The sequence below is a fragment of the Schistocerca nitens genome, chromosome 3 (assembly GCF_023898315.1).
Source record: "Schistocerca nitens isolate TAMUIC-IGC-003100 chromosome 3, iqSchNite1.1, whole genome shotgun sequence".
Taxonomy (NCBI): Eukaryota; Metazoa; Arthropoda; class Insecta; order Orthoptera; family Acrididae; genus Schistocerca; species Schistocerca nitens.
In genome coordinates this window covers 218,116,534-219,028,889 of record NC_064616.1, presented here as the reverse complement: position 1 = coordinate 219,028,889, position 912,356 = coordinate 218,116,534, and the positions used below count along the sequence as shown (strand labels likewise).

The window sequence follows — 912,356 nt, the reverse complement described above, 5'->3', positions numbered from 1 at the left end:
AGAAACATTAAACCACTAGTGACAGGTGATGCTATGTGAATGGTGTATTTCTTATATTTTACTGCTATCATGACCTACGTAATACAAATATGGGGTCACGTGAGTGATGTAAAAATTTTTTTCAAACTGCAAAAAATAACCATCAGAATAATGACTAATGCAAGAAAAACAAATAGCTATAAGCCTCTATTCAAAAAACATAAAACTTTGCCCTTTTACAGAATGTACATATATAAAATACAACTGTTTGCATGGTAACATAAAAGAAATTCAATAAAAATTAAGATATACATAACAGTGCTCAGCACTTGAGCTGTAAAAAGAGAGGTTCCAGAACTTTGACCTTCTCGGTGGTTGTTTTCTTTTTTTTTTTTTTTTAAAAAAAGTTTACACATTTTAAACTAGCAGTACTGGTATAGCATACTGACATGTACTGTCACATATCAAGCATTGACCACACTACCTGAAACAGTATAAAGTTATGAGTTTCACAACAAAACACAGCTAAGCTAGAAAGAAGTACAGCTCATATGGCAAAAAAAAAAAAAAAAAGAAACTGTACAACTGTAACTGTTTAGCATTTCATATTTCAAACATTATCTTGAAAGAGAAATTTAAGCACACAATAAAGCTGTTGCTTATAGCAAGTACTATTCCATCAATTTATATGTATCAAATGCAAAAAATTGGAAATAGGCATACAGTGAAATGGAATTAAAATGTGCACAGATAGATATACGAGAGTTGACTGAAAAATTATGCCTCCACCTTCATAACTCTTCCACAGTTGCCAGCATTGTTATGCAAAGATACTGGCTTGTTCCATAGCCTCTTCTCTACAGCGAGAGTTGGCGGGAGGCATTGAACAGTTGTGTTGTTACAGTGTAAAGTATGGAACCCTGCACAGATGGTGAGTCAATGTGATTTAAGCAATGTGCAGTCATTGAATCCTTGACAGCAGAAGGTGTCACCCCAAAGGAGATTCATCAGAGAATGAAAACAGTTTATGGTGATTGTGTTGATGTGAGTACTGTGCGTCATTGGGTGAGTAATTTAAATATGTTTAGGTGGGAACATCTGACCTGCATGACAAACAAGGAGTTGGACGGCCTGTGACAGCAACCACTGAGTGTCAAAACGTTGACAGATTGATTCAGGATGATCGTTGTACCACTCAGACAGAAAATGCCATTACAATTGGCATTTCACAAGAGCGTGTGGGTCACATTATTGCTTTGCTTGGCTATCAGAAGATCTGTGCACAATGGGTACCCTGGATGCTGATTCCTGAAATGAAAGCGTACAGACTTCAAATTCGCCAGGAACTCCTCTCGTGTTACGAGAATGAAGGTGAAGCATTTCTCCATTCAATTGTGATATGAGATGAAACGTGGGTACACGATTACGACCTGGAGCTGAAATGTCAGGGTATGGAATATCGACACAGAGACTCGCCCCAGAAAAAGAAATTCAAGACGCAGCCCTCAGCTGGAAAAATCATGGCCACAGTGTTCTGGGACACAGATGGTGTTATCCGTGTTGATTTCCTTGATTGTGGAACAACAATAAATTCAGAGCGTTACATCACAATGCTGAAAAATCTGAAACGATGGCTAACAAGAGTCCGAAAGGAAAAGGGAAATGTTTTCTTGCAACATGACAATGCCAAACCACACACTTCACGTGCCACCACAGTAGAACTTCAGAGACTGAATCTCGCCACCGTACAGCATCCTACATACAGTCCAGATTTAGCACTGTCTGACTTTCATCTGTGCCCTATAACGAAAGATTATCTGCGGGGACATCATTATGCTTCTCATGAAGACGGTGAGATAACTGTGAGACTGTAGTTACGCAAACGGAATGTCGACTTCTTCCGTGACGGCTTCAGAAAACTTGTCCATCGTTGGCAGAAATGTATCCAATTGGCTGGTGGTTATGTGGAAAAGTGAATATTGGTAATTAAAGATCACATTCTAAGGATTATTTCTGCATTTCATTTATTAAAATATTCCCATCCAAACCCAGTTAATGAAGGTGGAGGCATTACTTTTCATTCAACCCTCGTATGTAGTAAATCCAAGATTTGTTGTTATGTATGGTACAATGGAAAAAAAATCTGTGTTGGTAGACTGTAGGTACAAAATGTGCAATTACATATGATGCTATTATATTTAAAAATAAAGTACAGTGATAGTTAAACTGTGTATGTGACAGTGCAACTATGTGCTTGCATCTGGTCCATATACATGCACCAAAGCTGCTAAACAAATAAATAGATAAAATTATATTTTTATGCCATACTGCAGAAAATACTAATTAAATTTATACAAAGCGAAAACTGTTTAAAATATTGTGCGTAAACCATACTGAAGAAAGTATTTAAACGTTTATACATATTGAAAACTATTTAAAATCATATTTCAACTAATACCATACACAGAATCAGGTACACAATTTTCCTGTTAGTCCGTATGTTCTACTCTGTATTTTCAGTGTTACACTTAGTCTTCCTTTTTCTGCTTTCAGGAAATTATTTTCCACATGAAAAGGAATTTTTTTACTCCATTTCCAATATTAAATTTATGTTTGTTCTATGATTTCACCTGCAAGCACTGCTTCACCTTACACCGGCAATCACCCTGCATTTTTAACACCCCTGTCCGTTATTTTCAGCCTTTTGCTGCAGATGTAGTAACTTTCTCTAGTTCTTCTGTTGTGGTCATGAAAATCTCTGTTTAGAGGCACTGTGCAGTTTACCATTAAAAGAAGTATTTTCTCATATATGTACAAACTTGGTTACAGTTAATACTTGAAATTCTTTAAATTTATTTTTGCTGTGGTGTTAGTTCCTGGCTTTGTATCTGACAGCTTTCTTTCACAGTTTTAAAATTCTCTGTGTGGGTACGTCTGCTGCTCCTTCCCATATTGTCATACAGCACAACATGTGAGGGGGGATAAGTCGATAACACATGTTTAGCAGGATTTCTCTGTCCATCAACAGGGCATTTTCTTCGTTAAGAATATATTTGTGGTTATTTGTGAATGCATCTAATCAATGATGTTTTCTCATGTCAGAAATTTGTCCACCTCTATTCCTACAAACCTTTTACAGTCTCCATTCTCTATGTTTGCATCTCCAATGCTCATAATAAAATTGTCTGAGCCGTTAGTTTTGTTTGATTCACATTTTGTACATGTCTGTTGGTTAAAAGATTATTTTCTCTAAAGTACCTTTCAGCCATTTGCATGTTCTCGCTGACTCTCTTTTTCAAATCTTTCACTGAGTCACTACATACTAGTTAAGTTTTGTCATCGGCATCAGCAGTGGGCATATCATTTATTTACAAGACAAAGAGCAGGGGTCCTAGTACTGAACCCTGAGCTACTCTCAGCTTGTCCTGCATGAGACATGGCTGCGGGTCTCAATTGGATGAGAATTTATAATGAAAGGCAAGCATGAAGTTTAGAGCCTGTTTTCCTGTCCATTACTTCTTCTGTTTAGGCTCACAGAAGCGTTCCGAAGCAGAAGTAATCAATCAAAGTCATACCGGTTCGTGTTAATGGTGAATGAGAACATATATAAGTCTACAGCTTTGAGGAAAATGTGCGTAGCTATTGAGTAAAATAATATACTTAAAAATTACTTCGTGAAAATGTTATATAAAACATATTACTGAAAAATTAATTAACATGATTCGGTAATAAATCTGGAAGCGGCGAAAGCTTTATAGTGGCAACACCATGGGCATTATTCTATTAGATACCATCGACCTTTGGTTCTCCTATTCGTGTGAGTGGAAGTCAAAATATCTTTTATACACGTAGTGGCTTATCTTTAACGGGTCAATGGATTGTGTCTTACAAATAAAATCTTTGGTGTGAGGTGTGTGAGCGGAGTGGCGGGGTAGTATGCATGTGTGTGCGTGCGCCAGGTAGTGTTATGAACGTGCGTGTCTCGTGATGCAGACGTAATCTCGAGTTTGTTTATTGGTGAGCCTGTGGATATTTATTGTAAATTTATCCTTCCTTCCAGTTTGTGTTTGAAAGTGTTGTCTGAAGCACCCTTTCGCCGTTGCCGCGATGGCGCTGCGAAAGGTTAAAGGAAATTTGGAACGAATGTTTGATAAGAATTTAACGGATTTGGTGAGAGGTATTAGAAACAACAAGGACAATGAGGTAAGAAGGCATAGTAATTACGCAGTGAAGTTGACATGTTGTAGTATTTCTTGTTTACAGAGCTGTGAGTGCCACATGACAGCTACACAAGTTGTCAAGTGACGTTTAGTGACAGCTCACTTGAGTGTACAAGCTTATGGTCATTACTGGTCTTAATGTTAAGCTGTTTTCAAACATAAATAGAAACTATATAGTTGGTTTTAGATGATCTTTTTAGTGTCAATCACCTAAATATCTGTAAATAACTTAAATGTGACCTGGATGAGGCCATAGTTCGACAGCTTGTCAGTCTCTTCCCCATCCCGTTGGTATTTGTCATTTATTATTACGTATCCTTACTGAGAAGTGCGAGAAAGAAGATACTGCTTAATTTGATACTCTTAGTTATGACTCGTCACTTGATTCATTAAAAGAATATTTACGCACTTTTTCAACCTTTTTTAAATCTTTCCCCCTCCTGTGACGTTGCCCTCCAAAAATATTAAATAGATATTTGTTGTAATACCTCTTCCTATAGTTAACCTGTCAATATTTTAGACAACTGGCTGTTTAAAATCATCTTTTTGAGAGGTACCTTTATTCTCTGTACTGCCATCTGTGAACTAAACTGTTTGTGTGGTGCACTTTGCTTGATCTAGTCCTGCTCTAGAATCCTTGCTCTTAACCTCACCTCTGATGAAACAGTTTGGAGACTTGTCACAGTGAGCTTTGTGTTAACCCATTTATTCCCTCCTCCCCTCTCCCTTTGATTAAACATTCGGAGGAAGGCATTATAGGCGGAGAAGGTTCACAAGTTTGGGGAGATTGTATTTATGACGGTTGTAGAAAGGAAAAATAGGTTATGCATATCAACCAAAGCAGCACACAAGTGGAATGGGAACTTCATCCATGTTACATAATTAAGTATAACATATTTTTTCAAAGCTTCATTGATGGCAGCATAGTATAAGAACCATTTTTGTGATGCTGTTATATAATTTGTTGCTTATTTCTGTGTGGATCATGGTCTATTCAATTTTTGAACATATGACACTTACATAACACCTCAGTGTTATGTAGCATGTAATAAGAAACTATTTGAAACAGCGGAGAAGCATAGTTAAATTACTTGCTGTACCATTGCTTCAATAGCGCAGTAAAATTTTCTGAATATACTGGCTGAGAACTAGCGTATTACGCATATTTGGTTTGGTGTGTGATAGTGACCTCCTCCTTTTAATCGTCGTCATGAGTTACTGAAGTATAGTGAAGGCCATGGTCTTGGTTAGGTTGGAAGGTGACAATTTTGTTGAGATATAGTAAAGTCAACAAATGTGAAAATTAACTAAAGAGTTAGGGTAACCAACTGATCAGTAGTGTAGCCCAATTGCTACGTTTGTGCCATATTTAGTGCATAGTTTGTTATAAAATCTAAAACTGCAAGATTAATTCAGAAGAACCTGTATTGCAAATGAGACCAGTCTCTGACTTAGAATTTTGGTGCATTACATATGAACTGCAGAAAATACAGGAGGTGGCTATGTAATGCTTACAGACTTGCAGCAGGTTGGTTAATGTAGAATGCAGATAGATCTGCTTTTTTATTCTAAATGCACCTTCAATCAATCACAGATGGACAGAATTTAACAATCTCCATGTGCTACATGAGTGGTTCAGCATAAAAGTCAGCTAATTGTTCTACTAAATTTTGCATTACTGTTGCAGGTCCCACTGTTTTGCGTTGGCTAGTGTTTCGTTATTTCACACACTTGGCATTGTTGTGCAGTCATAATTTGTATATGGTCAGATTCAATTATGTAAGAATGAAATAGTTAGGCTATAAAAGTTTCTATATTTTTGTGGCTGAATAAAGCTCTTCAGTGTGACTTTCATCTTAATGCTAGTGGAATTTATTCAAATGCCTGGAGCTGGATTCAGCATTTTCTGTGAGATGTAGCAACTCACCCAGCTATAATTAACTTTGTTCGCAGTTTATGCTTACATTTTACAATGGGATATTAAGGTAGTTTGTGTCCTCTTCAGTGAAAATTGGCAGACAGAACAATTTCCATGACTTGTGCTAAGAGCAGGTTCGAGTCCCGGTCTGACATGAATTTTCATTGTCATTCCATTCTGCAGCTGATGGTAGTTCTTTACCGCAACTATGAATTCATTTGAAAATCCTTAATACTGCAAAACCATACACAGCTTGGCAAATCCAGTATTGAACACTTCACTTGACCTATTTTGCTAACGAAATCTGCAGTACCACAACACCCCCTTTTCAACCTATGAAGGCTGGGAAACGAGGAGTCTTTCTGGCAGGTACCAGTGCATGTGCATATTGCAGGATACAAAAGGATGGGTGTAATAGCAAAGGTGGTGTATCCTGATCCACAGATACTTCAGTGTGCTATCCCTGCTACACACTATTGCCTCACTGTTGAAGTATAGAGACATGCATTGATGGGAAAAAGAGTGGCTGGTAGTGGCAGACATTAAGCTGCATCCAGTAAAGTCCACAATGTGGTCGTGGCATACCTCCTTCCAGCCACACAGGCAGGATGAGGTCTTTAGTCATCTTCGCATAGGCCACAGCATTATGATGCATGGCTTCTTGCTCCAGCAAGAGGACTGTCCAGTGTGTGGTGCTTGTGGCGTACAAATCACTGTGTGCCTCATTTTACTAGACTGCATTTTATTTTGAGATCAGAGGGCAGTAGTAGATTTGCTGTCCGATCTGCCCTCTGTTTTAAGTTTTATTCAAACGAATGTGGTGAGAGTTCAACTTGTTTCCTAAAATTTAAAGGAGATGTTCTTAATGTGTTAAAAGGGAGACTGGCTCACCCATGTTTCTGGTAAGTGGTCAGCCAGTCACATTGCCCTGTTCCGTTATTTTAGCTCCTCTATTATTCACTTATGTTTTAGTTCCAGGTATAGCACCTTTCACTGTTTCTCTGTTGTCTTAAGACATGTGAGATAGCGATTGTGTGGGTCATCAGGAGGGAGGGAGTGAGTGTCCTTTTGTTGGTTTCCTTCTCACTGTGTGACAATAATTTTAGCCCTACAACACCAAAACTCACACCTTTATCTAATACTGAAAACCGAACTTCATAAATATAGCTAAAAAAACTCATGATATCTACTAATCACAATCCAATGTAATTACCTTCAACCAAAAATTCACTAAAAAAATGCAGTAACACCAATTTCAAAATGAAAGACAGTTACACACACACACACACACACACACACACTACACTACACTACACTACACTACACTACATAAAAAACTACCAACCAAATTCAAGGCGCATGCGCGCGCGCACACACACACACACACACACACACACACACACACACACACACAAAAGTCATAAATTCCACCTGTTCCTTCCAAACACATCCCCCAAACCACCACCTGTCCACCCACTAATACCCATTCTAAACACAGAAAGGGGTAGATGCTCATCCCCCTGGAGCATCGGGACTCCCGGCAATGGCCATCCTACCAGATGGCCTTTGCTGCGGCTGGGTGGCACCCGTGGGGAGGACCCCTGGTCGACGTGGGCGACCCGTGGCTACCTCCTGAGCCGTGAAGACCCACCTCAGTGTCGGTGTGGCGCCCGGTTGACAGTGACACACATTCTTCTGTGCTGTCATTCTTTGGCTGCCCTGCGACTTCATCTTCAGTTGCCGGACTCGTTATCATTGATTTCAGCAGACAATGCCTCTTTGGCTGATTTAGTTTCATATGTGGGGGCGGGTTTTATCATTCGATCTAAGTTTTAGTACATGTCCTTTGTCCCTCTGTGTTCTTTGCCTTAGTGTTTTTAGAGTGGAGATTTTAATGTGTTGCGGCTTGGCTGGCTTTTCCTATTTATTTTCGTGGTCGGCCAGCCACTGTAATCTGCTTCCTTGTTTTACTCTCTTCTAACTTGTTTCTTGCAACTCTCTGTTTTTTTCTTGTCTTCTTTTGTTCCTTTTAGTGTTTGTTGCCCTTCCTTAGTTCTTCTGGTCTTTCCCGTCTTTCCGTTTTGTGTTATATGTCTCGTCTGTTTTTTTCTCACACTTCGGTCATTGTTTTATTAGGCTCAAGGCACCGATGACCTCGTAGTTTGGTCCCTTCTCCCCTCTTTTAAACCAACCAGCCAGTGTTCTAACCACTGCGCCACCTGGCTTGAAGTGTGGAAAATGAAACGTATGCTTCTCTAAAGTCACGACATAGAAACACTAGGTAGACATTATACACTGATAAAGAACAGCCAAAGCACAGCATAGAACCGTGCTGTGGGAAGAGTTGTAACCATCTATTGACCATGAAAACAGAGTCGATAGCAATTGTATTTGCCTTAATGAAAGAGTTGTCTGTTGTTTCAAACATTATATAGGGTTAGTAGACATGCCAGTCTAGTATCAATGAACTGTTGGCTGAAATTAAGTGGGGTCATACTGTGGACACATTGGAGGCTTAATGGTTCTTCAGAAGACTGTGATGTATCAGCAACAGTGCACAGAACTTTATGTTAATTGTTATGGTTTGGGTGGCAGCACTATGCAGACTCAGATTTAGACTACTACATAACTGCTGATAGCATGATGATTGCAGCACTCATTGGGGCCGGTATTGCACCCAAAATGTCATTTAGAGCCATTAGTAATCATCTTCTGTTAGCTGAACTATGAACAAAGGTTCCATATGGCAGGCTTCCTCTCACCCATCATGCAGCCCAACTCAATAGTGCAGTGAAAAATAGAACTAGAAGGAAAGGTGTGCAGTACTGAATTCAGAATAAAGATTAATGTAATACTGAGTGTAGTGTGAAGAGGAGATTCTACACTGGAGCCAGTTATGGTCTCTTAAGAGTGTGGCATTGACTGTGAGATTAGCAGTTACTGAAGTGTATCAAACAGTGACATACCAGGACTCTCTCTGGATATAAGAATGTTGAGCACTATAGCCTACAGTTGGATTTTTGTTGAAGGCCAGAGCAGGATACATTCTGAACATCCAGTCCTCTTCTGTCACTATTGGGTCATTAGATGTCAGTTCAACCAGAAAAATAACATATTCTCACATATTTGTCTCAGGTTTTAATGAAACATGACTTTTATTCACTCTATGGAGATTAGTAACCATACCAAAACTTTTCATCATTTTGATGGCTCGCAACAACACTTGATTGATAACCTTCTGAAAATAAAGTGCCATTCTTTTATCATCCACTTGTGTGAAATTTGGAGACAAAATAGTATATTTATATTTTTGTATTTTATTTAGCGAACAATGTCATTGTCATTACATCAAATGTCACACAGGTGGAAAGGGATATTCACTAAATTTTTTTTTGCAAAATATTTGAAAAGTGTGGGCTATCACTTTGGAAAATAAAATTAATATTGTTTTTATTCCTTTGTTATTTTTGCAACTAATAAGACTTTCAATTTTTTTCCTAGAGAACCGTAAAGTAACTGTTGAAATTTGAAGGACCCTGAATAATATACTGTTGACCAAACTGAAATTTTAAGTTATTAAACTTACAAAAGGAACAGACTCAGCCAACAGTATTTTAAAAAAGCTCAATTTAGTTAAAATTTATAACAGTAACATATTTTTTTCTGAATAGAGCATTACACTGCTGTGAAAATTGGTAAGTTCTTCCACTTTATGTTTTAGGATTTTCAGCAACAGTAATCATATGACGTATATGGGAACCAGGCAAATATCATATCATTCAAGCCAGTGGAATGGTGGCAAAATTCTTGAAGGCCAGATAAATTGTATAGTAACATCATGTTGAGTTGTATTTTATTCAATGATTATCCCAAAGTACCACTCACTGGAGTATTTACAAGCTATATATCTTGACTGGATCAAATTTTCTCCTGTAACAAAAATGCCGGTTTATACTTTAAATTATATTCCAAGGTGTGCTCCACATCAGTACAGATCATCCTTGTTTCCAAATTCTCTAAACAACCTAATGGTTTCAAGTTACGGAAACTTCTGATGTCAGAAAGTGTTTTAATTTCTGCAATACCAGAATGTTTATTTACAGACTCTTCAGAAATAAAATAAAACTTAACATTGCTGATGTTATCATGACTAAACTGACACAAATATGATACAGATAGCCCCTCAGGTGGCTCACAACTCATGAAAGAGCATGGGACCCACAGCTATTGCAGCTTCCTTTTTTTTTTTTTTTTTTTTGCTGCAACCTCCTATCTCACACTATTCTTACTTCTTTGTTACTTATGGTGGCAGCAATTGATGTTGACCTGGTTATTTCCAAGGTTCTGCTTTCTTTTGTTGATGTCGTCATTCATTTCCCTTGCATCACTCTTCAGCTGAAGTAATGTCGCCACCCTTCTGGGTTTGACCCACATTTTTATCTGTAGTGTTGACTAACTGGGGAAAATGCCTTAAATAGCGTCTACTTCCTACATTGTTGATCAACTTCTCTGCACAATAACTGCGTAGACTCAATATATGCTCTTAAAAGCCAACCCAATAGCCAACCTGATTTAGTGGGTTTGTTATGAACTCTTTCTGTAGAGCCCCCTGAGGAGTAGATGCCCATCTTCCCAAGGAATAGATGCCATCTTTCTGGGATATTAGGACTCCTGGCAGTGGCTGTTGTGTCAGATGACCTTTGCAGCCACTGGGTGGCAGCTGTGGGAAGAGCCCTTTAGCGGAGTGGGTAGCATCGTGGTGGACATTTTGCACATGAGAGGTATTAAATTTAACCAGTACAATGTAGATTCTGCTTTTGGCTGTTCCAATAGATGGGTCTATATATTTCAGCATGGTTAGTTACAGTCCTACTGCTGTCCCTATCCTGGGTACCCCATGGGAAGAGGAACAAGCCAGATGACAGGGAGTGAAACTGTTTACTCACTACCTGGTCTGTACTATGACAGACGGGGGTACCCCCAATCACCACCACTAAAATTTTTTCGAAACCACTGCCCTCCAACCACCTTCCAAACCACCGCCCTCCACTCCTGTGGTTCCTGCAACACCATCTTCGAGAACTGCTTCCCGCACCCGGAGAAACAACTTCCTCCTCCAGCATCTACCAGGGACAGGGTTGTCTCTCAGGCTCCCTCTCCCCAGACACCCAGAGAGACCCAACATCAACCATTGTCTGAACGAGCTAGGGCCTGGGTGTCCGAGGGCTGCCCACTCATCTGTCCCATGCCTACAGTGGATAAGCCCTCCCAAGAAACTCTGCCACCAAAAGTTGCAAAACAGGAGGTAGAGGTGGAGGTGAATCATCAACAGAAGGCTACTCCTATGACTCTGAGACACCAGATCCCCCATGCTGTCAGATTCTGAGCCAGTGTTCACTGACATTGTCCCGCCTGCACCTGTGGCAAGAAGTGGTCATGAGGCATGACTGCTTCTCCTGGCCCTTTCATGCCTACTCAGTACACCCTCACTGTGATGATCCAATGGAACTGTTATGGATACTCTTGTTGCCTGCCAGAACTGCAACAAATAATTTCCCTTATTCTGCAGTCTGTATCACCCTCCAAGAAACACTTCACTGAAGGACATTCCCTAGTGCTTTGTGGTTACTGTGCATTCTGTCGGAATTGTACTTGCCCCCAGGAGAGCAGCTGGAGCAGTCTGTATGTTGGTTCATGCAGATGTCATCAGGGAGTGTTGTGTTCTCCTTCTGTACAATCTGTTGGTCACGGTTAGTTTATTAACAAACACACAATTAATAAATGGAACTCTTTATTTAGTAATTAATATGTAACACTGACCTTTCATAGCTCTCCTATCCACTGTGACTGAAATTAACAGTTGTGGGATTGTATATACATTTCTATTGGTTGTCACTATAACAAGAGAAGCAGCTGGAAACACTCTGCTGGGAGAGATAGCTCTTGAACCCTGCATGTTGTAAGTGCAGCAACTACTAACTCTTGGCCACAGGACACGACTCAATGCTCAGTGTACTTTAATCTGACATAAGCTCAGCAGACTGAGATCTCCATGACTTCAATCACTGGAACCAGAAATAGAATCCCTTACTTGTTCCATGCACTCGTATTTCATAATTGCTAAATGGTGGTGGTGCCTCGCAACTTTGGGAAGCATGGCTCAAGCTGCCTCTGGACTGGCGCCACGGGTGACACTGGTGGTCGACTGCTGGTGTGAAGTTATTGATGATCGACAACAGCTCGCGCCTACCTCCCAAACATCTGCACAGGCGTAGTGTATGGGAGTGGAGCATGATGGTGGGGAGGAGGATGGAATGTTGACACAGTTGTTAGGGCAGGAGCCGAGACTGTTGTCGGTGTTGACCACCCATCCCTACCCCAGTGTTCTACTTGTGTGTGGCCAGAAGTGCCAACTTGAAAACCAGCCACAGGGTGCACACTGGCATCCGTAGGTGCAGACATGGACGTGGATGCAGATGGGGCACTGAAGATGACGACAGGAACTTCTGGGATGACTGGACATAATTCCTCCATAGGCTGCGGTGCTGGCTGCCACCAGCACAGCAGGAACACTGTAGATGGCTCCAAGTCCACGTCCGTCGTCATCCCCAACGTTGGAGACAGCCACCCTGCAGGAGGTTACAGTTGTGTGTGTAACAGTGACTACTGTAGGCACTTTTGATGAACTGGGTCTGTGGACATAGTGTCAGCAGTATCACGAGAAGCAACAGGCCAAAGCTGCTTTTGCTGCTACCATTGCAGTCCTGTTGGATTCTGGATGGTGGAAGTGGACTGTGAATGCCTATTAGCAACTAGCAACTACTCCGCATTCACATCTTGCTAGATGTGGGTGGTAGGGCATAGATCTTTTGATGTGGACACCCAAAGTGGAGAAATGTACTATGGCGACCACCGTGGAGGAGTTATGTAGGGGACTTGCCATCCCTCAGCAGGGAGTGGTAATCCGATAAAAACACTGAGGGTCTGATCCCATTAGTTGGTGGCCTATAACTTGTCCGTCTGAGCCTTGAACGTTCGACCTCTCCAATGGACTGGGGATGGAAGGGTACCATGAGGATATTATGTATTCTGTTGTCATTGCAAAACTGTTCAATCTTTTGCAATGTGAGCTGTGACTCATTATCAGACAGGATGACCTCCAGCAGCGCTTCAATACAAAGTAACTGAAGTCAGGGCTGACACAGTACTTGCAGATATAGTGGAGGTCATGGGGAGGATGGAGGGGAACTTGCTGTAAGTGTCCACCACCAATAAACATCTGGTATTCCAAAATGTACTAGCAAAGTCAATATTTAACTACTGCCATGGTCCAGCTGGGTGTAACCAATCAAATTAATTTCTGATGGGGAGCATCCTGATGCTCTGCCCATTTGGCATACTCTGGAGTCATTGCCTCTATCTGGGAGTACATCCCTGGCCACGTACAATGGCGCTTAGTAACCGTTTGGTCTGGATGACACCCCAGTGACCTTGGTGTAACAGATTGAGTACTTCCCACTGGAGGGATTGAGGAACCAATACGCGGGCATTGGCGCTTTCAGTATGAAGTAGGACGCTGCCCAGCTGTGCTGAGGTAGCCTGATAGTGCACATAGTAGCAGTGTACCAAAAGGTGATGGATTTCTTTATTGCTAAGAGGCCACCCACAGTGAATGAAGTCTAGAATTACATTCAAAGCTGGGTCTGATGCTGTTTCACTCACCACTCGGTGAAAAGTCACAGGTAATTTTTCCAACATTTATATCTCCAGAGAGTTGATATGGAAGCGGGAGGCCTCCTACAAATTGAACTTGGAACAAGAGCCCACTGGTAGCTGTGACAAAAGGTCAGCATTGGAATGCTTAATGGTTGGCCGATACATCAATTCATATTGGTAATTAGAGAACAGTATGTCCCACTGCTGTAGCTTCTGTGCTGTCAGAGTTGGAACAGACTGGGAGCAACCAAACAAGGCCTGTGGTTTGTAATCAAATAAAAATGGCATCTGAACGAATACTGATAGAACTAAATAACCCCGTAAATGTTAGCGATAGTTTTATGCAATGTCTTTGACGTAAAAGGAATCAGGTTGTCTGTGTAACCCACACAGTGTGACAGCACGGCAATTCACCACAAGAATGACAGGTTTGGAGGGGCTGAAGTGTACAAGACACCAGTTACTTAATAGCGCATCTTTTATGCGCTGAAAAGCATGAAAAACAGCCTGATAATCACTGGACTAAACAAAAGGAACATACGAAACGAATGTAATATGTTAATTTCCCCATGACTGCTTTTCAATTCCACTACATTTGTGGGGGCAGGCAAGTGTCAAATGGCATACAAGTGGGACTGAAATGGATGAATGCCATGTGCGTTAATCCCATGATCCAGATACTGTATTTCTGATTTAAAACAGGAAAACTTACACTTTAAACTTGCCTGTGTTAACACTTTGAACAATGCTTTCAGGTTCTGCAAATGTTCAGTTGCCATGCAGCCCTTGATGACTGTCATCCAAATAATTAGTCAGGATGGCAACTGCGAAGTTAGAACATCTCTGAAAAATTGCTAGAGCTGATGCACTATTGAACAGTAATTTCTAAAACTGAACCAGATGGGTATTGATCACAAAAATCTTTTTGGACACTTTATCCACAGACAGTTGCAGATCTGTGGATTGATGGTAGCTTTGAAATTGGCAGAGATTCATAGTCCACGCAATGGCTTTGACAGAATGACCAAAGGGACGCTCACTGATTCGCAGACACAAGCTTAAGCTCATGACAGTCCTGCTAAAGCAATTCTGCTGCTCCCTGGTCCTGGAGAGAGAGAAAGAGAGAGAGAAAGAGAGAGAGAGAGAGAGAGAGAGAGAGAGAGAGTGTGTGTGTGTGTGTGTGTGTGTGTGTGAACCTGTAAAAAGTTTGACTGTGCATTGTCTTTCATAGTAACATGGGTCTCAAACCCAGATGCTTTCCCTAAGCCACCATCAAACAAGGAACTGTACTTTCCACAAAAAGGATTGACGCTTGCATTTGACACAGCCGAATTTACTTGCAACAAATTCTCTTGAATTGACAACCCAAATAAATCAAAACTGCCCATTCAAAAAATATTTGGACTATCTCAGGAACAGAGGACATGAAAGGGAACTGTTTTTGTAGTACCACGAAAAGTAGCAGGTGAGCTACACACACTTAAAACAGGAATATTCTGTCCATTAAATGTTGATAGTGTGACACTTGGCTGCTGGAGCTGGGTCTACCTAAAGGTTCATACGTGACACAATTGAGCAATGTAACAGTCACCCCAGTGTCTGATTGAAACTTTAAATTCCAGTTCACTGCACACAATTGTACAAGCAACTCTTTAGATTGCCGGTTAATCACTTCTGGCAATCAAGTTCAGCTATCGACTTGTCCGTGTGCACAGGCATGGCAGAAACAACATACATGTCCTGCAGATCAGAGTCTGGCGTCAACTTTGGCAACTGACTGGCACTAGATTGTTGAAGACATATTGCTTGGATGTGGCCCTGCTTGCCACAAGTGAAACACTTTTCTGCCAGTATGAACACTGTGCTCTGTCATGTGCATAAAACACTGTGGATGGCGGAATTTATTACCATGAGACTAAAACCACAGGCTACGCCTGTCCTGTATGGGGCAGAGCAGATGACATGGTTGTGTAACCCCCCTCCCAAACACACACAAAAGTTGCTCACTCTTTACCACAGAAGTAGCCGGCACTTGCATGTGAAGTTCGGTAATGTGTGCTATGCCCTTAGATTTAATGATAGACAACACAGTTTTCACATCCGTGTTCAGAAGGTTCAGAATAGAAGCTTGAACACGAGAGTCTGAAACACTGAGTGGTAACATCTCTAAGCATAACTTCACTGTAACTTAAACCACAGTAGCACTTGAACTGACACAGTCTTGTTAATTCACACAGTTCTTTAACTACCCAGTCATCATCATGCTCAAAAAATCTTGAAACTTGGGCCTTTGAGCCACTTGCTGCACCGGTTGAGTGTGAACAGGTGGGAGCAGTGGCAGTGGCGGCGGTGATTGTAACATGCCTTGAAGTGTTTGTAATAGCTGGTGCTTGTAACTGTACAATTTGAGTTGATGACGGGTCTGGCACTGGGGTACGGACAGATATGGTTAGCACTCTTACTGGACTAATACACAAATACAAAGCTGAAAAAGACAACAAATTAGTACAGTATGCTGTGGTGAACAAAGAGGGCATCCATATTAGTCACCACTGTTGTATTCTCCTTTTGTACATATGGTTGGGCACAGAGAGCAGACAACTGATTAACACATGGTCAGTGAACATAACTCTTCATTTAGTAATGATAGAACACTTTTGTAGCACTTGTGTGTGTGTGTGTGTGTGTGGGGGGGGGGGGGGGGGGGTCACTAGACCACAAAAAAGCAGTCTGAAATACTGGGCTGCAAGGGATGGCAAATCTGTAGTTCTCAAACCCTGAATGTGCCACCACTACTAACAACCTGTTCTCTGCAGGACACAAGTTTGTCCCATGCAGCCATGTTTCATAACTGCTGCACATTGGTGGGGGCCTAGCAACCCTGGGAGCTGTGGCTCAAGTCTTGTCTAGGTCGGTGCTGCGAGTGATGCTTCATCGACATGCAGCATCTTTGTGGTGGTCGACAGCTAGCGTGAAGTTGTCAGTTATCGACGACACCCATACCATGTTGGAAGAAATAGTGGTTAGAGTGCAAACTACCTAAAAGTCACCATTTGTAACATTTATTTACTTCCAGACAGGGCCCTAATCCCTTGATGATGACTGTCTTAATCCAACAGCTCTCCTCCCTTTTGTCCCACTTGGATATTTCAATGCACACCACCCCTTGTGAGAAAGTAACACTTAGATTGACTTGTGACTTACCAGCTTCTTTCCGACCCCAATTTCTTTCTCAATTATGGTATTCCTACCCACTTTAGTACCATTCATGGCACCATCTCGATTGTTGATCTTATGATCTCCCCCCACCCCCATCTTCGCCACTGTGTCAAAGGCTTTGCTACATTGGTCGCTCCACAATGATCTTAGTGACACTGACCACTTTGCGATGATCCCATCACTGCCTAATGGACCAATTACCACGATGGGCTCTTTGAACGGCCCACTGGCAATTATATACTTCTGCTGTCTCCTTAATCCCCCCTGTCAGATTACATTGACAAGGTTGTGGAAATGTGTTAAACACAATCACCCACACTGCTGGAACTTCTTTTCCTCTTTCTAGGGGCACATTCCACCACTGTATGGACACATTGTGGAACAAAGACATTGCATCAGGTATTCAGGGTAGTTGCAGGGCCCTGCAACGCCTTAAGCAAAATCCTTCACCGGCTGGCCTTCTGACTTTTAAGTGACTTTGTGCTAAGGCGTGTTATCTAGTTTAGTGCTGTAAGGAGGACTGCTGGGAGTGCTACAGCTCCTCCTTGTGAATGTATGCCTCTTCCTCCCCGTTGTGAGCTGGGATCCGTAGTCCCCCCCCCCCTCCTCCTCCCCCCTGTGGGTTAAAATAGGCTCGAGGTATTCCTGCCTGTCGTAAGAGGTGACTAAAAGGAGCCTCACACATTTCGAACTTTGTGATTGTCCCCTGTAGGTTTTGACTTCCATTTTTCAATATTTTCCCAAAGAGCGAGCAAATTGGGGAAGGAGTGCATTGAGATCTTTAGCCCACTTTCTCGTCATCGCATTTCAGTCCCGCTCATTCTCCGTCTCTTGGGTGAGGACACCTTTCTGGGTGTGTTTCCCATCATGCACAATGCAGTGTCACTATTTGCGTTGATGATGACCATGGACATCTTTGCACCTGATATCCGTCACGGTAGCCAGTTCATTGTGGTGTGGCCGCCATGTACCCTCTTGGTTGTAGCCCCCTGACCACACAGGGATTGCTCTGTTGATGCTTGCACCGTTAACTCCTCACTTATGCCAAGGGGTAGATGCCCATCCTCCTGGGGCATCGGGACTCCAGGCAATGGCCATTTTGCTAGGGCTGGGTGGCGCTGGTGGGAAGGGCCCCTGGTCAGAGTGGGTGGCAGCAGGGTGGATTACATGCGATGAAGCGTAGTCCATCATCTCTTGCTGGTGGTGAACCACCCACAGTCTCTAAGTGTTCACGAGCTCAATTCAATGCACAGAACTACAACCCCAAATCATTCCCCTCCCTGACCACACCATGGGAGGAATGTCAGGCTAAGGATGGCAGCGTATCTTATTCATCCTGGTACCTTGTATGTTCGAGAGCTGATGGGGAATCTTTCATGACGATGAAGACTCAGTTTTTTTGTTGAATATTTAGAGGACAAGTTTGGGGAGGTGGAGGGATTGTCCAAAATGAGATCTCAGTCAGTCTTCATCAAAACAGCATCCTCTACCCAGTCACGGATGTTACACACTTGTGACAAGCAGGGGAATGTTTCTGTAGCCATCACATTCCCATAAGAGCTGAAATATGGTCCAGGGTATCATATTTCACAGGGACCTTCCTTTTGCAGTCTGACGATGAGCTACGCGTCAATCAAGAGCGGCAACATGTACATTTTGTCTGGCGTTTCCACCGGGGGCCGAGGGATAATCAGGTTGCCACCGGTGCCTTCATCGAGGTCTTCGAGGGTGATACATTGCCCGAGAAGGTCAAGGTGATGGTCTACCACTGTGATGTAAAGCCCTATATCCCTCCCCCGATGCGGTGCTTTAAGTGCTGGAAGTTCAACCATACGTCTTCCCGCTGTACTTCCAGCGTCACATGTCGAGATTGCGGATGCTCATCACATCTGAATACATCTGAATACATGTGCCCCACCTCCCATCTGTGTCAACTGCATAGAGAACTATTCACTTTGCTCCCCCAGACTGCAGGATTCTCCAGAAAGAAAGAAAAATCATGGAGTACAAGACCCTGGACAGACTGACCTACACTGAAGCTAAGAGTTCCCCCTGCAGGTCCGGGGTAAGAATAGGCCCGAGGTATTCCTGCCTGTCGTAAGAGGCAACTAAAAGGAATTTCAACCGTTTCGGCCTTCCATGTGATGGTCCCCCTTGGGGTTTGACCTCCTTTTTTCCAAATTCTACAGAAGTACGAGCCTTTTGGGGAAGGACGCCTTACGTGGTGTACCATTGGTCCTCAGTGCACTAAGACCTTGGCACTCAGCATTGTAACGGCGTTGTAACCATACCCACTATTCCTCAAATTGGGCCTAAACGCCTGATGGGTTGTACAAGTTACGCCCATAGTGCGTCCCCATCTGCACCTACGATCATGATGGACCTTCCATGGCACCCAAAATCCAGCACGGTAGCCAGCCCGTTGTGGTGGGGTCGTCATGTACCCTCTAGGTTGTAGCCCCCTGACAACACAGGGATCGTACTGCCGATACCTGAGCTGCACCCTCCCCACGTCGGCCAAGGAGTAGATGCCCGTCTCCTTGGGGCATCAGGACTCCCGGCAACGGTCATCCTGCCAGGTGGCCCTTGCTGAGGCTGGGTGGCGCCCGTGGGGAGAGCCCCTGGTCGGAGTGGGTGGTATCGGGGCGGACGTTTCGCAGATGAAACGTCAACATGTATCAGGTCGCTCTGCGGCCGAGTCTTATAAAAAGAAAGGTACTGTCTCTGGTTCTGGTTCTCCTGCCCTTTCCCCCTTGGCCACTCCCTGGGAGGAAGGGCAGGCCCGCCAGCTTGGGGCGAAGTACTTCCCCCGCTATTTGGTCTGTTCTCGAACCGATGGGGAGACGTTCACCACCTCCAAGCCCATGTTCTTTGTTCAGCACATCGAGGACATCTTCGGGGGAAATCGAGGCTCTTAGTAAAATGCGTTCGGGGTCCATTCTTATAAAGACCACCTCCGCCACACAGTCGGCAGTGCTCCAGGTGTGTGACCGACTAGGGGACATCCCAGTGTCCATTGTCCCGCATCTGGCACTGAATAGGACGCAGGGGGCTATTTTTCATCGGGACCTCCTGCTGCAATCTGATGAGGAGCTCAGGGCCAACCTGGAGCGCCGAGGCGTGCATTTCATCCGGCGAGTCCAGCGCGGCCCCAAAGACCGTTGCATCGACACCGGGGCCTTTATCCTCGCCTTCGAGGGGGACGTTCTCCCGGAGAAGGTAAAGGCAATGTGCTACCGGTGCGACGTGCGACCTTACGTCCCACCTCCTATGCGCTGTTTTCGGTGTTTGCGCTTTGGGCACATGTCGTCACGGTGTGAGGCTGAGCCCCTTTGTGGCGATTGTGGATGTCCTCTTCGTGAGGAACATACATGCACCCCACCACCTCGGTGCGTTAATTGTCCTGGCATCCACTCGCCTAGATCCTTAGACTGCCCCGCGTATCAGAAGGAGAAGAAGATTCAAGAACTCAAAACTTTGGATCGTCTCTCTTATTCTGAGGCCAGGAAGAAGTATGACCACCTCCATCCCGTGACATTGACCACTTCGTTTGCCTCAGTCGTGTCCACTCCCTCCACAGTATCCTCACCCCTATCCTGTCCCCCCTCCACCTCCTCCCTCCATCCGGGGTCTATGCCTCCGCCTCCCAAATCCCTCCCTTCCAAATCCTCCTCCCCCGCGGCCCCCGCCCCCTCTGCCCCAGGGGCCACCCTTCCTCCTCCTCCCCCCCCCCCCCTCCCGCCGCCTGAGAATAATCCTCTTCTCAGGCGTCCATCGGGGAAACGTGCCGGACCCCAGCTTCCGAGGTCCGGCGTTCCAAAACGGACCCCGCGTGTGAGGACCTTCTTCGGGTCCAGCCCACCATCCCTGTGCCTCCTCGGACTTCCAAGAAGGCCTCCAAGAAGTAGTCTCTATCCCCCTCTCCACCCTGGCGCGTTTCGTCTGACGCTCCATCCGTGAGTCGCTGCTCCCGGCCGTCCTCAGTTTCGCCGGGACGCTCTGCTGCCAGGCGCTCAGCTGGCCTCTCGTCAGCAAATGATGCTGCCCCTCTTACACAACCCAGGACAGCGGCCGCAGCTGGCGACGACTCGATGGAACAGGCTCCGCCTCCCACCGGTTGTAGTGTTGTTCCCTCGAAACCTGGCCCTCTGCGGCCGTCGAGCTGACCAGCTCTTCCCCCGTCTCGTTCCCCCTCTTTTTTGACTAGTGATGGCCTTGTTACATTGGAACATAAGAGGTATTCGATCTAATCGGGAGGAATTACAACTGGTCCTCCGCCTGCACTGTCCGCTCGTCCTTGGTCTCCAGGAAACCAAGTTGCGCCCAACTGACCGTATTGCCTTTACCGACTATACCTCGGAGCGGTATGACCTCACCCCTGTGGACGGTATCCCAGCTCATGGTGGGGTCATGTTGCTCGTTCGGGACGATGTCTATTACCATCCCATCCCATTGACCACCCCACTCCAAGCAATAGCTGTCCGTATTACTCTTTCTGCTTTTACTTTTTCAGTTTGTACCATCTACACTCCATCGTCATCCGCAGTTAGTCGGGCTGACATGATGCACCTGATTGTTCAGCTTCCTCCGCAGTTTTTATTGTTTGGCGACTTCAATGCCCATCATCCCCTTTGGGGCTCTCCTGCATCCTGTCAAAGAGGCTCACTCTTGGCGGATGTCTTCAACCATCTCAATCTTGTCTGCCTCAATACTGGCGCCCCGACTTTCCTCTTGGACTCTATTCATACCTACTCCCACTTGGACCTCTCGATCTGTTCTACCACTCTTGCCCGTCGGTTCGAGTGGTATGTCCTTTCTGACACCTATTCGAGCAACCTCTTTCCCTGTGTCGTTCGTCTCCTGCACCACACCCCATCCCCACGTCCTTCGAGCTGGAACATACCGAAAGCTGACTGGGGACTTTACTCCTCCCTGGCGACCTTTCCGGACCACGATTTTCTCAAGTGTGACAATCAGGTCGAATACCTCACGGCTGTTACCGTCAATGCTGCCGAACGTTCCATTCCTCATACTACCTCTTCACGTCGCGTTTCGGTCCCCTGGTGGAATGAGGCTCGTAGAGACGCTATCCGTGCTCGATGACGTGCTTTATGCACCTTTCGCCGCCATCCTACGTTGGCGAATTGTATCGGATACAAACGACTCCGAGCGCAATGCCGTAGAGTCATCGAAGACAGCAAAAAAGCTTGTTGGGCCTCTTTCACCAGCTCCTTTAACAGTTTTACTCCCTCTTCTGTCGTTTGGGGTGGCCTGCGCCGGCTGTCAGGCATTAAGGCCCACTCCTCGGTACCTGGCCTGACCTCAGGTAATGAGGTCCTTGTTGATCCTGTGGCTGTCTCCAACGCCTTCGGCCGGTTTTTCGCAGAGGTTTCAAGCTCCGCCCATTACCACCCTGCCTTCCTTCCCAGGAAAGAGGCAGAAGAGGCTCGGCGACCTTCCTTCCACTCGCTGAATCTGGAAACTTATAATGCCCCCTTTACTATGCGGGAACTCGAACGTGCGCTTGCACTGTCCCGGTCCTCTGCTCCAGGGCCAGATGCCATTCACGTTCAGATGCTGGCACACCTTTCTCCGGCGGGCTAAAGCTTCCTTCTTCGTACCTACAATCGCATCTGGACCGAAGGTCAGGTCCCCATGCGTTGGCGTGACGCCGTCGTTGTTCCTATACCCAAACCCGGGAAGGATAGACACCTTCCTTCTAGTTACCGCCCCATTTCTCTTACAAGCTGTCTGTAAGGTGATGGAGCGCATGGTTAATGCTCGGTTAGTCTGGATTCTTGAATCTCGATGGCTACTTACCAATGTCCAATGTGGCTTTCGTCACCGCCGCTCCGCTGTTGACCACCTTGTGACCTTGTCGACATTCATCATGAACAACTTTTTGCGAAGGCGCCAAACGGTAGCCGTGTTCTTCGATTTGGAGAAGGCTTATGATACCTGTTGGAGAGGAGGTATCCTCCGCACTATGCACAGGTGGGGCCTACGCGGTCGCCTGCCCCTTTTTATTGATTCCTTTTTAACGGATCGAAAGTTTAGGGTACGTGTGGGTTCCGTATTGTCCGACGCCTTCCTCCAGGAGAACGGAGTGCCTCAGGGCTCCGTGTTGAGCGTAGCCCTTTTTGCCATCGCGATCAATCCAATTATGGATTGCATTCCACCTAATGTCTCAGGCTCTCTCTTTGTCGATGACTTCGCGATCTACTGCAGTGCCCAGAGAACATGCCTCCTGGAGCGCTGCCTTCAGCATTGTCTAGACAGCCTATACTCATGGAGCGTGGCAAATGGCTTCCAGTTCTCTGAAGAGAAGACGGTTTGTATCAACTTTTGGCGATATAAAGCGTTCCTTCCGCCATCCTTACATCTCGGTCCCGTTGTTCTCCCATTCGTGGAAACAACTAAGTTTCTAGGGCTCACATTGGACAGGAAACTTTGTTGGTCTCCGCATGTCTCTTATTTGGCAGCCCGTTGTACACGTTCCCTTAATGTCCTCAGAGTTCTTAGTGGTTCATCTTGGGGAGCGGATCGCACTGTCCTGCTTCGCTTGTATCGGTCCATAGTCCGATCGAAGCTGGATTATGGGAGCTTCGTCTACTCGTCTGCTCGGCCATCCCTCTTACGCCGTCTCAACTCCATCCACCAACGGGGGTTACGTCTTGCGACCGGAGCCTTCTACACTAGTCCCGTCGAGAGTCTTTATGCTGAAGCTGCCGAATTACCATTGACCTACCGGCGCGACGTACTGCTGTGTCTGTATGCCTGCCGGCTGTTGTCAATGCCCGACCACCCCTCTTATCAGTCCTTCTTCGCCGATTCTCTCGACCGTCAGTACGGGTTGTATGTGTCTGCCCTGCTGCCCCCTGGAGTCCGCTTCCGTCGCCTGCTTCGACAATTGGATTTTGCCCTCCCTACCACCTTCAGAGAGGGTGAGAGCCCGACACCACCTTGGCTCCAGGCTCCGGTTCATATTTATCTTGACCTCAGCTCACTCCCGAAGGAGAGTACTCCGGCTGCAGTGTATTGCTCACGGTTTGTCGAACTCCGTGCTCGACTTGCCGGTCACACCTTTATTTACACCGATGGCTCCAAAACTGATGATGGTGTCGGCTGTGCCTTTGTCGTCGGGGCCGCCACCTTTAAATACCGGCTCCTCGACCAATGTTCCAGCTTTACGGCCGAGCTTTTTGCTCTCCATCAGGCCGTTCAGTATGCTCGCCGCCACCGCCATTCATCGTATGTACTCTGCTCCCCTCAGTGCTCTTCAGAGCCTTGGAGCTCCCTATCCGGTCCATCCCTTGGTGCAACGGATGCAGCAGTCCCTCCATTCTTTCGCTGATAATGGTTCTCCTGTCAGCTTTCTGTGGGTTCCCGGACATGTAGGAGTGCCTGGGAATGAGGCTGCAGATGCTGCAGCCAAGGCTGCAGTCCTCCTGCCTCGGCCAGCCTCCCATTGTGTCCTGTCATCTGACGTTCATGGGGTTGTTTGTAAGAGGCTTGTGTCGTTGTGGTGGGATGCTTGGTCATCCGTCCAAGGAAACAAGCTCCGGGCAGTAAAACCACTCCCAACTGCTTGGACATCCTCCTCCCGACCATCTCGGCGAGAAGAGGTCCTTCTGACCAGGTTGCGGATTGGGCATTGCCGGTTTAGCCACCGCTACCTGCTCTCCGGTGACCCAGCCCCGCAGTGCCCTTGTAATCAAGCATTAACAGTGCGCCATGTTTTATTGTCGTGTCCCCGTTTTAGTCAATCTCGTGTTGTCCTGTCTCTGCCATCTACTTTACCGGATATTTTAGCTGATGACGCTCGAGCAGCTGCTCGTGTTCTGCGTTTTATAACTTTGACTGGCTTGTCCAAAGACATCTAACTTTTTTATGTCTTTTATCTGCATCTTTGTCAGGACTTTCTGGCGTCCCCCCCCCCCCCCCCTCCCCTTGAGTTTTACTAGATTCCATGTGCTCTAACAACTGTGACTGGGCGCTAATGACCTCAGTAGTTGAGCGCCCTTAAACCCCACCAAAAAAAAAAAAAAGCTAAGAGAAAATTTGAAAACCTGCATCCTGTACGTATGACGTCGTCTTATGCCACTGCTACAATAGTTCTGGCACCATCAGTTCCACCAACTCCAGTCACCCCTCAGAGCCAGAAGACTACACCTGCCCTCTTGATGGTGGGGGGCATTTCTCTTCCTGTTGCTCCTGCACCACCTACTGGGGACGCCCGTCCCCACTTCTAAGCCGGAGAAGCGCAAGTTTTCTTCGGCTTCTCTTGCAAGGAACGGGTCCCTTGGGACACTCCCCTTTGCTAGTCGGAAAGGAGATACCTGCCAGTCACCAAAGAGCTCAAAAGCAGCTGGTCGTAGGTCTTCACACTCATCCTCAGTCCTCCCAGCCAGGGAAACCCAAGGAGCAATGAGAAAAATCCAAAAAGAAAACCCCTTAGACCAAGAAAATTGCGGTGGTACCCACACCACCGCTACCTACAACCTCTGCGCCTGAGGATGGGGTGGAGATTCTGGTGTCTGCTGAGGACCTAGATCTCACCAGACCCTCAGACACTGCTCAGGCAATAAGTCGGTGGCAGCAGGTGACTGAGGCATTTCCCAGTCTTACGATGACAATATCCTCCAGTGGAATTGCAGCGGTTTTTTCCACCGCCTGTCTGAGCTGCGTCAACTGTTAAGCTTTACACCTGCTATGTGCATTGCCCTCCAGGAAATCTGGTTCCTGGCAGTTGTGGACCCCCGCCATGTGCGGCCATAAGGGATATTACAAGAACCGTAGAGACTATAATCGAGTGTCAGATGGAGTTTGCGTTTATGTCCTAAACTCAGTCTATAGTGAAAATGTGCCCCAAACCCCTCTTGAAGCTGTGGCTGTCAGAATAAGGACAACGCAGGAAATAACTGTCTGCAGTGTATATCTTCCTCCAGATGGTGCAGTACCCCTGAATGTATTAGCTGCACTGATTGATCAACTCTCTAAACCTTTCCTACTTTTGGGAGAAATTAATGCCCATAACCCCTTGTGGGGTGGCACTGTGCTTACTGGCGGAGGCAGAGATGTCGAAACTTGACTGTCTCAGTTTGACCTCTGCCTCTTAAACACTGGGGCCGCCACACATTTCAGTGTGGCTCATGGTAGTTACTTGGCCATTGATTTGTCAATTTGCAGCCCAGGACTTCTCACATCTGTCCACTGGAGAGCACATGACGACCTGTGTGGTAGTGACCACTTCCCGATCTTCCTGTCACTGCCCCAGCATCAGGTCTTCGGACGACTGCCCAGATGGGCTTTAAACGAGGTGGACTGGGAAACTTTCCACTCTGCTGTCACTGTTGACTCTCCCTCACGCGTTAGCATTGATGTGATGGTTGAGCAGGTGACTACAGCAATTGTTTCTGTGGCAGAAAACTTGATCCCTCACTCTTTAGAGTGCCAGAGACGTAAGGCAGTCCCTTGATGGTCTCCGGACATCACTGAAGCGATTCAGAAGTGTCGACGAGCTGTACAGCGGCATAAGTGGCACCCTTCCCTGGAGCACTTCATAGCCTTTAAACGGCTCTGCGTCTGTGTTCGCCAACTTATAAAAAGACGGAAGCAGGAGTGTTGGGAGAGATAAGTCTCAACCATTGGGTGCCATATGTCACCTTCCCAAGTCTGGGCAAAGATCAAATGTCTTCTCGGGTACCACACCCCAACAGGTGTTCCTGGTGTTACCATAAATGGCATGTTATCTACCGACGCAATTGCGATTGCCAGGCGCTTTGCCGGGCGCTTTGCTCGAGCCTCTGCGTTGGAGAATTATCCCCCAGCCTTTCACACTCTCAAATGGCGGCTGGAAGGGAACGTCCTCTCAATCACTATACGCCACAGTGAATCCCCTAACACCCCATATACAGAGTGGGAGCTCCTCAGTGCCCTTGCATGTTGCCCCGACACAGCTCCTGGGCCTGATTGGATTCCTACCAGATGATTAAACATCTCTCATCTGACTGCAAGCAACATCTCCTTGTCTTCTTCAACTGATCTGATGCGATGGCATCTTCCCATCGGAATGGTGGGAGAGCACCATCATTCTGGTGCTCAAACCCGGTAAAAACCCGCTTGATGTGGATAGCTATCGGACCATCAGCCTCACCAACCTTCTTTGTAAGCTGCTGGAACATAAGATATGTCGGCGGTTGGGTTGGGTCCTGGAGTCATTTGGCCTACTGGCTCCATGTCAGGACGGCTTCCGCCAGGGTCACTCTACCACTGATTATCTTGTGTCCCTCGAGTCTGCCATCCGAACAGCCTTTTCCAGACGGCAACACCAGGTTGCCATCTTTTTTGACTTATGTAAAGCATACGACAAGACCTGGTGGCATCATATCCTTGCCACATTGTATGAGTGTCCGCTCCCGATTTTTATTCAAAACTTCCTGTCCAAGTTGGTGCCTCCCATAGTTCCATCCATATCCAGGAGAATGGAGTCCCGCAGGGCTCTGTATTGAGTCTCTCTCTATTTTTAGTGGCCATTAATGGTCTAGCAGCAGCTGTCGGGCCCTCCATCTCACCTTCTCTGTATTCAGACGACTTCTGCATTTCGTACTGCTGCTCCAGTACTGGTGTTGCTGAGCATCGCCTACAGGGAGCCATCCACAAGGCGCAGTCATGGACTCTAGCCCACGCCTTCCAGTTTTCAGCCACAAAGTCGTGTGTCATGCACTTCTGTCGGCGTCATACTGTTCATCCGGACCCAGAACTTTACCTTCATGATGCTCCACTCACTGTAGTGGAGACATATCGATTCTTAGGACTGATTTTCGACACTCAATTGCCTTGGCTTCCTCATCTTCGTCAGCTTAAGCAGAAGTGCTGGCAGCCCCGCAATGCCCTCCATTGCCTGAGCAACACCATTTGGGTTGCAGATCGCTCTACGCTGCTGAGGCTCTACAGACCCCTTGTCCAATCCCGAACTGACTATGGGAGTGTTGTTTATGGTTTGGCAGCACCATCAGTGTTGCATTTACTCGACCCTGTGAACCACTGCGGGGTTCGACTAGTGACAGTCTGGTGACCAGTGTACTGGTGGAGGCTAGGGTCCCTCCATTGCAGATCAGACATACACGACTGCTCTCCAGTTACGTTGCACATATTCGTAGTTCTCTTGAGCATCTGAATTACCGTCTCCTTTTCCCACCCGCATCAGTCCATCTCCCACATCGACAGCCCAGGTCGGGGCTAACGATTTCGGTTTGAGTTCAGTCCCTTTTCTCCGAACTGTAGTCCTTCCCTTTATCACCTCTACTTGTGGTCCGATCACATATGCCTCCATGGTGTATGCCTCGGCTGCAGCTTCGTCTGGACCTTTCACATGGTCCCAAGGACTCTGTTAACCCTGCAGCTCTCCACTGTCACTTCCTCTTGATTTTTGACGTGTTCTGGGGCTCTGAAGTGCTTTACACTGACGGCTCAATGGCTGATGGTCATGTAGGCTTTGCGTATGTTCGTGGAGTACATATTGAACAGCACTCCTTGCCAGATGGCTGCAGTGTTTTCACTGCAGAGCTGGCGGCCATATCTTGTGCTCTTGAACACATCCGCTCACGCCCTGGCGTGTCATTTCTGCTGTGTACTGACTCATTGAGCAGCCTACAAACTATCGACCAGTGCTACCCTTGCCATCCTCTGGTAGCGTCCATCCAGGAGTCCATCTATGCCCTGGAATGGTCCCGTCGTTCAGTGGTGTTTGTCTGGACCCTTGGTCACGTCGGAATCCCCAGAAACAAAAACACTGGCCAAACAGATGACTTGGAAACTGCTTCTGGAGATGGGCATCTCTGTAGCTGACCTGCTTTCTGTCTTATGCCGCAGGATTTTCAGGCTTTGGGAGACGGAATGGCATAAAAGTACGCACAACAAGCTGCGTATTATTACGGAGACGACGAATGTGCAGAAGTCTTCCATGCGGTCCTCTTGCAGGGAATCAGTTGTCCTCTGCTGGCTCCACGTTGGCCATACATGGCTAATGCATGGTTACCTACTCCATCACAAGGACCCACCTCTGTGTCGGTGTGACTCCCAAATGACAGTCGTCCACCTCTTGCTGGACTGCCCCTTTTAGCCACTCTTCAGCGGACTTTTAACTTTCCCAGCTCCCTACCTTCGGTGTTGGGCGATGATGCCTCAGCAGCAGCTTTAGTTTTAAGTTTTATCCATGAGAGTGGGTTTAATACTTGTATGTAAGTTTTAGCACATGTCCTTTGTCCCTCTGTGTCCTCCACCCTAGTGCTTTTAGGGTGGAAGTTTTAATGTGTTGTTGAGTGGCTGGCTTCTCCTTTTTGTTCTCGTGGTCTGCCAGCCACTGTAATCTACTTTCTTGTTTTACTCTCTTCTGTTTTTAGCATATCTCTTGTTTTCTTGTCCTCATTTGTCCCTTTTAGGGTTCGTTGCCTTTCCTTCGTGCTTGTGGTTTTTCCTTTCTTTCCGTTTTGTGTTATATGTCTCGTCCGTTTTATTCTCACTCTTGTGGCATTGTTTTATTAGGAACAAGTGACCGATGACCTCGTAGTTTGGTCCATTCCCCCCTCTTTTAAACTTTAGCATTAGCCTTTCATCAGATCAGCAAATACATCTTTGGCCTGAACAGCTTGACTCAGTTTGAGGTGACACACATTCTGATCTTGACAAGGTCTATAAAATGACTTTGAAATGTACCTATGAACAGCTTTACAAAAATTTGGCTTCAAAGAACATGTTCCTATTTTCTTTGATTTAAGTATCATGATATTATGTTAAACAATCGAAAATCCAGGATGGAATAATGACAATATTATGAAACGCATAGATCGCTACTCAGTATATAGTGGAGATATTGAGTTGCTGATAGGCACAACAAAAAAGACTAAAAAAAAGTAAGCTTTTGACCAAAAAGCCTCTTCTGAATTAGACAAAACACACACACACGGCCACTGTCTCTGGTTGCCTAGGCAGCGGTTGTGTGGCTTACTTCTTTAACAGCCTTTTCGTTGTGTCTGTCTGTGACTCGTCATTCTTTTCGTAATATTTAGGTATTAAGTTAGTAAAATCAAGGGAAAAAGTTTCCTTCAGCAGCTGTCTAGGATACCATTGTATTCCAAATGGCCACAAATTACATCAGGCCCCTTCGTCCCGTCTTTGGCATTCAATAAGCCACACATCCCTCTTTCCCACCCTCCAATCTCTTTCCCTCCTGCAGTTGTGCAAAATAGTGAACATCTTGGGAACTTGGCCAGTCTTGGCTTGTTATGTTTTTGGCAACTCACTTTATCTGTACATTGAATTGAATGGGTGAACAATACTAGTCCTCTATAACCTGACATTCTGGTTATGCTTTGGTGATGAGTAAGCATTACAATGGGGGACTATTGTGTGTCATAGGGAATGGGGATCTTAGCTCCTTTTGTCACATTCCAAGGATGGTGAAAATCTTAAAGAAAAATACACTTCATTGCAATTGGCACCATTGAACAGAATATAGATATTACTAAGTGACTATACTGGATCCCTGTACCAGTTGCACATTGCCCATCCAGTGGCTTCCAGATGCAACAAAAACTTGATTTTCAGTATTTCACATAATTATTCGCCAAATTTAAAAACATTAAATGCTGTCATACTCTTATGTTAAAAGTTGAACACAGTAAGACACTTATTACAATTAAAAAAACTGTGTGTTTGTCTTGAGGCAGCATAACTGGTGGTGCACATCTGTGAATGAGAGCACATAGTGCTCCTTCCACCTTCCAACAAACTCTGCACATAATTTCAAACCAACTTTTGCAGTTTGAATGACAATTGTTAGCATAGGACTGAGTGAGGGGGTCAGTGGTTATCACACTTGACTCATATTTGGGAGGACAATGGTTGAAACTTGCATCCAGCTGTCTGGATTTATGTTTTCCGTGATTTCCCTAAATTGCTTCTGGCAATGCCGGTTGGTTCCTTTGAAAGGACACAGGCGATCTCCTTCCTCATTAATCCCTAATCCGAACTTGTGTTCCATTTCTAATGACCTCGTTGTCGACAGAACGTTAAACACTAATCTCCTCCTCCTCCTCCTCCTCCTCCTGTTAGTTCGTGTACTGGGACACGGAATAACTTGTAGCTGACCTTATGATACTAATAATAAGATTCATACTGAACCAACATGAACCTGTATAATTATTGCATTAAATGCCTCACATACTTTGACTCCCTAAATACCGCTTGACTATATATTTTTTTATTGCACTGAAGGCCTTTTGTCAGACCCTAAGCACCACAAATTCTTATTTTGCCTCCCCTCATTCTGTCAGTTGTTGCTTACCACAGCAACATTATTCAGTTATATCCACCCATCAAATAAACTAGTCCAGGTTATATAATACATCGTTTTTCATCCACAGTGGCAGCAGATGTAAGTGCCCTTCTACTGGGAAGCAGGGCATGTAGGGGTTGTGTGAGAGATACTGCTGTGCCACAAGCAACCCAGTCTCCACCCCTAATCCCCTTTCTCCACTGTAAGCACATTGTTGAGGCACAGGATAATGCACTAAAGGAAGGAAAAAAAAATACTGGGATTGAGGAAAAACACATTTTGGGTCGGTGAAGACAATTTCACTCTGTTGTTCATCTTATCTAACTCTGAGGAGGGATGAAATGATTTTAATATACATCCAGATGGGGAACTGTCCTATGATGTCCGGGTTTCTTATCTTGCGAGAGAAGCCACCAGTGTGTGCTAGAGGTGTACACAAATCTGTACACCATGTTTTAAGAGAATGTATATTAAATCAAGGTGAGGACAGCACCCAGTTTACTAGCTGATCTGCAACTTACTTTAGATGACAATGAGACGAATATGGTATGTACTTTAGCATTTGTGTATGTACGATATGCTGCACAAGTTGCTAGATGGAAGATTTTGAATACGTTTACAGTGTCAGGGTGTCCAATGTCTGCCGGCCGCGGTGGTCTAGCGGTTCTAGGTGCTCAGTCCGGAACCGCGCGACTGCTGCGGTCGCAGGTTCGAATCCTGCCTCGGGCATGGATGTGTGTGATGTCCTTAGGTTAGTTAGGTTTAAGTAGTTCTAAGTTCTAGGCGACTGATGACCTCAGAAGTTAAGTCGCATAGTGCTCAGAGCCATTTGAACCATTTGTCCAATGTCTTGGAAAACAGGGAAAACTTGGAGAATTTTTTGTTCTGGAAAACTTGTATGAAACTTGCATTTTGCCTAAAGACTCTGGAAAAGGTATGGTGGCTCATTTGATTTTGGGCATAGGCATTTGCTTGCCTTCTTCTTGGCATGATGCAGTACTGTGCTCACTGCTCACCCTCAAGTCAGTGCTGAGAGACCACCCTCCACAATGGTTTTGGCATCCCCTAGCTCTTTCCCCTCACTCAGTTTAGTGCAGTGGCCAGCTAGTCAGCACAGACTGGTTGAGTCCAGACAAACTGTGCAGAGGTTTGTTGTTGTTGACATGGAATGTCTTGCACACCTGTCTCTGCAGCCTGACCATGTTGTGCTAGTTTGTTGTTGTGTTGTGATTGTGTGGTGTATTTGGTGTGTTTTACATTTACGTCTGTTCAAATGTACTGCCTCATTTGTTAACATGATGTTATCATAAAGATGCGAGCTTTTACGAGAATTTGTTACCTATTCAAATCCATTTATTTTCAACGAAGGATACAAGGGCATGATAGGTTGGCATACAGTGCATTGTTTGGATGTATACCAAGAAATTTCTGTTGTACATGCCAACACCTATTGATCTCATTTGTGTTATGTACAAATAAGATTGATTATTGATATTTGATGGTAGGCACAAAAGAGTGTAATTAGAGCACTGACAAGCAGTCATTGGGCTTTGGTGTGCAGTTCTTGGCTTAGTAAACATTGAGCTAAAGCCTGCAGTGCCCTGCAGGTGGCCAGAGGGTGCGTGGGGACTGTGGAAGTAGATACCTGAGGCATGGAAGGTGAGGCTACTCTTTGCATCATTTCTGTGTCAATGGCCAACATTTCCAATGCTACTGTGGGTCTTAATCAACAAGAACTACTTTAAATTGCATGCGTGCAAAGATGATTTTATTGCCTTGCTTTGGACCCACTCCGGAAGAGATGTAGGCTAGGGTGTGGGGTGTATGTTACTCATAACAAAAAAAAAGCATAGGTCGTGAAATTTTCCAGTGGCCTCTGGTCTGTGGGAACTCTGGGCCACATTTCACTACATCATTATCTCAGACCTTATGCAATGGACTGCAAATGTGTGTCCAACCCTCACAGGACTGAGGAGCCAGAATTTTGGTCGATCACAGAGCACACATACGAAAAATTGAGTGTTTGGTTCATGCTCTCTAAAACCAACTGTCACTCAGGATATTGGCAAGAAAGATGTGTCCATTTGTGCAAGGGAAAGAAGCATGCTGGGCTCGAGGCCAGTAGGAAGATACATTGTCTATATCCATGCTAATTGCCACAGATGGCCATGACTCCAATACTGCTGCATCAGATGTAGCCTCTGCGGTGTTGCCTGCCACCTCTGAACACATACAGCTGATCGTCAACTACAACAATAGGAAGGACAATCCTGATGGTACCTTTGATTTGGCAAGTGCACTGGAAAATAAAATTTTCAGTGAGGAAATGTAGTATTTCTAATTACCATCTGTGTATTTTTAGTCTGCTGCAGTGCAGGCAGGGAGTTTAGCATGCAGTTGTGGTGTGTCTCAGCACCCAGGTGTCACCTCGAGGCAATTGCATCAAGCACCTACTGCAGCTTTATGTAATGTATTTAAAAATGTTCCCTCCTGCCAAGCTGATTTCAACAGTATTCCAAGTCTCTCTGTTTTCCCACAGAAGTTTTGTGCTATTGGAGGGTGGAAAATTAAATAGTGTCAGTCTAGACTCGGATGATATTAACAGCAGTTTAAAAATGTGTAACGGAAGTAAAAAAAGAGTAAAGAAGGAACAGAAGTAGGTAAAACCAAAACCTAAGGTCACTACTGTAATTTCTAAGAGTATTAGCTACTGGGTATTGTGTAAGTTTTGAGGGGCAGGATTTTGAGACTGTGGCTGCTCGGGTTAAGTTGTCTCTGACTAAATTTCAATCAGATGCTCCCTTACTTCCTTTTCTGTATAATTCTCTCCAATTTATAATCAGAGGATTTGTCCAATCATAATTTTGTAGAAGTGGAAGTTTGTAGAAACAGACTAGTTTCAGAACAGGTCTGAATGATGACAATCAGTTTCAGCCTCTGGAAGTGGACATCAGGTAAGAACCAAAAAAGCTCTGGGTCAATCTTGGCGTTCCGGAATGAGTGCCTTACATTTATGAAGCATGTGGAATCCAGAATTCTGGCTAAATTGCCCTTCGCATATTTCTGTGTGAAGGGCCTTCCATGTTCAATCCTAGGAGTGGCAGTTAGTGCTGACCATGCGAAGAGACAATAATGCAACAGCATTGACACATCTCACTATCTTCAATTGCTTTGATAGTCATGTGACTTACTCCATTGCCCATGAGTTGCAAAGTCCAGTAGAGTAGTAGAGACCATATCAGTAAAGGAAATCCTCAAAGAATTTGTGGGAGATCGTGTTTGCATCAATCAGTTTTGGATGATGGTCATTGGGGTCAAGAGTGGACATGAAAATGTGATGAGATTTATCAAGGTTGCTTGCAGTCTATTCCATGGCAATGCTAGCATTGAAAGAAGTTTCTCTGACAACTCTACTCTGGTCAAAAATTTGACTGGAGCCTTTCTCATAGCTGTTTGTGCTGTTGACACTGTGGTGAAGGCTGCTGGAGATGTTTATCTGCAACTATTACAAAGCAATTAATACACAGCTTCTGAAATGCACATGGTAGGTACAATGAAACAGTAGCAGAGAAAAGGACAACTGAGAAGTCCTCAAAAGAAAGTTAGTGGAAGAAGAAAGTGAATAGAGAAAAGCTAAGAGCACCACTAACTATAAAAACAGAACTCGTGGAAAGTGCTGAGGAAAAGGTTCCTCAGATTGAAGTAATAGTTTTGTCACTAAAAACTATCTGCTTGTGACTTCATTTAATGTCCATATATGTGTCCCTATCAGACTAGTCTGTTACTGTTTCTTCCATAATCATTGTTTTCAAATGGTATTTGGATTTTATTCTTAAGCCTCTATGTAAAAAGTGTAATTTTTACTGAAATACATTATGCTCTTCATTTTTGTCTGTGCCCTCACAACAACTGATTGTTCCTAATTTTAATGTTTATGAATAATGTTTTACTTCCTTTGCAACCTTGTCCAGTCCAGCCACATTGATGGACCATCAGTCAAAAGCCTGAATATGGTTCCCAAGAATATATGCATACTTGTTGGTCCATTGTGCCCCCCACAGTGACAAGATTACACAGGGAATGCCACGAAATCATTTCCGCAGACTGTAACACTTGCTCCTTTGGCCTGGAACCTTGCTTCCAGATGTTTCACACCGTACACGCCAACAGCCATCTTTCCGATGAAGCATAAAATAAGATTCATCTGAAGGAGTCACCAGTTAGTGGATATCAAGCCTTTGTCACAAATGAAGAGAAGTCACTATAGATGCATGAACTAGGTGCCTCCTGTGAATTACCATAAACAACATTCACTGAATGGTCATTGAGGACACACTGTTGGTAGCCCCCTTGGTTCATCTAGGCAGTCAGTTGCTCAACAGCTGCATGTCTCTTTGCCTATATTCAACTCTGCATTCATCATTCAGTCTCTCCCCCCCCCCTCCCCTCCCCCCTCGACTTCCCCATCACATATGGCCTGTGGGGCACCATCGTTGCCTCAACACCACCAATTTTGGATAGCACCATTTTGCTATGCATGGTACACTTTAATCACAGTGGTATATGAACGGTTTACAAACTTAGTCTTATTGGAAATGCTTCCACCCATGGCCCAAAATCCCATGATCATGCCCTTTTGGACATCAGGTAAATCACTCAGTTTCTGCATTACGACGACTGCACTCTTTCCTGCATCTCCCAACATCCTTTATGTACCCTCCGCTACCAGTGCTGCCACCTGCCGTCTGTGAGTAGATTACGTGTTGACATTGAACATGTACTGTAGTCACATTAATGTGACTGAATTGTGTAATTTCCTTTTTTTTTCTGTTCAAATTACATTTTACACTTAATTCTGATGTCAGTTCCTGGTACATTTATTTCTTGATTAAAATAAACCATGTTCATTTTAAGGTTTTCTTCTTTTAACTGAGAGTATAGCCTCATTATGTTCCTATTTGTTCATGAAATTTTGCTATAAAATTGATCAAAATTGGATATAGTTAAGCACAATGTGGCCCTCGAAAAATAAAAAGTTGGCCTTGAAAACTTAGTGAACCATTTTTTTTATAATTGCTGGATACCCTGAGTGTGGTTGGCTCATTCTTGCACATTACAAAAATAGAAATTATCCTACATAGGAGTAATTGTCAGGGTGGATCTTTTTCCTGTTTTACCTTTCTGTTGTGTAAGTGGTCAAAAATGTTAGTGGCAGCATTATGCATACATTTTTGTGCTAAAGACAACCTTAATGGGGAGTACTGTATGTGACTTTTTTCGGTCTGGTATTGTAATTACGTCAGTCATTGTTCCTTTTGAACAGCAGTGGATTGTCTACAACAAACTTCATGAGGGAATAAATATTCTGTGAAGCAGTAGTCAAAAGTGCGAAACTCCTTAAAGGCCTTCTTGGCTGAAAGCTATGTATTTGACAGTCCTTTTGTTGTGCCTAACAGTGACTCAACATCTTTACTATGTGGTGAGTAGCAATCTATCTTTTTCATAATATTGTGAAACTCATTAAACAGGTGTTGACAAAATGATCATGGGTGAGTACCACATAGTATTCTTACAGCACATTTTTGAGCACTCAAGATTTATTTCATAAAGAGGAGATAGCCCAGAACCTTATTTCTAACGATTTGGCTGTCCCCAGAATTTGCAATGATTCAAAGTGCAAATGTGGCTGAAATAAGTATTTTATTCTAAAAGTGCTCAGCCTACTTAGGAGCATACTTACCTTTACTTCGATTTTGCCATTAATTTTTCAATCGTCGGTTTATCTGCTCCATTTGCCCTTCAGAGAATTTCTTTTCTGTTGCTGGTGTATTCCATCTATTGATAATCCATTTTTCAGTATTATGTCTCTGTCATCTTGTCCTGTGTAGTGTCCTATATATTGCCAAATTTGGTTAGTTTTTTCCGATTTTCACTGTTCGCCTATATGCATGATTTGGATGGAGTTTCTCATAGTACTAAATTAGTATCACCGTAGTCAATCTGCCGGAGTGCAAGCATTTTAAATATCCATAAAAATTCATGTGTCATTTCCACATGACGTCAATTTCCACATGACGCCAAAGATTCAATGTGCTTATACACTACCATATTGCTTCTGATCTTCTACTCAAACCATGGTCCCAATAGCTTTCTGATAAATCGGTGGTCATGTGTGTGTGTGTGTGTGTGTGTGTGTGTGTGTGTGTAGCATAACATACCAGTGCCATTATAACTTTAGTGTAGTTGCAGATTTTGACATTTCTGTTAATATCTCTCATTTTATAGAGTTGAGGAGTAGCCCTGTATGTTTTTCCAATTTACAATGTGAGCTTTAGCTCTCTCCTTTTCTGCAATGTTCTCCAAAATGGTTTCACCAAGGTAGTTATGTTTGGAATCTGTTTGGAGTAGTCAAATTCATTGTCGAGGATAGTGGCACTTGTGTTCTTAATTAATACTGTCTTTTCGAAGGAGATTGATAGTCAAGTTTTTTCTGCACTTCTTAAGGGTTTTGATCTGGAGGCACACTGTGTCAATTGTTGTGAGACTATGGCTAAGTCATCAGCAAATGTCAAGCAGTTGATCTCGACTTCTTTCCCCTCGCATTTTTCCAACTCTGATGTAGTTGCAAAAGAGGCCGGTGTAGGATTCAGCGTAACACAGTGCCAACTCTCACTCACTCTCTTGCCCCCAGCCCTAATCTCTTTTTTGCATGTAATAGTCTTATTATAGTAGGTTGACACACAGGGTCACATGTCAGTTGAAGGAAAAGTGGCTGAAGGTGAAGTACAGTAAATATAGGTGACAGTCCTATTGTCATAATCGCCCTATTTTCCATTCAGACAAAAACAGTAATTAATGTGTCTCCAAATAAGGCAATGCAGCATTTTGACAGGTGGGGTGCTTTTCTCGCTCATCATTAATAGTGGAATCCTGACTACTGTACATACCATTTTAACCAACTGTTTTTTATAATGTGACGAAGACAGCAACCTTTATTCTATCTGCACTCTGTTTAATATAATGACAAGATGATTGTGGTCCATATTTTATGATTCTACTTAATGTTTATTATAGGTAAAAGATTCTAATGTTCTCATGATTTCTGGAAAATTTTGAGTAGGAGAACTGCCAACCACATTCACCAGACCTTGTTTTAGTCCTCTCTGTTGTTCTGTATTCAATTTTGATAGTACATTTTAAACATCTGACTATTTGACTAGTCATAAATTTTTAATGTTTGAGGTAAATGAATGTGTGAATGTCGAGAGAGAGAGAGAGAGAGAGAGAGAGAGAGAGAGAGAGAGAGAGAGAGAGAGAGATGGGGGGGGGGGGGGGGCAGGACAGTAGTGGGATTGCACTTTCATAGACCTACTGTCACACCTAGATCTATACTCTGCAAGTTGCCGTACCATATGTGGTGGAGGTTACTTCAGTTACCACTATCATTTTCTCCCATTTTGTTTGCATATGGTGCTTTGGCTGAAAGCTTGTCAGTAGGCATTTGTATGAGCATAAATTTCTCTGATTTTATCATCATCGTCATTTCGCAAGATGAATGTGACAAGAATTAGTGTTATTGACTATTCCTAGTACGTACACATTCACATTTTTAACAGCAAATCTTTCTGCTGCCGCAGCAGTAGCAGCTACTGCAAGTCCATAAACATTTAATATACATGTTAGATGATGATTGTTTGTCACATCTGTTTGAATAGCTTCCCTTTTGGTGCAAATATAAAATAACATACTGTGTTGATAGTGTTTGGTGCTTATTCTTAAGGTTTTTTCATGTTTGTAAATTAAAATAGCCTTCCAGCATTTTCTGTGTTCAAATTTGGGATCAATTGTTAGTTTCTGGCCCTCTTAAACCTTCAACTGCTCTGGACATGTTAATGTGCGCACCTTTGTACGTGCCCCTGTGCGCTCTGAACGTGTTTACATGTGCCACCAGTTCTTCTGCCTAGTACTCTGGTTGTGTCTATGCGTAGACATGTTCAGAGTACCAGGTAGAATGACTGGTGGCGTGTGTAAACACGTTCAGAGCTCACAGGGACAGGTACAAAGGCGCGCGCGTTAACATGTCCCGAGCAGTTAAAGGATTAATTTGGTGTATCAGAAATTTAATGTATTGTCAAGTGCAATGAGTTTTGTGCTAGAAACATTATAGGGTAGTCTCATATAAATATTTATTTTCAGGCCAAGTATATTGCCCAGTGCATTGAAGAAATTAAGCAAGAACTTCGCCAGGATAACATAGCAGTGAAAGCAAATGCTGTCGCTAAACTGACATATGTAAGTAATTTCTAGCAAATGCTTTAATCTATTATGTCCTATTATTAATGCCACATCATTTGTGATAGTGATTAATATTAGAATAGTCACTGATATTTTCTTTGTTGAGATTATGGAGTTCTCATGACAAGTCATTAACACAAATATCTTGGTATATAAAATCAGAGTTACATTTTGCATTTTGGCTAGATGTGGCTTATGCACAGAAAATTACGCTTTATTAAATTTTGTTGTCCAATTCTTCACTGTCTTCTTCCATATTTGCCTTAATTTTTCTGGTTATAGTGTCAGTTTTTCTCAGTCACAATCTAACGTGTTTTGACACTAAATGTTAATAAAACTCTCCATTTATAAATGGTTTACAATAATAGGTTCTCCAGTAAATTAACAAAATGTCATCAGGGAGAAAGATATGTTGGTATATTCATTCCGAACAAACAGTTGTCAGCCACTATATTAAAATTAATGTTTTCATACAAGTTTTGAAAACAATACACACACATCTACAGTTTAGTAATGGATTTATGTGCATGTAGCTGGTAACAATGTTGGTGGTCCAGAAATGATCAAATTTGTGTGATATTGAATGTTGAAAGACTCATTTTGTTCACTAGCTAAAAATTCAAAGCTATGCTCTAATTACATGAACTGAAGAATGTTTAGAAATTGAAGCGACCGTTATTTTGACATCGTATTGTGGCACATAACGTACTGATGCGGACAACACAATAAAGCAATGTTTTCCTTAATAATAAATGTTGTATTCCTCAGTGGATATTAATATAGGAGGATGGGTGGCCAGGAGCAGTGGAGCAGCAAACTGTTGCCATTTGCGATCTATACCGGAGCAAATAATTAATCTGCACAAATAGTCTGTAAATGTATATTTACTCAACTTCAGTCAGACCTGAAGCAGTCCAGTCCATAATTATGTAGTCCAAAATACACAGCAATACATGTCAATGCTGAGCACACAGTAGTGATGCAAGACATTACCTAGTCTGTCCTCTAGCTCCTGATGAACCAGCCCTGGCTGCCACAGAGCTGTGCTACGTTCAGTCTGTGGAGGTCGCTCTTGTTGGCAGCTAGTGGAGGCAGGCTTAGTGTGTGTATGCATCACTGGCTGCAGTGTTATCTCACGCTACCTCTATGACGTGTGCTGAAATCCCTCGACATGCTACCAATTGTCGCCGAATGCAGACTCCTGTGATCACTGGCAATGACACCACATCCCTGTCCCCCCTCCCTCCCTCCCTCCCCAAACTTCCTCACCATTGTTGTGTAGTGGCGAATGGCGATGTGGAAGGGGGGTAGGATGCAGGTAGCAATGAGAAGACAGGAGCCGAAGCGAAGGCTGATGCTCAGCCCCTGTCCACACCCCGGCATATGCCTTTGGACCAATCTCAAACACCTGCCGGAAAAACTGACTGGAGGGTGTGCCCGCACATCCAGAGGCACAGCATCAGCTAAGGCCAAGTGGGACTCAATGACTGTAGGGGTCGGCAGCGACCCCTGGATGGCCACATGGAAGAGGGGCCCATCCCCTAGCAACAGAGGCTGTAGGCACTGCAATGGCTGTGATGGAGTGTCCACATCCATCAGTTTCTGGTCTGGTGCTCATAGGAAGCCACATGGACCCTGGATCGATAATGTGGAGCTGCCTAGCAGTTGAGCAGTAGGAGGATGTAGCAACTGGAGCAAAGTACGGTGATGCCAACCATGCAACAATTCCGTCGGTGGCCTGCCATTGTGGACTGGGAGCAGCACATCGACAAGAAGAGCTTGATCTTGTGTGCGGGAGGCACAAAGTTTGTCCATTTGTTACTTAAACACTAAAACAAAGTGTTCTAATTCCTCTTTTGATTGTGAGTGCTCTTGATGTGTGAGATGCTGTTGGCTTGGTAAAACTGTTCAAAATCTGTGGCAACAAATTGTGGTCTATTGTCCATCACAGTCACTTTTGGCAGTCATTCCAGGCAAAAAAATTGATGGCAGGGCTTGGAGTGTAAACCTCATCTTAGGAGAGGGCATGAGAACCACGAAGGGAAGCTGGCTGAATGCGTCAAGTGACAATTAGCCAACGGGTATACAAATATGTACCAACAAAATCCAAATATAGTCACTACCACCAAGCTTGAGGCTTAGGACAGTGAAAGAACTGTTGATATGGGGCAATCTGATTCTGCGTGCAGGCTTTACAGTGCTACATCATTTGTTCATTGTGCAAATCCATTCCCTGCCAAGTACAATGTTGCCTTGTCAGTTGTTTGGTTCGAATGATGCCCCAGTGGTCTTGGTGAAGCAAGTGAAGAGCTTCGTATTAGAGCCTTAATAACCACTACAAGTGACTGTTCATTGTCAGTATGCAGTAAAATCACCCTCTGTCGATCAGCAAGAGCATGCCAATGGGCAAAGTATCAGCAAACCACTGGGCTACAGATCTGCTTTGCTAAACGTGGGCATCTGATGTGGATGTAGTGCAGAAAGTCCAGATCAGCTGCCATTGCCTGAGTGGTTGAGTGGGAAGATCTTCAAGATGTCTGTATCCTGAACATTGGTGTAATAAGCAGCAGCTTCAGATGCATCAAACGCTGAATCAGAGAAGCGAGAAAGCATTGTCATTGACATTGGCATGCTTAGAAGTGGGCTGTACACACTCTCATACTATTAGTGTGACAAAAGGAGGACGTAGCATTGCAGCCTTTGTGCTGTGCGAGGCGGAACTGGCTTAGATGGACTAAATAGGGATTGATGGGGCTTGTGACCGATCACCAGATAAAACTTCATGCCAAAATGATGATGATGAAACTTGGTCACTCCTTAGATAATTGAGAGAACTTCCCTCCTTAGACCAAACAAAAGGGACTTAACTCCTATTTAAGTGATGCAAGAGAGCCACTATTTGGACTGGCATTAGGAATAAACTGGACATAGTATGTGATCTTCTCCAACACAGATTGTAATTCACTCATGATGTGGGATGGCACAGATAGCAAGCAAATGCGACTGCAATGGATGGTCGCCCTGGATATTTATCGCATGTCTCAAATACTATATCTCGGTGTGAAAAAGCACGCATCTGTCTTTGTTGCACTATAGGCCTGCAGCTGATAACACTTCAAATAGCTTGCGAAGATTGCTGAAATGTTGCTCACGGGTGCAACCTGACACCACGATATTGTCCAAGTAGTTAGAAGAAAAAGAAACTGCTGCGGTTAATTGCTCCAAACAGTGCTGAAATATGGCTTATACAGAAGCACTGCCAAACAGCAATGTCAGAAACTTCCCTTGTGGTTATTAACAACAAACATTTGAGTGTGACATCCAGTAGTATTTGCAAGTATGCATCATGTAAATCAATTTTAGAAAATTAACGACTGGCACCCAATCTGTCTTCCAGGCACAACAATGGATAGGAATCAATGACAGTCTGAGGGTTCATTCAAGCTTTGGAATCCACGCACAGCCTGAGCTTGACAGAAGGCTTCTTAAGAATCACAAGTGTGGATACCCATTGACGAGCTGCGATTGTATCGCCTTTGTTCTGCTGTGCTGAAAGTTTCTGAGCAACCTGTTCGTGGATAGCATCTGGAACAGGATGAGCTCTACAAAAATGTGGCTGCGCATTGCCCTTCATTGTGACATGTGCATCAAAATTGTTAGCTTTGCCTGGACCTTCAACAAACAAATTATGAAATTGATTTTAGGTTTTCCCAGAGCAGGAAAATCTTGTATAGTTCTTGGCTATTCAGCTACATGGTATCGTCTAAAAGGCACAATATTTTGGTAAGCAGACTTATTGCCATCTTCAGGCGTTCCTAATATTGAGTGATATCTGCTGGGTGCCACCCAAAAGAATGCTGGAAGATAGCAAGAAGTCTGCTTGCTGAAATATTGCGCCTTTTAGACAATGCCACGTAGCTGAATACCTGAGAACCATTCAAAATTGTGAAATTCTGTACACAATATTGTAACTCTGTCCTGAGGTTCAAACAAAATAACAGAAAGAATGTTGTCCCTAATGCATAACCCAAACAAATCAAATGAGTCCAGCCCAAAAATATTTCCACTGTTCCACGAACAAAGCACTGTAAATTTCGCTTTATAAAGTACATAAAGCAGGAATGCCATAACTATTATATGCTGTAAGTGCTGTGCGTGATTTGCTCAGCTTGGGCGCTCCAAGCGATTCGTAGGTGCAACGATTGAGCAATGTAATGGAGTTTCCCCACATCCATTTGCAAGTGAACATTCTGACTTGTAATGACAAGAGTAACAGAAAGTTTGTTGGCCTGACATTGCACTGAAGAAGTAGTTGGTGACTTCTTCACTTTAGGGCTAACATGACGCTGTTCTGCATTATCAACATTGTTTGGTGGAAATAACACAACATTCACTGAATAAGCTTGAGGTCTGCGTGAGAGAGCAGCTTAAGAGGTTGCCTTACATTGCTGTAAGCATACTGATAGTACATGCCTTTGCTTGACACACAAAGAAAATGTAGTGTCATTGCCATCGTTTGCTACATGTGTTGTGTTGTTGTCATTGTGGCTGTCAGATTTATGAATTACGCTGCATGCATCAGCAGCAATGACAGTTTGTTCTTTGACTTTGCGCTCCATTTTTCATTCGTTATAATTTTTCATAGTTATGGAGATTCCCCATTATGAGCTAATGCTTATCATACAGGGATGGTTACACTTTCGAGTGTAACATCTCCTCATCTGTTCATTGCTCAGAGCTATTACATGTTTGTTGTGATTAGCCTGTGAAATAAAGTTCCGACTTTTCACAGATCCCCCCCTGCGGGTTCGGGGGTTAGAATAGGCCCGCGGTATTCCTGCCTGTCGTAGGAGGCGACTAAAAGGAGTCTCAAATGTTTCGGCCTTATATGATGGTCCCCTCTCGGGTTTGACCTCCATCCTTCTAAATTATTCCGAAGAGCGAGCCAATTGGGGAAGGGCGCCTTACATGGTGCACTGTATCCGTCTTGCATTGAGACCTTTAGCCGGCTTTTTCGTCGTTGCAATGGTGTCCCGCTTGTTTTCCATCTCCTGGGCGAGGATACGTCCCTGGGTGCGATTACCACGCTGCACTCTGCAGTGTTGCTTTTACCTGCGACGACGACCTTGGACATTTTTGCACCTAAGATCCAGCACGGTAGCCAGTCCGTTTTGGTGGGGCCGCCATGTACCCTCTTGGTTGTAGCCCCCTGACAACACAGGGATCGCTCTACTGATGCCTGCGCCATTAACTCCCCACGTATGCCAAGGAGTAGATGCCCATCTCCCTGGGGCATCGGGACTGCCGGCAATGGCCGTCCTGCCAGGTGGCTATTGCTGCGGCTGGGTGGCGCCCGTGGGGAGGGCCCTTGGTCGGAGTAGGTGGCATCAGGGTGGATGACACGCAATGAAGCGTGGCACATCTTCTCTTGCTGGTGGCCAGCCACCAGCAGTCTCTAAGCGTTCGAGGGCCCATTTTAAAGGTAACGTTCATGACCCCAAATCGTTCCCCTCCCTCGCCACACCATGGGAGGAACGGAAGGCATTGAATGAAAGTGAGACGTATTCCCCCAGATATCTTGTCTGTACCAGAGCTGATGGGGAATCTTTTATATCCGTGAAGCCTCAGTTCTCTGTAGAGCATTTAGAGGACAAGTTTGGGGAGGTGGAGGGCTTGTCCAAGATGCGGTCCGGATCGGTGTTGATAAAAACGGCATCCTCCGCCCAGTCGTGGGCCTTGCTCGCTTGTACTAAGCTGGGGGACGTCTCCGTCACTATCACGCCCCATAAAAGTCTGAATATGGTCCAGGGCATTATCTTCCACAGGGATCTCCTTTTACAGTCCGATGACGAGCTGCGTGCCAACTTGGAGCTCCGCGGTGTCCATTTCGTCCGGCGCGTCCACCGTGGTCCGAGGGATCGTCAAGTTGCCACAGGTGCCTTCATCTTGGCCTTCGAGGGTGACACGTTACCTGAGAAGGTCAAGGTGATGGTGTACTGTTGTGATGTCAAGCCATATATCCCTCCCCCGATGCGGTGCTTCAAGTGTTGGAAGTTCGGCCATATGTCTTCACGCTGTGCTTCCGACCTCGTCTGTCGCGATTGCGGTCGGCCATCCCATCCTGATCATCCCTGTGCCCCCCACCTCCAATCTGTGTGAACTGTGGTGCGCACCATCCGCCTTGCTCGCCAGACTGTCCGATTCTGCAGAAGGAGCGGAAGATCATGGAAATCAAGACTCTCGACCACCTGATGTACACTGAGGCGAAGCGGAAATATGATTGGCTTCATCCAGTGCGCATGACAGCTTCTTATGCTGCAACTGTCACTCCTGCTACAGTTCCATCCGCTCCAGTCAGCTCTCAGAGTCGCAGTCCCACACCTGCCCCCTTGATGGTGGGGGGCACTAAACCCACTGTTGCTCCTGCTCCATCTACTTCAGGAGCAACACCCCCCCCCAACCATCGGGGACATCAGTTCCCCCTTCCCAGCCGGAGAAGCGTAAGACTTCTTCGGCTACTCTCGCAAGGAAGGGATCCCTTGGGGACCTCCATTCACAAGTTCCGACCAGCGGCACAGTAGACACCCGCATGTATCTGAAACAACCACCGGTTGCTGGTCGTAGGGCGTCGCGGTCGTCTTCAGTCCCAGAGACTGATCCAGTGCGGCCCTCCCAGCCAGAACCATCTAAGGCACAGCGCGCAAAGCAGACCAAGAAAAAGGCTCCCAAGCATACTGACATTGCGGTGGCACCTGTCCCACCGCAACCTTCTCACTCTGCGTCCGAAGATGAGGTGGAGATTCTGGCGTCCGCAGAGGACCTGGATCTCGCCAGTCCCTCGGACGCAATGGATGGCTGTTGTACAGGTGGTGACTCAGTAGCAGCAGGGGCCCCGGAGGCGTAATCTGCCTCCCCAGTCCCTCCACACCTTTCCCATCCATGGCCAATACCATCCTCCAGTGGAACTGCAGCAGTTTCTTCCATCATCTAGCTGAGCTCCGCCAACTTATCAGCCTTCATCCTTTCCTTTGCATTGCTCTGCAGGAAACTTGGTTTCCAGCAATGCGAACCCCCGTCCTCCGTGGCTATTGGGGTTATTATAGGAACCGAGCAGCTTATGAAAGGGTGTCTGGTGGCGTCTGCCTCTATGTTCTTAACTCTCTTCACAGCGAGTCTGTCCCTCTACAAACAGCTTTAGAGGCTGTCGCTGTTAGGGTGTGGATGCCGCGGGCTATTACCGTCTGCAGTCTTTACCTTCCACCGGATGGTGATGTCGCGCTGCCTGTCCTGGCTGCACTGATAACCCAATTGCCGCCACCTTTCTTGTTGCTGGGCGATTTCAATGCCCACAATCCTCTATGGGGTGGGACTGTCTCTGATGACCGCGGTCGTACCGTGGAGCATTTGTTGGCTCAGCTCGACCTTAGCCTCTTGAACACCGGTGCTCCCACGCATTTCAGTGTGGCCCACGGCTCGTTCTCGGCCATCGATCTCTCTCTTTGCAGCCCCGGACTTGTCCCATCCCTCCACTGGAGAGTGCATCCTGACCTGTGTGGTAGTGACCATTTTCCCACCTATTTGTCACTGCCCCAGTGTCATACTTCTGGGCACCTGCCCCGCTGGGCTCTCCACAGGGCTGACTGGCCGGCTTTTACTTCCGCTGCAACCATTGAGTCTCCCCCACAGGGTGACATTGATGAGGTGATCCGTGTCTTAACCACGTCAATCATTTCGGCGGCCGAGGCTGCCATCCCCTGCTCTTCTGGACTCCCTCGGAGGAAGGCTGTCCCCTGGTGGTCGCCGGAGATTGCTGAGGCTATTCGCGACCGTAGGCGGGCTCTCCAGCGTCATAGGCGGCACCCGTCTCTAGAGACCCTCATCGCCTTTAAGAGGCTCCGTGCCTTGGCCTGTCGCCTTATCGCACGGTGTAAGCAGGAGTGCTGGGAGAGGTATGTCTCATCCTTGGGCTCCCGTGTCTCCCCCTCGCTCGTGTGGTCCCGGATCCGGCGGATTTATGGGTACCAGACCCCTATGGGTGTCCCTGGGATCTCCTTGGACGGCGCTGTCTGCACGGACGCTGCCGCCATTGCTGAACACCTTGCTGCGCACTTTGCTCAGAGCTCTGCGACTGCAACTTATCCCCTCGCCTTTCGCTCTCTCAAGGAGCGAGCCGAGCAGACGCCGTTATCATTCCACACGCATCGTTCTGAAAAATACAATGCTCCTTTCAGCGAGAGGGAATTCCTCGCTGCCCTCGCCGACTGCCCTGATACGGCACCGGGACCAGACTGCATCCACGCACAGATGCTGAAGCATCTCTCCAGGGACTGCCAGAGACACATCCTCACCATCTTTAACCGCATTTGGAGCGAGGGCATGTTCCCATCGCAATGGCGAGAGGGTCTTATTGTCCCCATCTTGAAGCCCGGTGCGGACCCACTGGCGGTGGACAGCTATCGTCCCATTACCCTCACCAACATTCTGTGCAAATTGCTCGAACGTATGGTGGGGCGGCGTTTGTGTTGGGTCCTTGAGTCGCACGGTCTCCTCGCTCCATCCCGGGGTGGCTTCCGTCGGGGCCGGTCTGCAGCGGACAATTTGGTGCGGCTGGAATCTGCTATCCGTACGGCCTTTGCCCGACGTCAGCATCTCGTTGCTGTCTTTTTTGATCTGCGGAACGCATATGACACCACATGGAGGCATCACATCCTTGCTACGTTGTATGAGTGGGGTCTTCGTGGTCAGCTCCCGGCTTTTCTTCAAACCTTTTTATTGTGCCGCTCTTTCCGGGTGCAAGTGGGTGCCGCCTCTAGTTCCTCTTATATACAGGAAAATGGGGTCCCGCAGGGCTCGGTGTTGAGCGTCTCCTTATTTCTAGTGGCCATTAATGGTCTGGCTGCAGCCGTGGGGTCGTCGGTGTCTCCTTCTTTGTATGCCGACGACTTCTGCATCTCATTTAGCTCCGCGACTACGGGAGTCGCCAAACGCAGGCTGCAAGTAGCCGTTCGCAAGGCAGCATCATGGGCTCTGACTCATGGTTTTCAGTTCTCTGCAGCCAAGACTCGAGTTATGCACTTCTGCAGGCGTCGGACGGTCCACCCTCATCCTGAACTTTATCTCGACGGCCACCTGCTTGACGTGGTGGACACTTGCCACTTCTTAGGACTCGTCTTTGATGCCCGGCTCACATGGGTTCCTCATATTACTCAGCTGAAGCAAAAGTGCTGGCGGCACCTCAATGCACTCCGCTGCCTGGGCCACACCTCTTGGGGTGCGGATCGCTGCACGCTGTTGCGATTATACAGAGCCCTTGTGCAGTCCAGGCTTGATTATGGGAGCCTGGCCTATGGGTCTGCATCACCCTCAGTGTTGAAGTTGTTAGACCCCATACACCACTGTGGCGTTCGGCTTGCAACTGGCACTTTTCGTACGAGCCCCGTGGATAGTCTCCTGGTGGAGGCCGGGGTTCCCCCGCTGCGGATTCACCGCCATCGACTGCTCGCCGATTATGCTGTCCACGTGCATTGCTCGCCGGGCCATCCCAATCGTCGCCTGCTTTTCCCTGCCATGGTCCTCCATCTGCCCGAACGGTGACCTAGGTCTGGGCTTTCCATAGCTGTCCGCGTCCAGTCCCTGCTGTCGGAACTGGGGTCATTCCCTCTTCTGCCTCCCTTCCGAGTCCGTGCACCTACGCCTCCCTGGTGTTTGCCCCGGCCGTCCGTCTGTCTGGACTTGGCACAGGGACCCAAGGACTCGGTTCCGCCTGTGGCCCTCCGTCGCCGTTTTCTTGCGCTCCTCGCCTCATTTTCGGGCTGTGAGACTGTCTACACTGATGGTTCCCTGGTTGATGGTCGCACTGCCTACGCTTTTGCTCACGCTGCACATGTTGAGCAGCGCTCCTTGCCGGCTGGCTGCAGTATTTTTACTGCAGAGCTGGTGGCCATATTGCGCGCTCTTGAGCATATGCGTTCCTGCTCAGGTACGTCCATCGTCATCTGCAGTGACTCCCTGAGCAGCCTCAAGGCCATCGACCGCTGCTATGCCTCTTCTCCTCTGGTGTCCTCTATTCAGGAGTCTGTTTCCGCCATTACCCATTCTGGTCATTCGGTGGTCTTTGTTTGGACGCCAGGTCACGTTGGCATCCCGGGGAACGAACGTGTTGACAGGCTGGCCAAAGGGGCGATCGACGCCCCGGCTTTGGAGATCGGCCTCACGGCTCGCGATCAGCAGTTGGTGTTGCGCCGTAAGGTGCTTTGGATGTGGGCTGGTGAGTGGCGTGGCCTGACATCCCCGAATAAGCTGCGGGCTGTTAAGGAGACGGCCGATGTGTGGCGGTCCTCCTGCGGGTCTCTCGTAAGGAGTCTGTTGTCCTGTGCCGGCTGCGCATTGGGCACACATGGATGACGTGAGGGCCCACCTTTCTGTCGCTGTGGCTCCGTTTTGACAGTGGTCCACATTTTATTAGACTGTCCACTTTTAGTTGTGCTCAGGCAGTCGTTCCCACTGCCTGACTCGCTCCCTGCCCTTTTAACAGATGACTCTGCTATGGCTGACTTAGTTTTACGTTTTATTCGGGCAGGGGGTTTTTATCCTTTAATCTGAGTGTTTCAGTTTTATTTGATTGTTTTGTGTTGATTCTGGCCTTTGTCCTACGGTTTTAAACTCAGTTTTTAATGTGTTTTTGGTGGTTGGCTTTTCTTTTTTTTTTTTTTTTTTTTTTTTTTTTTTTTTTTTTTTTTTTTTTTTTTTTTTTTTGTTCCTATGGTCGGCCAACCACCGTCGCACTCTGTGTGATTTTATTTTGTTTTGTCTGGTCCTTGTCTACGTTTCTTTTGTTCTGTGTAATCTGTCTCCTATTCTGTTGAACATATTTTATTCTCTGTGGGTATTTTTTTAGCATTTTGGAAAAAGGGACCGATGACCTCTGCAGTTTGGTCCCTTTCATCCCTAAACCAACCAACCAACTTTCCACAGATCCACAAGAGTGATGTTTCAGGCACTACAGATCGACTTAATAAATACATTCTATTCAGAGGTCGGACAGCATTAATTCTAGCTACACGCAACCGAGATTACTTTCCTTGGCCATCAAATACCTTCTGCAGGCTCTCTCCCATTATCAGAAAATGTTGAACGCGTCCTGCAGGTACCGAAGCAGAAATCTGTTAAAGACGTATGCCGGTTCTTAGGGATGCTGAATTTCTATCACCGCCATCTACCACATTCAGCACAACTGAAGTAAACATTAACTGCAGCACTTGCTGGCCCAAAGGTCAGAGGCAATACTCCAGTTTGGTGGACTGATACAAAACAGAGAGTATCAAACACTGCACTTCTCATACACCACAAAATTGATGCATCCTTAGTGTTAGTGATGGACATAAGTCAGCCAGCCATTGGTGTGTTGCAACAATTGTCAGAAGGCTCATGGCAACTGCTTGCTTATTGTTCTCGCAAACTGTCACAGTCACAGCAGAAGTGGAGTGCCTGTGACTGCGAACTTCTTGTCATGTACGAAATAGTCAAGTACTTTCAGCTGCCGATAAAAGTAAGGGAATTTTTGATCTACATGGATCATAAGCCGTTGACTTATGCCTTCGAGCAGAACAGGAAGAACTGCTCACCTTGTCAGGATAACCACATAAGATTCATAGCACAATTTAGCATCGACATCAAGCACATTTCTGGAATTGACATTGTAGCTGCCAATTGCCTGTCATGTGTCGATAATGTGTCAAGTCCTATTGATTTTGCAGAACTCGCCCAGGCACAACAAGATGACTAGGAGCTTCAGAGTTCCTGACTGATACTACATCTGTGTTACAGTTGCATCTCATCAACATTCCTGGTGAAGATGTCAAGCTGCATTGCAATGTCTCAGGGAACATCTAGTCCTTCCCTATCAACTGCATTTTGTTTACAAGCCTTCGGCAGCCTACATAAGTTGTCACCTTGGTATCTTTCCAACATTTTGCCTGGTGTTGAAGCATTTTGTTTCCTGGAATGGAAAAAGATTGCCATGAACAGATACACAATTTTTTTGCAATATCAACTTAGCAAAGTGTCTCAACATGTACAAGTGCTTCTTGTGAGGGGTGTGAATGGTGTTTGTCTGCTGTATTACTGTGAGGGCAAGACTTTACACTATGAGCCTGGTGCGTCACATGCTGTTTATGCTATGCCTGAGCAGCCCACAGTGAGTCAGTCAAGTGTGTGGTCTCCTTATAGTGCTATGCTACACTAGAAGTATGCACTACTCCAAAACTGTCTGCTGTGCTGTCACATGAATCCCTATAACTGGCAAAATTTGCTGCAAAGAAGTGTCGGGGTACTTAAGAATCTGCTTGCAAATCCCAGAATCAAAAACATTTTGTGTGATAGTGTGTATTGTAGCATAATTGTAATACTTTACCTATCTGGAGTGTCTTGTTAATCCTTGTAAGTTTGTCACTCATAGTCTATATGACTGTCCTGGCTGTTTCCACAGTCAGAAGAATTTGTAGCGGGCAGCTGTCGTATAAACTCATTCATCAAAATACGGAGTGTCTCACAAAAGACGCCCAGGAGGGGTCCACGCGGCTGTTACTGCTATGTCTGCCTGTTGTCACTATGCATAGTTCCTGGTGCCAATACTTCATTTGTGGCCCCTACACTGTGCGATTGAGTGTACTGGTGTTTTATTTTGAGTTTTTTGTCAAATTTAATCGCTTAAAATATTTTTGCTAGACATCAATATTGCAACTGTGCTGTGTATGAGGCTTTCCCTGCCCATATGTCATCTACACTGTGTGACTGAGTGTTGGGACATTTTGTTTTGAGTTTCCTGTCGAGTTTCCAGTCAGTATACACATAGGATCAGTGTGTGTTTCTTGTGTTGAACTATGCAAAAACAGAATCTTACGTGGAATGTCGGCTTGAATTCATATGAAAATTTCCCAGTGTGCATGTTCCCAATGACTTGACAAGATGCAGCTTATTGAAGAAATTTCAAGAGACTGGATCTGTGTTACAAAAATGAAGGCCTAGAGAACTTAGTGTTTTAACCAAAAATAAATTAGATGAGATAGGGGAGGCCTAAGAAAGAAGTCTGTGAAAATCTGTGCACCGTTTGGCGCTTCATACTGGTGTGTCAAGGATGTCTGGTCACAGAGCTGTGCACAAACTGAAATTGAAACCATACAAAATAGTGGTAGTGGATAAACTGAGGAACTCAGATGCTGTTGCTAAAAGTTTTGTATTTGCAAGTGGCTGTTACAGTCTGTGTATGATGGGGACGTTAATCCTGAGATGCTTTTTTTCTGATGAAGCATGGCTACATTTGTCAGGGTATGTAAATTCTCAGAACAATCCATGTTGGAGCTTTGAAAATCCTCATGAATTATGTCAACAACCTCTGCATGATTTGAAAACAGGAGTGTGGCTTGCAATTAGGGCAAGACAAATTATTGGATAATGTTTTTCCATGGAACAATACATTCTGACAGGTATGCAAACAATATACTGCATCCTTTATTTATTTATTTATTTATTTTCAAGAACTAGCACCTAACAAAAAGATGTAAGGTTATTTCATGTATGGCACTGCAAGACAACACATCGCCAGTGCTTCTGTGACAGCAATACAAAGTGTTAATGATTATAGAATAGTTGACTGGCTGGCCTCCTTGTTCCCCAGATCTCAATCTGTGTGTTTTTTGTCTTTGGGGTATGTTAAAAGACAAGGTGTTTGGTATTGGAGGGTAAAAATTGTAGAGGGAGACCAAGAGATGAATACACTAAACAGATTCAGAAGGATGTAGGTTTCAGTAGGTATTGGGAGATGAAGAACCTTGCACAGGATAGAGTAGCATGGAGAGCTGCACCAAACCAGTCTCTGGACTGAGGAGTACAACAACAACTACTTTGAAATAGCTCTATTGTCTATTTATAAAGACTGAAATAGTAACCAATTCGTGGATGTGGGTATTGCACATCATCTGCTGGAGGCCACTTTGTGAAGACAAATTGCGCTAGAATGAGTTTGCAAAATAAAGTGCGCACCACTGCATGAACGCAGTGGGAACATTGGCCGCCAGTGCGTTGGCATTCGGCTTCTCATCCACACCAAACGAAAGGCTTGGGGCCAAGGGATTCAGCTATGTGGAATCGCAGCTGGCTCTGATAACTTGCCAATGTTGCACCCATTTTGTTATCGTTATAAAATAGCGTTTTAATTACAATTTCACAGCCGATGTTGTGAGAAGAAGACTTTAGCGGTCGTCGCATGCACAGCATTAATTTTACTTCAAGAAGCTGATCACCAGAAAATACTGGCGGACGATCTCTCTTTTAAAAAGTAGGGAGGAGTGTGTTGTCGATGTTGTGGTCTTCAGTCCTGAGACTGGTTTCATGCAGCTCTCCATGCTACTCTATCCTGTGCAAGCTGCTTCATCTCCCATACTGCAGCCTACATCCTTCTGAATCTGCTTAGTGTATTCATGTCCTGGTCTCCCTCTACGATTTTTACCCTCCACGCTGCCCTACAATACTAAATTGGTGATCCTTAATGCCTCAGAACATGTCCTACCAGCTGATCCCTTCTTCTATTCAAGTTGTGCCACAAACTCCTCTTCTCCCTAATTCTATTCAATACCTCCTCATTAGTTATGTGATCTATGTGGTGGGACAAAATTCATGTCTTCCTTAAAGCTGCATTGGAATATGGACTATTCTATAATATTTTGTTTCCTAATCAAAGCTACAGATTTTGAATTGTTATTGAAATGTGTAGACTCTAAAATTTCCAAAGACAACACCTCTCTCCGGAGAACTCTAGCTGCAATAGGAAGTTATTAGCAGCTACCAGTTTGGTTTGTTTTTCTTTCTCGCTCATGGTGGAAAGAATTCAATAAAGACATCTTTATCACATCATGCATATCTCTTTCAAATAGCTATTTTATCTCCCTTAGAGCATCTAGTCTTTTCAGTTTGTTTTGATAATTGCAGTTTGTGGCTGTCAATAAAAATTCCCTTTCACGATAAAACTATCAGCTTTAATGCTGTCTCCAAATTCCTCTCTATACTCCAGTATTTTTAAACGCATTAAATACACACCCTTAGCGAAGGGAGGCATTTCTTGCAGGGGAAACAATGACTGTTGGAATTAAATTTTTAGGGACAGCTCTTTCAAAATCACAGCCAACCACCGTACTTTAAACTGTAAAGTCTAGTGTGTGTGGTGATTCTCATGTTATATGAAAGAGAAAAACCTGTAAATAAAACATAGTAAGTGCAGCTTGTAGCTGTCCTCAAAAACTAAAATATACATCCGTTCTGGAGACACAAAAAATCGCTAGTGAGCCAACGAACATTCGACACTACTTCCACAGCATCACGCTGTGCCACTTGCGCTGTGCGACGTATCACCGTACAGTCAGCGCACCGAGATGGCATTTCACTGTGTAAGCATCTCGTGGCCCCCACCTCGAGTCGTTGCTACGCCTGCCGCTACAGTGCCGGAATATTACACACTCTAATAACTCTACAAGTTGGATGGATTAATGAAAGGCTCGTATTCATCTTCGTGCCTGTCCACAGCCACTTCTGACCAGGTACAAGCTGAACCCAAGCTGAACAAAGTAGTAGTAGTAAAGAAGTTAGTATATCCACACCGGGACCTCGTGCTGTGCATGTGTATCCAATCTCCTGCAGACAACCGTGCCCACATTCACAAGGGAAAGACCTCTGACTGATTTGGTTCAAGTTTGATAGATTGCTTGTGTAAAACATGAAATGAAAGACTCTTACGTTATTTTGGCCCAGTAGACCTGGAAGGAGATCACTGTATGAGTGGGTGAAATGTTAATTTTACTCTCTTGTGCAGGCTTCACCTTTTTTGTCAGTCAGTGTATCTTAATCTTTATGATTTACTGCTAGTAATGTTAATTTTTTGCTATTTTTTTTATAGCTGCCTATTCGAATAATAGATAGCCCGTTATAGGTAAGAAGTCTAAGCTTCGTTGATGGCAACACTGGTGATGCATTAGACTGACATGTCTTCATTGATAATAGGGATGGATGTCCAGGAATAGAGGAAATTGTATTCGTGTTTTGTATGTTTAAAGTCATCCCTGGTTTGGATAGGAAGTGTCTACTTCAGACTGCCGGTATAATGGAAACAGGCTTGTTTTTCGGGATTGGAGTACCCACATTGGGGCCTTATGGCCATAGTTGTGGCGATAGAACCAAACTGCACTATACTGTGGACAGCAACTAAGTGGTTGTGCGTTGAAACAATCAACACGAAATTTAGGTGGTGATCAACAGACAATGATGCTGTATTTACCTCAAAAGTCATTTTTTCCTGTGCCCCTTCAGGTTGCAGCAAATTTGGACTGTTAAAGAGTTACATGTGGACCGTCAACTTCGCGGCTCACCCTAGGTCAGTTTCCTCTTAGCATCGGTGGTGTCAGGATCGCTGATTTTGGGCACCCTTTGTTCGAGACCACATCAGGCCACATACTTTCGAACATTTTTGGGCGATCAGGTTCCACCCAAAATTCAACAAAAGAAGTTGCAGAAGCTCATGAACTGCCTAAACAAGCATATGGGGAGTCTGCTATTTCTTATGTGCAAGTTACCAGGTGGATGAAGCAGTTTAAGAAGGGCCAGGAAGGGGGCAGACGGTGACACCTACTCTGGACGGCTATCAAAAGCCAAACTGGTGAAAATGACTCGTGTGCACGGGTTGTTGAATGCTGACCGTTGAATGAATCTTCGGCTGTTAGCTGACACACTGGACATTCCGAAAACCACTGTGCATCACATAGTCACAGAAGAATTGAACACGCAAAAGGTGCGCACCAAGCTGCCCCCACTCTGTTGTTGGATGAGCAATATACCTATAGAGTATTGATTCGACTGAACTGAAAGAACAAGCAGATATTGAACCAGATTATTTGACCAACATTATTACTGGTGATGAAATGTGGACATTTCATTTCGACCCACAGAGTTCTGAATGACGTATACCACAGCGTCTCCGAAACGGAAGGGTGAGCAAATCCAAATTGAGGACAATATTTATTATCTTTTTCGACTCCGAGGCTGTGTTTTACAGAGAGTTTGTACCTTGAGGACAAATCGTTAATGTTGTCTGCTACGTGGGTAACCAGGAAATATTGTGGGAAAGTGTCACCCACGTGTGAAAAGACATTAATACTGGCTGCTGCACTATGACAACGTATCCAGCTACACTTCTCAGCCCTGGATCTACGATATTTCTGAGCTGGGGCAAAAACTTGATAGTGGAGCTCCGCCCACCCCTTCCCCCTAGTGTTTGATATAGCACGTCAGAAATTAAAAAAAAAAAAAAAATAGATTTTTCAAAAATATGTTCATTTTGTAGCGCACACACCTTTCTGAAGAGCTTGCTATATGTTCGAGGAAATGGAAGACATGTTATTTGCACTTAAGTGTGCCAAAGTGAAGTGCCACGCCTCTTCACACAGCATTCTTGTATCACACGTCACTGTATTTCGCTCTGTGGGATTTAAAGATGTATATCTTGTAATAGAAACCATCAAACCTTTATTCAGGACAGTGGAAATTAAAATGTCCTGTGGTGCCGCTCCTGATCACAGTCGGCCGGTCAGACCCCGCCCCCCCCCCCCCCAACACCCCCTAAAGAAAAACTCACAATTAATACTGGGTGGGATTATTCGTGATTGGTAGACTAAGAACTCTTAAAAAAAAATTTGCGCTCTTGACTGCCTGTTTGCGAATAACTTTCACTTTTATATGACATAAAATGGAGTGTAGGGAACAAAACCAACACAGATGAGAGACAAGCAAAACAGTACACATTTCTTCAGTCCTTAGGTCTCAGAATTTTTTATTTTTATTTATTTTTTCGTCTCTCTAATCTTGCTACAGCATTACACGGTTTGCTTCCTTTTACACATGCCAAATAAGTGAGACTGTTTTGGCAGAAATGGTCATTTTTATCTATCTCATGTACATAAATAACACAACAGAATATAATTCACGAAGTACCATTAGCAGATGTCTATTCGGCCCACTACAAGCAGAATGTTTTATATTAGGAAATAGTTTCAAATTTCATTCATATGCTCCAGTTTCTCAAGGATGGGATCAAAAAGTAGGAATAGTACGAAGTCTTTATATAAATTTGGAATCATCTTAGTCTTCCATATAATTTGTGTGAAGTCCCTGTTTCTTCTCCTTAATTCTATCAGTCAATCTTGTCATCACTATTTCTGTAACTATTCCAGTCATTGTCAATACTTATTCTCCTTTTAACTTCACTAACCATTCCAGAATCACCAGTTCAGTTATCCCGGATATATTTTCCGGTTAGGTGTTATTACGTGTTCGTACAACGCGTATTCCACGCTATTCAGAGAACAGAACTTTAAGCGACTGCTAACTGGGGACTGTACTACTGATCCTTAGTAGTGTAGCGTTCTGGCAAAAATTTTCTGTCAATTTCATTTCCTTGGATACACGGAGAAGATAATACGTAAGCTTTCTTACTCGTTATTCCTCTTAGTCATTGGTTTTCACTCTGGTAGTCTGAATCTATGGGTTTTGCTAATAATTATAACAAGGTTGATCATTCTCACAACCAATCACCCACATAGACAAACAGCGATTGGCACTCACCCTTTCAAGTTTATTCAGCTCAGCTCGTATGGCCTGATCCTCTTTTGTCTGCGGGAAAGTTTTTTTTTTTTTTAGATGCGACGAGGATTCCCCTGGCAAAGACAATCACGTACATTATGTACGCGTTCCAAACTCAACTTATGATTCGTTTAGAAATCAACTTAGAATGTGATCAAATATGTTGAAAAACCATCAGGGATGCGTTTCAAAATCATGTGAATAATCGGTAGACCAATGTGCTTTGGATGCTAGGCTCTTTGTGAAACAAGGTTTTTTTTCTTCAAGAATATGAATTTGGCGCCCCCCCCCCCCAGAAACCGCAGATTCTCCGGTTTCACCCCCCCCCCCCCCCCCCCCAAATCGAGATCCGGGCCTGCACGTCACTCTGCGTCCAGAGTTCCAGGAAAATCCGCAGCAGCCACCCTTCAGTCCCGACCTAGCGCCGGCTGTCTTTTTGTTCCCCAAGGTCAAGAACGTACCGGAAGGACACTGTTTTGGTAGCATTGTGGCCATCCAAGCGGCTATGACTACTACTTTGAAGGGGCATACTGGGCATGGGAGATTCGGTGGAAAAGTGTGTAGATGCTCACAGAGAGAAAGTTGTACAGCAATACCGCGACTGATGCTACCCCGTTTTATGCAAATCGGGAGGTACGTGAGTCATATGTTGGAGAGCTGCACAGCTCTATTCCACCACTCCACCCTCAGTGTTACACTTACGGCAGGTTCGGACGTGTAATTATTTCTTTTTTACCAGACAATAAAATAATTGTTTTTGGAATGTAAACCTGATGTTATCAAAGCCTTCTATGCAAAAATTAAAATTTATGAATTGGCAGAGAAGTTTGATCTATCTTAATCAACAATCAGAACGATTATAAAGGTAAAGAAAAAATTCTCAAATATGTGAATAATGCTCAGTCTTTGAATTCAGGTATCATTCGTAAATGTCATGGTGTTACCACCCAGATGATCAGGACAATGGGTGCTCTGAAGCTAAGCAGATTTTTGAGAGCATTAAAGAAGCTGGAGAGGTGCCCAAAAATGAATGTTGAAAGCTAGAAACGGTTAGTTTATCTGATTTGAAAGTTGGTGTATTTGGCATAGCATAACTGTTAGTTTAGCAAGTTAAAAGTATTTCTGATAAAGAGACTGTGTCGCTGTGTCCAGAAGAAGTCGAGGCAATGATAGACGAACGTGGTGATACCAGCCAAACCATACTTAGCTTGGGCAAAACAGGTCTTTTCTGGAAGAAGACACCTAAAACAACTTCTATCGTGTGTGAAGAGAGAACCCTTGCAGGTTTTGAAGCAGCCAAAGATCGATTGACAGCTATTGTTGGCCCGAATGCAGCTGGTGATTGTAAATTAAATCCCCTCTTAGTTTTATCACTCAGAAAAACCGAGAACATTAAAAAATATATCTAAAAGGTGCATTGCCCGTGATTTGGAAGTCGAATGCTAAAGCTTGGGTGACAGCATCCCTTTCTGAAGACAGGTTTTTTCACCACTTCAGATATGAAGTCAGACATTATTGCTGATTATAAAAAATCCCATTTAAAGTGGTACTATTAATCGATGATGCACCAGGTCATTCTTCTGTTACTCTGATTTTGACCCACATGTGAAACTTGTATTTTTGTCACTGAATACAACCAGCCTGCTTCAACCAATGGAGCAGGGAGTCATTAAAACATTTAAAGCTTACGACACAAGACGATCTTTTGCGCATCTACATGAACCTATGAGACAAAACAAAGAGCTCTCTGTTAACAACTTTTGGAAGCAATTCAATGTTTTATATGCCATGAGAACTATTGGATGAAGCCATGAGAATTATTGGACAATCTTGGGATGAAATTTCACAGGAACCTTTCAATGGAGTTTGGAAAGAACTGTTTTTTTTTTTTCACCACTGAAACCCAAGGGGAATCAGCACACCCCAGTGTCCCTTGTTTCGCACATGGTCTCTGCTGCAGAGTCACCTCCATACGCGATGCGGTGGATCCGCCCTCACAGCAGGGTGAGTGGAGGGTGGTCAAACGTTAAGTCACTCTAGGCAGAGGGCCAGTATGGAGGCTGACTGGCTGATCTCACCTATTTGGCCTGTGAGTGAACAGGAGGCCGTTGCTTCGGCAGGGTCCGAGCAGGTACATATTGACATGAGGTTGTGGTAGTCCGATTAAAATTACTTGACAGTTGACGTCTGTCATTTGCTGCTACAGTATCCACATCCGCTGGTGGCTACCACTCGGTTACAAGTGACTCATGAACATGGTGGGTCACTTCACAAATGCTGTTAATATACAACGCGGAGCAATGTTGGAAGTAGCCGCCATGATGTATGATGAATACAGGAGATGATGCTCTGTTGACAGCTAATTTTAAGTGGCCTGAGACAATTGCAGCACACTACATGTTTTATAGCTGCGAGTTTAAACTCGTGTCTTAACCTAGCCACAACCTTGTTCAATGTATCTGAGAAAACGGCAATCAACAATGTGCGGTAGAACTAAAATCACAATTGCTTTGTTCACGGCGTTTAAGCCTAAAACCTATGAGCAAACTCAAGACAGAAAATTTTTGTAATATGTTTGTTTCTATAGTCATCTTCTGCAGCAAAATATCAGTTTCAGTGGTAAAAGCAAACTGTAGTTCCTCACTGTCATTGGTTACCTGAAACTATCCTCACTCTGGGTACAGGGGACACCACGTTACAAAATGATGAGCAGTCCTGGTTGACACTTGGGTGCAGATTATAGGTGACACAGTCAGATTCCAAACGAAAAAAAAGTGATAAGAAGAAAAAATAAGAGCAATTAAAAAAAGTCAGTATGATGATGATGAAAATGATGCAGCAGAGTATTAGAAGTAAAAAATTACATTTAAACCAAATAATTGAATTAAACTTATTATCAGCCTTTTGATAGATTTAGAAAAATAAAAATTTTCTCTGCATTTGACAAGATTAGAATATTCAACCTTGTACACGTCAGGCTGAACGCAAACTCTATGCTGTGCCATGACACTGTTGAAGGCTGTTGTGTTTATGAATGTGGTGTCATAGTCACAACGATTGACAACCTTCAAAAATTCAGCTTGATGCAATGTCGTGTGAAGCTTGTCTAATGCAAGCTGTTGTCTGTGATTATTCACTGTATATATTAGCTGAATCACATCTTGTGCGAAAGGATCCAGTACTATTCAGTTATTCTGCATATGAAACATATTTTGTTAGCATTGTTGTGTCTGTTGGTATTGTTTTTGGTATGGTTATCATATGTGATGAAATATGAAATAAGACGCAGGCCCAGGATTCAGGATCCAAACACGACAAGAAAGAAAGCCGGACAAGGAATTGTAGCAATTTGGCAGTGGCAAATAGTTCGGCCTTGATGTTGAGCACTCTTATCAGAGGAAACCAAAGACAATGTGTGAAGTGTCAGCTATCAAATATTTTCCATCGGATTATAGTTATTAGGAGCTCTAGCATTAGGCGCGTTATGGAGCTCATTAGGGAGATAGTGTTCAGGGCTATAAAGAAATGCAATGTGCATTTGATATGTCTGATGGGGGACCTCATCCGAGATGTGGAGGTGACCTTGCCTATGGGTATCGAGCCTGAAGGTGAAGGGTGTAGTCATCTGCAAGTTGTGGCTCATGTCGGTACCGATGACGCCTGTCGCATGGATTGTTTTGCCATCCTCAGTTCATACAGGTGCCTGGTGGAGGTGGTGAAGGTTGCTGGCCTCACACACTGAGAGCAAGAACAACTTGCAATTTCCAGTGTTGTTCCCAGAGTTGATTGGGGTCCTTTGGTTTGTAGCCAAGGGGAGAATCTCAACCAAAGGCTTTGTCGACTCTGCAATGGTCTTGGCTATAGATACCTAGCCCTTTGTTATTGGGTGGGCATTTGTAGGAATCTTCTTGAGACATCCGGGGTGCACTGCACAAAGGAATCAGCTGCTTGTGTAGCAGAATACTTGTGGAGTGCACATGGGTTTTTTTGAGCTAGGTGGTAATTATTTGCGGTACTCTGGACCCCCCCCCCCCACACACACACACACAGAGAGAGAGAGAGAGAGAGAGAGAGAGAGAGAGAGAGAGAGAGAGAGAGAGAGAGAGGGGGGGGGGGGTCAGATGGCAATCAGAGTAAAGTCACCTAGACTGTCAAAATTTTATCAGTAAATTGTCAACGTATTGGTAACAAAGCTCCTGAATTTGCTGCCCTCCATGAAAGTTCTTGCGCTCAAATTATTCTTGGGATCGAGAGTTGGCTGAAACTAGAATTAGAAAACTCTGAAATTAGCGAGTCATAGAATGTACATTGGAAAGACAATTAGACACTATAGGAGGGGGAGTGTTCATTGCAGTTGAAAAAAATATTCTCTCTATTGAGGTCAAAGTTGGGTGTGACAGTGAAGTTATCTGGTCACTCATAAGACGTCTAGGGGAAACCAAGTTAGTTGTATTGTTTTACACACCATCTGATTGCACTATGACAGTTTGAGAGTCGTTCAAAGAAAGTCTGCGGTCAATAGTGTGTAAATATCCAGATCATTCACTACTAGTTGGAGGTGACTTTAAATTACCAAGTATAGACTGGGATGTCCATGCATTCATTGTAGGGGGGCACAGACAGCCAGCCTTGAGAGTACTTTTGATCATGCTTTCTGAAAACTGTCTTGGGCTGTTAATTAGGGGGTCTGCACATAATGGAAATATCGTAGATCTTATGGCTACATACATGTTGGACCTTAAAGACAGCATCAGTATAGAGTCAGGAATTAGTGATCATGATAGTCAGGAATTAGTGATCATGATGTCATTATAGTAACTATGGTTACAAAAGTTCATAAATCAGTCAAGGAAGCCAGGAGAGTGTTGTTAGTATCTCACTTAGTGAACTGAGATCACTTAGTTCCAGCAAGATAGGTATAGAGGAATTATGGGCGAAGTTAAAACAGACTGTAAATTGTGTTTGGGAGAACTAAGTGCCAAGTAAGTGTACTAAGGATGGAAAAGACCCACCATAGTTTAACAATGACATTCGGAAAATGATGAGGAAACAAAGGCTGTTGCACTCTCAGTTCAAAAGAGAATGCGCAAATGACGACATGTAAAGATTAGTTGAGATTCGTGCATAAGTTTAGTAGAGATTCGTGTATCTGCGAAAACGTCTGTGCACAAGTCTACAACTGCTACTGTGGGGTCCTGCCGACTTGTCTTGTATAGGGTGCGTAAAGGATGCTGCATTATCAGAATGCTATACAATAATTCAAGCAAGTCACGTTAGTAGTTTTTACCACAAATAAGCAAATTGACAATACTTAACTTTGAATTTACATTGGTGTTGCAAGCGATTGGCAACATGCAATCAATCAAAGTCCCTTGCTGTATACAAGGTCCGTGTAAGCAATTGATACGGAGGATTACACGTCACTGCTATCGTAGTGCCGTCCACTAGGCTGGGTCTAGTACTGTCTTAATACTGTGCTGTCTACTACTGTGTGGCCAAGACTGGCTGGAGTGGCGCTTATATTCTCTTCAGCTAGAGGGCGCTCCTGTCATGGTGCGGTCCTTGTCAGTGGGCTATTTGCTGACGTTGTCTCACAGCCTTCTTTGCTCTTGCAGTCTTCATCTTCATGCCATTGCTTATCGTTATGCCGGAACATTCACCCCCCCCCCCCCCCCCTCCAAAGCGACAGATCATAACCGTGTAGGGAGTGCGACCATGGCGGGGGAGGAAGAGGAGGGTGGGTGCATCGTGGGACCGGAAGCTATCGCTGCGGGGGACTTCAAGCTTCCGGTTGTACCCCACCATCAGACCTGCGCTCTGGCGGAAATGTCCCCCGGAAAACGACTAGAAGGGTACGCATCCACCTCCTGATGCCAGGAACCAGATGAAGAAGGCAGTGTGGGCAGGTCCAGTTCCATCCTTAGGACGAGAGGAGGCGAAGATTCCATCTCCATGGGGTCATCCCGCAGTGTCGTGAGGACACCCTCTGGTGACGGCTGTGGCTGCCCTGTCCTCTGGACCGTGAATCTGGGGGAGGAGACACTACAGAATCATCGTACACATGACAGAGGCGAAATTGATTTTGATGTCGGCACTGCAAGCCACCTGGACCTGAAATAAGATATATGCAAGCGCCAAGTTGACGGGCTGCCACTAAAAGCCCTGTAAGAGACAATATCATGCGGCGCAAAGTGATACTTGTGGCCTTCCTTCAGTGCCAGATGCTGAGGAGGGTGGAGCTGGTTGAGCAGTGTCCAATGGTGGCAGCGGCTGCGAAGCAATTCTGCCGGCGATGGCCCATCTCATGCGTGCGAATGATATGAGGTGAGAAACACTTACAATGCTTCATCCCTGGTGTCTGCGGAATGATGTTGGGCCATCTGCTGCTTGAAGGTTCTGACAAAATGTTTCACTTCACCGTTTGACGGTGGGTGGAACAGTGCACTAGTTAGATACTGTATGCCATTGCGTTCATAGAATGTTTCAAATTCATTTGACGTGAATGAGGGCCATTGTCTGACACTATTACTTCAGGTAAACCTTCTAGGCAAAAAACAAAGGACAACACCTGAATTATGCTATGTGACATTGTCGAGTTCGTTGGTGCCGCAAAAGGAAACGAGTCAACCTGAATCAACCGACGAGTGTTCCAAAAAGGTCTCGCAAAGCTTATTTGCACACGTTGCCATGGCGATTGCGACTTAAGCCAAGCAGAAAATTTTTGTGGCGGAGTGGACTGATTTTCCGTACATGCGTGACACTACGAAATCATCTGTTCTATTTGTGTGTCCATACCTTGTCAAGTACAGTGTCGACGCGCTAACTGCTCCATACAAACAATCCCCAAGTGTCCTTGGTGAAGTAACTGCAACACTTCCTATTGCAAAGCTTATGGATTGACACATGTTACTGTCCACTGTCATTTTGAACTAGAATCACACCTTTCTGTACAGCGAGGTTATGCTGACAGGCAAAGTATCGGTGCACTGCAGAGTTCCTTATGCTGTTAAAGGAACGAGGCCAAGATGTGCGAATGTATGTTAGCAAAATGTTCAAATCTGAATTAGCTTCTGTGGCCTGTGGAATTTTCCTATAGTTCAGCGGAAGGCACTGGAGCAGTTCAGAATCCTGAGCATTAGTGTGAAAAGATGCAGCAGAAGTGTCAAAGTCTGTGTCGGGGCCAATCAGTTTGTTAGTGACGCTACCACTGGGTTGTAATCATGTACTCTCCGAGTGGCGGAGCACTGCACTTCCTACTGTGGATAATAGATATGGAAGTTTCACAGTACCTGACACTTTGTGAACTAGGAGGTGGGCCTCAAACTGGGACAACCACTTGAGCCATTCGTATTCTTGTTCATGAAACTGTCCAAAGGTGGTATGGCAGCTGTAGTAGGTGTAGCTTGCTCAGTTGGGCGCGCAGTGTTGGCCAGTAGCTGCTGCACGGTGCTGAGTAACATAGAGATCTGCTGCATCTGGGACTGAAACATCTGTGTTAGCTGTGTGGTATCTACTACTTGCAGCTGTGGCGTTGAGCAGGGGGTGGGAGAGGTGGGGTGGGCATTTTGGAAGACACAAATGCAACTAACAAACAAGGCAAGCAAGCAAAGAAATTTTCTGCAACGCCCACCTGGAAACACTGATTGCCAAAAACTACTAGAAACTGTTAAAGCAAAGAAAAGCCCCTGAAAAGTAAAGAAAAGAAAACTAAGGTGCCAGCAAAAGACAAAAAATTCTCTTCGCTGTCCAGCACTGGGTTCAGCGGATACTCATCGCCAAATGTGGGGTCCTGCCCACTTGTCTCATATAGGTTGCCTAAAGGATGCTGCCTTCTCGGAATGCTATACAAAAAGTCAAGCAAATCACATCAGTAGTTTCTATTAGAAATAGCAGATTGACAATACTTAACTTTGAATTGGCAATGGTGTTGGAAGTGATGGGTGACATGCAAACAATGAAATTCCTTTGCTGTATACAAGGTCCATGTAAGCAATTGATATGAATTACACATCGCTGCAATTGTAGTGTCCTCCTCTAGGTCTAGTACTGTGCCATCTAGTATTGTGAGACTACTGTGTGGCCAAGGCTGGCAGTTGCGGCGCTTATATTCTCTTTGGCTAGAGGGCGCTCCTGTCATGGTGCGGTCCTTGTCAGTGGGCTGTTGGCTGTCATCTCACAGCCTTCTTTACTCTTGCGTTCATCATCTTCATGCCATCGTTTATTGTTATGCGTGAATAACTACCACTATCGTGCCTTCGCAGAAGATCTGGCTGTGAACATGAGAAAGTTCTGGTCCTATGTGAAATCACTAAGCTGGTCTACGGCTTCCATCCAGTCAGTTGTTTACCAGTCTGGTGTGGAAGTTGAAGGTAGCAAATTGAAAGCTGAAGTTTTAAATTTTGCATTTAAGAAATTGTTCACACAAGACAATCGTCCAAACATGCCGTAATTTGACCATCTCTCAGGCTCCAGTATGAATGACATAGTAATAAGCATTCCTGCCACAGAGAAGGAACTGAACGAGTTAAAAGCAAATGAGTCACCAGGTCTGAATGGAATACCAGTTCAGTTTTATGAAGAGAACTCTATGGCATTAGGCCTGTACTTAGCTTGCATTTATCGCAAATCTCTTCTCCCAGCGTAAAGTCCCAAGCGACTGGAAAAACATGCAGGTGACTCGCTGTATTTAAGAACAGTAAAAGAACAGACCTGCAAAATTACAGACCAATATCCCTAACATCTGTTTGCTGCAGAATCCTTGAACGGATTCTCAATTCAAATACAGTAAATTTTCTAGAGGCCAAGAAGCTTATGTCCACGACTCAGCACGGTTTTAGAAACTATCACTCATGCAAAATTCAACTTGATCTCCTCTCACATGATATCCTGCAAATCATGGATGAAGGGCAGCAGGAAGATTCCATATTTGTAGATTTCCGGCAAGCATTTGACAGGATGCCCCACTGCAGACTGTTAACGAAAGTACGAGCATATGAAACAAGTTACCAGAAGTGAGAGTGACTCAAAGACTTCTTAAGTAATACAACCCAGTATGTAGTCCTTGACGGCGAGTGTTCATCGGAGACAAGATTATCGTCAGTAGTGCCGCAGGGAAGAGTGATTGGACAACTATTATTTTCTATATACGTAAATGATCGGATGGACAGCAATCTGCAGTTGTTTGCTGATGATGCTGTGGTATACAGAAGGGTATCGAAATTGAGCAACTGTAGGATGATACAAGATGACTATAAACAAAATTTATAGGTTGTGTGATGAATGACAGCTAGCTCAAAATTTAGAGAAGTGTAAGTTAATGCGGATGAGTAGGAAAAACAAACCTGTAATATTCGGATACAGCATTAGCAGTGTCCAGCTTGACGCTGCCACGTTGTTTAAACATTGGGGCGTAGCGTTGCAAAGCGATATGAAATGGAACCAGCATGTGAAGAGTGTGATAGGGAATGCGAATTGTCGACATTGATTTATTGGCAGAATTTTGGGGAAGTGAGGTTCATCTGTAAATGAGGTCACATGTAGGATGCTAGTGCAACCTATTCTTGAGTACTGCTAGAGTTTTTGAGATCCATATCAGGTTGGAATAAAGAAAGTTACCGAAGCAATTCAGAGATGGGCTGCAAGATTTGTTGTTTGTCCTGGTAGGTTCGAACAGCACACAGGTGTTACAGAGATGCTTTGTGAACTCATATTGGAATCTCTGGAGGGAAGGTGACATTCTTTTCAAGGAACACTGTTGAAAAAATTTAGAGAACTGGCCTTTCAAGCTCACTGCAGAACGATTCTACTGCCACCAACATACATCTCGCGTAAGGACTATGCAAATAAAATACAAGAACAGGGGTCGACAAGAGGTTCGCGAACTTACACCGCTTATTGCCCAAACCCCCCGTTTCTTAGTCAAAAATATCCTTTTAGAATGGGAAGAGTTACCCCAAAATATAATACCATACGGCATAAGCAAATGAAAATAAGCAAAGCAGACTAATTTTTGTGTCGAACGATCACTAACTACCATTCAAATAGTAAAAATGGCAGCATTAAGTCTTTGAACAAGATCCTGGACGTGGGCTTTCCATGTCAGTTTACTATCTATCTGAACACACAGAAATTTGAACTGTTCAGTTTCACTAATCATATGCCCACTCTGCGAAATTAAAATTTCGGGTTTTGTTGAATTGTGTGTTAGGAACTGTAAAAACTTAGTCTTACTGTGATTTAGCGTTAGTTTATTTTCCACAAGCCATGAATTTATGTCATGAACTGCGCTATTTGAAACTGAGCCAATGCTGCACACAACATTCTTTACTACCGAGCTAGTGTCATCACCAAACAGAAATATTTTAGAGTTACCCATAATACTAGAGGGCACATCATTTATATAAATAAGGAACAGGAGTGGCCCCAACACTGATCCCTAGGGCACCTCCCCCCCCCTCCGCCCCCTCCCCCCCTCCCATTTGACCGTACCCCACTCAGACCCCACATCACAGCTATTCTCAACATTGTGAATAATCTGTGTGTTGTTTTAATCAGAGGATCCAATTGCAAGGCCAACTACTCCACCAAAGGAATTTTTCAATATGAATTTATTCTGCATGAAATGCAGTGTCTAAGCAGTTGATTGTTGCTTGTAGTAATTTCCAGTAAGAACTGTACTTGCAGGCTTTGATTGAAATTTTGAGAATGGTTATCATTAGTAAATGATGGTTATGGTTTTTTGCCATTTAGAGATTAACTTCAGAGGGTTCATTTTGGGTAAGATTTCTGTGAATTTAACTATTCATGTTGGCCCAAGCCACTGCTGACATGATCTGTGCAGTTCAGTTGGAACCATGATTTGTAGCAGAGAAGTCTTGGTACTGCCAGCTCTGTGAGAAGCTTTAGTATTAGTAGTGTCAACTTCTTTACTGGAGCTCATCTGTACCTACTGCACACAAATTGGACATTACATCATTACTGTCAGAAAGGACAGAGTTACAGATCTGCACCATATGTACATTGAGAGGCATCATAGAAAATCTGTAAAGAAGAATCTATGTATGTTCCCACATGATGAGGAATGCGTGCACTTGGCAAGTAAAGAAAAGATTCCAACCATGTGTGCCAGTGCTGTCCTAGATCTAGTGATGAATGTTCATCATAGCCTTCGCCTCTGAATCTTGTCTATTGAAATAGAATTTTTTCCCGTTACGATAATAGTTGGCATGAGACCAAGAGGCTTATGTAGACTAGCTACAACTTGAAGATGTTTCTTTTCATCACAGAGCAGTTCTGAAGCTTGAACAGTGAATCTTCATTGTTGATGAGGAATGTGTCAGTTTCTACATTCCAAAAACCCTGAGATTTCCAAACGCATCGCTGCTGTACTAAATGTGAAGCCCACTTTGACATTGGTTCCTGAATGTTTGTCACCAAATAAGTAAGTTCATAGTATAAGGAAATTATCTGGATCACATTGGGCACCTGCAGTGAAGGTGCTTTACTTTGTAGTAACTGCTTTACTGTGCAAGAGACGCAGTATGATGGAATTCTTATAAGAGTTCAGTTAAGTCCCCAAAATGTAGCAAAAAGCAGGAAAGGACTCACCAATCCAAAAGGAGCTTCTGTAGAAGATGCAGATTGTAAATATTTGTTGTTTTGTAATTTTCACCTATATTAATTGAGTGGAAAAAAAATACAAACCCGCTGGGTATAGAACCAGATAGATGACTAGATTTAGGGCTTCCTAGAAATAGAACTCAATACTTTGGTCCTAACAGGATGAAATAAACAGATGTAAATGTAATTTCAGGAGTACCCTGAAAAGTTGGTATAGGACTCGCAAAATGTGAGAAGAGCTGCGGAGGGTCTAAGATTGTTGCATGGACTAGCAGTTGACCCTGAATGTAAACAAATGTAACATATTGCACTTACATAGACAAAATAGATTGGTTACACTATTTGTGGTAAACCAGTGGAAACAGTAATAGTCAGAAGATACTGAGGATGGAACACACACAACTCATTACAAGAAAAGAAGATGCCAGGCTGAGATTCATTTGAAGAATCTTTAAGGACTCTAATTCACCCATGAAAAAATAGGGCTTAGAAAACACTTGTAATACCAGTTCTTGAATATTACTCGTCAATTTGAGTTCCGTACCAGGTTACAATAATAGAACAGGTAGAGGAGCTCCAACGAAGGGTGGTAGATATCAACACAGGATCATTTCTCAATTGTGTGCGTGTTATGGAGACGTTCAGAAAACACTTGTGACAAATGCTATGGTAAAGGCAGTATCACAGAGATGTTTATTGTGGAAATTCTGAGAGTGTATATACCAAGAAAAGCTAGAAATAAGGTTTATAGATCATCATGATGACAGTACTAGATGCATCCTCTGTCACTCACTGTAATGTAACTTGTTGATTATAGATGTAGATCTATAATAGAAGGTGGAATTATATTTTTCTAAGACAAAGCATCTCCCCAAAGGTACTTTTGGTAAATCAAATCTAACGAGGAGGAATTATATTTTTCTATGACAAAACATCTCCCCACAAAGGTACTTTAGTAAATCAAATCTAAAGAAATTTGTGGCTGGAAATTTTAAGAATCTAATGAAGAGGGTACTGGCAGCCTTATGTGGATATCTTGGAGACTTTCCAGAATTGCGTTTCGGGATTGGAATCAATACATGGAGGTGAAGGGGAAGGGGGGGGGGAACTAGACAAACGGGACTATATCAAAAAGTAGATACATTTTTAACTTGAACACACACTTATGCTGTGAACCCAAGAACATTGTACATTGGCCTCACTGGGCTGTTACACGACAAATTAATAAGGAAGCAGAAAGTATAATTTCGGACAGTTCACGTTACTCAGTCATGTGGAAGCATCAACAGCTGCCATATGGGAAGTGTAAACATTTCAACATTGTTACTCGGTAAGGAAGACAGCAACCTGGACACTTTTGTGTGCAACTATGAGGAAGCCCAGCAGAAAATGATTAGGAGAGCACAGACCGAATTGCCTTCATTACTCTCGTAATGTTATGTAAGAGACACTAGGTAGGACATAACATCACCTAGCAGGCGTTTGACTAAATAGTGAAGACACTATAACAAATTCCTTAAGCGAATGTAGCAGGACCGAAGACCACTGACAACTCAAGAAGAGCAGAACTGATTTGGTCATTATGAATGACGTTATAGAGTGAAGCTTCTCCTTGATGACATAAATACTACACTCCTACTATCTCAGGGCACTTGATCAGTAGGAGCAATGGCATTCATGTCGTTCACTCTTGATTCACTGGTTATGGTAAGGTAACATCTTATGCGAGTTTGTTCTAGTGTTGGTGTTACTCTTGTTGCCTCACAAGGTCATCAGCATTCCATAGCCTTGGACAATGGATCCAGTACTGACATCAGCACAGCAGTTAGGTTAGCATGTGATGGGTAGTCCAGGGATCTACCGACACGGCTCCAGTGTGGGGCAGAAGCTGCCCTATAACTCTAGTGTTGCACGAGTCAGAAGACCTACTGTACTGGCAGGCAAAGTTCAGCATTAAGCATGACATGGTGACATCCGACATTGCGGTCCACACACACACACACACACACACACACACACACACACACACACACACACACAGTGGTCACCGCCATCTCCAGGCAGGGCTACTGATGAGGCATGCTTACCTTGCCAGTGGGCAGCAAACTGCTGCACCAAGGTGTCATCTACTTTCTTTCTCAGCTGATGCAGCATCCTCGGCAGCAGTGTGTACACTTTTGGATGGAGTGGATTCTTCTCCAGATTACATACACACCATATATCACAAAAAGCGAAAACTGAAGAAACTGCAAAAAGGTGGGAATTTAAGGAGATGGGACCTGGATAAACTGACTAAACCAGAAGTTGTACAGAGTTTCAGGGAGAGCATAAGGGAACAATTGACAAGAATGGGGGAAAGGAGTATAGTAGAAGAAGAATGGGTAGCTTTGAGGGATGAAGTAGTGAAGGCAGCACAAGATCAAGTGGGTAAAAAGATGAGGGCTAGTAGAAATCCTTGGGTAACAGAAGAAATATTGAATTTAATTGATGAAAGGAGAAAATATAAAAATGCAGTAAATGAAGCAGGCAAAACGGAATACAAACATCTCAAAAATGAGATCGACAGGAAGTGCAAAATGGCTAAGCAGGCATGGCTAGAGGACAAATGTAAGGATGTAGATGCTTATCCCACTAGGGGCAAGATAGATACTGCCTGCAGTAAAATTAAAGAGACCTTTGGAGAAAAGAGAACCACTTGTATGAATATCAAGAGCTCAGATGGAAACCCAGTTCTAAGCAAAGAAGGGAAAGCAGAAAGGTGGAAGGAGTATATAGACGGTCTATACAAGGGCGATGTACTTGCGGGCAATATTATGGAAATGGAAGAGGATGTAGATGAAGATGAAATGGGAGATATGATACTGCGTGAAGAGTTTGACAGAGCACTGAAAGACCTGAGTCGAAACAAAGCCCCTGGAGTAAACAACATTCCATTAGAACTATTGACAGCCTTGGTAGAGCCAGTCCTGACAAAACTCTACCATCTGGTGAGCAAAATGTATGGGACAGGCGAAATGCCCTCAGACTTAAAGGAGAATATAATTCCAATCCCAAAGAAAGCAGGTGTTGACAGATGTGAAAAAATAAGTCACTGCTGCAAAATACTAACACGAATTCTTTACAGACAAATGGAAAAACTGGTAGAAGCCGACCTCTGGGAAGATCAATTTGGATTCCATAGAAATATTGGAACACGTGAGGCAATACTGACCCTACGACTTATCTTAGAAAATAGATCAAGGAAAGGCAAACCTACGTTTCTAGCATTTGTAGACTTAGAGAAAGCTTTTGACAGTGTTGACTGGAATACTCTCTTTCAAATTCTGAAGGTGGCAGGGGTAAAATACAGGGAGCGAAAGGCTATTTACAATTTGTACAGAAACAAGATGACAGTTATATGAGTCGAGGGACATGAAAGGGAAGCAGTGGTTGGGAAGGGGGTTAGACAGGGTTGTAGCCTATCCCCGATGTTATTCAATCTGTACATTGAGCAAGCAGTAAAGGAAACAAAATAAAAATTCGGAGTAGGTATTAAAATCCATGGAGAAGAAATAAAAACTTTGAGGTTTGCCAATGACATTGTAATTCTGTCAGTCAAAGGACTTGGAAGAGCAGTTGAATGGAATGGAATGGACAGTGTCTTGAAAGGAGGATATAAGATGAACATAAACAAAAGCAAAACGAGGATAATGGAATGTAGTTGAGTTAACTTGGATGATGCTGAGGTAATTAGGTTAGGAAATGAGACACTTAAAGTAGTAAAGGAACTTTGCTATTTGGGTAGCAAAATAACTGATGATGGTCGAAGTAGGGAGGATATAAAATGTAGACTGGCAATGGCAAGGAAAGCGTTTCTGAAGAAGAGAAATTTGTTAACATCGAGTATGGATTTAAGTGTCAGGAAGTAATTTCTGAAAGTTTTTGTATGGAGTGTAGCCATGTATGGAAGTGAAACATGGACGATAAATATTTTGGACAAGAAGAGAATAGAAGCTTTCAAAATGTGGTGCTACAGAAGAATGCTGAAAATTAGATGGGTAGATCACATAACTAATGAAGGAGGTATTGAATAGAATTGGGGAGAAGAGGAGTTTGTGGCTTAACTAGAAGAAGGGATTGCTTGGTAGGATATGTTCTGAGGCATCAAGGGATCACCAATTTGGTATTGGAGGGCAGTATGGAGGGTAAAAATCATAGAGGGAGACCAAGAGATGAATACACTAAGCAGATTCAGAAGGATGTAGGCTGCAGTATGTACTGGGAGATGAAGCAGCTTGCACATGATAGAGTAGCATGGAGAACTGCATCAAACCAGTCTCAGGACTGAAGATGACCACAACAACAACATCACAAAAACCACAGCAATGACTTGCATTCTGAGTAATAAATAGAATAATTTTGAATACTGTTTCATTGTGTCTAATAATACCACACATCTCCTTTGTCTGCATCCTAACAAACCAGTAGGGGTTTCCGACCTGGCAGTGAGCGACCCCTACAAGGCTAAGTCTATGTTATAGAAATCTCTAGAAAGTACTGAGCATATGCTACAAATAATTTCATCATATTTCTGAACTATAAGTTTCACACAATTTGTAGCTTAAAAAATCTTGTATTCTTCTTGTATGACACATTATTTTTTCTGCATAGAATGCTCTCGAGACCGGTGCTTTTTTTTTTTTAAAAAAAAAGAAGTATAACTTTGCTTACTGCTACTCCAAAGGTGGTCCGAATATACACCAAAAAGGGTTGTTACAACAAAGTTACAGTAGAGCACTATATTATGTAATGAATTTCCAAAAATTCCGGGAAGCTGTACAAAGCCATCAGTATAAAATACTAGTTTATAAAATAAATTTATTATCTTTAAAGTAAGGGAAGCTAGACTGGTGCATCCTGTCAACATTCTCAGCTGAGCTGGGAGATCTCAGATGTGTATTTTTGTGTTATTACTACTATATTGAAAAAAAATGATGTATTTAACACAGAGCAACATTGTGGCTGATGTTTTATTATGATGATACAAAAGGGTTTTTGTTTGTACTTTTGGAACCATATAATTAATTAGCCTGAAATGTTTGATTCCATATTATTGCTTTATATTAAAAGAGGTAAAGTCTATGGCACTCAACCCACCTTTTGTTCACCATAACACTACGAGGTAGCAGGAGCGAGCTCATTGCCCCTGCACCCTTTTACCCCCAGTAAAGATCTCTGATACTTGATTTGATAGCAGGCTGAGTTGACCTGGCATCATCCTGGAGGGACTGAAATGAGGAAAACCCTCAGTCCTACCCAGGGTTGATAGTCTAGCACCTCACCAACTTGACCATCATGGCTACTACTGTTTTATATAAGATCATATTATTTATTTAATGGATGGTTTTTACTTTTCTGTTTGTGGGTGCTCATCATGGGCACATTCACTCGAACTTTCATGTGCATACTACATTTATACATTGTCTCCTCAAACTTATATGAACTTTTAACTTCCAAAGTGGAAGTCTTGTCTTTAATGGGAAGTAATTTGTGATGTTGATCAATCTGTCGGTTGACAGTGTCTGAAGCCATGACTTGTAAACTGAGTGAGGTGGCACAGTGGTTAGCATACTGGACTCACATTTAAGAGGATGACAGTACAAACTTGTGTCCAGCCATCCAGTTTTCAGTTTTCCATGATTTCCCTATAAAATACTCGAGGCAAATACTGGCATGGTTCCTTTCAAAGGGCACGGCCAATTTCCTTCCCCATCCTTGACGCGATCTGAGCTTGTGCTCTATCTCTAATGACATCAGTGTCGACGGGAAGTTAAACCCAATCTTCCTTTTTTCTTATGACTTGAAAAGTAATTTTGAAAATGTAGATCACATTCATACTAAAGCTATTTATAAAACAAATTATTGATTGAAAATATTGGTTGTTGCAGCTCCAAATGCTGGGATATGACATTAGCTGGGCTGGATTTAACATAATAGAAGTAATGAGCTCATCAAAATTTACCTACAAAAGAATTGGATATTTAGCATCATCACAGTGCTTCCACGCAGATACGGAGGTGTGTTGATTTCTGATTTTAAAAAAAAGAAAAAAATATATGCACAGTTAACAAAATGATACGTATTTGTACAATTTTCATGACAACTCAAAATTATCATTTTCAGTTGCTTATGTTAACAACAAACATGATTCGCAAGGATTTAAATAGTCAAAATCAGTACGATGCTGGAGTTGCACTGTCAGCACTTTCCTGTTTTATTAATGCTGATTTGTCAAGAGATCTTGCAAATGATATAATGACTCTTGTAAGTATGATATTTATTGTTACCATAACATCTATATTTTAAATATATCCGTTTCATGTAGGCAGTGCTTAATGATTGTAATAGTCAGTATATTAAAGAGACTTTTTCAGCAGTTAGGGCAGAAGACAGAGATATAGGACATGGAATTACAAAGGCGGGGAAGAAGAGAGAGAATGTAAATGTGTTGACTGACAAAAGTGTTAGTCTTGTGGCTAGTAATACTATCTTTGGCACAGATTTTGCCAATAATAAAGGTGGTCCCTACACAATTGTACATGCTTCCTGGCATTACAATCTCATGAGGGACTAAATAGTGCTTATTGGCTTTCAAGAGCAACAAGTCCATAAGATACAGACAACTACAGGAGTTGCATATGCATCCATCTGAAATCTGTCAGTATACAAAGACAAGAGCTTAAGGCCCATTATACACTTAAGCAGGTGGTCCACACTCCATGTTCTGCTTGCAGTTTGTGGCCTGTGTCAATGGTTTCCACAGATAGGTGTGTGCACATTGCTGTGTGCAATCTAGTGAGTGCTGAGTTCTGTGCTCTGTGTTATGTGCTCTAGCACATTCTGCTGTTTGATTGCAAGTATGGTGGTCAGACTGCTGTGCTTAAATCATTTCAGTCTATCTGACATACTAAAAGAGAAATTCCACATGTGAAAGCTTTTGGGTGCATCCTGTTGTGGAACAGGGATGTAGGAAAGGATCATTCCTCAGACTGTGTTCCAAATTGTGTAATTATGAGGATGAATTTTACAATTATTTTCACATGTGTAGTCATTCTTTTACCGAACTCGTTGGTAGAATACAAGACAAATATCCTTTCGACATTTTCAAGAGTCAGACTAGTACTCCAACAGAATGAGTTGCAGTATCTTAAGATAAGAACATGTATAAGTGTAGGAAAGATGATTAATTTAAATAAAGTTTTTATTAATTCAAAACTTGTGCATGTCATTCATTGGGCATTAGACAATTTTACATTTGTGTTTTGAGTATTACGTATTAATTCCTATAATTACTGTAATGTCCCCTAAGATCGCATCAGTGTTGAATGGGCTGATCTTTTCCCAACTTCACAATGTTCAAAATTCTCTGCTGAACAATCTTATTGCCGCACTAGTGAAATATTTTGGTGAAATGAAGTTTATCTGCTTCATCTGCATGTGGTGTCCACAGGACTGTATATGCAGAAAGTTGTTCCTGTGTCTTTAACTGATGTGGATGGTCCACAGCACAGAGGGGTTGCATGCATAGCTCCACTGGGTGTGGACTGTTTGCACAACTGGGAAATTCTCCATAAGATTGTGATTTCCAACCATATGCGAAGCACAGAGCATGGACCATTCGCTTAAGTGTACAACTCTCCTAAAGCAATAGCTAACATTGAACTGCCATATAGATAAAGAATGTACAATAATAATTTTATCAAAGGGAAATTCAATCGGGAAAACTTACTAGACAGAAGTGCTGGCCAGTACTTAGTTTACAGCCAACACACATGAGATTCTCTCTCTTACTTTTATTAGTGTCTATAGTCATTACTGTAGTAATACATTAACAGTTAACAAATAACGACATAGTAGTAATTATTGGAGACAAAGAAAGTAATTTATTTGAATATTTTTTTTTGCAGAGGTCAGTTTTCTGTAACATAACTTATCTGAAGTGGTTGATATAAACTTTTGCTCTCCCAGGTTAAATTTAAATCTTTTAACTGTGGCTGATCTGTCTGTCTGTGTGTGTGTGTGTGTGTGTGTGTGTGTGTGTGTGTGTGTGTGTATTTTTTAACAGATAATTAACATTGAGTATTGTGATTTCTACCAATGTAAAGTTTTGTTACACTAAAAGACTATATTTTGGAAATGTCATGGACTCTTTGAATTGTTTTAAGAATGTAGATAATATTTATTAGTATTATAAAATTCATTTTTTATTTTAATTTTCTTCTGTAAATATGTTGCTTATATTCCAGCTCACTTCAACAAAATCATATCTACGTAAAAAAGCAGTTCTTATGATGTATAAGGTTTTCTTAAAATTTCCTGAAGCTCTTCGACCAGCATTTCCCCGTCTTAAAGAGAAATTGGAAGACACTGATTCAGGTCAGTATTACCGTATTTGTATTGTCACTGTAAGTTGAGTACAAGTACGTATACCACAAAAATACCTATTTTGTCACACACCCATGATGGACTACCAATTTAACTATCATCTTCTTTTCATTTTTGGGTTTCTTATGTGTATGTCTTTGTTTAAATTTGTCAACTGACTCATGCCAGTCCCACTCTCCCCAAGCTCTGCTTCATGTTACTTTAGTAAGTAAAAATACAGAATAGTTCCTAAAGGGATAGCCTATTTTGATATCACTTCTAACCCTTTTTTTATATCAGCAACATGAGCAATTTAGTACTTTGGTATTTATGTTACAGTGGTCGCACTTAATTCAAAATGGTCCTAATGAACCATAGTTGAACTACTGTGAAAATATAGTTTCTCAATAAAGTTTTCATTGATGCATTAACTGCATTATGGATCTCAATATGCAGCTTGTCTTTAGCAATCAAACTGGTTACTATGAAGCTCATTTTGAGAATTTATAATTTTTGTTTCTTAAGATTCATCTCTATGAAACTTTTTTATCCTCTTTGAGAACTTGAATTTTGTTGGTACATGAAGTGTGTTTGAAATGACGTTTTTTCACATGGCTCACCATTTTATCCAAATTCTTATGTAACATTGTTTGACACAAGAGTAAGTAGGCTTCAAAGATTAAGATGAGAACAATGTTTTGGAATGAAGTCTCACGTGAAGTTTATTAACACATCTAGGACACTGTGGTCAGTCTTCCCCATGTGACATTTACATTTACATCTATATCTACATTTGCATGACTACTCTGCAAATCACACTTAAGTGTGTGACAGAGGGTTCATCAAATGACCTTCGCAATAATTCTCTGTTAGTTCACTCGTCAACAATCTGCAGAAATAACGAACACCTGTATTGTCCCATGCATTCTCTTATTTTATTATGATGATTGTTTCTCCGTATGTAGGTCAGCATCAACAAAATATATTCACATTCAAAGGAGAAAGTTGGTGATTGAAAATAAGTTGGTGATTGAAATTTCGTGAAAAGATCACGCCACAATGAGAAATGCCTTTGTTTTAATGCTGTCCACATCAAATCCTGCATCATGTCCATGACATTCACTCTCCTGTTTCTCGATAATACAAAACTTGCTGCCCTTCCTTGAACTTTCTTAACGTACTCCATTAATCCTATCTGGTAAGGATCCCACACCACACAGTAGTACTCCAAAAGAGGACAGACAAGCATAGTGTAGGCAATCTCTTTAGAGGATCTGTTGCATCTTCTAAGTGTTCTGCCAATAAAATGCAGTCTTTGGTCCTTCCCCACATTTTGTGTGTCTTCTTTCCTATTGATGTTGTTGGTAATTATAATTCCTACATACTTAGTTGAATTTACGGCCTTTAGATTTGACTGATTTAGTGTGTAACTGAAGTTTAACAGATCCCTTTTAGCACTTTCAGTTAATTAGGGTCAATTGCCAATTTTTTGCAACATACAGATATCTTTCCTAAACTGTTTTGCTATTGGTTTTGAACTTCTGATGACTTTACTAGGCAATAAATGACAGCATCATCTGCAAACAACCTAAGATGGCCACTCTGCTTGTCTCCTAAATCATTTATATAGATAAGGAACAGCAGAATGCCTATGAAACTACCTTCGGGAACCTCAGAAATCACTTCTGTTTTGATATCTTTCTGTCAGTTAGTACAACCTGTGACCACTCTGACAGGAAACAATCAATCCAGTCACATAACTGTGACAATATTCTGTAAGGATGCAATTTTATAACAAGTTGTTTGTGAAGTACAGTCTAAAAAACCTTCGGGAAATCTAGATGTGTATGGAATCAATTTGAAATCCTTTGTTGATAGCACTCAACACATCATGTGAGTAATGGGCTAATTGTGTTTCACAAGAATGATGCTTTGTAAATTCATGTTGGCTGTGTGTCAATATACCATTCTCTTTGACATAATTTATAATGTTTGAACACAATATATGTTCCAGAATCCTGTTGCATATTGACATTAACGATACGGGCCTATAATTTTGTGGATTACTCCTATTGCCTTTCTGGAATATTGGTGTGACCTTGCAATTTTCTAGTCTTTGAATATGGATCTTTCATCAAGTGAGTGGTTGTAATCATTGTCAAGTATGGAGCTACTGAACCAGCATACTCTGAAAGGAACCTAACTGGTATACACTCTGGGGGATTGCCTCGCTGAGATGTCTATGGCTGGTCTTCGTGTTTTACGTCGCAGTTGGAGCAGATCTTCACCTTGGCTCCTCCGGAGACCCAAACTTATTTTAGATTTGACTAATTTTAAGAAAGATAGCACACCAAATTTTAGATTCCAATCTCTGTTTTTTAACATTTTTGATGTGCATCACGGTTTCACTGTCATTTACACTGATGGCTCCAAACAGGAGAATTTCCTCGGCTGTTCTGTGGTGTTCCCTGCCCATGTTACCCGGATTCGCCTCCCTGCTGAATATACCGTTTTCACAGTGGAGCTCCACGCGATCCTGAAGGCACTGGAGCAGATGAATCGTGTTCGGGGCGATCGATTTCTTCTCTGCTCCGATTCTCTTAGTGCCTTACAATCACTGCAGAACCTGTACCCGGCTGAGGAGATGGTCCAGCTGATATATGACCAACTGTACTTGCTCCAACGGCGGGGTAAAGAGGTATCCTTCTGCTGGGTGCTTGGTCATGTCGGAATATGGGGCAATGAACAGGCCGATCGGGCTGCCAAGGAGGCCTGCAGAGAGCAGGATGTGGTCCAGTGTCCTATCCCCTTGCAGTCTGTCATCTCTGCACTCCACAGGAAGGGCATGGAGTTGTGGGAGGACGAATGGCTGGCGGTGACGGCCAATAAACTACGGTCGGTAAAGTCAACCACTCGGCCGTGGCGTTCCTCCTGCCGGTTGCTCAGGCGGGAACAGGTGGCCCTCACACGTCTTCGGATCGGGCACTGTCCTCTCACACATAGCTTTTTATTACGGCGGGAGAATCCTCCGTTTTGTGATGCCTGTGGTGTGCACATCTCTGTCCGCCACATTTTAACAGACTGCATTTTATACCGTGATGCAAGGGCAGAAGCACAAGTTGATGGGGATCTGCCTTGTGTTTTAGCTAACGATGAGACGTGTGTGTCTAGGGTATTTAAGTTTTGTGATGTGTCTGGACTGTGGCCTAAACTTTTAGGCTGGAGGTTTTAGTGTATTGCAGAGTGGCTGACTCTTCCATTTTTTCCTTGCGGTCAGCCAGCCACTTCCATCTGCTACATTGTTTTAGCTCCCTCTACCATTTTCTTCCTGTGTTTTCCATGTTTTACTGCCGACACCCTGCTTCATCCCACGCTTCGGTGTGGGTGAGCACATGTTTTTCAACGATTGTTCCCCGTGTTTTATGTTCAGTTTTATATTACTGTTCTGAGTTTTTTCTTGACACCCGTCTTACTATGTTACTGAACAGGCGCTGAAGACCTTGCTGTCGTGCGCCCAAAAAACCCCTCTACTACTCTACTACTACTATACACCCTGGGCTGGAGGACTTGTTTTTATTAAGTGATTTAAGTTGCATCACTAATTTGGGGATGTCTATTTCTAAGTTACTCATGTTGGTAGCTGTTCTTGATTCGAATTCTGGAATATTTACATTGTCTTCTTTGGTGAAGGAATTTCCGAAGGCTCTGTGTTAGCAGCACTGTCATCAATATTATTCCCATTGATATCGCGCAGAGAAGACATTGATTGTCTCTTACCACTAGCATACTTTACATACAACCAGAATCTCATTGGTTTTTCTGCCAGGTTTTGAGACAAGTTTTCATTGTGGAAACTATTTTAAGCATCTGGCATTGAAGTCCGCGCTAGATTTTGAGCTTCTGTAAAAGGCCGCCAATCTTGGGGATTTTGCATTCATTTGAATTTGGCATGCTGTTCTCGTTGTTTGTGCAACAGTGTTCTGATCTGTTCTGTGTCCCATGGGGGATCAACTCTATCATTTGTTAATTTATTTGGTATAAATCTCTCAATTGCTGTTGATACTCTTTCTTTGAATTCAAGCAACATCTGGTGTACACTTACATTGTTAATTTGGAAGGAGTGGAGATTGTCTGTCAGGACAGTGTCAAGCAGAATTTTTTCTGCTTTTTTTAATTGACGTATTTTTCATTTGGATATGGGAATTATGATGTTCAGTCTCGTTATGGGAACCCTGTATTCACTAATCACTGTATCCATTTTGCTGCTCATTATTAGCTCTGGATTATTTGATGCTAAGAGGTTGCGTGTGTTTTCACAACCATGGTTCACTTAAATTTTTTCGTAGCTGTCTATAATTTGAAGGCTGAAGTTCTGGGATGAGTTCTATGAATAAGATTAGGCAGGCTGTCATGTTGGAATTGAATTGTTACAATTATCTTTTGTTCTTCAGCAATGTGTAGTTCTTTGGGATATTCTAGGTTTTCATCACACAGTATAACCATGTGTATGTGTGGATGCCAAATAACTGAATCACTGCCAAGGAGTGTACTAGTTTTCTGAGTTTACAGTCTTCTGAATTTGGTGTTAATAACTCAGCATGTTTTTAAATGCTGTTACAAATTATGTAACATTTGTAAATCACAATCAAGTCCAAATCTGAAAAGAGGGTTGTCAGTGAAGTACAACACTTAGCCCTAAAGCATGTTTATTATGAACACTAATGCACAGCCAAAACAGAACTCAACTCGTGGGTGGAGAATGCAGCTAATTGTACAAACATTAAATATTCTTGAATATGCAAACATTACCAACATAAGAAACTTCAAGAACATTCCAGAACAGATCTAAATTACTAAAACACTATCCAGGAACTTGGAACGTGAAACCTGGTACTAGCTGCAGCATAGGGGCAACAAAAATTCAATTTTCAAAATTTTATATAGTTATTGACAGAATTTAAAAGTTTAAAATTCTGTCATAATCTACGCATTAAGAGATCCGAGGGTGTGCTGAAAAGTAATGCCTCTGAATTTTTTTGTTTGAAAACTCTTCAAACTTTTTATGTAAAACAAACAATGTTAAAATTCTACATCTTTTTATTAACGTCTGCATATTTGCAGCCCTCTGCTACTGGAGTACTCTGAATTGTAGCATGTAACATGGTGGTGTGTAGCATAACTATGTCAGTGTGTGAGAAACAGTGTGCTGTGATAGAGTTTTGAATTCGAAGCACGTCTTCTTGTCCAGATTTTATACCAATTAGGTTCCTTTCAGAGTATGCTGATGCATTAGCTCCATACTTGACAATCATATACAACCATTCACTCAACGAAAGATCCGTATCCAAAGACTAGAAAGTTGCACAGATCACACCAATATTCAAGAAAGGTAGTAGGAGTAATCAACTTAATTACAGGCCCATATCATTAATGTCGATATGCAGCAGGATTCTGGAACATATATTGTGTTCGAACATTATGAATTACTTCGAAGAGAACAGTCTATTGATACAAAGTTAACATGGGTTTAGAAAACATCATTCTTGTGAAACACAACTAGCTTCTTTATTCGCATGAAGTGTTGAGTGCTATTGACAAGGGATTTCAGATCAATTCTGTATTTCTGGATTTCCAGAAGGCTTTTGACACTGTACTACACAAGCGGCTTATAGTGAAATTGTGTCCTTATGGAATATTGTCTCAGTTATGTGACTGGACTTGTGAGTTCCTGTCAGAGGTCACAGTTCGTAGTAATTGACGGAAAGTCATCGAGTAAAATAGAAGTGATTTCTGGCATTCCCCAATTTAGTGTTATAGGCCCTTTGCTGTTCCTTATCTATATAGACATTTTGGGAGACAATCTGAGCAGCCGTCTTAAGTTGTTTGCAGATAATGCTGTCATTTATTGACTAATAAAGTCATCAGAAGATCAAAACAAACTGCAAAACGATTTAGAAAAGATATCTGAATGGTGTGAAAATTGGCAGTTGACCCTCAATAACGAAAAGTGTGAGGTCATCCACATGAGTACTGAAAGGAATCCGTTAATCTTTGGTTACACGATAAATCAGTCAAATATAAAGGCCGTAAATTCAACTAAATACCTAGGAATTACAATTATGAACAACTTAAATTGGAAGGAACACACACAATGTTGTGGAGAAGGCTAATCAAAGACTGCGTTTTATTTGCAAGACACTTAGAAAATGTAACAGATCTACTAAGGATACTGCCTACACCACACATTTCCGTCCTCTTTTAGAATACTGCTGCATGGTGTGGGATCCTTACCAGATAGGACTGACAGAGTACATGGAAAAAGTTCAAAGAAGGGCAGCACGTTTTGCATTATCGCGAAATATGGGGGAGAGTGTTACTGAAATGATACAGGATTTGGGGTGGAGATAGTTAAAGGAAAGGCGTTTTTCGTTGCAACGGAATCTTCTCACGAAATTCCAATCACCAACTTTCTCCTCCGATTGCGAAAATATTTTGTTGACACTGACCTACATAGGGAGAAACGATCACCACAGTAAAATAAGGGAAACCAGAGCTCATACGGAAACATATAGATGTTCGTTCTTTCCACACACTATACGAGACTGTAATAATAGAGAATTGTGAAGGTGGTTTGATGAATCCTCTGCCAGGTACTTAAATGTGATTTGCAGAGTATCTATGTAGATGTAAATGTAGATACACACATGGAACACCCTCTCCTGCAGCATGACAATGCCAGAACATACTTGAGCGCTGCGACATCTGCAGCAATCGGATGCCTTGTGTCCACTGTCATCAATCATCCTCCGTAGATTCCTGACTTGGCCCCATCCGATTTCAATCTGTTTTCAAAATTTAAAGAACACCTTTGTGAACTTCACTTTAATAGTCATGAAACAATGCAAGCAGAGGCTGGTCTGTGGCTCCGTCAACAGAGTAAAACATTCTGCAGTATCAACAAACTAGTCTCTCGCTGTGAGAAATGTATTTACTGCCAGGCTGACTATGTTGAGAATTAAATATGTGGACCTGAAGATTAAATATGTAGAATGTTAATAAATGTCGGTTTTACTTAAAAGGCTGTTTGAATTTTCACATAAAAAATTCGCAGGCATTGTATGATATCCTAATTTAGACTACCTTTATAAAAAAATATCAGTAGCGGATGTCTTCTACATTACAACAAAAGCAAATGCTGGAGTAGAACATTAAGTAAAAAAACCTGCATTGCTGATAATTTCCCAGAAGATTTTGGTGTTTACCGGGTGTTTTGGAGCCATCAGTATAATGGCAGAGTGGGTGTGCATTCCTTTGTCCAAGCACAGGTTACAACGAACTGATTTTACTTCCTAGTGAAATTTCAAGTTTCGCAGCAGATGTCAGCTATACTTGCAGCTTTAAAATATTCACAGACAGTCAGTATTAGAAACATTTTCATGGATTGCAGAAGCTTACTCAAAGATATACAGACACATGCAGGTTTCATCAGTGCTAAAAAGGAAAACAAATATCTCGGAAAGCAGATCAAATTTATGTGGATCAAAGGATATGCTAACATGATATAGTGAAATGGTCAGTGACTTAGCAAAAACAGCCACTCAAAACAGCACTATTAAAACCATCTAATTACCATCATCAGACCTGAAGACTACTGTACATAGACTAATAAGACATCTATGGGAAGAAGAATATCAATTCGCATCAAAGGGCAATAATATAGTCAAATACAAACATTCCCTCGAAGCCTTGCAATGTATAAGTTTCATAATTTGTGTGAGGTATAATCACGGATCATTCCATAGACATTTCCACCGAATACACATTAGAGATAAGCCTTATTGTGAAAGTTATGGAATAACAGTAGGGAATATCAATCTCACATTTTCTTAATGTAAACTGTATGCACACCAGCGAATTGATTTCATACAGCAACTAATACGGTGTTGTCAACATTTACCAACTACTATACCAACTCTCCTTCACCAGGTATCATCATAGTTTTAAAACTAGTTATGAAAATCTTTGATAAATGCAAACTTTTTCTGTGAATCTCCAAAACATTGAGAGATGGCTGTTTCACATGCAAATACCCAGATTTCATTAATCCAGTATTCAAGAATGAGCACTTAGTTACCTTCAACACAGATTACACATAATTTCAAACCTTTAGGAAACCTTTTGTAGCTGACAACTCCCACAAAATGATGGAAGGAAAGAAGCTGATCACTTACTACATTTTCACTGTTCCTACAGTCAGACTTCAGCATCATGCATGAGGTTTTCATGTATTACTTCTTACTACTAACTCTATGCACAACACAGTTTGCTAACTGTATCCGCATATATGATTGAATGTACCTGCAAAATTACATCATTGTAAGACACACAATTCAGGAAATACGTCATCATAACCATTTAGATGCATGAAAAACTAGCCTTTGTTTAAAATTGCAAATTACCCAGTTTATATTCATCCAGTGTTTCATGATGAGAGCATTTAGCAACTTCCAACAAACTTTTCAGCACAATTTCAAACCTTTTTTTGAATTTTTCTCACTTAGATGCTTAAAAGCAAATATTTAACACATTAATGTATTTGCAATCAGATGTTTGAAACTGATCATACATAGGAATTCAATTTTTTAAGTCAGGGGTTTACTGGCAAATACTAAATGTCAATAATTGTGGTTGGTTAGGTCTGAACTGGTGACCCACAGCACGACAGACAGTGACACAAACCCCTATGCCACACTGCTTGTAGCACTGCTCCCTTTTCTCAAGAAACACCTATCCAGTGCTTCCAGAAGTTCTCGTTAGAACTCCAGAAGTTCTCGTTAGAACTGACTACAGCATCCTGGCTATACATTTTCCTCTGTATAGCAGTGCTGGCAGATCATTGTGTTCTGGTCATGTTGTTAGCTCCTCTTCAATGTGATTAGCACCGAAGGTAACACCTCCCATCAAACTCTGTCAATCATCAAGCAAGTCTTCCATTTCCTTGTCTGAGAAGCCCCCACTGTCAATCTGCACCTCAGGACTGTAGTAGGGTTCACACGGAGGATGTAGATTAAGTTTTGTCTTCTTGATGAAGGGCCCTTATCCTTGACTTCATATGTGATGTCTGACAAGCAAAGGAGAATATTATATGACCCAAAGTAGCATTTTGATAATTTTTCCAATAGCACCACTCACTTTATAGGCATCAAAAACTGATACCAAGTCTTCCATTAAGTCCACAGAGGTCACCACACAGGGTGCTCCATGCTTCAAAATGAATCTTCTACAAGGAACCTTTAAATTTCTGGAGCTTTCAATTGGCACAGCTTTGGTGACAGCATAGGTGAGGTAGGCAGTGGATCCCCATTTGTTGACTTCGACGACCACCACAAGAGGTAGATTCCAAGCTGTTGCAAGCAGAATTGATGTTGGATGGCCCTGAGTTAATTGTAGCATGTGCTTCTGCCACTGGTATCCCCTACGATAGCTCAGATAGTGTCGAGTCACTAATGCCTGCATCTGATAATCTTTGTGAATCCCTGGTGTCCAGATGTCGAAGTGTTGTGGAAATGCTGCAGGATAGCTGGCCATAGATGAGCTGAGATGGTACGTAACCATGGGATGACAGTTCCTCTTGTGTAATGTTCCATTTATTAATTGGAATTGTGTATTGTTTGTTCCTCATTCTTCAAGGCTTCTGTGGTTTACAGCAATGCTGGATCTTCCCTCTGTTCAGCAGCTGTCATTTAATGCAGCAATGACTAACATTTCATCCACACTGCTGTGCTCTACAACTGGATTCCTTGAAAGGCAATTGGCATCCTTGTGTTTGCGTTAGTTGTTATATACCTCTCTGATGACATATTCATGAAGTAATGTGCTCATCTCATCAATCAACAGATTGATCCTTCAGGCTAATCAGCCAGCATAGAGAATAGTGGTCCATTGTGATGGTGAAAGGGTTGCCAAATAAATATGGCTGGAGCTTGTTAATGACCCAAACAACTGAAAGGTACTCTTTCTTTGTTGCAGAGTAGTTCTTATCAGACTTGAAGAGTATTCTGGAAGCATAAGCTATTAACTTTGCAGCATGTTCCTAGTTTTGTACTAGACCTGCATCTATCCCATAACCACTAATTGATACGAAGTTCTGTCTTGGTATCCTCGTTGCACAGTGCTAGCTCTGGAGAAGATGTTATTGCCACTGTAAGGACAAGGAAAATTATTTCTTATACCACATTCTAGGAAAGTTTAGTTCTCCCAGCAGTAGTCCTTGCAAGGGATATGTCTTTGTACAAAAGTCCCTAATGAATTGTCAGTAGTACGAGGAAATTCTGTGAAAACTTCACATCAGAAATGTGTCTGGGAATCAGACCATCTTTGACTGTTTCTCTGGATATGGTGGGTACTCAAAGATTTTTATTTTTTGGACAGCAAAGAGGCAATTTTTCAGATTCAGATGGAGGCCTACTGTCAGAACACACATAAACATAGTTGTGTTGTCAGGCAGCTTAGATGTTCTTCGAATGTCTTTGGAACATAAAGGATGGCATCCAGATAGCAAAGACACGTTGTCTGTTTGTGATGTCCAAGCTAGTTGCCCATCAAATGCTTGAAGGTGGCTTAAGCATTACATAGTCCAAATGTCATAGCATGGAGCTCCTGGTGACAATCAAGAGTTATGAAGGTAGTCTTTTTCCCAGTCAGCTTCGTTAACCTCGATTTGTCAGTAGCCTGTCAACATGTCCATAGTTGAGAAATACTGCACTTCTCTCAAGCTGTCTAGGGTGTCAGCAATGCGCACCGTTGGGTAGACACCTTTTTCTTTTTTTCCTCCATTCATCAGTACTTGATACAGAAACACCAAGTGCCACGCTGCTTCTTCATGAGGACCACAGCAGACAACCCAAGGACACACTAGGTTCAGTGATGTCATGTTGCAGAACCTTTTTCACTTCCTCCCGTCATTCAGCCAACAGTACACTATATGAGTGCTGGCTGCTTGGTTAGTGATCCCCATTGTTGATACAGTGCACCATGGGCCGTTTGGTCTGTCTTTTATCCACTCCAGTTTTGAAAGCATCTGAAAAGTGGCACTGAATGCCTAACACTGTTCAACTTTGTTCCTCAATCGGGCTAGGGTGCATCGGCAGTTTTGAGAGTAGTTTCCTCCCCTACTTTATCTGTAACGGTAGTGATGCGCAATTCATCATCAGTGACATTAATCTGCCCTTCTTGAACTGGTTCGACTGTTCCAATGCACGTACCTTTAGGATGATCTGTGGCCTCTTGTGACAGTTAGTAATCTGTAGTTCCTCTTGACCACCTCCAATGCTTATGACCGTTTTTGGCATATAGATTTCTTTTGTGAGCCAGAGTAGCTTTTTGCAACTGACAAGAGCTTCACAGATCTTCTAGATCGATGACTGGAACTCATCTCATTGATGATGACGGCGAACCACATCCTAACTGGAAAACAACTGGCCAGAGCGACCTTTGTTGTGTGTACTTGTTCAAATAACTTTGTCAATGTGGAGCTCATGTCTTCCACAGTCTGACTTATTGTAATGCTTGCAAGACATCCCATCTGTGTAAAATATTGATTACATTCCGTTAAAATGATAAATTTGAAGGGCTGCGTTCTCTCAATAATAGTTATTCTAATAAAACATGTTCCTGTGTCCCATTTGTGTCCTTCAGCACAATCACTGTCATATCACACTGTCGCATCACAGAATGTAGTCTTCTTGAGCTGGAGATGATGGTGGTGATCAGCTTTGAACATTACAGTAAAATAAGCCCCCAAGTTGACTAACAGCTGAACATGTTGGCCATCGATGATGGCGTAGTTGTCTTGTTTAGTTTTCCTGAATTCAGCAGCTAGACAAGTGGCAAGAGACTTCATCCAGGGTACGGTGATGGGCCCTGTCCCACAGGTAGATTATAATCATCTGTGTTTGACTGGCATGAGTGGGACTGTTGTGAAGATTGACGTGTTGCAGCATAGTAGTCATCAAATACTCATCTTCTGTATCTGCAGTAGCATACAGTGCGTCCAGGGCACCAACAGTGGAAACATACTAGTATATTGGCCACTGTCCTCCAAATGTATGTCATTCTATGGTGCATTATTCTTGCTGGAGGACTTAGTTGTATCTGCGTTGGTCGGGTGCTGGGTTGTCATTTGATGGCTGGGTCATTTGTTAGCAGAGTACATTCTTTACGACGCATTCATATGGTGGTGGAGATTGGTGCTAAAGATTGGTACACCCCCTCTTCATCCTCCTCCTATTTTCTCCTGCCTCATGGACTTGACATTTATGGCTGCTGTCTCTTGCTCACTCGGTCCGACAGTTGTAGCTGCCACAAAATGCTGTATCTCTTCTCTTACAAATTGGCATATGAGAGATGCGAGGTTACAGTGGTCTTCCACATCTGCCATATGGACAACTTTTAGGAGTTGGTTGTACTTCTTTCATCTGCCACTTTTTATGTAGCATTTTCTTGATGTATTGGTGCCACTTTATGGAGTCATTTGTTATTGTGACATTTTTTACTGAAAGAGCTTGTTTACATGTCTTCTGCAGCTCCTTTCATCAGTAGTGATATTTTTTCAGCTTATGTTGTATTTGAATTCACAATCTGATGTGGGGCCAAAACATTCCGTATGCACGACTGTCATTTCCACAAGATATTTGGCCGCCTGTTCTTAAATTGTTATTTTTCTATATGAACTTTGTCAATTATCACCAAACATTTTCTTCAGTACAGCCTAGGATTTGCCCCAGCTATCAAATTTCTCTTCATTCCTCTGGAACCACTGATGGGCTGTGCCATCCAAGTAAAAACTACACATTTGCCACACATCTTTCATCCCACATATTGTACTTGGCAACTCGGTCAAATACTTTCAGCCATTTTGTCGGGTCCTGACAGCATCTCTGGATACCTACTGTGCAGCTGGCTTGTTGCAGTTTTGGAATCCATTGTTTCCTGAAAATACGAGCCTTGTGAGCAATGTCCTGCTTGTATTCCAGTTCCTGTCTGTGTGGTCAATAGCTTTTACATTGTCTAATTCAAGCCACAATGATGCAGATGTTTTGAAATACCTTGCGTATCCACCAAATAGCATCATGTAAGTCCAAATCTGAAAGCAGAGTCATAAGTGATGCACAACACTTAGCACTTAAAACACACGTATTACAAAGACCATTGTACAGCCAGAACAGAACTGAACTCTTGGAAAGTGTGTGCAGCTAATTGTCCAGACATTGAACACTCCAGAATATACAAACATTACAAATATAAGAAATTTAGAGAACCTTCCAAAAGGGAGAAATGCTTAATGACAAATAAATGCAGGTGGTGGAATTTTTACTGGCAACCTGCAGCACACCAGCCAATGACACTAACTTCTTTAGAATTCTACGCATGTTTCCAGACTTTGGTTGCTGCACGGAAGATTTCTTGAAACAAATCTTCTCGAAATGAGGTCTGCATTCCATAAACATGTAAAGCATAATGTTGATGAAGAAACAACAATAGTCTTTGACTATCAGAAGAGTCCTCATATCTGTGTCTGGGCGTATATTATTTATGCAGATTATACATTTACAGTTTCACTAATGGTATAGGAACTAATAAAGAATTGTAAGGAAAGGACAAAATGTTTGTTCTTGTATGGCTTCAGGCAGTACATAAGAAAGGCTCCAATCAAATTGCATCAACAACTTATTACAGAATGAACACGTACCTGAGAAATTATCATTTTTTGTGTCTATTCACAATGGATTTGGCAGCCAAATAAGGAACAAAAATATTATTAGTATTCTTTTGAAGTTTTTGGCTTAAGATTTCCCCCACCTCCATCATTAAATAAAATTATGCTGTTATTTCCTGAAGTACAGTATTTGCACATTCCATTTGATAGTTTTCAAATAAATTGCAGCCTTCATTAAAAATGCTGCAGTATATTGACTGATAACAAATATGTAAACATTTTTTATATAAATGAAACAGTGATTTGGCTGGGAATGAACTGTTTCATAATAGGCTGAAAGATATCTGTCTCCAGGGTATTGAAAGAATCCATTAACAGGCATTCAAGCTTTGGCCCTGCGTGCAAGAGAATCATAATAAAATGAACGAAATCGGGGAACTTCATCATGAAGGGGGAAATGAACATTTTATTTTTCTTTTGGCCTGAAGGCCATACAGCTCGAAGTGAACTAAAGCAGGGACTGCTGTGACGCTGAACCTGAGTTGAAATATTGTTAACACTTGGTGCAAATGTGGTCATCAGCTATGTAGGAAGAAATTTGTAGAGAGAGAAATTCAAAGACTTGAATAAAGAATTTCTAAAACGTGAACACTGGATGATAAATGAAATTCTTTCCTTTTTTAAACCACTGTTTGAGCAAGGATAAACACAAGAAAGTGATTCCATTGACTAAAAGTCTAATGTAAGAAAATGTGTTGAGGATGGTTTAAACCATTCTTGTTAGAATATTTAACCTGTCTGAACTCTGAATGTGTGGTGACATTGTGAATTAAAAACTATTGATTTCATGTGAGGCCAAGAGAGTTAAATGTCAGAACTATTGTAGCTGCAGGTCATGGGGAGCAGACAGACCATTTATGCTCACGTTCGATATGGCTTTTGCGTGGTCCTGGCTGACTGGCAGTTCTGTGTACAACTCAGCAACATCATTATAGCTGAGATCCATATATAGTATTGTTCATGGTGGATTCAGCCTTTTGACAGATGGTTTTGCACCAATCCCACTCCCTGCCCCTGTACTAAGGCTGATAATTTTTCTCTCAGAATTGTCACATAGCATCAAAGTGAACAGTTCATGAATATACAATGAGGTTCATTCGCTTTGGTAATGCCATTTGCTAGTGATTATACTGTGTGAAGCATATTAATGCTGAAAATTGAAGCACTGTCTGTACTTGGAACATTCAGAGAGATTACATGGATTTTGGGGAACTAGACTAGGCAGTAATTGAGGTGCTCTGATAAACACTCATCAGTCTGTACACGGCAAGGGAAGTCAGATGGTGTTCCGAACAGACACTTTGACTGTGGAAATTTTATCAGTAAACTATTGAAGTATTTGTAATAAAGTTCCCGAATTTACTGCACTCCAGGAAAGTTCTTGCGATCAAATTATTCTTGGGACCAAGAGCTGGCTGAAACCTGAGGAGGATAGCTCAGAGATATTTAGCAAGTCATAGAACTTAACTGGGAAAGACAAATTAGAGGCTACAGGAGGGGGAGTGCTCATTCCAGCTGACAAAAACATTGGCTCTATTGAGGTTGAGGTAGACTGTCACTGTGAAGTTACCTGGTCACATACAAAAGGTGTAAGTGAAAACAAGTTAATTATCGGATGTTTTTACTGGCCATCCAATTCTGCTATGACAGTTCTAGAGCCATTCAAAGATAGTCTGTGGTCAGTAGCATGTAAATACCCACATCACGCAACACTAGTTGAAGGCGACTGTAACCTATGGAGTATAGACTGGCATGTGTAGGGATTCATTGCAGGGGTGACAGACAGACAGACAGACAGACATGCGAAATACTTTTGAACATGTTTTCTGAAAACTATCTTGAGCAGCTGGCTCAGTAGTCCATGTGCAATGGAAATATCTTAGACCTCGTAGCTACAAGTAGGCTGGACTTTATCAGCAGTGTCAGTATAGAAATGGGAATTGGCAATCATGATGTCATTATAGCAGTTACAATTACAAAAGTTGGTAAATTAGTCAGGAAGGCTAGGAGAGTGTTTCTGCTAGATAGAGTAGGTAAGCAGTTGTTAACATCTCTCTTAGACAGTGAATTGACATCGCTTAGTTCCAGTAAGATGGATGTAGAGGAATTATGGGCAAGGTTAAAGCAGACTGTAAATCATCGTCTGGAGAGTTATGTGCGTAGCAAGTGGTTAAAGGATGGAAAAGACCCAACATGGTATAATAACAAAATTCGGTGGATGCTGAGGAAGCAGACGCTGTTGCACTCTCGGTTCAGAAGGGAACGCACAAATGACGACAAGCAAAGTTTAGTGGAGATTCGTGCATCTGTGGGAAGATCTGTGTGCAAAGCATACAACTACTACCACTGTCACACTTTAGCAAAAGATCTGGCAAAGAATGCGAGAAAATTCTGGTCCTATGTAAAATCACTAACCAGGTCTAAGGCTGCCATTCAGTCCCTTGATGACCAGTCTGGGTGTGGCAGTTGAAGATAGTAAATGAAAGCTGAAGTTATAAATTTCACATTCAAGAAATCGTTCACACAGGAGAATCGTGCAAACATACCATCATTTGATGATTGGACGGCCTCCTATTTGGATGACATAGCAATCAACATCCCTGGCATAGAGAAACAACTGAAAGTGGTGAAAACAAGCAAATCACCAGGTCCGGATGGAATCCCAGATCAGTTTTATAAAAAGAACACTATTGATTTGGCCCTTTACGTAGCTTGCATTTATCACATATCTCTTCTCCCAGCACAAAGTCCCAAACGACTGGAAAAATATGCAGGTGGCTCTCTGCATATAACAAAGGTAAAAGAATGGACCTGTAAAATCACAGACCAATATCCCTAACATCAGTTTTCTGCAGAACCCTCAAATATATTCTCAGTTCGAACACAATAAAGTTTTTTGTGGCCACGAACGTTATGTCCCCGAATCAGCACAGTTTTAGAAATCGTCGCTCATGCAAAATTCAGCTTGCCCTTTTCTCACATGTTATTCTCAAATCATGGCTGAAAGGCAGCAGGCAGATTCCGTATTCCTAGATTTCCGGCAAGCATTTGACACAGTATCCAAGTGCAGACTGTTGACGAAAGTACGAGCATATGGAATAAGTTCACAGGTATGTGAGTGGCTCGAAAATTTCTTAAGTAACAAGACCTGGTATGTAGTCCTCAATGGCAAGTGTTCATTAGATATGAGGGTATCGTCAGGAGTGTCCCATGGAAGTGTGAGAGGACCGCTGTTGTTTTCAGTATACATAAGTGATTTGGCAGACCAGATTGGCAGCAATCTGCAGTTGTTTGCTGAAGGTGCTGTGGTCTACGGTAAGGTGTCGAAGTTGAGTGACTGTAGGAAGATACAAGATGACTTGGACACAATTTCTAGTTGGTGTGATGAATCACAGCTAGCTCTAAATGTGGAAAAATGTGAGTTGATGTGGTTGAGTAGGAAGAACAAACCTGTAATGTTTGGATACGGTGTTAGTAGTGTCATCCTTGACACAGTCAAGTCATTTAAATATCTGGGCACAATGTTGCAAAGCGATATGAAGTGAAATGAGCATGTGAGAACTGTGGTAGGGAAGGCAAATGGTTGACTTCAGTCTATTGGGAGAATTTTGGGAAAGAGTGGTTCACCTGTAAAGGAGACTGCAAATAGGGCACTGGTGCAACCTATTCTTGAGTACTGCTGGAGTGTTTGGGATCAGTACCATGTCGGAATAAACGAGGTTATCGAAGCAATTCAGAGGCGGCCTGCTTGAGACATTATTGTTACCGGTAGGTTCGAACAATGTTTAAGTGTTACAAAGATGCTTCAGAAACTCAAATGGGAATCGATGGAGGGAAGGCGACGTTCTTTTCGAGGAACACTATAGAGAAAATTTAGAGAACCGGCATTGGAAACTAACTGCAGAATGATTCTACTGCTGCCAACATACATTTTGCGTAAGGACCATGAAGATAAGATATGAGAAATTAGGGCTCATACGGAGGTATATATACAATCATTTTTCCTTCACTCTATTTTTGAGTGGAACAGGAAAGGAGGTACAGGGTACCCTCCGCCACGCACCGTATGGTGGCTTGTGGAATATAGATGGAGATGTAGATATTACTGCTAAAAATAATTATTTAATGGCCTAAATTACTGATTTACTAATTTAGCAACTGTTATTACTGGCGTTTATACCCTACTAATCCCATTTATTACCTTTAATGTTTCTAGGTGTGCAGTCAGCTGCTGTAAATGTAGTTTGTGAACTAGCTCGCAAGAATCCAAAGAATTATCTGAGTTTAGCACCTGTATTCTTCAAGCTGATGACCACTTCTACCAACAACTGGATGCTTATAAAGATTATTAAATTGGTGAGTTAAAACAATTGTGTAACTTAATTATGTAAAATAAGTGGTTTCTTCTCTTTTCATATAGAGGCATTAAATTACGCATAAATTAATATTTACAAAAAAATCCAGTATTAAAGTACTTGATGTGTTAAAAGAGTACACAAGAATGTCAGTCAAATTTTTAGCTTGCAAAGACAGTGCATTCCATTTGTCTGCAAAAAGATAAAGGTCAATATTAATGTCATAGTTCCACTCTGCAGTAAAATGTGTGTTTATATCTTGTAGGCATATTAAAACTCTGCAGTAGACTGTAACTATAATACTGTAATACGCTGGGAAAAAATATCCAAGGAGACATATTTTTAAAACAATAAAACCAGCATCTTTGCTGATGAGTAAGGAAACAGAGCATTGATAAGTAATTGGATTGATTTTTATCACGTGCTTTGAATCATTGTCTTAAATGTGGTTTTAATTTTGACTGCATATTTGAGTGTAGTAGAGAAAGTCAGTTGTTAGGTGTGATGGTATAGTAGTTTCCCTATAATAACTATGAAGTAAACATAGTGTGAATGAAGCTTTTCAAACTTCGTTGGGGAGATGATAAAATTTCACTGAAAGTGGACTATATGAAAGACTTTGTGCAACATACAGATTTACTCTTGAAAATCTAATAGTGCGCATTACCAAATACAAGTCGAAAAACCTCTTGCTTCCTCTCATATGCATATCAAGAAGTAACCATCATGTTAAAATTAGGGAAATTATAGCTTGGTAAGAGAATTTTTCCAGTGCATTGATCACAAATGGAGTAGGAGGGGGTAAAATGATACTGGTCCATATGTACCCTTCTCCAGAGTTCATAAAGTGGCCTGTTGGGCATATGATATAGAAGCTAGAAAAACTGCATGAAAATTATAGGAGGACAAATGCACACGATTTTGTTAGTCATACGTAGATGCTGTAGTAATTGTTTCTAATTCAGAAGGTGGAGGAGAATATTACGGCATAGTCTCTAGTTGGTCACTTTATATCATGGAGAAAGTTACTCAATTCTTTGTCATTTTAACTTGAAGAACCAAGTTAAACATGACATTTGTCCATTGTGCCACATGCTGACATTCCCAGACATCATGTGTTTGTATGATAATGCACTGCATTCCTACAAGATGTTAACTTTGTGCCATTTATGTCAGTATTAAGCAAATGTGTTGAACTGTGTATTTGTCATCCTGTGCAGTACACAGGAAAATGATGTTAATGTTCTAAGAACACTGTACTAGAGAAGGACATGAAAACCAAAATCTTGACTGTACACAACAAATGTATAGAAATATGCAGTCAAATTTTGGTATATTCTTTCAAAAAATACTGTATGACTCTGGCCCAGTGCCAACATTAAAAAAATTTCCTGGCAAGGGATTGGGGAATAGAACTGTTTTGTCAAAATTTTTTGCAGTGATGTTTTTGACTTGTTTAATGAATTGACTTTGTGGATAAAAATTGATCTTCCACTATCTTCCTTGTGTTTTACTTTGGCAACATCTAGGTGAAGTACATTATTTTCAGCCTGTTTACTTATCATTTGGTGGAAAGAACAGTAATCCTGTAATGGTGCCACATGCTGCATGTAAAACAGTTTCTAATGTTGGCAACTGTGAAACTTAGAACACATGAAATAGCATTTACAAAAACAAGTACTTAAATCTAAAGGAGGTTTTCCTACAGCTGACAGTCACTCGTTTCAAAATTGTATGTGTTACAGAGGCATCTACTGGAAGAATCCATCATTAGACTATTCATTGTCAGGAAAGGAACAGTAATAACTTTTCAGGTCCTCATCATAAAAAATTTCATATACTGTGTGGTAATTACATTAACTAATAAGAGTTTTCAACATATGTTATTTCAGGCTTTGAGTTTTCGACAGGCACACAGGAAAGAATTGAAACTTTGCTAGCTTTTGAACAAGTCCTTCGGTGACCTGGTGTACATTTACTTACATGGATGCACTCACTGTTGATGGGGTTGGATGGTTGTTGAATCAAAACAGTTGGTAGCAAACGACATTTGGAGACCTACTGCACCATAGGTGCCAGTTGTATTAGTGTTACTCACATGAGGTGTTCTATAATAGTGGACTTCCATTTTTCAAATCCCACATGGGGCTTGCAACTCGTCTGTGGATACATGTGTGGTGAACATAGGGCCCCAAGCCATTGCAATACTTACTCCTTATCTGCACTGCAGTTTTTCTTTGTGGTTATTTGTTTTCTCTGACTTCGTATGTAGGATTGCTTCCCTGTTGATAGCTTGCCTTTTTTGTGGGATTCTGATTATAATTGCTTATTTCATTGTTTGTAGCCTTCTTTTTCCTCCCTGGCCACACCATGGGAGGAACAAAAGGCTATGAATGAGAGCGAAAGGTATTCGCCCCGGTATCTCGTCTGTACCAGAGCTGATGGGGAATTGTTTGTGTCTGTGAAGCCTCAGTTCTTTGTTGAACATTTAGAGGACACGTTCGGGGAGGTGGAAGGCTTGTCCAAAATGCGGTCAGGGTCAGTCTTAATAAAAACAGCATCCTCTGCCGAGTCACGAGCCTTGCTCGCTTGTATGAAGCTGGGGGATGTTTCTGTTACTATCACCCCACATAAAAGCTTAAATATGGTCCAGGGAATTATTTTTCACAGAGATCTCCTTTTACAGTCCGATGACGAGCTGCACGCCAACTTAGAGTGACGAGGGGTCCATTTTGTCCGGCGCGTCCACCGGGGTCCGAGGGATCACCAAGTTGCCACCGGTGCCTTCATCTTGGCCTTCGAGGGTGACATGTTACCTGAGAAGGTCAAGGTGGTGGTATACCGTTGTGATGTCAAGCCCTATATCCCTCCCCCGGTGCGGTGCTTCAAGTGTTGGAAGTTCGGCCATATGTCTTCTCGCTGTGCTTCCAGCCTCATATGTCGCGATTGTGGTCGACCATCCCATCCTGATACTCCATGTGCCCCGCCTCCCATCTGTGTGAACTGCGGGGAGCACCATCCCCCTTGCTCGCCGGACTGTAAGATTCTCCAGAAGGAGCGGAAAATAATGGATAGGCTGACCTACACTGAGGCTAAGCGTAAGTTTGAACAACTGCATCCAGTACAAATGACGTCCACTTATGCCGCCACTGTCGCTCCTGTTACAGTTCCTATAGCTGCACCACACAATGTTAGCTCTCAGAGCCAGAGAACCAAACCTGCCCCCTTGATGGTGGGGGGCACTACACTCCCTGTTGCTCCTGCTCCATCTACTTCAGGAGCAACGCCCCCCCCCCCCCCCCCCAACCATCGGGAACACCAGTTCCCCCTTCCCAGCCAGAGAAGCGTAAGACTTCTTCGGCTCCTGTTGCCAGGAAGGGGTCCCTTGGGGACCTCCCTTCGCAAGTTCCGACCGGTACAAAAGCAGACAGCCGCAAGTGGCTCAAACAACCACCGGTCCCTGGTCGTAGGGCCTCACGGTCGTCGTCCGTCCCTGAGACTGACCCAGTGAAGCTCTCCCAGCCTGAACGACCAAAGGCAGAGCGAAGTAAGCTGAAAAAGAAAAAGGTTCCCAAGAATCCCGACATTGCGGTGGCACCCATTCCACCGCTTCCAACAAGCTCAGCGTCTGAGGACGAGGTCGAGATTCTGGCGTCTGCTGAAGACATGGATCTCGCCGGTCCCTCAGACGCCATGGATGTCACTCGTGCGGGTTTTGAATCTGTGGCAGTGAGTGAACAAGCGGCGTAAATCGCCTTCCTAGTCCCTTCACGCCTTATCAGCCATTGACAATTTCATACTCCAGTGGAACTGCAGCGGTTTCTTCCACCATCTAGCTGAGCTCAGACAACTTATCAGCCTTCACCCTTTCGTCTGCATTGCTCTTCAGGAAACTTGGTTTCCTGCAATGCGAACCCCTGCCCTCCGTGGCTATCGGGGTTATTATACGAACCGGGCAGCTTGTGAAAGGGTGTCTGGTGGCATCTGCATATATGTCCTTAACTCTCTTCACAGCGAGTCTGTCCCTCTACAAATGCATTTAGAGGCTGTCGCTGTTCGGGTGTGGACGCCACAGGCTGTTACCGTCTGCAGTCTTTACCTTCCACCGGATGGTGATGTTGCGCAGCATGTCCTGGCTGCGCTGATATCCCAATTGCCGCCACCTTTCTTGTTACTGGGCGACTTCAACGCCCATAACCCTCTGTGGGGTGGGTCGATGGCGACAGGTCGAGGCGCCACCATTGAGCATTTCTTGGCACAGCTCGATCTTTCGATTTTAAATGATGGTTCCTTCACACACTTCAGCGTGGCGCATGGCACATACTCCGCCATCGACCTTTCCATCTGCAGCCCTAGCTTCTTACCGTCTGTCCAATGGAGAGTGCATGACGATCTGTGTGGTAGTGACCACTTTCCGATCTTTCTGTCACTGCCACGGCGACACTCTTCTGGGCGCCCTAGCAGATTGGCTATGAATAAGGCTGACTGGGACTTGTTCTCCTCCACTGCCGCTATTGAGCCTCTCTCTAATGCTAACATTGATGTGGTGGTTCAATCGGTCACCACCGGCATCGTTACTGCCGCCGAATCTGCCATTCCGCGTTCTTCTGGGTCCCCTCGGCGACGGACTGTGCCTTGGTGGTCGCCTGAGATCGCTGAAGCGACTAAAGATCGCAGGCGGGCGCTCCAGCGTCACAAGTGACATCCCTCAATCGAACACCTTATCGCCTTCAAACGGCTGTGTGCGCGAGCCCGCCGCCTTATCCGCCAACGCAAGCAGGAGTGCTGGGAGCGGTATGTGTCCACCATTGGCCTCCATGTCACTCCATCGCAGGTCTGGACCAAGATTCGACGCCTCTATGGCTATCGGACCCCAGTCAGCATCCCTGCACTCTCACTGAATGGAGCAGTTTGTACTGACTCCGACGTCATTGCAAACCGCTTGGCAGAGCATTTTGCTCTGAATTCCGCTTCTGCCAATTACCCCTTGGCCTTGCGCTCCATTAAAGAGCAGATGGAACGTTGGAGCCTTTCTTTTCGCACCCACCATTCGCACCCACCATCCGGAATCGTACAATGTTCCATTCAGTGAGTGGGAATTTCGCAGTGCCCTCGCCACTTGTTCTGATACCGCTCCTGGGCCAGATGGCATCCACTGTCAGATGCTGAAACACCTTTCAGTGGACTGCCAGCGACGCCTCCTCGATCTTTACAACCGTATTTGGGTCGAGGGGGAGTTTCCGTCGCAATGGTGGGAAAGTATTGTTATCCCCGTTTTGAAACCTGGAAAGAACCCTCTGGAGGTGGACAGCTACCGTCCCATTAGCTTCACCAACGTTCTTTGCAAGTTGCTTGAACAGATAGTGAGCCGGCGGTTGAATTGGGTACTGGAGTCTCGGGGCCTTCTGGCTCCGTCTCAGGGTGGGTTCCGTAAAGGCCGCTCCGCCACCGACAATCTGGTGAGTCTGGAGTCGGCCATCTGTACTGCCTTTACCCGCCGTCAGCACCTGGTCGCTGTCTTTTTCGACATGCGGAATGCGTACGATACGACATGGCGTCATCACATATTTTCTACGCTTCATGGATGGGGTCTTCGGGGCCCTCTGCCGATCTTGATACGAAATTTTCTGTCGTATCGTACCTTCCGCGTGCAGGTCGCGACCTCTCATAGTTCCTCCCGAGTCCAGGAGAACGGGGTACCACAGGGATCTGTCCTCAGGGTCTGCCTGTTTTTAATCGCAATAAACGGGCTCGCTGCAGCGGTGGGAAATTCTGTCTCCGCTTCCCTGTATGCTGACGACATCTGCCTTTACTACAGCTCTACTGGCATTGCAGCTGTTGAACGTCAGCTACAGGGCGCTATCCGCAAGGTGCAGACTTGGGCTGCAGCGCATGGTTTTCAGTTTTCGGCTGCCAAGACCCGCGTTATGCATTTCTGCCGGCGCCGAACAGTTCATCCTGAGCCGCGGCTTTATCTTGACGACGAACTTTTTGCTGTGGTGGAGACCCACAGGTTTTTGGGGGTAGTTTTTGATGCTTGGTTGACTTGGCTGCCTCATATTCGGCAGCTTAAACATGTGTGTTGGAGGCATCTAAATGATCTGCGATGCTTGAGCCACACCAGCTGGGGTGCCGACCGATCTACCCTGTTACGGCTCTACCAGGCGTTAATCCAGTCCCGTCTGGATTATGGGAGCCTGGCTTATGGCTCAGCATCCCCATCTGCGTTGTGGGTGCTGGACCCAATACTACACAGCGGGATACGACTGGCCACTGGTGCCTTCTGGACCAGCCCTGTGGACAGCGTACTTGTGGAGGCTGGTGTCCCTCCACTGCGACTGAGGCACCAACATTTACTGGCCGCTTATGCTGCCCATGTTTTTAGCTTGCCTGGGCATCCAAACTATCATCTCCTGTTCCCGCAATCGGTCGTCCATCTGCCAGAACGTCAGCTCCGGTCAGGTTGTACGATCGCGGTCCGCGTCAAAGAACTTCTCTCCGGGCTTCGGGTTTTCAATGTTCCACCTCCTTTCCGGGCCACTTTGCGTACACCTCCATGGCGTGTTCCTCGCCCTTGCCTTCGGCTCCACTTGGCACAGGGCCCGAAGGACTCAGTCCCTACAGAGGCCTTCTGCCGCCGCTTTTATTCCATCCTGGCCACGCATCAGGGCTCTGATGTTGTTTACACTGACGGTTCGATGGTTGCTGGTCGTGTCGGTTATGCGCTAACTCTAGAGGACCATTCCAAACAACGTTCCTTGCCGGCTGGCTGCAGCGTTTACACTGCTGAGCTGGTTGCCATCTTTCGAGCCCTAGAGTATATCAGGTCCTGCTCAGGTGAGTCCTTCATTATCTGTAGCGATTCCCTGAGCGGTTTACGACCTCTCGACCAGTGTTTCCCTTGTTCTCGTCTGGTGATGGCTATCCAGGAGTCCCTGCATACTCTTGCCCATTGCGGCCGCTCTGTGGTCTTTGTGTGGACCCCCGGTCATGTCGGTATTCCGGGCAATGAACGTGTTGACCGCCTGGCCAAACAGGCCACCAGTGAACCCACTCTAGACATTGGCCTTCCGGAGACTGATTTGAGGGCAGTCTTACGCCGCAAAGTTATCTCGCTTTGGGACGCTGAATGGCGCGGTCTGGCCACCCCTAACAAACTCTGTGCCGTCAAGGAGACGACGACGACTGTGTGGCACTCCTCCTTGCGAGTCTCGCAAGGAGTCTGTTGTCCTCTGCCAACTGCGTATTGGGCACACACGTATGACCCACGGCAACTTATTGCGCCGTGAGGACCCCCCTCTCTGTCGCTGCGGCTCGGCATTGACAGTGGTCCACATTTTGTTGGGGACTGTCCACTTTTATCTGTGCTCAGGCAGACGTTTGTGCTGCCTGACACGCTCTCTGCCCTTTTAATAGATGACTCTGCCATGGTGGACTTAGTTTTGCCTTTTATTCGGGCATGGGGTTTTTATTGTTTAATCTGAGTGTTTGTTTTTAATATTGATTCTGGCTTTTAGCCTCTGATTTTAAACTGAGTTTTTAATGTGTTCTTGGTAGTTGGCTTCTCTTTTTTTTCTCTCTGGTCGGCCAACCACCGTCACACTCTGTGTGTTTTAATTGGTTTTGTTTGATCTCTGTCGGAGTATTTCTTGTCCTGTGTCGTCTGCTGTCTTTCCTGTTGCTCGTTTTTTCTTCTCTTTGGGTGGTCTTTTTTTTTTTTTTTTTTAAAAAAAAAAAAAAAAGGGACCGATGACCGTACCAGTCTGGTCCCTTTAATCCCACAAACCAACCAACCAACCTGACAAACTATTGGAGGATCTGACTTGCGACTGATACCTTTGGATGAGCATCATGGGCAGTCTCCTGGCAGAGGCTGGCATTCCTCCTCTACAAGTTAGATACTACTATTTATTACAGCATTAAGCCATACATGTTTGCAGCTAACATGAATAAGGAAACTGCCATATCCTTTTCTGCAGCAAGGCAATTTACCTACCACAAAAGCAGCCCACGTCTGGTATCCCTCTCACTGGGTCATCTTTGCGGATCTTCCAACTGTGTTGGATACCTCACTCAAAAATCTGCTTGGACCTATCCTTCAGGCCAAAGTAAATGGTAGATCTCTCTGCATTTCAGCATTTGTTCCTCTCGGTTCTTTACAAACTTACTGGTTCAAAAGTCTTCAATATAGATGTCTCAAAGATTGTCAGTCGTTTTCAGTCATATCAGCTATCACTGGACATATTTTGGGGTTGATGAACAACACTCCTTGCCACAAGAGTGCACTGTTTTTACAGTAGAATTAGTGGCAATTATCTAAGCCCTCTGTTGTACTTGCACTCAACCTCATGCAAATTTGTCAATATCAATGAAATACTCAAACAGCCATCTAACTGAGATGTTATTTTATTTTGAAGGCTACCACATTCGGCCCCATATGCATCTCTCCAAATAAATGATAATGTCATATAGTACCATATATCCCTGGATGTCATGAATTCAGCTGAATGAAGCACTAGTGAAACGGCTGAGTTCATGACATCCAGGGATATATGGCACTATGTGACATTTAGTTTATTTGGAGAGATGCATATGGGGCCTGAAGACGGCATAATGGAATGAATAACATAAATCTCAGTTACATTGCTGTTGGAGAATTTAATTGGCATTGACAATTACTTAACCAGCCAATGTCCCCCGTCCATGATGGATCAAGAGAGATTCATGGAAATTTTGTTATCTGCAGTAAGTCTCCATGCAGCCTGTAGGCCATAACCTCAACTAGCAAATGCTACCTTGAGAATCAGTTGATTTTGACCATTCACAGTCTTCTTCCTGACATCCACGGTACTGAGAGCTCGACTGTATCCCTCTGCTTGTATTGGGATTATGTGAATTGAGCTTGGCAGTTGGGTAGCAAAGATGGCTATCAACCAGAAAATGTTAGAGATACAGATACCGGGATCTGACTCATTGGCACTGCGCTTTTGCCTTTTGCAGGATTGTAGCAGAGTATTACACACTATTGCTACTATGAACAAACTACAAGCAATGAATAGGGTACACTGTGATCTTCCCTTCGCTTGTCCCGAAAGAAGTTTTGTATGCTTTACCTGGTCTGTATTGGCAACACTTGACTGACCTGTGGTAACATTCTCAGGTGAGAGGACCTCCTCCATTGTTGTTGTGTTTACTTTCTGTTGGTGGCCCATATCCTGTTAGTGCCCCAACTGTGCTGTGTTGCAGCAAATACTGATGCTTTGGGACCCATTGCCTCTGCTTTTAGACTATGGTGTCCAAGCAGCAATTCTGGTTTTATATTTTATCCAAGTAAGTTGTTTTTTTACCCTCATAAAAAGTCTGTCACTTTTATGGTTATGTGACCTGAGCAGCCAGCCATTAATTTACAGTGACTCGGAGACTGCTGGTTGGGATCAGAAGTTGACCACAAGCCATTTCCTTCACTCTGCTACTTATATGGTTCTTTGAATCAAGTGATAATGCAAAAGATCGAATTGGCTGTCCATCCATTTCTCCTGTGTTCTGAGGTTCCACCATAAACACAACCTCAGAAATTACATCATATTCACAAGAGACTGCCCAATATTGGTGATTGCCAAGATTATAAATTTCATTGCTGCTTGTATATAAGAATACCTTATCTCTTTACTCACCTCTCATAGGTGTCACTATCATCCCAGATAATGATACCAATAATGATGCGAACATTTTAGGTCAGGTTTTACCATGGCTGTTATTGATGTGGAGTGAAGCAAAAAGTTTACTGTTACCAGGCACTGTTTCTTTATATCCACGATGTGTTTCAAAGTTTAAACCTCCATCATCTGGTGCGTTTGGTTGTGTTATTACGACATGTCCATGTTGTGTTACGTTTTTGAGGTAACTCGTGGCAATGACTCCAGTGGTCACAGGCTCCTTTCTCTGTCGTAACACATAACATGTGTTATATGAAAGTTTATGTGTCGAAAGTTTACATGTAGTGTTACGAAGAAGAAAGGAGCCTGTGACCATTGGAGACAATGCCACAAGTTACCCACACATGTAAATCCACCTGATCAAGGTTTAAACATTCGAAACATGTCGTGGGCATAAATAAACTGTGACTAGTGATGCCGATGATGATGATGATGATGATGATGATGATGATGATGGGGGGGATGATGATGATGATGGGGGGGATGATGATGATGATGGGGGGGGGATGATGATGATGATGGGGGGGGATGATGATGATGATGATGGGGGGGATGATGATGATGATGGGGGGGATGATGATGATGATGATGATGATGATGATGGGGGGGATGATGATAAATAGTGATACCCCAGACAACTGGCTTAGGTAGCAAGGAAAAAAGTGAAGATAATACCTATTGTAAACCATTTCTTTTTGTTTATTTTATTTCTCCTTGTATTGTCTAAATGTACATAATCAATATATTGCATAAGTTTAGAATAGGTATTGATAACTTTTTTTGGCAGATACTTCATGTCAATCAAAAACATCAAAATTACAGTTTTGATTAGTAAGTGTGTGTTAAAAATAAGATTTTCTCAAGGAGCTCATTAAAAAAAAAAAAAAAAAAAAATCGGAGGGCCGTATATTCATTGTCATCTTATACTCTGGTACATAGGGTATATATCATCTTAATGTGATTATGTATTGCACTTTCTCTGCAGTTATTTCAAACTTGTATTTACAAAAGTATTCCATGCATTGTTTTACCTCTTAACAGTCTCATTGAAGATATTGTTTGAGCCATTAGAATCAGAACAATATATAGATGCATTTATTTTATGCTCTCTGTGTTGTAATAGTTGCGTGTAGAACAAAACAAAGTGAGAATGCTAAGAACATAAAAATAGAACATGCAAGTGTTAAAAGAATTTTGCATAGGACTTCAGTTACTTCTCCCCCCCCCCCCCCCCCCCCTCTCTCTCTCTCTCTCTCTCTCTCTCTCTCTCTCTCTCTCTCTCTCTCTCTCTCTCTCTCTCTCTAGTTGTGCAGTTTGACATGAGATGACTAGAAATGTGGGCGAGAAGGAAATGATAGAAAATAAATTAGATTGATCTAGCAGCTTAATGAGGCTTGATCAGTCATTTTCTGGCTGAGAATCATTTTCTGCATGCATTTCAATCTCTGTATCAAGTGATTAATGTGAAAATGTTTCCCACGTGATTATGGCCGCATTACAGGAATTAACAGACTTTGAACGCAGAATGGCAGTTAGAGCTAGACGCACAGGACATTCCATTTTAGAAATCGCTAGGGAATTCAGTATTCTGAGATCCACAGTGTCAAGAGTGTGCCTAGAATACAGATCTCGGGCATTACCTGTCACCACAGACAATGCAGTGGCCTTCACTTAATGATCAAGAGCAGCGAAGTTTGCATTGAGTTGTCGGTGCTAACAAACAAGCAGTACTGCTTGAAAAAACCACAGAAATCAATGTGCAGCATACAACAAATGTATCCGTTAGGACAGTGCAGTGAAATTTGGCATTAATAGGCTATAGCAGCAGACGACTGATGTGAGTGCCTTTGCTAAAGACACATCGCCTGCCGTGTCTCTCCTTGGCTTGTGAACATATCAGTTGGACCCTACATAACTGGAAAACCATGGCATGGTCAGACAAGTCCTGATTTCAGTTATTAAGAGCTAATGGTAGGGTTTGAGTGTGGCACATACCCAACAAGCCATGGACTTAAGTTGTCAATAAGACAGTGTGCAAGCTGGTTGTGGCTGCATAGTAATGTGGGCTGTGTTTACATGGAATGGAATGGACTGGGACCTCTGGTCCAACTGAACCAAACATTGACTGGAAATGGTTTTGTTCAACTACTTGGTAGACAATTTGCAGCCATCTATGTACTTCATGTTCCCACACAATGATGGAATTTTTGTGGATGACAATGCACCATGTCACCAGGCTATAGCTGTTCGTGATTGGTTTGAAAAACATTCTCGACAATTCAAATGGTGACAATCTCCAGAAGTATAGTACTATCTTGTAATCCACATCTACATATAAATGCTCGGCAGACCACCATACGGTGCATGGCAGAGGTGATTTCGTTCCACTCACAAATGGAGCGAGGGAAAAATGACTGTCTAAAAGCCCCCACAATTCAGGTGAATGTTTTGACCACTCAGATTGCTTGACATGAATCCCATTGAACATATATGGGACATAATTGATAGGTCAGTTCATGCACAAAATCCTGAACCAGCAACAATTTTGCAATTATGGCCAGCTGTAGAGGCAGCATGGCTCATTATTTCTGCAGGGTATTTCCAACTACTTGTTCAGCCCATGCCATGTCAAGTTGCATTACTACACTAGGCAAAAGATCTGACACAATGTTAGTAGGTATCCCATGACATTTGTCACCTTAGTGTATTGAGGGCTCCCAAATTCGGACATCCATCTCTCAACTGACATTTGAATCAATGTGATGTATTTCTATTTCCAAAATCAAAGAAAGCCTAGGACTATTGTTTTGAGATACCAGTAGGGGCTCTCTCATTTTCCATAAACGAAATATTGTGACTTCACTAGTGGTTTGAGAGAATGCACTTGTGCATATTGCTTGATGGACAGCACTTTTATAAGATGCAGAGAGAATGTCCCCAAAAATCAAAGTTTCTCTATCACTTTTAAAAACTTCCCTTGTAGATGTCGTAATAATAATAATAATAATAATAATAATCACAAGCGGATGTACAATACTAGCAAATACAGAATACCCCAGAAGACATGACAATGTAGCAAAAATAATACATCAACAGCTTGCCTTACAACATAAACTTATAAAACAACACGTTCCCCCAAGTATGCACCACAAAATGCACTGGAGAATGATGAATACAAATTATACTGGAACAGAACCATTATAACAGATAAAACAAACACCACATAACAAACCTGACATCATACTCACCAATAAAAAGAAGAAATAAACACAACTAATCGAAATATCCATACCCAATACAACAAATATACAAAAGAAAACAGGAGAAAAAAAATTGAAAAATACATCCAACTGGCTGAGGAAGTCAAGGACATGTGGCATCAGGATAAAGTTGACATTATACCAATTATACTATCAACTACAGGAGTCCTACCACACAATATCCACCAGTACATCAATGCAATACAGCTACAGCCAAACTTATATATACAACTACAGAAATCCGTAATTATTGATACATGTTCAATTACCCAAAAGTTCCTAAATGCAATATAACATATACCGTACAGTTAAAAGGAAGTCACGCTTGATCAAGGCCACGTTACTTTCCATTTTTGACCATACATAACGTCTGAGAAAAGAAAGAAAGAAAGAAAGATAATAATAATAAAATAGGAATAGATAATACAAATATTAAAGAAGAACTAAAAGAAAAATATAGACAAAGACTAACAAAAATACTGAAAACAGAATTGATAGCAAGAAACAAGACAAAAGCTATAAATACCTATGCTATACCAATATTGACCTAGTCATTTGGAGTAGTGAAATGGAGTAATACAGACCTAGAAGCACTCAATACACTTACAAGATCACAATACCACAAATATAGAATACATCACATACATTCAGCAACAGAAAGATTCACATTGAGCAGAAAGGAAGCAGGAAGGGGATTTATCGACATAAAAAACCTACATTATGGACAGGTAGACAATTTAAGAAAATTCTTTACAGAACGAGCAGAAACTAGCAAAATACACAAAGCAATCACTCATATAAATACATCGGCTACACCATTGCAATTTCATAACCACGTCTACAACCCTTTAGATCACATAACATCAATAGATATGAAGAAAGTAAATTGGAAAAAGAAAACACTACATGGCAAGCACCCGTATCATCTAACACAGCTACACATCGATCAAGACGCATCCAACACATGGCTAATAAAAGGCAATATATACAGTGAGACAGAAGGGTTCATGATTGCAATACAGGATCAAACAATAAACACCAGATATTACAGCAAGCATATTATTAAAGATCCCAATACCACAACAGATAAATACAGACTTTGCAAACAGCAAATAGAAACAGTAGATCTCATCACATGCGGATGTACAATACTAGCAAATACAGAATACCCCAGAAGACATGACAATGTAGCAAAAATAATACATCAACAACTTGCCATACAACATAAACTAATAAAACAACACGTTCCCACATACAAGTATGCACCACAAAATGTACTGGAGAATGGTGAATACAAATTATACTGGAACAGAACCATTATAACAGATAAAACACCACCACATAACAAACCTGACATCATACTCACCAATAAAAAGAAGAACTCAACACAACTAATCGAAATATCCATACCAAATACAACAAATATACAGAAGAAAACGGGAGAAAAAAATTGAAAAATATATCCAACTGGCTGAGGAAGTCAGACATATGGCATCAGGATAAAGTTGACATCATACCAATTATACTATCAACTACAGAAGTCATACCACACAATATCCACCAGTACATCAACGCAATACAGCTACATCCAAACGTATATATACAACTACAGAAATCTGTAATTATTGATACATGTTCAATTACCCGAAAGTTCCTAAATGCAATGTAACATATACCGTACAGTTAAAAGGAAGTCACGCTTGATCAAGGTCCGCGTCACTTTCCATTTTTAACCAGACATAACGTCTGAGACAGGAAAGAGAAATAATAATGTTTTTGCACACACATTTCCGTTCATTTTACCTCTACTGCATTTAACCATTCAATCCAGAATGAGGTGACACATGCATTTCTTTCAGTAGTTAGGAAAATCAGCACAGCATATTTCTATTAAACTGTTTACATCATCCCATATTAATTCAGTTTATACTCTTGAAGTAAACTACAGATCCATTGTAACAACATGTGTGTTAAGTCAGCATAAAATGTGCTACCTTGTTTCCCCTATTCTTTCTATGTGCACAGAGACTACCGTTGTAGATGTAATTCAAAGTGGCAGACCTGGATGAAATTTTATATCTGTTGATTGAGCTTCACTTTTAAAGGTGACTGACTCAGCACTTCATTGTTCATACTGGTTTCAACTTTGCAGTTTGGAGTTATGACTCGCATAGAACCGAAAATTGGGCGTAAACTTTCGCAGCCTTTGATAGAACTCATCTCCAGGTAACATGAACTGGTTGAGTTGCTTCTGATTTCCCCTGCAGGCTCTCGTAGCAAAGTAAATATAGATACCCTTCACAATCTTTTGTTTTATTTTCAGTTTGGTGCTCTGACCCCTTTGGAACCTCGGCTTGGTAAAAAATTGATAGAACCTCTTACAAATCTCATCCACAGGTAAAAAAACTGTGCTTGCAATAATAATACTAAAAATAGTATTCTGTTATTAGTTTGCAGAAATACGTAGCTATACCCAGCTTACATTTGAAATTTTTGACTAAACCTAGATGCTAAGCAAATAGTGTACAAGTTTTTTCTGTCATTAATTCGAAATATAGAATATTTTCCACTAATAATAGTATAATTGTGTTTTTAAATTAACCTATCACATACTGAGAGTTGTACACTTGTGACATTGCTTCACAACTGTTTCTGAGACCTTTTACATAGGTGAAGATGTTATGGTTATTATTGACAAATGGTATCAATTGGAACTGCAGTTAGAACAAAGTTAGTGATTTTATAGCCCTTTTGTGCAACATTTCATTGCATTGACTAAAATTGGTAACATTCCTCCTTTGTGTTCCTATCGCCCCTCAGAGCACATGTTGTTAACCCTAATGTAATGTTCACTTTTATTGTCACTTCCACGTGTCACGTATCCTTGTAACACAGTAATAGATATGCTGGAGTTTAATTTTGAAGTATTAATGTGAGTAATAGATTTGCATTTGAATTATGATCATAGAAAGAAGTGGTTTTATTATAACCCTATAGTCCAGTCCCAACGCCCCCCACTCCCTCACTCACCAGTCCACTCCTGGCGCCCACCTCCACAGTCCGGACCACAGCTGGCGCCCCACCCCCACCGTCCGGTCCACACCTGGCGCCCACCCCCACCGTCCGGTCCACACCTGGCGCCCACCCCCACCGTCCGGTCCACACCTGGCGCCCACCCCCACCGTCCGGTCCACACCTGGCGCCCACCCCCACCGTCCGGTCCACACCTGGCGCCCACCCCCACCGTCCGGTCCACAGCTGGCGCCCACCCCCACCGTCCGGTCCACAGCTGGCGCCCACCCCCACCGTCCGGTCCACAGCTGGCGCCCACCCCCACCGTCCGGTCCACAGCTGGCGCCCACCCCCACCGTCCGGTCCACACCTGGCGCCCACCCCCACCGTCCGGTCCACACCTGGCGCCCACCCCCACCGTCCGGTCCACACCTGGCGCCCACCCCCACCCCACCGTCCGGTCCACACCTGGCGCCCACCCCCACCCCACCGTCCGGTCCACACCTGGCGCCCACCCCCACCCCACCGTCCGGTCCACACCTGGCGCCCACCCCCACCCCACCGTCCGGTCCACACCTGGCGCCCACCCCCACCCCACCCCCCGCCATTCATCAGTACATACCTGGTGCGTCCCCACTGGCCGGTCCGCACCCAGTACTCTCGATCTCGCTTCCCCTCCCCCCCCCTCCTCTACTCCCTAAAAACACACACACACACACACACACACACACACACACACACGTCTGCTCCTGGCACCTTGCACCCGGCAGCGCTGTACTTGCCAGCTGCCACCGGCAGTCCAGTGCTCAACAACCCACTCCCAAACTCCAGGCCCCCTTTACACAGCATGGTCATCTGTCACCCTCCCTGTATCCTCCAGTCGACTGCCTTGCCACCCACTCTCCAGGTCCCTGCAGCATGCAGTCCTTGCCACCCCGTCTCTCCTCCACCTGCTTTCCATGCCATCCACTTCCTTTCATTTTGTACTTCCTCCTCTCTCCCATAACCTTTAACTAACATCCAAACTTCTTTACAGCCTTCTGACTCTTCCCAGTCTCTGTCTCCTTATATTCCTGCTCAGGGTTACCTCCTCCCCGATACACACTTCCAGGCTGTGGCTCATCAGTTGTTTATACTCCTGTACCCTACTGCCCTCTTAGAATTTCTGTCATTCTAACTTTTCTCTTTAAGTTCCTGCTCCTTCTTGTTATATTATGATTCACTTCTTTGGCAGTGCTACATGTCGAATGTGAGAGGTAAATTTTCGATTCATCATACAGTTTTAATGACATGTGATTAATACTAAATTATGTTTGCCCGAATACTTGATTTATACATTGCAAAACTATATAGCCTTTGACTTGTCTTACTGATTTTTAAACTTCCTGAGTCAGCTACAGAGTAACTAAAATTTTAGTGTGGACTCTGAAATGCAGCACTAATTGATATTTTTGTAATACACAAATCATTGTGAGAGGTGAAGAAGGATTAAGTGGCAGAAAAAAAAAGAAAAACAAGGAACTGTAAGTGAACGTTGGGCAACTTACAGGTTTATTGGATGGTGACTGCAGATATAGATTTCACTGGTATTGCTGAAATGTGTTTTGTCCATTCCAAAAGTTGCATTCCTATTTCATACATAAACTATCCAATTGGTTCCAAGAATACTTACCTGTAGGTTTTGTTATACATTGTTCACAATTAAAGATAAACTGTTACTTGCTGCCTTGCATTTCTGCCATTCAGCATTGCCAGGAACCCACAGTTGTGGGGAGGGAGCACACACGAAGAAACAGAGTTGACAGTTTCTATTAATTTTAATGTATTTTATTGTTAACTGATTTTGTCTGGCTGCACTGTTCTCATAGAAACGTCATACAGACTCTCACTTTCTGGCCAGTTGTCCGCTTACACACTGCTTGCCTCTCCACACCCACATCTCCCGAAATATGTTGTTCTTACAAGCTCTCCAATTGCTGGGAGTGGGAGTTTGCAGGATACTTAATTCCCCCACAAAACGGTTTCCCTAAATTATCCAAAATTTTTGGAAATAATAAACTCCAGTGTCCCCAGGTGGATTGCTGCTCAGTGATGTAATATAGTTTGTGCTAGTATTACCCATACTAAATTAGGAAATTCTAAAATGTAAACAGAAGTGCAATCTCTGGCACATCATTTTCAGACAGTTTCTAATTGTGATACTATGTGTTTTCAATATGCTACATCTGTGAGACCTGTGTGTAATTGGTTAAATTACCCTAAGTTGCAGCCAGTTAAATACACTTTTTAGTTGTTCAATGATTCAGTTGAATATACACACTTCCAAAATCAGACAAATTTAAAAATATCCACTATGGGGTAAAATCACAAATATAAATTCAAATTTCAAATATTGAAGGGAAAGTTTTCAATTTAAATGACCTCGGTTATAATAAAAGGATGATTTGCTAACTACCAGGGACATCAATTGGTACATCATGTATTTAACTGTCTGTATTGTTGGGCTAATTAATCTGTTAATGATACGAGTGTCAGATGTAACATATTGAGAACTAATTGTATCAATTAAAAAATGATTACTAAAATTGTGTGGCAGGTGCTGCAATTCTGTATTTGTTGTAGTATTTCCTAGTATGGAATGGTAATGCTAGCCCAACCCAAGTTATGTTACTGAGTAGTGCTGAGAAGCAATGCCTAGGAGGACCGTGAAACAGAAAGTGAAAGATAGTGTGAACGTATGTGAAAAGAAATGTGTGTGGTGAGAGTTTCGTTTCTCATATTTATGTGAACAGTGCAGCCATAAGAAGCCATTAACAATGAAACTGTATTACAATATTTACAAACTGTCAGTTCTTTTTCTCCCTCCCTGCAGCTGCACGTTTCTCATGATACTGAGCTGCAGAACTGGAAGACAATGAGCAATATTTTATTTTTAATTTCTGTGTGGATGTTGGGCATTTCAAGTTTTCTTTGATGTCTTTTTCCATGGTGGCAAAAATGTGAATTTCACCACCATTACCGATGTGTTTTTTTTGTATCGGCTTACAGGTAACATTCCTAATTCATACATAAACTATCCAATCAGTAGTGAAAGAAATTACCAGTAGGTTTATGTGGCACTTGTATACAATGTTCTTCACCAATATAAACATTTCTCTACATAAACAAAAATTAACAAGAAAATATGGACTTCCTTGGCCAACACATAACAATAATTCTTCTCAGCAGACACATTTGAACTTGAGGTAGCTGCCAACATTCAAAAGCAACAAAAATCAGCAACAGCAAATTAAATGTGTTAACATCTGGTTTAGTTACACATAATGACTACTTATTTAGGGTAAAAATGGGTAACCACCGCTACACTACTTGGGCAATGTGTGGGAACTGTTGAGTAATGAAAGATTTTCTTTAAAGTTTTCACCTGAAGTGTTACTTAAATACACTCCTTCTGGTTTATACAACCCACTGCATAATTGCTTTTTGTTAGATGCATTATTGCAGACATAACAGGACAATACTCCTGTCCAGCCACACAGTCAGTTTATGATGAAAAGTCCACAGTGTGGTACATATTTGACAGCTGTCAGTTTTGTACTGCTTTCTGCCATTGCTGTCAAGCTCTGTAGTGTTTTGTAATTGACCGAAGACCAGTGATTGCTGCTGCAACTGTAGTAGGGTCTGCGATCATCTCTAATGGTTGCCATCTTGTGATTCAGTTGCTCACTACATAATCAGATCAGTTTATATTTGCTTTTGTTGTTGAAGTCTTGTCACTGCAGTGCTGATGTATGGATACTTCGTGACAGAAGTCCTTGGTCCTCCAGATGAATAGCATTGACTAGGTTACTAAACTAAATATATGGAGCTGGATTACTTAGCAAGAGGTCCTTGAGGCAAGTATCAAGGAAGTCTGCGTGACAAACAAGAATCTCATCCACGTTGCTGCCCTTTCTGATGTATTAAGAGAAAGCTGACCATGTTCGGGTCAGTTACTTCAACTGTCGTGTAATATTCAAGATTTTGTATGCAGTCACACATTCTCATTCAAAGAGTGAAGTACATAATCAGGTCCTTATTCGAAAACAGCTTTGCCATTTTGTGTTTCGTTCGTAACCTACACAGCAGTTTCTAATTGTGTTTTCATCAGAAAATGTGATGAAACAGCATCTGGTAACAAGATGTATTGTTCCTATTGAGTACTATTGATGCAGGCCACACACCATAATAGCCAAATAAAAATGCTTCAGTACTATAAAGATGCACAGTATATAGTGCAACACAATATTCTTACCCAACATTGGTTTCAATACTGATGATCTTGAACATCTGGGAAATGAGATCATGTGGTAAGAGTTCAGTGTGCACACTTTTCTTGAAAGAACCTACATTAGCTGCCGATTTCCACAGAAAAAGTTCAAGTGAGCTTAAATTCGTGTATGTACTAAATGATCAATATTTTTCATAGTTCTCGTTCACAGAGTGCCAGGTTATTGTGCAGTGAAGTGCATTAAATCACAACAAGGTCTTGCTTGCAGACAAGTGAACACTTTCCTTATGAATTGTGCATCATTTCTCCCAGTAATTAGCAGAATAATCCAAAGGAAGTTCTTGCTCTTGAACAGCGACATTATCATCTACAAGAAACTCTTGGCATGTATAAAAAGTGACGCCTTTGTAGACACACTTTTCCAACATCTGAATATAGGTTCCACATGCATCTTGTGTTAAATGCAGACTCATCTCTTGTGTCCATGCACATAAATTCACATATGTAGCCACTTCAGTATCTGAGTCAGTTTCACAGCTTTCATGAAATGCTTCTTCAAGCACAGGAAAAATCTGAGCTTAAAGTTTGAAAAGAATGTACCCACTTGTAACTTGTGTGCTAGATGTTTCACTCAATTGATACTATATTATCCAAACTACCATCAGTTACTCTAGTTGTTTCTGAAATGATATAGTAGATACATCATCTGCAACAGAGTCCTCTCCAAATTCTGAACCTTCTGCGTGCTCTTCTGTAACCAGCAGTTCATTACAGAATCAGCCAGAACCTCATCTGCCATGGAATTATGTCATCTCCATGAAATCATTTTTAGAGACATAAAAAAGTTCACAAATGTCAGAATGAGCCCTCCAACTATAAAAACCAACCAAAACTGAGTAGTAAAATGAGTAAATAGTATGTCTGTTACATTTAGGTTATGTTTAGGTGTGTGCATAAAGTGTTTTTATCACGTTGCACATTTTTCACAATTGTCCTACGGGTGGACTTTAAACATAAATATCTCTTTTCAGCAGTTATCATCTTCGAGATAATTTGTGGAACAATATTATCTGCAATGCTGATTCTTCGTTAAAAGTACAATTCACAGCACAAAATTAGTAATATTGGTTCTAACTAGAAACTGAATTTGTGAACAACTGTTTTCTTCCTTGTATGGTGCAGAATAAAACTGGCTATAACTACGCTTTATAATGGAGGAAATGATACTGTGAAGTGAATTTACTGTTCTTTATATCAGAATAGTAAGTCCACAGGTGACAAATGCTAGCTAAACACAAAACCAGCTCAGAAGAGAAGTGCCTCAAAGATGATCATAAATATTCATATGAATGTATCGTCTTATGAATGTATCAAGCATACTGACTTAGAAACATAAAATGGTGTTCATACTAACCAGAGAAACTACTGTGAGTATATTAATTCCAATACAGTCGATTGTTTATAGCAGTTAAAGTAATGAGCAATGTTTAAGACCAGTGGTATACATACACTATGTGATCAAAAGTATCCGGGCACCCCCAAAAAGATAAGTTTTTCATATTAGGTGCATTGTGCTGCCAGGTACTCCATATCAACGACCTCAGTAGTCCATAGATATCGTGAGAGAGCAGCATCGGGTGCTCCGCGGAACTCGTGGACTTCGAATGTGGTCAGGTGATTGGGTGTCACTTGTGCCATACGTCTGCACGTGAGATTTCCACACTCCTAAATATCCCTAGGTTCACTGTTTCTGATGTGATAGTGAAGTGGAAATGTGAAGGGACATGTATAACACAAAAGAGTACAGGCCGACCTCATCTGTTGACTGAGAGACCGTGGACAGTTGCAGAAGGTTGTAATGTGTAATAGGCAGACATCTATCCAGACCATCACACCGGAATTCCAAACTGCCTCAGGATCCACTGCAAGTACTATGACTGACAGGTGGGAGGTGAGAAAACTTGGATTTCACAGTCTATTGGCTGCTCATAAGCCACACATCATGCCGGTAAATGCCAAAAGACACCTTGCTTGGTGTAAGGAGGGTAAACATTGGACAATCGAACAGGGGAAAAATGTTGTGTGGAGTGACGAATCACGGTGCACAATATGCTGATCCGATGGCAGGTTACGGGTATGGCGAATGCCTGATGAATGTCATCTGCCACCATGTGTAGTGCCAACACTAAAATTCGGAGGCAGTGGTGTTACAATGTGGTCGTGTTTTTCGTGGAGTGGGCTTGCACCCCTTGTTGTTTTGCATGGCACTACCACAGCACAGGCCTACATTGATGTTTTAAGCACCTTCTTGCTTCCCACTGTCGAAGAGGAATTCAGGGATGGCAATAGCATCTTTCAACACGCTCAAACACCTGTTCATAATGCACGTCATGTGCACCTGTTCCTGTTCCTCCCCGGACAATGGCCACTGTCAACCATCCGTTGCCATGGGTGAATGTATCGTTAATGTCGATACTGAAATTGAGTCTGCATCCACAGAATACTGCTGGTCCATCTAGAAGGGCGTGTGCTGCGACAGATTTGATTGTGTTCTTCTTCTTGTCAGCTGCAGAGGTTGTCATTTCGACATCTTCTATGGTTTTGTAGATTGTCTGTCTTGCACGTCGCCGTTGTCGTCGGTAGCAGTAGGAGTGGTTACACGACAATAACATCCCTGTAATGGACTGGCCTGTCGAGAGTACTATAGAACACCTTTGGGATGTTTTGGAACACTAACTTCATGCCAGGTCTCACTGATCAGCATCGGTACCTCTCCTCAGTGCAGCACCCCATGAAGAATGGACTGCCATTGCCCGAGAAACCTTCTAGCACCTGATTGAATGTATGCCTGCGAGAATGGAAGCTGTCATCAAGGCTAAGGCTGGGCCAACACCATATTGAATTCCAGCATTTACTGATGGAGGGAGCCACCAGCTTGTAAGTCATTTTCAGCCAGGTGTCCAGATACTTTTGATCACATAGTGTTTTTACTATTCTCATTTAAAGGGTTAAATGATGTTGCTGGTGGATGGAGAGAAGATCTAGCACAGCTGAAAGCCATAAAAGCCGTGAAGGAAGAGAAACAGATGAAAGGAGAATTCCAATTAATGAATAGAGTATTATATAAGATGAAATTTGATCCAGTGGCATGGAAATGGTTACTTGTGATTCCAGCTCATCTGCAGCCAACTATCCTGAAACATTTCCATGACGCTGCAAAATCTGGTCACCAGGGATTCGACGCGGACATCAGTGACTAGACACTATCTGAGTGACTGTAAGGAATGCCAGTGATGGAAGCATGTGCTGCAGTTAACTCAGGGACATTTGATATTCATTATGATTATAATGGTGCCATTCTACCAGACTGGAACCAACCTCTTGTGGTGGTACCCAAACTCGACAAACAGTGATCGATGGATTAACATTTGCATTGTGAAAACTCTGGAAAATTCTAGATTCCTTGTAGAAGATTCATTTTGAAGCACGGATTGTGGAAAAGTTTTCCAGTCGAGGCACGTATCGAGATTATTTCTCATCGGGATACCACCTACAAGATAACTGCGTACCACACTCAGACGAATGGCCTCGCAGATTTGTTTTGATAAGGCGTCAACAGATAGCTCCCGATGTACATCGAAATCGGAGAGAGTGGTATACGAGACCACCTGTCATAATGTTTGCGTCTAATACAGAGAACCGAGATGCTACAGTTTTCACACCGATCGTTCTGCTGAGTGTTGGCGAGGCCAAAATAACAAAAAATACACTGTTCTCATTTCACCTCCACAATACTCAGGATGACTATGTGAAACACCTCATCATCAGGACCAAAGAAGTGAAACAGCTGAGTCGCATGTGGTCCTCGGACACTCGGCAGAAGGAACGGGTGTGCTATTATGCCGAGTGCAGGCTACTGAGATAATTCTGGGGAATCGGTATTCATTTTTAAGACTATACGAAAGTGGAACTATGGAGAATGTTTCTAAAATTGTACTTTTTACTTTATCGTATCCTTCGTTGCTTGTCTTATATCGCTTATGAAGTTGAGGATTATGAAACTTCATCAAGAAGACAAAAGCACAGAGATATTTTCATGTCCTCTGTATGTGTCCTATCACGGGCCTGAGGCGCAGATCGACAGTGAGGCCTTCTCGTTCGAGGAAACTGAAGGCCTGCTTGATTATCTGAAAGCTTTGTAGTGAGTAGCTATTTTTCATTTTTGTCATAGTGAAGAGGATGTGACAACTGACAACACAACCTGAATATGAAGAGTCTCCAGCAATTCCATACAGATGACTATGGCCAAGATATAGATCTAGGATGTCCTAGTCAGCTCTAATGAAAAGTGAAACAGCAGGTCGTGTAAGGGTCTCCTAACACCCCCCCCCCCCCCCCCCCCACCGCCACCACCACCACCGTATTCTGAAGTAGCTGCACTCCGCATAGAGGAGGTGGTTCTTTTTCTGTCTATAAGTTTTTTCCCCCCATTCAACCTTCTTGCTGTTTCTCTCAGGAGATGATTACAGATCATTCACTACTCTATATAACTCTCTCAGTTCATGCACAACTTCATAATATGAAAAAATAATATACTGAGCAATGGTCCACGTGGGGAAGCTGGAGCTGTATGTTTCCTAAAATTTTGACTAAATTAGGGAAAGAGTTTGAGGGAGGGAATGCAAGCTGCTTCGTAGCTTTCACACACAGTGAGCTGAGAGCTCCCAATAATACCTGTAGGGGTTGTGACAGTGGATGGAAAAAAAGTGTGTAGGAGGATGGTACAATGCAAGGTGTAGGTTTGTGTGGATTTTTGCTACAAGGACTGTGTGAGGGTTGTGTTTTGTTTTACATTTTTATGTGAAAAGTGTAGCAATACAAGTGCATTAAAATTATTACGGACTGTCAATCTTTTTTTCTGTGTGAGCTGTCTCCACACAACTGCATGTTACTGACAGTGCTGAGTGGCAGAAATGAGACACAGCAGTTAACTTTTAACATTTGTTTGTGAGTGATGTGGTGCAAAAATGTACAGGTCAGTGCTCTTGGCATGGGTTGTACAATTTATGTATGTATTCGGAGCATTACCTGTTGTCTGGGACAAAAATACATGTCAGTAATTATGGCAAAATTCGGTCCTCAGTTGCCATCGAGAAAGACATCAAATAAAGCCCCGAGTCACCCAGTTTCTGCATACAGGTTGATTAGGGATTGAACCCCAAACATTTTGATTTGTGATCCGATACGTACCTGCTAAACTACTGAACGACACTTTGTAATTATGAACACTGTCTTCCATGTATGTATGTATTAAGCTGGGGACCTAGAAACGACGGAGAGACTTCATCGTGCCGTAGCCCACAGTGGTTCCCAACCCCCAACAGGCCACAGTAGTCCAACCCACCCCACCGCCACCGCCCCACACCAAACCCCAGGGTTATTGTGCGGTTCCACTCCCAGTGGATGCCCCCCCCCTTCCCCCCTCCCCGGAGAATGTCTCATACCAGACGAGTGTAACTGTAACATCAAATGTTTGCGTGGTAGAGTAATTATGGTGTACGCCTATATGGAAATGATGTTTGAGGAGCAGTCGCCAACACAGAGTAGATACATCCTGTATACTTGGCTGTGAAATGCTGCAGTAGTTTTTGCTTTATAAGTAAACTGCAGTATATTTAAATTTGATAAAAACAAAGGGGAATCATCAGTGTGTTATAAGAATATAAGTTTATTTCAGTATATACTGTTCAAATAGACAAGATAAGTAGTACAAGAAACACATAATTTGTCTGCTCTCTCTCTCTCTCTCTCTCTCTCTCTCTCTCTCTCTCTCTCTCTCAGTAAATTATTATTTTGTCTACATTTTCAAAAAGTACAAATATGCTTAAAACGAAAAAGTGAGAATGTGTTGTGTAGTTTAAGTGTAATTAATTTTGGTGTGGTAATCCTGGAAGTACAGTGGAATGCAAAGCCAAATGTTGCTTTTTCTGCACTGCCATGTACTCTTCTTTCCCCCTGTCTGAACAAACTTGGCATCAGCGGGTTGTATTGATCTTGTTTCAAATAGTGAAAGTTCTCTTGAAAATGATGTGCAGATGTGCATAATCTAGATTGTAGTTCATAAGTCTCACTTCTCAGCCAATTTCTTCCTCTTGGTTGTTGTGTAATGTAACAGGGATATTTTCCTTTCTGTCTTTTCATCATATAAAACTCTTTTTTATTGAGATACTAAAGATGTGGAAAATATTTCAGTCATCTGTCAGGACCCATTTTATTCTTATTATAGCAGTCGCAATACCTGCCATTGTGGTTTCTGCTGCTATTCCTTCCTTGGTGAAAACACTCAAAATTATTTCAGAGTTTAATGAAGTTTATGGAGACAACAATATGAGCAATGGAATGGTTATAAAATGCTTAGGAGTGTTTAGAGATGATCATACTGATTTTCATGCTGAAGTGCAAAGTGGGCATCTATTATCGCTGAAAAATTTGGCAGGGAGTTGAAGCAAAAGTCGAAGAAAACAGATTCTATAATTTTGTTCTAATCTAATGAGTTTCCTCAAGTTTCAAGAAATGTTTTTATGGAATTCTTACAGGACTGTCAGCAATTGTTAGCTAATGGGGTGACCAAATTGTTCTATGTATACAGGGTGGTCCATCGATCGTGACCTGGCTAAATATCTCACAAAATAAGCGTCAAACGAAAAAACTACAAAGAACGAAACTTGTCCCCTTGAAGGGGGAAACCAGATGGCGCTATGGTTGGCCCGCTAGATGGTGCTACCATAGGTCAAACAGATATCAACTTCGTTTCTTTATTACATATTCGTGTAGTACATAAAGAAATATGAATGTTTTAGTTGGACCACTTTTTTCGCTTTGTGATAGATGGCGCTGTAATAGTCACAAACATATGGCTCACAATTTTAGATGAACAGTTGGTAACAGGTAGGTTTTTTAATTAAAATACAGAATGTAGGTACATTTGAACATTTTATTTCGGTTGTTCCAATGTGATACATGTACCTTTGTGAACTTTTCATTTCTGAGAATGCATGCTGTTACAGCCTGATTACCTGTAAATACCACATTAATGCTATAAATGCTCAAAATGATGTCAGTCAACCTCAATGCATTTGCAATACGTGTAACAACATTCCTCTCAACAGTGATAAGTTCGCCTACCGTAATGTTCGCACATGCATTGACAATGCGCTGACGCATGTTGTCAGGCATTGTCGGTGGATCACGATAGCAAATATCCTTCAACTTTCCCCACAGAAAGAAATCTGGGGATGTCAGATCCGGTGAACGTGCGGGCCATGGTATGGTGCTTCGATGACCAATCCACCTGTCATGAAATATGCTATTCAATACCGCTTCAACCGCACGCGATCTATATGCCGGACATCTATCATGTTGAAAGTACATCGCCATTCTGTCATGCAGTGAAACATCTTGTAGTAACATCGGTAGAACATTACGTAGGAAATCAGCATATATTGCACCATTTAGATTGCCTTCGATAAAATGGGGGCCAATTATCCTTCCTCCCACAGTGCTTCACCATACATTAACCCGCCAGAGTCGCTGATGTTCCACTTGTCGCGGCTGTCGTGGATTTTCCGTTGCCCAATAGTGCATATTATGCCGGTTTACGTTACCGCTGTTGGTGAATGATGCTTCGTCGCTAAATAGAATGCGTGCAGAAAATCTGTCATCGTCCTGTAATTTCTCTTGTGCCCAGTGGCAGAACTGTACACGACGTTCAAAATTGTTGCCATGCAATTCCTGGTGCATAGAAATATGGTATGGGTGCAATCGATGTTGATGTAGCATTCTCAACACCGATGTTTTTGAGATTCCCAGTTCTCGCACAATTTGTCTGCTATTGATGTGCGGATAAGCCGCAACAGCAGCTAAAACACCTACTTGGGCATCATCATTTGTTGCAGGTCGTGGCTGATGTTTCACATGTGGCTGAACACTTCCTGTTTCCTTAAATCTGGCAAACGGTCCAGACACTTGGCTGATGTGGTCCAGGATACCGAGCAGTATACATAGCACACGCCCGTTGGGCATTTTGATCTCAATAGCCATACATCAACATGATATCGACCTTTTCCACAATTGGTAAACGGTCCATTTTAACACGGGTAATGTATCACGATGCAAATACCTTCCGCACTGGCGGAATGTTACGTGATACCATGTACTTATACGTTTGTGACTATTACAGCACCATCTATCACAAAGCAAAAAAAGTGGTCCAACTAAAACATTCATATTTCTTTACGTACAACATGAATATGTAATAAAAAATGGGGGTTCCTATTTAAAAAAACGAAGTTGCTATTCGTTTGACCTACGGCAGCGCCATCTAGCAGGCCAACCATAGCGCCATCTGGTTTCCCCCTTCAAGCTAGACGAGTTTCGTTTGTGGTAGTTTTTTCATTTGATGCTTATTCCGTGAGATATTTAGCCCGGTCACTATCAATGGACCACACTGTAGAATCTTTTAAACAAAAAAGCACTAATATAACACACAAAGTATCAATATACTCGTAAATCGTATAAATTATACTTGTAACATTTCATTTACTATATAAGTATTAGATATGTTACATTCTTTCTAACAAGTACTGCTGCTGACAGTAAACATATGCCAAGGTATACAGCTCCATTTTACTATAGCCCCATATGTAAAAAAAATAAGACAAAATTCTGTAATATTTTTATGAAATATCCTTTGCCATTCACTGTACATTGGCTTGCAGTTTGTATGTACGGTATGTAGATGTAGACTGACAGGTTATAAGCCAAACATCTGGGAGTCAAGTATTTATGTTGCATCTGGGACTAAGCATGTTGGATGAACTTAATTATATCTGTTTAAAATATTACGTGGTAGTATTCTGTGTTCCTCATTTTTCAGCAGGTTTGAAAATGGTGAATTGAGGTGAAAGCAGTCACTATATTTGATGAAATAATGACATATAGATCAATAAACGTAATTGAAAGCATGTGGAAGAGCCATTGGTTAATTGGAGCTTAGAGTTGGTTGGGTGGGTCAAATTGCTAGAGCATTATCCATGGAAGTTATATAGGATTAAGACCCAATCCAGTGAATAGTTTCAATTTGTGACGTGCAGTTGAGATACACTCATGAGCAATTGCATTAGGCACCTCTACCTACACTCTGTTCAGAGTTGCTTTATGACTGACAATTTGGCAGTAACATGTGGAGGGGGCAGCATCCAGCATGGCACACACATGTAACCTTATGTTTCATTCATCTTGAGCTAACTCACAAACAATGCCACATGTAGAGGTGATACTGGTATCTATGGTATCTGTAAGAGTTACACTATGGTCTACTTGCAGTTTTATTTATGGCAAAAAAAGAAAGTTAAGAAAATATATGAAAAGTTTTGAAATTGCATTTTCTGACGATGTTACCGAAGTAGCGGCATACAGGGAACTTTTTCAATACTGAATTTAGGTGTACACATTATGCAAATGAAATCTGGAAAAACTCATTATTTCATTTGCTTCTAACTGGAAACTGTCTAATATCCCTAACAGAAAATAATTTGCTTAATGCTCTTCTTGTGCATCAAGAGGTTTTGGTTTCATTATGAGAAAAAGATGAGAAGTTTTATAATTAACTTATTAGTAAAACAACAACAAAAATGAAATTTATTCCTGTTAATGTAAGTGAGAAAACTTAAATAAGACTACATGAAATGGTAGAAAGTAAAACTGCAATACAAAAAACACTACCTTAGTATTGTAGCAGCTATACTGCAAACAGTGAGAGATATGAAACTTCATGACAGATTAAAACTGTGTGCCGGACCGAGACTCGAACTCGGGACCTATGCCTTTTGCAGGTAAGTGATCTACCATCTGAGCTACCCAAGCATGACTCACGACCCATCCTCACAGCTTCAATTCTGCCAGTACCTTGTCTCCTACCTTCCAAACTTCACAGAAGCTCTTCTGCAAACCTTGCAGAACGGGTCATGAGTCGTGCTTGGGTAGCTCAGATGGTAGAGCAATTGCGCGTGAAAGGCAAGGGTCCTGAGTTCGAGTCTCGGTCCAGCACACAGTTTTAATCTGCTAGGAAGTTTCATATTAGCGCACACTCTGCTTTAGAGTGAAAATCTCATTCAGTGAGAGATATGTATTTTGTGTTGCAAAGACTGAATTCGTGAGGTGAACTTCGATCAGACTCAGTTGCTGATAACGGCCTGTTTACTAAAATGTTGAAATTTGAGAAATATAACATTGCTAGGCAGCTGCTTACTATTGTAAACTGTGCACTCCAGATGTTCAACTGAATTTCCCTGATCTGCATTTCTGTGATGCCAACAGAAAAGACTCCACTGACAAGATTCTCATCGCTATCACAATGGCTTGAAGTGTCACTGTCAAACTTGTTATTTAATGAAATGATCATTTTCTAGACTAAGTTTTCCAAAGTAGGTTCATTCTGTTGTGAATTTTATGTGATGTGCTACATATGATTGATAGCTTTATTGAAGTATCCAGAGATGACTGCTCTAACAACTTCATCGGTGAATGATTAGACAGCTAACATAGTAAATTTATTATTATTCTTGTCAGTGTTAACTTTAATGTGAGCTCACACCAGTTATATTGGGTTGAAATGGCAATGATGAAGTGGCAGCCTAATGACTGTATGGCCACTACCAATCATAGCATTATATCAATATGCTGGAAATAGCAATATTTGGTAGAAACAGTATTGATATATTCACAATATCGATAAATTTACCAATGTATCTGTGTATATACTATTACTGGGATTGAATGTAAGTTATCACATCTTGTCAAACTTAACCAAACAAAATTAGAAAGTGGAAAATCCAGGATGAAATAATGTAATATTATGAAAAGGATAGTGGCTACTCACCATATCGCAGAGAAACTGAATTTTCAAAGGAGAAACTTTAAAAATGTTATGTTTATGTTTTGATGACATACCATATTTACTCACTGTGCCTTTGTTTTTGGAGCCAGGATTCCTGAATTGATACTGTTTTAGTATTTAAAGTGACACTACTTTTCTGTATTACTCCTTTGAGCAAAAACTTTGATATTAAGAACTTAAAAATTGTCAATGTTGGTGGTTTCCAAATACTATTTGCAGTTCAGAACAACTGTTTTTCCCTCTGAGAGCTATATTTACCAGCTCTAAACTTCCTCTGCTGTAACAGCAATGGAAATGTTAGAATCCAGGCCAAAAAATTAAATTTCTTGAGGAGATGTGTGATGACAGATCTATCATAAAACAAATGTAAATAATAAGAGATTCCTTTTGCAAAACTAACAATACTTTTTTTCCAAATAAAAACTGTTGCTTTGACTAATAAAAAATAATCAATATTTTACCTACGATACATTGTCAACATCGATACCACTCAGGTGATTTATTTAAAGATTGATATTTCAATACTTAATAAAATTTTATCATCTCTGATGTGCACACACATGTCCAATCATAAATCTCATATCTGGGGTTTCATATCTGGTTGTTTCTGAAGGGATGTTAATTCCACACATATTTTCTTCAATTATCGCTTACTTCGAAATCGTGAGCACGTTGTAACCTGTAAGTGGTAAGGAGCATTACCAAGAACAATTGTTGACAGTTTTTCCACATTTGTTATTATTGAGCCTTCAAATTGCTTATTGAAAATATTATGATTCATTTCTTCAAGGTAATCTCCTTTCTTGGTTCATTTAAAAATTAGTTTGGGAGAAAGTTTTTCAAGGTTCTGCATGCAAAGAATAAGTGTTGCCTTCATTGGCAACAGGCATTATCTTTATAAGAATGTAGGCTTCTGCAGCCAGTGTCATAGTGATTAAAATTCTTCTGGATATTATGCCGCATCATTGCTAAAAACTAACAACAATAATAAACTAAAACCAACGTTTCGGCCGAATTGTAATTGCAATTCCTCACGGAAGGCTGTTGCAATTCGGCCGAAACGTCGGTTTTAGTTTATTATTGTTGTTAGTTTTTAGCATGATGTGGCATAATACCCAGAAGAATTTTAATCACTAAGGCATTATCTTTAAATGTGTTGCTTCCCCAGCCCAGATGGAGAACCTCATCCATGTTCTCCTTGGGTATCTGTCTTAAAAGTAGGCATTGCCATACAGGTATGTATTCTTTTTCCATCAACAGTGTATGCCCACAGAAATTATTGTGAAAGCCCAAGTTGTGCTGGACTCTAAATAACAATGTGCACTACCTGGAAAAGGAACTGCTTCCTTAAGGGCGACCAGCAATTTTCAGTGTTGGATGTTTCTTTCTGCAATAATAAACACAAACACATTACACTCACATCCTCAACAAATTAATCTGTGTCGCAACAATTTTTTTCCACTCAGAGTTCTTAGAAATGATGGTTTTCCACCTTCTTCTTGTTTCTTGAACATACCATTGCCATGCTTTGTTAACAGATGGGAGGCAACTTTTAATGTTTTCCTTCTCAAAGCAAGCATGTAATGCCCAAACTGTTTCTTGAGACTGACTTCTTACAGCAAACCCCGGCCAAGGGATTAATATTCAACTCCACTCATAATTTTTTATGAACTTGCTTCTCGCCTCATTCATTATTACCCAAAACACGGCATATTATAGTAATAACAAATAAAATATTAATTACAACAACCTTAGGAAATGAAAATAAATAAAATATAGCACAGGACAAGAGGGAAGTGTTTAAGTGTGGGGATGAGGGTGTGGCAACAACTGGTAGTTGTGAGAGCAGATGAATGCATTCCATGCTTCCCACTTAAGCCTCATCCTATAATTCCTTCATAGCTGTTGATCTTGAATTAATCTTCAATAGAGTATAGTAGTTTGTAACAAGCTCTTTCACCTCTGTGATAATCTTTGTGAGGAAGACTTCCTGATCCAGGGTTGCCTAACCTGTGTCCGCAATTCACAGATATTGGTCAGTGTGTGCTGAACACACACAACCACTCATAGGTCTCCCAGATGTTCTCATGTTATTTAGTATTTTTAATTCTTCAAAGTAAGATACATATCAACAGTCAGTAGGATGATTTTGTGTGAAAGGATAGTTTAGTCTTCTGCAGTGTCCACCTGTTCTCTTCCAATCACTGCAAACAACACAATCATTTCCCTGCTTCTCCAGGAAAATAGAAACAGAGCATTGTTACCCCTATTTAAGCTTTCTTTAGTGAGTAGAAATGCTACACAACCTTTCCTTCGTAGTGTGTTGCATCAGAACTTACCGAAAAGTTTCTCATTTTGTTTTTCCCTATACTGGAGATGTGAATACTTTGTAACTCTCTTGTTCTCTTGACCTTTCTTTGACAATTCAAAAATATTTATCACAGACACTTCCAGCAACCAGACAAAAAGTTTTCTCCTCCACTTCAGTGTAGTCTGAAAAATCATTATTTTTTTTTAGCAAAGAAACATACTTTTTCCAGCTACTTTGCAGATGATGTGCTGTCATGTCATAAAATGCATAACATCAGGCCACCCTGAACAACCCAACACACACATTAATGTGGCATCAGGTGAGCTGTCACGATAAAATAGATGCGCGTTTTATAGTTTTAGGCCTAAAATAGGAAACCAACCAAAATTCTATATAGTATTTCACAGAAATGACAAGAACCATAAAAATGACACTTAAATGCCCGGAATTGTATGGGTAAATAATAATAACAATAATAAGAAAATAGGAGAATATTTTGCAGAAGGTGGAAGTTTGATCTCCTTCTTCTCCTTCTTCTTCTTGTCCTTCCTTTGTCAAATTAAGCTCTCAAATATGAAAAATGGCAAAAAAGCTTCTAACCTTGTTGATGAATATTTTGAACATAGTGCAAACAACTTCAAGGACATTTGTGGGTCTCAGATAGAAGGCTTACATGTAAAAACTTGAAAATTTTGGACCAACATATCATACGAAAATGCAATCAAATAAAATGGAGTGTAGTGAAGTCATGAATTGGAAAGGTAGATGAAGTATATATTCAATTGACATACATATACATCCATACTCCGCAAGCCACCTGATGGTGTGTGGCGGAGGGTACCTTGAGTACCTCTATCGGTTCTCCCTTCTATTCTAGTCTCGTATTGTTCGTGGAAAGAAAGATTGTCGGTATGCCTCTGTGCGGGCTCTAATCTCTCTGATTTTATCCTCATGGTCTCTTCAGGAGATATACGTAGGAGAGAGCAATATACTGCTTGACTGAAACTTCCTGGCAGATTAAAACTGTGTGCCCGACCGAGACTCGAATTCGGGACCGAGTTCGAGTCTCGGTCGGGCACACAGTTTTAATCTGCCAGGAAGTTTCATATCAGTGCACACTCCGCTGCAGAGTGAAAATCTCATTCTGGATACTGCTTGACTCTTCAGTGAAGGTATGTTCTCGGAACTTCAACAAAAGCCCCTACTGAGCTACTGAGCGTCTCTTTAACAGAGTCTTCCACTAGAGTTTATCTATCATCTCCGTAACGCTTTCACGATTACTAAATGATCCTGTAACGAAGCGCGCTGCTCTCCGTTGGATCTTCTCTCTCTCTTCTATCAGCCTTACCTGGTACGGATCCCACACCGGTGAGCAATATTCAAGCAGTGGGCGAACAACTGTACTGTAACCTACTTCCTTTGTTTTCGGATTGCATTTCCTTAGGATTCTTCCAGTGAATCTGTCTGCCGTCTGCTTTACCCCCAATTAATTTTATATGGTCATTCCATTTTAAATCACTCCTAATGCCTACTCCCAGATAATTTGTGGAATTAACTGCTTGCAGTTTCGGACTTGCTATATTGTAACTAAATGATAAAGGATCTTCTTTCTTTCTATGTATTCGCAGCACATTACACCATCCGTGTTGAGAAGCACTCCCCACTCTCACATAAGTTTCCAATTAATGTACAGTCACATTTTTTCCAGTAATTCCATACATAATAGTTTTGTAACAAATGATAAGTAATTTCAGGTGCAACATGTTTGTTTTGTCTGTAATGATCTTCAGACGTTTGCCACTAAGAAACAGCTAGAAAAGCAGTACTACTTTTGTGTGGAAAAAGTATGTTTTGATATAAATTGTCATTATTTTGAACAGAAATTATATTTGACTATAATGACACACTCAATGCATTAGGCAGCTTTCTACAGTGACCAGCCTCTAATTTATCTCATTCATCACTTAAATCTTTATTTTAAGAGGAATAACCACCACTTGAGCCAGTGTCAAATTTCTCTTATTCTATATTATTTATTTCACAGCTTGACTCGCCACTCGCTTTGAGAAATTTCTCGACTTCATCACTGAGATGAGTGGACTTAGATGGAAATGTCATATCTGCTGACATACTTTAGTAACTGTAGTGTCTTAATATAATTAATTTCATCATTGCTTTGTGGAATTTGTGAAAATATATGCTGGAAGAACGCCACACAAAATGGTACCATAATGAGGCTCTTGTACTGTATGACAAAGAGTTTGGCTTTGGAAATACGTTGATCACTGAGTAGGCCGTAGGATTGGAACTGGAGAATTAACATGTCTCACCCAGTTGGCCATTGGTGTGAAAAAGATTAAATAAATTAGAAAAAAGATTGGGCAGCAAGCATAAAAGTAACAGGAAAATATGTTGACATACAGATAAAACAATAGAAAAATTCTCTTTCATTAAAAAAAATACTGACTTTTCAATTACCAATCTGTAGTCATTAAGATTCAGACAGTTTATTTGCTAATGAAAAGCAGGGCACAGCTGCAATATAAGTATGAAGTTAGAATTTGTTCTTCATGCACAAATCTGTATCATATTTGTCTCTGCGCACCTTCTGTGGAGAGCTATTTGTTGCTCTTGTCATTACCACACCACATACTTCCTCCAGCTTTACCATTATTTGTACATATATAGACTATATCAGGCCCTGTTCTTTGCTGTATAATGTTGGTTCATTAATTAGTAGCATCAGTTTCTGGAGTATTGTGAGTAATTCACGTATTTTGTACAGTTTATGAAAATGTGAAGCAATCACTTTCCATTAGTTCTATTATTGTGGAACAGTTTTTATCACTTCTGTTTTCAATTTCTGGCTCTTAACTTCTGTTGCTCATAAACTAAAATTCTGAGTAAAAAATATTTTTTTTATTGTTAACATGCTTCTCTGCATGGGCATCCACAGAAATTTATCCAAAAGGGGCATTATTTCAAAACTGCCATTTTTATACAACTGATTTGACGAGTCTAGCACATATAGTGCCTCAAGAACTAAATTTGACAAGCCCTACAAAACTTCTTTTGTTTCAAACATTTGATATATATTCACTGAGTATTTTTTTAGGTTGATTACTCTGATACCAAAGTGGTAAGTATGTTTCATTAGTATACACCAGGCATATATTTTTATATTATTTGTATTAATATGAATACTACTATCTAGATTTAGTGATCTGAAACTGCATCCTTCTTATGATTACATCCAGAATATTCAAAGAGTTACTCACAAAAATATTTTTATTCATATATCAATAATGTTAATTGCACTGAAAATTTAAAATGTCAAGATGAGAAGAAACTGGAACAATTGAGAAAATACTGTTAGAAAAATAAATTAATAAATAAACAAATTTCAAATTAATAGTCTTCAAATTGGAGCAAGAGAAAAAATCTTAAAAAGACTACAGTATTTGCCATTGTTATCAGGAGCTCAAAATCTGTCATTTAGTAGAATAATGGGTAGTCACCAATGTACAGGATTTCTTTTTAATAAATAGAAAATTTAACCACCAGATTAGATTACCTACCACCTCCTCTCACCTCCGCACCCCCCCCCCCCCCTCTCATCCACCCATCCTCCCTCCCTCCTCCCTGCCCCCATGTTTGCCCATGTGGGGCACACATGCTTCTCTGTTTTGTTATATGATAGTTTAATTGTAATTAAAGATATAGATTAGCTTAATACTATAGTGAAAATTCACATTTCACAGATAGGTTTTAATTTGTCAGTAATCTGCACTGGTTTCCCCCCCCCCCCCCCCCCCCCCCCCTGCGTCCTTCAGATCACACTGAGGGAAATGTTGTACCTTCTGGTGCACCCAGCCTCCTACAGAAAAATAATTTTATAATTTTGCTTTTTATGACTGAAATTTGTTGTTGCTGTTTTATTCAGTTTTATATCTGATTTAAACTTGTCTTTTTGTTTCAGTACATCTGCAATGTCTCTGCTGTATGAGTGTATCAACACTGTAATTGCAGGTATAAGTTATTTTAAAGTGATTCTTTTTCCAGAAATGTCATTCAGTTCATATTTTCTTAACTATTTCATAGGTTATTGTGTAGTGCAGCAATTTAAAGGCAGGATTTCTTTGTAATTTCAGTACTGATATCCATTTCTTCAGGGATGCCCAACCATAGTGCCTCTATTCAGGTAATTATTTATCCGATTCTTATTTTACAGAAAATTTTAATGTAGTAGTGTGACTGTACTCAGAAAAATACTTTTTCTTTTTGTTGATAAATTGAAATAGCGGTTGCCAAAATGTACATATCTAACCTTTTTCTCTTGAAGCTTAAGTACAATTTTGTAACAGGACTTAGAAACATATCATCTGTGAATAAAATATCTGTCCTTAGAAAAATTAATTGCATGTTTTGAAAGTATTTAAAAAGGTTAGTAATTAAGTGGCATAAAATAGTATGATACATTTAACTTGTGCTCAGTAAGAGCAGGGTTCCAATCTCTACCGCACCATATGGATATAGGTTTTCTGTAGTTCCCCTAAAACACATTGTGCAAATCCCATTATGAATCTTTTAACAGTACCATAGCTACTTTCTTCCCATGTTGCTATTAAATCTCACATAAAGCTCCATATCTCATCCATTTATGTTGATATGTTGTTAAACTCTAACTTGCCTTTCTTCATTAAGAATGAATGTATTAACTACAGGGTAATGACTACTGTAATAATGATTTATTGAGGAAAAATAATTAATTGTTGCCTTCCTTGTGACTTTGTTTGATATATTTCCCATGGTTAACATCAAATTTTGTATAGTACATAACATGATGTCCTCCTTTTTACTTAAGGAGGAGACATCAGCATGAAAAACTGTGAAACACATCATAAAGTTGTTAACTTTTGCAAATACTTTTAAAAACAAAAGTTGATCATCAGAAAGGAATTAGGTAAACAGTTGGCATATTCACAAATATTGTATTGGTAAATTGCCCTCTGTTGCTGAATGCAGTGAAAATTATTTAACACATACATTTAGTTCTGGAGGATCTTTGTCTGGCCCCCTCCGTGTCTCTCTGCCCCTCCTCGCCCCCTCCTCCATATATCTGTCATTCTCCATCCTCCTGTATCTCATGCCTCATGTGCCAAACTGACCCTCCCCCCCCCCCCCCCAAAATAAAAAAAATAAATAATTTAAAAAAATCCTCTGCCCTCCCATTTTCTGCCATGATTACTCTTTCCTTTTTCTGTTGTGCAGCTATCCTCTCCCCCAGTATATTGGTACACCAACCCACTCCCCAGTATTATTCATACTTTCCCCTCCTCCCAAGATTATGTGCACCTGCTCTTCACCCCAACCCCACTCCTTGTATATTCTGTACTCTACCCTCCAATATTTTTGTTGCTCCCCATATATATTTTGGTTCACCTTGCAATCATAATGCCTCCACCCCTCCCCAAAAACACTTGTTTTGTCCGCTAAAATTTGTTTTGCCTCCTCAAATTTTGTAAGTTCTCCCCCCCCCCCCCCCCCACCCCCATCAAATATTGTGCTGTGCTTGCGTTGTAGTGCTGCTTAGTCTTGCTTTTATAAGTTTCTTTTGTGTCTGTTTCTTTTTGTCCAGTATTAAATCTGCTAGAGAAATATACACTGGGACAAATGTTTAATCATATTATAACTACATGAAGAAGATGGTGACCTTAGCTCTTTCACCAAGTGATGGGTGTGATTGTCACAGCTCCATCTTCTATTTCCTACCAGCCCTAATTTACTCTTTGCTACACAACTTGGCCTCATTTGCTACACTTATGCAAGAGAAAATATGGAGCACGTGGGGCTGTTCCTATAATTCTCGATGTGGCATGGTGATGCTAATGGATAACTCGCGTGTCAACTTTACATTTGGGAAAAGTGAAAGAAGCAGATAAAATTTTAGTATTGTAGTTGACAGAACCAGCACTGTAGCTTCAGTCGGCTCACTCTGAAGATGACCAGGAGGTATACAATCAAAATATTAGAAAGAGAAGATCTAGTCTATATGGCTGCACTCCTGAAATTTAATGGATGTATTATTGTGTTATTTACAGTTCCTATCAGACTTTGCACAAAGGCTTGGAAAACAGTCTTTCCATCTGAAATTTTTTCATATTTCAGTACATATTGAAGTTATCACTGTCAAGTACAGTTGTTTTACCATCTATTGATTGCGTGTTTGTGAATCGGAGAACATTTGCAGTCAAAACAAAGAAATTTCTTAGTAAAAATATGCTGCAAATTATCATATGAGGTAGGGGGTGTAATGCTCTCTCAGTTTGTAGCCAGAAGCGTCTTCTGGGTAGTTCTAAATGGCTAGCATATACAGGTGTTCAATTAGTGCTAGCTAGGCGAAGGTTTGGTCAGCCTGGGATTGCAGGACTGGAGGCTACCTGCTCAACACCTCCAGTCCTCTGTTAAAATTAGTATTACAGCAGCTACTATAATTTATCACAGCGGAATATTGTGTTTTTAAGAGAGCCCATGTGGTGGTCTGCTCAACCAAACTACAGTGTACCTTAGTTTTTCAAGAGATACAGATCAGTCCTTCAAATTCGTCTAAAACTCTCTGTAGATTTCATAGACCAATCGTCAGAACCAATGCTCAAACCAATGAGGAAACATGGGCAGCAAATTCTCCCAGTAAAGTTTCTTCTGAACAGAAAATTGTAGAGTAATTAATTATACACTCCTGGAAATTGAAATAAGAACACCGTGAATTCATTGTCCCAGGAAAGGGAAACTTTATTGACACATTCCTGGGGTCAGATACATCACATGATCACACTGACAGAACCACAGGCACATAGACACAAGCAACAGAGCATGCACAATGTCGGCACTAGTACAGTGTATATCCACCTTTCGCAGCAATGCAGGCTGCTATTCTCCCATGGAGACGATCGTAGAGATGCTGCATGTAGTCCTGTGGAACGGCTTGCCATGCCATTTCCACCTGGCGCCTCAGTTGGACCAGCGTTCGTGCTGGACGTGCAGACCGCGTGAGACGACGCTTCATCCAGTCCCAAACATGCTCAATGGGGGACAGATCCGGAGATATTGCTGGCCAGGGTAGTTGACTTACACCTTCTAGAGCACGTTGGGTGGCACGGGATACATGCGGACGTGCATTGTCCTGTTGGAACAGCAAGTTCCCTTGCCGGTCTAGGAATGGTAGAACGATGGGTTCGATGACGGTTTGGATGTACCGTGCACTATTCAGTGTCCCCTCGACGATCACCAGTGGTGTACGGCCAGTGTAGGAAATCGCTCCCCACACCATGATGCCGGGTGTTGGCCCTGTGTGCCTCGGTCGTATGCAGTCCTGATTGTGGCGCTCACCTGCATGGCGCCAAACACGCATACGACCATCATTGGCACCAAGGCAGAAGCGACTCTCATCGCTGAAGACGACACGTCTCCATTCGTCCCTCCATTCAAGCCTGTCGCGACACCACTGGAGGCGGGCTGCACGATGTTGGGGCGTGAGCGGAAGATGGCCTAACTGTGTGCGGGACCGTAGCCCAGCTTCATGGAGACGGTTGCGAATGGTCCTCGCCGATACCCCAGGAGCAACAGTGTCCCTAATTTGCTGGGAAGTGGCGGTGCGGTCCCCTACGGCACTGCGTAGGATCCTACGGTCTTGGCGTGCATCCGTGCGTCGCTGCGGTCCGGTTCCAGGTCGACGGGCACGTGCACCTTCCGCCGACCACTGGCGACAACATCGATGTACTGTGGAGACCTCACGCCCCACGTGTTGAGCAATTCGGCGGTACGTCCACCCGGCCTCCCGCATGCCCACTATACGCCCTCGCTCAAAGTCCGTCAACTGCACATACGGTTCACGTCCACGCTGTCGCGGCATGCTACCAGTGTTAAAGACTGTGATGGAGCTCCGTATGCCACGGCAAACTGGCTGACACTGACGGCGGCGGTGCACAAATGCTGCACAGCTAGCGCCATTCGACGGCCAACACCGCGGTTCCTGGTGTGTCCGCTGTGCCGTGCGTGTGATCATTGCTTGTACAGCCCTCTCGCAGTGTCCAGAGCAAGTATGGTGGGTCTGACACACCGGTGTCAATGTGTTCTTTTTTCCATTTCCAGGAGTGTAGTTGATGTGTGAAATTAGTTTCCTATCACTACAAGAAAGGGATGTGTGTTTGAAACTTTTTCTCTTTTGGTATTCAGAAATCCTAGAACAAATTGTTGGATTGTAGAAAAAATTGCTGGACATCGGTCCAATGCCTTTGAATTTTTTTGTAGTGGTAACATTTACCTCCTGTCAAGCAATTACTGTGCTGGAGTATAAACAGTTCTGGGGGTACTCTGCAGTAACTGAACTGCTCTAGTCTTTTAGTTTTAGCAAGTGTGTTGTATCTTTCAGTGAGATGCATTTGGAAACACCATAATTATGGAAATAATGAATAACCTACAGGGCAACTGCGTTGAAGACTATCCTATCGCGAAGTAAGGCAGGCAAAGCTTACAAAATTATTCAGCTTTTATACTCGCCTTCAGTTCAGAAAATTAGCCCAAGCATTTTAGAGGCAGCTTCATATGTCATAAATTTGGCCATATTACACATAAGATGTGAACTTTGGGTTCCATTATACTCTTGTTGCTTGCCAGTCATAGATCTCTTTCTTCCTTTTTATCTTAAAGCAGGAGTGGTACAAATTGGGAAATTAATTTGTATTACATCATGTATTGTTACTGTTAGTTCCCCCCCCCCCCCTCCCCCATTACAACCAGACTTCGCTGAATACTATATGCCACTGCTGTTTAATGTTTGGTTGGTTTGTGTGGGGAAGGAGACCAGACAGCGAGGTCATCGGTCTCATCGGATTAGGGAAGGATGGGGAAGGAAGTCGGCCGTGCCCTTTGAAAGGAACCATCCCGGCATTTACCTGGAGCGATTTAGGGAAATCACGGAAAACCTAAATCAGGATGGCCGGACGCGGGATTGAACCGTCGTCCTCCCGAATGCGAGTCCAGTGTCTAACCACTGCGCCACCTCGCTCGGTGCTGTTTAATGATCTGCCTGGTTAGCATTTTAACTAAACCTTGACCTATTTTGCATGACCAACTTTCATATCATCACCAGGCAAATCATCTCAGAAATCAAATTTTTTCCAACAGACCTGTATAGTTATTCACTGTGACCACTCACAACATCTCTGCTGATAGACTCCTACTGCCCACTGTTGTGATCAGAGATGCATGTTTATACATTTTCACAACTCATCAATGCAATTGCTTGCTAGTCTTGTGTACATATTGATATTCGGGCAAGCTGTGAAAATAGTAACCTTACAGACTCACACCAGATGATTGTTTATCATTGTATTTCTTGGAAAGCTGTGCAGAACAGACCTTGCATAAAAATATATTTGTTACCTGAAGATTTGAAAATTTCATTCAAATACACATTAATATCACTTCTGTCTCCTCATTTCATACTGTGTTACTTCTTGCTTTGTAAACATCTCCTTTATTAACCTTCTACCGAGCGAGGTGGCACAGTAGTTAGCACACTGGACTCGCATTCGGGAGGACGACGGTTCAATCCCGTCTCCAGCCATCCTGATTTAGGTTTTCCGTGATTTCCCTAAATCGTTTCAGGCAACTGCCGGGATAGTTCCTTTGAAAGGGCACGGCCGATTTCCTTCCCAATCCTTCCCTAACCCGAGCTTGCGCTCCGTCTAATGACCTTGTTGTCGACAGGACGTTAAACACTAACAACCATCACCACATTTATTAACCTTCTGTCTTTCCAGTTTATTCCCACATCTTTTAAAATTCTCGGCAGTGTACTCCAGTTGAATCTATCAAAAGTCTTCTCCCAGTCGATAAAACAAATATGCACCCCCTTGTTCATTTCTATCATTCTTTCTCGAATTGTCCTCAGACAGCATGTAACGCCTCTTGTTCCTTTACCCTTTCTAGACCCAAATGGGTCTTTGCCAGTATTTTCCTTTATTTTCTTTTCAATTCTCTTTAGTATGACTCTCGTTACAGCCTTTGTAACTGACTGAGAAAACTAATTGCCCTGTAATCTACATTCTTTGTGTTACACTCTTTACATAAAGGTAGTAGAATGACATTAAGTACATTTTGAGGCCAAATTCCCGTGTCATAAATACTGTTTGCTACCTCAGTCAACCTGTCCATTGAATTTGGACCTAAGACTTTCATTTTTCTCAGGCAGTATTTTGTTACAGCCCAATGCTAACCTACCTACCTACCTACCTCCCTCCCTCCCTCCCTCCCTCCCTCCCTCCCTCCCCCGCCACCCCTCCCCCCCTGCCCCCCTCCCTCCCTGAATTATTTTCTCCCATTCTCATTTCAATACCATAGCACCTTCATTTTGTTCACCTTCATCTTCCAGAACCAGTATGGTGTTATGAGCCTGTGCACCATAAAACTCTTCCATGTAATCCATGCAGACTTCCCTCGCGTCTTCTATAGGTACTATTTCCTTCCCAGGTTTAAGTTTCCCTGTTTGCTTATCTTGCTTACTTCTCTTCTTGTTAAAGATTTTACTGTTTTGAACACTTCCTCCAATTTTCCTCTTTCTTCCAATTCTTCTATTTCCTCACGTTGTTTCCTCATCCAGTCCACTCTATCCACAGCAATTAACTTTCTTAGTTCATTGTTCAGTTTTCTGTACTGTCTTCTGCCTTTTTTCGAATTGTGGTTTTTTCCATTCCCTGTGCTCATCCATTTTATCCAATATACTCCCAGATATTCATGCTTTCTTACTACTTGTTCTTTTATCTCTCTGATTTCGATCTCTGATCCTTCCAACATTGTATTTCTAATGGTATTCCACTCTTCAGTGACGTCCATACTTTCCCTTAAGTGTTCCAATTTATTTTTGACTTGGTAATTTTAAGAAACAGTAAAGTTCTCATTCTTCAATTTCTCAACATCTGATTTCTTTGTATGTTGTCTTTCCTTAATATGCTTGAATCTTGTCCTAATATCTGCCATGAGTAAATTGAGGTTTGTATAAGCATCTGCACCTGGAAAAGTTTTTGCCATCTTAATGCTATTTTTAACTCTGAATTATTATAACAAACTCTCATATGTATCAGTATCATGAGGAAGAGATGAGCATTTAAAGAGATGTAAGGCAAGGAAGCACACTGTCACCAAAGCTATCAAACATGTGTGGAGAAGAACTGGTAGGTAAGGCTATAAAGGATATAAGAGGCATTGCAATTTGAGAACAGATAAAGACTGTAAAGTACATGGATGATTAAGTAGTGCTGGCAGAATCAAAAGAGGAGCTACATACGATGTTGAAGAGTATTGCAAGAAGGGGCAAGGAGAGTGGAATGAAGATAGAGGAAAGGCAAAAGTGATGAGAATAAGCAAGAAGGAAGCTCCAGTTAACATATTCCTAATTGGAAAGAAGATATAACAAGTAAAATGGTTTCCTTGCACGAGAAATTTAATGGCAAGGAATGGCAATGTACAGGAGAAATAAGGAAGAGGATATCTATGGAAAAGAGATCACTTGAAAAGGTGAAGCAGTTACTATTATCTAGAACTACTCCAATTGAACCGAAGAAAAGATTTGCTAAACCTTATATATTTAGTGTAGTATTATACAGCGGTGATTCGTGGACAGTTAAAATGAAATAAGGAAGACGGAAAGAAAATTTGCAAATGTGGCTATGGAGAAGAATGCTTAAGGTGTATAGGACTGAGAGGCTTAAGAATGAAGAAGTAATTGAAGGAAATAGAGGAAGAAAGATGATTATTGGAATTGATCAGAAAGAGGAAGACATCTTGTCTGCGACATATACTGTGTAGGAAGTGTCTGCAACAAATAATGTAAAGGGAAAAGTTGAAGGAATGAGAGGAAAGGTAAGAAGGAAATTTTAATGATGGATGACACCATAAGAGGATGGACATACAAACATATGAAGGAAGGTGCTCAGAATAGGACATCATGGATGGCTTCAGTTGAAACCTGTCATAAGACACACATACTAAACAAGAACACATTAATAAGGAACTGATTGTTCAGTTGTGAATTGATTAGGTATTATTGTAGATTAGAGTAGGACTCGCCCTGTTTTCATAGTCTAAAATTAATTAAAGAGCAAAAAGTAATTATCCACATTTTACTACCCCCTGCGGGTTCGGGGGTTAGAATAGACCCGCAGTATTCCTGCCTGTCGTAAGAGGCGACTAAAAGGAGTCTCAAATGTTTCGGCCTATATGTGATGTCCCCTCTTGGGTTTGACTTGCATATTTCCAAATTCTTCTGAAGAGTAAGCCAGTTGGGGAAGGGCGCCTTACATGGTGCATTGTGTTCATCGTGCATTGAGACCTTTAGCCAGCTTTCTCGTCGTCACATTGCCGTTCCGCTCGTTCTCCATCTCTTGGGCGAGGATACATTCCTGGGTGCGATTTCCAGCATGCACTGTGCAGTGTTGTTTTTTGTGGAGACGATGACCATGGACTTCTTTGCACCTAATATCCAGCACGGTAGCCAGCCTGTTGTGATGGGGCCGCCATGTTCCCTGTTGGTTGTAGCCCCCTGACAACACAGGGATCGCTCTGCTGATGCCTGCGTCGTTAACTCCCCATGTATTCCAAGGAGTAGATACCTATCTCTTGGGGCATCAATACTCCCGGCAATGGCCATCCTGCCAGGTGGCCCTTGCTGAGGCTGCGTGGCACCCGTGGGGAGGGCCCTTGGTCGGAGAGGGTGGCATCAGGGCGGATGACCCACAATGAAGTGTGCTACATCATCTCTTGCTGGTGGCCAGCTGCCAGCAGTCTCTAAGCATTCTCGGGCTGAATTCAACACTCAGAAATACGATCCCAAATCGTTTCCCTCCTTGGCCACACCGTGAGAGGAGCATCATAAGGCTCAGGATGGCAGTGACACTTATTCACTCCGGTTCCTAGTTTGTACGAGAGCTGATGGGGAGTCATTCATGTCAATGAAGCCTCAGTTCTTCATAGAGCATTTAGAGGAAAAGTTTGTGTAGGTGGAGGGCTTGTCCAAAATGCACTCTGGGTCAGTATTGATAAAAATGGCATACTCTGCCCACTCACGAAGGTTGCTTGCTTGTGACAAGTTGGGGTATGTTTCGGTCACCATCACACCCCATTAGAGTTTAAATATGGTCCAGGGTATTATTTTCCATAACGACCTTCTTTTGCAGTTTGATGACGAGCTGCGCGCCAATTTAGAGCGTCGAGGTGTTCATTTCGTCCGGTGCGTTCATCGGGGTCCGAAGGATAATCAGATTGCTACCAGTACCTTCATCTTGGCCTTCGAGGGTGATACATCACCAGAGATGGTCAAGGTGATGGTCTACCACTGTGATGTCAAGCCCTATATCCCTCCCCCGATGCGGTGCTTTAAGTGCTGGAAGTTCGGCCATATGTCTGCCCACTGCACTTCCAGTCACTCGTGTCGAGATTGCGGACGCCAATCACATCCCAATACTCCATGTGCCCCGCCTCCCATCTGTGTCAACTGCGGAGACCATCATTCGCCTTGCTTGCCTGCCTGCAGGATATTACAGAAAGAGCGGAAAATCATGGAATATAAGACCCTGGACTGACTGACCTATACTGAGGCTAAAAGGAAATATGAACGACTCCATCCTGTGCGAATGACTTACTCATATGCCGCCACTTCGACAACCGTGATAGCCCCATCAGTTCAGCGAATTCCAATTGGCTCACCGAGCCATACAACTCCACGTGCCCCCTTGCCCATGGGGGACACTACCCACCCTGTTGCTCCTGCGCCACCTACCTTGGGAGTAACACCCCCCACTCATTGGGAACGTCCGTCCCCACTTCTAAGCCGGAGAAGTGTCCAACTTCTTCAGCTCCTCTCGCTCGCAAGGGGTCCCTTGGGACCCTTCCTTCCCAGGTTTCCACAAGTAGGAAGGATGACGCCCGGCAGTGGCATAAGTGCCCACAAGCAGTTGGTCGTAGGGCTTAGTGATCCTCCTCTGTCCCAGAGACTTAATCAGTGAAGCCCTCCCAGCCAGTGAAAAGTCCAAGAAGATGACCTCTAAGATGAAGGAACTTGTGGTGGCACCCATCCCACCGCAACCTGCAAGCTCTGCGTCTGAGGGTGAGGTAGAGATTCTGGCGTCCGCTGAAGACCTAGATCTCGCCGGACTCTCAGACACAGTGGATGTCACTCGCACAGGTACTCAATCAGTGGCAGCAGGTGACCCAGCGGCATAATCTGCCTCCTCAGCCCCTTCACACCTTTCTCGGCCATGGACAATGTCATCCTCCAGTGGAACTGCAGCGGTTTTTTCCACCATCTTGCTGAGTTTCGACAATTTCTCCACCTTCACCCTTTCCTCTGCATTGCTCTTCAGGAAACTTGATTTCCGGCAATATGAATCCCCGCCCTCCGTGGCTGTCGGGGTTGTTATAAGAACCGGGCAGCTTATGAGAGGGTATCTGGTGGAGTCTGCATCTACGTCCTTCACTCTCTTTACAGCAAGTCTGTCCCTCTACAAACACCTTTAGAGGCTGTCGCTGTTCGGGTGTGGACGCCTCAGGCTGTTACTGTCTGCATTCTCTATCTCCCACCGGATGGTGATGTCCTGTAGCATGTCCTGGCTGCGCTGATAGCCCAATTGCCACCACCTTTTCTATTACTGGGCGACTTCAACACCCATAACCCTCTGTGGGGTGGATCAGTGGCAACAGGCCAAGGCAGCATCGCCGAGCAAGTATTGGCACAGCTCGACCTTTCTCTTTTAAATAATGGTGCCTTCACACATTTCAGTGTGGCACATGGCATGCACTCAGCCCTCGACCTTTCGATCTGCAGCCCTAGCCTATTACCATCTGTCCATTGGAGTGTGCATGATAACTTGTGCGGTAGTGACCACTTTCCGATCTTTCTGTCACTGCCACAGCATCACTCTTCCGGGCGCCCCTGCAGATGGGCTATGAATAAGGCTGACTGGGACTTGTTCACCTCCATTGCTACTATTGAGCCTCTTTCCAATGATGCCACTGATGCGGTGGTTCGCTCGGTCATCACCAGCATCATTACTGCTGCAGAATCTGCCATTCCCTGTACTTCTGGGTCCCCTCAGCAGAGGACTGTGCCTTGGTGGTCGCCGGAGTGGCTGAGGTGATCAAAGATCGCAGGCGGGCACTCCAGCATCACAAGCGGCATCCCTCATTGGAACCCCTCATCGCCTTTAAACGGCTCCATGCATGAGCCCGCCGCCTCATTCGCCAACGTAAGCATGAATGCTGGAAAAGATATGTCTCCACCATTGGGCTCCGTACCTCTCCATCACAGGTCTGGGCCAAGATTAGGCGACTCTATGGCTATTGGACCCCGTCAGCTTACCTGCACTTTCTCTGAATGGAGCAGTCTGTACTGACTCTGAAACAATTGCAAACTGCTTAGTGGAGCATTTTGCTCAGAGTTCCACTTCTGCGAATTACCCACTGGCCTTCCGCTCCCTGAAAGAGTGGTTGGAACGTCAGAGCCTTTCATTTCACACGCGCCACCCCGAATCATACAATACTCCGTTCAGTGAGTGTGAATTCCAAAGTGCCCTAGCCACTTGCCCCGGTACGGCTCCCGAGCCAGATCGCATCCACTGTCAGATGCTCAAACACCTCTTGGTGGACTGCCAGCGGTGCCTCCTAGAACTTTTCAACCGTATCTGGGTTGAGGGTGAGTTCCCGTCGCAATGCCGGGAAAGCGTTGTAATCCCCATGTTGAAACCTGGCAAGAACCCACTGGAGGTGGACAGCTACCACCTCATTAGCCTCACCAACATTCTTTGCAAGCTGCTCAAACACACGGTGAGCAGGAGGTTGAGTTGGCTACTTGAGTCTCGGGGCCTTCTGGCTCCGTCTCATTGTGGATTCCATAAGGGCCATTCTGCCACCAGTAATCTGGTGTGCCTGGAGTCTGCCATCCGTACGGCCTTTGTCTGCCGGCAGCATCTGATCGCTGTCTTTTTTGACATGCAGAAGGCATACGATACGACATGGCAACATCACATCCTCTCTACACTTCATGGTTGGGGTCTTCAGGGTCCACTCCCAATTTTCATAGAAAACTTTGTCGCTTCGTTCTTTCTGCGTGCAAGTTGCAACCTCCCATAGTTCCTCCTGAGTTCCGGAGAAGGGATACCGCAAGGATCTGTCTTTAAGTGTCTGCTTCTTTTTAATTGCAATTAATGGGCTCACTGCGGTGGTGGGAATGTCTGTCTCAGCTTTCTTGTGTGCTGACGATTTCTGCCTATACTATATCTCCACTGGCATTGCAGCTGCTGAACGGCAGCTGCAGGGCGCTATCCGAAAGGCACAGTCTTGGGCTGTAGCGCATGGCTTAGAGTTTTCGGCAGCCAAGACCTGCTTTATGCATTTCTGCCGGCGACTCACTGTTCACCCTGGGCCACGGCTTTATCTTGACGGCAAACCTCTTGCTGTGGTGGAGACACATCGGTTTTTGGGTTTGGTTTTTGATACCCGGTTGACTTGGCTCCCTCATATTTGGCAGCTTAAACAGACATGCTGGTGGCATTGGCATCTTAACGCTCTTCATTGCTTGAGTCACACCAGCTGGGGTGCCGATCGGTCTACCCTTCTACGGCTGTACCAGGCGTTAATTGTCCTGTCTAGATTATGGGAGCCTGGCTTACGGTTCATCACCACCTTCTGCATTGCAGTTGCTTGACCCCATCCTTCACAGCGGGGTCCAACTCGCCACTGGAGCTTTCCAGACAAGCCCTGTCATCAACAGCATACTTGTGGAGGCAGTTGTCCCTCCATCGCAGTTCTGGCGCCAATGGTTACTGGCCACTTATGCTACACACGTTTGTAGCTTGTCTGGGCATCCCAATTATCGTTTCCTGTTCCCTCAGTCGGTCATCCATCTTCTGGAACGGCGGCCCCCGGTCAGGGTGTATTATTGCGGTCCGCGTCAGAGCTCTTCTCTCTGGGCTTGAGGTTTTCCCTCTCCCATCTCTTTTTCTGGGCCCCTCTGTGCGTACCCACATGGTGTGTGCCCCGCCCATGCCCCGCCCATGCCTTCGGCTCGATTTGGCACAGGGCCCGAAGGACTCAGTCCCTTCTGAGGCCCTCCACTGCCGCTATCTTTCAATCCTTGCCGCATTTCAAGGCTCTGGCGTAGTCTATACTGACGGTTCGTGTCGGTTATGCTCTTACTCTAGGGGATCATTATGAACAACACTCATTGCCAGCTGGTTGCAGTGTTTTCACTGCCGAGCTGGTCACCATTTCTCGCGCCCTAGAGTATATCCACTCCTGCTCAGGTGAGGGGACTTATGACCTAAGATGTTGAGTCCCATAGTGCTCAGAGCCATTTTTTTGCTCAGGTGAGTCCTTCGTTATCTGTAGTGACTCCCTGAGCGGTTTACGAGCTATCAACCAGTGTTTCCCTCGCTCTCGTCTGGTGATGGCTATCCAAGAGTCCCCCCATAGTCTTGCCCATTGTGGCCGCTCTGTGGTCTTTGTGTGGACCCCTGGTCATGTCAGCATCCCGGGAAATGAACATGTTGACACGCTGGCCAAACAGGCTGTCAGTGCACCAGCTTTGGAGATTGGCCTTTCGGAGAGTGACCTCAGGTCAGTTTTGCGGCAGAAGGTACTTTGCACCTGGGGTGAAGAGTGGCGCACCCTTCCTTCACCCAAAAAACTTCGGGCCATCGAAGAGGCTACCGGTGCATGGCGCTGCTCCTTGCGGGTCTCTTGCAAGGACTCTGTTGTCCTCTGCTGGCTGCGCATTGGCCACACCTGGATAATACACAGCTATTTATTGCGCCGCAAGGACCCACCTTTATGTTGCTGCGGATTAGCTTTGACGGTGGTCCACATCTTGTTGGACTGCCCGCTTTTAACTCCGCTCAGGCAGACGTTTGCGCTGCCTGATACGCTTCCTGCACTTTTATCAGATGACGTTGTGATGGCTGATTTAGTTTTCAGTTTTATTCGTGCAAGGGGTTTTTATCACTTGATCTAAGTGTTTGTCGTTTCTCTTGTGTTGAGTCTGGTCTTTGGCCTACCATTTTAGACTGGGGTTTTTAGTGTGTTTCTTGGCGGTTGGCTTTTCCTTATGTGTTTCTATGGTGGGCCAACCACTGTCGCACTCGGTGTGATTTTAATTACTTTTTTCTGGTCTCTGTCTGTGTCTGTCTTGTCCTGTGTCATCTCCATTGTTTGTTCTTATTCTTTGTGGGTGTTTGAAGTTCGTGGAAAAAGGGACTGATGGCCCTAGTAGTCTGGTCCCTTCGATCCCACAACCAACCAACCAACCAACCACAGTTCACTAAGCTACAGCCACAAAAGTAAACAAATCACCCTCTCGTATGCTTCTTTGACATGTCTCTCACGTTGGTTTACCTTGCCATAGGAAATACATCAGTCAAATTAAATCCACTGAATTGGAGTGAAAGGAATGAGTGTGAATGAAATCAGTGAAATGTATTGGCATGAAATGATATCAAGGAAATCTGTGCAAAAGTGGTGAAACTCCAATATAATTAATATGTCATTATAGATGAACATTTGTGTCAGACCAAGATCCTGGAACAGTGTGGTGCTTCCACTAAATATGTTCCACAGTGGTGCTGTTCTCATGTATGTTGTAGGAGAACCAGTGATTGCAATATTTAGGAGTACTAGGAGGGTAACATGAATGAAAATGAAAGTTTGTGATGGCTACATGCTTGGATATCCTGAGTTGTTAAGGCAACTGCTCACAATAAGCACAAAATGCAGGTTTAAATTTCTTGTGATATAAATTTTCAGTTGTCTTGACATAATTCATTACATTAAAAGGTCAGCATTTCTGAATGAATTTCCCAGATATTATTTCATGTCACAGTTTTCACTGATTTCATCCTCATTGGTTCCATTCATTTAATTTTAGTGAGTCTCGTTCAGCTCATCATTTTTAATTCTTGAGTTTCACTTCTTTGTGTATTGCTCCTGTTTAAACATGTATTTTCTCGATTCCTGGGCAGACCTGTGACTGTACAATTTATAGTGTGCATATCTAATTTTTCTTACTATGAGGCATGCTCAGACAGTAAGTGCACTGTGTCCATAACAGGCTGTAGTTTTTGGTTTCTTGAGGGTTGGTAACACTGACCAGAACAAGCATCACAGAAACATGGTAGTACATAAACTGACATTGTAGTGAATAGTTGTGTGGAAGGTGTTGGTAAGAAATCCCACCAAGTGCAAGCCACATGCTATGATGTGCTTCCTGCTTGCAGAAGGATAACACCAACTGAAATTTTTTTGTGAATTGAAAGGGGTCACGGTGAAGGTTTATGACCAGAACAAATGTGTTTAAGTGGTGTATGGAGTTAAGTGGAGGCAGAACAAATGTTCATGACGTCAGAGGAGTGGAAGGCTTTCCATTTTAACTGAGGAGTTGGTGCAAAAAATCAGTGAACTATTTGTGAAGAGCATCAGTTGACATTGGATGAAATTTCTACAGTGTTTCCACAACTCTCTCGAACTCTCTTATATGAGACACTCACAGAAATGCTGAGATACCAGAAACTATGCATAACATGGGTCCCAAAATAGCTGACAGAGTATCACGAGAAAAATCAGGTCAGTTGCACCCACGAGTTTCTTGAAAGACTTTAATTGAAAGGTGAGGATTTTGTGAGCCCTATTGTGACAAGATGAGACATGAGTGGCTCATTACACACCTGAGACAAAAAGACAGTCATCTCACTGGCATCACACCAATTCCCCATCAGCCAAAAAATTCAAAAACATATTTTTGGGCAAAAAAAAATATGAACTCACTGTTTTGGGATCAAAAAGGCATCATTTTGGTCTAATTCCCATCTCATGGAGAGATCATAAATGCACGACGACTTTGGCAGACCCTAAAAAAAAGTCAAAAGGAGCATTCAGAACAAAAGGAGGGGAATGCTGATGAGAAGAGTGCGCTTGTTGCGTGACAATGCCCATCTTCACACAGCCTTAGCCACCAAGGGGCTCTTGGACTCAGTTGATTGCCATGTTTTGAACCTGCCCCATATTCTTCTTACTTGTCGTCTTCAGGGTATCATATTTTCATCTTCCTGGAGCCACAAGTGAGTAAAATTAAATTTTCAGCTGACAAACACATCCACAAAGAGGTTCTGAAGTGGGGGAAGGAGCTGGCAGCAGAGTTCTTTGAAGAAGACGTAAAGAAGCTTGTGCTATGGCTCACGACATACATTGAACAGGGTGATGATTATGTGGAAAAATAATCAACAATATCATGTAATTTTTTTCAAATACATCTGTCCTTTAAAAAAATACGAAAAACTGGTACACTTACTTTCTGAACATACCTTGTATTAGCTCCAGATTCATGTATACTGATGATGTCACTCTGTGTTTCATTGCATTATGTTACCAAGTAGTTTGTTAAAGTTTCACCAGTAAACATGAATTGCTATGTATGCCAAATGCTTAATACTTAAATGCATGATTTAAAAATGTATACTGCCAAGTGTGCGTAAATTTTTTCAACTCTCATTACTTGCAGAGAGAGACTATGCCTCGTGGATTTAAATAAAAAGTCTTGTACTCTTATATCTTACAAGGGGAGGCCATGGCATTTGGATCACAGATTTACTTCATACTGTTGTCAGTTTTAGTGCTGCATTAGGAAACCAAATATGTGCAAGTAATAAGGTGTACTACTTGGGCACTCTCGAGAAAATTGCAAGAGAAGTGTTGTGCGTTGAATATGTACTAGTGCATAGCGATTATGAGCACAAGATGGCGGCTGTCTTGTGGTTAGGTGTAAAGGTGTGTAACCATAGTTTTTTCAACATTTGTCATAGTGTTTCATATGTATGTCACTTGAAAAGTAACAGAATAACAGAACACACGTGTATTTGCATGAACTATTATTAGATTTCCATTGATATTTGGCTGTTTATTAATTTTTAATTATTATGATTAATATTATATTTATAATTATCAATAAGTAAATGACCAAACACACACACTTTTCTTGAAAGTGTTTACCTTTTGTGATTTGTGATTTTGTGAAATCTATTACAGCTACAATCGAGTAAGGTACACAGAACTGCTTTGCATCTGGATGCTTTGACCTGCAGAGGCAGAGCAGCAGCCCCATTTGCCAGTTAACTTGTGTAGCACTGAGACCTTGCTAATGTAACAAGAATGAATAGTGTATGTGCTATTTTTTTAAAAATCACTAAATTTGCCTTTTCACTGCAAAAATGGAGGTGACCCCTAATTCATTAACTACTGTAGGTGATTAACTTCATGAAGATTTAATGCATAATGCAGTTTGCAAAACATCAGTTATAAGTTGGTTTTGTGCACTCTGACAGTCCTCTTCAAGAACCAGGTCTTATTGATACGGAATCATTAGCAATGATTTCTGCAGTTGCATTGGCGGTTGGAGAAAATCTTTATTGGCCTACTTTCAAAATGTTAGTATAAAAGATATGTATTGCTGACAAAGATCTCATTCATTCTGACAAAGTAGATGAAGTAGTTCTATTCGATAAAGTTGCAGATTTTTCTGATGAGAAGGATAATGAGCCAGCCGAAAAGAAGCCAAAAGGTGGATGTATTCCACTGGAGACAAATATAAAAGTAATGAGACTGGCAAAAGAGAACACCATGTGGTGTCTACAAACTACAAAATTCAAGCAAATACACGTTTTTTCCTTCTGTTACCATTCAGATGTCATATATATGAACTAATATGACCAGTGTTGAAATAAAAATGTTGAGCAGAGCCTCAATCCAGCAATTCATCAATTACAGTGGTTGAACACTAACCACTAGACTGCCACTGTGTTATATTCAGTCGCAACACACCAGTACATACACAACTAATAAAACTTCTCTTGTGATTTTCTCGAAATTGTCCTAGTAATATGCCTTACTACTTGCACATTATGTTGTCCTAATGGACTACTAAATGCATACAGAGTTTGAAGTAAATCTGTGATCTGAACATTGTGGCCTCCATTTGTTAGTACAAAGCACTGCAGTTAACAAAATACTCTACCGCCTCCAACCTGATAGTTCTATGTCAATGGTAGCTTCAAGCATGCATGTTTTTTTAAAAAACATTTCTGTGCTACACAACACACACTGCCTCCAGTATTGTCATAATACTAACAGATAGAGTGCAGCAGTTTAAAACCGAGACTTGAAGTCAGGACATTTGCTTTTCACGGACAAGTGCTCTATCGACTGAGCTACCCAAGCACGACTCATGCCGAAGCTTTACTTCTGGCAGTACCCAATTTTGTACCTTCCAAACTTCACAGAAGCTCTCCTACAAACCTTGCAAGACTAGCACTCCGGGAAGAAAGGCAATTGTGGAGAATGGCAGAAGTAGAGCTGTGAGAACAGATTGTGATGTGTACTTGGGTATCTGTCAGGAGAGCACTTGACTGCAAAGGGCAAATGTCCGACAGACAGTTTTAATCCACCAGGAAGTTTCATATCAGCCCACCATCTGCTGAATGGTGAAAATATTCTGGGGATTGTTCGATATTTAACATGATTTGCTCATGCTGTAAGCTATATTACTATAGTGAGGAGTTGGTGTATGTTTGATGTATTTGTATTTTTTGAAGCAATTCTAAGGTAGTCTCACATAAATATTATATTTACAGCTGTGTGTCCAGAAGCTCAGGATACTAATTGAAGATTCGGATCAGAATTGTAAGTAATACTTACACATTTACAAATCAATATAATCTTTGAAGCCTCTTCCTCCTCCTCCTCCTTCTTCTTCTTCTTCTCCTCCTCCTTCTTCTTCTCCTCCTTCTTCTTCTCCTTCTTCTGCTTCTTCTTCTTTTTTCTTTGGTGAAAGTTAGTTATATTTCATTGGTAAGGTAATAAATGCTTCGAAATTATATCAGGGACGCGTTTAATCTCAAAGCAAGACAACACTGTGGCTTACTGTCCACTTCAAAGTACATTCTTTGAAGTCTTAATGTACAAAATTTTAACCATTCAAACATGATTAAATCCATAATCATCTTTTGCTGCTTTGTATTGTTTTCCATACCAATTTTTCAGTTTTAAGCATATGTTTTTGTTTATGAAAGAACTGTAACGGAATTAGTGTTAGATGCCTCCCTTTGTGGTGTCGGGGGCTAAAATAGACCTGCAGTTATTCCTTGCATGTCATAATAGGTGACTAAAAGGATTCTTATACCTACTGAAGATTTTACATTTATGATGCGGCCATTATTATAAAACCTGTCAATTTTCACTCCTTTTGCAACCTTTTGGCATAATTACTTATGATACTCCTTCAGAGTTTTGACCTCCATTTTTCTGAATTTCACAGAAGTGCGAGTTGTTTGGGAAAGGGCACCTTACGTGATGCAAAATCTATCCATCGTGCTCTGTTATCTTCCACACCAACGAATAGAGTTGGATTTATATTCGCACTGAAATCCAACATGGTAGCCAATTCCTAGTGTGTGTGTTTGGGGAGAGGCCAGGGGGCCTTGCCATGTACCCTTGCAGTTGTAGCCCCCGCGAACACAGAGATCGCACTGCTCGTGCTGAGCCGTAGTCTCAGCATGTAAACTAAGAAGTAGGTGCTTATCCAGTCTGACTTCTAGCAACAGTTACTATGCCAGGTAGCCTTTGCATGGGCTGGTGCTCATGGGAAGAGCCTCCAATCGGCATAAGTGGCATCGGGGTGGATGATCCACAATAAAATGGATCTATACCAGTGGCTGTGGCAACATGGCCTTCTTAGTGGATAGAAAATGAGATGTTAGTGCAGACGCTTATAACCCAGTGGTGTTTGTCTTTGCCTACATCGTGGGATGAGAGTTGGGCAAGGAGAAATGGAGGTGTACAGTTCTTGGTATGCTCTAGAACTGAGAGATAATCTTTCACAATGTTGAAGCCTCTGTGTTTCATTGAAAATATTGAGGACTGGTTCAGAAAAGTTGTTTCAGTAGAGAGGATGAGAAACAGATCTTTGCTGATGAAAACATTGATTGCACTCACCAACCACAGGTTCATCAGGCCTGTGGCAAGCTTAAGGATATACCAGTCGCCATTTTCCCTCGTAACAAACCTGAGAGGATTCGAGGTGTCACCATCCGGACCTAACGCCATAAGTAGATGAACTGCATGCTAACCTAGAGCGGCACGGAGTCTATTTTGTTCGTTGCATCCAGTGAGGTAATAGAGTGGACACTGGATCTTCGATCCTGGCCTTCGATGGAAGTGTTTTACCTGAGAATATTAAGATCTTGGTTTTAGATGAGATGTCAGGTCGTATTTTCTTCCTCCTACTAGATGCTTCAAGTGTCAGAGAGTTTAGCACATGTCTTCCTGCTGCACTAATGGTGCTGCTTGTAGGGTGTGTGGAAGGACATTGCACAAGGGCAGCCTTGCAAATAACTCCCTACATGTGTAAATTGCCGTGAATTCTGCCCCCCTCATTTAGTGACCTGTTCAGTTTTCAAGAGGGAGAAGAAACCTGAAGAATATAAAACACTTACCATATGTCTCATCAAGATGCTAAGAAAAAGTTTGAATGACTCCACCAAGTTAATATGATGTCTAACTTTGCTTGCATTGTGTTATAATCCACACCTATGGTTATGACAAGGACTCAGGCGGCAACTCCTGGCGCTAGCAGTATGTCAGAGTATGTTCTTCAGTTGAGGGAGGGAACATCGGCTCCCTTTACTCCCAAACCCACAGCACTGATGGTAACCACTCTATCAGAGCAGCTGGAGATGCCTCGTCGTCCTCCAGCATCATCAGATACCTGTCGAGGTGCCCCCCACCCTCCACAAGACGAAACAGACCCACAGTCTACCATCGACCAGTGGCTAACGGGGCCGCAGGATGTGTATTGCAGGAAAGAATTATCTTCTTCTGTGCAAGGAATTAAGACTGGGAAGCTATAACAGAAACCGAAACCTCCCAGGGACAAGAAGGGTAAATTGAAAGTTTAACTGAATTCTGCTGCTCCCATCAATCGTTAATTCCCCCCCTCCCCCCTCCTCTCTCTCTCTCTCTCTCTCTCTCTCTCTCTCTCTCTCTCTCTCTCTCTCTCTCTCTCTCTCTCTCTCACACACACACACGCACACACGCACACGGTCCCAGAGTTCAAGCCCATGGATATTGATGAAGAGTCACACATTCAGGTGGAACATGACTCAGCAGCAAAGTAATCATATTCCTGGTTCCCGTTCGCTGTTTTCTCAGATCCCAGTCTGATGTTCCTTCAGTGGAACTGTAATGACTACCATTGCCACATGGCTGAACTCCATCAATTAATGGCTACTTACTCTACAGTCAGTGTGGCAATTCAGGAGAGAAGATTCTCGGAAATCCAACCCCCTACTATCCTACTATTGAAAATTACAAATTGCATTAATGTTGAGAGGCCGTCTTGAGGAATCAACATACTCGTACACTCACACTTTCATTGAGCAGGTGCTATTAACCACTGCTTTAGAAGCTGTGGCTGTTTGTGTCTGCCTGTTAGTTAGGGTAACAGTGTGTAATATGTCTACCCCAGACTGAGCTACGCCATACTACAAGCTGGTGGAGTTGCTGCAATGGATACGTCCACCTTTCCTCCTACAGGAGTACTTCAGTACCCACAATCCTATTTGGGGTAGCAAAACCACATCTAGCAGGGACCAAGAAATGGAACTGTCTATTTAACACACGAACTGTGATACATTTCAGTACGGCCCATACATACTCGGCGATAGACATTACAGTCTGCAGATCAAATATCTCACCATTAATCCAGTGGTCCATCCGTGGCAGCCTTTGTTAGAGTGAGCACTGTTCTATCACATTCTTTCTCAGACCACCAACCAGTGCAACATGCACTACATTGATCCCTTCAGAAAGCCAACTGGTAAGATTTCACCTCCACAGCGACTCTTGAACGACATCAGAGGAGTGGTACAAGATGCTATTGGCATGATCAAATAGTTTGTGGAGGCCATGATATCCTGTTCTTCAGGCCCTTTTTGCTCAAATCTGTACTGTGGCAGTCTGAAGAAATAACGGTGGCTATTAGAGAGCATCAAATAGCACTACAGTGTCACAAGCGCCACCCTTCTGCAGGATGTGTAGTAGCATTCAAGCTACTTAAAATAAATGCACAGTTTTTAATAGAAAAGGCCAATTAGGTATGTTGGGAACAGTGTGTATCTTCTGTGATGGCCCACACCCCATTGTCTCAAGTATTGTCTAGATTCCACCACAATTGCTGCCATTCACCATCCACAGGAATTCCTGGCATCTCCCTCACTGGCGATATCTGCTCTGATCCCACACTCATTGCTGAATGTTTCACAGCACACTTCACCCAGGTGTCCTCATGCAATAACTGCCAACTTATTTTCCTGAACCAGAGGTGCATAGCAGAGCAAAAGTTCATATCCTTCTGTGCACAAGGCCTTGAATTATAGTGCTTTAGTAGAATGTCACAACACAGCCCCATGGACTTAAACAAAAACCATAATCAAATGCTTAAACACCTTAACAATGACAGCATAAAACACATCCTCAGGTTTTTCAGTCACATTTATTTGACGGGGAAGGGGTCCCCCCCTCCCTGCACCATGCTCCACTCCAGACAGGAAAAGACCCACAAATTTTGACTAATTATCGCTCAATCTCAAACAAAAGGGCTGTGTAAATTATTGGAAAGAATGGGTAATTGATAACGGTTGGTGCTTGCCAGAGGACATTTACAACAATTTCAAAGTGGCATTAGGGCGCTCCAGTCCACCATAGACTAAATACATTCATGTATAATCTGCAATGCACAATGCTTTCACACATTGCCAATACCTGATACCTGTATTCTTTGATCTGCAGAAGGCATATGGTACCACCTGGCACCATCACATTCTGTCTACTTTGCACAAGTGGGGTCTTCTAGGGCTGCTTACGCACTTTTATTGAGAATTTCCTATCCCTCAGACTGTTTTGAATATGGGTAGGTTCAGCCTTCAGCAACCTATACTAGTGTCTTGTAGGGATCATTTCTGAGCGTAACTGTTTTTGCCATCAATGATGGTCAGTGGTGTTGTGAATGCAGTAGGACCCATGGTCCCACTCTCACTGGGTGTTGGATGACCTTTGCCTGTATTATAGCTGTTCACCATTGCACACCGCAGAGTGCCCCCCCTGCGGGTTCGGGGGTTAGAATAGGCCCGCGGTATTCCTGCCTGTCGTAAGAGGCGACTAAAAGGAGTCTCAAACGTTTCGGCCTTAATGTAATGGTCCCCATTAGGGTTTGACCTCCATTTTTCCAAATTCCACAGAAGTACGAGCCTTTTGGGGAAGGACACCTTACGTGGTGCACCATCAGTCCTCTGTGCCCTAAGGCCTTGGCACTCTTGATCGTCTTGGCGTCGTCACTGCACCTTCCATCCGTCATTTTGTGCATACCCACCTGATGGATTGTGTACGTAACGCCCTTAGTGCGCCACCATCTGCACCCACGATCACTATGGACTACCCATGGCACCCAAAATCCAGCACGGTAGCCAGCCCGTTGTGGTGGGGTCGTCATGTACTCTCTAGGTTGTAGCCCCCTGACAACACAGGGATCGTACTGCCGATGCCTGAGCTGACACCTCCCCACGTAAGCCAAGGAGTCGATGCTCGTCTCTCTGGGGCATCAGGACTCCCGGCAACGGCCATCCTGCCAGGTGGCCTTTGCTGTGGCTGCGTGGCGCCCGTGGGGAGAGCCCCTGGTCGGAGTGGGTGCCATCGGGGCGGATGCCCCGCAATGAAGCGGGTGAAATCTCAATCTGGTGGTCGCCCGACCGCCAATGTCTCTAAGCGTGGTAAGACAGAATTTAATGCTGTGACATATAACCCGAAATCGTTCCCTTCCCTAGCCACACCATGGGAGGAACGTCGGGCTGCAGACAGACAGGAACCGTATTCGCCATGATACCTTGTATGCAGCAGAACTGATGGGGATTCGTTTTTGGGAACTAAGCCTCTTTTCTTTGTGCACAATCTCGAAGATAAGTTCGGGGAAGTGGCGTCTCTTTCCAAAATGAGGAGCGGGGCCATTCTGATACAAGCAGCTTCATCTGCACAGTCCCAGGCATTACTCGCCTGTGAGAAGCTTGGTGACATCCCCGTTACTGTCACTCCCCATAAGTCCTTAAATTTGGTCCAGGGGATTATTTTTCATAAAGATCTTCTGCTACAGTCTGATGACGAGCTACGGGAGAACCTGGCACGACGAGGTGTGCACTTTGTCCGTCGTGTCTTTAGGGGGCCCAAGGATAATAGGGTCGCTACCGGTGCCTTCATCCTGGCCTTTGAGGGTGACTGCTTGCCTGAGAAGGTCAAGGTCATGATTTACCGGTGCGATGTCAAGCCCTATGTCCCGCCCCCTATGCGATGCTTCCAGTGTTGGAAGTTCGGACATATGTCCTCCAGATGCACTGCCAGCCCCACGTGTCGTGATTGTGGACGACCTTCACATCCTAATGCTGCATGTGCTCCGCCTCCCACCTGCATTAACTGTGGGGAGCATCATTCTCCCTGCTCGCCAGACTGTGCAGTCTATCAACGAGAGCGGAAGATCCAAGAAATTAAGACCTTGGACCGTTTAACTTACCAAGAGGCAAAGAAGAAGCTGGAACGACTCAACCCCACACCTCTGTTGAGGAGTTATGCTACCGTCACACTGCCGCCACCAGCTCCTGCACAGACTCCCTTCTCCGTTGCCCCACAGAGAAATCCAGTAACGTCTGCCCCACCGCTGGGACAGGCCACTCTCTCTTCCACTGCTCCCAAAGCACCCAGTTTGGGAGCAGTGCGCCCCAAGCAACCGGGGACGTCAGTCCCTACCTCTCAGCCGGAGCGGCGACAGCCCTCTCCGGCTCCTCAGCTGGGGAAGCGACAGCCCTCTCCGGCTCCTCAGCTGGGGAAGCGACAGCCCTCTCCGGCTCCTCAGCCGGGGAAGCGACAGCTCTCTCCGGCTGCTCAGCCGGAGACGCAACAGCCTCCTCCGGCCTCACTTGTTCGGAAGGGATCCCTTGGGGGAGTCCCTTCCAAGGACTTCTCCAGTGTCTCACAAGACACTAGCCAGTGGCTGAAGCAGCCACCAGCTGCTGGTCGAAGGGCTTCACGCTCTTCCTCTGTTCCTGATAATGCATCAGGAAAGCCCTCCCAGCATGCCAACCCTCCTCCCAAAGACAAGAGAGAGAAGAGGAAGCTCTCAAAGAAGGATAAGGACTCAGTGGTTCCCGCACCAACACTTCCTGTCAGCTCAGCCTCTGAGGATGAGGTCGAGCTCTTTGCGTCCCCTGATGACCTGGATCTCGCCGTCTCCTCAGAAACGATGGCCGTTGCGACGTCCGTCACTCAGTCGGTGGCAGCATGTGACCCTGCAAAGTAATTTGCCTTTTCAGTGCCTGAATGCCCCTACAGGACACGCTTTGTACAATCCTCCAGTGGAATTGTGGCGGTTATTTTAGCCATCTACCTGAGCTACGTCAGCTTCTAAGCATGACACCTGCTTTATGCATTGCTCTCCAGGAAACCTGGTTCCCGGCAATGCGGACCCCTGTCCTCCGTGGATACAGGGGTTATTACTGCAACCGTAGCACTTACAATTGTGTGTCAGGTGGAGCCTGCGTGTATGTCCTTACCTCTGTATATAGTGCTCCTGTGCCCCTTCAAACATCATTGGAAGCTGTGGCTGTCCGCGTAAGGACTACCCAGGACATAACCGTCTGCAGTATCTATCTCCCTCCAGGTGGTACAGTCTCCCTGACCGCATTGGCTGCACTTGTCGCCCAACTTCCCACGCCTTTTCTTCTCCTTGGGGATTTTAACGCCCACAATCCCCTGTGGGGTGGATCGAAGATTACTGGCCGAGGCAGAGATGTCGAGAATCTCATCTCCCAACTCGACCTCTGCCTCTTAAACACTGGCGCTGCCACGCATTTCAGTGTGGCGCATGGCACGTTCTCGGCCATAGATTTGTCGTTGTGTAGCCCACGGTTTGTACCATCGGTCCACTGGAGAGTCCATGACGACTTGTGTGGTAGTGACCATTTCCCCATCTTCCTTTCACTACCCCAGCGTCGATCCCATGAACGCCTGCCTAGATGGGCATTTAGCAAGGCAAACTGGGAAACGTTCTCCTCTGCTGCCACTGTTGTCTCTCTCCCCCACGGTACCATCGATGTGGCGGTTGAGGCACTGACTGCAGCGATTGTTTCCGCTGCGGAACGTACCATTCCTCGTTCGTTAGGGTGCCCCCGGCGAAAGTCAGTGCCTTGGTGGTCTCCGGAGGTCGCTGAAGCCATTAAAGAACGTCGGCGGGCTCTTCAGCCACATAAGCGGCACCCGTCTTTGGAGAACCTCATTTTCTTCAAACGTCTCCGTGCTCAGGCACGGCGGCTCATCAAGAGGCGGAAACAGGAGTGCTGGGAGAGGTACGTTTCCACCATTGGTTCCCGTACTTCACCCTCTCAGGTGTGGATGAAGATTCGGCGCATCTTTGGAGTGCAGCACTCTACAAGTGTCCCAGGGCTTACCATCAACGGTGCGGTATCCACCGATGCTGATGCAATCGCCGAGCATTTCGCACAGCACTATGTTCGGGCCTCTGCGTCGGGGAATTACCCGCCTGCGTTTCGTGCGCTTAAACGCCGGGAGGAAGGCAAACGGCTTTCTTTTGCTTCTCGTTGCCCTGAGACGTATAACACCCCATTTAGTTTGTGGGAACTCCAAAGCGCCCTGGCACAGTGCCCCGATACAGCCTCTGGGCCAGATGGCGTCCACAATCAGATGCTCAAACACCTGTCCCCGGACTGTCAGCGATGTGTTCTTGCCATCTTCAACCGCATATGGGGCGATGGTGTCTTTCCGTCGCAGTGGCGAGAAAGTACCATCATTCCGGTGCTGAAGCCTGGTAAGGACCCGCTTACTGTGGACAGCTATCGGCCCATCAGCTTGACGAATACTCTGTGCAAGCTACTGGAACGTATGGTGAGTCGACGGCTGTGTTGGCTGCTCGAGTCTCGGGGTCTTCTGGCTCAGTGCCAGAGCGGCTTCCGTCAGGGCCGTTCCACCACCGATGCTTTGGTCTTCCTTGAGTCTGCCATCCGCACTGCCTTTTCCAGGCGCCAACACCTCGTCTCCATCTTTTTCGACCTCTCCAGAGCATATGACACGACGTGGCGGCACCATATTCTCGCCACACTGCACGGGTAGGGTCTCCGGGGCTCTCTCCCCATTTTTATTCAGAATTTTTTATCTGTTCGGACATTCCGTGTTTTAATTGGCGCATCCCATAGTTCACTTCATATCCAGGAGAACGGCGTTCCACAGGGCTCTGTATTGAGCGTGCCCCTTTTCCTTGTGGCCATTAATGGCCTTGCAGCAGCAGTAGGGTCGTCTGTCTCACCCACGTTATATGCTGACGATTTCTGCATCTTTTTCAGCTCCTCCACCATTGGTGTTGCAGAACGTCGGTTGCAGGGAGCCATACGCAAGGCGCAGGCGTGGGCCCTAGCCCATGGGTTTCAGTTTTCCCCTGTGAAGACTTGTGTTATGCACTTTTGTCGGCGTCGAACTGTCCATCCCCACCCTGAGCTGTATCTTCAGGATGCCATGCTCAGGGTTGTTGACACTTACCGTTTTCTGGGATTGCTGTTCGATGCCCGGCTTACTTGGCTTCCACATATTCGTCAGCTCAAGCGTCAGTGCTGGCAGCATCTGAATGTCCTCCGCTGCCTCAGCAACACCACTTGGGGTGCAGATCGTCACACGCTGCTGCAGCTCTACAAAGCCCTTGTGCTGTCCCGGCTTGATTATGGGAGTGTGGCGTATGGCTCAGCGTCGCCCTCAGCGTTGCAACTGCTGGACCCCGTTCACCACTGTGGGGTTCGACAGGCGACAGGGGCATTCCGCACCAGTCCTGTCAATAGCCCACTTGCTGAGGCTGGGGTTCCTCCGCTCCACATTCGGCGTCAACAACTCTTAGCCAACTACGCTGCCCACGTCCGTTGTTCTCCCCGTCACCCTAACTACCGTCTCCTTTTCGCCGATGCGGCAGTCCATATTCCACGCCGGCGGCCGCGATCAGGCCACGCAATTGGGATCCGTGTTCGGTCACTCCTTAGTGAACTCGAGTCTTTGCCTCTTCCATCTGCTTTTCAGGTCCGCCCACATACACCACCTTGGTGTATCCGTCGGCCGCAGCTTCAGCTGGACCTCTCCCAATGGCGAAAGGATTCAGTTCCTCCTGCAGTCTTACACCGTCAATTTCTTGCTCTCCTCGATGCATCCCGTGACTCTGAGGTTATCTATACCGATGGCTCGATGGTTGATGGCCGTGTGGGGTACGCTTACGCTCATGCGGACTATGTAGACCAGCGCTCCTTGCCGGACGGCTGCAGTGTTTACACCGCAGAGCTAACAGCTATTTTTCGTGCCCTTGAGCGTGTTCGTACCAGCACTGGCGAGTCTTTTGTCATTTGCAGTGACTCTCTCAGTAGTCTACAGGCTCTTGACCAGTGCTACCCACGCCAGCCCATTGTTGTTGCCATCCAGGAGTCCGTTCATGCTCTTGAACAGCGTGGACGTTCAGTGGTGTTTATATGGACCCCGGGACACTTTGGGATAGCGGGCAACGAACACGCCGACAAGTTAGCTAAAGAAGCCACCCGCAAACTGCCATTGGAGATCGGCCTCCCGGCAACTGATCTCCGATCGGTGTTACGCCGTCGGGTCTTTGGGATATGGGCAGACGAATGGCGCACTCTGTCTGTACCCAACAAGCTGCGGCGTGTAAAGGAGGCCACGACTGTGTGGGGTTCCTCCATGCGGGCCTCTCGCAGGGATTCTGTGGTTCTCTGTAGGCTCCGCATTGGTCACTCTTGGCTGACGCATGGTCATCTGCTGCGTCGAGAGGACCCCCCTCGTTGTCGCTGTGGTGCAACCATGACGGTGGTCCATCTGTTGTTGGAATGTCCTCTTTTAACCGCTCTCAGGCGTGATTTTAATCTCCAGGGTGATTTATCATCTCTTTTAGGTGACAATGTCTCTATGGCAGATCGTGTTTTAAGTTTTATTCGCGCAAGCGGCTTTTATAGGTCCATTTAATTTTATTAAATCACCCTCTATTGTGCTGTATCTTTTACTTTGTTTTGTGTTGTAATTCGACTCCACCCTAATCTTTTCGGCTGGAGGTTTTAACGTGTTGCAGAGTGGCTGGCTCATCCTATTATTTTCGTGATCAGCCAGCCACAGTCCTCTGCTGTGCAGTTTTAATTCCTTCTGCCTTTCTTCTCTGTGTTGTTTTTGTTGCTGTGCTACGTTTTCCATGTTTCTTTATTATTGACCTTGGGGATTTTCTTCCCCTGGAATTTTTATCTTGTGCTTCGAATGACTAATGGATGGTTTCCCTGTGCTCTGTGTGTTTATGAAACAAGGGACCGATGACCTCTGCAGTTTGGTCCCTTTAATCCTCAAACCAACCAACCAACCACCGCAGAGTGCCAACTTCATGAGGCCATACAGAAAGTACATAAGCAAGCCCTGAATCATGGATATCAGTTCTCTCTCGTGAAAACAATCGTACTCTTTTGTCAACTTTGGAGTGTGCTTCTGCGCCCAGAAACTTGGTAACCAGTTGAAACTTTCAAATTATTATGCCTCTTATTTGTTAATAAATTAACCTGGTTACCACATGTATGCCAGCTTGAGACAAATTGCACGAGGAAACTTAATACCATCAGTTTTCCCAGCAACATCTCCTAGGGTGCAAACCACATGGTTCTTCATAGATTCTACAGTGCTTTCCTTTTAAGCCTCTTGCATCATGGATGCATTGCCTACAGGTCACCAACACAATCAGTACCGAGCCTGTTAAAGCCTGTCCGCCACAGTGGCATGTGGTTGGCCACTGGAAGTTTCTGTACGAGCCCTGTAGACAGCCTACTAGTGGAATCTGGTGTCCTACAACTGAGGATCAGATACCACCAACTCTCGGTGAACTATATCGTCGTCATATGTCGGATGCCTACTCATCTGTGGTACTTGACTCTTGTTTCCCAACCAACAGCTCATATTGTTTATTAATTGCCAAAAAATGGTTAGAGTAGTTGAGATATGATTAGAAACTCTATCCAAGGACCTCCAACAGCCCCTCTTGTCTGTGTGCACAGTGTTCCCTCATACGAGAAGTATGCAGTTTATACACTGCATAGTTGGTCACGATACCACGGGCTCTGTGGTATATTAAAATTTCCACCAGAAATGCAACAAAATGATCTGTTTACAAGCCATATTTCAGTGCTACATCAAAAACCTTTTGGTTGCATATAAACCTATTAGTTGACTTCAGTTAAAACAGTAACATTCGTATCGATATGTGGGTATTCTGGGAGACAAACTTGCTGGCAAATCAGTAAAGAAGCAATCACAGAAGATAAACTTGAATTCTGTGTTCTGGGCACAGGCCTACGATTGCAGCTGTGACATCAAATTTTGAAAATCTGAAATATGGAATGGCAGGCTATCCCAACTGTCCACAAGCTGAGAGCAGTCGAGGGGATCTGCAGGGCATTGTATACTTTGTTCCAAGCCTCTTGGAAAGATGCCGTCGTACTATGCTGACTACGATCACTCCAAAGTTAGATAAAAGTTCCTTTTGTGTCATGAGGACTCCCCTAAATGCAGCTGTGGTAGTCATCTCATGATAGCCCATATTCTAACACAGTGTGTCCCACTGTCTGATCTGAGATAGGCTTTCCTCAGATACTTGCATATGATGGAACAGCAGCTACTAAATTTCTATTATTTCTGAGGGAAAGTAGGTTTTATAACAAAATTTAATGCACCTCAATGTCCGTTGTGCGGGGTGGTTGTGGATAGTGTACATCTTGCTGCGGTATGTGCCCCTAGTGGTCTTAGGTTACGTACTCCGTCTGCACTGTCGTGCATTTTTAGTTAGTGAGCTTGTTTCAAGTTCCATGGATCATTTGTATGATAAATTGTAATGATATATAAAGAGTCATTTTACATTCTTATTGTAAATTAATTTGTAAATGTGGCTACAAGCTGAAAATTTATAAGCTTTTCCTTTTTTAAATAAAATGTACAGATCTGAGTTAGTAATTCCTGCCCACAAACTTTTACACACTACAATAATAAGAATTCTTCTACAAATAGGAGAAACTTTTTCAGTTTGTTTTAAAATTTTACTTTGCTGTCTGTCAGACATTGTAGAGCACTGGGTACGTTATTTAAAAAAAATTGTTGCAGTATTGTGCACCCCTTTCTGTGTTAAAGACAACATTACTGTGAAGTAAACTTTTATATACGTATTTTGTTCATCTAACTGTTTAAGCTAATTTGCTATCTAGTCTGTCCTCTCATTTTAGTTTCTCACTGCATTTTAGTTGTGCTGGCTCTGGTGACCCTTGATGTATCCTTCATTGGTCAGCTACAGGCTGTAGCTGCCTGGGTTTTATCTTTCTTATAACTATCTTGCAAAAGCTATCATCATGGACATTTTCAGCCACAGTGATATGGTCATAGATCCTGAAACTGACAATTCTCTCTTTCTCTTGTCATACCTTTTTCTCTCACTTTCTTTGAATTGGAGGACTGATAATCTGGCAGTTTAATCCTTTAAACCTTTCATCATCATTATTTCAGATACCTGACTAATTTACAACATGTCATGTTTTGACAGTGACTGTAGATAAACATAGATTGTTATGCTGAATCTAATCACCTCGTGCATGAGAACTTACATCAGAGCTTTTATTCACCTTGTCTATTGAATCTTGGAACGTTCACAAATTTCCCAGTGTTGCTTATAGAATTCCAGCTTCCAAAATGTTTTGTTTACTCTGTCTTGTACCACAGTGGACTCGCATTTGGGATGACAATGGTTCAAACCCACGTCCAACCATCCTGATATAGGTTTTCTGTAATTTCCCTAAATTGCTTCAGGCAAATGCTGGGATGGTTCCTCTGAAAGGGCGCAGCCAATTTCCTTCCACATCCTTTTCTAATCTGATGAGACCGATGACCTCGTTGTTTGGTCCCCTCCCCCAAATCAACCAACCAACCATACCTTTTAAAACATTGGTGTAATTTGAATAAGGACTGGCACTCATACTGAAAAAAATTCGGGCATTTACAAATTCAGACCTTTATTATCTTCTACTTATTCATCACCCAGTGTGATGCATTTGTCCCATCTCTATTGCCTGTCCTAGAAGAAATGGGTAAGGCTGTACTTTGTTATACACTTCAAGAGTCTCTATTACTACTACTACTACTACTACTACTAATACTACTACTGCCGCTGCTGCTGCTGTTGCTGCTGTCTGAGCCACTGATAGTTCAACCACTTGCTGTTCATGTTGTATATTAATCACCTTGCAGACAGTATTGATAGTAGCATCAGACTTTACACAGGGCATGCACTAATCTATAATGAAGTACTGCCTGAAAGACATTGCACAAATATTAAGTCTAATCTTGATAAGATTTAAATGTTGTACAAATATTGGAAACTTGCACTTTATATGTTCAAAACTGTGAAATTGTCCACTTCACGAAATTAAAAAACCTAAGACAATAATATCAGTGAGTCACAGTTGGAGTAGGTCAATTCATACAAATACCTGGATGTAACACTTTGGAGTGATATGAAATATGAAATCACATAAACTCAGTCATAGGTAAGGCAGGTGGCAGACTTCGGCTCATTGGTAGAATACTAGGAAATGCATCTGTGTATAAAGGAGACTGCATACAAAACAGTTGTGCGACCCATCCTAGAATATTGCTCTAGTGTGTAGGACCCATATCAAACAGTACTAACAGGGGATATTCAAGAGATACAAAGAAAGGTATCACGAATGGTAACAGGTTTGTTCGACCCATGGGATGGTATCACGAAGGTGCTGAAAGAACTTAACTAGCTGACACTATTTTGTGAAAACCTACTTAGAAAGTTTCTCGAACCAACACAAGGTGATGAATCTAGGAATATATTTAACACTCCTATAGGAATTGTGAAGACAAGATTAAATTACAGACTGTCATTTTGTGTTGTGTCACACATTACAGTGTGTGCAGAACCATTTAAACAGTCGCTCTTCTCCTGATCCATAGGTGAATAGAATGGGAGAATATCCTAGTGGTATATTAGGACTTACCCACTGCCATACACTTACGTGGTTTGCAAAATATGCATAGAAATGTAGGCGTAGAAGTTATCAACAGTAAGATGTGTGACAGTGACAAGAAGCATATGAACCATCAGTTTATTTTCAACACATACAAAGACATTCTCCAGAAACATGGTTGCGTTTTTCGTAGAGGCACATCCAATTTTCCTTCTTGCTGGCATTAAAAAAATGAAATGCTGTGCTGCGTTAAACAAACATGTAAAAAATGAAGTATAATCACATAAATGACAATCCTTGGAAAAATTAAATACCATATGGTTCATATATATGATGAAAAATGCGAAATTAAATTTACATTTCTCTAGCCAGAATATTCGGGGTATTAGTACCTCTGAACAATGCACACCTGATAGGGAAAGAAAGGTTACATGTCAGCAAACGCTGAGCATTACTAGTAAGCTATAATAAAATGAAATGAAGCTGGCCATCGTGGGTATACGGTACCATTAAGGAGGATATCCATGGTGAGAGTTCCATCTTGGAAATGTTGCCATCCTAGTGAATGAATGAGTCACCATCCCAGTTCCCACATCGTTAGGTGTCACATCTCTAGAAACCTCAAATTCCTGTTGGTGTAACAAAACAGTTGCCCTACACAGCATTTACACAACAAAACACACTTCACGAAAGCTTACTTCTTTGAAATTCAAATAATGGTTACAAGACATACTGCAGAATATTAAAGAAAATGATATGGACATCAAAGCAAATACATAACAAGAAAAAGTTAATCACACTAGATTACAAAATAAAGGCAATATGGTGAAGGAGGAGAGAGGTAGAACCAGCCATGAAGAATTAAAATGTCATTGGCAAACCCCAAGGTTTTTATTTCTTCTCCCTGGATTTTAATTCCTATTCCATATTTTTCTTTTGTTTCCTTTACTGCTTGCTCTATATACAGGTTGAATAACATGGGGAATAGGCTACAGCCTTGTCTCCCTCCCTTCCCAACCACTATGTCCCCTTCGTGCTCTTCGACTCTTATAACCTCCATCTGGTTTCTGTACAGATTATAAATAACCTTTCACTCCCTGTATTTGACCACTGCCATTTTCAGATTTTGAAAGTCAACATTGTCAAATGCTTTCTCTAAGTCTACAAATACTATAAAAATAGGTTCATCTTTTCTTAACCATTTCTACGGAATCTAAACTGATCTGCCCCAGTGTCAGCTTCTAATAGTTTTTCCATTTGTCTGTATAGAATTCATGTTTGTATTTTGCAACCATGACTTATGAAACTGATAGTTCAGTAATTTTCACACCTGTTAGCACCTGCTTTCTTTGGAATTGGAATTATTATGTTTCTATTTAAGTCCGAGGATATTTCGCCTGTCTCATACATCTTGCTCACTAGATGGAAGAGTTTTGTCATGGCTGACACTCCCAAGGCTATCAGTAGTCCTAACGGAATGTTGTCTCCTCCCAGGGCCTTGTTTTGACTTAATTCTTTCAGTGCTCTGTCAAATTCTTCACGCAGTATCATATCTCCCATCTTGTCTTCATCTACGTCCTCTTCCATTTCCATAACATTGCCCTCAAGTACATCACCCTCTATATGCTCCTTCCACCTTTCTGTATTCCCTTCTTTGCTTAGGACTGGTTTTTCCCTCTGAGCTCTTGATATTCATAGAGGTGATTCTCATTTCTCCAAAGGTCTCTTTAATTTTCCTGTTGGCGGCATCAATCTTCCCCCTAGTGATACAGGCTTCTACATCCTTACATTTGTCCTGTAGCATTCCTGCTTAGCCATTTTGCATTTCCCGTCGATCTCATTTTTCAGATGTTTGTATTCCTTTTTTCCTGCTTCATTTACTCAATTTTTAATATTTTCTCTTTTCGTCAATTAATTTCAATTTCTCTTGTGTTACCCATGGATTTCTACTAGCCCTAGTCTTTTTATCTACTTGGCCCTCTGCTGCCTTCACTGTTTCATCTCTCAGAGCTACACATTCTTCTTCTACTGTATTCCTTTCCCCTGTTCTTGTCAATCGTTCTGTAACACTCCTTATGAATCTCTGTACAACCTCTGGTTCTTTCAGTATACCCAGGTCCCATCTCCTTAAATTCCTACCTTTTTGGCACAGTAATGTAATAACAGGTTTTACTGTAATTATATAGTTGGCTTGTATATTATTACAACATTGACCAGGTACTAAAGGTGCACTGTACAAACCAATAGGAGAAAATAATGAGCTGATAACTATGTCCTCAAAATTTCTTAATCACATGTATGGGGAAGATGTTTTGCCCCTACAAACATGAAAATCTATGGTTCACTAGTATCATCTACAGAAAGTACCAATTCTGCTAGTTGATTGTTAAGTGGAAGGTCATTCACATATATAAGGAATAGGAGTGGATCCAAAATTGAACTCTGTGGGACATGCTTTTTGATTTCACCAGTCACTAAAATTTTCAACCCTTCAAACATTGCTTGAATTATTCAGCACAACTTTTTGCAAACTGTTTGTTAAGTGTGATTAAAACCAGTTGTGTATAATGCTATCAATTCCATAAAATCTTAGTTTTTCTAAGAGTGTGACACCCTGGAAATGTAACAGAAAATTCCATAGGGTGAAATGTTATTATTTAATACTTGTAATATTTGGTGAGTGAATGAATAAATAGTATTCTGAGTTGAACAAAAATTGTGTAATCCAAATTGTGATATGTTAAGTAAATTGTTTCTACTTCAATGTAAGACTACTCTTGAGTACATTACTTTTTTGAATATTTCAGAAAAAGATCTCAGTATGGAAACTCGATGATAATTATTTGTCTTTCTTGTCACTTTTCTCATGAAGAGGTTTAACAGTTGCATGATTTAATCTGTCTATAAAAAATGGCCCAGGAACCATCTGTAGTATGCTGCAGTACATCTTGTAACAGTATGAGTGTACACCATGTGTTTGTAATAGAAGAATCTGATGACGGTGTCCTTACTCATAGACTTCTATACATGGTTCTTTTAGTCGTGATTGGTCATGTTGCACTCACTCTGTGCTACTTTTTCATTTATGGGTCATAACAATACACGCACGTTGCATCTGCAGAGATATTTTGCCATCCTGTATCACCCTCCTCTTCAACACACTGATTCCCGTAGCAGAGCAAATAAATGATTCTGTTTTTGCTCCAGAGTAACTAATCAGTCTCCAGTGCCCAGTAATGATTGTTGTCTCTGTCAGTCCTGTAATAGGTGCACCTTCTGCTTCTTGCAATTTGCAATGTTCCTGATCATCTTGAAGTGCATCATGCAAATGAAAATAAGCTGCACAGGACAAAGCAGGCTCACCAATAAGCGGTCTTCAATTTGTCACAGAAGTGTTTTTATTCAGTAAGACAAAAATTTTATCATGTAATTATGCTCACTAAATGTAGACATGTTGAAGTTTGAGAGGCCAAAAATCCTCAGCCACTTCCATTTAGTGCTGAAACTTCCGTATTTATCTCATCTAAAAGTATAAGTTATACATGAGGGCCTCTCCTGTCCCTTCTACACTATCAACGATAACTTAAGATGATGTATTAAGTCTCTAAACACACTGTAGAGAATTAATGTACGTGCCAAACAGTCTGTCAGCCCATCTGATGATAACTTGGTTTGTTGTTTAAATAGTGTGCATATATCTCAACAGTCTGCTTGTTCACCCAAGAATTTTTCATTCAAAGAGTACTTCGTCACTGAACCAACATAGCTATGGTCAGAGTTTGTGTCAAAGGCAAATTGTAACAAATGCATGCTTTTTGTTATCTTTTAATTTTATATTTTTAAGGCGTAACAACAAAAGTAAATTTAGTTATATTTGAATCTATAAGTTTGTATAATTCACAGAGCATGTTGCAAATTACATGCACCAAATAAACTTGTCATCGTCATCTTCAGTTTGAACACTGATTTAATGCAGTTCTCCATCCCAGTGTATCCTGCACAAGCCTCTGCATCTCTGCATAACTACTGTAAGTTACATTCTTTTGAACCAGCTTGCTCTAGCAAAATGTTGGTCTCTCTCTACTATTTTTTTACGCCAAGCACTTCCTTCCACCACCAAATTGACTATTCTGAAATGCCCCAAGATAAGTCCTATCAGCTGATCCTTTCATGTAATCAAGTTGCACTATAAATTTAATTTTACAACACTTTCATTCAGTGCCTTCATTAGTTAAATCTGATCATCCCATCTGATCTTCAGTATTCTTCAGTAGCACCATATTTTGAAAGCTTATTCTCTCTCCTTATTTGTAGTGTTGATCACCCTCATTTCACTTTCGTAAAAAGTTACACTTCAGACACCTTCAGAAAAGACTTCATAACACTTTATGTGTTAAAATACTCTTTTTTTCCAGATATGCTGTTCTGCTTTCTGCCCTCTCTACGTCTGCCTTCAGTAGTTATTTTGCTGCCCAAATATCAAAACTCCTCTATTAAATTAATGTCTCATTTACTAATGTAATTCCCTCAGCATTGCCTAGTTTAATTCAACTACATTCTATTACCCTTGCTTTAAAAGACAATGTTCATTATATAACCGCTTTAAAAGTCAATGTTCATTATATAACCTCTATTCAAGACATTATCCATTATGCAAAACTGATCTTCAGAATTCTTTTCCATCTCTGACAGAATTAAAATTTCATCACCAAACCTCAAATTTTTATTTCTTCTCCCCAAAATTTAGTTCATTTTCCAAATTTCTCTTTGTTTTGCTTCAGTGCTTGCTCAATGTACAGCTTGAGTAATGTGGATAGACTACAACCCTGTCTCACTCCCTTCTCAACTACAGCCACTCTTCAATGCCCTTCGACTTTTGTAACTGGAGTCTCTTTTCTTTTCAAATTGTATATAACCTTTCACTCCTGGTATTTTATTCCTGCTGCTTAATAATTTGAGGGAGTGTATTCAGTCAAAGTTGTCAAAAGCTTTCTCTGAATCTGCGAATGCTATAAACATAGGTCTATGTTTCTTCAGTCTGTTTTATAAGATAAATTGTAATGTCAGTACTGCCTTTTTGAGATCCTATATTGGTCCGGAAACCAAACTGATCTTCCCCGGTGTCAGCTGCTACCAGTCTTTCTAGTCTATGTTAATAATTAGTGTTAGTGTTTTGCAAACCCATTTTATTAAACTTTTTGTTTGGTAATATTCACGTTTATTAGCACATATAGCAAATTTCTGTATGAAACAATCTGGACAACTACAGTGTATACAATATTCAGGGATGGGTGTGGGAGAATGCGCTTGTATTTCCAGTCGTGCACATGGCGTACTGGTGTGTTGTAATTTTTAACGTAACAGTACACCTATTTTACGTTCTCATGAATTTTGATCATAATTAGAGCGTTATAAATGCCACATGGTGCAGAGTATTGTAGTTGCTGAAGGACAGTTGCAGTGCATACACTTTTAATAGGATGAGTAACATTAGCAACAGAAAGAATGGCGTACAAAGGTGACAATAGATATTTAGCATATATGAATTTCATATTGCTGTAATAAGATATATCCACAGTTGTATAAATTGGTGTATCAGAAAATAGATTCTCATAAAAATCAGATATTAAAAATAAAAAGCCTGAAGAATAGCTCTGTGGCTACCCAGGTACTGATTTGTTGCTTGACTGCAAACGTTTGCAGTTGTTGATGCAAATAAACAGTATGTTCAGTGTTTCATGCCTTTACCTAATGAGGACTAGAGTGCCAAAATTTTAACAAAAAGTGTGTATACTATATTGTGGTATTATGTAGTATTAATTTGATGGAGATAACACATTAACATGTGCAGTGGATTTTGTAACGTAGTGTGGTGTGGTAGCTCAGTAGTGAAGTGTCGGACTACAAATTCAAAGGTCTGTGGTTCGATCCTCAGTTGATCTTAGGATTTTTATCTCTTACTTGTCACTTATTACGCCAGTGGCAATGTTTGTTGCTGCAAAAAATGTCGATTTGCACTATGGTTTGGAGTCTATGATAAACTGCAAGTTCCCTTATAATTGGCTGCTTGAGGAGATTCAAAAGTCAGAGGAAGGGAATATCATACCATATACAATGGGATCTTGCCTAGTAAAGCATTATGATGTTCAAACCAACCTTAGAGATGATGGCAGCTTTAAGTATTTTAATAATAAAAAAATAATAACCAGAAAATGTGAGCATGATCATCATTTGGGTACCTGATTGCCAAAGATGAGTTGTAAATGTTTTTTTAAGTCTAACAATATTTCTAATGATTACAATGTAATTAGAATTCAGTGTTTTTTCCATAACAATGGAACTGTAGTGATTCTTAAAGCTTTCCTAGCACATCTGTTCAGTATATAGCTCTAGCGTCTGCCACCTGATCACACTTTGTAAATCTGCAGTATTTCTTTGGAGACACTCAACATTGCCATGTAGTGCCTAAGGGTTACTGCGGCAAGTAGCAGAACTAAGAGTCATTTATTGAACAGAAACAATAATTAATGTGAGCTTGCAAAAAGTGGCTGTGCCAAATGTCTTTGATAATGTAATGTGTGTATAGTTTTCAGGTGCTTTTATTACATAAATTTTCACTCACAAGGGGAACATGGCAGGTGCCATAATGTGATTTCCCAGAAACTTTGCTCAGTGGAAGGGGGGTGAAAATATGCGAACAACGTGTCTCGGTTTTTTCATAGAGACTCGACCATTTCTCAGAAAATCAAGTTCAAAGTTTTTGACATAATTTAGATGCCTTTTAGTGGCAGTTATCTCAGCCAAAATAGTAGAACAGTGACTAGCATTGCAGGCTCTCACTTTTGTGCCCCATGTTCGAAACCTAATTATTGTTTATCCATGTTTTAATTAATTTATTTTTTCATTTATCTACTCATGTCACTATAGGTTTACTGCACATACATGCCTTATCAAGTTAGGTGGAAAGTTGGGCGTTATATTAATTGTAAATGTATAACTGGGTTTCACAATAAGTGCCTCACATTCATTACATAATAAAGGGGCATTCAGTAAGTACTGGAACACACTTTTTTTATGAAAGCAGGTTGGTTTTATTCAGGATTTCAAAACACCATACTATTCCCCACTATTTTGGCTACAAAACCTTATTTTCAAAGATAATCACCATTCAGTGCGACAGCTTTATACCACCTTGCCTGGAGGGAAGTGTCTATGCCCACATGGTACCACTCTACTGGTTGATGTTCAAGCCAACATCTTTCTGCATTAAAAACCGCCCCATCATCCATGTTCTGCTTCGTGCAGAGTACATCCTTCATTGGGTCAAACAGATGGACGTCGGAAGGTGTGAGATCCTGGTGTAGGATGGAAGAGGAAGAACAGTCGAAGTTTTGTGAGCTCCTCTTGGGTGTACAGACTTGTGTGAGACCATGCATTGTCATGGAAAAGGAGAAGTTTGACTGCATTTTAGTAGCGATGAACACATTGCAGTAGTCACAGCTTTGTGCGGTCAGCCAGCATGTGGGAAATATGACATGTTTGCGTGACCTTGTTGCGATTATTAAGACACCTTACCCAACAACTCGCATTGCTTTTGTTCATTGCCATGTGTCCGTGGACATTCTGCGAGTGCCTATGAACATCTGTGATGCTCTGGTTTTCTGCCAACAGAAATTCAGTGACATCACTCTGCTTGGAACGCACCTCCGTTATAGACGCCATTTTAAAGACTGTGTATAGAACCGTCACCTATCAGAAATTCGTAAATCTATAGGAGCTGAAATGGAAATATTCCGTGATGTCCCGCAACAAAATCCGCATTTTTCTGAAGTGAAATTGGTTGTGGAAAAAAAAAAGTGTTGCATTACTTATTGGAAGTCCCTTCTAGATGTATATATGGCATTTTCAGGCATTACAATCTTTTCAAATTCTCAAATTGTTATATTTCATTCTTACACCAGTTCTTATGTTCTTATATTTTATTCTTATGTTTATTCTTCAGGAAGATTTGATGCATTCCCTTGGTTGCTGATTGTAGAAATATAGAAATTCCAAATATCACAAGCATTGCACTGAAGCAGGTTTGCCACAGTGACATTTCTTCATTTAAATCTCACTCAGGAAGGAAACATCGATAACATTGCTGAAGGTTTCATGCATTGGCAGTAATTTTGTGGCAACAGAACCGTAACAGACCACTTTACAGAAAACTGGTGCTTGCAATTGATTATGAATCCAGATACGATACACAAATTTCGCCGAAAATAATTTCAAATAATTTTCTCATTTATTTATTTATTTTATTTTATTTTCTCTCATCAGACATACAATTAGTAGACAAACAAGGACAACATTATTTCAATATACATTGGAAAAAGATTCACGTAGATGGGTAGATAAATGAGAAACAAAAATAAAAATAATAATTGTGTTTAGAGTACGGGGCGCAAAATTGCAAAGCTGCGATGCTGGTCACTGTGTGCTACTGTTTGGTTGTACTATTTACTTGCTTAAGGGTATATGAAGTACTTCGAAAACCTTAACCGTCGTTTTCTCAGAAACTGCTGAGTGTTTACAGCTAAGCAGAGACCTGTGTTTGCTTATTTTGACTGCTCTTCCACTCAGCAAAGTTTCTGGGGAATTACGTTATGGCACTTGCCATGTTCTCTGCATCAGTATTTTCTTCGTGATGTAGACAATGATGGTAACCTTTGAAACATTTTATGGAAACTCATCATTGCTTTGATTCAGACATAAAGACTTTTATGCAGAAAAGTGATTAAAATGCATATAGAACCATCTAAAGATAATTGCTAATGCACTCAAAACTACTTGTGAATATGTAAATGTGACTCGTTGTAATTTCATAACATTGTTCGTAGTATGTTATGCTCTGTTCTAATAACAAATCAGGAGGTTTTTGCAGATTTATATTTCATCTTTGTTTGGTGGAAATAATCACACTAAGTATTATTCCCTTTTTCTAAGGGTTTGACAGATTAATTAAAATTGAAAAGAAATGCAAATTAATACTTATGGGAACATTGTATCTCTTTCCTTTTTTATGACTTTCTGAAGGCGTAAGGCTTTTGGTAATCCATGGATTTTCTCAGTAAGTATTAACAAACATTAACAGCATCTGTTGTTGTATGTTTTAAAGTACTTTCTTTTGCAGTGAAATATCTTGGATTGCTGGCAATGTCAAAAATATTGAAGACTCACCCTAAGTCAGTCCAGGCTCATAAAGATCTAATTATGCAGTGTTTAGATGACAAAGATGAGTCTATAAGGCTTAGGGCTCTCGACCTCCTGTATGGAATGGTAAATTTTACCACTTATCAACCTTTCATAGATAAGTGCATTTTCATCTAGACTTGTTGTTTGCTTCAGAGCTTGGAAATATTTACCTGTGATCAACAATTGCGTATGCAGGAAAATATTTAGTAATTTGTAGCAAGTGGTTTTTCCTTACATAGGAGTTGAATAATTCCAGCAGTCATTTTGATATTTTATTATGAATTTATTATGCATCCTTGATTTTGTTATCACTTTTGTACCAAATTTGTTATAGGAATCTTTTCATTGCTGAGCACATTCTTTCTTCCCTTAAAAGTTTGCACGCACATGCGTGCGTGTGCTCACACACACACACACACACACACACACACACACACACACACACACACAGTACTGAAATACTGGAAACGTGCATCCACAAAGGTATTTACATTGTGTTCCACCATATATCTTGTACTGATCTAACAATGAGCTGCAGAGGTACAGCAGTACACTGTGCAAGCACTCTTCATTGTCCCCAGCTACACAATTAAAACTCTCTTCTGTGGTAAGATTTGTGAGCTGCTAAATGGACATCCATTCAATAGAATGTTGTTGTGCAATTTCTTGAATTTTAAAAAGTTAAATTTTCTTCTTGTTTCGTTATTCTCTTGAAATAGTTTCCTATTGTGTTTGGAATCTCTCTTGTCAAATAAGTGTGTGGTCTAAGAAATGTTTGTAACAGCATATACAATAATTTTTTCTTGGGCACTAACGACCTCACATCATCTCCACTGTCCACAACAACAAAATATTCAGTTCGTTCCACCATCGCCACCACCATAATCATCAATGTGACAATAATAATAATAATAATAATAATCATCGACAACAACAACAATTGCCAGTTTTCCAGTTTAGAAATATTACCAGTCACTTTACCTAATGTCCTTAGATGGATTTTATTTTGTTTCTTTTTTTAATCTACCTGATTATGGTTTGTTCAATAACATATTTTGCTACTTCATTAGTGTCATTTTTTTAGATTTTGAAATTGTTGATATAAGAAAATAAACCTTCTGTTTATAAAATAGCTAAATTTATTAGATTCTAACCAGCTCCTTGTTAATAAATATTGTGTTATGACTTGCAGTAGTTATGAATAGTAAACCAAAAATGTGACATGATTGATTAATGCAGACTGAAAATAACAAACTACAATATCTTTTTCCCCTAGGTTTCAAAGAAAAATTTGATGGAAATAGTGAAAAAGTTGATGATACATATGGACAAAGCAGAAGGAACAACATACAGAGATGAATTACTGTCCAAAATAATCCAGATATGTTCACAGAACAATTATCAGTACATAACTAACTTCGAATGGTAATGTCTTTTGCTATTGGTAATGAAAATGCATAAATTTTCTGTTTATGCTGTATATTGTCCAAACTATTTGAAACAAAAGTAATGGGTGTTACATAGAAGCTTCATATTTTTTGTGTTATACATAGTTATTTGTAAAAATCTGACACATATTGAAGATAAGCATTTTCCCAGTAATATTTTCCATTTTTGTTGCTTTTTAAAGAAGGTGGTCTTCAAATTTGCACTCAGCCACAAATATAATGCTAATGTGGGTTACTAATTTAAAAAATTAGTCACCAAGAAAGAAAGAAAGAAAGAAATGTGATACATGGAGAGTAGAATCCAATAGGATACCCCTTACATGTAATCTTTCTCAATGTGCTGAACAAAGATGTGACAAATGTCACACTTTGTGGAATCTTTTGGAGTAGACCAAGAAAAGGGGCCACACTGTCTTTCTTTCTTTCTTTTTTCCTTTCTTTCTTTCTTTCTTTCTTTCTTTCTTTTTTCCTTTCGTCCTTTCTATGTTTTGTCCTTTCTTTCTTGGTAATTTAATTCTTTAAACTCCAAGCCTATCAAGCATCCTGTGAAAATCTTGTTGCCTTAAATATCGTAACAAAAGCTGAAGTATTGCAATTTTTATCGTAGCAACTAGGGTCCTCAGTATAAAACTTTATTTGAAAAACAAAATTAATGTTAATGAATGTAGATAAAGCACAAAAATTTGAAGCTATGACTCTTTTCTTCTTTATCTCAATTCTGATAAATTCTGTAAAATGTGTTGCTTCTTGCAAAATGTTTATTACTGAATCATCAGTGTGGTTTCCACCGGATTTTATACTAAGTGACATCAGAATAGTTTGAACTGTATTTTATACCAGTGGAAAATCTTGTTTGCTACACTTGTTACTTAGTAATATTACATATTTAAGAAACGACTGTCTTGAGCAGTTGCCTGATCCTATCATTGCCTACAGATGCTGTCTTCCTTCTAACGTAACAATTATTTTTAAAGTAAAGTTGTTTTGAAGCTAATATCTTCAGCGCTAAAAACAGTGGAACAGATTTTCCACTGGTATAAAATACAGTTAAAACTATTCTGATGTCACTTAGTATAAAATCCGGTGGAAACCACACTGATAATTCAGTAATAAACATTTTGCAAGAAGCAACACATATTGAAAGAGAGAAGTTGTCTGAAACCAATTATGGACATTCATTCTGCCCTGTTCTGTTCATAGAATATTTCAGCATATCTGCAACATGTGTGAGTTAACAAGTAAGGGTAGTCGATGCAAGCACAAAACTGCTGTTCAATATTATTGACATCCATGTGTTGCAGAATCCTAGGACATATTCTGAGTTCAAACATAATGAGATATTTTGAACAGAATTACCTCCTCCTTTCTTTCCATCACAGATTCTGAAAATATTTGTCATGCAAAACCCAACTCTTGCTTTCCTCCCATGAAATCCTGAAAGCCATGGGTTAAGGTAGTCACATGGAGGCAATATTTCTCGACTTCCTAAAAAGTGTTTGACGCAGTACTAAACCAATGCTGTTTAATAGAAGTACAATCATATGGGATCAAAACAAAATTTGTGACTAGTTCAGGATTTCTTAGTACGGAGAACACAGCATATTATTTTGGAAGGAGAATCGTAGACTGATGTAGAAGTAACTTCATGCTTTTGCTAAGGGAAGTGATCAGTATCCTTACCGTTTGTGTTGTATGTTAGTGACCTGAAAGGCAATACAATGATCAACAATGAAGTATTACTCGAAAAAAGCTTTACAAATACCCAGTCAGCTCTTGATAAGATTTCAAGATGGTGCAAAAGCTTTCAACTTGCATTAAATGTTCACAAACATGAAATTGTTAACTTAACCAAATGCAGAACAGTAGTATTGTATGGTAACATTAGTGTGTCACAGCTGGAATCGGGGAACTCGTACAAATACCTAGGTGTTAAAAATAATGGGGATATGAATAGGAATGATCACATAGGCTCATTGCGAGGTAAAGAAGATAAAAGATATTGGTTCATTAGCAGGATACTGCGAAAATGAACTCAGCCGTAAAAGGCCTACTTGCAATGTTTCAAGAACCAATATTATGTAAGCATTCTAGGAGTGTATTACAGCCACCTAAGTGCCACTCCCATTGGGACTACACAGATAATATTAGACAAATTACAGCATGCGCAGAGGGATTTAAACAGTCGTTCTTCCCTCACTCCGTACACAAATGGAGTGCAACAATCCATAATATATGATACAGTGAAAAGTGGAAAACATGAATGTCTCGTTGGTTTGTGGAACATAACCATTGTTAATGGTACATGTGTTTGTAAATCTGCAGCAAGTGCATCTGTTTGAAATGATAAATTGTTGAATGAGAAATTAAAGTGACTGGGAAAGGGATGATTGCATTAAAACCCATCTACATTAAAACAGTCCATTCAGGCTCAAGAGTGTGGGACTGAAGAAGAAGATTGTATTTGTGACTAGGAATGAGGATTGGGGATATAAATTAATCTTTGAAGGATAGTGGAAAATAGATTATAACTAGCTTTTTTGATAAATTCATGGAATAGATGTAGTTTTCTGTACTCTTACAGATAACACTTGCAGTCAAGTGAAGATGTGCTTGTACAATCTGACACATTGCCCTTTATCTTTGCCCCTCCTGTCAATACAACATGCGAGTCCCTCTCACCCTAAGGTGTGTATGAAATTGTGCCCCCCTTGCCCGATCCCTCTCTTCCCCACTCCCTCCCCTGTTTCCAACCTTAACCAATCCCTTTACCCTCCACAAAGAAGAAACCTGTAATTCTTAAAGCCAGGAGTGTTACATTATATTTTGTGTGTTTTTATCAGCAATATTAGGAAGTCTCTCTTCTTAAGGTAAGTACTGGCCAGCGTTTCTGTGTCTGTGTGATTTTATTGTTTTTTGTTGTGTCAGCAGTCTGTGCCATGACTTAGTGGAACATACACTAAAACATGTAACTAAAAATTTCATTTATTTTTTTCCTCAAACAGGTATGTGAGTGTCTTGGTTGAATTAACACGTATGGAAGGAAGCCAACATGGGTCACTAGTTTCTTCCCAGATGTTAGATGTAGCGATACGTGTGCAGGCAATTCGTCCATTTGCTGTTCAACAGATGGAGTTGCTGTTAGAAAATGCACATTTTTTGACATCTGGTACTGGTCAGAGTTCGACAATGGCAGAAGTACTGACAGCCGCTGCCTGGATCTGTGGAGAGTTTCCAGAGTAAGTGAAATAAAAATTTTGCCTGGCACATAATTTAACTTGGCTTGATACATCATTGTGAGAACACATACTTTCTTGTCAGTGTTAATAGCTGAGTGACGAACCATTTAATGCTGCTATATTATTTCAAAGTGAACCTTATCTCAAAAGTTAAAATTAACAGCAGAACAATTAGGGATTTATAACTAATTATGATTGTAATGTGGAACTACAGTGTGAAAATAGGAATAGGGACATTTGATGCAATAAGAAAAGTTCTCACAGAACCTCCCCTCCCCCCTCCCCAAGAATTGGTTGCAAGGTAGCACCCACCCTCATGAGCCAGTCCCACCACAGACTGGACCAACTGAACCATGTTATTTGCCAGGTCTTTAATTATGTCATGATTTCCAGAAATGAGGGACATCCTACCGGTGATCCTTCCTGACTCACCTAAAGTGCTAGTCTGTCATCTACCCAGCCTACACAACGTCCCAGTCTATCTTTATCCCTCTCCCAATCCCTTGCCACAGGGGCTGTAGCCCTGTGGAAGACCTAGGTTAACCTACCCAGGGGGCTCACTGTTCTTAAAGAGTTCATTCATAGTACACATGGAGCCCTAAGCTGTTTCAACTCATTCTCCCTTACCGGGCTGAATTTCCTTCTACATGCCCCTTCCTCTCTGTCTTCGCTAGGAGGGGTTGCTTGTCATTCTGGAGCATCGGAGCTCCCAGCAATGGCTGCCATGCCAGACAGCCCTTGCTGTGGCTGGGCGGCGCCCACGGGATGAGCCCCTGATCGCAGTGGGTGGTATCAGGGGAGATGCTTTGTGTCTGAAATGTATCAAGCTTCAAAAAACTGGCTATTCTTCTATGGCCATCTCTTTGGTTGGTAATGGATCATTTAATGCTGCTTCCTCTGACCCTGCAGCCTTCTGTTCCCTTCCCTAGTTACACCATGGGAGGAGGGTTAGGCTTGCTGGCTTGGGGTGAAACTCTTTCCCAGCCACCTGGTCTGTACTGGGATGGATGGGGGACATGTTCAGTGCGACAAAGCCGTTATTTTTGTGGAAAGTATGAAAGACAAGTTTGACAAAATGGAGTCTCTCAGTAAGGTGTGCTTGGGTTCACTGTTGATCAAAACTACATCTGCCACCCAGTCTGCAGCCTTTGTGCCTGTGATTATCTTGATCACATCCCAGTGTTCATTACTCCTCATCAGTCTTTGAATATTGTATAGGGAGTCATTTTTCAGAGACCTCGCCTTTCAAACTAATGAGGAACTCTGGGCTAATCTGAAACAGTGGGGATATTCATTTTGTTCAGCATGTCCAGAAAAGTCGTAAGGACAATCACACAGATACTTGTGCCTTTATTTTGGCATTTGAGGGAAATACTGTGTTGTAGCAAGTCAAGTTTGTGTGTTACCAGTGTGACTTGAAGCTGTGTGTCCCGCCGCTCATGAGGTGTTTCCAATGCTTGTGTTTTGGGCACATGTCTTGGCACAGTATGATGGACCCTCTATGCAGTGATTGTGGACACCCACTCCATGAGGAGAGTTCCTGTGTTCAGCCACCCATATTTGTTAATTGTCACAACCGTCACTCCCACGCTCTCGAGATTGCCTGGCTTATAAGGAGGAAAAGAAGATACAGAAGTATAACTCCGTTGATTGTTTGTCGTACACTGAGGCTTTTCAGAAGTATGACCGACTTCACCCTGTGTCTGTGACTTCTACCTTTGCCTCTGTTACGTCTTATCCCTCCTCCCTCTTCCTTACCCCAGTCCCGCCCCCTCCCCTCTCCCCCTCCCCCATGGTTTCCACATCCTCCCATCCAGGTGCCACTCCCCATCCCCAGCCGGAGAAGTGTTCCCCTTCTTCAGTGCCCACCGATGATGGGGCTCCCCCGCCCCCTCTCCTCATTGTCATTGCACACTGCAGCAACTCCCTGGCTTCAGTGCCCAAATGTCACTTACCTTTATTAACTGAAACATCTGAGAAATTCATATGAGACATTAAACATTGCAGTTGTAATAACAGTTGGAACACTCATTTTGTGCATGCCATTTCATAGCCTATAATTTGTATTTTCAAGATTTATCATCTTAAGAATGTGAAAGATAGGTTTTGATTGTAAGTGATGTTACTCCAGGAATATATTAAAAAAAAAAAAAAAAAACATTGTTCTTGGTACCAACAGAGAAGACATTTTATATGCAGCACAACACTGTGTCGTCTTATAATTTAATTGCAGACCTAGAGTATGGGACCTTTTATTTGTTTGGTATTATATTAGTAACTTAGCCAATCAAATCCAGTATCAAAACTAATTGAGGAAAGTGAAATATTATTTAAAACAATCTATACAATTGGGAATCAATCTTCAGTTTGTAGCAAATAAAACAATTGGTTATCAAGTTGCGCAGCAGAATTCAAACCATTATATGCTCGTGGTACTACCACCTGCATTAAACTGTGAAAACAAAGCAGCTTTGCATGTGTAGTGTTCAGATTTTTGAAAAATTTTTGCTATTCATGCCTTGCAAGTATAGTTTAATTTTATTTTGTTATCCAGTTGAAAACAAATATGTGCCCGCCCCCCCCCCCCCCCCCACACACACACACACACACACACAGACCATTAAATTTTGAATGCGTAATAACCTGTGTCATTGTCTTGCCTAACATAGTGGGAAAACAAGCATAAGCTTCCATACACATTTCCACCAGTGTTGAGAGCCTTCATACTAAGTCACATTGAAAAATTAGACATTGCAAAGGACACGCTCAGATCTAGATATGTTACTAATATCACACAAAATAGTTTGTCAGTGCAAGTCAGAACTTAGATCTGCTGGAACAAATTGAAATATACTTCCAAAAGAACTGAAATAAATGGTAAATGTGCAGCCATTTAGCTACTCACACAATAACTACAATACAAATGTTGCGTCACCAAATATGAAGCTTGTTCTGCAGTAAGTATTCTGTACCTGAGCTAGATGATCTGGAACTGGATGTGCAACTTGAAGTGCTGTTCTATTGTTAAAACACAGTTTTCAACATTATTTGCCAGGGGAATATTACACAGTGTACCTCCCAGTGTCCTTGGCAAGTTTCTCAGGCATAGTTATTTTGGTTTCCTTTCATTTTATCAGAATTATGATTTTTAAAAATTAACACACAGCTTTATAGTGACAGGAACATACTTTACTATTATTTCGTCTAGTTCAAGAGTGAGCAAAATAAATTTAAAAGAATGAACACAGGGAACAAAATATGTTTAACACTACTAAAGTCCACCCCTGGTAGCTGTGTGGTCAGCGTGACGGAATGTCATACCTAACGGCCCAGGTTTGATCCCCGGCTGGGGCAGAGATTTTCTCTGCTCAGGGACTGGATTTTGTGTTGCCCTTATCATAATCATCATTTCATCTCCATTGACACGCAAGTTGCTGACGTGGCATCAACTAAAAAGACTTGCACCAGGCAAACTGTCTACCCGACGGGAGGCCCTAGCCACACGGCATTTTCATTTACACTACTAAACACAGGTATTGGTAAATGGAGTTGTCATCTGCTATATTTTCATGTATTCAATCCATTCATGTGTAAACTTCAAAATATGGTTAAAATTAATTGCTGATAGTGTCAGAAAGTTTAAAGCCATGTCATATCACAGTTTTAAGTATAATAACTGTTAAATAGTTTCAAATTCATGAAGGTTTGCAGTGATCAGTCAAGTAAAATTATACTGATTCTAAACTCATTTGTTAAAATACATTGCTCACTGCACGATATAAAAAATTTGATTACCCATGCTCTTTGCTCCACTGAGCCATTACCATACCCACTGGATGATGCCACAAGTGCCTACCACACAGGGTGCCTTCACTAGCCTACTCTAACTTAAAATATAATGGTCTACCCTTGTCTACACCAAAGGTAGGTCCCTCTCATCGTGGGAACATTCACCAGCCTCTACTCCCTGAGGAAGGAATCAATAATTACCAAAGCCAGTATAGTGTTGTCACTTTTACTTTTATGTGTGTAAATTTTGCCTCCTGAAGGTAAGTAAGTGCAGCAAGTCTGTCGCATAATGCATTAGTTTTCTTAACAGAATTTTCCTGTTTACACAATATATCTGTAACCACATATTAAACTACAGATTGTATTTACAAGAAGATTTATCCAAATAAGCACCAAAATTTTGGCACAAATAAAATTAGAGGCAAATTTAAAAAAAGGAAAAGTGACTGCTGCCCACAAGACAATTGATATTGACTAAAAACATAAAAGTTTTAACAAGAGTCAGAAGCAATTAATGAAAACTTAAAATAATGCTCTGTTGTAGGCACTTAACTGCTTAACCATCAACGCAAAAAATGTAAGACAATTAGTATAACTTCACTTCATAACTATTCACAAATCAGTCCTTAAAGGAGTCAGTTCACCTGGCTAATGTGAACTGCTTATGTATAGTTTTATTCTGTGACCTGTATTTGGGATTAATTTCAATACAGCAAACATTTATCAACTCTGGTAAATCAATCTTGCACCTACAATCAGTTTCAGACAAAAAAGTATGTATGTCCTCCACAGCAAACTAGATGTTTTTCCTGTACTATGTAACATACAAGGGTTGGAACTTAAATAGTGGCAACTATTTATTCCCAACCGATACAAAAGAGTTACATTCTTTGCACCTGTTACTGTCCTTAAAAGTAGTCACCAGTGTTGTGTAGAACCAATTGGCAGCGATGTGGAAGGCGTAGTATACCATTAGCAGAGCCTGTTCTGTTGATGGTGCGAATGGAGTGGTCTAAAGTTATGGTGATTCTCGTGTAAGACAGTGATGGTGTTATCCTAACTCATTACGTTCCTCCACGGCAGACCGTCAGTGCACAGTATTACTGTTCATTTTTTGAAGCATCACCTGCGGCCAGCCTTGTGAAAGAAGCGGCGACCCACCCATCATTTTGCATGACAATGCGTGGGCGCATACAGCGCAAGCTGTGGCTGCGCTGTCCGGTCAGTGGGTCTGGGAAGTACTGTACCATCCACCATACTCCACTGACTTGAGTCCTTGTGACTTTGATTTGATTCCGAAGATGAAGGAACCACTTTGTGGCATTCACTTTAGAACTGTTCCAGAGATTTGACAGGCAATAGTCTGCACCATTCGCACCATCAACAGAACAGGCTCTGCTAATGGTATACTACACCTTCCACATCGCTGGCAATGGATTCTACGGAACGCTGGTGCCTTCGTTGAAGGACAGTGGCAGGTGCAAACATGTAACTTCTAACAACCCTACCACAACAAAGGTCAGCATTTAATAGTGATTGTGGTGTTGCTCGCACTGCTAAATACTGCATTTTCGGGCAACAACAGTCATATTATGTGGCAGGTGTCATTAGAGCACAGTTAATAAAGTCATTTCATGTAATAATAAAAAAAACTAGGCGCTCATCTTTTTGTTTTTCCCACGCTGGTCTCGTCGTAAAATCGTGACTCAATTGTTGAAAATCTAGGTGGTTATGATTCCAAGCTCGGATGCAAAGAGGCATAGGTTTTATTCTGCTATATTCAAAAGTTTTGTAGATGCGCTTCTCAAATCATTCTTGGAGATTACACTTTTGCTGGACGATGATGATGTAAAAAACTAATCAGCACTCCGAAATTAAGTTACACTTCCTTTTAATTGCAATATCACGTGACACACAAACATCACTTCACAATACAAAACATACTTGAAAACATCTTCCTCACATGTTATAAGCCAGCTACAAAATACATCTTTCCAACATGACGTCCAAGACTTCACCTTCTCAACGTCCGACACTCTAACAAGTTAACAACTAACTAATAATCGCTTAAGCGCCCAAAAATCAGAGTTACAAGTACGTCAAAGATCATAGTGACAAAAGAAAGAATACACATAAGAATAATATCATTGCAATATAAACATATCGATGTATCAAAAGTGAAATCAAATCTGAATGTTGTCTCAGAAATATGTCAACTACTTTGCAGAAATACAGTAAAATATTACTGGTATCCAGAGGTTCAGGTGAGGTGCCGTAATGGTTGCGTAATTAAAGTACCATTACAAACTCTTTTGTATCGGTTGTGAATAAATAGTTTCCACTATTTAAGTTCCAACCCTCATAATAAATAATTGTAGGCACTACTGTTTAGTCTTCAAAGCAACTGTTACAGAAACTGTGATTCCATTCCAAACAAAAACAAAATAACAGAAAAAGAGTCACTATTGAGATGATAAAAAGAACTTCAGAGAAGCATAGGTTACAATCACAAAATACACACAGGTTAATAGAGATTCTTGTCCAACAATTTCACTTTCATAAAGGCATGTCCATCACACTGTCTTAACATGTCTTATTCTGTACTTAAATGCCATAATATACTATAGTCTGTGGTTTTACTTCAAAACTACTCGGTGAACTACTTTAATTTAGTTGAGGACCTCTCCGATTCTACTCTATGTACAAATATCCAAATTAGCATTCAGTCTGCTACATCCTTGACTTCACTATAACAGTGAAACAAGCTGATACAGTTCAAAATAACTGCTGATTATAAAAATAATTGAGAGCTGTACGGAAAATACAAAAAATGAACTGATATTCACAAAACTGAATGCTCATTTCAGTGCTTTAAGGGGACCACACCATGATTCAGGTTGAAAAAAAATCAATTTTCAGTTTTCATCATATTTCAATAGATTAAGGTTTTATTTAAGTACTCTGAAAAGGATTTTGCTGAAATTTTTTTTTTATCATTTAAAGAGCACTTTCCTACCACGTGTGATTATGTGCCATGCCCACTTTTCTGTCACCCACTTTTCTGCATATATTTTAGATCTTTATATCCCCTACAGTGCATGTTACGGATTTTTTTTTATTACTCCCGAGTGTGTTGGCTATCCTTGGAATGCAACAGTCAGTATTCTTTTGTTTCTGCTGTTTGTAAACAACACACTTTCAAACACCTGGTTAGTTTCGTTCAAGTATGATTGCGAGTAGTTGTTATACTTACGTTTGCAGTGCTTGTTTACGTGGGTTTTGTTGTGTTTATTGAAGATGATGAAACGCAAAGCCATATACAAAAAACAACGATTTAGAGGAAACAAGTTTAGAAAGGTTTCTGTACAAGAGGTTATGTAGCCTGGCAACGATGTTTCTAATTGTAATTCTTCAGCAAGTGCACCATCAAAGAAGCTCTCACCATTTCAAGAGAGTTACAACGAATTTACTGTAAGTGACGAGGGGTGCAGTAACATTATTATAAATTTGAGAATATTATCAGATGTAATTTTTAAATTTGTACAATGTAGACAGTGTGGTGAGTCACAGAGTGTGAAAATGTGTGTGTGCCAGTGGGAGAAAAAGCCTAGCAATTGCTTTAGGTTTATTTTGCACTAAATGATCAGCTGTGATTTCATTTATGAGTTCTTCAAAACCAGATGCAAGTGGCCCCTATAAAATCAATACTAGATTAGTTTATGCCTTACAATCCATTCGCAAGGGCATGGCTGCAGGGAGAACATTTTGTTCAGTGATGAACTTACCATAAACCACCAAATAAATTTGAAAAACTCACTGCAATATTAGAGAAAACTGTATGTGAGGTCAGTGAGGAAAGCATGAAACTGGCTGCTAGGGAAGCAGTGGAAGAAAATGTTGGATGTTCAGATATTGCAGTTGCACTTGATGAAAGTTGGCAGAAAAGAGGACATACTTCTCTGAATGGAGTAGAAACTGCCACGAGTGTAGATACCGGTAAAGTGTTAGATGTGGAGATAATGTGTAAATATTGCAAATGTTGTAAAGTCAATGAACATAAAGAACACAACTGTGTGGCTAATTTTAGAGGAACAAGTGGTGGTATGGAAGTTCATGGAGTACAACAAATACTTCATCACTCTGTAGAAACGAGGCGTATGGTACACCAAATATTTGGGTGATGGTAACAGTAAGGCATACAACAATGTGGTGAACTCTAAGCTGTATGGAGATGCCATTATTAGCAAAATAGAACGTGTAGACCACATTCAAAAACGTTTGGGAACAAGGCTGAGAAAACTAACTGTTGATATGAGAGGAAAAAAAATTAGAAGATTGGAAATGTTGACCGGACAGGGTCGGTTAACTAAAACTGAAGTAGAAAACTTGCAGGTATACTATGGGCAGGCAATTAGGAGAAATAAAGAAAATCTGGAGGCAATGAAGAGAGATGTTTGGGCCATATTCTTCCATAAGTCCTCTACTGATGATAAGCCATGTCGTGGATTGTGTCCATCAGGAGAAAATTCGTGGTGCAAATACAGTAGGGCTCAGGCAACTGGAGAATCTTATTCTCATCAGCATTCTCTTCCTGCTGCTGTTATTACAGCAATTAAAACTATTTTCAGAGACTTGGCTCATCCTGACCTTCTAAGGAAATGTCTGCATGGGCGGACACAGAACCCAAATGTATGTTTTAACAGCATAATTTGGAATCACCTTCCTAAAACTGTATTTGTAGGCATACATACAATGAAACTAGGAGTTCATGATGCTGCTATTACATTCAATTGTGGTGATACTGGAAAGTGTTGGGCACTGAAAAAGCTGAGAATTAATCCTGGTGAAAATATGATCACTGGGCTGCAACATTGCGATAAAATGAGGGTAGCCAATGCAGACAGGTCTGCATCTAATATGGCCAAGACAAACATCCAGGAAGGTGAAAAAAGAAGCTGGAAGACTTGCTAGAGGCAAAAGAAGGGCCATCATATGCAGCAGGACAGTTTTAATTAAGTGTAAGTAACAAATTTCAAAAGTTTTTTCTTTAAAGCCAATTTCCCACGAACAAAATTTTCAGTACATATGCCCCATTATATCAGAAACTATCATAGATAAATGAATGAAATTTTCAGAGATTCTGCATAACATAAAAAGCTACCTCTGGTACTACATTCATTAATATTCCCCAGTTAGGAAGTTCACAAAAAAATGTTTTCTGCAGAAAAAACTTAATATTTTTTTGTTAATAAATTTAAAAAAGTATTTCTTAAAAACTATGAAATTGATAAAGTAGATTTTAGTACAGTTGACTCTATTAGCATCATGTAACATACAGTAAAAATATTAAGGTCCTGCATCAAATATTTTTTTCAGAAATGGGTCAAATACTTGCCTAAATTATCAGGGGTTAGGTAGGCAGGGTGTGGTCACCTTAACTCTGGTTTTGATCTACAGAAGTGCTAAAATATTCAAATATTTGGCTCACGGCCTAACCATATATGAAGAAATCTCTTTTAATTTAAAACAAGTGATTGAAACTAAACAACATAGTGTATTCTCTAAAATACACACAACTATCCAGGTGATAACAATGCTACTCATCATACCAAATGGTAAACATTGCCTGTTTTTTATCAGAGCAACCAAATTTTACATAACCAGCACATATTTTTAGTCCTTCCCTCAATATCTCATCAGTAATCATTCGGAAGCCTCATAGTATAGTCCCTATTCCCATTAATGAGCACACCTTTCAGAAAACTGCAGTATTCACAAATAATTGACAACCATAAAAGTATGAAAACCATAAATGCTAACCCCAAATTTCCTCAGTAAATTTGCCAAACACAGCAGAAGAAAATCACACAGCTAGAAGTGCTGCAAACACACATGAATAATAAAACCCTGTTAATCAGTATGTTTACACATGCCATACATTCACAAATTTTTCATCTTCCTCTCACCTACTATACATCTTCAATTTAAATGTTCCTTAAACTTGACTGTCTCTTCGACTTAGGATAATTCAATATATAGATACTGAGGTGGCTAATCTCCACTATTTCAAAAGGCTCATGGTAAATTTCTAAAGAATTCATTATCCAGTTTACAAGGATTTCTTCAGTTCTAACAAATACTATATCTCCAAAGTCAAAGCTAGTCTGTTCTCCTCTTTTGTTGTGCCTTTTCTTCCTTTTCTCCATTGCATGTGTAACCATTCCTTTCTTTTTCCTGTTATGTGGTCATTTTCCATGGGAAACTTGAATTTATTGTCTTTCCAATAATTAACATTTGCTGGTACATACAGGAAAAACCTTCCCAGTACCTCTGATCATACAGATCTGACATTTCCAGTTGGTATATCTAAGACTTGTATATTCTCAATATCATCAGCATTTCCAGCCTTGTATATTCTCAATATTATGAGCATCTCCAGCCTTGTCTACTTGACATTTTCCATCATTTTTCCATTAATGTGCTTCCATTCACTTCATCACAAAGATTAATCAACATCACCACCATCAACACAAAACTCGGCAATACTATCACAAGAAATACATTTTATTTGCAAAAACCTAGAATATTAATCTAAATAAATATGCACATTAGTCACTGCTACATTCACTTTCTCATATTCATTCATATTATCTGGCTATTTCAGATATTCACCCACTATACTTCTTTCCAGTGACACTATATTGTCAACAGCATACACGATTACTTTTTGTCCACTTAACACTCGACTTCTACCCTAAAACAACTTAAGTCGGTGTTGTTGTTGTATCTGTCAGAAACATGACATAAATTGCAATATACTATATCCTTTTTTCATGTTAGTATTGTAGGGGGCTTTGGTAAATAAATACAAGTGAACATTCTTTTGCCCTTTCAATAGCGTACAAAACAGCTCCTAAAATGAAAGAAAATTTAAGTAGATGTATAATAATAAGTACAAAAATAGTGCAGAAGAAGAAGAATAAAGTCTAAAGAACAAAATTAGTCACAGTCGTCTTCATTATGTTTATTTCCTGTCACACGCCCATCAGCCAAACAAAAATGCAATGTTGCAGGTATAAATACTATCCACATGTGTTGCAGTATAGTTTGTCAGCCTTGTTATTTTTGTGGCACAGCAGGGCTGGCAATGCTTTCTATTTGCACTATCAGTGGTCATGGGATCGGATTGAGTAAAAGACAAGTTGTTGGTTTCCAGGTGAAATTTCATGAAGTCTTATAGAAGTTGACAGAGATAAACAAGCCATAAGTACCTGACCAAGGTAAACAAACCATAAGTGATCACTTCATCAAATGATTATCAATAAGTTCTATTCAGATTCTTCGAAGAAACAGTTGGTGGTTGAGTGATTCATTTCCATTTGCCATATGAGTAACTTGAGAATTGATTCCATCAATATTTAAGAGAGAAAAGAAAACCACCATCACCACATTATAGTACCCCTCGCGATGTTGTAATTAAAGCACGTTTTCTCACCTATCTCTACTTCAATCTTGTGTGTACTGTAGTAAGTTACCATTTCAGGCTTTTTATTTTCACCAGTATCTTCATACTTGAATCATCCTTGTGTAAACTTGAGACGAGCAGTACATTTTTCTTTTTAATTTTAGGGACGCTTAAAATTAATCTTCCTTCCTTTACAGAATGCAAAAAATGGAAAAATTCTCTCAGTTTTCCACCTCTTTCATCTATTTAGGCATCTACCATTTGTTCTTCTACGGCTATGAGAACCAGAAAATAACCGGTGTTGCCTTTATAGACTTGACAACCGCATATGACACTGTCAACTTACGTCTGCTAATGAAGAAGCTGTATGCCATTACCAGGGACTTTAAATTCACATCCACAGTTAGAAGTCTGTTAGAGAACCGTAGGTTCTCTGTGTAATTCCAAGGGATGCATAGCAGGTGGCGGGCCCAGAAAAATGGTCTCCCTCAGGGCAGCGTACTGGCACCCTTACTTTTTAACATATACACCAACGATCAACCACTGCCAGCTGGTACGGAAAACTATATCTATGCCGATGACCGTGCTATGGCCGTACAGGGTGACTCCTTTGAGGATGTTGAGACAAAGCTCATGGATGCGCTAGACATGCTCTGTCAGTACTACGCTGACAATCAACTCAAGCCGAACCCTAGCAAAACACAAGTTTGCGCCTTCCATCTCCGTAACAAGCAGGCATCCCGTAAGCTGCGTGTCTTCTGGAAGGACACACTCCTCGAACACTGCGTTAACCCCAAATACCTAGGAGTAACCCTAGACAGGGCTCTGACGTATAAACAGCACTGTATTAACACCAAAATGAAGGTGAGCGGCAGAAATAATATTCTTCAGAAAATAACGAACTCCTCCTGGGGCGCAAAGCCAGAGGTAGTGAGGACCACAGCACTAGCAGTTTGCTTCCCAGCAGGCGGATATGCAAGCAGTGTCTGGTACAACTCTACCCACACTAAACAGGTCGACACTGCTCTGAACGAGACCTGCAGGCTCGTCACTGGATGCCTGAAACCGACGCCAACAGACAAGCTCTACCATCTTGCTGGGATTGCACCTCCTGCAGTGCGAAGAGAAGCGGCAGCCTATAGTGAAAGAGCGAGGGCTGAGATGGCAGAGAGCCACCCCCTCCACAAAACTCAGCCAGCCACCAAACGCTTGAAATCTAGACGCAGTTTTCTCAGAGCAACCAAAGATTTTAGCGACCAACCTGGATCTAGGGTGGAGAGATGGAAGCGGTCGGGAGAAGGGCACTGGATGGAACCAAAGGAAGAATTGGCACCAGGTTACGATGAGGACTGGGTGGTCTGGAGATCACTAAACAGGCTACGCACCAACACTGCACGGTCAAGAGATAACCTTCTGAAGTGGGGATATTCTACTACATCTAATCTCTGCGACTGTGGAGAGGTGCAGACGACCCAGCACGTGTATAACTGCCCTGAATGTCCTTCACACTGCACTTTAGAGGATCTGATGTTGGCAACCCCAAATGCTGTCGATGTAGCCCGCTTATGGGCCAAATGCCTATAACATTTTGTTTCTGTGCACACATATTTGTATATGTATTTATATATATTTTCATATGCCTGTAATTAATTTCTTTCTGTGTGCTATTCATTTTTTTATATTCCTGTATCCATGGTGCTTCTGACACGATAAAAATAATAATAATAATAATAATAATAATAATAATAATAATAATAATAATTTGTTCTTCTTTAGCTTTCTCCCATAAGACAATTGATATTTTTCTGATAGGTTTTGAAGAAGAGTGACTTCCTAAACCAATTATCAGCTGTCACATTATGTGTCGGGTGATGCTGAGGGAATTAGATTAGGAAATGAGACACTTAAAGTAGTAAAGGAGTTTTGCTATTTGGGGAGCAAAATAACTGATGATGGTCGAAGTGGCGAGGATATAAAATGTAGACTGTCAATGGCAAGGAAAGCGTTTCTGAAGAAGAGAAATTTGTTAACATCGAGTATAGATTTAAGTGTCAGGAAGTCGTTTCTGAAAGTATTTGTATGGAGTTTAGCCATGTATGGAAGTGAAACATGGACGATAAATAGTTTGGAGAAGAAGAGAATAGAAGCTTTTGAAATGTGGTGCTACAGAAGAATGCTGAAGATTAGATGGGTAGATCACATAACTAATGAGGAGGTATTGAATAGAATTGGGGAGAAGAGGAGTTTGTGGCACAACTTGACAAGAAGAAGGGACTGTGTGGTAGGACATGTTCTTAGGCATCAAGGGATCATAAATTTAGCATTGGAGGGCAGCGTGGAGGGTAAAAATCATAGAGGTAGACCAAGAGATGAATACACTAAGCAGATTCAGAAGGATGTAGGTTGCAGTAAGTACTGGGAGATGAAGAAGCTTGCACAGGATAGAGTAGCATGGAGAGCTGCATCAAACCAGTCTCAGGACTGAAGACAACAAGCTCTGCAGTTGTTTACAAACTTTTCAAAGGAAATTATGAATAGCTGTTAAATGGTCTGCTGCTCTCCTGTCTAGTGTACTTTCCCTACCATCAAATCTCACACTCCTCCCCCTCCTCCCCCCACATCAGCAGAGCTCAGATCTGTGCTGTTCTGCTCTGTTTGCAAGTCTTCCTCCCACTCTGCCGAGTTCTTTGATGCATCGGTGTCACAATCTTCCTCTTCCAAATTGTATGAAGATGCTCCAGGCTGCACTTCATCCTTGTCCATACCATCAAATATTATTTGGTGGATTCTTGCTATTCAGCTGGATTATTCAAGTCAAAAAAATGTTTCTGTAGTACCATTCTGCTTCTGTAATGGAAGAAACTAATAATTAGCTCATATTTTACTAAAATAATCAGAGTAAAAGCATGTAAATAGAATTAAGCATAAAATTATACATTGAGCAAAAATAGTTTCAAATTTGCTGTAATTGTATCTAAGACATACACAGGCTTCTTATCATGACCACTTTCATTTCAGAAGTAAGAAAAATAACAATTTGTTTGAATGGTACTAATTTTATTCTGAAATAATTAGAATAAAACCAAAATACAGTTAAGAACAAAACTATAGCGCCACGCTGGGTAACTGCGTGGTCTAGGGGCCTTGTCACGGTTCGCACGGCTCCCCTTCTCCATAGGAGGTTAGTCCTCCCTCGGGCATGGATGTGTGTGTTGTCCGTAGCTTTAAGTTAGATTCAGTAGTGTGTAAGACTAGGGACTGATACTCAGCAGTTTGGTCCCATGGAAGCTTGCCACAAATTTGCAAATTTCCAAAAAATCTAGATTGATCAAAAACGTTTACAAATTTGCTGTTGTTGTGCTTGAGAGAGACAAAGGCTGCTGAGAGTGACAACCTTCACTTAACAATGGCTGGCACTACACTGTTGTTCGGTGCCTACTGGGTCAGGAAGGTAGGTAGGGGGAGACCACCAAATCCCTACAGCCGCACTTGCCATTAGACGAAGAAGTTGGTGTGTGTCTCAGAGAGATGAGGATAGCATTTGAGTGTTAAATTAACTAACAATGTGATCTTCTATGAACATATTATTTTTCCTCCTATTGTACTTTTTCCATGATTAACATAAAATTCTTATTAAAATGTCCAACAGTGGAAAATCCGGGATGGATTGTAACAGTGTTATGAAAAGGATAGTTGCTACTCACCACATAGTGGAGATGCTGAGTCGCAGATAGGCACAACAAAAAGACTGTCACAAATTATGCTATCAGCCCAACAAGGTCTTTGTCGAAAATAGTACACACACACACACACACACACACACACACACACACAAACGCAACTCTCTCTCTCTCTCTCTCTCTCTCTCTCTCTCTCTCAAACCCAACTCTCTCTCTCTCTCTCTCTCTCTCTCTCTCTCTCTCTCTCTCTCTCAAACCCAACTGCGGCTGCCAGAGACTGCAGTTGTGTGTGAATTGCGTTTGCGCGCACGTGTGTGTGTGTGTGTGTGTGTGTGTGTGTGTGTGTGTGTGTTTCATCTATTTTTGACAAAGGCCATGTTGGCCAATAGCTGACTTTGTGACAGTCTTTTTGTTGTGTCTATCTGGAACTCAGCATCTCCCTTGTATGGTGGGTAGCAACTATCCTTTTCGTAATATTGTTGTTAAAATGTTCTCTATTCAACTATTCAAAATTCTAGCTATAGAAAATAATTCTGTGTGTCTTTGCTGTCTGAACTCAGTTAGTCTGTGCTGCATTTCTGGCCTAACTCTTTCCAGCATGGCCTCTGGTGAGATTACTGCTTGTTTCCTTCTGTCTCCTGGAATAAAGTTTTCGCAGTTACTGTCATGCTTTACATTATTTCTGGTGCCTAAAGCTTTACTTTCTTGCTTGATGTGCGACGGCCTATGCTGCCCATTATACTTTTCTTAATTCTTTCTGTATTTTTCAGTCTCAGGCGCATTTATATTCGTGTTCCCATACATTTCTCTTTGCAATTTCTGCCTGCCATTCTTATAAAATGTAGCACATCCATCCTTTCTGTATATTATATGAAGCTGTACATGTCTTCCTTTGGTTCATTAATCAAATCCTATTGAATATTGTCATTTTACCTCATTTGTAGAGTAGAAATGATTGTTAATGTACGTAAGACTCTATTAAAATGCATTGACTTTTCAATTTCTTCCATAAAGAATTCTGTATACTGAACCATTCAAAAACTCATTTTGGACCCTACGCTCCTTTGCTTTTCCTCAATAACTTTACAGAAGTGTTTTTTTCAGAATCATTGTATTTTTCAAAACTGTCATCAACTTGATTCTCCAGTGACAGATTCTCACCATCTAACACAAATTGTAAAAGTTTTATTTTATTTTCATCACTAGTACCACTTGGAAGTCTATCCTTACAACCCTGTTAAAAATCTACAGGCACAGATACCCACCACTATTTAAACCTTTCATTCCTGAATTCCAAGTAAAGGCATCAAATGAATATAGTTTGCAACTCATTCTTGTTACATGTTTAGAAACAATAACATTGTTTATAATTTCTTCTTAACATTAGCCTCCAGTACTGCTATTGGTTTATTTAAAGCTACCCTATCTTTCTTTACTTCAGATGAATACATCTCCATCTTGATCATGGCTGTTGCTATGTCTGGCTGATTCACATCTACATCAGTTAAAACATGCTCAGAATTATTTTTAAGCTAGAATGAAGTTTTTATTTCAATGCGGAACATTCAGTTCGCAACTTGTGATATAGTCTATCACTCTCACCCCTAACTTCGCCATTCACCCTTACACATTTGTTTCAGTTTCATTCTTAGTTTGTTTTCAACGTAAATTTCGCTTAATCCCTGATAAACGTGGATGTGATACAGATGTAGAAACTACCATGTAGAGAAACACATTTTACCAAAAAGATCAGACACTTGACAGCCAAGAAAGAATCGTTGTATAGTAGGCTTTGCTCCTGCGCATTTTGTAATGCCTTCTACCCACCTTCCATTGGTTTGTCGTCTCGTCCCTTGCTGACTCTTGGCACCCACTAAAGAACTTGATTTGTCCATCACCTTCCATCCACCTGACAACCTGGATCCATTTGTTTGCCCTCCTCTTTCTGCTCCTATTTCTCCAAGTTATATGTATCTCTATATTAATCACTGAGCAAACTTCAGTTTTTGAATGTATCTATTGCTTAATTATTCAAAACATTCTACTTACATTAAAGGATAATTTCCATTCAGTGTAATTAAATATAAAATTTATTGCTAATTACATATATTCCCATTGTTGCAGGTACTTAAGAGATCAGCAGAGTACTTTGGAGGCAATGATACGAAGCAGAGTTTTTGGATTACCAGGACATATTCAGGCTGTGTATGTTCAGAATATATTAAAACTTTTTGCAAGTATTTTTGTGCAGGCAGAACAGAAGAAAGATGTGGAAAGAATATCTAAGGTAATTTTCACCATGTTATCAAAAGCTGCTTTAATCAGAATTTTGTGAAATACACTACTTAAAAAAACAGCCACCTGTGTATCTGCACATGTGTGTGTGGACTTGGGTTTGAGGGGAGCAGGGTGTTAAGAATACACCTTAGCTTTGGAATTAAAGAAAATAGTAGCCTGAAAGTGTTCATATTTGCTCATCTGTAAAATCAAAATCTGCTACTGGATGACATTCAGTATGGTGTTGCTTCATCCCATGCAATGTAAAATGCTGCGATATTTCTTGGCAGGCCAGTAGCAAGGAGTTTGAGACATTACTGCTCAAACTTGTTCCATTGCTTGACAGCAGCTTTTGAGAGGTCCTCCAGTGTGTGACTGGGTGGGGGCTGTATCAATTATTCACTGCAAGATTCAACTGGTCCCAAGCATGCGTGATTAGTGTTGTTTCAACAGAAACTGCATGCTATTCCATTCAGCTGTTGAGAGGTCATCCAGTATGTGACCGGGTGGGGGGCTGTATCAGTTATTCACTGCAAGATTCAACTGGCCCCAAGCGTGCGTGATTGGTGTTGTTTCAGCAGATACTGCAGGCTATTCCATTCAGTTGTTGCTTCCCATCTGTTGGAGGAGGGTTTTCATAGGGTCGGTGCAGTATGCTTGTGCATTATCGTCTTAAAAGGCGAACCCATTGCCAAAATGTTGACTGTAAGTCTGGACAATAGATTGGGTCATCTTGTCCTGACACTTCACAGTCATCAAATTACCCCTGATAGCTAGGAGAGACGTGTAATATCTGTAAATAATACCAATTCAAAACAAGATTGATCCACTTCCTGTCTGAACCTGCATTTGTGATATTTGCTTTGAACCCTGGACGCCTCCACGCTCGTCGTGATCGTCATCGGGCATCAGACAAATCCTGCACGTGTCAGTGAACAGTACCCAATATTACTGTGCTGTGCTGAAAATTGAAGTTTGCATTTAGCTCCATATACATGAGCCTGTAAATAACAATTTGCTGTGAACAAGAGAGTATTGAGAAAGATATTTTCCATCAAAAATCACAAACAGTGCAAGTCATGAAAGTGGTGTTAAACTTTTTTGAGCAGTTTATAATGAAAATTCTTTGGTAGAAAAGTCTAATTACTAGTCATTAGAAACAAAGTTCTAAAGCACTGATTATAAAACACTGAAATAAAATTAAGAATATTTAATCAACAAGTTAAGAGAGACTGCTTGAGGTACGATTCCAGCTTTCCCACATTTCTGTAGTGTATGTAGCAGTGTGCCATTTAACATAATCATTTTTTCTGCAGGAAGAGCAAATGCCAAACACTGAAATGTGCACAGCACTGAATATTAGACAGTGTGCAAGTTAGTGAAAGATGTGGAAAGGTTTGTGTCAGCCCTTGATTTGTTACTGTACACACCAGTGCTACACACCGGTGTGCCATACCAGTACCTCCAACAACAAAAATGAGAACCGCAGACTTTGAGACGTGGTTCAATAGAACTTTTGCTGTGGGAGAAATGATGTAAAACAAGTGTTGTATTCACACTTTTAAAATTCTCAGAAAAGCTTTAAAGTAACACTTTAAGAAGTTTTAAATTTTGAAAGCACACCCTGGGTTACAGTACTGGAAGCTCATTTTTTACAAATCGAGCACCCGTTTGAGTATTCACAGTTGGGAAAGATAGTTTTTATGCTGAAGTGGCTAAAGATAGAGGGAAGAACGGGAAAAGGGGGAGGGATACTCACAACTCACTACAAATGAAGGAAAGGAGATACATTAAAGAGAACAAAAGGCATGCAATATTGCACAATGCAGAAAGGAAAAACAAGTTGAAGGAATAAAGTAAAGTATTAGAAGAAATGTGTTGCAGTGTAGTGTGAAAGTGTATAATGCTCTGCATAGGTATTTATTCCCTTTTTGTACTGTATCTTTCTGTATTTGTGGTGGTGCCATTTCTACAGCTGCATGTTTTATTACATACAGTAAGTGCAATGAGTGAATGGAACCTGCTGCAAGTATAGAGTAGGTGGTGCTATGTTTAAGACACTACTTGTATTCCAAATGTGCAGTATTCAAGTTCGTAACCAACTATCCTGATGTAGATGGTCTTCAGTTCAATCAAGCATGTGCCAAGTTGGTTCCTAAATAAGGATCTTACTACTTACTCCAATTTTTGTGCAGTATTGAGACAGTAGCATTACATCCAGGAGAACACTTAGGTTAAAGTTCCGATCCAGATACTCGGATTTAGGTTCTCCATGCTTTCCCTAAATTGTTAAGGCAAATGCTAGACTGTCCCTTTGAAAAGGGCATGGCCGAATTCTCTTCCCAATCTGTGTGTGTGCTGCATCTCTAATGTCCTTGTCATCAGTGGGACAATAAAACCTAATCTTCCTTCCTTATCTAACTAAGCAATAGCTCCATTTTTGTGACCTTTGTCAGTATGGTGTCAAAAATATTTTACACAAGTTTCTGTTTTGTATAATGTCATTCCATGTAGTGGATTATATTTGTAGTAGGTTAATGTTATCCCTTGTCTATTTTATAATATTTATGATTGTATATATCAGATTATGCTTGTTAATTGGTGTGTACAAGTTTGGGGGTGGGGTGGGGGGGGGGTGTCATTGTGGCGTTAAATTCTTTGTTGTAACTACATACATTAAGTAGCATTGTGTGTGCAGAGCTTGCATTTGAATGCTTTTTGATGTTGTGGATATGGATGGTTTTATTCTTGGTGTGTGACTATTATAGGTTTATCAATATTTTGTTCATTTTTATGTTTAATAAAGTTTGTCTTCAAACAAATTACAGGAATATAATCTGGTGATACATTAGACAACCACTGATATTTTGACTCTTGTTTACTATGGGGGTGGTGGGGGTGGGATGTCTTTGTGCGTATACCAAATTATGGATCTGGCTTGACAGTAGACCTGCCTGGTGGAGAATGGTGGGTCAAGGATGAGTCAGAAATCACTTGGACGCTTTATAACCCCTTTGTTACACCCCGTACAACTCAGCCCCGCATCAGTTGGTGATGGAAGGCAGGCCACGATGCACGGACCCTGTCAGTGAAGCATTGCATAGCCATTGGTTCCAGCCGTGGCCGAGCAACATCGGCACTTACTGTACGTGGTAGCTGATATGACCCACTGCGTGCGGGACACTGAGTCCTAGAGTCCTGTCCAGTCATTCCAATTGACTGTCTCAGACATCCAGGGAGCAAACCTCAGACCAGTTGGCTGGCTGGCAATAACTGAAACTGGTGTGTGCCCCAGTTGGCTAGGAGGGTTCTCAATTTCACCCTCAGCCCATCAGGAGGCGACTGGGCCCCCTTGGCAGCAGATTCTGTCAGGATGTCAGCAGTACAGCAGCAACTTTGTGGCAGAGGTTGTTACTGTGACTATTGAGGACTTGATGACTCGCCACCTCGACAGTTGCCCAGCCTGGCCAGACAGGTTTCTTGCACTGTTGTGGTTGTAGAAGTCACATATGGTGCGTGCCAAACTTTCCGTGGTTATGGTAACCATTCAGGTTTGATCAGCAGGTGGATCACAACACCCAGTGAGTGCCATAGTGCAATGGCGGGTAAGCATATTGCTGTAAGTGATCCACTTTACAGCATCAGTTCTATCTGCCTAGGCTCATGTTGTTGCAGTAGATGTTTTGTTTCAGGAAGCAAAAAAATGTGGTTCTGAGACTGGAAATTTTATTTATATTCCTCTTGTAAATGTGTTGCTCATTCTAAAATGTTACAACTATTCATGCACTGAAGTTCCTTTCTGCTGTAAATAACTTGTCAGAGACTTAGTTTCTTCTGTGCATGTTAAATGATTATTTTCTTCTGTTTACAGGTTTGCAAAATGATTGCCAGTAATCTCCCCCAGTTTGTTTCCAGTGCAGATTTGGAAGTTCAAGAACGCTCCAGCTCAGCTCTACAGTTGGTGCTTTACATAGAGAAGCTTGTGAACAAAGGAGATTTAGACATAGCTGGTGAAGTAGCAGCTTTATTTATTGGAGAACTAAACCCTGTTGCACCAAAGGCTCAGAGAAAAGTTCAAGTACCAGACGGGTATGAAAATTTATTCTCTCTCTCTCTCTCTCTCTCTCTCTCTCTCTCTCTCTCTCTCTCTCTCTCACACACACACACACACACACACACACACACACACACACACACACACAATATATGCCTTTGTTGTAGGATCTGTCACTGGAACTTCATGCGCATCTCCATAATGTTCTTGCACTCAGTAAAGTAACATGTGACAAAATGTACTGTTCTTCTTTGGGTCTTCTCCATCTCTACCATTAACCTTATCAGACAATGGTTCCAGCCTTCTGGTATTGAGGTCTGGCAAATATACAGAGGGCCGAGCGGAGACTCCTCTGCACGAAGTCGGGATAGCAGTTGGTTATCTGTGAAGTGTGTCTGACACTAGTAAAACATTGTCAAAGTTCATTTATTTATTAACCTTGTTTACAGTCATCTTATTCCTCACTGACCTTGTAGCTGATGCCTCATTCAGTTGCGTGTTGAATTCCCGCTGACAGATGCCAAGTCAGCTCATCGTCTGTAGACCCAAGCTAAGAGTGAATGATCTCGCACCACGGTGCGCTGCTGCCGTGTCTATGGTCCAGCACGAAGGGTCTCGTACTAGCTGCTGGAGCATGGTCAATCCCACTCTGATTTCTGTGTTGGCACCGAGCGAGGTGGCGCAGTGGCTAGCACACTGGACTCGCATTCGGGAGGATGACGGTTCAATCCCGCATCCGGCCATCCTGATTTTGGTTTTCCGTGATTTCCCTAAATCGCTCCAGGCAAATTCCGGGATGGTTCCTTTGAAAGGGCACGGCCGACTTCTTTCCACTTCCTTCCCTAATCCGATGAGACCGATGACCTCGCTGTCTGGTCTCCTCCCCCAAAACCAACCAACCAATTCTGTGTTGGTCCTCAATGACTCATCTGCAATGTGGTATTGGTGGAAGTCGTGTGGTCAGTCGATCTACCAGCCAGGTAGATTTCACCATTCGGAGGTGCCTAGATGTTGAACAGAAATGTGGACCCCACAAGCCCCTGCTGCCAAGTTCGGTGCTGAAGTTCAGTGCTGTCAGCACTCCGTGATGTTTTGTTGTCATAAGGCAGTCAGCTTCTCCATCAGCATTGGGAGGCAGCAAACAGTATAAAGTTCATCAGGCGAAGACCTTCATCTCAGGTACATCTTTGGCTGGTTTGTAGACTGTTCTGGAGTATCAAGGGCATAGATTCACCACAGTATCGTAATTGTGGAATCGAGTGCTATTACTGTGAATGCCATCAGTCCCTATGATCAAGTCTTGAGAGTTGGAGAGCTCAAGTATTTAAAGCAAGCTAACGCGAGGCTATGACACGATGCTCGGTTCATAATCACCACATGTGTCCTCCTTATTCTGCTACATTTGCAGAACAGGCTCTTAACTGCTGTGTAGATTATCTGATACTGATTCTTATGAAATAGGTACAGTTTCTTTCAATACCCCTTACGAGCTAACGAATATGCATGGTGCGTTTGCATTGGTTTTCTGACCCGTGCTATTTTCTGTTGAGCGCTCTCTCTCTCTCTCTCTCTCTCTCTCTCTCTCTCTCTCTCTCTCTCTCTCTCTCTCTGTGTGTGTGTGTGTGTGTGTGTGTGTGTGTTGGCACGGTGTTACAACTCGCTGAGGCCTGACCAACTTGTGACATACTGCTTATTCCCTAGTTCTGTCTCTGCCTCTGGTGTGACTGCACTTTGCTTGTAACAAGGTGAATGAGTTTTAATAAAATTTTCTAATCTTTTAACCCCTTTCTATTCTGTACTGTAAAAACTTTGAAAACCTGCTGCAGAGCATGGAGCTGTATCTTGGCCACTAGGTGGAGCTGGTACATCTGCAAGCAATTGTGTAGCGAGCTGCAGTGCCCCACACCATTCCATCAGCAAATTAGAGTTCATGGCCACCCTTTAAGTTCCACCACACAGCGACACAGTATATCTCAGATTTTGTCTCTCTACCTTTGGACTTAATCTGTAGTGACACGTCCACTTGTCCATTTCTCATTGTTCGTACTCATCAATCCTCTGTTGGCGAGCCCAGGCCAGTTGGCCCAGCCACAGTGGATTTCTGTCAAGTCATTCCTGACTTTTGGTTAACTCTGTCCAAATAAGACTGATGAACAACACTAAAGAATCTGTTTAATGAGTGTTTTGCAAGCCAGTTCTTTTCGTGTACGAATTGTGTTTCCTTAGGCTTCTTGCAGTTAATTCCAGTCTGGGATCCACTTTTGCTAAAATTGGTTTTATGTTGCTTTTGCCCTTCAGGTCACTTGAGATGCATAATGCGTACTTGTAGATACTTTATAGCTGTTAACATTTCTAGTGATTTAGCTCCATTAGTATAATCAAACAGTAATGGATCATTTGGCCTATTTCTGTGCAATACATTACCTTTTTTTAGATTTACAATCAACTGCTAGTCCCAGCACCAAGCATTGATTCCCTGCAGGCTTCTTGTCTTTTGCTACAGTGTTCTGACTTTGCATCTTTCATTTGTACAAAAGTATCATCCTCACAGAGCTTCTGACATTCTCCAGCTGATTATACAGGGTGATTATAATTACAGTTAAACTTTCAAACTGCTGTAGAAATACAAAATTGTTGAGGCTTTCGTGGCCACTTGTTGACAAACTGCCTATTGGCTTCTGTCTCGGGTTATTCGGCCGACGTTCATTGCTGTAGAAATAACACCACTGGTCATAATGATGTCAAATTGCAACGGAATATTATCGGAGAAGGGGGAAAACATATGGCAGAAGAAAAATAAACAGTTACAAAATGTAGCAATAGCTGGCATTGTAAGCATCATAATTTGATGACAAATGAATTATACAGCAATGCCTAAAGTGTATGTTTGACGTTAAACAAACTGCACTACTCAGTGTGCGTGGGTGTACAGATGTGATGCTGTGAGTTATCTAAGCCCATCCACCACGGCAAGGTCATATCACATCAGATGAGAAAAATCAGTTTTTAATTGTCCTGAGGCCAAAAACTGCATAAAAAGCATCATCAATCAAAATCAAATTGGATTATCAATTTCCATGTGACTGGTAGAAAACAAGGTCAGTATGCTGTCCGCCATTTTATGCAACAAGTTGAAATCAAGAAACAGCATTTTCCACAACTGATCGAAGTGTTTCCGGGGTTATGTTCAGACTGTGTTGCACAATGCATTCTGCCAATGCAGCTAAATTTTCAATTGGAACACATCTTTCAGATAGCCTCACAGCCAGAAGTCACACGGATTAAAATAAGGTGATTGGGACGGCCAGGCTGTAGGGAAATGGCAGCTGATAATTTTCTGGCTTCAGCAGCTGCTCAACTGGATTTGCAATGTGCAGAGGTGCGCCACCTTGCTTGAAAATGATCCCACCCTCACATACACACTGTTGGACAGCTGGAATGACGTGGTTGTGCAAAAGACACTCATAGCGCTTACCAATGACGGTACAGGTAAGAGGACCGGAAGTACCTGTCTCTTCGAAAAAATGTGGCCCTATGGTAAATGATGCCGTAAACCTGCACCACACTGTGACCTTTTCAGGATGAAGTGCTACTGGTTGATTTGCGTGTGGATTTTCTGTTACCGTATTTGACAATTCTGTGTGTTCACATATCCTGTCAGATGCAAGTGGGCTTCGTCTGTCCACAAAATCTTCCACGACCAATCATTGTCCACTTCCATGCAAGCAAGAAATTCTAAAGCAAAGGCCTCTCTTGCTGGCAGGTCAACAAGAAGCTACTCGTGCACATGAGTAATTTAGAATGGATAGCAAATAAGGATGTTTTGTAGGATTTTATGCACCATGCTCATGGGTATGTCCAGTGTTCGGACAATTCTCCATGCACTACACGTTTGCACACCACCGCTCATTTCCTCCTGCATTGCTGTGGCCACTGCTTCCACTGACGTCAATTCAGTTCATTTCCTTCCTCTACCAGGTTACACACCAAAAGAACCCATCTTTCCGAATTTCTGAATCATTTTCTCCAAATGCACAACAGTCATCTGACCAATGCCTTTTTTCAACCCTTCAGTGTCCGGAATTTCTGCAGAGCGACGTGTGCACAGTCTTCATTCTTGTAATACAGATTTACAAGCAGAGCACGATCCTGTATTGAGACAGTCATGGCGAACTTCGCAGACGCAAAAGGAGGAAAAGCAGTGTACCCGGCGTGTTTATACCAGCTTAAATGGGTCGTGCGCATGATCGGTGTTTTCATTTACGTTTTCTGACACATACAGCACAGTTTATAGATCAATTTTCACACTGGTTTTTTTTTTTTTTTTTTTTTTTTTTTTTTTTTTTTTTTTTTTGCCATACGTTTTCCCCCTTCTCTGATAATATTTTGTTGCAATTTGATGTCATTCTGACCAGTGGTGTTATTTCTACAGTGTTTTGGAAGTTTAACTTTAATTATAATCACCCTGTATATACAAATTGTTTATAAATTGGTGTCCATAAATGTTGGGATGTGTTCCTGACATCAGAACTTTTGGAAAAGTCCTGATGAACAGGCGTCAGAAAAAAATACTTCATTAGTGATTTTCAAAATGAATTCCATATAGTGACCTCTAATTGTGCCACACACGCCAGACTTGCATTTTACACATTCTTCTTTGTAGCTGTTATTGGCATTTGTATTTCGTTTATGTGATTGTCTTTTGTTCAGCACCAATGTGTGTAGTCATTTCAATGGTACCTATTTCTTCTCACAACATATTACAGGGCAAACTTTCTTCTGGTTTCTCAGAAATGAGATGCTGCCTTTATTTGATAGTGTAATTTTAGGCATCAGCCAAAAGATGTGGTCTATCTACAATTATGAGCCCCTGCACTTTACTCTCGAACATGTCTGTATCTAAGTTAACCAATTTCTGAATCAATGCATTGATCAAGGTAATTCATTTCATGGACTGCCCAATCACTAGATTTGAATCCAGTGGATTTTCACTTGTTGGGTCATTTAATATCCTCGATGTATTCAACTCCTGCAGTTAATATTGATTTTGTGAGGGAGAATATCCATAATGGATTTGACCAAATACAACACACTTCAAGAATTTTCAGCAAAGTAGATCAAAGCGTTGGACACAGGCTCAGAGTACACATCAAAGCAGGATGACGTCATTTCAAGAAATTTTTGAAAATGTATGTTGTTAAATATAGCAGATGGAACATTAGTGATAAGCCTATGTAACTCCTTAAGAAAGGATTTATCAGATGCGCGCACATATGGACTTTCATTATAAACATCCTGTACATCATGAATGGTAATGCCTTACAACACACCCCTAGGGTACTGTTGAAGTTACATTAACACATTTCAGATGGAACCCGAGTTTACTTATATTTCACACACCATCTGTTATGGATGAATCGCGAGATAACTCTTGTTTTCTAAACACTGTCTGAGATGTCATCTGTTGCTATATATGTTAACTACTTTGTCTATTTAGGTGTTCACACCAGTAGTCGATGTATCAAAGTTATTTGCATTAGTGTCCTTTTCGCTTATTTAGCATCTTGATTGTATTTTGTTATTCCAAATAGTTACTGTTTGCGTCTTGGAAGTCCAACCTGCTTTTAGAGATGTCCCTATTCAGAAAATAGAAGCAAATGAATGAATCTGAAATACTTCCAGTGTTTATGACAATGATTATTCAGATGTTCCTAGTGAGAATGAATATCTGGATGATTGTGTGAATGAATGTTTTTATAGTTTTGATGGTGATTCCAATGCCAGTGACATCATTAGACCTGTAAAGAAGTGTGAGGTGGCAGTATTTTCAAGTGACTTTGACAATAATGATGGTGAATGATACGCTGTGTGGGCACTGGCTATGCCGCATTCCTGTCACTCGAGGCAAAGAATAAGGGTGGGGGCCACCTGTTAGGTCTTGCATGTACACCCTTTGAGTCCACAAGTGGCTGATCCTTCACCAGAGACCAAGCTAGCACATGTGGGGAGGGATTTGATAATGACTAGGAGCTCCAATGTTAGGTGTGTTATATAGCCCCCTCCGAGATGTGAAGGAGATCCTGCTTGTGGCTATTGAGGGCACAGGGTGCAGTCATCTCTAAGTTGTTGCTTACGATGGCACCAGTGATGGCTTTTGCTTGTGTTCTGACGCCATCCTAAATTCATACCTGTGACTGGAGGAAGTGAAGATAGTGTAGAGAGTGGGATTAGTGTTCATGATGTCATCATAGTGATGATGGTTACTGAAGTTAATAAAGCTATCAATATGGCAAGAGGAGTTTTTATATTGAAACGAGCCGATAAGCAGTTGTTAGCACCCTACTTAGACAATGAACAGACACAATTTAGTTCCAATATGATGATCATAAAGGAATTCTGTACAATGTTTAAATTGCTTGTAAATTAAATTCTAGAGAAGTAGGTACTGAATAAGTGGGTTAATGATGAAAAAGAGCCACTTTAATTTAATAAGAAAATTTAAAAAATAGTGAGGAAGCAGAGATTGTTGTACTCTCAATTCAGAAAAGACGCGGAAATGCCAACAGATCATAAATACGTGCATCTATAAAAAGGTAAATACCAAAGCATACAATGCAACCACCATCATAGCTTAGCGAAAGAGCTTGTCTGGAACCTGAGAAAATTCTGGTCCTGTGCAAAATCAGTAAATCGGTGGAAGGCTTCTATACTGTCAAGAAATGCTGAAATTTTAAATTTCATGTTTAAAAATTCATGCATCCAGCAGAATTGTACAGACATACCATTGTCTGACCATCACACAAACTTCAGTATGGATGATGTGTAGTAATAAGCACCTCTCGAACTGAGAAGCAAGTGAAAGAGTTCTAGCAGTAGTGGACACCAAAAGATCCTGAGGAAGATCCAAGCAGAGGGGGTCGAAACGTCGAACATTTTAGAAGAAACATGACACAGCCTAATAACCCAGAAGATTTTAACTTCAGTGACAACGGCCACAAAAGCCTGCAGACTTACTTAAAACAAATAGTTTGCCACGTCCGAATGGAATCCCATTTCAATTTTGCAGAGTACTCTTCAGCATTAGCCCCTTACTTAGCCTGCATTTATCACAAATTTCTCGCCCAATACGAAGTCTCAAGTGATTGGAATAAAGTGCAGGTGACTTTTGTATATAAGAAGGGTAAATGAACAGACCTGCAAAATTAGAGACCAGTGTGCTTAATATTGGTTGGCTGCAGTCTTATTGAGCATGTTCCAAGTTAAAAAATAATAAATGTCCTTGAGACATAAATGGGCATGGATTTAAAAAGCATCACTCATGCAGAATTCTGCTTCTCCTTTCCATGTGCAATATCCTGTGAACCGTGATTGAGCATTTGGAATAGGTTGCCATATAGGTAAGTGACTTGAAGACTTCTTTAGTAGGCCCTAGAGGGTGAGTGTTTGCCAGAGACATGGTTATATCGAGAAATGCCCCAGAGAACTGTGATAGGACTGCTCTTGATCTCTGTATACGTAAACAGTCTGATGGATAGGATGAACGGCAATCTGCAGCTGTTTGTTGATGGCAATGTAGTTTACAGGAAACTGTCATCATTGAGTGACTGTAAGGGGATATAAGGTGCCTTGGATAGTATTTCTATTTTGTGTGATGAATGGCAGCTTGCTCTAAATGAGGAAGAAGGTACATGTATGTAGATTAGCAGCAAAAACAATTCTGTAATGCTCAAATTCAGTATTGGTTGTTTGCTGCTTGTCACACACAGTCATGTGATTAAATATTTAGGCATAGTGTTGCAAAGTGATAGGAGATGGAATGAGCACATGTGTGCTGAATGGCAGCTAGCTCTAAATGAAAAATGTAGGTCAGTGCAGATGAGTAGGGAAAACAATCCAGTAATGTTTGAATTCACAATTAGTAATGTACTACTTGACATAGTCACGTCGATTAAATATATAATTTGCAGAATGATATGAAATGGAAAAAGCATGTAAGGTTTGTAGTAGAGAAGGCAAATGGTTGAATTTGGTTTATTGGGAGAATTTTAGAAAAGTTTGGGTCATCTGAAAACAAGACTGCATGTAGAACACTAGTGCAACCCGGACTTCAATATTGCTTTAGTATTTGGGATCTCCACCAGTTCGGATTAAGGAAAGAAACTGAAGCAGTTCAGAGGCAGGTTGCTAGATTTGTTACCAGTAGATTCAATCAATACAAAAGTATTACGGAGATGCTTGGCGACCTCAAATGGGAATTCCTGGAGGAAAGTCGCTCTTCTTTTTGTGGAACACCATTGAGAAAACTTACAGAAACAGCATTTGCAGCTGACTGCAGAATAATGCTGCTGCTGCCAATGTACATTTTGTGTAAGGAAAACAAAGATAAGAGAAAGTAGGGCTTGTATAGAGGCACATAGGTGGTCGTTTTACTCTCGCTCTATTTGAAAGTGGAACAGGACAGAAAATGGCTAGTAGTGGCGCAAGGTACTGTCCACCACGCACCATACAGTGACTTGCTGAGTGTGTATACAGATGTGGAAGTAGATCTTCTTTGCTTATGCTTTCTTTGTGGAAAATTGACCCCAGTCTCAACAGACCAAGCTTTATGGTAGCTCAGGCAAGCGATGCCTAATATCTGTTGCTAAGGCATAAGGCGACAAGCACGCTGCAAGTAGACTTATCTGTCTTCTGCTTAGTTATATTCAAACCCTTTATTGTCTGACATTCATCCTCAGCCAAGGACAAATTACCCAGATAATATCCTTTGGAAAGCACAGGAATATTAGGATTTCCATGGGATTCCAGAAGTATCACAGCTATTGCCAGAGTTGGCCCAACATCACTGCAGCTCCAGTGGTCAACTATTGCAAATGAAACCACTAGCTGTTTTTGGACAGTGATCAGTTTCTCTTTTGTCCACACACACACACACACACACACACACACACACACACACACACACACACACACACACACAAAGAAGTCCCTGTCTATTTTCCTTTATGCAGAACTGTATAACAACAAGACTGACTGAAATTATGATTAAATGGACACCCTAGCTGCAAAGAGGCGTTGATATACTTCATAGGGGACATGTTGAAGATGTGTGCCCCGACTGGGACTCGAACCCGGGATCTCCTGCTTAGATGGCATACGCTCTATCCATCTGAGCTCATCAACAACTGTTTAGCAAATGTTTCTGTGTATGGGCCTCCATAGCAGTTGCTTAGTTTGTGCACCCATGCTGACTGCTGTCCATCAGCAACAAAGGCTGGCATTTGCACCCCAGTACTGCAACTGGTCATCCACTTAATAGCAACATGTGGCCTTTCCATATGAATCGTGTTTTATGCTCCATCGGACAGATGGCCTTTGATGGTCAAGGCCGGACATGGCGGTATGGGCTGGGAAATGTTTTCATGGCATTCCCTGAGTGATCTCATCATTCTGGAAGGCACAACAGATCAACACAAGTATGCGTTTATGCTTGGGAACCATGTCCGGCCTATATGTTGTTTGTTTTTTCTCAGCATGATACCATCTCCCGGCATGTCAATGCAATGTATCAACCAGCTTGCTATGTATGTGCGTGGTTCAAAGAACACCAGGATTAGTTCACTTTACTCCCCTGGCTACCAGACTCCCTGGATTTCAACTCAATCAAGAATCTGTGGGAATCTTCAACCAAGAAACCTAGCACAGCTGCCCACAGCACTATAGCCTGCATGGCTCCACATCCCTGTCGGTACTTTCTCTCTTTTTTTTGCAAGTCTCGCAGTGGTCCATGCTGCAAGAGGCTCGGGCTTTTGACAGGCGGTTATATTTATGTTACTTGGCAGTGTATTTTGATAGTAGCCTTCTACTGGTCAACACAGCAATTGTTTATGAATGTCACTGCTACCAAGGTAGGGTGGAAGAACAGTCTATCCTCCAGCAGGCTCACAGCTTACTCAACTGCACACATTATATCGCCAGTGTCACCCTGGCGTGCCTACAATGTTAACAAGCCCAGTTAAATGCTCAAAACACCATACAATACTTTCACTATGTCAAATACCAGTGCAATATTCAATGTATGGTTTGTACTATGTCATCAGAATGACACTTTACATCACTGCCATTACTGCTTTTCCTCGACATGCCAGGAAAATTTTGTTTTCCTGCCTTGTTCGCAGAGATTTTCATTTTTCATCTTCCACTATGCATATTAAGTAGAAATTTATAGAAGGCGCTGTAATGAATTCTGTTGTTGCCGTTGAGGGAACACAGTAATTGCTGCATAAGATTAATTTCATTTGTAAATGTATTGTGTCTGCCTTCTGTTGCACACTGTTGAAGTCTTGTATCACATCCAGCTATTCCAATTGCAATTTTGCACAGTTCATTGCTTCTCATTACAGACTTGACCTAGATGTTTGGATCAATGATCCACCATCAGAATCATCGGGAAGTGGTGACGATGAAAATGATGAAGGTTTTGTAAAAGTTACTGATATCTTTGTTAAATCTGATAATTTATCAGAAAGCTATACAAAAGTCATTCGCCCTCAGAAAGAACCGACAGAAGAAGAACTGCAAAAGGTATTTATATTTCTGTTCAGTTTCTATGAATTTAACATATTTAAAATATCTTTGTAAATTGGTCCTTTAACATTACAACTCTGTGCAAAATTGAAAGTATTTCACATTGCTCTCATTTAATTCTGCAGTAATTATCTACCAGTAATAAACAGTTGATACATGTAATCATCATTCCTGCATACATATTATTCCTGAAATTAGCAGCTCAAACAGTAAAGTAAAACTGGCAAATTGACACAGCTACAAAATGTAGTATTTCTGTCCAAGATAATTAGAAAATGGTGAACAGTGGTATACTATACAAATATTTTTAAATCAAATAAAAAGGCAAAAAAGTACATACCAAATGTCAGCAGACTGATGGCAATGTAAAAATTTTCGGAACACCAGATTTCAGAACAAGGAATCTTTGTATACTGAAAGAGAGGAAATGTTGGAGGAAACTGTATAATTCAAGGATTAGGGAAGAATAAGGAGTGTACAGAGGAACAGGAGAAGAGGCAAATGACTGTGATGTGCCACCATGAGAGAAAGGTTTCAAAAACTGGTGAATGGCAGAGAGAACTACAGTAAGTATGAGATCAAAAATGAAAGACTGAGGGTATGTGGTAGGTTATACTAAAGTGAACAGTAATGGAAGCAGCAACGAGTGGAAATACTAGCACGAGTAGAAGAAAACGGATGTAAAAAATTATTAGCTGCAGAATTTAGAAGAGGGAAGAAATGAAAAATGGGCAGTACATAGCAACAATGAAGAGAGGTGGTAGGAAGATAAATAAAAACAAAGATAGCATAGCTTGAGCATAGGTGAATGATGTAACCCAAGCACTTACTGTAGAGGAAATTCTACTTGTTGAACTGGCAGTGTGTGCACGAAATATATGGTTGCAGAGATGTTTTTGATTGAATATTTTTTGGTGTCTGTAAAAACTGGGTCCATACATCCATGTTTACAAGTCACTTTTCACTTTACCAATTAGAAAAGTTGATCAGTGTGTAGAGGACACTGAGTGGAATGTGAGTAGGATGGAATAGATGATTGTGTCAGAAGTGATTGAGATACATACACAGTCAAAAGAAGTCTGTGTTTATTGAAGAGCATGAGCTACATTGGGACCCTCCAAGAAAGGCATAATTATGTAAAATGCCCATCTCATGGGTAACAGAGGTTTATGTGAAGATGAAATAGTAGAGAACAGAGGCAACCGGAATAAGCCATCTGCTCTTGAGCAAGAGAATGAAAGTCACAATCATCTTTGCCCAGACTGATGTGAGAGGTGAACACATGACCTTTCTCTTGCACCTCTTGCACCTCCTGATCCGTTGGCCATAGAATACTGAGCTGATATAAACCTTAAGACTGGTGACCCCTCCCCACCCCACACCCCTCCCCGCTGCGTGATACTGAATGCCGCCTGGTGGTGGTGTGGACACATGAATCATTAAGGAAAGTATGTAAGTAGAGCAGAGATGAATGGGGTATCACTGTACTGATGATAAAGGTGAAGAATTGGGGAACTTAAGTGACATAACTGACTTTGACAAAGGGCATGTTCTTATGGCCTGCTGCCTAGTAACGAGCATCTCTGAAAATGCAAAGCTGGTTAACTGTTTGCGTGCTACTGATAAAGGCATCTGTGGAAAGTGGTTGAAGGATGGTGAAACCGTGAGTAGGCAACAAGGAGTTGGATGTCCATGCTTCATCATGGACTGCAGAGGTTGGAGGCTTGCCCTCTTTGTAAAGCAGGATAGGTGGCAACCTGTTGCAGATGGGGTGACAGATTACGATGCTGGTGTAGGCTCGAGCGTTTTGGAGGATACCATTCAGCGTACATTGTTGAAGACAGAGCTGCACAGCAGATGACTTCTACTTATTCCGATGTTTACCCAATGACATCAATTACAGTTTCAGTGGGTATGAGAGCACTGTGATTGCACTGTGTACCTGGGTCGGATGAGTCACATTTCCTGTTACACCAGGCTGACATTTGTGTCTGGATATGTCATTATCCACGCAAACACATGCCTGAAACATGGACTGCACCACAGATGCAGTCTGGTAGGGGCAGTTGTGGGCTATTAATGACATTCAGCTGAGCTTCCGTGGAACATGTGATAGTTACAGCAGGCACCACGACAGCTGTGGAATATGGGAAAATTATTGTGTACTGCCTAATCTCTTCATGCTTGATGTCCCCCCAATGGTCAAGGCATCTTCCAGCATGTTACGCCCATGCCAAAAGGCCTGAATTGTGCTGCAGTCGTTAGAGAAGTATGATAGTGATGTCACATTGATGCCTTGACCATCAAATTTGCCTGATCTGAACACTATAGAACATATATGGTACACTATTAGACACCAGCTCTGTGCTCACAAACCACTTGTCCAAAATGTACAGGAATTGCATGACCGGTGCAGTGATATCTGATGCCACATACCTCCTAAAACCTATTAAGGTTTTGTCGAATCCATGGAATGCAGAATTGCTGCTGCACAGTGTTCCAAAGATGGACCAGCATACTGGTGAGGCGGTGCTCAAAATATTTTGGCTCGTCAGTTTATGTAGCAGGATAGAACAACTGGATACAGAAAGTAAAATTGTAACAAGAACATAAACAACGATTTAAAAAGTTATTAATTTTAGTCGTTCTCCGTGAGACTGACAGCTGGGGTTGATAAAGTGGTAGTGTAGTAATTAGTATATAAAATGACCCACCTCACAAATTATTGCACTTTTAATGAAATCTTCCTGCCCAGTGATGGGGTTTGATTAGGTAAGAAAGTACTTAGCACACATTTTGTTGTAGAAATGTTGGTATATGTATAATATGTCTCAGAAAAGAGTTCAGGAGAGACATATTACGTACAAAGAGATTACAGAGGTTAGTTTGACGATAAGTTACTCTGTATGATTTGGTTAGAATCGTGGGTAATATGGCCCTCATTTTTGGGAATAACCTTAGTAAAATCTTAGCTCTGCCTGAGGTATTACCCAGTGCTCCCATACTTGGGTAATATTGTCTGGCAAGATATAAATCCCTTGTTGTTTCCAAGATGAGTCAGTCATACAAAGAGTGGAGTGAGCAACATGAAAAATTACTTGTGAATCTGCCTGGTGGGGCAATTGTGGCAGTTGAATACAGACAAATTGAACTCTTAACTGATGTGTTTCACGTGAAGTGTAAGAGTTCAGGCTGCATTGTAGCAGTTACCTGTACAAGTATGTCCGTGGTAGCTGCACTTCCATCAAAACTGGCTGAAAAGTTGGTGGTGGTGGTGGTTTTGGCAGTGACAATTTACTGCTAATAGTGAGCTATAATTATAGTTCAGTTAACCAAATAGCCACGTACTACAAAGATAGATGTCCAATAATGTATTAGATTGAGTGCAGTAACCTAACACTGCGAAACTATTCACAAAAGTTCACGTGTGGCAAATATATATAATTAACATAGACACTGAATAAAGTTCTGAAAACACTGTCCTTGAAGTCCAACAGTCGCATCAATACAAATCTGATGTGCATAGTAAATAACTGTTGGAAACAACACAGTTCACAGTCTGACCCTATTGTCACAGTTTCTCATGATCATTATGAAAGATTGACACAGTTCATGAAATTAGTTAAAAGTTCACAGTCAGTCATTGAAAACAATCACTGATTCATGAAGTGAACTCTCAGGCCTGAAATTTAGATATAGCCAGGTAAATTTTCTGACTTATAATAAATTATACTACATCATCTGCAGTACATTTCCCCATATCTGTGGACATAGGCCTTGGTACTTTGAAAGTTGTGTTCCTTTCTAACTCACCACAGACCGACTTTAAATGCCTTTCAACAAGGTTCTTTTGTAAGTTGAGAATAATTAAAACTAAAATTAGCCAACATATTTTTGTCATTGGCTGTAGGGATACTTCTCTTATTTATAAATCTTTTCGATCTACAGTATCAGGAAGTCAGTAATCAGACGTGTGTTTACAAATTAATAATGTTGACAAAATCTGAAATTGCTGATGTTTTGTAATTAGCATGATTTTTAGGCAAACATGTTAGCTCATTAACTCCTGATAACCAAAGGAGTGTAATTGATGATAAAGTTAAGCTGGTTAAGCCGTGGGCCAATATTCGGCATTTTAGGTCTTTTGCATATGCACTATAAAAATAACATTTTGAGGATATCACAGAATTTGGAAAAAATGCAGAAGAAAGACATAACAACTGGAAAGAATCTATTTGCTGTCTTATGAGGCCATAAATGTTTCTTAGACATGAGTGGCTGTTGTTAGTGGATTTAACCTCTATGGAAGTGGGGCATTTCAAGAAACACTAAAGTAATTTTTATCTCAAAAAATGAGGTACAATCTTCTAAAAAATTTTGCAGTTGAGATTCAGTAGGGGTCCAGATGATTGTTGATTCTATTTATGTATTGAAACAAGCCGAAGAGCAGAAAATCCATGGGTTCTAGGGGGGGGGGGGGGGGGGGGGAACCTCTGAATGACAAGTGTAATGACAGACTAAAGATTAAATGAAAATGGTTGGGTAGTGTTCCTTGTTAAAACTTTAACTTTAACTTTGAGTCAGCCAGTTCAGTTCCCCATCAATTCCTTTACTCTTCCTGTTATCTAACATCACCATCTTCCCTATCAGTTTATATCCATTTATCACATCCTTTGTACCCTTGCCCCTCTTTCCTGCACTTTATGAATCACATGCAGATGTTAGAGGTATTGTAAATGTTCACACAACTCTTGTTTCCAGTCTATATACATTACTCAGTCAAAGTACAAAGGTAATCCAGGAAGTAATGAACATTTGATTCCAATAATTTCAAAACAATATATATTATATTAACAAAAAGCATGTCACAAAACTGAAACTTGCTTTATTTATCTGCATAATCTACTCCATTATTTTAAGTATTTGTGCTAATTGCCCACAAGTTTCAGCCACATGGTAGTTGGCTACTGCCAGTTGATTAAACCAAATTTTCAATGTATTCTTCAGTTTAGCATCACTGCCAAACCATTTCCCACTCAGAAGCTCTTTGAGCTTTATGAAGCGATAAAAATCACAAGAAGAAATATCCAGACTGTAAGATAGGTGATAAATTTTTCATTCAAATTCATGTAACAACTCCTTTGTTGCAGCAGCAGTGTGACATCAGGAATTGACACTAAGAAGCCCAATAATACAAGAAAACAATCCATGCCAAAGATTGTGGACTGCTCATTGTTATTTTTTCAGGTGTCACAATATCAGTCTACTGATCTTAGTCCTTTCAGCATGGAAAGCATAAAGCGAACGCATTTACAGTGTGTGTGTGTGTGTGTGTGTGTGTGTGTGTGTGTGTGTGTGTGTGTGTGTGGTTTTTTTTTTTCCACGACAGCGATTTATATTTACTCAGTGGGGTGAAATGGGACACTGATGTCTCATCACCAATAACAATTCGGACAAGAAAGGCATTTTCATCAGTGTAGTTCTACATCAGAAATATCAGTACTCCGTCCATTCTGTGAGCTTTATATAGTCCACTCATTTGCCAGGGAACCACTGGTGCACTAATTTTGCTATAGCTGAGATGTTTCGACACACTTTCACCAACCAAAGAAAGAGAAAAATTCAGGAAAGATATGTGTAGCTCATCTAAGAATGTCTTGTGCATCAGTAGTCTTCACTTGATTTTTTAAAAATCATCTATGGTAAGTTAACAGACTTCTGGATAGAGTTCCATCATGCAAATTTGTTTGTACATTGTGATCATTTCACATGAGCTGACATTTCTTTCATTCATTACTGCTTCATTTATACTCTTCCTTTTTTGATTGTACATTTCTTCAGGTTTCAACTTCCGACCATTCCTAAATTGTGTAACAACTCTGACCTCAGTCAGCAGGACTTTGTGTCACACAGTTCAATTTAAACTATCATGTAATGCAGAACAACAATTTATTTTCCCTGGAACTCTCACAACACTGTCAAAGAAACCACTTCATAATTTAATACCTAATGTATATGAAGCTACTGTTATTAAGTACCAAAAACTGATCTTGAAACAAAGTTGCTTTTTACTTGTACTTTGTGACCAGTCGTGGTTAAATTGCCTACAGACCAAAGTTCATTCAGAGGAAGTTTATACATTATTTCATTGTAAATATGATGTCATAAATAATTAAGGAGTAAAGGTAACAATTCAGTGAATAGTAGAGGTACAGAGTCACTTGCACATCTTTCTGACAAATACTTTTTTCCTTAAATCCAGTAATCCTCCTGGCTGCAATCTCTGTTAGCTGTCTGCCCCACACTCACCTCCACCCATGCTCCAGGAGCTTAACTTCAACCATCCTGGAGCCACACCCTCTTCTCTTGCACTCTCCCTTTCCTCATTTCTATCTCCCCCTTCCAAACCGCTCCTCCATGTTGCTGTATACTGCATACTACTACTCCTGCATGTGGCCATAACAAATTCACCAGTGCTGGTGCCACATTCTTGCCCCCCCCCCCCCCCCACCTTCTGCTTCTTCTCCATCATTACTATCCCATGCTACCAATACCTCTCCCACCCAGTCACCTTCCACCTTTCCCTGACTCTCCTTTGTCTCCTCTTGCCAATTTTCTCCCCTCACCCTGTCCACCCGACACAACCTGTCACTCCAGTCGAACTGCAGAATTACAGTGTCAGCACAATGTAGTCAGCTGGCACAATGTAGCCATGCAAGTGTGTGTGTGTGTGTGTGTGTGTGTGTGTGTGTGTGTGTGTGTGTGAAAGAGAGTAAAGATTAGTCTGAAAGCTAACAATGTTCTCTGTCTTGTTTATGTGCATTTCAATGACCCTGTGTCTCCACTGTTCGGGGAGTTGTTACTTTTAATAGAAGCTCGATATGAACCTGTGCAACAGAAACATATAGTAGATCATTACTTCCTGGCTTACCCTTATTTTGACTCTTTGTTATTTAATTAATTGAGCATAATTTTCCAATAATGGGATGAGCCTTTAACTTATGTTAGAAATTGTTTAACAAAATAAAAAACCTCATTGTTACAGTAAAATACTAAGATTTTCTTCATTATATGTTCTAGTCACGAAGGGCACGAAAATTGGAACAAGAAAATAATCCTCACTACCTCAAGCCTAGAAAATCAAGCATTGGTAAGAAGACTGATGAACTGCTTGACATACCAGTTGCCCAGTTAGATATTCCAGTCACCTTAAGGGTGCCAGGTAAGAAACAAGAATGTGTTTTTGTGTGTGTGGGGGGGGGGGGGGCGGGGGGGGGGGGGGGTAAACACCAAATTATGTCTCCATGTAACCCAGAAATTGGTTAATATGGCTACAACAGTCCAGTAAACAGCTAGTCTCTGCAATAAATTGGTAAAATAAACGAATTTCATAACTAGTGTCAACTAACAAGGTATAGTACATTGTCATCCATCTTCCAGATCAAAATATTAGTGAAGAACCAAATTGCCCAGTAATACAGGTATAAGTTCTGCTCCTACAGCATGAACACTAAGAGTTGTGCATTTTGGATATGATCAGTGGGATGGAACAAATGACAAGATGTCTCAGCCCGCTTGGCTACCCCGCCCAGATAATTTTACTTGACGAGGCAAAAACTTGTCCTTTGCATTGACTTACTAGGATTTCGTCATTGAGGAACCTTTTGAAATTGGCTTGTACAACTATAGGCTATTTTCTTACATTAAAAAGATGGTTTAGATAGTTATTATTTTGACTGATTATAACATTTAAATAGCATTTACAGACAATATTCTGGCAAAATATGTTACTTTTATGTAATTAAAGCTTAAAAGTAATTAAGCATCAAGACTAGGTCACGTGATCAAAAACGCTGTGTTATTGGCTGATGTTCTGGTGACATCACAGGCTAGGAGTGTTATAGGAGTGTTATCCGAAGTTATGAGGCTTTGACATACTTCTACTGCAAAGATTGTAGCTATGTAGAGATTAAAAATGCAATTACAACTTTTAATTAATAATAGAAATGAATTTTGTGAGTGCTAATAGTGGAAGCCTTGCGAAGGTTGATGCATTTATGCTCCACCCATTCAGAGTGGCAATGTGTGCAATGATAGGCTTTTTTTTTCTGCAACATCATTAAACTTGCTCAAAACTAAGGAACTGTAGAACTTTTGCAAATAGGTTCCTATATTATAACTATATTGTAGATCATCAGTCATGAGCTACAACCCAAAGCACAACAAAATTGGACTTGGTAAAAGTTAGTGCTCATTTCCTGTGTAGAAGGCACTCAGCAGAGACGCGGCATCCATCAGGCATTCCATGGTGTAACGAATAGCACATACAATTGCAGTGAAAGAGGTCCCATGTTCGAATCCTGGAAGGGTCATATATTTTTAAAAGTTTTACACATAATTCGAAAATAGTGTTAGGAAGAACTGATTGTAGCAATTGTTTCGATTGTGAGATGTATTATATACAGCTTCACATTAGTCTGTCTGAGAAATGGACAAGAGAGGGTAAATGCATTTACTTTATGACCAAACAATTAACAGTACAATGAGGTGTAGGACAATAAAGTTAGTCTGCCTGAGAAATGGACAACAGAGGATAAATGTGCTTACTTTGCAAATGAACAATTAACTTTTTTGGAAAGCATTGCTAGTAGTGAGTAGTGAAGACATAGCCATATGTTCACAGTACAGTGAAGTGTAGGACAATAAGATTATACATATAATAGATATAAAGTGGGTAAGCATGCTGGTGACACAAACATTAGGTCTGTGATGTTTGTGAGTGTAAACTAATGTTAGTGTGTGAAGCAGACTTACTTCATCTTTATGTAAGATGGTGTAACTGCAGAACTTTAGACAATAAGGATCGTAGCTGGACTGTACAAAGATAAAAACATAGTTTGTAATAAAGTAAAAAGTGTGTCATCACATTAACTAGAAAATATCTTTTTGAACATGACGTGTGGACAATGATTGTAAATGTAAGCACATGTAAACAGTAAGAAAAACAATAATATTCTGTTTATGATTGGTGTGGTCAAGTTCTGTTTTTGTGATTTGGTTTTCACATGACAAAACCATTGAATCAATTCCAAATAAGCTAAAATGTTCTTTAGAGTTAGTTTAGGACCAGCAATCTGTGGACATCATATTATAAAATTTGACAGATTACTGCTCTAACAACAAAGCTACGAAATAATTGAGGTGTAGTTAGGTAAAATGACAATTTTTATTGGGAGTTAAATTCCGTTGAATGACTAGATTCCTCATTGCAACAGTGGGAGACCTTATCTCGGAGATAAGTTAATGTTAACTACACAGTGCCACACATTTTTAATTAAGTTAGTGAACTTGTGTGTCGGCACTCAAAAACAACTTTTCAGTATTTTTTGTAGATGTATTTGTGCAGTATGGTACCACACACCATTTGTAACCCATTTTCTGAAACATAAATTCCAAAACAAGACGCCATGTGAATTAGCATTATGACAGTAGGAGCAGTGCCAGCAGAGCCAGTGATGTCACAGGCATCACATGACTCGAATGGAGCATATTAGTGGGCGTTCAAATTATTTGTATTTTATTTCTGTTTTCATAAAAGAATAGTGAAATTGAAGTGGAAAAAAGTATGTTAGGAGCATAAAATGACATAATTATATCATTTAAGACCATTTCCAGAAAACAGTCAAATACCTTATTACTTTAGATAAGATGGCAGCTTCATCTTTAGCAGTGCGTGGAAGCAGGCAGTCGGTGCTGAGAAATTACCATGTTTGCTGATAGGACGTATTGTTCTACTCTAGATAACTTGAACCTACAGAAGTTGTACAGAAACCTTTCCTGTGCATACAGCACCTTTGCTATTGAAAAAAACATTTTACATCATTTAGATTATCCCTTATCATTTAGCTCATCCCTTATCATTTAGCTACAATATAGCAGGTCAGCAACTGGAAGCAGTTAATTCCATAAATTATCTGGGAGTACGCATTAGGAGTGATTTAAAATGAAATGATCATATAAAGTTGATCGTCAGTACAGCAGATGCCAGACTGAGATTCATTGGAAGAATCCTAAGGAAATGCAATCCGAAAACAAAGAAAGTAGGTTACAGTACGCTTGTTCGCCCACTACTTGAATATTGCTCAGCAGTGTGGGATCCTTACCAGATAGGGTTGATAGAAGAGATAGAGAAAATCCAATGGAGAGCAGCGCGCTTTGTTACAGGATCATTTAGTAATCGTGAAAGCATTACGGAGATGATAGATAAACTCCAGTGGAAGACTCTGCAGGAGAGACGCTCAGTAGCTCGGTACGGGCTTTTGTTGAAGTTTCGAGAACACCTTCACCGAGGAGTCAAGCAGTATATTGCTCCCTCCTACGCATATCTCGCGAAGAGACCATGAAGATAAAATCAGAGAGATTAGAGCCCACACAGAGGCATACCGACAATCCTTCTTTCCACAAACAATACGAGACTGTAATAGAAGGGAGAACCAATAGAGGTACTCAAGGTACCCTCCTCCACACACCGTCAGGTGGCTTGCGGAGTATGGATGTAGATGTAGAAATACAATGCACTCAACTAGCATCTCCGCTATGTGTTGAGTAGCAACTTTCCTTTTCACAATAATGTACTCAACCAGCTTCACAACTATGTTTTCCATGGAAGGTTTCCAATTATAATAAAATCTTTCTTCGCAGAGTGACAATTCGATAGAAGAGAATGTTGACCTTCAAGGAAGCTTTTTAAATGTCACCCTCTTCACTGTTGCTGTAACCAGCATAAATGACATACTGAAGAGTTTAACTTCTTGATTTGTTGACGATTTTATGATTTACTCCTCCTCCTCCTCCTCCTCCTCCTCCTCCTCCTGATTTGCCCCCAGAATTCCTCAGTATGTCATACTTGATGTTTCAGAGACTGGCGGATTGGGCACGTGAGATAGGTGTTCAATTTTTAACAGATTAAACCATGTATATTCATTTTAATCATGTGTGTTGAACTTCCAATGATACAAACGTGCATTTTAGTGGTATGATACTCCATTTTAATCAGGCAGGTATGTTCCTGTGCCTCATACTTGATCAGAGGCTCTCGTGGCTACCACACTTGTAGAACCTTAAAGTAAGAACATTTACAGCTTTAGATATTTTAAAGTGTCTCAGCAGATATATCTGGGGTGTAGACAAGTTCTGTCTACACCAGTTGCCCAGACTACCGGTGTACCCATAATGATTTAGCCTGAACTTCATAGTTAAAGATGTTGGACGCAGTACACCACGTGAGCTTCAGATTAACTTAAATATCAATCCCCTGTTCCTGTTCTCAAAAGTTTGCTGAAGGTAACCAGGCAGTACTTACCATCCAGCCACAGATACTGACCATCCAGTATGTTTTTGTAGCTAAGTCGGTCAGAGTCTGCAGGGACCAACATCATTGCTTAGAGCAACTATTCCTGAACCAAATACAAGCCACAGATCTTTAAGGGACCTGGGCAAAACAGTTTGTAAATATATTTTACTTGTGTCCAGAAAGCTTTGCAAATTGACTTCGACCTCGATAGTCATAATTATTTTGTCAATAGCAATAAACGTTCCTAAACCTGTGTGTCTAAATTCTCATCCTATGGTGTCTAACCTGTCCTTTCAGTTTGCATTCTATGCCTCATTAAATATTTTGGAGTTTTCTACTTCAGGCTTCATCCAGCTCTTGGTTCCAAGTATAATTTGAGTGTGACAGCCTTCCTGGAGGGTGGTTTTGTTACAAAAGTCTTTGGTATTTTACTGTTCAAATGGTGACATTTGAAGTGTTCTTACTCGATATGTGAGCAGATTTAACCCTCTGTGTTCATCAAAGGTAGTTAATTTCTCTGTGTAGTACACCCGTGACCTATTGAGGGCAACCCTACAATTCTCCACCCTGTAACTCAGATCCAGAAATCAGCAGTCAAGACATACAGAATCAATAGAGCCTATGGTGGGGACCTCCACTCAGTTCCAAACCAAAGAAACCCCATCAATTCTGGGTACAATATTGCAAATTGTGAGCTCTACTTGTACAACGTGAGCAAGGCCAACACAGTTTTCACTACTTACGCCAGCTGTCCATACATACTGAGGATGGCCTCAGAACCCAAGCAACAGGCACCATCGCTGCCAACATTAGCCATAACTTCAATAGCTGGAGGCAGGGCCTCCTCCACATCTCAGACAAAGCCACACAGAAAACGTATTGAGTGCACATTGGACTCCTTTCCAGCACTGGACACTATTTTCCTAACAGACTCTATAGCGTGCCTAACATCAGAGTTCCTGATAACTAGCAAGCACCTCCCCCCTTTTGCCTCCACGGACCCTCGAACCTCTCCCCCATTTTGCCTTTATGGGCCCTGGTGAACAAGTGACCATTTTTCCACTCACAGGTTGAATGGGAAGGCTAGTTGGCTGGTTTCCACATTGACTCTACACCTCAAGAAACACGAACACATTACAACCTGTCACTCAGTCTGCAGTCAGCACAGTTGCACTGCATGACTTAATGCTGGAAGGTGCTCGACAGCAAAGCCTGTGGATGAAACAAGCAATACCTGAGGTGTCACATGTGACGCACCAGTTTTTTCCAACACCATCACACCAAGAGACAGCAGCCTGTAGATGACCGACCACAGCCAATAGCATCTTCAGTGTTTGTAAGCTATGGGCAGTTCCTCCTGCATCCTCACTCAGAATGCACACTCCCTATGCTACGTTAAGGCGGAAATTTGAATGAAAACAGTTGGTGCAAAAAAAAAAAAGATAAAAATGAACACTGCGTTCTTTTTATGCAAGGTTTTGCACTATCAAACTTGTTAAAAATACAGGTGCAAATTACTAGGCAATACTGAGCCTGTCACTTACACTAGTTCACTCCACGCTGCAAGGCATAAAAGATCTATTCTTGCGGCAGTTCACAAACTGAGACCAGCACCTGACAAGGAATTGTGAATGTGGCTGGTTACATTACTATACCATATTTACTCGAATCTAAGCCGCACTCAAATCTAAGTCGCACATGAAAAATGAGACTCGAAATGAAGGGAAAAAAAATTTCCCGAATCTAAGCCACATCTGAAATTTGAGACTCGAAATTCGAGGGGAGAGAAAAGTTTTAGGCCGCACCTCCAAATCGAAACAAAGTTGGTCCATTGTAATATGAGACACTATTTAGGTTGAATGAATGATGATACAGCTACAGTAGTTTGGTTCAAGTCATAAGCTTAGCAGTTAAGCTTTACCAGGTAGCCATTGCTATGCGTCAGGCGATCCGTCCGTATTTACACGGGTACCCTTCCTTCTTCACGTACTTCGTCTGGTTTGAATTGATTGCTTATTTTTCTTTGATCTGATAAGTCCAGTTCTTTTTGTTATAGGTGTTCATGTCACTCTAAGCTGAAAATGCATTATTGTACTGTCTCGTGCATTGTTTGTCACATTCTGATAATGAGTGTTTATGGCCTGTCGCCGCTCGCGGCATGGCTTACTTTTGTGCGCGCTACCGCTGCTTACAATTGAGAGAGAGAGAGAGAGAGAGAGAGAGAGAGAGAGAGAGAGAGAGAGAGAGAGAAAAATCGTCTCATTAGCGAAACAATGGCAAGAGACTGCTGTTTGTTGTTACTTACACTGCTGCTTTCTTTGATAATGATCAACAAGAGCTAAATAATAGACTGCGTATGATAGAAGGTGTTCTGAATGAGAGTTTAGAGAAAATTTTTCTCAGTTTCAAAATCTTTGCAGACGCCTCTTTAGTACATTACATTCTGCATGGAAATTAGTCATCTTAGATTTAAAAATCTAGTCAATTGCTGTGCTTCCTTTCTGACTGTATCACTATTAGGCATAAGAATAATACGGATGTAAACATGACATGATATGTATATTCTTCCGCGTTTGCTGTTGTCTCACTCTAGTTTCGTAGTTTATTAGGCAGACAGGATTTAAATGAGATAGCAGCAAACACGAAAGAATACATGGCAAAATGTTTATATTCGTATTATTCTTATGGTGAAGAGAATACTGCATGTGATTCACAATTCAAAAAGTTCCTATTAACAACCATCTCTTCTCACAGGTAGGAAAAAATTCAGAACGTAGGGTTGGCCATATTGACAAACATCCCAAACAGTCTCCCCAATCGGGTTTTTGTAGTACATTGAAATGCTGCTACATTCGAAGATGAACAATACTGAATTTGTATTTACTTTGTTGGATAATGTATGAAAATGCAGTAGTCGAAACTCAGGGTGGAGAAAAAAGCTCGTCTTCCACCTCTTTTTATTTATTTATTTACTGACACACAGGTTTTGGCGCCAGTATTTTTCATTGTGCCTGCAAAACATGCCTGTGTAGCGCTACATATATTCGACGGCAGAAGTTAGTTGTGGTGGCACCTACCAACATTTTTCAGAACTTCCGCTTACTTTGCACTCGATTCTAAGCCGCAGGCGGTTTTTTGGATTACAAAAACCGGAACAAAAGTGCGGCTTAGATTCGAGTAAATACGGTATTCAAAACTGCAAGCTACAAAGAATAAAAACAACAAATAAAAATGATTCCTGTTGTCTTTTACACATAGATTTACTCTACCAAACCTCTTAAGACCACAAATTCAAGCTATTAGAAAGAACTGAGACTTTCACTGAATGTGAAATCACCATTGCAGTGACATTCTTAGACTTTATCAGTCACATTAATCACTGCCAAAACCAAGATTTGAGTTTGTGATGTTTCACTGTGTTTGTAAGTACATTTGATTATGACCAAGAGGCTGAAATTGGCCATTAGTGGAACTGAAATGGAATAAAGTACTTTATTTGTAATGACAAACAACCTATACAGAAAGCATGGGTCCTCTCAACAAGGTTATCATGGCTGCACACCCAGGTTGGAGGAAAAACTTCTTGCACTAAGAGGCTTCGCTCCACCCTAATGTTTATTACTACTACTGCTATTATTATTATTATCATTATTATTATTATTATTATTATTATTATTATTATTACTTTACTTTCTCAGACGTTAAGTCTGGTTGAGAATGGAAAGTGACGCGGACCTTAATCAAGCGTCACTTCCTATTAACTGTACGGTATGTGTTATATTGCATTTAGGAACTTTCGGGTAATTGAACATGTATCAATAATTACGGATTTCTGTAGTTGTATATATATGTTTGGATGTAGCTGTATTGCATTGATGTACTGGTGGATATTGTGTGGTATGACTCCTGTAGTTGATAGTATAATTGGTATAATGTCAACTTTATCCTGATGCCACATGTCTTTGACTTCCTCAGCCAGTTGGATGTATTTTTCAATTTTTTCTCCTGTTTTCTTTTGTATATTTGTTGTATTTGGTATGGATATTTCGATTAGTTGTGTTAATTTCTTCTTTTTATTGGTGAGTATGATGTCAGGTTTGTTATGTGGCGTTGTTTTATCTGTTATAATGGTTCTGTTCCAGTATAATTTGTATTCATCATTCTCCAGTACATTTTGTGGTGCATACTTGTATGTAGGAACTTGTTGTTTTAAAAGTTTATGTTGTAAGGCAAGCTGTTGATGTATTATTTTTGCGACATTATCATGTCTTCTGGGGTATTCTGTATTTGCTAGTATTGTACATCCGCTTGTGATGTGATCTACTGTTTCTATTTGTTGTTTACAAAGTCTGCATTTATCTGTTGTGGTATTGGGATCTTTAATAATATGCTTGCTGTAATACCTGGTGTTTATTGTTTGATCCTGTATTGCAATCATGAATCCTTCTGTCTCACTGTATATATTGCCTTTTCTTAGCCATGTGTTGGATGCGTCTTGATCGATGTGTGGCTTTGTTAGATGATACGGGTGCTTGCCATGAAGTGTTTTCTTTTTCCAATTTACTTTCTTCGTATCTGTTGATGTTATGTGGTCTAAAGGGTTGTAGAGGTGGTTATGAAATTGTAGTGGTGTAGCCGATGTATTTATATGAGTGATTGCTTTGTGTATTTTGCTAGTTTCTGCTCGTTCTAGAAAGAATTTTCTTAAATTGTCTACCTGTCCATAATGTAGGTTTTTTATATCGATAAATCCCCTTCCTCCTTCCTTTCTGCTTAATGTGAATCTTTCTGTTGCTGAATGTATGTGATGTATTCTATATTTATGGCATTGTGATCGTGTAAGTGTATTGAGTGCTTCTAGGTCTGTGTTACTCCATTTCACTACTCCAAATGAGTAGGTCAATATTGGTATGGCATAAGTATTTATAGCTTTGGTCTTGTTTCTTGCTGTCAATTCTGTTTTCAGTATTTTTGTTAGTCTTTGTCTATATTTTTCTTTTAGTTCTTCTTTAATATTTGTATTATCTATTCCTATTTTTTGTCTGTATCCTAGATATTTATAGGCATCCGTTTTTTCCATCGCTTCTATGCAGTCGCTGTGGTTATCCAATATGTAATCTTCTTGTTTAGTGTGTTTTCCCTTGACTATGCTATTTTTCTTACATTTGTCTGTTCCAAAAGCCATACTTATATCATTGCTGAATACTTCTGTTATCTTTAGTAATTGGTTGAGTTGTTGATTTGTTGCTGCCAGTAGTTTTAGATCATCCATGTATAGCAAATGTGTGATTTTGTGTGGGTATGTTCCAGTAATATTGTATCCATAATTTGTATTATTTAGCATGTTGGATAGTGGGTTCAGAGCAAGGCAGAACCAGAAAGGACTTAATGAGTCTCCTTGGTATATTCCACGCTTAATCTGTATTGGCTGTGATGTGATATTATTTGAATTTGTTTGGATATTAAGTGTGGTTTTCCAATTTTTCATTACTATGTTTAGGAACTGTATCAATTTAGGATCTACTTTGTATATTTCCAATATTTGTAGTAACCATGAGTGGGGTACACTATCAAAAGCTTTTTGGTAATCAATGTATGCGTAGTGTAGCGACCTTTGTTTAGTTTTAGCTTGATATGTCACCTCTGCATCTATTATCAGTTGCTCTTTACATCCTCGTGCTCCTTTGCAGCAGCCTTTTTGTTCTTCATTTATAATTTTGTTCTGTGTTGTATGTGTCATTAATTTCTGTGTAATGACTGAAGTTAATATTTTGTAGATTGTTGGTAGGCATGTTATGGGGCGATATTTAGCTGGGTTTGCTGTGTCTGCTTGATCTTTAGGTTTCAGATAAGTTATTCCATGTGTAAGTGTATCAGGGAATATGTATGGGTCTGCAATGTAACTGTTAAATAATTTAGTTAGATGTGAATGTGTTGAGGTGAACTTCTTTAGCCAGAAATTTGCTATTTTATCATTTCCAGGGGCTTTCCAATTGTGCGTAGAATTAATTGCTCGGGTGACTTCATGTTGCAAAATTATCACTTCAGGCATTTGTGGTATCATCTTGTATGTATCTGTTTCTGCTTGTATCCACCGTGCATGCCTGTTATGTTGTACCGGGTTTGACCATATGCTGCTCCAGAAGTGTTCCATGTCTGTTATGTTTGGTGGATTGTCTATTTTTATGTGTGTGTTATCTATTGTTTGGTAAAATTTCTTTTGGTTTGTGTTGAATGTTTGGTTTTGTTTCCTTCTATTATTATTATTATTATTATTATTATTATTATTATTAAACTAGCAGCTGTTTCCTTGTCAGTATAAATTAGGACATAGGCAAGTTATTAGGGTCTATAACATTGTGCTTGGTTAATGTTCCTTCATATTAAGTTAGTGTTTATGAATTTTCACTAGCAAAAAACACACAAAAACTGATGGTGTATTTGATAATAGGTGATTTTGTCACTATTCTAGGTTTGGCATCCCCCGATAAATATATAATGAAGAACTCAAAAACCCATAGCAGAAAGAAGAAGAAAATGTCCAAAGGTATAGTACAATGTTAATGTCTTTTTGTAACCTATGTAAACCTAATTGCCCCACTTTACAGTAGATTGCATTAATTTGGGCAAATGGTGAATTCATCACACAGCAAGCTGCACTGGTTTTTGATGTGTAATGAAGATAAATCTCAGTTTTCAAGTTACTCCATGTTTTCTTGAACAGTTCTGTTGTATACTGTAGTGTTTTTTGCTACTGTAACTTTCTTTCAGTATCTATCTTTTTGGATAACAGTTTACTTATTTAATGTGTGTTGCTTTTGTAGTAAAAGTCAAACAAGTGTTACTTTTTTCAGTTGTTTGTGTGATTTTGTTGCAACTGGTTTTTCGGGGTTGCTTCGATGCAACTAGTACATTTGCCTATATAACTTTGGTGGAGACAGTTTATTTGCATGTACACATTTAAACATTTGTAGAAATGGTACTTGTAGCAGTACCTTGGAAGACACACATTATCTGCCGTCCATAGGCAACTGGAAGCTAAACAGCCTTTCTTGACAAGGTCACCGCAAGTGATTTGTTGTGTAGTTGCACACTGCTCCAGTCTGTGCAAATTAGCACCACTTAATCTATTGGTTTGGCCTGCTGAAAACACTAACCTGAACGTAACTGATGGCTTGCGTTCAAGGCATGAAATTTTTTGAATGAGGTAGGCATATGCAAGAACCAGGAAGAAGCTGTGCTGTAAATTTGTCACTTTGAGATACCCCTTAGTTATGAAGGTGTCTCAGACTGACTGAGATGTCCTCCTATTGAAATGCAAACTTCACCCTCATTGAGGTCTGAACAATTGCATAAGCAAAAGGTTGCCAATTATAGTTAATTTTATTGTTACACACACAGTTGGACCACTGTAGAATACAACGTAAAGGGGGAAAATGGATTAAGTGTCTCATCTATATGCGTACCAGGTAGAATCTTTGGAGACTTTGAAGAGGTTATCCAGTTGTGTTAAGTAAAACTTGAATGTAAAGTAAACATCATTTGCTATTAATTGGAGAGTGACTATATTGCTGGCACTACCACAATTAAAATAATGTGATAGCTAGTGAGTAGTATGTTAAATACTCAGGCAGTTGACAGTCGCATGCACACTGCAAACAGAAACAAAACATGTTGTTGTTGTGGTCTTCAGTCCTGAGACTGGTTTGATGCAGCTCTCCATGCTACTCTATCCTGTGCAAGCTTCTTCATCTCCCACTACCTACTGCAACCTACATCCTTCTGAATCTGCTTAGTGTATTGATCTCTTGGCCTCCCTCTACGATTTTTACCCTCCACGCTGCCCTCCAATGCTAAATTTGTGATCCCTTGATGCCTCAAAACATGTCCTACCAACCGATCCCTTCTTCTAGTCAAGTTGTGCCACAAACTTCTCTTCTCCCCAATCCTATTCAATACCTCCTCATTAGTTACGTGATCTACCCACCTTATCTTCAGCATTCTTCTGTAGCACCACATTTCGAAAGCTTCTATTCTCTTCTTGTCCAAACTGGTTATCGTCCATGTTTCACTTCCATACATGGCTACACTCCATACAAATACTTTCAGAAACGACTTCCTGACACTTAAATCTATACTCGATGTTAACAAATTTCTCTTCTTCAGAAACGATTTCCTTGCCATTGCCAGTCTACATTTTATATCCTCTCTACTTCGACCATCATCAGTTATTTTGCTCCCTAAATAGCAAAACTCCTTTACTACTTTAAGTGTCTCATTTCCTAATATAATCCCCTCAGCATCACCCGATTTAATTTGACTACATTCCATTATCCTCGTTTTGCTTTTGTTGATGTTCATCAAATATCCTCCTTTCAAGACACTTTCCATTCCGTTCAACTGCTCTTCCAAGTCCTTTGCTGTCTCTGACAGTATTACAATGTCATCGGCGAACCTCAAAGTTTTTACTTCTTCTCCGTGAATTTTAATACCTACTCCAAATTTTTCTTTTGTTTCCTTTACTGCTTGCTCAATATACAGATTGAATAACATCGGGGAGAGGCTACAACCCTGTCTCACTCCTTTCCCAACCACTGCTTCCCTTTCATGCCCCTCGACTCTTATAACTGCCATCTGGTTTCTGTACAAATTGTAAATAGCCTTTCGCTCCCTGTATTTTACCCCTGCCACCTTCAGAATTTGAAAGAGAGTATTCCAGTTAACGTTGTCAAAAGCTTTCTCTAAGTCTACAAATGCTAGAAACGTAGGTTTGCCTTTTCTTAATCTTTCTTCTAAGATAAGTCGTAAGGTTAGTATTGCCTCACGTGTTCCAACATTTCTACGGAATCCAAACTGATCTTCCCCGAGGTCCGCTTCTACCAGTTTTTCCATTCGTCTGTAAAGAATTCGCGTTAGTATTTTGCAGCTGTGACTTATTAAACTGATAGTTCGGTAATTTTCACATCTGTCAACACCTGCTTTCTTTGGTATTGGAATTATTATATTCTTCTTGAAGTCTGTGGGTATTTCGCCTGTCTCATACATCTTGCTCACCAGATGGTAGAGTTTTGTCATGACTGGCTCTCCCAAGGCCATCAGTAGTTCTAATGGAATGTTGTCTACTCCCGGGGCCTTGTTTCGACTCAGGTCTTTCAGTGCTCTGTCAAACTCTTCACGCAGTATCGTATCTCCCACTTCATCTTCATCTACATTCTCTTCCATTTCTATAATATTGTCCTCAAGTACATCGCCCATGTATAGACCCTCTATATACTCCTTCCACCTTTCTGCCTTCCCTTCTGTGCTTAGAACTGGGTTGCCATCTGAGCTCTTGATATTCATACAAGTGTTTCTCTTCTCTCCAAAGGTCTCTTTAATTTTCCTGTAGGCAGTATCTGTCTTACCCTTAGTGAGACAAGCCTCTACATCCTTACATTTGTCCTCTAGCCATCCCTGCTTAGCCATTTTGCACTTTCTGTCGATCTCATTTTTGAGACGTTTGTATTCCCTTTGCCTGCTTCATTTACTGCATTTTTATATTTTCTCCTTTCATCAATTAAATTCAATATTTCTTCTGTTACCCAAGGATTTCTATTAGCCCTCGTCTTTTTACCTACTTCATCCTCTGCTGCCTTCACTACTTCATCCCTCAGAGCTACCCATTCTTCTTCTACTGTATTTCTTTTATTTCTTTCCCCCATTCCTGTCAATTGTTCCCTTATGCTCTCCCTGAAACTCTCTACAACCTCTGGTTCTTTCAGTTTATCGAGGTCCCATCTCCTTAAATTCCCACCTTTTTGCAGTTTCTTCAGTTTCAATCTGCAGTTCATAACCAATAGATTGTGGTCAGAATCCACATCTGCCCCTGGAAATGTCTTACAATTTAAAACCTGGTTCCTAAATCTCTGTCTTACCATTATATAATCTATCTGATACCTATTAGTATCTCCAGGATTCTTCCAGGTATACAACCTTCTTTTATGATTCTTGAACCAAGTGTTAGCTATGATTAAGTTATGCTCTGTGCAAAATTCTACAAGGCGGCTTCCTCTTTCATTTCTTAGCCCCAATCCATATTCACCTACTATGTTTCCTTCTCTCCCTTTTCCTACTGACGAATTCCAGTCACCCATGACTATTAAATTTTCGTCTCCCTTCACTACCTGAATAATTTCTTTTATCTCGTCATACATTTCATCAATTTCTTCATCATCTGCAGAGCTAGTTGGCATATAAACTTGTACTACTGTAGTAGGCATGGGCTTTGTGTCTATCTTGGCCACAATTATGCGTTCACTATGCTGTTTGTAGTAGCTAACCCGCACTCCTATTTTTTTATTCATTATTAAACCTACTCCTGCATTACCCCTATTTGATTTTGTATTTATAACCCTGTAATCACCTGACCAAAAGTCTTGTTCCTCCTGCCACCGAACTTCACTAATTCCCACTATATCTAACTTTAACCTATCCATTTCCATTTTTAAATTTTCTAACCTACCTGCCCGATTAAGGGATCTGACATTCCACGCTCCGATCCGTAGAATGCCAGTTTTCTTTCTCCTGATAACGACGTCCTCTTGAGTAGTCCCCGCCTGGAGATCCGAATGGGGGACTATTTTACCTCCGGAATATTTTACCCAAGAGGACGCCATCATCATTTAATCATACAGTAAAGCTGCATGTCCTCGGGAAAAATACATATACTTACAGATTGTTGCTGTCATATTTGTTAGTAATTGACTGTACAGGGGAGACAACAATGGCAGTAATAATGGAGGCAGTGTGCATACACAGAAATCTTAATTACACATTTGGGAACAAATAATAGCTACAAGATAAGTGTTTAAACATGCACATAAACTGCTTTGAAGAAAAAATGAAGTGCAAGAAAATTTTGTAGGGTGTGAACATAACTGACTTTCTTGGAAGAACAAAGTAACCTATCTAACATACATATGAAAATTTCATCATATTATAGGTTACTTTCAATGTCATCTGTGTTGTGTTTAGAACTGGTGCCATAATTTAATGGAGTAGCAAATTTCTGAATGTTATGTTCAACTACACATTTATTGATAACTTCATTAGCATGCTTCACAACTTTACACCTCTCTAATGATGAAGTTTGACAATACAGTTGACAAACAGTGCTGCAAAGCAGTGTACATTTTTACTGTTCTTTACGAGACAGTCCTTAAGTTAACCCATGTAAGCTGTATGCAATGAAAATGTCAGTAGCGTGGCACACTCAGATTTCGATGGCAATAATTATTAGCCAGTTCATATACTACGTGTAGAGATGCCCGAGATTTTTTCCAAACTTCCGTTCTCCCTTACTACAGTAATCTGTTAGGGGAATATTCTTAGATTTGACCAGTTGGTAATGTCCTATTTGTAGATACGCTTACGATCCAGTGTGGTTTCAGTTATAATTACAAGTGATCTAAGTAAATTGTGTCATTTGGAATGCAAAGCCCACTGACACAATGAATTTCCATTTATTTCTTCATGGTTATTGTAGTTTCCTTTTAAAAAAACAAGAACGGCATGCAATACCCACAAACTTCATTTCAGTATTTGCAAGAAGAGGAATCAGTGAACTGCCTTTATCAATGAGTGCCTGAACATTACTGAAACCTTTTATTATGAGTACTAAATCTGTGGTTGTTTCGTAATAGCCTATGAATTCCATCTGCTGAGGATACCGGTATACATGTTTATATGCTGTTGATAATGTGTATTTGGAATAAAGTGAACTTGTTTGTAGTATTTCACAACTAATTAGCACATAGTTAAATGTTTCTTTGTGAAACTGTCGATATTATATACAGATTACAAAATGTACTGTAGGTAAAAAACGTCTGTCCAGTGAAGAGGAGGATTTGTCTCACCCAGTTCATCTGGTGAATACCGACAAGGGAGAAATGCCGGAAGGAGCCCAATCATCTGAGGATGACACAGATACAAGGCCAAATGATGATCCCCACAGGGCTCTTGATATCAACTTGGATGAGTGAGTATAAAAACTAACATTCTTAGAATACAGCAAAGTCAGTTTTTTAATTTACAGATTTGTGATAGTTAAAACAGTATTTCCAGCATGATGCACTATATAGAAGTTTAATACCCAAGCAGCTGTTTTCTCTTATCAATCATCAAAAAAAGAGGCTATGAATGTTTAAATTTACAAAAATATAATATCAGTTTATGATGAGTGGTGAAACTAATGTTAGATGACAAGGCAACTAATCTACTTTAAAAATTAAATTTTGATTGTCTTGTACATAAAATAAGTTTCGAAACATAAGTTCTTTGTTCTTACAAGTAGTTACAGAAGTAGAAGGTAGCACACTGAAAGATACAGGATTGACATTCATTTATGGTAATCTTTTTAATTTAAAATATTCTTAAGGCTGTTAGAATTAGTACCACATTGTGCTTGCTCCAGGCAAGCATCACATGGTGGCTTTATGGTCATGGGAATTGATGTATGTTGCTCCTGTTGCTGAAACTTGGTTTGACTTAGAATACAGGGTGATTCAAAAAGAATACCACAACTTTAGGAATTTAAAACTCTGCAACGACAAAAGGCAGAGCTAAGCACTATCTGTCGGCGAATTAAGGGAGCTATAAAGTTTCATTTAGTTGTACATTTGTTCACTTGAGGCGCTGTTGACTAGGCGTCAGCGTCAGTTGATGCTAAGATGGCGACCGCTCAACAGAAAGCTTTTTGTGTTATTGAGTACGGCAGAAGTGAATCGACGACAGTTGTTCAGCGTGCATTTCGAACGAAGTATGGTGTTAAACCTCCTGATAGGTGGTGTATTAAACGTTGGTATAAACAGTTTACAGAGAATGGGTGTTTGTGCAAAGGGAAAAGTTCTGGACGGCCGAGAACGAGTGATGAAAATGTAGCACGCATCCAGCAAGCATTTGTTCGCAGCCTAGGAAAATCGACTCGCAGAGCTAGCAGAGAGCTGCAAATTCCACAATCAACTGTATGGAGAGTCCTACGAAAAAGGTTAGTTATGAAACCTTATCGTCTGAAATTGGTTCAAGCACTGTCTGCAGCTGATAAGATTAAAAGAATCGATTTCTGTGATTTTATCCTTGCTCAAATGGAAACATATGAATCTTTCGTTTCAAAGATTGTGTTTAGTGATGAAGCAACTTTCCACACTAACGGGAAAGTCAACCGTCACAATGTCTGTATATGGGGCACTGAGAATCCGCGGGAAACAACTCAGTATGAACGTGACTCGCCTAAGGTGAACATTTTCTGTGCCATTTCAGCCAATAAAGTTTTTGGTCCCTTTTTCTTCGAAGGTGCTACTGTAACTGGACTACAGTATCTGGAGATGTTAGAGAATTGGCTGTTCCCTCAGCTCGAACAAGAAGCACAACAATTCATATTTCAGCAGGATGGAGCGCCACCACATTGGCACTTATCTGTCCGTAACTACCTGAACGTCAACTACCCGAGGCGATGGATCGGCCGCCAGGCAGCCCGTGACAGAGCACTTCATCACTGGCCTCCAAGAAGCCCTGATCTTACCCCCTGCGATTTTTTCTTATGGGGGTATGTTAAGGATATGGTGTTTCGGCCACGTCTCCCAGCCACCATTGATGATTTGAAACGAGAAATAACAGCAGCTATCCAAACTGTTACGCCTGATATGCTACAGAGAGTGTGGAACGAGTTGGAGTATCGGGTTGATAGTGCTCGAGTGTCTGGAGGGGGCCATATTGAACATCTCTGAACTTGTTTTTGAGTGAAAAAAAAAAAACCTTTTTAAATACTCTTTGTAATGATGTATAACAGAAGGGTATATTATGTTTCTTTCATTAAATACACATTTTTAAAGTTGTGGTATTCTTTTTGAATCACCCTGTATATGTGAAATGTGCAAAATATATGTGTCGATTTGGTATAGCGCAAGAAACAGCAATAAGTTGAATTGAGTGTAATTACCCCTTGATGTTGTTGTTGTTGTCCTCTTGGGAAAATTTTCCAGAGTTAAAGTATGTGTAATGCTGGTGTAGCTGTAATGATGAATAGGAAAATACGAATGCAAGTGATCAATGAACAGTGTTGCCAAAATAGACACAAAGCCAGCTCCTACCATGGTAGTATACATTTGCATGTCTACAGGTTCCCTAGATAGTGAAGAGATTGCAATTGTTAAAGAACGTGGACTGGGAGAAACGAATGAAAGAGGAAGGCACTTGGTAAATTTTTGCCCAGAGCACAATTTAATCATTACAAACACTGGAATCAAGAACGAAGGATGTATAAATGGCAGAAAACTAAAAACTCCAGAACGTTTCACATCTATAATGATAAGGCAGAGATTGAAAAACCATTTTATTAGTAGTAAAATGTTTCCAGGAAGAGATGTGGAGTCCAACCATAATAATGGATTTTAATTGCAGATTAAAACTGAAGAAGCTACAGAAAGATAGGAAGTTAAGGAGATGGGACATGAATGAATTGAAGGAAAAAAACTGTTGTTTAGAGTTCCAACAAGAGCATAAGGTGTTAATTGAGTGAAATTAGAGATAGGAATACAATTGGAGAGGAATGGATAGCTTTGCGAGATGAAATAGTGAAGACAACAGGGCACCAAAGAGATAAAAAGACAAGACCTAGTAGAAATCCTCCGACAACACAGGAGAGATGGTTTCAGTTGACAGAAGTTGGAAGATTTAGGGTCAGCATTTGAAAATATTGTGTGGAATACACACTTTGAAATTGTGACTGTAGAATAAATAACACATAGAGACCGAAAAGTTGCCTAAAATTTGTACTGGAACCATTCTGTAGTTATAAGAGGCGAAGGATGAATGGAAAGCAGTAATTCAGATGAGACTGAGACAAGGCTGTAGCCTATTTGCCGTTTCGTTCAGTATGTACATTAAGCAAACATTAAAGGGAACTGAGGAGAAATTTGCCAAGAAAAATAGTCAGAGGGGAGAAATAAAAACTTTGAAGTTCATCGATGTCATTTTCATTCTGTCAGAGGTGACAAAGAATATAGATCATCACTAGAATGAAATAGTGTCTTGGGAAGGGGTGGACATGGTCCCCAAGAATAGATGCATACTTGTCTCAATCCATTGTGCCGTCCAGAATGAGGTGGTCAACTAGAGAATGCCCTCCGACCTGGACCCTTCCGGCAATTGTTGCAGAGTCTTTGTTTCCAGGCGTTTCATGCCGTATGCACCAGCGGCCATATTTCCAATGAAGCATAAAACGTGATTCATCTGAAAAAGCCACCTGTTGCCACTCAGTGGACTTACAGTTGCAGTATTGACATGTGAATTCCAGCATTCATTGCTGATGAATAGCAGTCAGCACGGATGCCTCTACTAGGTGCCTTCTGCGAAGCCCCATATGCAGCAACATTCTCTGAAGAGTCTTTGGGTAGATACTGATACTGATGATGATGATGATGATGATGATGATGATGATGATGATGATGATGATGATGATGATGATGATGATTGGTTTATGGGGTGCTCACCTGTGCGGTCATCAGCGCCCGTACAAAGTCCCAATTTTTTCAGAGTCCAATTTTTTTTACACAGTCCAGTCAGGCCACTGTCACAGATGATGATGATGATGATGATGATGATGATGATGATGACACAAACACCCAGTCCTGGGCAGAGAAAATACCCAACCCGGCTGGGAATCGATCATGGGACCCCATGATCCAGAGGCAGCAACACTAGCCACTAGACCACGAGCTGCAGATGGAGATACTGTTGGTAGCCCCATGTTCACCTGGGTAGTCAGTTACTCAACAGCTGCATGTCTATTCGGCCGTACACATCTTCACAGCTATTATTCACCCCTCTCATTTGTGGCCCGTGGTGCACCACAGTTGGCTTGATGCTGGTTTCAGGTAGCGTCATTTTGCTGTGCATCTTATACTTTAACCATGGCAACATATGAACAGTGTAAAAACTGAGCCACTTTGGAAATGCTTAACCTCTTGGCTAAAAAGCCAATGATAATGTCCTCTTGGACGTCAGGTAAATCGTTCCGTTCACACATTATGGTGATGACTGTACTGTTTTCCATGTCACCCGACACACTTTATATAACCTCCACTGTCATTGCTGCCACCTGCTGTATGTGAGTGGTTATTGCACATTGGTGTCAAACATAGGCGGTGGTCACATTAATGTGACTGGACCGTGAATGTCCCACTATGTACCATGAACCTTGCTGAGATGGGGTGGCATGTGTGCCTCAGTGATACAGACAGCTAGACCACAGAAACAACCATAATGGAGTGGTATCTGTGGAGAGGCTGGCTAGCTCATGGTTCCTGAAGAGTGGCACTAGCCTTTCCAGTAGTTCCAGGGCCAACAATCTGGATGACTGACTGATCTGACTTTATAGCATTAGCCAACATGGCGTTTCTCTGCTGGCACTGTGAATGGCTGATAGCAAGAGGAAACTACATTAATAATAATAATAATAATAATAATAATATTGTAGGTCCCTCTTACTATCAGCCATTCACAGTGAATAATAATAATAATAAGACGGCCACCAGAACAAGCACAAATAGAACTCGAAGTAACACACATGTTAGATATAGAAGAAAAATTTCAGCTGACATATATAGAATACAAAGACACAAATACAGACATTAGACCATTCTTGCATAGACCACCAAATAACCCACAAGTCGAAACAACAATAAAAACTATCAACACAATCATACACAACAAAATAAATGAAAACACAACTATGGAAGAGTTACAACTACTGGTTTATACAGGAGCACTCACTACACTAAATATACACATTAGGCAGAGATCAGAACCAACCAACACACAGAAGCAACCCGCAAAACCAGCATGGCAACACAGGCTACAGATCAGAATAGAAAAACTGAGAAAAGACATCGGACAGCTAACACAATTTATAAGAAATGAAATGTCAGAAAGAAAACGAAACAGGTTAGGTAAAATCTCACAACAAGAAGCGATAGAGCAATTAGATGAAAAGAAGCAGAAATTACAAGCATTTGCCAAACGACTTAGAAGATACAAAAAACGTGAAAATTGAAGGAAACAAAACCAAACGTTCAACACAAACCAAAAGAAATTTTACCAGACAATAGATAACACACACATTGAAATAGACAATCCACCAAACATAACAGACATGGAACACTTCTGGGGCAACATATGGTCAAACCCGGTACAACATAACAGGCATGCACGGTGGATACAAGCAGAAACAGATACATACAAGATGATACCACAAATGCCTGAAGTGATAATTTTGCAACATGAAGTCACCCAAGCAATTAATTCTACTCACAATTGGAAAGCCCCTGGAAAAGATAAAATAGCAAATTTCTGGCTAAAGAAGTTCACCTCAACACATTCACATATAACTAAATTATTTAACATATATCTAAAAACAAAGATGATGTGACTTACCAAACGAAAGCGCTGGCAGGTCGATAGACACACAAACAAACACAAACATACACACAAAATTCAAGCTTTCGCAACAAACTGTTGCCTCATCAGGAAAGAGGGAAGGAGAGGGAAAGACGAAAGGATGTTGGTTTTAAGGGAGAGGGTAAGGAGTCATTCCAATCCTGGGAGCGGAAAGACTTACCTTAGGGGGAAAAAAGGACAGGTATACACTCGCGCTCGCGCTCGCGCGCGCGCACACACACACACACACACACACACACACACACACACACACACACACACACACAAAAGCAGACATCAGGAAAAACAGAACTGTTATTCCACAGGTCGAGTGATAAATGTTAAATCCATTAATTAGGTGGTTACAGAATGTAAAAAGGGGAATGCATAGATTGAAGTTAGATACACTGGGAATATGTGAAGAGCAGTTGCATGAAGAACAGGACTTTAGGTCAGGTTAGTATTAGATCATCAACACTAAATCAAACAGGGGCAATAGAGGAGTAGGTCTAATAATGAATAAGAAAAAAGAAATGCCGGTAAGGTACTACGAGCAGCATAGTGAAAAGGTTGTTATAGCCAAGACACACACACACACACACACACACACACACACACACACACACACACAATGTCAATACACATCACAATAATACAAGTGTATATTCTAGCTCTGCAGGTAATGAATGGATCGAGAGAACGTGTGAAAAGATAAAGGAAGTTATTGTGTGAAAAGATAAAGGAAGTTATTGAGATAGTTAAGGGAGACACAAATTTAATTATGTAGGGTAACTGAAATTTGGTAGTAGGAAAAGGGCGAGAAGGAAAAATGATAGGATAATATGGATTAAGAGGAAGCTGCCTGATAGAACTATGCGCAGAGTTTAATTGAATCACCACCACTTATTTTCTTGAAAGTTAGGGTATGCTGGTTCTATCTAAGAGGTATATTTTGTTCAGGCTTTCTACCACACCACCTCATTCTTAACTTATCCATCTTGGTCTTCTGGATGCTGGATTTAAGGATTTTCATTTCTGATGCCTGGAGTGTCGATGGATCTCTATTTGTGAGGTTGTATGCTTTGACACAATAGTTCAGTATTGGTGTGAAGTAGTTGCTGAACATCACTGATTTTGTTTTTCTTGAATCATGCCATCTCATGTGAAGGATTCTCACTTGTTGGTAGAATTCAGAACCCTTTTGCACTCTTTTGGCAATCTGTCTAATCAGATTATTCCTGGAAATGATTATGAGATACAGAAAACTGCCCACTCACTCCAGCTGGTGGTCTTCTAGTTCCACTTGTGTGATGCCCACCTCTGTTGACTGCCATCATGACTATCTTGTTCTTCCGTATATGCATGTTATTTTCCTTGAACTGGGATTCCCCATGTTGAGTCTGGTCTGAACTCACTCTTCTGTTTCAACCCAGACCATGACATTATCAACAAAGACAGCTGCAATTAGTTCAAGAAAACTTTTCTTATCGTCCATAACCGTGATGAACAGTAGTGCAGATAGTGCACTGCCTTGCTGAACTCCACTCTTGGTCCGAGACTGTGTATTAGGGCAAAATGTCGGTATGAGAGCGAAATGTCAGTATTCCTTTGTCATTTATCAGCTCATTGTGTACTTCAGAGTTGTGCCAGAGACATTTTACTGTTATAGTGACTTATTTACTAGTAAATAATTACATTCCTTTTAATTTATGGTGAAATGACCATCCAAGTACCAGAAGAGTTGCACATCTGGCATGGTATGCTTTTTGAGTTTCACAAGGTTAGTAACACAACGGTTGCTACCAAAAGCAATTGTGATGTTTATCCAATTGGATTAGATATTCATAAATGGAAAATCTGGTTTTCCAAGTTCAGATCCACATACAAAGGGCAGAAATGGAAGCAAATCTGTGTCAGACAATCAAGGAACAGATCAAACCCTCGTAACCAACCTTGGTCAACCGTCAAAGAATATTTGCCGCAGATTGCTAAAGATAAACAAAGGTAACCGATCCACCACATGCAACTTATTGCCTCAGTAACACAATACAGAAGTGTTCATTGATTTATCACTGGAGATGAAAAATGTGTCCTTTATGATAATCCAAAATTCAGAAAGGCACTGCTGTGTGTTTGATGAAGTATACGTGGGACCGTTCATTTTGAAGTACTGAAATCTGGTCAAACTGTGAATGCAGACCTCTGCTGTGAACTAATGGGTCAGTTAAGTCAATATTTAATTGAAAAGTGTCCATCAATTGGCAGCAGCAAAGGCAGTATTCTGCACCACAATAATGCAAGATGGCACTGCGCAAGACAAACCCTGGAAAAAAATTAATGAATTGGGGTGGGAGGTATTGCCTCTAATTGTACTCACCCAATATTGTGCCATCAGATGTCCATTTATTCAATCGCTACAGCATTGTGTAAGTGGCAAAACTGTGAAACTTTGGATGATGTCTAAAATGTCGTCTCCAGGTATTTTGCTCAAAAACTTATTGATTTTTATTGATCCACCATTGAAAGTTTGCACCCTAGATGGCAAAAGGTTGCTGTTAAAGGGGGTGATTACATCATTGATTAAAAATAAAAACTTGTTAAGAATTTATCTGTTTGAATTTAATGTATAAAATGACTTTACTTTCGACTTCCACTAACAGACTGCCTGTCTCCAACTTTTACACAGCTAGTACAGTTCTTGTACAGCATCTAGATTTTCCTTTCCTTACCAGTCCTTCAGCTACATTCCTTTTCCTTGGGGAAGCTCAGTTTGGTTGGAGGGAGACCAAGTCTTGGAATACTGCAAGCAGGTTCAGTTGGATATAAGTTGCGGTACTTACGCAGAGATTAATAGACTTGCACAGGACAGACTAGCATGGAGAGCTCCATCAAACAACAACAACAGTGAACGTTGTGTATTTAAGTGGGGGTGTCATTTTGAATGACTCTGTCAGCTGTTGCACCAAGTTACAGGTGCACATAAGCAGCAATGAATAATGTCCTTTGGCCTGTGCAGTTAGAGTTCCATACCTCATGAAAGAAGGTTGGTATTTCCACTTGGAAATATATAATTCTCTCTCTTCCCTTTCTCCTGCTCTCCACCCACATTTCTCCTGCTCGCTCCCACCCCCTTTCATCTGCTGTGACCCCCCCCCCCCCCCCACCCCTTTCTTTTCTCTCCTATACATGTGCAACTGAACTGAGCCCAATTACAATTTGAACACTGAAGAACTGATATTAATAGGTGGGACAATATTGCACCAGTATGTTTCCACTGTGGATGCATTGGTAATGGACAAAAGTTTTCAGTGGGCAACAGTTGCCATGATGGCAGAAAATTACAGCAATATCATGAGTAAGCAATTGGTCTGGACAATAGTTGATTTGGAGGCTCCTTTTCCATGGTATAGGGTGCCTATCGTCACCAGGTGAAGAAGACTAGAAAATACGCGACTAGCCAACTGAAACCTATATTGTGAAAATTACCATAAAGTACAAAATATAACCATTCAGATTCCTCATTCTTCCAAAATGCTCACATATTGTTATAGGACCGGACCGGAGAATTCTGCAGTTGTCAGTAGCCATAATATTTTGTGGGTCAATGAACCTCCAAACTGACTACACACATGTGGTGTTAAAAGTACAGGGTGTCCCACACGAAAGAGACTCCATAAACAAACATTTGCTTAAATTACACTTCAAGGCTTTACATAAAAATCAGGAAATGAAATGAAATGAACATGTCATACCTTGTTCATGGGGAAATAAAGGTGAATTGCAAAAGGTGCTGGAAGTGACCACCTTCGGCTTGTAAACATATTTGAACACGACACAAGATTTTTGAATGTGGCTGCCAGAACCTCTGGTGTCACTGCCTAGATTTCATGGATGATGTTCTCTCATAAATCTTCCAATTCGTGTGGTTTGTTCCCAGAGACCTTGCCTTTTAGGCCACCCCAGGGGAAAAAGTCAGGTGGTGTTAAATCAGGTGACCTTGGGGGCCACAGTCCTTTCAAAATCACTCTGCCCGGGAAAAATGAGTCAACTTCAGCCACGGCCACTCAAGACGTGTGACACGTAGTGCCGTCCTGTTGGTACCAGATGAGGGAAGCTCTTGATCATCCAACTGGTTCACAAATTCCCAAAACATTTTGATGTAAACCGTTCTTGTCACAGTAGACGAGAAAGAAATTGGTCCGATGATATGTGCTGTGATATTGCACAGAACATGTCAGTCTTTTGTAAATGCAAGAGTTGCTCAACCAGTGCTATGGATTTTCATTACACCACAAATCTGTTCTGAGAGTTTATGTGGAACCATGCTTCCTAACTGAACCATGTGTACTGCGATATTCCTGGCCTCTGAGCAATAAATTGCTGAAACCAATGGCAAAAGTAATGTGTTTCTTTTTGTCATTGACATTCAGTTCCTGAACAGCTGTAACCTGTGTCAGTACATGCCAGGTTTCTTCACAGCTCTTGACATTCGCTCTGTGACATTCCACATTACTGAGAAAAACGTTGAGCAGACTTTGCAGGCGAGGCCAACAATAATTGTTTCATATCAGTCACTTTTTCTTCCGATAATGGCAGCAATCCCCTACCATGTATGTCCAACACAATTCCACTGCTCTCTGTTTTGTTCACTAACCTTTATATGCAGCATTTAGATGGTATATGCTTGTCACCAAACCGTTCAACCAACATTCCCTGACGTGTTAAGGAACCAGTAACTCAGTATTGTCTCACAAGAAGTGCGTGTTCCTGAACACCGTGCTCCAGCCACAGTGATGTGCAGAAGCACACTGTTGTGCCAAATGATGTTGCAGAGTGCAGTGTTGCCATGTCAAATATTTTTGTGGGGCCTTTTTTGAGTGGGACACCCTGTACTCTCTTGGGCTGTTCAGTGTTCAAGAAACCAATTATCCTGACATGAAGATGACTTCTGCTTGACAGTCAGAACACTCGTTTAAACTGTGAAGCACTAGTTAGTTATAAACAGACAATCAAGCTCAACAAGCCTGTGCTGACCATGAGTGCTCAAAGAAAACAATCACCACTTTGTGTGAAGAACTACAACTAATAGAGGGATGTGCATAGACATTGCTGAATTGGTTTGGGAAGGACAGAGCCATGGATAAAGAATCATCCCTTGTTAACACTACAGAACCAACTGTCCACCTGCCAATAGGTTTTGACCTGACTTAGGAACAGCAGATATGTGTATTAGTCTATCAGTGGTAACTTTCCCTAAAATCTGGAGTGGTTACAAGACATAAGGTGAAACATTTTATCTTTAGCAGGTATTAGTCACCATTTAGATAGAATGTTCCCAGCTGAGAAATGGGTAATTAGAAGATGGATATCATATTTCAGGATATCATCATTATGTTGTCAGAGCCCTTGATCCTTTCCATAATCATTATGAATAAGAAAAATGGCATTTGAAATTTCAGGATTGTCTGAAAAGAGCTGAAGATATGTTGACTATTAATACAAAAGCTTACTGGCAAATTGAGTTGATGAGGCTTACTTAGAAAAGATTTCTTCATAACATATTAGGCCTCTATGAACTGAAAGTTATGCTGCTTGGGCTATGTAACACAATAGCTCCCTTCAAATACTTGATAGGCAGCCTGTGCTGACATTCAGAATAGATGACATTCCTATATCACCTGGATGACCCTTTTGTCCTTAAAGACAAAAAACCATACAGGGTTACCAGGGGTTATTAGATTGGTGAAATTCTAGTGTAATCATAGGAAATTGCTGAAAAGATGATTAGTTACACATATCGAATAGTCTGAATATGATGTTAGTTACACTACATTAAAGTAACAGTACCTTGCGGTTAGGTTCATCAATAAGTCCCTACCATATTTATTTGTCAGATCTTTTACTAGTGTAACGAATCGCCATTTTCTATGCCGCCTGGCAAATGTGAATGATCTATTAGAAAAACTGGCAAGATAGGCACTAAGGCTTCAGGAGTGTGCCATCACAGTATTGTCAAAATTAGATACAAATTGAAGGACACCATCATCCTTGAGAGAAATCCCTTGGAACACCACTCCTAGAATTGATCATTCCCAATCACTATTTCTGTGTTAACACACATTGCTGATAATGGAGGGAGCACCCATTATGGCTAAAGACCAAGTAGACCTTATCTAAGGAACATGCCGCAAAGGATAATTTACATTAATAGATGGAGATTTGTAAAAAATAAATAAATGTTCTAATGGGATGGAATTGTTTGCTCATATTGTCAGCCATTTGCTACCATCTGTCTTGAAGTATTTCATGACAGAGCCATTCACCTTTGAATTATCAAGATCCTTGGCAGAACCAGATACAACTATCGCTAACAAAGTCCCTACCAATCTGTTCAATATTTTAAGTGTTAGTGGGAAATGCCAATGATATAAACATGCCTCAATCACGCTGTGGCATCTAGGGTCATTTCCACCTGCAGTTGTTCCATTTCACTGAAATGGAATTCACCTTATTGGGAAAACAAGCAAAGTTGATAACTGGGGGTTGATGGATAACATAGTGCACTGCTAGTCCCATCCATTTTTGTCACCAAGACTATACTGGCAGACAGAGCTCCATAAATCATGAATTTCCTTGTGGATAATGTAATTCTGAAGTTACGAGCACAGTGCCTAATGCTCTCCGAGTGTGAAAATGTTTTACAGCCAATACTGGTGTCAGTGGTGGTTTCGCATTGCTGCAACGCCCACAGATGTAGTCCTTATGCACGTTGATGATGAAAGTAGAGACTAGGATAAATATTGCCCAAATTGATATTTGCATATATACTCCACAATCAATTGTATGGTGCATGGCAGGGGATACCAAGTACCAATACCAGACATTTCCTTTCATGTTCCACTCACAAACAGATCAAGGGAAGAACAACTCTCTGTAAGCCTCCATATGAGCCCTAATGTGTCTCATCTTCTTTGTCCTTACATGAAAAGTATTTTGGCGGGCAGTGGAATTGATCTGCAGTCAGCCTCAAATGCCGGTTCTCTAAATTTCCACAACAGTTCCTCCCATAAAGAATGTCCACTTCCCTCCAGGGATTCCCATTTGATTTTATTGTATGTTGATAATTTTTTTTACTTTGTGGACTGTTTTAATTGTAACCAAATAAAAAAAATTGTGCCATGTGTGTTTTGCCTTTAGTCTTTGCAAGGCATCTTCAGTGGCAGATTTCAAAGCTGTTGATTTACATGTTGTGTTTCTACTCCATTGTTATGCCTGTTCTTCTTATAACTGGCATTTGAAATTTTGTTTTCAGACTTCACAGCACTAGGAACTGAACACTTGTTTTGTGTACAGTTCCTAGTGCTATGAAGTCTGAAAACAATATTTCAAATAGCAGTTACAAGAAGCAGAACAGCAATAACAAAAGAACAGAAACACAACATGTAAATCAACATCCATGAAAATTACCACTGAAGGTGCCTTGCAAAGAATAAATGCAAAACATGTATGGCACAAAAATTGTTTGATTAGTTATCAACATACCATAATATTGTCACATAGAAGAAGGTGTAATTAGATGAATGATGAACACCAACTTCACTTAACGAAGGTTTATTCAGCACTTGCATATACAAGACCGCGGAGCGAACTGCCCCCGGCCAGAACACATACAGTATATATACAGCTACAGAACATTTCAGTACAATAATTCTTGACATTTGTGGATACTTCTAGAACGTACGTGAATCGAATATAGAAATTAAAATTGTACAGTCCAGGTGAGTTTTGAACTCCCGATCCTTCATGCAACAGTTTAGTATCATAACCACTACACCATGGTGTTACTCAGCTTTTTCTGCGACATTGCTCCCTCCTTAAGAGAACAGCGTCTCGGTGTTACGTCGTCCTAGTCTGGGAACGAGTCACCGGTCCTTCATACTCTGACTCCCGATGACTGATGCTCGCCCTGGCTGTGATCTTCTTAGAACTTCTTTTGCCGCTACCCTCTTAGTCACCTTTCCGCTTGTTGCCTGTCGCTGGAGCTTCAAATTTACCCTGGGTGGCAGGATCCTTGTAGGTCTTCATTCGAAGAATGTGGACCGTTTCTGTTTTTTGGCGTCTTACGTCAAGGGCAAAATCTTCAACTGCATAAGTAACATCAGACAACTGTCTTACAACCTTATAAGGTCCAAAGTAGCGCTTGAGGAGCTTCTCAGAAAGACCAACCTTCCAAACAGGAGTGAAGATCCAGACGAGGTCACCAGGCTGGTAGACAACAGGACAGTGGCTCGCGTCATACCTTTGGCGATCGTTTTCTTGAGCCTGCAGTGTGCGGAGTCAAGCTAACTGCCGAGCTTCCTCAGCTTTGGTTAACACCTGGCCGATGTAGTCGTCGTCCATGTCATTAGGATGTAACGGAAACACAGTGTCCATCATCGTAGTCACCTCATGCCCATGCACCAGGAAAAATGGCGTAAATCCTGTGATGTCTTGTTTGGCAGTTTTGTAGGCAAAGTCACGAAAGGTAACACCTCATCCCAGTTGCTCTGCTCAACATTGACGAACATTGATAGCAAGTTGGCCAAGGTCTTAGTAAGGTATTCAGTAAGCCCATTAGTTTGTGGATGGTAGGCAGTCATGTGATGAGTAATGTTGCACCGAAGGTTTACCTCTGTCACAAGATTTGATTGGAAAAACTTTCCCTCAATCCGTAGTTAATGGCCTTGGGGCATCATTTTTTAATACAGTGTCTTCCACGATAAATTTGGCTACCTCGGATGCTTCGGCTGTTTTCACAGCTTCTGTAATGGCATAGCGTGTCAGATAATCAGAGCAAACAATAATCTATCTATTGCCACTAGCAGACGTTGGAAATTGTCCGAGGAGGTCAGTCCCAACACACTGGAAATGCGTTTCAGCTGGTGGAATTGGTCTGAGTCTGCCAGGTGGTTTCTGAGGAACTGCCTTTCTCCTCTGGCAAGCTCTACAGTGCGACATATAGTGACGGGCACTCCTAAATAAACCTGGCCAGAAAAATCTCTTGCGGATTCTATCATAGGTCTTAATAAATTCTAAATGTACGGCCTCAGTTGTCACGGAATTTCTGTAGAACATCTAAGGGCGTGTGTTTAGGATCACTGGTAGCCAGCTCTTTCCAAATGGATCAGTTTTTCCTGCAAAGTAATCCATTTACTACCTTAAATTGTCCTTTCACATCCTCTGACCAATCTAAGGCAAGCATAATTTGAGATATCTTGGCGTCCTTCTTCTGCTCAGCAGAGAGATCCTGGAGTACAGCGATACAGTCACTATCTTCATCAAAGCCTTGATGGTCTTGCACAGGGTTTCTGGAGAGACAGTCAGCATCTTGGTGTTTTCTTCCACTTTTGTACACTATTGTAATGTCATGCTCTTGAAGATGTAGTGCCCACCTGGCGAGTCGCCCTGTTGGATCCTTAAGACGTGTCAGCCAACAAAGTGAATGTTGGTCTGTAACAACTGTGAATGGCCTTCCATAGAGATACTGTCGAAATTTGCCCATGGCCCGGATCACAGCAAGACATTCTCTTTCTGTGGTTGAGTGGTTTCTCTCGGCTTTTGTAAGTGTCCTAGAAGTGTAGGCTATAACATTCTCTTTTCCATCCAAAATTTGCACCAGAGTAGCACCGATACCATACCCACTAGCATCTGTGTGTAGTTCTGTAGGTGCTCTCTCATCATACAGACCAAGTACAGGGTCAGTCGTCAGAGCTTTTCACAGCACATCAATAGAATCTTGTTGAGCACCACCCAAGATAAATTTAGCATTAGCTTTTAACAACTCTTGGAGTGGCCTGGCTTTTATACAAAAGTCTTTGATAAAACGACAGTAATAAGAACATAATCCGAGGAAGCTTCACATCTCTAATACTTTTAGGAATAGGAAATTCTGTTATAGATCTCACCTTTTTTGGGTCTGGCCGCACACCTTCGTTGACACAAGGTGTCAAAGTATTTTCGTTCCTTTTGCTCCAAAGAGACACTTTCTTGGATTAAGTTTCAGTCTGCCTTATTGGGGACACTTAAGAATGGCCCTCAGTCTTTTTATATGTTCATCAGATGTGTCTGAGAACACTATAATGTCACATAAATAACAAAGACACATCGTCCACTTCAGGTGAAGTAGAAGATTATCCATCACACGTTCAAAAGTTGCTGGTGCATTACAGAAACCAAACGGCATTACCTTAAACTCATACAGGCCCTCGGGGGTGATGAATGCAGTTTTCTCATGATCAGCCTCATCTACTTCGATTTGCCAGTATCCCGAGTACATGTCCATCGTTGAGAAAAACTTAGCCGCCTTCAGACAATCTAGTGTATCATCAATTTATGGAAGAGGGTAAACGTCCTTTTTAGTTATCTTATTAATCTTCCTGTAATCGACACAAAAGTGCCAACTACCATCCTTCTTCCTGACGAGGACTACTGGTGACGACCATGGGCTCTGCGAAGGCTGAATAATGTCATTCTTCATCATTTTTTCTACCTCATCGTGAATTATTCGACGTTCCATTGCTGACATACGGTATGCTCTCTGGCTAATTGGTTGATGGTCTCCAGTGCTAATCCAGTGGTTCACCATCAATTTATCTAATTTGCTCTTCGCCTGTGGACTGAAGCATTCAGAGAACTCTTGAAGAATGGCAAGTATCTTCTTTTGTTGTTCTTTAGTGAGATCTGGTGACAGTCGAGCTAGAAGATCTTGTCTCGTAGTGGTAGTGCTAATTTCACCCACAGACTGAGCATGAAAGGTTTCTATGACACTCAGCTGTTCTTCAATTAACGGCTCAGCGTTCGCTACGCACATGCATCTTGGAAGGATCTGTGGTTCTCGGCGACAGTTAACTATCCAAAATTCACTGAATCCATTCTTAAACGAGATGACAGAGGCTGGGATGACCAAGTTATTCTTCAGTGGTGTGCTTCTCTTACATTCCACTAGAAGATCCATGGGTTGATTTATGGCATGACACGTGACAGTTATCTTTCTAGCACTGACTGCAGGAATGATCAATTCATCCAGCACACATAATCTCCACACACTCAGATGTGCATCTTCCTGTCCACAGTATCTCATCTCATCTAGCATAATATTTGAGTGACCACAATCTATAATTTCCTGAGAAGCTTTCAAAAAGTCGCATCCAAGAATCATGTCATGACTACACTCTTGTAAGACAATGAATTCTAAGGGCTGTGCTTTACCACTTATACCCACACGAATGGTACCTCTTCCTATGGGTTTTACACATTTCCCATTAGCCACCTTCAGCAGAGATCTTTTGTTGTTGATGAGTACAGTTTTCTGCAACTGGCGACGGTACTTCTCCGAAATGACTGAATATGGTGCTCCAAGGTCCACAAGAGCTTGGGCTGGTCGGCCATCCATGAAGATATTGACATAGTTTCCTATCATTTTTGTAGTGATCAATAGCGGGGGATTTTTCTCTTCAGCAGCCTCACCTCCAAGGAAGGTCACACCCTTTAGTTTTCCAAGTTTCGTTGGCTAGGTGATAGGCTGGAGCTGCTAAACGGCAATGGAGGCCTTGATCGGCGTGTTGGGGAGCATCCTCTCCAGCGGCTAGCTTGTGGCAATGGTGACCCACATCGTCCTGTACCCACATCTTCTTGTTCATCTTCGTCGTCCCAGAGTTGGCGTCAGCTAAGATCGGTCTGCTGTCTTCTGGTGTGGGCATCATCAAATATCCTCCACCTTTCTCGACAATAGCACACCACATGCCCCGGTCGTCCACAGTGGAAACATGCTGGTTGTTTATCCTGGGTCCTCCAGACGTCAGTCTTCCTTGGTGCCCAAACATGTTCCTCATGCGGCATTGTAGGAACATAACTCCACCTGGGTCTCGACTTTTTCACTGTTTTAAAGGGAAATGATGGACGAGAGATTGGGTTCAATGTCTGTTCCACTTCCTCCCTTATGACCTCTTGAAGCGTCTCGGTTTTTTGCCCGCTGTGCAATCCAAGAGCCTTCTGAACTTCCTGTCTCATTATCTGACGAAAAACACTTGTGAAATCAGTTGATTCCTCCATCACAGACATTGATATGATGTTTGGAAGCGTTTCACATTTCTTGCGTGTAATTCTTTTTTGATGAATTGTCTCGATTTACTGGCACAATTTTTTGAAGTCGCCTGCTGTCAAAACCCTCCTCAGGAGTAGTGCTTGTTACATGTCCTCCGCAACACCCTTCATGAGATGTGCAATCATATCTTCCTCCTTCATTCTAGGATCCACTATTTAATACAGCTCCAAGACGTCATGAATGTAAGATGCTGTAGTTTCTCCTGGACAGTGTGCCCTGCACTTTAATTTATCTTCAGCCTTGCAATTCTGTTGTTGTGTGTTGCCAAAATACTTGTGCAGTTCCACCTGGAATACTTCCCAGCTTGTGAACTTCTCCTCGTTGTTCTCATACCATTGCTTGGCAGTGCCCTCCAAGTAAAAGAATACATTAGCCAAACACACGGTGTCATCCCATTTGTTAAATTTGGCTATGTGCTCATATACCTTTCAGCCCCTTGTTGGGATCTTGGCCATCGTCACCAGAGAACCCGGAAGGATATCTCATGTGGTGGCACACAGTTGCTGTCATTGTAATGTCCTCTTGTTCTTTTGTCTCCAGTAGATTGCGATCTGTTGAATATGGCTTTAACTCGGGTTTCTCGCCACGTAAATGGCGGCTCTGTTGTGGCCTGATGGGAGCCGCTGTGTCGTAGATAATGTGTGCTATCATGAGTTCCAATACCCAGCGTCCTCACCAGAATAATGTCACCTAGAAGAAAGAGCAATTAGATGAATGACGAACACCAACTTCACTTACGAAGGTTTATTCAGCACTTGCACATACAAGAGCGCAGCGCGAACTGCCTCCAGCCAGAACACGTTAAGTATATATACAGCTATAGAATATTCCAATACAATGATTCTTGACATTTGTGGATACTTCTAGAATGTACTCAAACCGAATATCGAAGTTAAAATTGTACAGTCCAGGTGAGTTTTGAACTCATGACCCTCCATACAACATACATAACCACTACACCATGGTGTTACTCAGCTTATATTATACACAACTGGGGATGACAGGACTACAAAAGTTGAAGATTCCCAACTGAGTTAATGAAGCGTTTCTGTAATACTTAGGTGCTAATCAAAACTACTGGTACCAAATCTAGCAGCATGCCTCTGAATTATTTCAATGTCTTCCTTTAATCCGACCTGTTGGGGATTCCAAACTCTCAAGCTGTACTGAAGAATGGATTACAGTAGGGTTCACAAGCCATCACTGTTATATGCGAGCTGCACTTTCAAAAATTCTGCCAATAAAACTAAGTCAAGCATTCATCTTCCCAACTACCAACCTGTCACACTCATTCATCCATACATACATTACAGTTAAGTAAGACCTAAAGTTTCACAACATTATTTTTGCTCCGTGGTCGAGTGGTCAAAATCATAATTCATAACCTATTCATGATTCAGCTTGTTGATACTCAGAACAGTTACATCAAATAGCTTACCACAATTTAAGTATGAGTACCAAGGTGGACAGCCCTCGTGCACACTTTAAAGACACAGAAAATAAGGATCAGGAATACAACACTGCTAAACACTGACTAGTAAACTAGCCCAGGAAACTTGTCTCGATATACTTCTTGTATTGATATTGTTTCCCAGTTTTCTCTTCTAGTCTTCAGATCTTCCTGAATCTGATCCAGCTCTCTTTTTCCAGGTCATAGTATTGGTCTTATCCTCTGAACATTTCTAATAAAGTATTGTTTTGGCAGGCAGCTATCCTTCATCCTCTACACATATCGAAAACCACTTGAACTGTGTAGCACTCAGTCTCCCTGCCATTGACAGATCCTCTTCAGTATGTGCTCTGTTGTCTTCATTCCTAATTTTATCTCTTGTTGTCTTCTGCAAGGGTGGACACAAACTTTATTCGCATGCATGTAACTTGCTCAAATCTGCCTTATTAATTACACAGCACTCCAAGCTGTCTGTCATAATCGGCAGATATGTTTTAAGCTTGGTCTGTTTGGCTCTCACAGAATGTCCCTTGTCCCACACAAGGTTCCACACATCACGAAAAATTTTAGGTCCCTTTCTTGCTCTGTTCTGTACTTCTGGTTAGGAAATTCCATTCCCTTATATTGGGCTTCCTAAGTAACTGAAAGTGTCCACATATTCAGTTTCCTCTCCCACTAGCATCGGATGGCCCTGGGCAGATGTCCTGCTCACAATAATTGCTACAGTTTTTCTCTTGCTTGCTGTCAGCTGGTACTCTTTAAACTTGGAGTTCCATTCATCTAATCTTCCCTGCAGCTCTAGTTCTGTTTCTCTCCATATAACTACACGATAAGCAAATAACCATTTCCTTTATAATCACTTCTGTAAGTGCAATGAAAACTAATGGGGAACATGCATTACCCTGTTACAAACCCCTCTCTCTGTCCTGAACCAGTCTGATCTGCCATTGCCCACTTGTACACCACTTTAGCAGTCTTCATATAGCATTTGTATCCCCCTTCTTAGGGAATTTGTAACCATTAGTTTTTCTAAACAGTTCCAGATCGTAAACCTTGGCACACTGTCATATGCTTTTTTCCAAAACCAGGAACATGATTATGAGATCTGTACCCTTTTCCCGATACGTTTCCATTAACTGTTATTGCTGTGTCCCTTAATACACTAAGCAGCAAATGCATAAGTTGTATTCTTTTTTTAACCAATTAAATATTATAAAGTTTGTAAATGAAACAGCAACAAGCCATAAGTATGGCTTAAAATGGTTTATTTGAATCAAACCATTTCTTACAACTCCATCTTCAGACGGTTGTTACATGTTTCATTATTTTCTTGCTGGGGCCGCCGTTCAAATTTGTTATTGGTTTGCTGCACTAGGACACACAAACAGTGATTTGTTTTCTGTTTGCTAAAATTTACTAGAGATTTAGTTCTTTTGATCTCTATCAAAACATTTATGAAAAGGTTTTAAAGTTATTAAAATGTAAAATGTGCTATATGATTCTGTGTGACAAAATCGGCTAGTGTTTTGTTATGAATTTTAAAATCAACACACATGTGGATGTGCACTATGTGAGTGCTGTTAAATTCACTGGAAAACACTTGAAACCACACCATTCCCTGTTTAATGGCAGCACACATGATTAACATTTACAAAGCTTCACATGAGTAACAGAAACAATATTTTCAAATTCATTACAGTGGTAAAGGTGTTAGTTTACTGATGCTATAAGAATGTGTGGGTTTAGTAAAATATGTCTTTGCTAGTGCAATGAAATTAATTAAAAAACCAAAAAGAGAAGTAAAATTATTTACAATAATTTCTAATATGCTGAATGGCTAGAATTACACATACAAAGGTTTATATATAAACAATACCAAAACCTGCATACAGTGAATAAGAACAATAAGGTAAATTTTCAATTATAGTGATGGAGATAAGTTTGAACATAATGGCTATCATTCACATGGAGATTTTAAAATAAAGATGTAAGTAGTTTGTATTGCATTGATACTAAATTAAACTGTCTGAACAGGCCTCAGAAGGCCCAATGGTACCGACCGACCACCGTGTCATCCTCAGCTGATAGGCATCACTGGATAAGGAGGGGCATGTTGTCAGCACATTGCTCTCCCAGTGATTTTCAGTTTTCGTGACCAGAGCCACTACTTCTCGAAACAACTGTCTTTAGATGGATTTGTAAGAAATCTGAAAGGAGCCATGGTTTGATTCAAATAAACCTTTTTAAACCATACTTGTGGCAGATTGCTCTTTTAGTTATAGACCTTGTAGTATTATTGCTACAGTTCTCAAAATGTAAAGTTTCGACAAAATAGTGCAATTAAATGTTGTTGAGAACACTATACAAATGATATTGGTACAGTTTAGTCTTGGTTTTCAAATGGAAAGGTCTGAACATACTTCTGTACATGGTTAGTGCTTTCAGGAAATAACTCTAATGCTAAGAGAGGCTTTACACATCATACTAACATGCTAAGATTGTTCAGCATATTGGAGGATTTAATGTAGCTTTATAAATGCCCTCATCCACATTGACTTCCTCTGTCAATAAATAAGTAGAATAATCCTATAGTGCAGAAACAAGTGGATGAAAACCAGTTTGTGTTGTATCACAAGGTAGAGGTATCCTTGGGCTTGTTTGCTACTGTAGTTTTACAAGGCCACAATAAATTTATGAACCTGTGCCCTCCCCCTAATTACAGTAAGGAAAGTTCTGGCAGAAATTTAGCAAAGTTCTCATTCTCTCTTGTGTGTGCTTCTTAATGTCTAAAAGCTTCTGTTTTTGTTCTTGCTCTGTGTGACAGAGATGATGATGGCATATTATGACATATGGTGGAAAGAAGTACTAAAAAATTGCAAGTGATACAGTTTGCTGTATCAATAGCATTGTGTTAAAATGTTCTAGTCAAGTTGCAAAACAAGAGGTGTGTGTTTTGAAGAGGGTAGTGCCCATGTATTGTAGTCTCAAAATTTTCAGTTTTTATGAAGATACAGGTAACTATTTTTCATTATTGTGAAAGTGGTGTTGAAATATATGGTGTTATTTGGGAAATGGTCATGGAACAATGCCTGCCTCAGGTAGATCTTTGTGGAGTCATTTATCAACAATAATTTCTTTTGTAATGACAACACAGCACTCATTGATGAAATATGTGTGGTGACTACTTAATAGTTCTCACTTCCAAGTTCTTGTGACCTGTAACTTTGGCTTGTTTACGCATGTGTGTACTTTGCTGGAAGGACAATTATGGATGAATAGCTCATGCAGAAATGGGGCATTCAGTGTCCTCTGATGCCACAAGACACTCTAAAGCCAGTCATTGGACCATATGTTTGGAGGCTGAAGACACATAATAAGCTTAATTAAATGTGTATTGCAGAAGTTTACCTGTACCCTCTGTGTAACAATTCAACATTTTAAACAGGAAGCAGTGTCTTCAGCACTACAGCAAGGAAAGTTTGAACATTTCAGCTAGGATCCAGGCAGACACTGTCTTGCTGGAATATAATACTAGGAAGATGCTGGAAGGAAGATATTATTTAGCCTGTTATTACCAGCTACAGTACCCACCAATGTTAGTTGTTGAAATTGTGGATGACAACCCATATCTATGCCGTCAGTGCATATAATATATTTATAACTGCATACTGGAATCCAGCATTGGATCATGAGTTCTATAAGTCAGACTAAATTTCAGTTGAGGTCATCTCTACAGAGATGGTGAGACATGCAACCAGGTAAAATTATAGGAAACATTGTTTCAATGTATGTTGAGAAGCATTTTATCACACAAATGGCTATCATCATGATAATGATGATGATGATGATGATGATGACCACTTGTTGAGTGTGATAGTGATTTGAGTAGCTACAATTGTATGTTTTGGAATATGACAAGCATAAGAAATAAATACTCCTCTTTCAGCATACTGCCACCACTAAAATCAGATAATACAATACTCATCTCTGTTTTGTACCATGTTTGTAACTCTACTTCACTACATAACTAATACAGCCTCTTTCCTAAATGTCAGATCTCAGATCCCACATACTTGGATATAAGCACTTGACTGCTTGCCTTAATGTAATCTGGCAGTAATTACCAATTAACTGAGTACATTAGTTCTCAGAAGATTGTTAATAAGTATCTCAGTAACATTCCACCACGCCCTTGAATGTAGACATCATCATATGGAATCTCATATTGAAATTCACTGTGAAGCAATTATTTTGTAGTGGCAATGTGATTGAATTAGCTTGAAATTTTGCCCCTGCCTCCAACACCAGTCCCTCATAAAGCATGATACCTTCAATCACCCATTATGAAAGTTTATAAATCAGTCAAGAAGGCTAGGAGAATGTTTCTGCTAGATAGAGCAGATAAGCAGTCATTAACATTTTACTTAGACAAAAAACTGGCATCACTTAGTTCCAGTGAGATGAATGTAGAGGAATTATAGGCAAAGTCTAAGCAGATAGTAAATTGTGGTCTGGAGAGTTATGTGCCTAGTAAGTGGATAAAGGATGGAAAAGATCGACCATGGTTTAATAATGAAATTCATATGATGTTGACAAAGCAGAGGCTGTTGTACTCTCAGTTCAAAAGAGAACGTATAAATGATGACAAGCAAAGGTTAGTAGTGATTCGTGCACCTATGAAAAGAGAGATGCATGAAGCATACAGCTACTACCACCTTTGCACTGTAGCAAAAGATCAGGGACAGCCAGATAAAACTCTGGTCCCATGTAAAATCACTAAGCGTGTTGAAGGCCTCCATTCAGTCCTTTTTGATCAGTCTGGTGTGGCAGTTGAAGGTAACGAAATGAAAACCAAAGTTTTAAATTTCACATTCAAGAAATCACTCACACAGGAAAATCGTGCAAACATACCGTAATTTGACCATTGGATGGACTCCCGTAAGGATGACACAGTAATAAGCATACCTGGCATACAGAAACTACTGAAAGATTTGAAAGCAAATAATTCACCAGATCCAGATGGAATCCCAATTCGGCTTTACAAAGAGTACTCTACGGCGTTGTCCCCTTACCTAGCCTGCATTTATCATGAATGTCCCGCCCAGTAAAAAGTTAAAAGTGGTTGGAAAAAAGTGCAGGTGACTCCAGTATGTAAGAAAGGAAAAAGAACGAACCCGCAAAATTACAGACCAATATCCCTAACTTCGGTTTGCTGCAGAATCCGTAAACATATTCTCAGTTTGAATAAAATAAACTCAGAAGCTTATGTTTATGAGTCAGCATGGTTCTAGAAAGCACTGCTCGTCCAAAATTCAGCTTGCCCTTTTCTCACATGATATACTGCAAACTATGGATGAAGGGCAACAGGCAGATTCCATATTTCTAGATTTTCGGAAAGCATTTTACGCAATGCCCCGTTGAAGGCTGTTAAAGAAGGTATGAGGATATGAAATAGGTTCCCAGGTACATGAGTGGCTTGAAGACTTCTTAAGTACAGGAACCCTGTTTATTGTACTCAGTGGCAAGTATTCAAGTAGGTGTCAAAGTTGAGTGACTGTAGTAAGATACAAGACGAATGGCAGCTAGCTCCAAATGTGGAAAAATGTAAGTTAATGCGGATGAGTAGGAAGAACAAATCTGTAATGTTTGGATACAGTATTACTAGTGTCCTGCTTAACACAGTCAAGTCGTTTAAATATCTGGGTGTAATGTTGCATAGCGATATGAAATGGAAAAAGCATGTGAGAACTGTGGTAGGGAAGACGAATTGTTGACTATGCTTTATTGGGAGAATTTTAGGAAAGAGTGGCTCACCTGTAATGGATACTGCATATAGGACACTGGTGCAACCTATTCTTGTGTACTGCTTAAGTGTTTGGGATCCGTACAAGGTCAGATAGGGGGAAGACATTCAAGCAATTCAGAGGCAGGCTGCTGGATTTGTTACCAGTAGGCTCGAACTACACATGTGTTACGGAGATGCTTCGGGAAATCAAATGGGAATCCCCGGGTGGAAGGTGACGTTATTTATGAGAAACACTATTACAAAAGTTTAGAGAACAGGCTGACTGCCACACGATTCTACTGCCACCAACATACATTGAGCATAAGGACCACGAAGATAAGATATGAGAAATTAGGCCTCATGTGGAAGCATATAGGCAATTGCTTTTCCCTTGCTGTATCTGCGAGTGGAACAGGAAAGGAAATGACTAGTAGTGGTACAAGGTACCCTCCACCATGCACTGTATGGTGGCTTGTGGAGTATCAACGCAAATGTAGATGTAGATGCTGCTGAAAGGGACAAGTTTCCAAAACATAGGCAGGTTGAACAGAATTGAGCTCCCAACTTATTTCATTCAATGATGGGTTTCTTTTCGATATGTTAATTGACCATATATCAGATAATAAAAACAATATTTTATTTTTCTTACAGTCGCTTTCAACGGAAACGCATTTTCAATTTCAGCTACATGTATTCTTCGTGCCTTTATTAAGGGGAAAAAATGAGGAATGGTTCCAATAGTGTATTGTACTAGGGCATGATGAAAAGTAATGCCTCCTTTTGGTGCATGGAAATTGGATGGGGCCAAGTTGGGACTGGATGGAGGATGATCAATGACAGTGGACCAAAGGTGTCAGATTGTTGCAGATGTCACAGCACTCGGGTGGTCTGACATTGTTGTGCTGAAGGAGAGGGTGTTTCATGTGTCATAAAGTTCAAACCTCAATTACTACATGCTGTTTCTCAAGCACCAACATAGTTACATTACACACTGCCATGTTACATGCTACAATTCAGAGTCCTCTAGTGACAGCGGGCTGCAAATGTGTAGAAACAAAGAATAAAGATGTAGAATGTCCATAACGTTCATTTCATTTAAAAAGCTCTAAGTGTTTTCACATAAATTCTGAGGTCTCTCTCTCTCTCTCTCTCTCTCTCTCTCTCTCTCTCTCTCTCTCTCTCATTCACTATGTGGCATATAGAACCTGTATCATGATATAGTGCACATTATACGTAATGCAAAGCACCTTAATTAAGAAATAACAATGCAGGCCTCATTATACAGTGTTAATTTTAGAGTAATGATGTTTTCAATGAAGTGCAACTTATTGCTAATGAATTGCGTAGCAGACTAAAACTGTTTATTTCAATGTATATATTCGTTATGCCATAAGTTTCTTACACTGTTGTATAATTCATTTAAATAAATTCAGCTGTCTGAATCGTGACCCAGAGCAGAATGAGATAACCATTGACATTTTCCCCTTATTTCTGAATTGCCTAACACATTATGCTTAAAGGCCTGTCTTTGTCACATATGTTATATAACTCTCGTTGCTGGTTTTGACTTACTGCCATCAGCTGATCATTAAAAGTATTCAGATAAAAATCTCATTCATCGAATAAATTGTACACAAGGGTACACCTGTATCCATTATTATTCAACGACGGTATTTTAATGTGAATACTTCTAATGATCTGATAATGGCAGTAAGCCGAAATCAGTAATATGAGTTGTATAGCATATGCAAAGGAAGACGGACATTTATAAATAAAGTGCCAAATGTGATTGTGGACTTGTTTACACACTTCATGTCTTCAGTGGATTACCTGACACATGCTTGCGTCCATATTCCTTTTTAGGAGATGTTGACAGTATAATTTTATCTACCTTCTTGTCAATGTTGCTTCTCTCTTTACTGCCCTTTGGCAGCTCTATTTTGCATTACAATTTATTAGAAATTAATATTTTCTTCTTCGATTTAATGTATGTTTCAGACCTCTTCGAGAAGATGAAACACTTGCTGTGCCACATTCTCATAGTGCCTCCAATGTATCCACTAAAAAAGATTCCAATGATCTCAGTAAAAAGAAGTCTGTCAAAACTGAAGAAGCTAAAACTGTAAAAAAGTCAAAGAAGGGCTCTAAATCTGGAGTTAAGAAGAAAAAATCTGGACGACGTCATCCCAAAGAGGCAGTGGAAGATGAGTCGACAACTGCTGACATGCTGACTCTGGATGAACACTTGGATAAGCCTCTGGTAAAAGAAAAATATTATAAATTGCTTTCCACTTAATCTTTGCCAGCACAAAATTAACATCAGTAGTTTCAGAAATATGTTTGGAAACAACAGTACCACAAAACATTACCAGTAAGTCTACTGTTTTACTGCCCATGTCAGATGCGTAAAGGGTGTGGGGAAAAGCTGACTTGCTATGGAGACTGACAGAGGCCAACGAAGCATTTTTTTATTATTACTTTTTGGTAGATAATAACTTAATCACAGTTTTTTGTGTACTGAATCTGTCCACGATCTCCATTTTTTCTACTTTTGACAGTTCTGTTATGATGTGGTTTTTGCTATAAACGAAGGATTAACAAAACAGATGTATCTGAAATAAACATTAGTTTGATTTTTCAGTATGAAAAAAGGCTTTATTGAAATGCAAAAATTATTGCATAATTATTATGTATCTGAAGGCTTATATTTCCTTTCTCTTCTCTTAAAACATCTAATATGATTTTTATCTAATTAATTATCAGTTGTTAGTCTGAGTGAAGAGGGACACTGTTGTCTCCCATCATATTGTTATTCTTATCTCCCATCATATTGTTATTCTAATGGCTCTGACACCATCTTTCCATCACTTTTGTGTCTTGATGAAAGTACTGGTATTGTTCCTCACTATCAACACCCAAATTTTCAGGGAAAAAATTAAGGTGACTGTCTATCATTCAAATTTTCAATAGCATGGCATCAAGTACAGTCAGTCACTCACTTTCTGAAGTAAATGGTGTTCATACATACTGCAGTGCTTTCAGTCAGCAGTGTAGATTGATGAAAAATGTATGTAGATTATTAACTTAATACTGGATCCTGAAATTTTGTGATTGGGCTTTCATGGGATAATTGGCATCTGTCTTCAGGTGTCTGCCATTTCAGTTTTTTCAAAATTTCTGCGACATTCACCTGTGTGTCAGACTAGCCTGTGACCATTTGTGCAGCCCTTCTTTGTGTATGTTGTGTGCCCCCAGTTAGTCTTGTTATGGGGACCACTAGAGCAATATTCTAAGATGGAACACACAGCTGATTTGTAAGCAGTCACCTTTGTACAGTGACAGCAGTTTCACAGTATCCTGAAGTGTGCCACCTACCTTAACGACGAGTGAACCTGTGCGAGTCATTTCATCTCTCTACAATTTGTTGCCCAGAGGTATTTTTATGAATTCACCGATTCCAATTGTGACTCATTGATGTTGAAGCCATAAGACAAAACTTCTCTGCACTTTGTTAAAGGTTCAGTTTTTCTACATTGTAAAGAGCACAGTTTTTTATCTCTGAACATTTAAAACAAGTTGCCAGTCTTTGCAGAATTTTGAAATCTTATGAAGCTCTGACTATGTATTTGTGCCACTCTTTCTTGAGATAGTATTTCATTATTGATAATTATAAAAACTGGGAAAAAGGCTAAGGTTTTTTTATTAATATTGTCTGCCAGATGGGTAATATAGATCGTGAAACATCTGATAGGGTAAGTTTGAAGGTACTTGATGTGTCAATGACTCAGCTTCCAAGATAACATGTTGCATCCTCCCTAATAAGAAATCATCAGACCAACCAAAAATTAATAAATGTTCATGTGGCACCAATCAAGTGCTTTCCAGAAATCAAGAAACATCACATCCATCCAGTACCTTGATTGCTGGCTTTCCAGCTGTTGACTGACAAAAGTGCAAGTTGGTTTTCACATGAATTCTGTTTTCGGAATCTATGCCAGTTGACTTGGGGGAAAAGGGCATTTTGTAGGAGCTACCTCATTATGTTTGATCTCATAACATTCTAAGACACAACAACAGTGGACGCCAAGAATGATGGGCAGTACTTTTGTTAAACACTTCTGTTACCCTTTTTGTTATTAGTTGTGGGCTGTGCTTCCTTCCAATCATTTAGCAGTTTTCTGTTCGAGGGGTCTATTGTATGTTTTGGTAAATGGAATTTAAATCAGCGGCTGTAAATTCTGTATAAAATATGACAGAGATTTCATTGAGATCTGTAGTTTTGTTTAATGTTAGCGATTTTAGATGTAGCCTTCACAGGCTATGTATAAGCAATAGTTCCTTTCAACATAAAATGATACATAAGACGACCTGGTGTTTACCTGATGGAAACACTCTAAATGAAATTGGTTAAATTTGTATAAATAGCTCATGGAAGTCATCTTTGTTAAAAACATGGCCCTATCATACTGCAGATGTTTGGTTGTATCATTTCTTGGCCTGAGCAGACTTGAAAATGAAGTTTAAATTGCAGCATCACTGACAACCTAAGCAACCATTTGATGTGGAAAAGGAAGTAGAAAACTTATTTGTAATCAGCCTTAAAAATTTATCCAGGCACTTCAAGAGCTACCTGACTACCTGGTGACATTGAAACACAATGGCTTCGATTAAAGGATTCTGGGAGTACATGTGCTGAAGAGAGAACTGGATGATGAAGAGGAACATAGAAAGAGCAATGGATTCAAGACCAAAATTGGCATCTGATGGATGAAACAAAAATGGTAAAACAATGGCATGAACAAGCTAAAGCTCAACAATGGCTTCAATTACCTAGACAAAAATAGGCCATGTTAGACTATTGAGTCAAGTGGTTGTAGAGTCAACAAAAATCGTGGCTTGAGTGGGAAGGCAGAGAGGTGCAAAATGCTGCCTCGACATTTTAACATATCATTCGAGAACTTAGTGGAGCCCATAGTTTTTAAAAGAGTTCCATAAAGGATAAAAATGGCAAGCTTCTGATCACAAAAGATGAATGAGCTACCAGATGGGTTGAATACTTCAGAGGAACTTTAAATCAGCCCAATCCATTTAATGCAGCAACTTCAAAAATGTACCAGAAATGCAAGAGATAATGGTAAAAACAGGTTATATCACAGAAGCAGACAGGTGCGCAGCAATCACAACACCTTAAAACAATAAAGCAGCTCATTGGATGAAATTACAGCTGGAATTCTGAAATATGTAGGTCCAGACTTGCTTCACCACCTTCGTAAATTGTGCAATACCTGTTGATAAACAAGGCAAGTTCCAGAAGACTGAAATCACGGGATCATTGTTAAACTACTGAAGAAAGGAAATCAAACCAAATGTACAAATTGGATAGGTATTGTGCTTCTCATGGTGCCAGGCAAAGTCTTTTGCCTCATCCTCCTAAAAAGGATACAAGAAGCATCAGATTGTCGACTACAAGGTAAACCAGCTGGCTTTCGAAGTGTGAAATCCTGCTTTGAACAAATATTTGTTCTGTGAAATGTAATGAAATGTGTAGAATTCAACTGCCCACTGCATCTAGACTTTGTTGATATATCAGTCATAGATTTCCTAATGAGAAACATTGTGACCAACTCCAGCATGGGTTTTTGAATGAGCAATCTAGTTCTGGATTTTGTTGTTGACATCGTTCTTCTGGCAGAAGCACCACAAGGTTTGCAATTAATGACTACCAAACTGGATGGAATGGCCAGTTCTGTATGAACAAAAATAAATAGTGCTAAAACAAAAACAATGCGCATAACATGTGGAAATTTATCTACTCAAATTATAATGTTACAGAAGGTACTACAAGATCTTGACTGATTTCCATATATTGGCTGCCTTATCTGTAATAATGGGATCCTAGATGCAGACATTACCATCAGAAGTGGTAAAATTTTTTACAGTCTCCCAACGAATGTGATCCATATGGCAGTTAGACACCACAAGTATGTCCACAAAGATTCAGCTTTACTCCTGTGTCATGCTACCAGTTTTTCAAGTACACCTGCTAGACCTGGAAAATGTCAGAAAAATCACACACAGTCTCAATATTTTTCACCAATGATGATTTTGCCACGAATTTTGATGATCAGCTGTTGTGACCTTGTTTCAAATGATGATGTGCCAAGAAGTATTAGTCTAGGCAGCTTGCATAAAATGGTTTCTGGAAGAAGAATGAAGCTTGTGGGCAGATTCTGTGCATTGAAGATGGAAGAATGGCCAAATCAGCACTGTTGTGGAAACCAATGAATAAATGAAAAAGTAGAGAAAGACCTCATTACACCTGGAAATGAACTTTCACAAAGGGTCTTTGATACACAAACATGAACTGGCAAGAAGCAGAAAACATGGCAGCTGATTGAGTTGGCTGAACAGAACTTGGTACTTGCACCTAGTAGTGGAGCAACTATGAGGTGTGACTGAAAAGTTCTTGGCATACCCAATAAAGGTTAATAGAGTCCAAATGTTTATGGCTATTTTTGAATGTAGTCCCCTTTTAGGGCCACATACTTTCGCTACTGCTGCTGCAGATCCACTATATCCTCCTGGTAGTATGGTTCTTCCTGTGTGGCAAAAAAGGCCTTTACCACAGGTGTGACATATCATCATCTGAACAGAAATGGGTTCCAGATAGATGTTTCTTGAGCTTAGGTCAGAGATAAAAGTCAGAGGGGCCCAAATTCGGCAAATAAGGTGAATGCCAAAGCAGTTCAAAGGCACAGGACTTGATGGCAGACATTGCAATGACAGATCTGTGTGTGGGCGCATTGCCCTGATGAAGGAGCACTTGTTTTATCAACATTCCGACCTGTTCAACTTTGATGGCCTCCCACACACACACATTGGTTGAGCATTGTAATATACAAGTTCACTGTTTTGCCCTTTTTGATGTATTCAGCCAGGCTAACATCCCTCAAATCCCAAAAAACAGAGATCATCACCTTACCAACTGATGTGACAGACTTGAACTTCTTGGTGTGGGTGAAGATAGGTCTTTCCAGCATTTCAATTGAACTTTGGATGTGAATTGAAAGTGGTGGACCCATGCTTCATCCATTGTCACAAAACATTTGAGAAACATCATAGGATCTGCCTCAAAAATGCTCAAACTTTCAATACACCTGACATGTTTCTGGTGTTAGTTTTCTGCTGTCAACATATATATAATTTTTTTTTTTTTTTTTTTTTGGTGGGTGGAGGGGGGGGGGGGGGGGACTATTGACAAGAGTCCTTGTGCATGTCAATTACAACTCTTATGATGTGTCCAATGCGTTCCTGAGATACACTCACACTCTCAGCAATGCAGCATTCTGTCACACTTTGGCTGTCATGATGATATCCCAGATTGCAGTGACATTTTCCTCCGTATTTGCTGTTACCAGTCTTCCACTGAAAAGTGCACCCTGGACAGAGGTTTTGCCCCCCTTGAATTCGACCACCCATTTTTTCATTGTGGAACAGTTTGGGGAATCCTTCCCAGTAACGGGACTCCTTCCCTATTGTTTCCATCATGTCATTATGGATCTGCTGTACACTCGTGCCCATTTTCAGTATGTATTGGCTGTCCGCACACTTGCCCTCTTTGTACAATTTTCAAAATGTATACATCTTGGACACTTCAGACTCCAATTTATGAAACAAAAAAGACATTAATACACTACTGGCCATTGAAATTGCTACACCATGAAGATGACGTGCTACAGACGTGAAATTTCACCGACAGGAAGAAGATGCTGTGATATGCAAATGATTAGCTTTTCAGAACATTCACATAAGGTTGGCGCCAATGGCGACACCTACAACGTGCTGACCTGAGGAAAGTTTCCAACCGATTTCTCATACACAAACAGCAGTTGACCGGCGTTGCCTGGTGAAACATTGTTGTGATGCCTCGTATAAGGAGGAGAACTGCGTACCATCACGTTTCCGACTTTGATAAATGTCGGATTGTAGCCTATCGCGATTGCGGTTTATCGTATCACGGCATTGCTGCTTGCGTTGGTCGAGATCCAATGACTGTTAGCAGAATATGGAATCGGTGGGTTCAGGAGGGTAACATGGAACGCTGGACTGGATCCCAATGGCCTCGTATCACTAGCAGTCGAGACGACAGGCATCTTATCCGCATGGCTGTAACGGATTGTGCAGCCACGTCTCGATCCCTTAGTCAACAGATGGGGACGTTTGCAAGATGACAACCATCTGCATGAACAATTCGATGATGTTTGCAGCAGCATGGACTATCAGCTCGGAGACCATGGCTGCGGTTACCCTTGATGCTGCATCACAGACATGAGCGCCTGCGATGGTGTACTCAACGACGAACCTGGGTGCACGAATGGCAAAACGTCATTTTTTTGGATGAATCCAGGTTCTGTTTACAGCATCATGATGGTCGCACCCGTGTTTGGCAACATCGAGGTGAACGCACATTGGAAGCGTGTATTCGTCATCGCCATACTGGCATATCACCCAGCGTGATGGTATGGGGTGCCATTGGTTACACGGCTCTTGTTCGCATTGGCGGCACTTTGAACAGTGGATATCACATTTCAGACTTGTTACAACCCATGGCTCTACCCTTCATTCGATCCCTGCGAAACCCTACATTTCAGCAGAATAATGCATGACCGCATGTTGCAGGTCCTGCACGGGCCTTACTGGATACAGAAAATGTTAGACTGCTGCCCTGGCCAGCACATTCTCCAGATCTCTCACCAATTGCAAATGACTGGTCAATGGTGGCCGAGCAACTGGCTCGTCACAATACGCCAGTCACTACTCTTGATGAACTGTGGTATCATGTTGAAGCTGCATGGGCAGCTGTACGTGTACACGCCATCCAAGCTCTGTTTGACTCAATGCCCTGGTGTATCAAGGCTGTTATTACAGCCAGAGTTGGTTGTTCTGGGTATTGATTTTTCAGCATATATGCACCCAAATTGCGTGAAAATGTAATCACATGTCAGCTCTAGTATAATATATTTGTCCAATGAATACCCATTTATCATCTGCATTTCTTCTTTGTGTAGCAATTTTAATGGCCAGTAGTGTAAAAATTTTGATATGTAACCTGGCAAACGAATGTATTATTAATTGCTAAACTTGACATTCACCTAGGACAAGTATTTCAGGGGTGGGCCAAGATCTTTTCAGTCACACCTCATAAGTCTAAGTCTCATCACCACTGACATTAATATCTATATCACTCATCTTTGCATTGTTGCATGAAGTAACCTAGGACAGTAATTATGTATTTTCCTTAGTAAAACATTTGAAAATGAAATTCACCATTTCTGATTTTGCTTTATGCCTTCAGTTTCTGTGTCAGTCTTTGCGTATGACCACAATTTATTTGGGTTTCATGAGACATCTTTTGATAAGATTCTGCTACAATATCGTGCTCACTTGACAGACAGACATGTTTCATTCATCATCCCTCTATAACCCTAGGCTTTATTTTACACCTATTATGCAGTAGTCACATGCAATTTGTGAGTATCTTTACAGTGACTGTATGTCAAGGAGGGTATTTCCCTTCATCAACTGTTCTAATAGATGCATATCTATACAGTGTGTGATCAACCATTGTTTTAAACTTGAGCCACAGTTATTCTACATGCTTCTGCCCAGAGGTGAATGTTGTGCTTCTTATTTGAGATATGACATGACTGCCAATTTATGTAGATTACTGACCATCTGAAACTTCATACCTGTTTTAGCTGCTCTTTGTATTTCTGCAATCATAGTTACTACAACTGCCCCATGGCCACTGATACATTTTCAATGTGGATGTCCTGAATGAGGGGTCATGTCCAATTCATTTTCATCATGAGTGGGTTTCCAAACTGTCTCTTATAGGTAGCTTCCAGAATAGGCGTTCAGTAATATTTCACAGGATGTCGTGCCCACAGCTTACAAAACTGTAACCCCAATTGATTTTTCAATTATTGAAGTCGCTTTCAGTGACAGTATGATTTGAGAACATAGACATTACCGAGTTAAGGGTTTCTCTAAAGTTTTCAGTTACATTTGTGAGTGAGTCTGGTGTCTGATAGAAAGATTCATTAACAAGATTACACTCCCCCTTAATACTGAGTCGTGGCCGAACAGTCTTCTATGTAACTTCAGTTTCTGTCTCAGTTGATTTGAGTTTGTCTACTGCAAGAAATACACCACCTCCATTTTCATTAGCATTTTCTTTCAATCAAACTTAGATTTATTGCAAATATCCCAATTTCAGATTTTAGTCAGCTTTCTGTACCTATCGTACATTTTGCACAGCTGCTTGGCACAGAACATCAGAAGTATCTGATTGAAACATTCTACTCAGCTCAGAAGCAGAGCACCCCAATCAGTCCGGTTGCCAATGGTACAAATTGTTCTGTTGAAACTCCATGAGCAAGGCTGGTCTTTCAAACGCTCTGTGCAAGTTGCTGGAATGGTCCAAGTATAATCTGACAATCCAAATGACAGGCATCATTCATTTTAATGTGCACCACAATCTGACAGTGGTTGCACCTTTTTCCCTAATGGCTGCCAGAGCAGCCTCTTCAACATGTTGAATGAGGCCCCCAGGCATATACATGGAGTGCACAAGGTGATGCTTCCAATCTCTTGCTGCCATTTCGCTTTTGCTCTTGCCTTCCCTTGACACTGGTCCCAAAAGATGTAGTGTGCCTCACTGGCTCATTTCAGTTTCAGTGGAAGATAGCAGCTTAAACTTTTTGTTTCAGTCGATGAGTGTAATAGCCTGAGTGTTTGCTGGTTGCTGCTTCCCCTGTATTGAGCTCCTAGACCTACCATTGACACGTCATTAACAGTCAGGTGTACAAACAGTTACATATCCTGCAATTCCTGCAGAAGGGACAGTATCCATTGGAGAAAATAGAGCTTGAGTAACATTTGGTACCTTTTGCACAAGGCTGAGGGCAGTTGTCCCTATACACCCATTTGAAGCAACTTCCAACCACTTGATATGTCGTTGCAAATACTGTGCCCAAGAACAGCATTCTGACTGGTGCAATTACTGTTTTAATTTCAGCACAGTAATTACAGTACAACTACGTTCACCTTAAGATCTGAAGCTACGTCATCCAAAAAAGTGGTTTGTGTAAATAATGAGAGAAAAATTGAGTTAAAACGTATCGAGTCTCTAAAGTTAACTTTGTATTTTGATGTCAGGATCATAGATTTCTGATATGATGGTCACACCTCTTGACTTTATAGTAACTTTGCTTAATAAATGTGATCAGTTTCTGTAGTATACAGCTGTGTGTTCTTCCTAATATAAATTTCTCCGTTCCATTTACAAGATGCCCCAACCTCACTACTGATTTTTTCATCATGCCTTTCTAATTAGATACTGGAAAGCTATTTTCAAATAAAGATACAACATTGTCATAGAATATGCTAACCTCTTTTAGATTATTTTGAAAATCTTATGTTCTGAAGTAATTAGGTGTTCCAACTTGTTGCCATTGTTTGGAGTTCCAGTACAGTATTGCAGTAGGTCCTTGACCGAACCACCTGTGCATTGTGTGTGTGAATCACCAACCAAGATTCAGACACATTACATTAATGGGAAGGCCAGAGAGGAATCAATATCTGTTGGGCAAAATAGAATATGCACAGTTTGTAGCCACTTGGAACATCTATAATACTGCAGAGTACAAGATGATCAAACCAGGCATCTGTCTAATATGATGATTTTGGATAATAGATTGTGATATACCCATCTGTAATGTTTCTTTCTCTGTCAGCCATCACAGTAGTTAAAATAGGTGGATATTTCATGAGAATTTTTTTTTATTTTTTTTTTTTATTTCCTCAGATTTCATTGCCTGTTATTTGTGAAAAGATGTAGGTGTATACAAGCCGTGGCACAGCTTAGCTGCATGAAAACTCAGAGCAGATAATAATACTGACATCCTCTAACAGTGCTCCAGCATTGCATCACTATTTGAAATGGATTTCACTGCAGCATGACGAAAATTCTTTCATCCTATGCTAACATGTTTACAGCTCTTCAGCACATATGTTCAAAACTCATATATTTGTATGACAGTAAATGACCTGACATAACTAAGTGCTACTTTATCTCTTGTGCAGTACTTTCTGATGTCACAATGTAACAAGTTTCATCACATTCAACACTTCTATAGGGACTATGTGTGTGTGTGTGTGTGTGTGTGTGTGTGTGTGTGTGTGTGTGTGTGTGTGTGTGTGTGTGTTCCTTATGGAAATATCACTGAAAGCTGAGTAGTGGCTGAAATTAGTGCTGCTGCGTATAGGAGTATTCCAGTTACAATGTGGTGATTCTGTGTTTTCCAGGTTGAACCATTTACTACCAACCCAACATCTGGGCTTCTGTTAGAAAGTGAAGGAAAACTAATAACAACTGAGGCAAATGGAAAAGAACCAAGTACTAAAAAAGAAAAAAAGAAAGCAAAAGATGGTAACTACTGTTTTGTTAATTTTGCACTTGTTTTTGATTACAATTAAATCACCTTTACCACTTGTTCTTCATTAAAATGAGCCCTGATATATACACAGTCAAGTCATGTTAATACGACCACCACCTGTGTTAGAGTTCATGGACAGCAGGTGGCAGCACTAGCAGTGCAGAGTATATAAATGGTGTTGGGGATATGCGGAAGACCTTGCAGTCATTCTCATAATGCAGAAGCTGAGCGATCTGTCTAATGTCCAAGGGGCATGATCTTTGGGCCAAGTATGGAATCATTTCTGAAGCAGCTAAGTTTGTAAACTGTTCGCACGCCACCCTGGTTAAAAGCAAAAATGTTTTGACTACTGATATTATTTGTGAAAGCTTAGCTTTGCTTGTAGCTGCACTGTATGTGTATTTACTTAAACCATTAACTTTTCCTATTTGTGTGTTTGCACTACTTAACAATGATGTTGCTACTGGCTGACTACATCACGCGTCCTATGCTCTGAATATCTTCTGTCATTGGCTGGTGAGATCACGTGACACGAGTTATGATTGGCTAACAAGTGTATCACAATTTTGATTTCAGTGCTTCAGACGCTACTGTGCTGTATTTGGTGGAATTAGTGTTTATACTTTCATAATATGAAAATGTGCAGTGTGAATGTTGCTGCACATCAGAGATCTTTCCAAAATCAGTTAATTTTTGCGTAGCTTCCTAAAGTACCAGTAAGTTGTAAGTATGCCAGGGTATAAAACCTTCACCACTCATAGGATTAATAAGTTTTACAGCTCCAAGGGAAAGTGTATTATCACTTAATGTGGAAAAATGTTCTTTCACCAGGGATATAGTCTGTTTTCACCCAAAAAAAGTGTATTTTTAACCGGGAAAAATATAGGAATTTCTTTATTCTTATCTGCATATACACCCTGAACAAGGAAAAAGATGGGACTCACAGAAATTTCACAAGTTACAGTGGTGAGGCTGTTGTGTATTTCCACAACGTAATTGACAAGAAGTGGCAGCAAAGTGCATGTCATGTTTATTTATGTTTTCATTTTAAAGCCACAGAAAAAGAAACCTAAAAAGGAAAGGTTCATACTGATAAAAAGTGAAATAAAACTAAAGAAACAAGCTTTCATCTATGTTTCACTAACTTTCATTATACATCAGGTCCAATGCCACTTCCTTGTGTTACTATGTTTTAAAAGGGTTTTGCTTTTGAAACAGTGCAACATTGAAAAATGGGAGTCGGAAGCTGAAACCTAGCTTACATGTATACCAGTTTGTGAAACATCTGCCATACACGACACAATCGTAAGAGACACTTTAGTGTGCATGAAACAAGTTTTGTTGAGTAGAGGTCTTGAATGTTGGCGTCTGACCACACATTCTATGCATTTGGCACACATTGAGTAACAGTGAAACAGGATGACACAATAAACACATTTGGACAACTCCACACATGATCAGATCATTGGCAAATAAGAGGCTGGCTAAAGTTTGAGATAAAATGTTGCTTTGCCGAAATTCAGTTAGAGAGAGGGTTACAGGAGAGAGGAAATATTCAGCAGCAGTACAAACGAAGTCGAATACATGCTACAGCCCAACACTGGGATTATTAACTTAAGGGTCTAAAGGTGTCCAACCAGCACAGAGCCTGCTGTGATTAGAGACCCCATAGCAGCATTTGCATCTCACGCCTCCTGTCAGACTGTGTATAATTGCTTTTGAGAGGTTGCTCTCTGTGTGTGACAATCTGTCACAGAAGCACCATATGGTTTGGCAGATGTGGTGTCTCGCTCACCATGAATAGATCCAGGAAAGATGGGATAGTCTCTTGTTAATGGATGACATGTCACAACTGTGCCAGTATTGTGTAAAGGGACCAATGTTCTCATCTGAGGCAGCATAATCCCAAGAGCTCATAAGCCAATGCCAGAGTTTCCAAGTGTGCTGTGACATTTGTGATCAGTAGGGATGTCTTCTAAGCACATCTTTTTAATGATTCATGTAGGCTTACATTTCATTATTATGCCTGATAATGCCAGACCACAATGGCCTGGTGGAAGAGTTACCTGCAACACTAAAACAACAGATATTTAGTGTGTCCTGCAAGATCACTGAACTTATGTCTGATTGAATGTGCATATAACACTCTTTAGCAAAAGACTAAGGCCATAACAGGGTCACTACAAAACTTCCTGGCAGATTAAATATGTGTGCCGGACTGAGACTCGAACTCGGGGCCTTTGCCTTTCCCGGGCAAGTGCTCTACTGACTGAGCTACCCAAGCACGACTCACAGCTCTACTTCTGCCAGTTCTGCTTATACAGTGTCACACGAGGAATGGTCAATATTCATTCTAGGGTCACTACAGTTCATCACTATCCTCAAGTTGCCTCTTTCCACTAGTGGAAAATGTTACTGCAAGCTATGCTTGAGAACAGATTCCCCAGAACCAGAAATCATTGTGTATCTTGTACTGCCATGTGGGGACAACACATTTTGACGTTATACAGTGTCACACGAGAAATTGTCAATATTCAGGCATATGACAGGAACAATCATTTGAAGCAAAAAAAGTCTAATAAACATTGGCCCTAAAACGCATACCTTAATAGCTGTGAGCACTTGTTTGTGTTCACTGCAGTGAAACACATCTCTTCTAATGAACAGGTACTCGTAACTGTTAAGGCTCTAAAATGAGCCAATGTTTACTAGACAATTTTTTCGTATGTTGGTCCATACTACCTCCTACCAAAATATGGAAAGCAAATATCTTGCCATAGAAGACATTTTTTTCACAGTATTGAAGATGAAGTGGTGGTCATAGTGCTTAACATATGTATTTTAGAGCCCACATTCATTAGACTTTTTTACTTTGACTTATCGTTCCTGTCGTCTTGCAGATTACTGATCATTCTCCCCCGAACACCCTGCATGTGCCGCCATTGGAGGGACACCACAAATGTTAAGTTCCATTTGTGATCCACAAAAGATTTGTTGATTGTATCCATCACACTGTCATCTATGGATATTTTTATATACACGTTCTCGCTATGCCTTATATTGTTTTATAGCCTTCAAAGATGATTTGCGTTATGGACATAAGTGATAAGTTTCATCAAGAACTGATAGTCTGCACCGTTGGAATCAAAATTGGCAGTATTTAATGTTCACATTACATGAGAAGTCATTTAATAGTATACACATTTAGGTTGCACCTCTAATCATAAGTTGGCAATGTAACATACTCAAATGCGTCAGACATATATTTAGTTTTTGCAAAGTAATCAGTTCTTACTGACAAGTTAAGACAGACAATAGTTGTCTTGCCTCAGTTATATTCCACCAACACTAAAGATTTTATAGGCAGCACTGGGAAACAACATACACATGTACTAGCCCTGTCAATGGGCTTGAGTAAGCACTGTGAATGGCTTTTCTCAGGATACTGTTGTGTGCACTCCAAACTGATATTTACATTAAAAATGTTAAGTAAGTTATTGCAGTAATCCAGAACATAGCATGTATTTTATAAACTTCGCTACTGAAGTCTTGTAGTTTGATTGATGTCTGTTACAGGGAAAAAATCGAAGAGAAAAGTCATCTCGAAGCTAAAAGAGGGCTATGAAGAAGCATCAGGAATATCAACTCCATCAAAAGAAGTTGTGACTGAGCAGTCTAGTAGTGCAATCACAGGAGGGTCAGGGACAGAAATAAACCCTCCATTCTCCTGCTTATCATCATTCTCCAGACTGGCTAGTGACAACTCAGTGGAAATGGTCAGTATAATGAGTTAGTACCAGTAGGAACCACATTATGTTCACATGTGCCCTATTACAAAGATTCTTCCATTCCCATATTTATGTGCACTTTCTTTCTGTTCATAAATAGTGCTGCTGAAAAATAGTGCTTAGAAACATAACCATGTCCAGACAAAATAAAGTTATTACAACTCTGTTTATGCAACAGTACTTCAGTATGAAGATTGGTTGAGGCTCAAGATCAACACCAATGGCATTCTTGCATGTTGTTATATCACTGAAATATTCTGGGGGCAAGACTGACAAATTGTTTCTATGTGTATCTGGAGTTTTGACTTGTTGACTGATTGAGCACTTCCACACCTCTTTGGTGCCGGCCGCGGTGGTCTAGCGGTTCTGGCGCTGCAGTCCGGAACCGCGGGACTGCTACGGTCGCAGGTTCGAATCCTGCCTCGGGCATGGCTGTGTGTGATGTCCTTAGGTTAGTTAGGTTTAAGTAGTTCTAAGTTCTAGGGGACTTATGACCTAAGATGTTGAGTCCCATAGTGCTCAGAGCCACACCTCTTTGGTGCTAATATGTAGTATGTTGGTTGAACATGCAGATCCTTGTAGTCTTAGTGGGAAGTTGTTTGAGTAATCATGATAAATGTTGTAAGGAAGAATAAAATGTTAGTGTGTCATGAATCTCTGTCACTGGAGATGGATCACAATTTTGGCTTGATATGCATAGGGCATAGCCATATTAAAGATCCAACTAGCATTTACCTGGTATCATTCAGGGTGTTGCTACTTACCTGTATATAACAGAATTATCTATAAACAGCCTATGTATAGTGATTATAATTACAGTTCCAGTTTCAAAACGATGTGAAAAGGAAAAGCCACTGCTCTGAATGACATCAGATTTTAATGAAACAGTATTTGGGGGGGGGGGGGGGAGAGGAAAAAATTAACAAAATTTTGCCACGACGTGACACTGTAAGTGGAAGAATATACAAAATAAGATACGCGATAAACAACTGTTCCTCAGTTTGCGTCCAAGATAAAAGCATGACAGCCTCAATGCAGGATCACACGCTGCTGGTAAGCTCTTTTACAAGAATAATGACTGTGTGCCAGTAGCTCTGCAGAATTTCTGGACACTCAGTGGTATGAAAACAGGCATTGATCTGATGCCTGCCAAAGTCTGGAGAAAATGATTGTCTTTTCAAATGCAATGTGGCAGGGGGAGAAAACAGTTGAGCCAGTGTCAGTAGACAATGTGGCCACAACATTACAGGATGGGTTGAGCGGTGGTGTGTAAACATGCAGTGCTTAGGGCATTGCCCGAACTTTGGACATGCCTGTGAGCACAGTGTATAAAATTCTGCAAAACATCCTGAACTGTTATCCACACAAAATTACTGTTGTTCCAAAGTTGCTTCATGCTGATTTGCCAGTAAGACAAAGACCTCTCATGGAGGTGTACAATAAATGGCCATGGAACATTCTGTGGACAGATGAAAACCATTTACATGTCAATACACAGAATTTCAGAATATGGGAAATGGAAAATCTGCTCACACATTAACTGGTACTGCTTCATTCTGCAAAGGTAAGTGTGTTGTGTGGGGTGACAGCATTGTTTATTGTAGGGCCATACTTTTTTGAGAAGATGGATCTTGTGAGCCTTGGTACATGTATTGTCATTGGTGAATGCTACAAGTGTGTTTCATGCAGCAACATCTTTCCAACCCTTCGACAGCATGGATATGTGGGAAGTATCACTTTTATGCAAGGTTGCACTCTGCACATTGCACAGTCAGTAAAGCAGCTGCTGCGAAGACATTTTGGAAATTCTACAATTATCAGCCATCATTTCCCTGCAGCCTGGTTGTCTGGATCACCTGATTTTAATATGTGTAACATTTGGCTGTGGGGTTAACTGAAAGATGCCATGTTCAGTGCTCCAACTACAAAAGTAGCTGAATTGAAGGTACAAATTGCACAATGCATTCTGAACATGACCGCTGAGACTCTTCAGTCTGTTGTGGAACGTTCAGTTTCTCGATTTCTACTTGCGGCAGAAAACAGTTCATACTGAACATTTCTTGCACCAGTGTCATGACAATTAAAAACTGATGTCATTGTTGTTTTTTATGTGGTTTTTTGGCCTCAGGACAGTAAAAACTGATTTTTCCTTCCAGTGTCATATGACCTTGCCATGGTGGATGGGCTTACCTAACAGTGCCACCAGTGTTGAGTGACGAACTTGTGTGGTCATGCACATTGCATTGCATTGCATTAGTTTAATGTGCAACTCACACCATAACTGTTGTATTGCCATTCATCTGTCATTTGTAGCCAAACCCATTTATGTTATGCCATGTGATGGAAAAATTTTCATGTTTGGGTTTTTTTCATAACTTTTCTTCCTTTCTCAATAAGATTCCATTCAAACTAGTAAACATTAATGGGCCCTACAACACTCCCTTGGTGTCCTCCCAAAGTTACTTCAACATCTGATGATTTTGTCCCTGCAAGAACGGAAGGTTAGCTACGAAGTCCTGAATTCAGTCACAGATCTGGTCCAGTACTTGGTTAAAGTGCTGTTCGCTAAGTGACAGTGCAGAATTGTATTGAATGCTTTCTGGAAGTCAAAGAACATAAAAGACAGTTTTTGCAAGATTTCTGATTGCGGAATCCACATTAATGTTCGGAGAGAAGGTCTTCATTCTACAAAAATATCATAATGCTTGAATGTAGAACATATTGAATAATTCTACAAGGCACTGAATTTTGTGATCTAGGCCCATAATTATGTACATTTGTCTGACATTCCTTTTGGAAAAGAGAACAACTTGCACTTTTTTCCAGTCACTGAGTGTCATTCATTGCTCTAGTGACTTACAATAAACTACTGTTAGAAGGGGGAGCACGGCCTTCCACGTAATCTCTGGAGAATCTCACAGGTGTCTTTCCAGTATTAAGCGATTTTAGTTGATTACTTTAGCCCACGGTCATTTACTTCAATATCTGTCATTTCAGCCTTCATACAATGATTGAAAACAGTGATACAATTTTGGTAGAACAAATTCAGTATTTTGATATTACCTTTATCATCATAATCATGTTCTGATGTGAACATGATAAGTGAGCAACTGTAAAGATGATTTTGAACCATTTACTGGCTTTACATGACATTAAAACTGCTTGAGATGTTTAATCTGATTGGTCAGTAAAATTTTCCTTCCAAATTCACTGAATAGTTCACCCATTGCTCTCATTTGGTATGTTTTGGCTTTGACGTCATTTTAAATCTGTAATGTTCTCTTTTCTTTTGTCGCAGCTTTCTAACATTATTTATGGTACCAAGCAACAATACTTTCCCATGTTTTTAACATCCTTTCAAACACCTGCACTTATTGATTTTATAACAGTTTCAAAGCCACTGAATCCCTGTACACAAAAAATCTTATTATAACATATGATCACAAGTTATATGTTGTGCTCAAGCAGTATTCTTCTCAAAAATGATATTAGTATAGGGGAAAGTATCATTACAGAAGGCAGCTGTCACTTGCCTAATTTAATCTGTATGAACACTGTGGGATAGATACTAACGTGTTTGAGAAATATTTATAATTTTTAGCTTGAAGAACAGTTCTGAATTAATCTAAGCATGTTCTCTCGAGATGTACAGTGTCTTTCTTCAGTGTCCTCCAGGTAGGATTTTTCAACATTTTTTTTTTTTTATGCCCTCTTGCCATTCATTAAAGCCTGTGGTCATTCACAACACCCTTCTTTGTACAAACATGATGCCCCCTGTTAGTCTGACCTGAAGTGGATCCCATCCACCCGAGTGTTATTAAATTATGGGTGGTCATATAAGTGTTTGGTTTACAACAGCTTTTGAAAAAAAGAAAGAAAAAATTGTTTCACAGTACTACTATCTACTAAATTATTAAGGTATTTCCTGAAAAAGCAGTGGTTCTGTTACACTCCCCTAGAGCATACTAGCTATTATTTCATTGTCTATAGATGACATTTTACCCAGGGTAACATACTGAATAATGCCTAAAAGCAAATTTTCAGTCCAGCCAAAAATATTGTTAGACGTCCTGTAGGAATTTATTTTCTTCGGGAAGTGTTGAGATCAACTGTATCAAAAGTTTTCCAAAAACCTAGAAACACTGATTAACCTGCTTGCCTCTATCCTTAACACTGAGAATATTATGTGTAAAGAATTTGAGTTGAGTTTTGCATGATGAGTGTTTCTGGAAACCATGCTGATTTCCACTGATAATATTATTATGTTCCTGGTAGGTCATGTTCTTGGATTCTATTACAAATAGGTGTGAGTGTAGTTATGTTGATCAGTTCTACTTCCTTTTTCATAGATGGGATTCATTTTTTGTAGCTAGTTATGGACTGTGCTCTTTTTTCCTCCATTATGTAAACATATCAATCTAAAATACAAATTACTGTAACCACAGTTGTTGTTCTTTCTTTTAGACATTTTAAAGGATTATAGTTCAACATCAGTTGTATTTTTGTCAATTAATAAGACATGGACAATTTCTATGGAGAGTTGTTGGACGCAACCTGTGACACTATTTGACAGTAGATAACAGCTCTTTTAACACAAAGGTCAGATATGTGGATGCCTTGATTGGAGAAGTGAATGGTAATTTAAATTTAAATATCTTTCAGTGGTCACAGGCTGCTTTTCCAGTCATATTTACACCACGTACTACACTTTCACTGTGGTGATTGGGGGAGGAAGGGGCTGGAGGAGAGCACATTTTTAAAATGGTGCAGCTATGAGTCATTAAGCATATGATTCCAAATGGTTTTATTGACACACACACACACACACACACACACACACACACACACACACACACACTTGGCATACAATAATAAACCTAAGACCTCAATGGATATGTGGCCAATTACTGCCAAGTGTGAAGCTATTCACTTGCAAATCCCATATAGAGCTTGACAGGGACTCCATGAGGCTCTGGGGGCTTATTGAGGATTAATGATTTAAGCTGCTTTTCAATGCCAGTAGTACTGATTGCTGTGTCACTCCTCTTTCCTTCAAAAGAAAAATATTCAATATTCAGCAGGCAGTAGATTTCTATTTTGATTCAATATCCAGCAGACAGTAGATTTCTATTTTGGTTTGTGTCTCATCCACAAGTGTCTAGAGACTGATTTTTGTGTCACTGGCAGCCTTAATATATGATCAAAATTTCTTGAAGTTTTGGAATGGACTGTGTGATATCTCTTATATTCAAGATACTAACTGGAAAATCAGTGTGTATTGTTATCATTTTGCTGAACATACACACTCTTTGCTCATTTCCCAAGACCTTTGTACCTAGGTGCCCGTTTACTGATTGCTGACCCCAGTATTTCTGTGAAGATCCTCAAAGAGGTTGGGTTTCTATGTTACGAATGAGTATAGTATGTTTCTATCATTGGTGTGGTGCCTGAACCACTAGTTTTAGGTAATTTTCTGGGAAAGCTATCATGACTGTTTCGCAGGAAATTTTCTCTCGGCATCATTTACTGCAATTCGATGTTATGTTTTGCAGGTGTATGGAACGAGCCTGTGTGAAACTGATGAGGTGGCTATAACTGTAGTGTTGAAGAATCAGTCACCTTCTCTCTTGAAAGAATTTTGTTTCTCAGTCAGCAATACATCTTTGGTGAAATTAATAAAACCAGTAAGTAAAACTTATCTATTCAAGAAATTAAATCATTAACAGCAAAATAAAAAAAGTGTCTAAAAAAAAGATATTGAGTATGCTGAACTCTTTGGTACAGCTACATATTTTGAAGTTACTACTGTATGGATGAAAGATGCTGATTTAAATGTTCACTGATCAAAAAAGACCATTCCTGAGATTCCTGTTGCAGTTAATTTTTTTCACATGTTTCAGTTATTATTACTAATGTGCCGTTCTTGACTTCTAGGAGCTAAATGATGATTATGGGTTAAATCTTAATTTGACCTTACCTCCCAGTGGCTCAACTGAATTGCAGCTATTTTTCCGAGTACTTAGCGTTGACCAGTCTCATAAATTACGGGGAACCCTTACTTACATGGTGCAGGTAACCATTATCATTTAGGTTTATACCAATGTATTTTACATTCAGGGATATCATAAATATGACAGTAGAAATATATTATACACTTAACTATTAAGTAAATTTTAAGCAAAGAAACATTTATTATTCCCTGATGTACCCAATTTCAGTCATCTGATGACATGTCATCACATGAGAAGCTGGACTTCTGGGTCAACATTCCATGCTCAACTTTTATGATAGCCAGAGTATGTGGAGCAGATACAGTGTCTGATCTACTTACAAGTGGGCAGCTTCCCTACCACAACTCATTTCATCTTAAGAATATCATGCAAGACACAGCTCAGGTAAAATACGAAGATTGAATCTGAATACACTAGTTTGTCTGCTGTAATGAATGTATGTATATGATGCAACATCAAATAATATTAAGCTTAATTTTATTAGTGCACTGTTTTTATAATAATACATTTACTTAAATATGTCAATTAATTTCAATATTTAGCTCTACCATATAAAGGAACTCTTTCCCCCCCCCCCCCCCCCCCCCCCCCTCCTGATTATGTCTCTTAACTGAAGCTTCTATCAGATTTCACAGACTTCCTCACATACTGAATGATGCTTTAATAATAATTTCTAAAGAAGGCAGCAAAATATATGTTAATAGGTATTTTGTGTATTTGCTGAACTAAAAGAAGTGTTATAAAAATCCTAACTAACTTGGAATCTCCCTCAGTAAATCCCTCAAATGCTTCGTGCATTATTAATGAACAAAAAAAAATCATGAGTTAACAAAATGATAACAGCTGGCATCTGTATTGAATGAGTGGCAACTTTTCAGAAATAGTTTCCTGACATGTAGAGAATAAAAATGAGCCATATCCACATTGATTCAGAAGTTCATTACTTCTTAGTTGCAAGTGTCATAAGTGTAAGACTAAATATTTTAATTCTATTTGCTAACAGATTCTACCTCCTACACTGATAACTGTCACGCTTGCTGTATCATTGGAATATGAACTGTGTATACAATCTTACTGCACCAAACTATTCACTCAAGGGCTTTTCTTAAACATTCCAAGTCCGCAGCTCGTGGTAGCGTTCTCGCTTCCCGAGCACGGGGTCCCGGGTTCGATTCCCAGCGGGGTCAGGGATTTTCTCTGCCTCGTGATGACTGGGTGTTGTGTGTTGTCCTTAGGTTAGTTAGGTTTAAGTAGTTCTAAGTTCTAGGGGACTGATGACCATAGCTGTTAAGTCCCATAGTTCTCAGAGCCATTTGAACCATTTTTAAACATTCCAAACAGTTACAACATGGATGCAGTTTAAAGGTAACAAGCTCCTCGTCCACGCTTTGAAGGCCCAAGGGATGTTAATCAGCCGTCTTGTCATCGTTTGCCTTGCAGTATAGAGGGGCATGCAGTTAGTGCACTGTTCTCCTAGTCATTTTGACACCATTCCAGACTGTGGAGCTGGTACTCCTCATTCAAGTAGCTCCTCAATTGGCATCACGAGATGGAGTGCACCCTGTAACGGTCCTCTCACCAAGGAAAAATCCTTGGCAGTACTGGGAATTGAACCCAGGTCTTACACGTTGCAGCCAGCTACACTTACCCCCTCAGCTGTCGAGATGGACACAGTTTAAAGTGCCTCTACAGATAGTACTCAAATGAGATGGGCTCATTAGTATGGGTTGTGTTTAACCTTCACCTTTATGATGGCTTGAACTTTGCTGGGAACACTTCAAGTGATGTCTGAATGTCTGTGGAGGAATTGCAGCCCATTCTTCCCAAAGACCCGAAAGCAGAGTAGGTAGTGATGTTGGATGCTGTGGTCTGGAGCAGAGTCAACATTCTGTCTCATCCCGAAGGAGTTCTGTTGGGTTCGGGTTGGAACACTGATTAGGCCAGTCCATTTCAGGAATGTTGTTGTCCACAGACAGTTGTCCCACAGATGCTGCTTTATGAAAGGGTGCATTATCATGCTGATCCAATCAGTTGTTGTACTCGAGCTGTTCCTTTACAGTATACAGTACACAATACTGGAAAATATCCTTTTACATTAAGTGTTCTCTTAAGCACAATTAGGGGACCAACCCATTCTCGTACAGTACCATGACCTTCTCCATACTTCACTGTTGGTGCTATACACAATGACAGGTAATGTTCTCCAGGCATTTGCCAAATGCCAATCCTTCTGTCAGATTGTCATATGGTATAGCGTGATTCATCAATCCAAATCACACTTTTCCAGCCATTCACTGTCAAGTGGGAGCACCGTGCACATCATATCAAGCTTCACTTTGTATTCACTATAGAAATGTGTTACTTGTGAACAGCTACTTGACCATGGTATCCAATTCTTTTTAACACTCTATGCACTGTCATTCTGCTAGCTGGCCTGCTGGTAGCACTTCGGAACTTGTTAGTGCTTCCTGCCACTGATTCTACGCAAATTTATTTATTTATTTATTTTATTGATCTTATTTGTTACTGTGTGCTAATACAGTTTGGTTTTTATGATGCTTTTCTCTACTTATTAAGTAACAGTAATGCTTATGTTATACGGATGGGATGGAGTTTTCTAATTTTAAATACTGCCATGAAATTATGAAATCTGATTAGATGGACTGGGAACAATGAAATGAAGTTTTTAATGGTACTAATGAAAGAAGTGTGTGTGTGTGTGGGGGGGGGGGGGGGGGGGGGGGTGCGCACGCGCTTTTTGTTTTCATTCTTGTTGTCATGGTCACCTTCTCTTTGGCAGTCTCATCCTACTAAAGATACAAATGAGACGGACTCATGCTATTAAATAATTCTGATTTTTCTCCCTTTTAGAGTCTCTTTGCCACTGCAGGGCAAGAGGGTCGCCTGAGCCTATATACCCTTCTCTCCTCCCCACCCCCACAAGTTGTAGGCTGAATGATGATGATTCTTTATACAGGAAATCTTCGGGTACTGTAGCTGATGATCATTGTTCAAAACCTATGCAGTGACTGGGATCGAACACAGGATTTTTGGATTAATAGTCAGATACTACCCATAGACCATGATGCCATCTGTATCAAGGATAATTTGTGGACTTTGCAGTGTTGATACAGGATCCTCCAACATGTTGTCCTCCTCTACAGTCAAGACTTTGGCAATGTGTTTGTCTTTAAATATTATCATGCAGTAGCACTTTGTGAATGGTCTGCGGTATATGGTGACATGACCCTGATTCATCATGCTTGGAGCCAGTTAAAACTTGCAGTGCTTTGTCACAGAAACATACGTCACACACTGCATGACATTAGAAAAGTGGTAATCAAAGAGTGAGACAAATGTGAGCAGAGAAGCAACATCTCAACTACTTTGTGGACAGCACACCAAGGTTTCCAGCATGTTACAATGCTCGGAGTGGAGCAGCAGCAGGTTTTGAGCCTCACTTTTGTACATAGGGTATTTATTTTTGTTATTGTTTTCCTTTTTTTTCATGAAGTAGATTTTCGCCCCTTTGAGTCTTAAGCTCCCACATTTTGGCAGATAAAACGTGTTGCAGTTTATTTGTTGGGTAGTCTTTCTAAATCAGCCATCCATTTGTTTTTCAAAGGTCACATCCCAACATTTGCTGTAAGCACTTTAAAGAAACCCTGGTATATCTAAATTTGATTGACTTCTGGATTTGAACTGTCATCCACCTAGAAGTGTCATCAATGAGATCTTGCCCAGTTTTTGTAGCATGGGGAAATTTGTGTGTGTGATGTTATATGAGACATGCAATGAATTCAGATAATTTTCTGCTGACATAAGTGCACACATTTCTGTTATTTCAGATGATATCGCAGATCTGTTTCCACTGTAATTTTGTTCTTGTGGAACAAATTGAAAATACAGCATCTTTGTACAGCCGATCAGTTGATGGATCTCATATATGTTTGTTACTTAAGGTGGATGTAAGTATCTGTATAAAGTAATGCCATACTATTTTCATTTTTTGACATGCTTTTTTATTCATCATACTTCATTGATGAATGAACATTCAGCCAGTAATTGAGATGGGTCTTGTCATATAGCATAACACATAGAGAGGAAATTGTTCTCATATTTTTAAATTGTTTATATTCTCCTTGACTTGTCCAACTGTTGTCTCTTGATGCTTGCTAATTTTTGATAAAAATTTTTTTCAGCGTTCGTGTACAGCAATATCAGTTGATGGTAAAAGTGACAATGAGGTGCTATTAAGCAATATCATCAGTGAAATAGAGAAACTACTTCAGCCTGGCTCTTGATTACTTTTGTAATTAATTAATGGGGGTCTGGGATATGAATTGTTATTTAGTCAAAGTGCTGACATGAATCTTCCTGAATGATTGATTGTGTTTGTCCAGACATGTTATTCTTTTTTATTGTTCATTAAAAAGTTTTCTACATAAATATTTATTGTTTTTGAAGTTCTCTTCATCTTCCTACTCCCTTGCATCAAATTCTTCTATATGTGTGGAAGTTGAATAATGAAACAGTCTGACATCAAAAATAAAAGTCAGCATAGTTATGTATAATGATAATGGAATGTGACTGGATGGAAAATCAACCAAGGAAGTTCTTTGCTTGATTCCAAGAGGTAAAAAATTGCTAAGGCAAGGACCCAATTTAAGGTGGATGAATGACATTAGAAAACATGTAGGACCAACATCAGTGTGTACAATTGAAGATCATAATGCACGGAAAATTGTAAAAAGAGGCCTTTGTCCCACAGCACGTGTGTCTAACTGCAAAACCACTTAAGCTGTTCTCGGTGTTCACCACACAGTAACCTGACTTGGTTGAAGTAAGGTTAGGATGACTCAAATGGTGCTACTTCCAAGTGATTCATGATATTTGAAGTAGCTGTGATGAAGTGATTAGTATTGACATTTAAAGAAGGATCTGTATTCTGGAAGCAGGTATTGTTTCTACTATACAAGTAACCGTCTAAAGAATGACTTGCAGTGTGCACAAATTTGCATTATAGACACATTAAACTACTACTGTATGCAAAAATAAAAATGCATTATAAACCTTTGTATGAGGATACATTTGCCCTCAACAGACAGCTGAAGCATTAAGCAGTTGCCAGGCACATAAAGATTGATTCCCACCTAAACTTCTGGAAAAGTTATTTCCTCCATCTGTTAAAAACAACCCAAAACAGACAGTAGTTCTAGTTATGTCATGTTCCGTAGATCATTTTCACGATTATTTTATCGATATGATGTGGAACAAGTCAAGTTACAAGATATATACACACATGAATAGTGCTAATATTAATATTACTGAAATTTTTAGTTCTACACATGCAACTACATTTAGAGGTACAATCAATCTTTTTTTAAACCATTTCTGAAACAGAAACTTGTCCATAGAGTAGGAGGAGTTGTCCAAAAGAAATGATTTTATGCTAGATTTAAAACTTGATCTGCTACCTGCCAGACACTTTATGTTGTTGGGCAAATGATCAAAGATTTTTGTTGCTGAATAATGTACTCCTTTTTGCAACTAACAGCTTCCATAACAGATAAGAAAGGTCATTTTTCCCTCTAATGTTGTACGTATGAACATCACTGTTCTTCACTGAGTTGAGAGGGATTATTTGTAACGAATTTCATTAGCGAATATATGTACTCTGATGGTGCAGTTAAAATACCGAACTCCTTGAAAAGGTGCCTACACGACATCCTTGGGTGAACACCACTAATTATTCTCACTGCTCTCTCTTGTGCAATCAATACTTTACGTCTAAGTGGTGAGTTACCCCAGAAAACTATTCCAGCTGAACTTGGTTGTTTGAGAAGCTCAGTAATACGCTTCTTCCAGTTCAAGGTGTCATCGATGTGAACACCCAAAAATTTGGAGAAATCTGCTCTGTTAACTGAGCCCTGTTCATATGCTACATCAATTGTCGGTATGACTCTATTCAGTGTACAGAACAGGATATAGTGAGTTTTTTCACAACTAAGGGAGAGGTCATTTTCCGAGAACAACTTAATAATTCTTTGGATGACATCCTTAACAACATCTTCAGCTGCTTTTTCTGGAATGGGATTTATTATAACACTCGTGTCATTTCCAAAAGGTACTAGTTCCACTTGTGGAACGTTAAGTGGGAGGTCAACTGCACATACGTTTCACGTCCACACTGTTGCGGCATGCTACCAGTGTTAAAGACTGCGATGGAGCTCCGTATGCCACGGCAAACTGGCTGACCCTGACGGCGGTGGTGCACAAATGCTGCGCAGCTAGCGCCATTCGACGGTCAACACCGCGGTTCCTGGTGTGTCCGCTGTGCCGTGCGTGTGATCATTGCTTGTACAGCCCTCTCGCAGTGTCCGGAGCAAGTATGGTGGGTCTGACACACCGGTGTCAATGTGTTCTTTTTTCCATTTCCAGGAGTGTATGTGTCACCTGTCAAGAGTCGTATCTAGACATATCAGGGGCCTCACATTACTCCAACTGCACATGCCCCATACCATTACAGAACCTTCACCAGCTGACATGCAGGGTCCATGGATTCATGAGGTTGTCTCCATACCAATACACATCCATCCACTTCATACAATTTGAAATGAGACTCACCTGACCAGGCAACATGTTTCCAGTCATCAACAGTCCAATGTCTGTGTTGATGAGCACAGCTGATGTTTAAAGCTTTGTGTCTTGCAGTTATGAAGGGTACACAAGCGGGCCTTCGGCTCTAAAAGCCCATATCGATGAGTTTCGTTGAATGGTTCCCACGCCGACACTTGGTGATGGCCCAGCACTGAAATCTGCAGCAATTTGCGGAAGGATTGCATTTCTGTCATGTTGAATGATTCTCTTCAGCCATCTGATATCTGGTAACCTGCCATTTTAGCAGCAGTAACCGATCTAACAACTGCACCAGTTGCTTGTCGTCTTATGTAGGTGTGCAGGGAGGAGACCCCCCAAGAGGGATCATTGCCGACAAAATTTTATTTAAATAAATTTTCAATGCATAATGTTCGGCCGTAGCCGGCTTGGGCATACTGTGGTGGAAGGTGCTGGCCGGAAGACCATGGTCGGCACATTCCTGCCACGTGCTCATAGGTCAGGATCAAGTCCCACGGGTTGGTTGCGCTGACGGGGACACGCTACTAGCAAGGCGCGTTGGCGGAATCAATCCTCCAATCAGAGACTAATCGTGTGATCACGTGGGGACGCGGCCGGGAGCGGCGAGGGCGGCTTGGGAACAGCTCCGCGCTCTCTTTGCTTCTGACCTCGGCCCCGAGTAGTCGCTCCTCTAGTCTCTGCCTCTCTGATGAGCAGACGGCAACCCCTCTTGGGGCTGCTCGGCCCTACGTAGGCACCACTGTACCATCATTACAAGAATAAACTGGGTCCATTCCACTCAATTAATTTTCGTTTTACAACGCCCTCCGCTCCTGACTTCTATCCTGACGAACAAATGGTGTCAGAAGTGGGATGCGACCCACCTTACGGTTGTAAAATCAACTCATCAGTTGAGTATGAGTACTACGAAGGGGCCGAGGCCGAGCAATTAAAGGAAACTACACCGAACGTGGCGAGGCTGCAGCGCGCCATGCGCGTGCCAGCCGGTCGCCTGCGTTGCAGAATGTGCGTGGCCGCGCACTAGCGCGCCACAAGCGTGATGCAGTTCGCCGCCGGACGCGAGCCGAGGAGGGTCCGCGATGCAGTCACGCTCGCCGCCGCCGCCGCCGCTGTCCGTAGCTGCCACGGGTCACCGCCTGCGCCAGGGTCCGGGGTGCGGCCCTCGCGCCGCCCCGCCGTCGCAGCTGTCCGTGCTGTCGCCCGCCGCCTGCTGCGCCCGCGCGTAATCAACGCGCCTGCCGTCGCTCGTCGACACCGCCGCCGTCCGTCGTCTGCGCGCCACCAAATAATGTACGTCGCTAGCGACGCTACGGTGGTGTAGATGCCCACACTATTGTAACATGCCGATCACCAGGCGGCAATCGGAGGCAGGAGCAGCCGGAGCGGATGAAGATCCCCTCTTGGCGCTGCAGTCCCAGTTAAATCAATTAATTCTAACTAACGCGGAGCTTAAGCAACAGCTAGATGATCTTAAAATGGCTTCTCCGCAATCTAATGTTGCTAAGCCGGTGCTAGTGGAAGAACAGCCGAAGCAGGTGATTCCACCACTCACTAGTGCAGAATCACCTGTGGCAGTAGCCACCTCTACTTTGGTGCAGAGCTTCCCAGCAGTAGCGTTTATTCCGGCGTTCGCTGGAAAGCCGCACGAGGATATTCAAACGCTTGTCCAGAATATCCAGGACATCGGAAAGCTTTGCGGTTGGCCAGATGAATTTCTCTTAAACGTGATGAAAATGAAACTCACCGGCGAAGCGCGGAACTACGTGCAGTCGGTCGAGAGCTTGAAAAATGCCCCTACCTTCCAGTCCCTTGCAACAGGGTTGATTGAAAGGTATACAGACAAACGTGGTACTAGTTACTATCGCGACTTGCTTTCCACCCTTAAGCAAAAAACGGGTGATGATTTAGAAGCATTCGCGGACAGGATTCGAAGCGTCGCATGCCACACGTACGCACTAAGTGCCAGTTCTGCTCGTAACGAGGTTCTGTTGGAAGAATCAGAATGTCGTGCGATAGACGTGTTTATTCGTGGCATAAACCCTCAAATAGGGGGTGAAATCAAGGTAGCTTCCCCCCGCACCTTACACGAAGCCGTGCGATTAGCACTCTTGAGAGAGGAGGCGAGCCGATTTGTGGCCGTCTCCGCGCGGCAAAGCGAGCCCCGACGTGTCTTTTCGAACGATACTAAGTGTAGGCGCTGTAATAGACAAGGACATGTGGCAGAGCAATGTCGCGTGCCATATTGTCATCAGTGCAGGAACATGGGTCACCAAAGCGTGCATTGTCCAAATAGTAGGCCACAACCGCCTGCAAATTCCAGGCGAAATGCAAGCCAATCACAGAATTCGGGAAACGGCCGCGGGGCAGGAAGTGCCACCCCTCCCGGCCCCCGTTAAAAATAGTGACCCCCCTAGCTTATAAGGGAATCACGCAGGTGGCAAGCGTGGTTGTCGATGGTGTTAGAGGCCGCAAACCAATACGCGTGCTAATTGACACAGGCGCACAGATCAGCTTGGCATTTTTACCGAAGAGAGATAAAAGAACATTGCAACCGCCGCGGTACCATATCAGTGGTATTGGTCCCGGCATAGTGAAACCTGATGGCAGCTGTTGCGTTGAGTTCATGTTGGACTCCACAGAATATGCTTTTACGATGGAGGTTGTACGGAACAGGCGCACGGATTACGACATCATCCTGGGAAGTGACTTTCTGCGTCATTTCCAGGGGGTTATTGACTATAGGTTAAATACCGTCCAATTCGGCGACAAAGTGCACCGTTTTGGACGTGACTGCACGTTGCGGGCGAGCGGAGCTGGGAAAAAAGGATCCGTTTCCCAAGTTTCGGAGTCTCCCGTCACGATGCTAAAAGCCGATAATCCCGTGGAGATACCAGAAGGCACAGGAAAGATCCTTTGGGTGCCTGTCGGGATACGTGAATCCGAAGAGGTTCATTTCTTGGTAGATCCACTCTGCCAGAATGAAACTCTTGACCAGATGCAGGTCCACGTAAAACGTAGCCTGTGCAAAGCGCAGCAAGTACAGAAAGAAAATTGCGTACCCGTGTGTTTAGACAATTTTAGTCACAAGCAAGCTTTAATACCGCGTGGTACAGTATTAGCCAGCTTACAGGTTATCACAGAAGATGAGTTGTCAAAGAGAACCCCTTCTCTGAAAAAGAAAAAAGACTGCTGCCGCCTCTCAACACCTTTTGACAATCACGTCACATCTGACAGATAAGTTTAAAGCTAAGCTTAGTCACCTCCCATTGCATGAACAAAAGCTAATAAATGAAGTATTGAATGAGTATTCATGGTTGTTTGAAGACAGGAAATATTTACCAGCAACAGATCTAATCCAACATGAGATTCCAACCGGAAATGCTAGGCCAATAGCTCAAAAAGGGTACCGAATTCCCTACCATCTTCAGTCAGTGGTAGAGGAAACTATACAACAGCAACTAGAAGCAGGAATAATACAACCCTCTTCTAGTGCGTGGTCTAGCCCCATTGTAGTCGTTCCAAAGAAATCTATAGACGGAGAAAAATCCTATCGCCTCTGTGTAGACATGCGAGCAGTAAACAAAGTTACTACTCCAGATCATTATCCATTACCCCGGATCGATGAAACACTCGATCGTCTGGGCAATTGCCGGTACTTCACAACATTAGACATGCGCAGTGGGTATCATCAAATTCCAATTGCTCCTCAAGATCGAGCTAAGACAGCTTTTGTAGTTCCTGGTGGCTTATATGAATTCTTAAGGATGCCTTTCGGGCTTCGCAACGCGCCAGCAACCTTTCAGCGATTTGCAGATCTGCTATTACGTGGGTTGAAACCTACTATGTGCCTTGTGTATCTTGATGATATAATTATATTTTCAAAATCCATTGCTGAACATGCTGAACATCTACGCAGTGTGCTGTTGCGCTTGCAAAATGCTAATTTAAGCTTAAAATTAGAAAAATGTTCTTTTGCTCAATCACAAGTGCAGTATTTAGGTCATGTCATCAGTTCCAGCGGAGTCAAGCCAGATCCACGATTAACTGAAGCAGTAGACACTTTTCCTGTTCCAACAAATTTAAAGGAATTACAATCCTTCCTTGGCCTTGCAAATTATTACCGCCGTTTTGTTAAAGATTATGCTACTATTACCAAACCACTTACTAAATTGTTGAAAAAGGATACTCCTTTTGTTTGGACGGGTGAATGTTCGACCGCCTTTCGAACAGTGAAAACTATTTTAACTAGTTCACCTCTACTTGTTTACCCAGACTTCGCTGAACCTTTTATTTTATCTTGTGACGCATCTGATTTTGCTGTAGGATGTGTCCTAAGCCAAGTGCAAGATGGTGAGGAAAAACCCGTTGGGTATGCCTCTCGTCAACTGAATAAAGCAGAAACTAATTACAGTACTACAGAAAAGGAATTGCTTGCCCTTCTTTTTGGAATTAATTATTTTAGATGTTACCTTTATGGTCGCAAGTTTACAGTTCTTACCGATCACTCTGCTCTGCAGTGGTTATTGAATCTTAAAGACCCTAGCAGCAAACTTATGCGCTGGGCCATGAAACTGTCAGAATATGATTTTGAAGTTCGGCACAAGCCTGGTCGGTTGCATCAAAATGCTGATGCGTTAAGTAGAAAAGTGCGTGTCATTCAACCAGATGAGGTATCAATTGAAGAGTTAAAAGAAGCACAGCAGGTGGACGTTCAATGTCAAAAATACGCCGCCTTGCCAGAATTTGAAGTAATAGACGACCTTTTGTATCGAAGAACTCCCCATGGAAATCGGTTGGTAATACCGGAATGCTTGCAGCAACGTATAATACGGCAATGCCATGATACAATCCAAGCATGTCACAGCGGAAAACGCGCTACGAACGCTCGAATTGCGACACGTTATTGGTGGCAATACCGACAACGTGACGTGGACAGGTATGTAAGATCTTGCCTGCCGTGTGCACAACGAGCACAAAATAGGCATCCGCGAGTGCCGTTGCAAACACTTCCTCAGGCATCTTCACCCTTCGAAATTCTTGCTTTAGATTTCCAAGGTCCTTTTCCACAGTCGCAACAAGGTAACAAATACATTTTGTCTGTTATTGATCACTTTTCACGTTATCTAATTTTGGTTCCCCTCCCCGACATGACAGCTGAAACTGTGGCGAGAGAGTTTGTAAATCGTGTGATACTACCTTTTGGAAGTCCTGATGCCATTTTAACGGATCAAGGAACCAATTTCATGTCTGCTTTATTTGTACAAGTTTGTAAATTGTTAAGAATCAAAAAATGGCGTACAACTCCCTTCCATCCTAAAGCCAACGGTCGCGTTGAACGCGTACACCGTACAATTTGTAAAATGTTATCCTATTATGTTGCAAAAACGCACGCTGATTGGGACAGATATGTACCGTATATTTCTTCTGCATACAACACCCGAATACATGAATCCACGGGGTATACCCCTTACGAAGCTGTGTTTGGACGGCCGATGAATTCGCCGTTCGAAATAGACAAACTACCTCAAGGTGTAGAAATAAAGGAAGTAAAAGGTTTAGCCCGCCGGCTAAAAGCGATCTGGTATAAGGTAAAGAGGAATAATATCAAAGCTACTAATAAACAGTTGCACAGGCAGAACAAAAATGCTGTTTCACCGACTTATCAAACAGGTGATTTAGTGTTACTACGAAACCCGGCAATCAAAAAGGGACGAACTAAAAAGTTCTCTCCCCGCTTTGAAGGCCCGTATCGGATTGTACGGTTGACCTCACCAGTCAATGCAGAACTGCAATTAACCGATCGTACGGTGATAGTGCACTTTGACCGCCTGCAACCTTACCACGGTAGGGCTGTGTCACCACAACAGGTCGCAGCCCCCGATCCGCCTGTGTCACCTCCACCTCAAGTGGAACAAAGACGAAAGAAAAAACGGAGGAGATTACCTTCACAGGGTTGTAGATACCCTTTGCGGAATCGACACCCTTATGGGTTGAGGTCGCGTGATTAATCACGCCTATTTAGAGTTTTATGTATGTTTTATTGCAGATTAGTTTAAGTCATTTTCTCCAGGGACTTGGAAGCAAGACGTGCCTGGCCACCACGGAGTTCCCAGCCATTCTCAATTGTCAATTTCCAGTCCTGTCATGTATTTTTGCTCATTTTTATATGTATGATTATGTTTTATGTTTTGCAAGCAATGCCACGCATTAGACGTCACGCAACTGACTTGCCTCAAATGCAACCATTACACTTGGTGTTGGCAGAACCGCGGCTGCTAACTCCGAATAATGTTCTTCAATGTCCTCTATTGCCATCTATTTGGCAAACCAGTATATGTGGAGTATTTTTACTCCGAACTTTTCTTAGTACTTGTTACGTTGACGTCTAGTGTATTGTACTATATGTCGTAAATCTGTATTTGCTGCAGCTAATCGTAAGTAATCGGAACAGATAAAGCCAGGACTTGAAATGCATACGCCTCGTACGATTTGTTTACGGGACCAGCTGTTGGCGGGGCAACACATCAGCTGTCGCCTCCCCTCCTCTCTTCAGCGCTGTCCCTTCTCCTCGCCAAGAACTGGCCAGCGGCCATCATTCTTTCTCAGCCAGTAACAGCGCTCCGCGCGATGACGTATCTTATCACCACGTGCGCTGCCGCCGCCAGCGTCTCAACACGCGGCGCGTCCTAGTAGTTACAAAAACAAACCGCAAATTACTGCCCTATCCTCCGTGTATGACAGACTACAATGTATTTGCCATCATTTTATATAACTAACAGCCTTTTTAAAAAACTCTTCTTCTAGATAATTAGCAATTTCTAATTCATCATTATTCCTGGTACACGCTAAGCGCGTGATATTTGTCGCTGCAGTAGCGGCCGGTCTCTCGCGGCTACACGCCGTCTCACATAACCGCTGACGTGCCGGTGCCTACTCCGCACCTACGCGTGCGCTTCGCGCTCGCTAACAGCTCCAAGCTGGTTTCTTTCATGCAGCCGAAAGACACTGCAAACAAAATTCATTCAAACATCCCAATAAATCTTAACATAAATATTTAATAGATGTGATTCATTGTTTAAATTCTTTTCCTCGTTTTGTTTCACATTAGCTGGATAAATCACACGAAGTTCTTAACGATTTACATTATTCTGCATACCTTAGTCTGCCAATCCCATAAGTGAAATTTCACTACTGCTTTGATTCATTGTGTAAGCTACAAACTACAGCCCTAACCCTCTTACACATCGAACTATGATGACATTTAACGTTATCTGCCTTGGACAAGGCCAGATATGGGCAAACCAATGCAATGCCACGGGTTTTTCACGCTACTGACGAGGCACAAACGACCAATCGTCCGGGCTGCCGTATATCGGTGGGCGATTGTTCCTTGGTCGCTACGCAGTTATTTTTGCCCTCCCCATTTATTTTACTCTACCGCCGTGGTCATTGTTCTATCCTGTTTTCCTTCTTCTGTCGATGAGGAGGCCCCTACAACATGTTAGGTACCCTCTTCCGACAGTACCGGTCTTTTAATCTTACCACCTATTTACACCGAGATATTGCTCTCCCTTGTTGCAGTCTTGCCCCAAAATATCGGCCGATGATCCATTGTGAGATACGTACTTTGCCTCTAATTAGCCGGTGATGTAAGCGCTACGGGAACTGTGCCTAGTTGCCCTTTCAGTTCAATTTGTTATCGTCAGTTTTAAAACTAACACACACGCAGCCTAGCAGCCAGCCCCAGGTGGCCAGTGTTACATGTTAACGTTGAGCGTTCCGACTACTTACAGCTTTATTATTATACATCATTGTGTTTTTATTTTCCTGTCAATATATGTCATTGTGTTTAATTATGTCATTATGCTAGCGCTAGTGATTTATAGTTCATGATTTTCATTTTATGTAGTGTTATGTACTGCGCGCACAAAAAGTGACGCTATTTATGCATGTATGCTATTCTAGCTTCAGAGCTATTTTTATTGCTTGAACAGTCGACATTTCCCTAGTACAGCAGGTCGCTAATAACGCCGCTGATACTTTTATTACATGTATCGCAGGAAACCCATGTGCCTACACTAATTCTTATTAAGTCAGACGGACGCCCTTAGGCCCGCTGAACCACGGTATCGCAGATAGCTCCAATGCACTGCCTACCCCTCAATTATTAGACAGGTTGCCTTAGCACTGTCCGCAGGTTGCCCCATTGCCCTGCAAATTATATAATCATCAATCCAAGTCTGCAGATTGCACTAATGCACTGCTGAACTTAATAGTCGAGTCACTCGCAGGTAGCTCATACGCACCGCGAACTTGTACTTACATGTCACCGAATCCTAGGCTCCTCGGTTGACCACATAACAATTCATACATCAATTACCGTGAGACAATTTGCACTCACACTACGCCTTTGGCACTCAACCACAAATGAACTGAGCCCCAGACGCTCTTTTATTACATTTTATACATCGCCATTTTCTTCTACATGGCAATTCCATTGCAAAATCATCGGATTCTGCCAAAGATTCAGATACCGTTCCCCAGATGGCAGCCTTTTCCGTTGCTGAACGGATTAGTTGCTTTTCACCATCTGACAGTGCAAACTGCACTTTTAAGAACAATGTTGTTATATACACACACTGTCGGATTCTACTGACGTAGTCCCTTATGCACTTCGTCAACCGACTAAAAAAAAAAAAAAAAAAACCCTGACGGATTTCGTATCCGATTCGGAAGTTTATGTTCGGGAAATATTCCCTTTATTTTATTTCTTGTCAATTATTATTACTTCAATGTCATGTTTTATTGTTATCAATTTATAGTTATGATTAATGTTAGTACACTTTATGGTTATACGCTATTTTTGTGTCATATTCGGTATTCCCTTTTAAGTTTCATTGTTTCTCGACTGGAAGTATCTCTGATAGCACCTATTGGCCTTCAATTCGTATCCGCCATCAGCTACCGTTAGTCACACATTTACACAACACTTCATACGCCCAATAACAACTAACAACACACTCACACTGTTCATATCCACACAACCTTGGTGTAACTTGTTGATGTTACCAGACCTCTATTGTCATATACTAAGTACATGAACAAGGCTTTTATGGTTTATGCCCTCCGCTCTTCGGAAGGGGAAAGGGAAGTACGTACGTATGTACGTTATGTTCAGTAGCAGTTTCTTTTAATCAACAACGTAATCAATTTACCGTTGAACACTTAAGTTGTTCTGTTAAAATGGAATCAAACGTCTTTGTGACATCAGCTATTCGTTTATTATTGCTTTGCAATAAACTGTTACTTTTAAGTTGCACTTACAGTGTCTTAGGCTCGGACGCAGAGCCACTAGCGCTCTCAGACGCTGTTATCTGAGCTCAGCACTCTGCCGGCTCAGCGCTGATAAAGCTGCGCTGCGCCGCCTCCACTGCTTCACGCCCAGCCTCTGTATTCACGAGCAACAGACTCGCTCTCGCTAACATTCATTTCCGACTTCAGTACAGTTAATCTCTCTATTGACCACTTCTGTAAGTAAAGATCCTATGATTATTGAGTTAACTTGAGTTGTCCTACCCTCATTCGGGTTTTCTACAGCTGAAAAACCACTCAATATTATTTCTGAAATTTATGAAGTACTTCACCTGTCTCGCCGTGTCGAGCCTTAGCGGGGTGGGTGCCCCTGCGTAGTGGCCAATGCGTGGGAGGTGCCTAGGCTGTGCAGGTTTACACCGCGATCACAGGATTCCTTCTCATTTTATTCATTAAAAAAAAAAAAAAAACTTTCTTCGTACAAAATCTCAAATTGATGACACTTGGCCTTCGTCCCATAGCAGGTAGAAAAATTTTTCCAGCGAGTTACGCTTAGTCTGCGCTGCGTAGTACTGCCTCCGCGTTCAGCGTCTTTTTTGCTGACGCGTGATTGATCAGCGGACACTCTGTGTCGAATTACACCATTGTCTTGCCGCCTTGCTACCCCCACGGCTGCCAAACTGTTGGTTGCCTGCCGTGATTCTACTTCGTGGCCTTCTTCATCAGTAAGCGTGACTGAACGGGTCCATCGTCGCTACTTGCCAGGTAATTATTGCTACAACGTTGTACCCCTTCCGTCATCTCTGAATTACTCATCAAGTAAGCCAGGAAATTTTTACTTCTAGGGTCACTAATACTTTCTCTCGCAGTCGACCGTTATCAACATTGGAAGCTGAAAGCAACCTCCGTTCAAATGGCTGTCAATTTATCATCCGCAGTGGGCAGCATGTTAATCTCAATGGTTGTCGTCGTCGCCGTTAAGGCGCCTCCATTTCACGTCTACCCTTCCACATCTGGCGTGCTTTTTGGACGTCGTCACAATCTGGTGCATACTCCACATTATGCTATTGTGTTAGCTGATGTCAACCTAACATTATTAGAAGAGGAAGACCGTGCTTTATATGATACAGCTCAGCAATTGTCAAAATATGAAACCTTCTTGACGCAGACGAAGGAACATGAGTTTCTCCGATCTTTGTGGGAAGTGACTAGAATTATTTCAACCCTTCGAAGTCAATTGAACAGTATTAGGGATGCAGTACCACTGCCTCGTTTCAAACGAGCCTGGTTGCCTGTTGGAGGTACATTATTAAAATCTGTCTTTGGGACTCCTGACGAAACAGACGCAAAACGCTGGGATTTGGACACACAGCAAGCGCTTTCGGAAACACAAGTTAATCACGAAGTGTTGGTACATCACCAGGTGCGCCTGACACATCTTGAGAATAACCTGTTAGCCACAACTAGACAAATACAAGTTGTAGCCGACAGATTAACACGACACTATGGTGCACTTGAACAATCCTTTAACCAAGAGTGGACTCATCTTCGCTCGGGATTACGTAATCTAACTATCACATTGGACATTATGAAGACCACGCAGATTCTTTTATTTAATATACACACAGCACAGTTACACGTACACATGCTACACTCGGCCATTCAACTCGGACTGCAAGGAAAGCTCAGTCCACATCTGTTACCCTCAGAGCCCTTCTTGCACATGCTACACAATGTGTCGTCGCAAATTTTGGCCCCGAAACAAATGCTTTATGCCGTGCGGGAAAGCAACCTCCCCTTTTACTATGCTGCGTTGGAGGTCCGACTTACCCGTAATTCTGACGGTATTCGGATGCGAATGAGGTTGCCAATCACGTGCGCAAATTGCGAATACGAGTGCTACCAAATATACACTTTTCCAGTCTCTTGGGCTACCCTTCACCACCATGTTGTTTGGCAGACTCAAGAATTTTTAATAGTTAGTCGGGATCGACAAACTCACGCCACTCTCTCTCGCGCTGAACTATCCAGTTGCTTCCATACAACACATTACTTATGCTCCACGCTAATTTTACACACTAACACTACTGAGTGCGAGATGTCACTGTTTTTAGCTGAAACTACTACACCTCCATGTCCTCGTGTTCTAGTCTCACTTCGTCAACCAATAATTCAGCCTGTTGGCAACAGTTTTCTGTTCGCTGTTCCACAGACTGTCACCGCCACCCTGGTGTGCCACCGTTCAATGTCAGAGACTGAATCGTACCGGATAACACTGAATAATAGTGGCCTAGTGTATAATAGTTCAAGATGTGACGTATACGCTGCTTCTATGAGGATATCAGCTCAATTGCACTCCACCTTTCATGTCACCATTCCCACATTTACCTTATACCTTCCTGAACTCTCTTTTAAGATCCATCACCATGAGAAGCTGAAGAATTTACCGAATACCAATGATTCAGATCTACTCCAATCGATCAATCATCTCCTTACCCAGGAACACAACCAAGTTGCTCTTGACCGAGTGGCCTCACATATTGCTGATTGGCACCAAACCAAGCGATTAACCACCGTTGTATTACCCAGCGCTGGTTCGGTAATCATCATTGTAATGATTCTGTTTATAGTATCCTGGATGCTCTGTAAAAGAGGCTTTGCAAATGTTTCACTTCCTTCCGAGAAGTAGTACCACCCCCACAACCTGAAGGTGAATATCACACCTGAAACTACCTGCCAACCTTGGTGGATGCGATCAGGCATGACCCCCCCCCCCCTTAGAATTAAGTTGTAGTCTAGGTGTCAGGTCAATGAACTAATTTTGTAATAGATTTGTATTTCTATGTAAAGTCTATGGAATCACAATTTAACTGTCGAATTTTAACCCTCATGTAAGTCATTTTGTTTTCTCTTTAAATTTTTGTCATTTTGTAATGTTCTCATTCACCCACTTGGGCAATTACCATTGTAATCCTAGATTTAAGAACTCAAAGTAATATTACGGGGAAAAACCCCCTTGTGACTGTTAGGCCTGGGAGCATTCTCTCACCCCCACGAGGGTGGAGTGTTTCAGTGTGCTGTGCTCCGGTGCCCCTCATCATCGCCGGGGTACCCACCACCACTGATACCGCCGACACACATTCACAGCATGGCGCCGCCCCACTGCCGTCGCACCAACTTCACAAGTTTGTTATTCAAGAGCCTTCCTTCAGGCCCTTCAGGCCACTTTGTAACATTTGCACATATTGATATCACTACGTTATGGGACCCTTCATAATGATCATATATTTTTTAAATGGAATAATCAATTAGAATAAGCTCATTCATTTTCATCCAGAGAGCCATCTTCGGAAGGGGAAAGGATGTGCAGGGAGGAGACCCCCCAAGAGGGATCATTGCCGACAAAATTTTATTTAAATAAATTTTCAATGCATAATGTTCGGCCGTAGCCGGCTTGGGCATACTGTGGTGGAAGGTGCTGGCCGGAAGACCATGGTCGGCACATTCCTGCCACGTGCTCATAGGTCAGGATCAAGTCCCACGGGTTGGTTGCGCTGACGGGGGCACGCTACTAGCAAGGCGCGTTGGCGGAATCAATCCTCCAATCAGAGACTAATCGCGTGATCACGTGGGGACGCGGCCGGGAGCGGCGAGGGCGGCTTGGGAACAGCTCCGCGCTCTCTTTGCTTCTGACCTCGGCCCCAAGTAGTCGCTCCTCTAGTCTCTGCCTCTCTGATGAGCAGACGGCAACCCCTCTTGGGGCTGCTCAGCCCTACGTAGGCACCACTGTACCATCATTACAAGAATAAACTGGGTCCATTCCACTCAATTAATTTTCGTTTTACAACGCCCTCCGCTCCTGACTTCTATCCTGACGAACATAGGTGTTGTTGACTGCAGCGGTGTATGCTGACTGTTTGCATATCTCTGTATTTCAGTATGCATGTGTATAACAGTTTCTTTCATCCTTCAGTGTATAAAATTGGTTATGTGTGATTTTAGATATGTGGATGCTGTTAGTTCTCTCTGGATTGTACTTATTTGTCATTATAAGTTTCACTTTCCAAGTGTGGTGGAACACTGTCATGATTATGTTTTTTCACCCTCTGCATTTAATTCTCAATGGCAAGAAAAGGAGAACAAGAACACAAACCCTTTCTAGTAAAATGGCTCTATCTAACAGTGGAACATAAATATATTCAGGATAAATGCATAGGAACTGAAACTACCATCACAAGGTAATCCCATGTTGAATCTATACAAAAGATGCATTTCAGATCTTGTGACAAACTTTGTTTGTGCAGAAAGAACAGTCTCATGATGGAGATGACCAAAAATGCTGTGGTCATCTTTGTATAATATACAAATGACTTCTGGCCTATACCCATCAAGAGGGACTTAAAAGTACTCACTGTTGGTAGTGTATGTGGTAGACAGGGTGATGTATTCCCATTGTCTGCCCCTTGATAATTTACTATAGTCTCTCACATACCTTCTCACAACAACTTGCCCACCAATTTCTCCTCTGTGGGGATTTTAAATCACACAAGATGCTATGCAGCTTCACTTCCACCTGCCTCTGGGGATGGATCACATGCAAACCTTCCTTGGAAACTGTATAGCTGTATGCTTCTGCACACACTTTAGCATGGCCATGAGTATTGATGTCGATGTCCCCCATCAACCTTATTATTCTCTAAGCATAACCCCCCCCCTGCCCCCCCTCTCTCTCTCTCTCTCTCTCTCTCTCTCTCTCTCTCTCTCTCTCTCTCACTCACTCACTCACTCACTCACCTCAACACCAGCTAAATACACTACACAGTTGATACATCCATGCCAGAATCTTTAGGGCAGCTTAAAAGGCAATGTGTTCCCTGGTGGGTTGAAGAGAGGTTCCATAAATTCAGGAAGAAATATGGAGCTCCATGTAGTGCAAACCATATGCTCAGAAACATGCAGTCTTTGGTGAAGTGGAGGGGAAAAACACAGTCACATTATTAAAAAGCGCAAAAGATATTGTGGCAACAGTTCTTGAACTCAATCCAGGTGGGGTGTCCTTAATGCTGTAACAAACAATGGGAAACATTGTGCAGAACATAGATCCTCCAAACCAGGATCCAACTTTATCCATTACTGAGCAAGTACCGTGCTGGGATTTCTGATCCACTGATAATGGAGTATACAACTGTCACTTCTGCATGTGGGGATCTAGATTCAGCATTGTCTGCCACATATCAGCAAGTCATGACAGAATCTGTTAAAACACATTACAGTACCTGACTGAGCCAGAATATCGTACACAAACGGGAGAGAGGTCTGAAGTGAGGGACAACTAACCTTTGATGATACTAGTAATGATTTGATCTCAATGTAACTTCATTTAATCTCTGAACAGGAGGAATATAACATACTTGTCTCTGCATAAGGCATAATTTTACTCTTGCATTGTACTTTATTCCAATAGTAGACCTACCTTCTAGCTGTGCCTGTATTTTGGTACTTTTCGCTGCTTTTTAATGAGGAATACAGTCAGTTCAAAATGTATGTACTTGAATTATTGAGACCGAGGCAGAAGTATCTGAAATGAGACAGACCTGCCAAACATACACAAAACACAGACTACAAGCAAGCAAGAATTATGGGATCGATAAGTGCTACTGTAGTGTCACACATTATTGTCTGCCTCATGTGCCATGTAGTTATGCTTTTGAGTTGGTGCTCATATAGCAGCTCTAACTTTTCCTTTTTTGTAACCATTAGTTGGTTATATTGCCTTTAGTACTATCTAAAAGACATAACTGATTGTTTTATTTTTATCTTTTTGTTGTCAATTATAAGTAGAAGGGACTATCCTTCTCGTGTGTGGACATAGGTGAATTTGCCACTGTCAGGAAACAGTGGGAAGATGTGTTCACAACATTTCATAAGGCTTCAGGCTGCTCCCCTAAGCTGCAGTGATGCCGAGGCACCAGTGGTGAAAGCTGTGACACATGATGCCATCGGAATCCCTTGGAAATCTCAATGTCACTGTGTCTTCTGATGTACAACATCTGATCAGTTTGTGAAGGTGGAGACGGACAGTGGTGGGTTCACATACCTTCATGCAGAAGGCAAATATAGGATGGAACTGCCGTGCATTGTTGGTAGCACACATGAGCCAGTGACAGATTTTTCATGTTCAGACAAGCACGGTGAGTGGATTTGTTGGTCATTGTGAATTCCAGCATTAAGTGGGTACTGTACCTCTGTGAGACAATTGGAGGCAGGCCTAGAAAGAAGGCTAATGAGCAATTGGTAGGCTTGTTGGAACGCCTCACATGAGATGGTGTGGAGGCTACTGAACATACTGGATGCAACCAGTTGCAAATAGCATCTCGTGTTGACATGAATGACACTTGTGTTAGGGTTCTGAGCCAATACTCAGTTCCTTTACACGGTTGACTAAATTGGTGAAATTAGCTAGCCTCAGATGAGGGGTAAGAACGAGGCTCGCTATACATAGCACCATACCCAGAATCGACTGTAGACATCTGGTTTGGACCTGGATGGAAGGCCTAAACCAGGTCCCATAACTAGTCCCATTTATTAAATGTAATGATGTCTGCATTGTATTTGAAATGGAAAGCTGGATGAAACACAAGTGGATAGTCACAAAATACGAAATTCAGATTACAATATATACAGCAAGAACAGGCTAAACGCAAACTGTGGTGGCATGTTTACTGCTGGAAAGAGCTCACTAACATCTAGGGAAGTTATAACAGAATGTGAATGAGACATAATCTGGGTAAAGGTAAGCATCAAAGGTGGGTCGAACGTATTAATAAGATGCTTTTATGGACCATCTGCCTTTGGAGTCATTGTAGCAGAGTGCTTCAGAGAAAAATTGAAGCATGCCTCAAGTAAGTTTTGCGATCATGCTATTATAATTGGGAAAGATTTCAAACTGCCAGTTATAGAATGGGAGTCATGAGTTTAGGACTGGTGCCAGAGACTGGGATTCATGTGAGACTTATTAATGTCTTCTATAAAAATTATTTTGAGCAGGTAGTTTGAGAACAACCTCGTGAGGGCAGTGTCATAAGATCTCATAACAGCAAACAGTCCTGAAATTATAAAATCGGGAACCATAGGGAGCTGGGAAGAGGTTACAGAAGAGCATGCACCAGTTTCAGAATTTGGAGGAGGCTTAGGAGGCTGATGATGTAGCTATTTTTACCATTTCAAACACTACTTCAGTAATTGATAGCAGTTTGGGTAACAGTGTAATGTGGACGTGTGGTGAAACGTCTAGTGCAGATTCAGCAGGTAGCATATACTGTTTGCTGTGCTTCAAGAAGCACTTTATAAAAAGCCACGAAACTGACTCCGATACTGTGGCTGCAAATCTAGATTTAATATCTATGGCCTAAAGTTGGTTGTCCTTTCGCTTGGGACATGTCTTCCTCCTGAGGGCATTTTTTACTAACAGACATTTACATGGATGATTTCATGCAGATTTTTTCAAACTTACCACTGAAACGTCATGTAGGACTGTTCCCAAATAATACTCTCGTCTATAGGAAGGTTGTATTCCCAGAAGACTTGCGAAATGTGGAAATACCTGCAGGGAATTTATGATTGGTGCATGGACTGGCAGTTGTCCCTGAATGTAAATTTTAACATTGTGAATAAGTAAAGGCAATGGCAATGAAGCACAAACAGTAACAATCATGAGATACTTAAAAATAACCAAAGTGACCTTAGGCGGATAACCACATAAAACTGTTACTACAGCTCTGTTCTGAAAACAAACACCCAGTTAAGCTCAACAAAAGAATGTTTCCATATTATGTGATGGGTGGCAGTCACTACTTTTTCACTTTAGAATTGGCAATATATATTAACTAATAGTCTAGAAACAGCAGAAAAAATTATGAGAAATATGACCAGAAGCAATCCTTTCAAATAAAGGTGTATTAATCTATTATTTCATTCAAAACATTAGTACACGAAGGAACTCAAACCTGGATCAATTCTGTAACTTTGTTGATAAATACTGAATAGCTTAAAATTTTGTTACATCTGTTAATGAGGATATGTTTTCATTTACCCTCCATCATATGATGGGCCTCATGGGGAGACCACTTTCATGATTATTATTATTAATAAACCCCAATCCATAACCTGTACTAATTGTAGAATGATACTGTAATGATAATCTTTGGCTACAGGATCTCTTAAAATTTACCTGAATCAAACTATTCCATTATTTTCATAACACTGTACAGCTTTCTGCAGTGTCTATTCACACTTTAGTAACAGAAACCAAAATGAAAATTCAAAAAATTTAGTGCAGCAATCTGTCACAAAATGAAAATAATGACAAGTGATGCTGTAAAATCTCACTTTATGCAAAGCAAGACAAGATGGAAAAGGAGTAATAGAGGTTTTACCAATCAATTCAAATTTCAATTTTTACTACTCTACTCACACCAATCCATCAAACTAATTCAGTGATAGTAATCAAAATTTATTTCACAAATCATCATACATGGCAGATAAGACTGTTAAATGTTCAGAAACATTCAGTAAATGACACATTAATGCTGCGTATTTAAATTCTTGTACAAAATTTCTGACAAAGTTGTTTTTCTTTGAAAAATTGCAAATATTCAATCAAATAAAGATACTATTTGTGTGTCAGTAAATGCATAAATGCACTGCTTTGTGTTCTGACTTTACTAGAGGATCACATGCCGCAGCAAATCTCAATACAGAAGTCCACTCAATAGTATTATTACAAAGTATGAATTAAAATAATTACCTTCTATTTATGTGGATGAATAAACTATTACAATTTATTTCTCCATTTACAAATATTTATAGGACAATACAGTTACTTGTTACATTTCAAAATACCCTTCCCACCCATCTCCCTTCAGTTCAGGACCATTCCATCAGATAAATACCTAGGAAATTTTTAATTCCTTCATCACATTTTCAGCAAATCATTTGAAATATAGAAAAACAGTCGTGGATAAACCCAATATCTCAGTTCATTTAATAAAAATGCAGTTTCATGAGATTTTAGTTCAATTGACTGCAAGTAATTATAATTGCTAAAGGTTAAAAATAGGGGCAGTTCCACCCAGAGCAGTTTTCCTCTATGCCATGTAACTTGGCATGTGTCAGTTTCATGGGAAGATAGTTTTCAGGAATAAATGAGAGGCAAGAGAACAGACAATGTGCGAGTGCAAAATGAAAGCTTCAGCATTGTGCACATTATGTAGCTTCCCCTGGTCATTTCTTGGCAAATACAGTGTACACAATGTAATGGTCCTATTGTAACATAACTAAGTTTACATTTCTGCCACCAAAGCAAGTGTGTGTAAGTTCTGGTATAGCTGTCACATTACACACTGTCTACCCAACTGTTTTTCCTTCACATCCCATAGCGAACACTGCTCTGGGGAAGAAAAACAGCATTGCCCTTATTAACTTTTACCATCACAATATTTTTGCATTTTTTCTCCATGAAACTGAACATTCATCAGAACACAAACATATGGGGGCAGACTTTCAGGAATAGGTTTTTGCACAGTCCATCCTAATATGTTATTGGTGCAATAAATGGAGAATTCAGTCTTGAATAACACTTTCAGATACAAAAGAATACTGCCGTAACATTTTAAAATGGCACTTATATAAACATAAAAAAAAGCTTTCCCTACATGCCATTTTCAATAAAGACAATGTGAAATACAAAACTTCTCACAAATATACATTAGAAAATTAATTATTACAACATAATAATACTTTATGCAACATAAAAATAAATTAATAGAGATATCTTCTGTTTCACAGCAATTACCCCTCTCTTAATACCACATTTAGTTACTCTCCTTAAAATTTGACAGTCTTTAGCAATATCAGATTATAAATATGTGACTAAATAATGTAAATCAAGCCCTGCACTGGAAAAAAAAACTTTCAAAAACAAACTACAAGCAAGTGTTTATAAATTGGAAATACTTTTCTTGAAGATAAACAACAGTGTGAATCTTACAAGTAATGGAAGCTCTTTCATGTTACTAATAGAAAAGTACAAAATGAAGTCTCTCTGGTTTTACATTAAACTATGCATACAAGGCCAACTTACACAGTGATCAGTTCAAGGCCACCTCAGTCATTTCTGTTGATTGCTTAGGCCACATGTTACAAACAAAAATGTTTTCAATTTTTAAAGTAACAGCACATGAACCATATTGCAGATTCAAACCTGACTGCACATACTACTGCTTGAAAAAATTTCTACCACCACCTTCCAACACTGTGCAGTTGTCATTTGGTAAATTAGATAGATCAACTGTGTTCTGTACCTGTGTCAGATTGTAAGTCTACTCTCTCTGAACTTACATAATGACAAACGAAATACAGTAGCATGGAAATCATTGCCCATTTTTTATTTAAGAACTTAGTATGGTGTAGTCACATGGTAAGTGATGTCACCATAAGATTATGAAAGATAAATGAGATCCAGCATATTTTTACTTTTCGTATGTTATGAAACTGCTGTTGAGAAATGACAACACACTACTCTATGTCAAACAGGGTAAATGTCCATGACGTGGTTAATACACATACATAAGGACAATAACATGATTAATTTTACTGATATTGACAGAGTGAGCAGGAACGTATTGTCAACTCCAAGATTAGTTATATTTTATTTTAAAGATTGTTATCTTGACAGACTCTGTACTGGTTAAAGTAAACAAATACGTGTTACATACAAAAATACAAAATCCCTACAAATAAAACATTCTTATATGGAACTGGTGACATATCAGACTAGAATTGGTCACATATGATAGAGAGCTTCTGACAATCATCTTATGCTAATGTTGTTAATACCCAGTCCTCTTACATTGGATATCACGGTGTAACTTCTCAAATGTGCATCTAATATGTTTTAATAGAATCCCAGCTAAAATTAATACGGATGGTGCCAGCCACTACAGTGTCAAACCAGAAACCATTCAATATTCTACACACTTCTCTCATGATTGGGTGATATTTTGTTATGCAGTTCTCAAATTCCTATGATGATAGGGCTATCAATTCTACTAACTGGCATTACCTGAGAAATTAATAGATAAAAGCACTGTCTGCTGGGGTATTTTTTACAGATTTATTGTGAAGGAACAAAAATGTGATAGGTGAATGGAAATATTTGCTGCCAAATCTACAATATTTTTTAATTTCTCTCTTTTTTTTTTTTTTTTTTTTTTTTTAAATGGAGTTTGGTGGCACACTTGTGTGCAGCATAGTCCAAGATATAGGCTGAGATAGAAGTTGATACGTTTTTCTGCGAGTTAATGGGAGCAAGGACTGTGATTTTGAGAGAGGTACCTTGGCTACAGCTCCTGAACAGTTCAAGCAATAATTCAGAAGACAGCCAGCGATCAGAGCATATTTATGTCTAGTTAATTCACACTGTAGCTTAGACTTTGTATCATGAGCCAAAGAATTGTTATGGTGAATACCTTGTGAAATATGGGATTAGGACAGCTGCTTATTCAAATGCATAGCACAGTCAGTGGTTATATTTGTGTCAGGATTCAGCACAACTCATTACTACAACAAAACACTTTGGCTACTTACGGCCAATTGTCGACACACCCAGTTATGTTTTAATCACACTTCACAACAAGTGCTGCCAACATTACTCCACACAATAATAGGACTGCTCCAATCTTGTCCTTCCCCCTCCCCCTCTTACAGGCTTTCCAGAAATGAACGGCTGTTAGTGCAAGGAAAATATAAACATATGTACAATCTTACAGTAAGGTGGCACCTATAGGACTGGTCATCTTTCCTAAATACTTTATCTGCAGGAACATTTTAATTTTCAAGCGACTATACAGTACCAAAGTACTAAACACATCAACATCACGTATAAATTTTATTATGTTAATGTGTAGAAACTATTACACTGATTGTAAAACCTTTAACATAACTGTGTTGAAGTTGCCATGTTGTTACTAAAAGTGACTAAATGAAAATACAGAAACAATATTCACAACATAATATAAATCATGTACTGGTATTAGATGCATTAAGTTTGTTTTGCATCAATGAAAAACCCAAATATTACCAAATGAAATTGGAGAAATCAGGTTAATGCAAATCAGTTCACTGACTATAAAACCACATTGTGTATGATTGACCACACAAAAGTAATCCACTTGAAATGTAGATCATCAGAAAAGACATTATTATTAAGGAAGAAAGGTCTCTTATTGAATGAAAACCTATCAGGTCACTAATTTAATAAGAAAATTAAATGATTCTTATAAGCAAAACAGCATGTATCAGTCAACCACAATTTTACTGCACCTGCAGAATGAGGGTGCCATGGGAGGAGCCTAGTGCAATAATATTGTGCTCAGTTAATGCCCATACACATGCCTTCTAACAGGCAAATTCAAATTTTGAATGCAGAAATGAACACAGCTGGCTGCAAACAGGTGGAGGGGGCATAAATGAAGATAGTGCACTTACCCCCTTCCCCTGGAATCTGGATTACAGAGTAGAAGTGATCTACCTACAGCAAGTACTGAGCAAACACCAATAATAATTTTTTTTTTTGTCACCTACAAAATTTATTTCTTGTGGCACAACCCATTTTTAAACTGACAGAATCATTAAAATAAAATGGCAATTTTAGAGTCTTGCCCCCCCCCCTCCCCCTGTCAAATTTCTGCAGATGCCCATGAATATTTATGAAATGAAATAATTATCTGCCAGACCATAAGAGATTCTCTAGTTAAATATGCATTTGTTGAAAGACGTACATAAAAACAATAAACACACTTCATTGATATACTTACTAAGCTCACTCTACAGTATGTTAAATGTAGATTTCTGAGAATGCAATTAAGCCCTTGTTTATTTGGTAGCAACGTTTTTAAAATATAAAAATAATGAAGTGTCAGTAATGTAACAAAAGCCAATTACTTCAAACACATAATGACAGCCACTAAAATACAGCAGATCTCTATTTGAGATTACAATGAAGTGCTTAATAATTTGACAAATTTTTCTATACTATAAACATAGCATAGTGTCAGTAATGTCACAACTCAGATTAGTGCATACAGAGAATGTCCCCATTGGCATATCATAAACTTGAAAATGTAAATTTTAATCACTTTTTAAGCTACAGGTGATACTATATGATTATAATTATGACTGGAATTATTACACAAAATCATGCTCAATGCTAATACACTATTGCATGCCACATCTTTCATCTGCATTTTGAACAAATGCCTACATTACACCACCTGTAAGTACACATATTACCATAAATCAAACTGTGTTCAATATCAGATTCTGGTATTGAAGACAATGGCAACAGACCTTGCAACCAACCAACACGCTGCCATTAATCAAGTGCAGGTTTCCTTGCAAATGACGTTAAAGATGAGATTTCACTGGGATCAGTAGCTAATCAGCTGAATTCAATCTCCTCATTACAATTGCTGCGTATATCTGCTTCTGATGGCCATTGTTTGTGAGAGGGAGCATATAAAACAATAAGTGCAAATATGTAAATATTCCACATGCTATAGACTCCCGTGAAAAAAGCTGATGTGAATTCAATCTCTATTTGATCATTCCACTTCCACCGACCCTCAGATACTTGTCCCAGAATGAAGCCCACAACAGTCATTAATGCACAAAGCAATGTAGCTAACATGAGGAACTTGAATCGATATATTACTCCCTGGTAATGTAAATGGGGTGCACAAGACAATGAAGGCAGTGCTGATCTTTTAGCACTTATGTTGCAAAACACTGCCCAAATTCTGTAAGTTAGAAATAGAAAATATACTCCTGCTGATATACCAGCCAATATAATGAAAGATAGGGCCATATTTGTTCCCAATTCTGTATCCCAAATGGAGTAGAACGGATTTCTTAGTTGCACTCCACGTTCACATATATCGAACACCAAAAGAGAAATGCAACCAGTAGCTACAGCACTCAGATGTTTCCAGTAGGTGCGCAGCGTATTTTTTTCCGCAGTATCTTGAATCATCAGATGCTCTCCAGCAAATATCAACCAGAAGGACAGCAGTGTTGCGTAAAATATGCCTTGCCGTATATCACAAAGGAGCAACATGAAAGGCATGTCAAATGAGAGTGTTAAATATTCAAGTGGTGCATTCAACACAGTTAGTGCAATTCCTAAAGAAAACAGCATGTACTCCAAAAGTGCTGGGGAGCGAGACAACTGATGCACTCTTTTCCAGAACCATACCATTATACCAATAATTATTGGGAAGAATACGCTTTTAAGAGACACCCAAACTTTTGTAAAACCTCCATTCTGATTAATGGTAACTAGCCACAAGTCTTCTACATGTCCCAGACCTTTGTTAATGGTTTTATTGGCATCCACTGGCAGGCGAATATTTAATAAATAGAAATCGTGATGAAGAGAACCTAACTCAAACAACGGAACAAATGAACAGTTATAGTTGTAACCAGGTTTTCTATCAGATGAACACTCAAGGATCCTTTCTTCAACTGAAGCGGCATAACTTTTCCAGTCGTCATCGGCATCACCTTTATTTCGATAAGCCAGCCTTGCATTTAGCGTCAACGGAACGCGCGGCTCCATTTCATCGACTCCTGTTTGGTACACTATATCAATCTGTAGGATTCCAATAAGATTTTGTTGCCACCGGAAGTAATCGTGCATTAAACTGTCTCTTGGTAGTGGAATTTGAAAAACGAAGACAATATTATTTGCTTGCATATTTGGCTCAGTGTGATCGTGTATATCAATTGTTTGACATTTACCGCGACCTCGAGCGTAGAACCACTTCTCGGTGTTATTTTTGGGATCAGGATCCCAACATTTTGTGGCCAAAATGTGGTCTGCGGTAGACGGCGTCGGTGCAACAAGTCCGCCAATCAGAAAACAAATAATCTGACACAACATTAAAAAACATATCAGTATGGTCAGCTTTCTCCCACTTAGATTTTCTAATATCGCCCCCGCCATTTATCAACTGTTCCGTCAAATACTCAACACAACACACAAACGATACCTTCTGCACAACACAACATGCGTCAAAACGAAAACTATTGCAGTGATCATGTGAACCATGTGGTAAGAATAAGGGGAAATGGCGCTACGTATCCCAGCCGTACTACGTTCTGAAGCCATGGGGGCGTGGCTCGCTGCCATGACACTCATTGCCAGTGTGCTATAGCGCTGCGTGTATTAAAGTCGCTAATTGCACCATATACGCATGTAACGTCATCAGATTGGTTGTTTCAAAGTTTTTGTTTAAAATAAAATCTCGTAAAGGCGAAATTCCGCGTTTCTTCTGATTAAAAATAGTCTTTAATGTAATATTACGAATGGCTAGTCTTCAATGTAAACGATACAATTTTGTTAATTCAGTAATCAACGTGTATCACAAACTAGGGTTCTTTCTTTACTTATTCTTACGATCATCTGATTGGACGAAGCAATGCCAGATTTACGAAAAGTGACGTCGTCTTTTCCGATTTTCGTGACATACAAACCAAAACTTTTCAGTTGTTTGAGTTCAGAATGATGTATTGTAGCAGCTATTTACTAATGTGTAACAGACTGATTGCGGTTCTGACCACCACCTATATCTGAAGAGGTAACCAAGTGATCTGTCTTTGTTGTTAATTATTTAAACAATGAAGCAGCAGATAAATAAGTCTGATAAAATAACTCAATGTGAGTTAATGTTTAGCCAACAACCTGTCACATTGTGCACAACTTCATTCTGTTGTCAAGTGGAATATAACGGCGGAGAATCCTAAGAAATATAGATTAGGTGTTTGTTATACACAAAACAGGTACTTTCAGTTTGGATAACATTGACCCTGAGGAAGAAAACAAAACACTTTGCCATACAGTTCATAAACACTTCAATACATACCCACATTTCTTCTCTTAAGTGATATGCAGCAGCTCTAATATGAGACTACGGCACTTTCTTTAGTAACTAACAAATCAACTGCAGCAGCAGCACTTAAATGACATGTCTGTTAGCCAATGCAGTATAACAGTGTTCCAATTTTCATCTGCTATGGGACTCATTTTAATATTAGTAAGGAGTTCTACTTATTGCTTACTTACCTTAGGTTCCAATTTCTTATTTTGGTATGGAAGAGATTTCTTAACAGGGCAACAATGTCCCAGTGTTTTTAGGTAGCTTAGGCATAAACCATTCTACATTGAGCTTTGTTTATGTCATTCCCTATTTTATAATTTTCATTCTTTTAAATGCAAGCCTTTCTTGTCAAGCTGACAGGTATTTACAGTGGTGCAAAATGAAATGATGAAGGGATTGAGACAGATCATGGAGCAAAACTTTACATCATAGTTTGAGAAGTGTGGAACGTCTCAATCGATAAGCAGAAGCTTCATTGCTTGCCAATGACAAAGTTTTACTAACATTGAAACTAGGATTTGCTTTTGAAATCATTGTCCTAATAAAAATATAGGCTATATATTCCTTATTCATTCATAAAAAGTATGGGAACTGGGAATGAAATAAAGCATAAATATTAGGTACTATGTTCAGAATTTTATTCCAGCAAAAAAGCTTTTGTTGATCTGTTGTTATCCACTTTGTTGAACTGCTTGTTACAGGTATACAGAAAAATTATTACAATGTGACTTTTCAGTTAACTGCCTTTTCCACAAGATTGTGGAATTTAAAAATAAACACAGTTCTTTGTAAAAAAAAAAATATTATATGAAATTGTAACAAAGTCCACATCATTGCTTGTTAAGAATGAAAGAAATGTCTCAGTCTCCTGACTGATACAAATGTAATACTATTTACCATTCCACATACATATGATTTATCACAGTGGTCTTGCATAAACCAGGAAAGTAGGCCAGCAAACAAACATAAGAAAATATGCAATCATTTATAAAATATGTCTTACTACAGATATAAATGTTGTGGGCTGTAATTTCTGTGCAACACATGGGTTACATTTCAATGGATTAGGGGAGAGACTGCTAGAAAATTTAGTGCCCAATGAAGTAGTGAAAAACCAATAACCCTCACCTGCGAACACTACTATCCCTCATTTTTTGAGGGTAAACCACTGTTGGACTAGATCACAAAAAAATATAATTTGTAATGACACACAAGCAAAAACCATAACATACCACACAATGATGGGAATGTATTTCAATGTGCCAAAAATGAGGCAATTCTGTTTCTCATTAACATGTTGTCACTCGTGGAAACTTAATTAACAACACTGGCTAGAACATACTGCAGCATACTCTGCCAAACAATGGCTAAATATTTCAAAAAGAAATGTATGTCCCATTTGGAAGCACACAGATCACAAGCTATTGCAGAACTAGTACTGCATACTGGAATGGTGGAGTATCAATCACTTGGAAACACTCTACATATAATGTAGTTCCAAATTTTGGTTTGAGGAAGATATATTTGGAAGGTATTACACACACACACACACACACACACACACACACACACACACACACACACACACACACACACACACACACACACACACACACACACATATATAAAATTATAATTGTCTGACTCCATCACACACACACACACACACACACACACACACATAAAATTATAATTGTCTGACTCCATCACACACCAGGAACAAATTTTCATAGATACCCTGAATATGCTAGTACTAATAGTTTTAAGATACACACATCACAAACATTTTGTAGCTGGTTATAACAACATAGACATAACGGAAAAGGAAGAATGTGCATCATTTATTAATTACAATAAGGTTACATTCCCAGTGTGCCTCAATATAATGAGTGCTTTATAAAAGATGCCTCACACACTAGACCTCTGTGTACAAATATCAGTTACTGACCTCTAAAGAGTACCAGTTTTGTATAGGTTGTCCTGATTTTATTTTCATGCAATGCATCACTTATTCTCTTGGCTGCATGTTTTTGCCGTGTCAGGAGGTATCGTGTGGCAATTGCTTTAATCAGCAGTATCATATGATTGTCCAAGGGATGCTGATTTTTCATGTGGTCTGCTAATTCCTTAAACACTGGCTTGAATATGAATTCACTAAGCACCTCAGACACACATTTGGAAAACTGATTTTTCAAAGGAACTTTAGAATTACCTGTAGTATAGCACCTGAACACTTTTTCTGCACACACACACAGATGTCAACAACATCATTCGATGGTAAAACCAACCACCCCCTACTCTTTCTATGAATGAGAGAATAAGCAACATGGCTACCATCGCCTCTCAACACGGATAAACATGGTTCACATGGTGAAGAGTTCTCGGGCTTCCAGCCGGGTGGCGGTGTCTTCAAACTGCGACGTTTCGACGAGTGACATGCTCATCATCTTCTGGCGAAGTGCCGAGACTTTGCGGATGCCGGTCCCTTTATACCTGCGGTGTGCCCCCCACCACCTGGCCGCGGGAGGCTGGGTCCAGAGGAGCCGGCGGGTGAGGTGGAGGGGGAAGCGGGTGCGCCGTTCGTGTCTCCGTCAGAGGATTGTGATCGCGTCTCGTGAGCTTTACGGTTCTTGTTGCGTTCCTGGCGTATTGCGGCTAATGCTGGATTCCAGGCCGCGCTCAGTTGATAGCCTTCGTCCCTGTTCACAAGGTTCTCGTGGACCCGTATTTCTATTGATTCTTTAATGACGCTATCCCAATAGCTCCCGGCTCGGCACAGCACCCTGGTGTTTTCGAAGTCAAAGGCGTGGTTTTCTTTGATGCTATGTTCAGCTATAGCAGATTTCTCTATCTGTCCAAGTCGAACATGCCTGATGTGTTCCTCGCACCTTTTAGAGATGCAGCGCTGCGTTTGACCAATGTACTGCACACCACATTCGCAGGCAATGTTGTATATACCAGGTGTGTTTAGTTTGAGTGGGTCTTTAGCTGAGCCCAGCAGCTCTTTCGTCTTCGGCGGTGGTCGGAAGACGGTATTTATGTTAGATTTTCTTAATAGCCTCCCGATTTTGGCTGATGTGGGCCCCAAATATGGGAGAAAGGCGAGTCTCTTGTTAACTTCCTCTTCCTGAAATTTGTCAGCCTGTCTCCTCTTGATGGCCCTGTCAATCTGTGTTTCACTGTACCCGTTTTTTCCGAAATACCTCTCTTAGGTGGTGTAATTCGTCTGAGAGGCTTTCTTTGTCACAAATGACGTGCGCCCTATGTACCAAGGTGGTCAGTACTGACTGGCGTTGCGCCGGATGGTGGCAGCTGGTTGCATGGAGGTACAGGTCTGTGTGCGTCTTTTTTCTATATACTGAATGGCCCAGCGTGCCATCCGCTTTCTTCCTGATCAGTATGTCCAGGAATGGAATACAGCCATTCTCTTCTACTTCCATCGTGAAGGTGATATTTTCATGTATGCCGTTTAGGTGGTCCATAAACTCCTCCAGTGCCTGCCTGCCATGCTGCCAAATTACGAAAGTGTCGTCCACATAGCGGAAGAAGTGCCTGGGTTTACGGTGAGCAGTTTGTAGTGCCACCTCCTCAAAGTGTTCCATATAAAGATTCGCGATCCCTGGAGCAAGGGGAGATCCCATGGCCACTCCTTCCACTTGTTCATAATGCTCCCCATTGCACTTGAAGTAGGTGGTCGTAAGTGCATATTCAAAGAGCTTCACTGTTTCAGGCTCGAAGTGCTGATTAAGGAGCGCCAAGGCGTCTTGTAGCGGTACTCTTGTGAACAAGGAAGTGACGTCGAAGCTCACGAGTAGGTCATCACTCTGTATTCGGATGTCCTTCAGTATTCTAACGAAATCCGCGGAGTTTTTCACGTGATGACTGCAGTGTCCCACCAGTGGTTTCAATAGTGTCGCCAGGTATTTGGCCAGTCCATAACTGTGCGAGTTGATAGTGTCCAGAATCGGCTGTAGAGGCACCCCATCTTTGTGAATCTTGGGCAATCCATACAGGCGCGGTGTCGTTGGCGCTCTGGGATACAGCCGTTTCTGCACTGCCTCTGGTAGATCTGAGTCCTTCAGTAGCGCCACGGTTTTCCTGGTCATCGTCGATGTAGGGTCCTTGTTGAGTTTCCTGTAGGCTGGGTCTTGCAGCAGGGAGCAGATTTTCTGTTGGTAGTCGACTGTGCGAATCAGCACCATCGCATTTCCCTTGTCTGCTGGGAGGACCATGATGTCAGCATCATCCCTCAGTGCGCGGATAGCCTCTCGCTCCGGCGCAGTAATGTTAGCTTTAGGGAGTCGTGACTTGTCGATGATCCTGCAGGTCTCCCTTCGGATCTGCTCAGCTTCCTCCTTGGGTAGGCCCCGGATTGCTTCCTCTACGCTGCTGATGATGTCCCGTTTCGGTATGGTCCTTGGTACAGGTGCAAAGTTCAACCCTTTCGTGAGGACAGAAGTTGTGGCTGCATCTAGCACCTTATCTGTCAAATTTACAATAGCTCTGGTGCTATTTGTCACCTTCTGGGTCGACTGTGCTCCAGAGAGTCTGCCGAATTTGTCGACCTGTTTTGCGGCAACATGTCGTTTCTGCACCTCACTGTCGGCGTGAGAGCTGCAGTCAACCCACTCCCAAGTGTGTGCCGGTAATGCTTCTGCCATTTTCAGGTGACATGCGATCAGGATGCGTGCATTCTTGTCCAGTTCTTGCCGTGTGTAGTGAATGCGTTCCCTGACAATCTGGACCCAGCCTCCCGCGGCCAGGTGGTGGGGGGCACACCGCAGGTATAAAGGGACCGGCATCCGCAAAGTCTCGGCACTTCGCCAGAAGATGATGAGTATGTCACTCGTCGAAACGTCGCAGTTTGAAGACACCGCCACCCGGCTGGAAGCCCGAGAACTCTTCGCCAGCTGTATACGCCGGGAAAGCATACATTCACATTTATGGTTCACATTTTAAGGTTTTCTCTAAGTGACGCACCACAAATCCAGCTATATATACTACAATATGGACTGCCACTTCAGAGAGATAAATTCCAGTAGCAAAGCAATCGTGGTCGTTGTCAGTTGTCGCTGCACTATTTTCCGTGCTTAGTAACTGCCACCGTTCCGAAGTGTTAGCCACTTTCTTCTTAAGTCGTCGCTTAGACTGCTGAAGAGTTTTAATTTGTTTTTTGTACCGATCAGTTTTTCTTATGAGGTGTTCACACTTCGTCTTCAGTTCCTCACTTTCAGAGGATGTCTGACTACGTTCTGGTGGTCCTGCAGTGTACTCAGGAACAAGAGCAGGAACTTATTCATCCTGCATTCTGCTGACGTCAGCCAAAACTGAAGATGGAAACGAAGAGCTCTCCTTCCGCAATGGTGGCTTTCTGTTCTTGTCTCCCTAAATGAAATAAAAGGATGGAAAACATTAAGAACTGTTTTTAACAGATGGTTGAAGGTGTTACAGTCTTTGTCATGAACAGCATGTTACAGCCTACTAATTACTCCTATTCTTAGTCCTTTCCAGAAATATAAATTCTATTTTTCCAGCAGCTATTTGTCTTGTTCATAAAATACTCATTACTCTAACAAAAACCGTTGTTGTGTTCAGCAGAAAACTTGAAATGCCCCCCATGTGCGAAGCTACAATTAATACACACTTATTGAAAAAATATAAACTTTGAACATGTAAAATATTTCTGCTGGGGTGTCTTGTTTAACTATCACACTGTATCGCTATGGGTGCTGTCAGTTAACAAGTTCTCAATACAACTGGTCCAACAGTTAATGATATAAAATTGTGTGTTATATCTAACTTTGCATTAGTGGTTGGTGCATATTCAATGTTCCACAGTAGTGGATAATGTTAACAAGAAGGTACTGCCAAAGCTTTTTAATCAATGATATCTTTCAATGGAGAATGTCAATGAATAGTGCATCAAACAAAAGAAATGTTCATTTGCTGTGCTTAACCCAAATACAGAGTTATATTTAACACAGCCCAAGTGTTAATTTCTGTGACTTCACTAAATAATTATACCAGACAAACTTGTTAGCTTCAGTAGTCTCATAATCTAAACAGCGAACCTGAATTTTCTTCTAAAATATTCTCTTGTGTGCAGAGGCTGATGCTCATCAAAAAGGAGTTTCATAAATTTGTTTCTACATGACAATGTGGAGAAACAGATTATCTCTTTATAACATACTGTGCAGCTGCAGAAACACTTCAGTGTTCCAGCACCTCCCCTCTTAAATTCTATATACAGCATGGAATCATTCCTAGGCAAAAGCTATGTGTAAGGCCGGTATTACACTATCAAATTTCTTTGTTCAATATCTTTGTCAAAGATATTTGATAGTGTAATAGGGACTTTGTCAAATGTCGTCCAATATTTGATCAAATCTAGGGCGTCGCTGTATATTTGATCAAAGAAACCGCTTGTCTTCTGTTCACTGCAATGTGACATGTTACCACATGGAGCGCTAGCATCGCTGCAGCGTTCTGTCGTCTGTAGTGTTTTTATAACCATTGCCGGTAAATACAATTGGTGTGTGCCGACAACTACAAAATTAATAGAGATGTCTGAAGCTGATGAGGCGCTTTACAGCGTGAGGCACCCTGAATACAAAAATAGATTAAGAAGATTGGAGACCTGACCTGACCTGACCTGACCTGACCTAACCTATCCTAACCTAACATAACCCTCACCTGTACCAAGGAATAGAAGTGTTACAGTGAGCCTGTCTTCTGCAGATGTAGCAGTTCTTAAGTGAATATTGTGCTTTGTGATATGAGGATACACTTCATTGAGCACATACAGAAACGTATGCTCATCCATTCTTAAGTAATTGGTGTACGACTTGACATCTTCCACTGTAAGCTCACGTAACAAGTTTTGTTGAATGCTTTTATCGTGTCGTCGTAAAACCCACGGCTTCACCCAGATTAGATTAGTTTTTTGTTCCATAGATCCGTGCTGAGGAGATCCTCGTGGATGTGGAACATGTCGATTTTTTTAAGCTGAAATAACAATACTAATAGTATGAATAAATACATCATTTGTTTCTATTAAAAATTTCGCCAATGGAGTGGGAGGAGTTGGCCAGTAGTGAGTCTTTCAGGCTCCTTTTAAACTGATCTTTATTTCTAACTAAATTTTTTATGTTTCCTGGCAAATTATTGAAGATGAGTGTTCCTGAGTAGTGGACACCCCTTTTTGAACTAAAGTAAGTGCTTTTAAGTCGTTGTGCAGATCATTCTTGTTCCTGGTATTGTATGTATGAACTGAGTTGTTTGTTGGAAAAAGAGATATATTATTTACGACAAATTTCACTAAGAAGTAAATATACTGAGAGGCAGTAGTTAGTATACCCAGTTCTTTGAAGAGGTTTCTGCAGGATGTCCGTGAATTTACTCCACAAATAATACGTATTACACGCTTTTGGACCTTGAAAACTTTTGTTTGACTTCAAGATTTACCCCAAAATATTATCCCATATGACATTATGGAATGAAAGTATGCAAGCTTTTTCATTTTTATGTTGCCTATGTCTGCTAACACTCGAATTGCGAATACAGATTTGTTAAGGCGTTTCTGCAGTTCTGTGATGTGCTCCTCCCAACTGAATTTATTATCAAGTTGTAATCCCAGGACTTTTAAGACTGTCAACCTCATATGTATGGTTCCATTTTTTCCCCCCACTTCTTTTCCGCATGTGCACACAATGCAATTGGAGTACGTAGAACTGCTGCGGTTAATAACAAGTTGTTGTCAGCCATCTTGAACTTTGACGAAAAATTTGATGACAGTGTAATACTAGAGGTGTACAAATTCCCCTTGGAGCCTGCTTGCCCCTAGCTCCTCTGCAACCATTCATGCAGGTCAGCCTGCTGCGACGTAAACACAAGAATGCGCGTATACTGAGGCACAGTGGGTAATGCGGCCGACTTGGGCTCCCGCAAGCCCGGGCTACCTGGGTTCCCGCAGGCCTGCCAAGCTTCACGGGACCCGCTCAGCTTGCTGCGCCTGACAACAGGTTGCGCTGTCAAGCTACCGTGATTAGAGTAGCCAGGTAGTTAGCCCGCAGTTCATTTATCGCAACGGTGGGGGCAGCACAATGAATATCTCGAACTTTAGTGAGATTGAAAAAAAATTGACAACTGGCGAATACATGCTGGTAACGAAACAGGGTACAAGTGCCGCATGGGAAACGTTTTCGTGTGTTTATGAGGGCGCTTAAAATAAATCGGTAGGTGTGTCTCAATGCAAACTATGTAAAAAGCTCTTAAGTATTTATTCGGGAACCTCGAGTATCTTACTACATGTGTGCAAATTTGACAAGCAGTTCCCTCACTCCATAAATATCTTGAAAGAGGACAAAGATTTAGTGGCCGAAAAGTGCATCGAAATGTGTGCTAAGGACCTGAGACCATTTAGCAGTATAGAGGGAGAAGGATTTCTTAATTTAGGGCAGACACTGATCGACATAGGTAAAAAATATGGCTCAGTTGATATTAAAAATATTATGCCTTCCCGAGTGACGGTAGCTAGGAAAGTTCAAACCTTAGCTGATAAAGTGCGCAGCAAAATGCTCCCAGATATAGTGCATTCGATTCGTTCTGGTATATGTGCCAGTACAATTGATCTATGGACAGACAATTACAAAGGGGTGCATTACATGTCCGTGACAATGCATTAAATAAATTCAGACTGGCGTTTGAATAAATATGTACTGATGTGCTCTGCGTTTCCTGACTGCCCAAAAAGTGGCCCGAATATTCGGAACGAGTTGGAAGATCGCTTAGAAACCATGGAAACTAGTTTGTGGTGATCAGTGAAGCAGTGTCAAAGTTTATTGCTAGGTAGCATTTACTGTAATACTTTTTTATACGCAGCACTGATGGTTGTGTTTTCTGGTGCGTAAACAAATGATGTTGAAGGTGTCCCGACAGGGGAATATGCGACATACAATTGGCCATGTGAAAAAGATGATTTTCAAGATTGATGCCACAAACATATAACGACTGCCCTTGCGATTTATCTATCGACATGGCAAATGCAAGCTGCACTGGGAATTATAAGCGTTTAAAGTCGAATGGCATGTCGCTCTGAATCATAGTGTTACGTGGAATCAAACCATCTTCATCTTTGTACTTTCTTTTTAAAATTGTGGCTTCGATTACGTTATTCTTTAATTTCTTCAACCGCAAGCCGGATGCCATTACAAAGACGTGGCTGGTTTACCTTTCGCAACATAATGATTGCCGATCCGACTTAATTGCAGATTGGGAGGCGGTAATCCGGACAAATTTGCGAATTTAAAAATTCCGTAGGATAGTTGACTACATCATCTTGGTTAGTAACGGAACAAACAGACTTGTATGTGATCAATTCGCCAGGTATCATATTTTGAATCTGAAAATTCATTTCGTTAACATCAAGGTTTTTTGCAGCCAATATAACACGTTCGCTCAACTAAAAATGGTTTGCAACTGTTAATCGGCATTTGCTGTGCGCGAATTGTCAAACACGATGACTCAAAACCATAACAAAAAAAGAAAAAAGGATGATTGTGAATGTGTCAGACATTTCTCAAATTTCAAAAAGATCATAGACAAATCGTTTAAAAAAATTTATATATATACACACACACACACACACACACACACACACACACATATATATATATATATATATATATATATATATATATATATATATATATATATATATGGAAATGTTCAAAAATCTTCTCCATGGAAACATGCGTACATGAGCCAACTTTCATGGTGACCCACAAACGATGTCAAAATCTTTTATGAGGTACCCTATTCCATGCACTGTCCGAAATATTATGTAGATAGTGGTGTTCCTCTTGATGGTCAAGTGTGCAAAGTTTCTTCAAGATCGGAATAAAACTGTAGGTTGGTGTAAAAGTGTGTAAGTGAAGTACCGTCCGCCATGCACCATTCAGAATTTTAAGCAGACAGCGCCCTTCGTCCTGCTTTGAATATCAAGTGTGCCAAATTTCATCAAGATCGGAATAAAAACGTACAATTTGTCGAATTCCGTTAGGTAAAGTAACCTCTGCCATGCACCCTACGAAATTTTATGTAGACTGTGACCTTCCTCTTGGTTTCAAGGTATAGTGTGCAAAATTTCATCGAGATTGTATGCAATACAAACACAGGGACACAATGAAAAAGCACTTTCATCTTTTCTCAAATTTTCCAATTTTTCGGTCGATTTTCCTAAAATTTTATTTCATAAAAACCTTGTCCTGAGAATTACGAACACTGCAAAGAAAAAAAAAAAAAAGTAGCCGAATTGGTCCAGCCGTTCTCGAGTTTTACGCTTAATCAACACATTTGGCAATTCATTTTTATTTATATAGATAATAAGCCCGAAATATACCCATAAAGGAAGAATGTACAAATAAAACCCAATATTTTTTGACCTGAAATTATTATATGATTATATAATGTTGGGGTTTGTCTTTTGGTGCTCAGATAAAATAAAAACTTTTAATTAACGTTCATAATACGACAATGACGCGCGCAGACTAAACGGCTGCGTAGTGCAGCTCAGCAGTAATATGGGCAGGCAAGCAAGTTTCCCGCAGCCTGCCCGGGTTGGGTTCTGCTTGGCTTGGCTGGGAGTGAAGCAGCCTGCCCGTTCTGTTGACAACGCGCGGCGGCCTGCCCGCCTGACCACCGGGCAAGCATGGGCGGGTTAAAAGCGGAACATGTACACCACTGTGTAATACCCCTTCTAGCGCTACGTCAAAGATCTTTGTCAAATATATTGGACGGAATATTGGATCACATCTTTGATCAAATCTTTGACAAAGATATTTGATAGTGTAATACCGGCCTAAGGACCTAATCAGGTGGAAAGTGGAATTAATGTATTCAAATGACCTGACGGAATCCTCCCAAAATAAACATATATAAGTAAAACTAGAGCTGTATCAATTACTCCTAAAACATAACTGCCATTAACTAGCAAAGACAGTGCAATAAAAATGTTGTACAACACAGTAGACCAGACAAAGTGAGATGTTCACAAACTACTGCCTTAAATATTCACATAACTGATATAATTTACTTCACACGTGTATTCCATTACTTTCGGAGTTAGAGCTAAATAATAGAAACTGAAAACAGTTAGCTATACCCTCCCTCCAAAGCCCCATAAATACATCTTGTTTGTAATACGTTCTGGGACATTTCAGTTACGTTACACTACTGGGAAACACTGTTCATTACCACCAATATTTACTGAAATACGGTACATAGAATGGCAAATCTACACAGTGTCCTGTTTAGGCCTATACTTTACGCCAGTTAATGTAGTGTTAGCTTTTAATTTGGTACATGACGAAGACAAAGTGAGTTACTCAACACTTCGATTATCGACGATACGTACGTATTATACTGAAACGTGAACTTGAAAACTAAGACTTTAATTCTTTGAATTAACATACCTCCATGATATGAACACAGATATGTTGCTCTTAAATTACCCGATCTAAATTCTTTGTTCGGCCATATCGATGTACATCGATGTTCAATTTTCGAGGAATTATTGAAGTTCCAATTTAACGGTAAGCCAGAAAAACGTGGAACAGTTATTCCGACACACTGCAATAAAAAAAATATGATGTCCCTACTAAGAGCAGATACAACCAAAGTTTCATTTATACCGATTTCCATATTCCGAAAATCACTGTGAAGTGCTTGGCAGAGGATATTTTGCGATGTACCACACATTATTTGGAGCCTGGGAAAGATGACTTCCTAAAGCCTCTTTGTAACTGGTAAAGAATCTGGTAGTGATGGGCAAAGGCGTTCTTTTTAAGGAACCATTCTGTTTGAGATACGATAGTTCTTTTTATTGAATTAGTTCAATTGAGCTACATAGTACCTTCTTATTGTTTAAGTACCGGTACCAATAAATAATAGTACTTACAAAACATTTTAAACTATGCAGTGTGCATATTCCTAAGAAGTTTTTTTATTGCACATGTAATCTTTTTTGATGATGGGCTGAGCATTTTCAATTGTAACCCAAGCCTTTACTGGGGTACCTGAGTCGTGGGAACCACTAACTTAGATTAAATTCTTCACATTGTCATCAAGAGTATTTCCTACGAGTATTTCCTAGAGTTTTGTGTTATATGATAGGATCTGTAAAAAGAAAAAAACTCATTTCTATTTAATACACTCCTGGAAATGGAAAAAAGAACACATTGACACCGGTGTGTCAGACCCACCATACTTGCTCCGGACACTGCGAGAGGGCTGTACAAGCAATGATCACACGCACGGCACAGCGGACACACCAGGAACCGCGGTGTTGGCCGTCGAATGGCGCTAGCTGCGCAGCATTTGTGCACCGCCGCCGTCAGTGTCAGCCAGTTTGCCGTGGCATACGGAGCTCCATCGCAGTCTTTAACACTGGTAGCATGCCGCGACAGCGTGGACGTGAACCGTATGTGCAGTTGACGGACTTTGAGCGAGGGCGTATAGTGGGCATGCGGGAGGCCGGGTGGACGTACCGCCGAATTGCTCAACACGTGGGGCGTGAGGTCTCCACAGTACATCGATGTTGTCGCCAGTGGTCGGCGGAAGGTGCACGTGCCCGTCGACCTGGGACCGGACCGCAGCGACGCACGGATGCACGCCAAGACCGTAGGATCCTACGCAGTGCCGTAGGGGACCGCACCGCCACTTCCCAGCAAATTAGGGACACTGTTGCTCCTGGGGTATCGGCGAGGACCATTCGCAACCGTCTCCATGAAGCTGGGCTACGGTCCCGCACACCGTTAGGCCGTCTTCCGCTCACGCCCCAACATCGTGCAGCCCGCCTCCAGTGGTGTCGCGACAGGCGTGAATGGAGGGACGAATGGAGACGTGTCGTCTTCAGCGATGAGAGTCGCTTCTGCCTTGGTGCCAATGATGATCGTATGCGTGTTTGGCGCCGTGCAGGCGAGCGCCACAATCAGGACTGCATACGACCGAGGCACACAGGGCCAACACCCGGCATCATGGTGTGGGGAGCGATCTCCTACACTGGCCGTACACCACTGGTGATCGTCGAGGGGACACTGAATAGTGCACGGTACATCCAAACCGTCATCGAACCCATCGTTCTACCATTCCTAGACCGGCAAGGGAACGTGCTGTTCCAACAGGAGAATGCACGTCCGCATGTATCCCGTGCCACCCAACGTGCTCTAGAAGGTGTAAGTCAACTACCCTGGCCAGCAAGATCTCCGGATCTGTCCCCCATTGAGCATGTTTGGGACTGGATGAAGCGTCGTCTCACGCGGTCTGCACGTCCAGCACGAACGCTGGTCCAACTGAGGCGCCAGGTGGAAATGGCATGGCAAGCCGTTCCACAGGACTACATCCAGCATCTCTACGATCGTCTCCATGGGAGAATAGCAGCCTGCATTGCTGCGAAAGGTGGATATACACTGTACTAGTGCCGACATTGTGCATGCTCTGTTGCCTGTGTCTATGTGCCTGTGGTTCTGTCAGTGTGATCATGTGATGTATCTGACCCCAGGAATGTGTCAATAAAGTTTCCCCTTCCTGGGACAATGAATTCACGGTGTTCTTATTTCAATTTACAGGAGTGTAGTTCACAAAAATTAACTCCCTTACCTAAGATGGGAAAGAAATACTTAGCGTACATACAGGATAAATAAGGTGTAAAAAACGAATAGAACTGTGTAGTAGGTGCAAGCAAACATTTATTAAAAATAATGTTACAAGGGATTGGAGGACTGGGCCTGGAGACTGAACAATGTAAAGTAACGGTACAGTTTAAGTCTGCCAGTCAGATGCAGTTTGCACAGCTGACCATTACTACAGAACTCTGGAAACTTATAGATCCTGGAGTTGGATATACACAATATCTGGGGAGGGAGATTCATGCATGTGCATTCTAACTTCCAGTAGGCAGGAGAAGTGAGGGGTAAAAGAGTGATAGTTCACTAGTTTACTAAAATATTCTCAATAGTTTCTTTCCCAAAACTGTTCATTTGAACTAGCTCATTCATGAATGACACATCCCTAAGAGCCTTATCTACTCTAACAGGTGCTTACGGGAATGATATATAGGTGGCTGTATTATACAAAGTGAATCAGGGGGAAAGGTACATGCTTTCAGAGGTGATAATAGCGGCGATTCTGAACAAAAACTTCAAATACACATGTGCCTCTTTCTGAAACTTATCCAACATACAGCTGTTTGAAAATCACAAGTGTCAGTTTCATATCCTTCTTCGCCAGCACTCACGTGTGAATACAACCCAGGTGACCTTAGGCTACGTAGTGTGGTTTTGGTGACCACTTTGTACAGGATGGCGGGTATGGGCAGGCGGTGGGCGTTGTGGAATGATAGGGTAATTTTTAGAGAAAGGCCATTTATTGGCTAAAGCATGATGAAAAGGGACTACATAGGCCTAGGGAGGTGAGGGTGAGCCAGAGCTTACAATTTGGCGAACATTGTTCGCGAAGCTACCGAAAGTTGTTGTCTGCCAAAACTAAGTCCACAGTGCCGTAGCACCGGGAGAAGCGGGAGATGTTCAGTGCTACAGGGCGCGCATCCGACTCGCGGGTGAGCAAGAATGCAAGAGAGCGGGCCCGGCGACGGGCGGCCGGGTATATTCGACGCACCACGCGGCTTCCTCCACCCTGATTGGTCAGGACCGAGCAAACCGTGCGGGCGGCATGGAACTTTCCAGAGCGTTGCCTGCTAAGCGACGCCTGGGACGGCGTTACCTCGTCAGCACACGAGAGAGGCGCGTGAACAAGGTGCCCTTCCTCGGTGCTGACTTCCTGTTACTAGACCGTGGGACGAAAGAATTTACAGGCAGCTAACACTGCCGGCCGTGGCTTGGCCGTAATGGAAAAATGAAGTTACCGGTTGGAGGCTCATATAATAAAGTAAAATCCCTTATTGTCTGGCTCATCCTTTACATTCCTCCCCCTTCCGTGGGAGCGGAGAACGTACGTGAATTCGCTCAATGTAATTATTATTTGAATGTAAACAAATTTATCTTGCAAAAGAAAGTGAACATTGGCTCTCACGGAAGACAGCAGGGGTCTTAATCTATGGGAGAGTATAGAGACTCTAAAGACCTCCTAAGGGTCGCAAGGGGACTTACACATGTCAACAATATTGTGTGTATACAAGAATCATCATAAAACATCAAAACATAGTAAAACATCTGAACATCATAAAATATCACAAAATTAGAACAAAACATACTGTGTGAGTTAGGTAAACATGTCAAGTGTTCTTGTTGCTAAGTTGAAGTAAAAATATTTTTTTTTCTTTTGTTAGAATAAGTTGAAAATATAAACATATCACCACTGATGAGTCACGGCGAGGGCGAGTGGCACGAGGCGGCGTGGTGTGTTGTCCTCAGCGGGCAGCGCGCAGGCTGCCGGCGGGAAGGGGGCGTGGCCGTGGCCAGGTCCGTGCACTGCAACTCAGCGCAGGGGGGGTATGAGGGGAGGTCCACATGTTTCAAAACACAGTTGAAAAGGGAGTTATCACTAAGGGAACACTTCACTACACTACACTAGTTTTTCCACATTAATTGATATCTGTTTCACTCTTAAAACTAAGGGAGGGCACATGCCTGATAGGTTCTTGTTTTCTCTTTTTTGTTCGGTTTAATTTGCGACTGTTTGCCATTCATTTAAGTGTGCCAACAGGCGAACGTAAGAAATTTGTCCTTTTTCATGTTTTAGCAAGTCATCAATTGACGATAAGTGATCATTTGATTTATTAGATAAAGCTGGCAAGTTAGCTGACAGAGGAATCATGAAATGGCTTTCAGGTATAAAAAAAAAAAACATAATCAAAGGGGCGCGAATAGTAATTGAGTAAGCCATAGTGGCATGAAAGGTTATTAATGGTGTTCCAACAGGAACCGTTTGCTGAAGATCTGCGCGGAGGCTACGTCAGAGTAACAGCTGACTGCAAGGCCAATCTCGCGCTACGTCAGAAAGGCGCGCGGCAGATAATTTCCAAGGCCAGCGCGGCGTCAGGGCTGCACGCGGCACCTGAGAAGCGAAGCCGAGGCGGCTACGTGCGCACTGCGTGCGCACGTGCGCGGCGCAGGAAGCATGCGTCAGATGTAAGAGCGAGAGAGAGCGATGAAGCCTACCGACGCTGTTCACTGCGCCGTCTGTATTTTACACACTCTCCACATGTTCTTGGGCTCCTGCGCCAGATGAGCTTATTTATGTGCTCCAAAATGAGAAGTGACAAATATTAATGTCACAAACGGGGTATACTGTTACTGAATAAAAGGGAATAGATGCGCGCAATCGATTTGGTTTACTCAACGATGACCAACAAAACAGAAGTGGGATTACTCGTGACATCACGCTAGATGCGTTGTTACAGCGGGTTCTGTTTAAAATTACATTATACATCAGTAAATTGGTTCATAACATGAAAATATAAAAATGAGTTACACAAATATTATGAATTGCTGCATATGCTATATCAATACGTAAAACAAAGAAAGCTAAGTGCCTCTTTGGGCTGACCCTAACGTGTAATGACGTTCACATTATGAGAAGTTTCTCATGCATCAATGTATTTGCTGAACATATCAAGTGAAATTGACAAAGAAAAGTGACACCAGTTTTGTGCAGGTGGGGCGTAGATTGTGTCGTTGGATGTCAAGGCTGTTGCTAACAAGAGGAGAAAAATAAAACTCGAAGGGAATCTAGAGATTTCCATAGTGGAGACAGAAAGCGTAAGAAATTGGATTAGAATATAATTTGAGCGTAATTTCTGAAGGACTTTTCCTTTATGAAGGTTTAACGCACGGCGCATCGTTTACACGACGTTATCGCCTACTTAACTGTGTAAATGACAATTCTGCGATTCCAAAATAGCTGCTTCATACTTCTTCCTCAAACTCGACATCTCTTACATTAAAAAATACCATTACTGTGCGACAAAATTCACCGTCTTTATCCTCTCAACATCTTGCGACTAACTTTACTTTGCGACCAAATTCGCCGTCTTCATCCTCTCAACATTTTGCGACTAAACTCGCCGTCTCTATAACTCCATGGTGCTGGCCTCATTGGGCCCAGCTGGTTGCTTAAAACTCCGTCTATCCTTGCTTGTATCGCAGTGTCCTGGGACACGTCATACAGTTAAATGCTACTACTTCAATAATCGGTATTCCTTCGGAAAATACAATGGGAAAACAAAGAAGGCTCAAGGTTTTGAACAGAGATTTCCGCTTACTGGCGTTTAGCTGCGGGCTAGACGCGGTTCGCGTCTGACGTTGCCTGATCAGCTGTCGTCAGAGAGAACACTGTTCTCATGAACTCTTCTTCGACATGGAATATCAAAGTCTGGGCTGAATAGTTTTGTGTCTGTTGAAAGTTGACAGATGAAAGTGGGTAGGTTGGACTATGTCGCGAAACGGAAAAGAGAAGAAACGACACAGACAGCTGAGGGACCGCGCGGGTGCCAGCCGCGTCACGTAAGGTACGTGCCCTTGCGGGTGGTGCATGACTCTTCATGTGTTGTTCTGTTGATAATTGAAAGATAAAAGCGGGTAGAACAGACTATGTCGCGAAACGGAAAAGTGAAGAAACGACACAGACAGCTGAGGGACCGCGCGGGTGCCAGCCGCGTCACGTAAGGTACGTGCCCTTGCGGGTGGTGCATGTGGTATGTCCCTCCAGATAAACATTCAAATACAAATCAAAATAAAGCATGGTTACATCCTAAATTACCCTTCCAAAACAATTTATTACCTAAGACATCATTATTACTAGACAAATAATAGGCAGTACTCGGGAACTTATTCTAGCATACTTTAAATCCTACAAAATGATTATCCTCATCAATCTAGTAACACAGTGACACATGGAAACACTAGGCTGATACAAATACTAAAGTACTGGTGCTGGCCAAACTTAAGCAAAATTCTCTAAATAGGTAGTAATAAAACAGTCAAAATGAACAACAATAAGATAATACATGGACTTAAGTAATTGGACACAAGTAATTAGACATAAGTAATTGGCAACTCGTCATAGTGATACAAGCGGTTGCAAAACCGCAACAAAAGCAAAAGTTCAAAACAATATTTCCTTCAAACAAAACTTCCTTACTCTCCAGTTACATTTCGTAGCAAAATGAATGTAAGCATCCCTTGGTATTCCTTTATGCTCTCGTTTGTGTCTTCATACCAACTGATCTTTGGTACTTCTACCCACAAGAAAACTGTCATTAAGTAATGGCAATGTTGTGTGTAATGCTGTGGAATAGTGTGATGTCACGTTAATACTTCCTTTAACAAGATTCTGATGAAAAGTGGTTTTGTGTCGCCTTCAATGAACAGACCAATAATTATTAAACATGTGATATGCTGTTTGCTGTGTTGATTTGTTTTTGCAAATATTTGTGATTATCAGTCACCCAGTCAATCGTTCAAGGATATGATTGTTGTTCCTTTTGTTAATTCTCTCACTTACCTGCTTCCATATAATCAATATTGGCGGCTCGACGAAGCTGGTTGCATTTCGAAGACGTCGATATGACTTACCTGTCGGTGCTTTGGTTTTTAATAAAATTAAAGTTCATGTGTCATATAAAAAGTGTGTAGGGAGCAAAGTAAGTTCCTGACTATTGAGAATGTGCATAAAGTTATTCAAAGGGTTCGTTATACAATGGTTAAGTATTTCTGTGTTGAGATTCAGTGCAGCTTGAGGTGCTAAGGTGCGACACGCGTCGCGCTCGTGAGATTGTAAGTTGCTGACAGTACAGCTGACAGTACGGCTGCGTCCGGTTTCACTGGCTCGGCAGCATAACTGGCGTTCACGCTCGGTCCGTCCTCTTGCTACGCATGGAGTTAACCTCTCGGTACAGTCACAAAATTTCCTTCCAGAGTTATCTTATGTTGTTCACGACAGTTATGCATGGAGGATGTTCTTTTCTAAGGGACTCTAATAACTTAAATCGCTAGAGGTCACAAAACTATCGGGTTCCAATTATTTTACTTAAACACTCTGTTCTTCTGAGATTTAGGTAACTGGCAGGTGTTAGGCTTCTATAGAAACTGTATTTTGCGATGGCATTCCAAACCCAACTCCTTGGCTAACGCGTTTCCCACACAGCGGTCGTTTACAGGACAGATATAGCGACAAGTGCCGGCTTCCTTGACACCATATAGATCCGTTTACTAACCGTGGTGGTAATACAACATAGCCGGAGATCGATCTGGAATTCCAATGTTTTCTAATCCTGATAGTTTCCACAATGCGTACCAGGAAAATAGATCCCCATCTTTAGATCAGACTAGTAAAATCTGCAGGGCGATATTAAGCTGGCGAGTTTATTTCTATAACTATCACTTTAGGTTTGCTGTTTAAACTGCAACGTACGAAGGTGTAGCTTGGCTGACGCACGCGGCGTGCAGGGCGATTGGTGGGCGGAGAGGAGGGGCGAGGGGAAAGGTGCAGATACTGTACGCGCCAAAGACAGCGGTGGTGGGTGGGGAAGGGGGAACTGCAATGGCCGCTCTCTCGGCAGGCTGGTGAGAGGGAAGGGAAGGGGGCCGCGTCGCCAGCTGACAGGGAGGGGCAGGACTCGCCGCATGTTGAACAGCTGTAGACAACAGCGGCGGTATTTACGCGACTCCTTCCGTGGCATTCGATATACAGAAATACGTGGTACCAAGAAACTTACCTTGTAGTCTGTTCAACATCACATCATGGAAACAATAAAATAGCACTTGAGGGAGACTCCTTTTACTTTAGAGTAGCCTATTTGTTGTTTAACTTGGACGTATTGATTCTTGTTAGTATCGTTGTGTGATCATTTAGCAAAACATACATGTAATAGGGCGTATTTCAAAGGACAGGTAGACGGCAGCATGTAGTCACTGATCTACTGGCAGTTACGAAGGCGTGTTACTATCATGTTTTTATGGTAAAGCTGTGTTCGTTCACTATTCACTAAATTAACAAGTGAAATGTGAATCCCTTTGAAATATACAAGATTGACTGATTCTTTCTCTACGTGTTCTTTTGACAAGGACAACTTTCCCCTTAATTCCATGATTAAAGAATGTTTGTGTTTTTAATTCTCGACTGCTACGATAACATTACTGGAGGCGTTAAATGACAAGACAAAATGATTACATCACTTCAATCACTTCCATTAGCATGTGACATCATAAATTCTATTACTAGTTACCAGTGGTTGCCAATTCTTATGTCTACTTATAACTAACATGCACCATTGAATTAAATGTATAGTAACGACGGTGTTTTCCGTCAATTCTCTTGCTTCATGCAGGACTTTTTCAACTGTTTACATACCATCTCAGACCTACTTTCAGGAACGCAAATCATAGGGGTTTGACCTTAGAGCATATCTACGTTGCTGTCTAGGCGGTTGTATTACCTTCTTTCTTGCCTTTTTGGGTGGAACTACTGGCGTAATAGGCTCGGTTTCACTATTAGGTGGGGGTGGCTCGGGTCCTTTATACAGTTTCAATCTGTCAAAATGAACGATCACTGTCCGTTCCGCTAACTGAATTTCCGCATTTACTGGTGAAGTAAGCCGGATGATACGGTACGGTCCTTCATAAGTAGGTGTAAACTTTTTGGTTCTTCCCTTTTTTACGACTGGATTGCTCAACATAACTAGGTCTCCTACTTTGTACTCTGGCATTTTTGCTTTTTGATTACTTCTCTTTAACTGTTGGGCGGTGGCTCGGGCATTGTTCCCTCTTACTTTTTTCCAAATGGATTTTAGACGTCGAGCTAGACTTCTCACATCTTTGGATTTAATTCCAGGGGGCAGTTTGTCAATTTCAAAAGGAGAATTCATAGGGCGGCCATATACTGCTTCATAAGGTGAGTACCCTGTAGCTTCATGGACACGGCTGTTATATGCTGACGTAACGTATTGAACATACTTGTCCCAGTCAGAGTGATGTTTATTAACATAGTAAGACAGCATGCGCATAACGATGCGGTGGACTCGCTCCAGGCGACCGTTTGCTTTTGGGTGGAAAGGCGTCGTTCGCCACTTTTTAATTCGCAATAACCGACAAACTTCGGTAAATACCGCAGACATGAAATTCGTACCCTGGTCTGTGAGTACAGCTTCAGGGCTTCCGTATGGTAACACCAAATTGGTGACAAAAGCACGCGCTACTGTTTCAGCGGACATATCTGGTATAGGAATGAGAATCAAGAACCTAGAGAAATGATCTATAAGGGACAGAATATACCGATTGTTTTGGGGGCTCACAGGGAAAGGACCGACAATATCTGCTGCTACTACTGCCCAGGGATAAGTGGCTTCTGGTACCTGCTGTAAAGGCACTTTCGTTCGAGGTGGTAATGACCTCTTAACACAAGGTAGACAATTTTGTATATACTTTTGCACGTCTTTCCGTCTTCCTGCCCAGAAATAACGGGCGGCTATTCGGCAGTTTGTGGCGCGAAGGCCGTTATGACATGCCTGCAGGCTATCGTGACACTGTGCGATAATCTTGGAACGTAATTCTTTCGGGATTACTGCCTGTTTACCCAAGTGGGTCTTTCGATATAAAATTCCATCTTCAACTGAAAACTCAGGCAAAGCCACATATTTCTGACATTCGACGTCTCTTTGCTGTGCCTCCCTTAACTCTTCAATAGAAACGTCACTAGCTACGATCACTCTGACTTTTCGGCTTAATGCGTCGGCGTTTTGATGTAACTTGCCCGGTTTGTGTTTCACCTCATACTCAAATTCGCTCAATTTCAAAGCCCAACGAGTGAGCCTACTACTAGGGTCTTTTAAGCTCAACATCCACTGTAACGCGGCGTGATCAGTGATGACAGTGAATTTTCTCCCATACAAATAACATCGGAAATAAGTTACACCAAACATGAGCGCTAGTAGTTCCTTCTCAGTTGTGCTGTAATTTGACTCTGCTTTATTAAGCTGTCGAGACGCATAACCAATTGGTCGTTCTTCGCCATCTATCTCTTGTGACAGAATGGCTCCTACAGCATAATCTGAGGCGTCCACTGACAGTATGAATGGTTTTTCAAAATCCGGGTACGCTAGTACAGGGGCTCTAGTTAAAACATGTTGAATTTGTTGCATAGCTTTATCACATTCCTTGGTCCAAATAAAACTAACTCCTTTTTTCAATAAATTAGTCAGGGGCTTAGCAAGGGTGGCATAATTATTCACAAAACGTCTGTAGTAGTTTGCAAGGCCTAAAAATGACTGTAGTTCTTTGACATTTGTCGGTGTTGGAAATTCCTTTACTGCGGTGGTCAAACGGGGGTCCGGTTTGACACCTTCTCCACTTATTATATGACCTAAATATTGTACTTGTGACTGGGCGAAAGCACACTTTTCTAATTTTACACTCAAATGAGCTCCTTTTAACCTTTGCAAAACATCCCTCAGTCTTTCTGCATGTTCTTTTATCGTTTTAGAAAAAATAATAATGTCATCTAAATACACCAAGCATGTTGTAGGTTTCAACCCACGCAGCAGCAAGTCTGCAAATCTTTGAAAAGTGGCAGGGGCGTTTCTCAATCCAAATGGCATCCTTACAAATTCATACAATCCTGTAGGTACAACAAAAGCAGTTTTATGGCGGTCCTGGGGTGCAACAGGGATCTGATGGTACCCAGAACGCAAATCAAGGGTGGTAAAATACTTACAGTTGCCCAATCGGTCCAATGTTTCATCAATGCGCGGTAACGGATATGTTTCTGGTGCCGTTACCCGATTTACTGCCCGCATATCGACACATAGGCGATAGGCTTTCTCCCCATTTACTGATTTCTTTGGCACAACGACCACGGGGGACGCCCACGCACTCGAGGAGGGTTGTATGATTCCTGCAGCTAATTGCTGCTGAATCGTATCTTCAACTACAGACTGCAAATGATATGGTATACGGTAAGGTTTTTGTGCAATGGGCCGGGCTTCTCCGGTCGGAATTTCGTGCTGAACCAAATCCGTAGCCGGTAGAAACTGCCTCTCTTCAAACAACCACGAAAATTCCTCTAATACTGGCTGCAACATCCTTCTCTCCTCACTGTTTAAATGACCCAACTTCTCTGCTAACTGACTCCTTATCGTCGACGCGACATATCGCACTTCTCTATCTGAACATTTCTTTCCTTTCCTTCCTTTCTCATCTTTATCTCGCTGCTTCTCAGCTCCTCTTATTTCCTCAAAAATTTCCTGTCCACTGGCAACAATAGTACCCTTCGGTATCACAACATCTTCTACACCAAAATTATCTATACTTACTGGTATCGCAAAACCCTTCTGTCTCCTCTCCGGTCGGCAGATACTTCTCTTTATATGTACCGACTGACGATCTAAAACATCATTCTGGGTGAGCGGGTCAACCAGAATGTCTGTCTTGGGCTGTTCTTGATTTTTGACATCTATCCAGAGAATCTTTCCACTTCCGCCTTTTATCCTCACAGGGTCAGTGGTTTTTATCGCCCACATCTGCGGTTTTATGGGAGACTGCGAACGGCGCCTTTCGCAGCTCCCTCGCGTCTGACGGGGATGCGCACTGCCAAATCGGTGAATTGCTTCGCCGAACTGCACAGTTCGCGTTCGATAATCCACTATCCCCTGATAACGGTGCAGGAAGTCATTCCCTAGTATGATGTCAAATTCACCCTTCTTTAACCTTACTACCTCCATCCTCTGACTGTATTTACCCTCGTCGATTTGCAGATTCACTACACACGAACCTGCAGGGACAATTACTTCCTCTCCAAGGCCACTGATATGGTACCGGGGTGGCTGTAGCACCCTCCGATCATTACAGTGTGAGTTAGGTAAACATGTCAAGTGTTCTTGTTGCTAAGTTGAAGTAAAAATATTTTTTTTTCTTTTGTTAGAATAAGTTGAAAATATAAACATATCACCACTGATGAGTCACGGCGAGGGCGAGTGGCACGAGGCGGCGTGGTGTGTTGTCCTCAGCGGGCAGCGCGCAGGCTGCCGGCGGGAAGGGGGCGTGGCCGTGGCCAGGTCCGTGCACTGCAACTCAGCGCAGGGGGGGTATGAGGGGAGGTCCACATGTTTCAAAACACAGTTGAAAAGGGAGTTATCACTAAGGGAACACTTCACTACACTACACTAGTTTTTCCACATTAATTGATATCTGTTTCACTCTTAAAACTAAGGGAGGGCACATGCCTGATAGGTTCTTGTTTTCTCTTTTTTGTTCGGTTTAATTTGCGACTGTTTGCCATTCATTTAAGTGTGCCAACAGGCGAACGTAAGAAATTTGTCCTTTTTCATGTTTTAGCAAGTCATCAATTGACGATAAGTGATCATTTGATTTATTAGATAAAGCTGGCAAGTTAGCTGACAGAGGAATCATGAAATGGCTTTCAGGTATAAAAAAAAAAAAAAACATAATTAAAGGGGCCCGAATAGTAATTGAGTAAGCCATAGTGGCATGAAAGGTTATTAATGGTGTTCCAACAGGAACCGTTTGCTGAAGATCTGCGCGGAGGCTACGTCAGAGTAACAGCTGACTGCAAGGCCAATCTCGCGCTACGTCAGAAAGGCGCGCGGCAGATAATTTCCAAGGCCAGCGCGGCGTCAGGGCTGCACGCGGCACCTGAGAAGCGAAGCCGAGGTGGATACGTGCGCACTGCGTCTGTATTTTACACACTCTCCACATGTTCTTGGGCTCCTGCGGCAGATGAGCTTATTTATGTGCTCCAAAATGAGAAGTGACAAATATTAATGTCACAAACGGGGTATACTGTTACTGAATAAAAGGGAATAGATGCGCGCAATCGATTTGGTTTACTCAACGATGACCAACAAAACAGAAGTGGGATTACTCGTGACATCACGCTAGATGCGTTGTTACAGCGGGTTCTGTTTAAAATTACATTATACATCAGTAAATTGGTTCATAACATGAAAATATAAAAATGAAGTTACCGGTTGGAGGCTCATATAATAAAGTAAAATCCCTTATTGTCTGGCTCATCCTTTACAACTTCGATGTGTCATTCTCTTGTGCATGGTAGAGTGACAAGCCCTGCATGGTTACACATTGTTTACCTTATGTCTCAGTACTACAGTTGTTGCACATGTGTATTACAGTGTTGTTATGTGAACAGTCAAAACAGTACAGATCAGTGTTGTGAAAATGACACAGGCCTTCGCGTGTACAGAGTATGGTGACATGAACTTTGTGTATGGGTTTTCAATGGAAATCCCGGACCTGCTGTTCATAAATATGAATGATGATTTACTAATTTCAGTTGGTTGTTTGACAGATTGCTTGAGCATGGTACACTTCCCAGAATACATGTTGTGTCTAGACATCTTATCCAACAATATCTTAGTGAAGTTCAGAAGAGTCTTGAAATGGCAGAATGCAGCCCAACTACCAGCTCTAGAAGAACTGAAGTTGAAAACATCCTTGAAATGGTAGAACAGAGCCCAACTACCAGCTCTAGAAGAACTACTGTACAGTGTGGTATTCCAAAAACACGGGTAATGCGAATGGTACATGTGCTAGTCCTGCATCTGTATCATCAGCAGAGTGTGCAACATTAGCATGGAGGAGAAGATGCCAAACAAAAGGAATTCCGTCAGCAGATTGTTGCCAATGAATGCTGTATTCCACATATTCTGTTCACCAATGAGTCAACATTTACCCACAATGGCATCAATGACATGCACAATTCTCACTTGTGGGCAGATAAAAATCCACATGCTACTGTGGCAACAAATTTTCAGTGATGTTTGTCAGTGAAAGTGTGGTGCGGTATTATTGACAACCAACACAATGGTCCAGTTGTTTTAGATAACCATCTTAATGCAGTGTGGTATCTTGATTTCCTTCAAAATGTGTTACAAAGACACTTGGAGGATTTTCCTTTGGCAACATGATGTCATATGTACTTTCAGCATGACAGAGCTCCTGCAAATTTCATTCAGGTGGTGTCAACAGTGCCTCACTGAAATGTATCCTGGGCACTGGATCAGTCACTGTGGAGTCATATTTTGGCCTCAGAAGTCACCCGATCTTACTCCATTAGATTAGTGTTTCTAGGGCTGGCTTAAAAGCGAAATCTACAAGCACAGAGTGGACAGTCATCCAATCTTACTCTATTAGATTACTGTTTCTAGGGCTGGCTTAAAAGAGAAATCTACAAGCACAGAGTGGACAAAAAGGAGGAACTTTTTGCTTATATTTTACATGTGTGTGCTCAAGTAAAGGACTGTATGAATGAGCTCAGATCAGCAGCACAGCGGCTGTCTACGGAATCTGCAAAATGCATTGCAGCTGACAGTGGCATCTTTTTTAACATCTTTTTCTGAGGAAATGTACGAAACTAAACAAAACATTAGATCAGAATGTTTGATTTATTACCACCTGTGTTTGTCCTGTTCCCCATGACTTTTGTTAGTTTCCTCAGAAACTGTTAAGAACGGGACATATGTCCATATGAAGCTTTTTGTTCAGAATCACTAATAATGTCAAAGCACGCATGTTTCCTCTTGACTCACTCTGTACAAACAGATTCTTTCCCCAATACTGGTTTTAGAAACACTGTAAGTAGACTTGACTGACAGACACAAGCAATTACATTCAAAAATTATCTGATAATGTTTAGTCACCTGTAGGATATAAAAGGCGTGACTCTCTTTATGGGCATTCATGATATTTTTCCGATGGTACAAAGATTTATTTCATCTAAAAGTGATAAAAAGTTAAACATGATATACATATTTGTTAATATCAGTGATGAAGAGAATTGACTGACTAAATCAAATGTCAAACTAAATTGAATTTTTATTCTTGTAGAGACAGCAAAGGTCATCTGAGACATTACAAGTGTCAATACAGATATACACACATATACATCACATAGGCTCTTACCTAGTCATAGTAGTAATAGTAGTAGTAGTAGTAGTAATAGTAGTAGTAGTAGTAGTAATAGTAGTAGTAGTAGCAGCAGCAGCAGCAATAGTTTTATTGATTCATGGATCCTGGTATTACAGTTTAAGAACAACAAAAATAACATATTTCATATATACAGGCATTTACATACTTACAGGTCATTTCACACAAATGAGGCCTAGTCAACCATGGCACCATAGCAGAAACAGTTCCTTCATTTGCCTGAAGGGATTTAGGGAAGCCACGGAAAATCTAAATCTGTATGGCCAGATGAAGACTGGACCCTCCATTCTTCTGTATAGAAGGCCAATCTGTTTGTAAGAGTGCTTTCTCATTCAGTTGATTCCTAATGTACAACAGTTTGCAAAGAAGTTATTAAATAATGTACAACATTAGCGCTACACTGTCCACTGTTTACTCACTACCAGTTACTGCACACACAAGACTCAGATTGCTTCATAATGCAACAATGTATGGTTTCATTTTATTTACTGCAATTTCCCATTTGCTAGCCTGAAAAATCCCTCTTTAATGAGTGATACTGACTGACTGATTTTCATTTGGTCCCACTTGATTACAATATCATATACAATGTGTGTACTTGTAATATTGGGCAATTCAACTTAATCTAACATCTTAAAATGTTTAACATACCTATTACTATATAAAACATCGAATTGGTGGTAATGATAGTAATGTTGCCTAGATTATTTTCTTGATTAATTTTTAGGTGTTAAAGTTATATACAGACACACAGGAACATGTGATGCATACAGTTTATTCAAGTGATTACATTACATACATATAAGTAATTCTTCATTCTTTACGCATATACTCCTCTACACTATAAAATTCTTTTTCTGTTAAATAATCATTTTGAAGTTTCCGGAAGTCCTATAGACTCTTAGGAAGATGCTTTATCAGAACACCTGAACATCGAGAATTTATTCAGCATCTCTCAGTCTGTGTGGTATACTTCTCAGCTGGGCATTATTTCTTGTGTCATATGAATGATCATTTGTTTTTTTCCGAACTAAAGTATCTTTGATTAATGAAATTATTGTTCTGTATATGTACATGGATGGAAATGTCAGTACTTTTGGATAATGAAAAGCAGTTTGTATTTTTATTCAAGATGGTAGTAATGGCCTATTTTGGCAATGCAAAAAATCTTTTTGTATTATTGCTGCTGGGGTTTGCCCAAACAGTAATTCCATACTGTATGGTTTGAATAGGGCATGATACACTGAACATAGATTCTGTTTCTTAGCATAATGTGGAAGATGTTTCATATTAATATTACAGCACTTAATCACAGTGGACATTTTCTATATATCGTCTCCATTGGAGCTATAGTCAAATGTAATTCTCAAAATCTTTATAGAGATAATTTCTTTTAGTCTTACTTCACTATGAATATATCTATGTGATCTTCCTTTTCTCTTTTTGTGAACACCATGAACATTGTCTATCTAAAAAGTCCTATGAATATGTGTCTGATTTTCAGTTTTATGGACCTGGAGTTGGTTGAAGACTACACACATCCATGAATGGATATGAAGACAAATGTGAATATTACTTACCAAAATGCTGTGTAGGCACTGTGATGAACAGAACAATGGTGGGGCAGATGACTGATCCATGCTACAAGAGGTGTGGGGGTTCTCCAAAAGATAGCAGCATTGTGACATCATACCGAGGCAACAGCTGCAAGTGTACTCAGTGTGCAATTGTTGGTTGGATCAGTGAGCAGCCGTGAGGCCATGTGCATGTCATGTTTGACTGTTATATGATTGAGTGAGTCCATTGTGTCCATGAATACCAACAAATGACATACATTCACCCATGCAGAATATGCAGACATGTTGTTTATGTACAGGTACTGTAATGACAGTGCCTGTGTGACTGTGACAGAATACCAGAAACATTTCTAACATTCTCCACTGTACATGTAACATCAGAATGTGAGGCTGTCCAGTCAGTTGAGCAAAGGGAAAAGATTATTGCAATGGTGCAAGGGAGTCTCACGACCAGTACATGGCACATTAGCCATTAGCTCAATATTCGACAAATATGAGTGTGGTACATGTTGCATTCCGAGGACTTGTACCCATTCCATGCACATCTCATGCGACATCTGCATCCAGGTGACTCAGTAAGCAGACAATATTTTTATGAATGGTTGGCTGAACACACAGACATCATGCAGTACACTTTATTTAAAGATGAGACTACATTTACACACAATGGTATCATGAACACCCACATTTCTCATACATGGGTGACTGAGAACCCACATGACACTAGGGAAACAAGATTCCAAGTTAGGTTCTCAGTGAATGTCTGGTTTATATTGATGACTTGGTGATAGGGCCTGTGTTCCTACCAAATACTATCACATTTCCTGATAGGAGACCTACTTGCAGTTTTGGAACATGTGGCATTAGACCAATAACAGCAAATTTACCTGCAACTTGACGGATGACTGATTCACTGGAACAGACAAGTATCCTGGTATCCGAATAACACATTTCCTCTACAGTGGATTGGCCATGATTGACCCATTAACTGGCCTGCCAGATCACCTGACCTAATCCCATTAGGTGAATACATATAAACAACTTGTCGTTAGTATCAGTGACATTGTTGCCCACATTAAAACCTGCCAAGATGGTGTTTGATGTGCAACAGAACACACCCTCCAACACAATGGCATGTACATTGAGACAGGTCAAGTGAGTTTTGGAAGATGTAGCATTAGAGCAATGAGAGCAAATTTACCTGCAACAGAACACACCCTCTAACATGTTGACAAGTGCATTGAGATAATCAAGTGAGTTTTGGAAGATGTGACGTTATAGCAATGACAGCAGATTTACCTGCAACTTGATGGATGACTGATTCACTGTACCAGATAAGTAACCCAGTATCTGAAAGACACATTTTCTCTACGGTGGATTGGCCATGGTGGACCCATTACCTGACCTGCCAGATCACCTGACCAAGTCCCATTAGACTTCTGTTTATGGGGCTGGTTAAAGGGTGAAGTGTATGCTATGAAGGTGAATACATGTGAAGAATTAGTCGTTAGCATCACTGACACTGTTGCTCACATTAAAACCTGCCAAGATGGTGTCTGATGTGCAATAGAACATAGCCTCTAACATGTTGGAAAGGGTATTGACAATGGTGGGGGACTTTTTTAACACCTCTTGTAGAATGGATCAGCCATCTGTCCTACTATTATTCTGTCCACCACATGCCTACACAGCAATTCAGTAATCATTCATGGATGTGTGCAGTCTTCAACCCACTCCATTTCCATGATGATAAAAAATCGGACACATTTTGGTTTATTTTCACATGTAGAATCACCTCACAAATTATAGGACTTTCCTCCTTAATCACCCTGATGCAAGCAACTAATCAGTAAGACTAACCCAAGTAACCAAAATGCAACAGCACCATCAATTAAGATCAACAGCTCTGCTATGTACTGCGTTGTATCTATGCAACAAATGAAGAAGAAATTTTGTCCATCATAAAAACCTTAAAAACAAAGCAATATTTATTAGCAGATGGTATACTTGATAAAATAACAAAAAGGTGTAGTGAACTCATTGTAAAACCACTGACACATTTATGCGATACTTCACTGGCATTAGGAATTTTCCCATCCTGTCTGAAAATTGCAAAACTGAAACCATTATGCAAACAAGGAGACACAGGCCAATTGCACTATTGCTTGGCTTCTCAAAAGTTTTAGAGAAGGTCTTCCAAAAAAGACTTGAAGGTTTTATACAAAAATACCAACTTCTGTCAACAGGTTTAGGAAGAACCACTCAACCAACACTGCTATCCATGAATTTATGAGTGAAATTTACCAGAAAATGGGACAGTGGTGAATACTTTACTGGTGTATGCCTTGACTTGTTGAAAGCATTCAATATTACAGATCATGAGGCGCTACTACATCAGAGACACACCTAATGAGTGGGCCAGGTTATATCTCTGTAGATGTAAACAAACAGTGGAAATACAACACACAATGCAACAAAATTACAAACCATTGCTCATATTACCAACAGATGAAATATGGTGTTTCCCAAGGATCAGCACTGGGTTCAGTGTTGTTCCTCCTATATGTAAATGACCTACAAACATGCATACACTGCCAAAATGCTTATGAGTTTGTAAATGACACAAGCTTTCTCATCAATGCAAAAACACAAACCCTACTACAAGTAAACATAACAGAGACAATGAATAGAATAACAGAATGGTTTACACTCAGTAAGATGATCATAAATGAAGGGAAAACTGTAGCACTCCGCTTCCATAATGTCAAGGGAAAGGTACCACAAACTGTAAATATCCAGTTGTCCAACAAGGCTAATAGAGTTGGCCTGACAAAGTTTCTCAGGTTCTGGATCCAGGATAATGTCAAGTGGGAAACTCATATTGACAACCTCATCAAAAAATTTAGCACAACCTGCTAGGTGATGAGGATCTTTGAAAGCTACTGCAGTAAAGAATACCTCAAATGCATGTACTATGCAAATGTTCAGTCATTTATAAAGAATGGAGTCATTTTCTGGGGATCTTCCCAAAACTGATTTAAACTATTCAGAACCCAAAAAGGAATCATAGTGGGTACCACACACAGAAAATCTTGCAAGCTTCTCTTCAAAAAACTGCAATCCTCCCACTTCCATGGCTGCACATATACGAAACTGTAGTATTCATAAAGCCATAAACAATTGAAAATCCTGCACTCTTCCTCAAAAATCAATATGTACACACCCACAATACAAGGCACAAAATGGATGTCCATATGCACTGAATAAACACTAAGCTTTCATGACAGAGACAACCTGAAGTTTGTCATTGGTGGAGAATACAGACAAGGAGAAGGCATCCAAACTGAAAATGTTTCGAGTTGAGTGACTGTCAACAACAAATAGCATTAACAGACATGTGAAATGCTTGAAGGCTGTGGCAGTTGTGAATTGACCCCAAACAGGCACTGAACTGCCACCATACACTACCAGTTTATAGTAGGGTTGGATTAATTCTGGGCCGGCCGCGGTGGTCTAGCGGTTCTAGGCGCACAGTCCGGAACTGCGCGACTGCTACAGTCGCAGGTTCGAATCCTGCCTCGGGCATGGATGTGTGTGATGTCCTTAGGTTAGTTAGGTTTAAGTAGTTCTATGTTCTAGGGGACTGATGACCACAGATGTTAAGTCCCATAGTGCTCAGAGCCATTTGATTAATTCTGGAGAACCTAGCCAAGCATACATCTGGAGGTTTACTAAGAAAATGGTAGCCTCTATCTGCAGCTGTAAGTGGATGTCTACATTTCCAGTTGCGAGGTTTATAAACAGCTCGGTAGTGAAAGGATCGCCTTGAAGATCTATTGCCTGAAATTTATGAACCATCCCTTGATGCTTGTGGGGAATTGGATTTGATCATCTTAACTGTTTATGGCTGGCTGTTTGGAGATGCTGCCTATCTTTCAATAATGGCTGGACTGTGCCCATTGATTTGGACACACTGCATGTGGGTGTGCTGTGAAGCAGTCTGGGCATGTCAGGAGTCCCCCTTTCATATGCTGACTGTATGACTATACAGAGGCTACATATACATCTGATATTGATGAATCATCACAATGCCTTGGAAGTGGCTGATGAGTATTTTGCATACTTAGGCACAATATCTGTACCATTGGTACTTGTTCTCAGGCGATGAGTCATTTTGAAAGAGTGCACGATTCTCAAAATATCTACTGGCGATAGGTTGTCTAGTTTGGGGCTGACACGCATACTTCAGGACTGAGAGCCGATTGGACTACTACGTCTCTAAACAAAGAGTCTGCGAATGAGGCCTTGCATGCTGGGATACTATGACTGACCAGGTTGTTTGTACTACTAATGAAATTATAGTTGTGATGTGGCCACATGGAATTTTTGAATAATAATTCAAAAGTAATGATCACATTGCCTTGAATTTGAGGGCTACTGGATTTGACAGATGAGCCGTCTTATTTTATAAGAAAAATGTTTCCAGGAAAGCACAAGACAGGAAGAGTGACAGTTGGAAACAATCGTCAGTGACATGAAAGATGATGAAGAGCTGTTTCAATTGCTGTAATTATGTGTTCCAATCCTCTTTAGCATTATTAAATGATGGAAACACAGATGAGTGGCTCTTCTCCTGGGAAGTGACCACTGCTTTTAGTAAGTGGATACCCTGTACCTGTAGTTGAGCCCTCAGAAGCTGCATTTCTTGATGGAGCAACTCATTTTGTTACTGATGTTGTCATTGCTGTTGTTGAACCTCCTGGTGGAACTCCTGTTGCACCTGCTGCCCTTGCTATTTGAAGAGTTTCTCAGGCTTTGCTTCCATGGTACACTACTAACCTTTTACCTCATCACCAGTTATTGAGACTGAGGTCTGACCGAATGACAATAATGACTCATTAGAAATCCGATGAGGCTGAATTGACTGGTCTGGAGCAATAAATACCAAATTGCTGAGTGTGGACAGAAAAGACACACAATAAGGAAATAGGTAACTGGATATTAAACTACAGATAAACAAAATCCAATACATAATTTAGAGGGAAAGACAGAGAGCTTGAGAAGTAAGAAAACCAGAGACCAAGAATCAATGGTGTGTTATGTCAGTGAGCTGACAGTGAAGCAAATACAACCCATTTAGCTGCTTGGCAGAATTTAAGGGTGGCTGTATGCTCTAATTGGCTGGTGGAATATGTGGTGCCACAGCAGGCACCACTAGCACTCATAGTTTTAATAGCTCCGTCTAGCAGCTAAGGTCCAATTCCGTGCTCTCTGGTGGGCTTTCAAAGTTTCCAGGCATATAATAATAGCAGAGTCATAATCTTTAGGTTACTTAAACTAGGTCTACAATGAGCTATGGATGCCAGGCTAAATATAATCCTCACTGCTTTCTTTTGTAATTTAGATACATTGATTGCATTCTTTTCATGGATAATCAGAATGGTACCATTTGATATATGACCATGTATTACGGCTTAACAGGCAATGTTCAGCACTGGATTACTAACACAAAGAGATAATTTCTTCAGGGCAAATATATCATCATTTTTTCTATGTGACAGTACCAAGACTGTTTGGCATTAATTGTAATTCCAAGATAATTAAAAGCACTTAACTCTTATTCCAACTGCATGTTATAATTTCATGTAATATTTAGATTCCGTGCTTAATTTTGATTTATGCATTACACTAACTTTCAAAATTATCAACAGTCTGATTTATTTCATATTTAAGCATCTCTAATGTTTATAATGTTATGCAGAGTGCTATATTATCAGCAAATAAATAACTGCATTATATGTCTTGTAATTAATGTAAATTATAAATAGAGGGCACCCAGTATTGAACACTGGGGAATGCCTACATGCACTAGAAAGTACTCAGACTCCAAAACATTGATAATAACTTGTTGCATTTTGCTTTATGAATAAGATTTCATTAATTCAATAGCATTTTTTGTAAAACATTAGAAGTGCAGTTTATTTAATAATATCTTATGGGACACAGGGTCAAAAACGTTTGACAAATTAAAAAAATCTACTCTGAACTGATATTGTTTTCAATAGCTGATTGTCACATTTATTTGGAAATGACACAGCAACTTTAATTATACCAGTGTCTGATCTGAAACCAAACCAACTAGCACTGAAGATCTTGTTTCCTTCAAAGCAATTATACAGTTTGATTATTATTGCATCTTTAATTACTTTTGATAGCAACTGAACTATTGACACAGGACTATAGTTGTCATAACTTGAGAGATCCATATTTTAACATGGCTGTGTGTACACACACACACACACACACACACACACAAACACACACACACACACACACAGAGAGAGAGAGAGAGAGAGAGAGAGAGAGAGAGAGAGAGAGATAGAGAGAGTGAGTCTAAACTCAATGAACTTACTGGATTTACAGTATTTTCCAAAAAATACTTATGGTCAGTGGCTATGATGATTAACTTCTTTACTGTTTCCTGTACCTTATAAGTAAAGAAAGTACTGAAGTATGTAGTATTCAGATTGCTACATACTGTCTGTTTACCCCTTTTGCTGTTACATTCACAATTAATTATCTTTCATATGAACCATGTCTTATTTTCAGACTTCCTGCATCACATTTTTAAATCAAGGTTTTTATCAGGCCTGGCTAAATCTTTCATTTTCACTGAGGAACATTTTGTGTATTATGTCAGAGCACATACTTCTGTACCAATCATAATGCTGTTACACACTCTCTTAACCTTCAGCATCTCTTCATCATACTCATTATTAAATCTAATTGTCTTTTCTCACTTAATATTTTATGGAAATACACACATCAAAAAAAAGTTTTGGATCATCCCAGTTCCCAGAACTCCTGAAGATAGGAGTTGACTGTGGGTATTGTATCACAGACACAGTCCCTTTGACTGTTCAGAGATATCACTAAACCTGCCCAAAGATGTAAACAACTATGCATGGGCAGCATCTATTAGATGGAGGGGGTCCAACAGCCAATCAGTTTCAGTCATTCCACCAGGAAGGAGGTACACGGTCTGTGTTATCTGTAGTTCAACCATGCCTAGTCACTCAATACTGTGGTTTGATGGCATCCACATAGTTACTTTGCCAGTCAAGGGAAGTCTCCAGGCATCTCAGAGTGAACCAAAGCGATGTTGTTCAGACATGTAGGAGATACAGAGAGACAGGAACTGTCAATGACATGCATCGCTCAGGCCGCCCAAGGGCTAGTACTGCAGTGGACAACCGCTGCCTCCTTATGATGGCTTAGAGGAACCCTAACAGCAATGCCACCATGTTGAACAATGTTTTCGTGCAACTACAGGATGTCGTGTGATGACTCAAACTGTGTGCAATAGGCTACATGATGCGCAACTTCACTCCCAACATCCATGTTGAGGCCCATCTTTGTAACCATGACACCATGCAGCATGGTACAGATGGGCCCAACAACATGCAAAATGGACCGCTCAGGATTGACATCACGTTCTCTTCACCGATGAGTGTCACATATGCCTTCAACCAGACATTTGTCGGAGACATGTTTGGAGGCAACCCATTCAGGCTGAACGCCTTAGACACACTGTCCAGCGAGTGCAGCAAGGTAGAGGTTCCCTGCTGTTTTGGGGCGGCATTATGTGGGGCTGACGTACACACCTGGTGGTCATGGAAGGCACCATAATGGGTGTATGATACATGAATGCCATCCCCCAACTGTTAGTGCAACCATATCGGCACCATATTGGTGAGGCATTCGTCTTCATGGACGACAATTCACACCCCCATCATGCACATTTTGTGAATGACTTCCTTCAGGATAACGACATCGCTTGACTACAGTGGTCAGCATGTTCTCCAGACATGAACCTTGTTGGACATGCCTGGGATAGACTAAAAAGGGCTGTTTATGGATGACGTGATCCATCAACCACTCTGAGGGATCTACGCCAAATTGCCGTTGAGGACTGGGACAATCTGGACCAATGGTGCCTTGATGAACTTGTGAATAGTATGCCATGACAAATACAGGCAAGCATCAATGCAAGAGGACATCCTACTGGATATTAGAGGTACTGGTGTGTACAGCAATCTGGACAACCACCTCTGAAGGTCTCGCTGTATGGTGGTACAACATGCAATGTGTAATTTTCATGAGCAATAAAAAGGGCTGAAATGATGTTTATGTTGATCTCTATTCCAATTTTCTGTACAGGTTCCGGAACTCTCAGAACTGAGGTGATGCAAAACTTTTTTTGATGTGTGCAGTTCCAGTTATGGTTTCCAGTGCCTGGTTTATCTGTGTGTTGACGCAGTTAGTATGGCAGCTATTGATCCAGACAGGAGCACAGTATTCTGTAGTTGAGTGCACAAGGGCTACTGTGCTAGTTCTTAAAGTTTTGGCAGTAGCACCAAAAATGTATGGCCAGCTTCAAAATTATGTTAGTTCTAGTTTTGGTTTTTACTGACAGTTTTTTCAGGCATTGTTTGAAGGTGAATGTCCTGTTGAGAGTGACACTGAAGTATGTAGGGTGTAGCCTATGTTTCAATGTGACTCTATCACAGTGAACAACAAGAGTTCTTTGAGTTTCTCTGTTGTTAAGATGCAATGATGTGACTTCAGTTTTGTTTGGCTCCAGCAGGAGCCCCCATTTTTCAAAATATTCAATAATTATGCCAAGGTCTTCTGTCAGTACATCCTCAGTTTGTGTCTAGCTCAAACATTGGGTACCAATGACAATATCATTTGCATATGTGAATTTCTGAGATGTCGTTGGTGGTATATCTGAGATGTATGTACACTGACAGAAAGAAAATCACAACATCAAGTAGGAGTGGTACAACATAAATGAAATTTGGATGGCATGTTCCTACATATGAAAAATGATGTCTGTTCAAATTTTGTACCAGTCACAGAGGGGTAATGCTAATAGTGCCACTATGAGGATGTAAATCAGATTTACTTTAAACACACAGTGTAATGTCTGTGAGCATAAGTTACCTTTGAGTTTGGACATGGTGGGTTGATGTTATTCAAGATTGCCTGCAAGGCAACAAATATTCCACTATCAACACCTCACTGAGTTTGAACGAGGTCATGTAATAGGGCTTTGAGAAGCTGGATGTTCCTTCTGTACAAAAGACTTGGCAGGAATGTAGCCACTGTATATAATTGCTGGCAGCAGTGGTCATGGGAATGTATGGTCTCAAAAAGACTGGGCACTGGACAGACGGCCATGTGGTGCTATCATGAGGGAAAAACCTGTGTTTGGTTATGGCTCTGGTACACTGTACTGCATTTGCACACCTGGAGTTATTGTCTGGGGTGTGATTCCATATGACAGCAGGAGCACTCTCTTGGTTATCACATGCACCATGACTGCAAATTTGTAAGTCAATCTGATGATTTCACTTGTTGTGCTGCCATTAAGACAAGATAATTTTATTGTCGTTATGCCATTACAGCAATAAACAATTTTTTGCACAATAGACAAATTTTTGTACAGCACAATCGTTACATTAATAAACAGAATAATAAAGCATTGTTGACTTACAATTCAATGTCCCAGTCAAAGAATTCTTTTAATTCATAAAAGCGGTTGGCAACAAGCCACTTATTTAATGTTTTCCTAAATTCAAACTCTGGAAGATCTTGTACTGCCTGCGGAAGCTTATTAAATAGTTTATGGCACACTAGCTCATAGCTATTGACTGTCTTTGCTAGTCTATAGTATGATGTATATATGGACTTGTTTTTCCTTGTGTTGTGACCATGGATATTATTTGTACGTTTTACTTCATGTAGGATATTTTTTGTATAGATTAACACTTGGTATATGTACAGATTTATAACAGTCATTATTTTGAGTTCGCCAAACAAGGGCTTACAATGTGCTTTATGCTGGGAACATGTAATGACTCTGATTGCTTTCTTCTGCAGAAGTAATATATTTTGAACATGGCTTGAGTTTCCCCAGAGAATAAGTTGATAACGACACAATACTTTGGAAGAATGCAAAATATGAAGTCTTAACATAGGCTGCTGGTACATTTTTTATAAGACATCTTAATAAATAAATTACTCTAGACAGTTTGATACAAATATATTTTATGTGTTGTTCCCAGGACAATTTATTGTCTAAGTATATCCCCAAGAACTTTACATACCTGGGATCATTAACAGGGCTTTTGTACCTTAGACTAAATAACATTTTTTGTGTCTTTCTCTCATTCAGGGGAAAACCATTTGACGTAAACCAATATTTTGCTTGGGCAAGTGTATTCTCCACAGAATCTTTTAGCTTGTTCAGGTCATAATTGTAGTTTAGGAAGGTTGTGTCATCTGCAAATAGGACCGTACTGGAACTTATAAAGGGGGGTAAGTCATTTATCATAACCAAGAACAAAAATTGTCCCAAGACAGAGCCCTGCAGAACTCCCATCTTAGTATGTTTCTCAGAAGACTTTTCTGAGCCAATACACACAACTTGCCTACGGTATTGGAGATATGATGTTAGTAGTTTTAAGCTGTTTTCCCTGATGCCATACAAATGGAGTTCCACTAGCAGTGTATCGTGTCCTACACAGTCAAATGCTTTACTCAGGTCACAAAAAGTGGGCTGAGCATAGCCTTTCTCCTCAAACACTCCAAGTATGTATTTAATTATGGAGTCTGTTGCATCAACTGTTGATAATTTTTTTTCTAAATCCATATTGTGATTCATCAAATATTCCAAGTTTTTCGAAGTGGGTTGACAACTGACGGTATATGATATATTCCGTTATTTTGGCCAAGACTGGAACAATTGATATTGGTCTGAAGCTTGCAGGGTTGTCTTTGTCACCTCTTTGTCACCCTTTTTGTAGACAGGGACCACCCTAGATAGTTTCAGCTCCTCTGCAAAGTATCCCCCTGATATACATTTATTTATGCAGTGGGTCAATGGATACACAATAGAATCAATTATTTTTTTCAGCAAGTTGCATGACATGTCGTAAATATCAACACTGTCTGATGACTTGAAGTTCCTGACTCTTTTTAAAATAGTAGTTGGTGTAACCTCAGAGAAAGTGAGAATATTGTCATAGGCTGTTCCATGATAGTTTCTTTCTAATAGTTCAGCTGCACATACATTAGGCTTACTAATACAATTGCTTGATTCCTCCACAGATGTATTAAAATACTCATTGAAATCTTGTGAAGAGATGCTGAGTTTGACGTTTTGTTGTTCTTTCACAACACTGTTTATTATATTCCAAGCAGCTTTGCATTTACTGTTAGCACTCTCAATGCATTGGACATTGTGTGCCTTTTTTGCTTCAATAACTGCTTTTTTATAATCATTTCTACATTTCACATATGACGATTTTGCATTATCAGTCATAGTATTTTTGTACATATCTAGTAGTCATTACATGACCCTTCATATTGGACAGCGTTTTTGTGCACCAAGAATTTTTCTTTTTTGACCCCCTTTTTTTACAGCCACTATCTGTTATCTTGCACCTTCTGATGGGAATACTGTCATTGAATATTTGCAGAAATGAGTTTAAAAAGTGTTTAAATATTATCATAGATGTTGCATTTTTTTGGTGTACAAATAGTACTATCATTTTTCTGGAAAAACCAAGCCGTATCTGCAAGAGATTTCTTAAACTTATCAATTTTTCTTTCACTCATTGGCCTAGTGGTCACAATTTGTGATTTGGATGATGCATCAGTAGGAGTGACAGAGCTGATCCTATTTGCATATATTGAGTACACTGATTTGTGGTCTGATAAAGGGAACACTGTTACATCACATTGATCTTGGGCATATTTAAAGTTAACAAACATATTGTCTAAACATGCTATTTCCCTGGTAGGTTTATAGTTAGTATACTGCAGGTTGAACTGTTGCAATAGGTTTTTCAGGTCACTAACACTAAGTTTATCAGTCAACATGTTAAAATCTGAATTAAGATCACCACCTATTATAATTTCATAGTTGGTAAATTTGTTCTCAGTAAGTGTACATAAGAGGATATCCAATTTTTCTAAGAAAACACTAATAATACCACTGGGAGACCTGTACAATGATACTGCTATTAGTTTCATACTACTAATAACTATACTAGTGGCCTCAAAACTCAGTTCTTCACATAGATAATCTAAATCTAAGGTATCAATTAAGCAGTCCATTGATGTGTCAGCATAGATTGCTACACCACCTCTCTTGTGGACTATTCTGCAGTAACTGTTTAATAGACTATAATTTTCTAATTTACAGAATGGAAGTTCAGCTTCAGTGGCCCAATGTTCACAAAAAACACAATAAGTCAAATTTATTCACTGATAAAAAATCATTTAGTACCAGTTCCTTGTTATTCAGTCCTTGAGTATTTAGAAAACCAATTTTTAGGTCTGTATTCTGTCCTCCCACGTTTCTTGGATGATGCTTATTTTTGGACACATCCCATGATTTGTTTTACAACAGTGTACCACTCATCCACATACTGCTATGGTAGCCCAACATGCTCTACATGGTGCCGACATGTTGCCTTGGTATGCTCAATCACCAGATCTGTCTCAAATTGAGCACATATGGGACATAATGGGATGACAATTCCAGTTTCAGCCACAAACAATATTAACTGTCCCTGTATTGACTGAGAAAGTGGAAATCCATCCCACAAAGTCACATCCGGCACCAGTACAACACCATTCATGCATGTTTGCATGCTTGCATGCACCATTCTGATGGTTACACCAGTTGTTGAAGTGCCCATATTAGCAATGGCTTTTCTTGCACTTCCTTTAACCTGTGATCTTGCACTGTTAATCACTTACCTATGTTACTTAGACAAATCTATTCCAAAAATGTCATTACACTACATTAATTATTTTTTGATGTTGGCATTTTTTCCCATCAGTGTATGAAACATTAGAGGAGATAGTACAGAGCCTTGTGGTAGACCATTTTGTAGGCTGTGGAAAATACTTGACTTTCCACTGAGGTGTACTTGAAAAGTCTGCCACTGAACATCTCACTGAGTAGATGAAGAAAGAATTTGCAAGAAATAAGCTGGTACACCTGAAGAAACTGCAAAAAGGTGGGAATTTAAGGAGATGGGACCTGGATAAACTGAAAGAACCAGAGGTTGTACAGAGTTTCAGGGAGAGCATAAGGGAACAATTGACAGGAATGGGGGAAAGAAATACAGTAGAAGAAGAATGGGTAGCTTTCAGGGATGAAGTAGTGAAGGCAGCAGAGGATCAAGTAGGTAAAAAGACGAGGGCTAGTAGAAATCCTTGGGTAACAGAAGAAATATTGAATTTAATTGATGAAAGGAGAAAATATAAAAATGCAGTAAATGAAGCAGGGAAAAAGAAATACAAACGTCTCAAAAATGAGATCAACAAGAAGTGCAAAATGGCTAAGCAGGGAAGGCTATAGGACAAATGTAAGGATGTAGAGGCTTATCTCACCAGGGGTAAGATAGATACAGCCTACAGGAAAATTAAAGAGACCTTTGGAGAAAAGAGAACCACTTGTATGAATATCAAGAGCTCAGATGGAAACCCAGTTCTAAGCAAAGAAGGGAAAGCAGAAAGGTGGAAGGAGTATATAGAGGGTCTATACAAGGGCGATGTATTGGAGGACAATATTATGGAAATGGAAGAGGATGTAGATGAAGATGAAATGGGAGATATGATACTGCGTGAAGAGTTTGACAGAGCACTGAAAGACCTGAGTCGAAACAAGGCCCCGGGAGTAGATAACATTCCATTAGAACTACTGACAGCCTTGGGAGAGCCAGTCCTGACAAAACTCTACCATCTGGTGAGCAAGATATATGAGACAGGCGAAATACCTTCAGACTTCAAGAAGAATATAATAATCCCAATCCCAAAGAAAGCAGGTGTTGACAGATGTGAAAATTACCGAACTATCAGTTTAATAAGTCACGGTTGCAAAATACTAACGCGAATTCTTTACAGACGAATGGAAAAACTAGTAGAAGCTGACCTCAGGGAAGATCAGTTTGGATTCCGTAGAAATATTGGAACACGTGAGGCAATGCTGACCCTACAACTTATCTTGGAAGCTAGATTAAGGAAAGGCAAACCTACGTTTTTAGTGTTTGTAGACTTAGAGAAGGCTTTTGACAATGTTGACTGGAATACTCTCTTTCAGATTCTGAAGGTGGCAGGGGTAAAATACAGGGAACGAAAGTCTATTTACAATTTGTACAGAAACCAAATGGCAGTTATAAGCGTTGATGGGCATGAAAGGGGAGCAGTGGTTGGGAAGGGAGTAAGATAGGGCTGTAGCCTCTCCCCAATGTTATTCAATCTGTATATTGAGCAAGCAGTGAAGGAAACAAAAGAAAAATTTGGAGTAGGTATTAAAATCCATGGAGAAGAAATAAAAACCTTGAGGTTTGCCGATGACATTGTAATTCTGTCAGAGACAGTAAAGGACTTGGAAGAGCAGTTGAACAGAATGGATAGCGTTTTGAAAGGAGGATATAAGATGAACATCAACAAAAGCAAAATTAGGATAATGGAATGTAGTCGAATTAAGTCGGGAGATGCTGAGGGTATTAGATTAGGAAATGAGACACTTAAAGTAGTAAAGGAGTTTTGCTATTTGGGAAGCAAAATAACTGAAGATGGTCAAAGTAGAGAGGATATAAAATGTAGACTGGCAATGGCAAGGAAAGTGTTTCTGAAGAAGAGAAATTTGTTAACATCGAATATAGATTTAAGTGTCAGGAAGTCGTTTCTGAAAGTATTTGTATGGAGTGTAGCCATGTATGGAAGTGAAACATGGACAATAAATAGTTTGGACAAGAAGAGAATAGAAGCTTTCGAAATGTGGTGCTACAGATGAATGCTGAAGATTAGATGGGTAGATCACATAACTAATGAGGAGGTATTGAATAGAATTGGGGAGAAGAGAAGTTTGTGGCACAGCCTGACTAGAAGAAGGGATCGATTGGTAGGATATGTTCTGAGGCATCAAGAGATCACCAATTTAGCATTGGAGGGCAGCGTGGAGGGTAAAAATTGTAGAGGGAGACCAAGAGATGAATACAGCAAGCAGATTCAGAAGGATGTAGGTTGCAGTAGGTACTGGGAGATGAAGAAGCTTGCACAGGATAGAGTAGCATGGAGAGCTGCATCAAACCAGTCTCAGGACTGAAGACCGCAACAACAACAACCTTGAGTAGCAGTTCTTCATTCCTAACTGTATCATAGGCTAAACTTAAATTGTTAAATGCAGCAGATGCTTTAAGCTGTTGTTGGAATCCTCTCTTTATGTGGGTTGTGAGTGAGAGGACCTGATCATAACAGTTTTTTCCATCACAAAACCGGCTTGCTCTATTGGTATGCTATTGTTTACAAAGGGTGTTAGACATGTGTCTCTATATATATATATATATATTGGAGTTACTTGTTTGGATCTATCTGTATATGCAGGCTAATCTTAGGAACAGCCGTAGAGATTTTAATTAGATTTTGACTAAGAGAGACACTGATTCATAAGAAAGGTTTCTATCTATAATTTATAAGTATTTTGTACAAATTCTGTGTATTATGACGAATTAAAATTAAGTTGTGATATTGATGCCACTGCCACCAAGCAAACGGTTGCCATAATTCAAGAGAGCAGCTGTGCCTCGAGAATGCAGCAAACAGGCTGTGATTCATCTCTGGTGTGGTGGTCTATTGATAGAGTGTCTATTGGGAAACTGAAAGGTTGTGTGATCAAATCCTAGCTGGACCAACTTTTTTACTGTGACTTTTAACTTAGCATTCACCTCTCAGTGATGTGGAGAAACACATTTCAAAATATGATGACAATTTCAGAATGCCAATTTTTGTTTCTCTGAGTTTACTGCTCACAATCATACTCTTTACTCACTGAAAATTCTTCAAACAATGGCAGTGAGATACTCAGATCTGAAGTATCATAATAAATATGACCAATAATGAAAATATATCCACCTCTTCATCAGGTTGTGGTGTGGGATATATATTTTTAAACAGTGGTTTCCCAGAAATTGTTTAAGTACAATTGCAGAACAAAAAGACACTCAAATCCAAAATATAGGGTGATTATGATTAATGTTAAACTTTTAAACCACTGTAGAAATAACACCTCTGGTCAGAATGACGTCAAATTGCAACGGAATATTATCAGAGAAGGGGGAAAACGTATGGCAGAAGAAAAATGGATAGTTACAAAATGTAGCAATAGATGGCGATGTAAGCATCGTTATTTAATAGTGGTTGACTACAAATGATGAATGAATCATACAACAATGCCTAAGGTGTACGTTTGATGTTAAACAATCTGTACTACTCAATGTGCATGGGTGTACAGGTGTGATACTGTTAGTTATGTAAGCCTGTCCACCACAGCAAGGTCATATCACATTGGATGGGAAAAATTGGTTTTTAATTGTCCTGAGGCCAAAAGCCACATAAAAAGTATCAATCACATCGGTTTTTAATAGTCCTGAGGCCAAAAATGGCATAAAAAGCACCAGTCAAAATCAAATTGCATGATTAATTTTCATGTGACGCAAAAAACATGTTATACTCTCCACTGTTTTCTGCAACAAGTTGAAATTGAGAAACAGCATGTTCCACAACTGATCGAAGTGTTTCTGGGGTCATGTTCAGAATGTGTCACACAATGCATGCCTTCAATGCAGCTAAGTTTTCAGTTGGAACACTGAACACAACATCTTTCAGATAGCCCCTCTGCCATGGATTAAGATCAGGTGATTGGGATGGCCAGGCTGTAGGGAAATGGTGGCTGATAATTCTAGCATTTCAAAATGGCACTTCAGCAGCTGCTTAACTGGATTTTCAATGTGCAGAGGTGTGCCATCTTGCATATAAATGATCCCATCCACAAATCCACATTGTTGGAGGACTGGAATGACATGGTTGCGCAAAAGACACTCATAGTACTTACCAGTGACAGTACAGGTAATAGGACTGGAAGACCTGTCTCTTCGAAAAAATATAGTACTATGATAAATGATGTCATAAACCTGCACCACACAGTGACCTTTTCAGGATGAAGTGGTACTGGTTGATTTGCGTGTGGATTTTCCATTGCCCATATTCGACAATTTTGTGTATTGACATATCCTGTCAGATGGAAGTGGGCTTCGTCTGTCCACAAAATCTTCCACGGTCAATCGTTGTCCACTTCCATGTGAGCAAGAAATTCTAAAGTGAAGATCTCTCTTGCTGGCAGGTCAACAGGAAGCAACTCATGCACATGGGTAAATTTGAATGAATAGCAAAGAAGGATGTTTCATAGGATTTTACACACCGTGCTCACAGGTATGTCCAATGTTCGGGCAATTCTCCTTGCACTACACGTTTGCACACCACCATTCATCTCCTCCTGCATTTCTGTGGCCACCACTTTCACTGAGTTGAATCAGTTCGTTTCCTCCCTCTACCAGGTTGCACACCAAAAGAACCTGTATTTTTGAATTTCCAAAGCATTTTCTCCAGACCCACGGCAGTCATAGGACCAACACCTTTTTTCAAACCCTTCAGTGTCTGGAACTTCTGCAGAGCGATGTGTGCACAATCATCATTCTTGCAATACAGCTTTACAAGCTGAGTGCGATGCTGCATTGAGACAGTCATGGCAAACGTCACAAATGCGAAAGGAGGAAAAGTTGTGTACCCGGTGTGTTTATACCAACTTCAATGGGTCATGCATATGACAGGAGTTTTCATTTATATTTTCTGACACATACTGTAGATAAATTTTCACACTATTTTTTTCTGACATACATTTTCCCCCTTCTCTGATAATATTCCATTGCAATTTGATGTCATTCTGACCAGTGGTGTTATTTCTACAGTGTTTTGAAAGTTTAACTTTAATTGTAATCACCCTGTCTATACTGTTTTGTTTTTTATGTTACAAGTGAAATGTTTCCTGAAAAACTACTTCAGCAACTTTACTTTATTGACATAACAATGGGTTCTTTCACCAGTGCAGCAGATGACTCAACTTTCCGCTTTCTACCTTCCTTGAATCAGACCTACATGTCAACATCATTCTTTGCATGGCCTAGTGAAGAAGTCTACCATAAAGACTCCATTACAAAGAATTCAGGCAATAACCTCACCAATGCATACCAAGCACCACAAGAGAAGTGTTGCAACATGTACATCATGCATGTTTTTTTCTTATTTTTGCTTTTGTTTGTGCTACCCCAGCCAGCCTCTGATACATACTGAATCTCTCTCTCTTTCACACGCGCACACACACACACACACACACACACACACACACACACACACACACACACATACAATATTTGCATTGGCTGTAAACATAGTACTTATATCATGATGTGCTTCCAAAATTACCATGAGATGTCACTGCAAACGTCAGTGCAATATGGAACAGACAAAATTTGTGCCTCTGGGCAACTTTTCTGCTGTGTGCTGCTTACATCCCATAAGTTACATTAAAGTGATGATATTCAGTTACTTAATGTTGTTATCTGAAATTATTCACAACTCTACACAGTGGCCCACAAACAGTACATGCTACACCACACAAGCTGTCTGGCCATAGATACTTAATGCTACCCATGCAAAACCAGACTGGATTGCTGATAAAGTATTAAATTAGGTTATGCTGATTGCGTACATTTAATGAGGAATTTATGGTACTAATCTTTCGAGCATGGCATTTACGAAGGTAGTAAGGCTAATGTAAAACAAAACTGAAGGAGAGCAAAGTGAGGCTAATCAGAAGCTAACTAAAATAGAAACAGGGAAAGAGACTTAGATACCAATGCAGAAGCACAGTAATGTTAGTGATACTTGTCATACAAAGCATCTACAAGACATAGGTAATGAAGATAGAGATAGTGTGCATGGAACTGTAGAATTTTTGGTGAATGACTACTGAAAATGAAAAATTTGTAGTGTCTGACTACACAAACATGGTACTTTTCTGATGACAAAGCAGTCACTTTCTCCAAGACTTCAAATTTAATCCCATAATGTATATAGATCACACATCCACCATGATTTATACTTAAACATTTATTAGCCATGGTGTATTCACCAGGACAGTTCAAGTCTATCTCCACCTGTTTCAGCCAGTATTGTAATAGACAGTCAACATATGTATAAAAGGGCTTGGTGAGATTTTACACAACATCCAGTTTATTGGAGAAAGATTACACAGTCCAAAGAAAAATATTAAAACTTGCAGATTTCTTTGTAACAGCTGCTCCCTGTTACTCCACTATTAGCAGTTTCACAGATGTTATTTCCTTTCAAGAGACGTGTTGTGCAAAAATCGCATAAATTTTCTTTGGAATCACTTAACATAAAAAATGATGTGTCTCTTTCCTATTACACATGGGATGACATGCAGTTAGCTCACCTGTTGTTTGAGCTGAGACTGCAGTTGTAGGTATTACTGATGGTGAAGTCAGGAGTGATGATACTTCCATTTCCACTACTACCTTGGTGACAGCAATGTTATCTGCTTCTAAGGGATTATTCAATACTGATCCCACTTCATCTCACTTCACTATGGAAATTTGAGCTTCTGATTCACTCTGAAATCAAACACAGTAACAATAACTTCCAAATAAAAGAAAAAAAATATTCTCGTATGTACCATACTCTGTAATTGTTGTCTATAAGACTCAAGACACAAGAATACTAATTTTGGAGTATGGTAGTGGAATAGTTGATAAACAGGCATATGTATCATCACTACTGTGTCTGCTTTGACACTGTCAATCATCAGCATATACATACCCCGAAGTCAATGACACTACTATTGCTCAAGAAGTGTAACCTCCAAATGTAAAATATTTAACCAGCCACTGTGCAGCCCTCTGTCAATGTTGTTCTTGGACACAGTATCATGAAATTGCTTTGACTACTGACAAATGTTTGAAAGCTGCGGCGTGTAGGTATGTTGTGTGGGCTACCGAGAGTGATGTATGAGAGCTAATGTACCTCAAGTACTATCCCCTCCTGGGGATACTGCCTTCTCTACAGGAAGTACAAGATCTATCATCATTTGCCCACTTGACTATGAGTAGTGTGTCCTCAGTGGATCCAGGGGTTCTGTACAGAGGAGACATGGACCAGGGAGAATTCAGGATATTACATGCCCCCCTCCTAACCAAAACATTTGAGGTGCTCTCTTCCCCCCAAACTGAGCCAAGGAGATTACATTCACCTATGTGGAAACCACCCGAATACCAAGTCAAGGAGAGGCAGCACAAAATGGTAGGAGTCTATTAATCAGTGACAGTTCAGATGTATAGCAAAAAATATCCCTTGGAAAATGGCAGCAAGGAATGGAAAGGATAACCTTGTGCACTCAATATGTATGCAGAGAGGGCCCATTCAACAAACTGAAGAGGCTTTCCTAGAAGTAATTAAGGGAACATGATTCAGCCAACTGCAGAGTGTGGTGTAAATTGGAAAAAATGATGCCTGTCACCTGGTTTCCAAGGGCAAGATTCCAGCACTACCCCCAGAAATTATTGTGGCTGACTGGTTCTGATGCATGTGAGAGGTTTCACGAGAGATTTCAACTTTATGTTTTGTTGTAGAACACAATGGCTAGTTTCATACAAATTTTCCGCTTATTTGAGTGTATTCTACACTTTATTTGCATTTGACTTCAAAGCCTTTTACAGCTTAGTCTTCAGACCATTTATAAAAATTATCAAAAATGTATACACTTGCAAATATATTGTGCTGTTTAGTACAGCACCCTCTATTTGCTACATTAGAAGACACTATGATATAACCACAGGATATACTCACGGGTATACACCATTTCAATGGCTACGCCTGAGCGCCTGAAGGTGAAGCTCGATGATCAGTATGTTGCGTCCTGTTGACACCCACACATCAGCAGCACTGTCAGCAATGGTGCCAAAAGTGTAAGGACTGGACTAATGAGGAGTAGGGTCAGATGCTCTTTTCGGATGAGAGCGCATTTGGTCTGAGTAGTTGTTCTGGACCTACCCTCATATGGCAAGAGGTGGGAACACATAATGCACCCTGAAACATTTCTTTTGTTGAACATGATCATTTTGGTGGTGCAGGTGTAGGGTGTAGGGAGGCATAATGTTGCATGGGTGTACTTATCTCTAAATCTTTGAACACTGTCCACTCACCAGTAACAATATTGTAACAGTGTTCTTTTTCCCAATGTGTGTCTCTTCAGGCATGCATTCGGCATGGACTTCATTATGATGGATGACAATGCACAACCGCATTCAGCAGCAAAGGTGGAGGAGTTCCTAGAACAGGAAGATATTTGGTGGACTGGCCTCCCCATTTCCCTGATTTAAATCCCATCAAGCACATGTGGGAAGCATTGGGGAGAAGTACTGCACCACGTCCACATGCACCAACAACCTACCAGCAGTCATCAACTGCGCTGGTGGAGGAATGGAACAACCTATCACAAGATCTCATTACCAAACTTGTGGCCAGCTTGGGAGCAAGTTTCAGGGCATACATTGCTGTCCGTGGTGATCACACACACTATTAAGAGCCATTTCCCACCTTTAATAACGTCCAGGGGACCATCGTAAATTGCATTGCCTTCAGTGTATTTATTATCTAGCAATAAAAGTGTCATTTCTATTTGTCTCATATCATATTCCTTTCAGTTACCTTCTGTGTTATTACTTCAGCAGTTCTTTCGATGTATGGTCCAAGTTTCACTGAGCTGTGTTATTTGGCAGTGACACATCACGCAGAAGCTACTTTTGTCCTTGAGTGTTGCACACCATTGTATGTATGACTCAATACAGTTGATCACACTGATGTTATTATGTCATCCATGATATGTTGTGACTAACAGAAGCATTTCTTTTGGGTTTTTGTTGAGTACAATACATATAATTAACATAGTACAATAAAGGTTTGTCATCTCATTGTTCTTTTTGGAAGGGAGGAGATAATTAGAAACAAAAACAACCTATTTATTTAACACTACAGTTTCCCTTATACAGTCAATTAAATATTTAATGGGTTATCTACAAATTTCAGAAAATATTAAGACTGTATTCAGAATGTTCTGGATGGAAATTTATTATTAAGTGTTTAGATATAAATCACCTAATTGAAAGAGGGTGGTTATTTTCAGTGAAAACATTATATTTAAAGAAATATTTTGCAAGTTTGGTTTACAGTAAACAATAGTACATCAAATTTCTACATAGATAAAGAAAATTTATATCATTAATTTTCACATATCTCAATTTAAACACGTTGTTATCTACTGACGATAGAGTAACTTACTTTCTTCAAAAATATTTCTTCTCAAAATATTTTTTTAAAGCTTCAAATTCTAGGACATTTGATTGTTAATTTGAAAATTTAATATAATATTATATTAAAATTACCATTCCCAAAAATATATAGTCTCTCAAAATTCATGTTCTAACTATGAAATTGATTTTCTTTAGTTTCAAGAAAATTTATGTGCCAAAAGTTAGGTCATAAACAGGAGCAACATGCATTAACTGCAAGTTCAGTCAGGTTCAGTTTGCCATTCGTTTTTCTATGAGTAAACATTCTTAGTGTGTGTTTTTGAAAATGTTATGTAACAATACAGAAGGTATTTTGGTTGTGTGTGGTAAACATGATATAATGATTTTTTTAATTTAGTTTGGTATTGATTACCAATGGCCTTGCCGCAGTGGTAACACCAATTCCCATCAGATCGCCGAAGTTACGGGCTGTTGGGCTTGGCTAACACTTGGTTGGTCACCATCCGGGTCATCTGAGTGGTGTTGGCAAGAGCGTTGCACTCAGCCTTTGTGAGGCAAACTGAGGAGCTACTTGATTGAGAAGTGATGATACCAGTCACGAAAACTTACAATGACCGTGATAGCAGTGCGCTGACCACACACATGCCCCTCCGTATCCGCATGCAGTGACGCCTAAGGGATAAGAATGACATGGCGGCTGTTTGGTACTGTTGGGCCTTCAAGACCTATTCAGGCAGTGTTTGTTTGCATAATATGATATTAATTAATAGAGCTGTTGGATGACCTGTTGAGAGATATCATGCTAAATTCTGTCCAATGGACATGTTAGATTGCCAAAATCCTGAGATGGTTGGAGGGCCCTGCCCATACTGCTCCAAACATTCTCAATTGGGGAAAGATCCAGTGACCTTTCTGGCCATGGTAGGATTTGGCAAGCATGAAGACAAGCAGTAGAAACTCTTGCCATGAGTGGGCAGGCATTATCTTCCTGAAATGTAATGACAACAAAGTGGGGCATAGAATATTGTCAACATACCACTGTGCTATAAGAGTGCCACATATGACAATTGTAGGGGTTCTATATTATGGACAGAAGTGTCACCCAAGACCATCACTCCTGGTTGTTGGGCTGTGTGGCAGGTGGCAGTTAGGTTGGTATCCCTCCACTTCCTGGGCACCTCCAGACATATCGTTGGCCTGGAATCTGATTGGCTGGAGTAGAACTGTCCTCAGTGATGATTCCTGCTTTGAACTAAGCCCCAGTGACCAGCAAAAACATGTCTTGAGACACACCAGACAGCAGTGGGATACCAACATGGTTTTCGCCCATCATACGGGCCGACAACCTGGATTGATGACATGGGGTGCCATTTCATTTCATAGCAGAATCACTTTGGTATGTTGATGGTATTCTATGTGCCATTTTGTAGCCCTTCAGGGTAATCCATCTTGGGCTCACATTTCAGCAAGATAATTCCCACCCGCACATGTTGAGAATTTCTACTACTTGTCTTCATGCTTGCCAAACCCTACTTTGGCCAGCAAGGTCACCAGATCTCTCCACAATTGAGAACACTGGGAGCATTATAGGCAGGGCCCTCCAACCAGCTTGGGATGCATCCAACAACTTTGTCAGTTAATGCCAAGCTGTATAACTGTTTGCATAGGGCCAGGGGTGTACCAATGTGTTACTGGGTTGCTAAATTTGTGAAGCTCCTTCTCTTAAATAAGTCAACCAATTTTTTCTGAAATTGTAATCATTTGCCTGACATGCATATGTACATCACGTCTATCAACTTCCATCCTATTTCGAGAACTCCTTAACGGTGTCTCTCTTTCTTATAGTGTATAAAAGCAGTCAGAAAAAGTGTCATATGAAAGTAAGGAACTGTGGACTGTTAGTGAAGTGAACTCCAGACAAAAAAAGAAAGATAATTACTTTAAAAAATCTTTGTTTTGATTCTGGATTGTGGTTTAAACTGTCAGGGGATATTTTTAAAATGATGCCACAATGGGAAAGTTACAGAAAGAGAAGAGTGAAGCAGTAGGGGTACCATCAGTGGTGTATCAGGCTGCGAATAATGTATGAGAGGAAAATAAGACTGCCAATTAGCAGAGATTGTGAGAACATTTTCAGTTTAACTGAGGAATTTTTGAAGCTCACAGCAGAAAACAGCATTACAAGCAAACAGTGAACAGCTGAAATTAGAACTGCAAGCAGACAGTGAACAATTACAGCCAAAATGTGAGGAAAATACAAACAGCCTTACAAATATTGTGTGTAAACTTCAGTTTCTGGATAGGGAGGACACAGCACATTATTTTTGATGAAGAGTCATTGACAGATGTAGAAGTAACTTCAGGTGCACATCAGTGAAGTGTGCTGGGACCCTTGCTGTTCATGTTGTATATTAATGACCTTGTAGACAATATTAACAGTTGCTTACAACATATAATTAAGTAATGTCTAAACTAGCTGCACAAATATTCAGTCAGGTTTTGATAATATACCAGAATGGTGCAAAGACTGACAAATTGTTTAAATGACTATAAATGTAAGATTGTGCACTTCACAAAAATATAGTATCCCATAATTTTAACACCAAGTCACACTTGGAATCAGTCAATTCATACACTGGATATAACAATCTGTGTGGAAGAAAAGGCCTTAACTCCATCTGAACAGGCTTTGGATGGCCCAACAGTACCAACTGACTACTGTGTCATCCTCAGCTGTTAGGTATCACTGGATGCAGATATGGAGGGGCATCGGGTCAGCACATTGCTTTCCTGCTTGTTGTCAGCTTTCATGACCAGAGCTGATACTTCTCAATCAAGTAGCTCCTCAATTGGCCTCACAAGAGGTGAGTGCACCCCACTTGCCAACAGCACTTGCCAGAGCCAGATAGTCACTCATGCAAGTGCCAGCCTAAAGACTGACAGCACTTAACTTTGGAGATCTGACAGTGTTACCACTGTGGCAAGGCCACTGGCCTTGTGAAAATATAGAACAGAACTATTACATAGTCTCAGTTATAGATGAAGCAAGTGGCAGACTTCAGTTCACTAGCAGGATATTAGGAAAATGCAATCAGTCTACAAAGAAAATTACTTGCAAAGCACTTATGCAACAACACAGTGTGGTGAGCGGACTTATTATTTTTTTCCTCTCCTCTTTGTGTGCAAGGTAATGATTAAGAAAGCTTTCCATCATAGGAACTTAAAGGTACAGTTTCTGAGGTTTGAGGAACCTGCCGATCTTAACCAATTCTGAGATAATACTAAGGAAGACTATGCTATAGTGCACAATGTGTGCAGTAAGCACCTGTTAAGTGCCACACAAGCTGGCACTATGGTCATTCTGACAAGCCGCTTACAGAATAAAGGTGGATGATGGTTAAACTAGCCGGCCGTGGTGGCCGAGCGGTTCTAGGCGCTACAGTCTGGAACCGCGCGACCGCTATGGTCGCAGGTTCGAATACTGCCTCGGACATGGATGTGTGTGATGTCCTTAGGTTAGTTAGGTTTAAGTAGTTCTAAGTTCTAGGGGACTGATGACCTCAGAAGTTAAGTCCCATAGTGCTCAGAGCCATTTGATGATTAAACTAAAAGACTAAAAGCAGCTTGTTAAAACTGTGAGTGCATGTATTATTGTTGTCTTTGTTAGTTCTCTGTTATTGTGTTGCTTTTAATTTTGGTGGGTAAAGTTCACCAATGTCAGAGTCAGATACGTAAGGTTTTCCCTCGCAAGGGGCATTTCAAGCTTTGATAGCTCAAATAGAGACTCTAAAGCAAGTAACATTGTCACATCTTGCAAACAGTCTAGACACTCAGTGACATTGAAAATTGGAGAGGGTCCATCCAGTCAGCTAACATGGAGATGGCTAAGTGGAAGTTTGAAAGAGTTATGGAACTCATTCAGTAAATAATCGAACGAAGACAAGACTTTAATAACTACAATCTTTAATTGCTTCTCTGAGCAAGAACTGGATAAGGACTTGAATAAAGGTACACTATTCTTGATTGCAAAATCCCATGGAGGGAAGAACGTGACTAAGTATGAGCACAAGCAGAGCCAGAGCAAATACTAAAAATCCATGGCCTGGGCCTGACCTTCACAGACATACCTCCTGGACCACAGTCTGTATTGAACTCTCTTGCAGGCTATGCCTTTTATCTATGTGGCAAGCTGTGATGCCCCTTCTTCGCACTGGTACTTCTCAACACTGCCCTGTGGAACCACGTGTGACCACTAATGGTCACTGCCAATGCATTGTCATGCCCTGTGGCTCTGCTCGTGTGCTCATGTGTTACCTCATGAGTGTACATAACATTTCTGGGCAATGCCCAAACCAACACCCTCCTGTGGCATCTCCTTTGTGCTCTGAGTACTTTCTAGAAAACTTATGTGTTCTGGCTGCTGTTCTGTTGCCTTACAGGCACTGCACATTTTAAATACATGACACCTTCCCCCCTTAGGGAAAAAATTGTAGGTGCTATCCTCAGTGACTATAAATTTTTATACAAGGTTTTTCACAAATTTTATTCCATTAATGCAAAAACATACACATTTGCTGTACAATGATGCTCAAAAGACACTTATAACTGCTTTACAACTGTCCATGACAGAAATACATATAAATCAATCTTTCCTCAAAGAGAAACATTTACATTTTTACATTCCACTCTTAATATCATTGTTATGTAGTCTAATTCCTGAAATAAAGATACATTTTACTTTAAAATATGAGACATTTCACATATTCCTACCAATTCTCTTTTCTTGTAGGGTGGGCATACATAGTATTTTACAGTCCACTTTACAATGAGTTACACTTAATACATTGATGTACAATTCATAACATAATTACAATTTTAATACTTGAAAAAGAAAATACTTTATACTAGTTTTTCACATTCTGTACTGGTGTTGTCATTCTTCAGAGTTTGTCTGTTTTTGTCCTAACGCTTTGATAAACACCACATCTAACTTCACTTGTAATGTGTCTAGCAGGCCCCAGAGATCTGTCAAAAATTATCTCTTCATTGTCTTCAAATGTGCTTCTTGTAGGATGGTACCTGACTATATCCTCTCTATGCACTGATTTACGATAGTGTTTTTAACACATATTTTTATACAATTGTTACCCATTGTTTTGAACACAAATTTAAAACAGTCTTGGCAACATTTACAATATCTGCATAGACAACATAATATTACTATAATTACTACACCAGAGGCCACGGAACCCCAGAAAGAGAAATGACTTAATGAGAAGTTGCTAAAAGCACTTCTCCAGGTATCCATACTTCTGTAGCTCATCCTACTTATGTCCTGTAGCTGTTAGGTCATCTAACTACCTAATTGGCGGTTGTATTACCAGTTCCAGCTTAATTTCAATTATGTTCTCCCTCACATTATTTGCTATGCAGTGATCTATTTCCAGGCTTAAGTTCCACACAATATCACTACTGGGGACATTTGTTTGTATTATATGTTCAGACTGTATTACCATCTGAGCAATATACCCACAACATTTACTTAAAAATTTTGTCTTCTCTGTGCGCCGGAGCATGATCTTTGTGGGACTTCCATCATGACAGATGACAGTAATGCCTTTGCCTACTGAGGCAACAAACAGCAATTTATTACTACTTGATGTTGTCCATAAACTTTCTTTTAACTCTATTAGTTTCTGTACATAATCCTTTAGAACTTCTCATACTGGTTTCAGAATCTTAGCCTCACACTTCTTAAAATCATACATGAACAAAAGTATAAAAATCTTCTTGCATATTCTGTGGCTCTGGTCTACCTCATTATACTGTAACTGCTCATATTTAACTTTGCATGTTGACATCTTGCATCATCAATTACCATTAGCTCTTTCTCTGGGGCAATATAAATAACTAAATGTGTCGTTCTTCACACTTCTGACAGTAACAGTAGTATTTCCACATTGTTCTCTACTAGCAGGACATTTAACAGCTAACTTAAGATGTTTCCAGCTATACAAGATCCAGGCCAATGATTTGGAGTAATTGGTTTCCTCTGTAGACCATAAGGTCAACAAGGGAACAACGTTTTTGATGTCATCTTTTATTAATTCTAGATGCTTCACACTCTGAACTGGACTGATCAGGTTCAGCTCCATTCTGAACATTGGCAATCACTGATATTAACATATCATTTGCCCATTCTAGCTCACTGAAAATGCCCATCAATTGTATCAGCTGTCCATTAATGGTGATCAAAATTATGGCTCTCTGTAATTGTTTGGCAGTACTGTTCTGAAATTCTACTATATTCTGGCTTAATTTCTTTATTTCATGTGTGATAATTTCTTCATGTTTTGCTCTGGAGCTTACCATTTGATTAAAAATAGTCAATGTTGCTTTAATTATTGTCACTTGCTCCTTCAAAAGTTGGAGTAGCTGTTTCTCTTCCTTAGATGGGGATCACCTGTCTTCACCATAAAGTACGTGGCATCATCTTCATCTAGCATCCTGAGCAGAATCTTATTGACCTCGCTCATAAAGTTGAAGATTCATTGTTTCTTTATAAAACATTCATGCTGTGCCAGCTGCCCAGTCAGACCCAGCGCCTTTTTAATTTTTTCTGTGTTAAAGTGGCACATATGTTCTCGTCTGGATTCTGCTGCACTCATACTACATAACTCCATCTATAAAAACTCCTTCAGTCTGTTGGCATGAACAATAAGATATTTATTTTGTTTCAAACAGATTACAACATTAGGCACCTTTGTTCATACCACCATGTACAAATCTTACCACTGTGTATCTAAGTTATGTGATCTGCCTCGTTTATGCTCTCACCAAACAGCAGAACATTATCCCCACAATGGAAGTGCTTTGGATTCTGAGTCCTATCACATTTCTTACTGTTATATCTTACATTGTGCTTTTTGTGTTCTTGCACAACAGTGGATTTCATGCATGTGCTCCTTTAGCTCTGCCACACAATCATCAAAATTATACCTCATTCCAGCAAGATCCTTCTGTAGTACTCCTGGAATGGCACATGTTCTTCTGAAGAATAATTCTCGCAGTGTACAACTTGTCACACTATGCGGTATTGTATTATACACAAAAACCATGAATGGGACCCAACTGTTACAATTTGTTTGTGCTCTGTTTATATAGTGTTGCAACATCTCAGTTAATGTTCGATGTGACCTCTCTACTGCTCCATTTGTTTGTGGGTGGTAACATGCTGCCTCGTTCAAATGGCTCTAAGCACTATGGGACTTAACATCTGAGGTCATCAATCCGCTAGACTTAGAACTACTTAAACCTAAAAAACCTAAGGACATCACACACATCCATGCCCGAGGCAGGATTTGAACCTGCGACCATAGCAGCAGTGCGGTTCCAGACTAAAGCACCTAGAACCGCTCGCCCACAGCGGCCGGCAATGTGTTGTCTGTATCTTCTCAATACACAGCAGCTCACATACTCTTTTCATAGTCTCACTCATGCAATTACTTCCCATGTCACTTAACAATACTGATGGTATTCCATACCACAGTATAATGTTCTCAGCTAGTACCCTCACTACAGTACCAGTATCTTGCCTTTCAGTGGGTTCAGCTACCATAAACTTCATCATCACATCCTGAAACATCATGATATGCTTGTTCCCTCCAGTCTTCTGGTTTAATGGACCTACTGTGCCAATGTAACACTTTTTCAAAATGTGCACAGGTGTCATCGTGATCTCTAGAGGTTTCTTTGTGTGTTTCCTAGTGAGCTTATTCTTTTCACAACTTTTGCATTTTGGCACATATTCTTCTATATCTTTCTTCTTACTGTTCCATACTTAATACTTCATTATTTGCTCGTAGGTTCTTCCTATGCTCTGGTGTCCTCCAGAGTGAGGATCATAAAACTCTTTTAACATTGCGACTTTTTCAGTTGCACTTATTTTTTCCATCTTTCTCATCTCAGCTGTCTCTTGTTTCCAGATATACTTTTCTATATCTTTGATCCAGTTCTCACACTCCTGAATAATATCTTTTACAGTTTTTGAATCAGCTGCTTTGTGGCCTGTGTCCTTGTCAGCTATGTCTGCTACCTGCTTGCATGCACCACTAGCCCTGCTGTCGTCGCCTGCCAATCTGCCAATGGGTCCCTGACTCACACCACAGCATTTGTTTCTGCTGTGTCTTGACCTAGACTACTGTTACCTTTTGGTTATGCACCAGCCACCATGACTTCTCTCACTCGCGAGAGTACGTCAGCAACTTGATTTCATTTGCCACTCTTGTACAGGATCTGGTAGTCATATTCCTCCAGCCTTAACCTAAATTTTATCAGTCTGGATGACATAGCTGATAAACTGTCTACCCATGGTCAATACATATCAGAAACTTTCTTCCAAATATGTATGGTCAAAAATATTTCACCACCCAACAAATGGCCAATATCTCCCTCTCTGTACCCTCTTTCTGCCTTGTTCAGCATCCTCAAGGTGTATGTGACAGGTAAGTCACTTCTGATTTTTCCCTGACTTAAAACTGTTCCAATACTTGACTGGCTAGTGTCCGTGGTAATTATGAAGTCCTTTTCAAAGTCCAGGTACTGCAGTATAGGTGGACTGATGAGCTTCTCTTTGAAATGCTGAAAAGCGTTTTCTTGCATGACACCCCAGGTGTAAGGCACTTCTTTCTTTAATATTTCATATAGCTGCTTTGTGATTTTGCTATATTTGCGTATAAAATGCCGGTAGTATCCCATAAGGCCTAAATATGCCTTTAATTATTTTGTTGTTTTGGGCTATGGATACTCCTTTACCACCTTCATCTCCCATGCATCTGATCTCAAGCCCTGGGGCAATAAAATACGACCCAAATAGCACATTTCCTTTGGGGAAAAACTTGCACTTGTCCACTTGTAGCTTTAAATTGTAGAGTCTTAGCCTTTAAAATACCTCTGTCAGCTCCATATTATTTCCCTCTATGGAGGATCCAAATATTACCAAGTCATCCAAATATATGAACAATTTGTCACCTTGTAGCCTAGTCAAAATGGAGTTCATTAACTTCTGAAATGTGCTAGGAACTGTTTTAGGACCACGGACATTCGTTTGTACTCATAATGCCCATACAATATACTGAAAGCTGTCTTTTCTTGATCCTGTTTGTCTAATAAGACTTGATAATAGCCCTTCACTAAGTCAAGGGTCAAGAAGTACTTTGCTTTTCTTAGATCACCAAGACTTTCATCTATTCTTGGCAATGGAGACTGCACTACTGTTTTGAACAGTAGTGCTGCTGACAAGATGACTGTTATTTATATATATTTGATGATCCTGGTCCTGATTTTGGGTTTAACATTTGTCAATATCACTATGACTCCAGTCCATTAGGACATGTTTTTATAAAACAGATCTGAAAAGGGTCATCAGAGACCAAAACCAGTAGTCTGATGACAACATGTTTGTGACCATAGACATAAAGAAAAAGGAAATTTAGTCTACATTCAGGTCACTGTTTTATTTGCAACCATGTCACAGCTTATGAGTATACACATTTTCTATGTGCATCATATTATAGATGTTGTCCGCCCCCAGTAGCTGAGTGGTCAGCACGACAGACTGTCAATCCTAAGGGCCCGGGTTCGATTCCCGGCTGGGTCGGAGATTTTCTCCACTCAGGGACTGGGTGTTGTGCTTTCCTAATCATCATCATTTCATCCCCCTCGATGCGCAAGTCGCCGAAGTGGCGTCAAATCGAAAGACTTGCACCAGGTGTAGGGAAGCAGCCTACTCACGCCGTAATAAACTCACATCAGGCTTTCCATTGTGTGCCAGCCAGTCCGTTGTAACTAGCTCTGACGTCATAAATGTTGCGCAATACTTTAAAAATCAAATAAATAACCTAAAATGTTTCTAGCATGTCAGGAGTAATACTAAATTAATATGTGTTGAATATCAGTTCGATAACTTTAGCCATTTTCGAAATTTGGACGTTTTTCTGTAAAAATCATTGGCGCAACATAAAAGAGCTAGAGACTTCAAAATTTATAATTAGATTCATTTTTCATAAATATTTAATAGAAACAGTCCTCTGGATTTCACAAATTAAAATTTTAGTGGAAATTCATGATTTTCTGGTTTTCGTCTTAAAACTAAAGGAAGCAAGATAGATTAAGTAGGCTAATAAATAAGGCTAGGATGTTTATATTTAAGTAGGTTGGAGATCCGCTATAACTATGAAGATGTGAAAAGTTTCATTTGAATACCTATAAAATTATAGCGATAGCGTATCTCCAAAGGGCCAGTTCAGAGCTCGTCTACTGCGTGCAGTGTAATTAAATTAATTCTCTCGCCCAAAATATTTAACTTAGCCACGTCAAAATTTTATTATCAATACTTACCTGCGTGCTGAATGCACATTTAAATTAAGAGCTTCATCGGCCATCAGCAAGAGAAGCTATGATTTATTAGGTAACTTAAAGTGGTGCATTACTAGCCCAGCGGCTAGTCGGGAGAGCCGATTTGATCAGGCGTTCCCTCAGCCGTCCGCACCGCGGCTTTATATATAAGAACGCTGCGCGAGGAAGCAAGGCATTCCGCTCCTCGACTCGCTGCGACTCACACCGTCACTGCGCAACGCCATGGCTGGGAAGGAGATTGCCGCCGCATTGGAAGCCCTCATCCACGCGATGGGGTTCACTGGCGGCCGCCAATGGCAGCCAAGGTGTAAGAGAACACAGCGGAACACGACGATGCTCCAGTGCTACAACTGTCAGCAGCTGGGGCATGCCGCGCGCGGGTTTAAGAACGCCGTCGCATGTTTGAAGTGCGCGGCGGCTCACGACACCCGCAGCTGCACGAAGCCTCGTGGGGTAGCCTGCGTCTGCGCGAACTGCGGCGGACCACACGCCGCCAACTTGCGTAGCTGCGGCTACCTCCACGAGTCACGCCGTCTACCCGCCGCACCACGCCCTGCGGCGACGTCAAGCGCCTCGACGGCTGCCCCGCCCCCCCGCTTCGGCGAGGGGTGCGCGCCGCGCCGCCTTGAGGCCACCACCGACGAAGCTATGGCCGGCTTCCAAGCCGCCTTCGCGGCCGAAAGGGCCGCACTGAAGGACGAGCTCGCAGCTGTGCATCGCCAGCTCCAGCAGCTGCGCGACGAGCTGCGGGCTATGAAGAAGCAGCCACCAGTTCCCGCCGACACCCCCACCGTGAGTCGTCCGATGGGGGTCGACGCGGCCACGCAAACCACCGCTCCCCCTCCTGTAGCAACACAGGAGGTGGCGCCCATGGAAACAGAGGAAGTGCCGACCGGGCTGCCCCCCTCCAAGGTGGCAGCCACAAGCAAGGGTGCTACCGCGCCTCCTGACTGCTCGCAAGCCGAGCAACCAAAGAAGAGGAGGAAGGTGCGGCTACCATTCCCAAGAATGGACGATGTGCAGGAAATCCTCAAGTACACTGCCTCGTCACTGAAGAGTGGGTTGTACCCCCAATCACACCTCCCATACCCCTCCCCCATCAACCGCTCGACCTACAGACATATAGATGGCGTACCATACTAGCGGAAGCAGCCACGGACGAAGAGTTAGCCATCATCAACTCTTACCCAATATTTACGCCCTCCCAATGGGACAACCTGGTCGACGTCATAGAATCGTGGGTGTGGGAAGAGGCCCGGTCGGGTAGGAGAGAGAAGAAGCTTCCCGTTGACATATTTGTCAGGAAAAAAATGAAATCACAGGGCCAAGTTCAGAAATGAACACACACTAGGCAACCATCAGGCGTAGCGGAGACTCACCATAACCACCGGCCATCACTTAGGCCTTTCGTTTTCCCTTTCTCTCACTGTCCTTTAATCTTTCTTTTTGTAAAAAAAAAAAAAAAATGCACGAAAAGTCAAGCAAGAAACCCAAATGTCATGGCATCTCATTCCAGCAAAGATTCAAGCAAGAAGGAGAAGCGTCTTTGTTATGCTAGTACTTCACAAACTGCAGAGGGTACATCCCTCAGTCTTGTGCCTCTGACCTCTGAGGAAGCAAGACATTCCGAGCCGTGATGCCGTACCGAGCGGACCGCAGTGAGGAAGCGGAGGGTGTGGCAGATCGCCGTTCGGCAGAGCCTGCTCTGTCGGCGGCCCCATGCGGGCCCCCAACGGCAACAACCCAGCAGACGCCCCTGGACGTCGATATGGATTGCAGCACGGACCAGGGCGGTCGTTATGCGACCTCAGCTTCGGATGAGGCAGCGAGTGGCGCGGCGGTCGGGGGCACGGCGGGGCTTGCCCCGACGGCTGTCACAAACCGCCGCCCACCTACGACCGACCGGTCCAGACGGACGGGCGTTACCCAGAGAGGTAGGCATGCACTTTCGGCTGATGGGGGCATGCCCCTGCACGCCTTTGCCCGCGCGCTCGATGTTGGTGGCCCGCCAGCCATACCCCCGGCCTCACGTGCGCCACAGCCGACGGCCTTGACACCTGAGGCTACCACTTCTGCGGAGACAGCGCCTTCTGGGGACCCAGCCCACACGCCGGAAGCGGAAAGGCAGCTCGCCTTCCTGATGGGCCTCATCCCAGGCGCCAAACCATCTCCAGATACCATGAAAGTGGTGCAGCACTCGCGTAAGCGGCCAGCTGACGCGAGCGTGGAAACAGACAGCAAGAGGACCGCCACTAGCACGTCTAGTAGCGCGCCCACGCTCCGCACCCAGCGGAAGGCGTCGCGGAAGGGATCCAGGACCCTTCCCCCGACCGTGGACGATGAGGGTTTCATGCAGCCCTCCCGCAAGCACACAGCCAGGGCTGTGGTGCCTGCGCAACAGTCGGCGGTGCACACCGGCAACTGGTTCACTGGCCTCTCCAATGATGCCAGTGAGCCCATGGACAGCCAGCAGCAGCAACAGCAGAAGTCGCCCCCACCACCTCCCGTGGTCATCAAGTGGACTGGCGACTTCCGCGAATTCAGGGAGAAAGTGAAATCTGTCGTCAAAGGGAATGTGACGTTCAGAGTCGCAGGGCGTGACCTGAACCGAGTCATAACGAAGACGGCAGAAGATTACCGCGGGGTCATGGACCTCGCAGAGAGAGAGAAGGGCTACACAGCTTCACCTACTCCTCGGAGCCGGTGAAGACGCTGAAAGTCGTGTTCCGCAAGCTCCCATTCAGCATGGACCCTGGATACTTGCGGGAGCTGCTCGAGGACCTGGGCTTCCCGATACACGCCACGGCGCGTATGAAGTCACCCAGGGACTTCTCCGACATGCCGCTATTTATGGCGGTTCTCGACGACACCGCCGAGAACCGCAAAATATTCCAGCTGACCCACGTGGCTGATGTCGGCGTCACCGTGGAGAAGCTGCGCAGAAGACACGGCCCAGCGCAGTGCTTCAATTGCCAAGGCCTGGACCATGTGGCGAAGTAGTGCAAGATGCCTCACCGCTGCGTCAAATGCGCGGGGGAGCATCCCAGTCGGGAGTGCAAAATCCCGCGGACCGACGCGCCCACATGCTGCCATTGCGGCGAAAAGCATGTGGCGTGTTACCGCGGCTGCACTGCATCAAGAAGAGGACAGCCAGCGCGTTCCGCGCGGGTCCAAACCGGAAGGAGTTACGCATCCGCTGCCACCGACAAGGCACCCGCCAAATTGGTTGAGCAGCGCCCTGCCGCCCCCGCTGACGTCCAGGGGCGTGGCAGTCAACCGGAGGCTGCGCCAGCGGCGGTAGCCGTGCGCGGGCGCGGACCGCCAAGAGAGCACCCAACGCCAGCCAGGGTCGTCCGCCGGCGCGGACGGCGGAGGGAGCGCCCTGCCCGCGAGCCAGCAGCCGCACAGGAGCCAGCATCCTCTCCCCGCACTGACTTTACATCCGCAGCGAGCGTTGCGGACGAAGTCAGGGCCTTGAGGGAGGACTTCAAGCTGCTCCTGCAACAACTCCCGCAGATGATCGCGTCTGCAGTGCAGTCGGCCGCCCAGGCCACCACCACACCAGCTGTTCCCACACCCAAACATGGATAGACACATCCAGGGTCTAACCGTTTGCGCGTGGAACGCGAACAGCATACGCTCCCAAGCGGGAGAATTCCGCCAGTTTCTGCGAGACGAACACGTGGACGTCTGTCTTGTCACAGAAACTTGGCTGAAGCCGGGCGTGGACGTGCGGGCGGCAAACTTCCGCTGCTACCGCACCGACCGGGCCACCCATGGTGGCGGAACGGCGGTGTACGTGAAGACGTCGTTGCGCCACCACCAGGTGCAGCTCCCGGTGACGCCAACCCTGGAGACGACCGGCGTCGTGGTCAACACCTCCGTGGGCCACGTAACATTCGTGGCGGCCTACCGGAAGCCGTCAGGACACCTCCACTCAGGGGACATTGAGACGCTGCTGTCGCTGCACAGGAACCTGTTCATCGGCGGCGATCTCAATGCAAAACACCCGGAGTGGAACTCCTGGGTCACCACCATCAGCGGCAGACGGCTTCTCCGGGTCGTTAGACCATGACGCCGTGGTGCTGGGTCCCTTCGACCCGACGCACTACCCGACGCGCGGCCGTCCCGACGTGCTCGACATCGCGATTGTGAAAGGGGCAGCACACAACGCGATCGCGAGCACTCGCTGTGCCCTGTCTTCCGATCACCTGCCAGTGATCTTCGACCTGGACACAGACGGTACAGCACCTCCTGAGCACCGCAGCGCCCGCCTCAACACCGACTGGGCGCACTTCCAGCAGCACCTGGCGGAGACGGTCGCAGCCACACCTGACCCTGACGAGGAGGGGGTGGATGCAGCACTAGCAGCATTCACCCACTACACACTTGCGGCGGCAGATGCAGCAGCGCCACGAGGACCGCGGAAGCCGAAGGTCAACTCCAAACAGCTTCCGCCGGACATCTTGGTGTTGATCAGACAGAAGAACCGGGTTTTTCGTGAGTGGCAGATCACGAGAAACCCCGCCACCAAGCGGCTGCTAAACCGCTTGCGCCGGGAGATTTCGGCGGCCGTCGGCCACCACCGTAATCGGGACTGGGCTGGCAAAATAGCCACGCTCAGGATCAATGACAGAAGCGCCTGGGCCATGACCAGGAGCTTTCTGCGCAAGGGGCAGCGCATCCCGCCGCTTCAAGTTGGCCGCGACGTCGCCGCAGAGCCGGACATGAAGGCCAGCGTGCTCGCGGACACCTTCACCGAGAACTTCTCCACCGTGGACGATGTTGTCGACGAAGAGACCATCCAGGAGGTGCGAGAGCGTCTTCCGCTGTACCTGTCCCATCAGGAGGCGGACGACGTCATCGAACCAACCACTGCAGAGGAAGTGCAACACCACCTCAACTTCCTACAGCCCAGGAAGGCGGGGGGTTGCGACAAGATCGACAACGAACTGCTGAAGAAGCTGCCACCGGAAGCAGTGCGTATTGTCACATCGATCTTCAACGTCATCCTCCGCACAGGCGCCTACCCCGATGCGTGGAAACACGCTGAGGTGGTCGTCATTCCCAAGGCTGGCAAGGACCCCAGGCTGGCGCAGAACTATCGCCCAATAAACCTGCTGCCCTCCCTCTCGAAGACCTTCGAGAGGATACTCGCCAAACGGCTGCAGCGCCACGTCAGAGAAGAAGGCCTGCTTCCTGACGAGCAATTTGGCATTCGCAGTGGGCATTCGATACAGCACCAACTACTGCGACTGGTGGAGCAGGCGATGGGGGCCCTGGAGCGTCGCGAGTACCTTGGGGCGGTACTCCTCGACGTCTCCAAGGCCTTTGATAGCGTGTGGCACGACGGCCTCCTGTATAAGCTGCTGGTACAGGGGGTACCCGTGTCGCACGTCCGCCTTCTCCAGTCGTACCTACGAGGGCGCACGTTCCATGTGCGTGCAGATGGTGGCGTGTCCACGGCTCGCCACATACGTGCTGGAGTGCCGCAGGGGTCCGTCCTTGGCCCCCTGCTGTACTCTCTCTTCACCGCCGACGTCCCGAAGACGACACCGAGGGTTCATCTGGCGCTCTACGCCGATGACACCGCGCTGTACACGCGCAGCATGAGCGCGCAGCTGATGCGCCGCCACCTGCAGCTCGCCTGCACCGAGATTGGAGCCTGGGCCACCAAATGGCGGCTCAAGTTCAACGCCGGGAAGAGCCAGGCGGTGGTGTTTACTCGCTGCCGCATACCCGACGTGCTGCCGCAAGTGCGGATCATGGGAGGCCCCATCCCGTGGAAAGTACCTCGGCGTCACTATGGACCGACGCCTGACATGGGGTCCACACATCAGGGAGCTGAGGGGCCGGGCGCTTGGACGGATGCACACGCTCTACCCCCTCCTCAACCCCACGACGACACTGCCCCCCCCACTGCGGCCTCACGCTCTACCTAGCACTAATCAGGCCAGTGCTAGAGTACGCGGCCGTGGTGTGGGGAAATGCCGCCGACACACACGTCCAGACGCTGCAACGGGTGCAGAACAAAGCCCTCCGGCTGGCGCTCCACCTGCCAAGGGACTACGACACCCGTATGCTTCACGACATCGCGGGAGTTCCGATGCTGAAGCGCCGCTTCCGCGCGCTCGTACGGATCTTCTACAAGTCGGCGAGGACGTCCAGGAACCCGCTGGTCAGTGGAGTGGGAAACCAACTCCACTGGCGTCCAGCGACCAGCGTCGCTGGAATAACTCCATGCACCCAGTGAGGACGACCAACATCTGTGAATTCGAGAAGACCTACAATAAAGTGAGGACCACATCCATCTAGAGAATGCAACACGCAGGAACAGCAGTTGACCTGCTTAACCTGCTTTAAATCGTGCAGGATATTGCACGTGAGTCACACGGTACGTACGAGGAAGCAAGGCCCCGGTTCTCTCCAGACGCTGAATAACACGCCATCTGTGTCGGGAGTCGCGTCGCGTCGGTATCATTGCTACAAACAGCCTCGGATGCCGTATTAAGTTACTCAAGATACGCGTAACCATAAAATCATTTGCGAGTGAAGTGTTAATTCTGGGATGATTTTCATTATCTAGCTTCAGTTTGCGTATTGTCGTATTTTCACGTGCCGTCGCGGGACAGACATTCTACCATTACTTAGCGTGGCGTTTGATGAAATACACTCCTGGAAATGGAAAAAAGAACACATTGACACCGGTGTGTCAGACCCACCATACATGCTCCGGACACTGCGAGAGGGCTGTACAAGCAATGATCACACGCACGGCACAGCGGACACACCAGGAACCGCGGTGTTGGCCGTCGAATGGCGCTAGCTGCGCAGCATTTGTGCACCGCCGCCGTCAGTGTCAGCCAGTTTGCCGTGGCATACGGAGCTCCATCGCAGTCTTTAACACTGGTAGCATGCCGCGACAGCGTGGACGTGAACCGTATGTGCAGTTGACGGACTTTGAGCGAGGGCGTATAGTGGGCATGCGGGAGGCCGGGTGGACGTACCGCCGAATTGCTCAACACGTGGGGCGTGAGGTCTCCACAGTACATCGATGTTGTCGCCAGTGGTCGGCGGAAGGTGCACGTGCCCGTCGACCTGGGACCGGACCGCAGCGACGCACGGATGCACGCCAAGACCGTAGGATCCTACGCAGTGCCGTAGGGGACCGCACCGCCACTTCCCAGCAAATTAGGGGCACTGTTGCTCCTGGGGTATCGGCGAGGACCATTCGCAACCGTCTCCATGAAGCTGGGCTACGGTCCCGCACACCGTTAGGCCGTCTTCCGCTCACGCCCCAACATCGTGCAGCCCGCCTCCAGTGGTGTCGCGACAGGCGTGAATGGAGGGACGAATGGAGACGTGTCGTCTTCAGCGATGAGAGTCGCTTCTGCCTTGGTGCCAATGATGGTCGTATGCGTGTTTGGCGCCGTGCAGGTGAGCGCCACAATCAGGACTGCATACGACCGAGGCACACAGGGCCAACACCCGGCATCATGGTGTGGGGAGCGATGTCCTACACTGGCCGTACACCACTGGTGATCGTCGAGGGGACACTGAATAGTGCACGGTACATCCAAACCGTCATCGAACCCATCGTTCTACCATTCCTAGACCGGCAAGGGAACTAACTGTTCCAACAGGACAATGCACGTCCGCATGTATCCCGTGCCACCCAACGTGCTCTAGAAGGTGTAAGTCAACTACCCTGGCCAGCAAGATCTCCGGATCTGTCCCCCATTGAGCATGTTTGGGACTGGATGAAGCGTCGTCTCACGCGGTCTGCACGTCCAGCACGAACGCTGGTCCAACTGAGGCGCCAGGTGGAAATGGCATGGCAAGCCGTTCCACAGGACTACATCCAGCATCTCTACGATCGTCTCCATGGGAGAATAGCAGCGTGCATTGCTGCGAAAGGTGGATATACACTGTACTAGTGCCGACATTGTGCATGCTCTGTTGCCTGTGTCTATGTGCCTGTGGTTCTGTCAGTGTGATCATGTGATGTATCTGACCCCAGGAATGTGTAAATAAAGTTTCCCCTTCCTGGGACAATGAATTCACGGTGTTCTTATTTCAATTTCCAGGAGTGTATTATCATCAAATTATGGCGAGCATTCATTTTAACATTTAATTTGGACATTTATAGTTGCATCAGCGCATTAGACTCTGAACTGCTCTGTTAGTTAGGTTGTATGGATACTTTTGTTTTTCATCTGTGATTTTTAGAATATACTCAACTATTTTAGAAAATCGTTTTTGATTATAAATCCCGGACAATCTCCTATTTCCTCAGAGCTATAAGCTGCAGCTATAAGTGTATTCCCAGATGAAGTGGGCACTAGGAATTCTAATTACAGGCTTCACGTTTTGCTAATCACTTTCTGGTTGCTAAAAGTGTAATTAGAGAGCCAGTGTTGAGAACAGCGAAAGACAGCATAAATAACATTCTAAATACCGGGAAATGAAGTGTTTCTACATTATTCAAACAAACATTTATACAGCAAACATATTTTCCACATGTCGCCCCACATATGGTGCATCGGCCGGGAAAAAACTGAGTAAAAGTGAAAGTGATTTTTTAACTATTCGAATTCGCGAGTGAAATGCGACACGCAGCTGAGTAATAGAACGGTGAATGTGTTACGTGTGCATGTGGACGACGCAATTGGATTAACAACGCATCTGGATTGACAGAGCTGGCACTGAGTCTAGCGGTGCTGCCGGCATCGCAAGAAGCCAGTTTCGTCTCACCGCCGTCGTCCGCTGGAGCAGCCAGAGCTGCGCCTGCAGTTGCGGGCCACGAAAACCCACGATAGCCGTCGGAGTGCCGTCTGCAGTTCAATGTGCCACGTCGCATCAGTAATCCTGGTACGCCGCGCCGGAAACGCCATACGTCGTGCAGAAGGAACTAAGTTAAGTGAAAAGCTGTTAGAAATTTTACTAACCTGCACTAAAAGACTGTTGGCGATGGAACCGCCAAAAGAAACTGAGGTTAAACTTATATCAGAACCTATGTCTGTTGAGGAAACTGTAAATCCAGACAACGATTCAAGTGTAAATATGCATGAAAGTAGTAATGTTAAGGTGAAATATGAAGTATTGTCTCCTGACAGTAGTTTAAAAAGGGGCAATGATTCAATAATAGAGACCCCTGTAGTAAAACAAAAATTAGAAATTGTTGATTTATTGGATGATAGTTTATCTGATGAGTTAAAAACGAAACAGTCATCAGAGATGGTAGAGTTTAAACAGGAGAAGTTAGATATGACTAATCAATCAGAAGTTTCATTTAGTTTTGATGATTCTGGTGTTGGAGCTAGTTTTTCGTCACCTGAGTGTGAAAAGAAACCAGCTAGTGAGCAACCCAAAGATACTGGGGCTGTTGATTTAAATGTTATATTACAAGCAATAGCTGCCAGTAATGCAAAAATGACAGCTGAATTAAAGTCTGAAATAAGTGAACAGGTCAAAAGCAGTAATGCTGAATTAAAATCTGATATAATTGAGGTAAATAACAGGATTGTGGCCAGTCAAACTAATTTTAATAAACGGTTTGAGGCAATGGACAATAAATTAGAATCCAATAATGCTGAATTAAAGTATGAGATTGTGGCCAGCCAAACTAATTTTAATAAACGATTGGAGGTAATGGACGATACCTTCAAGGCTGGTTGCAATAAGTTGAAAGAGGATCTAGACAGTCTGAATTATAAAATTGATTACAATCATGAGGATATTAAGAAAAAGGTTGCTCAACAATTTTCTGAAATGTATAAAACAGTAAAATCCGAAGTTGCTGAGGTTCGCAAAGACTTCCAAATGGAAGATGCGAAGCTGGAGCACAAGTTAACAGAAAAGATCGAGGCGGAATCTGAACTGTGCTCAGATAGATATAAAGATGTTAATATAAAAGTAAACATATGTCAATCAGAAGTAAATGCAATCAAAACTGATACTACTCATATTGTACAAAGAGTAGATAATGTTGAAATGAAAGTAGAAAATATTAGTACTAACATTGCTAACATTGAGAGTAAAGTAGCTTCAGTAACTTCTGGTAATGGTAGTATACAACAAGTTGTAGCTGCAAACGCTGCTTTTATCGGGTGTCGGCAGTTCTTGCGGTTCGATCCAGATAAAAATACCCACCCGCTAGATTTCTGGAACGATTTTGAAGATGTGATTCCACCAACTTGGTCTGAACGAGAGAAAATCTCATTTATTAGAAGCCATTTAGCAGGTGACGCCATGCGTTGGTCAGCTGATGTTATGTTGAAGTGTAAAACATTAGCGGAGTTTAAAACAGCTTTCATTAATGAGTATTGGTCTAGCAATAAGCAAAATGAAGTGTTGAGAGAATTTTGGAGTGGAAAACGCTTCAATGCAGGCAAGGAATATATTAAAGAGTTTGCTAGGTCATGGATCTCACGTTTGTCACATTTGGCCGAAAAATTAAAACCTTAAATGATAATACTAGGTCTTGAAGCCAAACTGCCATGGTATTGGCAAACTAGAATTATATCTGCCCCTAGAGACAATCTGGATCGTTTCATTGAGTATTTGGAACATGTAGAACGCGTTGCTGCCAATGAGGAGCAAGCACGTAATAACAGAAATGCTAATAACAATAGTAGTAATTTTAGGAACGAGCAAAATGGCAATGTAAACATCAGAACAGTAGGTGTTCGCCATCCTAAGAGAGGTAGGAATTGGAGAAATGATCATCAGAACCAACATTGGCATCCAAATGATAATGATTTTGGTCCAAACAAAATTATGCAGTTAAGCAACAGTGCGGAAAGCAATGCTGTGCCAGTTAACTATAATATAAATAAAGGAAACAGTAGTAGGCCGAGGCAGGAAAACTAGTTCCCGTCTATGAGGACACTGGCGCTCACCAGGCGGTTACTTTTCCTAAGCCAGTAGTTACGGGAATTGGTAAGACAAATCAGAATACTCAAACTGAACAGGTGGATGAAGTGTCGGTAGCATCTAAGGATACAACAGAAATATTAGATCACTCACAGTATTTGATGGATACCGTGTTAGAGACGCTTTCTAAGTGGGAAGAGAAAGAGAAGGCGCAGCAGTGTAACGGTAGGGAAGAGCTACAAAATACTGAATTGTCAGGTGAAGAAGCAGAAGAAATTCATGCTTATATTTACGATAAAGATGATGTGCTCTTATCTAAAGTGCCTGTGCAGGATGTTGATAATGTACTAATAGATTTAGGACAGGAGATAAGTGAGAATGTAGAGGGTAGCCTGTTGGGGGTCGATGAACCCAGTAGCTGTGACCAGTTGTCACTTGAGAAGGAACCCGACGATAATGGTGAAAGTGGTTTAGCTGTAACTAATGTTATGCCCCGTCTGAAGGCACAGAATCGCCCAGACTACAGTAATTTGGGTTATGTTCAGCAAAATAAAACGGTGACTGGTAACAGTAAACTTGTTGTTTCATTTAATGTCAGTAACAGTCACGGTAAAGCCTAACCTAAAAATGTTCGCATTTAAACTAAATGTAATGAAGTCGTGCGGTGTTTCGATTTGAAATTAATAGACCGACTGGAAAAGGCAGCTGAAAATGTAATTCAGGAAACCCCTACACACTGTGACCTAAATGTAATGAAGACAGATGTCGATCACTTTAGTTGGAGACAAATCCAAAAGGAACTATTAGATGAATTTGAGGAACCACCTGTACAACCTAGAATAAGCCACCCTATAATAATAGTGAATATGTTGGGTATCAATGTACGTTGCCTCTTAGACAGTGGAAGTGAGGTGAATGCGATATCTCAGTCCTTCTTTGATGCATTACTTGGTAAAGACAAGCTCACAGTAATGAGGGTATCAGGACTAAGAATAATTGGTGCTACTGGCAAGGTGTCAAAAACGGTAAAGCAAGAAGCTTTACTGCCCTTTAACATTAATGGTAATTTAATTGATCATCCATGTTTAATTGTAAACAATCTCAGTATTGAGGTTTTAATTGGCATAGATTTCTTGTCAAAACATCAGAGTGTTGTTGACTTTGAAAGAAGCCAGTTAAAAATGGTCTTGCCAATAACCGGAGTAATTATAGTACCTTTTAGTAATAAACATGTAGTAACTGATGATCAAACTTGGGAGCTGCCTATACGAGTTCTGAAAAATAGGAGATATTGGGACGAAAGTGTTAATCTTAGTAACAGTAAGCTGAACACAGAAGAAGAAGAAGCAATTATTTTAAACAAAATAGAAGCTAAATTGCAGGAAATCGATAAAATTTCAGCTAATCAGAAGGAAGAACTGAGACAGGTTTTAAAAAGGCATCATAAGGTATTTTCAGATAGACCTGGCGTGGTCAAAGGTTATGGATGTCAATTGAAGGTGAAACCCGGCCAAGTGTTTTTCAGGAAGCCATACCAAATACATGTAGTTAGGAAGGAGGCGGTTCGAAAGGAGATACAGAGAATGCTGGAGTGGGGTGTGATTGAAAAAGCGGTCAGTGAGTACAATAATCCTCTTGTTGTAGTACCAAAAAGAGACGGGAGTGTCAGATTGGTCTTGGACGCTCATTGGTTGAATGAAATAGTTGTTAGGGAAAGTGATAGACCGCAGAACATGGACGAGTTATTGCAAAAGTTCAGGGGAGTAAAATTCTTAACTTCTATGGACATCACGTGTGGATATTGGAATATGCCACTGGCGGAAAGTTCAAGGAAGTACACAGCTTTCTTGTACGAAGGAGTTTGTTACCAATACTGGTACCTTTCGGACTTAATATCTCTGTTTGTGCCTTCGTACGTGTGATGTGCCATGTTTTAGGACCAGCTTTAAGTAATAAAATAACAGTCTACGTAGATGATCTGTTAATAGCAACTCCTACCTGGGAAGAACACATAGCTTTATCAGAGGAAGTGTTAGAGGCTACTGAGAGAGGTGGCATGAAACTAAAGATTGAAAAGACAGAGTGCGATAAAGAGGAAATAGGTTTCTTGGGATATAGGATAAGTGGAAAAGGTATTCTGCCTGACCCAGGCAAGCTAGCAGTCATTGAAAAATTTGAGGCTCCCAGAAACAAGAAGCAGTTGAGATCGATGTTCGGTCTTTTCGGCTTCTATAGGCGTTTTGTTAGTGATCAGGCTTTTAATGCTCCCTGTCTTCACCTCCTGCTGAAAAAGAATACCCCTTGGGTTTGGACAGCAGAATGTCAACAGGCGTTTGAGGTGCTTAAACATTCTTTAGTTAATAGTCCTATTTTACATCATCCTGATTTTGAAAAACCATTCTGTATGTCTGTTGATGCTAGTGGCTATGGTATAGCTGTGGAGATATTCCAGGTAAAAATAGAGAACGAACAAGAAGTGCACAAGACTATAGCTTTCGCAAGTCGATCTTTACAGGCAGCAGAGAGAAATTATGGCATCTCAGAACTAGAAGCATTGGCAATTGTATTTAGGGTACAAAAGTTTGAGCAGTATCTATTAGGTCACAAAATAATTGTTTACAGTGACCATAAGGCGTCGACCTTTTTAAAGACCTGTAAATTGACGAATGCTCGTTTGGTAAGATGGTCATTGTATCTCCAGCAGTTTGACCTTGAGGTTAAATATATTCAAGGGAAAGACAATCTGGTAGCTGATGGGTTATCTAGAAGTGCGGAGCTCTGTGATGACGCGGGAATTACAGCAACAGACCTAAATGAAGTTCGAATGTTTGCATTGCACGAAGTAAAGGAAGAAAGTGCATTAAAGAGAGTGATTAAGAACTTGAGACGTGAGCAGAATGCAGATGACCAACTGAAATTAGTGAAGAGCTATTTAGGAAATGCGAACTATCCTAAGGTTTCGCAATACTATTGTCTGCATAAAGGTATTCTGTTTAGAAGGAAAAAGGTAAGTGTTTCTGAGTGGAAGCTGTGCTTTCCCTCACAACATGTAGACTTACTAATCGACTATGTACACCTGAGGTATGGGCACTACAGTGCAAAGAAGTGCATTGCAAAATTAAAAGAGAGGGTTGTGTTTGACAACATGTACCGCCGTGTGGCCAAGCGTCTAGCATCTTGTGTAGTGTGCCAGAAAGTCCGTGCTGCTAACACCAGAATACAAGGAGATATGCATTCAGTAGAGCCAACTGAAACCCTAGAATTACTAACTTGTGATTTGTTTGGCCCTCTTCCTGTTTCGAGAGGTGGTTGCACCCATGTTTTTTTTTATTGTGGATGGTTTCAGTAAATATGTTAAGCTATACCCAATTAAAAGAGCAAATGCAAAAACATTGGTTGAAAAGTTGGAAAAAGATTTCTTCGTGAACGTTGGCGTTCCGAAGAATTTGCTGTCAGACAATGGGCCTCAATTTACTTCTGATAGATTTAAGGAATGTCTAGATAAGGCCGGCGTGAAACATCTGAAAATATCTGCGTATTTGCCCCAAGGAAATATGAGTGAACGTATTATGAGAGAATTGAATAGGCTTTGCAGAACTTATTGTGCTCGGAAACACTCAAGTTGGGCAGAGCACATTAAGTATTTTGAGAATGTAATTAACAACTTAAGACATGATGCAACTGGTTTTGCACCTTGCGAATTGATGTTTGGCCAAGAACCGCACAATGTGATTGCAGATATGGTAGAATTCCCTATTCTAACGCAAATATCCACAGACGAGAAGAAATTAAATGCTAGGGCAAATATAAGAAAAAGAGCGTTGGAAAGGAAGAAGCATCATGACGCAAAAGCTGTACCTACTAGTTTTGAAATAGGTCAGTTAGTCCTTGTCAAAACCAAGGAAAAATCAAAGAAAGTAAATGCAGAAACAAATAAATTCATGTTCGTATACCAAGGACCTTTCAGGATCATAGGAAAACCACATGCCAATGCATATAGGCTAGAGTACCCTAAAAGTAAAAGGCTATTAGGTCTCAGGAACGTGATCGACCTAAAGAAATTCATAAGTAGTGAATGAATGCTGTAGGGACGAGGTTGTTCTGTAACCTCTACACAGTGTGGCAGCTGTGCAGTCCCAGCTGTGTGAGATCTTCTTTCCCATTTCAGGTCTCACTCAATCTTCATCTTTCCTGTCCCCAAAAAAATCGACCTCTTCTTTCCAACACATTAAATTTTCCGGTATGGTTATCAAGCCAGCATTAAACTAATGAATGCTGTAGGGAGGAGGTTGTTCTGTAACCTCTACACAGTGTGGCAGCTGTGCAGTCCCAGCTGTGTGAAATCTTCTTTCCTTTTCAGGTCTCATTCATTCTTCATCTTTCCTATCTACAAAAATTTCGGCGCTTACTCTCTAATACAAAAATTTTCCGTCATGGCTATCAAGCCATGAGTTCTGTAACCATTCTATCCACCAATTAGTGAAGAAAAATACCTAATGTGACAAACCTAACAGTGACGTAAACAATAGAGAAGTATGACGTAATTAAGATACAAATGTATTTGAGTAACAAGTATGTATAGAACCCTGGTAATATTATAAGTACAAAGTGTTGTTTTATTGGAAATGGTCCTGCAATAATATTTTAAAAAGATGTACAAATTCGTGTTCAAGCAGGATCTGAAGTGGCAGTGAAACCTATTGTATGCTGTAGAGCTAACTAATCAATAGTAAAAGAGAGAGCTTAGTGTTATGAAAAATATGCAGACAAGTTGTAAGAATGAACTCACCTGGTGTAGCAAGGAATGGCAGTATAATAGAATTGAGTAGTGTTTGTGGTTGAGACGTGAAGGACACGTCCCTGAAGTATTTATAAGGTTGGAGCTGGCCATTATTTTGGTGTAGTGTGTGACAGGACACACCTACACGTATTGAGGTTATGAGTTGGAGGCGTGAATGTGACCATAGGTACCCTTATGTTAGATGAGACAGAGCAGCTCATGGTGTCCTATAGGTTTAAGGAATTTAGCATTACGCTCGTCCATAATTACTTGATACACTTTAGTGGTAGGTCGAGAGAGACTACCTGTGGTTTCAGCGTCCGATCGAGTGGAAATGGATTGCCACGTGAGCAAACTGATCACCTGCAATACACTAAAGATATGAAATAAATGTGCTATCCTATGCTTTAAATATTAATACAGTGAGTATTACTTAAGTTCATTCACTAGCAAAGTAAATAAGTAACATAATGGCAGACGTAAAACATTATTTATAGCTCAGCATAAATACACTTCGATGAAGTAAGCACATAATTGCAGATGTGGAACTGACACAGCAGCAGTGGACCAATAAGTGGATTTAGTAGTCAACTAAGCGTAGTGTGTTTTGAACACTCAGAACTGTGCTATTACCAAAAGTTACTCACATGTACAAAGAAGCTGAGAAAGCTGCTAATCAAATATACTCATACTATCTCTAAGAATAAGGTAATCAAAGATGAGTCAGCTAAGTGAATAAAATACAAATGTATCAGGAATGTAACGAGCATTGGTTCAGTGTTCCGGTCCAGAAATGATAAATTGAAATTAAGTAGGATTTATGATTGTATGCCTTGAGCATAGATTTTCTCTAGTAAGTGACTAATGGCGTTTTGAGCCATTTGTTTACCGATTTTATGACAGTCAAGTAACCGTGAGAGTAAAATTGAAAAAAATTCTGTTAACTTTGTTCCAGCAAAATATTGAAAGATAAAATGTATATATCCCCATTTCATTGTGACCCACCCTTAGATAATAAGTGAACAGAGTCTGAGGCACTCTTTTTGTTTGTTCTACAGGACAAACCAGATAATGGCAGCCTGGTAGCTGCGGGAAAGCGTGGAGTGACTTGGACACAACTCACAGTGACCCCTCCTCTTTCCCCATGTTATTTGGAGTGAACGTGAAGGACGCACACCATAGCAACTTCCCCTCCTCTACCCTTGTGAATGGAAGTGTAGAATGCCAGCCAAAGCGGCTACAACCACGTGTGTAAAAATTATTTGTGAAATTTTCTTTCAGGTTTAGAAAAGACTGCTAAGATATAATCATCTGTTTATGTATCTTGAATAACTGTTAAAATTTTTGAATTTGTGTATGTAAAAATGTATTTAATGTATTTGAGATTTTCATAATTTTACATATTTTTATGTGTTTGTTTGTCTAAGGCAATGTGTATGCCAAAGTGTTTCATTGACTTTGCTTAAATTTTGAGTAATAATGTTGCTTAAGAGGCAGTGAACATGCCCACAATTTAAATAATTAAAGTAGGTAATCAGTTTTCTTTTAATATTTCTATATGTTTACATTTCAATTTTAAATTTTCATAGGAAGTTAAGCTGTACTCTTGCTTCCCTTTTTGTAATTAAATATTTTTTTCATTCATTAACATTCAAAAACAAAAAAATTTAATTAGAGTGTGATGTAGGGAAGCAGCCTACTCACGCCGTAATAAACTCACATCAGTCTTTCCATTGTGTGCCAGCCAGTCCGTTGCAACTAGCTCTGACGTCATAAATGTTGCGCAATACTTTAAAAATCAAATAAATAACCTAAAATGTTTCTAGCATGTCAGGAGTAATACTAAATTAATATGTGTTGAATATCAGTTCGATAACTTTAGCCATTTTCGAAATTTGGACGTTTTTCTGTAAAAATCATTGGCGCAACATAAAAGAGCTAGAGACTTCAAAATTTATAATTAGATTCATTTTTCATAAATATTTAATAGAAACAGTCTTCTGGATTTCACAAATTAAAATTTTAGTGGAAATTCATGATTTTCTGGTTTTCGTCTTAAAACTAAAGGAAGCAAGATAGATTAAGTAGGCTAATAAATAAGGCTAGGATGTTTATATTTAAGTAGGTTGGAGATCCGCTATAACTATGAAGATGTGAAAAGTTTCATTTGAATACCTATAAAATTATAGCGATAGCGTATCTCCAAAGGGCCAGTTCAGAGCTCGTCTACTGCGTGCAGTGTAATTAAATTAATTCTCTCGCCCAAAATATTTAACTTAGCCACGTCAAAATTTTATTATCAATACTTACCTGCGTGCTGAATGCACATTTAAATTAAGAGCTTCATCGGCCATCAGCAAGAGAAGCTATGATTTATTAGGTAACTTAAAGTGGTGCATTACTAGCCCAGCGGCTAGTCGAGAGAGCCGATTTGATCAGGCATTCCCTCAGCCGTCCGCACCGCGGCTTTATATATAAGAACGCTGCGCGAGGAAGCAAGGCCCCAGTTCTCTCCAGACGCTGAATAACACGCCATCTGTGTCGGGAGTCGCGTCGCGTCGGTATCATTGCTACAAACAGCCTTGGATGCCGTATTAAGTTACTCGAGATACGCGTAACCATAAAATCATTTGCGAGTGAAGTGTTAATTCTGGGATGATTTTCATTATCTAGCTTCAGTTTGCGTATTGTCGTATTTTCACGTGCCGTCGCGGGACAGACATTCTACCATTACTTAGCGTGGCATTTGATGAAATATTATCATCAAATTATGGCGAGCATTCATTTTAACATTTAATTTGGACATTTATAGTTGCATCAGCGCATTAGACTCTGAACTGCTCTGTTAGTTAGGTTGTATGGATACTTTTGTTTTTCATCTGTGATTTTTAGAATATACTCAACTATTTTAGAAAATCGTTTTTGATTATAAATCCCGGACAATCTCCTATTTCCTCAGAGCTATAAGCTGCAGCTATAAGTGTATTCCCAGATGAAGTGGGCACTAGGAATTCTAATCACAGGCTTCACGTTTTGCTAATCACTTTCTGGTTGCTAAAAGTGTAATTAGAGAGCCAGTGTTGAGAACAGCGAAAGACAGCATAAATAACATTCTAAATACCGGGAAATGAAGTGTTTCTACATTATTCAAACAAACATTTATACAGCAAACATATTTTCCACATGCCGCCACCGAGCGAGGTGGTGCAGTGGTTAGCACACTGGACTCGCATTCGGGAGGACGACGGTTCAATCCCGTCTCCGGCCATCCTGATTTAGGTTTTCCGTGATTTCCCTCAATCGTTTCAGGCAAATGCCGGGATGGTTCCTGTGAAAGGGCACGGCCGATTTCCTTCCCAATCCTTCCCTAACCTGAGCTTGCGCTCCGTCTCTAATGACCTCGTTGTCGACGGGACGTTAAACACTAACCACCACCACCACATGCCGCCCCACACAAGCAAGTGGTCTACCTGACAGGAGGCCCTCATCACATGACATTATTATTATGGATGTTTTGTGAAAATATAACTATTTCTGATGTTGCGGTAAGATGTTTTAATGTGTAATTCATAATCAGTTTGAAGAAGGGAACAAATTCTCAGTTTTCAATATCGTGATGTGTCCATCAGGACAATTCAGTTCATCTTTCTGAGGTACTGAGATAGGAGGTTAATGTAAACAATCTCATACTGATGGTAGGCAATGAAAACCTGTAAATCTTCTGCAAAAACTGTATAATTCCAATAACCAGTAACTCCAATATTAAAGAGAGGTCTGAAAGCACATGAATTTCTCTAATCTGTCAATAACTAAGCTTCTACACTTCTACTACATAGTTCTACATGTAGCAACTTTATCTGTATCACTTTAGATAATTTTTGTGAAACTATTTTAGCTTCTCCTGTAAAATTTAACAACATGGAGTTACGAAGTTTTCATTGCCTACCATCAATAACTGTTTGCTTAAGACAAAATTAAAAATAAGAACAGAAGAATGCTTTTTGTATTTCCCCACAAAAGGAGGTTTCAGATTCATTCCATTCTTCAAACTACCGATTCGGTTGCAATCTGTGGAAAAAATTGTATATGCTTGTGCTCCACATCTTAATAAATTTAAAAATATATTACTTTATATACAGTAGAGTATTAGGCCTATATTACAATTTTGGAACCTATCTCTTGTATGAACTTAAGAGGAATGTTAATACCTCACATTTCCAAACTTTGACTATAATATCAAATTTGTATTAAATACTGCTAATACAACTGAGTCAGCATAAGCAAACTATTTTTCTTTTAGGAGCTAAGTAGTGCAGTAGTCAGCTGTGGGTATCATTCATTATTTTGACAATTCTCATGAGATGTCAGCAACAACCAGTGGCTAAAACTCTATGTGAGAGGATATTTGGGTTTGCTCCATAGGACTTGGTCAGACATGACTCAATCTCCTCCCCTCCCCCATTGACCTGAAATGCTGTGACCACCCACTACTGGATTCCTTTCACTGCACCCAGAGGCAGTGGAGGGTGGTGGGATGGGGGAGGGAGGGGGGGGGGGGAAGGGGGGTTGGAACGGTACTGACCACTTTGAAAACCGCTATCTTAAGAGATTATGTTCTGCTAACAGCTCATTTAAGCAAAACTTATTGATTGGACAAAAGAAAACATACAGAATGGTGTATGGGGTGCACACACAAATGTCTTACAGCCATCTGTTTAAGCAATTTGCAATATTAAAAACCAATAAAATTTGTTGTTAACAATCCATTGTACTTTGACTGTAACAGAGATCATCACAAATACAATAACAGGAGGAAAAATTATCTCCACTTTTGTCTAGTGAATTTGAGTTTGGTACAAATGGAGTGAAATACATAGCTATAAAGCTCTTCGACAGTCTGTCATGGAAAAAAAAATAGACATAAGTGTTTTTGAATGTAGGGAAAAAAAGAAAAGGGAACAGTTAAATTTAAAGCCCTCCTTACCGCAAAGCCTTTAGAGACAGAGAACAAGGTCAGATTGAACAACGATAGGGAAGGAAATTGGCTGTGTCCTTTTTAATTGAACAATCCCAGTGCATACCTAAAAGGCATTTACTGAAACCACAGAAAACATGAATCTGGATGGCCAGATGGAGATTTGAACTGTTTCCCTTTGAAAGTGAGTCCACTGAGTCCACACCACCTAGCTCAGTTTCAAATGTAGGTTAAAGTCATTTGTCTTTATCATCTCCTCCTACACCATAGAGGGATTCTTGAATAGAAATTAAAGGACAGAACTGTAAATGTTCAGCTTGTAGCCATTTATTTCCTCTGCAGTCTTCTGTTCAACTGACAAAGTCTGCATCATAAAATTTGCTGTGGCTGAGATCTCTGGAACCTGGAATAACTAAGTTTTTTGTGTTTGTACCAGTATGAGTTTTTAATTTCTTACACTTTCCCAGGGATTCAGTGTCATCTTGTGGAATCGGGTGTGCTGCCAGTGGTCTGCATCTTCCCAGCACAATATTTCAACATTGTAACTCAGCGTCCTCATCATATGCACCACATCACGTGTATAAAAAAAGCTTCCTCTTGGGTGTATGCCCACGACCAGCAAAACTGTCTTGTTCACACCAGTGTTGCCCGACAGGTAGTATTGTCTCTTCCACAGAGTAGGGACTGCTCCATGCCAGGGCCTGTGGCACTGCCCAGATACCTACATATGTTATGCATATTGTAGGCCAATTTGGAGCACAGGTACTAACTGTGCCAATGAAGTGCCCCAAATTGGACACCCCAGAGTGACCACATGCACTGACACCACAGGACACCCCACACTAAATGACGAGACAACATGGATGGACAGGGAAACCCACAACAGCCCTCCAGCCCTCCCCCCCCCTCCCCTCTCTGCCCCGGACAACAGAGGTGCCACCTCTCCAACACCATCGAACAGCACCAGCAGCATCAGTGACCGACTCTCCATCACACATGACCCCTGCCCAGTAACATATAAAATTCCCAAGAGACTACACCCAGAAAAAACTATCACAGACAATCACTAGTTTCTTCAGATTAGACTTCAGAATGGCCATCAGGAACCTCAATGTCATTAAAACCAGCATTGTTTACATTTCTATAGCAAGGAGTGGTGTGGAGTATCACATCAGGACCTCACTCAAATTACACATCAATTCCACAATAGTAGTGCAGCAAGAATGACAGCCAACGATAACAACCACAACAACAATGCAAGCCGCCTCTCAGCTTTGTTGTCAAGAAAATCTCACATGATCTCACCACAACTGACATACTAGAGGAACTCGGCAACCGAGGACATGATGTAGAAATGGGATAGCCAGTTCGCTGACAAGAAAGTGGAGGCAAATTCCCCTAAATGTACCACGTCATAACCAGAGTCCAAAAATTGCTCGACAAAGCACTCACTGAAGGAGTCATCATTCACCACAGTAGGGGAGAAGTAGAACCCTCCAAAATACCTCCACCACAACCAGCTCAGTCTGGCTCTTGTCTATCCTTAACCACCCCACTGCAAAATGCACCTGACCACCAAAGTACCCCCAATACAGAGGCAATTATCAATTAACCAAGGAGGAAAAGTGTGAAAATTGCAAGGGCACTCATTCAGCCCTCTCTTACAGATGTCCTCAAAGGCCTAGCTCAGAGCACCCCTTAAACTCATAGATGAACCGACTATGATACCAGATGATGTACACACTGAGCTGGTACTAAAGCCAGACTTCCTGAGGGTCCTGGCAGCCTCATCAACCTATTCCAAGATAAAAGAGAGGAAATCATCAAACCCATCAACCATGTCTCTTACCTAACCCTTGCTAAGACAATAAGATCAACACAAACAGGGTAAGACGGCACATTATGGTTGTTGACCAGTCACACACGAAATACAAAGTAAAAGACACAGAAGAAACACCAAACACAACAACACAGGGCTAAGGCTGACGACAGCACTCCCCCCCCCCTCACCACTACCCCTCCCACCCCAACACACACACACACACACACACACACACACACACACACCAAGACGATCCATAAAGGAAGATATGCCAGAAACATACTACTCCATCATACTCTTTGTAAATACACAAGGACTTAATAACAGGAGAACACCATTACTAGACACACTTATAAACAACTATATACACATGGAGGAGTGGCTGAAACCCTGCTGTCAGGCAATAAAGACTGTAACTTTCCCCACTTCAACTGCTTCAGGAAAGACAGAACAGGCGGTAGAGGTGGAGTGGCACTCTACATTCACAGTAAATATAGGAGGAACAGAAATGCAGCCTCCATCACCCTTCCAAAACCATGGAATTATCATGGTCAGGATCAAACGACGGGACAGATGCACGATAGCCATAATGTGCCGCTACAATCCACCCAGAAATCCCCTCCCAACCCAACTCTTACAGCACTTAACAAGCGTAAACCATTACATCGTCCTGGCCGACCTTAATGCAAGGCACCACATGCTAGGTGACAGTGATGATAACATGAATAGTCAGAGGTGAATGAATTTCCTCAAAACGGAACTGACAGAGCATCTGCCCATCCACAAACCAACTGAGGCCAATCAGACCCTGACCATGTCTTATACAGCCTATCCCTCAGTGACTCCATATCTGGTCCCAGAATAATCTATTATCAGTGACCATATCACTATCACCTTCTCCACAAGTGCCACCGCCCCCCCTTCTAGACTACCACCCACACCAGATGCACAATTTGAAATTATGTAAGGGCTGACTGGGAGAAATTTCCCATGGAAAAACTATTCGTCCCTTCATCCCAGTCAGCATCATTGATGAGTAGGACCCAGACTTAATGACACAGCGACTTGAAACCACCTTCCAACAAGCAATAGATGAGGCACTTCCCACCAAAACAATTGATAACTGGAAACCCATAATCCCCCATGAGTCACTGCAACTAATCCTACAGAAACAGAGACTACACAGAGAGATACAGTGTACCAACAACCCCAACTTATTATGTCTCTAGAATTGACATGACAACAGAATCCAGAATCAAGAACAGAATATCCACCTTTCGACAGAACCAATGGAACGACACCTTGACTACAAGAGTAGAGGGAAATTCCGGAAAAGGTTCAAGACACTGACAGGACAGTGACAAAGAACCAAAATAACACTAATAACTAATGATGGACCAACCACCGGCCAGCAAGAACAAGCAGATATCTTCAGACAAGTCCTAAAAGACACATATACCTTCCCCTAGGACAATCAATTTGATGAAATCCACAGATGCACAACAGACCACCAACTAAACAGAATACTAAATGCAGCAACCATGGAAACAAAGGATGACTTTACCCTGATGAAAGAAATTACCTACACAAAAATCAGTGATGCCATACACTCAGGACGAAACTCCGTCCCTGCACAAAATGACATTAGACACCTCCACCTCCAAAAAGCCTCTATCCACATCCTCATCCCCATCCTATCACTAATATTCAACTTCTGCCTAAACTGCAAAATCCTACCTACAGCATGGAAAGCCAGCAAAACAATTATGATACTAAAGCCAGATAAATCAAGGATGGAAATTGGAAATTTGTGGTTTGGTTTTATGGGACCAAACTGCTGAGGTCATCAGTCCCTAAGCTTATGCACTTCTTAATCTAACTTAAACTAACTTACGCTACAGACAACACACACACACACACACATGCCTGGGGGAGGACTCAAACCTCTGACGGAGGGAGCCGTGCGGACCGTGACAAGGCACCTGAGACCATGTGGCTATCCCATGCGGCAAATCAAGTATGGACCTATGATCGTATAGACCCATCTTTCTGCTGGCCATGATAGGGGAAACCTTCAAACGCATCATAACTGACTGACTGAAAAAATTCGTGGATGATAGAGGATTTCTCCCCCTTATACAAGCAGGCTTCAACAGCAACCATTCAACAAAAGACCCTCTCTTCAAACTAACCAACAGCATCACAGAGGGAATCAACAGTGGGCAATGCATGCTTGCCATTTTCCTAGATATAGAGAGGGCATTCGATAAGATGTAGCATCGGTGGCTGCTCCTCAAACTAAGTCAGCTAGGCATCCCCAGCAAATTTATAAAACTCGTATAAGCCTACCTAACCAACAGAACATTAACTTTACATGTCACCACAGCAATCTTCACACACTTCACACCCCAGGCAGGCATCCCACAAGTAGGTATATTGTCACTGCTGACATACATGCTTTACGTGGCTGACAATCCGACTACAACTATGCACAATAAAACAGTGGCACTATATGCAGATGACACAACATACTGGTGCACTGCCCACCACCACAATGACAATACAATGAAAAACAACCAGCTGCTTACTGAAACTAGAAGAATATATGGCCAAATGGTGCATCTGATCAGACCCAAATAAAACAAACTGTACTTTTCTACTCAGGAAGTGACAAGCAAAAGACGACAAAACAACATGGATTTACAATTCACACTCCGGAACACACCTCTAACACACGCCAGCAGATATCTAGGAGTATACATCAACAAACCATTGAGTTGGCAAACACACATCATCTACCTACTTGAGAAAGCACAAAAGCGACAGAGACTCATCAGACGAGTATAAGGAGACATCCATGGCTGCAGCCTGGAAACAGCCCTCCACACTTACAGCAGTTTTGTGAGACCTGTAATTGAATACGCCACCTCCCTGCTAGCTGGACTGACAGCTTAGAAATTAGATAGGGCTGAACATAGACTCCTTTGCAGTGTCGCCAACCTCCACCCACAAACACTAAGTGACCTTGTATATGACATAAGAGGAATAGAACTCCTGCAGACAAGACTTAACCAAGTGCAGAGCAAATTATGGCAGCATATATTGACACAAAACCCAGAAACAACAGATGACTAAAATACAAATACACATACCCAGCACATACAGTGGCACAAAATACCTCCAAAGTCTTCCTGGATATAGCACCTACCATGGAACCCCTCACCAGAAACACTATCATGCCATCCCACCTAGACACCAGATAGTGGCCAAGAATAAACACTCAGATGTGCCCTTGCATGTGTTTGTGCACACACATACACACACATACACACACACACACACACAAGCACATACAACAACAAAAAACCTCCAACACTAAGAAAAAGAACCTCAGAAGAAGCAATCTGCACCCTGTGCAAGGCAGCATGTGGCCAAATCTACCAACAGACTTCACCACACACCCTACCACACAACAACAGACATTGTAACATAACAAACATGCAGCATCCTTCAAAACAGAGGGAACCTTGTAACATAGCATTATACACAATAACTAATCTTATATTAATTGGTTATTTATGTATGTTATTAACTTTGTCATAATCCTACCCTGCTTGCCAAAAAAAAAAAAAAAATCCAACCTGTGCATTCTATACATACACACTAAATTAAAAACAAAAAGTTCATTTAAGACATTTTTATTTTCATCAACTATTTTTATTTTTTATTTCTATTGTTCCACCTTACCTTAATTATGCTTATACTATCAATGTTAAAAAAATTTTACTCTTAATATGACACAAGCAATTTATTATATGTAAAATTTTTGTCAAAAGGACCTAATAGCACTTCCCTCTATCAACTGTAAGTAAAGAATTAACTTAAAATGTTAATGTAACTCAGTGGGAGCACCTTTACAAACTCTAGAATAAGCTTGTCGAACATAGTCTCGTGCAGGCAGGCATAGCGCTTGCCAGCACTGTAGATGCTTGAGGAGTGTCCCTTTAGAGATGCAGGCAAAGAATTGGCGTTGGTGCAAAGTGAGCTCGTACCTCTCACCGCCGCTGCTGCGGCTGCATCCACCGCAGCTGCTGCTGCTGGAGCTGCCGGCATTGCTGGCGTTGTTGTTGTCACTGCTGTTGCCATCGTCGTAGCTGTTGCCACTGCTGCTTCCGTCGCCGCTGTTGTCATCGTGGCAGCCACCGCTGCTGCCCTCGTTGTCATCGTTGCTGCCGCTTCCGCCGCTGCCGAGGTGCTTGCACTTGGCCCTTCGAAAAAAAAAAAGCTAAGTTGATACTAGGTCACATTTCGAGCTAGAGGTTAGGGCTTTGTAATTCCGGAAAGCCGGAATTTAGGGCTGGTTAGAGCTAGGGGATGCTACAGAGCCAGAACCCCTGCTGTGGCGCAACAATCCCGTGTTCTGTCAGACCAGGCCAAGAACCAGGTTCAGACAGGCGATCACGGGTAGGGGTCCATCTCCATGCCTGCCCCTCAACTGCAATGACAAAATTCGAATGAAAAGCACAACTACCAGACACTCTTAAAATGGAGAAAAAACAAAGGCACCCAACTAGAACCCTCCAACCCACACGAAGAGGAGGAATGAGCCAGCCTTAGAATGACACACCAGGCCCCATCCATGGAAAAGTCTCCCCACAAGGGAAATCCACTGCTGGTACACAGATGCCAAAGATCTCCAAAAGTGTGGCTACAACTCAACCAAAATAACTTCTCATTTGGGAGTGAAAACTTCTACAATGTTCTGGACGTGACGGAACAACACCCACATGACATGGCAACCAAACACGAACCGAAAGAAGCAGGCATAGGCCTATGCACCGGATAGTAAGAAGTCGACACAGGTACATGAGCTGACCCTCGACCTCTAAATAATCAGTCGGCAAAAGACGCCGAAATCAACACTGGAATACCACCAATAGCAAATATGCGACCTTATAAAACTCAACAAAATCTGAAACAAAAAATCAAAGGTACCCTCAAAGCCATCTTCTGAGGTGACGACACAAGGTATCATTTCGATACAATAGATGATTATCGGCCAGCTGAGGTGTTCCTCTGCAAATAAAACCTGCCAAATTTCGGCCACCAACTAATGGAGGAAAGATCCTGCAAATTCGCCATAAATGGCCAACTACTGTAAAATGCTGGCCAGATGCCTTCGTTGCTCAAGTCTACACCAGTCCACAGACAACGACAAGAGCACTGAAGGCGCAGTCTGCAAGGGGCTGCATCCTGCAAACTTCAAAGGGAGTGAAGAATATCAGAAATGTCTCAAACCATTTCGATGCTTCCGGAAAACATCAACGCACAACCAAAGACGCCAGAGAAATGCCTCTTACAACACACTAGAAACTGAAGAGATAAACGAGTTCCCGATACTGCCTCGAAACCTGAAAGACCACCAAGACACGCGAGCAGACCCATCAACAAAATCTCGATCTTTTGCAAGCCAGTGTCAAACTCCCCAGAACCACAGCAGCGCAGCACAAATGAACAGCGCAAACCGCGAGAGGCCTACCAGACAGAGCAACCACACCAAAATGTGCAGGAAAGCTGCCAGCACCATGACAAATGGGAAAGATGCAACCCAAAAAAAAAGACGTAAACTCCGCGAGGCAGAACTAGGATGCGCTATTAATGAGATCCTCACGACATTATAACTATTCTCCAGAGACAATGTCGTCAATACAATAATTATCACTGCCAACTACCTACAAACAACACAAACAAAATGGTAAAAACACCATACTGTTGGAGACAGTACTCTCGCTCCTTGAGTACAGATGGCGGACCAAAGAATACACAAACGTGACACAACACTCTGTGTATGGAACGCGAATGGGCTAAAACAGGCAAAAACAGAACTACAAGCTTTCATACCCGAACATGATGTAGACATGCTCCTGATAACAGAGACGCATCTGCGACGCACAGACACTTTCAAAATAAGAAACATGTCCAGCTACCATTATGATAACCAAAACAGGTACAGCCATATTCTTAAAAAAAAAACTCTGTGGCCCACGACCTAGTGAAAATACCAAAGCTGTAAAACACAGAAGCCACCCTGTTCAAAATTCGAGGGTAATCTCAAAAGTAAGGTCTCCCACTTTTTATAAGTACATAACTCTGTGTGGCAATTGGTCACACTGTTATGAAGAGTGCTTCACGCGCTGTGTGTAAACGTGCGCAAGCCGCGCTGAGGCGCTCAGTCTTGGCTTGGCAGCCGTTGACAATGGAGCTCCCGTTGGATGTTAGCGCCAAGTGCGAATTCGGCGCAGTTATTCGGTTTCTGAACGCAAAGGGCACTGCGCCGATTGAAATCCATCGCCAATTGACGGAAGTGTATGGTGAGACGTGCATGGATATCAAAAATGTTCGTAAATGGTGTAGAGAGTTTCCAGGTGGTTGGACCGAAATTCACGACGAACAAAGGAGCGGGAGACTGCCAATTTCTGAGGAGACAGTGTTGAAAGTTGAGCAAAGCATACGTGAAGGTCGGCGAATCACAAATGGTTCAAATGGATCTAAGCACTAAGGGACTTAACATCTGGGGTCATCAGTCCCCTAGACTTAGAACTACTTAAACCTAACTAACCTAAGGACATCACACATATCCATGCCTGAGGCAGGATTCGAACCTGCGACAGCAGCAGCCGCTTAGTTCCAGACTGAAGCACCTGGAACCGTTTGGCCACCTCAACTGGCAGGTGCAGCACCCTGAAAGGTCTCTGCACGTTGGTTCCTGAGGTTTCCCGAACCACCGCTCACAGAATTTGAACTACCAGAAGGTTTGCGTAAAATGGGTGCCACAAGTGCTGACTGAGGACCACATGCGGCAACGAGTTGATGCTCACCCTGAATTTCTTGACCGCCTTACAGCCAAACAGGACAACTTTCTGGACTCAATTTTCATGGGTGACGAAACCTGGGCATACCACTTTACACCTGAGACCAAGCAACAATAACGCTAGTGGCGGCATTCTTCTTCGCCAAAGCTGCGGAAATTCAAACAAACACATTCTGCCGATAAAGTCATGACAACCGTTTTTTGGGACTGGAAAGGGGTATTGTTGGTCGACTTTATGCCGACTGGGACCTCAGTTAACACTGACAGGTACTGTGAGACTCTGAAAAAACTCAAACTGGCAATTCAGAACTGGAGAAGAGGAATGTTGAGCAAGGGCGTACACATTCTCCATGATAGCTCACCCACACATCGCTCGGCAAACTGTTGCTCTCCAGCAACAGTTTCAGTGGAGCATAATCACCCACCCACCCTGTAGTCCTGATTTGGCGCCCAGTGACTATCACCTGTTCCATAGGTTAAAAGAACATTTGGCTGGAAAGCGATTCAACTCCGACGACGAGGTGAAAGAAGAGGTTCATAACTTTATGAACAGCATGGCGGCGAGATGGTATGAGATGGGCATACAAAAACTGCCACCGTGCCTACAAAAATGCTTCAACAGAAATGGTGATTGTGTCGAAAAATAGCTAAATGTTCAAGCTGTAAACTGATGTAAACCATTGTAGAAATAAACAGGTCTATGTACTTATAAAAAAATAGGAAACCTTACTTTTGGGATTACCCTCGTATACTCACGAGACGGGTTGATGATGCTAGGTGCCATCTATCTTGCCCCTTACAGGGAGTCCCTGGAAGAAAAACTATAAAAGCTCGTTGATCTCCACCGAAGAATCATATATAGGGGGGACCTGAATGCAAAACATCCCTTTGGAACTCATTTGTAATTAACCCCAAACGGGAAAAGCTAGCAAGGCTTGAAGATGCTCTCCAAATTACAGAGCAAGATGCTGACGATCCCACCCATATCCTGCTTATGGTTAAACACAGGTCCCATGTACTACACTCCCTGATCACAACAAGAATCACTGAGAACATCACCGTGGAAGTGAAAGCAAACCTGACACCCAGCTACAACCAAGTACTTGCAATAATTCACAAAATAACCCCAGCAATAACAGCAGCACAAAAAAGCTATAAAACAGATTGGGATCAATTCAGAGCTTTTCTCACTGAAGAGACCCAACCAACCAAACACCTATCAACAATCGAAAAAATAGCTCGGCGATTGACACCCGTACAAAAGAACATCCGAGATGCAAATCGCCTTGCTACCATGGTCACCATCCAAGACCAACACACTGACAACTTCTCCCCACCCGTCCATGAACACCATAAGAAAGGCTAACATGACAGCATACCCATGACCCTCTATGCCATACTGAAACAAACCAATTGAAGTGCAAACTAGAGAAATGGCTAATACACAAATCAAAAAAGTTTTGCATCACCCTGGTTCCCAGAACTCCTGAAGATAGACGTTGATTGAGGATTTTGTATCACAGACACGGTCCCTTTGACTGTTCAGAGATGTCACCAAACCCGCCCATGCATGAGCAGCGCCTGCTAGACGAAGGGGTTCCGACAGGCGATCAGTTCCAGTCATTCCACCAGGAAGGAGGTACACGGCTAATGTCGTCTGTAGTTCAACCATGCCTAGACGGTCAATACTGTGGTTCGATCACGTCCACATTGTTACTTTGTGCCAGGAAAGGCTCTCAACAAGGGAAATGTCCAGGTGTCTCGGAGTGAACCAAAGCGATGTTGTTCGGACATGGAGGAGATACAGACAGGCAGGAATTATCGATGACATTTCTCGCTCAGGCCGCCCAAGGGCTACTACTGCAGTGGACGACCGCTACTTACGGATTATGGCTCAGAGGAACCCTGACAGCAACGCCACCATGCTGAACAATGCTTTCCGTGCAGCTACAGGACGTCGTGTTACAACTCAAACTGTGTGCAATAGGCTGCATGATGGGTAACTTCACTCCCAACGTCCACGGCGAGGTCCATCTTTGCAACCACAACACTATGCAATGCGGTGCAGATGAGCCCAAAATATGCCAAATGGACCTCTCAGGATTGGCATCATGTTCTCTTCACCGATGAGTGTCACATATGCCTTCAACCAGACAATCGTCGGAGACGTGTTTACAAGCAACCCGGTCAGGCTGAATGCCTTAGACACACTGTCCAGCGAGTGAAGCAAAGTAGAGGTTCCTTGCTGTTTTGAGGTGGCATTATGTGGGGCCGACATACACCGATGGTGGTCATGGAAGGCGCCATAACGGCTGTATGATACGTAAATGCCATCTTCTGAACGATAGTGCAACCATATCGGCAGTATATTGGCGAGGCATTCATATTCGTGGACGACAATTCACGCCACCACTGTGCACGTCTTGTGAATGACTTCCTTGAGGATAATCACATCGCTCAACTAGAGTGGCCAGCACGTTCTCCACACATGAACCCTGTCAAACATGCCTGGGATAGACTGAAAAGGGCTATTTATGGACGACATGAACCACCAACCACTCTGAGGGATCTACACCGAATCGCCATTGAGGAGTGAGAAATCTGGACCAACAGTGCCTTGATGAACTTGTGTATAGTATTCCACGATGAATACAGGCATGCAACAGTGCAAGAGTACGTGCTACTGGGTATCAGAGGTACTAGTGTGTACAGCAATCTGGAACACCAACTCTGAAGCTCTCACTGTATAGTGGTACAACATACAATGTGTGGTTCTCATGAGAAATACAAAGGGTGGAAATGATGTTTATGTTGATCACTATTCCAGTTTTCTGTATAGGTTCCGGAACTCTCAGAACCGAGGTGATGCAAAACTTTTTTTGGTCTGTGTAGAATGGCGTGTGGAGGTGTGCGAGGACAAAATGGAGCTCTTCAAACTCCAAGAGGAGGAGGAATGGCGAATAGTAAAACGCCCGAAAGGAACCAAAAGGCAAACAGGGCTTTAGCGGGGAACCCAGGACCAGTACATGATGCCTTGTCGAGGGCTAAACTCCTAGCCAACACCTCTGAAACTCAAAACACTCTCCCAGAATTTGATGTAAGAACTCGTGAAAATCACTGGCATGACACAGCAGTCAGTCGAAGCACTCCAAAACAATGCCCCAACCACCAAGGTTTGCCACATTCACAGAAGTAAGGAAAGAAATCCGAAAGAGAAAAGGAGGTTTGCACCAGGAATGGATAAAATTACACACGTGAACCTCAAGAACCTACCCAGAAAAGCAATAGTTTGTTAACCAGCATCATCAACGGATACATGCAGATAAGTTACCTTCCCTCGCCCTGGAAGCTGTCCAAGCTTATCACCATTCCCAAATCAGGCAAAGACCCAAAAATTCCCACAAACAATAGACCCATCAGCTTACTACGAACCATGGGTAAATTATTTAAGAGGATAATTCTGGACAGAATCCAAACCGCCCTCCTGGAAGATGAGGCCCTGAGACCGGATCAATTCGTATTCCAACAAAAAGTCTCAGTCGAATTTCAGGTGCTTAGATTGACTGAGCATATCACCCACAACATGAATGTCAAAAAACTGAATCGCAGCTGTCTTCCTGGATAGGGAGAAAGACTTTGACAAGCTGTGGCAGAACAGCTTAATATGGAAAATAATACAACAAACCACCATTCCATATACTTATGCCACACTCCCCAATGAATTTCTCAGCAACAGGCAATTTGTGGTCGAAGTGGACGGCAATCGCTCATCTCACAGAATACTCCACACAGAGATACCACAAGGATTGGTCCTATCACCAACTCTATTCAATATTTATGCCAATGATATCCCCACCATTGAAGGTGTTCACATTTCGCGGACGACACTACCTTCTATACAAGTGGTAAAACATGCCAGGCTAACACAAGGAAACTTCAATGGCAACTCAATGAAGTACAAAACTGGTGCAGCTCAAACAAGATGACACTCAATGCAAGAAAGACCCGTTCACCTAGAACTACTAAACCTCAAAGAGCAAGAATTACGCTGGATGAAGGAAGTCAAATACCTAGGCACTACACTCGACAGAAAGTTAACTTACCATCGACACATCAGTTGACCCAATATAAAAAAACTGTCCTCTCCACCATGACTTATAGCTGTACATCATGGGGAGCAGACAGCAAAACCGAAAAACACGAACTCCAGATAGTCCAAAACAAAGTTCTCTGATGGATCTTAGATGCTGCCATATGGAAAAAAGTAACGATCCTCCATGAAGCCCTAGAGATGGATTCAGTAGAAATAACAGTTAAAAAGCTAGCTACAACAGTCTACAAAAAGCTAGATAACTATAGAGAGAACAGCACACACCTGAGAAACATAGGTACAGGTAAACACAAAACATTGTATAAACAATGGGTCCCGCACAGCGTCACAGAGCCAACAACCTAAATTAGGCCCACCAACAGCAGAAGATACCATGCTACACTACTGGCCATTAATATTGCTACAGACGCGAAATTTAACTGACAGGAAGAAAATGCTGTGATATGCAAATGATTAGCTTTTTAGAGCATTGACACAAGGTTGGCGCCGGTGGCGACACCTACAACGTGCTGACATGAGGAAAGTTTCCAACTGATTTTTCATACACAAACAGCAGTTGAACGGCGTTGCCTGGTGAAACGTTGTTGTGATGCCTCGTGTAAGGAGGAGAAATGCGTACCATCACGTTTCCGACTTTGATAAAGGTCGGATTGTAGCCTATCGCGATTGCGGTTTATCGCATCGCGACATTGCTGCTCTTGTTGGCCGAGATGACATCTCGGTCGGCAAAAGATTCTAGTCCAGGTAGCGATGCGTTATCACAGTGGACAATTGCGAGTGTAAACCACCCACTGCCAGCAGCTCCAGTCGCAACATCGAGTGAAAAATTATCTCGACATCCACGAAAAAAGAATAGGTCCATTAAGAATAATAGATTGTGCAGTGCCATTTGCTCCAAGTTTATTTTCCATGCTAATTATGTGTTTGTAAACTGGCATGCGGTGGCGGGGATGACGATACACACGTCGACGAGGCATAGTGCTTCAATGCCCATTCTTGTAGGAAAGTTTCTAACGATGAGAAAATACGTGTTTGGATGAAAGGACTTGGTGTACTTGCTGAAAATGTTACTGTAACTGGTGATATTAATTTGTATTATAATTATTAATAAAGTGTTATCCTTGACTCCTGTAACCGGGGGCGTCAGCCGAGAACCGCTAGATGTACATCTGGTAATCGGGGGCTCAAGGATGCAACAATTTGAAAAAATTAACAAAGCATAATGCCGCACTGCCCACTGGGCGCCTAGCCGGCTGGTTACGCAGAATATGGAATCGGTGGGTTCAGGAGGGTAATACGGAACGCCGCGCTGGATCCCAACGGCATCGTATCACTAGCAGTCGAGATGACAGGCATCTTATCCGCATGGCTGTAACGGATCGTGCAGCCACGTCTCGATCCCTGAGTCAACAGATGAGGATGTTTGGAAGACAACAACCATCTACACGAACAGTTCGACGATGTTTGCAGCGGCATGGACTATCAGCTTGGAGACCGTGGCTGCGATTACCCTCGACGCTGCATCACAGACAGGAGCGCCTGCGATGGTGGACTCAACGACGAACCTGGGTGCACGAATGGCAAAACGTCATTTTTTCGGATGAATCCAGGTTCTGTTTACAGCATCATGATGGTCGCATCCGTGTTTGGCGACGTCGCGGTGAACGCACATTGGAAACGTGTATTCGTCATCGCCATACTGGCGTATCACCTGGCGTGATTGTATGTGGTGCCATTATTTACGCGTCTCGGTCACCTCTTGTTCGCTTTGACAGCACTTTGAACAGTGGACGTTACATTTCAGATGTGTTACGACCCGTGGCTCTACCCTTCATTCAATCCCTGCAAAACCCTACATTACAGCAGGATAATGCACGACCGCATGTTGCAGGTCCTGTACGGGCCTTTCTGGATACAGAAAATGTTCGACTGCTTCCCTGGCCAGCAAATTCTCCAGATCTCTCACCAATTGAAAACGTCTGGTTGGAGGGCTTCCTATGGGGGCAGTGGCCATTATTAAACAAGAATAAAATATATTAATGTGACAGTGACGGCTAACTACCACCTACTACTGAATCAAAAGCGATATTGTAAATAACTTGTATTTATTGTAAATGATCTCACAATAGAAATTAGATCATATTGAACAAATCATGAATGAAAACGAATTAAACAAATTGTACCCTGTTCTTAGATTTACTACAGTGGTCAAATTAGCTCCCAGCTCTTAATGTTAAGTAGATGCGAAGTTAGATTTAATTATGCCCCTGGATAAGCAAATGGTAAATGCATATCTGGCTGCGTTCCTCGAATCTCAATGTTAAGTTAATGCAAAGATAAATTTAATTATGCCCCTGGATAAGGAAATGGGAAATACGATCTGACTGCGTTCCTATAATCTCTTTTGTGCCTGAAATAATACGCACTTTGGACACCACCGCCAAGAAACAAACCAAACAACATGTAAAAAGACAAATAACCAATAACGAATCGTAAGCAAAACTGCACGGATGCTCAGTGGATGGCAAGAACACGATCCAACAACTATTTCTGAACTTTACTGCCGCTGCTGCAAGTTTTACAATACCACCTACCAGCTTGCTGGCTCCGTCGATACTGCTGGGGCGACGACTGCAGCTGCGAAGTCGCTGAATTAAGATAAGTCTCTCAAATATCTTGAGCAGAATAACCTACTCAGAAACTGCTAATACCACAAGCCCTATATTTCCTCTAAATGGTATACAACGCTTTCAAGACTGGCTCAACAACCTTTAAGGTGCAGCCCAGTGTGTCTTGTACTAACGTGCAATACCATTATGATAGCTCTGTGCACTGGTTGAGTATGTTCAATGGTGACTGCCAGCCTATAAGGCGGAATCAACTGCAGTTATACTAGTAGTCAATGCAATGCCTATCGTGGCCGCTGACGTCGTACTGTAGCTGCAGACTCTAGATCATACACAGCACAGTATTCGGAATGTAAGTCCCTATCTCAGAGCTACCGAACTTTGCGACTGTCTGCTTTCACGGCACAAGACGCTCTCCTCCTGCCTCGCTCTCTCGAAGCTCTTGCGACAACCTTGCCGCCAAACTCTAATCAGCCAATCCCGACACTGCAAAGGCCTCCCACATCTCCCTCGCAGAGTGATACAATTTCTCCACCCATCCAAAAATTTCTCTGTTCAAACAGCGGGAGTTGACCCTCAGCATTTCCCGCACTTTCTTATGAACTGCCCAATCAGAGCTCAGCCCATTTGCCGCTAAAACAGCACGCGACCGGGCGGCGCCAGCGCGTACGTTGGAAGCTCTCTGTCTGCTCGACATTTCTCCCCTCTCTCTCTCTCACCTGTCACCCGGCGGTGTTCCTTTTGATGCTTGCCGGTCAGTGGCCGCATCCCCTGGGACCCCCGGCCCCTGCACAATGCTCTTCCGGTGCTCGCCGGCCTTCGTCTCCGCGGCTGTGCCCGACCACTCCTCGCCTCCACTGGCAAATTTACTTTGCTTACACCTACAGCATGCAACTAAATATTATCATTACCAAAGCCTGTATTATTTCAGACATGTGTTTAATCATCACGCATCTCTGTTTCTAATCCACCTAATAAGACTAATTAACCTTTATATGGGTTTATTTACTTCAAACATGCAGAATAATCTGCGAAATGAACGTCACACATGAAAGCCACCTTTCATAACCCCTTCCTTCCTGGAAATTTTATACAAGCAGGATGATTCTCATAGTGTCATCATGCGCAGTGTAAAATTCACATTTTCCCGAGCAAAGAACAATTAAGAGCCCATCTCATTCCTAATCTCATTCATTCCTCCATTCAATCATGAGTACTGCCTTAGATTTTAATATTTGGCATGAGAACATTTACATTTAATGTCGCCTCTCTTTTTTTCACAATATCGAGTTACGACTTGCATCAAACACTGTCTCATGTCCTTACAAAAATGTTCAAGAAAAAGCAAGCAAACAGTGTTCACGAAATTTAACTCCTTATGAAACGGCAGATCTTAGCATTAGACTTAAGGTCCTCACACTGTTCATTTATCCTTCCCTACATAAGTAATTTTTTTAATGTGGCCACCTACATTTAATTATTTTAAACAAGTAATTACATTTTCATTTGAGTTAACTTTAAGAAAACGTGTTATTGTTTCTGGGCGTTTTTCTGTTCTGATGTTTGTGCTGAAATTCAAACATGCAATACTTTTTAATATGTTCTGAACAGGCCCAGTACCTGTATCATGTGTAGACATGTGAAATACAAGATAAATATCAATTTAATACTTCGTGGCCGCTCTACTATCATGAAACCCACATATCATTAAAACATATCATTGAATCACACAAAAATAAACATATAAAACATGCATAATGAAATATTAAGACACAAAACATAATAGAAAAATACATCTATAATAATATGAAAGCAAAAGATAAAATACAAAATACAATAAGACATAAATATGTTATTTCATGGATAAATTATTGTTTTTATAATGTCCTTTGCTGATCCTGAAAAAGTTTTAGAACACACATCAGTTGAATTTAGTTACAGAAAGACGTTGATATTCACTGACCTAAGCATGTTGTTTTCACTGGCACTATCACAACACTTTACACTTGTAGATTAATGCATTTGTGGCGCTGTTGAAAGGTGCTGATGGACCCCCGGACCCACGGCTCGATGGTTGTTTAGCAACAATGGTAACCATTCAGGAATTTCCTCCGACGTACAATAGGCCTCTTCAATTAGCTGCAGGACTGCCAGAACTATGGCTGGTACAAGAGGTGTAAGATGATGATTTAATTAGTAGTGCACAGATGTTGTGCTGTGTACTGGCAGGGCTTTAGGAACCTATAATCTACTTCGCCGAGTATGGACTTGTGTCACTGTTTCCCATTTCATTCTTCGTGTTCTTCCAATCTCAAATGTGTACCTAGTCTTCTTCCTTCATGTTACATTTCATCAGCTATTGTTTTTGGATAGGGAAATTATGTGACAGTTAGGATCAGGAGATGTTAATATGCTTATGTATACTGCTGCAATACCATAATTTAGAAGGCTTTGGATGCATCCATACGAGCTGTGTTTACTGTTGCCACTCAGTCAGTGTTCGTCCACTACAACCTCGTTGTCTGCAGCGAGAGAATGGGCGGTCGGCCTTGAACCGCCCTCCTCTCCGCTGGGCCATTGAAGCTTTGGACTCCCCACCATGAGGGACAGCTGTTGTGTCGCCCGCCGCTTGTTGTGACGGCAGGCCGCCGCGCGGGTCCTACTTCTCGCCACGCCGGCCCTTTCACAGTCAGCTGGAGCGCTCCGGGGGAAGGGGTGCCTTCCCTGTGCCCTCAGCCGGCCAGCTGGCTACCTACTTCAGCCACGGAAAGTGACAGTGATTTCTCCTCGCTGTCGTCCCACTGCGGCCGGTACTCCACTTACGCCAAACACTCTCCCTTTTCTGCGTGCCAGTCCTCTGAGACCAAACATCCACGTCCATCTGTTTACAACAATTTCCATCCTTTTTAGTTTTATACAAAGTAAAACATTACATTTTATAGGATCCTTTACAAATTTTACTCTCTCCACTCTAGACATAAATTACATATTTTACATACATTTACTCTTGTCAATAATATTAATATCTGCCAGTTTTATCAATTTAACTCATTTAAACAAAATAACATCATTCTCCCTTTTTCGTTTTGCTGTAGGGAAAGAAAACATTTCGTTAGAATATTTACCACCACCAATTCTTACTACAATGTTTCACTTTCTACTATAGATACTATATAAATGACTTGTAGTTTCTACTTCAATACTTCATCATGCAGACATCATATAATGTTTCTGGGATGTGTTAGGGAATTGTTGGCCAACTAGGACTAAGCAAAAAGGAAGGGAAGTTATCTTTCGTTCCGTCCTTGCTGTCAACGTTGGACACCCCACATTTCCGGTGAAAAAAAAAAAACAGATTCTTTCCCAAATTAGTTATAGTTATCAATTACCGACCTCTCTGCTTTTCTTCCTGATACCTTTCCTTTGCTTATTTTCTTCATGCCCAATCTTCCTTAGTTTTTTTTGTACATATTTATGCTTTTTGTACGGTATTAAATTTTACTAACGCTGATTCCTGAAAAATTGCATTAAATTTTTAGTATTCCTGTTTACAGTTGTTACATATTTGTAATCAAGTTCTCCAGCCTTGCGCATCCTTGAGAATGTTTGTCTTGTGATTATCTCGATAACCTACTCTTTCAACCTTGTCGGCGTTCACACGAGCACACGTGGAACATACCAGACAAATACAAATAAACCACCAGTCGCTACAACCCACATCGCTACATCAAAGCCTCGAATTCGGTGCGTCCAGACATTCCGTACTAGACAGATCACCGCACGTCTCTGTGGACGCAACAACACACTCAAAATACCTCTAAAATGGTGCGTTTCTTCGCCCCTGCTAGAAACTGACCACCTACGTCTCTAAGGACGGTAACATAAATCAAATGAACATCCTCGAACTGGTGCGTCATTACACAGCGCTAAGACAGGCAACCTAATATCGTCTCTACAGACGCAAATCAAACTCACAACTACAGTGAGAGGCAATGCACACCAACCACAATTAACACTCACCCCACTACCTCGATTCACCACATGACAAACAATACTCTAAGAGTTACAATCTTGGAAAACATGACACAGTACCTGAAATTTAAATGGTTAACATATGTTACGCTACAATTCCAGTAAATGTTATGTTAAATTATGACTCAGTTCAAAATATTTATTAAGAATTCCCCTCAGCAAAACATATAATATTATTCTATACCATATTATTTTAAAGAAATCTACACATAATGTCTTATTTTACTTACACTTAATTACTCTTTATGTACATTTGTCCCAGTGTCTTCTCATCCAAACCACGAATAAATGCGGCAGACGATATGTTGAGTCCGAAAGGGAGCCTTTTAAATTGGTAACAAGTACCAAACGCCAGGAACGCCGTATATTTTCGACATGCAGGATGCATCTCAATTTGCCAAAAAACTCGAGCGCAAATCGAGTGTCGAGAACACAGATACTCCGTGAAATTTTTGAAGCAACTGTTCAAGTCTCTCCGGTAGATCTGTCTCCTAAACGATAATAGTGTTAATTTGGCGTGAGTCGAGGACTAGCCGTATACTTCCGTCTCTTTTGTCCAGTACTCTCAACGGACTATTGTATTCTGACGTCGCCTGTTCTATCACTCTGTCAGCCAGCATTCTTTGAAGTTCTTTTGCTACTTTTTCTCTATAAGACCACGGAATATCGTAACTTCGCACTCTGAATGGAAAATGTTTCTTGACCTGAAATTTGTATTGGTATCCTTTTATTACTCCCGGCTTTGGTAGGAAAACTGCTGCATGATCTTTTAACACTTCTTCAAGCCTCTCTCGTTCTGCTGTCTTTATGTTCTCAATTTGCGTTAACCTTTGCTTAATTTCTTCGTGAATCTCAGCTATCTGTGTTTTCTTATCTTCCAGACTAATATTTTTACTGTAATATTCATGATCCTGTTCTATATCATCTTCATGCTCTCTCACAAAGTGCAGTTTAACGCAACTTGCAGGTACTTGCGCCTTAATGACTTGCTCATTGAACCTTATTATTGCTCTATCAGTTTTCCCTAACGTCAATTCTCCACGTCCAAGATCCAATAATGCTTTTTCTTCAGCCAACAAATCCATCCCTAAGATGATTTCGGCGGAAAGCTTCGGAATGATATAGAGATTTGCTGTAAGTTTATGCCCTTGGCATTGTAACTCCAGTCTAGTTTGTTGCGTAATGTCGCTGCTTTTACCAAGTAGCGCACCACGTACTTTAATCTTTTGGATTTTTAACATTCGCGGGTTGACTGACGCTCTGCATCGGTCAAACACACTGTCTGAAATAGCAGCAAGTTGGCTTCCACTATCTATAATTGCAATGCAAGATATGTCGCCTACTTTTACCGTTACAATAGGGTAAATGTCATTCTTCGTACTATTCTCTCTCTCCTCTAATAATGATTCCCGTATGTCGTCTTCGTATCGTATTATGTTCACTTCCTGTGTTCGTTGTTTGTCAACGGATACGCTCCTTTTTGCACCCGTTCGTCGTACTAGTCAATCTTGCTGCCTGTTCTGATCACCTTGTCCGCGCTCCGGATTTGGTGGTCTAACTTCATCTGTGGATTCTGTTGTGCCTGTGATCTCCAATTCTGCTCGACTCGCGGCCTATCCTCTCTGTTGAAGTTTCGTGATGGGAAATTATTTTGTTGCTGCCACCCACGGTTCTGTAGCTCTTGATTTCTCCATCTATTATTATTCCTCCAGTCCTGATTTTGACTGTCTCCGTTCCTGTTTCCTCCCAAGTTGTTTTCCTGCACTGGCTGGCCAATTTTGGCTTTGATTATTATTTTCGTTTTCATTTCTTCTCTCTTTTTGTGCCTCCTTTGCTGTTCTTTTCTCCCGAACTTGATGCTCACTAAATGCAAATTCCAATTCCCGTACAATGCTTTTAAAAGCCTCCACGTCATTCCCACATCGTCCTGCCAATGTGTGTTGGTAAGACAACGGCAACTTCATGTAACAAACTCTGATGATCTCCCCCGGACCACACGGGTCATCGAGATACTGGTTCCTTTTTAACATATTATCGAAAAATTTCACAACGCTTCTGAAGCCAGAATTCTCGAAGTCCCTTGTCATTAAGATTTCTTGCTTTATTCTGTCCTGCGTTTCACGCGACCAATATCGGTTCATGAAAGCATCTCTAAATTCTTTATATGATTAATAATCTCTTGCGATGCTCCACATACTTTCTGAAGAGGCACCTTCGATGTGCGAACATACAAAATCTAACTTGTAGATCAGTGGCCATTGCGGTGGTAAAGTTAAGTCGAATTGACCAATGAAAGTTTTTGGATGCAAGACATTGCTGTCGTCTTTGAAGTGTTGAAATTTTCTTACAGAATGAAAGTGCTTGTAGTTAAATGACCCTTCGTCGTATCTATTTTGCCTCGTCACCAGATAGTTACTGTTGTTCATTGCTTCTTTGCGCTTATTTTCGAACTCTACATTTCCTCTCATTTCTTGTACGTTTCTTGAATCCGTTAACACCGTTGCAGGACGTCGCAGTGGGCTACAGTTGTTTGTCTCGGACAATCCGTTACTGTACTACGAGCTGATAATCCTGTTCGTGTCCTGAGATGAACTAATCGTTTGATTTTCGTGACAAATTTATCCGTTACTTCCTCCTTCTCTTTCTACATTGTGCGATCGCGTGTCGATTTCCATCGGATGTACGACTCGGTCCTCAGAAATTCTTTCTGCACGCCTGACTCCTGCGTTTGTTTCTACTGTCGACGTCATTTGCACTCTTTGAACGGTTTCAGTGTCTACATTGCCCGATCTTGCTTTCGACATAACGTCAGCTGATAGTACTTTCAATTCATTCTCGATTTTTTTCTTAAATTCAGAGAATTCTCCCGAAAACGATACGTTTTCCGATTCCGTATTTTTAATGGTTACAGTTCCGTCAAATTTCTTCACTCTCGTTTGTAATCTAGTTATGACTACCTTCCCCACTTCTGTCGTTCAGCCGGCCGAAGTGGCCGTGCGGTTAAAGGCGCTGCACTCTGGAACCGCAAGACCGCTACGGTCGCAGGTTCGAATCCTGCCTCGGGCATGGATGTTTGTGACGTCCTTAGGTTAGTTAGGTTTAACTAGTTCTAAGTTCTAGGGGACTAATGACCTCAGCAGTTGAGTCCCATAGTGCTCAGAGCCATTTGTCGTTCATTCTGTTCCTTCTTTCGTCTCTTTAGCTATTCTTTTTGCGCCTTTCGCAATATCTTTGCTTCTTTTGCCGTCCGCTTTGCTTCCGCTAGTTTTATTCGCATGACTCTGACTTCGTCCTTAACTTCAGATGTTTCTCTCCGTATCGCCTGCACTTCTGTACGAACTGTCTTCACATCTTGTGATAGACGTTCTCTCGTCGCCTGAGTTTCTGTACGGACTGTCTTCACATCCTGTGATAGACGTTCTAGATAGTCCAAAATACTCGCCATACCTACGCCTAGATCTTGTTTCTTACTGGGTTGCCCTCCGTCATAACTCGCGGGTGTTCGTCTCCCGTCTTGTCTTACTCCTTCTGTACTTGCACAAAATTCGTCGCGATACATTTGCGCCGGACTGTTATGTCCTGAACTACTATATCTTTGAACCTCACTGAAATTTTCTGTCGGTGTTCTCCGCCCTCTAGGAGAAATTTCTCCGTACTCACGCACTACAATAACCGGCTCTACGTATTGTCCCCTATGCTCCTGACTGGCTAATTGGCCACGAGCTGACTGATCGAACGTTGTTGCTTCGCTAAATTCCACTGCACCGGCTCTCACGCTGCCGAAACTGCTCTCTCTTTCGTCGTTGATTTCACGTAATTCGTGTAAACTATCAGTGCTACCCCGATTCTCTGCCATCATTTCATTTCTTTCCCGACTCATATTGTATGCCACTTTACATGCTCTTGCCCTTGTAATCATCAAATTACTCTTAGTACAACCCCACTGATTTTGTACCTAACATAGATGTACTACACACGACTAAACCTGTTCTCTGACATACAATGAACTATCACACTAACCGTAATTCACACACAAAGTTCACTGTGCAACCTGACATAACTTCGTATCCTATAATCTGATAATACGAACCTGCATTCAAAGTCACACGCAAACAAATACACTCCTATTTACTACAGCCCAATTATACACAACACTCCGCACAAATGAAAATAAAACATAAACAACACAATAAAATACAATGCACATATAAATACAAATCTCGCGAAACAAGCAAATGTTGGATCACAATTACTGAAAATTTTCCACTGAGTCAATTCTTCTCGTTATTTGGTTTGCCTCTCTTTCCGTCTTTCTTAATTACCAGTTTTAATATCGATCCTAGCAGGGTAAAGCCATGTGGAGGGCTTCCTATGGGGGTAGTGGCCATTATTAAACAAGAATAAAATATATTAATGTGACAGTGACGGCTAACTACCACCTACTACTGAATCAAAAGCGATATTGTAAATAACTTGTATTTATTGTAAATGATCTCACAATAGAAATTAGATCATATTGAACAAATCATGAATGAAAACGAATTAAACAAATTGTACCCTGTTCTTAGATATACTACAGTGGTCAAATTAGCTCCCAGCTCTTAATGTTAAGTTGATGCGAAGTTAGATTTAATTATGCCCCTGGATAAGCAAATGGTAAATGCAAATCTGGCTGCGTTCCTCGAATCTCAATGTTAAGTTGATGCAAAGATAAATTTAATTATGCCCCTGGATAAGCAAATGGGAAATACGATCTGCTGCGTTCCTATAATCTCTTTTGTGCCTGAAATAATACGCACTTTGGACACCACCGCCAAGAAACAAACCAAACAACATGTAAAAAGACAAATAACCAATAACGAATCGTAAGCAAAACTGCACGGATGCTCAGTGGATGGCAAGAACACGATCCAACAACTATTTCTGAACTTTACTGCCGCTGCTGCAAGTTTTACAATACCACCTACCAGCTTGCCGGCTCCGTCGATACTGCTGGGGCGACGACTGCAGCTGCGAAGTCGCTGAATTAAGATAAGTCTCTCAAATATCTTGAGCAGAATAACCTACTCAGAAACTGCTAATACCACAAGCCCTATATTTCCTCTAAATGGTATACAACGCTTTCAAGACTGGCTCAACAACCTTTAAGGTGCAGCCCAGTGTGTCTTGTACTAACGTGCAATACCATTATGATAGCTCTGTGCACTGGTTGGGTATGTTCAATGGTGACTGCCAGCCTATAAGGCGGAATCAACTGCAGTTATACTAGTAGTCAATGCAATGCCTATCGTGGCCGCTGACGTCGTACTGTAGCTGCAGACTCTAGATCATACACAGCACAGTATTCGGAATGTAAGTTCCTATCTCAGAGCTACCGAACTTTGCGACTGTCTGCTTTCACGGCACAAGACGCTCTCCTCCTGCCTCGCTCTCTCGAAGCTCTTGCGACAACCTTGCCGCCAAACTCTAATCAGCCAATCCCGACACTGCAAAGGCCTCCCACATCTCCCTCGCAGAGTGATACAATTTCTCCACCCATCCAAAAATTTCTCTGTTCAAACAGCGGGAGTTGACCCTCAGCATTTCCCGCACTTTCTTATGAACTGCCCAATCAGAGCTCAGCCCATTTGCCGCTAAAACAGCACGCGACCGGGCGGCGCCAGCGCGTACGTTGGAAGCTCTCTGTCTGCTCGACATTTCCCCTCTCTCTCTCTCTCTCACCTGGCACCCGGCGGTGTTCCTTTTGATGCTTGCCGGTCAGTGGCCGCATCCCCTGGGACCCCCGGCCCCTGCACAATGCTCTTCCGGTGCTCGCCGGCCTTCGTCTCCGCGGCTGTGCCCGACCACTCCTCGCCTCCACTGGCAAATTTACTTTGCTTACACCTACAGCATGCAACTAAATATTATCATTACCAAAGCCTGTATTATTTCAGACATGTGTTTAATCATCACGCATCTCTGTTTCTAATCCACCTAATAAGACTAATTAACCTTTATATGGGTTTATTTACTTCAAACATGCAGAATAATCTGCGAAATGAACGTCACAAATGAAAGCCACCTTTCATGGTTAATAGTGGCCGAGCAACTGGCTCGTCACAATACGCCAGTCACTACTCTTGATGAACTGTGGTATCGTGTTGAAGCTGCATGGACAGCTGTACCTGTACACGCCATCCAAGCTCTGTTTGACTCAATGCCCACGCGTATCAAGGCCGTTATTACGGCCAGAGGTGGTTGTTCTGGCTACTGATTTCTCAGGATCTATGCACCCAAATTGAGTGAAAATGTAACCACATGTCAGTGCTAGTATAATATATTTATCCAATGAATACCCGTTTATCATCTGCATTTCTTCTTGGTGTTGCAATTTTAATGGTCAGTAGTGTATTATATGTACTCACCTAGAATAGGACATAGTCTAATTCATGTTAGAAGAATAGGACACAGGCTAATTCATATTAGATCACAAGTATAGACTAAGAAAACTGCCGGCCGAAGTGGCCGTGCGGTTAAAGGCGCTGCAGTCTGGAACCGCAAGACCGCTACGGTCGCAGGTTCGAATTCTGCCTCGGGCATGGATGTTTGTGATGTCCTTAGGTTAGTTAGGTTTAACTAGTTCTAAGTTCTAGGGGACTAATGACCTCGGCAGTTGAGTCCCATAGTGCTCAGAGCCATTTGAACCATTTGAACTAAGAAAACTATGGAACGTCGTCCTAGTGGCAATAACGCTAGACAGTGCAAATGAAACATCAACCACATGTAAGAAATCGAAAAACCAAATCCTCGACCACAGCACCCCACCTACCGCAGCGGAGTGGCGAACTTCTAAGTTCGAAAAATTCACGATCCTATCCCTCAAAGCTTAAATAAAGAGTGTCATCACAGCACAAAAAACAAAATCGCATTACAACAAAATTCAGAAATTCGTTGCAATTTGACGTCATTCTGACCAGTGGTGTTATTTCTACAGTGTTTTGGAAGTTTAACTTTAATTATAATCACCCTGTATATACAAATTGTTTATAAATTGGTGTCCATAAATGTAGGGATGTGTTCCTGACATCAGAACTTTTGGAAAAGTCCTGATGAACAGGCGTCCGAAGAAAATACTTCATTAGTGATTTTTAAAATGAATTCCATATAGTGACCCCTAATTGTGCCACACACGCCAGACTTGCATTTTACACATTCTTCTTTGTAGCTGTTCTTGGCATTTGTATTTCGTTTATGTGATTGTCATTTGTTCAGCACCAATGTGTGTAGTCATTTCAATGGTACCTATTTCTTCTCACAACATATTACAGGGCAAACTTTCTTCTGGTTTCTCAGAAATGAGATGCTGCCTTTATTTGATAGTGTAATTTTAGGCATCAGCCAAAAGATGTGGTCTATCCACAATTATGAGCCCCTGCACTTTACTCTCGAACATGTCTGTATCTAAGTTAACCAATTTCTGAATCAATGCATTGATCAAGGTAATTCATTTCATGGACTGCCCAATCACTAGATTTGAATCCAGTGGATTTTCACTTGTTGGGTCATTTAATATCCTCGATGTATTCAACTCCTGCAGTTAATATTGATTTTGTGAGGGAGAATATCCATAATGGATTTGATCAAATACAACACACTCCAGGAATTTTCAGCAAAGTAGATCAAAGCGTTGGACACAGGCTCAGAGTACACATCAAAGCAGGATGACGTCATTTCAAGAAATTTTTGAAAATGTATGTTGTTAAATATAGCAGATGGAACATTAGTGATAAGCCTATGTAACTCCTTAAGAAAGGATTCATCAGATGCGCGCACATATGGACTTTCATTATAAACATCCTGTACATCATGAATGGTAATGCCTTATAACACACCCCTAGAGTACTGTTGAAGTTACATTAACACATTTCAGATGGAACCCGAGTTTACTTATATTTCACACACCATCTGTTATGGATGAATCGCGAGATAACTCTTGTTTTCTAAACACTGTCTGAGATGTCATCTGTTGCTCTATATGTTAACTACTTTGTCTATTTAGGTGTTCACACCAGTAGTCGATGTATCAAAGTTATTTGCATTAGTGTCCTTTTCGCTTATTTAGCATCTTGATTGTATTTTGTTATTCCAAATAGTTACTGTTTGCATCTTGGAAGTCCAACCTGCTTTTAGAGATGTCCCTATTCAGAAAATAGAAGCAAATGAATGAATCTGAAATACTTCCAGTGTTTATGACAATGATTATTCAGATGTTCCTAGTGAGAATGAATATCTGGATGATTGTGTGAATGAATGTTTTTATAGTTTTGATGGTGATTCCAATGCCAGTGACATCATTAGACCTGTAAATAAGTGTGAGGTGGCAGTATTTTCAAGTGACTTTGACAGTAATGATGGTGAATAATACGCTGTGTGGGCACTGGCTATGCCGCATTCCTGTCACTCGAGGCAAAGAATAAGGGTGGGGGCCACCTGTTAGGTCTTGCATGTACACCCTTTGAGTCCACAAGTGGCTGATCCTTCACCAGAGACCAAGCTAGCACATGTGGGGAGGGATTTGCTAATAACTAGGAGCTCCAATGTTAGGTGTGTTATATAGCCCCCTCCGAGATGTGAAGGAGATCCTGCTTGTGGCTATTGAGGGCACAGGGTGCAGTCATCTCTAAGTTGTTGCTTATGATGGCACCAGTGATGGCTTTTGCTTGTGTTCTGATGCCATCCTAAATTCATACCTGTGACTGGAGGAAGTGAAGATAGTGTAGAGAGTGGGATTAGTGTTCATGATGTCATCATAGTGATGATGGTTACTGAAGTTAATAAAGCTATCAATATGGCAAGAGGAGTTTTTATATTGAAACGAGCCAATAAGCAGTTGTTAGCACCCTACTTAGACAATGAACAGACACAATTTAGTTCCAATATGATGATCATAAAGGAATTCTGTACAATGTTTAAATTGCTTGTAAATTAAATTCTAGAGAAGTAGGTACTGAATAAGTGGGTTAATGATGAAAAAGAGCCACTATAATTTAATAAGAAAATTAAAAAAATAGTGAGGAAGCAGAGATTGTTGCACTCTCAATTCAGAAAAGACGCGGAAATGCCAACAGATCATAAATACGTGCATCTATAAAAAGATAAATACCAAAGCATACAATGCAACCACCATCATAGCTTAGCAAAAGAGCGTGTCTGGAACCTGAGAAAATTCTGGTCCTGTGCAAAATCAGTAAATCGGTGGAAGGCTTCTATACTGTCAAGAAATGCTGAAATTTTAAATTTCATGTTTAAAAATTCATGCATCCAGCAGAATTGTACAGACATACCATTGTCTGACCATCACACAAACTTCAGTATGGATGATGTAGAAATAGGCACCTCTCGAGCTGAGAAGCAAGTGAAAGAGTTCTAGCAGTAGTGAACACCAAAAGATCCTGAGGAAGATCCCAGCAGAGGGGTCGAAACGTCGAACATTTTAGAAGAAACGTGGCACAGCCTAATAACCCAGAAGATTTTAACTTCAGTGACAATGGCCACGAAAGCCTGCAGACTTACTTAAAACAAATAGTTTGCCAAGTCCGAATGGAATCCCATTTCAATTTTGCAGAGTACTCTTCAGCATTGGCCCCTTACTTAGCCTGCATTTATCACAAATTTCTCGCCCAATACAAAGTCTCAAGTGACTGGAATAAAATGCAGGTGACTTTTGTATATAAGAAGGGTAAATGAGCAGACCTGCAAAAATTAGAGACCAGTGTGCTTAATATTGGTTGGGTGCAGTCTTATTGAGCATGTTCCAAATTAAAAAATAATAAATGTCCTTGAGACATAAATGGGCATGGATTTAGAAAGCATCACTCATGCAGAATTCTGCTTCTCCTTTCCATGTGCAATATCCTATAAACCGTGCTTGAAGGGCAACAGGTAGATTCCATATTCTTAGACTCCCGAAAAGAGTTTGGTTTGGCACACTGCCCCACTCCACATTGTTAACAAAGGTCTGAACATTTGGAATAGGTTGCCATATATGTAAGTGACTTGAAGACTTCTTTAGTAGGCCCTAGAGGGAGAGTGTTTGCCAGAGACATGGTTATATCGAGAAGTGCCCCAGAGAACTGTGATAGGACTGCTCTTGATTTCTGTGTACGTAAACAATCTGATGGATAGGATGAACGGCAATCTGCAGCTGTTTGTTGATGGCAATGCAGTTTACAGGAAACTGTCATCATTGAGTGACTGTAAGGGGATATAAGGTGCCTTGGATAGTATTTCTATTTTGTGTGATGAATGGCAGCTTGCTCTAAATGAGGAAGAAGGTACATGTATGTAGATTAGCAGTAAAAACAATTCTGTAATGTTCAATTTCAGTATTGGTTGTTTGCTGCTTGTCACACACAGTCATGTGATTAAATATTTAGGCATAGTGTTGCAAAGTGATAGGAGATGGAATGAGCACATGTGTGCTGAATGGCAGCTAGCTCTAAATGAAAAATGTAGGTCAGTGCAGATGAGTAGGGAAAACAATCCAGTAATGTCTGAATACACAATTAGTGATGTACTACTTGACATAGTCACGTCGATTAAATAGATAAGGTGCAGAATGATATGAAATGGAAAAAGCATGTAAGGTTTGTAGTAGAGAAGGCAAATGGTTGAATTTGGTTTATTGGGAGAATTTTAGAAAAGTGTGGGTCATCTGTAAACAAGACTGCATGTAGAACACTAGTGCAACCCGGACTTGAATATTGCTTTAGTATTTGGGATCCCCACCAGTTTGGATTAAGGAAAGAAACTGAAGCAGTTCAGAGGTGGGATGCTAGATTTGTTACCAGTAGATTCAATCAATACAAAAGTATTACGGAGATGCTTGGCGATCTCAAATGGGAATTCCTGGAGGAAAGTCAATCTTCTTTTTGTGGAACACCATTGAGAAAATTTAGAGAACCAGCATTTGCAGCTGACTGCAGAATAATGCTGCTGCTGCCAATGTACATTTTGTGTAAGGAAAACAAAGATAAGAGAAAGTAGGGCTTGTATAGAGGCACATAGATGGTCGTTTTACTCTCACTCTATTTGAAAGTGGAACAGGAAAGAAAATGGCTAGTAGTGGCACAAGGTACTGTCCACCACGCACCATACAGTGACTTGCTGAGTGTGTATACAGATGTGGAAGTAGATCTTCTTTGCTTATGCTTTCTTTGTGGAAAATTGACCACAGTCTCAACAGACCAAGCTTTATGGTAGCTCAGGCAAGCGATGCCTAATATCTGTTGGTAAGGCATAAGGCGACTAGCATGCTGCAAGTAGACTTATCTGTCTTTTGCTTAGTCACATTCAAACCCTTTATTGTCTGACATTCATTCTCAGACAAGGACAAATTACCCAGATAATGTACATTGGAAAGCACAGGAATATTAGGATTTCCATGGGATTCCGGAAGTATCACATCACTGCAGCCCCAGTGGTCAACTATTGCCGATGAAACCACTAGCTGTTTTTGGACAGTGATCAGTTTCTCTTTTGTCCACACACACACACACACACACACACACACACACACACACACACACAAGAAGTCTCTGTCTATTTTCCTATATGCAGAACTGTGTAACAACAAGACTGACTGAAATGATGATTAAATGGACACCCTAGCTGCAAAGAGGCGTTGATATACTGCATAGGGGACATGTTGAAAATGTGTGCTCTATCCATCTGAGCTCAGATGGATAGGATGTTAGCAGGAGATCCCGGGTTCGAGTCCCGGTCGGGGCACACATTTTCAACATGTCCCCTATGAAGTATATCAACGCCTCTTTGCAGCTAGGGTGTCCATTTAATTATCATTTCATTCTAGCGAAAGATGCATGGTCATTAATGGTAACTTATTTTGGTAACAGATACTACCTTCATATAACAAGACTGACTTTAGTAACCCAAGCAGTTTGAAATGAACTGAGGAACTATGAGGAGGCTGTAATATCAGGAGATTAAACGACAAGACTCTAGTGGTGTAGGCAGTGCAAAGATAATTACTAAGATTAGGATTTACCAAGAATATAAACAAGAAAATAAAAACTAGTTAGTACCTTTTAAGCAATAGTAATGATGAGCACACTAAACACTTTCACAAAAACAAAAGCACAAGCTACTGAATGAACACTGACAAAGGTACTATGACAGTGTTCATTTTATGCTTTAGGTCCCCACACAATCGTGTCCCAGATTTGGTCCTGTACTTCACTTCCTCATATACATGGTTCAGTCACATTAATGTGACCACCAACTATGTTCAATGTCAACATGCAGAAACCACTCACAGATGGCAGGTGTGAGCACTAGCAGTAGATGGTATGTGAAGCATGTCGGGTGGATGTGGAAAACTGCAGTCTTTGTCGTAACGCAGAAATGGAGCGATTTTTCTGATGTCCAAAAGGTCATGTTCATTGGCTTTTGAGCCAAAGGTGGAAGCATTTTGTAAATGGCTAAGTTTGTAAACTTTTTTCATGCGGTCAAAGTGCCGAGTGCGGTGAACCACAGGCTACAGGTGACATGAGTGAATGATGGCTGCAGAGACTTGTATGGGTGAACAGACATGCAGCTGTTAAGCAACTCACCAGCCGGATCAACCAAGTGGCTACTGACAGCGTCTCATCAACAACTGTTTAGCAAATGTTTCTGTGTATGGGTCTCCATAGCAGTTGCCTAGTTCCTGCACCCATGCTGACTGCTGTCCATCAGCAACAAAGGCTGGCATTTGCACCCCAGTACTGCAACTGGTCATCCACTTAATAGCAACATGTGGCCTTTCCATATGAATCGTGTTTTATGCTCCATCGGACAGATGGCCTTTGATGTGTACAGCCCTGCAACAATGGTTGGAATGGTCAAGGCCCGACGTAGTGTTATGGGCTGGGAAATGTTTTCATGGCATTCCCTGAGTGATCTCATCATTCTGGAAGGCACAACAGATCAACACAAGTATGCGTTTATGCTTGGGAACCATGTCTGGCCTATATGTTGTTTGTTTTTTCTCAGCATGGTACCATCTCCCGGCATGTCAATGCAATGTATCAACCAGCTTGCTATGTATGTACGTGGTTCAAAGAACACCAGGATTAGTTCACTTTACTCCCCTGGCTACCAGACTCCCTGGATTTCAACTCAATCAAGAATCTGTGGGAATCTTCAACCAAGAAACCTAGCACATCTGCCCACAGCACTATAGCTTGCATGGCTCCACATCCCTGTCTGTACCATCTCTCTTTTTTTTTGCAAGTCTCGCAGTGGTCCATGCTGCAAGAGGCTCGGGCTTTTGACAGGCGGTTATATTTATGTTACTGGACAGTGTATTTTAATAGTAGCCTTCTACTGGTCAACACAGCAATTGTGCATGAATGTCACTGCTACCAAGGTAGGGTGGAAGTACCGTCTATCCTCCAGCAGGCTCACAAATAACTCGACTGCACACATTATATCACCAGTGTCACCCTGGCGTGCCTACAATGTTAACAAGCCCAGTTAAATGCTCAAAACACCATACAATACTTTCACTAGGTCAAATACCAGTGCAATATTCAATGAATGGTTTGTACTATGTCATCAGAATGACACTTTGCATCACTGCCATTACTGCTTTTCGTCGACATGCCAGGAAAATTTTGTTTTCCTGCCTTGTTCGCAGAGATTTTCATTTTTCATCTTCCACTATGCATTTTAGTAGAAATTTATAGAAGGCGCTGTAATGAATTCTGCTGTTGAAGTTGAGGGAACACAGTAATTGCTGCATAAGATTAATTTCATTTGTAAATGTATTGTGTCTGCCTTCTGTTGCACACTGTTGAAATCTTGTATCACATCCAGCTATTCAAATTGCAATTTTGCACAGTTCATTGCTTCTCATTACAGACTTGACCTAGATGCTTGGATCAATGATCCACCATCAGAATCATCGGGAAGTGGTGACGATGAAAATGATGATGGTTTTGTAAAAGTTACTGATATCTTTGTTAAATCTGATAATTTATCAGAAAGTTATACAAAAGTCATTTGCCCTCAGAAAGAACTGACAGAAGAAGAACTGCAAAAGGTATTTATATTTTTGTTCGGTTTCTATGAATTTAACATATTTAAAATATCTTTGTAAATTGGTCCTTTAACATTACAACTCTGTGCAAAATTGAAAGTATTTCACATTGCTCTCATTTAATTCTGCAGTAATTATCGACCAGTAATAAACAGTTGATACATGTAATCATCATTCCTGCATACATATTATTCCTGAAATTAGCAGCTCAAACAGTAAAGTAAAACTGGCAAATTGACACAGCTACAAAATGTAGTATTTCTGTCCAAGATAATTAGAAAATGGTGAACAGTGGTATACTATAACAATTATTTTTAAATCAAATAAAAAGGCAAAAAAGTACATTCCAACTGTCAGCAGACTGATGGCAATGTAAAAGTTTTCAGAACACCAGATTTCAGAACCAGAGTTCTTTGTATACTGAAAGAGAGGAAATGTTGGAGGAAACTGTATAATTCAAGGATTAGGCAAGAATAAGGAGTGTACAGAGGAACAGGAGAAGAGGTAAATGACTGATGTGCCACCATGAGAGAAAGATTTCAAAAACTGGTGAACGGTAGAGAGAACTACAGTAAGTCTGAGATCAAAAATGAAAGGCTGGGGGTATATAGTAGGTTATACTAAAGTGAACAGTAATAGAAGCAGCAATGAGTGGAAATACTAGCACAAGCAGAAGTAAAAGGATATAAAAAATTATTAGCTGCAGAATTTAGAAGAGGGAAGAAGTGAAAAATAAATGTGAAAACTGGGCAGTACATAGCAACAATGAAGAGAGGTGGTAGGAAGATAAATAAAAGCAAAGATAGCATAGCTTGAGCATAGGTGAAGGATGTAACCCAAGCACTTACTGTAGAGCAAATTCTGCTTGTTTACTGGCAGTGTGTGCACGAAATATATAGTTGCAGAGATGTTTTTGACTGAATATTTTTTGGTGTCTGTAAAAACTGGGTCCATACATCCATGTTTACAAGTCACTTTTCACTTTACCAATTAGAAAAGTTGATCAGTGTGTAGAGGACACTGAGTGGAATGTGAGTAGGATGGAATAGATGATTGTGTCAGAAGTGATTGAGATACATACACAGTCAAAAGAAGTCTGTGTTTATTGAAGAGCATGAGCTACATTGGGACCCTCCAAGAAAGGCATAATTATTTAAAATGCCCATCTCATGGGTAACAGTGGTTTTATGTGAAGATGAAATAGTAGAGAACAGAGGCAACTGGAATAAGCCATCTGCTCTGCAGCAAGAGAACAACAGTCACAATCATCTTTGCCCAGACTTACATGAGAGGTGGACACATGACCTTTCTATTGCACCTCCTGATCAGTTGGCCATAGAATGCTGAGCTGATATAAACCTTACCGCTGACCCCGCCCCACCCCACACCCCTCCCCGCTGCATGATACTGAATGCCGCCTGGTGGTGATGTGGACGCATGAGTCATTAAGGAAAGTATGTAAGTAGAGCAGAGATGAATGGGATATCACTCTACTGATGATAAAGGTCAAGAATTGGGGAACTTGAGTAACGTAACTGACTCTGACAAAGGGCAGATGTTCCTATGGCCTGCTGCCTAGTAATGAGCATCTTTGAAAATGCAAAGCTGGTTAACTGTTTGCATGCTACTGATGTAGGCATCTGTGGAAAGTGGTTGAAGGATGGTGAAACCATGAGTAGGCAACAAGGAGTTGGATGTCCATGCTTCATCATGGACTGCAGAGGTTGGAGGCTTGCCCTCTTTGTAAAGCAGGATAGGTGGCAACCTGTTGCAGATGGGGTGACAGATTACGATGCTGGTGTAGGCTCAAGCATTTTGGAGGATACCATTCAGCGTACATTGTTGATCACAGAGCTGCACAGCAGATGACTTCTACTTATTCCCATGTTTACCCAATGACATCAATTACAGTTTCAGTGGGTATGAGAGCACTGCGATTGCACTGTGTACCTTGGTCGGATGAGTCACATTTCCTGTTACACCAGGCTGACATTTGTGTCTGGATATGTCATTATCCACGCAAACACATGCCTGAAACATGGACTGCACCACAGATGCAGTCTGGTAGAGGCAGTAGTGAGCTATTAATGACATTCAGCTGAGCTTCCGTGGAACGTGTGATAGTTACAGCAGGCACCACGACAGCTGTGGAATATGGGAAAATTATTGTGTACTGCCTAATCTCTTCATGCTTGATGTCTCCCCCAATGGTCAAGGCATCTTCCAGCATGTTACGCCCATGCCAAAAGGCCTGAATTGTGCTGCAGTCGTTAGAGAAGTATGACAGTGATGTCACATTGATGCCTTGACCATCAAATTTGCCTGATCTGAACACTATAGAACATATATGGTACACTATTAGACACCAGCTCTGTGCTCAAAAACCACTTGTCCAAAATTTACAGGAATTGCGTGACCTGTGCAGTGATATCTGATGCCACATACCTCCTAAAACCTATTAAGGATTTGTCGAATCCATGGAATGCAGAATTGCTGCTGCACAGTGTTCCAAAGATGGACCAACATACTGGTGAGGTGGTGATCAAAATATTTTGGCTCATCAGTTTATGTAGCAGGATAGAACAACTGGATACAGAATGTAAAATTGTAACAAGAACATAAACAATGATTTAAAAAGTTATTAATTTTTAGTCGTTCACCATGAGACTGACAGCTGGGGTTGATAAAGTGCTAGTGTAGTAATTAGTATATAAAATGACCCAGCTCACAAATTTGTGCACTTTTAATTAAATCTTCCTGCCCAGTGATGGGGCTTGATTAGGTAAGAAAGCACTTAGCACACATTTTGTTGTAGAAATGTTGTTGGTATATGTATCATATGTCTCAGAAAAGAGTTCAGGAGAGACATATTACGTACAAAGAGATTACAGAGGTTAGTTTGACGATAAGTTACTCTGTATGATTTGGTTAGAATGGTGGGTAATATTGCCCTCATTTTTGGGAATAACCTTAGAAAAATCTTAGCTCTGCCTGAGGTATTACCCAGTGCTCCCATACCTGGGTAATATTGTCTGGCAAGATATAAATCCCTTGTTGTTTCCAAGATGAGTCAGTCATACAAAGAGTGGAGTGAGCAACATGAAAAATTACTTGTGAATCTGCCTGGTGGGGCAGTTGTGGCAGTTGAATACAGACAAATTGAACTCTTAACTGATGTGTTTCACGTGAAGTGTAAGAGTTCAGGCTGCATTGTAGCAGTTACCTGTACAAGTATGTCCGTGGTAGCTGCACTTCCATCAAAACTGGCTGAAAAGTTGGTGGTGGTGGTGGTTGTGGCGGTGACAATTTACTGCTAATAGTGAGCTATAATTATAGTTCAGTTAACTGAATAGCCACGTACTACAAAGATAGATGTCCAATAATGTATTAGATTGAGTGCAGTAACCTAACACTGCGAAACTATTCACAAAAGTTCACGTGTGGCAAATATATATAATTAACATAGACACTGAATAAAGTTCTGAAAACACTGTCCTTGAAGACCAACAGTCGCATCAATACAAATCTGATGTGCATAGTAAATAACTGTTGGAAACAACACAGTTCACAGTCTGACCCTATTGTCACAGTTTCTCATGATCATTATGAAAGATTGACACAGTTCATGAAATTAGTTAAAAGTTCACAGTCAGTCATTGAAAACAATCACTGATTCATGAAGTGAACTCTCAGGCCTGAAATTTAGATATAGCCAGGTAAATTTTCTGACTTATAATAAATTATACTACATCATCTGCAGTACATTTCCCCGTATCTGTGGACATAGGTCTCGGTACTTTGAAAGTCGTGTTCCTTTCTAACTCGCCACAGACTGACTTTAAATGCCTTCCAACAAGTTTCTTTTGTAAGTTGAGAATAATTAAAACTAAAATTAGCCAACATATTTTTGTCATTGGCTGTAGGGATACTTCTCTTATTTATAAATCTTTTTGATCTACAGTATCAGGAAGTCAGTAATCAGACGTGTGTTTACAAATTAATAATGTTGACGAAATCTAAAATTACTCATGTTTTGTAATTAGCATGATTTTTAGGCAAACATGTTAGCTCATTAACTCCTGATAACCGAAGGAGTGTAACTGATGATAAAGTTAAGCTGGTTAATCCGTGGGCCAATATTCGGCATTTTAGGTCTTTTGCATATGCACTATAAAAATAACATTTTGAAGATATCACAGAATTTGGAAAAAATGCAGAAGAAAGACATAACAACTGGAAAGAATCTATTTGCTGTCTTATGAGGCCATAAATGTTTCTTAGACATGAGTGGCTGTTGTTAGTGGATTTAACCTCTGTGGTAGTGGGGCAGTTCACAAAACACTAAAGTAGTTTTTATCTCAAAAAATGAAGTACAGTCTTCTAAAAAATTTAGCAGTTGAGATTCACTAGAGGTCCAGATGATTGTTGATTCTATTTATGTATTGAAACAAGCCGAAGAGCAGAAAATCCGTGGGTTCTAGAAAAAAACCCTATGAATGACAAGTGTAATGACAGACTAAAGATTAAATGAAAATGGTTGGGTAGTGTTCCTTGTTAAAGCATTAACTTTAACTTTAACTTTGAGTCAGCCAGTTCAGTTCCCCATCAATTCCTTTACTCTTCCTGTTATCTAAGATCATCACCATCTTCCCAATCAGTTTATTTCCATTTATCACATCCTTCTTACCCTTGCCCCTCTTTCCTGCACTTTATGAATCACATGCAGATGTTAGAGGTATTGTAAATGTTCACACAACTTTTGTTTCCAGTCTAGATACATTACTCAGTCAAAGTACAAAGGTAATCCAGGAAGTAATGAACATTTGATTTCCATAATTTCAAAAAATATATTATATTAACAAAAAGCATGTCACAAAATTGAAACTCGCTTTATTTATCTGCATAATCTACTCCATTATTTTAAGTATTTGTGCTAATTGCCCACAAGTTTCAGCCACATGGTAGTTGGCTACTGCCAGTTGATTAAACCAAATTTTCAATGTATTCTTCACTTTAGCATCACTGCCAAACCATTTCCCACTCAGAAGCTCTTTGAGCTTTATGAAGAGATAAAAATCACAAGAAGAAATATCCAGACTGTAAGATGGGTGATAAATTTTTCATTCAAATTCATGTAACAACTCCCTTGTTGCAGCAGCAGTGTGACACCAGGCATTGACACTAAGAAGCCCAATAATACAAGAAAACAATCCATGCCAAAGATTGTGGACTGCTCACTGTTATTTTTTCAGGTGTGACAATATCAATCTACTGATCTTAGTCCTTGCATCATGGAAAGCATAAAACGAACACATTTACAGTTCCTAAAAACCATTGTCACAGGTTTTAGTGTTGACATAGTTTTTTTTTTTTTGTGTGTGTGTGTGTTGCCACTGCAGCAATTTATATTTACTCGGTGGGGTCTCATCACCAATAACAATTCGGACAAGAAAGGCATTTTCATCAGTCTAGTTCTACATCAGAAATATCAGTACTCCATCCATTCTGTGAGCTTTATATTGTTCACTCATTTGCCAGGGAACCACTGCTGCACTAATTTTGCTATAGCTGAGATGTTTAGAGACACTTTCACCAACCAAAGAAAGAGAAAAATTCAGGAAAGATATGTGTAGCTCATCTAAGAATGTCTTGTGCATCAGTAGTCTTCACTTGATTTTTTAAAAATCATCTATGGTAAGTTAACAGACTTCTGGATAGAGTTCCATCATGCAAATTTGTTTGTACATTGTGATCATTTCACATGAGCTGACATTTCTTTCATTCATTACTGCTTCATTTATACTCTTCCTTTTTTGATTGTACATTTCTTCAGGTTTCAACTTCCGACCATTCCTAAATTGTGTAACAACTCTGACCTCAGTCAGCAGGACTTTGTGTCACATAGTTCAGTTTAATCTATTATGTAATGCAGAACAAAAATTTATTTTCACTGGAACTCTCACAACACAAAGAAACCACTTAATAATTTAATACCTAATGTATATGAAGCTACTGCTATTAAGTACCAAAAACTGATCTTGAAACATAGTTGCTTTTTACTTGTACTTGATGACCAGTCATGGTTAAATGATCTTCAGACCAAAGTTCATTCAGAGGAAGTTTATACATTATTTCATTGTAAATATGATATCATAAATAATTAAGGAGTAAAGGTAACAATTCAGTGAATAGTAGAGGTACAGAGTCACTTGCAAATCTTTCTGACAAACACTTTTTTCCTTAAATCCAGTAATCCTCCTGGCTGCAATCTCTGTCAGCTGTCTGCCCCACACTCACCTCCACCCATGCTCCAGGAGCTTAACTTCACTCATCCTGGAGCCACACCCTCTTCTCTTGCACTCTCCCTTTCCTCATTTCTATCTCCCCCTTCCAGACTGCTCCTCCATGTTGTTGTACGCTGCATACTACTCCCCCTGCATGTGGCCATAACAAATTCACCAGTGCTGGTGCCACATCCCCCCCCCCCCCCCCCCGCACCTTCTGCTTCTTCTCCATCATTACTATCCCATGCTACCAATACCTCTCTCTCCCACCCAGTCACCTTCTACCTTTCCCTGACTCTCCTTTGTCTCCTCTTGCCAATTTTCTCCCCTCACCCTGTCCACCCGACACAACCTGTCACTCCAGTCGAACTGCAGAATTACAGTGTCAGCACAATGTAGTCAGCTGGCACAATGTAGCCATGCAAGTGTGTGAGTGTGTGTGTGTGTGTGTGTGTGTGTGTGTTTGTGTGTGTGTGTGTGTGTGTGTGTGTGTGTGTGTTTGAAAGAGAGTAAAGATTAGTCTGAAAGCTAACAATGTACTCTGTCTTGTTTATGTGCATTTCAATGACCCTGTGTCTCCACTGTTCGGAGAGTTGTTACTTTTAATATAAGCTTGATATGAACCTGTGCAACAGAAACATATAGTAGATCATTACTTCCTGGCTTACGCTTATTTTGACTCTTTGTTACTTAATTAATTGAGCATAATTTTCCAATAATGGGATGAGCCTTTAATTTATGTCAGAAATTGTTTAACAAAATAAAAAACCTCATTGTTACAGTAAAATACTAAGATTTTCTTCATTATATGTTCTAGTCACGAAGGGCACGAAAATTGAAACAAGAAAATAATCCTCACTACCTCAAGCCTAGAAAATCAAGCATTGGTAAGAAGACTGATGAACTGCTTGACATACCAGTTGCCCAGTTAGATATTCCAGTAACCTTAAGGGTGCCAGGTAAGAAAGAAGAATGTGTGTGTGTGTGGGGGGGGGGGGGGTGATATGACTACAAAAGTCCAGTAAACAGCTAGTTTCTGCAACAAATTGGTAAAATAAATGAATTTCGTAACTAGTGTCAACTAACAAGGTATAGTACATTGCCATCCATCTTCCAGATCAAAATATTAGTGAAGAACCAATTTGCCCTGTAATACAGGTATAAATTCTGCTCCTACAGCATGAACACTAAGAGTTGTGCATTTTGGATATGATGAGTGGGATGGAACAAATGACAAGATGTCTCAGCCCGCTTGGCTACCCCACACAGATAATTTTACTCGATGAGGCAAAAACTTGTCCTTTGCATTGACTTACTAGGATTTTGTCATTGAGGAACCTTTTGAAATTGGATTGTACAACTATAGGCTATTTTCCTACATTAAAAAGATGGTTTAGATAGTTATTATTCTGACTGATTATAACATTTAAATAGCATTTACAGACAATATTCTGGCAAAATATCTGTTACTTTTATGTAATTAAAGCTTAAAAGTAATTAAGTATCAAGACTAGGTCACGTGATCGAAAACGCAGTGTTATTGGCTGATGCTCTGGTGACAACACAGGCTAGGAGTAAGATGAAGCTATACTTGTGTTATAGGAGTGTTATCCGAAGTTATGAGGTTGTGACATACTTTTACTGCAAAGAGTGTAGCTATTTAGTGATTAAAAATGCAATTACAACTTTAATTAATAATAGAAATGAATTTTGTGAGTGCTAATAGTGGAAGCCTTGTGAAGGTTGATGCATTTATGCTCCACCTATTCAGAGTGGCAATATGTGCAACGATATGCTTTCTTTCTTTCTCTTTTTTCTTCATTAAACTTGCTCAAAACTAAGGAACTGTAGAACTTTTGCAAATGGGGTCCTATATTATAACTATATTGTAGATCATCAGTGATGAGCTACAACCCAAAGCACAACAAAATTGGACTTGGTAAAAGTTAGTGCTGATTTCCTGTGTAGAAGGCACTCAGCAGAGACGCGGCATCCATCAGGCATTCCATGGTGTAACGAATAGCACATACAATTGCAGTGAAAGAGGTCCCATGTTCGAATCCTGGAAGGGTCATATATTTTTAAAAGTTTTACACAAAATTCGAAAATAGTGTTAAGAAGAACTGATTGTAGCAATTGTTTCGATTGTGGGATGTATTATATACAGCTTCACATTAGTCTGTCTGACAAATGGACAACAGAGGGTAAATGCATTTACTTTATGACCAAACAATTAACAGTACAATGAGGTGTAGGACGATAAGGTTAGTCTGCCTGAGAAACGGACATCAGAGGATAAATACGCTTACTTTGCAAATGAACAATTAACTTTTTTGGAAAGCATTGCTAGTAGTGAGTAGTGAAGACATAACCATATGTTCACAGTACAATGAATTGTAGGACAATAATCTTATACATATAGATATAAAGTGGGTGCAGCATGCTGGTGGCACAAACTTAAGGTCTGTGATGTTTGTGAGTGTAAACTAATGTTAGTGTGTGAAGCAGACGTACTTCATCTTGATGTAAGATGATGTAACTGCGAAACTTTAGACAATAAGGATTGTAGCTAGACAGTACAAAGATAAAAACATAGTTTGTAATAAAGTAAAAAGTGTGTCATCACATTAACTAGAAAATATCTTTTTGAACATGATGTGTGGACAATGATTGCAAATGTAAGCACATGTAAACAGCAAGAAAAACAATAGTAACTGTTTCTGATTGGTGTGGTGAAGTTCTGTTGTTGTGGTTTCATTTTCACATGACAAGACCATTGAATCGATTCCAAATAAGTTAAAATGTTCTTTAGGGTTAGTTTAGGACCAGCAATCTATGGACATCATATTATAAAATTTGAGAGTTTACTGCTCTAACAACAAAGCTACAAAATAATTGAGCTGTAGTTAGGTAAAATGACAATTTTCATTGGGAGTTAAATTTTGTTGAATGACAAGATTCCTCATTCCAACAGTGGGAGACCTTATCTCGGAGATAAGTTAATGTTAACTACACAGTGCCACACATTTTTAATTAAGTTAGCGAACTTGTGTGTCGGCACTCAAAAACAACTTTTCAGTATTTTTTGTAGATGTATTTGTACAGTATGGTACCACACGCCATTTGTAACCCATTTTCTGAAACATAAATTCCAAAACAAGACGCCATGTGAATTAGCATTATAACAGTAGGAGCAGCGCCAGCAGAGCCAGTGATGTCACAGGCATCACATGACTCGAATGGAGCATTTTAGTGGGCGTTCAAATTATTTGTATTTCATTTCTGTTTTCATAAAAGAATACTGAAATTCAAGTGGAAAAAAGTACGTTAGGAGCATAAAATGACATAATTAATCATTTAAGACGATTTCCAGAAAACAGTCAAATACCCTATTACTTTAGATAAGATAGCAGCTTCATCTCATCTTTAGCAGTGCATGGAAGCAGGCAGTCGGTGCTGAGAAATTACCATGTTTGCTGATAGGACGTATTGTTCTACTCTAGATAACTTGAACCTACAGGAGTTGGACAGAAACCTTTCCTGTGCATACAGCACCTTTGCTATTGAAAAAAACATTTTACATCATTTAGCTCATCCCTTATCATTTAGCTCATCCCTTATCATTTAGCTACAATATAGCAGGTCAGCAACTGGAAGCAGTTAATTCCATAAATTATCTGGGAGTACACATTAGGAGTGATTTAAAATGGAATGATCATATAAAGTTGATCGTCGGTAAAGCAGATGCCAGACTGAGATTCATTGGAAGAATCCTAAGGAAATGCAATCCGAAAACAAAGGAAGTAGGTTACAGTACACTTGTTCGCCCACTGCTTGAATACTGCTCAGCAGTGTGGGATCCGTACCAGATAGGGTTGATAGAAGAGATAGAGAAGATCCAACGGAGAGCAACGTGCTTCATTACAGGATCATTTAGTAATCGTGAAAGCGTTATGGAGATGATAGATAAACTCCAGTGGAAGACTATGCAGGAGAGACCCTCAGTATCTTGGTACGGGCTTTTGTTGAAGTTTCGAGAACATACCTTCACCGAGGAGTCAAGCATTGCTATGCGTCAGGCGATCCATCCGTATTTATACGGGTACCCTTCCTTCTTCACGTGCTTCGTCTGGTTTGAATTGATTGCTTATTTTTCTTTGATGTGATAATTGCCGTTCTTTTTGTTATAGTTGCTTACGTCACTCTAAGCTGAAAATGCATTATTGTACTGTGTCATGCATTGTATCTCACATTCTGATAATGAGTGCGTGCTACCGCCGCTTAAAGAGAGAGAGAGAGAGAGAGAGAGAGAGAGAGAAATCTCGTCTCATTAGCGAAATAATGGCAAAAGACTGCTATTTGCTGTTACATACACTGCCACTTTCTTTGATAATGATCAACAAAAGCTAAATAATAGACTGCGTATGAAGATGTTCTGAATGAGAGTTTAGCGAAAATTTTTCTCCGTTTGAAAATCTTTGCAGATACCTCTTTAGTACATTACATTCTGCACGGAAATTGGTGTCGTCTTAGATTTAAAAATCTAGTCAATTGCTGTGCTTCATTTCTGATTGTATCACTATTAGGCATAAGAATAATACAGATATAAACATGACACGATATTTATATTCTTCCGCGTTTGCTGTTGTCTCACTCTAGTTTCATAGTTTATTAGGCAGACAGGATTTAAATGAGATAGTAGCAAACCCGAAAGAATACATGGCGAAATGTTTATATTCGTATTATTCTTATGGTGAACAGAATACTGCATGTGATTCACAATTCAAAAAGTTCCTATTAGCAACCATCTCTTCTCACAGGTAGGAAAAAATTCAGAACGTAGAGTTGGCCATATTGACAAACATCCCAAACAGTCTTGCCTGTCGGATTTTCGTAGTACATTGAAATGCTGCTACATTCGAAGATGAACGATATGGAATTTGTATTTACTTCATTGGATAATGTATGAAAATGCAGTGGTCGAAACTCAGGGCGGAGAAAAAAAGAGCTCGTCTTCCACCTTTATTTCTTCTTCTTCTTCTTCTTCTTCTTCTCCTTTTTTTACTGACGCACAGGGTTTGGCGCCAGTATTTATCATTGTGTCTGCAAAACATGCCTGTGTAGCGCTACATATATTCGACAGCAGAAGTTAGTTGTGGCAGCACCTACCGACATTTTTCAGAACTTCCGCCTACTTTGCACTCGATTCTAAGCTGCAGGCGGTTTTTTGGATTACAAAAACCAGAAAAAAAGTGCGGCTTAGATTCGAGTAAATACGGTATTCAAAACTACGTGGCAGTGGCACTGCAGGTGGCACCAAGCTACATACAAAAACTGCAAGCTACAAAGAATAAAAACAACATACACATAGATTTACTCTACCAAACTTCTTAAGACCACAAATTCAAGCTATTAGAAAGCACTGAGACTATTTCACTGAATGAGAAATCACCATTGCAGTGACATTCTTAGACTTTATCAGTCACATTAATCACTGCCAAAACCAAGATTTGAGTTTGTGATGTTTCACTGTGTTTGTAAGTACATTTGTTTATGACCAAGAGGGTGAAATTGGCCATTAGTGGAACTGAAATGGAATAAAGTACTTTATTTGTAATGACAAACAACCTATACAGAAAGCATGGGTCCTCTCAACAAGGTTATCATGGCTGCACACCCAGGTTGGAGGAAAAACTTCTTGCACTAAGAGGCTTCGCTCCACCCTAATGTTTATTACTACTACTACTACTACTACTACTGCTACTATTATTATTATTATTATTATTATTATTATTTAATTGGCAGCTGTTTCCTTGTCCATATAAATTAGGACATAGGCAAGTTATTACGGTCTATACCATTGTGCTTGGTTAATGTTCCTTCATATTAAGTTAGTGTTTATTAATTTTCACTAGCAAAAAACACACAAAAACTGCTGATGTATTTGATAATAGGTGATTTTGTCATTATTCTAGGTTTGGCATCCCCCGATAAATATACAATGAAGAACTCAAAAACCCATAGCAGAAAGAATAAGAAAATGTCCAAAGGTATAGTACAATATTATTGTCTTTTTTTAACCTATGTAAACCTAATTGCCCCACTTTACAGTAGATTGCATTAATTTGGGCAAATGGTGAATTCACCACACAGCAAGCTGCATTGGTTTTTGATGTGTAGTGAACATAAATCTCAGTTTTCAAGTTACTCCATGTTTTCTTGAACAGTTCTGTTGTATACTGTAATGTTTTTTGCTACTGTAACTTTCTTTCAGTATCTATCTTTTTGGATAACAGTTTACTTATTTAATGTGTGTTGCTTTTGTAGTAAAAGTCAAACAACATCTACATTTATACTCCGCAAACACACCCAACGGTGTGTGGCGGAGAGCACTTTACGTGCCACTGTCATTACCTCCCTTTTCTGTTCCAGTCGCGTATGGTTTGCAGGAAGAACGACTGCCGGAAAGCCTCGGTGCGTGCTCGAATCTCTCTAATTTTACATTCGTGATCTCCTCGGGAGGTATAAGTAGGGGGAAGCAATATATTCGATACCTCATCCAGAAACGCACCCTCTCGAAACCTGGCGAGCAAGCTACACCGCGATGCAGAACACCTCTCTTGCAGAGTCTGCTACTTGAGTTTGCTTAACATCTCCGTAACGCTATCACACTTACCAAATAACCCTGTGACGAAACGCGCCGCTCTTCTTTGGATCTTCTCTATCTCCTCCGTGAACTCGATCTGGTACAGATCCCACACTGATGAGCAATACTCAAGTATAGGTCGAACGAGTGTTTTGTAAGCCACCTCCTTTGTTGATGGACTACATTTTCTAAGGACTCTCCCAATGAATCAAAACGTGGTACCCGCCTTACCAACAATTAGTTTTATATGATCATTCCACTTCAAATCGTTCCGCACGCATACTCCCAGATATTTTACAGAAGTAACTGCTACCAGTGTTTGTTCCGCTATCATATAATCATACAATAAAGGATCCTTCTTTCTATGTATTCGCAATACATTACATTTGTCTATGTTAAGCGTCAGTTGCCACTCCCTGCACCAAGTGCCTATCCGCTGCAGATCTTCCTGAATTTCGCTACAATTTTGTAATGCTGCAACTTGTCTGTATACTCAGCATCATCCGCAAAAAGCCACATGGAACTTCCGACACTATCTACTAGGTCATTTATATATATTGTGAAAAGCAATGGTCCCATAACTCTCCCCTGTGGCACGCCAGAGGTTACCTTAACGTCTGTAGACGTCTCTCCATTGATAACAACATGCTGTGTTCTGTTTGCTAAAAACTCTTCAATCCAGCCACACAGCTGGACTGATATTCCGTAGGCTCTTACTTTATCAGGCGACAGTGCGGAACTGTATCGAACGCCTTCCGGAAGTCAAGGAAAATAGCATCTACCTGGGAGCCTGTATCTAATATTTTCTGGGTCTCGTGAACAAATAAAGCGAGTTGGGTCTCACACAATCGCTGTTTCCGGAATCCATGTTGATTCCTACAGAGTAGATTCTGGGTTTCCAAAAACAACATGATATACGCGAGCTAAAAACATGTTCTAATATTCTAAAACAGATCGATGTCAGAGATATAGGTCTATAGTTTTGCGCATCTGCTCGACGACGCTTCTTGAAGAATGGGACTACCTGTGCTCTTTTTCCAATCATTTGGAACCTTCCGTTCCTCTCGAGACTTGCGGTACACAGCTGTTAGAAGGGGGGCAAGTTCTTTCGCGTACTCTGTGTAGAATCGAATTGGTATCCCGTCAGGTCCAGTGGACTTTTCTCTGTTGAGTGATTCCAGTTGCTTTTCTATTCCTTGGACACTTATTTCGATGTCAGCCATTTTTTCATTTGTGCGTGGATTTAGAGAAGGAACTGCAGTGTGGTCTTCCTCTGTGAAACAGCTTTGGAAAAAGGTGTTTAGTATTTCAGCTTTACGCGTGTCATCCTCTGTTTCAGTGCCATCATCATCCCGGGGTGTTTGGATATGCTGTTTCGAGCCACTTACTGATTTAACGTAAGACCAGAACTTCCTAGGATTTTCTGTCAAGTCGGTACATAGAATTTTACTTTCGAATTCACTGAATGCTTCACGCATAGCCCTCCTTACACTAACTTTGACATCTTTTGCTTCTGTTTGTCTGAGAGGTTTTGGCTGCGTTTAAACTTGGAGTGAAGCTCTCTTTGCTTTTGCAGTAGTTTCCTAACTTTGTTGTTGAACCATGGTGGGTTTGTCCCGTCCCTCACAGTTTTACTCGACACATACCTGTCTAAAACACATTTTACGATTGCCTTGAACTTTTTCCATAAACACTCAGCATTGTCAGTGTCGGAACAGAAATTTTTGTTTTGATCTGCTAGGCAGTCTGAAATCTGCCTTCTGTTACTCTTGCTAAACAGATAAACCTTCCTCCCTTTTTTTATATTCCTATTAACTTCCATATTCAGGGATGCTGCAATGGCCTTATGATCACTGATTCCCTGTTCTGCACATACATAGTCCAAAAGTACGGGTCTGTTTGTTATCAGTAGGTCCAAGACGTTATCTCCACGAGTCGGTTCTCTGTTTAATTGCTCGAGGTAATTTTCGGATAGTGCATTCTGTATAATGTCACTCGATGCTCTGTCCCTACTACCCGTCCTAAGCATATGAGTGTCCCAGTCTATATCTGGTAAATTGAAATCTCCACCTAAGACTATAACATGGAGAGAATATTTGTGTGAAATGTATTCCAAATTTTCTCTCTGTTGTTCTGCCACTAATGCTGCTGAGTCGGGAGATTGGTAAAAGGAGCCAACTATTAACCTAGCTCGGTTGTTGAGTGTAACCTCCACCCATAATAATTCACAGGAACTATCCACTTCTACTTCACTACAGGATAAACTACTACTAACAGCGACGAACACTCCACCACCGGTTGCATGCAATCTATCCTTTCTAAACACCGTCTGTGCCTTTGTAAAAATTTCGGCAAAATTTATCTCTGGCTTCAGCCAGCTTTCTGTACCTATAACGATTTCAGCTTTGGTGCTTTCTATCAGTGCTTGAAGTTCCGGTACTTTACCAATGCAGCTTCGACAGTTTACAATTACAATACGGATTGCTGCTTGGTCCCCGCATGTCCTGACTTTGCCCCCCGCATGTCCTGACTTTGCCCCACACCCTTTGAGGCTGTTGCCCTTTCTGTACTTGCCCGAGGCCATCTAACCTAAAAAACCGCCCAGTCCACGCCACACAACCCCTGCTACCCGTGTAGCAGCTTGCTGCGTGTAGCGGATTCCTGACCTATCCAGTGGAACCCGAAACCCCACCACCCTATGGTGCAAGTTGAGGAATCTGCAGCCCACATGGTCGCAGAACTGTCTCAGCTTCTGTTTCAGACCCTCCACTTGGCTCTGTACCAAAGGTCCGCAGTCAGTCCTGTCGACAATGCTGCAGATGGTGAGCTCTGCTTTCATCCCGCTAGTGAGACTGGCAGTCTTCACCAAATCAGATAGCCGCTGGAAGCCAGAGAGGATTTCCTCCGATCCATAGTGACACACATCATTGGTGCCGACATGAGCGACCACCTGCAGATGGGTGCACCCTGTACCCTTCATGGCATCCGGAAGGACCCTTTCCACATCTGGAATGACTCCCCCCGGTATGCACACGGAGTGCAAATTGGTTTTCTTCCCCTCTCTTGCTGCCATATCCCTAAGGGGCACCATTACGCGCCTGACGTTGGAGCTCCCAACTACCAGTAAGCCCACCCTCTGCGACTGCCCGGATCTTGCAGACTGAGGGGCAACCTCTGGAACAGGACAAGCAGCCATGTCAGGCCGAAGATCAGCATCAGCCTGAGACAGAGCCTGAAACCGGTTCGTCAGACAAACTGGAGAGGCCTTCCGTTCAGCCCTCCGGAATGTCTTTCGCCCCCTGCCACACGTTGAGACAACCTCCCACTCTACCACAGATGAGGGATCAGCCTCAATGTGGGTATTATCCCAGGCAGGCACAGTCGTAGTCCAATCAGGGGATGCGTGGGATGAGCTGGCCGTCCTCGACAAACCCCCATTCGGACCCCCACAGTGATGCCCATTGGCAACAGCCTCAAGCTGTGTGACCGAAGCCAACACTGCCTGAAGCTGGGAGCGAAGGGATGCCAACTCAGCCTGCATCCAAACACAGCAGTGGCAGTCCCTATCCATGCTAAAAACTGTTGTGCAAAGAACATCTGAACTAATCTACAGAGAGCACAAACAATTCGACACAAAATTTAAATGGTTATTAAAATACAAGATTGCCTAATAGATGCAGTAATGCTGCTACTTGCGCACTGCTGACACACTGCTCGGCGGCGGAAGGAGACTAAGTGATTTTACACTATTCAGGTACTAAAACGCGATGCTACACTCTCAAATACTATAATACACCCGAAATTTATGAATTAAACAACGCAAGTACCACAAACACCCCAAGAAATTAAGAATTAAACTATGTAACAAATAAGTGAGCTAAGAGTATAAGACTTGCTGCTGCCAGCTGCTTATCCAACGGCAGCAGGGAGCACAAGTAACAAGTGTTACTTCTTTCAATTGTTTGTGTAATTTTATTGCAACTGGTTTTTCGGGGTTGCTTTGATGCAACTAGTACATTTGCCTATATAACTTTGGTGGAGACAGTTTATTTGCCTGTACACATTTAAACATTTGTAGAAATGGTACTTGTAGCAGTACCTTGGTAGACACACATTATCTGCCGTCCATAGGCAACTGGAAGCTAAACAGCCTTTCTTGACAAGGTCACTGCAAGTGACTTGTTGTATAGTTGCACACTGCTCCAGTCTGTGCAAATTAGCACCACTTAATCTGTTGGTTTGGCCTGCTGAAAACACTAACCTGAACGTAATTGATGGCTTGCGTTCAAGGCATGAAATTTTTTGAATGAGGTAGGCATATGCGAGAACCAGGAAGAAGCTGTGCTGTAAATTTGTCACTTTGAGATACCCCTTAGTTATGAAGGTGTCTCAGACTGACTGAGATGTCCTCCTATTGAAATGCAAACTTCTCCCTCATTGAGGTCTGAACAATTGCATAAGCAAAAGGTTGTCAATTATAGTTAATTTTATTGTTACACACACGGTTGGACCACTGTAGAATACAATGTAAAGGGGGAAAATGGATTAAGTGTCTCATCTATATGCATACCAGGTAGAATCTTTGGAGACTTTGAAGAGGTTATCCAGTTGTGTTAAGTAAAACTTGAATGTAAAGTAAACATCATTTGCTATTAATTGGAGAGTGACTATATTGCTGGCACTACCACAATTAAAATAATATGATAGCTAGTGAGTAGTATGTTAAATACTCAGGCAGTTGACAGTCGCATGCACACTGCAAACAGAAACAAAACATATACTTACAGATTGTTGCTGTCATATTTGTTAGTAATTGACTGTACAGGGGAGACAACAATGGCAGTAATAATGGAGGCAGTGTGCATACACAGAAATCTTAATTACACATTTGGGAACAAATAATAGCTACAGGATAAGTGTTTAAACATGCACATAAACTGCTGTGAAGAAAAAATGAAGTGCAAGAAAATTTTGTAGAGTGTGAACATAACTGACTTTCTTGGAAGAACAAAGTAACCTATCTAACATACACATGAAAATATCATCATATTATAGGTTACTTTCAATGTCATCTGTGTTGTGTTTAGAACTGGTGCCATAATTTAATGGAGTATCAAATTTCTGAATGTTATGTTCAACTACACATTTATTGATAACTTCATTAGCATGTTTCACAACTTTATACCTCTCTAATGATGAAGTTTGACAATACAGTGGACAAACAGTGCTGCAAAGCAGTGTACATTTTTACTGTTCTTTACAAGACAGTGCTTAAGTTAACCTGTGTAAGCTGTATGCAATGAAAATGTCAGTAGCGTGGCACACTCAGATTTTGATGGTAATAATTATTAGCCAGTTCATATACTATGTGTAGAGATGCCAGAGATTTTTTCCAAACTTCCATTCTCCCTTATTACAGTAATCTGTTACGGGAATATTCTTAGATTTGACCAGTTGGTAATGTCCTATTTGTAGATACGCTTACGATCCAGTGTGGTTTCAGTAATAATTACAAGTGATCTAAGTTAATTGTGTCATTGGGAATCCAAAGCCCACTGACACAATGCATTTCCATTTATTTCTTCATGGTTATTGTAGTTTCCTTTTAAAAAAACAAGAACAACATGCAATATCCACAAACTTCACTTCTGTATTTTCATGAAGAGGAATCAGTGAACTGCCTTTATCAATGAGTCCCTGAACATTACTGAAACCTTTTATTATGAGTACTAAATCTGTGTTGTTTCGTAATAGCCTATGAATTCCATCTGCTGAGGATACTGGTATACATGTTTATATGCTGTTGATAATGTGTATTTGGAATAAAGTGAACTTGTTTGTAGTATTTCACAACTAATTAGCACATAGTTAAATATTTCTTTGTGAAACTGTCGGTATTATATACAGATTACAAAATATACTGTAGGTAAAAAACGTCTGTCCAGTGAAGAGGAGGATTTGTCTCAACCAGGTCATCTGGTGAATACCAACAAGGGAGAAATGCCGGAAGGAGCCCAATCATCTGAGGATGACACAGACACAAGGCCTAATGATGATCCCCACAGGGCTCTTGATATCAACTTGGATGAGTGAGTATAAAAACTAACATTCTTAGAATACAGCATAGTCAGTTTTTTAATTTACAGATTTGTGATAGTTGCCGGCCGGAGTGGCTGAGCGGTTCTAGGCACTACAGTCAGGAACCGCGCGACCGCTACGGTCGCAGGTTCGAATCCTGCCTTGGGCATGGATGTGTGTGATGTCCTTAGGTTAGTTAGGTTTAAGTAGCTCTAAGTTCTATGGGACTGATGACCTCAGAAGTCCCATAGTGCTCAGAGCCTTTTGAACCATTTGTGATAGTTAAAAGGGTATTTCCAGCATGATGCACTATATAGAAGTTTAATACCCAAGCAGCTGTTTTCTCTTATCAATCATCAATAAAAGAAGCTATGAATGTTTAAATTTACAAAAATATAATATCAGTTTACGATGAGTGGTGAAACTAATGTTAGATGGCAAGGCAACTAATCTACTTTAAAAATTAAATTTTGATTGTCTTGCACACAAAATAAGTTTCAAAACATAAGTTATTTGTTCTTAGAAGTAGTTACGGAAGTAGAAGGTAGCACACTGAAAGATAGAGGATTCACATTCATTCATGGTAATCTTTCTAATTTAAAATATTCTTAAGGCTGTTAGAATTAGTACCAGATTGTGCTTGCTCCAGGCAAGCATCACATGCTGACTTTATGGTCATGGGAATTGATGTATGCTGCTCCTGTTGCTGAAACTTGGATTGACTTAGAATATGTGTGAAATGTGCAAAATATGTGTCGATTTGGTATAGCACAAGAAACAGCGATAAGTTGAATTGAGTGTAATTACCCCTTGATGTTGTTGTTGTTGTCCTCTTGGGAAAATTTTCCAGAGTTAAAGTATGTGTAATGCTGGTGTAGCTGTAATGATGAATAGGAAAATACGAATGCAAGTGATCAATGAACAGTGTTGCCAAAATAGACACAAAGCCAGCTCCTACCATGGTACTATACATTTGCATGTCTACAGGTTCCCTAGACAGTGAAGAAATTGAAATTGTAAAAGAACGTGGACTGGGAGAAATGAATGAAAGAGGAAGGTACTTGGTAAATTTTTGCCCAGAGCACAATTTAATCACTACAAACTCTGGAATCAAGAAAGAAAGATGTATACATGGCAGAAAACTGAAGACTCCAGAACGTTTCACATCTATAATGATAAGGCAGAGATTGAAAAACCATTTTATTAATAGTAAAATGTTTCCGGGAGGAGATGTGGAGTCCAACCATAATAATGGATTTTAATTGCAGATTAAAACTGAAGAAGCTACAGAAAGATAGGAAGTTAAGGAGATGGGACATGAATAAATTGAAGGAAAAAAACTGTTGTTTAGAGTTCCAACAAGAGCATAAGGTGTTAATTGAGTGAAATTAGAGATAGGAATACAATGGGAGATGAATGGATAGCTTTGCAAGATGAAATAGTGAAGACAACAGGGGATCAAATAGATAAAATACGAGACCTAGTAGAAATCCTCTGACAACACAGGAGAGATGGATTCAGTTGACAGAAATAGGAAGATTTAGGGTTAGCATTTGAAAATACTGTCTGTAATACACACTTTGAAATTGTGATTGTAGAACAAATAACACATAGAGACTGAAAACTTGCCTAAAATTTATACTGGAACCATTCTGTAGTTATAAGAGGTGAAGGATGAATGGAAACCAGTAATTCAGATGAGTGAGAGACAAGGCTGTAGCCTATTTGCCGTTTCATTCAGTATGTACATTAAGCAAACAGTAAAGTGAACTGAGGAGAAATTTGCAAAGAAAAATAAAGTCAGAGAGGAGAAATAAAAACTTTGAAGTTCATAGATGTCATTTTCATTCTGTCAGAGGTGACAAAGAATATAGATCATCACTAGAATGAAATAGATAGTGTCTTGGGAAGGGGTGGACATGGTCCCCAAGAATAAATGCATACTTGTCTCAATCCATTGTGCCGTCCAGAATGAGGTGGTCAACTAGAGAATGCCCTCCGACCTGGACCCTTCCGGCAATTGTTGCAGAGTGTTTGTTTCCAGGCGTTTCACGCCGTACACACCAGCGGCCATATTTGCAATGAAGCATAAAACGTGATTCACCTGAAAAAGCCACCTGTTGCCACTCAGTTGGCTTACAGTTGCAGTATTGATATGTGAATTCCAGCATTCATTGCTGATGAATAGCAGTCAGCATGGATGCCTCTACTATGTGCCTTCTGCGAAGCCCCATATGCAGCAACATTCGCTGAAGAGTCTTTGGGTAGATACTGATGATGATGATGATGATGACACAAACACCCAGTCCTGGGCAGAGAAAATCCCCAACCCGGCTGGGAATCAAACCCGGAACCTCATGATCCAGAGGCAGCAACACTAGCCACTAGACCACGAGCTGCAGATGGAGATACTGTTGGTAGCCCCATGTTCACCTGGGTAGTCAGTTACTCAACAGCTGCGTGTCTATTCGGCCGTACACATCTTCACAGCTATTATTCACCCCTTTCATCTGTGGCCCATGATGCACCACAGTTGCCTTGATGCTGGTTTCAGATAGCACCATTTTGCCGTGCATCTTATACTTTAACCATGGAAGCATATGAACAGTTTAAAAACTGAGCCATTTTGGAAATGCTTAACCTCTTGGCTAAAAAGCCAATGATAATGTCCTCTTGGACGTCAGGTAAATCGTTCTGTTCACACATTATGGTGACGACTGTACTGTTTTCCATGTCACCCGACACACTTTATATAACCTCCACTGTCATTGCTGCCACCTGCTGTATGTGAGTGGTTATTGCACATTGGTGTCAAACATAGGCGGTGGTCACATTAATGTGACTGGACTGTGAATGTCCCACTATGTACCATGAACCTTGCTGAGATGCGGTGGCATGTGTGCCTCAATGATACAGACAGCTAGACCTCAGAAACAACCATAATGGAGTGGTATCTGTGGAGAGACTGACTAGCTCATGGTTCCTGAAGAGTGGCACCAGCCTTTTCAGTAATTCCAGGGCCAACAATCTGGATGACTGACTGATCTGACTTTGTAACATTAGCCAACATGGCATTCCTCTGCTGGCACTAAGAATGGCTGATAGCAAGAGGAAAATACATTAATAATAATAATAATAATAATAATAATATAACACATAAAACAACACCACATAACAAACCTGACATCATACTCACCAATAAAAAGAAGAAATTAACACAACGAATCGAAATATCCATACCCAATACAACGAATATACAAAAGAAAACAGGAGAAAAAATTGAAAAATACATCCAACTGGCTGAGGAAGTCAAGGACATGTGGCATCACGATAAAGTTGACATTATACCAATTATACTATCAACTACAGGAGTCATACCACACAATATCCACCAGTACATCAATGCAATACAGCTACATCCAAACTTATATATACAACTACAGAAATCCATAATTATTGATACATGTTCAATTACCCGAAAGTTCCTAAATGCAATATAACATATACCATACAGTTAAAAGGAAGTCACGCATGATCAAGGTCCGCGTCACTTTCTATTTTTGACCAGACATAACGTCTGAGAAAAGAAAGAAATAATAATAATATTGTAGTTTCCTCTTATCAGCCATTCACTGTGCATAATAATAATAATAATAATAATAATTATTATTATTATTATTATTATTATTATTATTATTATTTTCTTTTTTCGCGACGGCATGTGCATGCAGTTCTACTGTATGTCCTATTGATGATGGCATGATACTAGGTAAAATATTCTGGAGGCCAAATATTCCTTCATTCCGATCTCCGGGTGGGGACTACTCAGGTGGATGCCATCACGAAAGACAGAACTGTTATTCCACAGGTCGAGTGATAAATGTTAAATCCATTAATTGGGTGGTTAGAGAATGTAAAAAGGGGAATGCATAGATTGAAGTTAGATACACTGGGAATATGTGAAGAGCAGTTGCATGAAGAACAGGACTTTTGGTCAGGTTAGTACTGGATCATCAACACTAAATCAAACAGGGGCAATAGCGGAGTAGGTCTAATAATGAATAAGAAAAAAGGAATGCCGGTAAGGTACTATGAGCAGCATAGTGAAAAAGTTGCTATATCCAAGACACACACACACAAAGTCAATAAACATCACAGTAATACAAGTTTATATTCTAGCTCTGCAGGTAATGAATGGATCGAGAGAATGTGTGAAAAGATAAAGGAAGTTATTGAGATAGTTAAGGGAGACACAAATTTAATTATGTAGGGTAACTGAAATTTGGTAGTAGGAAAAGGGCGAGAAGGAAAAATGATAGGATAATATGGATTAAGAGGAAGCTGCCTGATAGAACTATGCACAGAGTTTAATTGAATCACCACCACTTATTTTCTTGAAAGTTGGGGTATGCTGGTTCTATCTAAAAGGTATATTTTGTTCAGGCTTTCTACCACACCTCCTCATTCTTAACTTATCCATCTTGGTCTTCTGGGTGCTGGATTTAAGGATTTTCATTTCTGATGCCTGGAGTGTCGATGGATCTCTATTTGTGAGGGTGTATACTTTGACACAATAGTTCAGTATTGGTGTGAAGTAGTTGCTGAACATCACTGATTTTGTTTTTCTTGAATCATGCCATCTCATGTGAAGGGTTCTCACTTGTTGGTAGAATTCAGAACCCTTTTGCACTCTTTTGGTAATCTGTCTAATCAGATTATTCCTGGAAATGATTATGAGATACAGAAAACTGCCCACTCACTCCAGCTGGTGGTCTTCTAGTTCCACTTGTGTGATGCCCACCTCTGTTAACTGCCATCATGACTATCTTGTTCTTCCGTATATGCATGTTATTTTCCTGGAACTGGGATTTCCCATGTTGAGTCTGGTCTGAACTCACTCTTCCGTTTCACCCCAGACCATGACATTATCAACAAAGACAGCTGCATTAAGTTCAAGAAAACTTTTCTTATTTTCCATAACAGTGATGAACAGTAGTGCAGATAGTGCACTGCCTTGCTGAACTCCACCCTTGGTCTGAGACTGTGTATTAGGGCAAAATGTCGGTATGAGAGCGAAATGTCTGTATTCCTTTGCCATTTATCAGCTCATTGTGTGCTTCAGAGATGTGCCAGACATTTTACTGTTATAGTGACTTATTTACTAGTAAATTATTACGTTCCTTTTAATTTATGGTGAAATGACCATCCAAGTACCAGAAGTGCCAGAAGAGTTGCACATCCAGCATGGTATGCTTTTCGAGTTTCACAAGGTTAGTAACAACAGTTGCTACCAAAAGCATTTGCAATGTTTATCCAAGTGCATTAGACATTCATAAATGGCAAAGCTGGTTTTTTAAGTTCAGATCCGTATACAAAGGGCAGAAGTGGAAGCAGATCTGTGTCAGACAATAGAGGAACTGATCAAACCCTCGTAACCAACCTTGGTCAACCGTCAAAGAATATTTGCTGCAGATTGCTAAAGATAAACAAGGTAACTGATCCACCACATGCAACTTATTGCCTCAGTGACACAATACAGAAGCGTTCATTGATTTATCACTGGAGATGAAAAATGTGTCCTCTATAATAATCCAAAATGCAAAAGGCAGTCGCTGTATCCGAATGAAATGCCACAAAGTACAGCTAAGCTAGGCTTACACCCCAGAAAGGCACTGCTGTGTGTTTGATGAAGTACACGTGGGACCATTCATTTTGGAGTACTGAAATCTGGACAAACTGTGAATGCAGACCTCTGCTGTGAACTAATGGGTCAGTTAAGTCAATATTTAATTGAAAAGTGCCCATCAGTTGGCAGCAGCAAAGGCAGTATTCTGTACCACAATAATGCAAGATGGCACTGCGCAAGACAAACTGTGAAAAAAATTAATGAATTGGGGTGTGAGGTATTGCCTCTAATTGTACTCACCCAATATTGTGCCATCAGATTTCCATTTATTCAATCGCTACAGCATTGTCTAAGTGGCAACACTGTGAAACTTTGGATGATGTCCAAAATGTCGTCTCCAGGTATTTTGCTCAAAAACTTATTGATTTTTATTGATCCACCATTGAAAGTTTGCACCCTAGATGGCAAAAGGTGCCTGTTAAAGGGATTGATTACATCATTGATTAAAAATAAAAACTTGTTAAGAATTTATCTGTTTGAATTTAATGTATAAAATGACTACTTTCGACTTCCACTAACAGATTGCCTGTCTCCAACTTGTACACAGCTAGTACAGCTCTTGTACAGCATCTAGATTTTCCTTACCAGTCCTTCAGCTACATTCCTTTTCCTTGGGGAAGCTCGGTTTGGTTGGAGGGAGACCAAGTCTTGGAATACTGCAAGAAGGTTCAGTTGAATATAAGTTGCGGTACTTACGCAGAGATTAATAGACTTGCACAGGACAGACTAGCATGGAGAGCTCCATCAAACAACAACAACAGTGAACTTTGTGTATTTAAGTGGGGGTGTCATATTGAATGACTGTCAGCTGTTGCAATAAGTTACAGGTGCACATAAGCAGCAATGAATAATGTCCTTTGGCCTGTGCAGTTAGAGTTCCATACCTCATGAAAGAAGGTTGGTATTCCCACTTGGAAATATATATTTCTCTCTCTTCCCTTTCTCCTGCTCTCCACCCACATTTCTCCTGCTCACTCCTACCCCTTTCATCTGCTGTAACCCCCCTTTCTTTTCTCTCCTATACATGTGCAACTGAACTGAGCCCAATTACAATTTGAACACTGAAGAACTGATGTTAATAGGTGGGACAATATTGCACCAGTATGTTTCCACTGTGGATGCATTGGCAATGGACAAAAGTCTTCAGTGGGCAACAGTTGCCATTATGGCAGAAAATTACAGCAGTATCATGAGTAAGCAATTGGTCTGGACAATAGTTGATTTGGAGGCTCCTTTTCCATGGTATAGGGTGCCTATTGTCACCAGGTGAAGAAGACTAGAAAATACGCGACTAGCCAACTGAAACCTATATTGTGAAAATTACTATAAAGTACAAAATACAACCATTCAGATTCCTCATTCTTCCAAAATGCTCATATATTGTTATAGGACCAGACCGGAGAATTCTGCAGTTGTCAGTAGCCATAATATTTTGTGGGTCAATGAACCTCCAAACTGACTAAACAAACTATTTCAACATGTGGTGTTACAAGTACAGGGAGTCCCACTCGAAAGAGACCCCATAAACAAACATTTGCCTAAATTACACTTAAAGGCTTTGCATAACAATCAGGAAATGAAATGAAATGAAATGAGCATGTCATACCTTGTTCATGGAGAAATATAGGTGAATTGCAAAAGGTGCTGGAAGTGACCACCCTTGGCTTGTAAGCATAGTTGAACATGACACTGAAGATTTTTGAATGTGGCTGCCAGAACCTCTGGTGTCACTGCCTGGATTTCATGGGTGATGATCTCTCATAAATCTTCCAATTTGTGTGGTTTGTTCCCAGAGACCTTGCCTTTTAGGCCACCCCAGGGGAAAAAGTCAGGTGTTGTTAAACCAGGTGACCTTGAGGGCCACAGTCCTTTCGAATCACTCTGCTGGGGTAAAATAAGTCAACCTCAGCCACGGTCACTCAAGATGTGTGACACGTAGTGCCGTCCTGTTGGTACCAGATGAGGGAAGCTCTTGATCATCCAACTGGTTCACAAATTCCCAAAACATTTTGATGTAAACCGTTCTTGTCACAGTAGACTAGAAAGAAATTGGTCCGATGATATGCACTGTGATATTGCACAGAACATGCCAGTCTTTTGTAAATGCAAGAGTTGCTCGACCAGTGCTGTGGATTTTCACTACACCACAAACGTGTTCTGAGAGTTTATGTAGCCAGAGAAGTGGAACCATGCTTCCTCACTGAACCATGTGTACTACGATATTCCTGGCCTCTGAGCAATAAATTGCTGAAACCAATGGCAAAATGTAATGTGTTTCTTTTTGTCATTGACATTCAGTTCCCGAACAGCTGTAACCTCTGTCAGTACATGCCAGGTTTCTTCACAGCTCTTGATATTCACTCTGTGACATTCCACATTCCTGAGAAAAATTTTGAACAGGCTTTGCAGGAGAGAGACCAACAATCATTGTTTCATATCAGTCACTTTTTCTTCTGATAATGGCAGCAATCCCCTGCCATAAAAGTCCAGCACCATTCCACTGCTCTCTGTTTTGTTCACTAACCTTTATATGCAGCATTTAGATGGTATATGCTTGTCACCAAACCGTTCAACCAACATTCCCTGACGTGTTAAGGAACCAGTAACTCAGTATTGTCTCACGAGAAGTACGCGTTCTTAGACAGAATAGCAATAAATTGTTCTTGAACACCGTGCTCCAGCCACAGCAATGTGGATAAGCACACTGTTGTGCCAAATGATGATGCAGAGTGCAGTGTTGCCATGTCAAATATTTTTGTGGGGCCTTTTTTGAGTGGGACACCCTGTACTCTCTTGGGCAATTCAGTGTTAAAGAAACCAATTATCCTGACATGAAGATGAGTTCTGCTTGACAGTCAGAACACTCATTTAAACTGTGAAGCACTAGTTAGTTATAAACAGACAATCAAGCTCTACAAGCCTGTGCTGACCATAAGTGCTCAAAGAAAACAATCACCACTTTGTGTGAAGAACTACAACTAATAGAGGGATGTGCATAGGCATTGCTGAATAGGTTTGGGAAGGACAGAGCCATGGATAAAGAATCATCCCTTGTTAACACTACAGAACCAACTGTCCACCTGCCAATAGGTTTTGACCTGACTTAGGAACAGCAGATATGCGTATTAGTCTATCAGTGGTAACTTTTCTTAAAATCTGGAGTGGTTACAAGACATAAGGTGAAACATTTTATCTTTACCAGGTATTAGTCACCATTCAGATAGAATGTTCCCAGCTAAGAAATGGGTAATTAGAAGATGGATCTCATATTGCATGATATCATCATGATGTTCAGAGCCCTTGATACTTTCCATAATCATTATGAATAAGAAAAATGGCATTTGAAATTTCAGGATTGTCTGAAAAGAGCTGAAGATATGTTGACTATTAATACAAAAGCTTACTGGCAAATTGAGTTGATGAAGCTGACTTAGAAAAGATTCCTTCATAACATATTAGGCCTCTATGAACTGAAAGTTATGCTGTTTGGGCTATGTAACACAACAGCTCCCTTCAAATACTTGATAGGCAGCCTGTGCTGACATTTAGAATAGATGATATTCCTATATCACCTGGATGACCCTTTTGTCCTTAAAGACAAAAAACCATACAGGGTAACCAGGGGTTATTAGATTGGTGAAATTCTAGTATAATTATAGGAAATTGCTGAAAAGATTATTAGTTACACATATTGAATAGTTTGAATATGATGTTAGTTACACTACATTCAAGTAACAGTACCTTGCGGTTAGGTTCATCAATAAGTCCCTACCATATTTATTTGTCAGATCTTTTACTAGTGTAACGAATCACAATTTTCTATGCTGCCTGGCAAACGTGAAGGATCTATTAGAAAAACTGGCAAGATAGGCACTAAGGCTTCAGGAGTGTGCCATCACAGTATTGTCAAAATTAGATACAAATTGAGGGACACAATCATCCTTGAGAGAAATCCCTTGGAACACCACTCCTAGAATTGATCATTCCCAATCACTACTTCTGCATTAACACACATTGCTGATAATGGAGGGAGCACCCATTATGGCTAAAGACCAAGTAGACCTTATCTAAGGAACATGCCACAAAGGATAGTTTACATTAATAGATGGAGATTTGTAAAAAATAAATAAATGTTCTAATGGGATGGAGATGTTTGCTCATACTGTCAGCCATTTGCTACCATCTGTCTTGAAGTATTTCATGACAGAGCCATTCACCTTTGAATTATCAAGATCCTTGGCAGAACCAGATACAACTATTGCTAACAAAGTCCCTACCAATCTGTTGAATATTTTAAGTGTTAGTGGGAAATGCCAATGATATAAACATGCCTCAATCACGCTGTGGCATCTAGGGTAATTTCCACCTGCAGTTGTTCCATTTCACTGAAATGGAATTCACCTAATTGGGAAGACAAGCAAATTAGATAACTGGGGGTTGATGGATGACATAGTGCACTGGTAGTCTCATCCATTTTTGTCACCAAGACTATACTGACAGACAGAGCTCCATAAATCATGAATTTCCTTGTGGATAATGTAATTCTGAAGTTACAAGCACAGTGCCTAATGCTCTCTGAGTGTGAAAATGTTTTACAGCCAATACTAGTGTCAGTGGTGGTTTCGCATTTCTGCAACGCCTGCAGATGTAGTCTTTATGCACATTGATGATGAAAGTAGAGACTAGGATAAATACTGCCCACATTGATATTTGCATATATACTCCACAATCAATTATATGGTGCATGGCAGGGGATACCAAGTACCGATACCAGACATTTCCTTTCATGTTCCACTCACAAAGAGAGCAAGGGAAGAACAACTCTCTGTAAGCCTCCATATGAGTCCTAATGTGTGTCATCTTCGTTGTCCTTACATGAAAAGTATTTTGGCGGGCAGTGGAATTGATCTGCAGTCAGCCTCAAATGCCAGTTCTCTAAATTTCCACAACAGTTCCTCCCATAAAGAATGTCCACTTCCCTCCAGGGATTCCCATTTTATTTTATTGTATGTTGATAATTTTTTTTTACTTTGTGGACTCTTTTAATAATAACCGAATAAAAAAAGATTTGTGCCATGTGTGTTTTGCCTTTAGTCTTTGCAATGCATCTTCAGTGACAGATTTCAAAGCTGTTGATTTACATGTTATGTCTGTTCTTCTTATAACTGGCATTTGAAATTTTGTTTTCAGACTTCACAGCACTAGGAACTGAACACTTGTTTTTTGTACAGTTCCTAGTGCTATGAAGTCTGAAAACAATATTTCAAATAGCTGTTACAAGAAGCAGAACAGCAATAACAAAAGAACAGAAACACAACATGTAAATCAACATCCATGAAAATTACCACTGAAGGTGCCTTGCAAAGAATAAAGGAAAAACATGTATGGCACAAACGTTGTTTGATTAGTTATCAACACACCATAATATTGTCACATAGAAGAAGGTGTAATTAGATGAATGATGAACACCGACTTCACTTAACGAAGGTTTATTCAGCACTTGCATATACAAGAGCGCAGAGCGGACTGCCCCCGGCCAGAACACATACAGTATATATACAACTACAGAACATTTCAGTACAATAATTCGTGACATTTGTGGATACTTCTAGAACGTACGCGAATCGAATATAGAAATTAAAATTGTACAGTCCAGGTGAGTTTTGAACTCACGACCCTTCATGCAACAGTTTAGTATCATAAAGGTGCGTTTACACTGCGATTTGTATCGGCACAAGTATGAGATACATGTATATGCGACTTTGCGACATGTATCGCGACTTGTATGAGTTGACAAGTATCAACTTCATACATGTATGAGCGTGCCTTTACACTGATTGATTGTATCACTGTGCGATGGCTTCCGACGACGATTTGGAAGATTTCACATTTTTATGTGCTGGTACACTTGCTCTTTTGGAAGATGATAGGAAGAAAAGGCGGAGGAAGCGTAGATGGTGGCAGAGAGAGTTTCTTCACAAACGCTCTACTCACGGAGCTTACGCAATGCTCGTTCAGGAATTAACGCTAGAGGATGGCGCATATTTTAGAAATTATGTTAGGATGAGTATGGAGGATTTCCGCGGTTTGTTATCTCTTGTTGCTCCTCTTGTGTCCAAAACCAACACAAACTTTCGGGAAGCGATTCCACCAGAGGATCAGTTGGCAGTAACACTCCGTTTTTTGGCCACTGGGGATTCCTTTTCGACGTTAATGTATCTGCATAGAATATCAAAAAGTGCCATATGCAACATTATTCTTCGTGTTTGCGAGGCCATTGTGCAAGTTTTATCCCAAGAAGTGAAGGTAAAAGTTTTATATATATATGTAATACATTATATAATTTTTTCATGCATCTGGCAAGTATATCAGTTTTTGGCTATTATTCCGGCTGCCTCGCCTGATAATGTTGACAACGGATGCTAATGCCGACAATCATGTGTGAGACGTTGGCATTAGCAATCGCGCGACAATGCAAATGTTTTGTCACGAAATCTTCGTTTTACGGGGTCAATTACTTTTAACGAGCGGACGAGGGTACATAGAAGTAACTGTCAACCAGGAACAGCAGCACAAATTTTCTACCGCGCCGTTGATGTTGCCAACATAACCACGTGAGGCTGCTGGAATAGGAACTAAAATTTTAACGGCACATACATTTTGCACCATAAATTTCTCAAATTTTGCTGAAATGGGTTAGCTTTTAGTTCTTTGGAACGACTGACATGCTTCACTTAGTAATACGATATCACAATTTCTGAGGACACTTTCTGCACAGTAAAGATATCCAACAACATTAATTTGTATTTAGTTTTATTAAGTAGTACTTGACAGCACATTACATGCATATTTCAACATTTATACATGTTTTTAAGGAATCCATATATTATGTTGCATTTGCATCTATTAATTCATCGTTTGCCTCCTGCAAACATCTGTATATTCCGTTCTCAAGTCTTGCCATAATTCTAGTATGGCCATTTTCATAAAGAAATCTGAGCTTATTGGCGACAAAGTCACCCACGTGGGTAAACCGATCCCTTTTTCTGCCTGCTAAATTGTCGCCAACTTTTCTTAAGGTCTGTAAAAGACCTCGGTCTTCATCCAGGTCTCTCCTGGCTCTCTTCAGTGCACTTGATGTACCACTTCCACTCGGACTTGGAGTGGTACAGGGTGACACGGTTGCAGATCCACTTTCATGTGGAGGCACAGAGATGACTGGAGTGGTTTCCACTTCCACAATGTCTTGTGGGGGTGTGGCAGATGTCACCTCCTCCATTTCTGTTACATCGAAAGGGAAACTAATGCTTCCTTCTCCTTCACAATCTCCTTCTGTGGCTGGGGCTTCCATGACCTATAAAATACATAAGACATTTCTAAGACAAAGTGAGCTATATGTTATACATACATTTAATCAAAGTATCTTAATGTATTGAGAATTTTTTATGTGTCCATGCGTAAATTAAATTAAAAAAGTAACATATTTCTTTTCAGCTTCCTGCTACTGCATAGGAATGGCTGAAAATTGCCAAAGAATATGAAGAAAAATGGAATTTCCCCAGGTGTTTGGGAGCTATAGATGGGAGGCACATTGACATTGTGGCACCACCCAACAGTGGAACAGTTTTTTTAATTATAAAGAGCGCTTCAGCATTGTTTTGCTAGCAATTGCTGATGCTAATTATAGAATAATTTACGCTGATGTTGGCACGCAGGGGAGGATTTCAGATGGTGGTGTCCTTAAAGACACCACATTTTACAAAATGTTAGAAACCAAAACTTTAAATACACCACCATCAACTCCTCTTCCTGGTAGGAGCAAGCCTGTTCCATATGTTTTCGTCACTGATGAAGCCTTTGGCCTAGAGGAAAATATTGTGAAACCATTTCCAGGTCTGCATGAAAAAAAAAAAAAAACAGTTGGCAACGTATTTTTAACTATAGAGCATGCAGGGCAAAAAGAGTAATAGAAAATGTATTTGGGATTATAAGTGCTGTTTACAGAGTGCTGAGGAAGCAAATGCTTCTCAGTCCGGAAAAGACTACAGTGGTGGCACTAGCCTGTTTTTATTTACATAATTTTCTTCAAAACAGAAAATCTCAAAGGTATTGTCCAGCAGGAACATACGACAGAGAGGGAGATGATGGCAACGTAATACCTGGGTCCTGGAGGGACGCCCCTACTGTGCTGGAGCCACTGCCCATAACTGGCCGAAGAACTTCATTGCGGTATGACAACAGAAGAGAATATGCTGAATACTTCTGCAGTATTCAGGGCTCCATCCCATGGCAGTATGGAAAATAAGTTCCACATCATTGTTAAATGATGATATAAAGTAATATGCTCTATTCTTCTGCAGTATTCAGGACTTCAAACCATAGCAGTATGGAGAATCATGTTTTTCAGTGAAATTGTAAATATTCACATTATGTAAAGCATTAGCACGAAAAACTGTTGCCAAATATATGATTAATAAAATAATATAACAAATTTACATACTGGTACTACTTCATGTGTGCTCCTATGAGAGAGTGGTTTGTAATTGTCTCTTATGAACTGCATACTTTCAAAAGCATACCATGAAGAGTGGTACACATTGCTTGTAGCACTTCCAGTTCCTTTGCTGCTCTTCCTTTTCGCTACCTCGCGACTATATTGGCTTTTTAAATTATGCCACTTGTCCTCACATTCCTTCCTTGACACGTTAAATGCCTTGGCAATCTCCTCCCACTCGTCGTACCTTTTCTGAGTGTTCTTATAGTCTCCTAGTTTCACATCCCATATACAGGGATGCCTGCGCACTGCCTCTATAAAATGCAGTATATTTTGTTTTGACCAAGAAGTCATGGCAAATTTTAAAGTATTACACGCGGGCACAACACACGACACAATACACAAATAACTACACAACAAACGACAGTCGGCAGCTCCAATACTCAAACAGCCGCCATAGAGCCTGGTACTACGCATGCGCTAATCGTCAAAGTAAGCGGCAGGCGACAAGACGACAGGAAATGATAGTACTGCGCAAGCGCGAGTTCTTAAAATGTCGCTCATACATGTCGCGTATATGGCCAAAAAGCGATATACAAAATGTATACGCGACATGTATGAGCTCGAGGGTCTGCATACAAGTTCCGTGAATTTTTGTATGAGGTGATGTATCGCGACATGTCAAATTGACATGTCGCTCATACATGTCGCGATACATGTATCCCAGTGTAAACGTACCTTAACCACTACACCATGGTGTTACTCAGCTTCTTCTGCGACATTGCTCCCTCCTTAAGAGAACAGCGTCTCGGTGTTACGTCGTCCTAGTCTGGGAACGAGTCACCGGTCCTTCATACTCTGACTCCTGATGACTGATGCTCGCCCTGGCTGTGATCTTCTCAAGGTGCGTTTACACTGCGATTTGTATCGGCACATGTATGAGATACATGTATATGCGACTTTGCGACATGTATCGCGACTTGTATGAGTTGACAAGTATCAATTTCATACATGTATGAGCGTGCGTTTACACTGATTTGTATCACTGTGCGATGGCTTCCGACGACGATTTGGAAGATTTCACATTTTTATGTGCTGGTACACTTGCTCTTTTGGAAGATGATAGGAAGAAAAGGTGGAGGAAGCGTAGATGGTGACAGAGAGAGTTTCTTCGCAAACGCGCTACTCACGGAGCTTACGCAATGCTCGTACAGGAATTAACGCTAGAGGATGGCGCATATTTTAGAAATTATGTTAGGATGAGTATGGAGGATTTCCGCGGTTTGCTATCTCTTGTTGCTCCTCTTGTGTCCAAAACCAACACAAACTTTCGGGAAGTGATTACACCAGAGGATCAGTTGGCAGTAACACTCCGTTTTTTGGCCACTGGGGATTCCTTTTCGACGTTAATAGAATATCAAAAAGTGCCATATGCAACATTATTCTTCGTGTTTGCGAGGCCATTGTGCAAGTTTTATCCCAAGAAGTGAAGGTAAAAGTTTTATATATATATGTAATACATTATATAATTTTTTCATGCATCTGGCAAGTATATCAGTTTTTTGCTATTATTCCGGCGGCCTCGCGTGATAATGTTGACAACGGATGCTAATGCCGACAATCGTGTGTGAGACGTTGGCATTAGCAATCGCGCGACAATGCAAATGTCTTGTCATGAAATCTTCGTTTTACGAGGGCAATTACTTTTAACGAGCGGACGAGGGCACATACAAGTAACTGTCAACCAGGAACAGCAGCACAAATTATCTGCGGCGCCGTTGATGTTGCCAACATAACCACGTGAGGATGCTGGAATAGGAACTAAAATTTTAACGGCACATACATTTTGCAGCATAAATTTCTCAAATTTTGCTGAAATGGGTTAGCTTTTAGTTCTTTGGATCGACTGACATGCTTCACTCTGTAATACAATATGACAATTTCTGAGGACACTTTCTTCACAGTAAAGATATCCAACAACATTAATTTGTATTTAGTTTTATTAAGTAGTACTTGACAGCACATTACATGCATATTTCAACATTTATACATGTTTTTAAAGAATACATAAATTATGATGCATTTGCATCTATTAGTTCATCGTTTGCCTCCTGCAAACATCTGTATATTCCGTTCTCAAGTCTTGCCATAATTCTAGTATGGCCATTTTCATAAAGAAATCGGAGCTTATTGGCGACCAAGTCACCCAAGTGGGTAAACTGGTCCCTTTTTCTGCCTGCTAAATTGTCGCCAACTTTTCTTAAGGTCTGTAAAAGACCTTCTCGGTCTTCATCCAGGTCTCTCCTGGCTCTCTTCAGTGCACTTGATCTACCACTTCCACTCGGACTTGGAGTGGTACAGGGTGACACGGTTGCAGATCCACTTTCATGTGGAGGCACAGAGATGACTGGAGTGGTTTCCACTTCCACAATGTCTTGTGGGGGTGTGGCAGATGTCACCTCCTCCATTTCTGTTACATCGAAAGGGAAACTAATGCTTCCTTCTCCTTCACAATCTCCTTCTGTGGCTGGGGCTTCCATGACCTATAAAATACATAAGACATTTCTAAGACAAAGTGAGCTATATGTTATACATACATTTAATCAAAGTATCTTAATGTATTGAGAATTTTTTATGTGTCCATGCGTAAATTAAATTAAAAAAGTAACATATTTCTTTTCAGCTTCCTGCTACTGCATAGGAATGGCTGAAAATTGCCAAAGAATATGAAGAAAAATGGAATTTCCCCAGGTGTTTGGGAGCTATAGATGGGAGGCACATTGACATTGTGGCACCACCCAACAGTGGAACAGTTTTTTTAATTATAAAGAGCGCTTCAGCATTGTTTTGCTAGCAATTGCTGATGCTAATTATAGAATAATTTACGCTGATGTTGGCACGCAGGGGAGGATTTCAGATGGTGGTGTCCTTAAAGACACCACATTTTACAAAATGTTAGAAACCAAAACTTTAAATACACCACCATCAACTCCTCTTCCTGGTAGGAGCAAGCCTGTTCCATATGTTTTCGTCACTGATGAAGCCTTTGGCCTAGAGGAAAATATTGTGAAACCATTTCCAGGTCTGCATGAAAAAAAAAAAAAAACAGTTGGCAACGTATTTTTAACTATAGAGCATGCAGGGCAAAAAGAGTAATAGAAAATGTATTTGGGATTATAAGTGCTGTTTACAGAGTGCTGAGGAAGCAAATGCTTCTCAGTCCGGAAAAGACTACAGTGGTGGCACTAGCCTGTTTTTATTTACATAATTTTCTTCAAAACAGAAAATCTCAAAGGTATTGTCCAGCAGGAACATACGACAGAGAGGGAGATGATGGCAACGTAATACCTGGGTCCTGGAGGGACGCCCCTACTGTGCTGGAGCCACTGCCCATAACTGGCCGAAGAACTTCATTGCGGTATGACAACAGAAGAGAATATGCTGAATACTTCTGCAGTATTCAGGGCTCCATCCCATGGCAGTATGGAAAATAAGTTCCACATCATTGTTAAATGATGATATAAAGTAATATGCTCTATTCTTCTGCAGTATTCAGGACTTCAAACCATAGCAGTATGGAGAATCATGTTTTTCAGTGAAATTGTAAATATTCACATTATGTAAAGCATTAGCACGAAAAACTGTTGCCAAATATATGATTAATAAAATAATATAACAAATTTACATACTGGTACTACTTCATGTGTGCTCCTATGAGAGAGTGGTTTGTAATTGTCTCTTATGAACTGCATACTTTCAAAAGCATACCATGAAGAGTGGTACACATTGCTTGTAGCACTTCCAGTTCCTTTGCTGCTCTTCCTTTTCGCTACCTCGCGACTATATTGGCTTTTTAAATTATGCCACTTGTCCTCACATTCCTTCCTTGACACGTTAAATGCCTTGGCAATCTCCTCCCACTCGTCGTACCTTTTCTGAGTGTTCTTATAGTCTCCTAGTTTCACATCCCATATACAGGGATGCCTGCGCACTGCCTCTATAAAATGCAGTATATTTTGTTTTGACCAAGAAGTCATGGCAAATTTTAAAGTATTACACGCGGGCACAACACACGACACAATACACAAATAACTACACAACAAACGACAGTCGGCAGCTCCAATACTCAAACAGCCGCCATAGAGCCTGGTACTACGCATGCGCTAATCGTCAAAGTAAGCGGCAGGCGACAAGACGACAGGAAATGATAGTACTGCGCAAGCGCGAGTTCTTAAAATGTCGCTCATACATGTCGCGTATATGGCCAAAAAGCGATATACAAAATGTATACGCGACATGTATGAGCTCGAGGGTCTGCATACAAGTTCCGTGAATTTTTGTATGAGGTGATGTATCGCGACATGTCAAATTGACATGTCGCTCATACATGTCGCGATACATGTATCCCAGTGTAAACGTACCTTAACCACTACACCATGGTGTTACTCAGCTTCTTCTGCGACATTGCTCCCTCCTTAAGAGAACAGCGTCTCGGTGTTACGTCGTCCTAGTCTGGGAACGAGTCACCGGTCCTTCATACTCTGACTCCTGATGACTGATGCTCGCCCTGGCTGTGATCTTCTCAAGGTGCGTTTACACTGCGATTTGTATCGGCACATGTATGAGATACATGTATATGCGACTTTGCGACATGTATCGCGACTTGTATGAGTTGACAAGTATCAATTTCATACATGTATGAGCGTGCGTTTACACTGATTTGTATCACTGTGCGATGGCTTCCGACGACGATTTGGAAGATTTCACATTTTTATGTGCTGGTACACTTGCTCTTTTGGAAGATGATAGGAAGAAAAGGTGGAGGAAGCGTAGATGGTGACAGAGAGAGTTTCTTCGCAAACGCGCTACTCACGGAGCTTACGCAATGCTCGTACAGGAATTAACGCTAGAGGATGGCGCATATTTTAGAAATTATGTTAGGATGAGTATGGAGGATTTCCGCGGTTTGCTATCTCTTGTTGCTCCTCTTGTGTCCAAAACCAACACAAACTTTCGGGAAGTGATTACACCAGAGGATCAGTTGGCAGTAACACTCCGTTTTTTGGCCACTGGGGATTCCTTTTCGACGTTAATAGAATATCAAAAAGTGCCATATGCAACATTATTCTTCGTGTTTGCGAGGCCATTGTGCAAGTTTTATCCCAAGAAGTGAAGGTAAAAGTTTTATATATATATGTAATACATTATATAATTTTTTCATGCATCTGGCAAGTATATCAGTTTTTTGCTATTATTCCGGCGGCCTCGCGTGATAATGTTGACAACGGATGCTAATGCCGACAATCGTGTGTGAGACGTTGGCATTAGCAATCGCGCGACAATGCAAATGTCTTGTCATGAAATCTTCGTTTTACGAGGGCAATTACTTTTAACGAGCGGACGAGGGCACATACAAGTAACTGTCAACCAGGAACAGCAGCACAAATTATCTGCGGCGCCGTTGATGTTGCCAACATAACCACGTGAGGATGCTGGAATAGGAACTAAAATTTTAACGGCACATACATTTTGCAGCATAAATTTCTCAAATTTTGCTGAAATGGGTTAGCTTTTAGTTCTTTGGATCGACTGACATGCTTCACTCTGTAATACAATATGACAATTTCTGAGGACACTTTCTTCACAGTAAAGATATCCAACAACATTAATTTGTATTTAGTTTTATTAAGTAGTACTTGACAGCACATTACATGCATATTTCAACATTTATACATGTTTTTAAAGAATACATAAATTATGATGCATTTGCATCTATTAGTTCATCGTTTGCCTCCTGCAAACATCTGTATATTCCGTTCTCAAGTCTTGCCATAATTCTAGTATGGCCATTTTCATAAAGAAATCGGAGCTTATTGGCGACCAAGTCACCCAAGTGGGTAAACTGGTCCCTTTTTCTGCCTGCTAAATTGTCGCCAACTTTTCTTAAGGTCTGTAAAAGACCTTCTCGGTCTTCATCCAGGTCTCTCCTGGCTCTCTTCAGTGCACTTGATCTACCACTTCCACTCGGACTTGGAGTGGTACAGGGTGACACGGTTGCAGATCCACTTTCATGTGGAGGCACAGAGATGACTGGAGTGGTTTCCACTTCCACAATGTCTTGTGGGGGTGTGGCAGATGTCACCTCCTCCATTTCTGTTACATCGAAAGGGAAACTAATGCTTCCTTCTCCTTCTTCTTCACCATCTCCTTCTGTGGCTGGGGCTTCCATGACCTTTAAAATACATAACACATTTCTAAGGCAAAGTGAGCTATATGTTATACATACATTATAATCAAAGTATCTTAATGTATTTAGAATTTTTTTGAGCGTCCATGCGTAAATTAAATTAAAAGAGTAACAATTTTCTTTCCAGCTTCCTGCTACTGCAGAGGAATGGCTGAAAATTGCCAAAGAATATGAAGAAAAATGGAATTTCCCCAGGTGTTTGGGAGCTATAGATGGGAGGCACGTTGACATTGTGGCACCACCCAACACTGGAACAGTTTATTTAATTATAAAGAGCGCTTCAGCATTGTTTTGCTAGCAATTGCTGATGCTAATTATAGAATAATTTACGCTGATGTTGGCACGCAGGGGAGGATTTCAGATGGTGGTGTCCTTAAAGACACCACATTTTACAAAATGTTAGAAACCAAAACTCTAAATATACCACCATCAACTCCTCTTCCTGGTAGGAGCAAGCCTGTTCCATATGTTTTCGTCACTGACAAAGCCTTTGGCCTAGAGGAAAATATTGTGAAACCATTTCCAGGTCTGCATGAAAAACATAGTTGGCAACATATTTTGAACTATAGAGCATGCAGAGCAAGAAGAGTAATAGAAAATGTATTTGGGATTATAAGTGCTGTATACAGAGTGCTGAGGAAGCAAATGCTTCTCAGTCCGGAAAAGGCTACAGTGGTGGCACTAACCTGTGTTTATTTACATAATTTTCTTCAAAACAGAAAATCTCAAAGGTATTGTCCAGCAGGAACATACGACAGAGAGGGAGATGATGGCAACGTAATACCTGGGTCCTGGAGGGACACCCCTACTCTGCTGGAGCCACTGCCCATAACTGGCCGAAGAACTTCATTGCGGTATGACAACAGAAGAGAATATGCTGAATACTTCTGCAGTATTCAGGGCTCCATCCCATGGCAGTATGGAAAATAAGTTCCACATCATTGTTAAATGATGATATAAAGTAATATGCTCTATTCTTCTGCAGTATTCAGGACTTCAAACCATAGCAGTATGGAGAATCATGTTTTTCAGTGAAATTGTAAATATTCACATTATGTAAAGCATTAGCATGAAAAAATGTTGCCAAATATATGATTAATAAAATAATATAACAAATTTACTTACTGGTACTACTTCATGTGTGCTCCTATGAGAGAGTGGTTTGTAATTGTCTCTTATGAACTGCATACTTTCAAAAGCATACCATGAAGTGTGGTACACATTGCTTGTAGCACTTCCAGTTCCTTTGCTGCTCTTCCCTTTCGCTAACTCGTGACTATATTGGCTTTTTAAATTGTGCCACTTGTCCTCACATTCCTTCCTTGACACGTTAAATGCCTTGGCAATCTCCTCCCACTCGTCATACCTTTTCTGAGTGTTCTTATAGTCTCCTAGTTTCACATCCCATATACAGGGATGCCTGCGCACTGCCTCTATAAAATACAGTGTATTTTGTTTTGACCAAGAAGTCATGGCAAATTTTAAAGTATTACACGCGGGCACAACACACGACACAATACACAAATAACTACACAACAAACAACAGTCAGCACCTCCAGAACTCAAACAGCCGCCAAAGAGCCTGGTACTACGTATGCGTTAATCGTCAAAATAAGCGGCAGGCGACAAGACGACAGGAAATGATAGTACTGCGCATGCGCGAGTTCTTAAAATGTCGCTCATACATGTCACGTATATGGCCAAAAAGCGATATACAAAATGTATACGCGACATGTATGAGCTCGAGGGTCCGCATGCAAGTTACGTGAATTTTTGTATGAGGTGATGTATCGCGACATGTCAAATTGACATGTCACTCATACATTTCGCGATACATGTATCCCAGTGTAAACGTACCTTCAGAACTTCTTTTGCCGCTACCCTCTTAGTCACATTTCCACTTTTTGCTTGTCGCTGGAGCTTCAAATTTACCCTGGGTGGCAGGATCCTTGTAGGTCTTCATTCAAAGAATGTGGACTGTATCTCTGTTTTTTGGCATCTTGCTTCAAGGGCGAAATCTTCAACTTCATAAGTAACATCAGACAACTGTCTTACAACCTTATAAGGTCCAAAGTAGCGCCTGAGGAGCTTCTCGGAGAGACCAACCTTCCAAACAGGAGTGAAAATCCAGACGAGGTGACCAGGCTGGTAGACAACAGGGCAGTGGCTCGCGTCGTACCTTTGGCGATCGTTTTCTTGAGCCTGCAGTGTGCGGAGTCAAGCTAACTGCCGAGCTTCCTCAGCTTTGGTTAACACCTGGCTGATGTAGTCGTCGTCCATGTCATCAGCATGTAACAGAAACACAGTGTCCATCATCGTAGTCACCTCATGCCCATGCACCAGGAAAAATGGCGTAAATCCTGTGATGTCTTGTTTGGCAGTTTTGTAGGCAAAGTCACGAAAGATAACACCTCATCCCAGTTGCTCTGCTCAACATTGACAAACATTGATAGCATGTCAGCCAAGGTCTTAGTAAAGCATTCAGTAAGCCCATTAGTTTGTGGGTGGTAGGCAGTCATGTGATGAGTAATGTTGCTCTGAAGGTTTACCTCCGTCACAAGATTCGATTGGAAAAACTTTCCCTCAATCTGTAATTAATGGCCTTGGGGCATCATGTTTTAATACAGTGTCTTCCACGATAAATTTGGCTACCTCGGATGCTTTGGCTGTTTTCACAGCTTCTGTAATGGCATAGCATGTCAGATAATCAGAGCAAACAATAATTTATCTATTGCCACTAGCAGACGTTGGAAATTGTCCGAGGAGGTCAGTCCCAACACGCTGGAAGGGCGTTTCGGCTGGTGGAATTGGTATGAGTTGGCCAGGTGGTTTCTGAGGAACTGTCTTTCTCCTCTGGCAAGCTCTACAGTGCGACACATAGTGATGGGCACTCCTAAATAAACCTGGCCAGAAAAATCTCTTGCGGATTCGATCGTAGGTCTTAATAAATTCTAAATGTCCGGCCTCAGGTGTGTCGTGGAATTTCTGTAGAACATCTAAGGGCGTGTGTTTAGGATCACTGGTAGCCAGCGCTTTCCAAATGAATCAAAGTTTTTCCTGCAAAGTAATCCATTTACTACCTTAAATTGTCCTTTCACATCCTCTGACCAATCTAAGGCAAGCATAATTTGAGATATCTTGGCGTCCTTCTTCTGCTCAGCAGAGAGATCCTGGAGTGCAGCGAGACAGTTACTGTCTTCATCAAAGCCTTGATGGTCTTGCACAGGGTTTCTGGAGAGACAGCCAGCATCTTGGTGTTTTCTTCCACTTTTGTTCACTATGGTAATGTCATACTCTTGAAGACGTAGTGCCCACCTGGCGAGTCGTCCTGTTGGATACTTAAGACCTGTCAGCCAACAAAGTGAATGTTGGTCTGTAACAACTGTGAATGGCCTTCCATAGAGATACAATCAAAATTTGCCCATGGCCCGGATCACAGCAAGACATTCTCTTTCTGTAGTTGAGTAGATCTCGGCTTTTGTAAGTGTTCTAGAAGTATAGGCTATAACATTCTCTTTTCCATCCGAAATTTGCACCAGAGTAGCACCAATCCCATACCCACTAGCATCTGTGTGTAGTTCTGTAGGTGCTCTCTCGTCATACAGACCGAGTACAGGGTCAGTCGTCAGAGCTTTTCGCAGCACATTGAAAGAATCTTATTGAGCACCACCCGAGATAAATTTAGCATCAGCTTTTAACAACTCTTGGAGTGGCCTGGATTTGATACAAGTCTTTGATAAAAAGACAGTAATAAGAACATAATCCGAGGAAGCTTCTCACACCTCTAATACTTTTAGGAATAGGAAATTCTGTTATAGATCTCACCTTCTTTGGGTCTGGCCACACACCTTCGTTGACATAATGTGTCAAAGTATTTTGATTTCTTTTGCTCCAAAGAGACACTTTCTTGGATTAAGTTTCAGTCTGCCTTATTGGAGACACTTAAGAACGGCCCTCAGTCTTTTTATATGTTCATCAAATGTGTCTTAGAACACTATAATGTCACGTAAATAACAAAGACACATCGTCCACTTCAGGTGACGTAGAAGATTATCCATCACACATTCAAAAGTTGCTGATGCATTACACAAACCAAACGGCATTACCTTAAACTCATACAGGACCTCGGGGGTGATGAATGTAGTTTTCTCATGATCAGCCTCATCTACTTCGATTTGCCAGTATCCCGAGTACATGTCCATCGCTGAGAAAAATTTAGCCCCCTTCAGACAATCTAGTGTACCATCAATTTATGGAAGAGGGTAAACATCCTTTTTAGTTATCTTATTAAGCTTCCTGTAATCAACACAAAAGTGCCAACTACCATCCTTCTTGCTGACGAGGACCACTGGTGATGACCATGGGCTCTGCGAAGGCTGAATAATGTCATTCTTCATCATTTTCTCTACCTCGTCGCGAATTATTCGACGTTCCATTGCTGACATACGGTATGCTCTCTGGCTTATTGGTTGATGGTCTCCAGTGCTAATCCGGTGGTTCACCGTCAATTTGTCTAATTTGCTCTTCGCCTGTGGACTGAAGCATTCAGAGAACTCTTGAAGAATGGCAAGTAGCTTCTTTTGTTGTTCCTTTGTGAGATCTGGTGACAGTTCAGCTAGAAGATCTTGCTCATAGTGGTAGTGCTAATTTCACCCACAGACTCAGCATGGGAGGATTCTATGACACTAAGCTGTTCTTCAATTTACGGCTCAGCATTCTCTATGCATATGCATCTTGGTAGGATCTGTGGTTCTTGGCGACAGTTGACTATCCACAATTCACTGAATCCATTCTTAAACGAGACAACAGAGTCTGCGATGACCAAGTTATTCTTAAAGTTATTCTTCAGTGGTATGCTTCTCTTACATTCCACTACAAGATCCATGGGTTGATGCATGGCATGACACGTGACAGTTATCTCTCTAGCGCTGACTGCAGGAATGATCACTTCATCCAGCACTCATAGTCTCCACACACTCGGATGCGCATCTCCCTGACCACAGTACCTCATCTCGTCTAGCGTAATATTTGAGCGACCACAATCTATAATTTCCTGATAAGCTTTCAGAAAGTCACATCCGAGAATGATGTCATGACTACACCCATGTAAAACAATGAATTCTAAGGGCTGTGCATGACCACTTATACCCACACGAATGGTACATCTTCCTGTAGGTTTTACATATTTCCCCATTAGCCACCTTCAGCAGAGATCTTTTGTTGTCGTTCAGTACAGTTTTCTGCAACTGGCGACGGTATTTCTCCGAAATGACTGAATATGGTGCTCCAGAGTCCACAATAGCTTGGGCTGGTCGGTCATCCATGAGGATATTGCCATAGTTTCCTATCATTTTTGTAGTGATCAATGGCGGAGGATTTTTCTCTTCAGCGGCCTCACCTCCAAGAAAGGTCGCACCCTTTAGTTTTCCAGGTTGCGTGGCTAGGTGATAGGCTGGAGCTTCTAAACGGCAATGGAGGCCTTGATTGCCGTGTTGGGGAGCATCCTCTCCAGCAGCTAGCTTGTGGCAATGGTGACCTACGTCGTCCTCTACCCACATCTTCTTGTTCATCTTCGTCATCCCGGAGTTGGCGTCGGCTAAGATCGGTCTGCTGCCTTCTGGTGCGGGCATCATCAAATATCCTCCACCTTTCTTGACAATAGCACACCACATGTCCCGGTCATCCGCAGTGGAAACATACTGGTTGTTTGTCCTGTGTCCTCCAGACGTCAGTCTTCCTTGGTGCCCAAACAGGTTCCTCAGGCGGCATTGTAGGCACGTAACTGCACCTGGGTCTCGACTTTTTCACTGTTTTAAATGGAAATGAAGGACGAGAGATTGAGTTCAATGTCTGTTCCACTTTCTCCCTTATGACCTCTTGAAGCGTCTTGGTTTTTTGCCCGCTGTGCAATCCAAGAGCCTTCTTAACTTCCCTGTTTCACTATCTGACGAAAAACACTTGTGAAATCAGTTGCCTCCTCCATCACAGACATCAATATGATGTTTGGAAGCCTTTCAAATTTCTTGCGTGTAATTCTTTTTTGATGCATTGTCTCGATTTACTGGCACAATTTTTTGAAGTCATCTGCTGTCAAAACCTCCTTCAGGAGTAGGGCTTGTCACATGTCCTCAGCAACACCCTTCATTCTAGGATCCACTATTTTACACAGCTCCAAGACGTCATGAATGTAAGATGCTGTTGTTTCTCCTGGACAGTGTGCCCTGCACTTTAATTTATCTTCAGCCTTACAATTCTGTTGTTATGTGTTGCCAAAATACTTGCGCAGTTCCACTTGGAATACTTCCCAGCTTGTGAACTTCTCCTCGTTGTTCTCATACTATTGCTTGGAAGTGCCCTCCAAGTAAAAAAATACATTAGCCAAACACACGGTATCATCTCATTTGTTAAATTTGGCTATGTGCTCATATACCTTCAGCCACTTGTTGGGATCTTGGCCATCATCACAAGAGAACCTGGAAGGATGTCTCATGTGGTGGCACACAGTTGCTGTCATTGTAACGTCCTCTTCTTCTTTTGTCTCCAGTAGATTGCGATCTGTTGAATATGGCTTTAACTCGGGTTTCTCGCCATGTAAACGGCGACTCTGTTGTGGCCTGATGGGAGCCGCTGTGTCGTAGATAATGTGTGCTATCATGAGTTCCAATACCCAGCGTCCTCACCAGAATAATGTCACCTAGAAGAAAGAGCAATTAGATGAATGACGGACACCAACTTCACTTACGAAGGTTTATTCAGCACTTGCATATACAAGAGCGCAGCGCGAACTGCCTCCAGCCAGAACACGTTAAGTATATATACAGCTACAGAATATTCCAATACAATAATTCTTGACATTTGTGGATACTTCTAGAATGTACTCAAACCGAATATAGAAATTAAAATTGTACAGTCCAGGTGAGTTTTGAACTCATGACCCTCCATACAACATACATAACCACTACACCATGGTGTCACTCAGCTTATATTATACACAACTGGGGATGACAGTACTACAAAAGTTGAAGATTCCCATCTGAGTTAATGAAGCATTTCCATAATACTTAGGTGCTAATCAAAACTACTGGTAACAAATCTAGCAGCACACCACTGAATTATTTCAATGTCTTCCTTTAATCCGACCTGTTGGGGATTCCAAACTCTCAAGCAGTACTGAAGAATGGATTACAGTAGGGTTCACAAGCCGTCACTGTTATATGCGAGCTGCACTTTCGAAAATTCTGCCAATAAAACTAAGTCAAGCATTCATCTTCCCAACTACCAACCTGACACACTCATTCATCCACACATACATTACAGTGAAGTAAGACCTTAAGTTTCACAACATTATTTTTGCTCCATGGTCGAGTGGTCAAAACCATAATTCATAGCCTGTTCATGATTCAGCTTGTTGACACTCAGAACAGTTACATCAAATAGCTTGCCACAATTTAAGTATGAGTACCAAAGTGGACAGCCCTCATATCAGGACGTTCTTGCTTCCCACGCCCGGGTTCCCGGGTTCGATTCCCCGTGGGGTCAGGGATTTTCTCTGCCTCGTGATGGCTGGGTGTTGTGTGATGTCCTTAGGTTAGTAAGGTTTAAGTAGTTCTAAGTTCTAGGGGACTGATGACCATAGCTGTTAAGTCCCATAGTGCTCAGAGCCATTTTTTGAAGGATCAGGAATACAATACTGCTAAACACTGACCAGTAAACTAGCCCAGGAAACTTTTTGTGGTCATTAATGCCAGTCCTGACTGTCAGACTATCAGCAAAACTGGTGAAGTACTATTGTTGCCAATATGTAATCCTGTGCCACTTGTCAGACATCCTGTACAAAGTCACGTATTAAAATCCTACTTAAAGAAGACAAAAAGCATTGAGACATCATCATCAGTTTGTTACATTAAGTGCTATTATCTGTGTGACAATGTCACCTCACTGTAGTCGCTGCAGCAAAGACAAACAGTACTCAGGATGGAATTGCAGTTGTTTCTAAAAGTTTAGAACAGCAAATCTCAATCAGTTGCGTACATTGTAGGACATGGCTAAACCTTCTGAATGTTTAACATATGGTTATAAAGTGTCCCCAATCTATGAACAACAGCAGAACAAGCTTTTTCATCTCAGTCCATCCAGTAAATGAAAGGTTGATGTTATTCGAGCATGTTGGTGATCCCAGACATTGCTTCGATCCTGCAGCAGCTACTGTTCGGTATTTGTAAATATGTAGTAGTTTGTTGTGCACAGAAGATGTAAATTTTCACTTTCCATACATTATTAATTTATCATAAATAAACAAACAGGCACATCTTCAGGAATCAATTTTCAGATGGATCTCTAAAATCAGTCTGATTATAGCTACATTTACTATCTCCCTAAATTCCATTTGGCTTGCATGTAGGTATCAAGTTATTACATCATCTTCATACCCTTGCAGCGAACCGGGTATGGTGCTTATGTAATAACTTGCCTCCATTTTGCTTTGTCTTGATATACTTCTTGTATTGATATTGTTTCCCAGTTTTCTCTTCTAGTCTTCAGATCTTCCTGAATCTGATCCAGCTCTTTTTCCAGGTCATAGTATTGGTCTTATCCTCTGCACATTTCTAATAAAGTATTGTTTTGGCAGGCAGCTATCCTTCATCCTCTACACATATCGAAAAACACTTGAACTGTGTAGCACTCAGTCTCCCTGCCATTGACAGATCCTCTTCAATATCTGCTCTGTTGTCTTCATTCCTAATTTTATCTCGTGTAGTCTTCTGCAAGGGTGGTCACAGAAACTTCATTCGCATGCTTGTAACTTGCTCAAATCTGCCTTATTAATTACACAACACTCCAAGCTGTCTGTCATAATCTGCAGGAGATATGTTTTAAGCTTGGTCTGTTTGGCTCTCACAGAATGTCCCTTGTCCTACACAAGGTTCCACACATCATGAAAAATTTTAGGTCCCTTTCTTGCTCTGTTCTTTACTTCTGGTTAGGAAGTTCCATTCCTTTATATTGTACTTCCTAAGTAACTGAAAGTGTCCACATATTCAGTTTCCTCTCCCACTAGCATCAGGTGGCCCTGGGCAGATGTCCTGCTCATAATCATTGCTACAGTTTTTCTCTTGCTTGCTGTCAGCTGGTACTCTTTAAACTTGGAGTTCCATTCATCTAATCTTCCCTGCAGCTCTAGTTCTGTTTCTCTCCATATAACTACACGATAAGCAAATAACCATTTCCTTTATAATCACTTCTGTAAGTGCAATGAAAACTAATGGGGAACATGCATTACCCTGTTACAAACCCCTCTCTCTGTCCTGAACCAGTCTGATCTGCCATTACCCACTTGTACACAACTTTAGCAGTCTTCATATAGCATTTGTACCTCCCTTCTTAGGGAATCTGTAACCATTAGTTTTACTAAACAGTTGCGGATCTTAAACCTTGGCACACTGTCATATGCTTTTTTCCAAAACCAGGAACATGATTATGAGATCTGTACCCTTTTCCCGATACGTTTCCATTAACTGTTATTGCTGTGTCCCTTAATACACTAAGCAGCAAATGCATAAGTTGTATTCTTTCTTTAACCAATTAAATATTATAAAGTTTGTAAATGAAACAGCAACGAGCCACAAGTATGGCTTAAAATGGTTTATTTGAATCAAACCATTTCTTACAACTCCATCTTCAGATGGTTGTTACATGTTTCATTATTTTCTTGCTGGGGCCTCCTTTCATATTTGTTATTGGTTTGCTGCACTAGGAAACACAAACAGTGATTTGTTCTGTTTGCTAAAATTTACTAGAGATTTAGTTCTTTTGATCTCTCTCAAAACATTGATGAAAAGGTTTTAAAGTTATTAAAATGTAAAATGTGGTGGAAACTTATGTGCTGTATGATTCTGTGTGGCAAAATTGGCCAGTGTTCTGTTATGAATTTTAAAATCAACACATATGTGGATGTACACTATGTGAGTGCTGTTAAATTCACTGGAAAACACTTGAAACCACACCATTCTCTGTTTAATGGCGGCACACATGATTAACATTTACAAAGCTTCACATGAGTAACAGAAGCAATATTTTCAAATTCATTACAGTGGTAGAGATGTTAGTTTACTGATGCTATAAGAATGTGTGGGTTTAGTAAAATATGTCTTTGCTAGTGCAATGAAATTAATTAAAAAACCAAAAAGAGAAGTAAAATTATTTACAATAATTTCTAATATGCTGAATGGCTAGGATTACACATACAAAGGTTTATATATAAACAATACCAAACCCTGCGTACAGTGAATAAGAACAATAAGGTAAATTTTCAATTATAGTGATAGAGCTAAGTTTGAACATAATGTTTTAATACATTAGACTATGGCTATCATTCACATGGAGATTTTAAAATAAAGATGTAAGTAGTTTATATTGCATTGATACTAAATTAAACTCAGTCTGAACAGGCCTCGGAAGGCCCAATGGTAATGACCGACCACCATGTCATCCTCAGCCGATAGGCATCACTGGATAAGGAGGGGCGTGTTGTTAGCACACTGCTCTCCCAGTGATTTTCAGTTTTCGTGATCAGAGCCACTACTTCTCGAAAAAACCATCTTTAGATGGATTTGTAAGAAATCAGAAAGGAGCCATGGTTTGATTCACATAAACCTTTTTAAACCATACTTGTGGCAGATTGCTCTTTTAGTTATAGACCTTATAGTATTATTGCCACAGTTCTCAAAATGTAATGTTTCGACAAAATAGTGCAATTAAATGTTGTTGAGAACACTATACAAATGATATTGGTACAGTTTAGTCTTGGTTTTCAAATGGAAAGGTCTGAACATACTTCTGTACATGGTTAGTGCTTTCAGGAAATAACTCTAATGCTAAGAGAGGCTTTACACATCATACTAACATGCTAAGATTGTTCAGCATATTGGAGGATTTAATGTAGCTTTATAAATGCCCTCATCCACATTGACTTCCTCTGTCAATAAATAAGTAGAATAATCCTATAGTGCAGAAACAAGTGGATGAAAACCAGTTTGTGTTGTATCACAAGGTAGAGGTATCCTTGGGCTTGTTTGCTACTGTAGTTTTACAAGGCCACAATAAATTTATGAACCTGTGCCCTCCCCCTAATTACAGTAAGGAAAGTTCTGGCAGAAATTTAGCAAAGTTCTCATTCTCTCTTGTGTGTGCTTCTTAATGTCGAAAAGCTTCTGTTTTTGTTCTTGCTCTGTGTGACAGAGATGATGATGGCATATTATGACATATGGTGGAAAGAAGTACTAAAAAATTGCAAGTGATACAGTTTGCTGTATCAATAGCATTTATGAGATCTGTACCCTTTTCCCGATACGTTTCCATTAACTGTTATTGCTGTGTCCCTTAATACACTAAGCAGCAAATGCATAAGTTGTATTCTTTCTTTAACCAATTAAATATTATAAAGTTTGTAAATGAAACAGCAACGAGCCACAAGTATGTATTAAAATGTTCTAGTCAAGTTGCAAAACAAGAGGTGTGTGTTTTGAAGAGGGTAGTGCCCATGTATTGTAGTCTCAAAATTTTCAGTTGTTATGAAGATGCAGGTAACTATTTTTCATTATTGTGAAAGTGGTGTTGTAATATATGGTGTTATTTGGGAAATGGTCATGGAACAATGCCTGCCTCAGGTAGATCTTTGTGGAGTCATTTATCAACAATAAGTTCTTTTGTAATGACAACACAGCACTCATTGATGAAATACGTGTGGTGACTACTTAATAGTTCTCACTTCCAAGTTCTTGTGACCTGTAACTTTGGCTTGTTTACGCATGTGTGTACTTTGCTGGAAGGACAATTATGGATGAATAGCTCATGCAGAAATGGGGCATTCAGTGTCCTCTGATGCCACAAGACACTCTAAAGCCAGCCATTGGACCATATGTTTGGAAGCTGAAGAGACATAATAAGCTTAATTAAATGTGTATTGCAGAAGTTTACCTGTACCCTCTGTGTAACAATTCAACATTTTAAACAGGAAGCAGTGTCTTCAGCACTACAGCAAGGAAAGTTTGAACATTTCAGCTAGGATCCAGGCAGACACTGTCTTGCTGGAATATAATACTAGGAAGATGCTGGAAGGAAGATATTATTTAGCCTGTTATTACCAGCTACAGTACCCACCAATGTTAGTTGTTGAAATTGTGGATGACAACCCATATCTATGCCGTCAGTGCATATAATATATTTATAACTGCATACTGGAATCCAGCATTGAATCATGAGTTCTATAAGTCAGACTAAATTTCAGTTGAGGACATCTCTACAGAGATGGTGAGACATGCAACCAGGTAAAATTATTGGAAACATTGTTTCAATGTATGTTGAGAAGCATTTTATCACACAAATGGCTATCATCATGATAATGATGATGATGACCACTTGTTGAGTGTGATAGTGATTTGAGTAGCTACAATTGTGTGTTTTGGAATATGACAAGCATAAGAAATAAATATGCCTCTTTCAACATACTGCCACCACTAAAATCAAATAATACAATACTCATCTCTGTTATGTACCATATTTGTAACTGTACTTCACTACACAACTAATACAGCCTCTTCGCTAAATGTCAGATCTCAGATTCCACATACTTGGATATAAGCACTTGACTGCTTGTCTTAATGTCATCTGGCAGTAATTACTAATTAACCGAGTACATTAGTTCTCAGAAGATTCTTAATAAGTATCTCAGTAACATTCCACCACGCCCTTGAATGTAGACATCATAATATGGAATCTCATATTGAAATTCACTGTGAAGCAATTATTATGTAGTGGCAATGTGATTGAATTTGCTTGAAATTTTGCCCCTGCCTCCAACACCAGTCCCTCATAAAGCATGATACCTTCAATCACCCATCAATAGATAGCCCAATATGAAATGGGTTTAGCCTACAAAATAATTTGCACTGTAATGCCATGCCAGTAGCCTGCACCCTTAACATCCACTATGTGCCAGTGGAGTCCAGCACACTTCATATTACACATGATGATTAATCATTATTACTGCAGAATTATTTGACTGGGCCTTAATTTCATGCCCGTATTCTTTTCACTAATAAAGCCTACTTCACTGCTGGTTGAGTTCTTGGTTGCCAAAATAGCCATATATGGAGTGATAAGTCTCAGATCCACAGTTTTGAGAAACAATTGGCAAATGGTTGTAATGAACATGTGGGTATACATAGTATATGAATATTAATAGGCTCGTTACATTCATCGACATTTTTTAACTGAAAGCATGAACATTGAATACCCAGATCATGCAGTACAGTACTAGTTCAAGGCAACTTTAACCTACTGATATAGAGTGAGATGTCAATGGACTAGTTGCGAGGGGAAGGAGGGGGGGGGGGGGGTGGCTGTGGCGTGCACACAGAGGGTCATGTGAAATACTTTTGAACACCTTTTCTGAAAACTCTTGAGCAGCTAGCTCAGCAGCGCGCATGCAATGGAAATATCTTAGACCTTGTAGCTACAAATAGGCTGCACCTTATCAATAATGTCTGTATAGAAATGGGGATTAGCGATCATGATGGTGAGTGTGATTATGAAAGTTAATAAATCAGTCAAGAAGGTTAGGAGAATGTTTCTGCTAGATAGAGCAGATAAGCAGTCATTAACATTTCACTTAGACAGAAAACTGGCATCATTTAGTTCCAGTGAGATGAATGTAGAGGAATTATAGGCAGAGTTTAAGCAGATAGTAAATCATGGTCTGGAGAGTTATGTGCCTAGTAAGTGGATAAAGGATGGAAAAGTTCGACCATGGTTTAATAATGAAATTCAGATGATGTTGACAAAGCAGAGGCTGTTGTACTCTCAGTTCAAAAGAGAACACATAAATGACAACAAGCAAAGGTTAGTAGAGATTCGTGCACCTATGAAAAGAGAGATGCATGAAGCATAGAGCTACTACCACCTTTGCACTGTAGCAAAAGATCTGGGACAGCCAGATAAAACTCTGGTCCTATGTAAAATCACTAAGCGTGTCGAAGGCCTCCGTTCAGTCCCTTGTTAATCAGTCTGGTATGGCAGTTGAAGGTAGCGAAATGAAAACCGAAGTTTTAAATTTCACGTTCAAGAAATCACTCACACAGGAAAATCGTGCAAACATACCGTCATTTGACCATTGAATGGACTCCCGTAAGGATGACACAGTAATAAGCATCCCTGCCATACAGAAACTACTGAAAGATTTGAAAGCAAATAATTCACCAGATCCAGGTGGAATCCCAATTTGGCTTTACAAAGAGTACTCTACGGCATTGTCCCCTTACCTAGCCTGCATTTATCGTGAATGTCTCGCCCAGTAAAAAGTTACAAGTGGTTGGAAAAAAGTGCAGGTGATTCCAGTATGTAAGAAAGGCAAAAGAACAAACCCACAAAATTACAGACCAGTATCGCTAACATCGGTTTACTGCAGTATCCGTAAACATATTCTCAGTTTGAATAAAATAAACTCAGAAGCTTATGTTTATGAGTCAGCATGGTTCTAGAAAGCACTGCTCGTGCAAAATTCAGCTTGCCATTTTCTCACATGATATACTGCAAACTATGGATGAAGGGCAACAGGCAGATTCCATATTTCTAGATTTTCGGAAAGCATTTTACACAGTGCCCCATTGAAGGCTGTTAAAGAAGGTATGAGGATATGGAATAAGTTCCCAGGTACATGAGTGGCTTGAAGACTTCTTAAGTATAGGAATCCTGTTTATTGTCCTCAATGGCAAGTATTCATCAGAGACAAGGGTATCATGAGGAGTGCCCCAGGGAAGTGTGATAGGATAGCTGTTGTTCTCTATGTACATAAATGATTTGGCGTACCGGGTTGGCAGCAATCTGCAGCTGTTTGCTGATAATGCTGTGGTGTATAGTAAGGTTTCAAAGTTGAGTGACTGTAGGAAGATACAAGACGATTGACAGCTAGCTCCATATGTGGGAAAATGTAAGTTAATGCGGATGAGTAGGAAGAACAAATCTGTAATGTTTGGATACAGTATTACTAGTGTCCTGCTTAACACAGTCAAGTCATTTAAATACCTGGGTGTAATGTTGCATAGCGATATGAAATGGAAAAAGCATGTGAGAACTGTGGTAGGGAAGACGAATTGTTGACTATGGTTTATTGGGAGAATTTTAGGAAAGAGTGGCTCACATGTAATGGATACTGCATATAGGACACTGGTGCTACCTATTCTTGTGTACTGCTCAAGTGTTTGGGACCCGTACGAGGTCAGATAGGGGGAAGACATTGAAGCAATTCAGAGGCAGGCTGCTAGATTTGTTACCAGTAGGCTAGAACTACACACGTGTTACGGAGATGCTTCGGGAAATCAAATGGGAATCCCCGGGTGGAAGGCGACGTTATTTATGAGAAACACTATTACAAAAGTTTAGAGAACAGCCTGACTGCCTCACGATTCTACTGCCAACAACATACATTGAGCATAAGGACCACGAAGATAAGATATGAAAAATTAGGTCTCATGCCGAAGCATATAGGCAGTTGTTTTTCCCTTGCTGTATCTGAGAGTGGAACAGGAAAGGAAATGACTAGTAGTGGTACAAGGTACCCTCCACCATGTACTGTATGGTGGCTTGTGGAGTATCAACATAAATGTAGAAGTAGATGCTGCTGAAAGGGACAAGTTTCCAGAACATAGGCAGGTTGAACAGAATTGAGCTCTCAACTTACTTCATTCAATGATCGGTTTCTTTTTGATATGTTAATTGACCATATATCAGAAAATAAAAACAATATTTTATTTTTCTTACAGTCACTTTCAACGGAAACGCATTTTCACTTTCAATTACATGGATTCTTCGTGCCTTTATTAAGGGAAAAAAATGAGGAATGGTTCCAATAGTGTATTCTACTAGGGCATGATGAAAAGTAATGCCTCCTTTTGGTGCATGGAAATTGGATGGGGCCAAGTTGGGACTAGATGGAGGATGATCAATGACAGTGGACCAAAGGTGTCGGATTGTTGCAGATGTCACAGCACTCGGGTGGTCTGACATTGTTGTGCTGAACGAGAGGGTATTTCATTTGTCATAAAGTTCAAAACTCAATTACAACATGCTGTTTCTCAAGCACCAACATAGTTACATTACACACTACCATGTTACATGCTACAATTCAGAGTCCTCTAGTGACAGATGGCTGCAAATGTGTAGAAATAAATAAAGATGTAGAATGTCCATAATGTTTGTTTCATTTAAAAAGCTTTAAGTGTTTTCACATAAAAAAATTCTGAGGTCTCTCTCTCTCTCTCTCTCTCTCTCTCTCTCTCTCTCCCTCCCTCCCTCCCTCCCTCTCTCTCTCTCTCTCCCTCCCTCTCCCCCCGCCCTCTCGTTCACTATGTGGCATATAGAACCTGTATCAATATATAGTGCACATTATAGGTAATGCAAAGCACCTTAATTAAGAAATAACAATGCAGGCCTCATTATACAGTGTTAATTTTAGAGTAATGATGTTGTCAATGAAGTGCAACTTATTGATAATGAATTGTGTAGCAGACTAAAACTGTTTATTTCAATGTATATATTCGTTATGCCATAAGTTTCTTACACTGTTGTATAATTCATTTAAATAAATTCAGCTGTCTGAATCGTGACCCAGAGCAGAATGAGATAACCATTGACATTTTCCCCTTATTTCTGAATTGCCTAACACATTATGCTTAAAGGTCTGTCTTGGTCACATATGTTATACAACTCTCGTTGCTGGTTTTGACTTACTGCCATCAGCTGATCATTAAAAGTATTCAGATAAAAATCTCATTCATCGAATAAACTGTACACAAGGGTACACCTGTATCCATTATTATTCAACGACGGTATTTTAATGTGAATACTTCTAATGATCTGATAATGGCAGTAAGCCGAAATCAGTAATATGAGTTGTATAGCATATGCAAAGAAAGATGGACATTTATAAATAAAATGCCAAATGTGATTGTGGACTTGTTTACACACTTCATGTCTTCAGTGGATTACCTGACACATGCTTGCGTCCATATCCCTTTTTAGGAGATGTTAACAGTATAATTTTATCTACCTTCTTGTCAATGTTGCTTCTCTCTTCACTGCCCTTTGGCAGCTCTATTTTGCATTACAATTTATTAGAAATTAAGATTTTCTTCTTTGACTGTTTCAGACCTCTTCGAGAAGATGAAACACTTGCTGTGCCACATTCTCATAGTGCCTCCAATGTATCCACTAAAAAAGATTCCAATGATCTCAGTAAAAAGAAGTCTGTCAAAACTGAAGAAGCTAAAACTGTTAAAAAGTCAAAGAAGGGCTCTAAATCTGGAGTTAAGAAGAAAAAATCTGGACGACGTCATCCCAAAGAGGCAGTGGAAGATGAGTCGACAACTGCTGACATGCTGACTCTGGATGAACACTTGGATAAGCCTCTGGTAAAAGAAAAATATTATAAATTGCTTTCCACTTAATCTTTGCCAGCACAAAATTAACATCAGTAGTTTCAGAAATATGTTTGGAAAAAACAGTACCGCAAAACATTACCAGTAAGTCTACTGTTTTACTGCTCATGTCAGATACGTAAAGGGTGTGGGGAAAAGCTGACTTGCTATGGAGACTGACAGAGGCCAACGAAGCATTTTTTTACTATTACTTTTTGGTATATAATAATCACAGTTTTTTGTGTACTGAATCTGTCCACGATCTCCATTTTTTCTACTTTTGACAGTTCTGTTATGATGTGGTTTTTGCTATAAACGAAGGATTAACAAAACAGATGTATATGAAATAAACATTAGTTTGATTTTTTCAGTATGAAAAAAGGCTTTATTGAAATGCAAAAGTTATTGCATAATTATTATGTATCTGAAGGCTTATATTTCCTTTCTCTTCTCTTAAAACATCTAATGTGATTTTTATCTAATTAATTATCAGTTGTTAGTCTGAGTGAAGAGGGACACTGTTGTCTCCCATCATATTGTTATTCTAATGGCCTTGACACCATCTTTCCATTACTTTTGTGTCTTGATGAAAGCACTGGTATTGTTCCTCACTATCAACACCCAAATTTTCAGGGGAAAAAATTAAGGTGACTGTCTATCATTCAAATTTTCAATAGCACGGCATCAAGTAAAGTCACTCACTCACTTTCTGAAGTAAATGGTGTTCATACATACTGCAGTGCTTTCAGTCAGCAGTGTAGATTGATGAAAAATGTATGTAGATTATTAACTTAATACTGGCTCCTGAAATTTTGTGATTGGGCTTTCATGGGATAATTGGCATCTGTCTTCAGGTGTCTGCCATTTCAGTTTTTTTCAAAATTTCTGCGACATTCACCTGTGTGTCAGACTAGCCTGTGACCATTTGTGCTGCCCTTCTTTGTCTATGTTGTGTGCCCCCAGTTAGTCTTGTTTGGTATGGGGACCACTAGAGCAATATTCTAAGATGGAACACGCAACTGATTTGTAAGCAGTCACCTTTGTACAGTGACGGCAGTTTCACAGTATCCTGAAGTGTGCCACCTACCTTAATGACGAGTGAACCTGTGTGAGTCATTTCATCTCTCTACAAATTGTTGCCCAGAGGTATTTTTATGAATTCACTGATTCCAATTGTGGCTCATTGATGTTGAAGCCATAGGACAAAACTTTTCTGCACTTTGTTAAAGGTTCAATTTTTCTACATTGTAAAGAGCACAGTTTTTTATCTCTGAACATTTAAAACAAGTTGCCAGTCTTTACACAACTTTGAAATCTTATGAAGCTCTGACTATGTATTTGTGCCGCTCTTTCTTCAGATAGTATTTCATTATTGATAATTATAAAAACTGGAAGAAAGGCTAAGGTTTTTTTATTAATATTGTCTGCCAAATGGGTAATATAGATCATGAAACATCTGATAGGGTAAGTTTGAAGGTACTTGATGTGTCAATGACTCTGCTTCCAAGATAACGTGTTGCATCCTCCCTAATAAGAAATCATCAGACCAACCAAAAATTAATAAATGTTCATGTGGCACCAATCAAGTGCTTTCCAGAAATCAAGAAACATCACATCCATCCAGTACCTTGATTGCTGGCTTTCCAGCTGTTGACTGAGAAAAGTGCTGGTTGGTTTACACATGAATGATGATTTCGGAATCTATGCCATTTGACTTGGGGAAAAGGGCATTCTGTAGGAGCTACCTCATTATGTTTGATCTCATAACATTCTAAGACACAACAACAGTGGACGCCAAGAATGTTGGGCAGTACTTTTGTTAAACACTTCTCTTACCCTTTTTGTTATTAGATGTGGGCTGTGCTTCCTTCCAATCATTTAGCAGTGTTCTGTTCGAGGGGTCTATTGTATGTTTTGGTAAATGGGATTTAAATCAGCAGCTGTAAATTCTGTATAAAATATGACAGGGATTTCATTGAGATCTGTAGTTTTGTTTAATGTTAGCGATTTTAGATGTAGCCTTCACAGGCTGTGTATAACCAATAGTTCCTTTCAACATACAATGATACATAAGACGACCTGGTGTTTACCTGATGGAAACACTCTAAATGAAATTGGTTACATTTGTATAAATAGCTCATGGAAGTCATCTTTGTTAAAAACATGGCCCTATCATACTGCAGATGTTGGGTTGTATCATTTCTTGGTCTGAGCAGACTTGAAAATGAAGTTTAAATTGCAGCATCACTGACAACCTAAGCAACCGTTTGATGTGACAAAGGAAGTAGGAAACTTATTTGTAATCAGCCTTAAAAATTGATCCAGGCACTTCAAGAGCTACCTGACTACCTGGTGACATTGAAACACAATGGCTTTGATTAAAGGATTCTGGGAGTACATGTGCTGAAGAGAGAACTGGATGATGAAGAGGAACATAGAAAGAGCAATGGATTCAAGACCGAAATTGGCATCTGATGGATGAAGCAAAAATGGTAAAACAATAGCATGAACAAGCTAAAGCTCAACAATTGCTTCAATTACCTAGACAAAAATACGCCATGTTACACTATTGAGTCAAAAGTGGTTGCAGAGTCGACAAATCGTGGCTTGAGTGGGAAGGCAGAGAGGTGCAAAATGCTGCCTCAACATTTTACCATATCATTCGAGAACTTAGTGGAGCCCATAGTTTTTAAAAGAGTTCCATAAAGGATAAAAATGGCAAGCTTCTGATCAAAAAAGATTAATGAGCTACCAGATGGGTTGAATACTTCAGAGGAACTTTAAATCAGCCCAATCCATTTAATGCAGCAACTTCGAAAATGTACCAGAAATGCAAGAGATAATGGTAAAAACAGGTTATATCACAGAAGCAGACAGGTGTGCAGCAATTGCAACACCTTAAAACAATAAAGCAGCTCATTGGATGAAATTACAGCTAGAATTCTGAAATATGTAGGTCCAGACTTGCTTCACCACCTTCGTAAATTGTAAAATACCTGTTGATAAACAAGGCAATTTCCAGAAGACTGAAATCACGGGATCATTGTTAAACTACTGAAGAAAGGAAATCAAACCAAATGTACAAATTGGATAGGTATTGTGCTTCTCATGGTGCCAGGCAAAATCTTTTGCCTCATCCTTCTAAAAAGGATACGAGAATCATCAGATTGTCGACTACAAGGTAAACAGGCTGGCTTTTGAAGTGTGAAATCCTGCTTTGAACAAATATTTGTTGTGTGAAATGTAATGAAATGTGTAGAATTCAACTGTCCACTGCATCTAGACTTCATTGATATATCAGTCATAGATTTCCTAATGAGAAACATTGTGACCAACTCCAGCATGGGCATTTGAATGAGCAATCTAGTTCTGGATTTTGCTGTTGACATCGTTCTTCTGGCAGAAGCACCACAACGTTTGCAATTAATGACTACCAAACTGGATGGAATGGCCAGTTCTGTATGAACAAAAATAAATAGTGCTAAAACAAAAACAATGCGCATAACATGTGGAAGACTGATTTCCATATCTTGGCTGCCTCATCTGTAATAACGGGATCCTAGATGCAGACATTACCTTCAGAAGCGAGCTCTGCAACATCCATGTACTAATTTATATTTACATGACAAACCCTATTTTTAGGGCTATATTTTAATTTGGACAAATGGATCTATGCAGACATTTGTAAAAACGGTGATGATACATCAGTCCATACTAATGTAAAATTGCCACCTTCTGAAGAAGACAAATTTAAATTTGTTGAAACCTAGGTAAAGATTTCTTTATCCATTGCAACTGGTCGGCTGTTTATAATTTTATTATATATATAATTTTTTTATGGGGGGGAGAAGACTATTGACAAGAGTCCTCGTGCATGTCAAGTACAATTCTTATGATGTGTCCAATGCATTCCTGAGATACACTCACACTCTCAGCAATGCAGCATTCTGTCACACTTTGGCTGTCATGATGATATCCCAGATTGCAGTGACATTTTCCTCCGTATTGGCAGTTACCAGTCTTCCACTGAAAAGTGCACTCTGGACAGAGGTTTCACCCCCCTTGAATTCGACCACCCATTTTTTCATAGTGGAACAGTTTGGGGAATCCTTCCCAGTAACGGGACTCCTCCCCTATTGTTTCCATCATGTCATTATGGATCTGCTGTGCACTCGTGCCCATTTTCAGTATGTATTGGCTGTCCGCACACTTGCCCTCTTTATACAATTTTCAAAATGTATACATCTTGGACACTTCAAACTCCAATTTATGAAACAAAAAAGACATTAATACACTACTGGCCATTAAAATTGCTACACCATGAAGATGAAGTGCTACAGACGCGAAATTTCATCAACAGGAAGAAGATGCTGTGATATGCAATGATTAGCTTTTCAGAGCATTCACATAAGGTTGGCACCGGTGGTGACCCCTACAACTTGCTGACATGAGGAAAGTTTCCAACCGATTTCTCATACACAAACAGCAGTTGACGGGTGTTGCCTGGTGAAATGTTGTGATGCCTCGTGTAAGAAGGAGAGATGCGTACCATCACATTTCCGACTTTGATAAAGGTCGGATTGTAGCCTATCGCGATTGCGGTTTATCGTATCACGATATTGCTGCTCGCATTGGTCGAGATCCAATGACTGTTAGCAGAATATGGAATCGGTGGGTTCAGGAGGGTAGTACGGAACGCCGTGCTGGATCCCAACGGCCTCGTATCACTACCAGTCGAGATGACAGGCATCTCATCCGCATGGCTGTAACGGATCGTGCAGCCACGTCTAGATCCGTGAGTCAACAGATGGCGACGTTTGCAAGAGAACAACCATCTGCATGAACAATTCGATGACGTTTGCAGCAGCATGGACTATCAGCTCGGAGACCATGGTTTCGGTTACCCTTGATGCTGCATCACAGACAGGAGCACCTGCGATGGTGTACTCAATGACGAACCTGCGTGTACGAATGGAAAAACTTCATTTTTTCGGAAGAATCCAGGTTCTGTTTACAGCAGCATGATGGTCGCACCCGTTTTTGGCAATATCGAGGTGAACGCACATTGGAAATGTGTATTCGTCATTGCCATATTGGCGTATCACCTGGCGTGATGGTATGGGGTGCCATTGGTTACACGTCTCTGTCCCCTCTTGTTCTCAATGACGGCACTTTGAACAGTGGACGTTACATTTCAGATGAGTTACGACCCGTGGCTCTACCCTTCATTCGATCCCTGAAAAACCCTACATTTCAGCAGGATAATGCACGACCTCATGTTGCAGGTCCTGTACGGGACTTTCTGGATACAGAAAATCTTCAACTGCTGCCCTGGCCAGCACATTCTCCAGATCTCTCACCAACTGCAAACGACTGGTCAATGGTGGCCGAGCAACTGGCTCATCACAATACGCCAGTCACTACTGTTGATGAACTGTGGTATCCTGTTGAAGCTGCATGGGCAGCTGTACCTATACACGCCATCCAAGCTCTGTTTGACTCAATGCCCAGGTGTATCAAGGCTGTTATTACAGCCAGAGTTGGTTGTTCTGGGTACTGATTTCTCAGCATCTATGCACCCAAACTGCGTGAAAATGTAATCACATGTCAGCTCTAGTATAATATATTTGTCCAATGAATACCCATTTATCATCTGCATTTCTTCTTTGTGTAGCAATTTTAATGGCCAGTAGTGTAAAAATTTTGATATGTAACCTGGCAAAGGAATGTATTATTAATTGCTAAACTGACATTCACCTAGGACAAGTATTTCAGGGGTGGACCAAGATCTTTTCAGTCACACCTCATAAGTCTAAGTCTCATCACCACTGACATTAATATCTATATCACTCATCTTTGCATTGGTGCAGGAAGTAACTTAGGACAGTAATTATGTATTTTCCTTAGTAAAACATTTGAAAATGAAATTCACCATTTCTGATTTTGCTTTATACCTTCAGTTTCTGTGTCAGTTGTGAGTGCCTGGATACTAATTTTGGTACCACTAACAGTCTTTGCGTATGACCACAATTTATTTGGGTTTCATGGGACATCTTTTGATAAGATTCTGCTACAATATCGTGCTCACTTGACAGCCAGACATGTTTCATTCATCATCCCTCTATAACCCTAGGCTTTACAGTAGTCACATTCAATTTGTGAGTATCTTTACAGTGACTGTATGTCAAGGAGGGTATCTCCCTTCATCAACTGTTCTAGTAGATGCATATCTATACAGTGTATGATCAACCATTGTTTTAAACTTGAGCCACAGTTATTCTACATGCTTCTGTCCAGAGGTTAATGCTGTGCTTCTTATTTGAGATATGACATGACTGCCAATTTATGTAGATTACTGACCATCTGAAACTTCATGCCTGTTTTAGCTGCTCTTTGTGCTTCTGCAATCATAGTTACTACGACTGCCTCATGGCCACTGATACATTTTCAATGTGGATGTCCTGAATGAGGGGTCATGACCAATTCATTTTCATCATGAGTGGGTTTCCAAACTGTCTCTTATAGGTAGCTTCCAGAATAGGCATTTAGTAATATTTCACAGGATGCCGTGCCAACAACTTACAAAACTGTAACCCCAATTTATTTTTCAATTATTGAAATCGCTTTCAGTGACAGTATGATTTGAGAACATAGACATTACCAAGTTAAGGGTCTCTCTAAAGTTTTCAGTTACATTTGTGAGTGAGTCTGGTGTCTGATAGAAAGATTCATTAACAAGATTACACTCCCCCTTAATACTGAGTCGTGGCTGAACAGTCTTCTATGTAACTTCAGTTTCTGTCTCAGTTGATTTGAGTTTGTCTACTGCAAGAAATACACCACCTCCATTTTCATTAGCATTTTCTTTCAATAAAACTTAGATTTATTGCAAATATCCCAATTTCAGATTTTAGTCAGCTTTCTGTACCTATCCTACATTTTGCACAGCTGCTTGGCACAGAACATCAGAAGTATCTGATTGAAACATTCTCCTCAGCTCAGAAGCAGAGCACCCCAATCAGTCCGGTTGCCAATGGTACAAATTGTTCTGTTGAAACTCCATGAGCAAGACTGGTCTTACAGGGTGTCCAGAAAAGGACTCCCTGATTTCAATATTAAATATCTCGAAAACAAAGATCTATAGAGGAATGCAGTAAATGGTATGTTTATTGTGAAAGCTGTAAGAAGTTTATACAGCAGTTTGAAATAATAGTTACAAAAGCTGCTAACAGATGGCGCTGTAATCGCCCTACGTAATGCCTAGTATAAATAGTGATCTGAAGCCCAGAGCGATCAGTTCCACTACTGAAACGTGAAAGGAGATTTGCGTACTGAAGGAAGAGATTAAAACCATGTACTCCATTGAACAACGTGTTTTTCTGGTGCTAGAGTACCACAGGTTAGAAGAGAGTCCTATGGCAACAAGGCGAAGTTTTCAAGCACAATTTAATGTTCCAAAAGGACCCGATGCGAAAACCATTCATACGCTCTTCGCAAAAATTTCAATGAACAGGCAGCGTAACTGATGATCTAGGGGGCATGTTGGCCACAAGCAAACCGCAATTACACCTGAAAATATCGCCACAGTTTCTGGAATTATTCAGCGAAATCCAATGTCATCTGTCCGTAGAATTGCATCTGAGACTGGTTTGAAGCGTTCCAGCATGCAGAAAATACTGAGAAAGAGCCTACACATGTTTCCATTCAAAATTCAAACGCACCAGGCCATACCCATACGAGCTGTCTAACAAAGGGTTGCCTTTGCTAATCAGGTGCTCACAATGATTGATAGTGAAAGATTTGATGTTGGCTGCATCTGGTTTACAGATGAAGCACACTTCCACCTGAATGGATACGTGAATAAGCAGAACTGGTGGTTTTGGGGTTCCGAAAAGCCATATTGGTGTGAAGCGAAACCCCTGTATTCTCCTAAAGTTACTGTGTGGGTTGCAGTATGCAGCAGAGGCATTATTGGCCCTTTTTTCATTCGAGAAACGGTCACTGGTGCACGTTACACTGCAGTTTTGGAACAATTTCTCGCCACACAGCAAGTGTTAAAGGATCGACCAGGTACTGAATGGTTTATCCAAGATGGAGCCCGGCCACATCAGGCCGAACAAGTGTTTCGCTTTCTTGAGGAATACTTCGGGAATCGAGTCATTGCTTTGGAATATCCCAAATTTACTTGTGCAGGCATGGATTGTCTCCATATTTGCTGGATTTGACTCCCTGTGACTTTTTTTTTGTGGGGCAGAGTGAAAGACATGGTCTACCCAAAGCATCCCCCCACACTGGACGAGCTTGAATCGGCGATCTCTGTGGCATGTGAATCCATTTTGGTTGAGACACTATGAAATGTCATGGCGAATTTCATTCTTCATTTGCGCCACCTCTGTAGTGCCAATGGTGAACATTTTGAAAACATTGTGATGTGATTGTTTGCAAAGATTGTTTTCATACGATTATTTCACTTATGTATGCTGATATGAGCTGTACAGCATACAGCGCCATCTGTTAGGAGCTTTTGTAACTATTATTTCAAACTGCTGTATAAACTTCTTACAGCTTTCACAATAAACATACCATTTACTGCATTCCTCTATCGATCTTTGTTTTCGAGATATTTAATTTTGAAATCAGGGAGTCCTTTTCTGGACACCCTGTACAAACACTCTGTGCAAGTTGCTGGAATGGTCCAAGTATAATCTGGCAGTCCGAATGACAGGCATCATTCATTTTAATGTGCACCGCAATCTGACAGTAGTTGCACCTTTTTCCCTAATGGCTGCCAGAGCAGCCTCTTCAACATGTTGAATGAGGCCCCCAGGCATACACATTGAGTGCACAAGGTGATGCTTCCAATGTCTTGCTGCCATTTCCCTTTTGCTCTTGCCTTCCCTTGACACTGGTCCCAAAAGATGTAGTGTGCCTCACTGGCTCATTTCAGTTTCAGTAGAAGATAGCAGCTTAAACTTCTTGTTTCAGTCGATGAGTGTAATAGCCTGGTTGTTTGCTGGTTGCTGCTTCCCCTGTATAGAGCTCCTAGACCTACCATTGACACATCATTAACAGTCAGGTGTACAAACAGTTACATATCCTGCAATTCCTGCAGAAGGGACAGTATCCATTGGAGAAAATGAACTTGAGTAACATTTGGTACCTTTTGCACAAGGCTGAGGGCAGTTGTCCCTATACACCCATTTGAAGCAACTTCCAACCACTTGATATGTCGTTGCAAATACTTTGCCCAAGAACAGCATTCTGACTGGTGCAATTACTGTTTTATTTTCAGCGTAGTAATTACAGTACAACTACGTTCACCTTAGGATCTGAAGCTACGTCATCCAAAAAAGTGGTTTGTGTAAATAATGAGAGAAAAATTGAGTTAAAACGTATCGAGTCTCTAAAGTTAACTTTGTATTTTGATGTCAGGATCATAGATTTCTGATATGATGGTCACACCTCTTGACTTTATAGTAACTTCCCTTAATAAATGTGATCAGTTTCTGTTGTATACAGCTGTGTGTTCTTCCTAATATGAATTTCTCCTTTCCATTTACAAGATGCCCCAACCTCACTAGTGATTTTTTCATCATGCCTTTCTAATTAGATACTGGAAAGCTATTTTCAAATAAAGATACAACATTGTCATAGAATATGCTAACCTCTTTTAGATTATTTTGAAAATCTTATGTTCTGAAGTAATTAAGTGTTCCAGCTTGTTTCCATTGTTTGGAGTTCCAATACAGTATGGCAGTAGGTCCTTGACCGAACCACCTGTGCATTGTGTGTGAATCACCAACCAAGATTCAGACACATTACATTAATGGGAAGGCCAGAGAGGAATCAATATCTGTTGGGCAAAATAGAATATGTACAGTTTGTAGCCACTTGGAACATCTATAATACTGCAGAGTACAAGATGATCAAACCAGGCATCTGTCTAATATGATAATTTTGGATAATAGATTGTGATATACCCATCTGTAATGTTTCTTTCTCTGTCAGCCATCACAGTAGTTAAAATAGGTGGATATTTCATGAGAATTTTTTTTATTTTTTTGTATTTCCTCAGATTTCATTGCCTGTTATTTGTGAAAAGATGTAGGTGTATACAAGCCATGGCACAGCTTAGCTGCATGAAAACTCAGAGCAGATAATAATACTGACATCCTCTAACAGTGCTCCAGCATTGCATCACTATTTGAAATGGATTTCACTGCAGCATGACGAAAATTCTTTCATCCTATGCTAACATGTTTACAGCTCTTCAGCCCATATGTTCAAAACTCATATATTTGTATGACAGCAAATGTCCTGACATATCTAAGTGCTACTTTATCTCTTGTGCAACACTTTCTGATGCCACAATGTAATAAGTTTCATCGCGTTTAACACTTCTGTAGGGCCCGTGTGTGTGTGTGTGTGTGTGTGTGTGTGTGTGTGTGTGTGTGTGTGTGTGTGTGTGTGCGCGCGCGCTCCTTATGGAAATATCACTGAAAGCTGGCTAGTGACTGAAATTAGTGCTGCTGCATATGGGAATATTCCAGTTACAATGCGGTGATTCTGTGTTTTCCAGGTTGAACCATTTACTACCAACCCAACATCTGCGCTTCTGTTAGAAAGTGAAGGAAAACTAATAACAACTGAGGCAAATGGAAAAGAACCAAGTACTAAAAAAGAAAAAAACAAAACAAAAGATGGTAAATACTGTTTTGTTAATTTTGCACTTTACTTGTTTGTGATTACAATTAAATCACCTTTACCACTTGTTCTTCATTAAAATGAGCCCTGATATATACACACAGTCAAGTCATGTTAATACGACCACCACCTTTGTTAGAGTTCATGGACAGCAGGTGGCAGCACTAGCAGTGCAGAGTATGTAAAAGGTGTTGGGGATATGCGGAAGACCTTGCAGTCATTCTCATAATGCAGAAGTTGAGCGATCTGTCTAATGTCCAAGGGGCATGATCTTTGGGCCAAGTGTGGAATCATTTCTGAAGCAGCTAAGTTTGTAAACTGTTGGCACGCCACCCTGGTTAAAAGCAAAAATGTTTTGACTACCGATATTATTTGTGAAAGCTCAGCTTTTCTTGTAGCTGCAGTGTATGTGTATTTACTTAAACCATTAACATTTCCTATTTGTGTGTTTGCACTACTTAACAATGATGTTGCTACTGGCTGACTACATCACGCATCCTATGCTCTGAATATCTTCTGTCATTGGCTGGTGAGATCACGTGATATGAGTTATGATTGGCTAACAAAAGTGTATCACAATTTTGATTTCAGTGCTTCAGATGCTACTGTGATGTATTTGGTGGAATTAGTGTTTATACTTTCATAATATGAAAATGTGCAGTGTGAATGTTGCCGTACATCAGAGATCTTTCCAGAATCAGTTACTTTTTGCCTAGCTTCCTAAAGTACCAGTAAGCTGTAAGTATGCCAGGGTATAAAACCTTCACCATTCATAGGATTGATAAGTTTTACAGCTCCAAGGGAAAGTGTATTATCACTTAATGTGGAAAAATGTACTTTCACCAGGGATATAGTCTGTTTTCACCAAAAAAGTGTATTTTTAACCGGGAAAAATATAGGAATTTCTTTATTCTTATCTGCATATACACCCTGAACAAGGAAAAGATAGGAGTCACAGAAATTTCACAAGTTACTGTGGTGAGGCTGTTGTGTATTTCCACAACGTAATTGACAACAAGTGGCAGCAAAGTGCATGTCATGTTTATTTATGTTTTCATTTTAAAGCCACAGAAAAAGAAACCTAAAAAGGAAAGGTTCATACTGATAAAAAGTGAAATAAAACTAAAGAAACAAGCTTTCATCTATGTTTCACTAACTTTTATTATACATCAGGTCCAATGCCAATTCCTTGTGTTACTATGTTTTAAAAGGGTTTTACTTTTGAAACAGTGCAACATTGAAAAATGGGAGTCGGAAGCTAAAACCTAGGTTACGTGTATACCAGTTTGTGAAACATCTGCCATACACGACACACTCGTAAGAGACACTTTAGTGTGCATGAAACAAGTTTTGTTGAGTAGAGGTCTTGAATGTTGGCATCTGACTACACGTTCTATGCATTTGGCACACACTGAGTAACAGTGAAACAGGATGACACAATAAACACGTTTGGACAACTTCACACATGATCATATCATTGGCAAATAAGAGGCTGGCCAAAGTTTGAGATAAGAGCTAAATGTTGCTGTGCCGAAATTCAGTTGGAGAGAGGGTTACAGGAGAGAGGAAATATTCAGCAGCAGTACAAACGAAGTCAAATACATGCTACAGCACAACACTGGGATTGTTAGCTTAAGGGTCTAAAGATGTCCAAATAGCACAGAGCCTGCTGTGATTAGAGACCCCATAGCAGCCTTTGCATCTCACGCCTCCTGTCAGACTGTGTATAATTGCTTTTGAGAGGTTGCTCTCTGTGTGTGACAACCTGTCACAGAAGCACCATATGGTTTGGCAGATGTTGTGTCTCACTCACCATGAATAGATCCAGGAAAGATGGGATAGTCTCTTGTTAATGGATGACATGTCACAACCGTGCCAGTATTGTGTAAAGGGACCAATGTTCTCATCTGAGGCAGCATAATCGCAAGAGCTCATAAGCCAATGCCAGAGTTTCCAAGTGTGCTGTGACATTTGTGATCAGTAGGGATGTCTTCTAAGCACATCTTTTTAATGTTGCATGTATGCTTACATTTCATTATTATGCCTGATAATGCCAGACTACAATGGCCTGGTGGAAGAGTTACCTGCAACACTAAAACAACAGATATTTAGTGTGTCCTGCAAGCTGACTGAACTTATGCCTGATTGAATGTGCGTATAACACTCTTTGGCAAAAGACAGGCCATAACAGGGTCACTACAGTTCATCACTATCCTCAAGTTGCCTCTTTCCAGTAGTGGAAAATGTTAGTGCAAGCTATGCTTGAGAACAGATTCCCCAGAACCAGAAATCATTGTGTATCTTGTACTGCCATGTGGGGACAACGCATTTCGACGTTATACAGTGTCACACGAGGAATGGTCAGTATTCAGGCATATGACAGGAACGATCATTTGAAGCAAAAAAGGTCTAATAAAGGCAGAAAATAGTTGTCTTGCCTCAGTTATATTCCACCAACACTAAAGATTTTATAGACAGCACTGGGAAACAACATACACATGTACTAGCCATGTCAATGGGCTTGAGTAAGCACTGTGAATGGCTTTCTCAGGAGACTGTTGTGTGCACTCCAAACTGATATTTACATTAAAAATGTTAAGTAAGTTATTGCAGTAATCCAGAGCATAGCATGTATTTTATAAACATCGCTACTGAAGTCTTGTAGTTTGATTGATGTCTGTTACAGCGAAAAAATCGAAGAGAAAAGTCATCTCGAAGCTAAAAGAGGGCTATGAAGAAGCATCAGGAATATCAACTCCATCAAAAGAAGTCCAGACTGGCTAGTGACAACTCAGTGGAAATGGTCAGTATAATGAGTTAGTACCAGTAGGAACCACATTCTGTTCACATGTGCCCTATTACAAAGATTCTTCCATTCCCATATTTATGTGCACTTTCTGTCTGTTCATAAATAGTGCTGCTGAAAAATAGTGCTTAGAAACATAACCGTGTCCAGACAAAATAAATTTATTACAACTCTGTTTATGCAATTTCAGTATGAAAATTGGTTGAGGCTCAAGCTCAGCACCAATGGTATTCTTGCATGTTGCTATATCACTGAAATATTCTGGGGGTAAGACTGACAAATTGTTTCTATGTGTATCTGGAGTTTTGACTTGTTGACTGATGAAGCACATTCCACACCTCTTTGGTGCTAATATCTAGTATGTTGGTTGAACATGCAGATCCTTGTAGTCTTAGTGGGAAGTTGTTTGAGTAACCATGAAAAATGTTGGAAGGAAGAATAAAATGTTAGTGTGTCATGAATGTCAGTCACTGGAGATGGATCACAATTTTGGCTTGATATGCATAGGGCATAGCCATATTAAAGATCCAGCTAGCATTTGCCTGGTATCATTCAGGGTGTTGCTACTTACCTGTATATAAAAGAATTATCTATAAACAGCCTATATATAGTGATTATAATTACAGTTCCAGTTTCAAAACGATGTGAAAAGGAAAAACCACTGCTCTGAATGACATCATATTTTAATGGAACACTCTTTTGGGGGGGAGGGGGGGGGGGAGAGAAAAAAATTAACAAAGTTTTGCCACGAGGTGGCACTGTAAGTGGAAGAATATACAAAATAAGATACAGGATACACAACTGTTCCTCAGTTTGTGTCCAAGATAAAAGCATGACAGCTTCAATGCAGGATCACACGCTGCTGGTACGCTCTTTTACAAGAATAATGACTGTGTGCCAGTAGCTCTGCAGAATTTCTGGACAGTCAGTGGTATGAAAACAGTCATTGATCTGATGTCTGCCAAAGTCTGGAGAAAATGATTGTCTTTTCAAATGCAATGTGGCAGGGGGAGAAAACAGTTGAGCCAGTGTCAGTAGACAATGTGGCCACAACATTGCAGGAGGGGTTGAGCGGTGGTGTGTAAACATGCAGTGCTTAGGGCATTGCCCGAACTTTGGACATGTCTGTGAGCACAGTGTATAAAATTCTACAAAACATCCTGAACTGTTATCCACACAAAATTACTGTTGTTCAGAAGTTGCTTCATGCTGATTTGCCAGTAAGACAAAGACCTCTCATGGAGGTGTACAATGAATGGCCATGGAACATTCTGTGGACAGATGAAAACCATTTACATGTCAATACACAGAATTTCAGAATATGGGAAATGGAAAATCTGCTCACACATTAACCGGTACTGCTTCATTCTGCAAAGGTAAGTGTGTTTTGTGGGTTGACAGCATTGTTTATTGCAGGGCCATACTTTTTTGAGAAGATGGATCTTGTGAGCCTTGGTACATGTACTGTCAATGGTGAATGCTACAAGTGTGTTTCATGCACCAACATCTTTCCAACCCTTCGACAGCATGGATATGTGGGAAGTATCACTTTTATGCAAGGTTGCACTCTGCACATTGCACAGTCAGTAAAGCAGCTGCTGCAAAAACATTTTGGAAATTCTACAATTATCAGCCATCATTTCCCTGCAGCCTGGTTGTCTGGATCACCTGATTTTAATATGTGTAACATTTGGCTGTGGGGTTAACTGAAAGATGCCATGTTCAGTGCTCCAACTACAAAAGTAGCTGAATTGAAGGTACAAATTGCACAATGCATTCTGAACATGACCGCTGAGACTCTTCAGTCTGTTGTGGAATGTTCAGTTTCTCGATTTCTACTTGCGGCAGAAAACAGTTCATACTGAACATTTCTTGCACCAGTGTCATGACAATTAAAAACTGATGTCATTGTTGTTTTTTATGTGGTTTTTTGGCCTCAGGACAGTAAAAACTGATTTTTACTTCCAGTGTCATATGACCTTGCCATGGTGGATGGGCTTACCTAACTAACAGTGCCACCAGTGTTGAGTGACGAACTTGTGTGGTCATGCACATTGCATTGCATTGCATTAGTTTAATGTGCAACTCACACCATAACTGTTGTATTGCCATTCATCTGTCATTTGTAACCAAACCCATTTATGTTATGCCATGTGATGGAAAAATTTTCATGTTTGGGTTTTTTTTCATAACTTTTCTTCCTTTCTCAATAAGATTCCATTCAAACTAGTAAACATTAATGGGCCCTACAACACTCCCTTGGTGTCCTCCCAAAGTTACTTCAACATCTGATGATTTTGTCCCTGCAAGAACGGAAGGTTAGCTACGAAGTCCTGAATTCAGTCACAGATCTGGTCCAGTACTTGGTTAAAGTGCTGTTCGCTAAGTGACAGTGCAGAATTGTATTGAATGCCTTCTGGAAGTCAAAGAACATAAAAGATGGGTTTTGCAAGATCTCTGATTGCGGAATCTACATTAATGTTCGGAGAGAAGGTCTTCATTCTACAAAAATATCATAATGCTTGAGTGTAGAACACGTTGAATAATTCTACAAGGCACTGAATTTTGTGATCTAGGCCCATAATTATGTACATTTGTCTGACATTCCTTTTGGAAAAGAGAACAACTTGCACTTTTTTCCAGTCACTAAGTGTCATTCATTGCTCCAATGACTTACAATAAACTACTGTTAGAAGGGGGAGCACGGCCTTCCACGTAATCTCTGGGGAATCTCGCAGGTGTCTTATTTGGTCCTGATGTCTTTCCAGTGTTAAGTGATTTTAGTTGATTACTTTAGCCCACAGTCATTTACTTCAATATCTGTCATTTCAGCATTCATACAATGATTGAAAACAGTGATACAATTTTGGTAGAACAAATTCAGTATTTTGATATTACCTTTATCTTCATAATCATGTTCTGATGTGAACATGATAAGTGAGCAACTGTAAAGATGATTTTGAACCATTTACTGGCTTTACATGACATTAAAACTGCTTGAGATGTTTAATCTGATTGGTCAGTAAAATTTTCCTTCCAAATTCACTGAATACTTCACCCATTGTTCTCATTTGGTATGTTTTGGCTTTGACGTCATTTTAAATCTGTAATGTTCTCTTTTCTTTTGTCGCAGCTTTCTAACATTATATACGGTACCAAGCAACAATACTTTCCCATGTTTTTAACATCCTTTCAAACACCTGCACTTATTGATTTTATAACAGTTTCAAAGCCACTGAATCCCTGTACACAAAAAATCTTATTATAACATATGATCACAAGTTATATGTTGTGCTCAAGCAGTATTCTTCTCAAAAATGATATTAGTATAGGGGAAAGTATCATTACAGAAGGCAGCTGTCACTTGCCTAATTTTATCTGTATGAACACTGTGGGATAGATATTAAAGTGTTTGAGAAATATTTATAATTTTTGGCTTGAAGAACAGTTCTGAATTAATCTAAGCAGGTTCTCTTGAGATGTACAGTGTCTTTCTTCAGTGTCCTCCAGGTAGGATTTTTCAACATTTTTTTTTTTTTTTTTTTTTTAATACCCTCTTTTGCCATTCATTAAAGCCTGTGGTCATTCACAACACCCTTCTTTGTACAAACATGATGTCCCCTGTTAGTCTGACCTGAAGTGAATCCCATCCACTCGAGTGTTATTTATATATTATAATAATAATAAAAAAATAGTTTCACAGTACTACTATGTACTAAATTATTAAGGTATTTCCTGAAAAAGCAGTGGTTCTGTTACACTCCCCTCGAGCATACTAGATATTACTTCATTGTCTATAGATGACATTTTACCCAGGTAACATACTGAATAATGCCTAAAAGCAAATTTTCAGTCCAGCCAAAAATATTGTTAGACATCCTGTAGGAATTTATTTTCTTCGGGAAGTGTTGAGATCAATTGTATCAAAAGTTTTCCTAAAACCTAGAAGCACTGATTAACCTGCTTGCCTCTATCCTTAACACTGAGAATATTATGTGTAAAGAATATGAGTTGTTTTTTGCATGATGAGTGTTTCTGGAAACCATGCTGATTTTCACTGATAATATTATTATGTTCCTGGTAAGTCGTGTTCTTGGATTCTATTACAAATAGATGTGAGTGCTATAGGACAGTAGTTGTGTTGATCAGTTCTACTTCCTTTTTCATAGATGGGATTCATTTTTTGTAGCTAGTTATGGACTGTGCTCTTTTTTCCTCCATTATGTAAACATATCAATCTAAAATACAAATTACTGTAACCAGTCACAGTTGTTGTTCTTTCTTTTAGACATTTTAAAGGATTATACTTCAACATCAGCTGGATTTTTGTCAATTAATAAGACATGGACAATTTCTATGGAGAGTTGTTGGATGCAACCTGTGACACTATTTGACAGCAGATAACAGCTCTTTTAACACAAAGATGAGATATGTGGATGCTTTGATTGGAGAAGTGAATGGTAATTTAAATTTAAATATCTTTCAGTGGTCACAGGCTGCTTTTCCAGTCATATTTACACCACGTACTACACTTTCACTGTGATGATTGGGGGAGGAAGGGGCTGGAGGGGAGCACATTTTTAAAATGGTACAGCTATGAGTCATTAAGCATATGATTCCAAATGGTTTTATTGACACACACACACACACACACACACACACTTGGCATACAATAATAAACCTAAGACCTCAATGGATATGTGGCCAATTACTGCCAAGTGTGAAGCTATTCACTTGCAAATCCCATATAGAGCTTGACAGGGACTCCATGAGGCTCTGGGGCCTTATTGAGGATTAATGATTTAAGCTGCTTTTCAATGCCAGTAGTACTGATTGCTGTGTCACTCCTCTTTCCTTCAAAAGAAGACAATATCCAATATTCAGCAGGCAGTAGATTTCTATTTTGGTTTGTGTCTCATCCACAATTGTCTAGAGACTGATTTTTGTGTCACTGGCAGCCTTAACATACGATCAAAATTTCTTGAAGTTTTGGAATAGATTGTGTGATATCTTTTATATTCAAGATACCAACTGGAAAATGAGTGTGTATTGTTATCATTTTGCTGAACATACACACTTTTTGCTCATTTTCCAAGACCTTTGTACCTAGGTGCCCGTTTACAGATTGCTGACCCCAGTATTTATGTGAAGATCCTCAAAGAGGTTGGGTTTCTATGTTACGAATGAGTATAGTATGTTTCTATCATTGGTGTGGTGCCTGAACCACTAGTTTTTGGTAATTTTCAGGGAAAGCTATCATGACTGTTTCGCAGGAAATTTTCTCTCGGCATCATTTACTGCAATTCAATGTTATGTTTTGCAGGTGTATGGAACGAGCCTGTGTGAAACTGATGAGGTGGCTATAACTGTAGTGTTGAAGAATCAGTCACCTTCTCTCTTGAAAGAATTTTGTGTCTCAGTCAGCAATACATCTTTGGTGAAATTAATAAAACCAGTAAGTAAAACTTATCTATTAAAGAAATTAAATCATTAACAGCAAAATAAAAAAAGTGTCTGACAAGATATTGAGTATGCTCAACTGTTTGTCACAGCTACATATTTTGAAGTTACTACTATATTGGTGAAAGATGCTGATGTAAATGTTCACTGATCAAAAAAGACCATTACTGAGATTCCTGTTGCAGTCAATTTTTTTCACATGTTTCAGTTATTACTACTAATGTGCCGTTCTTGACTTCTAGGAGCTAAATGATGATTATGGGTTAAATCTTAATTTGACCTTACCTCCCAGTGGCTCAACTGAATTGCAGCTATTTCTCCGAGTACTTAGTGTTGACCAGTCTCATAAATTACGGGGAACCCTTACTTACATGGTTCAGGTAACCATTATCATTTAGGTTTATATCAATGTATTTTACATTCAGGAATATAATAAATATGACAGTAGAAATATATTATACACTTAACTATTAAGTAAATTTTAAGCAAAGAAACATTTATTATTCCCTGATGCACCCAATTTCAGTCATCTGACGACATGTCGTCACATGAGAAGCTGGACTTCTGGGTCAACATTCCATGCTCAACTTTTATGATAGCCAGAGTATGTGGAGCAGATACAGTGTCTGATCTACTTACAAGTGGGCAGCTTCCCTACCACAACTCATTTCATCTTAAGAATATCATGCAAGACACAGCTCAGGTAAAATACGAAGATTGAATCTGAATACACTATTTTGTCTGCTGTAATGAATGTATGTATATGATGCAACATCAAATAATATTAAGCTTAATTTTATTAGTGCACTGTTTTTCAAATAATACATTTACTTAAATATGCCAATTAATTTCAATATTTAGCTCTACCATATAAAGGAACTCGATTTTTTTCTGATTATGTCTCTTAACTGAACCTTCTATCAGATTTCACAGACTTCCTCAGATACTGAATGATGCTTTAATAATAACTTCTAAAGAAGGCAGCAAAATATATGTTACTAGGTATTGCATGTATTTGCTAAACTAAAAGAAGTATTATAAACATCCTAACTAACTTGGAATCTCCCTCAGTAAATCTCTCAAATGCTTTCTGCATTATTAATGAACAAAAAAAATCATGAGTTAACAAAATGATAACAGCTGGCATCTGTATTGAAAGAGCGGCAATTTTTCAGAAATAGTTTCCTGACATGTAGAGAATAAAAATGAGCCGTATCCTCATTCATTCAGAAGTTCATTACTTCTTAGTTGCAAGTGTCATAAGTGTAAGACTAAATATGTTAATTCTATTTGCTAACAGATTCTACTTCCTACACTGATAACTGTCACGCTTGCTGTATCATTGGAATATGAACTGTGTATACTATCTTACTGCACCAAACCATTCACTCAAGGGCTTTTCTTAAACATTCCAATCAGTTACAACATGGATGCAGTTTAAAGGTAACAAGCTCGTCGTCCATGCCTTGAAGGCCCAAGGGATGTCAATCAGCCGTTGTCATTGTTTGCCTTGCGCCATCATGTGGATGCAGTATGGAGGGGCATGCAGTCAGCACACTGTTCTCCTAGTCATTTTGACACCTTTCCAGACTGTGGAGCTGGCACTCCTCAATTAAGTAGCTCCTCAATTGGCATCACGAGATGGAGTGCACCCTGTAGCAGTCCTCTCACCAAAGAAAAATCCTTGGCAGTACTGGGAATTGAACCCAGGTCTTACACATTGCAGCCAGATACACTTACCCCTCAGCTGTCGAGATGGACACAGTTTAAAGTGCCTCTACATATAGTAATCAAATGAGATGGGCTCATTAGTATGGGTTGTGTTTAACCTTCACCTTTATGATGGCTTGAACTTAGCTGGGAACACTTCAAGTGGTGTCTGAATGTCTGTGGAGGAATGGCAGCCCATTCTTCCCAAAGAGCCGAAATCAGAGTAGGTAGTGATGTGGGATGCTGTGGTCTGGAGCAGAGTCAACATTCTGTCTCATCCCTAAGGAGTTCTGTTGGGTTCGGGTTGGGACACTGATTAGGCCAGTCCATTTCAGGAATGATGTTGTCCACAGACAGTTGTCCCACAGATGCTGCTTTATGACAGGGTGCATTATCATGCTGGTCCGATCAGTTGTACTCGAGCTGTTCCTTTACAGTATACAGTACACAATACTGGAAAACGTGTTCATATCCTTCCACATTAAGTGTTCTCTTAAGCACAATAAGGGGACCACACCATTCTCGTACAGTACCACGACCTCCATACTTCACTGTTAGTGCTATACATAATGACAGGTAATGTTCTCCAGGCATTTGCCAAATGCCAATCCTTCGGTCAGATTGTCATATGGTATAGCATGATTCATCAATCCAAATCACACTTTTTGAGCCATTCACTGTCAAGTGGGAGCACTCTGCACACCATCTCAAGCTTCGCCTTGTATTCACTATAGAAATGTGTTACTTGTGAACAGCTACTTGACCATGGTATCCCATTCTTTTTAACACTCTATGCACTGTCATTCTGCTAGCTGGCCTGCTGGTAGCACTTTGGAACTTGCTAGTGCTTCGTGCCACTGATTTTACAGAAATTTATTTATTTATTTTATTGGCCTTGTTTGTTACTGTGTGCTAATACAGTTCAGTTTTTATTATGCTTTTCTCTACTTATTAAGTAACAGTAATGCTTATATTATACAGATGGGATGGAGTTTTCTAATTTTAAATACTGCCATGAAATTATGAAATCTAAATAGATGGACTGGGAACAATGAAATGAAGTTATTAATTGTACTAATGAAAGAAGTTTGTGTGTGTGTGTGTGGGGGGGGGGCACATGCTTTTTGTTTTCATTCTTGTTGTTGTGGTCACCTTCTCTTTGGCAGTCTCATCCTAAAAATACAAATGAGAGGTACTCTTGCTATTAACTAATTCTGATTTTTCTCCCTTTTAGAGTCTCTTTGCCACTGCAGGGGCAAGAGGGTCGCCTGAACCTGTATTCCCTTCTCTCCTCCCCACCCCCACAAGTTGTAGGCTGAATGATGATGATTCTTTATACAGGAAATCTTCGGGTACTGTAGCTGATGATCATTGTTCAAAACCTATGCAGTGACTGGGATCGAACACAGGATTTTTGGATTAATAGTCAGATACTACCCATAGACCATGATGCCATCTGTATCAAGGATAATTTGAGGACTTTGCAGTGTTGATACAGGATCCTCCAACATGTTGTCCTCCTCCTACAGTCAAGACTTTGGCAATGTGTTTGTCTTTAAATATCATCATGCAGTAGCACTTTGTGAGCACCTTGTGAACTGCTTCCTCCTGGGGATGGGTTTCAACTAAATGGAATGGTCTGCGGTATCTGGTGACATGACCCTGATTTGTTATGCTTGAAACCAGTTAAAACTTGCAGTGCTTTGTCACAGAAACATACCTCACACACTGCATGACATTAGAAAAGTAGTAGTCAAAGAGTGAGACAAATGTGAGCAGAGAAGCAACATCTCAACTACTTTGTGGACAGCACACCAAGGTTTCCAGCATGTTACAATGCTCGGAGTGGAGCAACACAGTATTGAATGTTATCCAGCAGCAGATTTTGAGCCTCACTTTTGTACATAGGGTATTTATTTTTGTTATTGTTTTCCCTTCCCCCCCCCCCCCCCCCCCCCATGAAGTAGATTTTCGCCCCATTGAGTCTTAAGTTCCCACATTTTGGCAGATAAAACGTGTGTTGCAGTTTATTTGTTGGGTAGTCTTTCTAAATCAGCCATCCATTTGTTTTTCAAACGTCACATACCAACATTTGCTGTAAGCACTTTAAGGAAACCCTGGAATATCTAAATTTGATTGACTTCCGGATTTGAACTGTCATCCACCTAGAAGTGTCATCAATGAGATCTTGCTCAGTTTTTGTAGCATGGGGAAATTTGTGTGTGTGATGTTATATGAGACATGCAATGAATTCAGATAATTTTCTGCTGACATAAGTGCACACATTTCTGTTATTATTTCAGATGATATCGCAGATCTGTTTCCACTGTAATTTTGTTCTTGTGGAACAAACTGAAAATACAGCATCTTTGTACAGCCGATCAGTTGATGGATCTCATATATGTTTGTTACTTAAGGTGGATGTAAGTATCTGTATAAAGTAATGCCATACTATTTTCATTTTTTGACATGCTTTTTTATTCATCATACTTCATTGATGAATGAACATTCAGCCAGTAATTGAGATGGGTCTTGTCATATAGCATAACACATAGAGAGGAAATTGTTCTCATATTTTTAAATTGTTTATATTCTCCTTGACTTGTCCAACTGTTGTCTCTTGATGCTTGCTAATTTGTGATAAAAAAATTTTCAGTGTTCGTGTACAGCAATATCAATTGATGGTAAAAGTGACAATGAGGTGCTATTAAGCAATATCATCAGTGAAATAGAGAAACTACTTCAGCCTGGCTCTTGATTACTTTTGTAATTAATTAATGGGGGTCTGGGATATGAATTGTTATTTAGTCAAAGTGCTGACATGAATCTTCCTGAATGATTGATTGTGTTTGTCCAGACATGTTATTCTTTTTTATGTTCATTAAAAAGTTTTCTACATAAATATTTATTGTTTTTGAAGTTCTCTTCATCTTCCTACTCCCTTGCATCAAATTCTTCTTTAAATATGTGTGGAAGTTGAATAATGGAACAGTCTGACATCAAAAATAAAAGTCAGCATAGTTGTGTATAATGATAATGGAATGTGACTGGATGGAAAATCAACCAAAGAAGTTCTTTGCTTGATTCCAAGAGGTAAAAAATTGCTAAGGCAAGGACCCAATTTAAGGTGGATGAATGACATTAGAAAACATTTAGGACCAACATCAGTGTGTACAATTGAAGATCATAATGCATGGAAAATTGTAAAAAGAGGCCTTTGTCCCACAGCACGTATGTCTAATGGATGATACAGTGTGATTATGTATTAAAACGTAAGCAGGTGTTTGAGGCCCAGATAATCAGCATGCACTAACAGTAAAATAAACAAATCGCTATGAAACTGCAAAACCACTTAAGCTGTTCTTGGTGTTCACCACACAGGAACCTGACTTGGTTGAAGTAAGGTTAGGATGACTCAAACGGTGCTACTTCCAAGTGATTCATGATATTTGAAGTAGCTGTGATGAAGTGATTAGTATTAACATTTAAAAAAGGATCTGTATTCTGGAAGCAGGTATTGTTTCTACTATATGAGTAACCGTTTAAAGAATGACCTGCAGTGTGCACAAATTTGCATTATAGACACATTAAACTGCTACTGTATGCAAAAATAAAAATGCATTATAAACCTTTGTATGAGGATACATTTGCCCTCAACAGACAGCTGAAGCATTGAGCAGTTGCCAGGCACATAAAGAGTGATTCCCACCTAAACTTCTGGAAGAGTCATTTCCTCCCTCTGTTAAAAACAACCCAAAACAGACAATAGTTTTAGTTATGTAATGTTCCTTAGATCATTGTCATTATTATTTTATCGATATGATGTGACTTACCGAACGAAAGTGCTGGCAGGTCGATAGACGCACAAACAAACACAAACATACACACGAAATTCAAGCTTTCGCAACAAACGGATGCTTCATCAGGAAAGAGGGAAGGAGAGGGAAAGACAAAAGGATGTGGGTTTTAAGGGAGAGGGTAAGGAGTCATTCCAATCCCGGGAGCGGAAAGACTTACCTTACCTTAGGGGGAAAAAAGGACAGCACACACACACACACACACACACACACACACACACACACACACACACACACACACACACACCCCCTCAACACCAGCTAAATACACTACACAGCTGATACATCCATGCCAGAATCTTTAGGGTAGCTTAAAAGGCAATTTGTTCACTGGTCGGTTGAAGAGAGGTTCCATAAATTCAGGAAGGAATGTGGAGCTCCATGTAGTGCAAACCATATGCTCAGAAACATGTGGTCTTTTGGGAAGTGGAGAGGAAAAACACAGTCACATTATTAAAAGGAGCAAAAGATATTGTGGCAACAGTTCTTGAACTCAATCCAGGTGGAGTGTCCTTAATGCTGCAACAAACAATGGGAAACATTGCACAGACCATAGATCCTCCAAACCAGGATCCAACTTTCATCCATTACTGAGCAAGTACTGTGCTGGGATTTCTGATCCACTGATAATGGAGTATACAACTGCCACTTCTGCATGTGGGGATCTAGATTCAGCATTGTCTGCCACATATCAGCAAGTCATGACAGAATCTGTTAAAATACATTACAGTACAGTACTGAGCCAGAATATCGTACACAAATGGGAGAGAGGACTGAAGTGAGGGACAATTAACCTTTGATGATACTAGTAATGATTTGATCTCAATGTAACTTCATTTAATCTCTGAACAGGAGGAACATAACATACTTGTCTCTGCATAAGGCATAATTTTACTCTTGCATGGTACTTTATTCCAATAGTAGACCTACCTTCTAACTGTGCCTGTGCCTGTATTTTGGTACTTTTCACTGCTCTCTAATGAGGAATACAGTCAGTTCAAAATGTATGTACTTGAATTATTGAGACCGAAGCAAAAGTATCTGAAATGAGACACACCTGCGAAACATACACAAAAAACGGACTAGTAGCAAGCAAGAATTACAGGATCGATAAGTGCTGCTGTAGTGTCACATGTTACTGGCTGCCTCATGTGCCATGTAGTTATGCTATGAGTTGGTGCTCATATAGCAGCTCTCACTTTTCCTTTTTGTAACCATTAGTTGGTTATATTGCCTTTAGTACTATTTAAAAGACATCACTGATTGTTTTATTTTTATCTTTTTGTTGTCAATTAGAAGTAGAAGGGACTATCCTTCTCGTGTGTGGACATAGGTGAATTTGCCACTGTCAGGAAACAGTGGGAAGCTGTGTTCACAACATTTCATAAGGCTTCAGGCTGCTCCCCTAAGCTGCAGTGATGCCGAGGCACCAGTGGTGAAAGCTGTGACACATGGTGCCATCAGAATCCCTTGGAAATCTCAATGTCACTGTATCTTCTGATGTACAACATCTGATCAGTTTGTGAAGGTGGAGATGGACAGTGGTGGGTTCACATACCTTCATGCAGAAGGCAAATATAGGATGGAACTGCCCAGGTATGGGGTGCTGTGCATTGTTGGTAGAACACGAGCCAGTGACAGATTTCTCATGTTCAGACAAGCACGGTGAGTGGATTTGTTGGTCATTGTGAACTCCAGCATTAAGTGGGAACTGTAACTCTGTGAGGCAATTGGAGGCAGGCCCAGAAAGAAGGCTAATGAGCAATTGGTATGCTTGTTGGAACGCCTCACATGGGATGGTGTGGAGGCTACTGAACATACTGGGTGCAACCAGTTGCAAATAGCATCTCGTGTTGACGTGAATGACGCTTGTGCTAGGGTTCTGAGCCAATACTCAGTTCCTTTACACGGTTGACTAAATTGGTGAAATTAGCTAGCCTCAGATGAGGGGTAAGAACGAGGCTCGCTATACATAGCACCATACCCAGAATAGAGTGTAGACATCTGATTTGGACCTGGATGGAAGACCTAAACCAGGTCCCATAACTAGTCCCACTTATTAAATGTAATGATGTCTGCATTGTATTTGAAATGGAAAGCTGGATGAACCACAAGTGAATAGTCACAAAATACAAAATTCAGATTACAATATATACAGCAAGGACAGGCTAAATGCAAATGGTGGTGGCACGTTTACTGCTGGAAAGAGCTCGCTAACAGCTAGGGAAGTTATAACAGAATGTGAATGAGACATAATCTGGGTAAAGGTAAGCATCAATTATTAATAAGATTCTTTTATGGACCATCTGCCTTTGGAGTCATTGTAGCAGAGTGCTTCAGAGAAAAATTGAAGCATATCTCAAGTAAGTTTCGCGATCATGCTATTATAATTGGGAAAGATTTCAAACTGCCAGTTATAGAATGGGAGTCTCATGAGTTTAGAACTGGTGCCAGAGACTGGGATTCATGTGAGACTGTTATTAATGTCTTCTATAAAAATAATTTTGAGCAGGTAGTTTGAGAACAACCTCATGAGGGCAGTGTCATAAGATCTCATAACAGTCAACAGACCTGAAATTATAAAATAGGGAACCATAGGGAACTGGACCTGTCATCACAAGAATGTCATAAAATCAGTGACTATAGGTGTTATACGGAATGTTTATTTTTGCTTACCAAGAGTGCTAGAGAACAACTGCATGCACAGTATCTGAGTAGTCAGTCAAATATTCAGGTTTTAGATGAAGATGCGGGCCAAAAATGGATGAAATTTAAAAACATTGTACAGTAGACCTTAAACCAATAAGTGTTGAGCAAGGGTGTGAGGTGTGGCTACACTTACTCTGGTTCAGTAGCCATGTTAGAAAGTTACTAAAAAAGGAAAGAAAGTTTCATCACAGATTTAACCCTTTAACAGCCACTGGTAAATATACAGGGTGTACATAAAGTCCAGGAACACTTTCAATTACTTATTGCACAAGAACCAAACATTGTACAGATATCATAAATATGTCATTTTGAAGGGAAACCCTGAAAGTTTTTTCCATGTATACTGCCACAGCATAGTTTGGCAATTTGCCAATAGTCAGCACTAGTCGCAAATACGGCGAGTTCTTGTGCGAGAGCACTGTCACTGGACATTCCTTCTTGGACATGTTGCAACAATGGCTGATGCCTCAAATGCAATCAGACTTTCTGTTCATCTTTCAGCGGGATGGGGCTCCACCCCATTTTCATTGTGAAGTTCATGGGTATCTGAACACAGAGCTGCAGCATCGATGGGTTGGCCATGTTACAGAAGGGGACAGCTGTTTCATGAAATGGCCTCCCAGATCACCAGATCTCACTCCGTGTGACTCTTTTCTGTGGAGACACATTAAAAATCTTGTGTATGTACCGCCTCTACCACGTGATGTAGCAGAGCTCCAGGAGAGAATACGGGAAGCGACTGCCACAGTTGACGATGCCATGCTGGGACGGGTATGGCAAGAATTTGATTACCGTATTGCTGTCTGCAGGGTCACTCATGATTCGCATCTCGAATGTTTGGGGGGGGGGGGGGGGGGAACCACTTTCAGAGTTTCTCTTCAAAATGCAATATGTATGACATCTGTACAATGTTTAGTTCTGGTGCAATAAATAATTGAAAGTGTTTCCGGACTTTATGTACACCCTGTATATACTACTGGCCTTACATGCTGTTTATTACTTTATTTACTACAGGCAATTTATTTTTAATATATTCACAATGGGTTATTTGATACATATGAATACCATTTGTATGTTTCTCAAGTCAGTAGGCTTGAGACGTTCGTGAACAAAGAGTACCCATCTAAATCAAGCTGGTTTTGTGTTCAGCTAGAATTTGTTGCCTGTGAATTTACTCTTCCAATATAAACAATCAAACGTGTAATTCACAGTATCATTTCCTGTATTATAAAGCATAAAATCATTACAGGAATAGTGTGTCAGCCTACTTACAGCTAGTACATGCTGTATATGCCAGCAAACACAATATCCTGAATTCAGTCCCTAGTTACATCCAATTTTACCGATTACATACTGCAAAATGCTGCTTCTAGTGAAGAATGAACATTGCAGATAATATTGCTTCCCACAGTATCTCAAATATTAGTCCCTTATCTCATACTGAACTGCTGGGTAAAGGTTACAGAAGAGCACGCACCAGTTTCAGAACTTGGAGAAGACTTAGAATGCTGATGATGTAGCTACTATTTTTACCATTTCAAACACTACTACAGTAATTGATAGCAGTTTGGGTAACAGTGTAATGTGGACGTGTGGTGAAACGTCTAGTGCAGATTCAGCAGGTAGCATATACCGTTTGCTGTGCTTCAAGAAGCACTTTATAAAAAGCCACTAAACTGACTCCGATACTGTGGTTGCAAATATAGATTTAATATCTATGGCCTACAGTTGGTTGTCCTTTCCCTTGGGATATGTCTTCCTCCTGATGGCATTTTTTACTAACAGACATTTATATTGATGATTTCATGCAGATTTTTTTCAAACTTACCACTGAAACTGTCGTGTAGGACTGTTTCCAAATAATACTCTCGTCTATAGGAAGGTTGTATTCCCAGAAGACTTGCGAAATGTGGAAAGACCTGCAGGGAATTTATGATTGGTGCATGGATTGGCAGTTGTCCCTGAATGTAAATAATTTTAACATTGTGAATAAATAGAGGAAGAGACCCTATTATTGTTCATTTACACTTTGCAATGAAGCACAAACAGTAACAATCATGAGACACTTAAAATAACCAAAGTGACCTTAGGAGGATAACCACATAAAACTGTTACTACAGCTCTGTTCCAAAAACAAACATCCAGCTAAGCTCAACAAAAGAATGCTTCCATATTATGTGATGGGTGGCAGAGTCACTACTTTTTCACTTTAGAATTGGCAATATATATTTACTAATAGTCTAGAAACAGTAGAAAAAATTAAGAGAAATATGACCAGAAGTGATCCTTTCAAATAAAGGCGTATTTATCTATTATTCCATTCAAAACATTAGTACACGAAGGAACTCAAACCTGGATCAATTCTGTAACTTTGTTGATAAATACTGAATAGCTTAAAATTTTGTTACATCTGTTAATGAGGGTATGTTTTCATATATCCTCCATCATATGATGGGCCTCATGGGGAGACTACTCTCATAATTATTAATAATAAACCCCAATCCATAACCTGTACTAATTGTAGAATGATACTGTAATGATAATCTTCGGCTACAGGATCTCTTAAAATTTACCTGAATCAAACTAGTCCACTATTTTCATAACACTGTACAGCTTTCTGCAGTGTCTATGCACACTTTATTAACAGAAACCAAAATGAAAATTCAAAAAAATTTAGTGCAGCAGTCTGTCACAGAATGAAAATAATGACAAGTGATGTAAAATCTCGCTTTACGCAAAGCAAGACAAGCTGGAAAAGGAGTAATAGAGGTTCTACCAGTCAATTCATATTTCAATTTTTACTACTCTACTCACACCAATCCATCAAACTAATTGAGTGATAGTAATCAAAATTTATTTCACAAATCATCATACATGGCAGATAAGACTGTTAAATGTTCAGAAACATTCAGTAAATGACACATTAATACTGCGTATTTAAATTCTTGTACAAAATTTCTGACAAAGTTGTTTTTCTTTGAAAAATTACAAATATTCAATCACAAATAAAAAAGATACTATTTGTGTGTCAGTAAATGCATAAATGCACTGCTTTAAGTGTTCTGACTTTACTAGAGAATCACACGCCGCAGCAAATCTCAATACAGAAAGCCACGCAATAGTATTATTACAAAGGATGAATTAAAATAATTACCTTCTATTTATGTGGATGAATAAACTATTACAATTTATTTCTCCATTTACAAATATTTATAGGACAATACAGTTATTTGTTACATTTCAAAATTACTGTAGATATATCCCCTCCCACCCATCTCCCTTCAGTGCAGGACCATTCCATCAGATAAATACCTAGGCAATTTTTAATTCCTTCATCACATGTTCAGCAAATCATTTGAAATATAGAAAAACAGTCATGGATAAACCCAATATCTCAGTTCATTTAATAACACAAACCCAAACAAATGGGGGCAGACTTTCAGGAATAGGTTTCTGCACAGTCCATACTAATATGTTATTGGTGCAATAAATGGAGAATTCAGTCTTGAATAACACTTTCAGATACAAAAGAATACTGCAGTAACATTTTAAAATGGCACTTATATAAACATAAAAAAAGCTTTCCCTACATGCCATTTTCAATAAAGACAATGTGAAATACAAAACTTCTCACAAATATACATTAGAAAATTAATTATTAAAACATAATAATACTTTATGCAACATAAAAATAAATTAATAGAGATGTCTTCTGTTTCACAGCAATTACCCCTCTCTTAATGCCACATTTAGTAACTCTCCTTAAAAATTGACAGTCTTTAGCAATATCAGATTATAAATATGTGACTAAAATATGTAAATCGAGCCCTGCACTGGAATAAAACTTTCAAAAACAAACTACAAGCAAATGTTTATAAACTGGAAATACTTTTCCAGAAGATGAACAACAGTGTGAATCTTACAAGTAATGGAAGCTCTTTCATGTTACTAATAAAAAAGTACAAAATGAAGTCTCTCTGGTTTTACATTAAACTATGCACACAAGGCCAACTTACACCGTGATCAGTTCAAGGCCACCTCAGTCATTTCTGTTGATTGCTTAGGCCACATGTTACAAACAAAACTGTTTTCAATTTTAAAAGTAACAGCACATGAACCATATTGCAGATTCAAACCTGACTGCGCATAGAACTACTGTTTGAAAAATTTCTATAACACCATACCACCACCTTCCAACACTGTGCAGTTGTCATTTGGTAAATTAGATAGATCAACTGTGTTCTGTACCTGTGTCAGATTGTAAGTCTACTCTCTCTGAACTTACATAATGACAAACGAAATACAGTAGCATGGAAATCATTGCCCATTTTTTATTTAAGAACTTAGTATGGTGTAGTCACATGGTAAGTGATGTCACCATAAGATTATGAAAGATAAATGAGTTCCAGCATATTTTTACTTTTCGTATGTTATGAAACTGCTGTTGAGAAATGACAACACACTACTCTATGTCAAACAGGGTAAATGTCCATGACGTGGTTAATACACATACATATGGACAATAACATGATTAATTTTACTGATATTGACAGAGTGAGCAGGAATGTATTCTCAGCTCCACCAAGATTAGTTATATTTTACTTTAAAGATTGTTATCTTGACAGACTCTGTACTGGTTAAAGTAAACAAATACGTGTTACATACAAAAATACAAAATCCGTACAAATAATACATTCTTATATGGAACTGGTGACATATCGGACTAGAATTGGTCACATATGATAGAGAGCTTCTGACAATCATCTTATGCTAATGTTGTTAATACCCAGTCCTCTTACATTGGATAGCACTGTGTAACTTCTCAAATGTATATCTAATATGTTTTAATAGAATCCCAGCTAAAATTAATAGGGATGGTGCCAGCCACTACAGTATGCATGATGGCAATGCATCAGTTTCAGGTAGCTGTTGGGCAGATAATCAACATATGAGAAGACAGAAGTGTATATACTGTGTCAAACCAGAAACCATTCAATATTCTACACACTTCTCTCATGATTGGGTGATATTTTGTTATGCAGTTCTCAAATTTCTATGATGATATGGCTAACAATTCTACTAACTGGCACTACCTGAGAAATTAATAGGTAAAAGCACTGTCTGCTGGGGTATATTTTACAGATTTATTGTGAAAGAACAAAAATGTGGTAGGTGAATAAAAAATATTGTAGCTTTGGCAGCAAATATTTCCAATCATTTAAAAAAAATGGAGTTTGGTGGCACACTGATGTGTAGCATAGTCCAAGATATAGGCTGAGGTGGAATTTGATATGTTTTGCTGCGAGTTGATGGGAGCAATGACTGATTTTGAGAGAGGTACCTTGGCTACAGCTCCTGAGCAGTTCAAGCAGTAATTCAGAAGACAGCCAGTGATCAGAGCATATTTATGTCTAGTTAATTCACACTGTAGCTTAGACTTTGTATCATGAGCCAAAGAATTGTTATGGTGAATACCTTGTGAAATATGGGATTAGGACAGCTGCTTATTCAAATGCATAGCACAGTCAGTGGTTATATTTGTGTCAGGATTCAACACAACTCATTACTACAACAAAACACTTTGGCTACTTACAGCCAATTGTCGACACACCCAGTAATGTTTTAATCACACTTCACAATAAGTGCTGCCAACATTACTCCACACAACAAACAATAATGGGACTGCTCCAATCTTGGCCTTCGCCCCCTCTTATAGGCTTTCCAGAAATGAATGGCCGTTACTCCAAGGAAAATATAAACAATAAGACTTGGAAGTTTTCACATATGTAAAATCCGACATAAGGTGGCACCTATAGGACTGGTTATCTTTCCTAAATACTTTATCTGCAGGAACATTTTAATTTTCAAGCCACTATACAGTACCAAAGTACTAAACACATCAACATCACATATAAATTTTATTATGTTAATGTGTAGAAACTATTACACTGACTGTAAAACCTGTAACATATCTGTGTTGAAGCTGCCATTTTATTACTAAAAGTGACTAAATGAAAATACAGAAACAATATTCACAACATAATATAAATCATGTACTGGTATTAGATGCATTAAGTTTGTATTGCATCAATGAATAAACCAAATGAAATAGGAGAAATTAGGTTAATGCAAGTCAGTTCACTGACTATAAAACCACATTGTGTATGATTGACCACATAAAAGTAATCCACTAGAAATGTAGATCATCTTACTATTAAGGAAGAAAGGTCTCTTATTGAATGAAAATCTATCATGTCACTAATTTAATAAGAAAATTAAATGATTCTTATAAGCAAAACAGCATGTATCAGTCAACCACAATTTCACTGCACCTGCAGAAAGAGGGTGCCATGGAAGAGGCCTAGTGCAATAATATTGTGCTCAGTTAATGCCCATACACATTCCTTCTAACAGATAAATTCAAATTTTGAATGCAGAATATGAACACAGCCGGCTGCAAACAGGGAGAGGGGGCGTAAAGGAAGATAGTGCACTTACCCCTTTCCCCTGGAATCTGGATTACAGAGTTTTTAGTCATCACAGAATCCTCACACACTTCTATAAGTGATCTACCTACAGCAAGTACTGAGCGAACACCAATATTTTTTTTTTTTTGTCACCTACAAAATTTATTTCTTGTGGCACAACCCATTTTTAAACCGACAGAATCATTAAAATAAAATGGTAATTTTAGAGTCTTGCCACCCCCCTCCCCCTGACAAATTTCTGCGGATGCCCATGAATATATATGAAATGAAATAATTATAAAATAAAATCTCTATGATGCACATCTGCCAGACCATAAGAGATTCTCTAGTTAAATGTGCGTTTGTTGAAAGACATACATAAATACAACAATAAACACACTTCATCGATATACTTACTAAGTTCGCTCTACAGTATGTTAAATGTAGATTTCTGAGAATGCAATTAAGCCCTTGTTTATTTGGTAGCAACGTTTTTAAAATATAAAAATAATGAAGTGTCAGTAATGTAACAAAAGCCAATTACTTCAAAAACATAATGACAGCCACTAAAATACAGCAGATCTGTATTTGAGATTACAATAAAGTGCTTAAGAATTTGACAGAAATTTTTCTATGATATAAACATAACATAGTGTCAGTACTGTCACAACTCAGATTAGTGCATACAGAGAATGTCCCCATTGACATATCAACAACTCTTTTTAAGCTACAGGTAATACTATATGATTATAATTATGACTGGAAATATTACACAAAATCATGCTCAATGCTAATTCACTATTTCATGCCACATCTTTCATCTGCATTTTGAACAAATGCCTACATTACACCACCTGTAAGTACACATATTACCATAAATCAAAGTGTGTTCAATATCAGATTCTGGTATTGAAGACAATGGCAACAGACCTTGCAACCAACCAATGGACTGCCATTAATCAAGTGCAGATTTCCTCGCAAATGACGTTAAAGATGAGATTTCACTGGGATCAGTAGCTAATCGGCTGAATTCAATCTCCTCATTACAATTGCTGCGTATATCTGCTTCTGATGGCCATTGTTTGTGAGAGGGGGCATATAAAACAATAAGTGCAAATATGTAAATATTCCACATGCTATAGACACCCGTGAAAAAAGCTGATGTGAATTCAATCTCTATTTGATCATTCCACTTCCACCGACCCTCAGATACTTGTCCCAGAATGAAGCCCACAACAGTCATTAATGCACAAAGCAATGTAGCTAACATGAGGAACTTGAATCGATATATTACTCCCTGGTAATGTAAACGGCGTGCACAAGACAATGAAGGCAGTGCTGATCTTTTAGCACTTATGTTGCAAAACACTGCCCAAATTCTGTAAGTTAGAAATAGAAAATATACTCCTGCTGATATACCAGCCAATATAATGAAAGATAGGGCCAAATTTGTTCCCAGTTCTGTATCCCAAATGGAGTAGAATGGATTTCTTAGTTGCACTCCACGTTCACATATATCAAACACCAAAAGAGAAATGCAACCAGTAGCTACAGCACTCAGATGTTTCCAGTAGGTGCGCAGCGTATTTTTTTCCGCAGTATCTTGAATCATCAGATGCTCTCCAGCAAATATCAACCAGAAGGACAGCAGTGTTGCGTAAAATATGCCTTGCCGTATGTCACAAAGGAGCAACATGAAAGGCATGTCAAATGAGAGTGTTAAATATTCAAGTGGTGCATTCAACACAGTTAGTGCAATTCCTAAAGAAAACAGCATGTACTCCAAAAGTGCTGGGGAGCGAGACAACTGATGCACTCTTTTCCAGAACCATACCATTATACCAATAATTATTGGGAAGAATACGCTTTTAAGAGACACCCAAACTTTTGTAAAACCTCCATTCTGATTAATGGTAACTAGCCACAAGTCTTCTACATGTCCCAGACCTTTGTTAATGGTTTTATTGGCATCCACTGGCAGGCGAATATTTAATAAATAGAAATCATGATGAAGAGAACCTAACTCAAACAACGGAACTAATGAACAGTTATAGTTGTAACCAGGTTTTCTATCAGATGAACACTCAAGGATCCTTTCTTCAACTGAAGCGGCATAACTTTTCCAGTCGTCATCGGCATCACCTTTATTTCGATAAGCCAGCCTTGCATTTAGCGTCAACGGAACGCGCGGCTCCATTTCATCGACTCCTTTTTGGTACACTATATCAATCTGTAGGATTCCAATAAGATTTTGTTGCCACCGCGAGTAATCATGCATTAAACTGTCTCTTGGTAGTGGAATTTGAAAAACGAAGACAATATTATTTGCTTGCATATTTGGCTCAGTGTGATCGTGTATATCAATTGTTTGACATTTACCGCGACCTCGAGCGTAGAACCACTTCTCGGTGTTATTTTTGGGATCAGGATCCCAACATTTTGTGGCCAAAATGTGGTCTGCGGTAGACGGCGTCGGTGCAACAAGTCCGCCAATCAGAAAACAAATAACCTGACATAACATTAAAAAACATATCAGTATGGTCAGCTTTCTCCCACTTAGATTTTCTAATATCGCCCCCGCCATTAATCAACTGTTCCGTCAAGCACTCAACACAAAACACAAACAATCCCTTCTGCGCAAACAATAGGAGTATGACCGCCACAACATACGTCAAAACGAAAACTATTGCAGTGATCATACGAATACAGATATGTTGGTCTTAAATTACCCGATCTAAAGTCTTTGTTCGGCCTTATATCGATGTACATCGATGTTCAATTTTCGAGGAATTATTGAAGTTCCAATTTAACGGTCAGCCAGAAAAACGTGAAACAGTTATTCCGACACACTGCAATAAAAAAATATGATGCCCCTACTATGAGCAGATACAACCAAAGCTTAATTTATACCGATTTCCATATTCCGAAAATCACTGTGAAGTGCTTGGCAGAGGGTATTTTGTGATGTACCACACATTATTTGGAGCCTGGGAAAGATTACTGTCGAAAGCCTCTTTGTGACTTGTAAAGAATCTGGTAGTGATGGGCAAAGGCGTTCTTTTTAAGGAACCATTCTTTTTGAGATACGATAGTTCTTTTTATTGAATTAGTTCAATTGAGCTACATAGTACCTTCTTATTGTTTAAGTACCGGTACCAATAAATAATAGTACTTACAAAACACTTTAAACTAACAAAATTCATTGCCTAAAAAGTTGAACGACCTTTGGAACAAATGCAGTGTGCATATACCTAAGAAGTTTTTTTATTGCACATGTAATCTTTTTTGATGATGGGCTGAGCATTTTCAATTGTAACCCAAGCCTTTACTGGGGTACCTGAGTCGTGGGAACCACTAACTTAGATTAAATTCTTCACATTGTCATCAAGAGTATTTATCTGTTTCCAAGAGTTTTGTGTTATATAATAGGATCTGTAAAAAAAAAAAAAAAAAAAAAAAAAAAAAACTCATTTCTATTTAATAGTTCACAAAAATTAACTCCCTTACCTAAGATGGGAAAGAAATACTTAGCCTACATAAAGTATAAATAAGGTGTAAAAAAACGAATAGAACTGTGTAGTAGGTGCAAGCAAACATTTATTAGAAATAATGTTACAAGGGATTGGAGGACTGGGCCTGGAAACTGAACTAAACAATGTAAAGTAATGGTACAGTTTAAGTCTCCCAGTCAGATGCAGTTTGCACAGCTGACCATTACTACAGAACTCTGGAAACTTATAGATCCTGGAGTTGGGTGTACACAATATCTGGGGAAGGAGATTCATGCATGTGCATTCTAACTTCCAGCAGGCAGGAGAAGTGAGGGGTAAAAGAATGATAGTTCACTAGTTTACTAAAATATTCTGAATAGTTTATTTCCCAAAACTGTTCATTTGAACTAGCTCATTCATGAATGACATCCCTAAGAGCCTTATCTACTCTAACAGGTGCTTACGGGAATGATATATCGGTGGCTGTATTATACAAAGTGAATCAGGGGGAAAGGTACATGCTTTTAGAGGTGATAATAGTGGCGATTCTGAACAAAAACTTCAAATAAACATGTGCCTCTTTCTTAACCATATCCAACATACAGCTGTTTGAAAATCACGAGTGTCAGTTTCATATCCTTCTTCGCCAGCACTCACGTGTGAATACAACCCAAGTGACCTTGGGCTACATAGTGTGGTCTTGGTGACCACTTCGATGTGTTATTCCCTTGCGCATGGTAGAGTGACAAGCCCTGCATGCTTACACATTGTTTACCTTATGCCTCAGTACTACAGTTGTTGCCCATGTGTATTACAGTGTTGTTATGTGAACAGTCAAAACAGTACAGATCAGTGTTGTGAAACTGACACAGGCATTCACGTGTACAGAGTATGGTGACATGAACTTTTTGTATGGGTTTTGCAGTGGAAATCTCGGACCTGCTGTTCATAAATATGAATGATGATTTACTAATTGCAGTTGGTTGTTTGACAGATTGCCTTAGCATGGTACACTTCCCAGAATACATGTTGTGTCTGGACATCTTATCCAACAATATCTTAGTGAAGTTCAGAAGAGTCCTGAAATGGCAGAATGCAGCCCAACTACCAGCTCTAGAAGAACTGAAGTTGAAAACATCCTTGAAATGGTAGAACAGAGCCCAACTACCAGCTCTAGAAGAACTACTGTACAGTGTGGTATTCCAAAAACATGGGTAATGCGAATGTCCTGCATCTGTATCATCAGCAGGGTGTGCAACATTAGCATGGAGAAGAAGATGCCAAACAAAAGGAATTCCGTCAGCAGATCGTTGCCAATGAATGCTGTATTCCACATATTCTGTACACCAATGAGTCAACATTTACCCACAATGGCATCAATGACATGCACAATTCTCACTTGTGGGCAGATAAAAATCCACATGCTACTGTGGCAACAAATTTTCAGTGATGTTTGTCAGTGAATGTGTGGTGCGGTATTATTGACAACCAACACATTGGTCCAGTTGTTTTAGATAACCATCTTAATGCAGTGTGGTATCTTGATTTCCTTCAAAATGTGTTACAAAGACACTTTGAGGATTTTCCTTTGGCAACATGATGTCATATGTACTTTCAGCATGACAGAGCTCCTGCACACTTCATACAGACGGTGTCACAGTACCTCACTGAAATGTATCCTGGGCACTGGATCAGTCACTGTGGAGTCATATTTTGGCCTCAGAAGTAACCCGATCTTACTCCATTAGATTAGTGTTTCTAGGGCTGGCTTCAAAGTGTAATCTACAAGCACAGAGTGGACAAAAAGGAGGAACTTTTTGCTTATATTTTACATATGTGTACTCAAGTAAAGGACTGTATGAATGAGCTCAGATCAGCAGCACAGCGGCTGTCTACGGAATCTGCAAAATGCATTGCAGCTGACAGTGGCCTTTTTGAACATCTTTTTCTGAGGAAATGCACACAACTAAACAAAACATTAGATCAGAATGTTTGATTTATTATCTCCTGTGTTTGTCCTGTTCCCCATGGCTTTCGTTAGTTTCCTCAGAAACTGTTAAGAATGGGACATATGTCCATATTAATTTTTTGTTCAGAATCTAATAATGTCAAAGCACGTATGTTTCCTCTTGACTCACACTGTACAAACACATTCTTTCCCCAATACTGGTTTTAGAAACACAGTAAGTAGACTTGACTGACAGCCACAAGCAATTACATTCAAAAATTATCTGATAATGTTTAGTCACCTGTAGGATATAAAAGGCCTGACTCTCTTTATGGGCAGTCATGATATTTTTCCGGTGTTACAAAGATTTATTTCATCTAAAAGTGATAAAAAGTTAAACATGATATACATATTTGTTAATACCAGTAATGAAGAGAATTGACGGACTAGATCAAATGTCAAACTAAGTTGAATTTTTATTCTTGTAGAGACAGCAAAGGTCATCTGAGACATTACAAGTGTCAATACAGATATACACACATATACATCACATAGGCTCTTACCTAGTCATAGTAGTAATAGTAGTAGTAGTAGTAGTAATAGTAGTAGTAGTAGTAGTAATAGTAGTAGTAGTAGTAGCAGCAGCAGCAGCAATAGTTTTATTGATTCATGGATCCTGGTATTACAGTTTAAGAACAACAAAAATAACATAATTCATATATACAGGCATTTACATACTTACAGGTCATTTCACACAAATGAGGCCTAGTCAACCACAGCACCATAGCAGAAACAGTTCCTTCATTTGCCTGAAGGGATTTAGGGAAGCCACAGAAAATCTAAATCTGCATGGCCAGATGAAGACTGGACCCTTCATTCTTCTGTATAGAACGCCAACCTGTTTGTAAGAATGCTTTCTCATTCAGTTGATTCCTAATGTACAATAGTTTGCAAAGAAGTTATTAAATAATGTACAGCATTAGCGCTACACTGTCCACTGTTTACTCACTACCAGTTACTGCACACACAAGACTCAGATTACTTCATAATGCAACGATGTATGGTTTCATTTTATTTACTGCAATTTCCTATTTGCTAGCCTGAAAAATCCCTCTATAATGAGTGCTACTGACTGACTGATTTTCATTTGGTCCCATTTGATTACAATATAATATACAATGTGTGAACTTGTAATATTGGGCAATTCAACTTAATCTAACATCTTAAAATGTTTAACGTACCTATTACTATATAAAACATCGAATTGGTGATAATGATAGTAATGTTGCCTAGATTATTTTCTTGATTAATTTTTAGGTGTTAAAGTTATATACAGACACACAGGAACGTGTGATGCATACAGTTTATTCAAGTGATTACAGTACATACATATACACTCCTGGAAATGGAAAAAAGAACACATTGACACCGGTGTGTCAGACCCACCATACTTGCTCCGGACACTGCGAGAGGGCTGTACAAGCAATGATCACACGCACGGCACAGCGGACACAACAGGAACCGCGGTGTTGGCCGTCGAATGGCGCTAGCTGCGCAGCATTTGTGCACCGCCGCCGTCAGTGTCAGCCAGTTTGCCGTGGCATACGGAGCTCCATCGCAGTCTTTAACACTGGTAGCATGCCGCGACAGCGTGGACGTGAACCGTATGTGCAGTTGACGGACTTTGAGCGAGGGCGTATAGTGGGCATGCGGGAGGCCGGGTGGACGTACCGCCGAATTGCTCAACACGTGGGGCGTGAGGTCTTCACAGTACATCGATGTTGTCGCCAGTGGTCGGCGGAAGGTGCACGTGCCCATCGACCTGGGACCGGACCGCAGCGACGCACGGATGCACGCCAAGACCGTAGGATCCTACGCAGTGCCGTAGGGGACCGCACCGCCACTTCCCAGCAAATTAGGGACACTGTTGCTCCTGGGGTATCGGCGAGGACCATTCGCAACCGTCTCCATGAAGCTGGGCTACGGTCCCGCACACCGTTAGGCCGTCTTCCGCTCACGCCCCAACATCGTGCAGCCCGCCTCCAGTGGTGTCGCGACAGGCGTGAATGGAGGGACGAATGGAGACGTGTCGTCTTCAGCGATGGGAGTCGCTTCTGCCTTGGTGCCAATGATGGTCGTATGCGTGTTTGGCGCCGTGCAGGTGAGCGCCACAATCAGGACTGCATACGACCGAGGCACACAGGGCCAACACCCGGCATCATGGTGTGGGGAGCGATCTCCTACACTGGCCGTACACCACTGGTGATCGTCGAGGGGACACTGAATAGTGCACGGTACATCCAAACCGTCATCGAACCCATCGTTCTACCATTCCTAGACCGGCAAGGGAACTTGCTGTTCCAACAGGACAATGCACGTCCGCATGTATCCCGTGCCACCCAACGTGCTCTAGAAGGTGTAAGTCAACTACCCTGGCCAGCAAGATCTCCGGATCTGTCCCCCATTGAGCATGTTTGGGACTGGATGAAGCGTCGTCTCACGCGGTCTGCACGTCCAGCACGAACGCTGGTCCAACTGAGGCGCCAGGTGGAAATGGCATGGCAAGCCGTTCCACAGGACTACATCCAGCATCTCTACGATCGTCTCCATGGGAGAATAGCAGCCTGCATTGCTGCGAAAGGTGGATATACACTGTACTAGTGCCGACATTGTGCATGCTCTGTTGCCTGTGTCTATGTGCCTGTGGTTCTGTCAGTGTGATCATGTGATGTATCTGACCCCAGGAATGTGTCAATAAAGTTTCCCCTTCCTGGGACAATGAATTCACGGTGTTCTTATTTCAATTTCCAGGAGTGTAAGTAATTCTTCATTCTTTACACATATACTCCTCTACACTATAAAATTCTTTTTCTATTAAATAATCTTTTTGAAGTTTCTGGAAGTCCTATAGACTCTTAGGAAGATGATTTATCAGAACACCTGAACATCGAGAATTTCTTCAGCATCTCTCAGTCTCAGCTGGGCTTTATTTCTTGTGTCATATGAATGATCATTTGCTTTTTTCTGAACTAAAGTATCTTTGATTAATGAAATTATTGTTCTGTATATATACATGGATGGAAATGTCAGTACTTTTAGATAATGAAAAGCAGTTTGTATTTTTATTCAAGATGGTAGTAATGGCCTATTTTTGCAATGCAAAAAATCTTTTTGTATTATTGCTGCTGGAGTTTGCCCAAACAGTAATTCCATACTGTATAGTTTGAAAAGGGCAAGATGCACTGAACATAGATGCTGTTTCTTAACATAATGTGCTAGCTGTTTCATATTAATATTACAGTGCTTAATCACAGTGAACATTTTCTATACGTCATCTCCATTGGAGCTATAGTCAAATGTAATTTTCAAAATCTTTATAGAGAGAATTTCTTTTAGTATTACTTCACTATGAATATATCTATGTAATCTTCCTTTTCTCTTTTCATGAACGCCATGAACATTGTCTGTCTAAAAAGTCATATGAATATGTGTCTGATTTTCAGTTTTATGGACCTGGGGTTGGTTGTAGACTACACACATCCATGAATGGATATGAAGACAAGTGAATATTACTTACCAAAATGCTGTGTAGGCACTGTGACAAACAGAATAATGGTGGGGCAGATGACTGATCCATCCTACAAGAGGTGTGGGGTTTCTCCAAATGATAGCAGCATTGTGACATCATACCGAGGCAACAGCTGCAAGTGTACTCAGTGTGCAATTGTTGGTTGGATCAGTGAGCAGCCGTGAGGCCATGTGCATGTCATGTTTGACTGTTATATGATTGAGTGAGTCCATTGTGTCTGTGAATACCAACAAGCAACATACGTTCACCCATGCAGAATATGCAGACATGTTGTTTATGTACAGGTACTGTAATGACAGTGCCTGTGTGACTGTGACAGAATACCAGAAACATTTCTAACATTCTCCACTGTACACGTAACATCAGAATGTGAGGCTGTCCAGTCAGTTGAGCAAAGGGAAAAGATTATTTCAATGGTGCAAGGGAGTCTCACGACCAGTACATGGCACATTAGCCATTAGCTCAATATTCGACAAATGTGAGTGTGGTACATGTTGCATTCCGAGGACTTGTACCCATTCCATGCACATCTCATGCGACATCTGCATCCAGGTGACTCAGTAAGCAGACAATATTTTTATGAATGGTTGGCTGAACACACAGACATCATGCAGTACACTTTATTTAAAGATGAGACTACATTTACACACAATGGTATCATGAACACCCACATTTCTCATACATGGGTGACTGAGAACCCACATGACACTAGGGAAACAAGATTCCAAGTTAGGTTCTCAGTGAATGTCTGGTTTATATTGATGACTTGGTGATAGGGCCTGTGTTCCTACCAAATCCTATCACATTTCCTGATAGGAGACCTACTTGCAGTTTTGGAACATGTGGCATTAGACGAATGACAGCAAATTTACCTGCAACTTGATGGATGACTGATTCACTGGACCAGACAAGTATCCCAGTATGTGAATAACACATTTCCTCTACGGTGGATTGGCCATGATGGACCCATTAACTGGCCTGCCAGATCACCTGACCTAATCCCATTAGACTCCTATGTATGGGGCTTGTTAATGGGGGATGTGTATGCTATGAAGGTGAACACATATGAGCAACTTGTCGTTAGCATCGGTGACATTGTTGCCCACATTAAAACCTGCCAAGATGCTGTTTGACATGCAACAGAACACACCCTCCAACACACTTACATGTGCATTGAGACAGATCAAGTGAGTTTTGGAAGATGAAGCATTAGAGCAATGAGAGTAAATTTACCTGCAACAGAACATGCCCTCTAACATGTTGACAAGTGCATTAAGATAATCAAGTGAGTTTTGGAAGATGTGACGTTATAGCAATGACAGCAGATTTACCTGCAGCTTGATGGATGACTGATTCACTGTACCAGACAAGTAACCCAGTATCTGAATAACACATTTTCTCTATGGTGGATTAGCCATGGTGGACCCATTACCTGACCTGCCAGATCACCTGACCAAACCCCATTAGACTTCTGTTTATGGGGCTGGTTAAAGGGTGAAGTGTATGCTATGAAGGTGAATACATGTGAAGAACTAGTCATTAGCATCACTGACACTGTTGCTCACATTAAAACCTGCCAAGATGATGTTTGATGTGCAATAGAACACGGCCTCTAACATGTTGACAAGGGTATTGAGAATGGTGGGGGACTTTTTTAACACCTCTTGTAGAATGGATCAGTCATCTGTCCCACTATTATTCTGTCCACCACATGCTTACACAGCAATTCAGTAATCATTCATGGATGTGTGCAGTCTTCAACCCTCTCCATTTCCATGATGATAAAAAAATCAGACACATTTTGGTTTATTTTCACATGTAGAATCACCTCACAAATTATACGACTTTCCTCCTTAATCACCCTGATGCAAGTGACTAATCAGTAAGACTAACCCAAGTAACCAAAATGCAACAGCACCATCAATTAAGATCAACAGCTCTGCTACGTACTGCATTGTATCAATGCAACAAATGAAGAAGAAATTTTGTCCATCATAAAAACCTTAAAAACAAAGCAATATTTATTAGCAGATGGTATACTTGATAAAATAACAAAAAGGTGTAGTGAACTCATTGTAAAACCACTGACACATTTATGCGATACTTCACTGGCATTAGGAATTTTCCCATCCTGTCTGAAAATCGCAAAACTGAAACCATTATGCAAACAAGGAGACACAGGCCAATTGCACTATTGCTTGGCTTCTCAAAAGCTTTAGAGAAGGTCTTCCAAAAACGACTTGCAGGTTTTATACAAAAATACCAACTTCTGTCAACAGATTTAGGAAGAACCGCTCAATCAACACTGCTATCCATGAATTTATGATTGAAATGTACGAGAAAATGGGACAGTGGTGAATACTTTACTGGTGTATGCCTTGACTTGTTAAAATCATTCAATATTATAGATCATGTGGCGCTAATACATTAGAGACACATCTAATGAGTGGGCCAGGTCATATCTCTGTAGATGTAAATGAACAGTGGAAATACAACACACAATGCAACAAAATTACAAACCATTGCTCATATTACCAACAAATGAAATTGGTGTTCCCCAAGGATCAGCACTGGGTTCAGTGTTGTTCCTCCTATACGTAATGACGTACAAACAAGCATACACTGTCAAAATGCTTATGAGTATGTAAATGACACAAGCTTTCTCATCAGTGCAAAAACAGAAACCTTACTACAAGCAAACATAACAGAGACAATGAATAGAATAACAGAATGGTTTACAATCAGTAAGATGATCATAAATGAAGGGAAAACTGTAGCACTTAGCTTCCATAATGTCAAGGGAAAGGTACCACAAACTGTAAATATCCAGTTGTCCAACAAGGCTAATAGAGTTGGCCTGACAAAGTTTCTCAGGTTCAGGATCCAGGATAATGTCAAGTGGGAAACTCATATTGACAACCTCATCAAAAAATTTAGCACAACCTGCTAGGTGATGAGGATACTTGAAAGCTACTGCAGTAAAGGATACCTCAAATGCATGTACTATGCAAATGTTCAATCATTTATAAAGAATGGAGTCATTTTCTGGGGATCTTCCCAAAACTGATTTAAGCTATTCAGAATCCGAAAAGGAATCATAGTGGGTACCACACACAGAAAATCTTGCAAGCCACTCTTCCAAAAACTGCAATCCTCCCACTTCCATGGCTGCACATATACGGAACTGTAGTATTCATAAAGCCATAAACAATTGAAAATCCTGCACTCTTCCTCAAAAATCAATATGTACACACCCACAATACAAGGCACAAAATGGATGTCCATATGCACTGAATAAAAACTAAGCTCTCATGACAGAGACAACCTGAAGTTTGTCATTGGTGGAGAATCCAGACAATGAGAAGGCATCCACACTGAAAATGTTTCGAGTTGAATGACTGTCAACAACAAATAGCATTGTCAGACATGTGAAATGCTTGAAGGCTGTGGCAGTTGTGAATTGACCCCAAACAGGCACTGAACTGTCACCATACACTACCAGTTTATAGTAGGGTTGGATTAATTCTGGAGAACCTAGCCAAGCATGCATCTGGAGGTTTACTAAGAAAATGGTAGCCTCTGTCTGCAGCTGTAAGTGGATGTCTACATTTCCAGTTGTGAGGTTTATAAACAGCTCGGTAGTGAAAGGATCGCCTTGAAGATCTATTGCCTGAAATTTATGAACCATCCCTTGATGCTTGTGGGGAATTGGATTTGATCATCTTATCTGTTTATGGCTGGCTGTTTAGAGATGCTGCCTATCTTTCAATAATGGCTGGACTGTGCCCAGTGATTTGGACACACTGCATGTGGGTGCGCTGTGAAGCAGTCTGGGCATGTCAGGAGTCCCCCCTTCATATGCTGACTGTATGACTGTACAGAGGCTACATATACATCTGATATTGATGAATCATCACAATGCCTTGGAAGTGGCTGATGAGTATTTTGCATACTTAGGCACAATATCTGTACCATTGGTACTTGCACTCAGGCCATGAGTTATTTTGAAAGAGTGCACGATTCTCAAAATATCTACTGGTGATAGGTTGTCTAGTTTGGGGCTGACACGTATACTTCAGGACTGAGAGCCGATTGGACTACTATGTCTCTAAATAAAGAGTCCACGTATGAGGCCTTGCATGCTGGGATACTATGACTGACTGGGTTGTTTGTACTACTAATGAAATTATAGTTGTGATGTGGCCACATGGAATTTTTGAATAATAATTCAAAAGTAATGATCACATTGCCTTGAATTTGAGGGCTACTGGATTTGACAGATGAGCCGTCTTATTTTATAAGTAAAATGTTTCCAGGAAAGCACAAGACAGGAAGAGTGACAGTTGGAAACAGTCGTCAGTGACATGAAAGATGATGAAGAGCTGTTTCAATTGCTGTAATTATGTGTTCCAATCCTCTTTAGCATTATTAAATGATGGAAACACAGATGAGTGGCTCTTCTCCTGGGAAGTGACCACTGCTTTTAGTAATTGGATACCCTGTACCTGTAGTTAAGCCCTCAGAAGCTGCATTTCTTGATGGAGCAACTCATTTTGTTACTGATGTTGTTATTGCTGTTGTTGAACCTCCTGCTGGAACTCCAGTTGCAGCTGCTGCCCTTGCTATTTGAAGAGTTTCTCAGGCTTTGCTTCCATGGTACACTACTAACCTTTTACCTCATCACCAGTTATTGAGACTGAGGTCTGACTGAATGACAGGAATGACTCATTAGAAATCCGATGAGGCTGAATTGATTGGTCTGGAGCAATAAATACCACATTGCTCAGTGTGGACAGAAAAGACACACAATAAGGAAATAGATAACTGGATATTAAACTACAGATAAACGAAATCCAATATATAATTTAGAGAGAAAGACAGAGAGCTTGAGAAGTAAGAAAACCAGAGACCAAGAATCAATGGTGTGTTGTGTCAGTGAGCTGACAGTGAAGCAAATACAACACTTAGTCCCATGTAGCTGCTTGGCAGAATTTATAGGGTGGCTGTATGCTCTAATTGGCTGGTGGAATATGTGGTGCCACAGCAGGCACCACTAGCACTCATAGTTTTAATAGCTCCGTCTAGCAGCTAAGGTCCAATTCCGTGCTCTCTGGTGGGCTTTCAAAGTTTCCAGGCATATAATAATAGCAGAGTCATAATCTTTAGTTTTCTGAAACTAGGTCTACAATTAGCTATGGATGCCAGGCTAAATATAATCCTCACTGCTTTCTTTTGTAATTTAAATACATTGATTGCATTCTTTTCATGGATAATCAGAATGGTACCATTTGATATATGACCATGTATTAAGGCTTAACAGGCAATGTTCAGCACTGGATTACTAACACAAAGAGATAATTTCTTCAGGGCAAATATATCATCATTTTTTCTATGTGACAGTACCAAGACTGTTTGGCATTAATTGTAATTCCAAGATAATTAAAAGCACTTAACTCTTATTCCAACTGCATGTTATAATTTCATGTAATATTTAGATTCTCTGCTTAATTTTGATGTATACAGAGGGAGTTTGCATTACACTAACTTTCAACATTATCTCTAATGTTTATAGTGTTATGCAGAGTGCTATATTATCAGCAAATAAATAACTGTATTATAGGTCTTGTAATTAATGTAAATTATTAATAGAGTGCACCCAGTTTTGAACACTGTGGAATGCCTACATGCACTAGCAAGTACTCAGACTCCAAAACATTGATAATAACTTGTTGCATTTTGCTTTATGAATAAGATTTCATTCATTCAATAGCATTTTTTGTAAAACATTAGAAGTGCAGTTTATTTAATAATATCTTATGGGACACAGGGTCAAAAACTTTTGACAAATCAAAAAATCTACTCTGAACTGATATTGTTTTCAATGGCTGGTTATCACACTTCTTTGGAAATGACACAGCAACTTTAATTGTACATGTGTCTGATCTGAAACCAAACCAACTAGTGCTGAAGATCTTGTTTCCTTCAAAGCAATTATACAGTTTGATTATTAGTGCATCTTTAATTAGTTTTGATAGCAACTGAACTATTGACACAGGACTATAGTTGTCATAATTTGAGAGGTCCATATTTTAACATGGCTGTGTATATATACACGCACACACGCACACACACACACACACACACACACACACACACACACAGAGAGAGAGAGAGAGAGAGAGAGAGAGAGAGAGAGCGAGAGTGTTTAAACTCAATGAACTTACTGGATTTACAGTATTTTCCAAAAAATAGTTATGGTCAGTGGCTATGATGATGAACTTATTTACTGGCTATGAAGTCTTTTGCGACGTATTTCTTGAGTAAAAATCTCTCGGTGTACATGCCGCGTCAATTCAGGATAAAACTCCAAGCTTTCGACCACTACCTCCATGGTCGTCGTCAGGGCTAAAACTGACTGTCGTGAACTAGCGAGGTTCCCACTTTTATATGCAAAGGACGGCTTCTGATTGGCTGGAATACGTCAGCGATATGGCGTGTAGTGAAGTGGTGCCCTCTACTTCCATAGATGTAGTTGCTATCCCGCGATGCTTGCAGCGCCATCCCTTGAATCAGGAGGTAAAGTGCGAGAAGTTTTTCTCTGCGATTTTCCTTTATCCAGTGCACTCTTCCAAGTGTTGCTAAGTGCATACCCGTTGTCTCTATTAAAATTATTATCGCTGAGTCTAATTTCGACTGCTTCCCGGATCACAGAGTCCCAGTAATTCGATGCGTGGGCTATTACTCTGGTTTCTTCAAATAAAATCTTATGCTTGTTAAGCAGGCTATGTTCAGCCACCGCTGATTTTTCCAAATACCTGTATTTCAGGTGGCGTTGGTGCTCAATGCAGCGGTCGGCAACGGTTCTTACAGACTGGCCCACGTAATTCTTGCCGCATTCGCAAGGAATAGTATAAATTCCCGGCACTCTTAAGCCGAGACTATCTTTGACTGGTCTCAACATTTCCTCAATTTTCCTAGGTGGTCGGAAAACTGGTTTTATTCCTTGCCTCTTCAGGACTCTGGCTATCTTGCTCGTTGTAGCACCGCAAAAAGGAAGCCGCGCTATGTGTTGTTCCTCTTCTTGTATGTGGCCGGCATCATGTCTTACTTTCTTGGACAATACTGATTTAATTTCACCGGCAGAATAACCATTCCACTTGAAAACAGTCGTCAAATGGTTAATCTCGGGACCGAGGTGGTCCTTGTCGGAAATAGTCCTGGATCTATGTACTAAAGTATTCAGCATAGCTCTCTTCTGAGACGGATGATGGAAGCTATGGCTATGCAGATATAAGTCTGTATGGGTTGGCTTCCTGTACACAGAATGGCCCAGTCGTCCATCCGGCTTTCGCTCTACCAACACATCTAAAAAAGGTAACTTCCCTTCCTTCTCTACCTCCAATGTAAATTTTATGTTTGGATGTACACCATTCAGATGTTCGACGAACTGCTGCAGCGTGTCGCTGCCGTGTGGCCAGATTAAAAAAGTATCGTCGACGTATCTGTAGAAGCATGATGGGTGGAGGTGAGCACTGCTCAGGGCTCGTTCTTCGAAGTCCTCCATGAAAAAATTTGCTATTGCTGGTGACAGTGGCGAACCCATGGCTGTTCCATCCGTCATTTCATAATAATTTCCACTGTATAAAAAATAAGTGGTCGTCAAGGTATGCCAGAACTACTTCAAAATTTCTGAGGAGAAATGAGCAGCCAACAGTTGTAATGTGTCATCCACAGGTACTTTGGTGAACAGAGAAACCACGTCGAGGCTGACCATGATATCACTTTGGCCTATCTTCATCTGTTTTATGATATCAACAAACATTTTTGAATTTTTAATATGATGTGGGCAGTGACCAACTATAGGCGGCAACAATGTAGTTAAGTGCTTTGCAAGCTTGTACGTAGGAGAGCCAATAGCGCTAACAATCGGTTTCAACGGGACGTTCTCCTTATGAACCTTTGGCAAACCGTACAGTCTTGGTGGCCTAGGTGCTCTCGGCCGTAAGTTCTTCACCAGTTCGTCGGAGAGGCCAGAGTTTTTTTAGTAGCTCTCTTGTCTTCCTGCTGAGCGCCGATGTGGGATCCCGTCTGAGAATCCGGTATGTGCTGTCCTCCAGTAATAATCCAACTTTCTTGTGGTAATCTGTAGCATTGAGGATTACCGTGGCATTCCCCTTGTCAGCAGGTAAAACAACTAGATCTTCATCCTTCTGCAACAATTTCAGTCCTTGTCTCTCCTCTCTGCTGATGTTTGACTTAGGCGGCTTGGATGTCGCTAAAATCCGGCTAGTAGCAAGCCTTACGTCATCTGATGCTTCTTGAGGAAGATGACGAACTGCTTGTTCCACTCCACTAATGATCTCAACCACTGGTAACTTACGTGGAGCTGGGGCAAAGTTCAATCCTTTACTGAGAGCCGAGATGGTAGCTTCATCAAGTTCCTTGTCAGAGAAGTTAATAACAGTGCGGTGAATGCCGTTGGACCCAGTAGTTCCTTGATCACGGTTAAGCCGCTCAAATTTATCGGCCTGTTTCGCTGTAGTGCTGCTTAAATTGGCTCGTTGGTGTGCCGCCAAAGTCATATCCACCCATTCCCAGTCCAATGGTGAGAGGACTCTGGCCAGAAATAAATGGCAACTAAATAACAGGCGAGCGTTCATGTCTAGTTCATACCTGGTATGACGTATCCTCTCTTTCACAATGGCATGGCTGGTTTTTCGTAAAATTCTGTTTACTGCAGCGCTCCTGATGTGGTGTTTGACGACTGCAAACTTTGGTACTACCTCCTTGTCATGACAGCATTGTAAAAAAGCCAGATTGCTCAGCAACTGAGACTGTTTCAGGCGCAGCTTCTCCAGGTGACGAACGCTGCACGCTACATCCTCCCCATAGAGGAAACTAATATGGCTACGAAGTCTTTCGCGACGTATTTCTTGAGTAAAAATCTCTCGACCATGGAGGTAGTGGTCGAAAGCTTGGAGTTTTATCCTGAATTGACGCGGCATGTACTACTGGGTCCAACGGCTTTCACCGCACTGTTATTAACTTCTCTGACAAGGAACTTGATGAAGCTACCATCTCGGCTCTCAGTAAAGGATTGAACTTTGCCCCAGCTCCACGTAAGTTACCGGTGGTTGAGATCATTAGTGGAGTGGAACAAGCAGTTCGTCATCTTCCTCAAGAAGCAGCAGATGACGTAAGGCTTGCTACTAGCCGGATTTTAGTGACATCCAAGCCGCCTAAGTCAAACATCAGCAGAGAGGAGAGACAAGGACTGAAATTGTTGCAGAAGGATGAAGATCTAGTTGTTTTACCTGCTGACAAGGGGAATGCCACGGTAATCCTCAATGCTACAGATTACCACAAGAAAGTTGGATTATTACTGGAGGACAGCACATACCGGATTCTCAGACGGGATCCCACATCGGCGCTCAGCAGGAAGACAAGGAAGCTACTAAAAAACTCTGGCCTCTCCGACGAACTGGTGAAGAACTTACGGCCGAGAGCACCTAGGCCACCAAGACTGTACGGTTTGCCAAAGGTTCATAAGGAGAACGTCCCGTTGAAACCGATTGTTAGCGCTATTGGCTCTCCTACGTACAAGCTTGCAAAGCACTTAACTACATTGTTGCCGCCTATAGTTGGTCACTGCCCACATCATATTAAAAATTCAAAAATGTTTGTTGATATCATAAAACAGATGAAGATAGGCCAAAGTGATATCATGGTCAGCCTCGACGTGGTTTCTCTGTTCACCAAAGTACCTGTGGATGACACATTACAACTGTTGGCTGCTCATTTCTCCTCAGAAATTTTGAAGTTGTTCCGGCATACCTTGACGACCACTTATTTTTTATACAGTGGAAATTATTATGAAATGACGGATGGAACAGCCATGGGTTCGCCACTGTCACCAGCAATAGCAAATTTTTTCATGGAGGACTTCGAAGAACGAGCCTTGAGCAGTGCTCACCTCCACCCATCATGCTTCTACAGATACGTCGACGATACTTTTTTAATCTGGCCACACGGCAGCGACACGCTGCAGCAGTTCGTCGAACATCTGAATGGTGTACATCCAAACATAAAATTTACATTGGAGGTAGAGAAGGAAGGGAAGTTACCTTTTTTAGATGTGTTGGTAGAGCGAAAGCCGGATGGACGACTGGGCCATTCTGTGTACAGGAAGCCAACCCATACAGACTTATATCTGCATAGTCATAGCTTCCATCATCCGTCTCAGAAGAAAGCTATGCTGAATACTTTAGTACATAGAGCCAGGACTATTTCCGACAAGGACCACCTCGGTCCCGAGATTAACCATTTGACGACTGTTTTCAAGAGGAATGGTTATTCTGTCGGTGAAATTAAATCCGTATTGTCCAAGAAAGTAAGACATGATGCCGGCCACATACAAGAAGAGGAACAACACATAGCGCGGCTTCCTTTTTGCGGTGCTACAACGAGCAAGATAGCCAGAGTCCTGAAGAGGCAAGGAATAAAACCAGTTTTCCGACCACCTAGGAAAATTGAGGAAATGTTGAGACCAGTCAAAGATAGTCTCGGCTTAAGAGTGCCGGGAATTTATACTATTCCTTGCGAATGCGGCAAGAATTACGCGGGCCAGTCTGTAAGAACTGGTGCCGACCGCTGCATCGAGCACCAACACCACCTGAAATACAGGTATTTGGAAAAATCAGCGGTGGCTGAACATAGCCTGCTTAACAAGCATAAGATTTTATTTGAAGAAACCAGAGTAATAGCCCACGCATCGAATTACTGGGACTCTGTGATCCGGGAAGCAGTCGAAATTAGACTCAGCGATAATAACTTTAATAGAGACAACGGGTATGCACTTAGCAACACTTGGAAGAGTGCACTGGATAAAGGAAAATCGCAGAGAAAAACTTCTCGCACTTTACCTCCTGATTCAAGGGATGGCGCTGCAAGCAACGCGGGATAGCAACTACATCTATGGAAGTAGAGGGCACCACTTCACTACACGCCATATCGCTGACGTATTCCAGCCAATCAGAAGCCGTCCTTTGCATATAAAAGTGGGCACCTCGCTAGTTCACGACAGTCAGTTTTAGCCCTGACGACGACCATGGAGGTAGTGGTCGAAAGCTTGGAGTTTTATCCTGAATTGACGTGGCATGTACACCGAGAGATTTTTACTCAACTTCTTTACTGTTTCCTGTACCTTATAAGAAAAGAAAGTACTGAAGTATGTAGTATTCAGATTGCTACATACTGTCTGTTTACCCCTTTTGTTGTTACATTCACACTTAATTATCTTTCATATGAACCATGTCTTATTTTCAGACTTCCTGCATCACATTTTTAAATCAAGGTTTTTATCAGACCTGGCTAAATCTTTCATTTTCACTTAGGAACATTTTGTGTATTATGTCAGAGCACATACTTCTGTACCAATCATAATGCTGGTCACACACTCTCTTAACCTTCAGCATCCCTTCATCATACTCATTATTAAATCGAATTTTCTTTTCTCACTTAATATTTTATGGAGCTACACACATCAAAAAAAGTTTTGCATCAGCCCAGTTCCCAGAACTCCTGAAGATAGGAGTTTACTGTGGATATTGTATCACAGACACAGTCCCTTTGAATGTTCAGAGATATCACTAAACCTGCCCAAAGATGTAAACAACCATGCATGGGCAGCATCTATTAGATGGAGGGGGTCCAACAGCCAATCAGTTTCAGTCATTCCACCGGGAAGGAGGTACATGGCCTGTGTTGTCTGTAGTTCAACCATGCCTAGTTACTCAATACTGAGGTTTGATCGCATCCGCATAGTTACTTTGTACAGGAAGGGCTCTCAACAAGGTAAATGTCCAGGCGTCTCAGAGTGAACCAAAGCGATGTTGTTCAGACATGTAGGAGATACAGAGAGACAGGAACTGTTGATGACATGGCACGCTCAGGTCGCCCAAGGGCTACTACTGCAGTGGATGACTGCTGCCTCCAGATTATGGCTCAGAGGAACCTTAACAGCAATGCCACCATGCTGAACAATGTTTTCGTGCAACTACAGGATGTCGTGTGATGACTCAAACTGTGTGCAATAGGCTGCATGATGCGCAACTTCACTCCCAACATCCATCGTGAGGTCCATCTTTGTAACCATGACACCATGCAGCATGGTACAGATGGGCCCAACAACATGCCAAATGGACCACTCAGGATTGACATCATGTTCTCTTCACCAATGAGTGTCACATATGCCTTCACCCAGTATTTGACAGAGACATGTTTGGAGGCAACCCAGTCAGGCTGAATGCCTTAGACACACTGTCCAGCGAGTGCAGCAAGGTGGAGGTTCCCTGCTGTTTTGGGGCGGCATTATGTGGGGCTGTCGTACACACCTGGTGGTCATGGAAGGCACCATAATGGGTGTATGATACACGAATGCCATCCTCCAACTGATAGTGCAACCATATCGGCACCATATTGGTGAGGCATTCGTCTTCATGGACGACAATTCACACCCCCATCATGCACATCTTGTGAATGACTTCCTTCAGGATAATGACATCGCTTGACTAGAGTAGTCAGCGTGTTCTCCAGACATGAACCTTATTGGACATGCCTGGGATAGTCTAAAAAGGGCTGTTTATGGACAACGTTATCCATCAACCACTCTGAGGGATCTACACCAAATTGCCGTTGAGGAGTGGGACAATGTGGACCAATGGTGCCTTGATGAACTTGTGAATAGTATGCCATGACAAATACAGGCAAGCATCAATGCAAGAGGATGTCCTACTGGATATTAGAGGTACTGGTGTGTACAGCAATCTGGACAACCACCTCTGAGGGTCTCGCTGTATGGTGGTACAACATGCAATGTGTAACTTTCATGAGCAATAAAAAGGGCAGAAATGATGTTTATGTTGATCTCTATTCCAATTTTCTGTACAGGTTCCGGAAACAACTTTTTTTGATGTGTGTAGCTCCAGTTATGGTTTCCAGTGCCTGGTTTATCTGTGTGTTGATGCAGTTAGTATGGCAGCTATTGATCCAGACAGGAGCACAGTATTCTGTAGTTGAGTGTACAAGGGCTACTGTGCTGATTCTTAAAGTTTTGGCAGTAGCACCAAAAAATGTATGGTCAGCTTCAAAATCATGTTAGTTCTAGTTTTGGTTTTTAATGATAGTTTGTTCAGGCATTGTTTGAAGGTGAATGTTCTGTCAAGAGTGACACTGAAGTATGTAGGGTGTAGACTATGTTTCAATGTGACTCTATCACAGTGAACAACAAGAGTTCTTTGAGTTTCTCTGTTGTTAAGATGCAATGATGTGACTTCAGTTTTGTTTGGATCCAGCAGGAGCCCCCATTTTTCAAAATATTCAATAATTTTGCCAAGGTCTTCTGTCAGTACATCCTCAGTTTGGGTCTAGGTCAAACATTGGGTACCAATGACAATACCATTTGCATACATGAATTTCTGAGATGTAGTTGGTGGTATATCTGAGATGTATGTACACGGACAGATAGAAAATCACAACACCAAGTAGGAGTTGTGCAACATAAATGAAATTTGGATGGCATGTTTCTACATCTGAAAAATGATGTCTGTTAAAATTTTGTACCAGTCACATAAGGGTAGTGCTAATAGTGCCACTATGAGGATGTAAATCAGATTTACTTTAAACACACAGTGTAATGTCTGTGAGCATTAGTTACCTTTGAGATTGGACATGGTGGGTTGTTGTTATTCAAGATTGCCTGTAAGGCAACAAATATGCCATTATCAACACCTCACTGAGTTTTAACGAGGTCATGTAATAGGGCTATGAGAAGCTGAATGGTCCTTCTGTATGAAAGACTTGGCAGGAATGTAGTGACTGTTTATGATTGCTGGCAGCAGTGGTCATGAGAATGTATGGTCTCAAGAAGACTGGGCACTGGACGGACGGCCATGTGGTGCTATCATGAGGGAAAAACCTGTGTTTGGTTATGGCTCTGGTACACTGTACTGCATTTGCACACCTGGAGTTATTGTCTGGGGTGTGATTCCATATGACAGCAGGAGCACTCGCTTGGTTATCACATGCACCATGACTGCAAATTTGTAAGTCAATCTGATGATTTCACTTGTTGTGCTGCCATTAAGACAAGATAATTTTATTGTCGTTAGGCCATTACAGCAATAAACAATTTTTTGCACAATAGACAAATTTTTGTACAGCACAATCGTTACATTAATAAACAGAATAATAAAGCATTGTTGACTTACAATTCAATGTCCCAGTCAAAGAAATTTTAATTCATAAGAGGGGTTGGCAACAAGCCACTTATTTAATGTTTTCCTAAATTCACACTCTGGAAGATCTTGTACTGCCTGCGGAAGCTTATTAAATAGTTTATGGCCCACTAGCTCATAGCTATTGACTGTCTTTGGTGGTCTACAGTATGATGTATATATGGACTTGTTTTTCCTTGTGTTGTGACCATGGATATTATTTGTACGTTCTACTTCATGTAGGATATTTTTTGTATAGATTAACACTTGGTATATGTACAGATTTATAACAGTCATTATTTTGAGTTCGCCAAACAAGGGCTTACAATGTGCTTTATGCTGGGAACATGTAATGACTCTGATTGCTTTCTTCTGCAGAAGTAATATATTTTGAACATGGCTTGAGTTTCCACAGAGAATAAGTTGATATGACACAATACTTTGGAAGAATGCAAAATACGAAGTCTTAACATAGGCTGCTGGTACATATTTTATAAGATATCTTAATAAATAAATTATTCTAGACAGTTTGATACAAATATATTTTATGTGTTGTTCCCAGAACAATTTATTGTCTAAGTATATCCCCAAGAACTTTACATACCTGGGATCATTAACAGGGCTTTTGTACCTTAGGTTAAATAACATTTTTTGTGTCTTTCTCTCATTCAGGAGAAAACCATTTGACTTAAACCAATATTTTGCTTGGGCAAGTGTATTGTCCACAGAATCTTTTAGCTTGTTCAGGTCATAATTGTAGTTTAGGAAAGTTGTGTCATCTCCAAATAGGACCGTACTGGAACATATAAAGGAGGGCAATCATTTATCATAACCAAAAACAAAAATGGTCCCAAGACAGAGCCCTGCAGAACTCCCATCTTAGTATGTTTCTCAGTAGACTTTTCTGAGCCAATACACACAACTTGCCTACGGTCTTGGAGATATGATGTTAGTAGTTTTAAACTGTTTTCCCTGATGCCATATAAATGGAGTTTCGCTAGCAGTGTACCGTGTCCTACACAGTCAAATGCTTTATTCAGGTCACAAAAAGTGGCCTGAGCATAGCCATTCTCCTCAAACACTCCAAGTATGTATTTAATTGTGGAGTCTATTGCATCAACTGTTGATAATTTTTTTCTAAATCCATATTGTGATTCATCAAATATTCCAAGTTTTTCGAAGTGGGTTGACAACTGATGGTATATGATATATTCCATTATTTTGGTCAAGACTGGAACAATTGATAATGGTCTGAAGCTTGCAGGGTTGTCTTTGTCACCTCTTTGTCACCCTTTTTGTAGACAGGGACCACCCTAGATAGTTTCAGCTCCTCTGCAAAGTAGCCCCCTAATATACATTTATTTATGCAGGGGGTCAATGGATACACAATAGAATCAATTATTTTTTTCAGCAACTTGCATGACATGTCGTAAATATCAACACTATCTGATAACTTGAAGTTCCTAACTATTTTTAAAATAGTAGTTGGTGTAACCTCAGAGAAAGTGAGAATATTGTCATAGGCTGTTCCATGATGGTTTCTTTCTAATAGTTCAGCTGCACTTGCATTAGGCTCACTAATACAATTGCTTGATTCCTCCACAGATTTATTAAAATACTCACTGAAATCTTGTGAAGAGATGCTGAGTTTGACCTTTTGTTGTTCTTTCACAACGCTGTTTATGATATTCCAAGCAGCTTTACGTTTATTGTTAGCACTCTCAATGCATTGGACATTGTGTGCCTTTTTTGCTTCAATAACTGCTTTTTTATAATCATTTCTACATTTTACATATGAGGATTTTGCATTATCAGTCATAGTATTTTTGTATATATCTAGTGGAGTCATTACATGACCCTTCATATCGGACAGCATTTTTGTGTACCAAGAATTTTTCTTTTTTGACCCCCTTTTTTTACAGCCACTATCTGTTATCTTGCACCTTCTGATGGGAATACTGTCATTGAATATTTGCAGAAATGAGTTAAAAAGTGTTTAAATATTATCTTAGCTGTTGCATTTTTTGGTGCACAAATATTACTATCATTTTCCTGGAAAAACCAAGCTGTATCTGCAAGGGATTTCTTAAACTTATCAATTTTTCTTTCACTCATTGGCCTAGTGGTTACCATTTTTGATTTGGATGGTGCATCACTAGGAGTGACAGAGCTGATCCTATTTGCATATATTAAGTACACTGATTTGTGGTCTGAAAAAGGGAACACTGTTACATCACATTGATCTTGGGCATATTTAAAGTTAACAAACATATTGTCTAAACATGCTAGTTCCCTGGTAGGTTTATAGTTAGTATACTGTAGGTTGAACTGTCGCAATAGGTTTTTCAGGTCACTAACACTACGTTTATCAGTCAACATGTTAAAATCTGAATTAAGATCACCATCTATATTACAATGTCATAGTTGGTAAATTTGTTCTCAGTAAGTGTACGTAAGAGGATGTCCAATTTTTCTAAGAAAACACTAATAATACCACTGGGAGATCTATACAATGATACTACTATTAGTTTCATACTACTAGTAACTATACTAGTGGCCTCAAAATTCAGTTCTTTACATAGATAATCTAAATCTAAGGTATCAATTAAGCAGTCCATTGTTGTGTCAGCATAGATTGCTACACCACCTCTCTTGTGGACTCTTCTGCAATAACTGTTTAATAGACTATAATTTTCTAATTTACAGAATGGAAGTTCGGCTTCAGTGGCCCAATGTTCACAAAAAACACAACAAGTCAAATTCATTCACTAATGAAAAATCATTTAGTACCAGTTCCTTGGTGTTCAGTCCTTGAGTATTTAGAAAACCAATTTTTATGTCTGTATTCTGTCCTCCCACGTTTCTTGGATGATGCTTATTTTTGGACGCATCCCATGATTTGTTTTACAACAGTGTACCACTCATCCACATACTGCTGTTGTAGCCCAACATGCTCTACATGGTGCCGACATGTTGCCTTGGTATGCTCAATCACCAGATCTGTCTCAAATTGAGCACATATGGGACGTAATGGAATGACAATTCCAGCTTCAGCCATAAACAATATTAACTGTCCCTGTATTGACTGACAAAGTGGGAAATCCATCCCACAAACTCACATCCGGCACCAGTACAACACCATTCATGCATGTTTGCATGCTTGCATTCAACATTCTGATGGTTACACCAGTTGTTAATGTACCCATATTAGCAATGGCTTTTCTTGCACTTACTTTAACCTGTGATCTTGCACTGTTAATCACTTACCTATGTTACTTAGACAAATCTATTCCCAAAATGTCATTACAATACATTAATTATTTTTTGATGGTGGCAATTTTTGCCATCAGTGTATGAAACATTACAGGAGCTAGTACAGAGCCTTATGGTGGACCATTTTGTAGGCTGTGGAAAATACTTGACTTTCCGCTGAGGTGTACTTGAAAAGTCTGTCACTGAACTTCTCGCTGAGTAGATGAAGAAAGAATTTGCAGGGAATAAGCTGGTATACCTTGAGTAGCAGTCCTTCATTCCTAACTGTATCATAGGCTAAACTTAAATAGTTAAATACAGCAGATGCTTTAAGCTGTTGTTGGAATCCTCTCTTTATGTGGATTGTGAGTGAGAGGACCTGATCATAACAGTTTCTTTCCATCACAAAACCAGCTCACTTTATTGCTATGCTATTGTTTACAAAGGGTGTTAGACATGTGTCTCTCTATATATATATTGGAGTTACTTGTTCAGATCTCTCTGTATATGCAGGCTAATCTTAGGAACTGCTGTAGAGATTTTAATTAGATTTTGACTAAGAGAGACACTGATTCATAAGAAATGTTTCTATCTATAATTTATAAGTATTTTGTACAAATTCTGTGAATTATGATGAATTAAAGTTAAGTTGTGAAATTGATGCCACTGCCACCTAGCAAACGGTTGCCATAATTCAAGAGAGCAGCTGTGCCTCGAGAATGCAGCAAACAGGCTCTGATTCATCTCTAGTGTGGTGGTCTATTGATAGAGTGTCTATTGGGAAACTGAAAGGTTGTGTGATCAAATCCTAGCTGGACCAACTTTTTTACTCTGACTTTTAACTTAGCATTCACGTCTCAGTGATGTGGAGAAACACATTTCATAATATGATGACAATTTCAGAATGCCAATTTTTGTTTCTCTCAGTTTACCGCTCACTCACTGAAAATTCTTCAAACAATGGCAGTGAGATATTCAGATCTGAAGTACCATAATAAATATGACCAATAATGAAAATATATCCACCTCATCATCAGGTTGTGATGTGGGACAAATATTTTTAAATAGTGGTTTCCCAGAAATTGTTTGAATACAATTGCAGAACAAAAAAACACTCAAATCCAAAATACAGGGTGATTATGGTTAATGTTAAACCTTTAAACCACTGTAGAAATAACACCTCTGGTCAGAATGACGTCAAATTGCAACGGAATATTATCAGAGAAGGGGGAAAACGTATGGCAGAAGAAAAATGAATAGTTACAAAATGTAGCAATAGATGGCGATGTAAGCATCATTATTTAATAGTGGTCAACTACAAATGACAAATGAATCAAACAACAATGCCTAAGGTGTACGTTTGATGTTAAACAATCTGTACTACTCAATGTGCATGGGTGTACAAGTGTGATACTGTTAGTTACGTAAGCCTGTCCACCACGGCAAGGTCATATCACATTGGATGGGAAAAATTGGTTTTTAATAGTCCCGAGGCCAAAAATGGCATAAAAAGCATCAGTCAAAATCAACTTGCATGATTAATTTTCATGTGACGCAAAAAACATGTCATGCTCTCCACTGTTTTCTGCAACAAGTTGAAATTGAGAAACAGCATTTTCCACAACTGATTGAAGTGTTTCCGGGGTCATGTTCAGAATGTGTTGCACAATGCGTGCCTTCAATGCAGCTAAGTTTTCAGTCATAACACTGAACACAACATCTTTCAGATAGCCCCTCAGCCATGGATTAAGATCAGGTGATTGGGATGGCCAGGCTGTAGGGAAATCATCATCATCATCAGCCAGTTCAATCATTAAATGATGTGGCCTCTTCGAGTCATGGATTCAGGTAGGCTTTCAACAGTCTTCTCCAAGTGGGACAGTCTTGGGCAGTTCTCTGCCAGGTGTTACCAGCGAACTTCTTGATGTCTTTGTCCCATCTGTCTGGTGGTCTTCCTCTAGGCCTCCAGTGCTCTCTCGGACTCCACTCCAGTACTAGCTTCGTCCATCTGTTGTCTTTTCTTCTTGCAACGTGGCCAGCCCACTGCCATTTCAAGGAACCTACTCTCTCTAAGATGTCATTAACCTTTGTCACAGACCGGATGTCATCTGCCCTTTTCCTGTCCTTTCTTGTATAGCCCAGCATTGATCTCTCCATGGCTCTCTGTGCTGTCCTAAGTTTCCCTTGTGTAAATGAGTTCAGTGTCCATGTCTCGCAGCCATACGTCATCACAGGAAGAATGCATTGATCAAATACTGCTTTCTTCAAATTTAATGGCATTTTTGATCTGAATACTTTTGAATTCTTCCCAAATGCTTGCCAGCCAAGCTTGATGCGTCGATAGATTTCTGGCCTTATGTCTCCCTTCATATTTATAATCTGGCCAAGGTAGACATATTCACTGACCTCTTCTAGTAGACTGTCCTTGACTTTCACATCTCCAGCTGGGACCCATTTGTTGGACATTACTTTTGTTTAGGAAAGGTTCATGATCAAGCCAACCAGCTGACATTCCGATGCAAGATCTGTAACTAAGTTCTGGAGCTCTGCGAAGTCTTTGGCCAGTAAGGCAATATCATCAGCAAATCTCAAGTTGGTAAGCCTTCTTCCATTAACTCTATTTCCCTTACCTTCCCAGCTCAGCTTTGACATAGCCATTTCCATTACAGCAGAGAACAGTTTTGGGGAGATGGGATCGCCTTGCTTGACACCCCTCATGATGCGGAATTCTTTAGTTGATTCGCCGATGTTAACATAAGCTGAAGAATTCTCGTAGATTTTCCTGAGCACTTCAATGTATGCTGCTCCCAGTCCTTGCTCACTCAAAGCTTGGAGGACAGCTACATGGCTAATGGAGTCAAATGCCATTTCAAAGTCAACAAAGGCAATGCAGAGAGGCAGTTGGTATTCATTCACTCTGCTTATCACTTCACTAATGGTCAGAATGTGGTCAATAGTGCTAAAATTGCTTCGGAATCCTACTTGTTCTATAGGTTGGGCTGAGTCTAGGGTGGAACTAATTTGGTTTAACAAGATCTTTGTGAAAATTTTGTACAAAATTGAGAGCAAGCTGATAGGATGGCAGTTTTTAATATTGTGAATACTTCCTTTCTTGTGTATCAATATAATGTTAGCCTTGTTCCACGATAATGGGATTGAAGCATAGTGCAGGCAGGAAGTAAATACTTTTGCCAAGTGATTTATTGTTACCTCTCCTGCCAGTTTGAGGATGTCAATGCTGAGCTCATCATCACCCGGCACTGTTCCCTTCTTCATGGTATCTAGAGCACACTTGACTTCTGATGGGAGTGTATCTGGAACACTACGTACATCATTTAATTTAGATACACTCAAATTTTCCCTTGGATTGCTACACAAATTGCTATAAAAGTCTCTGATGAACTTCAAAACCTCCTCCTTTTCAGTGATTCAACTGTCATTTCCATCGAGTGCGATAATCTGCTTTTTACCGATTGTGAGTTTGCGTTTGGCTGACTTTAAACTTGTCTTGTTCTCCAAGCTTGCTCGTAAGGTGTAGGGAAATGGCGGCTGATAATTCTAGCATTTCCAAAATGGCACTTCAGCAGCTGCTTAACTGGATTTTCAATGTGCAGAGGTGTGTCATCTTGCATAAAAACGATACCATCCACAAATCAACGCTGTTGGAGGACTGGAATGACATGGCTGCGCAAAAGACACTCCTAGTGCTTACCAGTGATGGTACAGGTAATAGGACCAGAAGACCTGTCTCTTCCAAAAAAATATAGTCCTATGATGAATGATGTTGTAAACCTGCACCACACAGTTACCTTTTCAGGATGAAGTGGTACTGGTTGATTTGCGTGTAAATTTTCCATTGCCCATATTCAACAATTCTGTGTATTGACATATCCTGTCAGATGGAAGTGGGCTTCGTCTGTCCACAAAATCTTCCACAGTCAATCGTTGTCCACTTCCATGTGAGCAAGAAATTCTAAAGTGAAGATATCTCTTGCTGGCAGGTCAACAGGAAGCAACTCAGGCACATGGGTAATTTTGAATGGATAGCAAAGAAGGATGTTTCATAGGATTTTACACACTGTGCTCACAGGTATGTCCAATGTTTGGGCAATTCTCCATGCACTACATGTTTGCACACCACTATTCATCTCCTCCTGCATTGCTGTGGCCACCGCTTCCACTGAGTTGAATCAGTTCGTTTCCTCCCTCTACCAGGTTGCACACCAAAAGAACCTGTATTTTTGAATTTCCAAATCATTTTCTCCAGACCCACAGCAGTCATAGGACCAACACCTTTTTTCAAACCCTTCAGTGTCTGGAACTTCTGCAGAGCGATGTGTGCACAATCATGATTCTTGCAATACAGCTTTAAAAGCTGAGTGCGATACTGCATTGAGACAGTCATGGCGAACGTCACAGATGCAAAAGGAGGAAAAGCTGTGTACCCGGTGTGTTTATACCAACTTCAATGGGTTGTCCACATGACAGGAGTTTTCATTTACATTTTCTGACACATATAGCGCCATCTATTGATAAATTTTCACACTATTTTTTTCTGACATACATTTTCCCCCTTCTCTGATAATATTCCATTGCAATTTGATGTCATTCTGACCAGTGGTGTTATTTCTACAGTGTTTTGAAAGTTTAACTTTAATTATAATCACCCTGTATATACTGTTTTGTTTTTTATGCTACAAGTAAAATGTTTTCTGAAAAACTACTTCAGCAACTTTACTTTATTGACATAACAATAGGTTCTTTCACCAGTGCAGCAAATGACTCAACTTTCTGCTTTCTGCCTTCCTTGAATCAGACCTACATGTCAACATCATTCTTTGCATGGCACAGTGGAGAAGTCGACCATAATGACTCCATGACAAAGAATTCGGGCAATAACCTCACCAATGTATACCAAGCACCACAAGAGAAGTGTTGCAACATGTACATCATGAACGTTTTTTTCTTATTTTTACTTTTGTTTGTGCTACCCCAGCCAGCCTCTGATACATACTGAATCTCTTTCTCTCTTTCACACGCACACACACACACACACACATTATTCACATACAATATTTGCATTGGCTGTAAACATAGTACTTATATCATGATGTGCTTCCAAAATTACCATGAGATGTCACTCCAAACGTCAGTGCAATATGGAACAGAGAAAATTTGTGCCTCTGGACAACTTTTCTGTTGTGTGCTGCTTACATCCCATAAGTTACATTAAAGTGATGATATTCAGTTACTTAATGTTGTTATCAGAAATTATTCACAACTCTACACAGTGGCCCACAAACAATACATGCTACACCACACAAACTGTCTGGCCATATACACTTAATCCTACCCATGGAAAAACAGACTGGATTGCTGATAAAGTATTATATTAGGTTATGTTGATTGCGTACATTTAATGAGGAACTTATGGTACTAATCTAAGGAGCATGGCATTTACGAATGTAGTAAGGCTAATGTAAAACAAAACTGAAGGAGAGCAAAGTGAGGCTAATCAGAAGCTACCTAAAATAGAAACATGGAAAGAGACTAAGATACCAATGCAGAAGCACAGTAATGTTAGTGATACTTGTCATACAAAGTATCTACAAGACACAGATAATGAAAATATAGATAGTGTGCATGGAACTGTAGAATTTTTGGTGAATGACTCTACTGAAAATGAAAAATTTGTAGTGTCTGACTACACAAACATGGTACTTTTCTGATGACAAAGCAGTCACTTTCTCCAAGACTTCAAATTTAATCCCATATTGTACATAGATCACACATCCACTATGATTTATACTTCTTCAACATTTATTAGCCATGATGTATTCACCAGGACAGTACAAGTCTATCTCCACATGTTTCAGCCAATATTCTAATAGACAGACAACATCTGTATAAAAGGGCTTGGTGCTATTTTACACAACATCCAGTTTATTGGAGAAAGATTACACAGACCAAAGAAAAATATTAAAACTTGCAGATTTCTTTGTAACAGCTGCTCCCTGATACTCCACTATTAACAGTTTTACAGATGTTATTTCCTTTCAAGAGACGTGTTGTGCAAAAATCGCAAATATTTTCTTTGGAATCACTTAACATAAAAAATGATGTGGCTCTTTCCTATTACACATGGGATGACATGCAGTTAGGTCACCTGTTGTTTGAGCTGAGACTGCAGTTGTAGGTATTACTGATGGTGAAGCCAGGAGTGAAGATACTTCCATTTCCACTACTACCTTGGTGACAGCAATGTTATCTGCTTCTAAGGGATTATTCAATACTGATCCCACTTCATCTCACTTCACTATGGAAATTTGAGTTTCTGATTCACTCTGAAATCAAACACAGTAACAATAACTTCCAAATAAAAGAAAAAAATATTCTTGTATGTACCATACTCTGTAATTGTTGTCTATAAGACTCAAGACACAAGAATACTAATTTTGGAGTATGGTAGTGGAATAGTTGATAAACAGGCATATGTATCATCACTACTATGTTTACTTTGACACTGCCAATCATCAGCATATACATACCCCGAAGTCAATGACATTACTATTGCTCAAGAAGCGTAACCTACAAATGTAAAATATTTAACCAGCCACTGTGCAGCCCTCTGCTTTGACTACTGACAAATGTTTGAAAGCTGCGGCGCATAGGTATGTTTTGTGGGCTACCGAGAGTGATGTATGAGAGATATCAAATGTACCTCAAGTACTATCCCCTCCTGGGGATACTGCTTTCTCTACAGGAAGTACAAGATCTATCATCATTTGCCCACTTGACTATGAGTAGTGTGTCATCAGTGGATCCAGGGGTTCTGTACAGAGGAGACATGGACCAGGGAGAATTCAGGGTATTACATGCCCCCCTCCTAACCAAAACATTTGAGGTGCTGTCTTCCACTGAAACTGAGCCAAGGAGATTACATTCACCTATGTGGAAACCACCTGCACACCAAGTCAAGGGGAGGAAGCACAAAAGGGTAGGAGTCTATTAATCAGTGACAGTTCAGATGTATAACAAAAAATATCCCTTGGAAAATGGCAGCAAGGAATGTGTAGGCAGCAAGGAATGGGAAGGATAACCTTGTGCACTCAATATGTATGCACAGAGGGCCCATTCAACATATTGAAGAGACTTTCCTAGAAGTAATTGAGGGAACATGATGCAGCCAACTGCAGAGTGTGGTGTACATTGGAAGAAATGATGCCCATCATCTGGTTTCCAAGGGCATACTTACATCATTCCAGCACTGCCCCCAGAAATGATTGTGGCTGTCTGGTTCTGAGGCATGTGAGAGGTTTCATGAGAGATTTTAACTTTATGTTTTGTTGTAGAACACAATGGCTAGTTTCATACAAATTTTCCGCCCATTTGAGTGTATTCTTCACTTTATTTGCATTTGACTTCAAAGCATTTTACATCTTATTCTTCAGACCATTTATAAAAATTATCAAAAATGTATACACTTGCAAGTATATTGTGTTGTTTAGTACAGCACCCTCTATTTACTACATTAGAAGATGTTGTGATATAACCACAGGATATACTCACAGGTATACAGCATTTCAATGGCTATGCCTGAGTGCCTGAAGGTGAAGCTTGATGATCAATATGTTGTGTTCTGTTGACACCCACATATCAGCAGCACTGTCTGCGATGGTGCCAAAAGCATAAGAACTGGACTAATGCAGAGTAGGGTCAGATGCTCTTTTCGGATGAGAGCACATTCGGTCTGAGTAGTAGTTCTGGACCTACCCTTATATGGCAAGAGGTGGGAACACATAATGCACCCTGAAACATTTCTTTTGTTGTACATGATCATTTTGGTGCTCCAGGTGTAGGGTGTAGGGAGGTATAATGTTGCATGGGTGTATTTATCTCTAAATCTTTGAACACTGTCCACTCACCAGTCAACAATATTGTGACAGTGTTCATTTTTCCGATGTGTGTCTCTTCAGGCATTCATTCGGCACTGACTTCATTATGATGGATGACAATGCACAACCACATAAAACAGCAAAGGTGGAGGAGTTCTTAGAACAGGAAGGTATTTGATAGACTGGCCTCCCCATTTCGCTGATTTAAATTCCATCAAGCACATGTGGGAAGCATTGGGGAGAAGTATCGCACCACGTCCACATGAACAAACAACCTACCGGCAGTCATCAACTGCACTGGTGGAGGAATGGAACAACCTATCACAAGATCTCATTACCAAACTTGTGGCCAGCTTGGAAGCAAGTTTCAGGGCATACATTGCTGTCTGTGGTGATCACACACACTATTAAGAACCATTTCCCACCTTTCATAACGTCGAGGGGTCCATCGTAAATTGCGTTGCCTTCAGTGTATTTATTATCTATGAATAAAAGTGTCATTTGTATTTGTCTCATATCATATTTCTTACAGTTACCTTCTGTGTTATCACTTCAACAGTTCTTTCTATGTATGGTCTAAATTTCACTGAGCTGTGTCATTTGGCAGTGACACATCACGCAGAAGCTACTTTTGTCTTTGAGTTTTGTACACCATTGTATGTATGACTCAATATAGTTGGTCACACTGATGTTTGTTATAACGTCAAGTTGAACACATATATTTCAAAACGACGCAACACATATAAGTCACAGAGCAAGTTGACAAGCAATACATGTGAACACGGTAACATTCGAATGAGCACTGAGTCCAAGTCTAGCGGCTGCTACCTGGCTGGCCACTTAGGTGGCGCAGCTGCTGCATGGCTGGCAGACAGTGCCGCACCTAGAGGACGCGCGTAATTGTGCGGCGGCACTTTGAATGATCGGCGAGTCACAACAATGTTATTATGTCATCTAGGATATGTTGTGACTAACAGAAGCATTTCTTTTGGGTTGTTGTTGAGTACAATACATATACTTAGCAAAGAGCAATAAAGGTTTTTCATCTCATTGTTCTTTTCGGAAGAGATGAGGTTATTAGAAACGAAAACAACCTATTTATTTAACACTACAGATTCCCTTATACATTCAAGTAAATATTTAATGGGTTATCTACAAATTTCATAAAATATTAAGACTGTATTCAGAATGTTCTGGATTGAAATTTACTATTAAGTGTTTAGATATCAATTACCTAACTGAAAATGGGTACTTATTTTCAGTGAAAATATTATATTTAAAGAAATATTTTACAAGTTTGGTTTACAGTAAACATATAATACATCAAATTTCTACATAGATAAAGGAAATTTATATTATTAATTTTCACATATCTCAATTTAAACACGTTGTTATCTACTGATGATAGAGTAACTTACTTTCTTCAAAAATATTTCTTCTCAAAATATTTTTTAAAGCTTCAAATTCTAGGACATTTAATTTGAAAATAATATAAATAAGAAATAGTATATTTTTATTATATCAAAATCACCATTCCCAAAATTATGTAGTTTGTCAAAATTCATGTTCTAACTATGAAATTGATTTTCTTTAGCTTCAAGAAAATTTATGTACCAAAAGTTAGGTCATAAATAGGAGCAACATGCATTAACTGCAAGTTCAGTCAGGTTCAGTTTGCCATTTGTTTTTCTATGAGTAAACATGCTTAGTGTGTGTTTGAAAATGTTATGTAGCAATACAGAAGGTATGTTGATTGTGTGTGGTAAACATGATATAATTATTTTTTTATTTAGTTTGGTATTGATTACCAATGGCCTTGCCACAGTGGTAACACCAGTTCCCATCAGATCACCGAAGTTACGGGCTGTTGGGCTTGGCTAACACTTTGTTGGTCACCGTCCAGGTCTGCTGAGTGGTGTTGGCAAGAGTGGTGCGCACAGGCTTTGTGAGGCAAACTGAGGAGCTACTTGATTGAGAAGTGAGGACACCAGTCACGAAAACTTACAATGGCCATAATAGCAGTGTGCTGACCACACACATGCCCCTCCATATCTGCATACAGTGACGCCTAAGGGCTAAGAATGGCAGGGTGGCTGTTTGGTACTGTTGGACCTTCAAGACCTATTCATGCAGTGTTTGTTTGCATAATATGGTATTAATTAATAGAGCTGTTGGTAGCCCTGTTGAGAGATATCATGCTAAAGTCTGTCCAATAGACACGGTAGATTTTCAAAATCCTGAGATGGTTGGAGGGCCTTGCCCATAATGCTCCAAACATTCTCAATTGGGGAAAGATTCAGTGATCTTTCTGGCCATGGTAGGATTTGGCAAGCAAGAACACAAGCAGTAGAAACTCTTGCCATGAGTGGGCAGGCATTAGCTTGCTGAAATGTAAGGACAACAAAGTGGGGCACAGAATATTGTCAACATACCACTGTGCTATAAGAGTGCCACATATGACAATTGATGGGGTTCTATTATGAACAGAAGTGTCACCCAAGACCATCACTCTCGGTTGTTGAGCCGTGTGGCAGGTGGCAGTCAGGTTGGTATCCCCCCGTTGTCCTGGGTGCCTCCAGACATATCGTTGGCCTGGAATCTGATTGGCTGGAGTAGAACTGTCTTCAGTGATAATTCCTGCTTTGAACTAAGTGACCAGCAAAAACATGTCTGGAGACACACCAGACAGCAGTGGGACACCAACATGGTTTTCACCTATCATACGGACCGACAACCTGGATTGATGACATGGGGTGCCATTTCATTTCATAGCAGAATCGCTTTGGTATGTTGATGGTATTCTGGGCCCCATTTTGTTGCCCTTCAGGGTAATCCATCTTGGGCTTATATTTCAGCAAGATAATGCCCACCCGCACACGTTGAGAATTTCTACTGCTTGTCTTCGAGCTTGCCAAACCCTACTTTGGCCAGCAAGGTCACCAGATCTCTCCACAATTGAGAACACTGGGAGCATTATAGGCAGGGCCCTCCAACCAGCTTGGGGATTTTTTGTGATGTAACATGCCAGTTAGACAGAATTTGGCACAATATCCCTCAGGAGGACGTCCAACAAATTTGTCAGTTAATGCCAAGCTGTATAACTGTTTGCATAGGGCCAGGGGTGTACCAACGTGTTACTGGGTTGCTAAATTTGTGAAGATCCTTCTCTTAAGTAAGTCAACCAATTTTTCTGAAATTGTAATCATTTGTCTGACATGCATATGTACATCACGTCTATCAACTTCCATCTCATTTCGATAACTCCTTAATGGTACCTCTTTTTTTTTTCTTCTAGTGGATAAAAGCAGTCAGAGAAAGTGGCATATGAAAGTAAGGAACTGTGAACTGTTAGCAAAGTGAACTCCAGACAAAAAAAATAAAGATAAGTCCTTTAAAAAATATGTGTTTTGATTCTGGATTGTGGTTAAAACAAACAGGGGATATTTTTAAAATGATGCCACAATGGGAAAGTTACAGAAAGAGAAGAGTGAAGCAGTAGGGGTGCCATCAGTGGTGTATCAGACTGCGAATAATGTATGAAAGGAAAATAAGACTGCCAATTAGCAGAGATTGTGAGAACATTTTCAGTTTAACTGAGGAATTTTTGAAGTTCACAGCAGAAACCAGCGTTACAAGCAAACAGTGAACAGCTGAAGTTAGAACTGCAAGCAGGCAGTGAACAATTACAGCCAAAATGCAAGGAAAATACAAACAGCCTTACAAATATTGTGTGTAAACTTCAGTTTCTGGATAGGGAGGACACAGCATGTTATTTTTGATGGAGAGTCATTGACAGATGCAGATGTAACTTCAGGTGCACATCAGTGAAGTGTGCTGGGACCCTTGCTGTTCATGTTGTATATTAATGGCCTTGTAGACAATATTAACAGTTGCCTCCAACTTATAATGAAGTAATGTCTAAAATAGCTGCACAAATATTCAGTCAGATTTTGATAGTATACCAGAATGGTGCAAAGACTGGCAAGTTGTTTAAATGACTAGAAATGTAAGATTGTGCGCTTCACAAAAATATAGTATCCCATGATTTTAACAGCAAGTCACACTTGGAATCAGTCAATTCATACACTGGATGTAACAATTTGTGGGGAAGAAAAGGCCTTAACTCCATCTGAACAGGCTTTGGATGGTCCAACAGTACCAACTGACTGCTGTGTCATCCTCAGCTGTTAGGTGTCACTGGATGCAGATATGCAGGGGCATGGGATCAGCACACTGCTTTCATGCCTGTTGTCAGCTTTCATGACCAGAGCTGATACTTCTCAATCAAGTAGCTCCTCAATTGGCCTCACAAGAGGTGAGTGCACCCCACTTGCCAACAGCACTTGCCAGAGCCAGATAGTCACTCATGCAAGTGCCAGTCAAGACTGACAGCACTTAACTTTGGAGATCTGACAGTGTTACCATGGTGGCAAGGCCACTTGCCTTGTGAAAATATAGAACAGAACTATTACCTAATATCAGTTATAGGTAAAGCAAGTGGCAGACTTCAGTTCACTAGCAGGATATTAGGAAAATGCAATCGGTCTACAAAGGAAATTACTTGCAAAGCACTTATGCAACAACACAGTGTGGTGAGTGGACTTATTGTTTTTTTCCTCTCCTGTTTGTGTGTGTGTGCAAGGTAATGGTTAAGAAAGCTGTCCATTAGGTACAGTTTCTGAGGTTTGAGGAACCTGCCGATCTTAACCAATTCTGAAATAATACTAGGGAAGACTATGCTGGCATGTAACCAGTGAGATGCACACACTGCAACCCCTTGGGCCATAGTGCACAATGTGCGCAATAAGCACCTGTTAAGTGCCACACAAGCTGGCACTATGGTCATTTTGACAAGCTGCGTACAGAATCAAGGTGGATGATGCTTAAACTAAGAGACTAAAAGCAGCATGTTAAAACTGTGAGTGCATGTATTAGTGTTGTCTTTGTTAGTTCTCTGTTATTGTGTTGTTATGAATTTTGGTGTGTAAAGTTCCACAATGTCAAGAGTCAGATACATAAGGTGTTCACTTGCAATTGATATTTCAAGCTTTGATAGCTCAAATAGAGGCTCTAAAGCAAGTAACATTGTCGCATCCTGCAAGCGATCTAGACACTCAATGACACTGAAAACTGGAGAGGGTCCATCCAGTTAGCTAACATGGAGATGGCTAACTGGACATTTGAAAGAGTTATGGAACTCGTTCGGTAAATAATCGAACAAAGACAAGATTTGAATAACTAGAATCTTTAATTTATTGTCTGAGCAAGAACTGGATAAGGACTTGAATGAAGGTACACTACTCTTGATTGCAAAATCTAATGGAGGGAAGAACATGACTAAGATTGAGCACAAGCAGAGCCAAAGCAAATACTACAAATCCATGTCCTGGGCCTGACCTACACAGACATCCCGCCTGGACCACAGTCTGTACTGAACTCTCTTGCAGGCTATGCCTTTTATCTATGTGGCAAGCTGTGTTGCCCCTTCTCCACATTGGTGCTTCTCAACACTGCCCTGTGGATCCATGGTCACCGCCAATGCATTGTCATGCCCTGTGGCTCTGCTCGTGAGCTCACATGATACCTCATGAGTGTACATAACATTTCTGGGCAATGCCCAAACCAACACCCTCCAGTGGCATCTCCTTTGTGCTCTGAGTACTTTCTAGAAAACGTACATGTTCTGGCTGCTGTTTTGTTGCCTTACAGGCACTGCACATTTTAAATACACAACACCTACCCCGCTTAGGGAAAAATTTGTAGGTGCTGTCCTCAGTGACTATAAATATTTATACAAGGTTTTTCACAAATTTTATTCCATTAATGCGAAAAAATACACATTTGCTGTACAATGATGCTCAAAAGACACTCATAACTGCTTTACAACTGCCCATGACAGAAATACATATAAATTAATCTTTTCCTCAAAAAGAAACATTTACATCTTTACATTCCACACTTAATATCATGGTTACATATTCTAATACCTGAAATAAAGATACATTTTACTTTACAATATGAGACATTTCACATATTCCTACCCTCTTGTAGGGTGGGTATACATACTGTTTTACAGTCCACTTTACAATGAGTTACACTTATTACATTGATGTACAATTCATAACATAATTACAATTTTAGTACTTGAAAAAGAAAACACTTTATACTAGTTTTTCACATTCTGTACCAGTGTTGTCATTCTTTGGAGTTTGTCCATTTTTGTCCTAACACTTTGATAAACACCATTTCTAACTTCACTTCTAATGTGTCTAGCGGGCCCTAGAGATCTGTCAAAAATTATCTCTTCACTGTTTTCAGATGTGCTTCTTGTAGGATGGTATCTGACTATATCCTCTCTGGGCACTGATTTACGACAGTGTTTTTAACACATATTTTTGTACAACAATTTTTACCCATTGTTTTGCACACAAATTTAAAACAGTCTTGGCAACATTTACAATATCTGCATAGACAACATAATATTACTATAATTAGTACACCAGAGGTGATGAAACCCCAGAAAGAGATATGACTTAATGAGAAGTTGCTAAAAGCACTTCCACAGGTATTCAGTCTCACTCTGTAGCTGACCCTGCTTATGTCCTGTAGCTGTTAGGTCATCTAACTGCCTAATTAGTGGTTGTATTGGCAGTTCCAGCTTAATTTCAATTATGTTCTCCCTCACATTATTCGCTATGCAGTGATCTATTTCCAGGCTTAAGTTCCACACAGTATCACTACAGGGGACATTTGTTTGTATTATATGTTCAGACTGTATCACCATCTGAGCAGTATACCCACAACATTTACTTAAAAATTCTGTCTTCTCTGTGTGCCGGAGTATGATCTCTGTGGGACTTCCATCATGACAGATGACAGTAATGCCTTTGCTTACTGAGGCAACAAACAGCAATTTATTACTACTTGATGTTTTCCATAGACTTTCATTTAACACTATTAGTTTCTGTACATAATCCTTTAGAACTTCTCATACTGGTTGCAGAATCTTAGCGTCACACTTCTTAAAATCATACATGAACAAAAGTATAAATATCTTCTTGCATATTATGTGGCTCTGGTCTACCTCCTTACACTGTAACTGCTCATATTTAACTTGGCATGTTGACGTCTTGCATCATCAATTACCATTAGCTCTTTCTCTGGGGCAATTACATAACTAAAGGTCTCGTTCTTCACACTTCTGACAGTAACGGTAGTATTTCCGCATTGTTGTCTGATAGCAGGACATTTAACAGTTAACTTAGATGTTTCCAGCTATGCAAGATCCAGGTCAATGATTCTGAGTAATTGTTATCCTCTGTAAACCGTAAGGTCAACAAGGAAACAATGTCTTTGGTGTCATCTTTTATTAATTCTAGATGCTTCACAATCTGAACTGGACCGATCAGGTGCAGCTCCAGAATACCATTCTGAACATTGGCAATCACTGATATTAACATATCATATGCCCATTTTAGCTCACTGAAAGTACCCATCAATTGTACCAGCTGTTCAATAACGTTGATCAAAATTAAGGCTCTCTGTAATTGTTTGTCAATACTGTTCTGAAATTCTACTATATGCTGGCTTCATTTCTTTATTTCATGTGTGATAATTTATTCATGTTTTGCTCTGGAGCTTACCATTTGATTAAAAATAGTCAAGGTTGCTTTAATTATTGTCACTTGCTCCTTCAAAAGTTGGAGTAGCTGTTTCTCTTCCTTAGAATGGGATTACCTGTCTTCACCTTAAAGTACGTGGCATCATCTTCATCTAGCATCCTGAACAGAATCTTATTGACCTCACTCATCAAGTTTAAGATTCATTGTTTCTTTATACAAAATTCATGCTGTGCCAGCTGCCCAGTCAGACCATGTGCCTTTTTAATTTTTTCTGTGTTAAAGTGGCACGTATGTTCTCCTCTGGATTCTGCTGCACTCATACTACATAACTCCAACTAGCAAAACTCCTTCAGCCTGTTGGCATGAACAATAAGATATTTATTTTGTTTCAGAGAGATTACAACATTAGGCCCCTTTGTTTGTACCACCATGTACAAACCTTACCACTGTGTATCTAAGTTATGTGATCTGCCTCGTTCATGCTCTCACCAAACAGCAGAACAGTATCCCCACAATGGAAGTCCTTTGGATTCTGAGTCCTATCATATTTCTTACTTTTATATCTTACAGTGTGCATTTTGTGTTCTTGCACAACAGTGGATTTCATGCATGTGCTCCTTTAGCTCTGCCACACAATCATCAAAATTATACCTCATTCCAGCAACATCCTTTTGTAGTACTCCTGGAATGGTACATGTTCTTCTGAAGAATAATTCTTGCAGTGTATAACCTGTCACACTATGTGGTATTGTATTATACACAAAAACCATGAATGGGACCCAACTGTTACAATTTGTTTGTGCTCTATTTATATAGTGTTGCAACATCTCAGTTAATGTTCGATGTGACCTCTCTACTGCTCCATTTGTTTGAGGGTGGTAACGTGTTGTCTGGTTCAAAATGGTTCAAATGGCTCTAAGCACTATGGGACTTAACATCTGAGGTCATCAGTCCCGTAGACTTGGAACTACTTAAACCTAAATAACCTAAGGACATCACACACATCCATGCCTGAGGCAGGACTTGAACCTGCGACCATATCAGCAGAGCGGTTCCAGACTAAAGCGCCTAGAACCACTCAGCCACAACAGCTGGCAATGTGTTGTCTGTATCTTCTCAATACACAGTAGCTCACATACTCTTTCGATAGTCTCACTCATGAAATTACTTCCTGTGTCACTTAGCAATACTGATGGTATTCCATACCTCAGTATAATGTTCTCAGCTAGTACCCTCACTGCTGTATCAGTATCTTGCCTTTCAGTGGGTTCAGCTACCATAAACTTCATCATCGTATCCTGAAACATAATGATATGCTTGTTCCCTCCAGTCTTCTGGTTTAATGGACCTACTGTGCCAATGTAACACTTTTTCAAAATGTGCACAGGTGTCATTGTGATCTCTAGAGGTTTCTTTATGAGTTTCCTAGTGAGCTTATTTTTTTCACAACTTTTGCATTTTGGCACATATTCTTCTATATCTTTCTTCATACTGTTCCATACTCAATACTTCATTATTCGCTCATGGGTTCTTCCTATGCCCTGGTGTCCTCCAGAGTGAGAATCATGAAACTGTTTTAACATTGCGGCTTTTTCAGTTGCACTTATTTTTTCCATCTTTCCCATCTTAGCTGTCTCTTGTTTCCAGATTACTTTTCTATATCTTTGATCCAGTTCTCACAATCCTGAATAATATCTTTTACTGTTTTCAAATCAGCTGCTTTGTGGCCTGTGTCCTTGTCAGCTACATCTGCTACCTGCTTGCATGCACCATTAGCCCTGCTGTCGTCACCTGTCAATGGGTCCCTGACCCATGCCACAGCATTTGTTTCTGCTGTGTCTTGACCTAGGCTACTGTTACCTTCTGGTTATGCACCAGCCACTCTGACTTCTCTCACTCACGAGAGTATGTCGGCAACTTGATTTCATTTGCCACTCTTGTACAGGATCTGGTAGTCATATTCCTTCAGCTTTAACCTAAATTTCATCAGTCTGGATGACATAGCTGATAAAGTGTCTACCCATGGTCAATACAAATCAGAAACTTTCTTCCAAATATGTATGGTCTAAAATATTTCACTGCCCAACAAATGGCCAATATCTCCCTCTCTGTACCCTCTTTCTGCCTTGTTCAGCATCCTCAAGGTGTATGTGACAGGTAGGTCACTTCTGATTTTTCCCTGACTTAAAACTGTTCCAATACTTGACTGGCTATTGTTTATGGTAATTGTGAAGTCCTTTTCAAAGTCCAGGTACTGCAGTATAGGTGCACTGATGAGGTTCTCATGGAAATGCTGAAAAGCGTTTTCTTGCATGACACCTCAGGTGTAAGGCACTTCTTTTTTTAATATTTCATGTAGCTGCTTTGTGATTTTGCTATATTTGCTTATAAAATGCCTATAGTATCCCACAAGGCCTAAATATGCCTTTAATTACTTTGTTGTTTTGGGCTATGGATACTCTTTATCACCTTGACCTCCCGTGGGTCTGATCTCAAGCCCTGGGCCAATAAAATACGACTCAATTAGCACTTTCCTTTGGGAAAAACTTGCACTTCTCCACTTGTAGCCTTAAATTGTAGCGTCTTAGCCTTTCAAATACCTCCGTCAGCTCCATATTATTTCCCTCTATGGAGGATCCAAATATTACCAAGTCATCCAAATATATGAACAATTTGTCACCTTGTAGCCCAGTCAAAATGGAGTTCATTAGCTTCTGAAATGTGCTAGGAGCTGTTTGAAGACCACGGACATTCGTTTGTACTCATAATGCCCATACGATGTACTGAAAGCTGTCTTTTCTTGATCCTGTTTGTCTAATAAGAATTGATAATAGCCCTTCACTAAGTCAAGGGTCAAGAAGTACTTTGCTTTTCTTAGATCACCAAGACTTTCATCTATTCTTGGCAATGGAGACTGCACTACTGTTTCAAACAGTAGTACTGCTGACAAGATGACTGTTATTTATATATATTTGATGATCCTGGTCCTGATTTTGGGTTTAACATTTGACAATATCACTGTGACTCCAGTCCGTTTGGACATGTTTTTATAAAACAGATCTGAAGAGGGTCATTATAGACCAAAACCGGTAGTATGATGACAACATGTTTGTGACCATAGACGTAAAGGAAATTTAGTCTACATTCAGGGCACTGTTTTATTTGCAACCATGTCACAGCTTGTGAGTATAGACATTTTCTGTATGCATCATATTAGGGATGTTTTGTGAAAATATAACTATCTCTGATGTTGCGGTAAGATGTTTTAATGTGTAATTCATAATCAGTTTGAAGAAGGGAACAAATTCTCAGTTTTCAATATCATGATGTGTCCATCAGGACAATTCAGTTCATCTTTCTGAGGCACTGAGATAGGAGGTTAATGTAAACAATCTCATACTGATGGTAGGCAATGAAAACCTGTAAATCTTCTGTAAAAACTGTATAGTTCCAATAACCAGTAACTCCAATATTAAACAGAGGTCTGAAAGTGCACGAATTTCTCTAATCTGTCAATAACTAAGCTTCTACACGTCTACTACATAGCTCTAAATGTAGCAACTTTATCTGTATCACTTAAGATAATTGTTAAGAAATTATTTTATCTTCTCCTGTAACATTTAACAACATGGAGTTATGAAGTTTTCATTGCCTACCATCAATAACTGTTTGTTTAAGGATATTTGGGTTTGCTCCACAGGACTTGGTCAGACAGGACTCAATCTCCTCCCCCTCCCCCATTAACCCGAAATGCTGTGACCACCCACTACTGGATTCCTCTCACTGCACCTGGATGCGGTGGAGGGTGGGAGGAGGGGGGGGGGGGTGCGTAAAATGGTACTGATCACTTTGAAAACCACTAACTTAAGAGATTATGTTTTGGTAACAGCTCAGTTAAGCAAAACTTATTGATTCAACAAAAGAAATCATACAGAATGGTGTATGGCGTGCACACACATGTTTTACAGCCATCTGTTTAAGCAATTTGCAATATTAAAAACCAATAAAATTTGTTGTTAACACTCCATTGTACTTTGACTGTAACAGAGATCATCAAAAATACAATAACAGGAGGAAAAATTATCTCCACTTTTGTCTAGTGAATTTGAGTTTGGCACAAAAGGAGTGAAATTACATAGCTATAAAACTCTTCAACAGTCTGTCATGGAAATAAAAATAGACATAAGTGTTTTTGAATGTAGGAAAAAAAAGAAAAGGAAACAGTTAAATTTAAAGCCCTGCTTACCGCAAAGTCTTTAGAGACAGAAAACAAGGTCAGATTGAAGAAGGATAGGGAAGGAAATTGGCTGTGTCCTTTTTAATTGAACAGTCCCAGTGCATACCTAAAAGGCATTTAGGAAAACCACAGAAGACATGAATCTGGATGGCCAGATGGAGATTTGAACTGTTTCCCTTTGCAAGTGAGTCCACAGACTTACCACAGCACCACCTAGCTCAATTTCAAATGTAGGTTAAAGTCATTTATCCTTATCAACTCCTCCTACACCATAGAGGGATTCTTGAATAGAAATTAAAGTACAGAACTGTAAATGTTCAGCTTGTAGCCATTTATTTCCTCTGCAGTCTTCTGTTCGACTGACAAAGTCTGCATCATAAAATTTGCTGTGGCCAAGATCTCTGGAACATGGAATAACTATTTTTTTTGTGTTTGTACCAGTAAGAGTTTTAATTTCTTAGACTTTCCCAGGGATTCAGTGTCATCTAGTGGAATTGGGTGTACTGCCAGTGGTCTGCATCTTCCCAGCACAATATTTCAACATTGTAACTCAGCGTCCTCATCGTATGCACCATATCACATGTATAAAAAAAAAGCTTCCTCTTGGGTGTATGCCCATGACTAGCAAAACTGTCTAGTTCACACCAGTGTTGCTCGACAGTTAGTATTGTCTCTTTCATAGAGTAGGAACTGCTCCATACCAGGGCCTGTGGCACTGCCCAGATACCCACGTATGTTATGCATATTGTAGGCCAATTTGGAGCACAGGTACTAACTGTGCCAATGAAGTACCCCAAAGTGGACACCCCAGAGCAACCACATGCACTGACACCACAGGACACCCCACACTAAATGATGGGACAACATGGATGGACAGGGAAACCCACAACAGCCCTCCAGACTCTCCCCCCCCCCCCCCCTCCCCAGACAACAGAGGCACCACCTCTCCAACACCATCGAATAGCGCCAGCAGCAGCAGTGACCGACTCTCCATCATACGTGACCCCCACCCAGTAACATAAAATTCCCAAGTGACTACACCCCGAAAAAACTATCACAGACAATCACTATTTTCTTCAGATTAGACTTCAGAATGGCCATCAGGAAACTCAATGTCATTAAAACCAGCATTGTTTACATTTCTATAGCAAGGAGTGGAATGGAGAATCACATCAGGACCACACTCAAACGACATATCAATTCCACAATAGTAGTGCAGCAATTACGACCTAAGAATGGCAGCCAAAGATAACAACCACGACAACAATGCAAGCCGCCTCTCAGCTTTGTTATCAAGAAAATCTCACATGATGTCACCACAACTGACATACTAGAGGAACTCGGCAACACACACACACACACACACACACACACACACACACACACACACACACACACACACACACACACACTAACACGATCCATAATGGAAGATATGCCAGAAACATCGTACACCATCATACTATTTGTAAATACACAAGGAATTAAAAACAGGAGAACACCATTATTAGACACACTCATAAACAACTATATACACATGGAGGAGTGGCTGAAACCCTGCTGTCAGGCAATAAAGACTGTAACTTTCCCCACTTCAACTGCTTCAGGAAAGACAGAGCAGACGGCAGAGTTGGAGTGGCACTCTACATTCACAGTAAATATAGCAGCAACAGAAATGCAGCCTCCATCAGCCTTCCAAAACCATGAGATTATCATGGTCAGGATTAAAGGACAGGACAGATGCACGATCACCATAATGTGCCTCTACAACCCACCCAGAAATCCCCTCACAACCCAACTCTTACAAAACTTAACAACCGTAAACCTCTACATCCTTCTGGCCAACCTTAATGAAAGGCATCACGTGCTAGGTGACAATGATTATAACATGAGTGGTCAGAGGCGATTGGATTTCCTCACAACTGAGCATCTGCCCATCCACAAACCAACCTACTACGGCCACTGAGCCCAATCAGACCCTGACCATGTCTTATACAGCCTATCCCTCAGTGACTCCATATCTGCTCCCAGAATAATCTATTACCAGTGACCATATCACTATTACCTTCTCCACAAGCGCCACCGTAGCCCCTCCCCCCTTCTAGACTACCACCCACACCAGATGCACAATTTTAAATTATGTAAGGGCTGACTGGGAGAAGTTTCTCATGGAAAAACTATTCATCCCTTCATCCCAGTCATCATCATTCATGAGTAGGACCTAGACTTAATGAAACAGCAACTTTAAACCACCTTCCAACAAGCAATAAATGAGGCAATTCCCACCAAAACCCACAATCCCCATGAAGCACTGCAACTAATTCACCAGAAACAGAGACTACACAGAGAGATACAATGTACCAACAACCCCAACTTATGATGCCTCTGGAATCGACTTGACAACTGAATCAAGAATATAATATCGACCTTTCGACAGAAGCAATGGAACGACACCTTGACTACATGAGTGGAGGGAAATTTCAGAAAAGGTTCAAGACACTGACAGGACAGTGACAAAGAACCAAAGTAACACTAATAACTAATGACGAACCAACCACAGGCCAGCAAGAACAAGCAGATATCTTCAGACAAGTAATAAAAGACATATATACCTTCCCCTAGGACAATCAATTTGATGAAATCCACAGATGCACAATAGACCACCAACTAAACAGAATACTAAATGCAGCAACCATGGAAACAGACAACGACTTCACCCTGATGAAAGAAATTAACTACACAAAAATCAGTGATGCCATACACTCAGAACGAAACTCTGTCCCTGCACAAAATGACATTAGACACCTCCACCTCCAAAAAGCCTCTATCCATGTCCTCATCCCCATCCTATCACTAATATTCAACTTCTGCCTAAACCGCAAACTCCTACTTACAGCATGGAATCCCAGCAAAACAATTACGATACTAAAGTCAGACAAATCAAGGATGGAAATTGGAAATTTGTGGTAAGGTCTTACGGGACCAAACTGCTGAGGTCATCGGTCCCTAAGCTTACGCACTTCTTAATCTAACTTAAACTAACTTACGCTACAGACAAAACACACACACACATGCCTGAGGGAGGACTCAAACCTCCGACGGGGGGAGCCGTGAGGACCGTGGCAAGGCACCACAGACCGTGTGGCTATCCCATGCAGCAAATCGAGGATGGACCCATGATCATATAGACCCATCTCTCTGCTGGCCATGATAGGGGAAACCTTCAAACCCATCGTAACTGACTGACTGAAAAAATTCGTGAATGATAGAGGATTTCTCCCCATTATACAAGCAGGCTTCTGCAGCAACTATTCAACAAAAGACCCTCTCTTCAAACCAACCAACAGCATCACAGAGGGAATCAACAGTGGGCAATGCATGCTTGCCATTTTCCTAGATATAGAGAGGGGATTCGATAAGATGTAGCATCAGGGGCAGCTCCTCAAACTAAGTCAGCTAGGCATCCCCAGCAAATTTATAAAACTCGTATAAGCCTACCTAACCAACAGAACATTTACTTTACATGCAGCCACAGAAATCTTCGCACACTTCACACCCCAGGCAGGCGTCCCACAAGGAGGTATACTGTCACTGCTGACCATGGTGCGATTTGTGCTTTTACCAGTGGGGGGGATGTCTTAGGGGGTTAGTAAAATTATATATGTTACTAGCTTGGACTGTGGCGTTATGCATGGTTAAACAGCTATTTATAAATAGATGTTAATGCCGAAACTCCCTATTCACGCGTATGCACTATCAGAAAAGCCATCCCTTGTTATATCTTTAAAAGTACATTATAAGTAAAGCTCCTTTACAAAATCATCTACATACAGGTATACGAGAGGAATTCAAAAAGTAGAGGCACATTTGTGAAAAGCTGTACTTTTTCTGATGTTAGAAAACTGAAAACATATCAGTAGTATTAATAGTAAGACTTACTAAAAACTTTCAGTGTTCGGCTCCACAAATTTAAATTATATGTAAAGTTTTACTCCAGTGCGTGGGAAATAAACATCCCAGGTTGGGATGCATAAACTATAACCAGAGGAGGGGATGGTCTGATGCAGAGGGGGGGAAATCCCCCCCATCCCCCCCTGCAAATCTCACACTGCTGCTGACGTACATGCTTTACATGGCTGACATTCCGACTACAATGCACAATGAAACAGTGGCACTATATGCAGATGACACAGCATACTGGTGCACTCCCCCCCCCCCCCCCCCACCACAATGACAATACAATGAAAAACAACCAGCTGCTTACTGAAACTAGAAGGATGTAAGGCCAAATGGTGCATCTGATCAGACCCAAATAAAACAAACTGTGCTTTTCTACACAGGAAGTGACAAGCAAAAGACGACAAAACAACATGGATTTGCAATTCACACTCTGGAACACACCTCTAACACACACCAGCACTGGCAGATATCTATGAGTATACATTGACAAACCATTGAGTTGGCAAACACACATCATCTACCTACTTGACAAAACATAAAGACGACAGAGACTCATCAGACGAGTATAAGGAGACATCCACGGCTGCAGCCTGAACACAGCCCTCCACACTTACAGCAATTTTGTGAGACCTGTACTCGAATATGCCTCCTTCCCGCTAGGTGGACTGACGACTTAAAAATTAGATAGGGCTGAACATAGACTTGTTTGCAGCATCGCCAACCTCCACCCACAAACACCAAGGCACCTTGTATATGACATAAGAGGAATAGAACTCCTGCAGACAAGACTTAACCAAGTGCAGAGCAAATTATGGCAGACACATATTGACACGGAACCCAGAAACAACAGATGACTAAAATACAAATACACATACCCAGCACATACAGTGGCACAAAATACCTCCAAAGTCTTCCTGGATATAGCACCAACTATGGAACCCCTCACCAGAAACACTATCATGCCATCCCACCTTGACACCAGACAGTGACCAAGAATAAACACTCAGATGAGCACACACACACACACACACAAACAACAAAAAAACCTCCAACACTAAGGAAAACAACCTCAAAAGAAGCAACCTGCACCCTGTGCAAGGCTGTATATGATCAAATCCACCAACAGACTTCACCCACACCCTACCCCACAACAACACACATTGTAACATAACAAACAAAAAAACATGCAGCATCCTTCAAAACAGAAGGAACCTTGTAACATAGCATTATACACAATAAATAATCTTATATTAATTAGTTATTTATGTATGTTATTAACTTTGTCATCATCCTACCTGATTTACCACCCCCCCCCCCCCCCAAAAAAAATTCCATCTTACCTTAATTACGCTTATAATATCAATGTTAAAAAATGTTTACTCTTAATATGACAAGCAATATATTATATGTAAAAATTTTTGTCAAAATGACCTAGTAGTACTTCCCTCTATCAACTGTAAGTAAAGAATTATCTTAAAATGTTAATGTAACTCAGTGGGAGCACCTTTACAAACTCTAGGATAAGCTTGTCGACCATAGTCTCATGCTGGTAGGCATAGCGCTTGCCAGCACAGTACATGCTTGAGGAGTGTCTCTTTAGAGATGCAGGCAAATAATTCACATTGGTGCGAAGTGAGCTCGTTGTAGTTCTCGCCACCGCTGCTGCGGCTGCATCCACTGCCGCTGCTGCCGGAGCTGCCGGCGTTGTTGTTGCAACCGCTATTGCCATCATCGTAGCTGTTGCCACTGCTGCTGTTGTCACCGCCATTGTCACCATGGCTGCCACCGCTGCTGCCGTCATTGTCATCATTGATGGACCTTCGAAAAAATAGCTAAGTTGTTGCAAGGTCACATTTCGAGCTAGAGGTTAGGGCTTCGTCATTCCAGAAAGCCGGAATTTAGGGCTGGTTTGAGCTAGGGGATGCTGGAGAGCCAGAGCCCCTGCTGCAGCACAACAATTGCGTGTTCTGTCAGACCAGTCCAAGAACCAGGTTCAGACAAGCGATCATGGGTAGGAGTCCATCTCCATTCCCGCCCCACCAACTGTAGTGACAAAATTCAAATGAAAAGCACAACTATCAGACACTCCTAACATGGAGAAAAAACAAAGGCACACAATTAGATCCCTCCAACCCACACGAAGAGGAGGAATGAGCCAGCCTGAGAATGACACACCAGGTACCATCCATGGAAAAGTCTCCCCACCATAAAAGAAGCCAAAGATCTCCAAAAGTGCTGCTACAACTCAACCAAGATAACTTCTCATTTGAGAGTGAAAACTTCTACAATGTTCTGGACATGACAGAACAACACCCACATGACATGGCAACCAAACATGAACCGAAAGAAGCAGGCATAGGCCTATGTGCCGGATAGTAAGAAGTCAACACAGGTACATGAGCTGACCCTCGACCTCCAAATAACCAGTCAGCAAAAGACGCTGAAATCAACACCAGAATACCACCAACAGCAGCTTTGCGACCTTATAAAACTCTACAAAATGCTGAAACAAAAAATCAAAGGTACCCTCAAAGCCATCTTCTGAGGTGATGACACCAAGTATCATTTCAATACAATAGACGATTATCGGCCAGCCGAGGTGTTCCTCTACAAGTAAAACCTGCCACATTTTGGCCAACAACTAACGGAGGAAAGATCCCTCAAATTCGTCATAAAAGGCCTAGTACCAAAAACTGCTGAGATCGAAGTCAAAATAGCCCCTGAAGAACTAGGCCACAAGATCTTCTTGGTGCACAAATATGAAATGGGACCATGCAAGATGCGAACTCATCCAACAAGGAACACACCATGTTTCCACACTAATGCGTGCACAAGCAGGCTGCCTATATGACAAGCAATATCTACTTTATTTATTTATTTATTTATTTACGTCCTGAATCTTTGTGGTACATATACCATACCTTAGATGTTGGACAAAATGATATTACATTAATATACTGTTACATTGGTGTATACATTACATTTATAAATTGTTACATTTTTATATTGTTACATTACATTTTTGTATTGTTACAACCAACTTATTTTTCAAGATACTGTGTTACTGAGTAAAAACAGTTTTCCAAGAGATATGATGTTACAGATTTTTTAAAGCTATGGATTTTGTTTATGGCCTTTAGGTTACTTGGCAGCTTATTAAACAAATGTGAACCTGAGTGATACACACCTTTCTTGCACACTGTGGTATAACAATGATGTCTGTGTATGTCACTATTTGCCCTTGTATGGTGTTCATGTACAGATTTATTTTGAATAAATACATTTCCATTTTTTAGCATGCTTTTTTTTAGGAACATACAACTTCTAGTATATAGATACATGGTAGGGGTAGAATCCCCAGATCTTTAAAGAATGGTTTGCATGATTTTCAGCTGTTGGCATTTTTCATTACCCTCATAATCTTTTTTTGTTTCTGGAATGTGGTTATGCAATGAGGAGAATTTCCCCAGAATATGATGCCATATCTTAATAGGGAGTGTATGCAAGCGTAATACACTGCTCTAACTGTTTCAGGACTTGTGTTGTTCCATATAATCCTCATCGCATAAGTCATTTTGGATAGTTTAGAATATAATGAAGTGATGTGGGAATTCCATTTAAGATTGTCTTGTAAGTAGATGCCAAGAAATTTTGCTTCAGTGACACTGTTAATTCTTTGGTTTTCCATTGACATGTTTGGTTTTAATGGGTTTTTTGAGGGGTTATCAGTAATTTATTCTTCATAAACCACTCTGAGACATTTTCACTTGTGACTTTAGCATTTAAAGTTAGAGCCATTTCATTTTCACCTTCAATTAATATGCTTGTGTCATCTGCAAATAGCACTGGTTCGGAGTGTTGAATGTGTAGGGGGAAGTCGTTTATGAAAATTAGGAACAGAAAGGGACCTAAAATTGAGCCTTGTAGTACACCGTGGGTTAATGTGGAAGGTTTCGATTCATAAGCTTGGAGTTCGTTTTTTCCCATGTGTTTTACCTCTGTTATCTGAGAGCGATTTTCTAGGTAGGATTTCAGCCACTCGATATGAAAACAGTCATTGAGGATTTCAGGCAACGAGCCAGACTGGCAAAATGCCACATGTGCCAAAAATATGAGCACATGACCGACTACTGTAAAATGCTGACCAGATGCCTTCGTTGCTCAGGTCTACACCAGTCCACAGACAGCGACAAGAGCACTGAAGGACCACTCTGCAAGGGGCTGCATCCTGCAAACTTCGAATGAAGTGAAGAATATCAGAAATGTCTCAAACCATTTCGATGCATCCGGAAAACATCAACCCACAGCCAAAGACGCCAGAGGAATGCCTCTTACAACACACCAGAAACTGAAGAGATAAACGAGTTCCCGATACTACCTCGAAACCTGAAAGACCACCCATGTACTACATTCCCTAATCACAACAGGATTCACTGGGAACATCACCATGGAAGTCAAAGCAAACCTGACATGCAACCACAACCAAGTACTTGCAATAATTCACAAAATAACCCCAGCAATAACAGCAGCAGAAAAATGCTATAAAACAGATTGGGATCAATTCAGAACTTTCCTCATTGAAGAGACCCAACCAACTAAGGACCTATCAACAATCGAAAAAATAGCACGGCGATTCACACCCTTACAAAAGGGCATTCCAACATGCAGATCGCCTCGTTACCATGGTCACCATCCAAGACCAACACACTGACAACTTCCCCCACCCATCCACGAACTCCGCCATAAGAAAGGCTAACATGACAGCATACCCATGACACTCTATGCCATACAGATACAAACCAATTGAAGTGTGAACTAGAGAAATGGCTAATACGCACATCAAAAAAGCTTTCCATCACCCTGGTTCCCAGAACTCCTGAAGACAGACGTTGACTTTGTATTTTGTATCACAGACACAGTCCCTTTGACTGTTCAAAGATGTCACTATACCTGCCCAAACATGTAAACAACCATGCATGAGCAGCGCGTGTTAGATGAAGGGGTTCTGACAGCCTATCAGTTCTAATCATTCCACCAGGAAGGAGGTACACGGCTCGTGTTGTCTGTAGTTCAACCATGCCTAGACGGTCAATACCGTGGTTCGATCGTGACCACATTGTTACTTTTTGCCAGGAAAGGCTCTCAACAAGGGAAGTGTCCAGGCATCTCAGAGTGAACCAAAGCGATGTTGTTCGGACATGGAGGAGATACAGAGAGACAGGAACTGTTGATGACATGTCTCGCTCAGGCCGCCCAAGGGCTACTACTGCAGTGGACGACCGCTACCTACGGATTATGGCTCGGAGGAACCCTGACAGCAACGCCACCATGTTGAATGATGCTTTTTGTGCAGCTACGGGACATCGTGTTACGACTCAAACTGTGTGCAATAAGCTGCATGATTCGTAACGTCACTCCCGACGTCCATGGTGATGTCCATCTTTGCAACCACAACACTATGCAGCATGGTGCAGATGGGCCCAAAACATGCCAAATCGACCTTTCAGGATTGGCATCACGTTCTCTTCACCGATGAGTGTCACATATGCCTTCAACCAGACAATCGTCGGAGACATGTTTGGAGGCAACCTGGTCAGGCTGAATGCCTTAGACGCACTGTCCAGCCAGTGCAGCGAAGTAGAGGTTCCCTGCTGTTTTGGAGTGGCATTATGTGGGGCCGACATAAACCTCTGGTGGTAATGGAAGGCACCGTAATGGCTGTACGATACGTGAATGCCATCCTCCGAACGATAGTGCTACCATATCGGCAGCATGTTGGTAAGGCATTTATCTTCATGGACGAAAATTCAAGCCCGTTTCGTGAATGACTTCCTTGACGATAATGACATCACTCAACTAGAGTGGCCAGCATGTTCTTCAGACATGAACCCTATCGACTATGCCTGGGATAGATTGAAAAGGGCTGTTTACGGACGACATGGCCCACCAACCACTCTGAGGGATCTACGCCGAATCGCCGTTGAGAAGTGGGGCAATCTGGACCAACAGTGTCTTGATGAACTTGTGGATAGCATGTCACAACGAATACAGGCATGCATCAGTACAAGAGGACGTACTACTGGGTATCAGAGGTACTGGTATGTACTGCAATCTGGTCCACCACCTCTGAAGGTCTCACTGTATGTTGGTACAAACATGCAATGTGTGGTTTTCATGAGCAATAAAAAGGGCAGAAATGATGATTATGTTGATCTCTATTCCAATTTTCTGTTCAGGTTCCGGAACTCTCAGAACTGAGGTGATGTAAAACTTTTTTTGATCTGTGTAGAATGGTGTGTGGAGGTGTGCGAGGACAAAATGGAGGTCTTCAAACTCCAAGAAAAGGAAGAATGACGAATAGTAAAATGTCCAAAAGGAACCAAAACAGCAAACCAAGGACCCGTGCATGATGCCTTGTCGAGGGCTAAACTCCTAGCCAACAACTCTGAAACTCAAAACACTCTCCTAAAATTTTATGTAAGAATTCATGAAAACCATCAGCATGACACAGCAGTAGCCTAGTCAGTCGGAGCACTCCAAAACAATACCCCAACCACCAAGGTTTGCCACATCTACAGAAGCAAGGAAAGAAATCCGAAAGAGAAAAGGTTTGCACCAGGACTGGATAAAATTACACATGTGCACCTCAAGAACCTACCCAGAAAAGCAATAGTGTTGTTAACCAGCATCATTAACGGATACATGCAGATAAGCTACCTTCCCTCACCCTGGAAGCTGTCCAAGCTTATCACCATTCCAAAATCAGGCAAAAATTCCCACAGATAATAGACCCATCATCTTACTACGAACCATGGGTAAATTATTTGAGAGGATAATTCTGGACAGAATCCAGACCGTCCTCATGGAAGATGAGGCCCGGAGACCGGAGCAATTCGTATTCCAACAAAAAGTCTCAGTCGAATTTCAGGTGCTTAGATTGACTGAGCATATCACCCACAACATGAATGTCAAAAAACTGAACCGCAGCTGTCTTCCTGGATTGGGAGAGAGCCTGTGACAAGTTGTGGCACAACAGCTTCATCTGGAAAATAGTACAACAAACCACCATTCCATATACTTATGCCAAACTCCCTGATGACTTTCTCAGCAACAGGCAATTCGTGGTCGAAGTATACGGCAATCGCTCATCTCACAGAATACTCGACATAGAGATACCACAAGGATTGATCCTATCCCCAACTCTAATCAATATTTATGCTAATGATATCCCCACCACTGAAGGTGTTCACATCGCCCTTTTCGCGGACGACATTGCCTTCTACACAAGTGTCAAAACGTATCAGGCTAACACAAGGAAACTTCAAAGGCAACTCAATGAAGTACAAAACTGTTGCTGCTCACACAAGTTGACACTCAGTGCAAGAAAGACGACAGCTGTCTACTTTACAAGAAAATGACCCTTTCACCTAGAACTACTACACCTCAATGCGCAAGAATTACGCTGGATGAAGGAAGTCAAATACCTATGCACTACACTCGACAGAAAGTTAACTTACAACCGACACATCAATTGACCCAATATAAAAAAAAACTGTCCTCTCCACCATGACTTACAGCTGTACATCATGGGGAGCAGACAGCAAAACCAAAAACACGAACTCCAGATAGTCCAGAACAAAGTTCATCTTAGATGCTGCCACATGAACAAAAGTAACGATCCTCCATGAAGCCCTGGAGACAGATTCCGTAGAAATAACAGTTAAAAAGCTAGCTAAAACAGTCTACAAAAAGCTAGACAACTATAGAGCAGGTACCTGAGAAACATAGGTACAAGTAAACCCAAAACATTGCATAAACAACGGGTCTCACACAGCGTCATAGAGCCACCAACGTAAATTAGGCCCACCAAAAGCGGAAGATACCATGCTATTATATGTACTCACCTAGAATAAGACATAGTCTAATTCATGTTAGAAGAATAGGACACAGGCTAATTCATATTAGATCACAAGTATAGACTAAGAAAACTACGGAACGTCGTCCTAATGGCAATAATGCTAGAAAGTGCACATGAAACATCAACCACATGGAAGAAATAAAAAAACCAAAGCCTCAACTCAATGAGGCACAGCACCCCACCTACGGCAGCGGATTGGCGAACTTCTAAGTTCGAAAAATTCACGATCCTATCCCTCAAAGGTTAAATAAAGAGTGCCATCACAGCACAAAAAACAAAATCGCAGTACAACAAAACACATCAAACCGGCGAAGCCAGTGGGACTGATCTTCAACAAAATTACACAAAAAAAGCTTGTCGACCAGTTGCAGGAAACACTTGATGAAGACGCCAAGCTACGACCACCGGCAGTACACCCGATTCCTCGAGATGACACTGAGTTTATTTAAACATGTTGAGTGTTTATAGATCAATGTTCATGCTTCTGTTTTGTTATAACTATTTCTTTTATTTCAAGGTATTCTCGTATTTATTTGTATTCAGATGAATACTTGCTTAATATTTGGGAATGCCGAACAGCTGGAGCTGGTTATAGCATGAATATTGTTTGTGCAACAACATCTGTGATTTATTCAAAGTGAATTTTATCCTGCAGATTCAACTTAAGTCTAATTTATATATTTTAAAAAGAAGGAAGGAAGATTGGCTTTTATGTCCCATTGACAATGAGGTCATTTGACACAAAGCACAAGCTTGGATTGTGTCAAGGATCAGGAAAGAAATTGGCCATGCCCTTTCAAAGGGGCTATCCTGCCATTTGCCTGGAGCGATTTAGGGAAATCACAGAAAACCCAAACCTGGATGGCCCGACGTGAGTTTGAAGCGTCGTCCTCCCGAATGCGAGTCCTCTGTGCTAACCAGTGCACCACCTCATTCGATTTATGCATTGTATTGATAATATAGGAAGGAGATTGAATTGGTTCTAGCTATGAACTTTCTGTATGCGTTGGGGACAGCCGCAAGCTTGTCATAACCAGAGAAAGCACAACCAACTGAAGTCCTGTTATGGAGCCACTTTGTTCCTTCAACTCGTTGCACTCATCATGAAGGCATTCTCGGAAAATCACATATGTTTAACATCACAAGAGAGGGATTTGTCATGGCAGCAACTTTCATTGTTTTCAGCTGCCTTCCCTTAATGCCAGAAGAGGTCACTGGCAATTTCTGGCAGGTGCTAGGACATGGCATGAAAGTAATAGGAACCACCGCTGAATTCCACCTGAGACAGAGTAAGGAAGTAACCAGCAGTTGCCGTAAATGTTACAGAGTATTATCAAATATGGAATCGCTCCCTGGCCACATGAAACGATATTTGTGCCAATTGAAACAGCAAACCCGAAAGATCACCTAATTCAGAAGCTGAGAACCATGGGCAATCCTGTGCTCTGGTGATTTAAGATCTGGGCATTCTGTGCGGGACGTATAAGTGAAATGTAAACATTCTATCATGAGACGTGTAGCCTCCTACATTATGAGCAGCGGACAGCATCTGATATAGTGAGAAGAGACGCAAGCATGCTAGCAGGCATGATGGTTAAATAAGCATAGCAGCAGTAGACCAGATTATTCTTTGCTCTGACTGCAGTAATATGCACTTAAGCCATATCACTTATAGTATACCATGAGTGTAAAAGTATTGTTGATCACTGTCATTTGTTTTATTAATTTATTTAATTTCACGAGAGTTGCTCTTTTAGTTAATTGTCAGTTTGTGTGATCTGTTTGAATAAAGTGTTCTTTAGTTAGAAGAAACCCAGAAACTTAACCACATTTTTCCTTTCCATTCAGAATGTGCACATCACTGCCACCAGTAAAATTTATCTTATCATTCTTCAAATGAAGTTTTGTTCATTTCATGGATGCCATTCCAACACACATGGCAGGCAGCACACAACCGATAACTGCCTGGAAGTAACTGTATGCTTATTGATCTACTTATAGGAAGCATATTTTATTGGCACTCAGCATGGGACCTAGCTGAAACCAGTCACCTATTTCAGTATTTGTTTTAATATTTTCAATGAGCTTATCAAGTGGTTTCAGTCAGTAGATCCAAGTATGGGGACTGATTTGTTCTCCGTCGTTTTTCCCAAATATGTCTTTAAGGTTCGTTTGCACAAATAATTTACTGTGTTTGACGTTGGAAACTATGCAACTACACTAGTTTCCGAAATTAGAGCAACAAACCGCTATTTATGTCTGGACGATCGTGTTCAGCACGGAAGATGGCATTCTGGTCAACCGACAACCTAGCCAACGATGGCGTCAGGGTGCCTATGAAACGAGTTGTATTTGTCCGGTATCACCACACCCAGAATCGCTGTGTACACAATCACATAACGGTGCAGTATGGCACAGAGAAGATGTCTACCAGAGGGCCAGAGGAAGAAAGGAAGCAGAACAGTCGCTAACTGATGTGGCCCGATGGCTTATTGTGAATCGTTCTGTTGTTTCTCGGATGTGGTGAGAGTTTATATAGACCGAAATGGTATCCCGAAGACCAGGTCAGAGCCGACCACGTGTGACTTCAGAAGAGAGGACTGTTATTTGGCTGTAAGGTCACAACAGTAGCGCTTTAATACTGAATGGCAACTGGTGTGTGAGCTCGCAGCATCCACTGGACGTGTTGTATGGAGGCAAATGGTGTTCAAAAGGCTTCGTCAGAGTGGCCTTTACTGTCAGAGACCAAATGTATGTCTGCCTTTGACGCGTCTTCACAGAAGGGAACGTCTAGAGTGGAGTCATCAACATGCCACCTGGGCGGTCGAACATAGGGCCCATGTTGTTTTCACAGATGAGTCCCAATTTAGTCTGGAGAGTTATTCTCAATGGATTGGCATCTGGTGGGAACGTGGAACACGATTTCGGGACGCACACACTGTGGAAAGAGACTGATATCGAGGAGGGTCCCTAATGGTATGGGCAGGGATTTTGTTCACCAAATGAACCCCTCTTCTTGAAATTGTTCGGGTGAATCAGCGACGTTTAACTGCTGTCAGGTATCGTGACGAGGTCTTGGGACCTCATTTGCGGTCATTGCGAGGTTCTGTAGGCCCAGACTTCGTACATATGGGCGATAATGCTCGAGCTCATAGAGCATAGGTGGGTGATGTTTTATTGGAAACAGAAGATACTGCACGCATTTGAATCCCATAGAACTTCAGTACTGTTAAGCTGGAAAAAACGAAAAACATTTTTGTCTACAGTTATGTATGTTGCAGTTTTTTACGTTCTGTATTCTTTACGTTGTTTCTACTTTACTGTCACCCGTTTATACTGTTGTGTGGCAAAATAAATGCAAGATATCAAAATTTCCGTTTATTGCTTAATTTTGGACTCCAGTGTATGAAGAGACTGTAATGGGTATAATACGATTAAGGCTCTAAAATTTATAATCTGCTTACATCACCTGACAAGTCTACATCTACATCTACACCTACACACTTACTCTACTAGCCACCGTACGGTGCATGGCGGACAGCTACCAGTCGTTTTCTTTCCTGTTCCACTCACAAATAGACCGAGGGAAAAACAACTGTCTATTTGCCTCCATACGAGTCATAACTTCCTGTATCTTCATGGGCCTCAAGCAAAATGAACAGTCTTCGGCACAATACCTGGCCAGCGGTCGGTTGCCACAGGCTCCAAGTCCGCGCTGATCATGGTATTAGGCTATGTTTGCGCCTGTAGTCTGGCAGTAAACAGCCCATTCTTCTCAATTCAACGTCTAACGTTCGAAACCGATCTTTCTCTACATTTTTAGAGCGCCTTTCGTCTGAATGTTGAAGTACACTACTGGCCATTAAAATTGCTACACCACGAGGCTGACTTGCTACAGACGCGAAATTTATCCGACAGGATGAAGATGCTGTGATATGTTAATGATTAGATTTTCAGAGCATTCACACAAGGTTGGCGCCGATGGCGACACCTACAACGTGCTGACATGAGGAAAGTTTCCAACCGATTTTTCATACACAAACAGCAGTTGACCGGCGTTGCCTGGTGAAACGTTGTTGTAATGCCTCGTGTAAAGAGAAGAAATGTGTACCATCACGTTTCCGACTTTGATAAAGGTCGGATTGTAGCCTATCGCGATTGCGGTTTATCGTATCGCGACATTGCTGCTCGCATAGGTCGAGATCCAATGGCTGTTAGCAGAATATGGAATCGGTGGGTTCAGGAATGTAATACGGAACGCCGTGCTTGATCCCAACGGCCTCGTATCACTAGCAGTCGAGATGATAGGCATCTTATCCGCACGGCTGTAACGGATCGTGCAGCCACGTCTCGATCCCTGAATCAACAGTTGGGGACGTTTGCAAGACAACTATCTGCACGAACAGTTCGACGGCGTTTGCAGCAGCATGGACTATCAGCTCGGAAACCATGGCTGCAGTTATCCTTGACGCTGCATCATAGACAGGAGCGCCTGCGATGGTGTACTCAACGAAGAACCTGGGTGCACGAATGGCAAAACGTAATTTTTTCGGATGAATCCAGGTTCTGTTTACAGCATCATGATGGTCGCATCCGTTTTTGGCGACACCGCGGTGAATGCACATTGGAAACGCGTATTCGTCATCACCATACTGGCGTATCACCCAGCGTGATGGTATGGGGTGCCATTGGTTACACGTCTCGGTCACCTCTTGTTCGCATTGACGGCACTTTGAACAATGAACGTTACATTTCAGATGTGTTACCACCTGTGTCTCTACCTTTAATTCGAAACCCTACATTTCAGCAGGATAATGCACGACCGGATGTTGCAGGTCCTGTACGGACCTTTCTGGATAGAGAAAATGTTCGACTGCTGCCCTGGGCAGCACATTCTCCAGATCTCTCACCAATTGAAAACGTCCGGTCAATGGTGGCCGAGCAACTGGCTCGTCACAATACGCCAGTCACTACTCTTGATGAACTGTGGTATCGTGTTGAAGCTGCATGGGCAGCTGTACATGTACACGCCATCCAAGGTCTGTATGACTCAATGCCCAGGCATATCAAGGCCGTTATTACGGCCAGAGGTAGTTGTTCTGGGTACTGATTTCTCAGGATCTATGCAGCCAAATTGCGTGAAAATGGAATGACATGTCAGTTCTAGTATAATATATTTGTCCAATGAATACCCGTTTATCATCTGCATTTCTTCTTGGTGTAGCAATTTTAATGGCCATTAGTGTACAATGTATATCACTTTCAGATATACCAGTAATAACAGTTCCGTCCAGTAACACTTTTGTGAAAGATTTCTTTGTAGACCGTCTGCCTCTGAACGTCAGACCTCACTGGGACCCACTTGCTCGCGCCCGGCAGCGGCAGCCGCAGCAGCGCTCCACTCCCTCGCATTTTGTCAAAAGCTTTGGAGACTATAAAATGCTTCAGTGTTTTTGAGTGATCGTCCACAAAAAAGTCTACGATTTGCATTTCATGCTCGGTAGCAACAGAGGCAGATGACTTTTTTTTATGTGATGAGTATTGAATTACACAAATATGCGAGACACGAATATGGCTCAAAATTAATGTTATAGTTTGTGTTCCAGTCTGACTACCTCACTTATTTGTTTGATGTTATTTTATATTTTCATGGCTCATTTCTTTCTCTTTCAGGTACGATTCTTCATGCAATTTTTCATCAGGCTGTCGTCTGTTTTCGTCATGCCACTGTCAGTAACTGTGGTGTAATGAGCTTTACGGTCGTGGTTTGATTTCTTACACTAAATGTATGCGATAAACTATGTGAACACCTTGCAGTGCATGCTCTGTAACAGGGGTAGATAACCTTTTATACCTACTAGCCAACTATCTGACTCTGTTAGCAGTAAAACTTTCTAATCAGCGTACAGTTCAACGGGAATGGTGATTTATAAAGTAAGGAAGTAACTTTACATTATAAAATTTATACAGCAGAGTTACAGCAAGTTGAAAAATATACACTACTGGCCATTAAAATTGCTGCACCAAGAAGAAATGCAGATGATAAACAAGAATTCATTGGACAAATATATTATACTAGAACTGACATGTGAATACATTTTCATGCAATTTGGGTGCATAGATCCTGAGAAATCAGTACCCAGAACAAGCACCTCTGGCCGTAATAATGGTCTTGATACGCCCTGGCATTGAGTCAAACAGAGCTTGGATGGCGTTTACAGGTACAGCTGCCCATGCAGCTTCAACACGATACCACAGTTCATCAAGAGTAGTGACCGGTGTATTGTGACGAGCCAGTTGCTCGGCGTATTGTGACGAGTCAGTTGCTCGGCCACCAATGACCAGACGTTTTCAAGTGGTGAGAGATCTGGATATGTGCTGCCCAGGGCAGCAGTCGAACATTTTCTGTATCCAGAAAAGCCCGTACAGCACCTGCAACATCCGGTCGTGCATTATCCTGCTGAAATGTGGGGTTTCGCAGGGATCGAATGAAGGGTAGAGCCACGGGTCGTAACGCATCTGAAATGTAACGTCCACTGTTCAAAGTGCCGTCAATGTGAACAAGAGGTGACCGAGACGTGTAACCAATGGCACCTCATACCATCATGCCGGGTGATACGCCACTATGGCAATGACGAATACATGCTTCCAATGTGCATTCACCAAGATGTCGCCAAACACGGATGCGACCATCATGATGCTGTAAACAGAACCTGGATTGATCCGAAAAAACGACGTTTTGCCATTCGTGCACCCAGGTTCGTCGTCGAGTACACCATCGCAGGCGCTCCTGCCTGTGATGCAGCGTCAAGGGTAACCGCAGCCATGGTTTCCGAGCTGATAGTCCACGCTGCTGCAAACTTCATCAAACTGTTCGTGCAGATGATTGTTGTCTTGCAAACGTCCCCATCTATTGACTCAGGGATCGAGACGTGGCTGCACGATCCGTTGCAGCCATGCGGATAAGATGCCTGTCATCTCGACTGCTAGTGATACGATGCCGTTGGGATCCAGCGCGGCGTTCCGTATTACCCTCTTGAACCCACCGATTCCATATTCTGCTAACAGTCATTGGGTCTCGACCAACGCGAGCAGCAGTGTCGCGATACGATAAACCGCAATAGCGACAGGCTACAATCCGACCTTTATCAAAGTCGGAAACATGATGGTACGCATTTCTCCTCCTTACACGGGGCATCACATCAACGTTTCACCAAGCAACGCCGGTTAGCTGCTGTTTGTGTATGAGAAATCGGTTGGAAACTTTCCTCATGTCAGCACGTTGTAGGTGTCGCCACCGGCGCCTTCCTTGTGTGAATGCTCTGAAAAGCTAATCATTTGCATATCACAGCATCTTCTCCTTGTCGGTTAAATTTCATGTCTGTAGCATGTCATCTTCGTGGTGTAGCCGATACAAAATTTAATGAAAACACAACGAAATTTTTTAAATTAATTACTGGCTACCACCCAACATGAATGCTAGAACACCCAATAGCGGGCGGTAGGGACGAGGCTGCTTACGACAGCTCTATAGCAACGGAGGCACGTTGCATATTTTCAAGTCCACTGATGGATTCATGGAGAACTTAACGCTGATCGAAAGTGGTATTTAAGGTATTCAATTATATTTAAACCAACAAAATTGTCCATTTTTGAAGGTACAAAAGTGGAAGGAAGTTGCTAACGTCGGTGTCAGCAAATGTGTGCAGGGATGTGCAATTGCTATTTTACGGATTTAGCACAGAGTACCTATATTCACTACAAACTATTCCCCTGATATATGGGTGCTACGTGAGGAACAAAACAAAAGTTCTTTTTTTTTTTGTGGTCGAGTTGAAGTTCTTCAGAGATGTTCGTATAGTGAAGATGATTGGTATTCACAAAGCAGATATCTATGGCCATTAACATAGCTTACTGAGTCGAGCTTGTGAGAAGACTTAATGTGTAAAGGTTTTCTTTAAATTTTGTTAAAGAATTTCTTCTAGCAACTTGCAGTTGTATTAAATAAAACGGGAAATAATAACCTAGAGTGTGCTGGTCTGCACTGCGATTAGATGTAAGAACTCGTGTCGCCCTGGCATCTCAAGACAGGTGTGGAAAGACCGAACTAACAAAATGCTGCTCATAGCTTCCCTTTCTCTCATTAGAAAATTGGTCGCTGAGCCTCATAACGCAATGTTATAGATAGGAACAGTTGTTACTTACGTGAAGCATGGCATTCCTGTAGTCCAGAATAAAATTTTCTGTCTCACTGTCTCATAATACATGGCGATAATGTTAGTATAAGTCATTGAAATGGTAGGGGATTACAAGTGAATCTAGCGGAACAATTCAGTACCACATGCGGAAGTAATTGCTCTGCCACAAGATTGCCAAAAATTCGCAACGATGTTGCCAATTCTAAGCTGTGCAAGGGACAGCTATGCAGCGAACTATTTGTCATGCTCGTCTTATATGGGCGATCATGCCGGAGGAGGGAGCGCGTTTGGTTTTTATGCAGTGTTAACTCCTGATACTTTCTAACGTCGCGTATCCTACATAGCAAAACATACAACATTCCATTCTTCCAGATCCACTGGTCATGTACATCAGTACAAAATTGGGATAGAAAGCTCTTGTAAGTGAGCGAATAACAATAATAATAGTAACAAACCAATAAGGAATGAAGCTTATAGATTAAAAAAACATGTTGACAAATAAAAATAAAAGTAAACAAAAAGAAACCAACGTTCAGTTGGTGCAAATGTTTTCTCTCCATTTTGTTACTGAATTTCGATCTTGGTATTTCCAGAGAAAACAGAAAAAAAGAAACTGAAGCGATACCCATCGTTAGTCCAGAGCGATCTGGAACAGCAACTACCCTTGCCTTAGGTCATGAGATGAGCACGGCACCACGGGGCTAACACAATACTGCTTTGTTTAGCTCTCTGCCATTGTTCTGGTGGTAATTAATGCAGACAGTTCACAACATGAACTGCAAAATCAGCTGACACTGAAGTGCAGGGTCGCAAAATTAAATTTACTATCTCAGTCTCATATAAACACAATGAAGATTCAGATTACTTCATCATTATGAAAAGAGAATAATGCAAAAATTTAGTAGGTTCACTCAGCGCCAAACACAAGAGTGAGTAAATGATCATGAGGTACCAAACATGGTCACCAATATTGCCAGTTCTCAACTGCAATAGCTATATAAAAGTAGTGGGACAAAGAGAGTTCTACCCCACTCTGCATTGTTGCCAAATTTATTCAAGATGGCGGATCCAATATAGTGGCCATAGATGTGGCAATGCTGCACTGACATCACGGTGGGAAGTTCAAATTTTGATGGAAAAATAGGCCAATTGGGCTACCTCCACAAACCTAACACTCTCCTCCTCCCACCCCTTCCCTCCCCTCTCCCATCAGGAAATTGGCAAGAAAAGGACTCAGTCTGTGCTAGGCTGTTGGATAGGATGGACGTAAGTGTTTATTTTGCATAAATTGCTCCCATCCCTTCTCCATCTGGAAATTGGTGGGAAAAGGACTCAGTCTGTGCTGGTCTGCCAGATGGGACAGACGTAATTATGCATTGTTTATTTAAACAATTTGATATGTCATATCTGGTGTGTTCACCATGAGGTCTGGAGTCCAACTGACCTAGTTCACAGCACCACCACCAGAGGGCACTGTTACCCTCCCCCTCTCCTCTCCTGTGACATAATCCAAGAAACAGTCTGGGTAAAAAATGGCAGGAATAGGACTCAGTCTGTGTCTAGCTGCTGGACTGGTAGGATGTGGATGAGATGTCTGTGCTGGAGAAAGAGGAGTTTAATGGGTATATTAGCTGTAACCATGTATCTGAGGACTGTGTTTATTGCAATTGTATTTGGTGAAGACAAATACGCTTCATGAAATAATGAAGATGCAGCAGTATGGGGCTGAGTTACACTTTGCAACTCATGCTGATAAATACGTGTGCTGTAACTATAGATCATTTGATAAAATTCCAGTCAGTCTTCCAAAACACATGAGGCAAGACGTTCAGTCCTGTGTGCATGCTCCGATGGAAGAGAGGTCATGCACTGGCTTATGGCATGCGCCCATGCATGGGCAGCAGCTGCAGGGCGGCACCCTGAGCACTCCCTGTCTTGTTGGACACCCACATGCGGCTCTCCTCCTTCCCATCCACAACTCATGGATACCCTTTGTCATTGAACATGAACCGCTTCAGTATTTATTACATTTGGTATTTCAGAATATTGTCACATACATAACTTGAAGTTGTGACAGGAACTAAATGTACCACTGCAGAAGTAGAGAAAGCATGGCAAATGACACGAGAATATTTAAACAATTACACGTTTTATTCTGAGGAATACCACCACGACCATACTTGAACACGGACTCTAAAAAAACGGATCACAGCACACTTTGAAACCATCCCTGAGACTCTTCGCACACTTTTGTGGAAAATAGCGTTGTTTTTGAGCACAAGCTGCTTCAGGAGATACTATATCCAGTTGACAATTTCTCTAAATACTCTTTTGAAAAAGATTGCTGCACAGTAGTTTGCCTCAATTTTGCAATGTATACCACCACACTTGAACACAGATTCTAAAAAGATTCCAGCACGCTTGTGAAACCTTCCAGAGACGACTTTGTGTGCTTTTGTGGGAAATACCCTTGTCTTTGAGCACGCGAAAACAGATACCGTCCATGTGCTGGTATCAAGCATGTGTGGCGATCCTATTAAATATACAGGTATTAATCCATTCGGTGATCCAAGTCACCTGCACAGACCAGTGTAGGTGTAGGAAGGTGTAGTGCAGGAAGATCATATCCCACAGACTATCAGCCACAAGAGAGGGTCTCTCTGTCCCTATGATTTTGTTTCATACATTGTTTTTTCTGCTATAACACATCCAGGCAGCGTATAGCTTTGTAAACCGCCATACATTTTGTTTTTTCCACCGTGACTTCGAGGTCTGTGTCAGGTTCTAAACTGGCATTAACACGTTTTGATCCATTAGCTTTGACTGAAAGCAGGACATCGCATGGTGTAAATTATGTTGCTGCTGCTCCAACACACACACAGGATGATTTTAAATACAAGACAGTCAAAACATACGGTCCGCCTCGGTAGCGCAGCAGTAGCGTTACCGCCTACCACGCAATGGGGCCTGGGTTCGATTCCCGACAGAGGACTGGGTGTTGTGTGTCCTTCATCATCATTTTCATCATCATCCACACACAAGTCGCTGAAGTGGTGTCAGCTAAAAAGACTTGCAATATGGCGCCGAACACTGAAGGGGATATCGCGGCCAATAAATGCATACGATCATTTTTTTTTTCACAACATATGGAAATGAGAAGAGTGTTGCGATGTTATAGAGCGTATCCAAACAGCTGTCCAAAGATAATTGATGACCTCTACATTTAAACTCAACTTTCACAGTGACGGGAGAGCTGATGGCTCGGTGTTGCATTTCAATTGATTCCACATATTCAGTCATGCTGTTTCAGTGCTAGTCATCCCCCAAAGGTGTTGCCCCTCCACCAAGACTGTCTCAAACAAGCGGTGTCAGTCAATCATTATGTGGAAATCAACAGCGTATTAGTGAATGGATGGGATGGAAAAGACGCCGACAATGTACCGTAACAAGCATCACAATTGATAGTGCAATCAATTTTAGCAGTCTACCAGTTTTTCAACGCCTCCCAGTGAAATGGCAGATGCTTCCCAGTTTCTGTATTAGTTCTAAAACCACCCCTCCACTACTTTGAGAGTGCCATTGCGAATGTAGATAGATGATTGTGCAGTATGTCCATTCATTGTTAATTCTCGAACATGTACACCAAAGTATACCAGAGACGAATCTACATATTTCTAGCTCTTCAATCACATGGCGTAATTTACGATTACGATTGCTGATCTTTCCCTATGCAGAGCATTCTCGCTTTCTTAGGATAAAGTTAGAGATTGAAGGATCTTCTCGCATTGTCTCTGATCGACCCTCCCTGAAACACTGACACAGATTTAATCTGCAGCTGACCATAAGTGGACCGCTACATTCCACGACTCGTGAAGGAGCAGAGCGAGCCGAATCCGTAATTGCTCTTCTGCGCCAATATTACACATGGCACCGTCCAAAAGCACAAAATCTCTCCAGATGCGCGCATGTCGTGGAGGTTAGCACCCCTTATTGGTGTATTGTAGATATGGAAGTGTTCTGATAATATAGCAGACAGTTAAGAAGAAGAAGAAACGGTTTTTTTATGCATGATGGAGCTCCAGATGGACAGAGTTTGAAGTATTTTACGTAAATTAACTGCGCTATCATTTCTAAAGTATCGTTCTAGTGTCTGGGGTCACTACCAAGAAGGTATTGGTAAGAGAGAACATACACACATGCACTCCTAAGGCTACACAGTTCTTCACTTAAAACACACTATAATGTATGGTTTCTGAACTATTAGGCTTGTGGAATGCAACGTTGTTAATATTCCAGTGTTAAATATATTTCCAGTGCAAGACATACATTCTCCTTGCAAGTTTCTCTACTATAAACTATGGTGACAAACTCAAAAATGAAAAGACGTCTACCTTAAAACATCGAATTTTTGTGATACATGCACGATCTACACTCAACAGCCCAAGAGACTGGTACACCTGCCTAATGTCGTGTAGGGCCCCCACTAGGTCGCAGAAGTGCCACTACACGACATTGCATGGACTCGAATAATGTCTGAAGTAGAGCTCGAGGGAACTGACACCAAGAATTCTGCAGGGCTGTCCATAAATCCATAAGAGTACGAAGGGTGGAGATCTCTTCTGAACAGCAAGTTGCAAAGCAGCCCACATTTGCTCAATAATGTTCAGGTCTGGGGACTTTGGTGGCCAGCAGAAGTGTTTAATCTCAGAAGAGTTTTTCTAGAGCCACTCTGTAGCAATTCTGGACGTGTGGTGTGTCGCATTGTCCTGCTAGAATTGCCCAAGTCCGTCGGAATGCACAATGGACATGAATGGATGCAGGTGATCGGACAGAATTCTTATGTATGTTTCATCAGTCAGAGTCATACCTAGATGTATAAGGGGTTCCATATCATTCCAACTGCCAACGCCCCAAACCATTACAGAGCCTCCACCAGTTTGAACAGTCCCCCGCTAACATGTAGGGTCCGTAGACTCACAAGGTCGTCTCCATACCCGTACACGTCCATTCACTCGACACAATATGAAACTAGACTTGTCCGACCAGGCAACATGTTTCCAGTCATTAACAGTCCAACGTCAGTGTTGATGGGCACAGGAGAACCGTAAAGCTTTGTGTCGTGCAGTCATCAAGGGTACAAAAGTGGGCCTTCGGCTCTGAAAGCCCATATTGATGATGTTTCGTTGAATGGTTCACACGCTGACAGTTCTTGATGGCCCAGCATTGAAATCTGCAGCAATCTGCGGAAGGGTTGCATTTCTGTTAAGTTGAACGATTCTCTTCAGTCATCATTGGTCTCGTTCTTGCAGGATCTTTTCCCAGCCACTGCGATGTCGGGGATTTGATTTTTTACTGGGTCCCTGATATTCATGGTACACTCGTGAAGTGGTCATATGAGACAATCCCCACTTGATCGCTACCTCGGAGATGTTGTTTCCCATCCCTCGTGCGCCGTATAACACTATGTTCGAACTCATTTAAATCTTGATAACCTGCCATTGTAGCAACAGCAAGTGATTTAACAACTGCCCCTGGTACTTGTTGTCTTACGTAGGTGTTGCCCAACTGCAGTGCCGTATTCTGCGTGATTACATGTCTCTGTATCTGTATATGCATGCCTATACCAGTTTCTTTAGCGCTTCAGTGTAGCTTCCCAGAGGTGCATGGCGCACACTGTTCACATCAGATCACAGTTCAGAAATTAAACTATGCTCGCATCAGTCGTATGAAAAGATCGTTAGTAATGGAGAATGCCTCTTGCAGGGAAAGCGACACACGCAAGACAACGTTGTTTGACACGGGAAATTACACATCATGCTTCCACTAATTCTATAAACTGGACATCTGCTACGCAGATGCATACGCAGGGATTGCAGTACCTCACAGACACCTGTCACTAACTTTCAATCACAGTATTCATTTATTATTTTTATTTATTTTCTATTTACACGTCCAATTCCGCAGGACCAAATGAACAAATCTCCAAGGTCATGGAACGTCTCAGTACATGAAATTACAACATAAAAGTAATAACAGATAAAAATAAAATGTTTATGATCCCGAACTGGTGGTGTGGCCGGGAGAAACTGGATCATTTTCACAAACATCTCAATGGGATCGATCTGAAGATTCAGTTTACCATGGAGGAGGAGACAGGCAGATGATTGAATTTTCTTGATTTGCTAGTTTGTAAGAAAGAAGATGGTAGCTTGGGCCTCACAGTTTACCGAAAACCCATGCACACAGACCGCTAGTAATAGAGCAAGGCCAATATTACTCTACATTCCGGGTTGCCTACATCAGAGGCAAGTATACGAGGGTCGTTCAATAAGTAATATCCCACATTTTTTTTCCTCAGAACATATTTATTGTTAAGAATCAGAATTTGATGACAATATACATTAACTTGTCTTGTCCATGTCCTATTTTTCTACATAGACTCCATCACGTCCAATGGCCATATGCCAACATTGTCGAAGAGCATATATTCACTGCTGATAAAAGCTCTTGTCCTGTAGGTGTGACCATATTTTCACTGCATGACTGACACTCTCATCATCTTCAAAGGGTGTTCCCTGTAGAGAAACTTTAAGCAGTCCACATAGATGGAAGTCCGAGGGTGCCAGGTCTGGACTGTGGGGTGTATGAGGCAATGATATCCAACCCAATTTGACCATGTGTTCCTGGGTTCTCAAACATAGGTGTGGGCGTGCATTATCGTGTTGGAGTAAGAGTTCTGCCGGATTCTTGTCTCACTGAACACTTCAGAAATGGTTCTTGAGTTTATTCAGAGTCTGCACATATGCTTCTGAATTGATGGTTGACCCTCTTGGCATCAAAATCAAGAGAATGACGCCATTAAAATCCCAGAAGACTGTCACCATGACTTTGCCAGCAGAGAGGGTTGTCTTAAATTTCTTATTTTGTGGTGAATGAGGATGATGCCACTCCATGTTCTGCAGTTTTGTTTCTGGCGCAAAGTAGTGCACCCAGCTTCTGTCCCCTGTAACGATCCGTCATGGAAAGGTCTCTCCATTGGTCTCCAAATGCTCCAACAGTTCAGATGAAATTTTCTTTCTTTTAATCTTGTGGTCTTCTGTGAGCATTCGTGGAACCCATCATGAACATCTCACGGAATATCCAAGAGTCTCGATAACTGCAGATGCACTTCCAATGCTGACTGACAACTGTAAAGCTATTGTTGAATTGTGATGCGCCGGTCGGTACGAATAATGGCATCTGCACAATTCAGCATGTCTGGAATGGTGTTCTGCTTCTGCATTCCCCAGAGGCTGTAACTTTCTTTTGCCATCGCCGAACTGTACTCCTATCAACAGCAGGATCGCCATAAACTGCACACAAACGTTAATGGATGTACACAATGGTTTCTTTTTCTGCACACAAGAATTCAATAAGAGAATGCTGCTTGTAATGTAGGTCATACGTAGACGACATTTTGATGCTGTACTACAGCTCTGCCATCTGCCAGAACGGTTTGAAACTTCACTGGCGCCCAGGACAGACATCAAATGTGAGGTACCAACAAGGATGTTTGTCTATGTACATGAATGGCTTTTTAAAAAAATGTGGGGCATTACTTATTGAATAACCCTCATACATTCAGAGACAAAGCTATTGTTCTCTCTTGATTGACATGTTCTGCTAAGTGGATTATGACCCCCTGGGAATACTCTGTCTTTCCAAGAAAACCCCGTACCCGCCCCCTCCACCACCCACTCAACCTCCTCCTCCTCCAACCTTCTGGGAACTCCCCTCCCCAGTACAAGCACACTTTTGATAACAATTTCACTGACTAATTAATTAATCCATCAATTAATTAAACCCTCCCCTAACCCACCAGTCAATTGGGAGGAAAAATCTCTGTTAATTGACCATTTGGTGGGAAGTCGATTGTAGTATATGGAATATTGCTAAAACAATTTCTGATAGACAGGCCAATGTGTGGAATATATTTCACCCATCTAAAGAATTTGGCATGAAATCGATTGCAGTGTATGGAATATTGGTTAAAAAATTTATATAATGTGTGGAATATTGTTTATTTAAACAGTTTTTGGGATACAAGGCAGTGTATGGGATATAGTTTATTCAAAGAAATTGTTAGGAAATTGACTGCAGCGAATGAAATACTGTTTATTTAAACAATTTGTGGCTGACAAGGCAGTATGGAATATTTAAACAATTGTGGCACCTCACTTATTCTGATCACACATGCAAGTGCTGAGAAGGCATAGTTTATATTTACTGCTGCTGCAGTCAGGGATGTTAAGGCACTTGTGTGTGGTTTCTTTTTTTTTTCCCCCTCACCTTTCGAAGCCACAAGTGTCTAAGCATAGACAGGAAAATCAGAACAATTACATATCTAAAAGTTCATGACATATTTCGAAACCAGAAACCGACAACAGATCGTGAAAAAAAACACACACACAAAACAGAATTCTAAGCACTGTCGTACAGATGAGAAAAATGGCGGTAATTTTCAGTGAATTTTCAATGTCCTACAAATGCTGGTCTGGAGATGTTCTAAAGACACCGTGGTGGTTGGGTTTTATAGCGTCACACCGGTCCAAACAAGAGGAGGCTGGTCTGCTCGGACTTGTCTCTTAACACTGAGACAAAGAAGAAATCACATGACTCTCTGACATCACAGAACTTTCTGTTGATACACTGCCCTGCCCCCATCTTGTTCCTTTGGATATCTTGTGACTCTCTGATTTCATGCAACTTCCTGTGAAGGGAGCATTCTGATTGGTTCTTACTGAATTTAATTGCTGCACTTAGTGTGGTAGCACTGTCCGCCACTTTGTGCAGATACGCAAATTACGAGTATTTCAGCTTCAAACTATTTTGTACAGATCCAGAAACATACAGCAGTCGCATTGCACTGACAGTTAAATCCTGCAAAAGTGATCTACAGATCACGAACGGAATGAAGTGCGGTTTACAAGACACCATTTGAGGTCACCTGCATGTGTGTCTATCATTAGGGCACCACTGCAAAGGTCAGAACTGCACAGGCTCCTAATTACAGATCACATTACTAAATACCACCCACCACAGAATGGATATCTGCTTCCTTTGATCTTGTGGGGCCCAAACAAAGCATCAAATAACAGCATTCTGTTGACTGGGAAATTCTAGACTCTCTTCCTGTCTCTGTCTCTCTCAAGAGGCCACTCTCTGTTTGACTGTGTGAACCAACATCTCGAAACAGACAGATAGAGGTTTTCACTACTCCTCAGAATACTGTGTTCCTATTGGCTATTGCTGGCGACAAAGAGAAAGCTGGCACAATTATGATATCAAAAATAGAGTGAAATAACCCATTTACAAGACCCAGTCAAACTAATTGTTCAATAATTTACAGGAATCAAATAGACCACTTAAAAAACTCACCTCCAAACCCACTGCCTCCAAAGCCACAGGCAAGAGGAGACAGATTGGCGCATTCCTTGTACCTAACTGCCTGTCAGGCTGAGCTAAACGATTACTTCCGGTCACCAACTCCTCATGACTACCCCCGCCGCCAGCCTTGGTGCTCTGTGAAGCAGACAGCTACAGCTTGGATTTATACAGTAGTTTTAACCAATTCCAGCGCGACATAGGACATCCAGTTTAAAGAATCCACTTTACCCAATTGCAAACAGCAATGTTGTTGACCGTATGCCTCCAATCTCTCACGTGAAATGTAGATTTCTCCCTTTTATACAAGTTATATTCGAAGAAAGAAGAAATCAGGGCACAGTAATTTTTTCATATAGCTAAAGTATCATTACTTGTGAAAATCTTGTAACAGTGTGGCATAGGCTACACTTCCTCTAAGTCCTTTTTCATCATGTAGAAATAATCTGTTCTAATCAGCTTAATATCTGTTACGTCATGCATCACAGGACTAGAATATTAAACTCATTTTTGGCTCATGATGGAGGGCTAAATTCTACCTCTGTCACAGGATACCTCCTCACTTTTGAACTGCCTTAAAGTAACCAAATGCCTCACCTCATACGTCAGTGTTGGTAACTTGGCCATTTACAGCCTACTCTAGTTTACTGCCAATAGGTTTTAGCTGTACAAAATTTAAAAATGTGTTTATTATCAGCAGCACTTAGCTACACAGTCTTATGGTGTTGATAGCTGAGCAAACACCTAGTGTTGGTAACTTGACCATCCCAAGAGTCTTAAGGTAATAGCTCACAGAAGTTGTAAATACCAGGTTTGTACTATGTATCATTTCATAAATTCAGTAGTACATCTGATTTTATTACATTGGCTGTCTCTCCCGGTGGAGGTGGGAGATTGAAATTTCGTTAAAAGATATCATCACAAAAAAAAAAAAAAAACACCTCATTACCACTCAAGTTCCACTTGATATGCATGGTAGCCTATCCATGGCTTCCACCCACCAGGCGGCACTTTATTGATATCGAATTGACAGGCTAATTAATTAAATCTATGTTCGAGAATTAACCATGAGTTGATGTACTGCACAGTCACCTATCTACATTCACAATCTACTATACAGTACATGAAAAGTAGTGGAGGGAGTGGTTTAGCAATGATACAGAAGCTGGGAAGCATTCTGCCGTCTCATTGATCGGAGTTGAAGTTATGGAAAAAGAGGTAAAATTGCTAAAATTGATCGCACTATGAACTGTGGTGCTTATTACAGTACATTGTCCCATATCAACAGTGTCTTTTCCATCCCAACCATCCACTGGTATTCTGTTGATTACCACATAATGACTGACTGAGATTGATTGAGATGGAGAGAGTCTTGGTGGAAGCAGCACCTGGGGATAGCCTGCATGTAACAGTGATTGGGTACATGACTGCAATATGAGGAATCAATCAAAACAGAAAATCTAGTCATCTGCTAACAGGTCACTGTCGAAGGTGAGTTTAAATGTAGAGGTCATCAATCACCTTCAGGCAGCTGTTTGGAATTGCCCCACAGTGGCAAAACTCTTCCAGTTTCCATATGTCACAATGTCTTCCACATTTTTGCCAATAAGAAACACTGCCTCTGTCTTTTATTTCAAGCATCCTCTGTGTTGCAGGAGCAGAGTAGTTTACACCATGCAATGTCCAGCTTTCAGTGAGAGCCAATGGATCGAGACGTGTTAATGTCAGTTTAGCACCTGACACAGACCCTAAAGTTGTGGTGGGAAAAACAAAATGATGACGGTGTACAAAGCTGTAATCATACGAGGGCAGTTCAATAAGTAATGCAACACATTTTTTTTCTGAAACAGGGGTTGTTTTATTCAGCATTGAAATACACCAGGTTATTCCCCAATCTTTTAGCTACACAACACTATTTTTCAACGTAATCTCCATTCAATGCTACAGCCTTACGCCACCTTGAAATGAGGGCCTGTATGCCTGCACTGTACCATTCCACTGGTCGATGTCGGAGCCAACGTCGTACTGCATCAATAACTTCTTCATCATCCGCGTAGTGCCTCCCACGGATTGCGTCCTTCATTGGGCCAAACATATGGAAATCCGACGGTGCGAGATCGGGGCTGTAGGGTGCATGAAGAAGAACAGTCCACTGAAGTTTTGTGAGCTCCTCTCGGGTGCGAAGACTTGTGTGAGGTCTTGCGTTGTCATGAAGAAGGAGAAGTTCGTTCAGATTTTTGTGCCTACAAACACGCTGAAGTCGTTTCTTCAATTTCTGAAGAGTAGCACAATACACTTCAGAGTTGATCGTTTGACCATGGGGAAGGACATCGAACAGAATAACCCCTTCAGCGTCACAGAAGACTGTAACCATGACTTTACCGGCTGAGGGTATGGCTTTAAACTTTTTCTTGGTAGGGGAGTGGGTGTGGCGCCACTCCATTGATTGCCGTTTTGTTTCAGGTTCGAAGTGATGAACCCATGTTTCATCGCCTGTAACAATCTTTGACAAGAAATTGTCACCCTCAGCCACATGACGAGCAAGCAATTCTGCACAGATGGTTCTCCTTTGCTCTTTATGGTGTTCGGTTAGACAACGAGGGACCCAGCGGGAACAAACCTTTGAATATCCCAACTGGTGAACAATTGTGACAGCACTACCAACAGAGATGTCAAGTTGAGCACTGAGTTGTTTGATTGTGATCCGTCGATCATCTCGAACGAGTGTGTTCGCACGCTCCGCCATTGCAGGAGTCACAGCTGTGCACAGCCGGCCCGCACGCGGGAGATCAGACAGTCTTGCTTGACCTTGCGGCGATGATGACACACGATTTGCCCAATGACTCACCGTGATTTTGTCCACTACCAGATCACCGTAGACATTCTGCAAGTGCCTATGAATATCTGAGATGCCCTGGTTTTCCGCCAAAAGAAACTCGATCACTGCCCGTTGTTTGCAACGCACATCCGTTACAGACGCCATTTTAACAGCTCCGTACAGCGCTGCCACCTGTCGGAAGTCAATGAAACTATACGAGACGAAGCGGGAATGTTTGAAAATATTCCACAAGAAATTTCCGGTTTTTTCAACCAAAATTGGCCGAGAAAAAAAATGTGTTGCATTACTTATTGAACTGTCCTCGTACATTGCTTGGATGGGTTATGGCAGAAAAATACATTGCACCATACTGCTTATAAAAGAGCAACAAAGGTACCCTCTATTGTGACTGATAGTCTGTGGGATATGGTCATGCAGTACCAGTGACAAAACTTTATATAGGTCTATAGAAGTAACTTTTATCACATGCCACCTGCTCCAATGGACCAATACCTGTATATTTAATAGGATCGAAACATATCCTCAATGCCAGCACGCAGACAGTATGTTTTTTTCCCCGATATATTGGAAGACAGGGATGAGGTAGTATCTTATCCAGTTCTCTAACGGATAACATTAGTGGAGATTTTATAGTTCATAGTTTTTCTCTGTTGGATGGTATGAAATAATGAGGAGAGAGAAACTGTTTGGGTGACAGACATGAATGCATACTCAGAGACGCAGATCTCCTTCAAACTGCAGTACCTGTATGTAATTTGGAGACCCACTGCAGTGCAGTAGCAAAATCCTCGTTTTCCTTCCAGTTCCTGTATAATGTGAAGTATTCCTAATTTTCCTACTCATACAGTGTTTTCTACTACTGTGTGTTGCACGAGAAAGCTTCGTTTGGTGCTGGAATTACACATTGTACATGTTCGGTGGAGCTATGGCAACATGCTCCCACTTGCACCAAGTGGTCAAAACATGGTCTTGTCACATTAACTCGGTTCATCCTGTTTCTCCATGGGATTCAGGAGGTCTTAGACATAGCGCTCTCCAACTTCTGTTCAATTTGACTTAAATTGGAACAATCACATGGATAAAGATGCAGGGACGGCAGGGCAGGGACTGAGGAACAGTTATAAGATGAAGACGGACTGTCTCTAAATCCACACTGTAGATTTGGTGTATGGGACCATTAGCAGATAGGTTCGAAAGAGGTGACTCATTTTGAGATATGGGAGTGGTAAGAATATGATTCACCAGCGGCTGTAATCATTAAAAGACGTCTCCAGAGGATCAAATGCAAGTATGTGGTTGAATATATAGACATGATTCCAAATCACAAACAGCATTTCTACCAGAAAGTGAAATACTATCAGCGACTCTTGATGTGACTGTAGAACCAACACAGCCTGTAGAACCAACACTGCTTTTTATGTGGGGTGATGATAACATAGTTGCTGTGATCAGGATTTTAATAGTGCGATCCTCAGGTGAAATGTATGTTGATGGGGGTAAAATCCGTTAGCGGTCAGCTTTAAATGTCGCTTTTCAACAGTGGTCATGAAAAATAACATCGTCTTCCATCCAGGGATTCCCATTTGAGCTGCCCAGTGAGTGTAATCTGAATGATGAAAAAAAAGTTTGATGCAATGCAAGGTGGCTCCCATCATCAATTTAATGAATTAGTCTATCAATTCGATATCAATAAAGTGCCACCTGGTGGGTGGAAGCCATGGATAGGCTCCCATGCATATCAAGTGGAACTTGAGTGGTAATCAGGTTGTTTTTTTTTTTTTTTTTTTTTTTTTTTTTTTTTTTTTTTTTTTTTTTTTTTGTGATGATATCTTTTAACGAAATTTCAATCTCCCACCTCCACCGGGAGAGACAGCCACTGTAATACAATCAGATGTACTACTGAATTTATGAAATGATACATAGTACAAACCTGATATTTACAACTTCTGTGTGCTGTTACCTTAAGACACTTGGGATGGTCAAGTTACCAACACCAGGTGTTTGCTCAGCTATCAACACCATAAGACTGTGTAGCTAAGTGCTGCTGATAATAAACACATTTTTAAATTTTGTACAGCTAAAACCTATAGGCAGTAAACTAGAGTAGGCTGTAAATGGCCAAGTTACCAACACTGACGTATGAGGTGAGGCATTTGGTTACTTTAAGGCAGTTCAAAAGTGAGAAGGTATCCTGTGACAGAGGTAGATTTTAGCCCTCCATCATGAGCCAAAAATTAGTTCAATATTCTGGTCCTATGATGCATGACGTAACAGATATTAAGCTGATTAGAACAGATTTTTTCTACCTTATGGAAAAGGACTTAGAGGAATTGTAGCCTATGCCATACTGTTACAGGACTTTCACAAGTAACGATACTTTGGTGATGTGAAAACATGAGTATGGCCCGATTTCTTCTTCCTTCGAATATAACTTGTATAAAAGGGAAAAATTTACATTTCATGTGAGAGCTTGGAGGCATACGGTCAACAACATTGCTGTTTGTGATTGAGTAAAGTGGATTTTTTAAACTGGATGTCCTATGTCACACTGGAATTAGTTAAAACTACTGTATAAATCCAAGCTGCAGCTGTCTGCATCACAGTGCACCAAGGCCGCCAGCCTTGGTGCAGGGGTAGTCATGAGGAGTAATGGATCAGCTCAGCCTGACAGGCAGTTAAGTACAAGGAATGCGCCAACCTGTCTGCTCTTGCCTGGGGCAGTGGGGGCTAGCGAAGTGACCAGAGTGCTGTGTGAGTGGCAATAGAAGCAGTAGTGTGTTTCATGAGAAAATTCAAAATGATAGGTGTTTGTGCTGGACGATTAGTCCACCCATGTAAATAGATAAGTTGACTGTTTGGTGAGTCTCTCTCTGACCTGTGAGTGTTCGGTATGGCAGGTTGTCAGGTGTGTGGATACCTGGGGATAGGCGTGAGGCTGCCAGCATAACCAATAAATATGTGGGTGTCTCCTTGCTACTGCTTGCGAGATGGTGTGGTGACCCTGCTAGCAGCGGATGGTGCATCCACGGCTCCTGGCAGTTGGCAGATGGCACGCTCTTTGTGGTCATGAGTTTATGTGATTGGTTGTATATTTTTCACATGATACATTTAGTGGAAATGTTGTGGTGGAGGAGGGTGTTGGTGCTCTCAAATGTCGGGGCATACAAGAACTTGGATACATTTAGTGCTACGATCTATCTGTGGTGGAAATTTCATTACTTGATTTACATTATGTTTGTGAGTGATACCCAACCATTTGAAATGAGTTTTATTACGAAGAAGGATCATTGTGAGTAGGAGGTGAGTGTTTTAAGTGATCTATTTGTTTCCTGTAAATTGTTATAACCAATAAATATGTGGGTGTCTCCTTGCTACTGCTTGCGAGATGGTGTGGTGACCCTGCTAGCAGCGGATTGTGCATCCACAGCTCCTGGCAGTTGGCAGATGGCACGCTCTTTGTGGTCATGAGTTTATGTGATTGGTTGTATATTTTTCACATGATACATTTAGTGGAAATGTTGTGTTGGAGGAGGGTGTTGGTGCTCTCAAATGTCGGGGCATACAAGAACTTGGATACATTTAGTGCTACGATCTATCTGTGGTGGAAATTTCATTACTTGATTTACATTATGTTTGTGAGTGATACCCAACCATTTGAAATGAGTTTTATTACGAAGAAGGCTCATTGTGAGTAGGAGGTGAGTGTTTTAAGTGATCTATTTGTTTCCTGTAAATTGTTATACAATTAATTTGATAGGGTCTTGCAGTTGGATTATTTCACTCTATTTCTGAAATCAAAATTGTGTCAACTTTCCTTTTGTCTCCAGCAACAGCAAATAGGAACATGGTATTCTGACGGGTCATGAAAACCTCCGTCTGCATGTTTTGAGACGTTGGTTCACTCAGTCATCCAGGTGGTGGCCTCTTGAGAGAGACAGAGACAGGAAGCAAGTATAGAATTTCCCAATCAACAGAATGCTGTTATTTGATGCTTTGTTCGGGTGCTACAAGATCAAAGAAAACAGATATCCAGTCTGTGGTGGGTGGTATTTAGTAATGTGATCTGTAATTACGACATTGGGCAGTTTTTCCCTTTATGGTGGCACCCTGATGATAGACACACATGCAGGTGACCTCAAATTGTGGCTTCTATACCGCACTTCATTCTGTTCGTGATCTGTAGATCACTTTTGCAGGATTTAACTGTCAGTGCAATGCGACTGCTGTATGTTTCTGGATCTGTACAAAATAGTTTGAAGCTGAAATACTCGTAATTTGCGTATCTGCACAAAGTGGCGGACAGTGCTACCACACTAAGTGCAGCAATTAAATTCAGTAAGAACCAATCAGAATGCTCCCTTCACAGGAAGTTGCATGAAATCAGAGAGTCACAAGATATCCAAAGGAACAAGACGGGGGCAGGGCAGTGTATCAACAGAAAGTTCTGTGATGTCAGAGAGTCATGTGATTTCTTCTTTGTCTGAGTGTTCAGAGACAAGTCCAAGCAGACCAGCCTCCTCTTGTTTGGACAGGTGTGATGCTGTCCCCCCAACTGTCATTGCGTCTTTAGAACATCTCCATACCAGCATTTGTAGGACATCGAAAATTCACTGAAAATTACAGCCATTTTTCTCATCTGTAGGACAGTGCTTAGAATTCTGTGTGTGTGTGTGTGTGTGTGTGTGTGTGTGTGTGTGTGTGTGTGTGTTTTCACGATCTGTTGTGGGTTTCGAAATATGTCATGAACTTTTAGATATGTAATTGTTCTGATTTTCCTGTCTATGCTTGTGGCTCCGAAAGGTGATGGGGGGAAAAAAAAGAAACCACACACAAGTGCCTTAACATCCCTGACTGCAGCAGCAGTAAATTTAAACTATGCCTTCTCAGCACTTGCATGTGTGATCAGAATAAGCGAGGCGCCACAATTGTTTAAATATTCCATACTGCCTTGTCAGCCACAAATTGTTTAAATAAACAGTATTTCATTCGCTGCAGTCAATTTCCTAACAATTTCTTTGAATAAACTATATCCCATACACTGCCTTGTATCCCAAAAACTGTTTAAATAAACAATATTCCACACATTATATAAATTTTTTAACCAATATTCCATACCCTGCAGACAATTTCATGCAAAATTCTTTAGATAGGTGAACTATATTCCACACATTGGCCTGTCTATCAGAAATTGTTTTAGCAATATTCCATATACTCCAATCGACTTCCCACCAAATGGTCAATTAACTGAGTTTTTTTTCCCCCCAGTTTCAGGTGGGTTAAGGGACAGGAAGAGCTGTTGCATTCCCAGAGTGGGAGGAGTTAATTAATTGATGGATTAATTAATTAGTCAATGAAATTGATATCAAAAGTGTGCTTGTACCGGGGAGGGGAGTTCTCAGCATGTGGGTCTGTAGCAGCGTGTGGGTGTGTGTGTTGCAAAAATATAAACACAAATTCCACCACATACAGAACAGACGCTTCCAAAGCACTGAAATTCAGATTCTAGTGCACTTTTGGCAGCCAATTATAGCTCACGTCACGTGATCACACCAGCCAATGACGGCAGGCAAGACGTGATGATGCCAGCCAATAGCAACATCACTGTAGTAGTAGTAGTAGTAGTAGTAGTAGTAGTAGAAGAAGAAGTAGTAGCTTTATTCATCCGTAATCTCTTTTAACAAGGATATAGGATATGTCAAAGTATTTACAAGTTTAGATCAATTTAAAATAGGCTAATTCGTATACACATATATTTACAGACTTCTAGTTAGAGACAGTCATTAGATTTACTCCTTTTCCTCTCCAAAAATGCCGCCATCCTCTAGTGTCGACGCAGCACTTAAAGCAAGGTGCTGTTAGTAGCAAGACTTATTGCCATAACCCGAAAATAAAAGCGGAGGCATACTCTGGTATGCCTCAGGGAGCGACGACACACCACTCAGAAATACACCTCTCTCTGCAGGTGTGAAGCAAGTGATGAGTTTAGAAACTAAAAAGGAAGAAAGAAATAAAGACAGAAATAAAGGCAAAATAAAAAAACAGGGACGGCAGCACATACAAATGAAAACGAAACTGGCAAGATAATCCCATCGCCCATAGAATTAACGAAGCAATAATCCTCTAAGATAGATTACGTGTTTTCTAATTTCCCATACAAATAACTTATTAAATAATGTAATGCCACACTGTTCACTCATATCTCACTATCAGTCACTGCACACACTATACACACATTGTTTCATAAAACTTCTCACTACACACACACACACACACACACACACACACACACACACTGGTGATCTCTGGGTCATTTCCTGAACCGTAACTTCCCATTTGCTATCCTGAAAAATTGAGTCAGCATCGCTCCATAATGGGTGAGATGTTGATCTCGGAAAGAGGAAGAGGTGTTAGTAACGTGATATGCATAGCTTCAGGGCAAGTATTAATAGAAAGGAAAAAAGAAGGAAAAAAACATAAAAGTGAAGGTGTTATGTGGAATGTTGGTTGTTTTATAAATATAATTATTATTATTTATTTGTATATCATTTTAGATCAAACCCCTATTCTGTTTTATCTAATTAATCCTTCAGTGTATAAAATGTATTGCATAACAGGTACTTTTTTGCTGCCTTTTTAAATGAGTGTATTTTTGCAATTTCTTTTATCTCTTTTGCTAATTTATTGTACAGTTTTATTCCTTGGTAGAAAATGCTGTTTTGAGTTTTATGTTTATGTTTTCTTGGTAAATGTAAGTTGAGTGTAGCTCTTGTTGCATGGTCATGGACAGAGCTGTTTGTGTAGTAATTACCAATGTTATTTTTGATGTGTACAACTGACTGGTAAATGTATTCACATGGGGCAGTTAAAATCCCCAGTGTTTTGAACAGATCTTTACAATGAGCTTGTCTAGTATTTTTGGTTATTATTCTTATGGCTCTTTTCTGGAGTTTGAAAATTGTGTTCATATTTTGTGCATTTGTTCCCCAAAAATGAATCCCGTAGCTAAGAATTGAGTGTACATATGAATAATATGTAACTAAAAGAAATTGCATGTTACACACTGATGATAGGATTCTAAGGGAATAACTAGTTGATGACATTCTGTTTGCAAGTACCTTTGCGTGTTCACACCACTTCAACTGAGAATAAATATTCATTCCTAGAAATTTTTCATTTGTTACACAGTCTGTAGATGTGCCATCTACATTTAATGTAACATTGTCACTTTTCCTCTTTAAACCAAAATTCATAGTATTAGTTTTCTTTATGTTTGACGTCACTTTATTGCTTATTGACCAATCATTAACTTCCTCGAGAGTTTCATTTGCTTTCTCGGCAAGGAGTTCTCTTGTTTTCTCAGTGACTAATATTGCTGTCATCAGCGAAGAGAATTTTTTCACCATGAGTAACACTACTGGGAAAGTCATTGGTGTATACCCGGAACAGTATTGGTCCATATGCTATCTTGCGGAACCCCTATATTAGTGTATTTTGATTCTGATAAGTGTTTTACTGAATGTTTAGATCTATTTGAAGTATGTGTTATCTCTGCTCTTTGTACCCTACCTGTTAGGTATGATCAAAACCAGTCATTGGCTAACCCTCTTATTCCTAATGCTTCTAATTTATTTAATATAATCGTGTGTTCAAATGTATCAAACGTCTCAGAAAGAGCCAAAAATGTGTTTGTGACACATTCATCTATCAAGAGCATCAAGTACAACTTTTGTGAATTCTACTACTGCTGACTGTATTTTTGCCACTTCAGAAACTAAACTGTGATTCACTTAAAAGATTATATTTATTCAGGTAATTCATTAATCTGTCTTTCATACATGCTTGTATTATTTTTGAGAATGCTGACAGCAGGGAAATGGGCCAGTAATTTTTTATGTCTTCTGTATTACCTTTCTTAAGCAAAGGTACAACTCTTGCCTGTTTTAACTGCTCTGGAAATGTCCCTGATGTGACGGATTCATTTATTATATATGTTAAGGTGCCTTGTGTAATCCCTATGCATTGTTTCAGTACACACATTAGTACTTCATCTTTAGTGTTTGAACAGTTTTATTGACTTACTTCTCTGTGGTTGTAAGTAACCTCGTTGTTTTAGTGCAATATTATTTACAGGTGTTATATTTGTTTTAGGAATTTTTGTTGTAACTTCTCTGCAATACTTGAAAAATACTCGTTTACTTAGTTTGCTAAGTGTTGTAGATCATTTATTATCTTAACCCCCTCCCTTCACAGTATGTTATTCTGCGTTTGTTTGCCTCTTCCTGTTTCCTTTTTTTATAACATCCCAGACTGCTTTGCTTTTATTCTCTGCTAAGTAGTGTGGACATACAAATATGAAAAGTCGATGGTTTGATTTAATATACATACAGTATAGCTCCAAGAAAAGCTTAGCTTTCAGATGTAACATTCATCTCTTTTAGCATGTGTTACCCCTTAAGATACATCAAACACAAATGTGCCAGTAAAATTTTAAACGATGGCATAAATGGCTGGTCTTCTAGAACTGAAATTTTTCTAAGTGGCTGGTCTTCAAAGTGTTAAGCTTTGAATGAGAGTCAAATGCTCTACAATTTATGAAATTCATCACACATGCTCACAGGCAACGTAATTCATGTTGCATAAAAGGAAATTTATTTTGAGTCACACTTGTCAAACCTCTATTCGCAATATTTTCCCACTACCTGTTAGAAATGTAAACAGATGTTACTTTACGCTCATTGAAAGCAGTTTGTTGTTACAAAGTATTGCATAGTCCTTGCCTTGTCAGTAGACACTTGAATGTGCATTGTGTTTTGTTGCTGTAAAAGGAGCATTTTCTTTGCAACTAAAATTTTTCTGGGTTATTCTCTCTTTTTTGTTTTACTGCTGCAGCATTAATCTGCAATAGCAGGCTACAATAAAATTCTTTGTTAGAGTAGCAGTTTTTACCAGTCAAAATACAACTTGACTGAAAACTAAAACAACGAAAAATTCGCATAATTCTAAAAAATTCTCGCATTTTTCCTGAATTTCCTGAGCCGTGTACACCCTGTAACAGCCAGAAAGGACACACAGGCTTTTATGTGGAAAATCTCTGAGAAAGAATGCAGAGAAAGAGAAAGATATTCCTTGAAGCCCCAGGCTTGGAACACCTCACATCTTTGTCCTAATCTTCCTACAGGTCTCCCATACAGTCAAAGGTATAATGCAACAATTTACGTAGTTTATGAATTGTTCTCCTTCATAATGTGATAGATTTTGTCCTCAGTACCCAAAAGGTGATGTGATTATCTGTTGTTGATAAGCATTTGAACCTGCATAGTAATCTACCCGTAACCCTGATTAAAAAGGCATTCTTTGATCCAGGAGGGGAGAGTTGCCCTACACATTTGGAAACAGATGCATCAGCAGCTTGATAGATCACATTTGTAATCGACTCGAACAATTCTTTGACACAGCCAACTGGTCGTACAGCACCTATATGGGGCTGCTCAAGTTTCCATTTATATGACTGTATCAGGCACTTCTCAATCTGTCAGATGTATCCATATTGGGACATAGTCACTGGAATGCAAATTGTCACCTACTTCCCACTGAGCACTAGTGTAGAGGCACACATTATTTCATCAACAGCAGAAAATGCCTCCATAACTGCTTAAGTGTTTACTTTCCTCCTTGTTTAGCAGGCATAAGGCTTTTGATAATGTGTAGCTCTCAACAACTTATGCCCAGATGTTGGTAAAGTCTCCACAGCAGAGAATGCACATTAAAATCCCAATGTAGGAAGAATGGGTGTGGGAGATGTGCAGCACCTCCTCCTTGTTAATCTGTCTTCATGAAAGTCTTTTAATTTTTCAAAGAAGTGTAATGACAAACATATCAAGGAAGATGAGAGTAAGTATTACTAATTCCTGCAAAGTTTCTGTCAATCAAAAACATCTTGTAACAGGTCAAAGAGAAATGTCACAAACAAAAACATGTTACTTTACACGATATCCATCTCATTGGAATATAAAAAAAGAGTTTACTTGTTGCAGTGTGAAAAAGAGGTGATCAAATTGTGTGTAAGAAGTACTTTTGGGCCACAATGTGAATTTCTGAAGGAATTGCAAACCTGACAATAAAGAAGAACACGGTAAAGGTGTTCATCCTGTTGAAAAATGAGGTAGACATATACCACTTAACATTACAAGTAGTTGCTATTGGTAATTTCATGAAGAAACCTCCAACATATGACTTACACTGACAAGGATTCATCCCAGAAATACATCACACCACATCTGAATATGCCCATCATGTATAATCTTTATGAATACGAATGTAAAGGAAGGAAAAAACTATTCCATCATCTTTGTGTGTATTCCTGCATACTTCAATTATTCAGTACAATCTTCATTTCCATCACCCAGCGAGAGATATTTGTCTGTGATATTAACTGCCCTGACAAAATAATTCCATGCCACAACGTACATAAAATGAAGAACTGAAAAGTTAACATGATAACCAGATGAAGCAAGTACCGATAGCAAAGGAGGAAAAGTCAAGAGATGTCTAGGAAGTAAAATCATGTAATGGTACTTTGCAAGTACTGATGTTTGAGTCGCAGAAATCAAGTAATGGTACTTTGCAAGTATTGGTGTTTGAGTTGCAGAACATTTCACCTACTTCAGTGCTAACAGGTTTAGTTTGTTATAAGTTAACAGTCATACTGAAGTTTTGAATATGGGACACGTGTGGTTGGGATGGAGCTGGGGCATCCACAGATTGCAAATATGATCTAATAACTTGGAGGTGATCAACCAAATATTTTATGTTCCTGGTAATAGAAAAGTTTCATCACCAACATACAGAGTATTTGAGAAAGATTCATAAGATTTCACAAGACTATACCCTTTATACAATTGAGGATAGAAACAAGTGGAGGATTTTAACTTATGTACTGAAACTGAAAGTGTATCTTGACCCCCAGTTGTCAGGTTGCTAGTTCATGTGGACGTTGGTAAAGGCCTCCTACATGTAGCTAGCTCACTCGCTTGCTCGTTCATTACCCAATAAGCATTGAGTTGAGATGGTGTTAACATAGCAACTAAAGGTGTTTTCCATTCTCCGTTTCAATAGGTGCAGTTCAGTTCCAACTGTGCAGCATGATTTTCATCAAAAGCATCATACCTCAAGGTATTTGATGTTGCTAATGATGTTAAAGATCTGACTTTTTCCACAATTGTGAAAGTATGTCAAAAATTTCCTTTTCAACAGGAAGAAGTAATGCCGCTTGGCACCTGTATGTAAGAGTATTTCTGAACACTGAGCTTCCTCATGACTGATTGACCATCAGGGGCATATGGATCTCTCATTGCACCAGAGGCCCCTCACAGTTACCTGATATCATGACACAAGATATGTTTTTTGGTGGAGGTTTGTAGAAGACTCCCTTCTAACAACTTCAGGTGAACTGCAATGCTACACAGAAACAGCGGCGATTGTAGTAACTCCAGATATGCTTGCAAAATAATGTGAAGAGTTTATTGTGTGTCTGGTGGAGGGCCAATACAACATTTGGAAAACATAATTGAAATCTTTGATTTTAAACATAACTGTAAAAAGTTAACTCAAGGATGTATGTGAATGCTGGTAAAAGACATACCCTTGTACAACTGGATCACTCTTTTTGAATACTCTATTCTCATGACTGGATGTAATATCGTAAATAATGGAGAAGATACCAAACTTCATGGTTAACAGAATGAGTATCACAAACTGAAAAGGTAAATTTGTTGGTCTCAGCTTCAAAATAATAATCCAAAGCACCTTTTCATTGCATATGATTCTGAAGAAGTCTTCCTTGATAAACAATATTTCAAAAATCTGGTGGATAGACAGACGATCAAGCTCTCCAATTGGAATACACACTATTATTTTACTCAAAAGACTGAACCGTCACAAAATAAAAGAATGCAGATCTTCAGACACACTTCAGTATGTGTCTCACATGCAGTGTGACTCTTCTAAGAACTTAAACTTCTGAGTAAGATAATGGTGTAGATTCCAGTTGGAGAGCTTTATGGTCTTTCTATCCCCCAGACTTCTGAATGTTATGTCTATGAAAGGAGTGTTCTTCAGAATTATATTCAGTGAATCACCAATACCAAACTCTATAGTGACTATGACTACCAGTTTATACAACCGATTTCTTGTTTCATACAAACTGTATTGTGATTCAGAAGAGGGATCACTGTAACTATTACAGTTTTCATTGCATCAGTTAATAATCAAATATGTCCAGTCACTGATGTTCTTGGCTTCAGTGTGTTTTTGTTTACAATCTATTGAACAAATTTCATAGAACAGACTATTTACACTATTAATTAACCCTGTCTGGAGCATCCCAGTTAGGTAATTTCAGAAGGCTGTTGCCACAGAATACAACTGTACCAGGCAAACAATGTTGTTCAATTGCAACAACATTCTGGCACACACCTATCAACACTGGAATTCAGTACTTACAGAAACATCTGTTTGCGCACTGAAACTTTCAACAGAGGTTGTGGGTTTTCCTTCAGCATGGCATGTAACAGGTTACTGGAAGTGGAACAGCAACTGGCATGACCATATAAATAGTACAATGATGACAGCAGTGACCTTGGTCTGACCTAGCAGAGCCACAGGCGACATCAGACTGTCCATAGTACCAACATCATGAAACGTTTACAACGGGCTTCTGGAGAACACGCAACAGTGCTAGGGGAATCTGCAAATACAAGAAAGTTTATAGGGTATGATCCGACAGTCAGAATCTCTCTCTTAACAGTGAAGTCAGGGGTAACCATCTTCGAAACTTTTGATATTCCCACCATACAGTGATCTTAAACATGCAACTTTTCACACACCACTGAGGGTGTCAGCAGGACAAGACTCCAGAAGCAACTATTGTCACTGCTGTCATCACATCTGACAGGCAACATCCCTGGTGGTGGTCTTCATACAAATGTGCCAGTTTTGCAGCATACGCCAAGTGCTACATCTACATGTTATACTACCAGATACTAGCTACATACTAACTTCCTGCTGAATTGCTCTTTGATTGTTCATCTGTAACCTTGGTGTTTGAACTTATTTGGGAAGTTCCAACAGCAGGTTCCTCTTTAGCCTCTGGTGATTGCCCTGTAGTGTTTGGGGTTATCACTGTTCGTCTCTGCGTCTGCTCCTCTGGATCTGCTACTGTGCTAAATTAATACACTTGTGTTACTTCCAATGCAACAGAAAGTTTGAATTTTAATTTTATCTTGATATGGTGTATGTACTGAAGACTTTACATTAAAATTAATCACTGTTTTTCACTAATAACAAGCATTTACAACTGTAAACAATAAAATACATATTTCTGGGTACCACATGTTACGAAACTGATAATAGATTTCTTCCATTTAGAATGTGTGTGTTTCACATTAACATAAAATGTCAACCAATTTATGTTCAAGTTTTGACCACTCTTCTGCAGTTGTGTTAAGATTAACTGAAATTGTTTTAAAGTAGTAGTGTCTTTCAAAGTAACGTTTTTACTATAATTATTTTCCAAGCACTATCACTAATTGAATATCAAGGAGCTGTTTTCAACTTAAGACAATCATCTAGTAAATGAGACTGAAATAGTAATGATCATGTATATTTAGTTACAAACACACTTAGACATATATCTTTATGTTGAAGTGTCAAGATGGAAAAAAAAACCTCATTTTGATTCATAAATATTTTAATTACATTATTCTTTACATCAGTTTTCAAAACTATATCAGTGTACGAAGACGCTCATGGGGAAAAAAACCTCTTCCCTTTTGGGTACAAATTTTTTTAAGTAGTCTGCCTCAGTAATGCTAACACTGTCTCCAATGATATCAAAAGAATCACAGGAATGTACTACTACCATGGGTAATATTCTCTAATAAAATTCATTAAATACAAAAAATAAGCAATATACTCAATTCGCAACAAACTGCAATTTCACTGTGTTTAATACTCTTACCTAAAAAGACATCATACATACGTACATACATACATACACAAAGTATTGTACTTAAAATTACAAAAACTTCTACACGATAAATTTTATGGAAAAAGAAATTTTGGCTGAAGCAAAAAGTCAAACTCTTAATATTTCCAGTGCACGATTGTAACATATCGCAATCCAATCCGGCTGTGTAGCACCCCATTGAATCTGGTTGATTTCACCTTCTGCTGCTGTGTATGCTAGAATTGGATCCTCTATTGCTCGTGGCATTTGTTGAATGTCCCATATGAGAGCTTGATGGTCATCACCTGAAATTACAATACTGTCTAATTTGTGTTATAATAACCACTTAGTTAATTTTCAGTATGGGGTAGGACAACAATACACATTTTTGTAGGTTATTTTCATTTTTAAACGAATACTCAACAAGATATACATTTCAGGAATTGAAGTAATTCTTGTAAGCAATTATTGACTACTTTGAGTTTGTTAATCCTAGTCATGGCCTAAAGCTGCTAATTCTCTACTTCAATGATACAATGTTAGACACTGTTGTTATTTGTAATTTAGTAAACCATTTCTTATCAATGATTTTTCACTGTACTATTTCTGAAAGCTGTACTCATCTTTCAAAAAATGCAGCCCTTCTCTAAATGACACATTAGATCTCAAATGATTATTGACCAAATCTTGTAGGTTAGAGAAATGAAAAACAAAGCACAACATAACGCTAATAGTTGCAGTCAATAAAAGTATTCCTTCTTAATGAATGCCATACCCAACACTTGGGTGACAACTAAAAACATTACCCTCCATGACAATAAATGATAATACATGCACAAAACATTTTCCACCTTCCTTTTCCTTCAGCAGTATTTATTGGTGTCAGTATTATTGGTTCCTGATTTTAAAGCTAAACAGCTTCATCTTGCAGTGCCTTTAAGAACACATGAATGAACTGTAAAAATTGTGCTGTATCATATAAACATGGGTTATACAATTACAATATGCACTTCCAAACATTGTAAATGTAGCTCAGGAGTGTATGACCTGGATTTATATTAGGGAACACATTTTGAAGATTTTGGCTGACTTATGTCCTGTCGAGGTTCCTGAAGATGAAAATATCTAGCTCTGACTCTGTAGAATGTTAAAATAACCCCAAAAAACACTTCTGAAGGAAAAAAAAACTTTTGTCATTACTGAATGGCTGATGTACCACCAACATACATTCAGTTTCCAGTATGAATTTCAGGAAACAGACTAGGTGCGTTCTGTAAACACAGTAGAATCCATAGTTAACTTTCAAAGAACTCTCACTAATGCACTTTAAATCAAATCTAAAGTTTTCTATGTCATTAGTTTCATCTTCTGGCCTCAAAGAGAAAATAAAGATTAAAATGATGGGGGGGGGGGGGGAGGGGGGGGGGGGTGATATACCAAGACCCTTAGCAAGTAGGACCCACTGTGTGACATAACAAATTAAATATAAACACAATGAAATAGTAAACAGACAGATACTGGAGGACAATATTAATCCACAAGTAAAAGCCATATACTACATACAAAAAACTGCAACCACAAAAGTAATCTATGGTAGATACAAAGTTCTGAAGCAATGCAGACCAACACAAAAAATGAGGAGGACAGGGAGTTTTCTGGTGACAAAGAGGAAGAGAAATGAGTATGAATAACAGATAGCATGTTCAAAACTAGAGAAGACTAAGGATGAAGAATCTTGTCTCTGGAATTTACAGGCAAGACAACAAAAACCTAACAATAATAATCATTTTATACATTCATGTAGATTTACACATGATTATGATTGTGTGTGTGTGTTATAAATTATTTTGAGTCCCTGATCCCAATGTACCACATAATTTCAAGTAAGTAATGGAGGTCTACACTTTTTTACCTGTATAATGTTGCTAGCCAAGTTCAGCTATGGCAATGAGTTATCTCTACCACCACACACAGAACTACAGATGTTTCACTTCAGCCATTAAACCATGTGGTCTTCCACATAGAATGTTGCAAACTGGTTTGATAAGCTTTGCTGAAAGCATTATGCATCATTCTGTGGGAGCATGAGAACATGCCACTGCCCACTAGCATCAAACAGTAGCCAAGTGTAAATCCAACTAACCAGTCCACAGAGCATGGTGCTCATCATTATACAGGTATTTTAAAAGTTGGTTTATATCAGATGTCACTTGGATTACACACCCCAATACCAGCTGCCATTGGAATGGGCAAAATACAGCACACACACTATGGTTTTGCAAATCCCCATGCACAAAGCTGCACTACTACTTATTTGACTGATTCTGCTCCCTTTAAATCCCATCTCTACTCCTCAATCAATCTTTTACATTGCATACCTGTGTATTGCTGCCTTTAGACTTCCTCCATCTCTCAAACACTGTATTTGCATTCACCTACGTGTATTTTAAAGTAATTTGGTATTTCTTAACAATTTTTCTCATTTCAATGCCCCTTTCCCTCCTCTGCTTGCTGTTCACTAAGTTAGTTTCCATTCTCTTGTCCCCCCCCCCCCCCTTCTTATGTGTCAGAAACTCTTTGCTCATTTGTCTCTGATGTTATCCTTTTTTTTTGCTCCTTATCACACTTCCCAACAATCCTTTCCTTTTTGCCACTGTTCTGCCATAAACAGTCAGACAAATGTTATGCAGCATTAGACAATTTTCAACTTGCTTCCCTGCAGGGAAATGAGAATACAGAAATCTACAAACCAGTCACACATTTTACCACTCAGAATTTCAATCCGAAGTTCTTCACTTTTTCTTAGAACAACTAATAGCCAGAAATAGTTACAATTACCCTGCATCATAAATTTTGATTCATTAATGGACTTTCAAACACATAATTTTTCAACAAACAGGAGATATATAGCAGTTTTAAAGTAGGCGGGTGCTTACTATTAAAGCACTAATTTGTTTAAAAGCACTGAAGACAGTAGAATGAATAAGCCTCCGTACAGTGATTCTTTTCTATTACCTGCTGTACATATGTGGCATGATGAATGTGGTGCCCACGCAATTCCATTGACACACGCTCTATGGTTATTTAGTCTTGCAACAGGTGTACACGGAACTCTGACATCTAAAATAATCACCTGCCAAACATAAGAATTTATCAGTAGTTGTTATACATACATAAATATCTGAAAGAAGGAGTCAGGTATGGACATCTCAGATATGTAAAGCAAATTTGTCATCAACCCACTTATTTGTTTGAACAACACAATGTAGAGATCTACTAATAGTCACACTATTTAGTACCTTAAAAGCATATAAACAACAACAACAATAATAATAATAATAATAAATATAATGCAGGTGATATGCCTTTCAGACCATTTTTTCTGACCTAAACAACACAAGAGAGGGGAATACTTGAAGTAGTAATGAAATACATATTAACAGACCTACTAAAGAAATTGATGCTATCCATAGCTGTGCTGACCAGAGGTGATGATGTTTTGTACTGAACGGCACCCCAAATCATAATGAAAAGTGTGGGGCCTATATGACAATGACAAAAACAATTTGTCATGGTTTAATCAGGCAATGGAAAACCCAGGATGGAATAATGACAATGTTATGAAAAGGATATATTGCTACTCACCATACAGTGGAAATGTTGAGTCACAGACAGGCACAACAAAAAGACTACTGAACATTTAAGCTTTCGGCCAGAAAGCCTTTTTCGAAAACATGCAGCTCTCTCTCTCTCTCTCTCTCTCTCTCTCTCTCTCTCTCTCTCTCTCTCTCTCTCTCACACACACACACACACACACACACACAACACAAACAACAACAACTTGTATCTGGCTGCCTGTGGCCAGAGGCAGTGGTCGTTTTGTGTGTGTGTGTGTGTGTGTGTGTGTGTGTGTGTGTGGTCGTGGTTTTGTGTGTGTGTGTGTTTTTATTTTAGAAGTAGGTCTTCTGGGCAAAAGCTTGTGTGTTTAGTAGTCTTTCTTGTGCCTGTCTGCCATAATTTTGTCAAGGTTTGTTCTCCACACAACCTACACACACACACACACACACACACACACACACACACACACTCACACGAATACAGCCATTATGATACTATATGCACATCTGGGACTTTTCTGAACAGACAATGTGGTGCCACTCCTGTGCCCAGTGTTGTAGGCCACACCACAATGGCATTCTCTTTCTGGAAAAGTCAAGGGAAGCTGCAAAAGGCTGCCATGCTGACAGTCCAAGATGCTCCAGATGTCATCACATCACCTGTGTGGATGCTTGTCTTGCTGCAAAGGAGCCCATTTCCTGATTCAAGGTACATTATTCCTCTGCATACCCAAAAGAACAATGTAAGGATGCTCTAGGGCATTAGCTGGGCGAGTGCCATTGAGATCCTGCACAGTGCTGATTACGGCCTTCCTAAACTTATAAATTCCATATTTGCACAGCAGTCACGGAACCCCGACCAACCTGAGTTGCAATATTGCTGAACAATAAACTGCAGTCTCGATAGGCCATGATCCTCTCACAGTCAAATTCCAACCTGTGAAAGTACACATCTTTGCTCCTCACACAAGGCATTATCTGATCATCTCACGAACAACTGACATTCAAACAGAGATTCTGAATGAAAAACTCACTACATAAACTTTCCTCATAATTAGAATATAGATCACCTTACTCCTATGTATAGTATATGTATCTAAGCATGCAGTCCACTTCACGCCAATTTCAAATTAGTTGCATGCCGTCTTCATAGCGTTGCAATATCGACCCTTTGATGACTATGTTTTTATACACATTGTGGGGTACCGGGGATATGGAGTGGTGTCTCATGCGGCGTTGGTCTTCCTCCCTTTGCAGATTCTGTGGGAATGCTGTATCTCTCTAGCAACTGTTTCATGAGCTCCAAGCGAAAGTCTAGTACTTGTGGTTTTTTACCAGCTTTCATTTGGTAAAGAACGTACGTGTTCAGTACAGACAAGTCCAAGAGGTGAAATAAAAACTTTCTATATCACTTGACTGACTTTGATGTGCACTCACTAGAGTGAATCTGCATGACAGTTTTATCCATTGCTCCCATCTTCTGGCTACACACTGAGGTGACAAAAGTCACCAGACAGTGGTATCCACATATACAGATGGTGGCACTACTGCGTACTTAAGGTATAAAAGGGCAGTGCATCGGCAGAGCTGACATTTGCATTCAGTTGATTCATGTGAGAAGGTTTCCAACACGATTATGGGCACACGATGGGAATTAACGGACTTTGAACATTGAATAGTAGTTGGAGCTAGACGCAGTGGACATTCCATTTCAGAAATCGTTAGGAAATTTAATATTCTGAGATCCTCCGTGTCAAAAGTGTGCCAAGAATACCACATCTCAGCCATTACCTCCCACCAAGGGCAACGTACAGGCCTTCATTTAATGATCAAGAGCAGTAGCATTTGCGCAGAGTTGTCAGTGCTAACAGACGCTGAACGAAATAACAGAAGCAATCAATGTGGGACATATGACAACTGAATCCATTACGGAAGTGTGCCGAAATTTGGCCTTAATGGGCTAAGGCAGCACACAACTGCCGCAAGTGTCTTTGCTAACAGCATGACGTCACCTGCAGTGTCTCTCCTGGGCTTGTGACTATATCAGTTGGACCCTAGACAACTAGAAAACTGAGGCCTAGTCAGATGGGTCCTGATTTCAGTTGCTACAGAGTCGATGGTAGGGTTCAAGTGTGGTGCAGACCCCACAAAGCCCTGGACCCAAGTTGCCAACAATGGCTGAGTTAACCCGGCATGAACTGGGTCCTGGTTATTTTCAGCTACTTGGACACCATTTGCAGCCATTCATGGATTGACAATGTGCCATATCACCAGCCCACAATTGTCCATGATCGGTTTGAACATTCTGGATAATTTGAGCAAATGATCTAGCCACCCAGATCATCTGAAATGGAACCCATCAAACATTTAGGGGACGTAACCGAGAGGTCAGTTCGTACACAAAATCCTGTACTGGTAACACCTCCACAATTACAGACAGTAGAGGCAGCATGGCTCGACATTTCTGCAGGGGACTTCCGACGACTTGCCAAGTCTATGCCACATCAAGCTGCTGCACTACACCATCACCTCAATGTATACAGTACTGTGTTTCTTGATTTTTCTTTACTGTTTCTCTGTTGTTGCTCTTCCTGTATCAACAACCATGTCTGTGTGAATTGGTGAAAACACATGCACTTCTCCCTTGTCCATAAACTTTCCTGTCCACATACAATAAGTACGGCTTGATGTAATTTGGCCTTCCTTTAGTTTTGAAGGCAAATCTGTTGGCACCCCTTTCCTTTTTGGCCTAACTGTCACAAAGGCATCAGTTCTATTCTTGTATTTTTGGCCTAACTGTCACACAGGCATCAGTTCTATTCTTGTATAGAAAGACAAACACATTAGCGCTTGCATATCAATAATCACAAAAAAATAGTAATACGTATGTTGAAGCATGGCTTCAACAAAGTGGTTACAACAGGGCCAGAAACACAAAGGCCACAATTAACTTCCATTTCTGTTCCTCTACCTGTGTACATGCTAATGCCTAAAATAAATCTAGTTTCAACATTGCACATTATAAACAGTTTTATTCTAAATGCGTCCTTTTGCTTGGTATATACTGATAGATTTGTTTTCAAACTTTCCACAACATTAGAGACTCATCAATGCACAAATCTCTGCATGAATTTAGAACTGACTTTAATTTCACTTTTTCAAAAATTCACAGTATACTTTATTTTATAAAGCCTTTTTGTTCTCTCAGCAACTCCCAAAATGCCTGCCTGCATCACTAAAACATAAAATTCAAAGAACTGTCAGAAATCTGTTTCTAAGCATTAATTTCGAAAATAAGGGTGTTTAGTCTGTAAATCTATTCTTTTTTTTCATAAGGCATCTGCATGCAGATTGTTAAAAACTTATACATCTCATCTACACTTTTATCTGTCTATTGTACTTCCCTGGTAGGGCATTGACACTGTTCAGTCACTACTTTGTGAAAGCTGTTAGTTTCACTGGCAGTGTATCAAATCAACTGCCTGTCAAGTATAATAATTTCAATGTCACTCCATACATCTTCACTTTCTCTTGGTAATATTTCGCAATTTTTGTCCATCTTCAAAATCACTAAGAGATTCTGCAGCTCCGTCTTCATATACAAGTACTTCTCTAATTTTATTTTCACTCGAACATCAAACATCATTCTCACCAAATACGAATACACAAGTGCCAGCACCAATGTAGTTCCCATAGATCGAATATATACAAGGTCTCCCGAAAATGCAAGTAGTTCCACACATTCGCAACAGATGGCAGTCACTGAAGGGAGCAATCACCCGATAAAGTGTCATATACAGCATGATACAAAAGCCAGGTGTATCTCTATGGTTGTGGGCTGGCACGACAATATGACTACCACCGTACCAGTATGGTTGATGTCCAAAAAGTGTTAAGAGGCAGTAGAGAACTTTTAATACCACCTGAGGCATTTGATGGAATCTCATTTGTTGGCACATCAGACCCCAATCAAGATTAAGATGCCAAAGTATAGGTTACTGTATTCTACCTGCAATATCTAAGTATTCTTCACTATCAAACTAAAGCTTCATTCTGTCATTACTTACGTCTTCCACATACATTACTTACATCCTCCACAAAACTCAAAGTCTTCCACAACATGAAGACCACACACAGGTTAATTTCTAGATGACATCTTTCACTTGCTAGTGCAGAGTAAACTTGAGAACTTTGAAAGACTGGTGGTGGCGTAATGATTTGAGATGCTTTACATGACATATTCAGACTACTCAAATAACCAAATTGATGCTTGCGAAAGGCAGCCAAAGGCATAAAATTAGTTGAAGAATGATATATTGCACTATTTTTTTCTGTATACGCACAAATAAACAGTTCAAGATTTCTTATAGTTGTCTACCAGAAAAAATACCTCACAGGCATCCATTGCAACTGTTGCTAAGTAATTGGGATCCTGTTTGTTCCATGCCAGGCGAAGGAGTGGTGTATGTTGAGGATCTTCATATATTATGGTAGAATGTTCTAAATGACGCAAATCGAACATCCTCACAGAACCGTCAGCCCCTGAAACATATATTCATGTTAGTGACATTTCATGTTATGCACAACAAAATATTTCTGTTCCTTTAAGGAAATCAATGCAAGGGATCTTATGAATATATATTACTTGTATTTTGTTTTGGCTGAAATTTAATGCTGTACTGAACATGAAATCAGTCATCAGAGAGACCAAGCTGTTTCAGCTCACGTACCAGCTGGCAGGTAGGTGGACAGGGGTGGGCGCCAGGCACAGGTAGGGAAATAGCCAGCTGTCAGGCCGTAGCCTACACGATGCTACTGCACAGGAAGAACACATGCACACTGGGATGGATATGCGCCTCATGCATGCAGAGAATGCACGTGATTAGGCCACCCTGTGCATAGCCTATACTAACTGCAACTGCCTGTAGGTGAGCTGAGAAGCAACTGAGTGTGTTTACACCTATGGGGCAGTATTGGAACAGCCTGAGATTCACATACATTCAAATTTGACACGGCACTGATGTGATAATGGCCATGCACCACGAAATACCCTAGAAACCTACACCTGGAGAGTGAGTCAGGGGGAAGGGGAGGGGGAGGGGGAAGGGGAGGTTAGGGGTTAGGTTAAGTTAGTGTTGTTTAACGTCCCATCGACAACGAGGTCATTAGAGACGGAGCGCAAGCTCGGGTTAGGGAAGGATGGGGAAGGAAATTGGCTGTGCCCTTTCAAAGGAACCATCCCGGCATTTGCCTGAAACGATTTAGGGAAATCACGGAAAACCTAAATCAGGATGGCTGGAGACGGGATTGAACCGTCGTCCTCCCGAATGCAAGTCCAGTGTGCTAACCACTGCGCCACCTCGCTCGGTAGGGATGAGGAGGTGGAAGGGGGGGGGGGGGGGAGGGAGGGAGGGAGGGAGAGAGTGAGAGTGAGAGAGAGAGAGAGAGAGAGAGAGAGAGAGAGAGATGACATCCCATATCTTCTCTTGGCTCCCTCTTCAAGTTTTACTTCTGCATATTTCAATAAATGTGGGAAATTTCTTAGTTCAAAAAACCAGCGCTATTTATTATAACTAGTGGATGACCTATTATTTTACTGATTTGATGACCCCAGTGGCTACAAACTTTTTTAATGAGTATATATTTCTGAAGTTCAGTATAAAATGTTTCTAAATTTTGTACTCAAACTTTTGAGTCAAGTCCAATGGGATTTACTTCATAATATTGTTAATTTGCTACAGTGACACTACATCTATAAAACATCACTGAAGCAATGTGATATTTGAGCACGATTTACAATAGAATGATCTTCAAGTTCAATAGTAGAAGTTTAAAGGCTACAGACACTATGAGCTAATTCAAGGAAGGACAAATAAGGTTTAATTTCCTCGTCAAGAAGTCATAAGAGATGGGACTCAAGCTTGGAATGGGGAAGAAAATCAGCTGTGCACTTTCGAAGGGTCCATCCTGATTTAGGGAAAATAAAGAAAACCTAAATCAAGATGGCCAGATGGGATTTTGAGTCACTGTCCTCTCAAACACAAATTCAATATCTTATCAGTTTTCAACTTTGCTCGGTATTGGATTTAACAATGGACTGTCATCTCCATGGTCTAGGGGTTACCTTTACTGACTTGAGGTGCAGATGTCCCCGAGTTCTGTTTATGGTAACCACCTCAGAATTTCCTTGTGGCAAAATGGTCCAGAATTGGGTCCACTAAACCTCATGAGGCCAAATGAAAAGCTGCGTGAATAAAAAAGATGAAAAAATGACATGCAAGGTACCAAAGTGGCATCAAATTGAAAGGGTGAGACCAGGATGGGACTCATACGACATAAAAATGGACCACAGTGTCTATGACATTTTAAAATTAACCTACAGTTTGACATTGGTTTTGCTGTCTTTACATCATTTTATAACGCTGAAAATGTTCAGTAAAAATATTATCTTTGCCTTTCCATAATTCAGTTCAGTGTACCTGCATTTTCCTTGCACTAGTCGTTTTTGTGCCTTTAATGGTTCATTTTACTTTCCTTGTCATTTTGTTATGACAAGTTTTAGGTGGAAAAGTTTCATAAAATACAGCTGGAAAACAAGGACTTTTGGAAGTTTGCGTTACAGGACCATATTGACATTCTGTCCCACTTCATTTGGCATGGAACAAAATCAAATTTGTTTGGTTGTTGTTAATTTTCATGTAATTTTTTCCTTTAAGGCCAGGTCCTCATTCAAAATGGCCAAAAATTAAATTTATATTGCATTTTTTGAAAGGTATGTGTGTCTAGAATGCTGGGACGAAAATGTTTTTAATCAATGTGTTACAAAAGTTTCTGCAGCACATTGTTTGAAGCAGTGTCACAGCCACTGTGGGATGCTCTCAGCCAGAAATGTACAGCTCAGATAGAAAACTTGTTGTGCCATGATGCACATTCACAAAATGATTTATATTGCAGTATGCAATATATCCAGCTCAGCTAAATAAACTTTTCTCGCCAAGAATAATGAGGGAATTGCTCTCCAGGAACAACCCTGTCTCCGCAGTATCCTTTTTTTCAGGAGTGCTAGTTCTGCAAGGTTCGCACGAGAGCTTCTGTTAAGTTTGGAAGTTAGGAGACGAGATACTGGCAGAAGTAAAGCTGTGAGGGCCGGGCGTGAGTCGTGCTTCAGTAGCTCAGTTGGTAGAGCACTTGCCCACGAAAGGCAACGGTCCCAAGTTCGAGTCTTGGTCGGGCACACAGTTTTAATCTGCCAGGAAGTTTCATATTTGTAGACTGTCTATTCTTAGAACCTATCCTGGTGGTAGGAAATAGTGTTTCTAACTAGTCTGGCAACAAGTCCATTTGACACTGCCATTAGTGGACAGCTATTTCATAGATGCAATTTTACTAGGAACCGGCTAAAAAATCAGAATCACTCACTCACACAAAGTGTTTCTGGTTTTGATGTGGGTACTGTGCATCATAGTTCAGCTAACAAAATGAAACTGCCACAGATTACACACAGAATCACTATTAAAGTCTCTTTGTAACTCAGTACAGGAGGGATGGTCAACTTCTAAAGGGGCTTCGCTAGTAAATTCACAACACACCTCAGCTCTACATACTGTAGATTTCTATGATTGTCTTCTGCAGTTTACAAAGTTTAAATATGAATTATGGTAATACACCTTAACAGAGCAGTTAATTTCAGCTATCAATGAATTCTACTATAAACCAATCCCTGCTCAGTGGTTGTTTCCACTGAACAGTGCCACTGCCTCACTCACTCAGACAATGGAACACGATATGTCATGGTTTACCTGCAAGGTCAATAATAAATCATACGTCCTAGCATCGGGGGTTGCCCGATTACCAGGCAACACCTTTTCACTGAAAGTGGATTTTCTGGTTTTCCACTAAGTGGCCCTACCAAGTGCTACAGGAACTTACTTGCTTTTGCAACACACATGATTGAAAATAGATCGCAAGATATCCTGCAGTCAGACAGTATTCAGGCCAGCGCATGGCTTCCCATCAGCAGTTGACTGAGCCCGGACTCCAGATTGGATATCCAGCCTATGCTGACGCCAGTGTCTCTGCCACCGACAACATCCTGGTTGGAAGACAAATCTGTCTTCATGGTTATGGATGTCATAAAACTTGGCTCAAATTATTCCTGTAGTCCACTGATTGAAGACTGTTCAGGGAAATTTAATTGCATGTCCAGACAGAAGAACTTAAACCTTTTGTGGAAGTTTAACTCCATGCATCGACAGAAAAACTGAAATTGTACTTGAACTTTGCTTCAAGACAGTCTCAATGAAATTAGCATTTTCATTTTGCGTGATCAACTTGTTCATTTCTAAACTACAATAAAGTGATTTTTACTTGTCAATTTTATATTATTATTCATCAGATTAAAGAAAGAGCGTTCCTTTGTTTTGTTAGTAATCTTTTTTAAGACTCTTTAACATTATTTGTGTTGCCCATGACGGATTCTTCAGAAAAGAAGATTTAATGTCCCACTCATGCTCACATCACTAACGACAAAGCTATAGATGGGCAACGACATGGAAAGAACTCTACATTGACCTTGAACAGTGAATCATGGAAAACACAGAAAACCTGGCTCAGAGTGGGTAGATGAGGTTTTGAACCAAACCCCTTTCCTCCCTCATATTCATCCAGTGCATTATGCATGACGTCAAGCCCCAAGATGAATGCCAACAATTGAATTTTTAGTAAAAATTTACAGTCATCTGTTGTCTGAATAAATAGCAGCATTTCTCCAAATTCCTGAGAAATCTTACATCTTAAAAAGAAGTTATTCTTTCAGAAGATGGTCACTGTTGTGAGATAATCTGAGAGTTAAGGAGTGTTCATTGACAGATGTCATACTAATAGATGAAATCATGTTTGAAAATTTTCACTTGTGAGACAACTAAATCTGTAGTTAAAGATACTTTAGTATTCTGAAACAAATAACTCCTACTAAAGACTTATTTTCAGCATATGCTACACAACTATGTGAATGTCACTTCCAAGCCCTTAAAATGTTTAGATGAATTATTATGTGCTATTCTGATACTAGCAAGAATAATTGCGATGTGCACCATCTGATATTGGCACTATCAAATGTGGTCAGTTTATTGATTATATGCAGAATTTGGACATACATAAAGAGGAACTTGGCAACATTTCACATCAGGACATATGACAGTATATTTTGGATTAGTATATATTTTTCATGTCTTCTGGAATAGTATGTGGGGTGAGATCAGTTTAACTAATATGGTTGGCTGGTTGGTTGATTTGGAGGACGGGACCAAACAGCAAGGTCATTGGTCCCATCGCATTAGGGGAGGATGGGGAAGGAAATTGGCCGTGTCCTTTCGAGGGAACCATCCCAATATTTGCCTGAAGCGATTTACGGAATTTAAACAAAACTAAATCAGGATGGCCAGATGTGGGTTTGAACCGTCGTCGTCCCGAATGTGAGTCCAGTGTGCTAACCACCATGTCACCTCACTTGGTGAACTAATATGAGAAGTGTTTTCACAAGGCAGAAGAGTCCTATGAGGATTGCAGTGAAAGTGAAACAAAAACATCTTGTAAAAGCCTATTTACTAGCTTTAACATTTTCACGATTTATACGCTGTATATACTACAATAGCCCACCTCCATAGCCGAATGGTCAGTGTGACTGGCTGTCATGTGGAGAACTTGTGTTCAATTCCTGGTACTGCCAGGGATCTTTCCTTGTGGGTAGCACAGGAAGAGGGCGTACTCAGCCCCCAACTAAGCTACTTGGCTGAGTAGTAGCGGCACCAATTCTGCCAATCTGACTGACCCCCCATCACTTCATACCACATCTGATCAATGACACCATGGTCAGTCAGGCCCGACTGACCCATTAGAGGCAATAACAGTGATGTTTATATTCTACAAAACATTGTGATAATGGAGGAAGACATACAGGTCACAAACAGGAATATGCAGAATCACAATTACGATACAAGGCATAAAAAAGTTTTCCATTTATTTATTTATTTATTTCTTGTTCCGTAGATCCAGTTAGTGAGTCAATCACAAGGATATGGAACGTGTCAAATTGTACAGGTTTCAATTTAAACTTACAATAAATACAAGGGCAATTCAATGGCAAATTGTACATAGTTTAAGTAAGACATACTATAAATACAGTAACAGATACAATGTCAGCTAGATAACATAACAACCATTTGACAGAAAAAGGTGTTTAAAATAAAGGTTAAAGATAAGAGCACAAAGTTAAATCAGATATTAGGCCTACAAGAGTAAATACATGTACAGCCAATCTGTTGTTACAAAAAGTGTGCTAATGCCCAAATGCACAATAAAATCAATTGAACTACTTCTAGACACAATAAGTTTAGTGATGGTATACATTTTCTTTCAGGTATTCATCCACAGTATAATAAGATTTCTCTGTCAGGTAATCTTTGAGAACTTGTTTAAATTTTGGCAGTTCTGTATGAACACATTTGATATGTAGTGGTAGAGCATTGAACAGCTTAATGCTGGAGTAGTAAACTCCTTTTTGTACCAGAGTGAGATGTTTCATTTCTAAATGTAGATTGTTTTTGTTTCTGGTGTTATAACCATGGAATTTACTGTTGTCTTGGTAGATGGAATAATTTTTGCACACAAAGGTCAGCAAGGAAAAAATATACTGTGAGGCAATACGGAAGAAGCTGTTGGTCATAATTTGCTACCAAATGGTCATAAGATGTTGACTGGATCTACTTTAAAAAGTAGACTTCATCAGTGGCTTATGCATAAATCCTCCTATAACATGAAGCTAACAAGAGTAATTGTGTGAACAATAGACCTATCCTAGCAACAAATGTGGTACTAAATTGCATACAAAACCAACTTTTCATTGTGGAGCAGAATATTGTCCTACAGTATTAATTTAATAATTGTAGAACAATGTAAACAACTTTTGTGTGCACAAATAACATTAATTTTTCTTTGTTGACATTGCCCATGCATCGAAAATTGTGTGTTACAAGCTGAAAATAAATCAAATATATCTCTAAGGGAGCAGAGGAGGAGCCATTTATGACCTTTGAAGTTTACCTCCTTAAGTAACTAATTAAGCACATTGTTGGAGAATTTTATCATTATATTTCCTGGTCATACAAATTTCAACTTGCTGTATGAGATTTACATGTATAAATTTACTTTGTGCATTATGTGGGGTATTGGTGTGAAAACGAAAACTGAAAAATGAGGATGATGATAGTGTCATTATTTCTTTTAACCAAAAGCCCAATATTAATGATGTTAAAAATCATTAATCTTAATGTCTTCGTTTAACAAGTATTTAAGTTCTACTGACTTACCAACTGAAGCAAACATATCTCTACCACCCCCAGCTCGACTGAAAGCAATATCATATACTTCTTTATCATGAGCAATTAGCTGGGTCTTTACATGACCAGTCACTAAATTTGATCTCCCAAGAACCTGAAAAAAAAACAAGCAACAGTTATGTATTTTTCTGTGCATGCTGACATGTACGGAGTAATGAAAGTCATAATATGTTTTTCAATCACAATCTTTGAACTTTTCAAAATAAAGAACAAAATAAAAAAATATTTGATACAGATTATGAAAGTTAAAACACTCACAAGAGAGTTGATAATTTGTTTGTTCAGTATAAGTCCAAATTATTGAAAGTCTGAAAACACCTGAGCAGTTCCTCAACTCTGAAATTTTGTTAACTTTCTATCAATCTATAAACTCAATAGGGGTGTGATCAAAAAGTATAAAAACCATGGCATCGGAGAATATGTATGGTATTCTTTCTTTCTTCTCTTCTTTCCAAGTAGACAATGGCACATTTAATTTTGGATCTCTAATTTATCCACGTTTGATTACTCATCTTGCCCAAAGAATCCCCTCACACCACTCATACTCTCCCTGCCTTCTCAATCCCATAAAACACTAATTTAATCTAGGTCTCATTCTATGTACTAGATGTGACTGGGACCCATCCCTAATGAAACTTAGCACCAGATAAAATATAATTCTAAATCAATGTTGTTAAAATGTCAACACCAGAACAACTTGGGTAGACCTACATTCAGCAAACAGATGACAGGCTGAAATCATATAAAGGGTTGGATATGGATTTCAGGGCCTATTGAAATTTCATGGGCAATAGTGCAATAGTTATTTCCAGAGTTCACAAACACTTTAAAGTCAAGGTAAGATCACAAATACTAAAAGCATTGCTAGTAAAGGCAAAGCTCTAAAACAATCTGACCAACTGTGAAGATATTAATTGTAAGGCCCTTAAAGTATTTGTGTAACTAACTAAGTGTTTAGCTGTGCATTGGCCGCTCGTCTATGGAAATCGGGAGAAGGCTGTACAAGACTTTTTACTTAATATAATACGATTAATTCTTTACATACTCTTAACTTTTCTCACTCATTGATATTTTAACTCTGAATTTCTGAAAATTTGAGCAAACACCTGCGTACTATGGAAACGGTTGAAAGGCATAATGGTCATGACGTCATGATTTTCTTTCTTTTAACCAATCACTTTATTATGAAATATGGTTTAAGATATATTAATTTTTAGGATATCAGATCTCTTAGTTCTCCAACTCTTCACTCTGTTTTACTATATCCATACAATTATTGCCATTCTTGCCCTACAAAACAATGCTCGAATTTTTGTTCCGCATTTTTAATGATTAAAACTTATTCTGGCAACTGAACACTATTTTAATTTTCGTTCCTACATTTCATAGATTTTTTTTCTTTTTATATGAGTGCTAAAGTTAAGTAAGTGTGTGTGTGTGTGTGTGTGTGTGTGTGTGTGTGTGTGTGTGTGTGTGTGTGTGTGTGTGTGTGTGTTTTGGCACGTGTGCATGTATTCCACTCCGCAATTAAAATATTCCAGTATTTGACTTGAAGATATTTCCTATGTTTGAAAGCCTAATGTTGCTGTGCTTTAGAATCTTACTCATACAGTTTATTTATTTATTTGAATGCAGTAACACTGTTTTGGGGGTTTTAGAGTAATTAGTTTTGAGAGTAATCACAAGCCATTATCTTGTTTTATAATAAAGTGATTAGTTATTAGAAAAAAATTAGTATATCAAGTACCGTACCTACAGCCACAGGTGTTATTAATTTGTGGGATGACTGACATTTTTACTCACCAACACTTGCTAGATGGCAAATGAAGTGTAGTATCAAGTGTTGTCACGAGAGAGCAGCCACATATTTTACCATTTCTCCCATCTTTCATCTGACTGCAACCCTCTAAGTCTCAATGTCTTGACAAAAGGCAGAATTAACAGTAGTACCCCTGTGAACAAATTTGAGTGAAAAATTCCTTCAATGCCACTACTTTAATTATCTCAACACTGACACATCTCATCCAACATCGTTGTACCCGGCTGTGATGCACATTTCCCATTTGGGTGACGCATTTTGTACTGTAAAAGCACTGACATAGTTTGCCACACTGCCACATGTAATCAACTCAGTTTTGTTGAGATGTTGGTTACACTTTCTTTTCATTTCTTCAAATCTTGATAACATCCTCCCATCCCACTATTTTTCTTTTTTCTTTTAAGTGATGATCAATTATGACATTTTAAAACTATTTATAAATTTACCTGAAACCAGTAAATGCATATTTCAGCTATCGTATAGTAAGTAAAGCCACAGAGGCAGTCAACATCTACATCACCATAATGTTTTCGAAACATGAACTGAATGTGATTAAAATAGTTAAAACACATAAGAGATTGTATTTAGAAGCACATGCACATACCTATGTGTGTCATGTCACAGAATGAGTTCTAAAATAAAATAATGATACAGAAGCACAGAACAATAAGAACAAATCTATGTGGCTGGATGATCAGTCATATGGGAAATAAAGGGCTATCTACCTACTCTGTTGTATATTAACACCTTTCCCACTGCATTTACAAGTAATTTGGATAACAGCCCTGACAACACAAATACTTCAAAATATATAACACCTATGCCGATAAAGGTAGACTAGTGGTCTTACGGAACTCTACAGGTAGTATTTTGTCAACAAATGAACCAGTTAACTAAAATGTGGAATACTATTTCCAGTATTCAATAGCGGGTTTTCTCGCCACAATAAAAAGAAAAGCATGGGACAGAGGATATCATCTCCTTCAAAGATAAGTTGAAACAAACTCAACTCTCTGATGAACTTGGAAGCGAACAACTAAGTGGAAAATTTCACTAGCTATTGTGTCTTATCTCCTACTCTAAGCTAATCCTGATTTCTTGCTTGGACAATGATGCAATGGATTCTACGGGGAAGAACAATGTGATATATTCCTTCTTATGGGCCATTTTGATGTCATGGACTTTTCTCTGCTGTATCAGTGAGCTGGACGTCTCAACCATATTAAGTGTGTCACAGCAGAAACCAAATTTCAGCCTAACAAATCTGCTCTACTTCAGTGCTCTGGGTATCACATACAATTCTGCACAAGCTACGGTGCTATCAATAGTCAAGCAAGCATCTAGGGAATATATCCTTAACAAGTAAGCCCTACACAGATTTATCAGCTTACTGTATAGTTTTAACTTTGTGTTAAGAGATGTTATATCATAGCTTCAAAAAGATACTGGAGAATTCAATGCTTTTCGTACTCTAATAACTCTAAAATAAAACTGAACCTCTAAAGTAGTCAAGGTGAGTATTGATTTTATCTCTTCTGAAGAAAATGCTAATAGTCACAGATACAGCACTGAAAACAGCACCTACTAGATGGTAAATTGTGACTTAACATCTGTGACAGTGAGTCAGGTCTAACAATAATTGTGAAGATACTTGTTGTCAGTTACATTTGGAGGGAGGGGGGAGGGGGGGGGAGATCCTAAATCACAACAAATGGTCAAAATGAACACCTTTTTTTTAGGGGATTACCCAAAATTTATGTTACCCATTCACTTCTCCTACCTTCGGAATGACAGTTTCTATCGAACAATGGGTGTTACAATCTTAGGGAAGGATAGGAGAATTATAACCAACTTTTTAAGAATGGGCCACTCACTGCATGTGTATATGAATATGAATAGCAAAACAAATTGCAATTATGAGCAATTCATAAGGGACAAGCCTCTTTCACAAAGCAGTCTGATGTGAGGTCACTCATTTAAGGTCTGAACCAATGTTTGAGGTAAATAAATTATTTTAAAAAAAATGCTAGGGAATATTATGCTTCAGAACAGTATCATATGTCTCAACCGTAGGGGATCAAAATGCACTGTTCCTGTATCATGGAATTATCCTGTCCATCAAATTTCATCATAAACTGTGGGCTTATACAAAGATGATGTGACTTACCAAACGAAAGCACTGGCAGGTTGATAGATACACAAACATACATACAAAATTCAAGCTTTCGCAACCAACAGATGCTTCATCAGGAAAGAGGGAAGGAGAGGGAAAGATGAAAGGATGTGGGTTTTAAGGGAGAGGGTAAGGAGTCATTCCAATCCCGGGAGCGGAAAGACTTACCTTAGGGGGAAAAAAGGACAGGTATACACTCGCGCGCGCACACACACACACACACACACACACACAGCACAAGCAGACATTTGTAAAGGCAAAAGGCTTTTTGCCTTTAAGTCTTTCCGCTCCCGGGATTGGAATGACTCCTTACCCTCTCCCTTAAAACCCACATCCTTTAGTCTTTCCCTCTCCTTCCCCCTTTCCTGATGAAGCAACCGTTGGTTGTGAAAGCTTGAATTTTGTGTGTATGTTTGTGTATCTATCAACCTGCCAGCACTTTCGTTTGGTAAATCACATCATCTTTGTTTTTAGATATATTTTTCCCACATGGAATGTTTCCCTCTATTTTATATATACATGATATTTTGTAATATGCTACACTGAATCTCATCACGTGACAGCACAGTAACCTGAGGATAAACAACCTAGAACTCATGAACAGAAAGAGCAGTTTTACCACTTCACACTTATTTAAAACATTCTGCCCTACTGACAAATGACTCCAGGTGTTTGGAGAATTACTGAGTTTAATGTACTTATCACAGCTCGCTGGTTAACTTGTTGGGTTCAGTGAGCTCAATACCAAAATCATCAATACCTGTGCAAAATTCCTGTTGGATAAGTAAGCCTAAAATTTGTAAAATATTTGCTTTCAGTAAACTAAAACAACAATAGTTGTCATTCCATGTCAACTTACGTAGGCCTCCCTTCTCGACCAGCACCTACCTTCAATGACATTTTATATGAACATTCACACATGTCCCCGATGAACCCTGGTGAAGTTTTAACATTTGTCGAAACAATATTGTTTGACTCCCTGTGTGAATGTGCGCAGAGTGAGCATGAATTTCTAGTGACTTTGAGCTGTTCTATCTCGGGCAATATTTTGTTGAGATGAATTAAATTTAGACATCTTGCACAGCTTTATACATTCTCTTAAGAATAATAATGAAAAGAATTTTATGAGCCATATTCAGCCAGAAAATTTTAAACAAATTTGCCCCCCCCCCCCCTCAAAAAAAATCGGCACCCAAAAAATTCCCAATTTTCGCATCTTACATCTCAGGGACTGAAGGTATGACAAATGTGAAACTTGGCATGTAGTAACATAACACCACAAGGTTCTCAGATACAAAGTTTAATTTACACACCACTTTGCAATGCTGAACAAATTAAGTGCAAATTCAAAAATTTTCTAAAAAGATACAAAAGGTAGTTCTTTCAAACTGATTCTGCAAGAAACTAAATTCCAAAAACGTTTACAAACTGGTCTCAATTGAAAGAGCATCGTTTTAATCACCAAAAAAAGTGTATTTAATTATCCAACACAGGCTAACAATGCTGATAATTTGAATTAAACTTGGATATAAGAATCGAAGCACAAAAAAATGTCAACTTCAGCTTCTCATATCTCAGAGTAAATGTGTGCTGAAAATGAAACTTAATGAGCAATAGCTCGGGAGCACAAGGATGTGGAATACAAAATTTCATTCTCCTACTACTATCCAATAATCTGCAAATTCAGTGAAGATTGATGATCTTTGGTAAAAGTAGGGCATATTCGCCACTTCTTTTACAATACCATTATCTATTAAACCATCAAAATCAGTCTCATTAAAAAAAAAAAAAAGTGTTTTAAACCCCCTGAGAACAGTGGATTTAATTTTCAACTAGGACTAACAATGCTACATAAATTGATGCAACATAGCAGAAAAAATCATGCTCTGAACAAAGTTTAAGCTTTGGCTTCTTATACCTCGTTGATTAAAGGCATGATAAATGTGAAAGTTTGGACAACAACAACTTAGCAACACAAGAGTCTTCCTGGCAACTAAACGGTGTGGCAGACCGAGACTTGAAAACAGGACCTTTGCCTTTTGTGGGAAAGTGCTCTACCAACTGAGCTACCCAAGCACTAGTCACGGCTCTACCTCACAACTTTACTTCCACCAGTACTTCATCCTCTAATTCCCAAACAGGAGAGCAAGTCCTGCAAGTTTCCCACAAGATGATCTGTGAAGTTTGGAAGGTAGGAGATGAGGTACCGGCAGAAGTAAAGCTGTGAAGATGGGTCATGAGTCGTGCTTGGGCAGCTCAGTTGGTACAGCACTTTGCCTGAAAAAGACGAAGATCTCAATTTTGAGTCTCAGTCTGGCGCACAGTTTTAATCTGCCAGGAAGTTTCATATCAGTACACACACTGCTGCAGAGTGAAAGTATAGTCATTCTTAGCAACATAAGGTTTCCAATATAAAATCTCATTCAGGTCTTCAATGTCCGTTAAAACTTGCTTTTTGTAAAAATAAAAAATAAAAAAAAAATAAAAAAAAAACAGATCACACTCAATATTTGATTTTAGAAAATCTGTTTTCCATAATTCATTTCATACTAATCACAGCTGGAATGACAATGTTTTCAAGAACTTACAAAATCAGATTCATTTCTCCAATAGGCACTGAGAGCACCTGAAATTGCCTGACAAATATGAGGGAATGTACCACGGCAATGGGCTACTTAGCAGCAACCTGTTGTCCACTTTTAGTTGTATGTGGTTTTCATTTTTAAACTGACAATTAATATCTCACTATGTTACATTGATCCATGTTAATAATGAGACTACTGATTAAAGAACATGAACTGGCAACTCCATTGCCATAAGGGTCATGTCTGATAGCTTTGAAATACGAGCTATGGGTGGGTTTCTTCATGCAAGTTCCCAAGCCTGTAATTTGTTTTCTTAATTTTGGTTAAAAACCCTTGTGGCGACACCTGTCTGCATACAAAACCATTTGCTAAGTACCTTATCTTTGATTCTCAAATCTTAAGAGTACCTCGTATAGGCGGCAAGCAAAAAAGTAACATCAACTTCGATTTTGAGCTTCTCAACACTGCAATAATACTGACTGATAAAATTTATGCATTGTCAAGGACCAACTCATTCCTTTTATTGCCTCAAAAAACAGGATGCTTGTTAGGTGCCAGAATAATTCCTAGAAAATGAAGTGCAGAAAGGGGGGTTGAAAATTTTGAGAAATGTAAATGGCACTTGTGTGTCTAAACTTTCCTGTTTATCACATCTTTAATCAATGAAACATGACAATCCAAAGCTGAAACTTGATCACAGTGTGATTTTTCTAACTAGTTTGCCTCACTTTATGTAGAATTGTTAGACCATGTAGGAAATTAAAGTCACTGTTCCCAGGGGGCTTAAAACACGATTGTTTCCAATGAGACTTATTCTGAAGCCTTAATAGAAAACGGTACTTGTAACGGAAGTGTCAAATATATCCTATTTTCACCTTTTCACAAAAATAGTTACCTTTTCAATGAATTTGCGAATTATTGGAAAATCATGCATCAAATTTTATATTCCACAGCCTTGTGCACATTGAGTTTCATGTTCAGTGTGTGTTTATTCTACAAGACATAAGAATCGGTCGTTTACACTATTTAGCCGCTATTTTCATGCCCAACTTTGATTCATATTATCTAGCACTCTTAGCCCATGTTGGTCAATCAAATACATTCTTTTTTTGTATGGTTAAAACCACAGACTTTCTATTGAGCCCAGTTTGTAAAGTTTCATAGAACACAGCTTTTTTGCAAAAATCAGGTCAGAAATACCACAATTTTTTGATCTTTTCACAAAATCTGAACTTTCCACTTAATTTATCAAGTATTGGAAAGTGGTACATAAATGAAATTTTATATCTGAGACCCTTGAGTTCTTAGGTTATACATGCCAAGTTTCACATTTGTCATACCTTTGTTCCTGAAGACTGGAAAGAAGCACAGGTCACACCAATATTCAAGAAAGGAAATACGAGTAACCCATTGAATTACTGGCCCATACCACTGACCTCAATTTGCAGTAGGATTTTGGAGCATATACTGTACTCGAACATTATGAATCACCTTGAAGAAAATTACTTATAGATACATAACCAATGCAGATTCAGAAAATATTGATCTTGTGCAACACAGCTAGCTCTTTATTCCCATGAAGTAATGAGTGCTGTCAACAAGGGATCTCAGATCAATTCCATATTCCAAGATTTCCAGAAGGCTTTTGATACCGTTCCTCACAAGCGACTATTAATCAAATTGCGCGCATATGGGGTATCGTCTCAGTTATGTGACTGGATTTGTGATTTCCTCTCAGAGAGGTCACAGTTCATAGTGATGGACGGTAAATCACTGAGTAGAACAAAAGTGATATCTGGCGTTCTGCAAGGTAGTGTCATAGGCCCTCTGCTGTTCCTGATTTATATAAATGGTCTAGGTGATAATCTGAGCAGCCCCCTTAGATTGTTTGCAGATGACACTGTAATTTACCGTCTAGTAAAATCATCAGACTATTAATTCCAATTACAAAATGATCTAGAGAGAATTTCTGTAAGGTGTGAAAAGTGGCAATTAGCACTAAACAAAGAAAAGGTCAATTTGACTAAATACCTAGGAATTACAATTATGAGCAACTTAAATTGGAAAGACCAAATAGATAATATTGTGGCGAAGGTGCGCTTTGTTGGCAGAACACTAAGATGATGTGACAAACCCACTAAAGAGACAGCCTACATTACACTTGTCCATCCCCTGCAGTATGGGATCCTTACCAGGTAGGATTGACAGAGGACATTGAAAAAGTGCAAAGAAGGGCAGCTCATTTTGTGTTATCGTGCAATAGGGGTGAGAGTGTCACTGATATGATACACGAGTTGGGGTGGCAGTAACTGAATCAAAGGCAGTTTTTTTTGCGGCAAGATCTATTTACAAAATTTCAATCACCAACTTTCTCTTGCGAATGCGAAAATATTTTGTTGACACCCACCTACGTAGGGAGAAATGATCATCATAATAAAATATGAGAAATCAGAGCTCGAATGGAAAGATTTAGGTGTTCCTTTATCCAACGCACCATTTGAGAGTGGAATGGTAGAGAAGTAGTATGAAAATGGTTCAATGAACCCCCTGCCAGGCACTTAAGTGTGAATTGCAGAGTAACCATGTAGATGTAGATGTAGAACTGCCACACCAGACTGGTGAAAAAGGGACTGAATGGAAGCCTTACACCCACTTAGTGAATTTACGTAAGACCAGAATTTTCTTGGGTTCCCTGCCAGATCTTTTACTAAGGTGTCACAGTGGTAGTTTTGTATCCTTCATGCATAAATCTTTTCACAGGTGCACAAATCTCTACTAACCTCCTCTTGTTGTCATCTGTGAGTTCCCTTTTGAACCGAGAATGCAACAGCCTTTGCTTCCTCAGCATGTGCTGAATTTCGTTATTAAACCATGGTGGGTCTTTCCCATCTTTATCCACTTACTAGGCACATAACACTCCAGGCCATGATTTACAATCTGCTTAAACTTTGCCCATAATTCGTCTACATCCATCTTACTGGAACTAAGCGATGCCATTTCACTGTCTACGCGAGATGCTAATAACTGCTTACCTACTCTGTCTAGCAGAAACACTCACCTAGCATTTTTGACTGATTTATTAACTTTCATAATCATAGTTGTGGTAATGACATGATGATCGCTAAATCCTGTTTCTATACTGAAATTATTGATAAGATCTGGCCTATTTGTATCCACAGGGTCTAGGATATTTCCATTATGTGTGGTCTGCCGAGCTAGCTGCTCAAGACTATTTTCAGAAAACATGTTCAAAAGTATTTCGCATGGCTGTCTATCTGTAACCCCCCCCTCGCCCTTCCCACAGTAAATCCATAGACATCCCAGTCTATATTGGACAGGTTAAAGTCACCTCCAACTAGTAATGCATGATCTGGGGATGTATGCACTATTGACCATAGACTTTCTTTGAATGACTCTAGAACTTTCACGGCAGAATCAGGTGGCCAGTACAAACATCCAACAATTAACCTGGTTTCACCACCACCTGATGTAAGCAACCAAGTGACTTCACTGTCACACTCAACTTTGAACTCAATAGAGACAATTTTTTTGTCTACAACAATGAACACTCCCCCTCCTATGGCCTCTTATCTGTCTTTCTGATATACATTCCATGATTCGCTAAATATCTCAAAGCTTTCCACTTTCAGCCAGCTCTCGGCACCAAGAATAATTTGAGCGTGAGAACTTTCCCGGAGGGCAGTAAATTCGGGAACTTTATTACCAATATTTTGGCAGTTTACTGATGAAATTACGACAGTCAAAGTGTCTTTACTCTGAACACTGTTCTCTTGCTGCATATCAACTAGAAAGTGTTCATTAGATCACCTCAAACAACTGAATAGCCTAAACAACCTTCATGTGCATTCCTCAAGTACTCTGCTACCCAAGTAGCTGCTTCCTTTGTGTATTCTGGCTGGAAATGGATCATAAAATACTTTTCACCATTATTCTTAACCCCTTAACCTACAACCACATGAGAGACTCGTGGTCTGGTACTTGGGATAAAAGTGATTATCACGAGCCTGACCCATGGTATGCTGGTTGGGCGAAATGCAAACTTCATGGGAAGGGACCGCAGTACATCAGTCAGGTGACATGTAAACTGCACAGGCCTGGCGTGTTGTACGTAGGACAGGTAAAGTTTGCATGAAAAATAAGAAACATGGTGAAACAGAGTTGGACTCCATGACATGCAAAGTTCCATTACATGTATCCATATGTTTTGAACAATATCACACCCTTGAAGGTTATTGATTTATGTTGTTGCTTTTTGTAAGAGTGCTGATTATGTGTATTTTGAGTGTTTTCAGAAAATGAATTTTGAGTGTGTTCAGAAATTGGAGATAAATGGTACTGATTTACATTATATTGTATTGACTGATAACGAATCTTTTGTGGTATTTCTAACATAATTATTACATGAGCTTGTGATTATTTATCAGATATTGCACAAAATTTTACCAGCTAGATCTTACAGGTGTACTTACAGTCCGTAAGGAAGTGTGTGACTGGTATAACGTCAGACCGATTTGTTGAACCATGGAATGGCTCGAAGGCTGGAAATCGTGTTTACATTTTGTGCCTGGGCCACTGGAACTTTAATCATAGGTTAAGAAAGCATAAAGTTGTACGAGGTCAACAAATTCAGTTTCTTACTACAAAATACTGCCTGAGATATAACAGATCAAAGCTGCCAGAAATTCGTGCTTGTTCTGCGCAAAGTCACACTTGGACCAAAAAGTTACTAATCTTAGCCAGTATTGCTTCAACTAACATTAAACTTTACCAATACTCATCGATGGCATGTGTGAAAGCTCACATAATTTTTCGCCAAAATCAACGATGGTCTAGCAGGAACACATTATGAAATTGGTCGATTTGACATAGAATTTTTCAGAAACACTAATAAAAAAAATGAGGATGGAGTTATTCATATAAATCAGAATCTTTGTAAGTGACCACATGTGCACCTGTACACACACACACACACACACACACACACACACACACACACACACACACACACACACAGTCCAAAATTGCAAAATATTCCATAAAGATATAAGGTAACAATTAGATATACTGAATGTACGGAGCTAGTTGATGGTGCAACACTTAAGGTGAATCAGCCACTCTGTGAAACATTAGTCACTGTGAGAATTCTTGTCAACATTCGAATCTCTGAAATACGTAACTCAATCCCCTTGCATTGAACAATGTGTGTTGTCAACTCTATAATAATGATTCAGTTTTTGATATATTATAAAAATTTGACTTACAAACATTGAAATGTAACACTTACTCTATTCTGTTAAATATAGAACATTCTGTGGCATTACAAAGGCAAGCATGGAGACCTGCGCCACACCTATATTACATCCTTTACAACTGCTTCACATTAACAACAAATGGCCTTGTGGCCACTGGAAACAATGCATGTAAGTACTCAAAAGGAGTACACAACACAGGCACAATGTAGCTGTACAGCTGCACAGGATGTGTGTGTGTTCTCCTAAATTACTTACACTTTGCCAGAACTTCCCTTAACTTTGAAATTACAGATTGTAAAGAGAGAGGGGGCAGTGTTAATGCTTTGCAGCTAGTCCGGGCTCTGCATGCACCTACAAAACACGGAACACAGCAAGCACTTTGTCCTTGCGAAAGAAGTATTATTGACTGACCCCTGCTACCATACACACTAGAACATAAATCATAAAGTTATTTTAATGTTAGGATATCCTACCCAATCCGAAGGCTTAACACTGCAGCCTTAACACAGATCGAGTCAAATGAGACTTCAATAAAATTATAGTGGACATCATCTGTCTACTACACTACTGGCCATTAAAATTGCTACACCACGAAGATGACATGCTACAGACGCGAAATTTAACTGAAAGGAAGAAGATGCTGTGATATGCAAATGATTAGTTTTTCAGAGCATTCACACAAGGTTGGTGCCAGTGGTGACACATACAATGTGCTAACATGAGGAAAGTTTCCAACCGATTTCTCATACACAAACAGCAGTTGACCGGCATTGCCTGGTGAAACATTGTTATGGTGCCTAGTGTAAGGAGGAGAAATGCGTACCATTACGCTTCCGACTTTGATAAAGGTTGGATTGTAGCCTATCGCGATTGCGGTTTATCGTATTGCGACATTGCTGCTCGCGTTGGTCGAGATCCAATGACCGTTAGCAGAATATGGAATCGGTGGGTTCAGGAGAGTAATACGGAACGCCGTGCTGGATCCCAACGGCCTCGTATCACTAGCAGTCGAGATGACAGGCATCTTATCCGCATGGCTGTATCGGATCGTGCAGCAACGCCTCGATCCCTGGGTCAACAGATGGGGACGTTTGCAAGACAACAACCATCTGCACGAACAGTTTGACGATGTTTGCAGCAGCATGGACTATCAGCTCGGAGACCTTGGCTGCGGTTACCTCTGACGCTGCATCACAGACAGGAGCACCTGCGATGGTGTACTCAACAACGAACCTGGGTGCACAAATGGCAAAACATCATTTTTTCGGATGAATCCAGGTTCTGTTTACAGCATCATGATGGTCGCATCCGTGTTTGGCAACACTGCTGTGAACGCACATTGGAAGCATGTATTCGTCATCGCCATACTGGCGTATCACCCAGCGTGATGGTATGGGTTGCCATTGGTTACACGTCTCAGTCACTTCTTGTTCGCATTGACGACACTTTGAACAGTAGACGTTTCATTTCAGATGTGTTACGACCCGTGGCTCTACCCTTCATTCGATCCCTGCGAAACCCTACATTTCAGCAGGATAATGCACGACCGCATGTTGCAGGTCCTGTACGGGACTTTCTGGATACAGAAAATATTCGACTACTGCCCTGGTCAGCACATTCTCCAGATCTCTCACCAATTGAAAATGTCTGGCCAATGGTGGCCGAGCAACTGGCTCATCAAAATACGCCAGTTACTACTCTTGATGAACTGTGGTATCGTGTTGAAGTTGCATGGGCAGCTGTACCTGTACACGCCAGCCAAGCTCTGTTTGACTCAATGCCCAGGCGTATGAAGGCCATTATTATGGCCAGAGGTGGTTGTTGTGAATACTGATTTCTCAGGATCTATGCACCCAAATTGCGTGAAAATGTAATCACATGTCAGTACTAGTATAATATATTTGTCCAATGAATACCTGTCTATCATCTGCATTTCTTCTTGGTGTAGCAATTTTAATGGGCAGTAGTGTATTTAGACACTTCAGCCTATGTAATACTTTGATGACTCTTGTTTCAAGAGATCTCAATGAGACAACAATGTAAATTTTACATAAATATATATGTGGAATCCCTGGAATCTCACAAAGTTCTTAAAAGCTAGAGCAGAAATCCTTAGGTGTAGGTCAAGTATATGGGAAACAAAATGACAACCATCAAAACTGATGCACATATATTGTTAAAACTTAAAACACATATTTTCTGCCATTATTCCAGTCCTTCACCATACACTTAACCTGTCTAGAGGATGAACAGGAAACTGAGAAAGAGGCCACATAAAGAGTACTCTCCACTCTACATATAGTACTACTGTAAAAGCTATATTCCACTGTGGTTGATTTCACCTAAGACATTAATTTCAAGTGGGGCAGGCAGTTAAAGAGAAATAAACAATACCTGTCATCGACATTGACCAGTTGACACAGGAAATGTGCAACAAACGCCGTAAACAACGTGGTGACTATAGCATGAAATCAGAGGCTATTTTTTCAAATGGCCTGAGAGGCAGATCAGTCTTTCACCAAGTTTTTTTTTACTTTCACATTCACTGAGTTTGTCCACTGTCATCCTCCAAGCTAACCTACACCTCAGTCCAAGCTACAGATCAGTCTTTCATTACAATCAGGTTTTTTGCTTTCAAATTTGTTGGCTTCACCAACTAATAATCATATTGTGAAAAGGCAATGTCAAACGGCCATTAACATTATGTCAGTGGTCAAAGCCAATGACTAGTGCTGAATATTTCACTTGATCCAGAGGAGCTGTAACAGATCAGCAAGAAGATGAGCACTGAAGTGTTGAAAGTAAAAATGTAACTGTGACATTAAAAAGGATGAGCAGTGGATACACTAGAAGAAACAGAAATACATGAATTCCTGAAAGGATAGCCTGACTACATTTTGAACATGCACATAGACCTCAATAACAAAAATCTATTTGGACACTTTTAAGTACATATTATAACTGTTAATGTTAGTTGTTAACTGAAATTGCATTACTTTACAAATAAATGTTATGATAATTTTTTGTGTTTAACTTTTTTTACAGACAATTTTATACTAGATATGGTGGTTATTCTCTTATTTACATTTGTATATCCATCCTTATTTTTATACACACACTTATTTACTATTTTATAGTTTATTTTTGTGCTCATTTATCTCTATTTGTTCCAACATGTTTTGTATGGATAATTTTATGGTTTCTTTTGTAAATACACACACGGTGTTTCCATATGCAATTATACTGTGCTTTTGTGTGCGTGTGCGTTTTGTACCTGAGAGCAAGAACCAGACACACACTGTTAGAATCACCTGAAAACACAGGTTTCATGCACTCCATGGTAGAGCCATTACTTTTTTGAATGCCACATAAACAATAAAGATGACAACACCAAAATAAGACTCCTGCAACCAACTAGAACACTCATACAATCCATTATATACACATAATGCAAAAATAATTTCAGGAGACTTAAATACTGAAGTGGGAAAGAAGAAATCTATAAAGTGACCCTCAGTAATTTCAAGTTATAGTAAATGTAGAAAGTTAGGAAAATTGGATACAACATATTATAAAATTTGTAATGACAAATGATCTAACATTAAGCAGCATAAACCCACTCATGTGGGGACATGGATATCACCCTCTGATGACATGAGGCACAGCCTTCTAGTAAATAGAATCTACAGATAATGTGCTAGCAACTTAATGATAAGACATACTTTAAGTTGTGGTAAGCTTACCACTTCCAACCGGGCCATGCCTAATAGAGAACTGTAGTGTTCAAAACAATCTTTAGAGTGATGACTGCTACACTTTCTAGGCTGCAGAATGCACACACTGTGATGCACGAATGACAGTGGGTGCTGGAAGGGCTCACCAGAGCAAGGAGCTATTCTATTCTGTTTTTGCAGCCATCAGGCAACATGTATTGTACCATAACAGTAAATGAGTCTAGACTCAGTGTGACTTGCCTACCACAACAGTTATAATCATATACTTGAAAATACTGACCAATTTCATTTTTTAAAATTACGGTACATCATAAAAGAAAGGACTGACCATGTAGCTATCCAAAGAAGATTTAAAAACAGTATGAGAGATATAAGAACTTATAAAGGCAAACTGTGGCAAAGACTTTCTGGTAACCATATTGCAAATGAAAATACATTAAAAAGGAAATAATTCGAGTGTTGAAACTATCATACACCACTTGAAAAACCTAACAGAAGAAGTAAATCCCAAAAAGATAAATGGAATATCAGCTCTAATAATACACCAGTACATAATTCATACCATGGTAGACTTCTGAGAAAGGTACCCATGAAGTGACTTCTGTAGTAATGGGAAAATGTCTTAACAAAGTTTGCTTTAACTGTAAATAGGCATAAAAAAGTGTTAATAAGTAAACCCAGAATGGAATTCATAAACAGCAAAACGGGTTTTATGTTAAGTAGGCAAAGACAGAATACCTGAAGGTACATAAGAAAACTCTAATTGATCCACAGTAGACAGATTAATTTTCAAAAAAAGCTGGCTGCTTCGAATACTCTGGGAGAGATTCAGCAAGAACAACAGAAGAGATGTAGAAATAATATGCACATATATTTGCTGCTAACAGAGCATTTTACTGTTATACCAAAATCCCGGAAAAAATGAGAGAATCATCATAACTTACTATTATCGATCTACTATGCCCGTATTATGAACTGGATGTAAAGCTTTAATGTTTAGGAAGAAAGTTAAATATAGTTATCAGAAGGAAAGGTTGAGCTGTTCTGTAAGAATTTTGGAGAAGATGCTACTTTTTCTCTAGAAAAATAAATGGAATGCCTGGTACAGGAATACCCAGAAGTTAATGGCAGGATAATATCTGGAATTATGTAATAATGAAGATTTTCAATACTGAATGGACAAACACATCAGATAGAATAAAACAGATGAGGCTTGTGGAGCAGGAGTATGGCCAACAATGCCCTTGACATTAAATGAAAAAGAAAGTAGTAACTACAGGGTGTTCACACATCAACTTGGGCAAAGCCTCACACATCTAAGTCTCACACAACTTAGGTGTGGGAGGTGCCCCAGAAATTATCCACAGTAATCATACACCCATTCCACACGTAGCTGATCTTATTTTATTCATACAGGTTCCTACCATCCTAACAACCTGGACAGTTAAGCCAAGATCCTTCCTGCATATGTGTTATACAAAACAATTCACCACTATGTCATACAGTGATCACTGACACAATCTCAGAATTTATACATCAATCAAGAGGACTGGCTGTGTTCACCAGCCACAAACTACAAAACACCAGATTCACTAAAAACACACCTAACCACTACTGGCAAAGTTGCCTGCAAGACTCAGATTTGACATATAGTTTATACAATGCTATAGACCCACACAGATATACCTCCCCCCCCCCACCCCCCACCCTTTTCCATCCCCTCAAGGTATGCCATGAGATAATGCAAGTACTGTATGGCGTCTCATCTGTTCCTCCTCAGTTTTCCTTTCATTTTAAAGATAAGGTAATCTCATAACTTATGTTGAATATTTTCAGAAAATGTCTTTCTTAACCTGTACATGTTTACACTAACAGCTATGCTGTCATTTTTTAGGTTTAATAATTGGACTTTTCACTCTCTGATATTTTAAGTTGTCATGTGTGACACAGGGCAGTAGTTGCTCCATTTTTTTTTTTTTACACCCATTTGTGTTTCCTTCCACTCCTACTTGTTTTTCTTGATTACATTACTAAATGTCATTCTCTCCTAAATTCCTTTGCCAGTGATATGTCACAAATGATGATCCCTAACTATAGACTGGTTCATACGTAGTGTATACGAATGAATAGGTTATATAATTCCAGTGATGCAAAAAGCTATGACACATTATGGTCAAATTTTAGCAGTGAAGGTACAAGAAAGCAGTAGTACACATAAATTATTGAGAAAATGACTTCATCTTTACCCATATTCCCACATGTAATCTTTCTGTGGAAGGTATAAATACATTCAGAAGTTCATTTCATATGTAAGAAATGCTAGTTTATCAGCTAGTTTTCTGGATCTTAACAGTACACCTTAGTGTAGAATTCATGCTTCAGCAAGGTTAGACATTTCCTTCACTTTCTCCAGCAATGGAAATCAAAATCAGGTTACACAATTCTTTCTACAAGTATGCTTTTTCAACACATGTAACATTACCCTGGAAAGGATTTGGATGGATTTTAGGGGCTGCTTTGCAACCCTCTAGAAGAAAAATTGCTATGTCCCCAGAAGCAACTGGGGAACCACGCAGGTCACCCAGTTGTCTGGGAATCTCTCACAGTGCATACTACAGAGAAAGTAGAAAAATGACATATTTTTACAAAGGGTAGGTAGTGTTTCTCCCCTCCCCTCTTTCTGTTCACTAACTTTTACCGTTACGATTCCGTTACAATCTGAGTTAAATAATACCCCCTTTTCTGTAATGCAGAGGATGAACTACTTTTTGACCACACCCCATTTTACTGTAGAGTGCTTTATAAATGAGTCAGCATTTTAATTTTTGAAAACTTCCATTTCAGTGTAAACACTGAACGGTAAGATTTGGGGGGGGGGGGGGAGGAGGTGGCCAGAAAGTGAAGAATGAGAGAGGAAGAGGGGGGTGGGTCTACACCTACAGTTGGAGGATGGGAGGGTGTACCATGAGTTGGAGAGAGAGGGACGGACCACGAGTGTGTGTGTGTGTGTGTGTGTGTGTGTGTGTGTGTGTGTGTGTGAGAGAGAGAGAGAGAGAGAGAGAGAGAGAGAGAGAGAGATAGATAGATTCATTACTCAATGTACATCACAAAGATGGCAACATAACAATAAAAGGTTTCCTACAATTCAGTGACAACTGTATAGTGCAATTTTCATTGAGATAACACCGCTATACTTACTTCCTCCTCCTCCTCAAAGCATTCAATGATGGCACCAGTAGCTTCAATATGCATGGTTGTTTATGTAAGGAAAAACCTCGAGGTCGCCCCCGTGTGCTCGTTGAAGATGTAGAGCACTTTCAACAGATTTGCAAGTGCCCCACAGTGGTGTATTCATCATGCCAGCTCAGTGTCCAGATTAGTAACAAGACTTTGTCTATGTGCCTTGTGCTTTTCCTTCACACAAATTTGAGTAACCTGCATCTACCCCAAGGGGGGATGCAGACTGAACATTTAACCCTAAAAGTAATCATAATACCCGAAAACATTCTGTGCATGTATGTAAGACGTACACTCTTGTGAAGTTGCATGATTCTTTGGGAAGTAGCTTTTTAGTTCTATGTGTAAGTTAAAATTCACCCCAAGTTTATCTCTTCATTCCTGCATAAGATACAGTCTTGTGAATTCAGATGAATCTTTCTGAAACAGCCTTTACAACAAACCACAAGAAATGAGCTTCATTGACATTACTCTGCAAAATTATATCAAACAAAGAGGGCATTTTTCTCACCTATAAGAAGTGGCATGGTGCTTTGATTAATGTAACCCCCCTAACTCCATACAACAATCAGCTTTTAATGGAAAAGACTGATGTACATACTGCCCCCACTTCATACTTCCATCTTAACATGGTTGGATGTACATGACTAAGTCACTTACCTAGAAAAAGAATAAACAATAACCTGCTGGGTAACTGTTGGCAAACCATCATTTTACTCCATGAATCTTTTTCTTCTGCAGCTACAACATGGTTCTTTAGATAAGGCATTGTTTTTTGTTAAGATTTATAAAGACATTTCAAGCCAATACCTCAACCACACACCTCTCCCATTCTCCTGGGTCAAGGATGTGAACAATGTTTTAACCATGTCACATATAACACTATTTCAAAGTTATCTTGTTTATACTGAAGCACTGCAAAAATTTTCCATTGTTGTCTGGTCACAGTTCTATTTCCATTTTGCAACAATTCATGTTTGTAAGACAGCTGCAAATGTCTATGTGAAAGAAGTACAGCCAGTTTGGAATTATAACTAATTATTTTCCCAAACCAAATTGAGATAATTGTATTTGGTGGTGGGGGAGGGAGAGGGGGGCGGAGGGAAGTAGAGGGAACTGACTTTTGCATTAGTTAATCAGTCAACTTCTGTTATTCAAGGAACTACTGTAGCACTCATACGGAGAAGTATGGCCCACAAAAACCTGAAATCTGAACTGGCTCTTGAACCACTATAACAAACAGGAAGGAGGGAGTACAATGACAGAGTGCCACATCCCTTCTATTCCTAGCCTACATCCTTGTATGCAGTATCACACTCAATGGTGAACACTGAATACCAAACTGATAACCCATTAACAACTTATAAGTAGTAATAACTATTAAGAAAATATCCATAGCAGACATGGAACATAAGAAGAATAAACAATGTTCCATTAAATCCCCCACAGATAACATCCTATTGCTGCTTACTATCCTGTAGCACTGACAAAGATGCTGTAGTACATTTCCAATTTTCCAGTAACAATGGATGGATTCTCAAACTTTCTAGTTATCCATCATAAAGTTTTACTAGGAATATTTAGATTTAACAAAAATAAAAAAGTAAATAAAATAATTAGAAATTATCCTTTATGCATAATTACTGCCAAACCAAATGATATAGAACACAATTCATTAAATTATTTCAGTTATTTTCAAACTTAAAGTGCACAGAACTTACCTGTCCTGTCTCCAGCCCCCATATGGTACATGTAGTATCTATGCTTGATGTGCCAATCAGATTGGGATCCACTTCATTCCAGTCAAATGAAGTTAATGGGGCACAGAAGTCTGAATTCTTGTTCTGGAATGAAAATTGTATTAAAAGATTAGAAATATTTATCAACCATCACACTCACTATTATATAAGAACATATGTACATACACGCTTTCATAACGGTATAGCTGCAAGTAGGTGAAGTTTCTCATAGAATTTTGTTGTTTGAATGTGTCACAACCAAAAACACTGGGACACTTTACCGTAAACACCAAACAAAAATTACATGATACCTAATGACAATGAAAAGATCAATGCTTTGAAGTAATAACAGCCAGAAACTGAAGTGAAGTGAATTATCACAAGTGATTAAATTATGCTTCGTAATTCTCTCTGATCAAAATATTCTTCTCAGTTAACAAATTCAGAATAACTTAAGCTCAGATTTGGACACAAAGTTTTTTGGACATTGGCTATTTTGTTTGGCCATCCATTTGGAATCAATTTCTTTCTATTAGATAAAAAACATTGGAGAAGTACATCACAACAACTTAATTAAAATATATGTTAAATCTAGAGGATGACAATGGTTACACACTGAAATTTTTAAACAAGTCTGTTTTATTTTTACAACATTACAAGCAACAACAGCACAAGCCACTGATTACTTCCACAAAATTAGAAGTACATTTCAACAAAGAAGCATTGCAGAGTTTTATTGTTAGCATCATGGAAGAAACAAAAAGGCGAGTGAAGGGAGGTAGTCCCAAAACACCTGGTGAAATATGAGGCCAGTAGAAAAAGAATAGCACTTACAACTATCAACATGGCAGAAACTGGATAATGAGAATCTAAAAAGCAGCAAATTGTACTGTGGAATTTTTAAGCACTTTTTCATTCATATTTGACTTAACTGATTTGTCAACTTTACAGTTCACATTAGAACTACTGATAAAGCATGCCTACATCTATATCCATATTGTGCAAATCAATGTAAAGTGCATGGCAGGAGACACTTCCCATTGTACCACATATTAGGGTTTCTTCTCATTCCATTCAAGTTTGAAAGGTGGGAAGAAGGAGCACTTAAATGTCTCTGTGTGCACTGTAATTAGACTAATCTTGTCCATTGATGTGTAGGATGCTGTGGAAGATTTCGAGATAACTCCCATAATACTGAGTCTTGGAACTTTTTTATTTCATGGGGTAGTCCATGTTCAATCTTCAAGTGTCTACAATTTCTGGTTTTTCAGCATTTCTACATCACTATCTTGTTAGTCAAGCAAACCAGAGATAATTTGTGTTGCCCTTCTTTGTATATTCTCAATGTCACCTGTTAATTTTATTTAGTACAGGTCCCAGGCAAACGAGTAATATTATATGAAGGGCACACAAGTATTTTGTAAGCAATCTGCTGACTACATTTTCTAATATCCTGTGTTTCTAATGGATACTGTCATCACAGAATGTTACTTTCTGGCATTTTTTGAAGTATATAATTTTACATTTCTGAACATTAAAACAATTATTTGCACCTCTATCAAATATTTTCAAGATCTGCCTGAATATTTGTGGAGGTTTTTTTTTTCAGATAGTATTTCATTTAAGACAACTGCATCAGCTGCAAAACGTCTGAGGTTACTATTGTCTGTCATAATTAAACTTTCACTACTTGAGCCAGTGAAGATAGAAAAATTTGAATCATATGGGTACCCAAGCTGCAGGATTTCCGGTTTTAGTTGTGTAAAGTGTCATAACATACTGTTACAGACTTCTATTGTACATTGGCATAGGGCTGAAACACAAGCATCAGTGTGGATTACAGTTGCAAACAGTCAACATGGATCTGGATCAGGTGAGCAGCCCTTTACTTGTAAAGCTGTTTTATCAAAACAACAGCAATAATGCTGCTGCTCTGCCCAAGTAGCAATGCATTACAGGAAAACTGAGAGGTCCTCTTCCCGCACTGAAGTTGAAGAACATGATTCGGAAGTTTGAATTAACTGGCAATTTGGGAATTGCTCCTAAGAGGGGCCGATGGCCAATTGCGCCACAAACTGTTGAAGTAGTAACTGTTGCCATGGCTGAGAATGCTGGATGCAATGTGCAATCTTCAAGAAGTGCTCTGTTACAAGAGTCAAACATTCCACAGTCCACTACTCGAGAGGGGGGGAAAAAAAAGTGAACAATAGTAAAATGGTATCTCTAGTGTGGTTCCACACTGTTGTGGATGCAGATGGTTGTCACCTCAAGCAACATATGCAGCCCACAAAGTAAATATGGTACACAATCAACTAATTTTAACCTCTCACATGGAAATTAAAATGCGATTGTTTCAATGGTTTATTCATTATTTTTCTTTCGCATGTCCTTACAAATATTTCCACAAAGTTCCATTGTCCTATGATCACTCTTCTCTCTATCAAGTAGCGAAAGTAATTTTAACCACCCTGTACAACATGAACAACAAGGGTCACAATACAGTTCCCTCAGGCATTTAGAAAGTTCCTTCCACATCTGTTGCCAGTTCCCAAACAAAGCTAACATGCAGAGACTTTCTATCCAAGGAATCCTCCAATGCAATCACAAACTTCATGTAATACTAGAAAATCATTTTACTTTTATTAGTAAGTGTTTTTCTGGTACTTAGTCAAATGATTTTTGGATGTCAAGAAATACTACAGTCACATGATTGATTTGAGCCATGGATTGCTGGACATCATGTCAGAGATGCGTGAGTTTGGTTTTGCAAGACCATCTTTTTCTAAATCCATGCTGGTTGACACGGAGGTCACTTTATTCAAGATGACCTTATTACATTTGGGCTCAGAACACACACTACAGCAGATGGATGTCTGATACTGAACTGTAGTTTTGTGTATAACTGTTGTTACCCTTCTTATAGGTGTTAACTGTGCTTTCTTTCAATCACTGGGCAGTTTCGTGTTAAAGGGGTCTACAGTATATTATGGTTAAAAGGGGGCCTAGCACAGCTGCAAACTCTATATAGAATCTGATAAGGTTTCCAACAGGCTATGGAACCTTGTTCGATTTTAGTGATTATAACTGTTTCTCAATGCCACCAACCCTGATGTCTATGAGTACATTATTTTTGGTTGTAGTGGTGCGAGAATTAATCTGCAGCAGTACTCCTTGCTCCTTCTCAGCAAAGAAACATTGGAAAACTGAGTTCAGCACTTTTGTTTGTGTTACCTTCACTTTTAGTTTGTGTGTCATCCACGAGTGTCTGAACACTATCAGGGCCAGAACAGGTGTGTACTCATAACCAAAGCATCATAAGGCATTGTTGTATTTATTATTTACTTAGTTCATGCCTTATAAGCCAACCACATATATTTTATAGAATTAATATAATGTGTAGAGTTCTGGACAATATAGCCACACACAGGGCATATGCAAAGTCAAGTCAGAAGATCTGTGTGATGCCACAGCACGTTCATACGAGTATTTTGCTAAAACAGACCTAAAGTCATAAAGTGCCTGCTTGAGCATAAAAAAAAAAGAAAAGAAAATGGAGAAAGTACGTTAGCTCCTCCCATAACTGAAGATGTGTATAGTCCCAACTTGCTGCAATGAGTACATGGGAAAAGAATAACTCTGAACTGAGTTACTTGTCTTGATGCATGCAGAATAATGACCTTTCTATTTTACTGGGATAATGGATATGATGTTTCTGGTATATCCCTGAGTTATAAACAATGAAGAAAATGTGACTTGTCAGGTGATGTTCCTGTCTACCATGAGAATGCATTGCAGGCCAAAATCATTACATAATGTCTCATAACTACTTACATGATATACAATAAATGAAAGATTAGAATTCAATGTATCGTTGGTTAGGGCATTAGGGTACAAGCCTTACTTAGGAAAAGACAAGGATAGGGAAGGAAATTAGTATTATATTTAGAAATTAACCATCCTTGTTTTCGCCTTAATTGACATCAGGAAATCACTACAGACTTAAATCTGTATGTTTTTTTGTTTTACTGTTTTGCTTTCCTGATGTATTTCTAACTGAATAGGTATGGATGTCCAAACTAAGCTTTGAGAAACACACACATCAAAAAAAGTTTTGAATTACCTCTGTACCGAGAGTTCTGGTATCTGTACAGAAAATTGGAGTAGATATCAACATCAACATTATTTCTGCCCTTTGTATTGCTCATGAAAACCACACATTGCATGTTGTACCACGATACAGCAAGACCTTCAGAGGTGGTGGTCCAGATTGCTGTGCACACTGGTATCTCCAATACCAAGTAGCACGTCCTCTTGCATTGCTGCATGCCTGTATTTGTCGTGGCATACTACCCACAATTTCATCAAGGCACTGTTGGTCCAGATTATCCCACTCCTCAACGGTGATTCGGTGTAGGTCCCTCAGAGTGGTTGGTGGGTCACATTGTCCATAAACAGCCCTTTTCAATCCATCCCAGGCATGCTAGACAGGATTCATGTCTGAAGAACATGCTGGCCACTCTAGTCGAGCAATGTCGTTATCCCGAAGGAAGTCACTCACAAGATGAGGGTGTGAATTGTCATCCATGAAGACAAATGCCTCGCCAATATGCTGCTGATATGGTTGCACTATTGGTCGCAGGATGGCATTCATGAATTGTACAGCCATTACGGTGCCTTCCATGACCACCACCAGCGTACATCGGCCCCACATAATGCCAACCCAAAACAGCAGGGAACCTCCACTCTGCTGCATTTGCTGTACAGTGCCTCCAAACACGTCTACAACAATTGTCTGGTTGAAGGCATATGCGACACTCATCGGTGAAGAGAATGTGATGGCAATCCTGAGCGGTCCATTCGGCATGTTGTTGGGCCCATCTGTACCACACAGCATGGTGTCGTGGTTGCAAAGATGGACCTCGCCATGGACGTTGGGAGTGAAGTCGCACATCATGCAGCCTATTGCACATAGTTTGAGTTGTAACACGATGTCCTGTGGCTACACGAAAAGCATTATTCACCATAGTGGCATTGCTGTCAGGGTTCCTTCAAGCCATAATCCATAGGTAGTGGCCATCCACTGCAGCAGCAGCAGCCTTTGGGCAGCCAGAACGAGGCATTTCATCGACAGTTCCTGTCTCTCTGTATCTCCTACATGTCTGAACATCATCACTTTGGTTCACTCCGAGGCGCCTGGACATTTCCCATATTGAGAGACCTTACTGGCACAAAGTAACAATGCAGACATGATCAAACCACGGTATTGGCTGTCTAGGCATGGTGGAACTACAGACAACATGAGCTATGTACCTCCTTCCTGGTGAAATGACTGAACTGATCAGCTGTCAGACCCCCTCCGTCTAATAGGCGCTGCTCACGCATGGTTGTTTACATCTTTGTGCGGGTTTAGTGACATCTCTGAACAGTCAAATGGATTGTGTCTGTGATACAATATCAAAATGTATCTTGAGGAGTTCGCGAACCGGGGTGATGCAAAACTTTTTTTGATGTGTGTAAATGAAGAAGCAGTGCAACTACAGCAAAATCATGCAGTTTGTCGATTTTATTAATGTTCACTGTGCGTGCGTGTGTGTGTGTGTGTGTGTGTGTGTGTGTGTGTGTGTGTGTGTGTGTCCGTGTCCGTCTGTCCAACAGTGGGTTAGACGGTGTGTGTAATACAAAGTGAACATTAATAAAACTGTCAAACTGCAGGGACACAGTCTTGACTAGAAATGAAGGGAAGAAGGTCCTAAGATAATGTGTCCAGAAATGTATTGTTGCCATGGTAGAGGGCACTCACGAATGAAAGTTCCTCTGATCATGTGCTGTGCATTCCTTGTGTGTCGCAGGCTGTACGATTGGCACAGCATTCTGTTAAGTAGCAGAATGGCCCAGTATTTATGTCAGGTACAAGCCAAGATGGTTTTGGTGTATGGCCAAGCAGACGGAAACGGTCAAGAGGCAGCACGGCTATACCAAAACACGTACCCTCACAGAAATCAACCACATCACATCACATTTTTGGGCGTTTGTGTGATCATGGGTCCTTTCAGATATACATCCAAAAAGGGCTTGAAATGTTGTGTGATGTTGTTGGTGTTTGTGAGGATACCTCTTTTGGTATAGCCATGCTGCCTCACAACCATTTCCATCTGCTTGGCCATACACAAACACCATCTTGGCTTGTTCCCAAAATGAATACCAGACTATTCTGCTGCCTACAGTATGATGCATCAATCACACAGCTTGCAACACATAAGGAACAAATGGCATGTGGTCAGAGGAACTTTCATTCCTCAGTGCCTTCTACTGTGGCAACAATGCATTTCTGGACACATGTTCACAGGACCTTTTTTCACCATTTCCAGTTAGGAATTCATCCCTGCAGTTTGTTGGTTTTATTAGCAGTGGGTTAGGGGTGTACACATGTTTGACCAAGAAAGGCAAAACTGTGCTTTAATATGCAAAGTTGTCCACATTTTTTCCCATTTGATGCATACATCTATGATATCAAAATTCACATGAAATTTCAAGGGAATCACCATTAAAAACCATGAATAATACCTCCAAGAGAAAACACACAAACCTACTGTTCACCACATTAATGATATGGATTGTGTATATAGTGTCTGATGGGCAATGATCAGCATCTGTAAATAAATTGCTCAGCATCTGTAAATAAATTGCTTAAGGTCAAGGTTTAATCACTCAACTTACATCAGTAATCTCTTTATTAACAACCAGTGTCAGATATGTTAATGACCACTGTAAATGTACCAGATTAATTACCTGAGGAGAAGTAATGAAACATTGAGAGTCATGTTAAAACTAAACATGACCTACAAAAGTTGTAGCTCTTGTGAGTATAGCAAACTTATAGTTCTGCCATAATGCAAATAATTTAAGAGTAAAGGAGACGAGCCACCAAAGAGAGAATGAAGTCCTTCGCTTCTGAACAACAACCACTATATGGCATACAACTGGTTACCCAAAGCCTAAAAATCAAGAAATAGCTTCCTTAGAGCAAGCGAGAACTATAAACTCCACCTCAGCTTAAAGTGGAGTGTGGTCAGCTTTGAAAGATCATCACTCCAAAGCAAGTCTCTAAAGTGGGGCCTGGCACATTATAGTATTTGTACGAGCTCTCCTACGCAACACTGAGACGAGGCTTTTGAGCACAACCCAAGAGTGGGCAGGATGCACTCCCGGTAGGAAAAAGACAGAAGACCAGACACAGAAGGGTACTTGATGAGTGACAGCCGTCGAAAGGCACACACAGAGTAGGTACCCAGTGGTGATGTAGATGCTGTGAGCAGTTAAGGCAGAGTGTGCAGACCCAGGATTTTTCTGGTAGGGGGGGCAGTTATGGCCACTAACTTGATATTGAGAAATTAGGAGTTCCTATGTTTCAAGCCTGATTTAATGAGGCATGTGCCCAATATGCACTACTTGTAGTTTAGTGTACATACATCATATGCACACATCATTAACTAGCTTTCAGATGCTTTCTTCTAATAATAAAGCCTAATGATTAATTAGCACAGATCATTAAACCAATGCACACAAAAAGAACATGAGCGAAGTATAGATTAAATGTGAGTAGTGGATAGTATATATCTAGGACTATGTTGACATAAGTTTCAATTAAAGATTCCAGAAAATCATAATTAATCAATAAATTATAATTGTATGGACACCAGCTAAAACAGACAGGAAAATTCTACGAGGTGAATACCTCGTGTATTTTAATGTACTGATAATTAGTGACTTCTTTTCTCCAGACTACATGGCGATGGCAAAAAAATTTTAAAAATCTATTGTATAATAAATAAATAGTTTGGATTTAAGTGTTTGGTGTCACTAGAATCAGCACTCCATTGTGAATATCATGGTATGTATTTTTATTTATTTATTTTTTTATTATTTTTAAGCAGCTGAAGTGAAGCAAAAGACAATATTTTAGAAAAGGATGAAGAACAGATGGGGGATGTGCTATTGTTTCATGTGCATAGGGAGTATTCCAAACCAAAGGCACTGCTGCCCGAAGGAGAGGAGTTGGCAGACCATGTTCACCTACAGCAGCTTGGCCATACACAAACACCATCTCGGCTTGTTCCCATTGTACAACACACAAGAAGGGATCCATATGAAACAGAGGGTTCAATTGCAACCTCATTTAACAGGACTGCAGGATGCGCAATCTCACACTCGACAGTGGCACAGTGACTGCTTGGGGTTGATCTCTCTGTCCATCGACCTGTATATTGTGTTCTGTCGGCACCCGCATATTGGTTGAGCTGTTTGTAATGCTGCCAAGAACACAGGGACTAGATCAATGAGGAACGGGCTCCTGTTGTTCTCGGATGACAGCAGATTCACTCCAAGTGGTGATTCTGGATGTATTCTCAAATGGCAAGAGGTGGGAACATGTAATGCACCCAAGAACATTGTCAAACATGATTGTTTTGGTGGACCAGGTGTTATTTGTGGGGAGGCATAATGTTGGGCATACTGACCACCATATCTTCATACACGGTACGCTCATTGGTCAACATTATAGTGACACCATACTAGTTCCCCATGTGTGTCATTCAAATCTGACTTCAGATTTGCAAAGTGGAGAGCTCTTGGACCGACAGGATATTCGGTGAATGGACTGTCCTGCCAATTTCCCCTGACTTAAACCCCATCAAGCACATGTGGGATGCAGTAGGGAGACACATTGCAGTAAGTCCACATGCACCAATGACAGTCCAGCAGCTGTTAACAGTATTGCTGGAAGAAGGAACCCTCCTACAAGAACTCATTACCAACCTTGCGACCAGCATGGGAGTACGTTGCAGAGTGTGAATTGATATCTCTGGTGATCACACATCCTATTAGAACGATGTCCCACCTTTTGTTACATTTGGGAGACTGTCATAAATCCCACTGACTTCAGTCTAATTATTGCCTTCAAGTGAAAGTATCATTTCTATTCGTCTCATTGCTTATTTCTTTCAGTTACCTTCTGTACTATACTGTAGGGGTTCATTCTATTGTATGTTCCAAGCTTCATTCAGGGTGGCTACTTATACTTGGGGGAAAAAAATAAAAAATTAATCCCCTGAGAATTCAAGGTCAGGGGAGCATGTTGGAATAGTAAGAAAATCCCTGATAAATTAATGCTGGGGGGGGGGGGGTGTCACAGTAATGAATTTCGTTTCTTGTTGGCTGAGATATACTTGTCATAAGCAGCAGTTTAATTGCAGTATTTAAACACTGATAATTTATGTAATAGTTTGCTGCCTTAGCTGAGTGATCAGCGCGTCTGACTACCATGCAGTGGGCCTGGGTACGATTCCCAGCTGGGTCGGAGATTTTCTTGTTCATTGACAAGCAAGTTGCGCAACGTGGCATCAACTGGCGAGACTTGCGTCTTGTTGGCTGAGCTTCCCCAGCATTTCATTTCATTGTATGGAATAATACTTATATATAATTAACACACTTTGAAATATTAAGTATTTTAGAATTTGTGATTTATAACACACAATAAAATTAAATTCCAGTGCTAGCTTAAAAACACGGAATTCCTTGAGATTTTAAAAATTCCCCGAGATGTCCCTGATTTTTCCAGGTAAAATGTAATTCGCTGAGAATTCCAGGTTTTGCAGGTATCCCAGAAGATTTGGCACCCTATCAAGGACCTATGTTATTTGGCACTGATACATCGTGCAACGGTTACTTCCCTCTTTAAGTTTTGCAGACCACTGTATTTCCATTTCCAGCGAAGGCAGCTGTTGACAGTTTAAGAAGTCATGGATGGAAAATATTGACATAAAATATTTACAGAAGAGCTGAAAGACTAATAGTAATGGCCCCTCAGTATAGCAGTTTGAGTTTAGGAAAATACGGGAAAACACGAGGCATTACAGACTGTTTGACTTAGTTTAGAACAAAGGATGAAGGAAGATAAACCTATTTAACAGCATTTGTAGATTTTGAGAGAGGTTTTCTGAAATATTCCCTTTGAGATTCTGAAGGTAAAAGGGATAAAATACAGGGAGCAAAAGGTTATCTACAGCTTGTACAGAAGCCAGACTGCAGTTGCAACAGTCGAAGTGGGAAGCAATGGTTGAGAAGAAGGGAGTGGAACTGGATTGTAGCCTATCTACAATGTTATTCAATTTGTTAATGGAGGAAGCTGTGAAGGAAACCGAAGAGAAATTTGTAAAGTGAAACAAAGTTAAGAAGAAGAAATAAAATCTAAGGTTTGCCAACAATATAGTAATTCTATCAGAGGTGGCAAACAATATGGAAGAGCAGTTTTTATACTCATCACCTGGTCAATCTGGGGGTGTTCTGAAATGTATGGTAACTGACGAAAACTTCACAAGTCAAGACTGCTAAAAAGGCATTTTATTGGATGACCAGTTTCAACAAAACTATGCTGTCATCCAGTGTATTTTCCTTCAGTAACCAGAAGAGCAGTTGAATGGAATGGAGAGTGTCCTGAAAACAAGTTATAAGTTGACCATCAAAAAAAGTAAAACAAGGGTAATGGAATGAACTCAAATTCAATCCGGATTGATACATTGGGTGAGTCAAAAAGGACTTTACAACTTTGGGATGATATAAAAATTTATTGAGATAACTTATTGAATTGATAGATGCGTCATTTTGTAGCAAACAACCTCAAGTTCCTCATAAAAGTGTCAGGTGTCATTTTGGTTTGCTGTGACTACCATTTGTGATGCGACAACCATCCCACACTCGTAGCAGAAAATCAGGCATAACTTATGCAATGGCAGTGTGCAGTATGAGCAGAACATACACACAGTCTTTAATGATACCCCAGAGAAAGAAATACAGTGGTGTCCAACCTGGGGAGCAAGGTACCAATGCAAGCACACTGCGCTCCAGAGAAAGTAGCCATTTTAACTGTGCACTACACTGGTGTTCCTGGTGGCAGAGTGGAGTACTAATGCACTATGTGAATCATACTTGAGGTTGAAACTTCCTGGCAGATTAAAACTGTGTGCCGGACCGAGACTCGAACTCGGGAGTTCGAGTCTCAGTCCGGCACACAGTTTTAATCTGCCAGTTAATTTCATATCAGCGCACACTCCGCTGCAGAGTGAAAATCTCATTCTGGAAACTTGAGGTTGTTTGCTACAAAATAGCACATCTACCAATTCTGTAAGTTATCTCACTAAATCTCTGTACCATTTCAAAGTCGTAAAGTCCTTCTTGACTCACCCCATATATTTAAATGTCAGGAAGTCTGTTCTAAAAGCATTTGTGTACAGTGTAGCCTCGTATTGATGTGTAATATGGACAATAAACACTACAGACAAAAGGAGAATAGAATATCTTGAAATGTGGATCTACAGAAGCATCCTTAAGTTTAGATGTGTAGGTTAGATAACTAATGAGGAGCTACTGAATCAAATTGGGGAGAAAAGGAATCTGTAGCACAACTCAACTAAAAGATGGGATCAGTTGACAGAACACATCCTGAGGCATTAAGGAATCATCAGTTTGGTAATGGAGGAAAGTGTGCGGGGTAAAAAGCATAGAGGAAGAGCATGGCTATACTACAGTATGTTCAAGATGCACATAGGTGCCAGCAGTTATGCAGAAATTAAGATGCTCACACAGGATGGATAACCAAGGAGGGCTGCATCAAACCAGTCTTCAGACTGGTGACCAGAACAAAATTTTTCTATAGAATGTAATTTGTAATAAGCATACCAAAAATGCAGTTTGTGAGCAGAATGAATCAATTTTCTGATGAGTGGTGAGGAGGAGTTTATTTCTGAAGCATGGAAGTTGGGGCCCCTCTAGTTTTTGATGTCATGAACATGGCATGTGTCGCACATTGGACGGCAAGTTGAGGGTGCAGGTATTTACATTTTCATCAAATCAGTCTCATACTTTGTAAGCATAAGTCATCTGGACTTAGCATTATTAAATGAAACCAACAGTTACAGAAAATTCAGTCATAGGTCTTAGACTTCGTCATTTCATGACATACCAACGAAATACTAATGCTTTTAGCTACTGGCACAACCTCAAAATTATAGATGGATTGTTGCTGTTATTTCTGAGACAGTGTGGGGAACTTAAGTGGGGTATAGGCTGTGATGGACTTTTGACACTATTACTGAAATAAGTGCTATGCTTCCATGTGAACAGACTTAGTGAAATATTGCATCTGCTCCACCACTGAACATTTACTGTTCTACAACTGTATTTGGATGAAATAAACTGAACATTGATTGAATTTCATTTCAACTACAGTCACGTACTGTAATTAATGACAACCTGTCACACCCCTTACACAGTATCTCAGCTTGCATGCTGCTTAGTTACTGTAACGTGTTACCATGGCGCATGGGGTCAACACACACACAGAGCTACAAAAGACTCCATGTGCCACACATTGTTCCAACCACCAACCATTAACTCTGGTAAAGCATCAGGTACACGCACGGTGGCCATGAATAAATACAAAATAGTGAAGCCCGATAATGATGCCTTTATTTCATGGCATTGACTGTGGCATTGACTGTTCACAAATCATTTAAATTTTTAACAAATCATTTTAATTTTTAATCTATTATTGGGACACAGGAATCCAATGATGTTACATTCCAAGCTTAAAACTGGTTAAAAAAAAACAGTTGCTTGACATATAACTCAGCATTAAACCATGATTTTTCAGACCATACTTTTGTATTTAACCGAGTGACACTAGTTCTGTTTCAGAGTCTTGAGCTGACTAATCAATAAAATTTCAGTTTTAAATTGAGGAAATGGTAATACACATCAGTCTTCATAAAAATGAAGCTAGAATCACTAGGGCCTGTGAAATACTCGACTTGTGTCCATGAAAACACTGATGCAGAGAGACTCAATGTTTGACATGTCGGTAGCTTCCACAAATTAAAGATCTTTTATCGAATTAGCTTAAGGATACCTGTTTCTTTAAAATCCATTCAATTTCTTGCTGATAAATACTTGCGCGCACTTAACAACAAACTGCCCCAGATTTGTAACATCATAATAGATTCAAAAGTTGTCACATCACAGTCATTCCTTCACAGTGTGGATCATTCTTAAGAGAAATATGAATTGTTAATTTATAACTGAGAAATTGTGAAGTAACTTTCTTGAAAATATTTATGAAGCTTTTAAATGAAAGCATTAAAAGAGAATATAAATACACATGCAGAATACTCACATGTTGATATTTACAGTCTGTGCAAAAGCAATCGCAATTAGACAACTGAGCTATGAAAGACCCAGGTTTATTGATGCATTGTAATAAAAGTCACAGAAAAATTAGTAACAGTGATTAATGTGATGGGGTAAAAACTGGTGAATACAGCAACAAATACTGGAAGGTGTTGTCAACACCACACTCACTCTTACATTGTTCAGCACACATTCTAGCCTTGTTTCTGGTTCTCCTGCACGCCAAACACGGAGGTAGTCACCACTTGTCGCAAGCAGGTCTGGAAAAACACCTTTCTGTGGAAAACAGATACATCTTTAGAAAAGAAAAAATTAAATGAAGACAACTTAGTGTAGGGCAGTCCATACTTTTTGAGTTAAAGGTTAATATCTCCATCACCACTTAAACATAATTTGCCTAGTTCATTAAATGGTAGTACAGCATTAACTAATACCAAAATAAATCTATCAGTCATCATTTTAATGGACTAGTTTTATTAATTTAATTAATACCACTCACAATATTGCACAGAATTTATCACCAATGTTTGAAGGATTAAAGGTGCACATTCAGATGAGGCACGAAAGGAAAATTGAATTACAGACAACATACAATAGGATAACAACAAGGAAATAACACAACTGATGCAGTGTCACCAAAGGAATTGAAATTCAATGTAAAGGAGTGTGGCAACAATTATTTAGAAGGTACACTTATGTGTCCTTGCTCAAGACCACTCAGAAATTCTGCTGGAACTTACAGACAAAACTCTCCGACACGTATCACATTCTGCGGTAAATGCTCCTCTGGAACACCGGGATACCATCACTCCTGTGGGCCTGCCCTGGCTAATTCAGCATCAGAAAATACTTGCAGAAGATCTGAGTACTAGATCTTCCTTCACGGATTCAATCTGGTGCATGGGTTTGCTTTCCATTGACTTACTTCCATTATTTCTGGTACAAAGCTGGACACTGAGTGGCAGCATTCTTACCTAACTGTGTAGCTACACACATTCTAGTGGACTCAAGTTGAGTACCACAGTACACAGTTACACTACTAGCAATGTCAGATAGCCTTATCTCAGTTATGAACACAAGGTTAAAGAATGATTGCTTGGGTCTGTCTTCAAGCCTCTGCCAATTTAGACTGTTCAGCAAATATTATATGATGACTAGTTGGTAAAAGTTCTGTGAATAACATAGGATTGTCAACATATTCAATATCCCACTTCTCAAAAATGTCTATTGTGAGACCCTTTTGTCCTTAAAGTTGGGCACCAGTAGATTCACATAATTACTACAGAAAAGCTCCTGATATAAAAATGAGGAACTATAATTGGACGTCTATCAGCTACTGAAAAGTCAGAGAATGACGGTTTTAGAACAGTATTTTTATTAACACTTCCAGGTAATTTAAAACTGTGTGCCACACTGGAAGCACGCCTTTTGTTGCCTATGCTCTTACTGGCCGACCTATTGAGGCATAACTTTTGCTCTATCTTCACTTCTGCTTGTACCTCTACTACTTTCCACACTTCACAGAAGCTCTCATGTATATCTTGCTGGACTAACACTCCTGGAAGAAGGGTACTGCACAGGAAACAGCTTAGCCACAGCCCCTGAGACTGTTTCCAGAAGAAATCTTTTACTCTAGAACATATTGAGAACTATCTTGAAACTTGCTGGAACATTAAAATTGTGTTTCAGAATGGGAGACAAAATCAAGCAGGAAGTTTCAAAATGGTGCACACTATGCTGCAGAGTAAGAGACTCATTCTGGAGCACTTTAAGAAATAGTTCTGATACGTGCAACATGCATCTGTCTTATTACTTACTGCAGGTGACAGTTTTCTTGTTTTTATTACTGTTCTTCGATGATGCACAAGCTGTAAGTGCTAAAGATAGAGAGATAATAAATTTTTAAATGTTGGAAAAGACGAAAACTGTTTCTGCAGCACTTGCCAGCCACTGAAGTGCTAATATCTAGCTTACATTAGTACAAGTGGATGCAAATTACAAAAAGCTTTTGGCAGCTGGGTCACTGCCTGCTCGCTGTCATGGAACAAGCTTTTTTAGCAAGCTGTTGATCTTAGGGAAAGACAGTCCTTCCTGGCTCACAATGTGCTGGTCATAAGATTATGGCTGAAACAGCAACAATGAGTATGGCACAGTGTTAGTGCTAATGCAACATGTGTTCTGAATAAATGTGTAAACTGTACATGTTTGTGTATCTCTGCCTTCTAAGGACTCAATACATACCACTTACTATTTCGATTTAATATGAGCTCTAAGCACATTGTGATACTTGGGTAAGTGTTGTCTTAAACTGTGGATAGCTGGAATCAATATATATAACAAGTATTGATGAGATATAACAAGGTGTGAATTTCTAAGCAGTCCCTCAGGAAGAGACACTGAAGCAGCAGACAGTAAAAAGGACACCCACACACACAGGACAGCCACGTTGCATGTCAGTTTGGCTTGCTAAAACAACATACTGTAGCACAAAAGGTAATGATGTACTTTTAATACTTCCTGAATTTTATTTGTGTGTCTCATTTTTGCTACATTATTAAAAAAAGAAGAGGTCAAGTAGTACAACATGGTTTGTCTTCAAAATGCTGGTGAATTGTAATGAAATATTCCACAGTCGAAAGTAGATTTAAACAAACAGGGCCTTATGAAATAGTTGGCAACTGATGGTTCATTTAATCTTGGGTATTCGTTTGACATGATGAAGACAATTTAAACAAAAAAACTGCCTAATGAGAAACAATACATAACAAAGTATAAAACACAAATCACAATGAACCAAATAACATTTGAAAAAAATTAAGCAAACAGGTAGCACATCTGAACTGAAAAGCACAAAATTCATGTGGCTAAAGAAATGATAAATAATAATAATAATAATAATAATAATAATAATGAAACTTTCTGGCAGATTAACATTGTGCCAGACCGAGACTATAATTCTGGACCTTTGCCTTTCCTGGGCAAGTGCTCTACCATCTGAGTTACCCAAGCACGACTTGCACCCCGTCCTCATGGCTTTACTTCTGCCAGTACCTCGTCTCCTACCTTCCTAATGCAAAGGTCCCGAGTTCGAGTCTCGATCCAGCACACAGTTTTAATCTACCAGGAAGTGTCACATCAACGCACACTCTGCTGCAGAGTGAAAATCTCATTATGGAATAATAATAATAATAATAATAATAATAATAATAATATGCCAAAGTTTACTAATGAGCTAAGATGTATGCTATACATACTACAGTCAAATGGCACACTGAAAATTACTCTGCCACTGGAGGGCTTCTCCAGAGTCACTGTGGATGTCCAATTCGCCCTCCTTTGAAACCAAAATTACACATTTTATAATATGGTCCACAGTTTTAATTCCACCACACTCACAGAAAGGATCACTTGCAAGATCCCATTTTGTAACCAAGCTTTTGTGGCAACCCATTCCAGTACCTATTCTACTTAAGCTCCTCCAGAATCTTGGAAGGTCAAAACCACGAACGTTTATGGTCACGTCAGCAATAAGGAATCCATTGTGCAGGGTGTTACTTTACCAGTGCTCCTGCCAGTTCCTTTTCTCCTTAGAAATTTCTAATCATGGGTGGTTTTAGAGTGAGTCCGATCCTTTGTGTGTAAATGAGAATGAATAGGGAGATCGCACTGGTTTCCTATCTCCTTCCACTCCTTTTTCATTGCAGATTTGTGTCTGATGTTTGGTGGTTGGATATTGGCACAACCCACAGGTTGTGGGGGGTCAGTATCAGTGATCTAGTTGTGATCTACATTGATTCACTGAGTTCCACATCAACATTTTTTTGTGTGGGCACTCTCTGCCAATACTGGTGTGCAGCATTATGCACAACTTATTTGGCTCAATAAGTACTTCATTATTGTTTCAATTCGTGGCAGTGTTTAACAACTGTGAAATATATAGTATGGAAAGCCACACACAATTTCATTATCGTTCCACCTATTGCCATAGAAATTTCAGAAGAGCAGTAGTGCAAAAATAAAGTACAAAAACACAAATAGATTTTACAGAAATCAGCTTCATAACCAGAATAGTATTGTATAGTAATTTATACATCGCTGGATCATTATTACAATGATATGCGATTTGTCAGCTAAATGCACAGAAAAAAGAAAGTCACATATATGAGAAATAGAGCAGGTGATCAGCTGTGGCTTTGTTTAAGACCATGAGGCATAATGAATCCATTTTAACAAGTTACAGATTTAACCTACATACTAGATGAAGACAGTACTAAAAATTATATTTTGATGACAACAACATACGGTCGGAATGTGATTAGTTACAAATGATATCTATTCTGAGGAAGTATTTAGAATTGGTTTCTTGCCCACTAATGCAGCAGAGATATTTATAGGATGTAGAAAGATTTTATTAGGTCATAACAACTACAATTTTGAACATATTGCTCCATGTATTACTTAGAGAAATAGTAACAGTGACAATCTGAAGTTGCAACACCTAATCGAAACATCAGTTCAAACACTCTGTCAATGTAGACATTGAAAAGGTACAGTAAATCCTCCAGAGAGCAGGAAGTAACAAAAAAAGCACATTGAAATTGAATCACCCCAGCAGTCTGAAATAACTTTGTTGTTAACTGAAAAGTCGTAGAAAAATTAAAATCACCAGAAATGTAGGTCCAATTATAATGATAACATCAAACTTATAAAGAGTTCCAACAACAATAATGAACATGAGCAATGAAAGTGATATATTTCCACAAATAATGCAGTTTGGCAAGATATTGAACAAATCAGGGGCAAACAAATGAAAATGAAATAGATGGAAAAAAGTAAGTAAACTGTTTACTATTTCAAAAGTAATGAACATAACTGTTAATACACTTATCCCACTGTGAGACGAGACAACCAACTGCCTCATCGAAAAATGTTTGTGACTGCTTATGGGCCAATGATCAACCTATTCATGCACCTATACCCAGTCGTGTACCTCTTAGTCTGTAGCAAATTGACAGCCACAACAACTGTCCCTCTTCAGGGCTTTGAAAATATGGGGGCAGACCCCCACATTCCCCAGGTTGTTTCAACTACACTGCAGAAGTTTTCATTGGAAAGCCCTGGGTGAGTGGTCTTCTGTCCAAAATTTTGTACATTCAATTAGAACTTTCCTTCTACATTTATAAACTGAACACAGTGAGCCAAGGCACTGATACTGATATAGGGCTTTATGAAAATTATAAAAGGTCATTCCATGAAAACCTACAGATGAAATTTCCATTTCTCTGTAACACTGTTTTTTGAAATGCTCAATGCAAACAAACTACTCAGTCCATTTCTGATCTGCTATTGTTTTAGCAACAAAAAATGACAAATTTTAAAGCAATAGTAATGTCATGTCTTGACAGTGCCATCTAGTGGCCATTTGTAATAACTTAAAAGGCAAACCCAGTTATTCACTGGGTTTGGAGGAAACAAAATACAGCTAATGTAATGAGCAGAAAAATAAGTGTGTGTTGTATACAGTCAAGAATGAGAGTAAGAGGAAGTTCAAGAAGAGGAACTCTGTTGGAAGAATGGTACACATTTTGAAGAAATAGTCGACTGTTGTATAAAATCACTAGCAAGGGGAACTGTGTAGTCATTCCAGAGTGAAGAGAGTAATAATAATAATAATAATAATAATAATAATAATAATAATGGAACAGAAAGATTATTTATTATTTGGGATATGTGAAAAGAATGCAATCAATACCAAAACAGAACAAACATAATGATAGCCAAGACACAAACATTCTCAAATATGATTCCTGCAACAGACCAAAAAATTTGAGGAAGACTAGAGCACAGTTACAAGAAATCTTGTATTCTTGTGCTGATAACCGAGACTAATTCCAGTAAAAAAAATACATACTGAGCAAAATATTCTCTCCAGATATAGTCTCAAGATACTGATACCTGCTTAGAATGGTTAAAATTTTAGTAAATATGTGGACACTAACATTTTGTTCAGAAGTGTTTAATGGACAAGAATGAATGATATTGTGCTTCATTTTCAGCCATGTACATCTGACTAGCGCAAAAAGTGATAGTGGTTCAAATTTGAATCGTCTGCCACATTACACAGGGGCCCATCACAGTCCAGAGTGCACAGTACAACTCACAAAAGTGAAGGACATTTGTAACTGGGTGTGAATGAAGCATTACACCTTATCAGCACTCGTCATCAAGCACATACACTCTAAAAACTCACAAGAAAATCAGCTCCATGTAATTCCTAGGAAAATAGAAAAGAAATACCTAAGAAAGAAACACCTAAATATCACAGAACTCAGTATAGTGACTTTGTAGTTCTGTGACTTAATCAACAGACTTCTATGCAACTATAAAATATCAGGATTCTGGGCTAATCCCACATTCAGCAATTTTTTCAATCCTAAAAAGGGCACAGCATGAAGTTTCTTTAACAGTAATATTCCATGCAAATGTCTTGCACTTCGATGACTAGCTGCATCCTATGCAGAAATGAGTCTATGAAATGAGACAATTCTTTCATTTTCTGCTACCTCCTTCCAGACAGCTAGGGCTACATCCCAGTTTCTTTACGGGTTCTTGCCACACAATCACACCAGTTTTCTTGTATGCTCTGTTTCATGTCCACTCATACGCATTCTGTGGAGCTGAGATTTTGTGCAGGGGAGTACCAGTCAATAAGAGAAATCTCATTCTGTTCTGCAAACCACTGCAGCATCATAGTTGACATTTGTGCTGCACAATGACCCTGCAGGAAACAGAGTAATCCCTTGGGATATAGTTGTCACACTGATACAATCATAATATTATCCATATTACGAGTATACTGGGCAGCATCAAGTTGTCCATCTGACCTGCAAAGCATCTTAAGTACACAGGAACACTTTCAGCCCCAAGCTGCCACAGACACACAGTTACAGTGAGATGACTTGCAGATATATTTGAAGTTGAAACTGACATCATGAGGCCTATACACTTGTACTGAACCATTATTTGTGGTGGAAAATACTGATTTCTCAAAGGGATATTGCTGTGATGTGTTTTAACACCTAGCTTAGGCTTATGCTGTCTGAACATCCCGATTTAGGTTTTCCATAATTTTCCTAAATCACTTCAGACAAATGCTGGGATGTTTCTTTCCATAAGGCCATGGCCTACCACCTGTCCTGCCCTGTCCTACCCTCATTGAACAAATGTATATTTATATGTCTGCATACATGCTTATGTTTTCCTTGTATGAAAAAAAAAAAAAAAAATGGTTCAAATGGCTCTGAGCACTATGGGACTCAACTGCTGAGGTCATTAGTCCCCTAGAACTTAGAACTAGTGAAACCTAACTAACCTAAGGACATCACAAACATCCATGCCCTAGGCAGGATTCGAACCTGCGACCGTAGCGGTCTTGCGGTTCCAGACTGCAGCGCCTTTAACCGCACGGCCACTTCGGCCGGGCCTTGTATGAAGCTGAAAGATCTTATATCACTGAAAAATGATCATTGGATGAATAAATTACTGACACTGACAATGCAGCAGGGCCATCATATGCCAAATGCTCTAATTTTGGAAAAAGTACCTACGTGACCATCATGAATTTTGCTGAAATTTTGTCTGAACATTTGCACATGCTTCCCATGAACATTGGTAAAGTTTCACAATCATTAATTCAATACTTCTGGATAGACAGACATTTATTTGAGCCCATAGTGCAGATGTGAGTTTTCAGCAACTTTCAACTTTGAAACACAATATTTTTTTGTATGAAATAAAACTTGACCACTGCGTACAACTTTCTGTGCTCTCTTAAGTGAATTAATAAAAAGAGATTTCCTGAGCTATTAGCATATGGATAATTTGAACCAAAGTCGGCTGAAAGAAATAGATGCTGGGGGGGGGGGGTTAGGAGGGTAAGAGGGGGTAAGGGGGGGGGATGTGAACTTTAACTTTTTATATCTCTAGAATTAACTGCGGGATAAACCTGGAACTTTGCACATAACAACTTACCAATACAAGGTCTTAGAATATAAAATTTCATTCTCCCAATGCTTTCCAATTGTTTACAAACTGAGGGCAAAGTTGGTGATTCTTCTAAAAATGTCAAAAATGGCTATATCTGGCCCACTTTTACAAAAAAGGGATCTTCTGAAAGCCCTTTCAAATTATTTTCATTCGAAATACCATGTTGTAAAGCACCTAAAAACCATACTTCGTATTGCAACACAAGAGATTCAAGTAGTTTGAAGTAAATATAAGCTTGGGATCCTAAATGAGACCTCCTTTAGCTTTGGCCTCTGACACTTATACAAATGTCAATTTTTCGTATGAACACTACTACTTCACATTAACCACAAACTATGCCAACACACAGTACGTTACACCTTAAACCAGAATTAAACTAGCGTATCAATAGCATTATACAATAAAAATACATACTAATCACTCTCTATAACATGAATTCATTCCAAAAAATGTCAGGGAGACTGCTGTGAACTTCACCAAAATTTACACACTGTGACAGACCTAGAGACTATTTATACAATGTGTGCTGCAACAGTTGTGTAACAATTTTACTATCATAATCGCCATCACCTTCATAACGCACAGTTAGATTGTGAAGTTTATAACCAGTTTGATCCTGTAATTATAGCAAAAAACTGATATTGGCTTCCTCAAAGACTACAAAACAATTTTATAACATAATAAAAGTTGTCAGATTTAATCTGCGTACCAGGAAAATACAGACCCATTTTCGATGCACCTCCACCTAGTCTTTTTTTAAGGGCTTATATACTGGGATTGAAAACTAAATATAGTATTTAAGTGGTTTAGGACTTGGTCTTTTGAATGAAAATGATTGAAATGTGTTTTCAGAAGACTGTTTTGTAAAAGTGGGCCAGAAATAGATATTTTTAGCATTTTTTGAAAACTCGTCAACTTTGCCCTCAATTGGTAAATAATTGGAAAGGACTAGGAGGATGAAATTTCATATTCTAAGACCTTGTATTAGTACGTTATTATGTGCAAGGTTTCACATGTATCTCTTAATTACTTCCAGAGAGATAAAATTCTAACCTTCACTTTTTTTTTGTTCCCCCCCCCCCCCCTTGAGCACTTATTTTTTTGGTCAACTTTACTTCAAATTGTCCATCACTCAGGAAATCCTTTCTTTAAATATTTCACTTATGAGAATGCAAAAGATTGTACAAGATGGCCTAGTTTTCTTTCTTTCACGAAAACATTACCAGAGATATTATGTCTCAAAGTTGTCGGAATTCACAGGTGCACTGCTGGTAACTGCACTATGGGGTCAAACAGATGACAGTATCTCCAGAAGTATTGAACTAATGATTATGAAACTTTACCAATGTTCACTGGGCACATGTGCAACTATTCATACAAAACTTCATCAAAATCCATGGTGGTCACGCAGGAACCTCTAGACCACTTGGCATGGAATGACCCAGCATCTCTCATAAAAAAAGCTGTTCAGGAACCCGAACCTTGAATGTTGTACTGATATTGGCTATTGTAGAATAAATGGTACAATGATAGACGTACCTCACCATATTTGTCTTTTAGACAATACAGTGAAATACTGACACCACATGCAGGAATAGCATCTTAATTTGATAAATTATCTCAGAATAACATTTTATTACTGTTTACAACTGAAGATTTGATGTAGCAATTACAGTTCTTACCAGGATGTTGTGGGTTCAAATACCCAAGCTTAGTATTCTTATTTTTCTCGCAGATAATTAAAATTACTTAATAAAATTGAGGATTAATTTTAAACTGTGCAATAATTACAGGATAATAAAACAACATAAGTAAGATTAATACACACATGGTTACATAATTACAAAACATATTTTGTGTCACCATTCAGGCAGTTGCTTACTAGTAACTATTAACAAACAGATGCATTTTCATGAACATAATCAGTTTCTCTTCCAGCATCTATTAGGCAAAAGAAATGTGCATGCATCAAAGTGTCTTTTATTCTACGTGCAAAGTGCAGAAAGTCTCAAGTTTTGATTGTTTCCATGGTATTTGTTGCCCAACGTACTCTCCAGACAAAAGTTCAGGAAGAGGCTGCCTGAACAATAATACAAAATTATATGTGTTATGATTATCTATTTTTTCAAAAACTAAGGCTTAATGACCTGAGGTATTTCACAGTAATTACTTCTGAATCAAATAGTGTGTTAAGCCAAATTAAATCACTGAGTTGCTGAGGGTAGTCTCTCCTCGACCCAATTAAATTGTACAATCATAAGAAAGCGTTAATGTTCTTGCTTCAGCTGCTGCATTGACTGAAAAATCAACCTTTGACAAAATTCATCATTCTGTTAAACTTTGATGGAATTTATTATACAACAACAACTACAAACAAATGATCGCAATTTCAGAAAAATTGTATGATTCATTCAAGAGAAAGAGCTTCACAAATTGAACAAGTCAATAATGTGTTGGTCCACCTCTGGCCCTTGAGCAAGCAGTTATTTGGCTTGGCATTGATTCTTAGAGTCGTTGGATGTCCTCCTGAGGGATCTCATTCCAAATTGGTGTGTTAGATCGTCAAAATCCCGATATTGTTGGAGGGCCCAGCCCATAATGTTCCTAACGTTTTCAGTTGGGGAGAGATCTGGCAACCTTGCTGGCCAAAATAGAGTTTGCAAAGACAAGCAGTAGAAACTCTTGTTGTGTTGGGCGGCCATTATCTTGCTGAAATGTAAGCCCAGGATGGCTAGCTATGAATGATAACAAAATGGGGCATAGAATATCATAAATGTACCGCTGTGCTGTAAGGGTGTTTGCGGATAGCAACAAAAGGGGTCCTGCTACAAAATGACATGCCACCCCAGACCATCATTCCGGGTCATCCAGCCATATGGGGAGCGACAGTCAGGCTGATATCCCACTGCTGTCAGGGGCATCTCCAGAAACGTATTCAGCATGGAATCTCATTGACTGGGGCAGAATTGTCTTCACTGATGAGTCCTGTCTCAAACTGACACCCGATGACCAGCAAAGACATGTCTGGAGATGCCCTGGACAGTGGTCGTACACCACATGGCCAAACAACCTGAAGTGATTATCTAGGGTGCCATTTACTTTCATAGCAGGAACCCCCCTCCCCCTGGCTGTCACCTGTGACACCTCTACAGCACAGCGGTAAATTGACAATAGTCTACATCCTATTTTATTGTCCTTCATGGCAAGTCATTCTGGGCTTATATTTCAGCAAGATAATGCCCGCTCACACAGAGCAAGAGTTACTACTGCTTGTCTTTGTGCTTGCCAAACCCTACTTTGGCCAGGTAGGTCGCAGGATCTCTCTCCAGCTGAGAATGTTTGGAGCATTACATGCTGGACCCTCCATCAATCTTGGGATTTTGACAATCTAACATGCCAATTGGAAAGACTTTGGCATGTTATCCCCAGGAGGACATCCAACAACTCTATCAATCAATGCCAAGCCAAATAACTACTTGCATAAGGACTAGAGATCTACCAATGCGTTATTGACTTATTCAATTTGTAAAGCCCTTCCTCTTGAATAAATCATCCAGTTTTTCTGAAATTGTAATCATTTGTTTGTTCATACATGTAAATCGTATTCACTGATTTTCATCCCATTCAGATAATTCCTCTTTTCTTAATATCTTTTTTGTCTTAGAATGAATTTCAAGTAATAATTCCTCTTCCGCGTGTTCTCAACATAATCCAGGAAAATGGCATGTTTGGGTTCATTTGCATCAGTGCCGTACAGGACTTTATGGTGGCTGTGATACTGCCCCACCACTTTTTGTACTATCAACCGTACAATACATAAGTGTGTTGCACTGAAGTACTGTAGCTGTTAATTTGCCTCCATTACTGATTGCTACAATTTACAATTCTTACAGCACTGACAAAATAAGCCTACTAATGTCAACAAGACTGTGTCCCCTCAGCTTCCTACAGCTGAATTGGCAGAAATCTTACAACTTTGGAGTAACACTGTAGCCAATCTTGAACATCAGCAACACTGTAGAGCTGTGGCAGTTTTAAGGGCTCCACCCATGAACGATGGAAACTGCAACATATTCAGAAATAAACAGCCAAGTATTCTTGACAAGCAAGAACATAATTTTCATTGCTGCTCGTGAGTTGTGCTACTAGGTTCCTGCCTAACTACAGTTTGTTAAGGCATAGGTTTGCTGTTTAAAACACTGTTTATATATTAATTTGAAACATTAATTTCATTTGTGTGGCCATATTGTCCATAGCTGCTTTATAAATACTGAAGGTATTTTAAATCCATCTTTGCAACTACAAGAAAATGCACATTTTGTCACCAAATCATTTCATTTTATTAAAATAAAACACCATCAGTGAAATATATTTACAATTTGGCTTGCTTTCTAGATCAAAAAGTAGTTCATTACAAATAATGTCGATTTTACTTAACGTGTTTTATGTCCAATTTTCACTCACACCAGAAATAATCACACGCTTGCTTGTTTTCTCAAGGTATTTATTCATTTGGCACTGTCAGTCCAGCCTCTACTCCCACACTGCAATGGACTGTGTTTTAATCAAGAAATTCACATTTCTACAAAGCAATGTAGTTTCAGGCTGGACTCAACAGTGCCAAACGAAGGAATATCTCAAGAAAAGATGCGAGCAGACAGTGTTTTCCTGATGAGAGTGAAAATTGGTCATAAAATACTTTACGTTAAACTGGCATCATTTGGAATGAATTGTTTTTCAATCTAGTAAGCAAGCTACATTGTTAATATCTTTTATTACAGATCACTGATGATGTTTTATTTCAATAAAACAAAATAGCTGGCCAGAGTGGCCGAGCGGCTCTAGGCGCTGCATTCTGGAACCGTGTGACCGCTACGGTCGCAGGTTCGAATCCTGCCCCGGGCATGGATGTGTGTGATGTCCTTAGGTTAGTTAGGTTTAAGTAGTTCTAAGTTCTAGAGGACTGATGACCTCAGTAGTTAAGTCCCATAGTGCTCAGAGCCATTTGAAGCAAAATGAAATACATTTGGTGACAAAATACACATTTTCTTGTAGTTGCAAAGACAGATTTAAAGTACCTTCATTTTATTCATGCTGCTTATGTAACATTCTATACGATATGTCTGGCTGTTGAGATGACGTGTCTTGATCTATGATTGGCAAACAGAAACAAATCCGGCAGTTGTCATCTCGATTTCATTGCTTACGAAGCATGAGGTATGCCGTACTTGATATGTTGTATTTTTTATTTGCACTTGAGTATTATGAAATTATGCATCTTCAGTGAAACAACGCATTAAAGATATCTACATCATTTTTAGTATGTTTTTTTGTGCCAAACTGACAGGAATTGCTGTTTTGGTATACAGAACTTTTGCTTAATCGATTACACAACGCAGAAACAGTGACCTCAGCAGCAGTAGTCTCATCTGCAAACGTAAGATGACCTTGTATTTTTCAAATGACCAATTTGGGAAAAACAACTCTTCTTATAATTGGGTAAATATGGTAAATATTGACAGAAACTCAAATGTTTAAGATATGCTCTTATCTAAAGAAACACTTCAGAAAATAAAAGCTATAAACTGTTTAAGCAATTTTTTCCCACACTCATTTATATATACAAAATTTTGATATGCCTGAATGGATAGTCACTCCCAAATAACATGATATTAATTTTAACTATTAAACAGTATGATTTATTATGTGATCTGTTTGAGATGCCTTTTATAACTCTCACTCAACAGAGTCAGCCGTTATTTGGGTTATGTTTATGAAAATATTGTGACAATTGAATAGCACAGCAAATACTGATAACATGAAACCATTTTCTTTGTAAACCACATACACTTGTGCTCACATACCTCTATGCTGTAACAGTAAACTGCCTCTAGCAAGTTATTCTCATTCAATTCAATTCAGTTCAATTCCATTAAAGCACTAAACCCACTGTGGCAAATGTAATTCCTGCCAGGCAATAGAACAATTATAGAAATATGACCATTCTTTTAGTGTCTATAATAATTTCCTAATTACTGCATCAAGACAAGGATGTAATTAGTATGGAGTGTACTTTTAAGAAACACATGTATGAATCAGAATACGAAAAACTCAACATCATGTAGCTACATGAACTGGTCTAATGGATTACTTTCATACAGTACCATGAAAGGACAGGTTATGGCTCAAATGTGTTATTTCCATATATTATCATGAAAGGATAGATAATGGTCTCACAACCCAAAGACAAATAGAGAGCCTAAGAATTAAGACTGAAGGGGCTACAGCAGCAAGTACGTCATGTCCTCCTCAACGGAACCAGTTTGGCAATTGTCTTTCATCACAAATCACCTAACTCCGGAACATTTCTTGCTCGACCATCATGGATTTCGATGAAATTTTATGTGAACGTTCACAGATGTCCCCAACTAACACTGGTAAAAGCAATACTGGCTGAGATATAATCACTTGTTTGACTTCACGTGCAGCTTTGCGCAGAGCGAACATAAATTTCTGGTGTCTGAGCTGTTATATCTCAGGCAATATTTTGTTGAAAGAAATTAAATTTGGTCATCTTGTACATAATGATAAGAAGAAGAAGAAGAAGAAGAAGAAGAAGAAGAAGAATTGTATAACCCATATTCAGCCCAACACTTCAGGCAAAATTGCCTGGAAAAATCTGTGCCCAAAAAAAATTTCAAAGTTTGGCTTCTTATATCTTAGTGACTAAAGGAATGATGAATGTGAAACTTGGCATGTAGTACCCTAACAACACAAGATTCTCGGATATAAAGTTTAATTTATGTACCACTTTCCAATACTGAATATATTAAATGCAAAGTTTAAGATTTTATAGAACTGATCTTGCAAAAAACTGTCCTATAAAACTTTCCAAACTGGACTGATTAGAAAGACAATGATTTTAACTGCAAAGAAAGTGTATTTGATTATCTTGTGCAGGCTAACAATGCTAGATAATTTGAATCAGAGTTGGGTGTGAAAATCGTAGCATGAAAAAAATGTGAACTTTGTATTCTTGTATCTCATAGTAAACTCACGCTGCACAGTAAACATAATATGCAATATGTTGGTAGCACAAGGATGTGGAATACAAATTTCATTCACTTACTAGTTTCCAATAGTCTACAAACTCTCCGGTAAGTGATGATTTTTGTGAAAAGGTGAAAGCAGGGTATATTTGACACTCCTTTTACAAATACCATTTTCTATTAAACCTTAAAAAGCAGTCTAATTCAAAAGAACATGTTTTAACCCCCCCTCCCTACCCGAGAACAGTGGGTTTAATTTCCAATATAGGCTAACAATGCTACATAAATTGATGTAAACTATGTTGAAAAATCACATTGCGAATAAAGTTTTAATGTTGGCTTCTTGTATCCCATTGATTAAAAGCATGATAAACATGAAACTTTGGGCAACAACAACAACAACATAGCAATATAAGGTTTTCCAGTATAAAATATCATTCACATACTGTTTTCTAAACTTTGAAAAAATCAGTTCAAACTTGATTCTAGTAAAAATTACAAAAATACATCACAATTCAATTTGCTTTTAGAAAATATGTTTTCCATAACTGATTTAAAACTAATCACAGTTGGAAAGGGCACCATATGTTACAAAGATGTCAAAACTGTCCTGGAGAAAAAGCACTGACTGCACACTTGGAAAAGTATTTAATGACAGAGATCCAGAAGAATCAATAGAATTCAAACAGTGAGCCCACACTGAACATGAGACATTGGAGGTGGTGGTGGTGGTGGTGGTGGTTAGTGTTTAACGTCCCGTCGACAACGAGGTCATTAGAGACGGAGCACAAGCTCGGGTTAGGGAAGGATTGGGAAGGAAATCGGCCGTGCCCTTTCAAAGGAACCATCCCGGCATTTGCCTGAAACGATTTAGGGAAATCACGGAAAACCTAAATCAGGATGGCTGGAGACGGGATTGAACCGTCGTCCTCCCGAATGCGAGTCCAGTGTGCTAACCACTGTGCCACCTCGCTCGGTGAGACATTGGAAACAAGTGTATTAACTGTTGACAGTTTTTCTGAGAAACTTACCACCAAAATTTGGAAGCTGACTGTCCACCATTATATATCAACACACCAGAGCAGCATTTGAAGTTGTTGAAGGATGACTTAAGAGAATCTGAATTAGCTGTTCTAATGGACTTGCCCAAAAGTTATTTATTTGTTGTTCAAGATGCTGCTCAGGGATTTCAATGGGAAAATACGTATGTTACATTACATCCTTTTGTAGTGTATTATGTTAATGAAGGCATGTTGCAAACCACTGATTGTAGCATGCAAAATGATACGTTATCTGTTCATGCATTTACTCCAAAATTGATCGACTTTTTGTCGATTCAAACAAAGATAAGCAAAATACATTATTTCAGCGCCCGCTCAGCTGCATAATACAAAAATTATAAGATTTTTTTCAAGCCACAAAAATTATTTTAACACTGACGTGGAATGGAACTTTTGTTGATGACATCCACAGAAAATCCCCATGTGATGGGATTAGTGCCACAACCAAGTGATTGGCAACTAGTACAAGCCTACAAAGGCCATCAATGAATCAAATATTTACACCATAAGATCTATTCAACATTTGTGACCAAAATGCACTTGGCATTATATATATGTTCCAAAACAAGAAACTGAAGAAAGCAAAAAGTTTCAAGAAGAAAGATGATGAGAAAGCAGCATGATTGCCGTACAAGAGATATCATCAATCTGTACCACTTGACCTGAGCTCAGTTTGTATCAGCAATGTCTCCAATGACAAAATAAATTTGGTTGCCAAAGTATCTAGTGCAGCCATACTACATCTGACATTGATGGAGTTGTTACTTGGCCATTATGCTGCCTGTATGGATGATAATGCTCTCTTTTCCTTCAATACCATCATTTGGCAGACAGTATACCTTTCCAGAAAATGAACTGCAGAAAGAGGCTCAAAAACTCTGAAAAATGTAAACTGCAATGTTGAGAAGTTTAAAATCAAAATTGATAATACTTTTTGCCTGCTGCCTATGTGAGATACACCTACAGATTTGAGAACTGGAGATAAGTTACTTAACAAAAGGCTTTGTAAGCTCACAGGTACTACCACAGGGCTTTGGAAACTAAATTAAGAAACCAAATTACAGGCTTTGGAACCTGTATGAAGGAACCCACCCTATGGTGATGTGATTGCTGGTTCATGTTCTTAAACCAGCAGTGACGGTGTCACCATAGAGAAATGCAATATAGTGAGATATTACTTGTCCGTGTTTCATTGCATGTGGTTCTTATTTTCAAATTGACAACAGGTTGCTGCAATGTAGCCTGTTGCAATGTTACATTCCTTCAAAAAAATGGTTCAAATGGCTCTGAGCACTATGGGACTCAACTGCTGTGGTCATCAGTCCCCTAGAACTTAGAACTACACTAACCTAAGGACATCACACACATCCATGCCCGAGGCAGGATTCGAACCTGCGAGCATAGCAGTTGCACGGTTCCGGACTGCGCGCCTAGAACCGCGAGACCACCGCGGCCGGCTACATTCCTTCAATTTGGCCATCATTTTCAAATATTGATAGTGCACATTGGAAAACCAAATGTAATTTTCTGAGTGCTTGAAAACATGCCCTTTCCAGCTGTGATTAGTTTGAAATCAATTATGGAAAACAGATTTTCTAAAAGCAAATTGAATGTTATCGATGCTTGTAATTTTCATGAAAATTGAGTTTGGACTGATTTTGTAGAAATTTAGAAAGCTGTACGTGAATGATATTTTATAGTGGAAAACCTTATGTTGTTAAGTTGTTTTGTCCCCAGTTTCATGTTTATCATGCCTTTAATCAGCAAGATATGAGAAGTAAAAATTAAAACTTTATTCGCACCATGACTTTTGCAGCTAGTTTGACTCATTTAGCTCAAACTAGCACTGGTAGTCCATGTTGGAAATAAACCCTATGTTCTGGGAGGGCTTAAAACACATTGTTTTGAGTTATACTGGTTTTTACGGTTTAATAAAAACGGTATTTGTAAATAAGTGTCAAATATACCCTATTTTCACCTTTTTACAAAAAAATCATCCTTTTATCGATGAATTTGTAGAACTACTGCAAAATAGTAAGTGAGTGAAATTTTGCATTTCATGTCCTTGTGCTACTGACCTACTGTATATTAAGTTTCACATTCAGCATGCGTTTACGCTACGAGATACAAAAAAATGAAGTTAACCTTTTTTTGCAATGATTTTAGAACTAATTCAAATTATCTAGCACTGTTAGCCCACATTGGATTATCAACTACAATTTTATTGCAGTTGAACCACTACTTTTCTAATGAGGTCTGTTTGGAAAGTTTTATACAACACAGTTTTATACAACACAGTTTTTTGCAAAATCAGGTCAAAATACCATAGTTTTAACTTTTTATAAAATTTTTGATTTTGCACTTAATTTATTCAGTATTGGAAAGTGGTGCATAAATGGAACATTATATTTGGGAACCTTGTGTTTTTAGGTTACTGAATGCCAAGTTTCACATTCGCCATACCTTTAGTCCTTGAGATATAAGAAGGCCGATTTTGAAGGATTATTTGGGTGCACATTTTTTCAGGAAATTTTGCCTGAAATTTTCTGGCTGAATATGGGTTGCAAAATTTAGCACATATTGCTCCATCTAACATTAAACTTTACGAATGTTCACTGGGTCCACGTGTGAATGTTGACATAAAATTTCAATGAAATCCACGATTGTTGAGCTACGAGTCTAAGGTGTGTTGATGTTAAATGACACAGAAAACTTAATCTGAATGGCCGGTTTGGGAATTTGAACCTAATTAATCCCAAACAACAGTCCAGTTCCTTAACCACTACACTGCACCTTAAAGTATGGTTACATGGGCCATAAAAATTGCATACTGCTGATAATACATGTTGTCTGGCCACATTGCAGCCACATGTACTACAATATTACCTACCACTATTGCCCAGAAATATTTACAGCAATAGATTTCTGGGCCAGAAGTGTTTGAAAGGCACCATACTACTGGCACAAAATGGACGAACATGAGCTAGAGGAAGTGGATGTGGCTCTATCACTTTTAGATCAAACAAGGAATCATGTTAGAAAGAACAAGAGAAATATGGGTGTGTGGATGCGTTCTTTTTTAAGCACGTGGAATGTTTCAGATAATTTAACTAGTGAAATGGTGCTGGGTACATCCCTGTTCCAAAATTAGCCCAGAATGTCTGAACACAATTTCTAATATCTCATATAAGCAATTTGTCTGAAAACTGATACAAATATAAGAGAGTGTATGCCAGTTACAACATGACAGGTGAACACCCTTCTGATTTTAGCTATTGGTGATTCTTACATAAGTTTAATGTATCTATTTAAAGTTCAGTATTAATCAGCAAGGTATATGGTACCAAATGCACGCAATGCTTTGGTAGAAGGACTGAAAGATTTCGCAAACCAAAGATTACTAAACCCTCATAAAATTTACGATTGGAGTTGGTACCAACCCATGGCTCCTGCCAATCTAGTATTGTCCGTATACGGTGTTAAAATGACATTTAAAACTCATTTTGTACATGAAATACCACTGGAGACCTTATTTTTGTAATTAACTAGTGCATAAACCGCAAATTATGATAACCTTTGAATAAAATTTTTAGTAGTAATATTTACAATGGTTTAGTAACATCCACCCCCTGACCCCCTCTTATTGTTCCAGGGTAAGTAATGTTTGAAATACGAATACAATTTTTATTGTTATTTCATTCTTGTTCACCAATGCATGCCACTGTTTGCACTATGAATTCCTGCTTCAGGTAGGTCTCAAGACAGTATGAAACTAAAGGCATCAAATACCAAAACACTTGCATAAACAGCTATCCACCATTTCACTCCTTCTTTGTAACTCTTTTGCCCCGTAGTTGGCACAGATTCAAAGACTTCAGAATTCTTTACATGCTTGATCAAGCACGATTCCAATCTCATCAGCATCAGCTTGCCAATTGCTCTTTCAGATTACAAGCTTTGTATACATTAATTTCACCGTCACATAGCTCTGGCTGCAGATGATTCACATTTGCAAAATTCATAGTTCTCTCATTTGTTCACTTCTCCACTGCTCTACACAACAAATTCACAACTACAAACAACTAAAAAACGTCACTATAAGTGCATGTGAAAACTTTCAAACAAAAGAAAAACGATATTGTTGTTTTCACTCAGATGCATTACTGCAGCACTGTCAGTGAGAGAAGTAGAGAACAAAGGCTACAACATGAAGGAAGCAACTGCACACAAAGAAGGAGATAGATATTGCCCTGCAATATGAAATATTCTGCACCCTTGGTGGACAACACCGACAACCCTCGGCAATATGTCAGCAACTATATGCAACAGCATGCAGAATCTGCAATATTGTCCAGTGATACTTCAAAATAGCCACCTACTCCAGCCACAATGCAGCAAAGTTGATGGCAAAGCAAGTGTAGCCAAATATTTCCACACAAATACCAAGTTGTCTGTTCAAAACTGTGTGTGTGTGTGTGTGTGTGTGTGTGTGTGTGTGTGTGTGTGTGTGTGTGTGTGTGTCAACAACACTGTAGTATGAAAAAGCTCTGTCCAATGCAGAAGTTAGGAAACAATCAAAGAAGAAAATGAACAAGGAAAATTTCTTAACAAAAAATTGCCACTTACACTGTCTGGTATCCACATTATTTTTGTTGTTGGATATGGATGGTCGAATGTACTTTTTGCACTAAATTCTGAGGTATCTTCATCTAAGGAAACTATTTGTACTTTATTATTGTATTCCTCCACGAAGCTTCCGAGAGCCAATCTGCAACATGGACACGCTTACTGATAACAATAAAAATAATAATATACAATATAATGACAACAATTGGTGAAACTTTCCAAAAGAGTGAAACTGTTTCACACTGGTATTCGAACTTGGACCCTTGCCTTTTGCAGGCATTAATCTTACTGACCGAGTTGCCTAGTAATGAAGGTCAGTTGTAAGTTGTTTCTAAACAGCATAGTTGGTAGGAAAATTGCCTGTCAAAGGCAAGAGTCCAAGTTCCAGTTCCAGTGGGGCATGAAGTTTTAATTTACCATGAAGATTCATAACAGCAATCAATCAGCTGAAGAGTTAAGCCTAGTTTACATGACGACATTGGGTTGCGCCACTCATTGTGTGGAATGAGTTGCACGCTAGTGGTTTCATATATGACTGTAGACATGGTGACACCAGTGTACACTTCAGTTTCGTCGTTTTGTCGGTCCCTGAGTCCTGTGTGAAATGAAAGTTTTGGCAGCTGCAAGTCGCACGAGTTGTGATGGAGTGAAAGCTTGTTGCGTGGAATCGCTGCTTAAGAAAAAAATAAGAAACTTGTTTCGATTTGTGACTGGATGAAGAAAAGATGTCAGTTCGGTTGCTCAGCATCACTGCTGAAATAATTTATAATGGAATATCCAAGAAGATCTTTTAATTATCTTAGAACGTCACCAGAACTGTTCACATTTGTTCTAAATAGAGTTAATTATGAAATAAGGAATAAAGGTACTGTTATGCATGAAGTACTGTCGCCAGAACTGAAATTACATATCATATTGCGTGCATTACAATCGAGAACACTCGGCATGCCATAAGACACGGTTCTAGTTGGTGATGACGCTATTTCATTAACACTAATAATTATTACATTAACAGTAATACTTATTAACATTAGCAACAATAATTATTCAAAGCAGGCCACATTAAGAAGATAGATCTGTACAGTGGCAATATTTCAAAATTCTAAAATTTGTGAATGGAGAGCACTGCAGCGATGTTTTAGATAGATGAATATTGAATAAAGAATGCAGCTTCTTGAATTTGTATAGCCTTCCCTCCTGTCAACAATATTCCTTAACAAAGAGCTGGCCAACTCAAATGATGGGATTTTAGTCTTGTAGACAAGAGCATTGCCACAGCTAGAATTACACTTGCTTGTATTTTTCTTAATTCAGTTGTATATGTGCTCCTAACTGAATAAATTTTGCCCTGCAACTATGATATTGTCAAACCATCTATGTTATGATCGCACACGACGGTCTCAGCAATATGTTGCTTATTCTGGTAATCAGTATCACTGAAATCCCACAAACACCTATCAAAGCAGAGATATCCAAAAAGCGAACATTATTTTCAGTTCCCCACTTCACATTTCAGTTTGTCTACACTCGACGAACACACATAACCTCAAAATTCATGCAACTAGTGTCGCCAAAGTTGGACATGCCGAAAGTGTTTAGTTTCACCAACGAGTTGCGCAAACGCGCGGCGCGCATGCGCAGTGGCCAGTAGCGCAGTTGCCTGCAACCTAGTGTCATTGTGTAAACTAAGCTTTATAGATACAACCTAACAACAACAACGACAACAACAACAACAACAACAACAACAATTACAATGGTTCGCCAAATTAATGCAATTCAGCATAGGAGGAAGACATTATTAACAACAGCCATGTTGACTAAAATAAATTGAAGTTTTATCTATTGAGAACGTCTTCAATGAACACTTAGCCAGTATACCTAGCAACACATAAATGGAAATTAAAATGTATGTCCTTTATTGTCAATAAGATTTGGTGATATGTAAATAAGAAGTGTGTTTAAAAAGTTGGGTATTTGCATTTTTTGAAAATAATTTTATTCATTCATCTACATTAATGTTATCTCCTTCAAAGTAATCACCGTTAGGTAATATACATCTACATAGATACTCTGCAAATCACACTTAAGTGCCTGGCAGAGGGTTCATCAAACCACCTTCGCAGTAATTCTCTATTATTCCAATCTCGAACAGCGAGTAGAAAAAACAAACACCAATATCTTTCCGTGCAAGCTATGATTTCCCTTATTTTATTATGATAATTGTTTCTTCCTATGTAGGTTTGTGCCATCAAAACATTTTTGCATTTGGAGCAAAAAGTTGGTGATTGAAATTTGTGGGAAGATTCCACTGGGGGGGGGGGGGGGGGGGGGGGGGGATTTTTTTTTATTATGTCCACCCCAAATCTTGTATCATGTCAGTGATACACTCTCCCCTATTTCTCGATAACACAAAAGACGGTGCCCTTCCTTGAACTTTCTCGATGTACTCCATTAATCATATTTGGTAATGATCCCACACCACACAGCAGAACTCCAAAATAGGACAGACAAGCATAGTGTAGGCAATCTTTTCAGTGGATCTGTTGCATCTTCTAACAGTTCTGCCAATAAAACTCAGTCTTTGGTTTGCCTTCCCCACAACATCATCTATGTATTCTTTCCAATTTAAGTTGTATGTAATTGTAATTCCTATGTATTTAGTTGACTTTATGACCTTCAGATTTGACTGATTTATCATGTAACTGAAGTTCAACAGATTCCTTTTAGCACTCATGTGGATGACCTCACACGTTCCATTATTTAGGGTAAATTGCCAATTTGAAATCCCTTGTCAATAGCACGAAACACTTCGTGTGTGTAAACAGCCACTTGCGTTCACAAGACGATGTTGACTGTGTGTCAATAGACTGTTCTCTTCAAGGTAATTCTTAATGTTCGAACACAATGTACACTCCACAATCCTGTTGCATATTGACATTAATAATATGGGCCTCTAATTTAGTGGTTTACTCCTACTACCTTTCTTGAATATTGGTGTGAGTTTTGCAACTTCCCACTCTTTTGTCAAGCAATCGGTTGCATATGATTATTAAGTATCAAGCTATTGCATCAGTATACTCTGAAATGAAACCAATGGGTACACAGACTGGACCAGGACACTTGATTTTACTAAGTGATTTAACTTGCTTCACTGCTCCAAGGCTATCTACTTCTAAGTTACTCATGTTGGCAGCTGTTCTTGATTCGAACTTTGGAATATTTACTTTGTCTTCTTTGGTGAAGGAATTTTGGAGGGCTGTGTTTAGTAGCTCTGCTTTGGTAACACTGTTGTTGATAGTAATTCCATTGCTATCATGCAAAGAAGGCACTGATGTGTGTCTTGCTACTACCATACTTTACATATGACCAGAATCTCTCTGAAATTTCTGTCAGGTTTCGAGACAAAGTTTCTTGTGGAAACTATTAAAAGCACCTCGCATTGAAGTCCATACTAAATTTCGAGCTTCTGTAAAAGATAGCCAATCTCAAAGATGTGTGTGTTTAAATTGTTTTCATTGTTTCTGCAACAGTTTTCTGACCCGTTTTGTGTACCAAGGGGGATCAGCTCCATGGCTTGTTAATTTATTTGGTATAAATCTGTCTATTGCTGCTGATACTATTTCTCTGATTTCAAGCCACATCTGGTCTAAACTTACATTGTTAATTTGGAAGGAGTGGAGACTGTCTCTCAGGAAGGCATCAAGTGAATTTTTATCTGCTTTTTTGAATAGGTATATTTTTCATTTATTTTTGGAGGATATGGGGTTACAATATTCAATCTCACTACAACCACCCTCTGTTCTCTAATCCCTGTATCCGTTTTGATGCTTGTTATTAGCTCAGGATTGTTGGTAAGAGGTCAAGTGTGTTTTCACAACCGTTTACTATTCATGTGGGCTCATGAAGTAATTTGTTGAAATAATTTTCAGAGAATGCATTTAGCACAATTTCTGATGATGTTTTATGCATACCTCCAGATTTAAACATGTATTTTTGTCAACATATCAAGGGTAAATTAAAGTCGCCACAAACTATAACTGTATGAGTCAGGTACGTGTCTGAAATTTTCAAATTTTCTATGAACCTTTCAGCAATTGTATCATCTGAGTTGTGAGGTCAGTAAAAGGCTCCAATTATTATTTTATTCCAGTTGCCAAGAATGACCTCTGCCTATACTAACTCACAGAAACTATCTATTTCTATTTTGCTACAAGATAAAATACTTATAACAGCAACAAACAAGCCACCACCAACTGTGTTTTGCCAATCCTTTCAGAACACGGAGCTGTGGTACTTTCCCAACACTTATGCCAGCACTTCTTCAAATCCCTGAAACACTTCTGGAACTCTTTATCTCTGAGACAGCACTTAGCTCTTTCAGTGATGCACTTATTGTCTCATCTAAGCTTGTAAATGATCCTTTAAGGTTATCTTTATTTTTGGTAAACAGAAACGAGTCACATGGGTCCATATCCGGAAAATATGGAGGCTGGAGTATCATTACAGTGTTGTTTTTCACCACAAATTCACAAACAAGCAACGAAGGATGAGCAGGTGCATTATCGTGGAGCAAAAGCCACAAACTGTTTCACCACTATCCTGTTTTCTTTTCTTTTCTTTTCCCACACTGCTTCCCACAAATGACATTTAACTTATAAGAACTACTTCTTATTGATCGTTTGATCTTTTGGTGAGAACTCATGATGTACTAAGATGTTAAATTTGAAGAAAACATTGAGCAGAACCATCACATTCCACTGCATTTGCCAAGCTTTTTTTGGTCTTGACAATCCAGAATGCCTCCCATGGGATGATTGTACCTTAGCTTCGACATCATACATGACCTGTTAAGAAATCTTTCTGTAGTTCTGCTTCATGAGTGACTTCATTTAATGACTCCTGAGTGACTTCCATTCGCCAATTTTTTTTTTTCTCAAAATTCAACACCTTTGGCACAAAGGGGTGTTCAGAACATTAATCATCTTCAACTTCTTCACAGCCATCCTGGAAATGCTTATACCACTTGTAATACTTTGTTTTACTCATAGCACACTGACCTAAAGCAATATTAAACATTTCTAAAATTTCGTTTCATTTTTATAGCAAAGTTTAATTCAAATTCTCTCATCCATTTTCAAAACAAATCAATAAATGCAACTCATAAGCAAATAAAGGTACCATTCTTGACAACTGACGACAGACTTAACATCCAACATGGGTTCCAGTGTACAGACACCACCTTAACAGCATGTTGATCCACCTTTGGAAAACAATACAACAGCGATTCTGCATGGAATGGATTCACCAAGTCCTTGGTAAGTGTCCAGGTATATGTAGGACCAGATGTCTACATACAGGTCACGCAATTCCCACAAATTATACGCCGGTGGTTTTTGAGTGCAGAGCAGGTATGTGATAACGTCCCAGATGTGTTCCATCAGTTTCAGATCGAGTAAATTCCGCAGCAGAGACATCAATGCAAGTTTACCATCATGTTCTTTCAACTACTGTAGCACAATTCTGGCCTTGTGACACTGACAGTTATTCTATTGGAAGATGCCATTGTCATCGGGCAAGACACTGAGCATAAGGGTATCCAAGTGGTGTGCAATGATGTCCATACAGTCTACAGTTGTCATGGTACCTATGATTACTACCATAGGTACCACGGAAGCACAGCACAGGCGAATGTCCCCTATGGCATAATACTGCCCTCGGAGGTCTGCGTCCCTGTTTCCAACAGCCATTTGCCTAGGTGACAGTGTATCTAGACATGACCATCCCATCTATTTGGTGTAACACAAAGCTTGATTCATCCAACCAGACAGCACCATAACATTGAACCACAGCCCAATAGTCATGATTATACAGTGCACACTGCAATTGTAATTGATGATGTCATAGAGTCAACACGGGAACATGTAGGAGTAATCCATTGTGGAATCCCATGTTCAACAATGTGTATGACCTCTGTGCTATGAAACGTTTCTGCTTGCACCAGCAGTAGTGTACTCTGTCATCCGATCTGCCACAGATTGCTGCCTATCCAACTTTATAGCGCAAGTAAGACTCCGACCTTCATGTTCTGTGATGGAACACGAACATTCAGCATCTTGTCAGCTACTCATTGTTTCACTGTCCTTCAGCCACTTTTAACAGATGCCCATGACAGTAGAGTGCACACAGCTGACAGTCTTCATAATTTCCAAGACTCTCATCACCAGGTGCATGGCCATAACTATCTCCCATTTGTCACAGTAGCTGATGTCAGTGGATTTCCCCATTTACAGCCCATATCGTCACTACAATTATTCCTCATTTTTCTCCGTTTCATTTAAATACTATCCTTACTGTGAAACATGCCTGTAATACCATCATGGTGACAGTGGTTGGTTGGTTGGTTGGTTGGTTTGTGGGATTAAAAGGACCAGACTGCAACGGTCATCGGTCCCTTTTTCCAAAACTTAAAAACTACCACACAGAGGGGAAAAAAACGGATAATAGAGACAACAGACAACACAGGACAAGAAAAACTCAGACAAAGAACAGACATAACGAATTAAAATCACACGGAGTGTGGCGGTGGTTGGCCGACCATAGAATAAAAAAGGAAAAGCCAACCACCGAGAACACATGAAAAACTCAGTTTAAAACCGTAGGCCAAAGGCCAGAATCAACACAAAACAATAAAATAAAACATAAACACTCATATTAAATGATAAAAGCCCCCTGTCACAATAAAACGTAAAACTAAGCCAGCCATAGCAGGGTCATCAGTTAAATGGGCAGGAAGCGTATCAGGCAGCGCAAATGTCTGCCTGACCACAGCTAAAAGGGGGCAGGCCAACAAAATGTGGGCCACTGTCAAAGCCGCCCCACAGCGACATAGAGGAGGGTCCTCCTGGCGCAGTAAATAACTGTGTGTCAGCCGGGAGTGGCCAATGCAGAGCCGGCAAAGGACTACTGAGTCCCTGCGAGTGGCTCGCAGGGATGACCGGGGGTCCACACAAAGACCACAGAGCGGCCGCAACGGTCAAGAGTATGCAGGGACTCCTGGATAGCCATCACCAGACGAGAACGAGGGAAACACTGGTCGAGAGCTCGTAAACCGCTCAGGGAATCGCTACAGATCACGAAGGACTCACCTGAGCAGGAGCGGATATACTCTAGGGCTCGAAAGATGGCGACCAGCTCAACAGTGTAAACGCTGCAGCCAGCCGGCAAGGAACGTTGTTTGGAATGGTCCTCTAGAGTTAGCACATAACCGACACGACCAGCAACCATCGAACCGTCAGTGTAAACAACGTCAGAGCCCTGATACGTGGCCAGGATGGAATAAAAGCGGCGGTGGAAGGCCTCTGGAGGGACTGAGTCCTTCGGGCCCTGTGCCAAGTCGAGCCGAAAGAAAGGGCGAGGAACACACCATGGGGGTGTACGCAAAGTGGCCCGGAAAGGAGGTGGAACAGTGAAAACCCGAAGCCCAGAGAGAAGTTCTTTGACGCAGACCGCGATCGTACAACCTGACCGGGGCCGACGTTCTGGCAGATGAACGACCGATTACGGGAACAGGAGACGATAGTTTGGATGCCCGGGCAAGCTAAAAACATGGGCAGCATAAGCGGCCAGTAAATGTTGGTGCCTCAATCGCAGTGGAGGGACACCAGCCTCCACAAGTACGCTGTCCACAGGGCTGGTCCGGAAGGCACCAGTGGACAGTCGTATCCCGCTGTGTAGTATTGGGTCCAGCACCCGCAACGCAGATGGGGATGCTGAGCCATAAGCCAGGCTCCCATAATCCAGACGGGACTGGATTAACGCCTGGTAGAGCCGTAACAGGGTAGATCGGTCGGCGCCCCAGCTGGTGTGGCTCAAGCATCTCAGAGCATTTAGATGCCTCCAACACACCTGTTTAAGCTGCCGAATATGAGGCAGCCAAGTCAACCGAGCATCAAAAACTACCCCCAAAAACCTGTGGGTCTCTACCACAGCAAGAAGTTCGTCGTCAAGATAAAGCCGCGGCTCAGGATGGACTGTTCGGTGCTGGCAGAAATGCATAACACGGGTCTTGGCAGCCGAAAACTGAAAACCATGCACTACAGCCCAAGACTGCGCCTTGCGGATAGCGCCCTGTAGCTGACGTTCAACAGCTGCAATGCCAGTAGAGCTGTAGTAAAGGCAGAAGTCGTCAGCATACAGGGAAGCGGAGAAAGAATTTCCCACCGCTGCAGCGAGCCCGTTTATTGCGATTAAAAACAGGCAGACACTGAGGACAGACCCCTGTGGTACCCCGTTCTCCTGGACTCAAGAGGAACTATGAGAGGCTGCGACTTGCACGCGGAAGGTACGATACGATAGAAAATTTCAGATAAAGATCGGCAGAGGGCCTCGAAGACCCCATCCATGAAGCGTAGAAAGTATGTGATGACGCCAGGTCGTATCGTACACCTTCCGTATGTCGAAAAAGACAGCGACCAGGTGCTGACGGCGGGCAAAGGCAGTACGGATGGCCGAATCCAGACTCACCAGATTGTCGGTGGCGGAGCGACCTTTACGGAACCCACCCTGAGACGGAGCCAGAAGGCCCCGAGACTCCAGTACCCAATTCAAGCACCGGCCCACCATCCGTTCGAGAAGCTTGCAAAGAACGTTGGTGAGGCTAATGGGGCAGTAGCTGTCCACCTCCAAAGGGCTCTTGCCCGGTTTCAAAATGGGGATGACAATGCTTTCCCGCCATTGCGACGGAAACTCACCCTCGACCCAGAGACGGTTGTAAAGGTCGAGGAGGCGTCGCTTGCAGTCCACTGAAAGGTGTTTCAGCATCTGACAGTGGATGCGATCTGGCCCAGGAGCGGTATCAGGGCAAGCGGCAAGGGCACTGTGAAATTCCTACTCACTGAATGGAGCATTGTAGGATTCAGGATGGTGGGTGCGAAAAGAAAGGCTCCGACGTTCCATCCTCTCTTTAATGGAGTGGAAGGCCAGTGGTTAATTGGAAGAAGTGGAACTCAGAGCAAAATGCTCTGCCAAGCTGTTGGCAATTTCGTCGGAGTCTGTACAAACTGCTCCATTCTGTGAGAGTGCAGGGACGCTGACAGGGGTCCGATAGCCATACAGGCGTCGTATCGTGGCCCAGACCTGCGATGGAGAGACGTGGAGGCCAATGGTGGACACATACCGCTCCCAGCACTCCTGCTTGCTTCGGCAGATAAGGCAGCGGGCCCGCGCACGCAGCCGTTTGAAGGTGATGAGGTGTTCAATGCAGGGATGTCGCCTGTGACGCTGTAGCGCCCGCCGGCGATCTTGAATCGCCTCAGCGATCTCAGGCGACCACCAAGGCACAGTCCTCCTCTGAGGGGACCCAGAAGAACGGGGAATGGAAGATTCGGCGGCAGTAACGATGCCAGTGGTGACCGATTGAACCACCGCATCAATGTCATCACTAGAGAGAGGCTCAATAGCGGCAGTGGAGGAAAACAAGTCCCAGTCAGCCTTATTCATTGCCCACCTGCAAGGGCGCCCAGAAGACTGACGCTGTGGCAGTGACAGAAAGATTGGAAAATGGTCACTACCACACAGGTCGTCATGCACTCTCCATTGGACAGATGGTAAGAGGCTAGGGCTGCAGATCGAAAGGTCAATGGCGGAGTACGTGCCATGCGCCACACTGAAGTGTGTGAAGGAACCATCATTTAACAGCGAAAGATTGAGCTGTGCCAATAAATGCTCAATCGTGGCGCCTCGACCTGTTGCCACTGACCCACCCCACAGAGGGTTATGGGCGTTGAAGTCGCCCAGTAATAAGAAAGGTGGCGGCAATTGGGCTATCAGCGCAGCCAGGACATGCTGCGCGACATCACTATCCGGTGGAAGGTAAAGACTGCAGACGGTAACAGCCTGTGGCGTCCACACCCGAACAGCGACAGCCTCTAAAGCTGTTTGTAGAGGGATAGACTCGCTGTGAAGAGAGTTAAGGACATATATGCAGACGCCACCAGACACCCTTTCATAAGCTGCCCGGTTCGTATAATAACCCCGATAGCCACGGAGGGCGGGGGTTCGCATTGCTGGAAACCAAGTTTCCTGAAGAGCAATGCAGAAGAAAGGGTGAAGGCTGATAAGTTGTCGGAGCTCAGCTAGATGGTGGAAGAAACCGCTGCAGTTCCACTGGAGGATGGTATTGTCCATGGCTGAGAAAGGCGTGACGGGACTGGGAAGGCAGATTACGCCGCTGGGTCACCTGCTGCCTCCGATGGAGCACCCGTGCAAGTGCTATCCATTGCGTCTGAGGGACCGGCGAGATCAAGGTCCTCAGCGGACGCAAGAATCTCCACCTCATCCTCAGACGCAGAGCGTGTAGGTAGCGGTGGAGTAGGTGCCACCGCAGGTGCCTTGGTCTTACGGGTCTTCAATGTCGTTTTCTCTCGCTGTTCCTTTGGTTGTCGTTGTTGAGAGGGCTTATTGGAGTCAGTCTCCGGGACCGAAGATGATTGCGAAGCTCGACGACCAGCGACCTGTGGCTTCTTCAGCCACTGGTTGGTGTCTGCTGTGCCGCTGGTAGGAACCTGGGAAGGGAGTGACCCAAGGGATCCCTTCCGAGCGAGAGAAGCCGAAGAAGACTTACGCTTCTCCGGCTTAGAAGTGGGGACTGGTGTCCCCGTTGGTTTAGTGGGTGCTGCTCCCGAGGTAGATTGTGTGGGAGCAACAGCGAGAGAAGGGGCCCCCATCGTCAAGGGGGCAGGTGAGGTCCTCTGACTCTGAGAGCTGACTGTTTGTGGTGCAGCTAAAGGAGCTGGAGCAGGAGTGACAGTTGAGGCATAAGATGCCATCATGAGCACGGGATGTAGCCGTTCAAATTTCCGCTTAGCCTCAGTGTAAGTCAGTCGGTCCAGGGTCTTATATTCCATGATTTTGCGTTCTTTCTGTAAGATCCTGCAGTCTGGCGAGCAAAGTGAATGAGGCTCTTCACAGTTGACACAGGATGTTTTTATGACAGTAATGGAGCTATAAATGATTTCCATTCTTTAATACGTTGCATGCATTCAGTTATTGGATATGTGCCACCAAACACTTAAATCCCCTTTTTTTCACTTGAACCAATTTTTTTTTTTTTAGCGTATGTGATATCCTACATTATTCTGATCTTGTTATTTTACATTTTTTATGTATTTGCTTGCATATCCATCTGTGGTCACGTAATTTTGAACACATTATAGACAAAAACATTATATTGCTATTAGTTGAAGAGACAAATAGGTTTGCTGTGCAAATCAAAGGTTATCAAAATTGTGTGACACCAACCAATACTGACGAAATGCGCAAGGTTTTGGGGACCATTCTCTGGATGGGACTTATGCAGTTTCCCAAATTGAGGCAGTACTGGTCCACAAAACATATGTATGAAAATGGGATTCCAAAAATAATGAGTCACAACAGGTTTGAGTTATTGCTTTCGATGTTGCATTTATCAAATAATAGCAAAAAAAAGAGATCCAGAAGACAGGCTCTTCAAAATCTCGTAATTTTTTGATGTTCTGGGAAAGAAAGTAAAGGTATCCTACACTCTAGAAGAAGTGGTTTGTATAGACGAAAGCAATGTACAGTTGTGTGGATATATTCATTTTCAACCATACCCCCTAACAAAGGACATAAATATGGGATTAAGGTTTTCAAGATTTGTGTTAGTGGGGGTTATACTTGGTCGTTCGAAGTCTACACAAGCCAAGAAACAGCAGATGGTATATCTGTTGCCAAGAGGGAAGTAATAGAATTAACGGATGGAATCTTAGATAGTTGTAGAACACCGCATACCGACAACTGGTACACTAGTGTTTCACTAGTTAAAAGACTAATCCAGTGGGACACGCACACCTGGTAGGCATGTTATGTGCAAATTGAAAAAATAATCCCCCTGATATGGTCAAGGCAAGATTGAAGAAGGGGGATATTATAATCCAACAGAATGAAGACAAAACCATAATCCTGAAGTGGAAGGATAGACGAGATGTGCTAATGCTTAGTACAAAACATAAGGACTCAATAGTTGAAGTTACCCAAAAATGAAAAGAAACAAGAAGGCACACTATGGTCATCGACTATAACAAAGAAATGTTTTTACCTCTGTGACCAGGTGGTCTCATACGCCCCATACGTAAGAAGAATTGTCAAATGGTACAAGAGACCTGTCTTCCATTTCAACACTTCTACATCTATTGTAAAATGCTCTGCATTTGTACAATGAAGTAAACAACAAGAAAATGGGCATCAATGATTTTGAAGAAACTCTTGACAAAGCACTCGTGTATCCTATGTTGCATCCAAACTTGCCAACACCTTCCAGCTGCAAGCCTAAATACTTGCTGAAAGAGTATGAGGGGTAGGAAATGGGTTACCAGGAAAAGGCACAGCCCATGCTATAAAAGCATGACCAAATGGCAGAATACTGCTTGTGCACGCAAAAATGCAAAAAAAGTTAACACATTCTGCTAGACGTGCAACTTACCTATGTGCCTTGAATGTTTCCAGAAACATCCCTAGATGTATGTGTAATAGAAGTTTGTTTCACATTTCCAACAGGTTTTCTTTTTGTCACGGAAATTGCTAAAATGTAGCATTAGTTTAATTTTTGTTTTATACTTCCATTGCATTTCATTTAAATACTTTTTTCCTTTACTTCCTTTATTATTATGAAGGCAAATATCACTCATTTTTTCTTAAATATTTGGATAAATAATATGTTATTAGTTGTAAGATATAGTTCACAAATTATATTTTCGTTTTATGGGCTTTTTTGTAATCTTCTATGTAACATTTACGACAACAAAATAAAAAATATAATTATACAATATGTCAGAATAAGTTTCATATTCTTGATCCTGAAAACTCAGATATACATTTCACCATGCAAACAGGCTTGAAGTATGACACACCAAATGACCATGGGTGAGCACACAGGCTGACAGATTTTTCAAAATGTCCACCAGTGGGCATACAACATTAAACATGTTAATGTAGGACGGCGTATTTGTTGAGACTCCAATGACGTTACAACACTTTTCTTTTTACTATAAACTAGCTGCTAGCTGCAGCCGCACATGCACATCAACAGTCTTACGATGAGTGATAGCGAGTAAGTAAGCTGTTGTGCAAACAATACTGTCGCTAACCTCAAGTGTTTGCCTATTCTGGTAAGCATAGCAAGTAATGTCACGTTTTGTGTTGTTTGGTCCAATGAAGGCATACAGCTACATGGTTCTCTGCAGCTTTTGCTTGGGAACTGGTTGAGATGGACCTGTGATTCATTGAAAGCAGTAATTCCTGTGGGTTTGAAACTTATAGTCACTCATAAGGTGTGACAATCATTTCTCGTCTTTGTTGATTTTACCACCGTTATCACTGTGTGTTACATGACTGCAGATGGTACACCACAACTCTCTGGAGTAACCTGTGCACTCCTTTAAAGAAGCAAGTAATATGTTATCCAGTGGGCTTACAAAGTGACAGAAACAGGTATACCCATCACTTCTGCCAAATGATTTGAGGGTTGTAAGTGTTAATCAGCAGTAAAGAGGATATGGTTAATAACATGAACTACTGGAAAGTGATGTCTTCATGAATTTAAAAAGGAATGTAGAAATATATTTGAACTTGTAAAGGGAAGGTTCAACCGCTCAGAAAGTTTTCAAAATACAAAAGAGAGTGAGACAAAGGAGAGAGAGAGAGAGAGAGAGAGAGAGAGAGAGAGAATGGTAGCTTTGAGGAGGAATATTGCCTGAAACTTCATTTACCAGTTCAAGCCTCCTGCAAAACCAAATTTTCACACATTACATATATTAGCACCATGTAGGTGTCACTTGACAAAGCGAAGAAATAGTTGATAGGACATATTCTGAGACACCAGGGAATAGTTAATTTAGTAACTGACCAAAACATATGTGTGTGTGTGTGTGTGTGTGTGTGTGTGTGTGTGTGTGTAGGGGAGGGGAGGGGAGGGGGAGGAGGAAAGGAAACTGGAGGAGGAAAAGGATGGATCAAAACTGTACTTTTAGACCAAGGCTTGAATACAATAAACATTTTCAAATGGGGATAAGATGCAGTACTTGTACAGAAATGAAACAACTTGCACAACAAGCACAAACAGCCACTTCAAACCAGTTTTCAAGCACAAACAGCCACTTCAAACCAGTTTTCAGACTGATGGCTACAACAACTTAACATTATTATGCAGTGCTCCAACAGTCTCAAATTTATATTTGAGAAGATAATCACCTGTAGAGTTCAGATACTCAATTATCACCACACACCAAGTACACACAGAGTACCCTGAAACAATCTGAGTTCAGGTGCAATCTACTAATCAAACATTAACTCACCTGAAACGTTTATCTGGTCTGACAGACCAGTTCATGCTGTACAATGGCCATGGTGCCTCATATTTATAGATCTCCTTTCGCTTTGGTGGTGCTCCGTGCAGTGCCATTGTGTATTTATACAGCAGATAACCTAAAACCAGAAAAAGTTTCACCTTTTATATGTTCTCCGTTAAGTTGTGTGTGTACTATTGTAGCTCACCAACATAACCATGCTATAACCCAAACAAAACACTGCCAAAGAAACATATTGTACTAACTCTAAAAGAAATACAAACAAACTGTTCATGTTTGTCTGACAGTACAATGTATGAGAACAATAAATGCAGTACTCATTTATTTGTGTATTTATTATTTGTAACTAGCTTCACAGTATTAAATTGCACTGCTATTTACATTCAGATAAATATTAGCCATCCACAACATAAAATGACCAATGCAATCAACATTTAGTGAATCAAAGCATATATAGTGTAAACCTATTTTCCTTGTTACGAGATTAGGGTTATGATCAAACATATACTGCAAAGCAGGGTACTGATGGAGCTGGACCATGAGCTTTCTGCAACACCAAGATTGCTTCTGACAAGTGTGCTTTTATGGTTAATCACCTGAAGTTCATGTTTCTTTAGATTGGTCCAAAAGAGACTAATGAATATGTGATGCTAGAGTCTGGTGACTATCATTTGGCTGACCTGAAAGCAATGTTGATTTGTAACTCTGTAGTGTTTATGTCTGATATTGACGCTAATGCATGAAATTTTTCAATTGAACACTGAAATCATCTACAGAAGTATGGAATGCAGTGTAAAACCAGACAGTGTAGCTGCCACAATGTCCTCCAATCTATGAAACACAGTACAGTAAGTTCTATAAGATCAGAATACCACATATGATTCCCTTAGTGTGGTAGTAACCCCCTCCCCCTTCACCAACATCACCAAATTACCCACACCCCATGTCCCCACACAGCATAGAGGCCAAGTTCCACTGGAGGAGGCCGTAGAGAGGAACGGGCCGTAGGTCATTCCCTTTCAAGGAAAACCTCACTATTTGCCATACAAGCTTTGAGGAACTATAGAAACCTGGGATTAAGCTGACCTAACAGGGATTTTGCTGCTGATGCTGTGGTATATGGAAGGTGTCATCATAGAATGACTGTAGAAGGATGCAAGATGACTTAGCAAAATTTCCAATTGGTGTGATCCATTATAGCTAGCTCTAAATGTAGAAAAACGCAAGTTAATGAAGATCAGAAGGAAAAACAAACCCATAATATTCAAGTACAGCATTAGTAGTGTGCTGCTTGACACAGTCACATCGATTAAATATCTAGACGTACCTTTGCAAAGTAATATGAAATGGAATGAGCATGTAAGGATTTTAGTGGAGAGGGCAAATGGTCAACCTTTGGTTTACTGGGAAAACTTTGGGAAAGCGTGGTTCATCTGTGTAGGAGACCATATATAGGATACTCGTGTGACCTATTCTTGAATATTGGCTAACTGAGTGGGATCCACACAACGTCAGATTCAAGGAAGAAATCAAAACAATTCAGTGGTGGGCTGCTATATTTATTACCACTAGGTTTGAACAACATGCAAGTATTACAGAGATGCTTTGGGAACAAATGGCAATCACTGGAGGTAAGGCGACATTCTTTTCAAAGAGCACTATTGAGTAAATTTAGAGAACCAGCAATTTTAGGCTGAGAGCCACCAATGTAACATTTCGCATAAGGGCCATGAAGATAAGATTAGAGAGATTAGAGCTCATACAAAGGTACACAGACAGTCATTTTTTCCTCACTCTTGTTGTGAGTTGAACAGAAAAGGAAATGACTAGTAGTGGTACAGGCAACCCTCTGACATGCACGATACGATGGCTTACTGAGTGTGTATGTGTATGTGTATGTAGATGTAAATTCAGCCCCTGAAAACAGAAGTGTATTGTTACACAAGAAAAATCAATATTTTTTTTTATTTATTTTACATAACCTCCATGTAATTCACATCTTCTAGTAAGCTATGAAATAAAGTCTCTACAATCACCAAAAAATTAAGTGGTAATGAGAATTGCACTAAGATCTTTCAATACATTATAAAGAAATTTAATGACAGACCTTCATGGTGGAAAAGCTAACTTAGATCATAGGTTATGTATAAATTTTCTTATTACAAATTACTGACAATGGGGAGTCAAGGATGTTCCAGAAATTTTTGCAGTATTTAAGGGTGGAAATTTTGGGATAACCTGTTTTACTGAATCAAGTGTGTGGGGGATGCAGAGACAAACAGCTTTTCCTTTCAATTTTGTAGCACTTCTGTAGGGTCATTTCAATATTTAATATTTCCAGCCCCCTCACAAACCATGATTCTCACCACAGTGGGACAGTTTGTATACCTCAATGACACACTCATCCATGTCTCACATGGAATTACATTGAAGCGGTGTCTATGGAGAAACATAGTTCCTGAGAAGGCCCAGTAGTGCTTTCCGTAGCTGCAGTCCAAGTAATTGACTTATCTGGCCTTGTAACATTAGCCAACATGGCCTTGCAGTGTCAGTATTGTGGCATGACAGCTGGAGGAAACCACAGCAGTAGTACACTCCTGGAAATTGAAATAAGAACACCGTGAATTCATTGTCCCAGGAAGGGGAAACTTTATTGACACATTCCTGGGGTCAGATACATCACATGATCACACTGACAGAACCACAGGCACATAGACACAGGCAACAGAGCATGCACAATGTCGGCACTAGTACAGTGTATATCCACCTTTCGCAGCAATGCAGGCTGCTATTCTCCCATGGAGACGATCGTAGAGATGCTGGATGTAGTCCTGTGGAACGGCTTGCCATGCCATTTCCACCTGGCGCCTCAGTTGGACCAGCGTTCGTGCTGGACGTGCAGACCGCGTGAGACGACGCTTCATCCAGTCCCAAACATGCTCAATGGGGGACAGATCCGGAGATCTTGCTGGCCAGGGTAGTTGACTTACACCTTCTAGAGCACGTTGGGTGGCACGGGATACATGCGGACGTGCATTGTCCTGTTGGAACAGCAAGTTCCCTTGCCGGTCTAGGAATGGTAGAACGATGGGTTCGATGACGGTTTGGATGTACCGTGCACTATTCAGTGTCCCCTCGACGATCACCAGTGGTGTACGGCCAGTGTAGGAGATCGCTCTCCACACCATGATGCCGGGTGTTGGCCCTGTGTGCCTCGGTCGTATGCAGTCCTGATTGTGGCGCTCACCTGCACGGCGCCAAACACGCATACGACCATCATTGGCACCAAGGCAGAAGCGACTCTCATCGCTGAAGACGACACGTCTCCATTCGTCCCTCCATTCACGCCTGTCGCGACACCACTGGAGGCGGGCTGCACGATGTTGGGGCGTGAGCGGAAGACGGCCTAACGGTGTGCGGGACCGTAGCCCAGCTTCATAGAGACGGTTGCGAATGGTCCTCGCCGATACCCCAGGAGCAACAGTGTCCCTAATTTGCTGGGAAGTGGCGGTGCGGTCCCCTACGGCACTGCGTAGGATCCTACGGTCTTGGCGTGCATCCGTGCGTCGCTGCGGTCCGGTCCCAGGTCGACGGGCACGTGCACCTTCCGCCGACCACTGGCGACAACATCGATGTACTGTGGAGACCTCACGCCCCACGTGTTGAGCAATTCGGCGGTACGTCCACCCGGCCTCCCGCATGCCCACTATACGCCCTCGCTCAAAGTCCGTCAACTGCACATACGGTTCACGTCCACACTGTCGCGGCGTGCTACCAGTGTTAAAGACTGCGATGGAGCTCCGTATGCCACGGCAAACTGGCTGCACTGACGGCGGCGGTGCACAAATGCTGCGCAGCTAGCGCCATTCGACAGCCAACACCGCAGTTCCTGGTGTGTCCGCTGTGCCGTGCGTGTGATCATTGCTTGTACAGCCCTCTCGCAGTGTCCGGAGCAAGTATGGTGGGTCTGACACACCGGTGTCAATGTGTTCTTCTTTCCATTTCCAGGAGTGTATTTCCAGGACAAGTGGTTCTACTGTATGGTTTAATGATGATAGCATACTCCTTGTAAAATATTCAAGTAGTAAAATTCAAATATCTTTAGGGGCAGAGGGGGGACTTCTCAAGATGATGATGATGATGATGATGATGATGAAATAAATGCAGCATTCTACAGGTCAATGGGTGGAATGATAAATCCTTCATCACACAGTTGTTTAGAGAATCTGAAAAGAAAAATATTTATGGTGAAGTTAGTTATAATAGGCATTAGTGAATGTGCTAGCAGGAAAAAACGTAATTTCTAGACAGGCGATTATAAAGTCTATCAACAGAAAATCAAATAGTGGTAATGCAGAAGGAGGTCTAATAATGAAGAAACATATAGGAATGCACATAAACTATTACAAACTGCAAAATTTATATTTTGCCTTAGCCAAGAGAAACACAAAGTCACGACAAACCACAGTTGTCTAAACATATGTGCCCACAAGCTTTGTACATGAAGAGACATGGCAGAGGGTACGTACCACTGCACCAGTTATTAGGGTTTCTTCCTGTTCCATTCGTGTATGGAGTGCAGGAAGAATTTTTTTTTTATTTTTTTATTTATTTATTTTTTAATGTGTCTGTGCGTGCAGTAATTATTCTAATCTTATCCTCACAATTCCTGCAAGCGTTATTCGTAGGGGATTGTAGTATATTCCTGGAGTCATCACTTAAAGCTGGTTCTTGAAACTTAGTTAACAGACTTTTTTGGGATATTTTAAGTATATCTTCAAGAGTCTTCCACTTCAGTTCCTCCAGTATCTCTGTAACACTCTCTCATCGATTACAAAAACTATAACCATTTGTGCTGCCCTTCTCTGTATACATTAAATATCCCACATTAGTTCTATCTGGTATGGATCCCACACATTTTAACAATATTCTATTCTATTCTATCATCCGTATTAACTTACATTTTGATACATTTAGAGCCAGCTGCCATTCATCACACAACTAGAAATTCTGTGCAAGTCATCTTGTATCATCCTATAGCAACTAATCATAGACACCTTCCCATACACATCATCATCATCATCAGCAGCAGCAGCAGCAGCAGCAGCAATGATTGCTGCTCACCCCGTCCAGATGATTTATTTATACAGAAAATAATAGCAATCCTATCAAACTTCCCTGTGGCACTCCTGTTGATACTCTTGCATCTGATGAACATTCATTGTCAAAGAAAACATACCGAGGTTTATTACTTAAGAAGTCTTCAAGCTATTCATGTATCTGGGAACCTATCCTGTATGCTCATACCTTATTGACAGTCTGCAGTGGGGTACTGTGACAAATGCTTTTCAGAAATCTAGAAATATGACATTTGCCTGCAACAGGTATACTTCGCAGTATATCATGTGACAAAAGGGCAAGCCGAGTTTCACAAGAGTGATGAGATGGAGAATGTGATACTCTAAGAACGTGATAGGACAGTGAAAGACCCAAGCTGAAACAAGGCATCTACAGTAGATGAAATTCCTTCAAAATTACACTAAACTCTCTCTAATCTGGCACTCAGTAGTCCAGTCTCTCAGTAATCTGGCACATATCTGAAATGGCACTTCTTCTAAAAGGAAACATGTTACAATAGATCTCAAGCAGAAACTCGAAATTTTAGATAAGTTGAACCGAGGTTCTTCACAGAAAGCCACTGCTGCTGAGTACAATGTTGGATGAGCAACTACTTATGACATGAAAAATAAAGATGATGATATTGGACAGTATGCATTCCAAACGGATGGCGATTGGGAAAACAGAAGGTTATGCGAAAGAGTGAAAAGGACAAAATGGTTGTAAATGTTTATAGACTATTCACACAACAATGCAGTAAAGGTGTTCCAGTCAGTGGTCCAATAATAAAGGAAAACAAAGTTGCATTTAACAAACAATATGGCGGTAGTAACTAGTTTGCAGCAAGCGAGGGTTAGCTATCAAAAAAAAAAAAAAAAAAAAAAAAAAAAAAAAAAAAAAAAAAAAAACGACATGGCTTTTGGCAGCTGAGAGTTACCTGGGAAAGTTACTCAGCTAAAGAAAAAGAGGCAGATGAGTTTGTAAACTACATATGGTGGATAAGATTGGAAGGAGATTTAACTGCTGATGCCTTCTACAATGATGGTGACACCAGACCCTTTTTAAGATGCTTCCTTCAAAAACATTAGCTGTGAAGAACAAGAAGGAAGCTCATAGGTAGAAGCAGTAGAAACAGTGTATAACGTTAATGGAGTATTGTAATGCAAATTGGAGCCATAAACTACCACTCATGATGATTGGCAAAACAACAACATCCACATTATTTCTGACATAGGGACACAAAAACACTACCAGTGTAATATTGCATTCAGAAGAAAGTGTGAATGGACAGAGAAATATGCTCTTAGTGGTTCCACAAAAAATTTGCATGGGCAGTGAGGAAAAGCTGAAGAAGAAAATGCTTCCACTGAAAGCTATCCTTATTACTAACAATACTCCTCGTCTTCCTTCAGATGTGGTTCAAAATTCTGATACTATACAAGCACTCACTTCAACTCACTGTGACAGCTCTGATTCAGTCCATGGACCAGGGAATTTTGGAAGCAATTAAACACCATTATCAACATGCACTTCTCGTCTCTCTGCTGAAGGTGTGGAAAGCAATCAACTTATGAGACGTTGTTTTCTAAGCAGCCAAAGCATGGGATAAAGTGGAGAGCACTACTATAATGAACTGGAGAAAAGTATTGCCATACACTGATGCAGAGCTGGATCCAGTACTGAGTGACAGTGAACATCCAATCAATTCGGGATCATCAACTGCTGTTACTTGGTACACTGACATGTTCCACAAACTTCTAGAAGGATGAGAAACTGATGATGAAGGTGTTGCTAAGTGGTTGTATAAAGGAAACTATAACACAGACCAAACTTTAACAGATGAAGAAATAATTCAAAGTGTACAGGAAAGTATTGATGAAAGTAACGAATAAGAGGACATAGGAGGAGAGTGCATGCAGATTTCTCATACCACTGGTGCCGAAGCTGCAGATGGCTTCCTCGAGTACATTATGCAACAACCTGATATATGCAGTACTGCTGTAACACTTGTAAAGTGGTTACGTCAAAGTATACTGCAGTTGCATACCATCATTGTGACAATTAAAAATTCAAGACATGTTTCATAGCGAGTGATACTACTGTATAATTATGTACTAACTAAAGCATAAATTTTTCTTTGAAAATGAATGTATCACACTCAATAATCTAGCACTTCCACTCATTCAGTACTCTTACGTGCAAGGAATGGCCGTATCAGTGAGAGTCTGAGGTAGTATGATTCTTGAGAGAACAAATCACAACAAAACTGTTCCACCTGATACACATGAAGTATGCCCCTCAGACACATGAAGTGATGCCCCTCAGACTTCAAGAAAAATTTAATTGTCACAATATGAAAGAAGGCATGTACTGACAGCCGAGTTACGACACCATCAGTTTAATAAGTCACGGTTAATTACCTACAGAAGGATGGAATGAGTGGTAGAAGCTGACTTAGGGAAAAATCAATTTGGGTTCCAAGAAATGTAGGAACACAAAGCAATACTGATGCTAAGATCGGTCTTAAAGATAGGTTGAAGAAAGGTAAACTACAATTATAAAACTTTACACAGGAGTCTCTAATGCTCTAACCACAACAGACATGTCGCTGATACCTGTCGCAAGCAGCCATGGAAAGTTATGGTGGTGGAACAGCTGATTTGTATAGCTAATGTTTTCATTTTGATTGCATTAAGCCATATGAAGTATTTAATACAAGGAGCACCTTAACATACTAGGTCCTAGAGTGACGTCACAATGCAATTTAAAAAAAAAAATACTGCGAGAGAAAGGTTACCTACAATCTGTACAGAAAACAAAGTACAGAGGACATAGAACAGTGACCATTCAACAGCTGTCAAACATTCTGGTGGAGGAAAGGAATGCCCTACCACAAGAACTCCTTACCAGCATTGTGCCCAGCACTGGAGCATGTTGCAGAGCATGCATTGTTGTCTGTGGTGATTACACACTCTATTAAGAAACCTGTCTCTTCTTTTGTAATGCCCAGGAGACCATCGTAAATTGTGGCGACTTCAGTGAAATTATTGTCTTTGAATGAAAGTGTCATTTCTGTTTGTCTCATTGCACATTTCTTCCATTTACCTTCTGTACTACATACTAATCAGTTGTTTCTATGTATGGTTCAAATTTCATGAAGCTATGTTGCTTTGCAGTGACACATCATATGAAAGTTACTTTTGTTCTTAAGTTTTGTACACCATTGTAGTATTCACAAAATCTAATTATTTACTTTTTTAATATATAATCATTATCTCATATACTTGTGCTTGAAATAAAGTTATCAGTTTGAATCAACCATTTCTACACTTTCACAAAACCAATAGACTATAAATGCAGTTCTGAGAGTCAAATGACATGGAAGGACTGGACATCCACAGACATCTGCAACAAGGAAAGAGATCAGGATTTAGCATGCCAGAGCCAAGTTCGTCAGATACAGAGGACAAGATTGAACTGCATAAGAACGAGAAAGAAAATATACTATATTCATGTCAAAGGAACCATCTTGACATTTGTTTAATGCGATTTAGAGATACCGTGGAAATGCTAAATCTGAATGGCCAAACTAGAGTTGCTTCTCTTAAGTGACATCTTCAACAACTCTAACGAGTACACGTTTCATATCTTCTAATTCCCACACATCATCCAATAACATCATTGTTTTCCTATCTACTGCATGATGATGGTGGTGGTGATGATTTGGGTTGAAAGGGACTAAACACCTTGGGTTATTTGGCCACGTAAAGCATTGTGGAAATAGAAAATAATTGCAGCTCCTGAGTCTGTGACCTTGCCATAGTGTTTGAAAATTAGTGTGACAGAAGCTTAAGTCAGATGGTCAAAAGTGAGACAAAACCCAGGGAGCTAAAAACTGTAGCCAGTCACTGAAGGATACTCTAAGAAGAGTAATCAAGTCAGTACTACTGAAATGGGGTGAGAAAAAGGAGGCTGCGTGGGCCAAACAGTCACTTACCTTAAACTATTACATAAACAAAAAATGTACAGAGAAATTTAAAAATGCATAACAGGGCAAGGAAACGAAGTAGTTGTAGGCCACTCTAGACACGTACTGCATCGAGAGGTTCTCGCCCCGCATCCACTCAACACTGAATGTTGAGGTGCATCAAATTTTATTATAAAATCCACTTTGTTAACTGATACCCCATTTTCTGCTAGAATCTGGGGTTAGGGTGGAAGACAGATTGATGGCTCTTCACAGATCAATCAGCAGGACACACACTGTGAGAATATGAGTGATCATAAGATGACTATCACAGTTGCAATGGCAGGGGGGTGTCATCTTGACGTAAAAATAACTCGTTGGTAAGTCTGGTGTGGGTGATATACAGTTAGCACAGTACAGCACCATCTTTCTGAGAGGCTTGGAGTGAGGTATGCCACACCCTACTGGTCCCCTACATTGCTCTCAGTTTCTTGTGGGTTGTAATAGCCTGCCACTCCATATCCCAGGTTCACAACATCTGATGACACAGCTACAATCGTAGGTCTGTGTCCAGCACTCCAAATCCAAGTTTGCCTTCAGTGGTTGTTTATTTAGCTAATTTGTCAATGAGTCATGAATCCACATGGTTCAGTGACTAGATGAATATTACGGTGATTCCAGAGCAGTGGAGGTCAAATGGTAGGTTTGGATCTGAGTGACCAAAAATATTCTGGGGTTAGCAGTAAGCCATGCCTTGTAAGCAGCTCAAGGACTTACTACAAACCAGGAAGTCATTTGTGGAGAGTGTTTCAATGTACAGCAGAGCCTTTCATATGGCAATCAAACTCTACAGTGTATGCACTGCATACCCTCAGCAGAGAATGTCTCGTGTCACCTTGCATGAGAAAAGCATAACCAACCCTGTGCTGAAGTTCAATCCATCTGTGCCAAGAGGGAACTCAGTGCACACAGATAAGAGGGGGCAGTTGGATGTCTTTTCATAGGGCCTCCAGTCATGTCCCAGTTGGTCTACCCGGTTTTGGGTGACTCATTAACAGTCTGAACTGCTGGTTGTGAATCAGAGTTGAATAACACGGACTGGTAGGCATCTGACAGATTGTGACCACATAGTTCGCCATGAGTTGCTGGCATCTGACACTACTGTTAGTACACCAATTTCCATCAGGAAGCTTTCTACAGGGCTTGTATGGAAGGCTTCATTTCCCAACCACACAACACAATTGTGGCTAGGGCCTATCAAGCTCAGTACTGAGGATGCTGCTGATCTGTACTCAACAGACCCATAGTACAGACAGCATACAATCAACACTTTATAAAAATGCAGAAGAGCTGTGTGGGTTGTGCTTCAGGAGGTGCTGCTGAGAAATCAGAGCATACTAAGCTTTCTCACGCAATCTGCCTTCCGCTGGCTTACATGTAGTAACCATGTTGATTTACTGTCAAATAAAAGGCCTAAAAATTTGAAAGTTTCAATGACTTCAAGAAACTGGTGGAAACTTTAATCATTCAACAATTAAGTGGGAAATTTACAGTTTTGTTAGTGGTGAGCACGATAAGACATCATGCGAAACATTACTAAATGCCTTTTCTGAAACTACCTAGAACAAATAGTTAGGAACCCCATTCATGATGAAAATATATTGGATCCTATGGCAACAAATAGACCTGACTTCTTTGAGGATGTCAACATCGAAACTAGTATCAACGACCATGACATGGATGTGCCAACAATTATCACCAAAGCACAAAGGACAATTAAAACTAAGATATGTGTGTTCATTAAACTAGATAAAAAATCAGCGGTGTTATATCTCAGTGAGCAACTTGAAATCACAAGGCAGGAGCATGTAGAGGAACTATGGCTCAAGTTTAAAAGAATAGACAGATATGTATCCAATACAAAAGTTCAAAATGGGAGGGAACCTCCATGGTATATGTCACTGTAACAAAAATTTAAAGAAACAGAGATTACTGCATAACAGGTGTAAGACAAAGCCTAGAACTGTAGAGAGATAGATGCTGGATGAAACACATTTGGCTGCCAAGAGAGCAGTGCATGATGTCTTCAATTGCTACCATAGCAGAATATTGTCAAATGACGTTTCACAAAACCCAAAGAAATTCTGGTTGTATGTAAAGGTTGTTAGTGGCACCAAAGTTAGTGTACAGTCCCTAGCAAATGAGGCAGGAACTGAATTTGAGGGTAGCAAAGCAAAAGCTGAAATGCTTAGCTCCTTTTCTCAAACATTCCTTTACAAAGGAAAATCCAGGATAATTGTCCCAATTTAATCCTCATACCACTGAAGAGATGAATGAAATAAGTATTCGTGTCAGTGATGTTGAGAAACAACTCAAAAGTTAAAACTGAACAAAGCTCCAGGGCCTGATGGAATCCCGATCAGATTCTATACTGAATTTGCAGCTGTGTTAGCCCCTCTTCTAACTATAATCTATGGTAGATCCCTTGAACAAACAACCACGCCCAGTTCACGGAAAAAAAGAATAGGCCAAGTCCTTCTATAAGAATGGTAGAAAAAGTGATCCACAAAACTACCACCCTATATCCTTGACACTGATTTGTTTGTAGAACCTTAGAAAATATTCTCAGCTCAAATATAATGAGGTATCTTGAACATAATGACCTCCTCAATGTCAATCAGCATGGATTTCGAAAACCTCGATGATGTGAAACCCAACTTGCACTTTTGTCACATGACATACTGGAAGCTTTGGATCAAGGCAGTCAGGTAGATGTAGTATTGCTCGATTTTTGAAAAGCATTTGATGCAGTACCATACCTATGATTATTGTCAAAAGTATGATCATATCGGTTATCAAGTGAAATTTGTGACTGGATTGATAACTTTTTGATTGGGAGGATGCAGCATGTTGTCTTGGATGGAGAGTCATTGTCAGATGTAGAAAAAACTTTGGGTATGCCCCAGGTAAGTATGTTGGGACCCTCGTTGTTCATGTTGTATATTAATGACATTGCAGACAATATTAACAGTAACTTCAGCCTTTTTGCACATGATGCACTTACCTGTGATGAAGTACTGTTTGAAAGAAGATGCATAAATATTCAGTCAGAATTTGACAAGATTTTAAAATGGTGCAAAGATTGGAAACTTACTTTAAATGTTCAGAAATGTTGTGCACTTCACAGCACAAAATAAAAGTAGTATCCTATGACTATAATATCAATGTTGGAATTGGCCAACTCATACAAATAACTGTGTGTAACACTTTGTAGGGATGTGAAATGGAATGATCATACAGGCTCAGTTGTGGGAAAGGCAAGTGATAGACTTCATTTTATTGGTAGAATACTGGGGAAGTGCAATCAGTCTACAAAGTAGACAGCTTACAAATCACTTGTGTGATTAGTTCTAGAATATTTCTGAAGTGTGTGGGACCTGTACAAAATAGAACTAACGGGATATTGAACGTATACAGAGAACGTCAGCATGAATAGTCATAGGCTGTTTTTTCCATGGGTGAGTGCCATGGAGATACTGAACGAAGTGAACTGGAAGGCTCTTTATGACAGACATAAAATATCCTGAGAAAGTCTATTAACAAAGAAGCACCAGCTTTAAATGATGACTCTAGAAATATATTACAAATCCCCTATGTATCACTCACATGGGGATCATGAGGACAAGATCAGAATAATTGTTTCACGCACAGATGCATTCAGACAATCATTCTTGCTTCACTCCACATGTGAATGGAACGCGAAGAAACCCTAGTAACTGGTACAATGGGATATACCCTTTTCCATGCATCTCATAGTGTTTTGCAGAGCACAGACATAGATGTAGATTAGTACTGGTTACCAAGGTAAAGTTTTGGGGGCAGATGCGTAGTCTTGAGTCAAAAAAAGTACGTAATTCAGGTTTTCAAGGGAAAAAATTGATATCCATGATTCAGGATCTAATTATGTACTTTCTCTATGGCTTCCTGAAGTTGGCGCTCTGCGGGGTGCAATGATGGAGAGGTGTAACATAGGCAAAGGTCATCCACAAACAGTGACAATGAAATTGTGGGTCCCACTGCAATACAATACCATTGACTGTGAGTGTTACATTCAAAATTGCTCCCTGAGAGATCCCAGTTTCCTGTATGTATTGGTTGCTGAGGATCAAACCTATCCAGACCAAGAACAGTCACAGGGACAGGAAATTGTGAATAAAAATTGGTAAACAGCCCCAGAAGCTCAACTCGTGCAGTGCGTACACAGGATGTGATCAAATCAGGTGATATTCTATACCTTTCACAGGTAAAAGAACACAGTGATTAGGTGCTGGTGATATGTGAAAGCATTGCATACTGCAGATTTCAAATGAATCAGTTGGCCTGTGGTGAACTGAAATACTCGAGAGCCACTTCGAAATTATGATGAAGGCCCTCTAGCTTCCAAGCACCAACACAGTTGTCAACTGACATTCTTTCGAATAATTTACACAGCCAGTTCATGATGGAGAATGGCCAGTAATCACTAGGCGACATTATTTTTGATGTTTGTGTAATTCTCACTGTTCCTGAAGTACTTTTTTTGTGTTGATTTCATAACTTATCAGTTCTTTTTTTTTTTCGATTGTGCGCAGTTTTTTCGCAAACCAACTAGACTCATTTTTCATTTAAACCTAAGTAGCACAAAGAGGTATTGCAAGTAAGGGGAATTTTATTTTAGTAGGATGAATTAGTTGTCCGCAATAGTCACAACCGTCTAGCTGTTAGGCAGGAAACTTTAGTTTGTTGTTGAAACGCTACACTCACGAGCCAAAACATTATGACTACCTGCTTAATAGCGTGTTTGTCCATATTTGGAATGAAATACATCACTGATTCTGCGTATCAGGGATCTGACAGTATACTGGTCGGTTTGTGGAGGTATGTGGCATTAGGTGTCTATGCACAGCTCATGTAATTTGCGTAAATGAAGGGCTGCTGATTTGCTTCCATGGTGATGGTGCCAGATACCACCCCAGACAGTGCCACAGGATTTACATCAGGTGAATTCGGTTGCCGAGACATCGAGGCGAGTCCACCACAATGCTCGTCAAACCACTTTAGCACAGTTCTGGCTCCAAGACACACACATTTATACTGCTGAAAGATGACATTGCTGTCGGAGAAGACAAAGCATGAACGGCTGCAGGTGGCTTGTCGCTGCCAGCATGTCTTCGACTACTACCACAGGTCCCACGCAAGCACAGGAGAATGTCTCCCATAGCATAACACTGCTCCCACCACCCTGTGTCTGTGGTGCACTGCACATTTCGAGCCGCCATTTGCCTCAATGATAGCATTTGTGGAGATGATCACTGACTAATGTAGGAAAAATGTGATTCACTCAAAGAGTCAACACATTTCCATTGATCAATGGTTGAGTCCTGATGGTCCCAAGCACACTGTACTCGTAGCTGACGATGCCATAGGGTCAACGTGTGACCATACAGAGGTGGTCTGCTGCAGAGCTCTACGTTCAAAAATTACGATGAATGGTGTGCTCCGAAGCACTTGTACGTGCACCAGCATTGTGATCTTTCAGTGGAGATACTGCAGATCACCTACTTTACAGAGCAGACAAGCCTCTGAACACCACATTCTGTTAAAGGGTCATGGGCGCCCAGCCATTTAGCTCTTAGTGGTAGTTTCACTGTCCTCAGACCTTTTTCCGTAGATGCTCACAAAAGTAGCACATGAACATTTAACCAGCTTAGCCTTTTTGAGATACTCATTCACAGGCTCTGCATAATAATAATCTGCCCTTTGTCAAAGTCACTTATCTCAATGAATTTCCCCATTTGCTGCCCATATCTTCATTAATGTGATCCCCCATCCACATCTGCTCTGCTTACATACTTTTGTTACCTGTCACGGACCTTCCGAAATTTCCATGGTATGGAGGTAGCCACAGCATCATTTATATGATTGTTATTTTTGTAAGTCAACACTCAAAGTCATAACACAAGAAGTAAGAAGGATATAAAATATCCAACACTTCTTTGGCCTTATGACCAGTTATACATAGAGAATAGACAATATGTGGGGATTTCAAAGTAGCTGGCATGTTACTTGGTCATTAGTCCAGCTACACAAATATGCCATGCTTCATTAATGAGTGGGACTGCCGAGCCAAAGACAAACATTGGAAGGTAGCTAAATGGCCCAGAAGAAAAATCCTGGAGCCAGTTCACAGAATATCATAAACGACCCAATTGTTAAATCAAGCAAGATACTATTACCTCCTCTTCACATCAAGCTTGTATTAATGAAACAGTTCAGTGAAGTACTACCAGAAGATGGTGACTGCTTCCTGTAGTAAGTAACAAGACTTCCAAATGTATCTTATGAGAAATATAAAAAAGCAATCTTTGTGAGGCTGCAGATTAGAAATTTAATGGGTATAATTTGTTTGAAAGTGCAAGGAATCCAGTAAAAAAAGGGCATGGGTTTTATTTCAGGAAGTAGTGGCCAACTTTTGGGCAACAACAAAGATGTTGTTGTTATGGTCTTCAGTCCTGAGACTGGTTTGATGCAGCTCTCCATGGTACTATATCCTGTGCAAGCTTCTTCATCTCCCAGTACCTACTGCAACCTACATCCTTCTGAATCTGCTTAGTGTATTCATCTCTTGGTCTCCCTCTACAATTTTTACCCTCCACGCTGCCCTCTAGTACTAAATTGGTGATCCCTTCTTCTAGTCAAGTTGTGCCACAAATTTCTCTTCTCCCCAATTCTATTCAATACCTCCTCATTAGTTATGCGGTCTACCCATCTAATATTCAGCATTCTTCTATAGCACCACATTTGGAAAGCTTCTTTTCTCTTCTTGTCTAAACTATTTAACGTCCACATTTCACTCCCATACATGGCTAAACTCCATACAAATACTTTCAGAAACGACTTCCTGACACTTAAATCTATACTCGATGTTAACAAATTTCTCTTCTTCAGAAACGCTTTCCTTGCCACTGCCAGTTTACATTTTATATCCTCACTACTTTGACCATCATTAGTTGTTTTGCTCCTGAAATAGCAAAATTCATCTGCTTCTTTAAGTGTCTCATTTCCTAATCTGATTCCCTCAGTACCACCTGATTTAATTCGATGACATTCCATTATCCTCGTTTTACTTTTGCTGATGTTCTTCTTATATTCTCCTTTCAAGACACTGTCCATTCCATTCAACTGCTCTTACAGGTCCTTTCCTGTCTCTGACAGAATTACAATGTCATCGGCGAACCTCAAAGTTTTTATTTCTTCTCCATGGATTTTAATTCCTATTCCAAAGTTTTCTTTACTGCTTGCTCAATATACAGATTGAATAACATTGGGGATAGGCTAAAACCCTGTCTCACTCACTTCCCAACCACTGCTTCCCTTTCATGCCCCTCAACTCTTATAACTGCCATCTGGTTTCTGTACAAATTGTAAATAGCCTTTCGCTCCCTGTATTTTACCCCTGCCACCTTCAGAATTTGAAAGAGAGTATTCCAGTCAACACTGTCAAAAGCTTTCTCTAAGTCTACAAATGCTAGAAACGTAGGTTTGCCTTTCCTTAATCTGTCTTCTAAGATAAGCCGTAGGGTCAGTATTGCCTCATGTGTTCCAACATTTATATGGAATCCAAACTGATCTTCCCTGAGGTCAGTTTCTACCAGTTTTTCCATTCGCCTGTAAAGAATTCGAGTTAGTATTTTGCAGCCGTGACTTATTAAACTGATAGTTCAGTAATTTTCACATCTGTCAACACCTGCTTTCTTTGGGATTGGAATTATTATATTCTTCTTGAAGTCTGAGGGTATTTCACCTGTCTGATACATCTTGCTCACCAGATGGTAAAGTTTTGTCAGGGCTGACTCTCCCACGGCTATCAGTAGTTCTAATGGAATGTTGTCTAATCCCAGGGCCTTGTTTTGACTTAGGTCTTTCAGTGCTCTGTCAAACTCTTTACACAGTATCATATCTCCCGTTTCATCTTCATCTACATCCTCTTCCATTTCTATAATATTGTCCGTAAGTACATCGCCCTTGTATAGACCCTCTATATACTCCTTCCACATTTCTGCTTTCCCTTCTTTGCTTAGAACTGGGTTTCCATCCGAGCGCTTGATATTCATACAAGTGGTTCTCTTTTCTCCAAAGGTGTTTTTAATTTTCCTGTAGGCAGTATCTATCTTACCCCTAGTGATATATGCTTCTACATTCTTACATTTGTCCTCTAGCCATGCCTGCTTAGCCATTTTGCACTTCCTGTCAGTCTCATTTTTGAGACATTTATATAACTTTCTGCCTACTTCATTTACTGCATTTTTATATTTTCTCCTTTCATGAATTAAATTCAGTATCTCTTCTGTTACTCAACGATTTCTATTAGCCCTCGTCTTTTTACCTACTTGATCCTCTGCTGCCTTCACTATTTCATTCCTCAAAGCTACCCATTCTTCTTCTACTGTATTTCTTTCCCCCAATCTTGTCAATCGCTCCCTAATGCTCTGCCTGAAACTCTGTACAACCTCTGGTTCTTTCAGTTTATCCAGGTCCCATCTCCATAATTTCCCACTTTTTTGCAGTTTCTTCAGTTTCAATCTACAGTTCATAACGAATAGATCGTGGTCAGAGTCCACATCTGCCCCTGGAGATGTCTTACAATTTAAAACCTGCTTCCTAAATCTCTGTCTTACCATTATATAATCTATCTGAAACCTTCAGTATCTCCAGGCCTCTTCCATGTATACAACCCTCTTTCATGGTTCTTGAACCAAGTGTTAACTATGATTAAGTTATGCTCTGCGCAAAATTCTACCAGGCGGCTTCCTCTTTCATTCCTTACCCCCATTCCATATTCACCTACTATGTTACCTTCTCTTCCTTTTCCTACTACCGAATTCCAGTCACCCATGACTATTAAAATTTTGTCTCCCTTTACTCTCTGAATATTTTATCTCATCATACGTTTCATCAATCTCTTCATCATCTGCGGAGCTAGTTGGCATATAAACTTGTACTACAGTGGTAGGCGTGGGCTTCGTATCTATCTTAGCCACAATAATGTGTTCACTAGGCTGTTTGTAGTAGCTTACCCTACTCCTGCATTATCCCTATTTGATTTTATATTTATAACCCTGTATTCACCTGACCAGACATCTTGTTCCTTTTGCCACCAAACTTCACTAATTCCCACTATATCTAACTTTAACCTATCCATTTCTCTTTTTAAATTTTCTAACCTACCTGCGCGATTAAGGGATCTGATAATCCACGCTCCAATCCGTAGAATGCCAGTTTTATTTCTCCTGATAACGACGTCCTTCTGAGTAGTCCCCACTCAGAGATCCGAATGGGGGACTATTTTACCTCTGGATTATTTTACCCAAGAGGATGCCACCATCATTTAACCATACAGTAAAGCTGCATGCCCTTGGGAAAAATTACGACTGTAGTTTCCCCTTGCTAATTTCATGAAACTGTGCAATATTGTTACAACAAAGATACAAATTATAAAAGCGTGGTTAACACAATATTTCATAGTTTCATGAAATTAGGATGTAGCACATGTGTGAAGCTTCATATTTCCTAATTCACACACCGATTTTTTTCCCTTCGAACCTTGGTGATGTTAGTAAAGAATAAGGAGAACAATTCCACCTGGACATCAAGGAGATGGAAAAGAGATGCCAGCGAAGGTGGTAAAAGTCTAGAATAGGATTAGTGGCATAGTTACATGTTTTGCACAGGAATATTGTCAGCGCTTGCTGTGAATTATGAAGGAAACAAAAGAACATGTGTCAGCTGTCTGTGTTACGCAGCCAATGAGACAGTAACAGGCACACAATGTGTTTCGAAGTAATACATTCAGAAGTAAGGGTGAAATATTGCTGTAAATGAGGATTATAAATTTAATTGCTCCTTGTTTGAGTCATAGCTATTTAAATTGTGCTACTACCTGCAAACCGACAACAGCATTGCAGCCTATGATATATTTGAAAAAGCAAGGAAATATTTCTCTGTTCTCTGTTGCTATGCGATCTATCTGTCCAAACGTGCTGCGTAAGTCGATCAATGTTTTTAATTAAATCATGGGAAAAGGTAGATGGATCAATATTTATTAATATATTGAACATGCAGCTCTATTATGAACAAACATTGATCACCTGCCTTCCCCCATGATTTAATTTAAAAAAATATTGACCCACTTACTAAGTGAGCTTGTGCAGATCAGCTGCATAGTCATTTCACCACTGCCTGTGATAAATTTTTGTGTCTTTGTAATTAATCATTGAGACGTGCAATAACGTCTGTCCACTTAATAGTACTTGCTGCCATAATCACAAACTATTTCTCCTGAAATTCACTAATACACCGAAAATCAGTTAACAAGACAACAGTTTCAATTTTGGCACTAGAAATACATCACCTCTCTTCTTGTTTCTCATTGGTTACGTCAAAGAATTATCCCACTGGCTAGACGAAACTGATATTTGTTGCCAACCTATGAGCAGTAGGTAAGCATCGCCGTGACTGCCACTGACCCTGATCTAGACTTTAGCCACAAAGTTGGAATGCAAACATGACAGATAACTACTGTTTTATGCCAAAGAGAGATGGCACTTGTAAAGGGAGACAATCAAGGAAGAACTTGATACAGTGAATCAGCGAAGAGAAATTAAACTGTCATACATGTCTTGTGCTTTTTGTAATAATTATGAGCATTTTTACATGAACATCTGCCATTGTCTACTCTAATGCAGTGTATATTGGTTCTATAAACACGGTTATACAATAAATAATTTATTTTTAATGCAATCACAAAACTTCGCTGTTAGAAAAAATATATTATTTCAGCTAAAACTTCAGATGTGATTTTTTACAAAAGTCTGATTTGATACATAAAAACCAAAATCTAATTTGAAATCAGAAAGAGCAATACTGTAACAGAACAATACTTTAACCATTAGACTTCAGTCCAAAAGTTATAAAATGGAGTATACTGTAATTATTTGAAACCTGAGGCTCTTACTCCAGTTTCAGTATAAGAATAATAATACTCTCCTGTCATGAGGAGGAAAATTCCTCTTCCTAACAAAAACAATTGAAAAATCCAAGGCTGTGTTTTATGCTGTCATTGCATAGGTGTTTAAGCATTTGAGTGTGGATTTTATCAGCCCCAGGGGCTATATCTCAACACTCTGACAAAGAGGTGCAAAACTTCCGTTCACTAAATAGAACACTGTATAATTCAAAGCTTTGTGCATGGAACGATACGGAGATTTGCTCCACCAGGCATTTCCAGGTCAGGAAAGTAGGATGATAGCTACTCCATGTGAACAATTCAGTGAATTTCATTTCTTTCCTTTTTTTATATTTTTTTAGGGTGCAAAAAACAACTGGGGTCATATGAGCCCGAGTCAGAACTACAGAACACAATCACAGAGACAAGGGAAACAACTATATGCCAGTCACAATGGACAGAATAGGAGACAGCTAAAAAAGGCACATGGAAAAAGGGCTTTAAAAAATACAAAAATGGAGGTCCAAAATGAAAAACTAAACGTCCTTCACCACATTGCTTCAGCGGATAAAAAGTAAAACACGGTCAACAGCCCACGTGTCATTCGCTAAAACGGCTGATAAATCACATGGCAAACCCAAGCTGGAACATAAACTGGTAAAAAAAAGGGCATTCCAGCAGGAAGTGGCGGACAGTTAAAATTTGGGCGAAATGTGTACAAAGTGGTGGGGCAGCGCAACTGAGCAAATGACAATGGCTAAAAAGGCAGTACCCAATATGCAGGCGAGTTAAAATAATCTCCTCCCAGTGGGAGGGCCGAGAGGAGGTCGTCCAAGGCGCTGGGAGAGGCTTACTAAGCCGAAGCTTATTCCCATGAAGAGAGGACCATTGGTGATGCCAAAGAGACATCACCTCCTGACAGACGGCAATGCAGAGATCATCGGAGGGAATAGAGGAACTCACACGCTGAGATACGAGGTCTGCAGCCTTGGCAGCAGCCTCAATTCCTGGCAGACCGACATGACCAGGGACCCACAGAAACATGACACTGGCTCCACCAAGAGTGAGCAAGTGACAGGTTTCCTTGACCCGCTGCACTAAGGAATGAACAGTGTACAGCGCACAGAGACTTTGGAGGGCACTGAGCGAGTCTGAGCAGAGGACACAATTGGGAACGCTGTGTCGTCACATGTACTCAATGGCCTCATACAAGGTGAAAAGCTCGGCTGTAAAAGCCGAGGAGTGTGCCAGAAGCCAATACTGAAAGACACGGGTGCCAATGATGAAGGCGCACCCAACCCCATGGTCAGTCCGAGAGCCATCAGTGTATAGAAAGATACTATCACTAAATTCCATGTGACAGTCGTGAAACTGAAGTCGATAGACCGAGGCTGGAGTAGTGTCCTCAGGAAGGGAATGAAGGCCAAGGTTAACATGGGACGTTTCACGAAGCCAAGGTGGTGAAGGGTTCAAACCCACTGGGAAAGTAGCAGGTAGCATGAAGTTAAGCTCCCATAGTAAGTGGTGAAAGCAGACTCCAGGAGGTAACAGAGAAGAGCGATGAGCCCCATACTGACGATCTAAGGAATCATCAATGAAGGAGGCATAGGAGGGGTGGCAACACATGGCAGACAAACGGCGTGCATACCTGCTGAGGAGAAAGTCATGGGGGTAGGACAGTGGTAGTTCAGCAGCTTCAGCATACAGACTCTCAACCGGGCTGCTGTAACAGGCGCCCGTGGGCAAACGGATGCCATGATGATGGATAGTGTTGAGATGGCGTAAAAGGGATGGGCGTGCAGATGCATAAACAAAGCGCCCATAGTCAAGTTTTGAACGGACAAGGGACCGGTACAAATGGAGGAGGGGGCTTCGATCGGCACCCCAAGAAGTACCACTAAGGACACGTAGGACATGAGGGACCGTGTACAGCGGGATGCCAGGTAAGAGACATGGGAAGACCAACAGAGTTTCCTATCGAGCATGAGCCACAGGAATTTCATAGTGTCAATGAAAAGAAGGGCAACAGGCTCAAGATGTAGAAACAGCAGGAGAAACAATTGGCGCCACCAGAAATTCATACAGATGGTTTTGTCAGTGGAAAAGCGATAGCCATTGGCAATGCTCCAGAAGTGAAGACAATCAAGACAGCACTAAAGACACCGCTCAGTGAGACAGGTCCATGGAGAACTGCAATAAATGGCAAAATCATCAACAAAAAGGGAGCCGAAGACGCCTGGCAGGAGACAGGCCATTATAGGGTTAATGGCGATAGCAAAGAGGATGACGCTCAGGACGGAACCCTGAGGCACACCATTTTCCTGAATAAAGGTGTCTGACAAGGCAGAACCTACACCCCCCTTGAAAACTCTGTCTTGTAAAAATGCCCAAAGAAAACAGGGCAGGCACCCACGGAAGCCCCAGGTGTAAAGAGTACGGAGGATACCAGTTCTCCAGCATGTGTCATAAGCCTTCTCTAAATCGAAAAACACAGCCACAGTCTGGGATTACAGAAAACCATGGGTGGACATGGATGGACAAAGTAACGAGATGGTCAACTGCAGAATGCCGCGCTCAAAATCCACACTGTGCATTCCTCAGTAAATGGCGAGACTTGAGCCACCACACCAGCCGGGAATGACTCATACGTTCCATCATCTTGTAAACACAGCTGGTGAGAGAGATGGGTCGGTAGCTAGAAGGAAGGTTTTTGTCCTTGCCAGGCTTAAGTAGGTGTATCACAGTGCCTTCACGCCAGCGTCCAGGTAATGAACTCTCAGCCCAGATGCGGTTGTATGTGTTAAGCAGAAAGTGCTTGCCCGCAAGAGATAGGTGCTGCAACATCTGAATGTGGATAGCATCTGGCCCTGGGGCGGAGGACCGGGATGAACTGAGAGCATGAGCTAGATCCCTCATAGTGAAGGCAGCATTGTAGCACTCACGATTCGGAGAAGAGAAGGAGATCGCCCGAGCCTCCTCCACTCATTTCCGATGGATGAAGGCAGGATGATATTGAGAAGAGCTCGAAACTTCCACAAGATGGCGGCCCAAGGTGTTGGAGATAGTAACAGGATCCACGATGACATCGGCACCTACTGTCAAGGCCGGAAATGGGGGAATGAATCTTGGTTCCAGACAGCCATCTGAGGTTGGCCCACATGACAGCAGAAGGTGTGGAACTGTTAAAAGAACTAGTGAATGAAATCCAACTAGCTCTTTTGCTGTCCCAAAGAACTTGACGACAATCTGCACGGATGTGTTTATAATTAATGCAGTTTTCCAGCATAGGGTGGTAGTTAAAAACGCGGAGAGCACGTCTCCGTGTGCAAACTGCATCACAGCATGCCTCAGTCCACCAAGGGACTGGGACACGACGTGGTAAAGAGGAAGTGCGAGGAATGGAATGTTCTGCAGCAGTAATGATAACATTGGTGAGATAGTCCACCTGGTCATCACAACTGAGGAAATCTTGTTCCACAAAGGTCACCAGGGAGGAGTAAAGCTGCCAGTCAGCCTTAGTAAGCTGCCCTTTTGGCATGCTTGTGGATGGGGTAGGAACCAGCAGACAGAGAGCACAAGGGAAATGGTCACTCGAGTAGGTGTCAGAAAGAATGGACCACTCAAGAGGATCAGTGAATTGTACTGTGAAACATTCAGCAATGACAGTGGGATCCGTCCAGATGTCACATTGATGGAGATGGCAGGAACTACTGTGGGCAGTGGGTGGCCACAAATACAGCGAATTTTAGTTCATTCTTGAGACAATGGGATGTAGGCTTTTTTATAGATGATACATACTGTTCACAACACTCCTGCTTGCTCTTTTCTATTAAACACTGTGCCTACACTTGAAGTTTCTTGAACACTATTAAATGTTCTGCAGAACAATGGCGTTCCTGACACTGAAGTGCCCTTGGATGCTTTCTGATAGCGGCCGTTACTTTTTCAGACTACCATGCCATAGGTTTCCAGCAGAAAGGGCCTGAAGAACAGGGTTCGTAGCTTCCACAACATGTACCATCATATATATCAGTAACATCTTGTACCACTCATCTGATATCCTTCTCTTGCTGGTTTTTGATGTATTGCAGCTGCAGTGTTACGTAGACAGACTTCCGGCTCTGACATTAATTGCTCTGTAACTTGGCCCCTGCTACAAATGGTTGTGAGCACTAATGTTCAGTTAATGTTCCTCTTTGCATTTCAATAACTTTTAAAGGAACAGATAGCTGTATCCTTCCTTGAGTACATTCCAGGGACCAAGTAGGAAGTCCTTCCCTTCCTCAGCAAATTCTTAAAAACATTTCACTATTAATCAGGAAGTATGAAGGCCTTATAACTTGGATGTATGATAATATACCACCTATAGGCTCAACTTCTCAAATATTTGCTTGTCTCTTTTGTTCAGAAACCTTAATATTTAAAAATTTATTTTTATAGCTTGATAAAAGTTTCTTAATGGATGAACCCTACCAATTACTATCAATATCTCCTTCCACAAAGTTGCAAGCATATTCACACCAAAAGCTTCCACCTACACAGCACTTAATTACAAGCACTGCAGTCTTAAACCAGAGAGTACCACAAAGTTTAGACAGATTGAAACATTCTTTTTATGATGATCATTTAAAGTTTACATGTAAAAAAAAATTATATGCTTATGCAGCTTCACTTTTTGGGCAGAAACAAATGATTTTGAAGAATCTGAACACATGACCTTTCTATACATGCAAAGAAGAATTACACGATTCTAAAGCCACAAAGAAAATGAATGTGCTTTTCACCTTTGAAACAGTGAAGTACAAAACAAAAAATAATCTGGCAGTACTGAAATGGAGCACTGTTTCACACTATAGTACATTCATTTTATGCTAGTTTGATTTGTCACATTATGGAAAAATTGTCTTAATGTAAGACAAAAAGTGACAGCCTCAAACATCACTGACAAATACTGTATATAGCCAGAAACTGTGGTTCTTAAATTCAAGTGTTCAATGCTTCTGCAACTGGACTTTGTAGTGGATTACACAAATTCCTTGCCAGTTACTTAATTTCGTGCTCAATGAATCATCTGCACAATTGATCATTGTTATTGGATCATTCCATGCTAAGTGGCATATGGCCACTTAATTTTTTAAGGTATGGCAGCCTAGTTGCTGAACATGTGCTCAGTGTACAGCAGATTTACCATAATTTGTTGTCAAAGTAGCTCATAAATCTGTCATGAGAAATTTCAGTCACATTTTGGCATCTTGTACCTTTGGATAGAACGAATTTCTGTTGCTCATTTTTTTATCGTTTGCAGTCAACCAGCATGTTTTAAGGCTGTACAAGTGTTGTCTTGATAACACTAATAATTACTGAGTTATTCATGATTAAAGTCAATTCAAAAAATTTAGTCATCAACTATGTATGATTTGCTACAGGCTATAGGGTTGCTCAGATTTGATTTTTCCTTGCACCATTGAAAAAAGTTCATTTTCTCTGACCTGCCAAAGCATTTCATTTTTGAGACATACAGTTCAAAGACCACAATGAAATTCAAAAACATGCTTTGACTGTTGTTATGAGCAGAGAATGTATGGGCTATTTGAATACACTCACTTGAAAATGATGTAAAATCTATAATTTGGTTGTCTCTGTCTTTGTTAAAATAAAAATTTACTCAGCCTTTGACTTCAACATATATTGATCTGTACATTTACATTGCTTCTGTGCTATTTTGAAATTAACCACAGCACTTTTCACCAGCCATGAACAAGCAATTTTTTCAGGTGAAAATATCCACAATTTTGATGTTTAATAATTGAAAACAAAGTCAAGTAGACGTCAGAATCAAACTGTAGCTTGTTTGATGTACAACACACTATTTTAATGCAGCACAGCATTGTTTTTGTAAATAATTCTGCATATCAGATGATAAAATTTGCATCTCAAATAGGTTTTAAAGGAATAAAAGAATTTTCAGCACAACAGCGACAATTATTTAATCAATGATGTGAATTATATCTTGTTGAAAATGCCCACAGACACTTTTATCAGAAACCAAAACTATTGGATAAGTATTAACTTCTACGAAATTCTGCTGTAATCTGTTTGGTTTAAAGAACCGTTATGTGAAAAAGGACTTATGGGTTGTTACTTTCGATACAGCTGACCAGCTGAAAGCTATGGCAAAGAAAAATTTTAAACCTGATCAGAAAATGTACCCAACATGCCAAAAACAATTTGCAGCAAAAAACACCCCACACATTATAACAGAAGTCAGTTTCATCACAGTCAGAGGAGGAAGAAGAAGAATAAGAAGAAGAAGGAGAGGATGCACATCCATTGGAATCACTGAACATAAGCCTAACTGCTTTTTAGAACACCCACTGAAATTTCAACAAGTGTCAGTGAGGGATGCCAGAGGTTATGCAAAATGAAAGATAAGTGAAAATCAAGACGTAATTGCACATAACATAGCTACTGCTGGGGACTTTCATCCAACATGATTTCCAAACTTCTAGTACAAGTAAGGCTTTCCCTGAATGCTTACATCACAGGCTGCTGATTATACGACTGAAAAATAAGTCGCAATTGTCAAAGCAGTCAGAAAAATTGCAGATCTTGAAGTTATCACTTCAGAGTTGGACTGTAAAAGAAGAGATGCAGAAATCTGTCCTCTCAGAAACAATGGTAAAATGTTGTCATGTGACACGCAGAATTACCTGCAAAACAAATGCGACATTGAACTGAAATGTTTCTTGGAACATCCATCTACCTATTGTTTGGTTCTAACTTCTTTACTTTGTTTTCAACTGCTGAACACATAAAAATGCTAGATATTTTTATCTAAAACCAACCTGCATGTTCATAGATGGTGAAAAGTGTTGCGGTCAATTTCGAAATGGCACAGAAACAATGTATATGTACAGATAAATATACCTATAAGTTAAACGCTGAGCAAATTAATTTTTATCTTAAGAAAAGCAAAGACAACAAATAACAGCTATAATAGATTTTACATAATTTTCAAATGTGTGTATTCAAATGGCCCACATATTCTTTGCTCATAACAACAGTCAAAGAAGCCCTAGATAAAGAAGAACAAGGAACAGACATTTTCCTAGAGCCCAGTTAAGCATTTGACACAGTTGGTCATGAATACTTCTAGGTAAACTTGAAGCACAAGGAATAAGGGGGGTGGGGGTGATAAATAAATAGTTTGGGTCCTACCTAGTAGACAGCGTGAAGAGAGCAGAGATATCCCAAACTTCAAGTGGCTCTAATTATATGGTGAAACATCTTTCAGTTCAGGAATATCTCAACATTGGTGTCCCTCAAGGGAGTGTGTTAGGACCAATATTGTTTCTCATTTGTGCTGTGAGTCATACAAGGAGACACTGTGTTATCTGCTGATGACATCAATATAATAATTACAGATAGGACACCAAAAATTTTAGAATTAAAAGTTGAAAAGGCAGTCACAACAGTCTGCACCAGGTCAAGTAACAGTAAAGTAACTCTTAATGTGAAAAACACTAATAACATGAACTTCTACATAAATAAAAACCTAACATAACTAAATTTAAAGTATGCAACAAAACCATAGTGTGTGTAGCTGGCATGAAATTTTAGATATATATGTTGATCAACAATTAAAATGAGAAGAACATGTCAGGTTACTTCGAAAAAGAATTAGCACAGAATGCTATGCCTCATGAATATTAACCACAGTGTGTAAAAGCTCATGCCTAAAACAATCATACAATGCACACATTCATTCTAACATCAATTATGGCATAATATTCGGGGTGCAATTGCTCAGAATGTAGAAAATGTGTTCAAACTGCAAAACTGTACCATCAGAATAATGAGCAAGAGTCACAAAAGAGCAGACTGCATTGCACTGTTCAAAAAATGGGGTATTCTGACAGTTCCAAGTGAATATGTATTCCAAACTGTAGTTTTTATACGAAAAACAATGAGGAATATGTAGCAAACAGCTCCACACATCATCATCAAACCAGATACAGTGATTGCTTGTACATGGATAGAATGGACAGAGCAAAGACCCAAACCACTATGTTTTATCAAGGCGTCAAGACATATAATAAACTGCCAACCTAGGTAAAAAACACAAAGGAACTCTATAAATTTAAAATATATTTTTAAAAATATTTACTAAGAAATAGTTTTCACTCCATTTAAGAGTTCACGCAATTTAAAATTATTACAAATAAATAATCAGGCTGAACAATTATAAAGTAAACGAGGAGGCTGGAGTACGCTTGTAAGCAACACAGTACATTGCAGTTTGTAATTTATTCCACAAATACAAAACCAAGGTGTATTATCAGAGGAGTCTTATGATTCAGTTCTGTTGTTTGAGGAAGGCTCTTTCTGCCTTATGCAATGCAGTGCTATATTGTGTATATGTATATTTGTATTATGAATTTCTTATGAATGTCCTGTTTTTCCCATTATCTTATGTACCTTTATTATAAATTATTACGTGCGCACACATGCTGAATATTATTGAACTTCTTTATTTTTGGACTGTTTGTCTAAAAAATGAAACAAACTTTCCTTGATAAAAAAAATAAACTCTTTTTAATGGTGCAAAGAAAAATAAAATCTGAGGTGATCTTTTTGAGATTTAGCCTTTAGTAAATATGACAAAACTTTCTGAATTGACTTTAATTTTTAATAACTCTGTAATTATTCAAGTTATCAAGATGCCACTTGCACAACTTCCAGACATATTGGTTAATTGCAAACAAGAAAAAAATGTTATCAGAAAGTAATTCTATTGTAAAATACAAGCTGCCAAAACATGATTCAAATTGGTCAGAACAAGAGTTATAAGCTACTTTGACAGCAAAGGGTGATAAATCTGCTGTACACTGAGCACATGTTCAGCAACTAGGCTGTTGTACCTACAAAAAAATTGAGCATAATCATCATGTTCCAGCATGGGTGTCTTCTTAGATCAACAGCAACAGTAAAGCAAACTTAGTGATTTATTTATATCTGTCATGACGTAGAAAAACTGGCCTTTACAAAAGCACAGCTAGTGGTCCCACCAGTCTCTCATCGAGCTGTAATTTGGTACGGCTTCATTTAAGACCTATATGTACATACTGTAAAAACTTCATCAAAATTGGAAAGGGTCAAGTGGGGACTCTTAGGCCACTTTGACATGGAATGAACCCATTGTCAGAAGAATGATCATAAAGAAAAGAAACAGGAAACCAATATGGGCCAGACAATCTTCTAGGTCACTCGAAAACCGAGTTTCACTTTACATGGTGTTTGAAAAATCTATGTTGATTCTTACAGCAGTCTTTTTTTTATCTCCAACATAGTCAGTGTACGTGTGACACAAAACATATAGTTGTGTAATTTTTTAGAACATTTCTCGTGGGCAACAGAGGTCTAGCAAAAAGTACTTAAAAAATGAACACAAACAGTCTCAACCGCAATAAAAAAAATTATTTTGTGGTAACCAGTTACAGCCAGTTTTGAACACAGGTGTTACGAGTCCAACTGGAGTCATAACACCATCGCCACTCACCACCACTGGTGGTATGAGGTCTGAAAATGGTCAAAAACTGACCAAAACCAGTTACCACAAAATAATTGTTTTTTGCAGTCAAGACTGATCATGTTCATTTTTAATATAGTTATATAGCTGTGAGCATCTGGCCTCATATGTTCTAATACTTGAAACCAGCAGTGCCTTTCTCAATCAAGGAAGACATTTAATTACGGCACAGCTATCTGATAAATTATTTCTTGAGAAGGATCTAGTTTCTTCACACAATCAAAATGGACTCTAGCAAGGACCCCACTGTTCACTAGTTTTTCTTTTCCACATTGAACTTACCAAATGCCTGTCACTTTTTTATTTGTTCAGCAACTGAAACATGATACTGTAGTGTGCTCATTTTCAATTAAGTAACTTCGTACGACAGAATTTCTGGTGGAAACTATAATCTTCCAGTTTGATATCAGTATGGTCAAGAATATACTTCAAGGAAGGAAAATTAATTCCACTGGCAATAAGGTCATTAGGCTGCATCTTTTTGCAAGAAACTATTACAGCATTGACCTTATGTGATTTACATAAATCATGGAAAGTTCCATAAAGGCTGCTCACGGATGCCATGAAGAGTACAGGGTGCAGCCAACTGCAGGTGGTGGCTCATGTCAGTACCAATGACGTATGTCGCTTTGGATTGGAGGAGATTCTCTCTGGTTTTAGGCTGCTAGCAGATATGGTAAAGACTGCCAGTCTTGCTTGCGAGATTAAGGCAGAGCTCACCATCTGCACCATAGTCGATAGAACTGACTGTGGTCCTTTGGTGCAGAGCCAAGTGGAGGGTCTGAATCAGAGGCTCAGGCAGTTCTGTGACCGCGAAGGCTGCAGATTCTTTGACTTGCGCCATCGGGTGGAAGGTTTCCAGGTTCCGCTTAATAGGTCGGGAGTCCACTACACATGAAAGCGGCTACACGGGTAGCGGGGGCTGTGTGGAAGGGACTGGGCGGTTTCTTACGTTAGAGGGCCTCAGGGAACCACAGAAAGGGCGTCTGTCTAAAAGGGGGCAGGTAAAACACAGTAAGTTAGGTGTAGAAATGACCGATATTTTAGTTGTAAATTGTCGTAGCTGTGTTGGGAAAGAACCAGAGCTCCAAGCCCTAATAGAAAGCACTGAAGTTCAAATATTTATAGGCACAGAAAGCTGGCAAAAGCCGGAAATAAGCTCAGCAGAAATTTTTTCTAATGATCTAACAGTGTTCAGAAAGGACAGATTAAATACAATTAATGGTGGAGTATTTATTGCTGTCAGAAGTAGTTTGCCTTGTAGTGGAATTGAAGTAGATAGTTCCTGTGAAATAGTATGGGTAGAGGTTATACTTGACAATTGGACTAAACTATTAACTGGGTTGTTTTACCGACCCCGACTCAGAAGATATAGTTGCTGAGCAGTCCAAAGAAAACTTGAGTCTCACTTCAAATAGGTACCCCACTCATACAATTATAGTCCGTGGTGACTTTAAACTATCCTCGATATGTCAGAAAAATTATACGTTTAAAGCCAGCGGCAGACATAGAACGTCATTCGAAATTGAACCGAATGCTTTCTCAGAAAATTATTTTGAACAATTAGTTCATGAGCTCACTCAAAGTGTAAATGGTTGTGAAAGCATACTTTACCGCTTAACAACAAATAATCCTGGACAAATAATGGGTATTGGGATGAATGCAGGGATTAGCGACCACTAGGCAGTAGCTACTAGGCTGAATACCGTAACTCCTACAACCAGCAAAAAGAAACGCAAAGTACATCTATTTAAAAAATCTGATAAAAATTCTTTAACGCCTTTTTTAGAGAGAGCCTGCACTCCTTCCTATCTGATCATGTAACCGAAGAAAAGTTGTGGAATGATTTCAAAGAGATAGTGATAGTATTGACAGCAACTGAGAGATATATACCACATAAATTAATAAGTGATGGTAGTGATCCCCCATGGTACACAAAACGGGTCACATCGCTGTTGCAGAAGCAGCGTAAAAAGCAGGCCAAATTTAAAAGAATACAAAATCCACAAGACTGGCAAAGTTTTGCCGAAGTCCGAAATATAGTGCGTACTTCAATACGAGATGCTTTCAATAATTTCCACAATGAAACACTATCTCGAAACCTGGCAGAAAACCCAAAGAGATTCTGGTCATACATAAAGCACACCAGTGGCAGGACACAATCAATACCTTCACTGCATGATAACAACGGTGAAGTCACTGATTACAGTGCCACTAAAGCAGAGTTATTGAACACAATTTTCCAAAACTCCTTCACCAACGAAGATGAAGTAAATATTCCTGAATTCCAATGAAGAACAACTGACAAGATGAGAAACATAGAAATGGATATCCTTCATGTCACAAAGCAGCTTAAATCACTTAATAAAAGCAAGGCTTCCAGTCCAGATTGTATACCAGTCAGGTTCCTCTCAGAAAATGCTGATGCAATTGCTCCATATTTAGCAATTATATACAACCGCTCGCTCACAGAAAGATCCGTACCTAAAGACTGGAAAATTGCTCAAGTCACACCAATACCCAAACAGGGAATAAGGAGTAATCCGTTGAATTACAGGCCCATATCACTAACATCGATTTGCAGTAGGGTTTTGGAACATACACTGTATTCAAACATTATGAAGTACCTCGAAGAAAACAATTTATTGACATGTAGTCAACACGGATTCAGAAAATATCGTTCTTGCGAAACACAACTAGCTCTTTATACTCGTGAAGTAATGAGTGCTATCGACAGGGGATGTCAAATTGATTCCATATTTTTAAATTTCCAGAAGGCTTTCGACACTGTTCCTCACAAGCGTCTTCTAACCCAACTGCGTGCCTATGAAATATTGCCTCAGTTGTGTGACTGGATTCATGATTTCCTGTCGAAAGGTCACCGTAGTAATAGATTGAAAGTCATTGAGTAAAACAGAAATAATATCCGGCGTTCCCTAAGGAAGTGTTATAGGCCCTCTATTGTTCCTGATTTATATTAACAACACAGGAGACAATCTCAGTAGCCGTCTTAGATTGTTTGCAGTTGATGCTGTCATTTACCGTGTTGTAAAGTCATCAAATGACAAAAACAAATTGCCAAATGATTTAGATAAGATATCTGTATAGCGCGAAAAGTGGCAATTGCCCCTGAATAAAGAAAAGTGTGAAGTTATTCACATGAGTACTAAAAGAAATTCGCTAAAATTCAATTACACGATAAGTCACACAAATCTGAAGGCTGTAAATTCAACTAAATACTTAGGAATTACAATTACAAATACCATAAATTGGAACACTCACATAGATAATGATGTGGGTAGAACAAACCAAAGACTGCGATTCATTGGCAGAACACTTTGAAGGTATAACAGGTCTTCTACTAGAGAGACTGCTTACACCACACTTGTCCGCCCTATTCTGGAGTATTGCTGAACGGTGTGGGATCCGCATCAGATGGGACTGACAGATGACATCAAAAAAGTATAAAGAAGGGCAGCTCGTTTTGTATTATCGCGAAGTAGGGGAGATAGTGCAACAGACATGATACGTGAATTGGAGTGGCAATCATTAAAACAAAGGCGTTTTTCGTTGTGATGGGATCTTGTCATGAAATTTCAATCACCAGTTTTCTCCTACGATTGAGAACACATTCTGTTGGCACCCACCTACATAGGGAGAAATGATCATCACAATAAAATAAGAGACATCATGTCCGCATAGAAACATTTAAGTGCTCGCTTTTCCCACGCGCCGTTCGAGTGTGTAATGGTAGAGAGACAGCTTGAAGGGAGTTCAATGAACCCTCTGTCAGGCACTTTATTGTGAACAGCAGAGTAATCACACACATGTAGATGAAATCTGACACCTGGATGGGGATTTACATCTCTCTGCCTCAAATGCTGTGGCAAACACTATCACCTAGCTCAAAAGGAGTGATAGGATCTCTGCTTTTTATCAGTAGACTGGCTTTATGGAAAAACCAATATTAACAAATTTGTAATAATTAAGAAGATTGTATTTTATGGTCAAATTCACTGAATGTTACTCACACAGCTGTCCTTACATATGCTTCAGTTTCACTCCAGTTGTGTTTGTCAGCAAAGGCTTCAACTTCATCTGAATCTATCCCAGCTCTGTCATTAAGTTCTAGCTTTTTTATAACAACTTCCTACATTTGCTACTTAACTGTGGCATGTCCTCCTCATCCCCGTCTATTTTGCAAATCACATATTTACATAATTTATGCTCTAAAACACTTTTGGATTTCTACTACAAATCTTTTATACTTTCCTCCCCAGAGCTGAATGTTTGCTGCTAGCTGTGCAGGTAATTCAGAACTCAGTTTCTTATAACAGATGCTAAAGATGAATAACTTTCTACCCTCCATATAGGTCATTCCACGTGAAATGAACCAACAATAAATGAATTAGAATTTTGAAGTTTTTTTTTGTCATTTTAGACTACCTATCAAAATATGGTTAAGTCCAAAACTAAAGATTTTTTTAACTTCTTTTTTAAGTTTCTAAAATTGTGAGAGTATTATCACATTCTAAAACTTTAAAACAGTCACATCTCAAGCACTATTTAACTTACAGACCTGATATTTGTACAATTTTATTCCATTTCTTATAAATTTTTAAAAAATCATACTAGTTGATCATATAAATAATTATCCTAATTTTTTTTTCAAATCAAAAATTATTTGAACATCTTAAAATTCCATAATTTAAATTATTTGAGTTCAAAAAATTTAAGTCAGTCATACGCTGTTTGTTGGTGTGTGTGTGTGTGTGTGTGTGTGTGTGTGTGTGTGCGTGTGTGTCAAGTTTCATGATAGTATTAGAGTTGGAACATACTGAAATAAAATTTATTTTACTGCAATTTACTTTTGTACCACAACTGCACGTGGTTTGCAGGCTGTTTCATAAAACTGTACATTTAAAATGAAATTATTGATACTAATTAAGCATACTCCAATTTCCAATTTTAAAAATGTTGTAGATCATGCCATATAAAAAGTAACATAAATAATGTAAAGGATACTTTGTCTTTTAAATTTTAATTTAGTTGTTTATGTTTGTAGTGCAACAGAAAAATTACATTACCAATATATAACAACAAAATAAAAATATTCACACCTACTGAGATGGTATTACATGTTTGTAGAAGAGAACTGTTGAGACAAAATTGGTAAAGCACCAGAGTGGGAAATTAGGGTACATTGTTGAGACAAAATTGGTAAAGCACCGGAGTGGGAAATTAGGGTACATTGCTGCATGCATTTATAACACAAAGCACATGTGCTCCGTGAGTCATGCATGCAGCAATCCTTTTTGAAATAGTAACAGCAGCATTTTACATACAATACAAGAAGTTTCTGCACAGTTTGAGCAGACTAGTACTAAAAATCACTGTAGTTGTTATGTTGTGTTACTTGTTAACTAGCATTTAAGTCTTTTCTATAACACTTCATAATTAATTAATTTTACTTTTTATATCAATTATATGTTTGATCGTTTTGGTGTGTGTGATTTATCTTTTAATGTTTTCTTAGGAAGAATACAAACTATGGATAAAAAGTGCTCAATCTCTTGTTGCAGTTTCTTAGAAAGATCTCACACAGGGTGACTAAGGATCTTTGGAATGTAACTTCTTCGATGATTGACCTAATCTTGGGTGTTGAAGAAAGAATGAAAATCCAAGCTTCATGTCTACTGAAGTTATCTCAAGAAACAAAGAAAGACAGAAAGAAAACGTTAACTGCCGATAACTGCAACCAATTTGTACCAGGTTTGATGACACTATGTCGAAAATGGTTCGCATTTGTGGCTGTGAGGATTCAAAAGCAGAAATGATTGATTAGTTTAAAGAAAAATTTCACATTTCTACTAAAACTGAAGATTTTGAGGTGTAAACTTCGGCACACAACTTGATCAGGTACTCGTACAGAAAAAGAGTTTGGAGAAACCACACAACTACACTGCAAGAAAAACAAAGAAATTCCTAGAAGAAAAGCAGCACACACTACTCCTGATCCTAAGCCTGAACAGTCTTTGTCTACAAAAACAGTTTAGTGAAAGAGTTTTATTGTAATGATGATGGCAGCAGGTAAATGCCTGGCAAAAAGGATTACCATTCTATGGGTAAAGATGGTAATGGCAAGCCTGTACATGCCCAAAAAGCCTTAACTTTAGGAAACCTAAGTGAAGTGTATACACTCGCCAAATCAAACTACCCACAGGTACAAAGTGGATTTTCACAATTTATTTAATCAAGGCCAAAAAATTATAGTGTAGCTGGAACTAGTGGAAAAATTGCTGTTTTCATTAGTACAGCTCATCAAACTGTGAAACTAATGATAGCTGGAGCAAAACTGAGCAAGGGCATCATACCAGTATACGGGAGCTCACTTCCCACATACCAAGGCTGCTTGTACACAGTTACCTGTAACCCATCAAATAATCCATGCTTCACAAACAAATGTGACTGCTGCCATGATGTAATTGTTTTTCTATGATGTCATAATATATGCACTTTAAGAGGAAATGATACAAAACATAATGTATAAGCAGTGGACTACTGTTGATCACTGCATGTTTCAAACGGCAACCAAATCAACACAGAAATTGTGAAAGATTTATGTAAAAAACTTAGACACCTAAAATGATATAACTTTGCTGCAAGAAAACAGTCAACATTTTCCCTTCTGAAAAGTAAACTTAAGTAACCAGAAATGAAGCTATTGCTGCAAGTGATTTTGCTGGAAACTGCTTTGTGCTTCAAGATTAATCTAAGGATTCCATTGAAATAATTCCATGACCACAGTGCACCCATGTATTATTTATTATAAGATGAAAACTCAAAATTATGAGAAAAATATTCTACCCCACAAATGTTTTGTTTTTATCTCAAACAGTTTCATGCACAACACCATTCTTGTGCATGTGTTCCAAAAAAACTTTTAGTTTATGAAACCTGATTTTCGGTCCATATATGCTGAAGATTTTGAGAAGTGTGTAAAGTGTTGCAGCACAGTAAAATGGCTTCAGCAAAAGCTGGTCTGCAAATTTCCGAATAATCCAATATTAATTCCTTTCCAATTTATGAGTGAGGCAAAGCAAATATCTTATCAGCTACTTTTCGTATGTTATAAATGATGCACATTCAGCAAAAGAAAGGAGTTTGGCAGAAAGATTTTGTGAAGGCACTGCACTCACAGGGACTCTGAAGTATCATTCAAGAGAGGGGGGGGGAAGCAGAAGTAAACATTCCATTTATGCATCCTTGTGGAGCATCTACTGCTTTTTTTTTATGTCCAAGAAAAAAGATAAGTTGACTGTTTCAAAAGACTTCATACTTTGCAAACTACACCCAACAACTGTCACTGGAAGAAAATATAGACTATCTGATGAACAGATGTGAAAATCAGAATCTGCTGTACTGCCACCTGATTTGACCCATGGTGTATTAACTGTGTTGTGTCTTGCTATATCATTGTGACTTCAAGTTTTTGAATTTGATCATGTTTGTAGATGGCATGTTGTTGTATTTGTTGGCACTCACTTCTGTTTTGATGTGTATATCCCAAAGTTGTTTGTTAGGTATGTTAGTGAGTAATCTGACATGATCTGAGTGTGCAAACGACAGTTTGTGCCAGATTGCTAGTGAGTTCCTTTGATATTGCATATTGTGGCTGGTGGATTCATTTTGTGTTTGGTAATATTAGTGCTGCGAGTTTCTTATGGTTGGAAATGTTAATATTATTTTTCTTTTTTTATGACACAAATATGATGTAGAAATTTACATGTAGGACAATGCTTGTAGCAATGGGCTAAGATATCTTGCCCACAATCAAGTTCTTACAGTTATTTTGACTGACTGTGGAGTATGTGAGGTGTCTTGTGTAGTCAGGAGATGAGGTTGTTGAAAGTAACTGAGTCTCAAATCAGGGACCTATATATGTGGCACTTTCAGTGGGATAATGTGTGGCAATCCATCAGTAGTGATTCCTGGTTCAAGAATATTACGTTGGCCACTCATATTATCTTTGCTATTGGTCGACAATTGATTCCTGTGCTCATGAGCAGGTATTAGCAGACACTGGGTTTTAGAGTGAAATTCTTTTTTGCAGGGAAGTTTGTTCTGAATCTATTAAGTATAGGGTGAAGTTGGGCGGGTGCAGGGTGTCTTTGCATCAGGAGCTGTGTTTCCAGAAATTGCTTTTTAGGTTCAAACAAAATTTTGAAAAACACAACCCTCAGTCGCGAACACAATTAATTTGTAACCTAGGTTTCGGTGTTATAAGGGACACCTTCTTGGGACAAAATTAAAACTAAATGTTACAACATAACGTACCAAAAAAATACGAAATCTGCGGTCATACCTGACAGCGTCAGATAGTCAGAATTAACATAAAATGCAACAGAGGTGCAAGCCACTAGGGGCTGCCATGTGTCCTCTGCTACAGTCAACACAAAACTGAAACATCATGTGACTTGTGAGACACGGCAACTGCAAGACAATACCGTCATCTGGTAGCTAATTGGTAAAACAAGCTATTTTGTAAAGTCTCTCATAACTGCAGAGAGGGAAATATACAAACACCTGAACGGTGTACATGAAGTAATTACAATAGCAGGATACTGCATGATATAAAATACAACTAATGAATGACTGGCTGTAGTACAAAAATTCCAGAATAAATGCATAAAGAAGACATATACGAAATAATCCATTAAATGACATTACTGCTTGCTATAATAGATACATTATAAAAACCAAAAAATTTTTTTTAATTTTACGTATATGAGCTGTAAAAAGTAGAAAGAAAAGGTATCTCTGAATCTGCAAGAAGTAATTGGTACATCAAAGTGTTAGATCTCGTCAAGCAGCGGCTTTATACCATTAAAATAACTTTTTCCATGCAACTGCACCTGCTCGTTGAGAAAAAGTCCATCATTCAAAAGTAAAAGCTTGAAACTTTCCAGCTCCTACATAATATCAAGTTTACGCCCTTTTTTTTATTCAATATACAAAATTTCCAACTTCTCTAACCCCTTCAGGAGAGTACCCTGTGATTAACAAGTGATCTGCAAAAGAAGAATTAGGGGCACACGAACCGTTTTCCCTCAGAAAATGTTCTTTACAGTGAATTGAAAAGGCACGTCCTGTTTGACCAATATAATAGACACTGCAAGTGTCACATAAAATCTTGTAGACACCAGAATTCTGCAGAGGGCTAGTAGTTAACTTTAAATTATGGATGACATTTTTTCTCAAGTTGTTATTTGTAGAAAAGGCAATATTACATTTGTATTTAATCCGAAGCAACCTTTGAATCTGGTATGACACTGGACCTAAAAATGGAATTGAGAAGAATTTTTTCTCCGATTCTTCTGGGACGCTGATGAAAGAACCAAGCATAGTACCCTTCTTGCCAATATTCTTTCTGAGGATATCATCTACCAACCGAGCTTTTAACCATTATTGACCGCCACAGTTTTAATAAGATTAATCTCATTATTAAAGTTTTCTTTCGAGAGGGGAATGGAAAGTGCTCTGTGAATAGCCGAGAAAAGGAAAGCATTTTTGTGAGAGGCTGGATGCATAGAAGAAGCTGGAACGATTTGATCAGTTTGAGTCTCTTTACAAAAAATGTTGAAGGAAATTGTGTTTTCAATTAATGACAATGTAAGATCGAGGAAATTTAATTGACGATTTTCATTTTCTAGTTCACAAGTGAACTTAATATTATCATGAAAATCATTAAACAGATTGAAAATGTAGTTGATCCCATCAGGAGGACCTTTGTAGACTACTAATATATCGTCAACATATCTACAGTAGGACAAAATGCCCAGATCTGTAGCTTAAAACAACGTAAAGAATTTCACCTCTAACGAATTGATAAAAATATCTGAAAGAATTCTGGCTAGCGGGTTCCCCATGGCTAGGCAGTTATTTTATTGGAACAGTTGCCCATTGAACTGAAAGTAATTGTAACAGTGATCAAATTCATGAAATCTGTCATTTCTTCATCACAGATATCTTTCTTAAACCTACGCAGATTTTCCTCCACAATCTTAAGGGTTTTTATGTCTTGCAAAAACAATCTAGTAGCCTGGTCACAGTCTATATCCTCTACTTTGCGAACAGCAGCAGCACTATTTACGACAGAATATCAATGACTGAAGACAAAAGACTTTTTCAGCCAATCAAGTAACAATCTAGCAAGTTCATGATAAGCACTGTTTTGACTGTTCAAAATCGGACGAATGGGATGGCCAAGCTTATGTATCTTAAATTGGGCTCTTAATTTGGGAGGTTGTGGATTCATATTAATAAGTGACTTCTTGTGAAATGGCTTAAGCAAGAAATTGGCATTGTTAACAGCTGATCTGCTTTCTTTCTGAAGGGAGGGAGTAGGATCGACTTGCAGTTCAGAAATACCATTTTCTTCAAAAAAAGACATGGTTTTCGAAACGTATTGTTCATTATGCGCAATTACTAGTGAAGAGCCCTTATCAGCTTTCGTTATAAGAGCATCATTATCTTTAAGTTTCTTATTAATATTTCTAAACAAGGCCTTGTCATTACATGAGGCATTAAGGGAAGCAGCCTGACATTTACTAAAAATATTTGTTACATCATAAGCAATCCTAGTTTACACAGCACTATCCATTTTTATGTAATCTAAACCAGTTTTCAGGTCTACAAGGACATTCTGCACGAGCTGCTTGTTAGTCAAATCTGGTTTAACATCATACTTAAGCCCTATTTCTAACACACTAGTTTCTGCTTCTGTAAAATGTAATATTAGTCTTATTTAAAACTCTGTGATAAAAGACAGTCACTTTTTTTAAATTTATCGGAATATCTCTCGGGTGGAAAAAGGCAGAAAAGCTTACTAATTTTCTTTTCATGCCTGTACATAACACCTTGTTTATAATTCTCTAAATAATCATTAATTTGTGACCATACAACATCGATATTAACATTAAAGAAATCATGGCACAATTTTGTAATTTCTAGATAGAGGTCGTAAGCCTCTGCATTAAGAGTGCTTTTTTTTTTTTTTTTTTTTTTTTGCATAACGCGATTTTATGTTATCACAAATTAATTTTTTTCCAATAGGCCTGAAGCTCAAAGGATCATTTTTACAATTTCTGAAGTTAATAAAAGCCTTTAAATAAGTGGGGACTAATTCCCTCCGTCCACATTTCTTATTAAAGCCGCTGGACATGCTGGTATTTAACATGTACACCGTTCAGGTGTTTGTTTATTTCCCTCTCTGCAGTTACGAGAGATGTTTACAAAATAGCTTGTTATACCAATTAGCCACCAGATGGTGGTATTCAGAATGAGATTTTCACTCTGGAGCGGAGTGTGCGCTGATATGATGGTGGTATTGTCTTGAAGCTGCCGTGGCACACAAGTCACATGATGTTTCAGTTTTGTGTTGACTATAGCAGAGGACACATGGCAGCCCCTAGTGGCTTGCACCTCTGTTGCATTTTATTTTAATTCTGACTATCTGCCACTGTCAGGTATGACCGCAGCTTTCGTGGTTTTTGGTACATTATGCTGTAACATTTAGTTTTAATTTTGTCCAAAGAAGGTGTCCCTTGTGACATCGAAACCTAGGTTACAAATTAATTGTGTTCGCAACTGAGGGCTGTGTTTTTCAAAATTTTGTATTATACAAAAGTTGCTGATTGATAGCCATGTTAAAAACCTTAAGCTTTTTAGGTTGCTGAGAGATGGGGGAAATGAGTATTAGTGGATTTGACTGAGGATTATACTGAACAGGCTGCAACTGTAGTTTCTTATGCTTTTTGTTCTTATGCAGATTTAGGGTAAAGGGGGTATCAACACTTAGTGGTTAAGCACGGTGTTCGCTTTAAGGCTTACAGTACTGGGGTTTGTAAGAATAAAATAATGGGAATACTTAGTGGGAGGGGGGATGGAGGTTGTTAAATTCGTTATAGGTAGAGGGAGGGGAGACCGTTCCAGCTAGCAGTCTCATTTAGATGAATGCTGCTGGCAGAAGGGCTCTGGTTAGTTTTTGTCTGTGTCTTTGTTTTCTGAGGGTTGTTAGTAGATTTTGGGAGATGGTGAAAAGGGGGTTGTTGTTCTTGTTGTTGTTTTTGGGTGGAGGGGGGTAGGAGGGTTTAGGATTTATTTAGGTTTTTCAAGGGGTGGCTCAATTTTTTTTATCAAGTTATGACTGCTGTTATCTTTTGTTGGTTATATTTTGGTTTGGTTTTGTGTTTAGAATGGGTATTAGTTAAGATGAGGTTGACAGTTTTGGGGGGAGGGGGGCAGTGTGTTTGGGAGATACTGAGGAGAAATAAGTAAATAAGTCGGGGAGAGAGAGAGAGAGAGAGAGAGAGAGAGAGAGAGAGAGAGAGAGACTGTGGCCAGCCCACATTTGTGTAATGGTGGCTTTGGTAGGTAAATATTATTTATTTATTTTTTTTTTTACTGTAGTATTTACAGTATGTGTGTTTATGTTTGTGTATATCAAAATTGGTCATGATGCAATTTTTTTTTTTGAATTTCAGGATTTTCCTTGCTAGTGTTTGGTAACTGTGTCACATTGTGGTTGCTAGGTATTTACCTTCACTGAAGATGAATGAAATTGAGGAGCACCTTTTCGAAACTTCATAAATGTCAAAAATTTCAAAATTGATTCACACATAGCAATTGCTTAATGTTGTCCTTTTACATCAACCTCTGAACAAACTTTTAGCAAAAGTTGAATATTATCCCATGTTTATGCACTCCAAATCACAAGATTTTAGCAAACCCCAATATGTGCATTCTTAGAGTTAAAGCTAAAGTCAACAAATGTAATAAATTCTCTCTCAAGTGTCTTGGCTTTCTTTCCTTAATAAGCAGTTGGCAATAATGGAGTAGACTGGTGTGCCAGTTTGCTTTATATCATTTTACTCATTATTGTAACAATATTTACTGGTGGGAATCATATTTCAAGCAGACATTATTTTCATCACAACACCTACAGCCTACTTCTAGATCAGTATTCCCTTGATGCTTTTGGGTTAGTTTAGAAAGAAGTTGTGCAAGCTTAATCAGAATGGATGTGATTCCGGTGGTTCTTACAATGGCATACAGGTCAAAGAATGTTTTGGTGGGAGAAAATCCTGGCCCAGGAAGAGCTTACATCAACCTAAAAATGCAAACGAAAAATTGTAAAACAGAACCTATTATCAAATACACACATGGAGTTAGGGTTTTGCTCTCAAAACCTAAAAGAATGAAAGAATGCGAAGCTACTGAACTCTGTTATGAGGATATTACCAGTTTCATCGTAATGTGACATCACTAAATAAAAGAGGTAAAGTTAAGTTTCTGTATATTTCTTCACCTCAACACAGAGCAGTACACATCCAGAATGCAAACTAGAAGAGAACAGTGACAGTGAAGTATACTATTAAAAAAAGGAATAGTGAAGTAGTGCCTGTTTGTGCTGCCACTTTCCAAGGAGTTTCTGGCATGGCAAAGGACAGGTTATCCTATCTAGCAAGCAGGTTCCATGAAGGAGGAAGGTTTCAAAAGGAAAGAATGCAACAGAACAGGAAAGGGTGATAAAGACCTAGCTATAGCCATTACGAATGATATAAAGAAATCTAAGTGCAGAGAGAGTCACCATGGCATTGGAAGTCTATGAGAGATTATTTCCCCACAGATTACACAATTAATAAAATGTTCGAGAGATCTGTGAGAAAAGAGAAGGTTTGGGACTGAAACAGTTCTCCGTATCAAAATACAAGAACATAATTTACAAAAATACCAATCTGCGATATAATCCTTGACCTTATACTGTTGATATTCCACAACCTGGAATTTCCACTGTTTGAAAAATGTCAATCCATCATGTCCTCATACTGACCCCTGCTCCATTTATAAGGTCTCTTTAATGGAAATAAAAACAGAATACGCCTGGTGAAGAATAATAAACTAGAAACAGATTACATAAAATTCTTTCAAAGTGGTATAGGAGTACAATGAAGGTAAATAATCCAACCACCATTAAGATTTGCTTTGATATGCAGCAAAACCAGCCTAATCATAACGTGTAGGCTTTCATAGCTGGTGTCTATATTAGTTAAAACTTCGGGGCTGAGAGGCCGTGGTCAATCTGTAAAACTACTTCTTTCTGACGTTTCATTGCTAATTGTGGCAACATCTTCCAAGGTGAGTCAATGATTGGCTACCAGGCCATGGACATCCCGTTTATATAGAACACATATAGGGCACCACCATACTCACATGGGGCCGACTGTAAGTCTATCTCTGACTAACGTCATTGTTCTCAATTGAAGGCAATCAATTGTCACATCACTGGTGCAAAGTTGACTACCATATCTTATCTAACTTTAAGCGTTCCTCTTTTCTATGAAAATTATGGTGGTGTTTCTGAATCTCTATAGCTTCTCTATACATGCGTGCATAATAATGCGATGTCCTGGCTAGCACGCTCATCTCACTACATTTTATTTCATGATCACTGTCTTTAAAAACATGTTCCGCTACAGCTGATTTGGCAGTATGTCCCAGTAGACAGTTCCTTTTGTGTTTGGTTAACTGGGTATTGACAATTTTTTCGTTGCCACTCGTTAATCTTCTTGGTGGGTCCAAAGATTGTTTCAACTTGAAACTCAGCCAGAACTTTCCCAACATGGTCCGTAATATTGTGAATAAATGAAAGAAAAACTTTCCCAGCTGACAGTTGTTGTTGCTGAATGTTATCAGACAGTTTTCTTCTGGGATGGCATGCTCGATCTATCTCGCTGTCAGGATATCCATTTTTCTTAAAAGCCGTTCGCAAATGATTTAGTTCATCTTGCAAATAAGTTGGCTCACAGCTCTTATTAGCTCTGTCCACCAATGTTTTAGTGACACCTCTCTTCTGCCGCGGACAATGGTTCGAATCCTTATGATGCCATACCACAAAAGTGTCATCCACATACCGACACCATTTCAAAGGGCTTTCGCTGGCAGAGTGCAACGCCTGCTGTTCAGGAACTTCTATGAATAGATTACCAAAAATCTGGACTCAGAGGGCTGCCATGGCCACACCTTCAGTTTGTGCATAAAACTCATCATCATACTAGAAATAAGTTGTGGACAGGCAACGTCGAAACAGAGCTACTATATCAGTGGGAAACATATCAGCTATGTATGAAAGAGCTTCTTCAACAGGAACCATGGTAAACAGGGATACCACATCAAAACTAAAAAGGATATCACCTGGGCTGACAGTAGTCTCCTTCAATTTTTCAATAAGGTGCATAGAATTCTTAATGTGATAATCAGTTTTACCAATATATGGTCGTTGCAAGGAGGTGAGATGTCTAGCCAACTCTTGAGTAGGTAATCCAATAGCACTCACTATCAGTCTCAATGGGACATTAGGCTTATGTATCTTTGGTAGCCCATGTAATCTAGGAGGGTAGGCTTCCGTTTTGTATAGATATTTAGTGTCAATACCCGCTTAACCAAACACAAAAGGAACCGACGACTGGGACATACCGACAAATCAGCTGTAGCGTAACATGTTTTTAAAGACAGTGATCATGAAATAAAATTTAGTGAGACAAGTGTGGTAGCCAGGGCATCGCATTATTATGCATGGATGTATAGAGAAGCTAAAGAGATTCAGAAACATCACAATAATTTTAATAGAAAAGAGGAGGGCTTAAAGTTAGATAAGATATGGCAGTCGACTTGGCAACAATGATGTGACAATTGATTACCTTCAATCGAGAATAATGATGTTAGCCACAGATAGACTTACAGTCGGCCCCACGTGAAGTACTGTGATGCCCTCTATATAATCAGGACCTCCACGGCCTGGCAGCCAGTCACTGACTCACCTCAGAAGATGTTGCCCGCAATTGGCAACAAAACACCAGGAAGAAGTAGTTTTACAGATCGACCACGGCCTCTCAGCCTAGAAGTTTTAACTAATGAAAACCAGCCTATTGCAAAACTATCAATCAGTGGGATTTTCTGTGCTAAAAAAGTGTGGTTAAACGAGATGTGCACCATGATCCACACTAAGAATGAAAAAAAGTAAAGTTACATGACTGCAAATGATTATTTGGAAGCACTGAGAAGACTTGCAGAAAAATGTCTTCTAATGAATATTATAATATTTTAGAAGAGCAGGTTACTCTCACCGTTTTAAATGCAGATGGGACTGCTAAAAATCTAGAAGACAGTGCACAGAAAGCATTGAAATCCAACCTACCATTCAGAATGAACAGCCAGTATTTCAGCCCATACAAGAAAGTGAAGAAATTTATTTGTGTTTCAGTAACTAATACATACTTTGGAGATCCACTGAAAGTCGACATCCAGAGAAGAAAGAAACCACATCATTCAACAGTACTAACATCCACCCTCTCACCACAACCAAATATGGTTCTCAAAGAAAATAAAAAAAGATGTGCCTGCTCTGCTGAAGTACTCTGAAAGTCCAGATGATGCAAAGAAGTTTTACACAGATGTCCTAGACAAATAATGTATAGATATAACAGAGAGAATTTGATAACAACAATGAAACTATAACATACAATACAATTTGTAGCCCCCTTACATACTTTTTACCTTATGTTGTATTAAGTAAAGTCATAGGGCACAAATGGCTGGGAGCCCCCGAAGATCAGCTTCAGCCAACATAATTGGAAATATCTTCCTTATCTCTCATTCCTGCAAGCACCATTCTGTCGCAAAGTATGCGATTTGGGTGCTAGGTGTAGGTGCCTGTATGTGCGTTTTGTTGTTGTTATTGTATTGTCATACTGTATTTCTATAAATATTTGCTTAGTCTCCATAAAGTTAAAATCTATAAATTAAAAAATGCAAGAAATAATAATGTACTCAAAAATATGCATGTAAAACGATTCAGGAATATCCTAAACACTAAAGCATATTAAAGAAAAAAGGTTGTAAAAGAGTTAAACTCACATGGAACTAAAAGAAGCAAAATCACAGACACCAGAAATAATTACTGGCATCTATGGATTTAAATAAAAGGAAAGAAAATGGAAAATCACACCCTAATATACAGGTACAAAAATTAAATTTTAATATATTTCATTTCAATGCTTCATTTATATCAACAAGATTTAGTAATCAATTAAAAATTAAGATGTCGAGATTTATCTATCTTTTATGTATGTTAGGGATTGAAAACCCTAGTAGATTCGACAAACAATCTAGTCATCTTCAGATCATACAACATTCTTGAATAAGCCATAAAATATTCTTGATAAGTGTTGGGGCAATATGTCTTCAAACATCATTAAAATCTTTCTGTGTGGAGCCATAATAGCAGCAATACTAATCAACAATGTCTTAGAATCTGTAGCTGACTACAATGTTAGACAAAACCTGTGATCCATCCAAATAAAGACTTCAGGTGCAATCTTGACTTCAAAGGTTTTCAATCTCTAACATAAATAAAAATTTACACAGATTGCACAACTCCTGGTGGACAATGTTAACAAACTTGATACAATCTATGTAAAAAGTGAGAAACTCATTTCATGAAAAACTCTATTTGTTACATTACCGAGTTTTGAAAAATAAATAAAGCTCAATTTGCAGTACTGGGCTTTAGAGTTTTGTGTGTGTGTGTTTTCTTGGGATAGAGGGCTTGGTGAGAGCTACATGGATCAAATGGAATTTGGGGTATCAGGGTTTCAAGTCATATGTGGGTTTCTTAAGATTGAGGGCTTTGTTTGAGGTATATAGGTCAAGCAAGACCTATCAAGCCAAGGATTTCTGCCCCCCCCCCCTTTTTTTTGAGAATTTCATGTGGTTGTTATTTGTTTTGGGTTGGTGGTGTTATTTTCATTGGCATCTATTTACTTTGTCTCTGACCCCCCCCCCCCCCCCCCTACTTCTCACAATTGTCCTGTTACTTTTAGTCCACTGCTGGAGTTAAATATTTTGTGTGCTATTTATCTCAGTTTGTTGTTAATGAGTAAAGTCATGATTGCCATAATGTATAAGCTTCAAATATGGGTATCTACTATCTTGATAACATCACTGGTCAAAGCTGATGGATGGTACCGCAATTTTCAGTTTTGCCAGTCCCAAAACTGTCACTAGAACATATACGCTATCAGATGAAGAGATGCGAAAAGTCTTACAGATTCAACTGTAAACTTATATGTTGTCACACCAACAATCAGTCATTGAGATGACCAAGCTGTCATACAAAAAAAGATTATAATAAGGCCACCATAATATTCTTCTTGTTGAAGATGCGTAGAAAGTTTCTCTCGGTGAGGCACTAAAATAATACATTAAATAGTAAAAGCCACACCAATATTAAGTTAATAATATTGATTAATGTTAATGTATTTGTAAAATAAAGATACAATTAAGTAAATTATTCATAGCCTTTACTGAGAATGTGGCATTATATTCAAATATGTGAATTTCAATTTAACAGCAATATTCCCTACATAGATGGGAAGGAGAACTTTTTGTCTGAAAGCTTAAATGTTGTGCAGTCTTTCCAATGTGCCTGTCTGTAACTCAGTGCCTCCAGAACTGCTATTTGTATAACAAAGGTTGTGGTAATAGACTTGTCCCTAGTGTAAACCAAGGTCTAGGTTAAATTAGAATGTAACAGTTTGGATGAGAGTTGTGGAAACAATGTCATGACAAAACATACAGTTCTTTTCACATCTCACAGTTATGTCCCTGAGCAAAGACTATTCATGTGGACATCCTATTGCTTTTATGGTCTTTGTTTTCCTAATCTTTTGATGACATCTGCTGGCAGTTTCTTCAGATTTGTATAAATGAGATATAAATTATATACTACTTTCCCTGGGGTCGACAGAAGCGTCCGATCCCATGCGTCGGCTTTGACCCGTGACGTAAGGGTGTTGTCGTGTGTGACATCATGACGTAACGGAGTTTGGTTTGAGTGTGGCTGTCTCTGTCTCCAGTTCTGTTTTATCTTACTTTATTTACCTTTCTGATCTGTTCGTTCTATCTCGTGAGATTTTTTTTTTTTTAATTTAAAAACACTTATTACTTATTTTAATTATCTGTTTCCTCCAATTTCTGTTTTAGTTTATTATATTTATCTTTCTGATCAGTTCGTTCTATCCCGTGAATTTTTTTTTTAAAAAGACAAAAAACACTAATCAGCTACTGAAGCATTTTGATCTTCTATGGGTTGTAGGGGTTACGACCCCTGGGGAGGTGGGTGGGTATTCATGCATGGCTGTCTTCACTTACACGTTGTAGCTACGCAAGGTGTCTAAATTTGTTTATATTTAGTTTACCCCCCATCGAAAACACCCCATTTCCCGCGCTTGTCCCGTTAGTGTCATTAGGCTTCTTGTGGAAAGTGTGTGTGTTTGTTTTTGTTTCCACCATACTTGTGATGTCATGGGTCAAAGCAGACGGTCGGGATCAGACGCTTCCGTATTTCCCTTTCCCTATGGTACTCGTGTTTTCTAATTACAGATTTGATACATCAAGAATGCTCATTCAAGTGACAACAGACATTAATGCTTCTTCCCATAAACTACTCCACAACTTTCTGGTGGTCTAACATTCTGTACATAGTTCTGAAACCATTTTTATATACTTTGCCCTGCATAATGATTTTCCTAACTGGTTGGTGAGAATTTTAGTATACACCTTACATACCGTCTACAAAATCCTATCGCACTGTCCCAATATTGTGCACTAAAGCTATCACGGCATTGCTCCAAAAAGTGTGTACTACCTACTTAGATAAGCCTGCATTACATGGTAAAACAAGTTAACAAAAGGTCTTTCAAAACATAGTGTTTCACAAATGTACGACAGTATACTTGAGGTACTTTCATGATTTGTTTTATAAAAGTTGGGAAGTGGTCCTAGTTATAAAAGGTTAGTCCAAGCTCTCTGACTACTAGTACAGTAATCTCCAAATGTGATAGTTAGTCTTGGTGTCAGGTACTAAGGATAAATCTGTCGCCACACTCAACATTATGGGGAAGCTGCTGAGTGGGGATACAGCTATCACATCACGCGCTATTGCATACAGACTGACATTTTGAAATATAATCTGTGCACATTCCTATTATTTCTTACTTGCAGGGCAACGTCGTTGTTGTTGTTCATAATCTGAGGCTGTTTTGCTGATTAAGGGAAATAATCAAAGAGGAATACTGCCATCCACTTGGGACTGGAAAAATACGAAACTGTCACTTCTGTGCATAGCTAGGCATCCCAGAAACAACTATCACGAGAGATGATACAAAACATATGTTCTGGTCTAGTCTAGTATAACCAACATCGTTCCACAAACACGTAATTGTCTGAAACAACTGGCTCACACTAAACAATAAATTTGTCTCAGTAAGATCATTACATCAGTATAAATACTTTGAGACATGTGGCTGTGGATTTAAAACTTATCACAGTTAAGAGAATTATGGTGATAACTGGAACTGTAGTTAATGAAGCCGCTAATAGACGATTGGTGCGTAAATCCAGGTAACTGTAAACACTAGTCACAATTCGAGCACAATGAATGTCGTAAAATGTGCAGTGTTTGATTACACATAAGATCACATTAAAATATATATACATATATATATATCTGATTCATCTTACCTGCACACATTCACAGAAGGGTTTGGATTGAGGCTAAACAAGATGACATATTCGCTGTGTGCGTTTTCCTTTCTTTGGGTTTATGAAGTTTAAGCCTTATATTCTATTTATTAGCTAATATACTTCAAAACTACACATCTGAAAATCTGTCTCACAAATCAAGAAGAGATTCACAGCAGTGCTTGAGCACTTCTCATTTTAAACCCCTAGCATTACTGTCAAACAGGCCCATCATCATATTTAGTAATACGAAGCAGTAAATCTGATCGCTCCGGGCGACTGAAAATAACAAAGACGTCCTCCTATAAACTTTATTAATTCTGACACTGTTTCCATTTCTTCGTCACTCTGTCCACTTTAGAGTTTTCTGTAGACATCATACTGTGCACACAATTAGAGCGCGAAAACAATGATACAATCAAACACATAACACAAAATCACCTATGGCCTACACATTGGACGCGCACAGCGTAGACAAATAATATCGCTGGATACGCTATCGACCATTTTAGTTGACGGTTGTCCACATTTTACAAACAAAAATAAACTGCATATGTTCATCAAAATCGATTACTCTCGTTATTTCTTTTTTCCTCTGACCTCACTGTAGCTTATGAATGTCTGAAACATGTCCTTAAACTTTTCAGTCACTAGCTATTGTTCAGCACAGATTTCCGTTCTCATTAACCTTCGGGTCACTGTCTTTAACTCGCAACTATTTGTTGAAGTTCCCAAAGCACATCGCCATCTATGTTTTTATTGGGTATCGGAGAAGCAGCATAACAAGTTACTGGGGATTCAGAGGATAGAGTACAAATATTGAAATAATATATAGTATAGAAATTAAATTTCTGCTCTATAGCTTTAAAACGTGTTGTTTAAAACTATGCTGAATGAAAAAGGTACATCAGCTCTAGCAGCGAAGAAAGCCGGAGGATACTTTTATATCGTCTGAAGATGTTAAAGGCCCTTGAACGCTAAAGATATGTTAATTTCGCAGAAGCAAAAATTATGTATGCAAATAACACACTATGAGGAACAGAAGTCCCAGTGGGCATATCAGTCTAACTATACAGCAGTTTTTAAACAAACGGTAGCGGTAAAGGTTTTGCGTCTTGATTTGTTTCTTACCTTTTCAAGTCAGTCTAACCATACAGCAATTTTTAGACATTAGATAAGAACCGATACATGGTCTGTGTCCTTACATTTTAATCATGAAGCAGATATCAATGAGCAGAAGTTATCAGCAGTTAAATCATAATCTTTAACGTTCCTTGTTATTTATTTACCCTTTAGTTTTTTTATACGCTGGCAGTAAGGGACAGATGTTTTTAACAGCTCTGACAAATTCTAAAATTGTAGATTTCTCTTTCCCATTTCTCTCGTATTTTTTCCCCTTAAGCTATACCACACAATCTTTTAAAATCATTTTTCTTCAACCATTTTAATATTACTTGTAGGCAAACTATAATGTATGGTACATACCGTTACTACTAAAATGTACGTATTTTCTCATGGACGATTTATGGTATTTGACAATGGGACATCGATGTTACATCATTAGTGACACTTATGATGCACCCTACTAACTGGATGCAGAACTCTAGTATGTGAGTATAAGACTTCTGCATGCCTGCATATCCCTGTCTTTTTCCATTCATTTTGATCGCTCTGTATGTGATTAAGAATTATTTGCTCATTTATAGTTGTAAAGTTATACCATTTACTGATACAGTTTTTCAAGTATATAGGGCACTATAATATCAGTGTAAGATTGCAATACATTATTAGAAGATGCATTCATAAGCACAGGAATTTCCTCCTTTACATAAACTAGTAATTTGCAACTGGTAAAAGAAACTTAGTGTCCCAGAAACATTTCCTGTATTTAGTAGCTTTGCTTTTGCACAGGAAACAGATAAGCACCTGGAACACTTTCCCCAAATATTTAACCCTTCACCTAGTACAGAATACCTGGTCGCTGGCAGTGTCCTGCTGAGATTAAAGTAGGGTTTCCACAAGCATGAATTTTACTGTGCCACCCACTCCCCCCATCACCACTACTATTACAAATAAGTTAGCCCTTCTACAAGCGAAAGCTGGAAAAGCTACTTACGCGACTTTCAAGATGGGGACAAGTGAAGTTATTTGTATGGGACTTGCACAGTTTTTAAAAATGTTCAAATGTGTGTGAATTCCTAAGGGACTAAACTGCTGATGTCACTGGTCCCTAGACTTACACATTACTTAAACCAACTTAAATTAACTTATGCTGAGAACAACACACACACCCATGCCCGAGGGAGCACTCGAACTTCCAGCAGGAGAGGTTGCACAATCCGTGACATTGCGCTTCAAACCGATCGGCCACAGTTTTTAACTGAAGAATTGATACTGATGTTGATGGAGAAAAAACAGGTCCACAAACGTTGGGTATGGAAATGGGTATCTCGTAAGAATTGTTTGGGGATATACAATACGCTAATAAGGTAGCTATCTTCCAAGGAGGTCGTTTCGTTCGAAAATATTTTCGAATGAGTAAAATCAATGCCTTTGAGCCACATTTCTGGCTCTATACAAATGTACAAGTATCCGACATGACATGTCAGCTTGTATTAAATTACAAGTAACAGTGTGATATCAGCAACTGGAGACACTGCAGCATACATATTACAATCTGAAGAGCACTACAATACACTGAAGGTACATCAGAAAGTAAGATTTTTGTGTCAACAGCTCTACCTTATTTTTATTTTTAGAGTTATTCGTGGCTGTGAAGTGTCAGACTTACTGTAAACACAGCATTACATTTTATTAACTGGAATGGTAGTTAGTTCTGTAAGCAAACTTTGTACTACTTTGCAGAACAGTCATTAGTCAATGACAGAGCAAATACTAACACTGTTGTATTTACATTTGTTTTTAATGAGGGTCAAGAATAGCTTTAAATTTCTAAAACCACAAATAAATTTCCATGTCACCATGGTATTTACACTCAGTCGCTAAAGCAATCATATGTGTGTATGTCCAGCATCTTTTACTAAACCACTGAACTGATTTCAACCAAGTTTGGTGCAGGTACTTCCTTTATATGAGTATCATCACTATTCAACAGGCATGTTGTGCAGGTAGTATCGGCATGCCTGTCATGGGCTACACATGCAGATGCTCATGGCTGACCAATGAGAATTGGTTGGAAGAGATGGAAAGAGGGGAGGAGGAGATGGATTGACTGAGAGGTGGGAGTAGGAGATGGTGATGGAGTGACAGAGATAGTGTAGAGGAGGAGATGGACAGATAGACATGGAAGAATGAGGTGGACAGAGAGAGAGAGGGAGAAGGAGGGGAAGCTAGGATGCGATTGACAGAGAGAGAGAGAGAGAGAGAGAGAGAGAGAGAGAGAGAAAGGCAGGTAGGAGGAAATAGAGAGTTAGAGATAGGAAGCGGAAGTTGGCCTGAGAGACAGGAGAGGATGGGATGACCAGACATAGAGGGAAGTAGGAGATGGAAGGAGGAGTTGAAGTGTGCAGGGAATGGGTGGAGGGGGTGGACATATACAGAGGAGGTAGGAAGAGGTGGACAGAGACAGGTGAGAGGAGATGGACAGAGAGAAGGGAGGATGAGTTGCCTCAAAGAGACTGGAGAGGAGGAGACTGGCAGATAGAGTGAGGAGGAGGAGCTGGACAGAGAGAGGGAGGGAGGAAGACGGTCAGAGAAGGGGAAGAAAGATGGCCAAAGAGAGGAGAAGAGAAGATGGATCAGAGATGGGTGAGGATGAGACATTCATAGAGAGTAGGAGAATCTGATGGACAGAAATAGGGGAGATGGACACAGAAGGGTGAGGAGGAGGACATAGGCAGGGAGATCTTGAAGGGAGAGGTATACAGAAAGAGAGAGGGAATGAGGAGGTCGACAGACAGAGTGAGAAGAAGAAGGTATGTGGAATACATGTATAGAGCATGTACATTGGCAAAGCTGTGTGGAAAAGGCTGGCACTGAACCAAAAAATATCAGTAAATATTGACTGTTCTGCACTAACATGAACCTCGGCAATTGCACACTCTCAGTTACAATGCTTTTATTATTAAATTCGTCACTTCAATTAATGGTAGGCTATTTCATTACAAATAACTGATCATAAGGAATTGTTGAATGTTAGAATGAGATTCCTATTGCATAGCTTAAGAACATTTTGCCACTTCACGGAGTATTTATTTACTTAGTCGAGAACAAAGCCCATTTTGGACATGACACTAACATTTCACATACATGAAAGATTCAAGATCTGTGCTGTTGACATACCAGAGACGAATGAGAGCAGATCAACCTCGGGGAACCTGCTGAAGCTAGCAGGCGATGATGGGGAAAGTGGCATCATGCAGGAAAGTTACACGTAAGTAGGTAAGACACAGCGCAAGTAGGGGGTTTCCACATGTATGCTGACTTATTCGAGTGGTGGTGGGGAACTGCACATGAACGTAATTCATGCCAGTGTGAACCTGACTTAAGTCCAAGTCGTTCACTTAAGATGCCAATAAAGTCGATGCCCTCAGAATTGTGAGTCCAACCATCTACACAATCTGGCAACACTGTAGAATTTAGGGTTGATAGGATGAAGTGTTGTCTTCTGCTCCAGTTCTTACAGTGATGTATCTGCTAGTGGTCTGACAGTAAATGTTGCACAACATAGACACAAGTAACAAGTTCCTTTATTTTTTTAAAGAGCATTTTCGCTATCTGCTAAAGGTATCCGTCTAATGAAAACTCAAAGAAATTTGCTTCACTTTATAACACACCAATAATAGCAAAATCTCCTAGAAAGATTTTTACAAAATAGCTCGTGGCTACATCAAGATCAGAATAGTTTATACGCAGGTGTTTCCTTACTCTATAGCAGCTACTGGCTACTGGCCACCGACCACCCATCACCAGCCACCTGATGCCACACACTGCCAAACCAGGTGCCGTCAGCAGAGTAGAGTGTAAAGTTGAATCCGATGAGAGCTGTTTAAGAATTGTAAAATAGAGCTGCACACGGGAAAAAGGTCTAAGATTCGTGTCATATTGTTCGCTTTGGGTTTGATAGAGAGGAGCAGATGTAGGCAGCTATCATGCCTAAAAGGATTTTCTTGTCTCAAAAGAAGGATCGTTCTGACATGAATTGAAGTTTGTATAATTCACATATGAGATGAACTATGCCATTTAAACTTTGTGTGACATTTACATTCAACAGACAAAGTTGTGTAGGAGTATTGTGTCCTTTAATTCAAAGCAACAAAAATCAAAGGGTTGACTACTCCGCATTTTTGTTTGTGTGTCGTTAGTTCGTTCGTTGGTCACTCCTACGCCATAATCTTTCTGGTGACGACTTGTGATGCTCTTCTGTTAACATCTTCAGAATTAATTTATGGCTGAGCCATAACAAAAGTCATCTCTGTAATCAAAGGATGGTATGGACAAATACAGTTTTTGCTCTGGTGGCACAAATAGGTGTTGTGAGCTACTAACTCCTCCCCAGGGATGTGCCCATTGCAGCTGGCATTTATTACCAAAGTATGAGACACCTTTCGATCGCAGAACAAGAAAAGCGACCAACAAAACTGCATCAAGCGTTGCTATTACATGAGAACACACTCTGCTGATGCCACAAAAAAAAAACTATCCCAAAGTTTGTTTGGCACTCATTCCCCATACACTATGTCCTCTGATTCTTCTGCCCTCAGTTGATTACCTTTACCGCTCCTTATCGAACAATAAAGAAGAAAATTGCTTTTCACAAGAAAATGCACCTCAAAGCATGCTTGACAACATCATTAAACCCGAATCAACAGACTTTTATATAGAGGTGTTGAATTGGTAAACTAACTGAGCATGTCAGCCTGTGTTAGAAAATGTTGGAGAATACATTGTTAATGTTTAATTTCTCTCTTTGTTTACTCTTGTGTTCAATAAACAAATGGAAAAACGCTGTTAAAATATGTACTGTACTAATACAGGTGAATTACAGCCTACCCTGATAACCTTATGACAAAAGTCTGTATTACTAAACAATATAAAGCATATGTAACATGTGCATGCCTAAATCGCCACCAATTAGTAAGATATTACACATTTTGTAATTTGAATGGTCAGTGTTTCTGTGCTGTCTTGTGTCATTCAACAGTAGTAAAAGTGTCCAATGGAGTGCACACATTAAGAAACCTAGTTATTAAGTAAATCAGTGAAACAGTTTCCTAAATAAAATCGTGTATTCACAAGTACTTTGACAGTGATGAACAAACTTTTTATGTTTCTGTGAGTAATGGCATTTACACAGAGTACAAATTTTTGATCTTGCACATCTTGATTGTTCTTCAGAACTTAATGGTTTCATTTCCTCAGTTTCAGAATAAATATTTCCTATATCTTCCGCCACGCACCGTTGGGTGGCTTGCGGAATATAAATGTAGATGTAGATGTAGATGTAAGTCTTTTTTTGACCATTCAATAAATTTCTTGTGACAGTTTGGTCCTTTTACAAAACAGGATATTAATAATGTCCATCGATGTACTTGATATAATAAAAGAATCCACTTGGTTTGTGTTTTTGATATTTCATTCTGGATTAATTTTATGGATTTCCCTGAAGGGCTAAGCACACTTTGAATATGCAATTTGCTTGACAGTTATCCATCTTCAATAGGAAACTTTCAAAATCAGCAAAAAAACCAAATGAAACATTTTGTGTATGTTGATAATTTTTTAAATGTACATATAAATCTTTTTCTGGCATTTCTACTGTTGATGGTTGTTAACTTAGCAGCTTGATGTGTGATTATCGAATTTTTCTTTACTATTGAAGTGGAGTAGACACAAATCAAAAATAAATTTTACTCTATTTTGTCGAAAGACGACATGTTGAGAAACGTGGCTGTTGTACTTAAGGTTTATAATTTATATAAAAACAGCTACCAGCCACATGTATGGTTTAAAAAGGTTTATTATCTTCAGACCATGACCGGTTTCGGATTTTCCTTTACAAATCCATCTTCAGATGGCAGATTACACGCATTCTTAGTTGGACCTAGTTTTGTTTGTGTTATTCGTTTGCTGCACTGGGAAAGAAAAGAAATATTTTGTTGTCATATCGGTAATGGTATTTTTACGAAAGATTTACTTCTTTTACAAGATCTAATTGCTCATGAGATGGTTTTTATAAACATTAGTAAACTTGCAGGTTAGTGTACTTACGAGCTGTGTAGTTCTGCCTGTTGCATTTTTATTCATTTGACTCGAAACAATTCTAGATAAATTTTTTATTTAATAATAGTGTGAATTATTTCCATCTTTGAAATAAAGGAAATTTAGATGTTTCTGTTTGTTACATTTTGCAACTTTTAATACATGCATTTGATGTTTTTGAACAAACGAATAAACACTAAAAGATACATTAATTTCACACAGAATGTTCAAGTTCCCAATAAAAACCATTACTAACTTTTTTATATTTATTAACTCCTTATACATTTTTATGTATAGAATATAACGTAGATTTTATAGACAACAGAAAACATCTATGATTGTTATTTTTTACATTACTACATGCTTGTTTAGTTTATCTGGTAATTCAGTGTAAGAAGATCCTCTCAGCAGAACATATCTGTTAATTCCTAGTTGTAAAACAATAATTCTATTTAATGTCCATTCTGACCCACATACTTGAAAATTAACCATTCTTGATAAAATATCTTGCTTACTATTCTTAAATTTTTTAATGGACTCTCTTTCATTTGTGATTCTATAGTTTACTGTCTGGAGCTTAAATCAAGCAATATTTTTACTTTTTTTTTGGTATTCACAAATAAGTTTAAAATTTACTTTCAATCTGTAATGTATTCTTAGATTATATTTCACAATTTTCATAAATTTCGGTTTTACCACAGTTAAGAAATGTTAAATTTCAATTGAGTTTACATTATTTTCAAATTTTATAGTTTGTAATCTGTTGGCAAATGCTTTATCATCTAGATAATCATTGACTCTTCTTTGTTTTCTTTCTCCAAGACGTTGGTAGAAAATGGAAATGCTTTTAGTTTTGAACATTTCATCTAAGTAGAAAGTAACTGTTTTCAAAGAGTTCCACCTAGCACCAGCTGAAGCAGAATTTAGTCAGTGACTTGATATCTCTATATAAATGTAAATACATCACATCTATTTACTATACCATCTTAAATTATTTGTTTTACAATAATAAGTTGGATTACTGAAAATTGCTCCATTATTATGATTAAAATTTGATATATTCATAAAAAAAGATTTAAAAATTAGAACAGAGAAAATTATTTTTAATACATATTTTAAAAGTAAGCATGAGACAACTTTCCTTTTTTATTTTTCATGTATTCTGAAATACACTTTTTACATTTATTATCATGTTTATCTATATGGAAAGACTTTGTGTAAAAATAACTAAAATCCTTAATTTGTTGACAACCAATATATTTTCTTGAGGATGGATGAATTAGTTCTTCATCATTTTTCATCAACAATAAAGTTTTCGAGGACTCTTCCTAGAAATTCGTTGTAAATGATTTTTGTAATAAAATTTAGAAATATTTTCCTACATACACAAGGAATTCGTTTTTCATTGTACACCTTTACATGATACCCATTTACACATTGTCTAGAGATCATTCTATAACCATCTTTTATGTATTTTTGTGAAGTGGATTCATCAGTTAAATTGTTAAATTCTCGGTGTTACACAGTTTGGATTTAAGAGAGACACAGTCTGAAGATTGCTTCAGCAGTTGCGCTACCATTTATATAAAAAGGAATAATTAGTTTTTTATAAAATTTCCATTTTTTGATTTGTATCTTATAATATATTTTTAACTTAGAAACTAACTCTGATGATTTATTACAATCAACACCAATTAAAAATGAATCAGTTGTAGCAGTTTTTTTGGTGAATACATTATAGTGCTAGAAAGTATCAACCATGAGAAATACAATGATTCATTTACATTTGTGAATGCAGAATTTAATCCTGAGAGTCAGCCTGGAAATTGTTTACTTATAATTCCTCATGAGTTATATTTAAGACCACATTTATCTAACTCCACACAAAAAATGCATTAAAGAGTAAAAATGTTCCATCAGAATAAATGTTTACTGCACCTTTAAGTAAAAAAAATGTACCTAGTGGCATTTTAATTTCTGACTTCAGATATTCAACGTTTAATTCTCATGTCTGTAAGTTTATCATATACATTATACCATCAACAAATAAAATAACAACACTATTTGTAATTGAAATAATCCATCTATTTTTTGTAAATTTTGGAGTAAGAATGTTAACCAATTAATCGTGCGTTCGTATCACTACCTATCCACACCCACTTCTTATAAATAAATATATAGAATTCTATTTGCAAGTAAGTAGTGATCGAATATATTAACTTCACTTTATTTTTCGACTGATTCATTTGGATTACCTGGAGGTTCAACTGTTGTATATTTTGTAATAGTGATCTATGTTGATATTTTTTATCACACTAACTCTGGATACCATTAATGTCATCTTGATATAATTCTAAATGTGAACCATCATAGTATGGATACATTACTGATTCATAAACATCTGAACGGTCTGTACTTAATGAGTGAGCAATTCCATGAACTAAAACTTCAAATAATTTTGTCTGTTGTATTGGAGCATTTTTGTCAGTACCACAATTCCTCATCATCCATATTCAGATTAATATTTGGAAAAAGATGCATAACCTAACAGATTTCCTTTCCCATCTAGATCCTTTGGGCAATCACGACCATATAGTTCACTTTTATGCGATTTTCTTTTATTTGAAACAAAATTATTTTTATCCAAGTTAAATGTAATATCAGTATATTTTTGCAATAGATCAAATGCTTTTTCTGTTATTTTTAATACTTTTTTAGTTGTTCATTTATAGAACCATTTCATATTCTTTTTATTCCATTTATACATACTAGTTCTACAACTACCAAATGAATCTTTTACACCACATCCGCACTAAGTCATATATTTTAAAGCCTGTCATTTAACAAACAAGTTGTTTCAAGCTTCTATATGTACTGAAATAACATTAAAACTTCTGTGAATACATGATCACTCTATTGGCTTAGTTTTGTATCATCATAAAGTTTTAAGTTTCTAAAAACATACAAAACTTTTAAAGCTTTATTCTTTTCAGCTGACATTGATATTGCAAACAACAGTAGCAGAAGTATCTTCATTTATATACGCTTATATATTATAAGATCTGATCTGATCTATATCTATAAAATTATTATTAATAAAAATAAAAAACCAAATAAAAAGTGTTATAGCGATGGCAGTCGATCATAGATCTTGTCAACATCAAGCTTACATATAATAATAAGCTAGTGTTAATGGTTACTGATAGAAATAATGTTCTTTGGTTTAATGGAAAAGATATAGCTAAAAGATGAGAATATGAAGATGCAAAACGAGCAATCAAAAAAATTGTTAATAAAGATGATTGTATGATATTAGAAAAGGTAATGAAAAACTCGTAAATATTTATTAATAAACTTGGGTAAAATTGCTTAATTAGTAAGTAAAAAAAAGAAGAATCAAAAAAATTTAAATGATGGGTTTTCCACGATGTTCTACCTTCAATAAGAAAAGCTGTCGAATGTAAAGTGAAAGATGAAATAACACTCTTAGAAAATTTAAATAAAATATAGATGGTCACATCGACCATTTAATTGAAACAGTTGATAATCTTTTAGATGTAATACAAGAAAGAAACAGAGAAATAGTTACTTTACATTCTCCTGTTGTTCCTCAAACAGTTAATGAAAATTTAAGACCAGTATTCATTATTTTAAAATTATTCGACGATGACTGTGATTATAATTATTATGTCCTTAGAGCCCAACGAAAAATTTTACGAAGACAGTTATAGGAATCGAAGGTAGTCACCCTAATTGTTAAGGAACATTAAGACTTAATTATACTTAACTCAATAATTTGCCCAAAAAATGAAAGAAACATTAAGTATTATCTTTTGACACAAGTATTTAATTTTTTAATTGATTACACTCAAGATCATTTCATTCAAAATTAAGTTTAAGTTCAGTTAATAACCTTTCTACACATTGAGCAAGAAGACTGATTTGCTAACCATTCATCAAACACATTCTTTGTGAAAAATGTAATTACAGAGTGTTTCCACATATTGATAACTTTCATTACTTAAACGTATAGATCAAACAAAACCGTTGTAGTTTCTCAGTACTTCATAAGGTTTAAATATAATTTATATAATTTAAATATAATTATATATATTTAAATATAATATTTTTTTTAAAAAATTCATCGACAATTAACGTTATCTAAAAATTCTAATATAAACTCTTCTGGCATATCATGATCACTTGGTACATCATCACAAGCTAATTTATCTTGAAAAGTCTCATAAAATCTTCAGATAAGTTCTCAAAGTTGATATACAATCTCAGTTTCATTTGTCATGAAAATTTCTCAAAAATTCTGATATTTCTTCCAAATTAAATTTATCTTAGAATTGTGTCATACAATCTTCAACTATTTTTTGTGTGTTTGACATACCTTTCCAGTTTAATTTATCTTGAAATTCTCTCATAAAATCTTCATATAATACTTGAAAACTCTATATACCACCCTAACTTTCTTTATCCTGAGATTCTCCCATAAAATCTTGGGATAACTTTTGATATCTTGATATATTATACCGTTCTCATTGATCTTGAAATTCTCTCATAAAATTGTAAGGTGTATTATAATATCCTGAAAATGGATATTCCTTTTTAATATAATTTACAACTGTTTCACCAAATGTATCATTTGCTAAATGAAACTTATATAATTGTCTAAAATTAAAATTTCAACCCAGAAGATGAATAATTTGAATAAGTTGGTGTCATGTAGTTTCTAATTTATTCACTTCATCTTTATGTTTAGTAATAAGCTCAATGGTTGTTCTTTTTTCAATTTCCAATAACTTCTAAATCCTAATTGTTTTGCTCTGATTTTTAATTCGTATACTTCAAGACTATTAATGCTCAGTATTTATTAGAAATAATTTTTATCAGTTTCCAACATCTGTAAAAACCTAGTTTGAAGTTGATTATTTGCCAAAGGTAAACTTAGTATTTGTAAACAAAGACATTTAAGAAAATCTAATGAAATTTTAACCTCTTGGAAACCTTTGTAAATAACCTATTAAGTATGCTGTTCCAGGGTCGGTGAGTATCAACCCTGAAAATACTAAAAATATAAAATGGGATTTAATATGATATTTTAGAAACTTAATCTTGAATATATTAAAATAAATTATGAAAATATATTGGTGAATGTATTAGTCACCTTATCTAATTCCGTATGAATAATTATCACTTAAATCTGGATTCTTGGTTTAAATACATTTGGATTCCATTGTTTGAACTTAGAAATTTATTGATTACAAACGAAATTTTTTGATTTGTTTAAAACTTTCATAGGGTGGGTTGGACCCCTCTTCAGTTTCATATAAATAAGTTAATTACTAATGACATTTTATACTTTATTTATGAAGATATTTAGGAATCTAAAAATTTAGATACCATGCATAACATAAACTTTCAGGTTGTCAAAAATTTAATAACCTGTTAATATATTGACCTTAGTAACCATAAAACACATTTGTATTGGATTGTTCGAAAATGTGTTAGTTACAAATAAAATTTTTCTACTTCTGTATGGAATTTCAGATATTAAAAACTTGATTGATTATGGTATTTCAGCCACTGACTTAACAACAGCTGCTAATTCAGAGCCTGTGACGACAGGTGCCGAAAACATTTAAAAATGTGTTCATTAGTAATTATATTTTCTACTTTATTTACGAAGTCTTTCAAGTGGCTAACTTGAGAAAATGTACATCTTCCAATATATAAAGAAGATTGGAGGTATTCAATATGGAATTTCAATGAGTGATATACTCTCTAGAAAAATGAATAATATAGACATAAAGACGGTAGGGCATGAAAAATTAATAGAATATTGTATAATAATGGTAGAGAAAACATCAAAAAACATACTAAAATTAAAAGGGGGTATATTGACCACTTTTCGAATTTACATTTCCTTTACTGTACTTATAAAGGAACCCAGATTATATTCGAATTATTTCTAATAAATAGCAGCTCTTGTAAGTAAATGAAGTGTTGAATGAGTCATGATAAATATTTTTTGAATTTGTCCAGAAAAAGGGATATCAACTTAATTTAGGTCGATGGCTTAAAGATATTTGGTTTCTTTTGTTTGAAGAGGAAAGATGTATTACCTATAAATAATATTTTATGCTTTATTTATGAAGATTTTTATGAATGTAAAGATTTACCAGTTTGGTATAATATAGATTTTCTAAATCACAAAGAGGTTTATGAAAGGTTTTTGGTTAAAAAAGAAATTAAGTATTAAGTAGTAAAATGTTATGCTACTGTCTTAGATGATTATCTGTTTCTTGAATAAAAATTATGAACTTATAGTAAAATTAATTTAATTCAGATGGCTTGGTTGAAATTATCTGTTGAAACTTTTAAGAAAACGATAATTGGGATATACATTCAGAATGGTAAATCTGTTAGAATATATTACATTACATTAGAAAAAATGTATTTGATTATCTAAAATATGCAGCATCTGTTGGAAAACATAAATGTAAACAACTCGTTATAGAAATGAAAAATAAACTAACAATCAAAGAAGAAAAAGAAGTAAAAGAAGAATTAGAAAATAGAAATAAAAAGGAAGAAACAATTGAACATGAACATGAAAACTTTATTGACAAGGTTAAAAAAAACAATAAATGGATATGTTTAAATTGTTACATAAAGAATACTTCATTAGCAATAACTTTAAAATAGGAAAAACAGATGACCTGTCTATTAGAAACTTTTCATTTTAATTCGTCACACATCAATCAGGATAAATTTTATATACGGTATGATAAAGTATATTATGTAAATAAAGCAGAAAATTGATACATGAATTATTTGATGATTTTGTAGATAAGAAGAATGGAGAAAGGTTTGTTTACGCTACACACCTTTTCCTGATTTTGTTAAATCAACCATTAAAAATATAAATTGGCCTTTATGATTATGTTCACAATATAACTAGATATCATATAATAGAAATATATATGATGGATGAAATAACACCTAGTGAAACAGAATTATGTGATGAAACTTTTTTGATTGAGGAAGTGAATGAGAAAATAAATAAATTTTTAGCTGATTGTATAAAGAAAAATAACTGAAATCTAGAATGCACTTAAAAGATATGGTGGGAATTGATTCCATTAGTAATATAATAATATGGAGTTTTTTTAAAGGCAATGATGAAGTAGGAAGATACAATAACTCATAATGAAATCAAAATAACAGTTAAATATTAATTATTTCTCAAGAAAAGTAAATTTCAAATTACTTTTTTCATAATTATATTTCATATACCAGTTTCTTTGGCTCTTCAGTGTATTTCATATGCTATAGTTCCACTCCACCACCTCCCAAAGCAATCAAAGAACCTATGGTTATACTGAACGATTGTAGTATTGTCACATCATAACAGACAGTTAGAAACTCGTTTACAGCGCACTGTTTCTTACACACCAACAGTTACGTTCCAAACCACCATGTCACATGCTACAATTCGGAGCCCTATAGCTGCAGAGGGTTGCTACTTGCTTTAGCAGAGCGAGGGAGCCGACCAAGTAATATGCATGACATATAAGATCTCAAACGATATTGCAAACAGCATACAACATTCAAAGGTATTACTTTCCAGCACGCCATCGTAAAAATGTTTCGGTCTGCTTCCACCTACACCCTTCTGTTAAAACCAAAGCACATCCCAGGCCTTTTTTGATTTATGACTATTTTATAATGCTTAAACAACTCTCATTAGAGTCAAATAAAAAATCCAATAGGTCACCACAAGAAAAAAGTAAGGACTTCAAATAAGAAAATGACAACTAATCAGTACACTCATAGCAACATGCCATTTTTTTTTACTGCACATTTTTCTCTCCGTTTGTCGAAGCTGTATCGTGTGGCAAATGAAACTCTTTCGCTGAAATGTTTCTGGTAGGTTATGCTCCTACTAGTGTGTTAGAAAGTGAAGCAAATTATTTTTGAGTTTCCATCAGATTAATACCTTTGGCAGACAGCTGAAATGTAGTTTAAAAACTAAAGGGATAGGTGCACTCAAACTCGTGACTTTGTGTTTACATTGTACGATGTTTACCACAAGACCATGAGCAGATACAGCACTGCAGCAACTCAAGTGGAAAAAAACACTTCTACTTCCTGCAGTGTTGCCAGATAGTCAGATGGCTGAACCTACAATTGCTATGGGTGGCCAGTTTTGTTGACACCTTAATGAATTGCTCAGACTTGGTCTCTGCAGCGACGAGCCAGTGACCAGGTTTTCTGTCTAAGATCGTACATGTATGTGTTGCCAAGATAGACAACATTTAGTACACATAAGAGCTGATAACCTTCCTGAAAACTCGATATTTAATGTCATGTTGAGCATGATAAACTGTCATATTTGCATTACGAGTCTCAGTGACATGTGGTAACAAACATACTACTAGGCGGTGCTTGACTTCCGATACTAAATGTGTAGAAATGTATTTCTTTGTAGACTGAGGCGTGGGTGCCCTTCCACATTTTAATATCAGTTAATGGCTAATGAGAAAGTGCTCTGCTCATTCTTAATATTTATTAGTAGTGGTGTGTGTGAGCAAACAATGTTAACTTCTTCAAGGGGCGTCTGCTTTGTTTAAGACACTTGGTTTTTTTTAATTACACATCTATAAAAGTTTGACTTATTTATAGATTTATGCTGTATCTCATGGCGTTGCTTTGTATAGCAACGAAATAAAGAATATGTGAAATAAAGCAGAATGAACTGTCTCATCTGCCTTTTAATGTCCTAATCAGATTAGAGTTATGAAATGGTAGAGCAATACTGTCACTGTATGCACTAGTTTTGAAACAGTTCATTTTCTTCTCCTATAGATCTTGGTATTACATGAAAATGCACTCTCCCTATTTCTCAAAAAAAAAACTACCCTAGACTTTGTTTGGCACTTATCCCTCATACATTGTGTCTTCTGATTCTTGTGCCCTCAGCTGTTTACCTTTACTGCTCCTTATCGAACAATCATGAAGAAAATTGCTTTCCACAAGAAAATGCACTGCAAACCATACTTGACAGCATCGTTAACACTGAATGAGCAGACTTATTTTCGTAGGTACAGATTCGGTTAACTAACTGAGTATTGTCAGCCTGTTTTAGATCATGTTGGAGAATATCTTGTTGATTAAGTTCTCCCTTTATTTACTGTTGTGTTCAATAAACTAATGGAAAAACGCTATTAAAATATATACTGTACTAATACAAATGAATTACAACCTACCATGATCAACGCACGACAAAATTCTGCATTAATAAAACATAAAGCATTTGTAACATGTATGTACCCAAATCGCCACGAATTAGTAAGATATTACACACTTTGTAATTTGAAATGGTCTGTATTTCTGTGCTGTGTTGTGTCATACTTCAGTAGTATATGTGGCCATTAGAGTACACATAAAGAAACCCAGTTAATACGTAATTCAGTGCCACAATTTCATAAATAAAATTATGTATTCACAAAAACCAAAAATTATGTCAGCAGGAGCATAAAAAAGTATTATCAAGTGTGCATTACTGTAAGTTTTTGCCCTTACACTATGTAGTATGTGAGGTAGCGAGAGGAGTTGTAATGGAGAAGTTTTCTTAAGAGTCCTTTATCGATTTTCCATTAGGCTGCCTGTATCTCTATTACAGAAGAGATTAAAAACCTGGCCTCCATCAAGATTGGAACTGAGAGCCCATGCAACCTATAGTTTACAGCAGGACTCCATTAGCTGAGAGCAAGCAAAGAGCTACAGCATTTGTCTCTCCATTGTTGCCCATGTGGTGCCTAGAAAAGAATAATCACAACGCACAAGACTAGATTAGTTGCAGTTTCCGTGTGAAACGACTTTCCTGGACTCAAAACCATAAATTGACAATCCTATGTTACACCTTAAGTGAAATTCTCTCAGATTATTCACTGGAAATGACAAGTAAATATCAAGGGAATTAAGCAGAATATTTCTGTGCCGTCAGGAATAAACCGACAGTCACAGAGTTCCCAAACATATTCTGCATTGTTGCCTTGTTTTGATTATATTACTGGCAGGAGGAATAGGTTTCAGTGGCGGTGCAGGAAATGAAACTAGCGAATGCGTGGTGTGCAAGTTCGACTCCAGCTATTCTTAACAGGTTAAGAGGAGCAGTTCTCATCAGTATGTGGGACAAGGAACACAAAATTCTGATTGTGGTATCTAGAATAAGTCATCCTTAAGGTAAACTGTCATTCGGTATATAAATACTGAAAGAACAATAAGTATCATTTACTCATGATGAGTAAAATATAACCGCTGATGATGATTTCTTGTAGAGCTTCTCGACTGGCAGTATGCTTAAGACGCTGAGAACCCTAAATAGCAATATATTCAACAAGTTCAGCGTTCTGTTGATCATCAATGCATCACTTCACAGTCGATGCAATGTGTCCTTTTTGGTTTCATATAAGTGACCTCTCTAGGGTACTCCAAGATTCATTTGAGAAGTATCGACAAATAATGTCATATCACAGGTGGGCAACTGGTTGTAGAATTTGCAGGGGCTATCCTTACAACGCTGATTCATGATGGACTCTTGTTGGCAGAGAATCGGAAATTATTTTCTTTAACATTCTAGTGTTATTTCGCGGTTGTTGTGTCCTAGTTAGGTGTGAAATGAAGTACTTGGCCAGCACATTCAGACAGCTGCAGTTCAACGTCCACTTTGGGTAGAGATTACCTGATTTCTCGTAATTTGACATAAGCGATGGCATACAGACCTCGTTTTTGGATCTTTCCCTGTTTCATCTTAGATGATTGGTGATCATATGTGCAGTTTCGAGATTTCGGTGGGCATACACTGTCAGAGATTTATGTAGGAAATAACTGTTATAATACTGCAATACGAAACATTTCTTTGAGCTCAATATTTCCGTATTCCATATATTTATATTCTAGACGCAAGTACTTTCATAAAAAATTACTAGCAATTTTACTCAAATAAGAACGGCAAAATATACGAGCAGCGATATAAAAATTATGGCATTATTAGACACTGAAGAATTCTGATGAAGAACTTGCTTAAAAATCATTATAGGTTCAAAAACCTTAAGATAAAAGCAACAAAAAAATTTTGATACAGAAACATTGCTTTTACTTGATAGATGACTTCTCTATGGACTTAGAAAAATAGCGGCAGTACTAAATCAAATTACCCCAGAACTTATCAGAGACTCTTACGTTAGTCTCGTATACTCTCACTTGTCTAGAAAACGTTATGCTCTGTCATCGACATACTTTACGAACTTGGTATACAAGAATAATAAAACTGATGGTACAATTTCCTATTTTCATTATTAAAGGGATTATAATTCTGAATGCCTATAACACAACGTAGCAATGGTTTTGTGTAATAACATAATGAGTGAGCATAGTGAATTTATTCTTTGATTATGACAATCAATTCTCTAGATTTATTACATTGGACAGTGACTGAAGTTGGATGTTATCTAAAATTTGTGTTGCGCAGTACGTATTTATGGACCTTACAGGCAACAAGTTGTGTGTCAGCATCTAAAAACTCGACGAAAGAAAAGAAGCAAGATTAGAGTGAAATATCTCACAATATAAATTTAGGTGGACGGCAAGCTTGGATACAGCAAGGAAGGGAAAGAATATGGAATGTGTACCTTTTTTTTTCGAAGAAATCCTTTTGGCATTTTTCTTAGACAACTTAGGGAAACTGCAGAAAACCTTAATCAAGATGGCCAGATAGAGATTTGAACTCCAGTTGTCATGAATATGAGTTCAATCTACTAATCAACGTGACACGACATTCAGTGATGAGAGTTGACGAGATGTAGCCTCAAAGTATCAGTGTGTGCATATTCAGCAGCTAGATGGTGGTTTACACCTGCCCTGGAAACAGAACAATACGAGGCTGCAGAGTTTCCTGATGATACAATTATGCACTAAGTTCCTGGGATCATAGTTGCCCATAGAGTTGCCATCCTCAACTCAGTGATTGGTTTGAACACTGCCGTGCTTTACTACACATGATCACGTTGGAAGTGATATTCCCTTATTTCTGCTGGCCTTACAGAGGTACTTACAGTGAATGTAGACGTCGAAAATTGGTGCCACTTCGATTTTACACCTGTATAAGCCAAGAAAGGGGAAATGAAAGAAAAATTATAGGACCTTTGGATTAGTAGTCTCACACTTACCAAACAAAACACACAGCCACAATATTACCATCTGCCAGCAGGTCTATTTCATTCACTAACCGTCACTGGACAGATTGCGTCAAAACTACAATATTAACACTTTTCTTTTTAGTCATCACTCTTCCAATATGTTTGATACAGTCCACCTCGAATTCTCTCTTGTGTTGACCTTTTCGTTTCAGATTACCACTTGCACACTGCACAATAAATTACAATACAGGAACTACACAACATGACAACTAAGATAAAAAACTAAATATATTAATGTAGAATACATTTTTGCTCAACATATATTTCATTAAAAGATTTACTAAGTTTGGGGAAAGTTCACAAGATCGATTCAGTGTCATCAGAGTCAAGAAATGCTGTAGTTTTCAGGTCCCTTGTAACTTTTTTCTTTAGTGTCTCCAGTATTGAGATCTGCACTTGAGGTACTGCACTGAAGAGTGTCAAGAAAATTGTTGGGCAATTGTCTCTAGTTTTTGACAGTTGACAGCTTTTTGAGTTTATGGTTTCTTTGTTTCGAGTGATGTCATTATGTATCTCATGCCTCTTGCTGAACATAGTTAAATGTTCTTGACAGAGACAAGGCACAATAATGTACAATGGGTATAACAGTCACTAGTCCCAATTTTATGAATTATGAACTGGAAATAGTCAATCTATGCTATGTTTTCATTGCTGTTTTTAGGTCAGTGATATCGAAAAAATGCGTCTTGCTACGTGTGTCTAGGCCCTAATGTGCAACTGCAATTCCAGACTTACGAAGTGAGCTGAGCTTAGATGGGGAACCTTACTGACACTATGTTATATACAAAAGAATAAAAACGGTTCGAAAAAGGAATGAAGTGCAATGCCAGTACAAAGCATCCTCATACAGGAAAATAGAAACTCAATAAGTTAGGTAAATATTAGTCTAACGAGATAACTAATAATCAGTGAAATCAAAAATTCTAATATACAGATGGAAAAAAACACTGGAAACCAAAACAAAACCAACTCCATGCCAAAAGTCAAAAAGAAAATACATGAATACAATACCATCATTACAACAGCAGATTAAGGAAATGCAGTAGCATTCATAGAAAAAGCTTAATACATTAATATGACACAAGAGTTTGACATAAAAAATAAAATTATGAAATGAAAAACAGATCTGACTGACACATTCCAGACAAAGCTGAGAAACACTCTGAAAGACTTTGAACACATACTAGAAGACGACAAAGAAAGAAACCTGTTGCAAACAAATCCCAGTACAACTTCCCTCCAATGTCAACCAGTTTCACAAGAAAGACCTCCCAGTCAAACGTATTGTGAACTACAGAAACGCTTCCAAATATCAACTTGCAAGACAGATGTTAAAAATGTTATTACAGAACTACAAATTACAAGAGTATAGAACTATGAGAATCACTCTACAACTGATTCAGTGTACCAAAGAGATATACATTCCAGGCACAGCTCCCCTCCTCTCATTTGATGTAGAGAACATGTATTCTAATATACCAATAACAGAAACAATAAACATCATAGAAAATAATCTCAAAAGACACAGTACACTTCTAGATGAATACACCAAAGAAAGACTCAAACTACTACAGCTCAGTAATATAAGAGGATTCCATTGACAATATGAAGGATTACCAATGGGATCCCCACTGTCTGGAACCATAGAAAACATATTTCTGAACCATGTAGAAGAGGTAATATTTACCAAAATAGTGCCAAATAGATACAATATCTCATACAGGACCTGATATATTAATGACAACCTACGCCTGGCAGATGAAACAAGTAGTAAAACTGGTAAGTTACATGCAGATATAAGTTCTGTTCATGATATGGTAAATTTTAGAACAGAAAAAGTGTGAAATAGACAGATTACTTGAACCTCACCACTGAGGTTCAGAAAAATCAACACAGATTTGATGTATTAAAGAAAACCACAACCAGATATACAAGATATACCAGACATCAAATTATCAAGACTCACACAAACAAGCAGCACTTCGATACATGGTAAACAGACTAAACACACTGCTACTAGTCACAGACAACTACCAAAAAGAAATCAATACCACAGTACAAATACCCACAAACAGTGAATACAAAGAAAACAATACCACTTAACAAACAAATCTGAACCATAAACTCAAGAAACGGATATGAGCTATGATCAGCAGTAGGTCAGAATCCTACACAAACAAACATGCAAACAAATGTAACAACAGTAACAGCACAGAGTGAGAAAGAAAAAGAAAACAGGAGATCGTATACAATGATATACAACCACATAACCCAAACAGAATATCTAACATTTTCAGAGAACAAGGCATAAAAGTAGCTCGCCAAACCATCAACTCAATTCAAAAATACTTTTTAATACAAACTGAAAAAATAACTCTATACTGTTGTGATATTACTTTCACATATCACTAGGCGATATCAATTCATTTTAAGGCCACTATTTCGCCACTATGTTTGTAGACTTTGGGACTGTGTAGTGGAGAGAGAGCTGTTGGCGTTCCAGGTGAGTCAAAGGGTCCTTTTGCCGACAGAGAGGCCCTCAGAAAATCTCTTTAAGTCAACCACACTTTTCTTGGGGTGCGATAACATTGGTGTAGGTCTGCTCCTATTGTGTGTAAGTGAATTACGTCGGTCTGGGAACAGAACAGTCGACACGAAGTCTGCCTTGTACCCTCCCCCCACCCCGTGGAAAAAATAAATCAGTACGACAATCTGGCTTTTCTGTGCTGACTTCTAAGGCTCAGATATCATGGCGACAGTCGGCTAGTATGGGACCGTCATCTCCATTTCCACTCCAAAAATTTTGTTTACCCATTGAGACTGCATTGTGCTACCCATTACAGGGGCGAATCGGCCGACCAATCAAAGTAACGCTGCTCCAGTCCATTCTCAACCTTGTGACAGTAAAATTTGCGCAGTGTTAGCAAGAAAGGGGAAGTTCGACACCTTTTCCATTCTCGCTCATGCTGCAGAGTAGAGCTGATCGCTGCACGTTCAGCGCTCGCTCCCCAGCATGTATGGACGACGCGGAACGGGAGGCAAAGCCGCCCCCCTGCTGCCACCGCTGAGCCTCATGCTCGGCGCATCAGAAGACGGGGGATGCAAGAAGACGGTGGAGTGGAAGGAGCAGTGCTATCGCTGCCAAAAACTTGGCCATGTTGCCAAGTATTGTCGTAATCCAGTGGCGTGCCTTCGATGTGCGCAAGCACACGATTCGCGCCATTGCACGAAGAGGGACGCCACACGCTGCTGCACAAATTGCGGTGGCGCTCATGTGGAGAATAACCACGGTTGCAGCTACATCAAGAACTGGAGTCGCGGTGATAAAGCTAGACGGAGACACAAGACCACCAAGAAGGCGGATACAGCCGAGGCCGTTGCGTCCTCGCCACCCCCCGCCTCTGGCGGATCCATGGTGGTTGATGACGCGGCTGTCCCACCAGACGCAGTCAGCGAGGTGTGCTCCAGGGTCAGCGCCGCCGCTGACGAAGAAATTGCTGCCCTCAAAGCTGCAATGGCGGAAGAGATGGCAACACTCCGAGCCGAATTAGCCGAGGCTCGGCAGCTGGTGTACAGTCTCAGTGATGCACTGGCCAGCCAGCCCCGCCCAGTACAGAAGAAGAACGCCAACACGCAGACTGCCGCCTCCCTGGAGCCTGTGGCAATACAGGAAGCCACGAGGGTGGAAACACAAGACACAGCCGCACAGACAATCGTCGTGGCGAAGAACAAGGCAACCCAGGTCATCATGGAAGAGGTCCCTTGCCCCCTCTCCAAGACGCAGCTGCAGAAGATAGTGTCCATTCACTTGGACACTCTCAAGTCCTACAACACCCGCCCTCCTCCCGCGCCTGTCGAGTGGGAAGTTCTCGTTGCCACGATAGAACAAGCCGAGAACGCAGGCAAGGAAGAAGGGGCGAGGACCGCCGAAGACGCCGAAGCTGCCAGCTGGGAGGATGTGACAGACCCTGAAGTGTCACAAGCAGACACATACAAGAAGAAGAAGAAGAAGAAGAAGAAGGACAAGAAGAAGCACCCAGACGCCAGGAGGACTTAGAAGACTCTCCTCCTTACTGCATGCGACACCATCATCATCACCACCATCAACCACTCGCCCTGCCAGTCGCTGACTGGCAGTCCCAGGCGTCAACATGGCCTGTCAAGTAAAGGCCCCTAGCTGACGCATCGTTGCTATTCACGTGACCTACCGCCTGTCCCTGACCGGCAATCATTAGTACCAACTACGCACAACTGTCCCAGTTATTCCTAAACGTCCCAGAATACTTCAACCCAGCTTCGTGGAGTAAATGTCTAGTGACAACAGAGTCCTTCTTACCTTCCTCAAGAAGAGGAATTCAGCAGCAGCTCGATACCTTCCCCCGGATATTTCTATAATTTTGTGACATTTCTCATCCACCATGTTGGCAATAGCATAAAGTAAGCCCGTCAACTTGAAATTTTTGAAAGATTGGAAGCTGGGCAGGGGGAAGGAATTTTTTGGGATTCGGAGCAGAAATATGGTGGACAGTCAGTGATTTGGGAAGCCATCTGAGGCTGCCTGGCGCACTCTGCTGACTTGGAGCAGAGGTAAGTCTTTGCAATATGTGGTGTTCTGTAATGTGAGCAGTTTGCTTCGCATATGTTTCGAGTGTGCAAACCGAATCGCTGATTTAATTCCAATTTGTATTTAGTTTCTTTAATCTAGCATCAGCAAGCTGCACGGATAAAGATATCTTGGCACTTTAACCTCCATGCAGTCTTCCATCTGGTGGGTTTCCCCCCCCCCCCCCCCCCACTATTAATTAGCCTCACTTTTTGCTAACCTAATTCGACGTTCAATTAATTCTGTTTCTTTGCTGACTTTTGATTAACTTTTGTTTCATTTAAGAAACAATTCTGACAAAAACAAATAACTTTTGATTAACCTTCGTTTCATTCAAATGTAAATGAAATCATATTAAATGAAGATAACGTTTTATTCACCTCTATTTAATTTAAGAGAAAATAAAGTTGTGTTGAATTCAGATAACTTTCGATTAACCTTTGTTTCCTTGAGGAGTAAATGCAATTCTGTTAAAGGTAGGTAACTTTTAATTAACCTTTGTGCAACTTAAGAGTAAATCAGATTGCATTAAACGCAGATGTGTCTTCCATTTCAAAATCCTTAATTTGTTCAACAGCCTTCCTCGTTAGACAACAAAAAATGTTCAGATGTGTGTGAAATCTTATGGGACATAACTGCTAAGGTCATCAGTCCCTAAGCTTACACACTACTTAACATAAATTATCCTAAGGACAAACACACACACACGTGCCCGATGGAGGACTCGAACCTCCGCCGGGACGTTAGACAACACATAAAAATAGTAGTAAAACCCGGTGTACTATCAAGTTGTGCTTTACTGTGTCGCTCTCGCCCCTTCTGAACAGTAGCCAGATTAGACAATAGGAGATTGACTTTTCCCATGTTGCAGCAGCAAGCAGCTTGGGCTTACACATGGACACCGCTTATTCGACCCCCCTTCCTTGGTAGCAATGCTGATCCAGTCATATTTTTGTTTTCCTGTAGAAACTAGAAGTTAGAAAGGCACAGCGAAACACCTCTTGGGGTATAAATAGTTGTAGAGAACATTTGACCCATTTTGTGTGTGAGTGAGCAAAAGCCTGCAGCCGCAACACACGTCAGCGCCACAGATATATACAGGGTAACACCATTCGCAAGATTTTCATATTCTCGTGCTCGCTGCTTGCAAACTATTGGTGCTACAGGAAAATGAGCAGGACCTTTCTGTAGTAGATTTAATGTAGTCAAATTTTGTAATGGGATACATTTTCGCGAGAAGCAGTAGTTTTCGAATTATTCGAGGAAAACGTGCAAAAGTAACTGTAAATTGCGTTTTTCCTGATTGATTCGAAACCGTGGCCTCCAGCGAAAACGTATCCCAGAGCAAAATTTAACTACCTTCAGTTTCCTACAAAAAGATCATGTTCATAATTTGCACATAGCGAGCTAGAGAATTTGAAAATCTCGCGCGTGCTATTTGAAGGCAGTGTGGGTTGCATAAAACCTATCGGTAGGGGCAGCTGAATCACCCTATATTCTGTGTGTTGTACTAACTGTTTGTCATACGTATCTGAATTTTCGGGTTTTTTAAGAAAATCTCTTGGTGTGTGAAAGTTTCTTTGTGTACTTCGTGTGAAGATTTATTACACTACATGAGGAGACATCTTTAGGTGTTTATTTGACGGTGTTGAATTTTGTGGAGTAGCTTTTAATTTCAATTCTTGTATACATGAATAGGGCCAGTCAGGTGCGGTCGTGAGAGGCAAGAAAGGTTTTAGGGACAGCGGGTCCTACAGAATCAGAACAGTCTACATTGGAATTTTCAGTGGGAGATGCCTCAGCAACAACTGCATAACCTTGAAAGCCAGGGCACTGACGCAACAGTTGAATTTGGTGAAAGTAGCGATTTTGCGAGACAGCATTGTCAGAGGCACAGAGCAATACGAATTTTAGAAACGTGGGAGACATTCTGCTATGTGTAAAACAGACGCTAGATCTAGTGGAAGCTGACAGGGAAAAGGTAAAAGAAGGCTGAAAAAGGACAGAAGAGACAAGAAGGCAGAAGCAGACAGAGAAAATGCTGAACCAGATAGAAAACTCATTGGAGAGGGATGGTGGTGTTGCATGGAGAAGTTGAAGATAAAATTATATTCCGTGACGCAAAAGGTAGTTAGGTGCGAAGGACAATACGAAGCAACTTCACAGAAGCTGTCCTGCAGGAGAGCCTAAAGTTTGGAAGGTAGGAGACGAGGTACTGGCAGAAGTAAAGTTGTGAGGAGCGGGCGTGAGTCCTGCTTGGGTAGTAGGTCTGATGGTAGAGCACTTGCCCGCGAAAGGCAGGGTCTCGACTTCGAGTCTCTGTCCGGCACACAGTTTTAATCTGCCAGGAAGTTTCATATCAGCGCAAATTCCGCTGCAGAGTGAAAAATCTCGTTCTAGATTAATATATTTTATTTTGTCTGACTTGTGATTACTGGTGTTGTAAAATGAGTGTCGGGAAGGACAAGGCTTTTGCAGAGTCAGAGACTCATGGTGTGTCAGAACTAGAGGCAGTTCACATATTATAGGAAAGATTAGCGCAGCTGACAAGAGTTAATGAGGAATTACTTGGTCTAGTGGCATCGCAGTCACCACAGTAACGTATAGATTTGTCAGCTGCAAGTTTAGTTGGTCCTTTCTCTGGTAAATAAACTGAGAATGCGCAATCGCTTGTGAAAGATCTTAAGAATATGGCGGAGATGGAAGGATGGTCTGATGTGGACCTTTTAAGGATAGCAAAGTTGAGATTAACACGAGAAGCAAAAAATTATGAGCGGTATGTGGAGGCTTTCAAGGGAGTTAGAACGTTTGACAAATTTAAGAATGGGTTAGTGGCAGACATTTTAGGCATGGTAACGAATAAGCCTGCAGAATCGCTGGAAGAACATGCAGACAGAACAAGGAAGATCAATGGTTGTAGTTAGGAGTTGAGTCAGATTACTGTGGTGAAGCAGGTGATCTTATGAGAGGCCAGGCAGCTTGCGCTTGATGCATTCCAGGAGAATTACTTTCACAGATGTCAAGAAGAGTATGAACAGGGGGTTCGACTGACTTCTGCGCAGCTGTCACATTATCAGTAGAACGTAAAGAAATTGAGATGTCAACCAGAGCGTAGGTTAGACAGACAGTGTTTTCAACCAACATAGGTGTGGACAGAAGGGGCATGTGAGGAGGTGATGTCGCCATTCTCGGGACTATGGGATAGAGGCAGATGTCACAAGAGGTAACTTCTGGTCCACCTATGGTCATTTCCAGGAAGATTAGATGTTACAATGTCGTGTGCAGAGTTAGATTGTGAGATCAGGGGAACAGCATGAAAGGATATTGTTGGACACAGAGCCGTATGTGTCACTTGCCAGTGCGGATCTGATCGAACATAGGCAATAGAACCCACAATAGTATAATATGGAGTGAGAGATGTCACGCCATTGGGATCGGTGGACGTAGGTATTATTTCTGGACACAGTTCGGTTCAAATAATGTGTAGAGATTGTGCTACATGTGAGTTAGGGCTATGACGTGACTCTGGGGTTGGCTTTTTGTATCAGCGTTGTGCTAAAATCGATCTTTGGCAGCATATGGTGGAGCTTGACGGGAAAATTTTTCTGTCGAGTGAAATCGCTCCCAGTGCAATGATGTCGTGAGATGAGTCTATCACGAATGGCAAACCATTTGAACCGTGAACAATCACACTAAGACGCGATTCACAGGTCTGTGTACGTGAGGGTACAGGGAAATTGCTTTGGAGTAATACTGAGTCTAGCTTACTGGTAGGGATTTTGTGTGTGGTGGAACCGTTGGAAGTAAATGAAGTTTTGGGTCGGGCAGCTTGCTTAGTGAAAAGAAGTGTTGTACGCGTACGAGAGATAAATGGTGAGAAAATGGTACCTGTATTAGTGGATAATTTTAGTGTCGAGGATTTACGGTTAAGGAAGCGGTCGTGGATATCCTGGAGGAAGAAGAGTGGGACAAAAGGGCTGTCGGCTACGAGGTCGCTAAACTCCTTTGAAACTGCATTACGTGGGTAGGTGAAGCACCAAGGGGGAAGTGGTATGGAACGGATGGAAGAGCTACCTTTGGAATTTAGGGATTTGCTTTTTACAAGAGGGCGATTGCCAGCTACGCATATTACGCAGCACCGAAAATGAATCACCTGTTTATCATAAACCATAAAAAGTCCCGAGAAATTTGCAGTCGATTCTGGAGAAATTTATCGATCAGCAGCTGAAGGATGGATTACTGAGGAGAGTAATAGCCCATGGAGGGCTGGATTGTCATCGTGCGCAATAAGTCAGAGCATTGACACGAGTGTGTTGTTGCGACTATTGACATTTAAATGCTAAGACTGTAATTGACACCTACCCTTTGCCGAACTTCACGCAAACCATAGACCATTTGGTCTAGTGCAAGTACTTTTCAACGATGGACTTAAGGAGCGGCTATCATCGGCTGGAAGTCGCTCTGGAAGATCGACTAAAAACAGCATTTTCTTCACTGTGTAGTCATTATTAGTGCAGGAGGCTGGCTTTCGGATAAAAGAACGCTCCTGACACGGTTCAGAGATTGTTACTCAGAGTTTAAGTCAATGTTTCGTGTATCTTGATGATGTAATCGTCGACGTGAGTGATATGGAACAGACCATACAACGCTTGAGGGAAGTATTCCTGTGACTGAGAGGAGCGAATTTAACGTTGAGTACAGAAAAGTTTAATTTTGTGTTGGAAAAGGAACTACAATCATTCCTTGGAGTTGCAAATTATTACCGAAGATTCGTAAAGGGATTTTCGGATGTTGCCAGACTGTTGATGCAATTACTGAAGAAACGTGCAAGATTTGTTTGGTCGGAGGACTGTCTAGTGTGCTTTTGAAAAACTGAAAGAAGCTTTGAAAGCAAGTCTGATCTTAGTGTTTCCAGATTTAAGTAAGGAACTCATTCTGTCATGTGATATATCCAACTATGTGCTTGATCATGAGCTTGGTTGTGTGTTGTCTCAAAAAATTGAGGGCGTAGGGCATCAGGCAGCCTACACATCGAGGCAATGAACTCAGCAGAGAAGAATTACTCCACGATGCAAAAAGTGATGTTGAGCCTTATCTACGGGATCACATATTTCATGTGTTGCCTCTACTGGAAAAGGTTTAGAGTGATAACAGATCATACAGCATTGAAATGATTGCTGGCGCTGAACGGCCCGTTGAGTAGGTTGACACGATGGGCGGTACGATTAAGTAAGTTTGATTTTGAGGTCTTACATAACCTTGGAAAGAAATATGGGAACGCAGACTGCTGAAGCAGGAGAGTGGCAGTGTTGCAAAAAGGTGGTAATGAGCTTAAGGAGTAGCAGGCAGCGCTGAAGACGGATGATGCGTGTAAACAGTGTAATAAATAACTACAGTTTTGTGTGCAGGATGGATTACTGTGCAGAGAACCAGTTGAGACCATAAGTACTAGTACCAGGGAAACTGAGGAATACAAGAGACAAAAGATCACATGTTAGCAGGTCATGGGGGATGTAGGCCTACCATCAGGAGAGTAGCGGAGAAGTATTGGTGGAAGAATAGGGAGACGGACGTGAATCAGAATGCGCGGAATTGCATACAGTGTGCACAGGGAGTGGATTCATATGGAAAGAGAGTATTATTACAGAGATTACTTGAAACGTTAGCGTGTTTGAATTCCTCAGGATTGATGTTTTAGGTCTTTTCATCAAAACTTCTACAGGGAATAAATACGTACTCACGATTGTAGGTCATTATATGTGGAAATGGTCACAATGGCAAACCAACAGGCATCAACAGTGGCACAAGCTTTAGTATACAATTGGATACTGGACTTTGGGGTACCTGACACAATAATGACGGACCAAGAACCAACTTTATGTCAGATCTGCTCAAGGAATAAGTTGTTATGGTTCAAAAATGGTTCAAATGGCTCTGAGCACTATGGGACTCAACTGCTGAGGTCATTAGTCCCCTAGAACTTAGAACTAGTTAAACCTAACTAACCTAAGGACATCACACACATCCATGCCCGTGGCAGGATTCGAACCTGCGACCGTAGCGGTCTCGCGGTTCCAGTCTGCAGCGCCAGAACCGCGCGGCCACTTCGGCCGGCAGTTGTTATGTGTGAAGAAATTAAGGACGATTCTTCTACATCCTCAAGCTAATGGGAGAACGGAAAGCGTGCATAGAACCATTAGGAAGACGCTAGGGCATATGTGGACGCCTACCATACCAACTGGTATGTCGATTTAAGTTATTCGGTCTCAGCATACAACGGGAAGCAATACAAGAGTACAGGATTGTCGCCATATGAGGTAGTATATGGCAATAAGATGCCATCGCCATTTGTCATGTTGAAAACCAAGAAGAGGCAGACAGGAGAATCGGTTGAAGAATTTGCGAGGATGATAAGAGAAATGTGGAACAGGGTGTACAAGAGCACTGGAAAAGCAAGAGGAAGCAGTGAACCATACAGCCAGAATGTCACAATATGAGGTTGGGCAATGGGTAGTGCTACTGACTTCTTACACTCAAAAGGGAAACACGAAGAAATTTTTTATGAACTACCGGGAGCCATTTCAGGTTGTGGAAGCTACGTCACCATTGAATGTTAAGATTCAATTGCCACTGAGAACGACAATTGTGCACGTGGGACGTTTGAAACCTTTTAGAGGGAGGTTATCTCAGGAGCTGGAGGGCTGGACCAGAAAGAAGGTGCGGAGGAGCGAGCGAGAGGCATCGATAAGAGATCCGTGTGGGTTAAGATCTAGGAGGAAACAGTAGATTTATGTTTTCTGTGGTATGGGTGTGGCATAATGTAATAGGCGAAACCAACTGCTGTGGGGCAACAGGTAACTTCAGGGGGAGGAAAGAATGAATAATATGTATCCCTGACCTTAGGAGAGATACGCCTGGAGACAAGATGATACGGGTCATAACAAGTTTACTGGCCGTCGTCGGAGTGGAAACACTGCAGAACCAGCACCTGTAAGGGAGAGTGCTGCTCGTGAAGCAAAATGATGTGGTGATCATCGGTCGGTGTGGTACAGATGGTTTTTAACACATGAGGGATGTAGAATGAAGAGAGATGCCTTGAGGAAGCCTTCGATAATTTTTCCGGAAACAGCGATCGTGTGAGACCCAATTCGCTTTATTTGTTCATGAGACTCAGAAAATATTAGATACAGGCTCCCAGGTAGATGCCATTTGCCTTGACTTCCGGAAGGCGTTCGATAAGGTTCCGCACTGTCGTCTGATAAAGTAAGAGCCTACGGAATATCAGACCAGCTGTGTGGCTGGATTGAAGAGTTTTTAGCAAACAGAACACACCATGTTGTTCTCAATGGAGAGACGTCAACAGACGTTAAAGTAACCTCTGGCGTGCCACAGGGGAGTGTTATGGGACTATTGCTTTTCACAATATATATATATATATATATATATATATATATATATATATATATATATATATATATATATGACCTAGTAGATAGTGTCGGAAGTTCCATGCGGCCTTTCGCAGATGATGCTGTAGTATACTGAGAAGTTGCAGCATTAGAAAATTGCAGCGAAATGCAGGAAGATCTGCAGCGGATAGGCACTTGGTGCAGGGAGTGGCAACTGACCCTTAACATAGACAAATGTAATGTATTGCGAATACATAGAAAGAAGGATCCTTTATTATATGATTATATGATAGCAGAACAAACACTGGTAGCAGTTACTTCTGTAAAATATCTGGGAGTATGCGTACGGAACGATTTGAAGTGAAATGATCATATAAAATTAATTGTTGGTAATGCAGGTGCCAGGTTGACATTCATTGGGAGAGTCCTTAGAAAATGTAGTGCACCAATAAAGGAGGTGGCTGACAAAACACTCGTTCGCACTATACTTGAGTATTGCTCATCAGTGTGGGATCCGTACAGGTCGGGTTGACAGAGGAGATAGAGAAGATCCAAAGAAGAGCGGCGCGTTTCGTCACAGGGTTATTAGGTAAGCGTGATAGCGTTACGGAGATGTTTAGCAAACTCAAGTGGCAGACTCTGCAAGAGAGGCGCTCTGCATCGCGCTGTAGCTTGCTGTCTAGGTTTCGAGAGGGTTCGTTTTTGGACGAGGTATCGAATATATTGCTTCCCCCTACTTATACCTCCCGAGGATATCACGAATGTAAAATCAGAGAGATTAGAGCGCGCACGGAGGCTTTCCGGCAGTCGTTCTTCCCACGAACTATACGCGACTGGAACAGGAAAGTAAGGTAATGACAGTGGCACGTAAAGTGCCCTCCGCCATACACCGTTGGGTGGCTTGCGGAGTATAAATGTAGAAGATGTAGATGTAGAGAGAATCACAGAGGGGTTGAAGACTTACAATGGTATGTAGGAGAATACATGGGACTTATGAGAGGTTGTGGGATGAGAAGACGCAGATTCTGGGGCTATACCGCATACGAGGAGGAGAAGAGGTTGGATCTATGCGGGAGCCCGACTTCTGAAATCTGTGTTTGGGACAGAAGAATAGGAGAACATCAGAAGGATGAATGACACAGTGGAAGCAATGGAACAACGGTTGAAAGGAAACATGGCAGCAAGTGATTGACACACCACCCAGATCGCGAGCTTGGAGAAAGATTTATTGAACAATACTCGGTTACTACGGCAGCTGACTGGAGAACTGATGAGCTCGCAAAAACTGTAGAAGAGTCAGTGAACTGGGACATTATGAAGTTTCACACTGAACCGGAAATATTGGGCAAGGAAATACTGGTAACAAAGTGGTTACAGTTCTTGGAAAACAATGTCTGGGAAGCACGAAGTGAGGTAACGAAGTTGCAGGAAGTTATACATCAAGCTGTGCGAGTAGTGAACTTGTCGCCAGAACAGTATCTAGAGGGACTACGGAAAGTGCAAACAGAGCTACCACCAGTGTTGAGGTTGGTCTTGGAAGCTAATCATAAAAATGTACCTTTTATTCTAACCTAGCCACAGCAAAAGCAAGGGCCGATAGAGCAAAGATGTACGTTTCAGCTTCCTTTCCAGTAGCAGGAAAGCAGGCACGTACCGGTGAAGTCCACTCATATCCTGTTAAGTGGGAGTGCTGAAGAAGTTTGTCAGCGTAAAGTTACAACGGTTGTTATTGGTTGCGGAAGGCAAGAACAGACATATGGAAATGGAACAAGCAGAGTTACAGAACCGTTACAGGGGTGAGTTTACAATTTGACCAAACAGGGTAGTGAGAGAGGGTCAGGATTCCTGTGCAGTTAAGTTACCACTGCGTCAGAAAGCGGAGAAGGATTGCAAGAAGGGGGTGATCCGATCTCAATTGTACTTCCAGCAGGTTGAGACATATTGGTTGTACTCTACCGTAGATAAAGTAATAATAGTAACCAATTGTTTAGATCAAAGGAAACTCACGACAGCAAAAATGCTAGAATTAGATGGGACTGGATTATTGATAAATAGGAAATCATGTGAAATAGTGGGGCCTACATGCCATCTACCTGCCACACTTTTGGGGATAACCCAACAAATAATTTCACAGCTTCGATTGTATTAGCCAGAGGAACCCATGTAAGTGTTATCAGCTGTGAATCTATGTTAAACCAGATTTTCGGACCTAAACACTCGTTAACAAGCAGAAGGGTCGGATTTCGATGGAGACATTGATGCAGCGTGTGAGTCAGTACAGGGAGAACCAGTACCTGAGGGAAACAACGTTGACCATTGTCATACCAACTAACGCAGCAACTCTTACTCGCTAAGGGTAATCCTTGTTTACAGATAAAAAAGTGGAACAAAGTTCGGACCCATCCATTGTTCGTATTCCAGTGGACTGGATGCCCACAGCCTATGAGATGGTAGAGAAAACTCTAACAATAATTTAAGTTGAGCAAAAAATTAAGGAACTTAGGATAAGTAGCGTGTAAGGGAACTTGATGGTAAAAGTAATCTTGAAAGAGTAGAACAGAACCAGTTGAGCCAGCTGCCAGGCTATATCATTCTAGTGTTTAAGGATAGTCCAATTAACGTGACCCGAAGGACTGGGTCTTGTCAAGGGGAGTGCAATGTGGTACAGTAACCATACTTGGTAAGAAATGCGCAGAGTAGGAAGTAGCTCACACCAGAGCCAGTTGCAACTGAGTGCTGATGTTATGCCTTATAAAACACAACGACAGCTGTTACAGATTGTGAGGTGAGCTGGCCAGGCGAGATGTGGAACTAATTGACACAGCAGCACCTAAGTGAAAAAAGTTCTGCAACAACCCGGTTCCCAGAACTCCTGAAGATAGACGTTGACTGTAGATACTGTATCACAGACACAGCCCCTTCGACTGTTCAGAGATGTCACTAAACCCGCCCAAAGATGTAAACAACCATGCATAAAAAAAAATGGTTCAAATGGCTCTGAGCACTATGGGACTTAATTTCTAAGATCATCAGTCCCCTAGAACTTAGTACTACTTAAACCCAACTAACCTAAGGACGTCAGACACATCCATGCCCAAGGTAGGATTCGAACCTGCGACCGTAGCGGTCGCGCGGCAACCATGCATCATCAGCGCCTATTACACAGAGAGGGTCCGACAGCCGAACAGTTCCAGTCATTCCACCAGGACGGAGGTACATGGCACGTGTTGTCTGTAGTTCAACCATGTCTAGACGGTCAATACCGCGATTCGATCGCGTCTACATCGTTACTTTGTGCCAGGAAGGGCTCTCAACAAGGAAAGTGTTCAGGCGTCTCGGAGTGAACCAAAGTGATGTTGTTCGGACATGAAGGAGATACAGAGAGACAGGAACTGTCGATGACAGGCCTCGCTCAGGCCGCCAAATGGCTACCACTGCAGTGGATGACAGCTACCTACGGATTATGGATCGGAGGAATCCTGACAGCAACGTCACCATGTTGAATAATGCTTTTCGTGCAGCCACAGGACGTCGTGTTACGACTCAAACTGTACGCAATAGACTGCATAATGGGCAACTTCACTCCCGACGTCCATAGCGAGGTCCGCCTTGGCAAACACGACGCCATGCAGCGCGGTACAGATGAGCCCAACAACATGCCGAATGGACCGCTCAGGATTGGCATCTCGTTCTCTTCACGGATGAGTGTGGCATATGCCTTCAAACAGACAATCGTCGGAGACATGTTTGGAGGTAACCCGGTCAGGCTGAACGCCTTAGACACACTGTCCGGCGAGTGCAGCAAGGTGGAGGTTCCCTGCTGTTTTGGGGAGGAATTATGTGGGGCCGATGTACGCCGTTGGTGGTCATGGATGGCGCCGTAACAGCTGTACGATACGTGAATGCCATCCTCCGACCGATAGTGCAACCATATAGGCAGCTTAATGGTGAGGAATTCGTCCTCATGGACGACAACTCGCGTCCCCATAGTGCACATCTTGTGAACGACTTCCTTCAGGATAACGACATCGCTCGAGTAGAGTGGCCAGCATGTTCTCCAGACATGAACCGTATCGAACGTGCCTAGGATAGATTTAAAAAGGCTGTTTATGGGCGACGTGACCCACTAACCGCTCTGAGGGATCTACGTCGAATCGCCGTTGAGGAGTGGGACCATCTGGACCAACAGTGCCTTGATGAATTTGTGGATAGTATGCCACGACGAATACAGGCATGCATCAGTGCAAGAGGACGTGCTACTGGGTATTAGAGGTACCGGTGTGTACAGCAATCTGGACCACCACCTCTGAAGGTCTCGCTGTATGGTGGTACAACATCCAATGTGTGGTTTTCATGAGCAATAAAAAGGACGGAAGTGATGTTGACGTTGATCTCTATTCCAGTTTTCTGTACAGGTTCCGGAACTCTCGGAACCGAGACGTGTGTATATGTGACCCAAGGCATAGCAAAGCCCAAGCAAGCACAGCTTGTGAGTGTGTAAATACCTAGCCACTTGTTTACTGAAATCATCTTGTGTTAGTATTGCGGTATTACCACCACAGGGATGTGATACCTAGGGCGCTATCCGAAATACTTTACAGAGTCCGCAGTTCGATCTCGTGTCAGGACAGCCCATCCTGAGACACGAGACACAGAGCCACCACTGTCATGGGACCACGGACCCAGCCGAGACCTAGGGCATACCGCACTTCCACAGTTTGTCACGGCCACTGCAGCAACGGAGAGGCATCAGCCGTGCCTCTGCCTCGGCTGACGCGTCCAGAGGATGCAGCTGACGGGAGCTGTGGCGTTACACAATCTGTCGGCCACGCCACGCCCCGTCAGCACTGCGAGACATCTCGCACACACACACGCACACACGGGAAGCAACTGAATACCACAGCTACACTGCTGCTGCTTCTAATGAATCACTGCGCAGGGCCGTAATAAAAGAATTTGGAAAACACAAAACAAGTCTACTGACTCCAGTCCTATCTCACTCACCATGGTTACACGCAACGAAGGTATCGACAGTGTATCTGTTTCACACTGTAGGTTTACAAGATTTCAAGTCCAGCACCTGCACTTCGAAATGTAACATGAAGAATATGGCCACCACTGGACTAAGAGGACTATCCATGGCGACGCCTTCCAGCTGTTCGTGGAAGTAGCCATTCCACATGAAATACACTACTGGCCATTAAAATTGCTACACCACCAAGATGACGTGCTACAGACGCGAAATTTAACCGACAGGAAGAAGATGCTGTGATATGCAAATGATTAGCTTTTCAGAGCATTCACACAAGGTTGACGCTGGTGGCGACACCTACAAAGTGCTGACATGAGGAAATTTTCCAACCGATTTCTCATAGACAAACAGCAGTTGACCGGCGTTGTCTGGTGAAACGTTGTTGTGATGCCTCGTTTAAAGAGGAGAAATGCGTACCATCACGCTTCCGACTTTGATAAAGGTCGTATTGTAGCCTATCGCGATTGCGGTTTATCGTGTCGCGACCCTGCTGCTCGCGTTGGTCGAGAGCAAATGACTGTTAGTAGAATATGGAATCGGTGGGTTCAGGAGGGTAATACGGAAAGCCGTGCTGGATCCCAACGGTCTCGTATCACTAGCAGTCGAGATGACAGCCATCTTATCCGCATGGCTGTAACGGATCGTGCAGTCACGTCTCGATCCCTGAGTCAACAGATGGAGACGTTTGCAAGACAACAACCATCTGCACGAACAGTTCGACGACGTTTCCAGCAGCATGGACTACCAGCTCGGAGACCATGGCTGCGGTTACCCTTGACGCTGCATCAGAGACAGGAGCGCCTGCGATGGTGTACTCAACGACGAACCTGGGTGCACGAATGGCAAAAAGTCATTTTTTCGGATGAATCCAAGCTCTGTTTACAGCATCATGATGGTCGCATACGTGTTTGGCGACATCGCGGTGAACGCACATTGGAAGCGTGTATTCGTCATCGCAATATTGGCGTATCACGTGGCGTGATGGTGTGGGGTGTTCCCCAAATAGCAAAATTCCTTTACTACTTTAAGTGTCGCATTTCCTAACCTAATTCCCGCAGCATCACCCGACTTAATTCGACTACGTTCCATTATCCCCGTTTTGCTTTTGTTGATGTTCATCTTATATCCTCCTTTCAAGACACTGTCCATTCCGTTCAGCTGCTGTTCCAGGTCCTTTGCTGTCTCTGACAGAATTACAATGTCATCGGCGAACCTCAAAGTTTTTATTTCTTGTCCATGGATTTTAATACCTACTCCGAATTTTTCTTTTGTTTCCTTCACTGCTTGCTCAATATACAGATTGAATAACATCGTATGGGATATCAATTCATTTTGTGGTAACTATTTTGCTACTATATTTGTAGACACTAGGTCTGTGTGCTGGAAGAGAAAGCTTCTCATACTGCTGACATTCCAGGTGGGTCAAAGAGTCCATTTGTCAGCAGAGAAGCCGTCGATAAATCTCATTACGTCAACCACTCCACTCTGGGGATGGAGTAACCTTACTGCGTGTAAGAGAGTGGTGCCGGTCCGTATGCTTGGGAGTAGACGCCGCATCCGCCATCCCACCCCTGGAGATAAATCATGTACAGTAATATGACTTTGCTGTGCTGACTTCTAAGGCTCAGGCATCGTGGCGACAGTCGTCTAATGTGGGAGCATCGTCTCCAATTTTGCTCCAAAATTTTTTGTTTACACAAAGAGATTACCTCGTGCCGCCTATCACACGGTGCAGACGGGCCGACCAATGAAAGTGATACTGCTTCATTCCAGTACCAAACTCGTGACATTTATCCGTTACGTTGGAAATAGTATAGAGTCAGCTAGCCCGACTGGAATTTTAGAAAGGTTGGAAGCTGGGCTCTGGTCTCGTAAACTGGCAAACGGCCGGGAGAGCGGCGTGCTGACCACATGCCCCTCCATATCCGCATTCTGTAACACCTGTGGGCTGAGGATGACACGGCGGCCTGTCGGTACTGTTGGGCCTTTCGAGGCCTGTCCGGACGGAGTTTAGTTTTTAGTTGGAAGCTGGGCTGGAAGAAGAAGTTGTTTGGGATCCGGGGACGGAGATTCTGTAGACGCAGTCAGCGATCGGGAGAGACAGGAGCTAACAGCCCTCTGGGGCTGTTTGGCGCACTCTGCTGACTTGGAGCAGATTTAAGTTTCCAAAATTCGCGGTAGCGAATTCCGTAATCTGAGCAGTTCGTTTCTCACATGTATTGGGTGTGGAAGCTGAATTACTGACTTAATTCCAGTTTGTGTTTGGTTTCTACGTCTGCATCTACATACATACTCCGCAATCCACCATACGGTGCGTGGCGGAGGGTACCTCGTAGCACAACTAGCATCTTCTCTCCCTGTTCCACTCCCAAACAGAACGAGGGAAAAATGACTGCCTATATGCCTCTGTACGAGCCCTAATCTCTCTTGTCTTATCTTTCCGCGAAATATAAGTTGACGGCAGTAAAATTGTACTGCAGTCAGCCTCAAATGCTGGTTCTCTAAATTTCCTCAGTGGCGATTCACGAAAAGAACGCCTCCTTTCCTCTAGAGACTCCCACCCGAGTTCCTGAATCATTTCCGCAACAGTCGCGTGATGATCAAACCTACCAGTAACAAATCTAGCAGCCCGACTCTGAATTGCTTCTATGTCCTCCCTCAATGCGACCTGATAGGGATCCCAAACGCTCGAGCAGTACTCAAGAATAGGTCGTATTAGTGTTTTACAAGCGGTCTCCTTTACAGATGAACCACATATTTCCAAAATTCTACCAATGAACCGAAGACGACTATCCTCCTTCCCCACAACTGCCATTACATGTTTGTCCCACTTCATATCGCTCTGCATTGTTACGCCCAAATATTTAATCGACGTGACTGTGTCAAGCGCTACACTACTAATGGAGTATTCAAACATTACAGGATTCTTTTTCCTATTCATCTGCATTAATTTACATTTATCTATATTTAAAGTTAGCTGCCATTCTTTAGACCAATTACAAATCCTGTCCAAGTCATCTTGTATCCACTTACAGTCACTCAACGACGACACCTTCCCGTACACCACAGCATCATCAGCAAACAGCCGCACACTGCTATCCACCCTATCCAAAAGATCATTTATGTAGATAGAAGACAACAGCGGACTTACCACACTTCCCAGGGGGACTCCAGATGATACCCTCACCTCCGATGAACACTCACCATCGAGGACAACGTACTGAGTTCTGTTACTTAAGAAGTCTTCGAGCCACTCACATACTTGGGAACCAATCCCATATGCTTGTACCTTAGTTAGGAGTCTGCAGTGGTGCACCGAGTCAAACGCTTTCCGGAAGTCTAGGAATATGGCATCCGTCTGATACCATTCATCCATAGTTCGCAAGATGTTTCATCAGCAAGCTCGACAGATAAGGATATCCTGGTGCTTTATTCTCCATGCAGTCTTCCTTCCATAGGGTTCTTCCAACAGTCTCAATCTCAATTTTTGTTAACCTCATTCCGGGTTCAGTTAATCTTGTTTCTCTGTTAAGTTTCGATTAGCCGTTATTTCATTTTAGAGTAAATGAAACTGTATTAGAGGCTGATAACTTCTGATTAACCTATGTTGCATTCAAGATTAAAAGCAATTCTGTTAAAGGCAGGTAACGTTTGGCAACGGCCTTGCCGCAGTGGATATACCGGTTCCCGTCTGATCACCGAAGTTAAGCGCTGTCGGGCGCGGCCGGCACTTGGATGGGTGACCATCCGGGCCGCCATGCACTGTTGCCATTTTTCGGGGTGCACTCGGCCTCGTGATGCGAAATGAGGAGCTACTCGACCGAATAGTAGCGGCTCCGGTCAAAGAAAACCATCATAACTACCGGGAGAGTAGTATGCTGACCACACACCCCTCCTATCTGCATCCTCAGCTAAGGATGACACGGCGGTCGGATGGTCCCGGTGGGCCACTTGTGGCCTGAAGACGGAATGCAGATAACGTTTGATCAACCTTTGTTTCATTTAAGAGTAAATATAATGCCGTTAAAGGCAGATAAATTTTGATTCGACTTTGTTTCATTCAAGAGTAAATGCAGGTCTGTTGAAGGCAGAAACTTTGTTTCATTTAAGAATAAATGCTATTCTGTTAAAGGCATGTAACTTTAACTTTTAATTATCTTCTGTGCAATTTTAGAATAAATAAAATTGTTTTAAAGGAAGACTTGTCTTCTGTTAGAAGATCCTTTAACTGTCCCACAGCTTTCCTAGTTAGGCGACACACAAAGGTAGAAATATACACCAGTCTACTATCAAGTTGCGCTCCGTTTGTGAGCCTTGTTCTTTGCGCACGCTGGCCAGTTTAGACGACGGGACATTCATGTTTCACATGCTGCAGTAGCAAGCAGCTTGAGCTAAAACATGGCCACCGCTTATTATAATGTAAGTCAATTCCCCTTCTCCAGAAAAAGAAATATACCTGCTGTAATGTAATAATGTGATGGAAGTTATATAGGTCAAACCAGGAGAACATTAGACAGCAGGTACAAATGGGATGTAAGCGCACGGAAGTACAGGAGAAATCATTCAACTTTAGCCGAACTCTTACACTAATACCATCATAAAATTATCACCAGAGACACAGACTTGGAGCTCATAAGGATAAACATCAAAAAACACCTTCTCACACTCGAAGAAAATTACCTCGTTCACAAAACCTAAACGGAGAAGAAACTACTTATAAATGATCAGATCAACGCGGCAAACGACACACTTTTTAAATTAATGGGCCTAATATTAAATACAGATCCACATACTATCAACCTCCCCCCACGCAGTTCCCATTCACAACTACTATCTCCAGCTAGTTGCTCTCCCTATAATAACTGCCCTCCACCAGACGTGTATCGCCACTCTCGCCCAGCCCTCCACACACATCACCGCGCAACTTCTAACACATTGCCACTAATTTACACACACACACACACACACACACACACACACACACACACACACACACACACACACACACATCCACGCACATCTACGAAAAAATTGTATTCACAGAATGGCAATAATCACAGCTTATTCGGAAAACAAATGAATAAATACAGACACCGTGCTGATTGCGGAATACATTAAATCGTAGTGTTATTTCTCCTGTGGAGTTTCACAAAAGTGAAAAAAAGGCAATACAGAGACAGAAAAATTGGAACAGTGGGTTGAAAAAGATGAGTAATTGCCAAAAAAGAATGTAGAAGCGAGCTTCTTTTGACATTAATCTCCACTAACACCGAAGGGAAACAGAGTGGCTTGCACAGTATGTAAACAAAGTGGCAAAAACACAGTGAGTAAACTGTACGACAATTTTTAAAGGAATTAATGTTTTTAAACTATAAATAAATGCGTTACAAATAAAAGAGAGACGTAGGTTATGAAAAATATTCTTTCATTGCAGGTAACTTAAGACGACAGAATTCGGGTGAATGCGAGTAGGACTTACGCACTGATGATCCCGTACAAAGTTAATTATGTATGTAGATATTTCAAGTTCATGTGGTTCAAGTGGCTCTGAGCACTATGGGACTTAACATCTATGGTCATCAGTCCCCTAGAACTTAGAACTACTTAAACCTAACTAACCGAAAGACATCACACAACACCCAGTTATGTAGATAGTTCATCTATCCCGTAAATAGAGAATTTCGAATATTTTTACCTTTTATCACTATTGATATTGGTAAGTTATCAAAATATGTGAAATAAATGGCCATATATTTTGACTGCATAGTCGTAAAAGTTAAATATTTTATACCACAAAGCGACCGATGACCTTAGTATGTGACATAAATGTCAAATTCATACGCCTATCCGTTCCTGAGAAAAATGGGTCTTTACAGACGGACGGACGGAGTGGAAGCCCTAAAACAAATGGCAAATTTTTTTCGTGTGAGATAACTACAAATCAACAGTTTTCGGGTTTTTTTCTTTAATTGTACTACACATATCAAAAAAAGTTTTGCATCACCTCGGTTCCGAGAGTTCCGCGACCTGTACACAAAATTGGAGTAGAGATCAGCATAAACATCATTTCCGACCTTTTTATTGCTCATGTAAACCACACAGTGCATGTTGTACCACCATACAGCGAGGCGTTCAGAGGTGGTGGTCCAGACTGCTGTACACACCGGTACCTCTAATACCCAGTAGCACGTCCTCTTGCATTGATGCATGCCTGTATTCGTCGTGACATACTATCCACAAGTTCATCAAGGCACTGTTGGTCCAGATTGCCCCACTCCTCAACGGCGATTCGGCGTAGTGGTTGGTGGGTCACGTAGTCCATAAACAGCCCTTTTCAATCTATCGCAGGCATGTTCGATAGGGTTCATGTCTGGAGAACATGCTGTCCACTCTAGTCGAGCGATGTCGTTATGTTGAAGGAAGTCATTCATAAGATGTGCACGATGGGGGCGCGAATTATCGTCCATAAAGACGAATGCCTCGCCAGTAAGCTGCCTATATGGTTGCACTATCGGTCGGAGGATGGCATTCACGTATCGTACAGCCGTTACTGAGCCATCCACGATAACCAGCGGCGTACATCAGTCCCACGTAATACCACCCTAAAACTGCTGGGAACCTCCACCTTGCTGCACTCGCTGGACGGTGTGTCTAAGGCGTTCAGCCTGACTGGGTCGCCTCCAAACACGTCTCCGACGATTGTCTGGTTGAAGGCATATGCCTCACTCATCGATGAAAAGAATGTGATGCCAATCCTGTGCGGTCCATTCGGCATGTTGTTGGGCGCATCTATACAGCACTGCATGGTGTCGTGTTTGCAAAGACGGACCTCGGGATGGACGTCGGGAGTGAAGTTGCGCATCATGCAGCCTATTTTGCACGGTTTGAGTCGTAACACGACGTCCTGTGGCTGCACGAAAAACATTATTCAACATGGTGGCGTTGTTGTCAGGGTTTCTCCGAGCCATAATCCGTAGGTAGTGGTCATCCACTGCAGTAGTAGCCCATGGGCGGCCTAAGATAGGCATGTCATCGACAGTTACTGTCTCTCTGTATCTCCTCCAGGTCCGAACAACTTCGCTTTGGTTCACTCCGAGAGGCCTGGATACTTCCTTTGTTGAGAGGCCTTCCTGGCACAAAGTAACAATGTGGACGCAATCGAACCGCGGTATTGACCGTCTAGGCGTGGTTGAACTACAGACAACATGAGCCGTGTACCTCCTTCCTGGTGGAATGAGTGGAACTGATCGGCTGGCCGACTCCCTCAGTCTAATAGGCGCTGCTCATGATTGATAATTTACATCTTTGGGCGGGTTTAGTGACATCTCTGAACAGTCAAAGTTACTGTGTCTGTAATACAATATCCACAGTCAACGTCTGTCTTCACGAGTTCTGAGAACCGGGGTTACGCGAAACTTTTTTGATGTGTGTATAAAACGTTCCTTCTCGCCAAATTTCATGATTCTAGGCCAAAGGAAATTACCCTACAGGTTTTGATGAGCTAATTTGCGATTGCCAAAATATCTGACATGATTGGCCGTATCCTTTGACTGCAGAGATTTAGAAGCTTACGTTTTGTGCTGTGCCAACCGACTATTTACCTTAGTATGTGACTTAAATTTCAACGTGAAACATCTATCCACTCCTGAAAAAAATTGATCTTGACAGACGGACAAACAGACACTCAGATAACAAATGACAAACATTTTTTTCGTGGGAGATTATTACAAATCAACAATTTTCGGATTTCCTCTTTAGTTGTACTGTGAAGTCTTCTTTATCGTCAAAGTTCACGATTCTAGGTCAACGGGATATACGTTGCAACTTTTAAAGAGTAAGTATCCGAGTGTTAAAATATGTAACATACACTGAAGCGCCAAAGAAACTGGTACAGGCATGCGTATTCAAATAGAGAGATATGTAAACAGGCAGAATACGGCACTGCGGTCGGCACCGCATATATAATACGTGTCTGGCGCTGTTGTTAGATCGGCTCCTGCTGCTACAATGGCGGGTTATCAAGATTTAAGTGAGTTTGAACGTGGTGTTATAGTCGACCCACGAGCGATGGGTAGAAGCATCTCCGAGATAGCGATGAAGTGGGAATTTTCCCGTGTGAACATTTCACGAGTGTACCGGGAATATCAGAACTCCGGTAAAACATCAAATATCTGAAATCGCTGCGGCCGGAAAAAGATCCAGCTAGAATGGAACCAACGACGACTGAAGAGAATCGTTCAGCGAGACAGAAGTGCAATCCTTGCTCATATTGCTGCAGGTTTCAATGCTGGGCCAGCAACAAGTGTCTGCTTGCGAACCATTTAACGAAACATCATCGATCTGGGCTTCCGGAGCCGAAAGCCCACTCGTGTACCCTTGATGACTGCATGATATAAGGCTTTACGCCTCATCTGGGGCCGTCAACACCGACATTGGACTGTTGATGACTGGAAACATATTGCCTGGGAAGACGAATCTCGTTTCAAATTGTATGGAGCGGATGGATGTGTACAGGTATGGACCGGCCGTTGTGGCCCAGCGGTTCTAGGTGCTTCAGTTTGGAACCGCGCTGGTTCGAATCCTGTCTCGGGCATGGATGTGTGTGATGTGGTTAGGTTAGTTTGGTTTAAGTAGTTCTAAGTCCTAGGGGACTGATGACCTCAGATGTTAAGTCCCATAGTGCTCATAGTCATTTGAACTATTTTTGTACAGGTGTGGAGACAACCTCATGAATCCATGGACCGTGCATGCCAGCAGGGGACCGTTCAAGCTGGTGGAGGCTCTGTAATGGTGTGGGACGTGTGCAGCTGCAGCGATATCGGACCCCTGATACATCGAGATACGACTCTGACAGGTGACACGTACGTAATTATCCTGTCTGATCATCTGCATCCATTCATGTCCATTGCGCATTCCGACGGACTTGGGCGATTCCAGCAGGACAATGCGACACCCCAAATGTCCAGAACTGCTACAGAGTGGCTCCAGGAACACTCTTCTGAGTTTAAATACTTCCGCTGGCCACCAAAGTGCCCAAACATGAACATTATTGAGCATATATGGGATACCTTGCAACGTGCTGTTCAGAAGAGATCTTCTCCCCCTCGTACTGCTACGGGTTTATGGACAGCCCTCCAGGATTCATGGTGTCAATTCCCTCCAACACTAGGTCAGACATTAGTCAAGTCCATGCCACGTCATGCTGCGGCACTTCTGCTTGCTTGCGGGGGCCCTTCACGATATTAGGCAGGTGTACCAGTTTCTTTGGCTCTTCAGTGTAAATGAGCGTATCTTTTGAGTGCAGAGACTTTGAAGCTTAAGTTTTACAAAACCACCAAGGAACTATACACCTTACTACGTGACATAGATTTCAACTCGAAACGTCTACCCGTTCCCGAAAAAAGGAGGTGCTTACCGACGGACGGACAGACAGACCGTATGATAACTAACGGCAAAAAAAATTTTCTGTGTGAGACAATAACAAATTAAGAGTTTTCGGATTTTTCCGTTAGCTGTACTGTAAAACGTTCCTTCTCGCCAAATTTCATGATTCTACACCAAAGGGAAGTAACCTACAGGTTTTGCTGAGTCAGTTTCTTCTTCTTTCTTCTTTATCGTCGCCTTGTTCCACGTCACGTAGTGTCAGAGTTGCTCTTCTGGATCCTTCTCCTCCATAGTTCTCTATCCATTGCCTCTTCCATCTTCCATCCTTTCTCCATTAGGTCCCCGGATATCTTATCCTTCCACCTCATCTTCGGTCTTCCTCTCCTTCACGCTCCTTCAATCTTTATATCTTCAACCCTGTTTCTCTGTTGCTGAGTCAGTTTGCGATTATTAAAATATGACATAAATGGCCGTATCCTTTCATTGCATAGTCTTAGAATCTTAAGTATTTTTGAACCGCTAAGGGACCATTCCCTATTACGTGACAGAAATTTCAACTCAATATGTCTACCCGTTCCTGAGAAAAAGGGGTGTTAACAGATGGAAGGACAGACAGACAGTCCGATAACAAATGGAAAAAAATTACAAATTAACAGTTTTCATATTTTTTCCTTTAGTTTTACTATAAAACCTTGCTTCTTGCCAAATTTCTTGATTCTAGGCCAAAGGTAAGTACACTAAGTTATGATGAGTGATTTTGAGAGTACTGAAATGTGTTACATAAATAACCATATCTTGATTGCATTGATAAAAGGTAAGTACACACTTGTCTACAAAATCGAGCAATTGTCTATAGACACTGTAGAGGGACTGTCTATAGACATGTAGCTAGACAGTATATGTAGACAGTGTAGATACTTTGTCTCGTGTACACACCTGAGTGCCTTGTTCCTCGATATTTGCTAAATATGGCTGACCTTGCTGGGATCTCGGCTTTTGCAGTGATAGTAATGGATAGTTAAATAAATCGAAAGAGGAGTCGTTGGTGGAAACGTATACCCTTTGTGGAGGGGCCTCATTTCGGCTGTAATTTACTTTCGACTTTGAAAGTAGAAGAAGAGTGTTTTTGTTAACATCACTCACAGCTACCCAACTTTTTTTGCCAGCTCTTTCATAAACAACTTCTTGTTGTTGCGATTTTCATATTCGAAATTACGAACTTCCCACACACATGATGCCACGTGAAAATCCTGTCAGCTGCATGACTTTCTTTGTTGGCCACATCTCGATAAGTAATGAATAAAAACTAAAATAATAATAAACCGACGAGCCGTTTTCTACAGCACAAAGAGAGTAACTAGAGGAAATGTCTACCAACAGGTCCACATTACGAAGTATTGCGCAACGTTGCGTAAATATTGCCTCATGTCTCCCGTTTCAAATGGGAGTCAAAAGTTCTGCGATTATGTTGCAAAAGCGTGTCTAAAGACAAGAAATGTCTCTCAATTACCTATACTCACCGTCTATATACAAAAATCGCTCGCCTTTGTATGCTAGTGGGCGCAAGGCCTTAGATGCTTAAGTTTTATAAATCGCCAAGGTACTATACACATTAGTACGTGACACAAATTACAGCTCGATACTTCAACTCGTTCCTGAGAAAAAGGGGTCTTTAGAAGGACAGGCAGACAGTCCCATAACACATGAAAATTTTTTTTTCGTGAGAGATCATTACAAATTAACAATTTTCCTATTTCCTACTTCAGTTGTACTGCAAAACCTTGCTTCTTGCCAAATTTTATAATTCTAGGCCGAAAGGATAGGTTTCGATGAGTTTCCGAGTATCAAAATATGTGACGTAAATGACCGTATCTTTTGACTGCATTGACATTAAAGCTTGAACTTCTTACACGGCAAAGGGACCATGGACCATAGTGTGTGACATAAATTTTAACTTGATATAGCTAGCCATTCCTGAGAAAAAGCATTTATGACAGTCGGACGGACAGACGGGCAAACGGACGGCAAAGTGACACTATAACGGTTACGTTTTTGCCGGTTGAGGTACGGAACCCTGAAAAAAGATAATAAAAGTACACGCTTTTTATTAAAAACTGCTTTTATTGTTGGGTCTCCTTCGAATATAGTTTGTATCTGCATCCGCGCTCTTCAGCTCCTAAAATGCTATTACGGTATAAGTGTGTTAGAGCACGTGACTTCCGCTGGCGGAGTATTGATTGCTCTATAGACGGGGGACTGCTGCCACCTGTGCCTCGGAAGCGCCGCTCCGTTACGTCTGGCGGAAAGTCGCTTCCCATAGATCATGGAACATAGATAACCTATACGATATTGCATTGCCTCTGTTGTTAAGAAGAACGATGCAATATTCCCTCGAATATGCACGCATGTACGAACGAAGAGGTGCGGCGCGCGACTACAGCTGTTATGAAATGCATGAGCCGTATTCCCAGTTCCGAATACCAACACATTTCAGCTGTATAAGGGAATGATTACAACGAAAACTCGAACCCCGGATATCCTGCTTTATGCGAGCGGTCTCGATAATCGCTTTGGCTACACGTGCTTGACAAACGGCCAGACCAAAACTTCCATATCTACATCTACATCTACATGATTACTCTGCAATTCACATTTAAGTGCTTGGCAGAGGGTTCATCGAACCACAATCATACTATCTCTCTACCATTCCACTCCCGAACAGCGCGCGGGAAAAACGAACACCTAAACCTTTCTGTTCGAGCTCTGATTTCTCTTATTTTATTTTGATGATCATTCCTACCTATGTAGGTTGGGCTCAACAAAATATTTTCGCATTCGGAAGAGAAAGTTAGTGACTGAAATTTCGTAAATAGATCTCGCCGCGACGAAAAACGTCTTTGCTTTAATGACTTCCATCCCAACTCGCGTATCATATCTGCCACACTCTCTCCCCTATTACGTGATAATACAAAACGAGCTGCCCTTTTTTGCACCCTTTCGATGTCCTCCGTCAATCCCACCTGGTAAGGATCCCACACCGCGCAGCAATATTCTAACAGAGGACGAACGAGTGTAATGTAAGCTGTCTCTTTAGTGGACTTGTCGTCGTTCGTGCGTCACAACCTGTACTCTTACACACATTATGTAATTCTCGTACATGCGTGTCCTATAAACATTGCATCTTAACACCGGCACTGCAGTATCGTATTTATCTGCCGATACCAGGCATCGGCTTTCAATTAAAATGTCCTCCCCTGTACGGGGATTACATAATGTGTATACGAGTACAGGTTTTGACGTAGGAACGATGACATATGGAAGACTGGGTGTGGCCGCGAGTCGCGCACGGCTACCACAGCGGGGGCGACCGCTCGCGTTAAGAGGGAAATCCGGGTTCTAGCTCCGGCTCGTTGTCGTCGTTCCGTTATACAGCTGATGGTTGTTGTATAACCTACAGTCTGTGTTGCATCCTATCATAGCATTCACACGACACCACTCAGTGGCGCCACATGTCAATGCTGTCATTGCTCATTTAGTATTTGGTAGTAGGGCCTTGTGAGACACGCTATTGGCTAGCGATTGAAGTCAATACGGAAGATTACATCACTGAAAACATATATCGATATGGAAGGTGTAGTGTAAGCAATACTCAAATGAACAGAAGAAGATTAAAGCGTGGGAGCGCAGTGATCAATAACGTTTGCACCGGAGACAAAATGTGCTTCAGAGAAAAAGCCAGCTAGTGAGTGTCCTAATTAAAATGCTTGACAAACTGGTCATGTAATGCATCTTCATTTTTGTTAAACCATTAATCATACACAACATACTTCATTTAAAGGAGATGTTGAGCAAGGTGACCTCATTTTTTTAGACTGCCAGATAGTTGTTCGTCAGTGCTGATAAAGTAGTCTGAGAATTTGTCTTCCAATTTGTGGTGGGACTCTTGATACATTATGTAAACCACAAGTAGCCAAACGGTCTTCAAATCTCTCTCCATGTCGATCATATACTAAATTGTGCAGCACACAGCGTGTGCTTATTAAGGGACGTTTGCAGGTGCCATAAGAACTGCATATCACCTTAACACACTGAAGATCCAAAGAAACTGGCGCACCTGCCTAATATATGTGTAGGGCCAACACCGACTCAAAGGAAGGCCTCGGCGCTTGTTCGTGACGTCACGTCAGCCAAGCACGGCGAACGCCAGGTCTGTTGCAGGCATACTCATAATGGTGGTGTCTCCCTCTCTGACACAGGAAAATGTGAAACTATTGGCGGTAGTCGACCAACACACATTGTTCTGAGAGATTTCTGCAATCAATTAATTGTGCAATTCATTACACTTCTTAACAAATAGTGTACTCCTGAACTTAAATTTTTTAAAGAACTGACATACAAAAACAACTTCATGGTCCAGCAGCAACTTAAATTTTTTTAAGGACTGACATACAAAAATAACTTCATGGTCCAGCAGCAACAGAATTCGTACTTCTTTACCTCATTTGTAAATCTGAGGAGGTTACTTTTGTACTGGGTTGCTTTTACAAGAAACTGTGAACATATTGGTGCTCTTCTTTAAGTATCTTGGTTGACTATGGGGTGAGGAGCACTGAATGTTAATGAAATATCTTGCGATTGTACACGTTGGGGGAGGGGGTGGGGGACAGAAGAAGAGGCAAAAGAGAGATACTTGTTTTATCAAATAATTTTTTTTATCTTATAAAGTTTCTCCTTTCAGTTGCAAGAGTGGAATATTTATCTTTTCTAATGTGCATGTTTAAAAAAGTTTAAGCTCAGCAGTATTTTCGATGTATGAAGCTACTTTATTTCCTGTTTAGAATTCCTTTCGTTGAAAACGACTGTAATCTAATGACTGGGAACAGTTGGACATTTACACATGTAAATTAGTTCACATTTCCAGTGCCGATGTCAAACGATAATTAATAAATAAATAAAAGAAACGAGTTAATTGTAATGGAGTTGGGGTAAGTTTCGATAACAAATGGATCAAGTAAATATAGTTACTTGAATGTAAAATTTCCGAAGCTTGCAATGGGGCAAAGCATCTTCTCATATTGATCTACGTTTGTTTCGACAGTATTCAGTAATACGGAACTATGATCTTCATTTGTAGCTTTACGATAGTAAGAAAATCTTTCATCTAAATAAAACTGCAGAATCCAAAACAATATCAAACATTTTGTCCAAAAATAAGAGATTTATAGTGATAAGCACGCCCAGGCGTTTCTGCCTGCAACAGACCTGGCGTTCGCCGTGCCTAGCTGACGTGACGTCAACAACAAGCGCCGAGGCCTTCCTTTGAGTCGGTGTTGGTAGGGCCCCTCGAGCACGCAGAAGTGTCGCAACACGACGTGGTATGGACTCGACTAATGTCTGAAGTAGTGCCGGAGGCAATAACACCTCGAATCCTGCAGGGCTGTCCATAAATCCGTAGCAGTACGAGGGGGTGGAGATTTATTCTGAGCAGCACGTTGCAAAGCATCCCAGATGAGCTCAATAATGTTCATGTCTGCGGAGTCTGGCGGCCAGCGGAAGTATTTAAACTCAGAAGAGTGTTCCTGGAGACACTCTATAGCAATTCTGGAAGTGTGGGGTGTCGCATTGTCCTGCTGGAATTGCTCAAGTCCGTCGGAATGCGCAATGGACATGAATGGATGCAGGTGATCAGGCAGGATGATTACGTACGTGTCACCTGTCAGAGTCGTATCTCGACGTATCAGGGGTTCCATATCACTGCAACTACACACGCCCCACACCATTACAGAGCTTCCACCAGCTTAAACGGTCCCCTGCTGACATGCAGGGTCCATGGATTCATGAGGTTGTCTCCATACCCGTACACGTCCATCTGCTCGATACAACTTGAGACGAGACTCCAACATGTTTCCAATCAACAGTAGTCCATTGACGGTGTTGACGGCCCCACGTGACGCATAAATCTTTATATCGTGCAAAAAATGGTTCAAATGGCAAAAAAATGGTTCAAATGGCTCTAAGAACTATGGGACTTTAATCTGAGGTCATCAGTACTCTAGATTTAGAACTACTTAAACCTAACTAACATAAGGACATCACACACATCCATGCCCGAAGCAGGATTCTAACCTGCGAACGAAGTGGTCGTGTCCAGAATGAAGCGCCTAGAACCGCTCGGTCACAGCCTCCGGCTATGTCGTGCAGTCATCAAAGGTACACGAGTGGGCCTTCGGCACATGTACAATGTGTTATTTTTGACGGTTTACAATTAGCAAGTGTGTGTAGAGCGTTATAGATGAGTTATGTAGGAGTAGTTTGTAGGCCTGTATGATGTAGGGCATGTCTGAGCTTGTGTTCTGTGATACATATACTCCATCCCTAAATAAATTGCGCCCAAATAAATAAAGTACATTCCTTCCTCTCTCCATCAGCCTAGTGTGGGCTGAGTCCTTTTACCAGCAACCCCTACGAAGAGTTTGCGCCCTGGAGGCTTAGGTCAGTGGTGGTGAGCTCCGTTTTCAACAATTTTCTTAGGTTGGTGGAGAAAGCGCAAGTGAACTTTCTTTACTGCCAAAATTCAAACTCGGCGGCGGTTCCTAGGAAGAGGTGGCTGTCTGGACCTTGAAAAGTAGTTGAAACTAGGTAGTTGAAAGTATAGTGAACACCTTTTCATACCTATATGAAGTCGAATCACGTGGCCAATAGGAGTGCAGCATTCTAGGGGTGGAGGGGGGTGCTAGGTCATGAATGAACACCGCACTGATAGTGGGAAAATGTGGAACTTCTCATTTGAACATTGAATATTGAAACTGTAAATTGAATTATTGAATATGATTAAAATTGAAATGGAATTAAGTACTTAGGTAATTGATAAGTGGGTGTGGTTGTTGCTTTAGTTAGCATATTTACAGAAGACTGTGTAAGGCGCGAGTATAAAGGTGCGGGCTTGAGGCTGTGGGGTCAAACGGTGGTGTACAGTTACGCTGCCGCAGCAGGCAGAACCACGGCGCGCTATTAGCGCGGGCCCGTGCGCCGACTGCGGCGACGGAGCAGTCCCACGTGCTCGCCAACTGTCAGACGGCGTGGCAGCTGTCATCAGCCCCAACGTGCTCGCCAACTGTCGGACGGCGTGGCGTGTTCGGGATGTCAGAGCACTCTTGAATAACGGTACTCGCATCATCAGCTGATGTCAAGACAGTGTCCTCTGTGTACCAAGCCTCGTGGTGGATACACTGGGTACAGCCATCTTGAATAACGGTACTTGCGTCATGATCTGACGTCATAGTGGCGTTCTCTCGTGGCGACGATATGAAACGAAAAAATGGCTGACATCTAAATAAGTGTCCAAGGAATAGAAAAGCAACTGAAATCACTCAACAGAGGAAAGTCCACTGCACCTGACGGGATACCAATTCGATTCTACACAGAGTACGCGAAAGAACTTGCCCCCCCTTCTAACAGCAGTGTACCGCAAGTCTCTAGAGGAAAGGAAGGTTCCAAATGATTGGAAAAGAGCACAGGTAGTCCCAGTTTTCAAGAAGGGTCGTCGAGCAGATGCGCAAAACTATAGGCCTATATCTCTGACATCGATCTGTTGTAGAATATTAGAACATGTTTTTTGATCGTGTATCATGTCATTTCTGGAAACCTAGAATCTACTCTGCAGGAATCAACATGGATTCCGGAAACAGCGATCGTGTGAGACCCAACTCGCTTTATTTGCTCATGAGACACAGAAAATATTAGATACAGGCTCCCAGGTAGATGCCATTTGCCTTGACTTCCGGAAGGCGTTCGATACAGTTCCGCACTGTCGCCTGATAAACAAAGTAAGAGCCTACGGAATATCAGACCAGCTGTGTGGCTGGATTGAAGAGTTTTTAGCAAACAGAACACAGCATGTTGTTCTCAATGGAGAGACGTCTACAGACGTTAAAGTAAACTCTGGCGTGCCACAGGGGAGTGTTATGGGACCATTGCTTTTCACATTATATATAAATGACCTAGCAGATAGTGTCGGAAGTTCCATGCGGCTTTTCGCGGATGATGCTGTAGCATGCAGAGAAGTTGCAGCATTAGAAAATTGCAGCGAAATGCAGGAAGATCTCCGGCGGATAGGCACTTGGTGCAGGGAGTGGCAACTGACCCTTAACATAGACAAATGTAATGTATTGCGAATACATTGAAAGAAGGATCCTTTATTGTATGATTATATGAGAGCGGAACAAACACTGGTAGCAGTTACTTCTGTAAAATATCTGGGAGTATGCGTACGGAACAATTTGAAGTGGAATGATAATATAAAATTAATTGCTGGTAAGGCGGGTGCCAGGTTGAGATTTATTGGGAGAGTCCTTAGAAAATGTAGTCCATCAACAAAGGAGATGGGGTACAAAACGCTCGTTCGACCTATACTTGAGTATTGCTCATCAGTGTGGGATCCGTACCAGTTTGGGTTGACAGAGGAGATAGAGAAGATCCAAAGAAGAGCGACGCGTTTCGTCACAGGGTCATTTGGTAAGCGTGATAGCGTTTCAGAAATGTTTAGCAAACTCAAGTGGCAGACTCTGCAAGAGAGGCGCTCTGCATCGCGGTGTAGCTTGCTGTCCAGGTTTCGAGAGGGTGCGTTTCTGGATGAGGCATCGAATATATTGCTTCCCCCTACTTACACCTCCCGAGGAAATCACGAATGTAAAATTAGAGAGATTCGAGCACGCACGGAGGCTTTCCGGCAGTAGTTCTTCCCGCGAACCATGAGCGACTGGAACAGGAAAGGGAGGTAATGACAGTGGCACGTAATGTGCCCTCCGCCACACACCGTTGGGTGGCTTGCGGAGTATAAATGTAAATGTAGAAAGAACAAAGCCAGTTGGAATCCAGACCCAGTGGCGAACACACATGCTTGAAATTGGTTAATAATAAAGACAAGTCCATTTTTCCAGCCATTTTCCTAGGTGTGCCACATTATGATGTTGGAATTTGAACTTCCAGCCTTTTTCTGGGGGTTGGGGGGTTAGGTTAGTGGTGGTAGCCCAATTAACCTTTTTCCCGCCAAAATTCAAACTTCCCGCCAAAATTCGTCATCTTCATCGACGTCACTGGGGGTGTGTCTGTGACGTCATCGCCACCATCTTGGATAACTTTCTTTGGAATGGTGCCCCTGTTGTTCCAATACTATCATGATCTGTCAACGCATTAAAGCGGTTGTGAGATAGTTTCATTGAGGCTTCGGTTTTCTTGGCTGGAGTGGAACGAGCCGCACAGTTCTTTGTCATCTTCGTCCAGCCAGTTTCTGCGCCTCCGTTAGCTGTGGCAGAGTTGCGGGCTGCACCGTTTTTTTAGTCTTCAGCTGCGTCCATGCGCGCCTCACCACACTCGTGTCCGCCATTGCCTTCTTCTTGCCGCCAGTCGTCGATACTGCGATTGGTCGCGGCTTCTTGGTGGAGGGTTATGCTTCCATTCTGGAGCGGCTTCTATGCTCCTGGTCCTGGCGGAAGTGTTGCTGCCGCCTCTCTTTTCTTCCACACCTCCTCGGATATGCTGGAGTAATGGCGCAGCACAAGAGGAGCGTCCTCTGCGTCGATATTAAAAAAAAAATGTTCAAATGTGTGTGAAATCTCATGGGACTTAACTGCTAAGTTCATCAGTCCCTAAGCTTACACTGCTTAACCTAAATTATCCTAAGGACAAACACACACACCCACGCCCGAGGGAGGACTCGAACCTCCGACGGGGGTAGCCGCGCGGACCGTGAAAAGGCGCCTTAGACCGCGCGGCTACCCCGCACGGCTGTATCTACAATATAGCAGGTCAGCAACTGGAAGCAGTTAATTTCAAATGGTTCAAATGGCTCTGAGCACTATGGGACTCAACTGCTGTGGTCATTAGTCCCCTAGAACTTAGAACTACTTAAACCTAACCAACCTAAGGACATCACACACATCCATGCCCGAGGCAGGATTCGAACCTGCGACCGTAGCAGTCGCACGGTTCCGGACTGCGCGCCTAGAACCGCGAGACCACCGCGGCCGGCGAAGCAGTTAATTCCATAAATCATCTGGGAGTAGGCATTAGGAATGATTTAAAATGGAATGACCATATAAAATTAATCGTCGGTAAAGCAGATGCCAGACTGAGATTCATTGGAAGAATCCTAAGGAAATGCAATCCGAAAACAAAGGAAGTAGGTTACAGTACACTTGTTCGCCCACTGCTTGAATACTGCTCACCGCTGTGGGATCCGTACCAGATAGGGTTGATAGAAGAGATAGAGAAGACGCAACGGAGAGCAGTGCACTTCGTTACAGGATCATTTAGTAATCGGGAAAGACTTACAGAGATGATAGATAAACTCCAATGGAAGACTCAGCAAGAAAGACGCTCAGTAGCTCGGTACGGGATTTTGTTGAAGTTTCGAGAACATACTGATGTGTTGGCAGAAGTGCCAACACCGTGTTGTTTGAGGAAGCCGAAATGCACGCTATAAGCTCACGCAGGATGGCGTGAGGTCTGAAACAGGATACTTAATGAATGCTATAAAGAAAAGTACGTAGCTGCTGGAATACTTAACTTTAATCCACAATTGGTGAACATTGGTCTTGTTACTGTACATGCTTCATTAGACACATAGCAAAGGATAAATGGCGCCTTGCTAGGTCTAGCAATTGACTAAGCTGAAGGCTATTCTAACTATCGTCTCGGCTAATGAGAGCGTAATTCTCAGTGAACCTTTCCTAGCAACGTCGGCTGTACAACTGGGGCGAGTGCTAGTAAGTCTCTCTAGACCTGCCGTGTGGCGGCGCTCGGTTTGCAATTACTGACAGTGGCGACACGCGGGTCCGTCGTATACTAGCGGACCGCGGCCGATTTAAAAGGCTACCACCTAGCAAGTGTGGTGTCTGGCGGTGACACCACACATACCTTCACCGAGGACTCAAGCAGTATATTGCTCCCTTCTACGTATATCTCAAATCAGAGAGATTAGGGCCAACACAGAGGCATACCGACAATCTTTCTTTCCAAGAACAATACGAGACTGGAATAGAAGGGAGAACCGATAGAGTTACTCAAAGCACCCTCCGCCACACACCGTCAGGTGGCTTGCGGAGTATGGATGTAGATGTAGATGTACTCCTTCTCTGACAATGATGTCTTGTGCCATGTCTCTGATGACCCTCTCATCGATCGGACGTTAAACCCTAATCTTCCTTCGGAATGAAGCGAAATGGGGAAGTGGTAACTGCAACATTATACACAGTCTGCCACTCACTGCACAGTAGCCTACGGAATAGTTATAAACATAGATTGGAGATGAGGAAACTGAGTTTTGCTAAACATTAATCGCTCCTAGTATTCACTATGCAACCAGTGCGGAAGAAGGGAGATTAGAATGTCACGCACGGTGAAACTGAGTCACCTAGACATTTACAAAAGAAGTCTGCAGTAACCTTGCTGAAGCAACTACGCCGTGAGTGACCTTGCTGGATCACTGAGAACCTTATGAGAAATGTGCAGTCCCGCTGCTCCCGAGTAGTTCAGTTTCTTAACAACCACGTCGTCTTGTCTTGATCGATCTCTTTTTTTTTTTTTCAATTGAAAAAAAAAGTGGAACACAAGTCTATTAAGTTTTCTGCCGTTCAACCCACTGCCTCCAGTGCGTAGGTAGTAGAGAGATTCCCATTTCTTTTTTTTTTTTTTAAAGAACTTATGGTCCTGCGCGCAGCCACTTGTGCATCGCCTGCTGCACCTCTTCATCGGAACGAAATTTCCTTCCTCTCGTCGCCTCTTTGAGCGGTCCAAACATGTGGTAATCACTCGGTGCGAGGTCTGGTGATTATGGCGGATGTGGTATAGTGTTTTGAAGTAAGCTGCCGTGGCACCTCTCTTGCGCCTGTGGACATTTTGTGAAATTTAAGCACTACAGGAATGATGCGATGTGCTGAGCCATGACTAATGTTCATATCTGCAGCTATTTCATCCACTGTCACACCGTGAACTGCCATCACAGTGGCTTCAACTGCTACAGTAGACTCTGGTGTTAGAACGCGGTGTGGCTGACCCGGGGGCTGAGCATCTGTCACAGAAGTCATACCATTTCCGAACTTTCTGCTCCACTCACACACTGGCTGCACTGATAGACATGCATCACCACACTGGATCTTTGTTCGCCGACGGCTCTCTATAGGTTTCGTACCTTCACTGCTCAGAGAACGCATGACAGAACGCTCTTCTCCCTTGGTTCATATCGCAAGCGGGGCTGCCATTTGGAGCTGATATTGCGGCCACGATTCGCTTGTTTGTAGTATGCTGCCGCCTGTAGGCATTCCTTACGTCATTGTGAACAGTGCTGCCAACTTATAGAACGATGGCATGACATGGCGATACGTAATTACACTTCACGTAATTGGTCTTCCGTTGTCAGGCAGTTTTACATGGAGAGAGAGTAACTGACCTTGGAAACCAATATAGCACAAACGGTCATTAGATTCTGCTTCAAGCCAAAAACATTAGTCGCGTTTGAAAGCCAGTTCAGTATAAAAAATGTTCAAATGTGTGTTGTATCTTATGGGACTTAACTGCTAAGGTCATCAGTCCCTATGCTTACACACTACTTAACCTAAATTATCCTAGGGACAAACACACACACCCATGCCCGAGGGAGAACTCGAACATCAGCCGGGACCAGCCGCACAGTCCATGACTGCAGCTCCTGAGACCGCGCGACTAATCCCGCGCGGCGCGTCGATATTCATTTCCAATAAGTCGTCCACGTCCCATTCCGTATTTACTGGCCGTGTCGTCTTCGTTGGGGGTCGGATGGGGTCACCTTCGAGGCAAGCATCAAAGGAAGGCGATCCGCCACACACTTGGGTTGGTTCAGAGCCCTTTATACAGCAGGCGCGTACACGCTACACCTGAGGTGGGACGACGAGAAGCACACTTCGGAAAGGCACGTGCCACGTCAGAGGTGCTGCCGTCGCCTCGCCCTGTCGAGTGTGCGACCGAAGCCACATTCGCAGTCGTACACTTCACTGTCGACTCCATCGCACACTCAGGCGTTCTTAAAAGGGGGTAAAGATATATGCTGCCCTACGATAGGAAGTATTTCCCACTCTTGATAGACAACACTGGCAACCCCTCGGCAGTACGTCGGCAACTATCTGCAACATCAGCAATATTGCGCATCTACAACTCTGAATTGATATACACTGCTGGCCACCGTAAATGCAACACCCTGAAGGAAGCATCCGAATCAAGTGAAATTTACACCATGGGTTTGCAGCGATGAGATATGCAACTGATTAGAATTTCAGCGCAGACGCACATCACGCGCGCCTGTGGCGCCACCTCATAGCGCCATTTAAGGCTTGGCGATTTCGACGAGTGTACGTTCGGCACGTGTGTTTCCCTTGTGGTTGTTTCACAAGACGATCAGTTATGCCTCGTAGACAACAGCGAACATCGTTTGATCAAGTATCCGAGTTCGACAGAGGAAGGACAGTGGCTTACCGAGATTGTGGATTATCATACAGAGAAATCGCTATTCGTGTTGGACGAAACCAAACAACTGTAGTGCGGATATGTGACCGTTGGATGCAGGAGGGTACGACGGACCGACGTGGTCGATCGCATTCACCTCGGTGCACCACTGCACGTGCTGATAGGCAAATTGTGCGCATGGCAGTGACGGATCGCTCAGTGACATCCCGAACCATAGCACAGCACATTGCGTCTGTAACGCATCATCCAGTGTCTGCGCGTACCATTCGACGCCGTTTACAGCAGAGTGGTCTGTCCGCAAGACGTCCATTGCTTCGTCTACCATTGACGCAGAACCACAGACGTCTCCGTCGCCAATGGTGTGATGACAGACGGATGTGGACGGCAGAATGGAATGACGTTGTCTTTACTGACGAGGCACGCTTCTGTCTGCAGCACCACGATGGTCGGATTCGAGTGTGGAGACACCGTGGAGAGAGGATGTTGGACAGCTGCATTATGCACCGCCACACTGGTCTTGCACCGGGTATTATGGTATGGGGCGGTATTGGATATTACTCTCGCACGCCTCTAGTACGCATTGCCGGTACTTTAAATAGCCGGCGCTACATATCCGAGGTGCTGGAGCCAGTTGTCCTTCCTTACCTTCAGGGCTCGGCCACACCATATTTCAACAGGATAATGCGCGACCACACGTGGCACGCATTGTCCAAAGGTTCTTCGTCAATAACCAGATTGAATTGCTTCCCTGGCCGGCTCGCTCTCCGGATCTTTCGCCGATAGAAAACATGTGGTCCACGGTTGCTCAACGAGTGACCCAGATTACATCCCCAGCTGCCACACCAGATGATCTTTGGCAACGTGTGGAAGCTGCTTGGGCTGCTGTACCCCAGGAACACATCCAACGTCTCTTTGACTCAATGCCGAGACGTGTGGCAGCGGTGATCTCCAACAATGGCGGCTACTCTGGCTATTGATTCTGGCAGGAACCACATGTCACAGACGTCTGTAAACGTAATCATTGGATACTTGGTCAACATGTTATCTACAAAATAAATTTTGTTGTGCTACCTCTTGTCTTTCTTGGTGTTGCATTTACGGTGGCCAGCAGTGTATAATGCAACCACATTGCAGCAATATTGACGACAGTGCTATTGCGACCAAAAATTACAGCAAAATATGGCCTGTGTAAACACACCTTCAGCAAGTTCTAGGGATAAATTCAAAGACCGATGAAAAATTCTCCATTTTTTTGGCAAGAATGGTGAAAATACTCTGACGGAAAAAATTGCAGCACAGAAAAATAATTAACATAGTGTAATGAAATTTCAGGATTACATTTGTGTAGGTAACATATTTAAGCGATTAACATTACAAGATCACAGGTTAACGTAAGTAAGACATAAGCCATTGCAAATGTGAGCTGCTGGTGCAGTAATAGCCGGTGTGACCATCAGAATGTTGAATGGAAGCATGCAAACCTGCACGCTTTGTGTTATAGAGGTGCTGGATTTCAGTTTGTGGGTTGGAGTTCCACGCCTATTGCACTTGCTCGGTCAATACAGAGACGATTAACGATGATTTGCGATCGGCTTGTATACAACTGCGCGTTCTGTGTGCCACTTAGAGCGCTATCTACCTACAATCGTTAACAGCAAATGTCTTCATACCACAGTCAACAGAGGGCTTCCAACGCAAGCGCGATGAATCATGTCCATCGATGGAAAACCTATTTCAATGCCCCCCTCTAGGCGAACGAAGATTTATGCGAAGTACTCCATTTCCCTGCCACATCTTGGACATAAATCGAGTCTTCAGTTTCATAACTGCAGTGATTATAAATTAGAGACAGGTGTTTGTGAGGTACTTCAAACCCTGTGTATACATTTGCTTGGCAGTTGTTCTGTTTATGGAGTTAGTGCATCATGGTGTGTAATTTCACGTGTCAAACACCGCCGCTATGCGTTTGTCTGTTTCCCTGTAAGAAGCATTAATCGTTGCTGACGCTCATTTTATAGGACTGACGAAAGGATAGCATAATTTCTGAACCATAATCGGATGTGGACAGTGGGAGCTGTACACATCTAGAAAGCTATATTGTGCATGTATCACAAAGAATCTATGATTTTCTTTGGTGTAGAAGGAAGTAGCTCTATCATCTTAAAGTTTGTCACCGTAGTGAGTGGGATAGAAAACTTGCAGGGTGGCTGTATGTCAGATGTTGGGAATACAAGTGCTGCATTAGAGTTTTAATAGCGTTGCAGCCCACATGACTAATAACTCAGAAGTCATATGGCTTTAATAGTGTAGCTTGTTCAAGTGCAGAACTGTCTAGCCTTAGGAGTGCGTGTTTTTATGATCTATGACCATTTCTCTCTTGCTGGTGCCTTCTTGGTACTGACCCAGGCACTAGAACAATACTTCAGAATTGATAGCACAGTTGACTTACGTAAAATGCTTCAAACTCCGTCCGTCTGGAGCTCCATCATGCATAACCCACACGTCTCTTCTTAACCATCTGTTATATCATCACTGGGTGTTGTGTGATGTCCTTAGGTTAGTTAGGTTTAAGTAGTTCTAAGTTCTAGGGGACTGATTACCATAGATGTTAAGTCCCATAGTGCTCAGAGCTATTTGAATCATTATTTTTTTGTTATATCATCACAACACTCTCACATCTGCTACACACCGATAAGGGGCGCTAACCTCCTCGATAAATGCAGATCTTGTGCACTTGGATGATTGGCGCGAGTAAGATTTGTGGGGTACAGTCTTTGCTGAACAGCAGTTATGGACTCAGCTCACTCTGTTCCTTCATGAGACTTGGAATGTAGTGGGTATAGCACTCTTCTACTTTTGGTCAGCTGCAAATTAAATTGTCAACAGTATTGTAGGGATAGTTGGTCAAAGACAAAGACAATGGTGGGAGATCTTTCAATCTCCAACTTATCCTGAGAATTCGAGAATACTCTGTGACTCCCATTCACATAGGGAAAGATTGACAATCGTAATTGTAAATTTCGTACTATGATTGAAGTGCTAGAAATATTTACATAACCTAACTGCATTGGTATAGGACTCTGTCTGGTATACATTGGGGTACTGCATATGTTTGAGAATTAACCGTGTCATGGGTCTGCGTTGAAATTACGGAAAAACTGGTAAAATTGCTAAAACTGATCACACTATCAACTGCAGTGCTTATTACAGTACATTGTCCCATATTGATGGTGTCTTTTCCACCCCATCCGTCCACTGGTATGCTGTTGATTACCACATAATGATTGACTGACACCACTTGTTTGAGATGGAGAGAGTCTTGGAGGAAGCAATACTTTCTGGGGATGGCCAGCACTGAAACAGTGATCATGTACATAGCTGCAATATAAGGTTCAAAATGGCTCTGAGCACTATGGGACTTAACTTCTGAGGTCATCAGTCCCCTAGAACTTAGAACTACTTAAACCTAACTAACCTTTAGGACATCACTCACATCCATGCCCGAGGCAGGATTCGAACCGGCGACCGTAGCGGTCGCGCGGTCCCAGACTGTAGCACCTAGAACCGCTCGGCCACACCGGCCGGCGCAATATAAGGAATCAATGCTCCTGGTCTCTCCAAAATCGAACACCTAGAGATGTTCTACCCCATCACTCTGAACGATGAGATTAAAAGTGGAGGTCACCACCTTCGGGCAGCTGTTTGGAAATGCTCCACAATGTCGCAAACTCTTCCAGTTTCCATATGCTGCGATATCTCCACATTTTTGTCAATAAGAAACACCACCTCTGCCTTTTATTTCAACCATCCTGTGTGGCCGGCCGGAGTGGCCGTGCGGTTCTAGGCGCTACAGTCTGGAGCTGAGTGACCGCTGCGGTCGCAGGTTCGAATCCTGCTTCGGGCGTGGATGTGTGTGATGTCCTTAGGTTAGTTAGGTTTAATTAGTTCTAAGTTCTAGGCGACTGATGATCTCAGAAGTTAAGTCGCATAGTGCTCAGAGCCATTTGAAGCCATCCTGTGTGTTGTGGGAACAGCATAATTTACACCTTGCGATGTCCATCTTTCTGTGAGAGCCAATGGATCGAAACATGTTAATGTCGGATTAGCGCCTGGCACAGACCTTGAAGTCGTGGTGGAAAAACAGAATTGTACAAAACAGTAGTCATACACTGCGTGGATGTGTTACAGCAGAATAAACAATGTGTCCTACTGCTTATAAAAGAGCTGCACAGGGACCCTTTCTTGTGATTGTTAGTCTGTGAGATATGGTCCTCCTACAGTACAGGTAATGAAACTTTACACTGGTCTGTGCGAAGTGACTTCGATCACTGGTCACCTTCTCCAATGGACCAACACCTGTATATTTAATAGGATCCCCACATACGCTCTGTGTCAGCATGCAGATGGTATTTGTTTTCGATATATCAGAAGAGAGGCAAACGGTAATATCTTATTGAGTTCTCTATCAGGAGATGTTACCGGAGTTTTTATACTCAGTAGCTTTTCTCTCCTGTGTGGTACAAAACAATGACAATAGAGATAATAGTTAGGTGACAGACATGAATGCACCCTGAGGGATGCTGACCTCTTTCGAACTGCAGTACCTGTATGTAGTTTGGAGATTCACCACAATGCAGTAGTAAAATCCTTGTCCTTCTTCCAGTTCCCATATGATGTGGAACCTTCCTAATTTTCCTGATAAGAAACACCACTGTAACTGCTCGTACTGCCGTTGCTACTACCCTGTGTTATAGGAGAAAGCTTCGTTTGGCACTGGTCTTACACACTGTTCATGGTTGGCGGAGCCATGACAACATGTTATGATTTCCGCCGAGTTGTGAAAACACCGCCCTGTTGCATTAACTCAGCTCACCATGTTTCTCCACAGGATGCACAAGGTCTTAGATATAGCACTCTCTGACTTCCGCTCAGTTGCGACTTAAACTGGAACAATCAAATGGACAACTCTGCAGAGAGGAATGGGCAGAGACTGAGGAACAGTTTGAAAGGTCTCTGTTGGATTCCTTTCATGTTAATTTCTTAAATCTGTTGTCATTTACGGCATAAATTCCTCTTCTAAATTTACTGTGGTGTTTCTGACTATCTGGGAGGAGACTGAGCAGTGAAACGTGTTACTTTTACACATTAACAAGAACGAGCTGTCACACCACTACACTATAAACACAATTTATATGTAATTCTTGTCACACAGTCTCATACGGAACTTACATCCGCTTTCTTTTATATACTGTATATGATAAGATACTGTCATCCTCCTTCCCTTCTGTGTGAGAGGATGAATGAGCAAATGTATTTCTAGTTGCATGCTTGATGGTAGCAGACAAGCCTGTCTGCTAGACAACAGTAGGACCAACGTCGGAACAGGTAGCTACGCTTTCTAAAAGCAGAGAGGTTTCCATTCTTAGTATGTTCCTGTCCGTCCCTTGTCATGTTGGCATAGGAAGCTGTCACTCTGGTCACTTCCGTTTGTATCTGGGAAGCACGCTCGGTAGGAGCGCAGGTCGGTCTGTCCGCGGCGAGCGTCTGAAGTCGTAAGATCTCCGGCTAAGCGCGTGTCTGCTAAGTCCGTAGGACAATTGATTTCTTAAGTTCAGCCTAACTGAAAATTTAATCACCTTTATTTCAGGTTTAGCTCTAAAATATCTAATGTTATCTTAAATTGCAACGCAGTGTATTTCGAGTGTGAAGTTCAGAATATCTTCCAGTAGTTGCTTTGTCACCACTTTGTGAGTAAAGTGGAACCACGTGTTGATCAGTAACTCTAAGATCATCAATCTTAAATGCGAATGTGCGTGAGATTATAACGTTTCGTCTTGACAATATTTTTCAATATAGCAACTTTTCTTTATGTTCAACCCACGTGGGGTGTACTTTGTGAGACCAGTACCACGTGCTTATACAATTGTTTGACCCATCAGGTTAATAGTAAGACGATAGTAACCAGTTCGAGGTTTTCCTTTTGTAAATTGCGTTTCGATGTAATTTATTTTAATTATCAAAATTATTGTGGAGTTACACTCTTTGTGTAAACCAAGTTGACCACGTGAAGCATGTGGTGTCAGCATCAAAGTAGCCCTCAGCTATTCTTTTCGGAAACATTTCACAGAGAGTTAGTATGCATTCAGTATACCAGTGTGTGGTAATTTCATGACGGACAGGATTGTGTTACGAACGTAACTTCTTTGGGTGAAAATTGAATCGGTTGGTTGCGGTTCATTTCCTCTTGGATATGTTTCAACGTTCTTCGTGTGTTATTTTATGAATTCAGTGTTGTATGTAGTCTCCCAATCTTGGCTCCCTATTTGATATGTTCCATAAGATTAAAAAAATCACATTTTCACAATCCTAAATAAGGCACCAGTTTAGTTATGAATCAAGTTTAATATGCTGAAATTTCAATGGTCCATTGTTAAAATAAATTTCCAAATATAAACTGATTTATTTCTTTTTATTTAAATTCTCTTATATATATATATATATATCACCGGTTGTCGTATGACGATTAAAAGATTATAATTAATGTTAGTCTGGTTGGGAATTTGGTAGGCTAGACTGGATACCTGGTGAAACAGTTGCTCAGTAATGCAAGGTTAACTTCCCCAGACAGCTCACAGCTTTTAACCCGCTTTTATTGAATATCAACACCGCTTTCATAACAAATTAAAGCAACAATATTACAAGTTAAAGATGCAGAGGGACTGTCTAAAACCACACTGTAGTTTTTTTCTGTATGGGGTCCTTAGCAGATTCGAAAATGGTGACTCATTTTGAGATGCCTAATTGTCTGTGAGAGCCAGTAAATCGAAACATGCTAATGTCATCTTGTAATTAAATGTTTCCCTGAGACATTTAAGTCTATTCATTATCTACGATAATGATCGAAGCAGAAGAAACGAATTAAAATTTGTGCTGCGGCCGGGTTCGAGTCTCGGCCGCAGCACAAATTTTAATTCGTTTATTCTGCTTCGATCATGTTAATGTCGGCTTAGAGTCTGACAGAGACCTCGAAGTTGTGGTGGAGAAAACAAAATGTATGGTGGTGTACAAAGCTTTAGTAATACATTGCTTAGACATGTTACAGCAGAAAAAAACAACGTATCACACAACAACACAGGGACCCTCTCTTGCGACTGAAAGTCTGTGGGAAATGGTCCTCCTACAGTACAGGCGTTGAAACCTTGCACTGGTCTGTGCAGGTGACTTCGATCACTGGGTGGAACAATACCTCTATATTTAATAGGATCGCCACATATGCTTGATGCCAGCACGCAGACAGTATTTGTTTTTGATATATATATATATATATATATATATATATATATATATATATATATATATATATATATATATATACACTCCTAGAAATTGAAATAAGAACACCGTGAATTCATTGTCCCAGGAAGGGGAAACTTTATTGACACATTCCTGGGGTCAGATACATCACATGATCACACTGACAGAACCACAGGCACATAGACACAGGCAACAGAGCATGCACAATGTCGGCACTAGTACAGTGTATATCCACCTTAAGCAGCAATGCAGGCTGCTATTCTCCCATGGAGACGATCGTAGAGATGCTGGATGTAGTCCTGTGGAACGGCTTGCCATGCCATTTCCACCTGGCGCCTCAGTTGGACCAGCGTTCGTGCTGGACGTGCAGACCGCGTGAGACGACGCTTCATCCAGTCCCAAACATGCTCAATGGGGGACAGATCCGGAGATCTTGCTGGCCAGGGTAGTTGACTTACACCTTCTAGAGCACGTTGGGTGGCACGGGATACATGCGGACGTGCATTGTCCTGTTGGAACAGCAAGTTCCCTTGCCGGTCTAGGAATCGTAGAACGATGGGTTCGATGACGGTTTGGATGTACCGTGCACTATTCAGTGCCCCCTCGACGATCACCAGTGGTGTACGGCCAGTGTAGGAGATCGCTCCCCACACCATGATGCCGGGTGTTGGCCCTGTGTGCCTCGGTCGTATGCAGTCCTGATTGTGGCGCTCACCTGCACGGCGCCAAACACGCATACGACCATCATTGGCACCAAGGCAGAAGCGACTCTCATCGCTGAAGACGACACGTCTCCATTCGTCCCTCCATTCACACCTGTCGCGACACCACTGGAGGCGGGCTGCACGATGTTGGGGCGTGAGCGGAAGACGGCCTAACGGTGTGCGGGACCGTAGCCCAGCTTCATGGAGACGGTTGTGAATGGTCCTCGCCGATACCCCAGGAGCAACAGTGTCCCTAATTTGCTGGGAAGTGGCGGTGCGGTCCCCTCGGCACTGCGTAGGATCCTACGGTCTTGGCGTGCATCCGTGCGTCGCTGCGGTCCGGTCCCAGGTCGACGGGCACGTGCACCTTCCGCCGACCACTGGCGACAACATCGATGTACTGTGGAGACCTCACGCCCCACGTGTTGAGCAATTCGGCGGTACGTCCACCCGGCCTCCCGCATGCCCACTATACGCCCTCGCTCAAAGTCCGTCAACTGCACATACGGTTCACGTCCACGCTGTCGCGGCATGCTACCAGTGTTAAAGACTGCGATGGAGCTCCGTATGCCACGGCAAACTGGCTGACACTGACGGCGGCGGTGCACAAATGCTGCGCAGCTAGCGCCATTCGACGGTCAACACCGCGGTTCCTGGTGTGTCCGCTGTGCCGTGCGTGTGATCATTGCTTGTACAGCCCTCTCGCAGTGTCCGGAGCAAGTATGGTGGGTCTGACACACCGGTGTCAATGTGTTCTTTTTTCCATTTCCAGGCGTGTATATTGGAAGACTGGGATTTGTTAAATTTTATCGAGTTCTCTACCGGATGACATTAGCAGAGTTTTTTTATAGTTTATAGTTTCTTATTCTATGTTGAATGGTACAAAATATCGATGATAGAGAGAATGTTAGGGTGACAGGTGTGATGCACCCAGAGGGACGCAGATCTCCTTTGGACTGCAGTACCTGTATGTAGTTTGGAAATGCATCACAATGCAGTAGCTAAATCCTCATTCTTCTTCCTGTTCCCATACTGTCTTTTTCTACTACTACCTCGTGTTGCAGAAGAAAGCTTCGTTTTGGCGCTCGGCTTACACTTTCTACACTGTTGGCAGAGCTGCAACATATTCCCACTTCCACTGAGTGGTCAAAACACGGTCGTGTCGCATTAACTCACCTCTACATTGATTACAGAAAGTCTTAGATGTAGCACTCTCTGACTTCTGCTCAGTTCCGACCTAAATTGGGACGATCAAAAGCACAAAGTTGCAGGGATGGCGGGTCAGAGACTGAGGAACGCTTACAAGATACATAGGGACTGTAGCAGATAGGTTCGAAAAAGGTGACTCAGTTCGAGATATGATAATGTCACGAATATGATTCACCAGTGGCTGCAATCATTTAAAGACATCTAAATAGGACCCAAAGGAATTATGAGGTTGAATTGATAGACTTGATTCCAAATTGCAGATAGCATTTCTACCAGAAAGCGTAACACTATAGATCTGAAATGTCAATGTACTATTCATAGGATTTTGTTCATTTCTTATGACATCAATCTAGCGTTGCATTTTGTAAGTGATTCCTCACATAGCACACCATCTAATTTATGTGATCATTCTCAATCAACCATCATCCTATAACTCAGTGGACATATCGTATAACTGCTCTTAACACTGTCTGCATGGTATCGAGATTGAATGCGTTACAAATACTGTTTGTTAGTGTGGGAAATATCTAGCAGCAGAAAGAGGGAGTTGCAAATATCGGCTTAATATCACGCTCCTTAGTCGAATCACTTCCTAAATTTTGTGATAATGGTGATTTTATTACGAGCTTACACGGCTGGCCACATGCACCGGCGTTTCGGTCTGTTAATACACACCCCACAATCACCGTCTGTATTCAGGTTTGCGGTATTTGTGTGGAAGACCACATCATTCGGAAGCAGAGCTGTACCTCGATTTATAAAGCATGTATAGTTTCTAACGTGGATATCGTCAGCAACTCTTGTGTGTGCCTGTAGAACCAAGACCGCTTTTTATGCAGGGTGACAGTAACATGGTTGTTGGGATCGTGTTTTTAACATCTGATCGCTTATAAGATGGTTATGTCTCTCTTCCCAAGAGACACTGGTACAACTCACGAGAAAAACAAATGAGGCATGTCCCCCCGTCTTGAATTTTCGCTCAGTATTCTTTGGTGCCACCAACATTCAGTCAAGTGCAACGAAAATGACTATGACCAGTCATAAGGGATGTATGGATTTGACTTGGAAGCTTGTGATAATGCACCTATATGCATAAGGGAGATAAAGGATTTTTAATGGAAAATTATGTCCAGTCATAAGAGGGACATAGATACTGATATTTTCAGAGCCACAGCTGTCAGAAGGAGGTATTCCAATACTGTGCTTATTGCCGAATGTCATCAGATTAGGGTTGCAATCGTAATATTTAATTGTAATAAATGTGATACATATGTGGCTGGTTTCCTAGGACTACACTGTTTGGCATGCTGGGCGCACGGCGGAGGTAGCTTGTCGTTGGAATGAATGGGCATTTCTGACTTAAGGTTCTTGCGAGCAGTGGGTACAAAGAAAAGTTCCGGCTGGCTGGCTAGCAAGTTCTTGCCCACAGCTATAGGAGCAAGTCCCAGCGGCGGCGCCCTCTGGATAGCTGAATAGCAAACTAATAGTCAGAATACGTTGGGCTGTCTTTGTGAACACGTGTGTTGCATACATTTTCCGTGGAAAATTGAGCGATTCAACATTGATCACTGCCATGGTGTTGGCACTGGATGTATTGATAAAATCCAAATTCCTACCACTCCAATCTTCCCTGGATGCCCTCCATGGCTGGAGGTGGTGCACTCTGACATACACACACGTCCACAGTTGCGGCTGCAGCCGAGCGGCAGTTTTCACTGACCTCTGAGCATAGGTGCTAGTAATGTATGAAGGGAGTGGAGTGTTGAGTGTGGACATCGAGGCATGAGTGCACGGTATGTGTGTTTCAGCGATCTCTGACATCTAACCATGACAACTACTGCTACGACCTGGATTATGGTTTAAGTGTGTCTTGTTTAGTGCTTCTCAATACATCACAGTGGACTCTCTCTTGGAGTGATATTTGCTTTTGCCTCTACCCTATCACACAAAAGGCCCTTCCTCCTCCCCCTTCCGAATGTATCAGAAAGAACCAATCTAGAAATTTTACAGAACTTTAACAACCCAAACGCGATGTCAAATTCCCAACTGATAGTAATCTCCTATATGTAGCCATGAAAATTACTGCTATTACGGTTTGGATCGTGGTTTAAATGTGTCCTGTTTAGTGCTCCTCAATACATCACAATGGACCCCTGTCTTGCAAAGATATTTGTTGTTTCTATCCTATCATGCATCAGGCCCTGCCGCCTCCTTCCGAATGTTGTGGAGAGAATCAGTTTAGGAATTCTATAGAACTTTAAAAAACCAATCACTATTTCAAATTCCTGATTCGTCAATTTATTGTTTCTGATAGTGGTAGTGCGAGGACACACGCCACTCCAGCCCCTCCTGCAAATTTGTTTAATAGCATGCAATTGAGCTGAAATTTGAAATTTTCAGCTACCTCCAACGTAATGGACTTCCTACTGAATGACCTAACTATGCCAGTATCCACCAACTGGTGGTAAGAGAAAAAAATCCAGTAGGGCTTGGAAACCAGGTAGTTGCGCATTCCAATCCTACCAAATATACCAGTCCTAGTATCTGACAATAGGATGCAAGGAAAAACTGACCACACACAAAGGGTGTCGATTTAACTAATTAGTCAATCAACCTGGTAGAATGAGGGAATATTTCCAAGACATCCACAGCTGGGAGTTTACCAGGAACCCACTACTTTGTCCAGGACAAAGGTGGAGTTAGTGTGGAAGATAATAGACACTACCTACTTCTTCTTGAATGTCTTTGTTTCATCTGCCACAGGTTTCCATGGGAGTGGAAGTGTGATAACAAAGGGATGTACTGACTACTAACGCCAGGCCTGCATGAGTGGCGAGGGGACAGGGGAGGGGATGGAGAGAAGGAAGGGTGGATGGGGTCATCTTGGTTTTCGGGCATTAGTGCAACTTCTGCTCTGCACGTCACATGGGATGGCTGGCGGTGTGGCAGCCGATATGACAGTGGTCATGGGGCCCGAGCGGGTGTAGTGCGGCCTGTGTGTGCAGCACAGTGAAGAAGTCGGGGCATGGACATGCAATGCCCTGCAGTCGGTGCAAAAGATTTTTAACAGTGTAATGACATGTGGTGAGATACGTTGACAGTATTCCTTTCCCCACCAGAAAATAGCGATCGATGTAATTACATCTTTTTGATGTATTTTACAACACTTGCATCTTCCCAAACAGCAGAGAGTGACGAGCAAGAGAAATCTGACTCATGCAAATTGAATTTTGTAAATAAACGGTATATCCTTTGCTGTGTTATTGAATTTCCTGTCATGAGATCCTTCCTTTACAACAAAGATCCGCCAATTTCCACGTGGGATGTGGGAGGAAATGGCTGGGGGCTTCCCCAGAGGGAGAGAGCTTAATTAATTTATTGACTTAATTAATTAATCAATCAAATTAATAGAATGGAAGGGGGTATTCGAATAACTCAGGCTTGAAGGTGTGCTTGTATCAGCAAGGGCGTTCCCAGAGAGGTGGAGGAGGAGGAAGAAGAGGGGGAGGGGGAGGAGGAGGGGGAGGAGGAGGGGTAGGGGAGAGGTGGGTGTTTCTTGGAAGTACAGATTATCCCCAGGGGATCACAAAACCACTTAGCAGAACAGTAGGTTAAGACGAGAGTGAGGACGTCATAAATCAGTCAGCTGTAACAATTTAATTAATTTGCCTATCAATTTGATGTAAAGTGAAGTAGAACAATAGATTAAGGACATGTTACTCAAAAGAGAACAACAGGTTAAAGGCTGACATGGAGCAGAACAACAGGTTTGCCGCAGAATGTATGGTTGCCCCTGATGTATGCAACCCACACTAAGAAACAGTCTCAGAAAATACATTGCCCCCCTGTTAGGTCCAGTGTGTCTTGGCTACAAACAGGTTGGTTGCAAGCGCTCACCTGGTGTCCTCCCTAACCAACACATGGCCATCACTAGCACCGAGACAGATTCATCATTCAACACAAAACCCAACAGACCTCCACTCTGCCCTCCAACGAGCTCTCGCTTGACACCACTGAAGTCGCAAATGGCGGTGTTTTACAGTCAGTAGAATGAACGCTACTGGGTGTCTAGCTCGTAGCTGTCCTTGAAGTAACCGATTTGTAACAGTTCATTGCGTCACTATGGTGCCAACTGCTGCCCATATTGCTGCTGCAGATGCACTATGATGCACGACAGCCATACGCCGAACACGATGGTCTTCCCTCTCGGTAGTGCCCTGTGGACGTTCGGAGCCTGGTCTTCATGCGAGCATACATTCGCGTGACTCCCCCTCCCCCCCCCCCCTTTCAGAAGTCATGTACAGTGGATACTTCCCTGCCAAGTTGTTGTTGTTGTGGTGCTCTTCAATCCAAAGACTGGTTTGATGCAGCTCTCCATGCTGCTCTAGCCTGTGCAATCACCTTCATCTCCAAGCTACTACTGCAACCTACAACCTTCTGAATCTGCTTACTGTATTCATCTCTGGTTTCCTTCTACGATTTTTATCCCCCACGCTTCCCTCCAGTACTAAATTGGTGATCCCTTGATGCCTCAGAACGTGTCATACCACCGATCCCTTATTGTAGTCAGGTTGTACCACAAATTTCTCTTTCTTCCCAATTCTGTTCAGTACATCCTCATTAGTTGTGTGATCTACCCAACTAATCTTCAGCATTCTTCTGTAGCACCACATCTCAAAAGCTTCTATATTCTTTTTGTTTAAACTCTTTGTCGCCCATGTCTCACTTCCATACATGGCTACACTTCATACAAATACTTTCAGAAAAGACTTCTTGATACTTAAATCTATACTCGATGTTAACAAATTTCTCTTCTTCTGAAACGCTTTCCTTGCCATTGCCAGTCTACATTTTATATTCTCCGTACTTCGATCATCATAAGTTACTTTGCTTCCCAAACAGCAAACCTCATCTATTACTTTAAGTGTCTTATTTACTAATCTAATTCCCTCAGCATCACATGGTTTAATTCGACTACATTCCATTATCCTCGTTTTACTTTAGTTGATGTTCATCTTGTATCCTCCTTTTAAGACACCGTCCTGCTGAGTATTTCTGCAATATTGCTGAAGGAACATCGTGCTTGACGTAGCCCTATTACAGGATCTCGTTCAAACTCAGTAAGGTGTTGATAATGCCGTCTCTGCCGCATTAAAGACATTCCTAACATCTACTCACCATGTCCAGTCTCGGAGGTAACTAACGCTGGCGTGCGTTACAGCGTGTATTTAAAGCAAACCATATTAGCATCCTCATAGCGGCGCTACTAGCACCACTTTTATGCGACTGGGGTGAACTCTGAATAGATATCATCTTTTAGATGTAGAAACATGCGTATCAACTGTCTTTTATGTCGCACAACTCCTTCAAGGTGTAGCGATTTTTCTTCCGTCCTTGTACATTGAGTTTGTCTTCTTGTTCTACAGAGACAGTAGCTAAAACTTTTTTAACTACAGTAATAAGGAAATGCCTATGCACAGACGCAATAAGTACGATGATATACCGAAAGCGGAATTACCAACGATCACAAAATGAGGAAATTTAATGTCATTTTCAAAAATGGTTCAAATGGCTCTGAGCACTATGGGACTTAACTTCTGAGGCCATCAGTCCCCTAGAACTTAGAACTACTTAAACCTAACTAACCTAAGGACATCACACACATCCATGGCCGAGGCAGGATTCGAACCTGCGACCGTAGCGGTCACGCGGTTCCAGGCTGTTCCAGACTGTAGCGCCTAGAACCGCACGGCCACCCCGGCCGGCCTGTCATTTTCAATTAACTTCTCACAAAGCAATGAATTCCTGAACATAATTCAATCTGACGAACTTCCACATGCACGAATGCCTGTTAACATGATTCTGTAATGGGGATCAATATGGGAAAAAAGTTTTTTGTAGTCGTAACAAAGCGACCCGATTCCAGCTGGCATGATGTATACATTTGACACCTACAGTCACCGCAGGATTGGGGACTTTGGTATCGGGACAAAACTGGGTCTTGTCGGGATGTCAGGACAAGAAGGTCCATAACTGTGACGGTCCCGATATATCGGGACGGATGGCAACCCTATCCATGACCCACCTCCATCCTCCCTTGAATGCGTGCCTGTTGACAAAAACCGAAAGAAGGCGGCGCTGTTATAGAGGTAGTAGTGGCAGCATCACAGCGGCACGACATAAAATGGGCTGCAACTCAGTGGCACCACAAGGTGTGGAGGGTCCCTAACCTGCAGAGCAGCGCTTCTGGGAAGAGTCGTGTGAAGCAGCCCTAGTTCAAACACGAAAGTGGTGACATAGCTCATTTAGTAAAAGTTCATCATACACTGATCAGGCAGAGCATTATGACCACCGACCTGCTATCGACATAGACCCGTCCAGGCGATAGCAACGTAACCTGGCGAGGAGTGACTGCTAGTCTTTTTTAACAAAGGATGGGGCCCCTCCACGTCCACACCAACGTGGTGACCAAACCAAAAGTTCTACTGTCACCTCCGTAAACATGTTAGTTTTTGAATCAGGCGTCACAGGATGCGGGCTGTGGTGTTGTCCATGCGTCTGGGTAAGATTACTCATTAACATGGTCCATCAGGAGATAGAAGTGGTCGAAAACGATTGAAGGGTAGCGGTTGTAAGGGCAGAGGAAAAAAAGTGCCAAGGCAAGAGCCAAGGGAAAAAAACCTCTGCGACACTAGGACGGGTAGTAAGGGCAGTAGCGGCTTGCTATCTGAGACAGTGCATGCAAGGTGTGGTTGTGTTAGTTAGAGGTATCGTGCATCGTTACCTTTGTCGTTGTTGGAGCTTGTTGCGGCGCTTGCTGCAGTTGCTGCGTCCCTGCAACAGTTCAAGGTCGTTGTAGATTAGTGGGCGATCGGTCATAGATCGGCTCACAGACGGTGTATGGGGTGTGTGTGGCTGGTTTGCGTGCTGTGTACAGTACGGTTTCCCTGCGGTTGCCTGTTTTTCGGCTAGTCGCACATCTGGGTTTCAAGTAATAACTGTGTAGCAGGGGCTCGCCAGTACAGCCGTGTTAGCGTTCTATAGACCATAGATGTTCAGTTCCTAGCCAGTAATGTCTTTGGTCTGTTATGCTTCCATTTATGGTTGTGGTCGTAGTTACCCAGAGAAAGGATAAACAGGTTGCGCGAGTGTCTCGTGTTATTGTACAGTCGTGTGGACAGTTTTTGGAATACCTGCAAGATAGTATCTAGCCGGTAGATGTAGATGTAGATGGAATGATCATATAAAATTAATTGTTGATAAGGCGGGTACCAGGTTGAGATTCATTGGGAGAGTGCTTAGAAAATGTAGTCCATCAACAAAGGAGGTGGCTTACAAAACACTCGTTCGACCTATACTTGAGTATTGCTCATCAGTGTGGGATCCGTACCAGATCGGGTTGACGGAGGAGATAGAGATGATCCAAAGAAGAGCGGCTCGTTTCGTCACAGGGTTATTTGGTAACCGTGATAGCGTTACGGAGATGTTTAATAAACTCAAGTGGCAGACTCTGCAAGAGAGGCGCTCTGCATCGCGGTGTAGCTTGCTCGCCAGGTTTCGAGAGGGTGCGTTTCGGGATGAGGTATCGAATATATTGCTTCCCGCTACTTATACCTCCCGAGGAGATCACGAATGTAAAATTAGAGAGATTAGAGCGCGCACGGAGGCTTTCAGACAGTCGTTCTTCCCGCGAACCATACGCGACTGGAACAGGAAAGGGAGGTAATGACAGTGGCACGTAAAGTGCCCTCCGCCACACACCGTTGGGTGGCTTGCGGAGTATAAATGTAGATGTAGATGTATTCCCGGTGAAGGTCCGCGATGCGTGTGTAGCGCGGAGCGTTGCTTATTATTTTGAGTACTTTGTTCTGTATGAGCTGCAGATGGCGCAGGCGAGTTGGCGCAGCGTAGCCCCAGACAGGGGCTGCGTACGTCATCAGGGGTCTAATAAGTGTCATGTACATGGACCTAGACACCCTCCTGTTCAGTGTGCTACGCCTGTTAAGCATAGGGTAGAGTTGTTTGAGCCTCGCGTTAGCTTTGTTGGTCACGTGTTGAATGTGGTCCCCCCAGAGTAGTTTCCTGTCCAGCCAGACACCGAGGTATTTCACCTTCTCGCGGAAACGTATTGGGCGTGTGTGTAGTGTTATTGGGTTGCAGTGCTGATGTTTGCGCAGTTGCTTCGGTCTTCTAGTGAACAGAACAGCCTCGCACTTGTCGACGTTTACTCTAACACGCCATTTCACCAGCCAAGGCTCCGCCGTTCTGAGTGCAGTCTGTAGTCGTGAGTTAATGTTAGACGGCTTCCAATCTTGCGCAAGGATGGCAGTGTCATCCGCGTAGATTGCTACCGTCGTGTTATGTGTAGCTGGGAGGTCGTTAATGTAGAGGTTAAACAGTAAGGGCCCTAAGATACTTCCTTGGGGTACTCCTGCCTGTATACCATGTCGTGTCGATTGTTTACCCTGCACGTCGGTGTTGAAACTCCTGTCCGTGAGATATGAGTGTATGAGACGTACGAGCCCGTCGGGGAACCCTGCGGCACTAAGTTTGCGTATTAGGCCGTTGTGCGATAGACGATCGAAAGCCTTTTCGATGTCCAGGAACACCGCCCCAGTTGCCTTGTTTGTGTTGTATCCGTGTGTTATGTATTCAACGACGCGGAGGAGTTGTTGTGTCGTTGAGTGGTGATTCCTGAAACCGAATTGCTCCGGTCTCAGGGTGTCGTTTGTGATGCAGTGCCTGGTGAGTCGTTTTAATATTACCTTCTCAACGATCTTGCTGAGCGCGGTCAGCAGACTGATGGGTCGGTAATTTTGTGGGAGGGAGTGGTCTTTCCCCGGCTTCCTGAACATCAGGACCTTGGCCGTCTTCCAAAAGGCGGGGAAGTGTTGGTGCTTGAGTATCACGAATGCCTTACTCAAGCACCAACACTTCCCCGCCTTTTGGAAGACGGCCAAGGTCCTGATGTTCAGGAAGCCGGGGAAAGACCACTCGGCCGGCCGAAGTGGCCGTGCGGTTAAAGGCGCTGCAGTCTGGAACCGCAAGACCGCTACGGTCGCAGGTTCGAATCCTGCCTCGGGCATGGATGTTTGTGCTGTCCTTAGGTTACTTAGGTTTAACTAGTTCTAAGTTCTAGGGGACTAATGACCTTAGCAGTTGAGTCCCATAGTGCTCAGAGCCATTTGAACCATTTTTAAAGACCACTCCCTCCCACAAAATTACCGACCCATCAGTCTGCTGACCGCGCTCAGCAAGATCGTTGAGAAGGTAATATTAAAACGACTCACCAGACACTGCATCACAAACGACACCCTGAGACGGGAACAATTCGGTTTCAGGAATCACCACTCAACAACACAACAAGTCAGACACACGCACGATGCATGTGCACTACTGGACATTAAAATTACTACACCACGAAGATGACGTGCTACAGACGCGAAATTTCACCGACAGGAAGAACATACTGTGATATGCAAATTATTAGCTTTTCAAAGCATTCACACAAGATTGGCGCTGGTGGCAACACTTACAACGTGCTGACATGAGGAAAGTTTCCAACCGATTTCTCATACGAAAACAGCAGTTGACCGATGTTGGCTGGTGAAACGTTGTTGTGATGCCTCGTGTAAGGAGGAGAAATGCGTACCATCACGTTTCCGACTTTGATAAAGGTCGGATTGTGGCCTATCACGATTGCAGTTTATCGTATTGCGACATTGCTGCTCGCGTTGGTCGAGGTCCAATCACTGTTAGCAGAATATGGAATCGTTGGGTTCAGGAGGGTAATACGGAACTCCGTGCTGGATCCCAATGGCCTTGTATCACTAGCAGTCGAGATGACAGGCATGTTATCCGCATAGCTGTAACGGATCGTGCAGCCACGTCTCGATCCCTGAGTCAACAGATGGGAACGTTTGCAAGACAACAACCATCTGCACGAACAGTTCGACGACGTTTGCAGCAGCATGGACTATCAGCTCAGAGACCATGGCTGCGGTTACCCTTGACGCTGCATCACAGACAGGAGCGCCTGCGATGGTGTACTCAACGACGAACCTGGGTGCACGAATGGCAAACGTAATTTTTTCGGATGAATCCAGTTTCTGTTTACAGCATCATGATGGTCACATCCGTGTTTGGCGACATCGCGGTGACCGCACATTGGAAGCGTGTATTCATCATCGCCATACTGGCGTATCACCCGGCGTGACGGTATGGGTTGCCATTGCTTACACGTCTCGGTCACCTTTTGTTCGCATTGACGGCACTTTGAGCAGTGGACGTTGCATTTCAGATGTGTTACGACCCGTGGCTCTACCCTTCATTCGTTCCCTGCGAAACCCTACATTTCAATAGGATAATGCACGACCGCATGTTGCAGGTCCTGTACGGGCCTTTCTGGATACAGAAAATGTTCGACTGCTACCCTGGCCAGCACATTCTCCACATCTCTCACCAATTGAAAACGTCTGGTCAATGGTGGCCTAGCAACTGGCTCGTCACAATACGCGTCACTACTCTTGATGAACTGTGGTACCGTGTTGAAGCTGCATGGGCAGCTGTACCTGTACACGCCATCCAAGCTCTGTTTGACTCAATGCCCAGGCGTATCAAGGCCGTTATTACGTCCAGAGGTGGTTGTTCTGGGTACTGATTTCTCGGAATCTATGCACCCAAATCGCGTGAAAATGTAATCACATGTCAGTCCTAGTATAATGTACGAGTATTTGTCCAATGAATAGCCGTTTATCAACTGCATTTCTTCTTGGTGTAGCAGTTTTAATGGCCAGTAGTGTATTAATCCTCAATTCCTTTTCACTCATTAGTCTTATAGTTTAAGTGCACGCATTCTCACAATTTTCTTGTAATCTCGATGCGTCTGTAGAAATGTTGTCAAATGCAGCACTGCTCATTACCATAACTCTTTTTGCAAAAAGTGTGAGGGATGGTTAGATCATATGAAATAACAAGAGACTTAAGTATAGCCGTGTCATAGATTTCCCTGAATATTGAAATTAAGGTGACTACTTAGCATTACGGCACTTGTACTACATTCTGTTTATAAGTTTAAAACTTTAATAATGTGTGTAACTAATTGTTTCGTAAATACCGGAAAATAAAACTCATCAGATAGATGCCAGTGTATCGTGGCTTCTCATCAGTTCTTCTTCTACAGCATATGCTTCAAAACACTAATCACTGCAAAATAAGGGGTAACGTTTTGTATTACAAAGTGGCAACTTGGGCCTCAACTTCACTTCTGAGAGTGGTTTGTGGTCACTGGATAATTATAATTTCTAACACAGGCTGCTTACTCAACGTGTGCAAAGCGAAACGACACAAAACTACACGACCACTACAATAACTAGACAAACGAGTTTACACAACCACTACAATAACTAGGCAAACGAGTCGCAACCACATTGTCTCATATGGCTGCTAACCAGCTAGACAGTCTCATTGCATTCGCGAATCACAGGTGCGATCCATCAGATTGCCCGGGATTTCCATACCATCAGCGACCGACTGTTCGATTTGCCCACATACGTGCGATCGGATCGATCAGTTGCCCATGCAACGGGTCGCTGTGGTACGTCGCTCGTTTGTGTGGATCTGCAGGCAGCGGTCTGATGACGTCACGAACCAACCCTGGCGTGGATACGTATATACCAGGCGTTTCCAAATGTGTGTCGCATTCCCCCCCCCCTTTTTCGTTTTTTCCTCTCCTCCCTCCTTGTTTTTTCCCCCTACTCCAAGTCCCCCCCCCCCCCCATCTGCCTTGGATCGGGAGTGCCATCTTTGTGCCGCCTTTTTCGTGCAGTGTTTTACAGTGTGTTTTTCCAGTGCGTGCTCCGTGTTGTGTCTTTTGGAAAGTGTAGCGAACAGCCATCATACTGTCGCTGGGTGTGCTTTTTTTTTATCTCTCGCGAACAGAAACCAGACTGTCGCCATGTTTTTTAATTGTGTGTCTACTATGTTACTTGTCTGATTCCTGTGTATTTGATCAACATTGCCAACCCCTTTTGCTTTCTGTTTTAACTTTCCGCATTTTTACGCCATTTTACACTTTAAATCACCATTTTATCGCCTGTTTTTCCTTGTTTCTTTCTTCTTCCTTTTTTAAACAAAAGTCTGTAGGCTGTAGAGCAGCGTAGTAAGCTGCTGCTAGCCCGCCCCCTTCGGGGGGAATTTAAAATCAATAAAGAAAAAAAAATGTGTGTCGCGGTTCACGTGCGCGTCATGGGTTACAGTAGGGGAGTCGCAGTAGTTTCATAAAAATAATCTTATGGCTGATTTGCCTTCTGAGTAAAGCAACAACATGTGGTTCAAAATGGCTCTGAGCACTATGGGACTTAACATCTGAGGTCATCAGTCCCCTAGAACTTAGAACTACTTAAACCTAACTAACCTAAGGACATCACACACATCCATACCCGAGGCAGGATCCGAACCTGTGACCGTATCAGTCGCGCGGTTCCGAATTGAAGCACCTAGAACTGCTCGTCCACCACGGACGGCGAACAACATGTGGGCTATCACTGATGTTTAGCGGGCCGGTAAGAAGTGTCGTTGCTACTGCATCCTGATAGATGCCAGTCGATTCCTACTAAGTGACTCATTTGTTTTTATTCAGTATCAATCAGTTTGAAGGTGAGTTCTTTCGAATGCAGATCGTTTAAATTGGTCTTTGTGTACTGTGATTTGTGTTTTGCTGTCAACATGGACTACGTTTTAAATTTAAGTATAAAAATTGGTTGTTGTTGTTGTTGTTCTGGTCTTCAGTCCAGAGACTGGTTTGATGCAGCTCTCCACGCTACTATATCCTGTGCAAGCTTCTTCATCTCCCTGTACCTACTGCAACCTACATCCTTCTGAATCTGTTTAGTGTATTCATCTCTTGGTCTTCCTCTACGATTTTTACTCTCCGCGCTGTCCTCCAATACTAAATTGGTGATCCCTTTATTCCTCAGAATATGTCCTACCAAGCGATCCCTTCTTCTAGTCAAGTTGTGCCACAAATTTCTCTTCTCCCCAATTCTATTCAATACCTCCTCATTAGTTATGTGATCTACCCATCTAATCTTCAGCATTCTTCTGTAGCACCACATTTCGAAAGCTTCTATTCTCTTTTTGTCTAAACTATTTATCGTCCACGTTTCGCTTCCATACATGGTTACACTCCATACAAATACTTTCAGAAAATACTTCCTGACACTTTAATCTATATTCGATGTTAACAAATTTCTCTTCTTCAGAAACGCTTTCCTTGCCATTGCCAGTCTACATTTTATATCCTCTCTACTTCGACCATCAGCAGTTATTTAGCTCCCCAAATAGCAAAACTCATTTACTACTTTAAGTGTCTCATTTCCTAATCAAATTCACTGAGCATCACCTGATTTAATTCGACTACATTCCATTATCCTCGTTTTGCTTTTGTTGATGTTCATCTTATATCCTCCTTTCCAGACACTGTCCATTCCGTTCAAGTACTCTTCTGCCAGATCCGCCCCCCCCCCCCCCCCCCTCCCATGAACCATGGACCTTGCCGTTGGTGGAGAGGCTTGCGTGCCTCAGCGACGATATAGATAGCCGTACCGTAGGTGCAACCACAACGGAGGGGTATCTGTTGAGAGGCCAGACAAACGTGTGGTTCCTGAAGAGGGGCAGCAGCCTTTTCAGTAGTTGCAAGGGCAACAGTGTGGATGATTGACTGATCTAGCCTTGTAACACTAACCAAAACGGCCTTGCTGTGTTGGTATTGCGAACGGCTGAAAGCAAGGGGAAACTACAGCCGTAATTTTTCCCGACGGCATGCAGCTTTACTAAAATTTTGTATGTAAAATATATCCTGCAGTTGTAAAGACATGAATAGACGAAAATGCAGGAAATATGTCGATAGTTCATCTTGAATCATCATTGTGACTGGGTCCGCAGCTGCGATGAAGTTTTGAAATTGTTTACTGTTGACTTCGGCTGACATTTCCTTTATTTGATGTTAGATTGTACACTTTCAAACATCCGAAACGGAAGCATTATACACTGAATGCATTAGTATCACTTATGACTTTAACATAAGAACAAAGCATATCCGAAGATATATTAGAAGGGTTATAACTTACTTTACACAAAATTCGTTAAAGGCACACGGGGTAAAGTCATCAGACGTTCCAGTTTGGCCGGGACAGTTCCGATTTTTGGAGTCCAGTCCCCTCGTCCCCACTGGGTTATGCAGGACCACTAAATCTCTTTAGAAATCAAATCAAATTCTCGGTCATGTGCGATTTCCACCTACGACTTTTTGTATATCTAGCACTGTAAAAGTGTCTATACGTCATTTCAATATCGTATCTCTAATCTAACATACAATGACGCCGTATTATGAAATGCATTCAGACGGCGTACGTGACGATGCGTTCGAGATCTTTAGCAATTCTTCCGCTGAAGTTGGCATTACTGAGCTGCATTTGCTTAGCGGCAACCCTAATACTTTCACACGTATTTCGTTGGCGTGGGCCTGTTGCACAGCTAATAGGATTTTTATTCACTTTGTTTAGACTGTACCAAGTCCGCAATGCCCAAACATAACTGCATTTTCAGTTCGAAACTTCAGGAGAGGTGAGTAACGTATTCATATTCGAAGTTCGTGAACAATGTCAAATGATTCTGTTTGTAACTAAGATTTAGGCAAACAAACTCTCGTACATTATCTAATTTATCTATTTTTAAAACAAGTATCAATTCGTAACAACGAGAGTATGGAATTATATGACTTCTTAAATTTAAAGTGTAGCAAACATTTGCTGACTGAAATTTATTCATCACAGAATTATGGGACATAAATAAGTGAGTGTTAAATGATATATGTAGTAGTTTACTAACTTTTAAGATTTAAGTGAATTATAAATTTTACAGTAACTAGGAATGTGCCTATGTTTCAGAATATGTTTGTTGTATTATCATTTGGTGCCTACTATTCATTTCGTTGTAAGATTTAACAGTGTTTAACATTTACAGAGCCATGTTGCATTCCCAGTAGTGAGCAGTTTTAAAATTGGTCCCAGCTTTGACTTCCAAAAATAAGGTCACATTACTTTATGCCATATACGTATTCGCTCCTATGTTGTAATTGTTGTAGCAGATAACAAGATGACCAACATATTTTGGCTTAGACCCCTTCTCTCTACTTGGAATCAAAATTAATAACGGAGTTAACCTGGTTGCTGAAGTTATTTCGTTCACATATTTGAGATATCTTTACCAAAATTATTTACGAATCCCGGATTGGTTATGCTAATAATTTGAAAGCACACTTAATAATGAAACCGTCTGCGTTACTAGTACTATATTTACGTAAACGGAGACCAATCCCGTTTTACCTTGCGGGATGACCTAACGGATGTTCTACACCGACTGAAAGAACCTGTCATCACTCCTACTTCATCTGTCCAGTGGGCCACGCCTTTACTCGCAATTCACAACTCAATACTCATAAAGAATATGTGGAATTTTCAAATCCACAGTAAGAGCTCAATCTTAGGCGGATACTAACCTAATTCCCTGTCCAAAGGAGCTGATGCCCACAGAAGTTGAAAGCCAATATTTCTCGAAAACGTATCTGAGAGATGCATGCAGTACTGTTCTCAAAACTAGATTTGAGAGACGCCTATTTCAATTACATCTCGACAAAGGATCTAAGAAAATCATGGCCATTAATTTACCTTCCATCATCTATCAACACGACACAGCGTTATTTGTGCTGTTTGGAGCAATTAATTCACAGCATTTCCCAGTGTGTTAGCTGCCTTGATTATATCGTAGTAACTGACACATCTCGATAATGTTATTTTTTTTAAAAAAAATTAGAAACGTTATTTAGCATACTGCAAAACAGTACAACCTGAAGAAATGGACTTTATTTTTTCAACCCACAGAAGAGTAATTTGGTCACATACTAACGAATAGCCGGCTAAATAGGGCTACCAGGTGCTCCGGTTTTCTGGGACAGTCCCGGTTTCAGACTGAAAACATTTCGCGACTGCAGTTTGTGCTGGATTTCAGAGAAATATTCTCATACTGTGTACTTTTTCTCCAAATTCGTTCGTGAATCTGTATTTCAACTCCTGCTGGTAAGCTAAATAACGAAAGTTTCTATTATCGCAGCTGACTAAGTTCTTTAATGAGTATTATTGGGCAGTAACGCTACTGAATTTACATTATTATCCTTTTGTCTCATCAGTTTAGCTTTGCAGCAGAGTGGTTCTCTGTTTCTCTGTCTGAGTTGTATCGCGGGTAATTTGTAATTAAAGTGTTTTATTGTTTCAAGTGAACTAAAAATGCCAAAGAGGAAGTGTTCATTCAAAGAAAAATATTCACCAAAATGGTTCTTCATAAAAACGAGGGAGAAGTGACTATGAAGTAGAGTGTAGAATTTGTGTGTGTTATGTTTACGTCGCACATGGGGAAAGAGCCGATATTAAGGATCAAAATGATTCAAATGGCTCTGAGCACTATGGGACTTACCATCTATGGTCATTAGTCCCCTAGAACTTAGAACTACTTAAACCAAACTAACCAAAGGACATCACACAACATCCAGTCATCACGAGGGAGAGAAAAATCCCTGACCCCGCCGGGAATCGAACCCGGGAACCCAGGCGCGGGAAGCGAGAACGCTACTGCACGAGCACGAGCTGCGGACAATTAAAGATCATTTAGCTAGTGTAGATCATAAATAAAACGAGTACTCTGCAAGCACTTAAAAAAAGCGCATTTTTTGTTTCAAATTCATTTAAACAAGGCAAATTAATTACTGCAGTTGAACTAGCAATGTGCTACCACACCGTTAAACATCATATGTCTTTGAAATCAGTGCACGGTACTTCCAGGCTAAGGTCCGATCTTTTTAATGATTCCGATGCAGCAGCAAAAAATGTGACGTTGGCACAAGTTGTGATCTTTCAAAGATCCGTTATTTCGGAATAGCTACAGACGCTAGTAATCACAAACCCGAGAAAATATTTCCGTTACTTGCTCAATATTTAGCACTGAAAAATGGCGTTCGAATGATAATACTTAAACTAACTTCTCTCCCAAACGAAAATAAATTGCCAGCCGGGATGGCCGAGCGATTCTAAATGCCACAGTATGGAACCGCGCGACCGCTGCGGTCGCAGGTTCGAATGCCGCCTCGGCCTTGGGTCTTGTCGGGATGTCAGGACAGGAAGGTCCATAACGGTGACGGTCCCGATATATCGGGACGGATGACAACCCTATCCATGACCCACCTCCATCCTCCCTTGAATGCGTGCCTGTTGACAAAAACCGAAAGAAGGCGGCGCTGTGGTAGAGGTAATAGTGGCAGCATCACAGCGGCACGACATAAAATGGGCTGCAACTCAGTGGCACCACAAGGCCATTTGAACCATTTTTGAAAATAAATTACTTAAATTAACTTCTTTGCCAAATGAAACTGCCTCTGTAATAAGTACATTTTGCGTCACTGCCTTAGAGGAAAACAAAACTGATAAAAATCTGTGCATATCGTTTTGCGGTGACGTTGCCAACATTAGTGTTGGAGGAGCACGACGAGCTGGTACAAACAATGTGTTCGCCAAATAGAAAAGTGAATCTAACGAAAATCTTGCAGGAGTTGGATGCCCCGTGCACATATTAAATAATGCTGCAAAGGCAACCGCTGATGTGACAAGTGTTGATGTGGAAACGTTTGCAACTAAAATTTTCAATTGCTGCTCCATATACACAGTACAAACGGAGTGTCTAAAATAATTTTATGAGTTTGTTGACAATGAGACCATGCATTACTGTCACATACAAAAACAAGGCCGTTATCTTTGTTGCAGTAGTGATCACACTTAAATTATATGATGCTCATAAGTCATTCTTTCTCTCAGAAGAGAAAGCACCTAACTTTCTGATAACTCTGTTTAAAAATCCACTGACTGAACCATGTTAATGGTTTCTGCACTGTCAGATGAGTGTATTTCAGAGACAAATACTTAAACTGGAGAAAGCAGATAGCAGTATTATAGTAGCAGCTGTAATTCTGGAAAGTGATATCGAAATAATAGGACGGCTTAAAGAGGAAAAATTTGTACCACTCAAAGTGAGATCCATCTTGCAGGAAACAGAGGGTGCACGAGCTAGGGATATTCAGAAATTTCATTCTGGTATTGAACACTTTTAGAAACTTGTGCAGATTATTTAAAAAAATGGTCAACGAACTTGAAAGAATTTTCCGTTTTCCAGTGGATGTTGTTGGAGTGAGAGTCTGTTTGGAATAAAGTGACAAGGAAAGTAATATTTCTGTAAAATGGTTGAAATGGGTCTGAGCACTATGGAACTTAACATCTGAGGTCATCAGTCCCCTAGAACTGAGAACTACTTAAACCTAACCAACTTAAGGACATCACACACATCCATGCCCGAGGCAAGATTCGAACCTGCGACCGTAGCAGTCGCGCGGTTCCAGACTGAAGCGCCTAGAACGGCTCGGTCACCGAGCCCGGCAATATTTCTGCACGATAAAGGATTATCAGTGGACAGTAGCGCATTGTTTGACAGGTTTTGCTTCCTCAACCAGTTCACTATGTCACAACTCAGTAAGAATAGTGATCATTGATCGAGTAAATCAATTTCTTTAAACGGGGTGGACGTGTAGTGCAGTATTCGCAGTTACAAGATCTGGCCAGGTTCATGTTTAGTGTTGCAGGCCCAAAGCTAACGCGGAAAAAAGTATTCGTTCCCATGGATGTATATTGTACTGAGGAACGAAATAGACTACGAGTATCAACAGTTGAGGCAATAGTAAAATGTGTTTGTAATTATGAAATGAGCTGCTCTGTCTTTTAGGATTACGTCATTCAGCGGCAAGATCTTCTCTCTAAAGCGCAGAAAGCCGATAAAAATGCATTTCGACATTGAACATTTAATTTCGTGTCTTATGATGCAAAGATGTTTAAAAAGGTAACTGGGTAATTTATTATGCAGTCACAAGTATTGTTATTATAATGTACCTTCTTTGGTTTTATTAAATTAATTATATTAGTGTTAAGTGTGATTTATTTCTTTTACTAAATCAATTGACTGCAGCTTTGGATCTTTCACGCGAGAGAATGCGGGCCGGCAGCAGTTAGTTGAAGCAATCCTCAATAAAGTGAATCAGATGAGGGCATTCAGACGGTCGCGCGCCAGCCACTGCTTCGGCTCTGCAGCTGACTCGCCTGCTGTAAAGCGAATCGTCTTGTAGTACGCACGACGAACTAACTTTTAATCCACTGACCACAAGTTGCAATGTTGACTATATACCGTGTGCGCGGGACCATCAGTATGAACGCCCTAGTCTGGAAGCTCGTAATTCTAACAATAAAGGAACAGTGTTAATTCTAAATTCCGTGCTATTGGGGTAACATGTAAACTGTCTACACTGCTTCTGGACAGTCACATTGTAATCTGTAACGTTTTGTCTGTCTGATTAGTTAGGTTAACTGGCTTTTTTTTAGGAAAAGAATTGGAAAAATAGACCTACTAGCTAACCAAAAAAAAAAAAAAAAATTAAATTTGTGCATCGTGAATTTGAGTACTTTCGAGTACAGTTGAAAGGCAAAACAATAAATGTGCAAATGCACCTTTGCATTAAATCTTTTATTCTGTACAGTAATGTCGTGACACCACAACTTTCTTCTCCTCCTCTTCCTTTTCTTTTTCTTTTTTCTTTCTTTCTTTTTTCTTCTTTTCATATGACCACACCCGCAACAGCTGCTATCTCGAAAACTGTGCAACTCACTGACGAAGGGACAGCGGTTTTATGAGAGCGGGGCTAAGGACCTGATTGTGTGAGCCACTTCTCTCCTACTAGACCAATAAGCTTAAAATCCAAATCGTAAATAATAGCTACGAAAGGATTTATTGTTTTTCTTGCTTCATTTTGTGATCTAATATGGCGTATCAGTCCCCCCCCCCCCTCCGGCGGAGTTGTGATTATGTGGTGTGTGTGTGTGTGGGGGGGGGGGGGGGGGGGGGAGGGGTAAAAATGTAACCCCAAAAGAGGCATTTTTGCAGTTTTACAGTTATATCTAGTAAAGGACTCGCAGTAGAGAAACCATGGCTCTATTAAAAGTTGTAGGGCATTAAATTCTGAATTGAATGAGACCAGTCACATATTTTTTTGGATCACCCATTCCCATACTAGTGCTCATCAAAATTGGACAAATTTTACATATTTATGAAAAATTTTCGTTTTAAGTCATGTTTTTTTGTAACATCGTCTAAACTAGCCCACCTATCAATAAACTGGCTCTTACAAAAGTTATAGAGGAATAAATTCTGCGTTCAATGAGACCAAAAGTGAATATTTTGGACCACCCGTTTCCGTACAGATCCACCTTAAAGTTGGAGGAACACGCATTTATTGTGTAAGTTGTGGGGGAGAGTAAGGAATTCTTTTGTTGCAGCCTTTCAACCTTTCGCATTGAATTTAGGTAAAGGCTAAATAGTACTATATCACTCCATAGCACTAATCTTGTACCTAGTAAATATAGTAGTACGTTATTTAGCTGAAATTTGAAATTTAAAATTAATTTTGTTGGAACAAGAAGATGTAAAAATGACAAATCTGTGTCTTTTGTGCGAAAAGACAATAGAGCAGAATAAGGCAGTGACTGTAACCACCACAGAATTTTGAGACAGCGTTCTGGAAACTGCAGCTGGCCAGAAGAAGTCACATCCCGATTGGTGAATGACTTGGTTGCCTATGAAAGGAGATAGAATCAGAACTACATGAGAAAATTTTTCTTACCTGTACGTTCAACAAACATCAAAGGTAGACTCCAAGATGAAGACATCACTACTGCTTTACAATATCTTTGTAACTACATTGAGAGTATGGAAGATGATTGCCAGTTTTCTTTGAAACAGTTCCTGAAATGTTTCCCTGGCTCAACAGTGAGCGAGAAATCTCCGAAGAAAAGGTTGCAAGACCATTATGGGAGTGACAGCAACGTATCAGTTGGTCAACACCGAGAGACAGTACTCTGCTTCCGAAATACTGCTTACAAAATCTTGTCCCAGCAACAGTATAAATCCAAGCAGGCAAATGAAGAGAGAAGAACGCCTCCGAGTTATTAGAGCAGCGGTTGACATAATCCGGAAAGATAGCCGTTGAAAATTGTATCCCCTTGACAGTTAACCATATCCCCAACGCTTTTTGGAAAACTATGTGGAGGATATTCTGCAAACCCTTCAGGTGTTGTCTGATTCAGTCATAAAGATAGACAAACGTGGCCAACGGCAGAAAGACAGAACAGAAGTAATTTCTGTCGCTCATGCACTAATGTCTTCCACCAGGCCTAGATCTTTTCATTCATCTTTCCAAGTTGGGGTTGGAGCCCTCCTGTCCAGGAAATATGGCTCAAGAGAGCTAATACAAATAGCAAGTGGACTTGGTCCCTGCTGTTCCTACGACGAGACCAAGATGTTTGAGGTGTCTTGTATGAACCATTCTCAGAGTTCTAACCACTCAAATTCTTTTTCTGAATGGGCGTTTAACACTACAGATGTCATTGTTGACACAATTAATGGCCGTAATAATTTCCATGCCATGGATGGTACCCAGCGTGTAACGCCAGCAACTTCTGCCTCTTCAAGTGGTACAGTAATTGTCAGAACAAGTACTGTTCCAATAGCCAAATGGTTCAAATGGCTCTGAGCACTATGGGACTCACTGGACTTGCACTCGGGAGGACGACGGTTCAATCCCGAGTCCGGCTATCCTGATTTAGGTTTTCCGTGATTTCCCTAAACCGCTCCAGGCAAATGCCGGGATGGTTCCTTTCAAAGGGCACGGCCGACTTCCTTCCCCGTCCTTCCCTAATCCGATGAGACCGATGACCTCGCTGTCTGGTCTCCTTCCCCAAAACAACCAACCAACCAACTATGGGACTTAACATCTATGGTCATCAGTCCCCTAGAACTTAGAACTACTTAAACCTAACTAACCTAAGGACAGCACACAACACCCAGCCATCACGAGGCAGAGAAAATCCCTGACCCCACCGGGAATCGAACCCGGGAACCCGGGTGTGGGAAGCGAGAACGCTACCGCACGACCACGAGATGCGGGCGTTCCAATAGCCAGCACAGTTAGAGAATACGGTGTAATTCCAGTAACAACACTTGAACGTACTGCAGCACCTTCGAAGAGCATCATGTTTGAGGACTCGACGGAAAATTGTTCATGAGTGAACGCTAAAGCGGCTGATTTCAAGTGGATTTTTGGCGAATGGGAAAAAATCCTCTTCCAGGTTGGAATTGCTACATGGAGTTCTGAACCTTACTCGATGTCACAGACACTGTTCCTTACATTCATCAATGCACTTCCCAGCAACTATGACACTATGTACACTTCACTTCTCACTGCAATTAACAAATGCAAAAGCGTCAAACAAAATGTCTGTTTTGTTACATTTGACCAACCTCTCTATCTTAAAGGCATGCTAGATAGTTCCATCTTTCCCTGTAGACTCCGATTTTGACATGGTCATTGTACCGTTAGGATGGTTTCATCTTTCCTCGTCAATCTTGAGAGCCATAGACTACATTATGAGTGGAAGTGGGCTGCAAGAGCTGTTCTGCAGTGCTTACGTGTAGGTATAAACAGAAATAATAATGGCTGATCGTGATTATTGAAGGGCAGTTCGTGCACGTACGCTTTGCAGTTTGACTCTCGCACACATCATCCTTACAAGAATGAGTGACAATAAGAAAACAGAAGAGACATATACCTCAATCAGTCCTTTGGAAGCCCTTGACAGTGACACTTTGAAGCAGATGTTTGCACAGATACTTGAAGAGCTAGAGCTAAATGATCCCACTGCCAAATTATGAATTCTCTGCTTCGACACGGCTATTCATTAAAGCAGTTCATCCAGGCTGAGAGGAGTGGCGACTGGGAACTGCACCTCACCACTGTTAACAAAGTGCTACCTTACTTTCATGCTAGTGGTCATTTCCTGCATGCTACATTTGTGCAGCTATGTTTAGAAGTTACGATGGGCCTTGAAAAGAAAATATCTCATGCGCTCAATAGGTGGTTTACTATCAGAAGGTCTTATAAGTTTTGAAGTGGGTTATAGTCTGACATGACGACTGAGCAGATCCTAATGCTCTCGTTGAAAAGTACCAGAAGCTTGAGTCATGTTCTCAGCATTTCAGACAGTACTCTGAGTATATGGATTATGACCATTTCAGCCGGCCTCTGTGGCTGAGCGATTCTAGGCGCTTCAGTCTGGAACCGCGCTGCTGCTACTGTCGCAGGTTCGAATCCTGCCTTGGGCATGGATATGTGTGGTGTCCTTAGGTTAGTTAGGTTTAAGTAGTTCTAAGTCTAGGGGACTGATGACCTCAGATGTTAAGTCCCATAGTGCTTAGAGCCATTTGACTATACCAACTGTTACTACAGTGACCTAGCAGAATGAAGAGTTTTGTGGGGTATCTCTCACCACCTCGAAGCAACATGTTGATGCGAGGGATGCTAGAGTGCAGCCTGACAATGAATACTTTCAGAAGTTCATTGAGTGGTTTCAGTCATATGATCCATTCCCAATTACTAATTTTGTTATGTCCATCATCACAGGAATCGTCAGTGATTACTCATTCAACTGCCTCAAGGACTTTGAAATTGGCAGTTCCTCAGTGCTCGCCCTGGTTGGTCAAATCTTTGACAACATCAAGTTTGTCAAAAAAAAAAAAAAGAGTATTGAGTATGCAAGGATTCAAATGTAAGGTGACCGTAGATGGGGAGGATGTACCAGTAAACCCTGAAACCATATTCCACAAAATAGCACCCCTCGAGAAATCCGATGAACAGCTTAGAGAATTCTCCCATTATGATGTGGCACCCTATCCCCTCCCTCCGTTCGATGCAGCTGGAATGAGGAAGACTCCTAAGTAAGTGGTACTGACTTGTTCACACCACTGAATGAGGTGAACCTGGAAGGAGCAGCTTTTGTTATCGATGATGGATTTCTTTTCCGTTGGGTTGTGTGGAATAATATTGGAACATTCCAATCAAAACGTTGACTGCCTAAAACGACACTACAACCGAAGTGCAGCAAGAAAATATCTCATGCACTCAATAGGTGGTTTACTATCAGAAGATCTTATAAGTTTTGAAGTGGGTTATGGTCTGACGTGTTTGATGGTTACCCAGAAGACCTGCTGACCAAAAGCGCGTCCGCCGAAGCAAAAGGCAAACTACTCCTAAGGTCATGTTTACCTAGTTAATGGTGCGGACCATGACTCAGGAGCAATTCCTTTCCAATGACAGAAAACTCATTAGTTTCCTTTCCAGGAGGCTTGCCGGCAGCAGTGGCCGAGCGGTTCTAGGCGCTTCAGTCTGGAACCGCGCGACCGCTACGGTCGCAGGTTCGAATCCTGCCTCGGGCATGGATGTGAGTGGTGTCCTTAGATTAGTTAGGTTTAATTAGTTCTAAGTTATAGGGGACTGATGACCTCCGAAGTTAAAGTCCCATAGTGCTCAGAGCCATATGAACCATGCAAGAGGCTTGAAGGTGAAGGCTTCTCAGTAAAGCAAGTTAATGAAGACGGAGACCATCTGAGTGTTACTAAGGCTCTTGAAGTATCACAAGAGCAAGAGAAGATTGTGGTAGTTAGTGAGAATATGGACCTTCTCATCGTGCTTAATGCCCTAGCCACACTATCAGCAAACATATATTTCTCAAAACCTGGAAGAGGAACGACTCCGTCAAAAGTATTTGGTCCGAACAGCTTCAAACAGGCAGACAACATCAGAAGGCCACTCAGATTTCTCCACGCCATACGAGTAAGTGTATCTGACACAACGTCAGCACTCTCCATGCAGGTCCAGATGAAGATGTTCAAGCTGTTAGTCGAATATAAATCTCTTCTACAAGAAATAAAACCTTTCTTCGAGCATAACACTCAAGGTGAAGTTATTGCCGAAGCTGGCCGATGATTTTAACAATCCTCTACAGAGGTAGGGCAGGAGATACTTTAGATAAATTGCGATACAGCCTGTATTCCAAAGCCCTCGTGAAATTCAAATTCAACCTATCAACCCTACCACCAACATCCGAAGCAGCCCACCAAGATTGCTACAGAACTCACCTACAAGTACAAATGTGGTTAGGATACCAGATTCACCCGCTCCTCTGGGGATGGCAGGCTCCAAAGTTTGGTCTTAACCCCATTCCTATCTTCAAGGAACCAGCTCCACAGTCTCTTTTCTCCACAATTTTCTGCAAGTGTAACAAAGAGTGTGTAGGTGGTTGAGGGTGTCGGAAGGCTGGGATTAAGTGCTCGTTGCTCGTTGATTTGCGCAGACTACAAGAGAATTTCTGCACTAACTCCCTCCAACCAGATGAAACTGACAAGCCAGATGTTGATGAAGACCTAGACTGCATACATGAGCGACGAAAGTTGCAGAATTTGAGGTCCCGAGTGATGGGATGACGTAGTCCGAATCGTAAAATACAGACTTTGAGGAGCCGAGTGGCAACGTCTGTAAAATTTGTGTACCTACCTATTTTTTCCCTTTTCATGTTCATACCTTTAACTACACTACTGGCAATTAAAATTGCTACACCACGAATATGGTGTGCCACAGACGCGAAATTTATCCGACAGGAAAAAGATGCTGTGATATGCAAATGATTAGCTTTTCAGAGCATTCACACAAGGTTGGCACCGGTGGCGACACCTAAAAAGTGCTGACATGAGGAAAGTTTCCAACCGATTTCTCATACACAAGCAGCAGTTGACCGGCGTTGCCTGGTGAAACGTTGTTGTGATGCCTCGTGTAAGGAGGAGAAATGCGTACCATCACGTTTCCGACTTTGATAAAGGTCGGAATGTAGCAGCATGGACTATCAGCTCGGAGACCATGGCTGCGGTTACTCTTGACGCTGCATCACAGACAGGAGCGCCTGCGATGGTGTACTCAACGACGAACCTCGGTGCACGAATGGCAAAACGTCATTTTTTCAGATGAATCCAAGTTCTCTTTACAGCATGATGATGGTCGCATCCGTGTTTGGCGACATCGCGGTGAACGCACATTGGAAGCGTGTATTCGTCTTCGCCATACTGGCGTATCAACCGACGTGATGGTATGGGGTGCCATTGGTTACACGTCTCGGTCACCTCTCGTTCGCATTCACGGCACTTTGAACAGTGGATGTCACATTTCAGATATGTTACGACCCGTGGCTCTACCCTTCATTCGATCCCTGCGAAACCCTACATTTCAGCAGGATAATCCACAGGGCCTTTCTGGATACAGAAAATGTTGACTGCTGCCCTGGCCAGCACATTCTCCACATCTCTCACCAATTGAAAACGTCTGGTCAATGGTGGCCGAGCAACTGGCTCATCTCAATACGCCAGTCACTACTCTTGATGAACTGTGGTATCGTGTTGAAGCTGCATGGGCAGGTGTACCTGTACACGCCATCCAAGCTCTGTTTTACTCAATGCCCAGGCGTATCGAGGCCGTTATTACGGCAGGAGGTGGTTGTTCTGGGTACTGATTTCTCAGGATCTATGCACCGAAATTGCGTGAAAATGTAATCACATGTCAGTTCTAGTATAATGTATTTGTCCAATGAATACACGTTTATCATTTGCATTTCTTTTTGGTGTAGCAATTTTAATGGCCAGTAGTGTATAATGTTTGTTATTATGAAATGCAGTCATCACTAATTGAGTTAAAGAATTGTGTTTCTTATCCTGCCTCCATCTTCATACCAGTTGGAGGAATCCCATCATATTCTATATGAAACCATTTTCTAATGTTATCTTTTATACTTTTCACAATTATAAGATTTTATTGTGTTACTATATTTACTAAGTACAAGACCAGTACAATGGAGTGGTATAGTACTATGTTCAGTGTAGTGTAAATAACACTCGTTGAAGAATTGCATTTTAAACAGTCCTCATTGATGATGAGAAATGATCCAACTTTAAGGTGGAGCTGTACAGGAAATGGTGGTCCAAAAAATTCACTTTTGGTCTCGTCGAACGCAGAATTTATTCCTCTGTAACTTTTGTATGGACCATTTTATTGATAGATGGGTTAGTTTAGATGATATTACCAAAAAGCGGAAGTTAAAAGGTAAATTTTTCATAAATATGTAAAATTTGTCCAGATTTGATGAGCACTAGTATGGGAACGGGTAGTCCAAAAAATATGCGTCTGGTCTCATCCAATGTATAATTTAACGCCCGACAACTTTTAATAGGACCATGTTTTCAGTATTGTAAGCCCTTTACGAGGTATAACAGTAAAACCGCAAAAATACCCCTTTTGGGGGTACTTTTTACCCCCCTCCCCCTCCCCACCACTTAAGCATAGCTCCACTGGGGAGGCGGAAAACCTAGGACAGTCATACTGGACCACAATTGAAGCCATTAAAGCAATACAACCTTTTCTAGCAATTAGTTACGATTCGTCTGCTTCTTTTGTTTTACTCTTTTGACCTATTTGGGTTACTTTACTTCCAAGGTAGAAAATTCCTTAACTTCGTGATTATCAAATTTGATGGTAAGTTTCTCGCTATTCTCCATTCGGCCAACTATCATTACTTTCCTCTTTCTTCGGTTTACTCTCAATTCGTATTCAGTATTGCCCCCTATATGGCTGCAAAACCATTCAAAGCAGGAAAAGGCGCCCTTTTACAAACTGACCATGCCAGTCCCACACATTTCGTTAGTCTATATGTGGAACCTGCAAAACACGGGCAGTTGACTCAGGCAAGGCAGAAGGGGAAATACGCCCCACTAAGAACAAAATAAGAGAAAGACTGATTCTCCCGTATGGTGGCGAAAACGAGTGAAAGAAACAGTACGCCCCCATTTGAGAGAGTGATTTTGCTTTTGGCGCGGTGGGCCTAGAAGCTATGCCAGAGCAGTAACTGCGGTGGCAACTTGAACTAAAGACCGTAAACAGCAGAAATGTGCACTCGAGCAGTCAGTTGTAATCAGACAGTATTGAGTTAGCAGCAGACAGAGGCCAGTGCAGTTTCATCTGTGCTTGCAGAGTGACGTGTGCGAGTAGCAGTAGCAGAAACCAGTCGTATATTCAGTTTTTCGTATTAGTTCCGCAGGTTTAATTCAAATTACTTTGTGTGATTGTGTGCTTGCATGGTGAAATTTTTCGGATCTTTGCGTATTTTCGAATTAAAAAGGGGTAGTATCAAATTTTAATAACGGTAGAGTGTAACATCGCGTAGGCGGTTGTCATTTGTACTAAGACAGGGGTAAGATCGCATTGTAATATCTGTATAGTGGCGTAGTCGTGGTCATTTGATTGCTTAGTTCGTAAGTAATTGTTCATATATCGCAGCTCAATCTGGAGCTGGTGACGCAACTGTGCAGTCGCATAATGCTGTTTTATTTGTCGCAACTCTATACGTCCAGATATTAGCAGTAAGATGGATAGGGTGTGTGCGTGCTATGTGCGGGCGCAGGAGGAACTGGCCGCGGTTCGCGAGTAGCTGAGCGTGCTGTTGGCCACGGTCAGCCGCCTGCAGGCTGCTGCCTCGAGGTGCAAAGACGGCGGAGGGTCTGGCGCTTCGCTTGAGACACCCCAGGTGTCGCTTGCTGCGTCCGCTGACTCAGCCGCCGAGGCACCTTCTAGTGTACCCGGCGCGTTGGGGCCGTCCTCACCTCAGGGTGAGTGGCGGACTGCAACGCGTTCGCGTCGCTCGAGGCGGAGGGCCAATGTGGAGCCTGGCCGGCTGGCCTCGCCCGTTCATCCTGTCAGTGGGCAGGTGGCCGCTCCTTCAGCAGGGCCCGAGCAGGCACACGGGGCAAAGGCTTGCTGGTTATTGGGAGCTCCAACGTTAGGCGGGTGATGGAGCCCCTTAGGGAAATAGCGTACAGGGCTGGAAAGAAATCCAGCGTGCACTCGGTTTGTCTGCCGGGGGGCCTCATCCGAGATGTGGAGGCGGCCTTGCCTGTGGCTATCGAGCGTACGGGGTGCAGTTGTCTGCAAGTAGTTGCTCACGTCGGCATCAATGATGCCTGTCGCTTGGGTTCTGAGGCGATCCTCAGTTCGTACAGGCGGCTGGCGGATTTGGTGAAGACCGCTGGCCTCGCACGCGGGGTGCAAGCAGAGCTCTCTATTTGCAGGATCGTTCCCAGAGTGGATCGGGGTCCTTTGGTTTGGAGCCGAATGGAGGGTCTCAACCAGAGGCTTCGTCCACTCTGTGCCGGTCTTAGCTGCAGATTTCTAGACTTGCGCTGTTGGGTGGGGAATTGTAGGACGCCCCTAGATAGGTCAGGGGTGCACTACACAAAGGAAGCAGCTACTCGGGTAGCAGAGTACTTGTAGCCTGCACATGGCGGTTTTTTATGCTAGGCAGTAGTGCGAGGCGTCCTGATGAACACTCACCAGTCGACGTGCAGGCAGGGAAATCAGGACGCGCTCAGTGTAAAGACACTTCAGCTATCAAGATATTAGCAGTAAATTTTCAGAGTGTTCGGAAGAAAGTTCCTGAATTTACTGCCCTCCAGGGAGAGTGTGGCGCCCAAATTATTCTCGGGACTGAGACCTGGCTGAACCCTGAGATAGGAAGTTCTGAAATATTTAGTGAGGGTTGGAACGTGTATCGGAAAGACAGATTAGACACCGTAGGAGGGGGTGTCTTCATTGCTGTTGACAAAAATATTGTGTCCACTGAGGTCGAAGTAGAGTGTGATTGTGAAGTTATCTGGACACGTTTAACAGGGCTAGGAGAAATAAAGTTAATTGTTGGGTGTTATTACAGGCCACCAGGTTCCACCGTGACAGTTCTAGAATCATTCAGAGGGAGTCTACACTAGAGATGGGCAAAACTGTTCTTTTCAGAGATTGGATCAGAACTGTTCACTCCCTGAAATGAATTAGCTGTTTTTCATGACTCACCACTCATTTACAAAAGAAAATAAATGAAAGGCACATTGCCCTTTAAACTTGGTTTATTCCAGTACTATACCTGTATTTTGATCTTATTTGATCATATTTTGAAGTAACATAGATAATGAGTAAGAATTTTGTATTGTTTATTGAAATTTCCACGATATGACAAAGTTTTTGATTATTGATTTATTTTGCACTAGCGTGGTTTTTTGGGTGATCGGAAAATGTTGTAGCTTGAGATTTACATTAACAATATATTTGGCTATAATGTATTAAAATTTCATTAACCTCATACAAATACATCGCAAGCCATATATTTTTCCTTTCGAAGACGCCTAAAATCGCAAAATCCGTACCAGAATAAGAAAAAAAAATATAAATTTGACTGTAAAACGAAAGTGCTGCATATAGCCTTACGCAGAATAAAACAAGGAAAATATTGGTGTATCACATTTTGCGATACGTTTATCGGTTCGCTCGTAATTAAAGCGTAAATTCGAGTGTCCATAATAAAAATCCTATAGTAAGAGTAGTCATCAGGAACCTAATCTAATCAGTTTAAACAAATAAAAATAAAATAAAAACAATTGATGTATACATAACATAATAATGTAATATACATAGCGGTATTACTACGAAGAACAATATCCAGTGGGGACAAACTCCGATGCAGAGGCGCTGAGTCGAGCAGGTCGAGCCGCGAGCTGTATTACTGCGTGAGCTGAGACCGCAGAGACCAGAGTGACACCAGAGTCGCTTTGCTCGACGCTCTGGCTAGAGTCGAGACGGTGGGGTGAGCGTTGAGCGGGCGAGTTCCGTGGGTGGGGGGAGCTCACCCGCTCTGAGACAAATCGTCCGCTCCCTTGCGAGCAGGTTTTTGCAAGTAGTTCCTATGTTATCCGCTAGGTGGCTCTCTGTCCTGTTGCTGGCATCAACTGCCCAGAGGGCAGGACGTGCGACTGAAACGATCGCCGACAGAGTGCGATGCGAAGTTAAGCTGCGCCAGACACTGCACAGTGCACACGGCAGACGACGCACAGAGACGGCCCGGCATATGTGAAACACAAAATCCAATGGGGCACTGCACAATGCAGGCAGCCAAGGTAGAAGCAGGGCAGAGGCCGGCGCTGGCTGTGTTGTGTGGCGTGCACTGTGCTCTGACCAGCAGAGGCGCTGCTGATATGCTCCGTCTCTCTCTCTCTCTCTCTCTCTCTCTCTCTCTCTCTCTCTCTCTCTCTGCCTGGGAAACGTTTGGAGCTACCGTTCTTTTTTTCTGAATCACTGATTGTTCACTCCTTTGAAAGATTGAACTCTATGAATTAGTTCAAGAGCGGATCCCCCATCTCTAGTCTACACTCTGTATCGCGGAAGTACCCGGATCATGCTATATTAGTCGGAGGCGACTTCAACCTACCTAGTATAGACTGGGATGTTTATGGATTCATTACAGGTGGAACATACAAGTCGTCGTGTGAATTACTTTTGAATACATTGTCCGAAAACTGTCTTGAGCAGCTAAATCGACAGCCAACGCGTAATGGAAATATTTTAGATCTGGTAGCCACGAACAGACCAGACCTCATCGACGGTGTCAGTGTTGAGACAGGGATTAGTGATCATGATGTTGTCATTACGACTATGGTTACGAAAGTTAAAAAGTCGGTCAAGAAGGCTAGGAGAGTATTCTTACTAGAAAGAGCTGATAAGCAGTTGTTAGCATCCCACTTAGTAAATGAATTGACTTCATTTACTTCCGGTACGATGTACGTGGAAGAATTATGGGCAAATTTTAAACACATTGTAAATCACGTATTGGACAAGTATGTGACGAAAAAGTGAGTTACGAACGGAAAAGACCCACCGTGGTTTAACAGAGCAATTCGGAGAATGCTCAGGAAGCAAAGACAGTTGCACTCGCGGTACATGAAAAATCGGGAGAATGAGGACACGCAAAAGTTATTAGAGATTCGAAACTGTAAAAAGGGCGATGCGCGAAGCATACAACCACTACCACCGTCATACCTTAGCAAAAGATCTTGCTGAAAACCCAAGAAAATTCTGGTCTTACGTAAAATCGGTAAGCGGGTCGAGGGCTTCCATCCAGTCACTCACTGATCAGTCTGGCCTGGCAACGGAAGACAGCAAAACGAAAGCTGAAATTTTAAATTTACCATTTGAGAAATCTTTCACGCAGGAGGATCGTACAAACATACCGCCGTTTGAGTCTCGTACAAAAAAAAAAAAGTGGTTCAAATGGCTCTGAGCACTATGGGACTCAACCGCTGAGGTCATTAGTCCCCTAGAACTGAGAACTAGTTAAACCTAACTAACCCAAGGACATCACAAACATCCATGCCCGAGGCAGGATTCGAACCTGCGACCGTAGCGGTCTTGCGGTTCCAGACTGCAGCGCCTTTAACCTCATGGCCACTTCGGCCGGCAGTCTCGTACAGATTCCCGTATGGAGGACATAGTGATAGACATCCCTGGGGTTGTGAAGCAGCTGAATGGGTTGAAAATAAATAAATCGCCAGGTCCTGATGGGATTCCAATTCGGTTTTACACTGAATACTCTACTGCATTGTCTCCTTACTTAGCTTGCATTTATCGCGAATCTCTTGCCCAACGTGAAGTCCCGAGCGACTGGAAAAAAGCGCAGGTGACACCTGTATATAAGGAGGGTAGAAGGACGGATCCTCAAAATTACAGACCAATATCCTTAATATCGGTTTGTTGCAGGATTCTCGAACATATTCTCAGTTCGAATATAATGAATTTCCTTGAGACAGAGACGTTGCTGTCCATGCATCAGCACGGCTTTAGAAAGCATCGCTCCTGCGAAACGCAACTCGCCCTTTTTTCACATGATATCTTGCGAACCATGGATGATGGGTATCAGACGGATGCCATATTCCTTGACTTCCGGAAAGCGTTTGACTCGATGCCCCACTGCAGACTCCTAACTAAGGTACGAGCATATGGGATTGGTTCCGAAATATGTGAGTGGCTCGAAGACTTCTTAAGTAATAGAACCCAGTACGTTGTCCTCGATGGTGAGTGTTCATAGGAGGTGAGGGTATCATCTGGAGTGCCCCAGGGAAGTGTGGTAGGTCCGCTGTTGTTTTCTATCTACATAAATGATCTTTTGGATAGGGTGGATAGCAATGTGCGGCTGTTTGCTGATGATGCTGTGGTGTACGGGAAGGTGTCGTCGTTGAGTGACTGTAGGAGGATACAAGATGACTTGAATAGCATTTGTGATTGGTGGAAAGAATGGCAGCTAACTCTAAATATAGATAAATGTAAATTAATGCAGATGAATAGGAAAAAGAATCCTGTAATGTTTGAATACTCCATTAGTAGTGTAGCGCTTGACACAGTCACGTCGATTAAATATTTGGGCGTAACATTGCAGAGCGATATGAAGTGGGACAAACATGTAATGGTAGTTGTGGGGAAGGAGGATAGTCGTCTTCGGTTCATTGGTAGAATTTTGGGAACATGCGGTTCATCTATAAAGTAGACCGCTTATAAAACATTAATACGACCTGTTCTTGAGTACTGCTCGAGCGTTTGGGATCCCTATCACGTCGGATTGAGGGAGGACATAGAAGCAATTCAGAGGCGGGCTGCTAGATTTGTTACTGGTAGGTTTGATCATCACGCGACTGTTACGGAAATGCTTCAGGGACTCGGGTGGGAGGCTCTAGAGGAAAGGAGGCGTTCTTTTCGTGAATCGCTACTGAGGAAATTAAGAGAACAATCATTTGAGGCTGACTGCAGTACAATTTTACTGCCGTCAACTTATATTTCGCGGAAAGACCACAAAGATAAGATAAGAGAGATTAGGGCTCGTACAGAGGCATATAGGTAGTCATTTTTCCCTCGTTCTGTTTGGGAGTGGAATAGGGAGAGAAGATGCTAGTTGTGGTACGAGGTACCCTCCGCCACGCACCGTATGGTGGATTGCGGAGTATGTATGTAGAGGTAGATGTAGAACCAGTGGCGTAGCACGGATTTCTGTCACACGATGCGCGAACGCTAAATTTTCTGCCCCCCACCCCCCTACCCCATTTTCGCAACTAAGCAAAAACTAATTGAGACCTTTTGCCAGTGCGTAGAGATATCTATTAAATATTTTGAAATGTTACTTTTTCTCCTTCATCTGCTCTTTTTATATCGATTTTATTATGCAATGAGCCCTTTTGGGGTACGGCAGCGGTCGTGCATTCAGCTGGAAAAAGAGAAAGAGAGAGACATCTCTGCTTGTTGAATAATCATTCATACAGATTATAACACTCAAATCTTTCCACTGAAAATGCCTCAAATTGATCTGGATGGGGTTACCTGTATTACAAGCAGTCGCTGGCGCAATGAAAGCACAGGTTAAAATAAATAAATGTGACTGAACATATTTATAAAATTTTCAATAATGAAGGGTCGCCAGTTCAGAGTCATGAAACTGAGCTAAATGAGTTAAATGGATCACCTTTCATCAATCTATGGTTCAAATGGCTCTGAGCACTATGGGACTTAACTTCTGAGGTCATCAGTCGCCTAGAACTTAGAACTACTTAAACCTAACTAACCTAAGGACATCACACACATCCATGCCTGAGGCAGGATTCGAACCTGCGACCGTAGCGGTCGCGCGGTTCCAGACTGTAGCGCCCAGAACCGCTCGGCCACTCCGGCCGGCTTATCAATCTAGTTTATTTCGTTGATGTAGAATATACAGTATAATCTGGGGTCAAAAACAGAATTTGTTGTAAGAATAGTGTAATAAGAAAAATCTAGCTTGAAACTAAATATCTTGGAAACTTAACCCCAGTTTAACTAGTTATTAACAAAGACTCTTCACAAAGAATATCGAATTATCAAACCCGATAGTTCTACATCTACATCTACGTGATTACTCTGCTATTCACAATAAAGTGCCTGGCAGAGGGTTCAATGAACTATCTTCAAGCTGTCTCTCTACCGTTCCACTCTCGAACGGCCCGTGGGAAAAACGAACACTTAAATTTTTCTGTGCGAGCCCTGATTTCTCTTATTTTACCGTGATGATCATTTCTTTCTATGTATGTGGGTGCCAACAGAATGTTTTCGCAATCGGAGCAGAAAACTGGTGATTGAAATTTCATGAGAAGATTCCGTCGCAACGAAAAACGCCTTTGTTTTAATGATTTCCGCTCCAATTTACGCATCATGTCTGTTACACTATCTCCCCTATTTCGCGATAATACAAAGCGTGCTGCCCTTCTTTGTACTTTTTCGATGTCATCCGTCAGTCCCACCTGAAGCAGATCCCACACCGCACAGCAATACTCCAGAATAGGACGGACAAGCGTGGTGTAAGCAGTCTCTTTAGTAGACCTGTTGCACCTTCTAAGTGTTCTGCCAATGAATTACAGTCTTTGGTTTGCTCTACCCACAATGTTATCTATGTGATCGTTCCAATTCAGTTTATTTGTAATTATAATCCCTAAGTATTTAGCTGAATTTACAGCCTTCAGATTTGTGTGACATCGAGTAATGGAAATTTAGCTGATTTCTTTTAGTACTCATGTGAATAACTTCACACTTTTCTTTATTGAGGGTCAATTGCCACTTTTCGCACCATACAGTTATTTTATCTAAATCATTTTGCACGTCGTTTTGATCATCTGATGACTTTAAAAGACGGTAAATGACAGCATCATCTGCAAACGTTCTAAGACGGCTACTCAGATTGTCTCCTACGTCGTAAATATAGATCAGGAAAAATAGAGGGCCTATAACACTTCCTTGGGGAACGCCGGATATTACTTCTGTTTTACTCGATGACTTTTCGTCTATTATTACGAACTGTGACCTTTATGAGAGGAAATCACGAATCCAGTCGCACAACTGATGCGATACTCCGTAGGCACGCGGTTTGGTTAGAAGACGCTTGTGAGAAACGGTGTCGTAAGCCTTCTGGAAATTTAAAAATATGGAATCAATTTGACATCCCCTGTCGATAGCGCTTATTACTTCATGAGTATAAAGAGCTAGTTGTGTTTCACAAGAACGATATTATCTGAATCCGTGCTGACTATGTGTCAATAAATCGTTTTCTTCGAGGTACTTCATAATGTTCGAATACAGTATATGTCCCAAACCCCTACTGTAAATCGACGTTAATGATATGGGCCTGTCATTCAACGGGTTACTCCTATTTCCCTTTTTGGGTATTGGTGTGACTTGAGCAGTTTTCCAGTCTTTAGGCACGGATCTTTCTGTGAGTGAGCGGTTGTATATAATTGCTAAATATAGAGCTATTGTATCAGCATACTCTGAGAGGAACCTGACTGGTATACGATCTGGACCGGAGGTCGTGGCTTTATTATTTGATTGCGATTATTTGAATAACACACAAATTATTATGGATAATAACCCAACTATTTATGAACAGCTGAATCGAATAACGAGGAAGATTGCTAGCAGAAGTGCAGGTGGCGTTCCAATAGGTCTGAGCAGCTCACAAATGCAATTAAAGAAATTTGTTGAATACTAATTCCAACTCTGAATTAATACAAATGCAAATACAAACTGCGAAACTGCGATACTTATTCAAACAGTAAACCCGTACAAGACTGCAGGCCAGCGTCTCGGCAATCGAAAATCGGACGCCGCAGACCCACACGCCGCTCTGCGCTCTCTCTGCATCCACCCTCTCTCGCTCCAGAACATCGTGTCCTCGAGGGAGAACTCTGTTACGATTACCAGCCTGATTTCTCTTTCTGGCACAAATCTCAGGGGAGAAACTGTTACAATTCTTGAACGGCGCCCTCTGCGTATTTCTTAGTTGTCTGAAGGTTGGCACTTCGCTCATTGAGTAAGCCAAAAATAGAGGTAGGTGGCTGCTGGAGCTCACAGAATACAAAAAGTTCTCACACTGTGGAAGCACAAAATGGCGGTATCGCGTACTTCGGTGTCCTGCAGGGAGAGCAGATTCGTCACACTTGTGAACACTTTTGGGACTTAATGGAACTTCCTGAATTCAAAGGGCGCACTGTGCCCTGCCTACAGACAAGAAATGTCACAGGCATCCTGTGAATTTTTAGAATTTCGCGGCCCTTGAGAAGCTTAGGGAAAGATCCGTCTGTTCCCAAGCAACTAGCCCTCCCAGGCATGATGCTGACTCGCCTGACCTGTTTGACACAAGAGAAAATATTGTACTTCGCTCCAACAATCACTACATGGTCCATGCTCCCAGCAAGTCAAAAACACAGATATTTTCAGATAGAATAAAGATGACGTACCGACATTTAACCGACCAGTTATGTTACAACTTAAAATCAGAAGATAGGGACATTAGAATTTATTCTCCCTACATAAGTTTCTGAGTTCTTCTATGCTTTCCATTATGCCGAAGAATACGTTTTCGAGGATTTCGTACATGACTTGTTCGTGTGAGTCGTTTATAACAGCAAACAAAAACATCATATGTTTAAGACAGTTTCGAAAGAGAGAATGTACACAATCATGCCATGGGACGTAAGAAATTTGCCACATCTGAACTTACAAGGAATGGACTTTCATAGCAATAAATTGTGCTGTTCTGATTTAAATTTGGGGAGTACTTGTACGTATATTAAGTTTATAAAAATTCTATGTCAATAGGACCTTAATGGACTTTTCCACTGCCAAATACACTAGGTGCATCGAATCTGCTTATGGACAGGCGTCCTTCTGTTCGTCGGCTTACCACTACTGACTGGATTAATTCAGTTAAGCCATGCTTTGTTGGGTTCAGGAGAATTTCACCACTCACAAGAGCTTACATTGATGTATAAACTTTCCATAACCTTTGAGTGATAATAGTAGTAACGAGTAGTCGTGCCAGGAAAGGGCACAAAGGAGGAACGTGCTAGTAACAGAGGAGAACGGATAAGCTTATTCTGAGGCGGAAGCCAGCCAATCTCTTAACGCAGCACTTGTTGACTGAAACATTCAAACTAAAATGAACGTCCTTCAGACTAGAGATTTAGAGGATCCAATAAGAACTCTTGCGGGGTCTAGAACATCAGAGTTCCTGTTGGGCATGGGGATCAGATGGTAGATTTTTTTTCAGTTTTATTTTGCAGCTCTGGGTTCTCGAGGGTGAGTGATTACGTGTTAACGTAAGTACGGCATATCTTTCGGTGGCAGCCGTATGTTACGTTGTAGAGGTAATAATTAAGTGAAGAACGCTTTTGAATGAGTTATAAGTTGTAACATAACTGGGCCGTTAAATGTCGATACTTGATCGTTATTCTACAGCCACAGGTTGCAACCTGTGGCTGTACAGGTACGAGCAGCCCATAGTGGCTCGCCTTCACGCATTCCTGTTTATATATTTTGTGGCTAAAGCCATTCTGGCCTGTTAATCAGTGACATGTAAGGACTGCCTCTGTCTTTTACTGTTTGGCAGTACTTACACTTTCTGTATAAAAAAATGTCTTTTCCTATAAATTTGTAACTATGTTATACGCCATTTTAATTGTTTTAATTCTGATGAAGGCACTCTTAGAAGTGTTATCTGGTCAGTAAGACTAAAAATAATAGTGACCGAGGACTCATTTGTTTCAGTTCCATAACCGATGTAATGGTTGTGCAGACGGCTCGGCTGCTACCTGCCGCCCACCTGTTCCTGCCGCCCGGGACCGTGACCCCGCCCCGGCGCCCAGCTCCTCCCACGCTGCCCCGCTGTATTGATTAGTGGACCTGCGCGGTACCTTGTCAATGTCGTGTCACAAATCGCAATGGCGCAACATCTGTAATATGTTCTCCAGATCGTTCCGAAGAACAGAAAAGTGTGCGTGAAATTTGTTCCGTACACCTCGAAGTCCTAACAAAAACAGCGACGCTTCGACGCCTACCACGACTTCATTGAAATGCAAAATACAGACTATTCTGTGTCGGGAAAAATCATCACAGGTGACGGCGCTTGTTGTTATCGATACGATTCTACCACAAAACGACAGAGTGCCTAAATTCACATGAAGGGTTAATGACTTGACGATTTAACCGTCATTGAAGCCATTTTAACGCACAAGTTGAGCAGCATCACAAAGAAAGACATTTCTGACAGTTTCATATGGTTGTATGAACGTTCTGTGCATTGTACTCAAGTGGAGGGAGACTATGCCGAACACCTGAAGCATCTTAACGTTTCTGTATTTTTTTATTTCTCCAGGCTCAAAACTTTTTCGACAGACAGGATAATTCGTAATTGAACTATATATAATAGTTACTTAGCAAATTTCTGGACGAATTCTTTTCGAATTATGTGTTTATCTGAATTACAGTTTCTTGAAAGTTATCGTAAAGAGATGTACCAAGCTTCAAATGGCTCTGAGCACTATGGGACTTAACTTCTGAGGCCATCAGTCCCCTAGAACTGAGAACTACTTAAACCTAACGAACCTAAGGACACCCGATACATCCATGCCAGAGGCAGGAATCGAACCTGCGACCGTAGCGGTCACGCGGTTTCAGACTGTAGCGCCTAGAACCGTTCGGCCACTCCGGCTGGCAGATGTACCATGGACTTACGTAAACAAATTGTCATTGTTATAATAAAACATTTTTTATTTTACTTATATTATTATTATTATTATTATACTCGAGGTATGAATTAAAAAAACGCCTGACTTACGAAATTCGTAACCTAACATCAAACCTTTTCGTGACAAGAATATGCATTTCATCTCAGCCAAGAGAACAAATCAAACATGCATTAAGACGAATTACACCTGAAGATGGATCCACAGGGTCCGAAATGCATGGTGTGCTGAATAAAACACGAAAAATTGTGACTGAAGGCGTTTTTTAATTCATACATCGAGTGTATTGAGTACAGTCACGTTGCAAGCTGCAAAATATGGATAAAATCTAAAAAAATATTATTATTATTAAAATCTTAGGGATCTAAACTGTTGGTTAAAAGTGGTGGCGACGGCAAGTTATGTTTGCTGGGAGGGGGGACTTAACTAGCTGCTCGCTTTACTAGCAAACAGTTACGCTATTGTTTTCCATGTCTCTGTAGCAGTTCCGTCATTTTGGCCTTCTGGCACAGTGTAAGAACATGCTTACCTGTCCTTGTCACTAAATTAATCAGTTTTGATTAAATCTGCCACAGGCTAACAACGCAGTTCCGATTGAAAAACAATTATGCACTAACTCAGGAGGAACATAGATCCTTTGTAATGTGAGCAGCCGTCTTTCCTTCTTCTCGTAGCAAGTACAGTGCCGGATAAAAGACGAAGCCTCACTATGCCGTGTCGTGTAACTAGGGCCTCCCCTCGGGTAGACCGTTCGCCACGTGCAAGTCTTTCAATTTGACGCCACTTCGGCGACTTGGCGTGCCGATGGGGATGAAATGATGATCATCAGGACAACACAACACCCAGTCCCTGAGCGGAGAATATCTCCGACCTAACCAGGAATCGAACCCGGGCCCGTAGGATTGACATTCTGTCGCGCTGACCACTCAGTACCGGGGGCGGACGCCTCACTATGAAAACATCATAAATATGGAAATGCAAATTTAATTTTTCAGCACATTAACAAAGTCATAAGACATATGTGAAAATGGTTAAAGGATGGGCCACAAAGAAAGTACCCACTGCCAAACTCAAATAAATGAATGGTTAGTATGATGTGTACCATATGACGCACAAATTTCGGTAGTAGTGTACGAATACTGGTTGGTTCAGCTCACCGTAGACCGGGACTAAGCCGTTCTTTCCAGTTTACCTTCTCCCATGTGTGCTAGGAATGCAGGAGCAAGAATCTCGGGACCTCGAGTTGAAACATTAGAAGGCAAAAATCTGGCTGTGAGTCCCAGATGGTACTCACTTTTAGTCTGACAAGTACTTTCACAGCTATGCCGAAAAACGATAAAGCAGTCATCAGCCTGAGGCTTGTGTTATTGGCCTGAAGAGTTTTTAGCAAGCAGAACGCGCCGTATTATTCTCCACGGAGAGAACTCTTCACACATAAAAGTAACTTCGGGCGTACCTCACGGGAGCGGTATAGGACCATTACTTTTCACATTTTATGCAGGGTGTTTGCGTAAGAGCGAGCAAAAATTTAACAGGACATAGAGGATGCTCCACTGAACAATTTGAGGTGGGAACCTGGAGTCGGAGAAGCCAGGTTAAGGAGATAATTGGAATAAAATTACATTACTGTGTACTTTTTTATTTACATTAGTTATCGTTAACTGCAAATACCACCATTGACTCAATGAACGTAGCATTTGTACTGCATCTTACAAAATATGCTGAAACTGACGGCTATCAACCTCAATGCAAGCATGACATCGGCGAACAAGGTTCTGGCGCACCCTGACATATATCCCTTGTGGTTTCGGTTCACGTCACAGGCAGCTACAATTCTGGCAACTAATTCCATCTCTGTATTCACTGGATCTCGTACACAAATGTCAATAGATATCCCCATAGGAAATAATCAAGGGGACACAGGTCAGGTGACCTCGCAGGGCATGGAATTGGACATCGCCTTACAATCCAGCGATCTGGAAATACAACATCATGACTTCCTAGTAATCAGGCTCGTCCTCCTTCTTTCCTTCCAGGAAATAAAGAATGTAAATGTAAACAAACAGTACAGTGCGAGTAAATTTGTACGCATGGTAGTTGTACAGATGCTGGAATACAGTAATGCTAGACAAAGCGGTAGACAAAGAGTAAAGATAACACAAACTTCAAATACAGCTCAACATTTAATCAAACACTTATCAGAACCAAAATACATTAATATAGGGGTTCCGCAACGTAGCATATTAGAACCAATACTATTCCTGATATACATCAATGACTTTACCAGTATTGTTACTCATGGTGAAAAAATTCTCTTCACTGATGACAGCAATATTATAGTCACTGAGAAAACAAGAGAACTCCTTGCCGAGAAAGCAAATGAAACTCTCACGGAAGTTTATGATAGGTCAATAAGCAATAAAGTGACTTTGAACATAAAGAAAACTAATCCCACGAATTTCAGTTTGAAGAGGGAAAATGACAATGTTAAATTAAATGTAGATGGCGCCTCTATAGACTGTGTAGCAAACGCAGAATTTCTAGGAATGAATATTAATTCTCAGTTGAAGTGGTGTGAACACACAAAGGTACTTCCAAATAGAATGTCATCAGCATGTTATGCCCTTAGAATCCTATCATCAGTGTGTAACATGCAGTATCTTTCAGTTACATATTATTCATATATACACTCAGTTCTTAGGTATGGCGTTCTTTTTTGGGGAACAAACGCACAAAATGTGAACACAATTTTCAAACTCCAGAAAAGAGCCATAAGAATAATAACCAAAACTACTAGTCGAGCTCATTGTAAAGATCTGTTCAAAACACTGTGGATTTTAACTGCTCCATGTGAATACATTTTCCAGTCACTTGTACACATCAAAAATAACATTGGTAATTACTGCACAAACAGCTCTGTCCATGACCATGCAACAAGAGATAGACTCAACTTATATTTACCAAGGAAAAAAACATAAAACTCAAAACAGCATTTTCTACCAAGGAATAAAACTGTACAATAAATTACCAAAAGAGATTAAAAATTGCAAAAATGCACTTATTTAAAAAGGCAGCTAAAAAGTATCTGTTACGCAACACATTTTATACATTGAAGGATTATTTAGATAAAAAAGAAAAAGGGTTTGATAAAAAAGTTATACAAATAAATAATAACGATTATAAAACATCCAACATTACACATAACACCTTCACTTTTGTTTTTTTTCTCTTCATTTTTCTTTTCTAGAAACACTTACCACCAAGCTATGCATACCTCAATACTAACACCTCTTCCTCTTTCGGAGCTCAATATCTCCCTCATTATGGAGGGATGCTGAGTCAGTTTCTCAGGATAGCAAATGGGAAGTTACGGTACAGAAAATGGCCCAGAGATCACCAGTGTGTGTGTGTGTGTGCGTGTGTGTGTGTGTGTGTGTGTGTGTGTGTCGTGAGTGAAGTTTTATGAAACAATGTATGTATAGTGCGTGCAGTGACTGATAGTGAGATATGAGTGAACAGTGTGGCATTACATTATTTAATAAGTTATTTGTAAAAAAAGTATTGTGTACCAGGAGTAAATCTAATGATTGTCACTAACTAGAAGTCTGTAAATATATGTGTGTACGAATTAGCTTATTTTAAATTGGTCTAAACTTGAAAATACTTTGACATGTCCTATATCCTTATAAAAAGATATCTACGGATGAATAAAGCTACTACTACTACTACTTCCATATCTCCTTAAGCTGGCTTCTCCGGTCCCAGGTTCTTTACATCAAAGTGTTCAATGGAGAATTCTCTATGTCCTGTTACACTTTTGCACGTTCGTACGGAAACACCCTGTATAAATGGCATAGTCGATAACGTCGTTAGATCAGGCTTTTCGCGGGTGATTCTGTTGTATACAGAGAAGTCGCAAAGCCAGAAAACTGTTACGAAATGCAGGATGAGCTGCAGAGGATCAACGTTTCCTGCAGGAATTGATAGTTGACCCTCGAGACAATCAAATACACTACTGGCCATTAAAATTGCTCCACCAAGAAGAAATGCAGGTGATAAACGGGTATTCATTGGACAAATATATTATACCAGAACTGACATATGATTACATTTTCACGCAATTTGGGTGCATAAATCCTGAGAAATCAGTACCCAGAACAACCACCTCTGGCCGTAATAACGGCCTTGATACGCCTGGGCATTGAGTCAAACAGAGCTTGGATGGCGTGTACAGGTACAGCTGCCCATGCAGCTTCAACACGATACCACAGTTCATCAAGAGTAGTGACTGGTGTATTGTGACGAGCCAGTTGCTCGGCCACCATTGACCAGACGTTTTCAATTGGTGAGAGATCTGGAGAATGTACTGACCAGGTCAGCAGTCGAACATTTTCTGTATCCAGAAAGGCCCGTACAGGACCTGCAACATGCGGTCGTCCATTATCCTGCTGAAATATAGGGTTTCGCAGGGATCGATTGAAGGGTAGAGCCACGGGTCGTAACAAATCTGAAATGTTACGTCCACTGTTCAAAGTCCCGTCAATGCGAACAATAGGTGACCGAGACGTGTAACCAATTGCACCGAGACGTGTAACCAATGGCACCCCATACCATCACGCCGGGTGATACGCCAGTATGGCGATGACGAATACACGCTTCCAATGTTCGTTCACTGCAATGTCGCCAAACACGGATGCGACCATCATGATGCTGTAAACAGAACCTGGATTCATCCGAAAAAATTACGTTTTGCCATTCATGCACCCAGGTTCGTCATTGAGTACACCATCGCAGGCGCTCCTGTGTGTGATGCAGCGTCAAGGGTAACCGCAGCCGTGGTCTCCGAGCTCATAGTCCATGCTGCTGCAAACGTCGTCGAACTGTTCGTGCAGATGGTTGTTGTCTTGCAAACGTCCCCATCTGTTGACTCAGGGATCGAGACGTGGCTGCACGATCAGTTACAGCCACGCGGATAAGATACCTGTCATCTCGACTGCTAGTGATACGAGGCCGTTGGGATCCGGCACGGCGTTCCGTATTACCCTCCTGAACCCACTGATTCCATATTCTGCTAACAGTCATTGGATCTCGACCAACGCGAGCAGCAATGTCGTGATACGATAAACTGCAATCGCGATAGGCTACAATCCGACCTTTATCAAAGTCGGAAAAGAACAGGGTATTTATTAAATTTTAAAGAATACTGAAATCAAGTTACGTTGCTTTGGCATATACAGTGACAAGGAAATACACAAATGCACTGACGGAAAAAAGCACAGCATCAAGAAGGAATTGTATCACATAAACGAAAATTGGTAGGCCTGTTTCTAGGTCTGAAAGATGATGTCTGTTCAGATTTCAGAGTGACGCAAGTAATGCCACTATGAGGATCAAATCGTATTTGCTTTAAATACATACTATAATGGTCGTGAGCGTTAGTTACCGTTGAGAATGGTGAGCTAATATCAGTCAAGAATGTCTTTAAGATGACAAAGACGTCCTTGTCAACAACTCACTGGCTTTGAATGAGGTCGTGTATGGGGCTACGAGAGGCTGGATGTTCCTTCTGCGACATTGCACAACTAGTTGGTAGGACTGTAGCCACTGTACATGGCTGCTGACAGCGGTGGTAACGAGAATGTACGGTAGTAAGAATACCGGACTCCGGACGGCCGTGTAGTACTACACAGACGAAAGACCATCGTCTTCGGCGTATGGCTCTGGCGCATCGTACTGCATCTGCAGCAACAATTCGAGCAGCAGTTGGTACCACACTGACACAACGAACTGTTACAAATCGGTTACTTCAAAGACAGCTCGCAGCCAGACGCCCTGTAGCGTGTATTCCACTGACCCAAAACCATCGCCGTTTGCGACTTCAGTGGTGTCAAGCGAGAGCTCATTGGAGGGCAGTGTGGAGGTCTGTTGTGTTTTCTGATGAAAGCTGGTTCTGTCTCGGTGCCAGTGATGGCCGTGTGTTGGTTAGAAGGAAGAGAGTTGGTGCCCCGCAAGCAACTTGTCTGGGACTTACACACACTGGATCTACACCTGGAGCTACGGTCTGGAACGCAGTTTCTCATGACAACTGGAGAACCCTCGTAGTTATCCCACGCACCTTGACTACAAATATGTTCGTCAATCTATTGACCTGTTGTGCTGCCATTCATGAACAGCATTCCAGAGGGTGCTTCCCAATAGGATAACACACGCCCAAATACCTTTGTCGTAACCCAACATGTTGCATTGGCCTGCTCAATCACCAAATCTATCTCCAATCGAACACATACGAAACATCATCGGACATCGACTTCAGCGTCATCCACAAACAGCATTAACCCTGTGTTGACCGACCAAGTGCAACAGGCATGGAAATTTATTCCACAAACTGAAGTCCGGCACTTGTACAACACAATGCATGCACGTTTGCATGGTTGCATTCAACATTCTGCTGTTACAACGGTTATTAATGTACCAGCATTTCACATTTGCAATGGCTTATCTCTCGCTTACATTAACCTGAGATCTTACTATGTTAATCACTTAAATACGTTACCTAGAAATTGTATTACCTAAATTTCAATACTCTACATTAATTATTTTTTGTGTTACAATTTTTTCCGTCAGCGTATTACAAATTGTGCTTTATTCTTGTGGTCCTAATACAAATTCGTCACGGACCATGAACATTTTGATGCCATGATTGGATTTCACTGTACACCATGCATAATGTAAAGTGCGTGAAGCAGAGAAAGATACTCCACACTTCGACCAAGGGATCGGGATGCACATAAAACGTCAATGTAATCATCTCTAGGCAGCTGTTATCTTAAAGAATCTCGAATAAAATCGAGGATTCGATACAAAGCGTCTTGACCCAGTGACTTTTTGAAATTCCCATGTTGAATTAAAGACCTGCGCGAAAAAACGGGCTAACCATCAAATGTAGAGAGAGAGAGAGAGAGAGAGATAGAGAGAGATAAGTGCTGCCATGTTTTTGGGTACAGGAACTATCAAAATTGACATTGGTCTCACCCTTAAATACCACATTAGGATGTAGGCCTAATACAACGCAGAGAATTTCTTGTGTTTTGCTAGATGTGATTTCTGTAATGTCAGAAACGGGCTAACCTTCCGCTACACTCTGGCTTTCTCCAGAGGAAAGAAGCTGAATAACTGAGTAGCAGGATAGCCAATACTGTGCCATATGATAAATAGGTAACAGATCATTAACTGTAATTTGAAATGATTTGGGGGCTGAGGTAGTTTATATTGGAATTAATAAAAATGAAAACACGAAATATAATCATTGTGTGATATGTAATATTAATCACTTTATGAACCTATTTTAGAGTGTTTGAAATGTTCAGTTGGCACATTCAGCACAGAATACAAATAGCGAACATGGCGGATGTAGAAATGTGAAACGTTGCCGAAAGTGTGAAAAATCAGTAGAAATTATCGAAAGAGGAAGCGTAATCCACAGAACTGGAGCATAGAAGCTGAGAAGAAGCGAAACAGTGGTAAGGAGTACAGTACTTATAAGGATGTAGTGAAAAAGGCAAAATCACAATGTTGAGATTGAGCCTATGCGACAAAATGCTTTGATGTTGGCAGGTACATGGGAGAAGTTCTTTCGTTAGTTCCGAAATCTAAGTAACAATGATCTTCAAAATTCATATATATTTGGATGTGTGAATATTAATCCTGTCAAGCGAAGGTATACTGATGATCCAGATAGTAGTAGGTGGCAGACAACCAATATCTGTAGGGTTACTTGAGGTAAAGTAGACGTTCAGATTTGTAAAAAAGCTTGTCTATCAATCTTCGGTACAAGCAATGGACGCTTATCCCGCGTGAATAAACAAAATAAAACATCTGGAACTTCTGAAGTAAGTTTCTGTGTTTCATTAGGCAACAAAACTCTAGATGTACATTCACAATGATTGGTTTATTTGTAACATGACATTAAAAGCTAAATATTTTATTTAAGGTGGATAAGCGGGGGAGACTTAACAACTGCCCAAACAAATGCAGCGAAGAGGACCAGGAATTTGCACGGACTCACGTACGAGTAAGTTGCTTTTCCAACGCAGTCAAGTCGCCACTCCAGGAAAAAGAAACACAGCATGATGTATCTGTGTGCATATCTAAACATTAGCAAGATGTACAGTCTTTATCAAGATAATGCAAAGACGGCAGCAAGGTGCCTCTTAGCAATGGTATGTATTGTAAAATATTTTATCAGTTTTTCAATATTGGCTTTTGAAAACCACGTAGTTGCACCTGTGAAGCTTGTTATCACCTTAAGATGCAAATTTCATGTGAGAAAAACCTTCAGAGAAAGAAAAAGCTAGAAGCAAAACTGAACTTCCGTGTTAAACAGGCTAGTGCTGCCTATGAAATTCTGAAAACGGATTCAGAATATTCAAAAACTTATAATTCTGTAATGGTCATTTCTTTCATCACGGGATGCCTTTTTTTGTGACATCAGACTATGATACTGGACATTGGCTCCATCTACTTGAGTCATAAGTGATGTATTATCACTGGTTTTCCCTTTTACAGGACTTTTTACCAGAGTTAATGGTAAGTTAAGGTTGTAGATGTTTGATAATGTACAAAACAAATCTTCATATATTATTGTCCTTCTTTATTAACTATTACATTTCATACTACGTTCCAATATAAAGAATATGACGGATAAGAAACAATAACTGGTCCGTACTGTATGGATTTCCATTAAAAAAAAAAGAATGAAATAATCTGATATAGTTTTTTCCAGCCTTATTTACGTAACCCCACATTTCTCCATTTCTTAATACTGTGGGTTAGTCCGTTTTTCCGTGCATGTCTTCAATTCCAGTTTGGAATTTATTAACATCGATTCTAACATAAGGGTCTTGAAACTTTTCTCATGATTGGTACATGGTTTTCTAGACATCATTTTCCATATATCTATTGCCTACAAGGTAAATACGAGAAGTTTCTTTTTTACAATCAAAATACACAAACATCTAAAAGTTGTCGTATTTGATGATGCTTAGTCAAAAACTAATGATTTAATAGCTGACTGAAAACCCTATTCAGCAACAGTTTGTTTCCCATAGTAAGTAAAATGAAAGAAATACGTGTACAATTACAAGCATTGAATAAGTACTGAGTTTTTGTTTTATTTTCAAATAAGGTACTTTATGGGAGGCAACGTATTTGATCGAGTATTGCTCTCATGAAATACCTGGAAATAAACTGCCAATGTCAAACAAACCTTAATGGTTTTCTTTTGCAATTTATGGGTGTGTAAAAATCGTTAAATTTCATATTTGCTTCGCTCTCGGCTATTCACAGCTGCCCTCTGCCTCATTATAAGTTCTCTGCCACAAAAAAAAAAAAAAAAAAAAAAAAAATGGCGCTCGCTTACATGATTTTCCACCACTGAGTGCTGAAGCGACTGTGTATGTTCTTTAATAGAAATGATCTGTAAGGCATTAGTATGTGATGTGCCCTCAGTGTTTTGAACAATAGAATGTTTTGTTTCGCTTAGGAACCTCTGATGTTTTTCCATCATATTTCTGAAGCTGCTTCCACTCTGGAACAAAATTTCTAATTTTGCTACAATGTCTCTCAGCTCCTGTGGCACAGTTAGTGGTTATTCTAAAAAAATAAAAAAAATTCATGATTTCCAGCACGTATAGTTTGATACCTTCATGTACAGTTAATTTACACACCCATTAACTGTAAAAGAAAACGATTAACGTTTGTTTGACATTGGCAGTTTATTCCAGGTATTTCATGAGCGTAATACTCGATCAACTATATTGCCTCCCATAAACGAAATGAAGACAAAACCATCGCACTTGTTACCATTTCTACCATTCTTTGCAAGTGAAAGGTTTCCAGGATAGTCCAGGTTGAGTCGTGAAGAACGGTTCGACTCGCTCGCTCTACCATGCCTCTGCATGGCTTGAGGTCACTGACCCGTGTGATCTGTGAAATGAGAACATATACATTTAAGAAAAATGAAATAAACAACCTGAATATGTTACCCGATGAATGAATTTATCATGCAGAAGTATTGTTTTGTGAAATTGCTTTTCTGGATTTTCAAACTTTGATGGCCGAGGGACACCCTTTTCCCATTAATCTGTTAAGTCAAAATTCCATATAGCTCATTTTTACCTGTAATGGAGCCAAAGCAAGGGATAAAGCAAGAAACGTTATTGTGAATTTTAAAAAGTGTCATGTAACATCGACCTTAATATACATTGACGTACAGTAGGATTTTCCCCTCATTTCTAGTGGATTTTAGACGGTCATTTACATTATACATACTGTTCCATGCCCTGAAATTATTATCTTGTACAACATTTGTCAACTTTGTGCGCCTTCTGAATTGCACTTGTAGAAATCGTTTAAAACAGCTGTTGCGTAGTACATATGCAGCGTCTGAATCATGACCGTATAACTTATATTAGGATAATTTCATGTGAAATCACCCAGTGGCCGTTGCCCTTACGTAACATATTTTTTTGAAAATTTCTGTGTAAGAATGTACATAATGAGTTAGGGTTAAAATATTTTTTCTGGAATTTTTTGACCAAAATTGTAATTAGGAGACCATTTTGAAATGTGGCTCCCTTCTACCACCTAGTGTTGAGAAACGATGTGCCTTGTAAATTTGTAACCATTATAAATATTCTATTTATGAATCAATTTTATTCAATTTGGTGTCATTGGAAAGTAAAAGAATAGAGCTATAATAAAAAAATTATCAAAGTGCTGTGTCCAAGCAACAAATGTTTGAAAATTTGTAATTAATGTAATTTCTGAAACTTCCTGGCAGATTAAAACTGTGTGCCCGACCGAGACTCGGGTCCCGAGTTCGAGTCTCGGTCGGGCACACAGTTTTAATCTACCAGGAAGTTTCATATCAGCGCACACTCCGCTGCAGAGTGAAAATCTCATTCTGGAATGTAATTTCTCACCATTTTTTTTTTGCAAATATCAGGAAATTTTTTTCAGCAGAATCACAAGTATCACCATCTGAATTTTTATTTCAAATAATTCCTTCTGTCATACTTTCCAACATAAAAAAATCAGAAGTGTGTTTGTCCTCTATTGTTAGATCTTATACTTTTTCAATAATGCTGTAATAATTAATTGCTTCAAATAGCTAATCAACAATACATGAAACAACAATGAAAAATTCAGTCTAGCAGCAACACTCACATGCAACACAGGCTGTGTGTGTTAGGTTTTTGTGTGTCTGTGCACTTTATATATCTGAAGGACTTTTTTGTCTTGATTTTGTTATTCCTACATAAGCAGCCATTCTGTCTGGTAATTAGAGAACAGGAAAAAGTTTCAAACCATCCAGTTCTTTTCAGTAACATACACACTTGATTAAAAATCACAATGGAAAACAAATGTTCTTTAGGTTTTGTGACAGCAGTTGCGTGTCAGAAGAAAAGCAGTAGCAGTGAAGAGCTTGATTTAATAGATATGTCAAGCTGATATTGAATTATTGAAGCTGAGAAGCACCTCTGAAAATATTGAGTGTGTTTGTTCTTCTCACAAAAGGCTCTATTTGGGAACATTTGAAGACAGACAAAGAATTTTCTGTGACCCTTTTAAGAAGCGTGGTAAAAAGACTGCTAAGAAATCTTTGAAATCTATTTCTTTAACCATGGCAAGGAAATATAAAACCCTTGGACTTATCCCAGGTACCAAGCTGTGCATAACATGCCGTAAGGACGTTTTATCTCCTATGGGGTATAAGCTTCCAGGGATGGATGAATGTGAAGTTGAAGATTAAGAATATACACCACATCCATCTACAGCTCTTCAAAAACTTAATGAAAGTTGTGAACTACTTGAAACTTAACCATTTAAGGTTACCAAGATAGCACAAGACAGGCGTCCAGAATACATTCGATCCAAGTCTCGTCATTTAGCTTTAAAATTCCAACAAACAGCATCAGAAGTGCAACATGTTCCAGTGGAAAATGTGTCTAAAGAAACTGGCAGTGCTGAATGATCAGACTGTAATATTTTAATGCAAAAACTTAAAGAGAAATTCAGCATAAGTTCTGTTAAAGAAAAACTACAAATACTTACCTTAGCACCAGCTTCATGGAGTAAAGAAAAAATCCAAATGTTTTTTAACACTACCGAATACATGGTAAAGAAATCGAGGGCATTGCTAGAAGAAGATGGTATTTTGTCAAAAGGGAGTCATAAAGTGGGAAACAGAATAGGTAAGGATGTGGAAAAACGTGTCCAGAATTTTTACTGTGAAGATGACATAAGTCAAATTTCTGCTAGTAAAAAAGACTGTTTGTCTGTCCCTTCAGAAAATGGCAAAAGAGTGTATAACACAAAAAGACTAATTTTACATAATCTGAAAGATGTATACTCAGCTTTCAGAGAAAAATACCCCGAATATAAAATTGGTTTTACTAAATTTTGTGAACTTAGGCCAATAGAATGTGTTACTGTGAACAGTCGTGGAAAGCATAACGTATGTGTATGCATGTATCACCAAAATGTAAAACTGTTAATGTATGCTGCACATAATGAAAGAACCGTACACTGAACTTCTACAGAAACTTGTTTGCAATCTGGAAAACGAGTTGTGCATGCTGCATCACTACTCTCGGTGTCCTGACGAATGTGAACTTCACAATTTTTTAATGGAGCTGGAGTCCTTACAAGATTGTGAAAAAGTTGTATTCAAACAATGGATGCAAACTGATCGACCTACACTGGAGACATTAATGAAGACGACCGATGAATTTGTTGAGTATCTCATGCAAAAACTTCAAAACTTTACACAACATCATTATGTATCAAAATCTCGGAGTCACTTCTTCAAATCAAGCAAAGAAAGCCTCTCTGATACTACATGCTGATACTACATGCATCATCATAGTGGATTTTGCAGAGAACTATACCTGTTTGCTTCAGGATGCTGCACAAGGATTTCACTGGCAGAACATTCAAGTCACTCTTCATCCTTTTGTGATGTACTTTAAAACAGGTGACTGCATTAAGTCAATGTCATTGTGTTGTATAAGTGACTGTTTGCAGCATGATACAAACACATTCTATGTTTTCCAGAAAACTGCTCTCACTTATGTATTGGAACAATTACCACACATCCAGCATGTTATGTACTTCAGTGATAGCAGTTCTGCACAATATAAAAACTTTAAGTGCTTTTTAAATTTGTGCCATCTCAAGCAAGATCATGGAGTAACTGCAGAATTGATTTTTTTCCCACTAGTCATGGCAGAAATGCATCTGATGGAGTTGGTGGTACTATTAAACGTTTAGCAATAAGAGCAAGTTTACAGTGTTCATATGACAGTCACATTTTAAGTCCAAAAGATCTGTTTACATTTGCCAAAACTCATGTTCCAAGAAGAGAAACCTTTTATGTTACAACAGAGGAAATAACAAAGTTCACAAACATGTTACAAAAACGATATGAGACTGGTTCTGTCATTCCTAGGACAAGAGTGAATCATTTTTTCAAGCCACTGAATGAAAACAAGTTTCTGATAAAGCGTGTTTCATCATCTACTAGATTCATTCAAGTTTCTCGTGCAATTCAAAACACTGCCTCTAACACAATTAAAAGAAGAAACATTTGTCGCAGCTATCTACGATAACCAGTGGTGGCTTGGAAAAATTCTAGAGATAAGTGCAGAACACAGAGATGCAAAAGACAAGTTCATGAGTCCAAGTGGCCCTTCCTCAAGTTATTCATGGCCACTTCACACTGATGTTTGCTGAATTCTTTATGAAAACGTTTTAATGACTTTGCCTGCTCCTAGTGCAAACATAAGTACTGGTCGTTTATATACTTTTGAAACAGACATAATATTGTCCATTGAAAACTTGTTTGACAGAATCAGTGCTTTTTAGAATTTTATGAATGTGTTTTTTCTTTTAGAACTGATCATCATTTGTGACCACTAGGTAAGAGCCACAAAATGAAACGTGTATATTATTATTTATGTTCTTTTGTTTTAAATGGTTAAACAGAACAAACACCCTTCTGATTTTTTGTTGAAATGTATGACAGTAGGAATTCTTTGAGACAAAATTTAAAATGGTGAAACTTATGATTTTGACGAAAAAAATTCATAAAGTTCGTAAAAAATTTGAAAAGTGACATTAATTACAGATTTGCACGTATTTATATGCACAGTTGCAGCATTTTTATAGTTTAGTGATATATCTTTCTAATGACACCAAACTGAATAAAATTGATTTATAAATAAGGGAGTTATAGTAGTTAAAAACTTTCAACCTACCTTTCGTACTGACTCCAGATGAAGAAAATGCTAGACATTTCAAAGTAGCACCCTGACTACAGTTTTGATCTAAAAAGTATGAAAAATTATTTTATCACTTTCTATTTATGTACTATCTTACACCAAATCTGTGACATGATGGCAACGAGATTTCTTTATTTTGAGTGATTTTAAATTAAATGAGCCATTATGAACACTGAGAAATAATAGTCATGTAGAACACGACTCAAGCTAAGCAGTATCATGTTCACTATGTTGCAAAGAATTTGGTCATAGCATGTATATAGTTCATGCACTCTTGAAACGTATTTCAGTAATCCATAGATTTTTCTTATACGAAACAACTCAGCCAGTCTTTATGATCAGTAATAGCTGTGAACAAATTCCAAGAGTTTTTTTATGATTCTCTACTCATAGAAATCTTTTCCTAAACTCCTTACATTCTTATCCATGGCAGTTATACACTGAAAACAAAGCTAATCTGAAATCCAGAATTTGGTCATAGCAGGTATATAGTTCATGCTCTCTTGAAGCGTATTTCAGTAATCCATAGATTTTTCTTATACAGAACAACTCAGCCAGTCTTTATGATTAGTAATAGCTGTGAACAAATTCCAAGAGTTTTTTTATGATCCTCTGCTCATAGAAATATTTTCCTAAACTCCTTACATTCTTATCCATGGCAGTTATACACTGAAAACAAAGCTAATCTGAAATCCATAAACTGTGTTAACCAGTGGTAAATATTGATTCCGTCAGGCAATTTCGCATCAAAAAGCAACTGTGCATCAAACACAAATTCTTTATTCATCTTCAAACATCTTTACATGCAATCAGTGCCATCAAAGTTAAATTAAAGAATAATAATAATAATAATTAAGACAAATACCCCTAAGTACAAGAAAAAGTGGATAATTAAGTAAATAATGGCAGCAATAAATAATTACATAATAAAGTAATTACAAGATAGATTCAATAAATAGTGAAGTGAATAACAAAGATAAAAATAGTTAACATGGCCTGACGTAAATTGTTATAAAAAGTCCGTTTATTTATTGTTCATTCTCAAGGCAAATTTGAGTCGTTTGTCAAGCGCTCAAGGAACTCTTGAGCAGAGTAAATTACTTTACTTTTCACCTATTTCAAATGACTAGCTTTAAATTTATTTACTAACAACGTGTAGACATTTTCAGGTGATTTGTTGATGTAAATGATATCAAGATGATTGCAGCTGTTATGGGTCTTTCCCAGTCTAGGTCAAGGCATATCAATTGTTTGTCTATTTCTTGTGATATGATCGCTAATTGTTCTTCTTAGGTCAAACTCACTTGGATTCTCTTTAACAAAGAGAAGGCAGTTGTAGATATACAGCCTAGATACTGTCATTATATTTAGTTGCTTGAAAGAAATTCTACACGATTTACGTGGGCTACGCCCTGCAAAGCACCTTATTGCTTTCTTTTACCATTTAAACACCAATTCCGAGATTAGGAAATTATCCTATAAAAGTATCCCATAGTGCAAGTGGGAGTAGAAGAATGGAAAACACGCTTCTTTTACGGACACTGCTCCCCATCAACTATAGGGAAGCAATAAGCTACTTCAGCAAATAAATAAAGACAAAACTGAACAGCAACACGAAATAACAAAGTAAACAACAACAACGTTGAACCACGTGTGAATTTCTTCGCGTTCCACGCACGGATGTATCAAGGTAAAAACTACTACTTAAATGCCTCTGTATAGTTGAATCTTAGCTTCGTGGACCCTACGGGAGCGATATGTAGGAGGCTGTAACATATTTCTACATTCCTCATTTAATAATGATTCTTGAAACTTTGTAAGTGGTCTTCTGCCGAATAATTGGCATCGGTCAACCTACGAACGATGTTTTCTTGATGTCAGTTCCAGGTTACTGAATGTGAACGTAGCCACCTGCGCGCTCGCGCGAGACACACGTGTGCCAAAGACTGATTTAGTGACTACCTCCTTCATTGCGAACTTCCTTTTGTCACCAATGCCTCTTACTGCAAGTGTACAATCAACATTTAGTTAAGTTATTGGGTGGATATCTTCCGTACGGCGAGCTGCTCTTTCCTTTGGTATATCGATTATTATTCGTTGCATAAAGTCACCTGTATGTCTGTGCCGATAATTATTTCATTTGTGGTGTTCTTTATTTCGTCGCCTGTTAGATCACAGTAGATCCAATAAAAATCCCTTGCCATGCCGTTGGCTTCTGGTGATTTTGCGATGGCGCTGCTTACAGGAAACTTTTTATATCGTCGCAGTCCACATTTTCGGGCAACACGGCCTTTAGCATCAATGAGAGATTGGTACAACCAGTTGTAGGAGGTTTCCTTGTAGCGTCGTTTTTGATTCCCCGCACTGGAAATACACTACTGGCCGTTGAAATTGCTACACCAAGAAGAAATGCAGATGATAAATGGGTATTCATTGGACAAATATATTATACCAGAACTGACATGTGATAACATTTTTACGCAATTTGGGTGCATAGATCCTGAGAAATCAGTACCCAGAACAACCACCTCTGGCCGCAATAACAGCCTTCATACGCCTGGGCATTGAGTCAAACAGCTTGGATGGCGTGTACAGGTACAGCTGCCCAGACAGCTTCAACACGATACCACATTTCATCAAGAGTAGTAAATGGCGTATTTTGATGAGCCAGTTGCTCGGCCACCATTGAACAGACCTTTTCAATTGGTGAGAAATCTGGAAAATGTGCTGGCCAGGGCAGCAGTCGAACATTTTCTGTGTCCAGAAAGGCCCGTACAGGACCTGCAAGATGCAGTCGTGTATTATCCTGCTGAAATGTAGGGTTTCGCAGGAATCGAATGAAGGGTAGAGCACGGGTCGTAACACATCTGAAATGTAACGTCCGCTGTTCAAAGTGCCGTCAATGCGAACAATAGGTGACCGAGATGTGTAACCAATGGCACCCCACACCATCACACCGGGTGATACGCCAATATGGCGATGACGAATACACGCTTCCAATGTGCGTTCACAGCGATGTCGCCAAACATGGATGCAGCCATCATGATGCTGTAAACATAACCTGGATTCATCCAAAAAAATGACGTTTTGCCACTCGTGCAGCCAGGTTCGTCGTTGAGTACACCATCACAGGCGCTTCTGTCTGTGATACAGCGTCAAGGGTAACCGCAGCCATGGTTTCCGAGCTGACAGTCCATGCTGCTGCAAACGTCGTCGAACTGTTGTGCAGATGGTTGTTGTCTGGCAAACGTCCCCATCTGTTGACTCAGGGATCGAGACGTGGCTGCACGACCTGTTACAGCCGTGCGGAGAAGATGCCTGTTATCTCAACTGTTAAAGTGCGCGTCATTTATGTTGGCGGCCGAGTTTAGGTTCGTTCTGCGCATCTGACGTCACAAAACAAAGTCAGCCAATGAACAGAGAACGATGTTGCCAGATCTCGACTGCAGAGCAGAGCACGGACGAGTGTCTTCAGTTTTAGCCCAATTGCTTCATATTCTATTAATTAATTAAACCAAACAAGCAGTAAGACTCCTAATTCAGGCGATAGCAAGGAAAGGTGTTTGTATCACTCTCATGAACCGCGTTTTCGCAATAAAGAACAGCGGTAATTGTTTATTTCCTATTGTACTTCGACGAAGTGTGAGTAATTCATAGTCATACCAACAGTTTTTGTCAGTATTTTGCGTGACCTGTTAGGGTCCTCATGGAGAAACATTGTAGGACGGGCTGCGTTGGCGTAACGTTTATGTCATTGGGTTAGTAAACGAAAGGTGAAGAGTTCAAACCTTGTGTGGTGCTTAATAGTTTCTTTATTTAAAAACAATATCGAAGTGTCTTACTTCACGGATTTTATTCGTTTGAATGCAGTTTTTTGAAATTTCTAGTGCTTTGTCTCTTCATTAACCCTTTCGCTACTGCAGACACGTGCTCCCCGCATTCCGCGCTGTGCGCGATTTTGTCATCACTGCACTGCTCGCCTGTGCAGACACGTGGTGTTCCCACTGCTTTGACACACTTATCATTCCATTTCACAAAAACTATTTGGCCCAAAAATTAGATTTTTACACATCTTCTTGACTGTTACCTTCCCCCCATAAATGACTTAATTTTGTTTCGATGTTCAACCCAGTTATTGTGCAGCATTAAATGTAGTAAACCACTGCACGAAATTTTGAAGAGTTTGCAGAGGTAAAAGTCCATAGCGTATACTTTCCGTATGGTCGATTTTAGTTGCCACAATGTTGAGAATGAAATGTGGACAAGATACCTAAATTTCATATAAAATTTACTGTATAACAATATCTCATTTAATTTAAGTACCACATAGGTGTAGTATGTAATAATAAGAAATATTCCATCTTTCGCGACTGTAACAAAAGTTTTATTTACAACGGGAGAGTTTGGCTTTATTTTAAAGCACTTCCATCAATGAAAGGTATGGCACATACACAATGGTACTCATGTTCTCTTTCTTGTTTTTGTTCCACAATCGCAGTTTTACCATTGGTATTGAAATATATTCCTCTTCTGCAACTGTAATAAGCGACTTATTTAGACCAGACGCGTTTCTCTCTTTTGAAGCATCTGCAGTGGACAGTATTTTGTCTCCTCCATTGCCAAGTCACCTTTCGTAGTTTTGTGCTGCGGTAACACAATATTCAACGTTTGTGTCGGCTGATCAGTGTTTTAGCAAATAAATGCTGTTTGTGTGTGCCACACACAAAAATTATATTTGACATAGCTCAGAGCACTTCACTGATAGACGGTATATTCAAGTCCTAATGTTTTTGTAAGTCCACCGTTTTGTTTAATGTATTTTGTCTACTTCCTTTTGATTGATTGAAGTGCTTTAAAATAAAGCCAAACGTGCCCGGTGTAAATAAAACTGTTGTTACAGTCGCGAAAGACGGAATATTTCTCAATATTACATACAACACCTATGTGGTACTTAAATTAAATGAGATATTTTTATACAGTAAATTTTATATGAAATTTAGGTATCTTGTCCACATTTGATTCTCAACATTGTGGCAACTAATCGACCATACGGAAAGTATACTCTATGGACTTTTACCTCTGCAAACTCTTCAAAATTTCGTGCAATGATTTACTATATTTAATGCTGCATAATAACTGCGTTGAACATCGAAACAAAATTAAGTCATTTATTGGGGGGGAGGAGGTATCAGTCAAGAAGATGTGTAAAAATCTAATTTTTGGGCCAAATAGTTTTTGTGGAATCGAATGATAAGAGTGTCAAAGCAGTCGGAACACCATGTGTCAGCACAGGCGAGCAGTGCAGTGACAAAATCGCGCACAGCGCGGAATGCGGGGAGCACGTCTCTGTAGCAGCGAAAGGGTTAATGCGGCCGTGGTGGCTTTACTTCATGAACTGCGCACACCCCCCTAAACGTAAGCTTGCGAACTATACTATACTATGGCGCTGCTTCTCTTGGCGCGTGCGTCGTGTGCAACTGGCAACGCAGCAATCTCCCGCGTCTGGGCGGGCATGCGCGAGCCGCCAAGATAAAAGAATTGAACTATAGTGTCAGGAGGTCGTTGGGATCCAGCACGGCGTTCCGTATTACCCTCCCGAACCCACCGATTCCATATTCTGCTAACAGTCATTGGATCTCGACCACCGTGAGCAGCAATGTCGCGATACGATAAACCGCAATCGCGATAGGCTACAATCCGACCTTTATGAAAGTCGGAAACGTGATGGTACGCATTTCTCCTCCTTGCACGAGGCATCGCCACAACGTTTCACCAGACAACGCCGGTCAACTGCTGTTTGTGTATGAGAAATCGGTTGGAAACTTTACTCATGTCAGCACGTTGTAGGTGTCGCCACCGGCGCCAACCTTGTGTGAATGCTCTGAAAAGCTAATCATTTGCATATCACAGCATCTTCCTGTCGGTTAAATTTCACGTCTGTAGCACGTCATCTTCGTGGTGTAGCAATTTTAATGGCCAGTAGTGTAAGTGTGAACCACGTATCGAGATTTTGACTTTTGTTGACATGAGTCCTAGAGTTCTTTTATTATTTTTTCTGTAGCTTCCCTTTTTTTTCCCCGGGTTGATGAAGTGTTCCTGTTTCGTCATCTAATTCGCCGAGTGTTTTACTTCTGTGGACGGACGGCATTTCTGTCGCATCTTTTAGACAACGTGTGTAGAAATCTGCTGCACTCTTCGTCCAGAAAGCGTTTTTCTGGCTGTAGCGGACTTGCGCGTCCTAAGCCTCTCCTTGCATGTGACGATAACCATTCTGCTGTAAACGTTTAGCTGTCTCGCGGATCCAAAAATTTCTTTCCACATGTCAACTATCTCGATTCGCATTGTTGCTTGGATCGATTGACAAGAATTGAATTTCCAAGGGCTTTTGTTTGGTCGCATCAGTTTTCCCCACAGCAACTCGAAGCTACAGTGCTATAAGAAAATGAACTGACAGACTACAGTGTTGTTTGCACGGTCAGCTATGAAGAAATTGTCTTGTTCTGTTCTTCTCGGGTGCTGATGTCTCACGTACGAGTACACTTACGGATAGCGTGTAATCCAGTTCCATGATGAGTCCTCGGCCGCTGGATATCAAGCGAACGTCACATGTTTCGATTCCTACCCTCGACAGTATGGCGGCGCTACATTTTCTCTCAGCATCATTATTGCAAATGACGTCGCAACGCGCTATATTTTCCACTTCAGTTCAAAACAAAACATGGAAACACGCCTGTCAGTTTTTCAGCGGCTAAATACTTGCACAAAAGGTTATAAAAATGCTGAAGATAAGAAAGGCACCATGGTTAGATGGCATACATGCAGAGCTGGTGAAAGAGGGAAGAGATATCCACAAGAGAGAGTGTACTGGCTAATCGTTTTAATTGTTGAAAGGATCTCGGTGTAATGGAAGCACTATGTCATTTGTCGGATACTTGAGGAGAAAAAATGAAATATAGCAACTGTTTTATCTTGCAGCGTATAGCTTATAAGAGCATGCTCTTGATGAAGTGGCTAACACCACACGTCGAGCAGGTAATTGGATTCCAGCAAGCAGGATTTAGAAAGTGAAAATCATGGTAGACCAACTACATATAATAAGTCAAGTGCTCAGAATTTCGCAGATATCTTCACTGTCTTTTTGTGGACTTCCAAAAAGCGTTTGACAGTGTGAAAAGGCAAGCAATATTATAAGAATGTGAAAGATCGCAGGTTTCCAGAAAACTAATAAAACTAACGAAAGCATGTATTCAATAGACAACATGCACTGTGAACGTGAATGGGAAGAAGTGAGAGAAGCTGAAGGTGAGGTCTGATGTGCGACAAGAAGACGACCTCTCTCCCCTTCTGTTTACTCTGCTTCTAGAAAGAGCACTGACAAAGGTAACAAGCCAGGCTAATATAGTGTTAATGGCACAAAATGAGCAAGATCTGATTCAGATGAGAGTAGGCTTGAAGATGAATATGGACAAGACCAAATACTCCGTGGTGAGCAGAGAGAACGATGACAGACCTTTAGATGCGGATGGTGAAGTCTTTGAAAGGGTAAAAGAGCTCAAATATCTTGGGGCATTACACAGTTAAAGGCTTGAGATAGACCGAGAAATAACGACAAGAATTCAAACAGAAAACATGTCTTGGTTTGCAGTCGGAAAACTGCTCAAGTCCCGTCTTCCATCGAGATCCACGAAGATTGGAATTTATAGGACTGTAATACAACCTGTAGTCCTATACTGAACAGAGACCTGAACTCTAAACCGAAAGATTGAAAGAAAACTCGTGACATTTGAGACTGCTGCCCTGAGACGGAATTTTGGACCAGTGAAGGATGGGAACGACTACAGAAAAGAAAAAACCTCGAACTGTAGGACTTGTACAAATCACTACACATTGTAGCTGTGGCTACGGAGAGGAGACTGAAGTAGTACAGGCATGTAATGTGTCGAGAAGGCCAGATCACCGGGTAGGTGGTGGAAGATGACATCAGAGATGACAGACCTTCGACAAGACCACGACTGACATGGACTGACAGGATCAGTGAAGATCTGAGTACGATAGGACTACCTGGAGAAGAACGCTTGAATCGAAGAAGATGGAGGAGGCTGACTGACGAGGCCAAAGACCGGCTGCGATTTGTGCGGCCAACCTAGGAAGTGAGTACATATTTGCATGCAGATCGGGAGGAGCAGTTCAGGCAACAGTATGGCCAACAAAAAATAAAACAGGTAAGTATTACAAGGGTGGACAAAATTGTGAAAACAATAAAAATACAACACATTACCATGCCCATTACGGTGTGGCTTTCAAGGTAATCTTCTCCCCAAAGCAGACCACAAAGGTTCCATCATATTGAGGTCTGGGACTGTGATGTGGGGAGAAGCGACAATTCATCCTGGTGCTCCCAAAACCAGTCGTGGAAGATGCGAGCTGTGTGAGCAGCGGGTAGTCTTGGAACACAGCATCACGGCAAAATGGTCACATAATGAGACCTAGCTGAGTAACCACAGGGCCCATGGAACACCACGATATGGCTGCTCAAAACATCGCTGAATCACTTCCGTGTTTCACTCTTGGCACGTAAACCCTGTCAGAAGTTAGAAACAATGTGAAATAAGACCCATCCGACCAAGTGACATTCTTCCATTGCTCCATAGTCGTGGTTTTATGGCGTCGGCACCACGTTTTCCTGTTAGAGACATTTACATCACAAATGATTGGTTTTGGAATTCCACCTCGCTCTGTAATTCCCTGCTTATGGAGCTCCCTTCGTGTTGTTTTGGTGCTGACGGGATTCGCCAGTGGGGCATGAAGTTCTGGAGTGACTTTTGAAGCTGTCATCCTCTTTATTTTTCGTCACAGTCAATGACCGTCCGCAACGAGCGCTCAACACATACTTTCGTCCGTCTTGTGACTTGGCGCATGATTTTTTTTTTCATTTTTCCTTGCATGCGATATAAATCTTCGATAAGATATAGAAACAGATGACAGAGGGATAGAAAAACAATTAAAATCGCTCAAAAGAGGAAAGGCCGCTGGACCTGATGCGATACCAGTTCGATTTTACACAGAGTACACGAAGGAACTTGCCCCCCTTCTTGCAGCGTTGTACCGTAGGTCTCTAGAAGAGCGTAACGCTCCAAAGGATTGGAAAAGGACACAGGTCATCCCGTTTTCAAGAAGGGGCGTCGAACAGATGTGCAGAACTATAGACGTATATCTCTAACGTCGATCAGTTGTAGAATTTTGGAACACGTATTATGTTCGAGTATAATGACTTTTCTGGAGACTACAAATTTGCTCTGTGGGAATCAGCATGGGTTTATAAAAAGACGATCGTGTGAAACCCAGCTGGCGCTATTCGTCCTTGAGACTCAGAGGGCCATAGACACGGGTTCCCAGGTAGATGCCGTGTTTCTTGACTTCCGCAACGTGTTCGATACAGTTCCCTACAGTCGTTTAATAAACAAAGTATGAGCATATGGACTATCAGACCAATTGTGTGATTGGATTGAAGAGTTCCTAGATAACAGAACGCAGCATGTCATTCTCAATGGAGAGAAGTCTTCCGAAGTAAGAGTGATTTCAGGTGTGCCGCAGGGGAGTGTCGTAGGACAGTTGCTATTCACGATATACATAAATGACCTTGTGGATAACATCGGAAGTTCACTGAGGCTTTTTGCGGATGATGCTGTAGTATATCGAGAGGTTGTAACAATGGAAAATTGTACTGAAATGCAGGAGGATCTGCAACGAATTGACGCATGCTGCAGGGAATGGCAATTGAATCTCAATGTAGACAAGTGTAATGTGCTGCGAATACATAGAAAGAAAGATCCTTTATCATTTAGATACAATATAGCAGGTGAGCAACTGGAAGCAGTTAATTCCATAAATTATCTGGGAGTAGACATTAGGAGCGATTTAAAATGGAATGACCATATAAAATTAATCGTCGGTAAAGCAGATGCCAGACTGAGATTCATTGGAAGAATCCTAAGGAAATGCAATCCGAAAACAAAGGAAGTAGGTTACAGTAGACTTGTTCGCCTACTGCTTGAATATTGCTCATCAGTGTGGAATCCGTACCAGATAGGGTTTATAGAAGAGATGGAGAAGATCCAACGGAGAGCAGCGCGCTTCGTTACAGGATCATTTAGTAATCGCGAAAGAGTTACGGAGAAGATAGATAAACTCCAGTGGAAGACTCTGCAGGAGAGACGCTCAGTAGCTCGGTACGGGCTTTTGTTGAAGTTTAGAGAACATACCTTCACCGAGGAGTCAAGCAGTATAATGCTCCCTCCTACGAATATCTCGCGAAGAGACCGTGAGGATAAAATCGGAGAGATTAGAGCCCACACAGAGGCATATAGACAATCTTTCTTTCCACGAGCAATACGAGACTGGAATAGAAGGGAGAACCGATAGAGGTACTCAAAGTACCCTCCGCCACACACCGTCAGGTGGCTTGCGGAGTATGATTGTGGATGTAGATGTAGAAGATGCCTCTTGAAACACCAAACATTGCGCATACGTTGGGTAAGGAAACACCCACACACGAACACCAATAATTAGCCCATTGTCGTATGCACAGAACTCCGACTTAATGTACTCAGTCCACACAGAACACTGTTCTATGACTGACACTTGCAATTGAAGACACAGCACAGGTGCCGTTCGTGGCAGAAACGACAGTGCCACCTTGGTGCTTGGCTAGCATCTATATTTATGTTCAAGCAAGCATTTTTCGCGGTACTTCCATATTTTTGTCCACCACCTGTATGTCTATACTTGGTCTCTGTTTGTACAGCCATTCTTCATCCACATCAACATCTACATGGATAATCTACAAATCACAGTTAAGTGCTTGGCAGAGGGATCATCGAACCACCTTCATAATAATTCTCTATTATTCCAATCTCACCTATATACTTCCGTGCGAACTCTGATTTCCATATTTTATTCTGATGGTCGTTTCTCGCTATGTGGGCCTTCGTCAACAAAATATTTTCGCTTTCGGAGGAAAAACGTGGTACTCTCTTCCCTACTTCTCGATAATACAAAACGTACTGACCTCTGAACTTTCTACAAAACGTACTGACCTCTGAACTTTCTCGATGTACTGCGTTAATCCTATGTGGTAAGGATCTCACACCGCGCAGCACCACTCCAAAAGAGGACAGACAAGCGTAGTGTAGGCAGACTCTTTAGTAGATCTGTTGCATCTTCTAAGTGTTCTGCTAATAAAACGAAGTCTTTGGTTCGCCTTCCCCGCAACATTTTCTGTATGTTTTTTTCCAATTTAAGTTGTTCTTAACTGTGATTACTAGGTATTTTGCTGAATTTACTACCTTTACATTAGACTGATTTATCGTGTGACCGAAGTTTAACGGATTCCTTTTAGCACTCATGGGGATGACTTCACACTTTTCATTATTTAGGGTCAATTGCCAATTTTCGCACCATACAGATATCTTTTCTAAATCGTTTTGAAATTTATTTTGATCTTTTGAGGACACTTTTGTAGTTCTTGAACACATTCAGATCTAGTTTTTATCGTGGTGTGATTATTAATATAGACACATATACAGAGAAGTATGTAAAAGAATAACGATAGTTCTTTTTACATTCCTAGGGTAGAGATATACCTATGTCACACATCCATGGATGTTATGGTTTTCGCATATTATTTTATTCTCGTATAGCCCTATTATTGTATTATAAGATTTTTGCATTGCATTGCATATATCTTACCACTCTTATCTATGCACACGGTCAAATGTTGTAAACTTAAGATGTATGGAATGACTTTAAAGGGAGGTACCAGGGAAATTTCAACCCGACAGTAAAAAACTCACAAGGGGCCGAAAATTTATTTCTTATCATATTTTAACATGCTGAATTAAGTGCGTAAATCCAATTTGCTAAAAAAAATTTTTAGTACTTTTCGATTTTTGAGTTTCGAAAGAAATCATTATTTATTCGAACTCATACATGAAATTGTTGGTTATCATGATTTGTATTCACAAAAAAAGTTTGAGCCAAAAATGTTTAAAATTGAAGGAGGAGTAGCCTGTTTTTGTTTCGGCCATTTTGATTTTTTCTAAGACATTGAATCTTTTTAACACTACATACAAACGAAAAGTGTACATAATTATAAAAATTTTGTTTTTATAATACATGACAAGAAATAGCGTAAAATAGAATTACTACGACATTTTACAATATTTGGCCCAGTATGAAGGAAAAATAAATACAAGACGACTCATACTTTTGAAAATTGTATTCTTTATTTTCAATTTATACATCAGATCACATGTGCACCGTATATGTGTGAAGAACACGCAATTACATAAAAAAAAATGGTTCAAATGGCTCTGAGCACTATGGGACTCAACTGCTGAGGTCATTAGTCCCCTAGAACTTAGAACTAGTTAAACCTAACTAACATAAGGACATCACAAACATCCATGCCCGAGGCAGGATTCGAACCTGCGACCGTAGCGGTCTTGCGGTTCCAGACTGCAGCGCCTTTAACCGCACGGCCACTTCGGCCGGCGCAATTACATCAAAACAACCCAGCATCGTAGGTTAATCCATCACATTTGAATATAGTTTCTCCTCTTTGATGCTTGGCGAAATCAATTTTTCGACGAACTTCCTTGTATTTTGATAAAGGTTTCTCGGGTCTCCAGCCGGATGGTAGCCCGGTTCCTTGTATTTTGTCGAATATTTCACGTCAGGAATTTAACATGTTGCAGCCCTGTCGGTAACTGTGATAAATTAATTTGTCAAAAACCCGCCTCAGTTGCGAAATGTTACTGGTCTTTACCCAGGTTTCAGCTAGAGTAATCTAGCCTTCTTCAGAAGCATAAAATAAACTAATACATGCCAGGATAAGTCACGGTCGAACATTAAAAGCTAAAGTACCTTGGTACCATGTCAAGCTACGTTACTTAGCTGAGGAACAGGCCCGGCCCAACTTCGTGGAAAGCGGTCGGTTAGTCCAACATAGCGTCCGCGGCTAACCGACCGCTTTCCACGAAGTGGTTCCGGGGCTGTTCCTGAGCTGAGGAGTTCCAACGTAGCGTCCGTGGCTAACCGACCACTTTCCACGAAGTGGGGCCGTGGCTGTCCCTCAGCTAAGTAACGTAGCTTGACATGGTAGCACGGTACTTTAGCTTCCTATGTTTGACCGTGCCATATTCCGGCATGTATTAGCTTATTTTATGTTTCTGAAGAAGGGTAGATTACTCTAGCTGAAACCTGGGTAAAGACCAGTAACATTTCGCAACTGAGGCGGATTTTTGACACATTTATTTCACTTCACCTTGCTGCAATACTACTTTGTCCTTTTTTGCTGATGCTTGTTGCGTTCGATAAGCGTATTTGAGTCCTAATTTTGTTATTATTTCTGAAGTAACTCTGAGAGCCAACATTATATTTGGGACACCTGTTCCATATAATACTGCGTAAACTTTCATTAACATTTTGAGTTAGACATCAAGCACATCGTGTTAGCAGTGAATCACCATTTAAACGAGTGTAAAGAGGCAGTATTTTATCTAAACAAGGTTGATTTATAGGTGTTTTTATATTAGAATCATGTGATCCAGACTCAATTTCTTTTGCCAATGTTGATTGACAAAAGCACCATGATGACTATCCTTTCGGGCAGTGAGAATGCTGAGGATTTTTGTCAGCAGTAGCGCAATAATATATTGATGCATACATTGAATCCTTCATATTCTGTAAATAATAAATTAGTTGATACTATTACAGCTGTATAATGTCAATCATATCGAAAAGTATGTTCATAATGCCTTTATATCACCTTTACATCTATCTATTGAATTTTTGTAATACTCTTCAAGATTTTTTTATCGTTTTATCCTTCAGCTCTCCGTGACATTTGTCACCAAACGTATCGAGTCGTCCGTTATTTATTTTTCCTTCATACTGGGCCAAATATAGTATAATGTCATAGTAATTATATTTTACGCCAATTTCTTGTCATGTATTATAAAAAAATATTATTTATCCACTCCTTCGTTTGTATATAGTGTTTAAAAGGTCACAATACTTCAATTTATTATAAAAAATCAAAATGGCCGAAAAGAAAACACGCGACTCCTCTGTCACTTTTAAACATTTTTGGCTCAAACTTTTTTTGTGAATACATTGCATGGTAACCAACAACTCCACGTATGCATTTGAAAAAAAATAATGATTTTTTCAAAACGCAAAAATCCAAAAGTACCAAAAAATTTTGTAGCAAATTTTTAATTCAGCATGCTAAGATATATTATGAAACAAATTTTCAGCCCCCTGTGATTTTTTTACAATCATGCTGAAATTTCATCTGTACCTCCCCTTAATGTTACATTATGATGTGTCCGTAATATCATCTAAAACATGTCCTCACAGTAGCACTCTAATTGCAAATTGAGTTGTCCAATAGCTAATTGTACCCATGCGGAGAAAAGATGAAAAGTACCAATAAATAAATGTCTGTCATTGTTTTGTCTCAAATAGATACTGCGGGAACAGTAACATTAGCAAGCATGCTACGTGATAAATGTATTAATATTTTACACTGTAGGATTTCATGCATTTGATGCTGTAGATTTCCCGACCGTGGAATTTGCGTCCGTACTGTCGCGAGTTTGTTGGACTGTAACTCAAATGCACTGAGGATCGCTATTTATAACCGAAATGTAAATATGCAAGAGTAATAAAAACTAATGGCATTGCGACTGATTGCTGTGTGACTCTCCTTCCTTATTCGACGGTTCAGTTGGCATACTAGGATTTTCCATCCATTTCTTGGCCATATAGTCTGCGAATTGTGTGACTTTACCACCACTGGGCATTTTCTCCATTATTACCATCCAAGCCTCGTCAGCACTGTGTAGTGGAATATCTGCAACTGCAGCACATGTGTGGGAAAACCGTCGGATTTCTTCTCAATCCCTGTGTTAATCTACTGATACGAATTCTCGTATTTTCTTCCAGAGACATTGTTTGAAGTGAAAATTATAGCCGGAAAGGGGTGTTTCAGGAAACACTGTTTTCATAGTTTTAATTGTAGCCATTACAGAGTATAAAGGGGCCTGCACAAGTTCAGTATTTATTGACAATACTAGTTTGTCAAAATTTCAGTATATTGAAACGACCTCGCACCATCAGTAATACTGACAAAAATTGTCTGTTGAACACAAGGTGTCGAACAACCAACAGAAAGCTTGTGCTGGAATTATATCAGATATAGCTTGCAAGTAATAGGAAACAACGAAAAAGAGGAAATGGGGCCGAGAGTGGTCTAAAAAAAGGAGCTACTGAGAACATGGTAATTTACTGACTGAAATCATAACCACGGATCCAAAAGATTTCATAAACTGTTTTCCCATTAGTCCTCTGTCATGCGGCGAGTTATTAATGTTGATATGAGATAAATAGAGAAACAAAGTACGTTGGTGAAAGACGCAATCGCAGACGACGAGAGATTAGATGAAACTGAGATTTTTGGCGACAGGCCGTTTATCCGAATGCTCTAAGTTTAATTCTGTAATATCAGCAAACACAATTAGTAAAAGTCTGTGAAAAACTAAGAAGCATTTAAATCTGGCTGGCGTGAATATGTTCAGGCAATTAAACATTTTTTTACGTTTTGTGATAATTTGAAGAAAGTAACATGCACTGCACAGATACCTTACTAGTCATTGCAGATATAAACTCAACAGCCAAAGAAACTGGTGCATCTGCCTAATATCGCGTAGGGCCCCGCCAGCACGCAGAAGTGCCCAACACGGGGCATGGACTCGATTAATGTCTGAAGTAGTGCTGGAGGGAATTGACACCATGAATCCTGCAGGGCTGTCCATAAATCCGTAAGAGTAGCAGAGGGTGGAGATCTCTTCTGAACAGCACGTTGCAAGGCATCCAAAATATGCTCAATAATGTTCATGTCTTGGGAGCTTGGTGGCCAGCGGAAGTGCTCAGGCTCACAAGAGTGTTCCTGGAGCCACTTTGTAGCAATTCTGAACGTGTGGGGTGTCGCATTGTCCTGCTGGAATTACCCAAGTCCGTCGAAATGCACAATGGACATGAATGGGTGCAGGTGATCAGACAGGATGCTTACGTACGTGCCACCTGTCAAATTCGTATCTAGACGTATCAGGAGTTCCATATCACTCCAACTGCACACGCCTCACACCATTATAGAGCCTCCACCACCTTGAATAGTCCCCAGCCTGACATGCAGGGTCCATGGACTCATGAGGTTGTCTCCATACCCGTACACGTCCATCCGCTTGATACGATTTGAAATGACACTCGTCCAACCAGGTCACATTTTTCAGTCATCAACAATCCAATGTCGGTGTTGACGGGCCCAGGCGAGGCGTAAAGCCTTGCGTCGTGCAGTCATCAAGGGTATACAAGTGGGCCTTCGGCTCCGACAGACCATATCAATGATGTTTCGGTGAATGGCTCGCACGCTGAGACTTGTTAATGGCCCAGCATTGAACGATTCTCTTCAGGGTCGTTAGTCCCGTTCTTGCTGGATCTTGTTCTGGCCACAGCGATGTCGGAGATTTGATGTTTTACGGGAATTCTGATATTCACGGTACACTCGTGAAACGGTCGTGTGGGAAAATCTCTACTGCTACCTCGGAGATGCTATGTCCCATCGCTCGTGCGCCGACTACAACACCACTTTCAAACTCACGTTAATCTTGATAACCTGTCACTGTAGCAGCAGCAACCTATCTGACAACTGCTCCAGACAGTTGTCTTATAAAGGTGTTGCCGACCGCAGCGTCGTATTCTGCGTGTTTACGTATCTCTGTACTGGAATACGCATGCCTATACCAGTTACTTTAGTGCCTCTGTGTATGACCTATTTTTGTAAGTTGAAGCTATTTTCGAAATTGCTATGTAATTCACCAACCCGTACATATTTTCAAATTATTAAAGTCAGCAGTGTCATAGAGAATCCTCCGTTGACCATCCTAAAGCGATATATACAATTCATCTCCTTACACAGGCCTATTTAAATTGTTTTGTGTTAGACCATTTAAAAAAAATTGAAGCTGAGGTATGACATGCAGTAAGGCGAATTGAAAACATAAAGTCTGCACACTAATGCCGTATGGCTGGTTTAATAAGCTTTGTCAACATCTGAATGGAGAATAACAATTGGCTTTCTCTCGCTCTATTTGCGAGTGGAACAGATAAGAAAATGAGTTATACAGGGTGAAAAGTATTTAAACCGACAAACTCTGGGAGACTGTAGGGGACATCAAAACAAATATTTTCCCTAATGTCATTTTTTTTCCTGTGAGGAGTATTTAAACTGGTTCAAATGGTTCAAATGGCTCTGAGCACTATGGGACTTAACATCTATGGTCATCAGTCCCCTAGAACTTAGAACTACTTAAACCTAACTAAACTAAGGATATCACACAACACCCAGTCATCACGAGGAAGAGAATTGAAACTGGTAGAGGAAGATTTCTCTGGCGGTAAATTAATTAAACCAACAAACACTTTTCCATTTTTTTATGTCAAGAGACAACACATTAACACAACCCAATTTCAATTACAGTAGATTTTCAAAAATGCCTCCATTGACACGCAGACAAAGGTTACACCGTCGGATCATGTTCTGTCTGACACGGGCAAAAACCCCAGGAGTACCCTGAATTGCTCCTCCTGCTGCTACTATCCGGGCAACCAGATCGTCTTTTGATGCAACAGGAGTTGCGTAAACAAGGTTGCGCATCTCTTCCCACACAAAAAAGTCGAGAGAGGACATATCTGGGGATCGAGCAGGCCATGGTACAGGACCACCTCTGATAATCCACGTTTCTGGGAACCGTCGGACCAGGAATCGACGCACACGACGACTGAAATGTGCCGGCGTCCCGTCATGTTGGAACCACATGCATTGTCTTGTAGGGAGCGGTGCGTCTTCCAGCAATTCAGGCAATGCTCTGGCGAGAAAATTGTAATAGTGCCTGCCATTTAATGGCCTAGGTAGCAGATACGGCCCAATTAAACAGTCCCCAACAACACCGACCCACACATTAACGAAGAACCGCACTTTATGAGCGCTAGTAACTGTGGCATGTGGGTTATCCTCACTCCAAACATGCGAATTGTGCATGTTGAAGACTCCATCATACGCGAACGTTGCTTCATCGGTAAACAACACAGACGGTGGAAATGTAGGATGCATTTCACACTTGTTCCAGATACACTGCGAAAACTGTGCTCTAGGTGGATAATCAACTGGTTCCAGGTTGTGGACACGATGTAAGTGAAATGGACGTAACAATTGCTCTCGAAGGACTGTTCTTACATTCGTCTGATTCGTCGCCATGTTACGTGCAATTGCACGAGTGCTGATTGAAGGATCCCGCTCCACATGCTGCAAGACAGCTTCCTCAAATTGCAGCGTTCTTACCGTGCGACGGCGTCCCTGTCCAGGTAATCTGCTAATGACCCGGTCTCACGCAGACGTTGGTACACAGTAGCAAAGGCCGTATGATGCGGGATACGGCGATTAGGATATTGTTGTTGATAAACCCGCTGTGCAGCTCGTCCGTTGTGGTGCGCTACGTAGTACGCACCAACCATATCAGTGTACTCACCCCAGGTGTATCGCTCCATTAGCAAACAGACACAATGCACTGCTACACTGGTGGACAGCAGTGCCTACAACTGAAGATCGTAATACGGCCTCTAACAACTGAAGAGCATAATACGGCCTCCACCGGTTTAAATAATCCTCATAGGAAAAAATGACATTAGGGAAAAATATTTGTTTTGGTGTCCCCTACAACCTCCCAGAGTTCAAAAAAATGGTTCAAATGGCTCTGAGCACTATGCGACTTAACTTCTGAAGTCATCAGTCGCCTAGAACTTAGAACTAATGAAACCTAACTAACCTAAGGACATCACACACATCCATGCCCGAGGCAGGATTCGAACCTGCGACTGCAGCGGTCGCCCGGCTCCAGACTGTAGCGCCTAGAACCTCACGGCCACTCCGGCCGGCCCTCCCAGAGTTTGTCGGTTTAAATACTTTTCACCCTGTAGTGGTGCCGGGTACCCTCCGCCACGCCCCTTGCGGTGGCTTGCAGAGTATGTATGTAGATGTGGACGTAGAGTGTCCAACCGTCAATACTTGACCTCACACGTTTAGTATGTGCTAAGAATATTTTAGGGCCATCAGTACTGCTCGGCAGTATTTCTAGTGTTGACAATACATCTAACCACGTCCTCAGACGATCAATATATTGGCGGTTTCATAATATTATTGAACATGTGAGGGCCGCGTAACTCTGCAGACTGCAGAGTGTAGTTTTCGCTAGTCACCCAGGCACCTTTTTCTTTTAATTCGGATGTTGAGATCTTTAAGTGTATACAGCCAATCAGGGTAACTTTTTACCAGTCAAGGTAGGCTTGTACCACTTGCCACACTTGTTTCAAATGGCTGCACCTCCACCTACTTGCATTATTTTGCACTAAAAGTAACAGTTTTATTACCTCTGTGATAACTAGTTAGTATTTCAGTCGTCTTTCCAACATCCAACAAGCTCTTAGGCGTGTGATTAGCTATTAATTGCTCTGACCGTGAAGAGAGCTTCTGGCGGCTGTGATTTAAGTTGAACAATTCCAGGCCGATACCAATATCTTGATATTTCGAAGTAAACCTGCAGTACTGAATTAACAGTGATTACTTTTACTTCTCATTAACACCTTATTTCCTTCTGGCACGATCTAAATTTACCCAGAGCATTAGATATACGAAAAATTCTTTGTTCTGTAAGACTGGTCTGAAGTTTTCCTAAATGACAGTGTAACTTTGTACCAGCGTTAAAACTGAAATTTTATTCCAATAGGGCATAATTACTGTACATTTTCACTTTTACAAGCACTCAGTAACTATACATGCAAAATATTAGAATTTCTGGTGTGATGCGTAATTTGTTTCGTGTTCAGCCTTTTCAGAAAGTGGTAAAACTTCTCGGAAATGCGCGTTTACAGTACTGATGACTAAGGAAAACGAATCGCACTATGAATGATTTCAAGGCAGTTGTGCGTATACTGTTTAAGTGTTCCAGAGTGTCATCGTGAAATATCACAATAAAAACTAACAATAAACCGACCGAGCCGCCCCCACTCCTGTGTGCAATAATACTGTGGTCGACTATTAAGTCATTTCGCCACTCCTAGTGACATCTAGTGGAAACTTGCAAACTGGACAGGTCAGCCTGTCCGGTATAGCCCGCTACCTGTCGGAGACTTTGTAAGGGTCTTGGGTGCACCTACCTGGAGAATGCGGTCGGTCCCTTTGTTTACGGCACGCAGGTGCAGGTAGGCACGTTGGGCAAACTGCTGCTGGCAGTCTGGCTAGCGCTACAGGGTACGGAATTCGTTGTATCTTGCTATGTGTCTGAATAACAGGCTAGCCGAGCACTGCAGCGCCAAGCTTGTGCAATTTGTAAAGTATTACAAGAATAAACGTATTTTTAAATCAAAGGTTTTGTTGAGTGGAAATAAGGCGAGGGCAGTGAGTCCTCTTGTATTATACACTCAAAAATTATATGTACCAATGCATGATCAGAGGTCTGCAAGAGAACTGCGTACGTTTTGTAGTCCTCCGGGGCCGGATACAGGGAACACGCGGAATAGTTACGTTCGCGCGAGCCTTTGTTCTTTCTGGTATAACTACGTGAACTTGTATAAACCGCGAGAAACAAACCACGTGCACACATTTTCTGCTACTTAGCGTATTCGGGACTTCGGAAAAACAGTCTTAACACGAGTGTTCCGAGCTGATAGTTGATGAGTCTTGTCTCGAACGCAAACTATGAGGAGTTCACACACGGACGGCGCCAACCATTTTCTGTGACTTCATCTGTTCCCTCCGGAACTTCGTGCCTTCGGAGACTGCAGCTCCACCGCATCAGCTGCCAGCGTGTGGTGTCACTGAGTTCCAGTTCGCGCCGACTGCAGCGTGGTGAGTACAACTGTTGTTTGCTTCTTGTTACCATCTGCCTATTCCCGAAATGGATTCTGTCGAGAGAACAAGATTGGTCAGAGAGGTGTTGTAAAGGCCGCTCTCGCGCTGAGGTAGTTTTGTGCAAGCTGCACACAGTCCTGTCATTAAAATGCCAGACACGAAATTAAAAGTGTCACAGATTCAACCTGGTTTTGAGTCCGCGCAAGCACGGCTGGCTACTGAAGACGAATCTGCGTAATGTAGTCGGGATGGGTCGGAATTTGAGGATTCCCGGGACATCACTGTATCGACTATCAAGAACTCGATGGAGACACGCTCACCTACCAGAACCCACGCAAAGTCAGTTCTTAGTTACCCTGTATTAACCTGCCAAATTTTGACTGTCTTAAGTAGTCGTCGAATAGAGATGCCTCTTTGAGTCTAATCAAAAATAATAATTCAGTTGATGATGTGCAGAAATTTCGATGCCATTTTTGAGTCTAATGATAAATAATAATACAGTTGAAGCAAAGAATATTTTGAAACATATACCTGTCACATCAGGAAATCTATCGATTGCTTGGGGGCTTATCATGCAGAAGTACGGTAATCCAAACATAATTGCAGCGAGACACACAAAGGCTTTGTTGGCCATACCTACAGTCGGCCATGGAATGACGACCAGTTATAAGCAATTAATTAATAATGTATTACAAGGCCTTAGAAGCCCTTAAATCGGACATGCCACTTCATGAAGTGGCTCTTTCAGCAGCAATTCTGGCTGGTTCGCGACCCACAGACCATGAGTGGGAAGTAAAAATGTCTGGATCCATATTCACTGTATTAAATAAATTGATAGATATCTTTGGAAACAAAATGTCTGACTCTTTGAGCTGATCAGATTCAGGGACGTCACTTCAAAGGATCCTCCCGGAAATGCCAGTGGCTAATGTAATAACCCTCTGTCTCCCACCAAATCCAAGATGTTTAAAGCACTAAATATCGACGAGCGACCGGTATTTGTAGCAAAAAATAAACTTTGTTTTTTGTACATGTGCAGTTGTCACATCTCGAGAAAATCTAAGGCGTCTCTTTCTAACACTTATAAAGAAAATCACAATTCAAAGAATACTTTGATAGAAATATAAATCTGGAAGTTATTCTTTGGCCCATCAGGTTACGGTGAGGCTTTGGTATGAGCTGTTATGCTTTGTTGACAACAGATGTTCTCAAGATAAACAGAATGTGGGTAGACAGCAATATTCTACTGTGGCTATTCTAGCTAGTAGGAACCAACTGTTCTTTATGTCAAACACCTAAACCTCCAGATGCCAGAGTCGAGTCGGTACCAAACGTATATTGAGAAAGTGTCAACCAAAACTCCTATATAGTTTGTGCTATGTGCTGTCGACCAGAAGAAGTGTGTAAACAATTAATACTTCACAAGCGGAGCACAGGAAAATCATAACTGTGAGCATCTTTCATGTAGAGCTCCCGTGTGGAAGCTGGTAGCCGTTGATTTGTCATACCAAAGGTCCCAGTTTTGAGCCCTAGTGATGCAAGTTTTTGTACTGTAGTATGACTGAAAGCGTTATATGGTAAAAAATGTTCCTGACATGTAAAATGACTGTTTGGAGTTCATAGCAATGCCCTACTGGCTGTCTGCTTTCACTTCGTGTATTTGAAAGTACGAAATCTATGGAGTACATTTGTAGTTTCACATAATAAACATTAACAGTTGGAACAGAAGAATAAAGAAACAGTTGCATCACACATGCCAAGGTATTAATAGTAATTCTTCTTCTTCGTCTTTATATTATTATTATTATTGTTATTGTGTATGAGTAGGGACTCCTTTTCTGGCTGAAGGCAAATATACTTCCCTTTTGACTGAGGGATTTCTTGTGGCGTAGGGAGCAGTCTGTATAAGGTAAACATGTTATTATCTACTAAGGGACATTTATAAATTATCCCTATATACCTCCTGCTATAAAAACATCTGCATTGATGAACTTTAACAAGAAGTATCATGATGATTTGGTTAGAAGGACAGGGAACCTTACAACTTTTAGTTAATCTCTTATTAGACTTGGGAATTTCGCAGTTTGTGTCAGGTCTATTGTGTGAGGCTATGATATACCTTTCTGTGCGTTAACTATCACATTTATCATTTGTTCATGCTCTGGTTCTACATCCCCAAATATATCTGCTAGTTTCAGTACTATTTCACACATGGTTACAAACTTTGCAATCCTTTTAAATTCTGTGTCTGACTCTAACATACATTTTAAACCTTTCTAGCCTTTCCATCCCAAGTTTTGTGATGTCCTCATTTTCTTTTATTGCACTTAATGTTTGTGTGACTCTTACTGCTGTCACTTGTTCCTTAGTTAACCTGAAAGTATCCTTGGACTTCTTCTCCATCTCCCCTATGTGTTCTTTGTAATATGTAGCATTCTCATCTAGTGTTCCAAATGCACTACTGTTTGCAAAAAGTGAAACACTCAGAAGCAGTGGTCTGCAACATGCCACAATAAGAGGCTGTGTAAAACAGTGGAACCGTAATAAGTGATTTAAATGGTAAAGAGGTGGCATGCACATAGGTCCAACAGTGCCTTCTTTTGTGTGACCAGACAGGTCAGTGTTACGCAGTGCTTAGTAAGTGCAGAGCAGTCATACTAAGTGGAAACGTGTAACCAAGTGCCATTATGTCTCACCGACATCACAGGGTGGAATATCAGCATGTGTGATCGAATGGGGCAGAATGATAGGTCTTCAGCAGGTGGGGCCGTTCCGTGAAATTGTGGCTCACAGAGGGCAGGGTGCTTCAACAGTGAGGCATATATGGAACCCGTGAAGATAAGGGGGCAGTCCACAGATACTGTATGATACAATGTAACCACAGCACGAGATGACCACCATCTTGTTCACTTGGCCATAATGGACAGAACAGCTTTGTCCACAATGTTTGTGCGACATTGGAGCACTGCATCGGGTGTGGACATATCTGCATCCATGGTTTGATGTCATCTTCTGCAAGCTGGACTGGTGGCACACCAGTCACTGCATTGGCTTCCATTGTCCAGAACCCACCAACACTGCAGACTGCAATGGGCAAGTGAATGCTGACTTTGGCGTGCTGAGTGGCAAAATGTAGTATTTTCGGATGAGTCCTGCTTTAACTTTGCCAACAGTGATGGCTGCCATGGTGAACGAAATTGGTCAGACTGTATTGTTGAACACCATAGTGGACAAGTGCCAAGTGTGATGTCATTTTATGACCACATTTTGTGGGTCTATTCTGACTACTTCGTATGGTCCTCACCAATGTGAATTATTGAAGCCATTGTCAGGGAGGAGATGGAAGTCTTAATGTGGTTTATTAAATAATATTTTTTAAAGTAACAAAAAGACCTTAAATTCCTAGACTGCAGTTTTCGTATCACAACTAGATATATTACTGTCATTCTGCGAGATTATTGTCTATAACCTGGCTTGCTCACAGTGATGTTTTCAAACTACCTACTGTTATTGTCTAAGAATTTATGAATGCATGTTATTGCATGAGTACAGCTAATGATGCTTTCCAATGCATGTTCACCACCTTTTCACATTCTGGACTGTCTGAAGATGGTTGCAGGTAGCAACTGAGACAATACTGATAGGAGACTTTTGGCCTAGTTTTCTTACTTAAAAAATCATTTAATGAGCTGTGAATCTAGTTTCCTAGATCTTCCATGTCGTACTGTTTCATCTTCAGCAACACTTTATCATCTACCTCGCATTCTTTTGGATTTCTGTTTCTTGTTAGCCCTTTTGTTTTGTATTATTGATTGTCTTGATGTATTATGTGTCTCTTGCTTTCCAACGTTCAGTCTGTTCACGTAGTCTAACTTACCTTTGCGGATTCTTGTTGCAACATCCCTGGGGTGTATACATTTCTGCCACACATCAATTCGTACAGCATGTAGCCTGTACTACTGTGTGGTGTTGTGTTGAATACAAAAATTGTGTATGGTACCTACTTGTCCCATGCACTTTGGTCTCTTGTCACAAAGTGTCTCAGATACTCTGTAAGCCTATGGTATTTCTTTCCAATGCTCCATGTCTATTTGACTATGGGTGGTATACTGTTGTGTGTTTCTTACTAATATCCAACAATTTACAAACTCTTGTGAAAAGATCACTTAAGAAATGTGATATTTGGTCAGTTAGAAGTACTGGCAGAATTTCATATCTTAAAACTGTGTGTCTGTGTGTTCTGCAAACGAATTTGCTACTGTCTCATCATCTTGACATTCTATTGCCACGGCTAATGTAAACTTACGGAAGTTGTCTTGGAATGTCAACATGTGTCTCTACCAGTGTTTCAAACGTTTAAAGAGCCTACAGTGTCCGTTGACCACTTTTCGAATACATTTCCGCCATGTCAGTTATTTATAATGGCATTTTTATCTTTGCCTGTGTAAGCTTATTCTTTTGGCATAATAGACACGTATGTATTATTCTATGTATATTGTATTTGATTCCCTTCCATTGCTTATACTTTATCCTTTCCGACAATCAATACATGCCCTTGTTTCCTCCAAATGGATTATCCTTCGTTTCCTGTAGTATCTGTTGCCTTTCGTCAGGACTAATTTCGGTTTCTGCTTGTGCGTCTACTGATATCTCCTCACCACGTCCTATTTAAGTGCTTACTTGGGTCTGTCACACACCCACCTGATTACCCTTGGTCTTTCCTCCCAGCTGGCCTCTTGTCAGTACGCTCATTGGACGATATCCTACTAAGGGAGTATGCGTTGCTTTTCAGCCTACCCAGCTTGTAAATTACGTCATAGTCATATCCCTCAAGTTTAAGTCTCCACTTCAGGAGCTTCTTGAGCTGGGATCTTTTACACTGAACATCCATATTAATGGCGCACGGCCTGTTACCACTGTAAACTGTCGTCCATGTATGTATGGTTGGAATTGCTTCACTGCAAATACTATAGTTAGCAGTTCTTTCTGTACGGTACTGTAATTTAATTCCACCTTGTTTAATGATCTAGATGTGCAAATTTGCTAGACAGACAAATCTTTAACAATTTTTTTGCCTTGCAAGAAGACTGCCTCTAGAGTTGAATTTCTTGTGTCTGCTGTCTGAATGGTTTTGTAAAATCTGGGTACTGAACTAGTGGTGGATTAACCATTTCTCCTTTAGTTCGTCAAAAACATAATTTTGTCTTTCAATTCTTTCGTTGTCCTTCAATGTGGAAATACACTCCTGGAAATGGAAAAAAGAACACATTGACACCGGTGTGTCAGACCCACCATACTTGCTCCGGACACTGCGAGAGGGCTGTACAAGCAATGATCACACGCACGGCACAGCGGACACACCAGGAACCGCGGTGTTGGCCGTCGAATGGCGCTAGCTGCGCAGCATTTGTGCACCGCCGCCGTCAGTGTCAGCCAGTTTGCCGTGGCATACGGAGCTCCATCGCAGTCTTTAACACTGGTAGCATGCCGCGACAGCGTGGACGTGAACCGTATGTGCAGTTGACGGACTTTGAGCGAGGGCGTATAGTGGGCATGCGGGAGGCCGGGTGGACGTACCGCCGAATTGCTCAACACGTGGGGCGTGAGGTCTCCACAGTACATCGATGTTGTCGCCAGTGGTCGGCGGAAGGTGCACGTGCCCGTCGACCTGGGACCGGACCGCAGCGACGCACGGATGCACGCCAAGACCGTAGGATCCTACGCAGTGCCGTAGGGGACCGCACCGCCACTTCCCAGCAAATTAGGGACACTGTTGCTCCTGGGGTATCGGCGAGGACCATTCGCAACCGTCTCCATGAAGCTGGGCTACGGTCCCGCACACCGTTAGGCCGTCTTCCGCTCACGCCCCAACATCGTGCAGCCCGCCTCCAGTGGTGTCGCGACAGGCGTGAATGGAGGGACGAATGGAGACGTGTCGTCTTCAGCGATGAGAGTCGCTTCTGCCTTGGTGCCAATGATGGTCGTATGCGTGTTTGGCGCCGTGAAGGTGAGCGCCACAATCAGGACTGCATACGACCGAGGCACACAGGGCCAACACCCGGCATCATGGTGTGGGGAGCGATCTCCTACACTGGCCGTACACCACTGGTGATCGTCGAGGGGACACTGAATAGTGCACGGTACATCCAAACCGTCATCGAACCCATCGTTCTACCATTCCTAGACCGGCAAGGGAACTTGCTGTTCCAACAGGACAATGCACGTCCGCATGTATCCCGTGCCACCCAACGTGCTCTAGAAGGTGTAAGTCAACTATCCTGGCCAGCACGATCTCCGGATCTGTCCCCCATTGAGCATGTTTGGGACTGGATGAAGCGTCGTCTCACGCGGTCTGCACGTCCAGCACGAACGCTGGTCCAACTGAGGCGCCAGGTGGAAATGGCATGGCAAGCCGTTCCACAGGACTACATCCAGCATCTCTACGATCGTCTCCATGGGAGAATAGCAGCCTGCATTGCTGCGAAAGGTGGATATACACTGTACTAGTGCCGACATTGTGCATGCTCTGTTGCCTGTGTCTATGTGCCTGTGGTTCTGTCAGTGTGATCATGTGATGTATCTGACCCCAGGAATGTGTCAATAAAGTTTCCCCTTCCTGGGATAATGAATTCACGGTGTTCTTATTTCAATTTCCAGGAGTGTAACTTCACTTTTTCCACCTTTGCCATGTCCAATGTGATCCCCTTATCCATGATACAATTAACCAATAAAATCATGTTTTTTCTTAAGATTTCACAATTATCTGGTTGCAGCTTTAACTTGTGCTCTCGCAACCTTCCACAAATTAAATGGAGCTTCTTCTTATGCTCCTGCAAGTTTCTTCTGTAGCACAGTATATTGTCTAGGTACATGAAACATTTAATACCTTGCAGACCTGACAAAATTGTGTTCATTAATCATTGGAATCGTCCTAGGGCTCCCCGGAATCCCATTGGCATTCTTTTGTACTCATAGCATTGGTAGTTTGAGCTGAACGCAGTCTTCTCTCTGTCCTTCTCGTCCATCAATATTTGGTAGTACGTGCTTGCAAGGTGAGGTGTCGAGAATTACTTTGTCTGCTGTAATTGATCCAAGATATCGGAGATATTTGGTAGCATAAATGGATCGCCTACAGTAATGTCATTCATTTGTCTGTAGTCCACTACGATTCTCCACATCTCTTCTCACTGTCATCGCTTCTCTTTGGGACTAACAACAAAGGTGCATTCCCGGCACTCTTGCTTTTAACAATTATGTCATCGTTCAAAATCTGTTCTATCTGCTCTTTCAAAACCTCTTTCTGTGCCTCGAGATTCTGTATGGTCTAGAGTTTATCACTTTCCCTACATGTTATGCTGTTATCGGGACTCTATGTGTCACTGTGGAGGTATGTGGCTTTTGTCACTTGGTTCATGGAATACGTATACATACCTGTGCATGCTTCTACTAATGCACTCTTTTCTTCAGCATTTAAATGTTCCACTCCCAGCTGTTTTCGCAAAATGCTTCCACTATTTCCTGTCTACCTTTCCTAATTGCAGTAATCCTTCCATCACTAACTTGACAATCTGAAATTGTACTTCGTCTTCTGGCAGATTTGTTGCACCTACTGTCGACCTACCATTTCGCACTTTCACTAGTGATTCCGGAACATACACTCCTTTTGGAATTTCCAATTTCGGAATAGCCATTTCATTTCCCCCCCTGCTAGTAGCACCTTGCTGTCCACTTTCAGCTGCAATATCTTTTCCTCACGTGGTCCAATATCATCTTCAGACTACTGATTCATCTCGAAGTCACATTCCTTTGGTTCCTTTTCACTGTCAAGTGAGTATCTTTCCCTTGTTAACTTACAGTTTTCCCGGATCTCTAACCCTGACCCATGCATATGAACATGTCTTCAATATCTCTAACACCAGGCACACTTCCGTGTATTTTCACCGCTCATGATGTACTTCTGCTTCGCTGGTAACACCCTTTAATCGAAGCATTTCGCTTCATCTATTCTGGCTGTACAGTCTACTGTAGGGCCAGTCACGGCATGCCAAACTTCACGCAGGGCGAGTGTGCAGATAGCGTGTGGGCCAAGCCTCGGGGCCTCTCTCTGCTTTACTCGTTCCTCTGCAGAAATATTTGGTACAGCGCGATATTTGATTTATTATTGTGGTGTAGCGTTTCTCAGTTGGACAACTCGCTTCAGCTCGAGAGAATCGTGGCAGTAGTGCTGTTTACCTACCACTATTTGTTCGTGGTATGAAGGATTTTCACAGATCCGGTAGACGGTTGCACAAAAAGAGGAAGTCTAGAGATTTATCGTCACAAGCCATTACAACTGAATGGGAATGATAGAAGAGAGGGACTGTAATTCTCAACATATATTATGCAGTTTCCTAAGTGATGTGTGATGCATGGATGCTGTGAAACAATATTACAATACCATGCAGAAAGAATTTGAAGATTTACTTGACAATGAAACAGCAAAAAAGTTCAATGATCAATAGAGGGGATTCATTGTTCAGTACATCAAGAAACACTTTGTTCTAAATTTGCAGGCATCCAGCACGTGAAGGAATTGGTGGTATGAATAGTAAAATTTCTGTTGTCTCATGCAGTATTCCACTATCAGTTGCAACTGTTTCTGACGAAATTGAACGAAGATTATGGAGACTTTATATAATACTGAAAAGTGTGTTTGTTAAGTCAAGTGGCACGCCTGGAAAGATTTTAGGATTTAAAACTCGCTATTGTTCATTTTATGAAGGAAAAAGGAGTGCAGGAGCGGAAATTAGGACATCCAGAATGAATTGCATGCCTCACATTTTAGGTGAACTTGACTGCACACAGCCCACAGGAAGACACTGCAAAGTGAGAAACAATTTCTTTCTGATTTGCTGGAAGTGCGTTTAAAAAGAAAATCTCGTTACAGAAGGGACACATTCTGGCAAACACACTCCAGTTCCCTAAGCTCACTGCTATAAAAGAAAACGCAATAGGTCTGAAGACTTAGTTGTGGTCTTGAAAGAATTACAAGGACAGTTTCTGAAGCGTTTTGAGGACATTGTTAATCTTACATCTGTTTTCGAGAACATTTGCCATATGTATAGAAAGTGGTCCTGTGCATGAGCAGATGTAACTAATTGAGCTGCAAGATAATTCCTGTTTTAATGACAAATCCTTTTACGTTAAAACCAAGTCGTATGAAGTGTGACTGCACAAGCATTTAAATGTGACACATTCACAGCTTCCCTCTCTGCCCCCTCAAAGTGCTCAGACAGCTTGGCGTCGAGGTGCAGGAAATGTGCAGTAAGTCTGAGTGCTACAACACTCATGCCAAGGCATGGTCTACGAACCAAAATCTTAGCTGCCCCTGGTCTATAGGAATACTCCTCCTCTTTAACAAATATAGCTGTGCAACTGTATGTATTAATAGCCTTAATTTCTTCCTCCGCTCTACAAAATATGACACTAACACATCTTTTTCTGTTGCACAGTCTACTACCCTAACTGTGGGCTTGTTTGCCATGACAATGCCTGACTGTACAGCTTTGTCACCCTTTACTTTTCCTGAACTACTTTCCCTGTCTTGCTTGACACTGGAACTCTATTCTTTTTCCATGCATGCCAAGGGCCTTCACAACAATCCTTAGAGTAGTGACCTGATCACGTACGCTTAAAACAAGTCACATCTTGTACCTCGGTGCATGATAAACAACAGTTATCTGGTAAATTACACGGTGAGCATCTCTGTTCACACATTGAATGCAGTTCGTTGACTTTTCTGCAATTCCCGTTTATTGTGCTGGGATCTATTTCCGTCACTTTCCTTGCCCATGCCATGCATTCCACAGTTGTGTGACCTTGTTTATCGCAATCACAGCAGAAATTCGTGAATTGTTTTGCTTGCGTAGCATGAACCCTTACTTCCACCTTGTTTTTCCTACCCTTTACATGCTATATGCCCTCATAAACCACACGTAAAACATTGTAACTCTTTTCTTTCCCCAGTTGACTTCAGTGTGTGCGTTCTCACTCCTTGTACACTGGGCTATTCCCCATTCTTTCATTGACAATACAGCACTTTCTTCCTGTAATGCTAATTCTACTGTGTCAACTGATCCAATTTCATCATATCGACTTCTGACTATTGTTTGTATTCGATCATTACATAGCCTTTATATAATTTTTGCTTTCACACGTGCAAACAAGATTCCACATTCCTCTGCCTCCACAAATTCAAAAGCTGGATCAAAATTTTCAATTATTTCCCCTCAGGTCCCTCTTGTTATTGTCATTCTCTGCCTCGTGATGACTGGGTGTTGTGTGTTGTCCTTAGATTAGTTAGGTTTAAGTAGTTCTAAGTTCTAGGGGACTGATGACCATAGATGTGAAGTCCCATAGTGCTCAGAGCCATTTTGTTATTGTCAAAAGATTTCCATAAAATACACAACACTTCCTTGGCACTTATTTTACTGTTTACTGATGAGCTAGCTTCGCTATGGGGGAGCATTTTATAGGACTTACAATTAGCACTTTAGAACCACAGTTGCGATGGTTACAAGAGTACTGAGATATGTACCAGTTTCTATTGATGCATGGGAACGATGCTTGCGTCGACCTTGTGGTTCTGCTCAGTGGAACAGGACCTTCCTCTTGAAGGAGACGTGGCCTTGCATCTGGCCATGGCTGCTTTCCCTGGATGCGCTTCTCCCTGCAGCTCGGCATGGGATGGACTCGCCCGTAGTGACTGTGGGACCCTCGCAATTGTTCTGTCATTTCTCTACATTGCCCTGCACCATTCTATGACTCCGTGATGGACTCTATAGTCATTGTGCAAACTTCTATCAGGTTGAAAGCTGCAGGTCTGTACATAGGTGTCATGTAAAAAAGTTTCCGACGTGATTATGGCCACACGGTGGGAATTAATAGACTTTGACCACAGAATGGTAGTTAGATCTAGATACATGGGACATTCCATTTCGGAAATCGTTAGGGAATTCAACATTCTGAGATCCTCAGTGTCAAGACAGTGCCAAGGATATCAAAATTCAGGTATTAGCTTTCACCATGGAGAACACAGTGGCCAACGGGTTTCACTTAATGACAGATCAGTCAAAAGCTGTAACAGCAAATGCGAATGCGTTAATCAAGGCTAGTCAAGATGTAGGTCTAAGGATAAGTGAAGACAAAACTAAATACCTGGTTACTACTAAAATGCCAACAGCAGTAGATCAGGAAATGTTAAGAGTTGGAGACATGCAGTTTGAAAAAGTGAACACATTTAAGTATCTAGGCGTGGCCATCACTTCGAGAAATGAGATTGAATCCGAACTGAAGAAGAGATTACGGGCGGGAAATGCGTGCTACTTCTCACTGAATAGACTACTTTCATCACGGATATTGTCTGGGAATTTAAAGATTAGAATACACAAAACTATTATTCTACCAGTTATGCTGTATGGGTGTGAGACTTGGTCTCTCACTGTGCAAAATGAAAAGCCGTTTCGAGTATTTGAAAACAAAATTTTGAGGAAAATTTTCGGAGCAAAAAGGGATGACATTAGCGGAGAGTGGCGAAAACTGCACAACGAAGAGGTTCACGAACTCTATTCAAGCCCTGACATAATCAGTATTATTAAATCACGTAGGCTGCGATGGGCGGGTCACGTAGCTCGAATGGATGAGGGCAGGGCAGCGCGCAGAGTACTGGTAGGGCACTTAGAGGGAAAACGTCCTGTGGGGAGACCGAGGCGTAGATGGGTGGACAATGTGAAGGCTGATTTGAGGAGCCTAGGTATTGAAGGTGAATGGAAGGAAATAGCCCAAGACAGGGACAGATGGCGAAAATACGTTGCTGCGGTAATGGACTCTCGAGTCCGGTATGACTAGTGTGCGTGTGTGTGTGTGTGTGTGTGTGTGTGTGTGTGTGTGTGTGTGTGTGTGACAGAGCAGTGGCGTTTGGGTAGAGCTGTCAGTACTAACACACAAGCAACTCTGTGTGAAATAACTGCAGAAACCAATGTTATATACATATCGGTTAGGACAGTGTGGCGAAATCTGGCGTTAATGGGCTATTGAAGCAGATGACCAACGCAAGTATTTTTGCTAACAGCACAACGTCGTCTGCAGTACCTCTCCTGGGCTTGTGACCATATTGGTTGGACCTGAGACAACTGGAAAACTGTGACCTGGTCAGATGAGTTCCGATTTCAGTTCGTAAGAGGTGGTAGCAGAGTCCGAGTGTGATGCAGACACCACAAAGCCATTGACCCAAGTCGTCAACAAGTCACTGTGCAAACTGGTGGTGGTTCCATAATGGTGTGGGCTGCGTTTACATGGACTGGGCTGGAACCTCTAATCCAACTGAACCGATCACTGAATGGAAATGGTTATGTTCGGCTACTTGGAGACAATTTGCTGCCATCATGTTCCCAAACAACCGTGGAATATTTATGGATGACAATGCTCCGTATTAACAGGCCACAATTGTTCATGATTAGTTTAAAGAACATTTTGGACCATTCAAGCGAATGATTTGGTCATCCAATCGCCCGACATGAGTCCCATCGAACATTTATGGGACATAATAGAGAGAAAATCCTGCATTGGCAACACTTTCAAAATTATGGACAGCTATATGATGGTGCGTGAAGAGTTTGACAGAGCACTGATAGACATGAGTCGAAACAAGGCCCCCGGAGTAGATAACATTCCATTAGAACTACTGACAGCCTTGCGAGAGCCAGTCCTGACAAAACTCTACCGTCTGGTGAGCAAGATGTGTGAAACAGGCGAAATACCCTCAGACTTCAAGAAGAATATAATAATTCCAATCCCAAAGAAAGCAGGTGTTGACAGATGTGAAAATTACCGAACTATCAGTTTAATAAGTCATAGCTGCAAAATACTAACTCGAATTCTTTACAGACGAATGGAAAAACTGGTAGAAGCCGACCTCGGGGAAGATCAGTTTGGATTCCGTAGAAATGTTGGAACACGTGAGGCAATACTGACCCTACGACTTACCATAGAAGAAAGATTAAGGAAAGGCAAACCTACGTTTCTAGCATTTGTAGACTTAGAGAAAGCTTTTGACAATGTTGATTGGAATACTCTCTTTCAAATTATGAAGGTGGCAGGAGTAAAATACAGGGAACGAAAGGCTATTTACAATTTGTACAGAAAGCAGATGGCAGTTATAAGAGTCGAGGGGTATGAAAGGTAAGCAGTGGTTGGGAAGGGAGTGAGACAGGGCTGTAGCCTATCCCCGATGTTATTCAATCTGTATATTGAGCAAGCAGTGAATAAAACAAAAGAAAAGTTCGGAGTAGGTATTAAAATCCATGGAGAAGAAATAAAAACTTTGATATTCGCCGATGACATTGTAATTCTGTCAGAGACAGCAAGGGACTTGGAAGAGCAGTTGAACGGAATGGACAGTGTCTTGAAAGGAGGGTATAAGATGAACATCAACAAAAGCAAAACGAGGATAATGGAATGTAGTCGAATTAAGTCGGGTGCTACTGAGGGAATTAGATTAGGAAATGAGACACTTAAAGTAGTAAATGAGTTTTGCTATTTGGGGAGCAAAATAACTGCTGATGGTCGAAGTAGAGAGGATATAAAATGTAGACTGGCAATGGCAAGGAAAGCGTTTCTGAAGAAGAAAAATTTGTTAACATCGAGTATAGATTTAAATGTCAGGAAGTCGTTTCTTAAAGTATTTGTATAGAGTGTAGCCATGTATGGAAGTGAAACGTGGACGATAAATAGTTTAGACAAGAAGAGAATAGAAGCTTTCGAAATGTGGCGCTTCAGAAGAATGCTGAAGATTAGATGGGTAGATCACATAACTAATGAGGAGGTATTTAATAGAATTGGGAAGAAGAGAAGCTTGTGGCACAACTTGACTAGAAGAAGGGATCGGTTGGTAGGACATGTTCTGAGACATCGAGGGATCACCAATTTAGTATTGGAGGGCAGGGTGGAGGGTAAAAATCGTAGAGGGAGACCAAGAGATGAGTACACTAAGCAGATTCAGAAGGATGTAGGCCGCAGTAGGTACTGGGAGATGAAGTAGCTTGCACAGGATAGAGTAGCATGGAGAGCTTCATCAAACCAGTCTCAGGACTGAAGACCACAACAACAACAGTAGAGGCAGCATGGCGCAGGACTTCCAGCGACTTGTTGAGTCCATGCCACGTCAAGATGCTGCACTATGCCAGGCGAAAAGAGGTCCGACACGATATCAGGAAGTATTCCATGACTTTTATCACCTAAGTGTATAATACCTTACTGTATTCACCTTGATATCAAGTGAAACTGAACCATGCGGCGTGCTTTCTGTGATGTGAAGGTATTTATGATTTCACTGACATCAGTGGATCCAGCTGTTTCACTTTCGATACCGAGGAGGCCGAGTTCACGAAATCTGTCTTGGGTCATAGAATTCCGCAGATACTTGTTCATAAGTTTGAGATTCGAAAATGAGCGTTCTGCCGAAAAAACAGTAACAGGACTAGATAAAATGATGTACATAAAATCTGGAACGTATGCAGTTATGACTGACTTGCCTATTACTAACAGTTTTGTTAAGTCATCTACAGAGGTTGATGGGGCTATTTCATTTTTCATAGCGTTCTTGGAACCTATCGCCTGGTCTGGAAATTCACTGAGTAAATCCTCGGAATATTCATTTTGAAGAATCATTTTGAATCTCTTCTTCAGAAGCATAACTTTGAAAGTTTGGGAAAATTTTTCTGAAGAAATGGTTAACATTATGCATACAATCAAATTTTCTTTTTAACTGCGCTACAATAATGTCCAAACAGCCATAAAAACAGTGGTTCTGTAATACATTTTTTGATCAAATAGCTGCTCGTCCTAACACAATTCACCAAAATGTGTTTTCACTTTTCAAATTGTGGTAAGTGCCCCATTTCTTTGCCAAAGGTTTAGTTGATGACATTACTTCTTCAGATTACTTTCAGTAACAAAATACCTCATCAGCTGCATTCTAAACAAGAGAACACGCTTCATCAAGTTTTTCATTTCCCGACTGTAAAATTTGAGGTGCTAAATTAGTCCTATTCTACAATCTTTGATTGGAGCACTATCTGAAAAATAAAATCAAATTTATATAATTGGATTTTTCAAAGCAACAGGGTCTTCTCTTTTTTCCCTTTTAATAGATATCGCTAATATTTTTGACAGAGCCTAAAGGTCATCTACATAAGCATAACTGAGGGCTTTAATAGACTTGTATCTCGAAGGCCATTGTATTGGGCAAAAATGTTTTAAGATGCTAGAAGACAGATAACGTTCCCTACTGCGTCATAAAAGGACCTGACTTGTTGCATCATTGTTAAGTACAAGTTTTAAATGATGGGTTGCACAATGCACATATTTTGCAGTCCTTTTGTCTTTGTTGAATTCTCGCTCTAACATCTTTGTTTATGCTCAACACATTGACACAAACGTCATAACCCAGAGTACGAAATTTAGTTACCAAGAGTCCTTTTTCCTCTGTTGCACTTAGGATTTTCTTTTCTATTCTTAATGCACTTTCAGCTTTTATTTTACGAAAACCTAAACAGCTTTCATTTATCTTGACGTTCCAAGACTTTCCAGTGACATCATGTGAAACTGTAACATATCTAAATATCTGACTTAACTGATCAATTTTTGTAACTCCCTCTATTGTATCTGTAATAACAGAAAAGAATGGGGCAACTTTAATATCATTAATAATTTATTTTTGAACCACATGGGATGGAACATTTATTAACTGATCTTGAATTGAAGCGCTAATGTACTTTTATGTGTATTTTGGTTTATTTGTTAGATCCACAATACCGAATCTTACTTTGCGAGAAATTCGTAATTGCTAAAAGGTTTCCAGTGTTTGATTTTTCAATCTCCTCACTGTGTCTCCACAAAGCTATATTTTGGATGCCAGTGTTGTCATATCCGCAACTTCTCAAGAACCTATTTCCATATTTTCTCACTTCTCTTTAGTTCTGAATTCATATCCTCGTCAATTGTGTTTTTCTTACTCCACGAACTGAAAACAACACATGCGTTTAAATGTGCATAGCTAGTTTCATGTCGCACTATACTTTTGGTATCACCTCCAGTCTCGAACTCCTTCCCTCATACCTAACTACGATTTCTGTCCTCCAAAGAGCTAACACTACAGTAAACAGAGTCATTTTTAGATGAATAACATAACCATTCTCTCCAAATTTTTTGTCCTGTTAAAGTGAATGTTTAGTGGAACAGGACCTGTTTTCCTGCTTGACATTTATGAGGAAGGACCCTCTAGTTGATTAGTATTTGGTCTGACCAAGAAATTTTTTTTCATCATTTACATTTAACTGATAATCTGCACGATCATTTGAATAGTCTGTGATATTAACACACCTAATTATATTTATGCCGACTTTGTTACAATCTTCTTTTTCGTTTTCACAATTGTTGTTGTCGCTGTTCACTTCAGAAGCACGCTCACCTGTGATACTGCAAACTTCTATTACCACTGAGATAACACTACCACCAGAAAGAGAAAAAAATACATATTTTCACTACTCTGTTTCTTTTTCAAATTCTCACATTCTCTTTCTTCATTGTGCAATACTTAAAAAGTTTTACGTAACTTAAAAAAAATCATTTTCCATAGAAGCACACAGAAAAATACGAAAAAATGTTAAAATTAAACTGTTCAAGTTAAGTTTGAAAAGAATCACACCACTTAACGATATATCTATTATTAACTTCCTGTGAAGAGAGCTCATCCGAAACTGAGTTGATTGTTGACTGGTCATTACTACACCTCAACATGTTATTGGATATTTGACATTGTTGTCGAATGACGTTGTGAGATACGCAAGTCAGATGTTTAGAAAAATGTGCATAATACGATCTCAGGTACACTGTACGTTGGGAAAGAATAATTATCTACCTAAATGTGATATTTTGTTATACATTTTCATTGTTGTCTTTGTTTTGTTGTGAGAACGAACTCTTTCGCGACAGCACTGTTGTGTAAAACATTCTCAGACTTCTTGCCGCATCATTTCAGGGTGAGTAGCAACTAGCTGTCAAAATTGCTGCTATAGTGGCCTTATATGATCGGTAATTACATCATCCATCCAGCACTCTCACCATAGCATACACTTTACGACGAATATTTCTGGCTCTTTCCTGTATCGAGAGCTCGCTTTCATGCACTGCTAAAATTATATCCGCCGCCACGGTTGAAGAGTTTCTAACGTATTCTTATTTCTACAGCCTCTCTAATTGTAGAGTCCCAGTATATCGGATCCTGCGACAAAACTTTTGTTTCGCAAAACAGCATTTTATGTTTGTTTGTGAGACTGTACTCAGCAACTGTTGATTTTTCCACTTCTCGATTTTTAATATGCTGTTGATGTTCTGCACAGCGGTCAGAAACGGTGCAGGTAGACTAACCAGTATGATTGCTTCCCCACTCAGAAGAGATGTAAATTATAGGAATTCTGAGGCCGAGGCTATCCTTAACAGGGCGCAGCATCTCCTTTTTTCTTCTTAGGAGATCGGAAAATAGATCTGATACTTCGTCATCCCAGGACTTTGCCTGTTTTGCTGGACTTGGCGCCGCAAAAGGGAAGGAATGCAGTCGGTGGCCTATCACCTGAATGTTCAACATTTTTCACGTTTACTTTTCGTGAAAAACGGTAACTTTATATCACGTGACCCATAGCCCTTCTTTCGGAACACACACTTCAAATGATTAATTTCGGAATCGAAGTGGTTCTCGTCAGAAACGGTTTTTGCGTTCTGTACCAGTGTATTTACAGCGGCTCTCTTCTGGGCTGGATGGTGAAAACTATGGGGTCTAAGATATAAATCAGTGTGCGTCGGCTTGCGGTACACTGAATGGTCGAGACGTCCATTCGACTTTCGTTGTAGCACATCTAAAAGCGACACCCTTCCTTCTGTCTCGACGGTGCACTGGATGTTTGGGTACATGCTGCTCATATGTTCAGTATCCAGTCCAGAAGAAAGCAGCTTTAAGTACACTGGTATACAGAGCAAAAACCGTTACATTCCTGCAGGGAGGGAAAGAGGAACGTGATAACACACATTTAAAGAATTTAAGGGAAAATATGATGGTGTGACTCACTGGGAAAGGAAAAGAGGAGAGAGTATAACTGGGAGAAGACAGGAGCATTGGCTTTGCTATATTACAGAGGGGAAATTGGCCATACGCGTTAATTTGTGAGGAAAACGTTATGAGGGTAACAAAAGGAAAAGTGCTTCGGCTTCTTAAAAACAATAGGCGATTGAATTTGCGCTGAGTGCAGCGCAGTTTGTTCCAGATGCGGACAGTAGGGGCAGCGGAGTTTGCGAATGTTTTTGTTTTGTGAGTGGGCATAACTAGGATATTAGAGAAATGGAACCTTGCGTTTCGATTATGATGGCATGAAAAGTGTTTAATCGCTGATGCGAGGTAATAGGGTGCTTGTGCATTGAGGGGTCGGTGAAGAACACACCTACATTTTGGTAGTCACGTAATTCGTCTGGCCGCTGCTACCCTAAATCGGCGTATGAAGCACTAATGTGGTTGTATCGACGGATGTTGCTGATTTAACGCACACAATCATTCATGGTTTGTTCTAACCATCTTGTGTTTTCGCTACTCGTGCCATGTTGAACTTCATCACAACGATGGAAGTTCAGTAGAACAATTCTTGCACGGGTTTATCTTTCACATCCTGCCGTAATACGTTATGAAACTTTTTGAGGGCATAGAGGCAAGCGAAAATGTTCCGGCTAATGACCATCCAACATTACACCGGATTTCTTCACTGTTTTCTGTTATGATACTAGAATACCCGTCAAGGTGAATAGGAGGCGATTGTTCATGGAACTTATTGCTCATGGAACTAATTATTAAATCGGCGCAACAAGCCGTAGCGCTTTTGTTTTGTGTGTTGGTATTCCGGGTGCTGTGGGTTTATTTATCGATTGACATTTTTTATTTGTAGTTCACCGTTGCTATCTGAGTTTAGACATTGCCATTTTGTCAATTGGAGATAGTGAGTGGAGCTGTGGACGCTAGAAAATGGAGTGCCAAGTGGAGCAATCTGAAAATTTCCGATATATTCTTCTTCTTGAGTTCAGTAGCGGGGCGACAGTAGCGGAGGTTGCCTGAAACGTCTTCGCCGAGTAAGGGAATATTTCCATTGGACAGAGTACGACAAGAAAATGGTTTTCCACGTTCAGGAAAACTTTTGAGGTTTGATGACATTCGTTTAAACGCATTAATCCACAATGATGCACGTCAGTGTACTTGAGAACTTGCAGATGTGATGAACTGTGATCATTTCACCATCGTGCGAGACTTCCACGCTTAGGGGAGTTAAAAAATCGGACGTATGAGTACCGCATGCTCTAAGCCAAAATCACAAAAAAAACCACAGCTGGTGGCCATATGTGCGTCTCTGCTTGCTCATCATCAAATGTCACGTGAACAAAACCGACCATTTCTATCCTGTATCGTTACTGGTTACGAGAAATTGTGTCTTTAACATAAGGAAAACAAAGGAATGGTTGAGTCCAAACAAAGCAGTAACTCCCCGTATAAAGACCTGCAGGTATCCACAAAAGATAATGTTAGGCATCTGGTGGAACAGCAACGATGCAGTGTATTACGAATTGCTTCCGCAAGGTGTAAGCATCACTGCACATACGCCGTCCAAGAACAACGACCAGGAAGACTGCGTGAAGTGACGTTACTCCATGTCAACTCCCGCTCTCATTCTAATGGACCGACAAAAAACACTATACAGAAGCTGGGTTGTGAAGTCATTCCGCACCCACTTCATTTACCTTATCTTGCGCCCTCAGATTTTCACCTATCTCTGTCGAACAGCCTTGTAGGAGCTGCCTTTCCGGATGAAAACACCCTCCGAACTTGGCTCGCCGAGTTGCTCGCCTACAAACCACGTGATTTCTACGGTTGCGGAATCAAAAAGTTACCCCAGCGTTGACAGTCTGGTATAAATAATGAAGGGAAGTATATTATTGATGACTAAAGTCTCTGTTATGTGTATCTGTTGTGTTTATTAAACTTAGGAAAAATGCTAATAACTTATTCACTAACCTAATTGTTTCAAAAATTTGCCTTCTCATACTTGAGTATCGTGACGCATCGCTCCTGCAACTGCTTATGCCGTTTTAAAAGTTATG

The 912,356-nt window shown here is 40.9% G+C and overlaps 5 protein-coding genes, 1 non-coding gene and 1 pseudogene across 10 annotated transcripts; 3 read left to right on the top strand and 4 right to left on the bottom strand.

The window, feature by feature from the left end:
• Nucleotides 1-3,883: 3,883 nt before the first annotated feature.
• Nucleotides 3,884-511,409, top strand: LOC126248173 (AP-3 complex subunit delta-1). 3 transcript variants are annotated; one of them, XM_049948943.1, is made up of 28 exons: nt 3,884-3,952; nt 4,040-4,182; nt 39,587-39,682; nt 75,913-76,041; nt 76,148-76,288; nt 78,271-78,400; nt 96,382-96,521; nt 111,820-111,893; nt 134,026-134,075; nt 134,198-134,247; nt 152,774-152,822; nt 176,478-176,623; nt 177,816-177,964; nt 180,990-181,223; nt 198,282-198,444; nt 202,306-202,523; nt 212,889-213,069; nt 220,153-220,294; nt 230,898-230,972; nt 236,279-236,441; nt 263,273-263,534; nt 273,644-273,767; nt 277,351-277,550; nt 283,115-283,246; nt 283,497-283,634; nt 283,781-283,957; nt 510,857-510,976; nt 511,210-511,409. In XM_049948943.1, the coding sequence occupies exons 2-28, from the start codon at nt 4,087-4,089 to the stop codon at nt 511,309-511,311; spliced, it is 3,681 nt and encodes a 1,226-aa protein (XP_049804900.1). In that variant the 5' UTR covers nt 3,884-3,952; nt 4,040-4,086; the 3' UTR covers nt 511,312-511,409. The 3 variants fall into 3 exon arrangements, with proteins under 3 accessions (XP_049804900.1, XP_049804898.1, XP_049804899.1); XM_049948941.1 differs by lacking the exons at nt 510,857-510,976; nt 511,210-511,409 and adding exons at nt 287,422-287,541; nt 287,776-288,022; XM_049948942.1 differs by lacking the exons at nt 510,857-510,976; nt 511,210-511,409 and adding exons at nt 287,422-287,541; nt 287,776-288,022 and having other exon boundaries at nt 3,906-3,938.
• LOC126248174 (protein wntless-like) lies at nt 311,724-524,247 on the bottom strand. The gene is made up of 2 exons (XM_049948944.1): nt 521,452-524,247; nt 311,724-311,905 (listed from the first exon to the last, which is right to left on the bottom strand). Exon 1 carries the CDS (start codon nt 524,168-524,170, stop codon nt 522,542-522,544), a length of 1,629 nt encoding a protein of 542 aa, XP_049804901.1. The 5' UTR covers nt 524,171-524,247; the 3' UTR covers nt 311,724-311,905; nt 521,452-522,541.
• LOC126248175 (protein wntless-like) lies at nt 312,599-314,596 on the bottom strand. The gene has a single exon (XM_049948945.1). It carries the CDS (start codon nt 314,583-314,585, stop codon nt 313,023-313,025), a length of 1,563 nt encoding a protein of 520 aa, XP_049804902.1. The 5' UTR covers nt 314,586-314,596; the 3' UTR covers nt 312,599-313,022.
• Nucleotides 395,645-395,717, top strand: Trnaa-cgc (transfer RNA alanine (anticodon CGC)). The gene has a single exon. It is a non-coding gene; the product is annotated as a tRNA-Ala (tRNA).
• Nucleotides 403,101-422,693, bottom strand: LOC126248176 (uncharacterized). 2 transcript variants are annotated; one of them, XM_049948946.1, is made up of 2 exons: nt 422,609-422,693; nt 403,101-403,514 (listed from the first exon to the last, which is right to left on the bottom strand). In XM_049948946.1, exons 1-2 carry the CDS (start codon nt 422,655-422,657, stop codon nt 403,123-403,125), a joined length of 441 nt encoding a protein of 146 aa, XP_049804903.1. In that variant the 5' UTR covers nt 422,658-422,693; the 3' UTR covers nt 403,101-403,122. The 2 variants fall into 2 exon arrangements, with proteins under 2 accessions (XP_049804903.1, XP_049804904.1); XM_049948947.1 differs by lacking the exon at nt 422,609-422,693 and adding an exon at nt 414,819-414,837.
• Nucleotides 524,248-613,960: 89,713 nt separating the features above from the next.
• LOC126248172 (DDB1- and CUL4-associated factor 7) lies at nt 613,961-749,032 on the bottom strand. 2 transcript variants are annotated; one of them, XM_049948939.1, is made up of 9 exons: nt 748,573-749,032; nt 698,200-698,329; nt 683,831-683,972; nt 663,220-663,324; nt 649,792-649,914; nt 629,220-629,343; nt 622,244-622,395; nt 617,252-617,369; nt 613,961-614,541 (listed from the first exon to the last, which is right to left on the bottom strand). In XM_049948939.1, exons 1-9 carry the CDS (start codon nt 748,580-748,582, stop codon nt 614,366-614,368), a joined length of 1,080 nt encoding a protein of 359 aa, XP_049804896.1. In that variant the 5' UTR covers nt 748,583-749,032; the 3' UTR covers nt 613,961-614,365. The 2 variants fall into 2 exon arrangements, with proteins under 2 accessions (XP_049804896.1, XP_049804897.1); XM_049948940.1 differs by having other exon boundaries at nt 663,226-663,324.
• A 39,730-nt stretch (nt 749,033-788,762) lies between these two features.
• LOC126250131 (5S ribosomal RNA) lies at nt 788,763-788,880 on the top strand (annotated as a pseudogene).
• Nucleotides 788,881-912,356: the final 123,476 nt, after the last annotated feature.

Coding starts and splice junctions, on each gene's coding strand:
- LOC126248172 (XM_049948939.1), bottom strand. Junction 663,325..683,830: donor TAATGTGGATACCAGACAGT/GTAAGTGGCAAT, acceptor TGTTTTCCACAG/AAAGGTGTTTTTCCAGACCT. Junction 649,915..663,219: donor GTGTGCTGAACAATGTAAGA/GTGAGTGTGGTG, acceptor TTTTCATTCCAG/AACAAGAATTCAGACTTCTG.
- LOC126248173 (XM_049948943.1), top strand. CDS start 4,087: ATGGCGCTGCGAAAGGTTAAAGGAAATTTGGAACGAATGTTTGATAAG. Junction 39,683..75,912: donor CTGTCGCTAAACTGACATAT/GTAAGTAATTTC, acceptor TGGTTGTTGCAG/CTCCAAATGCTGGGATATGA. Junction 213,070..220,152: donor CAGAAGAAGAACTGCAAAAG/GTATTTATATTT, acceptor TATATGTTCTAG/TCACGAAGGGCACGAAAATT.
- LOC126248174 (XM_049948944.1), bottom strand. CDS start 524,170: ATGGCGGGGGCGATATTAGAAAATCTAAGTGGGAGAAAGCTGACCATA.
- LOC126248176 (XM_049948946.1), bottom strand. CDS start 422,657: ATGCGGCCACTGACCGGCAAGCATCAAAAGGAACACCGCCGGGTGCCA. Junction 403,515..422,608: donor GGAACACCGCCGGGTGCCAG/GTGAGAGAGAGA, acceptor TTTTTTTCGAAG/GGCCAAGTGCAAGCACCTCG.
- LOC126248175 (XM_049948945.1), bottom strand. CDS start 314,585: ATGGCGGGGGCGATATTAGAAAATCTAAGTGGGAGAAAGCTGACCATA.